Raw genomic sequence first — 1,153,433 nt, forward strand, 5'->3', positions numbered from 1 at the left:
GTGATACCCACCATTTTTACACCTCCACTCACACTTCATCTGCAGTCATTGCAAGGTGAGGCAAGTGTTAGTCGTGTTCCCGGAGACCCAGGACACACTGGGCATTTATCCTAATGAGAAGCAATTAAAGAATTACTCCTTATGGTGTATTTCCTTGCTCAAAGAAGAAGGGTTTTAGGCTTTGGTAAAGAAGACAAAATATTTATCTCTTTTTTTATCTCTTGTCTTATATTAAAAATGATCTATGGGTTTAGTCCATAATTAACTTTACTTTATTTAAGTCTTTTGGTTTTTAATAGCTTTGAGAATTTACAAAAAGTGTTATAAAAATAACTACAATGTATAACTCCAGAATCTTATAAATCCATTGCCATATGTTGATGTGGCAAAGTATATTATATTGACAAACATATACCTGCACATGCATATACACACTCACACACATTTACACTTGCTTGCTCACAATTTACACACAGAATGAGGAAACTTAAAGATTTGTTATTTTTTGAAGTAGAGCAGTAAGCCTCATTTGGGTTTCAGAATTGGTAAATATTAATTTATTAACATATCCATTTATTCTGGTTTTGATGAGTAGAATTAGAGTCAGATATGCTTTGGTCTTAATGTGTTAGGAAGAAACTACCTAAGCCTTTGAACCATTCAAAAATAGAATGGACTGCTTTGTGGTATAAGTGAGCCCTCTCTCACAGAAAGGATCCTACAGAGGCTTAGCTGGCTTTAGGAAGGAGCAGCTGTCTCAGAATTTTCTTCCATCCAACGTAGTGCTAAAACCTAATGTTGCAGGCGCTTTGAGAAGGTGAGCTTCACCAGAACCCTCACTTTCAAGTGGGTCTGGGAGGGAGGTAAACCTCCCTTTATCTCAGTTTCTTTCAATTCCTTTTTGGATCTAGCCAGTTATACATCCAACTAGTTCTAATTGTTATACTTATCACTTTCTTTCCTGAAACCAATGACCTATTAATTTGATAGAATGTACATGATATGACATCAAATGCCTTTTTTGTTACATGGATTAAAGATATTTTTCTGACCTTCATAAAGAAAGCTTCTCATTAGTAAATTAGCTACTCTTAGATTTCCATTCTTTGAGTTGAAATTCATAGAATATATTTTTTCTCAATTTTTCAACTGATATCTATTTATCATGAGACTGGGCCTGACAATGGGGTCAACACAATAGAAGTGGTCCTATTCCTGATGGAACTGGAGCATACAGGTGAGAGGAAAGCTCTGAGACCATGAATCAAAGAGTTACTCCCTTATAGTTACAATAAGAGCCACGGAGGAGAAGTGCAGAAGACAATGAAATCTGATAGAGTGGGCGCCTAACAGAGGGCTCAGGGAGAGCTTTTGGAGGAGATGCCACCTGAGGTGAGGCTGAAGCTAAATAGACGTTAACTAGGTGGAGTGGTGGGAGAGGAGGGTGTTAAACAGCAGAGATGGCAAGGAGCACATTTTTTTGAAAATTGCAGTATTTCTCCCTGTGGATTTCCTATGAATATTAGCCTGAATTCCTGAGGCCTCAAACGCCCTTGAATTCTATTTCACAACTATTTGCCTTAAGGCTCTAAGAAATTGCCCTTTTGCTACCTGTTTGTACTTTACGGAACATAATCCAGGGCAAGCCTGAGTGCTCCGGATGTTGTAGTCAAACATAGGACACTTCTTCCCTCTTCAGCCTGAAACACCTGCTGGAAAAAATCCATATGTGCAGCATATGTTCAATATGTCCTGAAAAGGGCACATGCCACTCTATAAACGACATCTGACATGCATCATGCTCCAATAAATTTCATTTTTGAACAAGGTCACAAAACAGTAATTTTGACTTTACTCACAGTATAATTTTGCTCTTAAAGAGAAACCCAATGTATAAGAAGTTGTGCATCCCCCTAATTTTAGAACTGTTTTGCTTTCAAATGTGTCTTGGTACCAAGCTTTCTATGTGTGTTCTGAAACTTTAGAAAGAACAGTTTTTGAAAATCACACTGGTAGTTGGGAAACTGGAAAGTGGAAACAGCATACAGCCCTGACAACTGAATTTGCTGCATCTCATGAAGGAGATGATATTACTTAGCCTCCATTTATTGAACATTTATTATGGGCCCAGCACAGTCACAGGAAGTTTTTATGCAATTTTTTATTTAATTCTCTCAAATTATCTATGAGCTAAGTACTACTAATCACCTCTTTTTTTTTTCTTCTGATGAGGGAATAGGCTTAGAAGAGTTAAATAAATTGACCAAGACCACACAGCTCATAAATGCAGAGACTGGGACTTGACTCCACTATTGTATTGTTACCATAGGTAATTAACTAGTTACTTTTTAAAAATATGTTATTTATTTATTTTTAGAGACAGGGGAAGGGAAGGAGAAAGAGAGGGAGAGAAACATTATTTGTGGTTGCCTCTTGCATGCCCCCTACTGGGGACCTGGCTTGCAACCCAGGCATGTGCCCTACCTGGGAATCAAACTAGCAATCCTTTGGTTCGCAGGCTGGCACTCCATCCACTGAGCCACACCAGCCAGGGCTAGTTAACTAGTATTAATAAGAAAGAGAGCAAAGGATAGTGGAGCATGAGCCTGTTTGCTTCGCCAGGAAGCTATAACTTCACAGCCCAGGGGATCATAGCATTGCTCTGCTAAGGGGATTAACACTCTTTCCCTTCCCCCTCAGGTATCAGATGTGTGTGTGGGTTTGGGGTGGAGGAGTGGGGGGTGGCAAGCAGATGCACAGTAGAAGTCAAAATAGTACAAGAGGAGGTGCTTTACCATAGAGTCCTATCAGTCTAGCCTTGGGAATGATGGACTGGCTAGGGGGTGGACCCATCAGAAATCAACAAGAGCTTGGAAAGTTGATTGGTTATTTTGAAAAAGCTCCTGCTTGAAACCCAGGGGAAACAAAGAACTCTCTCTGTCTCTAACTCTTTTTTTTGATATATTTATTGATTATGCTATTACAGTTGTCCCATTTCCGCCCCTTCACACAACTCCATCCTGCCCACCCCCTCCCTCCCACATTCCCCCCCTATAGTTCATGTCCATGGGTCATACTTATAAGTTCTTTGGCTTCTACATTTCCTACACTATTCTTACCCTCCCCCTGTCTATTTTCCACCCATATCATTTTCCATAGCATATAATTTATGCTATTTGTTCTCTGTACCTTTCCCCCCTCTCTTCCCCTCCCAATCCCCTATTGGTAACCCTCCATGTGATCTCCATTTCTGTGGTTCTGTTTCTGTTCTAGTTGTTTGCTTAGTTTTCTTTTGTTTTTGTTTTAGGTGTGGTTGTTAATAACTGTGAGTTTGCTGTCATTTTTACTGTTCATATTTTTTATCTTCTTTTTCTTAGATAAGTCCCTTTAACATTTCATATAATCATGGCTTGGTGATGATGAACTCCTTGAACTTGACCTTATCTGAGAAGCGCACTATCTGTCCTTCCATTCTAAATGATAGCTTTGCTGGATACAGTAATCTTGGATGTAGGTCCTTGCCTTTCATGACCTGAAATACTTCTTTCCAGCCCCTTCTTGCCTGCAAGGTCTCTTTTGAGAAATCAGCTGAGTCTTATGGGAACTCCTTTGTAGGTAACTGTCTCCTTTTCTCTTGCTGCTTCTAAGATTCTCTCCTTCTCTTTAATCTTGGGTAATGTAATGATGATGTGCCTTGGTGTGTTCCTCCTTGGGTCCAGCTTCTTTGGGACTCTCTCAGCTTCCTGGACTTCCTGGAAGTCTATTTCCTTTGCCAGATGAGGGAAGTTCTCCTTCATTATTTGTTCAAATAAGTTTTCAACTTTTTGCTCTTCCTCTTCTTCTGGTACCCCTATAATTCAGATGTTGGAACATTTAAAGATGTCCTGGAGGTTCCTAAGCCTCTCCTCATTTTTCTGAATTCTTGTTTCTTTATTCTTTTCTGGTTGAATGTTTCTTTCTTCCTTCTGGTCCACACCATTGATTTGAGTCCCAGTTTCCTTCGCATCACTATTGGTTCCTTGTACATTTTCCTTTGTTTCTCTTGGCATAGCCTTCAATTTTTTATCTAGTTTTCAAACAAATTCAACCAATTCTGTGAGCGTCTTAATAACCAGTGTTTTGAACTATGCATCCGATAGGTTGGCTATCTCTTCCTTGCTTAGTTGTATTTTTTCTGGAGCTTTGAAGTGTTCTGTCATTTGGACCATTTTTTTTTTTTTTTGTCTTGGTGCATCTGTTACTTAAAGGGGCGGAGCCTTAGGTGTTCCCAGGGGGCGGGGTAACGCTGGTCGCAGTGCTGTGATGCTGTAAATGGGGGAGGGGCTGAGAGGAAGCAATGGCGCCCGCTCCACTCTCCGCCGGACCTCGTCACCCCCTCTGCTACCCACAATCAAATTGGGCCCCTCTGGTGCTGGCTCCTGAGTGGGTGGGCTTGTGCACACTCTAGGCCCCTGTGGGTCTCTCCAACGACCTCTCCTGTGAGGCTGGGAGTCTCTCCTGCTGTTGCCTCAACCCCCACGGGTGCTTTCAATCAGAGGTTTGAGGCTTTATTTCCCCGCGCTGGAGCCCTGGGTTGCTTAGTCTGCTTAGCTCCCTGCCGTTCGTCCCGGTTTATCTGTCCCTGAGTGTGGGGCTGCGGGGTGCTACCTGCTGCTCTGCCTGCCCCTTTCTCCGCCACTCTGAGTCCGGCCCTCTCGGTTTATCTGTGCGCAAATGTGGGGCTGCAGTGTCTGCTAGTGGTCAGACACCCTACCCGGTTCGTCCCACACTCTGCCAGTCTTGGTCCTGCCACGGCCACGCGAGTCCTCTCCGCCCTGGCTTCCTGTCTCCACCCCTCCTACCTGTCTGGATGAATGTTTATTTTTTATTCACTTGGTGTCGGACTTCCTTGCTGTTCGATTTTCTGTCAGTTCTGGTTGTGCGAGGAGGCGCAGTGTATCTACCTATGCCGCCATCTTGGTTCTCCCTGTCTCTTACTCTTGATCCACACTTGCCCCATGCACTTGTGTGTCCTCTCTCCATAGCCATGTGGCCCTAGCAGCCACGTGGCCAATTGCTGTGCAGACTCCACATGCAAGCTCTAAGTGGGAGCCCGAATATCTCAGCACAGCAATGGATTGCAGCTGGAACACAAGCTAAACTAGTCAAATGCTAGACTGGACCAAGCTTTAATATGGCATGGGATAGGTGGATATTGACTTTATTTCTGGCCCTGATTTTCTATGGCAGAACAGAGAACAGACATTGGAGGGGCATCCTTGTGATTTTGCTTCCTGAATAAATCTTACCACCAGATTTCATTCTCTATTATGGGTCCCTGAAAATGTGACATGTCAAGAACCCCACTTCCACCAGCAACATTGTGACCACAAAGCCAAAGCACAACTCTTTATTACAGTTGCTCCATGTCTTGGAAACTGCATGGCAGAAACTTTGGGTATCAGATCTCTAGACAGATTCAACATCAGTAGTAATTGTACTTATGGTTCCAGACCTTAACAACTAATGCAAAGGTAGCATCCTCTCAATTTCACTCAGAATTTTCCTCTAACAAACAGAGGTTTAAAGACCCTTTGAACAAATGGGTGAGTTCAAGTTTACTACTGGTAGATCTGGTGGGGAAACTGGGATTTGTAAAGCATAGTCTTTAGTCATCTTGCAGAGGTGATAATATATGCCATAAATTACTCTCCCTATGGCAGGTATGATGAGTACTGCATGGGTGGCTGGGGAATAAGTGCTTTTATTAATAAACTTCTTCAGGTTTGCGTAACAATTATCACTATTCCTGTGTGGCTTCAGCTCTTCAACCTGAATATAATTTCCTATGTTTATCTCTTTAAAAACTTCCTCGTATCCCTGGCTCTAGAAAAAAGGTCTTAAACATTCATACATACAATGGACTATTATTTAGCCATTGAAAAGGAAGAGGGAGATGTGCACTGACATGGAAATTGTCCACAATGTACACAATTTTAGCTGAATAAAATCAAATAGCAGGGAAATATGTATATTATTATACATATTTTGGCTGCAAGTGGCAGACAGCCACAGGGAATAGCTTCAGTGAAAAATAAAACTTGCTATGGGCGTAGCACAGTCATCTGCACTAGAAAGAGTCTGGAATAGCTCAGAGAATTGAAGACAGTGCTGCACAAAGCCGCTTTGGGGATGACAGGAACATTAGGGTTCTCAGCAATGGAATCAGGGACCTGAATTTTCTCAGGGCCAAGATTCTCTTCTTCTTACCTCTGCTTTTCAGTGTTTGCAGCTTTTCCATGAGAGTAGAGCCATGGTGGCCACCAACTCTATTATTATATTCTTAGAACTCCTGGATTGGAGAAGAACAGAGTTCCAGTTGAAAAATTCCAGGAAAGGATTCTGATTGGCTTGGCTGTGGTCCATCACTGTGGCCAAAGACAGAAGGTGAGGTGACAGCTTCTGAAGCCAGAGGGAAATGTCTAAAACTGGAAGGAGAAGGTGAGGTTTACTGGAAGACAACCACCATAACCGGTCCCTATTTTTGTTAAAATATACATTCAAAATATCCAAGAGATTATACACACCAGGCTGTTGAAAGCGGTTGGTTTTCTCTGAGGGTAGATTTTCACTATTTTTGTGGAATGTTTGAATTTTATTTTAAAAAGCACTTCTCTTATTTCTATATGCTAAGGAATTTTTAAAGATTTTTAAATTAAAAGGTTAAGTAAAAAAGATCCTAAACTGATGTGGACAGTGGCCTGCAGTGTCCTTGGGGTTATGGCTGAGACGAGACAAATTCACATGGACTACTGACTCCTGTGGAGGAAACGGGATGGCACAGCCACTCTCTCAAGGGGAGAGCACCTCGGAGCACCTTGGCCACTGCCTCAAGAGGAGAGTGCCCTGACCCTTGCCTTGACGGACTTTTATTGCTTTTCTGGGCACATTACATTGAGGATGGTCCTGATTTACTGAGCACAAGTTTGCTTTAGGTGGTTACCTTTTACAGAAAACAAAGGAGAGGATATTTCTAATTACATCAGAAAGGAAGGATATTTGCAAATGTAAAGGGAAAAGTGGTTGAATTGGTTACACTCATCCTTGGAAGGTTTAGCATAGATTTTAGGAAGTTACTTTAAAGATATACAGTAAACTTTTGCTGCCTCAATTCAGGGTGAGGGAGTTTTAGCAAAAAGAAAGTCTCAAAGTGGCCTAGGTACAATGCAGGCCTGATTACCTGTGGGAGAACCTATCTGTGGGTGTGGGTCCTGTGTGCCGGACCTTGCTTTCCACTGGCCTTTCCCAGTGGGAGTGTTACAGAGCAAGGCCAGGGGGGTGGTTCACGATAAATTATTACAGAAAGGATTCCCCCTTTCTGTCTCTGGAGGTTCCTTCCCCCACGCCCACCTGCTAGGTTCGAAATGCCCGCTGCCAGAGGAAAGACGTCTCTCAATGCCAGAGACTGGTGAAAAGGAAAGGAATTGTTTATTTAAAAGTTACACAGACTTAGAGTAATGGCTTAATGTCTTCAATAAGATACTAAAGTCCTCTAGAATAGCCACAGATGCACAGTCCTTCCCTCTCCCTGTGCCCAGTCCGGGGTACCGTGTCTCAGGAAAGGAAGTAGAAGTCCGTGATTCAGGCTCCCGGCACCATCAGCTATGTGGCTGCCGCAATCTCCAGGTAATCCAAAGCCATGTGGCACCTTCTCATGGCCCACCAGCAAGAGTCCTTTCTCCCCTTTTCTTCCTGGCAAAATCTCTCCTGCTGCCTAAGCCGCGTGGCAAAAAGAAGCACTCCAAAACCTCCTGGTCCTCTTCCTTTCCCTTCAGAACTGCATGGTCCTCTCTTTACTTCACCAAAGCTGCCTGATCCTGGCCCTCTTCCTTTCCCCTCAGAACCTCGTGGTACTCTCCTCTTTTACTTCAGAACCACATGGACCTCTATCTATCTACTTGCTCTTTTACTTCAGAACCACATGGACCTCTATCTATCTACTTGCTTCAGAACCTCATGCATGGTTCTCCCTATTTACTTCAGAGCCGCATGGTCTACTCCTTTCTCACCCAAAACCTTGTGGTCCTCCTCCTTCTATGGCTGCCGTGCCTAGGTTTAAATCCCAGCACCCATCTTCCTTTGCAGCCCCATTTCCGACTCCTCCTACAGTCAGCTACACCTGCCAGCATCCCCGTATTCTTCCAGCTTTACTGGGCTGCCATAGTAAGTCTGGGCAGGTGTGGCCCCATGGCGTGGAGCCAATCATCTCCACGCTCTCATGCAGGCCCTGTAACCAGGGGGAGTTGCTTCCCAGTCCCACCTTGGGTGGAATTCACCCCCATCTCCCTGGCTCAAAGCAGGGCCACAGCTATTTAACATATCTATGAAACCAGTTAAAGGTTATAGATATGTTAAATGACCGTGCCAGCGGTTAGCTGCAAAGCTCCTGCTACCCAAAACAGCTCTGAATGGCCCTGTTCCATGTGTCCCATCCCCCCTGGCTCAGGCTTGTGGGGGTGAGGACATCCTACATACATTTTTCTAATATTTCCTGGACACCCCAAGCTCTGAACCCCATTACAAATCCCTTCCTGGGGCCCTCCTCTTGGCTGCACCCTGCTTCAGGAGCTGGGCCCACGCCACACAGAACAGTTTCCTATACTAAACCTGTAAGCTCTTTGTTCAGTTGATAATGTATCTCATTAACCAAACTCAGGAGCAATCATTCTAAAGCTGTTGACAATTTGGTACATATATTATTTTATCATTTAAAGTGACTTGTTTTTTTTATTCTCTTCCAAGCAAATTAATTTGTTTTAATTTAATTGTAGTTAAGGTTGTGGTTTGGGGAAAAAAACTGTTTCTCAGACCCAACCCAAGGGTATTTCAAGAAATGGATGAATCCCAAAACACCAATTCAAAAGAACTTATGCACCCCTGTGTTCATAGCAGTGTTATTTACAATAGCCAAGAGCTGAAAACGGCCTAAGTGCCCATCAGTAAATGAGTGGATCAAAAAACTGCGGCACACTTACACAATGGAATACTATGAAGCAGAAAGAAAGAAGGAGCTCCTACCTCTTGTGACAGCATAGATGGCAATGGAGAATATTATGCTAAGTGAAATAAGCCAGTCAGTGAAAGACAAGTACCACATGGTCTCACTTATAAGAGGAATCTAATGAACAAAGTAAACTAATGAGCAAAATAGAACCAGAGACATGGAAACATGGAATAGACTGACAGCAGCCAGAGGCGAGGTGGGAGGTGGATAATGATGGAAAGAAGGGGAAGGGACTAGTTAAGGAACATGTATGAATGACCCATGGACATGGACAACGGTGTGGGGATTGACTGTGGGAGTGGGGGGTGGGCTGGGTGGAGGAGGGCAAAGGGGGGAAATTGGGGCAACTGTAATAGAATAATAATAAAAAAATGATAAATACCATTGGTTAACACGCATATGTGGAATCTAATAAAACAAACAAACAAATGAACCCCAAAACAAACCAAAAAACTGAGCTCATGGATTTACAGAAGAGATTGATAGTTGCCTGAGGGAAGTGAGGGTGGGCAAAATGGGTAAAGGGTATCAAAAGGTACAAATTTCCAGTTATATAATTAGTAAGTTGTGGGGATGTAATATACAGTGTGGTGAATATAGTTAATAATACTGTATTACATAGTTGAAAGTAGCTAGAAGACTGGAACTTGAAAGTTCTCACCACCAAAAAAAAATTTTTTGTAACTATGGATGGTGATGGGTATTAACTGGACCTATTGTAGTCTTCATTTTGTATCTATACAAATAAATATCAAACCATTACATTGTATACCTGAAACATATAATGTTATATCAATTATACTTCAATAAATTAATTTTTTAAAAAGAAAAAAATGGATGAATTTTTGGCAATATAAGTTATGAATCTTTGTACTGTCTCTAAGAATTGCTTGATGGTGGAAACTTCAGTAATCTCAGCCACTTTTGTAGGTGGTAGGATGCATACCTAAGTATGGAAGGAAAGCCAGTGCCTTCTCCTGCTTTCAAATGCTCTATTCTACCTTTATCTAGCATTGGCCTTGTCCCAAGGCAGGATGATTAATGGGCCTATCATTTATATCATTCCAGTACAACTGCAGATTCCATTCTTCAAATTATATTAATGATTCTCCTACTATTAAAAAATAGCTCATATTTATGGAGTACCCAAAGACTATTCAGACATTTATCTCAGTGATTTTTCAAATATGTAGGCTAAAACTAGTATTTTGTGGGCCTTGGGTCCTTGACTAAGTTGGGTAAACAAGTCCATTTTGGCCCCAGGAAACATTTCTGGGTGGCTTGTTACCCTTTCTCTCACAACAGTAAGGGCACCCACCCACCCTAAGGGCAGGTGTTTCTCTCCTGCCCAGAGAGACTTCAGGCTGTAAAGATAATGGATGAATGCAGGCTTTCTCAGCAGCTTCCAGCACAACATCAGGAAGTTGGCAGTAAGCAGTCCCTAGTATAAGAAATTCTTGTTTGGAACCTCAGGGTGTAGAGATCCTACCGAAGCTCCAGCTCTTTTTCAATTTATTTTCTTTTTTCCTCAGATGTTCTCATAAAGCTTTATTTATAAAAACAAGCAGCCAGCCTCTGGGCTGTGGTATACAGATTTGTTTTTCAAAAATATTATATTAAGATATGACTTACCTTGATTTCTGATATTTTGGTTCCTCCTCACATTTTGCACCCAAGGCTAGTGTCTTACCTGCTTCACCCTTGTCCTGGCCACTTAGCAAATTTTCATTAGATTCATTTAAACTTTCTGAAAATGTTACATGTAAATGTTACTCTTTTTCCTAACCTGACCAGCATTTTGGGCTCAGAAGCCACCATTCCTTGAACGATCTAAGGACTTTACCTGCATTGTTTTATTTTATCCTTATCATAGCCACATTAAGAAGAAACTGTGAACTCCTCTTATTTTCCAGATAAGGAAACTGAAGACACACAACTATTAAGTGTCAAACTTTTGCTACCAGAGAAAAATTGAAAAAGGTTGTTTTTTCTGTCTTAACAATATTTCAAACATCTTTCATGTTTCAACACACTCTTTCCAATTTTATTTTTCTCTCATCTAATGAATCACTTAAAAGTTTTACCAGGTCCTTCAGCATTTGCATGGATGGAAATGCAGATGGATTCAAGGTAATAACTCTTCATAGGTTTCCAGAATAGCTATAGAGAGTTAAGCTAACTCTCTATAATGCCTTTAGCTTTTTAGAAGGAAAACATGGTGGTATTCAAATGCAACTGCTTTAGTAGCAAAAAGCACAAGTCTAAAGGAGCCAGAGTCTGGGTGAGGCCAAAAGAATATATGAGCCAGCAGAATTCTGAAGGTTTTAAAACCTGCATCTGTAGTTCTTCCTCTCCGTGAGGCCCTCCAAGGGGCCTTTTCCGCTTTGAACTTGTTCTTAAAAAGTGGGCATGGTAAAAATTTCCTTTAATTTTACAGCTTTTAGGATAATTAAAAATGTGCTAATGACCTACCTTTAAAAAGTGAAGCCAGGGAACTGAAAGGAAGAGGAGGCCTTAGGGATGGGCAGTAGCTCGTGGAAAATACCACACAGACACAGCCCAGACTGAGGGCTCAACACAGCCATCTGCCACATATTTCCGGGAGCAGAGTAAGGAATCCCTAATGACTGCAACAATATCTGCTTATGAAGCTTTCCCCCCAGGATTTTTTTTTCCTTTGGGGAATCTGGTCACTGGGCCAGATTCTGCCATTGGACTCTAGTGGATTGGAGGGAAGGGCTTTGTCTCAGCATAAGGAAGTTGGCTTTCCAATTCAGGGAATACTTAGGGCTCTGAGCAAGAGACAGTTGCTCAAGCTACCCAAGGCAGAAAAATGAAGGGTATGTTTGTTATCTTTTGGAAGGGCATAGGGCCCTCTCATGGAACCCAAGGACGGCAAGAGTGACCAGCCTTCATAAGTGGTCAGAATCATAGATATGGAAAGTTATTAAAAACAAAGGAACTGAAGAAATTGATGTAATTTTAGGTTATATGAACATTTAATCAACAGTTTTGCAAGCCCTGACTTACATGCCTTGAGAGTACAGATTTACAGAAAACTGTAAGTATTTAATTGTAAATATCTGCAAGACATAATATTAAGGTTTTTCATATTTACAAACATTTCCTTCCATTTGAAAACAATTGTAGGTTGAATTTTCTTCTCTCCTCACAATAATTTTTGTGTATGCTTAATGATTATGGGCAAATCATAGCCAAGGGTAAGTAAAATGAATTATTTAATTTAAAAGGGAATGTTACAAAAACTTTCAAAAATTTTTACAGAAAAAAGATATATATATTTTGATGATGCTGAATGTTGACATGCTTACTATGATGCTTAGGGCTGCAAAGGTCTTAAAACATTCCTGGCAAAGAGGATTGCTCAGGTTGGCTTCCTAAGGATTAGGCAGTGGTGGTGGTGCTAGTGGGTCAGTTATTTGGGCCTTTTTTATCTTTTATGGTAGCTCAATGATGTTTCTCTTCAACTAAAATCTACGCTATTAAGAGACATGTACAAATGACTTTATGCCTAAGAAGAACAGATCATTGTTTTTTAGGGATTTTTTCCCTTCATGTAACTATACTCTTCCCATGGCTAATGACTGTTCTAGGTTACTCAGCCATGACCATGGCTCTAATTACCAAATGTGATGACTCCCATACACTGTCTTTATCATGTATCTCTCATCTGAACTCAAAGAAGGTGATATTGACAATGTCACCTTCTGGATGAGGTCCCTGGTACCTCAAACGTAGAATGACCAAACTGAACCCATAAGTTGTTCATAACTTTTCCATAAACCTGGATCTTCCCCGGCCCCCTTTATTTCCAGTATTAGCAAATGGCACATTATCCATTTAGTTTCCCAAATTAGACACTGGGGAGCATTCTTGGCTTCTCCCTCTTGTCCCACATCCAGTTGCTCACCAAGTCCAGTTAATTTTGCCTTGTTGATTTTGGGGCCAGACCACCTAGTGTTGGGGGAAGTAGTTGAGAGGACAATGACTGCCAGTTACCCAGGAGCTAGACCTGGGTAGTTGGGGGCTCCTCACTTCCTTCTTTGTCCTTGGAATGTATGTTCTACCCAAGGACATAGCCTTGGGAGAATCAGGCCTCTATGTAAACTTTTTAGATTCTGGTGGGCTGGTGTAGATAGTAAACAGAGTGTTTGTGAGAGTACTTCAGAAAATGTAAGTGCAGCACATAGGAGGTATTCAATAAACACTGGTCATATTTCAAAACATATGGGAGTTTAGGACTTCTCAAAGGACCCTTGACAAGGCTTTTTAAATATATAATATGCCCTTTCAGCCGAGGTTGTTAAGGATGTACATGGGAAACTAAACACAACAGTGTAGCTTGGTTCTGCCCAGGAGCATCCAGGACAAATGGAGTGAGTGCCAATGTCTTGGTGACTAAAAGAGGAGGGTTAGGGCAAAGACAGCTCTGGGACCATGAATCTGTGAAAAACCTTCAATACCAGAAATGTAAAAGGGAGGCTTAAGGAACAGGGCATATGGGCTAGAACAGGAAGGCATCCTCCTCTTTCAGCATCCACTTCCTTCATTTAATATTTGAACTCCTATCAGGGAAGGGGAGTCATCCCTAGTCACTGTGCTGATTCCATACCTCTGCTCACTCAGTCATCCCATGGCCAAATTTGCTTCATTTGTCTAATTTTCCCATCAGGAGATATTCCTACCTGGTTACTGAAATTGCTGGAAGTAGACTTATTAGGAATGGAAGGAAATTACTGCTCTAATCCTGCAAATGGACTCTCAGTGAGAGACCAAATCTGGAGACACCTATGACATTTTGAGTTCCTGGCTCATATAAAATGGTAGCAGCTGGGGCTCCAGACTTGTTGGGTGGAAGGTTTTTCCAATGAAAAACTTGTCCAGCTCATCCTGCACCTCACCTTGAGATACGCATGTGTATGTGTGAATGAACTCAGACACCATCTTTCTACGTGAAATGGGAGGACACGCAGGCATTGCAAGGCACAGAGGAGGCACTTGATGAATGACAACGATGATGATGATTTTTTTTCTTGCTCCCTTCCTTCATCTTCCATTCTCTCCGTTCCTTGGGGGAACAAGAAAGTAAAAATCTTATGAAATCCCTTCACCCTCCTAATGTCAAGGTGCCAGGGTATGGAAACTTCAACCCCAACTCTATAGCTTAAATTGAAAGATAGTTGCATCCCCTCCACCGATTGCCATTCCTGCCCATCACCGAAGCCACCTGACTAGTCCAGGAGTGCGCGGCAGTTTTTGGAGTGGGGTGCCCGGGGAAGGGGCCTCAGGGACAGAAGACGGGGACCAGGTGCTTCGAGACGGTGGCCTCCGGGGGGAAGGTGCTTCGAAGCCCCCCACCGGCCGCACCACCCGAGGGCCGGGCACTCTCTGCTGCCCCCGGCGGAGGCGTCTGCCTCCCGGCCCGACCCCCCCACCCCAGCGGCTGCTCGGGAATGCTGGGAATGTGAGTCAGGGCCGAAGCGGGCGAGCGGGTGGTGAGGCTGGGCTGGGGGCCCGGCTGGGAGCTGCTCTGGCGGCGCCTCGCGAGCGCGCGTCTCGGGACTGCGGCGGGCGCCGCCCCCTCGGCCGTCAGCCCCGCCCGGCCCGCGCGGGGGGCCCGGCTCCCGGAGCAGCGCCCTCCCCGCTTCCCTCCCTCGCTCCCAGCCCGGCTCCTCCTCCTCCCGCTCTCGCTCGCTCGCGCTCGGGCGCCGGCTCCGGCTCCTCCCGGCCGCCGGGGCCGAGGCGACGTGAGGTTGTAAAAATCCATGTGGGACGGCCCCGGGGCGAGCATCCGAAAGGTGAGACGTCGGCGCCGGGGCTGGGGCCGCTGGGCGCCGGGCTCCCTCCCGGAGCCAGTGCCCCGGCGTCTCTCGTGCCGGCTGCCCCTCACTCGTAGGGAGCTGCAATGCGTTATCCGGGGGAGCCGAGGGGTGAACCCTCCGCCTCCACCGGGGCTTTCTGGGGGCGCGGGGGAAGGATGGGGCGGCCTAAAGGCGGATTTGCCTTAATGTAGAACCCCGGGGATTGGAACAAGTGCACCGCTTCCTCCGGCGCGCGGGCGCCGTTCGCTCGTCCCGCTGCCCGGGCCACCTCCCGCAGTCCCTCTCCTGCAGCCACCCTCACTGCCATCGCCTTTTTCCTCTCCAGCTCCCCCTCTTTCGCCTGGCTTTCCCCCTCTCGCTTCGAGGGGTGGGGTGTCCGCGGGGACAAGGGTCTCGGGAAACCTCGAGCAGGACAAAGTGGAGAAAGGTGGAGCCCCAGCTCAGGGGGGTGGGGTCCCAGGCTGCCTCGAGGGACTCTGAGGGGAGCGTGTTAAAAAAAAAATCCCTGTCAGGGAAAATAAAGCTGTATTAATTGGGGGAGGATAAGGGTGGTGGTGTAGGAAAAACGAATACGGTGTGAAATTAAACTGAACGACATTCCTACCCTTCCCCTCACCATCCCCGAGTTATACAAGAAAAGGGGTACTGAGAGGGTTGTGCCTATTTTTCTTTTTTTAAATTACTGTCCAAGCCTTTGAAAGATCATTTTAGGACAGTGAAGATTAAGAGAGGTGCGGGATAATGTAACAGCGCTCGTAAACTCTCTGATCGGCCCTGCCTTATTTGTTTTGTACTTGAGGGTCTCTGTTCTCCTTGCCAGAGAGGGAGGGTCCGCTCTGTACGAGCGGATCGATTTTAGGTAGCTACCTGCCTTTGCTAGATGAAAGGCAATTTACTCCCGGAGCAGTGAATTGTCAGTTCCCTGTGTGATTGACAGCCACATCTGCCACTTATGTGGGCAGAAGAGGGACCGGTGGAACCCCAAGAGCCAATCAATGCTCGGGAGAGGAGGGCAGCTCCCACTTGTCATGGTTAGTTTCCTGGTTGGCTTTTTAAAATCAGTGGTTTTACTTAACCATCGGTTTCCACCAGGTATGAGGCTCCAGCTGTGAGAGGCAGACAAGCGGGAAGAAAACTCTCCCAAAATGCACGTAGAAGCAAGTATGTTTGACTTGTGTTTGCCTCTTCCACCACCCTTTATTAGTTATAGTAGTTGGGGATGCTCAGGTCATTGATTTAAAAATGAAATGGATCTGTGTAAAGAATGAAATAGTGGGGAGAGAGGGTGTTGGGGGTTAGAATCATCCACCTATCTCTCTAGAATTGCGGGTTCCGTTATAAGAGACACCGTTTACTGTTGAGCTCTCTGGAAAAGGGTGTGGCACTCTGTCTCCTATGGTTACTCTTGTCCTTGTAAAGTCACATTGTTTCTCAGTATACAGTATTTGGCTCTTAGCTCTGTTGGATGAATTTATAAGATATTTTTGAAGCAGAGAGGCACGATTTTTTAGGATTACCACAAATAGAAGGGATTCTTTTAGTTTTTGACAGTGAAACTCAACTTCTGAAAGTGAGGCTGCCTTCTTCACCTCTAGTTTGGATATCAGTGTGGAGGTGGCAGTGGGGTCAAATCAGATCCTCTCTGGAGGGTAGAAGAGTTGCCTTTGAGGTGAGTTTGCTTCTAAGGTGAGCCATCTTGTGGGTCTGCTTCTGTGCTTTAATAAAAGCCTTTCACAGTTTGGAGGGATGGTATGTGGATAGTGCTAGAAACATGGCTTTCGCCAGAAGGACTTTCATGGGTGGATGGTCTGTGGGCGGAAGGACCAGATCCTTCTCAATTTTCTACTAGTGAAAAGCTTATTTTTCAACCTCCTTCTTCCTGAATTCAGTAGAAAAATTACTGGTTGATCCAGGATGCTGTCACCTCATAGAAGCTGTACCTGGATGTGAATACAAAACTGTGCATTCAGCGTTTCATGAACAGATTGTGAGCCAGAGTACACTGATTAGGACAGTCTTCATGTACAAGGCAGGTTTGTCAAGGTGGTATTATTACTATCACTATTATCAGTATTATTGTTACTGCATGTGCTAGCATTTTGCTGAGTGCTTTACATGCATTATCTTCTTAAAATTTGGCAGAGCCCCTATGAGGTAGGTACTATTATTATGCCCAAATTACAGATAGAAAAAACTAACAGAATTAAGTATCTTGCTACACAGCTTAGTGTGAGAGTGAGAACTTCAATGCAGGTTTCTCTGACCCAGAACCTATAATTTTGGCCATGGTCTCAAATTCAAATTTCAGTTTTGTTGTCTGCATGTGTCCAGTCTGAGGTGTGGCCTCTCCCAGCGTACATAAGACCTATTCTGTTTAGAATCCGTTGCGATGTTGGTGGTCTTTGTACTGTTCTGTTTGCCTTGCCACTTTGAAGGCTGTCGTTTCCACTAGTAGGCAAATTTGGTAACTTTGTGACTTCTATATTTCTAGTAGGTCAGCTTTGGCCCAGTGGAAATATGGCTCCCAAATTCATGATGAAGACTTACGAGAAGGTTGGATAAAACAAAATCCACACTCTTCCATTTTGCTTGATACTCAGATTTCCAATTGGAGTTTTTAATTGGTCTTGGTCGAATACATGCTTTTAACATCATTCAACTGGCTCTCTCTCCCTCCCTCTCTCTCTTTTCTTTTGCTAAGGGATTGGAATTTGATTTTCTTTCACTTACAAAAAACTTTTTAATTAGTGATTAAATATAACCATATTTAAAATGATTCAATTACAATACTATGACCAAGTTGTTTTATTACATTGGAAAAGTGATAATACTTAAGCCTTCTCTGTGTCTTCCTACTGATGAAATTCAGTGGTTATGGTTTGTTAAAACAGGAATCCTGAAAAATGTGTTTAGATGAACGATGTTGGAGTCCACAAATTCACCTCAACAGATAGTCTTTGATTTTGATGAGGATGACTTTGTACAATGTACATTTTGTTGTAGTTGTTTTACTAGGGCATACTTTTACCCTTTCATTAGCTAAGAAGTTAACACTTTGGCTGTCATAGGAAAGACCTGCTTTCCAGCCAACAGTTTAGTTTCAGCAATGTTTATATTATTTCTTGATACTTTATTTGATTTTTCTTAGTTTTGAGAGCTAGTAGAACAAATAGAAAGCAAAAAAGCACTGATATTAATAACAATGTTGGTTTCATAAATTTAAAACAGTTGATCCAAAGATAGAAATAATTGGGTATACCAAAGGCAGAGGTTCTTTAGCCTGTTCTTTTTCATGTGAAGAAAAAGAACAAAATGAGTATGTAAGAAGTGCTAAAATATATCAAATAGTAAAGGATATATTAGTCAACTTTTGGGGAATAATAAAACTCTCAGACTTACAGCAACAGGTAATGAGTATTGTCATACTCATGAGTGTTTAGGTTGAATGTGGTTTGGCTGATTGAGGCTGGACTCTGGGGTGGCTCTGCTGTAGACTGCAGGCTGGGTTTGGGTTGCTCCACGTGTGTTGTGGGGCCCAGGCTCAAGGGATAGCAGCTACTTGGGGCATGCTCTTCTCACGGCACATCACTGGATTCAAGAGCCAAGCCAAACTGCACAAATGTTATTTTCGCTAACAACTTTTTGGACTTAGCAGGTCACATGGGGAAGCCCATCATTCATGGGTAAAAGTAGACTCTGCCCATAGTATGGAAGGAATATTTGATGAACTATAATGTGGACTCCCACACTGTGCAAAAAGTAGGGTGTTATTAGAGAATTTTATATTTTTTTCTTCTCATTCTTGGGGAATGCAGTCTTTGTCCCCTCACTCCCAACCCTAGCTTTATACATATGAACCTAGTGTATAACTTTTGCATTTCAGGAATATACCATGTTTGATTCTGGAGGGCTGACTTTAAAAGCAGGTATAAGTATTTATATGAATTACTTAAATTACCAAGGTACTATTTATTAGAACCTACTGTATTTCAAGGGACTATGCTCAATGGGGTGATGAACATGGTTTTTATCTGATGTGGGTCCTGCTACCATAGGATCTCTTATGAGAAGTAGGTGTCAGGGAAGACTTCTCGGATGAAATGACATTTTCCTGGTGCTTGAAGCAGGGGTGGTGTTGTTGATGCAGATGGAACAGTGGATATAATAGACATGTAAGATAGGTGAATAATAACAACAACAATAATTATAATAATAGCAGTAATGATAGTTTAATTTTTATTGAACAGTTAACTATGTGTGAGGTTACTGTGCTTAACACTTTATATAAAATATCTAATTTAATATTGGGGTAGACATTGCTGGTTGACTACTCAACATTTATTCTGTCCTTTCTAACTAAAAGAACCCCAGTTTTGTTTAAGATGGGAATATGTCCATCTCACTTTTCTAGACTCCCTTATAGCCTAGAGTGGCCATAAGGCTCAGGTCCTGCAGTAATGTGAGTAGACATTGTTGAATGAGGGTTTCCGGAAAGCTTAGTAAGGAGGACACACTTGGCTGGTATACCCTCACAGCTTTTGGTCCCTTTCTGTTTCTTTCTGCTGGGAACATAGGTACAATGCCTGGAGGGGCATGTATTAAACATGGGAAAGCTGGACTCAAAGGATCTTGGTCTTGATTACATTGTTGAGCCATAGTACCACCCTACACTGCCTTCCCCTACACCAAGGATGTCAAACTCATTTTCACTGGGGGCCGCATCAGCCTCGAAGTTGCCTTCAAAGGGCTGAATATAATTTTAGTAGGACAGTATAAATGTGACTACTCCTTAACTAGGGGCAAGGAGCTTCGTGCTGCCGCCAGGTGGAAACAAGGTGGAGGGCTGGATTCAGCCGGCGAGCCTTGTGCTTGCCACTTATGCCCTATACCTATTGTATAAACCGGATGAATTCCTTACTTGTAAGCTAACAGTACAAGGAAACTTGTACTATTTGTTATTTGTAGTCAAACATAATTCTCAAGAGCCTCTCAAAGTAGATGTCCTCATACCTGTTTTACTGGTGAGACATCAAAACTCACATTAAGGAATTTTCACAAGATCTAGGATTCATTGCTATGTCATTTTGATGTTCAGGCCCATCACCCCGCCTTTGGCTGGGTAGGATAAGTACCACAGTGGAGATGTTGGAAAAGTAGGCTGGGGTAAGACTGAGGAGACAATTGGATTCCAAGTTGAAAAGTCTGACTTTTATTTCATGGGCTAGCAAGTATAAGATGATTTGAAAATGACTGAGACTGGAGGTTGGGAGACCATTGAGGCTTCTGTATGTGACACCCAGTGTTTTAGTGTGAATGAAGGTGGAGGAAACACTGGGTACAAAGGAGAGCTGGGGACATAAGAAAATGGAATTGGGTGAACACAAGTCATAGTTAGCTGTTAACCTGTAATCTGAGAACAAAATGATAGTCTTCTGAAGGTTAGTATTAACTTCTACTAATGGCTTCATGTTTGCTGGGAAGCAGGGGATGAGTAATGTAGAGAATTGCTAATGCGATGTGAATCATTATTTAGGGTAGTAGGGTAGGGACTTCTATTTATTGACCATACCATTTATTGAACCCTTGATGAACCCCTATGACATGATTTTGGTCTAGGTCTGGCTCCATTGTGCCAGTTCAAGGTAGCTGAGACGAAGGGTAAGGCCAGAGGGTGGTGCAGCGGTACAACAAATTCTGCGAGTGGACTTATTTCTACATCTGCTAAACATACTGGAGCTTTTTGGGGGGTGAGGTGGGGTCACTCTAACTTCCTGGGTTTCCCTTTTCTTCTCCTCTCTCTACTTTTTTAATCTGTAAAATAAAGGGATTGGCTTACATTAGTGGTTTTCAAATGTTTATCAGCTGTGGAAACTTTTTGAATTTTCTAAATGAAAGCTTATCGGGGCCCTCAGTATATTTATAGAGAAAGGCAGAGTTGCTCTGGAAATTCAGGTCCAGGGTTATGTTGTCTGAGGTGTGTTTATGTTGAGGCTACTGCTCTAAAATGACTGGACATGCCCTCCCAGGTCCAGAATTATGTGAACCTTAGAGCTGATGTTTTATTTGAGCATCATACAGCTTGTTGTGTCTTAGTATCAACTGTGGTAGAGATTGTTAGTGTTCCCCATAGCCACTCTTCCTCTCTTTCCAGTGACTTGTGTCCTTTGTTAGCTAAAACACAATTTTCAGAGTGAGACCATCCAGTGCTCTCTTCACTGTCGTGATGATCACAGAAGCACCTGATAAAAACGGAGCCTCCCTCTGCCTGGGCCCCTGAGTCATTAAATGAGCAAAGCTTTCAATCAACTGGTATTGGGCATATAATGTGACCGAGAAATAAACTTTTGCTGTTTTAAGCCATTGAAATTTTATGATTGTTTATGCAGCATATTTTTTAGCTTATCCTTACTGATAGATCATCTTTTAGCATATCTGCTAAATTGTATTTAACTTACTTTTTAATCTTCGGGATCAACCTGAAGCCAAGCCAACTTGTTCTTTGTGCTTAGGAAAGAAGTAGGCAGGCATCTGTGATAGCTGTCCATGCAGGTCTTCGTACTGGTAGAATCTGTGAATTGGAATACTTATGCTCGATAGTATTTGTTTTTATATTTAAAAAGTTTGAAGATATATTGTGTAGTGCATTTTGTCTTAAAAAAAAAGTCTTTAATGCCCTGTTGCCTTTTTATCTCCCATCCAAGTACTAACCAGGTTCAACCCTGCTTAGCTTCTGAGATCAGATGAGATCAGGTGCGTTCAGGGTGGTATGACCATAGATTCCTTTTTAGGTAATAGAACCTAGATGGCTTGGGGAAGAATAATGATCATCAGTCACCATAATAATGGCTACTATTGATCGAATACTTATTTATTGATTTGTGAAATATTTATTGAGCACCGACCATGTGATAGGCACTGGGGAAATAGAAGTGAATTATAGATAGTTCCTCACTTGTAGCTTACACTCTAGTTTGCAGTCATGAATAGGTTTGCTCTGTATTCTATGAAGGACACCATTTATTGGGCATTTACTATGTGGTATGTGCTTTATGCCCCTTATTTCATGCTGTCTATAAAGGTAGATGTATCATCCACATTTTATAGGTGAGGAAACTAAAGCTCAAAAAATTTGATAAACTCTATGAAGGCAAGAGCTTTTGCCTTTTGCTGAATCCCCAGTGTCTAGAAGAGTGTTTGACACATAATAGATGCTCAATAAATGTGTGTTGAATGAATGAAGAATGTGCTCAAAGTTCATGACATGGCAGAGCTATAATTTGAGTCCTGCTAAAATTTCTCTGGATGTAGTAGGAGCAGTGTGTGGACCTATGAATACAACAGAAGCAACAACTGAGCCCTGCCAGTGTCAATGACAAAGCCACCAAGAAGAGACAGGCTGTCTCTCCTTCACAACTGGGGCCTAGTCCTCTGTGATGTACTAGCCCAGGCCATGACCTTACTCACTTGCTGATATAATTGGTCACCCCTCTCTTGGGCCAGTTTAACTTCTGCCCTAGCTGATTTCCTTAGCACTTGGGTGGTCCTGTTTTCCAGGGATATACCTCAAGTTCTGCTTTTAACCTTCTGGGCATTCCTTCTCCACTGGCATCTTCCAGATTTTTTGCTTTGAAGTTCCAGGAAATCTCTAGTTGCTGGCATGCAGTGGCACTTAACAAAATTAAAAAGAAAAAAAGAAAAAGAGAGAAGGAAACAAATAAATAAAGGCAGCCAGCACTTTCAGGAAGGAACTAAGTGACTACATTTTTCCTGAAAGTCAAAAGTGAGATTGCTGCTCCAGCAGGTGAGGAGTATGGGCTGGGTCAGGAGGTATCTCTGCGGCATACCTGTAGGCGGAAGGTCAGTGGCAGTGTTCACAGATGCCTTATACCAGAAACTTTGCTTTGTCCTGGTTTGCTCTTCAGATTTTATATTTTGCTCACTTAATTCTCTTGTATGTGTGTGTGGTGGCGGGGTTGGGGAGGGAGGGTGTCTGGTAGTGTTTGTTCTTTTTTTTCTGCCTTACAGCTTTCCACCCCTAAAGTTAGTTGTCATTCTGTGATTTCAGGGTATGAATGAATTGCAGGGAGCAAAGTACATTCCCCGTAAGTGTATTAAAAGCAAACTATTAATTCAAGGCAACTTCCTAGTGACTTAGAAGACAGAACTTGAATGGGAATTGAGTAATGTGACTGTGTTTAGGAACACTCTCAGATCCTTATGCATACCGTGAGAGACTTTCCACTAGAACAGCATAGCTAATTATAGCAAGAAAAGGCAGGGATTTATATAAGAAATTGAACTTACTTGTGCACTGTAATTACTTGTTCTTAGGTAGTAGATTTCCCTAAAACAAGGTGGATATGTTTAGGGTGGGAAGTTTGTCCTCTGTGGGCCCAAGGTGACTGAAGGTGGGTTTGGGTCTGGGAGCTGCTCTGGGGGTGGAGACCTCTGCTCTGAAGGTAGAAGTTTGAGTGGTTTTGCAAGATGTGAAGTTGGGCTGGTACTATGATCCTTGTTATTTTCTCGGTGATACAATGTGGCTTTCTGGTGCTTCATTTAAGACCGATTAGCCATACTGCCTTTCTGCTGGCCAGCTCCAAGCTAATGTCATCCCCTGGAGGAGCAAGACTGTGGTTCAAACGGCAGGATCCTAGTGGAGCAGTGTTGCTGACTCTTTTTACATTGGGCTCCCAAGAGAGGGCTTTGGATGTGTTTTTTTTCCTTCTGGTAAAATTTCCTCCAACCTCTTCTTTGTTTCCCATTTTGGCCCATTAACCATCTTATTCCTGAAATGTCTCCATCGGGAGAGAAGTGGGAGGTAGCGTAGTGAATGGGATGATAGCTTGGCATTCTTAGGCGCTCGTTGAAAATAGGTCCTGTATGATGCTGGGTGGATACAAAGGCAACTGAGTTTCAGTGACTGTGGTTCATCAGGCTTGTGAACATGGAGCAGTTAGCCAGGATACAGAAGGGAAATTTCCTTTTTTGTTAAGTCTGAGAAAGTACTGTTTTCTCCTACACAGGCTTCAAATACATTGACAGGGGCTGCCTTGGATATAAAGATGTGAGCACTGACCTATGAGACAAGAGACCTAAATTCCATTTCTGGCTTTGCTACAAACTTTATCCTTATTTGAAGGACCTTTGTTTCTTGATATGTTTCAAAATCATCTGGCCCTTTTCCAGATATAAAATGCCTTTTTTTACAACAGTTTTTTTTTTTTTTTTCATGCAAAGGACTTACTGTGTCATTTTATTAGTTGTTTTATCCTGGAAAACAAGAATGGCTGGTGTGCTTTCATGATAGATTTTATTGCAAAGAGTTAAACCATTATATAATATATTTACCATATGTATGTGTGCTTGCTTTATGCCATCCCTCTGCTGGGCATAGGGAATACAACCATAAACAGAGCAGGCGATTCTGGGAGATTTGGGAATTGTAGCCAGCCAAACCAGAAGTCTACTGTAATGGGAGCTCTTATGGGGGAGCACCCAGGCTGTCATAGAGGACTTAGGAGATTAATGGATGAAGGATGAAAAAAGGCTTCTAGCAGAAGGTAACACTGAATATGAGGTGGAACACTAAGTGGAGTTAGTTGGGGTAAACTTGATTTTGATGGTACAAATAACAAAAGGAAGGGTCCTGGTTCAAAGGCGAGCAAGAGAATTGGAGATTCAGGGTTGGGGATGGGAAAGAAGACCTGTGGAGCTGGAGATTCATTTAGTTGGGGTGGGGGATGGTGAGAGAGGCCAGAGAGTGACAGGCATGAAGACCTTGTGATCCATTAAGGAGATGAGGTACAAGCTCAACCATCAAGGGGTTTCAATACGGGACTGACACAACCAGAGATGCTGAATTCTCTTTATTCTCCTTCCATTCCTCTTTCATGGCAGTAACTACCTGCGTTTGGTGTTTATAGGACCATGGGGGTTGAAATTGGGGTGAGGGAGTAGCAGGATGGCCGAGAAAACAATAGAAAGATTATGAATATGGCTTGGGAATCCTAGTTGTGCCCTTTCTGATTTCATTGATTAAACATAATTTATTCAGCCTTAATAAATTTAAAAGACCATTTTCCAGGTGAAGGTGCTCCTGATAAAAGATCTGGAGTGGGACTCCACACTGCCTATTGGTTTTGAGAATGTCTGAATGTCATCTGGGGCCAGGTTCTTTTCAGTGAGTTTTGAGCAGAACACAGCACAAAAAGTGTGGTTCTTGTTTAAAAAGTTTTGTAAATGATTGCAATTAATGGATGTAATTAAACTGACTGTTAGGCTAATAGAATTGGAAATACTTAGAGTAATTCATAGTGTATATAGCTTCTCAAAGTGGTGTAAGTTCATGAATGGAAATGGTTTAATTATTCCCTGAAATGTGCAAGATTGGGAGTTATGTGCTGGAACTATATTACATGCCCCATGCATACTAGCTGCCTCTGACTTGACTTTTTTTGTATGACTTACCCCACATTTTGGACATTAATTGGTACACTGCCTCTCATATATTAATCTTGACTTCTGTGCTTTAGCTTATGAATCAACATTTTGAAATACTGTATTATGGCTTTACCTGTTAACAAGTAGTATTATTTCTTTTTTAAAAATATATTTATTATATTTATTATGGTACAGAGAATAAGTAGCATAGATGATAGGTGGAAAATAGACAGGGGGAGGATAAAAATAGTGTAGGAAATGTAGAAGCCAAAGAACTTATAAGTATGACCCACGGACATGAACTATAGGGGGGGAATGTGGGAGGGAGAGGGTGAGCAGGATGAAGTAGTATTATTTCATTAACATCACCATATTTGGATGGAGAACCAAGATGGAGGCGTAGGTAGACACACTGCGCCTCCTCGCACAACCAGAACTGACAGAAAATCAAACGACCAGGAAGTCCGACACCAAGTAGATAAAAAAGAAACATTTATCCAGACCGGTAGGAGGGGCAGAGACGGGCACTGGGGCTGAGAGGACCCGCGTTGCCGTGATGGGACCCGGACCGAGACTGGCGGAGTGTGGGACGATCGGGGCAGGCAGTCTGACCACAAGCAGACCCTGAGGCCCCACATTCACGCACAGATAAACCGGGAGGAATGGCGGGGGAGCGAAGCAGACTGAGCAACCCAGGGCTCCAGCTCGGGGAAATAAAGCCTCAAACCTCTGATTGAAAGCGCCCGTGGGGGTTGGGGCAGCAGCAGGAGAGACTCCCAGCCTCACGGGAGAGGTCCTTGGAGAGACCCACAGGGGCCTAGAGCGGGCACAAGCCCACCCACTTGGGAGCCAGCACCAGAGAGGCCCAATTTGATTGTGGGTAGCGGAGGGGGTGACGAGGTCTGGTGGAGAGTGGAGCGGGCGCCATTGCTCCCTCTCAGCCCCTCCCCCACATACAGCATCACAGCACAGCCACCAGCATTACCCCGCCCCCGGGGAATACCTAAGGCTCCGCCCCTTTAAGTAACAGACTCGCCAAGACAAAAAAAAAAGGCCCAAATGACAGAACACTTCAAAGCTCCAGAAAAAATACAACTAAGCAAGGAAGAGATAGCCAACCTATCGGATGCACAGTTCAAAACACTGGTTATTAAGATGCTCACAGAATTGGTTGAATTTGTTTGAAAACTAGATGAAAAAATGAAGGCTATGCTAAGAGAAACAAAGGAAAATGTACAGGGAACCAACAGTGATGGGAAGGAAACTGGGACTCATATCAATGGTGTGGATCAGAAGGAAGAAAGAAACATCCAACTAGAAAAGAATGAAGAAACAAGAATTCAAAAAAATGAGGAGAAGCCTAGGAACCTCCAGGACATCTTTAAATGTTCCCACATCTGAATTATAGGGGTACCAGAAGAAGAGGAAGAGCAAAAAGTTGAAAACTTATTTGAACAAATAATGAAGGAGAACTTCCCTCATCTGGCAAAGGAAATAGACTTCCAGGAAATCCAGGAAGCTCAGAGAGTCCCAAAGAAGCTGGACCCAAGGAGGAACACACCAAGGCACATCATCATTACATTACCCAAGATTAAAGAGAAGGAGAGAATCTTAGAAGCAGCAAGAGAAGAGGAGATAGTTACCTACAAAGCACTTCCCATAAGACTGTCAGCTGATTGCTCCAAAGAGACCTTACAGGCAAGAAGGGGCTGGCAGGAAGTATTCCAAGTCATGAAAGGCAAGGACCTATATCCAAGATTACTGTATCCAGCAAAGCTATCATTTAGAATGGAAGGACAGATAGTGCGCTTCTCAGATAAGGTCAAGTTCAAGGAGTTCATCATCACCAAGCCATGATTATATGAACTGTTAAAGGGACTTATCTAAGAAAAAGAAGATAAAAAATATGAACAGTAAAAAGGACGGCAAACTCACAGTTATTAACAACCACACCTAAAACAAAAACAAAAGCAAACTAAGCAAACAACTAGAACAGGAACAGAACCACAGAAATGGAGATCACATGGAGGGTTATCAATAGGGGATTGGGAGGGGGAGAGAGGGGGGAAAGGTACAGAGAATAAATAGCATAAATGATAGGTGGAAAATAGACAGGGGGAGGGTAAGAATAGTGTAGGAAATGTAGAAGCCAAAGAACTTATAAGTATGACCCATGGACATGAACTATAGGGGGGGGGGAATGTTGGAGGGGGGGGTGGGCAGGATGGAGTGGAGTGAAGGGGGGAAATGGGACAACTGTAATAGCATAATCAATAAATATATTAAAAAAAACAAAAAAATCACCATATTTGTATATCAGAGTTTGTGCAGTCATCTGAATATTTCTTGAATCTTGTGATGATTTTATAAAAAGCAAGCAGAAAATGGAAGAATGCAGGCAGTGATATTGGGAGAAGCATGAGCCTCATCAATGTGATGTAACTGAGGCAAAGATGGAAACCATTGGGCATGCCCAGTGTGCAGGGTGTTTACCCTCAGTCAGATGCTTTGGACTCAAGTTGGCCAACCGTATGTAGTTGTGAGGGATAAGAACAAAGTTAAAGGCTAAGGATGTATGAAGTTGGGTAAAACCTTTGGGAATTATGATAAAGGGAAAAATTTAGGATTTTGTCATTCGTCTTTGCAACAGAGCTTTCCTTTTTAACATGTAGTCCAGTGAACTTTTGTTTGTTTAATTTTTTTAAAGAACACATCTTTAGAAAGGTCTTTTCTATAAAAGTATGGAATAGAAATTGGATTTCTCATCAGTCTTAGTTAGGAGAGGCCACCAAAGTCAGTAACCTATTCCTTTGGTTTGCTATTGGAAGAGGTGATTATTGTGTTAAAATTCTCCGTGTATTTTGGCAAACAAGTAAAGAAAAACCAAAGCAAACAAAATGATCCATCACAAAGGATACACCTGAATGGATTTTTATGATTCCATGGTTTCATTTGGTGCACTGTGGAACAGGAAAAGACTTAATGCATCTTAGTTTTCATCATAAGCCTTAGTGATGCTGAGATGGTGCATTCAGACCCAAAGAGAAAGAAGGATAAGAATTAAGGTTTGTGTACAGTTAACCCCACAGCCCTCTAATTCCCCAGGTCAGGAGGCTATGGTGGTGATCGGTCTGCCCTGGACGATCTAGTTGATATATGGGGGCTTATCTAACATCCTTTGTGGGCTCAGCTCACTTTTAAGGAAAGGATTGATTGAGTTGGATGCAAAATTCCAGTTCTTTTTGATGTTCCTTGTGGTTAAATGGTGAATGTGAAATCAGAGGAGATGTTAATCAGATAGAAGACTGTAAAAGATAGCTCTTGAATTTCATATCTCTTTCCAAAACTGAGAGACATGGTTCAGCTTCTATCAAAAAAGCAGGTAACTATTGGACCAGAAGTTCCAGAAACTCACATTTAGTGCCTACTTTGTGTCAGGCATTGTGCTAAGAACATCAAGAATTATCTCATTTAATCTTAACAATAACTCCAGGCATGATTCAGGTATTATTTCTCACGATGAGGAAATTAACATTTAGAGAAGTTAAGAAACTTGCCTATGTGTCTTACTTTAGCTTCCCCTGGAAGCAGACCCCCAGACAAGTATTTTAGTGCAAGTAATTACGTGGGACATACAGGGAATACCAGTAGGTGAACAAGGAATATGACACAGAGAGGAGGATGCAGCCAGTAGATGGGACATTACTCAGTTAGTTACTGCAGTCGAGACTAGAGTTTAATCTCGCAAGGATACTCTGGAGATAGTGGAAAATACCTGTTTTAGGATGTTCTCACATGAAGGATGAGGAAACAGCTCCTGTGAGTTTTTTTCTTTTATTTTTTAGAATTTATTTTTATTATGTTTATTTTTTATCATGATAAAATACACATAATATAACATTGACCAGTTTAACTGTTTTAAGTGTACAGTTCTGTGGTATTAAGTCCATTCGCAATGCTGTGCAACCATTACCACTATTCATGTCCAGAATTTTTCATCACCCAAAACTGAAACTCTACCTATTAAACAATGGCCCACCCCAATTCCTCCTGCCCCCAGTCCTTGGCAACCACTATTTTACTTTCCGTCTTAATGAATTTTCTATTCTAGGTACCTCACATAAGTAGATTCATGCAGTATCTGCCCTTTTATGTCTGGCTTAATTCACTTAGCACAGTATTTTCAAGGTTCATGCATGATGTAAGCATGAATTAGGATTTCATTTCTTTTTAAGAATGAATAATATTCTGTTGTATTTATGTGCCATGTTTTGTTTATCCAATGGTAAACAAAACATGGTATATAAATGTGACAATATTAAACATGTTGCAATTAATCTGTTTGGTTAAACATGTTACTACATCTGTTTGGATATGGCATGTAACTTCAGCTTATGTTGCATTTGACAAAACAAGTCACATTTTGTTTATCTCTCGATGGACATTTAGTTTGTTTCTACCTTTTGACTGTTGTGAACAATGCTTCTATGAACATTGCTGTGTAAATATCTCTGTGAGTTGTTTTTGTGGGTTGTTAATTCCCTGGCACTTCCACCTTGCCTCCTGCAAGTGCAGAGTAGTTTTCCAAGGTACAAAGTAAGTCCTCAGCAGAGAAGCTGATATTGGCAGTGCAGAATCCTTTGGGGAACTCTAAAATGTTCAAGTCAGAGCAGGACACTTCACAGCATCTGCTCACAAGGTCCTTACCCAAATAAGTGAGAAACTGGTATTTGAATCTTGGACTCTTGACTCAAAGTCCATGGTTTTAACAGATCCACACTGAACTGCTGTTAATTGCAAGTGTAATAGTAGTGAGATACAAACATGAATGAGACATGGTTATTGCCTTTACAGACCTACCAGGGTTGGATCATCTGTTTTGCAGAAAGCTCAAGGGAAGGCACTGGCATCACTTGGTGCAATATAGAACTCATGGGGTCATTATAAGGTGGAATCACAAGTGTATGGGCCCCCTTTTCTCTCAACATCCTGTGGTGAGGCAGGCTTGGGCCAAGCACACCTGGACTCTTCGTGTGGCTGTGCTCCAGGAGGTCCTCACTGTGCTGATCATTGGAGTCACGAGTTCCAGCCCACACCCATTGTTGCACAACTATCTTAGCAGGGTTAATCCTCCTTGGAGCCTTTCTGATGATGAGGCTCAAAGCCTTATTGTCTAAGCATCAGGAATAGCTATTTGTTAGGAAAGAAATCAGGGCCCAGGAATGATAAAGAAAAGGTACATTTGGAGGCAGTTAACAGTTGGTTATGTGTGTCTGTGTCTGAAAAGATATCATTTATAAGTGATTTGCATTTATCAAGAGGCCTAACATGGGATATTTTGTGTCCAAAAGGATGACATTACCTAGATTGCTATTGTGGCAAAACAGGAAAGGAATGAGATAAATCAGTGAGAAAATGCTGCCCTACCTATATTTTTACCTAAATATTTAATATTTTGTTTTAGTTCTGCATCTTTGCAAGCTGGGTGTATTAGTTAGATACTGCTAGGTTATGCTGAGAGAAGCTCCAGTCTCAGTGGCTTCCTGTCTCATGAGTTATGTATGGTTCTGCTCTACTTTGTCTTTACTCTGGGACTCAGGCTGGGGAAGTAGTTCCTTTCTTGGATGGGCTTTTCTCATCGTAGAGAAGGAAAAAAGCAATGGTTTACTCATAAGATGGCTGTTACTGCCCCTGTTTGGGTATGGCATGTCACTTCAGCTTATGTTGCATTTCACAAAACAAGTCACATGGCCCAGCCGGATATCAGTGGGTCAGGCAGGATTCTCCTCCTATGGGAGCGAGACTGTAGGGCAGGAGCCAAGTGGAGAGGACAGTGAATATTTTGAACAAATGATGCAATTTATTGCACTGGCTAAAATTTTACTCTCATGGGCAAGTTGCTTAGCAAAGTTTTTAAACCAGCTAAACTTTTTAGATTCATTGCAACATGTTTAATACTGTTTTCCCTCTTTTGCTCATAAGGAAGAAACATTGTACTTAAGGGCCTGTGTGTCTTCCTGGGATCCATGTAAAATCAACCACATAGCTAGTATTATTTTTTAAATAATTCAATCAATTATACTGCCTTTCAAGAATGGATCATTGAAATTGAAGGGAATGTTAGGGCTCAGAATTGAATGGCTTTCAGAGTCATGTGAAATTAGTAGAGAACAAAGAGCTAATTATTAACAACTGGATGAACATGCCTTAAGAAAACAACACAGGTGTTTGTAGTTAATATTGATGATGATGAGGGTTGTTGTACTGAGTATTACTAAGCCTCAGGCTGTGATAACAATGAAGCTCTCTCTGACTTACTCCTGACTCATCTTATTTTTGTGCAGTATCTGCTGTTACTCCTGAGGCCATTGTTACTTACTGAGGTACTAATACTTAGAAGGCTTGGAGAGGTTTGTTAACTTTCTCAAGGTTAAATAGTAAGTAAATGAGAGATTTAGGACTAAAACCCAGTGTATGTTTAATCACTTAATCAAGGTTTCTCAAAATTGGATGAGATCCCTTTTAAAGAAAATAATTTCTCATAGAACCCCAGGGTTGACTGAAATTAATGTTATTGTGATTATACTTTTAATTATATAAACATAAAGCTGGTGAAGTTTCTCTTTTTAGCTCCTACACCTTTATAAATCCTAACTCAATTTGGAAATTAAGTACACTTAATATTACTAATTCAAATTAACAACACTAATTTAGCCACATTAACTAAATTGCTGCCTGTAACTGGAATACCATGCTGACTATTCTGGGCGGGTTCTTTGGCAGTCAACTGGTCTACCCTGCTGTGTGCTGGGTGATGATTCAATTTTTCCATCATATTCATGATATTCAGCTTCTGTGAAACTTTTATTAATGCTGAGGAACTTAATATTCTTATTTTTCAACTGGTGAGAACACATCATTTAGATTCCCAAGTTCATCTTTTTTTCCTTTCTCATTGACCCGTGGTGATTCTTTAGGGTATGGTTTATTGCTCAAACTCTATGAGAATGGCTGCTGTGATAATCAAGAATATCCTTACAGCCCTGCCTGGGTGACTCAGTTGGTTGGATCATCGTCCCATACACCAAAAGGCTGGAGGTTGGGTCCCCCATGGGGATGAGTGCAGGATGCAACCAATCAATGTTTTTCTCTTATATCAATGTTTTTCTTTCTCTCTCCTTCCTCTCTCTAAAATCAATGAGCATATCCTCAGGTGAGGATCAAAAAAAAAAAGAAAGAATATCCTTGCATTATTTGTTTTTAGATTATTGAAATAAAAACAACCTTAAGTTCTTATGATGTCGGTAAATTCTTTAATACACACGACTATGGATCTGCCCTGTCTTCTTCAGTTCTCACTCACATTAACAACTGGGTTTTCTCTCTCTAGTACTCCTCTTTCTTTCATAGGGCCCTATACTCCCAGAGAGACTCTCATCTATTTCTAGTGTTCACATACCTGGCAGCCTTCATAGTAACTAGAGTTGCTCATGGAAACCTGAACAAGAGGGCTGTGGCTCCCTTTTGAAATGGAGAGATTTGGGTCTCTGGAAGGTCAGAAGCCATGTCACTGATTTATTCTCTAGAAGTATTTGTTGAATAGATTTGAATCATGTACCACAATTTCTCTTCTAATATATTTTTGTCTTAGATAAGCTTACCCCTATCTGTACACTGACTAAAAGATTTAACTCAGTTACTTGATGACTTAATGCAGTTATTGACTCTCACTCACTGTAATTTCAGTTTTTAGAGGGTTTCTGAGTCCTATTCGGCACCCTGAACTTGGCCCTTGCTAAAGTCTCATGTGATTCCTCCATAGTGATCAGTTATTTTTAAGATACCCCAGTGTGAGGATATAACATTTATTCTTTATCTTCTTTCCAGAATACATAGATAAATGCTTGTCTCTAAAATTTGCACATTTAAACCATTTCCCATTCCTTGCTATTGATTGTGGCCTTTTTCCTTTTGGAATAGCATATAATCCTTGCTAAAATTCTTCCTTGTCCATCTGATTATGCACATATTCTTTTCTAGTAAAAGGCTATTTAGACGTAATCCTTACATGTTGATTTTAAATGTAGAAAAATTTTGTGTAATTGCATTTTTAAGGCTAAGAGGTTGTTATTCTCCTACCTTTCTATCATTTTCTCTGAAACATCTGTTAGTTGACAGATTGAGAATATTTTAGTGTAAGACCCAGTAATTTCTGAAATTTTTTTGTAAATATATTATAATTAAAGTTTTGCCAGCTGACATTTTACATTTGCAGATTAAAGGAAATGTACAGGTATTTTGAAAATGAATCTAAAAACCTTATTTATTTATTCAGTATAACTCACTTAATTTGTTATATTTATGAAACTAGGGGACAGTGAGTAATATTGTTATAGTAGCATTTTATATTAATCATAATTTTGTATAATTTGATTTAGCATCTCCAATTATGTTTTGTTTTTACTATTTATTGTTTGGGGTTTTGCTATATGTATTTTTAACTTGTATTATCTGTGTACTAGGTAGTAGTCTGTTCCTTTAACACACATTTTTAGGTGTTTTAGGATTTAAATTTTATCCTGTATAATACATTGTTAGAGTTTGAAATTAAAACAATGGAAGTAGGAAATGGAAAGTGCAGTTAACCAGTCCTTGGGCATACAGAGTCCTTACCTTGTAGCATGGAATGTAGTCAGCCTCTTCACTCAAGCTCCTTACTATAAAACATAGCCAAGGCAGCTGGACATGTAATCATTGTAAATCTGCACATGGAAAACAGTGATTATAAGACGGTTTGGAGGCACTGAAGGAGAGAGTAGTACTGTGTGGGTGAATGTGTCTGAGTTGCAGACAACTTCTTGGAGAATGATGTGAAAGCATTTTTTAAAATCTCTGCTATGTCAAGCTGGACTCCTCCCCTACCTCCTGATTTATATCATTGTGACATTTAAAGAAGAAATGGCTTATTATTGAGACTTTCAATATCGATAGATGCGTAATATTGTAACCCACAGATGATGAGAAAAATGTCCATTTTTCTTTCCAGTTTTAAAAAATAGTTGATGTCTTGAGCGCTTTTGAATAGTAGGCTGAGTTTGACTACTATTGGTGAGTTGGTGAGCTTAGAGAATTCTGAGACAGTTTTGAGGTTTGAAACAACTGTGCTCTGTTCTAGCAGTGTTGGGATTACCAGAGTTAGCTTTGGTTGGACATTAGCTGTATGCTGGGCTTTGTGCTAATTACTTTTCTTCTATCATTTTATATAATCTTTCAGAAATCACTGTGAAAAGTATTGTTATTATCCCCATTTCATAGATGAGAAAAGTGAGGATGGGTGAAATGAAGTAATTTGCTCAAGGCTATGTGTCAAGAAATTAGAGTATGACTCCAGCCAGATGTGATTTTGAGGTCCCCTCTTTCCTTTTATAAAACTACTATGTCTCACCTCTCTGGCTACAATTACAAAATGGTTGCATTACTGCCATGTAAGTGATTTCAATGATATGATGAAAGCGTCATAATATTAAATACGTTTTTTCCAGTATTCAGGAACTCCTGTGTACCTCCTGTGTACCCTTAGATCTGGGCAGGAAGAATCCTGCCCAGGACCTCAGACTTGTGAGAGCTGAGTCTAGAGGGCCTCCTTTGATTGCATGGAGCCAAATGGAGGCGCCCATCTGGAACCTGTGCCTGGAACCAGGGCCCTCTCAGGGTACCCACAGGCCTGGGACCTCCCTGCCAAAATGACCATGAGTTGTCTTCCAGGGCCTGCTTGGGTTTCTTTACCAGGTCTGTTCTCCTGAGGACAAACCATGGTACCAGTGTGTACATCTTTAATCTTCAAATTGCTGAAGGGTACCTATTTGTGAAAGTATAGACAAGATGCCAACAAACGACTGTGGGCTGAATCCAGCTAATGCCTATTTTTTTAAATAAAGTTTTATTGTAACACAGTCACACTCATTTGGTTACAAATTGTGGCTGCTTTTGTGTTGAAATGGCAGTTGCATCATTGTGACAGAGAATGCATAGCCCATGAAGCCTAAAATATTTACTATCTGGCCTTTTATAGAAGAAGTTTGCTGGCCCCTGGAATAAATGGAGCTACTTAGTGTGCAGGTTGCAGAGTCCACCTGTTGAGCCAGGGGTGGGGAGAGAGGGTTGTTGGCTGGGACAGGCCTGCCTCTTGCTACCGTATTTTGGCCAGATCTCTGAAGAGTCCAAGAATTCTGAGTTCAAAATTCAAACCTCAACATCCACATCTTTATATTTTTCAAGGTAGAAGGATAGAATGTATTTTATTTACCAGTTTGTTGGCTTGATTTATAACTTTAATAATGTATATACATATGGTATTGGGGTCTCCATTTGTATACTTGCCTGGGTCCCACGAATGTTAGAATGAATGTTAAACCCTGGGGTGCAGTGTAGGAGTTAAAGTAGGCAGGAAGGGAGACTCCAACAAATAATTACACAAATTAATATATAATTATGAGGTGTGAAGGGCTTTTTGGGTCATATATTGATTCAGAAGCCTTGCTTCCAGTTTCATTTGTCCAAATTAAACCAAAAATGCTGAAGCCTGCCTTTCTTCATAGCTGGAAGTCCAGGTCTTTTCACTAGGGCTTCCTCCCACCTCTCTCTACCTCTCCCTGTCTCCTCCCTTGACTGTCTTCCCTGAGATTACACTGCTCTTAAGTTAGGGGGATACAAGAGATGAGTTCAGTCCAACCAGTCTGCCGCGTGATTGCATCTTTCTGCCACAAGGTGTCATTGTTGAGGCCGGTCTTCCTCAGGCTGAAAGGTGCAGGTGCCCTTCGTAGTCACCACTGTATGGTTCTGTAAGGGAAGGCCAACCCAGTCTCAGTGGCCAGGCTCAACCACAGGTGTGCCATGTGTGGAGTAGCAGGTACCATCAGTGCCCCATTCACATCTCTATATCGGAACATGAGGACTTTCTCTTGGCCTCCATGCAGCACAGGCTGGGGGTGCCAGGGCAGCAACCCCCTGCCAGTGATGAATGGAGGTGTAACTGTGAGGCAGGCTTTACACTATCTCCCAGAGCTCCTTCTGCAGGATTGAGCCAAATTGCACACAGCAGAAACCTTCTTAAAATACACCCTACATAGACTTCCTTTACTTCCTGGTCTTGGTGCCAAATTCTCCCCTTTTTCCTTGGGATTATCTTTTAAATGAACCACCTGCACCCAGGTCCTTATCTCAGCAACTGCTTGTGGGGTACCCTACCAGGACACATGGACCTCCCTATGAGTTACAGTCTTGTGCACAATATTGTGCCCCATTGCACAGGTTCCACACAGCATGGTTGGTGGTGGTGGTGGTGGGGCTCCAGCCACTTCCTGCCTTGCCCACATGCTTTGTGCTTACAAGCTTCTCCATGGTTACTGGGTCACTTGTATCGAGTCCCAATCACTGACCTGACTTCCTCTTATTTTGAAGTAATTACTTTATTTCTGGGAACTTTAGTCTTATTAGCAACCATGTTGATCTCCTCCCATAGAACTTTCTAAATCCTGACCGTCATGACTGGGGCATCAGTGACTTCCCTTCCCGAAGGCTCTAGAGGCTCTAGGCTCTAGGTCCTTTGTGCGTATCAGTTCCTCTCCTTCATGGTTTCCCATTTTGCAAACCAAGGATCTGAGGAGGGGCATCTTTGATTGGTTATAGTAGATTTTCTTACACCTTCATCAGAGGACCCAGGCTACCTAATCACTGCTACATTGCCTAAATAAGAGAGCCACTCAGGAGACCCTTGGAGGGCAGATACACTCAGATTCTCTTATTAAAAAAATACCATGTCATTCATGTTATGAAATCAGGCATTATGCTTTGAAAGAACATAGCTGAGAGAGCTGACCTGGGATGGGAGAGACCTTGTAATGTAGAGGGTATATTGTTGGATGCTGTGATCTAAATGATGACTAGGAATCAGCCCTGCAAAGACAAAAGCATGTGTGAAGGCTCTGAGACAGGAAGTGACTGGATGCGTTTGAGCATCAGAAAGAAGACCTGGGCAGAGTTAGTGAAGGAAAGAGTGGCAAGAGAGGAGACTGGAACTATTGGCCAGATCGTGTGGGGCCTATGGCCCTGGAAAGGATTTTGGTCTTTCTTCAAAGAGCACTGATAAGTATTGAATGGTTTTAAATGGGTAAGGGGAGGTATTTTGTGGTCAAGATTGTTACCTTGAAGTAGTTTAGCTGATGTGTGAGGAATGGTGTGGGGGAGGATTAGAAAAGAGGAGATGCTTTAGGAGGGTTTGGGATAGTTTAAGGATGTCACGTTGGTGCAATCAGGTGGCCATAGTAGAAGCAGAAACAAGGGAACAGGTTGAGGGAGATTTGGAGGTAGAATTGGTAGGATTTGGTAATGAACTTGAAGTGGGTGGTGAGGAAAATGAATTCTTATTTAAGGTCTTTAGTATGGGTAGAAGTAGTAAACGCCAAAATTTAAACACCTACCGGGCAAGCATGAAAAAAGTGAATGGACTGAATGCAAGGTAACAGGAGAGGAGGGGACTGTGGCACATTGGGGGGCGCATTCTCTCTCTTGAAGGGGCAGATGCTGATTGGCTCTCAGCAGGCCATACATCGTCAGATTTTCAGGTTTTTCAGGAGAAGCCAGATTGGAATTTTAATGTGAAATGTCTGCATCTTTCTATGTTGGCAACTGGATCAAAATTCTAAAGAACACTGGGCTAGCCATACATAGCACATCTGCTGGCAGCATCTGGCTTCTGGTCAGTCTTTCTTGCTTGAGATCTGTTCAAAATCATGTCTTCCTCTAGCAAGGTTTTAGAATTAATTATGGTCTTTGACACAAAATTTTAAAAAAGTTAGGGAGACCAATAAGGAAAAAAAAATGACAAAAAAAGAGGATATTTTAAGTTGGGCTAAATCTTGGGAGATACTGATGATCTCAGCTCATATGGCCTGTCAGCAGGGCTCAGGTGATAGGCTGAGGCTGAGATATGTGGGAATAAACTTAACCTAATTTAGAACAGATAGCAGGAAATGCTTTTGTCTTAAAATAGAGCATTCCAGACCATGCTAGTCTGAGATGCTTGAGGTAACAGGAATCAAGGCTCTCTCCACATTTTTTCCCCCTGAGCTTACAGTTCAAGTGTCCTTAAACCTTTTAAGAGAGTAGATGAGTGTATATTTTATTTATGAATCCATATTCAATTAGAGAAAGTATTCTTATAGGTTCATAAAACCATCTTTGATTTTATTTTGCATTTGACCCTCAAATGGAACTTATTCTTGGACTTCTAATTTTATTCATGAGGTACTTTTAAAGTGAAAGGTGTTATGCAATTAATTTCTTTGGTGTCATACTCAGCAACACATTTCTGTTTCTGTGCACAACGTGGTCTAATTAGTAATTTGTCCTTCTTAGGATTTTACATCACAAATATATAAGAAAACAGGTGTTCTTGAGAGTTTATAAGAAACCCCAATGGTTGAGCTTATCTTGGCTTCATAATAATATTTAAAACAATAAGATCTTAACTTCTACCTTATTTCCTATAGTGCATTTACAGGTGTGTGAAAAAGCTCAGAAAATGTTTTCTTGAAGTAGTAATGGGAAATAGAAGACATTATTGTATTATTGATTGCTGAATAAAGTTACCTTTTTGCTTTTTCTCAGGGATTCATTTTACAGAACTAAAAAAATATTAGAATAGACGAGAATTAGGAGACGCTAACCAAAAAAAAGCCTGAGTGTCAAAACAAGTATCTAAAATATATCAGGCGACTAAACTCAGCTGGGGCAGGGAGGTGGGCACTGTGCGTGGCTCAGAACAAGTAGGACTCAGGAGATTTAGGACAGGACAGCCATGGGGACTCGCCTTTGGCTTACCTTGTCAACTGGCCTTTACCTCATCTGTGAAATCAACATCACTCTATGTGCTTTAAGGGTAAAATTTAAGATATATAATGTGTTTAAAGGGTAAAAATAAAAAAACCCAGTAGACCATCTCTGCTCTTAGTAAATTTGGTAGAAGAGAATACTTTTAATAAAGTGTTGGGCCTAGATTGCTAATTATAATTTACTGATAAGAAGAAGATATATAGTGGGAAAGAAATTGTTGCTATCATTTAATGTTCTCTTAGGTTCTTATTTGATAAGATACATTCTGTGGAATTATACCTAACACCTCTTGTCTGGTTGGAGTGAGCAACAGAACCTGTTTCCTCATTTCTTAGACACACACACACCGATGACTGACCTGTGTTCTTTTTGACATTCTGGCTTCTTTATGGAGAGTTTAAAAAATAAATACAGAATTGCGTGTATTTTTTGTTTTGAGTCCCTCATAGAGGTACCTACTTCTCTCTTAGAGCTCAATTCTGATTCTTTTGGGTCAATTTTATGTCTCTGCCCTTAAAGCAGTGGCTAGTTCCTGCAACCACTTTTCCCTCTGTCCCTGTTAGATCTAAGATTAAGAAAATTCTGAGAATCTCTATTCTCATGGGTACACTTTCCATAGACAGAAGCTGTATCTGTCTCAATTACTGTTTTATCTCTAGCATTCAACACTGGGAATTAGGCTGATACTTAAAAAATTTTTTTTATTAAATAAATTAGTCTGAATGTCTAGTGAAATGTTTTCAGGTATTCTGAAGGGAAAAGCATTCTTTTGTGAAATAAATTTAGAAAAACCTACATTGTATACTCAATTTTGGAATAGTTGTTATACACATTAGTGTCTTAAAGTCTCTGAGACATCTTGGAATAAAATCAAAACCCTGTTAGCCTCATTTATCTGAACATTGTCCAAACTATCGGGGAAGCACTGGCCTAAAGCAGAGCTGGTGTAGTACAGGATTGGTATTACTTGTTAATATGTATTTACTGAATGTGCAGAGCTGTGATCCTGAGTTGGGTAATTCAGGGATTTTTAGTAGCTTCAAAAGAAGACGTTGGCTTCCAGGATATGTTGAGAGCAAAGAGTAAAGTCAGTGGAGGAAAAATAGCCAATGGTAGGGGTGTGAGTGTAAATTATTTCAACATTTCTGGAGGGAATTTTGATAGTGGGAATCAAGAATCTTTAAGTTTCCTTGTTGTAATTTTACTTCTAGAGCTTTATCTTGGTGAAGTAATAAGAGATGTATACAGAGTTTTATAAATCAGAATATTAAGTGTGATATTTCCATTAAAAATAAACTAAGTGTCCCATAGGTGATTGGTCAGTAAATAATTAGAAAACCATTCAATGAAACATTAAGTGACTATTTCAGGTTTTTTTTTGCTGTGTAACAGCAACAACCAAAAAATCCCTAACTCAGGAGACTTTAAACAGTAATTTACTATTTCCCATCACTGTGGGTTGATTAGGCAGTCCTCCTGTCACACAGAGTTGGCAGTCACTCGGGCAGCTGGTTTTACAGGGCAGTGAGGCTGAGCTGGAAGCTGCTAGTTGGCTTGTCTCAACAGTCTGTGTCTTGGTCCTTGCTGTTAACTGGGATACTTTGGTTCTCCTTCTCATGATCTCTTGTTCTTTGTGGCATCTCACCTTCTAGAACCTTTCTGTGTGGCTTCTCTTTCCAGTAGAATAGCTTGGGCCTTACATCTCTGTGTTTTAAGAGAACAAAAGCAGAAGCTGAAGCCTGGAGTTGGAACATTGTCACTTTTGCAGCATCTTTCAGTCAAAGCAGTCACAACCTCTGCCCTGGTTCAAGTAGAGGTAAATAGAATCCATTTCTTGATGGAAGGAGAGACAAAATGTGTACAGGAAGGGAAAGAATTTTGATGTCCATCTTTGGAGACTCATGATGGCCATTAAAATCATGTTATATATAACTATTCTATGACATTAATGTTAAGTAGAAAAGGGAGATGATGTTAAGAATGAAACCATTGAGAAAAAAGGAGAGTAAATGACATATAGAATGTAATACTAATATAACATAGTTTAAATGTATATGTGTAAATACATTTATATACATCTCTGCACATTATGCACACATACACACACACTTAGAAGGAACTTGAAGCCACAACATCAACTTGTTCACAGGGGTTATGAGTGACAAGATTGAGAGTGTTTTAATTTTCTTCTATATACATATCTGTATTTAAATTTTTTTTAGCCCTGGCTGGTGTGGCTCAGTTGGTTGGATGTTGTCCCATAAACTGAAAGGTCACTGTTTGATTCCTGGTCAGGGCACATGCCAGTTGTGGGTTCAGTTTCCTGTCAGGTGCGTGCAAGAGGCAACTGATCAATGTTTTTCTTTCACATTGATGTTGCTCTCCCTTTCTGCCTCCCTTCGCCTCTTTCTAAAACAAACAAACACTTTTCTCTTAAAACATTTTTCCTGCAATCATCTCTTAGTTGTTTTAACAATTAAAAATTAAAAAACTGATCTTTTTTTTAGGCCAATTAAAAAATGTTGACAAATTTCAAAGATTAGAAGATATGTGTTCTATAATCCCAATGCTATAAAATCAAAACTACGAAGTTTTAGTTAAAAACTTTTATTGAACTTGACATTTAAATATATCCTTCTGAATAATTCCTGGGATGTAAAAAAAAATTCAAAAGAAAGGTAGTTATTTACAAATGACAAGAGTTCTTTACATATAGTCCTGTAATATGCAGTCAATGTGTATAATGTTACACGTATTAATCAGATGACATGATTGAAGATAAATGAACATTTAATGCAAAAAAGCCCAATAACTAAGCACGAAGGAAGTACAAATTATTGTCAAGGATAACGTGATACAACTGGAGGCATTTTAAAAAAATTTAAGGAAAGGTTCACAAAGCAATACCAGTAAGACTGAGCAACCTAGATGGAACGAACTGTCTCTGAAGAAATGTTTTTGTGACCTTTGACACAAATTGGTAGCAAACCTGAATAGATTGGTAAACAAAGTAAAAAATGAAAAGATAATCAACAACTAAGCCTGTTCAGTTTATGGGTGTGTCCTACCAAACATTTTAGGCATAGAGAAGTCTCATCATATGTCCAGTGGTTCAGAACATATGAAACACTGAAAGCTTCTTAATCCATAAACCTGATGCTAAACATGGAAAAGGAGAACCCGAGGAAATCATGGGCCGTTGTCAACATGTATTGTTCTTTAAATAAACATTTTTACAAACAAGCTAATATATCTATGCATATCATATGTTACAAATGGGTTGTATGTATGTGTATTTCCAAAAGGAGCAAATCACGTTTTGTTTGTTGGTTGTTGCAATTCTCCAAAGCCTTGGCTAGCTGTGCTTCCAATTTCCTCTGTCTTCTTAGATAGGAAGACAACTTTATAAGTGGTGGCCCAGTTGGACCTACATGCATTCCTAGATTCTAAGCATAAGACAGATTCATTTGACTGTTTGAATTATAGAAGAAAAAAAAGAAATTATTTTCTTACATTCATAGTGATAAAAACCTACATTAAGAAAAAAGGAAAGATCTAAAATAATCTAACTTTACATCTCAAGGAACCAGGAAAAGAAGAACGAGCTAAGCCCAAAGTTAGTAGAAGAAAGAAAATAACAAAGTTTGGAGTAGAAAGAAATGAAACAGAGAGTAAAAAGACAATAGAAAAGAGATATACATATGTATGTGTGTATATATATATATACATTTTATATATATATAAAATAAATAAAAAATAAATAAAATTTTATATATATAAAATAAATAAAAAATATTTATTTTATTTATAAATAAAATAAATATATATATATACATTATATATATATAAATATATATATATATAAAATGAAAACCACTTGGACTCCTACCACTGGTAACGTTTTGATGTGTGTTGTTTCTGCCAGTCTTCTGCCAGTTAGCGTGTACGTGTCTTACAAGAAGAGTACGAGTAAGTCACAACGGTTTGTAGTCTGCTCTCTGCCCGCCCCCACGACTGGTATGTCGTGAGCATCTTGTCATCTCATTAAATATTCATGTAGTGCTCACGTTATTTCACTCTTTCTCATCATTTATGTAAACTGAATTCTGATTGTTAGAACTATTGATTTACCTTTTTTAATAAAACAGGTTATTCATGCAAACTAGGTACAAAATGATGTTTGTGTATTTATTAAATAAAACAGAATTAAGCTCTTAGCAATATAAACATTTGAAACTAAGTTCCTTACTTAGAGACAGATATATAATTCTTTGTAGGGACTTTTTAGGGAAAGGAGAAGCCTTTATGGGAAATATTTCTTCATACTCTATGTGAGGACTTTTTAGAGTAAAAGTGACAAATACCCCAACAAGAATTGAATGTAGCAAAAGAGGAAATTTATGGGTGAAGATATCATTTATCTGTTGCCCTAGTAATGTTTCAAAATAGCCAACCACAAAATATCAGTGACGTATTGGGAAATATGTATTTATTAGTCCATGAGTATACGGAGTTCAGTGGCTCTCAGCTGGACTTGATCATGCATCTGTGGTCAGCTGTTGGTTGGCCAGGCACCTCTGCTGGTCTTAGTGGGCTTGCTCAAATGTCTTGGGGTTGGCTATTGGCTAGGACACCCTGACTCTGTTTTATATTCTTATTTCCCAGCAGGCTAGACTGGGCATGATCTAATTCCTGTGGAAGAAAAAATTGAGCAACAAAGTAAATACACTCCCTGTACAGTGTGGCTAAGTTGTTTGGAGCATCATTCAGGGGAGTCCAAACTTTTGGCATCTCTGTGCCACACTGGAAGAAGCAGAGTTGTCTTGGGCTACATATTAAATACAATGTGACACATAATAACAAAAAAATCTCATAAAATTTTAAGTAAATTTATGATTTTGTGTTGAGTGCATTCACAGCCATCCTGGGCTGCATGTGGCCCATGGGCCGCAGGTTGGACACTCCTGCTTGAAAAGGTTGTGGGTTCGATTCCTGGTCAGGGCACACACCTACTTTGTGGGTTTGATCCCCAGTCTCTCGTGTGCAACCCCTGGTCTGGGCACCAATTGATGCTTCTCTCTCTCATTGATGTTACTCTCTCTCCCTTCCTCTCTCTAAAAGTAATGAAAAAATGTCTTCAGGCAAGTATAAAAAAAAGTAAATACTCAAGTGCTATTTCAGACCTCCAATTGCTTCACATTTGTTTTATTCTTATTGGCCAAAGAGAATCATGTGACAGAACCTAGGGTCAGATTGTGAGGGCACTAACAAGGAGGCAGATATAGGAAGAGGTAAAGAATTAGGGCCATTAATGCAGTCAGTCTACCTGGCATATATAACTAAAATGGCCTAGGGATAGATGTAGCTTCAGTGGCTGCTGGATCCAAGGTATCAAGTGATGTCACCTGGCTTGATTTCACACTATTAAAAGTTTGACTCTTGATTCTTTTGCATTAGCTTCACTCTCAGGGAAGCCCTTTTTACAGGGTAGTACTCAGAACCTCCATTTCTTTTTTAATTATATTTTATTGATTATGGTCTACAGCCATACTACCCTGAATACACCCGATCTAATCTGATTATGCTATTACAGTTGTCCCAAATTTCCCCCCTGTGCCCCCTTCTACCCAGCATCACCAAGTCCCTCAGGCAATACCCACACCAGTGTTCATGTCCACAGGTCATGTGTAGGTTCTTTGGCTACTCTATTTCTATACTGTACTTTACATCCCCATGGCTATTCTGTAACTTCCTATTAGCACTTCTTAATCCTCTCACCTCTTCACCCATTTCCCTAATTCACCCCTGTCCCATCTGGCAACCATCAAAATGCTCTCTGTATCCATGATTCTGTCTCTGCTTTTCTTGTTTTCTTAGTTTGTTTTTTGTATCCAATTGTTGATAGATGCAATTGTTGATAGATGTATTTATTGCCATTTTATTGTTCATAGTTTTGATCTACTTTTTCTTAAATAAGTCCCTTTAACATTTCAATAATAATGGTTTGTTATTGAGGATCTCCTTTATGTTTTTCTGGTCTGGGAACTCTTTGTCTGCCCTTTGATTCTAAATGATAGCTTTGCTGAGTAGAGCAATCTTGGCTATAGGTCCCCCTGTTTTTCATGACTTTTAATATTTCTTGCCAACCCCATCTTTTGAGAAATCAGTTGACAGTCTTATGGGAACTCCCCTGTAGGTAGCTAACTGCTTTTTTTTCTTGCTGCTTTTAAGATTATGTCTTTATCTTTAACCTTTGCTGTTTTAATTATGATATGTCTTGGACTGGGCCTTTTTGCATCCATTTTGTTCAGAACTCTCTGTGCTTCCTGGACTTGCATGACTGTTTTCTTCACCAAATTAGGGAAGTTTTCTTTTATTATTTTTTCAAATAGATTTCCAATTTCTTCTATCTCTTCTTCTGGTACCCCAGTGATGCAAATGTTGGAATACTTGAAGTTGTCCCAGAGGCTGCTTACACTATCCTCATTTTTTGGGATTCTTTTTTTCCCCCTTATTCTGATTGGTTGTTTTTTGCCTCCTTATGTTCCAAATCATTGATTTGATTCTCGGCTTCATTCTCTCTACTCTTGTTTCTCTGTAAATTGTTCTTTATTTCAATTAGTGTATCCTTCATTTCTGACTGGATCATTTTTATGCTGCTGAGGTCCTCACTATAAGTTCCTGGAGCATCCTTATAACTAGTGTTTTGAATTCTGCATTTGATAGGTTGCTTATCTCCATTTCATTTAACTCTTTTTTCTGGAGTTTTGATTTGTTCTTTTATTTGGGACATATTTCTTTGTCTCCTCATTTTGGCAGCTTTCCTCTGTTTTTTTTCTATGTATTAGGTAGAGCTGCTTTGACTCCATGCCTTGGTAGTGTGGCCTAATGTAGTAGGTGTGCTGTAGGTCCAGTGGCACAGCCTTCCCTATCATTCAAGCTGGGTATTTGAGATATGCCCTTTGTGTGGGCTGAGTACACCCTCCTCTTATAGTTGAGCATTGGTTGCTGTTGGCAAGTCAGTGGGAGGGATTTACCCAGGCCAGTGAGCTGCAAGGATTGGCTGTGACCACTTATCTCCAACCTCTACCCTTTGTGGAGGACCAGCTGTGCAGGGGCAGGGTGGTGGTACTCCAGTATGGTCCGTAGCTGTCCACTGAGTGCATGGGCTTTGTGGTTTCCTGGGTGGTGCAGACCTCCACCTGTGTTTTTCCCAGTGCCACCCTCCTTGAGCCATAAAGCAATCTGAGATGGCTGCTACTTGTGCTGGGCTTGGAGATTCCCAGATGAAGCCAAGCTGTGAATTTTGGCTGGCTGTTGCTAGTGCCCAGCCTGGGGCCCACTGAGGCCAGTTGTTGCTTGTTTGATAGGATTTAGGAGGTTGTGAAGCATGAGCCAAGATGAGCCATTCATATGGAAAAGCAGTTTGGATGGGCCCCTAAGTTGCATGGGGAGGAGTAAACTCAGTTTGGCCCTGTCCAGCATCTGTGCTCTTACTGTCTTAAAATGAAAAAAGAGTACACCAGGCACAACATAATAAGAAAAGCATGAGGCCATGATGTACCCCAAGGAGGCCATTTGGATACTAGCATTAATGGGATAAGCCCTGCTACATAAAATTTGTCCCAATATACAGGAGCTTCTACTATTTTCTCTAGGAGTTATGGGAACAGGGACTCTAACATGGTGCACTGTTCTCCTGTCCCATTTCTGTATAGGTATGGAGTGGTTAATATGAATGTTTAGGTCAGGAAAAAAAAGGAAGTCCCAGTATGCCAGCCTGAAAGATAAAAGTGAAAGAGGAAAGAGACAGGACTGTCATCTTTTCTGATGGTAGCATTTCAGACCTGGTTATGTGCAGGGAGGCTCATTGGTTGAGCTATCTCTTTTTCTTTTAGCTCCAAGATGGCCAGTAGTTTCTACCACATGTGTCAGTGTTCATTGATTGATGGTAAACCATCTAGAGTGCTATGTTGAGAAGAGTTCTGAACCTAGTGGAATAAAAGACTGTGATGGATTCGAGATGTCTTAGAGGGTACAGGAGTGGGAGGTAAGAATATGATAGACTATTATTTGACATCTTAGGAAGAAACAGCTCCTCATAGTCACTGTCAAACTACTTGTGTGTATGTGAAGGGGGTCATTCCCCCAGGTAGAGTATTTTATAACTAAGGTCTCTGTGATGGGGAATCCTATGGTCAGTTTTCTGGAGGTCCCAACTGTAACTTAACATAACCCCAAAATGCAGAGGTTTGTCTTCCTAAGGAAAAAGGAGTGTCTTTTTGTTCTGAGAAAATCTGACCTTGCTTGAGAGCTGGGTGGGGTAATTTACAAAATCTTTAGATGTAGTAAATAAAGTTTTTGGGTCACCTTTCTTTTTAAATGAACATGAGTATATCTATCTATCAATCATTTTTTATTATCACTATTGATCTATATTTATCAACATATATTTAAAAACATAATGAAGTTACAGTTAGAGTTCTAAAGAAGTTTGTGTTTGATTATTCTTTTTCTCATTTTTCAGATCTCTCTGATTGGAGTCATTTTCTGGTACAGACTATGAGTAAAATGCAGTGAAAATTCTGGCCAACAGTGGAAATATTGGCTTAATCCTCAGCTTACTATAGCATTCCTTCTCCTCAGTATCACCTTATAATAGAAGAAAAATGTATGGAAGTACAAGAACAATCACCAATCTGGAAGGGAGCCCTTCCAGATCTCCTCGTTTGCCAAGGTCTCCTCGTTTGGGCCACCGAAGAACAAGTAGTGGGGGAGGTGGAGGAACAGGCAAGACTCTGTCCATGGAGAACATCCAGTCCCTTAATGCAGCCTATGCTACGTCTGGACCCATGTATCTGAGTGATCATGAGGGGGTGGCTTCGACAACTTACCCAAAGGGCACCATGACTCTGGGAAGGGCCACAAATAGAGCTGTGTATGGAGGTCGTGTCACAGCCATGGGGAGTAGTCCCAATATTGCTTCTGCTGGGCTTTCCCACACAGATGTTCTTTCATACACAGATCAACATGGTGGCCTGACCAGCTCATCCCATCATCACCACCACCAGGTCCCCTCTATGTTGAGGCAGGTAAGGGATAGCACAATGTTAGACCTTCAAGCCCAGCTCAAGGAACTTCAGAGAGAGAATGATCTCCTTCGGAAAGAGCTAGACATCAAGGACAGCAAATTGGGATCTTCCATGAACAGTATCAAGACCTTCTGGAGTCCTGAGCTCAAGAAGGAGAGAGTCTTGAGGAAGGAAGAAGCAGCCCGTATGTCTGTTCTCAAGGAGCAGATGAGGGTTTCCCATGAAGAAAATCAGGTAGGTATGACGCATCTCCTTGTTTTTCAACCTTGGCTTCTCATTGAGTAGTTGATGCTTTGCAAATGTTACCAAAACCTGTGCAGAAGAAAGTTTGGAATCATCAAACTAGGTCTGACTTAGTATGTGTTTCACTTGGAGACTGCAAGAGGTCATAGGAAATATGAGATTACAGCTTGTGATCTCCTTGTTTTCCAATGACCTTTTCACATTGTTGCAGAAGAGGGAGGATCACTTCTCACTGCCTAACTTTTACACTTGGTTAATTTTATTTTCTTTTTCAGCAGTCACAATAGCAACTCAGAGGTACTTCCCATTGAATAGAAGAGTAGAATGTTAATTTTTGCAAAAGTAGACATTTTAACAGCAGCATTTAGAGGGTCACATTTGAGTGGTGGATTGATTTTTTTTTTTTTAATTTTAGTTCCAGCAGATTATTTCTTTTTAGAATGAATGGAGTTTATTTTCTAAGTAGCGAACTAAACAATATTAAGTGCTGTTGGGTAGATTGAGCTTGATATTGTGTTAGAGAAACACAGTATATTTCTGCCTCATCCTTTCAATATAAGTACATACTATGTTCATGACAGCTTCTTACTTTTCTTTGATCCACCTTCCAAGTCATAGCAAGATTAGTTTTCCCAGAGTCTACCTGTCGTTATGCCATTTCCCTGCTTTTTAAAGCTCTCAGTGATTACTCATTGCCTCCAGAATGAAGTCTGCCTCTTTGGCTCAGACTTCTACTGGAAAGCCTGAATCAGCCTTTCCAGTATTATCTTGTACCTCCTCCCTCACATCGCCTATGCTACCAGAACCACCATGTGGTAATTCCTGCAAGTACTCAAGGGTTCCCACCTCCATACCTTTGCTGTTTCCATTATCTTCTGCTGGAGGACTTCACAGTGCCTCCTCTCTTTGCTTCTTCCCTTTCAGTCCCAGCCAATCTTGATGTTCACATCCTAACTGTTCTGTGAGGCTCATGTATATGATGCTATTTTCAAAAGGGCTTTGGAATGTGCCTAGGTTTAAATTCCAGCTTCAGCTCTTACTGGTAGTGAGATACCAGTAAGAACTAAGAGATGGGGAATAGAAGGTTAGTGGGTGCTATGCCATTTGGCTAAAAAAATTCTCAGATACCATTTAACTTTATGTAGAAATTTGAGATAATTTAAACTTGGCTATACACAAGTGATTCTCCAATAATTGATCTTTATGTTGGCCTAATGAAGTGACCCTCCTCCCTGTTACCCTGGCTACCATCACTTTGGAGTCCAAGCACTCATAGAAGCATTTCTGATTTTTTATGAGAACTTGCTGTTTGTTTTCCTTTTAAGTGGAAAGTAATCACCTTATCCCTTTGATCATCTGACAGAGCCTATGCTGGTTTTCAGATGTGAAAATGTGGTTTTTAGTTGGTACAGAAAGCCTTGTCTTTTACTCCTAAATCAAATTAATGCTCTTAATTATTATTTCTGGGTTTTTTTCCTGACTTTGCTGGTTCACGAAATCCTGTGAACCTGTTACATCTATGTGCGTTTCCCCAGTTCTGTACTACTTTTCTTCCTTTGTTAGTTGTTCTGGGAAATGGTTAAAGCAGTTTAGGAACGATGCAAGTAGTGACAAAGTTGAAAGCCATTCTCTAAACTGACAGTTCTAAAATTATTTTTATCTTATGCTTTGATCATTAAATGCTTTTGAGTATATATTTCCCACTTATATATGTATAATTATTTGTAAATTACAGGATGTGTGACTATCGTTATATTATTCACAAAAATTTAGATATGGGAGAGACAAAATACAATAAATAGTATACTGAAGTAAATTTTATTTATTTATTTATTTATTTATTTATTTATTTATATTTTATTTTTAGAGAGAGGGAAAGGGAAGGAGAAAGAGAAGGAGAAGGAGAGAAACATCAGTGTGTGGTTACCTCTCATGCATTCTCTACTGCGGACCTGGCCTGCAACCCAGGCCTGTGCCCTGATTAGGAATCGAACCAATGACCCTTTGGTTCGCAGGCCCAGTGCTCAATTCACTGAACCACATCAGCCATAGAAAATTTTAATGATACACAAAACCATTTGGCTCCTATTAAAAACATTTAAACCCCCTTGTTTATTTCATGAGGGTTAGTTCAGTTTAAACTAGGTAATGTCCACAGTTCTACTTAACTGTCCCATGTTGCCTTAAGCTGGAAGCAAGTGAATAGTGAGGTGTTCCCATTACCACTTCCTTGTTCTGGAACCTATTATGACCCTAGGCTACCTTGGGTACTGTGGGTGACATATGACTGTGTAACATAAGAGCCAGGGGATAGCCCTAGTATTTATATATTAAATATAAGTAAAATGTAATTATTTTCTTTTTTAGGTTAAAAATATAAAAGGAGGAAGAAGCATGAAGAGTTTGAAATATCAATTTACTTGCAATGTGAGGTAGTATTACAAAGTAAAGAATAGTAAGACTGACAAAAACCAAGTTATTAAAAAAATTGAAATGCCCCTCCTTCCCCCTTTGGAAGTATGTCAGGATCCTTTTTAGGGGTATATGAGTACCTATTGGTCAAGATAGGGTAGATCCTGATGCAGTAATCAATAAATCTCAAATCTCAGTGGCTTAAGACATCAGAAATTTATTTTGTATTCACCTGAAGTGTGAAGCAGGTCAAGTGACTCTCCAGGGTAGTTCTCCTCCAGGCAGTGATGCAGGATCCAGGCTTTCTGCATCTTGGCACATGGCCAAGGAGAGCAAGAGTACTTAGAGGTGGCTCATTGTCTCCTCAGTTCCTTGGACTTGAAGTGACGCAGTTGCAAGGGGCTGAGAGGTATAGTCCTCTCCTCTTTCCAAGAAGGAGAGTAGAGTTAGATACAAGGGAAAACTAGAAATTTCTACCACTGGTGTTTTTGTGTTTGTCAAAAAGTGGAGCTAGATGAAATAAAATTTGGGCAACACTGCAGACTTCTGCTGTTGCTGCTGTTTCTATTATTATGCTGCTGCTACAAGCAGACATCTGTTGGGAGCATTATGTGTTAGGCATTGTGCTTGGACCTTTATTTACATTAGGTGCTAGACTTTGTCTCAGTTTACAGATGAAAAATAAGTGTAGAGAGAATAAGCAGCTTGCCCAAGTTCATATGGCTGGTAATTGACAGAGTCAGAATTTCAAGCTTTGGTCTATTTTGTGCCAGTGTCTAAATGTTAACTTTATGTTCACTACCTTCTTATAGAATCACTGAGCTGTGAATAGAATCTTACTATAATGGGAAGATCATACTTCATATATGTTAGATGTAAAAAATGACTATAGATGATTCCTGACTTATGATGGTTCAACTTGTTTTTGACTGTATGATGTTGCAAAAGAGGTATGCATTCAGTACAAGCTGTACTTGGAATTTTGATCTCTTCTCGGGCTAGCACTATGCGGTATTATACTCTGTCGTGATTCTGGGCAATGACAGCGAGACATAGTTCCCAGTCAGCCATGTGATCATATCCAATAGTCTACAGTGTGTTCATTGTGTTAGATGATTTTGCTGAACTATAGGATAATGTAAGTGTTCTGAGCACATTTGAAGTAGACGGGACTAAGTTATGATGTTTGGTAGGTTAGGTGTATTAAGTGCATTTTCAGCTTATGATATTTTCAAGTTATGACGGGTTTATTGGGATGTAACCCCATTGTAATTTGAGAAGCATCTGCAGTTTTGATAGAATCATTAAGAATGTAATTTAGTGTACTTAGTACTTTTATTCTTAATTAGGAATTTATTTATTTTTCCTAGAAATGTTTTTTGTGCTCTTTAGGGTTTCTACCATTTATCATAACTTACTATAATTTCCTTTCAGAGAAAAAATCATGGAAACTTTTTCTATGTGGAAGAAAAGACTGTAAAAGAGACAGGGGACACTCGATTATGGTTTCTTATCCATAACAAGCAGAGAGTGCATTTATAAATGTAGTTCTATCAGAGGGTATTTGGATAATTAGAATTTCACTAACCTAAACTCAAATAATCTAAGACAATTTGAATTGTACCCTGTGAATAGAAATGGAGGCATGTCCATTAAAGAGTAAAGGTGAGAAAGGTAGAGTGCTCATGTTTATGATATTTATGGCTGTGAATTTAATGCTCGTCAGCATAGACTTTTTACCCTTATGTTCAGTGTGTAGAGGGCTCCAGTCATCAGTGCTTTTGCAGTAGATTTTGAAGTCCTACTGGTTCTGTCCGAGGGGGCTGAATCTAACCCCAGATCTAAGGGAGGATGTTGAATACCCTGTGTGTTACAAGATGTACAGGACTGTTTGGAACCTTGGAGCCAGTGAGTAGGTAGCTGTGACCAAATTTCTTCTGTGCAAAGGGGTAATACTCAGGTTCCTGGATGGACATTATACCCCAGGTCACCACCCCCACCCCCAGGCTGTCTCCAAACTTCTCAGCCATACAGGTATGCATGAATAGAAATACATTTGTGACTGCTAGTAGTTACAGTACTGACATTTGGAATCACTGACTTACTTAACTGGAACGCATAGATGCAGAGTTATCTTTATGCTATCACTTGTGTCTTTTGCTTCATAAAGTACTTTCTTGAATGGAATGAGAGTGGGGTGGCCTATTATGGCTAATTCTTTGGAATGGCATGAACACATAGTCCATTTTCTCAATGTCCCACTGGTGGGTTGATTTGGGGAGTGGTGAGGAGAAAAGATTTAGAATAGATGTTTGGCTGCCACTTGAGCCAGCCCTTTTATTATTTTAGTAGCCTGTGTGGGGTTGGGGTGGATGTTGGCTGTGGGAGAATGCAACTACATGGATGTAAAGTGATCCAATTTTTTCTAAAATATTATATGGTTGTTTTTTTCTTGACAGCTCCTTCTATTTACCTGTGTGATAGAGATCAGAGAGAGAAAACATGATAGAAAATACAGAAAGTTCATAAAGACTTATATCTTACAGCTTGGTGCATATAAATTATTGACTTTTCATATTCCTGGATATTTTGTGCAATTATTCTTTGTATTTTTAATGGATTATTTTTCAAAATTACGTATAATAAAACAATTTTTAAACATTTTCCTAAGTTGTGCACGGCTAGCCTAGGATCTGTGTGAATATAAATAGCATCACACACTGGGAGGTTGTACCAGATTTAATATTTACCCATCTTGTGTGTGCAGAAGTGGGACAAGGTCATTGGGAAATGTAACCTAAGAAGTGTAAGTAAACCTGGCTGTGGAATGCTACAGCTTTTAAGCCATGGTTATGTGATAATTTCTATTTCTGGCTTAACACAATAGGAAATAATCTACTCTAAATCAATATTAATATGGGTTTTTGACGAGATTTTGAGCTAGTTGCAATATATGATTTGATTCTCATTTTGAGTCTATAACTTCAAAAGGTCAAGATAGATTACATTTCTGTATTTCCTTTATTATTATTTTCTCTTATTTTTATAACTAGGTTATTTCAATAGGGGTCATTCAACTCTGTTGTAAAATACTAATTTCATCGTGAATGTCCAGATATGAAGAGCTGTACCAATTGGAAGTGGGTGATAGAATCAATTCTTTTTTTTTTTTTTTTTTTGAGAATGTGGTGAGGCAGTTTTATTGTGAAGGGCCTGCTGACAGTTAAATGCAGCTGCAAATCACCTTGAGAATATTTGTGGAATCAATGGCTCAGCCCTGGAGTGTCAGGTTCCCTCAGGTTTGTAGGTAGGACTTAAATATATTCATTGCTTAAGTAGACCTGTCTTATATCTGTGCATTCTTCCAGGCTCCATTCCTTCTACTACTCTGTCTGAGATCCATGGGTTCCTTAAAGCCAGTATTTCCAAAGTGTCGAACAAAATCCCACAAACACATTTAAAGCCTCTGTTTGGATCGTATCGACTGACATTCTATTGTGTAAAGCATGTTCTGTGGTGAAAGCCTAAGTCACTTAGGTCAGGGAAATCTACTCTCTGCCAAAGCAGAGAGGGAGTGAAATGAATTTTTATTTGCCAGATATTTGATTTTATGTATATATGTCAAGTATCTGGCAAATAAAACCTAAGTGGAAGTCCGGGAGATTCTGGGAAAGCTTTTGTTTTCCTATTAAAAGGAATGAATGTCATCAGCAATGGTTCTTGAGTGCGGATGTGATGCCTAGAGCTGTGTCATCCATATAGTAACCATGGGAGAGAGACCGAGACAAGCACAGATACATACACCCAGCCATCTCGGAGCAAGTGCATCAGCAGCAGTGGTGGCCTGCCTCCAGACTTCTAGTAACGTGAGGAAATAAACCCCTAGTTGTTTAAGTCACTGTTGAGTCTTCTATTACTTGCAGCTCAATACCTTCTTAACTGATAAAACATAGAAAATCATTAATAATTACCAGTCATGATAACCATAAAAATAGGTACATTTCAGGAGGATAAATGAGATCTCAAAGGACTTTATACATTAGAAGGAAGAAATCTACTTACTAATTGTATTGGGCAATACTCCAAAGTAGTGACACAGATGCTTCTCCAAGCCTGAATAAGCAACAGAGGGAAATTTATTAGTTCCTGTAATGAAATTGCTGGAAGGCTGAGGTGTGGTGCTTAGGGTCGACTGGACCCAGGGCCTCCAGCTGAAGTAAGACTATGTCTCTACCCATTGCTTCATCTCTGGTTCTTGATAGGTTGCCTCTATGTGTAAGCCTCATTTTCTCCTTCAGGTGGTGGACTGTGTTGGCTGCCAGTACAACTGAAGGGTTAAGAGATCACTATGTCTTCACTTCCCACTTGAAAAATTTCTGAAAGGATTTGGTCCTGCCTTAGTTATATCCTGCCTCCAGACTTGGGGAGCAGGGGTGGGAACAAGTATGTGAAAAGGGGTTACTGTGAGTGGTGACCCTGTTGGAACAGTAGGCATTGGGAGAGGATCAGTTTTCAAAGTTTCTGAAACGAAGGGTGAAGGGATGCTTTAGGATAAAAATAGATGTCCACTGCACTGACTTAAGCTGTTCAGGTCACTCTCTTTCTCCCAATGATTTAAGGGCTTATAAGTAAAATCAAGAGACTCAAGAAATTAAGAAGTCAATCATATGTTATATCTGTGCATATGTTTTTAAATTTTAACTCTGATTTGAAATGTGTGTGTCTGTGTGTATTTTCCTCAATGTTACGTAGGCATGTGGATTTAGAACTGGATGATATGAACTAGTTTAGTACCATAACATGACTTGGAATGCTGAATCTTAGAAGGACCAAAGAAAAAGCGTCCATCTTCCTCATCTTGAAATAGTCTTCCTCAGCTTTTCAGAGAACTGTAGCTTTTGTTTGCCTTTCCAGAAAGTGGAAAAACTTTGGTCCAGACTTAGGCAATGATCTACTTAGACTGAAACCACAATTTTAATGCCTTTCATGGGTAGGTAAAAACTTCCTTTGGTTCTGAAGATAGATGAGATGGCACTGAGCCAACAGTTGAGTTCTTTGTTTGCCAGAATGTAGAAGAATGATATGAAGTGAACTATACATCTTTGTCACAGATGTCAGCTGGTTTTTGCTTCAGTAATCTCTTGCAGTCAGCCCTAGGATCAGCCATATGCATTGTATTAGTAGCCTTACAGATTTTTATTCCCAGGTTTTCTTATGAAAGACTTGGCTAATAAAAGGAAAATAAACATTCTTGTACATTGGACCTTGGGAGAGCTAAATGATTTCCATGTTCCATTTGCTCTCTGGATCACTTTATTTTGGCTATGAGATAGCAACAGCTCACAACCAAAGAAAACATTTTGGAATATTTCAATGAGATTTTAGTTTCACATGTGCCAAAGACACTTACTGAAACCAAGCGTTGGGAGGGGAAGGCAGAGGGAGTGGTCACCCCAAAACATTCACTGCCTGATACAATTCTCTCCCTATGGACAACATCCTCAGAGGATTTTAAGAAGCGAGTCTATGCTGACAGGAGAAAAAGTAACAGTGATTTTATCAGCCAAAGCAGATGGGGTGGGTTCTGAACTTGGCCTCTTCTGGCCAGAGTGCAATTTCAATTTCTATAATTAGATGCAGGTGGAGCTCTTGTGTTTTTGTTTTGGAGTCCACTGACATCTGTGTGCAAATTCCGACCATCCCAGTTGGCATTTGGACTCAATAAGTGGTTTGGCTTTGCAAGAACATAGAAAATTGTAAATCTACTTCACACACACACATAAAGCTGCTCTAAAGGTCAGGTTCTGAAAGCTGTGAAAAGAATTTTGAAAAGTTTGGGAAGTAGGTTTTAGGCAGAACGTGGGCATGCAGCAAAGAGCTTGGGCAGCCTGACAAACAGAATTCTGTCACGTGCCTTTTTTTTTTTCTCTCTGAGAAGCCAACATTTAATTGTGTCTTGGAAGTGATATGCAGGCATTTTGTTTTTTAGTAAGAACATTTTGGAGAGAAGAAGTAAAAACTGAGGCACCTACTTCATGTCTTATAAATCCATGGCGATGCTTGTACTGTCTGGTTTGGTGATATATGTATTGATCAAGTTAACTTAGTGGTTTTCAACTGTGACAGTTCTGCCTCCCAAGAAACATTTGGCAATGTCTGGAGACATTTTTGGTGGTTGAAACTGGGTGGGATATGCTACTGGTGGGTAGAAGCCAGGGATGCTGTTAAACATCTTACAGTGAATAGGACAGCCCTCCACATTATCTGGTCAAAAATGTCAATAGGTACAAGACTGAGAAATTTTGAGTTAATTGGATGATTATTGTATCTTTGTTTTTCTTGATAATGTGCTTGCACTCAATTACTTCACTTTGTAAAGTGATGATCAAAATGTATATATGGGGGTTTGGAGGCCTGGGATTTTGAAAGATGGGAGAGAGATTAGATGACTGGGTGAAAAAGATGAAGAAATTAAGAAGTACAAATTGGCAGTTACAGAATAGTCACAGGAATATAAAGTATGGCATAGGAAATATGGCAAATAATATTGTAAAAACTATGTGTGGTCAAATGGGTACTAGATTTATCAGGGTGATCACTTAGTATGTTATACAATGTCCAATCACTCATATACCTGAAACTAATATAATATTGGATGTCACCTATAATTGAAAAATAAAACATTATTTAAAAATGTACATATTTATGTAAAAACAATGACATAAAAGATAAAACCTGATTCATCATTTTGAGGGAAGGAATTAATTGTGAATATCTTCTTTAAAAAAAAAATCTTGACCTGGACTATTAAGCATGAATCTTCAGATACCTTGAATTCTTTTAGATGTAGACATTTGGTAAATAGAGATCAATCTTATAAGGAATTGACAGCCCCTTTAAGGAAATGAAACCTGTTTTTAAAAGTATCATTTCTTTATGCTATCACATACTTTTTATGATGGTTTTTTTTTTTGTCTATGTCTGACATTGATCTTGAAAGGAAGGGAGAATAAGAATTTTGTTTTATTTTTTTATTTATTGAGGTGACATTGGTTAATGCAATATGTAGGTTTCAGGTACACAATTCTGTAACACATCATCTGTATATTGGATTGTGTGTTTGCCACCTCCAGTCAAGTCTCCTTCTGTCACCGTTTATCCTCCCTTTACTCTCTTCTACCTTCTCCCATCCCTCTTTCCTTTTGGTAATCACCATACTGTTGTTGTCTGTATCTTTGAGGATTTTTTTCTAATTGAACAGAATAAGCATTTTTGAGCTCCATCTATGTGCCAGGAATTTGCTAGTTGCTTTTGTGTGTGAGAGCTCAACAGCTTTGAAAACCATGTGGCATCCCCATTTATAGATGAGAAGGCACAGAGAGATTAATTAGGTGGCCTGCCTGAGGTCTTACCATTAGGTATAGTTGGGATTTGAATCTCAGGTACGCTTAGCCCCAAAACTGTGTTCTTTTTACTGCCTTGAAGGAGAATACAACAGATTTGCTTGAAAACTAGAGAATTTGGTGCTGAAATGGAAGGCCTAACATAGGGTGGAAGTAGCAGTGCTTCCTGACAGTATCTTCGGGATGTTGTTGAAGAGGCATAGAGAAAGGATGGAAAGCAAGAATGAGGAAGGGAGCACGTTATTGGGAGCAACAGAGGAGAGAGGGAAAGCAGGAAGGAGCAAATGCATTCTTGTCAAGTAAATGAGCAGAGGAGAATGAGAAAGGAACACTCCTATTTTCGAAACCCATCCTGAAGGGCAGGAGGAAGCAACTTCATGACCAGTTGGAAAATTAAAACCATTGCAGAGAAATGAGAGAGATTTTCTCTCAGGATGTTTCATTAAAGGTCCAGCAGATACTTTCAGGTAGTCTTGACTGACAAACTCACTGGATCCGCAGAGCAGAACTTCAGGAATGAGGAAGCTCTTTACTATGGATTGTTGAGCTCTATTGAGGATGGTCTTATTAATTCAGTTAGAGTTCTTTCTGATCTTGCCTCTGTTTACTTGAGGGTACATAAAGAGCCTCCTGGCCTAGCAGTTTCTCACCTCTCAGCTTCCTTTTTAGATAGTTTTTGACCTCCCTCTATGGTCCTACCTATTTAGAATTTGTCTTTTGCATTGTTTCAAATTTTGTGTCTGAAAGTCAGCACTTCCCTGCTTGGGTACCAATATTTCTAATTACTTTTTCTCCCTGCAACTTTCCTATGAAACCTCTTTGTCCTTTTTGAGAATCCAACTCATTTATTTACTAACTCATTCCATCACTTCTTGTTTAAGAGGGAATATAATTGCAAGTAGCAAATACCCATTCAAGCATATTGAAGGAAAAAAGGGGATTTACTGGGAACATAGAAGAGTTCCTCCCAGACCCTAAGGGTAGGTAGGCAGCCAGGTGTTTTGGGGGCTGGAATCAAAATTTTTGGAAAATAAATGGTAATAATGACAACGTCAGTCTCTCACTTTCTGTCTTCTTCTTGAAAGGTTTTTATATGCGGCTTGTGAAAAAGTGGCCACTCAAGGAAAGCATGTATGTCTTGTCTATTCAAATGCTCATTGGAGTCTGCTTAGAGTTGTTCTCTTTCAGTTTCAAATTAAGAAAACCAAGAATCTGATAATCTGATTGGCCAGCTTGAATCCAGAGTCTATTCTAGGTCCAGTTAGCTGTGACCAAGGGTGTGGTGAGATCTATGCCCTCGCACCCCAGCAGAGCTGTGGAAAGGAACTCTGAAAAAGAGGCATGATGGATAGATTCTAGCCATAGACTTTGTGGGAAAAGTGGGTTGGAAGAAAGGACAGGCATTTCTAGGAAGTATGTTTGCGTAACACATAATTGGGAGATTGTCCTATTTCAGTTATTAGGAAGACCAAGATCAATTGAACAAAGTAACCTACTCTCACCTGTCTATGCCTAGCTATTTCAACAGCAACTTCAGCAGCCTTCTGGAATTTCTTGATCTTCACACCCAACTTGTCAATCCCTATCCTTGACTGTGCCCACTGGACACATTCCAGAAGTACTATTGACTGACACCAGGATCAATTCATGCTATTTTATCTTAGTGGACCCACCCACATGATTCCTTTATATAATGTCTAAGAAATTCTCCACTTTTTGTAAATTCTATTAGACTTGGGTTTCCAAGTGGATGATATTATGGTGCTAGTTATGATCTGCAACTTTTAGAAATAGGTATATTTCTGAAATATTCATATAAAATATATAAAAGTTCCCAAGGAATATTGAAACCAGTAGAAATATCTAAATATATGAGGTGGAAAGTTAAACGATGCAAATAATGACCAAATTAAAAAATTTCTCATATTTAGAAATGTAACAAATAAATAAAATTTGCCTTACCAAATTAAAAAAAAAAAAGCCCTCTGTCTGTGGTTTTTAGCCTTGGGGAATCATATGTTCTTTGAGAAGCCAATGAAAGCTTTGTAATTTTCCCTAGAAAATGTGCATAACCTGAATTGTTACTTCACTTCCTTACCCTTACTCTGAACCCCAAGGGCATCTAAGAATATTTAGGTAAAACCTCTGTCTAGATATTGTCATTTAACATTAATATTGCATGTTTATTAGGAATACGTAGTTCCCGGTACTTAATGAAATGAATGAGCTTTTGGTAATATGAGACATATCTTCAGCTCACTACTGTTCAATTTGTGCTGAGAAGTAGGGGACATGTGCCAGGACTCTGGGGATGGTTAAAAGGTGTGTTTATTAGTAGGGTAGAAAGTTGTGGATGGATTATATCACATTCATTGAATGTATTTAGGTAGAATATACTAGAGGTGGTAGGTTCTAGTCCTTCCTCCAGAATAAGTTACCTTAAAAGAGTTTGCATAGTGTTGGGTATCACAGTAAAGTGCTTCTTTAAATATTTTCATTTATTAAGGACTTCTAGTTCATTATGTTGGTCTTGGGGTCTTAAACTCCTAGTTCACCTTGGGTAATTCTATTTTATTTCTTTGTAATTGCAAATAAAAGCTAACACTTGAAATTAAATTATGCTGTAGGCATTTGTGATAGAGCAAGGAATAAAAGATTTTGGGGAGTTAGTAAGTAAGGGTTAATTGGGTACCTACTATGTTCTCATTTATATGCTAAGGCTGAAGAAGACTCTAAATAAGTATAAAGCACACTTTTTGTCCCTTTAATGTCTAGTGAAAATCATTAGAGACCCATTTCTTTTTTCTATGTAGAACGTGAATGAGGGATCACAGCAGTGATACACATAGTTTTTGATGGACAGTTGACTCTGCCTTGGAATTTTATGTGAGCATGAAGTTTGAGCTTGCCAAATTTACTTACTTTCCTGAGAATAGCCCTTAATGTGAGCTTTCTCTTTTGTAGAAGCCTAGCCAGAGTCCGGGAGAGTGGATACAACGTCCTCCTAATCCCTGCCAGAGTATGGCTTCTGGAAGGAATTGGGGAAGGTCTAGGTTCCTGCCTTTCTCAGGCAAGTGTGTCAGACTGTGAATTACTTTCCCATTTAGCACACCCACGTCTCTATAGTATGTTCCCTTGATAAGGATGAAAATGATTGGTATAGCTGATAAAGAACTTCCTACATGTACCCTAAATGAAATAATGATCTTTTAAATACTGTGATGAAGGACTTGCATATGATATCTATTGAATCCACACAATGACACTGTGAAGTAAATACTGCTACTAATATCCCCATTTTATTTGTGAGCAAGGCAAGGCTAGAGGGGAAATCACTTGTCCAAAGTTCCAGTTAGCAAGTGGCAGAGCTGGGATTGAGTCCAGGCAGACTAACTCCAAGGCTGGTCTTCAAAGTCAGGGTTGACTGTATTATGGAGTGGCCCTGTGTAAGCCAATTTAGCTGAGGTTTTCCTAGTGATAGCCAAATGCATCTTGACTGATTAGTAGTCACAGCTCTCTGTTTAGAAGCTCTGTGGTTACAAATATACGTAGGTCCTAGCTCTTGCCATGAGAATCTATTTTAGCAGGGAAAATGCTACACTCATAAAAATACATAGAAAAACAACCCATAAAAATGGGGAAGAAAGTTGTACTCAAAATTAAATATACAATTCAAATGCTTTAGGAGCCCAGAGAAGGATGAGATAAGGGAAGACTTCACATAGGAAGGGTAATATTGGGTACAGTTTCTGAGGATGGACTAGTATTCAAAAATATGGAAGGTGGGAGCAGGAGTGGTTGGAGGGGAGTCCAGGTTCTCAATAGAGAGAATGACCAAGAGAAAACAGATGATTGGAGACTTATTTCATAAAGCATTGGGATGAAGGAAGGGCAAAATTAATGGTCCAAATACTGTACTTATGTTTAAAGAGGAGAAGGAGAAATTGGCCTATGAAGGTCATTATTTTCCCAGAACCAAGAGAAGCAACACTACAAGATATCACCTTACATCTCTCAGAATGGCTATTATCAAAAAGACAAAAGATAAGTGTTGATGAGGATGTAGAGAAAAGGGAAACCTAGTACACTATTGGTGGGAAGGTAAATCGGTGCTGTGCAGTTACTGTGGAAAATAGTATGGAGTTTCCTCAAAAAATTAAAAATAGAACTACCATATGATCCAACAATTCCAGTTCTGGGTATTTATTTAACGAAAATGAAAACACTAATTCAAAGAGATGTGCACCCCTATGTTCATTGCAGCATTATTTACAATAGCCAAGATATGATAGCAACCTAAGAGATGATTGGATAAAGAAGATGTGGCATATGTACACACACACATACACACACACAATGGAATATTACTGAGTCATAAAAAGAATGAAATCTTGCCATTTGCAACAACATGGATGGACCTAGAGGGTATTGTGCTAAGTGAAATAAGACAGAGATAGATAAATACCATATGATTTTACTTATGTGTGAAAACTAAAAAACCAAACCAAACCAAACACTCATAGATACAGTAAACAAACTGGTGGTTGCAAGAGGGAAGTAGGGGTGGGGAGGTGGATGAAATAAGTAAAGAGGATAAAGAGATGCAAACTTGCAGGTATAAAATAAATCATGGGATATAATGTACAGCATAGGGAATATAGTCAATAATATTTTAATAATTTTGTATGATGACAGATGGTAACTATACTTACAGTGGTGATCATTTTGTAATGTCTACGAATATTAAATCACTATGAAAGTAACAGGATATTATATGCCAATTACACTTCAATAAAAAAGGAGAAGTTAGGTGGCTTCTGGCCAAGATGGAGGCGTAGGTAGACACACTGTACCTCCTGGAACAACCAAAAGAAGGACAACAACAATTTAAAAACAAAAAACAATCAGAACTGATAGAAAACCAAACTGTATGGAAGTCTGACAACCAAGGAGATAAAGAAGAAACATTCATCCAGACCAGTAGGAGGGGCACAGCTGGGGTGGAGAGGATTGCGGCAAGGCAGCAGCTGGCGGACCCAGCGAGGTGGCAAATTGTGGAACAGGGCAGGCCAGGCTGCAGACCCTGTGGCCCCATATTCACACATAGATAAACCGGGAGGAACTGTGGGGGACTGAAGCAGACTGCAACCCAGGGCTCCAGCGTGGGGAAATAAAGCCTCAAACGTCTGATTGAAAACACTCATGGGGGTTGAGGTGGCAGCAGGAGAAACTCCCACAGGAGAGTTTCGTTGGAGAGTCCCACAGGGGCCTAGAGCATGCACAAGCCCACCCACTAGGGAATCAGCACCAGAGGGGCCCAGTTTGATTGTGTGTAGCAGAGGGAGTGACTGAAATCTGGCAGAGAGTGGAGAGGGCTCCATTGCTCCCTCTCAGCCCCTCCCCCACATATAGCATCACAGCACAGCGACCAGCGTTACCCCACCCTGGTGAAAACCTAAGGCTCCGCCCCTTTAAGTAACAGACTCGCCAAGACAAAAAAAAAAAATGGCCCAAATGAAAGAAAAAATCAAAACTCCAGAAATAATTCAACTAAGCCATGAAGAGATAGCCAACCTATCAGATGCACAGTTCAAAACACTGGTAATCAGGAAGTTCACAGAATTGGTTGAATTTGGTTGCAAATTAGATGAAAAAATGAAGGCTATGCTAGAGAAACAAAGGAAAATGTACAGGGAACCAATAGTGATGGGAAGGAAACTGGGACTCAAATCAATGGTGTGGACCAGAAGGAAGCAAGAAACATCCAACCAGAAAAGAATGAAGAAACAAGAATTCAGAAAAATGAGGAGAGGCTTAGGAACCTCCAGGACATCTTGAAACATTCCAACATCCGAATTATAGGGGTGCCAGAAGGAGAAGAGGAAGAACAAAAAATTGAAAACTTATTTGAACAAATAATCAAGGAGAACTTCCCCAGTCTGGCAAAGGAAATAGACTTCCAGGAAGTCCAGGAAGCTGAGAGAGTCCCAAAGAAGCTGGACCCAAGGAGGAACACACCAAGGCACATCATCATTACATTACCCAAGATGAAACAGAAGGAGAAAATATTAGAAGCAGCAAGAGAAAAGGACACAGTTACCTACAAAGGAGTTGCCATAAGACTGTCAGCTGATTTCTCAAAAGAGACCTTGCAGGCAAGAAGGGGCTGGCAAGAAGTATTCCAAGTCATGAAAGGCAAGGGCCTACATCCAAGATTACTGTATCCAGCAAAGCTATCATTTAGAATGGAAGGGCAGATAAAGTGCTTCTCACATAAGGTCAAGTTCAAGGAGTTTATCGTCACCAAGCCTTTATTATATGAAATGTTAAAGGGACTTATCTAAGAAAAAGAAGATAAAAAATATGAACAGTAAAAATGACAGCAAACTCACAGTTATTAACAACCACACCTAAAACAAAAACAAAATCAAACTAAGCAAACAACTAGAACAAGAACAAAACCACAGAAATGAAGATCATGTGGAGGGTTGTCAGCAGGGGAGTGGGAGGGGGAGAGAGGGGGGAAAGGTACATAGAATAAGTAGCATAAATGGTAGGTAGAAAATAAACAGGGGGAGGGTAAGAATAGTATAGGAAATGTAGAAGCTAAAGAACTTATAATTATGACCCATGGACATGAACTATAGGGGGGGAATGTGGGAGGGAGGGTGTGTGCAGGATGGAGTGGAGTAAAGGGGGGAAATGGGACAACTGTAATAGAATAATCAATAAATATATTTAAAAAGAAGTTAGTATAGTGCTTAATTTATATGGAGGTGCATGTTGGGATAAACTATACTTTGCTTTGATTTTTCTTGTGTTACTACCATTGTGAACTCCTCTGGGACTGTCATGTTAGCAGCAGAAGGATGAGTTTAAAAGCTCCTTTGTCATTATGTTGACGGTCAAAAGGAAAAGGTTATTGATAACCCAACAGAAACTCTTGTTCTGTTGAGTTGAGAACAGTCTAGTTTGTTTCCCTTGGCTTGATTCTTTGATGTGCCTTTTTTATTATTTGTGTGTGTGTGTATGTGTGTGTGTGTGTATGTGTGTGTGTGTGTGTGTGAGAGAGAGAGAGAGAGAGAGAGAGAGAGAGAGAGAGAGAGAGAGAGAGAGAGAGAATGTCATCTCCAAACTGTCATCTTAAGATACACTATATTTTTGTCATATGCCAAGGAGACGCCGTATCACAATCTTGGGAAAAGTTTTTCCTTATTATCCTGTTGTTTTTCTCTTCTTTACAGAGCCAGTAGAATTATAATATCTTGCATAGGAAACCAAATTTAGATGAGCTTCTTAGGGATGGCTAGGAGAGTTTCTGGATCAAGGTATGGATCCCCATAGCTGAATCAAAGGCAGTTCATGTTGAATTGCAGATGGCTGCTCTGAGAACTCTGGGCCATAGGCAGACCTTTCACATGCTAAAAAAAAAAAAAAAATGGGAAGACTCCCGTTACATTTTCTGGTAGTCTGCATTAAAATATTTTCTGTGGCACAAGGGAGAAACTGTAAATTTTTGTGTCACTATAGGGAGAAAAAGAGAAAAGATGATGAGGTGACTTTACAGTAAACATTATTGTCTGAACCTTCAGGAGAGACAAACTCTCCAGTTGCCCAAAGTAGCTCTTATGGTTTCCAGGTATAGATTGACTGATCCAACTAGCTAGAACCCTGAGAACTCAGAGGAAGTGATTGATTAATTGATTTGTGTAAACTTTGGCCTATTTTGCTCATCTCTGACTACTGAATTCATCTTCTGCATCATTTCTGTCCAGCTGAAACTCTTATAATGACTCTTCAGTAGTTTAATACCAAAAGAATGGTCTCCCACATCAAGTTCTCTAACTCAAACCTCTCCATCGGCCTTTAGATGGATCTTCCACTTTCCACTGGAGACATTGCCGGTGCTCCTCAAGGGGTTCAAACAAGACAATGACTGAATGGCTAAATGGAGTAATTCGACGAATATTGAACTTCTGTGTGCTGAGCTAGGTGCTGAGGGTATAGTAGTAGGAAAAAATTTCTGCTTGTGTGGAACTTCCATTTTAGTGCAGAAAACAAAAGGAGTCAAAGGATTTGGCTTGAGCCACTGAGGAAGACTCAGGAAGGGTGGATATCAGGAGTTTGATTCTTTGATCATGTTTTCTTGCAAAGTCTCACTGATCCTGGTGGTGATGCAAAGTACGGATGTGGGTTTGGTGGGACTGGCTTTCTCATGACCTCTGCCAGACCTCTTTATAGAGTGGTAAGAGTGGATATTAGGCTGCAGTGCATTGGAAGTAGTAATGTTGATATTTATACTCTTTCCTGCAAGGTGCTTAGCTGGGAAGAGTGGTGACTGGAGGAGATGCAAAGTTTGGGGAATCTACCTCCACCAATGTATAACATACTCAACCACATTTTTAACTGATAAGGAATGGTATGGCACAGAGAGGGGCTATTGGTGGAACAAACTCAATCAGGAAGGAGAAAATAAGGTCAGCCTTGCAGATGGGGTGAGGTTTTTCTTCCTCAAACCAGGGAGGAGGTGGTCAGAAAAGGTCCAGATAAAGAGACCTTACTAGCTGTGGAGTTAAAAAGTAACTTTTAACCTAGGGAGACTGTTAGGTTTAACAAAAAGGGAAAGCACTAGGCTAGGAATTTAGGCTTCACTTTGATGCCAAACAGAGTGATTTTGGCCAAATTACCTCTTTTCCTTGGATCTGAGTTTTCCCTGATGTGTCACTATACTAAATACAGATGTCCCAAAAGCTTATGTTAGCTGAACCATGCCACAACTCTAAGTTACTCAAAACTTTTTCAGGGGAATTAAGAGTGCCTTGATAGCAAAAAATGTCAGTGCTGTTATATGATTCGTGAGTGTGATTTGATGGGGGCCGGGGGCTGGGGTGGGGCGGGCGTGGTTGCAGCAGGCAAAGATTGACATGTTGGCAGTCCAGTTTGATGTGGTGTTTGGTTCTATTCAGGTGCTGCAGATGGGTTGATTAGTTTGCTGTGGGATGATATGTAAACCCATTATTCTGTTTGGTGGAGACAGGAACTACTGGCATATCCCAGGAGAAATTTTACTAGTAAAGGCTAATTTTAATTTTGCTGTTGCTGGCATTTCTCAGCTGTACTAATTACCATCCTGATAGAAATACTGCAGAAATATGCCCCACGTTTTCAAGAGTGCAGGGGGGGAAAGACGTTATTAAATAATCCAGGAATGGGTTTTATCTGTGGATTACAAAGCTGCAGTGCTTCCTTAGTCATGACTTTGTGGAAGATGTTCTGGCTTCAGTAGGATGTCTGTGTTTGTCTTACTTTTAGTTTTCAGACTATGAAATCTATTCCCTAATCATTGTCAATTGCAAACAAAATTATTTTGGGAAGGAAGATGGTGGATTGAATGTTGTATCTCAGTTTTTTAAAGATAATTGGTAAATTTGGGAGTTATGTTTTGCTTCTCCCTAAGTTCCTTAATATCTGGCTGTCCATCCATCCATCTACCCACTTATTAAAACAATGTCCCTGAACAGAGCAGTTGTTTAGTAAATAGCTGTCGAATGAAATGCACAGGCATGTATAAAGCCACGGCCCCTTGGGCTTCATGAAGCCAGGAGGCCTAGATCTAATTCTCACTCTGACACAAGTTGGCTGTGTGCCAGCATGGAAAATTTGAGAGACATCATGTAAAAACCTGATTTCTGAATCTTTTTAAACACCAGGCAGATCTGGTAGGACCTGAACCAAGTGAGATGGAGGTAAGCAGCTGTTGCTTGCCTTAGGTGGGACATTGTTTCTCTGGGTTGCTCTGGTTCACTCTTCGGTTGACAGATGTTCATTCTCAGTCTGAAGGTAAAACAAAGATGAACAATGTCAAATTCCAGATGTTAGAAAAAATATCAGCATCTTTTGGCTCAAAGTCTTGGGTGAGAATCCTGACTCTACCTGTGGGAGGAGAGGGTTGTGGTATCATCTTAATCATTCTCTTGGCTTCCAGGAATTTATGAGGCACTCAACACAGGAATGGAAATGGGAAAGGAACCTCCTTTTGGATATTGGAGAAAGAGAAATAGGTAAGGTGTATCAGGCATTGATTAATTCTTGAAAGTCAAAAACAATTGACATAATTATGGGTGATGGTGAAAGTATGGTGCCTGGCCTGGAGTAAAAGGAATCAGGTTTCACAAATGAATGGAACAAGAGGGAGGAGAGAACTAAAAATTCACTTTAGATTAGGGTGTCCAGCCTCTTATGCTAAAAAGGCAGATGCTGAGGTGCTTTTAGGAAATTTGCTTTGAAGGAGAACAGATCCCTTGATTTTTCTGATGACTTGGATTTCTACAGCTGCTCATAGTTCTTGAACTTCCTGGAGAAAGTTCTGGCAAACAGAGAAATCTGTTTGTGATGAAATCAGCATCCCAGACCCACATTCTCTAAGGATACTATTGATTTCAATAGTATTTAGCTTATTCCAGAAGCTGCCTTGGGCTTTATATTGGGAGAGATATGACAAGGGGTGTGGTGTGTATGCATCTGTGGGTGTGTGTAGATCCAGTGCAATAATTAGAGCAGTATAACCATTGCAACAGATTGATGGTTCTTTGGTTTAGGGAGAAATGGCTTTAATTTCCTCAAGTGTTTCAATTTCTTGGTATTCAAGTCTGCATTATCATTCAGATGACTAATAGGAAGTTCAATACATTGGAGGACACTTTATAATGAACTTTATTCTTTGAGATAACATAGCTTATTGTATACATTTACCATCAGAAAATAGTATGAATTTATTTGGAATTTCGGTGGGGATTTGGTGTTTGAATGCTGCTGTTCTTTCTGCCTCTCTCTAGGGTCTGACCAAGTCCAGTAGTCCAAAGGGAAATAGAGTATGGGTTTATTAATCCCTGAGGATGAGCTCAGTGTCCTCTCATGCAGGGATTTTTGATTAGGGAGAGAACTTGCTATTCCTGCCCCACCAGATGTTAAAATGGCCATGGGAAATCAGGGTTAGCAAGAGGAGGCTCTGGTGTTCTTACCATATGGCTACCCAGAGTAAAAGGGTAAGGAGGGTGGGCAGGTCCCTGTCTTGTTAAGACACAAGAAGCCCTGTCTGCCTTACTGGTCCCCAGGACTGGAAAGCTTGGAAGATGGCAGAGCTGCTCTAGAAAGCAGTGTTTCCAAAAATGGTCATCATAGGAGACCAAGAAAAAGATGAGAGGCTTAGGGCCAGCCTGCCCTATTGGGGCTGCACAGGTGGGAGAGAGGAAGTGGGGCATTGTGAATGGCCATGCCCACCAGCATGACACCTTCCAGTCAATGTTCTGGTCACTGGCCAATCATACGAGGCCCTCCTTTTTTGGGGCAAGGCCATTAAAGACTGTCAGAGAGGTGCAAATCTAGGGTCATTGACATTACATCTTGATATCCAACCTCCTCATAAGAAATTGGGGAATATTTGTCACAAATTTTCACATAAAGAAAATGCTGCTAATGTGTCTATCAGTTTTTTCCCCCTAGGCACTGTGATATTCCTGATTTTTTAATTAACCCTCTATCGAAAACCAAATAGATGTTGGAATAAAATAATAGTAAAGCTAATATTTATTGAGAGGTTATATACCAGGCTTATATATTGCTTCATTTATTCCTCAAAATAATGCTGTAGGTAGGTATCATTTCTGTTCCCCCATTTTACAGATGAGAAAATGGAGGTACACAGGTTGCACATGGTAGAATCAGGACACTGACCTTGGTGGTCAGGTTCTAAAGTGCATGTATGATTCTGTTTCCCAAAGAGGTAGGTAGGAGATACTCAACAGGGGGCTAGCCTAGGACTGGGGGAACAGCATGTAGCCTAGAGTCCATCTTGGTTCTGCTACAAACCTGTTGTGCGATCTACAACACATTGATGAATTCATTACTCTGAGGCTTAGTTTCCTGATCTGTAAAATGAGGATGTGATTTCTGTTCAAGGTTTTTGGGCCCACTGTGTGACTCACTGTATTTGCTGCTTGGAGCTGCCATCATATGTAACACTAACTTGGTGGGTTAAAACAACAGAAATTTGTTCTCTCACAGTTGTGGAAGCCAGACATCTGAAATCAAGGTGTCTGCAGGGTTGGTTCCTTCTGGAGGCTCTGAGGGAGAATGCATTCCATGCCTTTCTCCTGGCTTCTGGTGCCTGGCTGCCAGCAACCCTTGGCATTGCTTGGCTTATAGGTGCCTTAGTCCAGTTTCTGCCTCTGCCTTCACACTTTCTCCTTCGTGAGCCTCTGTGTCTCAAATCTCCCTCTGCCTTTCTCTTATGCAGACACTTGTCATCTATCTGTATTTAGAGCTGGAAAGACTTTTTTCAAGTAAGGTCAAATTTATAGGTTCAGGGAATTAGGATTTAGGTGTATCTTTTGTGAGGGCACTATTCAACCCACTACACTCACCCCCTCCAGCTTTTTTTAATGCTGCAATATGACAATGACCACCGATACTGGAAAAGAAAGGACTCAAGCTAGGTAGTGCCTCCTGGAAAGTCCGGCATAATGGGTAAGAACATACAATCTGGAGCCAGGGCCCTGGTTTAAAGTATTGGTTCTGCTACTATCAGCCCTGTGACCATGAAAAAGTTGCTGAATGCCTCTGGCCTCAGTTTTCTACTCTGTAAAATGGAGTTGATAATAATAACATTACAGATGACTAAATGAATGACTGGAAAGTGCTTAGAACAATGTTGTATTACTGTTATCCACTATTATTGTTGTTGCTGTTGTTACTTCACTCAGAAGTTAAGTTCATGCATATGATTTTGATAGAGAAATGTACTTCACGAAGAATGAATTTAAATATGGCAAGAAACAGCCCACAAATATGCTATTTCCTGCTATATTTTAAATTGGGGTGTCCAAATGTGTATGAGATGTTAGGATTATACTTTGAAGCATGCTGAAACAATTTTTGGCTTAATTTTTTAGAAATCAAATAAGCTGAAAACAGAGCGATGCTGTGTTCCTGTTGGAAGAGGCAGGCAAGCAGATGGAAGGTGGCTGAAGGAGCATTTTGATATGCTCATGAAGGAGGTGTTAATATTTCAACATCTTTCTCATTATTTACAGATAATTTCCATGAGAGATTTTTAGAGATGCTCAGTTTTCCCTTTCAAATAACCAGCTCTTAGTTTCATTGATCTTTTCTATTGTTTTTCTCTTTTCTAACTCATTTATTTTTGCTCTGATCTTTATTATTTCCTTTCTTCCTTTTTTAAAATTCTTGTTCAAGTACAGTTGTCTCCATATTTTCTTTCTTTTATTTACTTTGGGTTTTGTTCATTCCTTTTTTTCTAGTTCCTTTAGATGTAAGTCACAGGTGGCAAACCCAAGGCTCACGGGCCAAATCCGGCCCTCCACCTTGTTTTATCCTGCCTGGCACCTTGTTTCTACCTGGTGGCAGCACCAAGCTCTCGCTTAACTGTTAAGCAGTAGTTACATTTATACAGTCCTTAAATTACACTCTGCCCTTTGAAGGCAACCGCAAGACTGATGTAGCCCCCAGTAAAAATGAGTTTGACACCCCTGGTGTAAATTATTCAATAGATTATTTAGGAGTTTTCTTGCTTCTTGAGGTAGGACTGTATAGTTACAAATTTTACTCTTAAAACTACTTTTACTGTATCTCATAATTTTTGTGAGAATGTGTTTTTATTTTCATTAGTGTTAAGGTAGAGTTTTATTTCCTTTTACATTTTCTCCTTGATCAATTGATTGTTTTAGAAACATGTCATCTAATCTTCATGTATTTGTGCTTTTTTGCAGTTGTTCTTTTCCTGTAGTTGATTTCTAGTTTATGATATTGTGGACAGAAAATATGCTTGATATGACTTCAATGTTCTTGATTTATTGAAGATTGTTTTGTGGCCTAGTATGTGATCTATCCTGGAAAATGTTCCATATGTAGTTGAGAAAAATGTGTAATCTATAGTTTTTGGATGAAATGTTCTTTTTTTATTTTTATTTTTTTATATATTTATTGATTATGCTATTACAGTTGTCCCATTTCCCCCCCTTCACTCCACTCCATCCTGTCCACCCCCTCCCTCCCACATTCCCCCCCTATAGTTCATGTCCGTGGGTCATACTTATAAGTTCTTTGGCTTCTACATTTCCTACACTATTCTTACCTTCCCCATGTCCATTTTCCACCTATCATCTATGCTACTTATTCTCTGTACCTTTTCCCCCTCTCTCCCCTTCCCACTCCCCTATTGATAATCCTCCATGTGATCTCCATTTCTGTGGTTCTGTTCCTGTTCTAGTTGTTTGCTTAGTTTGTTTTTGTTTTTGTTTTAGGTATGGTTGTTAATAACTGTGAGTTTGCTGTCATTTTTACTGTTCATATTTTTTATCTTCTTTTTCTTAGATAAACCCCTTTAACATTTCATATAATAAGGGCTTGGTGATGATGAACTCCTTTAACTTGACCTTATGTGAGAAGCGCACTATCTGCCCTTCCATTCTAAATGATAGCTTTGCTGGATACAGTAATCTTGGATGTAGGCCCTTGCCTTTCATGACTTGGAATACTTCTTTCCAGCCCCTTCTTGTCTGTAAGGTCTCTTTGGAGAAATCAGCTGACAGTCTTATGGGAACTCCTTTGTAGGTAACTGTGTCCTTTTCTCTTGCTGCTTCTAATATTTTCTCCTTCTGTTTCATCTTGGGTAATGTAATCATGATATGCCTTGGTGTGTTCCTCCTTGGGTCCAGTTTCTTTGGGACTCTCTGAGTTTCCTGGACTTCCTGGAAGTCTATTTCCTTTGCGAGATTAGGGAAGTTCTCCTTCATTATTTGTTCAAATAAGTTTTCAATTTTTTGTTCTTCCTCTTCTCCTTCTGGCACCCCTATAATTCGGATGTTGGAACGTTTCAAGATGTCCTGGAGGTTCCTAAGCCTCTCCTCATTTTTCTGAATTTTTGTTGCTTTTTTCTTTTCTGGTTGGATGTTTCTTTCTTCCTTCGGGTCCACACCGTTGATTTGAGTTCCAGTTTCTTTCCCATCACTATTGGTTCCCTGTACATTTTCCTTTGTTTCTCTTAGTGTAGCCTTCATTTTTTCATCTAATTTGCAACCAAATTCAACCAATTCTGTGAGCTTCCTAATTACCAGTGTTTTGAACTGTGCATCTGATAGGTTGGCTATCTGTTCATGCTGCTTAGTTGAATTATTTCTGGAGCTTTGAACTGTTCTTTCCTTTGGGTCTCTCTCTTTTTTTTTTGTCTCGGCACGCCTGGATGAAATGTTCTTAAGTCAATGTTATTAAGTTAAACTTCTCTAATGTGGCACTTAAGGCCATTATTTCCTTATTAATTTTCTGTCTGAATGATCTGTCCATTGAGGTAAATGGGGTATTAAAGTCCACAACTATTATAGTATTACTATTATTTTTTGCCTTTATGTCCATTTATATTTGCTTGATATAATTGGGTGCTCTTATGTTGGGTGCATAGTTATTTACAGTTATTTTATTCTCTTAAACTGACCCCTTTGAAATTATATAATGTCCTTCTTTGTCTCTTTTTATGTTCTTTGTTTTAAAGTCTCTTTGTGTGATAGGAGTTTTGCTATGCCAGCTTTCTTATTGTTTCTTCTTGCAGGGAATATCTTTTCTTATCTTTTCACTTTTAGTGTGTGTGTGTCTTTAGATCTAAAGTGAGTCTCTTGTAAGCCAAATATAGATGGGTCATGTTTTTTTTTTTTTTAAATTCATTCTGCCACTCTATGCCTTTTGATTGGACCATTTACATTTGAAATTTTTGATAGGTATGTGCTTATTACCATTTCGTTAATTGTTTTTTGGTTGTTGCTGTTCTCCATTCCTCACTTTTTCTTGATCTCTTTTCTTTAGATCTGTTGGTTCTCATTAGTGTTTTGAGTAAATTACTTCCTTTTCATTTTTTGTGTATTTTCATATTTTTTGGTTTAAAGTTACCATGATATTCATATATCTCTAGTTCTATTTACAGTAGTCTTTTTTACGCTGATAGGCATTTAAGTTCAATTGCATTCTAAAAGCACTACATTTTATTTCCCCATCCACTCTTTTGTGTTTTATGTCATATTTCATATCTTTTGGTTTTGTGTATCACCTGATTATTTATTGTAGTTATGGTTAATTTTGCTACTATTGTCTTTTAACCTTCATATTAGCTTTATTTTATTTTTTTAATCCTCACCAAAGGATATATTTATTGATTTAGAGAGAGAAAGTACAGAGAGGGAGGGAGGGCAGGAGGGAGAGAGATCCATTGATCCATTGCCTCCTGTGTTTGCCCTGACCAGGGACTGAACCTGCAACCTAGGTATGTACACTGACCGGGAAGTGAAACTGCAACATTTCGGTGTACAGGACTGTGTTCCAACCAACTGAGCTACCTGGTGAGGGCCATTTTAGCTTTTTAAGTGGTTGATTAACTGTGAATATTGTATGTTTGCCTTTACCAATAAGATTATGTTTGTTTCCTGCATTTTCTTATTTCTGATTATGGCTTTTTTCCTGCATAAAGAAGACTCCTTAATATTTCTTGTAAGGCTGATTTAGTGTTTGTGAATACCTTTAGTTTTTGCTTGTCTGGGGAACTCTTCAATTCTGAATGATAACCTTGTTAGAGATAGTATTTTAGTTTGTAGATTCCTTTCTTTCAGCACTTTATATTTCCTGCCATTCCCTTGTAGCTTGTAAAGTTGGTTGTAAGAAATCAGCTGAAAGACTGGGGTTTCCCTTATATGTGCCTTGTTGTTTCATTCTTGATGCCATAAGGCTGTCTCTGTATCCTTAAGTTTTGCCATTTTAAGTACAATATATCTCGGTGGGAGTCATTTTGGGTGCATCTTGTTTGGGACTCTCTGTGTTTCCTGGATGTGTTTGTCTGTTTCCTGCCCAAGGTTAGGAAAGTTTTCAGCCATTATTTCAAAACATATCATTTCTGCTCCCTTCTCTCTTCTTTTAAAATTTTTATAATGTGAATGTTTGAGCAGTTGATGTTATCCCTGAGATGTCATACTTTCCACATCTTTTACAATTCTTTTTTTGTTTTGCTGTTATAATTGGGTGAGTTCCATTATTCTGTGTTCCAGGTTGCTAATCCATTCTTCTGTATTAACTAATCTGATATTGATTCCTTCTCATATATTCTTCATTTCAGTTATTGTATTCTTCATCTTTGATTGGTTCTTTATTACATTTTCTATCTCTTGAAGTGCTCTCTGAGTTCCTGTATTCTACTCTCAAGTTTGTTGAGTATTCTTATGATTCATTCTTTGAATTCTTTGTCAGGCAAATTACCTGTTTCATTAGGATTTTCCTCATGAATTTTTGTTTGTTCTTCGTTGGGACATATTCTTCTGTCTCCCCAGTTTTTTGACTTTCTGTCTTTGTTCCCATGAGTTGGATGGACTAGCTAACTCCCTTAGTCTTAAAAAAGTGGTCTCTGTGTAGACTGTGGGTTGAACAGTTTTGGTAGCCTGGTTTTAATTGGGGTGGGTGCGTGTTGTACCTAGTGTGTTGCTTGGGTTGAAGGAGTGGGTTCCAAGTGAGGCGTTATGGGGTATGCATGCTTCCTTGCCTTTCTAAATCCAGGCGGGACTACATGGTGTAGACAAGGCTGCTTGGTGTGCTCTTGGCATGCTTTGTTGCTTTAACTGTCTGTTGTCAGTGAAGGTTCTGGGCAGGGCCACTTTGCCTGTGTGCTTGCATCTCAGCGCCCTATGCACTCTACTCCCTCTCTCTGTGGGACAGTTCTGCTTGTGTGTATGGTTGCACTTTACTTGTTCTGCACCCTCTCTTGGCACTACAGCTCCTCACTCACTCAGTTGAGCTCTAATCACTCAGTAGTGTAGTGCTATGTGTGTACCTTGTTGCTTTAATTGTCTGCCATGAAAGCAGAGTCTTGGTGGGGCTGCTATATGGGTCTGCATCTTAACATTCTACTAACTTTGCCCTTTCTCCAGGCGGAGCAGTCTTGTGGGCATGCACAGCAACACTTTGCTGGTTCTGCACCCTCTCCTGATGGGGAAGTACTGTGTATACACAGCAGCACTTGATTCATTCCACATGGGTAGACTTCTGTGTGGGAACCATGGCACTTTGCTAGCTCCACTTTCTCTCCAGGAGGGGCAGCCCCATGTGAGCACACAGTAACACTCTACTATTCCCACACTTGCTCTGCACAGAGTAGCCCTGCAAATGGGTACCATAGCATTTTGCTAGCTCCATACTCTCTCTAGGTGGGGAAGCCCCACATGTGCAGGCAGCTCAGGGGGTTCTGGTAGCAGCAGTATGCCATACCCACTGGGTTATTCTCTGGGTGGAGGGACCCCTTGTATGCTTGCTATAGAGATATTCTGTTTCTGTTGGATCTAGCTCCAGGAGGGGTGGCTGGGGACACACTATAGTACCCTGCAGATTGGCCAGAGAACTTGGATGGAGTTCCCACCTGCTATCACATGCAGGGGAAATATAAACAGTGGCACTCACCAGTTCCTCTGATTCTGGGTTGTTCCTTCAGCTTCTGGAGAGCTCTTGTGGTTCTCCAACTTTCTTTATGTAGTCTCTCTCTCTTGCTTGTTGTGCAGAAGCTATTTAATTGGCTTATAATTTTCTCTCAGAAGGAATTTTCTAAATATAGATATACATTAGATGTATTCTTGGGAGGGGGCGAGCTCAGCATCTACCTACTCCACAATCTTGGACCTCCCCCCAGAACTGGGATTTTAAAAAGCTCCTCATATGACTCTAATTTGCAGCCAAGGAGGGAACTTCATCTGTTAGAAATGCTGACTCTTTTTTTTTTGTTTTATTTATTGATTTTAGAGAGAGAGAGGAAGGTGGAGGGAAGATAGAGGGATGTAGGGAGAGAGAGGGAGAGACAGAGAAACACTGATTTCTTTTTCCATTTATGCATTCATTTGTTGATTCCTATATGTGCCCTGACTGGGGATTGAACCCACAACCTTGTATAGGGACATTGCTCTAACCAACTGATCTACCAGCCATAGCAGAAATACCAACCCTTATACCCCCACATAGATCCAGTGAATCAGAACCTGCACTCTAACAAGATCCCTAGGTGATGAGTGTACACAGTGAAGTATGAGAAGCTCTGGTTTGTGCATTGGTTCGCCTAACGTTGGTCAAAAGAATAGATTTCTGTGTCCTGGAAATTTGATTCCGAAGGTCCAGCATGGGGCCCACAAATCACCATTCTTAAGAAATACCCTATGTAGTTCTGAAGCAGTTGATCTGGGACCAAGTTTAAGAACACATTGTCAACAATGCCTGCATGGAATGTGAAGAGGACATGGACTTGGACTTGGACAGAAAATGATTTTGGCCTGGTGAAGTCTAGGGCCTCCCTTGAGAATCCATCTGAAGAATTCTAATACTTTTTGATTCGTCTAAGTTTTAACTAAAACTTGGGAAAAAGGCAGTGTTCACACTAGGAATACTAATAGTCTATTAACTTTTAGGGTTGGTGAATGGTTGGGGTAGCAAGATTTGTGGTCTGTGTTCCTCTGGATTAGTTTTTATTGGCCTCTGAGACCAATTGTCTTATGTGGCTCAGAATAATAAAAAGACACTTATCCTGTCTGTCTTCATTTTCCAGATGGCCTTCATGAAAATTTTCAAGCAAAAATCACATTTATTCAGTGCAAGAACCCACTGGGAAAATGATACAGACTTGGAAGAAGCCAAATTCTCATTGACTTTTCACTTAGTGTTTTTCTGGATTCTTGTCTCTCTGGTTTTTGAAAAACTTTGTTTACTTTTTTCTTTGCATGACTCCTTTGAATCTCTGTGACTTCAATTTAACTTAATTGTCCCCTTGGTCTGTGTAACTAACAAAACTAAGCAGTGATTTGATAATGACTTTTTTGAAAAAACTATACTCTTTAAAAATGCATTTAATGTGGATTTAGTTTGATTTTTCTCCTCCCCTTTTCCTATAAGCACAATAATATTGTTCTACTTAGGGGAAATTTTGGATATGTCTCATGTGCGTCATACTCTCCTAGGCACTGTGGGGTGAACGAGATTAGCTACAGAATTTTTGGGGCTCAGTGCAAAATGAAAATGCAGGGCCCTTGTTCAGAAATTACTGAGGACAGACATTAAGCCAAGCATGGGGCCCTTCTTAGCCTGGAGCTCTATGAAGCCTCACAGGTCACAACCACGAAGGCAGCCTGGATGTGAGATACTGGGATGCCCAGCAAGGAGTCACATTTTTATGGAGAGGGTGAAAGCAACTCTCTGGGACCTTTTTTGCATCTCCCTGGGTCAGTATACTCTCTCTTCTCTGGTCTGACTCCTCACATCATTGGGAGAGGAGATAGGGTGTTCAGAAGCCCACATTCTTTTGGTGAGATGTACCCAGCTACCCACATATAATGAGCAAAGCCACATACTGCTTTTGGAGGTTTAAATGGGTACATATTTCCTGGGATGAAATTGGTAATGTGTTTCAACACTTAAAAATATTCATTCCTCTGACCCAGTAATTCCTTTCTTAGGAATTATATGTACACAAAATAAAAAGATACTCATCATAGTTATTCTAAGTATTGACAAGACATGGAAACTAACCTAAATATCCAATAATGGAAGATATTCATATTACCACACAATGAAATGCCATCCAGACCCTTAAAAAAAGAATATTTAATGACAGGGGAATTACTAAATCCTATGCTATGAATTATAAATAAACAATCATTGATATTTTACTTCAGTTAACCTTGGTAATAGACAGACTTAGATATTATGTGCATATAAATTGCTCAGGGCCACTGCCCCAGTCTGGGTGCATCTGTTTCTTTCTCATCGTTATCAACTGTGTGCACCCCCTCATGTTGTGACCTTTTCTGCCTAGTTTCCCATTATGCATCCTTTACTTTGGCAAAAGTAGAATCATTTGTATTTGCATCTCCCTTACTCTGCACCTTTGTTTGGTCAGCCAGGACTAGTTTCCAAATATTTTCTACACCCACAATTTGAAATCCTATTTATCTTTCAAACCAGTGTAACTGCTATTCCCTCTGAGTTTTTTTTTATTTCTAAAGAACTCCATCTTCTGATTTTTTTATAGCTCATTTATTATATTACTTATATAGTGTGCTCTGTATATTGCTTTCTATCTTAATTATTTGTGTGCAAGTCTTCTTTCCCCCCACCCCCCCCACCCCCCACACTGGATTAATAAGCCCATCAAGGAGGAGATCTTATCTTGCAGATCTTTGAATCACCCAATTTGCCTCTCTTGTAGGAGTTATTCAATACATATTTTCCTAGTGCATATGTTCAATTAATATGCATAATAAAAGCAACATAAAAAGGGAATTTCTTGGGATGAGACAGAAAAGATAAAGCAAATTAAGAAAAGGATAATCAGGACTATAAAATTTTTAAGTATAACTAGAATTTAAGATTTAGAATTAATTTCATGGAAGAAAGACATAATTTTAAGTGATTTACAAAATAAGAGGTCATGTCACAGGTGCTGTAATATACCTAATATTTTTTGTTGCTGGGTACATGATTTATTCCTTTATGTGAAATATATTTATAAAAATAAGGAGAACATTATAAGATTTTAAGACATGCAGTCATTAGAAAATGTAATGAGTTATTTTTTCCAAAGCTGTTTTGTTTTTCTTTTTTTCATTTTTAATATATTTTATTGATTATGCTATCACAGTTGTCCCATTTTTTTCTCCCCTTCATTCCCCCTCAACCCTCCATCCCCCTCCCACCAGCATTCCCTGCCCTTAGTCCATGTTCATACGTTGTGCATATACATTCTTTGGCTTCTCCATTTCCCATACTATTCTTAACCTCCCTCTGTCTATTTTGTACCTACCATTTAGGCTTCTTATTCCCTGTACCTTGCCTCCCCCCTGCCCCCCACCCCACTAATAACCCTCCATGTGATCTCCATTTCTGTGGAGATTGATTCTGTTCCTGTTCATATAAATAACAGATAATTATTTTTATAAGTATGTCCCAAATATTATATGTGACATGCTTATAATAAAAAATTATTTGTTTACTTGAAGTGCAAATGTTATTGTATATCCTGTATTTTATCTGGAACCCTATTCTGCTGGGCTGTGAGCTAGTTTTGTAATGTTTGGTAAGTTACTTCAATTTACCTCTTTAGGTGGCAGTCCTTACCTATAAAATGAGGGAATTGGAACAGGATCTCTAAACCCTCTCATATTCCTTGTATAATAATTTGTCCAAAAATGCTTTCATATAAGCGTACAAATACTGATATGTAAGAATTTATTTATTTATTTATTTAACTTGAAAAAGATTGGAAGAAACCTGTGGTAGAGATGGTATTATTTCTAACACTTTCTTCTCATGTACGATAATAAAAAATTCTTAATTTATGGTGGCCCATAGCTGCCTGGAGTAAAGACTACATTTCCCAACCTTCCTCATAACGAAGGATGACCATGTCATTAATTTTTTAAAAAAATTTTTATTGTTATTCAATTACAGTTGTATGCCTTTTCTCCCCATCCCTCCACCCCACCCCAGCTGAACCCACCTCCCTCCCCCACCTCCACCCTTCCCCTTGGTTTTGTCCATGTGTCCTTTATAGTAGTTCCTGTAATCCCCTCTTCCCACTGTCCCCGCCCCCCCCTCGGCTATTGTTAGATTGTTCTTAACTTCAATGTCTCTGGTTATATTTTGTTTCTTTTTTTCTTCTATTGATTATGTTCCAGTTAAAGGTGAGATCATATGGTATTTGTCCCTCACCGCCTGGCTTATTTCACTTAGCATAATGCTCTCCAGTTTCATCCATGCTGTTGCAAAAGGTATAAGCTCCTTCTTTCTCTCTGCTGCGTAGAATTCCATTGTGTAAATATACCATAGTTTTTGGATCCACTCATTTGCTGATGGGCACTTAGATTGCTTCCAGTACTTGGCTATTGTAAATTGTGCTGCTATGAACATTGGGGTGCACAGGTTCTTTTGGATTGGTGTTTCAGGGCTCTTAGGGTATAATCCCAGCAGTGGAATTGCTGGGTCAGAGGGCAGTTCCATTTTTAGTTTTCTGAGGAAATTCCATATTGTTTTCCACAGTGGCCTCACCAGTCTACATTCCCACCAACAGTGCACGAGGGTTCCCTTTTCTCCGCATGCTCTCCAACATTTGTTTGTGGATTTGTTTATGTTGGCCACTCTTACTGGTGTGAGATGGTACCTCATTGTGGTTTTGATTTGCATCTCTCTGATGGCTAGTGATGCTGAGCATCTTTTCGTATGTCTCTGGGCCCTCTGTATGTCTTCCTTGGAGAAGTGTCTGTTCAAGTCCTTTGCCCATTTTTTAATTGGGTTGTTTGTCTTCCTGGAGTGGAGTCGTGTGAGTTCTTTACATATTTTGGAGATCAGACCCTTGTCTGAGGTATCATTGGCAAATATGTTTTCCCATACTGTTCGTTCTCTTTGTATTTTAAAGCTGTTTTCTTTAGCCATGCAGAAGCTTTTTATGTTGATGAGGTCCCATTTGTTTATTCTTTCCTTTAAGTCCCTTGCTTTAGGGGATGTGTCTGTGAGGATGTTGCGTGGAATATCTGAGATTTTCCTGCCAATGTTTTCCTCAAGGACTTTTATGGTGTTACAGCTTATATTTAAGTCTTTTATCCATCTTGAGTTTATTTTTGTGTATGGCATAAGTTGGTGATCGAGTTTCATTTTTTTGCACGTAGCTGTCCAGATCTCCCAACACCATCTGTTGAAGAGGCTGTTTTTGCTCCATTTTATGCTCCTGCCTCCTTTGTCAAATATTAATTGATCGTATAGACTTGAGTTTATTTCTGGGCTTTCTATTCTGTTCCATTGGTCTATGTGCCTGTTTTTATGCCAGTACCAGGCTGTTGTGATTACAGTGGCCTTGTAATACAGTTTGATATCAGGCATTGTGATCCCTCCTGCTTTGTTCTTCTTTCTCAAAATTGCTGCAGCTATTCGGGGTCATTTATGGTTCCATATGAATTTCTGAAATGTTTGTTCTATATCTGTGAAATATGTCATGGGTACTCTAATAAGGATTGCATTGAATCTATAAATTGCTTTGGGTAGTATGGCCATTTTGATGATGTTAATTCTTCCAATCCATGAACATGGTACATGCTTCCATTTGTTTGTATCTTCCTTAATTTCTTTCTTCAGTGTTGTGTAGTTTTCTGAGTACAGGTCTTTTACCTCCTTGGTTAGGTTTATTCCTAGGTACTTTATTTTTCTTGTTGCTATATCGAATGGGATTTTTTTCCTGATTTCTGTTTCTGCAGTTTCGTTGCTGGTGTACAGGAATGCCTTTGATTTCTGGGTATTGACTCTGTATCCAGCTGTTTTGCCAAATTCATTTATTAGGTCGAGTAGTTTTTTGGTGGAGTCTATAGGGTTTTCCATGTACACTATCATGTCGTCTGCAAACAGTGACGGTTTCATTTCCTCCTTTCCAATTTGGATGCCTTTTATTGCTTTTTCTTGTCTGATTGCTGTGGCTAGGACTTCCAATACTATGTTGAATAGGAGTAGTGAGAGAGGGCATCCTTGTCTTGTTCCTGATCTTAGTGGGAAAGCTCTAAGTTTTTGTCCATTGAGTGTGATGTTGGCTGTAGGTCTCTCATATATGGCCTTTATTATGTTGAGGACTGTTCCCTTTATTCCCACTTTGCTGAGTGTTTTTATCAGAAATGGGTGCTGTATCTTATCGAACGCTTTTTCCGCATCTATTGATACGATCATGTGATTTTTGTCTTTGCTGTTGTTGATGTGATGTATTATGTTTATTGATTTGCGAATATTGTACCATCCTTGCATCCCTGGGATGAATCCCACTTGGTCATGGTGGATGATCTTTTTAATGTATTGCTGGATGCGGTTTGCTAATATTTTGTTGAGAATTTTAGTGTCTATGTTCATCAGCGATATTGGCCTGAAGTTTTCTTTCTTCGTTGTGTCTTTATCTGGTTTTCGGATTAGGATGATGTTGGCTTCATAAAAAGAGTTTGGGAGTCTTCCATCAGTTTGGACTTTTTCGAATAGTCTGTGAAGGATCGGGGTTAGCCCTTCTAAATGCTTTGTAGAAATCTCCTGTGAAACCATCTGGTCCAGGGCTTTTGTGTGATGGGAGTTTTTTGATGACTGCTTCAATTTCCTTTGCTGATATTGGTCTGTTCAGGTTTTCTGCTTCTTCTTCATTCAGTTTTGGAAGATTATATTTTTCTAGAAATGTGTCCATTTCATCTAGGTTTTCAAATTTCTTAGCATACAGTTCTTCATAGTAATTTCTTACAATCCTTTGTATTTCTGTGGTATCAGTTGTAATCTCTCCTCTTTCATTTCTAATTCTGTTTATTTGGATCCTCTTTTCTTCTTGATGAGCCTACTTAAAGGCTTGTCAATTTTGTTTATCTTTTCGAAGAACCAGCTCCTGGATTCATTGATCCTTACAATTGTGCTTTTAGTCTCTATGGCATTTAGTTCTGCTCTGATCTGGGTTATTTCCTTCCTTCTGCTTGCTCTGGGCTGTCTTTGTTGTTGTTCCTCCAGTTCTTGTAGGCATAGGGTTAGGTTGTTGGTTTGAACTGTTTCTAACTTCTTTAGGTAGGCCTGTATTGCTATGAACTTCCCTCTCAGGACTGCCTTTGCTGTGTCCCATAGGTTTTGGGTTGTTGTGAGTTCGTTTTCATTTGTTTCCAGGAAGTTTTTGATTTCTTCCCTAATCTCGTTATTGACCCATTCATTGTTTACTAGCATGCTATTCAGTCTCCATGATTTTGAATGTTTCGGGTTTTTTCCCTTCGGGTTGGTTTCTAGTTTCAGACCCTTGTGGTCAGAGAAAATGCTTGATATGATTTCAATTTTCTTGAATTTGTTGAGGCTTGCTTTGTGTCCTATCATGTGGTCTATCTTTGAAAAAGTTCCATGGACACTTGAAAAGAATGTGTATTTTGCTTCTTTGGGATGAAAAGCTCTGTATATATCAGTTAAGTCCATTTCCTCTAGGGTATTGTTAAGTGACACAATATCTTTGTTGATATTTTGTTTGGAAGACCTGTCCATTTTTGATAGTGGGGTGTTAAAGTCCCCTACTATAATTGTGTTGCTGTCAATATCTTTCTTGAAATCCTCCAAGATTTTCTTTATGTATTTGGGTGCTCCTATGTTGGGTGCATATATATTTACAATGTTTATGTCTTCTTGATGGATTCTTCCTTTGAGTATTATGAAGTGACCTTCTGGGTCTCTCTTTATGGCCCTTGTTTGGAAGTCTATTTTGTCTGATATGAGTATTGCTACCCCTGCTTTTTTTTCCTGTCCGTTTGCTTGGAAAATTTGTTTCCAGCCCTTCACTTTCAGTCTGTGTAAGTCTTTTGTCCTGAGATGGGTCTCTTGTAGGCAGCATATGTGTGGGTCATGTTTTCTTATCCATTCAGCTATTCTATGTCTTTTGAGTGGAGCATTTAATCCATTTACGTTTAAGGTTATTATCGATAGGTAGTTATTCATTGCCATTATTTCCTACCTGTGTTCCTCTGTCTTTCTCTTTTCCTTCCTTTCCTTAAAGCAGTCCCTTTAGCATCTCTTGCAGAGCTGGTTTGGTGGAGCTGTATTCTTTTAGACTTCTTTTGTCTGGGAAACTCTTTATTTGGTCTTCTATCTTGATTGAGAGCCTTGCTGGGTAAAGTAGTCTTGGTTGCAGGCCTCTGGTTCTCATTACTTGGAATATTTTTTGCCATTCTTTTCTGGCTTGGAGCGTTTCCATTGAGAAGTCAGTTGCTAACCTTATTGGGGCTCCCTTGTATGTTATTTCCTTTTTCTCCCTTGCTGCCTTTAAGATCCTCTCTTTGTCTTGGAAATTTGCCATTTTAATTATGATGTGTCTTGCAGTGGGTCTCTTTGGGTTCCTCTTGCTTGGGACTCTCTGTGATTCCTGGATTTGGGTGACTTTTTCTCTCCTCAGATTAGGGAAATTTTCCATCCTTACTTTTTCAAACAGGTTTTCTATCCCTTGCTCTTCTTCTTCTCCTTCTGGTATTCCTATTATACGGATATTGTTACGTTTCATGTTGTCCTGCATTTCCCTTATTGCCTCTTCATTCTTTCTGAGCCTCTTTTGCTTTTCTTGCTCTTTCTGGGTGTTTTTTTCTACTTTGTCCTCCAGCTCGCTGATCCGATCCTCTGCTTCATCAAGTCTGCTTTTGATTCCTTCTACTGTGTTCTTCAATTCAGAAATTGTATTCTTCATTTCCTCTTGGCTCTTGTCAAACAGGTTTTCTATCCCTTGCTCTTCTTCTTCTCCTTCTGGTATTCCTATTATACGGATATTGTTACGTTTCATGTTGTCCTGCACTTCCCTTATTGCCTCTTCATTCTTTCTGAGCCTGTTTTCCTTTTCTTGCTCTTTCTGGGTGTTTTTTTCTACTTTGTCCTCCAGCTCGCTGATCCGATCCTCTGCTTCATCAAGTCTGCTTTTGATTCCTTCTACTGTGTTCTTCAATTCAGAAATGGTATTCTTCATTTCCTCTTGGCCCTTGTTGATAGTTTCTATTTCCTTTTTCATGTTGATATAGTTTGCAGTGAGTTCATTGTAGTTTCCCTGTAGTTTCTGGTAGTTCTCTTTGAGCTCAGAGAGCTCAGTGAGCTTCCTGATGACCATTGCTTTGAACTCAGTATCTGATAGTTGACTTGCCTCTTTTTTGGTTAGCATTCTTTCTGAGACTTCCTCCTTTCCTTTCATTTGGGAATTGTTTCTTTGTCTTCCCATTGTTTGTGAGACTCTTCTTGTTAGCCTCTGCTTCTTAAATTGATCTATTCTGACTCCCTGGGTTTATGGTATGAACTTCTATGGTAGAATGCCAATGGGATTCAGTGGTGCTGTCTCCTTAATCTCCTGTGCTCACTGGTCTTGAGCTGATGTTTATGGGTGTAACACAGTCTTACTCTGGTCTTTTCAGCACTCCAGGTTTTCTTGTCTTATCTGTGGGAAAAAGAGGAATGGGGGCAAAAAAAAAAAAAAAGAATGGAAGGAGGGAAAAAGGGAATAGAAAAGGAAAGGAAGGAAGGGAGTAGGAATAAAGAAAGATCGGAGGCAAGATAAGAAGGAATTTTGTAACAAAAATTAAAACAACAGAATAAATAAAAGAAGGCAGGAAGAAGGAATAAAAAAGGTAAAGGATGGAAGGAAGAAGGAATAAAAAAAGAAAGAAGGACAGAAAGGAAGAAGGAATTCAGGGGGAAAGAAGGAAAGAAAAAAGAAAAAAAAAGAAAAAAAGAAAGAAAAAAAGAAAAAAGAAAAAAAAAGGTCTTCTGTTGGCTTTAAACTGGTCAGGTTAGTTCTGCTGGTAGTCCTGTCTGTGGAACGGGAGGGGGTGGTTGGAAGGATTGGTTTCACTTTTCTCCCTTCCTGAGCCACACTCTTCGCTGTTGTTCAGCCTTCAGTCTAGTTCCTCCGGTTCCTTCTGCTCCCCACTAGGCCTTTAGTTCACCAGCTGTGCTGTCCTTGATTTGCACCAATTAGGGGCAACTCACATTCCACCTTCTTGCTCTTTGCTTAGATGCTAGGGGCTCTGGGTGCTGCTTTAGGGTAGTTCAGCCCCCTACTGGGTCTAGTCTTTCTGGGGAATGCAGTCTCTCCTAGCCCTGCAGCTCCCCTCTGCTGGGCGTTCTGCCTTCCTCCTAGAGAGCCAGTAGGCCCTGCAGAGTTCTGTGTGCAGGGGCTACGTAGTTTTTTAGAACCAGTGCTTTTGGCTGTGGTCGCCTGCAGGCAGCCAGGCCGTTTATTGGGTTGTGTGGCCGATCTCCGCTGCTTTGGACTTGGGTTGGTTGCTGATCCCCTGCTTTGGGTCTGTGCGCGGGGGCAGCCAGCCACTGATCTGGTTGCGCGCTCACCCAGGAGCTTTTTGTCTGTGCTCCCAGGTAGCCAGGCGCTTATCAGGGCACCCACCCACCCGGGGTTTCAGGTGTGGGCCCCAGGCCACTGACTGGGGTACGCACCCACTGGGGCACTTTGGGTCTGGCGCCCAGGCAGCTGGGCCACTTATCAGGGCTTGCGCTCACCCGGGGTTGCAGGTGTGGGCCCCTAGACGCCCGCCAGCTGGGCTTCAGGTGAGCACTGGGGCTGCTTTTCTGCGCTCACAGTCCAGGGGCTGAGGGGGGAGGGGCGCCAGAGGCCGCTGCTGCTGTGGAGAGGTCTCTAACTAGCTACTACGTGCCTCTATTTTCTTTTCCTTTTTCAGAAATTCTTCCTATTCAAGCCCCCCTGGTCCAAACAAGCACCTGGCTGCTCACACAGCCCAGCCTGGCTCTCTCCCAAGAATCCTGCAGCAGACCCTGTGCCTGGGTAGGGGCTTCAGTCGCCCTCCTCCCTGTGCGGGTCCCGGGGATCTTATTGTCCTTAAACACTCTTCTTACCGTCTGATCTTTCAATGTCCTCTATCTTTGGTCTCCAGTCTTCATATATGCTGGAATACTGTTGGATGTTTGCTCTGCTCCTCAGATCAGCTAGGTATTTCACTGGCGTTGAGGGGAGGTGGACTCCGCTCCCACCTATCTCACCGCCATCTTCCGCAATCACCATGTCATTAATTTTTAAGGGTAGGTAGCATGCACAGCTTCTGGGAAGTACATTTAAAGGGAGGAGCATGCCTTTCTCCCTTTTTCTCCCTCTTTGTTGGCTGGAATATGGACAGTGTAGCCAGGGTGGGAGCAGCCATCTTGGACCATGAAGAGAACTTGGAATGAGGATGTGCCTGGTAGAATAATAAGAGGTTAGAGACATGGGCTTCTGATATTTAAAGGTACCAGAGCAGCCCTGTTCTAACTATTTACTTCCACACTTTTTGTATTAAAGAAAGATAATTTTATGTTGTTTAAGACACTGTTATCTGTGTATAGCTAGACCTTATTCTAAATAATACACAAACTAAATATGTCAGGGAGAGACTGGCTAAACTGGTTACGGGAGAGCCATAAAATACACTTTTGGGAAGCATTTAAGGGAAGCACAAGACAAATAAGGTATTATTAACTAGGTCTATATGTATCAATTTGAAACATTTGCATAACTGTATGAGTGAAAAAAGCAAGCAACAGAGCAGAGCTTATGTTACCACTTGGGTAAAAGAGAGGGGCTATAGGAATACATGTATAGTCGTACACGTGGACCATTTCTGAAAGAACAGACAAGACACTGGTGACAGTCATTGCCAGGCACTGGGAAACTGAGAATCCAGACTGGGAGGAAGACATTTTTATGTTTTTGTCCTGTTTGAATTTTGAAACCAAAACCATTGAAAAAACTTAAAAAATAAATACTCTTTTTGAAAAGTTCTGACATGCTGCTGAAGCTCTCCAGAACACTGTGTACAAGCATTGTTCTTTGTAGTATGGATGACCTAGAGATAAGCTGAATTGAGTCCTTTGTCTTCTAGGAGCTTATGCTCCAACAAGAGCCTAAAGAATTGATTGATCTCCATTCAGTAGTTTGAGGTAGAAAGTGGTTAAGTTTGAAAGCAGAGAAAGGAAGAAAGGAAGGACTGTGGGAGATAAGAAAAGCAGAGGGGACTGACTTTTCACAGTGGTAGGTGGAAAGTTGCTACAGTCCCTAGTGTTGGAGACAATTGTGATTGCTGCCTCCTTCAGTGTTGCTGCCCCTCCCACCCCATTCTCCATTGTGCCAAACAAAGGCAGGGAAAATTTAAAAAATCTTTCCTTTTTTTTTTTTTGCTTGCAAAAGCAATGCAATTCAAACTTGAATTATAACAAATTCAAACTTGGAAGAAATATTTAACATAAAAATGGAAATTCCATCACTGTAAGACAGCAATTTTCAACATTTTTCATCCCATGGCACACATAAACTAATTGCTAAAATTCTGCAGCACACCAAAAAACTATTCATTTATTGATCTGACAAAAAATAGGTGTAATTTTGATTTGATTCACACCAGATAGCTATTGTTGTGTTGGCTGTAGTCATTTTTTTAAATTTGATAATCTAAGGAAAAAGAGGTCAGTACCCCTGACTGAATAGTCAGATACTGCATGTTTTAAAAATTCTTTCAAGGAATGCAGACTGGTGTAGCCACTGTTGAAAGTAGTATGGAGATACCTCAAAAAATTAAAAATGGATCTGCCTTTTGACCCAATGATTCTGGGAATATATCTGAAGGAACCCAAAACACTAATTTGAAAGAACATAAGCACCCCTATGTTCATTGCAGCATTATTTACAATCACCAAGATATGGAAGCAGCCTAAGTGTCCATCAATAGATGAGTGGATAAAACAACCATGGGACATTTACACAATTGAATTCTACTTGGCCATAAAAAAGAAGAAAATTTTACTGTTTGCAACAGTATGGGTGGACCTGGAGAACATTATGCTAAGTGAAATAAGCCGGTCAAAGAACGACAAATACCATATGATTTCATTCATATGCGGAATCTAATGAATAAACTGGACTAACAAGGAATACAGAGACAGACTCATCGATGGAGAACAGATGACAGCTAGTGGTGGGTGGGGGAGGTTAAGGTGTGGAGGGATTGAACAAAAAAGAAAATGGACTCATGGACATGGATAACAGGGTATTGATGGCCAGGGGGAGAAGAGTATTAGGGGGCTAAATGGTAATGGAAAAAATATAATAAAGATCAAGTACTGGAAGCAACCTAAGTGCCCATCAGCAAATGAGTGGATCCAAAAACTATGGTATATTTACACAATGGAATTCTACGCAGCAGAGAGAAAGAAGGAGCTTATACCCTTTGCAACAGCATGGATGGAGCTGAATAGCATTATGCTAAGTGAAATAAGCCAGGCGGTGAGGGACAAATACCATATGATCTCACCTTTAACTGGAACATAATCAATAGAAGAAAAAAGCAAACAAAATATAACCAGAGACACTGAAGTTAAGAACAATCTAACAATGGTCAGGGGGGAGTGAGGAGGGGACAGTGAGGAGAGGGGATTCCAGGAACTACTATAAAGGACATGTGGACAAAATCAAGGGGGAGGGTGGAGGTGGGGGAGGGAGGTGGGTTCAGCTGGGGTGGGGTGGAGGGATGGGGAGGAAAGGCATACAACTGTAATTGAATAACAATAAAAATTAAAAAAAATTATATATTAAAAAAATAAGAATAAAAATTCTTGTGCTCTGGTTCAAAATTGCTGCTCAAGATAACTACCATTAAATACAGAGTATATTCCTTCATATTTGTCCTACACATACATTAACGTTATAAGTGCATATTATATCCTAACTTGCTTTTTTTGTTTAACATTACATCTTGGACACCTTTCCCCGTGAATATATGTCAAGCCACTTCAGTTTTTAAAACAACTGTCAAATATTCCATTGAGTGGACAGACTATATCTGGTTTGTTTTTAGTTTTTCAGTATTAGAAACAATTGCCCAACACAGCAAGTGTTTCTGAAGAATGAACTACTAGGAGAAACTAGTTAGGTAAAATAATATAAATATGTAAAATTTTAATAGCAATTGCCAAGTTGCCCTTCAAATGCTTGTGCAAATTTCTACTCCCACCAACAGTGAGTATGAACCCCTTTTTAATGATATATTTTTTAATCCTGATCATATCAGTATTATATGCAAAAATATGAAAAATTTTAATTTGCATTTAAAAAATTCTGTGCAAGCATCTTAGTTTTTCACCCATTTGGAATTTTTCTTTGATGAGCTGTTCATTCATGTGAAAGGAGAGATCTCAACCCACTGGTAAAAAGTACTCCTTCCCAAACATCTCATTCAAAATACATCAGTTTCTATTTGGATAATTATTAACCCACAAAAAGGTAATTTCCCTTTTTACAATTTCCCTTTTCCCTCCAATTTCCCTTTTAACAATTGAAAACCAAATCCAGAGACAATTTAAAGAACTTAAATTTTGAAATAAAGTACTTTAAGACCTCAGTAGTTTGGTTTTTGTAGCTTACAGGCTGAAAATTTTAAATAACAACTTTAATAAGATATAATTCACATGCTGTACATTTCACGCATTTAAAGTGTGCAATTCCCTATTTTTGGTATATTCAGAGAGTTGAGCAACCATCACCACCGTCAGTTCTAGAACATTTTATTACCTGAAAAAGAAACTCCAGTTGATGGCTCACTGAACTTTGTACTGTGATGCTTTTGCAATCTTCACAGAGGTTTATGGTGGCATAGCTGATGGTTTGCTGAGCCTGGCTTTCAGTCAACTAGCCCATGTTTGATTTGGGAACATAATTAAAGGAGAAAGGTTTTTTGGTCAGAGCACTTTATAGTTCAGTTCAATTCATTCATTCATTTGTTTCATAAGTATATTAAGATCCCACTATGTGCCAGAAACTGTCTTAACTATTAGGGATATAGGAGTGAAAAAGAGACTTAATCCTTGGTTTCAAGAGCCAATAGTCAAGTGTGATATATCCTAAATAGGCATTTATACAAACAATGAATTGTGTTAAGTGTCGTGAAAAGAGCGTGTAACTGGGGGCCATTACTAAAGTTTTACATGTGTAGAGCACAGAAAATGTTTCCTTGATGGATTGCTATTTTAGCTATAATATATAGGATGACTAGGGAAGGGTAGAAGCACAGAACATTCAGGCAAAGGGCATAGCAGGTGTGAAGAAAACCTTGCAGGTGTAAGTGGCAAATGGGAGCAATTGAAAGAGAATTGTGGACAAGAAAGAGCTAAAGGGAGAGGAGTTTCAGGGAGATTATGGAAGTGGGTGGGGGTTGCTGTGTCAGGTAGGACTTCCTAGGCTGTTGCAACTTTGGGCTTTGCTTGTCACAACAAGTGGCCAATGAGGAGAATGGAGAAGGTGGTTAGAAATATCTCAGGTTTTCACTGAGATCCTTTGGTCATAACCACCATCATCGTTACTGGAAGCCATTTCCTATTGCACCTCATATAAAAGTTCTTTATCCAAGTGACAATTTAAGATAAATATTCAAGGTTTTTTTTCCCCTTTACCCTGATAGAAAGCTAGTTAAGCTTCCTTTTTCTGATGGTTTGTCCTGAAAGAGGACTTTATGCTATGGTCAAAGAAGGGTGGCAGACAGAAGTTAATGAGTGCCTGTACCTTTGGGCAAAATGCATCTCAGTAAGGGAATTGGTGTGAATCCTTTTCATTTCCCTAGAGAAGCAAGAAATTTTGAGTCACTGTGCACATGCTCACTACTTGCTTTTCAAATTGTCCTATTATAAGTCCCACGAAGAGAAATAGAGGGTACTTTTGTTGGTAGCAAATATCATGATGAAATAATCATTTCATGAAGTTAACTTGGTTTAGGATGGAGAGCCAAAGATGTGAGATATTTCCACAGCTAAGGTCCAAAAACATTCTAAAGGAAATAAAACTGTTGTGGTGGCATTAAGTGTTGTATAGCGATATGTGTGTGTGTATGTGGGTGTACATATACACACACATATACATATACACACATATATATACATATGTGCATATGTACATATACATATATACACACACACATACTTTTGCTTGGATAAACCCACTGGCATCTTGATAATTTTGATATCTGAAACATTTAAAAAAAATTTCAAAAAGTAATTTGTCTCTTTGAAGTGCCTCTTTACCTTTATTAGCAGAGGATAACATCTTTGCTATTATTTTCACTGCAGGATTCTAGTAGGTTTACTTGAATACATTGCATAGCATGTCATCTGCTATAGCACGATTTGTATGCAGTAGGCACTTAGTAAGTATTTGATTTGACTTAAAATTGAGTAGTATCCATGCAATGGAAAAATTAATCTTTCATCGGATAATGATTTGGGATATTATGATGCCCAGGGGACAGACCAGGTTATTTTTAATATTTTTCCTCAAGCCCATAGGCCTATTTTAATTTGGCAAATAAAAAAAGTATCTGATGGTAGACACATTTTTCTCCTCCCTGGAGAGAAGTTCTACACAATCTCATAAGTAATCCGTTTCTGTACATGGTTACCTTATTAGTACACTCTCCCTTATATGAAATCTTAATATCTACCTCTATAATCAAAACTCATTTTCTTTCCTCCCTTTCTAAGTGATAACAGAGAATATAGGGTTGTCACTCAGCTATCATAATTTACCTACTTACGTGAGTTGATAATACTCACCTTATACAGTAGACACGGCAATGTATTTAGAATTGATGTTGCAGTGTTCTCCCTGTTCTCCACTTCCCATTTCTTTACTCTTTCTCTTTCTCAGTCTCCTGATTCCTAAAATGGGAATGGTGGTAATACTGCTAGTTGATAGGAGGGTCTTCTCTTGGTCAGTGATTGATAAACTCTAAAGTTCTAGACAGGAGCTAATCATTGACATTATTTTGTTCTTATCCCCTCACTGTGAGGGTGGGGGGTGTGGTCAATGATGCACATTGAAAACTGTGACCAGGAGGCTTAGGTGGAGTGACACTGTGGCCTCAATCCAGAGGACAGCAAGGAATTTAGCCTCCTGCTTTTTATGGCGATCCTTTGATGGAGAAAAATTTGCAATGCTGGTATTTGGGAACCCAAATTAGCTTTTAGTTTTGGAACATCTCCTATGTATAAAATTGAAAGGTGTTCAGGTATGTTGTGGTCTGAATGCTTCCCTTAGGTTCTCATTTTAACCCCTCACCATCCTTTGAGATGAGTGCAAGTGCCATTATCCCCATTTAACTAATGATGAAAGGAAAGCTCAAGGGTCAGTCTGACATAGTATGAATCACATGTAGAAACTGAAGCACATGCTCTAAATTCAGTGATTTTCTTTCACTGCACTTTGTTCACAGGTCTATTAGTCTGTCAGAGTCCAACCGTAAGTGAGTGGTCTCCTCTAACAGGGAAGGGGTCCTTATGAGCAGTGCTTCCCATTAGTCCTGTATATAAGCAGTTAATTACATCCAGTTGTAGAAATCAATGATCAATGATGAGACTCCCATTAAACCTAGGTTTGGCTTTAGAATCCTTCTAAATCCAATGCACCAGGCAACCAGTCACTACCATTTGCTGTCCTGTGTTGCTTTTCACTGTTGATGTAGTTTATAACATTCTCATTACTTAATCCCTTAGGTATGGGTAGGGGGAAGGGGAAATGACCTGGAGTTAGTTTAGTTTGAAAAGCAAGCTATGAGAAGAAAGTCATGAAATTCTATTTTGCTGTAGGAATAAGAACATTATAGAAACCTAGTGTTGAGTTGGTTATAATTATTTTTCCTGAAAATCAGTGGGAGGATTCCCAAGAAGTTGAGTGATAGATCTTTAGTGAAGGGTAAAATACACTTGATGGAAAAGTTGATGGAAATGCTAATTAGCAAATTGTTATTAATCAGGGTGTTTTATCCGGTTGAGAGAAGTTTTGATAAAAGGATTATTTTTTCATTGTAAGAATACTTCATTCCGTTTCTGGTTTCAATATGGGCATTTATTTTCTTGACTGTCACTGCTTTAGAATGGAAAAAGGAATTATTAACTGAGATGATTTTTCATTGTTAAAATTTCAGCCCTATTTTAGGCTCTCTTTCAGAGTCAGCTGTAGATTTAACCACTAAAATTTAGCAACATTTGTGAAGTTGGAACTTTAGATCTGTTGTTAACTTCCTGTTCTCTGCCTCTGTGTCGATGGGTCCAGGCCTCTTAGATCAAGACATGACAGATTTATGCAGGTTTCTTGAATGCTCTGAATGACATCTATGGGTTCTCAGCTTGGACTTCCTGATTTCTGGGATTTCCTTCCAAGCAGCAGAGTCAAATGGTAGATGGAATGAAATAATGGGACAAGTCAATGACATGATTTGTTACCTCTGCTGACTCTAGCTCAAGTCAGCTGGAGAAGCAACAGGCTAGCTTCCTTGTGAGCACAGGCTACACTTAATGTTTGGTCTCCTTTCTGGAACATTGTTCTTTCTGGGCACAGCCCTTGAGGTGGCACTAACAAGACCACATGTGGACCTCACCTGCCATTGTAGGTGGGATGTTTTCACTTCATGTGGAGGTGGCTTTTCTTATTCTTATGCCATTGTCATGAACTGAGGTAACCCTGTCAGGGCAATTGAATATGATAGAGGTAACTCTGGAGATCATGAGCACTGATCAGTCAACTTCCTTCTACGTATCTTACCCTTGTGGTTAAAAGAATACAGCTCATTCCACGGTGAGACCTGCTTTTTCTCTGCATTTTGCTATCTTTTTCCATGAAGTATGACTGTCACCTCAAGGTCTGGTGACTGGCAGCGTTTCTCCTGCATTTATTCACTGAACACCTTGATGTATTTTCCTCCTCACATGTAATAGTTTTTCCCTGTGATTAATATTTTCCACCTAACAGCTATTACTTAACTGGCTTATATTTTTTGCTTTTCTCATTTATTTGAGTATGGTCAGGCTAGAAAGTGGGCTATTACTTGTTCATCCTTACAAAAACACTGTAATATGTGCACTATAATTTTTGTACTCTGTCTTCTAATACTATGAGTATTCTACTGCCTCATGATTTTCATAAATTTCTCTTTTTCTTTCAACTTTGAAAATGTAATTAGTGATAATTTTAAAGGTTGGCATGTTTTTTAATTCAGTTTCTAATTTTGGGGGGGTGCCACCTATAAGCTAGGTATTGGGTGAGGTGCTATTAGGATTCAAAAATGAATGAATGGACAGCGCAGCTGAGATATGTACACCATGTCATACAAAGTGGAAAATGATACAGACCAAAAGTACAGTGAACATGTAGAAAAAGGAAAGGAATCGTGGAAGGCCTTCTGGAGGAGGCACATTAGAAATAGACATGGGAAGGCTAGATGTTAAGCTCCATGAGGATAGGGTTTGTGGATTCTCTCAGATACCATTGTATGCTCAAGGCTAAGCATAGTCCTTAGCCCACAGTATGTGCACTATAAGTATTTATTATGAAAATGATTAGTTGGGATTTATATATGTAAATATGACATTGGAAAAGTCTAAAGGAAAGGAATGATTACACAGAGGAATAGAATGGAAGATGAAAACAGGAATCATCTGTGAGAATCATATCTGTCTATAAATGTGTAAAAAGATTTTCATCTTTTAATTCCAGCTTTTCCTACACACCAAGTTATTCTAGTCACAGGCAGAGAGGCTTTCTTGAAAATGAGAGCTAGAAATAGGAATGTGGGACTTGCTTTGTCCCCTTATCCAATCATGCCTCTTTAGCATTGATGGCTGGGTCATACACTTCTTGTGAGGACAGTTTTGGAAAAGAAAGAGGTGATAGAAGGGTAATAATATTCTTCTTTGAAATGGAATTTGATTAGCCTCTCCTCTGTTCAGGCAGTGAAAAGAGCCCAACTAGAGATGTTAAAATATCCCCTTGTCATTCTTGAAGGCTTGGACAAGTTAGCAGAGGCAATGGTGTTGTCATGGTAAAAGAATATTATCCCATTATCCCACACCTTCCTGACCTAACCCCAGGTGTCACAGACAAAAAATGGCAGACTCTGAATAGTCAAATAAACAAGGGAGGAACAGCAGGAAGATAATCTTTAGTATGGTCCATTGCTCATTTCACTGTGTTCATTTTAGAAGGTTTTAAAAATCACTTTGTATTGAGCAGGTTAAAGTGAAACCAAGAACACCCATGGTGTGATTAGAATTCTTGAGGCTTAGGCAAAATTCAATGAAGGTCAAACTGTTGAGTTTCATAACAGATTTTGTATGTATGTTTTGGACTCTATAGTAATAATAAGTTATTAAATACTTTCATAGTAATTGTAAAGGATTTCAATTCATCACATTTTTGTATTTTCAAAGTTGGTTTGCCATTTCTTAACGTCTGTATTCTATTTATAATTTAGCTAAAATTAGAACATATTTTAATTTAATTTAATTTAATTTAATTTTTAAATTTTTATTCAGTTACAGTTGTCTGCATTTTCTCCCCATCCCTCCACCCCACCCCAGCCAGTCCTACCTCCCTCCCCCCCCACCTCTACCCTCCCCCTTGATTTTGTCCTTGTGTCCTTTATAGTAGCTGCTATAGACCCCTCTCCCCACTATCCCCTCCCCACTCCCCTCTGGCTATTGTTACATTGTTCTTAATTTCAATGTCTCTGGTTATATTTTGTTTGCTTTTTTCTTTTGTTGATTAGATAAGTATTAAATTCTTGTATATTAGTGACATTCCTATAGAAGCTATTTCGTTATAATACATTTTTGGTATATTTTTTAAAAAGATTTTATTTATTTTTAGAGAGAGAGGAAGGGAGGGAGAAAGAGAGGGACAGAAACATGGGTGTGAGATAGGAACATTAACTGGTTGCCTCTCACACATGCCCTGATGGGGGACCGAACCTGCAACTCAGGCTTTGTGGGATGATGCTCAACCCACTGAGCCACACAAGTCACAGCACATTTTTGGCATCTTTTTAATAGTGTATATTTGTACATTTTAACATGCCCCAATTCTGGTTGTCTGTAGTTCAAGCCTTATCTTCTTGGCTTGGCTCTAAGTCCCAAATGGGGTAAGTTCCAGACAGATCCATTGTTTGATCCAGTTCTAGCCCTTGATGTGAGTAGCACAATGGCTGGCCCATCATAGTTCTTCAAATATCATGGGATTAAATTAAAGCAAATTGTGTCATTGCCTTTGTTGTTGTGACATTTATTTATAAATCAAGGTAGGTTAATTGTGGTAGATACTATTTCTACCCAACAACTGTTACTCACTTTCTGTCTTGATAACAGAAACTGATTTCATTTGAATCAGCTATATATTCAGGCCCAGAAGGAGAATGATGATTGATATAAACTGATCAAGATAATTCTGTTTCCTTTGATAGATTCTTAATTTCCAAGCAATTCTTGTATTAGGGATGATCATCTGTCATGTAACCCCGAGACTAGTAAGACATAAGAGGAAAGGTCTGGAGGTAGGGTAGGCTTCTGGAAAAGCTGATGCCTCTCCCTTTCCCCCTTCCTTTTGCTTTGAACATGGACATGATGCCTAGACCAAAGTGGCCATTTTGTTAATGGCGATACAAGTGTGAAGGATGAAGAAAATGGAAAGAATCTGGGTCTTGGATGGCATCATTAATTAAGTGGCACAACCGATGCCAGCAACCATCTAACTCCAGCCTTCTTATTTTGTGAAGAAAAGAAAGACCTGTTGGATTTGACTACCACTTTGGATTTCTGTTGCTACTGAACCGAAGTGGAAATGGTACAGTGAGGGGAGAATGTTTATAGCAGATCATCTCCTAGTCTAAGGGTTCTCTATGACAGGAGAACACTTGAAAACCAGTGGAATCCCTCCCACAGGTGGTTTTAGGCAACTCCTTGCTATCAAAAAAAATAATAATAAAAGGCTTTAGGCTCTGTCGTAACCACCTTTATACAAGTATTTTATGTTATGTGTGTTGGATGTAAGTGCTTGTGTTGTACCTATTATTTTACCTGGCCACAGTCTTAATTTACATACAGTGTTATATTTGGTGTTTGCTTTATAATTAGCATTATATTGTATGCATGCCTGCACATTTCTATGTGGCCTAGCAATTCATCTTTAATAGCAGTAGCTGTCTCCCAATGACAGTGGGTGTCCTGTTCACTGGCAGAGACAATTATTAATGCTGTGGGGGTGGGGGAGGGAGGTGGGTTCAGCCGGGGTGGGGGGAGGGAAGGGGAGAAAAGGCATACAACTGTAATTGAATAACAATAAAAAATAAATTAAAAAAAAAATCTCACAAGACACCAAAAAAAAAAAAAAGAAAAAGAAAAAGAAAACCAGTAGAGGTAGGGGTCTGAACCAAGAGGTCCCAAACCCTGCTTATCAGAACCACCTTGGGGAAATTTAAAAAATTACAAAAAACAAATAACAAGTTCCACTGTAAAGATTCTGATTTAGACTACCTAGGGTGGATCCTGTATTTTTAAAAGCTCTCCAGAGGTTTGGAGAATTTCCTGGGTTGGAAAGCTCTGGGGATAATTCTGTGATCCAGTTCTTTTTATCAAAATAAACTAAGTGAAAAGTGTAATCAGAGCTGATCTGTGTAAGCATTGTATCAGGAACAAGAGTCATGATATATATGATGTCTGAGGTGTTTCTCTCTGACTCAATTGTTATCATAAATATTTAATTTCATCTAGAATATTCTGATGTTACTGAGTTTGAGTCTCTCTTGATTTTCTACTTTTAATTACTCCCCTCCTAAGTGATAGGGGCTTCAAGGTATAGATATAAGCCTTTGTTTAAGTGTTTTTCTAATCATTTCCACAGGATCTCTAATTTTTATGGAGCTTTATTCACTCTTGAGAGGTAGTTTTGAGTCTGTTTATTCATAATAAAAAACCCTTTCCATTTTCTCTTTGCTTGTCTGAAATTGAGACAACTTTGAGGCCATGTATCTATCATTAGATTGATAGTTCATGAGAGTTTCCCTTTGGTAAAGATCTGAATTTATAGTGGATGCCCCAGGAAGTTGGTTTTCTCATATTCTATCTAATCTACAGCTCAGGGAAGTTGCTGCAAATAAAGTTCTTATTTCTTTTAGAGTGGTCTCATTAATGGTAGGCAGTTCACCAGCCTTGGCATCTTTAGAGAATTCTCTTAAAGGGATCCAACTGAATGTAATAGGCATAGCTGAAGAAAACAAACCATTTAAAAAGAATATGTATATGTATGGATTTTCCTAAGAGCCAAAGCTTTTAAAAAAATAGAATTGGATTCCTCTGAAAGTAGTGAGTTTCCCATCAGTGGAGGAGGTATTCAAACATAGTTGAAATAACCATGGGGATATTTGTACATAGAGATTTCAATATTGCAGAAATTATTGCACATGTGACTAGTAAAGTCTTTATAAAGTATGCATTATGTTGATTTTTTTACCCACTGGTTGTAATTTAGATGCATGTGATGGTTGGGGAAATTATTCTTCACTAATGCTGGGTGGACCCTAAGTCTGTTGTATTGAATAGAAGGACTTTGGCTGTGTTTTGCAGTCACAGATAACTATATATAGCTGATAAGGACCTTAGATATTCTAGCTAGATGACCTCGAGTCTCAACTTGTGTGCTAACTCTGTCTATTAGGGAGTGTCTAGACTTCTTTGTTAAGAAGGACATTGATAACATAACTGACCTATGGGAAAGAGTGCTGTGGTTGGTTAGTGATGTCTGTTCTGGGCATGGGTTGGGGCATTGTGGCATGTGTGATACATATCTGTGATCCCTACTGGTAGAATCTGTTTTTACATTTTTGAGAATTGAAGTTGGAGAGGCCAGGAGAAACAAAGGAGAGCTCCGAAATAAACCCTCACATATACGGTCAAATAATTTTCTGCAAGGGTACTAGGACCATTAATGGGGGAAAGGGCAGTCTTCACAACCAACAGTGCTGGGAAAACTGAACATCTATATGCAAAAGAATGAAATTGGACCCTTATATTAAACCATATAAAAAGTTAACACAAAATGGATCAATGACATAAGAGCTAAAGCTATAAAACACTTAAAACATAGGAGAAAATCTTGATTAGATTGTATTTGGCAATAGTTTCTTGGATAGGACACTAAAAGCATAGGCAAGAAAACAAAAAATTGATAAATTGAACTACATCAAAGTTAAAAACTTCTGTGCATCAAAGGACACTATCAAATGAGTGAAAAGGCAAACATGGAAGGGGAGAAAATAATTGCAAGTCTTAGAAAATAGAATGGTGATTGTCAGAGGCTGGAGGGATGGAGTGATAGGGAATTATCCTTTAATGGGCATGGGATTTCAGTTTGGGAAGCTGAAAAAAGTTCTGGAGATGGATGGTGGTTATAGTTGCACAATAATGGGAATGTATTTAACACCATTAAACTGTGCACTTAAAATGGTGAATTTTATATATGTTTTATCACAATAAAAACAAAAAACAAACAAGGGACATGGCAGAGTTGAATTAACTCTCTAGTCCTTAGAAGTGATTTGGTGCTTTTCTTGCTGTCACACTTCCATTCACTCAGCATACTTCGTTGGGTATCCCTATGTGCCAGGCACTGTCCTAGATGTTGGGAATATAAAATGAACAAAAACAGAACTCCTGCCTTCTTGGAGCTTACATTGGAGCATTTAGAGAGTAAACAACAACAACCAAGTAGAATATATCTGATGTGAGGGGGAGATTAGTGGCATGAGAAGAATAAAACAGAATTGGAGTGAAAGATGCCAGATTATGAAGGGCTTTGTTGTCCATATTAGGGACCTGAGTTTTGCTCTATGTGAAATTCAACTGGAGGTTTTGTTTTTTTTCCAAATAGAAGAGTGTTGGGATATTTTAACAGAATTCCTCTGGTTTTTGTATTGAGAACAAACCATAGGAGGGCAGTGGTAGAAACAGCAAGACTGGAGGCAAGTGCCTTAGTTGGGATAAGAGAGATTGGTAATTTAGACCCTGGTGGTAGCAGTGATGTGGTGAGAAGTGGTGAGAATCTGGATGTACTTAATTTTTAAACTGAGTGGATTTACAAGTTTAGGTTGGATGTGGGATGGGAGAGAAAAAGAACTGGGAATGACTCTAAGGTTTGGGGCCTGGGCAATTGTTAGGATGGAGTTGCAATTTACTGAGAGGAATGTTTAAGGGGAGCAGGTGTGGAAGGTAAAATCAAGGATTTGGTTTTGGCCATCTGAAGCTTGGGATATTGATTAGATATCCAAGTGGACATGGTTATGGAGTTGACTCTGCAAGTTTGGAATTCAGGGGATAGACATGCAGACTAAAGATATAAATTTGGGACTGATCAGCAAAAGGCTGGAACAGATCACCAAGAGGGTGAATATAATGTTAAGTATATATAGTATACCTAGAGAAGAGAGAATGGCGAAGGACTGAGTCCTGGGATATTCTAACATTAAGAGGTAAAGTAGATGAGGTGGCATGGTGCAAGAGAGTGTGGTATCCTTTAAATCAAGTGAAAAAAAATATCCACAGGCAGGGCATGTTCAGTTGTTGCATGTGCTTTAGATAGATCAGGTGCTGTGAGGACTGAAAATTGTCCATTGGACTATGAATGTCACTGGTGACTTCAGTATGGCTAAGAACTCCTTTGGGGAAATGGTGGCTTGGGGGAAAACTTGATTCTAATTGGACCTCATAGACTAGACAATGTTTCCATGAAGTTTTGCTGAAAAGGAGTGAAATGAGACAGAAGGTGGAAGAAGAAGTAGGGGTCAAGAGAGGCTGTTTATGAGAATGAGAGGCCTGAGATTCTATTTGCTGATGATATGGTGTTGTACAGGGGGTGCTGCTGGAGTAGTGTTTCTGAGTGAGAGAGAGGGGATGGGATCTGGTACACAAGAGGAGGGACTGCTATTGGTAAACAAGTGGACAGGGCATCTGGTGTTATAGGAGAGATGATAAAGTATCTGTGCATAGATGCAAGCCCATAGGTTTTTGAGGTGGCAGTAGGTGAAGGAAGTTCTCTCTGCAACTTCCATTTTCTGGGTGAAATAGGTAGGAAGATCATCACCTGCAAGTGTGGATGCCCAAAAGAGTTGCTAGAACTTGGAAGAAGGAGAAGGTATGAAGTATTTGCTACACAGGGTGGAAAGGTGAATGCATTAAGTCAGGATGGAGTTATTGCCCTGAAAGACTTTGAGGGTGTGGGTATTCTTTGCTCTTGAGGACCCTGGATTCCAGACTTCCCAGTGCAGGAATTTTGAGAGTTTGAGAAAGGAGATGTATTTAGATGTATTCAGATGTATATATAACTGTGGGGAGATTAGTCTTAACACAAACCATCAGAAATATCACTTTTGCAGTTATTTTCATTTGTTTCCTTCTTTCCCTTTCTTTTATTTTTTTTCCCTTTTCATTTGTTTCTCTCCCCTCCCCTCCTCTTCCCTCCCTTTCTCTCCCATTTCCTCTTCTTCTGTCCCCTGCCCAGCTTGGCCCTTCTGAACACTAAGAAGAATCTGCTATTGAATCTATTTTCTGCAGTTGATCAACACATTTAAAAAATTAGTGTGAATACAGATGGTCTTTCCTTCATTGGGATGGATTAAAAGCATTAAACAAATCATATAATTTTTAAAAAGATATTGACAATGAGATGGTTAGAAGAAATTCCTATCCTTTTCCTTTAAAAAAAAAAATCCCCATGAGCAATGCTGGAATAATGACTTGTTTTATGTGTGAGTCATGGACTTTTCCTTGGCATAGTCAAATCAAATAATGTAAAACTTTCAATGCTTGAAATGTGCTTCCTTATTAATCAATTGTGCTAAGCTTTTCTGACTTCCTGTCTTTTTAGCCTTGGGGAATGATGGTTAAGGAACAGAAGTAAATTGACACACATGGAAGTGTTTTTCTTCTGCTGTTTTCCCAGTTTTTAGGTGGTTTCAGAGGGATTGTAGGTGTAAATTGGCCTAGTTTGATAGTCAATTATCATTATAAGATAATACTGAATTGTTTAACAGGCAGATTATAAGTAATTTTCACATACTAAAATAGAACAAAATAATTAGCTTCTGTTTCCCACGTGTTTAATTTTTCAAGAACAAATTTACAACTTGTAGCAATTGAAACTTTAGCTTCATTTGTGAAGTTTACATTTTTAGTCACATCTCACTTTGTGTCAAAGGTAATAGGCTGATGGATTAATTTCCTTATAAAAACATATTTGTGGCTTTTAATTGCAGTCCGTTAGACATTTGTACTAAGAACACTCTCTCTATAAGAATGTATTCAGGTTTTACACATTTGTTCATTCATACTATGCTGAAAGGTGATTAACCATGAAAACATGGGGACAAATAGAGCTAAAAGAGCAGAAGACTAAAGGGTAAGCTAAAGCTGGTTTTGGTAAGAGGAGAACTTCTCATCAATGAGCTCTGCAACTGATGTTTTGTTTCTATTTCTCCCTGGGATCAGAAGAGGTGGGGGAAAGTATGCGAATCTGTGCATGAATCCGAGACAGGAGGGAAACTCGTATTGAGCAGAAGAAAAAATATGCTTTAGAATCAGACAAACTTGGATTCCAGTCCTAGCTCTTTCATTTATTAGTGGTGGGACCTCAGGTCAGCTGCCCAAGAAGACCCTCAGTTTTCTCATCTGTAAAGTCAGTGTGATAATGTTTCTTCCGTGTAGGGCTGCTGTGAAGAATACACAAGATAATGTATGTGAAGCACTTAGTACAGGGGTTCTAAGTTAGTGAAAATTTTGCCTCCTAGGGGGTCATATGGCAATGTCTAAAGACACTTTTGATTGACACACCTGGTAGGGGTGGAGGGCTGTTACTGTCACCTAGTGGGTAGAGGCCAGGGATGGTGCTAAATGTCCTATGACACACAGGACAACCCCCACCACTGTTATTTGGCTCCAACTGTCAGTAGTACTGGGGTTGAGAAACCCTGACTTAAGCTCAATGCCTGGCCCAGAGCAAAGGCTCCAAAAATGTTAGTTCTTATCAGCATCATTGTCATCATCAACAATTGTTAACACAAAAATGTTCAATTGGTTTTGTACAATGTTCAATTCTTTTTCCCCTTGAGCATGTTTCTTGCTCTCTTCCCTCCCTTACCTTGTAGGTGAATTTATCTTTCTACCACAAGCCTAGATTTCTGTCCCAGCCTTTTCAAATACTTTCCTGAGTCTTTTCTGATATCACTCATATCACATCACATCAGACACCCACACAGACTAAGATTTCTTAGCCATTTATCTCCTGTTGTTACTTTCCACCTCATTGTAGCGTAACTGCAGTGGGTAAGAAAGAGTGTTTGTTTTAGAACCAGACTGCTTGGGTTGAAATTCAAGCACCACAACCTGCTAGAAGTATGCATTACTGAGATTAATTAATCCTGTGTGTCAGTCTTCTCATCTGTAAAATGGGGTTATGTTGTATCTTCTCATAAGGTTGTGAGCACTACTAGAAATGAGCTATTGAAAGCCCTTGATTCAATGCCAGCAGACAGAAGGTGCTGTGTATATATTATTTCATGAGTTAACAGACACTTCACCAGGTTATTTTGCTTTTTCATCTTTATGTGGTTGGGCTTTAGTTTCAAGTCTTAGAAGATGAGCTATCTTGATAAGTGATAAAGAGCACAAAAAGGTCTCTCCTGAGTAATCAGGCAGGTGCACTAATCCTGCCCATCTCCCATACAACGCAGTAGTTAGGAGCCACAAGTGGCTATTGAGTATTTGGAATGTGGGCTGTCCGAGTTGAGATGGCAATTTTTAATATTTATTACATGTTGAAATGATCTAATTTTTTGTAAATGATCTTACTTTTTTGTCCTGGGGTCTGGCACAAAAAACACCCTTTTTTAAATTACAAAGTCATAAGCATGTAATTCTGTAACATAACAATATCACACTCAAGCACACCATATGACATTTTAGGTGAAATGTTCAAATTAAAACCATAAATTACTACACCCATATCATTACCCTACCAACCACACTGAAGCAGGTGTTACTTCTGCTGGACCCTATATAATGGATTAAATGAAATGTATTATTGAAATTAATTTTGCCTGTTTGTTTTTATATTTTTAAAATGTAGCTCCTAGAAAATATAGAATTGCATATATAGCATCCTGGCTGGTGTATCTCAGTGGATTGAGTGTGGATCTGCGAATCGAAGGGTCTCCAGTTTGATTCCTGGTCTAGGGCACATGCCTGGGTTGCGAGTTGGGTTCCCAGTAGGTGGCGTGAGAGGCAATGATACATTGATGTTTTTCTCCCTCTCTTTCTCCTTCCCCTCCCCTTTCTCTAAACATAACTAACTAACTAACTAACTAAATCTTTAAAAAATTGTATATATAGCTTGCATCATATTTCCAATGGGCTGTGTGGGGCTTACCTAAGTGGCAAGGCTTCTTAGATAGAGGTGTCTTGCCAGAATCATAGTGCCCTGTGTCAGTGGAGGTGTCCCATCACTGTTGCTGGCACACTGCAAGTATAGTCGTGACTAGGCAGGCATGGCAGCCTGTCTCTGAGCCCAGTTCATCTGGCTTACTTGTGAAGTTCTAAACTGGGGACATGTAGATGATTCTGAGCTCTTTGAAACTCAGAATTATGTGGAAGAAATGCTTTCTATCTGTATAAATCTAGAGTGCATCTGGAGAATAGGTTCAGGTGTCTGCCTTTGTTTCCAAAGCAGAAGGTATTGAGCCTTTGGGAGAGTTGCTGTTCTCTGCTACTTTTGTGATCTAGTCCACTGATTCATGACAAAAATGTATTTACACACACACATACAAAATTTCTTTCCATTTAATTGACTGCCTTTGTGGGTAATCTTATTTTGTAGGTTGGATGCACCAATGCATTTAAAAAAATATATTTTACTAATTATGCTATTACAGTTGTCCCATTTTCCCCCTTCACTCCCCTCTGCCCTGCACACCCCCTCCCACCTGCATTCCCCCCCTTTAGTTCATGTCCATGGGTCGTACATATAAGTTCTTGATTTCTACATTTCCTGTACTATGCTTACCCTCCCCCTGTCTATTTTCTATCTACCATTTAAACCACTTATTCTCTGTACCTCTTCCCCCTTTCTCCTCCTCCCACTCCCTTGTTGATAACCCTCCATGTGATCTCCATTTCTGTGGTTCTGTTCTTGTTCTAGTTGTTTGCTTAGTTTGCTTTTGTTTTACGTGTGGTTGTTAATAACTGAGTTTGCTGTCATTTTACTGTTCATATTTTTTATCTTCTTTTTCTTAGATAAATCCCTTTAATATTTCATATAATAAGAACTGGGTGATAATGAACTCCGTTAACGTGACCTTATCTGGGAAGCACTTTATCTGCCCTTCCATTCTAAGTGAAAGCTTTGCTGGATAGAGTAATTTTGGATGTAGGCCCTTGCCTTTCATGACTTGGAATACTTCTTTCCAGTCCCTTCTTGCCTGCCTGTAAGGTCTCTTTGGAGAAATCAGCTGACAGTCTTATGGGCACTCCTTTGTAGGTAACTCTTTCCTTTTCTCTTGCTGCTTCTAAGATTCTCTCCTTATTTTTAATCTTGGGTAATGTAATTATGATGTGCCTTGGTGTGTTCCTCCTTGGGTCCTGCTTCTTTGGACTCTCTGAGCTTCCTGGATTTCCTGAAAGTCTATTTTCTTTGCCAGATTGGTGAAGCTTTCCTTCATTATTTGTTCAAATAACTTACCAATTTTTTGTTCTTCCTCTTCTCCTTCTGGCACCCCTGTAATTCGGATGTTGGAACGTTTCAAGATGTCCTGGAGGTTCCTAAGCCTCTCCTCATTTTTTAAAATTCTTGTTTCTTCATTCTTTTTTTGGGTGGATGTTTCTTTATTCCTTCTGGTCCACACCGTTGATTTGAGTTCCAGTTTCCTTCCCATCACTATTGGCTCCCTGTACATTTTCCTTTATTTCACTTAGCATAGCCCTAATTTTTTCATCTAATTTGTGACCAAAGTCAACCAATTCTGTGAGCTTCCTGATAACCAGTGTTTTGAACTGTGCATCTGATAGGTTGGCCATCTCTTAGTTGTATTTTTTCTGGAGCTTTGATCTGTTCTTTCATTTGGGCCATTTTTTTTTTTTTTTTTGTCTTGGCATGCCTGTTATGTAAAGCCTTAGGTGTTCACCAGGGCGGGGTAACTCATGACGCTGCATTGCAATTCTGTATGTGGGGAAGGGGCCCAAGGGGGGACAGTGGCACTTGCTCTGCTCTCTGGGGGATTTCAGTCACTTTTCCTGCTACCCACAATCAAATTGGGCCCTTCTGGTGCTGATTCTCAGTGTGTGGGTTTGTGTACATTCTAGGACCCTATGGGTCTCTCCAACAAACTCTCCTGTGAGGCTGGGAGTTTCTCCCACTGCTACCTTAACCCCCACAGGTGTTTTCAATCAGTGGTTTGAGGCTTTATTTCCCCACACTGGAGCCCAGACTGGGTTACGAGGTCTGTAGCTGAGTCCATCAGCTGCTGCCTTGTCAGTCAGCTGCAGCCTTGCCTGCTCTGCCCCACAATCCGCGGCCTTGCTGGGTCCACCAGCCACTGTCATGCCCACCCTGGTCCTCCAGCCACCGCCTTGCTGAGAGTCCTCTCTGCCCGGCTGCCTGTCTCCACCACTCCTACTGGTCTGGATGAATGTGTCTTCTTTAACTCCTTGGTTGTCGGATTTCCATACAGTTTGATTTTCTGTCAGTTCTGGTTGTTTTTGTTTTTAAATTGTTGTTGTCCTTCTTTTGGTTGTGGGAGGAGGCACAGTGTGTCTACCTATACCTCCATCTTGGCTGCTAGTCCTCCAATGCATTTTTAAAGACAGGTTGGAGTAAGGTATTGCACAATCCAAATATTCTCATGTGGTTATTTTTAATACAATATGTTCTGCCATTTGATATCTTTTTGGGGGCCTAAGGTGTGAAGTGGTTCATTCTATTTAAAGATGAAAGCCAGTTGTAGCTGTTTGCATAATATTGTTCTGCAGGTGTTGATCTCTTAATTTATATTTGAAAGTTTCCACATGGCATTTGAGAATTCAGCTGTCAGGTTAAGAATTGACAAGTGAGATAATCTTATTATAAATAAGTCTTTGAATTTAGAAAGTGGTGGCAGCAATCTCAGGATCATAAAATTGTAAAAATAATCTGAATGGGCCCAAAAAATCTGTCTTATGGTGTTTCTCTGCATTAAAGACATTCTGGAAAATACAGACAAATTTATCAAATAAAAAAGGATTATACTCTTCCATTTAGTGGTCATCATTATTTATGTTTTGATGCATTGCTTTCTACTCTTTTTCTATGCATTTCTTGTCACAGAATTGGGATTGTGTTTTGCTCATTTGGCATATATTGAATTCTTACTCTGTGTCAAGCACTGTACTAGACACTGAGGATACAGTGATGACGGAGATTGACATTGCCTACCACTCTAATGGGAGAAACTAGACAGTAAACAGTTCATTGGCAGTTCAGCATCTTAAGGGATTTGATGGGGAAAACCAGAGTGCTGCGGAGCACTAAAGAACACTTATGTACCTTGAACAAGTAAACTTATGGGAAGCCAGTTGATCTACTGCCTCCTGTTTATTGTGACCTCTTCATTTACTGCACTTTTCTGCCATTCTGGTTCTACTAGAATCCCCCTGCTCTGCCCCACTCTTACACCCAGCCCGTGGAAGAAGATGGACTTTCTTGTTTCACATCATTTCTTTTCTGGGAGCCAGTGATATTCCTATTGAATAGTTGGAACCAGCTCAGCCTCACTCATTGGGAGGGATGGTTTCCACTTGTAATATCAATGTTACAATATTTGAGGTTCTGGATTTTGGCACTGAATATCCTTAGAATCTGTTTCTTTTGTGGTAAATAAGAGAAGTTTGGAAAAAAAAAAACTTAGGTGGGTATTTTCTGAGTGTATTGGTTTGTTATCTGTATTAGTTTATCTATTGCTACATAACAAATTTTCCCCAAACTTAGTGGCTTTAAAGAATGATATTTATTTTCTCATAGTTTCTGTGGGTCAGGAATCTGGGAGGAGCTTAGCTGATTCCTCTGGCTCAGGGTCTCCAACAAGTTGTAATCAATGTAGTTGTGCTAGGTGGGGCTGCAATGTCATCTGAAGGCTTGAGTGAGGGAGGATTTGTTTCTAAGCTCATTCATGAGGTTGTTGGCAGGACTCAGTTCCTTGCAGGCCTGGGATTGAAGGCCTCAGTTCCTCATGGGCTATTGTTGGAAGCTGTCTTCAATTCTGTGCCAATTGGGCTCCTTCATAGGGCAGTTTACACATAGCAGCTGGCTTCCCTCAGAGTAAATGTGTAAGGGAGACCAAAAAAGAGAGAGGATGCAAACGGGCAGCAGTAACTGTTTTTAATAACCTAATTTCAGAAGTGACATCCCTTCCCTTTTGCTATATTTTATTTATTTATTTATTAATTTTTTTATTGTTGTTCAAGTACAGTTTTCTGCCTTGCTATATTTTATTTAATAGAAGCAAGTTGCTAGGTCCAGCCCACACTCATGGGGTGGGGGAGGGGATTACACAAAGGTATGCATATCAGGAGGTGTGGATCATTGGGAACCATTTTAAAGGCTGCCTATCACAGCTTCCTTAATGGTTCTCTTTCAGCTGGTATTCCCATAGGATTCAGGATTATCTCATTGTATTGGGTTGGCCAAAAAGTCTTTATAGTTTTTTTTTCTGTAGAATAAAAGACACATGGTTTTCATTTTCACCAATAACTTTATTGACTTGGGTATTTTGAGAATGTCAGCTATGTCCTGTGCTGTATAATGTTGATTGTTCTCAATTAAAGTCTTGATGTCATCACTATCAACTTCAACTAGTCTACCCGACCGTAGAACACCACCCAGTGAGAAATCTCCAGCACAAACCTTCTCAAGCCACTTTTGACATATTCGACCAGTCACAGCACCTTTTCCATTCACTGCACAAATCTTTTTTGTGTGTGTTTCAGTTGTGTTTTTGCCTTTCTTGAAATAAAAAAGCATAATATGCTGGAAATGTCACTTATTATCTTCCATCTTCAATATTAGAATGGCTACACAAAAATTCACAATTTTGGAAAGTGTTTTAAATGCATTCTGATATGATAGCTGTCACAGTACAGTCTAACAAAATTGTTTTGAATGAAGTTAAGGAAAACTAAGCACTACTAGAGTCATTATGGAACAAATAAAAAACAAACGGACCTTTCTGGCCAACCCAATAAAGACAATAAAGGTCTTTCTGGACCTTTATTGTCATTTGTGGATTGCCTGACTACAAAAGCCTCTAAATCCAATGAGGACAGGGGCCATGTCTGTCTTGTCCACAGCTGTGTCCCCAAAGTTAGATCTGTGTTATAAAATGATGTTCAGTACATATTTGTTGCCAAGTTCTTCCTCTTGCTGGGTCTCCTGGACCCACCCTGTTTGCCTAACCAAGGATCCTTGACTTTGGACCTAACTCTTGCCTCTTCCCACCCTGCTGTTAGACCCCATGTTTTGGGAATCCTTTTGGCACCAGAGCTCACTTCCCCTTTCCTGCATTCTCTCTTTTCCAACCCTCTCCCACACCTAGCTCTGCTTCCAGGGTCCTGGCCTCCTCTTTCACAGAAGAATGTTTGGAGTTTCTTTCCCAGATGGAAAGATTTTGGTGAGAGATTTTGGTTATGGGCAGATATGACCTGGTAACCTTGGGAGCTTCCTCGGTCCTCTCTCCTGATGCAAGTACCAAGGAAGAATATACAGGGATGGCTGGTTTTATCCAACCCAGAAAAGGTAAAATATGAAGGTTACCTCCTTGGGAAGTGAATAAATGCTCAAGTAGATTTTGGGAGGCTCCAGTTTTTCACACTCAGTGGTAAATATTGTTATATTGAAACTGACAGAGTTCAGCATTGAATAGAGGAGATAAGCAAGACTAGTAATTTTCAAAAGAAATATAGAAATAGGAACTTCTCTTATTGTGTTAGTAGCTGTGTCCTTTGCTTTGTTGATGTCTTCTGATTGTTATTCTTCATATGAAGTTTCCCAGTTGACTATAACTTTTCTCTTCTGCTTCCTGCCCCACAGAAGCCCTTTTTAGAAGGCATATAATGCTGGGGTACTAATAACAGGGACTGCTTAGCTCTACCACTTACCAGTTTCATGACTTAATCTCTCTCTTAGTTTCCTCTTCTGTACAATGGAGATATTGATGGAACTGACTATTAAGGTCAAGGAGAGGAATAAATGAAATGATATACCCAAAGCACTTCACACATGGCCTGGCATACAGTAAGCACTTAACAAGTATTAGCTCTATTTATTGCATGAAAACAAATACTGGATGACTTCTCTCCAAGGAGGTGGGAATGCAAAGTGTGAACTTGACTGAGGATGCGCTTATTAAAAGAACAAACTGGGCAACTCTGCTTTAGACCAGGGGTCATCAGCAAATTGGAAGCTGGGGGTGACATCAGCTCCACCTCCTACTTTTGTATAAACCATGAGCAAGAATGCATTTTCATTTTTAAATGGTTGAAAATAATCCAAAGAATAAAATTTCAGAGCACACAAAAAACGTTCATGTTCATAAACTTTATAAATAAAAAATAAAATTTAAAAATACAAAATTATTTATTTATGAATAAAGTTTATACAATAACTACACTTATTCATTTAAGCATTGTCTCTGGCTGCTTTCGTGTTACAATGGTCATTGTGACAGAGACCATCTGGTCAGCAAAGACTAAAATACATACTATCTAGCCCTTTAAAGAAGTTTGCCAACCCTTGCTTTAGACCAACAATTTTCAGCTGGTGTGCCCCAAGAATTTTAAAAACATGCAATACCTGACTATGTAGTCAGGGGCATTGACCTCTTTTCTCTTAGATTGTCAAATAAAAACATGAAAACTGCCAACATAACAATAGTGGTCTGGTGTGAGTACCGCAGAATTTTAGCATTTAGTTTATGTGTGCTGTGAGATGAAAAGGTTGGAAGTTGCTGTTTAGACCAATATGCGGCTGTCTATTTCCAGCATGAAGTCGGGAGGGGGGGAGATGGTGAGATGGGGAAGGCGAACAGCTCTGCAGCTAATCCCCTGTTGACCCTTCAGTGTGCTTTCATGATATGGCAATGCTCCAGATTATTTATATCCTATATTCAAATTTAGGAAGTAACACATCCTGAGGTTGAATAGACTAAATGACTTTCAAATTCCCTTCTCTTTTTTAGTTTATAGTAATTGATTCTGTATAAAAATAGCAAGTTACTGAATTTACTTTTTTTGAAATAACAAAAATATTAGTATGAAATATAGATCAGCTTCCATGTAATTTTATGGATCATTATGATTAAAATATATTAAATTTCCATTAACATTTGACTTAAAATGCTAATGAGACACTGGCCCGATGCACAAAATAGACTGTTACGATACATGCAATCACTTCAGTGGTTGTCATCTTACATAATTTAGAAGACAATTGCTGACACAAAGTCAATTTTAAAACCACAGTAAAATGAAACACTAAAAGGAATTTATATTCCATATTTGTCAAAAGTGCTATACAAGCATCTAATTAGAATTGTCATAAATATTAATAGCTGACTTGACATAAATTAGAATTTAATTTCCAGTTGCTGAGTAATGAGGATTTTTTTCTCCCATGTATACATTTGTTTTTCTTCATACTAAGCTGTCATGCCTGAGTTGCTAATGTGTGGTCAGTTAAATATGGGAAATATATAGGTCTGTAATTCAAGGTTAATAGCTCATGGTATGAAGTCAAATGGATTAATTATAGTTGGGTTCTAGCTCCTGTTCTGCTATGTGACCTTGCTCCAATTCTCTTAGCTTAAGAATCCTTATCTGTATAATGGGTATATTAAAAGAACCTTTATCACCAAGCTGTTGTGAGGGTTACATGAGAAAAAAACATGTGAAGTATTTGGTGATAGTGCCTAGAATATAGTGAAAGCTTATTGAGTGTTAGATATATTGTTATGATATAAGTAGCCTTAGCAATATTATTTAATGTTGATAATGTTAATCAATATAATTTAGATGTCCTGCCAGTAGTGGGAATGTGAGAACATTATCGGCCCCACCAGTTTGGAGCCATGCTGCAGCTTCTGGCTTTTGCAGTTCTCAGAATTTGAAAGCATGGAACACCTTCTAGCCACAGAACTCTTCACCTCATTTCCTTGGGGGTTACTCTCTTACCCATCAAAAGCATTGTATTCATGTCCTTCTCATTTTGGATATCTTGCCAAAGCCCATTTGGCCCATACAAATTCTTCCCTTGGCAAAGGCTGGCACACAGTGTGAGAAATCCAAGAGTCAGATGGCATGGAAACTCCTTAGTGGCTTTCCAATTTTCTCCACCTATAGCATGTACAGAAAATGGTAATACTTCCATGCCAACCTGGAGTGAGCAGATGAAGTTGCCCATGGCTGGAGATGCCTTGCTTGAGTGGTGGTATAGGAACCAATGACTTCTCAGCACACCTGTAACCATTTTTGGTTGTGCCATGGCATATGCTTAAAAAGTGCCATCCCTGCCCTGACTGGTATGGCTCAGTTGGTTGGGCATTGTCCCACAAAGCTAAAGTTTGCTGATTCAGTTCCTGGTCAGGGCACATGCCTGGGGTGTGGGTTTGGTCCCTAGTTGGGGTGCATACAAGAGGCAACCAATTAATACTTCTCTCTTACAGTGATGTTTCTCTCCCTCTCTTTATCCTTCCCCCATCTAAAAATAAATAAATAAAATCTTTTTAAAAATGATTTTTTTATTCTATTACAGTTGTCCCAATTTCCCCCCCTTTGCTCTACTATCTCTGAGTAGAGTCTGGGTGTAGTGGTAGAATGTCAGGCTGTCCAAGGAAGCCACATTTGCCTACCTGGGAAGGTCATATTTGTAGGTGGTAGCAATTGCACTTGAGCATTTGGAGAGTAGGGTGGAGGTGAGAAAGTGCTCCTTAATTGAAGAGTAACCCTCTGTATATGCCTGCTGGGATTTCTAGTGTCTTGCACATGGCCCTGTTATTTGTGTGTGTGTGTAGTTATATGTAGTGTGGGAATAAATGAAGATCATCCAAATGAGACCAAACTGATGCTATTTATCCAGAGCTTGCTATGTATCACAAAGAAAGCAGCTACCATCACTTGCCTTTGACAGACTCTTAGAGGTAGTTGGTAGAGTGGGAAAGCTTTACAGTGAAAAAGGGGAACCTCCAGTTATATGTGATTTGATTGGGGGGATGTTAACTACAAGCAAGGCAGGTTAACTAGAAGCAAGGCATCATTTATGTGATTTATTTTGGGAAGAATATTTGGCTTTCTCTGGTTATTTGCCCTTGAGTTAGAAGCAGGGACAAAAAAATTGGGAAGCTTGCATCATTGACCAAATCTTGACAGTTGCAGGCTGGTTGCAACGGAGTTTTTGGGTCAGAGTTCTTTTGGCCATGTCGGTTTGCATATTCAGTCTTGTAGTCCTCTCTTTTCATTGTTTTGCTTGTGAGTGGCTGACCAATGCCGGAAAGGTTAGAGATTCAGACCTTCACCTGCCAGAGATTATCTAGTTGTCTCCACAGTCAAGTGTGTTACAAGATCTATTTTTAAAAAGAATTTTATTGTGTTTTTTCCGTCACCATTTAGCCTCCTTATCCCCCACTACAGTTCTGTGTTCACCGCACTGTTGTCCATGTCCATGAATCCTTTTACCTTTTTGCTCAATCCCCCCACCCCCTAACTTCCTCCCTGCCTTAGCTGTCATCCTGCTCGCTATCTTCTTGACTTTTTTTTTTAAATCAGGGCAGTCATTTGGTCACTATGACAAAAGTGAGAACAATAATAGTCTTTAGAAGTTGTTTCAGAAGCAGGAACACCAATCATTCAACCCAGGCCAAAAGAACAATTCTGTAGGCCATGAGGGTTAACTGTAGAAAGCCAAATAACTTTTTAAAATGTTATTAATTCCAATCTGAGGATATATTTATTTGAAGAGAGAGAGAGGGGGTGGGGGAGAGGGAGATATTGGTTGTCTTTCATATATGCCTCTACTGGGGATCAAATCTGCAACCTAGGTATGTGCCCTAACCGGGAGTTGAAGCCGCAAATTTTTGGTGTACAGGACAAACCCACCAAACCGACTTCCAACCAACTGAGAAACCCAGCCAGGACAATAACTGTTTCTTTAAGGCAATGTTTAGCCTATTCTACCTTTCCTGTTCCATTGATACAAGCACGGCAAGCAGTATTAGCAATGGCACAGACACCACCATGAGTAGCCAACCAGAAGTCTAGAGCAACACACTGGTGCATCACTGCTTCTGCTGATGAGTTGAGACTGGTCTGTATTCATCCAGGGCAGAAGTGGTATTTTTAACAACTTTTGCCAGAGTTAGTCATTACTTTCTTACAGATGTTTCTCTTTGTAAGATTGGGAACATTGCTCTGATTGTTTACATCAACAGTAAGTCAGTCATTTCCTCAGGTAGAGTGCCTGGATAATCAAGGGCGGCTTCATTTTGGAGCTCATGTCCAGCCTTGGTGATTTATAGATTTAAGAGTGTCTGTGCATGGGCAGGTCTTAGAATATTATTCCTGATATGCATGAAATATTAGTCCGAGGCAAACAGAATCAGGCATTTTGGCCACAAAATGAGTAATATCCAGGATGTGCTGATGGAGATACAGGACAAAAGTAGTTATTGATAATAGGAGATCAGAACCAAAGTATTAAATTAGCTGGTTACATATTTGAATTTCTAGGAGTTTCCTTCAGGTGGCAAATATTTTGATCATTACTTTAGGAAATTTGTTGAATTCAAGTGTGAAATTGCATAGGATGTAAACCACAGGTTATAGTAATTAATTTGGTTTTTCTGGAAGAGAAGGTCACTAGCAAAGGCACACATTGATTTGTTTTAAGTTATTTGGCCACATAGATGTAAGTGGAAATGTCATTGACTGTAATTCTCTACCGTCTCATTTGATGAGACCTGACCTGGGGAACTATATCACGGGTATCTGGTGACGGGTGGGATATCCAGCAATCAGTAAGATTAAGGTAGTGGGTACTGTTTGGGATAATCTGAGAATGATTATTTTCTGACCTAACAATTATAAGAGAAAAGAAAAAAGGGCTATTATGGATGGATAACAATCAGAGGTCTATAAAAATGAAAAGAATGATTCTAGGAGGCAGATGATAAAACAGGAATTAGATAGGAGTGTTGGTCCAATGCCTTGAGTGGAAACTGTCCTTTATCTGAGTTCGACTTGCTCCAAAGGACTTGGGTCAGCTGTCCACTTCTGAAAATTGACTACTCCTAGAGGGTCTCTGTGAATCCTCAGTTTGAGGTCCCCATATGGTAATAGCCTTCCAGTTCTAGTGGAATTCTGTTTCTCTAATTGTGAAACATGAACCCAGGGAGTGACTCCTTGGAGTTTCACCACTGTCTTTGTTTTAAGAGTACCTGATAATGTCTTTTACAACAGGGTTCAAGGGCAGGTTTTCTCTGATGTTTCTTACAACTGACAAATATTCTGAAGGTCATGAAGAAGCTGTTTAGGAAGATGTAGGAAGGGGGCCTTAACTTGTTGGTGATAGGGCTGGGTGTAGTACAGTGAGTCTTTTGCAACATTATGCCATGTCTGTGTGCAGCAGGACAGGATCCAGTATTTGAAGTGAAATCCCAAACCATATGGGCCTTTCAGTTACTCCTTCATAGGAGAATAACTAATGTGTCTCCAAGTGAGTGGACCACATGGTCATAAAGGCTAGTAGTGGGAGTACTTCTGGCCAAGATTAAAGAGCTCCTGTTAGATCTGTACTTTATTTAACTCCTGAATGTGGTTGAAAGTTATTTTTCAGCTTAACCTGAAAATCTTTTATAGTTTCACCATTTGTCAGCATGATTGAATTATAGTTCAGTCTATTTTTATTGGTCCAGGGTTTAAATTCTGTAGTTGCCTGAATATCAGTCTCATGGCATTCAGGATGGATCTTTAGACACAGCTGGCATCTTAGGGTCCTAAGAGTGTCATTGGAAAAAGGTAGGGGGCCTGGATAAAGAGTAGAGGACTTGACAAAGGTGCCAATGGAGAGAGAACAGAAGGATAAGGGGAATACAGGGAGGCAATAGGAGGATAAAGAGGGGAGAGGATTTATTAGGGAAATGAGTCTCATTTGTTGTTGCTTAAGATTGTTAAATTGTTTATTACCTTTGGTTAAAGAATGTCTTAGTGAAACAACTTTTGAACCAGAATTTTGTTTGGAAATTCTTCACCTGAAAGTGCTGCCCATTGAGTTGGAGAAGTCTCCAAGCCCTCCTTTTTCCTGCTACAACATCTTATTTGTCAAACAATTTTAAGTCAAACTATCTCTAGAGGAATGTAACCTTGGTGGAATTAGCTGAGATAGGTGCAAGAATTAGGGTTGTAATGAGAGTACAACTGCAGGCATTTTTCCTGGAGGAGGAGAGGAACTAGACTTAGATGACCCCATGAGACCTGGTGGATGATGAAAGTGATGCTTGTGCCTGGACCCACAACCTGACAGTTGGCTGCTTTCAAACACAGATCTGACAATCTGTGCTCTCCAGAGAGAATGCTCTGTCTGTATTAAAATCAGATTCTCAGGACAAAAAAGCAGAGATGGAAGGAGAACCTTATCCAGTTTTATTGGTAACCCACAGAAAATCTTGTCCAAATGGACACTGGTTCAGTGAGAACCACAAAATCACTGATATATGCGACTAGCTCAAAAAACAGGCTTATAGGGCCTATTGCCTATGTTCTACCCTGTGATTCTTTTTAGATAGCACAACACAAAATAGAAAGAGAAAAGAGAACAAAAAGGGATTAAAAGGATTGTCCTGATTCCTTCAAACAAATGGGAACCCACAGCAAAACGTGGGTACTGCCAAACGGAGAATAAACAGCCAAGGAACTCAGTGCAGAGAGCGGTGTTCAGACCCAGTGCTGACACAGACTTGACAAGCTGTGAGCAGCAAGGCACAAGGGCCTCCTTGGGCACCACACCTTGGGGGTCAGCAAACATTTTCTGCAAAGGGTCACATGATAAATATTTTAGGCTTCGCAGGCCAGACAGTCTTTGTTGCAACTGCTTGAGAGCAGACGTAGATACTATATAAATGTATAGGAGTGGCTGTGTTTCAATAAAACTCTATTTGTGAACACTGGAAATTTAATTTTACATAATATTCATGTAATGAAATGTCATTCTTCTGATCTTTTTCAAGCATTTAAAAATGTAAAAACTAGGGAGGTGGGTTTAGCTGTGGTGGGGGAGGGGGGGTAAGTGCAGACAACTGTAATTGAGCAACAATAAAATAAATTAAAAAAAAGAAAAACGTAAAAACTATGCTTAGGTTGGGGCCATACACAAATGTATGGTGGATTAGATTTGTTTGGCCCTTGGGCCATAGTTTGCCAATCCCTGCTCTAGGAGGGGATAGATAACATATACTCTTATGAGTGTAAGGGAGCAATAGCAGCAATAAAAATAGTAGCAGCTGAGAGTTGACTAAACCTTAGATCAAAGTACTGGATGTCAGACATGGTTCTAAGTATTTCATGTAAATTATCTCATTTATTGTCTTGATAACATTATGAAGTAGGTGCCATTATTATTCCCATTGCTCAGATGAAGAAGCAGGCTCTAAGAGGGGCTCTGTGAGTGCATTTCTTTTTGATCATCTTCTTCCTTTAAAACCAGTCAAATATTTGGAAGACCAGCTTCACATTGAAGCTGTTAATGTTGAAGTGTTTATTATTGATGCAGTGAAAACAAAAATGGTCTACTGCAACCTTGATCAGACCCAGAGGAAAGTAGCTGTCAGTCACAGCACACAGCGGACATCTGGAAAACAGCGATGGCAACAACTACATGACATGCTTAATGCCTAGAAACAAAACTTGAACAAAGTGAAAAACAGCCTTTTGCGTCTTTCTGGTACCTGAGTTTTTATGCTATAAATTCTTTTTCTTTGGGGGAAAATTATCTAAACAATAGGAAAACATTATAAGCTGAAAAAAATTGTGTCCTGGTTGATTTTTATGCATATGGTTCCTGGGCCTCATTTTGAGAAGCATTGGATTAAAAGTTGGAAGACTAAATTATATAGTTTTGCCTAACTTGATTTTTAAAATTGCATTGATACATAAAATGCTCTTACTTAAAGTGAAGCAAAAGTCACTTTGTAGTTGCACTTTTATCTTAACACAAAGAAAATTGACACCCCAGGACTTATTTTGATGGGAAGAAAACACATGATGCTGTGTCACATCCTGAAGACTTCTGCCTCTCACTGTATAAATTCTCTTTTTCCTTAATTCAGTCGTGTACACCTTGCTTGTACCAAATTGGGTCTCCAGTTACTTTGGATAAGAAGCTTGCTATACATTTTCCTCCTGTGTCTCATGGTGTTTGAAGTCAGAGGCAGCAATCATGAGTACTTGATCAATTGATTTGAAAACAGGGGCTTAAATTCTAGGGTTGAAATATTGTATGTTTATTTTTTATGCTGTGGATGGATTCTTCAAATTGAAATTCAGCAAATCTATTTTTGTTTTTAAATTATGGCCATTTTTATTCATCAGGAGTTTATTCCTAAGGTTTGATTACATATTTAATCTTTCTTATTATAGTCTTTTATATTCTGCTCTATTGTTAGTCTATTCTTGAATGTCTCGCCGTCCACAGATTCAATTCTTTATTTGCCTCTGTATCATAAAAGTATTATGAAGATTGACTACTGTTTGTTTCTGCATGTGACTGTCTTAAAAGGTAATTGTAACCATCTTATTTACCTCTCTCAAAAGAGGCCAGGCTATGTGGAGACAAAATCCTTTATTAGGTCTGACAATTGTTGGCCATATTTTCAAGACATCTAGAAATCCCAAAAATCTCAAGAAAGGCTATGCTGTGAGTAAGGAGGAACTTCCTCCCAGCTGTTGGACAGGGCTTCCAGAGCAAGGTCCCTCTATTCCAATGGGACTAGCATTCTCATGGCATGAGGATGGCATCTGTCAGGAAGAGCCTACTCTCCCCCCTTACAGAGGTAAATAGCTAAATGTCCCTTTTGAATGGACTCATATAGTTGTTCCTGCATTTTCATAGGGAAAAAAATAATCTGAGGCACACCAGAGATGCTCACAAAACAGGAACAGGCTCTGAGAGTGGAACTGAAAGATATCATCCATCCATCACCAGAACCAGGGTGTGGCTGGTTTATCTCTTTAAGTCCCCAAGAGGGGTTTGAGCCCAGTGGAGGGAGAGGGGCTTCTTCTTGAAGAAAAGCAGCATCTTGGGATGAAAGGTGTGAGAAGCCCTGGTTTCTCTCCTTTCCTTCTCTTTTACTCTCTCTCCTTCTCTCCCATCTCAATGTGCTATATGAGGCTGGAATATCTTTCTTATTTTGGTCTCATTTTCCTCATTTATAAGCAGCAAGTTGGACAAGATAGTCTCCGAGGGACTTGGCATCTCTAACACTTAAAATTCTTCCTTGATTTCTGGCAGCTTGGTCTATGGATCTTTCTTCCTGTTTGGTCAACCATTGTCTTTCCTTCCATTTGGCAAGACATATGGTGTTTATAGTCTTTATCTTGTCTTATTGGGAACTCTCCTTGAATCCTCCAGACAGAGGATTGGCTGGGCTTTAAAGTTCTGTCTGCATCAATAGAAATATATCACCCTCCTTTCTGTGGAAGTGATGTGTGTAATTGAAACAGCTTTTTGGGGAGAACTTTAATTCCTGAGTATGAGTCATGAGTTGCAGCCAGTATCATGGGGGTAGTATCCAGGATGTCATTTCAGGTCTTAGTGTTTCCTGGGTTGTACCCTGTATCCATGTGCCTGTATACATGATTTTCTCATAGGGGAATATACAGAAAACTGACCCTGTGCGTGTGACCCCAGTCCTTATGGCAATATATACCATTTCTAGTACTTGGGTCGGTTAAGCTCCGCTCCGATGTTGCTGGTTCACTTCTCGATGTCCTTGTGAGCATGTCATGGTCCAGTGGTCTCATCTCCAAACCAAACCTACTATGTTTGTTTTCAATTTTTAATAATTTGGTTGCTTTTAATTTCTTATTCCTCTCAGTTAAGAATTTTTTAAAATAGAATATTGAATCCTACCTTTTACATTTTGAGTTCTTTTGGAAATCTTGTGCTAATATCCATCACTTGTCATTTTTGAAATGTTCCTTATTTCTTACTGGGCCAAATCAAATATGCTATTGGCTGGTTCTGTTTTCAATTATGTGTCTTAAATATCAAGTATCCAATACTCCCCTTATTTCTCATATGCACTGCTTTTGCCTGGTTGGGCCTCCTTTGAGAAGGTATCATCTTTTCTTCCATGTGTTTAAAGTCAGTCTTTGATATTCATGCCTCCCAGGACATCTCTACTCCATGAATTTGCCTTCATTTCATTCCATTGTCCTTCTTTGTCCTCTCTTCTTTGTCCTGGTGCAACAGCTGCTTTGATGGTCTTTTTCTGCCTGCAATTTGTCAACAGAATCCATTCCACACTCTATAGCCTGTCTGACAAGACTTTTCACTGTCAGCCTCCACTCTTCAGTCTATTTCCATTTGCTCAGCTGAATACCTCCCATTATACTACCTTCAACATGCCAGGATCTTTTCCTATCTCTGTGTTTCTGTTTGCATGATTATCCCAGACCTGCATGTCTGTTTCCCTTTTCTGGCTGGCAACCTCTTATTCATCCTCTAATACCGAACTCTTACATTGCCACTTCACTGTGAATTAAGTTTCTTTTTTCTTGTAGCTCCCATAGCACATTGTTTTCAGCCCTGATAGGCATGTATTTTACATTGTACCATCATTATTTGTTTCTGTCTTTCCGTCCCATTAAACTATATGTTTCTTGACGGCAAGAGCCAACCTAAGTTTCTTTATACAGGACCCCTCCCTGTCACAGTTTTGGAGAAGTGTCAGTAGCTATTGGGAAGAGTTTTTGTTACCAGAGAGGCTAAGGTTCCATGCTGCACTACTTACTAGCTGTGTGACCTTGAGCAAGTCACTTCATCTGTAAAAGCCTTGATTTCCTGATCTATGAAATGTGCATAAAAATATATATAGTAGACCCTTGAACAGCATGGTTTTGAACTGTGCAGGTCCACTTACACATGGATATTTTAAAAAAATACGCGGTTAGCCCCCCATATCCCTTAGTGTCCCATGAGTGGATTTGACCAACCACAGATTGAAAATGGTATTTTTCTTTGATTTTTTTTTTATCATTGTTCAAGTACAGTTGTCTTCAGTTCTCCCATTCCCCCACTGCTCTCCCCTGGCCCACCGACCCCCATCTCCCACCCTCAATCCTACCCCCCCTTTTGGCTTTATCCATGTATCCTTTACACATGTTCCTTGATGACCATTCCCTTCTTCCCCTGTTATCCCCCTCCAGTTACTGTCAGTTTGTTCTTTATTTCAATGTCTCTGATTCTATTTTGCTTGCTTGTTTGTTTTGTTGAATAGGTTCCACTTATAGGTGAGATCATGTGGTATTTATCTTTCACCAACTGGCTTATTTCACTTAGCATAATAGTCTCCAGTTCCATTCATGCTGTTGCAAAGGGTAGGAATTCTTTCTTTCTTTCTGCTGTGTAGTATTCCATTGTGTAAATGTACCATAGTTTTTTGGTCCACTCATTTACTGATGGGTGCTTAGGTTGCTTCCAGCACTTGGCTATTATAAATAATGCTGCTATTAACACTGGGGTGCATAAGTTCTTTTGAACTGGTGTTTGAGGATTCTTAGGGTATAATCCCAGCAGTGGAATTGCTGGGTCAAAAGGCAGTACCATTAAAAATGGTATTTTTGATGCGTGGTTGGGAATTCATGATATGGTGAGCTGACTGTATGCATTCTTCTATGCCATTTTATATAAGGAATTTGAGCATCCATAGATTTTGGTGTCTGCAGGGGTTCCTTAAGTCAGTAATCCTAGGATACCCAGGGATGTCTGTAGTTAAGATTTTGTGCAGTCAAAAGTTATACATGGATTTTTGACCACACAGGTGGTCAGTGCCCCAACTCCCACATTGTTCAGGGACACCTGTACTTTGCATGTTAGTGATAAGGATTAGAGACAACAGCACAGCAGTTCATAGAGTGTCTGTGCAAGGCAGTGCACAGTGCTTATTGTGTGAAAGATCAGATGGTGCCTTGATTTCTTTCTCTGATATTCTTATTCTCCTAGGTCTTTCTTTCCTATTTTAATTTTGTTCCTGATCTCATTTCTGAGTTGTATATTCTTGGCATGGGTAAGCAAGTTCATTTGTGGGAGGGTGACAAGAAGTAGAGAAAGGAGAAAGAAAAAAGGAAATTGAGAAACTGTCTTCATTTGGATAGCGATGATCCAATTTTAACTCAACACTTGTTCTGTGATAGACTCCCCAGTCTGGTTAGATACACGAGCATGATGATAATTGGTGGAGTTTTTAGCAAACATGCCAGAATTTGCACATAGACACATCTTTGCAAACATGTTGAAATCAATTTCTTGTCAAGGTGTTACCTTAGATCATCCACCGCTTCCAGTGATTTTATTACTCAGCATTCTTTTTCAGGTCTTCTTTCAGAATTGCATTTTCTTTAGAGTTTCCTCAATGATATTAATGAACCAACATTTATAAAACACTGATCATCATAATCTGCAGGTATTGAATCGAGGAGTTAGGCAGCATACCAATTGCTTTACATTTAATATGGATTTATACATATTTAATATGCATTTACATGGATTTTCTCATTTCACCATTGTAACAGGCTCACAGGGTAGGCTCTGTCATTCCATATTACAGATGAGGATAACAAGTCTCAGAAAGACTAAGGATTTGCCTTAGTTACTAAGTGTCAGAGTTGAGATGAGAACCAAGGAGCCTGGCCTAAGCCGCCAGCCTGATTGGTGTCTACTACGTATTTCTGGATGTAGTTGCCTTTTGTAAACCAAGCTATGTTTGGCTATGTTATTAGGTGATAGTTGTATTATGCTACCTGCACTGAGTGTGTAAGTTAGATCAAAATATGCTTTTACTCTACTAAGTAGTTTTTGCACTTTACTGTGGACCTCAAAAAAATGTAGGAAGACCACCACTTTAGATAATTCCAATTTAAATGTATCACAGTGCCTCTTTTACTTATGGAAGTTTAAAATTATGCGTATGGAAAATAAAACAACAGATACTCTGGCAGTTATTCTATTTCATGTGGTTTAAAAATAAAATCTTCATCTAAAAGGAAAAAGCAGAGGGTGGGACTAGTATTTGGGCCAGTCACTTTAGGAATATTATTTCGCTTAATGAAGAGCCTGTGCCATAGTGATTTTTCTTCTTGTGCTCTGGATGAGGAACCTGAGGATTAGTGAGGTTCAAGGTCACTCTGATAGTAAACCAGTTTTCTGGATCTAAAATTCACGTTTGCTCTATCAGATGGCATATCAGCTCATGAGGAGAACAAGGATTTGTTACTTTGAAATCAGGACCCGTTTTCCCATTTTCTCTGCTCAGCCACCATAGGGCTTGTCTTTAATCTATTATTTGCAGAATTAGGGCAGAAGACGTCTTATAGAGGAGGAAGTGTTATATGACAACCTAGTTTATACTGGCAGGTGAGTGCCTCTGAGTGGCATCAGGCACACCTGGCGTGGGGACTGTAAGGGGCTCTGGGAAATGATTTCCTTGGTGCTCGTAATAGTTACTTATAATTTACAAAGTTACATAACAGGACATGATGTATTTGATTCCTTAGATCTTTCATTCTACTAAATGTAATGGCTCATTAACATTTAACAATGGAATGTGAAATCAGGCTTTCTGAAATGACCCTTGATCTTTAGTTAGCTGAAATGTTTTCTGCCCGGTTAAAGTGGTGAGAGGCGGCGTGAGGCCAGAGACTTCAGTGGCGCTGGAAATTTCTCCAGTGGACACAGGGGTAACAGAGCAGCTAAGAGACCAGGACTCCGTACTGGGTGCTCACACTGAAGAGGTGTCAGTTCCAGCCTCAGTCGGCCTGGTCATGTACTGGCTGTGGAGATGGGAAATGCAGCTCTGGAGTCAGGCTGCCTGGGTTGAAATTCCAGCACACACCTAACCAGTGAGTTAACCTTGTGAAGTTCCTTTACAAAGCACATCTGCTTAAATGGGAATAGTAGTGACCTCTGTCTTGGTGGAGAGTGGTTATGAGGTCGGTGGGAAACACTGATAGAGTTTGGCTGCAACAAGCCTTCAGTAGAGGTTAAGTGGGTAAGTTTAGAGCTGTGCTCACTGGGGTAGGGGAGCTTGACAAAGGGTTTGTAGCCCATTGACTTGATTTATTTATTTATACTTTTTTATTGAGTTTATTGGGGTGACATGGGTTAACCAAACCAGACAGGTTTCAAGTGTACAACTCAACAAAATACCATCTGCATGCTGCAACACATACCCATCGCTCACAGTAAAGTCTCTTTCTGTCCCCATTTATCCCCCCTTTGCCCTCTTCCACCTCCTTCCACCTTTCTTTCCCTCTGGCCATCACCACACTGTTATTCTTGTCTGTGTTCTATATATAGGTCTTTTTCAATTTCTTTTATCTAGTCCCTCAACACCCCTTCCCTCTGACAGCTGTCAGTCTGTTCCATGTATCCATGACTCTGTTTCTATTTTGTTAAATTATTTTGTTCATTAAATTACACACATAAATGAGATCATATGTACTTGTCTTTCTCTGACTGACTTATTTCAGTTAGCATAATATTGTCTAAGTCCATCCATTCTGTTGCAAAAGGTAAAATTTCATTCTTTTTTATGGCCGAGTAATATTCCAGCGTGTAAATGTACCACAGCTCTTATATCCACTCATCTACTGATGGGCACTTGAGCTGTTTCCACATCTTGGCTATTGTAAATAATGCTGCTATGAAGATAGGGGTGCTTCTGTTCTTTCAAATTAGTGTTTTAGGTTCCTTTGGATATATTCCCAGAAATGCAATCACTGGTTCAAAAGGCAGTTAATTTTTAATTTTTTGAGGAAACACCACACTGTTTTCCACAGTGGCTGCACCAGTCTGCGTTCCCACCAACAGTGCATGAGGGCTCCCTCTCTTCATACCCTCATCAACACTTGCTGTTTGTTGATTCATCCCTGATGAACATAGGTGCTAAAATCTTCAAGAAAATAGTAGCAAACCAGATTCAGCAATACATTAAAGAGATGATACACCATTATGAAGTTGGATTTATTCTGGGGATGCAAGGTTGGTACAGTATTTGCAAATCAATAAATGAGATACATCACATAAACAAAATGAAGGATACAAAACACATGATCATATCAATAGATGCAGAAAAAGCATTGATAAAAACCAGTACCCATGTATGGTGAAAGCTCTCATCAAAGTGGTAATAGAGGGATAATACCTCAATATAAAAAGGCCATGTATGACAAATCCATAGCCAACATCATACTCAATGGGCAAAAAATGAAAGCATTTCCCCTAAGAATTGGAACAAGACAGGGCTGTCTTCTTTCACCACTTTTATTTAACAATATTATAATTTGAAATAAGGGGAAGTTTCTGCCTAAAATATCTGGGTAACAAATGTAAGGGGAAAGAAAAAGAATATGACATCAAAAATAGCTATTTAAATATTTGTCATTACAACTACTACATAGGTTCAGAACTGAAAATAACACAAGAACAATTCTGTTCACAGTGCTATTATCACCAAGGTCTTTGGAAATAATGGCAAGTTTCTGCCTGAAAGCCCATCTCCTCTCAGACTCCCAAAGAAAAATCACCCTGTCACCCACTACCAGGTCAGTTCAAGGTGGCTCCAGGAACCTCTTTTCCCACCCAAAAGTATCATAAACGTAGGTGGCATAGCTGGTCTCAGGTTGCTCTCTAGCTCCAGGCATCTTTTGGAGTCTGTGCCCCCAGGCCTCCACTCACAGGACTGCACTGGTCACCCTTGGCAGGCCTACTGGTGACTGTGGCCCCGCCCCCGAGGGGAAAAAACCAACTGACTTTGCTTCCCAGCTCACTCCATTTAAAAGTCCCCTCCCAGAATCCCATGTGCCCTGAAAGCCAGTGGGAGTGTCCCCTTTACAAACAATGCAGGCCAGTATTGACTGTGTTTGCCTTTGCCCTTCTTCTGGCCACTGTGCTTAGCAAGTGGACAAAGTCTCCAGTCGCTCCTGCTCTGTACAAGCTTCCTTCTTTGGTGGCCCCTCCCTTCACAGGGAGGGCAAGTCGCTTCTGACTTTCAATTTCATCCTGGGGTTTTCTCCCTGCCCCCTGCCTTCTCTTGGCGATTTGCAATGACCCCTATGTTATAAGCAGAAAGTACTAAATATAGTTAATCTGAGATGCTATCCTTACAGGTATATTCTATAAAGAAATCTGCCTCAGCTAGATGGAATAAATCACACAACTGTTTTCCTTTCAATACTCAAGGTGGTTTTCTCCACCTGGTTTCATGTATGAGTGTTTGGCCAGCTGTGTTACATGATCCAGAGGTGTGAGGAATACCTGGTTTATCAACAGGAGCTACTTAAAGAAAAACCTAATTAAGGGAAGCTGGTCACACAAATATCTAGCAGTTCAACTGTGATTTAATTCCCTTTTGGGAACTTCTTCAAGACCCTGGAGCATCCTGCTGTGAGCTTTTCCTAAATCCCTGTCTTTTAAGCAGATATTCTGGCACATCAGCCAGTGATCTCTTCTGGACTCCTGTTCCTGCCTGTCCACATGAGCTCTTTGCAGACCACAACTTTTCCTGCTGCAGCTGCTGCTTCTGAATTTTTAACCAGCTTTGGGGGGTCTTTTTCTCCTGGCACTGCTGGGACTGCTGGAGGGACTCTTGTCCAGGCTCTCTGTTCTGAGGCAGCACAGCTGAGAAGCATGACTCTCTGCTGCTACCTCCAAGGCCTGGGCCTTCCTTTTCAGCTCCTTTTCTTCTCTCTCCCCCAGCATGCTCATGGCTGGCTCGTTCAGTTGCCTCTCCAGTAATGCTTTTTCCTGGAGGTACCAGGCCTGGGCCTTTGCAGCAGTCTCAGCTTGGGCTTTCTTTAGCTCCTCCTGTATTGTCTGCAGCCTTCTCCCTTCCCAGTGAAACATTCCTCACTGCCTCCTGCTTCTGCTGGAAATTGGAGACCAGTTTTTCTTTCTCCAAGAGCTGTGTTGTTTGAAGCTCTGAATTTTGTTTTGCATATTTTGAGGCTGATTCATGTCCATTGGTAACATCTCACCACTTTCTTGGGCATATTTGTCCCACTGATTTTTGATTTCCCTTCGATACTTCTTAGCATCGTTGGTCAAGTTTGCTATCGTGACTTTAGGGTTAGCCTGGAACAATAACTTTTCATTGAGCAGCAGGCCAGCTTTCTCCATTACCCCTTCTTGTTGGATTTGAGTTTCTCTTATTTGGTGGTCCAGTTTCATCACTTCCATTGCCTTTTTTATAAGGTTCATCACTGCTGTTGTTGGCTTTTCTTGCTTTAAAGCAGGATTTATTAAAGGAAAATGTGATATAGGGGGACTACTAGAGTCCTCCCTTTTGGGAAGTGTTCTTGGTTCCTGGGGTCTGAGCCTAGCACTAGTGTCCATCGTCCAGAAGCCTTGTGGGTCCCAGCTCACCTGGACACAGGCTGAGTCAGATTTGAGTGCCATGATGTTCTGGTCGTTGCTTCGGCCATGAGTGGCACTGAGGTTCTGGTTGGCACTGCAGACCTCAAAGGCAACATGTTCCTGCAGGTGGGTGTTTCAGTCCTCATTGGCGCTGTGGTCCCTGGGTTGGAGGCTCCAGATGTGAGGGCAACATGTGCCTGGGGATGGGAGCTCCAGACCTCAGCGGCACTGTGGCTCCAGTGGTGGGCGTTCCAGGCCTCAGATGCTCCCAGTGGTGGGATCTATGGACTGCAGCAGCACCATGGTTGCTGTGGTGGGCACTCCAGATCTCTGGTACTATGGTCCCGGTGATGGGTACTATGGTACCTGATTTTTGCCAGTCTCAGGTGGACACCCGTGCCAGCTCAGCACAGGAAGATGCTCCTGAATCCCTTCACTCTTTTCTCTCCAACAGCTCACACAACTCTCCTCTCTTTCCTTCTCACTCTTCCCTCTTCAACAGCTCAGAATGTGGAATATTGGCATCTCTCTAGTCAAGTGTCCATGGTAACTGGGTGAAGGGGCAGAGCCAGTGAGCTCATAAGAGGGGCTTTGACCCCAGTGTGTTAGGAACATTTTTTGTTAAACAAAAAAAATCTGAAGTTCCTATGTTGGGCTTAGCCCAGTCACCCATTGACCACATGTACAACAGCCCTCAGCCTCCCTGGGTCTGGTGGAGAGGACACATTTATTTCTAGGGTTAATACACCTTAAGATCCACTGACGGACACCTTGCCACACTTGCCCAAATATTCTGACCATGCTCCTGCCTCCCACATGGTTGTGCTGTCCTGGCACTCACAGCACTGGCCAGAGGCGGGTTAAGGCCTAGCGCAGTCCCTTTTTGGACCCTTGTCTTGGTTTCATTGCTCAGTTGTTGCATACGTGCCACTTGTCAGCTCTGCCTCCCTTTTCCACAGGTTCATAAACTCGGTGTCCGTTCTGTCATCATCCATCTAGTTTGGCATGGCTGCTCATTGCACTTGCGAATTTGTGGGTCTGGCTTGGCGAAGTATTTTATTTCTTATTTTCCATAATGCTGATTATTTTTTTTCATGGCTTTTGTGAAAGACAACCATTGTCTTCATTTCTCCTGCATGTTCCTGCAGCTTACAGAGAAGTTACCCAGGGCCCTGTGTGCCAGGGTCAGGATGGGTACAGACCAGCCCTTCGCCTTTGCCTTCCTGCCACCTTGCCACACTCTGAGGGTCCCATGACCTGGCTCCTGGCTCCAGTGCAGGATCTGTAACTCTTCTCTGGGCTCTGGACTAGGCCCTGCCCCACTGAAGAGCCCTGTCCCAATCTGCCATCTTGTCTGTGTCACCACCACAAAAATAATTTTTAAGAAATAATTTAGAAGTGTAGTTCCCCATGTACAATTTAGTTAGTAGCCACTGACAAAATAATTCATTTACATATTTCATTCTCAAACTGTGCCATCCATATTCCTGTAAACATCTTAGCTGAACAAATCTTTATTACAAGATTCAAGAATCTGCAGGCAACCTAGGTATTTGCCCTAACCGAGATTCATCCAGTAACCTTTCAGCTATGGGATGATGCTCCAACCAACCAAACCACAGTGGGCAGGACTAAGATGATATTTTTATAAAATTCATGTGGAGTCCTTTGGGTTCAGGTAGGATAACCTAGTTTTGTGGCATCTGAGGTACATAGTGGCACAAGGAAAAATAATCAAGAAAACTTGATTTCCCAGCTAGACCCAGCTATACCCAGCCCCACATCTAAACTGGGGTATAAAACTTGGACAAGATTATTACCTTCTGTGAGTGTAACACTGAAATGGAAATACTAATATCTGTTCTCTGTAACTTACCATTCTTTCACCACTCTCATTCAACATAATACTGGAAGTACTAACCATAGCAATTAGACAAAAAGAAATAAAAGGCATCCAAATTGGAAAGGAGGAAGTAAAACTGTCATTATTTGCAGATAACGTGATAGTGTATACAGAAAACCCTAAAGACTTCATCAAAAAACTACTAGAACTGATAAATGAATTCGGTCAAGTAGCAGGATATAAAATTAATATTCAGAAATTGGTGGCATTTTTATATACCAGTAATGACCTTTCAGAAAGAGAAATTAAGAAAACAATCCAATGAGTGCCAGGCAAGATGGAGGCGTAGGTAGAAACCCTTTGCTTCCTCATACAACCAAAAGGAGGATAACAACCAATCTAAAATCAAAAAACAATCAGAAGTACCAGAAAATCAAAATGCATGGAACTCCGACAACCAAGAAATTAAAGAAAAAGCCAACCAGAACAACCAGACCAGTGTGCTGAGAAAAAGAAATATGGCCCAAATGAAAGAACAGAGCAAAACTTCAGAAAGAGAGCTAAGTGATGAGGAAATAGCCAACCTATCTGATGGGGAATTTAAAGACCTGGTATTCAAAATGCTCACAAAACTGATTGAGGTTGGTCAAAAAATGAAAAAACAAATGAAAGATACCTAAAATGAAATAAAGCAAAATTTTCAGAGAACCAACAGTGACAGAAAGGAACCCAGGACTCAAAGCAATGATTTGGAGCGAAATGGAAAAATAAATATCCAACCAGAACAGAATGAAGAAACAAGAATTCAAAAAAGTGAAGAGAGACTAATGAACCTCTGGGACAGCCTGAAACATTCCAATATCTGAATTATGGGGGTGCCAGATGAAGAAGAACAACAGCAAGAAATTGAAAACTTATTTGAACAAATAATGAAAGAAAACTTCCCCAATCTGGCGAAGGAAATAGACTTCCAGAAGTCCAGGAAGCCCAGGGAGTCCCAAAGAAGTTGGACCCAAAGGGAAACACACCAAGGCACATTATCATTAAGTTACCCAAGTTTAAAGATAAAGAGAGAATCCTAAAAGCAGCAAGAGAAAAGGAGACAGTTACCTACAAAGGAGTTCTCATTAGACTATCAGCTGATTGCTCAAGAGAAACCTTTCATTCAAGAAGGGGCTGGAAAGAAGTATTTGAAGTCATGAAAGGCAAGGACCTACATCCAAGATTAATCTATCCAGCAAAGCTTTCATTTAAAACGGAAGGGTAGATAAAGTGCTTCCCAGCTAAGGTCAAGTTAAAAGAGTTCATCATCACCAAACCATTATTATATGAAATGTTAAAGGGATTTATCTAAGAAAAAGAAGATAAAAAATATGAACAATAAATGACAACAAAGTCACAACTCTCAAGAAATGAGCCTAAAAGAAAAGAAAAACAATGAAAACAAAAACTAAGCAAACAAGTAGAACAGGAACAGAATCAGAGAAATGGACATCACATGGAGGGATTTCAGTGGAGAGGGGGAAGGGAGGAATAGTGGGGAAAAGGTTCAGGGAAGAAGAAGCATAATTAGGCATAAAATAGATGGGGAGAGATAAAAAATGGTATAGGAAGCAGAGAACTCAAAGAACTTGTATGTATAACCCATGGACATGAACTAAGGGAGGGAATGCTGGAGGGTTGGGGAGGCAGGGTGGAGGGGGGATAAAGGGGAAAAACTGGGAAAACTGTAATAGCATAATCAATAAAAAATACTTAAAAAAAGCAAGACAATCCCATTTACTGTTGCAACCAAAACAAATAAAGTACCTATCAATAAATTTAACCAAGGAGGTAAAAGACATATACTCAGAAAATTATGGGATGCTAAAGAAAGAAATTGAGGAAGATACAAATAAGTGGAAGCATATACAATATTCATGGGTAGGAAAATTAACATTATTAAAATGTCCATACTATCCAAAGCAATCTAGAGTCAACACAATTCCTATTAAAGTACCAACAACATATCTCATGAATGTAAGACAAATATTCCAAAAATTTATAAGGAACCACAAAAGACCCCAAATAACCTCAGTGATATTGAGGAAGAAGAACAAAATTGGAAGTATCACGCTACCTGATATCAAACTATATTACAAGTCCATAGTAATCAAAGCAGCATTGTACTGGCATAAGAACAGGCATTCAGATCAATGGAACAGAATTAGCCCAGAAATAAACCCACACCTTTGTGGTCAACTAATATTTGACAAGGAGGCAAGAACATATGATGGAGTAAAGACAGTCTCTTAAATGGTGTTGGGAAAATTGGGCAGATATGTGCAAAAAGAGAGAAAGAAAGAAAGAAACTAGACCACCAACTTAGACCATACACAAGAATAAACTCAAAATGGATTACAGACTTAAATGTAAGTCACAAAACCATAAAATCATAGAAGAAAACATAGGCAGTAAAATCTCAGACAGTTTTTGTAGCAATATTTTAGCTGCTATATCTCCTAGGTCAAAGGAAACAAAGGAAAAAAATCAACAAATGGGAGCACATTAGACTAAAAAGATTTTGCACAGCAAAAGAAATCATCAACAAAATGAAAAGGCAACCCACTGAATGGGAGAACATATTCGCCAATGATACATCTGATAAGGGGTTAATATCCAAAATATATAAAGAACTTGTATAAGTGAACACCAAGAAAACAATCAATCAATTAAAAAATGCGCAGAGGATCTGAATAGACACTTTTCCAAAGAAGACATAGAGATAGCAAGTATACATATGAAAAAATGCTCAATGTTACTAATCATCAAAGAGATGTAAATTAAAACCACAATAAGATATCACCTCACACCTGTCAGAATGGTTATCACCCATTAACTTTACTTAGGAGAGTATTTCATACAGGCCCATGGGCCACTTGTTTTCATACCACTGGTGAGCTAAGAATGTTTTCTTCATTTTTACATTTTTAAATGTGGCTGCTTTCACATTACATTTGAAGACAGAGTTGAGAAGTTGCAAGAGAGAATATGTGGCCTACAGAGCCTGAACTATTTACTATTTAGCCATTTACAGAAAAGTTTGCTGAGCCCTGATTTAGTGTCCAAGACAGACATGGGCTTGAGTTCCAGTTCCACTGTTTATTTACTATCTGTGTGATCTGGGGTAAATTACTTTTCTTCTCTTAGGCTCAGTTTTCTCATCGGTAAACTGAGGGTAATGATATATGCCTGGCCAAGGAAAATTAACTTAGGTCAGTTGTATGAAGATTTGGGAATGGTGTGTGGAACATCGTGAGAGCTCAACAAACAACCGCCCTGATGCCTGGTGTTCAGAGAATAAAGTGAAACCATGTTGGCTGGAGTTGGTCAGGGCTGGCTTCTTAGAGGAGGTAAAGCTTGATTTAGGCCACTGAGTTGTGGAGAATGTGTAGATCTGGTAAAGCAGACACCAGGAAAGGAAGGGGAAAGTCAGAATAAAGACCCTACATATGAGTAAATGCTTAACCAAGGTAGGTGGAATGAATAAAGAGAGGGCTAGTAGCCAAAGGCTCATTCTACCCACATGAGCTCACTGACCCTGCAGAACCAGGCTAATGCTCAGATGAGCTTTACCACCAGGCCACTTTATCCTAGGCCCTGGTACATACCTGAGTTGTTTCCTGATGCTGTTGAGCATGTGCTCAGGGAGCTCAGAGAAAATGTCCAAATAAGCCTGGGAAGGTTGTATTTGAGGAGTTAGATCAGTTGTTTCAAAGAAAAACCTCCGGAGAGTTCCAAATGTAACTCTTAGTGATTTGGGGGGTCCCCACTGCTTTGAATCTCTCATACTCCCATTAAAAATAATCTGTGACTGATTGTACGAAGCCGCCAGCCGTGGTCTTTAACAACCCGCATGGATTTGATTCTTTGAGAGGTTGGAAACAGCAGGAGCTACTGACCTTGGTTTTCTAGCCCTGCTGACTGTGCTGGGTAGCAAGGCTGTGTGAGTCACTGGACTTCAGTACACAGCCTTACTAATTGCACGTAATCAAGATGCTCCTGAACTTCAAAAACTGCATGGTCCTGTCCAGTCAGATTCATTAGCTCTCCTTGGAAAGTACAGTGCTGGAGCAGACAGAATGATTCTGGAGCCTTCTTAGCAGTGTGTGTGTGGTCCCAAAGATTTTAGGTTATTTTAGGATTCAGTGGACTTGTTTTTTGTTTATCTGAGAGGGAATGAGGAACTAGCCTGTAACCTGAGATGGAGTCAGAGAGGCATGGCAATCCACTACAGACATTTCCCTGCTTGGTAGAAAATTTGTTGGGATAGTCATTTGGTTCATTGTCTGGCATAAGGTTTAAATTTCTTTATGTTGAAAATGGAATAATAGCTCCTTTTTCTTCCTAAAATTATAAGGTATACTTGCCTTAATATATACACAATTGGCAAACAAAAGATGGGGCTGTTTTATCATTCAGCAAATACATCTGACATGCTTTAAAACAATGTTCTCTTTTTTTCTCTCATAATGATTTGTGATAAAAAAAAAGGATAATTTTTGGAACTTAGTGTATTTGCATGTCCTTGGCTTTTTTTAGGGCTGAGTGGTTGCATAAGGAAATAAACATCTTCCAGTCCTTAGCATTGGATAATGCTTCTGGGTCTCTCTGTTTGTCTCCATCTTGCATATTATTTCATTTATCTAGTTTTCTAAACCAAGGATTTGATTTGCTAATTCAACTATACAGGTGTCAGGGGCTGCTTAGGGTAGAGGTGTATTAATTCCAGAAGTAAATTAACCTTCAGTAAACCCAAAGTAGAAGCTCTTAATTTGGAGGGAACATGTTAATCATTGAAAAAATAACTCATGTAAAAATAAAGCCTACTGTATTTTTGAAATAAGTTTCAATTCAGAAGTATCTCTTGGACACTCACCATGTTTGGAACTTAGAAGAAAGGTGGGGTGATGAAGAACTCAAGAAGTCCCTGCTCTGATGGCATATTGGTTTATCTTGGAGAATTAGGACAAATATGTATAAAACAATTAGAACATTTTGTATTGATATACAGTTGCGTTTCTCAAGATTGACACTATTGACACTTTGGGCAGGATAATTCCTTGTTGTTGGGGCTGCCTTGTTGTAAGAGGTTTAGCCACATCCCCAGCCTTTACCTATTTGATGCCAGTAGCGACCCCTCCCTAGTCATGACCATCAGAAATGTCTCCAGACATTGCCAAATGCCCTGGATGGCAAAATCACCCCTGGATGAGAACCTACCAAAAGAACAGGACAGGGGCACCTGGTGCCCAGCTGAGGAGCCATGTGAGGAGGGCTCTGAGGCTCTGCCAATGGTTGCCAATCCTCACTGTTTGTGGAGAGAATAGTGTTCACACATATGTATGTACTGTGTTTTGCAAATATTTGTAGATTCTGTTGTAGGAGAAAATCTACAAATGTATATAAAACTGTAACTGAACTCAAAGTAACTTTTGGCAATGTTTACATTTTCTCATTTAGAAGATCCTAGAAATGCAATTGATGATGTTTAAGTGACTGAACTGGTTTTGAGTGTGGGCTCTGGAGTCAGATCGCCCAGTACCTGCCACTTAGTTAACTATTTGACTTTGGCAAGTATTAGCCTCTCCATGTCTCAATTTTTCCATCTGTAAAATAGGAACGATATTTGCACTTAACTTGGTGACACTGTAAGGATTAAAGGAGACATTACATATAAGATTTCCAGTATAGTGAGTGAAATACAGTAAGCACTTAATAAATGGTATTATTATTTTTGGGGAGTTATGTAGTTTTTGATCCTCAAATTCTAGAAACTCTTAGTTTAGATTTTAAGTGCTATGAGACCAGAATGGTGGAGGAGGAAGGGAATAGGATTGCTTCCTTGGGAAGTTTTCATGATAGAGATTGAATTAAGAGAGATGGATAGGTTGTGGGTCTATATTTGCATGCCACTTGGTGTCTAGTTGCTTAGGCCATGGGGCCACAGGAGGTAAGAAAGTGGGCTCAAGGGTTTTCAACTGTTGGAGACCAAATGAAAATGAGTGTGGTGGGTAGACTCTCAGGTGGCCCCCCAAATTCCCACTTCTTGGATTCATACCTTCATGTGATCCTCTGCCCTTGAATGAGGTGGGGGGTGGGAATCTGTGACTTGCTTATAACCAAGAGTACAGCAAAGTTGATGGTGTGTATGCAGTTAAGTGTACATGATTATGTTACACAAAATCGTAATGACTGTGTTGCATAAAGATGCTCATTCTTGCTAGCTTTAAAAAGAGCACTGCAATTTCATCAGTTACCTATGGAAAGGGCTATATGGCAAGGAGCCTAGGGTGGACTCCAATCAACAGCCAGTAAGAAACTGATGCCCTCAATCTGGCAGTCTGCAGCTAACTGAATGCTGCCAGTAGTCACATGAGCAAAGAAACAGAAGTGGAGTCTTCCCCAGCTGAGCTTCAGATGAGAACCCAGCCCTGGCTGACCTATTGATCACAGCCTCACAGAAGGACCAGCTTGGTCATAGTACAGTGAGGTCGATATAGAGACACATGACTAGGGCCTCTCATGAGGCAAAACACTTCAAAGTCAACAAGTCCAAGTATGAACTTGCTATTAATACTTTCCCTGAATCTTATCCTGTGTCCCTTTCTTTGGGAATATTTCCAGTATCCCCGCCCCACCACACAAAATTTGAGGCCATCACTGACTCCTTTTTTTCTCTCTTCATAATCTCTATCCATATTCATCCCAAATTCCCATTGACTTTTTTATTCTCCCACCCTTACCTTAGCTTAGGTTTCAATGGTTCTAGCCTGAACAATTACAGTAGTCTCTTGACTTACCACCTTCTTGCCTCCAGTCTAAACTTCTTTGTAGCCACATTGTCTCCTGATTTTTATTTTTTAATGCCAACCTAGACACATAATACCCCTAAAAATGAAACACTGAATGGCTTTTCATTCCATTCAGGATAAAATATAAAATTCTTGATATAGAATTCTTATCAGAGACAATTCTTATCTCTGATAACCTCGCAAACCTTCCTTCCATTTCTTTCCTTGGTTGACATTCACTTCAAGACTCACATATCACTTCTGAGAAGACTTCTCAACCTCTCCTCCCTCAGACTGAGCTCCTAGAGTCCATGGACCGTTCCGCATTATGGGTAGTATTAATTAACATTACTTGCCTGAAATTTTCTAGCAGATTGTGAGCTTCTTAAGTGTAGGGACTATGTTCCCCCTAAGTATCTCCAGCTTCTGTCAGTGAGGCAGGCTCATAGTAGGGGCTTGGTAAATGTTTGTTGCATGCATACATGGATGCATGCACACACGCATGCATATGTGAATGAATGAATGAATAAATGCATGTGCTGGAGTTACATCTGTGCACTTGTTCTCAGGCACTTTGCCATGTCCTTTGAAAACCTCACAAAAATAGTTCTGCTTTTCTGGGTGTGAACCTCCTTCCTCTTCACATCTGTCACTTCACGTGTTATTCTGCAGAATTTGGAAGAGAACACATAATGAGCTACCTAGTTTTCTCTCTCCCTCAGTCTCTCTCTTTTTTTTTTTCTTTTTCTTTATTTCAGATGATGATGCCCTGCATCATTACCATGGTAAACTTTTCAAGGGTATGGGCTATAAATGAAATTTGGTTACAAAGAGAGCTGTTTGCCGACATTATTGCAAGTTATCTCACATATCAAACAAAAAGGAATAGTACAAGGTTTCTTATTTTATATCCCCTAGTAGTTCTACTTTATTTTCCTTCCCAGTATTCTGTCAGTTGTTTGGTAAGGGCAGACATTTGGCCTGTTAAAATAACCCCTTGTTTTATCTTTTACCAGGAAAGTTTATTTATTTCCTGTTTTAGAATTAATGCTTTAAAGAATTGTTAAGTGCGGATACCAATATCTACATTATAGGATTGCCCTATGGAGAGAATCATGCACGCTTTCATTAGAGAGAGAGAGCACAGACCATGTACCAGATGCTGTGCAAAGAGAGACGTGGTCCCCGCCCTCATGGAGCTGCCCTGATGCAGAGTTCAAAGAGCCAGGGGCATGGTGGTACTTTGCATCCTTTGATAGTATCATGTTTTTTTTTTTTCTTCCTTTGCTTCTTCCACTTCCCCAGAGGGCAGGCTTTGGAACTAGGCAGATCTGAAATTCAATTCTGGCTATGCCCTTTTTTAGCCAGGTGACCTTGGGCTTGAACTCTTTGAGTCTTGATAGCTGCATTGGCAAAATGGGCATAATACCCACTTTACAGGGTTGCTGAGAGTGTTGAATAAGAGAAATCAGGTGAAGCACTTGGCACTGAGACTGCATGCCTAAGTTCACTATAAACATCAGATGCTACTTTAACAGCTGTGATAATCATGATGTTTTTGCCCCTTTGGGCTATTCAAATTCTTCCTTTCCTGTTGAGCCTGTTTCTGTCCTACCCTCTTTTACTTGGCTCCAATCTTTTCCCACCTTTCACCAAGTAGCACTGTCTCTTTAAGACCCACTTTGAGCAATGGGCTTATACATTCCTCCTCATTTCTTTAGTGTACCTTCTCTTCAACATTTGCTGTCTCCACCATGTGCTCTGGCATTTCACAACATATAGTATGTCCCTTCTTTTTCAAGTGTCTTTGATTTGTCTCCAGACTGAAACTTCCTGAGTCTGATCTGTCAACTTTGAAATCAAAAGTACAAGTCAAAGGACTGAAGATACAATAGGTGTCCGAAGAGTCCTTAGGGCATGGCCTTTGAGCCATCTGTATGAACTCTGCAGAGGCATTTTATGGCTCCTTTCTGGCTCTTGGAAAGTAAGGTTGTGGGTTTTAGGCAGGCTAGTCCTTATTGTACTTGACAATAAGGATTTGACAATAAGCATTTGTGGAGGTGAAGCAAAACAAGTTGGTTGTGGGAAATTGTAATTTTTTCCTTCTGTAGTTATAACACATGGGGACATCTTAGAATAGGGAATAAGAAATTAACCCTTTCTTTTCCATACCTATCCCCGACTCTAGCATTACTGACATTCCTTTGTCCCTCAGCTGGTGGATTTCATGATGTTCTGTGCTATGAGACATTCTACGCAGTGGGCATCATATTGCTGTGGAGTTTGCTCTGAGGCTGATAAAGTGTGTCTGGGAAATGTAGCTTAGCTTTGAAAAAGGCATGATTGTTTAGTTCTCATCTGGTAATTATAGAGCTAGTGTGTGTCTTTCTCTTACAGACTGGGTAATTGCACATAGGGGGTTTGAGAGGTAAGTGGGTGTGTGCCCTTATATGTACCCAAATGGCCTACTTATTCATTTGATGCCTTCTCCGTTTTGGAGCCTTAGGTGTCGGTGAGATGAGCAGAGGGTAATTTACCACTGGATCGAACCCTAATTTCATTGTCACCATTTTGGCATGTATATAGCAGGCCTAGTCTATTTGTGTCATTTAAAACTCTAGAACAAACTGTTCTTTAAATATTACTTGAAAAATAATGCAGTACTACCACCTTCTTCTAAAATAAACTTTAAAAGCTTTGTTTTAGAGAGTTATTTTCTTCTGCTAATATTTTTAAAGTTGAATTCCAGATTTTCTAAAGGTTTAAATCAAGTAGTATCTTTTGTAACTCAACTCTTTCTTGCTTTCTTTCATTTTGGTGGTTCTTGGAAAAGTGGCAGGGAAAAGCATCCTGCTTTTGGTTTGTTATTATAGTTCAGAGCCCTAGAGGCAACTATTGAAAAATAAATAAATTTAATCATCAAATCTTTGTCAAGAAGATGGAATATATTGAATAGATTTAGGGCTAATATGGGGCAGTAGTAGGTCATATTGGTAGGATTGGGCAAGTTTCATTTAACCTGCACAGAATATTAAAAAAAATTGAGCCAATGTTTAAAAACATGGAGATTTCACATGAAAATTTATATTTTTTGGCCTCCTTTGAAAAACTGAAAACTCTGACATCTAGACAGGGCACACACTTTGCAATCCTCACAACTCCCCACTTCTCTCTGAGACTGAGTGTAGTTGTAACACCACACTCACTTTGAGTCTGATAATATTGCAGTCCCAGAGTTCTTATGCCTGACAAGTTTCCTGCCTTCCTATTTCAGTCTGGGGAGGGCATTTCAGTTTGTGTCCTGGACTCTAGACTTGGCTCTGCCACCCTCTGAAGCTCCTCCTTTCTGACCCTTGAGATTTTGTGATGGAGAATTAGGAGAAAAGGAGTTGGGGAGGAAGACAAAAGAGATGAGAGCAGAAGCAAAGGGTAGAAGGGATTTCAGGGGAAGAGACTCTTGAAGACTCAGGCATGGGAGCAGCTGGAGTATTTGAGAGCAGCAGATGGATTTTAAATCAAGTACAGAAATGTGTGTCTACTTCATAGTGCAAAAGAAACACAAATAAGGGTTTGAGTTATTTCAAAATTGCTGGACTGTGTTTGTATCAGTCTGGGTTGAGTCAGGAGACAGAAGCTGTACCAATTATTTTAACAGAGAGAATTTAATATTAAAAATTTTCAACTGACATTGAAGAACTGAAAAGGCAATAAAAAAACACTTAACATCATGAAAGTAACAACTACAGGAGGCATTTCCACTTCTACTATTGGGATTATTAAAATTTAGAAGCTTGGAAGTGGGGCCCTGTAGGGTTGAACTCACTTTTCCAAGATGATGGTTGGTGCTGACCCTTCTGAGCTCAGCCCAGAATTCTGAGAGGTGGTACTGTAACAGGGTGCAGCCAAGAGGGGGCCCCAAATAGGGATTTGTAATGTGGCCCAGAACTCAAGGTGTCCAGGAAATATTAGAAAAAAATATAGAATGTCCTCACCCCCACAAGCCTGAGCTAGGGCCATTCAGAGCTATTTTGTATAGCAACAGCTATGCAGCTAACCTTTGGCACGGTCATTTAACATATCTATAACCTTTAACTGGTTTCACAGATATGTTAAATAGCTGTGGCCTTGCTTTGAACCAGGGAGGTGAGAGTGACTTCCACCCAAGATGTAACTGGGAAGCAACTCCCCCTGGTTACAGTGCCTGCATGAGAGCTTGGAGAAGATTGGCTCCATGCCATGGGGCCACACCTGCCCAGGGTTACTATGGCAGCCCAGTAAAGCTGGAAGAATATGGGAATGCTGGCAGGTGTAACCGATTGTAGGAGGAGTTGGAAACGGGGCTGCAGAGGAAGACTGGCGCTGGGATTTAAACCCAGGCATGGCGGCCATACCCAAGAGAGGACCACATGGCTTTGGCAGAGAAGGGGGAGAGGACCACGTGGCTTTGGCAGAGTGGGGACCCCGTGGTGGCGACACAGCTGATGGTGCCGGGAGCCTGAATCACAGACTTCTACTTCTTTTCCTGAGATATGGTACCCTGGACTGAGCAGAGGGAGAAGGAAGGACTGTATGCGTCTGTGGGTATTCTAAAGGACTTCAGTATTTTAATGAAGACATTAAGTCATTACTCTAAGTCTGTATAACTTTTAAATAAATAATTCCTTTCACCAGTCTCTGGCATTGAGAGATGTCTTTCCTCTGGTGGCGGGCAAGGTGAACCTAGTAGGTGGGGGGGACTCCCAGAGAGAAAGGGGAGTCCTTTCCGTAATAGTATATTGTTCATCCCCACCCCGGCCTGTTCTGTAACAGTACGACCTGGTTGGTGTCCTGATTAGTTTTGGAGTCTCTGAGCTCAGGTGAGAGAAAGAAGGCTGGGACCTAGACCTAAGGAGGAGACAGGCTGGGACTGTGGTCTCTGAGGGGGCATATGAAGTGGGCTGCAGAAAGACTAAATTGAATTCAGCAGCTGTCACAGGACAGAAATGTTGATACCTGGGAGAAGCATGGCTAGGCCATGCCTACAGGGGCAGGAAACCAATAGGAAGGAATTACCTCCTTCTTGTGATTTCCAGGTTTCCATCTTGTACAACACTAGTTTCCATGATGAGCTCTTTATAATACACCCCAAAGTTACTGTATTGTTGTTAATTGCTTTTGCTTTTTAGTGAAGAGGTTGACAAACTGTAACCCATGTGCCAGATATGGTTGGTTGTCTGTTTATATAAATTAAATTTTATTGTAATGTAGCCATGCCCATTTGTTTACCAGAAGATATTTGCATACTCCTATAATGCAAATTTCAGTTTTTCTTCCATTCTGATTTTTTTATCTTTATTGTATTTTTTACATTACCATTTAGTCCCCTTGTATCCCCCTTCCTGAGCAATCACTGTACTATTGTCCATGTCCATGAGTCCTTTTTCCTCAATCCCACCCACTAACCTCTGCTCCTCACTAGAGGATTATGACACATACCATATTTTTTCAGACTATAAGACGCAATTTTACTCCCCAAATTCGGGAGGAAAATGGGGATGCATTTTATAGTCCGAATGTAGCTTACCTGGCTCACTGGGGGGTGGGGGTGGGCAGCAGTGGAGCAGGGTCACAGGAGGCAGGTCCAGGGCGCCACTGCAGGAAGCCGGCGGTGGCAGGAGTGTGGCGATGCTGTGATCCCTGGGCTGGGAGAAGGGGGTATCCCAGTGGTGGAAAGCAAGGGAGGCAGGAGTGGAGTCCCCGCTACGGCATGCATGCTATAGTACTAGGCAGGAGGGTACAGGCGGTGCAGGCACATTGGGAGAAGAAAGCCTGTGGCGCCTGTATGTGCCTCCATCATATGACAGGTGTGTCCCCCATTAACATTAATATAGGCAAATTCCACTGTAGGGTCACCTGTCAATGTGGCCCTGCAGCTGTTGCAAAACTACAACTCCCATCATGCTTGGAGAGGTTGGGATGATGGGAGCTGTGATTTGGTAACAGCTGCAGAGCCACACAGGTTGTGCAAAACTGCTGTCCCCATACAAGAGTGTTGCACAACCTGTGGCCCTCCAGCAGCAGATCTCCCCATAACAGTATGTCATTCACTGATGTTCTTAGCTACAGTGCCCCCATAACTATGAAGGACACAGGGCTGATAGTTCTGTCATTACTGTATTTTGTTGTAGAAAGATACGATAGTGTACCATAGTCTCCTGCTGAATCTACCGTAATTGTGGAAAGATGCCAAAGCAGAAAAGGATTTCTGCTTTAAAGGATGTTATTAAATATTTTACCACATTTTTTGCTGTAAATTTTTTTCCCTATTTTCCTCCTCTAAAACCTAGGTGTGTCTTATGGTCTGGTGTGTCTTATAGTAAATATACAGTGTATTTAGAAAAGTAACTCTCACAATATAAAAACCAAACGTAGGACAGATCTTTATTTGAAAAAAAATAAAGACATAGTTCAAATGTAAGTGAGTACCACTAAAATTTACCTTGACTTTCTGAGAGAATGGGGTAATATGGGAAGTTTTTTTGACTTGCTGGTAAAATCAAAATAATGCCATCTTTTTTGAACAGATAATAGCTGTTTGAACAGAATCTGTCCAAGTAGGACATTCCACTAGAGCAGTGATTTTTAACTGGTGTGCTGCAAGAATTTTTAAAATATGCAATACCTGACTATTTAGTCAGTGGCACTGACCTCTTTTCCCTTAGATTGTCAAATAAAAAATGACAACAGCCAACATAAGAGCCATCTGGTGTGAATGAATCAAAATTGTACCTATTTTTTGTGTCAGTTTGGCCAAAATTATATATTTTTTGTGTGCCACAGAATTTTAGTAATTAGTTTATGTGTGCCATGAGATGAAACAGTTTGAAAATCTCTGCACAAGGGGCATCTGAGGTGGAGCAGAGAGAATGCTGAGTTTGAAGTCAGACTCCTAGAGGCCTGGTCCCCCCACCTCCACGCTGCCTGTGTCTGTGGACAATTAGTTAACCTCTGAGATGCATTTTCACACAGATGCACTGAGCACTAGAGTTTTCACATTTAACCCTGAAGCTCCTCAGTCTCTATCTTCCACCCTGACACCTTTTCTGAGCTCTAGCCTGCACATAAGATGGGCTTCTACACGGTGTGCTTTGGTTGTTTGAGGGAACTTCAGCTCTCACATGACTTGGATGGATATTACTGCAGACCACTGATAACTGGTTCTCCTCTACCTCTGGGATGTTTCTGGGTTACTTCTAAGAGGATTGCAACTTTCCTGTCCCCTTGAAGTAAGACACTGTCATATGTCTATTTCTGACCAATAGATTGTGAGCAGAAGTAATGTGTGTCTCTTCTGGGCTAAGCATTTAGTGATCAGGGTGTGAATCTTTAGCACACCTTTCTCTTGCTTTCGCATTCAGCAGTATTCCAGATGATAGGCCCTCCATCAATCTGGGCACCAGAGGGAAGCCTGCTGAAGTCCAATACACATGTAGCATGAGTGAAAAATTAATCTTAGTTGTTTACATCACTGAGATTTGGGGATGGTTTGTTAATCATAGTTTATCCTAATCTAGCCTGACCAATACACTATCCAACTAGAACTTCTTATCTTCCTCTCCATGTCTGCAACCCCTTTATTCCTTAGGTTGTAAGATGGTACAACTACATATTTTACTTGCCAGAAACCAGGGAATTATCTGTTTCTTCTATATCATCTCTTGCTGTCAGTATCCAGTCAATTATCAGATCACTTAGCTTCAATTTTTTTAATACCACTTGTATTATACATCTCTTTTGATTTCCACTACTATTATCTTATTTCAGGGTGTATGTAATCTCTCAGCTGGACAATTATTTTCTAACAACTCACTCTTTTTTAAATTATATTTTATTGATTATGCTATTACAGTGGCCCCAATTTTTCCCCCTGTGCTCACCTCTACCCAGCAATCCACTCCCTCAGGCAATGCCCACACCATTGTTCATGTCCATTGGTCACTCATATCAGTTCCTTGGCTGCTCCATTTCCTATAGTGTACTTTACGTCCAGATTGCTATTCTGTAACTACCAATTTGTAGTTCTTAATCCCCTCACCTCTTCTCCCATTCTCCTATCCCCCCTCCCATCTGGCAACCATCAAAACACTCTCCATATCCATGATTCTGTCTTTGTTCTTGTTTGTTTAGTTTGTATTTTTTTAGATTCAATTGTTGATAGATCTATATTTTTGCCATTTTGTTGTTAATAGTTTTCATTTTCTTTTTCTTAAATAAGTCCCTTTAACATTTCACATAATAATTTGGTGATGATGAACTCCTTTAGTTTTTTTCTTGTATGGGAAGCTCTTTATCTGCCCTTCCATTATAAATGATAGCTTTTCTGGGGAGAGCAGTCTTGGTTGTAGGGCCCTGCTTTTCATGACTTTGAATATTTTTTGCTAGTCCCTTCTAGCCTGCAAAGTTTCTTTTGAGAAGTCAGCTGACAGCCTCATGGGAACTTTGTAATTAATTATCTGCTTTTCTCTTGTTGCTTTTAAGATTCTCTCTTTATCTTTAACTTTTGGTATTTTAATTATGATGAGGCTTGGAGTGGGCCTCTTTGCAACCATCTTGTTTGGGAATCTCTGTGCTTCCTGGACTTGCACCTCTATTTCCTTCACCAAATTAAGGAAGTTTTCTTCCATTATTTTTTCAAACAGATTTCCAATTTCTTGCTCTTTCTCTTCTCCTTCTGGCACCACTATGATGTGAATGTTGGAATGCTTGACATTGTCCCAGAGACTGCTTACACTCTCTTCTTTTTTGGGGATTCTTTTTCCTCTTGTTCTGATTGGTTGTTTTTTGCTTTTATGTTCCAAATCATTGATTTGATTCTCAGCTTCATCCACTCTACTGTTATTTCCTTGTAAACTGTTCTTTATTTCAATTAGTATATCCTGTGTTTCTGACTGACTGGATATTTTTTTCTTTTCTTTTTTTTATTGTTGTTCAAGTACAACTATCTCCATTGCCGCCCTCCCCCCAGCCATCCCTACCTCCCACCCTCGATCCTGTCCCCATTTGGCTTTGTCCATATGTCCTTTATACATGTTCCTTTATAACCCTGTTGAGGTCCTCACTAAATTCCTTGAGCATTCTTATAACCACTCTTTTGAACTCTGCATCTGATAGATTGCTTATCTCTATTTTGTTTAGTTCTTTCTCTGGAGTTTTGATCTGTTCTTTCCTTTTGGCCATGTTTCTTTGTCTCCTCATTTTGGCAGCCTTCCTGGGTTTGTTTCTATGTATGAGTTAGAGCTGCTTTGACTCTGTGTCTTTGTAACATGGCCTAATGTATTGGGTGTACTTCAGGGTCCACTGGCACAGCCTTCCCTATCACCCAGGCTGGGTACTCGAGGTGTGCCCTTTGTGTGGGCTGAGTATATCCACCTCTTGTAGTTGAGCCTTGATTTCTGTTGGCAGGTCAATGGGAGGGATTTAGCTTGGCCCATGAGCTGCAAGGACTGCTGTGACACTGACCACCAACCTTCACCCTCAATGGAGGATCAGCTGTGCAGGTGCAGGGTGGGGGTCATTTGATGTGGTCTGTAGCTGTCCACTGGGTGCAAAGGCTCTGGGGTTTCCTGGGTGGTACAGGCCAAGTTCAACCCCCACCTGTGTTTTGCCTGGGGCCACCCTGTATGAGTTACAAAGCAATCTGAGATGGCTGCTACTTATGTTGGGCTTGGAGATTCCCAGGTGAAACCAAGCTATGAACCTAGGCTGGCTGCTGCTAGAGCTGGGCCTAGGGACACTTAGCAAGGGATACAGGGGCTGGGACTTCATTGAGGCCAGCTTTTGCTTCTTTGAGAGAATTTAGGAAGTTGTAAAATATGAGCCAAGACCAGCCATTTGTATGAAAAATCCACTGTTGTTAACAGCTTGGCTGGGCCTGTAAATTGGGTGGGGTGTAGTCTCTGGGAATCAACAAGATGGGGCAAACAGTGTTAGCCAGGTTGATGGAGTCTCAGATATGGCACTCACCTGCTAGCTCTGTGGCTGTGTCAGGGGAGGGTTCAGAAAAGGAACAATGGCTTCTGCCTGCCTTTCTGTCTGGAAGAAAGCTGTCTCCCAGCTCTTGCTTTGGTGCCAGACATTTCAGTTTCTCCCCATGTGCCACTGGTGCCTTTCAAGCTGTACCCCAGTGCTGGAGCTCAGAGGGAGTGAGCCAGTAAGTGCATGTGTGGGTTCTTTAAGAAAAACTGTTGGGGACTCCAGAATTTTCTTCCACTGACTCAACCCCTGCTGGGTTTTGCAGCCAGAAGTTATGGGGATTTATCTTCCTAGCACTGGAACCCTGGGCTAAGGGGCCTGTTTGGGGGCTGGGAACCCTTGCTTCAGAGACATGTCTCTCAAATTTTTATCTACTACATGTGTGTGTGGGACCAGCCCATTATGCACCTCAGCTTTTCTGACCCTCTTATCAGTCTGATGTGGTGGTTTCTTTAATTCTGTAGTTGTCAGACTTCCCTTCAACTCTTATTTCTGATGGTTCTGAGTGATGGTTGTTCTTAGTTTAGTTGTAATTTTGATGTGGTTGTGCAAGGAGGTGAGCTGTGTTTACCTGACAGGAATTCCAGCATAACTACTCACTCATTTATAATTTTATCCCAGTCTACCCCATTTCCTATAGGAAGTCTGAATTGGATAATGTCCCTTAACTTCTCATAAATCTTCATGAGTTTCATGCTGTCCCTGAGAGAAAGTCCAACTCCTCAGCATTGTGGGCCAGCCTCCCTGTGATCTGCTGAGTCTCCCAGTACACTGTCTGTGTGTGCTGTCCCTGGTGAACTACCTTTTGTGTCCTCTGTCTACAAGGACCTTCCTTTCTGTCTGCCTGTCAATCTCTCTATGTTTTCAAGTTTTAGTTCAAGAGTTACCTCCTCTATGAAGCCCTTTCTGAATTTCCCAAGTGTACTTTTTGAGTGTTCCCTTTGTTCTTTGTACTTCATTACATATATTAACATATTAAATATAATTGCTTGTAAGCCTGGTTCTCTTACTGGATTGTCATCTTGATGGCAGGTTCTGGATTTTGTTTCCCCTTTGGCCTGAGTAATTAGTAAAGTATATAGCACTTAGGTAATTATAATTGTGAATGAGTGATTTACTATTACTTTTAAGTAAGAATAAATGTTTAAAAATAAAGATATGACAAAAACAATTTTAAGTTCAATAACAAAAATTACTAAAGACTATAGTTGTTATTGTTTTTGAGAGGAAGTTAGCATGTATTTTAAGAATCAAGAGACCTTAAATATTTCAAAAAAGGTTTAGGTGACTAAAATAATCTCAATCAATGTCAATGAAAAGTTGTTATTTTTATTGTCATGGTCTTATAAAAGGATGAGTGATATTATTTTAATAATCACATCAAACTGACAAGCATCAGTTTTTAAAATGTTCTAGTTATTTCAATTACAGTTGTCTGGAAATTAAAAAATAAATAAATAAAATGTTCTAGTTAGCAAGTAGAAATTTAGAAAAGACCAACACAGCCATAGAAACCACACTTTAGTCTCTAAAATGTTAGCGAATTCAGAAAGGGCAGCTTTTTAAATATACACAGTATATTTAAATCATTTTCACTCAAAGTGCTACACTGAATTGTGTTCCACAGAGATTTTTAGTAAATTGAAAAACCAAGACAAAATGGTCAAAATATATCAAAAGCCTCAAAAATATTCATATTACATAACCCAGTGATTCCTCCTCTGGGATGATGTTCCTCTGGGTGGTTGTGGCCTCCCTGTATGGGGTGAGGGGTGGGTGGGTCTCCAAATAATAAAGGGAATGAGACTTTGCAAGTTGTGTGAAGTCACTTTCTTTTTCCCCTTGGCCTGGCAGAGGCAACAGGCAGGGTGGGAAGGGTTTTCCCAGAGGCCACTCAGGGCCTCAGACACCTAATAAATCCTCTGCTCCATGATATATCCTTCCAGATTACAGGCCTGTGTTTGCTCAGATATCTCATAATATTCCCAAGTTGGGGCCTGCCTGTGGGAAGCAGCCTAACTAAGACAGTGGAAGTGTTGGTACTGCTCTGAAGCTCTTTGTATCCCTCTTAAACGTATGCTCACTGTAGAACCTTCTAGCTGAGCCTTGCTGGAAGTTTCTGGACAATTTTCTTACTATTATCATTGCTCTTTTTCACTTCCCATCCCTGTCTTCCTTTTTGTATAAATGTCACCTTGCTTTGAACGAGGCAACCCTATCTCACCTCTTCAGCTCTCCAATGCCATTTTCTCTTTTAGCATATGAGAACAAATGGTTTTTCCCTCCATAAACCAACAAATGAAAAATGTTTCTATTTTTCTGCCTTAGGTGAACCATAGGACTTGTAAGTTGCTTTGATAGACTGTACTTTTTTATGGGCGATGTTTAGCTGACTGCTTCCTCTTCCAACGAGACTGTATACTTCATGAGGGTTGGGCTGTGCCTTGCTTTTTATAGTGTTGTGTCTCTAGGGCCTGGCGTAAGTTAGATGTTCAATAAAAGTTATTGAATAAATGATTGAACAGAACACATTAGAGGCAAATCTGTGTTCAAAGTTCATTGTTTTTGGAGAATGTAAACTGGATCCTTGTAATATGACTTGGTGCTGTAAGTAGCCTTGATGAGAAGGAACATGCACACTGGGTACTGGTACCTAGTTTTTCCTTGACACATCCCATAACAATTTCATCAACAGATCTAACAGAGCCCGGTTGTACATCTCTCTACTTTTTGTGAACAGGCACTGGGCTTAGAACTGGGAATTTATGGACTTACCATTAAATTACCTAACAGGTAAGGAGAAGATAAAGTGTAATGACCTTTGCAACATAGTAGGCCCTCAGTTATTGTTGAATGAATGACCCATCGTCACCAGGCCATGATGGAATCAACTGATGTGCCACTAGTGAAAATGTTCCAAATCTGATATCTTTTTTAAAAAAAATAATTTTATTGGGTAACATTGGCCAATAGCATTATATAAGTTCCAGGTATATAACTTTATAGTACAACATCTGTATACTCCACTGAGTGCTCTCCACCCAAAGTCTGGTCTCCTTCAGTTCATATTTTTTGACCACCTCTACCCTCTTCATCTTCCCCTCACCCTCCTTCCCCTCTGGTAACCATCATCCTGCTGTATCTATGAGTTTGTTTGTTGCTTTTTGTTTTATTTTTGCTTGGAGTTAATGGTGTGGTGTGACAGGGTGGCTTGATAATAGGAAAAAAAAACTACCGAAGGAATAACTTAAATCCATTTTCATAGTAAATGCATTGTATATTGGTGTCAGGGTTCACCTTTTATTAAAGGATGGTATTTTCCCTTGTTACTTCTTGAGATTTTGGTGTGGAGGGGTGGGGGTGGGGAGTGCAGTGGGGAGCGGCTCCTGGCTCTCCATTCTGAACAATGGTGCAGGCCTTTATTGGAGGCAGATTTGAGGGTGCTTGGTCACAGTAATTGTGAGCTTTGTGCTCAGTAGACCATAAGAAGGCATGGTGCTGTCAGGCTCCCTCGGTGTGCTCATGGGGAGGGAAGAGTACAAGAGAAGAAGTGGGAGGAGGGAAAGGAGGATGAGGAGGGAAGCGAAGGGCTCTTATCTGGGCAGTGGAGCCCTGACTGTGCTCCAGGACTCAAGTGGTCAGCTTAGCCTAGGTCAGCAATTTTCAACCTCTGTCATCTGATGGCATACACAAACTAATCGCTAAAATTCTGTGGCATACCCCCAAAAAATATTTTGCCTATTTGACAAAAAACAGGTATAATTTTGATTCATTCACACCAGACAACTATTGTTGTGTTAACTGTTCTCATTTTTTATGACAATGTAAGGGAAAGGAGATTAGTATCCCTGACTAAATAATTAGGTAGTGCATGTTTTAAAAATTCTTGGAGCACGCCAGTAGAAAATCTCTGACCTAAGTTATTAGACATTCTGAGACACTGTGGGTCTTTCTTAAATTTGTTTTTGTTTTTGTTTTTTTTCACTTCTTCTTTTTGCCACTTTATCCAGGAAATATCATTGATAAAATTATATTTATTTTATAAATGTAAAGTATATTTTGTCTTACGTGATATTTGAAATATCCCCCTGCCTGTCTCTGCCTGTTTATTCTGATAAGCCCTAGTAACACAGGCATGGCTGGGTTAGGAGACGGGGATGATGCAGCGTGTTCTCTGGGGGAGAAAGAATGTTAAATTTCAACAGATAAGTTATTGAAATAAGTAATCCTTTCTTCGTTGTCATTGAATTCTTCAGTTTGGCATTATACTGTGGCTTTTGAGTGCAAACAACAGAATTTGCAAAGCTAATGAGGACGAGACTTTGTGAAGGAAGGAAATTTATGATTAAAAAACCCCAATTTTACAAAGGAACAATAATTTAATTTAGACAACTCTGTCTTGTGGCCTAATGTTTGCTGTTTATTTAGTCAGTGAACATTTCTTGTGTACTTCCTGGAAACCAGACACTTTTGCTCTTCTATGAGCTTAACGTCTTTTGTGGGGGGGGGGAGGAAGTCAAGATTTCTAAAAATTAAAATTTTATAAGTTAACAATTATTTATCAAATGCTTAGTATGTTTCAGGCATTGGGAACACAATGATTCATGGAATTTACAGTCTAGTGGGGCAAAGTTGACCGTGGAGCTTCTAAGTAACAGTCTGGTGCGTGTGCGTATATGTGTGTGTGAGAGAAAAAGAGAGATAACTCGGAGCGCTGCACAAAGGAGCTGCTCAAGGAAAATCAGAATGTGCCTGGTGGAGGGAGAAAAAAAATGTGGTACCAAGAGGAGAAAGCTTGGTATGGCCTGGCAAGGGCTCAGCTGTGGTCAAGTTCAACAGGAAGGGGTATGGTCACCCTGAGGCTTGATTGGGGGCAGAGTGAAGATCAGGCAAATACAGGCTGGTGGTCTTGAACTTCATCAGAGTAAACACCTCCTTGCTTAGAGGATTTATTTTTCCTTGGTGAGCTAAAAGAGAATCCTCATGAGAGATCATTTCCTCATCGCACAGATGAATATTTCTCAGATTCTTAATGACTCCTCTCTATTCTACTGTATTCCATTATGAATTCCCTTTTATCCCTCTTTCTTTAATTAAGGATTGTTCTAATAAAAGTGGGGTCTAGAACCCAAGGATGAGTCATTGCTCCCTTGTTGGCACTACCTGGCACATACATCGCAGGCACGGTGTGTGGGCTGTCCACCCCCACCAGGGTGTAAGGCTCTGACAGCAGGGACCAGGCTGCTCCATAATGGTGCTCGACGCAGCCTGGTGGTGAATATGTGTTGAATGCTACCGAAGGGCACACTCATGGATTTGTGATGGGTCCATTGGAAATTTGAACTTATGAAATACATTTTTTAATGGAAAGTGACACAGGCCTAGCATAGTAGCTGGCATGTGGAAATGTCTACTGCAGTTATTTTCAGCCAGTGTGCTGCAAGAATTTTTAAAACATGCAGAACCTGACTATTTAGTCAGGGGCACTGACCTCTTTTCCTTTAGATTGTCAAATAAAAAATGACAACAGCCAACACAATGATAGATGTTTGATGTAAATGAATCAAAATTATACCTATTTTTTTGCCAGATCAGCAAAAACTATTTTTTGGTGTGCTGTAGAATTTTAGTAATTAGTTTGTGTGTGCCATGAAATAAAAAAGGTTGAAACTCCCTGGTATAGTGAATGGTAGTTTCCTACCTATTTTAATCTAAAGCTGCTTCATTTTATTATGGATTTATTATGGATTCCAACATTGAAACTCCATACCATTCTTCTGTTAAAGCCTAATACTTCTTACATTGCTTAGTGAATTAAGAGAAGTTATACATGCTTTTGTGATTACAGTATTTTATTATATGAATTCATTCTCAATTCTGTGATGTCAATAAGTAGTATTGTTGGTTTAAAAATCAGGGTAAGAAAGAGCTTCTGCAGCATTTTTTAAATGGTCTGGGACATTTGAGCCAAAGTGTCTGCCAGGTTGCCCCGAACTTAGACTGCTTGGAAGGGAGTTGCGCTTTGAGAAGCTGGAGTTCTGTATTCCTCATGTGGAGGGAGGGGCTGGGTGGCAGGGTCAGTATGGCCAGTTTGCAGCATGCAGAGAGACAAGTGAGCAGGTGCCAAGAGCATTGGTAATGCAACCACATCCTTGCTTCGCTTTGCCTCTGTACTTGTCCAGCCAGCCTGTGGGAGTGCCTGCCCTGCTGGGCGGCCTGGGCTACAGGAAGTATCTTTACAAGCCTCCCAGAATGTCTCGTCCTTGAGATGAGAAACCACATGAATATTGTCTAGGGTTGTGTGATGCCTTGCTTAGGAAACAGAAATAAGTGAACAGGAAGTTTACCTCACATTTTCAGGAATCAAATATATAGAAGCCAAGGGGTTACAGTTGAGGGTGTTTCCTTAGTGGAGCAGTGATATGGAGGCTGAACAAATGACTCAGGATTGCTAATGGGAGGAGGGAAGCTTCTCAGGCATGCCCAGTGGGATGCTTGCTGATAGGTAGCTTGTTAGTCTCAGAATGGGATTCATCTACCTTGTGCTTTTCTTTTAGCTTTTTAGTTAATGACATAAGCTTTTTAACTTTTTAGCTCATGACACAAGCCTTTCACAGATGTTCACTCTTATCTGTGGTAGGTGTCACAAATGGGAACAAATAAATTTTTCTGCCTAGCAGATAGCTCTCTCTTCTCATGCTAACAGGAAGCTGTGCCCTTTGAGAATAATAATCTATTGCTCTGCACAACCTTTGCTTTTTCAAAATGGCAGGCTTAGCTCCCAGGGGCTCGGACCAGCACACTGTTTTTAATTGGCAGAAATGTCCCCTAACCCAACAGTGTTGTATTGTGTCTGTTTCCAGAATGACTTTCATTATTGGTTCCCAGAGCTCTATGCCAGCCTAGCCTAGTTCACCTTAGAACAGCCTTTGTGAGGTGGAAGAGGATGGAGGGCGGTAGGAAGGAGAAGGTCTCCAATAATAGATCTCACACTTTTAAAATAACCATGACCTGTTACATTAAGTATTAATTGCAGGTCTGTTTCAACTTTTAAATAACATTCAGTTCTTTAAAGATTTACATGGGCTCATCTAAGCTCAATCAAATCAAATTTAAAACAAAGAAAAAATGATCAACTTCTGGGTATGATTCAGTGTCTTAAATTAGTTTCAGGATTCTTTCCCCCCAAGAAATGGGACATTTATTTTTAGGACTTTTATACTTTCTTTCTTTCTTTCTTTTTGTTGAAAACTTTCTACAGAAGTAGAACAGTTCTATCTTGAGAGGAAGTATGTCTACTTTAAAAGTTTGCTTGTAGGCATAAATAGGTTTTAACTTTTGTATCATATAGGGAGAAGGGGAAGCTAATATCTATAAAGTTGGCTATAAAGGAAGCTGTCTGTTGAGTATTCGGAACCACTGCTTTAGGATTAAAAAAAAATTCCCTTGGTTATCTTCTGGGCATGAGTTTGGTGCCACCTTGTGGGCAATTGTTAGACTATTATGCATGCTAATAAGAGAAAACTTGCCCCAAGACAATTAATGCTCAAAAAATATGCTCTGTAAATTAGTTAGATTAAAGAAACCCCAATGACTCTTCCACTAGGTTTGTGTAGCCTATCTTAGAGGCACTACTACTACCTAATTTCAGGAACTATTTAAACCTTCCTAAGGGATTTTGATACCCTGCTGAGGTACCAGTGCTTTATTACCTGTGGAAAACCTTTTCTGGGTATCTGTGTTCTTTCATTAAGCTTTGCGTTTTCAACATATTTTAGTGTGTTTTTCTTTCTTTCGTTTTGAGCTAAACATTAGGTATCTGTCGATATATATCTTCTTAGTGGTAGTATTTAATGTTGTCCTTATTAGAGAGAAAATTGCGAAGTCAAAACAGATTACCCCAAGTTATGAGAAATCCTTGTTAATTTATTTTAAATAAAATTTAGATATTTACCAAGTGTTAGGATTAATAAGGGAATGCATTGTGTGATCCGTAATGCTATTTTACATCAGGATACTACTTTTATGAAAGTCCTTCAGCAGATTCAACGATACTGGCTATGTGATTTTTCGACCCACTTTATCATGGCTACAACAGCCCTCTGAGGATTGTGGAACTGGTATGATTAATCCTCATTTTGCCCAGAGAGAAGATAGTGCCCAAGACATGAGTGGCTTGCTCTAGCTCACAAGGCCTGGTAATGGTAGGGAAGGGTTAGAACCCAGATCTCCGGACAGCTGGTCTGCTGCCCTTGTCATTAGCTCTCCCTATTGTTTACATTGTAAAGGGTGCCAACTTCAAGAAATAAACTTGTAGGCTAATGCAAGTTTTTGAGATTTAGGCTGTTGGAATTCAAAGGAGAGAGAAGGAGAGAGAGAGAGAGAGAGAGAGAGAGGGAGAGAGAGAGAGACAGACAGACAGACAGAGACAGAGAGAAGGAGACTTTCTTCTGTTAGACAATGGCCTTAGGAAACAGCTCCTTAATCTTTCTAAAAGGTAAATTCTAATTTTCCCTCCTGTTTCCCCCCTGATGAAAGCTTTTCAAAGGCAGCTCCCTTTTCCTACACGACAAAGTCCAGACTCTGTTAATTGGTGCTCAGCTCCTTTAGGACCCGCCTTCCTGGCCTCTGCTGCTATCCACACCTCACTGCAGCAAGGCCAATGTGCTCTTAGGGCCCTACAAAGTCCCTTCCTTATTCCCCACCTTTGTTCTGTAGCCCCCACCCCATACATTGCCTGGAACACCCTTTTTCTTCACTTTTTCCTGATGAATCCAAAGTATTCTATAGGGCTCAGTTCAAGGTTACTCTTTTTAAAATCTTTCCCTGGCCGTTTCCTCTTCTCTAGTCTGGTTAAGATGTCTCACCTCTGTATACTGTCAATGTGCTTCTTGACTCTCTGTTGATATGTCTGTGTTATTCTTGAGAGGAAGATCTGCACATTATTTACCTCTCTGTCATTAGAATTGAGCACAAAATCTGATCCATATTGTCTCACTATAGATGGAAAGGACAGAATTGAAGTTAGGTCGCAGAAGTCAGTGTATCAGTGGTAGGACTGGACACAGGGTTTCCAGACCTGCTCCCTGTCTCGGCCGGCCTCTGTTCCTCTTGGTGTGAGGCACCATTCTCAGCCCCTTGCCTTATCTCTTTGCAACTTTCAGTCCTCTTTCCCTCTTTTGTCCACTTTGCTTTGTCCACTTGTAGATGTGACTTAAACTACATGGCTGGGGAAAATGGCCTCCAGGAGCTCCAGATGAATTCCTGCAGCTTGGCAGCCTCAGGGAGAAAGGGCTTCTCTCGTATTATCCCTACATGGATTTTAGGGAAGGAGGTTGGCCCTGTTTGGGTCATATGCCCATCCTCAGAACAATCAGTGTGGCCTGGCATTTTGTATATGTTGAATGAATAGTCACGTGGCATTTCCCCTTGTGTGCTTTATTTCTTGCTGGTGCCAATTATAAGCCTCTTCATTTTCATGTCTTAGAAGTGACACAATCCAAGACAAAGGCTGACCCTGGGAGTATCCCTTGAGGCTGGGATAGAAAGGTTGGACAGTTCTATCAAAAATCATAGGTGGTGGGTCTGTCTCCTCAACTCTCCTGCATCTTTCCTGCCTGTCAGCCCCCTTAGGATTTTAGCTCTAGCAGACAGGGGGTTCAGAAAGGCAGAGCTAGCTGCATAGACCACATTCCCCAAGCCTTTGACACTCCTGAAAGGAGGCACAGACTAGGTGAAACAGGTAGAGTGACTAGTTTTTCAACTATTTTGGATTATTGCATACATGCAGGAAGTGTGCAAAACCTAAGTGTACAGCTTAATGAATCTATGTAACACACATGTGACCATCATCCAGGCCAAGAAACAGGAGCCCAGATGCCCCGGTGTTCTCCATCCCAGTCACAACCCTGCTCTTCCCCCCAAAGCAAATCATTACCCTGAGTTCATGGTAATCTCTCTCTTTTCTTTCTTCTTTTACCACCTAAGTATGCATCCTTAAACACTAGAGTTAATTTGCCTGTTTTTTGAACTTTATGCACATTGAATCATCTAGTATATTTTTGTGTGTCTGGTTCCTTTCATTCACCTTTGGGTTTGAGAGTCATCCCTTTTGTTGAGTGTAACCATGATTTCTTCATTTTTGGCACCATATGTTATTCTATTACATAAATATAATTTCATCATTTCATCATTAATTTTTCCATTCTACTGTTGATGGACATTTGGGTTGTTTCCAGCTTTGGCTATCATGAGCGATACTCCTGTGACTTTTCTTATTCTCATCTCTCAGTGCACATGGGATGCACTTCAGTTGGGTGTACACTTAAGAGTGGAAGTTCTGGGGCACGGGGTAGGCATATATTCACTATAGTCAGTATGCCAATGTTCCAAACAGGTGACCAGCTTACCATCAGTGTTTTCTTTCTCTACCTCTTCTAATCTCCAATTTTGGTGGCATTACAGGAATGAAAGATGGATGATAATCACAACTGGCACTCATTAATTGCTTATTCTGTGTAAGAATCTGTGCAAAGTATATCAAGTCATGCTCACAACAGCCTGTGGAGACAGGTTAGATTGCTTTCCCCTTTTTGCAGATGAGGACCTTGAAGATTAGAGAGAGGCTAATAACTTACATAGGGTCACATAACCTATATGTGCTACAGCCAGGACCTAAACCTGGGTCTGAGCTCCTTGATTCCAAAAACCTGAGCTTTTTCCTCAATGCTGAAAGGCTGGGGTTTACCTAGTAGCCAGAATGTGGGAACTGTGGTTTGGCAGAGCGCACACGTGCCTTCCTGCCTACAGATGTGGGTCAAGCCTGTTGGCAGCCATTCACTTAAAGAAAGATTCTGTTCTGCAGAAGGAAGAAAAATCACGGTAGAAAATGGGTTATCTGGGAGCTTGAAGCAGTTAAGTCTCCTTTGGTTTATGCACCATGAAGGCCAGGCTTAGCTGGTCCTGGTGTTGAGACTTTACCTGAAGTGTTCATCCATTCAAGTTTGTTTGTTTGTTTCGAAGTGTCAGAAGACAATGCCTTGACTATATCTTCCATGCCCCTACTAAAATTTTGAGGTTGTAGAATATCCTTCTGTTTCACTAATAGGAATCTGAGTTATAAATGATCAATGGGTCAGTATTTGGCTTTTGTATTTAAGTTTTTTTTTTTATTAGTGATAAAATTGAAATCTTAAACATATAGAGTAATGATGTTAGATAAACATTTTCCATGGCCTCTGCACTATTTACATTGACCTTTTTCTCCTTTTCAGTCACATACCACAGAAGCTTTCTTGCTGGCTAGCTGGTACGTCTACATTTATTACCACACCCGCATCAGTTGTTCTTCTGATAGCCAATGGAATCTTTTAAAAAGACCTAGTCCGCTTGTATGTCTTCTCACCAAGGCCCTCTACGGTTTGGTCCCAACTGCTCTTCCCCAGCCTCATGCTACTCTTGGCCTTATCTCTGTGTTCCAGCTGCAATATTCAATAAACACTTTGCCACATACCAGGCACTCTTTTAATTATCACACTGTATACAAAGTATTTTTCCTATTTTAAGTGAGAAGCACAGAGAGGTTAACTAACTTGCTCAGGGTCACACAGCTAGTAAATATCAGGCAGAGCTGGGATTCAAACCCAGCTTCACTGGCTCCAGAGTCCATGTTTACCCCCCACTGCACTGTGCTGTCTCTCCTCAGGGATTTTGCATGTGGTGTTCCTTCTGTCTGAGATGTACTTCTCTCACATTTTCTCATCCAGTTAGCATTTCTTCCCCCCTCAGAACCAGAGTCAGTGTACTTGCTTGAACTGCTTACTTATGTCACCCTTTTAAAAAAAAAAATTACTTTCAGACTGTTTTGCATTCCCTAGTAGACTGTGAGCTGTAGGAGGGCTGAGGCCTGCCCACCATGTTCATTCCCAGGTCTTCCATGCTTGGCACACAGCTGCATACTTCATGTGTTGGTTCATTCGGTGAGCGAATGAATGGAAGCATAGCTCACAGTGGAGTACAGAGACAGTTTGTTTTTCTGTCCCCAGATACAGCTTTCAAGTAAGCCCTAACTTAAATGAACTCAGCTTCTAATTGTTGTTTAAATGGCTTTTTTGGTCAGGTGCCCTATTGATCTGGATTTTTAATATGTATTTTTAGTTCTCAATCTGCTTTCTGTCAGACACTGCCTTCTAATTTACAAAACTCCATTAGCTTAAGGTGTCCTGCCCATGGTATTGCATTTCATTTTATGGTTTATGGGTCATTAATAATGCTTAGGCAAAATGTTTCAATCTATATACAGTGCATGCTGGAGTGGCTGCCTATCAGAATATTCCTCCACTTAAAAAAATTACAGCTTTCTCAGTTGATTCAAAACAATACTTCTAGTCATATATCTATGAAAATCATGACCTCTTTTAGGTAAAATTATGGAAAATTGCATCTGACATCTGTGTGTTCCATATTGGCCCTTTATGTGCTAACTTGAGAGAAAGTGGAACCCTGAGGTGAAATGACCTTGGAGTTGGTTCTTTAATTGTGAGCATGTTAAATAGTCTTCTTACATTAATTAATTGAATAGAGAATCTATCATCCTTTAAGAAATCACATTTTAACCTATTGTACTAGTATAAATACTGCCGTTTAATAAATACATAGATTTTGGTATTTCAATCCTATAAACTTTGTCTCATTTTCAAGTTTTTATGAGAGATCTTTCCTTGGTCACCTTTGTCATCGGTATCAATCAGCTTTGCAACTTTTCAAATGCTATTGGCTATTCTAATAAACAAGTTTATCATGCAGTCTTCCCCTAGACTCTCAGAATTAAAGAATTTTTATATTATATTTCTTAAGGATTCTAATTTAATGCCACATGTTTATAGTTATTCGAGACTTGAAGAAGTCAGGATAGTTTTATTTACAAATAGAGACACCCAAACCAAATCAGCCTAAGATAAATGGGAATTTATTGTCTCACCATAGCTGGGAAGAACAGAATGGAAACTAAATGGCAGGAATGGGGTCATCAGGGCTGAAACTTGGGTCTCAAGGCTTCCAGAACTGTCTCTCTGCCTTCATTGGTCTGTGCTCCTCTTGGCCTGTGGCATCATTCTCCAGCCTTTGCTTCTTCTCTCTTCATTCATACTTGCCTTCCCTCTGCCTAGTTGGTTCCATTTATCATCCTACAGAAGTGGCTTCCTCCATGTGTCTGGAGAAGATGGTCCCCAGATGCTCTATGCACCTTCTCACACCTGGCTTCTGTGGTGCAGTGGAAGGAAGTACATCTCTTTCCCAATATCCCTGAATTGATTCTTAGGGAAGGACTTTGACCCTTCTCAGCCCCTATTCCCTCTCCCTGAATAGTCCTTCTGTCTAGTCAGGGGGGCCGTGAATGACCAACAGTCCCGGCTGAGCTATGAGCAGCAAACTTGAGTTAACCAAAGTGAAGGGGGACTGTTGCTAGAAGAAGGGAAACAAATACCCTTGAGGGAATAATGAAACCATGGCTTCCATACTCCACTGGATGGTTGCTCTTGAAATTAAATAAACAAGTACTGAGTGATTCCTATGTCAGGCACTATGCTACACCCTAGGGATTCAAAGACAATAAGATTAAAAAGTAAGTTAAATGGGCATAAATTACAGCGGGAGGGAATGGGTTAAATGTAAAGAAGCCTCATGAAAGTTCCTAGAGTTATATTTTGGAATGTGTTTTATATTTAGACTTTCCTGTTTTGTTGTGTTTTAATGAATTATCACTTCCCTGGGATGATTTGAATATTATAGATATTGCAAATAAACTTCCTAAAAGGTGAATACAGATTTTAAAATTCATTCATTGAAAAATTCCCTTTCTTCTTCTGATGAAAAAATACATGTTCATTTGGAAGAGCTAAAATATAAAGAAGAAAACAAAAATAATTCTAATAGCCAGAGATAGCATCTTGTTTAGCATTTTGGAGAATGTATTTATAGTCTTTATATGTGTATATGTAAAGGTAAAATAATTGATCTAATAATTATATTTAGACAAATTGGCTTAATACTGTTCTCACAGTTTTGAATCTGGCTTTTTTATTTAGTATCTTATCATGAGCATTTTTCCTTGAAAAGAAATGTATGTTAGGAATAGGATTTTTGTTATTGTGTCCTTCATAGTTGACCATTCCTCCGGCATTAAAGTTGTCTGCTAAACTTTGTTAACATGGGAAATGCAAAGAATGTATAGGCACCCAAATCCTTGTTACCTTTCAAATGATTTCCTTGGGTTCTACTCCTAGGAGATCAAAGGGAAGACACACATTTAAGTCTCTGGATCCAGATGGCTGCTCTGAACTTTGAGAAGTTATTTCAGTTTACATTCTTACCATCAATGAAGGAGAGCATAACGCTTTAATGAACCGTCTCTGACATTAGCTCATGTGTCCAGTTAACTGATTTTTTCTTATCTGTGAGGGGCTAGTATGTGTGAAGCAAGTGTGACCATGTGTTGGATTCTGGAAAAGGATCTTGGAGCATGAGCTAAAAATTTTTACCTTTCAGTGAGAAATAAACACATGACTTCCTCCAAAGGCTTCATTTCTTGGTTCAAAAATGCCACATTTGTACTATTAAGGCCAAGTAAATGGAAAATGCAGTGTCCATATTGTTTTTTTTTTTTTTTTTGTATTTTATTTTCATTTCATTTCCTCATTTTCTTTTTTCTTTTCTTTTCTTTCTACTTTTTCTTCTTCCCCTCCTCCCCCCACCTCCCCCCCTCCTCCCCCTCCTCCTCCTCCTCCTCCTCCTCCTCCCTCTTCTTCTTCTTCTTCTTCTTCTTTTCTCTCTCTCTCTCTCTCTCTCTCTCTCTCATTCTCTCATTCTTTCTCCCTCAATAATAAAAGAGGCTCTCTAATTATCCTCTTGGTTATGATTCTTGGGAATGCAATTATAGTATCAAAGTGTGTCTTAGTTTAGGCTGTTATAACAGACAACAATAGATTAGGTATTTATTTATAAAAAATAGACATTTATTTCTCACAGTTATGGAGGCTGTAAGTCCAGAATCTGGGTGTCAGCATAGTCAAATTCTAGTGACAGCTGTCTTCCAGGTGGCAGATGGCCATTTTTCTATTGTAGCTTCAATGGCAGAGAGAGAGCAAGAGAACTCTCTGGGGTCTCTTTTTATCAGGGTACTAATCCCATTAATGACTGGCCCACACTCACAGCCTAATCAGCTCCCAAAGGCCCTACCTCCTCTTTCTTGCCTGTCCCACAGGTTGGCATAAAGTGACAAAATATACATGACAATATACTTGGAAGACTAGAAAGGATTATATTTAGCACCTAATCAAAATTTGTCTAAAGTTGTTTCTAACTAATCCTATGATTAGGTTTCAGTCTGTTAGTGAGCCTGTGCCCCTGGGCTGTGGCCTTCACTAGTGCTTCTCAGTTTTATTTTGTCTTTCCTGTTTAGGTGAGATAGGAAGGCTGGAGTTGGGCATTTCCCTTTCCTCAGTCAGGTTCTGTGAAAATGGCTTCATTTGAGGGCAGACCTATTAAGAACAGAGTACTCTGGAGCTATTTCAGAATGACTACTTTCCCCAGCCCTCTGAGGGAAGAACCAAGGTATTTTCCCCCATCTTCACCGTAAGAACCTGGTAGGGTACTGGAGGTAAAATTTCTGAAAGTCTTGGGTCTTGCCAAGACTTGGTTCCCCTGTTTTTTTTTTTATAATATTGTTTCTTTAAAATTAAGAAATAAAATAACATATTTTTCTTGCTCTATTCCAATCTGCTTATAGATTGGACATAGGAAGAGGGTTAGCAACCACTTAAGGAATTTATTTAGAATAATGATAATAGCTGGCAGCAAAAGTATAGCTGTTTAGTGGTTATAACCAGATGCATCTAACACATGTGTGTGTGGTTTGAAAGAAAAGGGGAGTAGATGAAAAGAATAAGCCACTTGACTTTGGTTCCTTTAGAGGAAACCAGGTAGTAAAATGGATGATATATTACAAAATAAAAAATTGTGAATTGTGTCCACAGAATATGGTGAATCTTCAAAATCTACCAAAAGCTAGAAAGCCATAGAAGTAATTGGCTTACTCGAAATACCAGATAGTTATTTAAGCAGCCATTGCCTTCGAAGGCCCTTTGAACTGTTTTTAACAAGTGCCACTGTGCTGAATGATTTCAATTGTTGGACATTTTATATAACTGGATGTTTTTCTGATTTATGTTTTAAATGAAGTTAGGTTAAAGAATGAAAGAAAATTTAAGAAATTCTTACTTTCCCCTCAGAACAGAATTTATATTTTAGTTTGTTTATAACAAAATCTTTTAAATATCAGAAGTCTACTTTTCATGTAATTTGCAAAAATATTTTACTTTTAATTATTTTCAGGATCCACAAGTGTCCTTTTATTGAAAAATAAAAGAGGGCGACCACAGAAGTGTGAGGCACAGTGGGAAGAAATAGGGACATATCTAAGCTTCTGTGTCCATGGACTTGTCCATTGCTCTGCTCTTCTACCATTTTTGCTTGAATTGTTTTTAGGATAGGACTGCATCCTTCAAGAAGGTAGGTCTCAAGTGAAGATGCCCCTGTACTTTTCCAAACAACAAAGCTAGATGTCTTCCTCTCTCTTCTCACAAAGTCTGCTTGTTCTTTTCCAAATTCAGTGTCATGTGGTGATGAAGAGTTTGGTTTCTGAGATTAGATCAAAGTCAGCTTCTGAGATCAGATCAAAGTTACTGGGTTCCCAGCCAGGTAGGTTGTGAAAGAAGGAAGCATTCAGCTGAGCCTGGAAGCATTAGTAGGGCCTTCAAGGATTAATCAAATTCCGTCTTTTCCTTGGAGCTCTTCCTGGTCACATTTATTCTTTTACACTCCTAATTTATTAGTAGATTACTATAGCACTTTGTTCTGCCTCAAATATCACATGTGCAAATGCCTATTTATCTTATAAGTATGCAGGTTTGTCTCTCTCCTACTGAGTTACAAACACCTTGAAGAGGAAGACTAGAACTTACTGGTCTTTTAATGGTCATAGCTTCCTGCATAACCCTGTTGAAACTGATTTTCAGTTAGTTTCTTAACTAAACCACATTTTGCTTTGAGGAGGGTAGATCCTACAAAGGAATTCTCCTTACTCATGCTTGGCTCATTTGGGTCTGAGGTTCCTCTTTGCCTTACTATAACCCAGTTATTATATGCAGACTGGAAGGTTGAATTAGTGTCCTCTGGTTAGGGTTTCTGTGATTCTCTTGAAGGAATCTGGTAGGAGGTAAGTGTTGCATGGATGACAATATGAATGGATGCTTGTAGTGGTGATATGGAAATATAGGTTCATTATCTTTCAATGGTCTCCTAAGGGGTCCACTGAAAGATAATGGGGGATATTTTAACTGGGACCAAGTTGAAACTGTTCAGAAGGTAGACTTAGACAGCAGCACCCACTTTGTATGCTCCTATGCCTGCCTCCTACACATCATGGAACATCTCTGAGAAAGAATTTGATCTCTTAACATAAATAGAATTTAGACATGTGTAGCCCAAGTTTTATGGAACAAAGATCTCAAGGGAACGCCAGATTGCAGGGACAGAGGGGACAGGACCCTTGAGAAAAGAAATTATTGTGAGTGAGGAGAGTTCACAGAGAACAAAGGAGTAGAAGACTGGTTGAGCAGGTGCCTAACCATGGCCTCAAGAAGCCTCTAGCCTGCTGCTTCCTGAGAATGAGAGGGCTGTGGTATAAAGAAAGAGGAATGAGTCACTAGGGGCCTATCACCTCTGCTGATAGAAACTCCTTTGGAACCTCTTGGTCTTGTGGGGCCACAGAGTTCTCCTTCCAGCCAGAAAGGGCTAAAAGCAGTAGGAGTTGGGGAACTTGAGAAGGTCACAGTGGTAGAGAGAAAAATCTGAAACGTGGAACTAACCCCTCTCTCACTCCTGCATGTCCAGGATTAGTATTTAATTCAAGGTAGTTCTGGAGAACAGTTCCAGAGAAGGTCTTACTGGACAAGAATGCCCTTCTTGTCCTATACTTTGTTTTAGTGTGACCAGTGTATTGCAATGTGGTTGATTGGGTGGGCTGACACTGTTAGCTACCTCAAGAAGAAAAAAAGGCAGGTGTTCACTGGAACTGAAACTGAAGCACTAATGGGATCTAAGTCTGGGGGTCTCTTGGGCATTTCTATGGCTTTTCTTCTTTATTCTCCCCTCTTTACCTCTGCCTTCTATAGCCTTCTCTATGTCCATTTTGCTTCCTTAGAATTAGGGCTTACCTGGGGCTTTGGTTCATCAAGGCCCCATATCTTCCTGAGGAATTTGTTGTAACTCTACCTTCTCTGTTGACTGGCTCATGCTCTCAGTTTCCAATTCTAATTTTTCTCAGAGAGACATCTGATGGCCCAGTCAGGCTACGCACGAGAGGCAAATTCCTTGTTCCATTTAGCTACTGGAATGGGGAGAGCCAGGAACAGGAACATGTGACATGCAGCTTGGCTGTGGATGGAAGAATTGCATGGAATAGGCCATTACCAGAGCAACTCATGATGGGCATCTCTAGTTAATAACCAGTCATTTATTTATTCCATTTCCTACCTGGCAGCATAGCATTGGGGTGGAGCTTGGGTTTCAGAGTCAGACTCAAATCTTGGCTGTGATCTTGAGTAAGTGACTTTCTCTCTCTGAATCTTGCTTTCCTCAACTGTAAAAAGGGGATGTTAATCGTATTTACTTCATAAAGTTGTTTCAAAGAAGATGTGAAAAAATGCATGTATAGAAGGTAGCAGAGACTCAGTGCAGAGTAAGCACTTTAAATGTTAGTTATTTTTATATACAGTCTGTAAGTCAGTAAGATAAAGATAGCACCTGTCTTAGAGCTTGTAGCCTAAGAAGGAAATAATGTTTATGAGCCATTCACTTAGTGTACTAGTGTTAATACATTCACAGTGTATATCTTAATAGTTAGTAAAGTAACTCACTGAGCAAATATTTATTGTCCATCTACTAGATGTGTGGCACTGTTGTCAGTACTGAGTGTAGAGTTTTAAGCAAATAGTTAAGTCTCTACCCTCATGGAGCTCACATTATAATTAGAAGGTAGACACACACTATAGAGAGATAGATAGATAGATAGATAGATAGAGAAGTAGAGAGGGAGCGTGAGGGAGAGGGAGAGAGAGAGAGAGAGAGGGAGAGTGTCTGGTGATGCTGTGTCCAATGAGGAAAAATAAAGTCGGGTAGGGGACTAGAGAATGCCAGGGTATATGTAGGGGGCCTAATTTACAGAAGTAGACCAGGATGCCCTCCCTGAGGAACTGACATTTGAGCAGAGAACTAAAATAAATAGCATCTGGTGGAAGAGCATTTTGGGTAGAGGGAAGAGCAAAGGCAACAGCCCTGAGTCAGACATGTGCTTGGTATGCTCAAGAGGCAACAAGGAGGCTGGGTCATTGGAGCTACAGTGAGTGAAAGTGAGAAGAGTGGGAAATGAAGTCTTGGAGAAAGCCAGGGGCTGGGGGTGATTTTAATTTTTAACTTTCCTACAGGTTCAGTTACATCTTGTGTCTGGGGCTTATCTCAGCTTTTCAGATTGGCATGAACTCCTAGCTTGTCAGTTTCCTCTGTGATTAAGGCAGCAGACAGGTGCCCATTTTAAAGCAGATGGACTTTGTGAGATGCACGAAGGCTTGTTACAGTGTTAAACTATTTTTGGACTATTGGTTCTTGAGATCACTTAGTATTTTGCCCCACCAGAATAGAGTGAGTCATGGTGCGGGGTCCTGATAAATTTAAAGCAAGCTCCCTTTGTCATCATTGTCATAGAGCTGCTTCCTTAGTCATCATTTAATCCTGTCACTGTGTTCTGACCTCTTTCTCCAGGATTGAAATAGCCCAGCATGCTGTACCCAGTGTGGTTATTGTTTGGGGATAAGAACTCTGCTGAGTGTCTCACCACCACAAGTAAGAGGTGAACTGCTTAGTTGTACCCCACATTGACTGATGCTGTGGGTAGGAGGCCCACCCACTGACTTAGGTGCCAGGGTAGGGCTATCCTCAATGTGCCATGAAAACAAGAGGAAAAGTAGGTATTTTTATGGGTAGAATCTTGGGAGTGCTTCACAGTGGACGTGACATTTGAGCTCTGCTATTTCACGGTTCTTTGATTCAAAACATGTGTTTCCATAATGGTTTTAACTTCCTACAAGTGAAGGAGGCTGTGACTCTTGCTGCAGTGGGGCTTGCTGCCCTTAGGTATTGGTTCATGCTGTTGGGTAGCAGAGATGGGCTATTTACTGGACATTTATGGCTCATTTTTTTGTATATACAACATTGCTTTAGACATCTTGTGTATCACTTCTCTGTTTCAGCATAATAAATCATCCCAAAACTTGGAGACTTAAAACAACTCTTACGTTGGTTCATAGCTCTGCGGGTTATTAGTTTTGCCTAGGCTTGGCTGGGTGGTTTGTTGCTGATCTCTTCAAGGGTCAGTCATCCATCAGGCTGCAGTCATCTGGTGAATTGATAGACTCTGGTTTAAGATGGCCTGTCACATATCTGGTGGTTGCTGTTGGCTTTTGGTTGGGTCTCTCTTCTCAGGTCTCTTATCCTCAAATAGGGTAGTCTGAGATTTTTCACATCAAGAGAGTAAAATGTGATCTCCAAGTATGATTTCCTCTGTCCTTTTGTGATTCTTTCTCTGATCACAGTTTCTTCATACACATGTGATCATTAATAGCTCAAGGGGGACCCTGTGCAGCTCTGTGCTCTGTGAACTCAAGTAGACTTGAAATTTCCAGATTTCTCTCAAGTCAGAGAGGCCACAGGTCTTGGCCTGGCATTTTCCTTGTGGTGCTATAGCCCAGACACTGTCTCCACGTAGTAGGCTGGGCCAGTGGTAGTGCTCACCTCCTTTTATTCCCATCTCTCAAGGAAACAATGGATTCGTGAAACCATTGTTTCATATATGTCGTCTGGTTTTTGATTTGTTTCAGGCAAGAAGTTTATTCCATCTCTGTAATCTAACTTGGATGGAGGAAGAAGTCTCAAGAAAGTAAAAGTGGAAGTTGCAAGGTTTTTGAGGCTTTAGCTTGGAACTCCCAGACATCACCTCTCTTTGAACTTTATTAGTTAAAACAAAACCAAGGCCAGCCCATACCTGAAGGGTGGAGAAGTAGACTGCGTGATGGGAGGAGTCATAAAGCTGTATTGCAAAGACACATGAGGATGAAGATGGGAGAAATAATTGAAGCTCTATTTGCAAACACTACCCCACTTTGGGTGGGCAGGTAGGGTTAATTATAAGATGATAGCTATCATTTGCTAGGCTACTGCTATGAATCAGGCTCTGTATGAAGCACTTTATACACAGCTCATTTAATCCTAATAACATTGTGAAGGGTTGTGAAATTTGTGTAGTATTGTTCATATGTAGAATAAGTATAACACTGTAAACCCCACGAAGGTCATAGTCAAAAATATTACAACATAGCTTGAGTGTATCCAAGAGATACAGTCATTAATTGCGAAAAAAATTAAAAACACCAAAAATTTGCATTTATTATATTTATATAATAAAATACTTAATTTTTAAATTTGGTTTCAGTTACAATCTATAAATTATTCAACAAAAATATAAAAACATAAAGAATAAAAATTTTTCTTTTCAAATAATGGAAACATTGACATTGCTAAAAATACAACTAAAATGTCTTTAACATTAATTAATCAGAATCTTCAGTAGTTGGCTTTGCAAAACATTTGTGATGGTCATCACAAACAATACTGCTGTGCTCAAGGCATAAATACTTTTCACAGCACTTGTGGTATCTCTCAGATACAATTTACTATCCAATGAATGTCACACACCCTTACGAAACATTTATTATAACCAAACTGAGGGCTTAAACATGGCTTAACATTAGTTGTGTACAAACGCATAGCTAGTCATGACCTTGAACCTATGCACCCAATATATGTAACAATATTTAAAAAAAGAGTTTATTTGTATCTCTCAGATCAGCCTTGACCTCCGCAGGGTAAAGCTCATTTTCAAGATGAGGAAACTGCCATTCCTCAAGGGTTAAATGATTTGCCTGAAGTTATGCCTGGTATTGTGTGATTCCATGCCTGCGCTCTGAATCCCTCCATATACTTAAACTTTCCAAAGTGTTTGGTGTAGTTCTTACAAACAGATATAGCAGCGTTAAAAATAATGCAAACAGATGAATTTTGTCCTTTTAGTTTGTAAGTTTATTCCATTTATATTTATTATAATTACTGATGTGGTTGGATTTATTTCTAGCTTTATTTTGTGCTTCCAATTTACTCTGCCTTTTATAGGTTTGTTTCCTCTTTGTCTTTTCTTTATTCTCCTTTCTTACAGATTTGAAAGTTATGATTCTACTCTTATTCATTTAACTATTGCCCTTAAATTTTACCTTATAATTTTCAAATGTACACCTTTCTCAAGTTTGCTGAGGCTATTTGGGGTCATTTTGGTTCCATATAAATTTTTGAAATATTTGTTCTAAATCTGTGAAATATGTCATTGGTATATTAATAGGGATTGCGTCAAATCCGTAGATTGCTTTGGGTAGTATGGACATTTTAATGATGTTAATTATTCCAATCCATGAACATGGTATATGCATCCATTTATTTTTATCTTCCTTAATTTCTTTCTTTAGTGTTCTATAGTTTTCTGAGTATAGGTGTCTTGCCTCCTTGGTTATGTTTACTCCTAGGTACTTTATTTTTCTTGTTGCTACAGTAAATGGGATTTTTTTCCTAGTTTCTGTTTCTGATATTTCATTGTTGGTGACAAAAAAATGCCTTCGATTTACACAATGGAATGCTACACAGCAGAAAGAAAGAAGAAATTCCTACCTTTCATGACAGCATGGATGGAACTGGAGAGTATTATGCTAAGTGAAATAAGCCAGGCAGCAAAAAACAAGTACCATATAATCTCATCTATAAGAGGAACCCAATGAACAAAACAAGCAAATGAGCAAAATAGAACAAGAGGCATGGAAACAAGGAACAGACTGACAGTGACCAGAGGGGAGGGAGGAGGGGAAAAAGGGGAAAAAGAAGGGTCTAGTCAAGGAATGTGTATGAATGACCCATGGACATGGACAACAGGGTGGGGACTGACTGTGGGAGTGGGGTGTGGGCAGGGCAGGGGAGAGCAATGGGGAGTAATTGTGACAATTATAATAGAACAACAATAAAAAAAAAAGAGGGACTTCCGGGCAAAATGGAGGCATAGGTCGACATACTGTACCTCCTCCCACAACCAAAACAAGGACAACAACAAATTTAAAAACAAAAAACAACCAGAACTGACAGAAAATCGAATTGTGTGGAAGTCCGACAACGAAGGAGTTAAAGAAGAAACATTCATCCAGACCGGTAGGAGGGGTGGAGATGGGCAGCCAGGTGGAGAGGACTTGTGGCAAGGTGGCGGCTGGAGGACTGGGCAGTCCCACATTCCCGTGCAGATAAACTGGGAGGAACATCTAGGGAGCAAGACAGACTGCACAACCCAGGGTTTCACTGTGGGGAAATAAAGCCTAAAAGCCTCTGACTGAAAACACCTGTGGGGGTTGAGGTGTCAGTGGCTCCCAGCCTCATAGGAGAGTTCATTGGAGAGACCCACAGGGTCCTAGAATGTACACAAACCCATCCACCAAGGAATAGGCACCAGAAGGGCCCAATTTGATTGTAGGTAGCTGAGGAAGTGACTGAAAACTGGCGGAGAGCAGAGCAAGCAGCACTGTTCCCTCTCGGACCCCTCCCCCACATACTGTGTCACAACGCAGCTATATGGGTTGTCTGGCTGTGGTGAATACCCAAGGCTCTGCCCCTTACTACATAATGGGCACACCCAAACAAACAAAAAAATGGCCCAAATGAAAGAACAGTTCAAAGCTCCAGAAAAAAGACAACCAAGCAACAAAGAGATAGCCAACCTATCAGATGCACAGTTCAAAACACTGGTTACCAGGATGCTCCAGGAAGTCATTGGGTACTTCAACAGCATAAAAAAGACTGAGGCAGCAATGAAGGTTGCATTATGTGAAATAAAGAAAATTCTACAGGGAACCAACAGTGATGGGAAGGAAACCAGGACTCAAATCAATGGTTTGGAGCATAAGGAAGAAAGAAACATTCAACCAGAACAGAACAAAGGAGCAAGAATTCAAAAAAATGAGGAGAGGCTTTGGAACCTCCAGGACATCTTTGAATGTTCCAATATCCGAATCATAGGGGTGCCAGAAGAAGAAGAGGAAGAGCAACAAATTGAAAACTTATTTGAAAACATAATAAAGGAGAACTTCTCTAATCTGGCAAAGAAAATAGACTTTCAGGAAATCCAGGAAGCTCAGAGAGTCCCAAAGAAGCTGGACCCAAGGAGGAACACACCAAGGCACATCATAATTCCATTACCCAAGATTAAAGAGAAGGAGAGAATCTTAGAAGCAGCAAGAGAAAAGGAGTCAGTTACTTACACAGGAGTTCCCCTAAGACTGTCAGCTGATTTCTCAAAAGAAAGCTTACAGGCAAGAAGGGCCTGGAAAGAAATATTCCAAGTCATGAAAGGCAAGGACTGACATCTGAGATTGCTCTGTCCAGCAAAGCTATCATTTAGAATGGAAGGGCAGACAAAGTACTTCTCAGATAAGGTCAAGTTAAAGGAGTTCATCATCACCAAGCCCTTATTATATGAAATGTTAAAGGGACTTATCTAAGAAAAAGAAGATCAAAAATATGAACACTAAAATGACACCAAACTCACAGCTGTTAACAACCAAACCTAAAAAAAACCAAAAACAAACTAAGCAAACAACTAGAACAGGAACAGAATCACAGAAATGGAGATCACATGGAAGGTTATCAGCAGGGGAGTGTGAGAGGGAGAGAGGGGGAAAAGGTACAGAAAATAAGTGGTATAAATGGTAGGTAGAAAATAGACAGGGGGAGGGTAAGAATAGTATAGGAAATGTAGGAATCAAAGAACTTATATGTATGACCCATGGACATGGACTAAAGTGGGGGAATGCAGGTGGGAGGGGGTGTGCGGGGTGGAGGGGAGTGAAGGGGGGAAAATGGGACAACTGTTATAGCATAATCAATACAATATATTAAAAAAAAAAGAAAAAAATTGTTAACATGTACACTAGAATTAAAGTCTAAAGTTAACTTACTTATATATTTTTTTCTCAGAAAAAATCCATGAAGAATTTGGAACATTTTAACACCAACTACTTGCCTCCTGTTTTTCATGTTTTTTTTTTTTTACGCCCCCCTGTGAATATGGTGGTATTGTGCTTTCTTATATTCTTTGCAACTGTGCATGACCATGCGACTTGCTTTGCCAGTGATGTATGAGAAACAGAAAGCTTGAAGAGCCAGTGTGTAGTTCACCACGTGACCTGTAGTGCTTGCTGAAGAAGTTTTTGAGACAAGGTCCTTGAGCAGCTAGAAAGTCTCCCAGCTGACCCTTGAAGGTTATTTAGCATGTGTGAGAAATAAACATTTATTGTGTTAAGCCATAAAGATTTTGGGAGTGTTACCATAGCATTCCTGATGGATTAACTTCTGATTCCTACCCTTTCCACAATTATTTATGATCATTATTGTTTTATGCTCATATGAATTCCTCCTTCTAGATTTTTCTTGAAGTACATATTCTGGAAGTTCCTTAATGTCAGTGGTGTGGTGGTAAATGTTTATCAGCTGGTTTCCTGAGGGCAAAAACCCCTGATTTTTTGTGCTTGCTCCTTTCCATGATATAAATACTCCCACAGTGGCTGAATTCATGTTATTAACATGTTATCAACTGACTCTCAAAATTCCTTAAAATTTGACTCTTATCAGTCACTATTATTTCAGGTGGATTATGTTAGTGGTAAACTCTGTTTTTATCTGAAGACATCTTTATTTCATCCTCATTGCTGAATGGCAGATGAACTGGGAATAAAATTCTGAGGCTGAGAGTTATTTTCTCAACTTCATCTAGCACTTTTCAAACTGTTGCTCCCTTGAGAAGTCTATGGTCATCTTACATTCTTCTTTGGTGGTTAATCTGTTCCTTCTCTCTGGTCGCTCCTAAAACCTTTTCTTAGTGTTTAGCATTCTGTAGTTCTACTTTGCTATCCTTGAGTATGCATTTGATTTTACTTACCCTGATTGGAAACATTTTACTCCCCTCAATCTTTAATGAGTATTAGAATTTTTTTAATTCATTGTCTCTTAGAATATTGTTTGATCTCAGGGATTCTGTATGGTGTAGGCTGAGAGACTATTCCTCCAGAACATTTTCATGTTGTTTTGCCTGGTATCACCTTGGGATCATTTTTATATTTAATTTTATTCCCTGTTTGGGTTTCCCCAACCTATAGGCACTGTAAAATGAACCCCAAGTTTATGTGAAGGTAGACCCTTGGAGAAACTAGTTTTATCTTGCCCTGAGCTCAGAGTTCAGGCTATCATCTTTGTATCCTGGTGCTCACCATTTCACTGATCCAGTTTTATGGAGCGGCCTCAGCTCCAATTTGCCCACAGCCTTTTCTCCTGTCCCCCTGTCCCTGCTGTACTCCTTGACAGCCAGGCCCTCAGCTCCTCTCTCCAATCTGACTTTTACTTTTTCTCTTTGCTTTTGGCCCCTGAGAACCTCTTTTACTATCTTGCATGCTCATGATACAAAGTGATATTTTTGTATTTTCTCTGGATTTTGCCTTAGCATAGTTCTTAGCACACTGAGTAAATGCTTGGTAAATGTGTATTGGGTAAATGTTGCCTGGGAGTGGTTGTGGCAGAAATGAAGGACGTAACTCTGTAACTCTCTGAGTGGACTCAAATGAAGGAAGAATTCTTTGTAGCATAATCATTGCTAGATAGGAGGCTTGATGGGAGATTTTGTCATATCATTAAAAAGAAAAGCTCTTAACGTGTCTCCCACACTGGATTTTAGTTACTCCTATAATAATGGAGTTTTCTTTGTCCCTTTAAAAGGTAATTTCAAAGCTTATTTAAAGAATTAAGTGTGGGGTCTTTTTGCAGACACTGTAAACTGTAAACTCATTCTGTTTTTATCCACCTTACAAAATCATAAAACCTACAATTCTTTCTACTCTTATATCCCTTTGAATTTTTAAATTAAAGAAATGAAACCTTCAGAGATACAGCCGAAAATTAATTTGCAAGTCCTTGTCTACACTGGTTTTATAAACTCCTAGTCCACAGTCAAGAGCACAAAAGACGATGAGACGGATAATCATGCATTTTAAGTAGTGTACAGATGAATGGAATCAAGAGGGTCATTTGCCTCCCTATAACTTGCTGAGGGCTCTGGTATGTTGAAATTTATGTAACCTAGGGCTAATGGTTCCTCTTATTAAGAAAAATGGCAGTAGAACCTCAAGATAGTGAGGCATTACATTAGGGCTTGCTTCAATTTAAATTCTTCCTCCATTCAATAATGCCTTTGTTCCAGGCACCAGCAGTGTCTGCACTGCTAGCGACTTTCTTTATATCCCTGCTGGCCTTGATAGGTTAGCTCTGTTCCAGACTCAAAGTTGAAAGCCATTTTTCCTCCTTTCCCGATTTTAAAAGTCTCAAATGAATTATAAAACAAAATGAATATCCAGGGATGAGAAAAGCACTTTGCAAGCCCTTGTTTAAAAATACTTATTACTGTCTTTTTGGAGAAAATTCTACTCTCTTTCACTGGCTTAAGATTTGAAAAAGAATCTTAAAGCATATGAAATGTATGTTTATGCTTATGAATGCATACATGGGTTTCTGAGTCTTTGCTAAGGAAAACTTTTGCTATTAATAATAGACACAAAATTATCCAGATAAAATAAAAATAACCTCAACTTGATATTATTTGAGATTGGTATTGAGGGATCTTATTTTTCAGTGATATAACACATTCTCATATTCTTTCAGTGATATTTTCTGTGAAAGAGCCATTCCTCCCCCCATGCCAGCTTTGGCTTACCCAACAATAGCATGGATATTCTGTGACTTATCATTATCTTTTTCAGGTTCCTATGTGGCATCTTCATTCTTAATATTTATCCCACTTTTCTTGGGGGTGGGTGATTCCTTTAAATGCATTTCAAAGTCTTTAGGCTCTCAGGTGGAAAAATGCTAAATCTTTCAAAATTCCCCAAAGGTGTTCTTCAAGAAATCATTTCTGAGAAGAGATATTTCATGCTGGTTGGAATTAGGCATCTGCTCCAGCTCCTGAAGTCTTGCAGCCGCTGGCATGTGGACTGTGGTTACAGCAGCTGCACCATCGGTGGTACTTGGTGGAAGGGGTGCATCTGGGCCCAAGATGTTTGACTCCAGTGTGGAAACTCGGCTCGTGGCAGCTGTCGCACGTGCCCTGACCCTCACTGTGTAGTAACGGGATCCTCTCGCAGTCCTGTGACCAAGTGAGACTGGTGCATGGGCTGGAAAGGCGCAATCAGTGCCCTGCGAGTGTGGTGCCTGGGCTTTATCACTACCATGTGCCCTCCCTGCTGTGATTCCAGGTGAGAAGGGGTCCCTTCTTTGGGCCTCAGTTTATCCCCCTATAAAAAGCAAAGGTGTTTGTCCTTCTGATCCCTGTCTTCACTAATGTTCAGCCATTTTGTTGTTAAATATTTACTGTCTTTAAAATGTATATACCAGTTTGTAGCAAAACCCAGGGCTATTCTTTCTGAGTATTTTCTTTGATATTGAAAGGTTAGCATCTGAAGTGGCCAAGCCAAAAAGTTCTTCTGGGTTAAAGGTTTTTTTGTATATGACACAGCCAAACTTAATTTTACATCCCCTCCCACTCTACTTTCATTTTTTTCCATTGCATTTTGGGAAGGTTTGTATATTAAAAACAGCAGGTTTTAAAAATGATAGGTTCCTGTGGGCTAGAGTGGTGCTTGCTTAGTACCTGATGTCTGTTATCTGTTTAACCTTGATACAGTTTTGTGAGATGTTTGGATTACTAGCAGCTTTAAAAAGAGCTAGAAACTGAGATCTAGAGACTAGAAATACCTGCTGGTGTCACAGAGCCCACCCAAGCCTGTGGGACCCTGCAGCTACTGAGTGATCAGGTGAGTCACAAGTTAGTGAGGCAAGTTAGTGAGTCACTGACAAGTTAGTGAGTCACCAACTTGGAGCTTGACCCTAGGCTGTCTGGTATTAAAGACAGGGTTCTAATCGGAGGCATTATTCTCAATCAGATCTGTAGGACTCTCACTGTCAAATTAATTATTCCTTTATTTCTTCCTGGAAGTCTTTAAGTTTCCCAAGTTCTCTTAACTAATCATGTCTGTGGCTGGATGTTAGATCCTTGAACTGGCCTGGTTATGTCTCTACCATCAAGATCACCTGAGTCCAGTGTATATTGCCCTTTAGGAATTCCTTGCCCTGAGTATACATAACCATAGCACTATTTATTATATTATTCATGTTTTGATTTAAAATATCTTTAATTATAACAGCAATTGTAGTAGATTCTTCTTGGGGTCTCTGCACACCTTTAAATAAATCTCCTTCCCCTTGTAGTAGCTCCAGATGGGTAGGTCAGTAGACACCTGGCTCATGCTAGGACAATTCCATCTTCTGTCCTGGGTATTTTCAATTGCAGCAAGGAGTCATTGAAACCAATGCCGTGATTCCTGCCGTGTTCAGCTTCCTTCTTTTTCTGGCTTTTGTTTTCACAGTTGTTGCTTTGATTCAGGGAGGTGCTCTGATATTTTTCGTACATTGCCTTCTTTGGCCTAAGCTAGGTCAAGTTGGTTTTTATTGTTTGCACCTCAAAGAATCTTAGCTAACCTAGCAGTGACAAGTATATGGCAGGTGACTCAGTCCATTTTGGCTGCTATAACAAAAATATCATCACCTAGGTGGCTTATAAACAACATTTATTTCTCACAGTTCAGGAGTCTGGGAAGTTCAGAATCAAGGGAGGTCCTGGCAGATTCTGTGTCGAATGAAGGCCTATTTCCTAATTAAGGGGTTTTCTCACTATATCTCACATGGTGGAAGGGGTGGGAGAGCTCTCTGGGGCCTCTTATATAAGGGCACCAATTCCTTTCATGGGGTCTCCACTCACATGATCTAATCACCCATAAAAGGCCCAACCTCAAAATATCATCACATTGGGGATTAGGTTTCAACATATGAATTTTGGGGGGACATAAATATTCAGTTGATAGAAGTAGGCATTCAAAAATTATTCTTGGAAAAATATTTGATGAATGAAAGTGGGAAAAGGAAAGCAAGGCATCCATAATGCTCCTACCTCTCATCATTTTTTAATAGATTTATTGAGATATAACTCATGTACCATAAAATTCACCTTAAACAGTGCAATTCAGCAATTTTTAGTATATTCAGAGTTGTAGAGCCATCATCAGTATATAACTTTAAAAGATTTTTATTACCTCTACCTCCAAGCCCCATACACCCTTTAACAGTCATTTCCCATCCCCTACTCCCCCAGCAATTACCATTTCAGTGTAGCTTTCTAATTTATTTGTATTATTTTCGTATGGTATGTTGGCCATGTTTTTGTTTGTGGGGTATGGTATATTCATTAGTCATTAGTTTCTCTCTGTCTCTGTCTCTCTCTCCATGTATATATAGAGAGATACTATATTGTATAGTCATATATATATGACTAAGCATTTGGTTGATACACATAGGTATCCATTCTTCACAGCAGAAAAGGAAACAATGGTATAGGCCTTTGATTCTAGTTTATTAATAAAAAGAAAACAGAGAGTTTGAGTGATAAGGCTACTTATTCACATTTTCCCTACACATTATTCAAATTATGATTTGTAAAAACAGTTTCATCTCAGTCTGTCTTCATGGTTTTCTCAGTCACTTAAAATTTCATTGGGCATAAACATGCTTACAGAAATAGTGCTTAAAAGTAGAAATGAATATAACAGTTGACTCTAAAGCCTGGTACTGACACTTCAGACGACTTTTTAAAGATTCCCTCAGAGTGTCTTCTTTTTTTTATTACTGATGTTGAGAGATAGAGATTGAGATAGATAGATAGATAGATAGATAGATAGAAACATTGATGTGAGGAAGAAACATCAATCAGTTACCTTCTGAATGCATCCTGACTAAGGTTTGAACCCACCATCTATGTAAATGCCCTGACTGGGAATAGAACTCACAGCCTTTTGGTGCATAGGATGATGTTCCAACTAACTGAGCCACCTGGCCAGGACTAGGTTTTCTGCCCATTTTTTTCAATTTGATTTTTTTTGATGTGGAGTTTTATGAGTTCTTTATATATTTTGTATGTTAACTCCTTATCAGATATATCATTTATGAATATTTTCTCCCATTTTGTAGGTTGCTTTTTGTTTTGTTGATAGTTTTCTTTACTGTATGAGAACATTTTTGTTGATGGAGTCCTGTTTGTTTATTTTTACTTTTGTTGCCTTTGCCTGAGGAGACATACCCAATAAAATATTTGGATATGTTTTGTCTTCGACAAGAGTTTACTCTTTATGTTTCTTCTAGGAGTTCTATGGTTTCAGGTCTTACACTTAAGTCTTTAATCCATTTTGAGTTTATTTCTGTGTATGCTGTAAGAAAGTGGCTTACTTTTTTTTTTTTTTTTGCTTGTATCTGTCCAGCTTTTTCCAATACTATTTATTGAAGAGACTATCTTTTCCCCATTGTATATTCTATCTTTATTTGTTGTAGATTAATTGACCATATAATTTTAGGTTTATTTCTGGGGTCTCTATTCTGTTCCATTGATTTATGGGTCTTTTTGTATGTCAATACCATGCTGTTTTGATTTCTATAGCTTTGTAGTATAAATTGAAATAAGGGAGTATGATACCTCCAAATTTGTTCTTTTTTTCTCAGATTCCTTTGGTGATTCAGATGGTTCCATATAAATTTTAGGATTTTTTGTTTTAGCTCTGTGAAAAATTTCATTGGTATTTTTATGGGGATTGCATCAAACCTGTAGTGAAACTTTTCTTGAAGTCTGGAGAAGTGCTTCTCAAACCTTGTGTGCCTACACTTTACCTGGTGGTCTCATTAAAATGTAGGTCTGAGGTGGGACCATAGATTCCACCTTTTTATAAGGTCATAGGTGATATTGTTGCTGCTGGTCCAGTGACCATACTCTGAGTATAATGGAGGTCAGTTATTCCCTCTTCCCAGGGGAGGAGTGACTCAAGAAGCCGAGAGAAGCAGGAGACTACTTAGGGGAAAACTCTCCTTATGAAAACTTTGAATGGCAAGGAGTAGAGCTTGGCTAAGGTATCCATGTAGCTCAGAGCAAGGAAAAATTAGTAGTTCAATGCCTGCCACCTGCCTATTTGAAGCAATACTAGTTTAGGTGAAACCTCTTACCCATCTTGAAAATACTTATATTATTAGCAATTTTATTAAATGAACATGTTGGAGAGGGAAGACGAAGTGACAGGGAAGGAAACTGCAGTAAAGATTTTAAAACATCATTTAAAGATTTGCTAAGCAATTCAAATAAAGGTACTATTTTCTAACAACTGCTTGTGACTATTAATAATGGGAAAGTTCCAATTCTAACCATAACTTCTATGATTACATGTTTCGGGTTGCTTCTCTGAACACATTTAAAAATATCAATACTTCTAAAAAATTTTTAACCTATACCAGGTTGAGTGGTGTCCACAGCAGGGGATGCCACTGTCCTTTAGTTGTTTACTTATTACTGACTACTAGTAGGGAAAGAACCCTGGCCTTCAAAACAGAAATGTTTGATATTCTCACGAGCTCCTTGTAGTGTTATTTATGTACTAGCTAATGGGAAATCAATTTTATCCATATTTGAGTTGGTTTTAAAACAGTTTCCTATTTTCCCCTATTTAAAAAATGCTAAATGCTTAGCATTTAGTTCCCCACCCTTTCATTTATTTGATGATCAAAACATTTGTTTTCCATGCTCAAACGGGAGAGAAATTTTAACTTCAGGCCTCTAGCTACCACCTCTGTCTCAACAGTGGTAATAATGCTGGATGTTTATCTAGCACTCAACATGTGCCAGGCCCTGTGTTTTGTGCTTTGTGGGAACTTGTTCACTTGCTTGATGAACAACTCATGTGGTCTTTGTGTGAACCCTGGAAATTAGTGATGATTATTATTGCCTGTTTATGGGTGAATAATATGACTCTCGGAGTACTTGGGTAATTTGTCCAAGGTGACATAGACTATCATAGGTAGATGTACAATTCAAAGCCCAGCTCTTCATCACTATTCTTGGAATCCCAGAGAAGTTTAATGATTTTGCTCAGATCACATAATTGGTGAGTAGCAAAGTAGGAATTAGAACTTGAGTCCTTAACTCTCAGCTCAGGGCAATATTCTGACACTGTGCCACCTTACAGTATTGGTCTGTAATGAAAACCAGAGCCTCTTGTTTTGAAAGCAGCTGCCAAGAGGGCTTTCCCATGTATACTGTTCTTAGTGTTATGAATCTTGGCAAAATGTCACATGTTATCAACCAAAATGGGTTCTGCAGTTACTGCTGACAGCATGTCTGTGTGAGGAACCCAGAGTCCTTGTAGTTTGGTGCTTTTAAAAATCACCTAGTGTCCTTATTCTATGCTAAAGGAGAATGCCTAGTACCATATGTCTAAATATTAATATTCTTATACCTTTCTCAGCAGAGCAACTCTTCCACAGCACACGGGGGCCACATGTTTTCAGCCGACGTCTGCTGTTTGTCTTTTCACACACATGAAGGTTTGGAGCCATGAGGAGTTTGTACATCCTGCACACAGGATTATGGAAGAAGGGATCAGAGAACCTGCGCTTAAAATTTGATTAGAGACAAACTGGAAAATGATAAATAGGAAAATAAAGTCACAGAAGAAGTAGAGCAGGCCAAGTTGTCTGCAGAGAGATTCTGTTTTCTTTGAAAGAGTTATATTAAGCCCTTGCTTGAGAAGGCGTATGGATTTATTAAAAAAAAGTTCAAGACTTTGGGTATAAGCCAATTCATATTTTTATATAGCTCAGAGATGGTTTTCATAGCAATGAAACCCTAAACTACTTTATAGTACAAAGCTTTATCATTTTTTTGTTTTTTACCCATAGTGTGGAAAAGAGCTTAAGGTCATGGATTTTTTTCAAATCTGCCAGGAATTCATATTTTCCATGTTTGGGGATAAGACACAGTAGATTCTAAACATCTGGCTAGTCCCTATTTGAATAATTGTGTGTTCCATGTGTGTGTGTGTGTATACATGCATGCACACATGATCATATTTTCATTCTATTTGCCTTTTCGGGTTTTAGACATCCTGAAGTCTGGATTAGATTCTGACTCTAGTAGCAATTGGAAGTCACTCTCCTAAAGTATATTTTCCCTCATTTTTCGTATAAACTCAAGTGTGACTTAATTTCTTATATTTTCATTGTTCTCCTTTTTTCAAGATTATTGACTATGAGAACTTTTAAGAGTTGTACAAAATGAAGTTCTTAGAATTGGCTGGAGGAAACCTCAATTTTAGACACTGGGCTGTATCAGCTAATAATATGATTACAGTCAGATCCCGTAAGCCAGCCAATTTACCCTCTTGTGAAGTGGACACAGTGCTGGCGGCTTTGGAGAAGTATTGTCAGAAGGGTGAGCAGGTGGACGTGAGGCATTTTGAGTTTTGCGGGAGAGAACAGGGTAGAATAATCAGAGGTCAAGGACACTCTCCCTCTCCCCATTTTCTCACTTCCAACCTAACTATAGCAAAGCAAAGAGGAATGGAAACACATTTTCCCTCATATTGTTCCCCTGGGCCAACTCTGGAGAGACAGTTTTTCATTTGGTCTTTTCATCTTTCTGTCCATATTTTACTCATTATTTATTGAATACCTATTATGTGCTAGATTTGGAGGTATAGTCCAGTTTTGGCCCTGAACCTGCCCTTGAGAAGCTTGCTTTCTCTCTCTCTCTTGGAGATTACTTTTGCTTTTGTAAGTACAACAATGCTTTGAAAGATATATTTGCTCTTATCTAGCTGTTGTGTACTGGGAAAATGTAGCCTGCCATTAACACCAGAAAGACAAGTCGTTAGGACCTCCTTTACTGCCTGGGACTTAGAACCCATTGGACAGACTAGTCTTTTCAGCTCCCATGTTGTTTACCTGTGTTTCAAGGACAGACCAAGGGCTCTAAACTTTTTCCCTTCTGTGGACTGGAGATTGCACTAGTCTCTACTTTCCAGGGCAGAGTTCAAAGTATGAGATTCAATGTGGGGGGCCAAAGATGAAAAGGAACTGGGTTAAAGGCTAGGTATCATGACAAATGTGATGCATTCTATTTGTACTCCTAGCTGAGTGACTGGAAAGACTGGCTTGGATGCCGTTGTCACACCTGCTTTGCTTCCCCCCGTGGTGTCCTCAGTGGCAGGCTCTGCAGAAAGGAGTTTGCTTCCTGAGCTTTGATTCTTTGAGATCATTGGGAGAAGGATCCCAGAATCAGGGTAGAGAGTTAAAAGCTTTCTGAATTCTCATTCAGCCACAGACTCACTTTTGTACTTGAAGAGGATTAGCTGTTTTGCCACCCCTTTTACCTGTGCCACAAACGCTAACTTGTCAGCAGTTTGACTGGGACCCAGGTACAGGTTGGATCATGTGGCGATGTCCTATCCTGATGTAGGTGGACATCGGAAGGGCTTTTTTCTCCAGTTGTGTGGTGGAATGGAAGCCACAGAAGTAGTGGTTGAGGCTTCAGTTGAGACCATGGTGACAACTGGGAGATTCCAAAGAGAAAGACCTTGAATACAGCCTTGCAGGTTGCTGGTTATTAGGTTGGTACCTGATGTAGCTACCAAGCTGAAATGAATGCTGTTGGTTATTGATCCAGTGGGGTTTGGGTGGCTGCCTTAGAAGAAATGTGCTTTTATAGTTGAGAAGGGGGAAGTGATTCAGTCTGAAGGAATTGGATAATCTAGGAAGGGGGGAATTGAAAACTGGGCATGGTTTTTCTTACTTTTTGACCCCTAGAGGAGGTACTTTGGCTTAGCTAAAGATTGTACTTGTACTGTATACTGTTCTTTTAGAGGTAGTTTTTATAGAGCTTGTCTTCTCATAGCTAATTCTAATTAGCTACCAGTCTAATTCCAAGGAGTTAGAAAGGAAGTATCAATGACTGTCCGTGTGTGTCCCATGCTGTTTAACTATTGGGTAGGACCCAGTTGTGTAAATGAAATGATTTAGATCAGGGGTGTCAAAGTCATTTTCACCAGGGGTCACATCAGCCTCGTAGTTGCCTTCAAAGGGCTATATGTAATTTCAACTCCTTAACAGTTTAGGAGTAGTTACATTTATACAGTCCTAAAATTATTTTGGCCCTTTGAAGGCAACCATGAGGCTGATGTGGCCCCTGGTGAAAATGACTTTGACACCCCTGATTTATATTATCACTCATTCTGCCTCTGACACAACCACCATTTCATAAGTTGTTAAAGTGGAGAGCCACTCCCTTTTTGTCTCCCCTTAGGGTTATCGGAATACAGGCCAGAATGGAGTCCAGGACCTCAGGCTTTGGCAGTGTTTGTGTGCTCTTGGGGCTGACATTTGAATTATGTGATCTGGTTTTCTGATTTGTAAAATAGGTCAACATGTAAATCTTTAAGGTCTTTTTGAGTTCTAAGGGTTCTTATTCCATGTCCTCAGCATATCAGGTGGATTTTGTTTTTTCGAATGTGGGTTTTGTTGCTGTTGCCACAGCAGCATATTCTGTCCTATCCTGACTGATACAGGGTGGGGCAAAAGTGGGTTTATGGTTGTTTGTATAAAAAATAATACAATAATTAATAAATAATAGTGTAAGAACACTCTGTTTTGCACACTCACATCTGTAAACCTACTTTTGCCCCACCCTGTGTAAGTGATTACTCTATACTTGACACTTCTTAGAACTTTATATGTATCAATTCACTTAATTCTGACAACTCTGTGTGATAGAATTATTACTCTCCTCCTTTCATAAATAAGGAAACTGAGACACAGAGAGAATATTCTTTTCAGTTGATTATTTATAAAAAGTGCTGTTTTTATATTTTTCTTTATTGATTTTAGAAAGAGGAAGAGAGAGAGAGAGAGAGAGAGAAGGATTTGTTGTTTCACTTATTTATGCATTCATTGGTTGACTCTTGTATGTACCCTGACCTGAGATTGAACCTGCAATCTTGGCATATCAGGATGATACTCTAACCAAGTGAGTTACCTGGTCAGGGCCTGTCTTTATATATATACATACATATATATATATATATATATACACACACACATGTGTGTGTGTATGTGTGTATATATATTTAAAGATTTTGTTTATTTATTTTTAAAGAGAGGAGAAGGAAGGGAGAAAGAAAGGGAGACAAACATCAATGTGTGGTTGCCTCTCACACGCCCCCTACAGGGGACATGGCCCACAACCCAGGCATGTGCTTTGACCAGGAATTGAACCAGCAACCCTTTGGTTCACAGGCCAGCACTCAATTCACTGAGCCACACCAGCCAGGGCCTGTTTTTATATTTTAAATTTGAAATTATTGGTGTTGAATATCTAAGTAGAGATGGCTATCTGATAAATGAATTTTGAAACTTGACTGAATTAAATCTATTAAAAGTAGAACATTGAGGGAAGAGACAGAGGGAGGGAAGGAAGGAAGGAAGGAGAGAGATTGCTTCAAATTTCCTCCCCATCCCCTAGTATAGGATGAGGAAAGGTGGTCAAGAAAAGATTCTATAAGGTACAGGCATTTTACTCAAGAATCCCTTTTTAGGGATAAGAAGATTCCTGCTTAATTTTAAATATCTAAAAAGAATATTAAAACTTGAATGACATAATGGATTTGAGAAATTTTTGAACCCAATTTTAGGTTGATTAGCAGAATGTGTTTGGTTATTCTGAAGTCATTTAGTGACTAATAAAGTGGCTACTTGGAAAAGTGTTTAACCTGGAAACATCCCATGAATGAGGAATTGCCTGGTTAGGATGGCTAATTTTTAATTTTGACAATTGCTGTAATTGTCATAATTGCCTGCCTGTCTGTTCTCACCACTCCTGCACCCCTCCTCCTCATTCTTTTTTTTCAGCCATCCAGAAGTGTTTGTGTCAGTTCAGAAGCTAGTTGGTATAGAGTGGTTTCAGCAGGGGTGTTGGGGGCAGACTGCCTAGATGAACACCTGGTTATGCCACTTACCTGGCTGGGTGACCTGAGGCAAGTTTCTTTACCATTTTGCATTTCCATTTGCTCATCCATTAAATGCAGACCATAACAGTGGCTACCTCACAGAGTGGTTCTGAGGATTGAAAGAGCTTAGAACTATGTGTACCATGTGGTAAGCACTGTCCAGATTTTTGCTATAACTGTTCCTTAATGGGTCTGGTCTGTCCTTGCCTCTGGGCTTTTATTTATTTATACATTTTTTACTTTATTTATTAATTGCATTTTTTCCATTGCAATTTAGTCCATTTATAGCCCCCTTCCCCCAGCAATCATCATACTGTTGTCCACGTTCATGAGTCCTTTTTCCTTTTTGCTCAGTCCCTCCACTCCCTATGTTCCACAACCCCCAACTTGTCATCCTGCTATCTAAGAATCTGTCCATTTTCCTTGTTCATTCAGTTTGTTCATTATATTCCATGTATGAGTGAAGTCACATGGTATTTGTTTTTCTCTGACTGGCTTATTTCACTTAGCATAATGTTCCCCAGGTCCACCTATATTGTCACAAAGGGTAAAATTTTCTTCTTTTTTATGGGTGAGTAGTATACCACTGTGTAAATGTCCCATATTTGTTTTATCCACTCATCTATTGATGGACACTTCCATATCTTGGCAATTGTGAATGATGCTGCAATGAATGTAGGGGTGCTTATGTTCTTTTGAATTAGTGTTTGGGGTTCCTTTGTATATATTCTCAGAAGTGAGATAGCTGGGTCCAAAGGCAGATCCATTTTTAGTTTTTTGAGGTATCTCCATACTGCTTTCCACAGTGGCTGCACCAATATGCATTCCCACCAATAGTGCCTTTCTCCACATTCTCACAAGCACTTGTTGTTTGCTGATTTATTGATGATAGCCATTCTGACAGGTCTGAGGTGATATCTAATGGTGGTTTTAATTTGCATTTCTCTGATGAAGAACTTATAACACTCAACACCAAAAGAACAAACAACCCCATTAAAAATGGGCAAAAGACCTGAATATACGCTTCTCCAAAGATGGCCAATAGACATATGTAAAGATGCTCAATGCTTCTGGGCTTTTGTACTTCCTGTTCTCTTTCCCTTGTTCTTCATGGGGCTGATTCTCATTTGCTCTTCAAGAAGCAGCTCAGTGGTTTCTCTTGGTTTGGGGTGGTTTCCCACATGTCTGTAGCCTGGGTTACATACTCCCTGTATTTCCTCCACCTAGGTATGACTTCTGTCATAACTCTCATAACATAATATTTCTACTATCAGTTTACTTGTCCACATGGACTATGAGCATGGGCCATTTTTTTCCTTTGTTTTCTTTTCTTAATGTTTCATGAATATGAGGGAGATGCTGGGTAAATGTATATTGAATTGATAAATAGATCAATTTTTTCTCCCTCCCTTCCTTTCTTCCTCTCTCCTTCTTATTCTTAATTTCTATTTTCCTTCCTTCTTTTCTCCCTTCCCTTCTACCAAACTTCCTCCCTCCCCCCCCCTCCTTTGCATTTAAGCCTAGCTCTTGATGCATTATCTTAGTTATTCCTCACAGGAAGCCTATGAGGTAGGTGTTACAATAATTCCCATTTTTGGGTATGGAAACAAAGGACCAGGACAATAGGCAACTTGCCCATCCAAAGGGGCAGCCCCTTTATAGAGTTGTCTTCATATTGCTGTTTCTGCTGAAAGAATTTTGGCATTTTGTCTTTGGAATTCCCTTCTGGTCAACCTATGAATCACTTAAGAAAACCAATCTTATTTTTGCTCCCTTTCAGAAAAGATGATTTCTAGTCTGATCATCCTGATTCATCATATGTGAAATCCAAATAAAATTAGATCACATTAGAAATCCAAGCCACTTTCAAAGGGCAAAGATTTGTCATCTTAAAGATATTTAAATGATTTGAAGATGCACTCTCCATTCCCAAAGCTTTGCAGTGGCCAGATTGCTGGGTTGGAGGCTGTTGATACTCCTGTGGATTTTGTTTAGATGTGGTTTAGGGATGAGTAGCTGGTGGAGGAATGTCATATTACTTTATAGCCCCATTTCTTGTTCTTCATGACAGTTTTATTGAGATATAATTTATGCACCATATAGTTCAGCCATCTAACATGTAAATTTTAGTGGTTTTTAGGATATTCAAAAAGTTGTTCAACCAACACCACTATCTAATTCCAGAACATTTTCATCACCCCAAGAAGAAACTCTGTCCCTTTTAATAATTACCCTTCATTCCCCTCGTTTCAACTCCCTTGGTAATCATTTATTTACTTTCTGTCTATGGGTTTGCTAATTCTGGACATTTCGTATTGATGGAATCACGTAATGCGGTCTTTTGTGACTGGTTTCTTTCATATGGCATAATGTTTCAGGGTTCAGCAGTGTTGCAGTGTGTATCAGTATTTTATTGCTTTGTATCTTTAAATAATATTCCTTTGTATGGATATTCCACATTTTTTTTACTCATTCATCAGTTGATTGAGATATAGGTCATTTCTAATTTTGGGCTACTATGAATAATGCTACTGTTAATATTTGTGTATGAATCAACTGACGAATGGATAAATACAATGTGATATGTCCCTGTAATAGATAATATTCATCTATAAAATAAATGAAACACTGATACATGCTACAACATGGATGAAAACTTGCTAACTGAAAGAAACCACTTATTGCATAATTCCTTTGGTATTAAAAGTCCAGAATAGGCAAATACATAGCAACAGAAAGTAAATTGTGATTGTCAGGGCCTGGGGGTATGGAGGGGGATGGAGAGTGACTGATAAAGTATATAGGGTTTCTTTTTTGGATGATGAAAATGTTTCAAAATTTATTCTGTTGATGGTTGTACAAGTTTGTGAATATACTACAATACTACTGAATTTTATACTTCACAAGGGTGCCTTATATTTAAAAAAAATAATTCATAATGACCACCATTAAATACATACCAGTTGCTTACTGCAAGTCAGTCCCTTGTGAGGCACTGTGGCACATGGATGAGAAACAGAGTACTTACTTCCTGTGCTCTAGCGTTTCAGTGGAAACGTACAGATGGATATCCATAAAGGGTTTTATCAAGGTGATGCATCACTCAGTGCTAGTGTCTGGGTATAGAGCACACTCAGAAAGTCTTAACACCTCTGGACATTAGCCATAGGACCTCCGAAAGATTTAAAAATGTGGACTGGTCCAGTATTTATGTAACTTACACATGATATTCATCCCTTATAATACGGTGAGTTCTCTGTGGCCAGGAGCTATGCCTAATGTTCATCTTGATTCTCTTGCGTAGCGTTGTGTCTGGTTCCCCCACAGGCCAGGAGTATGTGTTTGGTGAGTGGAAGTGTTGGGTGTTTTTGAAGCTTCCTGGTTTGCTTCTAGGACAAAAATGCCTTCAGGCCTGTGACTGCTTGTTCTGAGCAGCCTGTGGGAAACTTGTTGCTGAATTCACCAACTGTTCATGCAAGTTTCTTTTCTCATAACTGGTAACTATTTTGTTCCTCTGGTGCATTAACTGTGATTTTGGTTAAAATGGTGACCTAAAATGTGTGGTTTGCAGGTGCTTCTGGAGTGTTGTGCTTTTCTCCCTGGTGACGCACCCAGGACTCACTGTGTCAGGGAGATTTAGGAGAACAAAAGGTGGAATAAACCTCACTTTTAAAAAAATATCATGTTTATCAAGCATCAATACTATAATTTATGTGTAGCTTATGGGTCTTTGCTATAATAAGAAATTGTTTTTCTTTTTTTTTTTTCTCTGTGAAGGTACTTTATGTTGATTAAGTTCTTTCTGTTAAATATCCTTTGCTTGCACTGGACTTTTCTTTGTGTTGATTTTTTGCTTCATTTTTTTTTTTCATTTCCCATGCTGTTCAGTTACTGGATGCCAGAAGAACCAAGGTTTGTCCACTCTTTGCAGCTCATTTGTTCTGCTCTGCACAGCCTCCTCTCGTGTGTTTCAGTGTCTGTCTCTGTCTGCATTTGTCCCCTTCTGCTTGCAGATGCAGTAATCCTGATTACCAAACCTGGCACAGCTTTATTTGTAAAAATAAAGTCCTTGTTTGTGTCTACTTGTAGTGGATGCTATTATTTTCACTTATAAATGGACATACATTTATCATGGAAAATAATGGATAGTAGAATAAAGAACACTTAGGAAACAAGGAATACTGAGTCTGGAGCATTGTGGGCATAAAGAAGGTGTGTTTGTGAAAGCTTCCCTCTAACTCTTCCCACTTTCTATATTCAAACTGTAGATACATAATTTTCCTTGTGACTGACACTAATATACTGTTTCTGTGTTTGTGTACATTTCTTTTCTCCTAAGACATTCAGAAAGCATCATTGAATTAATATCCCCCTCTCCATGTGCCGTCCCATGCTTCTGAAGTCACCCTGGAGGACTTCACAGCTGGCCCTCTGGACCTCATGATTAACATTCCATCTTCATAGTGTGGTACCAGCAAATAGCTCTTGGCATTTCCATTGACTTTTCCTTTCTTTCTCTTCCCCTGCTCCATCTTTCTTATCACAGCACCTGCAATTGACAATCCAGGCCCTTCAGGATGAGCTGAGAACCCAGAGAGACCTCAACCACCTCCTGCAGCAAGAGAGTGGCAACCGAGGAGCCGAGCACTTTACCATTGAGCTGACTGAGGAGAACTTCCGGCGCCTGCAAGCTGAGCATGACAGACAGGCTAAGGAGCTGTTCCTATTGAGGAAAACCTTGGAGGAAATGGAGCTGAGAATCGAAACACAGAAACAGACCCTCAATGCCCGAGATGAGTCAATTAAAAAGCTTCTTGAGATGTTACAAAGTAAAGGCTTGCCGTCCAAAAGTCTTGAGGATGACAATGAACGGACGCGGCGGGTGGCAGAGGCTGAGTCTCAAGTTAGCCACTTGGAGGTGATTTTAGACCAGAAAGAGAAGGAAAACATACATCTTAGAGAGGTAAGAGCATTCATTTTATTGCCCCAACGTCATATTTTACAAGTTACAATATGTTATCAAGCTATTTTCACAGGTTAGAAAACATCCACACCTTAAAATTTCCTTTGTCACCTGTTTTATAACCTCCTGTCTGCTTATCACCTTTAAACTGGAATTTTGCATTAGTTTATTTCCTCTGCTCACCACACATATGTTCCATTACTATTCAGCATGTATTCAGGATCCAAGCGTGTGTAGCACATGTCAGCAGTAGGGTGGTTTACAGCTGCTTTCCCACCGATGATCATTGTTTCAGGGCATTTTTAAGTATAGTGGTGTTTAAGTTTTAGATGTTTATCAAATATCATTTCTCTAAAGGAGAAAAAAGAATAGGTGATTAGCAACACAATAAACCTAAGTATTTTTGTAGCTGAATTGGGGCAGAATTTGCAGAAAGTAAAGTGTATGGATATTTCTGGAAACTATGGTAAAAAGTGCAGACCGATTTTGAGTGTTTAGATTTGAGATACCCTTTGTTTGCATTTACATTCATCTAGGACAGAGTGTTCCAGGTTTTCTATGTGTTTTGCACTTAGTGGATTAAATCATTCAAAGTTTTCAGAGGCAGCCTCTCTGGCCTGCCACCACCATTTTATGCTGGGATGCTCATGTATCTGAGGGCATGCAGTTTGACAGAGCTGGATAAAAGGTGGGTGCCAGCCAACGTTTGAAATTTTTACAGCAGTTCTTTGCCACTATGGTGGATCTCAAAAGTACCATGTAAGCCTTGGGAGACACAGATCTCACAGAAAATAGTAAGCAATAAAATGGCATTAAGTATATTTTAAAAATATGTTACAGAAATAAATAAAAATTCTAAAAGATATTTGCTTCCAGACCAAGCTAGATTTCCTGGCATTACATACCTGCTCAGATGAACAGGCCTTCTTATGAGTCACTTGTGTTATTCAGAAACATGCCTTCCATGGTGGGACTTACCAATATGAATGTTCCTAGGGGGTTTATCTGATGTAGATTGTATTTGCTTAGAACATTTGAACAGAATTTTGTGTTTTTGGATGTGGTGTCCTCTGTGCTCATTCTCCTCCCCCCCCCCCCCCCGCCCCCCAGGAGACCTTAGCAATATGCTTGGGAAACCACATGGCTTAGTTCATATTAAGATGCTTAAAGAAGTGTTATGTTGGGCCTGGTCTTCCTATTTATATTCCAAGGGGGCTTTTATTATGGCAGACTTGTAAGATAGCCACAACGATCCCTACCTCTTGTAATTCATGCCCTTGTGTAATCCCTCCCCTTGAGTATAAGTTGAACCTAGTGACTTGCTTCTAAACAACAGAATATGGTAAAGGTAATGGGATGCTGGTGACACTTCCATGATTAGGTTACACAAGACTGTTATTTCCCTCTTGTTAGCAGCCTCGATTGCTTTCTCAACTTGCATGGTTTTTTGAAACAAGTTGCTATGTGGGAGAAGCCCATAGGGTAAGGAACTGAGGGCAGACTCCAGCCAATACTAATGAAGAATTGAGACCCTCACTCATACAGCTGTAAAGAACTGAAAACTGCCAACAACCACTTAGTGAGCTTGGAAGTGGCTCCTTCCCCAGCTGAGCCTTCCAATGAGATGACAGGCTGACACCTTGATTGTGGGCTGACATCTGCTTTGTGAGACTGGAATCAGAGTATTCAGCTAAGCTGTGCCAGGATTCCAGACCCACAGAAACTGAGATAATAAATGTGATAATAAGATGCTGAATTTTGGGCTAATTTGTTACAAAGCAATAGATAGCTGATACAATTGATCAGAAAGTAATCTCTTCCTGCCTTACTCCATAGACTTTACATTTATTTTACAGAAGAGAAGCAATAGTTCCTGGCATGGCATCACTTGCATGTAGAGTTATTGTGGATTTTGAAATTTTGGTTGTATCTCAAAATTCTGGTTGGTAGATTGCTGTACTTGAAAGAAGCTGATGCTTTGCTTTGGGGTCATGTTGCATGTAAAGTAGAGCGGTGGTGCTGAAGAAACCTCCATCTATGGCATTGACCTTTACTTTATGTTGGAATCTTGTGGTCAGGGTAGAGTCACTTTTATTCTGTTATTAGATTTTGCTCATTGGTCACACTTAATAAGGTGGTGCCTTGATTCTGTTGTGTGGATGCCTTCAATGAAATGAATCTAAATGCAATTTAATTGGTGTTTCATGAGATTAGTTGGTCGGTCCTCACAACAATCTGGAATGGATATAGATCATGTTTAGAGCCTTAAACATCAGTCCAAGAGTCCACAGAGACGGGTACAGAAAATGCAGCCCAATATATCCAACTACTTTCCTTCATGATTAGGCTAGTCAGGGGATAGCCCTTATCTTGGCTCATCATGAAGGGAGAATATGGAAAAAGTTTCTATATGTAAAAATCTTAGTTTAAAGTTGAACTGAAGAAACAAGACTTGGAGGCCTGAAAGGACCCTTCCAAAGAAATTTTGAGAGCCATTTGTTATATTTTCAGGAATTTTGTGAGCCTGCTTTTAAACCATTGGTAGCTTGAAATTGGTCATAGTGGGAGTATTTACACCATGGCGGTCAGTAAAATGCTGTTCATAGGGCCTACCCACACTCCCCTGAAAGCCCATTTACCAACACACCTCTAAATAAATGCCATGAAATGTTTACATGCAATACAGAAAGAAAAGGCAAGTTAAATAATGTAAGAATTAACCACATCATTCATCAAAAGTTTTCATAACAGCATCTGGATTGGTTCTTATGTGTCAGGTACTATAAAGAATGCTTTATGTGATTCATAGTTAATTCTCACGACCACCTCATTTATTCATTCACCCATCCATCCTTTGAATGAATTTACTTATTGTGGATTGGTTTTAGGATAGAGTAATGATAACTGACTGATAAAGTTCTACTTCATGGTGCTTGTATCTATTGGGATGAACTAGAACACAAGTGTCTATTTAATAACCAGAGAAGAATCATGGAGAAAAGAAAAGGATGAAGAACAAGTGACTTGGATGAGTCACTTTATATTTGATGGTTAGGGAAGGCCTCTTGGAGGAGGTGACATTGTGAACAGAGATCTGAGTGACGAAAAGGAGCCAGCCATGTAAGGCTCTCAGAAGACTGTTGCAGTCATATGGAAAGACCCATGCCTAAGAAGTAGGTGTTATTATTTTGCCCACTTTACCTGGGGAAACTGAGGGCCAAGTGACTTGCCCAGTGTCCCGCAGCTAACAAGTGGTGATGCTGGTATTTGAATCAAGCTGACTTCAGAATCTCAGCTGTTGGACCATTTCATTATATCCCTTTTTTGAAAGAATCTTTCTCAAAGTGTGCTCAGCTGAACAGCCAGTTTTTGGGATGTTGATATGTGTTAAGGGAGAAAAAGGGCCTCAGAGGCAAATAAACTCAGGGAAATGCTGGATTCCACAGAGTTCACTGCAAATGTGCATCAGTCATTTCCAAGAAGCGGTGTAGGGAAGGCAGAGCTTCTCACAGTTATTTGACTTGCTTTTCTCCTGTTGCACTGGTGTTCTTTGTAAAACACCTTGGAAAAATGCTATTCTAGAAAATAAATTTGTGCTTTTATTTTGTGACCTGAAAAATATGTAATAATATACAGATACTTGTTTCCCGTGGTCAAATAACTGAGTAATATTCTTCATTAGTTATTTTTGGAGGCAAAGTTTTTTGTAAACTGTTTTCATATTCTCTACTGAGTTTTAGAATGTTCTTTTGTCAGGGTATTTTTTATTTAGTGGAAAAAATGTGACTGACTGCTTTTGGTATTAGACCAGTAAGAATAACTCAACTTGACCAAAGAAGTTGCCTGACTTCAGTTTATTTAAATTAATCTAAAACAGGATTTAAAATATATTTGAAATTTGAAGTTCAGTGTGTTCCTGATTTCTTTTTCTTTTTGCACAGTTCAACCCTGTTGGCGTTAGATGGCATAATGCTGGGGAATGGAGAGCCAGTGGTTTTATGATTCATTCTTAGGCAAAGGTGTTGGACCTCATGTAAACCCCATTTCCTGCAATACTGGCCTTGTTTAGCCTATTGTTTTGGGAGATTCTGAGTTGGCAGGAGTTGTACATTGGAGGGTCAGTTTGCTTCAGTGCCTTGTGTTTTGGTGGTCTGGAAAAGGCTGAGGGTGAAACCACTCCTGTGCCTGGCAGGAAACAACAGAAAGATTATGATCTCAACTTATTTGGAGGACCAAAACGATTGCTCAAGAACTAAAACTGATGTGCTAAAATGAGCTGAAGTGTTGGCTGAAATGCAGCATTACTCACTAGTGTTTTCTGGTGCTTTTGGATACAGGTTGATTTGATATGACATTGTTTGATGTAGTAATAGTTTACCTTGTTCTCTAGCTTTTTCTGCAAAGAACATATTGTTCCATGTAAAGGTTTTAATAATCAACTACCCAAAATACTACTGATCTTATTAAAGAAAAAGTGGGTTTATATACCAGGATCCTCCTATATTCACTCTCCTTAGTATATTCTTGGCTGGTCCTCAGAGCAGTCAGCAGTCTTTGGACTGTAAGGTGTTTGGAAGGAAGGGATCTAAATTCTGCTGCCATGCCTGTTGATCTCCTATGCTAATCCCTTGAGCAGCTCGCCTTTCTTTGGTAACAGGGTGGAGGAGCACTCAAGTCATCAGTGGCCACAACTGCTATTAACCCAGCACAAGTATAACCCCCAGGAGGCTGGGCCTGGGCTTCCCTCCATGCTTTGTGTGTGGGGGCAGGGGTGAGAGGGAGAAGCAGCAAGGAGGAGGGCAAGGCAATGCAAATTCTTTATCTCCTACTTTATTTTTCTAGATTGTCCCCAGGCCAATGGGAGATTCACCAGGAAAGTGTGTGACCTAGAAGTTCGTGAGCTCATAAACCTTTTATGGATGGCTTAAACTTCCCCCCAGTATAGTCTTTGCCCAAACTTTTAAAATTCACTCTAGTCTTCCCTCTCTAACACCATATGGCTTCTTTCTCTTTAATACACACTTGTCTCCAATTTTGCAGGATGAGCCATGGTTTTGCTGATGCAGGCTTTTCTAATTCTGAGTCCACAGATTCAATACATTCTACTTCTACCAACAAAGCATATCACAGAAAACATTCCCAAACACAAGTGATCACATAAACATAACATCTTATGTACTTTATTTTCCAAGAGTTGTTTCCTATAAATGTATTATAGAACCTAACAATTTCTCCCTATTTTAATCAAGTATGTTTCTTACCTGATCAGTACATTCCATCAATATTCCCAGACCTCAAATATTGCCTGCAGGTGCTCAATAAATATTTGAAAGAATGAAAAATAGTTAAAAAATACCTTGAGTGTTGCTCTGTGGTTTATTTTGCCAGTATTGGAAAAGTTTATGCCCTGGCTAGTGTGACTCAGTTGGTTGGAACATTGTCCTGTAACCGGAAGGTTGTAGGTTCAATCCCTGGTCGGGTGTGTATGGGAGGCAACCAATGGATGTTTCTCTTTCTCTCTCTCTCCCCCTTCCTCTCTCTCTAAAAGCAATGAAAAAACATCCTCTGGTAAGGATAAAAAAAGAAAGAAAAATTTACAGTGATTATGCAAGTGCCATATTCTTTTATGTTTTCTCTATCATTGCTCCGTGTTTGGAGTGGAGCAGTCACTTCGAGGGTAACCTTAATTGGAAATTTTCTTTCATTGTTTTTAAAGTATGTTGGACATCATTGGACATGTGTTGAACATCCATGTGCAGGATGCTGTGGGAGCACCCTTGGCAAGTTTATGGTCTTGTTTAGGGATTCAGGTGGGCATTAAGAGAATCAGCTCACACTTAGCAAGGCTTATTCTGTGCCAGGTTATTGTAATATTGCTGTCATCATCCTCATATACAGATATGGAAACTGAAGAACAAAGAGGTAAGTTATTGTTCCCAGTCACACACAGCAAATGCTGGAATCAACATCAGGACCTGGGAAGTCTGTCTCCAGAGAGTACACTTGATATTACTGCACACTACTGCCTCTTGGGTGGTACACCAAGAAGATCTCAAATAGCACTTAAATTCTATGCAGCTTAGAATAGGAGAGCTGATGACAGAGCTGGTCTTCAGAGGCAGGAAGAATTTCAACACACATGGGTGGTGGAGAAGTGTGATTGGAAAAGCAATGGTTGGAGCCAAGTCTTGGGTTGGGGGCTGTGGTTGGTTTGGGGCACAGTGAGTTTGGAGCAGCTGAAACTCTGCCTGTCAGGAGGAGCAGGAGATAAAGGTGAGCAGGTGGTTTGAGATCAGGTCATTGACGGCTCTGACCATGGGACAAAGGAGATTGGCCTTTATTAGTTAGGCTCTGTGCAGCCTGGGCAGCAATTTTCCCTGGAGAATGGCATTATCAGAAAAGATTGTTAGTGTGAATTGATAGTGGATTTTCTAGGAAGGGACCGAACACATGGAGGTAAGTTACAAGGATACTGTGGTTGTTTAGTTGACCAAGAGTCTAAATCTGGTTGATGGTTCAGGACCTGCGTGCTGGGAGCTATAAGGAGCAGATAATCATCGTGAGCCTGGACGGGGACTGATAGCAGGACAGTGTGCAGGTGGGTCATCTGCAGGAGGTGCTGGGATTGAGGAAAGTCTTCGAATGTGTTGTGTTTGATGAAAATATTGGTGGAGCTGTCCAACCAGGATGAGACTATGGCTGAGGAAATGATTATGAAGTTCCAGCCAAGTGCATAAGGCATTTCTGACTACTGATTACTTGTTTATTATTATTTACACACACACACACACACACACACACTGATAATTTGTGATCACCAAGCCCACATTTGTGTGATTCTTCTATAGTCTTTCTTGTCAATTATTCCTACTGTTATTTAGTAGGAGACCCAAGGAACTGCATACTTCTCCTTCATGCCTCTTTTTGAGTAAGCATTTAATTTTGAATATGATATGTCTTTTAAGACTACATAGAATTTTCATTAACTAATACAAACTTGATACAGATTCCCTTTGTTCTTACTGTTTTTCATTTCCTCCAAACCCTCTGTATAGGATGGATGCAGTGAAGCATTTTAACAGAAAAGTGCTCTCTCTGGCTCCTGATTAGCCACACATCCAAAGGCAGGATTTCATAACCTTTACTCTAACATTTCTGGTAATATAAGAAATGTATTCATTTTTGTTTAACATCATTTGCCTATCTTTAAAATTTAATACATTCTTTAAAGTTTCAACACTCTATGCTAATTTGAAACGGTTCAGGTTTTACCCCTTATTGGTTTTAATAAGTGTAATTGTTGGCTTTTAAAAGTAACAGAGGCTGGTGGAGCCCCAGGGAGCCATTTCAGACACAAGGTATTTTGGCACCTGCTGAGAAAAAGAAAGTGGCAGGGGAGGGTGGGGTGGGAAGAATGGTGGGAGGTTATGCTGGGGAAGACTCTGATTACTGTCCTCACCGCCCTGTCCTGCTGCTCTGCCTTGGGTGTGACTTCACTTTGAAAAATGTTATTTTGTTAGCTGACCTAATTTATTATCATCGTCATTTGGTAAAACAGTGCACCACAGAGGAAACCTCCAGAGTGAGAAAGTCCTGCAAGCGCCAGTACTGTAGCTGCTTCACTGTGTTTCACAAGCTGCAGCAACGGGAAGTGGAGATGGGCTCAGTTATACCAAGATCCTGGTGTTTTGGGTGGTAACATTAATTAATGGAGGAAGCTTTGTGTTTTATGGAACACATTCCATTTTAATGATTTCCTCTGATGCTGCCCATAACCCTGTGAGGGAAATTAAGCAGAGATGACATGTAACATTTATTGGGTACTGAGAATATCATTGCTAATTATTTTCCTGGGAGTGCCATTTAATCCTTCCAACAATTCTCTGTGGTGGGAGGTGGTTTCCTGCCTTTCAGATGAGGAGGCTGAGGTCCAGAAGGTTGATGTGTCTGATCCAGGTTCTCAGAATAAGTAGTCATGGATTTGCGGTTCAAATTTGGGTCCGCTGGTTCCAGGCATCTGTTCCTAATCACTTCTTTTTCTCCTTCTTTTTCTTTTCTTTTCCTTTCTTTTCTTTCTTCCTTTTTCTCTCTTTTTTTTTTTTTTTAGCAAGTAACAGATTTAATATATACATATGTATGGGAACCTCACATACATGAGAAAGTCAGAGACTCTACATGGAGGAGGGGTTCAGAGATAGAAAGGGAACATGGGTATATATAGGGTGAAGAAAGGGCCTTGGGGGCTTCAGTGGGTCATTGCTGAATGACAAGAGCAGATCTTTAATAAATAGAAGCTTCCCCTGCTCCACTGGTAGGTCAAAAAGAGATAGCTGATAATCTCCCATTATGGATGGGAAGGGACTCTAATTCAAGTTCTGCCGTGTAGTCATGGGATTTCTCTTGAGCCTAAAGCTAAAATTGCCTTTAGCTCAAAAGAATATGCAGATACTTGATATGGAGTCGACCAGAGACCAGAATTATGGTCTTCTGACTTCTTCTCAGGGATATTTTTTCTGGAAGTGCCAAAAAGAAAAAAATACAAAAAGCTTTGCTTTTTTCTTCTTGCCACATCTCATCAGGGGCTGTAAATTTGTGAGCTCATGCATGCTGAAAAGAGCGAACAGTGCCACGTAGAAGGCAACATCTCGGCTCCCTCTCCCCAGTCCAGTTGTGCCTGGTGAAAATAAAAGTACTTACTGAAAATGCACGTAACAGTACCGCACATTCGGCCCTCCACAAATTCCTAGGGAATAAATGAATCTTTGTGAGCAGAGAATAAGGAAAAAATGAGTGGTGCTTAAAGTTCTACCTTCCCCATTTCATCTGCTCAAAGTTAGCCTTCTTTTTCATGTTTTAAACTTTATCATTGCCTTATTGCCTAAAGAAATGCTTTGCTTCCTCAAACTAAGTTTACTTTTCATTTAGTTTTTATTCAGTATTTTTGGTTTCTTTCTATGTCAGTTGTGAGACATTAAAATTGTATTTAAAACCTCCTGACAGGTGCCCCATTTTATTATTTTTCCAATTGCTAAAATTCAGTAAAGCAAAATCTGTTTTTCCACCCACTGTGGCTTGGATGTGAAAGGTGGCTTTATTTATGTTTTCAGTTGGGGATATAGGTTCAAGGGCATCCTAAATGTTCCGGGTGGTGTTGAATAGGGCAGTATGAATGGCTTCTGGGTCATTCCTAGGAGAGGCCTACGGCTACAGCAGTTGGATATAAAGTTGTTGGGTATAAATCTTCCTTACTAAAGGAAAATAAAATTATATTACATAAGTAGTGCATGGAAAAAGTAAAAAAAAGAAAGATGAGTGAGACTTTAGAGTAAAAATGATAAAGACTTCCTATTTATTTAGATCAAGAGTTGGCAAAATGATAACCTGTGGGCCAAATGTGTCCAACTGTCTGCTTTTTTTTTTCCCCTTTTTTAATGGCCTGGGTTTTAAATGGTTACATTTGAAGTGGTTATGTAAGAACTGATATAATATCCTCTATTTTGCCTTGTGACACTCAAAGCCTAGAACATTTACTTCCTTGGCCCTTTAAGAAAAAGAGTGGCGACTCCTGATTTAGATGATATGTAAGTGGTTTTTGAATCAAGATATTTGGTTAAAAGCCTATGTGTAATTAGTTACATTTAGAGTATCAAATTTTACTACTTTTATGTATAGCTTTTGAGGGTTTTTAAATATAAATGAAGAGGCAATATTTTTTATGTCATTTCTACCCATTTTTATTTTACAATATTAAACCTGTGATTTTAATATCCAGAGTCACAGCACATTGAGTATTGCCAGTTTACCACAAAAGTCTGCAGCTATTTCAGGAGTGTGGAAAGCAGTGTGGAGATACCTCAAAAAATTAAAAATGGATCTGCCTTTTGACTCAATGATCCTGCTTCTGGTAATATATCCAAAGGAACCCAAAACACTAATTTGAAAAAACGTAAGCACCCCTATGTTCACTGCAGTGTTATTTACAATCACTAAGATATGGAAGCAGCCCAAGTGTCCATCAATACATGAGTGGATAAAAACAACTATGGGATGTTTACCCAGTGGAATAGTACTCGGCTGTAAAAAAAAGAAAATTTTACCCTTTGTGACAGCATGGATGGACCTGGGGAAAATTATGCTAAGTGAAATAAGTGAATTTGTCAGAGTAAGACAAACACCATATGATTTCACTCATATGTGGAATCTAATGAACAAACTGAACTAACAAGGAAAACAGACAGACTCATACATGGAGAGCAGGAAGACAGGAAGTGTAGGGGGAGATGAGGGGGTGGAGGGATTGAGCAAAAAGGGATAAAGCACTCATGGACGTGGACAATAGTGTGGTAATTGTGGGGGATAGGGAGGTATAAAGAAACTGAATGATAAAGGAAAAATACCATAGAAATAAGAAATATTCCAAATTAATAATAAAAATAGGAATATGCAAAACAAACCTATATGAATTAAAGAGGGGACTATCTGTGAAGTATTCACTAACCTACAATGTGCCAGAGAAATGGAGATTGCCAAAAAACTCCAAAAGATTTAGGAATCCCTGACAATTAAAAAAAAGCTTCCAACTTCCCCAACTTCTTTTCTTTTTCTTAAATGCCACGTTCGTACTTTTTAGGCCTGCACAATTAGTGTTTTAAAAATTTGTGGCTGCTTTGAAGGAAATGGTCTGAAAAAAATCGTCTATGTACCGAATACACAAGTCATGTAACAACATATTTACAAACTGTACTTGCTGGTGTGCCATAGAATTGCTAGGCTGTCCTATGGAAAGTGTTCTTAATCAGGAGAAGCCAGGGCGTGATCACTGAGAAAGTGCTCTCACCACCCTCTGTCTCTCCTTCAGCCTCCAAAGTGGTCAGATCTCTTTTGGTGCATGAAGGCTGGGTTGCCAGCCATTTGTGCACTTTTAGTGTTGGGAGAAGAACCTGCCCATTATTGGGATTTTGCTTCCTTGCTGTACCCCAGAGTTCCTCAATCTTAGCACTTGACATTTGGGTCAGGATAATTCTTTGTTGCGGGAGCTGCCCTGTGCCTTGTAGGATGTTGAGCAGCATCCCAGCCCTCTACCCACTAGAAGCAAGTGGCGCCTTTTTCCTTCTCCCACTAGTGACAACCAAAATGTCTCTAGACATTGCATGATATCCTCTATGGGACAAAATTGCCCCGGTTGTGAGCTGCTGGTGTAGAGTGATTGAGACACATCCTTCTTGTGGCTGTGGCAAATGGAGTGATTCCCAGCCCCACCTTCTTGAAACTGTTTTACTGAGGAAGGGCAGCCCAGATCATGATACTCCTTGACCCAAAGACAGACTGCAGGGATTGAACTAGGAAACAGATGTGCTGAGGAGCAGTGTGGGTTTGAGCCTGAAAAGGAAACAGAAGTGGGGTGTGTGTGTGCATGTACATGAGAGAGAGGGAGAGAGAAAGAGGGGGCAGGATTGAGAGAGAAGCTGCCTTCAACTACCTTACTCCTTCCCTCTCAGAAAATGTGGGGCTGGGAATGAGAAAAGCCCTGGAAAAGAAATCTAAGGGAGGGGCTAAGGAGTAGGGATTTGATCAGAGGTGCCACTTGGGAAAGTTGAGATTTTGTGAAAATAAAGATTTGATTCTCAGGAGTATTTATGGAGATAATAATTCGGATCCAAGAAGACACATAAACTTCACTTTTTGATTATCTGACTCTCACTATTAATTGGCAGTTTTATTTTACGATAAAGGTTGTCGTCCCTGCTTTCCCTAAATAGCCTTTGTGTCTCCTTTTCTGTTTTTTAAATAAACATTTCTCTACATGACTTGCTCCACTATGCCCCACCCCCTAGCACCACCAAACTTTAGAATAATTTTGGAGTGTGGTGGTTTTATCATGTGGAAATGTAGTACAGATGTTCAGAATTACCTTTTCTTTCTCCCCTTTAAAACATCATGACCACACATGCTTTGCTCTAAGTACCATTAAATATTTTTATTATTACTCTTAAAAAAATCTTGCCTCAGGCAGAGTCCCACTAAATCTCAAGTAAAGGCAAATATTTGTGTGTATAAATAGCAGCGAGTATTTATGCATATCACTCTAAAAAAATCTCACATTTGGCTTTTTACGCAATTGAAACCTTTATTTTTTGACCTGCTTAACCAGGTCCTCTAGTTTTACCGTCTTTTCTTGACTCTCAAACTTTAACTTCAGACTATAGGATTTTGTGCACGAGTTTTTCTCTTTAACCTGCATATAGCTTTCAACTCATCCTGATCACCTAATGTAATTTGATGGGAGGATTTGAACTGCCACCATGAATTAGTGCATGTTTTTAAAAGTTATTAATGGAGGAAAGTTCTCTTCTCTCAGAGAATCCACAGGCGGGTGGCAGAGTTTCTGTGTTCTTCACATGCCACACCCTGAGGCCAGGGGTCCTGTGCCCAGGAAATGCTTTATCAGCACTCAACATACCCCCACTCAGAAACCTATTCATGGAGATTAGCTGCTGCTCTAGTCTTAGTTTCTTTTGGGTTTATTAGTGCCGCTTGAAAAAAATATTTCTTGGCCAGAATCAAACATGTTTTTCTAAATAGTTGCTAAAAAAATACCTCTTTCAATTTAATTACTTGATCCTGGAAGCAAGAACTCCCTTGCCGCCTATGTGCACATTTTAGTGTGCTGGAAATAATCCTGGTTTAGACACGATCTTCTTTAAAGCATTGCATTTTCCATCTCCGTCTAGATAGTGCATTGCAAGGTGCTTTTCTTTTAAAGGGCAGAGGAGATCTTTGTTATTCTGGCAGAGTTCATATAGGAAGGATGAGGCAAAACCCGACTGCACCTTAGACAGTAGAAATAACACTTAGTGTAGATGTTCTTCTGTACCTTTATGATACCCAACAGTGTTCCTGCCACAGGTCTCTCTGTTCTACTACTTTTATGACCCATGTCAGCATTTAGACAATTTTAAGGACTCAGGCTTTAGTTGCTTTAAAAGACAGAATAGAATGCTGTGCAATGACTGGATCTTTGCCAGTTACACGCTGGAAACTTGCTATAACTTAAAAACCTGCCAGGTGCTAACATCAGTGGGTATCTTAAGATGCCTCTACAGCAACTGTTACAGGTACAGAGATCTCAGGAATTTAGCGGCGACTTGAGGATGCTCATGCTGCATGGAGACTTCTGACACGTGATGGCACAGGATTCTCCAGAGGGTGTGAAATCTTTCTGAAGAACTCATTATCTTTTCCCCCTTTTCTAGTCTGAGGTTATCTTTTCATGCTGTCTTTTTGCTTTGTTGCTTTACAGACATAAATGTGCTACTTCTTGCATAAAGGACTCAAGGAGAATTGTCCAAAATGACCACATTTCCTGAAATCACAGCAGCCTCCCAAGAAATCTGTGTGGCAAGGTCTGTCTGAGGGTTATCACACAGAGAAAGCTTCATGGAGTCTCATCTTGGGAGGTCCTGGCAGGTTGCTGTTTTGAGCATAAATCTGGTGGGGGCACAGAGCTGAGTGCTGCACTCAGATGCTCCTAAGAGCAACTGTGTGAGGTGTAGGTGCTGACATTGTCCCCTTACTTAATCAGAGCAGCTAAGTAATTTGCCTAAGACCACAAAGCGGACTTGACCTCAGAACTGAGAGTCATTGTATCATCTACTGTTTTGTAGAAAGTCAAAATAACTTCTAGCCATTTCCCCCCACCCATTTCCTCTCCTCTCTGATTTGTTTTCTTTGAATCTTTTCTGTTCTATTTAGGTTTCTCATCTGGTTTATATTATGGCTTCATTTAAAATCTTATTCTTTCTTCTAATATGTTGATTCTTTTTTCTTTTATTTTGAACCTCAATCACTTTCTTTCTCTGGTGTTTTCATCTGCATTGTTTAATGGGTTTGTCTTTGTTGTTATATTCCAAACAGCATTTCTGAGGTTTTGCAAGAGACCTAAAGATGTTAGTGAAATTTATAGGAGATTTCTTGCCTAATATAATTTTAGTCAGCAGTTTTCTTTGCTTCCTACAAAACCTTTTCATTCACCTGCATGAGTTGATACTCTAGTCTAGTCTCATATGAAATGGCCTCTGCAGAGCACTTTGCACAGGTCTTGGCTCAACAAATGTCACTTATGTTTCTTTGAAGAAAGGTGAGGAAGGGGTAAACAATAGTTGCCTTCACCTCAGTTGGTCTCCTTGTAAAGCAAGTCCATGTTTCCTTTACGAATCATAGATTTCTCTCTATAGAATCAAACCTGGTCTGGTGCCATATTACAGGTCAGTTGTTGGGACACAGGTGTTTGTACTGAGTTATGCAAACTCAAGAGTGACCTTCTCTCCATTATCCTAGTTTCACTCTAATTTCTTCAGAATGTTCTGAAGTGGATTAATCCCCCCTTGTTACAGATGGAGAAATGGGTCACGTGGAAGTAGATCGCCCTGCCCAAAGCCTTACAGGGGTACACAACAAGGGTGGCCTCAGGGCCTGTATTCTGAGCCATGAGGCTGCATTGCCTCCTTTGTGTGTGGGAGAGCTGGGGATGGGATCTAGAGGACCAGCAGTTGGGGTCATGAGGGCTTATCAGGGGCAGTTACAGCCTAGACTTTCTGCACGACCGGTTCCCATGCTGGTCTCCTTAATTCTGTGCCCATCAAATTGGAGCTAGTTTTGAAGCCTAGGAGACCTGTCATGAGGCAGAATTGAGGTAATAACTGACTGGGAAAGGAATAGAAGATGATGCCTTGAAATAGGAACCACGGTGTATGGCAGCTAAGAATGTAAAGGATGAGGAGGATGGAGATACCAGAAAGAAGCTGGAGTTGGCAGCATGGGTGATAGGGTTGTTGATAACACCTGTGATGGTTACGAGGACGGCAGGGTTTGGGGAGGGGGAGATGAGCTTAACATTTGAAAATACAGGTTTGCATTTCAGGGCAGAAAAGTGGGCTAGAGTTCATTAAGTTTTATACACAGTATGACTGCTATATATATAGTTTTCCCACTAAATGCCAGATTTAGTGAAAATGTAAAAAAAAAAAAAAAAAGAAAAGTGGGCTAGAGATGTAGATTTGGGAACTGCTTGTAAGAGGTAGGGTTCAGAGCTTCCCAAAGGGAGGAGGGCCCAAAGATAGAGCTGGGGAATATCTGTGTTTAGCATAAAGAAGGAGGAAGAGAAGTAGTGAAAAAAACTGAGAAGGAAATGTAAAGAGAGGAGGGAGACCCCAGAAAGCTGAGTGTTCAAGGGCCAGAGAGTCCATTCATTCACTCACCCAGTCATTTTATGGAGAGCCTTCAACTCTAAACTATGTTTTCAGGGGGACACCGAGACGACAAGAGACCTTGTCCTGGGGGTTATGTGAAGGTGGGACCTCTGGGCTAGGTCCCCACAGATGAGGAGAAGTCCATTGATAAATAAGGTCGGAAAGACAGAAGGACGTGTATAAAACCCTGGGGGTCAGACACATACGATGTTTTTTCTTAGACTCTCCCAAAAGCTATCTAATTTTAACCAAACCTAAACTTACTGCCCAAACTGGGTTCAAATGTAGTCTTCCTAAAGCACATGCTATAATCAAACAATATGATATTGGAAGTTTCTCTTAATGCTGTAATGCATGGTTACTTCAGTGAAAAACACTATAATTGCACTAGTTCTTTTTGGGACTATGAACACTAAAGACTCAGATGAATGACTGGTTTCTTTACTGCGTTTCAGGAACTGAGTGGATCTGGGTGCAAATCACTGCAGTATCCCAGCATGATGTTGATGGCGGGTCGCAAGAGCTAATGCTGAATGATAAAAGACGGCTTTGTGTGATCCTTGTCAACGGGGTGAATGTTTGGGCTGCAAGGACAGGAAATTATAAAATTTGCATCTAAAAATAATCTTATCCTTTGCTTTTTCACTCGTGACCTCCAGTGTGAAGATAACAAAGACCTCATGGAAACTTGGGCAGTTTGTGAAACCCTTCTGTGTAATCAGCCAATTTGACTTTCTTCAGTATAATGGCAGGATATTTGTGAGGAAATTAAACTGTATCATACTCTAGCCATTGGTGGTGTGGCATCAAATTTTCCATTGGTCTTTTAGGAGAATAGAGCTACCTTTGACCCTAGTACAAGTTTGTAAAATTACAGCAGCTTTGGAAGAAGTTTAAATGGACTTGGAACCTGCAAAGCAGGGTTTCTTAACTGCATCATTGTTGACATTCTGGTCTAGATAATTCTTTGTTCAGAGTGGGCTCCTACCCTGTGAGTTGTAGGATGTTTAGCAACATCACTGACCTTCACCTACAACATCCACTAGCATCACCACCAGTAGCTGTGCCAATTAGAAATGCCTCCAGACATTGCAAGATGTCCCTGTGGGGCAGGGTGTGGGAAACTGTCCCTATTTGAGAACCAGTGGCCACAAGCCTTCCTACTCAAAGTGTGGTCCAACAAACAGCAGGTCATCTGTATTTCCCAGGAACTCATTAGATATGTAGCATCGCAGGCTTTGTCCCTAGCCTCTGGAATGAGAATCTGCCCTGTTACAAGATCTGTGGGAAACCTGTAAGCACATGAAGGTTTGAAAAGTACTAAGCTCTGCCCAGGGCACTGTGGTGTAGCAGAAGGGCACGAGCTTCGGAGCCAAACATGGCTTAACTAAGAGCTGTGTGACCTCAGCAAGGTGTTCGACCTCTCTGAGACTCAGCTTCTTCCTCTGTAAAATGGGACTAAGAAAACATTTTGTGTTGTGAGAGTAAAAAGGGTGAAATCCAGCTGAATCAGCAAAAAGGACACCTGGCCCTTATTAGAATCTCAAATGGGCTGGTTTGCTTTCCTCTCTTTAGAAAACTGTTTTACTTGGCCCCGCTGCACTCACAGTTACTTGCAGTGATGATATAAGACGTGGAGGAAAAACAATGTGTCTGAATCAGTGCTCCACAAGTACAGAGGGCCATAAAAAATCTGCTTGTTTACGAATTTTTATTTTTGAATTATCTGCTTTCTTTGAGCTGTGGCTCTTGTGGTCTGGCCTTTCCAATGCTTGGGAAGCTGGGATCCCGTTTCTGGAAAACCCATTATCCTGGTCCTTGTGAACTCTTAATGGTCTCATTTAGAAGCCAGATTCCAAAGGTGGGAAAGGTGAAATTGATGGCAGCTAAATGTAAAACTATTTAAGGAAAAAGTTCACACTGGCAAACTTTATTCCTGTCCTATACCAAGTGAATTTTGAGATGGGTCAATTATTTTTATGACTATTAGTTGAATTTTTAGTTATGCAAAATAAGGATAAATATCCCTGCCTTGGAATAAACTGTCCCAGGATTCCAAAATTTCCCCCTTTTCTCTTTCTCCTACTATGATATTGCCTTCACATAAAAGCCTGTATTTTTAAATTTCTCATCCAGACATATCAAGAATAGCTGTTCTCATGCTTTTGGCCAGGAATGTTCTTGCATAATTCATTTCAAAATAATGTATAAAATAGGTACTCACATACATGTAATCATACACTCACAAAGCAATGTGTGAATCTGACTTGTGACGACAATTTTTAGGCAAATCACAAGTAGTTTATCTGAAGGGTTGTGATGCTCTAAAGATGAAGGACATTGTCCAGGGTCAATGTCCAATTGTGTAGATTGGGTACACAATTGTGCACACCTCTGGGGGTACCAGGTGTATTGTGGACATCATAGATTTGCATAAATATTATGACAGCTTGTCAGAAGGTGGCAACACAGTGCTTGCCCTAATGAAATCACTATATAGCAACAGTGTTCTGGCAGATGGAGGTAAAGTGTGCTGAGGAAGGGGCTTCCTTTTCTAATTTGCACAAGGACACCATGTGGACCGGTTGTAGGCCCGCCATCTTTCCCTTCTTTGGGAGCTTCTCCTCTGGTATGCAAAACCATACAAATCATTATTCCTGAAGTCAGAATGTGCCCAGGAGCCTTAGAAAGGTACAATTTGTTTAATTTCCACATTTGATGAATATGAAAAAAATCCTCCACTAAAGTGGTGCCCTCAAATATTACTTTCATCTTTAAAACTATTGCTAGTGCTTGTGTGTATGTTGCCATCTCTCCCAAGTGAAGCAGAAATACTTTAAGAAGTATTGTAGAAGAGGTTTACCATCATGAAGTCCAGCAAACAGTAGTTAGGATATACCAAAGAATCTCATTGTATAGGTTGGGTGATGATCAGCTGCCGTGAAGGATGGTCATTGTGCTGAGAGATGGGGACAATACCCATTTCCTACATGAGACTGCATCTCGTGTACATTCTTTTTCAGTACTTTGCTTCTTGGATTGGAGAGCTATTCACATAACTTAGCATTGGTCACGTGAACACATGACTTGGTCATATGTCATACCTTGGGTTGCCACATGTCACGCATGTTCTTGTAGATATTTGACTTTATCTCCATTTCTTTCTAGAGATAGTCTGCAGTTTTACCTGGAATTGCATCTGAACAGTTACGGAGGAGAGGAAAACGTCTGTTTCTACTCAGCCTACCTAGATGCAGCAGTGTTGGTGATGCAGATAACAGATGCTCTTCTAGATGGGCAGAGCAGGAAAGAGAATGCAGTTACTGACAGGGAGCCAGACAGGGAACTCGACTTTATTTTTCAGATGGTAAAATTTTGTGTTTCTTGGGTTTGGATGTGTCCAAAATGGTCATCTTGACTGGTTTGCAAAGAAGACTCTCCCCTAGATTTTTTTTGTGGTGATGTCATTTTTGTGGCTGTTAGTGCTAGGGTTCTCAACTGTAAACACAAGTTATGGGATGTAGGGGAAACAATTTGTTTTTAATAGCGGTCACAAAATTCACAAATAATGTGTTAAAACTGAATTATATATGATTATAATAAAATGATGGTAGAAATAATAGGTGCAAGATTAGATAGATTATATAATAGAAGGTTTACTTTGGGCCCATGATCTCACTTAATTCTTGCGTAATTTCTGGAGAAAGTTTCTCTTGTTACCTTTATGTCATAGATGTAGAAACTGAGGCTTAGAGAGGAGAACTTTATACTGTTGGGAAGTGGAGGAAATGGGATTTGAACCCAAGTCTGGCTAACATATTTCCACTCACAGTTATGTTTCCATAAACTAAAGAGATGAGGGGTTGTACGTAACCACATCTCTGGGCACTGTCCACAGGGATGTGTGAATGTCATTGTTCTGTCTAGGATGACCAACTGCCCCAGTCATGGTGGTCAGGGAGTCCTAGGACACAGGACTTTTGGTTTAAAAATTGGAGAAGTGCTGGGCAAATGAGGAGGAGTTGGTCACCCCACTGCTGCATGCTGTGGTGGGGACAAGGTAAGGAAGGACAAGGTGGGAACACTGATTGCTTTGTCCTCCTTGCTATTGTTGCTGTATTATGGACAGTTTGGATGAATTTGTGGTTTTTCCACTAAACCTTTTCAGGATATAAAGAAAGTACAGGGCAGGTCTTTTGTGCAGCTCATCAGGCAGGATCCTGGTCTCTCTAGAAGCAGGTGAAGAAGTTATAAATGAATGCATAAAGAGCCTGCCATGGCAGTGGGAACACACTTGGCCACTATGGTTGCATTTCAGCCAGATGTCTCAGTTCTGATTTTCTCTCAGTAGATGGAGTTCAGTAATTTGGTGCTGGTGGGAGAGGGGGATGGGGGTTCTTACCCTCACATGACCCCACCCTGAATGTGAACTGTGTTTTCCTTTCTTACAATAGTTTAGAAACTAGAATTTAATATTTAACAACCATCCATATTATTGTACTTGAGAAAATAGCATAAATATTCTCATTTTAAAATGGAAATTTGCTACTTGGAAGCGACTACTCCTTCGAGGAAATTCTTTAGGTTTGATTATCTCATGTTGGAAGGTCTGCCTATGGGCCTGCCAGTTGTACATGCAGAAGTTTATTTGATTACTTTTTTGTAAAAATGAGAATGATTTATCTTAAATTTTTTTTAGGGGCTCTAGTGTACTCATTGGAAACTTAGATTTAAAAAAAAAATAAATCATTTGCCTATCTGGTCATACGTTTTTTGTTTTTGTTTTTTGTTTTTCTTGGTCTATTTTTGCCTTCTCAAACTGTTTGGGTGTGGAGAGGAGATATCTGTGCCTCTTCAGGACATCTGCTGTTTGTTGTTATAGCTGTCTGTGGAATGCTGTCCTTGGAACAGCTTCCAATGCGGAGTGTCCGTAGTTAGTGCTTCATCAACTGATGGTGTGGGAGAAAAGAACTTTCCTTCTAAGACAACTCCCCTAGTGACCGGAGCCTTGCTCTTTACATGTCAACACTTTCAAAAATGATTAACCACTTAGAGGAAAATCTTTATAAATTACAGCTTTTTGAATACTTCCTGGCTTTCTTACACAGATTGTGTCCTCAGCAGATTGGAATCATTTCTTCATAGCTCAGGTTCAAGAATAGAAGTGTCATTATTCTTTCCAGTGAAGGGGTTGGGTGCATTTTCGTGGTCTTGGGAAAACAAGGTTAGTTGCCTGTCTCCTAAGTGGGTTCAGATTATCTCCTTTAATGTCTACCTTTGGGTTTTTGTTTTTGGGGGTTTTTTTGGTTTGTCCTACGATGCTAGAGATCACCTCTCACTGTTGATGATATTGGTGTCTCTAGTACTTTTTTCACATTTCAGCATTTTACTGCTAATTTCTACAGACTGGGAATCAGATTGCCAAAATTGTTAGAATTGTGTAAAGTAATTAGGGTCTGAGCAGATTCATCTATGAGTAAATTGAATGTATCTTTGTGTAGAACTTGATCATCAAAGGTAGGACTCCTAGATAAAGGTAGTGTGTTCAGATACCTCCTTTGGGTTGTGACACTGGTGAAATATAGCTTGTGAAAAATTTGAGATCAGTACCAGGAAGGATCTCAGGCTTCAGAATGTTCAGCTGTCTTCACTTCCTTTTAGTCAAAATGTTGATGGGAACTCTGTTCTTTTCAGATACCCTTTCTAATATCTGAACATGTAACAGGATTTTATTCAAGCTGTTTGGTTCTTGTGCATTTATAATGTTAGCCAAAGTACTAGTATTTATGGCATTTCTTCTTTTTCCCCCTAATGATGGATTCTAGAATTTAAAACAACCTTTTATTATTTAGCTTCCTGTTATGTCTTAAACCTCAAGCAAGTCAGACGTGACTAGAAAATAGGAATGACATCACATTAAGTAACCAAATTTGGAGAAGCCACAAAGCAGGTTAAATTAGACCTTGAAAGTAAAGTTTACCAAACTGCCAGCCTGTCTGCTTTGGTCTTTCAATGTTTGATTGAAATTTAAAAATAATTAGATTTCTTTTTGATTAAGTGGGAAAGTCAACTCATTTATACTAGTTAGGATTAATATAATAAAACCAATTAAAGGTTTGTGCATTACAATGCACAAAAATATTATTGTGCACTAATTATTCTGTAGAATAATTATTATAATTCTGCAGAATATTAATATTAATTAACAACATTAATTATTAATATTATAGATCATATAATAATAGATTACCAACATACATTTATTAATATATCATATATTGATATACTTAATATATTAATTATATTAAAATATATATTATTCTGTATAGTATTCTGGACTACTGAAAATTTCTCAAACTTTTACTTTCTATGTTTGTGTAGGGAGCTAGAACAAATATTTATATTAGAAATCTCTTATTTTGCATTTGTGAGTCAGTCCAAATCTGACTGAATAGACTAAAAATAAAAATCACTTTGAACTTGTTACTATCTTGAAAATTATGTAACCTGAGAATGAAAGACTCCTTATGTCCTTTCGGCCTCTTCTGCCTACAAGGACATAAAATGAATGGAAAAAAGCCAGTATCATTGTATTTCTCTTGTTGTTACTGTGCATCTTCCTGCTCTGAAAATGCCTTCTCTGGTCAGTCTTCATGTGAGTAGTAGAGGATAGTTCTTTTTAGGGGAATTAGCTTGTGGCTATGAGACAGCTAAGGTTATAACTTTTGTAGCACAAATGCAAGACCAAAGAAGAGACAATCTTTGGAATGTTACTTTGTTACAGGTAATTAGGCCATATTCCTATGAAGCAGGTGTTCCTTAAGTGAGGGCATTGGGATCAAATTGAGAACAAAATTGAGGACCAAAATTTGTATAAATAATCAGAGTAAAGTTAGGAAGTTTAGATTGGATGTTCATCTTGCAAATGAAATTAAATATGAAATACATTTTTAAATCTTACGTTTAACAAAATGTAGGCGAGAAGTATACCTATGTGCTAATTTTTAAAAAGAATAAGTAATGAAACTCCAATATCAATTTTATTTGGGCAGAATGTTTCTAATAAAATTGACAGCTAGCATGGCATTCAATGTTTGACCTTTGCACTACCATTTTTTAAAAAGTGTCATTTTGCCAAAAATACGCTGGAGAGCTTCTTCAGTTTTCCCAGCAGCTTCTTTAATCTGTTGCTATTCAGGAATTTTCTTTTGAAGTTCCTGTCCTGCATCACCCTTGTTACTCATCCCAGCTCAGCAGTCACTTGATGGCTCTGAGGTTCTCTGAGATTCAATGGTTCCTCCCAACTCACCGTCACTCAGTGAAAAAGGTGTGCCAGCCACGGTGCTGGGATGACGTGGTCTTGCCCTTCAAGTCATACAACCAGAGGTAGGAGGAAGAGACACTTGAAGAGTAGTGCTGTCAAACAAAGTCTGTGAAAGGTGCCAAGAATGAACGATTTCTATTAAGTGTGGGGGAAGCCCTTAAGTGTAGGAAGTAGCATTTGAAAGGGGACAGATTTCAAGAAGTCTGTATCAACCACTCACCAGGCACTGTAGATAAAGCTTTTCATAAGACAGGGCCAGTCCTTATGGGAAACAACAGATTGTATATAGTTAAATCATTTTAATTATTAAATATGCCTGGGGGTGTTTAATAGAGTTACTTACTTTAATCATAGCGGGCAAAGGCGGCTTCCTGGCTCAGTGGTATATAAATTGAGACTTGAAGGATCAAAGAAACACAAGGAGAGGGCTGGGAAAGGGAGAGTGGGGACACAGTAGAGGCAAAGGGAGTAGAGAGCTGGGTCCATGGTGAGAAGCAACGAAAGTCTACAGCTGTGCTCTCCAATATGGTAGCCATAGTTATATGTGATTTTGAGAACTTAAATGTGGCTGGTGCAAAGAAGGGACTGAGTTAATAAGTTACACCTGGCTGGTGATGAACATACCGGACAGCACAGGACTAGTATACTTAGAGTGGACAAAAAAGAGAGGGGTTTTCATGAGGCTGAGGAGGAGCATTGGAGAGATATTTTATGAGATATGGTAGACCCCGGTGAGCAGTCCAGACTTTATTCTAGAGCTTTGGGAAGCCACTTAAGGGTTTCATGAAAGAGTGGTATGTACTCAAAATGGCATTCTGTGGTTGGCCTGGGAACAGGATTCTATTGCTGAAATTGAGCAAGAACAGTATGAAATAAATATGTCCCTAAGGAACATTGATCTGGAGTGGGGTGTGGGATGGACTGGACAGGGATGGCCGAAGGTGACCTGATCAGAGCAGGGAGAGGAAGAACATGTGGTTAATAATGCAGGCTTTGTAGTCTGATGGCCAGAGCCAAATTCTGGGTCTGCCATTTTTGGTTTGCCTGGAGGGAGGATCCTTCAACTGTGTGGGCAGTGCCTGGGCCCAGACAGAGCTGGTCTGGCTCACACAGCTACAGGGCGATGACAGAGGGCTGCTTGAGGTTGCAGCCAAGCCTCTGGGAGCCACTGTATGTTGTCATTCTGCGGGTGGGGCATGGGGGTGATGTTCTCCTGTTTTTGTTTCACTTGGTGCAGAAGTTAAGGGCCCTTGGTGACATCTCATTCAATCTTCTTTTACCTTATTTGGTAAGCTTTTCACAGAACTTTTATGGAAAATCTGTTATTCTCATCTGCTTCCCATAAGAAAATGTTTGGCAGTGGCAGAGAGTCCCAGGACTTATGGGAGAGGAGTGATTTCCTGAGGGTCCCCCACAACATTCTCATAGAGCTCATTTTCCCCAGTTGCAGACCAAACAGACGGAACAAATTTGCTTTCTCTCTGGAGAAGACTGAGCGGTATGGCTAGGAAGGGGAAGTGAGAATTGGAGCAGAGCAGTATATGTGGAAGTTAAGACTCTGGTTGCAAGAAAGCCCAGCTAGCACAATTAGAAAAGGAGTCTTTACTGAGAGGGTAGCTTGTGGAATCCAATTGCTGGATGCTGCTGGTCTTAGAACCCCATGGCTGCCAGAATGTTCCAGTTCCTCTGAGCACAGGCTTACCTGTGGGGCATCTTGGTTCATGTGGTAAAATTAGCCAACCCAAAGCTCTTGAATTTACCTGTGATAGATCCATCTGGAACCTGGGAGAGGACCTTGCTTGGGACAGTTTTTAGCCTTGCTCCAGCCAGGCCTGGCTTGTTGGGAATTACCACGTGGAACAAATATAGCTTCTGGGCCCCCTGGTTCATGATTCTGTAGGGCTGTTGTTAGAATGGTGTTTCATATCATATATCATATATCAGTCATAAATGCATAATGTTAATATGTAAATAGAATATAACATACTGAGCAATCTCTAGGATATTATATAGAAGATTACTGTAAAACCCAAGTTTCCCCCTGTACCTGTTGCATCCCCAGTAACTCTGACATAATGCTTATTACCATGAACCTCTTTTGACTCTGACCTGTGTTTCATAGTATCAGCTATTTACACATGAGAGAAGAAGGGCAAAACCTAATTTTGTGTGATACTTATGAAATACAGTTTTTTAGGAGTGGGACCAATCTGTAGAATTGCAGTAAACATCCATCTTCCAAGAATTAAAATTCACTGTGTGTGAAAGATTACACTTGACATAATCATAATTTATAGAGTAAAATATAGTTTTAAAGTCCTAATCAGCCACCTGGTGAATGAATGAGATGCAATTTCCATGTTTTAATGATATTAGTAAAGATTGTGGGTAAAATAAAAATAAATCAAAGTTAGGATGTACAAAGTAGAGTTTCTGGTGCTTTCTGTGATATTCTGCTTCTCCGTCTCGAGTGTGATGCGAACCAAGAGACAATAAAAAGGTATGTCACCAGTTAATTCAGGGTTAGCAAACTATAGCCCCTGGATTAAATTGAGCTGGTCACTTGTTTCATTACATAAAGTTTTATTGGAAGACTGGCACAAGCATTCGTTTACGTATTGTCTCTGGCTGCTTTCATGTTACAATGGCAGAGTTGAGTAGTGCCAGCAGAGACCACATGGCCTGCAAAGCTGAAAATGCATATCATCTGGCTCTTGACAGAACACATTTGCCAACCCCTAGTTCAGATCCTTTGAGGCAGCACTGAGGGATCCTAAGAGCCCTGGGAGGCCGGCTATGGGGTGAGAGCTAGAAGTCAAGTGGAGGCATCTGAGCCCCGGTCCTGTTTCATCCAGAGCAGTTAGGCTGCCCTGTTTGCTTTGTTAGGCTCCTGTATATGACTTGAGAAGAAGAAAGAAAGATTGTGCTATTTGAAAAGTACTGTTAAAGCTACCGATCTGAAAATACAGGGAGGCATTCAGAACAGAGAGGGTCTCTCTGAGAATGTCTAATTACACATCTTCTTTGTGAGCTGAAGTGGTTGTTACCTTGACACGATGTCTCCAGCTTAAAAAAAAAGTCCTAGATGGGAATTTGAAAACTGAGATGGACCTCTGTAATTACTGACTTGCTGGAAATTGTTTTTAGGTCTCTGGCAGCCCATTTTCTTTTTTTGTGGGCAAAGATGCTAAATTTCTTTCCATGGTGTCATCAGATTTAAAAAGGAAGATATGACTAGAGTTGTTGAAGGGGTGAAGTTTAGATATACAAGGTAATGGCTAAAAAGTAAAATATGCCATGTTTTGGTTTTAATTCTTAAAATGTCAACACATTAATTTGGCCTTGAACTTGATGCCATGGAAAACAGCCCCTTACCTAATTGTTTGAAGTGTTTTGACTTTTGTAACAAGTGCAAATGTAAATGTGAGTTGTAAGAGTAACTTGGGGTGGGAAATAGAACCTTAGGATTGGGAGGGTAAGGATGAGGCTGTTTGATTTACTTTAGGTTAAGTCGCCTGAACTGCAGGTGGTTGTCAGGCTTGCCACACTTGATGAAGACTTTAAAACATGATGCATTAAGGTATATCATATGTCAAAAGAATTGCAAGATTTTGCTAATTTTTGTGACCAGAAACTTGGGGCCCATATTTGCAAATGACTTTTCAGGATCAGGGAGGATGGAATTCATTACTGGAACAAGCTCAATTTATACACACGAATGCAGTGACCAGAAGATCATGTGGACGGGAACACCTAGAAGGGGTGGAAGTGGGTAGCACTTGCTTCATTCTAGAGGTTTTACATATATTATCTCATTTAATCCTCATAGTGTCCCTCTAAGATGGATACTTATTATCCCTGTTATGCAGATATGGAAACTAGTTAATGAAGCACTTCAAAAGCTTATAGCCATTAAGTATTTAAGCATATTGGCCCAGTGTTTTCAAAGGGGATGTGGTTGGAGTTGGAAAGCCAGTGGGTGCCTGGGAAGAGACTCTCTGCACCCTGCCACATTTCATGAGAGGATAGAGAGAATTAGATATGGTCTTCTCAGATCCAGAAATCTCCCAAGATAATTCTGGAGGAATCTGGAGCAGTGGGACAACTGAGCTTGCTTCCCAGAGCAGCCCAGGGAGACTAGATGATGCGCACTCAGCTGGCCTCTTGAGTGAAGGGATGGTGGCTGAGGACAGCCATGTGGACTGAAGACCCAGTGTGGCATGGGAAGAGCAGCCGAGAAGCCTGGAGTCCTCAAGAGAGGCTATGGCAGATGCCGAGAGGGTTGGTAGACTGGGGAGGCCTGGGTGGGCAGCAGAAGGACTCAGTGGACCTCACTGGAGTCCATCAGTAGTTGGTGACAGAAATCCAGGTGGCACCAAGTACTCTGACACTACCTATGGATAGCAAGTGTGCCCCGGAGGCTGCTTTCCCAGTGTCAGGAAGTCAGAGGTAGATGAGAAGACAGGGAAAGAAAAGAGTCTTAGGAGACTAATGTTTAACTAGTGGTGACTGAGTTACTTCTAACTGCCAAGGTTAAGTCACTTGTACTTTAATCTCCACTAATGGTTGGAATTAAGAATTTGTAGGGTACACTGATATTCTGTTATAGAGATGGAACATTATATATTTGTACATCAAATATAAGGTTATATTTTTCACATTCTCTGTTAATAATTGCCTTGATAACTTTTAACCAGAATCAGCTAAATTAATTGTGCTTCTAATATTTTTCATATTGGTTACTAGGGTATACTTTTTGAATATTTAACAGGAGTTGGAAACCATGTTTATCCTGTATATTATCTCACTTAATTTGAGCAGTAGGTATAACTAAATATTTTCTTAGGCACCATTATTATTCCATACTTCATAGTTGAAGAAACTAAAGTTCAGAGAAATTACTTACTTGGCCGGGGTCACAAAACTGGTAAATGAGTGAGGCTGGAGTTAATTGATTTAACATCCAGTTTGGATTCCAAGTGCCCGGCATGGCACCCATACATAGTAGGAGCACAGTAAATACTTGAACGAATGACGGCTCGATTGTGTGGCAGTGCGAGCTGACCACTTGGTATGTTGGGAACCCTATTCTGAGCAAGGTGGGGAAAGAAAAATAAATCAGAGCTGAGGCTCCTCTCAGTGAATTAGTTACCCCTGATGTGCTCTGCATTCTAACTCAGAGCTAAGCCTTTGGAAATATTTGTAGATCCTGTCAGAAAATACTCAGAAAACAGAAGAGTTTTAGAAGTAAAAAAAAATGTTGTATGGTTTAGGGACTCCTGAGGAAAGTTAACTATTGGGCTAAGTATAGTGGGGGTTGGGGGGACCTGGGAGGGACCAAGAAAGTATTTCAAATCAGTTCATGCCTCTTAGAGCCACTTCACAACATCCCATGCCGCTGCTGAAATCCACGAGCAGAACATGCACATAGCCTTCCAGGGTAGATCTAAAGAACTCAAAGCCAGCTCTCTGGTACAAAGCAGTGCCAGTTTCAAACTTGGACGCCAGCCGTCCCCTAACCTATCCTGCCTAACTGACGGTACTTTGTCTGGTTTCCACTTTGTACTTGGATCTCTGCTAATCTGATTAAGGCACCAATCCTATATGTAGGCGTTACATCTCTTGTTAACACTTTGAGGTTTGGGGGTCCTACTTAAGAGATTTCTTTTTCACCTATTAGAAGCACAAGTTCTTTTGAAAACTTATGGTCTTAGAGTTTTGGGAATTTTTAGAATTTGCATCTCACACAGGGGAGGTGGTTCTTTACAGTAAAGTCTGAATATGTGTGCAAACACCTGAGCACTTCCAGGGCCTTTCAGTGGCGGTGCCTGTTTGACCTGGACTGCACTGGGAGAGAGAGGTCTGCACACCTGCAGTTCTCTCTCAAGCCTCTCTTCTATCACTGAGGGATAAGAAATCTTAAACATGGTATCAATTGGGACAACCATAATAGGAAAAAAGCTAGGCACTCTGAATGGGTCTTAACCTTGGGTTTTCTGATACTACTTCTGGAATCTATCCTTCGGAGATAAGTCTTACTGCAGAAAAAATTCTGTGCCAGATATTGAGAACAGTTTTCCTTCTTTTTAAATAAGCAAAAAGTCAAGTTTTTTCTTAATAAGGGAAAACTCTTTTAAATAAGATAAGTCTTAAACATTTCTAAATATGAAACTAGCACTGACAGAATATAACCATCAAAACAATTTAAAAGTAATAAGGCACTTTATTACTTGCATTTATTCTCTGACCTTTATTGAAGTTGTTATTACCTCAATTTTCAGTCTTTAGAGAAGGGAGTGGACTGTGGAGCCAGCTCAGAAGGTATAGCAATGATGAACACTGAATCAGGAGTCAGGAGAGTCGGTTATGGCCAGGATGTCCCTGAAGGTGTAGAGCCTGGGGCCACTTAGCCAACACCACCTGACCAGAGTTCTCTGAAAGGAGCTGTGTGTCCGGTGCTTCGTAGGTTCGTTGGGATGCCCATAAATACAGAAAAATGAAATATATTTTAATTTTTAGAATAATATGTAGCAATAGCTTTGGGAACTGTTTTTGTACAATAATTCCATTGTTATTATACTATGTAATATTTTTCTGGTATTAGGGTAGGTAGGCGAGGTATCTAAGACCTGCCTTCCTTAAAGCCTATTATTTTAGTTTATTCTTTGATTTTTGACTTGCGTAATCGCTAAGTATTGTGGTTGTCCTTCAGGCTTAACACTCAAATGGAATGTGTATGGGAGGCATCAGAAATAACTTTCCAACAGTTAAATTGTTTTTCTGCAAAAATATAACTTTAAAATTAACAAAATTTATAGGGGTGAACTGCTACCCACATTGATATGTAACAAGAAGATGAATTTATAGCCAGATTAAAAAAATTAATAACTGTCACAACTTGAAAGAGGGATATTATTTTTAGTTTTCATTGTTTCATTTATTATTTCAATGTTTAATTGAAGTGCAATAGGATGTTACAATATAATTTTAATGCTAGAGAAGAGAGACAAAGGAAGTGTCCTGTGGTGGGCCTCCCTCAGGTCACCTCCACTCACCCCGCAGGTTACAAAGCTACACCAGCAGGCAGTGGGGCTTGACAGGCAGTGCTGGGAACCAGGACAAATTACTTATATTGCCGGAGACCTCCTGGATACATTTGGAGGCAGCAGTTGGATTAGATGAGCATCTCCTAAACATTGTTCTGAGAAACCCCCATGCTCTGTGAGGAGCTGAGAGGTATCCACAAGTAAAGAGTTGCCCTGATCAAATGCACATGAGAAATGGCGCACCCCGCTTTGGAGATTCCCAAAGTGCGTGAGCATATTCTAAGCTGCGAGATATTCCGCAGTGAAGATGTATTTTCCACAGTGTTTCAGCCAGCATGTCTTAAATGTATTTGATGACAGAATCCTGTTAGCAAGGAATGTATTTTGGGCAACACTGAACAACGTTTTTTCCAAACTCCAAGATTCTGGCGTTTTTTAAACATACCTTCCGAATGTTGCTTAGCAACATTACAGCCACTTGATTTTCCCACTAGATGGCACCCTTGAATGAGATTTACTTTTTATTTTTGATTGGCTTCTCTTCGGACATTTTTGGACATTGCTTTTTCCCACGCACTGGGAAAGAGCAGATCAGTTACTAAACTGATGTGAAGGCCATTCTGTTAACATCTTACAAGCCATTTAAAAATAAAACAGTTGTATCAATGATAGGGATAAATATCAGCCACGGTTGAAAAAGTATATTATTTTTTCTCACAATAGCTATTTAAAAAAACCACTGTGTGAACAATGCCAGTATATCTTATTTTTTAATGTTTTACATGAGACTAGCCAGACAAAATTTAATTACACATTTGGGTTGTTCTCTGATCAACTTGAAACATTGAACTGTGACACTTTGAGAGAATGTGGTGGTACCCGGGAAATTTCATTAGTTCCTATGAGGGTCAGCAGTGTCTTAGCTCTCACATGTGTATAATTTTGTTAGGGATCACTGCAATATTATTATGTTTAGGTGGCGTGCACCTTCAGAAGGTCTCACTTCCCAGCAGGCTGTGTAAAGTGGTCTCTTAATGTTTCCTTCATGTTCTAGTAAATTTTTGATTGGTTCTTTATTAAAAATAATTTGCTATTACACATTAAGATGTTCCTGTTCTGTGGGTTAGTCAGTTAGTCTGTCCTTCACTGGGGCTCACTGTTGTAAGCTTAAGCACTTTAGCATCCCCTCACCTCCTGCCTGGAGTTCATGGAATTTCACACGTTGGTTTAAGTGTGCCCAGGAGTTTTGGGGAAAAAAGGCAACTTTACTTAGGAATAGTCATACTTCGAGTTTATTCAACTGAAGGATGTTTACCTATTAGAAATGTGTGCCTTTTTAATGATGGAAAGGGAGCTTTTAAAAATATAATGAGGAGGCTTCCTGAACAGCTTCCTGAATTACCTGAAATGTGTGTGTGCGTTCACACGGTGGGTGGGGGCTCGGGTGAGAAGCCAAACTCTGTGACGGGAGGCTCATCTTGGTCGTTCAATGCTGTCTTCTGAAGGTAAATTCTTTGTAAGTCCTCTTAATCTCATTCCAGTAAAAGATCCTTTATGAACCTCAAATAGCACCCCACGGACATTAACATTCTCGTTCTTTCTAAAGATAGAGTGTCCGCGTTGTGATTTTCTCAGCATGACGGTCAGACCTGCCCTTGTCTCTTGCTTGGATTGTGGTGCTCGTGTGTTTGCTTTTTCTCCCACAGTGCTCAGCACTACACGGGCCCTTGTTTTTAGTTCATCTTGGAGCCTTAGACTTCTAGCATGGTAGAGTGTGAAGCAATGTGTCTTAGAATATCTGTTTAAGAAATTTGATGCAGACTTTGTGAGTGTGGTTTATAATGGAAATATCAGATAAAACAGATAGTGATAATCATAGTTTATATGTATCGAGCACTTATTGTTCCAGGCACTGTGCCAAAGCATTTCACATGTATTAGCTCATTTAATCTTCACAGCAACCTATTGGGGATAGATGCTATTTCTTTCTTTTTAATTTTTTTCCCAAACTGTAAGCAAGAATTTATTTAGAAAATCACAGAGGTAGATGAATGAACAAGTTACAGAGGTGAAAGAAGGGCCCTTGGAGCTTAGGAGAAAGAAAGAAAGGTGAAGACAAAGAGCCTAGGGGGAGAAGAGGGCCTGGGGAAGGCGGAAGTCATGGGTGTGCTCCCGAGAGGGAGAGCCTGAGTGCAAGGGATGCTATTAATATGGCATTTTCAGATGAACAAACTGCGTGTTAGAAGGATTAAGGTTAAGTAATGTCACCTAGAGGCCCAGCGCAGACTGTCGATCCGGTCTGTCATGACTTATGTTCTACCACCACATGAATGATTTGAAATATTCCATCCTAAATGTTTTGTGGAACATGCTTATGAATCTTTGTTAGGTTGAGTCAGGCTAGGCCAGGAGGCCACAAGGTAGCAAGAAATCTCCTGATAAAGAGAACTCAACTGCCAATTTTGCTCTAGCTCTAGACACCGAGATTTCTTGGCCTGATGGTTTCATATTCAAATATGTTTGGCCGTATTTCTCAACACACTGAGTTACTATACTTCGCATTAACAGTGCTTGGCTTTGTCTTTTATGCAGAAAGCCCCTCCAGGCCTCTGTAATGTGCTAAAAAAGATCTTGTCTAAAACTCATGAAAATAAATAACATAAAACTGTTCTGAATAAATTTGAGTTAAGTGAAAGGAACCCTTTTCTGTGTATGCATATTGCATACACACAGTTGTGTGCGCCCGTGAACACATGTTCTGTCATGGGGCCTAAGACCAATATCCTCCATAGTGAAGGACGTTTCAGAATTTCCATTATAAATCATTTTAGGGGTTCATAACTAATACTGTAAAAAATTCAGCTCCGCCTGGAATTTACTTTATTGTGTTTGCAGGATTAATTATTGCAGGGAAGCAGGTAGATGGAAACATACTTTTGCCTTAGCAGTTGGGGCTGCTGCAAACATTTGTGTAATTGTTGAAAAGGGTAGGATGGCTCTTGGAATAGTCCAGGGACCTCAAAGATTCAAGTGGCAAAGAATAACATGTCAGTTGGGTTTTGGATGCCTGATTGGCAAGTGCAGCTTGTTTTTTAAGTTGCATGTTAATTATAAACAGAAAGTCCACACAACATATCACTGAATTTTGTGACCTCCCCAACACTTTAAAAAAAATAATTGGTAGGAGTGAAAAATTATTGGACAGAGGCGCATAGGTTTATTTTTACCATCAAGACCGAGACTCAACTCAAAAGTCACCTCTTCTGGAAAGTCTGTAGTATTTACTAAAATATACTGAGCACTTTTAGTCAGTATGCTAAGCTTTACATGAGTTTTCTCATTTACTCAACTGAAGATCTTCATTTTACAGATGAAGAAGCCAAAGATTAGAGAGAAGTAATCTGCTTAAGGTTTCAGAGTAGGAGCTGGTAGGAGAGTTGATCGACTCTGGGGTTCAAGAGCCTATAGTCTGCAGTGGGGTGTGCTCAATGGTTCCTGATACCCAGTTTGCACTGACATTCCTTTAATCCAGTTGTCCTCAGCCCTGGGGCTCATTAGAGCAATCCAGAGAATTTCAAAGTGCAGACAGCAAGTCCCACCACAGGTAATTAAATCAGATCACTGGAAATGAGGCCCAGGTTATTCTGCTACGCAGAGAGAGCTGGCCCCTCTCCCTGCCCTACTTTATTTCTGATCAGCTTTAATAGTTGTGAGGTCAATTATTTCTCAAGCAAAAGTTTAATTAATTGATAACCCACTCATTAAAATTTGTATCAGTTTGTATGGGCTGGGGGAAAGTTTGTCTTTGCAAATGATTTGCTAAGCAAATTATAGATTACACTGGAGCATGAGGGAAATGTTTGTCTTATTAAAGAGCACAAATAGCTTTCAACAGTAACAGAAAATTGTATTCATTACAAACAAATTGACAGGTGAACTTCAGGTCATTTTGATATCCATTACATAAACTTGTTAAGTACTGTTAATCCACAACATTTTATTTACCACTCGATTACTTGCTTTTAAAAATTGTGTCTAAAAAAATCTTCTATAATTCTAAGTTTTGATGCAATCAAGGTGGGTTTTTCTTACCTTTAGTTGAAGTTATTGCTGTGTGACATGCTTTCCAAATCGTTTCATTTCTGGGAGCTTTGGCCTCACCAATGAAATTTCAAATTTCTTACAAGCAAGGATCTCATCTCTTACTGTTAAAAGTATTCACGTCTATTTTGGGGGCTCTGTGCCTTGCTGGTGCTGCTAAACATTATACAATGTACAGGACAGCCCCTACAACAAATAATTATTTGGTCTCTACTGTCAATGTGTCAAGGTTGAGAAGCCCTACTTTAGAGCCTAATAAGCACATGCCAAGTGAAGATAAATCAGCCAAGAAAATCTTTTTGTTTATTTTGTTAAATATTTAAATTATGTTTAAATATTAAATTACTCTAGTATATTATGGGAAGGCAAGACATGAGGATAAGTATTTCACCTGGGGGATAGATTTACTGTGATGACTAGGGAAGAAATATCACTTAGGAAAGGCAAAAGAAGCTTGCTTTTAGGAAACAGGCCCCCCTAGGACCTAAGAGTTGGTAGAACATGCTTGAGAAAGTCTTGGGGCTGCTAGTGTTTGGGGATTAAATTGCTGAAAGGCATGTTCTTCCTGACACTTCGTAAGCTAGCTTATAAAGAAACATTTAAGGAGTGGAGGAACTTTTGTTCCTTCTTAAGTAAAATTAAAGGTGTGTGTTCATTAACACACACAAATGCAGGTCTGGGAAACTGTATAGAGTATTAGTTAGGGTCATTTGGGAATAACCTCTAAATGACAGCTAGCAGTACATTGGCTGTTATGCGAATGTACACTGGGTGCCTTCTGTATTGCTTGAAGTGATAGAGTTCAAGCATTTGAGAATCAGCAGTGGTACTTTTCATAGTTAGTTGAAATCACATTTTGCTTTGTACTTTGCTATGAAAACAATTGATTTTGAAGACTAGTGTTAGAATCATCTTCAGTGCTCTAAAATATGAGCAAAACTTAAAATATATTAAATATACACACATTTAATTTATCATATAGATATTTTTAAAAATTACCGTATGCCTCACCCACAAAGGGCTCTCCTTAGACCAGAGTGGTGACAATATGAAATCAACTTTAGAGGCCATTTTTTGTCTTTACAGAGTATTTCTCTTGCTCCCAGATGTATTGCCAGGCACAGCACAGGTAAGGTACACTTGATGATTGTGTGTTAATATCTTCCCTTGTTGAGCATGCACAGACATACACATATTTGTGCCTTTATTCCTCCCTCACCCAGAAAGGTTTCCTTCTTCCCTTTTAAAATCCACTCCAAATTCATCTTCTCTTTTAAAATCCACCCCAAAACCTCCTTCATAAGATCTTCATTTTTTCCTTCTTCAACCCCCAGTCCTCTCAAAATGAATCCCCTCCTCTTCAGGAGCACAAAGGCCTGCATTTTTCTTTAGTTTGCCTTTTGTTAGAGCTGGTCAAAATACCCTTGTCTCTGTATTGTATACAGCTCACGGAACCAGGACTGTACATCCTTCCATCTGCCCCAGGGCCTTTGCACAGAGCAAATACCTAAAAGTCCTGATTGAATAACTTGGTGAATCTTCCCCTTGTCATCAACTTGAGGTCTGCTTACTATCAGGCTATTTACTATGTATTTACTTTGAAGTGAGTCTAAGGAGATTAAAGTCTAAGTGGGCTGGCCCTGTGAGGATGGGGGCTGTGTCAAATTCTATTTGGTAGCTCCTTACCTAGAGTATCACAAAGAGCATGCCTAACTGGGAAATGATTGATGCCTTGAATTACTATGAGGTGGCTAATGCTTCTTTGTTATGTAGTTTGTTGTGTGAAAGGCAATCGAAGGTCCTCAAGCATCTATTCAATGAGTGATGTAAAAAAAATGTCTGAACATATGAATTCAATATTGAATTCAGCATTTAACTCGTTAAAATCTATTTATTTTTTAAAAGCATCTGTTCAATGAACTTAATCAGAAAGATAGATGAAGTTAGTCTTTTTTTCTGTAAAGCATCTATTTAATGAATTTAATCAGGAAGATAGATGGAGTTAATCTCTGCATTAGTCCTGCAGCTTGTGTGGGACTGATTTATATACTAAATCTTAAAGGAAAGGTAAAATGGAGTGCAAAGTGATCCTTCTAGAAATGGAAATTAGCTTGAATAAAGATAAATGTGAAAAGGTATGTGTGTCAGAGACCTTTCAGCTTGACTTAGAAGTGTGGTGTTCTTAGATTACTAAAATCTACCACTAGGCATTCATTATCTGCTTTTAACTTGGTGTCAGATACTGTTGGGAGAGTAAGACCAGTTTATAATGTGGCATCTGCTGTTTAGGGCCTCATGTTCTAGTGTATGGCTTGGCCAACTTTTTCTTAAAGAGCCAGATAATTAATATTGGGTTGGCCAAAAAGTTCGTTAAGTTTTTTCTGCATGATGGGTCTAGTAGTGCTTAGTTGTCTTTAACTTCTTTGGAAACAGTTTTGTTAGATTCTATTGGGACAGCTTCATACCAGTGTGCACTTAAAAAAAAAAAAACGTATCAACATTGGTGAATTTTTGTGCAGCCATTTTAATGTTGAAGATAAAAGAAAATAAGCAACATTTTCAGTATATTATGCTTTATTATTTCAAGAGAGGTAAAAACACAGCTGAAATGCAAAAAAAAAAAGATTTGTGGAGTATATGGAAAAGGTGCTGTGACTGATTGAATGTGTCAAAAGTGGTTTGCGAAGTTTCTTGGCACTATTGACATTTTGGCCAAATCATTCTTTGCTGTGGGGCTGTCTTAGGCATTGGAAGATGTTTAGCAGCACCCCTGGTGTCTTCCCACTAGAAGGCAATAGCAGGAGATAGCCGATGTATTCAAAATATCCAAATCAATAAAGTTATTGGTGAAAATGAAAAATGTATCTTTTATTTTATGAAAAAAACTAAATGGAATATTTCACCAGCCCAGTAATATTTTAAGCTTTTGGGCCATTTTGTCTCTGCAATTACTCAGTTCAGCCATTGTAGCATAATAGAGGCAGCCATAGACAATGTATAAAGCATGACTCTGTTCAAATAAAACTTTATTTACAAAACTGGCAGCTGGGTTTAGGGCGTGTCATAGTTTATTGACCCCCTTCACTAGACTGGGGTGAGTGTGTGGATATGTATACAAAATTAGTGTTGGAGTGTGTGCCTTTCACTGCAACACTGCAGAAACTCCAATGTGGGAGAGAAAGCTGGGCCAGAGTGTGAGGGAGAGGCTGTTTGTCTTTGTGACCACTTGTATAGAAATTTTATTCACTCCACATTTTTTTTTCATTTATGTTACAAGTATTTGCTAGGTGGTCATCATACACAAAATGTTCATTCTAGTTTTTTCAAGCATCGTCATTTCATAGTTTAATAATGTACTTTAACATTTTACCACTTCTGAAATTGGGATACATCTCACACTTGATGGTGTTATTATTATAAGATTTTTCTTCCTCTTCGGATATAAATTAAGAAGTGCCTTACCATCAATGGTGGCTTAGATTCTCAAGAAATATGGTAGATGTTTTAGTACTACCTTACATGTATTCTAGAACGGGGTCGTTTACTTCAGATATTTTAGTTTTACGTTTACATTTACTCGGCAACTTGCTGCACAGAAAGATTCTGAGAACATTTTAAACAGAGATTCAAATGCTTTTTTAAAAACAACTAATACCTTAACTCCTGAGAGAGATTGGTTACTTTACATGTCTCAGTTAATGTTCTGTTAAATAAAGTTCTCACGTCAAGCACATTTTCTGTGCTCTTTGATGCTTTTGGCTTGTTTCACAGATGTCTTCATAATGGTAAATTATGGACAGAAATTTCTGAAATACCATTTTGTGGCCAGTGAGGAACCTGGTCATAGCCCTCTGTGTCTATTACCTATAACTTTCCCTTTGTTAGAACACAGAATTTGAGAACAGGTGTTGGAATATGTGTGTTTTCCCCCAATTTATCTCATTTTAATTTCATTGCTCTCAGATTTTCTAAAACTATGAAGTTCTTTATGCAGGACTGGCCTAATTAGGAGAGCTTGGGAATGTTTGTAAAAGGTTTAATGTTCCCCTCTTTCCTGTCTATATAAATCAATTAAAATGGATTATGAAGAAACTCACACTTAAATTGTGTATAACTCCAGATTTCGTTGCTATTGTGCTTGTTTTCTACATTCAAGGAGGAGGTTCTACGTAACTGCATTTATGATTTACAGTAGCCAGAGATACATTTCAGCCAGTTCCATGATACATGGGAATACGACATAATATAGAAACATTATTTATGCTTCTGATCAGAGGGCGAAAGCTCTTTTTTATACTGTGCATATGGTTTAAGCACTGTAAATAGCAAACACATCTGTCTTTGTAATTAGTATAAGGATCAGAAAAATGAAAATTCAGATCAGTATTTCACAACTGGTATCTCTAGATATTTTTAAGTTAGTGCTTCTCAGTAATAATGGTAAATACTCCTCAGTGTTTGTAGTTTGGGCTCCTTTTGGTATGGCTTTTGTTTATTTGTTCTCTTTAAAGTTATTTGAAGGCTGAGTCTTGAAATAATCTCTCCATGGTTGTTTTTTCCTCGTGTATTTTAGAAAAGGTCTTCAGTGCAAGTAGGTGGTTAAATATTAATTGCCAATTGATCATTAGAGAGTGATAGACTGTGATTCTTATACCACATGGAGAATTTTACAGTGTGGTATTTGTGGTATTTTGTGTGGGTGTATCCCTAAGCATTTTAAACCATAGTTTTACTTAATGACATTCTTTTTATAGGGTATGCAACCTGAGAGGTAGGAAAGGGCAAGCCAGAAACTGCAATTCATTCAAAGATTTCTTCTTGGAATAACTCTGGAAAAATAAATTTTATTTTATTTTATTTTCTGACATCTTGAATTGTAATTTTTACTTTGCTTTACCTTAAGGTACTTAAGGGAAAAGTATAATGACATTTTAGAGCAGGTCCTCTTATTTTTAGACAAGGAACCAGAAACAGGATGCTCTAACACTTTTGGGGCCAGCACAAGTGCTAATGGAGACCCACAGACCAAATTCTAAATGTGCTAAAGGTCTGTCAAATCAGGCTATGCCTGCCTTCTGTCCTGGGGCTGCAGCCCAGTGTCTGGAGGTTGCAGGAGTCTCAGTCTCATCAGGGCCAGCCCTGTGGCCTGTGAGCCTGCTTGGCAGCATGGTTCTGCTGGAGCAGGGCATGGTGGGAGCTGGCCCAGGCCCCAGACCCCTGAACCCCCAGCCAAAAATAGGGATGACCTACCCAGCTCCCCAGGGAGGTGGGTTGGGCAGGTTCTCCACCTCTAGGCCATACTTGTCTGACTCAGGCCTTCCAGAGGGTTCTAAGTGCCTCTCAGACCACATCCTCTGAACAGGGGTGGGGAGGTAGCAGAGTTATCTGGGTAATTTGGGACAGGTAGACACCATTTTTGTCCTTGCTAAGGGGAGACTGTGGTTCATCTTCTCAAGAGCTCTCAGCTCAGCATCCTATGCTTTGGCAGCCAAGTTCAGCTAATGAGTCCCTCCCAATTGGCTCAGGATGTTACCAAAGAAAAAATCACATTTTTGAGGTTTGTCAAGTGTGGGGCCTTTCATAGTTTATGGCCCAGGACAAGGGCCCCTCTGGTCTCGGTCTAAGAGAGGTCGAGGGACTTCGACATCACACAACTAAGTAGTAGTACAGGCATGACGATATCTTCAGAAACTACAAATTCGTTCCATCTACATTATAACTTACAAAATTCTCACTTCTGATAAAATGCAAAAAGAGAAAGGAAATGAAAAGGCAGAACTTATTTACATAAGGTGTTATTCACATTATCATTATCCCATCTTAAGTTTTCTTTCTCTGCTGGGTAAGGAACCCTTAAAACTCGAATGTATGTCGTGACTTTGAAAGAAAGTAAAGCTATCAAAACACTCTCCTGTGAGAAATTTTCCATTTCTTAGAGAATTCAGGTGTGTGAATCACTTCCTTCTGTCCTGTCATAGAAAAAAAGAAAGCAATGTGACTTTATAGTTCAGCTGAGGAGGCCGGGCTGGCATTTTCCGGGGAAGATTGCTTATCATGGAGCAAAGGTATATTCTTAAATGGATTTCTGCACAGGCCTTGTGGGAACAGTTTGCAGATGTGGACAGCATTCCCAGGGAAAGATTTTTACAGTGACTGACATCCCCAAAACCTTCACAGAAAAAGGAAAATGTGTCCTTTCTTAATTTCACTATGCTTTTTTCCTGATCAAAAGGACGATTTATCTGTGGTGGCACCTGAAAAATAAATTTTTTAACAAGGTTGCTTCACAGTAAAGATGAAAGTACAAGCGAGTAGTAGACAGGCCAACTGGAAGGGCTTGAGTGGGGGATTTTGTATTCCTTCTTGCAATAAACACATGTGGAGTCCAGGAAGGGTGATGCCGTCATCTGGTGGCGTGATGAAGATCCCCACTGACTCTGGCAAAGGATCCCGTTATGAAGTATAGCATGTAGCATTAAGTACAGGCAGGAATTTTGTGGGTTTGGGAGTCTGTTGATGGGACTAAAATCTTAAATCTTGTTGGTCTCAAGGATCTGTGAGAGGAAACTGGGCAGAAGGGCTTAGGTTGGGAAGTAACAAGTTGGGTTTGTTTTTTTCCCAAAACACTGCCCCTGGATTTCCTTCAGAGCTCAGTGGAAGAACTGTGTGAGGGATGCTTCCCCTCCCTGTAGGCTGCACATGTAGACTCACCTTGATGGTTTTTTACCAATATGTGTGTTAGTTGGTCATTTAACACCTGTAACATGTCTACCTTTGCACTGATTGTAGGAATTATGCATGTTTACATGTCTTGCTTTACTCTTGGGCTGTGAGCTTTTTAGGGCAGTACTTAGTCATGTGTTTTTCTATTTCCAATAGAACTAATGATGTTTCAGAAATAGTTCTAATTTAGTTGCATGGAATTAGTTGTCATTTAGTTGCATGGACCAAAAGAGCAAGGTGTCCTCAGTGGAAAGATCAGAACTGCTTCCATATTTTTACTACTGAGGGTCCAAAAAAAGTATCAAATAATAAATAGGCCCCAGCACTTGAGAAACTGTTAGTGAAAACTTGGCTTTCAGCATCATGGGGTCTGAAACAACTCCTAAAGCACATCACTTTCCAGAAGAGGCAAGCTGTGAAAAAAATTGAGAATGCCTTCTTCCAGAGAAGTCACTGTCCTTTAGAAAGGAAAACTATTACAGTGGAATTCACTCAAGAAGAGCATTTGCTGTTTCCTGGGAAACGGTCTGCTCAGCAGATGGTCCTCACATTTCAGGCATTGATAGTCTCAGGATTGGAAACTATCATCCTGAATTGGAGAGGAAGAAAAGTTGATTTTCTGGGTATGTGCCCCTCAAATGGAGATGGTTTTTCAAGTTTCAAAAATATTAGCAGTGTTATCTGAAGATCTGAATTTATATGTAGCCCTCTACTGCTTGGATATATGTTAAACAAGGATGTTTTTTCATAAGAAGATGTGAAGTGAGCTAAGATAAGCAGGAAAGATTTCTATAAGCATAGATTCCCTCTTTGTATTTCCTTATACATTGTTTACTCTTTCTAGATCACTTTTCCTCCAGCTACCTTCAACCAATCAACATTGGCATGTCTTTGAGATCCCAGGTGCCTGGTCACTTCCTCCAGGGAGCCTTCCTTGGATTTCCAGATCCAATTTGGTTCTTCTCCTTAAACAATTTCATATCATCCTATAGCAGGGCTTGCAAATTAGTATACCTGTAGGAGACAAGTGTGTGGTGTAAAGAATGAAATGGATTGTTGATAGCAAAACCTTCTGTATTGATTGTAGTGTTCTATATCTGCCTGGTCCATTGTGGTAGCTACTGAACATTTAATGTGGCTAGTGCAACTAAGGACCTGAATGCTTAACTAATTAAAACTCAAAGTTAAACAGTCACACGTGGCTAGTGGCTACTATATTCGATATAGCAGCATAAATGTGATGACAAAGGGTTGAACTGTGGCTCACCATCAGGGATACAGAGAGGAGCTGAGGACTGTAGAATCAGAAACCATGTGCTCTATCAAAGGGACAGCTGTTACTCAGTTCTAGTCATTGTTTAAAAAAGAGTAGCAGAAATTCCTTATTTTATTGTGAATTTTTTAATTTAAAAAATCCATAACTATTTAAAACTCTTGGCCAGATTTTACCCATGTGCAGCCATTTTGTGACTTCTACTATGACTTATCATGGCAAATATCACTATTATAATTGTCGGTATAATTATTTGTTTAATTTTGTCTCCCCTATGGAATGTAAGCTCTGTATGGACAGAGGACATACCTTTTTTGTTTACTATTACAATTCAATACTCAGCTCGGTGTTGAGCAGGTATTCAGTGATATTTATTGAATGACTATTGGATGCATAAGGTAAAAATAAATTAAAAGAGGGAGAAGAAAAGTCAAACCTAAGAGATAAGAGACAGAAACTGGGTCCTTGGATGAAACCCAACCTGCTTTTCTGCGTGGGCAAGCAGATGCCTGGAAGGGACAAACCCTCTGGATTGGACTCGGTTGCATGGTGATGGGTTTAGGGAAAGATACCAGATTTTAGAAGAATGAAAAATAGTATGTGGCCTTGAGTACACCCAGTTCCCTGAGAAGGGAAAGAGGTGACATAGACCAAAGGATAATGGGCAAGGGAGGCTCTTTGTGAAAGCACTTATTCCACTGTGAACCCTAAAGGAAACAGGAAGAATGAATTGTTTCAAGACTGTAAGGAAAAATGCTGTCACTGCTACTGCTGCCACTTGTCATGGTGTCTGTATCCCAACTGAACCCAGTCTGTTAAAATACCCCAAACCATTGGAATTTCCTAGAAATTCCAGGGCTCATGGTCCAAAAATTGTTAAGAACTGTGGGTCAAAACTTTTAACATTAGTAATAGTCTACCTCATGGAATTGCATTTTGCAGGTGTTGGTATAAAACATGAATTTTAGTAGAATTAAATTCTTTGCTTTCCAAATATCCAGTTGAGCTTACTAAAAAAAAAAAAGCTCACTCATAGGAAAAGGTATTCTCTTCAGTGATATATGCCATTTTGCTACATTCCACATTGGCTATTAAGGCAGTTGCTTTGAATTGAGCAAATCATCTGATATGTTTGCTACATGAGAAATTGTTCCAAGAAAAGAGTGAACTGCATTTATTTTCATGCTGCTATTCTTTGCCTTGTCTAAAATGAGTTTTTAGTGATTCTATAAGATACAGAACCATAATATATTCTTTTTAAAAAGATTTTATTTATTTTTAGAGAGAGGGGAAGGGCGAGAGAAAAGGAGAGAAACATCAATCTGTAGTTGCCTCTCACACATCCCCCACTGGGGACCTGGCCGGCAACCCAGGCATGTGCCCTGACTGGGAATTGAACCTGCAACCCTTTGGTTCACAGGCTGGTGCTCAATCCATTGAGCCACACCAGCCAGGGCACCATAATATATTCTCATTCCTGTTATTGCTGTTATTGCATTCATGTAAAGGGAGAAGTGCATCAAAATAAATTTTAGGCAGAATAATGCTCCTCCTCCCAAGGAGCTGGATATCCTAATCCCTGAAACCTCTGGTTATGTTAAATCACATGGCAAAAGATCTTGCAGATGTGACTAAATTAAGGACATTGAGATGGGGTGATTATCCAGAATTATCTGAATGAGTCCAATGCAATCACGATGAACCTTGTAAGTGAAAAAGGGAGGCAAGAGAGTCCGAGTCAGAGCAGATGTGATGATGAAAGAATGCACCAGAGTGATGCAATTGCTGGCTTTGAAGATGGAATGTTCCCACAAGCCAAGGAACTCAGGCAGCCTGTAGAAGCTAGAAAAAGTAAAGGAAGGGATTCTTAGAGCCTTCAGATCATGGTCCTGCTGACACCTTGGTTATAATCTGAGAGATTCATTTGGGACTTTTTGCCTCTAGCCGTATGACATAGAAAATTTGTGTTATTTTAAGGTATTACGTTTGTGGTCATTTGTAACAGCAGCAATGGGAAATTACTACACCGATGAATAAATGAAGTCTTTTTATAAATGGTGACTTTATTTTTTACACCAAAAATTGTAACATGTGATCTAAGTGAACTAACTTACTTAGTAATATTAATTGAGCTCCTACTATGTGGAGGACACTGTTCTAGACACTGAGGATTCTATGGTGAATAAACCTGTCCTCAGAGAGCTGTGTTCCATGGACACAGACATTAAACAACTAGGCACACAAGCATTTAGTCACACATGTGTTGTTATAAGTAGAAGTGCATATGCAAAGTCTGAAGAGGTTCTCTAGGAGGGCTTTCCTGAGGAAGTGATTTTTGAGAATTAGCAGGAAAGGGAGATGATGGAGAAGAGCATTCCTGGTAGCATGAACAGCATGTGTGAGGGCCCAGGGAAGAAATCTCTATTGTTCTTGAGGAACTGAAGAATCTGATATGGGTAGGAAGAAAAGTACAAGAATGAGCCTAGTAGGGCAGGCCTTTGGGGCCAACACAGTGGAAACCATGGAACGGTTTTAAACTGGGAAGGAATCAGGGGCTGTAGTAATAATTTCCTTATTATGTGGCGGAATGATTGAGGTGAGACAAGAATAAATGAGAAGAGTGACTATACATCATTCATACTGGGGCATTTCTGAGAATGAAAGAGGGTGCTGTTAATACTCACTGGGACAACACTAACGGGGACTGTCCCAAGCAAACTGGACAGTAGGAGTTTTCTGTAATCCTAAACTGAGCAAGCATAAATAGTAGTGGCCTGGGCCATGTGATGACCATGAAGATGGCCCTTTCAGAACTTCATAAGAGTACACTGTTTAATAAAATCTGCAGCTAAATAATTTCAAACAGATCAGTTGTACACTGGCTTCTGCAGAAAGGCTTGTCTACCACACCTGTCTCCTTCCACAGAATTCATGGGTCTTACCTCTGAAGACATGTCATGTACAAACAGGTTTCAGAAGTGGCAACAAAGGTACATCTCATGGAACTCAACACCCTGGTTTGTCTGGGTTTGAGCTGTGGTTTCTCCAGCCTCGGCTAAAGCTTTCATTGCTGGTTTTTAGAAGTGATTTCCAATAGAGGGCACTGTATTAGAATCCCTTGTAGGGCAGCTTGTAGGGGTACTGCCTAGTGCATAATTACAGGGAAAGTGTGAGGATATGTTCAAACACGTGATCTCTATAACTTCTTTTTCTACCATTTTGTGTGGACCTTAAAGTTTTTGTACTTGGCATCTGGTATAGCTATTACTATATTTATGCCTACATTCCGCATTCTCACAGGGGTACTCTTGTTCCTTTGCAGAGTACACCTTTATTCACTGACTTCCTGTTAAATGTGATACAAGGCCAAACTCTGATGGGCTGTCTTTGGGGGTCTCACATGATTCCATTTTCCACTTTTGTCACATTGTACAGCCTTCCCCCAATATGCCCTGGACTGTTTCTGCTTTTAGAACTTGGTGTTTGCTGTGCACCCACCTGGGATGCCCTTCCATTTCTACAAGGTATAATGGGTGGTTTCCTCTGTGTTCAGTGTATTTGTTTTACTGTTAGGCCACTCCTCAGCTCACGCCGTGGGCGTCCTTGAGTCAGAGGATGAGGGGCAGAGTACACTTCATTCCAAGAGCCTTGCCCAGGGTGTGCTTTAATAAATATTTACTTCATTGGAGTAGGAATGCAAATCTTGTTGCATAGGTGGCATAATTCTGAATTTTTATTTGCATTTTATAATGTAGAGCAATTTTAACTGAATTTTCCTCATTTTTCAGTTGTGGTATAGTTTTTAAAAGAAGTACTAAGACATTTATTTTTCAATTCTCCCCCAGATTTTGGCTAAGCTGTCTTGCTTTTTCTTAATTACTTAGGTTTTGCTGTGTAGTCAATTTCTAGTATATTTCACATGGCCTTTGGTTATGTCAAAATTTGACAATGTTGCTATGAAGTAATTATTGAATTTATTTTTGAGTGTCTTTACTTCATATCCTCTGGGCTTCTCATAAGCTTTCCTTTTAGGGAAGGCTTTCAAAAGTGTGTGGTTTGGTGTCCACGAATTCCTGGAAGTTCTGCATGGCTGGAAAATGATTCATACAGTAACTATCTAGGGCTGGATTTGCAAATCAAATGGTAAAATCTTGCCGGCATCGTTGTCCATCAATCATTACCCTGCTGGAAGTAAATAGAAGAGATTAGTGTCCACCCAAATCTCAGCTATGGCTCTGACATACTGGGCATTTTTTAGAGCAGTGGTTATCAAAGTGTGGTGGTTGGATAAGCAGCATCAGCATCACTTAAGAACTTGTTCAAAATCCAAAATTTCAAGGCCCATCCCAGAATTACTACGTTAGAAACTCTGAGGTTGGGCCCAGCAATTAACATTTCAACACGTCCTCCAGGTGATTCTGTTTCACACTAACGCTGCATAAGCACTGCTTTGGAAGACGGGGGAGAAATCTACTTAAAATTGCCCTGCCTCCAGCACATACGTAAGATCTGGGATAGATCTTGGTTTTTTCTTTAGCTTCTTCCCTGAGCTGGCTTTAAGAAGGTCATCATCTTGGGATTTTGTTAATTTATTTGTTTTGAATATGAAAATTGCAAACCTCAATGCTACATTTGAAAGAAAGATTTTATTCTTTATTAGTAAGGCTGCTGGTAGAGGTACAGGCATTTGAAGAAATTGTTATAAATGGTTGCTTGTGAAATTAATTAGTTCTCTCACACCTCCATCCCTAATTGAAAGAGGTTTGCTTATAGGAAGATTCATTTTTGTTCTGTTTTGGACAACATTGCAGCAAAATTGCAACTGGTCAGAAATTTTGGGCATGACACTGTGTTTGGGCTTTCAGTGCATTCAAAGAAGAACCTTGTTGTGCTGAGAAGCAAGCAGAGGCTCAGGGAGGGAAGTGGCTTATTCATGGTCCTGTAGTAATAAGTGGCTGAGCTGGGGCACACCCACACCCCCTTCCAAAGTCTCTGCTCTTAACCACCACTGCATGCCGTCTCGACAGTGTCCATGGGCCATGAGGCAGCACTAAGTGGTTGTTGCTCTCTGGGCCTCTCTGCAGTCAGAGGACTCATGCTGTCAAAGCCCTTAAAGTTGTACCTCCTTTTCCTCTCCGAAGTATAAACTTCCAGTCCAAGAAAAGAATGCCTTCCAGAAAATCCTTTGAAAAGCCACTAAAGATAGCAAAGGGAGCTGGAGATATTATTTATGGTTCTCAGACTTTGGAGTAAAAAAAACCAACCAAGATACAGTAAAATAGTAAGTGTATGTATATTTATTTATATGTATACCACCAAACCTTCGAAGATTGCTATAGGGTTGCCAGCTTTTAATTTTTCCAAATTAGGAAATTGAGAGAAAAAACACAGCTATCATCAACTCCCTTCATCATTTTCAATCTCAGACTTTTTCTCTTCTCAACACTCAGACTCTGGGTGATCTCATCCATTTTATGGCCTCAGATACCATCTGTTTATTGATGATTCTTAAATTTATATCTTTGGCCTAAACCTCACCTTTCAATTTTTAGAATCATCTGTTCAATCGCTATTCCACCTCTCTGCTTGTATGTCTAATAGACATTGCAAATGCAATGAATCCAATCTAGATTCTTAATTCCCCCCATTCCCATAGTCTTTTTTCAGTGTTTCCCATCTGATGCTCAGGACAAAAATCTTACCATTATCTTTTGGCCTCTCACAGCTCACATCCAATCCATGAGCAAATCTTGCTGGTTCTATTATCTACCTGGAATTCAACCCCTTCTTACAACCTCAGCTGCCACTATCCTAGTCTAAGCAACCATGATCATCTCTCACCTGAATCATTTAATAAGCTCCTGATTGCTCGCCATGCTTCTTGCTTCCTACGGCCTGTTTCCAGAATGATTCTTTTAAAAGTTGAGGCCATGTCTCTCCTCTGCTCAAAATTCTCCCATGGCTCCCATCTCTTTTGGAATAAAAGCCAGAGTCCTTCACCAGTAATAAATCATGTGGATATCATCACCTGATAGAATGTGATGACAAGGGTACTTCACCTCTGTGGTATTCTTCCCCAAACCCATAACCCTAGGCTAAACATGAGGAAAACATCAGAGAACCCATCTATAAAACACCTGGTCAGTACTCTTTAAAACTTCAAGGGCATGACAAGAAAGGAGGGACTGAGAAACTGTCACAGAATGGAAGAGTCTAAGAAGTGATGTCTTAGCGCATCTGGTATCCTGGAACTGGAAATGGCAGTGGGAAGACTGGTGAAATTTGAATACAGTCTGGCGTTTAATTAATGCTATTGCACTGATGCTATTTTCTCAGTTTTGACAAGTGCACCGCAGTTGTGTAAGATGTTTAACAACTGGGGAAACTGGCAGAGATATCCACTCCCTGAGCTAGCTTTGTAACTATTCAACAAATCTGAAATTATTCAAAACATAGAATTTTATCTTTAAAAAAAAGCCAAAGTTTTTACAGTGGCTTCCCAGGTGCTCCATGATCTGGTTCTGGTACATGCTCTAACCTTATCTACTATAATTCACTTGCTTCGGCCACAGTAAACTGTTTTTTGGATATGCCGAGTGTGTATTTATTTCCGGGCCTTTGTACCTGCTGTGTCTTATGCATGGAGTGCTTTCCTTAGTGCATGGCTAGCTCCTTTACCTCCTTCAGATTATTTGCTCCAATGCTGCTGTGTGGGAGAGGGCTTCCTTAATCCTTTCCCTTTCCCTCTGGTACTTTATCCTGCTTATTGGGTTTTTTGTAGATGTATGTGTGTTTGTTCATTGTCTTTCTTCCTCCACTGGAATGTAAGCTCCATGAAGCAGGAAAATGTTTTATTTACTCCATATCCACAGAATTATGCTGAGAGTAATGTACATTTGCTGAATGAATGAATTTCATAAAAATGTAGAGTGAACGTCTAATCTCAGAAGGAGCAATAGTCCCTTAAATAGAATTGGTTTAGCTTTATGAAAAATTAATAAACTTGAACATTTTGCTGTGGACTCAGTGAAAACTTGATGGTGGATTGACATTGGTCTACGAATAGATTTTAGAGCCATTGGGCTAGGCCATTCTTTCTTCAAAGGAAAGTGGTATTTTAGTTATTTTATACTCATGCAATCCAATATAGTAGCCATTAGCTACATGTGGCTATTTATATTTAAATGAACTAAAGTAAAATAAAAAAAATAGTTCTTCCATTGGACTGGCCATATTTCTTGTGCCTAATAACCACATGTGCCTGGTAACCACCATATAGAACATTCCATTATCACAAAATGTATTGGCAGCATAGGTTTATATGACAAGTCTTTGTTTCAATGCCTTCAGATAATAAAAATCAAATGACAAGAGCAGCAACTATAATTTATTGGCATTTACTATGTGGCAGGCACTGTGCTGTCCACTTCGTAAGTGTTCTCTCAATGGTCAGGTCCCTGAGAGAAGTACCATTTTTATTTTTTAGATGTGGGAATTAAAGGTCAAGGAGAGTAAGTTTCCCAAGTCCACACAGCTGGTAAGCAAGGTTTCAAACTCAAGATCGCTGCCAATGTGAGGCCTGTAAACATTGAATTTCGGAGAAGTGACGTTCATAATCATGAGGGGTTGCTCCATTTTGGAGTGTCTTTGGATAACCATCTCTCATTGTCAGGCAGCAGCGTTGTCAAGATATGTTTGTTTCTTTCCCTTCTTTCTAGTTTCATCAACAAACTTCAGCTTTACTCTGCAGGGTAAATTTTATCCCTAAATGCTTCCTCACCATTCTACTTTTGCAAGTATCTGTCCACATGCTTTCAAGTTCCCCAGTGTAGATGTTGGTTGCAGCCACCACGCCTTGTGATGTGTGATAAAAATAGCACAGTCACAGCATGGCCTGACCTCTTCACTTTCAGTTTCCTGTTTGGGTTGCTGATTGAGCCTGTTATCTCTGCTTGGGCCCCTTTGGGTATGTGGCTGTTGCACAAAGGTGAAGTCACAAACATCGAGACAGCCCGTAATTGCCCGTGGCTCTTCTGGAATGGAGATCACTGGAGCATGGGAGGATGTTTTCTGAAAAATTTGAAAGGAAGGAAATTCTAGATTGTTGGGAGAAAGCCCTCTAAGAGACACCCTGTTTGGTTTGGGAGACTATCCAAAAACTGGTCTTTTAAATTTCATGTATCGAGGTCAGAAAAGATTTTTGTTTCTTATTTTGCATTGTTTTGCTTCACAATTAAGAGATATGTCTAGATCTTATATGTTATAAAGAAATTTTTTGCTAATGTAAATTGTGTAATGTTTATTTTGTGTGGCCAAAGGGTATTTTTAGAGGCAACTGAAGAGATGATTTCTTTAGAATGATTTTCTTTTCTTGTTTAAACAGTCTATGAGGGAAATCAGTAACTAGCCCATGTGTCTGTTACTAAAGTCACTGTTGATAATTTGAATAATATTACTCTTGAAGAGAACAGCTAATGGTAATGATCGACTGCTAAAATTCAACCTGTAAAGCTGGACCTGTTTCGCTGTGGCTCAAAAAAGAGAGAGAAATATGTTTAGTGCAGATAAATGTGTCATAATTGTAACCCCTGCATAATCAACCACTTTAATTTATAATGCATTGACATGGACTATAATGCATGGACTCTGGTGAAGTTCTGAGTGAAATGTTAAGTACAAGGCAGCCAGTCAGAGATGCTGTATCAAGTGCGCAGTTGGTTGAGGGAACACTACAAAGCTGGTGCTTTTTGGGCTAGGTCTCAGGCAATGGAAGACGTGAATTTATGGGAGTGCGCATACGGGTAAAGGGCTCGGGAAGTCTGTTGTGTATTGAAGAAAGAATGCTCAGTTCAATGATTGAAGTGTGAGGGGCACATCTTGAAAGTCAGGGCAGGAAAAGTATTGAACACTGAGTGATATAATTTTTTCTTAATACAGAGTCACTCAAAGTATTGGAGCACCATGCTTTAGACAGCTTAATTTGAATTCAGAATAGAAGCTGAGATATGTATATATATTATGATGCTTCAAGTCATGAGCCCTAGAATCAGACTGTCCTGGTTTGAATTCCAAGTAACTTAAATATGCTTAAGCCTCAGTTTCTACATCTATAAAATGGGAGTAATAACAGGTCCACCTCCTAGGGTTGTTGTGAGGATTAAGAGAAGATAAACAAAGCACATATCACCATGCTTTTCCCTTAGCATCTGACACATGTTGTTATCTTAATTTTATTATTATCACTTGACTGAAATAAAAAATATTGCAATAATCTATGTGAGAAGTAGTATATGTCCTGGAGATTCTGGGGTAAGCGGCCAAGAACATTTGAATGCCAATGGTATTATTTTAATTTTATGACACAATCTTTTGTTTGCCTTTTCCCCCTACTTTATGATAAAAGGTTTAAAAAACACAAATATTAATTGTATTTAGTTTTATAAAGAAGATAATATTCTCTGACATACATAATATGAAATAAATAATTTATAAAGTGGGAATAGGCAGAAAATACCTCAACATAATAAATGGATTTTTTAAATCAGAAATGGATGCTGTATTGTGTCAAATTCTTTTTTTGCATTTATTGATATCATCATATTATTTTTATCCTTCATTTTGTTTGTGGTGTATGATGTTAATTGATTTGTGGGTATTGAATCAATCTTGCATTCCAGGAGTAAATCCTACTTGATCATAGTGTATGATCTTTTTGAAGTATTACTGAATTGGGTTTGCTAATATTTTGTTGAGATTTTTTGCATCTATTGGCCTATAATTTTCTTTTTTTGTAATGTTGTCTGGTTTTGAAATCAGGGTAATGCTGCCTTGTAAAATGAGCTTGGAAGTATTTCCCGCTCTTGAATGTTTTGTACTATTTTGAGAAGGATAGGTGTTAATTCTTCTTTGAATGTTTGGTAAAATTCACCAGTGAAGATATTTGGTTCAGGACTTTTTATTTTTTTTTTTGTCCAGGAGTATTTTTTTTTTTCGGTCTTGGAAGATTATATGTTTCTAGGTATTTATCCATTTCTTACAGATTGTCCAATTTGTTGACATATAATTCTTTGTATATTTGTGATGTCACTTGTCACTTCTCTCTCATTTCTGATTTTATTTATTTGGGTCTTCTGTTTTTTTCTTGATGAGTCTGTTTAAAGGTTTATCAATATTGTTTATCTTTCCAAAGAATCAGCTCTTGCTTTCATGGTCTGTGTATTCTTGCATTAAACTCTATTTTGTTTATTTCTGCTCTGATCTTTTTTATTTCCTTCCTTCTTCTCACTTTCACTTTGTTTGTTGTTCTTTTTCTAGATCCTTTAGGTGTTGCAAATGTTGGTGTGTTTGTTGTTGTCCCAGAGGTCAGGCAGGGATTTTTCTTTGTCTTCTTTATTGCTGTATCTACACTAAACATAAACAGTGCTAAATATATTTTAAATAAATATATTATATATTGGTAAATATTATAACAAAATACATGCAGTGTTAAAAATTGCATTCTCTAAAATCATGTGTTAAAACTATTGGGGCTTTGGTGAACATAGGAATGATAGAGACCATTCAATACTTATTTATATTGAATTAAAGGTCAATTAAAGGTCATATTTGTAACTAAAAACACCCAATCAGAACATCAAGAAGAAAAAATAATTAGAAAAATGAGGATAGTGTAAGGACCCTTTGGGACAACTTCCAGCGTACCAACATTCAAATCATGGGGATGCCAGAAGGAGAAGGGAGAGCAAGAAATTGAAAATGTAGTTGAAAAAGTATTACAGAAAACTTTGCTAACTTGTGAAGGAAATAGACATATAAGTCCAAGAAGCACAGAGAATCCCAAACAAAATGAACTCAAAAAGGCCCACACCAAGACACATCATAATTGAAAAGGCAAAGATTAAAGCAAAGAGAGAATCTTAAAAGCAGCGAGAGAAAAATAGTCAGTTGGCTACAAGGGAGCTCTTTAGAAACTTTGTACACCAGAAGAAATTGGCACAAAATATTCATAGTGATGAAAGGCAAGGACCTACAACCAAAACTACTCTACCCAGAAAGGCTATCATTTAAAATCGGAGAGATAAAGAGCTTCCCATACAAGAAAAAGCTAAAGGAGTTTATCACCACCAAATCAGTATTATAAGAAATGTTAAAGGGACTTCTTTAAGAAGAAGAAGAAGATAAAAAATATGAACAATAAAATGACAATAATGTTCTCCAGTTCCATCCATGCTGTTGCAAAGGGTATAAGCTACTTCTTTCTCTCTGCTGCTTTCAATTCCGTTGTGTAAATGTACCATAGTTTTTTAATCCACTCATTTGCTGATGGGCACTTAGGTTCATTCCAGTACTTGGATATTGTAAATTGTGCTGCTATGAACACTGGGGTGCATAGGTAACTGGAACATAATCAACAGAAGAAAAAAGCAAACAAAATATAACCAGAGACATTGAAGTTAAGAACAATATAACAATAGCCAGGGGGGAGTGGGGAGGGGACAGTGAGGAAAGGGGATTACAGGAACTACTATAAAGGACACATGAACAAAATCAAGGGGGAGTGTGGAGGTGGGGGAGGGAGGTGGGTTTGGCTGGGGTGGGGTGGAGGGATAGGGAGAAAAGGCATAAAACTGTAATTGAATAACAATAAAAATTTTAAATAATGACAATAAATACATACCTATCAGTAACCTAAAAAATAAAATAAACAAACAGAACAGAAACAGAATTGTAGATACAGAGAACGTTTTGATGGTGCCAAATGGGAGTGGGGTTGGGGGAATGTGCTAAAAGGTGAAGGGATTAAGAAGTACAAATTGGTTGTTACATAAAAGTCATCAGGATGTAAAGTACAGCATAGGGAATAGAGTAGCCAAAGAATATATATGCCTGGCCCATGGATATGGACAATGGTGTGGGAGTTGCCTGAGGGAGTAGGAGGGTCTGGGTGAGGGGGAAAGGGAGAAAACTGGGACAACTGTAATAGCATAAACAATAAAATATATTAATAATTAAAATAAAAAGAAAGTAAAGAAGCTAAAACAATAAGTGATATCATGTCTCCCCAAGGAAAACATAGACAGCTTAAGCAGGCATCTAATCTATCTGGAGGCTATTTCAGGGATATGATTTTTTGTTGTTTAGGTTTTTTTTACACTTTTATTAGTATATAGTGTACCAATTGGTAAGGTGTACATGTCTTAAATATATAATTTGATTATTTTTTTAAATGTTTTTACCCTTTATATATAAACCCAAAGGAATTTAAAGCAGGGGGGATATCAAAAAGACATATATGTTTGTAGCATTATTCATAATAGGCAAAAGGTGGAAACAATTGATGAAAATGTGCACCAACAGATAAATGGATAGACAAATGTGGTGTATACATTTAATGGAATATTATTTAGCCTTGAAAGTAAGTAAGATATGATACAACCTACTACATCCATGGACCTTGAAGACATTATGCTAAATAAAATAAGCCAACCATGAAAGGACAAATACCATATGATTGTGTTTATATGAGGTACCTAGAGTAGTCCAATTCACACCAACAGAGGAAGGGCAGCAGCCGTGGGCTAGGGTTGTGGGAGTATGGGTATGTTTAGTGAGCATGAGATTTCAATTTGGGGGAAACGTTTTCTGAAGATAGATAATGGTGATGGTTATACAACATTATGAATGTACTTGATGCCATTGAACCATACACTTACAATGGTAAGATGGTAAATTTTATGTTACGTGTATTTTTCCATAAGTAAAAAATATAAAGAAAAAGGAAGAATTGTTTACATTCATATAATCACCACTCAGATCAAGATGTAGGGCATTTCTTTTCCCCAGCAAACCCCTCATGCCCCTTCTTACTAGTTCTGTCTTCTTGAAGTGATCATGATTCTGCCAGTTTTTGAAGTTCATATAAATGGGCTTATCTTATATTTACTCTTGTGTTTGGCTTCCTTTATCATCATCATGTATATGAAGTTCTTCCATGCTGCTATCCATAATAGAAGTTATGTTCTATTTCTGTGTAATATTACATTGTATGAACATACTTGTTTATTCTGTCTGCTGTTCATGACATAGGTTGTTTTTAGCTTCTGTCCACTATAAGTAAATCTGCTCTGTGAACATTCTTATGTATATCTTTGCTCATTTTACTTGATTGGAATTCTAGAGGCACAAGGTAGTTTAGTAGATATTGCCAAGTGGTTTTCCAAAGTAGTTGTACTGGTTTACACTCACACTAAAATGGTGTGAGTGTTCCAACTGAGCTACCTCATCATCAACTCTTGGTGTTGCCAGGGTCTCAGGAGATAGTAAGAAAGCATAAAAAAGAGTAGGATAGAAAGGCTAGTTTTAGGGTGCTGAAGCACTACAGATGGAAATAGAGCTGAGTGGGGCTTTTTAAGGAGGGCATGGGAAGAAGTGCAACTTGCTACAACCTGTGAACCAGCTAAGGCTAGCATGTGACCCTGGGGAGGGAGGCCAGATGCAGGTTTTTCAAAAATTGAAAAAAAAAAAAGGCTGAAAAGGCTTCCATCAAGCTGAGAGCTATTTTCTTTCTTTTCTATTGGAGGCTGTAAATCTGTTGCTGTATTTTTACTTCCCATTACCTCAGAAAAATTGTTTATGTGTCAATACAACTTCCACATTATACTGAATTTATTCACCTATTCACCAATATTATGATGACTGATTTGGAATCTAAGCAAGGTAAGTTGTGAAATGACCAGAGTGGGCTATTGATGAAGTAGTGGGATCCATGGGCCGTAGATGAGAAGGAGGTGAAGGTAGTTGAGCAACGAAGATAGAGTGTGGAGGGGGAGGTTAAAGGCCAGGATGTCAGCATAAAGATTTTAAACAGGAGTTAGTTTTTAAAATAAAAGATTTTAAACAGGAGCTGTTGACAAGGTCTTGAGAGTAATCGTGGGCATATTGCAACAGAGCAAACAAAGTGATTATTGTAGTTAAGAAGGTCAAAACAAGAGGCCAGGGAATCTGTATGAGTCCTCCACAAGAAGGTAGAGGTTACCAATAAGGATGTTAGCAGTTGGGATGTATAAGAGAGCCTGTGAGCCTAGGACTTCTTGATGGGACCCTGGTGTGTGCTCTTCCTCCCTGACCCCAGGATGGGAGAGTAGCCTGGTGTGGGACCCTTTTCGTTCCTGTAGTGCCTCAGGGTATCTCCTCATCTCTGTCAACTTTCACCTTTTCACACCTCTTTCCCATTTGTTTAAAAATAACCCCTTTGCATGTACTTTAAATTTTATACAACTACAAAATGTTAGCAAATATTTTGAACTTCTTTTATGTTCTAAGTATAGTGCTAGGTGCTGCAGAGATGATGGCAAACAAAACACAATTCCTGACCCACCGAGTCTGCAGAGGATTAACTAAAAAAATAAAATAAAACAACAACAACAAAAAATCCCAGACAAACAGAAAATGGAAATGGTCTTCTTGCACTTGGGCTAGAAGTATTTTCTCTCATTTACCATATGAAACTTAATTGCTTATAGAAGCAATCAGTACAGGTAATGAAATATTTTGTAGGTAGATCATTTGTTTCTTGGAGCAAATTACAAATAATATCTCTTGATGAAGTTCCCAGGCCCTTTCACTGCTAACTATTAATATAGCTGAAATATGATATTTTTCATTGAAAAATGGTAAAAGCATCTCAGTTGTGATAGTCGTTCAATAAACAGAAAGATGGTACAATTGCATGAGGCACAGTCCTCATTTTTCATAGATGGTGATGCTTGGGGGTGCAGATTGCCAGGGGTGAGGTTCTGGCCAGAGCCCTGTGAGTTGAGTGTGAGTAGCTGACTGCCTGGCTATTGACGGGCTGGAAGCATCAATAGGACGACATCCCATTTTCCTTAGGAACATAGAGCTTCATTCGCCTTGGTATTAGGGTCAGTGCTGTCCATCCGGTGACCACCAGGAACACGCTTGTTGTATATGTTGCATTTATTACTTGTTGCAATGAGAACACACAATGTGGAGAAACTTGAGGTGTCTCAGTAAGAGGCTGTTAGAAAAAAAACCTATTATAGGATTTGGGCTTGGGTTGGCTGATTCAGGGAGGAGAGTTTTGCTCTAGACTAGATGCTGTGAGAAAGTGATTGCAGTTCTATGATTGAATAGCTCAAAAATCTTATCTGTCTAGGGAGGGGAGACTAGTGAAGATAAAATCATCACTGGTAAATAAGCAGCAAATTAAGACTTATTTGAGTCAAGAAAAGGGGTTGTTTGGTATGTAGTTGATGACACAGTGACTTTATTATTGTCTGTGTTTAGATGAGATTTTGATGTGTTTGTGTCTCACTTTATCAAGGTCTCAGAGTAACCTTGTCTGAATTTGGTATTCTGTGAATCCATGAATGTCCAACAGATTAACGTGGTCTGGTTGTGAGTGCCAGGCCAGCTTCTGGGTGTCAGAAAATACTGCTTTGTTTTTTTTTTCATAATTAGTATGCTGACAGTTTCAGCTTCCTCTTGTAGCAGTTAACAAATGGGAGAAAAGAGGAGGCATGAAGAAAGAGGGGACTGAATCTTAAGAGAGAAATTTTTTACAGAGAGAGATTTACTAAAGAACCCAGGTGGAAGGTAGAAGGCTGAAGGGAGGTGGGGAGCCTGTGCAAGACTTTGGCGTCCATGAGGAAGGGGTTGCCTGAGGGGGAGTAACAGGAGGGGACCGACAGAGGAAACAAAAGGAGGGGGAGCAGATCCTTTCCCACCAAAGACCAAGCCTGATGTGATGATAGGAAATACACGCTGAGTGAAAGAGTTAATTCTTTGGGCTGCCTGCCGGCCATTGCATTAGTGGCCGTGTAAAGCCCTCAGCATGTGCCTGGCTCCTAGTGGGTGCACAGAGTCTGTCTTACTTTTATTCAGGTCTCTGGGTCTCCCACGGGGTAGAAGAGAAAGATGTGTGAGGGTGTTCTACATTGTTTGCATGTAGAATACATGTATGTTTGTGAAAGGGGCTTGCAACCCTGGGTATACATGTACATAAAAACCTGTGTGTGGTTGTGTCTATGTATGTGTTTTGAGAGAGCCTGGACCAACCTGGCCCAGTCTTTACATGGTGTCTCAGTCTAGCAACCACAACAATAATTTCAAAGTAGCTCAAAGGTCTGTATTAAAGTTCTCAAATACCATGAAGAAGGATAAATAGACCATGGCAATACTTTTTTATAATAATAAACAAGTTCACTCCTCACTGGCTTTGTGTTTTCCTTCCCTGCCATTCCTATTTCACTACCGTGGAAAACCTCTTGCCCCCACCGAAGCCAAACCTCTAAGAATTTCTGATACATTTTATCTTTCTTGTTTCCTTTTTATTCTGGATTTGGACATTTGGTGCTTTTTTTTTCTTTTTGGTCATAAATAGTGCTGCCTTAGACATCCTTTCACATAAATACTAAAGTCCTCGTGTAAATAAATACATTGGGTGAATTCCAAGCACTGGAATTGGTGGGCCAGTCAAGTAACATTTTGCCACATGACTTTATAAATGATTGTGCTGTTTAGACACTCATTGATAACATTTGAGAGAAATTGTTTTTCTACACTCTGACCAGCCTTGGCTAAACCTGAGTATAAGCTTATTTGCAACTCTCTGTGTGTATGTGTGTGTACATATACATATATATACACACATATGTATAATTATAGTTATATATAATGTGCTATGCCCTTAATATATATGTTAACATATATTACTTAATAAATCTAATAGACATAGTGAACATATAAAAAATTTAAATCTATGTATCACTTTCTGTTCTTTATATTCTAAGTGGGTATAGATATCTCTTTACATATTATTGATGTAAAGTTATCTAAGAATATAACAGAAAGATATGGGTAAAATAACATGTATCTTTGGCAGTTTTTAACCATCAGAGATGATGTATTGTAGAATATTTTAAAAAATGTATTTGGTAAAAATGTATTTTAAAAACTGCAAATACATTTTAACTAGAAATGGTCACTTGAGGAGTAATGGCCTTTGGTAAAATGTCCACCCACTGGTTGACCACCAGGACTGGATTAATTACTGTGGAGAGATGCCAAAGAGAGCTTCAGTAGCTAAGGTGTAGGTGCCAAGGAGCAGTGAATTGAAAAAAGGGAAGAGTTACATAAATTTCAGGGCTGAAGTGTCAGCAGAAATAGTGTAGTTATCCTGCCAGGTCAACTATTGGTTGTCATTTTTCAGCTACTTTTCTTCAGTAACCCTTGAGTTTATTGCCCCTTTATTAATTTGTCTTCTCTCTATTTGACATACATGGTTGCCATTTCCTAGCATATGTTGCCTTCAATTTGTGTGCCATCTTGTTTTTTCCTGCTGAGAGACATAGTTCAGTTGGTGTTGTGTGAAATGGGGCCAGTGGTTAACAGGGGTCCCACCACAGTGCTGACAAGGCTTGCCTTCCCAGCAAAGGAGTCTCCTCAAATGGGATTGTTTATATTGACGTGCTGGGATGCTCTATTTCTGGTGTCCAACATGTTCATTTTAGGCCCACAGATTCCTTTTAAAAATATGGAGAGGTGAGGGCAGTCCAAATTCCACAGAGCCCCATTTGTTAACAGACATGGATGGTTGCCTGGTGTTTGGGAGGGAGCTGGTTAAATTCCACTTTCTAGCTTAGTCTGTGGTGGTGCAGTGTGTGTTTTCATTCCTGGCATGGCAAAAGGCGCCCAGTTGGGAGATAGTTGCTCACTGGGAAGATATGAGGGAGAAGAAAAGTATGCTGGTCTTAATCAGAAGCCAACTTGTTCTGGGAAGTGGTTGGGCCCAAGACAGAGGAAAGGTTTGGGCACTGCATGAAGCTTGGTCAGGCTTGAATGAGTCTGTATGTAGGTTTTTTATTTTATTTGTTTCCCATTTGACATGTCATGATCATGGGGCTTTTGTATGGTTATTTGAACCATAGAAATAATGTGACTGTGATGTATTTTGCATCTAGCTATAGCAGCTCTTCATTCACTCATTTCTTCATTCATTCATCCATTCATCTATTTAACATTTGTTGAATCTTCATTATGGGTGAAGTGCAGAGAATTAATTATTGAAGAAGATCAGCATGGTGCCTGTTCTCCGGCCTTTCACTCTAGGGAAGCCAAAAAGTAGATATGTAGTTAAAAGTGTTGTGGTGGCTCAGAAAGGGGAGGAAAAGAGCATATGGGGAGTGTTATGAAAAAGAACCTAATGGCCCTGGCTGGTGTAGCTCAGTGGATTGAGCGCAGGCCTGCGAATCAAAGGGTCGCTGGTTCGATTCCCAGTCAGGGCACATGCCTGGGTTGTGGGCCAGGTCCCCAGTTGGGGGCATGTGAAGGGCAATCACACATTGATGTTTCTCTCCTGCTCTTCCTCCTTCCCTTCCCCTCTCTCTAAAATAAATAAATAAAATCTTTAAAAAAAAGAAAAGAAAAAGCACCTAATGTTATTTTAAACAGACAAGGCTTTCCCAAGCTCAGTTGCAGCTGAGAACTGAGGGAGGAACTGCAATTGGCTCATGGGTGGCAGAGGGATCAGGTCATGCTGCTGGTGGTGGTATACTCATGGCCATGGTGTTCCATGCAGAGTGGCATTGTCTGCAAAAAGTCAGGGGAAGAGAGCGAAAAAAGTGGTATGGCTGGTGCTAAGATAACTCAGGTCCCAGGGTTCAAACTATACATTATGGACATTTCTCACAATTATGAAAACAGAAGATATAATCTATGACTGTTACATGCTATGCCCTTTCAATAAACCAGGATAGCTTTTGTATTATCTGCCATTCTCAGCATAGAGGATTTTTACTCAGCACCCTCAATATCTTTTTGGCATCCCATGAGAGGTTGTTGATAACATTGTCTTTGATTACTAAAAACATTTTACTATGCTCTTGACAGTAAATGATGGCAAAATGGCATCTCTTCTTGCACCAATGAGTGAATTATCTAAGCTTCCTCCACACTTCATCATAACTTTTTGTGTCCTCAGTTTTATTTTTTCATCAGAAGATGACAGAGGTTCTCATTGTATTGTTGAACAGATTGTTTTAGGAGTTTTGAAATGCTCCTTAAATTCTGTGCAAAAATGGGAGGATATTTCCACGAAGGTAGGTGGCATGCCTTGGAATTGAGTGTGGCTTTGGGCCAGACTTTACCTGTATGGCCCTTGGTTTTCTCTTCTGTAGGAGGTTGCAAAGCAGCTGAGCAGGACTCCATGTGAAGCACTTTTCTCCTGAGCATGCTGCACAGTAGGTCCTCAATAAACAAGTCATCGTCATTTTTTTGATGAGCTGATAACTTTTTTGTAGTGTTCTGAAATGACATCCCTTCACTTCTGTAACCAAAGCCAGCAGAATAGCAGTGTTTAAATTCACTTTCCAGTTTTGCAGAAGTGGGTGGCTTCTGTGACACATACTTGCTAATGATTAGTCAGAACCCAATGTTAGTCTGACAAAAATTGGAGAAAAAAAGAGGATCTCAGTGACAGCTGCCAAATCATCAAAATAAATTATGTAATTTGAAGTTCCTTTCTTCATGGTGTGTCTCTAACAGATATTTATTTATGTGTATGACTTCCAACAGATTGCTTCGTCTCACATAGTATTAGAGTATTACATATACTTAATTGAGAAATATATATAGATATATTAAGAGGGTATACTCAATTATTTTTATTGATAAGAGTCCTTATAAAAAATGTTTAGAGCACATTGTTACAGACATTCATCTTTTATTTTTCTCACTCTTAGCCTGGTGACATCCTTTCTAAAATAAGTGGATGGAATTCTTTACCTTAGGAGTCTTGGTGGGAAGCAGAACTTGTTTCCCTTAAAGGAATGGAAAATATCAGATTCTTAACTTTACTTTCTAAGTTCCCATGAAACCATCCCTCCAGCAAGTGGCCTTGACTTGGCCAATCAGATGCATTAGTTCTGGAATTTGAGTGGAAGCTGGTGATGTGTCACTAGCCACATTCTGTGGCAGTGGTGAAGTGGGAAGCCTCAGGCTGTAGGGGCAGTTGCAGTGGCAGTGTGCAGCGGTCATTGTGCAGTGGTGGTGGCTGGGGCAGCTATGCCAGATGCAGTGCTGATGCTTTGGGTTGTGATCCGAGCTGTGATGCCTCTCAGCCTGATTTTCCATTCCTCCCAGTGATCTGACCCCTCAGTCAGCCAATTTCTGGCTTGCAACCCAAACCTCAGTTACCTACATTGTAATCAGTGTTTCCAAAACTATTTGTCCATGTAACCTGCTTTTCATGTCACATTGCATGGAATTATTATGTTGAAAAACATGTTGGGAAACACAGAATGGAATGATATAGCAAAACCTGGGGAGAGTGCCAAGTTATGGAAATGACCATGACTAGTGTCCCTGTGTGTGTCTGCAGCTAGTCTTATCTGCAGAAAGTTTCATAATCCCATTTAAAGTATTGCAGGAGGTAAATAAGTAAGCAATGATTAGTACCTGCAGACTGAGGCCAGGCTCAGTTTTGTTCTTTGTGCCACCTAGAGGAGCCTGCTTTTATCTGTTATAAACAATCATAATAGACAACCAATTTTTTATGCTCAGCATATGTCATGCACTTTCGTTTAAATCCTCATAATAGCTATATGTGGGCAATATTATCCTTGTTTTTCAATTTCCAAAATGGAGGCAGAAAATGATTTTTAAAAATGCCCAAGATTACTAGCAGTAAAGCTATGATTTGAACCTGGTGTCCACACTCTTTGACCACTAAGCTATTTAAGTGTCTCAAATCGGGGACTACAAATCTTACCTCCCTGATTTCAAGGTATCATGGTCTTTCTGGCTGGTTCTCTGAGCCCAACGCTGTTTCTTTGCTGCTGTGTGCTGAACTTGAGCTTTCTTGCCTAAAGTCACTTCTGTAAAGAGACAGGTTCTGACATTTCATGTTCACAGAACCCTATTTTTCTACCAGAGCATTCTCCATGGTTTGGGAACCTCAGGATCCATGTCTTCTTTGTTCACCACTGTATACCTTGCTTCCACACAGTATACCTTGCCTCTGCGCAGTGCCTAGCCCATAGACATTCCCCAAGTATCAGTTAATAAATAAATGGGTCCATCACATACTAGAGTGTTTTAGGCCAGTGTTTCTGAACCTTTTTAAAATCATTGCCCCAGCCAAGAAGAAAAACTTTAGTTCTCCATGGGAGAAATTAATTAATAGGCAATAAGATTTTATAGGGGGTAGGGTTGGGCTTTGAAGGACCACCAACCATTGAAGTATCTAAGGTTTTCTTGTTACATCAGAACTATTTTTCCACCTTGGTGATGCTATTGTCCCTGTTGAGAATGCATGGGTTAAGCTTTTGGTTTTTAGTTTCAGCTTCTGTAAAATGGAGCTGGGAATGTCTAATTTGTAGGATTGCGGTGAGATTAGAGCATCAGTATGTAAAGTTCTCGTATTGTATTGTAGATGCTCAAATATGGGTACAAGGTGTCCTCTATTAAATGGTAATTGAATATCAAGGATGACTTCAGTTGGCCAAATAATTTCCATGTTGATGTTACAGTTTTTATAACTGTAGGCAGATCTGAAAGATGAGATATAAACAAAATACCATTTACAGAAAAGACACAGAGGTTTATCCAAGATTTCTTTATTAATGGAGATCTCTTGCCTTGACAGTTTACTTAGCTTAATTCAATTTTGAGTCTTCAGTTGTGGAATTTCCTAAGGAATTTCTGATAGTGTAACTTAAGCTCAAAGTAAAGGCCCACACCCAGTGTGGGTACATTATTCATTTTAGATCATAAAACGTAATGTTTAGTACGAAGCACACCTACATAGATTCCCTCAAGAATGTGCAGTTAGGCAGTAATTACACTGTGTAAGAAGAGTGTAGCCTTATTATATTCATACATGCATTCTCTGGGCTTAAAAACAGGTTTTGAGTCATAAATATTAAAATGTGCCATTTTTGGCATGTTTTTTTTCTTTTCAATTAGATGGGCTCAACAAATTATTTTTCCCATGGATAATAACTTTTAATTGAAGGAAACACCACAAATGCACATCTCCGTGGCAACTGACTAGAATACCTTGCCAAGTTCTCCTCTTAGGTCTGATTTATCAGCCTCCAGGTAATTCAGTATTGCACAGAAGAAAACTATTGTCAGTTAATTAGGAGAAAGAAACAAGATCAGGATCTTTACTTGCAATATAATTTACCTCAGTATATATTTACGTATGTCCCACTGATAATACTGGGAAAATGTCTGTTGATTGTAAAAGTACCCTTTAAGTTGGTGCTTGGGATTTATTTGTGTTTAAAGTATTTTTTAAAAATGCTATAGTATGTTGTCAAGAGTGAAGAAAGGGAAATACACTCCCTCTCAACTCAGTGCTGCTCTGTCTGAACAGACGTAGTTCATTACGTTATGGAAATGTCAATTTTCATGGTCAGCTTGCTTGGGAATTCTCTGAAGCCTGGAAGTGGTGGTTGCGTATAGGTTAAAAATCAGGACAATACATGGGATTATTGACACCATTCAGTTACAGTGAAAGTCAGCAGCCAAAGTGGGCTTGGGTCCCCATGTAAACCCCCATTTTGTCTCTACCCATGAGAGGATTTTGGGGCTACCTGCACTAGGCAAGACCCAATGGTCTTCCTTCTGAGTCCTTTGAAAGTTTATTTGTTTACCTTTTTAACAAATATTTACTGAGGTCTGGTTATGTGCTGCACACTGTACTAAGAACTGGAAATAGCACAGTGAATAGGCAGAAGTGTTGTACGCCTTCATGGAATTTACTGTCTAAAAGGCACCTCAAAGGACATTTCCAGAATGAGGAGTGAAACCAAGGAGAAGTGTACTGTATGTTAGGAGATCACAATGTAGTCTAAGAGGTTAAGCAAGGTATCTTGGAGACTTAGATGGAGACCAGAAACAGGCTAGGCAGGGAGACGTGTATAGGAGGGATGCAGAGCAGGGGTGAAGACTTGAGACAGGGAGGAGTATGATAATGTTCTCGGAGCTGAACTCAGTTGAATTTTGAAGCTAGTGAGAGAGGGAGGTGAGTGGTGTGAAAGGAGGCTGGGCAGAGAGACTGAAGGCCTCAAATGCTACTTTAAGCTGCTTGAATTTGACCCACTGGGCAGTGGGGAGCCTTTGAAGGATTTAAGCGGAGCAAAGGAGTGATCAAATTTGATCCAATGGCTGCTCTATGGAAACTGGATGGAGGGTTAGAGTGGACTCTGAGCTCCGCTCCATCACCATGCACCCATTTTCTGGGCTCAAGTTCCTAAGGGGACTGTGGCTGTGGCCACCCTACAATTTTCTAGCCTGTATATTGCTTCCCCTGGCAACTTCAGTCTTGCAGAGGGGCCCCACTGTTTTGTTCAATGACTAAGTATTTTATCTAATGAATGTGCCCCTTAACTGTAGAGCCGCCCCTCACTCCATACCACTAGGTACGCTTTACTTTCTTATACCTTATACTTTAGTTCACGCTGGAGAGCTTAGAATCTACTACCATTTGCTATTTCTAATGAGATGCTGAGGTGTGCTTTGTTACTGAGTCAACTAAAAAGTTATCAGCTCCTGGACACAGACTAGGGACAAGAAAGATTTTAAATATGAGGAACAGCACAAATACCCCCTTCCTCAGGTGTTGGTTACTCTTTCTTGTTAGCTGCTCTGAGCATTTATAACATCTTAGCATGATTTGTTGTTATATCTGCAAAATGATAAAATATAGTAGAACGTGCTAAAAAACTATAATTTAAGACAAGTATAGGCAAAACAAGGAGGCATTTTGAATTCCTGATCTGCTGACTGGAAAAAAAAAACTTGCTAGAGTTAATTTTGTTTGAATCGTGAACAAAAATCTTATTTTAAAATATTTGTTCAGAATCTCTCAATGATTCTTGGAATTGCCATCTTTTCATCAAAAAGAATGAACTTAGTATTTCTGGCAACAATTAATGATCCATTTGTGGAATTCCCTCTGACATCTTTATGAGTTGATAGAATGAATCATGGAAATTCTACCCTGCTCGAAGTGATGTCCCAGAAGAGATTGATTGGAAAATCTGCTTGAAGATGCGTCAGTTTATTCCCACATTGTCTGGATCTGATAAACCCTTATGCATTTGGGGGATGAAATTACCACAGTTGACTTTGCTGTGTTGCCAGCTAGTTTGCATGATTGCAAAACGGAAGCGTCTTACACTTAGTAAAAATGCCATCTATGAAGCTGTAAAATACAATTACATGTGCAAGCCCTTTACTTCATCTCTATGTAATCTGGCGGAGGCTCACAGTGGTTGAGGAGCTGAGTTTTCTAGAAACTCCAAGCACGAATGTCCAGCCACCCTGTTTTTTCCTTCCCTTAAAACAAATGCTTATTGTGCCAGTGCCTCTTTGAGGTCCTGAAGCCATCATGGTGCGGACAAGACAGACATGTCCCTAATCTCATAGCGCCGAGGTTGTGATGTATGCTTTTGTTTGCTGTTTACAAAGTAACTGAACCCCATAAAAACAATTTTTAAAAGCTTTTTTTTTCTTTGATAAAACTTGCATTCTCCCAACCCTATGTTCAAATTTCTAAGAGTAAGTAAAAAGTAGTTGTGATCTTTAAGATCCTTTTAAGCCTATGAGATGGAATGTTCTATTGCCATTATATATAGTATTTTTGCAGAAGAGGTAATGGGAGATACCTCAGGACATAATGCTAAATGAAAAAGAGAGCATATAATATTAGTAGTTGATCCAGTTTTATTTTCTAACTATAGAAACATAAGCAGATTTGTAAATAGTTTGAAAACATAAATAAACATACATAAGAGGCTGGGTGGAAGTGCAAGAAACTGTCAAAGGGTGGGCAGAGACAGTGATTTCTAAACTCTGTATTTTTTCTATTTTCAAAAATAACAAGTATTGATTTTGTAATCAAGGAAAATACTGTTAAAAATAATCCCTAATGTTGAGTCCTCGTGAAATAGACATTATTGTCATAAGATGCCTGCACCCAAACATCTTGAGGGTTTTTTTGGAACTAGGAGAGCAGCACCTGATGATAATTCTATCTGCTATTTCTCATCTTCTAAATACTTTACTTCCCTCCTTGAAGCTGCCCCTCATTTTGCTTATCTCCATCCGGTTTTTCTGATTATTTAATTGAATTATTACTGGTATATGGGTGAAATTATTATATATAAATTCTAGGCTGACCTATCTAGCTTTGTTGTATCTAGTTGCATCCCAGCCTAGGCGAACACTTAGAGATGTTAAAAGTGGTGAAATTAATTGAAGATATGTATGATATGAAAATCTACTTGGGGTGTCTTTGGGGGTATAGAATACTACTCATGAATGGGAGAGTTAGGACTGCTGGAGGATTCAGGTATACCGTAACTCAGGAAAAGTTGGGACCTCAAGAGGAGTTCTGAATCTGGTGTGTTTGTTGGTGTGTGCACATGTACATGTGTTTTTGTGCTACTAGGTCTGCATATATGTGTATATATATGTGGGGTATATATACCCCAGCATGGGGTAACAGTAGGTTTACAGTTGTGAGTATGCCTCTTGTATTATTCTTAATTAATGTATTATCTTCCGTACGAACAACTGTAAACCTACTTTTGCCCCACCCTCTAAGTCTACAAGTATTTTTTTGTACTCAGCAAGTCATATATGTGTATATATATACTGTGTATATATATATATATGTGTGTGTGTGTGTGTGTGTGTATGCTGTACTTTTTTTCAAATGAATGTGGATGCTGTTATAATGGGTATGAAGTTAATTCATTCATTAGCATCATCACTGGTGCATCCCAAAATACAGTTACTATCCTAAGGTTCTTCACAACAATGCTAATGATAATAACACATCTAATATTTCTTGGGTGTTTAGTTTGTATCAGATTCTATGCTAAACTCTTCATTATATGTTAGCTTATGAAATGTTATTTTGCCTTTAGAAAGGTCTCTTCATCCTTGGAAAATTGGGAACTTCTGGTTGAGGACATCTGGTGTAAATTCTAAGAACCAAAAGCTTTGGAGACAGTGTAGTGTCATGGTTAAAAACCTGAATTCTGGTGTCAGAGAGACTTGGGTTACAATCCTAATCTCCCTTTTCTGGCTGTGTGACTTTGAGAAAGTTATTTAGTATTCTTTGACCCCGTTCCCCATTTGTAAAACAGAAATTGTTGTTACAAGATTAAATAATACAGGCAAAATCCTTTACAGTGCCTGACAACTAGAGAGAACTCAACAATAATACCTATTCCAGAATGAGCTTATAGTCACAGGTTAAACTCAAAGAACAGTGCTGAGTGGCAGATGATATAAGAAACTCCATATGTGATTTTTGTAGAGTTGAGTCTAATGGCCAGCAAAAAGGAGATAAAATTTGTCTAAGATTTAAAAACTTTCAGCCTTTTCAAGATAAAATATGACAAGAGCAGTGATAAAATTTAAAAGATCAGCTAATTAGACAAAGACCTCGTTGTACCACCATCTATATTACCAGCTGTAAATTCTCCATACCCAGTGCTCTCCCTTGGGAAACAAGTGGATTTGTTTTCTTTCTTTTTAAAAAAGATTTATTTATTTATTTATTTTTAGAAAGAGGGAAAGGAAAGAGAAAGAGAAGGAAAGAAACATCAATGTGTGGTTGCCTCTCACACAACCCCTACTAGGGACCTGGCGCACAACCCAGGCATGAGCCCTGACTGGGAATGGAACTGGTGAGCCTTTGGTCCATGGGCCCACACTCAATCCACCAAGCTATACCAGCCAGGGCGGATTTGTTTTCTTACATGTGTGTTCTGCTGTCTTAATCTTGTTCCTGGGATCTGATGCATCTGGCCTTGTGACCTGATGGTAATTTTGGTTGTCATGCCCACTGCTGGTAAGGCTGTTGTTCTTTTAATGCCTTTGAATGATCTGTCTGATCCACAGCACTTGAATATCAAGAATCAACATTATAAGAGATAATGGGCCTTGATGATGTGGTTTGTTAGGTGGTTAGCTGAGTTTCGAAGGGTCTTGCTACTAGATAACGGTTTGGACAGACATTAATCAGATGCTGGAGTAATGGGGATCCTGCTCAGAGTACAGTGTACTCTTGTGACTCAAATTATAAAAAGATGCTCCCTTTTTCTAAGACAGCACCCTGGACCTGGGGACAACAGTGTGGAGATGGGCTTAATGAGGAAAATTTCTGTAGCACTCTTAAGTATTGTCACACACAGTGATGGAACCTGGACTCCTGCTTGTTCTAACCAAATATTCAGTTGTCTGTGGCCTGAAAAACAAAATCTGAGGGCAGATGAAACCTTGTTACCATATTTCCTGCCAATTTCTTTGACAAAGGAGATGTTGATGCATGGGTGGCAGATACTAAGGATTAGATCTGGGTGTTTGTTTGTTTTGTTCAAAGAAATGGGGATTCTACATGGGACAAGCAGTTATGTTAAGAAAAAGCAGAGCTTTATGGAGTGGTAAGAGTTTATTTGAAAATAGTTTGAGGAAACAGAATTCAAAGACAACCTGGATCCAACTTTGTGGCTTCATAATGAGACACACACACACACCATTCTAAAAAAAAAAAAACCTTTCATGCTGAGTATAAGTGACTCTGTTGGGGGCCATGTTATGTCTTTATTGATGTAACAGGAAGATTTTTCAATGCTTTCTAAATATGCATCTAATTAAATGTATATGTCTCATTAAAAACTTCAGGGGAACTAATTTCAAATATTTGTCTGTGGAATCAAAAACCGAAAACTTAAATAGAGTTAGCAGGGCAAAAGTAAAATAAAAAAATGCATCCAGTCCACAAATATGTTTTGAATGCCTCCTCTATGCCAGGCCCATGTCAAGAGATGGGGTGCACTTACCCTGGTGTGAGCGAGCAAAGCACTGTGCTCTTAGAGTGCAGACCTTGGAGCACTCTGACTAGCACGCTCGAGGTTGCATGGTGTTTCCCCAAGGCAACAGGTAATATCTCCCATCAAGCCATTTACACAAGACTGTTCTTTGGGTTATAGTCTATGAGCTTATGATGAGATGGCTTAACTTAGCATTTACCAAGCTCATGGTAAATAAGTCTTCCTGTTCCCAAGGTTTCAGTTTGTTCTTTGTGTCTTGTGGTTTTAATATACATCTTATTGGGAGAATAGCCAGGAAGTAATTGGGATGTTCAAGGAATACTCAAACCCTGATCTCTCGTAAGCACAATATAGATAGGGGAATGTGCCTTTTCATTAAATCTGGAGCATTTGCAGTTGATACTTTATTAAGTCTTTAAAAAAAGACTTGATGCAGATTTTAAAGAAAATACTATAAAATTATATACAATTAGACAGTATGCCATAGCTTAATAATTGGATTTTTCTCAAGTAAGAAATAATTCTCTCTTTTGTCCTTATTAAGATGGGTAGGACTTAACTGAACTCCTTTTAAGCCAGAAGTCAAGACTTACAAAAGTGACTAGAAAAATCTGGCTTCCTCCAGCCTCCAGAAATAGCTCTTAGAGTTACTTTAAGGTCAGGGGCTGTCAGGCTTCTGTCCTCTCAGGTACTTAATTATAGTTTAATCAAGTCAAGATAGAGATGCTGGATGATCCCCTTCTTGATGGACTCTGATAAGCTGGTAATGGGCAGAAATGTTTTTCCTAAAAGGTTTAGGTTTCAGCTGCACAAAGAAACTTCTGCACTGTTTTTCAGGAAATACGAGCCCAGGTGCAATGCCAATTTGTCTTTTGCCCAGGAGCTGTCTTAGCTTAAAGGCCCAAGATTCCTGGACCTAAGACATATGTGATTTCAGTGTCAGTGGTTGCGGAATGTAATTTATTTTTCTAAAGCAACTAATAGCACAGGCTTGATTGTCTCTTAAGAGCTTGAGTTTGGAGACTCCCAGAAGTCTGGATAATGGTGGTCAAATGTCCTTTGCTCTGTATCACAGTGTAATTTCATACAAGTTCCTCGGACATGTCAGGAGGCTTTATTCGGACACAGAATCATAATTAGATTTTGTAATTTTAATTTACCTTTACCTCTATTTATAAGGGTATTTAGTGTGTTTTGGATGATTATGAGAAACCAATTTTCATCCTCAATATGAGTCATTTTTATGCTCCTAAAATGCGCTGCAATTCACGGATAGGGTAACTTGAGGCTTTCAAAATACAAATGGGGTTTGCACTTGAGGACATCCTTCATTCCAAGTGGTTATTAGGAGAAGTGACTACAGACTGTGGATATTTCCAGCAGGCTAAAGCTCTCTGCTCCACTCTGATGGCCTGTGGTGCTCCTTCTAATGGGGGAATACAAAGCCAGCCAAACCAAAGGTCTGATGGCTGTTTTGATCCAGGCATTGGTAGAATGTTTTTGCAACTTGACTCTGAGTTAATGGCAACATTTGTTTCTCGTGTAGCCAAACATGTTAATAAAGCATCCTTTCCAAAAGCAGTCCAGACAACAGGCTTCCAGAAGGAAGGAGGAATTATGTAGAAACATATTAAGACATATCTTAGACCTAGTGTTCTAAAGAAGGAATTGTTCCATGAGAACTAATATATTGTGAATAGAACATATTCTTAAACTTCGTTTCTGATAGCAAAATGTATGTACTTTGGTCGAATATTGTTTTAGTGGTTTTTAAAAGAGGTCACTTAGCAATCTGGGTTTCTAATGAGGGCGTAGCCTGTTGTACCCCCGGAGCACATGGCTTTGATCAGTCCTCCCCTGGTGGCTGGGTTTACATGTGTAGACAGAGGGTGATGGAGTGTTGGGAATGGATACTTTGCTAGGCTTGTGTTTTAATGAGATGCTTAGAATTGCTTCAAGGTTGTTTATTTGTTTTGTTTTTTTTAACTAACTTTACTCCTAGTTCCTTAGAAAGGAAAAGAAAGTTTTGGGGAAAAGGCTTGAGCCATGCTGATTTCTCATACTCCTGGAATACAGGTTTGGTTTACAATTTTCTTAAGAAGAACAACTGACCTAAATTGATTCCATCTCATGTTTTGTAAGTAAAAAAAGAAAAATGAATACAAGCATTTTCATTTAGATCAAATAATAAATAAAGATAAGCTTCCAAACAATAAACTTCCATGCGAGAAGCCTGTGCATGGCAGAAAAGGGATACCAGTGTGGTAATTCTGTTTGCTTGGTATGCAGGAGGTAGTGGGCTGAAAATAATTCTCGAGGGATCCAGCAGAGACTTCATAAGGAGAATTGAACTGAGTGCAGGGAGATGGTAGTGAAGGTGGGACGAGGCAAGAAGGGAAAACTAGACACAAGGACTGAGGAGAGGTTAGGTGAGGAGGAATGGGGCAGCAAGATGAGGGACAGATGCTCTGACAAGCTTAGTGTCCTGTCTGAGGGTTGCTGAACGGAGTGAGGTAACATGAGTGATATACTTTGCACAGTGCCTGGTATACATAAGTGCCAGTATTTAAGGTACCAAAAATACCCTTAAAAATAAAAGCTGCTTCCTTACAGTGGTGCGCTGGTAGATGTTTGACAAGTGCTTCTTAAAAAGGGGGGGAAACACCTGATTTGTAGCTTCTGAAGATTTCTGTGGTGTAATTACTCCTACGGTGGTTCATTTCAAGCTACCAATATGATATCTTTCAACTGTGTTTGGAAGAAATGAGCAATAGATTCTCCCAAACTGGTACAAGCTAGTTGCAGCACACCACTGACTGCTTCCCTCTTGTAATGCGTGGGGTCTTTGCAACAATCCTTCCGTGATATCTGTGGGTTATTCTGCTTGCATCACCCTGGCCAAAGCAACAGCAAGTTAACTTAGTTACTAAGCACAAATGGTGTTAATGTGAGGTATATTATTGGAAATAATTGCTAGGCTCTGGGACATGAATTTTGCTTGGGCAAATTTCTAGACTCAGATCTTTGGACAGGAGCCACTTGGAGTTACAGACATGGGGGCAGGAACTTTTTGAGTTGTGTGTGAGGGTGGCCCTGGTGGGAGGAACTGACTAATGTGAATTACTTGTTTGAGCTGGGAGGAAAGATATTTTTGTTAGCAAAATTATACTAAGTACATTTGAGGTTTTTTTCCCCTTTGATGAGGGTTTGAGTGGACAAAAATGTGTGGGCAAAAAGTTAACAGTCCAGGGTTCTGTGTGATGGAGGATAGCAGAAAACCAGGACAGAGCAGTCTCTAAGCCTGCTTTTGGTGGGAGTCTTGTAGGTGAAGAGTGGTGATGATGAGGAAACCCCCTGTTTATAGCTGCTCACCTCAAGTGCTGGCCTTGGTGCTGAGTAATGTACATACATTATATTCTTCATCCCTGGCGACAACCTTGAGAGATAGGTACTCAAATCTACTGAGTTGCTCAGACTGGGAACTTAGGAATCATCCTGAATCATTCCTCTCACCCACTACATCCTATTTATAACCAAATCCTGATGATTATACCTCCCATTATATTGCAAAGCCATTTGACTCCTCTCCATGTCCCTGGTTAGTCCTCTGGTCTAGCCCCCCCATCATTGTTGGCTTCTTACCTGGTGGCCCTGAGTCCACAGTCCTCCTTCATTCATTCTCTACATGACAGCCAGAGTGATGCCGTTATGTTATTCTCCTGCTTAAAACACCATCAATGACTCTCATGTTTAGAGTGAAATACAGACTCGTTCCCATGATCTAACTAACTCTTACATACCATCCCACCTTGCTTTCTAAGCTCCAAAACACTGATTTGTCAGTTTTCCAAACATCCAACATCTTTCCTTCACTTTTGTTTAAAATCCAGTTTCCTCTGTTTTCCTTCCCCATTGGATTCTTTCTCTTCCTTGAGGTCTCCATTTAAATGGCACTTATTAAGAGAAAGCTTCTCTGATATTAGAATCTAAGTTGGTCCTTTCCCTTCCCTGATATTCTCTGATTCAGCACCCCATTTCCTCCATAGGAGTCTCTATTTCATTTTTTTTAATTTGCTTCCTTATTTCTGGTTGCTTTGCCGATAGATCATGGGTGGGTACTATGTCTGTCTTGTTCACCATGGATGGTCCCTTCAGTCTTTGGCACCGTGCCTGTCATGTTGCATGAATAAAGAAACTGAGTCATCGTCCAAAGTCACTTGGGTTTTATGGTATTGCCTCTTCTGTCTGGTGAGCATGCAAGCTCATTCCTATTCCCTTTCCCCACATTCTGTTGTACAGTGGGCTGGGGGCACTGGGGTAGAGGTTGGCCTTTGGTGTCTCTAGACTCTAGATCCAGTCCCAGGGTGACTCCCTGATTTTAACTGTCATTCATTTGCTGATAATTTCCAAGTCTGGGTCTCCGCAGCACGCTCACCTCACCCCTACTCCACATTCCAGTGCCAACTGGGCCTCAACCATAACTTGTACAAAATTAAATTCATCAAATTCCCTGTTTCCCTTTCTGTGCTTCTTATCCCCACAAACAGCATTTTCATCTTGTTTGTTATTCAAGTCAGAAACCCATGCTTCCTCCTTGGGAGGGGGCGGTTCTTGTTTCCAGGTCAGTCACCAAAACCTATGAGTTTGAACCTTTGTGTACCCTCTGACTCAGGGCTCTTCTTTCTCTACCTACCGTGTCTGCCTTAGCTCAGGCTACTGCAGCAACCTCCTCTTTGGTCTCTGGGCTTCAGGTCAAGTCAGCTCCAGTGTATCCCAAGGTATCCCTCCGGAATGTACATCTGATCACATCATATCCTTCTTGAATCCTTATGTAGCCTCCCCATGACTATTGAGAGGGAGTTCAAATCCCTTAGCCCATTAAGGATACCAGGAAGTACATTGTACGAACTTATGAACCAGTTGTGAGGAATTGTAAGCCAAGATACGAAGAGCAAGACCTGGTGCATTGCTTGTGTACTCAATGTTAAATCGGTACCTGTGCTTCCTCTGAGCTCTGTGCTTGTGGTGGTGCATCCAGAGAGGGCAAATCTCCCTGTTTCTTGTCGTGTTTCCTGCCATGTTTCCTTCTTCTTTATGTCTTTGGTCTTTTTTTAGTAGTCATTTTTTATTTTTATGCACACACTTGCGTGTTTATTTCTGTCAGTTTCTACAATGTATGATTGTAATTAGGTATGTGTCCCAAAGGCTCGAGGGATTGACCAGTTTCTAGATGCATGTTTCCGACTCCTAATACTTGAAGTCAGAGCCCAAGCATGTTTTCACTGTAGTCTTGTGAATCCAAATACCAAGAATTTTCTGAAAATTTTGAAAGTATCTAGTTTGTTCTTTTGCTCACTGTTGCTGTCACCAACATTGTCAATAACAGCAGCTAACACTGCTGAGCAAATCTGAATCGCAAAGTATTAGTGGATTGTGAAAAATCAGCTAACTGGGTCATGACCAACATGTTTTAAATGAAAAAGATTAGAATATAGTGGAGTAAAATAGAAATACCAGAGTTTCTTATGTTTATTTAGTAAGTAGAGAAATTGATTTCTGTTACATCCATGTTTTATAGACTGCTGTTGCTACTGGTACCCCATTCCCCTGGTCTTCATGGGCACACAGCTGGATTGCACTTTCCAGATGCCCTTGCATATTTGCCCATATGACTAAGTTCTGGCCAATGGAACATGAGCAAAACTGAATATTCTACTTCCAGGCATGACCTCTATAAACCTTGCCTGACCTTGTCAGTTAAGGTGTTTGCTGTAGTTGGAGGTCTATTCTAAGGTACATTTCAGAAAATGTCAGTTGGAAAGTTTAGAGGCTTTTGTGTTTAATTCTCATGCCTTGTGAAACAAGTACTATTACCATTCCCATTTTATAGATACTGAAACTGAGACACAGAGAGGTTAAGTTCCTTGCTTAAGGTCACAGAGCTAGAAATTAGTGGAGCCAGAATCCGATTGCAGGATGTTGGTCTGTGGACCTCAGGCTTTCCCTGCTGACATTTCACTACCTCTCATGACGGTGCCTGTCACAGGCATAGGTGGGGCCAACACCAAGAGCTTTCCCCACACCTGAGGTGGGTAGAGCTCAGTTTTCAGTTACTTTAAAAAAAATTGTTTTATATTTTGTTTGCTTTTTTCTTCTGTTGATTATGTTCCAGTTAAAGGTGAGATCATATAGTATTTGTCCCTCACCATCATTGAAGTTAAGAACAATCTAACAATAACCAGGGGGGAGTGGGGAGAGGACAGTGAGGAGAGGGGATTACAGGAACTACTATAAAGGACACATGGACAAAATCAAGGGGGCGGGTGGAGTGGGGGAGGGAGGTGGGTTCGACTGTGGTGGAGTGGAGGGATGGGGAGAAAAGGCATACAACTGTAATTGAATAACAATAAAAATTAAAAAAATAAATAAATAAAAAGGGGAAAAATTGTTTTGAATCAGTTTTTGTAACCATGGTCTCTACCAACACTGTGAAAATACTGTTTGAAACACAGTTCTGAAGTCTTCCAAGTGTCATGTTGGGGATTAGCAGTGTTATTCCCAGGGATTCTGAAGTGTCTGGCTGCCAAAAATCCCTTCCCCTGTTCTGGAAAGGACAAAGGAGGGTATAGTCCCATTTATAGGGGAGTTAGGGTAATTTCTGACAGATGGCTCATCATTTACTATCTTGAATAAACTTTTATCTGTGGCTCAGCAGCTAGGCCTTGTCAAGCCAAAGATGATGAAAGTGTTTATGAGGAATGGACTTGCCAGTTCAATTATTATTTCAAGGGAATGGCCAACAGGAAAATTATACCATTATAGTTTTTAGAATCTAAACTCCAATCGTGTCTTTCTCCAAGCCTGATTGTTTTTACGGCACTTTATTCAATTTCTCTTATATCTTCTCAATAACTCATCTCAACAAGTTTTGGTCTTTGGTATGTTTAGAGAAAAAGAAAGAAAGAAAGACAGACAGGCAAAGAGTCATCAGTTCTGTTACTCAGCAGTGGGTTTAGAGGGGAACTTCCTGACTACGGATGTTGTTGTTTGGACTCCATTGAGGATGACCTGTATTTTTAATATACTTAAAATTAGCCATTTCTGGTACTTTTCCTTTCAAGATCACAAAAGAAATGGTGGGTCTTGCCTCGTAAATTTTCTCCAGATCTCTGTGGAGGGAGTGGGGACGGCTTTCTTATGTAACGAGATCATGGCATGTAACTTCCCTTGTGTGGCCCAAGTAATGAGCCATCCTGTCTCGCAGACCCACCCCCACCTTCTGCCCCCTCCCACCCAGGTCACCATTTTCCTAGTGCAGTGGCTTGCCAAAGAGGACAGGACAAGTGGCCCTCTGCAGGCATAGTTGATAGCAGTGTGGATTGTCTATGGAGGATTTAGAAACAATAAGCTGAATAAAAATCGGTGTGCTTTTATTCATAATGCTCTTGTGTTTCTAAACAATACCAGTGATAAATTCTCCTCCCCATGGGAGGGACCACTCTTACTGCTCTCCCTGCTGATCAAGTTCATATATGGACCAGGTTGTTGTGGCATAATTTCATGTTAAATGCATACAGCAGACTTCCCCACAACGTATATAGTAAGCAATATTGTCCTATATTAATTAAAGAGAACACACACATACTCACATATATCCCCACCCCACACATGTACACATGTGCACACATTCATGGAGGAGAGACCTAGAAAGCATGTTTGTGCCAGACTGTTGATAGCAGTTATCTCTGATAGAGGGGATAACAGGTAAATTTCACTTTTTTCTAAGCACTATTTGAAAAAAAGGAAAGGAAAAAACCATTTTCAGTTGTGGCTCCTATGATCAGCATTTTAAAAAAGTGTATGTCCCCTCCACCCAAAGCTACTTATAAACTATTGTCTCTGTAGCCACACCTTGTAGTGGGGCATGTGGACACCCACGTCAGGGGTCAGCAAGACCTGCCTCCTTTGCTTCAAGCTGGCTGCTTCATGTGTGCTCCTTAATCTCCAGATTTACATTTTAAAATGGGAATGATGGTTGTCTTGTGAGGGTAAGAAATACAACTTAGTAATGTCTTTCAGCAGCTGGCATGGGGCCTGACCTAGCATAGGGGTTCAATAAATAGCAGCTATTGTTATTTTTCTGGACATGTCAGTGTGGCCTGGTCATCCTTCAAGTGGTCCCTCTCCTCCCCATGCTCATGGCCTCCCTTCTCTGCAGGCCCCCATTGCCTCCTGATGCTCCACCTTCCCTGAACTCCCTAGTCTCCAGGATGCTGCCTGATGCATCTTCACTGAGCATAGTTCTGCTTTGTGGTTCCCGAAGCTCATAAACTAAGCTCAAGAGACTCGATCTAGCATTTAAAGCTTGTGAGAATTACCACCCTTTACCTCCACTGCACCCCAGTGCACCTCTGTGCCAGGGTAAATCTAATTACTTGTTAATTGTGCTGATCTGAAGAAATGGATCAGATGACCTTGCATCCCCTGGGGCTTTTGTCAAGGTCAGGTAAAGTACTGTCTATGAAAGTGCTATAAACTGTAAAGTGCAGTCCACACCTGTGTTGCTATTAGTAGTGCTGTGTATTCATTTCCTAGGACTGTTGTCACAGACTTGGGGGCTTAAAACAACAGAAATGTATTCTATCACTCTTCTGGAGGTCAGAAGTCTGAAATAAAGGTATCAGCAGGACCATACTCCCTCCGGAGGCCTTAGGGGACAATTTATTCTTTGCTTCTTTCAGCTTCTGGTGGCTCTAGGCATTGCTTGGCTATGGCGGCACTCCCTCCAGTCTCTGCCAGTACCTCCGCATCACCTGCTCTGTGTGTCTGGGTCTTCCCCCTTCTGTCTGTCTCAAATCTCCTGTCTTTCTTTTATAAGAACACTTGACATTGGATTTAGGGTCCAGTTGAATAATCCAGGATGATGTCATCTCAAGATCCTTAATTTAATTACATCTCCAAGGACCCCTTTTCCACATAAGATAACATTTGCAGCTTCCAGGGAGACAAAATTTTTTTTGGGGGGGGATGAGTACCATTTAACCTACTATATGCTATATTTGTTGAAATTTATTCTTTTATTCTTCAAACAAATCTTTTTTTGAGTTCCTACTATTTGTTGGGTACTTGCTAGGCACTAGAATGACCAAGACAGCAATGACCATGATAGATACTTCACTTGCTTTAGGGACCTCCTGCGTCTTGTAGACACTAGGCAATGGATAATTTGACCAGAACTAATGGCTACCTTGTTGGGTGATCTCAAGCTAATTAAACTCTCTGAGTCTCAGTTTATTGTTTTACATAATGGGCATAAAGATCATAGCTTTGTCTATTTCACAAGAAAATTATGAAGATTGAATAAGACCATAGGTGTGGAATTGCTCTTGACCCAGCTATTTTATTACCATTTCACCTAACCATTTCACCATTGGGCCTTAGTCCCCACATCTGCAAAATGAGGATAATCCTAGGACCACAGGAAGTTGTGAATGAAGGTTGTGTGGGAGATTTCATGAGAAGGACCTAAAATGGCTCAGGAATAGAGAAGGCACTTAGCAATAGATGTTGGGTGGTCTCAGTTCAGCTGTGTGCTGGGTGGGCTGGATAGCAACCCAGAACTGTCCTGACTTCAGATTCCATTACTCTTGCTCCTAGACTGGGACCTGGGGCTTAGGTTCCTTTCCTAATGACAAGTGGAGATAAGGTTCGTGCTTGCCTCCCAAGTTTGGGATGAGGATTAGATAAGATATTTCATGTCAAGTACTTAGCACAACATTTAGGACATGGCAAGACTTCGATGAATGGCCAATGTGTTATTATTAAATCCTATGTAATGAAAAAGCAGACCAAATGGAGGAGAATTAGATGGAGCAGATTCTGAGTCAAGGAGAGAACTGTCCAACTATCAGAGCTGCTTCGTGGAGGTGTGACCCTCCAGGTCTGAATTGTTCAAGCTTCAGCTCGGTGACCCACATCAGGGATATGAAAGAATTTCTGCTGTGAGTGAGCTGCTGCACTAGCTAGTCCCTATGGTGCTTTACACTTCTGTGTACCCTCACTTTTCACACTCTAAGGTTTTACTGTAGATGGTAAAAGAAAGACCTTTTTCTGTAAAAATGTCACCACCACGACCACAGCGTATTTATTCCCTCATGGTCTAAAGTGTGGCATGTCTTTAGCCAGGGAAGTTGTCTGTGTAGGAGCCACCCTCTGCTCCTGTGCTGTACAGCCATCTGGGCCGTGGGGGTGTGCAGGGAACACGCTGCTGATTCATATGCCACCCCCTGCTGGCATCTCTCAAATGGGCCCTGTGGCTGGAGCTGCGAAGCTGCCAGGCCCTTTCTTTCCCACACCTTCTCCAAGGCTTTGAGAGAGAAAGGGTCATGGGGCAAAGTGTGTAAAGATCCAGGAACATAGAATGATGGTTGGGTGGCCCCTGAGGGCACTGGACAGAATACCAATAACTTTCTTGAATATTGAATTCAATTATTTAGAATCTGTAACTAGACTATAATCCTCAGAAAGATGGTTCTCAAATGGTGTTCTGAGGACCCTGGAATTCCCAGGAGGTACCTCTGGGGTCTCTGCAGTGGACTGAGTGGTTGGTCTCCAGGTCTCTCCTCCCTCTTCACCCCTTTAATTTTAGCCTATCCACTTTTTTCCACTTCTTTGTTCCATTTACCTGGACTACTCTCCCCATAGGTGTCTGGATGGCCACTTCCTGCTCATTACTCAGGGCTTGGCTGAATGTCATACTGTCTGGGAGGCCTTCTAGATTAAAGTTGAGAGGTTAAGTGACCTGAGTCAGAGAGAGACAAATACTGTATGATTTCACTTTTATGTGGAATCTAAAAAAAAAACCCGAATGAACAAATAAAACAGAAACTGCAACAGACTCACAGATACAGAGAACAAACTGATGGTTACCAGAAGGGGGAGAATAGGAGGATGGTAAAAATTTCCTCTCTATCTGAAGGGGAATAAGAGGTACAAACCTCTAGTTAAAAAAATGAGTTATAGGAATATAATGTACAGCATAGGAAAAATAGTCAATACTTTTATAATAACTTTGTATGGTGACAGATGGTTACTAGACTTATTGTGGTGACCCCATTTTAAGGAATATAAATGTCAAATCACTGTGTTTTACATCTGAAACTCATATAATATTGTATGTCAAATATACTTTAATAAAAAATAAAGTTAAAGGGGATGATAACAGGAAAAGCAAAGTACCTTAATCGATACTATAGTTCAGAAGCAGAAACTCAGAAACTTGACCACATGTTCAGCAGGCTGACTTTATCCCTCCCCTATTATTTTCATCTCAGTATTCAGCACCCATTTGTTGCTATTGTTTGCACAGCATTTATCATCTGTATACATTTGTGATTTTTCCTTTCCTTCTTTATGTATTTCTGATGCTTGTCCTGCCAGACAGCCTTGTGATGGCAAGATCTGTCTCTCTTATATCCTCCCTGTCTAAAGGATCTATCACTCTGTTGGAAACAGTAGATGTTCAGGTAATTTTACCAAGTGTATATGTGTGTGTTTGTGTGTGTGTGTTTATGGTGTAGAATTTTATTTGGGAACAAAACAAACTTATACTGTAAAATAAAAGTCTTAAAGCCACTTATGTAGAATAAGAGAAATGCAGTCCAACACTACCCACTCCATGACTGTTCAGACCAAACCTGGAGTTCTGTGTACAACCTCTGAATCATGAGCTCTAGCCGATGCTAATTTTGACTGGCTCAGACCCCTTGGTTCCCATTACTGGGCTGGTGAGCCCATCTTCCAGTGGCTGTGGGTGCTGTTGCCAATGACTCATACCTGTGATGTTTACTGGAGGTGTGCCTCTGGGTAGCTGGAGTTGTCAAACTTCCTCCTGCCCAGAAGTGCCAAGGCCATCCCCACTCGACGAATGACTAGAGCAGGGGTATAGAAGTCTGGCTCCCTTGACTCAAGAGGGACAGATTCTGAAGCACAGTTTACTTCTTAGAGTTCCCTGCAGGCTCAGGCTCAGGCTGTTTTCTATATAACAACATTCTTGCTTAACTTCTCTGCATAAAAGTCCCATTCTCATGATCTGCTTCTCAGGAATCTGACCTGAGACATGGAAGTGGAGTGAAATAAGGGACCTGGATACTGCTGAGAGTACCTGGCACCACGCCAACAGTGGCCACAATAGTAAGAAAGATTTTGGACCAGGAAGTTGTCATCGTAGGACAGGAACCCTTCTTTGCTTTTTTGCTCTTAAGTGAGTAGAACAAAGACCAGTCTATAGTAGCTTCAGGAGCACGTATTTCACTTCACTGTAGAAAGAACTGTCTAATAGTGTAGTCCAAAGGTTAGTGAAAGATTAACCAACTTGTAAAAGGTTTCTGTTACTGCCATAACAAATTATCACACACTTAGCAGCTTAGAACAACACAGATTTATTAGCTCATAGGTTGGAAGTCCTGGTATAACATGACTAATTGCATCCTTTGCTTTGAGTCGAATGAGGCCAAAATCAAGGTGTTGTTAGAGCTGTGTTCCTCTCTAGAGATTCTTGACATCAGTCTACTTTCAGGCGTATTTAGGTTGTTGGCTGAATCTAGTTCCTTGTATTTGTAGGACTGAGATCCCCATTACTAATGGCCTCCTCTGGTCCCTGCACATGACTTCTACTTCTTGGAACCAACAATGGCACATGAAATCCTTCTCATGCTTAGGATCTCTCTGACTTCCCCATCTGCTGCATCTCTCTTCTGCCTCCAGTCAGAGAAAGTTCTGAGCCTTTAAGGAGTTCATGTGATTAGATTGGGCCCACTCAGGTTATCCAGGATCATCTTCCTATCTTAGCATCTATAATATTAATTACATCAGCAAAGTCTATTTTGCCATATAATGTAACATATTCACAGGTTTTGGAAATAGGAGTAGACACCTTTTTTAGAAGGTGCTGTTTTGCTGACCACAGTTCACCCAGTGAGGTCCCCAAAGATGCACATCACTCCCCAATAAAAATACATTCGCCTCATCCCAAGGCCTCCAAAGGCCTTATTATAGCATCAACCCAAAGCCCCAAATATCATCAGTTCAAAGTCCAAACATCTAAATTATCTAACTTGTGTATTGGTGAAGCTCTGGGTATAATCTACGAAGTACAATTCCTGGGGTGCAATTCCTCTTTATCAGTGGGCCTGTGAAACTGAAGAAACAAGTTATTCCCTCCCAATGAACAGTGATCATATAGGTATACATTGCTATAGACATTCCAGTTCAAATGGGGGAGAAAGGGGAGATTTGGAGTCATAAGTCCAATGTAGATTTGAAATCCAGCTGGGCAAACTCTATTAGTTTTCAAGGCCTGGGAATAATCCTCTGTGGTTCTTGGTTTCACTAAAACCCTATAGCACCTGATCTTCTCAGGAACTCTCTCATCCAAGTACTAACTAGGCCCAAGCTTGCTTAGCTTCCAAGAACAAAGGAGATCAATGGCATAGGATGAGGTAAATGACCAGGATGTTGCTGAGAGCACCCAACACTGTGCCATACAAGACATAGTAGATAGAATAATGACTCTTCAGTAAGAAAGTACTTCTAAGCAGGAAGCTTAGATTAATGGGAGAAATGGATCCTTTTTGTTCTTTATGTTCTCAAATGAGTAGAACAAAGGCCAGTATATATAAGGTTCAAGGAGTAGTACCCATATTTTGGCTTAGGAACAGAAGAGTCTAACAGAGAAGCCCAAAGATGGTCAAAGATTAACCAGCCACAGGCTTCTTCCATGAAGGTTTCCATAGCTCTCCTTTCCTCATTGAGCCTGGATGCTCGCCTCTCATTCTCTCCAATAACATGCAATTCAGAACTGGTAGGTTCCTATCACGGACCTGAGAAAGAAACCAGATGTCAGATTTAGTCACCTGTTAAAACCCTAAATATTTGCAAAGTATGAAGAGACCATAAACACATAAACTAAGTGTTGTGTTAGTACTTACGGGTCACGCTCTTCAGTATTACTGGCTCTGTGATCTTGGGCATGTTACTTAACTCTCTGAGTCTGAATGTCTGCAGCTTTCCCATGGGGATGGTAACTCCTATCTAAAGGGATTCTATGCAGATCCAGTCAGGCTGGACAGGAAGCCCAGTGCATGGCATATGGTAAGCATTCTGTCAGTGGCAGATAATGTTCTTATTGTGGTTTTGTATTCCAGTTAGGTACTCCCACTCCGCTGGACAATTAAGTTTCCTGAGACCTGGCATGGTGTTTCATTTATTTTTGTTATCTCTGTATTGCCTAGCATGTATTAGGTGCTCAATAAATATTGAATTAAATAACTAAACTTCATTGTTTCTCCTAGGACATTGCTAATACCACTGGCTAAATATTTGGAAGCTTGCATCTCATTGTATTAATTTCTGTGGTTCCCAGGCTTGTAGTATCTGAAGGACCAATATAAATCTTTCAAACAATTTTTACTACAGATTTAGCAACAGGAGTAAGTCGTACATTAAAACAAACAAAGTGGAAATGTATGTGTGCAGAGATTCAGTTGTTACGTTCTTAGGTTCCCCAATGTCTTTTTTTGTATGTGTGAAGATTAAAAAAATAGTTTAACAGTAAGGTTATATCATATTTATATATGATATTTCCTTACTTAAGTATTTCCATGGAAACTGCTTTCTCTTTCTAGAATCTGAAGACTTCTGTGTAAGACCAAGATTTTTATGAGGACCTACATGGCCTTGTACAATCTGTCGCCTCTCCACCTCTTACCCTTTGGGCCTCACATCCCAGCACTCTCGTTATCACTCCAACAACACTGAGCAACTTGCTGCCCCCACCCCAAGTCCTCTAGGCATTCTCTGAGTCCCACAGAGAATGCCTGCACTAGAATGCAGGTGTCATGAAGGCAGGGGTTCTGTGTATTTTATCGGGCACATCGTAGGCCTTCAGTAAGTATTTCTTGAGTTGAATTATTCAGTCACACCCAGTGTCAATGTCTTAATGGTTGTCAGTATCAGACCACAGAACGAGTGGCCAGGAAAGCCATTTTGCCAGGTCACATTCTCTAATATACTTTCAGGAACACTAATAACCATTCAGGAGCAACAACAGTAATAAGGATAAGTTTCAATTATTGAGAGTGTACTACATGCCAGCCCAGGCAGGGACTTTACATACTTATCTCTTCAATTTCACTATCCTGAGGATCATTGAAAATTCAGGAACTTGCCCAAGGTCACACACACAGGAGGTGGAGAGGACAGGATCTGTTTAATTGTAGAGGATGAATTTTAGGACTCTGTGAGCTTTACTTTCCAAACAGGGAAGTTTCATTTTTAACTTTTGTTATTAATTTGTTTTATTATGTGTGGGCAAAGAATGTGGCCTTTTATCACATCTGCCATTTGGAATCCATTTGAGGTTTTTCTTGGTGGTCTGGTATGTGATCAATCTGTTTAAATATTCCATGGAGTCTTGACGTGGGTGTCTATAGGATCCACAGTTCAGTGTGATTGTCTATTAGTTCAGCCTTACTAATTATATCATTTAACTCTTTCAGTTATTATGTTTAATGCTTTATCTGTCAAAGAGTGAGAAGGGTATTAATATTTGAAAGAAATTGTTTTATTCTCTATTTTTGTGTGCTTAACCATGTTTGTCATTTAAGGTTTAATACCTAACATGGATATCAGCATCAGACAACAGTTATAAGTTTCTTTAAATTTTCGAGTACCCAAGAAAGAATGAGAAATGGAAGACTGAATCAAAGAAGTAGGAGGTGGCTATAATGAAATAAGCCAATAGAGATGTTAGTGTCCACTTCAAATGCCAAATCGAAGCTAACTGGCGAAAATAGGCAGTGTAGCATGGTTGTTAGAAGCAGAGACCTTAGAACCAAACTGCTTGGGGTAAATCCCAGTAGTGTAATTCAGTAGACGGGGCAAGTTACTAACTTCTCTATGCTTCTGTTTCTTTGAGTGAAAAATGGTGATGATAATAATACATGAAGGTTAATGTAAGGATTAAACAATTTAATATTTATAAAGTTCTTAGAAGAGTGCTTAGTACAATGTAGCAATGTATGAGTAACTATTGGCTATTATCATCCCTCATATCAGACTCCTTTTGGTCAAAAGGTATAGAACTTCCAGGCCTATAAGTACAATGTCATTTGTACTGTGTCATTAGTCAATTCCATTTATTGAGCACTTACTGTAGACAGATATTACATTGGTTACTGCAAATACAGTGGACATACAGAGTCCTTGTGCTCACGAAGTTTATCACTCAATAGTAAACATGGACGTGAATCCATTAATTTTATAAATTATTGTGAAATTACAGTAATATCCCATGATACAAAGGAGAGTACACAATGCTATGAGAATGTACATGAGGATGTGGCATGTAGGTTAGTCCAGAATGTCAGCTAATAACCTTTCTATAACATATTTGTAACCTATTGCATTATAACCAGTGACCACAAATACTTAGTGGCTTAAAACAACTAATACTTATTATCTCATAGATTCTGTGGACAAGGAAAGACTGAGCCACTTATCTGATGGTTCTGGCCCAGAATCCCTCATGAGACTGCAGTCAAGCTGCAGGGCAGGGCTGCAGGCATCTGAGCCTTGATTGGATCTGGAAGACCCACCTCCCTGACTATTCATTCACATAGCTGTTGGCAGGAGGCCTCAATTTTATGCCATTGGGCCTCTTTGTAGGGCAGCTTGAGTATCTTCATGACGTGGCAGCTGGCTTTCCCCAGAGCAAGTAATCCAAGACCGATCAAAAAGTAAGCCAATATGGCTTTTATGACCAAGCCTCAGAAGTAACACATGTCACTTCAACCATATTCTATTTATTAGAAGTAAGTTACTATGTCCGGGCCACAGTTAAGGAGATATTTAGGTTTCACTTTATAGAGTTAAAGAATTTGTGGGAATATGTCAAACTACCATATGAGGAACTGGTATTTTTTTCTGAGATGACTAGGATGAATATTGAAGATATTCTAGACTAGGGGTTGACAGCTTTTTCTGTAAAAGGCCGTATGCAAGGCCACAGGGTTTCTGTCACAATATTTCAACTCTGCCATTGTAGCATGAAAACAACCATAGACAATGTGTAATGGGTAAGCAGTATTTCAGTAAAACTTTATTTACCACATCAGATGCTAGGCTAGATCTGGCCTAAGATCTAGTTTCCTGACCTTTGTAGACAAAAGAGAGTAAAAGGGTAGAGGATTATTCCCAATATAAGAAACAGAATGTTGTAGAAAGATTAGAATTCTTGTGAATTTAAGAATGTAAAGATACCTGAAACAGAGGGTTTCTTTTCCATGTCTAGGAGGTTTGTTGTAACATGGTTTGTAATGGAAAAAAGAGTAGGAAACACTTATTTACACAGATAAATTCTAAATACATAAATATTGTTGAGGTAAAAATTGAAATGCAAAAGCTTTGTGCAATATGGACAGCATTTATGTAAATTAAAAGTGATGCACTCTGTTGTTAGATATGTACGATTTATGAGGATGTACATCTATAAAAAGAGCACAAAAACATGCATGAGGAAGACGGACACTGACTTTAAGATGACGGTTTCTCTTTAAAAGAATGGCAGTGAAGAAAGTTGTGGGACTTTGGCACTTTCTATTATGTTTATGGTTTTTAAAAAATTTAAATTGTGGTAAGATATAACATAAAATTTACCATCTTAACCATTTTTAAGTGTGCACTTCAATAATGTTAAGTATATTCACATTGTTGTGTAACTAATCTCTAGAACCTTTTCGTCTTGTGAAAGTGAAACTGTGTCCACTAAGCAACTCCCCATTTCCCCCTAACCCTCAGGCCCTGACAATGACCATTCTTCTTTTTGTTTCTGTGAGTTTGACTACTCAATATTCCTCACATAACACTGCACACTATCTGTGTTTTTGTGACTGCTTTATTTCACTAATCATAATGCCCTTGAGGTGCACTCATATTGTAGCAGGTGTTCAAATTTCCTTCCTTTTTAAGGCTGAGTAATATTTTATTGTACTTATGTACCACATTTTGTTTATCCATCCATTTGTTGGTGGACTCTTCAGGTGCTTCCATCTTTTGCTAATGTGATAATGGTGTGAACATGGGTCTACAAATTTTAAAGAGTTTTGATAAAAGAAATGATCAGTTGAATCTGTGGAGATATAGTAGCCTGAGGTTCCTCTCTCCTTCAATTCTCCCATAACACATTTCAGCCAAACTTTCATTTCTACTAGCTACTAAAATTGCTGTAGTCAAGGTTACGAATGAGGTTACTAATGACCTGCATGTTGCTAAGTCCTGTGGTCAATGCTTTGGCCTCATCCTATTAACCTCTCAGCAGTAATTGATTAGATGGTCATTTGTGCTTCCTGGGCTCATTATCCTCACTTAATTTCCAGGATGCCACACTCCTGGTTCTTCTCCTACCTCACTGGCTATTCTTCTTCAGTCTTCTTTGCTGTTTTCCCCTCCCTTCTCCTACCCCTAGTGTTGGATTGCCCCTGGGTTTAGTTCTCTGATTTCTCCTTATGCTCAGTCCCTAGTTAATCATATCTAGACTCTCTGTTTTAAGTGCTATCTATTCCCCAATCTCAATTTTGTAATTGTAGCTCTTTTCCCCTCAAATTGAGACCCATCTATGTGACCTCCTACTCAGCATCTCCACTAGGATGTTTAATGGCACCACAAACTTAACACATGCAAACCCAAATGCTTGGTTTTCATCTCTCTCACTTTCCCTCCCCAGTCTTTTCTGTCTTTGTATTTCACCTCTGTTCTTCCTTTTGTCTGGACTAGAAGTCTTGAAGCCTTGAAGCCTGGAAGTCTTTACTTTTCTCTTTCTCTGGTCTGCAGGCAACCTGTCAGGAAGTCAAGTCAGCCTCACTTTCAACACATAAACAAACTTAACTCCTCATTGCCTCCACTGTTACCCTGGTCTGAAGTTCTGGACCAGGATCATGCCTTCTGGACCAGGTTCTGGATCATGCCTTCCTGGGGTTATTCCAACTGCTTCTTCCTAGTCCCTGTGGTTCTGCTCTTAAGACCTCCTCCACTTATCATGCCCAACCCCAATCCAAAACCACACTGCAGTCCACCAGCTGGGATAATCATTTAAGAAAGTATATCATCAGACTTATGGCCAAGATGGAGGCATAGGTAGATACCTTTTGCTTCCTCACACAACCAAAAGAAGGACAATGACAAATTTAAAAACAAAAAACAACCAGAAGTGCCAGAAAATCATACTGTATGGAAGTCCAACAACCAAGGAATTAAAGAAGAAACATTCATTCAGACCGGCAGGAGGGGCGGAGACGGGCAATCGGGGTGCAGAGAATACATGGTAAGGTGGTGGACTGGGCAGGCCAGGTGGTGTCTGGGGGACCTGGTGGTTCCACATTTGTGTATGGTTAAGCCAGGAGAAACAACTGGGAATGAGACAGACTGCACAACCCAGGGTTTTGGTGTGGGAAACTAAACCCTCAAAATGTCTGGCTGCAAAAACCTGTGGGGGTTGTGATAGCAGGTTCTCCCAGCCTTACAGGAGAGTTTGTTCATAGACCCACAGGATCCTAGAATGTACACAAGCCCACCCACCTGGGAATCAGGACCTGAAAGGCCCACTTTGCTTGTGGGTAGGGGAGGAAGGGATTGAAAGTGGAGCGAGAGCAGAGCAAGTGGTATTGTTCCCTCTTGGACCCCTCCCCCACATACAGCGCCACAACACAGTGAAGTTGGTTGCCCCGCCCTGGTGAATATCTAAAGCTCCACCCCTTACAATATAACAGGTGCACTAAGACAAAGAAATATGGCCCAAATGAAACAACAGATCCAAACTCCAGAAAAAGAACTAAGCAATGAGGATATAGCCAACCTATCAGATGCAGAGTTCAAAACACTGGTAATTAAGATGCTCACAGAAATGATTGAGTACAGATTCAAAGTAGAGGAAGAAGTGAAGGCTATGCAAAGTGAAATAAAGAAAAACATACAGGGAACCAACAGTGAAGGAGAGGAAACTGGGACCCAAATGAATGATTTGGAACAGAAGGAAGAAATAAACATTCAATTGGAATAGAATGAAGACACAAGAATTAAAAAAAAAATGAGGAGAGACTTAGGAGCCTCTGGGACAACTTTAAATGCTCCAAAATCTGAATCATAGGGGTGTCAAAAGGAGAAGAGGAAGGGCAAGAAATCGAAAACTTATTTGAAAAAATAATGAAGGAAAAATTCCCCAATCTGGCAAAGGAAATAGATTTCCAGGAAGTTCAGGAAGTTTAGAGAGAAATTGGATGCAAGGAAGAACACACCCAGACACATCATAATTAAATTACCCAAGATTAAAGATAAGGAGAGAATCTTAAAAGCAGCAAGAAAAAAGGAAACGGTTACCTACAAAGGAGTTCCCATAAGATTATCAGCTGATTTGTCAAAAGAAACCTTTTGAGAAAGTGTCTAGAAGGGCCTAGAAAGAAGTATTTGAAGTTATGAAAGTCAAGGACTTACATCCAAGATTACTCGATGCAGCAAAGCTATTATTTAGAATGGAAGGGCAGATAAAGTGCTTCACAGATAAGGTCAAGTTAAAGGAGTTCATCATCACCAAGTCCTTATTATATGAAATGTTAAAGGGAATATCTAAGAAAAAGAAGATCAAAACTATGAATAGTAAAATGACAACAAACTCACAACTATGAACAACTGAACCTAAAAAACAAAAACAAACTAAGCAAACAACTAGAACAGAATCACAGAAATGAAGATCACATGGAGGGTTATCTGCAGGAGGGGGTGGGAGAAGAATGGGGGAAAAGGTACAGGGAATAAGAAGCATAAATGGTAGGCACAAAACATATGGGAAGAAGTTAAGATGGTATAGAAAATGTAGAAGCCAAAGAACTTATATGTAGGACCCATGGACACGAACTAAGGGTGGGGAGATGCTGGTGGGAGGGTGTAGGGTGCAGCAGGATAAAGGGGAGGAAAAAAGTGGGACAACTGTAATAGCATAATCAATAAAATATCCACACACACACAAAAGTGTATCATATCGTGGTTTGTTTTTGCCCAGAATGTTCCAGTGGCTTTCTATATTTCTCAGGGTAAAACCAGTGTTGTTACAATGGACTCCAAGTGTAGGGCCTCTCCTCCCATTATTCTTTACCCCTGCAGTTTTCTGATCTACTCCTTTCCCATCCCTTATGCAGCTCTAGCCAGGTACTTAAGCATTTGCTATTCCCTCTGCCTGGAATATCTGCACAACTGTTCCCTTCATTTCCTTTAGCTCTTTGTTCATATGTCACCTTTCAAGGAATCTTTCCCTGATCACCCTACTTGAAAATTGCAATTTATCCCTACCCTTAACATGTCCTGTTTCACCTTCCTGACTCACTTTCCTTTATAGCACTATGACAAACTGGTTTGGTCTCCTTTTTAAAATTATTGTGAGTTTCTCCCATTGGAATTTGAAATAAAAACCCATGAGGGCTGTTTGGTTCATGGCTGTATTTCCTGTTCCCCCTTGCATCATGAATTTGCCATATCTTAAAACTGATGTGAGTTAATGTTTGAGATTATAGTATTATTGTCTTGTTGGTCTCTCCAGTTGGTTTTGTTCCTTAACAGTGGCAATTTTAAAAATATGGCTTCAGATATTTGGTACCCTTCCCTGGAATCTGAGCAGGCTTATAACTACTGTAACCAACAGAACATTGCAAAAGTGATGCTATGGGACTTCTGAGGTGAGTTAATAAGAGTTTATGTAGTCTCTGGTTTATTTGCTGAAACACTTTCTTCTGGAGTCTGTACACCTACATGTAAGAGGTTGAATTGCTCCAAGGCTGCCATGTCGTGAGAAAGCCCAAGCCACAGAGAGAGCCATATATAGATGCTCAGGGTGATGATTTCTGCTACTCCCAGCCTTCAAGTCATTTTTCATCCAAGGCACTAGACAAATGAGTGAAGAAGCCATTTTGGAAGTGGATCTGCCAGAACCAGCTATTCCAGTTTCCTGACATCATGCTATAGAGACAAACCATTACTACTCTGTGAGTGTGTTAGGACGCTGGCTTCCAAGATGAGCCTGGCAGTGGGTAGTTGTGAGTATGCAAAATACAGTGTCCATAAGTCTACATGCTCATTAACTGCCAAGAAGTATCATCCCAGTGAACCACTTGAGATTTCATGCTGAAAATTCTGGGTTCTTGGTATATTTCCATGTTGATCACCTGGAGAAGCTGGAGGTTTTATATCAGTTAAAGCCAACCTAGTCATGAAATTATAGGAAAATATTTAAACTAGGGATCAGTGTTATAGTGAGATACTAAATTTTGTGATGTTGCTCATTTTCTTCTTTTATTTTTACTCTGCTTTAAAAACTGAGAATGGGTATGACTAAAAATACCAGCCAGAGATCAGCATTTCGGAGTCAGCTGCCTATTAAAAACCTGGATGTTCTCAGAGCTGGAAGGGCCATTAGAAGCCCACTTATAAAACTCCGTATTCTGCAGATCAGAGAGTGGTGGTATGCGTGCCCAAGATCTCAGTCTGGAACCGCAGACCCTGATTCCCAACTCTGTGTAATGTTCTTCCCTCTCAATAGGTGGTTTTCAGCCTGTTGTCTGGTTCAAAGACAAACTTCTTGCATGCTGGCCCAGGCCCTGTGAATCAGTCAACATGGTGTGCACCATTCTGTTTGTGTGTGCTTTTTGCCCATTACTGGAGAGAATCCACATGTTCCATCTGATTCTTACAGAGACCGGTGACCCAGAAAACCATAGGTACCACTGCTCTTGATGATTCAACATTTTCCTAAGGGGGCTAAATGGCAATGGGAAAAAAGTACAATAAAAAATAAAAAAAAATAACTACCAGAGTAAATTAAATCTTATATATTCCTCATACCAACACCAGATCCCTTGGCAAAATTCTTAAAAAAAAAGATTTTATTTATTTATTTTTAGAGAGAGGGGAAGGGAAAGAGACAGGGACAGAAACATCAATGTGTGGTTGCCTCTCGAATGCCCCCCCACTGGGGACCTGGCCCACAGCCCAGGCATGTGCCCTGACTGGGAATTGAACCAGCAACCATTTGGTTCCTAGGCCCATGCTCCATCCACTGTGCCACACCAACAAGGGCTGGCAAAATTCTTTAGTTGTTTAAGATCAGTGCATTGTGGGTGCATCTTTCAGATGGTTAGGGATAGTTGGAGCACCAAGTATCTTAGTGTCTCTTTAGAAAAATTTGGCCAGTTCTCACATATTAAAATCAATTTGTGATTCAAAAGCAACACACAATTGAGAGCTAATTAGGCATTACTTCTCTGTATTTGTTGCAATAGTTAAGGCAGAGAGAGCTACGGTCTCTACAGATAAATCCTGTAAACACAGACTAACAATAGAAGTTCATTTTTCATGTATACCACCTCCCAATATGGGTGCTCAGCAGACTTTTCAGATGGCATTTTGGGAACCTAGGCTCCTTTATCTTGGGGTTCTGCCAACGTTTTGGGTCTTGAAGTCCTTTACTTCTCGCCAGCAGGCAGGGAAATGGGCGAGGGAAGACAAGCTAGAAGGTTTTTATGGAAGTTTTGTTTCTCATTTCTACCCACATTCCAGTGGCCAGATAAGTCACATGGCCCATCTCCACACAAGGGTGGTAGTGATGAGGCTTCCTAACAACCACTCTACACCAGAAATTTTCAACTGGTGTGCCACAGCAGGCACACTGGTGTGCCGCAAGAATTTTTAAAACAGGAAATACCCTACTATTTATTTAGTTAGGGGCACTGACTTCTTTGATTGTCAAATAAAAAAACGACAACAGCCGACACAACAATAGCCATCTGGTGTGAATTAATCAAAATTATACCTATTTTTGGCAAATCAATCAAAATATATTTTTTGCTGTGCCATGGAATTTTAGTAATGAGTTTATGTGTCCCATGAGATGAAAAAAGGTTGAAAATTGCTGCTCTGTACTAATGAAGAGAAGCATGAACCTTCATTGGACAACTGATCCCCTGTGCTACAGTCAGAGTGAGCATTTTAAGGTTTCTAAGTCAAAGAGATGGATTACATGTCTGAGGTGGGACTTTCAGACCGTCCATGAAATCTGAATGTGGATTACAATCTTCATGTACCTGACATCTTAGGAATTAAGGTGATCCTCAGAAACAGTGAAGTCAGGATTGATTGAAAAATAGTGTACTTAAGAAAGGAAAATTATAATTCATGAGTAATTAGAGATACTATTAATAGTTTATTTTTTATGGAGTGACACAGAGGGAAAGGACATAATGTGGATTTTGAGCTGGTTTATATTATAGTAGAACTTGTACAATTATAGAAAAGAGAACTCTGTTTCCATTTTTTGCAAAACTATTGCTACAAGTTTAGCTTTGTTAGTGCATATTTTCCCTTAATGCTTTTGTGCTTGGCAGAAGTGTTAGCGGAATATGCCTTTACCCGATGGTTTTTATTTGTGTTGTGTTGCTTTGTTGCTTCTTGGTTTTTAAATTTGTTTTATGCGAGCTTAATCTCTCTCCTCAAACTACCTTATGATTTTTATTTTGAAATTGGGATTGGCTATGGTATGAAATTATCATGAATTTCACTCTGGTCTTTTTCATTGAGATGCTTTTAATGCCACATTGTATCATAACTGGTGACCTGTGAAATATATTTTTCTACCACTTACTGTGGAACAATTCTGACAGGTGACTTACTTTCTGTTTTCTCATCTATAAGATTTTATTGGTCGAGTGATCTCCAGCTCTCTTGGATTTAATGTTTAGGGTTAAGTCACTTTCTGTGGAAATTTGAAGTACTATGAGATTCACCTGGTGGGGTGCTGGAACTGGATTATAGTAACCCATGATGGCTGAAGAGTGGAAACTTGTTTTAACAACCTATGTTCCAAATTAAATATCCAAACTCGTGATTAAAGTACTTGTATTAATTTCCTAATTTTTATGTTTTACTATTATCTGTGCTCTTGAGGTTATTATATCTGTTGTGTCCATATAATGGGAATGCCATACAGTGGGGTGTTATTGCGCCTCTATTCCCAGCTCTGCATTCAGTGACACCACTCAGGTAGCTTGAAGTTGGCCATGGCGGGTGCTATTTGTTATATATTTACCAGCAGCCCGTGGGACACACACACAGATCATATTCCACACGGCGTGTTGAAGCCTGAAGGAGACAGATAGCGCCAGGAACATTGTAGATGCACAAAAGAGGACAGTGGCTTTTAAGTTCATTCCTTCAGAAAATCTGTCATTACCATGGAGCCTCAAAATGACCATTGTTGCCAGATCATTGCTTTCCAGAGACTCCAAAAGGTCATGGAATCTCTTTCTGTTTCTCTAGTCATACAGCAGATTCCAAAATACTCGACTCCATCCCTTTCGGGGATATGTTGGAGGAAAAAAATGTCCCCACTGATGTGAGACGATTTTGAATAATTAAGAAGCACAAATTCTATTCTAATCCTTCTTAAATTGGAGGTTGAGAAAGAGCTTTGCACGAGTTTGCTAGTTTGTACTAGTGATGACTTTGAGAAGAAAATATGCTCCTCCTAGTGCCCCCCACGTCGACACTATGTCAGAGCTGTAATGGCGATTCTGCTGTCCTGGTCCCTGGGCACAGACACGGTCGTCCATGGCCAGGTCTTCTTAGGCACTGGCAAGTAAGAACAGTGTAATAGGATCTGGGTGAAATGTCTGTTTTCTTATCCTGGAAGGACTATATTTTATTCTGGGATTCTGTTCCTCTGACAACTTTTATGTTGATATATTCTCATTTTAAAAAAGTTATTGTTGTTCAGTTACAGTTGTCTTGCCTTTTTCCTCCTTGATCTCTCCTACCACACCCTCCCTGACTCCCACAGTCAAACCCCCACATTATCAGTGCCCATGAGTCCTCTATTTGTGTTCCTTTGCTTGCTCTTTCCCCTTCTTTCCCCTGTTATCCTCCTCCCACCTCCCCTCTGGTCACTGTCAGTTTGTTCTTTATCTCCAAGTCTCTGGTTCTATTTTGCTCATTTATTTGTTTTGTTGATTAGGTTCCCTTACAAGTGAGATTATATGGTATTTGTCTTTCATCACCTGGCTTATTTCACTTAGTTCTATCCATAGTGTTGTGAAGGGTTGCAGTTCTTTCTTTCTGCTGCGTACTATTCCATTGTGGAAATGTACCACAGTTTTTTGATCCACTCATTTACTGATGGGCACTTAGGCTGTTTCCAGCACTTAGCTATTGTAAATAACGCTGCTATGAACATTGAGGTGCATAGGTTCTTCTGAATTGGTGATTCAGGATTTTTAGGGTATAATCTCAGCAGTGGGATTGCTGGATCAAAAGGCAGTTCCATCTTTAATTTTCTGAGGAAATTCCATACTGTTTTCCATAGTGGTTGCACCAGTCTGCAATCCCACCAACAGTTCAGTAGGGTTCCCTTTTCCCCACAACCTCCCCAGCACTCGTTGTTTGTTGATTTAGTAATGATGACTATTCTGACTGGTGTGAAGTGGTATCTCATTGTGGTTTTAATTTGCATCTCTCTGATGGCTAGTGATATTGAGCATTTTTTCATGTGTCTATGGGCCCTCTGCATGTCCTCCTTGGAGAAACATTTAAAAAAATGTTTGGGGCCTGCCATGGCCCAAGTGGCCTAGTGGATTGAGTGCCAGCCTGCAAACCAAAAGATCACTGATTTGATTCCTGATCAGGGTACATGCCTGGGTTGAGGGCCAGGTCCCCAGTTGGGGGTGTGTGAAAGTCAGTTGATCAATGTTTCTCTCCATTTCTTTCTCCCTCCCTTCCTTTCTCTTTAAAAAAAAATAAATAAAATCATAAAAAAATGTTTGTGGTCCCATGGAATGTAAATGCCTAAAACTACTGTACTTTGATTTTAAATGATTTTTCTGGAAGCAAATAAGTCTAATGGAAATACTCCGTACGTGACTTCAATTCACATAATTCTCAATGGAATTACTCTATAGGTAACTTCTATCAGCAGCATGGACATGTTTGGCAGTTTTGTTTTCTCCTGTTATTGTCAGTTTTATAAAACTGTTGATAATTAATATTCAGAAAATTAATCATGAACTGAAAAAAGCATCATTTATCTCATCTCTTCTGCTAAGACAACCTTTTAAAGTTTTAATAGAACTGTTCTTTTGAGAAGAGGCATGCAAAAAGTGAGCCTTCAAGCTTAAAAATTGCAATTACATTGTTTGCTTTTTACCTAAAGAAATATTCATCATATTCCAGAAGTTCTGAAGTCTACAGCTGGCTTTAACCATTTTTCTCTCCCCTCTAACACTGTTGATATTAATGCCAGTTTTAATTTCTTGGCACGAACATATCACACACACATGCGATTTTGAACGAGGACTGAAACTGTAAATTAGGAAGCAAGAGATTCACAGGGTTTCATCAGATCAGTTCACTCCAAAAAGGGACACAGTTGTACTGAAAAGGTTTTAAATTGCTCATTTCAAACTTACCTCAGTAGCAAAATGCCATGCGTGCAACAGATTTGTAACCACATTAGTCATTTTCTTTCCTCCGTTTTCTCGCTGTGTTTGTATTGGGAGCGCAGAGCGATGTAATTTAGTAAATTATGATTTGATGGCTGGGCAACAGCCTCAGTGTTGAACAGTATTTGGACTATAATTACTTGCTGGCTTTGTCACAGTTGACATTAATTATTGATGGAAGTTTCAGAAATAGCGCATGTGCCAGGAGCTTTGCACCGGAACTCAGGCTCCAGGCAGGAGGGATGCTAAAGAGGGTGGGGGAAGAGGTACCTGTGGCTTGTTTATGTCTGTGCACAGCAAACCTGTATCTGGTGGGCTGTGTGGTACCTGTATAAAGGTCATGGTGTAACGGGAGGATGAACCGTCAGGCTTATTTCTATCGTGTTCCTCCCCAGGAACTGCACCGAAGAAGCCAACTTCAGCCGGAGCCAGCCAAGACGAAGGCTCTCCAGACTGTCATTGAAATGAAGGTAGGAGCTGTTCACATTTGTCAAAAACAGCTGTGCCTCTGGAGTTTGTTTAAACTTGATGGTGCCTAACATAAAACATGTGAATTGAACGTTGTATTTTTTCTCTAGGCACCCTGGTGCGTGCTTTTTTTCCTGAATCTTTTTGCCTTCCTGGGGACATTTAATTTCTTGGCCCTTTAATTAGGATTCTTTTTCTGAGCAAAAGAATAAAGGGCTCAAGTATCCCTTGGCTGAAAGGAGCTGGGTTCTTTTCCAGAGTATGGCCAATGCTTTCAAGCTTAAAGGAGGTTTTGTGTGTGCTTTAAAAGTACATTTCTAAACCTGGAAATATTCTTTTTTTTCTCCCACTCACATTACAATGAGAAAACACCTTGAGAAACTAAGATTTGGCAAAGGGAAGGGGTTTTATATCCAATGGAGTCATTAAATAACAAATGGTGCTATTAGCAAAATTTACTTATCAATGAATAATACTTTCTCGTGACTCCAGTATTTTCTCCTAACCAAGCCTAGAAGTAATAATATTTTTTAATTTAGAAGTAATATTTTTTAAAATACTCTCCAGGTATTCCTTTAGCTGTGGAAGCATTAGAGATATGCTATTTTAAAAAATCAAAGATCCGCCTGGATGGATTTAGGGCATTTAAAGAATAATGAAGTACATGATGAGGGCCAAGTCATGATACATGATAAAGAAACAGATCTAAATGAAACCCAATTGCTCTGTCAGTACCTGGAAATTTGAAGTCTTTTTTACTTACAGTTTTTGCTAGAAGGAAGCAAATAGTATTTATCTTAAGAATAAATAGTCCTTGATTTAAATTGCTACATAAGGAAAAATAATTCATAACAACAATGTTTGCAATTTAGTAATTTCACACTGGAGGTGAACACTGGTCACCATCAGCCTGCAAGATAGCTATGAAGCTTGCTGATGAGGTAATGATTTTCCTGTCTTTCTTGTAGCACATGATTTTGAATTGTCTACCAAAAAATTCCCATGTCCTGGGGAAAAAGAAATTAATATGAACTATTGAGTTCTTGGCATGTACAGTTCTGACTTAGGATTTTTTTTTTTCTGATCAATGACAGTGTCTTCATCCAAGTTAATTTTTATGGAAATAATGTAGAACATTTGCTTGCAAAAGTATATGATTCCCAAAGGTTACATGAGTCAAGCACCCATAATGTATTTGCAGCAAATTGGTTTGAAATATATTATCTAAGGGACCACCTGCCAGTAAGATTAAAAAATAATTGCTGATTTTGGCTCATCAATTCCTTTTGAATTTATGTATTTTTAACTTATTTTGAAAAGATACTTATTCCACATTTGAGGGGGAATGGCTTGTAATTGAGATTTCATCCTCACTTCACATTCATTAGAACCAAATTTGAGACTTTTTTAAGGCTTTTTTTTTAAAGGTGGAAAAAGAAAAGGAAAGGAAAGAAAAAGACAAAAAATTTTATTTTAATGATTTTATTTATTTATTTTTTTGCAAAGAGCCAGTCAGTCCCCTCTCTACCCAACTCCACACCTACATCAGCACAATTAGTAATGGATAAGAAGATGCATGTAAAATCTATTTTCAAATTATTATGTTTTTTTCTTTAAAAAAGAATGCCTTCTAGAAATCTTTGGGAAACCAGGAATGACATCTCTCCCAGTGCTTTGGGCATTTTCCTAGTAAAGGTCACTATAAAAAATCTGTTTGATTCTAGCTTACTGTTTTTAGTATCATATGTTTTGTTAGAAAACAAAACAAAAAAAATAAAAGCACTCGTTTATGCTATCTCCAGGGGAAGGCATAAAAACACGATTTTTAGGGCAAATTTATGCCGATATATTATTAGTAAGTTGAGTCACTAGTTTTTCTCTAATGACACCAACACTGCTGATTTGTGAACATATATTTAGGACAAATGATGATCAATATATTTGTCAGGGTTTTTCTGTTGTCTTTTGGATGCCTGCTCATTTACAAAGCACTGCCTTCTGTTTTGTCAGTGGAGAAGTCTGGGTCCCAATGGCATCTGTACTCAACATGCATAAATTGAGTTATGGAGGCAGCTGGTAGAGGGTCATTTCCTCAGCCACGAGTGTGTGGCTTGTGATAGAGGCTGTGATCTCTTCTGATTTTGTATATTGCATCCCTTTAAAATTGGAGAGCACATTGTAAACCAGTATTTTACAAGCCTTAGGGTTGACTACCAAATAGAACTGACCCTTAATCCTGGTGGGTGGAATTTGAGACACTGTTTTGTTTTAACTTAAACACCTTTGGGTAAACGTTAATGTTGTATATAGCACATTGGAAAAGTCTGAAGTCAAAGGGAGCTTTTCTAGAGTAAATTGGATATGTAGTTTCAGGGACATGACAGAATTAAGAGCTGAGAAGTTACCCCTACTTATCCCTTGGTTCTTAGTGAATCTGACTCCTTGTTTTCTTCACACATACCCTTTGCATCAAGTCAAGAAAAGTATTTATTGTGAAAATCTGTGAAATCTTGCCCAAACCCAAGCACTTTAGAACCACGATCTCATACTTCAAGTGACTCTCTACATATCCCTCAGGACTTTTGGAGTTGTGAAGATACCTCTTTGTGGGGCAAGCCTTGGGGAGGATGATTTACTCACATCACGATGGAGGACCATTTTCTGGCGGCCATCACATTTGTTGCTGGCCAGTTGAGCCAGGGGAGCTAAAGTCACCTGTATGAAAATGAAGGGAAGCAAAGTGAATTAAAGTTATTTGTGATTTATCTTATTGCAGGAAGCTCCAAATTTTAATTTTGATCCTGATTTGGTCTGGCAGGTATGTTCCAGGTTTGCACTATTAGAACACTGTGTGTTTCTCAGAAAAGTTAGTTTTCTTGTGGATGTTGCAGTGTTCCTCCTTTTCTTGCTTTTGTGTTTAAAAATTCTCTAAGCTCCTCTTTCTACTCTTATGGAGAACTGTCAATAAAAATGGCAGTTTGAAGGCTTTTAACCCCCCTTTTTTTTCTTTCTTTAATGTTAAGTCCATTAAAAGAATGTGTTTTTAACCTACTTGTACTATAAATTTGACATGGCATAAACATGATGTCCAAAAGTTGCACTTTCTTGGGTTCATTCATAAAGCTGTATCCAGGGGTTTTTTTGTTTTGTTTTTTTGTTTTGTTTTGTTCAGGACAACGTATTATAGTAATGACAGTACTTGTCAGATAATCTCAATTTTTTTCTTTGTTAGTTGGAACTTCTAAATGAATCAAAATATAATTCAAAATGGCTTGAGCCAACAGGAAATTTATTGGATCATATAAATGGAAAAATATCCCAGGAGTATTGCTTCGAGCATAGCTTGATCCAGGGGTTCACAAGATATTCACAGATCCCATTTACTCTCATTCCACCATGTGTTTTGGCTTCCTTTATGTGAGCTCCATTTTCAGACCACCTCTTTCTGCCTGTCTGAACAAGATGGCTGCAGCAGCTCCAACAACTACAGAAGAAAGGAACAGGAAGAAAGTTGCGTTTTAAAAAAATGCAAAACAACCAACCTTAATAATGATTACTGAGATAGGGCACAAAACCTCATTCAAACTTAACAGCTCTGGCTGAAAAGAAAATGCACAAAGTTCCCTAGTTCTCATTTGCTTATAAATTAAATGGCACTCATTCATCAAGAAAAGCAAGCTTTATGCTCGCACTAAACTCAGCAGAATTTATCAAATGGGACATATAAGTGATGTCAGGGTTTTAGTAAAAGTTGCAGAAAATATACTTGATCTGGTGAAAGTGGATTAAGAAGCTAGGGGCATAATGTCACCATGTGATGGTATCTCTGTGGCAACTGAAGTGAGGTTGTGAGTGTTTAGCTTTCTAGTCACATGACCAGCCAGGACATGTGTGTCATGTGTGGTTCTTCTAGAGTAACATTGTCCCCACCAGGCTTTGTTATGGGAACTACATTGTAAGTAATTCAAGATTAAACTTGACTAAATAGCCTACCTGTAGTTGTGCTGTTGATGAAAAAAAAAATGTAACTTTGCATTCAGGTGCTAAACTGTAGTGATGAGGTTGATTTTTGTTAATAAAACTAAAAACAAAGCCTTGTCTTTGAGCTCAGGAAGATGACTACTCTTCTTCTCCATGCAGTTGAGCTGACTGGCAGTTGGGTTAAGTTTCCCTTAAAAGATACCTTGTTGTTTGGTCAGATTCAACCATTTCAGTTCTACCAAGCATAGAAGGAATGTGCTGGAACATGGTGAAGGCAGGAGCTACTTGCCAACCCAAGGTCACACAAGCTAATGAGAGATTTTGATTCCCAACCTAGGCCATTGAATGCATACCAATTTCCATTGTGAACTTAATTCAAGTCCTAGGATCTAATCAGTAAAATGATGTAATACCTGAAATGTTTTTCTGGCTGTAGGTTTATTTCATCTATCTTTTGAACTGTTACTTCCTAGAGTCTAAACACTAAACTCTATTTAGAATTATTTCTTCTCCCAGAATGATGTGTTCCTATAAAATTTGTGTCAAGCCTAGTTTTTCTAGTCAAGCCATTTTGATGGATTTTAGGACTTAAAAAGATGCCTGGGCTCCTTTTGTGGCAATTAAAAAAAATAACAGCAATAAGGACAATGATACCACCTGTACCACCAGTGACAACCCAGAGCTCAAACACTCCTAACCACACATGGGTAGCCAGGCGAAGGGAACCTGGCATATAAAAACTTGTGAATAGGCATAATTAGCCCTGTTTTACAGATGAGAAAGCCATGGTTCTGAGAGGATAAGCAACTTGCCCAGGGTTCTATAGCTAGTCAGTTGGCAGTTAACATTTGAACATAGGTTTCTCCTCCAAAGCTCTTACACCTCTAGTCCTCCAGTCTGCTTTTACTGAAGATAGCTCATACATTCAACTGTTTCTTCTTTGAACACTTCTTTGGAAATGATGCATTGAGGTTTGCATCATAGAACAGGTTGAGGCAGCTAATGAAAACTGGAAAGGTCTATTTGGTATTTTGATTATATCAAGGCCTGGTGTTGTATTTTGTGCTATAAAGCAAGACTCGCCCTTTCTACATGTATGTGTTATCAGCTTTCACAATTGGTTCCAATTATGTACCCTACAGCCAACATATGCCCTGTTTTTCCCCCTGAGTTTTAAGTCTTGCTCTGAAGTCTTTATAACAGTGTGGAACATAAGTCATTCAAATTTGGAAAGCCCCGTGTTTTTGATGTGCACTATCCATTTACAATACCAAAAATTGTCCTTTAGCTTATTTTTTTTCCTGAGAAATTTCTTCATCTTCTCATTTTTCAACTTAGAAAAAAAAAACTTTGTCCAATTTAACTATTTTTTTAAATAAGGAGGGAAATGTGGGTTTTAAGTTATAGCCAGAAAAAGCAAAATGTCAAGTTAAATGTTAGCTCTGGATGATATATAGTTGTCATTTGGAAGCAGAGAAGATTAAAAAAAAATGAGACTTCTTTTCTTCTTTGCCCAAACTCTTATGATGTGTTTGATTTTAAATGAGTTACTAGCTGATGATTTCTGCAATAAACAGGTTCAATTTGTGTGAATTTAACTCCTGAAGTTGAGTCACAAACACCAGTGTTTATCATGCATCTATTTTGTACACAGCACTGTGGAGGGCCTTTCAGAAAAATTGAGTGCTCAGTCTTTAAGATACTGATGGAAGAGGTACATAAACCAGGGTCTAAATAGTGACCTAAAAAATGGCAAAATGGCCTGCAGGGGCTCAGAGTATACCAAATGAGAGAGGGGTGGAGGATGCTTCTTGGAGGAGGCAGCACCTGAGGAGGGCCTTGATCCAAAAATATTGGCATGATCTTGATAAAAGGGAGAAGGACGGTTTATTAACAGTGAGAACGATAGGGGCAAAGCCAACGCGGATGGAAAGTATGAGGTGTGTCTGGGGAAGAGCAAGTCATTCAGTTTGGTTGAGAGGAGACTAGATTTTAAAAGCAATGGAAGATCAAATTAAACTGTAAGAAAGTGAGAGAAAAGAAATAAAGCCATCCAATCATCTGTTGATGGGTACTTAGGATGCTCCCATATCTTGACTACTGTAATGAACATAGGGATATGTAATTGTTTTTGAATTACTGTGTTGAATTTCTTTGGATAAATACTCAGAAGTGGGACTGCTGGGTTAAAAGGTAGTTCTATTTTTAATTTTGTAAGGAAGCTCCATGCTGTTTTCCATAGTGGCTGCACCAATTTACAATCCCACCAACAATGCAGGGGGTTGCCCTTTTCTCCACATCTTCACCAGCACTTGTTTGCTGATTTATTGATGGTAGCATTCAGGTGTGAGGTGATATGTCATTGTGGTTTTAATTTGCATCTCTCTGATGATTACTGATGTTAAGCATCTTTTCATATGTCTGCTGGCTTTCTGTATGTCCTTCTTGGAGAAATGCCTATTTTGGTCCTCTGCCCATCTTTTAATTGGATTGTTTGTTTATTTGTTTATTTTGGTGTTAAGTTATATCACTTCTTTATAAGTTTTGGATATTAACCCCTATCAGATATATCATTGGCAAATATCTTCTTCCATGCAGTAGGTTGTCTTTCATTTTGTTGATGTGGTACATATATATTATGCAATATTACTTGGCTGTAAGAAGAATGAAATTTTACCATTTGCAACAACGTGGATGGACCAAGTGAAATAAGTCAGATAGAGAAAGAGAAATACCGTAAGCTTTCACTTATTTGTGGAACCTAAAGAACAAAATAAATAAACAAACAACAGAAACATACTCATAGATACAGAAAACCAAGTGAGGGCTGCCAGATGGGAGGGGACTTGGGGCCTGAGTGAAAAAGGCGAAGGAATTAAGAAGGACAAACTAGCAGTTACATGAGATGTAAAGTACATGGAAAAGAGTCATGGGATGTAAAGCACAGCACAGGGAATGTAGTCAACAATATTGTAATCATGTATGGTGCCAGGTGGGGATTAGATTTATCAGGGCAAGTACTTTGTGAATTGTATAGATGTCCAACCACTATGCTGTACACCTGAAGCTATTATAAAATAATATTGAATGTCAACTGTAATTGAAATATTCTAAACAAGAAATAAAGATAAATGTTGAAATTAATGAAATACAAATCAGACATATACTAGAGGAGAATACCTAAGCCAGGGGTGTCAAACTCATTTTCCCTGGGGGCCACCTCAGCCCCGTGGTTGCTTTCAAAGAGCCGAATGTAATTTTAGGGCTGTATAAACGTAACTACTTCGTAACAGTTAACTGAGAGCTCAGTGCTGCCTTGGGGTAGAAACAAGGTGTCGGGCCAGATTCGGCCTGTGGGTCTTGTGTTTGCCACCTGTGACCTAAACCAAATGCTGCTGCTTTTTTTTTTTAAAGACACATTTATTCAGCATCATGATTATACTACATAAATGCTGCTTCTTTTAAGAGATTAACAAAAATGCAAATCCTGGTTAGAATAAAAGAAAATAGCACAATTAACTATTATCAGGATTGAAAGAGGGCCTTTGCTATGAATCTTATTGACATTAAAAATATGAGAGGATTTTATTAACAGTGTTATGATAATAAAATTGAAATTTTAGTACATTCTTTTAAAAATACAAGTTGTCAAAACCACATGTGAAGAAATAAAATATCTGAGTTGCATATATTTAAAAAAATGACTCTAGCCCTGGCTGGTGTGGCTCAGTGGATTGACTGCCAGCCTGAGAACCAAAAGGTCATCAGTTTGATTCCCAGTCAGGGCACATACCTCGGTTGCAGAATAGGTCCCCTTGCATGCTTGGCGGCATGTAAGAGGCAACGGGTCAATGTATCTCTCACACATCAATGTTTCTCTACCTCTCTTTCTTCCTCTTTTTCCTCTCTCTCTAAAAAAATAAATAAAATCTAAAAATATTTTTAAAAATGACTCTAGAATTTAAAATCTCACCACCACTACTAACAACGCCTCCTGATAATTCAAAAAGCAAACCAAACAAAATAACTGCAGGCTCAGATGGCATCTTCAGTGGATTTTTCTAAACATGTGAAGAAAAAAATTATATCAATCATACAGAAACTATTTTAGAGAATAAAAAAGGGGAACACTTCCCATCTTATTTTTGAGGCCAATATGACCTTGATATTAATACCCAGCAAAGCCATTACAAGAAAGGAGGTTTACAAGCAACCCCTTTCAAACCTGATGTAAAATACCCTGGTGAACTGAATCCAGTGACAATTAAATCACAGGACTTAATTGTGCTTATTCCAGGAATGCAAGGGCTTACTTTTAAATATCAATAAATGTTATTTACCAAATATCAAATGTCATTTAATGGGATAAAGCAGTAAAATTAATATAATTTCAGTAAATGCAGAAAAAGCATCTGATAAGTACAACATCCATTTATGATTCCCCACAAAATAAAAATAATGCTTTCAGCAACTCAGATTAGGAGAGGATTTTCTTAATCTAATAAGAGGTAGCCACAACAAAGCTACACGAAACATTATTTTTGGTTATATGAAAGCTTTCCCTATGGAACAAGGAAGAAGACAAGAATGCCTATTACTGTTACTTGTGTTCAAGAATGTTTTGGGCATCCAAAGTATAGGAATTAGAAAGGAAGAAGTAAAACCACTTTTATTCACAGGCACCATAATTTGTATGTAAGGAGTCTCAATCCATGTAGAAACTATTAGAGTAATAAATGAACTTAGCCAGATAGGTTGTCAGTATTTTATTATTTATTTATTTTTTAAAAAGGAGTGTATTCATTTTTTTAAAAAAGATTTTGTTTATTTTTAGACAGAGGGGAAGAGAGGGTGAGAAACATCAATGTGTGGTTACCTCTCACACACCCCGTACTGGGGACCTGGCCAGCAACCCAGGCATGTGATCTGACTGGGAATTGAACTGGTGACCCATTAGTTCTCAGGCTGGCACTCAATCCACTGAGCCACACCAGCCAGGGCAGTTGTCAATATTTTAAAATGAATCATATTTCTACATTCCAATAACAATTACAAAATGAAATTTAGAAAACGGTATTGTTACCACCAGAGACATTGAGGGGGGGAACTGTCTAGCAGTGGCCGGGGGGAGTGAGGTGGGGACAGTGGGAAGAGGGGATTGCAGGAACTATTATAAAGGACACATGGACAAAATCGGGGGGGATGGTGGGGGTGGGGGAGGGAGGTGGTTTCAGCCGGGGTGGGGGGAGGGAAGGGGAGAAAAGGCATACAACTGTAATTGAATAACAATAAAAAATAAATTAAAAAAAAAAGAAAACGGTATTGTTTACAATGGTATTGAAAAAACCAAAAATGTCTAGGACCAAATCTAACAATGGTTGTACAAGATATAATTTAAAAAGAAGATACAAACTGTAATTATATACAGACTAACCAAAATCTTGAAACAAATGAAATAGCTATTAACAGTAGAGTGGATAAATAGTGGAGATTTATACCATGAAATGCTATACGGCAATGCGAAGGACCAAACTATTGCTTCATGTAATAACATAATTGAATACCCCCAAAATAGTGATGAAAGAAATCACACAAGAAAACACACAATATGATTCTGTTCATATGTGTTTCAAACACAGGCAAAAGTAACCAGTGGTGTTAGATGTCTGGATAGTGGTTAATCTGGAGAAGGAAAAAGGTATGGAGGTTGAGAGAAGGCATGAAGGAAACTTCTGGAGTACATGTAATATTTTTCAAAGATTTTATTTATTTCTTTTTAGAGAGAGGGGAACGGAGGGCAAGAAGGAGAGAAACATCAATGTGTGGTTACTTCTCAAGTGCCCCCTAATGGGGACCTGGCCTACAACCTAAGCATGTGCTTGACTGGGGATTGAACCAGCGACCCTTTGGTTCACAGGCTGGCACTCAATCCACTCAGCCACACCAGCCAGGGCATAATATTCTATTTCATGATCTGACTTGCATGTGTCCAGGTATAGTCACTGTGTCGTAATTCATCATGCTGAAAATCTATGATTTGGCTATCTTCTTATATATAATATACTTTAACAATTCACTGAAAAATAAAGGAAGAACAACTCAACAATGAAGAGATAAATAATGCTATTAAAAATTGGGCAACGGATTTGAATAGACATGTCCCATAGAAAACATACATATTGTTCTGACCAGTGTGGCTTAGTTGCATCAGCTTGTAAACCAAAAGATCACTGGTTTGGTTCCCAGTCAGAGCACATGCTTGGGTTGCAGGTTTAGTCCCGGTCAGGTGTGTGTGAGATGCAACTGATCAATGTTTCTCTCTCATATTGATGTTTCTCTCCCTCTCTCTAAAATCAGTAAGTAATAAAAACTAAAAAAAAAGAAAATGTACAAATGGTCAATAAGGATAGGAAAATATGTCCAAAATGATTTGTTGTTGGGGAAATGCAAATCAAAACCACAGTTAGATATACTTTATCCACCACCAGGATGGCTAAAATAAAAAGGACAACAAATATTGGGGAAGATGTAGAAAAACCTCATATATTGATGGTAGGAATGTAAAATGGTTTAGTCCATTTTAGAAAAGTATTTGGCTGTTCCTCAAAATGTTAAACATAGTGTTACCTTGGAAAGGTTCTTCTCATGGGTATACACCTTAATTGAAAATATACATTCATATAAAAAACAGTACACAAATGCTCACATCATCATTTTTTTCATTTTTTAAAAATATATTTTATTGATTGTGCTATTACAATTATCCCATTCCCCCTCCTTTATTTCCCTCCACCCTGTACACCCCCTCCCACTAGCATTCTCCCCCCTTTATTTCATGCCCATGGGTTGTACATATAAGTTCTTTGGCTTCTACATTTCTTATACTATTCTTAACCTCCCCCTGTATGTTTTGTGCCTACCATTTATGCTTCTTATTCCCTGTACCTTTTCCCCAATTCTCCCCCCTCCCCTTTCCCACTGATAACCCTCCATGTGATCTCTGTTTCTGTGATTCTGTTCCTGTTCTCGTTGCTTGCTTAGTCCATTTTTGTTTCTGTTTTTTATGTTCAGTTATTGATAGTTGTGAGTTTATTGTCATTTTACTGTTCATAGTTTTGATCTTCTTTTCTTTGATAAGTCCCTTTAATATTTCATATAATAAGGGCTTGGTGATGATGAAGTCCTTTAACTTGGCCTTATCTGGGAAGCACTTTATCTGCCCTCCCGTTCTAAATGAGAGCTTTGCTGGATAGACTAATCTTGGATGTAGGTCCTTGCCTTTCAAGACTTGGAATGCTTCTTTCCAGCTCCTTCTTGCATGAAAGTTTTCTTTTGAGAAATCAGCTGATAGTTTTATAGAAACTCCTTTGTAGGTAACTGTCTCCTTTTCTTTTCCTGCTTTTAAGATTCTCTCCTTATCTTTAATCCTGGGTAATGTAATTATGATGTACCTTGGTGTGTGCTTCCTTGAGTCCAACTTCTTTGGGACTCATTGAGCTTCCTGGACTTCCTGGAAGTTTATTTCCTTTGCCAGATTGGGAAAGTTCTCCATTTTTTTTTTCAAGTAAGGTTTCAATTTCTTGCCCTTCTTCTTCTCCTTCTGGTACCATTATGATTCAGATGTTGGAGCATTTAAAATTGTCCAAGTGGTTCCTAAGTCCTCATTTTTTTGAATTCTTGTTTCTTCATTCTGTTCTGGTTGAATGTTTCTTTCTTCCTTCCAAACCATTGATTTGAGTCCCAGTTTCCCTCCCTTCACTGTTGATTCCCTGTATATTTTCATTTATTTCACTTTTCATAGCCTTTACTTTTTCCTCTATTTTGCGAGCATACTCAGCCAATTCTGTGAGCATCCTGATTATAGTGTTTTGAACTGTGTATCAGATAGGTTGGCTATCTCTTCGTCACTTAGTTGTATTTTTTCTGGAGCTTTGATCTGTTCTTTCATTTGTGCCTTTTTTTTTTTTTTTGGTCTCTGTGTGCCTGTGAGGCAGTAAGGGGGCGGATCCTGAGGTATTCATCAGGGTGGGGCAACCCACCTGGCTGTGTTGTGGTGCTACATGTTGGGGAGGGGTCTGAGAGGGAATAATGCTGCTCGTTCAGCTCTCTGTCAGCTGTCGGTCACTTTCCCCACTACCCACAATCAAATCAGGCCCTTCTGGTGTTGATTCCCAGGTGGGTGTGTTTGTGTACATTCTAAGACCCTGTGGGTCACTCCAGCAAACTCTCCTATGAGGCTGGGAGTGTCTCCTACCACCTCAACCCTCACAGGTTTTTTCAGTCAGAGGTTTTGAAGCTTTATTTTCCCACACTGGAACCCTGGGTTGCACAGTCTGTGTCACTCCCCAGTTGTTCCTCCCAGTTTATCTGCACACAAACATGGGACCACCCGCTCTGCTAGCTACTGCCTCATCTGGCCCACTGGCTGCTGCCTTGCCTGCCCTGGTCCTCTAGCTGCCACCTTGCCCGTGAGTCCTCTTTGCTCAGCCACCTGTCTCTGCCCCTCCTACCGGTCTCGATGAATGTTTCTTCTTTAATTCCTTGGTTGTTGGACTTCCATATAGTTCAATTTTCTGTCAGTTTGGTTGTTTTTTGTTTTTAAATTTGTTGTTGTCCTTCTTTTGGTTGTGTGAGGAGGCACAGTCATATCACCATTATTAATAAGAGCCAAAAACCTAAAACAATGCAAATGTCCATTATCTTGTATGAATAAGCAAATGTGGTATATCCAAACAATGGAATATTACTCACCAATAACAAGAAATGAAGAACCTATACATGTACAACATGGAAGGACCTTGAAAGCATTATGCTAAGTGATACAAACCAGTTGCAGTAGTTCACGTATTATATAATTCCATTTATGTGAAATGTCCAAAATAAGCATATCCATGGAGACAGAAAATAGACTAGTGGCTGCTAGGAACTAGGGTAGAGGAGAAAAAGTAGTGACTGCTAATGGGTATGGCAGTTTGGGTGGTGAAAATATTCTGGAATTAGTGGTGGCGACTGCACAAACCACACTTTAAAGGGTGAATTTTCTGGTATGTGCAGTACATATCAATAAAACTGTTATTAAAAAATAAAGATATTACAGAGAAAGGGATGAATAACTTTGATTATTTAAAAGTTAAAAATAAAAATAAGACTATAAAATAAACAACTAAGAGATGTATATAGTCTAAGGTTTATAGTAGTTAGAGATTTAATATTCTTAATATGTAAAGAAGATATATTTATCAATGTGGAATAAAAGCTTAGGAGGAAAATGTACCAAAATGTTGACACTAATTCTGGTTGGAGAGATTATAAAGGATTTTTTTCTCTTTTTTTTCCTTCTAAATTTTTATGTTATCAATAATGTACATTCATTGTATAGGAATGGTTAGGAATTATTATTTAGGAAAAACAACAATAAATTGTTTAGAAGAAAAATCATTTTTCAAAAAGCTTGAAAATGCATAATTTCTTTTATTCTTGTTTTCTTTTGCTAAGCTGAACTGTGGAGGCTCCAAGAGGGAGAAGGTTAGGTTATTTATGACAATTGAGAATTGGCTCTGCTTCTTCCTGCTTCTCTGAGCCCCAGCTTTCCCACCTGTGCAATGGGACCATGATGCTAGTGTGCATAGGATGCAGGGGGATTAAAATAGAGTTAGGCATGGGAAAATCCCAGCACATAATAGATGCTCAAGGAATCCTTTTCTTCTTCATCCCTTCCTTTTCAGCCTGGAAATGAGTTTTACCTATAAAAAAAGTGGTGGTACATTTGAGCAAGAACCATCAGAGAGAAAGGATTTAACAAACTTAATTTAGGCAAGTCTTAGCTCTGAATACACATACACAGTTTGCTTATGGAAAGATTTCAAAAACATCTTTGAAAGGAGGAATGAGTCGAAAAAATAGCAACTCCCATTGGGCTTGTGGCATAATAAATGACCTAGGGACTAAGCTTTTTTGCTGTTGGGCCTTTGGCAAGTCACTTGTCCTTCTGGCTCTCATTATTCTCATGGCATATGAAGGGATTGGATTTAGTGTCCTGCTTTCACAATTCTTCCAAGCCTGGAGGCTTGGTGGCGAGCTATTTGGACTCTCAAAGGACCTGCCTGGGGTGTCTGACTTGACATGACATTCTTACAAAGTTTAAATCTTTGCTGTGTTTGCTCCATCTTGGCCAGCCCTGCTCAGGCCAGCAGCCCCTGCCCTCCCCCTTGCTGGTGCTCAGGTTCCTAGCCTATTGTTTATGTAGGGATTGCAATTTCCTTATTGGCGTGCACCCCCGCCAGCAGGGTTTAGAAGTCAACCACAGGCCTCATGTGAACTTCCCCTTTCAAGTTTCAGTAATGACAGTGTGCTGGCCGTCACATGTCTCATCCCCAAGGCATGGTCCAGTTTCCACATCCATCAGGCCACACTGGTGACTTGGGGTGGCCTGAATTCCTCTGCCGCCTGTTGCTTTTTCCATGAGACAAACTGGTTGAACATAGAAGGATTTGCGGTATGTTTTAGAAATCCTAAGAATGAGGCCCCAAACCAGGGCTGCTGCAGACTTGGGGGTGGTGGGTTCAAAGGAATGGGAAGAGAAAGTTCAGGTTGCTAGAAGGCCAGGAAGGAGAACTTCTTCACTAGTCTTTTCCTAAAGAGCATTGGAAGAGAATAGAGTGATCGTATTACCAGGTTCTTATGACTCCTGAAATTGCAAAGTAGAGTTTCACTGAACCTCTAGGAGTTCGAAACCTCTTTGCTTTCAAATGTATGTGAACGTAGATGTTTATCCCACCTTTGTGGCCAGGCCACAAACCCTGAAGACTGCTCTCTCATCTGGAAGCAGTTTCTGAAATTTCTTACCCTTTCCTCTTACCCCAACCTCTTCACTACTTTCTTTCCCCCTCGCTTTGTGATTTTTAAAGGTGAAAATCTTTATGGAAAAAAGACCAAAACAGCCCAGTTTCTAGGTGCACACATTCTCTGAAGCCAGTTTCTCCTGAGGTTGGCCTGGGGACAGACAGCCAGGTCCCAGTATATGGCTTCCTTTCCTACTCAGGGGAAGCCTTTGTGGAAGGAACCACTCCAGATTATTAAAGGTGTTAAAAATGATTAAAGAAGACAATTGAAGTGATACAAGCAAATTTAATTTAACACTTCATGAAGCAGGCAGTCTCCATTTGGAGAACTGAAATATGGGGCCAAAGGAAGAGAAAAATAGAAAATAACTTAATAGCCGGGGCTACATAGTTCACCGTGTTTGGGGTGAGAAGGAACAAGGAAATAAGTATAGAGTCCAGAGCAGGCTTGGCACTTGGGGATTGGCTGACTGGATATACCCTTACCCTACATTTCTGGTCAAGTGTAACACTTACAGGGGCTTGAAAGTTATCTAAGTTTTGGTTTGCTGATGTGGTACACTGGGCAGAAGCAGCTCCACTGTGGGCCCAGAAAGTTACTTCAACAAAGGGAAAACCTTAGGCAAAATATTTGCCTTCTGTAGATTTCCTGACCTTAAAATGCATAAAATAAGTACTTAATTCATAGGGCTAGGGGAAGAGTAATGACATTTTTCTAGAATAGTGCTTGCATGAGTAATCAATAGGTATTAGCTGTTGTTTTAATTGAATTTTTAATACTGGAATGGAGAAATGGTGTTTGCTTCTGTCCCACACCATTCATTTTTGCATGTAATGCAGATGTATTTATATTTTAACATAAACAGGGAAGAAAACATGTATAAAAATAAATCTTTTGATGTTTCCAAACTAAGGAACCTACCAATAAATACAGACTTTTGTGGCACCCTCCCTCCTGAAATGAAAAATCTGAGGGTGGGGCCAAGTCACAATAGTTTTCACTCGCTCCCTAGAGGATTCTGATACACCTAGTCCACAGACTGGCACTGGAAAGCCTCCGCATTAGTGCGTCATGGGACGTGGAAATGGAAGTGACTTTGGATTAGTGAGTGCTCCCTTCCTTGCACTGGGGATGTATGAATTTTGCAGTATTCACTGAAGCAGCTTTATTCATGGGGCTGATATACAGTGAGAGGCACAGGTACAGCTACAATGGTTGTTATGATATTGAGGTATGTCCACGGTCATCCCAGAGCACCTCCTCACTGGAGTCATTACCCTGGGACCCCCCAATTCAGCAACTAAAGAGTTAAACCCTAGCCCTACAGGGACTTTCAAAACCTGATTCCAGGACTCCAGGTGGTGTCTGTTCTGGTTGGTTCTTGCCATGTGCTGTACTGATTGTTCAAAGACTCAACAGTCACCCCCTACTCTATGGTATTTGCAATGCTGGGTTTCAGTTTCCATTCATGGTGCCGCAACTCCGCTGAAACCACCCTCATGTCACCAATGATATCCTAATATTGTTTTCTTAGTCTTCAGTCTCTCCAAACATTTCTTTGACTTGTCTTCCTTCTTGAAACTTCACTCTCTTATTTTCTGTGACAGTTTCATAATTTCCATGAATTTTTACCCCTTTTATGTTCTGTTGATTCCTGTTCCATTTTCCCTATCCTTGATACTCACCCATGTCTGAGAATTCTTTCACCTCTAGGCTGGTGATCCATCATCTCTATTGTCTCAACTTCCATTTTGGCTTCTGTTTTGATTATTAACTTTCCACAGGTCATCTTACTGCCTTTTTTTTTAACAGTTATGATTCCCAGTCAGATTCAAATATAGACTTTAGCTTGATTCTGAAGACCAGTTATCGTTTGGTCTCACCTTCCTTTCATTTCCAGCTCCTCTGCAACTAAAAGTGGTTTATCCTTGGTAATAATTATGTCTTCTTACTCCTCCTTGATACATACTCTATAGTCGTTCCCTTATTTTTTAAGTTTATATTATTAAATATTATGTGTTGGACACCATGCTAAATACTCTTAAATTTGTGTGTATTATTACTTCTAGCTGGAAAGAATTCCATCTTCTCTATTATAAACTTATTCTTATCCATCTCCAAACCCCATAATAGGCTTCTGTGCTTTCTCTAGATTTCTTGACTCTGCTATGATGGTCTTATCCATTTTTGATATCTCTATCTATAGACTTATAGAATATTTTATGTAATTATATTTTGGTGTTATCTTTTACACTATCACTTCTGTGTCATATTCTTCTGGTTACAAATGACTGAAACCCTGCTACTGTAATCTGGTGTTCGGGGAAGTGGATGATTCAGACATAGCTGTATCTGACTATTCAAATGATGTTATAGGGTCCAGTAATTCAGGCAGACAATTCATGGAATCAAAGAAGGTCACAACCCACCACAGCTATGTATTTTTTTTATTGTTGGTAATCTCAGAAAACGAGAAACATAAACTCAATAAAGGAGAGGCCCCTGTCTGTATGTCAGTCCCTTGAAAGGACTCTTACTCACCTGATGGCATCATGAGCTCATTCCTGGATCAATCATTGTGTCCAGAGGATCCATGGGACTTGCCACAGGGCAGAGTCACATGTCAAAACCCCATTAAAACCACAGGGAATTGGGAAAAATGGAGTTCACAAGGAAAAGAAGCTGAGCAGACTGACAAAGATATAACAGATATATGTTACCACAGGGACAGGAAGGAAGGTGATCTTTACAGAGCACCTACTGTGTGTTCACTATGATTCTGGAAGGTTTACTTGTCACTCATTTAATTCACATAACAACCTTAGGTTATAGGAATAGCAAGGTTAGGAACATGCTCACAGGTTAAACAGGGTGGACTAAAACTAGTAGCTATTGTCTTCTACATGTGTACCTCACAGAACTGGCAAATGGGCTTATGATAATAATGGCAAACCTTTACTCTCGGGGCGAGGTTCCATAATAGGTACCTTTCATGAATTATATTTTACTTGTAACTTTATTAACGTGCTCTTGGGCATGGTCCTATTTCAAATATGTAAAAGCCTGAACCAGGATTTGCATCCAGTTTTGTAACTCTCTAAGGGTCAGCTGCATTGTCTTATCTCTAGGTGTTTTTGTTTGACTTGAGTCCATTAACAACCAGAAGAAATTTATACCTGGAGACCAAAACCTCAAGGCCACGCATTATCTAGCAAGAACTGCTAGAGATGCATCTCTGCCATGGGTCATTAGTAACATGCACAGAGACAGCATGCACGAGAGGAAGGACCCTTCCAGGGTACGGGCTTTGTGAAGAACAAGTCAGAAGTAGGAAAATGAGGCCAAGAAACATCAAGGCACCCTAATTGCTTTTAATTTGAACTAGTCCAACCTGATCCTGTGCTTGTGTATTTTGTTATACAGAACTAGATACCTCCTGAGCAAACAGACAAACACGAAAGCACCACCACCAGAAAAGAGCATGTGCCCTGTCGTCTTCTGATTTAGGTCAAATCTTTATAGTTTGATAAGGCCCAAGAAGAAAGTTTTAGATTTTTTTTTTTTGGTTTGGTTTTCCTCCTAACATGGCTTAGGCCCAAGCTGACTTTTTTTTTCTGGAGTGCTCAGCTTGGACTCATATAACCATGGTTAATCCCACACAGTAAATACTTCCAAAGGCAGGGCATTACTCAGCCTAAGACCAAAGGCTGTTCAGTTATGTTTGCAACTACAACTAGATGATTTTTAAAACTTAAGCCTTCAAGAGCCTCTGTGGTATCCAGTAATAATAGTCTAGAATTTTATTCTAAATAAAGTGTAATATAATTATGTAGGGACGTTTCCTGAACATTAGATCACGTCTTCTTCTTCAAACCAAATTGGCCCTGACTTTGTTGATCAACGTCCGTAGACCGATAAGTGATCACAGTGAGCTCCATGCTTTGTAAAAACTGCTTCTGTTTTCTTTCTTGGCCTGATATTAAAATAAAACCAGTAATTCTTCCTGTATTTGAAAGGAAAGCACATTGTGACACTCAGCAATAACATAATTGTTACTTTTTGTGACTGAATGATGTTGCTTTTCTGATGTTCCACCCACTCACCATTTCAGTGTTCACAGTTCCTAGACAGGAATTGAAATCTGTTTCTTGTTTTAAAGGGGAATGTAATATTTGACAAACATAAAAAAAAGAGTAAAAAAGACTGGCAAAAATGCTCCAGGAAGTTTAATCCTAGGGTTTCTTTACACTTATGTCAAGTTGGGTAGCTCTTGAGAGTAGGTTCATATTTTTCTAAATATACTTGGGCAGTAAAGTTCTCCTGGTCTCTTCAGCTTTGGTCAGTCTTGTCCCTTGTATATGCTGGACACCTGCCATCATTTAAAACACCTTGTTCACCCGAGGACCTTGTGAAAATGCAGATTTATATTCTGTAGTTGTTTTTTGAGGCCTGATATTCTGCATTTCTAAAAATCTCTCAGGCGGTGTCAATGAGTAACAAGGATCTAGCATGCACTCCATTATAGGGAAGAGAAGGATGGCCATGAATCTTGTTGAGATCTACCTGGTAACTCACATACCTGGCAAAGTGACTGGCACCCAACAGATTGTCAATATATGTCTGTTGAATGAAAGAGCTCCCTGTGTCTAAGTTTACTATCAACTATAGCAGACATGTCCTAGAAAAATCCAGAAATTATTTTTCTGTAAAAGATAAAGCAGAGAGACACTTATTTCAGTCTTCCCACCTGACTTTCTGCCTTCTTGCTGTAGTTCCTGCAGTCATGCGCTAGAGCTAATATTCATGGCTGGTTTAAGAATCAGTAGGGTGGGAGCATTGGGTAGTTAGTTCCCTACTAGGGGCTCAGTTCCAGTAGTTTACTTATTAGCTTCCCATCAAATACCTATTTTTTATCTTTTGAATGACAGATGTAAAATAGTCTTGGGTATGAATCTTTAAGGAGTTGTGATCTGCAGTTTATGTCTCAAATTTTTACAAGTATTATTTTATGAATATGTGAGAGGAAATTATTTAAAAGAGACATTCAATTCAGATATTTTTTCTAACTAATGGGGAATGAAGCAAACACCTTTCAGTTTTTTTTCTCCCTAAAGTTTTTCCCTCACATTCTTACAGTTTTATACTATTTTATAGTATTTTATAAAATACTATAAAATAGCATAATACTATGTTTACTATAAAATAGTATAACACTTATAAAATAGTATAAAATACTATTTTAAATACTATAAATAATACTATTTTAAATACTATAAAATAGTATAATACTATTTTAAAGTTTTATAATATTTTATGATTAATATAATTTTATGATATTGATAAATATCATGATTTAATATCATAAAATAGTATAAAGGAAAAACAGTTTCGTGGTTGTTGTATCTCAAGACTATTTGAAAAATGCAACCTGAAACAGGAAGTGGTGAGTTCCAGGAGCATGGGAGTCTCAGTGTTCTTCCACCGCTCTGGGCGCAGAGCAGAGCAGAGCACACCACTTTCGAGTGACAGAAGCTGACAAGGTGATTTGGATATTTAAATTCCCAATTATTTAAAATTGGCTGTAGTCACGGCAAGTTTTCCCTTGAAGAATCCAAATTATTGTTTTGACTCTTCACTTTTACATATTATTGTGAGCTTAATGTGATCATTAAAGTCCTAATTTATTTTTCCTAAGAATTGATTACTATAGGAATAATAGTGGGAAAATAAAATGAAATAAAATACTTTGCTGCAGGACTTCCCAGAGCTGTGAATGCTAATGTGCACTGGGAATCCCCAGTGGGTATTTCTCAGACTCATTTGACCCTGGAACTCCCTTTCCACAGAGCGTTTGGATTCTGTGGACATAAAAGCTGTTCTGTGTTGTGTTTCACTTTCCCCATGTCTGAGGAAGGCCTACAATTCTCTGCTTTGAGAGCTTGCTTATTTGTGAAACATTATCAAGGTGAGTATTTGAAAATCACTACATATATTATTTAAAAATATCAGTTGTAAATAATAGTTAAAGATGTTCAGATGAAGAAATCTCTGATAATTGGGAGCAAAATGTCGCTCTACCTTCTAAAACGTTCCTTTTCGGGATGTTAGTGTGTGTCTATATTTCATTTTTTCCTCTCTATTCCAGATCAGTGCTTAGAGTCAGCAAGCTTGTGCATTTAGTGTCTTTCCTGAAAGGCAGAATCCATCCAAAGACCGCGTTAGACATGAGGACTTTTGGAGTAGTTTCCTTCAATGGTTTTACTTAACTATAAATAAGTTTTTAGGCATTTGTCTAGTTTCAGAGATTTTTTTAAAAGGAAAAACCCTCTTCTTCCCGAACTGCTCAAAGTGAGTCACTGGGGAAGCTGTGCCCATGGCAGCCATGTTGTTCAGTTGTATTTTTCATGCTTGCATCTCCTCACGTCTTTCTCTGGTTCAGCATTTTGAGTATCTTTTTGGCCACAATAAATACACCATCTAACATGTTTATGTATTTAGTATCTGTTCTCCTCTCTAGATTTTAATGATATTCTCCTGTCTCCTTTTCTGTATGCTCATAATTTCAGGTATAAGTTCTGCTGCCCTTGATATTGACTCCCAAAGTAAGAAAAGAAGTATTAATCAGAACAGAAAACAATTAACCCTTGTTAAAGTGACTTCCACAGTACCCACTTCTCTCTTTTCTTTTGTTTTCCTCCCTCCCCCTCCTCCCATCCCCTTCTCCTCCTCCTCCTCCTTCTGTTTTGGGACACCTATGGTTAAAGGAAGATAGGAGTTTGTGAGGAAAAGGAAAGTTGGTTAATTTCAGAAAATTAATAAAAGTTAAAGATATTATTTTCAAAATGTGTTTCACCATTTAATGAAATTTTAACTCAGATGTTGCTAGGTCAAGGGGGTTTTCTCTGTTAAGATATTTTCTAGCTTAACTCAGTTCTGATCTTTCTTTAGCAGTTGTGATTTTTTAAAGTTCGGCGAAAAGCTCCTTCTAACCCATTTAGAAATTGGCAGTTATGGTCATTGCTAACTAACTAAAGCATCCAGAGTTGACTTAGAGGAAAGCTGAGGGGTTCTTCTTCTTTTGCCTATGTGATTGAGACCTGAAATTCAACCATATGCTATAAAAAATGTGAGGTATGAGATATGAGGACTACAAAGGGTATTGCAGTATGCACGGGCACACACGTATATATGTACATGTGTACACATGTACATATAAATATGGTCACTTCAGACTTGGGTGTGAACTTCTAGGAGATTTGTATAGGAAAAGCAGAGACACTGGCCCCTCCTTCCACACTTAACTTACAGTAAACTCATAAATATTCTACTTAGATATTTGTAAATCTCATCAGTAGTCAACTTAGAGCTCAATAAAGGGAAGATAGTTATATCATATTGATATTTTCTATGTTGCAAAGTAAAAAAGAATCTTAAGGCTTTTATGGGTATTAACTAAAAGGTATATCTGGGTGGTGGGATATTAGACAATCATAATTATCCACAGTATTTCAAGTTTTCTATAATGAACATGTCTCAATTTTGTAGTCAGAAAAGACATTGATTTAAAAGACCCTTGTTTATCTAAGAAACCTCTTATGAACTTTTGGAAGTTCTTTTTTATAGCCTTTTTATTATTGCTGGTCTTTTTATATACAGAGTTCTCATAGCTCAGAACTCAAATGAGTCACTAAGGATGACTCCCTAACAAAATTACCACAGACTGGGTGGCTTAAAAAACTAAAAATTTTAAAAATATAATTTTGATTTTTCAATTACAATTGCTGTACAATATTATGTTACATTCAGGTGTGCAACCCAGTGATTAGACATTTATAATGTGATCACCCTGATGCTTACAAAGTGATCACCCTGATAAATCTAGTTTTTATTTGACACCATGGATACTTACTACAATACTATTGACTATATTCCCCATGCTGTACTTTATATCTTCATGGAGTATTCCGTAACTTCCAATTTGTACTTCTTTGTCCCTTCACCTTTTCGGCCCACCCCCCTGACCACCCTTATATCTGACAACCTTCCAAATGTTCTCTGTAAGTATGAGTCTGTTTCTTTTCTGCTTGTTGGTTTATTTTGTTTTTAGATTCCCCATATAAGTGAAATCATATGGCATTTGTCTTTCTCTTTCTGACTCATTTCAGTCAGCACAATACCCTATTGGTCTATCCATGTTGTTGTAGATGGCAAGATGTCATTCTTTTTTATGGCTGAAACATACTTCATTGTATATATGCACCACCTGTTCTTTATCCTTTCATCTATTGATGGACACTTAGGTTGCTTCCATATCTTGGCTATTGTAAATAATGCTGCAGTGAACATATGGATGCATATGCCTTTTTGAGTTAGTGTTTTGGGTTTCTTCAGATAAATACACAGAAGTGGAATTGCTGGGTCCTTCTTTATCTCTTCTTATAGCCTTTGTTTCAAGTCTATTTTGTCTGGTACAAGTATTGCTAGCCTAGCTTTTTTTTAAATTTTTATTTTCATGAATTATCTTTTTCTATCCCTTTGATTTCAGTCTGTGTCTGTCTTTTGATCTGAAGTAGGTCTTAAAAAAACAAAAATGTAGATAGCATGTATAAGGGTCTTGCTTTCTTATCCATTCAGCCAGCATATGTCTTTTGATTGGAGTATTTAATCTTACTTGCATTTAAAGTAATTGTTGATAGATATGTATTTATTGATATTTTATGATCCATATTGTAAATCATTTTTTCTTACACTTGTTAAAGAAGATTGTTTAACATTTCTTGTACTACTGCTTTGGTGGTGATGAACTCCTTTAGCTTTTTCTTATCTGGGAAGCTCTTTGTCTATCCTTTGATTCTAACTGATTGCTTTGCTGGATGGAGTAATCTTGGTTGCATGTCTTTGCTTTTCATCTCTAAATATTTTGTGACAATCCTTTCTGGCCTACGAAGTTTCTGTTGAGAAATTAGCTGAAAGTCTTATTGGAGATCCTTGTAGGTAATTAACTTCTCTTCCTCTGCTGCTTTTAAGATTCTCTCTTTGTTTTTAACCTTTGCCATTTCAATTATGATGTCTCTTAGTGTGGTCCTCTTTGGGTTCATCTTCTTTGGGATTCTTTGTGGATCCTGGATTTTTGCGTCTTTTTCCTTCATCGAGTTAGGGGAATTTTCAGTCATTATTTCTTCAAATAGGTTCTCAACTCCTTGCTCTCTCACTTTTCCTTCTGGTACCCCTATGAAACAGACATTGTTACACTTGATGTTGTCCCAGAGGTCCTTTATATTATCCTTACTTATTTTTTTTTCTTTCTGCTGCTCTGAGTGTTTTATACTATCTTGTCTTCCAATTGCTGATTCAATCTTCTGCTTCATCTAATCTACTATTGATTTTCTTTAATTAGTCTTCATTTCAGTTATTATAGTCTTCATTTCTGATTATTATTTGTGTGTGTGAGTGTGTGTGTGGTTTCTATGTCCTTTTTAATGCTATTGAAGTTCTCACTAAGTTACTCTAGCATCTTTATAACCATTGCTTTGAATTCTGTATCTGGTAGTTTGTTTGCATCCATTTTATTTAGTTCTTTTTCTGAAGTTCTGTTCTGTTCTTTCATTTGGGACATGTTTCTTTGTCTCATCATTTTGGCTGCCTCCCTGTGTTTGTTTATTATGTTAGGTAGATCTGCTATGTTGCCTAGTCTTGGGAGAGTGGTCTTATATAGTAGGTGTCCTGTAGGACCCAGTGGCACAGCCTCCCGTGTCACCCAAGCCAGGTGCTCTAGGTGCACCCCCTGCATGGGCTGTGTGCACCCTTCTGTTGAGCCTTGAATGCTGTTGGTGTATCACTGGGAGGGATTCATCCCCAGGCCTATTGGCTATGAGGATGGTCATGACTACAGCAGAGTTGCTGCTGTGCAGGAGCCAACCCCAAGGTACAAAACTTGCTTCAGTGAGGCTCTGATGCCTGCTGAATTCACTCCTTGAGTGTGTCACTTGTTGAGGTGGTTGGGTGGCACTGTGTGGTCTGAGGCTGGGCACTGGGTTCACTGGGTCTGGGGCCTTCCAGGAGGTGCAGGCTAAGGTCAGTGGCCACCTGTGCCTTCCCAGGGTCATGTGTCATGAGCTGTAAAGCTATCTGCAGATGACTGCTATTTGTGCTGCATTTGGAGGTGCCCAGGAAAGGCAAAGGTCTGTACCAAGTCTAGCTGCCACTAGTGCTAGGCCTGGGGCCACTGAGCAAGAGGTAGGGAGCACGCTGCAGTCAGATGCTGCTTGTTTAGAGTTTTGTGAATTCTTGAGATATTTAGGAAAGAATGAAGCCTGAGCCAAGACAGGCCATTTGTATGGAAAAGCCACTGGAAGTGGCTTAGGTGCTCCTGCAAGTGGGTGGGTGGGGTCTCAGGGAATCACCAGGGCAGGGAGATAGTGTGGGCCAGGTTGATGGAGACTCAGGTAAGGTTCCCACCTGCATCTGAAGCAGTAGGGCTCAGCAAAGGAACAATGTCTGGGGGAAAGGTGCCCCTCCAGCCCCTGCCTTACAGCAAGACAATTCATTTCCACCCCTTATGGCCCTGGCACCCTTCCAGCTGCTGCTCAGTGCTGGAGCTCACAGTGAGTGAATCTATCAGCAAGTAAGTCAGTGAGCAGGCCCTTTAAGAGGAATGCTTGGGACTCCAGAAGCCCTTTGTCTCACTCAGCCACAATCTCTGCTGGTTTTCACAACTAGAAGTTATGAGGACTTCTTTTTCCAGCACTGGTGGTCTGGGCTGGTGAGACTGGTGTAGGGCCCAGACCTCTCATTTCTCAGTGGGGAACCTCAGTGGGGAGATATCCCTTCTGACTATTAACTGCCATATGTGGGTGTGGGATCAAAGTGTTCCATGCTTCTGCCCTTCCTACCAGTTCAGCGTGGCTTCTTTTCTACAGCCTTTGTTATAGTACTTCTGTCAGCTAGATGTTAGGTAGTTCTCAATGATGGTTGTTCTGTTGTTTAGTTGTAATTTTGATATGGTCATAGGAGGATGCCAGTAATGCATTTTCCTACTCTACCATCTTGATCAGAAGCTCCAGAAATTTTCAGAGTTCTGGAGGCTGAAAGTCTAAGATCAGGGTGGCAGCATGGTAGGATTCTGTAGAGAGCTATCTTCCTGGTTGGCAGATGGCCTCTTTCTTGCTGTGTTCTCATGTGGTGGGGTTGGGGGATAGGGGGAGAGAGAGAAAGAGAGAGATATCAAGCTTTCTAGTTTGTCTTCTTCTGAGGGCATCAAACCCATCATAAGGGCCCCATTTTAATGACCCATCTAACCTTGGCTACCCTCCCAAGGCCTCATTTCTAAATATCATCCTGTTACGGCATAGGGTTTCAAAATATTAAATTTAGATGCATACACACATTCAGTCCATAACATTCCCCTCACTCAACCTGGAAGTATATAAAACTTCAGAAATTGCATCTAAAATACAAAAAGACTGGCAGGCTATACATAAAAGCATTAATGATGGTTATCTCTGGATGGTGGGATTAGAAGGGATTTTATCCATTTTCAATGAGTTTAAAGTGTATTACTTTTATAACTGGAAAAAAATGCAGTAAATGCTGTTTTTAAAGGAAAATGGAATACTACAGAATGTAATAGCCCATACTCTTACAAATTTTAGCATCTCTTTATTTCATCTTCTTGGGTTTTATCTTAAGAATTAATAAAATTTCTCCAGCATTGTGAGCACTTGTATCTTGGCACATAGATAGTGGAGCCCAATAAGTAAGCTGTTGCTGTTCCTTGTTTTCCTTTTAACTATGATGACAGTGTTAATGATAATAATGATTATATAATGCAGGAAAATAAAATAGAAAATAGCCACAAAGCCAGGACAGACTCATTTGTTTATAAGTTATTTTAATTAATTAGTCATGAATTGAATAGCTTATTCATTGTCTTTACTTTTGGAACTCATAGTGTTTTAGATCCTAAAAAATTAATTGTTAAAAATTGAGTTGGTGTTTTGTTTTTAATTATTATTCAGTTATAACTGTGTATAAGCTCTTGTAATCATACGATTAGGTGGCAGGTGGATGGTGATGGTGGGATAACTTAAAGAAAGTGAAACTTTCCACATGTTTCATTCACAAAATTGATTTGAGTCTAATAATCGTTTGGGGATTTTTTTTCCCCTTATAAGAGCTATCTCTTCTCTCCTTCCTAATGCATCATTTCTTATTATGCTCTATCTTGTGTGTAGAATCAGTCATTTCCTTTTAAAAAATTTGCATATGGTTGATTTTTCTCAATGAATCCCACATTCTATTTTTTTGACTCTGTAAATGAATAGTTTAGAGATGCCCTTTAAGGCTGTAATGTTTTCTTGTCACACAGGAAGCTGACTGCTTGCCAAATAAATCATACCATTGTGATATTATTTCCAGTTGCTATACATTTTTAATATTTAATGTATCAGTGATACTAAGTCAAGATTCTGTTATTTAATTTTACTTATGTATTTTAGATGAGAATCCTTTTTCCCATTAGTAGATTTTAATTTCCTTTCCTCTCACAGTCAAATTCCAAGCATGCCTTATAAAACCAGCCACAGAATATACACATGAACAAACCGTTTTTGTGTTTACAAGTAGACTCAAGAATACAGAGTGGTAAACTGTATCTTAAGTTACCAATTTGGTCACTTAAATGGTGTTTTATTTTTCAACACTTTAGATCACTTTTATCACTTGTTTTGGTAATTTGATTCCCAGATATTAGACAAACACATCTAGGTAACTCTCTGTATTATATTGAGATATGATTGTTATTGGGAGCTTAAAAAACAATCTCATAAAGATTTTCAAAAGAGAAAAAATATGTTCTGAATTCAAGGCTATGTCTACATCATAGTTTATGTATTACTACCAAAATTTCTATATGAAATTCTGTTTTGATGATGCTGAAAAATAATTTTCTTTCTTTCTTTTTCTTTCCTTTTTTTAAACAACAGGACACAAAAATTGCTTCATTGGAGCGAAACATAAGGGATCTTGAGGATGAGATCCAGATGTTAAAAGCTAATGGTGTGCTGAACACTGAGGACCGTGAAGAAGAGATCAAACAAATAGAAGTTTACAAAAGTCACTCCAAGTTCATGAAAACCAAGGTATGGTCCAGAGTTATAAACTTTTATACTCCTAGTGTAACTGGAAAGTTATGGTTTACATACATATTTTTTCCAAATACCCGTGTAATCTCCTTTATATGATATCGTGAAATATACAGACAATAAAGAGGAATGCAAAGATTTTAGTTCAGATGCACAGATTCTGAAAAGAAATCAGGGAGAACCTGTGGTAGAATTTCTTTTTAAAAAGGGATTCAGGATTATCTAATGAGTTGCTTTGGTGTTGCAGTGTCTTAGGAATTAACATTTACTTTAAATAGTCCCCTCAGTTCCAAATTTTTGGAGTTTTCATAAGTTTTCTATTTTTTTGAAGTTTCTGTTATCACCACATTTTTGGTGCATCCCTAGAAGGAATTGTTTCAGAGGCTGTTGATCTGAGAGGCCAACTTAACTGATTTCAGTGGTATTTTGATGACATTTGGGTTTTAGCATGGTGTTTAAGACATAAGTGATTTTGAGTCCCATTGCTGCTATTTGTGCAAAGTATTTAACTTCTCTAAGCCTCAGTTTCCTCATCCATGAAATAGGGATAAGAAAAAGAAAAGTACCTGTGTCACTGGATTCTTTGATTATTCCAGGACATTATGCATTGAATGTGCTGAGTCTGCTGCCTGCTCCCTACAGAGCATTCAATAAATGTCAGGCATTGTTGTTGACAGTGATCATTAACATTATTGTCATCTGTTGCTGTGGAATATTTAGAAGATATTATAGTAATGTGTTCCATGAAATTATTTTTCATTGCCAGTTTTGAAGAATCTGTCTTGTATTTTTCAAAACTGAACTGGGCTACACATGGATCATGCACCTGAATATATTATCATTTTTCCATATACATAATCACTAAATCGATGAATAGCCCAAATAGGTCTTATGAGATTTTGAGGTGCTTTTATCTATTCCTGTCTTTTAATCAGTTTTCTTCTGAAAATAATAACCATACTAATTAAAAAAATAATTTTCTACTACTTGTTCTTAAATACTCCTGTTTCTTGTTCTAGGTTTTACTCTTGTTTATTGCCTTATGAAATTCAGCAGATTTAAGGGTAATGCAGCTTTTGATGAGAAAGTAATGGGAGTAGGGAGGAAAATATTTAAATGATGGTTATGATTTTTATAAGTTGTGAAATAAAGGCATACTCATTGCAGAAAATTTGCACATTATAGAGAGGAAATAGTATCTAGCATCTACTTCACCCCATATTTATATGTGTGTGCATATGTGTATTTCTCTAGGGCAAAAAACAAAAACTGTACTTTTGCCAACTTTCCATCTGTAAGCTGACATTGAGATTATGAATAAAAATTTGCATCAAGGAGTGGAGGTATGAGAAAGAGAATGCCTAGTGGATTTGAATCTAACCCCTTCCTTTTAGGGACAGCCTCAAAATGTAGAATGGGTTTTCCTGCTCAGCCCTGCTTTCTGGTTTTCTTTTGGCAGTCCTTCCCTCTTAGAGCATTGAGCAAGCATATAGGAAGGTGGCCTGCAGATGATGACTGAATACCTCTGGGAATGAAGACCTGAGGCACAGATATTAGTGAACTCATGATGTTTGGGGGAAATTATTGTTTCAGCTTAAACTTTTCCTCCCTACCCTATCATTGAATGGTGGGAGGTAGTGCAAGCCTCTTCTAAAACTGAGACTCCCATGCAATTTGTAAACTTCATCCCTCACCATGGACACTGTCCAGGTAAATAAAACATTTATATGGTCTTCAGCAAGTAAGTCATGACCTTTATTGGCCCACAGTTGTCGGAGAGATTTACTTTGAAGGGTTCCAAAAGTGGTCAGGTCAGAAGAATGTTTGAGGAGAGTATTAGAGTCTGGTGGAAAGAGTGCAGGCTGAGGACAAAGGCAAACTCTGGCAAGTCTCTAGCCTGCCCTTGCTAGCTGCATGCCCTTGGGGAGTGACTTCAGTCACTCTACCATGTTTTCCTCTTCCATAAAATGGGGCAGCACCACCAACTGTAGAGGTATTCTCAAAGGATTAAATGAAGTAATGTAGTTTAAGTGCCTGGCTCAAAAAAAATAGCTGTTGATTTTTAACAGACAGCCAAATATTTCTTCAGCAAAATAGTTTATTTGGGAACAGCAAAGAGTTGTAATTTGGGACATGCAGTCCAATGGTAAGCCACGCACAAGTAGAGAGAAACAAAAGAGAGGAATTTTATGGACTTGGAATGGGCTTTTGTAAATAAATAGTCCACTGGAGGAAACTGAAAGTTCAAAGTATAGTGACTTTTCATTGCTGAGCTATGGCAGTCTCCCATTGGCTGAGCCACTATTGAGTAAGGAGGGATCTTCCTCCTGCGGCAGTAGTAATGTAGTATTACTTCTGTCTGGAGATGCAAGGTACGTCTCTTCCTGTGGGGGTCAGCTGGTCTACATGTGCATGAGAGTTTTCTCTTCTAGCCTCTTGCTTCCATATTAAATCAGGTTTTTGATTATTCACTTTCACATAGTTAATAATTATATCCATTATTATTGAAATCTAACCAAAGGTGATGATGATGATGATAATAATAGTAATGATGATGATGATGATGTTCTGTTTAATTTGACTAATGGGGAAAATGGATTTCTAAGAAACAAAATAAAAATGAGTTCTTATAATATCTTATTTCTTACAGACTGATAAAAATTAGCTAAAAAGTACTAGCAAGAATTAGCTTTTCATATTTTCTAAATTGAAAGAATGTTTTTATTGGATTGAACCATAACATTTATTGCTCATACTTCATACCATTACTTCAATTACTTATTTTTCTTATTTCTACTTTGACAAGGAAGTTTGATTCTTTATTTAAACCCAGGAATGGTCATGCAGGTCTATTAAGACATAGCTATTGCTAAGTATTTAGTCTTGAGTGTTTGTGTTTTGTGTTTTGTGGGATCCCTTATGCTCTGTGAACTGGTTCCAGTAGGTAAATTATTTATCATAGAACTTGTTAAACTGTAGAGGCATGGATTGATAGTTTCTAAAATTGGATCATTGGCATATTTCATGGTTCATTGTCACCTACTTGAATACTTTTTAAATGAAGTTTACATGACTATATTGCTTGTCAAAATTATCAGAGATATGTGAGGAGTTAATTTTTGCAATAGTTGGTCACACATTGACAAAAAATTAAGTGTCAACATTGGGGTCTCTTGAGCATCAATGTGTGGTTGCCTCTCATGTGCCCCCTACTGGGTGCCTGACCCACAACCCAGGCATGTGCCTTGACTGGGAATCAAACTGATGACCCTTTGGTCCTTAGGCCAGTACTGAATCCACTGAGCCACACCACCTAGGGCTCTCTTGAACTCTTTAATGTTGCAGAGTTGTATGGATGAATAAAGCTGTAATTGGTGGAATTTGAGTATTGCAGTCCCCTTAGATGTACTGAACATTTTTTCTAGCACATGGCACTGAGGGACACTAAAAATAGTGCATATTCAAAGTATCTTCCATTCCCGCATACTGACCAGTTAGTTGATAATGTGAGAAATATACTAAAAAATTACCCTGAAGATTTGATGGGAGGAGAGTTTACTTCTGGCTGGAGGAATGCAGGCTGTTTAGTTGTAGAGGTAGTATTTTTTTTTTTTTTGGTCTAAATATTCAGATTGGCAAAATGGCAATGACAGGTCTGGTGAAGAATGAGTATTCAGACTGGTGCCAGAGCAAACCTAGAAGGGTAAGTAAAAATACCATTCCACCCCCAGTTTCACACAGATAAGGAAGTAGGAAGAACTCAAGTCTATGTCAAATGACAGATTTTCCAAAAAAGAAAAGAAATATGATATTTAAATTGCAAAAACCTAGAGGCTCTGAAACTTACTTGGGAAATGGAAAAGTAATTGTTAGTCATTGGGTTTAATGAGGCAGTGATAGAAATAGAAATCATAAAATGACTTTGGATCCCAACTAACAGAAAATGCAAGATCTGAGGCTGGGAGAGCTGACTTTATAAACTTTTGTTTTAATGGTTTATAAAGACTCAAAGAATCATAGCAGAACATTTCAGAAGTTTTTATGAAATGCTACATAAGGAAGGAAGTCTAACTCTGGAAACCAAGCTTAAAATTGCTGCTAAATATTGTTACCTCTTATTGCTATTTGTAATGAAGGTGTAGAAAACTTTTAAAAGTGTCCCAGAGAGCTTGTCTTTTACCAGGGGCTTTTGGAGAGGCATCTTCCGAATGACCACTGTCTACAAAGATTAGTTTGGAGGTGCTGATTGATTTGAGTATTTCTTTAATAGAGGTCAAAGCTTGTTTTATTGTGATTGCTTGAAGTGTACTAATTTTTAAATACAAATGATAAGATGAAAAATTCAACCTAACATGAAAAATAGCTCCTGAAATTATTTACATATCAATGTTCTTGTTTGCTTATATTTTTGAAATGTTATTTAGCTGAAAATTATTTTTATGACCCATTGGTGATAAAAATTGACTCAGCATTTGATTTTTCTTCATTAACAGGATGTGATCTCAAATCAGTCTTCATCTTAATCTGCAGTGCTTTGCTCTAAATAAACAATAAAAGCAACTAATAATTGTATACAAATTCATTTTTTAGATATAGAACTGTCTTGAAATAGATAATTAAAAAATTGACAGAAACAATGGAACAATGTGGTGGTATGAAAAAGAATTGCTGCTTGCATTAACTATTGAGATGAATAAAGCAATGTAGGTTGGAGAGAAAGGAAGTATTTTTAATAGTCACATGAAAGGGTGTGCAACTCTGTCCTAATACTAAGCAAATGGCTGGGACTCTTCAAAGTGCCATGATTATATTAATTAGCAGTGAAGACCTAAATTACTTTAAAAATATGACGTCATAGAAAAACTATGATCAACATTTTCCGTAAGATGGAAGGTGAATTGTAAAAGTGTAAAAGCAGAGCACAAAATATCAACCTGTGCAAATGTTGAGGGATACTAGACATAGTCAGCCTGGGTGGAAATCCTGGCATCTTGCAAGCTCTTTGGCATGTGTACAGTCTCCCTGAGTACTGAGACACTGGGAGAACTCCTGACCTGGGCAGCTCTCACCTGTTTGAAACTTCAATTTCTACCCTAACTCAGAAGGCTGACAAGGGCCCTGACCAATGTAGCTCAGTTGGTTGGGCATTGTCCCACAAAGTGAACGGTTGCTGGTTCAATTCCTACTCAGGGCACTTGCCTGGGTTGCGGGTTTGGTCCCTGCTCAGGACAAATACAAGAGGAAACAAATTGATGTTTCTCACATTGATGTTTCTCACATTGATGTTTCTCTCTCTTACACCCTCCCTTCTTGTCTCTTTCTAAAAATAAATAAATAAACAAAATCTTAAAAAAAAAGAAGGCTGATAAGGATCAGACTTTGAGAGCAGAAAGAGGCCATGAAAAGCATAAAGTTCCTTTAGGAGCACTATTGAGCCTTTAAGAAGGAAATGTAGGACTTCTGATCAAGACGGCGACGTCGACAGACATGGCTCCCCACATCACACAATCACATCAAAATTACAACTAAAATATAGAACAACCATAATATAGAACAACCATCACTCAGAACCATTGGAAATCAAATTAAATGGAAATCTGACAACTACAGAATTAAAGAAACTACATCCATCTAGACTGGTAGGAGGGGAGCAGACATGGAACAGGCTGGTTCCTCACCCATGTGTGGTGGATAAAAATTTGGGAGGGATATCTTGGGAGTGAGGATTCCCAATTGCACATCAGGACTCCCAGCCTAGGGTTCCACTGCCATGAAGATAAGTCTTCACAATTTCTGGCTACAAAAGCCAGTGGGATTTGAGTCAGTGGAAGAAACTGCTGAAGCCCCAAGCAGTTCCTCTTAAAGAAACATAGAAAACCCTATAGGCTCTATGAAAAAGCTACTCAACCTAATAAGTAAATTTGGCAAAACAGTGGGATAAAAAGTCAATATTCAGAAATTGAAGGCATTTTTGTACACCAAAATGAAATATCAGAAATAGAAACTAGGGGAAAAAATCCCATTTACTATAGCACCAAGAAAAATACAGTACCTAGGAATAAACTTAACAAAGGGGGTAAAAGACCTATACTCAGAAAACTATAGAACACTGAAGAAAGAAATTAAGGAAGACACAAATAAATGGAAGCATATACTGTGTTCATGGATTGGAAGAATTAACTTTATTAAAATGTCCATACTACTCAAAGCAATCTATAGATTCAATGCAATCCCTATTAAAATATCAATGACATATTTCACAGGTACAGAACAAATATTTCAAAAGTTTATATGGAACCATAAATGACCCTGCATAGCCTCAATGGTATGGAGAAAGAAGAACAAAGTAGGAGGGATTATAATACATGACATCAAATTATATTACAAGACAACTGTAATCAAAACAGTCTGGTACTGGCATAAGAACAGATACATAGATCAATGGAACAAAGCATAGAGCCCAGAAATAAACGCATATTTCTATGGTCAATTAATATTTGCCAAAGGGGGCAGGAGCATAAAATGGAGTAAAAATAATCTCTTCAAAAAATGGCGTTGGGAGATCTGGACAAGTACATGCAAAAAAATGGAACTAGACCGATGACTTACACCATAAACCAAAATAACCTCAAGAAGGATAAAAAACTTAAATATAAGTTGTGACAACATAAAAGTCCTAGAGGAAAACATAAGTAGAAAAATTTCAGATATCCTACACAGTAATATTTTCACTGATGTATCTGCTACAGCAAGGGAGATAAAAGAAAAAATGAACAAATGGGACTAGGTCAAATTAAAAAGCTTCTGCATAGCTAAAGAAAACATCAGCAAAATGAAAAGGGAACCAATCATATGGGAAAACATATTTGCTAATGATACCTTGGACATGGGTTTGATCTCCAAATATATAAAGAACTCCTATGACTCCACACCAGAAAAACAAACAATCCAATTAAAAAATGGGCAAAGGACCTGAATAGACACTTCTCCAAGGAGGACATACAGAGGGCCCTAGACACATGAAAAATTGCTCAACATCACTAGTTGTCAGAGAGATGCAAATTAAAACCACAGTGAGATACAACTTCACACCAGTCAGAATGGCCATCATTAACCAATCAACAAACAACAAGTGCTGATGAGGATGTGGAGAAAAGGGAACCCTAGTGCACTGTTAATGAGAATACAGACTGGTGCAGCCACTGTGGAAAACAGTATGGAATTTCCTCAGAAAACTAAAGATGGAACTGCCTTTTGATCCAGCAATGTCACTTCTGTGATCCTAAGAATCCTGAAACAACAATTCAAAAGAACCTATGCACCCCAATGTTCATAGCAGCATTATTTATAATAGCCAAGTGCTGGAAATAGCCTGAGTGCCTATCAGTAAATGAATGGATCAAAAAACTGTGGTACATTTACACAATGGAATACTATGCAGCAGAACAAAGGAAGGAACTCTAACACTCCACAACAGCATGGGTGGAACTGGAGAGCATTATGCCAAGTGAAATAAGCCAGGCCATGAAAGACAAATACCATATGAGCTCACTTATAAGTGGAACCTAATGAGCAAAACAAACCAATAAGCATAATAGAATGGAAATACGGAACAAACTGACAGTGACCAGAGGGGAGGGGGGAGGGGGTTAGCAGTGGAAAGGAGGGGAAGGGCCTAGTCAAAGCACATGTATAAAGGACCCATGGACATGGACAACAGGGTGGGGGGTGACTGTGGGAGCAGGTGTCGGGGGGGTGGGGCATGGGAGAGCAATGGAGGGAAAATTGGGATAAAAAAAAAAATCTCACACACAGACTCACTTACTCACACTGACTCCCTCTGGGCTCCAGCACCAAGGTAGCAGCTTGAAAGGCACCAGTTGTATACAGGGAGAAACTGAAGTGTCTGGCATGAAGGTGAACAGAGACCATTGTCCCTTTTCTAAGCATTCCCCTGGCTGAGCAGGCAGGCTGGTGCCCTATCTGAGATTCCATCAACCTGGCTAACACTGTTTGACTCTCCTTGGAGATCCTAGAGACTCTCCCCACTGTAGTTACTGGCCCAGCAAGCTGCTTTTCCATATGAATGGCTGGTCTTGGCTCATGCTTCACAACTTCCTAAATCCTATCAAAGAAGCAATAGCTAGCCTCAGTGAGCATCAGGCCTGGCACTAGCAACAGGTAGCCTAGATTCACAGCTTGGCTTCACCTGTGAATCTCCAAGCCCAGCACAAGTAGCAGCCAACTCAGATTGCTTTATAGCTCATGTAGGGTGGCCCCTGGCAAAACACAGGTGGGGGCTGACCTTGGCCTGTACCACCTGGGAAATCCCAGGGCCAGCGTACCCAGTAGGCAGCTACAGACCACGTTGGAGCACCTCCACCCTCCCCTGGCACAACTGATTCTCCACAGAGAGTGGATGTAGGTGCTAAGTGGTCACAGGTAATCCTGGCAGCTCACTGGCCTAGGTAAATCCCTACTCTGAGTCTGCCAACAGCAACCAAGGCTCAACTACAGGAGGAGGGTGTACTCAGCCCACAATAAGGGTGCACCTAGAGTACCCAGCTTAGGTGATACAGGAGGCTGTGACACTGGACCCTACAAGACAGCTACTACATTAGGCCACACTACCAAGGAATGGAGTTAAAGTAGCTCTACTTAATACATAGAAACAAATACAGGAAGGCTGCCCAAATGAGGATACAAAGAAACATGTCCCAAATGAGAGAACAGATTAAAACTCCAAAAGAAGAGCTAAGTGAAACATAGATAATCAATCTGTCAGATGCAGAGTTCAAAACACTGGTTATAACGATGCTCAAGGAACTCAGTGATGACCTCAAAAGCACAAAAAGATCCAGTCAGGGCACATGGACAAAACTAAGGGGGAGGATGGAAGCAAGAGAAGGAGGTGGGTTTGGCTGGGGTGGAGGAGACTAGTGGGAGGAAAATGCAGACAACTGTAATTGAACAACAATAAAGTAATTTTTAAAAAATCCACTCAGAAATGAACGATACACTAATTGAAATCAAGAACAACATGCAGGGAACCAATAGTAGAGTGCATGAAGCTGAGAATCAAATCAATGATATGGAACATAAAGAAGCACAAAAAACCCCCCAAAAAACAAAAAACAACCAATCAGAACAACAAGAGGTAAATAGAATCCAGAACAATGAGGATAGTATAAGCAGCCTTTGGGACAACTTCAAGTGGTCCAACATTCACATCATAGGGGTGCCAGAAGGAGAAGAGGAGCAAGAAATTGGAAATCTATTTGAAAAAAATAATGAGAGAAAACTTTCCTAATTTGTTGAAGGAAATAGACATGCAAGTCCAGGAAGCACAGAGTCCCAAACTAGATGGATGCAAAGAGGCCCACTCCAAGACACATCATAACTAAAATGCCAAAGGTTAAAGATAAAGAGCATATCTTAAAATCAGCAAGAGAAAATAAGTTCATTACCTACAGGGGAGTTCCCATAAGGCTGTCAGCTGATTTCTCAAAAGGAACTTTGCAAGCTAGAAGGGATTGGCAAGAAATATTCAAAGTCATGAAAAGCAGGCACCTACAGCCAAGATTGTTCTACCTAGCAAAGATGTCAAAGGGCAGATAAAGAGCTTCCCAGACAAGAAAAAACTAAAGAAGTCCATCATCACCAAACCATTATTACATGAAACGTTAAAGGGACTTATTTTTTAAGAAAAAGAAGATCAAAATTGTGAAAAATAAAATGGCAAAAAAACCCCCAAATCTATCAACAATTGCATCTAAAAAACAAACTAAGCAAACAAGAAGAACAGAGACAAAACCATGGATCCAGAGAGTGTTTTGGTGGTTACCAGATGAGAGGGGGTGTGGGAGAATGAGGGAAGAGGTAAGGGGATTAAGAAGTACAAATTGGTAGCTACAGAATAGCCATGGGGATGTAAAGTACAGTATAGGAAATGGACTAGCCAAAGAACTTTATGCATGGCCCATGGATATGAACAATGGTGGTGGGATTGCCTGAGGGGGTGGGGGTAGCTGAGTGGAGAGGGACAGAGTGGGAAAATCAGGACAACTGTAATAGCATAGTCAATAAAATATAATTAAAAAAAGAATGGAATGTAACATACAAGTAATTGTTTTTATGGCAGGGAAAGAATGATGGCATCCCCTATTCTATATGAGACTTTGTACTTTGTGTAAGACATTTTTCATCTGCCAATCCCAGTTCTTCTATATTAGCCACTCCCTCTGTTTTCAGAGTTCACCAAAGATGCCATTCCGCTGTGTTAGATGTATCCCTTTATTCTGAATTTGTAACACATTTTCTTATTAATCTCTGATGGATTACAATCCTCATAACCCAAACTGCATGATAAAAAGAGTATCATGTGCTACACATGAGGGCCGTATCTGCAGTGAAAAAGAAGCTGTTTTCCTTGGCAGGATGGTTTTCTCAGGGTGTTGGTTGTGTCACAGACATAAGTGGTGGAAGAACTTTCAGACGAGATGAAGTGTTCCTGATGTCCACATGGACTTCACATAAAGTATGTGATGTAATTCCGATTGGCTTTTCTTCTTGCCATCACAGAGACAGACCTTCCTCCAGCCTCAGCTCTCATGTATGTTTGATTGCATCACTTTCCATTTTTATTGAGTTTATAGCTATAAAAGAAGCCAAAGGCATATTTTTATGGAAGAAAATGATTTTTTTTACCCAGTAACTATATTCCCCTTAGAAAAGCCTTTTTTTCTGTTATTGTCTGCATAAAATATTTATTGAAAATTTATCTCATGGCAGTAATAGTCTGAAATATATTTAAAGCAACTGCCTATTTAATATTTATAGATTGAAGTAGTTTTAGCATTATCAATGTATTTTTATTGAATAAACTAGGTATATGTAGAACTTGCCATCTTCTTCCTATTAAATACCATTTTGTTGGTCAAGCTAATTTCATTCAAATTTCTCTCTCAATACCCTACTCTTACAGTAGATTTCTGGTCTGGCATTTGTAGAAGTTAGCACAAATCAGTTTTTTCACTATAAACGTCATCTTTGCTTACAGTTGAAAGGTTTTTTTAGCATTATTTTCAGATGAATCAGTTTCATATGTGGAATCAACTGTATACTGTGCTGTCAGGTACAACTGCATAAGACTTGGAGCCATACCCCTGAGAAGAGTGCTGATCGCAACAGACTTAAATTCTTTTATAACTTTAGGTAATCCTAATCCTGATTTCCCTTTTGTTTATACTGTTTTGTTATTGTTGTTGTGTGAGTGTTAAAGAGAGAGAGAGATTCTTTTATTTTTTTTCCAGATTAAAATGCTCATAGACTCACAGATGATTAAATTATAACAATAATACTATATCATGGACTACATATTATGACTACATATACATATGTATATCATGGACTACACATACCTGAGCATGCTTACATATACTAGAGCATGTTGATGGTCCATCATGATTCTCTCCCAGTGAACTTTTCAGCACACTCCGAATCATTCTCAAGACTACCTTTTGACCAGCCACTACCAAACCTTTAGATATGGCCAGAATGATGACCTATTTGTACCCTGATCAGTCTGACTTCTCTCTGCAAATGGGATTTCCTTCCATATAAGCATTCCTATGGAACCCTAACACTTCTGAAGATGGGGGTCTTACTTCTTCTTAGGCATCTCATTCTGTTCATGCTCAGCAGTTATTGTCAGTAGCTCCATTCTCGTTTATGCCGGTTTTAGTTGCTGAAAACAACAACAAAAAATACTGGATGAAATATATTTTAGAAACATATGTTTTAAAATGTATTTGTGAACTGTCAAGTTAGAAAAAATTTCAAGGGCCAAAACTAAGCCAAAGCAGGGAGCTAGAGTGATAAGTAGAGCACTGACTATATCTTCTTGCTAGCATTTGCTAGGCAGATGAACTTGAGCTTTCACTTTCACAGTCACAAGGACAGTTAAGAAAAAAGACCAAAGCCTGGACCTGCTCAAGATGGGGAGTCAAATAGGAATCCCATTACCAGTACCACATAAAGCTGGGATCCTAGACAGCTTAACTTTTTAGTGTGAGGGTAAACTAAAAATAACCTCCCCACTCTACCCTCTTCCCAGACTAGGGACTCCAGGGAAAATTATATATTTTAAAACTTTGAGCCAAGTGGAAGATGAAAAAATTGGCTTTGAGAATCTATAACCACAGCTGGCTCTTGCATAGTTGTGCAGTGTGAGGTGATCCAAAACTCTTCAAGTAGAGAATATAGTTTAAACTGGAATGCTTGGTTGGTAGTGCCCCAGGTATTGGCAGAGGCGAATGCTCTGGAAGGCCACATGTTAACTTAGTCTCAAAGTATTTATGTAGATAAAGTTACAAAAAACATGAACACACAATATATATTTTTAAAATTACAAAAACAATAAACATTTAAAAAAATTACAAAACCTGCAAGAAAACAAGTCACCCTAAGTGATAGCCAGTAGAAAGAACAAACAGCAGAACCAGATGGCAAGAACTTCAGAAGTTGGACTTTTAAGACAAACACTGTGATATAAGTATGTTTATTATGTTTAACTGAATGAAAGAAGGGATTGGAGTACAAATAAAATGCAAGAAACTATAAAAATATCATAAAATACCAATCAAATTTAAATAGCACCAAATAAAACTTCTAGAAATGGGAAAATAAAAGGGCAAATTTCAAAGCTCAATGAATAAATACAGAGAGGTCACAGAGGAGAGTCACAGAAGAAGAGAGACTTAATAAACTAGAAAACAGAGCAGAAGAAATTAAATAAAAAGGTACAATACATGAAAGGTAAGATACATAGAAGATAGAATAAGGAGGTCATGCAAAAGTATACAGTTCCAGAGGGAAAGATAGAGTATGGACAGAATCATTACTCAGAAGCAATATTTGAAGAAATAAAAACAGAAATTTTCAAAACTGATGACAAGTACCAACCTACAGATTCAGCAGATCTAAAGAATCCCAAATAGGATAAATAAAAAGAAACCTATCTATTTGTATCAAGGAAAGCCATAAAATCTCAGAGGCAAAGAAAAAGTTTACAAAAGCAGGCAGAATATCTGTCTAGAAGAAATATATAAATGGCTAATAAGTATGTGAAAATATGCTGAATGTCATTAGTTGTTAGAGAAATGCAAGTCAAAACTACAAATCAGATACCACCTTATATCCACTGAAGTGGATATAGTTAAAAAGACAGATAATAACATGTTCTGGTAAGAGTATGAAGAAATTGGAATCCTTATATAGTTGCCGGTGGGAATTTAAAATGGTACAGTCACTTTGGCAAAAGTTCTTCAAAATGCTAATCATATAATTCCTTATGGTCTAGCAATTGTACATCTATGTATATACCCCAAAGAAAGAAAATATATGTCCCCAGAGACTTGTACATGAATATTCTTAGTAGCATTATTCATAATAGCCAAAGTATGGAATAATGTAAGGGCCCATAAACTGGTGAATTGATAGACAAAATATGGTATGTTCACACAGTGGAATATTATTCAGCAATAAAAAGGAATGAAGTACTGATGTATGTTACAACATGGATGAACCTTGAACATTGCACTGTATGAAAGAAACCAGTCACAGAGTACATATATTATACGATTCCATTTACATGAAATGACCAGAACAGGCCTACCTAGAGAGACAGAAAATAGATCATTGTTTGCCTACAGCTGCTGGTAGAAATTGGGGAATGGAAAGTGACTTCTAATGGTTACAAGAGATGTAATGAAATGATGAGATAATGAAAATGTTCTAAAATTTTATTTTGATGCTGGTCGTACACTGTGGATACACTAAAAACCCCCAACTGTGCACTTCAGTTAGGTGAATTTTATGTCATGTGAATTATATTTCAATAAATCTGTTAAAAATGCAGCTAATGAAAACATTTCATGACCTTTAAAGGAATGAATTTGTTGTGGACTTTAAGACAAAGAAACAATTTTTAGGGCTAAGAAATTTGCAGAACTATAAGGAAGAATGTATTATTTCACCATTAAGTGGGTGTTTTTAACCTACTCATAAGTAATTAACAGATGAAGCAGATTAAAAGATCAAAATATGAAATACTGAAACTACCTAATTAAAAGTGTTATCAAATGCCACACATATATATAGAATATTGCAATCAACAATTGTTGGATACATATTCTGTTTAAGTACACAGTATACAAAGTACATCTTTGATGACTGACAATGTACTATGTTAATAAGTAATAGAGACCAAATTTTAAATGATTAATATCAAATATACCATGTTCTCTAGTCACAAAAAAGTAAAATAAAAAGCACAAAGATAAATAGGAAACAAGCAGGTATTTGGAGATTAAGAAAACATACTTCTAAATAATAATTGATGTCCTGACAGGGTTTGCTCAGTGGGTTTGGGCATCATTCTACAAACTGGAGGGTCACCAGTTCGATTCCTAGTCAGGGCACATGCCTGAGTTGTAGGTTCTGTCCTGGCTCAGGTATGAACAAGAGGCAGCTAATTGATGTTTCTCTCTCACATTGATGTTTCTCTCCCTCTCTTTCTTTCTTTCTTCCTTTCCCTCTCTCTAAAAATAAATAAGTAGGATCTTTAAAAAATAAATAATAATGGAGATTAGAAAATATTGAGAACTGAACAATTATGTCAATGCTGCATATCAAATCAGTGGAGTGTGCTACTGACAAGGAAATTTATAGTCTTCAGGCTTATTATACATGGGAAGAAAAAAGACTGAAAATTAGTGAGATAGACATCCAACTTTAAAAGTTAGAAAAAGTGGAATAAATCCCCCCCAAATAGTAGGAAGTAAATAATTAAAAAATAAGAGCAGAAATTAATGCACTAGAAAATAAAATGTTGGATGATCAAGATAGCCACAACTGGAGTATTTAACATGACATCCTATGCTAAGATTCATCAAGGAAAAGAATAAAAGTGAAGAACATTGGGAATGAAAAAGAAGACATAATCATAATTGCTGTAGGTATCAAAGATAAGTGGGTTTTATGAAAACTTCTTGAGAATAAAGGTAAAAATTTAGATGAAATGAATAGGTCTTGGGCAGGAAACTTTTCAAAATTGACTCAAATAATTACAAACATAAATATTCCTATAAGCAACAGAGATGGATGAAGTAAGTAATGGTTTTTGGAAAGAAAATACCATCTCTAGATGGTTTTGCTTGTGATTTGTAGTAAACATTAAAGGGAAGAATTTTCAATTTTATAAAAATCATTTCAGAACACATTGAAAGAAGGAACACTTTCTATTTTACTTGGAACACTAAATTGATACTAAAACCTGACAAAGACAGCATAAGATAGGAAAATTACAAGCCAATCTCACCCATAGATAGAAGTTCCTGACAAAATATTAGCAATATGAATCCAGTGAAATATAAGAAATATAACACATCATATTGAGTAGAGTTTTTCATTGTAAGACAAGGAGAGATTAATATTTTAAAATTCCACTAATGTAATTCATTACAATAATATATTAAAGGCAAAAAATGTGATGAATCATGAGGTGCAGACAAATGTTTGATAATATTAAACATTCCTCAATGACTTAAAAAAAAAAACTCTTGCCAAAGTTGTAATAAAAGGGAACTTTCTGAAACCTAAGATTGCCTATAAAAAACTACAACAAATGTGAACGTTAATGATGAAACATTGAAATTCTTCCCTTTAACACCAGAAACAATACAAAGAGTCATCATTTCCACCAGGCCTCTCTTGTCTTTCCTGGCCTGCTGTGTGGCTGGGGTGGGCTTCCTTAGAGCACAGTAGTCGGAGGATAATTGGACTGCTAACAGGTGGCTGGATGCCAGCAGGAGGAAGCTGAAGCTGCCGTTCTTTTACAGGCTAGGGTCGGAACATACTGACACTTTCGCTGCATTCAGCTGGTAGAAACAAGTGACAGTCCAGCCAGGTTCAAGAGGAGGGTAAAATGACTCCACCCCTATTTGGGAGGAGCAGCATGCATAAACAGATAGGAAGAAATGGGTGACAGTTATCTCTGGAGATCATCTATCACTGCTCCAATCAGACTGGCCAAAATGTAAAATGCTGGTGACATAAGATACTGGCAAAGAAGTGGAGTGGTTAGCACACTTACACCGTGTGACTGTGAAAATTAATATAACTGCTTTGGAAGACATTTTGGTTATTTACTGAAGTCGAAGACGTACATAACATGTGGCCCACCAATTTAACTCTTAGATTATTTTTGCTCTGTGTACCAGGTGATATGTAGAAGAATGTTTGGAATAGCATTTTTTGTGATAACAAAAAAACCTGGAAATGACCCTAAATGTCTATCAGCAGCAGAATGAACAAATAAATTGTGGTTAAGTCTTATAATGGAAAACTGTTCTTCAATGAAAATGAACAAACTGCATATACAATAACACAATATAATCTCTAGGACATAAGATTGAGTAGAAAAAAGCATAATATTGATATACTAATATAATTGAAATACACAGTGCAAACAAAGTTAAAAACCTAAATAATTTGCAAAACTAAATAATGTATCATTTACAGATGCAAAAAGTACACAGTAAACCTAAAAGACAAGCAAGAAAGTGACAGGCACAAAATTTAGAGTGGTGATTGTTTCTGAAGGGGTAAAGAAAGACATAGAGGTGGGATGGAACACAGATCATTCTAATAATCATTTTTTGGTGAATTGAATGATGGATATTTTTTGTATTATTTTCCCTTATACTTTATTTTATGTTCTCCCTTATACATATTTTATGTTCTTTTGTGTTTTCTCACTATTTGATATAAGCCCCCCAAAACCAATACTTATCTTGAGGGGAGAGTGAGGATTCTCTTTTGTCAAAGAATGCCCTTGAATGATCATTTTCACTGTGGAGTAGTAGAGAAGGTCCAGGTTCTGTGTTGGATTAAGTGCCTTTATTAGCTCCATGAGGATCTTGGTGAATGACTTTGTGGTTTCATGGATGAATAGTAGGTTTGGCCAGGAAGCCTTCATTCCTCTGTGAACCTTGGTTCTCAGTGGGGTGGAAGGTGGAAGGCAGTTTGCTGACCTTACCTACTCTACTCTTACCCACATTACAGAGAATCTCCAGACCCCAAAGACGGTGCGGCTCCCAGGGCCATCTTTTTAAGCAAACTTATAGCCTGCCTTGTGGAAATACTGATCAATGGCTATTGAAAATAAAAATAAAAACGAAATAATAAGTCATTTAAAGAATACATACACAAAAGAAAAAAATGAGATAAATGAGTAATTCCCAAATATAGAGTAATATAGAGCAGTAGCTGTGGCTTCTAATGTCTTGCAATTTTGTTGTTTTACAGATTGATCAGCTGAAGCAGGAACTTTCAAAGAAGGAGTCAGAACTTCTTGCCTTACAAACAAAGCTTGAAACCCTTAGCAATCAAAACTCAGATTGCAAGCAACACATTGAAGTGCTTAAAGAGTCGCTTACTGCCAAAGAACAGAGGGCTGCCATTCTTCAAACTGAGGTAAGGTGCTGTCTCAGGATTCCAGAGAGCAGACATTGAGTTGATAGAAAGTGTCTTACCTGAGCAATTTTCTTTAGAAGATTCCTTAGCCAAACCCTTGGAGCCAGAGGTATTTTGTACATCAGATATTTGGGGGATTTTGGAAAGGTAAGACCCATTGCAGACATCATAGACTACATAACACTCCCAGCGGGGGTGCTGGAAGTGCTCTACAAACACGTGCATATTTATGTAGAAAAAAGTTTCTCACTCCGATATAGGATAAATAAAAGCTACATAGATAGCCTCTCAGTTAGTGTCAGATTGTGCCACTAAAGGAGTTTGCTTCATGCTTGGAAATTTTTTTTTTCATTTTTCAGAACTTTTTGGATTTGGGAACCATGTATAAATGATTGAATCTGGAATGGTTTTATTTTATCAAAAATCATTGTAAAAAGTCAGAATGTCATTTACCTTCCTTTGTCATGTATCTATATCGGTCCCCTTCCTGGCATCTCTGGTTCCAAAGGTTTCTTACTTCCTAAGGAGTATACTCAATTTTCAATATTCACTTACTCATTGAAGAAAGTTGGTGTTGTGTGAGTTTCATAAAGGACATATTGGTTTGTTATTCCTTATTCACAGTTGGTGAAAAAGTAAATACATGTTCCTATCCTATTTTCTTGCTCTCTCCAATGGATTATATCTTTGGGGCTGCTGAGGAATGCAAAACACAAGCAAATTGTTGTATAAATAAAGCAGTGACAGACAATAAATCGTTATGTGTGGGCAGTAACGAAGACTAGTGTGCACGTCCCTGATTTTTGCACAGAGGCCGTGCATTGTGTGGATCACTTTAGGAGAAGGTGATCTAATTAAAATGCAGGTTCCTTCTTGTGTGCTTTGAGCTGTGTCTTTCAATACATACATTTTTGGGTCTGTGGGAAGATTTGGATTTTCCTTAGGAGTTAATGGGGCCATTCAGCAGGTCTGTGCCCTCAGTGGAGGTGCAGGACAGTGTTCCCAGGGGACAGGAAATAGGTTCCAGATTGGATAAGTCTTGGCATACACCTGACTTAGCCCCTATGCACTTGACATTGGGTAATAGTTATTTGATGGATTCAAACCAGAACGATCATTTTAGCTTCAATGATGTATATACTCCACATTTAAGAAATATAAGTTTCAGTTGTATGTATGTGGAAGCATGGATATTTTCTTTTTTAAGGCAAAAACTTAAACTATGCCATAAATTGGAAGGTGGTTTGTATCTCCTTTGAAGAGGAGCAGTGAATAGTATCTACAACTATGCTGTCTAATACGGTAGCCACTAGCCACATGTTTACTCAAATTTAAATTACTAAACTTTGGTAAAATTTAAAATGTAGTTCCTGGTAAAGGGGGTCAAATCTATGCTGACAGAAGATCATTTGGTTGGGGGGCACACGATGCAGTATACAAATCATGTATTGTAGAAATGTATACTTGAAACCTATAGGATCTCATTAATCGATACCACCACAGTAAACTTAACTAAAGAAGAAGAAATAATAAAAGTCAGTAAAATTTCAAATGTAGTTCCTTAGTCACACTAGCCACATTTCAAGTATTTAATGGTGAAATGTGGCTAATGACCGCTGTATTGGATAGCACAGCTCTAGAACATTTCACCCTCTAGCACTTGTCTGGAATAGGGTTTGAAAACTACAGCTTGTTGGACAAATCCTGCCATCTGTGTGGTTTTGTAAGTAAAGGTTTTTTTTTTTTTTCTTTCCTTACCCGGGGACATTTTTTCATTGCTTTTCAAGGGCGAGGAAAGGAGAAACAGAAACATTGATGTGAGAGAGAAGCATCGATTGGTTGCCTCCAGCACATGCCTGGGCTGGGGATCATATGCACCTGGACCAGGGATTGAACCCCCAATGTAGGTATGTGCCCTGACAGGGAAGTGAAACTGTAACCTTTGGGTTACGGGATGGTGCTCTAACCATTTGAGCCGCACTGGCCAGGGCTGTAAGTAAAGTTTTATTAGAACGCAGCCACACTCCTTCATCTATGTGTTGTCTTTAGCTATAACCACAGATTTTAGTAGCAATAGAGATTATATGGCCCACAAGATAAAAATATTTACTCTTTGGCCCTTTCCAGAAAAAGTTTGCAAACTCACAGCATTGTGATTTTGTGGGAAGAAGGCTGAGTAGCAATTGGAATACCTGGCCTGACTTCTCTCCAGCAGCCTTACTCTGAACTGGGACAGATGGCTTGCTGATCCTCATTCCAGAGCACAAGTTTTTCTTCACACTGGATTATACACAAAGCAACTGATTGTGCTACAGTTGTCTTAAATTGGCAATAATACCAGCAATACTAATCAATTTAGTGCAATCATGTTTTTGTGTGTCGGGTAGGAGGAAGTTTGGGAAGTAAGGCAGTCTGTTGAGGTATTGCTCCAATAGGCAATCAGGCTCCTTGGTAGGAAGGAATGAGAAAAGTCAGCACAGAAAGGCTTACTTTCTTTCTCTTACTACCTTGTACTGATGAGTGCTGTGTTCCCAGACTATTTTCCCTTTCTTATTCTCTCCTCTGTGTTTTACCTCTCTTGAATTAATGTAGTCAAAATTAGACCTATGGATATTTCATGAAAAAGACAGTGGTGACATTATGTGGATAGCTTCCCTCCCACATTCAATAATCAAAATGACCCAGTAAAAAGATGGTGCTTTGACATAGAAAAAAAATTATTCTCCATGTGCAGAGAGAGTGAGATGATTTTCTAGTCTTCTGCTTTGAAGTTGGGAGTATGTGATTAATGATTTTATCAGCTGGAAACATCTGAGGAATTTTCTTTTGCCTTTTTTCTTCTTTTAAGATCTATGTAAGTGAAAATGGAGACAGTTACCCAGTGATGTCCATCTCTGTTAAAAGTTTATCTAATTGTTGGATCATAGGCAAAGGATTTTTGGCAACAGGGTAAAATGTATTAATGTGATTTTCCCACTTCTAAAGAATCTCCCTACCTTATTGGGCAAGTATTCAGTAAATGAGATGTGTTCTGTACTGTTTTGCCATACAACAAAAGACCTGAGTTTAAGTTCATGTGAAAGATACAGCACTCATCCTTGGAGGAGGTTGCATGTAATAGCTTCTTCCAATTTTATTCCTGAGCCATTCCTTAAAAGCTTTTGCCAAAACAGAAGAGGGCTCTCTCTAGAATTAGAAGAAATTTTCTGGTTTCTTTGGAAAATCTGTGCTATCAACTGGTTTTAGCTATTCTTTTAGAAAACGGTATAAATGACAGATGTCACTGGCATTAAAGTTCACCTCTGCAAGGAAGACTCTTGCTACCAGAGAGTTTGTGTTTGGGGGGTAGCAGGATTAATAGAGGGGCAAGCGGTGGGGGCAAGTTGTCTGGGTTTGCAGCTATGTGGCTTGGCCCTTGGGTTGGTTTGTTTTAACTTGAATAAATGCCCAGACGCTCTTTGACATGTGTGCAATAAATCAATGGAATAATAGTTACACACACAGAGGGAATACACCACATAGCTCCTAACATAACATTTTACTTTTTAAAATAGCTTCAAAGGGCCCCAAAGCCAAGTTTCTTATTTTGCTACCTCCCTTGATGTTTTTATATAACAACTTACTCCCATCCACCAACACATTAATTACATGGCAGTATAGATAATAAATTAGCTTTCTCTAGGACTTTGATTTTTCTGGATTTCAACAAATAATTACCAACATATCCAGAAATTAAGAAGAGAAGCCTAGATATTATTCTATGGTCTGAAGTAAAATGTTGTATGAAGAACACACCACTGAAAAGTGAGAGGTGTGTGTTGCCCTGGCTGGTGTGGGTTAGTGGATTGAGTGCCGTTCTATAAACCAAAAGGTCGCTGGTTCAATTCCTAGTCAGGGCAAATGCCTGGGTTGCAGGCCAGGTCCCAGGTTGGGGATGTGCAAAAAGCAACTGAATAAATAAATAAATAAATAAAATCTTTTTTTAAAAAGTGAGAGAGGTGTGTGGACATACTTCAGCCTGCCCACTGAATAACTGTGACATGAGAAAGCCTTGAACTTCTCTGAGCCTCCAAGTCTTACCTATAAAACGGCAGTCTTTGTGCCAGCCTGGCACATCTGTGTAAGAAGTGCTTTAACTCTAATAAAGCGTTTCAGCTATAAATGGTGTTGATTATCATCTTGCTGTTATTATTATTTTTATTGTATATCAGGGCTGTTGTTTGGGGAATACTCCACCTCATTTCTCCTCTTATCTCCACTCTGTGTGTTCTACCTTTGTGGGTCTCTGAATTTTTGTGTCTGCATTTACCAAACTCAGGCTTTTATATTTCAATAGAGTCACTGGTTTTTATGAAGTTACTATAAAAGTGCCATCTCTTTTGTTCTATCCAAAGTTAAGAGATTCCTTTTTGTTTTCTGGCAAGTACACGTTGCCCCAGCCCAGCATGATTTTTAAATGGCCAGATGTGGCAACTCTTTTGCATGGTTTCTGGAAGTGTTATATGACAGCTCTTATACTCATTGCTGTTCCAAAAAGGTCAGGGGAGAATTCTACTTGTCTAAGGGTAAACACTTGAGAACCTGTTAATTAAGACAGAATGCAGGGGTTTTGTACTTATGAAGGCAAGGGGCAATGCATGCAGATTAGGTTAGGGCAGCTCCATAGCCAGGGTCCCTAACATTTTTGGTCTTGTTTTTTAAATGAAATCCATAGGAAAGAGAATATCATGTAATTTATAGGCTTACTCCCTTGAAGAATTCACCTCAGCACATACGCACTCATGTTCACATGCAATAATGTGTACAATTTCAGGCACTTTATAGATGCCCCAAAGCATTTCCAAGAATGTCCCATTCAAGATTCCTGCCCCATAGATTTCATACATTTTTTCATTCAACACACAGTTTGTGAATGACTGCTGTGTGCCAGATATGGTTCTTGCCCTCATCCAGACAGTTTTCTATTGGGTATATGGGTAAATGATACAGAACTGATTTATAGTGCCATCAATGCTCAGCAATTTCTGGTCATTAATAATGTCACACAGAATCTTAATTACATGCCATCTTCCTTCTGTTGTTTAAAAGTGGGTAAGTCAAAGCTGGAGAGAAAATAAAAAGAAATAAATGTTTAGCTCCTTTGAAAACTGAAGTATGCAAGCTACATGAAATATCCATTTATATCTGTCTCTTTTAATGGAAGGCTAATATTGCTAAGGTGATTACTCTGACACTGTTTTTATGTTTTGATTAAAGCTGATCGTTTTTGAGTCCACATTCAAGCAACCTGAGTCTCTTTGAAAAAGGGAATGGTATTTATGGGGTTATAGATGCTCTGCTGGTTTGATTATTTCAGGAGTTACCTCACTTGCTTAGAAATACTTCAGTAGACTGTACTTCAGAAAGACCTTCCCTTGTCTTGTTGAAACGAGTGAGGTATCATTTGATAATATTTTATTGATCATGGTGATGGATAAGGTGGGACCCATAGTCTCAGGAGCTACTTGTCTTAGACTTTTTAATTTAACTGTATCGCACAAATGTCTACAAAGTGTCTTGTGGCTGCCATACTGAATTCCAGGAACTGTGGCTAAGTGTTTGACATGCAATACTTTATTTTAAATCTGATTTACAACTTGTGAAGTTGGCATTGTTGACCCATTTTTTAAGATGAGAAAATAGAGATTCAAAGAGGATGGGTAACTTGCTCAAGGTCACACAATGATGAGTGACAGGACCTGGGTTCCCAAATCCTGAACTCTTAACCCTAAATCTAGGGCCTTCCATGAGTCCAAGAGAATTGAGGGCCTCCTTTGTGTCAAGGAACTGACATACATTATCACATTTAATCTTCATGGCAAAATTTGTTGTAAGGTTTATAATTATGTCTAAATAGGTGAGTCCTTTGGGATTGCAAGAAGGCTTAATAGGCGCAGTCCTGTACTGGCTATGAAGAGGGGTAAGAATGAATAACTCTGGGACTTAAATCCTCATGGTAACATATGGCTATAATAACATTAACACAGTGGCCATAATATTGAAGGATAGTGCCCAAACTCTAGAGAGGGTGACATTTTTCATGAAGTCTAGAATTCTAGTGTATTAAGAATTCATTATATAATATTTAGTTTTTATTTCTTTAAAGATGTTTTATATTATGCGTATACACATATATTCACACATGCATACTTTGTGAAAAAATAAGTAAAGGAATGGAAAATAGTATCTTACTATGTTTTCTCTTTGTGTTGAAGAGTCAGGTGATCCTTAAGTCATCTCTGATTCACATATTATACATTTGTAATGTACAGAATTAAGTGCATTTTCAACAGAAGTGGTGATGATCATTTCTTCAGGGAGATTGTGCAAGGTGCTGGCAGCGGAGGAAGTATTATCTGAGCTCGTGGCAGCAATTTTTGGTATCTGATAAGACAACCAGAAAGCAGTCTTGTGCTGTCGGTTTTCAAGCCATGTCATAAAAACCAATCTTTGACAATGGAATGTTGTTGTTACATGGAGAAAATAAATTTTATGAGCCCTTGTTTCCTGGTTATTCATATTGAGAAGAACCCTCCACCTCACTTTATGGTGAGGGTAGACTCTTGGGTATAAAGGTCACCATGACAAGAAGCCTGAATGCTTTGCGTCCTCTTGGGACTATGGTACTAGACGCATTCATACAGGGCTTTGCGAACTATTCCAGACACTTAAGGAACGTCTCTTTCTTATGAACTCACGTGTTATCAGCAAAAGAGGTTTTTTAATGGATGGAAATAATATTTGCTACAATATGTAATGTGGGATTTATATGGAGTGCTCCCTTACTTTTAATCAGTAATTTCAGTTTTCCTTTTTACCTCCTGCCTTGGTTGACCAGCAAACAGTAAAGTCCTTTGTAATCACTTCAGTTCAGCCTTCAAAGAATATTATGTTAAATGTCCTTTCTGAGACAGACTTTTGTTTAATGCTTTTCATAATCACTGCATTTAAAAGTGAGGTGCTTTTAAAAAAAAAGTTAGTAACATACGACAAAACCAATTTTTAAGATTGTCAAGTTACCCCAGTGCTTTCAAGACTTGCAAGGAATGTCGTTAAAATTAATAAATTAAGGGACTTGGTGAAAAAATACACAAAACAACATCATAGTGTCACTTGTATTTTTTTTTCATTCTAATCCCATCGTTGGCTTCACATTTTAAAATGTTTTTATTTGACTGGGAAAGGCATCATTTGAAATTTTTATTGATAACACTCTTAACTGCAAGAAAAAGACATAAACCTGCAAGTTGTAACTATCATGGTGGCCACATTTGGGAGGTCTGCAAAATGGTTTATTACCAGTAGAAAAGAAATGTTGGGAACCACAGTCGTTACAGGGGTCACCAGCTCTGCTTACGTACATTCTATTTCTTCCCTTTTCATTACGAGGGTATGTGTGATGGCAGTACCAAACTACATGCTAACCCACCCCCTGATGTCTGTGGGCTCTGTTTTGATTTTCTCTTTATTAATGATGTGAAAACTTTGGGGTCACATAAAAATGAGCCAGGGTCAGGTGTTGTGGGCCCCAGAATACTGAAAGTGTCCTTGTATCTAGCTAGTGAAGACATTGTTTAAAGGGACCACATTTTACTTCCTGAAATTTTTAGCTGTTTTGCAGATTTTAGGTATCTGGGTAAACTTTGCAAGGCAGCCTCATAGACTTACTTTCTTAAGTAAAACATGAAAGACTTCTGGTGTAGGAATTGAAATGTGTTACGCTTGTTGGCTGCAGTTCCAAGGCAATTTCTTGTCTATTAAAGGATGATGCAGGTAGCTACAGACATTATTTTCCATAGGCCAAGAGTCTAGTACTTTAGTTGTTGTTATTGTTGTTCAGGCTTCCAGAGAATGCCCTATTTAACACCTTGTTAGTATAAAATTGCTTTTGACTTCACAAACACAGGTGTTCAGTTTGAATGTTAATGAAGTGTGAAATAGGTAGATGTCTAAAAGGAAATTCTATAAATTGTGAACCTGGCTCTGTCAGCACACTAAATGGATTAGGAAAATTCATTGTCTGCCCTGTAACTGAACGCCAGTGCGATGCATGGACAAGAATTAGTCCTGAAAAGCCAATAAAATGGAGGGAAAAGTTGAGCCTAGGAGATGATGATTGTGTGGGTGCCCTGCCTCCTTCCCCCACCACAAATGAATGCTGGTACAGAAGGACTGGGGAATCAGAATGGCTATTCAGAAGACAGCCAAGAAGGAATACATATGAGCAGACAACACAGAATTTATAGAGTAAAACCACAAACACCTTATTTTCCATTGTACTAAAATAATGATGTTTTACAGTACTCATTTTGTATGTAATTCTGCTTTCAATTTTATATTGTTACTATAGCTCAAATCTCATTATAAGTGTTCCAACAAAAATCCCTTTTTAATCAAAAACTTTCCAATGCTTAGCCTATTGTCAACTTATTTTGAGCAACTTATTTTTCTAGCGAAACAAAAGAACTTGGTCCTTCTTTTTGTATTCCTTGGGATGTCATTTGACCTGGGTGGCTCAACATGTAATTAAGATAGCTGAATCATTTTCATTTCTACACTAAATCCCATCATGACCTGCACCCGCTGTTTTGGCATGTGGAGATGGATTCAGAGCCCTTTATCTTCTTTGATGGAAAATAAATACATCATTAGTATTTTTATTTGTTTTTACTTCCATTTGAAAAAGTCATTGTCTATAATATATTAAGCTGCAACTGGAAGTGACAGTGTCCAATTAGCAAATCATCCATGAGAAAGTACATGTCCACTGGTTCGTGTTACTTACTGGTGAATGGTTTGCAGGGAAAAAAAAGAACATATTTCTGACATATCTGTGGGAAACTGAATTTCCACTTTAAAAAGGAGATGACAGAATTTAGAAGGAGGAAAATCCAACAAAACTCTCGCTGACCTCTGAGCTGACATTCCTTCTTTTTTTTGGAGTATGAATTATATGGAAAACAGAATTTATTAAGTACTTCCATTCATTTTGTTTCCTTCTGGGGGGCACCATTTGGAAATAACCAGTTTACATTGTGATTATGTCCTCCTGACACGGGACCCACATTTGTAATACTTGCCTCCATTCCTCTGGAAAAAGGCTAACATTTGCTGTGGTTGGGTTTCTTTATGTGTATATTTACATACCAAACCCAAATCTACAGAGTGAAGTTAAATTGTAGGGCTTCTGTAAGAATCTTTTATTCATTTCCATTGAAATTGATTCTTTTTAAAATTAAATACAGATATCTATTCCATACAGACATATATTTCCCCCTCTTGTTTTATTAAAAAAAAAAGACAGAATATAACTTGAGGTAGTAAGTTGTGTAGATGAAGATATTTTTAACCTTACAGGTTTGTTTTTATTGCAAGTATTTCTATCTTGAATAAATTGTGTGAAATTTATTTTCTTGCATTATTTATTTTTTTATTTTATTATTTTTGTCGAATGTAGGTGATTTCTTAAATCTTTATAATAGAATGTCGTTTGGCCTCTGAAATACTATCAGTTGTTAATTTGAAACTGGACAGATTGTTAAGTTGTGTTGTTAAGATCTGGCCAAATCTGAAGGAAAAGAGAAAGTCCAACTCCTCATTTACGGAGTGTGACACCTTAGCCCAGTGCCGGCAAAGCCAGTGTCAGAGGGGCCGGCACTCGCCCTGGTGCGCCACCTGTGGCTGCCCTTCTGGGAGCAGTACAGGAAGGGGGAAATGCTCGACTAGGGCAACTGTTTGGGGCTGCCAGCGATCTAGATGTCAGATTTGTCAACTCTTCAACCTCAGTCTCACCCAAAGTCAAAAAGTACATTTGCAGAAAGATGTACATGACTTTTAAAGATTTAATTTGGAAAAGTGTAATCATATTTGCACTTTTCCGTGTGTGTAGGTGTATGTAAGACAGAAAGAGAGCACTAAGATATGGAAATTAGGTACATAGCATAATTTTGGTAACATTTGTTGGATCTCCAGTAGGTTATTTACAAAATATATACTGTTTGTTAGGCATGGTTCTAGGTGGCAGGAATATAGAAGTAAACAAGAAATAAATGTTGCCAACATTATCATCCATGATTTTATTGAAAAAAAGTTTAAGAATTGTTTGTAGCTTTTTTTGTCTCTGAGTATGCACTAGGATTGATTCATGAAAGATTCAGTATAGTGGCCTGTTGGTTGCTTGACAGAGCAGCCCCATAAAGACCTTGCATATAGAACAGACTGAGTAAGCTTATGAAAGTACCCAATCAAAAGAACAGTTTATTTTAATGCTTACAGCTTTTTTCATGTACAAATCCTTAAATTTTCAAGGGTAAGTTTCTTGGATAAAGTCTCTGATATTGTGGGACACAAAAATATAATCTCATTTCTCAGGGACATTGTGGCCTCACTGGGGTTTTCATTACTGTGCTGCACTTAAGTATTTTAACCCTTTACGAACCTAATATTTATACAGAAGGAAAACTTTATCACAATATAAGCTTCTTAAAGAAAATGGATTTTTCACTGGGTTATGGGACCTCTGAGAGCAGTGCCTAGCACAATATAGGAACTCCAAAAGTATTTATTAGATCAGTTGTTGCTCTCCTGTATCATTGGGGGTGTAGTGAGAGAATTAGATGAGATATTGCATCATGGTAGCAATGGAAATATCCACTCTTAGGTGATGCTTTAATACTAGTATTAGGAGAAAACATGGAGTAAGTCCCTTATAACTTAGGCATAGGGAAAACTTTCTAACTATGAATCAACATCTGGTAGCAATATGTATAAGATTGATAAATTTGATGCCATAAAATAAAGAATTTTTGCATGGTGAAAGTTATAGGCAGAGTAAAAGACAAGTAACTTGGGTCATATACTTGCAAGATATATTGTAATTAAAGAGTTCTTATCCCCAATATATAGTTTTTAACCAAAGAACCAACAACCCTATAGAAGAATGGGCCTGATATACAGATAGTATACAGAAAAATACATGTAAAGGTGCTTAATTTATGATGCTCAACCTAACGTATGATAAGAGAAATGCATATTAAAACTACACTGAAAAACAATTTTCACTTATTAGACTGGCAAAAATCCAAAAATTTGAAACGTACTCTATTGGTAAGACAGTAGGGAAAACTAGCTGTCTAGTAACATTGCTGGTAGGAATGAAAATGGTATGGCCCCTTTCAGAGGGGAATTAGGCAACATTTAGCAGGTTACATATCTTTACCTTTGACTCAGCAACCCCAATTTAGAAATAGATCCCAAAGATACACTGGCAAAAATACAGAATATTCAAGACTGTTTATTGCAACACTATCTGTAACACTACAAGACTGGAAACAACCAAGGTGTTTACCAGGAGGGAATTATTTGAATAAATTACTGTGGTCCAAAAAATGGATTAATATGTAGCTATGTGAAAGATGAAGAAGCTCTCTATATACTGATATGGAGTGACTTCTAGGATATATTGTTAAGTGAAAAAAGAAGAGAAGGTGGTGAAAGTGTATAGGGTATGCTACCTAAAAGATTTGCATCTGTCTCTCTCTGTGCATATATGTGTGTGCGTGAATATATATCTCTGTTTATATATTTTAAAAATTGGTGGATAAACTATAATATTAAAATAATGTTATTTGTTTTGCAATAGAGTGAGTCAACAGGGAGAGAACCTAGACTTCTTTGAATATTTTGTTTTGCAGATTTGACTTTGGAACCAATTAAATAGTTTACATAATTATAAAGTAAAATTAAACCCAAAAAGGCAATCCCTAAAAAGTTAAAAGGAAAATTAACCTACCTGTGTATCTGAGTGGTGGTTTATGCACCCAGGGAGCTTCTGTTCCAAGTGGCCTTGAACCACAGTACGCTGAGTGTACATTTCTAGTGGGATATAGTCGAGGACAAAAAAAACCTACAAAGAATCTTATTTTTTTCAGTATCTGTATTATTGGTTATAGTGTGAGTAATGTTATTCTAAGATATAATAGAAGAGTGTGTGTGAAGAGTGGGGTAAAACAAATGAGTGTTTCTGTTGGTATCAGTAAGAGCTGGGATTTTAAGAGCTTCGGAGAAAGGAAATACAGATGCAAGATTGAAATTAAGAAACATTACTGTAGCCCTAGATGTCTTTCATATTTAAGAACAGGTATATGTAAGTAGGCTAGAGCGGCTTGTCGTGCCGGACCGCAGGGAAGCTGAAGACTGGTAACACTTGTCAAGAGGACTCAGGAGCAAATAAAAAATGTGCCCACTGGACAAAGAATTTGAGTATCAGTGACACATAAAATATGCTTAAGTCCAAGAATTCAGAGTTATAACTAAAATAACCCTAAAACCTCTTTTGTAGATTCTAGAGAATCAATGCATTATTTCTGAAACTGGTAAATAAGGGAAAGAAATGAATAGTCATTGTAACACTTTTATATAAATTGTATCTCAGGATAGTCAAAGAGTTGACAAAGAGAAGATTCTCTTTATAGATTTATTTCAGCTAACAAATGAAGAAAGAATACTAGACTCTCACCATTTTGTAACTTCTAATGATTTAGTAGATCTGGGGAATTGAGCTCTAGTAGCTGTCACATCAAATATTACGTGCCTCCTGATGGAAGTACGCTCCTTTGTCAATGAAGCAGTCTCGCCAGAAATTCAAACCAGAATCTTACTGGAAATATAGAAGACAGAGAAAATTGGCCAACAACTCCAATGATGCAGTGAGCAAGCTCCCCATTATGGGAAACTCTAAAGTACAGATGACTCTGTGTTTTGTTTTTTTTTTTTTCTTTTTGTACAACAACAAAAGTCTTCAAGGAAAAAGAGAGACAGAGGTAGAGGGGGAAACTGAAGATTAAAAAGCTTAAGAGACGTATTAACCAATCATAATGTATGAACCTTATTTGCATCCTGATTCAAATAAGCAAGACAGTAAAATTGTGAGGCAGCTGGGGAAATCTGAAGGTTGAACTGATGATAGTGAGAAATCATTGGTAAATTTCTCTAAGGTGTGATGATGGGTTTTTTCCCTTTAATATAGAGTCCTTATCTTTTAAAGATACATACTAAAATACGGATGAAATGATATGGTATCTGGGATTTGATTTAAAATAACTAGGGGGCTAGAGAAGGGGAGTGATTGGGGTCATAGAGAGACAAGAGTATCCATGAGTGGGTACTTGTTGAAGAAGGGGAATGGGTACATAGAGACTTATTATATTATTTTCTGTACTTTTACATGTGTTTGACATTTACACAAGAAAATGTTAAGAACAAAGTAAAAATAAATGACTCAGTGGCTTGCATGGGCTCTTGGAATTTCTTCACCAGTGACACCGATACGCCACAAGATCTCTCCCACCTACCATTGGAATTCACATCCTCATTTTTACAGATGCTGTTGCTGCTCCATTATTCTAATTTTGATGGTGACACTGAAGATTAATTTCAGACCTTTTATTGAATCAGCTGAAGTACACTTTTCAGAAAAAAAGTGCTGTTTTAACTTTTTGTAGTTTTTCGAAGTCGTTGTTTTTATGAGGGAATTATTTGGATATAACCGAGAAGAAAGCATTGGGAAATCTGATAGGGAAATCTGATAGGGAAGCTGAATCTTATGTTGGAGCTTTTGGAAATCTTTTTTCAATCTAGCCAGTCACTGTAAGACTTTGCAGCTGGCTGATGTCAGGGACCTGCTGGTGATTCACTCCATTTAGGCCGGGTCAATCCTCGATAACTTCCCTGGAAACGCCGCGGGCTGCCAGGCAGACACTGGCCACATGATTTTTGCTTGACATCATTCTTTACCCACAGTGGTTGGTATCAGTCATCAGAGTATCTGATTTCTATTTTACTCTCAGTCTAGAAGTTTAGAAAACTTTATTTTGCCTGCTTGGATTCTTCTATTAATCTTGCAATCTGGATGTTTTCTGATTACTAAAACATAAGTTTGACTCAAGGAATTCTAAATATTTATCTTACATATTTCAGAAAAAGAAAGTATCTAAAAGATGAAATACAGGTAGTAAAATTTTAGTCTTCCTCCATGCTGATTTTTTGAAGCCTCTTAAATACTATAAAAGGTGAAGCATATTCAGTATGGACTTGTTAGAATGTGTCAGTGTGTGTTTTGTAAATTAAGTTTTTTTAAATTCCAGTCTAGAAGATGTAAGCCAGTTTTCTCTAGTCTTTCTCTAGAAAGTGAATTCCAAAGTAATACCACATGTTGTATGACATATAATAGAACTAAGATCATTATCAAGGTATCTTAATGTACTGTAGAGTGTATCTGCAAACATAAAAAAGAAAGGGGTGCTCATTAATGTGTGTGAGATTTGAGAGAGGATTAAGTCATGGGTGACTTGAAAATACTTTTGTTCAGTTGTGGAACTTGTACAGGTAAGTTTTTGGCAGCTTATTTCCAATTCTTTCTTTCCTTTGCATCTATATTTTGTTCAGTTGTCCACAGTGTTTAGTCCTGGTAGACATCTATGTGTGCCCATGATTCCTGGATGACGTGGCCTCTCTCTCTCAGCACAGTTCTTAACATTGAGTTTTCAGAAGTAAACCCTCTCTAACGTGACTGTAAATTTCTTGAGGATTGAGCCATCTTATCTTATGTTTTTACCTAGTTCTGCGATGTCTAGTCTTGGTCAACTTACTCTCTTTAGCTATTGTAGGTGTGGGTTTATATCAAAGAATCTTTACAACTTTTCGGAATGTTTCAGAACCTAGGAAGATGTCACACTGACTACTATGGGAAAGTGAATACATTGGATTGGCCAAAGAGTTCGTTTAGTTTTTCCATAAAATAAAAGACACACTTTTCATTTTCACCAATAACTTTATTGATTTGGATATTTTGAGTATGTCAGCTATCTTCCGCTATTGCCTTCTAGTGGGTAGAGACCAGGGGTACTTCTAAACATCCTCCAATGCATAAGACAGCCCCGCTGCAAAGAATTATTTGGCCAAGATGTCAAAAGTATCAAGAAATTTCACAAACCTTTTGATACATTTGATCAGTCACAGTACCTTCTCCATACACTGCACAAATCTTTTTTTTTTTTTGCATTTCAGTTGCATTTTACCTTTCTTGAAATAATAAAGCATAATGCACTGAAAATGTTGAATATCTTCTACCCTCTTCAATATTAAAATGGCTGCACAAAAATTCACCAATTTTGATAAGTTTTTTAAAAATGCTTGCTGACATGACAGCTGTCACAATACAATCTAACAGAAGTGTTTCAAATGAAGTTAAAAACAACTCAGGGCTGCTAGAGCCATTCTATGGGGAAAATGTTTTTGGTTAACCCAATGGTTTTGTACTTATTTTCAAGTTTATAATACTTTGCTATAATGCCAGTCTTTTAAAGATAAATTATTACACAAAACCACATCTGGGCATTGCATTATCTACAGGCTGAGTACTTTCTTTCTTTCTTTTTTTTTTAATCAACATTTTACCATACTTTATTGTTTTCTCTACCCTAAGGGTTTTCTTTTTTTTCAAAATTAAATTTTTGTACTTAATTTTTAAATATATTTTATTGATTATGCTATTACAATTGTCCCATTCCCCCCCTTCACTCCACTCCATCCTGCACACCCCCTCCCTCCCACATTCCCCCCCTATAGTTCATGTCCATGGGTCATACATATAAGTTCTTTGGCTTCTACATTTCCTATACTATTCTTACCCTCCTCCTGTCTACTTTCTACCTACCATTTATGCTACTTATTCTCTGTACCTTTCTTCCCTCTCTCCCCCTCCCACTCCCATGTTGATAACCCTCCATGTGATCTCCATTTCTGTGGTTCTGTTCCTGTTCTAGTTGTTTGCTTAGTTCATTTTTGTTTTTGTTTTAGGTGTGGTTGTTAATAACTGTGAGTTTGTTGTCATTTTTACTGTTCCTATTTTTTATCTTCTTTTTCTTAGATCAATCCCTTTAACATTTCATATAATAAGGGCTTGGTGATGATGAACTCCTTGAACTTGACCTTATCTGAGAAGCACTTTATCTGCCTTTCCATTCTAAATGAAAGTTTTGTTGCATAGAGCCATCTTGGATGTAGGTCCTTGCCTTTCATAACTTGGAATGCTTCTTTCCAGCCCCTTCTTGCCTGTAAGGTCTCTTTTGAGAAATCAGCTGACAGTCTTATGGGAAGTCCTTTGTAGGTAACTGTGTCCTTTTCTCTTGCTGCTTCTAAGATTCTCTCCTTCTGTGTAATCTGGGGTAATGTAATGATGATGTGCCTTGGTGTGTTCCTCCTTGGGTCCAGCTTCTTTGGGACTCTCTGAGCTTCCTGGACTTCCTGGAAGTCTATTTCCTTTGTCAGATTAGGCAAGTTCTCCTTCATTATTTGTTCAAATAAGTTTTCAATTTTTTTGCTCTTCCTCTTCTTCTGGTACCCCTATAATTCGGATGTTGGAATATTTAAAGATGTCCTGGAGGTTTCTAAGCCTCTCCTCACTTTTTAGAATTCTTGTTTCTTCATTCTTTTCTGGCTGGATGTTTCTTTCTTCCTTCTGGTCCACACCGTTGATTTGAGTTCCAGTTTCCTTCCCATCACTGTTGGTTCCTGTACATTTTCCTTTGTTTCTCTTAGCATAACCTTCATTTTTTCATCTAATTTGTGACCAAATTCAACAAATTCTGTGAGCTTCCTGATTACCAGTGTTTTGAACTGTGTATCTGATAGGTTGGCTATGTCTTCATTGCTTAGTTGTATTTTTTTCTGGAGCTTTGATCTGTTCTTTCATTTAGGCCCCCCTCCTTTTTTTTTTTTCCCCATCTTGGCATGCCTATTACGTAAAGGGGTGGAGCCTTCAGTTTTCACCAGGGCGGGGTAATGCTCTTCACTGCCTTGTGATGCTGTATGTGGGGGAGGGGTCAGATAGGGAGCAATGGTGCTTGCTCCACTCTCTGTCAGTTTTCAGTCACTCCCTCCACTGCCCACAATCAAATTAGGCCCTTCTGGAGCTGATTCCTGATTGGGTGGGTGTGTGTACGTTCTAGGACCCTGTGGTGCTCTTCAATGAACTCCTCTGTGAAGCTGGGACTTTCTCCCACTGCTGCCTTAACCCTCACAGACGTTTTCAGTCAGTGGTTTGAGGCTTTATTCCCCCAAACTGGAGCCCTGGATTGTGGGGTCTGTCACTGGGTTCATCAGCTGCTGCCTTGCTGGCCAGTTGCAGCTTTGCCCACCCTGCTCCACAGTCTGCCACCTTGCTGGGTCCGCCAGCCGCTGCTTTGCCTCAGGTCCTTTTAGCCGGGCTGCTGGTCTCCGCTCCTCCTACTGGTCTGGATGAGTGTTTCTTCTTTAACTCCTTGGTTGTCGGACTTCCATACAGTTCGATTTTCTGTTAGGTCTGGTTGTTTTTTTGTTTTTAAATTGTTGTTGTCCTTCTTTTGGTTGTGTGAGGGGGCACAGTGTGTCTACCTATGCCTCCATCTTGGCCGGAAGTCAGTACTTTCTTTTTATTTATTTACTTATTTATTTATTGGCAAACTAATACTTTATTACTGATGGTTAACATAAACAAAGTGGGATTTTCCCCCCTTAGGTACTTGCAATTGAAAAATCAGTAGAACGAAATTACTAATATCATTAATGCAACTTGACACATTTTGCCAGCAGGAGGTCTCATATATCATTAACTGACACAGTAGTGGCATATTGTGTTTATTAAACATACCTAGTGCCCATTTGTGATGTCAAATAAGCCTCATATCAATCCTATGAGGTTGGTACTACATAATTCTGATGGACATTTTTATTGTGCAAAACTTTTATATGTTCTAAGTGGCATAGTTAAAATAGCTTTCTATTTATTTTTTTAAATTTTAAAGTAATGCAAGAATGCATTTGTACCGTCAGTTTTAAAAAATCTTACAATAAAAAATTTAAAATGTAGAACCAATTCCTCTTTTATCTCTCTGAACATACTGAAGTTCTTTCTCTCCCCAGGGGTAAGCACCCTGACCATTTGGGGGTGTATCCTTTCATATAATGCTCTGTGTGGTTGCATACTTATCAAATATATACACATATTATTGTGGGGATTTTCCAAACATAAATGAAATCATACTGGGGATGAACAACAGTCATTTCCTTTTTTTCACTTACTGTTTCTTGGAGATCTTTCCATGTCAGTACACACAGACCTACCTGCCTTACTGTCAACAACTGCCCATTACTCCATTCACCATGCCTTAGTCAGTCATTCTCTCACGGATGAACAGTTAGGTTGTTTCCAATGTCTCTATTACAGACTTGTTTTAAGAGCTGGGCTGTGTTACTGTGTGACCTTTCATCTATTTGGGCAAAACCAATGTAGTCTTGGTGAAGTCCTTTGTCATTTGCTGGCTGTGTGGTGTATGTCAGACCTGGGGTTGGGCTGAGTGAGTTGGTGGAGTGTGTATGGATCATGGGCCAGGCACATATGGCAGTAATTTTCCTCGTTTTTGTTGCTGCAGGGAGGAATGAGCACTTCTGGGCAGGGTAAGCATCAAATGGTGCAGTCTCCTCTAGAAAAACTTGAAGTAAACTACCCTGTTTATATTAACACCTAGTAAAAGAAAATATTAACTTTCCTAAAATAATCTTCTAAAGAGACAGCTTTAATGAGAATTTCTGAGTTAAATTTAAGAGTTTTAATTAAACATGCAAAGGATAAACAGTATCTTCAAAGTTCAGCCTTAAGAAGTAATAACTATTTCTTGAGAAGGAAAAGTATTTAAATGCACTGAATGCCTGGATGTTTGCGCTTTGAATGTTGGAGCATTTGTGTTTTTGAAAATAGATAGAAAAACCTGAAGTAACTTAAGTCATAAAGGCACCCTAGATTTGTATGTTTTCTGTAGATAGGTTCATGGCAGGCGTGGGTATTTTCGAAGTAATACAGCTTTGTTTTCGAGAAAGCATTGTACTTGCGGAAAATCAGTGAGTGTTCTGATTGTTCTTATAACTATATATTTTGTTAATACTCTCAAAAGTAAAGACAATAAGACAATGTAAATGTTTAAACTTTTTGTTTCAGGGAGATGGGAGGGCTGGGAGAGGAACTTGTGTGGTACACACTTTATAAACTTTGTTTTAATAAATTGTGATTAGCAATCCTACAAAATAGATGGTGCTAACCTATTTTACAGGTAAGGAAACTGAGTTCTAGAGAAGTGAAGTAAATATCCAAAAGACATCAATCGCTAAAATGTGGGAGGGCTGGATTTCAATCTCAGACTGGCGTGTCTTCATTGCCCTTTCAACTGTGTGATTCTGGGATTGTTTTTTTGTTGTTGTTTGTTTGTTTGTTTGTTTTGTTTTCCTTTTTGAATTCATCAGTACGTTTACTACCAAGAACTGAAACAACCTTCATTCCTTTTGGTAGATAAAGTATCATGATTAATATTATTAAATTTACTGGCCAACTGTGACTCTAAAATAAACCTTAGGATTCTGAAGGTTAATTCCTGAGGTTATCAGAGGTCTGGGCAAGCAAAATCATGGACTTCTGCCTGAGCAGCCCCTGCTGACCCCTGCTCTTAAAAACAGCTTCCCGAAGTGGAGGGTTTGGATGAAATAGATGCTGAGATTTCTGCATGTGGATAACTGTCCTCAGGTGTACAGAACCCCTTGCCGCAGATGATACTAAATCAGGTCATTCTAACAGGAACCACTGTGGATGTTCCCTCCCACTGTCACAGGCTCCAGGAACTGCTCATTTCCTCTTCCCACCTGGTTCTTTATTTATACAGTCACAAAATTATGGCCAAGGTGAAAACTTTTCACCTGCTTAGTATTTCTACTTTGGCTTCTAATTTCAACACTACAATTTATCTCCGTTCTTCCTCTCTTCCTCCGTCTTTCTCTTTCTCTATCCATTCCTTCTTTTGATATCCTTTCCAAAGGAAATGAAACAATCACTTTCTTCTGTCTTTCTACTCAGCTTGCAGCCCACTTCCTCTAAATTGCCTCTACCGGACCTCCCTATAACCCAGGAGTTCCCATATCAATGTGACAAGGTCCAGGCAGGTTTCTTAACTCAGAGAAGCTGACTGAGTGGAGACTGTTGTAATTGGAGAGCAGACACTCAATCTCAGGCTGATTCTTTCCCTCAGGAACTAGGGTGCCATTGTTGCCAGATCTGAGTTTTAGTGAATCAGGAAATCTAGACTTTTGGGGGAAAATCCCTATTTTTTAATGCTAACAACTAATTAAACATTATTTTGTAATAGTGTACAGCCAAATAAAAGACATCCAAAAGACATCTGTTAGATATCACTTGGAATCTCTTCGTAAACCAGAGAAAAATATTGAGATTTCTCATTTTGAAGGTAATTGCTCACTTCCCTCCAATTTTTTTTACCTTTTTGCTAAAGCAGTCTTTTCTTTGATACTTTTATTTCCCAAAGATATTATACCTAGATTTTGGGGAGGCAGGTGGGTATTCTGCTTAAGATCAAGGCTTGAGAGTATCAGCCAAATCTGCGATGAATTATAGCTCTATCACATAATAATTTTGTTTCCTTGGATGTGTCATTGCAGCTCTCTGAATCACCTGTAAAAGGTGACTACTAATGATCTGTCTTAAGTGGTTTATGGCACAAGAAATATTTAATGAGTACCAACTACATACCAGGCACTGGGCTAGGTATTGGGGGTGCCACAGTTAATAAAACCAGACATAGCTCTGGCATTTCTGGAGTTCACTGTCCAGTGGAAGAGAAAGATATTAATCAAAAATCTCAGTAACATAATTAAGATGAGAAAAGGAGGTTAACTGATCTGCCCACGCTAAAGGCGGCTCTAGTCTGCGCTTCCTGAAGGAAGAAATACTTGATGTGAGATCTGAAAGAGGAGTTGGCGTAAACCCAGTGAGAAAAAGATGGAATAGCATTTCTGGTCAAAGGTCTAGGCAATGAAATCACACTGATAGTATTCAACCTCATTAAATCATGATCTCAATCTAGGTCAATTTTACATGGTTCAATTTTGATGAATATTTTCATCGAGAAACTTGAAAGTGCTATTGTTGCTCTGCAGCTCTCTAACAGGATTCCTTTGTCAAGTGTAGCAATAATTACATCAGATAGTACGGTCTAGGACCTAGACTCCAGGTTATGCTGTGGTAACAACCTCAAAATTCATGGTTTAAAGTATTGGTCTACCATCTGGGACCCACAGGCAAGATCCCACTGCTGCCTGCTTTTGTAAATAAAGTTTTATTGGAACACAGGTATGCCCATTCATTTATATTGTCTATGATTTCTTTCCTACTACAATGGCCGAGTTGATTACTTGTGAAAGAGACTACACAGCCCACAAAGCCAAAACTATTTACTGTTGGACTCTTTACTAAAAATTTTGCCAATCCCTACTTAATAGTAATTGGTAGGAGCCTCTACAAAGAAAAACTGGAAATTATATTACCTGTGTGAGGGGCCGTATAAAAGAACAACTTAGTGTGTGGAAAAAACCTAGATTGCTACCTGGCACGTAATATGCTGCTGCTGCTATTTATTACTATTCCTGATATTATCTTCTTTCTTTTTGTTTTCTTCTTAGAAACTCCTGTTCTAATTGCTCAGCCTTATATGTATTATATCAATAGTATTACTAGCACTGCTAACAATAATACTTCACATTAATTGCTCACCAGTGTTGTTTTAGACATTATGCTGGGAGCTTAGAAGAGTCTTCTGAGGTAGAGGTATCCCTACTTTATAAGACTCTGCTCATATTAGTAACAAACACTACCATTCCATTCTCTGAACATTTACTCTGTGCCTGAGCATGGTGCTCACGTAAGTAATAGGTCCCTATAAAGCTATCTTTGACATGGGAGAGCTGAGATTCTAACTGCAGCCGGTCTAACACCAAAGCCCTTGAACATACTCTCCATCACTGTGCCATGCCATGTCCCGTGGGTAATTAGGGTATAGTGGTTAAAGGGACTATGGTCAGGCTAGCTCATTTCTTTTTCCTGGTACAGCATCTCTGTTGAATTTTTTTCTGCTCAGAGTAGTCATGACTTTCCCATCCCACTGTCTAAAATCTGCTCACCTCTAAACCCCTGTATCTTAGAGAAGCCGGTTCTCATTGCCATAGTGATCTCCTCCTGTCATTTGGACTGCTCATTGGATGCTGAAATGACAATACAGTGTGGACTAAGAGGATCCCCTTGCCTAGAGCAGGCACTCATTTAGAGTGGTTTTTCCTGTGTATTTGGTGAGCTGCAACTCTGATTTCTTCCTTCTTCCTTTTGAATATATTACTAAGCACTTTATATGAGGCAGGCCTTATGCCACATACATCATGCCATTTTCAGAGCACCCCTTTTAAGGGATTCTCTTATTATCCTGATTTATAGATGCAGAAACTGAGGCTGGCCAAGGTCACTGGTCTGGGAAGGGCAAAGTGGGTGTGGAGTGCAGGAGTGTTCGCCGGGGCTGAGCTCTTTACCCTTTCACCTTGTGGTTGTTGAGGACTTCCACTAAGGACAAAGTTGTCCATTTGGCCAATTGTCTTTGTCTTGGCAGCTGCGCATATGGAATAAAGACCAAATGGTTCCATTCTAAGGATCATATCAAATTGACATCATATCACATTGACATGGAGAATCCAGGTGATGGCACATTACCAAATAAGTGACAAAGCACAGTGGGTGTGCTTAAATTTTCAATTTAAATTTTCAAACATAACCAGAATTATTAATTCAGTTTAACAGACATTAAGCACCCATTATCCACTGTGAGTGAGCACTGAGCTGAGCGTGGCAAGGGCAAATGCCTGAGGCAGTCTTACTCTCCAAGGCAATATATTGCCCAGGAAAAGGCAACATACCCTATTAAGAGCACAGGCTTTGTGTCTGAGGGACCCAGGTTCTAATCCAGGCTTTATCACTAGGCTAATGCTATGATCTTTGGCAATCTGCCCTACTTTTCATAACCTTAGTTTTCTCAACTGTACAACAGGGATAATAGGAATACCTGCCTCAAACATTAGCATGAGCATTCAGTGACAGGAACAGGTAAAACATTTAGCACAGTGCCCATAGATGTTATCTATAGTAGAGATAAACACAGCCCCAGAGAAGGACCAAACAAGGAAATATGAAAGAGGTATCAGGAGGGGAAGAATCGGTTTCTTCAGGTTTGGGGGTGGGGGGTATGTGGGAATGCTTCATAATGGAGGCAAACTGGAAACTGAAGGATAATGGAATCCTGATGGGCAAAAATGGGCAGGAGAAGACACGGCACTTCGGGCTGAGGGAACAGTTTGAACAAAGATATAGAGACAAGACAGGAAAAGGTATATTCAGGGAACTCTTCAAGGTGTTGGGTAGCTAGAAAGGGGAGGGCAAGTGGAATGGTGTGGAGAGTGTGACTTTCTGAATGTTGAATAAAGTATTTCTGGAATTTGTGACTGTGAGAACATGGTGGAGTCCCAGTGAATGTGCAACCGCTCCTTCTGCGGATGCCTGCCGTTCCTGGAGGCTGCAGTGATCCCTCCTCCTGCAGGAAGGTATAAGGGCTTGATATACTGCTTTCAATGCCTTTGCTCCACATTACTGGCAGGCCAAGTTTGTTCCTCCCAGGTTCAATACCAGAGTTACATCTGCCCTTACAACGTGCGCTTCCATGGCAGAAAACATGCCCCTGATCTTTGTTCCTGAAGCCAGGTTCCTGGAACATACTTTCTAGGTCAAGGTAAAACAGAGTGAAGCATGGCTTTCTTAATGTTTTAAAATGTAGATTTTTTTTTTCAGGTCTGGTGAGGTCAACAGGTCAGGAGAAGACTACCGTGGAAAAGATAGTTTGTTATTCATAGTTCCCAAGGAGGGGACATGCCATGCCACGGTGGGGGAGGGGGACACATGGGGTAGGACCAGAGTGGGTCAAGAGGCAGAGGGAGTGGGGGGGGCATGGGAAAGAGGCTTTTCTGTGGTTTCCACAGGAAGGAACAGATGAGGCTGGTTAAGCAGGTTTAGGATTAGCTTGTTTGAATAATGTCGCTGGGTCTGGGGGCAGAGGTGTTGTCCCCGGTTGTCTGGTACCTCGCCATGGGGGGCGTCTAGGGCAGGGGAGTAGTGGGGCTCTGGTTTGGGTGGTTTGCATATGAAAAGCACACTTGAAGGTGAGTCCTTTACTATCTCTAGGTGTTGGCTACCGCTGAGAGGGGCAGTCTCTCCAGGGTCAGCAAGACCACACCTGACAAACATTTATAATACAGAAAATAAAAAGACATGATTAATATATTCACATCCTTGATAATGTAAGAAAATTGTGTCTTCAGGAGTTTAAGGAAACTCTGATATTCCTAAAGAATACACACACACACACACACACACTCACTGCAAAGCGTGTGTTCAGGTGCTGCGTCACAGGTGGCTGCTACAGGAGGGCATCTTCTCACCTGCATGTTCAACACCAGGCAGGAGGCTTCTTTATGGTGAGAGGGAACTGATGCTCAAACCCCATAAAAACACTCAATTCATCTTTCCAACGCTATTTACATGTCTGATTTCGTAGAAGATTTTCAGAGTAATTTTTTCAACTTCATTGCTTTGTTTACTATTGGCCTTTTAAGAAATGCACCCCTTCTTTCTATATGCAAGAAATTAAGAAAGAAAACTTGTGTTTACACAAGGCTCTGGTATAGTAGCAGATGTCTCCTGGGAACTAGAGCTTGTTTGCTGAGCCCTGTTGAGTAGCTTAAGTCTCAAAATGGATATTAACATCTCCATCTATAAGAGGGAGAAATACATAGTTAGAGTTGCTTGTCCAGGGTTTTATACCAGGAGAGGCGAACGAAGCTATTACTGATTTTTCATAGTGTCTCTTAATAACCACTTCCCTCTGAAACCAAATGGCTTTGTTCTATTTTTCTTGCCTAGGTAGCTGATATCTCTGTGATGGGTTTTTATAAGATACTTCTCAGGTTTAATTTTTAGGTCATGTTTGCAGGCATCTTAGGATTTTGCAGTCAAGTGGAATGGGGTGTTGACCTACTAGTGGAAATGGTAAATTTAGACCCTCTGCTCCCTTCCCATCCCCAAATATTAAATGTGTATTATTTTCATCATGGTAAAGTACAGTGCTTTGTAACCATCCCTACTGGTTTTCCCATAATGTATGGAGTTAGGTAAATGCATGAACTCTGTTTTCCAGTTTATCCCAGAACTTACATATTTTAAATTATGATTTTAGAACTTCAGGATCATCTTTTAATAATGACAACCAGCCAGAACTAAATTGTTTAACATGATACTCCCCTTAGAGATTGAAGAGAAATTGATAGCTCCCTGACAGCAATTTTGTACCATTCGTAAGTATGTGTGTGTGTGATTCTCTCACTCTAGGCTTATTGCTCTCTAATATGCTATTGCCCAGGATTACTTAATTAAACATGACTTAGAAGTTTGCCTTACTTTTAAACTAGTGACAGAAATTGCCTAACATGATTTCTTGGCTATACGCTGCTTTTGGAATGTCAAGAAAGCAGAGTCAAGAAAATACATTTACTCTGTTAAATCTTTATTTATTTTCTAAGGAGTGAGAGAGCATTTTTATCCAAGTGATGAGAACCTCCTGGAATTGATTGACTTAAATTAGCTTGATTGCTTTTTATCAATCGCAGCTGCGCTGTTTAGCATAAAAATGCAAAACATCTAAAAAGCATTTGCCTTGCAGCATACTAGAAAGATGTTTTTAGTTAGTTTTAAGATGTTTCAAATTTTTATTCTGCACAGATTCTCTGAGAATGTATCCAGAACATATCTAGTTACAGAGAATTAGTACAGATATTGTAAACTTTGAGAAAATGAATTAAAGAAAATATGCTGTTTTATGAATTACATATTTAGAATTTGGGCTTTTTAGCTTTTAAATGTCTCTCGTTAAGTTAAACAGTTCAGCAATATTTGTTGCAGTGGCCTAGCCAAGCAAACCGCTGCTAAACATTAAAAAACAGTCGTTGGAACGTTTCACATCATAATGAGCCATTTGGCCTTCTTGTGGAGCCGTGACAGGGTTCAGTGGGAACTGGCTGTTGTAAAGTTAGGTGAAATTGGCTGGGTCCTGAAAGCCTATGAATGAATTTCAGACCATCATCTTCATTTTCTCCCTGGCGTGGACAGTTTAATAACGATGAGTATGGCTGACCGACCAAACGTGTTCTCGTGCGGGTGCTCCAAAAGGCACTCTGGCTCTCTTTCCGAACCAGCTGCTGTTTTTCTGATTTCCCCTTATTTGGCAGATTTTCCCTTTGGTTCTTCGGACATCATTAACACCAAAATCAGAAGGCACATCCTAGGAGTTGATCAGAGAGAGGGGGAGGGAGAGAAAAAGAGAGTAAGCGGGTTGTTCGTCTTATTGTTTTTGTCAAAACCACCTTCTGGTCTCGGTCGATGAGAAAGTGAAACTTCAGCAGTCACCGGAACAGAAGTGCAGGACTCCAGTCCACGGAACAAAACCTCATGGGCGCCACAGGGACGCGTCCCTTCCGCATGAGCTCTGAGTTGCAATTCACACCTAAAAAACAAACTTTCTCTTTAAACATGTTTTTCAAATGGACTACCAACATTCTTTGTGGGACATTTTGAAGTCGTGTGTGTGAGACTGGCACATGCCTACCTTTACTCCATCGACTTTCGTCCTCCTTTAAAGGGTGTGAAGGATTATGCTCCTAAGTCTGTAACGAGGATGTAAAGCCCCTTGTCCGCAACTGGAGAGTGAATTGGAGTCCTTGAGTCATTGTCAGGCTGTGGGCTCCCCCCCACCTCTGTGAAAGCATCTGGTGGGGCGGGATCAGTTCAATAATCAAAAGAGACAGGGTATTCCACATGAACAGGTGGGACCCTAATAATAGCAGATGTGTGTTCTGGACTCTAGAGGTGACCTTGGCAGATATGAGATTACCCAGTTCAAAGGCTTTTCCATAGCTTTTCATTCTGGATAAGTCTCTAATTATCCACTTAGATTTGTAGAATCGAATAAGCCTGCATTTGATGTGTCCCCTCATTCTAAATGCTAACCTGTTTCAGTGCTGCCTCCAGGCCACTTTTCAAAAATCCTCATTCCTCCCAATTTTAATGTATTAATAATGTGCTCTAATGATATTATGAATGTTTAAGTCAATCACAATTTTAACCTTGTGACAGAATTTTAAAAATTGTTTCCATATTCCCTTCTCATCTTTGTTATGCTGTGTTCACATTATTTTTGACAGTTACTTTTATAATTCTGTTGCTACAATTTAGGGTTTTGGGATTTTTAACTTAACATATTGTCATTACAAGTTTGCTCATATGATTATAAGTCTCCTGATTTTTATTCTTAATCACACTGGGTGGTGTGATCTCCCTAGCCATTTTCCTACTTTTGGTCGTTGGAGTTGTTCCTGCAAATTTTCACTGATGTAGACAAATTTCAGTGTGAGTGTGTTTGAATGTTTGGATTGCTGGATCAAAAAATATAACCTTACATCTAAATTGCTTTTTTAAACGTACTCATGTACAAAATATAATGCCTCAGCAAAAGACTGATACCAACTTCCCCGCAATCTTGCTAGCACTGGGTCTTTTAATGTTAAAATGTTTAGCATAACATTATTATGCTTTGATACTACTTAAATTATTTTACAGGATTAAATATATTTTCATGCTGTGTTTACTGTGTGTATTTTCTCCATGATATACTTACATGGTGGATTCTTAGTATAATTGTACATTAGATATATTAAGTCTTTGTCTTAGTCGATGCATATATTTACCCCATTTTATTATTTGCCTTTTGAATTTTGGTTTTGTAGGGTTCATATTAAGTTTTTGGCTATACATGTAGTTAAATCTGTTAAGCATTTCTGTCTCACTTTTTTGGTTCTTCCAAAGATTAGAGAAGTACTCTGTTCTGATTTCAGCTTGTTGTCCTATACCTTGATATTTGGCCAGTTTTAAATACAGAGTGGGGCAAAAGTAGATTTACAGCTGTTCATATGGAAAATAATACAATAATTAATAAATCATACTACAAGAATAAACTGTGTTTCACACACTCACAACTGTAAATCTACTTTTGTCCCATCCTGTATGTTTGTTTATAGTTTGTTCTTTTTGAAAACATGGCACATGTACAAGTTCAAAATAATTTAAACATTGAAGTTGAACTGTCCCACGTGGGTCCATAGTTATGTGCCTTCATGTTTTTCAGTGAGCAATATGTCTAAGGACTCATTCCACCCAAAAGACAAAGCTGACCTATGCCTTCACTACTGCATTGTACTTTATTAGTTTCAGGGAGTATAATTTATGTGGCCAGTTAGACTTTATTTGAAAATCCTTGCTCTTTAACATCTATCCAGAGTCTATTTTAGCATATGTTGCAAAATATAAATCTAAGTTAAATCTTTCCATTTGACTGATTTATCCTAATGCAATTTATTTAATTTCTTTTCTTCCTTGTTTTTGATTCAATCTTCAGGTATTTCCTATAAATAATTGGCGCTACTTTCGGGCTCGTTCCTCTGCCAGTCAGAACAATAAAATATTGGTGCTGTGTCTTGCGTCAGCACTCCCTGCTCTGTGTTCTAGAGAGGCAGGTAGATTGCTCTCCTCAATCCAACTTTTCTTTTTCCAGAATTATGTTTGATATGCTTATTTGATTTTTTCCCAGTTTATTTCCAGAACCACTTTTCTTTTTCTTTATTTCTGAAAATAATTATCCATGGGTACACTTGATCTGCAAATTAACTTGGGGAGAATTGATTAATTTAAAATAAATAAATAAATAATGTATTTTGTTAGAATTTTCTTGACTTTCAGTATTTTTTATGACCCTTAAGTTTATTCCTATGTGACTTATCTTTTGTGATGTTCTTATAAAGTATATATTTATATAAAGTGTATATATATGTGTCTGTATATACATATTTTTGTGTTTGCTTACTCTTTAATTGTAAGAATTATCAAACATTATTGGTCATTTAAATTTTCATATTATAATGTTAAGGCAAATAATGTTTTTATCCCTTTGTCACTTTTTATTCCTTGGAAAACTTTTTTATGAATTCTTATGTAGTAGTCAAACTTCAAAACAATACCAAATCATTTTTGTTTCGATTTTGTGTAAGAATGTCCAAACAGTTTCTCCGGTACTGGCACTATGGTTCTTTGCTATGGAGACACATTTCAAATGTTGAGAGAGCTTCAATTTCCCTTTAAAAAAGGTTATTGGAATGAAAGTTGCATTTTATTGAATAATGTTTAAATATAAATTAAAGTGCTCATTGCTTTTCCTAGTTTGTTTTTTGTTATGGTGTTCCCATTAACAAGGTTCTTTTGCTGAAGGACCCTGGTAAAAGCCTATTTGCTGTAGTGTCATTTTTAAAGTATTTTAAATTTCATATTCTAGTTTTATTTAGGACTTTTGTATTTATACTACTAAGAAAAATATTACACACACAGCTAGATTGGTTTTAAGATCAGAATCACATTTCTTGGTAGTATAAATTAATATTTTCCCCCCTATGTTTTTGAGTAGTTTATTTAATATGGAAATTATTTGTGCCTTGAAAGTTTGACAAAATTCACTAGTTGCCATTTTAGAAGGAATAATTTTCTGTCAATTTAGGTTTTCTTCCTTTTGGGTGGGATCATATTTTAAGTTTCTTCCTAATTTGTTAGAATAAGAATTTTTGACAGTTACTTTTTTAGTAAGTAATTCTCCTCAGTAAATTATATTTTACTTAGGTAAAGATTTTTGTAGAGTTAAAAAATCAGAAAGGTGGCTTTGGTGATGGGAGTAATTTCCCAGTACTTCAGCTCTGTGTCTGCCTGCGTATTTTTAGGGTGAAAGCAGAATATCAGAGGTAGAGGGGATCATTGAGATCCCCTCAATTTTTAGGCGTGGAAAGTGAAACACAGATGGGTTATGTGGCTTGACCAGAACAAATCAGTATGTGTACATCCTGAGAAAACTGGGACTGGGACCCAAAGCCTTTTAATCATTTTTTAGGCTTTTTTTTTCTATTGTACCCAGTTGTCCCTTGTGAACTGAGGGGGTACAGACTTGGATATAAGGTCTACCACGATGTAGAGAAAGTGAACATGGAATCACATGTTGACCTTGAGCACTTAACCTAGGAGTCAGAGATTATTGTATTAAATTTGAGGATTTAAGGTTCATTTTAAAGAAAGGTTGAAAAGTATAATAGACTTTGGTTTAATGGTTACATTAAGTAACTGCAACCCATTTTGAATTAGTTTAAGCAAAAGATGGCACTTAGTGATTTGTACAGTTGAGGATTTCAAGATTGTTTTGACTTCAGGCATAGCTGAATCCAGGACTCAAATATTATTGTTGCACTTCTTTTAGTTTTCTCTTCAACTTCCTGGCCTTTTTTCTTTTTTTGGACTATGTTCTGTAAGAAGCTGTGGCCATCAGCAGACCCAGAATCACATTCTTCCATCTTTGCAACCTTAACAGAATAAAATAGGTTTCCCTGTTAGGTGTGTTGGATGGCTCTAAAAAGACTGTAATTGGCTGGGTTTAATCACCTGATCATTTCTCAGCCAATCACTGCATTGACTGGATCACAGTCAGTGAAATACCTTCAGCCAACAATTAGAAAGTAATCTTTTCTCACAGTGTCTCTTAAAGAGTATTACACACTCTCCAGTTTATGAACAATAGCAACATTTCTCCCATTTTGAAAGAATTTCCATGTCTACTGTTACTTTCTGAGTTCAGTGGCTTTTCTCTTTTCTCTCTTTGTCCTTTCAGCAATTAAAAAAAACCAAAAAAACATTGACCCAATCTCTGGGGCTGTTTTTATGTTTCCTTCATTTGCATTTCCCCTGGAGTGCAGGAGGGCCCAGAGACAGTCCAGACTAAAAGGTTGCTCTCTCTTCAATGCTGGGACACTGGGCACATTTATATTTTGTCTATGCAAAACAATAATTTTGGTCCCATAGTCATGGTTGTAGACCTCCATAAAAGAGAGATCTAATAATATATAATTGAATTATTCTGGTTACAGATGAACACCTCTCTTTTCTTTTCGGGGGCCAGTGTAATTATTCTGTGCATCTGGAGGTGTTGCCAGGCTGTGCTTGGCTGTGTTCATTGTGGTTCCTCTCTAGGGAACTTTCATTTCAAGAGCAGGCCCTTCACAAGGTTCCCACTCTCTCCTACTGCAAAAGGGATCCTACTTTCTTAAGAAACTAAATGCCCATAGAGATTATAGTAAAATTAATATACAGTTTGGAGCTGCATAAAGGAATTTTGAAAAATTCTCTTAGTGGACTGAAATCATGCCTTATAAGTTTCTTTATCAGAATCACCCAGTTCTGAATTGTATATTCTTCCTACAATCACCTGCCAGCTTTGGGTCATTTCCCCATTTCTCTTGGACTTTGAGATTGTATTTTAAGGACAAGAATTGCCTGTGTCTGACTGACTTGCACAGTCAGGCAGTCATGTTAAAATGCCTGCTTAGCTTAGGTCTCTGCTGCTTGTTTGCTAGTACCTCTCTCAACCGGCCTGTCAGTGCATCATCCTCTTGGCTCTTCCTGGGCTTGGTCCACTGCTCCTCATCATCACTAAGGATTGCAGACACTCTCATCTCTTGTCTGGATTGTTGCAATTGCTTCTTCACTAGTTTCCCTGCCTCTCCCAGTGCCTCCATACTGACCCTGTTAACATGTAAGTCCAGTCCTCTCTCTCTTCCACTCTAAACACACCAGGGGCTCTTCATTTCACCCAAAGTCCTCACAGTGACATTGAGTCTGATAGGATCTCTTTTCACCCCTACCCTCACCCCATTACTTCATGACTTTGCCTTCTAACCCTTTTCCCCTTGGCTCACTCCACTCTAATATGCCAGGTGTGTTCCCACCCTTGGTTTTTTGTAAGAGTTCCGTATACCGGGACCACTTCCCTCTGGCTTGCTACATTGCTAACTCTTCACCTCCTTCACCTTCTCAGTGAGACCTGAGGTCTTTCTCCTCTTCCCTCCTTCTATTAGACAGAAAGCTATTTTATTCACTGATTTCCCTAATGTATAGAGAACAGTAGAACAAGTAGAACACCCTATGAATATTTTTACATAAACAAATGAAGTTCTGAGGTGATGTTTTAAGAAATGGTGCATCTGGTACTTTAGCTTTAGTTCAAAATCCCAGATAGATCCTAAAGTATAATTTAAAAAAAATCTAGGATCTCAAGTAATGCAGTCCTGTCACATTCAAATACACATAGCCCAATAACTAAAGTAATTAAAAGTAGTTCCAGTCTGTTGAACTCCCCAAAAAACCACCAGCTAAATTTATCACAACTTGTTCTAGTGAGGGAGCACACTATTTTGACAAAACCTTTATAGTTTCTCAGAGGGGAAAATTAGAAGTGGAGTATTTATAGGGCTTTGAGGTTTGGGTTTGAGGGGTTTAAGATAGGCCTTTCAGACAGAACTAGCTAGAGGTGGCAAAAGCTTGTGATATAATAAGTTAGGCTTGGTGGGCACAACAAGTAAGGCTCTTGCAGAGTCACGATAGATAACTGTGGTTGGTAAGTGAATGGTTTGACCAGATGAATAGGTTATTGTCACCAATAAAACAATCAATGAGTATTTTCTGAAGCTAATAGTAAATTTATTTATTGGTTCACAGCCTTGTGATTTCTGGGCAAAGATTTCCTGGAACAAAGTACTGAGGTGTTGACATGAGTAGGTCAGCAGTCATATTGAAGTCATAGTAACAAAGATAATCTCCATTCTCAATTCTTTACATGTGACTCATCAAAGGAGATCCAGTTCATTCATTCATCTGTTTGTTTAGTCATTAATTTGTTTATTGGAAAAAATGCTTACTGGTTTCCTACAGTGAGTCTATACCAGAAGAACCTCGTGCAGAAGAGGTTCCTATCAACCATTCCTTACTTTTAGCTTGGGTTCCTTCTTTAACACTCAGTTACTCTGTATCTTCTCCCCTCTTTGAAATCCCTTCAGGCTCCTTTTGATGCCAAGGTCCGGTAGCTTTTTGGAATCTCTACCCCTCTCCTCTGCTCTCCTGCCCCCTTTAAAAAATAAATAGACTTTTATTATTTTTTAGCTTAGAGTTTCTAAACCTTGGAGCTATTGACATTTTGGGCTGAATAATCTTTATTGGATTGGGGGGTTCTCTGGATTCTGTGTACTTCCCTGGATCCGAGTCTACCTCAGTCGGAGCCCCTTCTGCCCCAGTTGTGATGATCAAAAATGTTTCCAGACATTGCCAAAATCCCCCCTGGGTAGCAAGATTGCCCTGGCTGAGAGCCACTAGTTTAGTCTATTGCTTGGTTTTGTACAACAAAGGGGAACCTGAGAGCTGACCCAGCAAGTGAGCAATCCTCTCTCTCTGAAAGAGGAGGGAAGGGTGGGTCTGTGGGTGCAGTAACAGTTTTGGCCTCAGTGCATCCTTGCTGAGCGCTCCTTCTCAAGGACGTATTTGATCATGTCACTTCCCATTGCCATCAGGATAAAACCCAGAATTCACAACAGAACTCCAGTCATCTTTCTCATATCTGCACTGCCCCCAACCCAACCCAGTCAATTAAACTCTCCAGGTGCATCAAAGTCTTTGTAGGTTTCCTGCAGAGAGGTCTTTTCTGTCTCAAATTTTTCTCTTTCACTGACCTCTATTTCTTCAGTTTAAGTTTTGATATCTCCTCCTTCTGGCAGTTCTCCTTAACTCATTTTAAACTGATTAGGTGCTCCCACAGCACTTTCTATTTTCCCTATTGTAACAGGTAGTCAGGCTTTATTAGAGTTGCTTGTTTAATTGCTCCTCTTTCTTGCTAGGTTATCAGCCCAGTGAAAAAGACAGGACTATCTCCTTCACCATTATTTTCTTAGAACTCTGCATAGAGCCTGGAGCTTGACCAACACCCGCCCCACCCCCACCCCATGCAAAAGGTATAAAATAAAATGTTGAAAATATTGTTAACATATCAATTTGGTGAATAATGCATATGTTTTTTTGACAACTTTTCAAAGTCCTCCCCCCACCACCTACCCCTTCTGAAATACCAACTACTTATTAGTACAGATAGGTTCATTGGAAGGAATTCAACTTAACAGTTCCCCCTCAACCCTTTAATTTTAGAATATTAAAGTGTCAATAAAAAGGACACAGAATTGCATATTTCTTGTCTTATTATATATTCAAAGTAAATCTTTTCCTAGGAAAACATAAAGCTGTTAAGAAGCTGTCTCTGCTGTTCTTTTAAATGAAATGATCTTCACTTATTTCTCATTTTTTAACTGTCTTCTTTAGGAGAAGTTTTATAAGCTGGAAAACCACAAGGTACCAATCCACAGACTTAGTTTTCTGTTCTTACCCAGTTTTTTGTTTGGGTCTTATTTTTTTCTTAAATAAAAAAAAATTGCTGGAAATAAAAAGATCATACCATGTCACATAATTGTTAAAAAAGATTTATTTATTTTTAGAAAGAGGGGAAGGGAAGGAGAAAGAAAGGGAGAGAAACATCAGTGTGTGGTTGCCTCAACCCAGGCATGTGTCCTCACCAGGAATTGAACCAGCAATCCCTCGGTTTGCAGTCCTGTGAGCAATCCACTGAGCCACACCAGCCAGCACAATAGTGTAGGTTTCTTGTTTCTTCTGAGTAAGGTGAGGCTCTGTAGCACTGCTGTGGTTTCCTCTGGCAACCATGGGTGGGGGTGGCAGGGGCTGCCTGCTGCCTGGGGTGACACTTGCGGCTGCCAGGTGGCCCCATCCCCACCCAGCCACAGTTACCCTGTATTGCCACTGGCCTGACCTCCTTGGTGCTCATGACTCCTGTGTTTCCTCTGCTTTGTACGTGAAGTTAAGGGAGGGAAAGGTTAGCCAGTGAACATTTGAATAAAATATGAGCGTAAGAACATCCAGGTGACAGGGATCTGGTAACAAGGTAGCAATTGCTATTGAAAGGTCCCTGTTTTACTGTATTTAAAATTTAATTCTGAAAGCAAGTGTAATCCAAGTCCATTGTTATGCTCCCAACACCAACGCAGGTTGCAATAGGATGAGGGGGAGCAGGGGGAACAGGCACTGTAGTCTCCCTTCCTCAGATCAGCTGGACCAAGCCTATGCTTTCAATTCTCTCCTCAGAGGCTCGGCACTACCCAGTTTCCTGTTGCTAGGTGGAGGATTTCCAACCCAGTAAATTTTCTTTAATGAATGGCTTTCTCCCTTACATTATTGGGACACTAGCACTGTAATGGCTTCTCTGGGCCCTGATTTGGGAGGCATGAAGCTGAGTTGTTGGATCTCCTTTGTCTGTTACTTACGTCCTTCAGGTCCCCTAGTGTCCAGGCTATTCTGAAAGGCAGATGAGGCTCAGTTCTGACTGTTAGTGGATGTGGGGTCATAGGCTAAGTTCTTCATTTTCCTGATGTTCACTTTCATCCTCTGAAAACAGAAGGAAATATTCTCTCTACCTCGTCATTACATCCTTAGGCTAGCATGTAATGCTTAAGGCATTCACTAAATAGCAGTTGGTTTTGTTATTATTAATTACAGTGTTGATGGTGGGGGAAGGTAGTAAAGGGCAAAGGAGGCCAATTATATGGTGACAGAAGATGATTTGACTTTGGGTGGTGGGCACACAGTGCAGTATACAGATGACATATCATAGAAATGTGCATCTGAAATTATATAACCGTATCAGCCAATGTCACCCCAATCAATTTAATAAAAAATTAATTACAATGTTGTTTTTAAAGAGTGATGAGTATGAAGCCCCTCAAAAACTTACAGGAATAGTGAAGGCATGTATATGAATAATGTGAACTCTTTGAGGGAAAACAGTCCCTCTTTTTAAAAATGTAATATTACTGTTATTGTCTGCCCTGTAAGTGCTCTTGCCTTCACTGGTGTCGGCAACTCAGTGGTGTCTGTCACCCGAAGGTGTGAAAAGGGTGGTGGAGGTGCAGTCTAGAGGCCCACATGCCCACAGCTCAAAGAGTCCATGTCCTGCCCACTCATCTTCAATCATGTCAGAGTGTGACTGCTTTTCAGAGCAGGTCTTCCTATCCGATGAAATGTGTCTTTACCTTCACTATCTTTACAGAGATTAGAAACAGCGGAATTTCATTCCTCCTCGCCTGACTAACTTTGCATTTAGAATAACTTTGCGTTTAGGATGGTACCAAGAAGAGAAAAACAGAGGAAGAATGTTTCTTTTCTCTTTAATTTGACTTACCCCCAAATTTCTATGTTGATGACAATTGTCAGAGGTAAGGGAATGAGTTTTTAGGTTCCTTTCCTTGAATTCCATCTTTCTTATAATTTTTATAGCATGAGTAGTCATGAAATAGCCAAAAGCTTGTTTTGTATAGCTTTTACTGTACTGTGGTACAATCATAAATATATTGTAACTTAAAGCAACTAGTGATGAAGTAGAAGGGAATGTCATAGAAGTATACTGGAGCCCTGATCTTCTGAGGGACGATATTTAATTAAATGCTTTTTTTTTTCTGGCAAGTTCATGGGATTTCTTTAGTGTGGTGAAATTTGGCATTTGAAAAAGGTAATTTTTTTTTAGGTATTTTGTCCCTTTGCATAAACTAGTGATTTTCAACAGGTGTGCTGCAAAAATTTTTACAACATGCAATATCTGACTCTTTAGTCAGGGGCACTGACTTCTTTTCCCTTAGATTGTCAAATTAAAAAAACAACAACAGCCAACACAACAATGGCCATCTGGTGTGAATATTTTCTTGTCAGATCAGCAAAAAACATTTTTTGGTGTGCTGCAGAACTTTAGTAATTAGTTTATATGTGCCATAAGATGAAAAATGTTGAAAATCACTGGTATAAACAATACTTAGAATTATTAGTAATCAAAATGAAACATCTCCTTCCCTTTTTTGGGTATGTCCAATTTGTCACATGTGGAATTAAGTCATACTACATAGTGTGTGGCCACTTCCCCCTTCTCTCTCCTCTCTGCCTCCTCCACCACAACTCCCTACTGACCTAGGGGACAGTCAAATGGAAAACCAGACTAGGATAGACTAGGAAATGGGATCAGTAGACATCATTGAATGAGCATGTGTACTACGTGGCCATCACATTAAAAATGACTGAGTAAAGCAATGAATCTGCATCAGATTTTGTGTTAAGCTTGAACATTTCTCTGCAGAAATTATTTAGATGATTCAGAAGCCCACAGCTATGGGCAACCAGTGATTGACAGCTTCATCAGGACAATATGCCTGCTCATGCATCACGTCTTGTGCAGTTTTTTGTGAAACATCAAATCACCCAGGTGACTCAGCCCCACTACAGCCCAGATTTGGAGCCCTGTGACTTCTGTTTTGTCTCCAAAACTAAAATCACCTTTGAAAGGTGAGTGATTTCAGACCATGATGAGATCCAGGAAAATACAACAGGGCAGCTAGCTAATGGTGATTGAGAGAACTATGGGAGGTCCCGAGGTGCCTCCTTTGAAGGGGACTGAGGCGTCATTGTCCTGTGTACAATGTTTCTTGTATCATGTGTCTTCTTCAATAAATGTCTCTATTTTTCATATGATGTGGCTGGATACCTTCTGGACAAACCTCATATATAATCACTGGTTCCCCTCTGCCTCAGACCAGCTTTTCTTCAAAGGAAGCTATCAGAATTTCTGGAGTAGTTTTTTTTCCCCCCAGAAAACGGTCTGGTTTTTCGTTTGACTGTCCCCTAGGTCAGTAGGGAGTTGTGGTGGAGGAGGCAGAGAAGAGATGGGGGAGAAGGAAAGGAGAGTAAGTCTGGACAATGAAGTAAAGGGTACAGCAGGGCAGTTGGAAAAGAGGGAAGAGTGTGGCATTGGCAGCTTCACACACTTTCCTTAGTTCAGAGACAGGCTCTTAAAGTTCTTACTAACTTTTTGTAGAGAAGAGAATTTATCTGTGTCCTCCTAGAAACTCCTAATTTCCAATTAAGAGATTCATTCATTCAGCTTAATTTTAGAGCCAGAATTTTCTAACTGTGCATGCAAACAAATTAATTTAGGTGTCAAAAGATCTCCATTTGGGTCATTTAATTTAACATCACTTCTCATTAAATCTTCCCATTTCCGTAAGTACTTGAAAGTAAAGTCTTCCTATTAATTGTATGTCTTCAGGAATATTAATGGTGACTGGGGTCTGGGAGTTTTCAGCCTTGGAGGCACAATTTCCCATGTTAGTTTTAGTTTTAGTTTGAGATCTGTAGAGTCTGAACAAATTTCTAGGGATATTGTGTGGGAGGTTGAAGTGTGCTGCTTATGAGTTGAGCTCCAAGGGGCTGTCACCTCCTGAGTCATCTCAACAGTCCTACATGTCTTAGTCTCTCTCTTAGGTTGTCCAGTACAACTGTGAGAACTCAGAGTATTAGGTATCCAGCCTTTATATGCCTCTCCCCAGACAAGTCAATTATTTAATTACAGTTGTGTTGGAATTTCAAACGGGGCTCCTATTTGTCTTGAGGGTTACCCTCTGATACCTCCACACAGATTCTTAGCCACATAAGAATACCCAAAATTTGAGCTGGAGAGAGTAAATGCCACTTATCTTTGGAGCTGAACAAGTTCAGGCTCTTATTCATCCAGCAAAAGGTTTTGTTCAGATTCTCAGTAAACAATTCCAATTGAAAAGCCCAAATTAAAAGCCAACCACCTATTTTTTTCTTTTTCTGTCCTGAGTTATTGCAACTCTTATTCTTAGCCTGGGTTATCTCAACCCTTAACCTTTAGTTTCACCTTAAGGATTTTTTTTTTAAACAGTTTAAATGAAGTCAGGGCCTCTTACCTTAAAATGAGGAGGTCCAGAATTCCAAGACTCACTAAACCAAGTTCACTCATGCAAAATGAGGAGCCATTTGGGGCACAATAGGCACCTTTTGGTACCTAGGTCTGGGTCTGGGTCTGCAAGGAGGTCCTGGGTGGGCTTCTTTGGAATCCTGCTTCACTATGCCAAGTAAGTGTCAAAGTAAGAAACATCCAAACCTGTAAGAATTTTTATGAGTATATTTGAACGAAACTGGTGACAATTGCCAGGAAGCAAAATCTCAAAGGATTGGGAAAACGCTCTAGAGAATGGCAGTTTTACACCTTATTTTATGCATTACAATCAAAGGAGGAGGCATAAGGAGGGTGACATGAAATTCAATGGTGGTCGATTAGGGAAGCAGGAGAAAGCAGAGTGGGGAAATCTCTCAGATTGGATAAAAAAGTAAAATGAAGAGACAAATACTTCTTTTACATTGGTGGGTATACCATAGTTAACAAAGAACATTTACAGGACACAGATATAGTATGCAGGAGAACAAGATAATAATGACTGATTGGTGGGAGGTGGGGGTGCCTTGTGCTCTAGTGAGAGATTGTGCCCTGAAGGGTCTGGAAAAAGGGGATTACTCTGACATTCCAAAGGTTTGTTATCTTGCAAAAAGACAATAGGCAGCCTCAGTTAAGGTAAAGATTGACCTCTGTGAAGGAAGATACTGCCCTAGGACATGACTGTCATCCCAGACTGGCTTTTAGTTAGGAAACTTTAATTTCAGACTGTCCTATGTAGTTCCTTTAGGTGTCTGAGTGGTTTTTATTATTATTATTATTATTATTTTATTGTCGTTCAAGTACAGTTCTCTGCATTTATTTCCCACTGCTCCCCACCATCCCAGCCATCCCCACCTCCCTCCCCTGATTGGGTGTCTGAGTTCGTAAGGCCACTATTCAGGCCTCCCTTGAGCTCATCAGGTTTAGTATGTGGCCCTTTTTTCCTTCACAATTCTATCTTTTTAAAAAATATATATTTATTGATTATGCTATTACAGTTGTCCCATTTCCCCCCCCTCACTCCACTCCAACCTGCCCACCCCCTCCCTCCCACATTCCCCCCCTATACTTCATGTCCATGGGTCATACTTACAAGTTCTTTGGCTTCTACATTTCCTACACTATTCTTACCCTCCCCCTGTCTATTTTCTACCTATCATTTATGTTACTTATTCTCTGTACCTTTCCCCCCATCTCCCCCTCCCACTCCCCTGTTGATAACCCTCCATGTGATCTCCATTTCTGTGGTTCTGTTCTTGTTCTAGTTGTTTGCTTAGTTTGCTTTTGTTTTACGTGTGGTTGTTAATAACTGTGAGTTTGCTGTCATTCTTACTGTTCATATTTTTTATCTTCTTTTTCTTAGATAAATCCCTTCAACATTTCATATAATAAGGGCTTGGTGATGATGAACTCCTTTAACTTGACCTTATCTGAGAAGTACTTTATCTTCCCTTCCATTCTAAATGATAGCTTTGCTGGATACAGTAATCTTGGATATAGGCCCTTGCCTTTCATGACTTGGAATACTTCTTTCTAGCCCCTTCTTGCCTGTAAGGTCTCTTTTGAGAAATCAGCTGACAGTCTTATGGGAACTCCTTTGTAGGTAACTGTGTCCTTTTCTCTTACTGCTTCTAAGATTCTCTCCTTCTGTTTCATCTGGGGTGATGTAATGATGATGTGCCTTGGTGTGTTCCTCCTTGGGTCCAGCTTCTTTGGGACTCTCTGAGCTTCCTGGACTTCCTGGAAGTCTATTTCCTTTGCCAGATTAGGGAAGTTCTCCTTCATTATTTGTTCAAATAAGTTTTCATTGTTTGTTCTTCCTCTTCTCCTTCTGGCACCCCTATAATTCGGATGTTGGAACGTTTCAAGATGTCCTGGAGGTTCCTAAGCCTCTCCTCATTTTTCTGAATTCTTGTTTCTTCATTCCTTTCTGGTTGGATGTTTCTTTTTTCCTTCTGGTTCACACAGTTGATTTGAGTCCCAGTTTCCTTCGCCTCACTATTGGTTCCCTGTACATTTTCCTTTGTCTCTCTTAGCATAGCCATCATTTTTTCATCTAGTTTTCGACCAAATTCAACCAATTCTGTGAGCGTCTTAATAACCAGTGTTTTGAACTGTACATTCGATAGGTTGGCTATCTCTTCCTCACTTAGTTGTATTTTTTCCGGAGCTTTGAAGTGTTCTGTCATTTGGGCCATTTTTTTTTGTCTGTCTTGGTGCGTCTGTTACTTTAAGGGGTAGAGCCTTCGGTGTTCACCAGGGTGGGGTAACGCTGGTTGCTGCGCTGTGAAGCTGTATGTGGGGGAGGGGCTGAGAGGGAGCATTGGCGCCTGCTCTGCTCTCCACCGGATTGCAGTCACTCCCTCCGCTACCCACAATCAAATTGGGCCCCTCTGGTGCTGGTTCCCGAGTGGGTGGGCTTGTGCATGCCCTAGGCCCCTGTGAGTCTCTCCAACAACCTCTCCTGCGAGGCTGGGAGTCTCTCCTGCTGTCGCCCCAACCCCCGCGGGTGTTTTCAATCAGAGGTCTGCGGCTTTATTTCCCTGCGCTGGAGCCCTGGGTTACTCGGTCTGCTTTGCTCCCCGCAGTTCGTCCTGGTTTATCTGTGCGTGAATGTGGGGCCGTGGGGTGCTACCCACCGCTCTGCCTGCCCCGTTCTCTGCCACTCTGAGTCCGGCCGTCTTGTTTTATCTGTGTGCGAATGTGGGGCCGCAGGGTCTGCTAGTGGTCAGACTGCCTGCCTCCACACTCTTCCAGTCTTGGTCCTGCCACGGCAACACAAGTCCTCTCCTCCCTGGCTGCCCGTCTCCGCCCCTCCTACTGGTCTGGATGAATGTTTATTTTCTATCTCCATGGTGTCAGACTTCCTGGCCGATTTTCTGTGAGTTCTGGTTGTGCGAGGAGGCGCAGTGTGTCTACCTACGCCACCATCTTGGTTCTCTCACAATTCTATCTTCTAAATGTTATGTCTTTAGGGCCTACCACTGTGCCATGTACTTAAGTGCTTATTGGTGCTTGCTCGATGGGCCAGAGGGCATTTGTTCAGGCTCATGTTTTCTGATAAAAGTGTTGGGTTTTGGATAGGAAAAGGGAAAAATGCTCAGACTATGAGTTTAACTATAATACACATTAAAGTCTACTGAATATAGAAAGTAATATTAAACTTACATTTGAAAAAGAACCTTGTTCTCATGTAGCATTTGACTGCAGTATGTTTCCTAGGACATTAATGCATAAAAAGGAGCACATGGCAGTTAAATAAACTTGGGAAATACTGATTAACCAAAGTTAAAGTGAACTTCTCAGAGTCTGCTTTATTACCCAAATTTATTTTATGGTTGCATGTTCCCCCTACCCCACTCCATCTTTTTTTCCCCCCAAATATACATGTAGAACTGGTATTCTCTGGAAATACTTTTGGGAATGCCAGGATTACGCATAACAAAGAGTATTGGGAGGAAGGAAACTTCCTGCCAATGTCCTTAGCAAGGTGGAATGACAAGATCCAGCACTAGGAACAGAAAAGCTGTATTTACATTGGGAGACAGTTTAGAACTTTGACTTCACTGTGACAGAGGTAGGAAAAAAACCCTTCACGTATCTTTTACATCATTAAAAAAGGCATTTGCTACAGATTCTCTGTTTTTCCCACAGGAAAAAATGCCAAGCTTATTAACATGGTGTACATACTTTTTAGGATGTGGTGTCTCACTTTCTTCGGTGACTTCCTCTGTGTCTGTTCGCCCACCCCAGGGATACCTTGTGGCATCCTGTGTACCCCCCTCCTATTGTGAACTTATTCTCCCAGACTGAGGTCAGATGTTACATTCTCTGAAGACACTTAAGCACTTGCTTGGGAGTGTTCTGCACTTCTGTCTCATAGTTTTCGGTTGACATGACACTCTCTGTAGAACATGAATCTCTGGAGAGTAGACATGGTATTTAATTTATCTTTGGATTCCCCTAAAAATAACCAACATCATTTTGGGTGGTGAGTAAATGAATGAAAGAAGACACTGTATTAGTTTTCTAGGGATGCCATAATAATTTACCACAAACTTGCTGGCTTAAAAAAAAAAAGCAAAACAAAATACTTTGTTGTCTGACAGTTCTGGGAGACAGTTATCCAAAATCAAGGTGTTGGTATTGCTGCACTCCCTCCAGAGTCTTTAGGGGAGAATTCTTTCTTGTCTCTTCCAGTTTCTTGTGGCTCCAGGTGTTCCTTCAGTTGAGCTGGATAACTCCAATCTCTGCCTGTATCTTCAGATGCCTTTCTCCTCTTCTGTCTGTGTGTCTGATCAGCATGTCTCTTATGAGGACCTTTATTGTAGATTTAGGGCCCATCGAGGTAATCCAGGATGATCTCACCACAAGATCCTTAATTACATCTGGAAAGACCCCTTTTTCCAAATAAGGTTATGCTCACAGGTTCTGGAACAGGAACATGTTTTGGAAGTAACCATTCAACTCACTTTAGATGCTAAGTAGGTTTTTCAAGAGGAGAGGATGCTTAAGACAAGCCTAAAGGAGCCAGCTATGCGTGTAAGGGTGAAGATTCAGGGTTGAGTGTTCTAATACAGAGAACCCATATAGGCATACCAGTGCTCTCGAGCTTGCCTGGCAGGCATCACTTCTTCCCATCTTCTCATCAAGCCTGGATGTGGGATCAGCATTCCTAACGCCAGGCTCTATGAAGCTACCTCCAGTTGACTGGAGTGTGCATGTGAAGCAACAGCCACCATTCCTCAGAGCAGATTTTCTGAGAGAGATAAATAGAGAGTCTCATTAGAACAGTTCCATAAAAGGCCAGAGAATTCAAGCTTAATGGAAATGAGACACAAATATATATATATTTGTCTAGCAAAACATGTAGTCCTCTTAGGGAATGCTTTCCTCTAGGGTGGAGGTGTTTGTGCATGTGTCTTGCCCTCTGTACTTCCTTGCAGGATCCAAAGTGCCCGGTGAAAAGAAACTCAGGAGGGAAGAAATGCCTTCCTCTGAGCTCCACTTGGGAATCTACAGAAGAAATTGGGACAACTCTGGTTAATACAACAGCTTTTAGAAGATTCAAGTTCTGCTTTCTATGTGGATGTAAAGGAGTCTGGCAATGTTTGTCCTGCCAACATCCTTACTCATCTTGTCCTTTGTGTAAACTGGCTTGTATGTGAAATGCAGGAGAGTGGCATACTCGTAAGAGACCCCAGTAGAGCTTGCATGGTGCGTTTGGTTTCTTCATCACTAGAAAGCTGTAGTCTCTAGACAGATTTTCCCCCTCTGGCTCAGACTGTACTTCCTGTTTGATTACTTCTCTCATTTCTGGGTATTTCTTGTGTTTCAGCTAGATAGGATGCTGTCAGCACATTTCCCCGTCTCTGTAAAATTGGTCATTGTAAAAGATGGAGCTATGCTTTTTTAGTTATTTTCTAAGACACTCAATTGCAAGGCTAAATGCAATGCAACTGCTCTCTGTCTCCCCTTGGGTTGTACTGAAAATGCTTACTGTTTAAGTGGGTAAATGCCTAGTGACCAGGTTTGCTTATAGGATATTAGCCTGTTCAGAAACAGTCTCTTACTTTGTGGGTGGTTTGATGGGTTCCAGTGTTGCAGAATATGAACTAACAAAATGGAATCATAAAATTGCAGAATGTCAGAGTTGGAACTGCACCAGTGAATTCAACCTCCTCGTTTTACAGATTTGAAAATGGTGGGAATTCCCAATCACCAATTGCTACTCTATGAGTGGCTTACTTGTGATTTCTCTCATAAAATTGTAGGACTCTAAACAGAGAAACCAGTGCTGTAAGAATAATACAATAGAATGTTGTTGACTCATTGCTCACACAATAAATTGATTTACTTACAAAACATACAGTAAATTTGCAAGATGAGATAGATTTTCCATACCAAAATGTTCTACGCCACAATAGTTCTGTGATCACAGTAAATATTTTCAGGAGCAATGATGATGAATCAGAAAGGGAAGGGTGTTAGGTGTTTCTTTCTTTCTTTTTTCTTTGTTTGAAGGAAAAAAAAAAGGACCAAAGAATGTATGTAGCATGATGAACTTTGAAAATTTCATAGCAGTTCTTGCTTCTATCTTAATTTGCTTTCACTCCTGGAGCTCAGTTTATTTCCAGCTCCGTGTTTGTTCCTTAGTAACAAAATGCTTCCAGTTTGGAATAGTCTGTAACAAGTCCCAACAGAGACACAGTTGCTTGCTTTGGCCAAGGTGAATTTGCACAGGTTTGGTGTTGCCACCCATTTCAGAATCATTTATGCTGTTTCTGAAAGTCAGTGATGTGAAGATTCAACTTGGCTTAAAAATAAGCCCTGACTGGTGTGGCTCAATGGGCTGGGAGTTGTTCTGCAAAAGGAAAGGTTGCTTGTTCGATTCCCAGTCGGAGCAGATGCCTAGTTTGCGGGCCAGGTCCCCAGCTGGGGCATGTGCAAGAGGCAACCGAGGAATGCTTCTCTTGCACATCGATGTCTCTCTCCCTCTCTTTCTCCCTCCCTTCCCCTTTCTCTAAAAGATAAACAAAAAAAAAAATTTAAAAATAAAAGTGTGTTTCTAAATTCTATACAAACCCTAGTGGGGTGTGTTAAAATGGGACTTCAGTAGTTAACCCTCCTTTCTTTCGCTATTTGTGTATGCAAAAGATGTTTCTGAATATCTTAGGGTAGGAGGAGCGTTTTCATTATTTTTAAAAGCAAACCTGTAAAAACCATTTCGGTAGTAAATATTTGGCTGAAGTTGAAACATCATAGTGTAAGAATGTATAGAGGGAATAGTGAATACCTGAAGGCAGAATTTTGCAGGATTTTCTTGTTGATGGCATTTTATTCAGGGAATTTTAGGTGTGGATGGAGAATAGAGCTAATATTTGTGTCATATATTACAGATGATTAACTCCATGCGGGACACCAATCCTCTGTGGAGTTGAAAATTTGCATATAAATTTTTTCTCCCCCAAAGGGTAATTATTAATAGCCTACTGTTAACCAGAGAAGCCTTACTAATAACAACCAGTCAATTAACACATATTTTGTTTGTTAATGTGTTATATACTATATTAGTACAATAAAGTAAGCTAGAGAAAAGAAAATATTAAGAGAACTATAAGGAAAAGGAAATAGATTTATAGTATTTATTGAAAAAAACTGCATGTAAGGGGACTCACACTGTTAAAATCTGTGTTGTTCTAGGGTCAACTGTATTATAATAATATATGGGAGCAAACAATATATAATTTAATTGTGTATTTTATATGTCATTTACATATGTTATATATATAAATATAAACTTATATATCATATAATTTAATATGTAATTCTACATCATATAAAATTTAATATTTAATACATAATCATAACATACATGCATGTATATCTATTATATATCTCTATCTATCTATCTATCTATCTATCTATCTATCTATCTATCTATTTATCTATAATTCACAGTTCTACCATGACAGCCTGGAGACTCCTTGGAGACTTAATGTTTTCACCTGTAAATTGTACCTACCAATATACTAATGTGTCAGAAAGGGTAAAATACCCATGTTGTTTCATACAACATTCCTCTTCATATCTGTGGTTGCCATTCATGCTGCTGAATATTTCCAGCTCTTCTCCTTCTGAGCTTGATATTCAGATCAAGCTCTTTGGGGTTTGACAGACATATGCTCAAGTCTAGGCTTTGCCGTCTATAAGCTGTGTAGCTCTGGGCCTTGTGGAATGGAAAGCAGTAACTTGCTCAAGTGCTGATGGGCCACACGAAACTGCTCCACAGCTGTTGGCTTATGTTACTACCATTGCTGTCAGTGTGTTGAGCTTTGCATGGTAGTTGCTCAAATATGAATATATAGTATTCTAATGACTAAATTTACTTATCATATGTGGATGATGGAATATATAATGTATCATGATAATCATAAATTATACCACTAATCACTATTAAATAGCAGTCACTGTTTATTGATGTTTTCCTACTTTATTTCTTAGTGCATTTCCATAAAGCACCTTGAGAGTCTTGATTCAATTAATCCTTGTGGTTTTGGTACTATTATTATCTTCTTTATTGAGGGGGACCTAAAGTTTTGAGAGATTATATCTTTCATTAAATCATGCTCAGTAAATGATGGATAGTTAAGATTTGAACTTGAGGCATATAACTCAAGAGTCCCTACTTGTAGCTATTATTCTTTCCTACCTTCCAACAGTGTATGAAATATACTAGATAAAAATTCATAGCAGCTATAATATGTACCACAATAAATAATTCTTTCAGGACAGATTGTGTCCTCTATCTGCAGCATTTCTGCCCTTAGGAGGGGTTAACTGGAAATGCAGGTAATCAATTCATTTTCTGGGAGCTGTGAGTGTGACTGGATTTATTTTACTCTGACCTCCCCATAGAAGTTGGTGCTATGCCTTAGTTAGCTTACAAGTGGAATTGACTAGTGTGTCAATTTACTTCTTGTTTTTATCACTTATCAACTGAGCAGGTAGTAGGCATTTAATAAACTCCTATTTATTTGTCTATTTGTTTTTTCAGACATACTCAATGCACACACAGGCAAATATATTATTTTCTTATTCCCAAATAGAAACATATTTACATACTGGAACATATGTTGCATTTTACTTCTGGCTCTTGCAAAAATTTTCTGTAATTTGCCTTTGTCTTTTTTCATGAAGATATTTTAATTTATATTTATTTAATTTTTTGAAAAAATCCTCATCCAAGGACATGGTTACTGATTTTAGAGAGGGGGAAGGGAAGGAGAGAGAGGGAGAGAAACACTGATGAGTTGCCTCTCACATGAGCCCCAATTGGCAACTGAACCCACAACCCAGGCATGTGCCCTCACTGGGAATTGAACCAGCAATCTTTTGGTTTACAGGACAATGCTCCAATCAACTGAGCTGCACCAGCCAGAGCTTAATTTATATTTATGTAATCTTATTTGTCTATCTTTTCTTGTATGGTGTTCAAGCCTTTTCTCTTGGTTAGGAAGGACTTATATATTTCAAAAATAGAAAGAAGGACTCCATATTTTCTTTTACATTTTTTATGGTTTAAGTTTTTTACATCTAACTATTTATTGGGAATTTATTTTTGTCATAAGGAATTAGGTAAGATTTTGCCTTTATTATTTTTCTAAATGAGTAGTCAGTTTTCAGCCTTTATTAATTGAGTAATCCATATTTTCTCTACTGAATTTAAATGCCACTATTATCATATACTACATTTCCATAAGTATGTGAATCTTTTGTGGACTTTCTCTGTTTTTTTTTTTTCTTCCTGCATCAATACCAAGTTGTTTTAATTATCAAAGCTTTAAAATATATTTTAGTATCTGGATCACTTACCTCCTGACTTCATGAAAGTTTGGGGTAGGTGGTAACCTTAGAGGTCATTGAGCAAAATTTTGTTGGTGTATAGAGGAGATAGCTGAGTTCCTAAGAAACACGTGACTTCCCTGAAGGTCTCAACCCCAGGTGCCCGTAGAGCCACAAGTGAACCTGGGATGTAGGCTGGTAGTGTGGATCTTCAACCAAGGGATGGGGCTTTAACAAAACCTACCACATTAGCCCTGTAAGCCTTCAGAGCTTTAAAGTTTTTAAACATACCTGCCCCACCATTGACCCTGAGAATTACATAAGCCACTCAGGCACATCACTTAACACATTGTTAGCCACAGAGGACAGCTTCAATGTATTCAGTTGACTCTGAGCCAAGGTCTTCTGAATCTAATCTAGTGGTGTGTCCACATTGAACCATACTCAAACATTTCATACCTGTGCTACGCCTTAAACATTTGATGACTAAAAGATACTTGAGAACAATCTTTCCTAACAAACTCTGAAGGATATTATTATGTGTTCTTAGAAAAATATATGGGATCTGTGGTTAAATAGATGTGGGAAAAGGTGAGTTAAATCAAGTTAAGTAAGATTTTTGCTTTAGTATGCTAATGTCTGCCATAAATCAAGACAGCAAACTGCATTTCCCAAGTCTTGATCATGGAACATACCTTCACTCCCCCATTTAATTTTCCCACAACACTCAGCAAGATTTCAAAGAACCAATGCTGTTTATTTTAGGGCAGTATGTCTCACACTTGGGAAGAAATTCCTTTTAGGAGAAAAAAGATAAAAAGAACATTGTAGACACCCAGTATTGCTTTATGTAATAATTGTTACATGTATTACTTAATCAGATACAAACATAAGACTAGGCATGCTTATAGCTCTTGCAGAACTATGAAACCAAGTAAAAAATTACACACTAAATGAAAATGTAATGTCAAAGCCTATAAAATTTAAATTAATGATATTAACTTTATGTGGAACAGTTCTGTTTGCTGGACATAGATTTATACCTCACATGACTAGGGTGCCAACTCCTATGCCCAGATGCTAGTTGAGGAGGTCTGCAGAGTGCCGTGCTGTGTGATGACCTAGTTTCCTCACTGATGGCGGTTCCCAGATGCTGTCGAAACCTGTGTTTGCGTGGTCGCAATGATATTCCATGGCCAATATTTGGAGGGAATATATCAGAGAAATAAGAAGTCCTTTTGTGCTTTCTCCATTTACCCCAAAGGAATCCTAAGTGCAAACACAAAGGCAGATATTGAAATCTCTTAACAATATTTGGTTATAGGGAATTATTTATACCACACAGAATAAGTTCATTTAATTTTGAGGTCATCGTCAAAAAGAAAAGATAACATAAAACAATTCTTGTAGCAAACTCATGGATCTTTGAACACTGGTCCCCATCCTGAGGGAGAATGGGCCCTGATTTGAGAGACATGACTTTAAAATACAGGTTTAATACTCACTTAAATAAAATGACTACAGTTCCTAACTTGTTAGTCATTTGCACATATGTCAAGCATACCAGGATGGAGGCTAGTTATTTGGATTTGTTGAAAAGCACTGACCTTGAGATCACAAAATTATTACTTAATCTTGGTACTAAATTATCAGTGATTTAAGATTTTTGGCCTTCAGTGGTAGTTTAGAAAGTTCATGGAATATCTAAGCAGGACCAATATTTAAAATTTTATGTTAAAGTGAGTTTTCATGTTTAAATTTAATGTACTTACTTGAAGGGAAAGTGCAATATGAATGATACATGGTGTTTTCTTAAACTTGTTTTTTAATAATAATAAATGTCTTGGAGATGGTCTTTTCAAATGTTAGGAGGTACTAAGATTGATAGCTTTGCAAATTGGTTTTAAGTATTTTGAATTTATAACTATCATCATGTTGCAAAATAACATTGACTTTGGAATGGCTTACTTCCTTTTATAGTAATTCAAAAATATTATGACAGCTACAGTTTTATAGTAAGCATAAAAAGTAGTGAGGTAAGTTCAATGAGGTAAGGTTAGTGTTGGAAGTTTTATTAACAAAAACTTTAAGTATTAACACATGAGTTACAATTCCCATGTGTTTTCAGAAATTTGCTGGAACTGAACTGAACATTAAATTTTGAACTTTGGACTAGTCACTTAAAACCACCTAATTTTAGTGTAAGAAGTAGCCAAAAACTTAAGTATGAAAACAGGCTTTATATAGTTGGCTGGATTATTAACCCACATATGATATGAATTCCTCCATGTGGGTGATACAAAGCACTCTTAACCCAGCATTGTTTTCCTCAAGTAGGTGGCATTTGGGACATGGGTATAATTTTTTGACAGGTAGGTAAGACAATGAATCTTTACAACCTGAAAATCTCAACTGTGTCATTAACAAGCTGGTGATTGTAATTTAACTTTTATAAGCACATCATGTGGCTATACAATACTAAATAGCCCTGAATTTTATTTTTAAATTAAAATTGTATAAGAGGACAGATTTATAATTTAACGGAAAGATGTATTATAAATTATGAAGCACTCTATAACACAGCCATTATTGTTTTTCTTTGTGCTATCTAAATGTTATATTTCAAAAATATGATTTAGGTCTTTCCCCTGGTGAAATGTATGAGCTTCTGGTTGCAGGTGAAAGCCAGCCCCTGGAGTGGGGTCCTAGAGCCCTTTTGTTCCCAGTGGGTGTCACTCTCCTGGCGGGAGGGTCCCCTGGAGGGCAAACATAGCGCTGACATTAACTAGCCGCCTTGAGAGCTTGAGGGAAGTGATTAAAGTGACCAACCCTCCTGTTTCTCAAGACTGTGAAGGGGAGAGACCTTATAACTAAAGACTGAAAATTAGGGACCCTTTTAGGAAGGGGATTTCTCTTGGTATTCAACTATAGTAGATTTCCTCTGCTTACATGTTTTTGTTAACTTGACCTCAGATAGCTGCATCTATGTGGGAATCAATCTGTAAATGTGGAGATGTCCTAATTTGTCTGCTGGAGGAATGAACATTGATGTAATTACAGGACTGCTCAATCACATATAGGTTAGACTCCAGTCCTGGTTCTCTCGTCTCAGAAGATTCCAAGTCATGTAGCTGTTTACACTGTGGATGTTTCCTAGCATCTCAAACTATACATACCTAATACTGAACTCTTGATTTCCTACCATCAAGTCTGATTCCCCCTAGTCTTTCCCAGCACAGGCAATAATTCCACTATCTATGGAGTTGCTCCAGCCAGTAACCCAGGAGTTATCTTTGGTTCTTTCCTTCCTTTTATCCCTGTACACACAAACTCTCAGTCCACCTGCCTCCTGATTATACCTCAAGATGTGTCTCAGACATAGCCATGTTCTCCCTCTCTACCACCTGTATCTTAGTTGTGGCAGCCACTGCCTCTTCTCTTGTTGGCTGTAGTAGCTAGCTACCTGTCCCGGCCTTCATTCTTGCTCCCTAGTGTCTGTTCATAGAACAGCATCAGATTCTCTGGTCCTTGGCCAATAAGACTTGGACCTTAGTATTTCCTTGCTTCCTGGTTCAGTGAGATATTCTGTACTTATTTCTATGTTGCTTGCCACACACCTAAAATTTGGGTGTTTCAGGTGGGTGCTCATTGCTACTAGTCAGCTTTTTTCTAAATGTTTATAATAGGTAAAGCTAGAGAATAATTTTTCAAAAGAGAAAATACATCATGTGTTCATACTTATTAGTTTTACAAGGCTTCTTTTAAGATCCAAGTTTATTAAAATCCAAAATTATATTAAATTCAGTGGAGCAGGTAAAAAGCACAACTTATTTAAAGATCCATAAAGACATTTAGTGTTCCAAGATTGCACAATAAAGAGTAGGCATCAGTTAAATAAACCATTTTGGCTCCGACTGGTGTGGCTCAGTTAATTGGGTGTCATCCCTCAGAGTGAAAGTTTGTTGGTTCAATTCAGGGCACATGCCTGGATTGCAGGTTCAGTCCCCAGTTGGGGCAGGCAACTGATTGATATTGTTCTTCCTCTCTTTCCCCCTCCCTTCCCCTCTCTCTAAAAATAGTAGTAATAGACCCTTTTGTTGAATACCAAAGTCTTGGTGCACATTTGATAATAGTTGATAGATATTCACTAAATTGTGAATTTTATTATTTTGTATGCACACAAACACACATATACATATTTTCACGAATAAGCACAGATATCTGCAAATTAGCCTTTTGCCAGTCCTGTTTTTTACAAGGATTTTACATCAGTTCTTAGACTTTATATTTGTATGACTTCCCTCTTATCCTAAAAATCTTGCTTACTACTGATATTGACATACTAATAATATGCTATGCCCCAGCCCCAACTTCACCAGTGTATGGTTCGATAAGTCAGAGACCTGGCAATCCTGTTTAAAGGCTGTATCTCTAACCCAGAATGATGCCTGGTACAAAACTGATCATATATTTGATGAATGAATAAGTAAATAATTCTAGTTCCTGGAGCTAAGAGTACCTTCAGAGAAAAGAAATCTTAAATCAAAATAGCTGCAAATGTCAAAGAATAAAAGGACATAGCCCAAGGCTGGGATAAGAGATGTACACACCCTCATCTGTATAGCAGTTTTGATGGTCCAACTACTGAAGGACATTTTTTTTTTCTGAAAGGCAGCTTTTGCTATAATTAGAGATTATTGTGAAAGAACTTTTAAAAAGCCATAATTACTCTGAACTCTTCTTTCCAACAAGACTCCAGAAAGATCGTGCATGCTCACAAAATCACTAAGCCAATTAGGTCACTGACACACTTATGTGGTTTTCTTTGGTTCTCTGGTGGTTAGAGGAGGGAAGGCTATAAGACTCCTGCCCCATGGCCTGGCCTCCAGGTGTTGCATCACAGGTGTTCGGCTGTGCTCCTTGAAGTTCTAGCTCTCTGTCCTTTTGAGACCACAAAGGGTTCACATTAGTACAGTGTGGTGATATTTCCTGAGGCAGGGCTCTGACAACCGTGTTTGCTGTTGGGCCAGAATCCTCCCTAAAGCATCTATATATACAGGGAGATCAAATCTAAGGATTGAAACTTTTGGGCTTACTAGGCACAGACGGGCCCTCACTGTCCAATATGGTAGCCATGAGCCGCTATGGCTAGTCCTAATTGAGATATGCTGAAAATGTAAGATAAATGCTGGATTTTGAAGACAATACAAAATAAAATGTCATTATTTTTTCATATTTATTACATCTTACATAATAACATTTGGATATCGTAGTTTAAATTAAATATATCATTAAAATTCTACCTTTTAAAACTTTTTAACATGGCTATAGAAAATTTGAAATGACAGATGCAGCTTGCATCATATTTCTGTGGGACCCACTCACTGTCTTAAATCTTGTTCCTGGAGGAGCGGGAGTGCCTGTGCAACATTTCTAGGCAACCCTCACACCTCAAACACCACTCACTCCACCAAGGAAAAAATCACTCTTCACATCAGTTACATTAATTGACCAAATTTCAGGTGTTCATCAATATAAAGAATACCGAGCCACTTTTGGTAGCTGACTCTGGCATGTCAGCTTTTAATTAAAGTCTTTCACAGGCTAATTAACTAACCTGGAGGATTTATTCTCTGCTGAGAAATACACCCACCTACCCACCCACTCAGACACCCCTCCACAGACACACAGATCATGCAGAATATGTTGAAATAATTTAAAGTAAGTGACAGACAATATAACACCCGGGTACATATGAGAGCACAAAACCTTATTTGCTGGTTCTTCACTTTCCTCAGGGCTGTTGATTAGCAACCTTTATTGCGTACCTACAGTATATAAATCACTGGCTTAGAAGCTGTGGAAAGCAGAATAATAAAATATAATAACAATAGCAAAAATTTATTGAGTGTTTCTGGGTGCCAGGCCCTGTGCTAAGTGCATTGCAGGTTATTCAATTTAATCCCCAAAATAACTTGATGAAGGAGGTACTGTTATTATCCTCATTTTGCTTATATCACCTTAGTTTTGTTCCCAACATTTGGAAGGCCTGTGGGCAAGTCCTGGGCCATTGCCATAAGTTACTTGAACAATATATTTGTAATGCAGAGACTTTTGCAAAACAGAGTTGTCCACTTGAGCCACTTATCTGTGCAAACTGGAGTTTAAGCCACTCAGTTTAAGGGGACTCTTCTTGACTCTCTTTCTCTCTTCCCCAAGGTCTTGATCTTTAACCTATTAGTACATTCCCCAGGGTTCTGCTAGCTCCTCCTTTTAGCTATGCCCTTGGCTCTCTATCATTTCCCCTCTCTTTGCATTTGGGGTGAAAAGATAGGGGAAGGTAGATTTAAGATCCTACACAAAGAAGGGGTAGAGGAAGATACAATGGCCCCATTTCTTTTAGGTTTATGGTAATCTTAAAGACAAACAAATCTTTTCAGTTATAAGAAGCTCATGTCTTAGCTAAAACAGGGGAAATTATTGTAGTAACTTCTGAGTACTTTAATACATTATACTGTAAGTCCAACCCATGTGGGGGTTGCGGACTGGTGAGCAGGAGGTGGGGGATGTTCCCCCTTCTTGCGGTCTCTTGAGGATCCAGATTTAGGGAGGTTCTGCCATCCTGTAGGTTCGCCATCCTCAAAATGTAGCTTCCAAGATCTCTGAAGAAGGGGAAGTGTTGGGGAGGGGCATGGACAGGAAGTGATATATGTCACGTCTGTTTATGTTTTATGAATAAAACAGATGGCCCCATCTTCCTGCAAGGGAGAGCTTCCCTGTATTCAGGGAAGAAAGGGAAATTGGATGTGAGTGAGAAGTAGTGGTTACTACCACAGCAAGTTTTAGATTTTAGGTTATTTTTAGTGCTTGTGTCTTTGGAGGCTGTATATATTATACATACTTCCAACTTTAAAACTATCTCCCCATTTGAATGATTGCAAGTTGAATCAAATTCAAATATATCCTTAACCCAAGTCTACTATTAGGAAAAACAAACAAATAAAACTTTGAATGTGAAATAAAACTGTATTGGGAGCTTTTGTGAGTGTTCCAGTTTCATTTTCTTTTAAAGTTGTCCTTTGTGATACTATGTTTATTCAATTCCTGAAGTGTTGTCAAGTAAGTAGTATTTAATCTGTGAAAAATTTCAAGTGGCTCCTTTTTCTCTCTCAAGTGTTTCTTTTTCCCTCAAGTGTTGCTGTAGTCATTTTAACAGTGAAATGAACCGTTTGACTTAAAAAAAATTATTTATGGCACATCAAGTAGCACTTAGTGTTTTGTCACAACATTGAGACCGTTTCTGAAGGCCCATGTAAAATACGGCAGAAAGGTCAGGAGGCTTATGTATAGAACTTCTACAAACATACCTCAGCATTGGAGCTGGTTATAATTCCTGGGTGCTGACATGAAGATTAATAATGTTTAACTCTGATTTTGGCAATTTTTTGCCCATTCCGTTGCCATGGTCCTTTTCTTTCAAGTTATTACCTGGAACTGAAGTGATAACAAATGTTTCGTGTTTTATACTGCCAGATAAAAGGTTAAATTTTCATATGTTATATGGTCTTAAACACACACACACACACACAGAAATACATACATAACTGGATCAGAAGGAAATGAGTAACTCTCCTAAAATGAAAAGATTGTCCTAGTTGTAACGTTAGGTGGCTAGTTCCCATGCAGTTGAGTCATAAGTAAAAATTGGAAACTCAACCTATGGGTCTTTATGTACTGACTATATCATATAGTTCTAATTTTCTTTTGTTTTTCTGGGAAATGGTGGTGCTTTTTGTTTTGCCAAGTTTTATTATTGAGTCAACTGCCAAAGTTTGAGAGCGTCAAGGGCCCTTAAAATTATTTGGTGTTGAGTGAAGAGACAAAGAAAAGTATTTCATATTCTCAAACATTTTAACTTTTATGTCTCTACCTGATGTTAGAATATAACCTAAACTTCAAGGCTTTTCTTTTTTTAACTGATGTGCACTGTCGATTGAGGTCCAAATATTAGTGAGGGGAACTTTAATTCTACTCACTGATACCCAGGTTGAGACTACATTTTCTAATTTTTAATAGACTATCTTCTTTCTTGCCTGATCTTCCCTGTATTTAAACTTCTGTGCATCAGAAGGCCTGTGTGCCTGCTTGTGGTTTTGCACCATCTGGAAGTTAAAATTTTACTTTAGAAATGATGTCATACTTGCTTACTATGAACTGGGCTAATGTTGGTTGAGAATTGGATGCAGTTCAGGTCAAAGTTAAAAAAAAAATAGTCCCTTAAGCTTTGTTTCTTGATTATAGGAGACTGTGCAAAGCTGTAAAGATAGAGTGAAGGTGATAGAAGGGTATGATTCAAATTCCTTTGAAGCTAAGTAAAAGCTTTTGGGCGCATGGAAAATAAACTCCTGAGCAGACGACCTCAGCTGGCACAGAATCCCTCCTGCCATGTAGAGGTTTGGTGTTAGGAGTAATGTGTTGATCACAGCCATCCTTGCTCTCTGTTTTATGCCTGGAGAAATATTCTTACAGCCAGGTTTGCATTGCATTGCTCCAGGCTTGGAAAGATGCAGCCGGGTACTGATAGATCATGCACGGTAAGAAGGCGCAGCAAATGTTAAGTGTATTATTCATCAAAACAGAGTCTTTTTTCTAAATTCTCTTCAGCACCACTCACTATCTCCCATATTGTAATTTATTTTTATCAGAGTTTTGGATATTGGCTATTTAGTCCAGAAGGACACCATCCATCTTTGATAGCTAGGATGGGAGGCTAATGGGACCACAGTTTCTTCTCAGATTCACACTGAGTCCTGGTCAGGTTGTAACCCCTTATAACCACCCTGTAATCTGGAGTGCTCAGCCTGTCCTGCCAGTTTACAAGGAGCCCACAAATGCCATTCTTTATGTATAAACTAAAAATACATAGATTTTTTTTACTAGATATGATGAAAATCCCAAGACAAGTATTGCTGTTATTTGCAGATTGGAAGGTGAAGATAATTTTAAACAAAGGCCACTTGAGAATCTTCATGTTTATACTTTAGTGCAACTGGAATAAATTTTCATTTAGGACAGTGAAGATCCCCAGAACAGGAGCATCTCCTTTACCTTCCCAGTTCCTAGATCTCTATGGTCATTACATGAGAAGAGGCACAGGCATCAGATGTTGGGAGAATCTGCTGTTCTCACCCTCTGCAGTCACAGAATGTCCATCCTCTCCCATAATGCATTTAGGGTCAATCTGCTAACTGGGCTTCAAGCACTTGTTGTCTGTCACCCTGTCCTTCGCTGGTAACTCCCAGCTTCAGCCTACTCTCAGGGACAGACACTGGGAAAACTCTACTCACCCGCCTCTTTGTCACCTTTGACCTTTAGAAACACAACTTTGATACCTCTCTCTTGGAAAGGGGTAAGAAAAGGAGATGCTACCCCAGTAACTGTTTCATCTCTAATTTCACCATCTTTGCATGGTGTATTCTACCTAAGACTGATTCCTGTCTTTAAAAATCATAAAATGTGCCTTGGCCAGTGTGGCTCAGTTTGTTGAGCATTGTCCACAAACCAAAAGGTTGCCGGTTTGATTCCCGGTCAGGGCACATGCCTGGGTTGCTGGTTTGGTCCCCAGTTGGGTTGCCTAAGAAAGGTAGCAGTCAATCGATGTTTCTCTTCCTCTCTTTCTTCCTCCCTTCCCCTCCTTCTAAAAATTAAATAATAAATAAATAAATACCTTTAAAATCTTAAAATGTCAGGCACTCTGTTTCAGCTTCTTTGTTTAATGAAGGAAGAAACTACTGCTGAAAGGCTGGGTGGGGAAAGTGGGTTGTTTAGTCCTGATCCTCAGAGCTAGATAGAAGCTGAATCCAGCCTAAAACCCAGTGTTCTCTTCTCATTGTTCCAAGTTAAACCTTTTAACTCTGTGTCCTCACAGTATTTATATATCTATTGATTGTGGTTTCTGATGGCATTCCTGAATCCTGTTTTTTAAACTTCTGCCTATTTTCCCCCTTTTCATCCAAATTTTACTTGCTCTTAGTATAATGAGCAAAATTTGCTATCAGATGCGGCTGTCAACTATTTATCCCTATGCCATTTCTTTTTCCCCAAGACAAATGGTTTTAACTCTTTTTGCCTGGCTATTTTGATCTGTCTAAATAACATGCTGGTATCATTACTTCCTGACTGTTGATAAAGCTACTGTTCATCAGATTCCTGGTACAGAGTGGGAGAATTAAAGTCTTCTATCACCCCAACACCCCACATCACCCATGAAATTTTTTGTGGTCTTCAGAAAAAAATAAAGCTTATGTTTCCTCATTTATTACTGACATATGAAAAGCAGGAATTGTAATAATCTAATTTTTGAGGTAAGGTAGAAATAGGCATTTTTTTGGTATGCTTTGTCTTTTTTTTTTCTTTATTATTTGGAAAGTAGTCTTTCATAGAACTGGGGAATGGGTGTCATTTCCACATTTTTTTTTTATAGCAGCATTTACTTCCTTTCGGCAACATGTATTTTTCTAATGTAGGAATGTTTCGCTACATGTCAACCTGGTTCTTCCAGTTGTCCGCGGCATGGCCCATTGTGTTCTCCATGTTCCTGGAGTGTGCGGCAGAGCGGGCAGCGCCATGCCCTCCCTGGGCACGCAAAGATACGGAGGATTAGCGTGCTTTCTTTCCCACCTTATGGTTTCATGACGTGGAGATACACTGCTATTTCATAATGTCTGATTTCATAAATAACTTATATTTAAAAATGTATCACTGACCAGATACACACACAACAGGACTTTAAAGTAGATACAGGCTGTTAAAAGGCACGGCGATGAGAGCCCATGAGCAGTGGCGTGGTGGTGTGGGACTCAGAAGGCTCGCTGCTGTCCGCCCCCCCCCCCCCAGGGCTTGATGGGTGGTCACTGATGACCTCTGTACCTTCTTTCTTCTTCCCGATTTCAGGTAGATGCACTGAGATTACGACTGGAAGAGAAAGAATCTTTTCTCAATAAAAAAACAAAACAGCTACAGGACCTCACAGAAGAGAAGGGGACACTGGCCGGGGAGATTCGTGACATGAAGGATATGTTAGAAGTGAAGGAAAGAAAAATCAATGTTCTTCAGAAAAAGGTGAGTAGCTGGCAGAAACCCTTTAGGTTGGGAATTGGTATCATTGACACTTTGTCACTTGAGACATTTTTGAGCATGTTGAAAGGAAGATATTATGCTTAAAGAATTTTAGGTTTAAGAAATATAAACTTTTAACTCACTGGTATTGAACTTGCTTGTGGTTACATCATGTCATTTTTAGCATGGCCTGTTGAATTTTCTATTTGATTACTTGAAAACTAAATAGGATGATATTTTTCATTTGAGAGCTTAAGCATAGAGATAATTGTACAAATTTAGATGTAAGTGTAATGTGGGGGCTGGCTGCCACGGATGAGAATAAGTCTACCAAGACATGATCTGCTTGGGGAGGAAAGGTGGCCTATCTCTCAAAGGAGAAACACCAAGGGCCTTTTCCTCAATGGGCTTTTATTGGGTTCAATTTGCACAGGAATACAGGTAAAGCTCATCAATCTTTGACAGGCAGTAAGGATCAAACAATAGATAACTTACAAAGAATTACGAGGGCTTGTTCTGAGTCAGGGTCAGTTAGCTAACAGGCTTGTCCCCTAAACTTTGGGAAACAAACTCATTTCATGCTTGGACCCTTATCATAAAACTGAGGGCATTCTTAGCAAAGCAGGTTTCACAGGGTTTTATGTATTCTTTCTTAGACCTGATTGCCCCAGGGAATCTGCCCTTTCCTGCACAGGGCTGCACCACCCTCTGTCATTGTTTCAGGCTCAAGTCTAGCAGGGGAAGTCAGGCAGCCAAGAGATTATGAATGGGGACTCAGGCTAGGTCAAAGCCGAGGGGTGAGGGTCCATCACCCCCTTTTTCTATAGCCCCCCCAAGTCCTTCCCTGAGGGCCTATTTGTGACTGTACCAGTTTTAGGTTGTTGCTCCCTTGAGGAATCTTACCAGGCTAACCAGGCATGCACTGGAGGCCAAGCAGGGTGAAGTAAAGTGGGCAGAGGTGGCGCCCCTGCCAGGGAGATAAGCTTTGTCTCCTTAGTGGCTTATGGTCCCAAGGTCTCTCACTCAGCCTTAGCCATGGGGGTTTACAGCTTCTGAAACCTGGCAGGGCGGTTCCCAACAGTCTAAAACAATAAGCCCAAAAAGTTAATCTTTCCTTTTTTCTTATGGTGAGGAGAATAAAGTATTTTGTGGATCTTAAAGATACTTTAGATGCATTTTGTATTTACAGATAACCGTAATAGATCTTATCCTGTCAAACCCTTACAGATTTTAGAAGGGTAATGTTCACATCTGTTACTTAATTGGGGTCAGTGGAGAATGTATAGTTATCTCTGACTACAGTGACCTAACACAGAAGACGTTTGACTAGTTAGGGCCCTGCTTTCCTTCCTTCTTTCAGCAGTTTTTTTTCTCCATTGTAGAAAAAAATGTGACAGCAGCCTGGCTTTCTTTTGGAGAATTCCCATTTGCTACTGTATACAGTTTTGGTGGGACTGTAGGGTCCCCCACCTTTGCATAGGAAAAGGTTAGGCTGGAAGAGAAACCAACACCTTCCTTTTTAAGAAAATATATTGTGAAGCATAGAGTTCTCAGATTCATAGGCAGCCAGCATGGAAACTGGACGGGAACCAGTGGTGGCAGCAGGAGCTGGCTGGCAAGGACACTGCCACGGGCAGGCACATTGCTGGTGATATGTGCTGCAGCTGCAAATGGAATCTAACTGGACTCTTCTTTTGGTGTCATTTGCCACCATCATCTGTCGCCTTGTTTATATCAACAGCATCCTAACTGTTTTTTCTGCTTCTACCCGTACCTTTCCTACAGCCTATTCCTAGACAGAAGCTAGAGCAATCCTTTTAACATAAAACCAAGCTAATCAAAACCCTCCAGTCACGACCAGCTACAAAATTTTTTGGGCCCAGTGCAAAATCAAAATGTGGGGCCACGTTTTTCAAACTTTATTGTGAATTTCAGGATGGGGTAATAGCAGAGCATTAAACCAAGCATGGGACCCTTCTGAATAGGGGCCCTGTGCAGCCACACAAGCTGCACGCCCATGACGCTGTCTCCATTCCCAGTGGCTTCCATCTCCACTCTCAGGATACTGGTGATCAGATGGATCATATTCTTAATTCAGTTCTGGCAAGATCTTTACAGACAAGGCCCTGGTCGTTGGATCCCCCTTTGAAGTTCCAGATAATTGATATACATAACTAGAAGAGAGCTGGGAAGAGTTGACCGAGGACCCTTGGATCAAAGGGTCTGTATAGGGCAGGTGGGACTAACAGAGAACCAGTTAAGTGGAAGTTCTTAGAATATGTATGGAGGATTGCAAAGAAGTCTTTTCATTTAAATACCAAGCAGAGAATGATGACAAAAACTGACATTTTCTGAACATACCAGTATTGAGCACTGTATTCTGGATACTCCGCTATGCTCATCAGAGGCACAGATGTAAGACATTGTCCAGTCCTCAAGCAGCTGGCAATCTGGTTGAGGAGATAGACATGCATAACCCAAAATATGTATTTGGTGGAAAGCAATGTGGCATATAACCAGAAGCAAACAGCCTGATGAATGCAAACAGCAGAAGCTAATTTACTTTCTCTTGATGATAAACTTGTGAGGCAGGTACAATTATTAACCCCAAGAAACTGAGGCTTATGGTAGGCCTGCCCAAGGCTGTACAATCTAGATGAAAGGTTTTTTTTTTTTTTTTAATTGTCTTTGGGAAGATGGAATAAAATGGTTATGGCAGATTAAGAGAATAAGCCTCATTTCCTTTGGAACTCTAGTTTTATGGTGATGACCCTACGTGTGGGAGTGAATCAAGGAAGAACATCACAGTTGTTTGTTTTGCCAGGTGGTGAGACTAAACACTCTCATTCTTGAGAAATAAGTGGTAAAAATAATCTCAGTAAAGATTTTGGGAAGGCACTTCCCATGCCTAAGTGACAAATGACCACTTTTGCTAATGTGCATATTTTGTAAAATTTTACACCTTTCTCCACAGACAGACCCAAAGGTTTGGGGGCCAGTTTGAAAGTCCTAGAACAAAGGCAGTATTACATCATGGTTCCTCAGGGCACCACAGTCACAGTTCCACTTATTTAAACCGTGTATGTAATGAGTTTGGAATATTTCATGTATATTTGGAGAGGTTGTTCCACTTTGAATTTTTTTCACTGAATGTTTACCAATACATTTGGGGAGGCACTGGCAACATAGCGAAGGGGTGGGGTTCTATTATAACTGTAATCAAAGAGAAACAATCCCTAAAGTGATGCACAGAGTTCAGTAACCAACTGAAAGTGTAGAAATGATACAGAAGCTAATACACCGATGAAGCATTGTCTTTGGGAATGAATACTCCTTAAAGTATTGACTAAATTCAGCATAATTGGCTGTTTTAGGGCAGACCTCGATTGGAACAGCATAAGCTTTGGTTTAGAGTGGGCTGATGTGGAAGAATAATAAACTCATGTCGATGTCAGAAGTAGAATATTACTTAATATTTCTTTCTCATAGACTCTTTGGCAACTGGCACTGTGTTTTGATGCCAGTAGAACTGGGTATGCTTCTTTCATAGCCATGTTTAACCTGGCAAGGCTAGACTTGCACCTTGTATCTGCCAGCTTTGCCTTCAGAGCCCTGAGTCTCAGAAGTCTTGTGTCTTCCAAAGCCACACAGACAGGTCGCATGTTTGGGCAGCAGGCACAGGCCTGATTCTCTAACCATTTTGCTACTTGAAGAAGGAAGTAAAGTTGAATAAATGGAGAACTCCTCCTCCCACATGGCAGAATATCTCTGATTAAGCTTTTGTAGGAAAACAGAAGTCATCAAGAATGGATTTTTGGTCCTACCACCATATTTTTGACTCTACTCCATAATTCAAGATATGGAATTCTTTTATTAGGGGACAAAAATGTGCACGGGTGAAAATCATTTAGTGGAATATCCCCTTGTGGCTGCGATACTGAAGTTAGAGGAGCAGCACAGCTTTCCTGCTGCAGGCATAGCATTCTGCTCTGATACCTGAATTCAAACTGCAGTTGATGAAGTGCTACCTGACTATTGAGTCATTTTTGTAGGAAATGTCATAAAATCTTGACGACATTGTACATTTGGAAAGTGTATAATGCCCAGGGCTTTAGGACATGGTTGTATTATTTGAACCAGATAAAATTCTGTTACACAGCCCATAGATTCCTGCAGCATGAACTTACTACCCAAGATATTTTTTTAAAAAGCCATTAAACTGGACAAAAATTTGATATCCATTTTCATTCTAAGTTGCGGTTCCACAAGCACTGTGAATTTATAGAGCAGAGGCACTTTATTTATAAGGGGTAGAAAAACAGATGGTGATTTCTCTGGAAGCCAAATCCACTACTCTCTCCTGGGTTTCATGGATTGCCCTGAGGGTTGCCAAGGGCAGGGAGAGGTGAGTGGAGGTGGCTCTTGGCAATTGATGCTATGGACCTGCCCACATCCTTATTCTACTGATTTGGAAGGGTGGTGGTGAGAATTCTGAATGACTATATGTTCAGAGGTAAGGATACTACAGGAGTAAGGCTATTAGCCTACTGGGATTCTTCATGAAATTGATAAAAAAAAAGTAATATCTGAGAAGATGACTACAGAACATAGAGATTTCCACATTGGTGTAAAATTGATGTAAGATATGGAGGACTTTTTGATTCAATCAATTTCTTTCTTGGTGTTTAAACATCCAGTTGAACTTTTGTATTTATTATTGGCAAACCTCCTAATTTTTTGAACATGTGCAAAGTCATATTCAATTTGCATTTACTGAGTGTTTCCTATGTGTCAGTCAGTCACTTCTCCGAATCCTGGAGGTTCAAAGAGAAGTAAGACATTGTCCAGTCCTCAAGCAGCTGGCAATCTGGTTGGGGAGATAGACATGCATAACCCAAAATATATATTTGGTGGAAAGCAATGTGGCATATAACCAGAAGCAAACAGCCTGATGAATGCAAACAGCAGAAGCTAATTCTAGCTACTTTAAGCAAAAGGGAATTTATTGCAAGAATATCCAGAGCCTCAGTGTCTGGCTGGTAGAACCAGATTTGGGAAACGATCAAGAACCAGGACAGCTCTAGGAGACCAAGGAAAGGCAGGCAGTGCCACGATCTTATAACCACTGTGTGGTCAGAGATCTTCTTTGCTGATGGCTGCCCTCTTACGCTCATCTCTCTGCCCTTACATCATGCTGTCGGTCAACATTCAAAGTCCTGAGGCAAGTATCTCTCCTGGCAGGATCTAAACAGTCCCTTTCTATAAGGAATCTCAGAAATGCAGTTCTAAGCTTTCCACATGGACTTTCCACTCAGTTAGTTCTGTGTCACTTACTCAGGGAAGTCTTTGCTGATACTGCAGTCTGAGACAGGTCTTACACTCTTTGAGAACCACTTCCTGGCCCAGTTTGAAATGATGTGGCCCTTTAGCGAATGTTGGCTTCCCTCCCAGGAATAAGTTCCTTGAGTGTCCCAACTGTGATCATCAAGATACCTCCAGTTCCTCGCAAAATTCTTGGCAGGTGATGGTCCTTAATCAATATGCTTTGGGTGAATAAATTATATTAGCAAATTCTGAATGAGAACTTGGGAGAAGGGAAATCACTTTGAGATCCACTCTTGGCCCAAGAATATTGTTGGCTATGACAAGACTCATTTGCCCCAGTGAAATGTCAAATCCACTCATTCCCAGGACAGTATGTTCTGTGTAGGCTACAGGAGGGAGCCATCCAATGAATAATAAAACTTGGGTGAGGAAATGACTGTTGATCTACCCACATGTAATACGTCCAGCTTCTGTTCCATTACACTAGGAAGGTAAAAAGGGATGAATCTCTGAGTAAGGGCACTTGGCCATTCTTCCTTAATTTTCCTTTTTAATAAAAAGGTATCATTTATCAAGAATACTGTCTTGTTCTGTAAAGAGGATGCTTCCTCCTCCATTTCTCACTTCTAAGAGTGATACAATGATATTGCTGATTATTCATGGTCATTTCCAATTGTGAACATGCAAATGATAATTTTTATAGCCAAAGGATTATCTACTATTGATCGAGCCCTTACTATAAACCAGACACTGTGTTAAGGGCTTTGCATCTTGACATTACATGTCTTTAGAACAAACCTAATGACTGGTAGGTACTGTCATAATTCTAATTTTAAAATTGGAGGCTGTACTGATAGTTGTGAGTTTGTTATTTTACTGTTCATATTTTTGATTATCTTTTTCTTAGATAAGTCCCTTTAACATTTCATATAATAAGGGCTCAGTGATAATGAACTCCTTTAACTTTATCTTATCTGGGAAGCACTTTATCTGCCCTTTCATTCTAAATGATAGCTTTCTGGATAGAGTAATCTTGGATGTAGGTCCTTACCTTTCATGACTTTGAATGCTTCTTTCCAGCCCCTTCTTGCCTGCAAGGTTTCTTTTGAGAAATCAGCTGATAGTCTTATGAGAACTCCTTTGTAGGGAGGATGGGGGAAAAGGTACAGGGAATAAGAAGCATAAATGGTAGGTACAAAATAGACAACAGGAGGTTAATAATAGTATAGGAAATAGAGAAGCCAAAGAACTTATATATTAAGACCCATGGACATAAACTAAGGTGGGGGGGATGCTGGTGGGAGGGGGGCATGCAGGGAAGAGGGCAATAAAGGAGAGAAAAAATGGGACAACTATAATAGTGTAATCAATAAAATATATTTAAAAAATTGGAGGCTGCGATTTAGAGTGTAACTTGCCCCGAGTCACAGGACAGGGATGACCGTGGATGGAGTTCTTAATCACCACCTATTCTGGTCTTTTTCTACTTTATAATCCTGCCTCCCTCAAGAGACAAGTGGGATCATTAACTTTTAGGGATTAACTAAGTTGTAGTTTGAGCAACATACCTGAGGCTGGTCTAAAGGCTGCTTATTTTTAATACCAAACAAGCAGAGATTCCTTTACTAAATAATGAGCCCCCCCCAAAAAAATAGAAGAGCAATATAATTAGTAAAATACAATGTTGGGTCTGAATACATAAAATATAAAGCCATATTTAGGAAAAATAAAGATCATGGTGACCTTTAGTTTCTGTTTATTTTTCCCCACAACATTCTAAGCCATTTGAGTGTTTCGCTGCCTCATTTTCAAAGGATTACACCATTTTTGCTGTCATAGTTGTTTCAGTTTGTTTTGATTGTTGGCTTAAAGGATTGAAGCCTCAAAAGATGATTTGAAAAAGCTAAGTAGCTTTCCTGGACTATTCACAGATGAACTCACGATTTGGGAGACTCCTTACCTCATCTGGGAAGCTGCTCCACTTTGCAGGGGGCTGGTGGCCTGATGTCTGACCTTGGTGTAGACGAGCTCCCACTGCCTCTGAAGGCAGGAACTGGGATGGCATCTCAGGATTGAGCACAACCAAGGTGGCCATGCCTCTAAGGCAGTGGTTCTCAACCAGGGACCCTTTACAACCCACCACCTCTTCTCCATGAATATTTGACAATGTCTGGAGATAGTCTGAATTTTCACAGCTGAGGAATTGCTATAAGCATCCAGTGGGTAGATCCCAGGGGTGCTGCTATACATCCTACGATGTACCAAAGAGGCACCTTTGCCCCCTGCCCCCCACCCCTGCCAAGCAAGTAATTATCCAGACCAAACCCTTGTCTATCCTGTTATGTATGGACTGCCCTACTTATCTTGGCTTTTACAGCTCCCTACCTTTAGATAGTATTTCTTAAAATAATTTCTTAAAATAATTTTATACTCTGGATATTGTCTCAGCTGATATGATTAACATTTTTAGCTACACTTTTTCTCTGGCATAATTATAGGTAGTTTACAGAGGTAAACATCTCATGTATGTGTATGTGTGTATGAGTGTTTATAATGTTTGAACTATTACTTTCTATTTTATATTTTTCACTTATAATAATATATACTTATTCCATGTGTCCTTTACAGTAGCTCCTGTAAACCCCTCTCCCCACTGTCCCCTCCCCACTCCCCTCTGACTATTGTTAGATTGTTCTTAACTACAATGTCTCTTGTTATATTATGTTTGCTTTTTTCTTTTGTTGATTATGTTCCGGTTAAAGGTGAGATCATATGGTATTTGTCCCTCACCGCCTGGCTTATTTCACTTAGCATTATGCTCTCCAGGGGGGAGGGGGGAGGCGGGGGAGGGAGGTGGGTTTGGCTGGGGTGGGGTGGAGGGATGGGGAGAAAATGCAGACAACTGTAATTGAATAACAATATAAATTAAAAAAAACATTAAAATATTATAAAATAACCTAATCATTACATAATAAGCACCATTTACATCAGGCTTGACATTTTCCTAATCAACAAAAAAAAAAAAAAGAAAGAAAGAAAAGGGTGGGCTTCATTCCAAGTGGACAATCAGGCCCCTTCTGGAGATGCTGATGGGGACCCTGGTGTCCAGTGGAGTGAGGATTTCTCGCTCACTAGGGTGAGAGGTAGGAAGCCTGTTACTTGCCAAGACCTCTGTGCCCACTCCTGGGCAGATCACCTAACGTCTCCGTATCTTGATTTTCTTATATACAAAAAGCACTGAAAATACCGACCTATGTAAACATAGTTGTGAAAATAAAATGAATTAACAGATACAAAAAAATAATATATACTTATTAAGAGTATATATATAGCACACTTGAACTATTCAAATTATTACAATTATTAACACTGATATGACCACACTAATGATATCAAGTGGGTATGACTGGATGGGTTGCTGGTCAGCTATAGTATAGGGAACATATAAATAAAGCATCTGACTTAAAACAGAGATGGGTCACACAGCTGACATCACCCAGTTTGAAATTTCTTTGGCTAAATGCCAGCATTCTAGTCACTTGGAAAAGTGATTTTTAAAACTAATTTTTTCCTGAACCCCCCCACAAGGTAGTTTATTTTAGCAGCCTCTTGGGCTGAAAATCAGATTCCTATATTCACATTAAATATATAATTTTATATACTTTATCTAGTCACTTGGGATATGGTAACATTTTATATTCAGTTTGGACTGAATGTAGATTTAACCAATGTGTTGCTTAAATATTTGTAACTAAAAAAGTATTGTCTAGATTAGTGTTTGTAATTTTCCTCTTTTTTATTTTAAATATTGCTGTTTTAGGATTCTTAGGGTATAATCCCAGCAGTGGAATTGCCAGGTCAAAAGACAGTTCCACTTTTAGTTTTCTGAGGAAATTCCATACTATTTTCCACAGTGACTGCACCAGTCTGCATTCCCACCAGTGGTGCACTAGGATTCCCTTTTCTCCACAACCTTGCCAGCACTTGTTGTTTGTTGATTTGTTTATGTTGGCCACTCTGACTGGTGTGAAGTGGTATCTCATTGTGGTTTTAATTTGCATCTCTCTGATGGGTAGTGATGCTGAGCATCCTTTCATATATCTTTGGGCCCTCTGTATGTCCTTCTTGGAGAAGTGTCTGTTGAGGTCCTTTGACCATTTTTTAATTGGACTGTTTGCCTTCCTGGTGTGGAGTTGTGTGAGTTCTTTATATATTTTGCAGATCAAACTTTTTCCTGAGGTATCATTGGCAAATATATTTTCCCATAAGGTTGGTTCCCTTTTCATTTTACTGATGTTTTCTTTAGCTATGCAGAAGCTTTATAATTTGATGTAGTCCCATTTGTTTATTCTTTCCTTTATATCCCTTTCTCTAGGGGACATATTGGTAAAAATGTTGCTGCATGGAATATCTGAAATATTCCTCCCTATGTTCTCCTCTAGGATTTTTATGGTGTCATGACATATATTTAAGTCTTTTATCCATCTTGTGTTTATTTTTGTGTATGGTGTAAGTTGGTGGTCTTTTTTTTTTTTTTGCACGTAGCTGTCCAGATCGCCCAAAACCATTTGTGGAAGAGGCTAATTTTACTCCACTCCGTATCTTTTGAATATTGCTTCTTCAGTCTAGAAAAATATAAGAAAAAGCTAGCTTACTATCTCATTTAATAAATTCTCTGTATGTATTCTAGGTAGCAGTACGTCACCAGTCTAAGCAGATGGGTCTTTGCTCTGTCATCATTTAATGCACTCTGTCTTTTTAAAAAATTATTTTAATATATTTTATTGATCATGCTGTTACAGTTGTCCCATTTGCCCCCCTTTATTCCCTTCCACCCTACATACCCCCTCCTCCCTGCATTCCCACCCTTTAGTTCATATCCATGGGTCGTAAATATAGATTCTTTGGCTTCTACATTTCCTATACTATTCTTAAATTCCCCTTGTCTATTTTCTACCTACAATTTATGCTTATTCTCTGTACCTTTTCCGCCTGTCTCCCCCTCCAACTCCCCCACTGATAACCCTCCACGTCATCTCCATTTCTGTGATTCTGTTCTTTTTCTAGTTGTTTGTTTCGTTTTTGTTTTAGGTTCAGTTGTTGATAGTTGTGAATTTGTTGTCATTTTAGTGTTTGTAGTTTTGATCTTTTTCTTAGATAAGTCCCTTTAACATTCCATATAATAAGGGCTTGGTGATGAACTCCTTTAACTTGACCTTATCTGGGAAGCACTTTGTCTGCCCTTCCATTCTAAAGATAGCTTGGCTGGATAGAGTAATCTTGGATGTGGTTCCTTCCCTTTCATGACTTTGAATACTTCCTTCCAGCCCCTTCTTGCCTGCAAGGTTTCTTTTGAAAAATCATCTGATAGTCTTATGGGAAGTCCTTTGTAAGTAACTGTCTCCTTTTCTCTCTGTTTTTAAGATTCTCTCCTTCTCTTTAATCTTGGCTAATGTAATTATGATGTACCTTGGTGTGTGCTTCCTTGGGTCCAACTTCTTTGGGACTTTTCTGAGCTTCCTGGACTTCCTGAAAGTCTATTTCCTTTTCCAGACTGGAGAAGTTCTCCTTCGTTATTTGTTCAAATAAGTTTTCCATTTCTTGCTCTTCCTCTTTTCCTTCTGGCACCCCTATAATTTGGATGTTGGAACATTGAAAGATGTCCTGTAGGTTCCTAAGCCTGTCCTCATTTTTTTGAATTCTTGTTTCTTCATTCTATTCTGGGTGAATGTTTCTTTCTTCCTTCTTGTCCACACCATTGATTTGAGTCCAGTTTCCTTCCCATCATTGTTGGTTCCCTCTATATTTTCCTTTATTTCACTTTTCATAGCCTTCATTTTTTTTCCTCTAATTTGCTACCATACTCAACCAATTCTGTGAGCATCCTGGTTACCAGTGTTTTGAACTCAGCATCTGATAGGTTGATTATCTTTTCATCGCTTAGTTGTATTTTTTTCTGGAGCTTTGATCTGTTCTTTCATTTGGGCCTTTTTTTTTTTCTTGGTCCACCTGTTACGTAGTAAGTGGCGGCGCCTTAGGTTTTCACCAGGGCAGGGCAACCCATGTTGCTGTATTGTGATGCTGTATGTAGGGGAGGGGTTCAAGAGAGAACAGTGCTACTTGCTCTGCTCTCTGCCAGTTTTCAGTCACTTCTCCCACTATCCTCAATCAAATCGGGCCCTTCTGGTGCTGATTCCCATGTGGGTGGGTTTGTGTACATTCTAGGACCCTGTGGTTTTCTCTAATGAACTCCCCTGTAAGGCTGGGAGTTTCTCCTGCTGCCGCCTCAACCCCCACAGGTGTTTTCAGTCAGAGGCTTTGAGGCTTTATTTCCCTGTACTGGAACCCTGGGTTGTGTGGTCTGTCTTGTTCCCTAGTTGTTCCTCCCCATTTATTTGCACATGAATGTGGTACTCCCCAGTCTGCAAGCTGCCACCTTTCTAGGAGTCTTCTCTACACCGCTGCCCATTTCTGCTCCTCCTACAGGTCTGGATGAATGTTTCTTCTTTAATTCCTTGATTGTCAGATTTCCATACAGTTTGATTTTCTGTCAGTTGTGGTTGTTTTTGTTTTTAAATTTGTCATTGTCCTTCTTTTAGTTGTGTGAAGAGGCATAGTGTGTCTACCTACGCCTCCATCTTGATCGGAAGTCTGCGTTCTGTCTTTGTTGTGACATGAAGCTGATGCCTAGGGTTCTAGTGCTAGTTAAATTCCATAGGACAAATAATCAACAAGCCTGGAATAATCATGCTTGTTAGTGATAGCCTAGGGGAAAAACAGCTTGGTGATTTACTAGTTGATCATATTGGTCAGAAGTCCGTTTTGCCCCAGTGAAGTGATGTTTTGGAGGTCACTTTGTGTCTCTTGAGTAGAGGTTGTGGCTTCCTTGGTAAACTTAAGCTTCTTTGTGCAGCAGTGAATTCACTGTCCTCCTTCGTGTATATCACTTTTCTTCTAAGGTATTTGAAATTGCCTTTCTTTTAGAGATGACATAGATGAAATGAAATTTTGTTATCCAAAGAATGAAAGCTAAAACATTTACCTTCTAATAGAACAACTAAAGAGACCTAGGGAAGCCTATTCATTTAGCATCTACAGGCACTGTCCTCAATTAGCTGCATCTTTCATCCCCTTGACTCTATTGAATACAACCCAATATTGTTTGATTTTAAAAGACATGTTAAAATGGGTATTATGATGAAGCATGGACAATCCTGAAGACAGAATGATATGAGAATATACCTTGGAAGACACTTGATGGGCCCTCTTAGTCCAACCTTTTAATTTTTCCACTCAGGACACAGAAGTCCTGAGAGATGAAATGACTTGTTTAGAGTCACTGGGCTAATTAGTGACAGAAACTGGGCTCTGATTATACTTTTCCTTTTTCTTCTCTCCATGACCATATGACATCTGAGCCATTGAGCACTACTGCCCTATTCTGGTCAGCATGTCTTACTTCCTCCCTTCGTCCCATCCAGTCATCCAATAATATATAGTAAACATCTATAATGATCTGGGATACATAGGCTATTGAAGAGGGTACAGTTGCTGTGCTCTGGGAGCTCATACTCACAGGGAAAGATCACTAAACAGGCAACTAGAGGACAGAGTGTGATTTGTGCTATGCCAACCAGGTACATGGTACACATAGGAGGGACAGCTCACCTATTATGGAGAGTCAGATGGTCAAGGAAGACTTCTGGAAAAGTTGATGACTATACAAAGATCTTAAGAACAGCATTTTTGAAGGATTGGCTAGAAGGCAGCACAGTACATTTGGTGGAATTAGAAGTAATTTCAAATAGATGGACCTACTCCCCTGCCTCATTTAGGAAATAAACTTCATAGAAGTTTTTATATTCTTTATGTCTTCTAGCAATCAAATATGTTTTATAATTAAGGTTTGAGAGTCACTTTGACTTCCGTATTATAAATATTCTCTTTTAGTCCGTTGTGTCTTGCAAGTGGCGATAGTGATTATCTTTGTTATTTCAGAATGCGGTTCAGGGCTGTATCATTCTGAGAACTGATTCTCATTCAGTGACAGAGCTGATTCTGAGCCAGGGGAGGCACATTCTCTTTTAAATAAATATTTGCTTCTAGGTTAAGACCTTAGATTCTGTACTCAATTCAGCATGATAGATGTTTTAAAAATGTTGTTTATAATTACCTACAATCCCTTAAAGACTTAAAATACACATGGCCAGACTGTCCTGACTATGGCTGCTACCCGAATGGGCACATGCATCTTGACACACCTGTCCATCTCAGCTGCCAGCAGCTGTTTTGTGATGTGGGATTAGAGGTGTTTGAGCCTTTACATATTTCAGTTCAGTCTGGAGATGATTCCATTTTGCTTCCCACGTACTCCCCAGGCTATTTGATTTAAATCAAACTTATTTATGTGAGAAGGAAATTTCCTGCCTTTTTAAACTTATATTGTGTTTGGCAATGGATTCTACTTTTCTGTGAAGAGTTTACACATATCTATATTAACATTTATCATGTTATATTGTACAGAGAGATCCATAATTCAAAACTTTAATAATATATATCTAAGCTTTCCATAAAAATAAATGTAAATTAGGGGTAATGTGTTATTGGGGTGTATAACCCAGTTATTGCTGCTAAGGATCACCTTCAAACTGTTCTGGTAGTGCAATCTCATTGCCATTTTCCCCTTTCAAACTTATCTGATTATAACACTCCCTTTGCAAAGTAAAAGGTGTAATTGGTTTAACAGACTATTTTCATAGACGTCAAACTCTAAATTAATGGCACAGAGTACACGATGCCTTCATCAGAGCATTTTATCACACTTACCTCCTTTTTAGTTTGCCTATGGAGAGCCAGTAAAAACACCAATGTGTAATCAGTCCTTGGATAATATAATTATAGTTTGTAAAAGTAATTAACAATTCCAACAAAAATGCTATGGTAGGTCATATTCTAAGATGGCCCACAAGATTTCCCACCTTCGTGGTACACATTCCCTGAATAATGCCCAGGACAGTGACTGTGATGTACTTTACACCCATGGTTAAATTAAGTTCTACGGCACAGTTGACTTTAAGGAAGGGAGACCATCTCTCCCTTTCACGTGATTCTTTCTTATGACCTAATCACATGATCCTTTTAAATCTAGATCCTAAGGTCAAAAATAGGAAAGGCAGAGATAGAAATATGAGGGGGATTTGCTGCCTGAGAAATTCTCTATTGTTGACTTGCCACGTGGAGAGGACCACACGGCAAGGAGTTGGGGCAGCCTTGAGGGCTGAAAGTGATTCCCAGTGATAGCCAGCAAGGGGAGCAAGGGCCTCAGTTCTAAGACAACAAGAAGCTGAATTTTGCCAATAACAGGAATAAGCTTAGAAACAGACATTTCTTTAGAGCCTCCAGACAAATTCTCATTCTAGCTGACACTGATTTCATCCTTGCGATACTCTGCCATACTGCGCTGGACTTCTGACCTACAAAACTGAAAACTGATAGATGGATGTTGTTTTAAGCCACTAAATTATTGATGGTATTTTGTTACACAGCAAGAGAAAACTTATACAAGTGAAATATTAAAACTGTTCAGTAGTAACAAACTTTTCACAGAAATCCAGAGGCAAGTAAGTAGTGGTTGAGTTCACTGGATACTGAGGAATGTTGGCTCACTAAAGTGGTATCACTGTAACTGTAACAAAAGCAGTTTCCAATACCTTTGTCTGCTTAGCTTAGAAACCATGGGTGTTTTGATGAATTTTTATAATTTTAGGGGGATTGCATTATTTCAAAAAGTAGACATAAGATTGAGCCTTTATTATACTTTTCAGATTCTACTATTTCAGGTTGCATAACTAAGAATTATTAAAACATGATGTTATGTGCTTGTGTCTGCTTCCCCTTAAGTCCTGAGCTCAGCAAGGGAAATGACTGTATCTTACTCATCTTTTTATCCATAGTACCAAGGACTGTGCTTGGTACCTTGTAGGTGCTTAATAAGTCTACCTGGAAAACTGAGGTTGACATGAGTGAATAAACAAATCTGTCTAAAGTTCTGGTGAGATTCAGGATAAGTAAACAAATAGGAATGGCTGTGTTCCAATAAAACTTTATTTACAAAAGGCAGTTGTGCAGATTTGGCCCATGGTCTTTAGCTTGCTGAGCTCTTGTGTAGATCACAGTTATTGTTGCCTAGAGGCAATTGTAACATACAACAACCTCCATAGAAAGTTTGAGATTTTTTTGAATATACTCCAAATATTTGATAGAGCTGGAAAAGGTGTACTTCTTTGGGGGGCTATATTTACTATTTACCTCAGATCCTGGTGTAATGGAAAGTTAAGTCATATTCTCCATGGGTTATATCTCCAAGTTTCTGATGCATTCTGTAGCTTTCTTGAGAATAAAGTCTGAATGAATCAAAGCCAAGCAAACAGAATAGGCTCCAATGAATAGCACCTATTGACTTAGGGTGGAGATATTACTTTTTTTAGTATTGAAATATGGAGTTAAACTTTAGGTCAGATATGATACTTTGACTTATAAAACTGTATGAAGAGTAGCATACATATCCCCAGGGTCTGTCCAAATTATGAATGTTTGTGTGCTTGAACAGCTAGAGGCACAGATGAGGGTGCCAGGTGGGAAGGTAGGAATTGATGCAAGGATCCTTTGCTGCCATTCCAGATCAACAACACTTCATTAGTCCTTGTAGGGGAGCATTCTTTAAAAGAGGTTGATGGGAGGTACACAATGTGAGGTAGCTGGGTAGAAGACAAATGGGAGCTGTCAATGAAAGCTGCTTTGTTTACCAATGCTTCGTCAAGGAATTCATCTTAAGAAACAAAGTTGTAGGCATAGAATCAGTCACAACCTTGTTCGTAGCATGGTTCTTTAACTTTTATCTGATCAGTGAAAATACTATAAAGTAGAGGAGTGACTAAATAAGTGATAGTATGTCCCTCCATGGAAATTCAGCCAATGGAATTTATGTTATAGAGGGATGTTTAATGACAGAAAGATATTCACATTATTTCATTAATGGAAATAAACTCTTTATAATATGTATGTATAGGAAATGGTTAGAGGATTCATTTTCTCACACTGTCGCTGCCATAGTCTGACCCTATTTTTGTTACGAAGGTGTATGTAAACACACATATAAATGCCTATATGTATGTTTCAGTTTAATTAGTTTTTAAGAGCAGGAACTATGACAGGCCTGGCTTTGACTGTCAAATCATGGGCTTTTACCCTAAGGCAAGTTGCTTACATTTTCTTTGCTTCATTTTCTCTATCTTTGGAATGAGGATAAGCTCACATCTCACTTTCAGTCTCAATTCTTCTTAACATAGTAGGCATTCAGGAGGCATTTGTTGAAAGAACAAAGTGCCCATCAGTGTTAGTCCATAACAAATTATATTAAAATTAGTTTTTATGTGCTAGACCCGGTGACTCAATGAACTTGGAAAGAAAATGAAATTACTTTATAAAGATGATTTTAAATTGATGTTTAAATTTATATACAGTAAAATGCAATTTTTGTGTTGTATAGTTTGTGGGTTTTGACAAAAGCATACACTTGTGTAACTACCTCCACAATCATGATACAGCACAGTTCTAGCATCCTCATGCTGCCTTCCATGTAGTCAGTCCCTTGCCCAAGCCCCCAGTCCTGGCAACTACCTATTTGTTCCCATCCCTATAGTTTTGCCTTTTCCAGAATGTCATAGAAATGGATTATACATTATATAGTCTTTTTGTCTGGCTTCTTTCTCCAAGCATAATGCATTTGAAATTCATCCATGCTACAGCCTTTATCAGTAGTTCATTCTAAAGATAATAGTTTTAAAGATAACTCCTATTATATGAAATGTTCCATATCATAACCACACAGTTCTTTTATCTTCTGAAGTTGTTCTGAAGTCAGAGTTGTTACAGTGTGGGATGTTAATGCTGAAGGAGACTTGAGAACCAGCTTCATTTAACTCTGCCTGTTGAGAAAGTGGGGGGTTCTGAGAGCCAGAGATGAAATGCATTACCCAGGTGAGAGCACAATCCACAGCCTTGATGCTACACTCACAAAGTTATATTGGAAATCAGGGAGGGTAAACTATTCTGGAGGTGGACTAGTGGGAAAGTCCCTGAAGGGCAGGGAGAAAGGTGGTCTGTGAGTTGAAACGATGACATTAAATTATTTTTAGAAAGACAACAAACCAATACTTTCTGTATTTAGAGTAAGTAGAAAAGACCTTCTATCATTATTATTATTATTATTTTGCAACAGGGGTGAGTTTGCATAAACCCATTTTCATTTCTGAGCATTCATAGTAAGCACTAGTTTGGAGAGTGGCCAGCAGGTATCATAGATGTTGCTTTTGGCCCTGGAGCAGATATATAGTGACTGGCTAAGCATTTTAACATGTAAGGTTGTCCGCTGTGCACCATGTTCCCCACAGAAAAGCTCACACCAGATTCTGAAGCACACAGGGGTATTTAGTTTTGTACTGAAGCCTGAATTAGAAAGTGTCCTTTTATTGTTTATTATTTATCCCGTTTATCTTTTATTTCTAAAGGCATACTACTATTTTATTTTAAATAGTTTATAATTCATTAAATGTTAGCTATGGAGGATCCAAGATGGCAGAGGAATAAGTGGAAGCTACACTAACCTCCTCCCAGGACCAATCTGGAATTACAACTAAATTGTAGAGAAATCATCCAGAATAAGCAACTGAGCAGTAGCTGGAGAGAAGCCTTATAACCACAGACAGACAGAAGAAAATACTTCATCACAACAAGACATGTAGGGAGTGTGGAGGAGGTGCAAGAGGGCTGCCTGGGTTCCCACAGGTAGCAGCTGAAGTGCTAGAGGGATGTTTCAGCAGCCAGGGGATTTGCCCTAAGAAGTATGAGGTCTAAACTCCAAGTTGAGCTCCCCAGCCTACAGGGTCAGAGCCAGAAAGCAATCCAGATAATATCCAGCTATGAAAAGCAACAGGGGTTCTGTCTGCCAGGGAGAGGTGGCTGGAGATGCAGAGAGCCTCTTATAGGGCTAACACACAAACATTTGTTTGCAGCCACTTACCATGGGTGCCGGCAAAGGGAGGGCAGTGTGGACTAGAGGAGCTTGAAGAGAGTTTTGGGTTGGTGGCTCTGGGGAGAGAACTGAAGGAACTGCCACGAGGATCCCTGTGCTGAGTCATTTCCTATACTGCAGGAGCCATCTTTCTCAGGTACAGCACTCCTCTCTAAATGGCATCAGCCTGATAGGAAGCAATAGCCCTGCCCACAGGAATTACTCTGCCCTACCCTGTGGTGCTTAAGCCAGGCTGCAGATTAGAGCTTGATTATATCAACAAACAGATCAGTTTAACAGTGATTAGTTTAACAGCTAAGGCAGAAAATACAAAGGGGCCAAAATGGGGAGACAAAGAAACTGATGCCAAATGAAAGATTAAGTGAATTCTCCAGAAGAACTACATGAAATGGAGGCAAGCAATTTATCAGATAGAGACTTTAGAGTACTGATTATAAGGGTGTTCAAAAGCATGAGAAAAGACAGAGAAACCATAAAAAAGGACCAGTCAGAAATAAAAAATGCAATATCTGAAATAAGTAATACACTGGAAAGAATAAACAGTAGGTTAGATGAAGCAGAGGATCAAATCAGAGTTTGGAAGACAAGGTAGAAAAAAACACCCCGGCAGAGCAGCAAAAGGAAAAGAGAATTTTAAAAAAATGAGGAGAAACATTTTGAACAACATGAAGCATAACAACATCTGCATCATGGGAATATCAGATGGCGAAGAGAGCAATCAAGGGATTGAGAACCTATTTGAAGAAATAAGGACTGAAAATTTCCCTAATCTTACGAAGGAAAAAGGCGTACAAGTCCAGGAAGTTCAGAGAGTCCCAAACTAATTGGACCCAAAGAGGCCTACACCAAGACATATCATAATTTAGGATTCTCAAGGAGAGAATCCTAAAAGCCATAAGAGAAAAGCAGGTAGTTACCTACAAGGGAGCACCAATTAGACTGTCATCTGATTACTCAACAGAAACATTTCAGGCCAGAAGGGAGTGGTGTGAAATATTCAAGGTGATGAAAAGCAAAGACCTACAACCAAGGCCACTTTACCCAGCAAAGGCTATCATTTAAAATTGAAGGAGAAATAAGGAGCTTCCCAGATAAGAAAAAGCTAAAGGTTTTTGTCAACACCACACCAGTACTGCAACAAATGTTAAAGGACTTGCTTTAAAAAGAAAAGAAGAAAATTAGAAAGAAAAATTAAAAAAAAAACAACAGAAGAAAACAGTTTAACAATAAAATGGCACTACACACATATCTATAATAACCTTAAATCTAAATGCTTAAATGCTCCTACTAAAAGACAGAAGGTAGCTAAATGGATAAGAAAACAAGCTGCCTCTAAGAGACACATCTCAGATCGAAAGATACACACAGACTAAAAGTAAAAAGATAGAAAAATATATTTCATGCAAATGGAAAGGGAAAAAAAGCTGGAGCAGCAGTACTTATATAAAAAATAAAAGACTTTAAAACCAAGACGATAGTAAGAGACAAAGAAAGACAATACATAATGGTAAAGGGAACAATCCAACAAGAGGATGTAACCCTAGTAAACATTTACACACTCAACGTAGGAGCACCTAAATATGTAAAGCAAATCTTGATGGACAAAAAGTGAGAGACTGACAGAAACACTGTCATACTTGGGGATTTTAACAGCCCATTGACTTCAATGGATAGATTTACAGACAGCAAATCAACAAGGAGACAGCAGACTTAAACAACACACTAGATCAAATGGATTTAATTGGTATCTTCAGAGCATTTCATCCCCAAACAGCAGAATATACATACTTATCAAGTGCACATGGAATATTTTCTAGGATAGACCATATGTTAGGAAGTCAAACAAGTCTTAGTATATTTAAGAAGATTGCAATCATATCAAGCATCTTCTCTGACCACAATACTATGAAACTAGAAATCAATCACAAAAGAATACTGAAAACATGCAAACATATGGAAGCTAAATAACATGTATTAAACAATGAATGGGTTAATAATGAGATCAAGGAAGAAATCAAAAGATACCTTGAAACCAATGAAAATGAGGGCACAATAATCCAAAATCTGTGGGACACTGGGAGAGCAATCCTAACAGGGAAATTCATAGTACTAGAGGCCTATATCAAAAACAAGAAAAAAGCTCAAATAAATGATCTAACTTAACACTTAAAGGAACTTGAGAAAGAATGATGGACAAACCCTAAAGTGAGTAGAAGAAAGGAAATGATAAAGATTAGAATAGAAATAGATGAAATAGAATAAAAAAAAAGAAATGATACAAAAGATCAATAAATCCAAGAGCTACTTCTTTGAAAAGATAAACAAAATTGACAAACCTTTAACCAGACTCATCAAGAAAAAAGAGAAAGGACCCAAATAAATAAAATCAGAAATGAAAAAGAAATAACAACTGACACCAAAGAAATACAAAGGATTATAAGAAAATATTAGGAACAACTATATGACAACAAACTGGACAATCTAGACAAAATGGATAAATTCCTAGAAAGATAGTCTTCCAAAAATAAATCAGAAGGAATCAAAGAATCTGAATAGACAGATTACACTTAGTTAAACTGAAACAGTAATCAAAAAACTCTAAACAAACAAAAGCCCTGGACCAGATGGCTTCATAGATGAATTTTACCCAACATTCTGAGAAGAATTAACACCTCTTCTTCTCCAACTATTTCACAAAATTCAAGAGAAAGGAAGGCTCCCAAACTTATTTTATGACGCTAGCATTATCCTAAATCAAAAACCAGATAAATACACTACAAAGAAAGAAAATTATAGTCCAATATCCCTGATGAACATAGATGCTGAAATCCTTAACAAAATATTAGTGATCTGAATACAGTAATGTATCACAAAGATCATACACCTTGATCAAGTGAGATTTGTGCCAGGAATGCAAGGTTGGTACAGCATTTGCAAATCAATAAATGTGATTCACCACATGAACAAAATAAAGGATAAAAATCACATGATCATATGAATAGATGCAGAAGAAACTTTTTGATATAATCCAGCACCCACTTATGATCAAAACTCTCAGCAAAGTGGGAAGAGCAGGAAAACACCTAAACATAACAAAGTCCATATATGACAAACCCACTGCCAGCATCATGCCAAATGGGCAAAAACTACAAAGGTCCCCTTAAGATTGGGAACAAGACAGGGATGCTTGCTTTTACCTCTGTTATTCAACATAGTACTGGAAGTCCTAGCCACAGCAATCAGACAAAAAGAAGAAATAAAAGGCATCCAAATTGGAGAGGAAGAGGTAAAACTGTCATTATTTGCAGATGACATGATAGTGTACATAGGCTGAGTTCAGCAAGGTAGCAGGAGAGAAAATTAATATCCAGAATCAGTTGCATTTTTATATGCCAATAATGAACTAACAGAAAGGGAAATTCAGAAAACAGTCCCATTCATAAATGCTTCCAAAAGAATAAAATACCTAGGAATAAACCTAACTAAGGATGTAAAAGACCTGTGCAGAGTAAATTATAAGACACTGAAGAAAGAAATTGAAGAAGATACAAATAAGTGGAAGCACGTACTGTGTTCGTGGAAAGGAAGAATTAACATCATGAAAATGTCCATACTACCCAAAGAAATCAATAGCTTCAATGCAATTCCTGTCAAGATTCCAATGATGTATTTCACAGAACTATAACAAATATTTCAAAAATTTATATAGAAACACAAAAGGCTCTACATGCAATAGAGATCCTGAGAAAGAAGAACAAAGTTGGAGGAATCATGCTACCTAATGTCAAAGTATAGTTTATGGCCATACCATCCCGAACACACCCAACCTCATCTAATAGCAAACTATATTACAAGGCCATAGTAATCAAAACAGCCTGGCACTGGAATAAAAGCAGACATAGACCAATGGAACAGAATAGAGAGCCCCCAAATAAACCCACACCTTTATAGTCAATTAATATTTGGCACAGGAAGCAAGCACATACAGTGGGATACAGATAGTTTATTCAATAAAGGTCTTGAGAAAATTGAACAGAATGTGTAGAAAAATGAAACTAGACCACCTTTTTACACCGCACACAAGAATAAATTCAAACTGGATCAAAGACCAAAATGTTAGATCTGAAAACATAAAAATCATAGAAGAAAACATAGGCAGCCAAATGTTGGACATTGCCTGTAGAAATTTTTTTATCAGATATATCTCCCCAGGCAAGGGAAACAAAAGAAAAAATAAATAAATGGGACTACATTAAACTAAATTTTTTTTGTGCAGCAAAAGAAATCATAAACAAAATAAAAAGACAATGCACAGAATGGAAAACATATTCACTGATACCTCTGACAAGGGTTTAATATCCAAAATTTATAAAGTATTCACAAAACTCAACACCAAAAAAACAAACAACCCAATTAAAAAATGTGCAAGGGACCTGAATAGACATATCTCCAAAGAGGACATACAGATGGCCAATAGGCATATGAAAAGATGCTCCAAGTCACTGATCATCAGAGAGATGCAAATTAAAACCACACTGAGATACCATCTCACACCAGTCAGAATGGCTATTATCAATATATCAACAAACAAGTGCTACAAGAATGTGGAGAAAGGGGAACCCATATTGGTGCAGCTACTGTGGAAGCAGTATATAGATACCTTAAAAAATTAAAAATAGATCTGCCTTTTGATTCAGAAATCCCACTTCTGGGAATATATCTGAAGGAATCCAAAACACTAATTTGAAAAAACATAAGCATCCCTATGTTCATTGCAGCATTATTTATAGTCACCAAGATATGGAAGCAGCCCAAGTGTCCATCAATAGATGAGTGGATAAAACAACTATGGGACATTTACACAATAGAATTCTGCTTGGCCATAAAAAAGAAGAAAGTTGTACTCTTTGCAACAGGATGGATGGACTTGGAGAACATTATGCCAAGTGAAATAAGCCAGTCAGAGAAAGACAAATACCATATGATTTCACTCATATGTGGAATCTAATGAACAAACTGAACTAACAAGCAAAACAGAGACAGACTCATAGATGGAGAGCAGAAGACAGGGGGAGGTTAGGGGATGGAAGAATCGAGCAAGAAGGAAAAAGGACTCATGGACATTGACAACATTGTGGTGATTGCTGGGGGTATGGGGGTATAAGGGGACTAAATGGTAATGGAAAAAATACAATAAAAACTGAATAAAAAACAGTTTACATGTGAGTACCATTTTTTTTTTAAAAAAAGAAGTAAAATAGCTTTTATGTTCTTATGTTCTTAAAAATCAAATTAGGTTTTTAAAAATGGAGTCTTTTATATGGGAATATTCATTTTTATTACATAATGCAATGAACAAAATACATATTTAACTTTAAGGATAGTTCAGACTTATGGTCTAATATGAAAAAAAACCCTCCTATAAGTAACACGAGACATTAATTCACTAATTTAAGTTGGTCACAGTAATGCACATTTATAACCATGTGCTGATCTGCTCATCTTCCTCTGCCTTATTTTGAACTTCCCTTTTAAAATATTTTTATATCAGTTGACTGAATGTCTTAGATACAGACCTATTTAAGCATCCAAGGTAATTTCTATGTTTGCTCAGTTTACAAGAACTTTAACTTAAATCTGTGATAAACATGGCAATTTTCATAAGGAAATATATGCTACTTGTCATGTTCAATTTTAAACTCTCACGAAGAGTTCTTATGGGACTCTTGAGGAACTCTAATTGTGTGTTTGGTTTGATATTTTATTTAAACATTTGTTGTACATTTCTGTGTGGTTTATATATTTTTTCACATCAGTGCTACATGGCCTTTACTTAAAATTTTAAACTAAATGTTTTTTTCTTTGACTAATTTATTCCTTAAAGTCCCTTTCCTGTTTTTGTAGGGTCTCTATGATCAAGGATATGGGAACTAAGCAGAGGTTGTGCTAAGTGTTATGGTAGTTGACAAACTATTTTGGTTAGATAAGTCTCCAATTGGAGTGTCAGTGTGGATTAGTCTAGCCTGTGGAGAGAAGAAGAAGCTAGAAAATAATGTCCAAAATGCTTCCAAAAGCAATGAGCTATGACAAAGGAAAGGGCCTGAGACACTGGCCCTGTGTTGAATGGAAGGAAAAATCAAGAATGTCAATTTTAGCTATTGAAATTGCTGTACAGTTCGTGGGAGGCGCTAATTTGCTCAGACATCTTTTGGCAAACTTGCATGTAAATCTGCTCACTCCTGTTGTTATTTATGTGCAGTAATGCCTGTAGCCAGAGAGCTATCTTTCTGGACTTGCCTCTTTTTAACTGAGAATAAAGGCTTGAGGAATATAGGAGATGTCAGTAGCAACAAGCAACTTGAATTCCTCAAGATAAAGACTATGGCTGGGAAGAATTGAGCAGGCAAGTGGAGGTTACTGACTCCACATTAATAATAAATTTACGAGAGTACGGAACAAATCATGCCAGACCATCTTTATTGTTTTCTAGGTGGACGTGCAAGATTAAAGAAAGGAATTCAATTGCTGTAATATCTGGAATTGAGTAAATCATCTAATTCAGTGTCTACACAAATCTTTGGGGGCAGTTGAGGTGGGACGGGGGATGGGGAGAGCCTCAATGAAAATTGGCTCTGAGCACTGTCATGTGGATTCAATTTGGCCCTTGTGATAAATTACAATGGAACAAGGTCCATTGGGACGATGCAGGGATCAATAGAAGGTCAGGCTGTAACATCACCAGCAGTGGTCTGGAAGAATGGATAACACACTTTATTAAGCTTGGCAGGCCAGGAGGTTTTGGTTGTTGTGGTCACCACCACTGTCATTAGCCTTTATGAAGCACCTGTTGGGTATGGGACACTCTGGGAGGTACTTAAATAAAGATAGAATGTGTACAATTGTCCAAATGGCCAATTTGTATGAAAATGATAATAGATACCGTTTATTGAATTCTTATAAGGCTGCCATGCATAGTGCTAAGCCTTTTTCATGGATTATTTCTTTTAATCCTATTGACCACACCTGAGGGAGGTAGGTTTCTCTCCATTTTTCAGATGAGAAAAGTTAAGTATAGGGAATTACTGTACATAATGTAGCTGGTAAGTAGCTGCAGTGGGTTTCAACTGAGGTAGTCTTAATTTTTTAGTTTTAACAACTATGCATAGAGTATCCCTATGTGTTCATCGTGGAGAAAGAGTTGGTTCATTTGTTAGCTCATTCATTCAGCAAACATCCTAACTGTACAAATATCCTAAAATATTCCTGGAATAGCAGAGGAAACAGAAGCTATTATAGGTACTTTTCACAAAATGGTAAAATTATGACTCTGATACACATATAAAATGAATATGTGTTAAAGATTTTAGTTAACTCATTAATTTGTGAAGAAACCAGGCAGGTAGAACTGGACAGGAAACCCATAGAACAGAAATGTTTATACGTAGAAATACTGAAGTGTATGTGCAAATGGAAGCAAAACTGGTTTTTCCCCAAGAGTGGAGGGGAGTCAGTATAACTGCTATTGGGCAGGTCAGAATTTGTGTGTTTGTAGACAAGAATTATTTTCATTGCTATGAGTTATGAAATAGCTCAAAGACAGTAAAGGACCAGACTGAGATAACCTAAACATTTTGATCTGAACAATAGTTTCCTATTGGAGCACAGTCTTTTTTTCCTTATAAGACTAAAGAGGGAGAATTATGATGTAACACAATAGGGTATGATTTGTGATAAGAGAATTAAATACAGAGAAAAAGTCCAGTACTCCTAAACTGTTCAGAGAGGACTTCTAGGCCAAGATGGGAGGCTGAAGACATCTCATTTTTCCAATATGGAATCTGAGGCCTTTGGAGCTGAAGGAAGTAGCCAGAAGTCACTTACCTCTTTAGCCAAAGAAGCCTTATAATTTCTGCCTTTCCATAGGTATATGATGTACAGGATGTGTGTGTGTGTGTGTGTGTGTGTGTGTGTGAGATTTATTGTAAGCAGTCCAAACTCTGATGGAGGAGGCAGAAGGATGGGGATTCAGTAAAGAGATGTTTTCTTCCAGAGCTTTGTCAGACCTTCTGAGAGCAAGATCAACAGGGTATTTATGATTGCTATCATCATTATAATTATTATTTTATTTTATAATAGCAACTAGTATTTACGAAGCAGTTCCTGTGGGCCAGGTGGCACGTTAGGTACTTTCCATGTTGTTAGGATGAGTTCCTCACTAGCTCCAGGTCTTTCCTCTACTGTCACCTTCTCCATGAAGCTCTCCTTGATCACTGATTATTTTGCAATAGTGCAGCCTGCTTGCCTCTATCCCAGCAGTCTTTGTCTTTCTTACCTTGCTATACTTGTTTGTTTTTTCCCTTAATATTTTACCTTTAACATACTCTATCATTTACTTATTAATTGCGTTTATTGTCTTTCATCTGCCTCCCTTTGCAGGAATCTGTTTCACAACGGCAGGGGTGGCTGTCTGTTTTGGGTACTGACGCAGCCTAAGGGCACAGATCTACCTCTGCTATGTAATGGGAGCCGAATACATATTTTTGAATATTGAATGAGTATCTCTTTTGATCCTCATGACACCCTTATGACAGTTAGGTATGTCCTGTATTTATCCTAGCTGGACAGAATAAAACAAGTTTCTTGGAAGTCACTTTGGTGCTGCATTTTAGGTAAATCTTAGGCTGAAGAATCATATAGCTAAGTCAGAACCTTACCCAATCAGCTGGGGTCTTGCCACAGGCTTTGCAGTGAGAAGAATCCAGCAGTTCTGAAGATTCACTGGTGAAAAATAAAGCCAAGAAGCTCTTAAGCATTGTGGGGCACAGTGCTGACAAATTAAAAGTGCCGAGATGGGGGATTATTGTTTAATAGGTACGGAATCTAGTTTTGCAAGATGAAAAGAGTACTAGGGATGGATAGTGGTGATGATCACACAACAATGTGAATGTCCAAAATCTCATTGAGCTGTTCACTTAAAAATGGTTAAGGTGGTAAACTTTATGTTACGTACCTTTTCTCACAGTTAAAATGAAAATAAAGTCTATAAAATAAAAAAGAGTTAACATAAAGCCATTGCTTATAATGTATGTGTATATGTGGAGGAAGAAGGAGGGAACAATGAAAAATAAAAATGTTTTTATTGGGGCAATGGGAGGCAAAAAACATCTTGAGTTAAAATTTGGCTTCTTGCTTTTCTGATTCTGTGGCTTAGATCAGTTCTTAGCCTCAGTTTCCCCAATCTCTGCAATAAATATTGTTATAGTACCTACCTCATAGAGATGTTGTGACAATTCATGAAAGAATGAGTGAAAAGGGCCCAGCACTGTGCCTGACTCCTAATGAATCTCTCTTTTAGGAGAATTCCTAATCAAATGACCAAGGTAGACACTTTTATTCTTACCAAATTCTTGCTATATTTATTGATTCTTTTTGTAAATTTTTGAGTACAGAATTGGGAGCTCTAAAAGACCAATGCCAGAGAGTGCTCTCCATGTGGTCCTTTGACATTCTACTTAGATGATATTAAATAATGACCAGGTATTAACACTGATTTTTCAAGTGATTTTTCTTGAGGGTTGATACCTTCTTGTGTGAGTTTTTCCTATGTCTGGGCAATGCTTGCAGACCCTAACTCCCTTATGAGTCCTAGCCTAGATACACATTTATTCCAGATTGGTTTCAAGGACATGACTGGCCAGTGTTGTTGATTTGCATCTTTCTTTTCTATATGAGTGGTTGACAGAGTGGCCATGGAGTCGTAACTCTTCCTTTCTTATTTGGAGCTTTGAGAGGTGGGTTTCTCCTGTTTCCCAAAAGAAACATCACAAAGTCATAGCAAACGTGTGAACATCTTCTGACATAGAGAAAGCTATAAAGACCCAATGGCATTTCACATCTTCCTTCCCTTCCATTTTGGGTAATGATGTAAATTATCTCTGAGGAATGGAAAAGATTAAACCTTGTGTCCTCTAAGGACAGGTTTTCAAAAGCATTTGTCTCCAGGTGAAGGAAGGGTTGTCAAATGGCAAGTGTGTAAGGTCTTGGCTTGTTAAGGCAGGATGATCTGAGGGTTTTCTGAACATTGCTTAATAAGCATTCATTATGACTTATCAAATATGAATTTACTGGGAAGCTAATCATGCTCAAGTTTATGCCCCCTCCCTTGTGCAGGTCTCTTGCAAAGCCCTGGCAGTGGTTCTTTTGTTTATATGTTTCTGTAAATTTTGCAAAATTAAGATATTTCTGTATCTTTTAAAGAACCACTCCCATTCCATCTGTCCCCACTCCCAATTCAGATTCCACAACATCTGGATCCCCCACTATTATTATTGTTGTTGAAATGTGGTCACACAGTACCAATCACAACATGGCAACTCGACACAGCAGGTAGAAGAGGAGAGACTCAGAGGGTCAAGAGGTGGAGATGGAGTGAATTTGCTGGAAACAAGAAGAGTCTCTGCAGCTGAGCTGGGCTAATGATGGGGCTGGTGGGTCTCCAGAGAGTGGCAGGTTTGGAAGGCAGCCTCCGTTATCCCTGGAGTCTATTTGTCTTGCCTCTTATACATTCTAGTAGAAAAAGTACTGCTTGAACTCTTTGGGGCAGACTTGATGACTAATGTCTTTTAAGTCAAGTTTCCTCTCAACAATGGATGTTAAGGTTGTATATCAGAACCAGACATAAATATATTTGGCCACGGATTACAATAAAATTTACTGGTGCTAAAGATAATCAAACCATTTCACTTTCCATGAATTTTATTATCTGAAAAAAGTGATATCATCCCTTGGACTGGAGGAAAATGACTTGCTTCATTTGCTATTCTGCTGGGAGAGAAAATCTCTGAAACTTGAAGGCAACTGATGCCTGTCTTTTCTCCCCCAGCCTGCCTTATCCATCAGGGAGCTCTGCCATCCCATCTAGAATGCACCAGCTCAGGCTATTCTCTAGGCCTACCCAGGCTTTATAGCAGGAAGTCTGTATCACATTCCCTTTTTTGGCTGGTGGAAAGAGGCAAACTGTTGAGCAGATGTTGATTGAAGGGGTTCAGGTCACAGTGTTTCAGTTTAAGTTTAGTGGGGCTTTGATAACTTGTGCCCAGAGGGCCTGTGTCTCGCCTGAGGTAACTGGTGCTGCGGCCCAACACTAGCATTGTCTTTTGGAGGCCCTGAGCTGGATTACTACACCACAGCATACTGCCATGAAGGCTGTGACCCTCTGAAGACCCCCATTTGGCCTAGGTTGGGCCTTAATTGCTCTTTGATATAAAGTACATACACTGAGTGTGAGGGCAATTTTGAATGGCTTAATAAAAATTGAAGCATTTTGAAAACAAGTTTTTGATTATGTGACCGCACCAGTTTTCCAGCTTGGCTTGAGTGCTGGCAAAACTGGTTGATTTTGTTCCAAAAGAGGTGACCCATGTTTTTATCGAAAGACGGTATTTTGAGTGACCTACTGACTTGTGTGGACTTAAGTTATTTTACCCTTTTAACCTTCAGTTTCCTCATCAATAAAATAAGAACACAGAATGTCTTTTCCATAGGATTCTTACGAGAGTGAAGTGGGATGATGGATGTTCAAAGTACCCAGCAGAGCACATGGGCCATAATAAACATTTAACACATAATAGCTGATCATGTTTACATATACTATCATTTATACAAAACAGCATTTACTCAGTTATCTATTCGGTGATCTTGCACGCGCATCATGTTGCATGCTTAGACTTCACTCATATGTTACCTCACAATACAATGGGCTGTCTCCAGAATTTTCATTTTGAAACCTTTGGACTTGCTTTCCTCTGTTCATTGATGTTTGCTTTTCCTTATTCCAGTTCAAAGCAGATTCATTAGTTGAGGCACAGTCCTGCTATTTCTCTTTAAGCACTACCTGACATCCCCTAACGAAACAGCCCTGTATATAGCCCTCAGTCAGAATGCGGGTATTGTACACAATTTTATTAAAAGGATGCTTTATATTATTCTCATCTGTTTTCCTAGGAGTATGGCCTTAATCCTAAAAACCAAATGGATATAATGATTGCCATCCAATTGATAGCTGTTAGCAAAGTTTAACTTAGTAGGAACTTGAAGGATGGGTTCCACAGATGGTTCAAAGGTGTGCTTGGAATATGTGGTCTCAGTCTATCAGAGAGGGGACCAGGAGCTGCAACTAGCCTGTCTGCCTCTTCTTTATCTCCTAGTGCAACTTTGAGGAGGTTACCAGTTTTATTGCCTGGAATTAAGAGGGGAAAAAATGTAAACTGCTTTATGATCTTTGAAGTGTTGGTTTTAAAGGGTTAGACTAGTAAATGTTTTACCAAAAAGGTCAATTACTTAATGATGCCACATTACATTGGGATGGGGCATCACCATTTTCATAGGGCCCAGACTGTCCTATTTGATGCTTTCCATTATCCATTGAGGTCATCAGAGCAGCTGTTGTGATTCCCATTTTTATAGATGAGGAAGCTGAGGTCCAGAGGTGGTCTAATGGTTTTATTGAGATCCTGAGGTAGAAAGCAATGGGAATCAAGTTTTCTGACTGCCAGCAAGTAATGACAGCAATAATTATAATGGCAAGTACATATGAAAGATCAGGGAAGTGTTTTATGTGTCAGGCAAGATGACTGACACATAAAGACTTAGGAACTTAGCTCCTAAGTGAGTTCCTGGTGTGTGTCACTAAGGTGCCAGCTGAGGTCACCTTGTCCTTTGAGATGAGTAAATACAGCTTGCTTGTTCTATTTCACATCCAGTAAGAAGCCCACTGCTCCCCAGCAGTCCTCACCACCCCTCAGAGCCTATTCCCAGGATGCCCTTCTGTTGTGAATTTCCACCTCTGTTGCCTTGTGGAGCTTTTCTGCACCTCCTTGCCCTGTGGTTCTGGTTGCTGTACTCACCGACTTGTAAACTCAGCCTTGTTCCTTTCATTTCCAATCTCACCAATCACACAAGACCTGTGGTGGTGAGGAGCCTTTCCTAAAACATTGAGGCAGGAAAGCAGGTCATAATAGGGCAGACCTGGGAACATGAAGCCTCAGGATACCTGATTCTTCACAAGGCTTGTGCTGCCTCATGCGGAGTTTCTCATGGGCTACCTTTGTCTCCTAATTTCAGCAGCTTGCCAAGTTGCTTGGCCCTGTCTCTTGCCCACTTCTGTCCCTAGTCCACCTGTTTATCTTCTTTCGTACCGTAGCCCTACCCCATATAGTGGACTTTATGGTCTCTGTATGCTCCCCTGCCTCCCTACAGACCACATCTCCAGTCCTTTATCCTTCCCACATGAAGAGGACTATGTAATATTTCATATTTCCCTAAGCAAGGGTAATTTTATCCCCAAATGAAATTCAGGTGCCATCTTTTAAAATCCCATCCCCCCTCAGTTTTCTACAGATGCATTAACTCCTGTAGTCATCATAATTACCCTATGGGATATGTATTATTATATTTAGATCCCATCTTACAGTGGATGAACCCGAGGCTCAAAGAGATTAGCTATCCCCTCTAAGGTCACACAGAGATCTAATCTCTTCATATCCACTGCACCAGAGATCATCAAACATCTTCTTAAAGGGCCATATGGTCTCTATTGCAGTACTTAATTCTGCCATTTGCAGCACTAAATCAGGTGTAGACATTATGTACACCAAATGGGCATGGCTAGGTTTCAGTACATTCTATTTACAAACACAGGTGGTGGGCTAGAAACTGGACTGTGGGCCAGAGTTTGCTGACCTTGCACTTCACTGTGCTGCCTTTTCCCATAATACTGGCTCCCTATTTAATGTCTCTAATTTAAAGCCTAAAGTGGATTCATAACAGAGCCCAGAAGAGAATCCATATGGCCACATAATTTCAAGCTCCTTTTCTTTCTTTCTTTCTTTCTTTCTTTCTTTCTTTCTTTCTTTCTTTCTTTCTTTCTTTCTTTCTTTCTTTCTTTCTTTCTTTCTTTCTTTCTCTCTCTCTCTCTCTCTCTCTCTCTCTCTCTCTCTCTCTCTCTTCTTTCTTTCTTTTTCTTCTTCTTCTTTTTTTTTGCTGAAGGCAATATGTAGCTTTGCATAGAGCAAACAAGTGTGTAATGATTGTTAAACTATCCATAGGGCATGCATGATGGTATTGCCTCTGAACTTGGCTGAAGACATGCTGGGATTTTACAGTCAGGGCCAAGGGCATATTGCTAGAATTGTGTGACTGTTATTTATACTTTCTGTTAAGCAAAATGGACAGTGCACACAGTGCCTACATTTCTCAGCCTGGTTTTCTCTCTGAGACTGTGGGGGACCTAAGAGAGCATAGTTTATGCTCAATTTATTGCATCTACAGAACAGCAGGAGTTGCTGTTTCTTATATCTTGGGACTAATTCTGACAAATAAATGTGACCGGTTAAATTTGTGGGGTTTTTAGTGGCTACCCAGTGTGCTATGTTGAAGGAAGTTATCCAATTTTGCCTGAGTCAGCTTTCCCATGAAAACATTTCTCATGTTCACGCAATGGTCTCATCCTGATCACTGCTTATTAAGATTGATGTTGAAAACAAAGATACTTTGCCTCTGCAGGGATGATTTAAAGAAACACTGAAAACTGCTTTTCAGTTTCTCTTGTTTGGCAACTCAGTAACTTATACAAACAGCCAAAGGTTGGCTCTCTATCTTTCTCTGGCTCTCTCTTTCTCTCTCTCTTTAAAAAAAAAAACAAACCAGTCTGTGAAGACAGTCCATCATTAGTTGGCAAGTTTCGGTTTAGAATTAAGTTTTACAGCTGGCTTATCATGTAAGTCTCTGGAAATAGGGGTTTACAATGAAAATGTTGGAACCACCTTAATCTGTTGGTAAATATTTTCATTCTAGCACTTATCTGAGTTCCAAGAATCCTTGGAAAATTATTCCTAGGTCTCTTATTGAATCTATGAATCACAAATTGCATTCATTCTAGAACAAGGAGAGCAAAGTTCTCATTAAGCCTATAGCTGAGAGAAGCATCTCATTCTGAACTCTAAATAGGTCCTGGATGCATGTGTATTATCTTTAGTACTTCAGCAGCATGCATCAGGGAAATGCATGGGCAGGGGGTTTCTTCTCTCTGCAAAAGCCTTGTAAGACTTTTTTTCAATTGTTTTCCCCCAAAACATGTATAAAGGACACATGGACAAAGCCAAAGAGGGTAGGTTCAAGGGTGGCAGGTAGGGAGGGGGGGTGGGGAGGACGTGGTGGGGTGAAAATGGAGGCAACTGTACTTGAACAGTAAAAAATAAATACATTTTAAAAAAACACTTGGTAGTAAGAAAAAAAAAGATTTTCCAGAGCATCTTCTACAGACCTGACATTTTTAATGAATGATTTGTTGGAATTCATTTAACACATATGTATTTTGAGGACCTACTATGTGCTGGGAAAACAGCAGGGGGTGAGAGAGGAGGAGTCCCTGTCCATTGGAGCCTCAGTGGAAAATGACAGTCAAAACAAAAGTCAAGCTGCAGTTGTGATTATGAAGTCAATGATCTGACCAGCTGCAGGGAGTGTCATGAGAAAGTGTAGCTGCTGAGAGCATAGAGGGTGGAAGTGGTGGGGGGGTGGACAGGAAGATCAGGGAGAGACCTGTGGCATTTCAGGGAAAGGAGGAAAGACAAGCTGTGTGCCAAGCCAGAGAATGTGGAGTTGGGGGAGATTAGCATTTCAAGGACTTCACTGTGACTGGAGCAAAGGGGCAGAGTGAGAGGAAGCTGGGGACTTAAGCAGAGACAGTTTGGTGGGGAGTCCTGTAAGCCTGCAGGGATTTCACACTTGACTGGAGTACTTTCCCACCTCTTTTTGCATATGAAGCTGAGACAGTCCACCAACAATCCACTCAAGTTCCCTGATGATCCCAAACCCAACTGTTGAGTGTTCCAGACTGAGGGAGGGGTATAGGAACAACTCCTGCAGCCCATAGGCTATCTCTCCCTTGAGTCTCAGTGGTACCACCCTTAGACTGATATACACTTTTACCAGTCCAGTCACTTTAGAAATATGAGATATGGTTTATATACAGTAAAATCCACTCTCCTGGGTACACAACTAAGCATTTTTTAAAATGCATGTAGTTGAAAATATGGAGACAGTAAAAATATCGAGGTTGCCCAGGGCTGGGTGTGGGAAGAAGGATGACTATGCAGATCACAGAGGATGCGCAGGGCAGGGAAATACTTTGATACTGTACGGGTAGGTGTTACACATTGGTGCAAACCATAGAATGTCCAACACCAAGACTGAGCTGTAATGTACAGTACGAAGTTTGGGTGATTATGATGATTGATGTAGGTTCAGTTGTAACAAATGTACCACTCTTGTGAGTGGTGTTGATAATGGGGCAGGCTGTGTGGGGGCAGATGGTATGTGGGAAATCTCTGTACCAACTCTGTTTTGCTGTGAACCTAAAATTTTTCTAAAAAAATCTTAAAAATTTAAAAAATATCTGTAAAAATTGCATACACTCATGTGACCACCACAGTAATGTAGATATACTAGTTTCATTATCCTGCAAAATTCCCTTGGGCACCTTTGCAGTGAGCCTTACCTCTGGCAACCACTGATCTTTTGTTTTGTCCCATCTTTGCCCTTTGCAGAATATTATGTAAATGGACTCACACATATGTAGACTTTGGGTCTGGCTTCTGTCACGTGACATAATGCAGTTGAGATTTATTCACACAGCTGTGGGTATCAGTAGCCTTTTCCTTTTTATTGCCGAGTACGATTCCATTGCCTGCTTGAACTGCGGTTGTTTGTCCATTCATCTGCTGAAGTTGTCCAGTCGCTGTCTTCTGCACCCCTTTACTGTAATCCTACCTGCATGGCTGTGGGGCTGCCTGCCCTTTCTTCTGTCACTCTGCCCCTCCCATATATTCACCCACAGCCTCCAGAACAATCATACACAAGTCCAGTCATGCCACCCCCATGCTCCGAACTTTAAAGGTTCCAGTTGTCCTGAGGATAATGGTCCTTAGCATTCTCACAACACCCTTTATAATCTGGGTCTCATCTGTACCACTGCACCCTCTCACTCTCTCCTCCAGCCATTTGGAACTATTTCCAGACTCCAGAACACATCATTGCTCTTTTTTGCCTCTGACTCTGCACTAATTCCTCCCTCAGACTTGAACATTCTCCTCTCCTGCCGCCTCACTTCCCACCTGCTAATTCCTATTTGTCCCTTGGCTCTCAGTTTAGTGGTCACTTTTTATAGTATATCTTCCTTGACCCTACAGAATGAGGTAGATACTTTTCCTAGGTGCCACAATAGCTCTGTGCTTACTCAGAATGTCACACTGTATTGTAATTTCCTGTTTATTTCTGGGTCTTCTCCCCTTAGACATGAATGAAGGTCCTTGAAGATGGGAGCTGGGATGTTTGCTGCTATGTCTGAGTACCTATTGGGTGTCCAGTGTTCAGCTAGTATCTGCTTAATAAATGAATGTGACTAGGGAAATATTATTATCATTTCAACTACAGAGATTAGAGCCCAGGACCATCAAAAGAGTTGCTTTATGTTGCTCAGAAAATTGGGAGAAATCCTGCTTTTCTCAGGCCTGCATGTGCTCTTATTCATGATATGACTCCAGAATGTAGGGGGCTTCACCATTTTTCTGCACTACAAAATATCTTGGTGCTGTAGGTTCTTTCTTCCCTCTGACACCCTTGCCTGAGACCTTGTAGAGACCCCAGAACCTTAGAAGCTAGAAATAGAATCCTAGTTTCTCTGAGGTTCAAGAATGTATTCCTGCCTCCCACCCAGGTTTGAGACTAGGTACCACCTGATCAGCTCAACCTCGGAGGGTTGCCCTGTCTAATTCCTAGTTCATTTCGTCTCTCTGGATTTCTGGGGGAGGTTCTGGTTGGGTCTCCAGGCATCAGATGTTGCTCCTCTTCTGTCTCTGTGGTGTCTGTTTGATAAACTGTTGTTGAATGGACCCTTAGGTTAGGAGTCCCATGGTAGAAAACATATTTCTGTAAATCATCTAACTAGACAGCCACTCCACAATTTTCTGTAAAGTAATGTGTGAATAAATACATAACAAAAGAAAGGGTGACTGCCTCTGCTTTTGTAGAACTATCAAATCACATTTCTTTGGAGATTAAAAGTCTTGTACCAGGCAATATGATGCTGTGTGTTGGCTTGTGTTTGGGAAGCCTTCTTGCTCTTCTGAACTTCCCCATCTTCTTTTTACCTCAGGGCCTTTGCATCTCAGTGCTCCCCAGTTTTTCTTCGCAGCACCCATGTCTCTGCGTAGATGTCACCTCCTCCACAAAGTCTTCTTGAGCACTCATCTGACATAACTCTGTTCCAACTGCATCATTCTCTGTTCCCCAATTTGATTTGTTTTCTTAATAGACCTTGTACTTATTGCTGAAGTTACTATATTTTGTGAACATTTGTTGACTTGTTTATTAACTTTTTCCTCTAATATACATAAGCTCCACGGGGGCAGGGAGCTTGTCTGGCTTCTTCTCCGGGTCTGCAAAGATACCTGATATTCAAATATTAGCCCAATACTGAATAAATGAATAATTGCTGTGCACTGTCTTGTAACAGTTTGATCTTTCCTGAGACTATACCTGTAGGAAGGGAGGGACAACGGGACATGCTAATAATATGTAGCATTTACTCAGACCAGTCTAGAGTAAATGCTTATAGAAGAGCTGTTATTGGTCATTCTGTGTTCAGTCCGTATTAAATATTAAAAAATAAATACTAAAGTAGCAGCTAGCTGAATTTAAAAAATAGAAAAGAAAGCATGATGTTTAGAATCTGGGTTCAGGTCCTACTTTTTCATCAAGTTAGGTATTAGAGGACCAGAGTTCACTAACGAAGGACCAAAGTTGGTGGCTATCTTGAAACATCGACCCATAAGATTCAGAAATTACATGTGGGAGACCTGCCTTGGACTATAAAAGAACAAAACGCATTCTAGATCTTAATAGGAAACAAAAGTGCATAAACAAAAGCAGACTGCCTCTTTAAGTCTCCGATTTCCTAGCCTCCCAGGAAAGCTTAAGGAATTTAATTGGGGGAAAAAAGCGGGTTTTCGTTTTCTTTAGTGTCAAGCTAGCTGATGAGATTGAATTTTTGACACTTTGCAGAAGACAGACTACTTTCCATTAGCCAGATGAACCTGGAGCCTGTGTCATTATTTTATTGTGTAAATTCTGCAAGTGCTGGAATCAGACCTCTCAAATGCAGATGGTTTCTGCTGGGAGGAATGGGCGATGTTCAACTTTGAAAGGAAGAAAAGGAAAGTCTTGTTTAGCCATTTCAGCTGTCTGTCCAGCCCCTGGGTTTAGATCATAGGCCTGCAGGCTGCTGTTCACAATCTTTTTGTGCTTCTTTTCTTCCAATACAATATGATTCCTTGAAGTTCTTCGACCAGGAACTTGAGAGGCAGAGAATATGCAGAACCTGTGTCCTTTGTGTTGAAGCTCTATCCACTGGAATTTGTCAGGTCCTGTTCTTTTTACGTGTGTTTGTTATATCTTCAGCCTCTTTGTTAAATCTTAGACTTCCAATGGTTTGGGCTGTGAATTTAGAATTCGTTACAAGTGACTGGTGACTTCCCGCTTACAGAACTGTTCAGGGAGATTGGATCTTCTCCGTCAGGCCCTTGCTTTCTCAGAGAAGATGCTCCTACCAAATGCAAACGCGGCTGATGTGTGTTCTGTCTGTGAGAAGGAAGGTGCCAGGGAAAAGGAACCACCTTCCCAGCCTCCGTCTAGATCCGTGTTCTGGGGATGCTTTCTGAATTCTCAGACCTTTGAAAAATAACTTTAGTTATGAGAGAATAATGAAGCTATTGCTGATTTTTCTTGAAGAAAATGAATACTGAGGGAAAAATGGGTAGTCACTGTTATTTTCTAGGCTGAGGTTGATGTAAAAATATTTCAGTTCCAGTGCGGGTTTTTTTTTTTTTAATTTTTTAGTGATTCATGGATTGTTATATCAAAATCACCTGAAGCACTTGTTAAGTATGCACATTACCAAACCTCCCCCTGTACCCAATGAGCTGGCACCTCCGGTCCTGGGGCCCAGGAACCTGCATTATTAGGTACCCAGATGATTCTTAAATGTGGTCAAGTTGGAAACCACACTATTTTGGATAATTTTTATATTTTAGTAATTGAGTATATTACAGATGTGCGATTCATCACAACACAATGAGAGACAGGAATAGATGGTGTCTTTGGATGCTGGTGTCTCTCAGAGGTGACGAACTACATTTGTGTGGGCCTTTTGTCTGCCCACCCTTGGTTCCAATGAAGAACATAACTCATTGTGAAATGTAAAAACCCTTGAGAAGGGATTTGGCCCTAGCCTCACAAAAATTTCATGTCCAGAGATCCTTTCAAGCTTAGTTCCCAAAATATTTGAGAGAAATGTTAAATATGCTCAGAATTACGTATAACATTTGTGAAGCTCAGACACAACACCATGGTTTTAGTTAGAATGATGCTTATGATTAGATGTCCCTGAAGAAACCCATCTGAAGTGAATAGGAGTTGGATCTGTCTTTGAGGTCCTGTCAGAGCCGTTCCTGACTGGGTTCCGGAAGGGTAAGGCCAAGGCAACTCTTGCTAAGTATATATAAATCACATTGTTTAAAGAATTAAATGTAAAAATCAAAGGAAAAAAATATTAATTTATGGAATAATCCAACAAGTGTTGCTCATGTACCTAAATGAAGAAATGTTACTCTTTATACTTCTTGTAGTTTCTAAGATGAAAATAAAAAGTGAATTTGCAAATATTGCCTTTAATACTAGCATGTAACAGAAACTTCTTTTAGATATAGCCTGATGGTGGTTAAAAAAAATACTTTAATCTGCATTTCACAGAGGTTTTATTCCAACTGAAAAAGAATTCTGATGTACAGAATTTAATTTTTACTGTTATTTACAAATTATATTGACAGTGAAATTCATACTTACTGAGCTTCAGTAATAATGTGCATTTTATTTTTCTCATCTACCACAAACACATTCTATAGCCACCAGAACTATTGCTTTGGCAGTTTCTGTTTCCAGCACATGTTACTGTGTTTCTGAAATGGAACATTTGCTTTAGGGGACAGAACATTTAGCATGAAGGATACTAACCAATAACAAAATAAATTGTCTGCAAATAATGATGTAGGGTGCTTTGACATAATGTTTCTATTTTTCAGCCTAGTAGTACATCTCCCTACCCTTCCTCTGGGTTTGTATTTGATTTGGGGAGAAAGAGCCAGGATTTGTTTATTTAGGAAGTAGATGCAAGACTCTAAAAATGAACCACGTCCTAATCCTCCCCCCAGAGGCTCTTGTAACAACATGGTGGGGGACCTTTTGAAATGCTATCTCTTCTTAGGGGAAAATTTTCTGCAATGTGAGTATTTTATCCTATTATTTCTTAAATTAAATTAAAGAGCATAGTAGAATACTTTAAGTTGGAAAATAGTTTCTCAAATACTAGTTAGAGTGCTGTCATTTTTTACCCAAATGCATACATACTTTAATCTCAAATTCAATTTCTTTTATTATTTCACTTTTGAACTCAAGATAAATAAATCTTTTATTTTTATTCCCTTCACGGGTTTTAAATGTTTAGTTCATAAAATTATATAATTTCTTAGAAAAGCAAAGGAGCATAAGCCAAATTTATAATTCAAAGCAAGGATGATAATTTTTTTTAAAAGTCTCTTAAAAACTCAAGAAGACAGTCAAAATTGTGAAAAGACATCCACTTGAAATAATTTAAATGACACAGTTTTATGGCTGTCTTAGAATGACCTTGAGAAAATATTTCCCCAAAACAAATTCTATCTTAAATAATTCTTTTAGACAGGATCCTGAAGAACAAACTCTCTTGAAGTGAATTGTTTTCTTTGATGCTGCTATTTTCCTGCAAATTCCAAAGGACAGAATCTTTGGTTTTAACTTAGGATAATGAAAGTAATTTTCCTTTGAGAACTAGGTTTTTGGCGGAATTGTAAAGCCTGTCTGCAGGTGAGATTTAATTTAATCCTTTGAGTACTTAAGAAGCATTCCTGAGGCAGTGGCCAAAAAAGTGACAAGATTAGAGCTTTGTTTATTGACAGTGTGTGGACAAAAAAAAAAAAAAGAAAAGTCTTTTATCCTAAAGAGTTTAATGATTTTTTTAGTCGTGATGACAATTTTTAATTACTAAAATATACATTATTGAAATAGTCAAAGATTAGCTGATATACTTACAATTTAAAATTATTTGCAATTGAATTGCAGCCTAGGAATTAAGTAAAAACAAAGCAAGCATGAAAGGCAGGTAGTATCTTGCTTACTAAATTTCAAGTTTAGAATAAAGTTAGGGAGTGGAAAATAAATGTGCAAATATTAAAAGAAAATACATAAAAATCTGCAGAAGATCAGTTGTATCTGACATTCAGAATCATCTATATATGATTTTCATGAGCTTTTAAAGATGTTATAAAATTTTTCTGTTTGTCTTATTTTTTAATTCCCCTTTTCTGTAGTGTTTTGAACCAATTTTTCTGATGTCAGCTACTATTTGAATAAGTAAAGAAGTCTATAAAACTGAAAGGTGTATGCATGGTTGAAATTTTTTATTGAATTTATTGGGGTGATATTGGTTAATAAAATTATATAGGTTTCAGGTGTACAATTCTATGATACATCATCTATATATTGTATGGTGTGTTTCACCACCCCCAAGTCCAGTCTCCTTCCATCACCATTTATCACCCCCTTTACCCTCTTTTACCTCCCCCTACCTCCCTTTCCCTCTGGTAATCACCATACTATCTATTGTCTGTATCTGAGTTTCTTCTTTTCTCTTCTTTTTTCTTTTCTTTTCTTTTCTTTTCTTTTCTTTTCTTTTCTTTTCTTTTCTTTTCTTTTCTTTTCTTTTCTTCTTTTCTTTCTCCTCCCTCCCTCCCTCCTTCCCTCCCTCCCTCCCTCCCTTCCTTCCTTCCTTCCTCCCTTCGTATTGTTTATTCTATTACAGTTGTCCCAATTTCGCCCTCCTCCACCCAGCCTGCACACCCCCCACAGCCAATGCCCACACCTTTCTTTCTTTTTTGCTTAATCCCTTTCATCCAGCCCCCAACCCCTGCATGCAAAACATGATACAAAAAATCTATGTAATGTACTTGAAATCTGAAAGCTATGACTTTCAGATAAAATTAGTGTCATAAAAAATTCTTAATTATTTCCTGTTCAGTGTGTGCACAAATGTACATTTGTTGCATATAGTGATTCCTTTGTGTACACCTTGCCTTTTGTCGTAGTTGTTATTTGGGGGAGTTCAAAGCAGCAAAAAAAATTGGAATGTTTTGCATGCTGTTTTTGATGGGTTTTCAGTTTCTGATGTGGAAACTGAAAGTAAAATCATTTTTCTGTCTATCATGACAGCAGAAATGTGTTTGTACAGTGTTAGGATTTCTTCCTATTCAGGAGGTTCCAAACCTCTGAACCACCCTGCATGTTGTCTATATGTTTACCCATGGCTAGCAAACCATGAAGATCTTGTCCATAGCAATCACTTAGGGATATTTGTACATCATGAGAATTCTAGAAGCTCCCTTGGACTTTGCGTCTCATTTTATCATTGGACATTTTCAGGATGTTTCATGTTATAACAATTTGGGGATGTTTTAAATTTGCTGCCTATTCATTTTATGTCTAAAAGAAAAAGTACACAAAATTCCATACTATTTGGGAACATGCTGTCTTGGTTATAGCTTGGATCACATTTTAAAATTAGTTCTAAAAAAAAGGAAATCATATAAATGTTCTGGAAGTCAGATAAGCACTGAGCTTGGGAAGCTGGCACTTCTATTTGAGAGTGCTTATCCATGGTCAGACTGCCAATGATAAAAGAGCATTCTAGACTTTAAATATTAATTATGCACTTTGGGGAGCTGTTTTCTTTCCTGCTTCCCCCCTGTCCACTTGAATTGGGCTTCGGTAGAAGTTGAAGAGTGCAGTATCTCAAATATTCCACAGGGTGTCATGATGTGGTTGGTTGTTCTCTGGAAGGCTGGTGGAATGTAATTTGAGCTGAGTCTCCTGTAGTATTTCACAGGATTATTTCATTTTGGTTACACTCAAGGAACGTTTAGTGAAAGCCTACTATGTGCCAGCCTCATGATAGGAAATGTAGATCTTAGTGGTATCATGCAAATCCTGTGTTTGACATTTTGGTGTTGAAAATATTTAGCAACACAGAGTTTACTTGAGTTTGTTTGAACTTGTTTGCCATGTAGCTTCACACCACTTGGGAGTGAAGCATTCAACTGCCCAGCTAGACTCTGGTTCTCTTCCCTCCCTCGTCTGGTGGGAAATGAGCCCTCGGAGTACCGGTAAGTACTCGGAGTAGCAGGAAAGGGGCCGAGAATTCCTGCTCTGAAGGCTCCCGGGCAGGTGAGGGGAGGCTCAAGTGCAGGGCTTGGGTTTCTGCAGTCAGATAGTCTGTCTGAATCTTCCCATCACTACTAGTTTTTCTGGGTTACTTTTTTAAAAAGTTACTTTGCTTCTTTTTATTTCAAATCAGGATGGGATTTTGAAGACAAATTAAGCAATCCATTTCTAAAAAGCATTTCTTGGCTTCCAGTTATAGGAGAAGATGAAATCCTAAAAATATTTCAAGTATAACCCTCAGGAATATAAGAGAAATGGAGGAATGAACAACAGAGGAAATGAACAGAAAAGAAAATAGCTGACTTAATCCCTGACACATCAGTGGTCAAAATATACCAATTAAAATGCATGCATTGTCAGAGTGGAGTTTTTAAAAACTCGTGACATGACTATGTGAGATTTATAAGAAATTCATTTCAAACACAATGACATAGGTTGAAAGTAAAAGAATAAAAAGATACATCATGTTTACATTAATATTAAAAAGGAATAATGTCTATATTAATATCCGATGATAGACTTCAGAGCAGAGACAATGGATGACATAATTATATAATAAAAGAAGCCATCCACCAGGAAGACATAGCAATCCTAATGTGTACGCAACAAAGAAAAGAGCTTCAAAAGTTATGAAATGAAAATTGATGGAACTAAAAGGAAAAATAGACAAATACAATTGTACTTAGGGACTTCACCACCTTACAATTAGCAACTAATAGAACTAATTACAGGATATTAGCAAAGATATAGAAAAACTGACCTCTTATCAAGAGCTAATTGGCATTTAGAACACTCGACCCAAGAACTGCAGACTGTACATTCTTTTCAAGTACACATGTAACATTTACCAAGGTAGATCATATTCTGGGATGTAAAACTAACCTCAACATATTTAAAAGAATTGAATTCATAGAGTGTGTTTTCTCTGACCATAATGGAATCAAACTAGAAATGGATAGTAGAAAGACAAATCTATTAATAATCCATGATTCAAAGAAGCTAAATAAATAATCCATGTTTTGAATATGAAGTCTCAAAGGAAAAATGTACATGTAAATGAATGAAAATGAAAGTACAATGTATCAAAATTTGTGGGGTGCGGCTATAGCAGTGCTGATGGGAAACTTTGCAGCATTAAATGATTACTTAGAAAAGAAAGAATATCACAAATAATAAAGTTCTTATGGCAATAAACCAAAAAAAAAGAACATAAATGTAAAGCAAGTATGAGGAAAGAAATGATAAAAGTATCAGAAATCAGTAACATGGAAAACAGAAACAAGAGAGAAACTCAATAAAGTTAAAAGCTGCATTTTAGAAAAAAATTCAGTAAAATTGATAAAACTCCAGCAACACTGCAAAGATGAAAGAAGAGACAAATCACTAATATCGGAAATTAAATAAGAGATATTTTGATTCTGTAGTCACTAAAGAGTTTGTAGGAGAATATCATAGACAACTTTATACTCATAAATTTGACAGCTTAGTAGAAATGGACTAATTTCTCAGGAAACACAGTATCAAAACTTGGCCAATATGAAATAAATAATATGAATAGTTTCATACCCATTAAATAAATTGAATTTGTAATTTAGAAGTAGTTGAAAAAGAAATACCCAGGCCCAGATAGCTTCACTGGAGAATATTACCAAAAAGAATTAACACTAATTTTATTCAATCTTATACTGAAAAGGAAAGAGGGAATATTTTCCCATTTATGAGGCCAGGATTACCTCAATACTAAAACAGAAAAAGACAATTCAAAAAATAAATAAACAAAAAAGAACAACCCCACAAACCCCCACAAACTCCCCAAATCTAAAATTATTAATTATTGATCACTATCTCTTATGAACTGAGCTGCAGAAATCCTCAGTGAAATATTAGAAAATCAGGCAAATGTTCATGAAAAGAATAATATATACTATGATTAAGTGTGATTTATCCCAGGTGTGTGCAAGGTTGGTTCAGTATTCAAAAATTAATCATTGAACAGGCTGAAGAAAAAATATGTGATCATGTTAATTAACATAGAAAAAGCATTTTACAAAATTTGACACCCAGTCACAATAAAAACTCTTAGCAAGTTAGGAATAGAGGGAAACCACATTGACTTGATAAAGAATATCTGCAAATAAAAACATAAACATATAGCTAATATCTGTGTTTCATCATTAAGACTAAATATGTTTTCCCTAAATTCAGGAAAAAGGCAAGGATATCTGCTTTCATCACTTGTATGGAAGGTAGTACTCCAAAGTCTTCTTCTTTTTTGCAGATGACATGATTGTCTACACAGAAAATCGAAATCCTAAGGTATTATCAAAAAGAAAAATAAAATCTCCTACAACTAATTAGTTCAATAAAATCTCAGGATAGAAGATCAACCCATAAAAATTAATTGTATTTCTATATACTAACAATGAATGTGTAGAAACTAAAATTAAAAATATAATATCATTTATAATAACACCAAAGAAAGTGAAATACTTAGAAATGAACTTACCAATACATGTACAGGATCTTTATTCTGAGATTTACTAAATGTTAATGAAAGAAATCAGAAAAGACTTAAACAAATACACACACACACACACACACACATTGTATTCATGGTTTGGAAGACTCATCATAGTAAAGGTGTCAATTCTCCAAAAATTGACTAGGTTTAATGAAATTCCTATAAAAATTTCACCAAGGGTTTTTATTGACATATACAATCTTATTATAATTTTTTTTGTGAAAAGCAAAAGCCCCAGATTAACTAAAACAATCTTGAAAGAAAAAGGATAATAACGTGGGAAGTATCACTCCACTCATATTAACCTTTACTATACATCTATCATAAGCAAGACAGTGTGGTATTATTGGAGAGACAGAAACATAGATCCATAGAACAAAATAGGGAATCCAGGAACACCCCTGTGTAAATATGCCTCACTGATTATTTTACAAAGTTGCAGAAACATTTCAATGGAGGAAGATAGCCTTTTTAATAAATGAATGGTACTGAACCATCTGGATATTCATAGGCAAGAAAAATGAATATTGGCCAAACCTCACACCTTAGGTAAATTAAATCAAAGTAAGTATGGACTTAAATGTAAAACAGAAAACTATAAATTTATTAGAAAAACTATAGGATAAAATCTCCAGAATCTAGGGCTTGAGAATGATTTCATAGAATTGATATCAAAAGCATGACCCATAAAGGGAAAAAGGGTGGTAAACTGGACTGGCTGTGCTGTGAAAGATCCTGTGAAAAGGATGAAAAGACAGACAAGCTGCAGACTGGAAGGAAATACAGAAATTAATTGTAAGTTATATATCTGACAAAGAATGAGTATCTGGAGTATATAAAGAACTGTCAAAAGTCAGCAGTAAAAAGTATCCAGTTAGAAATGGGCAAAAAAGCAAGAACAGACATTTACTGAAGAGGATTTACAGATGGCAATTAAGCATATGAAAAGATGCTCAAAATGATTAGTCAAGAGAAATGCAAATGAAACTGCAATGACATATCACTACATACCTATCAGAATTACTGAAATAGAAAGTAGTGACAACACCAGATGTTGGTGAGAATGGAGGGAGACCAGAGCATTCATACATTACGGGCAGAATGTAAATGGTGCATCTACTCTGGAAAAGTTTGGCAGTTTCTTATGCAACTAAAATTGCTCAAATCCTACATGACCTGACAATAGCACTCCAGCAGCATTTACCTCAGAGAAGTGAAGGCTTAAGTTCATAGAAAAAACTTGTGTATGAATGTTCATACTACTCTATTTGTAAGCCTAGTTTCTGCAGTTTTAGCAGTGCTTATACAAGGTCATACTGGTCTATTTGTAATAGCCCCAAGCTGGAAACAACCCAATATCCTTTAATAGGTGAATCATTCAACAATCTGGTATATCCGTGTCATGGAATACGGCCTTGCAATTAAAAGGAAGAGATTATTGGTAAAGATAACAACTTGGATGGATCTCCAGAAAATTATGCTAAGTGGGAAAAAAAGCCAGTCCTAAAGGTTATATACTGTTTGACTATACTTATGTAATGTTTTTGGGATAACAACATTATGGAAATGGAGAACAGATTCATGGTCGCCTGAGATAAGTAGGGGCAGCTGTGAAAGAACAACACAAGAGATCCCCATAGTGACGGAATTGTTCTGTATCTTGACTTTGGTGGTGGCCACTTGAATCTATGTGTGGTACAGTTGTGTAGAATTAAGTGCAGACACCTGGGGATGGATGGTGGCCCTGGGTGCACAACATGAAGTTATTTAATATTGCTGAACTACATTTAAAATGGTAAATTTTATGTGTATTTTACAATAAAACAGGAAAAGAAAGGTATTCTGAAGCATCGAGAGATTATCAGGTCTATAAATTTGTGCTTACTAAGCAACCTGTTTCTTTATAAAATTTCCAATCTGTCATGTAACAATATGTGGTCCTACTGTGTATGATCACTGTGCGGTTCTGATCACAAATGACACATGAGTTCAAAAACATCTCACCTTGTCTATATACTGCTCAAGGTGAGAAGTCTATCAGTCGTGTTCTTGAATATTGGAGTGATACACGGACACTCTCAATGTCTCTAGTTTTCTTATCACAGACTGGTAACAAAGAGATGCATGAACTACATTTAGCCAAGTGTCTGAATCAAAGCTTAGAGTTATAACCTTGTAAGAATTTCCTAGAGAGATAGTTAGAATAATTGTTCCAGGACAGTGTAATTTGCTGGTTTTAGGTCTTTCCCTTGGTGTTGTAGACATGAGTCCTTTTTTGGCTGCCCATACTCTGATTTTCTTCTGAGCTTATGAAGGTCCTCTCGTGCCTGAAGGTGGAATTGTCAACACTTGGTTTCTCAGATTCCTTTGCAGGTGGGCTGTGTGCTTGACCTTTATTCGGCTCCTTAGGTGTATCTGCCCCAGAGTTGTTGGGATGTTGGGAATATGAGGAACTCTCTCTGCTGCAGTGACTGCAAGGCCAAGGCCATGGCGCTGCATGGCTACAGGGCTAGTGGTGGTGTTCCGCTGGCTTTGTGCTCAGTTTCTGGAATTCCGCAGCTGGGGCAACAGCATCTGCAGTAGTAGCATCTGCATCAAAACTTGGAGCATTTTTCTGGGCTACTTTTCCTCATTCTGGTTCCCTGGTCTTCTGTTTATCATGTTCAAGGAGAACAAGTCAGCAGACTTAGGAAAGTATAAAGAAGAAAAGTAAAATCATTAGTCATACCATTGACAAAAGAACATTTTAAGTGAGTTTCTTTTATATATATTTTGTTTTATGTAAGAACTTTTTAAAACAAAATTATATTTTTTTCACATTCTGCTTTACCCCCTTTGCATTCTACTAATTCCATTTAGTGACAATTGTATGCAAACATGCTTTTAAATATTTTGCATAATGAGCCCTGGCTGGTGTGGCTCAGTGGATTGAGTGTCAGCCTGTGAACCAAAAGGTTGCTGGTTTGATTCCTCGTCAGGGCACATGCCTGGGTTGAGGCCAGTTCCCCAGTGGGGGACACGTGAGAGGCAACCACACATTGTTGTTTCTCTTCCTTCTTTCTCCCTTACTTCCCCTCTGTCTAAAAATAAATAAATAAAAATCTTTTTAAAAATTAAAAAGAATCAATCCTCTCAGTTGCTGGTTTCTACTATAGAACAACCATCATCCTGACATGTAAATGTCCCTATTCTTGCTCATTCATGTGTTTGCTTATGGTGTTGTATGGCTCTGTGAACACCTGTCGGGAATGGAGGAAGCCTTTGTTTTGACTGCAGATGATTATGCCTTTCGAATTCCTGTTTTCTATAGAGGAACAGTGAATTCTCACAATGGCGTCTAGATAGGAACACACTGCATTTTGATGAAGGAGAAAGTTAATTATTTGATATATAACCTGAGTTTCCAGGGTATGTGTCTCAAAGAAGAAAACATGTCTTATTAAAAAGATACATGGGCAAAAAAAAAAAAAAGGAAGGAAAGAAAGAAGGGAGAAGGGAAGGTAGGAAGGAGGGAAGGAAGAAGGGAAGGAGGAAAAATTCATCTCTGTTCTCCCACCACCATTGTAACCATTGGAAAAATTCGCCAGGTTGCATCCAGTAGATCAGGGGTGTCATTTTCACCAGGGGCCACATCAGCCTCGGGGTTGCCTTCAAAAGGCCAAGTGTAATTTAAGGACTGTATAAATGTAACTACTCCTTAACAGTTAAGCGAGAGCTTGGTGCTGCAACCAGGTAGAAACAAGGTGCCGGGCCAGATAAAGGAAGGTGGAGGGCTGGGTTTGGCCCGTGGGCCCCATGTTTGCCACCTGTGCTATAGGTTGAGGGTCAGCAGCGGCACTGCCTTTGTGTTCACAACCATTTTGGTGCTGCTACTGCTGCCACCTCTGCTGTCACTTTCTCCTTCTCATTATTGCTGCTACCACTGGCCATTCCAGATTCATGCTAAATGAATCAAGTAATCTGAAAATTTGTTTGACTCACACATTGTGAAACATGCATTTGGAATGATTTCCTGAGAAAGCCTGGGTGCAGAATACAAATATTTTGAATGGACTTATCTTGGAGTTGTACTACTATTTTTCCTTGTCATTTTAAAACCCTTAATATGAATAAATTGTTTGTACAGTGGAGCTTTTTAAAAAATCCTTAGATAAGAAATACGTGGTTTGAAAGCAGAGAATAAAAACATGAATGATAATGTACGCAATGCCCACTAGAAGGCCCTGGCTGCTGCTCCCGGGCAGGCGTTATAATCGCCTGTTTGGCGTGTTTATTTCAGACTGCAGATAGTGGATGAAAGTGCCTGGTAGGTTGCCAGCACATGACTTAGTTGCCAAATGGAGTGTTTAGTACTTGTTACATTTGATTTATATCACAAGTTCTTCCCATTAACAGTCTCCTGGTGATAACCTACTTGGCTTTTCATGTGGCTACTTTGAAACAGCCACTTGACAACGTTTGGCATATCACAAAGTTTAATGCTGAATAAAGGAGTGAGTGAATGACTACATAGGTTCTGCTCTATACTGATACGGTGCTTGGTGCAGACTGAGTAAATAAATCCTGTTCTGTTCACTGAGTGAATAAATCCTGTATGTGTGTTTCTCTGATTCACTGTACCATGGTAAGGTCTATGGATTTGAGACTTAAAGAGCTGGTGAAAGGGATAGAAATAGATAGAAATAATAGTGCTTACATGCCTAATGGGGTTACATTTATATGGAAGGAGATATTCTGCTCATCTGTCAAAAATGCACGTTTGAATTATATGGAAGACGGAAGGCCTCATCAAAACAGCATTGATTCTAAGCCAAGTGTAACCTCGTAATGCTGACAATTTCCATAATCTCAAGTCTATTTTTTTTTTAAGTTCACTTCTGGAATCTTGGCCCCAGATATATAATCAAATGCACAATAAATATGGTCATCTTTATTTTCAGATTGAAAATTTGCAAGAACAACTTAGGGATAAAGACAAGCAGCTGACCAATCTGAAAGACAGAGTGAAGTCCCTGCAGACAGATTCCAGTAATACAGACACTGCCCTGGCAACACTGGAGGAGGCTCTGTCAGAGAAGGTGAGTTTGGACTACAAAGCGGGGTATCAAGATGTAGCAAAACATGGTTGGGAGGAGATCTGCCAGATGCATTGAAATGTGCCCGCTTTTTCCCGTGCACACTACCCACAACCCCAGCTGGGCCACCAACTCCCATGCTAGCCCTCTTCAGTAGACTTGGCATACTGAAGCCAGGGTATCTTCTAGAAATGCAACCAGATCACCTCACCCCTGGCCCTGCTTTAAAACCTTTACTAGCTTGTCATTGTTCTTAAGATGATAAAAAGTGAAATCTTTAACCTGGCCCATAGAGTCCATCCCTTCATCTGATCTGGCTCTTATCTGACCAACCACCCCTCTGCCTGTCTTACTCCTCTTTCCCTGCCACACTGCCTCCTTTTCCCTTTCTCCTTTTTATTCTCCCCCACCCCCTTTCTTTGTTTTTTTCTTTCTTCCTTCTTTCCTCCCTTTCAAGCCTCATCCCACATCTCTCTTCCCTTGTTCTCTATGTTGTAACTATATTGGCCTTCTAGATTTTCAGCTGTACCATTCTCCATCCTGCCCCAGACCCTTTGCACATGCTATTACTGCTCCTAGAATGTTCTCTGCTCTCTGTAGACTTAATTCTTCTTCTGAGAGCTCAGTTTCCTGAGAAATTATTTTGCACAATAGTTAAGAATGTGGGCATTGCAGTCAGACTACGTGGCTTCAAATCCTAGGTCTGTCATTTACTACATTGGACGAACTACTTAATCTTTCACTTCCTCAGTTTATTCCTCAGTTCTGATTTAGAACAATAGGTATAATACATTATAGCTATGGTTATTATTATTTTATGAGTCATTTTCTCAGGGCACCCTGGTAGGTAAAATCCTTCATGATGTTCTCATGAATACTATGAACTTCCCAGAGCTCATGTTACAATCTTAATTGTACTTTTGTCTGTTTTTATGTGATGAATTGGTCTCCTCTGCGAGACTGGAAGCCCAAGAAGCGTACCCATATTTGTGTGCCATTTATGTGTGTTAGCTCGCCTTTACCGAGTGCCGAGTATAATAATACCTGCCAGGGGAGTGCTCAGCAAACAGTGGCTGAGTGAGCGGGCACTGGAGATGCAGCAGAGAAAAAAATGAGTCAAAATCTTGGGTCTCTTGGGGTTTAGATTTTAATGGGTGTGAAGGAGAAACAGACAATAAATAAATAAGTAAAATACATAGGATTTCAGAAGTTAAGTAACTCTCTCTCCCAGGGCCTCAAATTTCCCATTTGTGGAATGGGGACATTGGAGTAAATGGTCCCACAGGTTTTGTAAACCTGTGTATCTTAAGGAGGCCTTATTTGACTTTTTCAGAATTACCAGGATGTGCTTGTTGAAAATCTAAATTATTAGGCCCCATGTATGCCTACTGAATCAGAACCTTGTGTTGGGCCTGGGAACCTGCATTTAGCCACCTCCCAGGGTCATTTTGATGTACACTGCAGCCTGAGAACCACTAACCTATGTGAAAAATATAGGAGAGAAAAAAGAGTCATATTCTATGGCTGGATGGTCTTCATGTTCCTATTAAAAGTTATAAGATTATAAATTGAGGATTATATTGTGAGATTTTAGATTTTACTTGAAGACTTGTAAGAAGTGTAAATATAGTGATTTTTCAGGGAAAGATACTCTTCTATTTTTAGTTTTCAAGATTGTATTTCCAAAAAATATATATATTTCCAAAGCTCTCTGTAATAATTTCCTTTGTAAAATTTGAATGAGGGAATGTTAGTTCAAACTATTAATGATTATGTAACCCCTTTGCAGCTTTCCAGTGGTAGGATGTCAGTCTATTTGTACGTCTTCATTTCTTTCTCCAAATGTAAAGAAGTAAACATATACTGTATAATTTTCCATGCTGTGAATTCTTGGCAGAACTTTATCATTTTTTCCCCTTGGCTCTATTAAGATTTGATTTATTCTAGTTTAAATCCCAAAGAATTCCCAAATCTAAAACTACTCCCTTCCTTAAGCACTTCCTCTGCAGCCAAGGGGATGGCTGGGAAGGACAGCTGGGGTCTGTGGGAGTCTGGCCCCTCATCCTGCCTCCACTGCTTGATAACTGCATCAAGTGGGGCAAGCCTCTTCTGCTGCAAGTGTATCTTAGCACCTTCTTTTCAAAATGCATGTTTAAATTGTCTGATCTCTAAGTTCCATTCTCAATTTTGGAACTACCATGAGCATAATTGTTCAATTTGCTGAGCCTCAGTCTCAGGCACATGAAATCTGAATTGTACCATAGATGGGGAGTTGAGAACCTAGATGCCTCCTCAAAGGGCTGGCAGGGAACAAAAATGAGAGAAGTGGGTTTGCTGTGATGGAGTAGGGAGTATTGGCAACTGTGATGAGCTGGGTAGTCCTTGACCTGTCTCAGAACATCCCGGTTCAGATTTTTAACAAAAAGAATGCCCAGGCCAAAGAAAATAGGTATGTGGGCTAGCTTTGACCCGTGAACTGTTAGTATGCAAATGCTATTTGCATCTGATTTTTGTTTTTGTTTTTTTGCCTTTCCCAGTAATGAAGGATAAAAGCAAGCAGAGAAATTTATTGAGAGGGAATTTTCTAAAGGTGCCACAACTACAATGCTAATGTATTTGAAAAACAGATGAAATCATTGGATAGGAAATGGCAAGGCCTGCTATCATAGGACAAAGACTAGTGGATTTTAATATTTATTCCAGTATTTATGGGTATCAAACTTCTGTGTGCATCCTAATACCTTACTTTATCCAGCAAAGCTATCATTTAGAATAAAGGGAAGATAAAAGTACTTCCCAGATAAGGTCAAGTTAAAGGAGTTCATCATCACCAAGCCCTTATTATATGAAATGATAAAGGGACTTATCTAAGAACAAGAAGATCAAAACTATGAACAGTAAAATGACAACAAATTCACAACTATCAACAACTGAACCTAAAAACAAAAACAAAAATAAAAACAAACTAAGCAAACAACTAGAACAGTAAGAGAATCAAAGAAATAGAGATCACAGGGAGGGTTGTCAGTAGGGAGGGGGAGAAGGGAGAATGGGGGAAAAGGTACAGGGAATAAGAAGCCTAAATGGTAGGTACAAAATAGACAGGGGGAGGTTAAGAGTAGTATAAGAAAAGGAGAAGCCAAAGAACTTATATGTACGACCCATGGACATGAACTAAGGGTGGGGGGAGTGTGGGTGGGAGTGGGGTTACAAGGTGGAGGAGAATAAAGGGGAGAAAAAAATGAGACAACTCTAATAGCATCATGCCCAGTGATTCTGATGCACGTGGTTAGAAGACCATACTTTGATAAACACTAATCTATGCTCTATCATTTTAAAGATGGGAAAAGGGCTTAGTGAGGTAAAATGACTTGCCCAGAAATAAAATTTAGGAAATGTGCTGCATCACTTGCCACGTCTGAGCCCTGTGCAGACATCATTAATCAACCTTGGCACAGCTAATTTCTAACCCAGCACTCCAGGAAGTCACTTATGCTCTAAGGTGGCCCTTGGTTGGGACTTTGTTGCCTACCCTGTATTATCCCAAGGTCACTCAGCTCACGGGTGATGGAGTAGGACTAAATCTCAAACCTTCTTGTCTTTGTGCGTTTGACATCATCATCTTCTTAATGGCATTTCCCTCACAAGTTCTTAATTTTATCCACATATAATTGAATAGATCTTCTGGAACAAGGCATGGTGCAAAAAATAAAATGATTGATTAACAATTACAGATTCATAAGAACATTGAATTATTTGCTGTCTTTTGGCCAATGAATAGAACCCATTAGGCATTATTCACCATTCCACTTGGGTTATTACATCCCAGGGAGTGTGTTACTTCTTTTAATTTCCAGGAACTTATTCACACATTCAGAATTTGCAAAAAATAACGCCACTTAGCAAGTTAAGATTGAGTATGACCTCGTTCTAGGATTGACACACAGAAGCTCAAGAGACTGAACGCATGGTGTTTATAAAGCTGGTCTCCCAAGCCTTGCTGTAGCCACATACTAGATAAGCAGTTGAGAAAGCCAGATAGCGGTGCTGGAGGCCACTGCAATTCAATTCCCACCCTGCGATAAAGCACAAAGAGATTAGACCCGTGCAGGGCCAGATGAGTGCGCAGGGAGCACTTGCCAATGCAAATAAGACTAAAACAAGAACACATTGTTGGAATTTCTACAAGTTAGCTGTTAATCAAGTAGATCATGGCATATTAAGGCTTTTTAACACATGTTTTTGACATCTGGCCCTGTGCGGCTGACAGTTAAATTAGTTTTGTGATTGGCGGAGAAATATTTTGGAGTATTGAATCATCAATAATACTTAAAAACATTATACTGCTTGCTGATGTTTTTTGTCATCAATGCCCAGTCAATAGTATAAGTGCTTAGGGCAAATCAACCTTGTTTCCAAATGACTCTGACACCTTCTGGATGTTAAAACATATACTTAATTTCATTTCCCTTCCTTTGAAGACAATATGATCCCTAAGTTGAGTTCTTATTTCTTCCATCAGCCTTTTTAATTGCCGGTTGTATGCCAGACAGTTTGCCCAGTCTTTTGCACTAGAGTGCTGCCCTTGGAGAGGCTGGCCTGGGAGGTTGGGCATGCAGTAAACCGTGGGCATGGTGCTGAGTGGGAATAAATGCCACAGGATTGGGCCAAAGTGATTCTTGGGAAGGATGTCAAATAGTGAGGTGACACGGTCAGTTTGGGGCTTTAAAAATGTCACTCCAACAGCCATGTGGTAGAAGTGATGAGATTGAGAGGGCCTGGTGGCCAGGCGACTAGTCGTGAGGCTTTTGTAATAAGTGTAGGCAAAAGGCAGGGAGGGCTTATTTGCTGAAATCATGGAAAGCCCTTGAGAGACTTACCATACACTGAGGCCATTCCCTTCTTCTGTAGATCACGTAGTCACCCACTCTCCAATGTCACAAAGTCAAATAGGATTATTGCTGGAATCAAGAAGAAACAAATATAGACAATTAATATACTCATGTATTCTATTTTCACTCCTGCTGTCATAATATGCTTCAAAATACTTGGCGCAAGTATTTTGAAACAATTGCAAAAACAATAATGCTACTCTCCCTGCCCACCCCCCGCCCCCTGAAAACATTAGTTACATAAATTATTGTCATTGAGGTAGAACAGTTGCTTCCCTGGGAGTTCTTAAATCACTGACTGCGTTTTCAAACTAACTTTCCTCTGCTTTAAACACTGTTCTATACTTGTCTTATGTATCAGGAATTGTCTTTTACTATATATTTATAAAAATAGAGAAGATAGAGCACCAAGATGGCGGCGTAGGTAGACACACTGCGCCTCCTCGCACAAGCAGAACTCACAGAAAATCGAACGGCAAGGAAGTCCGACACCAAGGAAATAAAAAATAAACATTCATCCAGACTGGTAGGAGGGGCAGAGATGGGCAGCCAGGGCAGAGAGGACTTGTGTTGCGTGGGGGGACCGAGACTGGCGGAGTGTGGGACTAACAGGGCAGGCAGTCTGACCACTAGCAGACCCTGCGGCCCCACATTCGCACACAGATAAACCAAGACGGCTGGACTCAGAGTGGCGTCCGGGCAGGCAGAGCGGCGGGTAGCACCCCGTGGCCCCACTTTCTCACACAGATAAACCTGGACTAACGGCGGGCAGCGAAGCAGACCGCGCAACCCAGGGCTCCAGCTCCGGGAAATAAAGCCTCAAACCTCTGATTGAAAGCGCCCATGGGGGTTGGGGCGGCAGCAGGAGAGACTCTCAGCCTCACAGGAGAGGTTGTTGGAGAGACCCACAGGGGCCTAGAGTGTGCACAGGCCCACTTACTCTGGAGCCAGCACCAGAGTGGCCCAGTTTGATTGTGGGTATCGGAGTGAAGGATTGAAATCCCGAGGAGAGTGAGGCGGGCGCCATTGCTCCCACTCGGCCCCTCCCCCACGTACAGCGTCACAGCACAGCAACCAGCATTACCCCGCCCCCGGGGAACACCGAAGGCTCCGCCCCTTAAAGTAACAGATGCGCCAAGACAAAAAACAAAACAAAACAAAAAGGCCCAAATGACAGAACACTTCAAAGCTCCAGAAAAAATACACCTAAACGAGGAAGAGATAGCCAATCTATCGGATGCACAGTTCAAAACACTGGTTATCAAGATGCTCACAGAATTGGTTGAATCTGTTCGAAAACCAGATGAAAAAATGAAGCCTATGCTAAGAGAAACAAAGGAAAATATACAGGGAACCAATAGTGATGGGAAGGAAACTGGGACTCAAATCAATGGTGTGGACAAAAAGGAAGAAAGAAACATCCAACCAGAAAAGAATGAAGAAACAAGAACTCGGAAAAATGAGGAGGGGCTTAGGAACCTCCGGGACATCTTGAAATGTTCCAACATCCGAATTATAAGGGTGCCAGAAGGAGAAGAGGAAGAACAAAAAAGTTGAAAATTTATTTGAACAAATAATGAAGGAGAACTCCCCTCATCTGGCAAAGGAAATAGACTTCCAGGAAGTCCAGGAAGCTCAGAGAGTCCCAAAGAAGCTGGACCCAAGGAGGAACACACCAAGGCACATCATAATTACATTACCTAAGATTAAACAGGAGAGAATCTTAGAAGCAGCAAGAGAAAAGGAGACAGTTACCTACAAAGGAATTCCCAGAAGACTGTCAGCTGATTGCTCCAAAGCGACCTTACAGGCAAGAAGAGGCTGGAAAGAAGTATTCCAAGTCATGAAAGGCAAGGACCTACATCCAAGATTACTGTATCCAGCAAAGCTATCATTTAGAATGGAAGGGCAGATAAAGTGCTTCTCAGATAAGGTCAAGTTAAAGAAGTTCATCATCACCAAGCCCTTATTATATGAAATGTTAAAGGGAGTTACCTAAGAAAAAGAAGATCAAAAATAGGAACAGTAAAAATGACAGCAAACTCACAGTTATTAACGACCATACCTAAAACAAAAACAAGAGCAAACTAGGCAAACAACTAGAACAGGAACAGAAGCATAGAGCTGGAGATCACATGGAGGGTTGTCCATAGGAGAGTGGGAGGGGGAGAGGGGGGAAAGGTACAGAGTATAAGTAGCATAGATGATAGGTGGAAAATAGACAGGGGGAGGGTAAGAATAGTGTAGGAAATGTAGAAGCCAAAGAACTTATATGTATGACCCATGGACATGAACTATAGGGGAAGAATGTGGGAGGGAGGGGGTGGGCAGAATGGAGTGGAGTGAGGGGGGGGAAATGGGACAACTGTAATAGCATAATCAATAAATATATTTTTAAAAATGTAGAAGATAGTGTCAGAATATTCAAGCATCATTGTTGCAACAATATTTTTTAATGATAACATCCATAAGAAAATTCAGATATGTGTTGGGTAATTTGAAACCAACTTCAGAAGTCTAACTCAAACTTTTCCCAAGTGGAATTTTCTTTTAAAAAGAAGGTTCTTATTTTGATATCAGCAGGGTTGCACAGTTTAGGAAACATGTCTACCAGAGTAATATTTTTATTTCACTATGAAAGTCAAGGGCAGGCAGGTCTTTAGGTCTCCTTGAATGTCTCCAGGCATTTGTTTGTGTCAGTGTGGTCTCATGGGTTTGGCTAAGACTAAGAGAGCTCTAGATGTCAGGGTGGGCCTTCTGTTTATGAGCTGGGTAACCTTTGATGATGAGTGAGCCAGTCTTTTCTGTGCCTGGGTTTCCTCACCTCTACACTGTTCCCAGTAGCAGTGCTTCAGACCTCAGAGTTGTGATGAACACTAGGCAAGTGGGCACATTACCGTGCCTAATGTGTGGTAAGCTCTCAATATAGGAACGCTGCCATATGAACTTTGCTCAAAGTTAAGCAATGTTTTGGAGTCTTTACTCATTGCCAATAAACCACTGGAAAAATCTGGAAGTAAATAAACATCTTCTGACATACTGGGAAACCACTCATACAATGAGCTTATTTTTATTTTGTTTCAAGTTTTCACTGTGAATCAGTCGTAAGTCCTGAAGGGTAGAGGTTCTTCCCCACTCCAATCCCCTTTCCAGTCAGAGAAGAGTCTTCGGAAACCAAGGAAAGTCTTTTTGCATCAGGTGGGAAAGCCAAGCAGGGCGGGTACAGCCAGGAGTTTGCTTCTGCTTCTCCCTTGCCCAGACAAGGCTTTGGCAGGTCCAGGGTTTTGGTGACTGAACCTTCCTTTTCTGGAATTGGTCTTGAAATTTTCTAAGTACCATGAACCAAAATAGCCTCAGAGCTTGAATATTAATGTCCCTTGCAACTGCGATGCTTTTATGAACAAATCAAAAGCTGTGTTCTCTGTTATGCCTCTCTTCATAAACCAAGTTTTTAATAATATCTATGTATGTTGATTCTTGTAGGGAATTTCTTACATGTATTGCCTCATTTTGTAACATGTCTTGGCACATGACAAGGTGAGAGATGGGTTCTCACCTCTTCTTTTTTTGACAATTGCCTCACAGGAAAGAATAATTGAACGTTTGAAAGAACAGCGAGAGAGAGATGATCGGGAAAGACTAGAAGAGATAGAATCTTTCCGAAAAGAGAACAAAGACCTAAAAGAGAAGGTCAATGCTTTACAAGCTGAATTGACTGAAAAAGAGGTGAGTTTGGAAAAACAAATGAACTTGAACCATTTTGAGGGTCCTCATAAAACCATATTTACAGTAGCCTTGAGAGACCAGAGACTTAGTTTGAGGAACTGTGTGAAGATTTGGGGAACATAGTTACCCCGCTTTTATAAAGCTGTCTGAATTCAAAGGAAAATGTTTACTGTAACTCTTCATCAGTGATGCTCAATACACATCTTCTCTACTAACTGCATAGGATGGAGCTTAAAATTCTTCTCGATGTCTTATCGCATTTGTGTGGCTTAGAGGATTCTATATTTTTTCAGTGTCCATTGACTTTTTGTTTAGATAACAACAAGAGCATTAATAATAATAGTAATAGCAGCTCCACTTTTTTGAAGGCCTTTTACATCCTAATTCTTAGGTTGGGTGATTTACATTCATCTGTGCTTCTGGGGATCACTCAGTACCCCCAGCTTAAGAGATTTGGTACCAGGGTGGACACAAAAGGTATAGGGTAAATGTGGCTGTTCTTCTGGGACATCATTTTCATGTTATGGTAAAAATTTAAAACAGTATTTTCGCATTAGAGCAAATGTGGGAACCGAAACAGATCTCACCAGCATTTTTACAGTAAAGGAATATACTTTAAGGAAACTTCTTATTGGGGGTCATGGAGAGAATGCTTTGGGTTATAGCCCCCTCCCTACTCTGAGGTACACCTGTAACCCCTTAGTGTACTTAGGGCTACTTCACTGAAGAGGTTTGAGAAGAAGCAATGCACATTATTTTATTTGATTGCCAAAACTCTGACATATGTACCATTGTCCACATTGGTCCCTTCACCCTTATCCTCCCCCACCCCACCCCCGGCAGGAAATGTCCATCTCTTTTAGGGCTGGTACAGATCCTTTCACTCTGCTGAGTTTTGATAATTCTCTATAAATTAGGAATCCAAGAGATAATTCTCTGCATTAGGAATCTAAGAAGGGAAGAATTGATGAGTAATAGGAGTTTTGAGGAAACTCAGAAGCAAAATTTATACTCCCTAAAATTTAAACTTAAAATTTAAGTTTTTAGACAGGAGATTATTGTTTTGATATGAATATAAAGAATAAAAATCTTCTTCCCACTGTTTCCCTGCTAAATGTTACTTGGTGGAACCTATCATTACTACAGTTGATATGTGACAGAAGGCTTTGACTCATTTGCAGCCACTGACTGCAAGTGCTGTTCATGGGCTTGCTCCTTAAAAACTACACACACACATCTTATTGAAAAAAGATCTTGATGACATGATGGAGCATAAATTTTAAGTGAAAATAATTTTGTAAACAATGCCTACAGTGTATGAATTTCAGACAGGCATTTTAGCAAACATTTATTGTTCCTGTATAATGTGCCTGCCAGTGGGCTGGGTGTGTCAGTCAAGCTTCCACTAGAAAAACAGAACCGTATTAAGAAATTTAAGCATATTAAGAAATTTATTGCAAGGAATTGGCTTACATAGTTATGGGGTCTGGCAAGGCAAGTCCACAATTCATAAGGCAGGACGTCAGGAAGGGCAGGCTAGAAACTCACAGATGGTAGCTGACCTGCTGTCCACAGGTGGAATTTCTTCCTTCTCAGAGAAACCTCAGTTCTGCTCTTAAGACCTTTCAACTGATAGGATCAGGCCCACCCACATTATGGAGAATCATACGTATCCTTTACTTAAAGTTGACTGATTGTAGATGTTAGTCACAACTACAACACAACTTCACAGCAACACCCAGATCAGTGTTTGACTGACTACCTGGGGAAGACAGCCTGGCCGTGTTGACACCTGAAGCTATAACACCCAGCAACTTAAAAGCTGTCAAAAAAACAACATATAATTGTTGTCAGCAGGGAGCTTATAATTTAGATGGGGTGATGATAATCTTCATCATGACAAAAACGCCTGGATTATAAGATCCTTTATTATTTCTGGGGGAGTAATGTGGTAAAAAGTATTGATATTTGAGTTGGAGACCTGGGTTTGAGATCTGTATCTCCCTTTAACAGCTTGGTAACAATGGAGAAGATACGCAGCTCATGGGAGCTTCAGTTTCCTGACCTCAAAAATAAGAATGGCTAACCTGTCCCTCAGAGGGTTACTAGCTGGGCTGTTTGCTGGGTGATGGTGGTAGTATCTTCGTCAACCAGGTTATCCAGATGTGAAGTATTAGGCAACATCATCTACAGAGAGCGCATTGTGTGCTTAGTGTCTTCCTGTGTGCTGAAAATGGTATAAAGGAAATGCACAACATCTGCTTTTAGGTGAAACCTGAACATTTTAGTCACACAGTTAGATGTTGCTAATGATTTCATAGTTAGTGATCTACCTTTCCCTCTTAGCTAGCAAAATTATACTCTGTGACATATGCAAGTATTTATTTTTTTTAGTTTTAAAAATTCAGACTATACAGGGGAGCCTTTGGTTTCGGGGTGGGAATGATGAATGGAAGAATTTAGGAACTCAATGTCTAAATTGGAGAGGCTCATTATATCTGCTGAATCTGGATTTACAAAGGATTGGAACATAAAGTCTACTCTAAATTTTAAAATAATTTTATCTTTTATTATACAAAAGATGTTTGAAAAACCATTGGCCAGTTGTCTGTTAAAGAAAGGGAATTTTATCAAAACTTAATAGGGTGTTTTATACTTGATTTTCCCTAAGAGGGAGGGTAGAAAGCGTTAAAGTCAGTATTTTCTTTCATATTTGTCTTACAGTCTGCATGACCTGACAGCAATAAATGTAAATGGAAGGTTCAGGGTGTCTGTTTTACCAGGACATGTAAAGACCACCTTGGGACTTACATCATTAGCATGACTTTGAGACGTGAAACATGCACTTACTGACCGCACCATTTGGTCACATTTGATTGTGTTGCAATTAGATCCTGCTCAGTTCTGTAAGCTGGCCAACTTTAATTTCCGGGCCGGAGCAGACTATTGTTACCCTAGTAAGACTATATTTACTCATTCTGTCTAATGCACACTTTATTGCTATATATAGAATCAATGTATTCAAATAGAAGACATTGCTAGTAGAAATTGCAGTGTTTTACTTACTAGTGTTCTCTTCCTTTCAGTCTAGTTTAATTGACCTCAAGGAACATGCATCTTCGTTAGCCTCAGCAGGGCTGAAAAGAGACTCTAAATTAAAATCTCTAGAAATAGCCATCGAACAAAAGAAAGAAGAATGTAGCAAACTGGAGGCACAGTTAAAAAAGGTAAGTGAAGCCTAAGGGGAAAAAAAACCATGCTTATTTTATAATGAATTACAAAATGGGAAAGGAAAAGAAAAAAAACCCTTATCTTTTGCTGTCTGCTGATAAAAGAATTAAACACTCTTTAGTCCTAAGAAGTCTGCATCAAATCTGTCTGTGAACCAGGAAAATTATCTTAGGTTTCCTGTCTGAAAAAAAAAAACCCTTGAAAAATACATGAAAATAGTAGTGGAAGTAACAAATATAAAAGCCAGCCATCACTCTCTGGGCAAATCTCAACTATCAAAAGAGATAAATGGAAATTTGCAACAAACCAAAGAATCAAACCAGGGGCTAGATTATGCATTGATAAACTTTTTCTTCCTTTAGAAATAGGTCAACTATTCTATTGGAGCTTTGCAAAGTTTGTCTGATGACATTATATTTCTAGTAGTTCACCAAAATAGTCAAATCCCTAGAATACCTGTGGGATGACTATTTATAAATAGTATACTTGACCTGAAATGGCCCTAATTTCTAAGAAAGCTTGTTTTATGTAGAAGACTTTGGAAAAGAATGCAGGATATTCATGCTGCAGCATTGACATGTTTTCTCTGAACTGGACGTTTTTGTGGAGCACATTTCCAGTCACGCGTTGTTCCTTTGACTTTGCCCTGTGTTGTTTGGTATGTCTGCATTCATTGTTTACATAAAACTCATAACATTATGAGTTTAAGCATTTTGTTTCCCTTTGACAACTTATAAATTTATTCAGAGGAGGTAAGAATCTAAAAAATGAAATAAAGCATATAATAAAATTTGACTATGTGTATTTCACAGCACATTGGAATGGGGATTTATTAACTAAAATTATGAAAATATATGATATGGATGATAGGGATGTGAAAGCATTTATACCTTTGGAGAAATTACTCTGGATATCTTAAAATTTAATATACTATTTTGTATGACGCAATATATAAGTTAAATGTGAATATACTGTGTTCACTTTACCACGGAATTTTAGGAAATTGTCTTGAAATATTTCACACTAATAAAGTCTCATTACAAATATAAAAAGATATATATATATCAAATATATATATATACAGATCAAATTCCTTTGCAACAGAACATCAAGAAAATCTCTGTATTGCAGAATCTATTTCCCAATCTACTCAACAACTCATTTTTTTCAAGAAATATCTAGTTAAGCAGAAATCTTGAACAATGAATAGAAGGATTTCAATTGCCCATTTGAAGGTGTTTAAATGGAGATTGACTTGGCTATTTATGCACTGGGTGTATGATACACATTCTTGACACATATATAAATATATCCTGCAATGTTATACATGCACATGCATATCAAGAAATGTACTTTTTCTTTACCCAACAGTTTTGTGATCATAATGCAGGTTCTATGAAGATCATAAAGATAACTCTGTGAAGAGGGAACTTAATTTGCTTCCTTTGGTGGTCCTTTGTACTGTCTTACCTCAGTTGTATTCTGCTGAGTCCTAAAGAAGGAGGACCTCAGATAGACCTGGGCATGATAGATTCCCTTCATCAACTCCGAAGAGCCGTTATGCAGATGAGGGCACTCCATATATTATTTTTCTAGACACCCTCCCCTTTAGTGTAAGTCATTTATGGAGTTTGAAATGCTATCGTAATTGAAAGGAAAAGGTTCACATAGTGATGCTTATGGTTTCCATGTATATGACTTGACTAGTTTAATAAATCAACATCTATGCAATTCAGTTAGTTTCTTTCAACATACCTACGGTTTGCCCAAGAAATCATTTTGATCATGTGGTTTCCTTTAACTCACAGGTAGACACCATATACTGGGCTTCACAAATCAAATTCTGTAAACATCTTAGCATTATTCCTGAGAATATTTTAATAGTCTGCCATATCACTAGAATTAAAGTAACCAATATGGTTATCTTACTGTAAAGGACCTACTTAATTTATGAAAAGATAACTTCTTTTTAAGTATATAAATAATCTTTGCTTATACTATCTCCTAAGTGCATAGTACAGTGAGATTAAATAAGGTAATTATAATTTAAATATTTTTATACCTAACCTGCAGATGCTATTTTGTTATTTTTGGCTCTCTAGCATCAACTCAATTCAAAAGTTTAAAATACTTTTTCTAGTAGTCTTTAATTTCTGCTAATAAATAGTTCCATAAAAACCTCAAGTACCCATCACCTTAAAAAGAATTGAGATCTACATGAAATATTTGAAAATATAAGCCAACAGTATGTGAATATACATATAAACACATCATTTACTCATGGAAAAATAAGCAGCTATAAAAGCTTAAGGAGTGTCTGGGCCTCCCTTTAAATAAAAGGGTATGTGACTTGTGAATAAAATATAAAGGGTTACTAAATGAAAGCTGAAAACATAATAGTTTTATTATGTCATAAATAAACCATGAATTCCCAGTGGAATTTTGCTCAAGATTTGTGAGCGTCCAGGTATTTTTGCCGTAAAATCCACACAATGTAGATGTGTTTAGCTGAACAGAAACCTTGTCTGCCAGTGACAATGGAATCCAAATGGAGATTTAAATTTGTTTTTTGTCTTATAAACAATTCTTGAAATTGGTGAAGTGAGTCATTTTTTAAAATTTTTTGGGAAACATTCACATACATAATTGTTTTTAACCCTTTACTATACTGTGTTAATATAAGACGTTTCCAAATATCAATACTTTGTGATGGAAAATGCTTACAGGCAGAAAAGGAACTATTTCTTACACATTCTGTCTGATATCTTAAAAACAGTGGAATGAAATGTTCACATGTGAGGAAATCTTTACTGATAGGTTGATAAAACAGTACTAACCAAATAATGCATAGCTACTAGTTCTGAGTGTGCTTTATAAGTTAGTGCATTCATTCATCTGAAATAGACACCTCGGGGTTGAGAAGACCCAATTAGTGATAATATAGATCAATTTGTCCTTCAAGAGTATTTGGCGTTCAATATGTGGATATAAATTTACCTTACATGACTAGAAATCAATTGAGAAGCAACAGCAATTTGAAATGTTGTGATTTATGCTCTCTTTAAAAAAAGCGTTACTTTCCAATTAATAGTATCTTTGAGGAAGTTATTTTTTTTACCATGGCAAAATGATTATTTATTTTATTAAAGTTGAACAAAGAAAAAAAATTCAGGCTCTTCAAAGGCACATGTCTTCGAGTAAGGCAAAGTAAACATTTTCTGTAATATTTTGCCTTGTATACCTTGATGTTGATCCCCGAATTAATAATGCAGTTATTTAATAAATATAACTTGACAGTGCTATTTAAAATAATATTTAGTATAGTTAAATCCACAAATATTTAACTCTTCTACACAAAATAGACAGGAGAGCATTTCAGATTTTTAAGCACTTAGAACATAATAGATAGTAAAAATTATATTTTTTACTGATTATGAGCTAACTAACGGTAGGAACTGGTAATGAGCAATGGATAATACTGTATTTTGGTTCCCTTTGTTTTTCCTATTCACTTAAATTTTTACTTCCCCCATTCACTGTTAATCCTGTAATATCTTGCTTATGGGTATTTTGCTATTGCTAATCTGCTGTTTGCTGATCTATGTTTTTCTAAAGTTAGACTGAACAGAAAATTCAGGCTTGTGTTAATATAAAAGAAGAGCTATAAATTCAATGATAAGATTTAATTAATCTTTTATTATTACCATCTTTGAAGTTTAGGTAATAAATTGCAAACTTGGCCAAAAGTACTTCTTCTGATTCATTGCTAGAGGCCAGCACTTCATGTATCATCAAAAGTGGACAGCTTTCTTTATTTCATGGGTTATTTAACTTGAGAAAGGGAAAGTAACACAAACCTTAAATTTCTTATTCCAGCTATTCTTTTCTAGGAGCCAAAGTCAACATTTCTATTTCCCTAGAGCCTCTCACTTTCACTGTGGAATGTTTAGAAACTGAAATTTCTTCTTTTTTAATGACCAGTCGTCTGTGCAAATGCACTGGATTTGTTGAGCTAATGCTGTTTTTCTGGATCTTTCCTTCTTTCCCTGTCTGTGCTTCAATGCTTCCCCAACTTTGCCATGTAGCAAGCTGAACAGTTGTTCAATCAGATGTACAACCCAGTAAGTCATCCCTAAACGTTGCCGCTGTAACATATCAAAGCATGAGGATCTATTGATCACATGTCATAGTGTGCTATACTGGGGAGCTTTTGAAAATATTTATGAGTCTCTTCCCATTTCCATTTCGTCAGAAGAAATGGCCTGTGCATAGTCCACTGCCATTTCTTTTGAATGTGAAATTTAAAAACTAGTAAGTCAGGGAAATATTGCCATTTTGGATATTACCTCCATCTTAACTTCAAGTCTAAGGCTATAGAAAAGCAGAGGTCAGCAGCAGATCTAGGCTCATGGAATTCTTTTTTAGATCCTTAAATGTGTACTTAGCTAGCAAACAACTCAATGTATGTTACATTCAAATGATGGAAGTTAAGGTAGGTTTAGATTTAAAAACAGGGCATTGCTCTTTGAGATTGGTAAATGCCTAACATTATTATGGGTTTTATAAGAGTTAAAAGCATATCATTTGGCTGAGGACAAGCTAAAATATAGCCTCTTAATAACAGATAGTAACAATTCTGATTATAGCTTAATAGTACAAAAACAGGTAACTACTAAAAATATGTGTAAAATGGTCAAGATGCCATCACTGATTTTTTTTTTTATCCTAATGACAGGTATGCATTAACATGAAGAAGTTTATTCGTTTCTTTAACATATTAAAGGAGGGCTTTTTTGTTTTATTTTGCCAACACAAGAGCCTTAATGGGAGAAATATTACATAAGGGTGGCCAGAATTTGTTATTTGGCAGATGTGACCTGAGCCATCATGCATCCTAATTACCTCCTGTTTATAAATTCCCATCATAGGGAACAGGAATAGCGTGGATGAAGGAAACAGTTCAGCCAACAACTTTTTGTTAAGCCACTGCTCCAGAATACATACCACATGATAACATGAGATGCTTGGGTGTATTTAATTAGATTCAGGCTCCACACTCCAGTCTTCAAAACAAATTTTAATTTTGCGAACTGTTGGAGCATCTTTATTAACTTCTTTACCTAAATATGATTTTTAGCAGAGCAGCAAAAATAATCCATGTTTCCTTTCTCTTAACATTTGCATGGCAGTATTAATAAGCAGGCTCAAGACAGTCGAGTAATGGGGTGGAAATGGGGACAACTGTAATTAAACAACAATAAAAAAAAGAAAAAGAAAAAGACAGTGGGGAGGTGAAGAAAGACAATTAAGAATCGGGTACCTTCAACTTGAAAATTGACCATGGGGAAAAAACGAGTGTTTTCTTTAGATCATTTAAAAAAGATATAAAGTAAGCCCACTGAAATTGTGTCATGCTTGCTAGTTAAGGACAGTAAGAAAACTTAAGTATGTCACATTTTGGGGGTGACACGTGGGGAGGACTTTGTATCTGCAGCAGCTCAGATTTACCAGGCCCATGATAGGAGTTCACCATCCCTGTTGACTCCTTTTGGGTACAAAAAAATGGCTCTGTTAACTTTTAGGCCATTTCCAGAAATATTTATGACATGGCTCTTACTGGACTTTGCCTTATTTACCCCAGTGTTGGGTCTCCAGGATGTAAAAGCGAACTTTTCAGTTTTGTAGGTGAGTAATTCAAAGGTCATTGACTGAGTTTTCTCCCTGAGTTAATTAAGCTAACCCACTGTTTTGGCATCCTGGGAATGTAGCCAAACTCTCATTATGTTAACTCTCTGTCTGCAGATATTGTCGGGGCCCCATTCTTTTTTTGGACTGATAGGGATGCAACATGATGGATTTTCTATCCTTAATAGTCTTTTTAAAAATGACTCTGTTTTTCTGGTTATAAAAATAATATATGGCCACAGTAGAAGGACATAGGAGAAAAATAAAAACAGGACATCCCACTTCACAGAAATAATGACTAGGGACATCCAATTTGTTCCTGACCCAGACATCTTTTTGTTGTTATTGTTCTCTCCTCTTTCCCAATCTCCCTTTTCTTTTTTTCTTCCCTTGCTCTTCCTTCCCTCCTTTTCTAAAGTGTTTATTGAGTTATTGCTATTTTTAATAACATATCAGAATTTTCTTATATAATGAAGTGTTCTTCCACAGCACTATTTTAATGGTTATTCCACTCTCTATTCTCATTTTCCAAATGTGGGTCATTGCTTTCCTCTTTCGTGTGTGTGTTTGCCAATGTAAACAATGTTCTGAAGAACATCTTTCCATATTAATTTTTCCATTTTTCTATTTTTTTTATAGAATAAGTTTCTGACCAGTGATTAAAAAAAAAACTCCCAATAGTTCTTGCTATTTGCATTTTAGTGAAGTTCTACCATTTCTTCCAGCACTGAATAAAGGCAGCATTTTCTGACTTGGGGTGGTGAACACACAATACAGTGTACAGATGACGTGTTATGGAATTATGTACCTGAAACCTGTATAATTTTGTTAACCAGCGTCACCCCAATAAATTCAATAAAAAGGAAAAAATAAAGGCAGCTTTTCTGCCACACCCCAACCAACACCAAGAACCATCATTTTATATAACTTTGACAGATGCATATATGGATTTTTTTTCATTTTTCCTTTCCTTTCTTTAATTACTAGTGTGGTTGAGGTTTTAAACACATTAATTAGCTATTTGTATTTTTTTTTTTTTGGTAAAATGTTCATTTAAATCATTTAAGCACTTATTTTTGAGTTTACTGTTTTGTTCATTGGTTTCTATGAGTTCTATGCTTCGGATAGAACCTTTGTCAAATTTGCAGCAAAGTTATGTTTAACTTAAATTTTTTTACATAGAGAACTATTTTTAGGTTCCTGTGTTTCCCTTTTAGATTTCCTCATTGCCTTTATACTTAGAAGTCACTTCTGATTTCAAGAATAGATGCTCAGTTATATTTTAAAAAATTTTAATGTTAGTTTTTACATCAATTTTACTGCTTTGCCTAACTTTATTTTATTTTTATGGTATGTTGAGTGATGAGGTTTCAACTTTACATTTTTCTCAGGGCAGCAACTAATTATCCCAATGCTCTTTAACAAAAACTTTTTTATCTATTGATCCTGACACTATTTTATTTTATAGTAAGTTTTCCTATAGGCAAATATCTTGGTTTCTGAGCTCCTGTTCATTTTTATCAATGTCAGTTGCTTGTTGGGTCAGAATTTTAATTATTGTGTCTTTATAATATTTTTAAACATCTAATGAAACAAATTCCACCCCAATTCTTTCTGCTTTTCATGTTGTCTTATTTTAATTCTTTTAAATTTTTTATTGTTCTGAGTAAACTTCAGGATTGCCTTGTCAATTAAAAAGCCCAAGTGTTGGTGATTTTAATTTGAATACTATTCAACCTATAAAATAATTTTAGAATGTTTGACATCTTTTTAATATTATTTCTCACCATTCATGAACTTGATAAAACTTTTATTTATTTAGTGATCTTTTACAGTAAATTTTTGACATTTTTCTATTATAGGCCTATTGTATATATTTTTTTAGGCATAGTCCTAAGGATTTCTATATGTATAATTTTTAGGTTATTATTGTGAATGCTGTATTTCTCCTTTTATTTCCTAACCAGTTATAGGTACATTATAAAATTTATTTTATTCTTATATGTTTATTTTGAATATGACCACTACATAACTTGGTGAATTATAACTTAGTTGTTTTTGTTAAATAAGACAATTTTATAGTCCGTTCATCAATCTAAATTAAATCAGTGTAAATAAGCTTTGAAGTCCTCCTGAGAGTAATGTTTTGTTAGAGTAGCAATAAACCTACTTTTAAAAACATTTTTATTAAGTGATGCTCTACTGCCATTTCTTAGGAGTCTAAAATTTTGCCTCTCTATCCTTATTACTCCTTATAATAATAACCTTTCTGCAGCTTAATTACTTGTCTTTCTTCCTGGAGGGATTTTGTCTTGTCATTATAAGCACTGTGCCAGTTATCTTCAGTTGAGTTATTTTCTTCCCTTAGTTCTTAATTCTAGACAAATAATATGGTTTTTTTTTTCATCATTCTCAAATATCTTCTTTGCTATGGTCCTAGTGCCCAGAGATGGTATCTAGAATTCTCTTATACATTTAAAATAAATCTTTAGACCTCTGAGTCCTCAGTTTAGTGCTCTCTATAACATCATTGGTAGAAGGCAAGTGTCTGATCTGGAGGCACTGGGGGAACCCTGCTGCAGACCAGGGCACACTCTGGTGTTCCCACACACACATGTGCTCCTCCGCCTGGCCCCCTCCCCCACCCAGTCACTATCCATTGAAATCCTATCTCTTCTGCAAATGCTTCTTTTGCAGGGCTCACATTTTATATAAGTGTTTACAAGAAAAAGATCAAGCATTTTTCCAGTCCAGTGGGGGAAAAAAAAATCTTGTTAATGATCAGTGAGGTCTTTCTGATTTACATCACATAGGACTGTGTAATCCCAGGAACATGATGGTCTGAATTATATGTTCTTCCACAGTCTTTGTCTGGGTACAGTGGTTTCTCTTTATGATTTTTAGCCTATTTTTGAAATTTAGTTGATTCACTCTTAGACTAGAAAACTACAACTATTTAAGAGATAATCCAGGACATAGAGCATGTACAAATACGCACATGTGCACACACACTTTACACTTGATCTGGGCTTTCGACATCTAAAAACTTCAAGTGATACTTCAAATGACACTAAGATTTGAAGTTACATGTTTTGTTTCAGAACATCCAGGTAATTACCTCAGTTCTCTACATTGCTAATTTTAAGAGGTTCCATAGTTCAAAGGTATTACCTTAACAATTACTTTTATTTGTTTGTTTGGAGGGTCTTAAAAAGTGTTAAGTATACCAGTTGATTCTTTTTCATTTTGTATATGTGACATTAGAAAAATTATTCTGATCATTTGTTTATGTTTATTTATAAATATCCTGTTTGTTCCATCTATAACAAGAAATTTCTTTTAGGAATAGTTATAAAATGCAAATTGTAATCATTCTGGATGTACATAGCTAGATCAGTGAAAGAATAATTTTCTATAGAACTAGATAGTGTAATATCCAAAGACTCATTCTCATTAGTTCACACATGTATTATTTAGTCTCAGCTATTATATTTGGTATTAATTAATTGGGTTTAAAATAAAATTAAAAAATTTATATGTTAGAGTTGTATAATTACCCTTAAAACTATATTTTAAAAAGTAATATTTTGTTCATAACTCAGAATTATGTGAAAATTATAATTTCTTTTGGAATGTTAAAATCAAATATGTTTAAAGTAGTTTATAGAGCCTGCTCTGCTGTTAAGATATTAAAGGGGTGTTAAAGTGCAGTTAACAGACACTAAACCCCTATAGGTGTTGCAATCGAGAATCATATTTTTACAGGGCATGTATTTAGCAAATTATTGCTAAAACCCACAAACCACATGGAACACAGTCATCAGATTCACTAATTAGTATCCTGCTTTCACTTTATGGTCATGACTAATTTGTTTGAGAGACATGATTTCTTATTAAAATCACTAGGGACCATTTCAAAGAGAGAATGTTATGCAATATTATAATTGAATATTCCCGCCTAGTTTTGCAGCAGGTTTCTGGACCAATGTTAATGCTTTCCTTCCCAGGCACTTGGAATGAAGAACTGCCATTTTATTGAAAGTAATCAATGACCAACTTTCCAATGAAGAGTGTAAATAAATTTGTAATTTGTTGTACTGATATTATCAATATCTGGCTTTAGCCACTTTTTGTTGTTAACTTTGATTTAGGTGTAGTATTTATCTGAAATTTCACCTTATTCCTGAAGTAATTCTACATTCTTTCATTAAAATAACCACTAGGTATTGTTATGTACTACTTGTCCCAAGTCATGACCAGATTTTTCCTTTGGGCTTGATTCAAGCTCAGAATCAGTTCACATCCAAATACCAAGGCCTACCCGTATTAGAGAGACTCCAAACTTTATTTTGATTATTCACATTTGTGGGGATATTTCCTTGCATGTGAAAATTCAAGAGACATAATTAGGGGACTCTCAAAACTTTTTGATCTAGTATGTTATATAGACATGTCTGAAGTGTTCTTTTCCCAATATTCTGTGTTTCTTACAGAAACACATCTTATAGATGCTTGAGAGTTGCTCTAGAAGTTACCAGGAATACTTTGAGGCAGAGCCAGATACCTGGATTTTCTCTTACACTGAGCTGTATCATCAGCAAAATTGAATCTCCACAGTTAGAAAAGGGTGCTCATTGATACTCCTTTGGTTTTAATGACTGGTGGATATCTGAAAGTGACAGTGTGCTTGGCTGTATTTATGGTAAATAAATTCTGAAATCATTAAAGGAAAATCCACACCAACCTGCATTTCCAAGAGCTAAATTCCTAACAAATGGGCAAAGTTGATATGTCCTATGAAAATGGAATGCGCAATAGTTTCCTGACCTTTTAGGGGAGCTAATTTTAAACCAACAGGTTCATAGGGGAAATAATTACTGTGCATTTTCAGTCTAAACCTTGAATGGGTCAGAATGCCTTGGCAGGAATTTGTTCAGGTAATGCTTTATTCAATATATCTACTATTTTTTTCTGCAGTGTCTAAAGTACATTAGGCCCAAATCTGTTACTTCCTTTTGGTCCCCACTGGGAGCTACCTGTCCAGATCAAACAACCCGTGGTATAACTTGAAAATGCAAGAGTATTATCTAAATGTAAATAAACTACTTTGTTTACTCCATTTTTAGATGAGAGCTCTGGCCTTATAACTTTAAAGGAAGAATTGGCTTTGTAAGCTCAATTTCCTCCTCTGTTTCTTAGTATAGTATCACCCCCAAGTCTGTAGATCACAGTGTAACACACTCATGTCACACTGGTTAACAGGTTCAGCCCACCCTCTGAAAAATAGTGATTCAGGCTGAATAGAGATGATTAACTGCACTATCTTTTATAAATTTCGTGAAGACTTTTGGCTCCAATACTCAGGCTGGATCAGGGACTCATCAGCGTTCAGTCACGTGAAACTCTCTCTTCCCTGGGTCTTTGCCTGGACCCTGGTGCTGACCCAGAAGCAGCCGTTACTCTCCCATCTTTCTGTGATACTTCCTTACAGCTTTTTAGTAACTTAAAGAATTTTAAGTGCTATCTATTTACACCTTTATTTAATATCCTCTTCAAAAATTCTGGTACCAGTATTGAAGGTGGTTTGATAGAAATTATTTTGCCCAGAAATCAGTAGATACTGATGTAGAGATGGATAGATATACTTAACTCAAAGATATTTTTGAGGTTATCTATTCCTTTAAAAAGGAGAATCATTAGCACCAGTGTATATTATCTGACAGACACCTGGCCAGCTATGAACTTGGCTATGGTCTTTATTTTAATAACATGGTCAACCTTAGCACCACATGAGGCCAACAGTGGTCTAGATTTAGGCATATTTTTTCCTCAGCTTTCTGTACCTCAAACATCCCATGAGTCCTTTAACCACACCTACTTTTTGGGTTGAAAAGACTACCAGCCTATCTAATTTCACCCCCAAGTTGAAGGCTAGCCTTGGATTATTTTCTTCTCTTTAATAAGAAGCTAAAATAAGGAATGTGCCCATAAATGTGTAACTAGCAGCTTTCTCTGTAAACCTAGCAGAGGGGCTTCTCTAGGGTGTATGTAATATCTTATCAGTGAAAATTAAATAAACCTATTTACTTAGCTGTATAACAAGCCCCATTGATGGAATACATCTCATAAAATAATAACCATAATAAAAACACAAATGTATAATACCTTCCATATATTTGTCATTTTGTAGTTTTCACTATCCTGAGAGAGGCTAATTGATTTGCCTACAGTCATAAGATACGGGGCCAGATTTAGAATCTAGGTCTTGCAACTAGTAATCCTGTACCCACTTACTAAAAATTGTGATAATAATCATCCAAAGAATAAAAATAACCAAAATAAACCAAGTCGCTGGCTTCTAGCTCCTTGTGAATTTTTAAATCTGAGTGAAGAAAGGCATTTTAACTTGTCAGAAGAAACCGATCAAAAATATTTATTCATTTATTTGAGTGTTTCCAGTGGCACTTTACTCAGTTTATTACTTATTTTTTAAAGCTCTTAATGTTATTGTTTGGATAGTTTTTTAGCCTCTGTAAAATAATGGTAAGATAGTATACAAGTGGAAGAGAATTAACATGAGAATTTTTGTTTTCTTTTTTTCCAGCAGTTTAAAAACTGTACTTTTAATGCTTTTGTTGTTATAAGAGTAATGAATTCTTATTATCACAAATAGAATTAGTTACATAGAATATTTTCTTTTAAAATAGAATATTTGCTCTACATTTTAAAAAGGAGATTAACAAATGAAAATATTCTTACTACAATTAAAATTATTAGATGAATAAATTCTTAAAGACAGCTTAGTATTTTTTCAGATTATTTTAATTATATTGAAACTGTTTACTATCTATTATAATGAAAACCAGTGTATATACTAAATAAATTGAAAACTAACTGTTCTCTGAGAAGTGTTGGTAAAAGGGGGTAAACCAGTATCTGATAGTATATTGAAAATATTGTTATATTTTCTCAAGATCTTTTGCATAGTTGAATTTTTTTCTTGAATAAGGAAATCTTAAAAAGAGTGAAAACAAATTATTCCCCTTCTATCCTCATGCTTAAATAATATGTTACACGCAAAATACTATCCTAAAAATGATTATTTTGTCATAAATTTATTTTTATTTATACTAATTTTTGATTTTTTTATACTAAATAATTGCAAAGACTGTCAACCTTTTAACAATAGTATTTTCTAACCATGCATGATTCATTTGGCCCCACAGTAGCTGTAGCTTGCTTGCCTTGTTTTTTCCCTGAACTTAAAAAAAAAAAAAAGGTATATAAAAACACAGTGAGCATTTGCTCTCCATAGCAAGACAGCAGAACAACTTTAGTCCTAGTAAACTGTTAACATTTTATTATTTCACACATGGATGTTGGATATACATACGTAGATGACTTCTCTGAACTTTCTGTGTTGAATGTGCACTGTTGTTAAACTACTTGTTTTCTCCCTGCCTGCTCTTTGAAGAAGTCAATTAGGAATAATGGGAAACAAGGGGTAGGCAAAACATTGCAGTGCAGTGTTATTTCCATCTGTCTGGGAATATTTCAGCCAAAAGTTTATTTTGGGAAAAAAAGAACAACATAACATAGTCTTACACACACAAAACCACAAATACTTTGGCTGCAAATGATTCTGCAGTGTTGTTTCTGTGTTGTTGCTGTGTCTGTTCTTGTGTGTAACGCTGCCACCCCCCCATGCATGTGTTTGCAGATTCTCGTCTGTGTGCTTGTTCGTGAACTAGCTCATCCTCCTCCTGGTTCAGGTTAAATTTAATCAATAGCACAAGAATTTATGGGTATGACTGTTAGCTGGAAAGCCCTTACTCACTTCCAAGTCTTCCTTTCAAGCAACATCTTCTGCTGAAATTTCTCAGTGGGATGAAATGTGCCATGATCAGTCAACAAGTCTCTTAAATGTTACCTGGTTTTACATAGACCCTTGATGGTTCTTGGAAAAATAGTTTAATACTGTTTTATCTCGGTTTCTCCCGTAATGGAAAAGGAAGCTGTTGGTATGAATCATCTTCCTAACTGTGAGATGACTTGTCTTAGTTCTGCTTGACAAATGACCAGGGAGACTTCACAGTCTCTGCCTTCATCATCCCTGAGTTTTTGGCAAGAAAAAAAGCAAAAAATAGAAACATTTAATGGAACAACAAAATATCAACAGTAGCAGAAACTCTCTGGTGAAATTATAATATAATTTAAAATCAACATTTTTGTATGGTAGCTGAAATGTGCAGTTTTTCTATCTTGCCTTTTAACTGACAGTATACCCATAATTCTTGGTGATTATTATTTTTTTTCCTCCAAAGTTAATTTCTGGGCCATTGGTTACTGCACTATCTTTTATTCTAAATTGTTGTCTTAACTACATTCTTTAAAAATATAATGTTGAAGGCTCATAATATTGAAGATGACTCCAGGATGAACCCCGAGTTTGCAGACCGAATAAAGCAGCTTGATAAAGAGGCATCTTATTACCGTGATGAGTGTGGCAAGGCCCAAGCAGAAGTTGACCGGTTGCTGGAGATCCTCAAGGAGGTGGAGAATGAAAAGAATGACAAAGACAAGAAGATTGCAGAACTTGAGAGGTAAATTTTGCAGTCATTTTGTGGACTGTCCACAGCGAGTAAACATTGATAGCTTCATTGCCCATTTCGGGTCACAGTGGATTCAGAGGGCATGTTCATATTTCAAATTGGAAACCAGTTGTGTATGAAGAATACGGCCTATTAGGGATGATATTGTGTTTCTGTGGGATATTCAGATGGCAATTGGCTTATCTTTTGATGGCTTATGTACTTAAGTGTTTAAGAAAATAATAGTCTAGCATTGGTGCCAGCAATATGTGTGAGAAATTAAGGCTTTGACTACCTGAAATCTCAGGGTTTTTTCTCCTATCAAAGATAAACATTTGTAGTTAAGGTTTTTCTCAAGCAAAGAATGTAGAGAATTATATAGTAGTTGGGAATTTGTTCTAGATAGGGGAAAGGATAAGGAGTTCATGTCCTTCCAATGTTCTATGGCACACAACAGATCCATCTTGGGATTTATTTTTTAAGAGGACCTTGTGACATTTGATAGATAAATATGTTTGAAAAGGGTCTAAGCCAGGCCTACCTGACAGCAAATTCTGCCTAAAAACAAAGAGGGTTATATTGGGGTTCCAGAGTATTTAGATTTTTAGATAAATCATATCCATATTGTATTTATGTATAGTATGTATGCTAAAAATAAGCTTTCTATCAGTGTTTTTTCCTATATTTCATATAAGGAAGAATTTCTGAATAATTTTACATAACTCTATAACCTTTCAAGATTCCTTATTGGTTCAGTAACAAGGAAGAATTTGTCTTTCCTAGATTCAGTACATATGGTAGAGATCAGCCCAGTTTTGAATAAATCAATGAATGCTTTCCAGCTCTGATCAAGACACTTGTGAGGGCCTAAAGGACTTGAAGATATATGCAGAATAGCTCTCTATAGTTTTGTGGAAAGATCACAGACTTTAGCAACAGAAAGACCTGGGTTCAGGTTTTGCCTCTGCTTCATGCCAGCTCTGTGACTTTGAATCTTGTTAGAAGTGAATCTCTGCCAACCTGTTAAAATGTATCATACTTTGCAGGTACCAATTCCCAGTGTAAGGTGGGACAGTTATATATCATTATGAAAAGCTGAATGCTGAAACAAATAAATTCTCAATATTAAGTAGCTCTGTATTAATTGGATAGATTAGTTCTCAATAAAATTTTGACATTTTAAGAAAGATTTTATTTATTTATTTTTAGAAAGAGGGGAAGGAAGGGAGAAAGAAAGGGAGAGAAACATGTGTGAGAGAAACATCTATCTGTTGTCTCTCCCAGGCCCCCAACTGGCAACCTGCCTGAAACCCAGTCATGTGCCCTGACCAGGAATCAAACACGCGACCTTTTGGTTCACAGGCTGGTGCTCAATCCACTGAGCCACACCAGTCAGGGCCCAACATTTTTAAATATAATAGTTAATATATTCAAACCCCAAATCAATTTATAACCATTTACAAATCTTAGCATTAATTGGATAATCTGATTTTTATTGCATGTGATCAGTTTTAGCAATTAAACCAATATTTTTTCCTGAGTTAAGTATACAAATTAAAATATTTTGAGAGCTTCATTTTAACTTTTAAAATGTGGGAATGTTCTGCCAGCCTACCAGTTCTTAAAAACACTGTTAATTTTAGATATATCCGCATGGTTATATTAGAACTATATTTTAGGATCAAAAATTTCTTAAAAAGCTGTTATGAGATTACAGGGAAGTTATGATCATGTCTCTTTTATTGGTGAAAAAACCGAGATTCTGAAAGATCAAATAATCCTCTGGGTTGGTCTTGTGGTCAGAAAGAGACAGAACTGTAACATAGTCCACTGCTGTGAGAAAGTGAGCCACTAAGGTGCCTTAGATAGCAATACTGATGATACTAATAATGGCCATTAGAATCGTAGTAATAGGTTATGTATAGTTTATGCTGACAGTGTATCAGTTACTATATATTATTTAATTTTGCCCATAACACATCCCCATGTTATAGATGAGAAAACGATGACTTTATACAAATTAGGTAACTTCCTCAAGGTTGTAGAATTTACAAGAATCAAGTCTGGCTTTAACCCAAGTCTGACAGATGAGCAACTGTGTGTAGCACCAGATAGTCACTCAGCCAGCAGAGAGCCACTGTAGCTGCGACCCAGGAGATCTGCCTCATCTTTATTAGCTTTCATGAGAGAAAGTGATGTGCCCCACATCGAGAAAGCATTTTTCTGCACTAAACCAGCTCTCCAGAACTGTAATTGAAAATTAGGATCAGCTACTATAAATATTTGCATAAAATAACATAACTGTGTAGTTGGACAAACAGGTCTTAGCTGGATGCTGTTGCCGTTAAATCAAGAATCTTCACATTTTTATTTCCTCAGTATGGAGTGCATTAAAACAACAGTGATTTTACAAGCATTATCTTTATGTACTTTCTGTACATTTTCTTTATCTCTGCCTTTGCCTCTCCTTAAAGCTGATGCCTCCCAGGCACTGTAATTCATAAAGTGTGTGGTGGGACTTGACTCTGTCCCAGTTCTCTGCCTGCCTGTGTCTTGGGTCCAGCAGCAGAACAACAGTCTGGGAAATGTCTGAGCCTCAGCCCAGGCCCCTAAAGAGCTGGGGCTAGAGATCAAGAGGGGAAATTTCTTGGGAAAAGGAGAGGTCAGCCTTGGCCTGCCTTTCTGAAGCCTTATCTGCTGGACTTCATGGATATTTTGACCAAAATGTCTTCCTCGGCTTGTCAGGCAGCCCTTTTCAAATTGGGTGGTATCTCCATTTGCTGGCTGAAACTACCAAATTAATACCTCATAATGTTGGGAAGTAAAGATTTCTTAGCAATGTGACATATATCTCCATTTTAGAGTCATGGAGGAGTGTTTGCAATTAAGTTTGTGATTTTGAAAACCAAAAATTGAACTTGAAATAAATTTGTGGTCTCTGGTCTGTAACGTGACCTACCAGAGTAGAAAGAGTTCTTTTTAGAAGCAACTAGTCCTCTAAAATATTCCAGAACTTCAGTCATGGGCAACAAGAGGTATAGCATTCAGAATAACTCAAACGACGCTGACCCTGGCATACTTCTCTCTAAGAGGGCAATTCATGTTTGCTTTCTATTCTGTTAATCTTCCCATTTTTAAATTTTCTCCATAACGTACATATTGCAAATAGCACATGCCTGGCACTTACATGGATGCATTTACCTCTCAGATTTCATGTGAATGGTGTTTTTCATCAGCCATTAAAGAGTTTGCTTTTCAAAGTGCATATTGCTCCAGTGTGGTCCCCATGTGCATCTGTCTGTAAACCCTTGCACTTGATCCTGATGGTTCAGCAGAGAGCTTCTGCCTTGGAATGCAGGGTTCTCTGGGGAAGTTTGATAAATGGTGGGGGTGGGGCCTTGAGCAAGCCCCAGAGAACTGGTCCAAATCAAGCTGAAGTCCTTCATTCGATCACCAGTGCTAGATATCACCTAGACTGCACAATCGAATGGCAAATTAAACATTAGAGGCAGTGAAATATGTGGTCTTTCTGTATCGTTGCCCATAGAAATCTCTGAGTTTCATTTAAGAGTTTCAGAATTAATCCTTTGGTGCCTTTGGGGAAAGAGAGAGGTTAACAGAGTCTGTCAAACAAGGTCTGCTGCCAGTTGATTTCTGGCCTCGGACTCATGGAGAGGAATCACTCAGGTGACCTTTCATGTAATTATCTTAAATATGTTAGGGGGGTTGTCAGAGTTTGTCTCAGGGACAGGGAATGCCCAAATCAAGCCCTCAATCACGTCCGTCTCTACTGTGGAGAGGAGGGCGGCTCCCTCAGGTTCGACTTCTAAGGCATAACATCAGAATAGAAAATGAGGTAGCACTTCATTAACTGGATCAGCACTAATGCCACCCACCAGACATTTGGACCCTGAGAAATCATTTTAGATGCCTCAAAGTGCACACTGTTATTTTTTCTTCTAGATTTTAAAATAATGCACTGACATGATTTCATTCATGCCTTTCGGAACTCTTTTCACAAAATGTACACTTAAGCTTCATTAAAAAAAATTGTGATAGTATGTTCTAGAAGGCTCATGGTATGTGGAAGAAACTTGATACCACTTCTATTTGTTTTGATATAAACTCATCTTGCTAAGTAATTTTCATTTATGTTTATTAATATATTTGAAGGAATTTCTTTAAAATAAGTGGATAATGGCTTTATACCATCCCTAGACACCTTTTGGGGGAAAGTCATGGATACCATGGATCCTTTGAGAATTTGATGAAAATTAGGAACCCTTGAAAAAAGGCAACTAAATCGTAAATGTTTGCTTGCTATTTCAGTTCAGGATTCTCTAAAGCTTGGCTATGAATCTCAGCTTGATCCAGAAGGATTTGAAACAGCGGCTGGGGCCAGAGTCCCCACAATGACCGTGGCCTGACCCAAGTCTTAGTTTTGATCAGTTGTGCATTCATAATTACAAAACACTCTGGAGGGGGATTTCAGTTACAAGGAAAATTCTTTCACCATGTGTTTAATCTTGAATTTTCTCTTTGATTTTTATCACTATACTAAATGCTGTTTTCATTTGAAATGTTCATATTTAAGCTCTCTCCTGAGGGTTTGTTTTGTTTTCCCTTCCCATGTGAAAAGCTTAAAGCTACTCCTGAATAGTATAGATTAGTGGAGTCCCACTGAGTAGATGGCTGGTAAAGTATTTGTTTACCCACTTTGTTTGTTGCAAATGGTTTTTTTATAGGTTAACCAAATGAGTGTCCACTGTGTGCTCCTGAGGTAGCCTGAAGAGAATCGTGATTTTTTTTCTTCTAGTTTTTGCTTGGCATTAGAGACTTTATTGCTTTGACTGATTAGAAGGGCATGTTAAATATTTTTACACAAATAAGTTATCAAGCATCTGGATATTTTCAGTGATGACGTACGAGTCTCATTTTCACAACTGAAAAAAATTACTTTCAGCTTTGGGAGTTACTCTGTCCTTTTTCGGGAGGCTGCTGGGCAGAGGGCCCCTCCCCGGAAGCCCTCCGCATGGTGCCTTTGATCCTGGCTAGGTGCAGTGCTCTGTGAGCATCTAAAATGGAAATCTTTGAACAGAAAGCCAAATTGCTCAGCTCCTTTTGGTTTCAGGGATGAAGGAAAAATATCTCACGGGATATAACCATCCAACTTACTGGTTCAAATAAAATCTGACATCAGTGCTTACTGCCAGCTCTAATACCTCAGTAATTTCCATTTCATTTTATTAAATAATAAAGTTTTATATGAGCACAGATAGGAACTTTACAAATATTCCTCCAGGAAAGGGCAAATTCTGCCATTGTGTTGCCAGAGCACCCTCCGGTTCACATCAGTGCTCATTGTGATTATGCGCATGAGAGCAGGTACCGGCGTCTAATGTATCCCATTCAACGTAACAGCTTGCGGTGTGTGCTGGGGCTTTGTGGGGTAATGTCAGATCAAAGTCCTTCATTTGGTTATAAAACCTGCTAATATTACATCTGTTGGCTGTACGTTTAAAACTAATGCATTTCCTTCCTTTTATTCTCTTTTGCTATTCCTTTTTCTTTCTGCTTATCCTCCAAATTGCTGCTTTCACCCTCGCTCCACTCAGCTTGACTTTCAGGTTAGTATTTTCAGTTTTTCTTCTAACCGCCTTTCCCTCCTAAGCTCAAATTATTGCTTGCACTTGTTCAGCAAACACATTTCTGAAATGGTTTTCCTCTGGCCACCGCTTTTTTTTTTTTTCAATTTCATCCCATGCCTAGAGAAGGTTTATTTTATGAGAAGGCAATATAAGTGGGAAAAGGCAAAAAGGAGATGGAAATAAATCACTGTTGGATTATTTGATACATTCTACTCCTGGATTATAAAAATCAATAAGAGAAATCATCAAGGAAACTTCCTAGTGCAAAATTGACCACATGATGATAAAATATAGAGCAGTGGAAAAAACAAAATGCAGGATGCTAAATTTAATAATCTAGGAGAACAAAAGATTTACTTGGGACACAGCAACTTAAAAGCTAAATTTAATAGTGCAAACCATTCAGACTCTTCGCTTAATAAATCACTGTTGTTTGAAAAATTTATAATACTTTTTTTAAGTCACTTTTGAAAATTATCAGTGTGTTAGTAACATATTGTACACACATGTTATTTCCTGTCATTGTTTTGGTTTTTAACTTTTTAACTTTATTTTTATTAGCCATAAGATATACTTTAATTACCTAGGGCATAGCATATGGACCCAAATGTAAAACTAGATTCATTGTGGACTGTGTGCACCCCAATGTTAAGAAGAAAATAGACATTTTGTTTGGAAATGCATCCCAAGATTGATTCATCTAAGATGAGGACTCAACTCAATAACTAGTTTTCTTTTAAGTGAAACAAGTCTCTTTTCCACAAGAAATAGGAATATCTAGTGATTTCTTTATCATTAAATCAATGAGTTTACTAAAAGATGCTCATTGTATGATTTGGGCTGCCTAGACTTAAAAAAAAGAGAGAGACTCATTAAATTGGCAGTAAATGTAGTTGTTCTTTTGAGAGGCATGCTATCTTCCTTTCTCTTCGTTACTCAGGTCTGCACCTCTCTGTCCTGTCCACTGCTCAGCACTTAAGCCACCAGACCGGTGCATTATACCAGCAGAAAATAATTTCAAAATGTTGTCTCCTGCCCACACATCAATATGTCCCACTGCCCACTCCCAGCCCCTGTGGTTCATAGTCCTGGAAAATGAAACCCCTTTTCTGCTCTTCCCACCTACCACACTGAGTGTGCCATACAAACTGCCTTGAACTTCATCACACTGAAGGAAGCTGGTTCTCCATAGTCCCCCAAACAAACTTCTAAACAGAGACAAAAAACACAGTCCTGGAGAACTGCTCTCGCCAAAAACCTAATGACTGTGAAATCACTTTCTGGTTCCTCTGTGTGCAGAAACAGTAGATTACCATGTGGGTGGGGGCGGAGGGGCTTGGCCACATGGCATCCAAACCTTTGCTTTAGGTTTTGGATCTGCTCATTTAATGAAGCTTTAAGTTTTTCTCCTTGCCTGTCTTTTTCGTTTTCTTACTCCTTTGCCTTCCCTTTGCTACCCATAGTCTGCACCTGCTGATATTGCAGTCTTTGAGACTAGGGGCCCCTTTCCCTCTAACATGTCAGGCTCCCTGCCTAGGCATTCAGATGTTGTCCACAGGCCTTTTACTGTATCTGTGGCTGTGTGTGTGTATGTGTTTCTCCAGGAACTGTCTTGTGGAGTATTTAGCTTTTTCCTGTTTCAAAGTAAATTGACATGAACTCAGACTCTCAGAAGACAGGATGCCAGGGTAGGGCTGGGAGAAGCTGTAGGTTAGAGGGGATTCTTTGGACAAGGAGCCAGGTATGCTGATTTGGTTTAGTAAAATGTTCAGGCCAAGCCTCATTGGGTGACTGTATGTAGTGGTCAAATCAAGATCCAGATAACCGTAATATCATTTAACTTCCTGCCCCCAGTGACCATGATAGAGAGAATGTACAATCCTTGTAAACAGTCTCTAGTTATATTTTTAGTGTAGAAGAAATTGGGCAGCCCTGCCCTCCTGGAAATAAACAGGTCTGTAGAGTCCTGGAAGCTTTCTTGCTTTGACAAGTTTCCAGAGCTAACTATGCTTTTTTTTCCCAACCACTTCCAGGTTTACCAGTTAAAATGAAATAAAAAGCAACAATTGGCCGAATACAGAATCTATAGCCCAAGTACTTTCTCTGTATGGCCCACAACTGAGATACAGTTGTGTGTCAGTACATGCAGATATATGTCTGTGTATACATATGTATAATGTATATATATTTATCATGTATTTTAAAAAATGATGTCTGATGTTTCTTACTGTAGAAGTTTGTAGTCTGCCTGGTGCCTCCCTATCACCTAATCTGAACTTCGAAAACTTCGCTAGCTCTTAGGTCTGTTCTATGTGCAGTGGACTCCATGGGAAATTCTCTCCTCTTAACTACTTTTTAAAAATGGCCTCATTTCCTTTTCAAATTCTATGTAGACTCTCTAGCTTAAATTTTGGTGGGCAGATATGAAGAATTGGGTTTGGTAAAATGCAAATGTCATAATCTAAACCTGTTTAGGTTCTCTCTGTAGAAAACTCCACTTCTGTCAAGAATCTCTTTACACACAAACCAGTGGGAAAGCGGAGAAGCTGAACAGGATCCTGCATTGTACTCAGGGGGAAGGTTTAGGTGAAATGTGCTTGTTTCTAGGAACTATTTGCAAGTGTGTGACTTATGACAAATGAAGTTATCTAGATAAATGCATGCAGCACTTGACAAAAAAAGAAAGAAAGAAAGAAAGAAAGATCCTGTGAGAATCAGTTTAAAATCCTGTCAGAGAATCAACCAAGTAAAACCAGAAGGCTCAGGCCTCTTCAAGGCTCTCTCATCTTTCAGTTTGCTTTGGATCCTGGGTCAGCTGCTTCTTTGTGCCTCAGTGTCCCCTCTTGGAGAGGAAGGAGCTGTTGTTGGAGCAGATTTCCTGGTATCCTTGCTGCATGTATCCAAAGGAAGGGATTTGGTGACAGGCCTGGTGCATCTCCCCAGCAAGCGGGCTGGCACCTGGCAGCAGGCATGAGGTCATTGTTGCAGAGTCACTTCAAACACTTCTACCAAAATAAACTCTTTGTGATGTTTCCCCAAAGCTGAGCACTGTGCTCTCAATCCCTCCTTCTAGCAAAAGATGACGTCACTCCTCCTGGAACTCAGAGGTCTGTTGCCCAAAGAAGTAATGAAAACCATCTTGCCCAGAACATCCCCTGCTGTCCTGCAGTTTGCTCTTTGTAGGGTCTGTTCTTGGCTCCATTTCCTCCAAATACATAGTGAGTACCTACTGTGTGCTAGGCTAAGCATATAGCTGGCCGGACATTTTCAAAACTAGCTGATGAAAAACTGGTGAAACTGTTTAACAAATGCTGCATATTACATTCTTTTTTTTATATTCATGATGCACACTTATGCTACCACCAGTAGAAACAGCAGAAATAGCAGCAGCAGTAATTACAATGCGGATTAAGTGTCAGCACTTAATCACTTTTTGTGGCACTTACTTCGCATAACCATTGTATGACATTGCAATGTCATCTCTTCCATATTAGAGGAGAGGAAACTGGAGTTCATAGAAAATAAATATTTTGCTCAAGTTAATACAGCATGTAACTGAAGGATTTGATGATTTCCCCTCCAAAGCCAGTCCTTTCTGATGTACAGAGCGAATCTGTTGCCTCTTTGGCTCCAGGTGCATAGTAAAAACTCTGGGAAAGCCTGCAGTCGGGAAACCTGTGCCCTTGTGTTCAGTCGTCTGTTTCCCAGATATGGTGTTCACAGAATATATTCCATGAGGCACTTTGAGGAGATACCATGAGATTCATGCCTGTCTCCCACCCCACCTCCCAGCCTGAGCTGGTGTCTTGTACACAGATGCTGCCCCTCCAGGGTGAGCCTGGGTGGAAGATCCAACACCGAGCCTTCTCTGAAACCCCACGCAGAAGCAATTTCTCCCCTGCTTGACATCCTCAGTGCTCTATCTGATCCCCTTTTTTTTTTCTGTGTCATACCATACCTCAAATTAAGGTAGTTAATTAGTGTACCATGTCTTCTAGTAGAAAGTAGCCTCCTTGGGTTTGGATGGGCCTCTAGCTTGATACAGAGACCTCACATTGGAGGTGGCAGTCATACCTCTGAATGTTGTTGAGTAAGTGACTATTGGAGACAGGTACTTCCATTAGTTCATCTCACCCTTTACTGCCACCCTTTACTCGATCACCTGCAAGAAAAATAAAAACACAAATAAAGGAAAGGAGAAAAGATCTCCTTCTGAAGTTTCTTTCTTTTTTCCCCTCTCTCTTTCCTCCCTCCTTCCTTCCTTTCTCCCTTCCTGCTTCCCTTCTTACTTTTCTCTCTCCCTCCTGTGCCCCCTCCTTCCTTCCTTTCCTTTCTCTCTCCCTTCCACCCTTTTCTCTCTTTTCTTGACTATGCATTGAAATTCTTCTCCATTCAAGGTTCAGTGTGGGGTGTTGGGAATATAGCAGTAAAAAAGACATGACCCCTCCCCTCACTGAATTCAAAGACTAACACTTCCTATAAGGAAGGATTTGGCCACTAAGAAAATAGTTTTTCCCATTCATACTAATAACTGGAAAAACTGGGTTTCAGGTGTTTTTTAAAACTCCTTTTCCTGTTGGTGTTGAGGGGGTTATCCATAGGTCAGACAATCATTTCCCTCTTTAAAGCTGTCTTATACTAATGCTGACATTTCTGGTGAAGTGTCAGAAAATTTTATGCCCAAGCAGAACTGGTAGAAAGCCAGAAATCAGTTGATTTTGCTTTGGGTGCAAATATTTTATTGGGAATGGAAAAATGTTGTTTTCCCTGATTTACAGCTCCTGCAAACATAAAGTATATTCTATATTTAGAAATGGTTTTTTAACTTTGAGGGGTAGCCAGGGGTTGGTTCTTGCACCTTTCCGACCTGGCCTTGGTGGGACTTGCCACGGCTAATGTTTTGCTGAGGTAAATCCAATTTGTGGACTGGGGCTTTATGCTCTGTATTATTTTTACTTTTTAGTGTTGCTCTGGCACTCTATCTGTACCCTTTAGGACGGCGAGCAGGATGGAAGGAACACACTTTGTATTGTAGCTGCAAAGCTTTGTGGTGCATTATGTTTCGGAGGTGCCTTAGAGATGAGTAGAACCAAGCTCCAAGTGCAAATCTGATAAAACATGATAACAGTGAGAACAACAACAGCACAATCAAGAGATAGTTAGAGGTTGGCCTAATAAGGCTTGGCTCCAGAACAAAAGACACCAAGTTGGTAGAATTAACCATTCATCTGTAGTTTCTCAAAACCATTTTCTCCCTATTCCTCCGCTACCCCTGGCTTTTGGTTGATACTACCATATGGACGAATATCAGCAAATAGTAAATCTCTCAAGATATGTTAGCCTTTTCTGTAAATGTTGAGAAGGGGAAGGAATTTGAAAAAATAGTTTCTCAGTATTATTATAAATCACTTTCTAGAAAAATAATATCTTATTTCCTTTATATGACTTTTCTTATGAAATGTGAATTCTATCACCTCATTATCCACAATACCAAATCAAGTTGTAGGGAAACTTATCCAACTAGTGACTGGGGCTTTCCTCCATGTTGGGTAAAGGTGGGTGGAGTTTTCACACTGCATAATGTAGCATTTTTGTGAAGCCTAGATTTTGGGGACCAATTTAAAAATGAGTGGGTACTGTGTGTATCTCTAAAGAAAATACTGTGCTGTTGGTATATCTAGCAAAGGCTTTGGATATTTTCTTTGTAAAAAGTTCTGATGATTTTAATTTACTGTAAATTCAATGAATACTATATAGGTGAAAATAGAATAGAATTGGAAAGGAGAACATGACTGATTTTGCTTTGGGTGCAACTATTTTATTGGGGATACAAAATGTTGTTTTTTCTAAGTGACATCTGCAAAAATAAAGGTGGGTTGCATAGAATTATTTTTGTAGAAAAACTTTAATTCTAGAACTGTAAAGTAGGATGGGGAATGAAAACAAATTTGCTGTTGAAGAACCTCTTGTTGCTCCTTTTCTGAGTCCAAGAGCAGTGAGACTAATGTTTTCACTCAGCTTGCCCACTGACCTTCTCTTTCAGTTTGTTTTCCAACTGGTGACATTGCTAATACAAGTGTTATTCTTATTGATACATACAGAACTGTGTGCACAATAACTTAGGCTTTACCATAATTTTTTCAATGAAAATTGAAAAGTATGTGATTCTCAGTGTGTTGAATAAATGTACTATTTCTTGTGAGACCCCACAAGACGTAACAGTGAACATAAGCAACTCTTAAGATATTTTAATGCAGGCAAGGGCAGAACTTCATATAGGGAATTGCTTTGCAAAATTTTTCTTTATTTCCTGGAAAAATATCTTTAGAAAGTTTTGAGAATGTAACCATCACCTTTCTCAGATGGGAATGTGAAGTAACGGAATAGTGTCTCACTGGCCTTTGGTGTTGACCAACTGGAATATTCCCATGGCTGGACAGATCTTGATGTGATGTGTGAGCTGAAGTGTAAGAGAGTGGTTTTAAATTTAACTTCAGAGCCCTCTGTTATTTAATCATATGTCAGTTTGATGGTTCCAAGGACAGTATGATATGTTGCTCACAGATAATTACCGTGGAGAGAATGAGTTGGTTATAATAATGAATAGCCAGGAATCTTCTGATAACCTGCGATGAGTGGGCCTTGGTGAGAAACACTCACTGGACAATTGGCACCTAGGTGTCCTATCACTTAGGAGAGTGTGGGTGCTCTTTGCCACCTAACATGCAAAGCAGGGGCTTTTTAAGTATTCCTGAGCAGATAAAGAAGCACTGCTCTTGGATTTTGCATGTGTCATCTGTCCTAGACCTGTTATTACTTTACATTAGTATGTTCCTTGTAATTCAGGTTATGCAAACAGCTATCTATTGTCAGAACATTACATATAGAACATTAAATAAATCAACTCCATCCCAAGAAACAGTATCATCATAGCTGCAGCTTGTTGGACACATGCCCACGTGTCTTTAAGCCTGTCCCTGGGTTTGTAAAATGGAGACAACTGTGTTATAGCTCCTTCCTCATGAGCTTGTGACCAGGATGCACTTTCAGTATGGAGCATAGTGTGGCACACAGTAGATGTTCATTAAGTGGTGAGAGTGGTGGTTGACAGGTTATGGCTGTGATGATGGTTTTCATGCCAAGAATAACAGGTGAGCCTAGGGAGTTCATGCGAAAGAGATGTAAGAGATGATCCTCTCAAGGCAGCCTCCTTGGCCTTCCTAGTTGTAGAAAACTCAAGTGCTAGAATAAAGTTGACTTTAGACTTCTTCCCCCTTAAACCATGGAGAGATTTTGAGGGTAAGATTGAAAACAACATTTTACTTCTGAATGCTTTTTTTCTGAGGAATATTAATAAGTGAACCTAGAAAATTCATTGTATACATATTGAAAAGTAGTCTTCATATATATGCATTTCAATAATATGCATTTAATATATGGTTGCCTTATATAAAGATGTATTTTAGATTTTTTTGGAACTAAACAGCCAGGATTCAGCCACAGCCCTTTTGTATCTATGTATAAAGGACATGAAATTGAGTTTAGAGGATAGACCAAGTACCCAAGTGTGTTCCTTCATCCATTTATTTCCTTTATTCATTAAGTAGACATACAAGTGGTAATTGTATGTCTGCTCTGTAGCAAGCACTGTGATTCCAGAGTTACAGCTTCCAGTGTGATTGAAGTAAAACAATAGGCTTCATAGTGTGATGTTTATGTAAGTGTATAGTGTAATACACACTGTTCTGAACCTTGATATTATTTTTAAATAAAATATCTTTGAGATCTTGCCATATCCATACATAAAAACTTTCCATTCCTTTTTACTTCTGTGTACTGTTCCATTTTATAAGTATTCCCCTGAAGGACTTTTAGTTTGCTTCAAGTCTTTTCCTCTCATACGCACTTCTATATTTAAAAACTTTGAATATGCATATGATTGCATCTGTAGGATAGACAATATATTTCTAGTTTTACTAGATTTTGCTAGTTACCTTCCACAGAGACTAAACCATTTACCATTCATTTGTTAGTCTTAACATTTATTAGTCTAATCAGCAGTATGTAAAAGTCTTTTTTCTTATTAACTCTGTCAGTTCAGTATGGTTTTCAAGCTTTTGGATCTTTTTCAATATGAAAGATGTGCAATGGAATTTAAGTGTAGTTTTCCCTTGCTTTTATCTTATTACAAGTATAGATGAACATCTTTAAATATGTGTATAATTTATTGTATTTTTGTTGGTATTTTTCTGATTTATTTGTAGAGGTTCTCTCTATATATTAGGAAAATTATGTATTAGTCTTTGATTTTAATTTGAAATATTCCCCCTGCCAGTTTGTATTTTTTAAAAATTTTGCTAAGATGGGTTTTGTTACACAGAAATTTTTAAGCATTATTTTCATGTTGTCAATATTCAGTCTTTTATGTCTTCTCAATTTTGTGTCATAGTTAGAAACCTCTTTTACACTACAAGAGTGTACGAACAATTGTCCTGGGAATTTTTTTTTTTGTTTTAGTATTTTTATGGTTTTATTTTCTGCATTTAGTCTTTGAACCATCTGGAACTTATCTGTAAGGTATGAAGTATGGATATAACTTTATTTTTTTCTAGGTCAAGTGAAGTTTAAATGTCACTTCCTTCATTTGCCTTTCACTGGAGCTAGCCCAGCCCAGATTAGGTTTGTCTGTTGCAAATTCATGTAATTTCCCACTAGAACATGAAGCACCATCTTAATTCTTGCTCAACATCTGTCTTTCAGTCTAGAGTGGGACTTCCATCTGGAAAAGACTTGTCCTATCTACCCAGTGCTTGTAAAATAGTAGACACTTAATATTTGTATAATGAATCAATGATGTGAGTTCTAAAGAACTGAAGTTATGAGGCAGTAGAAATTATGAGTAACTTGAAGGTATGGAAGAAGGATACAGAGTGGAGTGTAGCCACTGAGGCTTACATAGAGGGGAACCAAGTCAACAGGGTGGATGTGGTGGAAGATTAGCTAGCTCTTGCTAGATAGGATGATGGAACAGCCCTGCGTGTAGAGTCACCTTGTTTCCCTGGATAGCTTTCCCATCCTGAGACCCAGCAGGAATATCATTTTTGTTGGGTTCAGTAAGACCTACCCACACAATTGAGATTCCTGTCTAACTATTACTGAATGGAGGAAGAGGTGTAAAAAATGTGGTGGGAGTTAAGAACAGAGAGGTTTTGTACAGGCTGTGTTTTAGATGTTTTGGGATAGCTAGGTGTGCCTGTCTAATAGGCAGGTTGGAATGAAAACCTGGAACTGGACAGAAATGCATTACCCATGGCATAGTGTGACAAACTGTATATGAATGTCAGGGGCATTCAGAAGAGGGAGGGGTCAGGGAAGTTGCTATGAATGTAATGGTATTTCCATTGAACCAGAAAAGTGGAAAAGATTTTTATCAGGTGTAGAACTAGGTGGGGAGCATGAGCAAAGGCAACAGAAGTGGGAAGTACAAGGCATGCTCAGAAGAGAGTGTGGGGTTCTGTAGCTTAAGCTCTGGATTTGGGGGAAGAGTGAGAAATAGGGGTTGGCCAGGACAGGGAAGCTCTTGAGTAATTAGCTAAAGATTTGGAACTTTTTGAGCCTGGGAAGAGCACAGTCAGGAGTATCCTCTAGAAGGATTAACTAGGTAGCATTACTGTGCTGGAGGAGTTGGCCGTAGCACAAGCTGGAAGGAACAATGGTGCTGAGATAAGGTGGTGGCATTAGAAGAGAAGGGGAGGGAACAGTGTTAAGAGACCCAAGGATAATTAACAAGCACATAGACAAAACAAAAATCAGCAGCCTGTATAGTTTCCAGGAGAAACTAATGGACCATGTTTTATCAAGAGCCAGCAAGATAAAAAGAAAATAACACGCAAACCAAACCTAGCTATTATTACAATAGCAGGAACAAATACAGGTGTGGTGGCAGATATTTTGCTCAGCTCTATAGCTGTTACTATTGCTGTTATAGCAGCAGAAATAAGACAAGACTTAGTTGAGTACTGATTTGGTACTAGGCATGGTATTATACATTCTTCAAGGTTTGTTTCAGATTTCCTTTAGAGTAACTCCAAGTAGTTTCTATGATTACTCCCATTTGTGAGAGAGGACAGCAAGGCTCAGAGAAGTTAACTAACTTGCTCACTGTCACACAGCTATTTATTAATGGAGCCAGGATTCAAACTGAGCTGTTCGGACTCAAGAACCTAGAATCAACCACTGCATCCTATTCCACAGTGAGAAATTTTGTGCTAGGATAAATTGATTTGGCCCAAGAACTCTTGGTACTATAGAGACCACTCTTTAATATGCTTTATTTGGGGTGGGAAGCTACAATATTTCTATAACACAAAGGATTCCAAGTGTTGATGAAAACCTCTTATAATGGAAGTTGAGAAGCTGTTTGTGTTGGCAGTTTCAGCATCCTCTTTTGAGTTGCTGGTCTGAGTCTTTGCCCTCTCTTGAATAGGAATGTGGAATTTCTCTTTTCGAAGAGAGTTTGAGTGGCCTGTGAGTGGGCCTCTGTGGAGGCTGCAGCAGCTTTGTAGGCTGGAGACAGTCATCAGCTCTGGACGGGCTTCAAGAAACATCGACAGCAGGGATGGGGGAAGACCTCAAGCCATCCATCCTCCTGCCTGCCTGACACAGTTCCCAATGGGGAATTCTGGGGAAGTAGCCAAGAGCAAAGATGTATTTCCAGGAGGGTTTTCTGCTTCTTCCAGGAATCATTCTTGGGATCGCTCTTCATGGCCCCACACAGTGTGATCAGAGAATTCCAGCAGCATAAGATTTGAAAAGAAAGAAGGTCTTTGTTGTGATATATGATGATTTTTCTTCTGAAAAAAGAATCATCCCAAAATGAAACAACCCTCTGACAGAGAGATGGTCCCTTCTGCAGCATAATATCTGCATCTGCCTTGATCTTGTCTGAGGCAAATGGGAGGACTGGCAGCACAGAACAAAGGTGGAGAATTGAAATCTGTGTGTTTGTGCCCTGTCCAGGCAGTAATCATTCCACGGAATCATTTCTTTCTCATCATTGTGTGAAGTCACAGGGCAGGTATCATGCCACCAAAATGCAGGGTCTTCCTCCCACAGAGCTTAAAAAAACCACCTTTGAATTCTAAACTTTTAAGCTTTAATGAGTTCATCTGTGTTCCTGATAGGAGGGATCTTTGTTGTCTTCTCAGTTCTCAACAGATGCTGTGCAGAATGGGACTTCTTTGCTATTTGTTGTTTGTCAGTTTGTTTGGTTTACCTTTTCATCTCCCATAGATATTTTACTTTGGTCTGCTAAAATTAAGATGTTTTGGATAGGATGAGTAACATAGCTTTCTTCAATTTTTCTACATTTTACATGTTATTTGTAATTTTTAAAAATCATACCATCAACTACGACTCGTAAAACTTAAACGCACACAAGACCTGTCAAAAGATGCTATATTTTTAACATAATTTGGGGGAAAAGTAATTGTAAGTGCCTTTTTTTGGAAGACTTTGCTGCTTATTGATTAAGCACTTTCCATGGGTCAGGTTCTGTGCAAAACATTGATGTACAATGTTTTTTTCTAACCCTCACAACAAACCCGGATGGAGAATAGTGTTAATTTGCACTGTGCAGATGAGTAAACTGTGGCTTAGTGAAGTTATTAGTAACCTTCTCAAGGACACTGTGGATTTGAACCCAGGTTAACTCAAGAGCAAGGGACATGTGGATACAAGCACATGTGGATGTTTTCTTGCATGCCGCAATAAAAACAATTAAATTCGTTTTTATTCTGAGGGCAAGGGGGGACAGGACTGTGTTTTAGAAAGATGTCTACGTCGTATTTCCAATACAATGGAAATTGGACTCATACCTTTTCCTTTATCTATCTTCCCACTACTCCATATACTTGGCATTTAGTCTAGGAACTGGTACACATCCACCTGGGGTTCTAAGATAGAAATCTCCAAGCGGCCCTTGGCTCATCCTTCATTGTGTCTAATCCACCATATTTTATTTTTATTATTCCCTTTCCCCCATTCTAACTGTTGTCCCCATTGGTCATTTGGTCTATTGCAGTAGCCTCCAGAGAGTCACAGTCTGCCTCATCCTCTACTCCAGATAAAAACAGTGAGGCAATACCCTGTGCCTAAAAGCTCTTGTTGCCTCCTCCTCATACATTGGGCTACATAGCAAACTCTGTGCCTGGCTTATGAAGTTCTTCACATTCCGGCCCCAGGTGGCTTTCAAGTCTTATCTTAAAGCTCAACATAGACATAAAGCTCCTACACCTCCTCATTTTTCACCCATGTTTGCATTACTGATTTTTTTCTCATTCCCTGCCCTTGCTAGACATTTCCATCTTCTGTCTTTGAACAAACTCTTCCCATTGATCAAATGCCCCTTTCCTCCTCTTTTTGTGCAAAACTCCTACTCATCCTTGAAGTTTCAATTCACATGTCACTCTGTAATTCCTCTCAAAGGAACGTAGTTCGAACTTCTGTTCTGACAGTACTTGTTAATATTGTTGTAACAAACATTTTGTGACATTCAGGCTACTTGTTTCTCTCTTCCACTAAACTTTGAACTACCTAGTGATAAAGATACTTTCCTCTTTATCTTTGTGTCTTCAGTTCCTGGCACATGATTAATGCTTCATACATATTTGTCAGGTGAATAGATGGATGAAGGGATGGAAGGACAGATAGGTTGGCAGCAGAGAAAGCAGATAGATGCTATTTCAGTGTCAAAGAAAACAGAGGCCTGAATCAAGATGGCAGCAGTAAAAATAGAAAAGAGGTAACTGTATTGGTAGATATTATAAATTAAAGTGGAAGATCATGGTGATCCATTGCATGTGCAGAAGTGTTAGGGACTTTTGGCTAAGAAGGAAGTATAGGTTGATACCCTTTGTTTCCTCCCACAATCAAAAGAAGGACAACAACAAATTTAAAAACAAATAATAACCGGAACTGCCAGAGAATCAAACTGGATGTAAGTCAGACAATCAAAGAGTTAAAGAAGAAAGATTCATCCAGACTTGTAGGAAAGGCAGAGACAGTCAACTGGGGAGGAGAGGCCATGCATCAAGGGGGCAACTGGTGGACTGGGCGGTCCCACATTTGCATGTGGATAAACTGCGAGGAACAACTGGGGAGTGAGACAGACTGCACAACCCAGGGTTCCAGCACAGGGAAAAAAAGCCTCGAAATCTCTGGCTATAAAATCCTGGGCGGGGGGGTTAGCAGGAGAAACTGTCAGCCTCACAGAAGAGTTTGTTGGAGAGACCCACAGGGTCCTAAAACATACAGAAACCCACCCACCTGGGAATTAGCAACTGAAAGGCCCAATTTGCTGTTGGGTAGTGGAGGAAGTGACTGAAAGCCAGCCAAGAGCCAACAAAGCAACATTGTTCCTTCTCTGACTGCTCCCTGACATACAGTACCACATCACAGCAGTGTGGGTTGCTCCACCCACATTGAATATCTGGTGAATACCTAAGGGTCCACCCCTTACAATCTAACAGGTGCACTGAGACAAAGTAATATGGCCCACGTAAAAGGACAGATCAAAACTCCAAAAATAGAACTAAGTGATGGAGAGATAGCCAACCTATCAGATGCAAAGTTCAAAACACTGTAATCAGGATACTCACAGAATTGGTTGAGTTTGGTCACAAAATAGAGTAAAAAGTGAAGGCTATGCAAAGTGAAATAAAGAAAAATATAGAGGGAACCAACAGTGAAGGGAAGGGAGCCAGGACTCAAACCAACAGTTTGGAGCAGAAGGAAGAAATAAACATTCGACCATAACAGTATGAAGAAACAAGAATTCAAAAAAATGAGGAGAAGCTTAACAACCTCCAGGACAACTTTAAATGCTCAAACATCGAATCATAAGGGTGCCAGAGGAGAAGAGGAAGAGCAAGAAATTGAAAACTTAATTTGAAAAAATAATGAAGGAGAACTTTCCCCAATCTGGCAAAGGAAATAGACTTCCAGGAATCCAGGAAGCCCAGAGAGTCCCAAAGAAATTGGACCCAAGGAGGAACACACCAAGACACATCATAGTTACATATCCTAAGATTAAAAAAAAAGAGAGAATCTTAAAAGTAATAAGAGAAAAGGAGAGAGTTACCTACAAAGGAGTTCCCATAAGACTGTCAGCTGATTTTTCCAAAGAAACCTTGTGGGCAAGAAGGGGCTGGAAAGAAGTATTCAAAATCATGAAAGGCAAGCAGCTACATCCAAGATTACTCTATCCAGCAAAGCTATCATTTAGAATGAAAGGGCAGAAAAAGTGCTTCCCAGATAAGGTCAAGTTAAAGGAGTTCATCATCACCAAGCCCTTATTATATGAAATATTAAAGAGACTTATCTAAGTAAAAGAAGATGATCCAAACTATGAACAGTAAAATGACAACAAAATCACAACTATCAACAACTGAACCTAAAAAAAAATAAAAACAAACTAAGCAAACAAGTTGAACAGGAATGGACTCAGAGAAAGGTTACATGGGGAGTTATCATCAGGGAGGGGGAGGAGGAAAATGTACAGGGAATAAGAAGCATAAATGGTAGGTACAAAATAGACAAGGGGAGGTTAAGAGTAGTATAGGAAATGGAGAAGCCAAAGAACTTATCTGTATGACCCATGGATATGATCTAACAGGGGGGAGGGGTGTTGCAGGGTAGGGGGAGTAATGGGGAAAGAAAAATGGGACAACTGTAATAGCATCATCAATAAAATATACTTTAAGAAAAGAAGTGTTAGGAAGAAGGAAGACTTACTCCATCACTCTCAATCTTAGATGAGTTTGTTAGAGAAGAAACTCCAATGAAGTAGGGTGATCTTTGGCTCTGGAGAGGGGGCAGTTGAGAATTTAGTTTTGAACATACTGAGTTATGTGTGGAATATTCAGGCAGAGTTGTTAAATAGGCATTCAAAGATGTAGGAATTTACAGTGCCTTGCTCCTCCAGAGAGTGGGATTTCAGGTTGCTGCCTGGCATTCCCTCTTTAAACTTCACATCTCTTGCCAGCCCCTTTATCCACACCCAGTCTATATGTTCCTGAAGTGGAAAGATGTCCAAGACATATTATAAAGTGCATAGCATTTTCCATTGTTTTTTAATTTGACTTTTATTGTATTTTTTCAATGCCATTTAGTCCCCTTTTACCCCTGTGCCCCCAGTATTCACCACCCTTTTTCCTTTTTGCTCCATGAGTCCTTTTTCCTTTTTGCTCAATCCCTCTACCCCCAGCCTCCCCCCAACTAGCTATCATTTGTTCTCCATCTATGAGTCTGTCCCCATTTTCCTTGTTAGTTCAGTTTGTTCATTAGATTCCACATATGAGTGAAGTCATATGGTATTTGTTTATCTCTGACTTGCTTATTTCACTTAGCATAATGTTCTCCAGGTTCATCCATACTATTACAAAGGGTAAAATTTTTTTCTTTTTTATGGCCAAGTAGTATTCCATTGTGTAAATGTCCCATAGTTGTTTTATCCACTCATCTACTGATGGGCACTTGGGCGGCTTCCATATCTTGGTGATTGTAAGTAATGCTGCAGTGAACATAGGAGTGCTTATGTTCTTTTGAATTAGTGTTTTGGGTTTCTTCAGATATATTCCCAGAAGTGGGATTACTGGTGATACTATGTTTAACTTCTTGAGGAATTGTCAAACTTACTTACACTGTGAGTGTGCTATTTTAAATTCCTACTAGCACAATATAATTGTTCCAACTACTTTATAGTGTCACCAACATTTGTCATTGTTTTCTCTTTTGATCATAGTCATGCTAGTAGTAAGAAGTGTGTCTCCTTCGGGTTTTGATTTGCATTTCCTTGATGGCTAGTGATGTTGAACATCTTTTCATGTGATTTTTGGCTATCTATATATTTCTTTAGAGGAATTTCTGTTTAGATCCTTTGCCACTTTTTATTATTATTTTTTAATAGTTGAATTGTAAGAGTTATATTTATATATTTTGGATAGTAGACATGTTAGATATATGATTTCTTATATCCTCTTTTGTATTAGTAATTTGCCACTTGTATTTGCTGTGTTCTGTTTAAAAAATTCTGTCCAATACATAATAGTTAACACTTTTTAAATATGTTGAAAGGGTGATAGCTTTAAGAAATTATGCTCTCAGGGAGAGTAAGTGCATTTGTACTATTATATTTATAATTAAATATGTTGCTTACAAATAAATGATCAGTTAACAGTTTTACACTGGCGCTGCTTTTTAGAGGGTGCTGTGAAGTAGGATTAGGAACAGCTTATCAAATATTAAGAAGTTTTACAAAATGTTCCCTTGACATACTCCTACAAACACATATGTGGTCACTTGTATTAAACAGTTGTTTACCTTTTTTTCATGATGCCTTAGCTACCTTTGAAATGGACTTTACCTTTAATATTCACTTAGCTCCTGTCTATTGATATGACTGAGCTTCCAAATTTGAGCCACTTCCAACCAAATAATTTGCCCATTTAAATTCAGGGTATGGCCTCATTTTATAGTATCATAAAATGAAATTTAAAAAGCCTCTCCAGGGAGCTGTGATGACCATTTTTTTTCTTTAGTTTTTAGCCAAACTAATAAATATTGTTAGCAGTTCTGTCATCATATGTCATATAAAACTAGATCTAATGATCAAATCTAAGAGGGGATCCCAGCACCACAACCTTCTGTACAGCCTGAGAGGAAGACGTGATACACCTGACCATCATACCCTTGGGTTTTCAGAAGCAAGATTTAACACACACCCACAGGACGGGTCGATGAAGGGGCCACTGAAGAGGTTTGGCTTGCTGAGGAGAGGCTGGCTGGTGCTCAGGGAAGTGCAGCTATAACTGCCCTGTGGTGCCGTTGTTCCCACTTCTCATGAGGAGACACTTGACTGTGATTGGAGATAGTCACATGGACCTCTCCCACCAGATATCTATTTCTAATTCCTGACCAGTGGCTTTCCAATCTTCTAGCTTTCCTGGCTCCCCAGCACACCTCCTCGGGTTCTTCAGCATATGGTCTCTCTTTCCAAAGGTCTCCATTAAAGCCTGGGTCCTTCTCAAATTCTTGACAGCCAGTAATTCATAAAGGAAAAATGAATTAACTCCATTTTAGTATAGCTGTAGGGCAAGAGAGTTGTTTGGAAGTGATTGCTGCAGGCTGTTAAGACAGCTACTTAGCTTTCAGGGCTGGCAGGGGAAGGATGAAAAGTAATGAGTTAACCTGCTAAGAATTTGGCCATTTTAATCATTTGAGTCTGGGTATACTTTGTCTCCATTTATACTGAGTGGGGAAACAGCTATCTTGATAAGCAGGGATTTATCTCACCCCACCTCTCAGTGGCTGCCTGGATTCAGAGTAGAATAGACTCCTTTATGTAGCAAGGGGAATGGGCATGCTTTGTATGAGTAAGAAAAAGAAAAAAGCCATTGGTATTTTTTTTTCAAAGTCTTATCAGCAAAGAGCATTACCGAGAAATCCAATAGGGTAGTGATGACATTCAATTTTATTTGTACCAGGAATGCACAGATGGCTGGAGTTAGCAGCTATTCATTTTTAGCACATATCTCTCATTAATGTTAGTGGGAATTACACAGACCTATCAAAGGGGAAAATAGAGGAGAGTCTGTAGTATCAAATAAACGTGCATCATTTTTGTGCAAAGGTCACATACTTTGAATAATTTCTTTCTGTAATTGTAACTTCCCGTAGTTAGTTTATTCTTCTTGCTGAATTTGTATGTTGTCATGGTATTTTTAATGGCCTGAAGAAAAGCATTTCAGCAAACGGCCCTGGTCTGAGACTTATAATTAGTCATTGCAGCTTGTGGGATCGTTTGTGAATAGCTCAATCGAGATGTGTTTTTACATAAAAGTTCCCCTTGATTAATTGCCCAGGAAATGTTTCCAGTTCATAGAAATTTGTAAATCTGTATCATAAAATATTCCATTCCCAACAAGTCAGTCAGTGAGAAATTTCTGATTTTTTTTAACCATCATGTGTTCACTTGTTACCAGGACTTTTCCTGTAATCAATTTTCACCAAACAACAATATAGAAGGTAAATGCCAACAGCTCGGGAAGTGACAGTTCCTCATTATTTCACATCTACGTTTACGATGTAAACAAATAGCTTAGTTTACTAGAAGAGGCAAATTAAATGTGTTTTTTTTTAAAGGAAAAGATCAAATGGAAAGAAAATCAATTAATTAAAAATACAAGCAACATAGGACTTGAATTCACTGTGGAACAAAAATTGTGTTAATTTAACAGATTATTTTTTAATAGAATGTTGCTTTATTTTTTCATGGGCTGGGCTTGGATGTGTTAAATTTATAGGGGTTTCAAGTTTCTTTAGTTGGGAAAGGGGAAAATCTTTCTTGCTTCTGATCTCTTCTTTGGATGAGGAACTCTGATTTTACAAGGTATAACAGGAAGGAATTTGGGATTTATACCAGCAAATGGGTTTAATAAGAAGAAGAATTATGGAATAGGGTGAAAAATATGAGGTTGAGACACTCTTAGCAGAGCAGAAAACCTAGTTTTTTGCAAATGAATACATTTTTTGCTGCTTTATATTTAAATATTAAATGTTTTCCATATTCATCTAATTAATATTGGTGGTGTTTTTCTTGTAGAAGTAAAACATTAGCATGACTTATTACCTACAGGTATAGAAAAGTCAGTCCATACAATGTGACTTTAAGTTATTTCTCATTTCTAAATTACACCAGAGCTGCATTTAATAGAGTCATTTATCATTATTTTGTAGGAATTTTGTAAGACTTCAGTTATTCTCCAAACATCAGCTATTCACTGGGTAAATGGTTTCCTTGGATGCTGTATGAAGAATGTTAGAGCAGGCTTCCTCTTGTCTGTCCATCTGTCTTCACAGTGTCTCACACGCTTTTTAGTCTCCTGTGGTGTCTGTTTTATACAATGGATAAAGCATTTGCCTAAAGGAGAAGATGCCCTCACAGGCACTGCACAGGTATATCTTTGTGCAGGAGAAGAAGGGAAGGAAGGTAGGAGGGAAGGAGAGAGGGGAAGAGAGAGACATGTTAATATATATGAAGTCTGTCCATAAGGTATCCAGCCATGTAATATGAAAATTAGAGACATTTATTGAAGAAGATACAAGATTCAAGAAACATTGTACACAGGACAATGACACCTCAGTCCCCTTCAAAGTAGGCCCCTTGGGACCTCACACAGTTCTCCCAAATCACCATCAGATGCCTTGTCATATTTTCCTGAATCTCATTGGCCGTCTGAAATCTCTCCCCTTTCAAAGGTGATTTTAGTTTTGGAAAAAGTCATAAGTCACATGGCACCAAATCTGGGCTGTAGGGGGCTGAATCACCTGGATGATTTGATGTTTCACCACAAAACTCTGCACAAGACATGAAGCATGAGTGGGCGTGTTGTTGTAATGAAGCTGCCAATTGCCATTTGCCCATAGCTGTGGCCTTCTGAATCATCCAAATAGTTTCCATGGAGGAATGTTGAAGCTTAACACAATTTGATGCAGATTTGTTGCTCTACTTGCTCAGTCATTTTGAATGCGACAGCTACACAGTACACATGCTCACTCAGTGGTATCTACTGCCCCCACTGACGAGTACAGTGAAGTTGTCATTGTTCACACATGTACATTCCAGTCCGCTTTCCTTGGCTTCCAGGTGTTACATCGATGTCACACAATCCATTCTCGTGATATTAACAATGGCTGGACTTCTCCCAGGCAGACCTCGTATGTATCTTTTTCCATTTGTGTGTATGTTTGTGTGAAATAAACATAAGTAGTATGGGTGTGTGAATTAAATATGTGTGTGTGCATGCATATCTCTTGATGTATGAATGTTTTGCTGAGTCTTTTTTCTGTGATGAGAGTAAGAGAAGATGCTTGGAACTGCTGATGGGGAGCAGGGGTGATACAGCCTTGGAAAAACAATCTCAGCCAGGCAACAATCTCAGCCAGGCAACGATCAATGTTTTACAGCAAGGATTATTCTGGTTAGCCCTGATAGGAAAGTAGCAAGTGAGATATTTAAATATAAGAATAGCAAAGAGAGATTAGGTACATGACATGAGTTTGGAGTCTAACAATTGGGATGGAATCCAGCTCTTCTTTCTCCCAACTGGAAAAGCCCTCTAAACAAGTTGCTTACCTGCTCATCCTCATTTTTCTGGTGTGTAATGGGGAATAATATCTACATCATAAAGTGGTCCCAAGGATTTAACTTGTACATTGCCTAGCTCAGAGATTCTTCAGTGATGAAATAGTGAGCTGAGATTTGAACCCATGCAATCAGGCTCCAAGACACAGCTCTTAATCTCACTGTGTCCCACTGTCATTTAGACCTGCCTGTAGTCTAAAGTTACTAGAGCTGATCCAGCCCCGCCCCCAACCCCTTTCAGCCTGGTTGGCCCACTGGTGGTGTTTATGAAAAGCAAAGAAAAGGCATTGTTCTGCTTCTAAGCAGAATCCCCAGGTTGGTCAAGCCTAGAATTTCTTAAGGGGAGAGTGAAGGTCAATAGTCTCCACCTGTTTGTGAATAATGAAGAAGCTGAGAGAGTGACTTACTCTAGTACCAAATGAAAGGGATTAAACGACTGAATTGGTGAGACTCAGGAACCAGCTCGGTGGCAAGCAGGGATAATTGCTTGTACTTTATAACTCACCTGGCAATTTCCAGCAACACTGAGGGTCGTAGACTACCAACCAAGTGAGTGTGTGCAATCAGTGACCTGCTTTGAACAGTAATCTCTTCAGCCATACACAGAAGGTGGGAACTCAGCTCTTGTTCCTTCCTGTTCTTAAATGGCGTCTCTCACTTCTAGCCCAGCTTTAGTTTTACCAGGGATTCTTTGTTATTATTAGTGACAAGTACTTAAAAATTAGGATGCCTTTAGATGGTACAGATGAACAATTTATGTATTTTATTAGCTGTGTCTTTTTGTATTAGAACATCTCTAATTTGCAGAGCAAACATGATTTTACTAATTCTTGCTGAGATAGAATCTAAGACTAAAAGGTATGTGAGGTAAAAATATTTAAAGAAATATATTAAGTAGCACAGGTAGTTACGGTATAGCAAAAATCACTGAGATGATACGTATTGACTAAAGTTTGAGAAAACTTGATTAACACTACTATTCCTCAGACTTTTTTATCTCAGAGCAATAATTCAGTAGGATGATCGTGGACAGGAAATGGGGTGCAAAAGGCTTTGAGTAAAATAAATCCAATGAACACATTCTACCATGTCCTTTTTTGGAGATTCACAGTGCGCTTTACAATAGCAAAGGCTCTGAAAACTCCTGCAGTGTAAGAAACCTGTTCACATTTCCCCGCGTTCTCTCAACTTATTTCAGCCTAACCTTTCTTTTTGTTTTTGTTTTGGTAGCAGTTATTAACATCCCTGCGAGCTAGTGCTGTCGGAACACTGTTTGTAAACCATTGAGTTAAGAAAAACTTATCCAGTGAAACTGAAACAGGTGGTGTTCCAGTGAGGGGTTTGGGAAGTGGTTTGCTGTGCTGAAGCAATCATGTGGGGAAGTGGTTTGTTCTGTCTTCTCATATAATTGGGGGAAGTGGTTTACATACTTTTTGCTGATAATTCTGCAATTTTGTTTTCCTTCATTGATTTTCATTTTATCCACCACCCACCACTGATTCTGTTTTACTCATTGACATTAGACCAAGAGTTAGAAGAGGTTTGAGTTATGAGAAGAAGAGTGGAAAGAACAGGCATTTATTTTTGCAATGTGTTGTCATTGGGATAAATACTTGGGGAAGTATAAGGATGCATAAATTTTTATAAGCCCTCATTGGCCATAAGTTAGGCCTTCCAGATTCCTTAGGTTGCACTAGTGAAAATGGTTTGAAAGAAGTTTGGAAAATCAAAACATGAAGTTTGTTTGGTAGATAGTGAGGTAGATAGTTCCCATGAAATGTTTGAAATTGACAATGAAATGATTGTGAAATATTTGGAAAGATTAACTCAGACAAAACAAAAGTTTTAAAAATTTCTTAAAATAATTAACATATAGTTTGGATATTTATTAAAGTCCATATCTATGCCATTTGGTATGGTAGCCCTTGCCACATAACACTATTTAAAGTTAAAATAGATAAGATTAAATAGTGTTGAAAAATATACTCCACAGTTGCACTAGCTACACATCAAATGCCCATAGCCACATGCAAGTGGCCACTGTAGTGGACAGCAGAGAATTGGAACATGTCTTTAATTGCAGAAATTCCTATTGGATAGCACATGTGATAGAATTCTAACATGGCCCCTGGTTTTCACACCCTTGTATAATCCCCTCCACTTGATGTGGGGAAGACCTGTATCTAGCTAATAGAATATGGCAAAGATGATGGGATGCCACTCCCATGATGCCTTTGCATCATTCAAGACCTGGTCTTAGCATACTGCAGAGAGAGATTCTCCTGCTGGCCTTGGAGAATCAAACATCCATGTTGTGAACTGCCCATGGAGGACCACAGAGCAAGGAGCTATGAACAGCCTCCTAAGGGGTCTGTGGGCAGCCCCCAGCTTCAGCTAAGAGCCAGTGAATAGCTGGGAACTCATTCATACAGCTACAAGAAAAGGAATTGTTCTAGCAACCCGAATGAGCCTGGAAGTACATTCTTCCCTGGTTAGGCCTGCAGATGACAAATGCAGTCCACAGACAGCTTGATTTCAGCCTGGTAAGACTGGGAGCAGAAGGACCAGCCAAACTGTGCCTGGACTTCTGACTCACAGAAGGCATGAGGAAATAAATCAGTGTTGTGTTAGGCAGCAATGGAAAACTAATTCCTTGTTGGCATATCTTTGGGATGGTCTGATAAGCCATATCTCAAATGGACCAGATCCTAAATAAGTATAACTAGCTTACTGAGGCTAGTGCTTTGCCTTGCTTTTAGAGAGGGAATATCATACATCTCAAAAAGCAATGTCCAGGCCTGGCTAGAATGTTCCATTCATTTTTGTGGCAAAGATCTCATAATAATGTATAATAATTTAATATTTTCTATAGCATGATAGATAACACCATAAGCTTTGGCATCATAGAAATGATGGTTCAAATTCTGGATCCACTGCTTACTAACTCTATGATGTTGGGCAAATTACTTAACCTCTCTCAGCCTCAGTTTCTTTATCTGTAAAATGAGGCTAAAAATACTCTTCATGTAAGGATGTTGTTTTGTTTAACTGATACTACATTTTTATAGGCTTAGTACAGCACCTTACACATAAATAGAGGGTATTTTTATTATTTAGCAATATTTCAACATTGATTTCTTGTAGGAAATACTATAAACTCTGATACATTTTCCTGCACTCTAATTTGGAAAGTCAGCATAGAAGATTTTTATCTTCCTATGCCCCCACTTTATTTTATGTCTGGGCTGCTGCAGCCTAATTCCAGATTGGATGCAATAAAAATAGGTCTTGCATATATGGAGTGCCCCTGTGCTCTAAGGTTGCTTTGCTGTATATTGTCTGGGCAAATTGCCCCCAACCTCTGGCCAGACTGTGGAATGTTGGTTTCCTCCAACAGGAGCCCCCCAGGGGTCAATTTTCACAGTTTCCATATGTTTTTATATTACCCCAAATTGTAAATACAACTGACACCCTACCAAATTGGCCCTAATGTGCCTGTGTCTAACAGTGGAGTCATAGGCTTTTAGAATAATACAATGCTCCATGGAATTGTGGCAGTTATACAAATGTTTTTAAAGTGTTCAGATTCCTTTTGTTTTTTTAATCTGAAAAGAAGTAAGTGATGTGCAAGGAGAAGACATGAGGTGGGAACAGGGCAGGAGTTTGAGTCTTATGTCTTGGTTCTACCTTGGGTTTGTCCCCATGGTCCCAGGAGTTCTGTCCTGAGTTTTGTTACCTGCTGCCTGTTATTGTCCTTGCCTCTTTGTTTACCTCTTACTTTCCCTTATTTGTTGTGCTTCTACTTTTATCTGCACTTATTGTATCATCAAACTCTCCATATCTGGTTAAACCTGTTTGTATGGGAAGAAGAACCAAATTTGTTATGATGTATTAAAGTGTCAGGATTTGTAAAACACTAAACCTGTCGACTTGTGGTGGTAGATTCACCCATGAAACCTAATAATTTGTTCAAAAAGTGGTCACATTCCTGTTTTCTGCCTACTATCTGGGTCTTCATTTTAGGAAGTGTCGCTGCTGCCATGAAGTTTGAAGCTGTTAAGCTACCGCCTTCCATTCCAAAGATCTCCTGGTGGAAAGTTCATGTTCTCAGACAATTAGCTCACTAGTATCTAATTCACTACTAGTTAGGACACCCTGAGAAGTTCAGAGTGTTGCGTCCTAAAGTGGCTGGGCTACTGAACAGAGATTGTATCCTGGGAATTAGTTTCTATGCTAGAACTTCTGGGCTGCTTGGAAGAAGAGAATGTGGGACAGGGGTGTGAAGGATGTCTGCAACCTTCTCCACAGCTGGTTGTCACAGCACAGAGGTCAAGGGACAGGGGTGGCCTCTGCAGCCAGACCAACTGAGAAGCCTGCCTCTGCCGCTCACTTGCTCTGTGAGTTTGGGCACTTCTCTCATCTGTGAGAGGAATAATCAAAAGACCCACCTAATAGGGTTGTTGTGAGGATTAAATGAGCTAATGAATTATTAGCTCTAATATATTAAGTATATCATGTGACCTGAACATTTCCTGCTGTGATTATCATTAGTGCATGGCAGTGTTGCAACAAGTGTAGACCCAGGTTCTGACACTAACGCTCGTCTGGTGGTGGAAAGGTCAACAATCAATTAAAATACGAATAAATGTACAATTACAAATTATGGTGTGTGCAATGAAATAGGTGCACAGAGTGCAGTCAAAGAAATTTTTGGTGAGGGGAAGGGGGCATTCTTACATTTGGTGCCCAGAAAAGGCCCCTTTGACGAGGTGCTATTTAAGCAGAGACCTGAAGGATGAAAGTCAGCCATGGAGGGGTGGTGGCTAGGGAGAGGGAAAGGGAGGTCACAGCCAGGGAGAACATCATGGAGCTGGTATGTAGTAGGAGCTGAAAACAGAAGACTGGATTCTGGAGTCTGGGGTGGAGGTGAAAATGGTGTGGCATGAGATTCATAGGGGTGTGATTTTATTCTTTGGGAAATGGCAAACCATTGGAGGGTCATATGACAACAAATGTGTGATCTGACTTGTTTTGAAACACTCAGTCTTGCTGCTGGCTGGATGATGAATTAAAGGGAGACTAAGAGTGGAAGGAGGGAGACCAGGGAGAAGAGAAGAGCATTGTGGTCCAGGCAGGAAATAATGCTGAGTTGAGCTATTGTGGCAGCAGAGGTGATGGAGAGAAAGGGTCCGCCCAGCCTCTGTTTCCCTCAATAGGGCATTGAGGCACCATTGGATGTGTGCGGTCATGATGTAATGATGTAGAGGATGCTGCGCTGGGCAGGTGAAGATGATGAGGGAACTCTGCTCTGAGATTTTCTGGTGGGGAGCCAACTGTGACCATATGGACTGAGAAGCCTGAACATGTAGTTAAGTTTTTAGTCTAGTGAGAGGGATATAGAACAGGACAACACATCTGTTGTTCGTCAGGGAGAAAAATAATCATTCTAGGGTTACCATTCTCAAATCGATATGACTATCCTGTGCTATCTGGGTCATCACACCTACTTGGGAGGCCAATCAATGAGAAATTTATTTGTCAAATAGTAAGTAAATCAGGGCCATGCTTGTTAGTAATGGTCTGCTTGCCAGGACGAAGACCTTATTATTAAATGCCTGTGAATTGACCACTGAGTCCTGAGGAGGGTGCAGAACAGGCCTTGCCTTTTCCCTTTGTGTTTCCTGTGGGTGCATGCCAATCCTACCAAGTGCATCTGGAGGAGGGTCAGGCAATGGCAGAAAGGGCCTGGCTCTCTCTGCTCTCTAACCCTGCGATCTTCCTTAATAGGCTCCCAGCATTTACCCTCATTAGCTTAGGCTTTCCTTCATTGGGTTCTATTCATATTTGGGATGCCACTGCATTGATATTTGCGGGGAGGAGGTTCTTCAGGGCCAGAATGAGGGAGGGCATTTGAAGGGAGTCAGCCATTCAGAACCTTCCCCAGAGTGAAATATCTACAAGGAAAACAAACCCCCCGTCTTGTTAGTTATGAAGACCTTCTGCCGTGTAACCTCCTCCCTAGGGTTTCCTACCTTGGGTGGAGAGGTTGATGGTGGGGGAAGGGAGACTAGATATGCACTCTAGAGGAGTGTTTGGGGCAGTAGGATCAGGCTGACATGTATAAAGCACTCATTGTGTGCCAGTAATGGTTTTAAGAGCCTTAGGTTTATTAAATTATTTAAATCCATCCCCAACATCCAGTGAAACAACTTGGGCAGTGTTGCACACTTTGCAAGGGATTCTTCGTGATGAGAATGGAGCCAATCTAGCAACAAAGGCCCTCCTTGGTCTCAAATGATTTAGCCATTTTATCAGGCTGAATGGGGACAGCCTGATAGAATCATCTCCTCCAAGGAGACTTTTGTCCGTGGAACCTGAGATGACAAAGTGATAGGCTGAGTCTCTCTTTGCTTCTGGGAAGCTCCATTTCTCAAGTTTTCACATCTGAATACTCCTTCCCCTTAACCTTCTTTCTTTAGCTATGTTATCAGCTTTAGCTATGTTATCAGTGGGATGTCCTACTGGCCCAATAAATGATAAATGATGACTTTTAAAGGTGTGCTGTAATTATGTGCTTTAACTGTTCCTGTCTCTGGGTTCTTCTACAGCCCCAAACACCATAGAGGAGGTAGGAATAGAAGAGACAGGTGATGGGAGGGTATCACTTCAGGGAGTGAAAGGAACAAGGACCATAAGTACAAAGTAGAGGAGGAACCCGCCAAGGAGGAAAGCTACAGTGGGAAACTTGGGGAAATAAATGGACACCTGCTCAAGGGTTTTGGCAAGGACTTAGGTGGTCATCAAAGCTAGTAGCCAAATAGGCAGGCTGCTCTGGAGAGGCTGCTGCAAAATGTGAAGTCCAAGAGACTGGGTTCATTCTGGAGCTAAGTCCCAAGACCTTGGCCCTACATGTTACTCTTCGTGGGGAGGAGGGCTGGATTCAAGTAGCCATAGCTGGCCAGGCACCTTCTCTTCCAGGAAGGAATATCATGCTCGTGACATTTAGCACAATTGTATGTGTTGTAAATATATCTTTAGAATATTTTTGATAGCTTTCTAAATTTATAGCTATGCTGAAGTACTGAATGGTATTTACAAGCTTTAAAAAATGGGATCATCTCAGTGGTTAAAAGTAAAAGCTTTTATTATTGGAAATTCTGCATGCAATTCTCATTGTCAGCTTCCACTGTGTGTGTGTGGCCCATCTGCTTGTGCAGTCGCCCCACGATCCCAGCTCACTTACCCATGCTTGTCGTGACCTTCCGGCAATGCTTCCATTAGGAAAACCTTCCAGGAATGTAACTCATCTGATTATTAAGGGAAGTGCAAGTGGAAGTGAAATGTATGTCAAGAAGGGTTTAATAATGCATTCCTAAGTTCATTGTTTGAGGTACTTTAAATACCTGCTGTTCCTGTGTGGGAAGCAAGACACTAAATGTGCATCCACAGTGTTGCACAGCATATGATTGCACTCTTTGTAAGCCAAATGAAACAGAGAAGGAAAGTGCTGGAGTGTGTTCTAAGCATTTTACCTGTATTCACTCACCAGCTCTTCATAAGAACCCTATGAGGTTATTATTTACATATTTTTATGTGAAGAAGCTGAGGTACACAGAGGCTAAGAAACCTGCCTGTGGTCATACAGCTAGAAAGTGGTGGTTTCTGATGAGAGTTGGGCAGCTTGGCTCCAGAGTTTAAACTGCCAGGTCCTGCATTGCAGCTGCTCTTGGAAGAGTCGTGCAACCCAGAAACCATCTTCCATGGGGTTGTACCATTTGCACCACCAGTTAAACCTACATCTAGTTATGTATCCAAGAGAAAAGAAAATATATGTCCACACACACACACACACAAACTGCTACAGGAATGTTCATTCTTATAAGAATAAGAATCTTATTCTTAAAAGTAAAAAATTTGAAACAGCCCAATATCCATTTTAAAAGGGAATAGCAAATCAAAATGTAGTATATTCATATAGTATAATGGAATGCTACTCAGCAATAAGATGGAATCTATACACAACTCTTTAAATGAATCTCAAAAACTTTATGCTGAGTCAGAGAAGTCAGACCGAAAAGAACATGTGCCATATGATTCCATGTAATAAAATTCAAGAACAGTCAAAAAGAATTCATGTAAATAAAAGTTAGGCCTTGCTGGTGTGACTCCATTGATTGGAGCATCGTCCCATCCACCAAGGGTTGCAGGTTCGATCCCCTGTCAGGGAACCTATGAGAGGCAACCAATCAATATTTCTCTGTTACATAAATGTTTCTCTCTCTCTCTCTTTTCCCCTTCCTCTCTCTAAAAGCAATAAAAATATGTCCTCAGGTGTGGATTAAAAATAAAGTTAGAATAGTGATAACTTCTGGGCTGGGGGATGGGACGCAACTTCGGTGATGGTGATGCTTTATGTTTTGATTGGTCAAAAATTATTGACTTGTATGCTTAATAGCTGTGCATTTTCTTATATGTATTTATACCTCACTTACACACACACAAATGCATACAGAAACATGTGAACATTTCCCCTTTTTCCTCAAAGGTAACCATAGTTTACAGACTTGAGTGGGGTTTCTAGGAGTTTCAAATTCCATGCATGCTTGTATATATCCATCCAAACAGGCCTTTATATTTTAAGATAAACAAAATCAGACTGCATGTATCATTCTGCTACCTGCTTTCTTTTTTAGTTAACAATATGTTTTGAAGGTTTTTCCATCTCCATACTTCAGTTTTGCCTTCACCATCTTTTTTTTTTTTTTTTTTTAAGATTTTCATTTATTTACTTTTAGACAGAGGGGAAGGGAGGGAGAAAGAGAGGAAGAGAAACATTACAGTGTGGTTGCCTCTTATGCGCCCCCTACTGGGGGGGGACCTGGCCTGCAGCTCAGGCATGTGACCTGACTGGGAATCAAACCAGCAATCCTTTGGTTCACAGGCCTGTGCTCAATCCACTGAGCCACACCATCCAGGGCAGTTTTCCCTTCATGTTCTTAGCTAGCTTCGGGTTCCATAGCGTTCATGCACTTGATTTTTCAGCCCGTTTCCTTCTGGTGGATGATGAGACAGTTTTCAAATTTTCACTTTTGCAGCACTGTAATGAAAGTTTCTGTACATATGTATTTGTGTGAGCATTTTTGTAGGCTCCTTTCCTAGAAGTGGGTTTACTTGGGCAAAGTGTACATACATTTTGGTGGATGCTGCCAAATTGGTTTCCAAAAATGCCTTTTCAATTATACTCCTCCTGACCACATATGAAAGAACTGGATTCCTCATCCTCTCTTACAATGGATATTATCCATCTTTTAAAGTTTTTGAGAGGAGATGGGTGAAAATGGCATCTTGTTTCTGCTGAGATTTAAAAGGAAGAGAAATGGTTTTCTCTTTTATATACAAATATACATAAGCCCTTGGAGAAACATGCAGCTCCTGGCTCTGTGTTTCTAGAGGCCTCCAAGCCTGATGATCTCTCACCAGCCACTTAGAGAACACATTCTAATTTTACTTTGGTGCACTATTCAGGTGAAAATAGCTGGAGTCTGTCCTCTCTGACATTCATTCTTAATATAGTAGCCATTGTTGATCTAGATACTTGCTGGAATTACTTAGTTAATCCAAATTCCTTAATGATGGCTGAATTTGAAAAGTGACATGACTCACTTAACGAGACTAGTCAATTGAAGTCGCCCATTAAAAGCTGACCACTGTACTCTCAAATTACACTCCCATGATTGCTTTTTTAAAAACATTGCATCATGGGTCTTTGCTGAGGGTCACATTGAGCAGCTTCAGGGCCGTCTTTAGGAGTCAGAAACATGGCAGAAGACATCAAGACCAAAATCAAAAACTACCAGGCCCAGACTGCCCCTTCTGCCAGCTGCTTCCCCGACCAGAACCAGACCAGGAACTGTTGGCCGAACTACCTGGATGTCCCCCGCTGTGAGAAGGCGATGACTGCTAAAGGGGTGATGTCTCTGAGGAAGAGTGGAACGGGCATGTGTACAAGTCCCTCTGCCCCATCTCTCGGGTGTCAGCTTGGGGTAACTGCTGGGCAGAAGTCATGCTCCCTGGGAAACCTGACCTGGCTGCAGCCCTCTTCCCAGTCCTCTGTCTTCCATCCTTCTCCTGGGGAGGTGAAGAGGGACCTGAGTACATCCTACCCTAGGACTCTGAATCATGGCTTAACTAATAATAAATACTTGCTGGAAAAGTGAGATTAAAAACAAAATTACATCTTAGATATATTTTTAATGGTGTTTTCCTGGAGATAAAAATCCCTCCAAAATAACTTTTTGTTCCCCCAAACATGAAGCAGGTCAGTCTCTGGTGGAATCTTAGAACCTAACCTGCTTGGTAGGTGGGAGTTTGGGAAGCTGGTAGCAGACACACTTTCTTCTCAGGCAAGACTGTCAGAGGGCTTTGTAGTCTGCACACCTAGGGGCTCCACCTCTCTGAGTCTAGAGAAAATTGAAAGCTGTGCTAACTTTAGCATGATTTGTGCAGAATGGGTTTATTTCTGTAGATGGGAAAGATGTGGAGATTGATAGGTCACTAACAGGTTTTATTCTTGGAAATGGTGAAGTTACTACTAGCAAAAATTACTGTGGTCAATCCCGCAACAAGTGCCGGGTGAGCTTGTGTAGAGCTGTTTTCTTGTTTCCAAGAGATCTGACATTTTTAAATGTCATGACTTTTCTATCTGCCTCCCACTCTCTCTTCCTACCCCAGTGATTGCCACAGGGATTCCCCGAAGGGCCCCGAGAGGGGAATTGTATGGTGGGTGGGGTGCTCACCTGTTTCCAGCCCACTTCCTCCTTACCTCTTTCCTGCCTCTGGCAGAGCATTCTTTCCTTTTTTGGAATATAAGTAAACTTTTATTAAAAGAAAGGGTTCTACTACTAGAAATATATTTGAAAACCATAGCAATCCTACAAAGAAATATGTACACTTTATATTTCTTAATATACACATATACAAAGACAAGATGGTCATTTCATCACCTTGCTTTGTGTGGATCTTATTGGCCCAAGTCCTAAGCTGTGCCATTCAAAACCCTAGTTTTTGCATTGCTGGTGTCCGGTATTGGAAGGAATGGTTGCTTGGAGAACACTGAAGATATGCCTCCATCTCAGTGTCTGGACTTAAGTTTCTCATTTTTCTTAGGTACTCATTCTTTTTAAAAATGTTCATAGCAGTTTTACTTTAATAGCTAGAAACCTGGCAAAACCCACAAATATTGATCAACACATGAATGGACAAACAAACTTTGGAATAACCATATGGAATAAGTACTGATACTGACAACTGTATTGTTAATCAATAATAATCAAAACATTATCGTGAGTGAAAGGAGGCAGAAACAAAATAGTACATACTGTGCGGTTCCATTAATCTGTAGTAACAGAGAGCAGATCAGTGGTTGCCAAGCCTGGAGGTGGTGGCAGGAGACTGATTGTAAAAGGGCACCGGAGAACTCCTGGGGTGGAGCACATGTTGCATATCTTGATTGTGGTGGGAATTACATGGGTGTAATACATCTGTCAAAACTCATTAAACTGTACATCTAAAATTGTATATTTTTCTTGAATTAAATTATATATCACGAGTTGATTGCCGCTCATTCTTAATTCAGGAAAGTTTTAAAAGATGCATGGATTTGGAGTTTGTTTTTTCTTTTCAGATTGAAAAAACACTGCTGTGTTCCAGAAAGCAAGGTCTGCTCCAGGAACTTTGTGGGAGTTCTTTAACCGTGCAAATGATGTTTGCAATTACAATCTGTTTTATTTATCATTGATACTTGGGAAACATTTAGCAGTTAGTTCTATTTAAGGGTATGCTTCAAAGTCATAAAAAGTATTTCTTTATAAAAAATGTCCTATAGTTAAACAATCTCACTGTAATACTGACCTCTTCATCACATCCTAATAGGATGTGCGCTGTGCACTGACCTGTCTGCCAAGAAATCGAGAGTGTGCTTGCCCTGAGTTTGTATGAGCTTTGGAACTACTAAAGCTTTGTTTAGTTCAAAGGCAAGAGGTCATTCTTAACATCTTTCTAGTAACCAAAAGATACTTTCCTAAGAGTAGATTAGCATGTAGACTTTGCTGGTAGTTTCATATGCGTACATTACTGTATCTGATAAAAAGGAAATATAAGACAGAAATAATCCAATCCAAAGAATGACTAAGGGGATGGTTTTTCTCTCTTACCTCTTGTCCTCTTAGTGTCGCCAGGAATATTTAAATCACTGTGTCAGTTGGTTCTATAAATATTTATAGGGCCAAAGTGTTCAAAGTATTTTTATTAGCAGGGTCCCTAATAGAAGATTTTTCAGCTCAATGAACAGTTCTCTTGAAATTCCTTTTCTCAGAATGTGGGAGGGAGTAGAGATGTACATAGTTTAATAAGCACTAGAAGTAAGAGTTTCTTGTTGAGAATGGCTTCCATTTGGTTATTGGTTGTTGTATTTTGGCGTGTTTTCTGTGTATCATCTAGTTCTCATCTCATTCATCCTTCCAGAAGAGCAGTGCTTCTCAAAATGCCTGTTTTGGGACTCAGGGTTTGGTACAGTGGCTGATAGCAATGTTGAGGAGAGTGGCTGAAAGGATTAGCAAGGACCCCAAATGATTCTGCTCCACAGCCCTCTGCTTTTGGAATCACGGCTCCTGAACTCTCTGTACTGCCTTTCTGCCTCTTCACATGTTGGATTAGATTTATAACAGCTGCTGTGGACATGGTTGCCTAAATCTGTGGAATGTTTTGCTAAACGTTGCTGGTGAAATAGTCCGCATAAAGCACGTAACTCCCCCCACTCCCTGCTTTTGTAAAACTGGTCCTTTATCCTTAGTCTTATTCACTTGATCACTTTATGATTTTGCACTTTGACATTGTATAGATTCATTAAGAACTTTTAGTCCAGCACTGGGGCTTTATTTAACATGATGATTTAGCCAAAGTATTATTCTGTTTGAGCTAAGTGATGACAGTGTATTTGATTAGAGCCTTGTAATTGCTATTTTAAAACCAAAGTAATGGATTATGATCTCAGAATAGAACATGATCCAAAAGAATAATAATAATTAGGACAGCAAGCACTTAGAAGAAAGTAAATGTCCTATCACAGATTATAGGGCCCTGTGTACCCCGAGTCCTGCCTACTTTTGAAGTTCCATCTCCTACCCCACCCCTCACTTTGGGGTAGCCCCACTGCAACCTTCCAGTTGCTAGAAGTAGCCAGGTTCCTTCCTGCCTTGGGAATTATACTTGTCCTACCTGAGGGCTCCTTCACTGTTGTTTCGTTGGCTGCTTCCTCTGAGTCTCACTCACAGTCTTATTTCCTTAGTGGGGTTCCTTGGACATGGTGACTGAAGTCATCCACTCCTCCCCACCGCCTGTCCACACATGCAGCTCACATCATCACCATCTCTCACAACATGCTATTTATCTCCTTTAATGTTAGGAAACCTAAGTTGTGTCTCCTTGGTACTTGTCTGTCTCCCCTACTGGACTCAGAGCTCCATGAGGAGGGTGAAGACTGTACCTATGTTATTCACCACTGCAACCCCAGGGCCATCCCAGCACCTGGCGTTAAGAGGTGCTCATTGTGTATTTGTGGTTGAATGACTAGAGTATTCTGAAGTTGTCACTTTTCCTGAAGCCATATCATATATTCTATACTTAGTGCTTCTCTTGTGATAACATATGATCCTCCTTGGTTGGATTTAACCAAGCTATGCTTACTTGTCTCAGGCATATGAAGGATCAGAATAAGAAGGTGGCCAACCTGAAGCACAATCAACAATTGGAAAAAAAGAAGAATGCCCAGTTATTGGAAGAAGTCCGCAGGCGAGAAGATAGCATGGCTGACAACACACAGCACTTGCAGGTGAGCCCTGGCTTCTCCTGTTAACCCCCAGATAATCAGAGATTGACTCTCTCTAAAATGTGCTCCTGTGGGAAAATGTGCACAGAAATGGAGGACTTGCCCTTGCTCTGAATCCAGTACTAACAATGTACTCCCAGGGAACCCAATCAGTCTTTTGTAGTATGGAGGGTCATTTTCAAAATGGTATCCATGGAAAGCTGATTGTGGTGGAGCCCCCTAATACTTCACATAGTCTCATGGTTCCCATACCTTACATTAAGAGCTGTGTTTGTATAGTTGGCAAGAAACTTAAGACATAAATGTCTTCCTTTTAGAATTATATTGAAGTTGCTTTGGTTTTAGGAGAAGGAAAACGTGTGCATATTACCACAGAAGCTATTTGAGAAAGGATGCATTAAGTTGATCTCAGTTTACAAAACTGGTTTTGTTTTGCTTAAAACTCTGAGACTCTGAGACAGATCATTATTCTGTCTTCTCTGTGGAATATAGTTATCTTTGAATGGATGGCTGTCAGAAACCAATGGACCAACTGAAAACACCAATTTTTCTCATTAACCCTTCCTATTTTAGGCAAAGGAACTCTCTCCATTGCTCAATAAAACATTCGAGCTAAAGCAGGGCATTTGCTTTGAAGTTTCTTTACTTACTCCTGTGTGCCTTTAAACACGGCAGTTCAAGTTCAAGTTGGCTGGAGTTCCTTTTAAATTTTGCCTATTAATTAGTGTCTTTCCCCAGTTATACTCATATATTAGGTTTCCTCCTTAGAGATAGAAGAAGTTAGATAATTTCAATATGTACTCATAGTTCATCTTTTTAATGGAACAAAATAGAAACAAATTATTCCAGAGTAGACAGTGTAAGGAAATGTCTTGCACAGAGCATGGCACGTTAGTATTAGTTTCTTTCTTCTGTGTGTCCTGGAGCTGCCCTAGTGTTGTCAGTCAAGCCTCTTTGCACTGATGCCTGTTTTGGATAGCACAACGTTAGGATCAGCTCTTTTGTTCAGTCCTGGGACCACCTTAGTTAGCATGGACTGGTAGCTTATTTAAATCCACAGCTTCTTCAGTGTTCTTGGCAAATTACATCCCAGGGTTTTGGATCTTAGTTTCCCCATCAGTCACATGAGATGTTAGATTGGAGCCTATAGTTTGAGATAACAGTTAACTTAAATTTGTAGAACATTTTCTTGCTTTACCAGCCATATATTCTTATTTATTCCTCACATAAATATTGGTGATTTTATGTATGGTAAAAGTAATCTAAAAAAAGTAATGAAATGACATCTGGGGTGGAGATAGACCTGATTCCAGGTCTTCTGCCTTTAAGAAACCCATGTAGAGAAATAGTAACAGTAGTATGTACCTTTTATTAAACTTTTTAATATGCCAAGTACTGTAGTCTTTATAGCAACTATTTAATTCTTATGTTGACTGGACTCATAGCTGCAAGCTACACGAACACAACTCAGTCTGAACTGAGCAAAAAAGGGAACCGGTTGGTTCAATTAACTAAAAAGGCTAGAGGTAGACTTTCAACATGAGTACCTTTAGATATTCAAAGTATGGCATCAGGAATCTGTCTTTATCCTACTCACAGTTGTGCTTTGCTTTTTGTTGCCTTGATTCTCAGGAAGGCTGTGCACAGTGATGCCAACAATAGCCACCAGCAGCCAGCTTAGATTCTGTAAGTGCAGTCACCCCAGAGGAAAGAGAACAGTTATTTCTTAGTAGTTCTAGGAAAAGTTCAGAGGCTAGTAAAATTCATGAATTGGCCAGGCTAGGATCAGGTCATGTGATCACCTAGAACCTAGAGGACAGGTGTTAGCCTTACCTGAAGCACATGGGCTAAGAGTGGGGACAGGTGACTTCCCACAAGAAAGAGAGTTCTGTTGCCAGACAGGGTGCTGGGTAGGTAAAACCACCTCTGATTTTTTTCACACCAGTGTCATGCAGGGTAGATTATGGATATGGTAAGGATTCTGGAGAATTAAGAGAGGAAGGCAAGAAAACTTTGGAGTGTCAGAAAGTCTTCATTGGACAGGTGGGATTGGGGCTGAATGAGTTTGACATGGGAGGGACATAGCAGTAGGGAAGGCCCTTCAAGCAGGAGAACTGTTAGCGAAGGTGCAGAGGTTACACAGAGCAAGATACAGTCGGCACAAAACACAGCAGACCAGGTGGTCATTGGGACAGTGAGGTAAGTGTTGTTATTCTGTTTTGTTAACTGACTGTGGGGCTAGAATGCCTAGGATTCAATCCAGGCTTCAGAATTTACTAGCTGAATGTGTTTGGGCAGGTTACTTAACTCCCCTAGGACTAGTTTCCTCCTCTGTAAAATGGGAATAATAATTACATCTACTCCAGAGTTGTGAGGATTAAAGTGTCAGTGCATATAGAAAATTTAGGATTGTACTTGGCACAAGCTAGGTTCAAAATAAGTATTAATGATTAATTGTTATTATAAGAACAAGGAAAGGTAAAAAAATGTAAATATTGTCTGTGATACCCATGGGTATTTATATAGTTCTACTCTGATATACATGAAGCATCAAACTTTTTGTATTTTCTATATATAGTAATTTTTTTTCTTTTCTAAGGACACATCCAGTTGTGGAAATTAAAGTTTCATTTTGACCCATGAACTTTTGTATAGCAATATTTTCATAAGGGGCCTTGGTAACTACCTCATAGACCTATTCATAAAAGATAGCATGGTCTGGAATTGTTTAGTTGCATTCCTGACCACCCCAAATAAAGGATAGCATTTGAAATGCAATAAAAAGCAATCACAATTAATTTTGATGAAAATGTCTCTGGTTAAGGTTAATAGAGAGTGATTTTGAAACTCCCACTTTCCTGGATTGTTGAGCAGATGTGCTCATATGCAGCAACTACTGCCTTCTGAAGGCAGAACACCCCTTTCTGGGGGCAGTTGATTTTTTAATACTGCTGTTGTTTTAAGTGCTTCTTGTTTATAAGTTAGCCTGTTAAGCCCTTTAAGTTTCAGGCACCTGGGAGCTGGTTTGTCAATTGGTTGGTTGGTTGGTTGATTAGTTGGTGGTTATGCTATTGGCACCTACAAATTTGCTTTTTTCTCTGCTAGCATTTTGTAATGGCTGGACACCCTGACTTCATGATTCCAAACAACCAAATAGATATTACATCCAGAAAATTTTCGGGTAGAGTACTGCCTGCAACGATAATGGCTTTTGGATCATGTTCCAAAGAGAGATTGAAGAGATTCAACCAGTTGGTTTGAAAGTTGGAGGCCAAAGATTGGGGAAGTGCACTTACCCATAAAGAGAACATTGTGAAGGGGTAGTGCAATCTTCCAGTCTGTGAAAAGAGACAAGGTTTGTTGAAATGGGTTTTTTATAAGAAAAACAATAACATAAATGTAATGAAAAATTACAGCCGCAGTATCCTGAGTGTATGGATGTAGTAGAGAGTAGTGGGAACTCTGGGAACTTGAGTGCATGCCTCATGGAAAGGACTAGGGACCACTAAGTTTTGGCTGAGTGAGGCCATAAAGGTGGGCCTAGGGTGAAGGGTCCTCTGATTGCCATAAAATATAAATCTTTATGCGAAAGCTATAGATTTTAAAGAATAGTGCGATGTTTTAACCACTCTGTGGATCTGATTAAGCACACGTGCAAGTGAATTGACCACTGGCTTGTAGCCTCTGTTGTACAACTTGACTTTCTGTTCCTACTGGGTTCACATACTGTTAGTAAACAGACTAGAAATGCACCCTCGCTAGCTCAACTTGACCCACTGAAGACGGATGGCAGTGTAGTTCTTTTCTTTTTTATTTTTTTGTCTGAAATACCTTGAGTACCTTCAATTATTGTTTCTTGGAGGAAATAGCCACAATCTATAGGAATAGAGAGTGTTCTTGGTTTAACTTCTTGAATCAGTTTTTTGGAGCATGGCAAGGAGAACAAGAAGGGAAAGATAAAGAATGATGGAGTTGAACTCTCCAGTGTTCAAATACTGGCCCTTATTATTGTTGGCTCAGGACTAATTATATCCCTGAGTGAGACAGGGACCCTTTCTCACTGTCTCCATTTTTATCTGTAAGTGAGGATTACAATTTGTACCTCCTTGTGTGGGTCAAATAAGGTGAAGTTTATGAAAGGACCTCGCCCAGTAACTGACCTACATGGGATGCAGTTACTAGAGTTTTCTCCCAGAGAGACTGCTAATGAGCTTCTATTCATAGAAGACAGTGCCCATTGGAAGTATTGCCCAACAAACCCTTTGTAACTCTTCTATACTGATGAGTAATACAGACCTAGAGCACACATCAGTAAATGAAAGTTTCTAATAAAGCATTAAAAACATTTTGGGCAATAAGGAAGAAAAATTAAAACATTTTTCAAATTTATGTTGAATTATGTGTGAAAAGTAGATGTGAAAGATCGTGATTTTCTTGTGTAATTTTGTAGAACTTTTCCCCAGGACACAGATTATGGAGCATGATATTTATGTCATGATATTTATGTCTATTCTTAGGGTTTTGGGCTTCTGTGTGTCCCCTTAGAGGCCACATGGAGATTTTTCAACAAGGTGTTTTTACGAAGATTCACACTAAGTCGTCATTACCAGAATGGGATGCATTTTTTTCCTCTAACCTCTAGCTGTTTCTTGCTGAGTAAATATGCCAATTTGAAATCCCAGTGGACATCTTTGTAGATTTTGGCTGCATTTTTCCCTGTGCAGCTTATCAAGTTAATGAACTAACATTCTAAGAAGTGCACAAGCCAATATTTTATGCTCCTTTTCTGTTATATGTCTGCAGAATTCTCTTCAATTTATTGCCTGAAAATGAAAGTCTGTTCTTTTGTGCTTCCGTTTCCAAATTATAGGTTCCCAGGGAACTGTAAAGTTTCTTTTCTGCTAGTGGTTAAACCCAAGTGTGATCAGTTTAAAAAGCAAGTGAATGTTCCCATTTATTCTTGTCATTTTAGTAGAGTTCTTAAAAATAAAAAAAAGCTAAAAAGACAATTTTATTTTTCAAACTGTGCAACTCTGGACATCCATATCTTTTTTCCAAGCGTACCTCTTTTACTTTGCTCCTCCAATTAGACTTGGAATCAGCTAACGGAGGAAGTGTAACAAGCAACATAAACCTTACAAATGCCTAGCTTTCAGCAAAACATTATGAAATTCCCAAGCTTTGCTAAGTTGTTTTTTTGCAGAGGGACACTGATGTTTTAAGAAGCAATTTTTAAGCCTTAATATCTATATGTTCATTTTTCCAAGTCACTGAGTTAATTTCTCTTTCATTTCCCTAAGCTCAAAATTGTTACTCTAACGTTGATCTATGTTCCTATGTTATGGTACAGTTCTGAGAGCTGCCATTAGAAGAAACCTGACCAGCAGAGCTAAGAGATTTGTCATTGTCTAAACATGTTTATTTAGTTCCTAGTTCTTCATGGCTTTTCGGTAGGCATGGTGTGGAGTGATTTAGGGAAGTCCATTTCAGCCATCTTGTTCAACATATGGGAAGATGAGAAAAGTCATTTTAATGTCAGTTTAAAGGGAAAATCCACATTTGTTTAAATTTTCATTAGAATTTAGTATGAACTTTTTAACACAGTGGGGTGTTTTGTTTGTCTTGTGATTTTCTACCTGGATGGGTAGAGACTGGTATGTTCCATTAAGCTGTGGACAAATTCCAGAGGTATCCAACATTTCCAGACTCTGTTCATAGTCTTAGATGACAAAAAATACTCAAGTACTTGTAGGTCTGAAGAGGATGCAAAACATTGGTGAGTAGGACTGAGGGTTAATACAGAAGTGCTTTCAATCCTTGGGGATTTATTTTAACATTTGTTTGGTTTTCACACTATAATCCCCCATGAGTCAAAAATGACTTTTGCTGTAGCAGGTCTCCATAAGCAATCTCAGGAAATCCTATTTGACAATCACTTTCTAGTAGCCTTAGGTTGAAGTTGTTACTCTCTGTAGTAACTCACAGACTGTCAGGGGTGACAAGGCCACCTGTGCAATGTATTTGGGAACTAACCATTTCTTAGAAATGTTCCAAGAGGCCAAGTAAAATCGGGTAGGTAACACAGTTGTATATGTAGTTTTTCTTCTTTCTTCCCAATAAAGCATTACTTGTTTTTTCCAACTGTATAGTAATTTGCATATTTCTTCTGAGAACCATCTTCTGCTTTTTCCTTAGGATTTGTGACCTAATCTTCCACTTCATACAAACTGAATGTACAGCCCCTCTGTACAAACACAATATATTTGTATGGAAAAGGGTGGTTTACCCTAATCAAGTGTTGCCCAATCTACCTACTAAGTTGCCCCTGGAGACAGAGTGGAGGCCATTATTCTTTTCTGAAGGGTTTTCAGGTTTCACTCCATTAGTGGCTCCTCAGCAAAGTGAATGTTTGTTTGTCAAAGGCTGAAGATCCTGCACGAATGAAATGCAACATATTTATCAAATGAAATCACTGTTATTAAGGGAGGAGAGTTGTCAATGCTCTGAACGACAACGCTTGAGGGGATGGGGGCTGAAAAAGAAGTCTTGGTAGAATGATGTGTTGATCTCTTATTCATTTTGAGAGAGATCACTAAGGAGATCAGACTATTTTTTAAATGTCATCCCGTTTTGTGCCCTCTGGCCCCTGAAATGTAAATAGATGAGGGAAAGGCCGTATGTATCTTACTGTGATATCCAGTGAGAATTGGAAACAGACATAGATGTGCTATAGAAAAGGGTGTGCTTCAGCTCCGGGGAGAGAGGAGGGAGGGCTTGCTTCACAGAGTCCGCTTTTTCTCTGTTTACCTTTAACTCTGACCTCTGGGCTTATTTTGAGGAAGGTTTGGTCTATAAGCTGGAGACATCCTCATTACATATTTATTAAAATCACTGCTGATAATCAGTTTAGTCAACAGTAACAATAGTAATACATCTCAGCCAGAGCCCTGTGTGCTTCACCAAGTGCTTTCAGGGGCCCATCTTCACATGGCATCCTCCTATTGACCTTGAGGATTGGGTGGGTTAAGTTCGTGCACCTTCATTTTATAGATGAGAAAACTGAGCCTCAGACAGTTGTTTAGTGACTCATCAGCAGTCGTGGGTCTCATTAAAGGCAAAGCTTTGAGGAGGCACCAAGTCCTAAGAGTTTTTCTTATGAAGGTCAGACTAAAGCTCAGTCAGCTTTTGGACTCTGAAGAAAATGCTTTCTCAGGCAAAAGGTTCTGAATCAGAAGTTATGCTTTAAAAGCCACTAAGAAATAAGATCTTAGTGGTGTGTGCTTGGAAGCATCCATATGTTCTTTTTTAAAAAAAGTTTTGATTGATTCCCTGGCTGGTGTGGCTCAGTGGATTGAGTGCCAGCCTGTGAACCAAAGGCTCACTGGTTCGAGTCCCAGTCAGGGCACATGTGTGGGTTGCAGGCCAGGTCCCCAGTAGGGGGCATGGGAGAGGCAGTCACACATTGATGTTTCTCTTCTTCTCTTTCTCCCTCCCTTCCCCTCTCTCTAGAAATAAATAAATAAAATCTTTTAAAAATATTTAAAAAATTATTGATTGATATTTTGGAGAGAGAGATTTGTTGTTCCACTTATTATGCAGAACTTACAAAACCAACCCCCCCAATTAACCAATTAAAAATGGGCAGAGGATCTGAAGAGACATTTCTCCAAAGAGGACATACAGATGGCCCATAGACATATGAAAAGGTACTCGATGTCTCTAATCATCAAAGAAATACAAATTAAAATCACAAAGAGATATAACCTACACCAATCAGAATGACTATATCATTAAATGAACAAAGAACAAGTGCTAGGGAGGATGTGAAAAAAGGGAACCCTCGTGCCCTGTTGGTGGCAATGCAGACTGGTGTAGCCATTGTGGAAAACAGTGTGGAGTTACCTCAAAAAATTAAAAATAGAACTGCCCATCACCCAGTGATCCACTTCTAGAAATATGTCCAAAGAAAGCCAAAATACTAATTTGAAAGAATATATGCCTATGTTCATTGGTTGATTCTTGTACATGCCCTGACTGGGTATGAAACCCACAACCTTGGCGTATCAGGATGATGCTCTAATCACTTGAGCTACCTGGCCAGGGCCACATCTATATGTTCTGGTATTCTGCTTGAATCCATAGCACATGCAGTATAATCTTCAAGTAGATATGATGAAGGCATTACTGAACAACCTTGCCTTATTGGAGGCAAGGGCACTGAAAGAAGAAAAAAATTCTGACAGCACACCTTATAATTTTTTCAAAGGTAGAATTTACATAATAACTCACACACATGAGACTCAGTAATCCCTAGGGGGCAATTGTGTTCAACATGCATCAAAAGAGCCAGTCCACTGAAACCAGCTCTTCCTGGCCAGGGTAATTATGGCACGTTTACTTTGCGATATGGCTACTAGAGGTTAGTCTGGGGCCACATGCAAATCACAGTGCATGTCACTTTGACATCAATAATTTCTTTCTAATAGATGCTGGTATTTCAGCACACTGCTGCCCAAGGCGGAGACCTGGGCATGGTTAATTTTCAAAAATGTTAACTTTGACTTAAGGCATTGCTAAGCTGTATATTCAGACACTCCAGATTAAGGAAATGACCATCAATGACATGGGCAATAATTTATATAAAAATCTTGTGAAAGGAAAATGCAACTATAAAGTCTGTTTCTATTCATGCGAGTTTCTATTCTATTAATGGTCTCTTCTGTAATGCATACTTGGGAAGTTGGTAATTTGAATTTATGATACTTTTAATTTCTTCTCTGCTATTACACTTTCCCTCTGCATTTTATTTATTTATGTTGCCTGGAAAATCTCTGCAAGGTTAAGCAATCGTAAGTTTTTCTTACTAGAAAAAACCTTAGACTTTATTTAATACAACCCACCTTGTTTTGCTGATGAGGATAGTAGGGCCCAGCAAAGGCAAATAACCTGCCCAAGTTCCCAGAGGGAGTTAATGGCTGGGGGAGACCATACCCTGGGCCTTTTGCATCCTTGTCCAGTGTTGTGTGTGCAGCCCACTGGTTCCTTAAGATATGTCTGCCTTCAGTAGGATTTTAACCTTTAACCTGTGAGCCCAAAGGTTGAGCCTGTGCTCCTCAGTGCTGGATATTAGTTTGATCCTCTAAGATGACATAAAATTATGTCTTAACAATAAGCTACGCTTTATGCATATTTTATAAACATGATATTCTATTATTTCCTATGTTTCTTTTATGTCTTTAAAATTAGATTAACTAAAGAAGGGGCAAATCAGTGGTTGAGAAAATTGCTGTGAGAACAGACTATGGAATTTAGGATTCTTTAGATGATGAATAAAAATTGGTTTAAGTTATTTATATCTTTCCCACTTTTCCTCATCCATGAAGGGATGTCACCCATAAAGAGACTCAGGAAGTCTCTTGTCATGGATCACTTAGGCAATTCAACAGTAAGAATAATAGCTGCTACTTTTTATTGGGCAATGAACAAGGCCAAGGGCAGTGTCTTTGGTTGTGTTCCCTGGGAAATTGAGAGTCTGAGGTTAACATGCAGGAGATTATTGGGATTGCTCTCAGGAAGGGAGAGATGCAGGACTGGTCATAGGAGAAGCTGAACTGTAATGTTCCAGCAAAGGCCTCAACAGTTCCCATCAGTTGCTCTGGAGTTGGGGTGGTTCTTTGGAAAGAGTTGACCCCAAATGAAATGAGATGGGTGGGCCTCTGTAAACCCCCATCAACAAATCACTGTAACCTTGGGCAGGACAGCTCTCCAGGAAGGCTCATCCCTGGCATCTAGGAAAGAGTGTCTCAGTCCTGAAGAGGGGTCTGGGCAAGTGCAGTACTGCATCTACAGCAGGTACCTAATGTGTTACGCTTCCCCTTGACACCCACGGCAGACATGCACAGCTAGTCTCAGGACCCTTGCCACCCACCTTCATATTTCTTTTCAATACAAGCTGCTATTAAGAAGCCAACCCTAGTTGGCCACGTTGTTCTGTACACACATTGACTTGTTTAATCTCCCCAACTAATGAGGTTGCTACTCTCTATGAAACCCTTTTATAAGTGGGAAGATTGAGGCATGGTGATGTTAAATAAGAAAAGGAGCTGGCATTCTTTTCAGGCCTCAGTCATGAGTGAGGCACTCCTCTGTCTCCTGTGCAGAACCGTTTCTTTATGTTTTAGATTGTCGACAACTACTATAGCAGCAGTGAAAATAATGGTCAAGCTACTTCAAAAACAGATAGAAAAATCAAGTGGCATAAACTTGGGTAAGGAGACTTTGCATGGGTTTTATGGAGCAGTAGATGAGCTTCTTTTAACTAATGGGATAGAATGAAATGCTTCTTTAAGTCTTGTGAGGTTCTGACTTCAGCTCAGCAAATGGTCTTGCTGATATTTTTTGAGGATTCTTGTGTGCCAGACATTGTGCTATCTGCTGGGACTTAACAATCAATAAGACAAGATTCTTTACCCTCAAATGCCTCAAGATCTTTTCTTCTGACAAAGGTGCCCTTTCCAGGCATCTGATCTGCAGCAGCTTCTGTAAGTAAACCAGAATGTGCATTCTTTGGCTGCTGCTAGCTCTGGGATGGAAGACCTTTTAGAGGAGATGTGTCTGCAGCCAGAGCCTTGGCAGAAGCTTCCAAAAAGACTTCTGAACCACAGCTCTGCAGTAGAGCTACAAGTGTCTAAGTGGGTGATGAGTGAGGCTACCAAGGCAGTTGGGGATTTGGGTTCCATTCTAAACCCAGTCACTAATTAGCTGTGTGACTTTGAGTGATTTTTTTTCTCGTCGAGCCTGTTTTCTTGCCTATAAAATGGCAGGGTTGTATTGGGGTGAGGCCCCTTTCAACTCTTAGTTCCTGGGGTCCTGGAACTAACTGAAGGATGCACATATGCAATGGGTTAAGAAAAGCACCATGAGCTGAGGGGGCGGCTTATGGGCCAGTGGGGGGATGTGGCCACCTATATAGAGTGTTCATGTTAGTGGCAGGGCAAGTCCTCCAGCTGGGAATCCAGGAAAATGGGGGAAACCAGTCTCCTTAAGGACTAGGCCTGTAATATATTACCTAGCTTTAAGTGTAATATATTCTAGGAACTCATTCTGTGCTCTGTTTAAGGTGCAAAGTCTACCACTTTAGAAGACTTTTGTACTGTGCACTAAAACATTGCATTTTCTTTCTTAGAATAGTAGGTTTTATTAATACATTCACTTATTATTATTATTATTATTAATTATTATTATTATTATTTTGCTATAAGGTAAAGATGAGAACTGGGGCAGTCTTGGACATGAGATACATCATGCAGGGACTCCTCAGAGTCAAACCACTTGGGTCACAGATTTATTTCTCAAGGGCAGGAGCTATGTGGCATTTAAATGTAATTGTTTGTCAAAAAAAATGGCCCAAATGACAGAACACTTCAAAGCTCCAGAAAAAATACAACTAAGCGACGAAGAGATAGCCAACCTATCGGATGCACAGTTCAAAGCACTGGTTATCAATATGCTCACAGACTTGGTTGAATCTGTTCGAAAAACAGATGAAAAAATGAAGCCTATGCTAAGAGAAACAAAGGAAAATGTACAGGGAACCAATAGTGATGAGAAGGAAACTGGGACTCAAATCAATGGTATGGACCAGAAGGAAGAAATAAACATCCAACCAGAAAAGAATGAAGAAACAAGAACTTGGAAAAATGAGGAGAGGCTTAGGAACCTCCAGGACACCTTGAAACATTCCAACATCCAAATTATACGGGTGCCAGAAGGAGAAGAGAAAGAACAAAAAATTGAAAACTTATTTGAACAAATAATGGAGAACTTCCCCGATCTGGCAAAGGAAATAGACTTCCAGGAAGTCCAGGAAGCTCAGAGAGTCCCAAAGAAGCTGGACCCAAGCAGGAACACACCAAGGCACATCATAATTACATTACCCAAGATTAAACGCAAGGACCTACATCCAAGATTACTGTATCCAGCAAAGCTATCATTTAGAATGGAAGGGAAGATAAAGTGCTTCTCAGATAAGGTCAAGTTAAAGAAGCTCATCATCACCAAGCCCTTATTATATGAAATGTTGAAGGGATTTATCTAAGAAAAAGAAGATCAAAAATAGGAACAGTAAAAATGACAGCAAACTCACAGTTATTAACGGCCACACCTAAAACAAAAACGAGAGCAAACTAGGCAAACAACTAGAACATGAGGGTGGTCAATAAGGGAGTGGGAGGGGGAGAGGGGGGTAAAGGTACAGAGAATAAGTAGCATAGATGATAGGTGGAAAATAGACAGGGGGAGGGTAAAAATAGTGTAGGAAATGTAGAAGCCAAAGAACTTATAAGTATGACCCATGGACATGAACTATGGGGGGGGGGGGAATGTGGGAGGGAGGGGGGTGGGCAGGATGGAGTGGAGTGGGGGGGGAAATGGGACAACTGTAATAGCATAATCAATAAATATATTTTAAAAAAAATAAATGTAATTGTTTGTGATGTAGACTATTGTTTTAATAAGCTACTACGTCAACTGAGGCTATTTTTTCCCCTCCTGGATTCTGTGGGTCATAGTGAGCTGTGGGAAAATAGAAAAGAGATTAATTTGACAAAAAACGGTTGATATTATCTAGATTCACATTTCCCAAACATGTTTATCAAAGTGAAGTTCTGCAAAATACTATTAGGAAGACGGATTCCATTTGTCAAATGCCTTTGAAAAACAATACATACTCTGCCCCCCTCTTCCAGAACCACCACGCATATTTGCATATTAAAGACTCTGAGAAGTCCTGCATGGAAGAGAGCTGTTTAATGTCTTTTCTCCAAAATTTCTTCAAATCATTTAACAAAAGAAGTCTTTTTTTTTTCCCTGGAACATCTATTCACATTGTAAAGAATTAGTGTTTTATGGAACTTGGGTAAATGCTGATCTGAGCAAGTCACAGTGTTGATAACTGAGATATGCAATCAGCTCTTTGATTACAGTTTGAGATCGAGCAAACTCTGCAGTGTTACTTTTTATTAAATGTAATATTTTTGCTGAATCAGAATTCACCTGGGCATCTTGCAACAGCTTTGCGCCTGCCGCTTGATTAAAACACAGTTTTGTCAGAATGAAGGTCAAGAAAATTCTACCTCTGACACGCTCTTTAAAAACTGCACCTTATTAAAAAAGTTAATGTGAAACAAACTTGAAAAATGTTTATGACAGGCATAGTAGTCTTTCCATCGATCACTCTTGATGCTGGGATCTGCACTGACTTCTTATTATAAGCTCACATTATGCTGTGCCCCAAATCCAAACTGGATGATGAACATTTGGGAGGAAGATGGGGTAATTATTCCAGGCTTAAAATATAAAATTGAAAAATTTAAGGTATCCATTGTTCATTCTCACTTGGGTGCAGTTTTGACCTCTTCCTGCTGAAGCAGTTCATTGTCAGTGTGGAATATAGTGCTTTTGGTGCCTGTTTTGCTGTCAAAATCAATTATGTGGGTTGAAAATGAAGCACAGAGCGTCCCTGTGTCATTACTAGCAGGTTTGTTTTTATTTGGGTTGTACTTTTTTGGCTGTGAAAGGATCTTTATGAGAAATTAGAAAACCGCAAATTTGAAAATGTTAACATTTAAACAATAAAACCTTGAATGTATGTCTCCTGGATGTTGAATCCGATCATAAAATGGTCTATAATTTCTGAATGAACTGCACCTCTCTTAACCTTGCTTAATGATGGCTTTACCCTTTTACTCATCTTACAAGGTTGTTTTCCACCTTACTCTAAATGTTAAGGCCATACGAGGCTGTGGCTTGGTTCTTCTGGATAAAGTTTCACTTCACATGTACAGTAGAGTCCAACGCTTGAGACCGGGGTAGTAGTAGAATTGTATCTAGAGACCACGCTTGAGACCAGGCTATGAAATCTGGGAGATAAGTCACAGATGGGGGGAGAACCCTGTTTTCAGTTATAACAGATTCTGCAATGTTTTCAATGCTTTACATTTGTTTCCCCTCTTATAAACATAAGTCACACCTTTATATTTTAACTGCTTATGAACAGTTTTATTCATATATTCATTCATTCCACAGCCATTTGTGTCAGGCTGTATAGTGACCTTTTGGGTTTCTGAGACTAGATTTTTGCTTCTCCTTCACCCTAATGGACAGACAAAACCGCAAAGACATAATTACAATGTAAGTCATATAGGAGGTGGGGGTAGAGCCCAAAGAAAAAACTTTTTTTCATAGGTTGGACAGGCAGCAGTACAAGTTCAGAAGATGAGCATTCTAAGCAAAGGCAACCTGAGTTTTTCCACCCAATGCAGCCCCTGCAGCTTTGTTGGGGTTTCTTGTAAATGTTTCCAGACTGAGGGCTGGGCTCCTTCTCTGGTTGCAATGAGCACTTTCTTCCATCAGTTACGAGCCAGGAAATCCCATTGTATATGCCCCAATATAAGCTACCCTGATTATAAAGCCACCTACTATTTCTCAAAGAGAAATTTCAAATTTTTCTTCAAGTTTCAGTTTATAAATTTTCTAGGGTATAGATAAAATAGTCAAGATGTCTTCTTTATGATGTTTATTTTGTCCATTTAGTTACATCTAAAATCACATTACTTTTTTGCCACTCTTGTATTTGATGGTACAATCTCACTCAAACTCTCTGCTACCTGGTAGTGACCCCCGTCCCGACCCCAGAGGGGCTTTTCCATCATCTGGCACAGTCTTCCCAGTCTAGCTGTCTTCACTTCTGAGTGGTTTGACCCCGGTATTTTGGAAATCCATGTGTGAGCTACTTGCTGGAGTCTTACACGAAGCCACCGACATCCATTCACACAGTATTAAAAGGGCTGGCTTTAGAATTTTTTCATAGGTGTAAATAATTTTTATCTCATTACCGTGCATAGTTGTATCTTCTTTCTGTAAGGTGTATTTTTACTACTCTGGTTAAGATCACGAGATCCCACATTGACCCCCGATGTTAGCATTTCCCAGCTGAGTGTTGTGCAACAGGTTAAGTTTCTGGATCTCAGGTGGTTATAGTACCCACCTCCTAGTGCTGTGTCATTCAGAAAATGACATCCAGCACAGAGTAAGTAATGTCTGGTGCTTTGATGATGCTGATGAGGGTGCTGATGATGTCATGTTGTTGTTCAACATTTGTACTTGGGAGGGCTCCTCAGAGACCTTATTATAGCCTGCGCCCTGTGTGACTGGCCCTGGTTTTCTTTGAGACCCGCCTCCCCTCCTCCCACTGTCCCCATCACTGACTGCTGCAGCACACCAGCCTGCAAGCCTGTCCTGCCCTTGGATCCTGCAACTCAGATATGAGTGTAACTTACTCCTTCACTTTGTGCAGATCTCTGCTCAAATGTTATCTCCCCAGAGTAGCTGCCTCTGAGTGCTCTAATTAACTATGCTTGTTATTATTCACATCCCCACCTTACTTTATCTTTCTTTATCATGTGTATCCAGCCTACAAATAATAATTATGGTTATCCACATACTTGTTTCTCACTGTCGTTTCCATGGGCACATGGGACTTTGTCCATCTCCCTCACTGTAATGGAGGACTCTTTTTTGTATCCAGAATGGGGTTGGCCTATGGTAGGCATTTAATAAATATCTTTGACTAACTGAATAAGTGAGTTATTATAAGTAAACAGAATGGGAAATAAGCTCTCATAGCGTTTCTTGCCAGTTGGTAGCCCCAGCCTGGCACAGAGGGCAGGCGGCCTGGGGAGCTGTGTCCTGGGAAGAGAGAAGGGTGCTCACCTGGACGGCTATGTGGGTTGGGGCCATGGAGAGAGCAGGGAGCTGTGTGTTCTGACTGACACTATGGTGCCCTCCTTGGAGTGAGGATCTGTGTCATTTCACTGCCACTAGGTAATAAGATAATAATAATTTATTAATTATTAACAAATTTGGGGATAAGTGAATGGCTAAGTAATCTGATAGACTAACCATAAACAGAGGAAGCAACATCTAGATTTGTATAGATGAGGTTTGTTTGAACAGGTCTTTCCTGCAAGAGACATTCTCGTTACACTTGAAAATATCCAGCACTAGGGTCTGCCCTGGTTGTCCTCGTTCCTTTCTCATTTAAGCTGCAGGGGTTACTGTCCTCATTGGAAGCTGCTTGGAGTGGCTGTCAGGACAGCAGGGAGGGGCAGGATAATGAGGGGCCAAAGGAAACTTAACCTCCCAACCCCCACCCCCAGCCTCAGAGGGACTGCCTTGTGTGGCAGGCACCCTGTGTGCACACATTCAGGAAACACGGTCTGCAGGCGGGAATCATCTGGAGACAGGTGGCAAAACGAGCAGCAGACCCTTAGAGCAGGTTTTTCTTTGTATCAGTCCTCCAACAAAGCCATACTTTTGTGAGTGTTTAGGTCTTTGACCTGATAACTATTGTGTGAGCAAAGAATTTTCTCATTAGCCAAGAGTTTGTTTAATTGGCAGATGGGTAGAGTCATTGAGTAGTTCACAACTGTGTGGTAGGCGCCTGCTGGGTGCTGGCCAGCGTGCAGGGAGCACCAAGCCCGTGTGGGCATGGTGACTACATCACTGCCAACATCTTAGGCAGCCTGGTTTTTAACACTCATGTTTCCAAATGAATGTTTTCCGTCTTACCCATCACCCAGTGGAATGTGTGCTCATTTTCCAGCATGGCGGCTGTTACTCAAAAGCTTTCTGGCACTCCTCTGGCCCCAAAACAGCCACACAAAAGACCTTACTCTTTTTAAATCATAGCACATTCTTTCCTAAAACCAGAGTTTTCTATTTTGATCAGCAGCCTTCTTCCCCAGACTTGGTTCTAGAATACATGTGGCTATAAAGTTACGCTGCTGGCATGATATTTTGTCACAAACATGTGCCAGACTCTGGAGATGGATGCAAAGGCAGGCTTCCCAAGATGCCCTGGAGAAAAGGCTGCCTCATTGGAATAAATTAACAGCCTCCGTGGTGACCATTTAGAATAGGGATGATGTGCATGGCGATGGGAATGTTATGGCGTATTTTGTAAATTTACCTCTTTTCTTTCAGACCACACTATTTTATTTTGAAAAGAAGCAAGCCAATTTTTAGGCATCATATAAATAACACACTGATTGCATTTCCAACTTTTCAAATGACTGCTTTTATACCCTGAAAGTCTCAGAGTCATTTATAACCACACAAAGTCTTTATGTTGCCAAAATTATGTTGACATTGTGGATGACATTGCCTACTTGGATGCCTAAATTATCCAGAAAACTCACTAAGTTTTTCATAATTTTCTTCCTTTTTCTAGATTAGGGTTTCTTTCTTTTCCATTTCATAGGGGAGGCTGCACATCAAAGGCTGTCACTTCTAATACTCTTGTCTAGAGTTACATAGGCCTGGAATCCATCACCTCTTCTTCCCGTTTATAGCTCAGTGATGTTGAGATTTCTTAATCATGCTGTGCCTCAGGTTTCTCTTTTTAAAAATGGGGATAAGAAGACTACCTACCTCATAGGCCTGTATGAATCAATGACATCTCGATGTAAAGTTATTACCACAGTGCTTTGCGCATGAGGTGTGCTCAGGATGTGACAGACACAATTACTTTGCCATCACCACCGATACTGCTGTAGTTAGCATTGCCTGAATAATCAGTCATTTTCTGACATGATTGTTGAGGCCATTGTCAATTTTAGAGTTTCTCTCAATTCTAGGTTAAACTTTCAATTTGGGGGGATTATACTATTTTAACAATTTGCATACTTGTTCTGGTACTTGAACACTGATTGGGAGAAAAATCTAAGATTTATGTCTTCCCATACTTTTTCTTAGTATCATAAATTTTTAAGACTTTTCTTAATGTTTGGCAGCAAGCCATGCTCTCATTGTTTGAGCATACATGCACATATGGTATTTATACATGTATATACTCATATATATACACATATGTATAGCCATTCCCAAATTGTTTTATTTTCTTCCCTTGAAACATCATAGCTTCCTTAATTCTGCTTGCTGGAATTAGATGACTATATTTTCTATCTCTACATTAAACACCCAAAGAATTTGACGTGTAGGCACCAAAGTGGTAGCCTTTAAAAAGCCACTGACTTTACACAGACAGATGCTTAACACAGAAAGGCCTTTCTTTTTTGTGCTCGTGTGGTGTCTGGCTTCACCTGGTCTGGCAAAGTGAAGTATGAGTAGGTTGAGCTAAATATCTTCCTGCATGCCCATGTGCAGGAGGTGGGCTGGGGATTCCCATAAATTGAGGGGCTGGACACCGTCTCCAGGCTTGAGGCCACAGGGGCAAGGAGACGGCAAGGTGGAGGAAATGGCAAGGTTCTTGTGGCCAAGTGGCTTGCCTACAGTTGGTTTGGGCCACAGAACACCTTCTGAAAGGTTACTTGGTTAATTTGATTGATGCTATGGGGCATGTGAGGGAGGTAGGGCCCCAGAAAAGGATTCATAATCCTCTGCATATAAAGGCTGCAGAAGCAGCCACAAAACCAAGCTAAACATAAACACAATAGAATGTGTCTATTATTATTTCTTCTAATATCTGAAGGATTTTGTTTGCCATCTATATTGTTGCTGAAAGTTTGCAATTAAAACTTGATCTAATGAAACCCATGCATAGCCATTTTGCTGAGGAACTAGGATTCTTTTCCTTGGCTTTATCTTTGCACAGAGAGCAGGTTTTCTCCCTTCCTAGAAGATTTCCTTCCTGAAAGTTTGGTGGTTCTGATTGGGCACCATTATTTTCTTTATTCTTAGTAGTAATGAACAAGAATATTTTTGCTGGCTAAGCCCATGTATTAAATGCTTACTTTTTCATGGTTCTTTGTCAAAAGGTATGTGTATCTCAAGATAGATTACCTCATTCCAGCCAGTTATTTATTGAGAAGAACTCCAGAGTGGCCCAGTCATCATGAGGATCTGGTACTTGTAGAAGATTTTACCACAGTTGTACACAGGAAATGAGGAACTAGACAGTTGTTTTTCTGAGTGCTGGAAGTGTTGGGAATATATTTTAATGGGTACCAGAATGAGGAAGGAAGAAGTCTAACTGTAACATGAGGAATGTGTGACATTGAAGCTCAGACCTGATGGAGGAGTGGGAACCAGTCACATGGAGTTGGAGGAAGAGCATTGCAGGGGGAGAGAAGAGAGTGTGCGAAGATCCAGAGGTGAGAATAGGATTGACTTGTCCGAGGAATAACCATATATAAAATGTAGAATTATTAAGAAAGTAATAACTATATCTTATTGTTATAAAGATTAAATTTGATAAAGTCTATTAAATACTTAGTTGCTGGCACAAGGTAACAATACATATCATAATATCACTATTGCTTTCATCTGTTTTAAAGTTCTTCTCTGAACACAGTAATTCTTAAAAGTACTTTAACAGACATAAAAGGAAAGGGGTATTATATTTTTAGTGATTCCTCAGGGCTTTACCCTCATGGTTGTCTATCATCCAGAGTTTTCTTGGGTCTAGCTTTCCTTACCGGTACTCTCTGTCTTCAAACAGATCTGCTTTGATTCATGAATGGAGACAAGCAAATGGAAGTTGGGTATGAAATATTTATCGCAGTGATGAGAACTTGAAGAACATGCGAAGAGACTTGTATGTGTCTCTATTTACAGAAATCTCATTGACTCTTATTTCCTTAAATTGTAGAGTCAAAGAGGATGAGACCTTTAAAAAAACAAAAACTTTTGTTGTTAAGTACAATACAAATACAGAAAACAGCTAAAACACATATACTATTAATTATTTATAACATATTTGAATCTATCACTCATGAAAGGACCTAGAACATTCTAGTTACCCCAGAAGCCCTCCATGAAAGAGATCTTGCTCAAACTAACTCATAGCCTCCCCCCAAAATATCTGCTTACTTGACTTCTGTGGTAATCCCTGTCATACATTTCCTTTGTTGTTTTTCTTACCCAATTGTGTGTACCTACAAATTATATATTAGCTTTGTCTACTTTTTTTTTTCTGATTATTTGAAAGCAAGCTTAAAAACTTTCACATTGGAGAAACTGGAAAGAAAAAAAAAAGCCATGTAGGGAAGACCAAAAGTCAACAGAAGAAAAATATGCAAAACTTGAACTCAACTTGGGTTACTGGTGAGAGGTAGATTCAAGAAGAAATTGAGGAGGAAGGGGAGAGGCCTGGATGGGGCGTGGCTGGCTCAGGGTTCCTTGCCAAGAGAGTCCCTTCTGCAATATGAGGCAGTCCTGCCTTGGAGATGCAGGGACTGTGCACGGCAGTTTTAGAGTGAGTTTGTTTACACTAGTCTGGAATTCCTTCTTTGAAGAAGCCACAACCATTTCCCCAGGGCCCAAGGCTCAGGGGAGGGAGATCAGCAATCAGTGGATAGAAATACAGTCTTCCCTCAGCGTGTAATATTCTGGGGAATGGGTTCCAGGGCCCCTGGGGATACCAAATTCAAGGATGCTCATGTCCCTTATATAAATGGCGTACTATCTGCATGTAACCTACACACATCCTCTTGTGTGTTTTAAATTATCTCTAGATTACTTATAATACCCAATACAAAGTAAATGCTGTATAAATAGTTGTTATACTATATTGTTTATATAGTATAACATGTTTATATAGTGCATGTGAGCAAAATGTAACATTTTTTCTTTTTGAATATTTTGATGCATGGTTTGTTGAATCTGCTGATGCAAATCCCACAGATATGGAGGGCCAACTGTGATGAAAGAAAGTTAGGAGTGGGAACTTCCCTTTGCTGGTTGAGGAAGAGGGACCCTGGGCAAGGAGATGGGGAGGAAACCAGAGGTTTGGGTTTTTTTAAAAAAGATTGTATGTATTTATTTTTAGAGAGAGGGGAAGGGAGGGAGAAAAAGAGGGAGAGGAACATGAATGTGTGAGAGAAACATTGATGGGTTGCCTCTTGCACACGCCCCAACCGGGGACCAGGCCTGCAACCCAGGCATGTGCCCTGACTGGAAATCCAACAGTTAACCTTTTGCTTTGTGGGACAACGCTCACTGACTGAGCCACCTGTGGTGCAGGAAACCAGAGGCTGGCTCTCCACAGTGAACAGTCCCTGGGATGTGAAACTCCCTGGGGTGGGTCATTCCCTGCGGTCTTTAAGCAGAGAAAGAAATTGGGTGGGAGAAGGCTTAGTTCTAATAAATTACTTAAACATTGTGCTTATGTTTTTAACTTCCCTATTATGTGCCATTTAAAAAAGCCATGCTCATTCTCTTAATAGTTACTAACATAAAACTGGAGACAAATTTAAATGGATTGTTTGTTTCCTTTTAGAAGAACCAGGAAGCTCTGGAGGACAATTTAGGAATATGGCCCTTCAGGGCCTGATGGGAGAGAAACAGTAACTGGGAAAGCTTCTGATGAGGCAAGTCCCCTAAAGGTCTGACAGCAAAGGCAGGAGGGACAGGGATCCAACTTGGAACTGAGTTGTCCTCCTTCCCGGGGGGTGTATTGGGAGAGCTAGATTTCAATTCTGGCATTGGTAGTAACATAAAAGGTTTTTATACACCCGAAACCAGTATGTTGCATGTCAATTATACCTAAACTTAAACATACTAAAAAAGAGGATTGGGAACTTCCTGGAAGATGTCTGTTACTTGAAAATAGTTACTGAGCTTCTGTTGAGTGCCAAGCCCTGCGCTAAGCATTGGGTATACAGAAATCAACAAGATTATAAGACTCCCATCCTCACAGAGCTGCCTTCCAGGCATGAGGACCAGGACCGACATTAAACAGGAAATTAATGACAAGCTTGTCCAGCACTATGGAGGAGAAGAGCATGGGAGGACTCAACACAGCCACCTAGCTGGAGGGTCTGCCTCGAAAGGTGCACAGTTAGATCTTGTCTCAACTACTGTCAGTGGAACACAGGTATGTTTCACAGTGTAAAACTGGAAGATCAGGAGTCTGTTTGTAAGAATAATTTATTTTAATCCTTCATAAACTACATGAGATCCTTGCGTGTCCTTCAGTTTGTAGGGTGTTTTCTCTCCTAGTTTTTGTAGAATGTTTCATTAGGTCAGGAGTTGGAATGTAGAAGCCAGAATCCTGGTTCTTGGTCTGAATCTAGACACAACTTCGTGGACCTTGAATGACCCTCACAGAACAGATTTTGTTCAATCCCTGAAATTGCATTGCTCATTTTCATTGTCCCCTACCTCACGAGGCCTTTTTGCATTTACTTACATAAGACTCGTGGTGCTCCAAGTGTCTGACAATTCCATGTCATTTTTTAATAATAATTTGACATCTGTTTAATGATGTATACACTATTTAAGACAACTTGAAAATATTTTAAAAGTTATAGGAATAACAATAATTTATAAATCTGAACAGTAAGTGTATGCCCACCCAATCAAATCTTTTTTATGGGTAATTTGAAATATACAAGTATACTTACTGAAATTTCTTCTGTTGTTTAAAAACATTCTAATGAAATACTACAGGACAGAAAGTGTTCATCTGAGCTACAGGGGTCATTGTAAAATACCCAGACATACATGTTATATACATTTTATATCGTTGTGTATTTTGGAGGCAAGACATTGAAACGTTGTAGAAATACTACCTTGTAGAGTGAACCTTGATTTAACAGCAGCATCGTATAGCTGTTCCTCTCTGCTGGCCTTTTATTTATACATATGTAATTATGATTTTCAGTACTTGTTACCAGGATATTTCCAAACTTGGTTTTGTCTTACCATCTTTCCATCTTTTTCCAGGTTGCCTGTTTGCTGGGAGACTCTCTCTGTAGTTGGAAAGATTATATTGGGGTAGAGGGTGGTCTGGCTTCACAGGGACACAGCCTGGCCATTTGCCCAGCTGTCCAGGCCAGAAATCAGAGTCACCCTTAGTTCTTTCCTCTCCCTTGCATCCCCTTACCCTCGCATCTAATTGCTCATCAGATCCTGCTGACTTTAGCCTGTAAATATTTGTTGAATCCACACCCGTCCTGTCATCCCTTCTGTCATCTGCCTTTGGTCTGACTTTTCTTGCTTGGATTATACATTGTCTTCTTGACCTGTCCCTCTGTTTCCAGCCTGATTCTGTTCTGATTAACTCTATATTTCCTCATCATTGCCCTACCTAATACCTTCAACATCTCTGCCATCACACAGGATAAACTCTGTGGTCTTTCTTGGGATATTTAAGCTCTTCCATCATCTTGCCTTGGCCTAACCCTCAGCCTCATTTTGCACCAGAACCTGCCTCCAGCTTCAGAGTCTGGTAACACTGGGCAGAACCACTTCTTATACACAATGTCTCTCCCCTGGGCCTTGGTCCCTGTGATTCTTCTTGTTTAGAATGCCCCCACTCCCACTTACGTTCCCCAGCTAACTCCTGCTTATTCTCACATCCCTCAGTATATGTGTTAACTTTTCCAAGAAGCTATGTGTTGTTCCTGCAGACTGTCTTAGGTGTTGATTTCTCAAGTCGCAATTTTTCTCCCTATCTCTTCTCTACATTCCTGTTTCTCCCTACCAAGTACCTTTATCTCTTTCAGCCCTATGTTGCATTGAAGGCAGACCTTCAAACACTTGTTGGAATGAGGGATTTTCTTCCTTTTACTAGCTGTTATCATTCAGCCTGAAGGCAGATCACATGGAATGTATATCCATGTTTATCCTTATACAGAACCAGCATTTGGATTCCCACTGTAAATATAAGAAACAGTCAGTGACTGGCTTGCCCAGAGTCAGTGAGTTATAGCAGCCTGCCCAGGACTGAGGTATGCTGACTATGATTTCCTCCATACTTATCTTAGTATGTATCTAATTGTTGTTGAGCAGAATTTGTTGGAAGTGGCAGTGGATGAAGTCACCTTAGCTTTGAATTTGCTTTGTACCAGTTTATAGAATGCTCTAAGGATATCACTTTCTGTACTACTCTGATCAAAATAGTACAGCCCCAAACCAGTCTCACTCCTAGTAGCATCACACTCACACACAGAATCCAAGAACACATCCATCCAGATCGGCTTCACTTTGGACAGATTTTAATACCACATTCCAATGTGTCCAGCTTTTGTGCATGGGTGGACATTCGGGAGTGGCTCCTTTATTCCACTAATCTAACTCTCAGCTTTAGTCCTCAAGTCTACACGTACCACCCCTGCCCCAAGATATCGACCCTTTTGGATCCTCTCTCCTTGCCCTTTTCCACCTCCTGCCTGGTACTCTGTCTGCCTTGCCAGTTGCCCTTCTGTCAGCTATATCGGGGAGTGGGGGGAAAGGAGATAGTGCTCGAGGGGGGTAGAAATGTCTTTAAATTCCAAAGGTAGATTAAAGGAGAGGGGAAAGAGGCCTTCAAAGACATCTAGACTAGAGATTGAATATCTAGAACATTGGTCAGCAAACTATGGCCACAGGACAAGTCCCACCTGACATCTGTGTTTGCAAGTATTTACTGGAATGCAACCATGGCTGTTCATTTGGGTGTTGTGTATAGTTGCTTTCACAGAGCAGAGTCAAGTGCAACGGAGCCTCACTGCACGGCCAACAAAGTCTAAAATATTTACTTTCTAGGCCTTTACAGAAAAAGTTTGTCACCCCCTGCACTAGAAGACACTGAGGACTTTTACAACAAGAGGTTTCACTATACTGGCAATCTCCTTTTTATTATTATGCTACAGGAATCTCTGTCTCTCTGCTCATTGGAGCTGTATTACTCAAGGCGCTTTTCTTGTAGCCTGCCCCCGTATGTGTCAGAATCCAAGACAGGGAAAAGCCTTGGGCAGAGATTGGCAGAACACACCTGTCCCCTGATATCTATCATCTAGTGTCTTCTGCTTAATTATAATTGGTTTATAATGTGTAAGTTTTGAGTTTGCATAAAAATAACTAGGTTGCCACCTAGACTACTGTGGCAAATAGATTTCATTTTGACAGACAGCTCTGATTAATTGATGGCTGCCTGCACCCTGTGTTGGGAAGGGTTATGGAGTCCCAGGATGTAGCACAAAGCAGAGCTGTGAATGGCTCTCGATGTCCATCAGTACCTGTGCATGAGAGAAAGGTGATCGATTTGTCTTCAGCTCGTGCCTTCTTCCTAAAGCAGTAGAAAGTTTAAAGGCATGCACAACTGTTTGGTCTACCACCGAGTGGCGCCTGTCTGATGGTCACCGAGAGGAGAGCTTCTGTAACCCTGAGCCATCATGCTTTACACTAGTGTGGAGCTACAGAATGACAGGTTATTGATTTATAAAAGTAATAGTTGACTGAAAACCATCCTCTCCTTTGACTCAACTTTTTTATTGTGCTGAAATACACATAACATAAAGTTCGTTATTTTAACCATTTGTAAGTGTATAGTTCTGTGGCATTAGGTACATTCACATGGATGTGCTACCTTCACCCCCATTCACATCCAGAACTTTTTCATCTCCCAAACTGAAACTCTGTACCTATTAAACAATGACTCCTCATTTTCCCTCCTCCTGCCACCCTTGGCAACTGCCATTCCATTTTTTGTCTCTATGATTTTAACTCCTCTCAGTATCACATATGAGGGGAATCATACAATATTTGCCTTTTTGTGTCTGACTTATTTCACTTAGCACAATGTCTTCAGTGTTCATCCACATTGTAATAGGTGTCAGAATTCCTTCCCTTTTTAAGGACAAATAATGTTCATTACATGTCTATATCACATTTTCTTTGTCCATTTAGTGGTTGATGGACAGTTGAACTGTTTCTACCTTTTGGCTATTGTGAATAATACTGTTATGTACACTCTTTGAGTCTGCTTTCAATTCTTTTGAGTGAATTATTTCTGGATCGTATGGTAATTCTATGATTTTTTAAAAAGAAATGGACACACTTTTCCACAGTGACTCACCACTTACATTCCCACCAGCAAGGTATAAAGGGCTCCAAATTGCCACATTCTTATAAACACTTTGAAAACAGCTGCCCCAGTCAATCTGTGGGAAGTGGCATCTCATTGTAGTTTTCGTTTGCATTTTCCTAATGACCAGCGTAGTTGAGCATCTTTCCATGTGCCTATTGTGTGTCTTCTTTGGAGAAATGTCTATTCAAATTGAATCAACTTTTATGGTTACCTCACACTGCTGGTTTCTTTAAAGAGAATAAAACAGAGTCACTTTCAGTCAGGAATTTCCCTGTGTGAGGCCTGAAAGTTCTTGAAGACAGTCCTGTAGAAGCTCCCTGTGATTATAATTACAAGCTAGGGAAATCTGATGGGAAGGAGATTCTGTGTAAAGTGGGGCTGTTTGGAAGCCCCAATAGAAGTGAAGACGGAGAAAGAATGGGGGTGGGGGGAGAAGTGTTGCTTGATTTCTCAACTTGTATGTTCTTCCCAAGAGTGAGAGAAAGGGGAGGAGAGAGAGAGATCCACAGTATGTTGCTTCCTCTTGACTTCTGTTTAAAATAGGACCCTTTCAAGACTCCAAACCCTCAAAACCCACAAGTGACATTTTTAGGACTTTTTTTTTCTGAGTGTAGAAGCCTTTGATTACCTCACCATAATTACTATGTTTATGGTGTTTTCCCCTCTGTTGGCTATATTTTAGTGAAGCAAAGTTTGAGTTGGTTTTGTTAGAAACATCACTCAGGGAGCTTTGAATTTATTTTGACTCCAGTAATAGAAATAATTTAAATTAAGCTTTAATCTACTTAAAGTCACTCATTTAAACTATATGGATCAGAAACATTCTTGGACAGTTGACAGAAGATTCTAGTCCACTTATTTTAAAGAATAAGTGACTGCAGGAGGTATGTTTGGGTAGGCTTCTGTTTAAATGTACTTTGTACAAGCTACTTTGTGTAATGAAGCAGTATCTCTGGATTGATACTATGCGATTGTTAGAATTTATCAGGGAGACAGACATAGATGTATGTCTGATCTTATTTAACAAACCTTTGCTTAAATGAGGGAACATATTAAGTATATTAGCAATAGAGGTTATCTGAAAGTGATTAGCAGTGAATTTGTTTTTTATATGTCCCACAACAGACTTATTGATGTTACCTATATTGCACCTAATTCCTAGCAAACATGATTTTTCAGTTATAAGGATTAGTTTTCTCATTATATGGATTGCATACATGTTTAATCTCCTATTATTAAACAAAAGCTAGTAGAAAAGTGATAATGTTAGTTCTTTTACATTTTTGTGGCTAAAATAAGATAACTTACATATTTTAGCTTTGGTTTTGGTGATCTTAGGTGTCTTTATATTGCATTCATTTGGTCTTAAGAGCTCTCTTTGTTTAAAACAACAACCACCATATTTAGTTTTGACCATTTTGTGTGTGATGGCAGTGAATTTTGGCCTGCCATGTTAAGAAGAATTCCTAGGTGAGAAGCAGTCCCCAAACTTTGCTTTGTATGACTCAGAAGGACTGATACATGTGGAAATACAGCCTTTAGGGAAATGGATATGGTTTTCAGTGAGATTCAGGAGGCATTTTTCAGAACTAAATTGGACCTTACCCCTTTTCTTTAAATACGAATACCATTGTAAGGACGAGAGTGTTTATAAGAGTTGACTTGGGGTGGTGAACACACAATACAATATACTGATAATGTATTATAGAATTATATCCTTGAAACCTATATAATTTTATTAACCAGTGCTACTCAATAAATTCAATACAAATTAAAAAAATAAGAATAAAATAAAATAATAAGATGTGCAAAACATAAAAAAAGAGCTTAAAGAGTCTTAACTATTTTAGATGCAATTTTATTTATATATTTTTTAAGAGTCAGCAAAATTTCAAATTCATGTTGGTGGGCAATGAAGGTTCACATTGACTTAGCTGAAGCCTGTAATCCCATGAGTTGAAGCAAATATAAACCATATAGTTAATTATTTATTGCCCAGTAACACAAACATATTGACAGTTGGTTTTAACTTCAGTATACAAGTGGTGAATTGTGGGAGCAGTTTAGGGTGTACTCAGAGGTTTCTGCATTCCCAGCAGAACTTAGTGGTTAAAGTTCAGCCTCTGCCATCAGACACACTGCTGGGTTTGAAGCCTGACTTAATCACTTCCCAGCTGTGTGAACTTGGTCAAGTCACTCACCTCTCTGAACCTCTGTGCTTCATTGGTTCAATGTGGGTAATGACAACACCTACCTCACAGAACTGTTGGGAAGATTAAATGACCTAACATACAAAATTGGAACTTGGAAAAGGGACTAGTGAATACTGAGAACTCAAAAGTTGTCAGTGCTATCACTGTTGTTATCATTATTATTATTAACTTCTTTTCCTGTCCAGTTTTATAGAAACATGTGCTCTTTTATTTTGAATGTAATTTTACATATAAATATTGCTTTGAAATTATATTAGAAGCAGATAGAAAGGCACTAAAGTGTTAAAGTAGAACCAACGTTGGTGTCTGCCTCCATCAAAATAGAATTATGCTAACTATACATGGATTAAACCCTGCATGATATTAGGTGTGAAATGTGATGGCTGCTACCTCTAGGAAGAGATGGTGTCATTTTTAGGGTGGCCCAATTTAGGTGCCTATTGAGGGTTTTGTTTTGTTTTTGTTTTGTTTTTAAGATTTTATCTATTTTTAGAGAGAGGGGAAAGGAGGGAGAAAGAGAAGGAGGAAAACATCAATGTATGATTGCCTCTCACGTGCCCTCAACTGGGGGCCTGACCCACAACCCAGGCATGTGCCCTGCCTGGAAATCCAACCGGCAACCCTTTGGTTTGCTAGCCCATGCTCAATCCACTGAGCCGCACCAGCTAGAGCCCTGTTGAGTTTTTGGACAGTCAGTAAACATCCTTCTCACTGTGTGTGTGTGGTCCAACTATGTCTCCCCATTTAAACAACTGCTGATTATTGATTAAAAATTTATTACTATATTTCCTTTTAAAACCAGTTATGAAATAGTTCAAACATATTAGAAAATACAGAGAATATTGTAATTAAAACCCATTCAGCCAACACCCACACTAAGTAAATTTTGCTTAAATAAGTCAATAAATAAATACAATTCATCATATCTGCTTGACATTTTCTAAAAGAGATAAACTGTTACACTCTACCTCAATCCCATTTACCTCCATTTTCCTAAAGGGAATCCTATTCTGAAGTTAATGTATATCATTTCATATTTATCTCTACACTTATTTGACATGGTTTGTGCATTCTTAACCAATATGAACTTAAAAAAATAATTTTACTAGATATTTATAAATTCATAAATAACATATGTGATTAGTTTGTGCATTCTTAAAAGCACAATTCATGTTTTCATATTTTTCTCTTTACTTATTAGGCCAATTGCCCATTGGCCTCCTCTCTGATCCTTGAAAACACCAGCAGTTCTTCTGCTTGAGGGCACTTTGCATGTGCAGTTCCCTTTGCCTAGAACGCTCATCTGCTGGTATCCACACGGCTAGTTTCCTACTTCCCTCAAGTCTTAATTTAAAAGGCTCTGCCTAGGACCTTCCTGGGATACCCCATCTAAAATTGCAAATTCCTCCAATCCTTTTTTCCTTTTCGTTCTTCTTTATTGACCTTAGTACTTTTCGCCACCTAGATGAATAAACATTTGACTTATTTTCTTTCTCCCTACACTACAATGCCAAGTTCACTGGGGACAGGGTTTTTTGTTTGTTTTTCTTTCTGTGGTCTGTTTTTATAAGTGCTTTATCCCAGACACCGACTAGTGTTCAAGAAATATTTGATGACTGAATGTGCATCACGGGGAAATTCACTTTCTTAATAGTATGTTTTTGAAGTTTAAAGTTGAAACCTGTAGCTTTGTTTTATTTTCATTGCTGTGTAATGTTCCATTGGCTACCTAAATCATATATTAAATATCCATTTTTATTGTAATGGTTGACATATGAGGGTTTTTCCATGTTTTCCCTTTTACAAATAGTGCTGTGGTGGATGTTTTTGAGAAATTCTCTTTGGGCTAAAGTCTGAGTTTATCTGTAGTATATACTTTCAGGTCAAATTCCTGTTTGTATCAGACATCTATTGCTGTATCACACAACACCCCAAACTTTCTGGCTTAAAATAACGATTCACACAGTTCTGTGGGTAGGCAGTGTGCTTCTGCTAGTTTTCCTCACCTGGGTGCAATCAGATAATGGCTAGAATGGCTGAATGGTCCAGTGTGGCCTCACTTAAATGTCTGACCATTGGGTCTGTCTGTAGTCCAGGTTACTTCAGATCTTTCCCGCATGACTTCTCATCCCCCTGTAGAGTAGACCAGCTTCCTCACAGCATGACAGTCTTGAGACGTTACTTCAAGCAAAAGCTGCAAGGCCTTTTAAGGCCTAGGCTCTGGAATGCACATGGCATCACGTCCACCGTAGTCTGTTGGTCAAAGCAAATCACAAGGCCAGCCCAGATTTCAGGGATAAGAGAAGTTGCAAAGTATTGTGGCCAGGCTTTCTAATCTAGTATATCTTCAACTTCATTAGACGTTGCCAAATTTCTTTCTAAAAAGTAGTTTTACTAATGTATTTTCCATTTGGTGCCAACTACTTGTTAAGAGGGAATATCTTTGGATCAACAGTGTGTTTGACAAAACAGATGCTCATGGGTCCCTCCTAAATCTGCCTTTTCTTTAGGTAGTAAACCCTGCTAAGTGCTATACATTTTACAAAACCTGATTCCTCGTCCTCCTTCTTCACATCAGTAGCTTACAATTCCATATTTTGTTGTAATTAGGCTTGGCGAAATTACTGAGTTTTGGTCAATGGAAGTGATTTTTGCCATTTTTAGATGGAAACTCATTTTTAGAAGGAAACTCTGGCCCATTAAGCAGTTGCTCCCTATTTCTGCCCCCGTCCTGCCGCCTCAATCTCCAGCCCTTGGTAACCACTAATCTGCTTTCTATCTGTGTAGATTTGCCTATTTTATACATTTAATAGAAATGGAATGCTATAATAATGTGGCCTTTTGTGTCTGATTTCTTTTATTTAGGATACTACTTTCAAGGCTCCCTCAAGTTTTAGCTTGTCTCAGCACTTTACTCATTTTTACGAATGAATACTATTCTATTGTGTGGATATTTGGATATGCCACATTTCACTCATCCATTTATTAGTTGAAGACATGTGGGTTGTTTCTACTTGTTAGCTATCATGAGTAGAATTGCTATGAACATTCACTGTATATTTTTCCACATGCAATTTTTATCTTTCAAATATCCTGATAGAAAGTGCATAATGGTATACTACCAATTTAATAGAAGAAAGTTTATTTGAAAAGCAAACTTTTAAACCATTGGCATCATAGAAGAAAAAATATGACAGGGTATCTTCATGATGAAACTTTGGGAACTAGTAAACTAATATAATCCCCTTCATTCTGTAGATCATGAACCTGATCTTAATATATCTCATTTGGAATACAGTATATCTTGTTTTTATAATTATGGAGTAATTAGAATACAATACAAGTCATACCTTATAGCTTTGCACTATAGTTTAATGCAGAATCCCAGTACTTTGGATTAATTAAATTTTTTACTAATTTATTTAGCATGGATTATTATGTTCCTACTCTGTCCTATATATTGTTCAAGCTATGTGACTATAAACAAGGAAGACAAGACTCAGCCCTCAGTAACAAGAAATACATTTTTAAAAATGAGCAAGATAATTGGAGATTGTAATATGTGCTACGAAGGAAATCACCAGGCCATATTAAATATACAGTGTGTCTTGGAGAGGCAGGAGGGCTACAAGTGGGATGATGAGCAGGAGCCAACTTTGTAAAGCGCTAGGATGAATGGACTCCAGGTGTCAGGAACAACAAGTACAAGGTCGCTGAGGTAGGAACAAGCTCAGTGTGTCTGAGGAACAGAGCAAATGTCAGTAGGCATGGACCTTATAGAGTGAGGGCGAATGGGAGGTATAATTGGTATAACTTTTGATGATGCTATACTATCTCACATACCATTAATGTAAGAATTATTTTTACTTCTTTGCTTGCATAGAGTCTAGAATATGTGTGCTTTGATGTCAACTGGAGTCCTAGAGACAATTTTTGCTTACTGTTCTAGAATCACATTCTGGATTCCTAGTGGTGTGAAAAATCACCTATTACAAGTATCATTTTGAAAAATATGTCTGTGAGGAAATAAACATTTGGAAACCCTAGAGTAAATCTTTCTAAAAACCTGGATTTTTGTGTAAAGTGAGCCCAAAGTCAACTGGCATGCCAAGCATTTTATGGGAATAAATTGGGTGCTTTGTGAAGTATACTCATTCTTCCAGACCTCTGAGGTGAATACTTACCGCATGTTGCCACAGTTAGTTGGATGGGTTGGCAGTAGTTGGAGGACTTAACAGTCCTTTCAGAATCACCTGGTTTGACCTCAAGGTAAAGTTGATGCTCTGGGTCAGCAGAGGCTATATGTGGGTTGGGTTGTTCTTAAACAAATACTATGAATATGTATAGTCTATTTAGAAGACAAAAAACTGCTAGGAAGAATTTTAGTAATATTTTATTTTTTGTCTTACAACCTAAAAATGTCATGATTTTTTAAATAGTGATATAATTTTTGAGGTAATCTGTAACTCCTAACTTTTTAGGAACTTACTTATCTAGCATTTTCACTATATGAAATAGAGCAGTGAATAAAGAAGTAAATCCCAAGCCTCTGGACAGGCCCAATAAATAAAACAATCAGTTTGCCCCTTAACTTCATTAGAGCCTATTGTCTTTCTATATACACATATTTCCAATGAGAGTGGTTACCTTGCTTCCAATCCCTCAGCCAATCAGGAGACAGAAAAGACATTACTTGTAAGTAGGTGTATAGACATCAATAAGAATAATGGGATCTTACTGCACATTCCTTTTAACTCAAATAGTATGGGTCTCTTATGAATACAAACCGATTCAACTTTTCTCACAATCAAAATTACCATTGTCAAGTGGCAGAATTTTATCAAAAGACCTAAAATGTTAAAAACACAGCAATTTATTTCCTGAAACGAAGGCATGTTATAAATTAATATATGTGTTTTTGGTTTTTTTGTGTTTGATTTTATATCCTACATACCTCTGCAATAGCCTTTTCTGTACTGCATTCAGACTTTTTCTTTTTTTTTTTTTTCAGACTTTTTCTTTAAATCGGGTAAAAAGATCCTTTCCGTCTATTCAATGAGAATGCCTTTTGCAAGCCAACAACAGCATCAGCCTTAGCTGATAGACAGATGATTGTGTAATTACATGAACTTCTTAATCTCATTTTATTTTTATTTTAAAAGCTGCTAAAAGTAATGATAAAGAGTACAGGGATTTTATACTCAATATAGTTTAAGACAAATATGGAAATTACTAATGTCCTGACAAACACCCATCCTGACACTTTATCAGGGATGTTTGGATGTGAGCTTTTCAACTATGGGCTTAATTAAATAAAGAGCATGTACAAAATATGGGACAATTGTTTATGTTTCATAAAAGACTGCATCTGAAAGGCTAGGCATAGTTAGACATTTTAACAATACTTAGTTCTCTCTGAATTGTTTGATTTTTGTGTGCCGTTCCAAAAGTGAACCACGTGCACAAACAGGAGACTGCAGTTGCAGTTAGCACATAGAAGGAAGCACGTCCGGGAGGGGAGCATGTGTTTGGCTCCTTTTCTTTCACCTTCCAATGATGGGTGTCTAGTTTCGTGGGATAAGCTTCAAAAGTGCTTCAGAATCAACGTAAAAAGCAGCTCCTTCCTTTGTGAGTCTAGATTTGCCTGTTTGTACATCTGGTGTTGGCAAATACTAACATATATGGACAAATCATTTCTCTTGGACTGGAGTAATGCTTAGCCAAAAAGTCACTTGCATCAAGGGAATTCAAAAGCTTATCAGACCTTTGTCTAGGAAGAAGAGCTATAGGGTGATGGCTTTCTAGAAATGGTTAAGAAATTTTTGTATGTATCAGCAGAAAGAGGATTTTGGTAAAGATGGGTTCCATTCTAAAGAGAAAAACTGGCAGTATTCTCAAAGGTTAAAGGTGACCTCTGATGCAAACAGATTCATGTCTTCTAAGTTCTCTGATTTTTTCTTGCATTCTTAGCCAATAAACAGTGTTAAGAATAGTTTACTATTTAAAGAAAACAGGACCCAGTTCTGGCCTCCCTTACGACAGTAGAGGGAGTGAGATTTAGAGAACAGAGGGTATTTGGAAACCCCAAGGTCCTGTGTGGTAGAAAGCTAGTTCTTAAAAAGGGCCCTCAATTGTTGATTAATTTCTGCATGTGTCTCAAGATTTTTTCTTTAATGTTTCATATAATAAGGGCTGTTGATGATGAACTCCCTTAATTTTACCTTACCTGGTCATCATCAAGCCCTTATTATATGAAATGTTAAAGGGACTTATCTAAGAAAAAGAAGATCAAAAATATGAACAGTAAAATGGCAACAAATTCACAACTATCAACAACTGAACCTAAAAACAAAAACAAAAACAAAACTAAGCAAACAACTAGACCAGGAACAGAATCATAGAAATGGAGATCACATGGAGGGTTATCAGTGTGGGGCGGGGGGAAGGTACAGGGAATAATAAGCCTAAATGGTAGGAACAAAATAGATAGGGGGAGGTTAAGAACAGTATAGGAAATAGAGAAGCCAAAGAACTATATGTATGACCCATGGACATGAATTAAGGGAGGGGATGCTGGTAGAAAGGGGAGTGCAGGGCAGAGGGGAATACAGGGGAGAAAAAATTGGACCACTGTAATAGCATAATCAATAAAATATACTTTAAATATTTTTTCTCATGCTACATCTTCTATGATACAGTTAATAAACTTCATGACAAAATATTAACTGAATATATATTTATTTTTTAAATATATTTTATTGATTATGCTATTACAGTTGTCCCATTCCCGCCCCTTCACTCCACTCCATCCTGCACACCCCTTCCCTCCCACATTCCCCCCCATAGTTCATGTCCATGGGTCATACTTATAAGTTCTTTGGCTTCTACTTTTCCTATACTATTCTTACCCTCCCCTGTCTATTTTCTACTACCATTTATGCTACTTATTCTCTGTACCTTTCCCCCCTCTCTCCCTCTCCCACTCCCCTGTTGACAACCCTCCATGTGATCTCCATTTCTGTGGTTCTGTTCCTGTTCTAGTTGTTTGCTTAGTTTGCTTTTGTTTTTGTTTTAGGTGTGGTTGTTAATAACTGTGAGTTTGCTGTCATTTTTACTGTTCATATTTTTTATCTTCTTTTTCTTAGATCAATCCCTTTAACATTTCATATAATAAGGGCTTGGTGATGATGAACTCCTTGAACTTGACCTCATCTGGGAAGCACTTTATCTGCCCTTTATTCTAAATGATAGCTTTGCTGGATAGAGCAATCTTGGATGTAGGTCCTTGCCTTTCATGACTTGGAATACTTCTTTCCAGCCTCTTCTTGCCTGTAAGGTCTCTTTTGAGAAGTCAGCTGACAGTCTTATGGCAACCCCTTTGTAGGTAACTGTGTCCTTTTCCCTTGTTGCTTCTAAGATTCTCTCCTGTTTAATCTTGGTTAATGTAATTATGATGTGCCTTGGTGTGTCCCTCCTTGGGTCCAGCTTCTTTGGGACTCTCTGAGCTTCCTGGACTTCCTGGAAGTCTATTTCCTTTGCCAGGCTGGGGAAGTTCTCCTTCATTATTTGTTCAAATAAGTTTTCATTGTTTGTTCTTCCTCTTCTCCTTCTGGCACCCCTATAATTCAGATGTTGGAACGTTTCAAGATGTCCTGGAGGTTCCTAAGCCTCTCCTCATTTTTTTGAATTCTTGTTCCTTCGTTCTTTTCTGGTTGGATGTTTCTTTCTTTCTTCGGGTCCACACCATTGATTTGAGTTCCAGTTTCCTTCCCATCACTGTTGGTTCCCTCTATATTTTTCTTTATTTCACTTTGCAGAGCCTTCACTTTTTACTCTATTTTGTGACCACACTCAGCCAATTCTGTGAGCATCCTAATTACCAGTGTTTTGAACTGTGCATCTGATAGGTTGGCTATCTCTTCATTGCTTAGTTGTATTATTTCTGGAGCTTTGATCTGTTCTTTCATTTGGGCCTTTTTTTTTTTTTTTTTTTTTTTGTCTTGGCTTACCTGATATGTAAAGGGGCTGAGCCTTAGGTATTCACCAGGGCAGGGTAGTGCTTGTTGCTGCACTGTGATGCTGTGTGTGGAGGATGGGTCAGATAGGGAGCAATGGCACTTGCCCCACTCTCTGCCGGTTTTCAGTCACTCCCTCCACCACCCACAATCAAACTGGGCCCTTCTGGTTCTGCTTCCTGAGTGGGTAGGTTTGTGTATGTTCTAGGCCCCTGTGGGTCTCTCCAATGACCTCTCCTGTGAGGCTGGGAGTTTCTCCTGCTGCTGCCTCAACCCCCACAGATGTTTTCAATCAGTGATTTGAGGCTTTATTTTCCCGAGCTGGCACCCTGGTTTGGACAGTCTGTCACCCTGTCCATCTGCTGCTGCCTTGCTTGCCAGCTGCAGCTTTGCCCACCCTGCTCCACAATCTGCCACCTTGCTGGGTCCGCCAGCCTCTGCCTTGCTACCAGTCTTCTCCACCCGGCTGCCTGTCTCCGCCCCATCCTACTGGTCTGGATGAATGTTCTTTATCTCCTTGGTTGTCACACTTCCATACGGTTCGATTTTTCCTCCGTTCTGGTTGTTTTTTGTTTTTAAATTGTTATTGTCCTTCTTTTGGTTGTGTGAGTTTGCACAGTGTGTCTACCTATGCCTCCATCTTGGCTGGAAGTCTAACTGAATATATTTTTAAAATATCTCACTTTTCGAGACTTTGCTCAAGATGAATGTCCAATTTCATTGCTTCTCTCCCCCAAGACTCAATGGCCTGTATCTTCCTTAAAATCAAACAAACAGAAAGCTAATCAAACAAAAACAACTCTGTGGTAACAGGAAAAAGCAAGAGTCTTTGATTGGTTTCAGGATGAGGGAAGGGAATTGGGAAGTCCTGACTCAACCTAATGAGGATACTTTGGAATCTCTGCCTTGGAAGAGCTATTCCTAGGGGGGAAAAGGGATCCATTATTTTGTTTTTGAAAACCCATGGCCTCTTATTAATAGAGTGAAGACTATGACCTTGGAAAGGCCTGGGTACTCAAGCTTGCCGATCACTGCATTCTGCACCAGTAGATGGCCATGTGTGGGAAGGAAGCATGGTGGGCATGAGCATGGGCAGTGAGTAGGTGAGGTTAATGCACAGTAGCATCCAGCTGGAGAGTCATGTTTCCCCATCTTCTTTCTAGGCAGGACCTGTCCCATAGGTTAGATTTCTGTGTTGGAGAAAGTTACCTTCCAATTGTCCCTTTCCTTTATTTTTCCATAAACTACCTATAATTTTTCATTTATGTAAGAAGTTTATAAGCAAAATATAAGTTAGAGAAAATATCTCCAGAATATACAGAGAAACAACAAGAAGAAAGTAAGATTTGCCCCTTATTCTGGATTTGTATAATTTTCCAGGAGGCCTGTTTGTTAGTGTGTATTCTGTACCTTAAAGATACGGATGCCCTTTGACCTAGCAGCTGCCTTTCCAGGATCTTCCCTTAAGTAATAACTGGATCATGAGAGGAGAAAATGCTCAGAGATCATTTTTGTATAGTTATTTATAAAATTGGAAACTTGGAAATAACCTCAAGGACTACTGGGAGAGGATTATCATAGATTATACTATGGCCATTAAAGAATAAATTAGATCGATATTTATTGACTGGGAAAACATGAATGGTGTTTTGTGAAAATAAAAGGGAGGCCACAAAGCAGTATGTGCAGCATAACTGAAGGCCATATCTGCAAGGCCATAATAATGGCATCAGTGGTTCTCTGGGCCCTGGAGTTGTGTTTTTGTTTTTCTTCTGTTCTTCTTTCTCTCTCATATACTTTCCCATATTTTAAGAATTAAAAATACATATAAGCATGTATTATTTTTACAATTGAGATCAAGGTATCAATAAAGTATTTGGAGTTTGAATGAAGAGAAATAGAAAAAAGTCCATGATTCACAACTAAGAAAAACCATGTTTAATTCCCTGATGTTTTTCTTCCTAAACTTCTCTGCTGTGTGTATGAACATATATCTCTGTTAATATCATTTTGTCTTAGAAAATGAGAATGTCTCTTTATTAATTTAGAATGGCTCTTTATTAATTTGGAATGATATATATGACCATCAAGAGTATTGGGTTCTCCTATAAAAATAATATACACTTGGCAAATGACAAGATTTCATTCTTTTTTATGGCTGAGTAATCTCCCATTGTACATATGTGCTGTATCTTCTTTACCCATTCAAAAGACACTTGGGTTTCTTCCATCTCTTGACTATTGTAAATCGTGCTGCAGTGAACATAGGTGTGCATATATCTTCTCAAATTAGGATTTTGGATTTCTTCGGACAAATACCCAGAACTGGAATTGCTGGATTATATCGTATATGGTAGTTCTATTTTTGATTTTTTGAGGAACCTCAATATTGTGTTTCATAGTGGCTGCACCAATTTACAATCCCACCAACAGTACACGAGGTTTCCCTTTTCTCCACATTCTTGCCAAAAGTTGTGTGTTGATTTATTGATGATAGCCATCCTGACAGGTGTGAAGTGATATCACACTTTGCTTTTTATTTGCATTACCCTGGTGATTAGTGATTTTGAACATCTTTTCATATGTCTGTGGGCCATCTGTATGTCCTCTCTGGAGAAATGTCTATTCAGGCCCTCTGCTCATTTTTTAATCAGATTGTTTGTGTGTATGTGTTCAATTGTTTGAGTTCCTTATGTATTTTGGATATTAACTCTTTATCAGATGTATCCATGGCAAATATATTCTTTCATCCAATAGATTATCTTTTCATTTTATTGATTGTTTCCTTCACTGTGCAGAAGCTTTTTAGTTTGATGTTTTCCCATTTGTTTATTTTTTCTTTTGATTCTCTTGCCCAAGCTTGAATATTCAAGAAAAATATTGCTAAGAGTGATGTCACAGAGTTTACTGTATATGTTTTCTTCTAGGAATGTTGTAGTTTTGGATGTTACATTTAATTCTTTAATGTATTTGGTGTTTATTTTTGCTTATGGTATAAGAAATTGGTTTAGTTTTTTTAAATATCTGTTTAGTTTTCCCAGTACAATTTATTGAAGAGACTGTCTTATGCCATTGTATATTCTTGTCTTCTTTGTGATAGATCAATTGGCTATATAAGCATGGGTTTATTTGGGGGTTCTCTATTGTGTTTCATTGATCAATATATCTGTTTTTATGCCAGTACCATGCTGTTTTGATTACTATAATCTTGTAATATAGTTTGATACCAGGTAGCATGTGTCTCCAACTTTGTTTTTCTTTCTCAAGGTTGCTTTGGCTATTCAGGGTCTTTTGTAGTTCCCTATACATTTTAGGATTACTTGTTCTAGTTCTGTGAAAAATGCCATTGGTATTTTGAGTAGTATGGACATTTTAATGATATTAATTCTTCCTTTGTATGAGCACGGTATAATTTGTATCTTCTTCAATTTCTTCTTTCAATGTCACTTCTGACAACACAGTTGGACCCCAGAGGATATTATGGGAAGTGAAATTTCAGAGAAAGACAAATACCCTTTTATTTTACTTATTTGTAGACTCTAAACAACAAAATAAATGAGCAAATAAGACAGAAACTAATTTATAGGTACAGAAAACGTGTCTCTACATGATGGTTGCCAGTTGGGAGGGGGTTTAGAGGGATGATGATAAAGGTGAATGTATTAAGTATAAATTAATGATTATAATTATAGTCATGTGGATATAAAGTATAGCATAGGGAATACAGTCAATAATATTTTAATAACTATGTATGGTGTCAGATAGGTACTACATTTATTGGGGTGATCACTTCAAAAGTTGTATAAATGTGTAATCACCATGTTGTATACTGAAACTAATATATCAACTGTTGAGAAATTTTACAAAAAATAATTTAAAAAATATAAAAGTAGAAAACAATAAATAAATACATACTCACACAAGCATACATACTAATCTTTTCATTAGCATAGTATTAAAATTATATTAATTATTAATAAAAGGTAATTATTAATGCCATTAGTAGATAATATAAAGATAAGGCATTTGATCATTCTTTAGCATAAATGATTTTTCATTTTTTCTTGCTTAATTCCTAAGTTATTTTTAGTTGTCATATGACTAAAGTTATTTAATGTTATTGAGTGACTGATACTATGTTTTCTGTAAAGATACATTGATTTTCTTATCTGTGGTGGACCTCAGGGTCATCACTATCTTTTTTACTAGCATGGGCAGTTACCAAATAACTGCAGGACTGGAATGTCGGGCTGAGGGTTACCTCCTTTGAGATTGCTTGTCTCTTTGCTCCTCAGTGGGTGCTATCACTTTTCACTGCACACCACATGCTATGCCAACCCTGGTCTAGTTTAAGCCACTTTAAGCCATTTCTTCAGAAAGGACATCTGATCAGTCCCTCACAACACTAATGAAGGAACTTATAGTCTTCCAGATTAACTGGTTTCCTCCAGTATGTCACCCCAATATATGGGGGTCTATGTGGACTCTGTTGCTTTCTTGGAATATCAGTGTGTCTCTTTAAATCCTGTGTCCTTGCTGCTAGAAGGGCCATTCTTTCTCCTGTCTGTGGCCTATATAGAGCACCCCAATCAAATTGCTCCTTGGACCTTTCAAGTTTGAGGGGAACAAGGGAGCGCATTCAGCTAGAATTACATGAAAATCTGGTCATATCTACATGAATGTGGCATTATGATTTATGGTATTTTCTACTTTCAGTCCCTAGTGGTGATTTTATTTTGTGGTGGTGTTAGCAAAGAAATTCACCTTATTGAAGAAAAGGAATTTTAGTGTCTTAAATTTTTCCCTTCACATATGGGAACCTGAAATCTCATTCATGCTCTGTGAAATTGAAGAAATTGGATATTTGGGAATGAAATTGGTGGTCCTCCAAGCAATATGGGATCTAAAAGTGTTAAATCCTTTCATAAATAAACCTTGATTCAAGCTGGAATGTCTTGGCTTGATCTTAAAGGTGATATTATAGGAGACATATAGCCGTTGACTGGCCTTAAAGATAATTATCTGCACATTCCAGTCTTAGTCTGCCATCAGCAGGGCCTGCCTTGTGATGAAGTCAATGCTTTTTTCCTTACAAGAATATTACATTTAAATGGGCCTCCAACCCCAGGATGTTTATGAACCACATTCAACTTGTGAACTATAAACATAAAAGAAATCTCTTAATGGTGGCAAATATAATTTTTCCAGCCTTCTAGATTTCCATGCTTATGTGTCTTGGAAATTTGGGGTTATTTCTAACTGGACCATGTCCTGCTATATTTGGGTTGTGAGATCAATATTTTTGATTTGCATTTTTTAATTTTTTAATTTTAGTATTTTCATGCCCATTAAGTTGTGAATTAGACTTACCTTTATCACCAAGGTATGTGCCTGTCAGATTTGGATGAAGTCGTGAAATGAATTCTGTTCACATGGATAATTTCCTTGGGACAGAGAGAGTAAGAGAAGGAGGGAGGGAGGGAATTAAAAGCAAGTTCCTTGCTAGACTGTAAGTATCAGGAATCAGGGACTGACTGAATCCTGCATACTGGCATAGTGCCACAATGTGTAAATTTCGTTGGGTTAGTGAATAAATTGATAGAGAGCTTTGAAACATGCTAAAAGTCCCACCTTCAATCCTTACAACAGATGCTAGGAAGTAAAGTGTGCTAGTGGTCATCAAAGACTGGAACCTCACCGCCTGAGTTCAGTAGCTGTGTGACTGTGGGCAAATTAGCTAACCTCTCTGTTCCTCAATTTCCTCATCTATAAAATGGGAATGATAACTCAAGAGCATCGTACGAAATAAATGGCATTGTAAATAATTATTCACACTCAGGTCAATGTCTGACACAGAGTAGATGCTGTATAATTGTTAATTAGTATTAAAACTTAGTTAATTAGTGTGTATTCGTATTAGTGCTTAGGAAAACCCTTAGAATATTTGCCTTGTTTTTCATTTCAAGTGGGGATAGAAACAAATATTTCATGTGTCTGCATAGAGACATATACATTAATGTTTTTTTAAATAGAGTTTTATATTTAACTTGTACACCAGCCATTGATTCAACATAAAAACAGAGAATTTAAAGAAACCACATAGTGCATATGAACATAACAGAGAGATTTTTCATAATTAAATGGACAAAATTCCTCAAACATCAGCAGCCTTCTCAATATAAATATTTTTCCATGAAAATAATTATAATTGACTGCATTAACTCCATAATATTTGGGTACAAAACTAGAATATTTTATTTTTTCTAAGTCAAATTAAGTGTTAGATCACACCCTCTCTCCACGTCAGCCATGTGTGGCAGAAAAACAAATCTCAGACACTATGGGGGCCCTTCTTTCTCCCTCAGGGTTCTTATAAGATCCCCTGGGCTTGTTCAGCCTGGTGCTTGAGGCTATACCCTCTGGTCTTTGGTCCAGGTAGCTACCTTTGGGATGCTTGGAATCCAAGGAAAACCAGTTGCTAAAGTATTTCTTTTCATGGCCATCCGAACCCTTGCCCTTAGTGCTGGCTCCCTGGTTCCTTATCTCTTTACTCCCTGGGGAGCTGCTTGGAGTGGGATGCAGTCCCCTGACATCTGTGAAATCCACCATCCTTCAGCCACCAGGTAGAATCCATCTCTTAAGTCCAGCCATTCCTTACTCATCCAAACTCATTCTGACAACTTGACTCCTCAGACCAAAAGACCAGATTTTGGAAACAGGCCTTTTACCACTCCTCTATGTCAAGAGAAGTACAAAATTCCCTGCGACTCAAATCCTGTGCCCCACTGGAGCATGAGAGGGAACCCTAGTCCTTAGACTTTCTCACATCCATGGCCAAGGAATGTTCCCAGTCGGGTTAGCCTGCCACTTCATTTTGGCACCATTGTGAAAGGAACACAGAACCCAAACACACATGTGAAAGACAGCAGACGGGAAAGAGTTTGATGGAGTGGCTGGGATTGAGGGGACTGGACCAGATGATTACCTGGCCTGACTGTGGTCCTGCAGTTTGTAGCTATTGGACTTTGGTTCTATTTAACTGTTGGTGCCTGGTCCTGAATGGTAGAACCTGCCTCATTCAGTGAAATGATTCTGTCAGTAAACAGACCAGTCTGACCCAAAGCAGATGTTTAGCAGAGGTGATTGTGTTATTATTTGAGCTATTCCTTCATCCAAGGATCTAGATCAAGACCTCTGTTTCCCTCTACCTTACTCAGGTCAGCTTGTCCTCTGTGACTAGGAAAGGTTGTCCTGGGGACAGACTTTGGCTCCTTCTCTCCTGATGGTGAGCTAGAGTCACATCCCCCACAGACTAGAGCACAGGCGCTACGTTTGGTGTTCCTAGGCGAGGTTACTGTGGCACCCCGGAATGGTGCAGAAAGGGCTAGAGGGCAGCTTAGAGCTCATTTAATTCAGGAGGTTGCTTTACTAACAGAACAACTGAGGTCCAAGGAGCGGGGAGAGTGACCTGGCAGGCTTGTTGTTCTTCAGGCATTTCCAAGTCCTTCTTCCTTCTCCACGTCAGCATTCCTAGCCCTTCCTGTAACCCAGCCTAAGCCTCTCCCTGAGAACCTTTCCAGCAGCCCACTGTTTCCTGGCCCTCTGTTCCTCATTCTCTCCCTTCAGTACCTGGAGCAAAATTCTCCTTTCTGAACCTTTCCTGCCCCACTGCCTTAGTCCACACAGTTTCTTTGCTAGAATGTTCTCCCCACCATCCCTGCCTGAGAGAATTCTAGCTGTCCTTTAAAATGGAAGGTCAAAACTGGTACCCAGTGATTCAACTGTGGTCCACAAATGTATTTCGTGAATTCAGGTAGGTTTTTTAAAATTAATCAAGGCATCATTTTTTAAAAATGAGATTTCATAATAAAGTTCAGATTGTTTTTCTTTGTTTGATAAGAGGATCTGGCCACGTGGAACCTGCATTTTGGCCTGGTAGGCATTAGTGGAAGGTAAGGAGCATTTTCCCTGCCTGGCCGACCTCAATCCCTGATGATAAGTGCTTCATCCTACCAGTGTTTGGGGTTATGATCCCTATTTTAAGATACTGTTTAAATGCTGTCACTTTTGAGAAGCTTTCCCTCCCCTTGTCTTGCTTTCTGAATGTATCATCTCCTTCTTGTTTATGTCCCTAACACTCGGCTTGTGCCTCTTCTGAAGCAGAGATGGAATTTTGTCCTGCTTGTTGTAGGTTTTAGTGAATAATATTCATTATCTATCAAGTGTTTACTAAGGGCAGGCCACAGGGCTGAGTGTCTCACAGACACTTTAATCTCCAGGCCTCACTACGACCCCGTGTGCAGTGTATTGTTATCTCCACTCTGCAAGTGCAGAAGCCCAGAGAGTGTAAGTGACTTCCTCAAGGTCACACAGCTGGTAACGGCAGAGAAGGAATTCAAGCCATCACCCCCGATCCTCAGTGCCTGTGTTTCCTCCTGCTTTATACTTTCCCATCATTTTGAAGGCTATGGGATGGACAGAGTCTCTAACTTACTTACATGTAAGGCTTCCAGAATATGCACTACATGAGAGGCACAGAACTCCGATCCATTTTCCCCAGTTGAACAATTAACCCTTCATTACAATAGAGTCATGACAGTATCTTGAGCAGTCATTACATTCCTGACCTGTGCTGGACATTTACCTTCAAGTTGCCCTGGAGCTCCATGTCATGCCCATGACTGCCCTATGTGGCAGGCCATGTAACCCCCATGTCCAGTGGAGGAATCAGAGGCTCAGTGAGGTTGGGTACCTTGGCCAAAGACATACAGCAGCAAGCAGTCAGGATTTAACCTGGATCTTTCTTGATTCTGCATCCTACCCACTACCAGTTCTTCCATGTTTTGAACCACCATTCTCATATTAAAGCCCATTTATAAACCCAGCAAGCAAAGCCCCCTTATTTGTTTCTCCCCAGCTGTACAGGCAACATGATGGCTATTTCAGCAGTGGTTCTTCTGCAGACACATTCTGAGTGACCACTTTGTGCTAGGCATTGGTCAAGGCCAGAGTGCAAAGATAGTACGGCAAGGTCTGTATCCTCAAAAACCTTACCATAAGGGTAGGGATGGGGAGGCACGGGTCCCTATCAAATCCAGGGTCCTTTCTAGGTGATCCCTGTGGGTAGGGCAGGAGTCTCACATCAAAGGTCTGGCTGCAGCATGTTCAGACTCAGCCTGATCACTCTGCCTACATGATACATGCATTGGTTTCCTTTCCCCAAACACAAAAGTATTTGTGAATTTAGGGTCTTTTCTGGGCTGAATGGTCACAGTTCCTTTGCTTGCAAAGATAAATCCCATATAAGAAAGTAGACTCTTTCTTTCCCTAATAGAACTGGGTCAATGACACCTGTGCTTGAATGCTCTTTGGAAAGTGGGCAATACTGTGTGAACCGGTTGTTCTCAAACTTGAACTTGCATTAGAGTCAAGGTGAAGGGTTGTTAAAATAGAGATTGCTGGGCTGGAGCCCCCTGAGTTTCCAATTCAATAGGTGGAGTCACGAGGGCAGGAGAAAGGACACCCAGAACGTGCCTTCCAGCAAATTTCTAGGTGAAGCTGCTGCTTCTGGTTAGGGGACCCACTTTGAGAACCATTGGTGTGAACATCAGGTGTTATTGCTTTGACTGATTCTACTTATGACTTAGGTGAGTATATACTAAGCCATGTGCCCTGCCCCAGATGGGAATTACAGATAACTGGGTGGGTAAGTTAGACATGGAGCAAAGAGCCCAGTGAGGGAAAAGAGAAGGCAATACAAGGAAATTAAGTAATTTAAAATTGTGATACACATGTTATGAAGGAAACACACTTGGAGCTTGAGATGAGGAATACCAGGGCCAGGTGGGAGGCAGGCAGCTACCTTTAGGGGTTTCAGAAGGGACTTTTGGAGGTGTTGGCATTTATGCTGAGGCCTGACAGGTGAGAAGATGCTTGTTGCTTACAGAGTTTGGAAGTGTGGCCAAAAAAACAAGGCAAGGTAAAGGAGAAAGAACAGGTTCTGTGAGGCCCGGAATGGAAAGGCATGTAGCTGGGAAGGCAGGCAGGGGGTTGATAATATGGGGCTCATGATGACCATGGAAAGGAGTTGGGGATTTATTTGCAAGGCAATAGGAACAATATGCCTCTTTTAAAACTATGTTTTGATTTTGGAAGTCAGTGCTTACAGGTGTGAAAATTCCTTAGTCTGCTCAATTGTGGGATTTTGACTTCTTCTACCCATACTACAAAAGAAGGGAAACACTAATTTACCCTCAGTTATCACTGAAGTGGGAGCATGTTCTGGGGGCCCTGGGAGGAGGGGCAGAAGGGGTGTTGTGTGTCCACCCCCCCCCCGCCCCCAATACACACACAACACATGCAACTTCAAACTCTGAGTAACAAGATTGGTAACTTGTCTCCTTATTTTCACATTTGGTAACTGGAGCTGCTTTTGTTAGAGAGGGGTTTTACCTGGGTAGAAAATGCTCTTTACACCTTTACCTCTGCCTTTGAAGAGGTCAACACGTTGCCAAACGTTGACAGTTAAATCTTAGCAGGAATGACTGTAAACCGACATAGAGTCACAAATTGAACAGAAACTTGTATTATTAGCTGCCATGATTTTCTTTCTCTCTGAATCAAAACAGAAGAGGCTACTAAAGCACCTGTCTCTGTCCACACCTCAGTGGTCACGAGTGTCAAGGAGTTCAAATGGCCATCTCTCAGAGCTGTGTTCCCCCTGATGTCCTCTTTCTTCAGTGTAGGGTGGGTTGAGTTACACTTTTTAGAATCATTCAGATGAGAATATGTTCGTGATGGCTTCTACAGCATTGGGAATTTCTGCTTTGTTGTTGTTGTTGTTGGGTGTGCTAGAGTCGTAAAAGAAAGCTTTCTGGACATTAACTCTAGCAAAAAGGGGTAGAATGTGGTTGACAAAGGAAGAAACAATTTTGATGTAATAAAAATGGGATTGTTCAGAGCTGAGAGCTTTCTTACTGTTTGGTATTCAGATGAAATTTAGTTTGGAAGTCACATCAGCGAATATTATATTTCTTTAGAACTGTGGCTGTGTTTTCGATCAGGGGGCATCGTTGTTTCTCTTAGCTTTTGCCACAAGCAGAAAAATTGTAGATGGTTTCAGCTTTGGGTTTTTTTTTTAACCTGTAGGTATTCCAGCCATTAAAATATGGTTTTAGTATCAATTTTGGAACCTTAAAGAAATGATTTTGGACAAGGGCAAACATTTCGTGCCACTTCCTCCACACAGTTCCTTTCTTTGCAGTGCTTACTCGCGTTGGCACTTAATTTGTTACCGCATGCATATTAGACCATTTCCCTGTCGCCTCTGAAACTGTCTCAAAGGCAAGGCTTTTAGAACCTGAATTTTTTAAACACAAAACAGGATTATGAATTAATCGCAGGCAAGGAAGTCCCTGGGGGCAATGTAACCTGACAAGTAAGACTCTGCTCTTGGCAAGCCCCTTTCAGGGTTGCCCTCTGTTCCTGCCGTTGACCTAGTGGATGGAAGAGTGGATGTGTGTGTGAGTCTAGGCATGACTTCTCCAAAGATCAACATTTGTACACACTGGAGTCACCTTTTATACATAGTGCTACTGACATTAACCAGAGAAGTGGGCCTGACAGCCCCGGCCTTCAAGCCAGTACGAGAGTGGCCCGGCTGTGTGCGCACGGTTTATCTGAAGGGATTCAGCACATTACACGGCCTAATTGTTTTTTGTCCAAAAGGAACTATTGCCCAGATAGAGGCGCCTCTAAGGTTACTGAATGTGACCCATCAAAATGGGGTATTCATTTCCATATATGTGTAGTTGTTAGTTATTTTAAATATCAAGGCTGTTTCTCCTGTTCAACTTTGGGCATCATGATTTCCTTATAGCTAGTTATAACAGTATTGATTTTTGAAGAAAAGAGGAGAAATAATGAGAGGTATTTTTAAACAAAGTCATTTAAATATTTGAGAAGTCGTAAAAGAGAGAAAAGATCCCAACTGAAGAAATCAGATCTTTAAGTGAATATTTGGTGTTAAAGCAAGGAATCCAGTGTTTTCACTTGTGTTTGTCTCGAGACTATTTTAATATGAGGGTTATGTTTGATTCAGAGTTATGTTTAATCACTTTATTTGGGACTAGACTATAACCTCATATTGGTAATGAAAATAGAATATATGCATATATATGCACATATATATATATCTGAAGAGAGCTACTAGGGGAAAAAAATCACTTACTTTCAAAAGGGTTCAAAGACATAAATGATAGAAAATGTCCTTTGGGGAAAACAGACATCTTCCAAATCATGATACAAGTATTTGGTGAAGCCTGGCATTTAATATGTGAGTGTACATTATACCATCTGACAGAGCACTTTTCATCACAGTTGTGGAGTTTTGAAGAACGAAGTGTCACACATTAAGATTTGAGTAGTTTTTGCCTCGGCTCAGATTAACAGTGAATGCTCCCATGCGTCAGGGTAATTGGGGAAAAACAAAAGTTGCTGCTTTTTAAGCATGAAAATTATGCTTGGCAGGTTGTGTACTTTGGTTGTTTTTACAGGAGTTGGCTGGATTTGACCCTTGCCATCCACCCACTCCCCTCCAGGCTCCTTTATGGACCAATACACAGTTCCCAGCAGGGGTCGGGGGACAATCTCAGGGCAGGTGAGAGGCAGAGTCACTGGTCCTGGGGGCCCAGTGTCATAACCCCATTCTCATTAGTTCAGCTGGCCAGCCAGAAAGTAAAGCCTTGTTTCCTATGGTACAAGAAGGATGCTGAGCGGCACACTGATAACTCAAGATTGGAAGAGAGGCAGAACTGAGCAGATCTGCTGTTGTGACTGAGCGATATTAATCCATTTGGGGATGGGAGGAGAGCAGAGTGGCCCTCCCTTCAGCTGGAAAGGGCATCTAGGTTTGGCCTGTCAGCCTTGCTCCTGAGGCATCTCATACTCATCTCCAGTGGCTTTGTGCTTGGGGAGAACTGACTGGGTGGGCATCTTTGTTCTCAGTCTTCTCTTTATGAAGCTATTTTCCCAAAGTTAACCAATTAAGAATTGTTTTTTTTCCACGTAGCAGTAATTTCTCTGAGAGGAAGGAGCCAAGTCACTGTGGGGGATGCTGTGCCCTGGGGATGCGTTTTGGAGGATTTCCTTCTCCTGAAGCCGCAGGGTCAACATAAAGCCCCTATAAAATGTTTTAAATAGAGGAGAAATTGAAGAAGAAGATTTTTCATTCTGACACTTCATGTCTGGCTTCCGCTTTTCTTCCAGTGAGGAACCAACCAAGGCAGCGTTCTGAAGGATGTGTTTAGTTTGAGGATAATGAAGCTTCACTCTGATTTTTTTTTTTTACTCACCTGGATTATAATGATAAGAAAACCAGTACCTGCTAGTGGTTACCTTTATGGGTTAGCTTATGATGCACTAGTATCTGTTGTTGAACATGGCACTTAAGAATATTCTATTATTTGTGTGTGCAATTGTTGGTTTTATAAAAGAGGACCAGAATTATGACATGTTTATCATGCTACTATTTTATCACCAATTTGGATACTACATCCTGATTTAATAGTCATTGATTTGAATGTTGAAGATACCATGTGGGTATGTAGTTGTCCTTGGCAATGGGAGGCATTTGCAATGTGAAATTCTTTCCTGAGATCCTCCTTAGCTATGACATTTGGGGAGGATTCTTCCTCAAGAGGATGGGAATGACCTCATTGACAGGATATGAGCATCTGCCTCCCTCTCCCCCTGCACTTGACCTGGCTATTCTTTTCCCTGCAGAAGTGAATGCCTAACATATGTGTGTGTACTTTTTTTAAATTAAAACTTTTATTTTTAGATAATTGTAGCTCTATGTGCAGTTTTAAGAAATAATAGTGAGAGATCTTATGTGTCCTTTACCCAGTTTCCCTCTATGGTAACATCCTGAGGAACCATAGCACAGTATCACAGCCAGGATATTGACATGGATATAGTCAAGATACAGAACAGTCCCATCACCACAGGGATCCCCCATGGTGCCCTTTTTTAACTGCACCCAACCCCACCACCATGCTCACCCTTTGCCCATGGCGGCCACTTATCTGTTCTTCATTTCTACAATATTTTCATTTCAAGAACATTATATAAATGGAATCATATAGGATGTGACCTTGATGGATTTGCTTTTTTCTATTAGCATAATTCACTGATGATTCCTCCAAGTTGTTGTGTGTATTAGTACTTCCTTCCTTTTTATTGCTGAGTAGTGCCCCTAGGTATGAGTGTATCACAGTTTAACTATTCGCCAGTTAAAGGACATCTAGGTTGTTTCCATTATTATTAATAAAGCTGTTATGGACATTTGTGTACAGGTTTTTGTGTGAGCATGAGTTTTTATTTCTCTGAGATAAATGATAAAAGGTGTGCAATTACTGTGTTATATGTTAGTTCCATTGTATTTTTTAAAGAATTTATTTATTTTCAGAGATGGGGGAAGGAAGAAGAAAGAGAGGAAGAGAAACATCCATGTGAGACAGAAGTATCAATTGGTTACCTCATGTACGCACCCCTGACTGGGGACCAAGCCTTTTGCAACACAGACACTTGCCCTGACTGGAATCGAACCAGTGACCTTTCAGTTTGTGGGATGATGTTCAACTAACTGAGCCACACTGTGCATGCTAAATTTTACAAGAAACTCCCAAACTGTTTTCCAGGATGGTTGCATCATTTTATAGCACCACCAGCAATATATGAGGGATCCAGTTTTTCTCCATCTTTACCAGCATTTGGTATTGTCACTACTTTTTATTTTAGCCACTCAGAGAGTTATGATTTTAATTTTTGTTTTCATATGTTATTAACATATAGAAATGCAATTGATTTTTGTATGTTGATCTTGTATCTTGCAACCTTGCTGAACAAATTTATTAGTTTGGGGATTTTTTTTTTTTTGATTCCTTAAGACTCTCTACATAGACAATTATATCATCTGCAAATAGGAGCAGTTTTATTACTTCTTTTCCAATTTTTAGGCCTTTTATTTGTTTTTCTTGCCTTAGTTTAGTGGCTAGAACTCCAAGCATTATGCTGAATGAAAGGCATGAGAGCAGATATTCTTTCCTTGCTCCCGATCTTAGAGGAAAAGCATTCAGTCTTTCACCATTGGGGTCTGCAGATTTTTTTTTTTTTTTTTGTAAATGCTCTCTATCAAGTTCAGGAAGTTCCCCTATATTTGGTATATACATTTTGGAATGCGACTTTATATCGGAAGGAAATGAGAACTAAACAGTGGAGAATATTTTATCATGTCCATTTTGTTTTATATGATCAATAATGTAAAGAAAGCTGTGGTTGGCAGAATTATAAGATGATCCTCAAGATTCCCTCTCAGTGGAGTAATCCCTGGTATAATCCCTGGATCTGAAGGGATATCACTAACGTGATTATGAGCGGGGTCTCCAGCTCCCCAGCACTGTGGACATGATAGCATTATGCATACTACCCAGGCCTGTGGACATGATGGGATAGCACACACATGATTAGGTTGTTATATGGCACAGTTGACTTTAAGAAAGGTAGATTATCTTTGGTGGGACTGATCCAATCAGGGAGCCATTAAAAGGGACTGGGCTATTCCTGAAGAAAGAGAGTAAAATCATGGGGAAAATATGATGCATGGGATATTTTTTTTTTATCGCTGGCTTCTTTAGATTTGAGGGAACCATGTAACAAGGAAAGCATATGGTCTCTAGGAACCAGAAGTGGCAAGGGAACAGGGACTTCAGACCTACATCTGCAAGGAACTGAATTCAACTCCAACCACATAAGCTTAGAAGAGGACCCTGAGCTCCAGGGGAAAATGTAGTCTGCCAATATCTTGATTTCACCTTTGTGAGGACCTAGTTATATTGTGCTTACTGCCTAGTCTTTTGACCTGCAGACTGTGAGTTGCCAAGTTTGTGGTAATTTGTTACAGGGTGATAGAATATAATATAAAAGTCAGCTAAGATTGTTAGGCACATTGGTGGAATCAAAGTGCATAGTGGATATTCTACTCCAGTGACTCAAATGGGACCCAAGGTCCATTCACTAAATTATGTTCATCCATGCATTTGTGGGTGCTGGTTGTATGTTAGATGTTGTGTCCAGAACTGGGGACAGTAGGAGAATAAGCCGAAGTCTTTCCTTGCTGTTGAGGGAATTGCTCCAGTTTCCTCCCAGATTCTGTCAGTATAGTCCCCTCTAACAATTGTTTCATTATATTTGTACTCAACAATCAAGACTCACATCCTTGTAAAGAGTAAGCCATCTGCAGTTCTTGGGTAAAATACCTTACCCTTTCTGAGCTTGAGTTATCCATCAATTAAATACCCTGTTTCTTTGGGAATATGTGGGGATCAAATGGGATATAGAAAACTACATTATTTAAATCAGAGGCAATGATTACCTTTCTAGGGTATAGCTTCGTCTTTTCTTTTCTCCCTCTTGGCACCCCTCCCACTATTGTCTATTGACCATCTACTGTGTTTTTGAGATGCTGGGCCCAGAGGGAAAATACAAAGATGCATTAGACTTCATATTTTCAAGGACTAAGATGAGATCAGAGAGGCCACTACCTACTGTTTAAGGTAGAGAGAACCGTGATGCAAGGATCCAGAGGGGATCAGGAAAGGGCTCAGAGTCAGACTTGAGATGGGCTGTCTGAAATTTGTCATCATCAACAGGTTATCTCCTGCAGAGTGAAGCCAGCAGGAAAATTCAGAGTAAAAGAGGCCTCCCCTATCATTTCTCTTTGGAATGGCCTCAGAATTGATCTTTGCATCGCAAACGTTAGGTCTGTTTGACAACACTGCCCTTATTTGTTGAATGGAAATGAATACACCTTAATAATAGAAGTGACCAAGTGGAACAGACACATGGTTTTGATTTTCTAGGACATGACAACTTATTTTGCATGCTGCAGAAACAAAATGGTAACAACAACAAAATCGGAAAATACTGAACAAGCACAAAACAAATTAAACAAGCAAACTACCATACTGGACTTTCAAAACTGTAGGAACTTTAGTAAGGAACAGGTGAAAGGAGCAATGTTCAAGCGCATTGTGGGGCAGGGTGGAGGTGGCAGGAATGACTGTTGACAGCTCTGGAGTCACTAACACTCAGGCACTCCCTAGTGAACCCAGATTATAATCAGCATAAATCTAAGTGACTGTCAGGGCCAAAGCAGCCATGCCTGGAAGTGTAGTCTGTCTTAAGGTCATTGTGGCTTAGGGGAGCTGCCACCATTACCACCACCAGAGGGCCCGCCCTGCTCTGCAGTCCTGCTTTATTCTTCTCCTGTGGGAGCTATGGTCTGCCAGCAACTAATTGTTTCACAGAAGTACCTTCTATGCAAACCTACCTTGGTTGCAATTTTTTTAATTACTGTTTTTACATTGATAATTCATATTTGCAGCAGTAAGTACCAAGAAGAATATAATAGATTACCTGAAATCTCTAAGTGTAGCAATAAACGCACCATGAATATTATGGTACATTTCTCTCTAGTCTTTTTTTCTGTGACTTTACATTGAAAAACTCACATATAGTTGGGATTGTATTGTATATACTAATTACTTACCTGCTTTTCTCACTTAGGATTTCATGAGCATCTTTCCTTTACATTAAATCTTTCTACTTAGTGTTTAATGTCTGACCAACATGTCAACAATTGGATGCCTATGATGCTATTACCCAATTTCTTTGCAACACATATAAACACACATGTGTACATACATACCCAATTCTTATTCTGATTTTTATAAGTAATAAATATAACCTGTAATGAAGATGTTTATTATACCCTTAGAATAAATTCCTTTGGGCACATCACTAATTATGTTCATAGATTTAAATCCTAAAGTGGAATCACGTGATCAAATTGTAATTCATGAGTTACACTGAATTTAAAAGTTTATTTCATATGTTCAAGAAAGGTGAACTCTCCAGAGATTGAAATAATTTCTAAACATCACCATTGGACAATAAAGTTGTAAAACTTAGATGTTCTGGCTTTTCCTAATCCAGTAGCCACGAGATATATGGATATTTACATTTTAATTTTAGTTCATTAAAATTAAATTAAACATTCACTTCCTTGGTTGCATCAGTCACATTTCTACTGCTTTACAGCAACATGCAGCTCAGATTGGGAGCTTGCCGTCCCTGTAAGAAGTTCTTTTGGACAGTACAGCTCTAATATCTTTGTGAGTTCCTACATGATTGTGTTTGGAATTTAGCTAAGTAAGACTAAAATATGAACATGTATTTTGCATGTGATTAATTTGGTTTGTCATAAACAGATATCATAGTAAAAAAAATTCTCCATTCTAATGAAGATTAAAAATATTGTATCATTCTGAGAATGGAAGAAAATGGAAATTCAGTGCTTTTTCCTGCTTGCTCACTCTCTAACAGGCTGAAAACTAAATGCCAGTGTTTAAACTAACATCACTGTTGATAATAATTTCAGGTTACTGTGTACTTGCTATGTGCCAAGCACATAACTATTGTAACTTTTGTAATGTCACAAGGATGTTAGAAGGTACAGTTATTTTCCCAGGGTTACACAGCCAGCGTGTGCTGATTCCTGATTGGGACCTACACCCTCTGGCTTCAGAGTCCACACTCTTAGCCACTTTCTATATTGCTTTTCAGGAATGTTTGAGACTCTGCTAGGGAAAGGATCAGCTCTTTGCCATGTTGCAGAACTATGCACAGATAAATAAAGAATACCTTCCAGTTGCTCAGGAAGTACTGACCTCAAGCATACACTGAAGCACATCCTACACAGCCTTGTTCTCAGAGAGGTTCCACAGAGTCCAGTATGATCTGGAGTGAACAGTGCTCAAGGACAGTCTGGAGACAGTTACTCACTGGTACTCCAACACCGTTGGATTTAACCAAATCTGTTAAGTCAGATGTATATATTTTATACATTTCTTCTCTACTCGTCTTTTATTATAGTGTGAAGTTTTGTTAATGAGTCTGGGAAGAGAAGAGGGGAATGGTTGATTTTAAAATGTCAAAATCTAAGAGCTTGGCCTCAGATACTCGATGTGGGTATTTGTTGCAGCTGAAGGATCAGAGGTGACACCTTTAAGCAAAACTCCCAGATGCTTAATGAGGAGAAAACAAATCCCAAACACAATCTTGAGGGTGGTGGTCAGATCCTGGCAAAAGCAGTCTGGGGATTTTCAGTTTCTGCCTTTTCCAAAAGGTGTCACTCTAAGGCAGCAGTGGGGAGGTGGGAAGGAGGTAGAGATGGAAAAGACAGATAAGAGTAATTGGAAAAATAAGATTAGTAGTCCTTGTTTTAACAGGTTCTTCAGCCCTCAGCAGCATGGTCTGCGAAGTTCTTGCTGTTGAGGAGGGAGGTTTTCAGCCTTTACCTCCACCTTCCGATCTCAGGGTGACCTTCTCTGAGCCCAGAGCAGAGCTGGGCCCAATCCCAGCTATCCCCACAGGACCAACCAAATTCTGGTTTTGCTGTAACCTGGGATACGGGGATTTCACTGGCTTTGTGTTCTGGTGCAAAGTGACTACCATCCTCTTGCACTCAGGATGGAGTGAAGATAGAACACCAGGATGAATGGTGAAGGCTGAGGCAGAAGAGCCCATAGAGTTTTAAAAGCTGTTTTAGAATTCCAAATTATTAACACAAAATAGATGCTGACTCAATAGTGGGATATAACTTAAGAAAAATAAGTTTGTTTTATCAAAATATTTGAAGATCCCCTCTTGCCAAGCAAACCTCTTGAAAAGCACTGGACGTTGCCACGTGTCAGGAAGACACACAGAACCCGGAGCGTGGCTCTTGGCAGATAACTGAGAGAGAAGCTGGTCTTCAAATATTTAGTTAAACAACACAAATGTATGTGTAAGTTTAAGTCGACACATGTTAATGATTTAAGGTCTTAAACAGGTTTTTTATTTTATTGTTTTAAGCTTCACCATTCACTTTAAAAGTTCTGACAGTTTCTCCAGAGCTGGGTGTAAGCGCTAGACTCTTTAGAAATTCATTTGATGACTTTATTATTCTTAAAGTGTACAGTTATGCATTATGCAAATACAATTGAATAGTCTTGGTAACTTAAACATTTTATAAAAGATTTTTTAATGATCTGCCACATAGGATGACTAATAAAATCAGAAATGACTCATGGTTATTTAAAGGTTTGCTTTTTTAAACACTGGTGAGACTAACTAGACATGTAGCTTAAAGAAACCTTTAGATATTGTGTTCTAAATATGTAATACTAAGCCAATATGTTTTAAAATGTAATCTTAGCTTTGTAGATACAGGATTAGAATACCAGTCTTGCCATAGCTAAGATGGAGGCATAGGTAGTTATACTTTGCCTCCTTGTACAACCAAAACAAGGACAACAACAAATTATAAACAAAAAAATAACCAAAACTGCCAGAAAATCAAACTGTATGGAAGTTCAACAACCAAGGAGTTAGAGAAAAAACATTCATCCAGACCGATAGGAGGGGCAGAGATGGGCAGCCAGGGTGGAGAGGACTCCAGGCAAGGCGGCTACTGGAGGACCGGGGAGGGCAAGGTGATGGCTGGCGGAGCGGCTGGTCCCACATTTGTGTGTGATAATTGGGGAGGAACAGCTGGGGAGTGAGACAGACCAAGCAACACAGGATTCTAGTGTGGGAAAATAAAGCCTCAAAACCTCTGATTGAAAAATGTTGTAGGGGTTGCGGCAGTGAGAGAAAATCCCAGCCTCACAGGAGAGTTCGTTAGACCCACAGGGTCCTAGAAAATACACAAATCCACCTACCTGGGAATCAACACCAGAAGGGCCCAATTTGCTTTTGGGTAGTGGGGGAAGTGACTGAAATCTGGCTGAGAGCTGAGCAAGTGGCATTGTTCCCTCTCAGACCCTTCCCCCATGTACAGCACCACAACGCAGCCAAGTGGGTGGCTTGGCCCTGGCGAATACCTAAGGCTCTTCCCCTTACTACATAACAAATGTGCCAAGACAAAGAAATACGGCCCAAATGAAAGAAAAGATCAAAGCTCCAGAAAAAAAAATACAACTAAGCTATGAAGAGATAGCCAACCTATCAGATGCTAAGTTCAAAATACTGGTAATCAGGATGCTCACAAAAATGGTTGTGTATGGTCACAAAATGGAGGAAAAAGTGAAGGCTATGAAAAGTGAAATAAAGGAAAAAATGTACAGGGAACCAACAGTGAAGGGGAGGAAACCGGGACTCAAATCAATGGTTTGGAGCAGAAGGAAGAAATAAACATTCATCCAGAACAGAATGAAGGCACAAGAATTCAAAAAAATGAGGACAGGCTAGGAACCTCTGGGGCAACTTTAAACGTTCCAACATCCAAATCATAGAGGTGCCAGAAGGAGAAGAGGAAGAGCAAGAAGTTGAAAACTTATTTGAAAAAATAATGAAGGATAACTTCTCTAATCTGGCAAAGGAAATAGACTTCCAGAAAGTCCAGGAAGCTCTGAGAATCCCAAAGAAGTTCGATGCAAGGAGGAATACATCAAGGTACTTCATAATTGCATTAGCCAAGATTAAAGATAAGGGGAGAATCTTAAAAGCAGCAAGAGAAAAGGAAGCAGTTACCTACAAAGGAGTTACCATAAGATTGTCAGCTGATTTCTGAAAAGAGACCTTACAGGCAAGAAGGGGCTGGAAGGAAGTATTCGAAGTCATGAAAGGGAAGGACCTACATCCAAGATTACTGTATCCAGCAAGGCTATCATTTAGAATGGAAGGGCAGATAAAGTGCTTCCCAGATGAGGTCAAGTTAAAGGAGTTCATCATCACCAAGCCCTTATTATATAAGATGTTAAAGGGACTTATTTAAGAAAAAGAAGAAGATCAAAACTATGAATAGTAAAATGACAACAAACTCACAACTATCAACAACTGAACCTAAAAAAATGAAAACAAAAACAAAAATGAACTAAACAAACAACTAGAACAGGAACAGAACCACAGAAATGGAGATCACATGGAGGGTTATCGGCAGGAGGTGGTGGGGGGAAAATGGAGGAAAGGTACAGGGAATAAGTAATATAAATGGTAAGTACAAAATAGGCAGGGGGAGAGTAAGAATAGTATGGTAAATGTAGAAGCCAAAGAACTTATATGTATGACCCATGAACCTGAGCTAAGGTGGGGGAGTGCTTGTGGAAGGGTGTGTGAGGGCTGAGGGGAAGCAAAGGTTGTATCAAATTGCCACAAAAGGGTTGCTTTCCTGCTGGACTTCTCTAAAGATTTTATTGGCTCATGATCATTGTGATTCTCCAAGCCGTAGTTCTCTAGTGAACAGGACCACACCCCTCCAACCCTTCCCTTGAAGCCTTGGGTCACTAGCACCTGTTTCTTACCCTCTCAGCAGGCTTCTCCCACTGCCTGCTTTAGGGAGGCTGGCCAGGAGGCCTAGGGCAGGATTGGCTCATGTTTTACTCTTGCTAATCACTCAGTACTTTAATAATTTTTTAAATCACAGTTGTGATTAAATAGTTTTTGATTTCAGCTTGTTTGGCAAACCAGAGAGTTTCTGAGGACAGGCCTGTCACTAGTGTCTGGAAGAGTGCCTGGCACATAGGAAACACCCACTGAGGTGGTAGAGTGAAGGCAGGAAGGAGCATACATCTCCCAAGTAGGGGAGATGGTGTGGAAAGCATAGCAAAACTGAAAGCTGCTTATTTCTACTCCAGCTCAAGGCCTGGAACATTTTTATTTTGCCAACTTGAAACTTGCAGGTTCCTGGGTCCTCTTGGCTGTTGCTGGGGTGGTAGTGGACATTGGTCCTCCATCCATTCAGGAGCTGAGTAACTGAGCCCTCTTGTCTCCATAGAAAAGAGTAGGTAATTGAGGCAAAGAGAGAACAAGAATTTGAAGGATGTTTGGTGAGAATGGCAAGCACACCACTGAATTATAGGGTAGGGAAGCATCAAGTCCGGGCTTACACTTCATTCATCATTTTACTAAGTGGGTCAAAGGAGGGTTTTTGCATTCCCCTTACTGCCATCCCACAGGTATTTACTGAGTGTGGACACTGCTGTTGTGTCAGGTGCTGATGAGGTTTCCAAGGAGGACAGAAACATGGCCCTTGCCTGCCTAGGGATTACAATCCAGTTGTTGCAATTTAGCCCACACATGAAATAGTTGTACAGAAATGGCAAGAAGTTCATAGGTGGTGGAAATTCAGGTGCAGACAGTAGGAACTGAAGGCACTTGGGTTGCGTGAAGGTAGCCTGGCTAGAAGCCCATACGAAGGACAATGGTAGCTGTCATGTGCTGGACACTTCCAGGAGGTCCAGCAGAGAGGGATGGAGGCTTTATGTAAATTATCTCCATTTATGGTTTTGCCGGTCCTGTGCTATAGCCTATATTTCCTCCCTAGTCTTTAGAGGGGAGAACCTGCAGGCTTTGAGAGAAGTCACCAACATTCAGGGTTCCCAGACTTGGCTGCGTTTTGTAATCACATGTTACCACATTTGAAATCATCTGTTATCTTTAATAAAATAGTGATGCCTAACTCCCACTATCAAGCATTTCGATTTAATTGGTAGGGCTGTGACCACACCATCAGGATTTTAAAAAGCTTTTTGATAGATTGATTGTAACATGCAACAAAGTTTAGGAAGTGCTGGGTTAAGATTGGCTTCAGGTCACAGAGATTCTCTTGGTGGAGCCAGAGCTTGACCTAGGTCTGCCCACTCTCAGACCTTGAACTTTTAATTACTGCAGCCTGCAAAGAGGCCCGGACTCTGTGACACAGCCTTGACAGATGGGTGATTTCAGTAACTGGAGGGGTCAGTGTAGGGCAGTCCAGGGGTGTGTCTGCATGTGTTTGTGGCTGGTTTAGGGTAGATGACAGCAAGCACGAAATCTTGAGTTCAGTAATAAGCAAACATAAAATGGGTTGAACACTTATCAGGCACTGTATTAACAAGAGCTGACACCCGGTGCTAGGCACCAAGTACTAGACATTGTTCTCAGGGGATCACACATGTTAACCCATTGAATCTTCACAAAACCCCTTAGAACTAAGTTCTTTTTTTTACCTCCACTTCACAAGTGAGTTGGTGGAGGCTCAGAAAGCTTTTATAACTCAGAGTGACCCAGCTACTGAGTAGTGGAAGAGCTCCTGAATTTGTTCCTAACTGCTATGCTGTGCTGCCTATTCTGTTAAAAAGGCATTAAGTGTTTTAATATTTGCCAGTCCTTGCACTGAGAGATTAACATTCACTGCATCTGCTTTATTTAATACTGGTATTTAATAGTACTTCACATGAGAAGTACTATTTTTATAGATGAGGAAACTGAGACATTTTCCCAAGGTTCTGTACAGTTAATAAACATTAAAGCAGCATCTTTATCTGATTTCGGTATCAGGGTAATGTTGGCTTTGTAGATTGAGTTTGTAAGTTTTCCCTCCTCTTCAATTTTTTGGAATAGTTTCAGAATAATAGGTATCAATTCTTCATGAATGTTTGGTAGAATTCACCTATGAAGTTGTCTGGCCCTGGATTTTTGTATTTTGGGAGTGTTTTGATTATCCATTCGGTTTGGTTATTAATAATTGGTTTGTTCAGATTTTCAGTTTCTTCCTAATTAAATCTTAGAGGATTATATTTTTATAGAAATCTATCTATTTCTTCTAGGTTTTCCAGTTTGTTGGTGTATAATTTTTCATAGTATTCTCTTATAATTCTTTGCATTTCTGTGGTATCAGTTGTCATCTTTTCTTTTCATTTTTGATTTGATTTACTTGGACGCTCTATTTCCTTGATGAGTCTGGGTAAAGTTTTATCAATTTTATTTATTTTATGAAGAACCAGCTTTTAGTTTCATTGATATTTTATACATTTTTTAGTCTCTGTTTCATTTATTTCTGCTGTAATCTTTATCGTTTATTTTCTTTCACTCATGTTGGGCTTTATTTGTTTTTCCTTTTCTTATTCCTTTAGGTGTAAAGTTAGACTGTTTATTTGAGATTTTTGTGTGTTTGTTTCTTGAGATAGGCCTGTATTGCTATGAATTAGAACTGCTTTTGCTGTATCCTATAGATTTCATATCATTACATTTTCATTTGTCTCAAGAAATTTTTTTTCTTTCCTGCTCGATTTCTTTAACCATTGGTTGTTTGGTAGCATGTTTAGCCTCCCCATGTTTGTGATTTTTACAGTTTTTTCCCTTGTAACTGCTTTCTAGTTTCATACCATAGTAATTGGTTTAGTTTGTGTCCTGTTGTGGTCTGTCCTGAAGAATGTGCATTTGAAAGAGAAATGCCTATTCTGCTGTTTGGGGTGGAATGTTCTATAAATATCTATTAAGGCCTTTTGATCGAATGTGTCATTCATTTAAGAACACTGTTTTCTTGTTGAATTTTGTCTGGAAGATCTATCCATTGATGTAAGCACAGTGTTGAAGTCACTTACTATTATTGTAATGCTTCGATCTTTCCCTCATGTCTGTTAATATTTCTTTTTTTATATTTAGGTACTCATACATTCTGTGCATAGATGTTGACAAGTATTATATCTTCTTTTTGGATTGATCCCTTTTTTATTATGTAATACCCATGTTTGTCTCTGTCTGTTGTTCCAGTCTTTGTTTTAATGTCTGTTTAGTCTGATATATTTTATAGGTACCCCAGATTTCTTTTCATTTCAATCGTATGAAATATCTTTTTCAAATTTTTACTTTCAGTCTCTGTGTGTCTTTCAATCTGAAGTGAGTCTCTTGTATGCAGCACATGCATGGGGCTTGTTTTTTGGTTTTAAATCTGTTCAGCCCCTGTATGTCTATTGATTAGAGCATTTGGTCTATTTATATTTCAAGTGTTCGTTGATAGGTAAGTAGTTATTGCAATTTTACTAATTGTTTTGTGGTTTTTTTCTGTTCCTTTCTTTTTCTCTTGCTCTCTTCTTTTGTACATTGATGACTTTCTTTAATAATTTGCGTTCCTTTCCTTTTTTTGGTATATCTATTATAGGTTTTTGGTTTGTGGTTACCATGAGATTCATATATAACAAGCTATGTTTATGGCAGTCTATTTTAAGTTGATGGTTACTTAAGATCAAATGCACTCTAAAAGTACTACGTATTTTACTCACCCCCTGCCACGTTTACTTTTTTTTGAATTATATTTTACACTGTGTGCTTGCATGTGTATCCTTTAATTTATTATTGTAGTTACATATAATCTTACTACTTTTGTCTTTTAACACTAATAGTAGCTTTATAATTGGTCCTTCTACTGCTTTTACTAAATGTTTGCCTTTATCAGTGAGATTTTTAAAATTTTCTTATTTTTAGTTTTAGCCTTTTCTTTTCCACTTAAAGAAGTCCCTTTAACATTTCTCATAGTGCAGGTTTAGTGGTGAACCCCTTTAGCTTTTGCTTGTCTGGGAAACTATTTTTGTCTTCAATTCTGAAAGGCAGACTTTCTGGGAAGAATATTCTTGGTTTTAGTTTTTTTTCCTTTCATTTATATCTGGATATATTGTGCCATCCCTTTAGTTCTGAAAAGTTTCTGCTGAAAAATTAGCTGATGGTCTTATGGGTTTTCCTTTGCTCCTTTTAAACTTATATCTTTATCTTTAACTTTTGGTATTTTCATTATGATGTGTCTTGGTGTGGGACTCTTTGGGTTCATCATATATGGGACTCTTTGTGCTTCCTGGACTTGGATGTTCATTTTCTTTCATCAGGTTAGGAAAGTTTTCAAACACTATTTCTTCAAATAAGTTCTCTGTTCTTTTCTCTCTTCTCCAGCTGGGACCACTATTATGCAAATGTGGGTGTGCTTGATGTTGTCTCAGAGTTTCCTTAAAGTAACCTCATTTCTTTTTCTTTTTGTTTCTTTTTGTTATTCCCATTATATGGTTTTCACTGTCTTTCAGGTTGTTGATTCGGTCTTCTTGTATCATATAATCTTCTGTTGACTCCCTGTAATATATTTTTCGTTTTAGTTGTTGTATTCTCCAGCTCTGATGGGTTATTTTTTATGTTTTCTGTCTCTTTTTTTATATTCGCACTATGTTCATCTATTCTTTTGAGTTTGTTGAGCATCTTTCTAACAGTGTTTTCATTATCTGGTAGATTGTCTCTGTTTAGTTCTTTTTCTGCGATTTTTGTACTGCTCTGTCATTATCAACATATTCCTATATCTCCTCATTTTGGTTTTTTCTCTGTGTTTTTATCTACCTTTCTTGGTCTTGAAGGAGTGGACTTGTGTAGGAGCTTTCCCTTTGTAGAGTGAGTGTGCCAGTTTTCTTTGGCAGGCTGGTTGGATCTGTAGCTGGTGTGGACATGGGGCATGTGAAGTCCCAGGGAAAGCTTCACCAGGTCCTGAAACTGTAGCTGTAACAGCTATGAGCCACAAGGTATCCCAGGGGTAAGCCTCACCAGAAGCTACTTTGGCAGGTGAGGTGAAAGGTGTAGGTGAAGCAGGCCATGGATAGTCCTGAGGGTAAGTGGCATGGGCCAGGAGCTATAGCTGAAGCTGGCATGTGCTGCAGGTGGGGCCAGGAGCTATGGCTGGAGCAGGTGTAAGCCACATGGGGTCCCAGGGTAAGTGATGGAGCTAGTGTGGGCCTGAGACCTGGGGCCTAGAGCCTGGGATGCTCTAGGATGGCCTTGGCCAGCTGGCTAGAGCTCCTTGATTGACCTCCTGCCTGTGCCCTCAGGATGGTGGGGAACACAGCAAATGCTGCTCTCTGGAGCCTCCAACCCCAGAGAGACCTCCTCCTCATCCAAACTGGCAGATGCTCTAGTGTTAGACAATTGACTTTCTTCCCATTTAGACCAGGTACCCTTTAAGTGACTGCTTTTGTGTTGTACCCCAGGGCTGGTGTGTCTGCACAGTGTTCCTAAGTGTTCCACCCCAATGCAAATTAATTTGTTGGGCATGGGATTCCCATAATACCATGTCTCTCTCTTTCCTACCAGTTTCTATGTGGTTTCTCTGTCAGTTCTTGTGCAGAAGCTGTTCAGTTAGCCTTCAGTTCTTCTTCAGGTGGAATTTCTCTGTTTGTAGGTGCAGATTCAATGTATTTGCAGGAGCAGGTGAGTTTAGTTTCTCCCTATGCCACTATTTGGAACCCCCCGATCTCTTTTTACACTGCTATTTGAATGAATCAAAAACAGGAAAAAGGGAAGAAACATAAGGCTTCTAGTCATATTCATGATGTTCATGATATTCTATGAATTTATATGAGAAACTAACAAGTTTGTGATTGTATCTTACATTCTGTATATTTTTAAAGTTAAAGAACAATGCTATTTGTTTTCCAATTAAACAGGTGTGGTTCTGTGACTTTAATAGATTAGCTTTTACATTCCTTGCTTTTTAAACTCTTTTTGGTTTTGGCTTGGAGTTATACTACATGGGTCATCAGGTTTCCTTTTTTTATCAGGGCAAAAGGGAAGGTTTTATGAATCTTAAAAGCCTGTAATTTACCTTGGATGTGAACTATGAGGCTTATCCTGAATAAATCCCGTGAAAAGCTACAGAAATCGTGTAGAGAGTCTTTATGAATTGGAACTTAACATGTCACTGACACATTCTGAAGCGTGTTCCTTTGCCTTTAGTGATGGATGATCCCATTCTGCCAAGTTTAGCTGAAAAGGGTAGCTTAGAAACCCAAACATCAACTCTGGAATCTAGAAACTTCCTGGAACTTCCCTAGTTTTAAATCAGCAGGGTGGATGCAGCTGCATCTGTGCGGGGGGTGGTATGCCACCAGCTTGCTCCACAGAAGTCTCTGGAACAGAGCTGTAAACACCAGCCCTCTTTGTTGCGCATTGGTTTTTAAAAGCCCCTGGTGGTTTGGGGAGGATAAGGCCTTGCCTTGGGGCTTCTTGGTCCAATTTTTGGGGACCTGGCTGAAAACTCTGGATATTTGATAGTCTGGCTTATTTCTATGGTGTATTAGCACCCTATAAAAGTTACATGTCATTTATTTCAAGTTTAGAACCCTCTCAAACTTCAGGGGCAAACCAAACTTGAACCTTTTGTGGCTGGAATTTTGTTTACCTTTGGCCAAATCTTGCTTCCGGACTGTGAGGCTGGGAGGTGAAGTGAATGGGGGCTCCTGAGGCCCCTTGGACATCAAATCACTTTTGCCAAACAAGGCTTTGATAGGTTAAAACATGAATAAATCTGAAACACGTAGATTAACTTCCTGTCAGTATACTCTGGGGCCTACACACAAATGAACATTGTCCCAGGCAAAGTACATTTTGAATCTTGCCTTCCACCAACTGTGAGGCAATGTCTTAGGTTTTTGCCACAGTTAAAATTGGGTCAAGTCACTCACCCTCCACTTCTAATAAATATATCAAATAGTTTCTCTGAAGGTTATTTGACAATCCAATGGAATAAGGATCTTAGAGAAATTTGGGCATTTCTTCTGTTTGAGACATTTATTTTTTAACCAGGGACAAAGAAAAAAGTGGACTTCACAATACCCAGTTCAAGGATGGCTCTGATTCCTTTGTATTTCAGAACACAGGCTAGCAAGCAACGCCTTGCACTTGAACAAAGGAGAAATAACACAGCACGTTCCATGTGCCTTTCAGATAGAGGAACTGATGAATGCATTGGAGAAGACCAGGCAGGAACTGGATGCCACCAAGGCACGTCTCGCCTCCACGCAGCAATCCCTGGCTGAAAAGGAAGCTCATTTGGCCAACCTCCGAATAGAAAGGAGAAAACAGCTAGAGGAGATCCTGGAGATGAAGTGAGTACCCATTTTTGTTTCTGAGTTTCTCTTTTCTAATCTCTTTTGGGGGGAAGGAAAGGCTAGAGAAGGTGAAGAAAGAGCTTAGAGGAAGAATAATTTAGCTAACACTTGACTAGTCATTTCTGGGACTCCCCATGTTACCATTTTTAAATTATAGCTTCCATGTTCCAACTTGCACATTTTTTACATCTGTTATTAAAAAAAAGTCCAATTAGATTTTGTATGTCTGTGTTTTGTGGATGGTGCTGGCATTCTGAGATCTGTCACAAAGATCTAAACTGGGCAGGAGAAAGGGGCCTCAGTAAGCACAGTGGTAATTTGAGCACTGTTCACAGTTGAGTGGCAACTTTTCCAAGGAGGTCTTTCCCAATTGTGACTGTACCTTTGCTAATTATATTCTTTTCACTTGTGTACAATGCCTGGCTTGTGTTGGCTTTCATGGAGTCTCAAGGTTGGTACCTCTGTTTAGAAAGCAAGACTCTGACTCGCTGAGCATCATGGTAAAAACAGGCTTAGAAATCCTGTATACCCCACCCTTTCCTGGGGAAAGTTCGGTAGTAGGAGAGACTAGAACCAATCACTTTTCTTTGATTTAATCAATAAAGTATGGCAACATGCTGGGTAGTGGTCATTCTTATGGGCCTATGACACAACCATCTCCATGTAGGTCTTATTTTGCTCTCACAATGAAATAATATCATTATTGAAGAACATAGCAAAGAAAATTACTCAAAGATTTTAGAAATAATCAATTGCTGTGGATCTGTTCCTGAAGAAGTAGATAAGAAGCAATATCTCTCTACATAAGATTTAAAATGAAATAATCATTAAGGTACAATTTAAATCCAACTCCCTTCCAAAATAAGGGGAAATATACATAATTATGGCATGTTAAGCCTGTAACATAGACTCTGAAATTGGTGGCTAGGTATGGAAGAATGACCTTGTCTTGACCCTACACGTCTTACACATGGTTAACATTAAACCCAGAGAGCTTAGATCATAGAAAATATGGAAGGAAATGTTTTGAAAGATTTAATAATAAGAACAAAATTTTTACTCCTTGTCAACTACCTCAGTTTCTCTAAGACTAAAGAATAAGTATTTTTCACATATAAATTCAAATTAATTTTTTCCTAATAAAAGATGATATAATAAAAACAGATATTTTTATCCTCCGTTTAGAGGTCAGGGAACTGAGACTCAGGAAGATTTCAATTAATTTGCTTAGGGCCACCTGGCCAGGATTAAAACTAAAATCTTCTGTCTTAAGCTCCCTTTCTACTACCTCATTTTCTCAAGAAGCTCATGTGAATGCCACCAAGTCTGTAACTTTTGTTGTTTGACTCAGTGTGGCAATCATACTGCCTAGAACACTGCCTGACATATGGTAGGTGCTCAGTAATTTTGTTGAATAAGTGAGTACATTGAATGTGCAGGCTGGATTTTATGTAAATAAAAAGCAAAGTATTTCAAGCATGTTTGACATTATCACCTTGATTAATAATCTATTTACAATAGCAGCACATTGAACTCCTCAGCCTTTATTCTTTCCCACTCACCTATTCCACGCCTGCCTCTCTGTCTGTTGTTACATGCCATGTTCAGTGTAGTCTCTCTCATTGTTCTCCAGTTGTTTTCAACTAAGCTTTTTACTTCCTGGAGTGATTTATTATGCCATTTAAAGGAAATTTTCATTTCTTCCTTTTTATAAAGAGAGCATATTCTTTCCATGTTATGAGAGAACAAGTAATGGTAAAGCATGCTGGTTTGGGAGTCATCAGACCTGGGTTGAAATCCTGCTGCTTCCACTTGGGAACTGGCTGCCTTGAGGGAAATGCTCTTACCACTGCTGACCCTCCCGTTACCTTCTGTAGTGGCTTTGCTGGGGTGGTTCTGAGGAGAGGTGCTCAGAGGAGAGCTGGGCATGTGCAAAATAAAGTATGTGTGTGAATGGTGCTATCAGCCAATGAAAATATGTCATTTGTTTAGTATACTTTGTGAAGAGTAGCATTTATAAAAAATTTGAATTTATTTTTCTAAAACATATAAACCTTTTCTGAGTGTATGTTGTCCCACTTAATTTCATGATTTTAGATACCATCTAAGATTTCTTTTGATAAATTGCCACATGATTATTGAAGTGCTTAATCTGCTACCAGTACAAATTAAATACAAAATTCCTGTTAATTCCTTTGGTAATAATAACAAAGCCCCACTTCATTAAGCCCAATTTGGACCCCATTCAATGTTTAGCCCAGAAGCTCCACTTATGGGCTCCTTCCTTGGACTATGGGGACAGAGGTATAGGGCAATTATATTGACTGAGAACCCTAAACAGGTTCATCAACCTCTTGGACTGTTCAAATTATACAACTGGTTTGATTGATGTTGATTTTTAGATTGACATATTGGTTACTTGACATTAACCCAGTCCACATGAGTATGTGGGAACAAGCAGATGGGTACATCAGTGTCCGCACTTACTATCACTCTGTGCCAAGCACTGTTGATTTTCTTTCCTCTGGCAGGCAACATGCAAGCAACTTGCAGCCAAGTCTACCCAGTCTCCAATCCCTGGTGGGAAGGGAGAGCTGTGTGGTGTTAGAGGGAAGAGGGTGGGCCATAACACAAGAGTTCGGAGATGTGACCTCCTCATTCGCCCATGAAAGGAAATCACTGTCTGGTTGCCTCTGTTTTCTCTTCAGTAATATGGAGGTGATAATACTTGACCTGCCCACTGTGTAGAATTGTCATAGGGGATTTTTTTTAAAAAGTAATAAACTGAAATTAATATAAGCCAGCATATGTGAAAGTGCTTTGAAATGTGAAAGGGGCTGTTGAAATGAAAGGTGGTGTCTGTTAAATTCATTACAAAATCAAATGGCCCAGAGTTTTAGAACTGGAAAGCAGCTGGGTCCAACATCCCAATCTGCATCAGCAGACTCCCATCCACATCATCACTAACAAGGAATTCACCAGGTTCTGGTGGACACCATTCACATTGGGAGTCCTGGGTTCATAAAGGTGATGGCTCATGTTCCATGACTCTTGCAGGTAGCTCATTCATCCCTGTATGGAACTAAAATGGCTTTCCATGTAATCTTCCCACTTTTCTTGGTTTTTGTTCCAAAGCTACAAAGAATTTACCTGAACCCCATCCAGAGGACAGAAAGCCTTTTAGATGTTTGAGTAATAGTGTTTATCTTAGGGGGAAAAAAAGGATCATGAAAAAGCAAAATTAAGATAGTCACTGATGGCATTTTGGTGTATACCTTTACAACTGCTCTTTACTTTTTAAACAAAATCAAGTTGCTTTTATATTTTGTAAATCCTGTTTCTTCTGTTTACTGAAGGGGGAATACTGTCCATGTCCCAAACATAGAATTGTATTATTTGTAATTACTCAATATATTGTCATGTAGGTTCACTCTGTTACTGGACATTTATCTTTGTGCCAATGTTTTGCTAATATAAAGAATGTTTTGATAAGCATCCTGCTATCTACTTTGTTAACTATTTTTAAATAATTATAGATTGATATGGAGTTACAAGAAACAGTGCAGAGAGGTCTCTTGTATGTTTCACTCATTTCTGTCAATGGTAACCTTTTGCATAGTTATAGCACAGTATCATACCAGGAAATTGATATTGGTACAGTTCATCAATTTAATTCATATTTATCCAGTTTCACACACGCTCATTTATGTGCAAGTGGGTGTGTGTACTTAGCAATATCGATTTCAACACATGTATAGATTTGTGTAACCACCATCACAGTCAACATACAACATTGTTCCATCATTACAAAGACCCCTCATGCTACCTTTCGATAGCTAAACCCTCAACCAGCTGTTTCATTTTTAACCAGAGTTTTGTTTTGTGTTAAGTCACTTGGGGACATGTGCCGTAATAGTGTGTGCACATTTTTCCTTGCCATTCTTCTTTGAAAGGGGAGGCTACTGTCCTTCTAGTTTAAAACTTAGACTGAATTTAAAGTGAGAAAATATTACTTCATTCCTCTAATTTAATGATTTCTTACCCTGACCAGTGTGGCTCTGTTGTTTGGACATCATCCTGCAATGAGAAATGTTACCAGTTTGGTTCCTGGTCAGGGTGTGTACAAGAGGCAACCAATTGATGTTTCTCTCCCTCTCTTTCTTCCTCCCTACCTCTCTGTCTAAAAAAATTTTTTTTTAATATACAAAAAAGATTTCTTATGAGTTAGTTTTATTTACAGTGGAATTTATTTTTAATATTGGATATCTAGAACTTGTACGGTAGATATTGAATAAGTGTTTGAGGAATAAAAGGACAAATTAAGTTCAAAAATTCATAAATATTCATTGAGCTCCTACCATGTTGCAGGTACTGCTCTAGGTGAACAAACAGAAAAATCCCTGACCTTATCCAGTTTGCATTTTAGTAAAATGAGAGAAGGAAATGAATGGACTAGTAAATAAGAAAAGAAATTAGTAGATAGATGAATAAAGTAGCTTGTTGTGTAACCAGAGAACTTTGGAATCCTACTTAGAAAGCTATTTCCAAAGGTAAGGATTTGGAGTAAAGTGAGTCTTAGAAAATTCAGTGTACCCTCCTATGGTCTAAGAACCCTGCTAGGAACTGAAGACAGGATTACAGCCTTGACTGTGTTTCATGTAGGGTTCTTCCCCTAACACCTCTTTTTCAGTTTGATCCTCATTGGTTAGTATTCTAACTGCCAGTCACTATTCCCACTGGAAGGAACTAACATTTCCCAACCATAGGTTTTCATAGAAGAACATTATATTTGTTTTCCCTTGTGTTTAAGATTATTCTTCTTAAAATATCTAAAAATATCTAAAACCTCATGTAAAAACATTTCATAGCGGTTCGTCTTTGTTACATTTGCTCCTATTTAAAAGAGATTTTATTAAAATAATATTAAAAACATCATTCTTTATGTTTGTTTTTATTAATGCTGGTTACCAAGCTTACATTCCAGTAACCAATGCTCAATTATTTAATTTCTGGCAGGTGAATTTGATATCTGTGGCTAAAAGGAACTGAAGGACATGAGACACAGCACTTAAAATCTGTGTGCATTTGCTCAGACAGTTTGAACTTACATAGAAATTTAATAGGCAGACCGGCAGGCTAGCTGATATGTTCCACTTAGCATTAAATACTGAATGAATAAGGGTTTTTAGAGATGGTTAATAGTTACATAATTCAAAGTGTATATTTTAGATTTTTTTTGGTGGTTTCTTGTGTTTATGTTATGTAAAGATTTTAAGGGGATCTCTACATTTTTAATTCATCTGGTGATGTTGTAAGATTCATCTTAATTTACTGGGTATTGTTGCATTCTGGGCATCTTCTCCAGATAGCCTCAGAAGCCTTTGTATACACTGAGCTATTTTAAGAAGTTTATAGTGAGGTAAGACAGCAGCTTATTCCAAAGCATTATCCTGTTAGTCTCTTTGATCTAGGATCCTTTTTGAGAGACCCACTCATTAGGTAAGTGCCCTTCAAAGGAGAGGCAGGGTGCAGAAAAATGATATAATCAATTTATTCTTTACTTCATGCCAACATGAGAGAAGACAAATCACATTTCTTCAGGGAGGAATTCTAAGTGCCTGGCAATTTAGACAGAATAAATGGAGCCTGGGAGAGGAATTTTGAAGGCAACCATTACTTAAAATTGATACACTCAGTTGCTAAAGGGATACACTAACTTACAGAGATGTTATGGGGACTGAATGAACTTATACATTTATGATAAAGTTAGTTTTAAGTAGTAAAACTATATATATGTGTGTGTGTTACATGTTAATATATGTTAGGTATACCCAGTACAGTTAGTATGCACTGATTCTGTCTTAAATTCCAATTGGCCTATGCTTTCAACAATTTTTTTTTAGCTATGATGCAGTTTTTTCTCTAACCAATGGTTTTTTATGAAAACTTCAACATGCCCAATTAAAAAAATATTAAATGTTGTGGCAATGTATCCTAGAATGTTCCATTCTGTCTGTCTATTACTATGTACCACCTGCTCAGTTCCAAAAATAAACTGAGTCAGCCAGAACCCTGATGAAGCTGGCTGCAGCTTTCTGAGTTACCTAGAGTGATTGAGGACAGGTGGCAGAGAGAGAGTACATGTCATGAAGAACTGCTCCTTCAGCATCAGTTTGTGGTTTGAGCTGCAGTCAGTCACATGAATACAGTTGCTACCACTCATGATTTTTGTTTCTTTCTGGTAACCCTGAAGCTGGCAGCTTAGAGCTTTTAGTGGGAGAGAAAAGAATTACAGTACACAAAGCTTATAGTGGGTAAGTAAAACTTTACTACAAAAAACCCCCCAACTTTAGAGTAGTGGAATAGTCTGACTAGCTTCAAATGCAAAGAACAGAAAAACCTACATTCCAGAAGCTTATACAAGTTGCTGTTTAGTCATCATGAGCCCGCACTCCTCTCTTGAGGCTTTGCTTTGGCTTCAGCCATCCCATCCACATTCCAGCCCGCAGAAAGGAGAAAGGAACCTTTCTGTCTTTTAAGCTGCATGTACCATCCATTGACAACTGAGTCATTTAACAGATCATTTATTAATAGTTGCTGAGCATCACTATATGCAAGGACTGTTCTATGCCTTTAGGCACTGCTCTGAGCGCTAAGTGAACAGAAAGGACAGAATCTCTTTATTCCTGTAGCTTACATTCTAAGTAGGTGCAAAATCAGGGCAGGGGAAGGGACTCACTGGCCACCATTTAAGTCACAAAGTTACACTTATGTACAATTCAAGCAGAGAGATGCAGCATTTAGCTGGGTGGCTCTATGTCCAGGTGACATTCAGGGTACCCAGTACCAAGGAAGAGAAGGAGAGAATGGGTATTGGAGAAATTAGCAGTCTTTGCTGAAATAAAGTATGAAAAAATCATCTCACTGAACTTTCAAAAGCAACTTTGCTGGAAACAGCCTAAGTGCCCATCAGTAAATGGGTGAATCAAAAACCTATGATATGTTTACATGATGGAATACTATGCAGCAGAAAGAAAGAAGGAGCTCCTATCCTTCACAGCAGCATGGATGGAACTGGAAAGTATTATGCTAAGAGAAATAAGCCAGGCAATGAAAGACAAATACCATATGATCTCACCTATAATTGGAACCTAATCAACAACAACAAAAAATGAGCATAAAGAACCAGAGACATGAAAATAAAGAACAAACAGACAGTGACCAGAGGGGATGGGGGAAGGAGATAACAGGGGAAAGAAGGGGAACATGTACAAAGGATCCATGGAGAAGGACGATGGGGTGGGGATTGTCTTTTGGAGAAGGGGTTGGGTGGGGCAGGGGAGAGCAGTGAGGAGGGAGGATGGGGACAACTGTAACTGAATAACAATAAAAAATATTTTAAAAATTCCAAAATCAACACTTCAAAATTTAAAAAAAAAGCAACTCTGCAAAGTACACCTTTAGAGACAGCCATTCGAACAGACATTTACTCATGTGCATGTATGTTCAGTAGATTGAGTTCATTTCTAGGTACCACAGTTGGTAAACTATGGACAAGTCATGTGGTGAGTGAACAGGTTGAGGAATAACTGAAAATCTCACCATGCTTGGGATAGCTGATGGGTGGTGGGCATTTGCTTTAGAGAGGGCAAAGAGGCAGATGCTTCCATCAACTATTAGAAAGCTGACATGTAAGAAAACAAGTGGATTGATTTATGCTGCCTCAGAAGATTGTGCTAAAGCTGGGGTCTAGAATTTAAGAGGGGAAGACCTTTCTTCAAAGCTCTGTGGAACTTTGTAATAGTAGGAGCTCTGTAGCCTTTTGAGGTAGCTCTTGAAGTTTGTCAGCAAGTCCTGTGGAGGAGAAAAATTACTTGTTCTGGGTGCTATAGCAGGAATTCCCATGTCCAGGGAGGAGGCAGCAGGGTGATATTCACAATTACTTCCCATGTGGACTTCTGTTCATAATTCCATTAAATAAATGGACTGAAACATGGATAACATTTAGCTGATATTGGAATCTTTCTCTTTTTTTTTTTCCCATTGAGGAATGCTATTAGAAATTAGAAAGTTTTTCCAAAAACAAAAATGACCTCATGGTTTAGTACACTGCCCTCTCTAATAGGACCACAATAAAATTTCTCTGTATTTTTGTATAATGCATTTGTTTTTAATAAAACTTTTTAGATGTAAAGGCTTTGTATGTGCCAAGCAGAGATGTGTTTCACAAATCATGATAGGGAATCAGTGGTTAAATTTCATGTTGGGTAGAATCAAGGGCCCTTCACTGTCCCTGCCTTAAGGAATGTACTATACCTCTGATAAAAATGATTTTGGAAAATTAAGCTAGCCCAGGCACATATACTATTCAGTGCATGGAGACTTTGGGTGATGGGATTAATATTACCAGTGAACATTTACTAAATGCTTATTACATGTCACGCAGAGGCTAAGTACTTCACCTGCATATGGCTGCCACCTCCTGGGAGACAGAGAGTATTTTTACCCCCACTATGTAGATGCAGAAACTGAGGCACAGGCACCTGGGACTCAAATACAAGTCTGTTTGACATGATAGTCTGTGATCTTCGACACAGAGCACACAGTCTTGGAGTGAAGAACTTGGGATGCCATTGTATGAATTTCAAGTTTGCAAATGGCAGAACCAGTATTGATTAAATAATTGAAGGCAGTGGGACAATAGGTGGTTTTTCCAACTTGCCTGGGGGTGGGGGAATCAGGACAACAGGCTGAGGTGATGGTAGGAGGGAGGGGGCAGGAAGAAAGTTAGCTGGAAAAGACCTTTGAAGTCAGCTTCCTTATCTTAAAACAAAATAGGGGACACACTGTCTTCTGTCCAAAAACATGCACTGTATAGTTTTAATAGTGAAAAATGTCAGTCAAAAGGGCCCTCAGCCTGGTGGTTTTTAATGGAAATACAAACATTTTCTGAGCTAGCGCAGTGTAATCTTTCAGCTTAAATAATCATAATCAGTAGTTAAATAATCTAAGTGCCTGTGAATCATTAAGCTTAAATAATTCCAAGCACTATACTTCATGTTATCTCCGTCCTGGCAGCAGCTCCATGGGGGTAAGGAAGGTCAACCTTTTAAAAAGAAAGAGAAATGTATGGCCTTCCAACCTCCCATCACAGAGCAAGGCAAAGGGGACAGTTGTGGTCCTTTCTTCCCATCCAAAAGCAACATCCTCTTGAGGAATTTTGAAAAGTACTTACTCTAACGCTGTGGGGGTGCTGTCAGGTTTAGCCCCAGGAGGCAAGGAACAGGGCAGCTACATCACACAGAGAAACCAAAGAGCAAACAGTATAGCCAGGGTCATACATCAAGTCCTGAAACAAGAATTCTGTGGTGCAGTGAGTCGGGCTCTCAGAACCTGAGTTCACAGCCCGAATCTGGCTGTTACAGCTGTGTGAGCCAAGGCCAGCCTGACTTGGCATTTCTAATTGTGAACAGGGCTCTGGAATCAGAAGACACGTTAACAGTCTCTGATCCTCTAACCCCAGAGTGGTGGAGGGATTTTGCCCCCTAGAGACAGTTGGCGAAGTCTGGGGACATTTTTAGTTGTCACACTAGAGGGGAGGTGCCACTGGCCTCTAGGGATAGAGGCCAGGGATGCTGGTGAACATCCCACAATGCACAGCACAGCTCTCCCCCCTACCCCCTGAATATCAACAAAGAATTATCCAGCCACAAATGCCAATAGTTCCAAGGTTGAAAAACCCATCACTAGCCTCCCTTTTTTAAGACTTGTGTTTATTTAACTAGGGAAGAAAGAAAAGCTTTGTTGTAGCTCCTCACCAATATAATTTGACTTATTTTCTGAGAGAAATCACACAGGATGTGTCTTGCACATTGAGAATCATGATCCTATAGGGCATGATGACCTGGGGACATCCAATTTGTATAGATGATTTTGACCTCTTGACTCAGGTTTGCTTTCTTGGGACTACAGACCAGCTCACCATGTATCTCCCTGGTGGAACTGGCACAGGTCTCAGATCTAAATACCCAGAAGACTGTACTCCCTATAAGGTATCAATCCTGGCTAAGATTCAAAGGCCTGATCTATCAATACCTACTGCTTAGCAGACCATGCCATCCTCTCCAGTTCCAGCGTTCCATCATTCATTGACCTGTGGCTCTCTCTGGTCCTGATTTTGACCAACTATCAATTAAGGGGATGAAACTGGGATAGTCCTCCACTGGCCAGTCCTCTAGCCAGCCTTATAAATTTTACTCTCTCTTCACATTTGTCCCTACCTTTCCTTTGTTCCTTCCTACACCACATTCATCTGGGGAGCTCAGTCTTTACTTAGGGAACCACTTCTTGCAATGGTCAGTAGAGCAGAAATGGTAGAAGAAAAACGAAGACATTGCAAAGGTGGGAGAATATAGGGCAGAGCAGGGGCATGAATAGGAAACAGACTGTTGCCAAAGTCTTTTGTTTTCCAGCCATGGAATTTGGGAACCTGTGAAGGGCAGGACTTGGAGCAAATCCCTACTTGGCAGGATGGGGGATCTTGGTCTTCCTGTAGTATCTTTGCTTAGGTAAAATATAGTCCAGATGTAATCAAGGGATACCTCAACCCTGAGAATGGAGAGGGTAAACATTAAGATTTGCATCCTCATTGGAAGAGGACATCGCAAAAGGCACCAAGTCAGTTAGACCTAAAGGGTATAAGGTTCTGGGATTATAGGGTGAGACATAGCATAGAAGTGAGGAAGGCTCTGAATGTTCTTGGTCCCTGGGAAGAATTTAATAAAAGTTTGTGGAAGGAGTGAATGAATGATGATGCAAATTATATTTTGTCTCTTATTAGCTGTTTCTTCCTTCTTCCTCCTACCTTATTCACTCCCATCTTGTCTTCTCTCCAGTCTCCTCTTTCTTCTTCTCTTCCTCCTGTCCTTTACTTTGCTGCACCTTCCACCTTACTCTTCCTTTTCTCCACCTTACTTGTGCTTAGTCTGGTGGGGTGCAAAATATTTTCTGCATTTTCTCAACAAAAATGGTTGTTTTGCTAGATTCTAATTTTGAGTATTGTGTAGGAGGCAGACCAAGCGCCTGGAAGGAGTGTGTGTGCATGTGTGTGCGTGCTCATGTGTTTGGAGGCAGAGAAGGGGCTGGCTCTGGCAATGTTGCCTGGAGAATGAGGTGTTGAAGGGGAGACCACTGAGTTCCCCAGGAGCAAAGCAATTGAGAACTATAATCTGAAGCCAAGCCGCCAGTCAAATGCAGCCAAAGTCTTTTGTTTTCCAGTCACGGAATTTGGGAACCAACAGATTGTGAAAATTGAAATGCAGTGTTTGACTTGATCTTTGGGTTAAGCCAATATCCCTGGGATCTTAATTTGAACCTGCAGGAGGCTGTGGCCAACTTTGAGAATCTGTTATTCTTCCTACCTGATGCTTCACTTACTTGAAGAGATTTGCAGAGTGCACTGAGGCTAGTGCCAGCGCACAGTTAGGATAAAAGTGAAATTGCTGTCTCTCTGTTCGGTTTTGAAATTGGTGTTTGTGTGTTCGCTTTCATGAGCCACGAGCTTGGAACTTCTTTCTCTTCCTGGCTCTATCTCTAGAAGTTTTCTTGGAAAACTTTTCCTTTAATGCATTTTTAAGACTCCTGTCAGCTAAGGCTTTACTCTAAGGCAGGGTGGGATTGGGTAGGTGCAGTGGTTATTCTCTGCTCCCTCCTCCCCCCTGCCATTCTTTGGGAGGGGAGACTGTGTCCTGGAAGCTGCCCTCCCTGCACTGCATTCCTGGGGTTCCCTTCCTGGCTGACTCCTGGTTGGGTCCAAGGCCAAACAGAGGCCCTGTAGAAAGTAGGAGGCTGGGAGGAAAAAAACATTAGAGAATTTCCTCCCCATTCCCTTCTTGCTTTGGGGCAGTAGGGACTTCTCTCTGTGACCATAGCTCCTTCTCAGCAGTGCTCCACCATGGCTCCCGCTGGCACTGAGACTCAGTCATGTTTCCTTCTGCAAATGCCCACTGTTGCTACTTTCTAGATGCCTCAACATGTCTTATTTGTTTCATTAACTCTGCCCACATCTCCTCTGTAGTCCCTTCATTGAAGTCTCCTCCTTGAACCCTCTGTGCTGGAGTCTGTTTCCTGCCAGACCCAGACCACAACAGTGGGGGAGGCCATGTACCATGGATACATGTGTGATATTTAATAAGATTATTTGAGAAAGTGTTATTAGAAAGTGTTTACATTTCCCACATTAAGTAATTTTGGAAAAATAAGCAGATTGTTTGATGCTAGAATCAAAACACTAAAACAAAACTGCCATTCTGTGGTTTTCTAAAAACAGTTGGCTTCCAAATGACCCTACAACATGAGTGACTGCTGCAGTCCTGATCCCAGAAAGTCATGCGGCTGATGTTCCTAGAGTCAGCCTCAGCCTTAGGATTAAGATTAGTGAAGACAGCCCCCTGCTCCCATCACATATGAGGAAAAAAATCCCTCCCTATCTTCAGGCTTGGGGAGGTAGGTTTGACTGAGCAAGGAAGAAGTTCCTGAGATGGCAGGAAAGAGCATTTTCAGGGGCTCTGAGAAGAGTACAAACCAGCTGCCTCCAGGCTGTGCAGCAGCCTTTCAGCTAAGCTCAGAGCATCTGGGGTTTTCATTTAAAGCTAAAGGCATGGCACCTCTGAGCAGCAGCTTCTCTAATGCAGCACTCTAGACTGAAGTAGGAGCTAAGCCCTCCTTCGTGTTGATTCAATCACATGTTCAGTCACTGACTCATTCACTCATAAAACAAATCACTCTGGGCAGTTATAGCCATTTATTGAGAGAATGAGTGGACAATCTGATGTCTAATCAAAGGATTAGAAATCTGAATGCAGAATTATGGCTGGGATAAACATGCACAAAGGGAAAGGCTTGAGGAGCAATGGCAACATCCTGAAGGGAGTAGAAGGGCTGCCTGGGGACATGGCTATGACCCATGTTGTATTGGGTGAGTGAAAGTTCATTTGGTGAAGAGGTGGGGCTGGCGAGTGGGGTCAGGTGGCGGACTGTATTTCAAGAGGAGAGGACTGCCTGTACAAAGGCCCCATGGCAAAAGGAGTAATGCCTTCCATTAGCTCACAGGAGGCCTGTGTAGCTGGAGTACAGAGACCAAAGGGATTTCTTGAGGTTGGAGGGATGGCCAGACCACCCAGGATATAGGGGGTCACGGTCAAATTGTTGATATTTATTCTAAGAAGAACAGGAACCCACTAAAAGGGGGGTATGATGGGATTATGATTTAAAAATAATAAAAAGCTATTGCAGTGTACACATCATGTGTGAGAAACTTTTACAGTGCTTTGTAAACATTGACCTACCGGATTTTTCACAATCCTCTAAATATTATCATTCTCCCCATTTTACATTTGGGAAAACAGAGGTACGAAGAGGTTAGAAAAGGTGATACTCAAACCTCTCTGGATCGTCATGTATTCTGCCACATGCTTGACTACTGCACCATACTGCCTCAGACTTCCCTGCCAGAGAGGACAGATTTGGACCTGAGCATACTAGTTTGAAAGCTGTTGCAGTCTCCCAGGTAGAGCTTGTCTTGGGGTTTTTGCAGTGGAGATGGAAAGAAGTAGAAGATTTCAAGAGATGTGTAGGGAGCTGGATTTATAGGGCTGGGGTGGAGATGGATGACCCCCTCTTTCCCTCCTTCCTGCCAGCTCCGCGTTTTGCTCTCCTGAGCGCTTTCATTCCTCCAAGCGCGGGGCAATGAGGAAATTGTTGTGGCAATATTGCTCTAGTCTGGGGATTCTCAGCAACTCTACTAACACTGGGATGGGTAATACTTTGTTGGGGGACTTTCCTGTGTTTAGTAGCACCCCTGGCCTTTACCTACTAGATGCCAGTAGTAATCCCCTCCTCCAGTTGTAAACATCAAAAATGTCTCCAGGTATTGCCAGAAGTCCCCTGAAAGGAGAGCACCCCTGGTTGTAAAGGTCTGGTCTAGACCTAGCCTGTGTAAGTTTATAATTTCTCACCTTGAACCTGCAGCCCATCTCCTTCCTGGAATGCTGTGGGTCTTGAGCTGGTTCATCGTGGCACTAGAAGGGTTTTAACACTGGCTCACACCTAGCACGTAGACCTTCTCCTGCCTGGAGGCAGGTGGCCCCAGACCAGGTTGATTCAGAAAGCTTAGAAAGAAGCCTCTTCCGCATTCAACAATGTCATCCATGAAACAGTCTTTATTGGGGTGGCATAGATACTTGGCCATCACTTAGACCCATTTTCTTTTCCTTGTAGATATGGACATTTAAGTTCTATGCAACTGATTTCAACATGAACTTTCTTGAATCTACTCTCTTGTTTGAGCTTTTGCTGCATCTCATGTTTCTGGAGCAACCATTTCCTAAACAGCTTCAATGTTTTTCTGGGCAGACTTCATTTGTTTAGAAGGCCTTTCAATGAAGAATATATTAAAGTTAGATAAGCTTCACATTTCTAAAGGTTAATTTATTAAATACCTATATTAAGAGGAGAAGAGAATTTTTTAAAATTTTTTTATTGTTATTCAATTACAGTTGTGTGCCTTTTCTCTCCATCCCTCCACTCCACCCCAGCCAAACCCCCCTCCCTCCCCCACCTCCACCCTCCCCCTTGATTTTGTCCATGTGTCCTTTATAGTAGTCCCTGTAATCCCCTCTCAAGAGGAGAAGAGAATTTTAAAGAATTTTGGTCAACTGAAAATTCCCTACTAAGTCATATCTTTTATAAAGTACCTTGAGAGGCCTGCCCTTTAATGTGGGATCCATGCAGATACCTTGGGGGAAACCCACAAGCACCCAAATGAGGTGTGGATGTAAGTCTGGTATTGAAGAGTGGTGCTTTCTCTTCCTTCAGAAACATGGGGGGCCTCCATGAAACGGAAAGGAGTGCTCCTATGGGAATCATCTCTTTCCTAATTGGTGCCCCAGTGGGCTTGGATATGTTAAATCTTTTTTAAAATGTCGGTCATATACAAAGTAAAATGAACCTCCACGTACCTCCCACCTGACTTCAGTAATTATTCAACTCACTGCCAATCTTGTTTTTTTTTTCTATCCCACACTTTCCTACTCCTGTCCCTGGGTTATTTTGAAGGAAATCCCAGATATTCTATCATTTCACCCATAAATATTCAATATAGAGTTTTTTTTCAGATAAACATTTTGACACCAAATTACAAACACTTTAAGGTGCAGGAGAATTCTAATGAAGGCTTTTGCCCATAAAGTTGAAACTCCCTGGGAGAGGCTTATATTTCAATTTTTAAAAAATCTTGTTAGAAAACAACAAAATGGAGCATCTAGTGGTATTATACAAGGAAATCAGAAGGATTAACACTACTAGACACATTCCTTAATTGATTTTCATCCCTCTTCTCCTTTGCTTACACTTAAATCTCAGTGTTCTCAGACTGACATAATTACATCTTTGGTAGAGTTTTCATTATCTCTTAGTGATCATTGATATTTCTACTCATAACTGAAAGGGAAGGACTTTTCTTGATGAGTCTCCTTTCTACTTTTTGACTGAAGGGTAACTGTTCAAGATTTTGAAGAAATAAACAACTTTCAAAGTATGAACATGAACTGGTGATCCAGTCACATCTTCTGCACATAAGGGGTTTGGAGATTGAGTAATGATAGCTTTCCTGCATAGAATGAAACTGAGGTTAAGCTCTTTCTGTACTAAGATTAGACTCCTGAATCTGTGAAGCACAGACATATCCACTCAGCTTCTTTTATTGGTTTGGTTAGTGATCACATCTGCTGTTGCCAGAAAATTAAGTGTCATCATGGTAAATTAGTTTTTCATACCATCTAGCCTGTCCTCTCATTGGTGCTCCCTAACTCCTTGACAGCATCTCTGACAAGGAGGCCTTTGGCATCTGCCTGGCACTAAGGGGATGAGAAATGCATTAGCACAAGGGTCAAGCACCTCGGCTGTGAGGGGTCAGATGACTTGGGTTTGAATCTCTGCCCTGTCACTTACTCTACTTGCACTATGACCTTGGCCAAGTGTGTAAGTGATATTATCTTGTGTGGAGACCCTCTGAGGATTACCTTAGTTAACACATATGAAACACTTAGCCCAGTTCTGCAACTTGGTAAGCCTTAATAAATCTATTCATCAGCATTCTGGGGGGACTTAACTCTCTTTTCTGAGAACACTCTCTTAAAATGTTTGCCTTTTGTTATGCTATAATACCTTTCTTCTTTTACATTTTGCTTTTTGAGGCTCCTTAAGCATTTAGTCCTTCTTTATAACAAGTGAGTATTGAAGATTGTTCTCCAGCCCTGTTTTCTCGTCAGTACTCTCCATATTGCAAAACCTTCTCATCTTAATTTGCAAGTACCCACTTTTTTCTTCTTCTTGTGACAGGTTTAGAGGACTCTCACTATTCTAACCCATCTTCTTTGGATATTCTGTACATTCTTTTTCTGTATAAATAGCCCCTGGGAATTTGTATGGGCAGGGCACTGAGTTTGACCCTGGGACACAATTCCTGCCTGGTGAGGCTCAGGCACTAACTAGGAGGATGTGGTAAGAGCTCTTACAGGGGAGGTCCTAGGGACATTAGGACATCTGATCCAGAATGGAAGGAAGCTGGGGTTGAGGGAAGCTTCCCAGAAGTACAGACAGCTCATGGGAGATCTAAGGGGTGAGAAAAGTAGGGCAGGTACAGAAGGGAGAAAGGAGGACTGTTTCATATGGGACACACAATCAAATACAATATTCAAATGGCCAATAAAAAAATTCAGTGATTGAACAAATTAGGTCCTGCTAAAAGGCAAAAACAGCTCTGGAAGATTCTGCTAAAAGTGGCCATTTATTTGGAGGAGGGGTTCAAAAATGCCCTGCCCCCCATATTTATGCAATAATAGCTAATCTTTTACCACAAATCCTTGGCTCCTAAACTTATCTTTGCCTGAAAATGAATAATTTTCCTCCAAGCAGGGATAGAACCTCCTTTTCACTCCATTCTCACATTCTTCTTGACATGTGGCTGTTGAAGGTTGGCTACTCACACAAGTCATTTTTTTCCAAGCTGTCATTAGAGATGCTATCTCGACAATGTCTAGTAACCCTGTTTACCTTCATATTGGTCAACTGTAATTGGATATGAAAATTTCAGCATTACCTTTCCTCCATGATGGTATTAGAAATAATTTATATGTTTATAATAAGAACGGCTTGTAAAAAATAAGATGCACAATGAAAGAGGTTCTCAGAACTCGTCTGGAATTATTCAGGGAGATATTGAGATTTGAAAATATTTAAAACTCAGGCTTGGAGTTCAGCTTTTTAATGCAACTATAAGTGCATACATGAGAATCTGTGGCAGCAAACTTGAACCACTTTCCATTGCATAACCTAATGTTTTATTATTTTATTTTTTGAAATAATACAATAATTTAACCAAAAGAATATAAAAAGTTAGGGGAAAAAAGTGTTGACTCCTGCCAAGGCTGACCTCAGCCAAAATTGGCCTCTACCCCTCAGCATCTCTGAAAACCTGCTTTCTTTAGGTTTTATTAACTGAGGAAACAATAATGATGAAAATAATGGAATAGGATAGTGTTTTTATTGAGCAGCAGCCAGTGGAGGAGCAGGAGAGCTTTGGCCTCTGATGTTGAAGTCCACAGAACAAGGGTTCTCCAAAATCAGTGGGGAGAGAAAAAGAGCTGACTTTCCTTGCCAGGGATTGCTCCCCACCCCTTTTTATAAGATGACTAAATTATGCCTTTGTCTCCTGAAACTCTCTTAGCTTCATTCTCTTGGGCTGCAGTGGCACCCAGAGCAGAAATGATCAACTACAGGGTCCAACATTCTTAAATCCAGCAAATATTCCTGCATCTTAGGCACAAGTTACACTCTGACCAGGTTGCCTATCTGCAGGAACACAGCCAGCCTGTTGGATACGTGGGACTGAACTGTGCACTGTGCTTGTGCAGGACTCACCCCACTCACATGCATCCTGATGAGCCCAGAGGGATAGATGTTACTTCACTTATTGATTAAGGAACCAGTAAATTCACCTCTAATATATAGAAATGTGTCATTAATATGTACTGGCACATGGTCAGTAAGGAGGAGAGAATAGGAAGAGGTATGTTATCATCAATGACATGGCCACATGAATATAGAAAATCATCTGCATTAGGTGACCAGAATTCCTCAGTTTTAATGGTATAATGGACTGGGTGATATTGATTCATTGTGTTATTGTTTTTAAGATAAGAGTAGTAAGTCATTACTGTGCAGGAAAGAAAAAAACATTTAGCCAAGAAAATGACTTAACTTTTTGAATTCTTTTCTTCCCAGTCTCTTTTCCCATACATAGTTCATTTTGCATAGTAATGATTGCACTGTTACTATTTTTTCTCTTGATTTTTCATTTACATGGAACAATGGTTCTTGTTCCTCAGTTACTATAATAATTTTAAAGTTGAATACTGATAGAATAGTGTATGCACAGTCACTGTGGGAGAAAGGAATCTTTATAGTTTAGGTTTGGAACGCATGGACAAAGTTTGACTATTCACATTAAACTGCAAAACTCTTATGGAGTACCTACCATGTGCCAGACCCCATTCTAGTTACTGTGTGTGGGCAGTGGGGTGGTGGTAGCTGCCAAGATGGCCAAGACCTGTAGAGGATGCTTTCAGTGAGCTTACACTTTACTTAGGAGGAGAATTAAGAAAAGAAATTAAGAAGTAAATAAGAAAGAAAGGAAGGAAGGAAGGAAAGCAGGAAAGAAGGAAGAGAAGAAAGAAGAGACTGAGGGAGGGATGGAGAGAGAGAAGGAAGAAGAAAAACCAATAAACCATAACATCTATTGAATTTTAATATTTAGAATGTGGAAATCATTTAAGATGGTGAAAGATATAATAGGACAATATAAAGTCAAATTTTGAGGAATTTTACCAACATTAACAATGTCTTGATGATGGGCAGTCTTTTCAGCTTTCCTAGATTCTCCCTGTGTAAAATTATCAGGACATGAGTGCCTGGTCTCTCTCTAAAGTTCTCATGAGGTAGCATACTTGAGTATCGTTACCATTGAAGAAGAAGCTACTGGTGATGTGTATATGAGTCATACAAAAAATGTGGATAATTTATTCCTGAAAACTCTAAATTATGTAAAGGGCTCTCTCACACTGTATACGAAAATTGAATCAAAATGAATCACAGACCTAAATATAAGAGTTAAAACTATGACACACCAGCAATGATAAATAGGTATAAATCTTTGTGACCTTGGGTTGGACAAAGCCTTTTTAGATATGAAACCAAAAACACAAGCTACTAAAGAAAAAAAGTTGGACTTCATCAAAATGAAGAACTTTTTGCCTCAGGGGACACCTTCAAGAGTAAACAATCCACAAAACAATAGAAAATATTTGCAATCATATTTGATAAGGGACTTGTATCCAGAATATATAAAGAAATCTTATAACTCAATAATAAACATTCAAAAACCCAATTATAAAGTGGCAAACAATTTGAGTAGACATTTCTCCAAAGAAGATATATAAATGGCCAATAAGTGCAGGAAAAGATGTTTAATACTGGTAACCTTTAGGGAAATATAAATCAAAACCACAATGAGATACCACTTCAAACCCACTGGGATGGCTACAATGCAAAAGACAGACACAAACAAGATGAGGATGTGGAGAAACTGGAGCCTTTGTACATTGCTGATGGGAATATAATGTGGTGCAGCCACTGTTTTGTGTGGCAAACAGTTTGGTAGTTCCTTAAAATGTAAAACACAGAGTTCCCATATGATATAGCAAATTCTACTCCTAGGTACCTACCAAAAGAAATGAAAACATATATCCACCTAAACATTTATACATGAATGTTCACAGATATATTGTGAATAATAGTCAAAGTGGGAACAACTCAAATGGATGAATTGATGATGAATAGATACATAAAAGGAGATCTATTCACACATGGAATGTTATTTCACATTAAAAAGAAATGAAGTACTGACAGATGGTATAACATGGAAAACCTTGAAAACATCATGCTAAGTAAAAGAAGCCAATCATAAAAGACCATATACTGTAGGGTCCAATTTATATGCAAATAGGCAAATTACAGTGACAGAAAATAGATTAGTGGTTGTCTAAGGCTATGGGGATAGAGTAAGGGGAGTGGCTAGTAATAGTACATGGATTTGTTGGGGGTAATGAAAATTTTCTAAAATTCAGTTGTGATGGTTTTAGGACTGAACATAAAAAAATCCCCATTTAAATGTATGCTTTAAATAGGTGAATTATACGATATGTGAATTATATCTCTATAAAGCTATTGAAAGGGGAGTGTTCTATACAGTGCCATGTAATCTACAAAGATATAAAGTTATGATCTGTGTTCATACTTATTTATAATCTGTCTGAAGACAGAATATATAAAACTGATTAGAATATTAGATAGCCTGAAAATCATTTTTTTGCACAGCATCCAAGGCATGCACTACCCAGTGAATACATTTGAAATGATACCTATTCATTTGAATTCAACTGACTGATATTTATTTTGAATTCTACTGCAGGTGCCTGACCCAGTGCTAGGAGCTGAAAGTAGGAGAGAAGATTGAATAACTGGGTCATTATTTATAACCTAGATGTGTACAAAGGACTTTTATGTTGGTTCCACAGAAGTGAGATATCCATTCATTTGGTCTGTGAGGTGGGGAGAACTTTGAGGGGTGATGTTTAAACTAAGTCTTAAAGACTGAATAAGTTCAATGGATGAAGGAGTGAAAATGTCTTAGGGAAGTGATTAAAAGGAACTAAGTGAGAACTTATTAAATAGGAAGTATGGTGATGATGGTGATAATGGTGTTTGCAGTGATGATGAGTGATGATGATAGTGGTGATGATGATGACAACAGTGATGAGGATAAAGGTGGTGGTGATGACCCAATGATGAGGATCATGGTAAAGATAATGATGGCATTGATGGTGGTGATAATAATGATGGTGATGTTGGTAATGGCAGTTTTGGAGGTGGTGGTTTTGGAAAGACCAAGTCTGAGGATCTCCAAAGGCTTCTAAATGATGTGCTTCCAGGCATCTGCAGATGTAGGACTAGAGCTGAATGCACATGGTGGCCTGGAGCACCTGTTATTGGCCAGCGCCTTGCTTTTTGATCAAACACTTCAGCCAGGCTTGTAGAAGTTGTGTACTAGCCTATAAAAGAGAAGCCAAACACTTTAGCAGTTAATGAATTGCTACACTTGGTTCTGAAATAAAGTGCCCCATACCCTTGCCATTGGTAACCACTCATGTTGGTGACTTTTTTGGAGGCCTGCCATGGGCCTAAGTCCTGGGTCTCATTATGACCCCTCTCCTAAAAACTTTAGGTTAAAGTAGTAGGTTGAACCACATGAAATTACCATTTTTCTAGGTCAAAAATAGTCGACTATCAACAAATTTATCTAGATTAAGCTATAAAATACGTGGTGCTGATTTATAACCCCACCCCTTCACTAAGTGTGTGGGATGGGTAAAATAAGGTAAAAAAAAATACATGCCTTTCTGCTATTGAAAGCCTTTGTGCCATTGACTGTGTGTATGTGTGTACAGGATAGGTACTGTAGACCAGTGCTGTCCAGTACAGCCACCATGGACCTTCTGTGGCTGTGCAGCATTTGAAATGGGGCTAGTCCAAACTGAGGTGAGCTGTCAGTATAAGATGCACGCCTGACTTCAAAAACTTAGTATGAAAAAAAGAATGCAAATTATCTTAGCATGAAAATATATATATATAAAAGAGCATAAAGATAACTTTTACATTAATTACATGTTACAATAATACTTTGGAATATTGGGTTAAATAAAAATATTAATTTTGCTTGTTTCTTATTTCCTTTTTCAATGTGAGAATTTAGAAAATTTAGCTTGTATTATATTTCTACTTGACAGTGTTGCTACAGACAGAGTTTTATAGAACTTTTCAGTGTACTTTTTGGCAGATTCAGAAGGAAGACAATTCGAAGTGGCTTTTAGAAATTGCCCTTGAACTTGAATACTCTGAACCCAAATCCACTTCAGTTTCCTCGAAAAAGGAAGGAAAAGCAATCTGGCTTCTAAAATCTATATTTTAAAAATTGCATTACGGACATACATTTGCTCTCTAATATACAAAATAAATTCTAGCAGCTCATAGTTTTTCCACGTACTTATAGTATTTTCTTTGCTTTTACTTTTTGTTCTCTGTGTTCTTCTTGTCATCACTTTATCAAGATATTGAGGCCCTGGCATCAAGCAAGTAGAGATACTCAAGATACATAAATGCCTCACTTATTCAGTACTGAGTTTATCTGAATCACTTGGGGATTGGCTAAGCATTTGGATTTCTTCGAAATTGAGACCATGCCATGCAGTGCGGAATTAGTGGGGAGGAAAGTGTGTCAGTCTCCTGGAGCTGACAATTTCAACTGTCAGGGTCAGGGCCCTGTGGTCTCCTTTTGCTCCCCTAATCCCAAGTAAGAAGGTAATTTAAGTAGAATCCTGGGGTGCTAAATTAAGGAGGCTCTAATGGGAAAATGGGAAGTGGAGGGTTTAAAGGACACCCATTAATGTGCTCACTTCAAGATGTACTCTTGTCAGTGCTTCTTAGGAAGGCACATGCTCGCCAGTAATGTCTTTTCTTTTTGGAACACAACCAAGGGCAAGTATGGAGATTTTTAAACATAATATTTTGGAACCCAAGGGAAGCCAAAATATCACAGACAGTGATAAAACCACGATTTAGTAATTGTGTTGTGTGATCCTGCAGCATGTGGTGGGGCTGCTTGAAGGGGAAGTGTGATGGGTTTGGGCAGCAGACATTCTGCATCTCAAGTTGCCATCTAATCCTTCCTTAAATACGCCCAGGCAAACCTTCAGGGTATCCAGAAATTTTCTTTTCCCTATAGCCATATTTTCTAGGAGAAAGAGAAATCAGGGTAAACGAGTATATCAGCTAGGAATGTAGTTGCCTGCCCCAACAAAAACCCCTAAATTGAATAATATGTTTTCTCACATAACAATGGGTCTGGACATAGACAGTCCAGGCTGTGTAGGGTATTTTACTATTGTCATCCTATTTTATCCTTCGTCATGGCCAGCTTTTGTCCATATTTTGCAAAATGGCTGCTGTAGTTTTCAGCCATCACATCTGTGTTCTAGCAGAAGGAAGGGTAGGCTCCAAAGAACCTTACTTGAGGAAGGGACACCCTTTTTCATTTGGGAAGGGCAGCTTCTTCCAAGAAGTTTTGCCTATGTCATTTGCCTGATGTGGGTCACATGACTTCTCCCACCAGCATGCCAGGGACTCTTGAGTAGGTGAAGAAGCAACTAGAATGTGGATCCACAGAGCTTGCCACTCTAACAAAGAAAATAATAGTCTCTGTAAATAGCTCCTAGTTCAGTTCTTGGCACACAGTTTATCATAAAAACATGGATCTTAAAAGAATTTTTCCTTTGTAGTTAAAAGACCAGCCCAGGCAACACTACAACTATGTCCTCTAGAAGTGGTGGTGGGTCCTTTGATGAGATAGTGTCTAACACTTCCTGAGAAAGTCCTTCAGGCATGTTCAGCCTAGAGAACACAGGCACAAGGCTTAGTGCTTTACATCTTACTCCTGATGAAGGAAATGTTCTTCCCAGGTTTCAGAGATCGAAACTGAGGCTGAGAAAGCTAAGTAAACTTGCCTAAGGTACACAGCTAATGTGAAGGAGGGCTGGGATGCTAACCCTTGCTTTCTGCCTGTGCATCATAACCTCTAAGCCCTCCTATAAATAGAAGGCTCTTGATGGATAGTTGAGTTGCCTAGTAATCTGTTAACCCAGTTTAAAACCTAGAACCAAAGCCCTTAGAGTGAATTTAAAAAGGTCAAAAAAGTTAGGATAACTGGAGTAGTTGATGTAGGTCTTCATATCATATAGACTGTTAAAGGCCTAAATGATGCTAAGTTCTGGAATCTCTCAGTCTTTGATATACAGATAGGGCAAAAGTGGGTTTACGGTTATGAGTACACAAAACACAGAGTTTATTCTTTTTTATTATTTATTAATTATAGTATTAGTTTCCATATGAACAACCATAAATGTCCTTTTGCTCCACCCTGTGTTTTATGGGGGGCTTGGGGGACTTGGGGAGTCCCCTGCTTTGGGGGATTTGCCATGATTCTGCATGGTAATGGTCTGTGTGGGGTTGTCTAAGGGCATTCTCAGGAACAGTCAGGCCCTTGGTGCTGTTCAGGAGGAGTGAGAAGGAGCTATGTGCATGTCTTGGAGTGTAACCAGCCCCTGCCAGAGTGGCCTCTGGCTGCCATGAGGTCCGGTAGCGTGGAAGGAGAGGAAGATGGGAATTGCCTCCAAGGAATGGAGGTTCCCCAAGAATGATGGATCTGCCTTTGATGTCTAGCAGCTTCCAAATAGCACAGAAATGATACAGATACATGCCAAAAGGGGGAAAAACAACTTTTGATCTAGTTAGAACTAATTAAATTTTCAATGTGCATGAAAGAAACTTGAGTACTGGCCAGTTGTTTGCTATGGATGGATTTTGTCAAAGAGCATAGTTGAAAATTATGTAACTAAAGCATACCTCTGCCTGGCTTTCTACTTGGGGGGAATTAATTTTTTGATTTTTGCTTCTAAAATGTTAGGGATTTCCCCTTTCGTAGGCTGAAATTACCTGGAGTTTCTTTTTTTCCTTTATACAGTGATATTAACAGTGATGTTTTTCTTTAAAGTTTTCTCAGAAGGCTCTCTCTTCAACCCTTCCTTGTTGTCATATCTTGTTTAGTCTAATGTATGTTTTTTGTTAGTGTGTGGACTAAAAAAGGTAATCTAATTAACAGTAGAAGGTAGGAAGCCCTGCAGGATTTTGGCAAAAGAGGAAAATCATCGTGGGCTCTGGTATTTGATCAACAGCTCCTACTTACGGCTCACCACTCTTACCTCGTTAGCAGGGGAGTTTTTTGCTCTTTATAAGCAGGCTTCAGCAGAATAGAAAGTGTGTATTTGACAGGACAACAGTCAGGTCTAAGAGGGCCTTTCGGAAATTTCAGCTGCCTTTATTCAGAGCGACTGGCTTCATAAATGTTTGGAGGGCTCTAATTATGCTTTGGGGTGATTAAAACATTGTGGATTTATGCTATTTCACTGAGGAGAACAGCCTACTCCACATACCAAGAAAGAGAAAAAAAATGAAAAGGGAGGAAAGAAAAGAAAAAGGGGAGGCGGGCTGCAGTGGGGGAGGGAGAGAGCACACCACCCCAGTTTGGAGAGAGGCAGCCTCTTGGTGGAGCATATGAATCCACTTACATGTAAATTGCTTGTCGCTATGAATTAAGGGAAGGCTATGAAAGAACTGCTTTGCCGTGTTTACTATAGGATTTTTGACAGACTCTTTCCTCTTTCAAGTAAATTTGGCTTAAGTCCATAGTCAGTCCAGTTTTAAGTAAACTCCTCTTTTGTTACATTAACAAGGTTATAACATCACTGGGGCAGGTTTCCAGCTGCAGGAACCGAGGCCTAAGTATGGGGCTGAGGGTATAATTAAAACCTTCGGGTGGGAGAATTAAATTCTCAAGTAAAATTGGATAAAAGGCTAATTGTCCATAGCAACATAATACATGCTTTAAATATCTGTGAAATGAAGATGAATAGTAGGAGGCTTGGAAAAAAAACAAAAAAACAAAAACCTTTTCTACTCCCTGAATCAAGATCTAATTTTTTAGTTCTATGATAAAGGGAACTTTCCACCCCCCACCCTTCCCTTCCCTAAATCAATGTTGAAAGCACAGTGCCTTCCCCTGTTGCCCCCGTGACTTGTCTTCTCTCTGTTCTAGACATGTAGCATCTTTTGCAGAACTTCACTTCCAAAACAGGGAGCATTTATAGCTGCTAAGCAGGAGTGGAGTCCTAGATTTTCTGATTCCCTAGGTCCAAATAAAGGTGTTGAGTATGCTTTAAAGGAGAGGTGGTGATGGTGGTGTGGGTGGGTGGGAGGGGAGCCTAGGAAAAGGGTGCACATACCTTTGGTGACCTTCTCAAAGATGACATCCAGCTAAGCAAGATGATACATTACCACAACACTAAAAAAACAAAAGGGCTTGTAATAGCAGCTTGTCTTGAGCAAATGCATTGGGAAGGCCCATTTGTTATTCATTAGGAGCAGCCTGGCTGGGCTGGCGTGGTAGGGAGCCTGGAGACTTAAGGTCATTCTACACCCCTGCCCCAGTGACAGGGACAGCAGTGAAGACAGCTTTAGTAGCCCCTGCACATCCAGGCATTGGCGCACTGCACTGCTGTTTGAACAAAGGTGTTCTCAAAAAGTTTAGAGTTACACTAAGGGTGGGAGAAGGGTGGGGTGGAAAGGAAGACCCAAAAGAGAAAAAACAATGAAAAGAAACAATTTCATGGGTAAGTGATTCCAAGGAGCTTAGCACAGTGAGCCCACAGCTGAGAAGTCCTGCAAACTCCCTCCAGCATCCCAGGAAGTATACCCCACAAAGAGATAGGGACAGTCAGAAAAGAGGGGTATGAGGAGCCCAAGAGAGTGGTCAGTGTTTGGGGGCTTGCTGAGACAAGTGCATGACCATGTCCAACTGATAGAGTTACAGGGTGCAACATGGTAAGGCACTGAGAGTACATGGAGCTGCAAGAGGAGAGGCCAGTTCTTGGATAACAGAGATGCGGTGCTGAGGCCTGGAAGCAAGCTGAGCTGGGGAGCAGGAATCAAGGCTGGTGGAGGCTGGCTGGTTCAGACCTCAGCAAGTATGTACATTGAGAATGTTGGTCCTGCATGTCAGGGAAACAGTATCCGGCTGCCAGGCTCTGAAGTATAGAGCGGTGGCCTAAATTCTACCTACCCTGTCAGCTATACGACATTATTGGTTTAAAGGAGAACACACAGGAATTGCATTTTGGTATTTTCAGCCTAATTGTATTGCAGAGGATTCTTGTCATGATGCATAACATGGAGACTTGTGTTTTGATTCAAAAAGGCCCTTCTCACTTTGGAATCAGAATACTTTAAGGTGGACACACCTACTGCGGAGCTGGGATGCTTTCCAGCAGGGCCATGACACCTATCTCCAGTTTCACTGTGAGCACCAGTGTGCTTTTACAACATGCATCAGAACCTGCTTTCGCTATTTTTCCTCAAGGAGTTGTTTAGATCGCACGTACCTCATGGCAGCTCACCATCAGCAGTGTTTTAAGTATGTTTAAGTATGTTGAATAAAGGCTTATATTTTAGAGTGTATAAATCTATTTCTGTTGCCAGCATTGTAGATTTAAAGTCCTTCTTACTAGTACCAAAGACATGTGATATATAAACCAGGTTATGGACAGAATGAGAATGACATTATGAGGAAGTAAAGCTGAGAATGCTGTGTTTAATAGGAATCAACTCATTATTTCAAGCCAGTAAAATTTTAGCCATCTTTACATCTATTTGTCCTTAAGTAGTATATGTTTCCTTTTCAAAGTAGAGGTTTAGTTATCGTGTGTGTGTGTACATACATATATTATAAATAAAGTGAAAAAAGCACTGTTCTTTCTGTGAATTATTAAGATTTGATGCCAAGATATGGAAAATACTTATATGTTTTCAAGTTTTGTACTATTCAGGGAGCAGAAGTTAGGATTTTTAGACCTGAGTTTGGTTGGATAGCTGTTCACTCTGTAGAGTACATGAATGTGAGGCGGTGCCTAGTCATTTCACACTCTCCCCATGAATCAAAAAATATTTGAAAAGCAAATGTTTCATGATGAGGGAAGGGCTTTTCTCACTGAAAGGCCAATCTTGCCAGACACCTCTTTCTCCCTACCTCCCCCAACTCTACCATCCCTCAACACAGAGACTGAGTGGACGGTGTGACACAGTCATTGCTATTGTCATCATCAACCTTTTACCGAACAGGAGAGAACAAAACAGTGATATAAGCACACTCCCATTTACCTTTTTTCTTATAAATTTTCATTGTTCCTTTTTTTTCTGTATTAATGACCAAATTATAGGATTAAAAGAGGGATAGAAGTTTTCTGGTAAAGGCAGTGGAAAAGTTTGGGAATTGATGTTGATATTTATACATTATTGTAACTAAAAATGGTTCAAATGACAAATTTTGTGTTATACAGAACCTGCCATAAAAGATGATGATATTGTGGGGGAGAGAAGCAGAGGGAGAGGTATTGAGATAGGAATAGTAGGGAACAAAGCCCCAGGTACCTGTCTGGCTGTAACAGCATTGCATTCAGACTTCTCCTTCAGCGTTGCCCTATGGGAGACAGCTTTCTGACCACATTAGGTAAAATATGCGTAGAACAGCCCTTGCTGCTCTTTGTCCCCATACCCTGATTTATAATTTTTTAAAAACAGAATTTTAAAACTTAAAATTAACACAAAATATTTAAAATTTTAAATAAAATTCACAAATGCAAAGCTCATCATTTTAACCAATAAAAAAGTGCAATTCAGAGATTTTTAGTATATTCACAGTGTTGTACAAACATCACCACTATCTAATTTCAGAACATTATTACCACCCCCCAAATTGCCATGCTTATTAATTAGTCATCCTCTATTACGCCTTTCCCTAGCTCCAGGTAACCACTAATGTACTTTCTGTCTCTGTGGATTTGCTGATTTGGGGCATCTCATAAATGAAATTGGTATGTGGACTTTTGTGTTTGCCTTCTTTCATGCAGCATAGTGTTTTTAAGGTACATGTATTTTATAACATATATACATACTTGTATTGCAAAATAATAAGATACTGAGTAGATATACCACATTTTATTTATCCATTCATTAGTTGAAGGACATTTGGGTTGTTTCCATTTTTTGTGCTGTAGTGAATAATGCTGCTGTGAATATTTGTGTACAAGTTTTTATGTGGATATAGATTTACATTTCTGTAGGATATAGATATTTTCTTGTAACACTCACCACCACTATATGTGTGTATATATGTATGTCTGTGTGTGTGTATATATATATATATATAGTCTGTCCAGAAAAAGTGCAGCCATTGTTAATATAACAAGAATGGTTTGTGCAACATCGATGTAACCTGTCAGCCAAGAAGAGTGAAATGGAATGCACACGTGTGAACAATGACAACTTCACTGTACTAGTTGATGTGGGGGTGGGGGCTGGTAGGCACCATTGAGTGAGCATGTGTACTGTATGGCCATTGCATTCAAAATGATTGAGAGAGTACAGCAATGAAATCTGCATGAAATTTTGGGTTAAGCGTGAACATTCCTCCACAATAACTATTTGGATGATTGAGAAGGCCACAGCGATGGGCAGCTGGTGATTGGCAGCTTCATCACAACAATACATCTGCTCGTGCATGATGTCTTGTGCAGAGTTTTTTTCCAAAACATCAAAACACCCAGGTGACTCAGCCCCACTTGAGCCCAAATTTGGTGCCCTGAATCTTCTGGCTTTTTCCAAAACTAAAATCACCTTTGAAAGGGGACAGATTTCAGACCATCAATGAGATTCAGGAAAATATGATGGGGCAGCTGATGGTGATTTGAAGACTGTGTGAGGTCCCAAGGTGACTACTTTGAAGGGGACTGAGGCATCATTGTCCCATGTACAATGTTTGTTATGTCTACTTTTCATATTACGTGGCTGGATACCTTCTGGACAGACCTTGTATAAGTATTTAGTTGTGTTGTTCATTGTCTGTAGTCCCCACTTTAAATTGTAATCTCTGGGAAAGTGTAGACTATCTTATTTTTTGCTGTCTCTCCAATGCTGAGAAGAGTGCCAGTTGTATAAGTATTTAGTTGTGTTGTTCATTGTCCATAGTCCCCATTTTAAATTGTAATCTCTGGGAAAGTGTAGACTATCTTATTTTTTGCTGTCTCTCCAATGCTGAGAAGAGTGCCAGTGGAATGAATTAGCTGATGAAAAATGGTGTTCTGAATCAGATGAGCAATGAAATCTTTCCCAAGCCCCAGAGCATGCCCTTTGGTCTTTCTTTCTTTTAAGCCATCCTTTGGGTGGAATATGGCAGAGTGGATCACTCAAAAAAGAGCCCTGACACGCACTGTCACAGGAGCGTTGGTAGACCCAACCAAGCCTGCTGCATGCCAGGCTGATGTCTGAAGACACAGAACTGGGATGTCTTAACCAGCCACAGGCCCAAGTTTAATTTGATGCCAATAACTGATAGCAGGAGAATCAGTTCTGCTTGTGACAGACATCCTCTTGGATTTGTAATAAAAGCAAAGATAAAGTTCCTTTTTAGTAGTGCCAAGAAGAGCATGATCTTCATCTCTGAGAAGAGAGATGTTCATCTCTTTTTTGACAGACATGCCAGAGAGGAAAGAACAGGATGTTGCAGTCTGGGGGGTAATGACCAAGTGCTTTATTATTAACTAGTTGTGCTTAAGGGGACAGAGATATTTTTTTACACAATGCCAAAGTAAAATTTAAATTACTGCAGAACTTTTGGTTACTTTAACAACAAAAGCACCCTTCCCAGGAGAAGGGAAGTAAGGTGTTCTGTCACTTGCCTTTACATCCCCAACGAATCCTGGTAGGTATTTTGGCTTTTAGGAATTCTGTTGGCTGACTCCATTTCTGTTGTAATTAACTATATGGTTCTTTTTAACATATTTTTAGGGATTCTACTGGATTTTGATACTGTTTGATTCAGATTTTCTTTATAGTTAATCTGCCTTTAGCTTTTGGAGAAAATAGTTCCATTTTAAAAAAACTTGCACAGGATGTGATATGTACAGTTTAAATGATAAATCTTCCCCCTCCCCCTAAAGAAATGTCACAGCACGAAAGCAGACATAGTTATCACACTGTTTATTATTTGGCTTGGCCAACAGCCTAGATTTGGGTTCTAGTTTTAATATTAGAATGTACTTTTCTTGAAGGTCTGCATATAAATACTATCTGTTTGCTGAGTAAGTGAGCAGCAGAGTAATTGAAATTACACTTAACTGAATTATTTTCTTCATGTTTAGTAGTTATTATTTTCATCAGCTAATGACTTTCTCAGCTTATGTGTTATAGGTGAGTGCATTTCCATCCAAGATGGTCTTGTGATAAGGTGGCTCAGGACAATAGATTCTGGTTTTATAGGGGGTTATTTATGCCTCCAAGATGCCTTTCAGTCATGGCAGACAGATCATCTGCTGTTGCAATCTAGGTGGAAATGGGGCAGTCATCTTCCTCTGGGGTATTTCCTTGGCTGAATTCTTACTCTTTTTTTTTTAATGGAAATAAAAATTATTAAGAGAGAATCTTTAAGGAATTCAAGGTTCTGGGCTTTCTTGGATAATGTGCCTCCTGCTTTGGGCACTTGAAGAAAACCGTAAAGACCCACATCAAACACTGAAGAGAAGGCCCCATTTTCAGCTGAGCTTTGGAAAGGGGCCCTCTGTTAAAACAAGGGTGGATGAGCCAGCCCACCACCGCACCAGCCTCCCCCGGCAGTTTACAGTACGCCAGCCCATAGGAATGTGAATCCCACTTCGGAGCCCATTGTGAATGTGTTTCTGAGTTGTTTAACGTGTTTCTCACAAACAGGACATGACATGTATGGTTTAAATGAAAATAATGGCCTTGCCGCTCAGTGCCAGACCGTCTTTTGTCAAGAGCATCCTGGCAATTGGAAGGGCTTTGGGCTGACATGGCCCACAGGCCGGGTCCCCAGGGGATCTGGACTTGCTATGTTTCACACAGAGAAGACTCTTAAATCAGGGGGCCTCCCTGCGGGCCTGCACCCTGGTATGTGCATGTGTGCTCTGCGGCAGGCAGTGGAGCCCTGCTTGCTGCTGCTGCTTCTGGCCATGAAAGTCTGTCCAGGAATTAAGAGGGAGATTTTTGTAGTCTTTGGATTCCTTAGCTATGGAGTTTATTTTCAAAACAAAGCCAACAAAAAAATAAATAAATAAAACAGCAACAAAATCCCAGATTCTTTGTAAGGAAGTTTTAAAGCATATGTAGGTACTTTTAGTTTGTGGAATAGGCCTTGCTTGTAATGACAAAAAAAAGTAAACATTTAAAAAATTGTAGTAAGATATATACGTAATGTAAAATTTATCATTTTAAGCATTTTAAGTGTACAGCCTGTCATATTAAATACATTCACAGCATTGTATACCCATCACCACTATCCATCTGCAGAAATATTTTATCTTCCCAAGTTGAAACTCTATAATCATTAAACAACATTCCCCACTTTCCTCTTCCCCCAGCCCCTGGAAAACACCATTCTGGTTTCTGTCTCTGTGAATTTGAATACTCGAGGTTCCTCATGTAAGTGGAACCATGAAGTATTTATCCTTTTGTGATGGGCTGGTATCTTCAAGGGTGATGAAGTTTGATGTAACAGATTAAAGTATATCAAACCAGTTTATATTGCCTGAGTACTTTCTATGCATGTCTTTTAATGTGCAGTTGGTTGATTTATGAATGGCATGGGGATGTGCTGTCTCCATAGATCAGTTGTCCTCAACCAAGGGCTACTGGGTACTCCAGGGAACATTTGACAAAAACTGGAGACATTATTTTTGATTCTCAAGACTAAGTCAGGTTGGGGAGGATGGTGTGGTACTGGCATCCGTGATGCACAGGCCAGGCATGCTTCTAAATACCCTACAATGTCCAGGGCAGCCCCATAACAAAGAATTATCTGGCCCAAATGCCAAAAGTGCCAAGCTTGAGGCACTTGTCAAGGGTTAATAAATTTGCCAGTCACTTCTGGGAAAAAAATCTGGAGAAAAATACAGGACATATTTTATTGAGTAGTTTTGAAATAAATTTTTACACTGTCATCAATTTATTACTAATCTAGTGAAACATTAAATATTAGGGGTTCGAGACAAACAAATGCAGACTGAGTTTTTGTCTTCATGGAGCAACTTCAGTCATGAAAGAGGGAAGATTTAAAAGCATACATATCATTTCTCTTCATTAATTCTGCTAGAGGTTCTTTTAGAACTTTTTGCATTTCTCTGCAGATCATCTGATAATGGCATCGGCGGGCTGCACAGAGGTTGTGAGGTATGGAGCCAGAGCTAGGAGACCTTGTTCTCATGCCTGCTCTGCTACTTAGTAGTTGTGTAATACTTAACAATTCTGATTCTCTCCCTGAGCCATATTTTCCCCATCTGTAAAATGAAGGAATTGAATTACCATTAAAAGTCTATGTCTTTGGCACAAGTAAAATAGAAAATTCCAGCAAGTGGCTTTTTCTTATGTTGTAATTGTTTTAAAGCACATCCTATTCCATCACTGATTTTTTAAATAAAAACCAAACCTTGCTTTTGTAATAAATGAGTAGGCTAAACCTGAGGCTGATTGTCCCGGAAGGCACTATGTTCTTTGCAAAAGGCCAGAGACACTGGACTCTTTTTGCTGCTATGCCCTCTCTGTAACAGGACAGACCCCAACACCAACAGTTGTGCATTCATTTTTTAAAATGCAGTTTTGTTGTGGATCATTTCAATGAGAAAAGATGGTTTACCTGGAATTTTAAAAAGTTAGGTGGGAAAAAAAAAGCAAAAATTAATACCATAAAAGCTATTTTAAACCTCTAGGCAAGAGAGATAAGGAAGAAGTATCTAAAACCAAAGCTCTGGAGTCCAATTATTAACATATCTCACATAATGACAGCGTGAAGCAAAACAAATAGAACTCTGGTGATCCTTAAGTTTGTGGGTTGTGCACAAAACCCAGAAAAATTGTTATTTCCTTGGAATGTGTTGTGTGTCTTCTTACAGTGTACTTCCTCTCATTGTGTGTTTGCCACTTAAATATTCATGTTTTCCCATTTGCCAGTCGTTCCTTCATGGTCTTTGGTTTTAGCTCATGCCTAAAAGGAGCTTCTGTTATCTCCATGGAGAGCAGATAAATGTCTGAATGAGTGGTTCTGGCACTTGCTTAGAGGCTGTGCCATTTACCCCACAGTCTGCACAAACTTTCTGCTGGGTTCCTAGTGGCAGGGTGGGTGAAGGTGTCATCATGAACTCTGACTGCCTTGGAAATGGAAGCCTGCCATATCTCTGAGATCTCTTCTCCTAACAAAATACATCATAAAAACATAACCCAAAATCAAAATCAGTACACTGTTGGTGGGAATTCAGACTGGTGAGGCCACTGTGGAAAACAGTATGGAATTTCCTCAGAAAACTAAAAATGGAACTGCCCTTTGACCCAGCAATTCCGCTGCTGGGATTATACCCTAAGAACCCTGAAACACCAATCCCAAAGAACCTGTGCACCCCAAAGTTCATAGCAGCACAATTTACAATAGCCAAGTACTGGAAGCAACCTAAGTGCCCATCAGCAAACGAGTGGATCCAAAAACTATGGTATATTTACACAATGGAATTCTATGCAGCAGAGAGAAAGAAGGAGCTTATACCCTTTGCAACAGCATGGATGGAACTGGAGAGCATTATGTTAAGTGAAATAAGCCAGATGGTGAGGGACAAATACCATATGATCTCACCTTTAACTGGAACATAATAAATAGAAAAAAAAAAGGAAACAAAATATAACCAGAGACATTGAAGTTAAGAACAATCTAACAATGGACGGGGGGAGTGGGGAGGGGACAGTGAGGAGAGGGGATTACAGGAACTACTATAAAGGACACATGGACAAAATTATGGGGAAGGGACAGGGGTTTGGCTGGGGTGGGGTGGAGGGATGGGGAGAAAAGCCACACAACTGTAATTGAATAACAATAAAAAATTAAAATTAAAAAAATCAATGCTGAGATAGGTAGATAGACAGATAGAATTTAAATCTGTACAAAAATCATTTCAAATTCAGAAGCTGCCCTTCTCCCTGAGACATTCCCTCAGTCCTTTCTGTCCACAGTGGTGGTTGGTGTTAGCTGACATTTCTGTGCCAAATATATTTGTGTTTGATACCAAAGAAGCAACCTGAACTTCACCAGCTGCTTGCTCTATTTGCACAACTTTTAGTTTGGGTGGCTGCTGTATTAAAACATTAAGTTAGGCTCCTGGAAACTGAGATGCCTTCACTCCTTTACACACAACAAACTTCTTGAGTTCAATGTTCTGGCATTATAAGCCCAAGGGACTCTGGGTTTCTGTGGATAATCTAGATTTTAAAAATTATGATGTGATCTTTTTTTGATCTCCATTGCAAAAGATAGATTTTAAGTAATTCAAATGGTGAGGTGTAAGAGTGAAAATTGATACTGTTACAGAACAGACGGGGGTGCTGCTGAATGATATGAGACTCCCCTTTTTTCTTTGGGGGTTTCTCCCCCGTCCTAGGTTCATTTTGCCCGCTGCCAGAAGAAAGCCGTCTCTCAATGCAAGAGGTTGATAAAAAGGAAAGGTTTATTTAAAAGTTATACAGACTTAGAGTAATGACTTAATGTCTTCATTAAAATACTAAAGTCCTTTAGAATACCCAGAAATGCACAGTCCTTCCTTCTCCCTCTGCCCAGTCCGGGGTACCTCATCTCAGGAAAAGAAGTAGAAGTCTGTGGTTAGGGCAGCCCCTCAGTTCCGGCACCATCCACTGTGTCGCCACAGCGATCTCCAGTTAATCCAGAACCATGTGGCACCTTCTCATGGCCCACCAGCAACAGTCCTATCACCCCTTTTCTTCCAGGCAAAGTCTCTCCTGCTTCCTAAGCCATGTGGCAAAAGGGAGCACCCCAAAGCTGCGTGGTCCTGACTCTCATCAAAGCCATGGGGTCCCCACTCTGCCAAAGCCGCATAGTTCTTCCAACAAGATGCCCAAGGCCCGTGGTCCCCAAAGAGATGCCCAATGCCACATAGTCCCTGAAAAGATGCCCAATGGCATGTGGTCCCCAAAAGGACATGCAGTCCCAAAAAGAGATGCCAAATGGCTGCAGCGCCTGGGTTTAAATCCCAGTGCCAATCTTCCTCTGTAGCTCCACTTCCGGCTCCACCCACAATTGTCCACAGCTGCCAGCATTCCGGGACATTATCTCCAAGCTCTTCTGGACCCCATTACAAATCCCTATTTGGGGTCCCCCTCTTGGCTGCACCCTGTTACCATACTAGTAAGTAAAACAATTGGTATTGAAGTTATATACTGTTAGCATTAAAACCAAACATTATTAGTAGATTTCCTAAAAGGCAGTCCTTTCTGCCTTTCCATTTTTGTATATTCTCTATAGTGTTTCTTGTTTTCGTTTTTTTTTTTTTTTGTCCTTTGAGATAACATCCATTTTTATTGATTAGTTCATGGTAGTTTTTAGTGTCACTGTTTCAGATGGACAGTAGCAACAGTCTTTTTACTTTTCTTTGCTTTTGGTATTATCACAAGTCTGATGTTTGGCGGTCATGCATTTCTTGAAAAATCTTTTAAAAATTGATATATATCATGCATGCATGGAAGTGCACAAATTGTCTGATTTCATTGTGGTAAATTTTCACAAAGTGAACACACGCATGTAACCTGCACCTAGTTGAAAAAGAACCAGAACATCAGTTCACTGTAGAAGTCCTCCATACCCCTTCCCAGTCATTATTTCTCCCAAGAATAACTATTCTGATTTGTAACACTGTAGATTAATTTTGCTTGGTTATGAAATGTATATTATTGGAATCATAAAGTATGCTTTCTTTTCTTCCTGGATTCTTTTGTATAAGATTTTATTTGTGAGATTGTCAATTCATTCTCCTTCCAATTGAGTATGCCCTTTGCTTGAATATACCATGTTTTTTTTTTTTAATACATCCTATTTTTCATGGGTGTTTGGATTGTTTCCATTTGGGGACTATCATGAATAGTACTGCTATGACATTCTACTAGCTTTGTTTTAGTTAGCATTTGCACACTTTTCTGTTGCTTAAATACTCAGGAGTAGAAATTCTGAAAGGAGGCATATACAAAAAGTATATGTTCAGCTTTTCCAAAGTGATGATAGAGAGTGGGTACTGCATTTTGCATGTAAGTGGACTGTGCTGCTATGTATTGATATATTTCTGGGGACATATATCAGTATTTACTATTTGAAAGGAATTGAAAAATGTTCATTTTCTTTGGAGTGGTTTCCATTATTTGCTTTTATCTGAGAACTCACAAGTTATTCTATAGGTCATATGGTCTGAAGTAAATTGGGTGTAAATGCACAATCCTGCCCCATTCCAAATTACCAAGTGCAGAGGAAAACATTTGTTACCCTATATTTTTATAATGCTTTGTTGCAACATGAGGAGGCTCCAAGTTTTAAGAAAAGGAAATTGGGAGGAGAGATCTAATATGATCCAGTGTGATTTTTAAGGTAACAACTAGAGTCTTTGCAAGGAAGGAGCCAACAGGTCTGACATAAAGCATCAGGGCCACCCATTTTTTGCAGTGGGATTAAGGGAATGGAAGAATTGTGCTTTTCAGCATCACAGAATCCTCCTCCCAAAAAGTCCATACTTAAAGTGCAATATTGCAAATCTTCAGAAAGAAGCTGCAAGGGAAAATTGAGCTGGTTTTACAACTTGACTATACATTCTAGATTTGAAGTCTATGGCCATGAATCACACTTTAGATCTCTTCTTGAACTTATACCACCTGGTAGTTGGAGGATCTGGGCCCAGAAGGGTTTGTTGCAATGAAATCAAGTCCTCCTTTTAATCAAAATAATTTGATATCATTATCCTAATTATCAGTCTTGTGTGATCTGATGTATTAATTAGGAATCAGATTAGGCTGCAGTAACAAAGGGATCCCCAAATCCAGTGACTTATAAGAGATAGAAATTTATTTCTCCCTGACATCAATCTGTGTAGGTAACCTAGGATTATCCTGGTGGATTGTCAATGAAAGGGACTCAGGCCCATTTGATTGCATTGCTCTTCCACCTTCAACACGTGACAGTTTCCATCTCATGGTTCAGGATGGCTGCTCTAGCCCTCTCCATCCAGTCTGTGCTCTAACCATCAGAAGAGGAGTAAGTGGCGGAGGGACAACATATTCCTTTCTTTAGGGGCACAGTCTGGATACCATTTACATCTCTACCACACTCATTCTTTGGACAAAACTTAGTCCCATGGCCACATCTAGTGGTAGGGAGGCTGGAAAATGTAGTCCTTAGCTGAGGGCTACTGGTCAGCTAAAATTTCATAACTATGAAGGGGTAATGGATAGTGGAAAGCAACTAATAGTCCTGTGTGGATTTAGGGCCTTTATTACTATGTCATATATTTTTATTCATGGACTCTGATATCTTAATCTCTCTCACTCCTGTCTTTCTTATTTGTTTTTCTTTTTGCATAGAATTCATCCATTAAAGCTCCACAACTCACTTCTGATCTGTGGAAGTTGTTCTGTTTAACCAGGAAAAAGGACAGCAAACCCTGTGATCCTACATGTCGTTTTCCAGATCTTAAGTTGAGAAAACAGAAATTTTCCTTTGTATTACTAAATTCACATGTTAATTTCTCAGAGCTAATTTGGATAGTTCTGGAATCTTAAGTCTGAATGCCCTTGGCAAAGTCAAGCTAAAAAAAGAAAGAAAAAAGTTGATCCCAATACCTAGCAATCTATATTTAACCAGTGCACTTGTAAGTATGTGTTAGGGAAATAATAGTTATCAGTCTCCAGTGAATTATAAAGGAAAATAATTAGCTAACCTTGAGATAACAGGGGTGGTGGGCAGCTGAATAGTAGAGCGCCTCCACTTTTTAAGGGGAATGGGAGCTTGGAATGCATTGTCTTCTGAGACAGGAGAGGTGAGCCTTCATTGTGTGTCCCAGGAACAGTGCAGCCACATTCCTTTGTAAGCTTGTCTCAGCTCATCTGCAGCCTTCAACACCTCTGAGTCACTTGTGGTTGTCTTGGAGGGTGTAATTTTCTGGCAGGCACATTTTCAGCATCACTCTCAGAGTCAGATGCTGTCTAGCTCTGCAGTTCGCTAACCCCAGTTTGACTTCCTGTTCTACCCCTATGTTTTTGTCATGTGGCTTTTGGTGAGTTTCTTTACCTTCTTCTGACCTTCTTTCTTCTGTTGATAACATGAGAAAATTTTGCTTGTAACCTTCCATTCATGTAAGAATTGTTGGTTATGTGAACACTGAAGAGGATGAGTGTGTGGGACCCATCATGCTGATGATGGAGGCCAGAAAGCACACATTTAATTAGCACAGGTTAGGTCAGCCTATGGGGTGACTGTTGTCTCTGTGAGGACATTTCTAGCAAGGGATGTAATGCAATGAAGCAATGAATAGCTTGGGCTCTGAAGTCAGACAGATCTAGACTGGATCCCCAGCTCTGTATGGCCTTCTCTGGGTCTCCGTTTCCTTATAGTATTGTCACTAAGACTATTGACTCTGGAACAAATCCCAGCTATACTCCTTTCTAATTATGTGACCTTAGGCAAATATATTCTCTCTGTATCTCAGAGCCCCTTTCATAGCAGGTACCTTAGGTTTTCCAAAAAATTAGGTGATATAATCTATAGATAGTATTTAGTGTAGTACCTGGCACGTAGTAAGTGCTCAGTAAAATATAGCTACTGTATTGTTTTGGTTGCTGTCAGATTTTTTTTTAATTTAAGAATTTATTTTTTGTCCTGGCTGGTGTAGCTCAGTGGATTGAGCACAGGCTGTGAACCAAAGGGTCGCCAGTTCGATTCCTAGCCAGAGCACATGCCTGGGTTGTGGGCCAGGTACCCAGTAGGGGGCGTGTGAGAGGCAACCACACATTGATGTTTCTCTTCCTCTCTTTCTCCCACCCTTCCTCTCTCTTTAAAAATAAATAGATAAAATCTTTTAAAAAAGAATTTATTTGTAGAATTTTTAACAGCTTTATTTAGGTATTATGACTTACATTAAACTGCATGTATTCAGTGTGTAAAACTTGATTGATTTTGACATATGGATACACATGTAAACAGTGAAGATAATGGACCTATTACTTCCCACAATTTCTTCATGCTTCTTTGTAATCTATCCCTCCTTCCTCTCCACAATCTCTTCCACCCCACTCCCCTGATGATCTGTTTTATGTTGCTGTAGAGTAGTTTGTAATTTCTAGCATTTTATATAAATAGAATTATGTGGTACATATGTATTCTTTCTTGACTTACTTATTTTGACTTGTTCATGTTACATGAATCAACAGGTCATGCCTTCTTATTGCTGACTAGTATGCCAGTAACATTGGCATATTATTCATTCATTCATGTATTGTTGGACATTTGGGTTGTTTCAGTTTGGGGCTATTACAAATAAAGTTGCTATGTTCATTCCTGTACATGTCTTTGCAGGGAGAAATATTTCCTTTTCTCCTGATTAAGTACCTAAGAGTGAAACAACTGGGTCTTATGATAGAATATTTTTGACTTTTTAAGAAATTGCTGACTATTTTCAAAAATGGTTATACCATTTTACTTTCCAAGTATCAGTATATAAGAATTCCAGTTCCTTCAAATCCTCACTGACACTTGGTATGGTCAGTCATTTTAATTTAGCCATTTTAATTGGTATATAGTAGTATCTAATTATGATTTTAATTTTCTTTCCCTAATGACTAATGAAGTTGAGTGTTTTTCTATGTGCTTATTTGCCACCTGTGTAGATTCTTTGGTGAAGTGTTTTTTCAGATATTTTGCCTGTTTTGTATTGGGTCATTTGTTTCCTTATTTTTGAGTTTTGAGAGTTCTTTATATATTCTATATTTGACTGCTTTACTACACGTGTGATTTACAAATACTTTTTCTAGTGTGGGTATTATCTTTTGAAGACAATAGTCTTCATTTTTAGTCTTAATTTTTAAGAAGTCTAATTATCAGTTGTTTTTCTTTTATTAATTGCAGTATGGCTAAGAAATTGTTGCCTAATTTAAGAACACAGAGATTTCTCTCCTAGACATTTTATAGTTTTAGGTTCCACAGTTGGGTCTAATATCTATTTTAGGCTAATTTTGTAAGTGGAGTGAGGTGTGGATCAGAGGTAGTTTTGTTTTTGCATATATATGCCACATTGTTCCAGGACTATTAGTTGAAAACATTATCCTTTCTCTACTGAATTGTCTTTGTACTTGTTGAATATCAATTGGCCATAAATGTGTAGAACTGTTTTGGGACTCCATATTCTATTCCGTTATATTGGTCTGACTTTCTATGTTGATGCCAGTACCACACCGTCTCAATTACTTTTTATTAGGTGTTGAAATCAGGTAATGTACATCCTCCATCTTTTATCTTCTTTTTCCAAGTTATTTGGCTGTTTTCAGTCTTTTGCATTACCATGTGAACTATTGAACCAATTAATTTCTACAAATGTGTCTGTTAGAATTTTGATTGGAATTGGGTTTGACCCTATAGATCAATTTGGGGAAAATTGACATCATAATAGTGAGCCTTTTAATCCTTAAACACAGTCTACTTGTCAATCTGTTTAGATTGTTAATTTATTTTAGCAACATTTTATAATTTTTAGTGTAAGCTCTTATGCATTTCTTTGTTAGATTCATCCCTATTCATCTTCGCTATTTTATTGTAAATATTTTTACAAAAATTTAATTTATGACTGTACATTGTACATAAAAATGCACTTTATTTTTGTATGTTTTATATTTTGATCTTGTCTCTGTATACATACTAAACTCACTTGAATTCTAGTAGCTTTTTTTACATTCTCTAGGATTTTTTTATGGAAATGATTGTACTGTCTATGAAAATGAGAATTTCATATCTTCCTTTAAATTTAGGTATTTTAAAGTTTTTTCTTTTTTTTTTTTCTTATTGAACTGACTAAAACCTACAGTACAATGTTACAGGGTAAATGCAGACATCCTCGTCTTGTTCCTGATTTGGACACCTCCTGTTTCTGCTGAAGTGATCATGCTATTTTTCTGTCAGGACTTCAAAGAACTTGTTCTACTGTCTTTCAGTCTCCATGATTTCTGAGGAGAGACGCACAATCATTCCATTCATTGTTCTTCTCTTTGCAGCATGTCATTTTTCTCTAGTTCTTTAAAATATTTTTTTTAAATTGGGTTTGAGTGGTTTGGTTTCGATTTAGCTATTTGTGGTTTTTCTTTGAGTTAATCCTATATGAAGTTTGCTGCACTTCTTGAAATTATAAATTTATATCTTTTACCAAATTCCAGAAGTTTCTGCCATATAAAAATTGTTTTTCAACATGAGACTCTCTTCTCCTTCTAGGACTGCAATGGCATACATTTAAGATATATTGATATTGTTTCACAGGTCTGAGGCTCAGTTTATGTTTTGTTAAAGTTTTTCCTTCCTTTTCTTTGGATTGAATGATTTCTATTGATTTATCTTCAAGTTTCCTGATTCTTTCCTTGGTTACATTTATTCTGCCATTAAAACGTTCAATGCTTTTTAATTTAGATATTTTATTTTTATAGTTTCTATAGCTACTAAAAACTTCGATTTTTCTACTCATTTTAAGTAATTTAACCTTTATCTTATGGAGCATAGTTATAATAGTTGCTTTAATGTTTTTTGTCTCATAATTTTAATCATGTTGGTGTTGACATCTATCGATTATCTTTTTCTTTCCAAATTGGTCACTTTTTCCTATTTTTTTGTATGTCAAGTATCCTGAACAATCTAAATTTTATAGAGTTCAGACTTTGCATCCTGCTAAAATCCTCCAGAGAATATTGAATTTTATTTTATTTTATTTTATTTATTAGTTTTAGTTTTTGTTTAGCTGGGAGTCCACCTAGTTAGGTTCACAGTGTTTCATCTTCTGTGAGTGGTGGTTCCTCGGCTAGTTCCATTCTCAAAGCTTTTCGATCTATGCCACACTTGCATAGTTTAGAGATGTGCTGGGTAGTGTTTCTGATTCATTCACAGAATTACAAAATTTTCATCTTCAGCTCTTTCCTCTTCAGGATTTGCTCCACATTCCGCAGTTTACAGAGCCCTCTTGCTCAGAGGGTTATGAAGATGGTTAGGAAGATGGCATTTCTCATGGTGGTCTAACTGCCCACTGTAGGCTATTACAGCAGAGTGCTACAGTTAGGATCCACCTTGGAGCAAAACTGGAAGAGAGAAAAAGGGAGGATATGGGGATTTCCCTTACAATCCTTTGATCTCAGAGGCCTCTCTCCCCAGTTCTACAGAGAAAAGCATGAGATTTCTCTGAGAGCTATAGGTGTATAAGCTGCTGCTGGTACTCCACTTTCAGGGCTTTCAGAGAGTTGCTTTTATGTTTTGTCCAGATTGTTTAGTTGAAATCAGTGAGAGGAATAGGCTGGAGTGGGCTACTCCATCCTGGACTGCAATAGAAGTTTCAGGGCATTATTTAAAGGGTTAAATGTTTTCTCCCATGTTCTTTAAAAGTTCAGTTCAGAATTTATTCTTTCATGCCTCTTAGTGTTTAAATGATTTTTCTGAATAGTCACAGTTGGTAGCACAACTGTAATCCAAGCTGAGTGTTTAAAATGGCTGACAGCATTCCAGCTGGTTTCGATCGGGTTGGCCACAGTGATGGATGCATGGAACACAGGCCACGTTGTGTGGCTTTCACCAGTGCTTCTGAGTGCAACAGGTTTGTATACGTCACAGATGACAATTTCTGATGAGGGACCCTGCAGTTATCATAGATCTTGGAACTTTCTGCTGTGTGAGAATTTTTGTTTTTGCTCTATGAGTCATATAGCTCCCAATGATTCCTGACATTTCTCACACAGTCTTAAGACCAGGTTTTGTCACAATGGGGAATGAAGAAATATAGAATTTATAGGGACCCATGGACAATGGGAAGGGTAGGATTGTATTTTCAAAGAGGGTTTCTGCTCATTTTATGGAAATGGACATAATAAAAGAACAACTTGATTTATATTATGCCCAAGATTTTTTTCCATGGTGTATTGACTGATTAAATTTGTGTATAGTGATTATTCAGTTACTGTCTTTACCCACACATCCATTGATAATATTGAATAAATATCTATGAATAATTAGAGCATTATTAGAAGCAACATAGGGGTTAATTGTGACCATGTGACTTTATCATTTCTTTCTTTCTTTAACACATGGAGGGAATAAATAAGTATATTGGAATAGGGCCAGGAATGCTCCTTACCCAAGAGGGAATTGTTGCAGAGGAATCCAGAACAATTAGACCGTGTTACCTCCTTTTGTTAAGGCAGTCATCTGGGGTCATAGCTAATGTAAAGGAGGGCATTGTCAGCAACAAGTAAAGTGAGGCTGTTGTTAAAATGAAACAGGCTGTGCTTTTCTCTGTGACCTCTCACTACAACCAGGTCTCCCATGATAGCCATTGGCACCAAGGAAAATCAGGCAGAAGAGTTGGAACCCTTCCCAGTCCAGAATATGCCTTCCCAGCCCTTCTACTTGAGGGCTATTTTAAATCTTTTTGAAACTATCTAAGTAGAGATAAAGTGGGAAACTATACATTGCTAATAGATAGATAAGTTTAATAAAAAGTTTTCTATAGAATGAATATAGGGGAGAGAAAAGCAAAATGGAAATCAGGAATCTTGGACTTATTAACTTGACACAGTTGAAGATACTCTGTGGGCCTAAGTTTCAGCCTTTTGTATAATGGGAGGTATTTATTAATAGTGCAAAGAAAAATGAAAATTATTAAATGATGGTAGTTGTCAGGTTTTGTGTTGTGTGTATTATGGGGATTAGCTCACTTAATCTCATAGCAACTGTAATATACAAACTATTAATATTTTCTTTTTCCAGGTGAGAGAACTAAGGCTTACAGAAGTTTTATTTGACTTGCCAAAGTCAAATAGTTAGTCTTCTAATTAATGCTTCCTGACTCTAGACTCTGGTAGACTCTTGAATATTGTAACTACTCAGTAGTAGAGGCCAATTGGAGTCATGTTCTGATTGTTCAGTAGTGGCTTTTGGAGCACTGTGTTCATAGTCATTTTAAGGCCTATCCTGGCTAAATGAACTAGAATAGTTCCTGATTGATTATTGATCCCTGCAATGGCACAGGAGGGCAAAATGAAGGCACATATGCCCAGTGTTTGCCATCCACACCAGGTGGTTACCGAGGGCCCTTTCAACAAAAACACTGAGCTCAAGAGTTAATGATGCTACCGCTAGCAAATATAGCAGTTTTTCAGTTTATATCATTTCCCATTAACTTTAGGGCTTTGTGATATCATCACAGAGTATTAGTTTTCCAGAGGAGAGTCCTTCTCTTTAAAATAGATTTTGAGAGATGGCCTAAATTATCACAGGACTGAAAGAACCATTATATATACATATGGTCCTAATATTAAAAATCTTAGAAGTAACTGTGATGGTAAAAAGAATCAGCATGATATGACATCAAATAATAATTATTGTGGATTTTTGAGATGGATGTTTGTGTTCTGAGGAAAAGGGATATTATAAATTTTTACACAGATACACAAACACTTGGTGGCAAATTAAGTCTGGGAAAATTTATAGAGTATATCCTACTCTTGGATGTTTAAAGATTCAAAATGTAATCATTAAATAAGAGAAATTGGTAGATTTTTATGTTCTGTTTCCCAATAACTTTGACCATGGAACAATTTTGCTTGTTAACAACTATTAAAATCCTAAAGCACTATTGTCACACTTTTGGAAATGCCAGCCCAAGACTCACATGTATCAAATGAAATAGGAATATATTTCAGGGTGACTTGCTTCCCTTAATCAGCATGAAATTGATATTGAGAGCTAAGCAACCCTGATCACAGCTTGAAATGAGGACATAAGGAAGAACTCTTTGGGTGAAGTTTATTGCCAACTGAAATGAATTTTAGTTGAAAGTTACTAAGATAAGTCATAATAATAAACAAATGGTAGTTTCAGCAGCAGCCTCAGTCCTGGGGTAAATCATCATAAAATAGTGTTGATTTAAGGGAAGAAAAAATCATTTGTTTTGCCTAGAACAGAGAAGAAATAGAAATGAACATGTTCAATAATTCCACAGAGAAAATCTAAAACCTTATCTCAGTATCTAATCACATTTAGGCAAAAACACCTTTGCTATACCCATTCAATGTTCATTTAAAGTTAGAAAGAGGCGCACTGGGTAAGGCAATGCTTCCTAAATTTTAGTGTTTATCTGAGTGATATATAGGCTTATTAAAAGTGCAGGACTCCCAAATGCACTGAGATTTTGATTAGCAAGTGTGGGTTGAGGCCCAGGATACTATATTCTTTTACAACAAGTGGAGAAACAATGATGTAAACCATATGATAATTCTAGAAATGATAAAGTACTGTGAGAGCCCTCAGAACCCTCAACATAAATAATCATTCCACCCTGGCTGATTTTTGGCAACATATCAAAAAATGCATTGCCCTTTATATTAGTTGGAGCCAACTAATACTTTAATACATAGATCGAAAATGTAAATCCTCAAACACATAGGAGTTAGTTTCTTGCTTGTACAGAAGTTTTTTTTTTTTTACTCATGTAAATAGTCCAAGTAGGGTCCATGTTAACAGTCTTGCTCCCACATAATCATTATGGGAAGCAGGAAGATGGAGTCTTGGCCATCTTCAACTTATGGTGTCTAACATCACTTGGGTGTTGACAGCCAGCTGGTGGAAGGTGAGAAAGCCTGGAGAATCACGAATAGTGTTATGGGCTGAATTGTGTGCCACCCTCCCCCCATTCATGGTACTGGCTCTAACCACTAGTACCTCAGAATATGGTCCTGTTTTTAGAGACAGGGCCTTTAAAGAGGTTATCAAGATAAAATGAGGCCCTTAGTGTGGACCCTAATCCAATATACTGGTACTGGTGTCTGTATAAGAAGAAGAAATTTGGATGCACAGAGAAACATTAAGGATGTGTGTGCACAGAGAAAAGACCAGGTAAAGACACGGCAAGAAGATGCCAAGGCGAGAGGTCTTTGGGACAAACCAAACCTACCAACCTCTTGATCTTGGATTTCTAGCCTCCAGAACTGTAAGCAAATAAATTTCTGTTGTTTAAGCCACTCAGTCTGTGGTATTTTGTTATGGTAGCCCTAGCGAACTAATATTTTGACATGATTTTCACTCATACTCCATTAACTAGAAGTTAGTCACATGGCTTCCTAAGTGCAGTGGGGTCTGGAAAGTGTAACCTGGCTACATGCCAGGGAGAAGATAAAATGAGATTAGTAACTTGTATCTGCCATACCTTTTGTCTCATCTTTTATATTTGTACTGTGCATCTATGGGTATCATCAGCTTATTAATTCTAGCAGACCATATCATCAGCTCTCTTCTCTAGCTCTTACAAAGTTCTCCTTTGGTGGGAGGTAAATGGACAATGGGAAGAATTACTTGAAGATTCTGGCTCATCTGCCCTCAAGCTATCATACCTGGAGTATTCATTACATGGTTGTTGGAAGTGAGGAAAAGCAAAAAAAAAAAAAGAACAGGACACATGAAACTGAGGCCAAGAGTGGTAATCATTTACATTGTCCAAAACCCAAAAGGGAAGGCTTGTTTTAATAGCAAGTCCATCAGCTGCAACATTGTGAAATAGAGGAGTGTTTTCCAATTTTTAATTTAAGGCAAACATACATACAAAATGAACACAAATCCTAAGTGTGCAGCCTGAGAAATTTTTCACAAATTCAACTTACTCATGAGGTCAGCATCCAGATCATGAAATACAAGATTATCACTGCAGCAGCCTCTTACACTCTTTGGTCACTACACTCCAAGGGCAACCCCTATCCGGACTTTTAACCCCACAGTTTAGTTTCACCCATTGAACTTTACATTTGGGATCATACACTATGTACCGCTTTGTATCTATTTCTTTGACTCAACATTATGTTTATGAGATCCACTCGTGCTGTGTGTATCCAGTTTTATAGTTTACTTTCTCTTGTTGTACAGGACTTCACAGCGTGACTATATTTTAATTCATTTGTTTATTCTTTTCTTGATGGGCATTTAGGCTATCTCCAGTTTGAGGCAATAACAAATAGTGCTGCTATTTGTAATAGTTCCTTTGTGAGAATATATGTACATTTCTCTTGGGAGTAAGATTGCTTCATCACAGGTATGTTCATTTTCAGCTTTAGCAGGTATTATGAAACAATTTTTCAAAGTGGTTGTACCAGAAGAGTTTATTTGTTATTCCATGTCCTATTCTTCCCTTTCTGTCCTACTCTAAAAATATCCTTCCTGCTGCATCCCTATGGCCCTATTACTGATCCTCGAGGCCTGAATCTGTCAGACCAGCCAAGAAGAGGCCTCACATAGGCCTGCCTTGTGCCTCCCTTGTCAACATTTGCCTTTTTGTTGCACTCACTTCGGTCCATCTTAACTTTAAATAAAATCAATTCCAAAGTAGTTATGAAGCATTCTACTAGTTAGTGGACTGTAGTTGACAAACTCAATGCAAAGGCCAGAAATCATATTAGTTTAGTTGGTCCTCATAACTGAGAAAAGCTAGAGAGATGCAGTTCCCAAAGCATCATCAGGGCCCTGTCCCTCCTGATGGACCTCAGCCGTCTTCCCTCTGTAGGGGGTGGGTTTTCTCCATGTAGTGGATAACAGCAGTCTCCAGTTCCCTTCTTCTCTTATTGGGCCCCACTGGGATTCAGGCAACCTCTGAACCAGTCATTTGCTGTGGGGGGTGAGGAGGAGAAGGGGTGTGTACTATGGGCTTGAACTGGGTAAAATGCCCACCCTGCGGTAAGAAGGAGTAGGATCCATGCTTGAGGTATTCACCAGGACAACAGGGCATAATAAGAAGGCCATTTGCCAGAGCATGAAGGGCACTGGGCCAACAAAGACAAGAGCTATCTACTCTGAAGTCAGTCTGTGCTTCCTCTGGGAGGATATTGACATTTCAAAGAGCATCACATGTGGTCCAGCTTGAATGATGGGAATTTAAGGCTCTGGGGCAGGTGAACTCTCTGGGGCCACTTCAAATCACTCAGATGGGTGACTGCCCATGACCAGCTTTCTTATAAGGCCAGCTCTGTTACAATGGGCATAAAATATCTCATTATAGTGGACCCAGTTTTGGTCTGCTAACTCAGCACAAAGAGGCCAAGTGAGTCCTTCACATCTTTTAAAATGGAAATGAAAGGATCTATACAGTACCTGACATCATCAGTTTAGCCAAGATGATACTGGCAAAGCCATGTCTGATTGGTGAATGAAGAGAAGTGTTAGCCATGATGATTCTGGGCAGCATGATGACTATTAACAATCCCTGCAAGTGAAGAAGAGTCTTGCTGGTGATAGAGTCAGTGATGAGGGTGAGAAAAACAATCAGACAAGCTCACTGAGAGTCTCTCGGCCCCTACTTTCATTGCCATGCAATTCACAGTAAAACAGAATAACAAAAGTGATATAATAGGTCTTGGCCTTAATGGAGTGACTTGAAGACTATGTTGTAACAGCATGGACTTTAGAAACAGGCCCCACATGTTAGTTGTTTTTAAATTCTTTGTGGAGTAAATGAGGATCGTAAAGGAAATCATTTTGTATGACTATCACCATGCCAAGTTCAAAATCTCCTGAGTGACTGTGCTATACCAGGTTCAAATCTCAGGGCATTTGAGAAAGGACAGCTGAAATGTACTCTTGCATGGCTCTGTAGTGAGTGAACCAGTGTAGTAAATGTCCACCTATTTAATGAAAATAGTAAAGCAATGTGGAATTTTTCAGTGGAAATGTCCTTAATGCCCTCTCAGAAAAAGAAAATATGTTTGAAGTTTTAAGTTAGATCCTAAAAACATCAAAGAAAGATCATTTTTAAGCCACCATGTACGCTGGCAGCAAAGTGAATGCATCCGAATTGCAAGTATTCTCTCCGCCCTGCCCCTGCCAGCTGTGTGATCTTGGGCTAAGTACTATCTGTGTTTAAGCCCCAGATGATGGTATTAACTTCAAAGGATTAGTGTGAAATATTCTCCATCATCAGATAGTCTCCTTAAAGAGCTTTGCACAGTGTAGGGCACAAGGAAGTTCTCAATACGTATTAGCTCTTAGGAGGTTTGTAAATTCATAACTGTTCATAGTTTTCTTGTGAGGATTGAATGATGGTCCCAGGGGGAAACTTTAGCATGGACATGGGGTCATGTAATGACCATCTCTCTCTGTAATGACCATCAGCCTCATCAAGAGCAGTGGTTAGGATTCTTTTCTGTCAAGTCTTGCTCATCCTTTAGGAAACACTGCTGGTGATCTTCTGTTTCAATCTGAGACACTGATCCTAACAATAGGCTAATCTGTAATTATGCTGTTCAAATGTGCTTCAGTAAAGATGACAGAATACAGTTGGCCGATCAGTAAGGGAATGGGTCAGTGGAATTTGGCTCAGCAGCACTTGGCCCCATCGCATCTAGAGATTCTTCAAGCTTGTTGCCATGTGTTGGATTGACTGCCCAGAACTCAAACACTCAGAATTAGCCCCTTCTGCAGCCACACAGGCCAGGGAGCCTGGGTCCATTTTGGTGCTCAGATTTCAATGTGGGGAATGATTTTTGGCAGTCCCATAGAACACCTGCTCTTGCAGTTAAACAAGAAATAAGCATTGGGGGGTATGACAGGGTTTCTCTTTAGCATTCCTCAGTACAATCCCACTGGCTGGTTAGTGAGACTTCTCTCCCTCCCTCATGAAGGAATTTGTTTTCAGAAGACAAATTAATTCATAAGGATTTCTTTTCCCCCCTTTCCTTAATTTTCTGTAGTTCTTGCCCTCCTTCTCTTTCTCACTTCCTTCCTACCTCCCTCCTTTGCTCATTCTATTTCCTTCCTTCTTTCTTCTTCTCTCCCAGTTTTTTACCCACATTAAACAAGTAGCCAGGGAAACTTCTAGTTATGAGACATTTACCTGACATTTGTGCCAACAAGGCTGTCTCCCTCTCTCTTTTGTTGGTGCCTTGCAGAGCGGCTGGACCACAGCACTCACTAAATGTTCCTTAAATTGTTAAATGGATGAGTAAATGAATGAATGATCTCATGTCCTGCAGAGCAAATCCTTAACTACCTGATTTGGTCTTCTCATTTGAAAGTTTCTCATTTTAATGGCAAGTTAGCTAGTGTTCCAGAGCTAGTCTGCTTTGCTTTGAGATCTGGTTCTGGTCCTCATTAGTCTTGTGACCTTGGGCCTATTACTTCTTCTCCCAGTGCCTCAGTTTATCTTCTTTAAAATGGGTATAATTATTTAAAGTGGTCTGTGAAGATCATTACTTGAATACATAAACACATATAACCAAACACACTCTTAAAATAACATCTCACACAGTAAGTACTAAGTGTAGTTATTTAAAAATTTTGAATATTGTAGCTTTAAGTATATGAGCTCATATGAGATGATTTATGTGAAAATGCTTTAAGTATTAAGTTTATTGCAAAATTAGTAGAGACTTGTTTTTGTCACTGAGTTACTTTTCTTGTTCTACAAAAGGTTAATTCTGTAGTTATATTACACTCTTCTCTTGGAGCTAGTTTTTAAAAAATTACAGAAGGTCATCAGCCCAGAGCTTTTACTTCCTTGTGGCTCAGAGAACCTACTTGTGGTCCTTGTTTCTTGACTCTCTTCTATAACCCCATGCGCTCTACCTCTAAACCCCACATGCACACCTAGTACTTATTCTTTAATGTCCAGTATTCATGGAGCAAGGTACTCACACAGCAATCAGCAGTGGAACATTCTGCCCAACCTGATCAGGAACCATTACTACCTCATGGGCACAATTATCCACTTGCCCCCTCAAAGTGAGGGGGAAATTGCTAATTACACCTGCAAGAGCCTAATTGGGAACTCAGTCCAATGCATGGAGCAGAAATGCACCTGCAAATAATTAACTGCAGACGCCCAAATTGTGCCCACAAGAAAGGAAATGAAGCCTAAGCTGAGACTCCAGCCCCTCTGAAAAAGCTCATGTTTCCCAGGTTTGCAGTTGGACCTTTTCAACATCCAAAGGGGCAGAGAAGGAGCTTTCTGTGTGAGTCACAGGGTCTGGTGCAGCATTTCAGAGTGACACGTGTCTTTGCAGTCCTAATATCATCATTATCCAATAGCTGCTATCCCACAAGTAGAAAAACAAAAATGGGCTCCAGAGCCTTGCCTTTCTCTTCTCTCCATGTGTGGTAGAGAATTTCCACTCACCACATGTGCCTTTATTATATCTATATGGTATCTGCCAAAACAAATATTGTAGTCCCTTTATTTTTAGTTGGTATTGCACAGGTCCTTGTCAGATTAAACAGTCAGAGGTCAGGAAAGTTGAGATGAACCATAGTTTTAAATCTATTGTACTGTGTGGAGTTATTTACATAGAGGTTTTTCATATATAGACTTGATTAAAAGCCAAGGATATTTGCTCAGCAGAGAGGGGAAAAACCATCATTATCTGATTTTACATGGAATTCAGTGGCTGCATCAAACCCCGGCTCACATCTGGTTAAGACATACTTGGCACTGGCTTGTCACAGTAGAGGTTTTGACATGTCAAGGGGATCTTTCACTCAAAGCAGTGACCCATATTGGGCTGAAAAAACACATGAGTTTTTAATCGAGAACAATAGTTTAACAAACCACTTCCCGGGACTATCGAAGGAAAAGTATGTGCCCACGGCAGTTCTGGCACCAAAAGATGTTTATTTGAATGCACTTACTTCAAACCAAAGCCCCAAATGCCCAGCAGAAGAGGACCATTAAAAGCTAATGCAGAAAACTGAATTTCCATAGGGTGGCCCACATTAGCTGGCACCAATACCAGCCTTGAAGTATACTCTAGTGTCTGCAAAAACGGATCCCTTCCCAAGTGCCCGAGTGGACGCAGGCACACTTAAAGATTTGCAGAGACAAGTTATGTGCATTAATTTTGAAATGCTTCACATTAGAAAATATAAACCTATTATTCCATTTCTAAATCCATTAGCAGTTTCTCTGCTGAATTTTTGCCAGTGAATTTGTCTAATGACTTTTAAGGCACTTTAATAACTGAAGAGTTTCTAATATCTTTTGAATACCAGATGACCAGATGCTGTGCTAACTATTGTAACTACCTTCTAATACTTAACATTCATAGCAACCCTCTGAGGTTGGTGGTCTTGATGTTTCCATCTTGCAGAGGAGAAGAGTGAGGCCTAGATGATTAAGTTACCTGCTACCAAGTTCAGTAGCCAGGCAGGGTATTTTTTAAATTATATTTTATTGATTATGTTATCACAGCTGTCCTGATTTTCCCCCCTTTGCTCTCTCTCCACCCAGCAGCCCCCACTGCCTCAGGCAATCCCCCTACCATTGTTCATATCTATGGGTCATATAAATAACTTCTTTGGCTACTCCATTTCCCATACTGTACTTTACATCCCCAGCCCCATCCTGTAACTAACCAATTTGTACTTTTTAATCTTCTCAGCTCTTCACCCATTTCCCAACAACCCCTCCCATCTGGCAACCATCAAAACGCTCTCTGTGTCCATGATTCTGTCTCTGTTCATCTTGTTTGCTTAATTTGTTTTTTAGAGTCAATTGTTGATAGATTTGTATTTTTTGCCATTTTATTCATAGTTTTGATCTTCTATTTCTTAAATAAGTCCCTTTAACGTTTCATATAATAATGATTTAGTGATGATGAACTCCTTTACCTTTTTCTTATCTGGGAAGCTCTTTATCTGCCCCTTGATTTTAAATGCTATCTTTGCTGGGTATGGCAGTCTTGACTGTAGGTCCCTGTTTTTTATGACTGAGAATTTCTTGCCAATCCCTTGTAGCCTGCAAAGTTTCTTTTGAGAAATCACCTGACAGTCTTATGGGAACCCCTCTATAGGCAACTAACTTCTTTTCTCTTGCTGCTTTTAAGATCTCCTCTTTATCTTTAACCTTAGGAATTTTAACCTTAGGCATTATGATGTGTCTTGGAGTGGGCCTTTTTGCATCCATCATAATTGGGGCTCTATGTGTTTCCTGGATTTGCATGTCTATTTCCTTCACCAAATTAGGGGAGTTTTCTTTCATTATTGTTTCAAATAGATTTCCAATTTTTTGATCTTTTTCTTCTCCCTCTGGAACCTCTGTGATGCGAGTATTGGACCTCTTTAAGTCTCAGAGGCTGATTATACTATCCTCATTTTTTTTGGGGGGGGGCTTCTTTTTACTTCTTGTTATTCTGATTGGTTGGTTTTTTCTTCCTTATGTTCCAAATCATGGATTTGATTCTCAGCTTCCTCCACTTTACTATTGTTTCCCTATAAATTGTTCTTTATTTGAATTAGTGTATCCTTTGTTTCTGACTGGATTTTTTTTTTTTTTGCTGCTGAGTTCCTCACTAAGTTCCTTGAGCATCCTTATAATCAGTGTTTTGAATTCTGCATCTGATAGATTGCTTATCTCCATTTCGTTTAGCTCTTTCTCTAGAGTTTTGATCTGTTCTTTCATTTGGGCCATGTTTCTTTGTCTCCTCATTTTGGCAGCTTCCCTGTGTTTGTTTCTATATATTAGGTATAGCTGCTTTAACTCCATGTCTTGGTAGTATGGCCTAATATAGTAGGTGGCCTGTAGGGTCCAGTAGCACAGCTTCCCTTATCACCCAAGCTGGGTACTCGAGGTGTACTCTCCATGTGAGATGAATACACCCTCCTCATGTAGTTGGTGGATCAATGGGAGGGATTAACCCAGGCCAGTGAGCTGTAAAGACTGGCTGTGACCACTTTTCACCAACCTCTGCTCTCCGTGGAGGTTCAGCTGTGCTGGGGCCAGGTGGTGGTGCTGCATCATGGTCTGTAGCTATCCACTGGGTGTGCTGGCCCTGGGGTTTCCTGGGTAGTGCAGACCAAGGTCAGTCCCCACCTGTGTTTTGCCCAGGGCCACCCAGCCTCAGCCATAAACCAATCTGATATGGCTGCTGCTTGTGCTAGGCTTGGAGATTCCCAGGCGAAGCCAAACTGTGAATCTACACTGGCTGCTGCGCCTGAGGCTCACTGAGGCCAGCTGTTGCTTGTTTGATAGGATTTAGGAAGTTGTGAAGCATCAGCCAAGACCAGCCATTCATATGGAAAAGCACCTCAGGTGGGTCCATGAGTTGGGTGGGGTGGAGTCTCTGGGGATCTCCAAGGTGGGTCAAACAATGTTCGCCAGGTCGTTGGAGTCTCGGATATGACACTAGCTTGCCGGCTCTGTGGGGGAAGGGTTTAGAATGACAATCGCCTCTGCTTGCCTTGATGCCATATACTTCACTTCCTTCCTGTATGTCACTGGTACCTTTCAAGCTGGTACCCAGGTGCTGGAGCTCAGAGGGTGTGAGTCTGAGTAGGTGAGTCCAAGCGTGGTTCTTTACGAGGAACTGCTTGGGGCTCCAGAAGTTTCTTCTACCAACTCAATCCCTGCTGGTTTTTGCAGCCAGAATTTGTGGAGACTTATCTTCCTGGCAATGCAACCCTGGGCTGGGGGGCCTGGTATGGGGCTGGGGCTCCTTGATCCCAAGATATCCCTCCTGAGTTTTTATCTACCACATGTGGGTGAGGGACAAGCCCATTCCATGTCTGCACCCCTCTTACCAGTCTGGATGGATGTTGTTCCTTTAACTCCGTAGTTGTCAGACTTCCATACTTCTTGATTTCTGATGGTTCTGACTGATGGTTGTTCTATATTTTAGTTGTAATTTTGATGTGGTTGTGCAAAGAGGTGAGCCATGTCTGCCTATGCCTCCATCTTGACCAGCAGTCCCCAGGCAAAATTTAAACCTGGATCTATCTAAGCCAAAGATCAGCTTCTGTGTTCCTTTTTCTTTGAAAGAAGAAAGATTATTGTACTGTTATATCGCATGTTTTATAGAAATCTTCTCAGTGTAATAACACTTGACAATTGGTCAATATTTAATCCAGAAAGAGACTTATGTGGACAGCATTCGTCTAAGCTGAAAAATTGATACCACTGTTTTTTAATTCTGGTTTCTAAGGTTTATTTGTTCTTTTGAGGTCTTGCTCTATGCTTTTAAGATGAAAGGCACTTTACCAAGCTTTCCTTGCCCTTACCAGGGCAAGGACCAGGTAGATTCATCTGGGAGGCCCCAGCTATGAGTGTGGAGCTTGGCACACTGACTGTGTATTTCGTGAATGTCACTGTAATGAATTGAAACATTCAGGATATGGTCTCCATCCAGAGCAGCTCTGGAGGGCCTTGGCAGTTTTGCCAAAAGAAAAAAAGAATTCCACTCAACAGTCTCATCCTGCAGATTTTAAATCTTACTTATGATCCCCCAGAAGTATGATGCCCCATGAAAGAGGTGGTGACAAGCCATCAGATGGCTGAGTCAAAAGTTCAACAGGGAAAGACTAAGTGTGGGGCCTTATCCAGTTAGAAAACTAGAGGGCAGTTTCTTGTAACTTCGCTGGAGCTCTATGTCCTCATCATCTGGAGGCTTCCTGCTAACAACAAGGAACTGGAAAATAATAAGAGGATAATGATGATGGTGAGACTAACATTTATTGAAGACTTGTTGTATTTCAGACAGAGTGCAAAGCTTTTTATGGGCATGATTTCATTTGACCCTCACATCAACTCCATGAGCAGATACTATACATTGGTCCACTTCACAATCAGGGAAACTGAGACTCATAACTTAATTGCTTTGCTCCACAAGTTGCTAGTAATTGTTGAAATTGAGCAGGTAAACTCAAAAGGGCTTCCTAGCCCAGGGACTTAACCTCTATGCAATAAGTGCCCCAACCAAGGTTTGGGGATAGTTGACTTCTCTGTACTTGAGTTTGGATTCAAGGTTATTCTTATAACACCATAAGTCATTTGACAACTGAAGTGCTTTCTTGAATGAAAGGTGTGAAGTTAGATTTGAGAAGCTGAGGAATGCCCATTCCTTGGATGAGCTCTGGAAGTGTCCAGTAGTGAGTGCTGTGGCATAGTCAGGGCTGGCCTGACGCAGAGGACTGCTCACCCCAGTGCTAGAAGGGCTGAATCGTTTGCTACCTGCAACTGTGCCAGTCCAAGTGTGGAACACCAAAAGCTGGAAAATGTTGGAAGCAAGCATCAGACCCAGGTTCAAATCTTAGCTCTTTGTGACTTTAGTTAGATAAGTAACCTAATCTCTCGGAGCCTTACTTTCCTCATCTGTAAAATGGGCTTATTAATAACAGCAGAAGATGGTTATAAGTATTACCTACTGAAGGATGCCTACCTCAGGGTCTAGAAAATAGAAAACAACATTCATGTGTTGGGCATGGATGGAAGCTAGGTGGAAGCCCTTTGTGTCCTATAAACCTTATCTTTGAGAAGTAGCACTTGAAGCTTCTGGTGCTAAATGGCATACAAGATTTTAGCCCCAGTATAAATATTCTGAGGAATCCTGCTATATCTAAGAAGCAGTGTCTCATCCAGAACTTTCTCTGCACTGCCACACACATGAGACACAGAAAAGGTTTTCAGGTCCCTTTCACAGTTTGCATAAGGAATTGTCACCTGGCCAGCTTTGCTTGTGCATGGCAACTTAATGGGCATCTCCCCTAGGCCTCTTCAGCTTGCTTAGGCATACTGTTTTCAGGTACAATATGTTCTGTAGACCAATTCAGTTCATTCTTGCTATAAAAGGCTCTTTGTTTTGCAATCTCAGCCTTGTCTGAGGAAAGGTGAGATTTGAATTGTCTTATAACAATGGAATTGTGTGGGAAGTGAGATTGTAGCTACTAAGACGCCAGTTCCTCCATGGGTCTGGTACATCATTGGAATATACCCAAGCACTAGCTTTCACTCCTGTTCTTTGATTTATTATCATCATTACTGGTGAACAAAAATATGCTTTTTATTTATAAGGTGGCTTTCATTTGAAAAGCTCCAAGTGGCTAAAGATGTGCACAGTGGTATAGAGAGAGGCCACACCAAGCACAGTCTTGATAGGGCTCACGTGTGTACACACAAACCTGTGTCACTGGTAAAGGCTCATTTGCAGAAGGGCTCAGGTCAGACAAGTCTTGTCAGCAGATGTAGTAGACAGTAGGGATGGAGATGAGGTAGAAGGGAGATTGAATAGAAAGACTGGGGAGACCTCTCCCATCAGTACAATTCTAAATTCCTTTATTTGAGGTTTACTATTGAGAAGGTTAAACATTTCCCATTCTTTGTAAATCATGTTTTAAGTGCATAGCTAACCCAAGGAGAAGTATTTTAGTCTCTAATGCTTTTGAAGGAATGAATTTATCAGATTGCTTTTCTTTCCTAGAGGAAAGATGGCAAGGGAAAAGGAAATATAGAGAGGGCTAGAGAGTGAATGCCCTTGGGAGCAGGCCCCACCAATGCTGGGTGAGAGCAGATGGCTTCCTGCCCTCAGAGAGGATAATGGAGACAAGTCCTATAGATTTCATAGGTTTCCCATAGGTCCACAGTGGGATTGAGGCTCCATTCCCCACAGTGGTAGCCTGCTCAGGTAATGCATTTTGTATTAACTTTCTTTTCTTATTGGCTCACTTCCTCATTCTCTTACCACTTTTTGGTGATCACCTCCCCAGTTAAAGTCTTTGAGTCAATCTCTGTCACAGAGTCAGCTGCTTCTGGAGAAAGTCCCTGTATTAGATTTCTATGGTTACCATAACAAATTTCCCAAATATAGCAGCTTAAAACATCACATTTTTATTACCTGGATTTCGAAGATTAGAATCCTGGCATGGCATAGCTGGATTCTCTGCTCAGGGTCTCACCAGGCTAAAATCAAGGTGTCAAATGGGGTTGCAGGTCTTATCTAGGGCTCAGGTCCCTTTTCCCAGCTCATTGGGTTTTAGAAAAATTAACATTTTCACATGACCCCTTCAGCTTCAAGCCAGCAATGGCAGGCTGAGTCCTTAGGTTTTGAATCTCTCTGACTTCCTTTCCTTCTTTTAAGGACCCACATGGTTACGTTGGTCCCACCACAATATCTAGGATACTCTATTTTGTGGTCAGCTCATCAGTGACCTTAATTATGTCTGCAAAGTCATGATTTGTATAAATATAAATAAATATCAATGTCAATATAAATGTAACTATAAATATAAGTATAAATATAAATATACATGGTGTGACACCAGGGAACAAAGGGGATGGGAGTCTGAGTTCTGCTTACCACACCTTACTAAGAGAACAGGTATCTAAATAAATATCCAAATGAACATCTCTATCATATTTTAGCCCCTGTTTGGAGCTCTGACCACTTGTTAGATTAGTTGTTCATGTCACAGGTACATGAACAAACAAACATTATTTCAACAAGTAGTTGTTCAACAAACATCACTGGTGACTGCTCTATGTTAGACTTAGGTCTGGAGATTGAAGAATCTGCCTGCCAGGAGCTCATAGTCTGGTGGCAAATACAGACTAAACAGGGCGTTAGAACAGAGTGGGCCTTCCCAATGAGATGGAATGGGCAGCACCTATGGAAAGGGTCAGGAGTGCTAAGGAGTTAAGGAGGGCTTGTGGATGGGACCTCAAAAACTTAGACCTACAAATGAAGATTTAATCAGACACAGAGGCAAAGAGCAGAGCAGCCTCTTGGCAAACACCTTGCCTATTTTAGATGACTTGCTGATGTGACGTGGGGTCCACTGAGTTCCAGCATGACTGTATATTTGTGAGTTCAATGGGAAGGAGAGAGTCAGGAAAAACGGGCTCATGTGGGACACGGAGAAAGATAAGCAGAGCTCAATATTCATCCAGCTTTCATGTAGACTTGTACATAAGGAGCCCACATTTACCAGCCTACATATATCTTACAGCTTGCCATCTGCTATGTAACTACTTTGGTAGAATGATAGAATGATAGAATGACCACATTAGCCAGTTTTTCTATTTTCTTAATTATTTCATGCCCAAGCTATGGGTTTTAAAGACTTTCTTTGCATAAGCCTGGCCTCTGTGTAAGTTGAATGGGAAGAGTAGAGAATCTGATTCATGCTTCAAAATGCAAAAATAAAGTAAAGTGCAGCATGTTATAGAAAAACTCTCCATAATTGGTGGCAGGAAATCTTTGTTTGATAATATATCTCTGGTGATTTGCAAGCTTGAATTGTCTTGGTTTCCTTGCTTGTAAGATGAGCATACTATTACTACTTTTGTGTAGCAGGGTTGTCAAGAGCATCAGAAGGAGAAAATGAACATGAAGTGATCTTGAGGATTTGATTATGCATGTCTAACAATCAACGAGCATTTTTCTAACTTACATCTTCCTGAATTTTAGAACACTTGAATAATCAGGTCCCTGGAAAAGGCATCTGATGGGGATGCCAGAGATTCAATTTTAGTGTTGTTTTTTGTTCTGTTGCATCTACAATTTGCTCATGCTCATGCATTTGCAAAGATGTCCTAAGTAAGCTTTCATCTTCCTTTCCAAAATTCATCTTACCCCATCCCTGGAATCTTTTCTTCTTGGCCTTGTAGATCCTGTTCCCGCCTCTTACATGCTTTGAAGTGGGTTTTGTAGCATTCACAGTAGCCAAGAGGGTTACATGAGAAGAAGTGGAAAAGCATGTGCTGCTCAAGGCTAGGAGAGCGGTTGTCTAAATGAGCAAATGTGGCTTTGATGGAGGGACTTGCATTTAATAGGGGAAATAATTTTGAAAGAATGATAAAAATTTGGCATTTACAATAAGACCAGTTCTTTGAAGGTGTTGTAACAAGTTTTTATTTTCTCTTATGTAACTATTTACACATGGTGAATATTTTTGTGTCGCATAAGTTTTAGTTTTTCATTTGTTAAGAAAAATAGTGCAGAGAAAAAGCTAGCATCAAAAGCTGGCCAGCTAGACTGACAGCCCCAGGTCCCTCGGTGCCCTTTCAGCCCAGTGCACGGCAGTATCAAAGAACCTTCCTGAGTTACTGAGATTCTGTAAGGGGCTTCAAAACCAGGGCCATGTGTTTGGGAAGCAGTATAGAGCAGTGGAACGGAAGTGGGGGAATGAGTCAACCTGGTCCTGCAGCCATCTAAGCCAGACTGTCCAACAGAACATTCGGTGATAATGAGTTCTCCCCATGTAGTCTCTAAAATGGTAGCCACTACTCTGTGTGACTCCTGAGCACTTGAAATGTGGCTAGTGTAACTGCGAAACTGAATTTCAAATTTTATTTAATTTTGATTTAAATAGCCGCATGTGGCTAGTAGAAACCATATTGGGCCACGCGGATAACCAGTATAGCTTAAGAAGATGTGCCATAGTAATTTAGAAGATTGTGGCTCTGGAGTCAAACTGCTTTGGTGCAAATCCTGACACTCGCTTGCCAGAAGGCCTTGGCAAGGTACTTGTTTTGTCTATGCCTTAGTTTCTTAATCTGTTAAATGGGGATAAAGAAAATACTTATGTCATTGGACTTTTGTGAGAATTTAATGAAAATTTGTAAGGCGCTTAACATAGTGCCTGGCCATCATTTGGTTTTTAAATGGACTTCAGATTGTAGAATTTGTTTAACATGATATTTGGTTCATGACACACTGTTATCATTGGTCCATGCAGCATGCAAGACACACATAAAAACACACATATACCAAAACACACATACACCTATCACTTACACCAGAAATTAGGTCAATAATTATAACTTACGTCCTTCTTAACCTGTGGCCTTGCCCTAATATATACCCATAACCCTGGATTTTGTGTCTACTATTACCATCCTTTTTATAAAAATAAATCTCATATATGTGAATGCTTAAACTGTGTGTAATTTGGATTTATTTAATAGTACGAAAAGGATAGCATACTATGTTCAGTCTTCTGGAACCTGATTTTTCCCACCCCATAGGTTATTACCCAAAGCCATTTATTTTGTTACATATAGCTTTAGTTTATTAATTCTGCTGCTATATAACATTTTATGTGTGAGCTGAATACAATTTTTCCCTTTATCCCGTAATAGCCTTTGGGGCTATTTCTAGTTGTTTTTTTCTCTTAAAAGAATTCTCATATTAGTCTCTTCACATATACAAAGTCTGTCCAGAAGGTATCCAGTCATGTAATATGAAAAATAGAGACATTTATTGAAGAAGATACAAGATACAAGAAGTATTGCACACAGGACAATGACACCTCAGTCCCATTCAAAGTAGGCACCTTGGGACCTCACACAGTTCTCCCAATCACCGTCAGTTGCCTGGTAATATTTTCCTGAATCTCATCAATGGTTGGAAATTTCTTCCCTTTCAAAGGTGATTTTAGTTTTGGGAAAAGCCAGGATTTGCAGGGCACCAAATCTGAGCCGTAGGGGGGCTGAGTCACTGGGTGATTTGATGTTTTGCCAAAAAGCTCTGCATAAGACGTGATGCATGGGTGGGGGTGTTGTTACAATGAAGCTGCCAGTCACCAGCTGGCCACAGCTGCAGCCTCCCGAATCATCTGAACAGTTTCCACAGAGGAATGTTCAAGCTTCATGCAAAACTTGATGCAGATTCTTTGTTCTACTTGCTCATTTTGAATGTGACAGCCACACAGTACACACGCTTACTCGATATCACCTACTGCTACCACTGACTAGTACAGTGAAGTCATCATTGTTCACACATGCACATTCCAATCTACTCTCCTTGGCTGACAGGTTACATTGATGTCACACAAACCATTCTCCTTATATTAACAATGGCTGGATTTTTCTGGACAGACCTCATCATATGTGCAAGAGTTTCTCTTGGTTATGTGCTTTGTGTGGTCCCTGAATCACAGGGCATATGACAGATTCTCAGTTGTTTTAGAAGTCATTGCAACAGTATGCTCCCTCTAAGCCATGTGTGAGATCCTATGGAGGCTCACATATTTACCAACATTGATGTGGTACAACTTGTTAATTTTGCCAGTGAGAATAATGTGACATGGTGTTTTATTTTCTTGATTTGAGATTGAACATCTCTTCATCTGTTTATTGGCCATGAACATTTCCATTTCTATGAATACCTGTTCATACCTTGTGTTGCAGGATCTTACAATTTAGAAAGGTATTTGCTGGCAATACATAGTTGGGAAGGTGAGGCCTAAAGCCAAAAAAGACTGAAGAAGTAGCCTGTGATGATAAAGACATATTTTTGTACTTATAATAAAGTGTATGGCTTTCATTTTTTAAAAATGTGCCTTATTAATTGCTGTGCCCTTTGGTCTGAAGACTAAGTGGTAAAGAGCCTCTTTCTATCCCTATAGTTGAAGTGGCCTGTGGGAACAAAGGGCTAATATTGTTCAGGGGGAGTTAATCAGGAGAAAGGCAGGATTTTGGCCACTAGGGAAACCTATGTGAAGATGCAGATAAAGCAGATATTGAAATACATAGCCTACTGGTGGGGAATGGGAGCAGGGATGCAGAGAGGATGAATGGAGGAGATACTCTTTACTAAGTCATTAGGCCTGGACATCCTGAATCAAACTGACAACACTCATGGGGGACTGTGAGGGCCAAGGGAAATGGATGAAGAGAAGAGAATAAAGGAGGAATGCTGAGAGAGAAAGGAGGTGAGCCATGAGATGAGAGAAGAAGAAGTGATGCTAGATATGATAAGAAGTGAGCCTGGGTTCCCTTTCTTGGTCTCACCCAGTGGCCCACATTGCCCCCTCTGAGAACCCCAGCCTCATGAGTTTGTCTCCTGGAGTCTGTCTTCACATAGACAGCACAGCATGCCATCCCACCCTTGTCCTGGCTTTCTATGTTGATTTCATTAGGCTAACTGAAAGGCAAGGATGCCCACCAGATCTGGACCTCATGTTTGACAAGTGCTGCATTCTCTTTAATCTTCACTACAATCCCAGGAGGTACCAATTTTATCTTCACTTCCATTTTATGTGTGAAGAATTCAGAAAGTTTAATGAACTCATAGGTATTTGGGAACTTGATATTTGATGAAGGTGGCACCACAAAGTGGTGGAGAGAAGGCAGCCAGCCATTTTGTAATAGTTGGGAAAATAGGATCACTATATGGATAAACAGAATTGGCCCCATATTCAAAAATGCATCTCACATGGATTAAAATCCCAAAAGAGAAAGACAAATTACTAAAGCTAATGGAAGATTAGTTATAACAATTCTTGAGACCTAAAAATAGGGTAAGTCTTCCTAATCAAAATCCAAAAGAAATAAGCCATGTCATTAAAAAAATAATTTCATCACAATCAAGGAATTTTATCCAAGGATGGACACATGGGCAGAGTTTACAAATAGATGATGGATTGAAAGAAGATATTCACCATGTCAAAACTGACAAGGAACTAATATCTAGAATATATAGGGAACATCTGCAGATCACCAAACAATAGACATATAACTCAATAGAAAAAAGAGGAAGGTTATGAACAGGCAATTCTCAGAAGAAATAAAAAATGACCAAGTCTATTTAGAGGGGCTCAGACTTGCAAGCATTAATATTTTGAGAAAAACAAATTAAAACAGCAATTAGATATCACTTCATAGTTATTAGATTAGCCCAAATTGGAAAGGTGAGAGTTAGCAGAGATGTATGAAGTCTCCTGCATTACAGGTGGGAACTTAAATGGGTGCAGCCTTTTAGAGAACAATTCATGGCAGCACTGAATCAAATTACCTGCATACTACCTATTTCAGTGGTTCTCAACTGGGAACTATTTTGCCCAACAGAGGCCATTTGGTTATGTTTGGAGATATATTCGATTGTCACATCTGAGGGCAGGAGTGATGCTACTCACATCTAGCAGCTAGAGAAGTGCTACTAAACATCCTGCAATGTACAAGGACAACACCCTGCAGCAAAGAGTTATCTGCCTTTTCCCCTGTGATACGGCAATATCACCTGGGTACAGACTCAGGAAGAATCCTCACACAGAACCACCAAAGGCCTGAGTGAGGATGCTTAGTGCAGTATTATTGGTGTAATGGACAATTAGAGGTGGCATAAGCTTCTAGCACTTTGATGGACACATAGGATGGAATACATATAGTAGACTACTGGGATGAGAAGCCACAGATTAGGCACATTATATAGCAGTGTGGATAGACTTTAACTCCACTGAGTGAAAAAAAATATAAGATCCATATTGAGATCTATTGAATAATTCCATGTTTAAATTAATCAATACATACCCATGTAATGACATGACTCATAGGAACTTGTATAAGAAAACAGTATGGTTCAAATGTATTAGAGTGGGTTGTCTATGGAGTAGAGTTGGGGGTCCTCTGAGACAAGGTTAGGCAGTGTGAAATGGGTTATTGGTGTTTCTAAACACCTCTGGGGACGGAAGAAACAGAATGAAGTCTCAAGGTTTCATCTTCTGCCAAGTGTCTGGGTTTTTGAAGATAGGACCCTATGTAAATGGCCCGGTGATTGAAATTTTGCATGTGATAGGAAATCTTCAAAGTGGCCAGTCTTTGCTCTGGCCATCAGGAATGGAAGGGTCTGTTCTGAGGACATAGTCAGAAATTACAGGGGTACATATGCAGGCTGATAAAATGAGGGAGAGCTGGGTGGATTAGATTTGAGGGCAAAGGAACCAAAAACATCTTAGTGTGGTCCTCAAGGCCCTGTGTGTTCTACCCCAACCTATCTCTGCATACTTGCCTCCACTCACTGCCTTTGCTGCTCACTAGGCTGCATCCACACTGGCCCCATTTCAGTTCCTTGACTGTTCCTCACTCTTACCTAGGGTTTGTATACATTGTTCCCTATGCAGAGAATCCTCCCTTTACCCTTTTCAAGTAGGTATTCCCTACAGTTCTTTCTGACTGCCCTGTTGATGTCCTTTATCACAGTTCACTCCACTTATACTAGGGTGCCTTGCTGGTTATCTGTTTCATCAGATATTATCAGTGATTGTGTCTCATTTATTCCTTATGAGACCATCAGGATTTGGAATCCACAGTGCCTGGTACATCATAGACACTTAATAAATATTTGTTTAATGGCTTTGTTTATGTTAGTTATTGATTATTAAATCTTTTGAGTGGATTACTTGAGGTTATTTTTCAATCTCAGAATATTCTCTCCTAGCAAACCTGCTTTGGGGATTCCTTTTTCTGTTATGCTTTTACTCATTGATCTAGCAAATGTTTATCGAAGCATACTACGTGAGAAGGAGCACTTAGCTGGTTGCTGAAGGTCTTGAGGTGAACAACAGTGGCATGACCCCTGACTTTTCAGGACAGGTGATTATGATGCCTGGGATGAGGGAAGAATGCTGTAGGAGCTGATGAATGGGGCACATAGCCCAGGCCTTGGGGGTGTACACAGGGAAGGGAACACACTTGAGGAAGTGTGGTGATATCTATGCTGATTTCTGGAAGATGAAGCCTAGGTAGGTAGACCAAGAGGAAGGAACTAGACCAGTGTCCCTGGCAATCTAAACAGCTCAAGCAAAGGCTGGGAGGCAAGAAATTGAGCTTGTGGTTTGGGTGGAACTCAATGTGTGAGAGGTTCAGGTAATATTGTACAAGCCAATTCCAAAAGCAAACAATAATGGAAAAAGAGCAGAAAACATGGATTCTGGCCCTGGTTTTTTTCTCTTAACTTACAGTGGGTGATTCATATCACCTCCCTCAACTCCAGTTTGTATCATGTATGAAATGGGAAAAAAATAACACCTGCCTTTTTTTTCTTTTGAAGATATTGTGAAGATTACTTGAGGGCTTGAACATAAAAGCTCTATGAAAGGAAAGATAGTGTTTAACATCAAGATTGTGTATGGAATTCCTTAAGAAAAGGAATGATTGATTGATATGGCAAATTTCCTCTGAAAAGTTCAAATAGTATTAAGTTGATCTAATATCTGTGATGTCAATATGGTAGCCACTAGCTACATATGGTTGTTTAAATTAAAGTTAAAGAACATTAAAAATCAGTTCTTCAGTTGCCCTTGTCACATTTCAAATGCTCAGTAGCCACGTGTGGTTAGTGGCTACTGTATGGATAGTACAGATATAGAACAAGATTTCTATCTCACAGAGTTCTGTTGAAGAGTTGTAGACAATATTCATTCTAATGTGGGTATTGTAGGCTTCTGAAGTCTTAAAATATTTACATTATTTAATGTGACCATTCTTTTAGGGATTTATAGCCTATGGAAACAAATGGGCAAATATGTAGGTATCTGTGTTCATATATGCCCATATCTATTAAAGAACCATGGAAGGAAAGAAGACATCCAATTGTCCAGTAGTAGGGGTTGATTAAATAAATAATGGTGTGTTGTACACATACATGTGTTTACAACTACATATATTTACACATGCTCATAATGGAATACCAGATATCCATTGAAAGGGATAATACAGATAGGCATTTATTTTCATTAAAAGACATTCTACACATATCGCTGAGTGAAAAAAAGTCAAGTTAATATGTAGAGTGTACATCACTTTAGGATGTCTGTATGTCGTATTTGTGGAGGAGGTGGGAGGAGAAAAAGGGTGTATGAGAGAAATAGAAATATTTGAAAGGATTTTTACAAAGGTCTGAAAATTGTTTACTTTTAGTTGATGAGATCATAGTTTGTTGTTTTTCTTTTTTCTTTAGAGTTTTTTTAAGGATATGAATTTTGTGTATGTAATCAAACAAGAAAGAAAAAGGAGTGGAAATGTTTGCACATGTGAGAATATGAAAATGCCTGCATGAGCAGACTATTAAGACAGATTTTCAAAATGTTCAGTGGTTGCCTGATGATTTGCAGACACGCAAGTGAGTTACACATATTTTGTGAGGAGATGGATTCGTGTCTTTAAAATCTTGTCATCATGGATTATTCAGTGTAAAAAACATCTTTGCTCTAGAAACCTTCCCAGTCCCTTTGGCACTAGGCTTGAAAAATTGGAGAAGTGTTCTCTACCTGAGATGCCCTCACTAGTAACATATTTGGTGTATCTGAAATTGTGTTGAAAAGGTTTGTAGGCATATTTCCCCTGCAGTTTTGGGGATCAAAAATTTGGCCAGCTAATATCTTACCACAAAACCCCTGTGATTTGAGGCATGGATGCCAACCAACTTGTAGGATAGCTAAGTGGGGACTTTCATACTTTGGTTGTGTCAAGAGACAAATGGTCCTGGTGTGAGCTCCCAGGTATTGAATTGCAACCCCAGGACTTCACAGCCAACCATAGCTTTTTGAATACCAGGCTACCTAATTTAATGTTTATACATATTCGCACTAAGTACTATAAAATACATGGCTTAAATGAAAATCTACAGCATGGCACTCATGTTCTAAACATTTTCATGTCATAGTTCTGTCTTATGAAAGACATGATGGCTTATTGAATTTAGGAGCCAGAGTCTTCTTGACTTCTTGAGTGTCCGTGCCACTCTGAGGGAGACAAGGAATAACTGCTCCCAAGATTTACATGATGGGTGGCAACTTCGTCCAGGGAGGGGCCCTGCCATGCTGAGGGTGCTGGAATGTTTATCTTTCTAAATTTAGGCTTTGGAATGTGATGCTTTGGAAAACAGAGAAGAACCCATGCAAAAATACAGGGAAATTGATAACAGAAAAGTGAATTTTGCTCAGGACACCCCTTTCATATCTCAGTTCAGTCATAATTAGCAGTCCCCTTTCCCCCATTTCCAAAAGCTACAAAATTCAGTAGGAAAAAAGGCTGTACTGAGAGACACAGCTGCCATTATTTGATAGGAACATGTGCAAATATCTTACTCATACCATGTTTTCTCTAGAAATTTAAGAAATCAGTCAAATTTCTGAAAATTATATTAACTCCAAGTTTCACAGGAGTTTGTGATTTGATTATAAAAATTGATTTAAAAGTTTAAGTTCACATTTACCTCTGGATCTTTTCAATAGAGAAAACAAAGGGAAAATGGACAATAGAGTTGTGTTTTTCTCCTCAATTTAAATAAACAAATTTTTGAGCCCTGGCCAAGTACTCAGTTGGTTAGAGCATTTTCCCAATACGCCAAGGTTGCGGGTTTGATCTCCCGTCAGGGAGCATGTAACAATCAACCAATGAATGCATAGGTAAGTGGAACAAGAAAGCAATGTCTCTCTCTCCCTCTCTCTCTCTCTCTCTCAAATCAATAAATAAAAATTTAAACAAATTTCAAAATCCATTGTTTTTCCACTCCAAACCACGCAAGTACGTTATTTCTTAGTTTTGTGACCTTTCAAGATTAATCTCTCTTGGCCTCAGTTTTCTCACCAGTGGAAAGGGAAAATCAGACAAAACAGGATACTTTTTATTTTATTTTGTGTTTTTGTTTTTTAAATATTCTGTATTTAATTTATTTATTTTTGTCTTTTTATTTTTTGTATTTGATCTCCTCTTTATTGTATTTTTTCCATTACCATTCCATCTCCTTACACACCCCTCCTCCAGCAATCCCCACACTGTTGTCCATGTCCATGAGTCCTTTTTCCTTTTTGCTCAATCTCTCTACCCCCCTCACCTCCCCACTAGCTATCATCCAGCTCTCCATCTACAAGTGTGTCCTCATTTTCCTTGTTAGTTTACTTTATTCATTAGATTCCACACATGAGTGAAATCATATAGTATTTGTCTTTCTCTGACTGACTTATTTTACTTAGCATATTGTTTTCCAGGTCCATCCATACTTTTTTTTATAGCCGAGTAGTATTCCATTGTATAAATGTCCCATAGTTGTTTTATCCACTCATTACTTCCAGCTCAGACATCTCATCAGTGCTGCCCTGCTCGGCCTCCCCCATGTCTCAAGCTGGTTTAACTCCATTTCATCACGACCTAGGGATTATTCAGAATTGGCAATGGTTAATTTCTGATGAAGGTCAGGTTGCATAAAATCTGGTTAGATGTAAATGGATTATGAATATAAAAAATTGTGATAATTTTATTTACATCTCTTTTGGAAAGAGGTCTTCCTAGGACACTTTTACCTTCCCATGTCTCCAGGAAAAACAGTTGCTGAGTGATCCAGAAATAATGCTTACCACCAATGAATTAGGTTTGGAGGCTGGCAAGAAATTCAGCCTTACACTTGTATAAAGTTTCTGGGCATCTTCCAGCCAGTGTCGCCAGCAGCTGCAAGCACCCAGAGCTTGTTTGCTGTTTGCTGTTCCATTGTGTCTTCCATGCTCTCTCTGCCATGATTGAAGACCCCAGTCATTTACTTAGATGGGGGCTTCCAGGAGGACAGCAGGTGCTCAGCAGCCTGAATAGGATAATTTGTTAGGTTTTTAGTAAACCTTAGATTTTTAAATGATGGTGATGTCTCAGGTTTGCTTCTGTTAGCTGGATGGGCAGGGAGTGCTGAGAGTTCAGTTCCGGATCCCTTGGTGCTGATACCTAAGTTCCCTCCAGCCTGAAGGCAACCTTGCTTCTGACAGCCTGGTGTTCAGAGGTCATTTCACCGCAAGATGCTGTTATTTGTATATAGGTACTGGGTTCCTGGGGCAGTCTAAATAAAGCTGAAGAATCCTGAGAAACCCATGTGTTAGTTAGGGTAAGGCTATGCTGTTGGGCTTCAGGAATATATGTTTATTTCTCTTTCTCATAACATTTTCAAGGTGAGGAAGAGTCCAGATTGATAGGGAAGTTTGGTTCCCTGCCAAACTTCTTTCATGAATCCGATTTCCTTCCATCTCACTGCCCCTTCATCCCCTAGCACAGGGGTCAGTGAACTGTGGCCTGGAGGCCAAATTAGGCCTTCTGATTGTTTTTATAAATAAAGTTTTATTGGAACACAGCCATGCCCACTTATCACATATTGTGGGTATTTATGTGCTACAACAGAAGAGTAATTGTGGCAGGGACCATATGACCCACAAAGCTGAGCATGGTTATTAACCCTTTACAGAAACATTTTGCCTACCCAGCCCTGGTGTGGCTGCAGTTTGGTCTGGGCCAAATCCCTCTTCTCTAGGGTAGATGTTCCTTCTTGGAGCTCCTTTAGCCCCAATACATCTCTCCAGTAGCATCTCCACATCTTTATTATTATTGTTCACTTATATGCCTGTTTTCCATGCTTAACTCCATGAAGATGGGGATTGAATTAATCTTACCTATTGCACTGTCTGGGGACCTAGCATAGTACCTGGCACTTAGGAGCCCCTTTAGACCTATCTTCTGAATGAAGGAGTGAGGTAAGTACTACCAGCATTTCTCATTGAACAGGTGAGCACAGTGAAGCTCAGTGAGGATAAGTCATTTACCTCTTGGCTACTAAATATCCATTTGTCGTTTGGCTACTTGGGGCACAATCCAGGTCTGTTTGCCTTCAAAGCTCACACCCTTTACTTTAAGCCAAGTTTTCTCAAGCTTGTCACTGGTGGCATTTTGGACTGGATAATTCTTTGTCGGAGGTGTGGACGAGGGCTGTCCTGTGCATTGCAGGATGTTTAGTAGCCTCCCGGGCTTCTACCCACTAGATGTCAGCAGCATCCCCCTAGTTGTAACAAAAGTCTGCAGACATCATCAAATGTCCCCTGTGGGGCAAGCATACCCCTTATTTAAGCAGATGAAGAGCACTGGGCTGAGTTCTACTGCCTCTCAGTTTTGATTTAGTGGTCCAGGAATCCATAAATCCCCTGCCTCATCTTGGTGGTGACTGGGATTCTTCTCTCCTTGGGGTAGTGACCCCCCTCTTGGTCCAGGTCACATGCCACTACTCCCTGAATTCTTCCTTGATGCAGCCTTTAGGTAGCCAGCCTTTCTTTCTGTATATACTCCTACTCTATGCTGGGGTTTTTTTATCACTTTCATGATGCTTCATATTAAACCTAGGTGTTTCACTGCCTTTCTCCTCATAGTAGACTGTGAGTTACTTTGGCAGAGGGATGCATCTTCCCCAGTTACCACCTATTGATGATACAGAGCAGCCCTCAGTCAGTATTTGTTGAGTTGAATTTCAGCCATCTGAACCAGACAGGGGCTGAAGACTAGCAGGGAAGTAGCAAGGAGGAACTGTGGATAGAGTCACCTGCTGGTGTAATCCCATCAGACCATTTATTTAAGGTTTGCTAAATCTGAAGATAAAGCTGCTATCTCTGGACTAAGTTTATTTATTTATTTATTTATTTATTTATTTATTGATCTACTTATCTATTTATGTATTTTCTCTCTCTCTCTCTCTGTTTCTTTCTTTTTTGTTGTGAGAAAGCAATACTTTCAGGACACTGCTGGTCAAAGGGTGCCATTATTCCCTGTGAAATGCACTAAGTGATATTCTTACTGCACAACCCCCAGCCCTCCGCCTGCTGGTGGGATTCTTCAGTCATTCTAATAGCCCTGAGCCAAGAACTGGGGTGTTGATGTGGTAATTGGGTACAGATGACAGGGGGCTCAGCTCTGAGCTGTGTGGCCTCAGGCAAGTTATTGAATCTTTCTAAGCCTCCATTCAGTTACTCAACCAATATTCATTGCACATCTACTATCTGCCATGCACAATTGTGGATATAGCAGTAAAGGAAATTTAAGGCATTCTAAAATCTGAATCTGTCATGGAATGGAGAATGTAATGGACAAAGGTAATAGACAAATTAAATACATTAAGCATATATTAGATGACATGGTAATAAAAATTACCACAAAGAATTAAAATATACATCCTTGGTATCTGTTGTGAAGATTAAATGAGCTTATGTATGTCACCTGTATAGAATAGCATTATGTAGGTGCATAATAGAATTATGTAGGTGCATAATTAAGGTTTGTAGGGTCCTTCTCTTCTTTCCTGAATTGTTTCACCTGTAAGGTGATAAAAATATTGCTCCTATGTGCATGGGTTGGAGGGAGGCACTAAATGTAAGTAACCCTGATACTAAGTGACCTTGTGTGGTACTGTGGCTTTTAACATCTATAAAGCTCTATCATTCACTGAATTTCCAACAAGTTATCATACTACATGTGGAAGACCTTCTGAAGGAAACAGAAGGAACCAATACCTTCAGATACCAGGTCCAAGTGGAAAGTGGATGCCTGCCCTCAACAAAACAGACTCTAACTGAAGCCTGTTTTTAGAATGATGGTGACTATTGCATTTTGCCAGTTTTTGCTGTTGACTTTTAAGATCCACTCCTGCTATAGAAGGTGACTGGATTCTGTTAGCCACCAGACAGCAAGATGGCAGAGAAGCTAAGCCCTGGCTTTGAAGTCAGCCATGTCTCCTGGTTGGAACTCTGTCTCTGTCACATCTTCACTGTGGGTTGTTGGGCAAGGAGCTAATCTCACTGAACCTCAGTTTTCACATGGGATACTGAGAGGATTGATTGAAAGAGGTAAGATAAATAAACCAAGTAAACTAATTGTGTTCACCTGGCAAATCCGATAGACTCCTAATCATTTTCTCTGCCTCTTTGGATTGGTTGAACACTCATTGGGCCAAAGTGTTCTTTTAAAAAGCTAATTGACAGCATCATATCCCCTTGTCTTGATAAGAGTTTGTTCTCCTAAGCAGCATACCAGGAGGACCTAAAGGACATGGCACATTTAATGGATGCACAGAGATTTTCTCTAGGAGTAGAACCAAAGCTGAAAACAGTTACCCACAAAGGGTAATCTAGATACAGAGAGATAAACTGGTTAATTGTGGCTGCTTTCCTAGATGCCATGAGGCAGTGACAGATTAGACTATTGTTGTTGAAATTTATTTATTCATAATTATTTCAATCTTTTAATCTCTTTGAGCATGCTGACTTTCTAATATTTGAAAATAAACTACTTACAAAAACATCTGAGAACCATTGCAGAGTATAAAGATTATACACAGAGAGAAAAGTTTGATCTTGTATTACTTACAATCAACTGGCAGCGATTACCAGAGGGATGTGACAAGGACAGTAGCAAGGCTAATCAGAGCACTAAAGAGTTCTAGGAGCGTTAGTAATGTCTGTCACTGTGCTGGAAATAAAAAGTAGGACTCAAATCCAAGTTTTGCTTTCCCTATATTTCCTTGTGTATTTTAGAATTGCTAGAAAGAAAGAGACTAAATCATTACTGTGTTTCCTGCAATCAACCCCATCGTGGTGATGGCCCAACATCTGTTCTCAAAATGAACCAATATTCCATGACTATGTTTACAGTCTGACACACCACTACAGTTCACAGTTGTTAACTATATAGATAAATATTTATAAATTGAGCTCTGTGCAATTTCATTGTGAATTAAAAAGTATTGGCAGTTAAACTGATATAAATCAAGAGAGGACCAGATACAAAATATTCTTTGATCTGTGCTTCAAAAAACAAAAAATGATGCCCTTGCAAAAACATTACCATTTTTCTCATAGTAAATATTCATCTGTTGCATATACTTTTGATTTGAAGAAAACAGGTGTTTCCCTTATTTATTATTATGTTTTGGAAGTCTAGCATAAAGTTTTCTTAGCATTCTTTATTGACGTTCTTCTCAGTAAACTCTTATAAAGTGCTACATATACCTTAATCTTGATGTTTCAGTGGGCGATTAGAAGATTGTGGGGGAAAATCACTTACTTTATTTTCTCAATGTCATAAAATATGTCATTAGAAAATTTTACAAAAACAATTATTTCATTTTACTAAAATTACAACAGAAAGGCTTAGAATTGTAGTCAGTTAATTATCAACACGAGGCCTAGAGAGAAGAATATAGTGGAAATTTTGACTATTGTACAGTCGTTGCTGATCTTTCTTTGATGCCAGACATGACCTTATCAGATTTGTTTAGTATCACCAGAGTTCTCATATTTTTCCCTTGCTTCAGAACAATGGAGTTCAGAGGTCAAGAATACCTACATTCCACAAGAGCAAACTTTTCATCCTTTGAAATCATAATGATGAATAGTCAACAGCCAGCCACACTGTATATCCAGGAGGAGAAACCAGAACCCTGAAACTGGTATGGGCTCTTACAGGCTGTGATGCAGGGAATGTTTATGAAAATAAATTGTCTGTGGCTTTGTGAGATTTTTGTGACAATGGTGAGGTTAATCTTCTTTGTAGAAGGTGTCCAACTTTTTGTTATTTTATCAGAAAAAATTCACTCTAGGCTCACTGATTTTCTCAGCTAATAACTTGATTTTTCCAAGAGGGGTATTTAAAGCTTTCTAAAAGTTTTGCTTATACACTGAGTATTTCAGCATAGGATAGAAGTATATAATGCTTAATAAAATTTTACAGGTCACCATGAAAACCTAGTATCTCATTTTTTTTTTGAAATGAGGCATTTTCTACTTTTTAAAAAAATATCATTCAGCTATGATGCTCTTTGTATATCATGTATTAATTGCATCAAAACCAAGGTGATTTTGATAAGCTATATTTTCTCAGTGATACTGGTTTCCCACATTGTGATTTCCGGACCTGGGGGATCTCATTCATCCCAACTCTGATATCCCTCCTCCCACCCTTGAGTTCACTATTCTAAATAATATCCTCAATTATTTATAGATAATGCACAAGCAAGCCTCGTATCTTGGCACATAGTTGAAACTTTTGCATTTATTAAGAATTTGTTGAGGAAAAGTATTTAATTTAGTAGGCAGTTAATGTTATTTGTGATATTAAATTTGTACCTATAAATTTATAAGGGAGTAAATTTACCTTTTTATACATTATAGATATATACTGTGATATCCAATACAAAATTCATTTAGACTCTATTTTGGCTCTAACTATATTGACTATGTGTTCATTTCATCCTGAGACTTTTTTCCCTTTTATATTCTGTAGGGTAGTGATTCTCAGAGTAAGGTCCCTGGACCAGCAGGATCAGAATTATCCAGAAACCTGTTAGAGATACAAATTCTTGGGCCTTACCCCAGTCCTACTGAATGAGAAGCCCTGGAAGCAGGGCACAGCCATCTGTGTTGTAGCAAGCTTTCCACAGGACCCTGCATTTAGAAGAGCCTTGTGCTTGGTTTAACGGTTCTGCTGTCACTCTCTTGGAACTCTAATAATTCTTTGGCAACAGACCCACATTTTCATTTTGCCCTGAACTCTCCCTGATTATGTCCAGGCCCAACCCCAAGTGATGCCCATGCACACACAGACTTTGAGACCACTGTCTTTGAGAAATATTCAGTTATCTGGTATCTGGTAGTTAATCACATGATTATAAATAAAAGCCTATTAAAATTGCACTAAGAAAATTGGTCTTGAGAGAAGTTAGTCATTATTTTTCTTAAATTAGTAACATGGGTTTTAGACAAACTGTTTTGCTCTTTCCTGACTGTCTGTGGCAGGTGCTCAATAGTTACAGCCAGAAATAGAGTGCTCCGAATTTTTATGTTCATCCTGGATCGACTTCTTCCTGGTTATCCTGAGCCTGTGAGGTGCTGCCAAACAGTTTACCAGTTTTGTTAACACAGTGAATTACCACATTTATCTTATAAAGGGATTAATCCCAAAGGTGTGGATCTAATGTGGAGAAACTATACAGGAAGCCAGGGTTGCAGTAGCTAAGATGTCACCACTTCTAGGCCAAAATGGACAAGGGAAGGGAGGTTCTCAGAATCTGGAAGAAGAGAGCATCAGATAAAGCTGCTTTGAGAGGGATAATAGCCTTCTGTCAAGGGACACAGTCAATGTGAAATGAACTCACAGAGTGGGAACCAAAGGGATAAATGCACTTCTCACATCCATGTCTTGCAATTATTTTGATTCTGCTGGAAACCTGAGGACATTGATATAATCTGTATGCATCAGCCTGTGAGGAAGAAAGCAAGAGAAGAAGCATGGAGATGGATCTAGAGGGACAAATGGACAAAATCTAGCATGGTTCACTCCACTTGCCTCATAGCATCTACTCTCATCCTTTCGTCCTGTGTAGAGTTCATGTCCCCCAAATGGGAGAGATGTGCAGTCACCACATCTCCTGTGTTATTGCGAGGCAATGTCAGTTTTTTCCTATTCCTATCTAAAACTTGAGCTATCACCAGTCTTGTAAGGTAGCAGAGGGTAAAAATTTAAAAAGAAATTACGTAGTAAAACACAACATAGCTGCTGTAGCCCCATCTCTATAGCTGGCTGTAGTTTCCTTCCTTGGTAATCATGGTTTCCTTCTTCCACTGCCTCTTCCGTGATCCTCTTACCTCTTCTGATACTTCAGCTGGATAGGGTTCTACACTCAATAGAGTGATCCACACCCTCTAGGAACTTCGTTCTTACAAGATCTAAGTCCTTTATGATCATGACTTTATTGGGCTGTCACAGTTTTACACTTTTTTTGAAGGCTACCCCAGTGAATGCTTCAGTTCTACATATCTCCTTTCTATACCCTTTGCATTGCAGTAATGGTGACCACCTCCCCTAACTGTTGTGTCAATGGAATGAGGAGCCCAAAATAGCCAAGTGACGATTTCAGCTTCTAATTCATCACTCCATAATAATGATCTTTGGTGGAAGCAAAATGTTCTTCTAGTGAGTTATTAGGTGTTTTACTGAGAAGCATCACTCCCACTTTCTCCTCTCAGATTCTTGATCTATGTATCCTTCCTATGGCAGAGATGGCATTAATATATTGGCCTGTGATTTAAGACATGTACTGCATTTTTATAGGGTAGTATCCCAACCCCTTTGGGTGTTGTCTTCCAGCTGGTACTAGACCATTATTTCTAGGTTTGGGGCCTATTGATATACTTTCTTAGCTATAAAATGTGTCCCAAGATTAGAGATGATGTTGTGTAGAATATCATGTGGTGGATAAGGCATTTTGTATGTCCAAGAATTGTGATCCTGGCAGAAGTACAAAAGAAGAAAAGGAAAATCTATAAATATAAATGTCCTATATTTTAAATCAATACACTGACCTCTTCAAAGTCAGAGAAGTTCAATGTCATCTGTCTCTCCCTAGGTAGTAAATACCAGGTCCTAGAACTAGCCTTTGCCATGGGTAGGTTTGGTACTCAGCTGTGGTAGTGGTTGGTTGAACCTTGGTGAGAAGAAGACTGTATAATTGAGCTGTATGTGGCCCCTATCCTTGCCAGTGTGGTCAGTGAATTCCCTCTTCTAGACAACATAAAGATGATGAAACATGTTAAATCCATCCATCACCCTCCTATAGACATCACCCGCCTAAGTTCTCATCCAGTACTTTAACAATTCTTTTTAATCAACAAATTATACATTATTTTAGGCAATTCTAAGCAACCCTGTATATAAAACTATTTAAGAAAATAATGTCCTTTGTTTATCATTTCTGCTTACAGCTCAAACTTTCCTTCTCAGCTTATAATTCTTAATGCTTTTACAAGTTCTTTTAGTGTCAGTATATTGATGATAAAGTTGTTCAAATTTTGTGTCTCTGAAAATGTATTTATTTTTCCTCCACTTTTGAATCATCCAATTTCAGGTCGATAGTTATTTTCTCTCAGCAACATATTATTCCACTAACTTCTGGTTTTCATGGTTTCTATGTAAAAGTCTGCTGTCTGGCTAGTTGTAAGTGACTAACTTTCCTCTGTGATTATTCTAAAGACTTTTTGCCTTAATCTGTGAACTTACTACAGTGGATAGGTGTGAATTTTATTTTATTTATTCTACTTTCTATATGTATGAATTTATTTCTTTCACCACTTCTGTATAATTCTCAGCCATTATCTCTTCAAATATTACCATCCCCCCATGTGTCTAGTTTCTCTTTATAGGACTCCAATTACATGTGAGTTAGACTTTCCCTTTCTGCCCTCCATGTTGCTTAACATCTCATTCTTATTTTTTCTCTTACTATCTTTAAGCTGCATTCTGGGTAATTTCTCTATATATTTCAGTTAACTCATTCTCTCTCCAATTCCCTCTAATCTGTAGCTAAACCCATTCACTGAGTTTTTTTTAAATTTAACAATCATGTTTTTTTAATCCCCCAAAGTTTAATTTGGATTTTTCAAATCTTTCTAGTCATCTTTGATAGCCTCTCATTGCATGCTCATTTTTATTTAATTACTTAATTTGTCTCTTTAAGCATATCTTTAATAGTTATTTTATATTTTGGAATTAATAATTCTAATATCTGAACACATTGGGGATGTATATATAAACGTGCACTTATTCTTATTTATTCTATCTTTTTTCCATCATTGGTGAGTTGTTTCCTGAAATGCTTGGTAATGTTCAGGGATTTATATTTGACATGTCTTGGTAGAAACCTTGAGTGACTAAAGTAGAGAAGCTTTTCTCCGGACAAGATTTATTTTTGCTCCTTCTGGTAGCAAGGGGCTACTACCAACGAAGGACCACTTCTTTTTCTCAAGAATCCTGCTTTAATCAGGGCATGCACATTTCGTGCTTCCAACTCACCACTGATTTAATCTCTCAATTGTACATAATCAATCAATAAATATATCAAAAAAAAGAGAGAATTGTACAAATTACCTTGGTATTTGCTCTTAGAGCAACCTCTTCTATTTATGTGGGCTTCCAGCACACTATTCTAGTTTCAGCTCGGTTCTAGAGTTTTGTTCATTTATTCTAGTCCTTTATAGGTTTATCATAGTTCTCATGAGCCCAACAATGCAATAAAAATTATTCTGTGAAAGAGCCCTTTATGTTAGCCATGATGCAGGGAGCAGAAGTGTTTTTATTTCCTGTTCTCAATGTATTAATATAAATAATTTCTGAAAAATCTTTAAGTATTTTGTTTGTAAGTTTTGTTTTTACCATATTTCTGCATTCTAAATTATCCAAGATTTTCAATTTAATTCATCTTGCAAAGATTTTTATGTTAAATTCCATCCCTTACTAATTCCCATGGATATAGAAGATGGTTTACCTTTTTTTTTTAACTTAAAAATTACATTTATTCCAATTTTGTTGAGAACCTAGGTATCTTGAAATTCAGGGGAGATTTCAGTTTGAGTTACTGTATTTTATGTGGAATCTAGAAAAAAAGCAATTTCTCTTTTATTGATACAGAGAAATTTACCTCAATTCCCCACCCCTTCCCCCAAGCTGCAATTAAGCACTGCTGCTGAAGATTGTATTATTTTTTTTAAGAGAATAGGTTTTATTTTCTAGAGTAGTTTTAGGTTCACAGAAAAGCTGAGTAAATGGTACAGAGAATTCCCATATACCCTCTGCCTTCCCCTACTATCAGAGTGGTGAAGTTGTAACAATTGATGAATCCACATTGACACATTATTATCACCCAGAGTCCATAGTTTAATTTAAGATTCATTTTTAGAGTTGAACACACTTTGGATTGAAGTAGATCTTTAATTACATGTATCTACCATTGTAGTATCATACAGAATAGTTCACTGACTTAAAAATTCTCTGCAATTAGCTTATTTACTCTTATTTTCCCCACCCCATGACAACCACTGATATTTTTATTGTCTCCATAGTTTTCTCTTTTCCAGAATATTGTATGGTAGGAATGATAAAGTATTAGCTTACCTTTTATGTTGTTGTTTTATTAAACATTTATGCAGGGCTGCTGTATTTGAGTTGTCAGACTCTTTCTTAAAGGACCAGATAGTAAATGTTTTAGACTTTCAGATCTGTTGAAGCTACTCAGCTCTGCTCTTGTAGTGTGAAAGTAGCCATAGACAGCACACAGATGAATATGGCTTCATTTCAATAAAACTTATACTACAGAAATAGGCAGTGAGCTGTAGTTTTCTGATACCTAATCTATCCTAAACTCTGGATCTCTTTTTACTTTTTACATATTGGATCTCCATTGATATTCACTAACCTCTTTTTGGACATTATCCCTACCCACACAGTCCACTGAAGACACTGGTCCACGTTTTTTTGTTTTTCTTTTTTTTAAAGCCAGGCTTTGCGTTCTCAGGGCCTTTGTACATTCTGTTCCTCTTCCTGGAATGTTCTTCCATATGTCTTGTATCTGATTCTCTCACTATAGCCTTCAAGATCATAATCCAAGTGCTTCCCACTTCAGAGGACTTCCTTGATTTCCTTCTATAAGTCCATTTCCCCTCACTTCTCATTTTTATTTGCCAGAGAGTGCTGTTGTTTCATTTTGAGCACTTATCAAAATCTAAAACTATTTCTCATTTTTTATTTAGTGTCTAACCTCTCAATTAGACTGAAAGTTCTACGAGGGCAGGATCCATGTGTATTCTGACTGTGTACCTAGTACCTAACACAGTTCCTGAAAACAGTAGCTACACTGAATAATTGACTTAACGAGAGAAGCAACCCTATGAGGCAGGTGCTATTACTAGTATCCACCTTTTACAGATGAGGAGTCTTCGATTCCACAGAATTAAGTAACTTACCCAAAGTTTTATAGCTAGAAAGTACCAGACCCCAGATTGAATCTGAGGTGGGTCTGTTTGCTTCCAGGCCCTGTGCTGATATCCAGCCCTGCTGTGGCCTCTTGGTTTCTTGGTTATGTGCATAGTTGAAGAACAAAGCCACCCAGCTATTCTTGGAGACCTGTCAAGGGAGTAAGAGATGGGGGGTGGAGAGGTGAGGTTACAGAAGCATGGTGTTAGTATCAAATGAACTGACTCAAGTTAAATAGGAAAAGGATCAGTTACTTAATTGCAAACAATCCCACTGTTAAGGTATAGCTTTATGATTCAGAGGTCAAAACAGTTTTTTGCCAGTGGGATTCCAGTGTTCTTATGGTGGTGAAGGGAAAGTAAGTAGGAAGGCTCCATTCTCAGTGGAGATCCGGGGCAAAGCAGAGTGCCCCAGCTTATCCAGGAGGTCTGGCAACCATTAAAGAGAAATGACTTCTTAAATTCTAACTGACAGGAGGACTGAATGCGCTGCACCATCCAGGAGGCAGAGCCCCCTGCTCAGGGAAATGAATATGGTTTAAAAACTCATGGGATCTTTCCGGTTTGTCCCAAGCTTGGGAATTCAATGTGGAAAATTTTTTAAACAACAATTCAAAAGAAAGTTAATGTACATTTCTTAGGATTTTGGAAAGCAGTGTTTGCTTATTATTGGAAAAATCTATATGACTAAAATATGTTTAAATGTAAGCTGGATAATAGAACAGGCTCAGGGCAGAAAAATAGACCATTTGAAGCAAATCAACCATTAATTTTATATGTATTCCTTAAGAAAAAAGAAAACACTGAAGCAAAGGGAAAATGACATGATGGTCCATTTCAAACATTTGTAAACGTAACATAAATGAATTCTCTGCCGTGATTTGTAAGTTCAGCCAAACTATCAGAGCCAACTTTAAGGGCTTCATGAAAACTGTGAGCATAACAAAGTTTTGCTGAATTATGGTGTTAATTTTCTGAAAGGCATCAACTATAAATAAATATATATTATTTTGTCAAAGAAATAATCCATAAACAGAATAAAAACTGTCTGGGTATAATAACATTGACTCACACTTAACTTGTATAAAAGTTATTCCCAGAGAGAAAGACAAGATATGTATGCTCACACACGTGTATGAAAACTATTTATACCAAGAAAATGCTTAATTTGATCTTTCTGGATCTTTACTTTTACGCGGTACACATAATCCATCATTTTCCAAAAAGGAATTGAAGTACAATAAAGGCCATGTCTTCAAATCTACACACACACACACATACACCATGATTAATAAAAATAAAGATTGAAAATAAAACTTTGAAAACCTTAAGGAAGTAACTCTACTAACCACAAAGTCCATTTTAATTACTATGATTGATCATCAAGTTTGGCCCCCGAACTCCCTGGCAGCCAGGGCAAAAAGGGAAACAGGATAAATTGTACCATTTTTGTTATTAGAAAGGAGGAAACAGACCAGTTCCTGGAGATAGAGATTTTCCTGGCACCAGATATTAAAGGGAGTTTCTTGTGTGTGATTTTCTATAGGAATATTGAACCACATAATGGATAATGCCCTCAACAACCCTTTCCAGCAAATGCAGATGTGGTTTTCCTTTAGCCGTCTCCTGTAACAACCCCCAATAAAAGCTGGTGCCATAACACTGAGTGCAGCTTACAGAAGGCACATTTTTGTGAGAGTACTGGATCCCTCCTCCTCCATGTGGTGAAAGGTGCATGGTTTTGCTTTCAATACATATTATAAAGGTCTAAAGAAAAATTCTAATTTGTATGGCTGTGTTGTAGAGTTCTGGCACTATTTCTATAGCTAGGCATTTCCCTGGGGATTTTTACTTGTATGTGTCACACATTTAAAAAGTTCCACTCACCATCATCTTCTAAATGTTTTGAAGTTCTGAGCTAGCACTCAAGTTTTTCTATTGGTCTACCTCTCTCTTTGTTCGTTAATGATGTAGTAAGGCTTTCAATAATTTGGTTAAGTGTAGACAGATGTGCTAAATTACATACTTATTCTTAGGAGGGATAATGGTATCCCTTTAAACAGATTCAGTGTAAATTACTTCTTCATCTAGGTTTTCCTACTTGTTTTAAATATTAATTTCTATTTTATTTTGTTATTGTACTTATAGAGTGACTGTATCAAACTAACATGACTTGTGTAATAATCAAATACATTTTTTTAGATCTTCTACCACCCCTTTAAACATTTAAACTGTGGAGGAAAGCTTCCCATGGCACTAAATAAACACTTAGGCCCCCTGTCTTTTCTGCTCTGTGGATGCCTACTGTGAACTGAGCACAGAGAAGGGTGATGGAGTGTGGGCCTAATCATCCCTCTTAAATAAAAACAGTCCTGCAGACACTGTCTGTCACAGACATTCTGTAATTGGAATGTTCACCTGGATTTTTTTTATCAGCAAACAACCACCACATACTCAAAAGAAGGTGTTAACAATTGGTTGAATCCATTAGCTTAGAAAGGCTAAACAAGTACTTCTCACCTTTTTGTGTTCTTGACATTCCTTTAAATGCCATTATTTAAAATATTTGCAGAGTTCCTTGAAGGAATTACATTGCACCCACAGTTAGCTCAGCACTAATACTGCTCTTTGGAAAGATCTGTTACTGCCCAAGGCTCAGGCTAGTAGTCCCACCAGGCATGCTTCTGCCATGTATCAGTGAGCACAAGAACATTTTGCTAGTGATGACTTGACATTTGTCTTCCCTCTCTTATTTCTTAGTTGCCAAAAATGACACTGCACTCTACACTGTATCTCACAACCCATTCAGCTTTCTAGTCTCTGGGAGATATGGTACTTATTAGTGGTACAGAGCCTCATTTGCGGCCATTGGAGAGCTGCCAAGGACTTGGTTTTGTCTTGTCAGCTTTGGGAAAGTCATGTACATTCATGTTAGCTCATCCTACAGTTTGGAAAGTGAGAAACATAAGATATTACCTCAGATTCTAATTTGCATGGAGATGTTGAGTTTTATTCAGTTTTCATTACTGTTGTTATTGGGCATTGTATATTCACGTGTGCACTCCAGTGCTGCATCAAGAAGACAACAAATGGAAAGCAAAAGGAACTTTCCTTAAGGAATGTTTATTGGATGCCTACTGTGCACAGAGCCCAGGCTGGGCAGTGTAGTGTGGGGAAGGAGGTTGGTCAGCTGTCTTCATTTTAGTAATACAATAGCCTGAAGAAGATACAGACATTTGTCAACAATAAAATTATCTATTAATAAGATACTGGGTAGCCTGGTCCATGGCACCTTTTTGAACGTCTGGCTTCAAGAGCTGAATAACACCCTGTCCACCTTCTGCTTTCTTTCATACTCCCCATATTGGAATAGATGGGGGTTTCTTTTTTGATTGTTTAGAGTTTTGCTGAGTTAGCAAAGGCAGTGCAATTTACCCAGTCTTAACCTCAAAGGCTGCAAGGGGAGGCGGTGAAATATTGCACAAGCCCAGCCTTGAGTTAGCCATGAATTATGCATTGTGTATTTAGACTATTCTGCTGCTATAGTCTGTTTATCTGTTGACTTCCACTAAGATTTAGGGTTTCGTTGGACTTAATAACTTGCTTTATTTTGTTTGACATGTATTTTATGTCCTCCATGTGCACGGTTACATAAGATACACAGTCGTGGGTGAGGGTCTGGAGAGAAAGCCCAGCCCTGGAAGCGCTAACTTTGAGAACTTTGGGGTAAAATTTTTCACATCTATGTCACTCTTATAGAGTGCTAATCAATATGATGACAAATCAGAGTTTTCTGTTTTCCTCCTGCCCCCCAAACATAGTTATTAAACAAGGGGAAGGAAATGAATTTATGTTTCCCTCACTTCTAAATTTTGGTTCTTTTAAAAAAGTTGGTCCTCAGATTAAAAGGATGTCAAAGGATGTTGAATTAATTTTATACTGATGTTCAGTACTGGCCAAAACTAAGAATTTCACTGTTTTAAACCATATTCTATTTTTCATTCTTATTCTTTTATTTAGTCTTATGTATGGCATGGTGGGTTTTGGCAAGTCTCTAAAAATAAAACCAGTAGAATGAATATATTCGTTTTTATGAAGATGACATTTAATTTTAGCTTGATCTGAGAAATTCTCAGCATGTGTGTGTTTATATTTTGGAATTTTGAAGCTGTTACAGGAAAACAATGAAGTAAAGAGGGGGGAAGGGATTAAGATGTACAAATCTCCCATTATAAAAACTGTCATGGGGACATAAAATAGAGCATAGAGAATAGAGTCAATAATGGGGTAATAAGTATGTGTGGTATCAGATGGGTGCCAGAGTTATCAGGATGATCAGTTCTTAAGTTATATAAATGTCTAGTCACTACACTGTACACCTGAAACTAAAATAATATTGTATGTCAACTGTAACTTAAGAAAACATACTGAGATTGTTCATGTTTAATATGGTTCATTACAAATCTGCTGTCATATACGTGAAAGAGATAGATGCAAATATATCTTTTATGCCTGTTTATATTTAGCAACTATTTCTAGGCTCTTTAAAGCCTATTTTAATCTCTTATTTTAGTCCTTTTTTAAAATTTAAATGATCTTTATCAAAAAAGATGTCAGCCTCTAAAAACTCTCCATAAACTTAGGGGTAATTAGCTGTTTACCATATCCCTATTTTCATCAACCTTTTCTCCCCCACACAAGTTTATGGTATCGAGGATATTTCTTTCTCCTTATTCAGCCACAAAGAATTAGATGAACACCTAGAATAAGGACTGTTTATACTTGTGTAACTCCCACACTTTTACACATCTCTCCTTGAGTTTTATAAACACTCCTACTTGGATAGAAGAAGGAGAGGATGCTAAGGCTCCAGAGTCTTAACCCCCATCACCACCCTGCCCAAGGTCACACCCACCAGAAATGGAGGATTCCAGTTTTTTTTTTTAATTGAACTACATCTTTTGACTCCAGAGCTGGTATTTTTTGCTAGTCTCCATGTTGCCTTTAAATAGAAAACCAGCAATGAAATAACTGTTTCTTGAGTGTCATTTCCCTTTTATTTAATAAACATTTATTTACTATGTGCCAGGCATGTGGTAGGCACTAGGGATGCCCACTGATAAATGAGAGGCTCCAGTCCTCAGTTGTACTGAGCTCTCAGTCTGGCTGGGCGATGGGCCAGTTGGATTTCCCCAGATTCAGGCTTTCGAACAGGATTTGAGTACAAGCAGCTTATCTGGAGGGGGAGAAATCAGGAGCACTCACCTTCCACCTTCATTACACTATTAGCTGTGGGATGCGCCCAGAAGCATTAACTCCTGGTGCTCCCGGCCTGTGTGTGCAGGGAGGCCAAGAAGAAGCCCACAGGTGGAGTTGCAGGAGACCACAGTGGGACTCTATTGGCAAATTCTTCAAGGGCTGAGGGGGTGAGGGTGAGGCACTGGCCATGACTGCTTCAGCAGAGAACCAGGCAGCAATCTGATTAGTGTGTTGTGGGAGGCCACAGGAGCATTGAGGGGCCATCAGGGAAGCCTTTTACAAGAAACTGATAGTTCCCTGAGACTGGTGAGGCAAGCAGAATTAGCCTGGTGAAGGCTAGAGGAAAGAGTTCTAGCAGAGGAACTAGAAGAAGTTCTTGTGGTTGGAGTGTGATGAGAGATGAGCAAGGTAAAGTGGGCAGAGGTGAAATCCCAAGAGCACTGAAAGCCACAATGGAGAATTTGGACTTTATCCTGTGGTCAGTAGAGAACCGTGAAAGGATTTTAAATGGAGGCATATCATGATTAGGTTTGTGCTTGGGGACAGTCCTTCAGGCTTCAGTTCAGAGAGTGTAGGGAAGGAGTTACAGTTGGAGACTGGGAGCCCAGTTAAGATTATGTTGCAATAATCCAGGCTTGTGAGGTTAAGTCAGTGCCTTAAACCTGGCCAATAGAACAGCCTCTCTTCAGGCTGACACATCCCAACAGTGTCAGTGTTGGCTGCCAAATCAAATCATATTGATGCCAAGGTTTCCTGGCCTTGTCAGGGGATGTGGATGATGGTTCTGGAACTTCTCTTGCCTTTCAGCATCACCAGTAGGATCATTACCCTTTATGTTTGATCATTCACTTAAATGGGAAGGTTTTTATTTCCTTTTTTAAAAATGTGGCTATTTTTTTAACTCTGTCCAGTTTATTATCCTCAGATTACAACAACCCTGTGACTGTTTCTTCCAGCACTCCTTGTGAATTTTTCTCAGACCAATTGTTTGGAAAAATGGTAGCAATTTCACCTGATATAACCCCACAAAATGCCTTTATCCTTCTTCTTGCACATAAATGATTTTCTTTCATTTATACTTAATGTGTTTTCTCTAAACTAGATTGTGTATTGAGTTTTTTGCCTGTGTCTATAATCTCTCCATGAATCAGTGTTCTCTTTTTTATCTTGGAGACTCCTAAGGGGTTTGAGGTTTCAACTGTATAAGTCTCATGGAATATTAGGAAGTACAAAAAAGGTGTTGCTTAAGTAAATCTGGTGCTGTAGACACTTTGATTTCAGCTTCTCACAGCATTCATGGTCCCAAGACAAACTGCCCAGCTGCAGAACTGATATGGCACCCAAAGGGACCCTCTCCTAGGCCATTGTTCCTATGTCCACATCATCCCAATGACATCAAAGACTCAGTATATCCAGGTGGGAATTGAATTCTTAAGGAAAGTGACTTCTAAACAAAAACCCACAGGGCAAGAGGATCAAGATACTTCTATGTTGCTTTTGTTTTTGTTTTGAATGTCCTCCTGTCCTGATATTATAGCTAATGATCCTGCAGGGGGAAAGCAGAAATTTCATGGCCCTTACCCAGCCCATGGCCAGGACTCAAGATACTCTCTGAGGTGTGTCTTCTCTTGCCTTAAGGAACTCTGAGACCATTAGGGGAGATTCTGGACCATATTTTAAGGGAGACACATGGTTCTTTATCCCTAGAACTGGCCCAACCCCTGCCACATTCCCTTGGCTTTCAGATGAGAGAAAGCAGGTGGCAAGACTTGGCCTAAACAATATTTGAGGTAAATGGGTTTCCTTGGGTTATGAAGGATCTGTTAGGATGCCTCTCCTCCCTTTTCTTCTAGTAAGCCTAATGTAGAAGGTTCTACAACACTAGGTTATTTTATGTGGTTCACACAATGAAAGGATAACAAGAATGGATGTGCTCTTGCCTCTTAGTCAATAATACTCAAGGCTGAGCCTGGGTGCACATCAAAACTCTCTCAAGATTGGAGAGATGTGTTCCAGACATGGATTTATTTTCATAGGTACTAGAATGTCCAAGAATTAGGAAGCTTCTATGTTTCAGAAACTACCATGAGACATCTTTGGGCTTGAGTTGTAGTCTCTTGAATATTTGACCTCGAGACACTTTTGAGCCTGCAGGGGTAGTATTATCAGATGGAGTGGTAAATTTTCTCCAGTGAATTCTTATGATTAATGGAGATCTGTTTTGAGTCTTTGTAGATTTACTGGAGAGATTAATGCTCTTTATTCCCCTTGTTCCTATTTTCCATTTAAAATAAAATGAAATATTAGTAAGGAAAAGATCTTGTAAGAGGTAAAATGCCTTAAAAGTTTATAGTGAAATATTCTGCCACATAAAAATAATTAAGATGCCAAATCAAGCTCTATATCTGATGACTGAGTATGGCTAACAACAATAAAAATGGAAGTTATTTTTTAGCATTCAGGCACTAGGTTTTATTAACATATTTCTCATAACAACTACTAGGTATTAATAGATACATGCTATTCATATCCCCATTTTACAGATGAGGAAACTGCTGCTGAAGGACACTGAGTACCTTGTATCTGTAAGGTTATACAGATAGTAATTAGGGGAGCTGATATTAAAACCAGGTTCTATCTAACCTCGCAGTTCACATTGCATCCATATGTATTTCTGCACAGGGACTCAAAGCATTATATATTTCACCCTATACGTGGTACTTCCAAGGACTGGGGCATTAGCTGAGTAGACATTTCCTTTTGGCTATGGGCCAGAGGCACTCTGCATTATTCACAGTCTGGAAGGAGAGGCTACCTTTGGCCTTGGGTACAGCTCATTCAACTTGCCCTCCACTCCAGCCACAGCCAAAACCTGGTGTCAACATTCCCTAGGACTCTGAGTTAGCTACTTACATTCAGGTATTGGTCAAGGACCCAAACTTTGGAGTAGACAGAATTTAGTTCATGGGATGTTTACTTTTCCTAGTCTCAGCTTATTCATCTGTATACTGGAGATAATAATAGTACTCATCCAATATAATTGACTTTTTGGGTAAGCTAAATGAGAAGTTTGCACAAAATACTTGACACAGTGCCTGGCTCATACTAAGCATAACAAAAGTATGGATATGGTTATATATAATCAGCAATGGCAACAGGAGAGTCTCGTGAACACACCCACATTCACAGTCGCATACATGGAATTAATTGTGAGGCCTGATTCCAGCATGGAAAGCCAGAGACTAGAGACTCCTGTCCCTCTGGAATGAATTTAATGGCCATGGACATTAGCACCCAGAGGGCATTTGAATAATTACCATGGCATTAGATTCAGTGTGTAGAGGGCTCTGTAATCCCTTCCAAAATATATGGTAAGCCAGACTCTGGCTTTCTCTAAGGAATCCCCTGCCCCTCCACCCTCCTGCTATTTATACACTTTCCATAGAAGGACAGGACTTGGCTCATTTTTGATCAGATTTGCAATAGAAAAGATAATTGTTCCACTGTATGTTGGCATATTGCAAGTTGTGTGTGACATACGATGGAGTGTTTAACTCAAATGATGAAGGAATTAAAAAAAATCCCACATTTAAAACAGATGTACAGGCAGGTTCCATAAGTGGTAGTCAGTTCATGAATTAAGAAAATAAGTGAAAGGATAAATGCACATTTTAAGATCTAAGTCTTTGTTCAATATTTTAAACACATGGCTGATTTCAAAGTCCCGGTAACCACTGAGTTGGAACATAACCCACTCAGAAGTAGCTGGCACCTTGAAGGAAAGGATTAGAATTCCTTGTGTCCTTGATACATTAAAGAAGTGATCAGGAACAATCAGACTGAACTCAATAGGTTAGGAGGAAAACAAGCTGTGAGCAGAAGGTGGTGCAGAACTGGCTTTGTGTAGACCCCGCCAAGGGAACCCACCCCAGTAGAGGCATTGCTGAAAGTCAGGAGCATTTCTTTTTTAAAAAAATATATATATATTTTATTGATTATGCTATTACAGTTGTCCCATTTCCCCCCTCCTTCACTCCACTCCATCCTGAACACACCCTCCCTCCCACATTCCCTCCCTATAGTTCATGTCCATGGGTCAAACATATAAGTTCTTTGGCTTCTACATTTCCTACACTATTCTTACCCTCCCCCTGTCTATTTTCTACCTACCATTTATGCTACTTATTTTCTGTACCTTCCCCTGTCTCTCCCCCTCCCACTCCCCTGTTGATAACCCTCCATGTGATCTCCATTTCTGTGGTTCTGTACCTGTTCTAGTTGTTTGTTTAGTTCATTTTTACTTGTATTTTAGGTGTGGTTGTTAATAACTGTGAGTTTGCTGTCATTTTTACTGTTCATATGTTTTATCTTTTTCTTAGATCATCCCCTTTAACATTTCACATAATAAGGGCTTGGTGATGATGAACTCCTTGAACTTGACCTTATCTGAGAAGCACTTTCTCTGCCCTTCCATTCTAAATGAAAGCTTTGCTGGATAGAGCAATCTTGGATGTAGGTCCTTGCCTTTCATGACTTGGAATACTTCTTTCTAGCCCCTTCTTGCCTGTAAGGTCTCTTTGGAGAAATCATCTGACAGTCTTATGGGAATTCCTTTGTAGGTAACTGTCTCCTTTTCTCTTGCTGCTTCTAAGATTCTCTCCCTCTGTTTCATCTTGGTTAATGTAATTATGATGTGCCTTGGTGTGTGCTTCCTTGGGTCCAACTTCTTTGGGACACTCTGAGCTTCCTGGACTTCCTGGAAGTCTATTTCCTTTGCCAGATTAGGGAAGTTCTCCTTCATTATTTGTTCAAATAAGTTTTCAATTTTTTGTTCTTCCTCTTCTCCTTTTGGCACCCCTATAATTCAGATGTTGGAACCTTTCAAGATGTCCTGGAGGTTCCTAAGCCTCTCCTCATTTTTTTGAATTCTTGTTTCTTCATTCTTTTCTGGTTGGATGTTTTCTTTCTTCCTTCTGGTCCACACCATTGATTTGAGTCCCAGTTTCCTTCCCATCACTATTGATTCCCTGTACATTTTCCTTTGTTTCTCTTAGCATAGCCTTCATTTTTTCATCTAATTTGTGACCATATTCAACCAATTCTGTGAGCTTCCTGATTACCAGTATTTTGAACTGTGCATCTGATAGGCTGGCTATCTCTTTGTTGCTTACTTGTATTTTTTCTGGAGCTTTGATCTGTTCTTTCATTTGGGCCTTTATTTATTTATTTTTGTCTTGGTGGGCCTGTTACGTAAAGGGGTGGAGCCTTAGGTATTCACCAGGGCACCAGGGCAGGGTAATGCTAGTGGCTGCACTGTGACACTGTACATGGGGGAGGGGTCCGAGAGGGAACAATGGCGCTTGCTCCACTCTCTGCCGGTTTTCAGTCACTCCCTCCACTACCCACAATCAAATTGGGCCCTTCTGGTTCTGCCCCCTGAGTGAGTGGGTTTGTGTACATTCTAGGCCCCTGTGGGTCTCTCCAATGACCTCTCCTGTGAGGCTGGGAATTTCTCCTGCTGCTGCCTCAACCTCCACAGGTGTTTTTAATCAGTGGTTTGAGGCTTTATTTCCCCATGCTAGAACTCTGGGTTGTGAGGTCTGTCATGCTGTCCACCAACTGCTGCCTTGATGGCCAGCTGCAGCTTTGCCCACCCCACTCCACAATCCACCATCTTGCTGGGTCCGCCAGCCACTGCCTTGCCATGAGTCCTCTCCACCTGGCTGCCAGTCTCCGCCCCTCCTACCAGTCTGGATGAATGTCTCTTCTTTATCACCTTGGTTGTCGGACTTCCATACAGTTCGATTTTCTGTCAGTTCTGGTTGTTTTTTGTTTTTAAATTGTTGTCCTTCTTTTGGCTGTGCGAGGAGGCACAGTGTGTCTACCTACACCTCCATCTTGGCTGGAAGTCCATTTCTAAGCAGCATTAATAAGAAGATAAGGACTGCACATGTCTCATGAGGCATCTCTCACTACTTTATACTGGCACAAGGCAGAGCGACCTTCAATGTCATATGAGGTCCACAGTATAGGAGACAACTGAGGTTGAGCAATGCAGGGCATTAGGGAGTTGGGAAGGGAAGAAAGACCACAGAAAGCTGCTATTGCCCATGGAGACAGGAAGAAGACATAGGCTCAAAATTACAGGAAGGGACAGAAATTAGCTAAAAGAATAAACTGAGAAAAATGGTACCTGAAACCTTAAAACTTTACAACTTTAATAGAATTTTTTTAAAACAATAACATGAAGTGAGATTTGGTGGGAAGGCAAGGGATTTTGGTAGTTAATTTATGAAGGAAATCTGAATTCCAAACACTCAAACAGTAAGCAGAAATATTTAAAAAGTCTTGTGATTAGGACTTATTTTAAGGTTTTCTAGGGGTACCCCAAATGATCCCGCCTCCAGGTAGTTCTTTCAGTTATTCTGTTTAGGTCAAATACTCATTTTTCTATTCCTGGGTAACAATCCCGTGATCCCTTCAAGGCCCAGCTCAAATGACACATTTTCCAAGAAGTCTTCCCTGAAGCTGGAAGTATCCTTTACCCTTTCTGAACCCCTCCTGGTATTGTACTCTGATTCCTTCCCTTGTGATGCTTTCTGTCATAGAACTTTTATCTTATCCAGAATGCCCTTCTAATCCAGAATTATCCACATGTATTAAATGCTAAGTAGTATATAATGAAAGCCTATGGAAGCAACTCTTTCCTTTGTTGGCCCTTGTGTAAACTCGAGCTTGCGGCAGCAACTCCCCCAATCACATGCAAAGAACTAATTCCTGATGAATGCCAAGAGACAAAGGGATGTTTTCCAGTTGGCTTCATGTGGGTGATGAGTGAAGTGCAATTTCAAAATCAAAGAAGATTTCACCAACGTTATTGTGATTTATGTAGACTTTGAGTAGAATCCACAAAACCTATGAAAAATGTGGGAGGAAAAGGGAATGGTAGGATGGTGAAGTGTGAAAAGGGTACAGAAATCTCTCCAAATCATCCACCCATGTTAGGAGAGGGACTTGAAACAATGAACAGACTGTGGGAAGCTTTTTACCTACAGACATAATTTATGAGTTCCTATGAAGTATTTCAAAGTCTCACAGAGTCCTGTTGTTGATATGACTGGTTTGGGCCCTATGACCTCACCAGACACCCCTTTTTACACAGTTACATAAATCGCTAACTGAAATGAAAAATCTTGACAAGTTCTATAGAAACTCTCTTGAAACTCTTTGTTTTTCAGCAATGATGAAAATGATGAACTTTTGTGACATATGTATAAATTTTAAATCCCCTGTGAAACGAATTACAGTTTCCTCTCAACCTTCATTCCATTCCTCTGTGAAGATAAAGGGCACATCACAAAGACAAAAGAGACAAATCAGAGTTCTCTAAAACAGAAAATACATAGGAGTCCAGAAGACAAGGAGTTTGCCTCTTTTACATAATCTATGACAAATTACTCCTCAAGGCCGTGCTCCATTTTTCTCTGTTCAAAATGAATTTTATCTACTATAACCAGTACTTTTCTGCTTTAGAACAAAAACATCCTAATTACATGAAATTAATTTTTTAAATCTTTGTATTTAAGGATATGAAATGTGGTAACTATAGTGGTCAGGGGTGAAATGTATAGAGAGGTCAAGAAAGTCAAACCATTTGATTATTTGACAGCTAACCCTGGTTTCCTAGTTATTAGCCTATGCTTTAATGTCTGCTGTGGCTTTTATTTTTGGGACCCTGCTCCGGGACTGTGTGTTTGGTGATCTTCATGTTGTCACCTGTCGGGGCCAACTCTGATACTTTGTCACCTAGGGCAGATGACTGTTTCTCCTATGTATTCAAGAATGGGCATTCTCCCACCTTGATAACCCTAAGCGATAGGCACATTGATGGCATGCCATCAATCTTCTTCTGAATTTAGCTTGCAGACAAAATAATGTTTTTAAGTGGAGTCAGCAGAAATACTTTTCTTTAGGGCTGACATTCTAGGGGAAAGAGCAAAATATTTCTAAAAGTAAAACTTAACATTTCTCATTACTTGATATCGAATCATTTCAGCACTAGTAAATGTAGCAGTGATAAGTGGACTGTCGGATTAAGAAAAATGACATTTGTTTATAAAATATCTTTAAAATAACAATTCTAGTACCACGCTAAGGTACTAGAAATATTTATTCCTTTTTTATCCATGGGGAAACTGAGGCCCAGGCTGGTTACCCAACCAGGGAGTGGCCCAGCTGGCATTTGAACTCATTCAGAGTATGTATTCCTTGCTATTGGGCACATGTGTTTCTCTGTGTGAGGTGCAGATATTTGTAAAAACCATAAATCCTCCATTTCAAGGTTTGGTGAGTATTCTCTGTACCCCTTTAGGTGCTACTGGGTTGGAATTAGTAGGTGATGTAAATGAAAACTGGTCCCAGTGAGGGACACTGCAGGAAAGTGGCCGTTTCATGGCCTCTGCTGTGGCAGCCACAGTAGCTGTTTCTGGCTTTGGAGTCTGAGGTGTAAATTCTGGTTCTGCCATTTACTATCTGTTGCACCTAACTGTACTCTTTGGTAAACTGGTAACAAAACAGCCCCTCCCTCTAGGGGTGGAGTGCGGATTAAGTGAGAAAACATGAAGAAAGAAGTTACCTTGTGCCCAATGGTAGTACTGAATGGTAGTATTAAGTTGGCCTAAAAGTACATTTCATTTTTGCATAAAGTAAAAGAGACATTTTTTATTTTCCCCAATAACTTTATTGATTCGGATATTTTGAATATATTGGCTATCTCCTGTGTGGTAGAACATCGATTATTCTCAATTAATGTCTTGATTTGATGCCTATCAACTTCAACTGGTCTACCAGACTGACCATGGAGCATCATCCAGCAAGAAGTCTCCAGCATGGAACTCTTGACACATTTGATCAGCCACAGCACCTTTTCCATAGACTGTACAAATCTTTTTTTACGTTTCAGTTGCATTTTTACCTTTCTTGACATAATAAAGCATGATGTGCTGAAAATGTATATTTTTTCATATTCTATATTTAAGTGGCTACACAAAAATTAACCAATTTTGACAATTAAAAAAATGTACACTGATATGACAGCTGTCACAATACATTCTAATAAATTGTTCCTAATAAAAAAGACAACTCAGCACTACTAGAGCTATCTTATGGAGCAAAACCAAAAGAACTTTTTGATCAACCCAATATTTGTTGTTGTCATAATGATAGAAATACGTGATATTTTACCCGTCTTGGCAACAAACATCCTGTCAAGCTAACATATACAACGTTAGCATGTTCATTAGGTTTACTGAGTACCCACTGTATATAAAACAACACAAGAATAGCTGTGGAAAGATTAGAAGCCTAAAAGAGAGCTTGTGGACTAGTCGAGAAGACAGAATTCAAGAGCAGAATGGAGCCTTGTTTATATTTTGCCATCAAACTCCCCGAACACAGTAAGTTTTTAAGAAATTGCTGCTTCAGTAACTGTAATCCCCGGAGGCAGGACGTTTGTCTTACAGATTCCTCCAGTATTTTCCAATCGAAATAGTGGATAGAGTCCCAGTAGGCACAGAGTAAATATTCAGCATGATGGTAAAACTATTTGTCAAATACTTATTTGAAATGATGGGGGGTGATGACATTATTTTAAATGTCAGTGCATGTTTCCAAGTAGAAGGGCTACTTAATATGATCTGCATTTGAAAAGTTGGTCTTGGCTGTGGTGTGAAGGTGGAGTGGGGGCGGGGAAGGTGTAGTAGAGAGTGGCTGCAGGAGAGTCACTGTGAAATCCTACCAGGAGATGCACCCTATTCATAACAGTAATGCAGTACTCCTCACTCCCCATTTTATGTTTTTTGTTTGCTGGGTTTGTTTTTGTGTTTCTACTGCTGTGTTTCCTGTACCTTGAATAAGTCCTGGAACATAGTAGGGACTTGGTATTTGTTGAATAAATGGATAAAAGTGGAACAGTCAGTAAGATTATTGGAATCGTGACATGTGACACAATAACGATCTTCTCTATGGAAATGGAGAGAAAAGTACTGATTCAGGATGAGTAAATGGAGTGAACCTGGTAGGTAAGAGAGAGAGAAGGCAAGTATATTTGGTCTGGTTAAATAGCCAGATGATGTTGCCTTTTGCTAAAATGCAATGGAAGGGGTAAGGATGAAGGAGTTGGGGATAAGCAGGAAAATCAATGGGACTGAGCAACCCCAGTCACCAGCAAAATGCTGGCATTACCCCTTAGGTAAGATTCCTGTGGTCTTTGATAGCAGCAGGAATATCTGCCTGACACAGCAGACTTTTCTCAGCAGGCTATCCCTCCTGGAGAGGTGGGCAGAAAAGGACTTTTAGCTGAGGTGTGAAAGAGCTTTAGAATTATAAAAGAATGTTTCAGATACACAGTGGGGACAAATATGGAATGCCCCTGCCTGATAGTCCAGAGATATCTGTATGGGAGCCCCAGCGGAGAAGGGCAGTGAGATGTTTCCTACAGTCTCTTCTCCTTACCTTACAACTCAATTATTCCCATTTTACAGGGAAGTAAATGGAATGAAAGAAGGTCCCTGCAGGCTGCATTACCAATACGGTCTTCTACCATTTATATGCCTCTTCCTTTTTTTTTTTTTAATATATAAGGGCTATTTCTCTCCTCAGACTTTTTGAGAGAAAAATAAGGGAGCCAGGAACTGAGGCATGACTAAAGGTTTTTAAAAATTTCAATTAATATATTATATAAACTTGAAAATTTACAGACAACAAACAGTTCTCTTAGGCCTTCATTATGATCATGTGAAGAAGTCTGGGAATGTTCTCTAACTATCTGCCCTGGAGAGCAGGGCTGGCAGTGAGGGCCTGCAGTTTTAGGGACAGAGGTCTTACTCCCTTCCCAGTACTTCTGCTGCCAACAGTTCAAGTGTTGCTTTCAGTCTCATATGAAGAACACTGGAAGAGGTCCCAAGGGCAGGTCTGAGCTTGAAACGCAGTGATGACTATGGGATGTCCTCCACAAACTGTCATGGCTTTGGACATCCCTTCCTAGGCTGTGCTGAGGCTGCCTCAGTGTTGTTTTGAATGTTGACAAAGAGTACTCAGCTTAGCAAAGGCAAACTTCCTTGTCTAAGGTCTTATACAAAACGTTGGGCAAGAGCCCAAAACAACAGCCACGACAGGCTGTCCAAATGTATTTGGTTGACATACCACAAGCCAAGGCCCTGTACTTCACCAGTGGTTTCCTTCAAAGCCCTTTGTTGCTATTCCCCACATAGGAAGTTTTATTAAATAGTGATGTGGACGATCTTTATTCTTATGAGCTCTTCTTGGCATATCATTTACTAACACACAACCCAGGACCGCTGAACAAGATGCTTCCATCCCTTGGTGGGAGATACTTGCCACAGAGCTTATGGTCAGGAGCATGATAGATCTGGCTGTCTCTGCCGCCTACTTGCTTTATGACCTTGGGCAAAGGGTGCAACTGTAGAATTAGTATAGTGTTGGCATGTCCCAACTGGGGGTAAATTGTGAGTAGGAACTGAAATAACACATGTAAAACAATCACTTCCATGCAATTACTAGTACATATTACACATTCAATAAATAGTAATTTGAGATTTTAAAAAATGTTTTGTGATGTTATTTGTATTTACTTAATGTATGGGCTTAATTCTAAGATGCATATTTTTCAATTTTAGTATTTTTCAAAGTGGAGCTCATAATTGATTTTGTTTATTGGTGTTTTATATCCTTTTGGCTATAATGAATGGAAACTATTCAACTGGCATTTTAAGTTATAGGAGAGCTTAGCAAAATTTCTTAGCCTGTTGCCTTTCTGAGTTATTTAATTAGTTCAGGTAGTTTTTTAGTTGACTTTGGTACTTTTAGAGTAGATAATCATATGAACTGTAAATAATCACAGTTGGGATCCTCTTTTATAATACCTGTGTTTTAATATCAGTTTCTTATTGTTTAGTGAGAATATCTGGAACAATCCATACTGAGTACTAGTGACTATACTGGTTACCCTTGTCTTGTACCTGGTACTCAAGGGACTAGTAGCCAGTAGTTCACCATTATCATGTTTACTATTCAGATGAGATCATTCTTATTAAGAGATATACTGATATTAGTTTCTTATGGAGTTTTTCATTAGGGATCCATTTTTATCACATGTCTCCTAAGCATTTTTCCAAATCAGTTGTTCTCAAAAGATATGTAAGAGTTTCCAAAGAGCACTTTAAAGAAATAAAAAGATAAGGACTTGTTCCAAATATACTGCAGGATAACGTGCCATGGTAGATATCAAACCCATGATTTTGAGGTATACTACTGATTAAGAAAAATTGATTCAGGTGATTACATATATATTTGTGTCTCTTGACTTACTAATGCAGTGAGTTATGTTATAGAATTTTTAAGATTAGACCATCTTTGCTTTCCTTGAATTTACTTCACTTGGCCATGTTCATATTATTCTTTTAATATGCTGCTGCGTTTTCTTTGCAAGTATTATGACTTACAGTTTTTACATCACAGTCAAAAATGGAATTCACCTCTGGTTTCTTCTTTTATGTGTCCAAGCTATGGCAGCTTTGAAAATTAAATTGTGAAGTAATCTGTATTTCCAGAAATCCTTAAGCAGTGAAAAAATTGGTTTGTTCTTGAAAGTATAAAAATGGTCTCCTGTTAAGTGACCCAAACCCAGGGCCATTATTGGAGGTAATTATTTGACAACATTTTCCATTTATTTTGTGATTTTTTAGGGTGTTAATCCATTTAGATTATCTTCCTTTTCTCCAATGAATTTAATTATTTTTATTTTCCCAGAGTATTATCAATTTTATTCACATGTATCTATTATCCTTATTCCTATCTCTTCTTTATCTGTTATATTCTCTTATGTTTTGGTCATTCTATAATTTATTTGAATTCTCCCCCATGTTTTTCATTAGATTTCCCAAGCAAAAGGTCTTCTGCTGTTTTTATTTTTTGTTTTACTAATTACTGCTATGTGTGAATATCCTTTCATCAATTAGTCTTTTGCTTGTCACCTGTCAGTGATTTGTCTATTCATATCCTTTGCCCATATTTCTTCCTGGGCTTTTTTAGACCTTTTGTTTAGTCATAAGATGAGTACAGATTCTTTATCTGAAATGTGCTTGTCTAATAATTGTCATTTATCTTACACCTTTGCTTATGTGAGGTCTTTTGCTGCTATTTGTTTTGCATTGTTGTTGTGGTTGTTCATTTTTTGCTCCACAGAACTTTTTTCTACCATGTCTTCCAAATCACTGATTTGATCCTCTGCTTCATCTAACCTATTGTTTATCCCTTCCAGTGTATTATTTATTTCAGATATTGCATTCTTCATTCCTGGCTGGTCATTTTTTATGGTTTTTATGTCTTTTCTCATGCTGTTGGGTATCCTTGTAATCACTACTCTCAACTCTCTATCTGATAAATTGCTTGCCTGCATTTCATCTAGCTCTTCTTCTGGAGAGTTCTCTCATTCTCTCATTTGAGGACTTTTGTAATTATATGGATTCAGCCTTTTCTTTATATTGTCTGGATTTCATGTCTTTTCAAAAGTGCTTCTAATGCCAAGATTTCAAAAATAAAATTGGGAAATAAAATAGCTGGACATTATGTCTAGCTAGAAACATGAAACACAGTAGACACTCAATAAATGTCCCTCCTTACCCTTCTCTTCCTCCTGCTCTTTCCTCCTCCCACTCATCACAGCACTCTGAGTGGAGAAAAAGTGCCAAAAGTGGAGTTTTAGGAACAGTCAGACTCACTGAACAATATTTGCAGAGGACCTGATTTTCTCCACAATTATCAGTAGCGTCAGGACTGAAGGATCATCTGCACTCATCTAGTCCCATGTGCGCGGACATATATACATGCCTTCACATGCTCATTTCATGCTGCATCAGCACACACATGTGCATGGACATATATACATGCCTTCACGTGCTCATTTCATGCTGCATCAGCACACACGTGCATGAACATATATACATGCCTTCACATGCTCATTTCATGCTGCATCAGCACATGCATGTGTGCCAGTGTAACAAAGTCCCTTTGTAAAATTATATATTTGTCTCCATGGGTATTTGGGTTCATTCCATTGAAAAAGGTCACGTTGACCATCAGTGAGCATTAATAATCTTACCTAATTGGATGTAAAACATTGTCAGGGAAATTTCCTATCTCCTGAAAGTTTTGTTTCTTTTAAAAAATATAAATAAACCCCACAAAGCTGATTTTTCAAAAATAGCCTCAAATAGGAAATAGATGATAAACTATGCACTAAATGGGCACAGTATTCTGAAATTCATGTGTGGAAGAGAACAACCACACAAGTATAAAAAGTATAATTTATATACAAGATTAAGGGTAAAAGTGTATGTTGCAGCTTGTTTGCCTGATAATGTATAATTGCTGAGCATTATTTGTCGGTTAGGGGGATCAGCTAAAGCCTGGTGTATAAAAATTCATGCCAATAGGAAATTTACTATAAATCAACATCTGGATTACTCCATAACATTACATCTTTGAGTTGTAAATTAACTTGCACAAATTTGGCTTTCTGGGTAATGAGCAACATTTCCAGGGGGGCTGGAGGCCTATCATAAATAAATTCAGATTAGACACCAAGACTTACTTCCTCTTCCTTCTGCTATTCTGAGAGGGAATCTGCACATTGGATTCTGTTGCAGGACTTCCATGCAGAGACAGTCTGGAGGGTGTGTCTCAGGTGTAGCTTAAGGACTCCCATGTTTTGCCCCATCAGTACCACTTCACAGGAAATTCCATTCTCACTGTAACACAGCTACAGCTGTTTCCTGTCCTTCCACATGGTGTTGCCCCAGAACCTGGTGATATATTGGCTTCAGGTGCCACCCCAAAGTCCCATGCTCCTGGCACTGGAACATGCATACCAGATATGAACTATAGGCTGCCAGGTGCTCCTGCCTGGCAAGACCATTTACTTTGGGAGAGAAATCATGTCTTTTGGAGTGAGAGGGGAGAAGAGACAAGGAATACACTTAGGTCTGTAAACAAGAGGTAAATATTTGCAAGAGATTCCAGAAAAGATGTGGCTGATGAGTTATAGATGTCTACAGTGTTTCTTAAGACCCAGCAGCCAAAAGGAATCAAGTTAATCAGAAAAGCTACTATTAATGCTAATACTAAAGTGAATACCGATGGTATTCTAACCATAGTGCTAATGCTTAATATTTGTGTTTATTTTCCCTGTGTCAGGTACTGTGTGTTATTACTCACTGTGTGCTTTCTCACATTCTTCTACCATCTACAGTGAGGAACCCAAGCATTAGAGAGGTCTGGTTGGCATGTCTGAGGTCACTGGCTCCAGCTCATTTTTCCTAGAAAGCTCTGGAGCCAGTATTCCACTTAGGTCTGGCTGGCTCACAGCTTGCCCCTTAATTGGCCCCTTCTGTCCCTCCAGGGCCTATACCAGGGATTCATGTCATTTCTCTGGGTGTAGGACTTTTCCCTCTGCTGCTAGGTTCCTCAGGTTTCAAGAATCTCAAGCTGATATTCCTAGTGAATTCCTGAGACATATCCTCCTGGGTCCTGTTCTAGCCACCTAGCCGCTTTCCTGCTCCACCCCCGAGAAGAGGGCTGCCTTCTCTCCTGCCCTAGACATCTTCCCTCTCAGTCACAGTTTGTGCCTGAGGAATTAAATCATCGGTATGTTCTTATTCCTTAGTCCTCTTCATGACAACCTTTCCTTCAATTTCCACCCTATTCTCTCTCCGTGGGGCATAGACAGGCCTGTTTCTTACATTTCCAGGAGGACAAATAGAGACCCAGTTTGGCTCATGTGTCCTTCTTTGTAATTTCAGTTTACTTGGTCAGCTACTCAACTTTCAACAACAACAAAAAACTTCCGTAAGAGCAAGAAAAGAAAAAAAAAAGGAAGGAGGGATGTTGATGTTATAATGTATGCAGGTCCTCTGAGTAGGAGCCTAAGCCCAGGGGGCCCTCTTGTCCAGTCTCAGGGTGGAACAAACCTTAGTCCCAGGTCAGTGAGACTGGGTTGCAGGGGGACCATCACCAAGCTGCCTTCTTAGTCCTTTTCCCCTCTGTGCACAAGCTCACATGCCCTTCTTTCCTTTAAGACTGAAAGGCAGAGGGATTATCTGAATCACACTGACACACAGACTTCCCCTGGGGGAGCCATTTAGGGCTGCCCTACCTCACACAGAACAAAGCAAATTATTTGGAAACTGGCAGAGATTGGCAGAAAAGAGTTGGTTTGGGCTTATAAATAATTGTTGGCCGCTATGACTATCAAAAGGTCAAGAAGGGAAAGTATTTTTCTGATCAGACATTTCTAGTCAAGCTTGGGGAAGGCATTCTCATTATATTTTCTCTCTGTCTCATCCTCTCTCACTCATTTGTATTCTCTCTCTCTCTCTCTCTCTCTCTCTCTCTCTCTCTCTCTCTCTCTCTCACTCTCAGCTTTATCATCAATGGGAGGAAAGAGGGAGGGAGGGAGGAATTGAGGGAAGGAATAGTAAATTAGAAACAGAGAAGATCTGTCCCCTGAAGTTCAGTAGATTGAAAGCTGTGTAATGAGATTAAAGACAGGACACATGTGGGGACTTTTGAGACAAGATGGATTCCTGCCTGAGCTGTATAAAGGGTGGAAACTTTCCTAAAATATCCACTGAATTAATATATCTTCTCTAGTTAGAACAGGGGGTTAGAATTAGTGTTGGTATTAAGCAGTGACTTCTAACAATTTAAAATTTAATGAGACAAGAACCAAACTGGGCTTGTGTTTTATGTCTCTAAAACTTATAAAACATGCCATTCTCTTAACCACATTAAAATAAATATTAGTAATTAGTTAACATTAATGGCTTGATATTTTGATAAAGGCCCTTTTGAAATGGAGAATAAAGTAAATTGACTGGAAAAACATATTATGTTCCCCTTGTCTGAGCCAGACCATGCTATTTACCTGGTAGCATGCTATTCACCTGGTAACAGCTACCCAGACAGAAGGTGGAGGGTCTGGGGCAGATGAATGCCTCCAAAGGCTTGGCCTTGCAAAGCTGAGTCTGCAGAATGAGGACCAATGTCATCATCTGTGAACCACATCTGTGAGAAACCCCTGAGGCACCCAAGGAGCAGGACTGGGAGAAGCAAACCCAGGAAAGGAGAGCTGAGGACAGGAGCTACCACAGCATCATCAAATTGACAAAAGACCATGGAGTCCAGGAGTGCCTGAGCGCTTTGTTGTCCTGCTTGAGCCCACAGCTCCGGGAATTTCACTTCCCTGATGTCTGAAAGGCACACTTAGCCCTGAGCTGGGGGTTGTGGAATTCATATTAACTTGCTAGAAGAACCAATGTTGACACAGGCCTCGCTGAACGAGCTTTCTTCTCAACCCATCTAGGTGTCTCTTGGATTACTAGGAACTTTGTGGTTATGTCCCTTTGTCTCTTCTTTCCCTAAAGTAACAGCCATGTTTCACCCAGACTGGTTTGAGACTTCATGTATCATATGAAAACTGTTAAAAGAGGGTGCTCCATGTCTCAAAATGCTGTGGGGTTAATTACTGCCTTGAACTTAAGCAGGGCAGCCAGAAGGATGTTTTTTTAAAAAGAGATTATGATTATGGGGATTCTGGTTAGAGTCCTTTGGGCATCAGGCAGGGGTAGCAGCCCAAATTTAGGGAAGAAGAGAATGAAATGACAAGAATCTCAAATTGGATAAGTATATATACAAAGGCTGCCTTCTTTCCCTCTGTAATCTCTGTTCCTTGCAGTATACCCTGAATGTTTAGTGAACCAAAAAACACCCTTAGAGCTTTTCCCAGTGCACTTTCAAGAAACACAGGATACTTTTAACCAAAATTGCCTTTCCCAAGAGCACCTGTCAGCAGTTTGATTGTCTTTTCATTTTCTTACTGAAACTAAAGCATCAAGCCATACTGTTTATAATTGACTGGGGGTCAACTTTGTGCCAAGCGTTCTTCTCAGGTTCTGGGAATATGGTGAGCAAAAGCCAACATCCCTGCCCTCATGGAGCTGATGTTCTTAGAGGGGAGGAAAAGCAATCAACATATAAGTAAGATAAACATTACGTTTTTAATACATATCTGGGGAAAACAACATTCCAAGCAGAATGAACAGTATATGCAAAGGCCCTGAGTGGGACCCTCAAGGAGGCCTGAGTTGTGGCAGTAGAGTAAGTGGGTATAGAATGAGTAGGAATAATGTTAGGTAAGTAAGGGCCAGGTCCCATAGGGTTGGTGCTACCGGGATGCCTTTGGATTGACTCTGTGTAAAAGGGGGAGCCCTTTGTGAAAACTTTGAGTGGAGGAATGACTTGCTCCAATGTAATATTTCAATAAGATCCCTGGCTAGTAGTTGAATAAAGGCTGCAGGAGCAAGGGCATAATTAGGGGCCCCAGTTAGGAGGCCATCACAATAATCCAGGCAAGAGATAATAGTGATCCAGACCAGGTGATGGCAGTGGGATGGGGTGTGGTAGTCCACTTCTAGATTTATTTAGAAGGTATGGCCAATGTAAGTGCTGAAGGATCAGAAGTTGGGCATGAGGGGGGTGTTAAAGTAGACACTAGGTTTTGATTCTGAGAAGTGGTTGCTCTGAACAAAAATGAAGGTGATTGTAGCAGGAGCTGGTTCAGGCCAAGGGACTTTCCATCTTGTCAGATTTTACAATTCCAGTATGCTGGACTCAGTTCTGATGAGTGAAAATTCATAGGTGAGGGAAAGGAAGGGAAATAGCCTTAACTAGCCTTTTTAATAATAATAATAATAATAATAATAATAATAATAATAATAATAAATTACTACTATTATTCTAAGAATAGGTATTGACCCCTTACAGTATACCTGGAGTGCCTGCCATGCTATCCTTTTAGCATGGATTTTCTTATTTAATAAGCACCATGACTTCTCTGATGGGAGGAGAAACCCCCAGGCATGAAGCCTTGCAATCCAAAGCCTTTCTGGGTTGCTCCTGATTTGTTTATGGCTTATTTCACCTATCAAAGTGAATGGCTGTTTGTGAGGCTCACCACTAGGTAAAAGCAGAAGACTAGGTATGATTGGGACTTCTGAGAAAACCAGTAACCACAGTCATGCTAGGTACTCTGCTCAAGGTGAATTCCCACAGCAGGTGGAGATCCTGCCTCATCACGCAAGTGGTGGAGCTGGGTGGGAATTGCAGAAGACACAGTCTCATCAAATGTGCAGGGTTAATAATCTCATCTCAGCCCCATGTCAATGAGAAACATTGCTGCTTCCACAGGGTCTCAGGAGAGAAGAACAGTAGTTAACTGGAAGCCCAGTTTGATTAAGTTACTCATGCTCTGTACCTACTCAAACAGCCAGCCTAGGAGGGTCTGTGCCTCAGCATCTCGGTGGAAGTGAAGATGGAAGTCTGGTGTTCAGAAACACCAGCTGGCTAGGTTCCAGCGGCAGGAGCTGGTGATTAGATCATCTCAGTTAATTGATTGCTTTTCTTAGAATTTGCCCGTAATCAGTCTTGAGGGAAGTCATTCCTTCAGCTGTCCCCATGTAATGGAAAAGCTCAGGATAAGGATGTTGAAAGGAAAATTATTGAGAACACAGAGGTACATCTAAATTTTATGAAAGGTTATTAAGTGAACTCTAGAAATAACCATATCATAAATTTCTGGTTTGTTGTGAATGTTTTTTCTGTCATTCTTTTCACTTATTTTCATCCCTTAATTTTTCTACCATCAATAAGTAATAAAGAAAGTTATAAGCACGAGATGTGGAGACAGACAGAGCTGGGTTCAAGTCTTGGTTCACTTTCTACTAATTGTCTAGGTCTAAGCAGCTGTTAGTCTTTTCAAGCCTCAGTTTCCTTATCTGTAGAATAGTAGCAGGGTTGATATGAAGACTCTGTAAGATAATTCTTGGGAAGTACCTAGCAGGATGGGTGGTGCCAATGTCATTCTTCATTTCATCTTTAAGAAAAATGATCAAGATAATTTGTAATCTGAGTATTCCATATTGGGCTGAGTATAAGAAAAACCCACTTTAACAGTTGTGATAAATGGCAACCAACTTGGACCCTGGCCAAGTAGCTCAGTTGCTTAGAGTGTTCGCAATACACCAAGGTTGCTGTTTCAATCCCTGGTCAGGCCACTTACAAGAATCAACCAATGAATCCATGAATAAGTGGAACAACAAATTGATGTTTTTCTCTCTCTCTCCCTTCCTTTCTCCCTCTGTAAAATCAATTTAAAAAATGGCAACAACTCTGTGATTCGGAATTAGACAGATACTGGGGGATAGTGAGGATGAGCGCATCTGCCCCATTGAAGGGGACAGTCACTACTCAGTTCTGGGTGATTTGTGTCATGCAGGAACACAGCCTTAGTATTACTAATTTTTTCAATTGTTAAAGAAAGCCCCACATTGGGATTTTCATAGAACTAATTAAAAAAAAACTTTTAAAATGTCATGCAAATCAAACAAAATGTTCTGTGGGTCAGATATGGCCTGAAGGCTGTCAGTTTATAAACTATATTAGTCAGCTTTGCTGTATAAAAAATGACCTCCACAGTTCAGTGGTTATATGTCAGTCATGGGTCATCAGGGACTGTGCTCTATGTCACCTTCACTTGAGGATCTGGGATGAAACAGCTACCTCTGTTTGAGACATATCATTCTCATGGCAGACAGATGAGAGTTGGAGGAAGCACACAGTGACCTTAGAGAATCTGCTTGGAACTGGCATGCATCACTTCCTCTTGTGTCTTATTGGCCAAATGGATCACATGGCCAAGCCTGACTCTGAGGACAGGGGAATGTACTCTTCCTATAGGAAGGAAGACCCTACAAATCACCTGCCAATGGGAAGGCGTGTTGTCTACTCTTGTTGGGAGGTACAGAGCAAATAATTTGAAACAGTAAAATAATCTACAAGAAAATTCTGCCTGATTTTCCTCCTTCCATTCACTTGCTTTTCCAGAGTTTTGTTCAGCTGTTGCCATGTGTCATCTAAAATCCAGATCAGAGCATATATAGATTTCCTTAGAACCAAGTATATTCTTTGTGGCTTTTGGGATGAATGCCCAATTTTTCAACATGGCACTCAGGCCATCTACGCTCGTATAACTTGGGCCTATATTGCTGGTAGTCATCTATGTTTAATCTGAAATATGATTATTTCACCTCATTTAAGCAAACATATTTGGAACTTTTTACCCTCTGCAAGCTGAAAGCTGGATGCTCCAACATTGTCTAACAATATCCTGTTGCTTCCAGCTGCATTCCATTGTTCTTGCTCCTTGCTTGTATGTACCTTCTCCACTTCTGCCCACCTGAGGCAGAGACTCTCTGGTGTTGCCTCTAAAATGTGCTCAGGAATAGGATCATCAGGGAGTGAAAGGAGGTCATCCCTAAGGATATAAAATACTAGCAGGGACCCTCATGTGCCACAGAGCTCCTGGAACATGAGGGTCCTGAGCTCCTAACTCAGGTTGGGCTGACTCAGATCCCAACTCACCCCAAATAAATATTGAATGACTTGACCTGTCAGCAGTGGTGATGACCTCCTTAAATGGCAATAATAGGACAGGTCTTATGTATGTAGGACATAGATGTTCATTCAGCATATATTTACTGACCACCTCTGTGTGCCTGGCCCTAGGCAAGGCTCCAAGGAGTTTACAGTGAACAAGGCAGACAGGCTCCCTGAGGCCCTAGAGCTCAGCCCAGCACATCACACAAATTAGAGTTTCAGAGCTAAAGGGACCTTGGAGTCCCTGTAGCCCAGCACCCCCATTTTACAGGTAAGGAAAATGTGGTCCTGGTTCTATCCAGCCCTGCAATCCATCTACACATCAGCCACAGGGATGGTTTTCAGGTACAAGTTCGAGCATGTCTGTTTCCTGCATTGCATCTTCAGATGCATATCACTGTATTACATACTTAAATAACACTAAAACAAAAGAGTAAAATTCAATCCCCATACTAGGACATGCACCCTGCCTTTGCCTACTGCCTACTTCCCTAAGCCCATCAGATATCCACCTCCGTCTCACTTCTAGGCTCCAGCCCCATTGGCTTACCTTTTCTAAGGTCATCTTGCCTCACAGCTTTTACACTTCTTATAGCCCCTGATGGGTATGATCTCCCCTCTGATTTGCTCATGGATGACACCATTTCCTCCATCCTTCAGGGCTCTTTGTAATTGTCTCCCTCACAAAGGAGAGCCTGGCTAAAGTCTCCTTTCTCCCCTGTAACTCATCACTTTATTCTTTCATGTTGTCTTTATCTGAAATTACACTTATTTGTTTATGTGTTCATTGTTCTTCTGTCCTATGGACTTTCAATTTCAGGAAAGAAGGACCTAGTCCTTTCTATTCACCACTGTGTCCTCAGTACTGTGCATGGTGCCTATTATAGAAATGATGATAATTTGCTAGTTGTTGAATGAATGAATTAATGAATAGTGTGAAGAGGCTGGCTTATGCATACACAGATGGTGCTTCTTTCTAGGAGTGGTGTTCTGACTTGTAAATCAGCCTTTTTGCCATCCTTCTATATTTGGTACATAGTAGGCACTCAAATATTTGTTGAATGAATGTTCATTTCATTTCCATGTCTATGGCAGACATCACTACCTGCTCAAAGCAATCATTTTTTGCTCAGCCTTAAAATCCCCTTTGACCTAGTATTCCTGGTGGGTATCACTGATAAATTAGAGCAGGACTATTTGCCATCCCTGGTTTAAGCTGAGTCTTCATGCGCCTGGACATATCTTATCAGGTAGGTTCCTTAGAGGTCTAACACATGAAGGACTACCTTGGGAGTATAAAGCATCATAAGGAATACTGGACTGAAAGGGGAGGTGACTTTGAGTGGAGCTGGGCACCTGTCACACAAGGAGTTTTCTGTTTTACTTTCCTCGCACTTATGCCTGAAGTCAAGGACAGCCAGCAAAAATTGAATAGACTGCCTTGCTGAAGCCTCTGGAGCCTTTGACAGCCCCTGGAACCAGCCACGTTGGAGCTGGCAGATATGTTAGCAATGCAAGAAAGTGCTAGTGAATTGGAAGCTAGCACTCCTGGCAAGAAACCAAAGCCCTCTGAGCAATTTACATTTTAGAAATACTTCTTGTTAATTGATTATGCTGCTGGAGCTCCAAAGTTTACATTTTATTTATATGACTATTTAATTAGTACTTGTTATTACCCCCACACCATTAAGTCATAACTCCATGAATGCAGCAGGACCCTTTATCCCTGATGCCCAGCACAGATCCTGGCACTCAGCAGGTACTCAGTGAGTATTTGCTGCCTGAATGAATGAGGGGATATGTAAAGCCTTTCTGAACCCCGAGCTGATATCACCTGTGGACCATAAGTGACAGGAAGAACATCATAAGGGGAGGAGGTAAACTGGGTTATGATGTGGGGGATCAGGCAGGTGACCCACAATCAGGCCTCCCGTTCTAGGAAGTGGAGGTGGGAAGGCAAAGAAGAAAGATAGTGTGCTTTTTTGGCAACCCTTTCTCCCCATATGTTGGCCTTTTAGAGAAGGTGAGTTCTGGCTTATGTTCCAAGTTCTGCACATAACCAAATCCCAAGTGTGCCTGGGGTCTCCAAGAGGATCCTCAACCCTTCCCAGCCTGGGCCAGACAAAAGAGGTAGGGCCAGAGAGTGAGCACTGCCCTCTAAGATACGGTACCGTCCTTTAAGAGTTCTTAGCCTTTGTACCAAGCTCTGCACATCCCCCTTTCCCCCTCATTGTTCCTGGGGTAAGCTTCAGTCTGCTTCCCTCCACATCCACTTGAAATGCCAACCCTGACTGGCCATGTTGGGTTGTTTCCAAGGTGAAACAAGGAAAGCTCTCATAATGTTGTTGATTCAACAAAATCATCCACCCAAATACTACATCCATTCCTCTTGTATTTTGTTTGGGTCTTTGTTCCCTTTCCTTGTGGAGTGAGCCAGAAGGCATATTCTAATCTTTAAGTGGAGCAGATGCCCCTTCTCCAGCCCTCTGCAACAGCAGTGATCTTGGTGCCTGGGTGGGGTTCAGTGCTGCTTTGAATGGGCTGGACTTTGAAATCAGCCCCTCCTCCCAATAGGCTTTGGTAGTAGATTCCCACAGTTCCACTAGTGCTCTGGGATATGGAACCTGAGCACAGCCTGTGTGGGGTCCAAGCCCCTTAGCAGATTCCTCCCCGAGTTTGGAGTCTAGTCTGGAGCCAGCTCATTCAAAGGCTGCATCCAACTCTATTGCCCTCAGACACTCATTCTATGAAAACTTTTTTTTTCTCAGATTAATAAAAAACAAAATAGAGACAGTGGGGTCACTAAATTATTTTATGTAGCAAAGTATACTAAAACCAATCTCACCTGAGCAGGCAAGATTTCCTCGGGCTTTTGGTCTAGACTGCTGCCCCCTCTTTAAAGCAACTTTGGCAGCATTCTTGCACTGTCGGTATAATAGCCCCAGTGGAAGCTACTCCCCAAACCTCAGGGGAAAACCTCAAGTAACAATCCACTCACTGATGCTTGTTCCCTCTGTTGAAGATGCCTCTGCCAGTTTAGATTGTCTAAATATGTTCATTTTGAGTCATTAGGGCAGAAAGCCATAACAATAGCTGCACATGCTACGTCATCGGGTAGAATACAATAGCTCTCTTAGATCCTGGGAAAGATTGATTACTGCATTTATCTCTAGATTAAATATGAATCTGGGGACCTTTTAGGATCAGTCTTTGCAGAACCATTACACCAGTTGGAACAAGTACCGATGGCTGGAGATGGATGGGCAACTTAATCTGCCAAGAAAAGTAAAAGTTCAGATCGCTCTTGTGTCTTGGGAGAAAAAAATGTATTTTTTTATTCAAGCAGGTAATGTGGGTAATTGCATGCATTTTGCATAATTTGATTTATGAGGATACTAGACTCACATATGTGCCCTGGTCCGAATTCTCTATACTAGGAATTTCAGCTTCATTCAGTCAATAAGAAGAAGAAAAAGAAGAAAGAAATAGATATGTCAATTTGTAGGGAGACTTGATTATGACTTACTTTTATGACCATTGGAAGAACCAGTAGTGTGTTGGCATCTTCTAAGAAGCTATCTTGAGTTGGATTAAAACCCATCTCTTAGAAATTGTCCTAATAGGTAATTCTTGAAATTGACAGTTTGGCACAGAGTTGAAGGGCTCTAGAATTTGGCAGCTGTATTCTAACCCTACATGTTGCCAAAAAGAAGAAAAGCCCCACCAAAAATGAGCCTGGCTGGTTTGTGTTCCGTTGTTCATAGTCACATTCAGCTACACACAGTGGAGAGAAGTACCACCCTCATTTAAGAGACAGGGAGAAGGAGGGCTCTAGACCTTATTTGGTGTTAGCTGGTCTGCAGATGAATCCTCTGGAGCTATGTGAATAAGTACAAGTGGAGATACACTCAATGATTGCCCAAATGTCTTAAGGGTGCCAAAAACACTATCAGAAAACCTTACTATTTTAGAAACCATCGGTTCAGACTTTTGGATCATGTGACATAAGCAGCACTTTGCTTTTGCTCTGTCTAGGAAAATTTGACAAGCAAAATAAGAGCATGACTAGAGCTGTAAGTCGTCTTATTCATTCATGTAGCCATTCAGCCAACACATATTGTGGGTTTATCTGCCAAGCTCTGGGCTAGGTATTAGAGACTGTGAACACAGGCCCTGTGTGCACAGTCCAGGGGAGAAGAATACACTAACAAGTAAACACAGTGCAAGTGCACAGAAGATGTGGCCCAGGTCAGTTCTCTCACAAGGAGCAGTGGAGACAAAAAGGAAGGAGCTCTGTGCTCACCTGGAAGTGAAAACTCCCTAAGAAGGAAAAGAAATTGCTTATAAATTGGGCCAGTAATCACACCTGTGCTTCACAATCTGTTATGAGACTGTTGCAGAAACATAGTTTTAGTTAAAACTGTCTGGCCCTGGCTGGGTAGCCAAACTGGTTAGAGCATTGCCCCAAGATATAAAGGTTATGGGTTCGATCTCTGGTCAAGGCACATACAAGAAACAACCAATGAATGCATAAATAGTTGGAACAACAAATTGATGTCTTTTTCTTTCTCTCTCCCCCTTCTTTCTCTCTCTAAAATCAATGAATTTTTTAAAAAACTGTCTGCTTTCAGAGAGGTAAAACCTTTATTTTTTTAATTTAGAGAACATTGCAGGGCTCAAAAGTAAGACTTGCAAAGCCTTATTCTGAACTAAATAGGATAACTGAGTCAGGAAAGTATCACTGAGAATGTTAATATTTAGAACTTGTTTTAGTGATTCTAAAGGATTAAAAAGGGTAGGTCTACATGTGTAAGTCAGTGAATTCACTAAAATAATTTTCATAAAGTTGTATCATGAGAAATCCAGCATTTTAAAAAGAGAGAGGTTTATAATAGCTATAATATCATTTATTTTATTACATGCTCTTATATAGGAAAAAGTTATTATTTTTTAGAAACACATACTGACATTTAGGGACAAAATGCCTTGTTGTCTATCTAACTTTAAAATATTTCAGAAATAAATATGAGAAAACATGGCATATCTGTTAAGTCTTGGTGATGGGTTTGTGTTTATTATACTTTTCTCCTCTCTTTTTCTGTGTGTTTGAAAATGTCCATAATTTACAGTCAGAAAATCTATATTATTTACTGAATACCTTTTATGTGCAGACAGTTATGCTCAGATACTTAGATATCCATCATTTCTAAATTTCACAACAACCCTGCAAGGACAATAAAACCATCCTCCTTTAAACATGGCAGAACTGAAGCCCATGTCACCCAGTTGGTAGGAGGCAGAGTCGAACTCTGAATCTGGGTGTGTTTAATGCCAGGCACACCCAGGAGATCTTCCTCATGAGTGCAGTCTCCTGCCCAGAGCAGGAATTCTCTCCTCGGTCTCTGTCAAGATGTCCGTTCTCTTCTTTCTTGGAGAATTCGATGGGTGGGTAGCATTCCATCAATGGTAGATACCTCTTTCCTAAGTTGAGCTACATTCCACCTCTGTAAAATTAATACCTACCTGCTAATTACTTTAAACCCTTTAATGTCTCACCCACATCCCTGGGAGACAGTTAATTCTTTCACTGATCCCCCCACCCCTACTCCCTAGACACATTGAACTTTTTGTTGCTTCTACATGTCCGGTTGTTTCTATGCTTTTAGCATCTGTCAGTACTTTCCCATCTGCCTGCAGACTGCCTCTCACTCCTAGTCAAATGCTGGTCATTCCTGAAATCCCTGACATTGCCGTTTTCTCAGCAATCCCTTCCATGATGCCCTGTTTAATTATGAATTTACCTCTATCTTCCCAGCTAGACTAATGTACATGTGGCCAGGTTTCAGCTGGCTGACTTAGTATGTGTTTGGTAGAGAATTACTATGTTGAACTGAACTGGCCTCTGGTTCTGCCATCTCAAGCTATATTAAATAGTTCAGATACCTTGGAACCTATATGGAATAAACTGAGTCTCTCCCCCACACAATAGCCCATTCAGCCACCCTTCCCTCCTTCTCTTCATTGTAGCATTTTCTTCTTTGACTAAACATCCTAGTTTGATTATATTTTTCTGCTACATTTAGGTGAACAACCTAAGTGCATATCATTTGTCACCAATACAAAGCCACATTACCTTCTCAAGTTTGAGCCAGATGAGGTCCCTTCATCAGTTTCTTCCTTAGCCAAGGATTTCTTGACCCAACTAGCTTGCAATATTGATTACCTATTAAACTATTTATGAAAGTGGATTCTGATGATCTGGGTGGGAGATCCTTAAAGTCAGTGTCAAGGTCTCATTCATTTGTGTATCTGGTATAGTTGATAGAATGTTGAAACATGTATGAGTGCCAAACATTATGTTCTCAGGTGCATTGCAATGTTAGAAACATTTTCCTGGGCATAGTGGCAGGTGGAAAGCCCTGGGAATTGTATCCAGTGTTGAAGGCTTATGCTGTTTATACAAATGAAAAAGAAAAGTTCGATTTGCCATGTTTAGAATTGTTCCTCCTTTTATTAAATCTGATTATTTCACTCAGTGTAGGCTAAATTTTGAGCTGTGGTGTGGGTTGACAAACCATTTCCCATGGGCCAAGTCCTACTATCATCCCATCTGCATTTGTAAATAAAGTTTAATTAGAACACAGCCACACCCATTTGTATATGTACTGTCATAAACACCATAATAGCAGAATTAAGAAGCTGCAACAGAGAACTCATGGCCTGTAAATAAGTTTGCCAGATAAAATAAGAACTCTAAGTTACATTTAAAAATCATATAAACAATGAACACATTTTTAATATAAGGTGTCTCAAATATCACATGGGACACACTCGTTCCTAAAAATAGTATTTACTGTTTATCTGAAATGAAAATTTAACTAAACTCTTCTATTTTTATTTGCCAAATCTAACAATCTTACTTGTTAAGCCTAAAATATTTACTAGACTTCATAGAAAAAGTTTGCTGACCTCAGCTATAACAATACTGATAACAAAGGAACAGCAGGAATAAAAACAATGATAATAATAGCAGCAACAACCTCTTTTATTTGCATTATCAGTGTCAGCACACTATCTGTGTAATCCTCGCAGCACCTATCTTAGTGTTGGCAGAGTCTCTGGATCACACAATGAGCGCGTGGTGATGCTTAAGACTGCATCACCTGTCTCCTCGGTTGGCACGTCCCAGTCCACCCTGGGCCTAACTATTCTTTTTTGAGGGCAGGTTTGTGGCTTATCATTGGTCTTTTCCCACAGAATTCACATCACTTTTTAGTCTCTGCTATTCCAGAAACAAGGCACCCCTGAACCACTATTATTTGCTGCATTTCATTCCTTGGTTAACTGATGCAATTTGCTTATTATATGTGTCAAATAACTATAGCATTATTTCTTGATTATTTTATCTGAGAGTTGTTTTTACGTGGCACCTTCTCATGTACTGAACAACCTCCATGCAGGCCAGCAGAGACACTCTGCATGAGGCTGGATTTGATATGAAAAAGCATTTAATAGAGATATTCTCAAGGCAGTCTTCCCAAACTTATCTCCTATTGTGATCCAGTCCTCAAATTGTGAAGCAGTGTATTGGTTGTACACCACAGTTCACTCATTTTTCTTCCCAGCATATTGTATTATGTGGAAATATGTTAATAATGTATTCAATAGCAATCAAGTGTTGCTGCTCAGTCTACATCAAGTGTGTCTGAGCTAAGTAAAAAAGTTTTTTTTAAAAAGTAAAGAAAGTATGTCTGTATCTATAAGCAGAATTATCAAAAAGCTGACCCAGGTACCTATTACTAAAAACACTGTGTTGGGGTCTCCAAAGTGCCCCCAATCAATTTTTTACAGCCTGAGATACTTGCTTACATTGCAGACAGTAGACTATTACCTTTAAGGGAGAAGGTGATTGGAAGATAAAATGGCTTCAGAATGTGTTTCTGAAGAATCCAGTCTGCCCCTTGACTTTGGGCAGTGGGAGGCACATTAATTTACCTATGATATCACAGGCTCTCTGATGTCCATGTGTTTCTCTACTGGTGCTGTGAATTTGCCTTTATCAGCTATTAGAGAAGGATGAGACTGAAACCATGGTCTGTTTTCATGTGATAACCTTGACACTAGACTACTGTTTGGTAGGGCCTATGTCAGGGAAGGGTGCCGACACTGTCAGTAAAGAAGCTAAGCCCAATAACGAGGTTTGTATTGGGAAAAGTCACAGTGTTGGAATTTGCAAACTTTTAAAGAACCTTCAACTGAAATGCTAAAACTTCAAAGATGAACTAATTAAAGCAAAGCACAATTTCCTTACTCTTTGTGTGTGTAAAAATATTCTTTATGTACGTTTAAGTGCACTGCTCTTCAAAATCAACTATAAAACTTGAAAGTGTCAGTCATTCAGCTAATTGGAAACATATAAATTTCAGGAATGTGGCCTGTAAAGTTAACTATTGGATTCATTTAAAAGACTAGATTTACTAAAGGTAAAGTCTGCTGTTTTCCAAAACCTTTTTTCCTTCATAATTATGTTGCAAGGGAAGAAAAAACAATCTTCACCATACGTTTAGTGAATTTTAATGATACAATTTTTTTGTTGTTTAGTCTTTCATACTTGAGTATTGAGAATAGAAGCTAGCATGTTTACCATACTTATTTTGACCTTTACCTTCTTTTTTTAATGAAGGAGACTTAAAATGTCCCAGCTGGTCTGGCTCCCAGTGAGGGGAGGAGACTACGACCTTTTCTCCTGTGCAAGTGTCCAGAAGCCGGAGGAGGACCTAAGCGATCTAAGTAAACTGTGGAATCAGTTATCTTCTTGTAGTCATGAAAAATTTCAGAAAGCTGTTTCTTAAAGTTCTAATATGATTGTAAGTTTCAAAATGAGAAGGAAAAATGACACAACAGTGTACTGTTTCTTTTAGAATACTGTTCATAATTTGCTTTAATTTATTTATGCTTTGTTGGATTGGTATAAAAGGAGGAATTCCACAGATAGGTAAACTAGGGGAGCCTGAAATGTCGTAAAATAGAGTTGCTTTTGTGGTTTGGCTTAATTGTTAGGGAGTAAAATCTTATTCTAAATTGAAATTCCACTGCAAAGAACTAAAAATATCAAGAATTAGTCAGAGTCTATAATCTAAAAAGAAAAATATAAAACCACCTTATCTGGTGGAATTTGGTGGTTAGCCCTCACCTTGGCAAGCCAAGTGTTTTGAATTTCCAAAATGGACCCTCTTTTAATATACATAAACCTTATTTGTTGGTAGAGACCTTACTGAAGAATATATTTGATCTATTCACCTTCATTGACATAAACCCACTGTAACCTTCTTTGCAAATGTTACATAGTTTGAGCTTTTTGCAAGGGAGTTGGTTTGCTTTTTAATGTATAAGAAGAGTGGAAAGATCCAATATCCACAATTTCTTAGATTAAATGGCTGGATTTCTTTTGGCAAAAGGCATGACCCACCTTGTCTGAATGCCAGCCCACAGTGTGCAGGCTAGCAATGTCCTAGGAGACAAGAAACTCTAACTCAGAAAGTTGTAAAATGGGGGCAGGGACCTTAAAAGTCCAGGGATTCCTAAAGGTCGTATTGCCCCTGAAGTGTTCTGAAGGACAGCAGGGAGCCCTCCTCATTAGTTGGCCCTCGCCTGTCACATTACCAGTCAAAGGAGAAGTGGTTTCGAGAATGATGGGTTTCTAGGAAAAGCATGAAATGAGAAGAGACAGAGGTCTCTGTGGTTGTCCTGGGTGTGAGTAGTGTGGCTGTGGTGTATGCAGCTTGGAATTGGGGGGGCCAATTCACATGATTTGGCTCAACCCATTTCAGAGTCCTAGACTATCTCAGCCATAGAGTCCAATCGCTTACTCTTTCAGAAGTGCCTTACTTAGTATGATACAGTTTTTTGCACAGCAGGTTTTAAGATGCAACTTAACATATGGAGCTCTGTCTCTTCTTCATGCATTTAGAGCAATCCATGGTAGTCTGGGGGAGAGCAGCAGATTGCTAGAGTCCCCTGGCACAGCTCAGGGGCTTGCTGGGAAATGCTGGGCCACCAAGAAATTGGAAAAGAGTTAATATTTTAGCCACACTAATAGTCATCAAATGTAATTCTCTCCAGATGAAAAAAAAATGGTCTCTATTTTAGTTTGAATACAGAAAATAAAAAATTGATTTAATAGGATTGTCTTTTATAAAAGAGGAATATTACCTGAACTTAAAATAAAATGGACCTTTAAAGATATTACACTGACTAAAAACACTTAGTTAATATTAACTAAGAATAGTGGTTACATTTCTTAAATTGTAAACAATTGATAAGAAGCTTTTGCTCACATAAGTGGCAATAGGCTAAAACTGTTGGAATGTTCAAATGAACAATATTTGCAGATTCACAATTCCTCCTCCTACTGTTACTTTCATTTGCCAAATGTGTACCATGTGCAGGCAATGAGTTAAGTCCTTTATTTACAGTATTCATTGACTTTCCACATCAATCCTGTGAGATAATTATTAGACTCATTTCATACAAAAAGTAATACACTTTATTATTAGGTTGAAGTGATATTGTCATTTTGGGGGGTGAACATACCCGGACACTAGAAGTTTTATTTCGATCCATCTAATATAATTTTATTATATTGATCTTATATTCATAATTGTAATTAGCACATAAACTTGGACTTAACACTGCTCAGATCATACTCCTGGTACTAACTGCCTCGCTCCAAAGCCTGGGAGAGAGAGACCAGTCTGGAAGGCAGATCCTCGTCTACCTCTGGGATTTCTTTAAAACCCCAAATTTGTACAGTACTCTTTTGTAGAAGATAAGTTTTCTAGAGCAACTGCATATCCTAGAATTGCTAATTAAAGCTGGGGGAAGTGCCACAAAATAAAGAGAAGCCCTGTTCTGCTGGAAATGGCGATAATTCAGCATGCTATGCACTAATATCATTTGGTGGTGCTTCCTGATTGCCAAGATTCACTTCTACTTCAGAGTGGAGCACTTCGCCCGAGCAGCATTACATTTGGTATGCTCACATAAACAAAGTGGGTTTCAAGCTAAAATTTGAAAAGGTAGAAGCATATTTTAACATGGATTTCGGTATGCAGTTTTTTGTTTCTTCTTTTTATCTCATGATTTTGTTTTTAGAAAAAAATCATAGCTAAAAGTGGATACACTTGCTTTGAGGGAGGTTCAGGACCTAGGGAGGAGGAGGGTGCAGTGTGGTGCTAGGTGAGAGAGACTCAAAGAGGCAAGGCGGACTGGATCCTTTCCAAAATGAATGATCGCCCTGGCGTTTTAACGGCTTGGAAACAAACAGTTGCTGGTGCCACATTGTTTTCAAGCTGATCTGATTTTTCGTGGCTTGGGCCAGTGTTTGGAAATAATTCATCAGAAGGAGATGTCAGGATGAACAACAGACACATTAGAGTCAAACAGCCTTTGACATGTCATACCTCTGGTGCTTTGAGACTTTTAATTTTGAAATTTTAGAAAGATAAGCTAACCGGAAAAACAGTGATCCACAGCCTCAAAAATCCTTACTGTCAAGTCCAATTTCCCATTCTTGTGTCCCACTGGGCACGTAGGGGAAGCTCCATTGTACCTTTTAAAGCGAGACTAGCCTTGAATATTTTGATGTCAAATGACATAAACTAAATTCACCAATATTACAGTCACCTAAGATTATGTTAGCATCGTAAAGCCTCCTGGTGCTCCAGTTTTAATAATTATCAGTGCCTACAATTATGTAGCTGCAAAAACACTTGAAGATGATGCTAAAGGTATGTTGAAAAGTCTGAGGATAATGAAATTACATCAAGGTGACTTTTTAGCTTAGTGATTGTGTTTCAATTTGTAAATGTTATAACTGTTTTCTAAAAAAATTTTTTTCTGTAGCAAGCTGCAAACTTTTAAAGACATTAAGCCTGCCAAATTATAGCCACTTATTTCTGCCTGACGTATTTTTCAGCTTAGAACCACAGAGGGACTGCCAAGCCTGTTCCTTTTCATTACCTGTTCTGTGTCTGGCCCAGAGTTTAGATTTTCGAAAATGGAAAAAAGCTGTTTGCAAAATCACAAGGCTCTTGAGCTCTTAGTTTCTTCTTAGTATCAACGTTTATTTATTTAGGTTTGGGCTGGGTTTCAAAAGATTGAAATTGGAAACAGAGAAGGTGACTCTGAACACCATTTATCTGTATATAAGCGAACGTTCGATGTACGTTTAATTTAAAAAATTGCTGTTTCCTACAAGAGGGAGCTATTTTTCACATTGTTACAACATTTTTAGAGGTCACTAGGTGGTCATGTCACCAGCAGGGAGTTTTTGTTTGGCAGGCGGCATTGGCAGTTAGTTACAAATGCCTCCCGTGATTCAGTGTTCAAAGGGGGCCGCTTTGCAAGTAACAAATACTTACAACCTGAGAACTGAAGTATAAAAAGTAGTGACAGGGGAAAATGTTTGGAAATGTAAAACAGCATCTTTAGTGGCCAAATTGGGGTGTTTGGGGAGTTGAAGATTACATGTCTACTTTATACTTGAGTTTAGCGTTTACAGAAGCAATAATATCTTAACTACCGCAGTTGGCCGTCACCTTGCTTCTAGTTAGCAAGTGCTCTTAATTTGTGACTTGCTGGTTACCGTGATTTGGAATAATGTTCAGGTTCCTGACAATAATCTTTATTAACCTCATCCCCTGCATTTTCCATCCTGGTGGTTACTCAACCTGTGCCTCTCGGTCATTCCTCATTGTGAATGCTGGTAATTTAAGCAAGATTAAGTGGGCGGCTAAAAGCACCAATTACCGGGGCTTCTTCTAGGCGCTTCCATATTTGCAGACAAACCAGTATTTCAAATTTGGGTTAAGTGAATTATAAGCTGTCTTTATGTGGAAATAAATAAATGAAGTGTAGATTGATCTTTGAGGAAATAGTTCAGTTGAAAAAATAGATTAATAGCCAATTATTAGCTGAGCATTTCATTCATAATTATGTTTTTTAAGTATTAAAGTGGAGATAGATTTTTGTCTTCATACCAGGAAAATTGCTGTATCTCCTTCACCCTCTCTTTTTTTAAACTAAGGAATGACTTAAAGAATACAGCTAGCACTTAAGAATACAACACTGTTATTTTGCTATATTATTATAATTGGTGGGTTATAGATACTTTACTTATTTTTTAAGCTAGAAGCTAACTTAATTCGATTTGAGCAAAAATTTGTCATGGCTCATGTTGAGTTGTTTAGGGTAGAAAAGCCTAAGAATTTCAGACTTCTTTAATAGGACAAAGAAAGACATTTAGCACCTGGGTCTCTTTGAAGTTCAAAGAGAAACTACAAATAAATTGATGGGACTTTTGTTTATTTGACCATAACATTTTGTTAATATTTTTACTGGTATAATATTTTTGGGGTTTGTTTAATTCTTTATATCAAAACGGGGAACTGTTGTAGCCACAACTTTTATTTTTCTTTGAAGGGAATTAAATTCATGTTCTTAATGACACTTTGCTACTTCTTTTATCCTTTGCAGAGAACTTTTTGGCTCTGAAGATCCATTGAAATATTGAATTTGGATATTCAAAAGAGTCTTGTTGCTTGATTATAAAAAGGAAGTCAGTCTATAGTGGAAATGTCTGGAATACACTGTCAATTTTATGATAGTTGTTCTTCTTGCACTTAGAAAAATTCATTTCCACTCTCCAATTTACATTTGTGTAAGTGTGTGGAAGTGGAATTGTGATACCATGGTAAACACTAGGAACATATTGAACCTGTAGATACAAATATAGGAGACACTGACACTATCGTTACTCAACATTCTTTTTTGTTAAAAAAAATATAAAAGGTGATAGCTTTCTCCTCTTGTCTTGAGGAGCTGGGAATACTCATATTACTCTCTTGGCAATTGATGATTTGAGCATATTTATCTTGTAGCTGATGATAATTGTAAGTTAATGGACTACACAAGTAAATAATAATAATTAATTAAACTATAGCTTACATTTGTAATAATAACTGCTCTGCCCAACTAAATGTGTTAAATGATTTACATATTTTACCTCATATAATTCCCCATGAGAGTGAGGATTACTGCTATCATTTTATGGATGAAGAAACTGAGATTCACAGAGTTAATGGACTTCTCAAAATCACACATATAATAGTGCTACAGAACTAGGATTTGAATCCAGGCCTGTGGAATTGCATTCATTCATTCAACAAATATTCACTGAATCCTCAGTGGATTTTAGAAATTAATAATTTTTAAAGTCTGTTGAGAAACAAGCATTGTCTTGCCTGCCAATGGGTTATGGTCACTTCTCTCAAGGAATCATTGGAAAAGGAAAGCTGCCTTGTGTTTCCTTCCGATAGTCATTTTCCCTCCGTGAACTTAGGTTTGTTCCAGCTGAAACTCCCACCAGCCGTTTGGACTGATGATTTGACACTTCGACAAGTTTGGCTTACTTGATAGAAGCAGTGCCTTGCTCATAGTAGGTTCACATCAGATACCATTTGAGATGAGTCAAACTGCATTGTCACAGTTTGGGCTTTAGGGGCCACTGCCATGTGAGAAGGGATTCTGCTGACAGTAATGCTCACCATTTTGGGGAGATTGTGCAGTTTACCAGGTGCCTTCCCGTGGGCCATCTTATTTGAACCTCTCAGTGACCTTAGGAGTAGGTAACATAATTTTCATTTTATAGGTCCCACAGCTGAGATGCATAAAGTCAAGTGACTTGTCCAAGGCCCACATCTAAAATCAGGTGATGCTCTTTCTATTAGCCCCCTGCTTGCTGTTATCCATGCCTACCTCCCAGTAGGAACAGTGGGAGACAGAAGTTGAAAGTTCAGACTTTTCTGCCCTTTCTCATTGGGGTTGCGACATCATGGCCATTTCAGGAACATGGATGGGATAAGCACTCCCCACGGAGTCCTAAAATGCTGCCCTCAGTTACGTGGGAAATCTGACACTATCCACTGTGAATCACTCTCTTCCCTGTGGATTTGGATACAGTCTACCATCAACCCTGGTAATGAAAGGAGTGAACACCCAAGCACTAATTTTAGAGCTATCCTGGGCTACTCTCACTGACATCAGCATTGTCACTGAGGGGTGAGCCTCTTATTGGAATCCAGATATGTCCCCACTGGGTTCAGAGTGGTTGAGTTGTTTGTTTTTTACTGTGGCACAGGTAACACCACTCAGGACAATAGCTACACATTGTCTATTTTATTTTGAGGACTATCTGGGCTCCAACCTTTTAGAGGCTATCTGGGTTCCAACTTTTCTGCCTCTATTTCCTTACCTGTCAAGTGGGGAAATAAGAACACCTACCTCATTAGATTGTTGTACAGGCTGAATGAGTTAATACATATAAAGGAGTTAGGACAGTACAGTGTATAGTATTGTGCTGTAGTACTGTGGTGCTGTAGAATAGCCAGTGTTCGACATAGAAAAAGTGCTGGCGAGTGTTACCTATACATTCCCTGTTGTGGGATCTATGGCATGTCTTCTGGGATGTATAACAGTCTTGACAAGACTGCCCAATCTTGAAATAGGCCAATGGTGTGCTGATAAAGCAGGTCAATGAAAAAAAAAAGCTCTGATTAGTAATGTTTGCCAATTTCTATGGTATAAATACTCCTACCATGGCCAAGGTACAGACTGCTCTGGAGTTGGAAAGAGATGCATGTAATTGACTTTCACTAGCCAGTAAAATCCAGTTACAGCACACCACTGAAACAGACTCATCAGGCTATAAGATCATTAGAGTAATTGCCAGTTAGGATGGCCCTTAAATCATAACTATCCCCTTTTCTTAAAATGTGAGCTCATTATTTTGGGTGGGTTCCCAGTGACAGGGACCCCAGGCTATAGCTGAATGACCTGGATTGGGCCAATCTGTTTCTTTCTAGGAAGGTCAACCATCATTCTTTTTCCACTAAGTCCAAAGGTTGAAGCAGAGTTATTATATAAATGGTAGGTCTTCCCATGAAAGATTTGGGATTTCCTGCTATGAGGGTCCTGGAGCAACTTTCTTATTGACCTTTCTAAAGTTCACTTGTTAGCTCTTTTTTTCCTTTGAGCCATCCAAGTATCCTCTCTTTGCTAAGTTAGCCAGAATCAGTTTCTGTTGCTTGTGATTCAAAGAAATGTAAACAAAACATGTGTTTAGTCACACCACTTATTGTTTGTTAGAATTCTTTCTCTGGGAATTGCTCAACATGGTCCTCTGTGGTCCACACCAGTGCCTTCAGAGATGGGAATGAGGCAGCCCATTCTGTTGTTTGACAGCTGTGACTTAGCTAGAGTTTTTCCTGTTGCTGAATTGGCATTAGCCTTACACCTACCTGTGACTTCCATCCTTAGGTCTTAGTTCAAATATTAGGCTCCCCTTGGAGTGAATCTCATCTGTACTCACTCTAGCAGATAGTTAAAGGAATAACTACCATGTTCCCAAATCTTCCCAAACACTGATTATTCCTACATTCATAGGTTCTATCTACATAAATATTGCATTAAAAATCCAGCAAAATGGACAATGGAAAGAGAGGCAGAGTATGTCATATTTCACATTGGACCCCCTGGTTACCTTTACATGTGATTTTCCTAAGGATTCATATTGACCAACTCAGATTTTCTTTTCCTTCTTTGGTCACTGAGGGCCCCAGGAAAGACCTATACCTCATGCTGACAGGGCCCATTTGTGAAATTAAAGATTACACTCCTCCTATATCCTAAGGATATATGATATCTCATACAGATGTCAAAAGAATGGTCACTAAGTAAGAAAAATTGGGGTTCAACATGACATTTATAAGGCAGCCTGCTTGGAAGCCTCAACAATATTTAGGGAATTCTCTAGCACTTTTCAAAAGTAAAAACAAGTCCCCATGTATGCAGATTAAAGAGGGGCCAGAGGGGATGCCCCAGATGTTCCTCAAATACACCTTAATTATAATAATATTTGGCAATTAAATGAGTGCTTTCCAGACTTTGGATGCAATGAACCAATAATAGAAAAAATATTTTTGAAAACAACACAAAGCTTGATAACCTACTTAAGCTATTAAATTAAATAAGGCAATTCAATTGCTGTTACCTAGAAAGGTGTTGGCAATCTCATTCCTGCAATATTTGTCTATGTCCTCATGCATGTGCATGCATGTGTGGATGAGTATGTATGTGTGTGAGTACATCATTGCATGTACGAGGACTTTAGCACAAGCTAGTACCAGTCTTTGGGTTGGCACCTAGGAATTACTTAATTTGGCCACAATTTTTCCTTGGTGGCACTCTTAACTAATCCATGGAAGTTATATAGCTGGAAATAGGGACATAAATAAGGAAGAGAGAAATAATTTAAATAATTTAAATAATTTGAATCTTCTTAGATTTTCCTTACACACTTATCCCCATCTGGGAGTCCCTCTTTTCCTAGAACCATACCAGTCTGGCCCTCCTTCACATCCAGCCATCACTTCCATCCTCTGCGAAGCTTTCCCCTGTCATCCCAGACCAAACTGATTGTCTCTTCCTTCCTACAATCAAGCATTTTAGTAAAATGATGAATTCACACAGACTTGGATTCAAATTCCAGTTTCAACATTTAAAAGCAATGTGACTTTGATCACTCTGCTTAAATCTCACAGCTTTAGTTTACACAACCTCACAATAGGAATAATAATAACTTTCTCCTTGGAGAATAATTTGAGAGGAGTAAATTAAACAATGTGCTTCACTTATGCCTCATATATGCATATAACAAACAAACTGATAACTATTAATAATTGTTTATCCTAACAATGGAGTCATTAATCAATAATTATTCATCTTTTGTTTTGTGATTAAAGTTTTCATATGCATTTGTTTTCTTTAACAGAAGAGTTTGTAATCTTTCTTAGCATCTAGCACAGTAAATTCCCATAGTAAATTCCCTTCAGATGTGGGTGGATATTAACACACTGGTTGACATTAGACTGCTCTCTTAGATTGCCACCATGAGTATGTCACTGTCCTCAAGGACACTTTTATATTGGGCCGATCATCAATGGGACTTCAGAAAAAACCCTGTAAGAGTTCTGCAGCCCCATTCTTCTTTGACTTCTGCCTTATATCCTGTGACTAGAAGTTCAAATCTAAAGGAAGGTGCTCTATTGCTGCTCAGGGAGCTGGGCAGCCTCAAGGCTGTCCTGGGAGATAAATGATGTGATCTCAAAACAATCAGTCAACAGGTCAGTATCTTAGGGAGTGATAATCAGTGTCAGGTTGGGGTCTGGTCACCGGGAAGTTTCTCACTAAGTGGTTTTCCAGGTCTGGGGGCCCCTGAGAAGGGACTGAGCTGTGTTACGTCTCTGGGCTTCTAGTACCCCTCCTTCCTCTTTGATTGGTGTAGCAGGCTCTCTCCTACAGATTGGCCTAATTGCTTCTGGTGATTAGTCTTGGATGCATGGAGGCTAATATTGCATATTATGCAGAGAAAGTTACCTCAACCTTTTAAATCTTTGTGGGTAGAAGTGATAAATAATTAAAAATTATCTATGAATATATATTATAAACAAGCAAAGAAACCAATAAAGCTGCCATTATTAGGGAAGGCTGAACTATATGAAATCACTGATATTCAACTCTCTGTTCCGCAAAAAAGTGCACTCATTACTCAGCCAAATAGCCATTGAGTTTGAGGTTTCAGGTTTCTGTTTATTTGTTGGTTTTTTAGCTTCTGGACTGCAGCTGGATTGCACTGGATGTTAAGAAGGAAGAGGATGGGATGAGAGGGAGCTTGCAAATCAGTTATCTCAGTATATGGCAAATGTCAATGGAAATGCCATGTGGGTTCTTATGCCAAACCTTTGGATTGAAAAACAGGATTCATGGATATCTTCTTTACATGGTATTACTGATGGTCTGCTATTTGTTCCTGATGGAAATAGAAGTTTACTTCTTTCTTTCTTTTTTTGTATGGCGTCATCACAGGGTCAACCCAACTCATGACTGTGGAGACTCAGCTGTGTTATAAGTCCCCAGAAGCAGGAGTTGTATTTGTCTGGTTTATCTTTTTGTCCCTAGTACCTGATACACAGTGAGCACTTAGTAAATGCGTGTTGGAGGAATTGAAGATCTGGGCTCTGATCATCTGGGCACTTTGCTTGTATGGCCAGTAAACAAAGGAACAGCCACCCAAACAGCCACCCAAAGGAACGCATTCAATTCAGTTGGTTTGGGTTGGACTTCATAATTTTACATCAGAAGTGTTCTAGTGATTGCTTCTCCTGGAGTGGAAATTTCACTTCCATGAGCCACAAGGCCACCCATACTGTAAACCTGAGACTGCTTTCTATACCATTGTGTCCTGGGCTGGTTCCCCCACGATTCTTTCCAGATGTGGAGTGCTTTCAGGTAGTTTACCAGACTCATTCTGCATCTGCTGTCTGTTTTCACATTCCCTGACCCTCTGAGAAGGAACATGTTGGTAGTGTCCCATATACTATATTTGTAAATCCAGAAATTTCAGGTAACTGACAGATATAACTTGTTATTTGTGGATTCACTGGCTGATTTTTCAGCTATATGTCATTTGAATCAGTTGCAGTGAGATATTTTAAGAGTATGTATGTATGTATGTGCATAATTCTATACTTCTATAACTTGGGATCTGAAATAAATTTATGGTCATTAAATCTGCTCTTGCACCTCCTTTTAGTTTAGGGCTTATGGTACATTTGTGAAAACTCGCTGAGAAAATGGTCATGTGCCGTTGACATTCAACAACTGGTTGCTAAGTGTGCATTAGAGAGGCTCAGTGTGTTTGCATGGTGGCATTTTAGCAATTTCTTTCTAATATAGCTCTGTGACAAATTTGATCTTACTTCTTTTCCTCACAATATAAAGTATGTATTTCTAACCTCTGTCATCAGGACTTTAAGTAGAAAACATATCTTCTTATTTTTCAGGTAGTAAGCCTGTTTGGATTTACAATCTATTTTATTCTGCTTATTCTCTTAGCTTATTCTCTTAGCAAGTCTGTGGCAAGTTCAGAAATGCAGAGACTTTCATTCATTTGGAAACAGCAATGTGTCAATTAAGTTACCTCTTAAAAAATAAGCACCTAAAACATACCTATTACCTCTTAACCGATTTCTTAGGAGGCCTGACCCTGTACTAAATGATTATGTGGAAATTTGATAAATTATAATTTGAATGAAGACTTTCATTGAGGAATGAAAAATGTGAGCAGAAAGGGGATTAGAATGTGAAATGCCCTAGCTCCCTCTGCATTGTAGACCTCTCCTGTGGCTAAAGTTCTTTTTTTTTTTAAAGTAAGCACCTTTTGTGGTCCATTTTTAGAATATAGATTATAGAGGTGTAATCATTTGGAAAAAAATAGAAAAGGGCAGTATTTATTGCAATGGCCACGAGATGGCAGACCTCAAATCCAGCCTTCTCAAAGCAGCTAAATATTGATATGAGGAATTGCGTGGCTGAGGATGCTTTAAAAGCCATCAGCTTCCTAGAGGAAGACTCCTATAAGTTACCTTGAATTGTTTAGCTCTGTGGCAGGCACAGCAAGGAAGAGCTGCTTCAAGTTGATTCGAATCTGTTTAGTGGTATCATGCCTTCCTGCCCTTCCTAGAAACCTACATTTTCCCTGGCCACTACTGTCCCCACAGAACACACAGACACAATACTCTGTTTCCTTCCCCAAGGGCGGAAGCGTAGCCACCTTTACATTTCTCCTGAGTAGGAACTTTCTAAGAGGAGCCCCAAAACTCATTTTTTGTATTTCTCTCTATAAAGATCTGTTTCACAGAACTCTAATTTGATTTTCTTCAAATGTTGCATTAGCAAAATTCTGGAATGTGTGCCCTTCTGCTTGTATCCCTCTTACAGCAATGACATAACCATCTGTTTTGTTTTTCATTATAATTTAACCTATGGCAATATTCTATTTCAAGTAAACATAAACAAAGGGAAGTTTGATTTAAGACAAAAATTTCAAATTAAGAAGGGGAATGTTTAGTTCAAGATACAGGAGGGCAATTTGCTGTTCTGTGCAAAGACTTACTAACAAATCTTAGTAGCTTTAATATAGAGTAAAATATTAAAATTAATATTAAAATATACTATCTTTTAGAAATTTACATATACACACATGCATACATATACATATATCTCACAATAATAATAAGAAAAAAAATTGATCAGATGCCCTTGGGGCTAAACTTTGAAGTCATTGACCTATTTTCTGACAGTTGTTCATTTCCCATGAAAAACTTAATGTGATGAGGCAAGCTTCATGATAGTAACTGATCACCCATGGACAGTAGGTTTGGTTTGGGGAATGCTGCACAAAGCTCAGGCTCACAGTGAATCCACCTGTATTTGGTTTCTTACTCGCAATCATTAATAACCCTTCCAGGCAGACTCGCTGGGTGTATTTTATATAGACAGCTATCTTGGCAGAGTACTTTCTAAATTCAATTTTATTATTATTATTTATTTATTATTTTTCTCTTTCAGTTGTCCCAATTTAACCCCCTTGTTTCCCCCTGCCCCACCCATCCCCCACTCCCACAGTCAATCCCCACCCTGTTGTTCATGGGTCATTTATTCCTGTTCCTTGACTAGATCCTTCCCCATCTTTCCCCCCTTATCCTGCTCCCCCAATCCCCTCTGGCTGCTGTGAGTCTGTTCCTTCCTTCCATGCCTCTGGTTCTATTTTGCTCATTTGTTTGTTTTGTTGATTACGTTGCACTTATAGGTGAGATCTTACATGGCACCTGGCTTATTTCACTTAACATAATTCTCTCCACATCCATCTATGCTGTCGTGAAGGGTAGGAATTCCTTCTTTATTTCTTCTGCTTAGTGTTCCATTGTGTAAATGTACCACAGTTTTTGAATCCTCTCACTTACTGATGGGCACTTAGGTTGTTTCCAGCACTAGGCTATTATAAACATTGCTGCCATCAACATAGGAGTGCATCGGTTTTTTGGATTGATGTTTTAGGATTCTTAGGGTATAATCCAAGCAGTGGAATTGCTGGGTCAAACGGCAATTCCATTTTTAGTTTTTTGAGGAAATTTCATACTGTTTTCCACAGTGGCTGCACCAGTCTGCATTCCCACCAGCAGTGTACCAGGGTTCCGTTTTCTCCACATCCTTGCCAGCACTTGTTTTTTGTTGATTTGTTAATGATGACCATTCTGACCTGTGTGAGGTGGTATCTCATTGTGATTTTAATTTGCATCTCCTTGATGGCTATTGATGTTGAGCATCCTTTCATATAACTATGGGCCCTCTGTATGTCCTCCTTGGAGAAGTATCTGTTCAGGTTCTTTGCCAATTTTATAAGTTGGATTATTTGTCTTACTGGTGTTGAGTCATATGAGGTCTTTATATATTTTGGAGATCAAACCCTTGTCTGAGGTATCATTGGCAAACATGTTTTCCCATACAGTTGGCTCCCTTTTTATTTTGATGTTTTCTTTAGCTGTGCGGAAGATTTTTCATTGGATGTAGTGCCATTTGTTTATACTTTCCTTTATGTCCCTTGCTTTAGGGGACGTATCATTGAAGATATTGCCATGTGGAATGTCTGAGATTTTCCTGCCAATGTTTTCCTCTAGGACTTTTATGGTGTCACGACTTATATTTAAGTCTTTTACAGACCTTGAATTTATTTTTGTGTATGGTGTAAGTTGGTGACTGAGTTTCATTTCTTTTGCATGTAGCTGTCCAGATCTCCCAGCATCATTTGTGGAAGAGGCTATTTTTGCTCCATTTTATACTTCTTCCCCCTTTTTCAAATATTAATTGACCATGGAGACTTGGGTTTATATCTGGGCTCTCTTGGTCTATGTGTCTGTTCTTATGCCAGTACCAGGCTGTTTTCATTACTGTGGCCTTGTAATACAATTCAATACCAGGTATCGTGATCCCTCCTACTTTGTTCTTCTTTCTCAAAATTGCTGCAGCTATTCAGGATCATTTACAGTTCCATATAAATTTCTGAAATGTTTGTTCTACATCTGTGAAATATATCATTGGTACTCTAATAGGGAATGTGTTGAATGTATAAATTGCTTTGGGTAGTATGGACATTTTGATGATGTTAATTCTTCCAATCCATGAACATGGTACATGCTTCCATTTGTTTGTGTCTTCCTTAATTTCTTTATTCAGTATTGTATAGTTTTCTGAGTACAGGTCTTTTACCTCTTTGGTTAGGTTTATTCCTAGGTACTTTATTTTTCTTGTTGCTGTATCAAAAGGGATTTTTTTCCTGATTTCCGTTTCTGATATTTCATTGTTGGTGTACAAAAATGCCTTCAATTTCTGAATATTGACTTTGTATCCCACTATTTTGCCAAACTCATTTATTAGGTTGAGTAGTTTTTTGGTGGAGTCTATGGGATTTTCTATGTGCACTATCATGTCATCTGCAAACAATGACAGTTTTACTTCCTCCTTTTGCAATTTGCATGCCTTTTATTTCTTTTTCTTGTCTGATTGCTCTGGCTAGGACTTCCAGTAGTAATTTGAATAGGAGTGGGGAAAGCCAGCATCATGGTCTTGTTCTTTTTTTTTTTTTTAATATGACCCATGGACATGAACTATAGGGGGGGAATGTGGGAGGGAGGGAGTGGGCAGGATGGAGTGGAGTGAGGGGGGCGGGAGATGGGACAACTGTAATAGCATAATCAATAAATATATTTAAAAAGAGAAAAAAAGAAAAAAAAGAAATGTCCAGAAGAGGCAAATTCATAAAATCAGAAAGCAAATTAGTGGTTGTCAGGGACTGGAGGTGAGTGGGGAGTGACTGCTGATGGGCACAGGCTTTCAAATTGAGGTGAAAAAAGTGTTCTGGAATTAGGTAGTTGTGATGGATTCACAATTCTTTGAATATACCCCAAACCACTGAATTTTATACTTTAAAAGACTGAACTTTGCAGTAAATGAATATATCTCAATAAAATTTTTATTTAAAAATAAAAAAATATATTTATTGATTGTGCTATTACAGTTGTCCCATTTCTCCCCCTTCACTCCACTCCATCTTGCCCACCCCCTCCCTCCCACATCCCCCACTATAGTTCATGTCCATGGGTCATACTTATAAGTTATCTGGCTTCTACATTTCCTATACTATTCTTACCCTCCCCCTGTCTATTTTCTACCTACCATTTATGCTACTTATTCTCTGTACATTCCCCCCTCTCTCCCCCTCCCAATCCCCTATTGATAACCCTCCATGAGATCTCCAATTCTGTGGTTCTGTTTCTGTTGTAGTTGTTTGCTTAGTTCGCTTTTATTTTTGTTTTAGGTGTGGTTGTTAATAATTGTGAGTTTGCTATCATTTTTACTGTTCCTATTTTTTTATCTTGTTTTTCTTAGATCAATCCCTTTAACATTTCATATAATAAGGGCTTGGTGATGATGAACTCCTTGAACTTGACCTTATCTGAGAAGTACTTTCTCTGCCCTTTCATTCTAAATGAAAGCTTTGCTGGATAGAGCAATCTTGGATGTAGGTCCTTGCCTTTCATGACTTCAAATACTTCTTTCCAGCCCCTTCATGTCTGTAAGGTCTCTTTTGAGAAGTCCACTGACAGTCTAATGGGGATTCCTTTGTAGGTAACTGTCTCCTTTTCTCTTGCTGCTTCTAAAATTCTCTCCTTCTGTTCAATCTTGGGTAATGTAATTATGATGTGCCTTTGTGTGTGCTTCCTTGGATCCAATGTCTTTGGGACTCTCTCAGCTTCCTGGACTTCCTGAAAGTCTATTTCCTTTGCCAGATTGTGGACGTTCTCCTTCATTATTTGTTCAAATAAGTTTTCAATGTTTTGTTCTTCCTCTTCTCCTTCTGGCACCCCAATGATTCAGATGTTGGAACATTTAAGGTTGTCCTGGAGGTTCCTAGCCTATTCTCATTTTTTTGAATTCTTGTTTCTTCATTCTGTTCTGGTTGGATGTTTCTTTCTTCCTTCTGGTCCAAACAATTGATTTGAGTCCTAGTTACTTTCCTGTCACTTTTGGTTCCCTGTACATTTTCGTTTATTTCACTTTTCATAGCCTTTACTTTTTCCTGTATTTTGTGACCATACTCAACAAATTCTGTGAGCATCCTGATTACCATTGTTCTGAACTGTGCTTCAGATAGGTTGGCTATCTCTTCATTGCTTATATTTTTCTGGAGCTTTGATTTTTCTGGAGCTTTGATTTGTTCTTTCATTTGGGCCTTTTTTTTTTTTTTTTTTTGTTCTTAGCACACCTGTTACACAGTAAGTGGCAGAGCCTTAGATATTTGCCAGGGCGTGGCAACCCATGTTGCTGCATTATGGCACTGTATGTGGGGGAGGGGCCTGAGAGGGAACAGTGCTACCTATTCAGCTCTCTACCAGTTTTCAGTCACTTCTTCTGCTACCACAAGCAAATTAGGCTCTTCTGGTGCTGATTCCTGGGTAGGTGATTTTTTTACATTGTAGGACCCTTTGGGTCTCTCCAATGAACTATCCTGTGAGGTGGAGACTTTCCCCTGCCACCTGAACCCCTGCAGGTTTTTTCAGTCAGAAGTTTTAAGACTTTATTTCCCTGCACTGGAACTCTGGGTTGCATGGTCTGTCTCATTCTCCAGTTCTTCCTTCCAGTTTATCAGCACGCAAATGTGGAATCACATGCTCTGCCAGCTGCTGCCTAGTTCAGTCTGCCAGCCACCACCATAGCCACCATGGTTCTCCAGCCACCACCTTCCTGTGATTCCTCTCCGCCCGGCTGCCCATCTCCACCCCTCCTACTAGTCTGGATGAATGTTTCTCCTTAAACTCCTTGGTTGTCAGACTTCCATACAGTTTGATTTTCTCTCAGGTCTGGTTGTTTTTTGTTTTTAAATTTGTTGCTGTCCTTCTTTTGCTTGTGCGAAGAGGCACAGTGTATCTACCTACACCCCCATATTGGCCAGAAGTAATTTTCTTGGTTTTGGAGTTAGGGTAATGCTGACCTCATAAAACGTTTTTGGAATTCTTCCCTCTTATTGAATTTTTGGGAATAGTTTGAGAAGGATAAGAGTTTGCTCCTCCCTAAATGTTTGGCAAAATTCACCTGTGAAGCCATACAATCCAGGGCTTTTGTGTACTGGTAGTTTTTAAATTACTGCTTCATTTTCACTTGTTGTTATTGGTCTATTCAGGCTTCCTACTTCTTCGTGATTCAGGTTTGGAAGATTATATGGTTTCAGAAATTTGTCCATTTAGCCCAAGTTGTCAAATTTCTTGGCATATAGTTGTTTGTAGTAATTTCTTACAATCCTTTGTATTCCTGTTTTATTGGTTGTGATTTCTCCTCTTTCATTTCTGATTTCATTTATTTGGGTCCTCTTTCTTTTTTTTCTTGATGGGTCTCACTAAAGGCTTGCCAATTTTGTTTTTCTTTTCAAAGAACCAGCTCCTGGATTTATTGATCCTTTGAATTTTTATTTTCGTCTCTCTGTCATTTAATTCTGCTCTGATCTTGATTATTTCCTTCCTTCTACTCATTCTGGGCTTTGCTTGTTGTTGTTCCTCTAGTTCTTTTAGATGTGGGGTTAGGTTGTTTATTTGAGATTTTTCTGTCTTTTTTAGGTAGGCCTGTATTGCTATGAACTTCTTGCTCAGGACTGCCTTTGCTGTGTCCCATAAGTTTTGGGCTGTTGTGAGTTCATTTTCATTTGTTTCCATATAATTTTTAATTTTTCCCTTGATCTCATTGTTAAACCATTCATTATTTAATAGCATGTTATTCAGTCTCCATGAATTTGAATGTTTTTCAGTTTTTTTCCCTTGAGATTTATTTCTAGTTTCAAGTCATTGTGATCCTAGAAGATGTGTGATATGATTTCAATTTTCTTGAATTTGTTGAGTCTTGTTTTGTGTCCTACCATATGGTCTATCTTTGAAAATGTTCCATGTGCATTTGAAAATAATGTATATTTTGTTTCTTTGGGACAAATTGTTCTGTGTATATCAATTAAATCTATTTCATCTGGAGTGTCATTCAGTGCCACAGTATCCTTGTTGTTTCTTTGTTTGGAAGATCTGTCCATTGTTGACAATGGGATGTTAAAATCTCCTACTTTGAGTGTGTTGCTGTCTATTATCTTTCTTGAAGTCTTCCAAGATTTTCCTTATATATTTGGGTGCTCCTATGTTGGGTGCATATATGTTTATAAGGGTTATGTGTCCTTGATGGATTATTCCCTTAAGTATTATAAAATGTCCTTCTTTGTCTATTTTTATGGCCTTATTGTGAAATCTGTTTTGTTTGATGAAATTATTGCTACCTCAGATTTTTTTTTTTCATGTCCATTTGCTTGGAATAGTTTTTTTCAACCCTTCACTTTCAGTCTGTGTAGATATTTTGTTCTGAGGTTGTTCTCTTGTAGACAGCATATATGTAGGTTATATTTTCTTATCCATTCAGCTGCCCTATATCTTTTGATTGGAGCATTTAATCCATTTACATTTAAGGTTATTTTTGATAGATACCTTTTCATTGCCATTTTCCCCCTTCATACCTGTGTTCCTCTCTCTCCCTCTCTCTCTCTCTCTGTCTCTCTCTGTCTCTTTCACTCTGTCTTCTTCATCTTCTTAAAGCAGTCCCTTTAGTATCCCTTGTAATGCTGGTTTGGTGGAGATGTATTCTTTTAGCCTTGTTTTGCCTGGGGAGCTCCTTATTTCACCTTTTAATTTAAATGACAGGCTTGCTAGGTAAAGTAGTCTTGGTTCCAGGACTTTCATTTTCATTACTTGGAATATTTCTTGCCATCCCTGTTGGCTTGTAGTGTTTCTGTGAAGAAATTAGCTGATAGCCTTATCAGGGTTCCCTTGTATATTACTAGCTGTTTCTCCCTTGCTGCCTTTAAGATTCCCTTTTTGTCTTTGGATTTTGCCATTTTAATTATGATGTGTCTTGGAGTGGGCCTCTTTGGATTCATCTTGTTTGGGACCTTCTGTGCTTCCTGGATTTGTGTGACTTTTTCTCTCATCAAGTTAGGGGAGTTTTCCCTACTTTTTCAAACAGATTTTCTATCCCTTGCTCCTCTCTTTCTCCTTCTGGTATCCCTATGATATGGATATTATTATGTTTTGTGTTGTCTTGCAGCTCCCTGAAACCCTCTTCTTTCTTTTTGAGGCTTTTTTTTTTCATTTTGTTGCTCTGTCTGGGAATTTTTTTCTACCTTGTGCCCCAGCTCACTGATTTGATCCTCTGTTTCATCTAGCCTGCTTTTAATTCCTTCTGCTATGTTCCTCAGTTCAGAAATTGTATTCTTCATTTCCTCCTGGATCTTATTGATAGTTCCTGTGTCCTTATTCATGCTGGGGTAGTTCGCAGTAAGTTCCTTGTCACTTCTCTGGAGTTCTTTGTAGTTCTCAGTGAGCTCATTGAGCATCCTTATAATCTTTATTTTGAACTCAATGTCTGATAGTTTGCTTGCCTCTGTTTCATTTAGCATGCTTTTTGAGGATTCCTTCTTTCTTTTCAATTGGGGGTTGTTTCTTTATCTCCCCATTTTAGATTACTCTTCTTGTTTGTTTCTGCTTCTTAGTTGATCTAATTTGACTCCCTCTCTTCATGGTGCAAAATTCTGTGGTGGGAGACCTGTGGGATTCAGTGTTGCAAACTCCTTGCTCTCTTAAACTTGATGCTCTTGGGGTGCCATTTATGTGCTTTCTCTGGTTGAGATTGAGTTTTGGTTGTTGTTGAGTCATTCTTTGGTGAGATCTTCCCTCCAGCTGGCTGATTGAGAGTCACTCTGCCCACTATGTCTTGTATGCTGTTGTACAGGTATTTCCAGAAGAAAACCAAGCAGCCCAGGAAACAAATCCACACCTGCAAAGTAACCCCCATCCACAATCACACTATCAAGAGCAAATGAGCCAGTATTAATAAAGGTGTAAAAAGATTAAGATTATTATAAGAAAGGCAAAATGAATATGAGATGACTAACTGAAAGAAAAATGATTTTGAGAGGGTAGCAAAAGGAGCCATAATAAGGGTAGGGAGTAGAGAAAAGGCGGTGAGAGGAAAAAGTAAAATTTACAATGTAAATAAAAAAGGGAGGGAAGAAGGCTCAATAGAGTAAGAGAGGGAAGAATATAGTATTAGGTTTAAAGAGAAATATAAAAAAATATATATACAGTGAGAGAGAGAAAAAAAATAGGAACTAAATTGGAGAAGAAGATCCATCATAGCACTATCAACAACCAATAAGCAAAGATTAATATAGGTGGGATGGGAATAAGAGGGGGAAAAGAAAGAAAGAACAAAAAGTTTAAGAGATGTCTAGAGGAAAGGGAAGTGATTTTGAGATGATAGAGGGAGAAGGAATACCAAGAGAAAGGAATGAAAACCAGGCTAAGACAGGGAAAAATTAAAATTTAAAATGAATAAAAGGGCAAGAGGAAGGTAAAATGGAGTAGGAGAGGGAATGGTAAAATTTGAGATTTGAAATACAAAAATAGTGAAGATCTAGGATTAAATTGAAGACATGCAACAACAACCACCCTATCAAGAACCAACAAGCAAAGATTGATAAAGGTGGAAAGAGAGAACAAGGGTATTTTAAGAACAGGAAAAATAATATGAGATGAATAATGACAAGAAAAATGGTTTTGATTGTCTGGAAAGGGGAGAAATAAATGGAAACAAATAGCAAGAGAGAAAATAAAATTTAAAATGAAAATAAGAATAGGACATATGAAGGTAAACGGAGTAAGAGAACAGAGGAGCAAAATTTGAGATTTGAAATAAACTGTAATATAAAAACTAGTGATTTAATATGCATAAATTTAAAGGACAAGAAATGAGTATTAAAAAGCTATGTAGGAATGAAAATAATGCAAATCATGAAGAAGACTGTGGTGGAATTCCTCTTAGTAGTATCTGGTGTTTAGCACTGTTTTCTCTTACTGGATCTGCCCTTGGTGATGTCAGATGGTATCCCAGTCTGGCCCTAGGCAGCCTGTTGGAGGCTACCAGCAATCCACAGCCTGTGGCTCTCTCCTTCAGTTTTTAATCTAGTAACTCTGTAATCAGCTGTCAGGCTTAAGTCCCACAGGGTGGGGCAGAGTAACACTTGAGGGCGGGGCTATTGCTTCCCCTCAGGCTGATGCCACTTGGAGGGGAATGCTTTACCTGAGCAAGATGGCTCCTGCAGTATGGGGGATGACTCAATACCTGGATCCTTGTGGCTGCTACTCCAGTTGTCTCCCCAAAGCCACTGTCCCCAAACTCTTCTCAAGCTTCTGTGGTCCACTCTGCCCATCCTTTGCTGGAGCCCAGAGTAAGTGGCTACAAATGAAATTTTATGTGTTGGTTCTTTAAAAGGCTCTCTGTGACTCCAGCCATCTCTCCCTAGCAGGCAGGAACCCTGCCATTTTTCACAGTTGGATGTTACCTGGGCTCCTTTACTGGCTCTGGTGCTGTACGCTGGGGAGCCCAGCTTGGGGTTTAGACCCCACACTTCTCAGGGGGAAGCCCCTGGCCACTGAAATTCCCCTCCCTCACTTCAGCTGCCACCTGTGGGAGCCCAGCCTGCCCTCTTGTGCCTCCTCTGCATTCCATACAAATCGCATTGTGATGAAGTGGTTTCTTCTGTCTGTCTGTGGTTATAAGGCTTCTCTGAAGCTATTGTTCAGTTCATCATTCTGGATGATTTCTCCAGAATTTAATTGTAATTCCAGATTGGTCCTGGGAGGAGGTTAGTGTGGCTTCCACCTACTGCTCCACCATCTTTTAACTCTGTCAAAGTAACAGAGATCAAAGATGGTATACACAAAATACACAAAAGGTATTGCAGAGATTCAAATTCAAGTATATTCAACTCCAAAGCTGAAACACTAAACCAGGACCTTTTTCTCTGAAGGACTTGAGTGATATTTTATTGGTGTAGATAAGTTTAACAATAATTGTAATAGGCTAAGGTATCTTTCTCTATTTTTTAAATTAATTTTTTGATGGATATGGCACACTGTTAAAGTTCTACCTCACACATGTCCTCTGCCAGGACCCGGACAGTGGTCCCCTTAATCCCTCATTGCCTTTTGATCAATTTTCCAAGGGGATGGGACTGGAGAAAGCAATTTAGGATGGTGCAAGAGCTCTTCCTGGCACTCATGATCCTCTGGCCCTGGATCTTTTCCATATGGTCCCCACACTCACCAATACTCCTTTATAGCAGAATGCCAAGTGGTGCCAGCATATGCATGTTAGTGCCTTGAAGTATGCTGGCCTTTTTGAGCTTCCTGGTCCAGTTGCACTTAGAGGATCCCAAGGATGGGCCAGTTGCATCCCTGAGCAATGCCCTGGGTGAGTAGTGGAGTAGAAGCTTGTGCATGGACCTAAGACTTTCCACAACACTTTGTGGCTCCCATGTTAAGAAATTCCTGTCATGTCCTATTAGATTTCAAAGACAAAATTCTGCAGAATTGGAGTAAACTATTTCCTGAGGTCAGTTTTAGGTGGGCAACAGAGAACAAACCGCATTAAGCAGTCTGGGCTGCCAAAGCCTCATCTTTACAGATCTGGTCTGTTCTTTGTCCTTGCTTAAACTCATAACTGTTCAAATATATCTCACCCTGTGTGCCTCACCTCAGGCGAGCTACTTCATTCGCTGCGTGGGCTGCTCTGCATACACAATACATCATTCTACTGATGGGTAGTGTTGGTGTTAATTGATATCAAAAGCCTTTTCATTCTCAAGATGCAATTTGAAAATACAGCTTTGGAAATTTAGGCAAATGAGCATCTTTCTCCAGGGTTGATCCCAGCAAACCTTCACCTACCCTCACCCCAGGGGTGAGACAGAGGCTGTTTTGAACAGGATCTTTCGTCACCGTCTGTCTTAAGTCACCTCCTACTGAACTTATGGTTGAAGATTCAGGGTCATGAGGGAAAGAAAACAGTAATTAACTGGCAAAGTTGATTGAACGGAATTTTTTTTTCCCTACAGTATGATTAGAACATGACTGTGGGCTGAGCACCATACATAATGTAGGTTCTCTCTTATATGTCATTATCCAAACATTTCTTAATGGAATGCCTTTTTTAAGCATCTGCTTTTGTAATTGAATGTGTTCCTAAAGATGGGTCAGCTAACGAAAACAAAATCCCACAAGAAAAAACTGTGTTAGTCGTTCTTCCTCCAACCAATTTATAACAGTTTCTAATTGGCCTGCCTCATTTACAACTCTGAAAATTAATTTTAGACACCTCCCTCAGAGCTCAAGTCATCATTAATGAAAGACAGCAACAGGGAGTGAAACAGAAATGTTTATAAAGCTCCCTTTTAAATTGACTGTGATAAGTGAAGTAGAGATGTATTATACCATCAGACGATTCTGGAGTTCTCTTTGTGAAGGTCACAGGCAAAACTCAGAAGAAGGCATTTATCTTGGTGGGAGACGCCCTTCAGTCCTCTTTTGTTTTATTCCATGGAGGATTTTTTTCAGTGTGGCTAAAACCATTTTTTTTGTGTTTTATTAGCTGTATCTTGACTACCTCCTACAAACTGAATGACAGTTTAGGGTTATTAAATGTGTTCTTGCACATATTTTTACCCATTGTTAACACTGACTAAATGCATACAAGGGCACAGAATTACCCCCTGCTTTACTCCATTGTTGCCCATATTTGTTAAAGAAATTATTCCCTTTGGCATTTGTTTAGGCTGCACTTTGATAAAATGCTGTCTATGGTCCACTTTCTTACTTTGGCATTCAGCAGGCTGTTACACATTTATTTCTCTTTGCATTATCTTGTCGTCCTTTCTAGAATATTTGTGCCTCCTTTTTATATTTTAAGTTATATTTTGGGCATAGACAGATCACCTTAGTAATTGTACACTGAAGCATTGCAATTTCTAAAGATAATTTTGCAAGCCTTTGGCATATACTTAACCCCACTAACTATCTAAAGATGAGTACGTACATTCTTTTTGCATTGTCTCTGAATAAACAAAGAGCAGATTAAGTGCTGAAAGTGATTTCATGCCTATGGAAACTTTCTTCAGGTTGATGGGACAGTAGCAATTTCTGAAGAAATGCAAATCTGGCCTTGAATCTAGAAGGTGATTCACTTGATTGGGAAAATAATGAGGATTTTTCTTGGTGTTTCCAATTTATATACAAGTGTCTCGCCACTATTCACTCTTTGCACTGTGCCTTTTAAAAAAGATGTAGATATAAAGGAAGCATCAGAACTGTAAATATTTTAGTTTTCTCAGTATTTGAAGAGCTGAATCAAAATTCCCTGTTGGAAAAATAAAAAATAAGAACGTTCAATTTAAGTTTCTTAATTTATTACAATGTTTGCCATTTTCTCAAAATAGACCTCTGTGTATTTTCAGTAAAGTATTCAACATTAGGTGCTTTAAGTAAGTAGCTGTGTTAGCAAACTGGCTTCTGGGAATTGTGAAGGTGTAGAATCTGATGCAGGGTTAGCAGATGAAGTTAATCTTTTGTAAAAATTTAAGTTCAGAAATCTTCACCCTCAAAAAACCTTGACTTTTAAAGCAGAGATAATGAAAGCCTATAACTGCAGAATTAGCTCACAGTGACTAAAACTATTAGTTAAAATGTATCAGCTTTAAAAAAGTTATTTAAAATTCATATTATAAAGCTTATTGCTTTTAAAAATTAATGTTATGACTCTGTCATCCTAGAACTAAGTTTGCTTTCCCTGGCATTCCTATACAAATAGGTAGTGACCACATATAGGACATCTTTGTAAGGATCCTAAAGTGTGAAATGTTCATTTTTTTCTAGTTTTATATACTTTTATTATCTTCTGCCAATTACTCTTTGATTTAAATAGACTGGAGTTATGGAATGTATATTTCTATCATGGTATTTTAGGAGACATTATCATTAATTGTGGTCACTATTAAGTGTGGTCACTATGTTTCAAAATATATATAACCCTCCTTATACTAATTTTATTCAGAGTTTTATCATTATATAATGCCAGTACTTATAAAATAGATTTATAAGCCAAAAACAAACAAAAAAATGCAATGAGGAAACAATTATGAAAAACAAAATTAATTATATTTTGTATGTATATTAATATTAATGAGTGTTTTAAATGTACTTTTATAAAAACAATTTAAATGTAATTAGATTTGGGGCTGTATTTAGTGATAACATCTGTAAAGATTTAGGAATGATATATGTTATTATCTGACAGAAAAATGATAGAAATTAATTTATTGAGAAATACATGTTAAATTCTGGAAAGACTAAATTATAGAATTACAGGAGAAAAGGGAGTTTCCAAGGGTCACTTTTGAGATTGATGATGACTTTTAAGTGTTATTAAAGTTTTATAATTCTGAATTTTGACTTGAAAGAGGAAAATGTGTTAAAAAGGACCATAGGACGTAGAGATATAAAGGTGGGCATAGGTAGCCTAGCTAGAAGATGCTTGCAGCTGCCCTAGTGGCAGAAGATGTAGCTGTACCAGACATCTATATGTGACACTGTGTGGACACTTACTGTGTATATGGAGTGAGAGAGGCAGGGAAACCATAAATAGCTTGATGAGAAAATTAGCAAATTTCACATGTGCTGAGTATTTGACGCATGTTCTTGTAGTTTATTTGGTGACTGAAAAGCTTCATTTACAATTTTTTCATGTTTATTCTTATGATACTTTGTTCAAGGAAAGAATAACACAGAAAATTATATACAGAAAATAAATAAAAACTAGCCTATCCATTCTACCAACCATGAGATAACGACTGTTAACATTTTGATGTATTTCCTTCCTGTTTTTGTTTTTTCTAGGAATATAATTTTAAGTTTGGGGATCTTACTGTATATACATTTGCATGTCAAGAACTGTGACGGGTCTGAGACTTCCCCTGTGGCACACTAACAGGTTAGCCTGCTTCAGTTTCGTGGATGCAGGCAGCAGACCAGGGATTTCTAGGTCAGAGACAAAGGACTTTATTGCTCAAGGTGCAGACAGCAGCATCAGCATATTCATGTCAATTCTTCATTCCCCAAGTTCCATAAAGGCTAGGCAGATGGGCCTGGTAAATCACTATACTTTCAGTGTGTTGCACTAAAGGAGAGCAACCCTGAGCTTAGGAAGCCCAAATATTTTATAATGGACAGGAACATGCCTGCCCTCTGGAAGGAGGCAAAGTTATACAGGACAGTAAGGAGGTAATGTTATACAGGATAGTAAGCGTGACTATTCCTAATCCTATAGGAGACGCTGCCTTTGTCTTCCAAGGCTATTTATGATACAAGCAACCTTGAAAAATTGTGAGAAAAAAAAAGTAGTGCCTATGCTCATAAGAAGTGTACAAAATATAAGACTCATGGAGAATTGTCTTTTGATAAACATAACTGTTTTCACATGTTATTAAGCCATTTTGCATCAGTGTTTCACATGGCTGCATGTAGCCATAAAGAGTGAATCATAGGGATGTAGCATAATTTACTATCAACTCCCAACTTTCCTCATGATGATTTTTTAGGTTGTTTCCATTGAAAATTTTCATCTGCACATTTTAATTTGGGACAGAGTGGGGTAAAATATTGTAATCAGTGTGTTCTCTCTGATTTGAAGTCCATGCAGCCTCTTCAGCTTGGCCTTATGCATAAGTATGCATTGGCTATAAACAACAAGTATGTCAATTGTCTCAAGATGTTATCCAGAAAGAGAGAGGCTCTGTGAGACTGGATATTAATGCTGCCTTGGTAGTCCAGGCTGCATTGGTTTTCCTCTGGAAAGTGGAGATATTTCCTGACATTTCTGCTGCTCACATGTCTGAGCCCCAGTCGGAAGCTTCTACTACCTGGCATTAGCAGGGCCTAGAAAAGTCCATATAAATTCCAACAGTTAAAAGGGGAAATACATGAGATCCAAATAATGACCAAAATGTCCAAACATCTGGAGAGGGTCTGGTCTGGTCTGGTGGTAGGGATTAAAGGAAGGCAAAACAGGATCACGACCAGGTTTTAGTCCTGGGACTTGTGTGCAAAAAAAGTCCAATATTGAGGCTTTCCTGGGAGTGTAGGGTCTTCTCAGTGATTTAGAGTATTGCTGAGGTGAAACAAATAGCTGGGATATGACTTCCCTCAGTAGAAAGAGCCAAATGAAACACACCAGGAGAACCATTTCCTAGTTCATAATGGCCCCAGAAAATTCCAGATTAAAATTTGCAACAGATGTTGCCAGAAGATTGGACTATAAAATGGGAGGAGACAATTTTAACACTTTACTGAGTAAGCAGTGATCACAGAGTAATCAGGAATCAAAGCATTGTAAGTATTTTTTTAAATGAGAGGAAGAATTGTATATTGGTTTCTTCAAAGCTTTTGAAAAGTATAAAGTGAACTTCTGTATTCCTTGGACAAACACTTTTGATACCTTCTCTGTACTCAGTGCTCTTCTACAAGCTGGAAAGTTAGTGGTACACACAAAAAAATGAGTAAAATTATAAATCTCTAAGGTCCTTTCAAATAGTGAAGAGTCCTATGGGAAAAGAAAACAATGTAATGTGACAGGCCAGCAGCTTGGGTTCAAGGGGAATGATGGCGAGGCTGCCAGGGAGAGCAGCTGGAGATGACTTTTCTGAGGAGGCTACTTTGATCTGAGACCTGAAGGATAAGGAGCTGCATGAGGTGAAGCCATTTTAGTCAGAGGGAATGACAGAGACAAAGCTTATGAGATGAGAACAAGTGTAACATTTTCAAGGACTAGAAATGAGTTCAAGAACAGAATGTGCTGGAGCCTAATGATTGAAGAGGGAGAAATGGAAAAAAGATGACCTCACAGAGGTGGTTAGGGCCAGTTTGTATAACGAGTTGCAGGCATCAGTAAAGGGTCTGGATTTGAAGTCTAATGAGTGATGCAATGGATTTTTCATGCAACAGGATGGTGGAATCTGGACTTACAATGTTTTTATGGATGACTTTGGCCTCTATACCAGGGAGACCAGTGGGTGAGCTATGTGAGTAGATGCTGGTGGTTGGGAAGCATTTCCTAGACAGTAGATAAGTTTAGATAAGAGATGTATTTTGGAGTAAAACCTACTGATGTTGTTGATTGTCTCTGGGTGAAGGAAAAAAAGGAATCAAGGAAGACTTTCAGTTTGGGGCTTGGGCTACTTGGTAGGTAGTGCTCTAATTACTGAGAGGAGGAATACTGAAAAAGGAATGGTTTTTTGGGGGAAATGACAAGAATCACTAATTGCATTGAAAACAAAAAGGGAACCCTAGTAAGTATCTCTTCCTGCCTTCCAAAGGAAATCTTGCAGGAAAAAAAAAAAAAACTTGACATTGAAGTGGCTGCCCAAGTTTTCTGGGTTGTCTTGGAGAATATAGAACTTGACCTGACAAATGGATGGATGGATGGATGGATGGATGGATGGATGGATGGATGGAAAGATTAGTGAATGGACTGATGAATGAATGGAAGAAAGGATGGACGGGCATATGGATGAATGACTGGATGGACAGATGGGTAGATGGATGAAAGTGTTAGAAGTGAATATTCAGAATGAGTCCCTCCATTTCTCATACACAGATATATCTGTGAAGCCACTGAAAGATGCATCGTTTAGAGGGCACAGTGTATGGGGTCTCAGAGATTCTGACTCATACAACTTTGTCCATTCTGAGAGTCAAGGAGGTAGTTTGTCTTAAACATTATCCATAACTCCTTCCCATTAAGAGAATACTTCATTGCTCATTTCAATTATAAATGATGATTTTTTTCACTTTAAAATAATTATCACAATAATCTTTATTTTACCAGACAGGAAGCACTGCTTGCGGCAATCAGTGAAAAAGATGCAAACATTGCCTTGCTGGAATTGTCTGCCACCAAAAAGAAAAAGACGCAGGAAGAAGTCATGGCCCTGAAACGGGAGAAAGACCGACTGGTGCATCAGTTAAAGCAGCAGGTGGGGCCTCCTGCATGGAAGGTGTGTTTTGCTGGGTTCGGTCCTTGGGTGCTTTCTCTGGGTTTAGTTAGCTACTCTTCATTTTCCCATGTCCATCCTGCAGGCTCAAACAGCTAAAAACAGGTAGGCGTGAAGTTGCCCGAGTTGCCACTGGAACACCATTTACTGCTTTTCTGTGTGAATGTGCATGTGCTTGGGCTTGTGTGGTTTGCAACCAGTGCTGTTTTCCTTTCTTTCGTATTAGCATCATTTCTGCAGAAATAGCTGTCAGCTCTCTTCCTTCCCGTGGACTTTGTATGACTTCTGACTAAATCCTAGAAACTACTAATTAAATTCTGGGCACATCCTCTCTCCATTGTCTTCTGTCTTGCTCACTCTTTGGGCCCTATAAAAAACTCCCCTCAACCTCAGCCAGTTCTTTATATTTCTTTCTTACATACTTCCAACTTTGGTACGTCAACTATTTCCTCCTGGACCTTTTGGCCGAGGAACACCTCTCAGCCCTGGCACTGCCAGACTATGTTTGGAGACCTCCCTGGCCATTATTCAGTTGACTATTCTTTTTATCACCTCTTTACCCCATTATCCTGTTTTTTTTTTTTCCTTCTCATTAGGCCGCAGTATTTCTTCTGAGGGAAAAGGAAGGAGGGACAAATTCCTAATTTGTGCAGAAAGTTCTTTACTTTCTCTAGGGTTTTCTGGAAGTGGCTTAAATATAAATAATTGTACCTAAAGCATGTTATAAAATCAACGCTAAAATCTTCAGACATTATTTTTGCTCTTTATACAACATGGGGGCTTTGGGAAGCAATGGTTAAAGATATTCACTCAGATTCTAGCTTCTTATGAAAGCCAGCAAATATTATGGCTCAATGGTCTGTGGTCTCACAAGGTGGCTGCCATATCTTAGCTCGGGCCACATGTGGCTCTGAAACTCTCCAAATGCCACATGGTACCATGTGGAGTGTGTCCACATTGATTTCACCCCCTGGCCTGGATTGCTGCCTGCTAGGCTGATCTGGGCTAAGCACCAAGTGCAAGGTGAGTGGAAGGGAAGCCCAGCCAACCCTCCCTCCTCAGGAAGGAAAAGGCAGCCTTTGGCCTTGAACCAGAGTCCATTTCTCATGGGGCTGCCTTGCTGAAAGAGAGAGACCACCACCATGCCTGGGCTCCTTCTACTGCAGAGGAAGGGTCCCAGTCACTGCCAGACATTGGGGTCATTCCACAGAGCAGCATGCCTTGCTAGTGCTGGCCCCGGAGGGTGGGAGCCACTTCCATCCGACCTCTTTGTTTGGGGCTGTGCATCTTCTACACTGGGTTTTTCACCCACTTGGCCACAGAAAGTCAAGATGAGCATACTTCTTTAATTTCTCCTAATTCCTTTGCTGTGCGCCCTGCGCCCTCCCCTCCTACACCTAACCATTGTAGCTTTTTCCCACAGGTTTATAGACCTAGGAAACAGGCCCTGAGCTCGAATATACCATGCACTTGTGATGCTTGCTACAGCCCAGATATTACGGCCAAGTACCACGGGTCCAGCTACGATGCATACATGATCCAAAGGTCTCAGGTCAGTCAGCTGCTAAGGAAACACTTGCCCCTGCCATGGGGGTGGGGGTGAATAAGAGCTACATCCTATCTTGACCTTCACCTCTTATGATGATTTCCAGTACTTGGTAGGCATAAAGTCTGGGAACATTAATGATAGCATTATATTTTGATTTGTGGTATACTTTCATTTATTATATATTTGCCAAGGGTTCCAGACTTGGTGGCCACCCTACAGGGCCAGCTCTTCTGAAATGGTGTGGCATTGCTGCAGAGCCAAGGCTGCTGGAGGCCTTACTATCAGGCAAACAGATTATATTTTTCTTTCTGTCTCTTAGATACTTTACTCCTCATATATCCCTGTACTTTTCCCAATAAGGAATTTTTTTAAAGCTGCTTTTTTCTTTCTCAGTGTCATGAAAATGCACTCCTGGATTCCAGGAAGGATTGAGTGTAGCCCTTCAGTTGACTCCTGGGGAACTGCACAAAGCCTTCATCATTCATGACAGGCTTGGGTTTGGGTATCATGGGGGCACCTTTGGGAAACCCCAGCCATGCAGAAGTAGGCTCATGCCTGGGCTAAGGCAGGATCCGGAGGACTATTGTGGAAAAAGAGGCAGCAAAGGAGGAGGATGGGCTCCTTGGTGATTTAGGTTTGAAAATCTTTCCCATACCCTATCCACCACAGAGCAAGAAAAGGCACATCAATTTATTTATTCTTCTTGTAAATGATAATGATTCTAAGAATAATGTTTAATTTGCTTATAGAAGCACCCTCTTTTATTAAGTGTTTGCTCTGTGCCAGGATGTGTATCCAGTGTCCGGAGGATTTGGTCCTGCCATCCTCACAGTAGCCCTGGGGTATGGGTACCAGGATTACCTTTCTTTTCCAGGGGTATAACTGAGACTCAGCATGTGGAATAACCAGCCCAAGACACAAAGCTCGTAAGCAATAAAGCTTGGGTTTTGGGTGGCCCATCTGAGTCCACACACGCCCCACCAAGTTCAGGAAGGAATTCAGAGTGACAAGCAGAAGGGTATTCCAGAAAGTGTGAGGTTCCCAAAGTTTAGGTGCCCAAAGCCTCATTTAAGAATGTTCTCTAACCATTCACAAAGAGTGGGTTCTACCTAGAGCTTTTATACTTAGGCTATTTATTCACATCCATAATTACTACTGCTTTTGGCTCTCACCATGTGCCAATGACAGGTATAAGTATGAGGGCTTTACATACATAAACTAATGAACTCCAGCACAACTGAAGGACTGATGTTCCTATAGAGAAGGACATGGTGCCTTATGCTTGGACATGGACATGGCACCATGTCCAGAGAGGTCAGGTGCCTTGTTCCAGCTTCACAGCTGGATGCACCATGAAGCAGGAAGAGACTCTTTGCCATACAACCAGAAATAGATTTTGTAGATTCCATCTGGATTTGGACTGCTTAGGGTGAATCTTGCTTCTAGCACTTGTTAGCTGAGCAATCGTGGTAAGAAACTAAACCTCCCTGAACCTCAGTTTTCTCATTTGTAAATTGAGTTAATAGCCTATGTAATTAAATGGGCTGTTGTAAGATGTAATGTGTATAGAAGTACTTTGTATATGGCTAACACATGATAGGTGCTGAATATATGTGAGGTGCTATTGCTACTATGATTAATAATCATTGATTTTATCACTACCAACCCTCAGAGACAATTTGGTTTCATCATTGCTGCTTTTCACATGCCTGGGAGTCACAACTCACTGAACACATTTCAGAGAATGTGCTATTGAACTGTGGGAGACAGAGCAGACAGATGTCCTCCCTATGCTCAAATCCAAGCACTTGGGGAACAGTGAGCAGACATGCCAGGAATTCTAGACCTCAGCTCTCAGCCTGTACTGAACAGGCTTATTATTGAATTTGCTTGGTTTCTGCATCCAGCCCACGTAGACATCAGTAACAGAGAATATCTCTGGGAAAGCAAGTCTCAGACCTCAATTACTACCTGTGTGACTGACTTAGGGCTGTTTTAGACACCCAGGACAGTGGGAGCGGAAGGCTATGGGTCTGGGTATTCACCTGTCTGATGTTCTCCAAGGATGCTGAGGCAGACAGGGTCATGAGAGATGCCACCCTCTTCAGACTGCCTTTTGAGCTTGTTTCATCTCATGCAGAAGGTCTCTCCATTGCCAATGACATTCCCAGTGACTGGACATGAGTAGCTCATATAACAATCCCCATGGTTATTGTACTTTGCCAAGTGTATGGTAGGCACTCAATCAATATTTTTTGTGTGAATGAATGCATGATTCCCACATGCCAGGCTCTATGCCAGGTGCTTTATATATACATAAGTTTACAAACATTATCTCACATTTTCCTCATAATCAACCAACCAATATATTGCATACCTATATGTGGTAGGTCCTCTGCCAGGTTCTAGGGGTTCACCACCACAGATATTTTACCCGCCTCAATGAGAAAAGCATCACCCTCATTTTTCAGTTGATCAAACCAAGGCTCAGAAAGAACAGATGACTCAATTGCCATCATACTACTCATACCTGGCAGAGCAGAGCTGTACCCTACTTCTGTCAGAGTGCTGACACTTTCCTCTTTGCTGGGCTGAACACTACTCCCCAATGCAATGCTGTGAGCCATGGATTAGCCCCCTCATGGATGTCGTCAGAGGACCCCGGTTCCAATGCATCAGCCTGTGGCTCCCAAGATGCTCAGGGGCATGAGAATGAGAAGACGGGGTAGCCTAGTGAGACCAAGTGCCATGTTGGATTTCAATTCCACAGCTATTCATTGAGTGCCTTCACTGTGTTAGAATGCTAGGTATTTTTGGAATATATCAGTGACAAAATAGATGAAGTCTTATTCCTCATGGAGTTTATAATTAGGGGAAAGAAAAGTAACAAATCATGAACATAATTAATGAATAAATCATATGATAGAAAAATAAAAGTATAGACTAGTATAAAGGAGAACGGGGTACCAGGATATGACCGATGTGCTGATGACACTGTAAAATAGGGTAGACAGGATGGGCCTCATTGGGAAGGAGACATTTGAGTAAATATTTGAAGGGGGTGAGGGAGTGAGCCTTGTGGATATCTAGAGGAAGAGTGTTCTGGCAGAGGGAATAGCTAGTGCAAAATGTTCTAAGACTGGTATATTTTAGAGCAGAAATTTTCTGCAGTTAGGAAGCAGAATACACCAGCCATGCAGCTTTAGAACAGGCAGGCCTCCCTCAGGGACCACTCCAAGCTCCCTGTTTAAACCTGCCTAACTGAGCCTGTTCTCCAAATCCCCTGGCTCCAGCCTCTAAGAAATCCCAGTTAGCTTGCATTAAAAAAGCATTGCCACTTTTATTGTAACCACAAATAATGAATGCCAGAATTTGCTTGTCAAGGCTGATGAGATTTTCAAGTAGAGGAGGAGCAGGGCCCTAAGACAAAATACCCTCCCTGACTTTCTGGCAGTTGCAACAACATACCATTGGAGTCTAAACTCCTGCACTCTGCTTGCTGTAAGGAGGCTGGCAGGTGGACAGTAGTGGCCACCACCATGCTCAGGGTGATGGCCATGCCTTGGGGAAATGCAACCAGCTGCCAGGATTGGCCAGAGGTTCTCAAACCTCAGTGGGCAGAAGCATGATCTTTTTTTAAAGATAAATCTTAGGATACTCGTTACTCTCTAGTCCTCACTTTTGAAAAACCTTCCCTGGCTTTCCTCACTGTTGGGACAGAGATAAATTCAGAACAATGTGCTCTCTGCTTTGTAGATGTTATTCCCACTGCCTAGAACACATTTCCTTCTTTTCCTCACCTACTTAATACCCACTCGTCCTTTCCATCTCAGGTCCACATCACTTTTTCAGGGAAGCCTTCTGGGACTTTCTCAGTTGGCTCAAACCCCCAATTTGGCACTCCTATAGCATGTGTACATCACTTAATTACACTGTAATGGATACCGTTTTGCATTTGTTTCTGTGATTATTTAAATAGTAACTATCTGCTCTGCTAGTTTATGAGCTTCGTGAGGACTGAGAATGTGGTCTCATGACTTTTTCTACTGATTATTTATCTGCAGGCCTAGCACATAGTAGGCATTCAGCAATTATTTGTTCAATGTATAATGAATGAATAAATGAATTTTCAGGGCAGCTTATTTTTTAAAAAAAGACACACATCTTTGATCAATTATGACTTTAAAACAACAGTCAACCTCATAATTCTTCTTACCCCAATATTCTAAGCAAACAACCACCAACTTATAGGAGTTCATAGGAGAGATGAGACCTTTTTGCCAAATGATGACCATAGAATGGTACATATCCTTTTTTGCCATGTCGCAAGACATCTTACAGAAATGCCTTTTCTATACTTGAATTATTTGCATTCATGACCATTTTGAGCCTTTTCTTTGAATTTCTTCATATTCTGGTTCAAATCCTCTTCAATTTGGGGGATTCTTTCTAATTAAAATGCCACTGGGTTTCTGGATGTGACAGAGATTACTTTTTAGGAAGGGAGCCCTTCCATTTTATCCCTGACTGATGTCTCATAAATCAATTTGCATAGAAATACCTAAACTCCTGTTAAACATCTGTCAGGAGAGCCAGGGAAGATGACATGAAATGAGTTCAGAAATTCCAACTATGCTTAACAACAAAAGAATCTTTACGATACTCTTCAGGTGTTGATGCAAACACTGGTTGTTGGCATTGTTGGCTCAGTATGGTGTAAAGGTAAGACAGCAACACTAATTAACTTTCTGTTATATGTTGTTTAAAAAAGGATAAAGGATTAATTATAGTTTGGTGGTAGATAATTGTATTCTTCCCAATTCCATCTCTTCACAAGCATATACTCCTGATACTTTTAGTCTACCTTTTTCTTAAAAAAATCTGGCTTCCAGATTTTTTTGCTGTTTTGGGAGAGGGTCTCAATTGGGAATGAATTAACTTTTTGTTTGTTTTTGTTCTTTCTCTAGGGAGAGTGGTTCTAAATATATTATCAAAAATTACCATCTTTCCTTCTTTTGTGTCTTGGATCCAATTCCTCCAACTCTTCTTCCACCCTTGAAGAAAGGATTGACATCAAAATAATTAATTCTGAAATCATTGAATTTTCCTGCTGCTAAAGGATTTTTGAAGAAAGCTTAAAACTAAATCTTACTCCTTAAGCCTTATTCCCAAATGGTCCCCTGTGTGCTGAAGTAGTGATATGCACAACCTAGATGAAAATGCCTTTTTTATGGGGGCCAGACACTATTGTTTAGTTAAAATTAGAACCATCTTATTTCTCAGAACTGGTTAGAATACTTTTGTGATCAGAGATAAATTGTACTTGGTTTTCTTTTCCCTTTCCTGCCAGTAATGGGCATTGCTTTTGCTACCAGAAAACACCCTGGCCAGTTGGTAACAGGAAAGTGTTAAGGCCAGAAGATGAGTCCAGTGGTTCTCTGTGTTTTCTCCCAGAGTTTGTAGAGAAGAAAAATCCTACATCCAGGTCAATATTGTAGAGGTTACGCCAGGTCCATGTAGTCTAATCTACTATGTTAGAGTGTCCTTTTCCCCTACATCATCCAGAAGGTCATAGCACTGTCTTTAAGAATTATCCAGACAGGTGTGGCCAAGAATGGGCTAAGGTAGAGCCGAACCTGAAAGTGTTCAGGAAAGCTGATTGTTAAGGATGAGATCCTAGTCAAACTTGGATTTTGGCAGAGGTAGAACCATCCTGTCAGGGGAACCAGGAAGTTCCTGAGTAGGATGGTTGGTCAGGCAGTTCTTTCCCCTCTACTGGAGGCCACACTAGGTTGTGCTTCCTACTTAGAGGTCTGTTGCATTGTATGTAAATGACTTTGAATTACATTTTGTGGTTCAGGAGGTGAGCACAATTAAACAGCAGTGGAGGAACTCCATGCAGTAGGGTTCCCATAGCCTCATGTTGTGGTTGGATGAGCTCCAGAAAAGCTTGATCCGATCCCAGCATTGTAATGCATCACAGACTTGCCCCGGATCAAATTGCTGAAATGCAAATGAATTGGTTTTCACTGCAGGCTCACTTTGGGTTAAGCTTTTCATGTCCCACTAGTAGAATCTGGCCACATCTCTATTTATCATTGACTTCAATGCAAAGTATACTTACAGTATGTTGTAGAGAACACCTTTGAAAAAGAAATACTCTGATCTCTCCTCAGCAGGCCAAGAGCAGGACATTCTCATGGAGGTAAAACTGCTCAGTGCTACTGGAAGCAGTTTTCTTTTATTGTCCAGGTAATCGGTCAGGACACTTGTCTGCTCTCTGAGCCTGGAGACATTCCTTACTCTAGGCTGCTTGGCCTCCACCCCTGTACTCAGGGAATCCATTCAGTTTGCCAGCTACTACACAAAACAATACTCAAAGATTTGCTAAGGCAACGTATTTTCTCTGAGATTCTGTCTTTCTGAAATCTCTTTAGAAGTTTATCAAGCTGACTCTAATGGACTACTTTCTGAGTCTTTTATTTGAACAAAGCCATGTTTTAAAAACTACTTTTGTTCTCTTTCCTAAATGTTGACGGGGAGCCTTTAGTGGGACTGTGTTGGGCTGTGGAAGGAGGTATGGACTTTGTTTCTGAGCCTAGGGTTTTATCATTTCTACCACCAGTAGAAGCCAGCTCATGAAACAGGTAACAGGGCAAATTACTGTTTGGGGATGCAGCAGCGTTACCAAAATTCAAAATCTTTGTGTTCTGCGGAGGTCAGAGAATGCTTCCTAGAAAAGCAGGTATTCTTATGAATTTTATGATTGGCAATCCATAGACTGTCTTTTGTGACAAATGCCTATTGAACCATGATACTTTCTCTTAAGTTTTCAAACACGCTAGTTTAAATAGTTCCAGTTTTAGAAGAACTTATTCTTTGCTTTTCAAATATACCTTTTTAAATGAAAAATGTGAAAAGGCCAACTGTAAAGTTTTGTTTCCCACTTTTAGAAATACAAAAAAGGAGAGATGGGTCTGACTTTTAAGTTATAGAGTGATTTGCCAACTTTGCTTCAGTAATTTGAAGCACCCCCATAGCATCTAGCAGTTGGCAGAGCACATCAGAATAGCAGGCTTAGCTGAAGGTGACCAAAACAGAGACTAGTGTACAAGTGCCAAGAAGATCTCTCATGCGCTGTCTCCCTCTTTTTTTTTATTCAAATTTCACATCTGTGCTCTATTTTTAAACATTTATTCTTTAAGTGATAACGTATGTTTTACCAAGCCTCTTATTGGATTAGACATGTTTGAAATCCCCTCAACTTTAACCTGTTCGTGACTGCCTCCAAAAACATTTGGGTCCACCACCGAAGCAGAGAGTGTGGCATGGGGGAAGGTTCCCAAGACTTCTGCCACAAGAGCTGTCCTAATGTGGGAAGAGAGGGACCCTGCTGTTGCATGGGGTAGATTTGAGGGATCTTAGATTCACATGGCTTCATGAGAACAAGTATGGGTGTAATGTGTCCAGTGTTCTTGCTCTTCATAACAATTTTGATATTCACATTTTAGAGTTGGAGGAACTAAAATATTTGAATTATTTGAACCGTGTACCTAACCACTGGTAGGGATTTTAAATATATTATCTCAATCCTTACCACTCTGAAAGCTAGGTGTTATTCATTCCATTTTAGAGATGAGGAAACTGAGGTCCAGGAACTGGTTCAAGATGCTTCAGCCTATGTGGGGTCTCACTCCAAACAAATGCAGGCTCTTCCCAACAGATGACCCCAAGTTGGCGCAATACCTTGTTTGGGTCAGAGCCCCATGCAATGAATGGGGCTAAAAAGTAGCATAAAAAGAAGGCTTTATTCTGTGACCCTGAGCAGCACTCCCAGCCCCTCTCCAGGGCCCCTGCTGGCCCCTACCATGACCTGTGGTCACATGTGCAGGCTGGGGAGAGGGACTTATCTCACTCACTCTGCATCACAGGGCATCACCCATCACTGCTGCTGGGGATGGGAGGTGGGGTGGGGGAGGAGGCTGTGGGCTTGATCAAGTGGCTGCAGCTTTGGTCTCCAGCATGAAATGTCCACATTCACCTCTTGTAGACTTTGTATTTCATTCTCAAGTTATCTGCTTGAAAGCCATTTTTCCCTTCAGTTTTCCATTTTCTTCTTCATCATTTAACATATAAAAACAGGTTCTTCCTGGTCCCTTTCTCTCTCTCCCTCCTTTCCTTCCTCTCATCATATAATTAAAAGTCCTTTCAGGCTGTCTTCACCTTATCATTTCAAATGAATTGAAAAAAGATCCGACTTCCTGCCCTTGTGTCTTCCTGATGCTGAATTTCAAAAATGAAAGGAAAGTCCTTTTCCCCCTCCCTTTTCACTTCATACTGCCTCCTGAATAACTTTTTAAATCATACTGATTCTGTTATTGATCAGCATTGTTGCAAAACAGCTTCACAATTTTCTCTTTTTGCTTTTTTAAGTAATAATTTAAGAGGAAAATGATTTTTCACCCTCCTTTCTCGTGACTACAGAAAGAAACTTATCAAACACAAAATTTAGCATTTCTAGTAGTTTATCTGTACTATATTCTCAGCTCCATATTCTTTTGGAGAAGATGCTACTTTCTTTTTTCATTCTTTACAACATACTAGCAGCAGAGTTAAAAGTCCCAGAATTTCTCATGTTTACTGTTTTATTTTTTTAATTTAACCCATAATAATGAACTATATTAAAAAGTAACAAGGACTTAATTTTAACCATCCTTATTATATAAATGATTTTTTTCATAGTTGGAAGTATATACATAAATGCTTTATCATAAAAATAACATGTTCAGTAAAGAAACTTAGAAAAATATAAATAAAAAACTAAAAACACCCACATTCCTGCCACTCAGAAATAACTGTCATTAAGATTTATAGTTTCCTACATTCCATTGTCTATATAGATATTTGAAGAGAGACATGACATACTACATAATAAAGTTTTTATTAGCCTTATAAACGTTTAAAGTTGTATGCATTTTCCCATGTCCTTAAAAATCTTCAAAAATATATGTCTTGGTTGTATGATTTCTATCATTGCCATAATTAATTTTATCACTCTTCTATTGTGATTTCAATTTGTTTCTAGTTTTTTACTTTTTTAATCACACAGGATGAACATCTTAGTACATAAATATTATTTTTTTCTATTATTTTCCCCATTATTTTTCTTAGGGTTAATGCCCCCAAATTGACATATTGGAATGACAGTCATTTTAAGTATTTTAGGGAACTAAGAAACACTCTGTCCTGTAAAGTACTTGATGTTTATAAGTTTTTACATAAATACCATCTGTTTGTGTTAAGTTTGTCAAAGCCATAGTCTGATAACATGCCACAGATTTGGGGTAGAATCTTACTATACGCAATGCAAATGATCAGTATACTGAGAAAGCAAGAGGCTGAGGGAGTTTTTTAAAACTTCTTAGAAGAGTGAATAGGCATGGGAACAAATGGGCAGTCCATTCAGAAAATCTTTTTTTTTTTTTTTAATTTTCATTGTTATTCAATTACAGTTGTATGCCTTTTCTCCCCATCCCTCCACCCCACCCCAGGTGAACCCACCTCTCTCCCCCACCTCCACCCTCCCCCTTGGTTTTGTCCATGTGTCCTTTATAGTAGTTCCTGTAATCCCCTCTTCCCACTGTCCCTGCCCCCACCCCACCCCCCCGCCCTGGCTATTGTTAGATTGTTCTTAACTTCAATGTCTCTGGTTATATTTTGTTTGCTTTTTTCTTCTATTGATTATGGACCATATGATCTCACCTTTAACTGGAACATAATCAATAGAAAATCTTTATTGAGCATATACTATGTGCCACATACTGTCTGGACAGTGGAGACACTGCAGTGAACAAAACACAAAAATCCCTGCCCCAAGGGAGGTTGTGTTCTATGAGGGACAAATAGAAACAAAGGCATCAAATGTGTGACATGACAGATGGCAATGAACTGTATGGGGAAAAATAAAGATGCTGTACTGTGAAGTGTGTGGGAGGTGATTCTGAGTAGGGTGTTCCTGGGACAACTCCCTGTGAAAGCAACACATGAGCAAAGATTTGCAGGCAGGTGGAGGGTGAGCCTTGTGGAGCACTATGCAGAGAGGGAGTCCCTGGTGGGGACAAACTTTAACCAAGAGAGTTGGAATGTGTTCTTTTCAGATCCCAGACCCAAGTGCAGTTGCTGAGTTGACAAGGTGGGGGAGCCAGAACCCCACAACACCAGTGTTTAGATGAGATTATTTTTTTTTAAATGTACACACAAGGACCAAAACCCCACATTCTTATCTCTGCCCTGATAGGCCATTGGGAAATGCCTGCTGGACACAGCCAGCAAATCTATATTCACATGATCTTTGACACAGTCTGGGAACAGAATTGTGCAAAGAGGTTACAAGTTCAGATTGGACAGACAGACTGTCATTTCTGAAAACAATGAAAATCGACTGAACAAGAATGGCAACTCAGAAGGTTTCAATCCAGAGTGGTTCTTATGCCCAGAAACCTCCATTTAACTGATCATCTCAGGGCTGGTTTATTTCCTCTCTCCCATGGTCCAGCACTCAAACATAGCTCATAAGCCAACCAGAAACCCTACTTCTTTGGACTATATCGGGTGTACCAAAGCTCCTTTGGGTACTAGAATAGGAAGCAGCTGCGTGGGTCACAAGGCCAGGCAGAGTTTCTGCTGTCGATCTTCTTGGGTTTGAGAGCTCAATGCTCTCAGAGATGTCTGATACAAGCAGCCATCTAGAAAGTATGATGTTAAATGTTTAAAAAAAAAATAAGGCAGCCCACCTCACCACGGAAGCCCTGGCAGGTGTGAGAAGGTACAGAGTCTGAGAATGGATCTGAGGATCAGAGTTCCAGCTCAGCTCTGACCTCAGCACACTGTCACAGGCTCAATTTCCCCATTTGTAAAGTGAAGGAAGTGAGTTAAGAGACCTCTGAGCTCCTTGTAGTTTTCACAGTCACAGACTACTCCAGTGCATTCACATGTAGTATGTTGAGCACCTGACCAAAAACAAGGACTTGAAGGATGCAGAAGCAAATGGCAGTATTTGCTTTCATGGAGCCTGCGGTGGAGTAGGGGGATGCATTATTCAATAGGACATTAACACTGCTATCATTTCTGGAAGAAATGATATTCTAGGCACAGTTTTGTAATTTTATTGTTTTATTACAATCCTCACAAAAAGTTGAAGACCTAGTACCATTATTAGGTACTTTGCAGACAGAAAAACCAAGTCACAGAGCTGGTGAGTGGTAAGAAAGATACTCAGTGAATCTGCCTGTGGTGGTCACACTCTTAGCCCCTTTGTTTTCCCATTGCAGTGAAGTTGCCATCTTCCCCCTCAGGGAATATTTGAGAACTCCAGGTGAAACGGAAGGAGGAAGGTGACTTCAAAGGTGACAGGGAAGGAGGAAGGCTCTGAAGTTTGCTCATATCATTTAAGTAATTAATCCTGACTAAACTCCATTTATTAGTATATGATGGTGAGCAGGTCAGCTTACCTTCCTGTAAAGTGGGTATGTTGTTTCCTACCTAACTCACAGAGAATCATTATCATGAAGCATCTACCCTGTGGCCTACACAAATACACAGGATGTTGATCTCAGTTCTGAGGTACAAAGATGGGGCTATCTCATTCTTCCCCACAGGGTAGCACTGTGCTTTGAGGAACGATGGTCCCAAACTGTCTCTGGTGACACTCCATTGACACAAACCTGCTCCACATGACTTGTTCCCCTGACCAAAGAAGAAAGAACTTGAGTGGCAATGTTCATAAACAGGCCTCCCTCTTCTGCTTCTCTGGGAGCCAGACCCTGATTTATCCTGGGAGAAAAATAAATAGTGAAGAAGGTACAAACAGTGCCTTGAAAGAACCCAGTTCAGCATGGGCTCAGAAATCTTCCTTCCAGGGAAGGAGTGTCCAGACCTCCCAGCCCCAGTCTTGCTTGTGCAGGCTCCTGGGGGGTCTGCTGGGGCCAGGGTCTTCTGAGGCTTCCCAGATGAGGTCGGGCTTCCAGGGAGTGCCTCTGTGTTCCTGGGCCTTCTAGTGATGCAATCCTTGGTGAGGCAGGGAAATGAAAAGCTGATATTTTGGACGGGGAAGAGCTATCTCCAGGGGACTATTTTTTATGAACCAAAGACACTTAAGTGTTGCTGATTTATCTTAATAGTAGATTCTATGAGCAAAAGTCCCAGTTGTCTCTTTGCGCTTTTGGCAAGTATGGATAAGAAATGGAGTGGAGGAGACCCAATCAGAGCTGGCTAGCCCAAAGTTCAGGAGTCTTAATCTTCCTCACTCCAAATATGTAACTTAGTATTGTTTCCAAAGGTTTTCAAGTTGCAGGTGGACACCCAGCTTTGGCAAGAAGCGGAGTGGCTTCCATCACCACGTTTTCTGCTTCTAGAACAATTATCTCGTGGGCTCGAGGGGAGAAAGGCCAGCATCTCCCTTGGGTAGTGAGTTCTTCAAGCTCAGTCACCACATTCTGGTTGTGGGGATACTGTTTCTGTATAAAGAAACCTTCTGTAATGTTAAGAGCCCTCCTGCTTGTCCTACACATGAACGGGACTCGGAGAGGGCACCGCAGGGCTGCTTCTGCTCTACATCTTCTCCCATGTCAGGACTGGAATGAGACCATGCTGAACCCAGCACCTTAGAAGGTGGAATATAAATTATGTCAAGACCATGTTCAGTGTTGTAACATTTACTAATCCCTATTAGATATGGATAAATTCTCATGGCTTAATTTGGCATGTTGAGTCAGTTCTTCAGATTGTCTTTGGGGACTAGAAAGGAAATGCACAACTTTACTATAATTTTTCTTTTATTTCTTGAGAATGAGACATAATTTTTTACTGTTAGCTGGTGGAAACTTTGGTGAATCATGGCCAACTGTGGCTCACCCCCACAGGAAGAAAGCATCAGAATTTAGCTGAGAACATATTCTTTGAAACAAACCAGAATATTTGATTTTTGAAATATCTTCCCACTTAAAAAAACAGGCTGTCCAACAAATATTAATGTTCTGAACAAGACCAAGAGAATTGAGGAAGTCGAAAGCTAGAATTTCTCTCTGAGGAAAATTTTAGAGTGATGTGTGATGCCTTAGGTTAATAATAACTCCACTGAGCATGAAAGAGTCTGTGAGGATGCAGATACAGCCACTAGAATTCACAGAGCATCCTTCTCAATCTCAGTCCTCCTTCCTCCAAGCGGAAGGAGCTAGATGTTGGCTAAAAGTCAGGCATTCCTCATTCCTTTACCAGGTCACCCACATATACATGACCTTGGGCACATCCTGTCATTTTACTTCCATTCCTGGAATTTGGTCCAAAAATATATTTGACAATAGGTTCTCCCTTTTTTCTGCCAAACAGTTTTATGTTGGAAACCATTGTCAAGTACTTTAAATTGCTTGGGTTAAAAGCTGTTGTCCAATTCTTTTTTCTTTTTTCAGCTTCTCACATAGTTTGGTCGTCAGTCATTCATGCTCAATAATCACCTTTAGGGGACTCAAATCTTGTCAAGTTTGACAAGGCTGATCAGGTTAGGGGGTTATTAATCTGTTGGCATTGTAGCTGCAAAATTATTTAAATGAGATTCTTGTTCTGTTCATAATTGCAGATTTGCTTTAACAGATCTGTTTTGCAGATTTTATGAGCAGAAATCCTCTTGGGCAAATCCACCATTACTTCTCAGTGAGGTTCAGGTGGCAATTTTTCATCTCTGGGGTAGTTTTTCAGAGGAGTGGTCACATGAAAAAGCCCAATTCTCTCCTCTTTGCCACACCCAATTTTCATCTTCTGCTGACAGCAAGACCCAAAATTATCCTCATATCTCCTTATGAAATTCTGTTGAAAAACGTTAGTCCCTGTGCACTGTGCACAAAAACCAAATTACTTTTGGAATGTTTCATGAACTCTGGGAATCCAGATACAGATCAAGGAAATAGCACAGTATCTCCCCCTTCTGCTCAATCTGTTGATTGATTTGTAGATTATTCTCCTTACCTTGAACCATCTGAGTAGTCTTTGGTGTGACTCCTAATGTTTGTTGATTCATTTATTTGTTTGTATTTTTTAAGTATTATATATAGTTCTCAATCTCAGAGAATGCAAAGGAAAGTTCTGGGGAAGCGAAGACCTCCTTCTCCAGTTAAAGCAATATTCTCCTGATGATTTGCTAGGATGTTAGGATGTTTCTCAGATCTTACAGTGAGGAAATCTCAACCAAAGAAAGAGCTTCTGGACCAAGCCAGACAAAAACCAGTTATTCAGGGACAGAGTTAGTATATGCTCAGGCTGGTTTTCATTCCCCAAAATACCAAGATCTTTATGGGCACGAAAGGTTCCCAGTGGTAAGGAAGGTGTGAGAAAACTTCAAAAAGAGGAAGAGCCACTGCTCTTTCCTGATTGGCCTTCAGCAGTGGTACACTGATGAGCGAGGGTGAGAAACACTGGACCTTTTCTAAGCTTGATTCTCATCTTGGAACTCCAAAAGTCTTAAAGCTATGCCCCACAAATTCATAGATAAAGAAGGAAGGTCACAAATTAGAGGGGAAAATGAAAGGAAAGAATTATAAAAGTGTTAGAGATTATTATTTTAACTTCCAGTTCTCTGTAATGTTTCTGTCTATCTCAAGGCAAACACAATTTACAGGTGTTTTTATTTTTAAAATTGTTATATTAACTGTAGTTAAACCCAGCTCTGTTTTGACATGGCCTGGTGAGCTTCTTCCCACCTTCATTAAATATCAAGTCCAAGGCCATCCTTTCCACCTACATAGTCAGAATCCCAGGGGAGAGACACCAGAAAGCTGATGGATCTGATTGACAGACCAGAATTTTGAAGGCGTTGACTACAGAAGGAGGCGAGCAACCCTCAAAGGTAGAGATCCTTGTGTCACAAAGTGCCTGCTTCTCTGTATAGATAGCTTGCAAATGCAGGAACTGTAAACTTAATATAAATAGCAAGATTTGAGATGGCTTTGGGCTGCAATTGTGATCAGAAAAGGTGTAACTGAGGGCTGGTGCAGGGCCATGTAACAGGAGCAAGGGTGGATTTAGAGATAAGCCTGTCAGCACCGAGCATACCATGATATCAGGTAAGAGAGACAGTTGGTCAACAGAATCTATTGAGCTTACAATGAGGATTCAGGCCTTGGACCAGACCTTTCAGGGCTATAAAAAGGACAAGAAGCCACAGACTGTACTCAGGTACCTAGAGTACCTCCCTTGATATCCACCAGCCTGCTGATGCCCTTTGCACAGAACCAGAGTGGCTGAATAACTTTGTGCTGGTAGTTGAACAGCTATTAAGTGACCTGACTTTGACCATTTGACCCAGGCCCTCTGATCCCACTTCTAGTTTTCTTCACTCTCCATGACACTTTCAGTTATGGAAATTATCTTAACGGGGCACATTCTGACCCCAGCTGTGATGGAGTCTATAGGACCTGGTTTTGTAGGGAGGGATCATTTTCAGCTAGGATAGAGATGAATCCTAGTGTACATGGGATTACATACAGACCACATTTGGGGAGAGTTTTTATGGAAGAAGCTGGAGGAGGTAGGTTGTTCAAAAGGAAAGGGAGAGGTTGTCCTTGCTTGGTGACTGAACTGTTCCTCTCTAATGCATGACAATAGGAAGCCACTGTGTATTATGGAAGAGTATGATACGAACACTGTCACATGAAGCAGGTTAGAACCAGCATTTTTTATTAATGATAAAATGGCTTCTGAGATTAGATTGCTAGGTCATTTCTGCCCATGACAGCTTGCCTTGGGTTGGATGAATCATGGGCACCTCCAAGAGTAGTTTATTACTGACCAAGAGTAGTTGGTCAATAATAATTTGGGCCTTTCATTAATGCCACCCTTGCCCCTGCCATACCAAGGATAAAACACAAGGATAAAGCTTCTTTCAATTATACAGTACATGGGGCATGAAAATTTGAAGTCTTCCTCAGTAGCCCAAATTTGAAAGAGTGTTGTATAAAGCTTCAAGGCCTGAGAAGTCCTTGCACCATCAATGTTACAATTCTAGAACTAAAGGCCTCATTTTATTACCAGTTTCCAACTTATGTCTATTCCAAATAATCATTATGGTGCATTATTCCTTTAATGGGTTATTTCTCAGAGAGAATGAGAGAGAGAGAGAGGCTACCATTTGATTTGGGGTGCTATTTTCTTATTTTGTAGAGTAGGCCTGAAATGTCCCCAAGGCACATGCAGTTTCTGAGCCGTAATTATGCTTTTTAACCCACTCCTTTATGTCTGGGTCCTTAATGTCCAAACTCCTATATAATTACCACGTTCACTGTATGGGAATGAGACAAATATTTTTTGCATGACTTTAGCCTATACATTGCCACAAATGCTGTATTATTACAAGACATTCCCTGAACTTGAAGCTGTACTATTAACTCTCTCAACTTGAAAAGACCCAGCAAAGAGATACTCCCAATCTTTGGCCCATGATGCAAAACTCAGATGGACAGTGACTTGATCCAGCTGAGGGCCTGGGACTCCTGGGGGAGGACTTGAACTTGGCACTAGTATTGGTTCATAGCCTGACAGGGAGTTGGGAAACTTTCCTTTTCCATCCAGCTGTAGTGCACAGCCACAGCCATGGCTCTCATTGCAGTTGTGAAGTATTGTTGCATTCTTCAGCATTTGAAAGGGGCCAGGTTTGTTAACTGCCTCTCCTGGAGGAAGAAGTTTCTGTGTTCCCTTGCTGGACTAAAGGGAGATTGTTGATGCTGATTGTTCAGAGTAATCAGAATTTTAAAGGATTAAGCTGAAAGGAGGAGTGCTGTGGCCAGTAAAGCAGGGCTTCATTTAATCCAGGGTTGCTGAAATTCAAAATAAAAGACAGCAGGAGTCTATCTACCCCAACGTCAGTCTCAGGAGTCTCTTCCCTGGACTAAAATGATTTCAACACCATTTCCTTCTAATTTGAAAAATAATCTATATCTCAGCATTTTTTGTATATGGAGCCAAGAACATTTTTATTCTTTCATTATTATTATTTTTTTATTGACTACCCCAGAAATATGGAAAGGAATAAAGGAGAACATAAACTCCATGAAATCCAAGCACCCAGCAAGAACCATCAATATTTTCTGTTCATCTTTTTGGACCTTTCTCATATATTCATGGATGCATTTACATATGTACATGTATATCCACACATATTCATATATGTTTATATGTAGATATTTATATATTATTTTCTATGAACATGGTTTACTACCATGGTTTACTACATGGTTTGCTACTTCTAAGAATTCAACTACATGTGTGATACTTTTTCCTTCTAATAAATATAAATATCCATTGCTCTTGAATGGCTTCTAAGGATTCTATTATATGGATAGTGGATATTCAATAATTTGTTAACCAAAGTCCAGATATATGGGCACTTTATTTACTTCTCATTAATTGCTACTGTGATGGACATCCCAGTGAACATCCCTTTATATTTTTCATCCTGCATACCTGTCCTCCAGCTTTCTTTTCAGGAGGAGATTGTTGGACCCCAGGGCATGCATAGTTCGAATTTTCATAAATGTGCCAAATTGCCCTTGAGAAAATTTATTCCAATTTACAATCCTGCCAACAGGATGGAAGTGCCTAAAGAACAGGGAAATGAACTTTCCATTTTCTAAGCTTTTCTGAATTTTACCTGCCTCTGGAACTTTGCCTCTAAATGTCTAAAAGACAAAGGCATTTATGAAGTTGCAGTAAAATCAGCAATTAGCAAGATTCTTTATTTGTTCACTAAAATTAACTAATGCTAAACACACTTTGTTTTTTGCTAAGGTTAATGTAAGGCAGCTCAAGGGAATGGCATGGACACAGGGTACTGAGATTTCAGCTAAGCATTTGATACAACAAACTCACATACATATATTTTTATTCATTCATTTATTTATTTTATGAGATAGAGAAATAAGGACTGAATGGTGGTTCAGCTAGATGGATTTATAGTTGATTCAACAGCTCCATCCTAGGCAGGTTGATTAGGGGATCCTGTCACCTCTACAGGCAGGCTGCCAGGCTGTGCTCTGTCCTTCCAAACTGTAAACAGACTTAGTTACAATGGGCCTTTGAAAAATGCAGAGGTTAGGGGTTCTGACCCCAGGACAGTCAAAAGTTTGTGTATAACTTTTGGCTCCCCAAATACTTAGTTACAGGTGTCCCTCAGTTTGCACAGGGAATTGGTTCCAGGAACCCCCACAAATGCCAAGACCTGATGCTGAAGTCCCTTGTATAAAATGGTATAAAGCAATGCATATAGTCAATCCTCAGCATCCTGGGATTCCCAGCTGTGAATGGAAAATACTGTTTTCTGTTCTCAGTTGGTTGAATCCATGCATACAAAACCGGGGGATACAGAGGAATGCCTCTATAGTTATTGAAAAAAATCAGCATGTAAATGAACCCATGCAGTTCAAACCATGTTGTTCAAAGGTCAACTGTATATACAGCCTTTGAAAGCACACTTTTTGAAAATGTGATTCTTCTTAGCTGAGAAGGCTATCTAATACAATGAAAGACATAATTAGAATTGAGAAATATCTCAGCAAGATGGAAATGTAGACCCAAATTTAGATAGGATAAATCTAAAGCAAATATTCAGTAAGGAAAAGAATGAAGCTCATACTTAAAATTAAAACCCTGGTGTGTGTGTGTGTGTGTGTGTGTGTGTGTGTGAGTGTGTGTGTGAGAGAGAGAGAGAGAGAGGGAGAGAGAGAGAGAGAGAGAGAGAATGGCAGAGAAACTGCCCACCAGGATATGCATTTAATTAATTGAAAATCTAAACATCAGTCATCATGACACAGCAGATGTTAAGAAATCAATGCAATGTAAGAGTATGTTAATTATTTTAAAATAGTGTTTAGTGCAGGTAAAGAATTGCATTCAGACCCTGTGCAGGGAATTCACTAAGAGAATCCCTGACACATTATATGATGGGAGTACAGAGAAGGGACTGACTAGTCAAGAGGACATACAATACTTAGGCTAGATAAACTAGAGGCAATGGGCATAACTGCATTTAAATGTCTAAAACCTTAGCATAATGCTCTCCAGTTCCATCCATGCTGTTGCAAAGGGTATAAGCTCCTTCTTTCTCTCTGCTGCATAGAATTCCATTGTGTAAATATACCATAGTTTTTTGATCCACCCATTTGCTGATGGGCACTTAGGTTGCTTCCAGTACTTGGCTATTATAAATTGTGCTGCTATGAACATTGGGCTGCATAGGTTCTTTTGGAGGAGAGGGGATTACAGGAACTACTACAAAGGACACATGGACAAAATCAAGGGGGAGGGTGGAAGTGGGGGAGGGAGGTGGGTTCAGCTGGGGTGGGTTGGAGGGATGGGGAGAAAAGGCACACAACTGTAATTGAATAACAATAAAATTTTTTTTAAACGTCTAAAACCCTCAGCACCCTCCAAAGAGGCAGAAATAGGTCAAGAAGACTGAAACTGCAGCCAAAGGCTCAAAGTATGTCAGGCAGGGAGGACACCCCAGTTAAGCCATTTAATACATTGTCTCATAAGCAAATGAGTTTCCCATCCCTATTGATAGATAATGCATCCTCCAGGGCAGCTGTATGGGAATTCCTGCTTGGGTAAGAAGCTTGTACTAGATTCTTTCTACCAACACATGCATGATGAGTGTTATTTATATGTCCAGTATTCTTCTATGGAGGGCCCAGACTTTGAAATAAAATGAAAATATTTTGCAGAGAAGTAAAACCTCATTTTAACTGCTAACACTAGGAGTACTGTTAATGGTTCACCTATAACCACCACCTGCTAGGGCTGCTGCACAAAAGGAAGGGGCTGCCTCTGTCTCCCAGCACCAACTAGCTCAGGTTTCCCCCTTTCTCTTCCCTGCTCAGGTGAACATTTCAGATGTTAATGTGTTCCTTTGATGGTGGCATCCTCAAATCTTTCCTGTCTGTGCACATTTCCCTTTCCCACTTAGCCTGCTTTTACTTGCTTTCTGTCCACTTTTACTTAGGTTCTTCTCCTCCTGAAAGTAGCTACCACTAACTTTCTTCATATATACAATTACTCTCATAAGCAGTAGAAAAAAGTCCCCTAAACCTTCCCCCTCCCAGAGTAGACAAAAGGACATAAAGAGAGGATCATAGATAGTGAAATAGAAATGACCAATAAATGAATGAAAAGATGCTCAGGCTCATTTATAATTGGGGAAATGTGAATGGGATACAATTTTCCATGTACCAGATTTTTAAATTTTTTTATGTTGTTGTTCAAGTACAGTTGTCTTTATTTTGCCCCCACAACTCCCCCCACCCCAGCCATTCCAACCTCCCACCCTTGATCCTACCCCCCCTTGGTTTTGTCCATGTGTCCTTTATAGATGTTCTTGAAAACCTTTTCCCCCTTTTCCCCCTGTTATCCCTTCCCACCTTCCCTCTGATTACTGTCAATTTGTTCTTAATTTCAATGTCTCTGGTTATACTGCTTGCTCATTTGTTTTGTTGCTTAGGTTCCACTTATTGGTGAGATTATATGGTATTTGTCTTTTACCACCTGGCTTATTTCACTTAGCATAATGCTCTCCAGTTCCATCCATGCTGTCACAAAGGATAGGAGCTCCTTTCTTCCTGCTGCATACTATTCCATCATGTAAATGTACTATAGATTTTTGATCCATTCATTCACTGATGGGCACTTAGGTTGCTTCCAGCATTTGACTATTGTAAATTGTGCTGCCATGAACATTGGGGTGCATAGGTTCTTTTGGATTGGTGTTTCAGGATTCTTAGTATATAATCCCAGCAGTGGAACTGGTGGGTCAAAAGGCAGTTCCATTTTTAGTTTTCTGAGGAAATTCCATACTATTTTCCACAGTGGCTGTACCAGTCTGCATTCCCACCAATAGTGCACTAGGGTTCCCTTTTCTCCATGTCCTCACCTACACTTGTTTTTTGTTGATTTGTTTTTGATGGCCATTCTGACCTGTATGAACTGGTATCTCCTTGTGGTTTTAATTTTTTTTGATATATTTATTGATTATGCTATTACAGTTGTCCCATTTCCTCCCCTTCACTCAACTCCATCCTGCCCACCCCCTCCCTCCCACATTCCCCCCCTATAGTTCATGTCCATGGGTCATACTTATAAGTCTTTGGCTTCTACATTTCCTACACTATTCTTACCCTCCCCCTGTCTATTTTCCACCTATCATTTATGCTATTTATTCTCTGTACCATTCCCCCCTCTCTCCCCCTCCCAATCCCCTATTGATAACCCTCCATGTGATCTCCATTCCTGTGGTTCTGTTTCTGTTCTAGTTGTTTGCTTAGTTTTCTTTTGTTTTGGTTTTAGGTGTGTTTGTTAATAACTGTGAGGTTGCTGTCATTTTTACTGTTCATATTTTTTATCTTCTTTTTCTTAGATAAGTCCCTTTAATATTTCATATAATAATAGCTTGGTGATGATGAACTCCTTGAACTTGACCTTATCTGAGAAGCACTTTATCTTCCCTTCCATTCTAAATGATAGCTTTGCTGGATAGAGTAATCTTGGATGTAGACCCTTGCCTTTCATGACTTGGAATACTTCTTGCCAGTCCCTTCTTGCCTGTATGGTCTCTTTTGAGAAATCAGCTGACAGTCTTATGGGAACCCCTTTGTAGGTAACTGTGTCCTTTTCTCTTGCTGCTTCTAAGATTCTCTCCTTATCTTTAAGCTTGGTGAATGTAATTATGATGTGCCTTGGTGTGTTCCTCCTTGGGTCCAGCTTCTTTGGGACTCTCTGAGCTTCCTGGATGCTGAGTATCTTTTCATATGTCTCTGGGGCCCCTGTATGTCCTCCTTGGAAAAGTGTCTGTTCAAGTCCTTTGCCCATTTTTTAATTGGGTTGTTTGTCTTCTTGGAGTGACGTCATGTAAGTTCTTTATATATTTTGGAGAAAAAACCCTTGTCCAAGGTATCATTGGCAAGCATGTTTTCCCATACTGTTGGTTTTCTTTTCATTTTAAGCCTGTTTTCTTTAGCCTTGCAGAAGCTTTTTATTTTGATGAGGTCCCATTTGTTTATTCTTTCCTTTATGTCCCTTGCTCTAGGGTATGTATTGGTGAAAATATTGCTGAGTGGAATATCTGAGATTTTCCTCCCTATGTTCTCCTCTAGGGCTTTTATGGTGTCACTACTTATATTTAAGTGTTTTATCCACCTTGAATTTATTTTTGTATATGGTGTAAGTTGGTGATTGAGTTTCATTTTTTTGCATGTATCTGTCCAGATCTCCCAACACCATTTGTTGAAGAGGCTATTTTTACTCCATTTTATGCTTCTGCCTCCTTTGTCGAATATTAATTGACCATGGAGACTTGGGTTTATTTCTGGGCTCTCTGTTCTGTTCCATTGGTCTATGTATCTGTTCTTATGCCACTACCAGGCTGTTTTGATTACCATGGCTTTGTAATACACTTCGATATCAGGTATTGTGATCCCTCCTGCTTTGTTCTTCTTTCTCAAAATTGCTGCAGCTATTCGGGGTCATTTATGGTTCCATATAAATTTTTGAAATGTTTGTTCTATATCTGTGAAATATGTCATTGGTACTTTAATATGGATTGCATTGAATGTATAAATTGCTTTGGGTAGTATGGACATTTTGATGATGTTAATTCTTCCAATCCATAAATACCCATGTACCGGATTTTTGAAGCTTGAAAAATTTGAATAGACTCCATGTTGGTACAGTTTAAGCAAAGAGGTGCCAACTGGAAGTTGGCCAATATTTTTGAAAAGAAATTTGATGATATTTCAAAGTTTAATATATATATATATGTATATATATATATATATATATACATATATACACACACACACACACACACACACACTCTATTCCAGGAATCTTTCTCAAATTTCTTTATTTTGCACATTATAGAACCAGCTATTATATGTTTAAGTATCCATCCTTGTTGCAAACATGTACATGAGGACAGACAAAGCTATTCCTTTGGGAAAGTATTCTTTGAAGCATTATTGGAATAATGAATAACTGGACATGACCTAAATGGCCATCATTCATTCACTCATTCAACAGACATTTATTCAACAGACATTTACTATGTGCCAGACAATGTTTTAGGTGCTTGGAATACATCTTGGAACAAAATATACGAAGATTTCTGCCTACTATCTTAGTACGTCAATAGAAGATTGATAAATAAAGAGAATATATACATAGAATGGAATAATATTTATCCATTAAAAATGAGGTAGCTGAACATGATCTTGACATGGAAGGATGGCCAAGACATATTAGATATTTTATTTTTAAAGGGTATGTGCATGTATCTGTGCTTGCATTATGCACAAAGATTTTCTGGAAAGACTGGAAAAAACCCTTAACAGTAGGAGTGGATATTGGGGAAGGGAGAAAGAGAATATTACTTTTTTTTTTATAAAGTCTTTTGTACTATTTAATTTCTCATAGCTAGTATATATGCTTTATATAATGAAAAGCTTATAGATATTATAAAAAGAAAGAAATCATAAAGCTAAATCAGTAGTTCTGCTAGAGAACTAAGGCTTATATCTCAAAGAAAATGGAAAATTCCATAACATATCTGTAGGCATTGAGACCAAAATGATTAGGTGTTTGATGCTGTTCAGACTGCAAGAATGGAAATTAATACCATAGTACTTTGGAATGTAAAACTAAAGACATGAAGTGGGCCTGTGGCATTACTAGTCATGGGCCTGGTAGACTTGTCTGCATATACAAATCAAATAGGAAGACAGCCAGGGGCAGGGGATGGGCCTGGACTGACCAGCAGTCAAGTCTTCTGGGGCTTCCTCTTGAGTTTGTGACTAACCTTGTGGCCTAGAACTAACATTGCATGAAACCGGATTGTTCTGACAAATCCTTATTTGTAGGAGATAGCTTATTTATTTGAGATAGCTCCTGAAATTCTCTGAAGTCTTTGAGAAAATCACTTCAACATCTCCTAGTGCTATGAAGAAACCTTAATTATATACTTTTTTTTTATCTGTTCCTGAGTAGATTCAAGTTTAAATACATTTGGATATTTTATACTTAATACTATTTCAACTTCAGGGTCATAGAAAATGAGGCTTTTTGGATTCCACCTTAAACAAGTGATTAAGAGAAATTGATTTGAAATATGTGTCCATTGATAAATTTAATCTGATGTATTGGGTGGGGGGGGGGGCAGTGTAATTCAACACACTGGGCATTTCCAGAGGAAATTAGAATACAATTTCATCCTTTTTGAAAACTGGATTTCTGTCAGATCCCCAAACCCAGAAGTTCTACTTTGCCTTGTCTTTGGGCGTAAGTCGTTCCAGGAGAAGGGGTGGTGGTTATAAACGAGTTTCATTTTTGGGTGCTGGGAGGGAATCAGCTTAGAGGGGTGAGTGAGGGGATCTGTGAATGAATGATACATCTGTCTTGTTTGTGTGTCTCTGGGAGTGTCCATGGAGACCTTCTATCCAGAGTGGACTATGTGACTCAGACTCTCCTTCCATGTAGAACTAAATTGGTCCTAGGTGGGTAAGTCCAGATTATCCCACATAAAGCTAGTGAGAGCACCGGAATCCAAACAGAGTGAGGATGTCACAGCAAGCAACCCAAAGAGAAGATAATAGTAGGAGGGAATGTTTCATAGATTTGGTATTTGGGACACTCCATTGCCATTTCTCCCTTTCCATTTGTTTTTCAACTGATTGGAAAACTGCTAATGAGTGTGTTTACATTTTCTCCAGTTGTTTCACCCAAGTGTGAAAGCAGCTGGGAGAGGGGTTTGTTCTCTGTCCAAGGCCCCTAGCTGTCTCTCCTCCTGTCTGCCTCTCACTCCCCCAGCTTCCAGGCCCCTTCCACCCTGCCAAACCTCTCCTCACTGTCTCACCACCCCACTCCCTAGGGTTCTTGCTGGGAGCGCTGCTGCTCTTTCAGCAGGGCCAGCAGCCCCACCACATGTTTTGTGTTGCTCACATCCTCCTTTCTCTCTCCCTTTTGTTGTCATTTGTTTGGTTTGGTTTTGAAAGAGGTGAGGTGCAGAGGAGGATTTGGGTTTATGCCCTTCCACTCAGCTTCAGAACTGTGAGCAGGACCAGATTTCATTGCTCCATTTCTATGCTGAGGTCAAAGCCCCTGAGGGAGAACATCCATCTCTACTCTGACAATTCTTGGGTACTCATTCTCTCCTGGCTGCTCTGAATTTCTAGTCTCTCCTGTTTGCTATGCAGTCCACTCTCAGTTGCTTAGTTCTTTCCTTCTGATTAGGGTGTCTCAAGCTTCAGTCATTTTGAGAACGACCTTCACAATGTCTCCCATGCCTTATTACTTAATTTCTATGAGTTCTCTGATGTGCTCGTTCTAATTTATTCAAATACATTTCAAAGTCAACCCATAACTATTAAAAGGCTGTTTACTCCCATGAATCACTTTGTGTGTCTCCAGGTACGTGGACACTGCTTTTCCTAGCCCTTACTGTGTAAGACTTTCTCTGCTCCTTCTTGAGGCACCACTGGGTTTTCTCCTTAGACTAGTCACTGTGCTGTCAGCTTCCAGTAAATTGGCCAATTTTGTTAGGCCATGTTCTGAGGTGTTTTGTTTTAAATTCCTTAGTTGAGGAGATGATTTGGTGATGCCATTTCTGCTTAGGCCAATGATAATAAATATGTGTTGAATGTATGAATTGAATGAATGAAGTACTTTACCTCCCTTGTGAGCATAGTTTTAGAGTCTGAATTCCAATGCCTGCACATAGCTGTCTCTTTTTCCTTCTTACCTCCTCTCTTTTCCTTTTTTCTTCTTTTCCTCCCTCTCTTCCTTCCTTCCGTTCTTCCTGGCCTCCCCTTTTTCCTTTCTTTTCATTTTTTCCTTTTAGTTAAAAAATTGGGATTTGATTTTGAAGCTCACTTTCTGAAGAAACCCATAATAAACTATGCACAGAATGCATCCTTAGTTATTAGGAGAGTCTGGGATTTTTTTGGAGACTCTCTATTGACTCTCTGAGTTGAAACAGTTTAGATTCCACATAAAATATGTGTTGTTTACCCAGGCTCTTCATGCTCTGCATACTGTTATAGTCCTTGAAGAGCTTGTCAGTGACAAGTAAGATAAATGAATGAAGAGGGCTTTACAAGTGTTTAAAAGCTAAGTATAGCATGTGCTGCCCACTACTTAATTAAACAGACCTGTGCTTAACTAAGTAACTTTGTGGTGGAAATTTCTAGAGCCTTCTCCTTCCCCCCACCCCCACATCTCCAGAGGAGGGGCTCAGGATGTTAGAGAGTCCTTGGTTGTCTGCAGTTGCTCATGTGTGAGCCTAGGTTCAAAAAGATTTTGCTGGTTGGAGCACTAAAAATTAGTGTAGATGGTGGATAATGACTTTTGAGTTTATATGAGGATAGGTCACCAACCTAGATTCCCTTCAGGCTTGACCAAGATTTTATAATGTGTCTGAGTTCCCTCCTTTTCACTTAGAACTTTAAAATCAAAGTGAGTTGCTTCTCTTCTCAGCTCTGATTGGAGTCAATGTCCAGAGAGTCAGGGCCCATTTCCAGATCAAGTTTAATTGCTTTTTTTTGTTTTTTTTCTTAATGAAGGGTCAGTTTTTGTGGATCTGAGCAGTAAGGTACAGTGGTTATGTAGAAAGCTTTGAAATGATAGTCCCAAATCTACTAGTCATGTGATCTCCGGTATGCTTGTTTGTCTTTCTAAGCTTTGGTTTCTTCATCACTAAAGTGAGGATAATAACAGCCTCTGCCAGGGCTGATATTCAGGTCATATATATTTGAGTCACTCTTAGTTCTCAGGAGTTTCTGGCCCTTCCTAGCAGCTATTAAAGATTCTGAATACAGCCTCCTGCAACCTGCATCATAGGGTCAGTGTGACTGTCCCAATGAGATGACAGGATAAAGTGCTGTGCTTGGCAGCAGCAAGGGCTAGGTGAGCATTGGGTATTATCGATGATGTCTGCAGCTGGCGCCCTCTCACAGGGCCAGTAGTCTTTCTGCCACGATTAGGGATCCTATTCTCCACCTTATCAGCAGAGTACCCAGAACTCTCTCTACAAATAATCCTTCCTCCATGGTTTGCATTGGCAGGTAGCATAACAGAAGTGGTGATGCTCCTGGACAGTCATTGTCCTTAACCCTTTGTGTAATTCCTTGGGTTCCTAAAGTGGCAGCAGAAAGTTGTTTACCAGAATAGACTCCTTCCCATGATTTTATGAGGAAAAAAAAGCTGCACAACATGTAAATTAAGAAATAAGAACAGTACACCAGCATCTATCCATGTAGAATGTGGTTCATGCTAAAGACACTTTACCATACCTCTCTCATTTACCTCTGTTCCAGGAGCAGAGGCTCGTGGAACAGTGATTCATTCTGAGTCTCAAAGTGAATATTTGGTAGAAAAAAAGAATTAGTGCCAGGACTGTGTTACTTCCCTGCAGAAGGTGAAAGATCTATCTCCCTAGGTGATGAGAAATCTCAAGAGCAGAGCATGGGAAGGCTTGGTACCACAGGAATGTGTCCTCTGCAACAGTTAGGCACAGGCTTGTTCATCATTCAACAAGGGTTTGAGCTGGGATTCCCACAAAACAGACTCAGATACAACAATTTTGAGCAGGTGGTTTATTTGGGAGGTGATCCCAAGAAGCATGGTGAAAAAAATAAAGTAAGACAACGAAGGCAAAAAGTGACTAAAGGTGCATTATGGGAAATGTTCTGTTATAGTCAACAAAGCTTGTACCCTGGTGAGGACCTATTGAGACATTCTGGAACATGCCATAGTGTTGTCCCACTAAGGTGTGAGGGTACTGGTTATTTATTAATTGCCTCCCTCCCTCATAGATTGAGAGTTGTTTGGAGAGCCTGAGCTCCCCATCATTTCTGGTCTGCCTTGTTCCCTGGCTGAACCTGTTTCTGTGGCTAGAGGAAGACCTCAGGCAGAGAGATATGTAGGGGCATGAGGTGGGAAGACAATAGCACATCTAATATTCTCCATTCAAGCTGCAGGTGACCTCCAGGGTAGAACAAGAGGATGTGGAGAGGCACAAACATTCTCTATAACAATTAAAATAAAATAAGGGTACTTAAAAAGTAGGTACAAAAACAGCAGCCATACCCTCTATGGTGACCTACTAATTTTCTGTCTATAAATAAGGACTGAGAGAGGAGTCTTCCCCAAAGTTGGGAGGGAGAGTTTCATCAATGTTGTTTAGCTGGAGGACTGATCAGCTGAATGAGGAGAGATCAGATGAATTTTTGAGGCAGGACTGATGTAATAGAAGTGGATTATGTAGTATTTGTAAAAACATAAATGTCAAGAGATTGGCACATTTTTCCCAGAAATGTCATAGTATAGCAAGTGTGAGCATATATGTAAATGGTTATGGCTGTCTTAAATTCCTTCCCAAATGACCCAAGTTGATAAGTTCTGTTGAGAAATAAGAAAGTGAATTATCTCAAATATGTTTTCTGCTCTTTCCACGTCCAGTGAAGGAATGAAAAAAGCAGCATGTATGCACACATATACCTCTCATGTCTTGAGTTTCAATTCCCCATGTTGACCTATGTTTCCTCTCAAGGTGATTAGAGGGTGAGTTTACCATGGAATCTCCCCAGCGCACTTTTCCTTATACCTGTATCCATGCCAACTTTTCAAATCTTTGCTCAAGGGGCACCTGACCCAAGGAGCTAGAGGAGATTTCTCCTGCCTCTGGACATTCATGTGATCCAATCCCTTGATTCTTGTTTTCCTTCCCATATTGTGTTATCATCAGTCCTCTAATTATTCATGTCTTATTCATCTTCACTTTGTCACTATAGTAGGGCTGTGGAGTCAGAAACCTAGGTGAAGTCCTGTTCTTTAACTCACTAGCTAAGCAATCATGGGCTTACTTCCTCATGAAAATGGCTAAGACAAAAGCAGGGACTTAGTGAAAGCATACTGGTCAAGCACTTATCCTGACACAAGTGGTACTTGTCTTTGTGGTTGCAGAAGTTTAGTGTGTGTTGAATGAGTTTCTGTGCAGTATCCACAGTAAAAGCCTTTCCATCATTGATTCTCACTTATTCCCATAAAGTTCCCCAATGCTGCTAATATGCAGCATATTCTCCTAATATGGAGCGAAGTTCTAATATGCTGCTTCTTTATCATTCTGCTTCACTTTTGTCCTCCAAGAGTGACCCAAGCATTGGAACCCAGACCCACATGAATGTCCATTGTGATCCATTGCCAGGTGGGCCTGGTGAATGAATGTTCAGGAAATCCTTTCCTTCCTCACTGTCCACTCGTTACCTGGTTTCTCCATCTTTTACACACAAACAAGAACTGTTGACCTTGCTCTGACTTAGCAAAAATAAGATTGGTAGAATAGTACTGGACTATTTTGGATTTTTCTGGAAAGAAATAGGGAGAAAAGAAAACCTGATAGGATAAAGTGTAATTGCTATTGTATGGTATTATCTCCATATCCCATAGCAACAAATCTTATGATATTTTTTCTTATTTAAACCATATTCATGAAGAGTTTATTGTTAACTTGATCCAGATGACTGATCAAAGCATAGTTTGTTATTGCCACCTTGCTAAAATATTTTAAAGGCAGTTTTGATATTACACTTTATAGCTACATATTGCCATTAAGCTATTGAGTCTATTACTAGTCAATCAAGGATTTTCATTTTGTTTCAAGACCTCCTTGGATAAACTTTTCAGAGATGTCAAGAGAGATGGACTAAATGGCACCTTTTCACAGATGGTGTTCATCAGGGATTTTAGTTAATGGAGCAAGTTTCAGTTTTCTATGGTTGGTTTTTGGTGCTAACAAAAGTATTCCAAGGCCCCTGCTCTTCCAAAGGCTAGGGGATAGTAAGGAAATGAACCCCATAGTAACCCAATACCCCTTATCATTAATGAAACAAGTAACCAGGGACATGATAGAGTATATTACTGCATCCATTTTACTAAAGAGTGGAATATTTCTTGAAGAAGAACAATTTTACTTTTCCAACAGCCCAAAGCTGTACATTTATCTTGCTCTCTCCACTTCCAAGAACAACAGTAATCACAAACAAATATATAACAGGAACAGTTAAACCATCATATGGAGAGTTACACACTCAACTGGCCCATCCTAGATGCTGATTGTGTTTTTTTCCTTTCCTTTGTTTCAGTAGCCTATACCCTTTCCATTCATTCCTTCATACATACATATACATATTTGACAGACATTAATTACTACTTACACACCAGACTCTGTGCTAGGTGGTGGGTATAAGGGTGATTAAGACATAGCATTTCCCTCAAGATATTTTCAGCCTAGTGGTGGAGAAAGCCAAGAAAGCATATAGTTATTTAGCATTCACTGAGGGAAGAGATGTGATGGGATAGGGGTTGAAGGAGGGTTCCAGATTCCGGGGAAGGCAGTGGAAGAGAACTTACTCTTTTCTGAGGTGGGCTTAGGGAAGGCATTTCTGGAAGTAACAGCGTTGAAGCTAAGACCATAAGAACTAATGGATATAACTCAGGTAAAGAGAGGATAAAGGCATGACAGGAACAGAGGCAGCATATCCAGGGCAAAAGAGAGGGGGGAGTAGCGGTGAGGCTGGAAAGTGAAGAGCAGTGACCTCCCTAGAGCCTTGTAAACTGCAGAGGAAATGGGGCTGTTTTCCTGAGGGCAGTGGGGAGCCTCTGAGGAACTTGAAGCCAGGGAGTAACTGCCTTCAAGTTGCTCACTTCGGGGACTGTCATTCTGGCTACAGGTTGTGTTCAATGGAAGGCAAGAGTACAACAGGAGAACTATTAGGGTCCAATTGCCCTGGAGAAATAAGGTGGTGCCTGGAAGGAAAAGGAAGTAGAAAATGAAATCTGATTAGATTTGTCTCAGAAGTCATGACATAATATCGTAAAACTAATATAACACAGCCAAAAGTGAAAGTGTCAGGTCAGCCATTTGGTAGACACTGAAAAAGAAATAAAAATGGGCTTCAGTGAATTGCGAAATGAATCTGAATTTCCAAGTGCAGTGCATTGGAAAGCTATCCCTCTCCAACCCTATATTTTTTCCTGGGAATTCAGCTATGACTGCCCAAAAGATCTGCTGTTTAAATCTTTGTGGTAGGCACCTCGTGTTGTCTGATGGCTATAGGGATATCAACCAGTTTGCATGGAATCACCCAGTAAATGTATCTGAAGTGATTTGAACAAACGGTATTTTTGTTCCAAAGCTTGTTAAAATTTTCTGCAGACTTTTTTTCCCCATCAACCTTTAGGGAGTCTTATTCATGGCTTCCTATCCTTCCAGACCAGTCTTGGTGTGTTAGGAAACCAATACAATTGGGTAGTGATGAGGATATGTGGTGTAGATAAAAAAAAAAATTAAAGGAGATTTATTTTCAATCTGAGAATTAGCAAGCAGGATTGTTCAAACTTTTTTGTAGGAGGAAAAACTAGCAACCAGTCTGTAAGAAATCGGTCACAGTTTAGGGGATATGTTACAAGCAAGATAAATAAAAGTAGTCTAGAGTATCAGGCCAAACTCTCATTTTTCATCTCCGTTTCACGCTCTTCTCTTCCAGCCCAGACTAATCAAAAGAAGCCTCTTCCGCTCACAATTGCTCTGTGTACATTTCCCCCAGATCTGGTATTCACATGAACAACGTGGTTTATTTATATTTCAGCACCAAATTGGAAAGATGACATCATTCATTTACAGTCTTTATCCCATGACATGCCTACTCTCCAACACCTCATTTCAGCAGACACATTTAGGACTGCATATAGCATCTTGTTTAGCTTGTACATTCTTTTATGGGATACAGTTCAAAGGTAGGGAACTTTAGGCCTGTCGCCGGTAAGAAAATAATCTCATAAAATCACAGGAGCTTCCCCAAAGGATAAGGACATTATGATATTTACAATAGCAGTTATTTTTTGTTCATTTAGGCTCTATCGTTCATTCTTAGGCAAGTCCCTTCCTTATTGACCATAGCAGATCTTTTAACTCCCTTTAGGCCCTTGGAATTCTATTAGAAGACACAATTCCGGATTTATTAGTTCACAAGTTCAAAAGTACAGGCTGCTAATAGTACTGGAATTTTATGTGTGAATGCTGAATTTCAGAATCTCCTATACACGGGTAGACTGTATAAGGGAAATCTCAGTACTTGGTCAGCAACAGCCCCACTGACCTGTTTCTCACAAGACATAACTTGTCCATTGGGTCTTTCGATACTTTAAGTGGCCAAGTGAAGGAGAAATGCTATCAGCTGCAAAAGGTTGCCTGGGATTTTTAATTTGTTATTTCACCCCAATTTTATTGATTTCATCCATATAATGCTTTTTTTTTTTTTACATCTGCTCTGGGACTGTTCAAATATTGCACACATTTCAAAAAAATGAAATGAGTAAGTCATGAGACATCCTTTGGCAGGTAGAATTGGGATGTGAGGTGTTTTTAAAACTTAACAAAATCAAAGCATATATGAGAAAGCTATTTCTACCTGTTCAGCTGTTTGCCATTTTTGTTAGCAGCATGGCAAAGAGAAAAGTCTAGTGATTAAGAAGTGGAAGACCCAGAAAACCTCCATGTTCTATGTCAAGAAAGAGGCTCTAGGGGCTGAAATCTATGCCTTGATTGCAAATGGAGATAGTAATAATTCCTCCCAGGAAAGTTTTGAGGATAAATTAGACTGTACATGAAAAAAACTATAAAAATACACTATGTGAGGTCCAGAATTATTATCAGTGTATTATTTATATCACATAATAAAATTCCAACTGGTTTGGAGGTTTGCTAGCCTCTGACTTCCAACACTCTTAAAGTGCTGATGGCTCATTGTCATTTCCAGCTACCAGTGAGCTTCTGATGCCGATTCATGAGATATCTTCAACTCTCAGTAACCTTCTCTGGCTGGAAATAAATCACACCTTGCCCCTAGAAGGGCAGCACCCCTCGAAAATCATGGCCCCTTCTTCCCTTCTCTCACTGCAGCAACACGCATGTGCATCTACATTTGCTAGACCCTGTGCTAGATTCTGGGGTGAGGCAGATGGAAGAAAGATGGACAGATAAATCCATGGTTACAGAATGGTAGTAAGCCAGAGGTGCACATCACCTAACCTCAAGGGTGCAGTCAGGAAAAGGCTGTCAGTTGGCCAGACCCAGAAGTTAGAAGTGAGGCAAGGTGGCTGGGAGAAGTGTCTCAGGCAAAGAAAATGTGTATCAAGAAGGAGAAGTGCCTTAAAGTAAACAACAGCAATAATAGTAATAATAGCATTTGACTTTTATTGCGAGCCACTGTGTGCCAGGTTCTGAACTGACACTTGAAGTTCATCATTGGGAGGGTGGCACTATTACTCCCATTTTAGAGTTGAGGAAATTGAGGCATAGAAATAGTTAACCAAAGAACTTATGTGCATGTCCCATGGACATGAACAATGGAGGGGGGATTTCCAGGGAGGTCCTGGGTGGGGGAAGGCAAAGGGGGAAAAATCGGGACAACTGTAATAGCATAATCAGTAAAACTGAATCCAGGCAGTCATCTCTAAACCCACATTTGTAGGCTTTCTAGGCTGGATATTTTTATTTTCCTCTTTCCATGGTCTTTAGGTATTTTTCTAAATTCTGTGACCCTGTTAAGTCAATTCATTGCTTTTATATTATTTCCCTGCATAGCAAAACAATACAATAAAAACAATTCTGTGGCCCAAGGGTTTTTACTATGACACCTAGTTGCCTCCTGTGACAAACATAGTGGAAAGTAAATTAGAGTGGTCAGCTCTTCACCCTTGACTTTGCTCCTTTTGCTCAGTTTTCTGCCAAAACTTTATCAGTTAAAATGTCCATAGCATGCCATTTGCCAGAAGTCATCATAGCAGCAAACCATTTCCATTAACATTTTTGCATTTGGCAGCTTTCAAGTGGATTTCTCTGCTTTGTCTTGCAAAACCATCGTTTGTCTGTGGCCCTGTGTCTCCATCCAGTCCTTTCCCATTTTTTCATTTAAGGCTTCCTTCTCTTGCTTGCTCTAGAGTGTAGGAAGTGATTGTTGGCAGTTTGTGATCCTAAGCTTCCTCTGGATCTCTGTGATTGTTTGATATGCACCTTATGAATTGTCCTTTCTTTTCCCCTTTTAAATCATGTGGGAGAAGTACATTTACATCTGCAAATGTAGGTCCAAGAACATAGTAGCTTCACAGAAGTGACAAAGCCTCTTTCACCAAAGCATGGTGCATTCTTCACAAAGTGTCAGTTTGACTAAATATAAAAACCTCTGGATTAGGTACAAAGGGAGCCCTCTAGGTGCTATAATAATGCCCCAAGTCTCTTTGGCTGGTCTTCTAGCTCCTGATGAAATCTCCCCTGATTTTTGTGTGCACAGACCCAGAACAGAATGAAGCTGATGGCGGACAACTACGACGAGGACCACCACCATTACCACCACCACCACCATCACCACCACCACCGATCTCCTGGGAGGTCACAACATTCCAATCACAGGCCCTCTCCCGACCAGGTCAGTTTCATTGCCGCTTACCTCCAGGACCCCTTTTACCCTTTGGATATTTTAAGATAAAATAAATAATCCTCAAGAAATAATAAACAGCATAAAGTGATACGTTCTTTGAACTGAAACTAATAGCTTTGGTATTTATTTCCATCACTCAAGGAATCTAAATGTTTTCCTTTCTCCTTCCTCTTTAAGGTTTTGTCTGTTCTTGTGTATGTTATGCATTTTCTTTCCTCCCCTCCTTTCTTCTTTCATAGATATGTCATCTATTGCTGGCTCAGTATCTATTGGTGGGTTACTTTGGAATGCCTTTTTCAGAGTTTTAAGAGAAAGCACTTTGTCTCCATGAGCTTGGCAACCAGAGAAGTTTTGAGTTTGCTGAGCACTTTTCTAGAAAATTCCTTAGTGATGCAAATTAACAGCGGGGTAAAACAATATGAAAAGAAATCAGTTTTGCTTGCATTTTAGCCAGTGAAGTCAAGGGGTCTGGTTTATTTGATTTGGACCCTATCTTCTCCTTTGACTAAGTAAAGCAAGTGAAAAGATGGATTGACAAAAACAATAATTTCCTGTGATTTTTAACTATTTTGTATTCACCCACCAAATACAAAAACTACTTATAGCACTTGGTATTAAAACTCTGGAAGGTGAGTTTCATGGAAACTATTAAATTAAATGCAAACTAGCACGATGATATAATCAATATTAGCAGTATTTCCATCTTGATCATACTATTATTACCTTTTCTTTGTGATCCTAGTGTAACTTAGGCAGAAAATTTCAAGAGGGGTGGAGTATAGGTAATGGAATACAATCATCTGGATAAGTGTGAATGCCTTTGTTATATATTTCTGAATATGTGAGTGGAGGCCTTATTGGAATTACCTGTGTGAAGAGGGTTTAAATTGCTTTTTGGAGGAACAGGTGCTTAATATGCTTCAGATGGCTTGGCTTCAATTTTCACTTCATATTACTAACATCCCAAAGGAGGTTAAGATTCTAGGTGTCCAAGATGGTTTACCAGGAGTACAACTCCAGGGGGAGCCATTTGTATAGTATACGACTTAAAAAGGCTCCCTGGAGTGTGCAGTGAGGTCACTCCAACCAGGAAGCCCCATACCCTCACTCCCGGCTTGGCCCTACCCTTGTACTGGGAAGCGCTTGTCTTCAGAGACCTCAAAGCTGAAGAAGGTGTTCACACACAGGACACCTCAGTATCTGAGGCCAAGTACAGAAAGGCACCAGTTTATATTATTAGCTAAAAATTGGTTTCAATGTGGAGATCAGCAAAGTGGAAAGAAATGTTATTTTTATGTCATTATCTTATATGACTGTGGTTTTAGTTTGAGTTGGTTTTATTTCTTCAATTCTCATTCCTCACAACCAATACCCTCCCCCTCAACATGTCCCAGTATGACTGGCATCCTGCTAACCCAATCTCTTCATTCTCATTCTTAGTCCGTACCCTTTGTTCCTTAACCTTCTCCCATCAGGGGTGAGTGTGAGGTTTTATTTGAGCTCCTGGAAGGCTTCCCCCCAGAGAAACAGAAACTGGGCAAGCTGAAAGAAGGATTTGGAGCCCCATTGGGGGAGTGGATCACATAAGGATGTGTTGAGACTACAGACAGGCTTGTTTTATCACAGATACACATATGCTAATGTGTCCTCCTACCAACAGAGCAGCAGATCAAATTTATCTGCCTTGTGAATGATATTTCTTACAAAAGCTTATCTCTTGCTACTTTCCCAGAGGTCTTTAATCATAAACTAGAATGCTTGCCTGCTCGATTGACCCTCTTATGCTTGTCCACTGATGTGAGAGGTTGTCACAGGGCAGAAATCATGGCTCAGGGGTGGTGCCCTTTCCAGAACAGTTAGCATTCCTTGAGGAGTGTCTGGCTAAGATATGTCATCAGGACCTCTGACACACCTTTCTCAATGCTACTGTTAGGAAGATGGTGATGCCCTTTCACTTTCACATCCTTCATTTCAGTGCCCACTCTAAGCAACCCATGGACATAGAGGCAGATAGTTCCATCCTCTACAGATGAGAAATCCTGGCCCTGAGAGGATGGGGGTGAACTTGACCAGAGTCCTGCTGCTGGTTATTTGCTCATTCAACTAATACTTGGAGCATATATTCTATGCCAGTCACTATGCCTTCAAGGAGTTTGCTGTCTAGTCCTGGGACAAAAATTCAGATCATCTGATGTCTCATTTAATTTTTGTCTGGATCATGTCAATCAGAACATGACAGATAAAAGGTAGTCATAATTTAATTAGGGGCCCATGACTTAGGAAGTTACGCTGAAGTGGGTGCATCAGGAAGTGACTTACTATTGGCCAGGAGGATAAGTTTTAGTTTTAAATTGGAATCAGCAAACCTATAAGACTCCTTTGCTGTACTCTTTCAGTTAGAGAAAGAGAGTTAAACAAGGAGCCCTGGTATGAGTATGCTGGCACTAGTGATAGTAAGGCCTTTTTGGACTAGCTGTCCTAGGTCTGGGGAAAGGATGATCCCCCCTATACTGGAGACTTGAGATTCATAATCATCAACAACTCCTATTAATAGGAGTATTGTTCTAAATCCAAGTCCCAGAGTGTAACAGGCTTAAAAGGCCGGGAAGTCTTTCCTAATTGATTAAAAACTCTGCACATAATTAATTGTATAAGCCTATATACTAATATGTATGGAGTGGGTTACTTCTCAGGAGAAAGTGACAGCCTTATGTCAGTATGTGACAACATTGGAGTCTAAATAACAGATGATTTGAATACAATTTGAACTAAATGTCCATAATGTACCCATGTTAACTGAGCTGATTTAAAGGGGAGACATCTCCTCCAAGATTCCCAATCCCCTTCCCATCAATCTTCCAGCCCCGACTTTCCTGTGGCCCTGAGGGTTGATGACAATGTGTTCTGGAAGAGGGCCTACCTCTTCCAATGTCTTGTTGACATTGTCTTCTGTGATTTAATTAGAGATCAGAACATGAAAATGAAGAAATATAAAAATCCATCCCATTGCTACTTTCCCAGAGAAACTCATTTTTCCTTAGGAAATTCAATTTAAGTATTGCCAGGCTTGCAGAATTCGATTCTTTTTCCATTGTTTCCCTGTCCCTCTCCCCTTCACTATGATTTTTCTTTCTCCTCAGGAGAAACTGAATCCAAGGGTTATAAGTCTAGACTAACATTTCCCAAAGTAACTTTTGGAACATTAGTCCCATGAGGATAGTCTCGAAACAAAGATTCAGTGGGCAAAGAATTTTGGGAAAGTGCTGCATATTATAATTCAATCTTGGAGAGTCTTGGTGCAATTAGCAGATCAAAGGATTGAAAAAGTCATATAAGAAAGAAAGCTCTCCAATTTTATTTAATCCAGCATTTCCCAGATTTATTTGATCATAGAATCTTTTTTTCTTTTCTTTTCTAGTAACATCTGTGCTGTGAGAAATACTGTTCTCAGAGTATCAGGTGAAGAAAGAGACTACCCAGTTTAAAACATGGCTGATCTAGTTTCCAGCAGTGTTTTTCATCTTAAGGTGGAGTTTTGAAGTAATTTTCCTTATGCTTTGCATAGCAGAAAATGAGAGTTCCCCTTTCATTTATTCCTTGGGATACCTTTATAAAGAATATAACATCTGAGAATGTGTTATGCCACCCAAAACCCAAAAGATCTGAACTGAAGGAGCCATTAAAAGGATGAGGACCCAGAAAAGCCAGGATAATCATAAATTCTAAGTCTCTCAGGGATTGAAAGTGAGTGTGATGAGGGCAAAGGAGAATTTGGGGAACATGTCAGAGAAATCAGGGGATATGGCAATCCAACAGCCAAAAAGGAGCAGTTAATAGTTGGTGCCCTATGACCCCCAGGGTGGCCACAGTCATTGACTATGTCCAAGTAGAACATTCAGACAAATCCCAGTAACACCTTTAGGAAATCCTTTAAACCAAGAAGCGGGCACAAGGGCAGACAACAAATATTTCCCATGATACAAGCTACTGGTGAGCTTTGAGAAGCACCGAGACCAAAGAACAGATGGAACATGCTGGAAACACATCAGTGATTTTATTTTTTGTGAAGTCATCAAGACTTATTTTAGGAAAACTAAGTTGAAGCTCAGCTTCTCCTAAATGCCCTCTGTACTTGTCGTCATCAGTATCATCTATTATTTTCTTTAAATAGGATCTGTCCTTGACTTATCTATGATGTCAAGCCTTTTTACTTTACTTTTTCCAGGCATCATATGATTTTTATTGTTCCTGAAAAAAGTACTATTTTATTAATCTCCTTCCAGTGCTCCCAGGTGTGAACTAACCCCGTGGGTAAGAAAAGCACACCATCAGAGTGAGCACCACACTCCAGCCAACTCAAAATGCCAGGTCTTGGTTAAGCTGCCCTTTGGCGTTCAGGATTCCCATTTCCATACCTGGGTTTTGGGTTGAATGTTTGGGCCCCTTAGACCCTGGACCTCACTGTTTTGTTTTGTTTTGGTTTGGTTTGGTTTGGTTTGTGTGTGTGTGTGTGTTTGTGTGTATGTGTGAAAAATTAACTTCCATTTGTTCAAGCATCTGCCACTCTGACTCTAATGTGCGGGGGCCTAAATGGCAGAGAACCTAAACGTGGTTTGGCTGGAAACCCTGGAATATTTGGCCACTTTCCAAGCCCAGAGTTCTCCTCTCCTCTTTCTCCTTCCTTTGGATGGAAATGCTCCCTCACAGGAGTTTGGAAGCTCAAGAAATGTTCACTGCCTTGAAGACTTTTGGGTTCTACTTAAGTTAAATTCCACATTTCACTTATAAAAATTCCACTTCTAAAGAAGAGCCACTGAGTCCAGGAGCATGGAGGCAGCATATTTACTAAATTGATAATGGAAAGATTTGGTCGAATTTTAGATGTTATCCATATTCTTTGTTTCATATTGCAAAGCACATTTACACCAGTCGGACCTATAATAGGCACTCTGTAAACGTCTGAGTGAGTTGTTCCCACAGCACCTCTGGGAACTAGAAGGAGCAGATAGAAGTATCTCTGTGGTAAAGAAAAAGATCTCCAGATAAAGAGTGAGCTCAGAAAGGTTGTTAGTTATCCAGAGTCATACCTCTGGAAGTCAACAGGCCCAAGATGAAAACCTGAGTCTCTGAGCACTGTCCATTGGCGGCAAACCTCTTTGGATATTAGTATGGATGTACAAGGAGGGACCCCCCAAAACTGGAATTATCTCCTAGAGGGCAGGCCCCTTGTAGTACAGGCTTCCTCGGCCAGGTGAGTGTTCTAGAAATCCACCTGTATCAGTGTACCAGCTGGTCGTGTTGTGAGAGGCTGTGTTTGGCTTCAGTGAATTTATTTTGAAGATTCTTTTGATGTGTTTGCCCATTTCACGATGGGTGATTTATGAGCACACCTGCCCACACCATGCTGCATGTTCAGCAGTTTCTGACCTAAAATGAGATGACCCCTGTACCCCACCTTCCCTATTCACCTGATCTTGTCCCACGTGTTTTGCTGATATGGAAGAAATGAAACAAAAATGTCAGAATCACTAAAAGGCTTCAAAATTGACGAGTTCAAAAACTGTTCTGAGCACTGGAAAAAAAGTCTTGTTAAGTGTATTGCATCACATGGAGACTACTTTGGAGGTGACTGAAGTTTAAACATGTAAAACTAAATACACAATTTTTTATAAATAAATTATGGTTTTTATGGATCCCCCATCATATTTGTGCAACCAAATGTTTTGAATATGGTTGCATGGCTATAATGTTAAGTTTTCCTCTAATGCAAATATGCTTTCTTTTCCCCATTAAATTGTAGGAAATTTTATCCTATTTTTTATTTTGATCAATGTTGAATTAAAATGTTATCTCCTTAGTTCTCTTTCCACTTGCCTCAGCTTTCATTTTCTTTATTTCCTTTTTTCTGTTTTGTACTTTATTCCTTTCATTTCTCACCCCCCCCCATTTCACCTATTCCCCTTTATTCTTCTCTATCCCCGTTGTCCTTGTGCCAAACAAAATATGGCTTCTTCCAACTCCCCCACCACCATGTAATTGCCAGAGTGAGATTCTCAAGGAGTGGAAAGCATGGCACAGAGAGGGCAGGGGGAGTCACTCTAGGTTATAAGAGGACCTTGGCAGTGGCTTGCCAGAATGCACATTCCTTTGTTCACTCACCCTTGAGCTACTGCACACAGAAGGGTCTGGTACAAGCCAGTCCCCCTGGCTTCAAAGTTAAGGATGCTTTAATCGGTCAAAGGCTGCCATTAGATCAGCTAGGGCCTTAGGAGTACTTGCAGATAACGGCAGACACTGGGTTTTCCATTTGCATCTTTAACTTTAGGACAACTACTCTGCTATTTTATTCCTAGAAAATTGATTACCCTAGTACTATATATTACCCAGTCCACTTGGCAATTTCTGAAACCCAGCTGTAGATGTGAGTGACCTTTAGTCCTTTTCTCTGCAGCTCCTGGTTACTCTGTGGTCCTGGCGCATGTTGGCTTTCAGCTGAGATGTGAGTCTGTAGTGCTGGACATCTTTCAGAGTACTGAATGTCCACTTCCATTTCCTGTTGAAAATCCTTATAGAATTCTGTTTGGGATACATGTCATTCTGCCATAAGCCATCAGATAACTTGCTCAGACCTAGACTTGGCCCTCTTTCAAGAGAGGAACATGAGGCAAATATAGACTGTATTTTAAGGTACAACAACACAATCCCAATGACCCCACTCACGCTGATTGTACCTGGGCTCTGCCCCATAAAGGCTTGGCTTGTCCCTTTTTCCTCTCTCCCCTCCTCTTACAGGCAAAAGAGTCATAAGGTAGAGTTAGCTCAGAAAATAAACATAGGGTTCTTACCCTCTCACCTTCCCACCTTTTTCCACATTGCACACACTTGAGCCTTGGCTACCTGCTCACAGGTAGAATGAGTTAGTATCCTGCAGAGCATTCCCATACAAGGGAGATTTCCAGCCATCCCTACCATCAGGTCCTCTTTGAGATGGTAGCTGGAGGCAGGTGACAATATTTGCAAGCTGCATGTGCTTTTTGGCCTCAGATCTGTGTAGTAAACCGCCTCCCTGCTTCTATCCTTCTTGTCTCAGGGGCCTGCATTAAATGTTTGGTCAACAAGGAGTTGGTGGAGTCTCACCATCCACCAGGAAAACAAAGGGGTCACATCAGACCCCTCAGGGCCCTGTTACTCCTCAGTAAGCCTCCTCACGGCCCACAGATTCTACACGTACCCTCAGCCCCCGTGTGAAATGCGGGGCAGGGCTTTGTGATTGATGCCCTGCTTTCTGTGCACTTTCACCAACAGATTAGCAAAAGTGCAGCCCTTTGAATTCTCACAAACAGATGAGGGGTTTAACTTGCTCCATTGCCCCCAGAAGATGGATTCTGTATATAAAGTTGTTATTTCTAGCTTTTGCTTAGGAAGGAAAAAAAAAGAATTTATTTTATGTTTTGAGGTTAAATGAATGTGGGATAAATGTATACATAGTGTCCTGAGTGTATATATGTATGTATCGCTATATGTCAGATGAACTGAGGACTTTTCCACATATGGAAGAATTTCTCAAGATCATGTTTAACTAGAAATTTCTCTCCCTAACTTCCCCTGAGTGCATGTTTGAATATACATTATATATACATATATATGTTCATGTGTGTGTAAATACATTTCCATGTTTCCTATATAAAAGAAAACTTACTACATAACAGAGCTTACTAAAGTATTCTTACAGAACAAGTAAAAAAACAGAAAAATTTAGCTCCCATAAGTTAACCTAATAAGAAAAATTACATGTGTTAGGCTTTTAATACCGGTTTCCCATCCAAGCTAGTTTGTCTGAAGCTTGCCAGTTAAGAAGCAACAGAAACAACAAAGTTGTTTGCATTGCAAATCTCACTTCCTGGCCTACTTCTTGGAAGAATCCTTGGGTTTTGGCTTCATATGGGGATGAAGCCTTCAAATTCAAAAGCCCATGAAGAAACCTCTGGTTGGGCTGAAGTTTACTGGATGGGAGAACCGTCCCGAGATGTTAAGTGTTCCCACTCATGGGTCAGTCCTGTCAGAATCAGAGCCAAAGGTATCCCAGGGTGTCTTTTGGTACCTTTTGGAACAAATCTTGTGAGCCTCTTGCCTGTGTTCTTTCCTTTTTAAAAAGTCAATTGATTAATTTTTAAAAATTGAGATATGATTGTATTTGGTCGTGGTCATACAACATAATGATTTGATAGCTGTATATTGTGAAATGATCACCAGAATAAGTTTAGTTAACATCCATTACCACCCATTGTTACAAGTTGGTTTTTTTCTTGTGATTACTTGTCTCTTTTCTGAGACATCCTTTATCATAGACTAGATTGGAAGATGCTGTGTTTAAAACACAACAGATTAATTTTGTAAGTACTTGAAATAGAAACATAACTCAGATGTTACTTCTTTCTTTATCCCTTAAAGACTACTAAACATCCCCAAAGCTACTAAAACATGAGCCAGAAGGTATATACGTTTTCTCACCATTAGGAAATAAAGGTGCCAGTTACTGTTTGCTTGTGTTTAAGAGCAGGAACTCCGGAATGACCCAGTCCTGGCTCTCTGTGAGGCCACAGGTGAAGAAGGAAATGAGGGCACATGTCTGAACTGTTGTTGAGGGAGGTATTTAACTACTCCTGCCTCTGTAGCAGTTACTTGCTCACCCAACCATTACAAGGCACAGAAGAGGACAGGAGGTGGCACGTGACACACAGCCTTTGGGAAGCTGGCTTTGCAGATGAGTAGGTTACTGCCAAAACTCTGTAATCTGGGTATGATTTGATAAACACTGCCAGGTAGGGTCCTCATGGATGGGAAGAGGCAGAGCTGCTTAATGCATTAGGATCTTCCTGTTCAAAAAAAAAAGATTTCTCCTTAAAGGAGATTTGAATCTATTGAGAATTCCAGTCTTACTCTATTTCGGTAAAATCCACCCCCACCACGACCTTTTAGTGATTCCTCTTAGTTTTAAACCTTGTTTGTAGTATTAGGGTTTCATTAAGAGATTTGTTGCAGTATCCTTTGAGTCAGCAGGGTTTTTCAGACACAGCCTGCACTCCCGGCTTGTAGGTATAATTCATCTTGGCAACATCAGAGGCTTGATGAGGCTTGATTCCTTTTCAACTCGCTGCTTTAATCCAGTCACATTTGTCTACAAGGCAGCACTGTAGCTCCCCCATTGAAAGGAGGTGGCCAACCCTCAAACATCTCAAAGCAGGGAAATCCATTTTCTGTTGTTAAACACCATTGCTTCTCCTTTTTTCTGGAACTGATGTAATAAGGATCATGTTTGACTTGCATACTCCAGGAGCTTGCCACACTCTGAAGGTAACGGAACAGCAGCGGAAAGAGAATCAGAAACATCCTTTAAACATACACCGCACACACACAGATTTGGAAAACTGCCTTACCTGCAGAAAATAGAATTCTAAAAATCGCTTCACCTTCTAAATATTAATGATCTGAATAAAGTCTAACTTTGAACAGTCCAGATATGCCAAAACATCTAAGAATGGTTTTATACAGTATCAGATTCTTTTCACACACATGCCTTGTCTTTGGCCTTAGCTCAAAATCACATAATTTGTTGTAATAGTAACAAACTATCAAATGCTACCAACAAGGGTGGTGTGTCCAGTTCTATTTGCATATGCTTTTAATGTCTACAGTGTGGCTTAATTGACATTCTCCAACTTAATGCACATGGCATCCTTGTGAAGTGCCAGGGTCAGGATATGATCCCATATTCTTTTTGATGCAACTGAAGGAATAAAGAGTCAAGGGGCCAGCAGATATGGTTGCCCACTAGCCAGGAAATGGCAGAACCAGATTCATGTTAAAAACACAATTTTCACTGTTTAACAAAGCCAAGCCTTAATGACTGATGGATGAGGAAGTGAAAATAAAGCCTGTCTCCACCGCTACCCCCTTTTTATGGTTATCTGGCAATGGCTCAGCTTTTAGCAGATGTTGACTTTGGGCTCTGATACAATGTTGTTGGCCAACGCAGAGCCTTCCAGCATTTCTATCTTCAGTTGGGTATCTTATATCTTTCAGCTGAGAGAGCTGGAGCCATGTACCAAATACCAAACACTGGTTTGTCAGAATTATTTTGCTTGATGGAAATAGAAAGCTCATTTCTATGTCACCCCAAAATGATGGTCCAAAAATTTTAGAAGTAAAGGAGAAAGCCCCCCAAGCCTCTCTAATGTTCTCAGTGGCTTGGCAAAAAGGACTCAGATGGCTGCCCTTCCTCAGGGTGTCCTTGTGAGGTGAACTTGCTGAGAAGAACCAACCTAGTTTGTCTTATAAAGCATGGGTGTCTCCCATCATGTTTCCCTCCACCAGTGACTTCAGCTTTCACCACCTGGGGTTAGAAGAATAAACCAGGGATGTAGCTGGGGCAGTGACAAAGGGGAAGGAGCCATGCTGTGGAGAAACAAAGATACACCATCAGGCTGACCCTCAGGAACTCTGAAATCCAGGCCATTCCCTCTCAGAGGAGTCAAGTCAGGCAGAAAGCTAGAATTGAGCCTTATATCCTTCCTCCTTTGGAAATATTTGTTAAGTTCCCAGATCTAAGACATTGCGTGGCAGTGTGAAGGGACTGAAAATGCTACCTTTTTCCTCGGGGACCTTGGAATTTGGTTGGGCGCTGTTGACATTCCTGTTTAAGGGACCCATGCTCTTCCATGGGAGCTTCTCTGTCTTCCAAGAGCCAGAGGGACCCAACTAAGTTGTATCATCCAACACCAAGATCTTCAACAGCTTGGGAAGAGGCATGCAAGATCCAAAGTACTCAAAGCTGAGCTCAGCAGAACCAGCAAATGCCTTCTGTGGTCAAAATGAGCTCTTCTTTCTGCAGCTTCAGAGCATCCATATCAGAAAGGGCGCACCTTTGTGGCCAGATAGACTGAAATTTGACCCTGCTCCATAGGTTCTGGCCAGGTGTCCTTTGGCAAGCTTCCTGAACTTTCTCCCTGAGCCTTCCTTTCCACATCTGCACAAAAACCTGCCAACATCTGTGTCACAGGGCTATGGCGAGACTCAGTAAAGAAGCACAGAAACTGTCATACTGTCTCTAACCTGGAGCAGGGGCTGATACCTGTTGGCTTGTGTCTAGCCCAGGTCAGAAATAAGCCAACATAAATATTTAAACAGAGCACCAACCGGGTGTTTGAAGCCAGATAGAACTTCCCTATTATTTGGGGGAACTTTTTTTGCAAATGGGCCCCACAGGCTATACTAAATACAAATCCAGTAAGAGTTCATGGCCATCTCTGACCTCATCACCTGAACAAAGACATCCATCCAAGGCTAAGCATTCCAGGAGGCAGGAGAGGTGAAAGACATGAATGGGAGGTCTTGACCCTGAGAGAAAACTTACTAGTGCCCTGAAGAGGCCCAGGGCCCTTGTCCTCCAGGCTCCCACCCATTGTTTCCTTTTACACGTGTATCTGTCTGTCCCAGCTCTGGCCAAGCCTTCAGTGGGATATTCCGAGAAGGGTTGCTTTCATGCAACCCAGGTATAGGGCACATCATAAATCCCACACTATGGTCCTGCTTTCATTCAGAATTTGTGCAGCCAAAATTTGCAGAGTCCTGGGGCTTGAAGTTTTCCAAAAGTGTCAGAGGAGCCCTGAACTGAAGTAGGGGCAGGGGCGGGTCTGGTGACTGTCTCTGTTATGACCAGGACAGCCTCCTTTTGCATCTCTTCCCATGTCTTCCTGACAGAGATGGCAGCTGAGTTCTCACAGGCAGTGGGCTGATTTGAAAGTTACACTTCCATAATTTTACTCTCATTTCCAGGTAGGACAGGTGTGACAGCAAGGTCCCCATTAGGAACCTCATCCTCTGATTTCAAGAAGAAAAGCTGCATAGCAAATCAAAGAGAACTGCCAGTTTTTTGGGGGGGTCTGTTTGTTTGTTTGTTTTAATATCCAGTGATGGGCTGGGGCTTGCCTGCTCTTTTACTGAATACTTCAGAATAAAGACCAATTAGAGGTTTACTCTGGGCTATTCATCACATCAGATCATAGCGTTCCTTCCCAGAGCTGCTTCGCTGGAGCCAATAAATGCCCCCACAACAGTGAGTCTCCTGTCTTGTCAGCAATGACTCTGTCCTTTGCCTTTAGATCTTGTCATCAGCATGGCCCCGTGAGTGGCCCATCTGGTGAGGAATTTTGTTTTATCTCAGTATTTAGAGAATCCCATTAGGGCCCAGCATCTGGGTTTGCAGATTTACCATCAAGGCCTCGTGTTGTCTCTGGAGCCATAGATACATACTGTGGCTATTTGGTAGTTAAGCCTCAAAATTTGCTGTGTGTTGTGGTCACTGAGCTCTGGGCTTCAGCCCACCTTGAATGTTCCCATCCCCAGATGCTGTGGACAAAAGCACTTGGATGACTGAAGGACTAGAGGCTTTCTTTCCATCCAGATATTTTGGCAACTCCTGGCACAGCCATCACTCACAAAGGACCCCCGAGGGAAGAATCAACAGGCAGCATCCAGGAGAGCCAGTGCAGAGTTGATTTGGAAACAGAAGAACAAGGAGAGGAAATAGACTCTCCCAGGATAATCTATTGTAAAACTCAAGTATTTCTGAATAACTTGGCATAAAGTTAATGACCAAGTGATATCTATCTGTTTCTTATTTTTGGTCCCCAAATTTACATTTCTATATGGTAAGATTGCTGAATAAATCAGTATTTGCATCCAGAGATGCAGTCAGGAGTCAAACAGCTGTGAACGTTTGGCAATACTTGGAGCTCCCTCTCTGATTAGCTCCTGCATTTTTGTTTTTTATTCCCTAAGCAGACACTCACTCTGACCCAGATCACTTGGTGATTAGGGTCAATTCATGTTTAAGCTTTGAAGATTAGAGAGAACAGAAATGGCCACTACTTCCCTTTCTATTTTCTTTTAAAAACTTTAAACTTTAGAAACTAAAAACTTGAAAAATATGCATAATATTACAAGTTCATTCAAGGAACTTATCCACATTTCTACCATGTTAAATGTTAGCAAAGTTTATATTGGACTGTCATATTTCTTTACTTTATTCACCAGCTTACAAGATGTCGATCTCAACATCTGGTTTTTAATAACCCTCGACATCTGGGAGCTCCCTTTTATTCCTATGGTGGACGAGGCACAGTAGTGATATTGGCAGTGTATATTTTCAAGTTACAACTCCTGTCTCATTCAATCATAATTAATTACCACTTTTTAATGTATTTAATTTGCTAAAAGTGATTTGCATTAGACCACATTTCCCTGTTAAGAAAATAGTGGTAGATTTTGGTGGCAGTAGCTTTCTTAATTTCTTTCTTTCTTCTTTTTTGAAGTTTAAAGCCCAGTATGAATGGATTTGAAACAAACTGAATGTATACATGCTATTGGGTTTTAAATGCAAAATGAAGAAAACTGCTCTGCAAGGAAAGTGATTTTATAGTCTTTTAGAGGCAGTCAGGAGAGGCTGTAGGCTGTATGGCGGCTGAAGTGTGTTGTTCTGTTTTGTGACTTTGGCAAATCATAGCAACTCTCTGTGCCTGGGGTTTTCCTATAGCAGTAACTCCGGGGGTCAAGAACCTTATGATGGAGTTTCTATCCAGAGAAATGTACTTTCACACCCCTACCCCCCGACAATGTTCTGCATTGAGTTTCAAGGGACTGCTAGAGCCCTTGAAACCCATTTGCAGATGCTGTAGACTTTTCCTTCTTTACTAGCATAAAAAGGGACATGAACTTCGCTTTTCTCCAAGAACTGAAAGGAAGTTTAGTGAACGTAAAAATACATATTTCTCAAGTGATATAGGGAAAAGATAAGGTTTTGTTTTGTTTTGTGTTTTTTTTTTTTCTTTTTTTCGGTCAGGAACAATTACTAAACACAGGTAAATTTTACGTGAGAAGACCCAGCCAAAAATATCTGTTGTACCTTATTTTTGCCAGAATATTTCTATCTAAACTTTCCAATGCAAACTGATACCAAGTTGTCCAATTCTGACTGTGTGTAAATCCCCTGATTGACTCCTGTCGGTCAGGGGCTTGTTAACACTCTGTGATCCATGCACTCTTTTGGCAGCCTGATGAACTCTCTGAACCTCTTCTCAAAATGATACTTTTAAAGGCAGAAAATAAAATACAACTAAATAGAAAGGAAACAAATTACGTGAAAATTCATTTCAAGACCACAGGTATAAATCTTTGAGTAGATGAAAATTACCTTTGCCTATTGGTAAGATTAGATTGAACTGTATGAAACTGCTGTTTTTCTAGATCAAAAATGGCCAAATATTGGCATTTTCATATGATTCAACCTAATAGTGGCAACAAGGTAAGCAATAAAGATCCAGTAGTAAGAAAATGTTCCAAGTTAGGTTTTTTTCTAGTCCTAGTCTTTAAAACAAAGAAGCATGTCATGGCAAACCCTGGTTTCATCAGGGATTTATTAAGACACCACTCCCAAATCTGTGTGAGACCAGGACATGGACCACTCAGTCTTCAACATTTTGTCTGTCCTTGCAGTAAACAGTGAGCATCCCTGTTCAAAATGGAACCTTGTGGCGATGGTGGTCCTATTTTGAATGCACTTCTCTCTTCAAAGTTTGAATTTCCCTGCCTATCTGCCACTTCGCTAAGTGAGGAAAGTCGCCAGAGCCATTCTGGAAATGTTTTCAACAACAAGAATTCAAACCAAATAATTTTCACAGTTGAATACAATTTTAAGTTAAACAAAATTTCCTTTCTATAAGCATTCTACTGAATGGAAAGTGTACTCTCTTTTCTTTGAAACTTATTTGATTGCAAATGTATAATCATCCCATGGCACACACATCCTCCTTTATGCTGAGAGCAAAATAGAACCTGACAAATCGAGAAGATCACAGCATGTTTGAGCCTTTGTGAAATAACCAGTGTGAATTATCACATGCTACAAAAGTAGATCTTTTTTCAAATTCTTCTTCAGCCTTTATTGATACTTTAAGCTTAAGAGAAATTAAGGGTGTTTGATTACTATAATTACTTCTCTGCTTACTTAAAAGGTTTAATCTACTCCTTAGGCATATGCAATTCTGATTGCATGCTTTCCAAAATCATCTGCTAATGTAGACTAATTTTAATCTTCTAATCCAATCTTGACACAGAGTCAGAGCTGGGTGGGTGGAATGTTTTTGTGTGGGGGTTGCCATAGATACAAAACTCAGTTATGTATTTGACAAGTCAGTGATGTGGAACTTAAGTTACTATGGATTTTTTTTTCTCGTGCTTTAAGATTAAAAAACAAAGTGAAGATCAGTGTGCCTTTGCAGTGCATCCCGGTGTAACTAACCTTCTCTTCTTTCATTCCGGTGCTCCCTCCTCTCCGCACACCTCCCTCCCGGGGCCGGCCACAGGATGACGAGGAGGGCATATGGGCATAGCCGGGCCTGTAAACCAAAGTTCCAGTGTTGTTTTGAGGGGTGAGAAACCAACTTTTATATCATTTTTCTTTAAAAGATTGCATTCTGGTGTTATATTGTGTGTGTGATCAATAATGTTCACTGATGTTTGTGACTGTGCCCTGTGTTTGCTCCTGTGTTCTGTGACCATCCTCAAGAGCCCTCTCCTTCCTACCTACAACCCCTTCCCAGCCACCCTGAGACCTCACTATCCCACTGCCGTGTTGGGGATGGGTTGAGCACAATTCTAATGCTTCTGTGTTATTTAAGATGTAAACTACGCCCTGGCTGGGATTTATGCACATTTTTAAAGGCATGATTGCGGACCCAGAAATTGTCACAATTCTCCAGTTGTGGTTTTCAGCTCACTGTTTGCTTTTGCCAGACATGCCAGTGTGGTGTGATTCTCACATCTTTCTGGTTGTTCAAATGTTTGGCAAGGAATAAGGAAAATGAAATGATATATTTGTATGGAGCTGAAACTGTCATCTCTAAAAAGCCTGTTTAATGGACTGTACTCTCTCTTCTACGGCAGTTCTGAAGAAAACACAAGGATCAAGGCATAGTAATGGTGAATGGGCAACTGTACCTCTGAATAAATTAGAATGGAAATATTAATATTGGCAGGTCTCATTAGTGGCATTTTATCTGTTGCTTTTTTACAATTGTGCTTCTACGGAGCTTTGCATTATAAATTTCACACATGGAGTTTTTCTGAATGTTTTGCTGTTTTAAAGGTGGGTTTTTAGCTACTAACAACCCACCCTTTATTTCTGTCCTATCTGCATTATAATGGAACAGTGGTGCATGTAATTGCCACAGTTATAAACCGAACACTAAACTCTAGTGACTTTTGCTGCTAGGACTCACGTCTCTCCAATATATTACAGGCTGTTTACCACCAAGTCACAACTCCCTGGAGTTGAATATACCTATGGTTACATGAAATATGGTAGGAATGTGGTAGATTGTGTGCCACGTGATTTTTTTATGGTCAAAAAGTACTGCGTATGCAGTTCTTTTTCTAGGACAAACTTGAACCATTACAGTGCTGGAGAATCGCTAAGTCTGTGATAAGAGAGGCAGTTATCTGAGATAACAACAGGTGTACCCCTCCTCAAGTCTTGCCCTCTTATTTAATGGCACTGGTGCTTCAGGTGTATTTTAAAACAATAACTGGTATGTTTTGCCCATGGGTTACAGTTTCAATGGTGTATTCAATTGCTTGGTTTGAACCTGTTGTAGTCCCTGCCAATAAGTCAGATTGCTTTCTCTGGTCCTGTAGGAAATACATGGCTGGGGGGGGGGGGGGGCAGGGGTGGTAGGAGGGGTTGATTTTTAGATACAATATCTTTCTCTATAGTAAAGATGTAACACCTACTGGGTCCATTCGCTGCCAGTAGAACCTTCTTGCTGATCACATCAGAGTATTTCCTTTCTTCACTCTTTTCTGGGTAAAGTGAAGAATGGCACTGGAATTGTATCTTTCAGATGCAAAGTGGCTCCAAAGAAAAGCTTGTTAGTATGAGGAGGCAGGGAAGCTAGAGAAATTCTTAAGATCCTGTCTGAATGAGTCTCCCTGTGTCTTGAAAAGCTAATAAAAGAATAATTTGACCTAAAACAATATTAAATGAGAAGAAAAGGTTTTATAATGCTAAAAAAACAAGCATGTCAAATCTGCCCACGCTTGTATAGAATAGGTAGGCAGAGGAAGCTTCTAAGAGTTTGGGGGTTGTCACAAAGAGTGTAGGTCCTATTTGGGGCTCTTCTATGAAGCTGCTTCTTCTGTACCATAAATGTTAGGGTGCTGGGCTACATTTGGGTCTCCTCCTGGATCATAAAGATCTTTATTGCTCTTTCATAAGACTACTGACATCCACCCTGCCATTTCCTGAGACAGGAACCTTGTTGTCATCCTCAGGGTAGAATCCGTGCCAAAGCTCATGGAAAACCTTGCCGTGCTCATGAATTTCCCCAAACACCATGTGCCCCAGAAAACAAATGCCTTCTGATAATTAGTCAATATGTAATCTTACTTTAATATGTTGTAATAAATTTTATAGGCTTTTGAGGAAAACTACTTATCTTTCTTTATGACTCCTTTAAACAAGTTTACTCAGTTATCTTCAGGCTTTTAAAACGGTATCTTAGAGACTTAAATAATGAGATACTGGGGAACCGTCTATTTTTGAACAGCCGTTGCATGTTTTGAGTCACATTAGAATCTGTGGGGCCTAAGGAGACATTAAATTTATAACTAAGGATGGATAATAATGGCACATTAAAAATTAACTATTTTGAATATTTTGATTTATGGCCCTTATAAAAGAAACATTACAAGAAATTATTTTACTAAGCATCAGTAATACTTACAATACTATTAAAAGGCCCTGGCTGGAATCTGGTGTTTTGGTGCTAAAATGAATCATAATTTAGGAAAAGTCGTTCCAAAAATGACAACAAAGTGGAATTAGTGTAACAACCCCGACAGCTCCTCCCTTTTTTGCCACTTCTAGGTATGAGCCTAGGCACAATTTATTTCCCTTGCTATGATCATTCAAGGGTGGTGTTTACTGTGAGCAAAGTGGACTGAGGAAACTGCTTTTTGAAAGAGTTTTGACGGCCCTAGAGCCAGCCTTTATTCCTCCACCACAAACCTCACACCCAGCCCGACATTATCAGCATGTGACCTATGTAGTCCACAGAACCCCAAGCTTACAAAGGCTCCACTCTTGGTTTAATAATGCTCTGCTGCCACTGGAGAAGGGGGCCCATCATTTCATTTTGCACTGGGCACTGCAAATTACATAGTCAGTGCTTCTTTGGTCCACTGTATACTCTATTGCCCCCAAATTCTCTTCCTACCTCTCTCTATTGGCTCATCCCTTGTTTCCTCGACGCTAGAATTTATCTTTGCTTTGTATTATTGTCCTGATTTTCTTGATCTCATGGCAAAGAGTCCATGGGATCACATTTCCAGCATGTTGTTGCCCTCATGGGCATCCCTCAAATGCATGTTCTAACACTGTCTGTCCTCTTGCCCCCAACTTTTGATTGTGAAAATGTGCTCCTGGAGCCCTTACTGCATTTTCTATCTTGTTTTGCAAAATGCAGGAAAACAGCTACTTAATTCTCCATTATTTTATTTTGGGAAAATCCACTTAATGTGGCAATCATTTGTGTCAGCAAATAACTCTTCATTTCCATTGAATGGAGGTGCTTCCCTTGAACCCCCAAGAGGCTCTTTGATTTGTGAACATTTAATGAGATGGGGCAGTGAGGGACCAAATCAAGTCACCTTGTGAGATCTGATGCCACGTCGGCCTTGACATTTGAATGTTCCAGCTTTTATTGTGAACTCTGGTAATTGAGCATACATAGAGCACAAGATCATTTTTATTTCTTAAGCCACTAGAAAAGGATACATCTTTTAGATTGAAAACACATGCAAATTTTTCAGACCTGATTCATAAAAATACAGATGTGGGCATTAACAATTTTTGGCATGGGGCTGTGATGCCAGCAGATACATCCTGTTCAAAATGAAAAATTGGAGCCCTATGCCACTAGCACATGGGCCATGTTACAGACTGCAAGTATGAGTCACAGAGCACTTAGCCCCGGCAAGGGTTTTTTACACATGGAAGCAGAGCTTGAAGGCTGGTGGAACTCCCTGGATGCCTCCCCTCAGGAAGAATGAGGAAGGAGGTGTGTTTTACTGTGGCTTGAAAGTGTATGATTTCCTTACATTCCCTGAATATACAGGGTCTAGACACTAGGCCTGCACTTGTCCTGGGGCAAGAGGAATCCAGGGGCTGGGAAAGAAATCGTGGAAGGAACCCTGCGCTCTTAGATTCTCAACCAAAGCCCTACTTTCTCTGCAAAGTGGAGGTTTTCTTTTGTGCCTCCTGTATAGAGTAACAAGTAGGGTTTTTAATTCAATCTATGTCTCCTATGACTGAGGATCTGATGCATCTCCTCCTTGTGCCATTGGCTACAAAGGCTTTTCTTTCATGTATTTATCCATTGATTTTATCATTTTACCTACTCATCTAACCTTTCGTCAAATGGTTAAATTCTTGGTTAGATGCTGAGAAAACAATGATGAGTAAGATAGACATGATTGCTACTCTGTGAATGTTGCAATCTAGTTAATGAAAACAAATCACAGAATTAAAAGTATGAATGAAAACCTTACATATTTTGATCATTGCTTTGTTGGAAAACAGAAAGATATGGAGATTAACAGAAGGAACCTACTTCTAAAAGGATGTTCAGTGAGCATCTTTCCAAAGAAATGAGTTTCATGCCGCGCCTTAAAATGGGGAGAATCAGGAGGTATCTATGCCTGCGAGGTGGTCCCAGGTATCTGTGCATAAGGCTGCAGGTGGGAAAGAGCTTTATAGGCTGGAGGAGCTTGAAGATCACAATTCTTGGTGAAGAATAAGATGGTAGGTGAAATTGAAGGAGTGGGAAGAAGCCAGATCATGTAAGCTAAAGTAGAGAGTTTGGGTCTTAGCCTAAGAAAAATTAAAAAATTAAAAGAACAATCATTGGCTTTTAAGCAGGGACATGACATGATTTGATTTATGTTGTAGAACAGCCCTGGCTACTTTGTAGGAGATGAATTGTCATGGCAGGAAAAGCAGAAGTAGGGGCAGTTCCATCAATTGTGAGAGAATTGATGGTGCTGACCCAGGGAATCAGTGAGGCAGATGCAGGCAAATGGTAAGTTGGAGATGAGAGTAGGAAGTGGAGCCAGTAAGATTTGGATGGGGAGGTAAGAGAAAGGACTAAATCAAGAATGCTCCCAGATTTCTACCATGGGTGTTGAAGCTGGGGCAAGCCATTTTTGAATGGTATGGGGCTGGATAGGAATCCAGAGTTTTGTTTTCCCTGGGCATCCATTTGGACAGGCCAATTGAGAGGCAGCCTTTTGACTTGTCCTCTTTTCCATTTGTCTGTATACAAACAGGGGGAACCTCTTGCCTTTCACTGTAGTGACCTGTAGGAGGTCAGGTTTACAGCATAATAAAGTCTAACTTCAAGAATGTCCAGCTCCTCTGATTTTCAAAGACAAGAAGAGAACTTGAATAGCAAAGATTACAAAGAAAAATTAGCAGTCATAGAGTATGGAGATATGTGGGGCAGAGTGTGGTCTGTGGAAAAGTCACATTCCTGAAGTTGTAGAAGGTTGGAAAGGACCCAGAGAAAGAAGGCAGGGGCCATTGGCTCTACACCCTCTGAACTCCCCAGGAATCAAGAATTCTGTCAGTTAAGGGGCAGCCTCATAAGATTTGGCTGCTTTTAATTAATGATTGCCCCTCTTGAAATCCTGAATATACAGTGGACCCTTGAGCAATGCAGGGATTAGGGCAGCTGACCCCACATACAGTAAAAAATCTGCATACAACTTTTGACCCTCCAAAACTTTACAGTTGTTCCTTGGTATTTGTGGATATTGGCTCCAGGACCCCCTGCAGACACCCAGATCAGAGAACACTGAGGTCCCCTATGTAAAACGGCATAGAACAATGCATATAGTCAGCCCTCTGCATCCACACATTCCCAGCTGTGGCTCATATAAATGGACCTGTGTATTAAAACCTGTGTTGTTCAGGAGCCAACTGTTATTTTTTTCAAAAGAGCCTTCCAATTATCTGTTTTAAGGAGTTAAGATGAGAAGTCACTAGAAGTAGCCATGAGATGTTTCAGAACCACCAATTGCAAAATTAATTGCTAGGCAAAGTGAGATGTTTGTGCTCTATTATCTTCCTCCATTGCCACCTTTTTTTTTTTTTTTGACACCTCTGCTCCTCTGGAAGATGTTTATATATTTATATCTTCCAGTCAGGCTTGTGAGCTATTGTTCAGAGCTACAGCTTGAATGAACTACCCAACATGCTTCCAATCAATAATTCATTCAGAAATAGTTCATCATCTTAGTACTGGAGTTGAGGCACAATTTCACCCTAGAGGAACTTAGACTAGTACAAAAATTCATCGTACACAGATTCTTAAGCTGGTGTTCATGTACCCCAAGGGTCTACAATTCCCTTGCCATAGTTAACAGACTTTATCGTGGGTATGTACGCATCCCCCAAGGAGAGAGAGTACCTCAGATCCTCAACAGAGACTTACAGGAGTCCAGTGACTCAGAAAGGTGAAGAACTGACCACTCATCCATTAGAGACTAGGTGACACTGTGTAGAGTGGCTCACAGTGTTGTCTCTGGATTCAGATGGGCCTGGATTTGGATGGCCCCGGGTAACTGTCCTTCCCAATCTACTGCTCCATTTTTTCAGTGGTAGAAGGTTTTGTACACTGTGTGTCACTAAGTGATGTCAGGACACCTCCCAGAGACATGGTGAGGATTAGATGAGATGAGCTGAGTAGGATGCCTAACCATGCCTGTGCAATGGTGAGGGGCTCAATAGAACATCACTAATATTGCTACTGTTGGGCTTGGGATAGCAGACAGTTTATGGCAGCTGGAGAAAGTAGTTGATAACTCTGGGATGGGTAAATTTGGGGGCTGGAGAGTGTAAAAGAAAGACAGAAGGAAGAAAAATAAAAAAGAGAAGTTTATTCCTGTGACCATAGCTACATAAGCCAGCTACACAATTTCCAGCAGGTCTTAAAGCATGTTTACCCTAAAAACACACCCTCTTCAGTTACCTTTGATTTTAATGACACCTGGGAATAGCAAAGAAAGGTTTGATTGCTGGAGACTATGGATTAGTCTGTGTTTCAAGCAGAGGGTTTCTTTTGGCTGAAAGAAAAATCCAGTGACTAATGTGAAAGCCAACGAATATTTAATGAACAACTGTGAGCTAATGAATTGGAAGAGAGAGAAGAGTAATATTAAAAATGTCTCAGTCCACCTCTTTCTGCTCTCAACTCTGATGGCCTCGGGTGCTTGGGTAGGAGCTTTTAAGCTGAGTAAAGAGAGTAAATAAGTTCTTGTGGATTCTTTCTGAGGCTTGTAAGAGTTACCTGGCCAAGCAATGCATGTTAGCTTGGATATGACCATACTCTCAGGACCTGAAATCTGGCTGAGAACTCATAAACAAACAGCGGTGATAAATGAATGTGGACCAGAGGCAGGAGGAGTCTAGTGGAGTGTTGTTGCATTGCATTACATCCTCCCCGTGCCAGGGCTGGCACTCAGGGAGCAGTCCAGCCCCTCCCACCCCTTTGTCATTTGCTCTACAGTGTTGTGATGGTCTGGTCCTGTTTAACCTCTTTACTAATGATCTGTAAAGGGGAGCAAAGAACATGTGAAGGAAAGTCACAGATGACACTAATTTGGGAGGTGTTGGAAACACTAGAGAGGTCACAGAAATCGCACAAATGGCCTAAAGAAGGTTAGGAACATGGCAGGGAAAATAACAAATCTTGGAGAAGGCCAGACACTCACATCTGGTGAGAATTAATCAGATATCAATGGGTGGGAGGAGTATGGAAAACTGAATGCTAGAAGAAAAATAATAAGCTGTGTGGGCTTGGGGAAATCCAGCCGTGAGTGAGTGCAGGGAGAAGCAAGCACCAATAGCAGTGAGCACTGTCTGGAGGTTAGCAGGTGCCAGTGAGACAGGCATCACCCTTTGTGACAATACCCATAAACTATGTCTTACACTTGGGACAACATGATGTTATGTTGATGTTATGAATGCTTTTTTTCCAGAGGATCACCCAGATTACCAGGAAGATGGAAGGGTTTTTAAAGAACACAACCACTAAGTGATGTCAGAACACCATTCAATGTCAGATGTTGATTCTCAATTGCTAATAAGTCATCATTCAAACATATGGCCAGAATGGCATTTTCAGGGAGAGCATAACAGATTCCTGTTAAGATGTGTAAGTGTGGATTTGAGAAGGTTCCTAACTAGACCAGTAGACCAAGAATAGACACTTCTCAGAAGCCTGATTTAGGAAGCCATCCAATTGACAAGCGATGTTAACAAGCTGAGCCAGAACTTTGTTGGTGTTTCAGAGAGAGGAACTCCAATTCTACCTCTTTCCAACCAGCTCCATAGTCCCAACAAAATGGAAAAAACAGACAACAACATCCAAAATAAGAGTGCATGTTTATGGTCACCACCAACTAGAATGGCTATATTCCTTGCTGCCATTGAGGTATCAATTGGCTGGAGGCCCTTGGTCATGGCCCAGATGTATCTAAACCGTATCCTCAGGCATTTCCCATATGTGCCTTCCCCAGAGTAACATGATCTCTGCAGGAAGACTACTGGCCCTCTTGGCTACCAGATGATCCCATGAAATAGGTTCTACAATATCCATTTTTCCTTGGTGGCCACAAGGCACCTTTCCCAGGAACGTGCCTATTGGAGACTTTGGGATAAAGGTGTACATTCCCTCTAGCTATGTTTTCCAGGAAATGTAATGCAAATGCTAGGGGTTACAGCATAAAACAACTGAGAACTTCCGTCCTGCTGGGTGCTGTTCTGAGCTGCCCCCTTCTCTCCCATGCAGATTCTGCAGTGGGTAACACTTGCCTTCCAGCACACAGGGCTATTCCCAAAGAGAAAGAATTTCTGGGATGCTTATATGCATATGAGGAGCCCTGCCTGTTGTTTCTTTTAACCTTCAGGAGCTTCCCACAGCATGAGGTTCAATTCAGCCTGGCTCCTTTGTGACCCCACTGTGTGTCCTAGTAAGCTGGCTCCTCCTGTAATGTCTGCCTCTGGGTCTCAGGGCTTGGGCAACTGAGAACTCCATCCATCCCAAGTATTTCCTTAGTGCCTCAATCACTGTGCACATACAGGGTGGTGGAAATAGAACTTACAGAAGGATATAGGAGAAAAGTTGTTATAAAATCTTTGAGAAAAGATCATTTTTCAGTGAACTCTGTTAGACCCAGAATGAAAAGGCAACTACCCATAAGTGGTTAAAGACCTTCTATATACATTGCACCTTTATCCTTCAGAAGAAAACATAGGATGAAACTCTGACATAAAAATCACAAAGGTCACTTTCACTAGAACACCCGAGTTTTACAGCCACTGCTTCGTTTTCCCCATTTATTACTTTCATGTTCACTGTAGAAAACTTAGAAAGTTAATGAGGAATCAGGAAGAAAACACTTCTTGTAATCCTCATTCAGAGAAAGTGCCATTCTAAAGCACATTGTCCCATGCAGACATGGTCATGCAAATACATGCCCAGTGGGGACAGAATCCGACTTTGCCTAGTCTTTGGTGCTATGTGGTTGGTAAGCACTGAGATCTGGAGTCACACTGACCCAGTTCAGATTCTGGTTCTACCACTCTTATGTGCTGGCTAAGCCTTTGAAGACTGTTACTGTTGTTATTTACTCAATGTCACATGACTGTCTTTCTGTGTCAACATGCCTGTGTGTAATTTTGATTTCTGCTCTACATCGAGCAGTCCGAGAGCCTCATCACGTTGGGGTGGGCACACAGCAACCATCTGGGGACAGTGGGAGTAACGAGCATTGCTGCAGTTTGATTATTCTTGGCAGCAATATGAGACTGCTTTGTTCCATGCTCAGGTATCAGCAAGGAAGCCCAGATGCCTGTGGCTGCCCTGAGTCAACTGTGGTAGAATTAGCAGCCCTGCTGTTCCCCAGCATCATTCTTCTTTCAGTGCACCTTGATCTCTGATATAACTGCATTATTTCAGATAAGTTTCTATACAAATCCCTGTACAAAAACAAAACACCCTCAATGATTAAAAGGGGGTGTCCCGTTGCCCATGGTGTTGAATTCTGACGAGGGTCTGCAGGTAGGGCTATGGGCTGCTGTTGTTGGTTGCTATTATACTTTATTGATTTGTTTTCGCACCTGTATCCATCTACTGGTGCCAGGGTACTAGCTTGGGAATATAGTGAAATCACATTAGAGGCATCCTTTGTGTTCCTCTTTGTCTGGAGGCGGTGACACAATGGGAAATGGAAACACTTCTGCTTTCTTCTGGGAGAGAAATGACTCACCCAGCTGACAGCATCACTACCTGCAGATTTGAAACACAGTTCAGCCTCCCAGGTCATCAATACCATCAGTGGCAGAAAGGACTTGTCCTTCCTTCTCATGGAATGTGGAAACCAAAGAGGGGGAATGAGGAAGTGTTCAGAGCCACAGAGCACTCCTGTCCTTCCTTACACAACAGGCTTGGGACTCAGAGAAATCCGATATGTCAGATAAGGTGGTGACTGTGGGTGAGGGTGCAAGCTGAGACGCGCTGGAGGAATTTTCTCCATGTTATTATTTTTTAAATTACGAATGTACTTGGTGTGTTTCAGAGGCCAGACGGCTGAGCCATTTCCATACTTCATAAGTGAGTGTGAGCACCTGGTTTGAGGCCCAGGACTCCCACCCTTGGAGGCCTTCAGGGAGTTTTATGTACTTGGGGGATCTCTCCTCGGTGTGCCTCTCACCTTGGGCAGGGAGGGACTGGACACAGAAGGATGGGCTCTTCCCACAACCCCTCAGGTGGCCTCTGCTTTCCAACAAACACAGAGGGCAGGGACAGCTGGGGGGAAGCCTTCCACCTGGCAGCTCTGTGCCCAGTCCACTCATCATCAGAAACATCCTCAAAGTGCCAAGGGCTGACATTGCCACTTCTCCTAGTTCTGTCTCACTCACATCTGAGCCCCCATCAGCTCCAGGGGGGTGACAGGCAGGTAGCATCATGCCTGTTTTACAAAGTAAAAAAGTGAAGTTCCAACAGTTGAGATTTTTTCAGGGATGTAGAGATAGGACGTGGGAGGTAGAACATGAACTTCAAACATCTAATTCTTGGTCAACTGCTCCTCCCCCCTGTAGTAGTAATTTGTTAAAGTTGTTCCTCAGAAAACTGATGATATTGAATATTAAGACACTTAAAAAAATTATAATAAAAACATTCTGTGTTCAAATAAGTTTGAGCGAAATGCATTAAACAGAATGAAATAGGTTTCTTCATTGTGGGCCTTCTCAGAACCTTTGATAGGTCAGAATCCTTAGGCTAGTCATCACACTCCAAGAGAAAGAGAGAGTTGGCTGGGGTGGCTGTGCATGTTGTTCATGGGCCCTTTTCTTCCCAGACACTCATATAGAATTAGCACCCACAGAATATCTGTGGGGAGAGCCTTGCTGCATCTGTCTTCTCTTTGGTCTTCAGGATGAGCTCTTTGCCCTAGCAGGTGGAGCTGCCACCATTGTGTGGGGGCAGCTAACTGGGAGCCCACAGGACCCTGTGCCAAAAAAAAAAGGATGAATGGTCCTGAAAAGGAGAAGGCATGTAGCCCAGCACCAGCATTAAGCTTTTGTTTCCCTTCCTATGTTGTGCAGCCATGTATGCCCAGTATTTACCTGGAACTTGATGGTCATATACATGCAGTATCTAATAAGACATACAAAGAGGAACTGGCGCCTTTAGCCGAGTGCCTTCACAAGGGGAATGGTGTCAGGGCTGTGAGGGCAGCAAGGTGAGAGCCAGCACTTCCTTTCCTGTGCCAGCCACTGTCCTCAGTCAAGGCTGAGCACATTTTTTCTGTAATGGCTAGAGAGTAAATATTTTAGGTTGTGTGGACCAAAAGGAAAAATGAAGAGTATTATATAAGTATTCCTATAACAAGGAAGAAAGCACATTTTCACAACTTCTTTTGTTGATGAAATTAAAAATATAATGAGTTCATTTTTTTGTAATACATGTCTACTAATGTGAAGAATAGGATTCTTTTGGAGGGAAATAACATTCTATTTAATTGGAATTCAAAGTTATTATTCTCTGTCATCAAAATCTATGCAAATGTTCATCTGTTAGTATTGATCCAGAGTGGTATTTTATGTATTTCATGTTTGAAAATGTCTATCCCCACTGAGAGGTGATACATGGGCCACTCGGCCTGCTGTCGAGGTCTGACTCCCACCATCTGCAGTGTGCTGAGCTCGGTGCAGCCATGAGCGTGCCCCATGCTGCCCTGGGGCACAGCTACCCTGTGCCCCTGCAACTCAGAAGTTGCAAAAGGAACATGTGGTCCTGGCCATGTTCCAATATGAATTGTATTGATGGACAAAGAAATTTGAATTTCATATAATATTCATGTGTCACAAAATATTCTTCTTTTGATTTTTTCCAACTCTTTAAAAAGCTAAAAACTAATTGTAGCTTGCAGGTTGTACAAAAGCCAGTGGCCACTGCATGTGACCTAGTGGTTTATCATTTGCCACCATCATCCTAAGTGCTTTCATATTGATCGTCCTGTTCAACCTTCGTAACTACCTCTGTGGTAGGTACTACTACTGTCCTGTTTTCAAGATGAGGAAACTTAGGCACAGAGAGGGGATGTGATTCTCTTGTCTAAAATCACACAGCTGAGGAATGTTGGAGCTGGGATTTGAACCCAGGTGTATATAACTCCAAAGCCTCTCTCTAGGACTCTTAATTGTCTGAGAGTCCTACTGCAGAGTACTGAGTCATACTGCATTCTCCAAAGTGACCCTTTCAGATCTCTGCTTCAGTCTTCAAGCTCCCCACTCAGTCCTCTCTCATGGGAAGGGAAGGTGGGCCTGTTTTCCAAGAATCATGAAGACAGTGAATAGGACTGCATCATTTTCCTCCTCTCCATCTCAGGATTTTGCTCCATGGACTGTCTCCCCTTCCTTCTCCTCATACCTTCTTTTGCCTCCTCCTCCTCCTCTTGTCCCCCTCTTTTCTTCATGAGTAAAATGTCCATCTTCCATGTGGAAGTTCATGGAATGAGGGTGGGAGCTCTATCTCCCAGACCTGTCCCTCAGTATCTGTGGGACTTTGGGCATTTAGTCTCTCTGAACCTCAGTGTATTATCTGCAAAGTGGCGGGGAGGGATGTGAAACCCAAAGAAGACAATGATTTAAAGTGCTAGTCCAGTGCTAGTACATAGTAAGTACTTTGTCTTATTTTCTTCCCACTATCACCTCCTTTGATACCTTCTTCACTGATCACCCCTTGCAGCACCAGTATTTCTGTAATGATTTGTCAAGCATCTACTGTGCATTATAAGAACTCTGTTTATTCAGTGTCTATCTCCTGAATCGGGTTGGGTACTGAGCACCAGTCTGACCACTGAAACTGCTTTACATGGACTCACGTCCTCAAGAAACAAGTGGAATCAGTCCCTGTGGGTATCTGCATGCTTGCCACCAAAAGCTTCCTCCCTGGAATGGGTTGCTCATAACTTTCCTAGGATCAAGTACACGGTCTAGGCAACAAAAAATATATGCACACAAATTCAAAAGCCCTCAATACACACTCCCAGTAAACTAGTATAATTAGTAGCCAACTGGAATTAGGTACTTGAAGAAGCTTAAAACTTTTCAGCCATCATCAGAAATATCACCATGATGTGAAGTCAGGAGAAACTCCAACAGAAGCCATAAAGCAAGTAAAATTACAAAGAAAATGCTAATGTTGCCCTTTTCTTAGATGTTTGTACACTCTTATCTTGTCTGATCCGGAATAAGTAAATGAAATGTTAGAAACAGCTTGGTGAGAAAGGAAATATTGCATCTTTCCCCCTGCAGAACAGCATGTGCATGCTTGCAGGCTCTGGCGTATTCTTAGAGAGGCTTGCAGGGGATTGTGCAAGCAGGGTTGTTCCAGGCGATTATGAGTCCTTTGTGTTTCAGGTTTCATGGTTGCCAGCAGCTGGCATCCTTCAGAAATCCCATGAAAAGTGGGCAGATCTCCTTGTGCAACTTCTGAGTAGAGGGTTAAGGAAACTTTGTGTGTGACTCTTAATCTTGTTGGGAAATTTTAGGGTGAAAAATGTAATTACATCTGAAATGCCAACAACCAAGGCCAAAGGAATGTCTCCTCTTTGGAAGGTTCTTTGTTGATGAGATTAAAAGCTAAGCTCTTGTGCTTCTGCCTACAAATTATTCAGATTATTTGAAAAGAAATGAAAGGAGACACTGAGAGGGAAAAACACCACATACCTTTTATGTAGCAGTTAACTAATGCTCACCTGTTTGGTAATTAGTTCAACAAATATTTATCTAGTACCTACTATGTTTAGTTCAACAGAAATTAGACAGAAATGGTCTCTGCTCTTCTTGCGTTACTTTATTCAAGTAAGGTATATTAATTACCTGTCCATAAGGTTATACGAAGAATTCAAGGACTCTGCACTTTAGCACAGGACAACTTTACATTGCATGTTCTATATTGCCACTGACTCTGCATAGCAATAGATTAGTATGAACAATTCAGACCAGGGTCAGAACAAAGAGGGGTAACATCAGAGGGACTAAAAGAAGATAGAACAATGACACAACGACATTTAAGTGTGGGGTTGTGGTCAGTTAACAGACCGCAGTGGAGTCTCATAAGCCTGGTCACCATGGAATCCAAGTTATAACAAGGAGCAAAATTTATTCAGCGGTGGAAGGCAGCCATTATCGAATGTCTCCTTCTTCATGTAACTCTGGTTAGTCTTATTCTGCTCCCACATGTGGGTCTCAGGTGTCTCATTCTACAGAGAAGAGGCAACGTCATGCCTCTGAGGTCACACAGCTAGAGGTGGAGAGCCCAGGCTGGAACCCAGTTCTGTCATCTCCACCATGTCCCATGCTCTCTTTTCAATATTGTGTGGCCACCATCAGCCACTACAGAGCAAGGGGTTCTTCAAATGCAGCTCCTTAAACCACATACTGAAGTCTCTCCCCAAGTGGGTTAAGTTCCAAGAACTCATAAGTCAGCTGGTTGGGGGAGGGAAATCAAAGAGTGATTATATACAATTGATTATGTATTGTACATATTAAATAATACGTATTGCATATGTTAAGCAGTGTGTTAGGTGCCCAGACTAACCCATAGAACCTGTCATGTTGCTAAATTTCTTATGCTTGTAGAGAGGGTTGGAGAAGCTATTAGAAGATAATAGTTGTAAGGTAATAGGAAAAATAGTAATATTGAATGAAAACTTAATAAGGCATTGATTGACCTTGGGTCCTGATGCTTCAGGAGAAGTGATTTTGTTGAAAAGGAAGAAGAGAAGGCAGTGGTTGTCTCACAAGGTTGTTTTGAGGATTAATTCCATTAAACCATGTAGTGTCTGGCATGCTGTAAAAGCTATGTAAATGCTAGTGGCAGAGATAAAAGGAGACCTTTGAAACATTCTCAAAGGAATTTCTGAATACTTTTTAAAAGATTGTAGAGAGGGATGACCTGCACGCTTTTACTTTGAAACAAAAGAGTTGCCTTGTACATTGCACTTTGCCTTTTGTGCGAAGAGTAAGTGCCTAAGTCAGCCATTCATGAATTCAAGAATGCCCACCACAGGTCAAATTGCAGAATAGTACAACTGAACAGCAGCCACTGAAGCCCCATGGTCAGGTGCCTAACTTCCAGCTTTGGAAATAATAAGGGTGACTATCCTGAGTGCTTACACTGTGCTAGGCACAGTGTGGGGACTATTATTATTTTTAATTTTGAAGATTAGAACACTGTACCCTGCAGAGTCTAAGAAAATTACCCCAGGTTGTGGTACTAGTGAGCCATGAGCTGGAATTTGTACACGGGGAGTTGGCCTCTGTGGGACACACTCTGTGAGGATTTCTCAACCTCAACATTACTGACATCTGGGGCTGGATACATCCGTGCTGTGCAAACATGCATTGCAGGATATTTAGCAGCATCCCTGGCCTCGGTTGTATGTCCCTGCACCCCAGTTGTGACAACCAAAAATGACTCCAGAGATTGTGAATGTCCCCTGGAGGACAAAATTGCCCCCAGTTGAGCACCTGTGTTCTACACCCAGATGTGCTGTAAATGTGTGGCCCAGGAGAATTCCTGGAATTGACTTAGAACATTATCAGAGTTTGACCCACAGACCGAAGCAATTTCACAGACTTTATAGTTATGAATCCACCTTCTGCACTACTTGGAGGAAGCAGAGCTTTCTTGTAGAGGCAAGGAAGAAATGAACTTCCTGAAAATGTTCGTGTGTGCATTTGGGTATGGAAAGAGGGACATGTGTGGTGTGTGGAGAAACAGAAAGATGGTGCCTGCATGGTAACACAGAGAGGGACTCTGATCTGGAAAGGGACATACATCTACCTCTGAAAACCCAGAAAAATCAAGCTGTCTGGGCTCCTGCTAGAGTTTACAGACCTGGTTCAAGCCTCAGTTCCACCTCTGACAGGCTGTGGGACCTCGGGCCAGTCATTTAACCTCATTGCCTCTGCTTCCTCCCCTACAAAATCTATACCATGTTTGTTTCTACCTCATGGTTGTGTTATGGGTTCCTACAAGTGCCCACATACTTATAGAAAGGGCCCAGTGGATGCTAGGCAGTTGTCCTGGCCACTCCACCCGAGGCTGTGGTGTTTCATGGAGAAGAAAACAGGATCTAGACTCAGACTGCCCAAGTGTCAGTCCAGCTTGGCCACCTGCTAACTGTGTCATCTTGACTGAGTAGCTCAGTCTCTGTGAGCCTCCACTTCCTCATTTCTAGTGCCTACCTCAGAGACTCAATGTGATGGGACTATGAGAAGAGGCATACAACGTACCTGACGTCCGCATTAGTGAGTGACATGGTGGCACTTCCCACCTTAAGGTTTGTATTAGTTTGTAAGTCCTGCCAAAGCAAAGTACCACCGACTGCATGGCTTCAACAAAGAAATTGATTGTCCCACAGCTCTGGAGGCTAGAAGTCAAGGGGTCAGCAAGGTTGGTCCCCTGTGAGGGCTGTGACAGAGAACCTGTTCCCCGCCTTTCCCCAGTTTCCATTGGTTTGCTGGAAATCGTGTCATCACTTGGCTCATGGATGCAGGACCCCAGTCTCTGCCTCTGCCTCTGCCTTCAGATGACATTCTTTCTGGGTGGCTGTGTCCGTGTCCCGATTTATCCTTTTTATAAGGATGTCATTCACATTGGGTCAGGGCTCCAGAATGACCTAATCCTAACTAGTTACATCTGAAAGACCCTGTTTTCAGATAAGGTCCCATTCTAAGGTCCTGGGGGTGGGGACTTCAACATGAAATTTGAGGAGATACAATTGAATTTAGGATTCTGTGAGTCTCTTTAAGGTTTCTTCCAGCTCTGAAGTCCCATGAGAGATTACTGAGGTCTGAGTAGTTTGGGGTGACCAAATAAATGAACCCTTATAAGCAAGGGAAAGAATACTGTTTTAGGAGGCAGGCAATATGCCACTCTAGGGAAGTGTCTTGATTTTTTTTTTAACTTTTAAAATTTGTCTACTTGGTTAGAGCTTCTTTGTTATGTAGGGCTAATAATGACCACTTCCTACACCTTCACCCTCATCTAAAATAATTGTTCTGTGGATTGCAGAAGAGTGTGGTTGTAGAGACAACTTGAAACTCTCCAGGTTCTGTCTAGGTGCATTATTATTATCCTTCTTATTTATAAGGAATAAAGGGAAATACTGATTCTTATGTGGGGATTTGGGCTGTTAGCAGGGCCTTGCTTCTCCATCCCTGCTTGCCTCTCCTCATCAAACTGAGACATGCTGTTTTATTTTCAAAAGCTCCCTGTGTTGCAGGATCTTAGCAAACTTGATCTTCCAGGTTTAACTTAAATATTGTTTCCATTTTGAAGCCTGTCATGTGGGTGTACCACAAAGAGCGTTTGGTTCTCCCCCCAAGCCCTGGGTTGCAGTATGTAGTCCGTAACAGAATACTAGGAAGAAAGAGAGAGCCTGAAATGGATCCCGGGGCTCTGGGCCTGAGTGGAGACCAAGCAGGATGTAAGTAAAACCATTACTTCTCCCTTCTGATCAAAGGCAAGATGGTAACCCCGCCCCTCCTCCCCACCACCCAGCAAGCAATTAACACAGCCTGGCGTCTCCTCCCCCCAGTGACAGGGATTCAGCTCACAGGACCAGCTCTGGCTGATGAGTGGTTGAAAGTGGGAGGCCATGCGCCCAGGTTGAATCACACACCCACTTGCAAATAGAATACATTATGAAAATCTTTGATGGGGAGACATACAAACCAATGTTGTTGTTGATGGATTACTCTTTTCATCTTCATTTGGTGGAGATGTGAGATCAGAATTTGCCAGCAGGACCTCCAGGTAAAAGGTTAAAATCACAGGAGTCAAGGAGACTAGCACCTCTTGGGTTTTACAACCATGCAGAATCTTATTAAATGCAGATTTTGAGTCCTCAGGTCTGGGTGGAGCATGAGATTTTGCATTTCTGACACACTCCCAGGTAGGGTTGCCAGATTTAGAGAAAGAAGAAAAAATAAGCTGGATGCCTAGTAAAATTTAAATTTCCTATATTTTATCTGGCAACCTTACTCCCAGGCAATGTTAATGCTGCTGGTGTGTGGACCACACTTTGAGTGGCAAGAGTGTACATCATCAAAACATAAAAATTGGATGAAAACATCAGGCTGAGTTAGTGGATGCACATCTGGTACAATTTAAAAACAAGCTCATGGTTCACAGGGTAGTCACACTACGGAGTTTCTCAGTTATTGGCAGAAACAAACCAATAGCAGCAAAGACTGTACATACAGCTCTGCAAAGTGGGGTTACCTGCATTCCCAGACCTAGAATCCTCCAGTTTGCTTTATATATTTATTGCCTTAGTCACTTAGTTAATATTGATAACTCCAAAGTGAAGTTACAGCTTTCACAGTAAAAAGGGGCCAGAAGAGCTAAAAACAATGCAAAATTTTATGCTGAAGGCTTTGGGATGGCATTTTGCCACGTTCTGCCTCCCTTCCCAACCCGTACTTGGAAATGGAGGAGCCACCATGACTGACTGCCCTTGCAGCTCAACCCCTGACAGGTGATCTACAGAGGAGGTGGGGTCCTGGGCTTAGGTTTACTCTGACATTTGACATGCAAACCCAAGGCTCTCTGTTCCTTTGAAGCTGAGAGAACTGATTCCAGCTCCTTTGAGGCCACTGAGCCACCTGAGCAGCCACTTATTGCCAGGAGGTTGGTGCTTGAAGGCAGTTTAGCAATCATTTATTCCAGTCCCTGAATCCCACAGAAGGAGGGGCAGAGCTATGGAGAACTTCCTCTTCCTGGAGCCCCTTGCTCTCTTGCTGGCTACTCTGATGTGCACTTTATAAGATCTTTATCCCAGGGGGGATGCATAGGGTTAGAATCAGGTTTCTAGGATCTGGTTTTTCAGGGGTTTCTTTTTGTTGTTGTTGTTGTTCTATTTTAAAGTATAGCAGGATTGCCTATATTCTAAACCTTCCTCATCTGTATTCTCTAGTGGAAACCGTTTGCCTTCTGTCCATCCATTCTTGAGACTAGGTGCATCTTGTGTATATGTCTACCATGATTTCACTATACTTGATTTAATTAATCAAAGGCAGACACCATACTTTCCCAAATTAAACAGTGCCAGTAGTTTTATTCTACGAGTATTTATTGAGTGCCTACTATGTGCTAGATCTATGGAAAGCCACAGTCATTCAGAAACTAGAGGACAAACAGCCCTCTCTTGTCTAGACTGTTTTGTGCTTAGTCCTACAATGGCAATGAGTAGGCATGGGTTTTTCAGCTGAAATGTTCACGGGTTATTTACTAGTGGCAGGCTTTAATTTCTGAAAGTCCCATTATTTAGAAGTACTATGCTCCCTATCCCCTCAGTGGTATGTAAAACCTGGCATATTTTACCAATGTTTTTGAAAAGTCTACAGTTAATTCATGATTCAATTCTCATTGTGAAGGATTTAAGCTTTACTGAACTAAACAACTTAAAACCCAAATGTGCCTTTTCCTCTCTGCTCCCCAGCTCCATGCTTCTCCCCAGAAGTAGTAAACATCAATTAATTGGTAGATGTGCTATTCATGTGCATTTACACATATATGTACATTTACAGGCTTCATTTGTAACACAAATTGGATCTTATTATACAGATGGTTCTGAACTTTGCATTTTTCACTTTATAGTAAGTATATCTTAGTAAACCTTCCATTTTGGTATATATGACTCTACCTAATTTTTTTCTCTAAAGGAGTATTCTGTGGAGTTCCTCTGCCAAGTTTTATTTAACTACGCACAGTTGGTCGATATTTAGATTATTTGCCTTTTTTTTTCCCCCTGACGAATAAGTCTGCAGTAACAATTTTGTGTATATGTCTTTGGGCCCACGTGCCAGTTTTTCTGAATGGGTTTGATAAACTAATGAGAACATAATTTGTTGCCAATTGGCAAATGCACTCTAACCTGCATCTTGAGTTTCTCAGCCCACGCTGTCATGTTAGAATAATTCAGGATTGCCTGAGAGCCTTCCATGTTTGGACACTGCTGGCTGACATTTTGAAAGCTGGAGTTGAGCCTTATAGATAAAAACCTTAGAGTTACAATATTTAATGCCTTAAAATGGTATGGACTTCACTGAACAGAAAGTGGAAAAGAGAAGAATAAGGGGAGTTTCCCTGATAAATGGATTAACACCTCCATATTGAACAGAACATTAGTCTGTCAGGAAAGAAGATAGGCCATTGTTTTTGAAAGTAACTTTTCCATGTTTTTCTTCCCAGCTAAGCCAACTCCACAAAACAGTCAAAACTAAAAACCTAATGAGTGTGCTCTGCTGACAGGAATATTGTTGGAGATTTTAAAGTATCACTAACAGGGTGTGGTGGGCAGAGTTTCAAAGATGTCTCCCCAAGACTCTCATTCCTGGTTAGTCAAACACTAATCCAGGCATGGGGTGAAGGCACTCTGCAGATGGAGTTAAAGTTACTAACCAGCTGATCTTGAAATAGTCCTGGATGATGCAGGTAGACCCAATGTAATGAAATGGGTCCCTAATAGTAGACGAGGAAAGCAGAAGAGTCAGAGGCATGTGGAGGAAAAGGAAAGAAGGATGAGAGATGATGCAGAAGGGGAGGTCAGAGGGATGCTAAGTGTAAGGAGAGGCTCTTAAACATGGAGGGAGGGTCCATGAGCCAGATAATGCAAGAGAGCTGTAGAAGCTGAGAATGACTCCTAAGCACCAGTCAACCAGGAAAGTTCTACAGCTATATGGAACTGAATATTGCCAATGAGCTTAATGAGCTTTGAAGTAGATTCATCCCTAGAGGTCCAGAAAGGACTACCACCCTGCCAATATATTGATTTTGGTCTTGGAAGACCCAGAGCAGAGAGATCATAAATGGATTTTCATAAGTTGCTAAATATGTGACAACAAAAGAAAACTAATCAGAGGTTGATCCAACATCTATGTGTTGAACAGCAGAAATGTATCCATAGGGCAGGCTGGTCCATTTCTTACTTCCTAGCATCTGAAGTAGGATAGGGACCAATATTATAATGTGGAAAAGAGCTCACATTTTCTAAATGCTACCATGTGCTGTGCTAGCTGCTTTATGTGCTTTCCCTACCTCATTTTTCACAATAGCCCCACCTTCCTGTCCATAAGGATTTGTGCTTTTATGATAATAAACATTTTATAGATGAGAGACTAAGCCTCGGAGAGGTTAGGTCCATGGGCAGGGGTCACAGGGCTTATAAATGGCAGGCTGGGACTCAAATCTGCATCTGTGGCACATCACACCCAAGTCTATACATGTCAACACTGTTTCACAGTGCACAACTGTGACTATCTCTCCAATAAAATATAAAGCTAAATCACTGATATTTAAACTCCTGCTAAACATTCACATCCAAGAATGCCTTTTGCCACATAAAGCCCCTTGACCTTGTTTCAGTGCCCTTGGAATCCTATACCAGCAGATACTGAGCAAGGAGGGGAAAAAAAAGTCAAAGTTGGATGGTCAAGGAAACAAGACACTCCTCTCCCCCGCCCCCAGGCTCTTCAAGCCAAAGCACAGCACACACTCTTATATTTCTCTTCGAATCCTTGGAGGTTCCACTTGCTCTAGATTGTCTCAAAGATTGAACTCTCTTCTCTGCACCAGGCACTCAATTCCAGAGGTGTAAGTTGTGATGGAGACATTTTTATACCTTGAACATACACAGAAGGAGTATCAAGTGGAACGAGTGTGGTGCATTACTGACAATTTATCTGGGAAGAGCAATGTGCTAATTTGATCTCAGTTGTCTGTACAGAAAGTGTGAGTTCAAACTCAACCAGTGGAAAGTCTGAGCATGCAACAAATTCCTTCTTGTATTTATTCATTCACATATTCAAACATTAAACAAATATGAACTGAGCTTCTCATGGACCAGAGTTTGCGCTGGAAGCCGAGGATACAGTGATGACTAAGATGAGTTCCATGTTCATGAATCTTCCAGGCTAGAGAAAGAAGAATGGATCAGCAGGCAATTGCAGGCTAAATGCTGAGATGAAGAAGGTACTGGATGTCATGAAAACATGTGGGAGAAATGCCAAACCCAGATTCAGAAACCAGAGATAGAGGCCCTCAACTTGGCCTAAAGGAAAAGTAGGGGTTAGCCAGATAAATACAAGTAGAGGAGACTGACCCAGTTGGAGGGAATGTCATAATATAGGTGTGATCTGGAAACATACAATTGTCCATAAATTTATCTGGAGTATAGAAGGCAAAGTGACAGAATGACAAAGGATTAGGCTGAAGATATCAGTAGAAACAGGTCAGAAAGGATTTCTACTATCTTAAGGAGATTGAACTTTATTTTAAGGGAACTTGGAAAGCAATGAAAAAAAGTGAGCAGGAATATGACCAGATGTGAGTACTGTGGAAAGATCTCTCTGGTGGAAGAGTAAAAAATGGATGAAGGGAGACCACTGGGAGGCTACAGAATGTGGTGTATACACAGGAAGGGTGGCATTAGGGGTGGAGAAAGGCAGCTGGATTCCATGGATATCTGGGAAAGAGAGTCAAAGGGATTCAGTGGTGTGATGCAGGGCAAAAAGGGAGTCTAGGATGACAGCCAGGCCTGCCTTGGCTAAATCATCATCCAAATATCATTCTGGCTGACAGTCCCAAGCTGTGGTCTGCAGAGGTGAGATGGGATTAAAATGTGTAATTTGTGGAAGGCCTGAGAAGTAAGGGATCAGCCAGGAAGCACATCTTCCTCCTGCTGCATGGGGCAGCCAAGAGAGCCTTTGTAGATTGGTGTCTTGGGGCTTTCAGAGCAGATGACTCCGCTGGATTGTTTGGAATATGCTGACAGAAGAATAAAAGCTTTCAAGAAAACAAAGTCCCAGCCCCTTAACAAAACAGGAAATGATACAGTTTCAAATGTTCTCTTTCTTTCCTGTGCCCTTGTTTTCTGCAGAGAAGAATGCCTTTCCTGTTAAAGGTGGTGAGTGCAGGTTGTTCTGTAGGCCTGGGGAAGGGTCAGTGCAGCTATATTCTGCACACCTCATGTACCCTAAGGCTCTGTGGTGTCTTAAAATGTGTCTTGACTCTTGGCCTTGACATATCATGTCAGCTGCCAGTGAGCTGGGACTGGGTTCTGGGAAGAGCAGGCAAGCCTGGGGCTTAGTAGCATTCAGTTGGTTAAACACCTGCAACTGCTATGACCCCATGGCTAAGCTGTGACATAGACTGACAGGTCAGGATGACTCAGATCCACTTACACAGTGATGGTTCTTCAGTCTTCTTCTTATTACTATAGCGTTGCAACAAGTCAGGGAGATTTTTCGTGAGCGAGTGAGTATGTGAAATGCATTCAATGCCTGGCATTATGTGCTTTGTTCTGCACTTAATCTCTTTCCCTGTCTTCTGACGTCAACAGACAAATTTTCTTTGGTGAATTCCTTTTAGTTTTTGCAGTTTTGGGTCAGTTTACCTGTTTGCCCAGCGCTGTGTCAGATATGGGTACATGACTCAAGCCAGCCAATCACAATTCCCTACCCCACCTTTAGCCTTGATCACTCAGATGGAGTTATCCCTTGGGCCAGAGTGATTGACTCAAGAATGGACACATGACTCCACCAGACCAATGAGTCTCAGTTTTGAGAATGGGTGAGGACAATTTGGAAAAAGAAATGCTTATTCTGTGGAATTGGAGTCTGGTGTAGTGATGTTTTAGGTGCTGTGAGCCACAGCATGAGGAAAGACTTGCCTGAGAAGGAAGTAAAAAAGAAGAGGAAAGCAGACTTGCATGAGAAGAGAGAGAGGCAGGCAGAGACAGATCCCTGGGATCATTGTTTGATCCCCTAAATCCATCTGTGCCTAAAGCCAGTTCTGAATAATTTAGTTAGAAGAACTAATAAATGTCTTTCTCAGTAAGTCAGTTTGCGTCCTGATGAACAGAAATTGTGTCCATTATTGAGTCCTGGTTCAAGTCAATTTAGCAATTATTTGAGGTCTATGGTGGGAGCTATACCTCAGAGAGCTACAGTAAATGAACAAGGCATGATATAGTCACAGCCATAATTGTTATAATTATTGTTCCATTTGTTGGACATTCCCATTATTACACATTCCTCAGCACTTTACATGCTATTTATTTGAAATTATGAGCAGACATTTGAATTTCTTGCATTTTACAGAGGAGGAAATCTATGCCCAGAAAGGTTAAGAAATATATCCAATATAATCATAAGAATAAAAAAATAGCTAGTCACTGAAGAGGTAAGTTATGAGTTGGGTCTACTATGGCTCCAAAGCCTGTGTTCTTACTACCCTACTTTCTTAACTTCTTCCAACTTGGTGCTCATACTCCAGTCACAGAGACACAAAGGAACCACAGTGGGTACTGCAGAGCAGTTAAGGTTATTCCCTTCCATCCTCAAAGACTTGGAAATAAGAGATATAGATTGCACATTCATGAAAGCAACATGGAGTAGATCAGAGCAGACTTTATCAAGTTTCTCTAAAGATGCAGAATGACTCCCAGCCAACCAATCTAGATATAGCTGCCTGAATGTATGGGCAGCTGAGAAGTAATGGGTGTGTCAGAAGAGATATCAGCCAACCATGGAAGCCCAGAATAAGGGGGTTGGAGAGGAGGTCCTTGGGGATGCCTGTCCTAGCGTTATCAACATGGGAGTCATGTCCATAGGGCTTTCTGGTGGTCAGACTGTCCCTAAGGAAAGATGAGAGAAGAGCAGGTGGCCATGGAACCTAATAGTCCCTCTTCCCATGAAAGCCTCCATCTCCACTGAGGATCAGCACACTGGACCTCTTAGCCTGATGCCCTTAAATGCACACTTAAGTCAACACCTTCAGTTCTCTGGACTCCATGCTCCTCTTTGCCATGACCCTTACCATTCTCTCTTTAACCTCTTTTTTAAACCACTGCTTCTCTGTAGGGAGAAGACTGTTTGCCACACATAGACATTTGGCAGTGATGGCGTAATGTCATTGTAAATGAGCAAACTGGCATTCAGAGCCTAATTTGGCTTCCCTTGTAAGTGTGTCTATGAGAGACTGGGTTGGTCAAAAGATAGCAAGCCTTTGGGCCCATACATCTATTAGAGTTGTCCATGTAAAATAATCACAAAGTGCCTTGGGCTGGCAACTTTGGAAGCTTCTATTTTGGAGATTGATTTCCACTATCCATGACAAGGTGGGTTTCAGAACTTCCCAGACTGGAAGCCGGGTCTGGACGATGACAATGGCCATTTAAAGCACATTCTCCCATGCATATACCTATGCCCTTGCAAAGAGGGGCTGAACAGACAGAAAGAAGAGCATGTACTTTGGAATTAAATTAACTTGAACTTGAGTCCCAACTTCACCATTACTGAACTGTGTAGACAAGTTTTTCAACTCTCTAAGTCCCCTCATGTAAAACATGAGGATGATAACAGGATCTACCACAGAGTGGCTATGAGGACAAAAATGGAAGGAAAAATGACTGGAAAGGGTTTAGCTGCACCCTTGACATAGTTGCACTCATTAGTGGTTAGTGGCTTTCTCATCACTGATGTCATTGCATCCTCTGGCAGACTACACACCTCTGTTCATACACTTTTCTATATGCAATCCAGGCCTGTGTGTCCAGAACAGTGATGCAGGCCCTCAGGAAAGCAGGGAGACTTGGAGAAAGAGAGTACCTGGCCTAATAGATAGGCTGGCCACCCGGCTGTCCACAGGGTCCAGACTGAAATTGTCAATAAGGGAAATGGGCCCAATGGGACCAATTGGACTGGAGAGTCAGCCTGGCTAAAGAGACATCACAAGTAAGCTCCAGATTTGTGTGTCATAGGGAATGCAGGCCCAGTCTGGCCATATCTGTGTATTTTTTTAATAAAAAACCAAGAATCTAGATTTCTTCATGAAATATCTCATTTTTACATTTGGACAACTAGTTTGAATTAAAGATTCTGCGGGTCATCCAGCCCGTGTAACAGAAACCCTTGGGGCTTTAACTTACCATCTCTACCTTAAAGACTGGACAGAATTTGGGGGAATAGGGAGTTTAAGTTTGGGTTTCCCTAGGAGCAGGTTCCACAACAAAGATGCAGTACAAGCAGTGAATTTGGGATGGGATCCCAGGAGACATAATAGGGCAGTGGGGAGTGGGGCAGGGATGGGAAGGCAGCCAATAGAGGGTGTTTTCAAGTCATCATTGTGGGTGATTGGTGACTGGATCTTACTACTGCAGGGACCCACTAGTTTAGACACATGCCTCAGAGTCACCTGCTTGAGGGTGAGGGACTGGGGTATGTATAAATCCCCTCATCAGTCATCAGCTGAGGGCACCTCTAGGAGCATCAGTACCTTGACACTCCTTACCTGCCACAAGCCTGAGCAGGGTGGGCTGTGGGGCCAGAGCAGCCCTTGGGAAAAGGCAGGCTAGCATCAGCCCTTGGATGTAGGTGGGACTTGGAGAGTGCCAGTGTGAGAGGGGCAGAAGGAAGCAGTCAGCACCAGCCACTGCACTAGCAAGTGTTCAAGAAACCCTTCAAAATGCCCCATCTACTCCAGTGATTGGGGGTGGATGGCGAAGGCCTTCCCATTGGCTTCATTTGTCCCATCAGGTGAGGCTTCCAATATATGGCTCTGGTCTCTTGCTTATGCCAAAGCAGGAGTTGAGGCTGGAAAGAGATGTGAGCTCCTGACAGGAATGCCTGCTCACCACGCTTGCCTCTTGAGGATCTGCCTGTCAATTACAGAAAGATCTACGAGATTCCATTCTCCTCCATTATCTTCCACAGGGGTCTCCAGTGGCAACTCTGCAACCGTTTTCTGCAGAGTGGTTCAAATTGTTTTATATCTCCTTAGCTGCCAAGTACAATGTCATAAGCAATAAATAAATAAATTGTTGGCCTATATGGAAAGCATATTTTGTCCAGATGCGTCCTTGAAACTTCAGCCCTGAAACATGAAAGTCAGATTGAAAACCACATTCTCAAAGCTCAGGGTGGGGTGGAGGGAAGGCTCACACAGAGAAGCTGTTTGATTGGCAGGTGCTGCCACCCAGCACCTAATGTGTGTCCTGCAGCTAGGCCAGGCAGTGTGCCTTCTGGGAAGCCAGGAGTGTGAATTTTCATACCAATGTGGCTGGCTCAGCCAGGCAGGCCGGAGGCAAAGGCAGAATTGAGCTTGGAGTGTTGCTCAGCCGAGGAGCTGAGACCTGTGTGTTCCTCTTGGTATCCTCTTGACCAGCTGGGTTGTTGCAACCCTCCTCATCCAGAAGACTAAGTCCAGCACCACTGTCTGGGCCACATAGTTCCCAGCTACTTGGTCCTTGCTTCAGGCAGAGGGTGAGGCCATGGGGACATGTAACCAAGATGAGAAGGGAGACCTGGATGACTGAAAATGACACAGAATGATGCTCCATGTGTTTCAGCTGGTTGAGCCAGCCCTAGGACCCTGAAACAGAGTCAGCATTCCAAGACAGAGCTGGAGCAAGGGGGCAGGTGATCCAGGAAAGCAGCTGTGGCCTCAATGGCAGGAATCGCCACAAAGAGCTCACCAATGGCAATGGGCTGCCAATGTCAGCTGGCTGGGAGTGCTTTTAAATGTCATCTGTATCACTTTTTAAAGTAAAAATACATGCTCATAAAAAGACAGACTAGAGATACATGAGGTGAAAAATGAAAGTTCCCTCTTCAACGCCCACAAGTCCCACCCCTCATTGTCCTTCCATAGATTCTTCTAGACATAGGCACTCACCCACTAACACAAACATATTTTACAAGAAATGAGCTTATACACAATAAATTATCCCCTTCACACTTCTGCACTTTGGACATCTTTCCACATCAGTATAATCTTTGTCATTGCTTTGTGGTGCTCTTTTGATAGATTACAATCATGTGTTACAATTTTCAAGGTGACTTAGAGTGCTTCCCAAATTGCCAGTTCATGGTAAGTGAACAAAAATGTTACTGGCTGATTGCTGTTATCATTTCTGGTAGGAGTAATCTTTTATTATCTTATCTCTCTAATTCAGTAGAATTAAAGAGAAGAATGGAGGAAGTCATAAAAAATGGTTATAGAAACAGTGATTTTGGATATATGTATATATATGAAACATGTTTGTGTGAGTGTGTAAAGTGTAATAAAATTCAAGAGAGATAATTAGCTGTCTAAGTAAATCCAGATGTCACTTCTATACCTGTATTAACTTTTCTTAAATGAATTACTTCACCCATTGGCCAGGATTTAATTTTAGGCTAGTGTGCATTTCTTGACTGGCATTGATGCTCAGTAGCTAAGTGTAAGGCTCCCGCAAGACACTATAGATGATTAAGAATATAGGCTGTGGGCTCAGATACCAACTTTGATGTTTACAATCTTAGTCTGTGTGCTTAACTCTCACTGTGGCTTGGTTTCCTTATTTCTCGCAGCAAATGATGACATGTACTTCCTAGTGTCACTGAAAGGACTAAAGAAGAGAAGACCTAAGCTTGGCACTTGACCAGCAAACAGGGGTTGTTAGTAGTAGGAACAGGAGTGTGATCACCAGCAGACAGCTGACATCTGTCAGGTGTGTGTGCCTTATGAGATACATGAGATACACACACTATAAATATCACCCTTTACACGTGCTCATTGTCTTCCCAGCCAGGTAGTTGAAAAAGAATCATGGAAAATAAAATGAATGTAAAATTATTTTGAAAGTCAATAGTCAACTAAAAGTGTTCCAAAATGCCTCAGATGTTGTCGCAAACCATCATCTATTCTAGACCAGAAACAGAACCCGATTTCCAGTTGTAGATGATAAATAAACAGAGTATACTGCCCTTTACAACGAGTGGCTATTTTTTTAACCCATGCAGATGTGTCCTATTTACATTGAAGCTGTCATACAAATTAGCAAAGGCCCACAGAATCTGAAAGAAGGCAGACTTCAAGCCCTGAAATGTTCACAGGAATGGAAAATGGCTTATCCCACTACTCATAGCTGTGGCATTGCAGTCCTGGTAGGTATTGATTGGGAAAAACTGAAGAGCTTTTCCAGGCCAGCAGAAATGTTTGCCAACCAAGCAGGCTTTGAAGCTAATCTGCAAGGCTGACTAAAATGAAATGCAATAGGGTTGGGAGCTGCTGTAATTTTGACTTTTTTGCAATCTGTGAAAAGTCTTAAATGTTTAACAGATATGAAAATCACTTCACTTGGTACATGACAGATTGAGTCTGAATTAAAACACCAATTACAGTGCAAAGGATGATCTCCTATTTCTCTTAGGATAAAATTTCCCTTGCCAAATACTTGTTGGGCTACACTTATCAGACGTACCCCTTCTCAAACCTTAGGTATGTGTTGGCTTTCAGAGGGAGAATATGGAGGATGGAGCCACAAAGTCAAAACAAGTAAGAGCTATGAGGATATTCAGATTCCATGCTTTTAGACCCACTCCAGATGCTGAAGAGATAAGGAAGGTTCAGGGAGGTGAAAGGACCAGCTCAAGATCCCTCTGTAAGGCCCAGGACTAGACCCCAGGGTTCAAGGCTTCCGCTAAATGCTGCTTTCAGATGATCTTTTTTGTGGGGGGGCACACATAGACACAAAGCCATAGACAGTTTAAATGTAACTTAAAAAAAAACCCTCTCATGGCTGTTCTTTTTTGGAGAGGCAGCAAATCCCTGATCGTGTGACTACAGAGTCACTTTGGTTCTAGAAGAACAATTCATTAACTCTCTAAGCACTGGACTTGCAGAGAGCCAGCCTCCAGGAAGACCTAGGACTTAGATATGGTACACACTGGCCCCTGTTCTCAAAGCACTGAGGGGTAGAGCCATACTTGATATCCCCTAAGAGGCACAGACAAAGCCTTTGGCAATGTAATGAGGGGGCTTTTCAGTTCTGCCTAGATAATTCAAAGAGCTTTATTTGACCTGGGTCTTGAAGGGGTAAGCAGGCTTTTTCTTGGCAAAGCAGTCCATCATTCGTTCATCCATCCATTCATTTAATTGAAATTTACTTTTTGCCTGTCTTTGTGACAAGTAAACGAGCAGTAAAAACAGAGTAGTAAATATACTCTGCCCTCAGGAATTTTACCGCCTCTTAGGAGGGATAAGAAATTAAACAGGTAAATAAATGAATAAATAAGATGATTTTAGAAGCAAATGTGGTGATGTGATGGGAAAGCCTAAGGGCGAGGATGCCGCCTCAGATGAAATGTTCTGAAAGGCTGATGTGACCCCTGGCCTGAGAAGGAGTCAGCACAAAGAAGACCTCAGGTGGTGGAGGAAGGTGTTGGGAGGAGTTGGAGAGGTGGACATAAGTCTGTTTACGCAGGGCTGGTGAATGTCCTTGCAGGAGACCGAGGGTGCCTTGGGAGGGTGTGGAGCAGGAGCACGCTGTGCTGTTTGAGTTGCGAGGCAGAGAAGCATGAAAACTACCACGGTAGGCATTGCAGTGGTGGACTGACTACCAGAACGCCAGGCAGTCAGCCTGAATTCCACCAGGCCTTTCGTTAGGAACATAAGTAGGTGGATCTAAAAGAAAACACAACACTTTTGTTTCACAATGAGGATACTGAGGCTTGAAAAGTCAACACATGCGGCCAGCTTGAGCAGTGGGAGGGCTGGGCCTGGACGCAGGACCTGGGATGCCCGACGCAGGACCTGGGATTCCCAATCCAGTGCTTTTCCCATGCCTGTATATTCTGCCTCCTTACCCACAAGCATATCTTCCAAAGACTTGGATTTAAAATCTGTTCCCCATCAGACCTTTCAGAGAGGGCTTTTGTGATTTGTTTTTAGTAGTGTGTTAAAAGGCAGTCACCTTGAGTGACTTCTGCTTGACAGAAGTGTCAGTATTGTCACCACCTACTCCAAGGAGCAGCAGCACATGCCAGCAGTGCCCTGGCTCCAGGAGGAAATAAGGACGAAGGCAGAGAGCTGTTCGCCAGAGCTAGAATTCAGGCTCTGGGGCGTGTAGATGGACTGTTTGACCTTGAGAAAGTTCCTTCTTCCCTCTGGACCTGCACTCTTTTAGGTATGACATGAGAGGATTGGGACATAGGCCTTATTAAGTTACTTTAAATAATTTTGAAACAAACTAAGGTGAATAGACTGTTTGTTGCAGGACTTCTCAGAGCCTTTACTGTGCTAACAAGCACTACCAAGAGAGATACACGGTTTGACACACGCCACAGGTGTATTTATGTGCATGGCCTTGGAATGCTTCTGAGGAAGGACACTTCATAGAACTTGTGCTCCTCAGGACACTTGTCTTGCAGATAAGCCTGAGGTTCTGAGACATTGACATCAAAGAGAGCCTCCATTCATGACTTTGCTCCTCTTTATTCATCAAGGGCACAGAGTGACATTGTTCAGTGTTTCTGTAATGTGTGTCCCCTCCCCTGCCTCACCTTCATCCCCTCTCTGTTGTCCCATTCAGTGACCCACAAAGGAGCATGAGGACGGAAACAGCTTCTTTCCCTCTGGGAATCCTCTGTGTACTCCAGCCTCTTCCCTGTGCCCAGACCATAGCAGCCTCATTCTCCCTAGGAACGTTCCCTAGAGACTTTTTTAAGGTGACTTAGTAGGCAAGAGCCAGTGTGATGCATCTCTAATGCCTTCCATGGGACTGTCTTCATCATTCTAATATCTGCTATTTGTTGAGCACTTACTATGAGCCAGGCAATATATGAAGAAATTTGCCTACACTAACTCACAGTACTCTCAGCAGCCCTGTGAGGTGTGGACCCCATATTATTCCTACTATACAGGTGGGGACACTGAAGCTTGGTCGGACTTAGTAACTTCCCAAAAGTCTCACAGTCGGCTTGTGAGAAGCTGGAAGTCCCACTCAAGTCCATCCCCCAAGTCTGTGCATTTGATCATTGTACTGCATTGCTCTATTGGGGTTTGAATGAATGGAAGGTGAGTGAACAAATGAATGAGTGAATTAATGAACAAATGAACATGTGAGGGAAGGGTAGCCCCCACCTCACTCCCAGCTTCTAGAAGCTTGTCTGTCCTTGGGAAAAAGCAGCCATCCCCATTTCGAGCCACCACCTTCTTAGGGTCTTGTTCTCTCTCTCTGTCCCACCCCCGGGCAGCAGAGTACAAGGGGATATTATGTAATTGTGGGGCAAGGCAGCTACCTGCCAGCAGGAGCCCACATCCACTCCCCGAAAGCTGCAGGGGGAGGCAGTCTAGGCTAGATCAGTCAGCTGGGCTTTCAGCCTGTTGAGTTTTATGCTGCCACTGCTGAGTCTCTCACCAAGCAGAGGGCAGCTGTTCTGGGATTGAAACATGAAGAAAGATGGGCTGAGATCAGATAAGCATCCCTTCCCAAGCAGACGTACCTCCCAATTTGCAGGCCTTTGTTATATTACTAGCAGTAAAGGAATGTTGAAATGGAGCTCTAGCCTTGATCTGAATTATAATCTCTGAAGCTATATTTAAGTCTACCTAAAGATATTTCAATTTGCTATCTTTCATTTTTTTTCCCCTCTCCTTGGCTCAGAGCACACTTGTATCCCTGCAGAACACACAAAGCCAGGACGTATTTCTTAATGTTTTACATTACAGTTGTAAGTCCTTCTTATCCTTTGATAATCATATTTTAACTTTTAGTCAATGTACTTGTGGGTGTGCCTGTGTCTGTGTTGTATGTAAGGTCACATTTATACGAACAGCATTACCTCCTTTTATCTTTTTTTTCCTCCCAAAGCCATACTTGTAAGACTACATTCAGCAGCGGATTAATCCCCAAATAACTTAGTTCAGCTTTCGCAGCTGCTGCCAAACAGCCTCTCTCCCAGGCGGGTGTAGACTGTGTGGTGCTTTTAATTAACAAGCCTTTGGGGGCAGGGGCTGTAGCATGGGTGATCAGAACTGGGCAGGGAGGTCACCAGATGCTGGTGAGAACTGCCAACAGAAGAACCCATGGGGGACTTTTGTTGGAGGAGGACAAGTTGGGGCAGTGGAGGGGCTTCCTTCAGCAATTGACCAGTGCTGAGCTGAGGAAGCAGATGAGCTTGGGTGGCCTCTGTGTGTGTCCATGTGCGTTTGGGTGGGTGTCTGCGTGTGTTGGTGTGTGTGAACCTGTGGGTATATGAGTATACCTTGGATGGGTGGGAACCTATCTTTCAAGACTACAAGTTTTAATGTTAGGTTTTGTTTGAACTGTCATTTGTCCTTTATTACCTCTATGACCTTAGGCAAATTGCTTATAATTGGCCTTGCAGTGCTTCAGTTTCCCTTTCTGAAAACAGGGATTCATTCATTGTTCAACCAATATTGGTTGGTGCCTATGCTCTTCCAGGCACTGTTGTAGGCACCTGGGGTGCAGCAATAATCAAAAAGACAAAAATACCTGCCTTATGAAACTTCCATTCTACTGGGGGAAACAAAATGTACAGGGAGGGTTGTTATAAAAATTAAAATAGATTGTGCAAATAAAATGCTTGGCACATTGCCTGGCACATTGATTTTGGTCAAAAAGAGCAAATATTAATATTATTATTCTTTAGGTTATATTTACAAAATAACACTCCCCCTTAGGGAAAAAAAAACAAGTCATGAGTCTAAATTCCACTGTTTCATTTTAAAAACTGATTTTCTTTGGGAAGTAACACAAGAGTGCTTTGGGAATAGATGTCTGTGTATGTTTTGCTAGATCAGTCAAAACAGTCCATCTTTGCAGCAGACATCTTGAAGGATAAAGATGCTTCTTGAATGGACTTTAGCAAAGGAAGATCAGCTCTCAGGTGACAGCTCAGACATGACAAACTGGAATAATGCAGAAAGGAATGCGCGAAGGGACTGGATTAAGAATCACAGGGCAATTACTTTCTGCAAACTGATATGCAAGAAAGAGACAGAGGCACACCTTGTTATCCAGAAACACAATAAGCAAAAATTCACTGTTACAGAATTGCAGAATAGCCCATCCTGTATGTGAAACAAGCTGTTATTAAAATTAAGGAAGAGGGTTTTGTGAAATTGGCTTGGAATGCAGGCCTCATTTTTCACTACACTAGAGTTCATGCACTGATCCTCAAGTGCACTTAACATACACTGGACTGAAATGAATTCTTTCCCCTCACCAGCCGCTGCATGTAACTATGGGAGAAGGCATGGAGGCAGCCAGCTTGTCCTGTACTGACCCCGTATCGGTCTGTACTAATTTTATAGCAGTTCCCCTTATCTGGAAATTCACTATCAAAGGCTAGTTGTTCAGCGATTGCAAGAAAGCCAGAGTTGTCATAACATTAAAACATTCATAAATTAATTGAGCACCTATCAAATTAGTCTCACTTAAACATCCTCCCCATTTAATGCTGGGCTGCCCTCTATGTTGAGAGTCGACTCTTTGGGAATCTGTCTTTCCTGAATTACCCAATATCCAGAAATACAGTGGAAATATATTATACATTAGTTATAAAATGAGGTAGCAAATTATTTAAAAGATATAATTTTTTATCAAGTTGATACTGGAAATGAAGTTTGTGTCACAGCAAATTCACTAACTAATGAAGATAATTTGTTATCCCTTAAAAAAAGATGGGACTTCAAAGTGAATGATTGGATGTTAGAGGCTTTTGACAGATTCTAGGGAAAATGGGACAAGGCTCCAATATTTTTATAAATATCAAGCTCTTAATGTCTGTGCTGATGAAAGTGAAGGATGTCATATCATATACTCCTACAACCTAGTTAAGAAAAAAAGATGGACCAAATAAATAAATAGCTATTTTATAAAAACTAGTAAGCTGTTGAAATTGTAACATACATTTGATTAAAAATAAGATATATATATATATATATATATATGCATTTATAAAAATTTTAGTCTCATTTTAAAACATAAAGTCCCATATCTCTCCCTATTATTTACCATGATGTTTTTGGTCCTGGTAAAGAAGTACACTTTCCAGGTTCCAGTTTTCCTCCAATAAAGAGAAACTGGTGTATTGGCACTGGGAATAGCCTTGCTCTAGATGACCATGCACTCTGGATTAGGAGAAGAGGGCAACATTGGAACAAAGTATCCATCAGTCTACCTCCCTCCCTGTCTGCACTGTTGACGTGTAATCTTTTCCAGGTCATGGTCCCTTTGGATGGTGAACATGATAACTGGAGAGTCTTTCTCTCTAGAAAACGCACATGCACAAAATAAATTTCAAGGAATTCATCTACTCTCTTGATGTCTATCCACAGACCATAGATACCAGATCATAGATATAAATAACCCCTGACTCCCAAACATATTGTATTTATTTAAAACACACACATACACACACACACACCCCTACTAAGTGCCACAGCATTTTATATCTTGTTTTCTTCTTTTGTTGCTGATAGTGATCCTATGAGGTATGTGATATTCTCCTAAGTTTAACATATGGAAAAACTGAGCACTGAGAAAAGTTAAGAAGCTCACTCAAGTTAGAGTAAGTGCCTACTCTTGCATTTCAAACACAGGGGTTTTCCAAGGCCTAACCCCTCACTTTTTCTGTAACATTAGGTCAACTCTGTATGTTCACATAGTGTACACTAACTTTTTTTCTTAATTAGTAACTTTTACAAAGTCTCCCCTTATTACACAAGAACTGTATGTTTGTTGTAAGATAATTATACACTTTAACTCCTAAATTTTGAAATGCTCCCCATTCTTTTTTTTAATTTTAGATTAAAGAAAGAGGAGGTATTATTCTTTGCATTTTATAGATAGTAAAACGGAGGTACAGGGATTTAAGTGACTTGCCAAGATCAGCCAACCTGCTGGCAGCTCACTGATGCTGTAACTCAGGTTGCCTGGCCTGGGCCTTGAGCCTATGTGTGGGGCCATGCTGCCCTCTCACACCCCACCCTACTTTTGGCATCTCTTGAACCCCTTCAACCTGTCCACAAAGGCCCCTTTATCATTATATGTCCACAGTCACTTTTTAGCTTACCTTAGCATCCCAGAGTCTGGAGGACATTAGTGAGTTTGGCTCTCATTATTATTTCCACATATCTTGAAACTCAGAGATGTAATACTTGTAGTGAAAACTGCTTTGTATTAATAATTCAGAGTCCAATTTTATTTAAAATTTAACACTCATTTTTCTCTAAGTATTTTACTTTCAGTATTAGATGCTGACTAAAATCTGATTTCACTACAAAAGGGAGCCACAAATTTCCATAAAGATATGCCTATCCAGTAACATGTTGATAACTAATGAGAAAATAATCATAGCAATAAAGTGGACCCTTGACCAAATACCCTATTAAGCATCTTATGTGTATTAACTTGCATAATCTTTGCAACAACCATAAGAGGTAGGAATTATTTTTATCCTCATTTTACAGAGGAAGATACTGAAGCACAGAGAGGTCGAGTCACTTGCCCAAGATTGTAGTACTAATAAGAAATATGTGTGCAGGTTCCTCCAAGGTTAGTAAAATTCAGTGTCATGATACAGTTGCAAGTATCTTGAAAACAGACCCACACCCCAGAGGAGGCTCTAGAGACCCTCCTTTATCTAACATTGTATTTACCAGAATGTTGTGTCTATATGATGATTGATGCTCATAATAGTTACCTCAAGGCAGAATATGATTTTGAAAAATCAGCTGGATCATCAAGGAAATATCAATATCAAAGAAGTATTCAAAGATGTGTTAGCCCAGCTTTCTATTAAATGTATTTTAAAAGTTGCATTCTAAGTCTGATTGCTAATTCCATTGTTTACCTTGATAAAAATCTGATAATACTCCTGTAAGTAAAACACCTGGATCCTATTGAAAAATAGCTTATTGTATATATACAGTTTATATATATATAAACTATATATTTATATATATTATATATGGTATTATATATAATATATATTATGTATACATAGTATATATTATATATTTATATATAATACATTATATATAGTTTTTATATATTTACATATAAATATATATAGAGAGAGAGAGAGAGAGAATTTTTATCTATGTATTGACCTCAAAAATCTAGGGAGAAATTGAAAATTTAACTTTACAAGAAGATAATTCTTTTAAAAAATGTTGACATAGGGAAAAAAATAAAAGGCTTCAAGGCTTAATCTATAACTAAAAGGCACCCATAGATGAGAGGGAAAGACAAAAATATTTATCAGTCACACCTGCCTGTCCCCGTGACAGAAACAACCTCTTTCTTGTGCACTTGCTGACCGACTGTAACAGTGTCAGCAGGATGTATGTACAGAACCCACCCATGAGCACAAGTGGACCAGCACTGCAGAAAAATTTCTCTAAAACCTTCAAGAGTAAATTTCTATGCCATATTTTATCATGAAAATATAAACCCAGGAAAATCAAGTGGTAATAAGATTTCATAGTTATTTCCTCTTTAAGCAAATAGAGGCATACATATACTTGTGTATATGTGACTTCCTGTGTAACAGTATCTTTATTTTCCAGTCATGGAAAATATTTACCCTCATCTACTTCTGAACTGCTGGGTCTGAGAGTAAAACACCTCTACATTCATACACAATTTGAACATAAGCAAACTCCCCTCTCCTTTCTTCACCCCACCTGACCAGATATCTGATGTACTTTGGGATGCTGTAGTGATGGTACAATATAATTATGTAGAGAGCACATATCAGAGTAGAAAGCAAAATCAATTAAGCTTTTGTTCTGCAGAAGGGATGAGATACAGATATAGAATTTAACAGGGTCCTCTCGGGAGAGAGAAGATGCTCACCCACAGAAAATAATGGAATATGGCTTTTCGGACTCCATGTGTTTTCCTCTTTTCCTGAACTATAAGAAGGAGTTTCTAATCATCCACAAACCCCAGTTCTACCTATTCCTCATCATTTATTCATTCAACAGAGACTGAGTGCCTACTGTGGGTCAGTAGGGCGTCAGTGCAGCAGGAACTGCCCACTCACCGGTGCTGCTTCTCCTTCCTGCAGACAGGGGAAGACTGCATTTCTCCAATGTGCAACTCAGTTCCAGCCAATGGAATATGAGTGGAAGTGATGGGCAACACTTCTATTCTTCCCATAAAATAGCCCTTATAATCCTTTTATGCTCTCAGAAGACATATGAGACTACTTTACTCAAAGTGAGAAATTTAATGACATAACAAGATGGGTGGAGAAGATGGCTAGAAAGGGAGTATGGTGCTTACAAGGGTACCAAGGTAGTTGAAGGTAGAAATGTCAGCTCTTCTTTTAATACCTTTTTCCTGACGTGGTAAGTAGTATAAGGGAAATGGGGACAGGATTGAGAGGTCAGGTTTCTGTGCTGCCAAGAACAGTAATCTAACAATGCTATCTGAATCCACAAGGAATATGCAATAGTCAGGACTCTTGCATCAATCCAAACTAGTTTTTAAAGGGAAGAAGACTATATTGACTGTTATATCTAAATAGTCAAGGTGTAATGGCATCAGGTATGGCTGGATCCAAGGGAGTAAAAAAATATATATCATTAAAACCTTGTCTCTCACCATCTCAGCTTTGCCTTACCCTAAATATATTTATTCTTTAGCAGAATTCTACCAAAAGCTTCACCAGAAGATAGAAAAACAGCCACTGACATCCACAGATATTTATATAATAATATAGATACCCCAGAAGCATGGAAGCCTGCTCCCTAGTAGTTCCAGCAAGTGTCCTGCAGTGATACTCATTACACCAACTTTTGCCACATTCCCACCCATGAACCAAACATTGTATATCTAAGAAGTAGGATATTTTGATAACTAAACCTGGGTCATGTCCTCCAGGGTCTGACAATGGGCAAAGTATGATTCTCTGAAGGAAAAAAAGTCACGACACTGCTACAAGAATAAACTGTACTGAAGGATGAGCAAAGGAAAAAGAGCATCTCCTGCCTGGAATTTGTTAAAATTCTTCATGAAGTTGAAGGCTGGATGTGTAGCTGAGCTGCTCAAGACTGGACCTGAAGAGTAGAAAATCAGGGTGTTTGTCTTCATTTTTTTGTTTGTTTTTTAAATATTTTATTTATTTATTTTTTTAGAGAGAGGAGGAGGACGGAGAGAAAAAGAAAGGGAGAGAAACATTGATGTGCAAGAGAAACATCAATTGACTGGGGACCTGGCTCACTACCCAGTCATGTGCCCTGACCAGAATTGAACTGGAGACCTTTCAGTTTGCAGGCCACGGCTCAATCCACTGAGCCATACCAGCCAGAGCAGGATGTTTGTCTTCTATTTCTCATGTATTCTTCTCTCCCCTCTCATCTAATTTCCTCTACCTTCATTGTACTCTTGCCATGGCCTGCATGTCCCCCCCACCTTTTTATGAACTGACTCAGTCTGTTGGAATCCCTCTTTCTCAATCGCTGGAGGAGCAAGCTGTTGGTCAATCTCAGAACTAGGCCACAAGCTATAGGTCACTGGCCAGACTTAAATATCTATTTGCCTAAAGTAGAAGACCTCACTTGGTAGAGTCGACTCTGGCAAGTTGGGGCAGATCAAGCTCCCTGATCATGAATCCAATGAACAATTCACTGGGCTTCAAAGGCCTTTCTTCAGGCCTGGAGTACTGTCAAGGGAGATATAATAGGTAAGTTTTTTTTTACCAGGGACCATTCATCATATTGTCATCATATGCTTCCCTGTCTCCAGCAAGACTAGAGGTGGGTCATTTTGTGAAGGCTGCAGCTGCACTGCTAATAGTACTCTAATGTTTGGTGAGTAAAAATGAAAAATAAAATTAAAGTTTTCTTGATTTCCTTTTAGTTTTCAAAACAAAGTGGTAGTGATCAACCAGCCCTATCCACCTTTAAGGAAGTCAATTTAAAACCTGGTAATCAGCCAAAATCATAAAATATATGAATGCTGAATGTTTATTAATTAATATATTTACTGGGGTGGATGGGCAAGGATTCTGTTCTTATGGTGCCCTTTGGGAGAAAGACAGCAAGCTCTAATGTAATTCTTTGGGGAATCTCTCTGAAGTAGTAAGTCATTCATGGCTAACCTTTTAATTGAAGGTAATAATAATTCCAATAATGTTACAAAAAACTACCATTAGCCCAGGAAGGACTGAATTCCCTGACATCATGTCAAAGCTATGCCCAGTGATGACTGCCCTGCTGGGCCCCTGGGGGAATAACTTGCATAATCCATTGAAAAGTTATGAGCTCCTTGTATTTGCACCAAGAAAGAAATCGGCAATAACCATTTAGGAAGCCATGTAAAAATGGAGAAAAAGCTACCTGTACTTTTAACAACTTAATTAATAGCTGCAAATGGAGTTAATTCTTACAAAAATCCCATGGAGGAGATTGTGATATGTGTTGACAATGGAAAATTATCCTGACTTTATAGGTGAGGGTAATTTGCAGACTAGAAACAAACATGGTCAGGGAAAAAAGGGGAAAGGCGACTTTTTGTTGTGGAAGGAACAGAGCCCTGGGCCAATGGACTCACTGTCTGGGTTGGGACAAGGGCAATTATTGTATTGGATGGAACTGAATAGAGTAAGAAGGATCTGGGTTAAGAGCCTCACTGAACTGGGTTCGATTATTGCTTCTGCCATTTGTTAGCTTTCTGACCTTGACCCGGAAGGCTTTACCTTTCAGAACCTTAGTTTTATCATCAATAAAATGGGGAAAATAACTTGTGGAGTTGGAGGGGTTGTTGAGATTAATGTATATAAAATTCTTAGCCCTGTGCCTGGCCCTGAGATCCCTCCTGTGAAATTCTAATAGAAAGTAACTATTAGATAGTTACTGCTACCTAATATTCTCATAATTATTCTGTCTTAACTAATACTACAAATATATAATCAACAAGGTGCCAGGGACTACATTGGGTACACAGATCAGTTTTGGGTTTTTTTGAATTTATAGTGGGAGAAACGGCAAAAAAAATAACCCATATGTGAACACATCAGTAAGTAAAATGCTTGCCAACTGTACTAACTTTGAAAGCCTGGCTCCAGTGAGTACTCAGTGGATTCGAGCTGGCAGGGTACCCATGAGCAGAGAGTGGCTTTTCATAACTTGGGCTTTTGAGTCAGTCAGTTCTCAGAGCAGCTTGGGCACTAGTCCCTGCTCCTAGCCTGTGTCTCTGGACAATTCTTCCATGCTTTCTGAGCTCCCCTCTCTCTCTGTACCCAGGGGTCAGTGGGTGGGTGGTGGGGGACTCTCAGCAGTGACTGGAACACAGTAAATGCTCAGCACATAGAAATTTTACCTTGGTAAGGCTCCAGCCCATCCTTTTAGCATCTAGTATCTATGGCTCATCCTTTCCCTTTCTTTGCCTGGGTGTGGACAAGAAAGTTCCCATCTCTAGCTCTGAAGATTTTAGACAAAAGAGCGTCATCATTAGTTTAAGTAGGAAAAGAAGGGATATACTGATAGTCCAGGAGGGCCTTTGACATGCAAGGGTCTCATCACAGGCCTGGTCCCAAGGAGGAACTGGGTGAAACAGGTTGGTTTACAGGGTGGTGAGTCCCCAGATGGCTGGAAGGACACCAGCATACCTGCGGGACCATGAGGGGTTCTGACCATGGTGGAGGAAAGTGTGACAGGACATAGCAAATGGGAAGGACTGACTTCTTATTGCCTCCTAGTTTCCCTGTATGTCATGACCAAGCCCTTATTTTGAGAATTAGTCTGGTCTAGGGCTTTAGAACATGGGTCTGCAAACTATGGCACGCAGACCAAATCTGGTCCCCTGCCTGCCTTGGCAAATCACATTTCTTTGGCACACAGTCACACCCATTTGTTTATTTTCTGTGGCTGGTTTCATGCTACATCCCAGACTTGGGTAATTGTGATGGAGAACATATGGCTCACAGAGCCTAAAATATTTATTCTCTGACCCTTTGCAGGAAAAGTTTGCTAACCCCTCATCTAGAACATTCTAGTTTTGGTAGGAATAGATTCATTCATTGATGTATTCATTGAACAAATAATTATCATATAAAGAGCCCTATACATTGTGCTACCCACAAAGTGTCCCCGGTGCTGTGCCCAAACCTTGTAATAGCTGTGAGTCCATGATGGTATCATCCCATTTTGCATATAGTGAAATTGAGGCTGGGGAAGGCTGAGTGACTTTCCCAAGGCCATTCAGCCAGCAAGTGGCAGAACCAGGACTAGAATCACATTTGTTCTTATCCTCCCCTGTAAGCATGGATTACTATGAGAGGGGAGGAAATATAAACATGTTGAAAACAATTTATTTTAAAAAACCACTGATGGAAACGCTTGCTATTTAATGTGATGGGTGAATGGAGTTGCAACTTACTTGGCAAAGCCTCTGTTGAGATGGTTCTTCATTGTACATTGTCCTGAACTTATACACTAATTACTTTAGATGATATCAAAAAATCATCTGAAAATGTTTTCCCTTGTAATGATGTGATTTCACCACTAATGTTGATAAACATTAAAATGACATAAAGCATTTCTTGTTCCAACCTGAGAGCGATCTTGGAGGCTTTGTCTAAATATTAGCGTACCTTTAAAATAATCTTTAGTTGATTATCTGGACAAGAGGTAAAAAAAAAAAGGATGTATTAAAAAAAAAGAAATAATAAAGAGAGGCAACTTGCCCTTTTCAGAACACTCTTAACTGCTGGGGGAGAGAGAAGAGCACGCATCCTGTCAGTTAGTAATGAACCATTGCTAGTGAGCAAAAGTGCGATTTCATTTTTGATGCTCATTCTAGACATGGCTTTTGCCAGCATCCCCATCTGAGAAATGCGAACCAGAGTTTCTAAATGGAGATAAGAGAAGAGCATCTTAGCTGAATGGACCACACTTCTTGCTAATGACAATTTATGAAGATGGTTTAATCTTACAGTCCAAGTAGAGGTTCTACTGACAAGTTCTCTTGTGAACTGATTGGGCTTCCCCTGTAGACATTTTTATCAGGCTGATTCATTCCTCTGAAAGAATGCTGGCTTTTACATTTTTTTAAGAAGAGATTCCAAATGGCTTGTCAAGATTACATCTTGCATGTGAATCTCAGCCAGGGTTATGTTACAGCTGGGACTGACAATATTTAATAGGTAAAATTCAGACAGGATTGTAGAAATGGAGCAAGCTGGTCCCAATAAATAGTAGGGACATGGATGTATGGTGTGCATACATCCCAAGTAGCTTCAAGGCAGTCTGTGGATTGAATATCCTGGGAGAATGCACGGATACATAAATGTAATATTTAAAGAAAATAAATTACCTCAAGTCTTGCCTGTTACTTATGGCATGAGCAGATTCTTATAAACCGTCTTCATGTCTGGAGTATTCCACAACCTGAATTCCTAACCACCCATTCAAATCCCCTGTAAAAACTATGTACCTGGGAAGAGAAGGGAACAGGCCCTTTTGTGCTAAGCTGGCTTAATGCAGAGATTTCAGTTGCATTTGATAAGTGATGACAAACTCACCACAGCTGAAGGGGCTCCTTTGGAGGGGCAGGTCCCTGGTCTTGAAACACAAATGGAGCCCCTAATAGGCCATGTGGGAGGAGGGCAGAGCACTTGGACTTTCCCATTTGAGACCCTTGACTGCCGGCCTGGTGCATTTCATGTTGAAGCCTGGAGCCAGAAAAGAAAGGGGAATATATATATATATATCTGAAGCATCTTTATTTTAATTAAAAAGAATTAAGGACAAAGTCATATAAGGTTTAGCTTTGCTTTTGCATGAAGGGTCAAAGAAGAAATATATTCATTCTTCCTGGACTCATTAGAATATAAGCTCCGAAATGGCAGATACTTCACCCATTTTTTTCACTGCTGTAGTGCCAGGTTCTAAGCCAGTGCTTGGCACACAATAGGCATTCAGTGAGTACTTGTTGAGTGAATGAAAGGCCACTGAGTGTCTCTCTGTGTATCTGTTCCATTAACACATGTTCAATTAAACAACTGTTATATGCCAGGCACTAAAGTGAGGACCAGCTCCTACAGAGCTCCCAGCCCAGCAAAGGGAGACACATAAGCCAGCCAACAGTTTCTACATTTTTCAGAACATGTGGGCAAGGGACATGGAGTTATTTTATAAAATCCCCAAATGTGCCCATCTGTCCACTGGATTGATAAGTAACTAATATAGTATAGTTGGCTATTTTTCAAATATATGTAGATTTGGTATGGCTGATAAAATATAAAATAATTTTAAAAGGTTAATGTGTTAATGATTGTGTATTGTCATTGTGTGATTTCTAAAAATATTGTCATGAGAGGGCCATGGGGTTGTGTGCTATACAAAGGGCAGAAAGAATTGTGTAGTGGAAGGAGCAACCTGGCAGCATGCTACACTCCCAGCAGGACGAGCTGGTCAGCCATGGGCAAGGCAGGGAAGGGCCCCATGCTTGAAGGCCTCATGATGCTTTGTTCCATCAAGCCTGTGTGCATGCTCTTTCGTTGCCTAGATCACTCCACGCAATGCCACCTGCACCCTGTCCCCTTAGCCCAGTTCATTCCAACCCATGCCCCCCTCTGCTTCCCCAGGGAAATTTTCCCTGAACCCTGCCTGGGCTGGTTCCCTTACACTATCCTCCCATAGTCTGAGACTCTCCTTCCTACTCCTCACATCCTTTGTCATGTTATCACTAGTTGTAGAATTTAGTTGATCAACCACCATGAAGCAGGAGGTTGGTTTTACTTGTCTTCAGAGGCCCAGTATCTGGCACAGTCCCAGCATATCATTGTGCTGGGCAGGTGGATAGATAGAAAAATAAAGGAAACTCTTATTTTAAAATGTGGACAGCAACACCTAACTCATTAGGGTTGTTACAAGGTTAAGTGAGATAATATGAAATATCTGGCTTACCATGCTAAAAATTAAAGACTTTTTTATTATTATTATTATAAATATGATTATAATGATGAAGAATTAAGGGTATATAGGAAAGAATTCAGAAGATGACACAAGGCAGTGACTGAGTCTTCCAAGGTAAGAAATGCCACTACAGTTATCTGAACATCTTGTGCTCTCCTCAGCATCAAATCAAGGTTCCATTCCAACCCAGCTGTACTGTGTCTGGGAAACCACATTGCCACAACCTGATGGCCCTGCCAGACTGAGGTGATGCATGCCAGTGTCCTGGTGCTTTTGAACCTGTCACTCCTCTGCCTTACCAGTCTGCCATGACCATTTTGTCACACTTTTTAAAAGGTATATGGTACTAATCTCTTGAAACTTACTGCCCCTGAGTTTTGAATCATTCAGGAAGAGTGGTGAAAAGACCGTTCATGTTTTCAGGGGACAGGAAGTGAGCCTCTTTCCACTGTTGGCAAGCAACGTATCATAGTGGCCAAGTGCATGGACTCCGGGGCCAAGCTGCATGCTCCCCTGGGAATCCCAACTCAGCCACTTTCTATCTGTGACTTTGCCAAGACATTTATCCCCTTTGCTCTCTGTTTTTCTTGTCTGTAAAATGAGAGATAATAGTACCTGACTCATAGGGTTGTTATGATGATTGAGTGTGTTTATATTTCTAGAGTGTTAAGATAATGCCTGGTAAATAGGAAGTGCTGATAGATAAATGAGTGGATGAATGGATGGATAAAATAGAGAAGCATTTAGTTAAGACTGATAGGAACTCCTGGTAGGAATTGCTTGTATTTCTTGAGCATTTTACTTTATTGAGTTCTAATCTTCCCAACACCCTGACAAGGGAGATTCTGTCCATTTGCCCTCTTACAAAACAAGAGTCAGAGAAGACAAAGTACTGATTTGTCCAAGGAAATATGATGTGTAAGTGGCAAATAAATTCTAATGTAAGTCTTTCTGATTTCAGAGCCCTGATATCTTTGCTCCTGAACTAACAGAAGACCCTCTTAGGAAAGGTCATGTGAGGGAGTAATTCCTCTACAGACCCTGTTGAGTGCTGTTCTTAAAGCCCAGCAGTGCAGATTATGCTGGACTCACTTCTGTTGGTTCATTCACTTATTGAATGATTGATTGAATCATTCATTCATTCATTTAACAAATATTAGAGATTACCTTCTCTGCAGCCAAAATTTACTGAGGGCTTCTATAGGCCAGGCACAGTATGAGAATCGGTTGCTTTTCTTAGAGCCCAAAAAGAGGTGAGTTAGTTATTTTTGCACTTTCTAGTGCCTAGCAGATATTAGGCAATAAGGATTCTCTCATTGGATGGATAGGTGGACATATGGGCAACTTGTAGACTTTCAGGATGATATAATGGGAAGACCACATACTAGGAATTTGGATATTTATGTTCTTGTCCTGGTTTTGCTGCCAATCTGGTGACCCTTAATAAGTCATTTAACCTCTTACAACTAAACAAATTTCTTCTATTCCTTTCTTTCTTCCACAGGTTGGTATTGAAGATCTTGCTGTAGGTTGGTGGTAATTAGGAGGAAGAAGGTATTGGTCTAATTTGTCCCCAAGAGTCCTACCAACTCTAAATATTATGATGTAATGAAAATTTTATATGAGTTACATCTTCTGAGTAGTCTTAAAGTTCTAGGTTGACTGCAGTCACCTCAGCCTACTAAAGGTTCTATTATAGGATAGGGTGAAAGTAGGATATAATTAACACATGGCCAAACCAGATGTCTTTGGATTACCTCTTGGGCTTCCCCTGAAACCCATCTTAACAGAAAGGAAAGATGGGAATTTGGGACAATAATCCTTGCTGCCTTGCCTCCATCTCACCCTGTCTCCCAGAATTGGCCGACAGCTTTCCAGCAGTGGATTAAGAGTGAACAGGACCAGATTCCAGGAAAAAAAATGACTTGAACCTCACATGCTTTTCTTCCCCAACCACTTAATTTTTCTGGTCCAACATGATCAACATGGGAAGCCATTGTTCTGTGGATCCATTGGTAGATCTCACCACTTGCCAGCTCTGCAAGCTGGTATCTAAATGGGCACACAGCCCATGTTTGCTCTCTGGCTTAAATGTTGAGACTTCTGCTGGTGTGCATAGAGAGAGCCAGCTGTTTGGCAATCCCTCTAGCTCCTCCACCCACTGGGAGTTCACTTAGCGAGTAACTTTGCACAGTATCAGACTTAAGCAAGTTAGTGCAGCCTCCAGGGTCAAGCATCCTTGGTTGCAATCCCAGTTCGTCCATTTACTAACTATTAGACCTTGGGCAAAGGACTTAGTATCTCAATGCTTCAGCTTCCACATGTGTTCTGTAGGGGATGGTAAGAGCTCTGTTCAACATTGTTGTGAATGTTAAATGAGATCATCTACAATGAATACCACACACACAGGGTTGGCACACAGCAGATACACAGTCAACAAAAGCACTTTATAGTGTAGTTATTACTTTTCTTTGTGGAACTATCTCAGGATCCAATAGTGTGGATTCAATAGTGATAAAAGTCCCCTCATGGTTGTCCAGCGGCAACCATGTTAGGTGATGGTTGGTGGCCAGCCCAAAGCAGCCCATTTGGTCACAGTATCCTGGAAGAAGCATTCCAACCACTCTTCTTACCACCTACATTTTCTCAAACTTTATTTTCACTTACAAGAGCTCCTGACTTGAAAATGGGAAGAAACCGAGAGTTTAGTTGAGCATGTTCTGTAAAGATGGTCCGTTTAGTTGGCAGAGCTAGAGTTTTGGAGAGGGTGTTTGAAAGACTAGATTGTAAATTTTGGTGCCAACCTAGGGGCGTGAGGCAGTATTTTGCCTTTTCTCCTGGAAGGTCCACAGCCTCTTTCTAGAGCAATCTCTTGGGTTTCATTGAATTGGCTGTTGCGTTTGGAAACCAACTTGTGCATCTGAGCATTTGGGGAAAAGCTGTTGACAACCCTTGCTCTCTTTCAGCCTGCCTCCCTTTTTCCAATATGTAGGAGCCTTGATCACAACAAAGAACCCATTGTGTCCCTGGTACAAGCACCAGAACTAAATTAAACATTCATTGAGTCTTAATTAATTGTATTAAGGTTGGGCAATTCCCATTGCTTGGGGAAAAAAACCCCAAATACTTAATTTACTCGCAATGTGGTGTGTGTCCCCTAGTATTGAACTAAACCACCACGAGACAATCACTCACTTAACAGAAACTGGGGCCTCGGCCCAGGAACTAATTAGCCCCTCTTTCTCTATATATAGCTATCTTCACCACCAGGACCATCTGGAAGTTGTTACCTTCCAAATTCTTTCCATCTCTCTCTCTCTCTTTTTTTTTTTTCCAAACTGATCATTACTGCCATGATTCTTTCTTTCTTTCTTCCTTTCTTTCTTTCTTTCTTTCTTTCTTTCTTTCTTTCTTCCTTCCTTCCTTCCTTCCTTCCTTCCTTCCTTTCTTTCTTTCTTTCTTTCTTTCTTTCTTTCTTTCTTTCTTTCTTTCTTTCTTTCTTTCTTTCCTCTTTCTTTCTTTCTTCTTCTTTCTTTCTTGTTTTTATGTTACGTGACTTCCCACTCTTAGATTCTCCAGTGTTATCTAGATCACAACCCAGCTGCCCTGTGTATTTACTCTTTGTTTAATTTTCAAGCGGCACACCTATTTTTATGTACTTTTCCCAGTGGCAGAGGAAAAAACCTTTGTGTAAAACCCAGAGGCGGAAGGAGGGATGATTGCCAATGGGCTTGCGCCTCCATGAGTTGACCGTGTGCCCATGAGGGAGGGCCCTCAGCTCTGTGAAACCCTAATAGTAGTATGTTTGATGGTCAGAGACACATGGGAGTTCTTGGAAGAACTTGGTTTTTTGCCCAACTAATTGAGTGAAAACCACCAATGTGATCTGCCCTTTCTTTGAGGAGAACTTGCTCAGATCAAGGTCTATTGTGTTTTCAGAGTCACTAAGGAAGTATAAAAACTGTCTTAGCTGACAATATCCTACAGGAGAATGGCCCTAAATATTTCATGAACCCATAATTAATCCATAGCCTTTACACTGACTCTTGAGAGCCCCTTTGATCTGGCCCCTGTACCCTTTTCCTTCTTCCTTTCATATCACATTGCCCTGGGTCACTGAATTCCTGGAACCCTGGCTCCTTTTCAGTCCCCCAGCATCCCAACTTTATCTCCACCCTAGGATCTCTGAGCCTTCTGCCTCCTGTGCCTAAAACCCATTCCCCTCTATCACTGTAGAACTAACTCTTTCTCATCATATAGGTCTCAGCTTAGCTGTTACTATTAAAGTGTCCCTATCTGACCACACCATCTGAGGTTCCTCCCTTACCCTCCCGGCCTTCCCTGTCACATTCCTCTCTTTTGTACTCTTGATAGCACTTGTCACCATGTGAATTATGTTATTTGTTTGTGAACAGGTTGGCCTGTCTTCAGCAGAATATCCATTCATGAGAAGTACCTTTATCTATATGGTTTACCATTGTGAGCCCAGTTCGGCATAATGCCTGGAACTGTAATTGGTTGTTTAATGAGATAAATTATCATGGAACAGGTAATACCTGAGTCTGTAGCTTTCTGGGTATAATTATATAATGTAAGTTTTTAGGATTCTTTGGCCATTTAGAGTATAATCCAAAAGTAGCAAGAGGCAAGAAATAGTCTCAGAAGACTTGAATTATTGGAGTAGAATCACCAGGAAAACTCAATTGTAAGCTAACTTTACTTGAAGTACTCTCCAAGTTATCATAAGTTTCAGGGTGTTTCAGGTTCATTCCCTTTATCTCTGCCATTTTAGAGTCCCTTTGGAGTGAGCCTCTCTCCTTCCTCCTAACCCCAGGCATCAAAGCAGAAACAGCCTGGGCCTTCCAGAGTTCAGCACTCAGTGGCTTCTGATCATCTCTGGGGGCTGTGGCCTCCCTGTCACCCCACTGTCCTGGCATCCCTTCTGATGCTGAGCTTCACAATATATATTGCATATTGGCTCAAGCTATAGTAAGGCCCGGGGGACTGAAAGTGTAATGAATTCTTGCTTTATGGAGGGTGGTTCTCATCTTCAAGCCTGGAGACTGACTCCCTCCAGGCAGAAGGAGATTTCTTTTTGTTCCTTTACAGTAGTTCATCTGCTTCTTTTTCCTGTTGCTTCCATCCCCAGTCTTCATCCCAAGTGGCAGAAATCCCCGGATAGCTAAGTTCCTGGTTCTCAACCCCATTTATATTAAAAATTCCCCATATAAAAAAGGCCCATGGTATCCAGATTTCAGCAGGGCTGGCAGGACCCTCTCTATAAAGTATCATGTGTCAGAGCCTTAAGTCCCAAGGAGGAATCCAGTTACATGGGAGTTCAAGTCCACAACCTGCTCTTCAGGCATTTTGATTTTCCTTTCAGTGTCACATTGGATTCAACTAATTCATTTTTCGGAGGAGAGAAAATATTCTTAACAGCTAGGTTTCTGGCTTGGCTTTCATCTGGGAGGCCTCTAGCTTTTCATCTTCTTTCTTCAATCACCTTTCCACGGGCCTTTCCTACTAAGCCTTTGGGACTTGAATCCAAGGAAAAAGGAATTCAGGCCTTGAAAGAACTCTGCACAAGTCTGTTTCTTGACTAGTGACTGGTCTTCATAAAAACAGCAAAAGCAAAGTAAAAAGAAAAAAGTTCATTGTAAAAGTCAAAGGCATACATAAATAAAATTAAAAACAACAATAATAACAAGAAATAATCCTGAGGGGGGTAAAAGCTGAAAAGGAAGTTGAATCTTTAAAAAGATCCAATATGGTAACCACGTATTACTATTTACATTTAAATTAATTAAATTTCAATGTCTGTTGAGTTCCTCGGTCACATTAGTCATATTTGAAGGGTTCAATAGCACACTGAGCTGGTAGCTAGTGGACTGTGCCGATCCATCCATATTGTACAAAGCAGATAAGGGAAGATTCCCACTGTGGCAAAAAGTTCTGCTGCACATCTCTTCTACAGTCTAAACTTCATCTAGGTTAAATAAAACAGACAGTAGAGACAGTACAAAATGCTTTATTAGAACAAAAACTAGGAACATAATGACAGATACAATATAGACTTTTATTGTAAAAGGTATTCTGAATAACTCTGTGCCAATACATTTAAAAACCAGATATAATGAGCAATTTTCTGAAAAGATAAATATTTCCAATATTGACTCAAAACAAAATAGAAAGCTAGCTTGAATATCTTAGTAACCATTGAAAGAACCAGAGAGTAACTAAAATATGACCATACCACCTTCCTCCCCACCAAAATATAGCACCAAGTCAAGATGATTTTACAGTCAATTTCTACTAAATCTTCAAGGAACAGCAGTGGCCAGAAAGTCCTGGATTGAGGATTTTAGTCCTTCATCTCTCCCTTTCATGGCTTGTGTCCCAAGACACCTTCCCTCTTGGTGTCTGTACTCTGAAGCAGTTAAACCGAAAGGTTTTCAATGGCCTGGGTGGCTCCTTGGCCCCAGTTTCCAAGACTTTAAGTGGGCTGTCTTCCTGCTATCCTTGCTTGCACATTTATCATTCCCAGGTGTTGAAGTGACGGTACCAGACCGTCCATATGGCCAATCTGACTTGCAGTGCTGAAGGTGACTGTTAAATAGACCCAGAGAAAAGAGAAATTTCTAGAGAAACAGTTGACCCAATTTTATTATGGAGCTGAAGCCAAAGTTTGACTTGTTCTTGTCTCATTCATGGAGAATTTCTCCACCAAAAAGAATTTACTGCTAGACCTGAATGACAACACTGCCAGTGGATAGGGATTGTGCTTTTCTGGATTTCACATTAATAGCAATAGCTAATATTCTAGAATGATTCTCATACATCAGGCATAATCTAAATGCACCATGGACATTAGTCCACTTGACCTGTATGGTATCCTGTGAGATAGGTAGATATTGGCTCCATTTTGAAGGCTAGGAACTGAAAGTCAGAGATGTGGTTACTTGACCAATGGCATGTGTGTTAAACAGAACCTCAGGTCCAAAGAGACCCTGCAATCTGTGCTCTTACTCACAGATAACATGTTATGAGTATTTGTGAGACTTCTGTGGCAGCTAAAGGTATTTTTCTTTGGGCTTTATGTCTTTGATGAGCAATAGCAATTCTTTTGTTCCATGCTTCTGAGAGGTTACTTTTCCAATGCCACCATATCCAAAGTACATTGAGAAGCCATTTATTTCCTTCTGTAATCAAAGTAGTCACTGGCTTGGGTTATAGTCATTAAGGAAGCAGGGCTGCCTTGTAAAAGCTCATTTATGTCATAATATTAGTCAGTTGCATACATAAAGGATGGAAAAAGTAATTGGTCTGGCATGCCATAGTTTAGGAGAGTCTGAGGACTGGAGGGGCTATTCCTCACTAAATATGCTTAAGCAGATGTAGGGATGTTACTCCATCATTTCTCTCCCACTGCTTCCTTGAAGGGTCAAAAGTCCTTACCTTGGTGACCACCAGGGCTGATTATCAGCACTAATCAGCAGCAGGTCATTCTGCCTGTTCTTCTTTGATTCTGTGGCTTTTCTCAAAACCTTGTTTTCAAATGCCTCACAGCTTAAGAGGGAAGTGAAGCCTGGGACACTCAGGGCCATCAAGGACACTTCTGTGGGGGTCAAAAGGGTGTGCTGATGAAGAATTTCCCTGTGTTACTCACTTCCTTAGCTTTTCATTCCAGGCTTATTAAGTCAAACAACCCATCTCTACAATTTGCATTATGCAAGATGGACTTTGGGAAACTTAGGTAGATGAGAAACATTTTTTCAGGAACTAAAACAAACGATCCTTCAGTTTAGATTCTTCAGAACACACCTACCTGAGATAATAGGGCATTTCTTTAAATGTTTTCTGAACCCACCACAAACCTCCTGTAGAAATGCAGACATGCCTTTCAGTCCCCTTGAGTTAACACAGGGGCTTAAAGGGATAATGTGCCCTGGATTTAGTTTTGGTTTAAGTCTTTGTGTTGCTGACACGGCTTAAAATGGGCAGGTAATCACTGGTACAATGTGTCATCTTTTTTCCTCCTCTTCTTATGAAATGAAGTGTGAAGTACTTACCTTTTTTTAAATCTTAAGCAATTTATTTAATTTTTAATTTTTTTATTATTGTTCAATTACAGTTGTCCCTTAAGCTATTTCTTTTAAATGAAGCAAAGTTATCACCATGTTCCTCTGGTCTGATGTTTTTGGAAAGACTTGGTTTCCATGTTGAGGTGGCTGTAAGTATGAGTTTGGTACCTTGTAAAAAGAATACAGTCAGCAAGTCTCTCTTCATACTGACACCTCTGTTGGTCTATGAGGCATTAAATGGCTGATACTGTAGTTACTGGGGTCTCCAAGAAGATGCTAGGTCGGGTTTCAGTCAGTGGCTTAGGGACCAGGTATAGAGAACATCCGTTTTCTTGCTTTTTGTTTTTTCTTTCTTCTTCCTTATGCCAACACCAGAGAAATGCTTACCATTTTTTGACAACTTTGGGATGAGCCAGGAGTCATTCATGTGAAGTAAGCACTCACTTCCATTCTGCAAAGGAGGAAGCCAAACTTACACTGAGTCGGTACCCTGAGCTCAGGGCTTCTAAGTGACTGTGCTGGGGCCTTAGACGGGTTCTCTTGAAGCCCAGATCCTGTGCATTTACACCTCATGGATAGATGTCTAATCACTGACCAAGGCCAGCCAGTTCTTCTCCCATCTTCCACTTTGTGTCTGTCCTCTCAGCACTGGCCTGCTGTGGGCCACATTGTCTCACCCTTCCACTGGCCTCTTGGTGGCTTCCCTAACTCAGAACTTGCCCAGCTCATCTAAGTTTCATGCCTCAGCCAGGTTTACCACTTTCTCTGGGTCCCTCCCCCAATACCCAATTGCCAGTTCCTCCTATTTTCAACCACATTAGGTTTAACTACCACTACTCTGTCCTCTTGTACCTCCCAAATAGGATCCCTGGGCAGTTTTTATGAATTTTCCACCCTTTCAAGATAATGAGATATTTTTTCCTCTTCTAAAAATATATAGTGTTTATTCTTCTTTCCATGTCTATGTGACTATTGTTTGCCATTATCTGAAATGCCCTATTTTCTGCCTAATCCTGCCTATTGGATCCAGCCTCTTCTGAAATTTTGAGTTTTGAAAATGTTATTATCTCCCTCTCTCCTGAGGCTCTTAAGAGTCCTCATTTAACTTACCCCAAATTTCCTTTTCTTGATCACAATGGTTTCCTCTATGACAATGTTGGTTCCAGCTAGACTGTAAGCTCTGTATGACAAAGAAATAATAATGATAATTATTATATAATGAAAATAATGAAAATAATAATGATAGCTAACATCTATTGAGCACTTAATATGCACCGAGCACTGTTTACATGTATAACTCTTGTAGTCTTCACAATAATCCTCTACTGTGAAGACTGCTATTAGTTACATGTTCAAGTGCAGAAACTGAGGAACTGAATTACTAGGTAACTTTCCCAGATGCTGAAATGGGAATGCCAACCAGACAGTACAGTCAGTGGCTATACACTGCACTGTTGCTTGATACTGGCCTATAGGTAACATACATGTGAACACACATCTGGGCGTAGAGAACAAATGAGCAAGTGTGAATTCTTTATCTGAGATTTTTATGCAACTGATGAAGCTCATGGTTCCCAGACTTCCTCTAGAAATGGGTCCTCAGCTCCTTCTCTGTAACCCAGCAGCTGAAGAGTTATGTTTTAAATCAGAATATTCTATTTTTGAATAGCTTTATTAAGTTTCATCAGCACTAGCTGAGTCCTACTTGGAACCAACTTGACCTTTGCTTGGTGGGTGTGACTCAGCCCCCACTCCTCCCTTCTCCGGTATTAAAAGCCTCTTCTATTTCGTATTAGGCACTTTAATCCTTTTTGGAACAAGGTAGAATGCAGAAGCAAGCAAAGTCAAGTGTTTTAATTTTTTAACAGCAGCAAAAACTTCTACTCATGAAAATGAACTACAATTTGGTCATTTTGAGAAACTTGTGACTGCCTGAGTCAACACTGTCACTTTCTGACCCTGCATCTCTCTAGTACATTTAAGCAGCCAATTTCAGTAAGTTGCTGGTAGCTTGCATTTTCCCCTACTGCAGACTTTCACGTGCTATTGCAGGAGTGTATCTTCACACTGTATCCTCCTTGTGCCTAGCAGATGTTGTGCTTTGGCGATGTTTTTCAGCCAAATACAACAAAATCATCACCATCAGAAATGCAAGAAAAAATCAAATTGATAAAAGACCTTTAAATTTTAAGACCCAGGGTATGTCATTCTGTACCTCAAAATCATACTGCATAGCCCTAACTGGTATGGCTCGGTTGGTTGGGCATTGTCCTGAAAAGCAAAAGGTCGCCAGTTGGATTCCTGGTCAGGACACATGCCTGAACTGTGGGTTCTGTATGTGGTCAGGGCACATATAAGAAGCAACCAGTCGATGTTTCTCTTTTACATCTATATTTATCTCCCTCTCTTTCTCCCTCCCTTCCCTTTCTCTTCAAAATAAATAAATAAGATCTTTTTAAAAACACACTGCATGCTGAGGTCATACCTCCTCTACCACATTTCTGACTCATCCCAGGACAGTGCCTTGTATGGAATCAGCACATAATATATTTTTCCTAGGTAGAATTTTGGTCACTTTACCTGGCCTCTGGAAATAGTGATGGACTGGTAATCAAAAACAGTGTTCTCTCTAAATGGAGGTGTGACTGGAGTCTCAAGGAGTTATGTTTGTCAAGTCAGATTGGAGGATTTTACAATACTAACTGTTCATGGAGACAATGGAGCAAATAGATTTGGGTGAGAACAAAAAAATTTCCTGCTCAACTATATCCAGTTGTTTTTGTGAAAAGTATTATATGAGGTCTTCTTTGAACAAGAAAGGTAATAGATTATGTAACACAAATACAAAGCCCTCCCAGATCTCATCCTGGCTTTCCTTTCCAGCTTCAACTTTCACCACAGCCCATCAGGAATGTGATGCTCCAAACACTGGCCTTCTTGGCATCCTCACATGTTCTGCGCCCTCCTCAACTCCATGTCTTTGCTCCTGCTCTCCTAGCTGATGATGCTCTTCTCCCTGCTTGACCTAGCTGTCTTGTGCATTTTCTAAGCCTCAGACTAGGCATTCTTTTTTTTCAAGGAACCTTTCCTTACTACTTCCCTCCTACTCAAAGGCAGAAATGCTACTCTTCTCAGTGCTTTCAGAATTTACTGCTCATGACTCTCTTGTTACCTATTAACACTTTGTATCATAATTATTGATGTGTCTCTGTCTATAGCCAGCCTGGGAATTCCTTGATCTCTATTTCCCAACATAGCACAGTGCCTGGAATACAGAGTGTGTCCAGGGGCATTGCTGAAAGAATACACAGCTTGAAGAAGACAGTGGTAAATAAGAGATATTACTCAAAGGAAAAGAAGCTACAACTTGTCTATTTGAAATCACCAAATATATTCTATTCTTTTGTTGCTGTTGTCACCCTATTTTGCCTTTTTGAGGGAGCAGTTTGCTCCATGTGAAAAGTAAAACCGACCTGTGTTTAGGGGCATATTATGCATGCGGACAGTCTAGCATTTCCTAGCTGGGTGTTTGGCCAGCCCACCAGTTGGGAATTTTATCAGAGTGTCTCAGGAGGTGTTATCTCCTCTCTCAGGTCTTTGGAGGAGAAAAGATAACCAAAGAAACCCAACTCTAAGGGAAATTTTAGAATCAGGTGGTGTTTTTTTATGGATAGGGAAGGGGTCTGAGCTTCCAGGGTTAGATAGACTGGAAATAGGCATAGTTGATCATAATATGGACAAAATGCTTTGAGAGTCTCATGACCATTTTTGCGCACAGCCATCTTTCATATCCCTGTAAGATAAAATCACCCTAAGGGTCATAAACCACTGTCAGAGTATTGGACAAGGCCCATAGGTAGTTGTTCTGAGCCAGTAAAAGCATCTTAATTGACCTAAATGACAACAGTTATGTTATAAATATCTAAAATTTATGACCTGAGAAGGCATAATCACATCTTCCATCAGTTAAGTTTGCACAGGAGAAGCTTGGGGATTTAAGATAGGGCTGCAAGTTGGGAGAAATCTGATTAGCCTTCACTTTACGACAAACCCAGAGCTAAGTGAATCAGAGTGCTTTCAAGTTCCTGATCCCTGGGAGTTAAAGGCAGTGGTGTTTCAGAGTTGGTAAAAGCCACCCCATCCCCTCTGTGCAGCTGTCATTTTATTGGTCTTGTAAAGTTTCGTATTCACCGTGACAAATCCAAGACCATATACCTGTGAAGAGGAGATGTTTTAGATTACAGGGTGCTCAGGAAGCAGACGTGGGGTTAGAGGGTGAAAGCTGAAGGCTGGTGTATGTGTTTATGCGGAGCCCTCTTAGGAATGTGCAGAGTCATTGTGAAAAGCCAGTGAATGCTGTTCCACAGATGAGAAGCCTCAGCCTCTATGGCCTTTTTCAGTAGAGAGTTTATGTATCTAATAATTCCACCTATCTTTCAAGTTAGTTGAAAATTAAACAGGTTTTTATAACATGATTTCCTGATGTTTTTTTACTGAGGGAGGGCATTAATAGCAAGCAGTACTCCTACATCTAAAGCAAAAATTATAACGAAGCCTCCCTATGAAAGGATGAGTATTTCTAAAGAGACACATTATAGTGATAAATCTGATATCACTGATCAAGCAGATGATTGCCCTGGGACTCAGTGATCAATGCAGTGGAGTCATCTTTGGGGTAAAAGGCAAACAGCCAACTTAATCCCAATTTGCAGAGCTTCAAAGGTGAACAGTCATTTTGCAGGGCAACAAAGAGTTCAGGTTATCTATTTAATGCCAAAGTCTGTGAAGTCAGTGAAATTTCTTTAATGAATTTGAGAACAATCCTTCAAAGAAACCTCCAATTGAAACCCATAGAGAAACCAGTTGTCTTTGAACTCGAGAGATGAATTTATCCTGGGTGAATGTGATCTTTCAGTTTAGTCTGTTTATCAGGGACAGAGGTCTGAATTTTGGGAGTAGTATTATTGTGCTTGGGCAGATGTACCTATCATTGATGTATTATGGCATGTAGGAATGCTTTTAGCTTCCCATAGCTCCATTGGTAAGGAGTCTTAATTAAAGGGTATGCCTTACACATGAAGTTCATGCACATGTGTCCCTGTTCTAACATGTGTCTCTGTTTTGACAATTTCTAGTGGGTCCTGTGGTGTGCATTCAATTTGTTAGTTCTCAGTGGGTATAAAACAAAGCTTCAATTTTGGTTTTATTTTTTATCATATTTTCCATTGTACTACCATACTTTTAAACCTTGCATCCCTCAAATCCAGAATTCCGTGCCTTACAATTTGAGAGAAATAGAAAGTCTGGAACTGATTATGAAATTATGCAGCAAGGAGATGCAGAAATACATGGGGATAAGTGTACAAATGCATAAGCCCCAATACATGTTAAGCCTGGTGCGAAGGACACATTGTGCCTTTTCAGGTCATTTTTGGTTTGAACCCCTGCTTTTACATTTCAGTATAATGCAATCTAACATTTGTTTTGTGTAGTGCTTAGGGAGCTTTTGGTGTTAACAGAATTCTTTTCTAAAGAAATTCCTTTGGATTCCTTCAGAATTTGTCCAGTTTCCAGGTTCCAATAGAAAAAACATGGGCAAGATTTTAATAGAAAAAAATAGTGCTTCAGATTTTTTATTTGGCAAGCACCCTACTCTAGGGCTACTCTTGTTTTATTAAGTGGAACAGGTTGGCTTAATAGAGGAGTTCTCAGCATTTGTACCCTGATTTCAGGGAAGAGAGAATGGTGGGCCACCTGGGAAATACACCCTCTGGGATTTTTTAGTCCACTTACAGTTTTAGCATTTATTCTCATTTCATTTGACAGTATACTTGAATAACAATTAGATGTGCTGATAAGTCAAGACTAAATCCTTTAATGTTCTTTGCTCATGTCTCCTTGAGAAAGGAAAGCTGGATATTTCTTTCTGTAAGTTATTTCAGATGTGATTCTCTTTCTGTTGGTCATGAAAGTGGCAGTGGCAGTGGTAGTGGTGATGGTCATGGTGATGGTGGTGATTATGGTGGTGCTAGTGATGATGGTGGTGATGCTGGTGGTGGTGGAGGCAGCGGTGGCGGTAGTGGTGGTGGGATGTTTTATTTTTTAGCTTCAGTGTTTTCATTGCTTTTAAAGGCAATACATTTTCATTACTAAAATTTTCAAACAACTCAAAAGTCTTTGCAGGAGAATCCTACCATCCAGAAATATTGACATTTTAATGAGCTTATGTGTCTTCCTAGTCTTTTACCTATATGTAGCCTCTTTAAAAAAGTTAAACCATATAATAAATGTTTTTTAACTTGCTTTTTGAACTTAATATTGTATGTTGGACCCCTTTACACACTAATTGATATATGCCTACAGTATCATTTTTATAAGTGCAGAAGCATAACAGTTTTGCATTACTTAGCCAGTTCTTAATGATGAGCATTAAGTTCTTTTTAACTGTTTCCTGTTAGAATGCTACAGGTTTTTGGGCTTCACCTTCAAGCACTTGTCCAATAATTTCTGCAGAATAAATCCCTACAAGGGAAGTTTCACATTTACCTTGATAAATGTCGTGAAGTGGCCTCCCATGGGCAAGAGGTTATGCCCATTCGCCCTTTGTTTTATGTCTTGGATGACACAACCTTGCTGTACTACCCCCAAGTCTTTTGGTTTTGTTTTACTTTGCTTTTCCAGTTTAACTCCAATTGGTACAGAGTTCTCAGAATTTTTCTTCTGGGTGGTAGTGTGTAAACCAACAAAAACCACTAAAATTCTAAACTTGAAAGTCAGTTCAGGGAGGGAAAGATGAAAAATGTCCTTTGAAAGTGATGATGCTTGTCACCATCAATGATTGCATTCCATTCCTCTGCCACGGGGACCTGTATGGTTTCTCTCTGGTCAGTACAGTACCCTGACTTGAATTTTAGAGGTTTCTGGACGACTTGCCTTTCCCAGTTTCCTTGTGAGAACAGTTTTCTTTATTGTAGGTAAAGATTTGTAGTCCGTCGTCAATAAACAGGAAATGGCGGGTGCCAGAAACGGGCAAGTGGCCCCACTCTCCTCCCTCCAGACCTCACAAACACGTGAAACAAAATTTGGTTATTGGGTTGATTTTTGCTGGGCATACGCTTTGAATCTGGGGCTTTTTGGCCATTGAGGGGTTTGAGGTTCGGGGCCCTTTTATCCTTTTATTGGTGAATTCACTGAAGTGTAGGCAGACAGAAAATGTTCAAGTGGCAGGCAGATAAACTTGTTAAATCCCTGGGAGTCTTTCCTTCCTTGCTCTGGGAGTTTATCATCTTGGTGGAGTTAAAAGGCAATTAGGCCTGCAGGTCTTTGCCTGCTTGTTTATTGGCGTTTTACACATGGGTGTTGAAGACACAGGGCTGTATTAAACATTCCAATCCTGCTGGCTGGAGTGGAGTGAGACCTCAGCCCAACTCTAAGTCTCCTTGAGAGGGGACTTGCCAAAAACCTGGAGGAAAATTCTTTAAATATAGTACCTGTGCCCCACGATGCTCATTGTTGGTGGAAAATTGCAGTCGGCTAGCTCCATGCTGTGTTACATTTCCTGGGAAATGGTTTTATGGAAGGGCTTTTGATGAAAAAGTTCATTCCTTTTGTAATTGTTAGCTGCCCCCACAGTGTTAGTTAAGGTAGAGGCATACTGGAAATGTTTCTTGCCTCAAATCTCTAGGGCAATTCCATTCACAAGACGGGAAGGGTATCAGTTTGAAATTGGATGAGGGACAGATTTCCACAAAGTCCTCTGGCCCTTCTGGTTCCCTGAGGGTCTCCAGGCAGGCTAGTCCTGGGCAAAATCATAAAGGAGTTGGTTCTTGAGTTTCTGCAACAATTTCTCCCTTTTCTCACCCTCTCCCAAAGCCTTGAAGGCAGAGCTCTCACACTCGTGGGTCAGTGAAGTAATAGAGCCCCTCATCCCCACCCCCAGGAAATTTGTATTTTTTTCAGAGACACCTCGGGCACTCATGTCAATGGAACTGATGAGAATGTCCAGGACATTCTCACCGGCTGGGGAGTCAGGCACCACCTGGGTTTGACTTACGGCTCTATTGCTAACTGTGGCTAGTTGAAGGGTTTTTTTCTTTGGTAAAATAGGACCAACAATAGTCCTAGTCATGCTAGTTTGCTAGTTTGTTGAGAGCATAAATGAAATAATGCATGGAGAGTGCTTAGCATAGTATTTGTCACATAAGAACACAATAAATTGTAACTGTTATTATTGTTATTAAAATATGCTTCACTTATCTAACACATGTATTGCAATATATATAGATTTGTGTATACACACACACACACTTAGTTGACAATTATATTTTTATTTCACCCATCTAGGATGCTACAGAAATATAAAAATCTATCCAGATAAAATGAGAAAATTCTTGCTCACGTCCAGAAAACCTGGAATGTGAAGTCTTTCAGTTTCCACAACTGATTCTTGTGCTCAGCTGTCAATAGAACTCCTTGCTAAGTGGCTACTACTTATCCAAATCTTTGTTTCTTAAGAGTTAGACACCCTGCCTTAATTGTCTGAACTAAAGAAAACACAATAGATAACTGCAGCTTTTATTCTCAATGTGACCTTCCGTGTTCTGAAACTAATTTGCCATAGTGCCTTGCCAGGGTCTGTGCAAGGACTTCCTCTAGCCCAGTAATGTGGTTCTGATTAAGGACATCCTATAAGACCCAGGAGGATTGCCTGGGAAGGAAACTGGGCCAAGCCACGAGTGAATTTCCATTCTCCAGTCAGATATATGATATTGAAGACCAGAAGGTATAGGGGGTTTATCATTAGGGAGACTTGGAAAGAGAATTAAAGCAAATGGCTGACAAATTGGCTGTCTTTTATGCAAAGCTGACAAGCAAGTGGGGCTGCTGCCCGAAAGAGGATATGCAGAGCCCTCAGGCCAAATGGCTGGGCAGTCAGCAGGCTTTTTGAAGTCTCTGCTTGCATGCCGCCACTTTTAACAAGGCCTCTGCTGACCTGTCTCCTCCCGAAGATGTGAAAACTTAATTTTTACCTAAAATATCTTCATTTCAGCAACTATGACAATTTATTTCCTTTCCATAGGGCATGCAATGTTAGGATCAAATGCTTGTGTTGTGGACAAACAGGGTGTGTTTTTTTTCTTCCTGCACTCTTAGGAATTGGGTCATATATGCTAAACCTTGACTTATTCCATGGATGCTAGATCTTTCCCTGGAACCTATCAGGCCCTGACTCATCAGTGAGATAGCCAGGAGGTGACCGAGGAACACACTGGAGGATCCCATTTGCTCCCTGGATTCATGGAAGCTCTGCATCTGGGGGAGGAAAAGTGATCGTGGTGTGCAGTGGACAGTGGAGTTTGGAGAGCTTGGAGTTTCTTTACCAAGTATCTAAGAATCTACTAATAGTTACAACTCTTATGATTTTCTTGTTAATCTCTATCAAAGCATGTAATCTGATATGTTAGCCGTGACTAAGCCGTGAAATTTGTCAACTTTCTTTGTGATTCACACAGGCTCTATTTGAAAAAGAAAAGTCTTAACACAGTGTGGGACATTACTTCCCAGCATGCTTTTCCCAGCATGCCACTAGTATCTTGTGACAACAAATAAGAACAGAGTGTATGCATTTCTTGTGCTGTTTCAAGGACCAAGAATGGATAAGATAAAACTCTAAAACTAAATAATATATTTTCCTTTGAGGTGATAAATATGCACATGGTAGATCTGCTTAAAGTGGTAGATTATTTGTTTTTGAGAGACAATAAATAAGTAACACTTGACTTTTTTTAAAAGTCGTAGTGTTATAGTTAACATAGTAGAGTAACTGTGAGTGTAGACATTAGGACTTGAAAATCCCTTTTTGCCATTGTCTGGCTGGGTGAATGCTATAAGTCATTTAACCTTTTTCTCTCATTTTTCTCTTCTGAAAAATGGGGATGACACTACCAGGATCTACTTCGTAGGTGCTATAAGATACAAAAAAAAAGAGATACTATTTCTAAAATGCAGAGCTAAGCACCCACGTTCTTTGTCCATTTGGAGTACTATTATAGTTGCTATGTTATCATATAGTGATATAATAGATCATTCTGTTCCCTTATTACCCAATGGAAATTGATTAAATTAAGTTCATGGAACTGGTAAAACTATTTTTACTTTACCAAAGGAAAACTGGGCAGTTTTGAGTTTTTCATATGAAGACAGGGACAGCAGCACAAAGGAGGAAAGACACTTTGCGGAGATGAAGAGCAGTAAGGACTAGGACATCGTTCTGTCTGTGCCTGCCAAATGCCTTTTTCCCTTGGACTCCAAGAATAGGAATTCCCAGATCTTCCCCAACTGTTTCCTGACCCCTGTTCTGTAGAATGTTCATCAGATAATTAGATGGCTTTGGTGACTATACAGTCCAGTGGTTTAGAAACGTATTTTAATACAAAAATCTTGTGTAGTGCTCTAGGATCTAAAAGGGCCCTTCTCAGATACCTGTCAGCTAGATCCATGGGACATAACCTGTGAGAACAGAGTTGGGCAGATCTGTTCATTTTATAGACAATGAACCTTGAGCCCATGGAGTGCAGTGAGTTGCTATAGTTCTCACGACTGTTGTCTCAGAGTGGCTTTGCTTTATACAGTTCCTTTGTCTTCACCCTGACTTCTTCCCTTCCCACAGAATCTTCAACCCCTCCCCCAACTAAAAAAAAGGTCTATGCAAAATGTGGTGAATCTGTATACACGAATTTTTTTATGGAGAAAGTCCTTAACTTTTATTCTATTTTCTTAAAGAGATTTGTGATCCTTCAAAGGGTTAATAATGATTTCCTGACAATTTGAGCCCCTAAAGTCACATTTCTAGTTCTGACTGTGAGCTGCAAGGTTAACAATTACATCCACTTTCTTAACCTTTCAAGGCAAATGTAGCACGTAAACTTATGAGTGCCTGAGGTCCCAGGCTTGCTTGTAAAAGAACAATTGGGTCCTGAATTCTTCAGGTTGTTTCTGCAGCTTTAGTTCTCAACCTGAATTCTAAAGGGAGCTAGGTTCTAAATAGCTTTGAACCTAGAAGACTTAAAGTTGGTAAAATAATGCGTGTTTATTTATACTTCTCCAAAAAAGTATGTATTTACTTGCTTAATTTTGCTTTGGCTTTGGATTAGGGTTGCCAGATTTCACAAATAAAAAAATACAGCATACCTAGTTATACTTGAATTTCAGATAAACAACAAGTAATTTTTTAGTAGAGCTCTTGAGAAGGGGAAAATCTATCACCCCTGTAGACATTTAAAAAGCCTTCTTCCTACCCTGGAACTTCTGTTGTGAAAATGAAGGGAAATTTACAATAAACAAGCACAGGATCTTATGGAGGTAATAGAAATGTTCTAAAACTGGTTTGTGGTGATGGTTGTTGCACAATTCTATAAACTTACTCAAATTCATTGACCTTTACCCTGAAAATGGATGGACTTGATGGTATGTAAATTATAGCTCAGAAAATTGCTTTTAAAAATTAAGGGAGAACTTTATAACGATTGCTTTTTTTTTTTTTTTTACTACTAAAGCGAGGCCTGATTTATTTATTTATTTGTTGTATTATAATTGCCAGTTTATTTGCTCATCTTCCTTGAAACTAACTCTTTTGGGAGGGGGGTTCATACATTACTTTATTGTTGCTCAATTACAGTTGTCTGCATTTTCTCCCCACCACTCCCCCACGCCCCGCCGCCGCAACCCCATCTAAACCCACCTCCCTCCCTTGCTTCTGCCCTCCCCCTTGGTTTTGTCTATGTGTCCTTTATGGTAGTTCCTGAATACCCTTCTCCCCACAATCCCCTCCCCTCTTCCCTCTGGCTATTGTTAGATTGTTCTTAATTTCAATGGTCTGGTTATATTTTGATTGTTTTTTTCTCTTGTTGATTATGTTCCAGTTGAAGGTGAGATCATATGGTATTTGTCCCTTACCGCCTGGCTTATTTAGCTTAGCACCATGCTCTCCAATTCCATCAATGCTATCTCAAAGGGTGTAAAGATGGCTTATATTTTTAATCTTGGTTTCAGACTAATTTGAGAATGTGATAAAAAAAACATAAATCCACTCCTCAGAATAAAGCATGAAAGTGTCTCCACCAAATGATGTATAAAATTTCTAGATCTACTGAAGCTCATCTCTAGGTACCACCTCCTACCTTAACCAGATTCCACACACTGTTAAAATCCTTTTCTGTACCTTTGGGAGTAAGGCCTACTGCCATCTAAAGCAAAGAGTTGCTGCTCTTGGAAGTCTTGTCCAGTCATGATGAAGGTGACCTAAGGTGACACCTGCCACCCCAGTGAGACTCCTCTTCCACACTTCATGCTGAGAAGGACATGAAGAGGGCAGTATTTGTCTTAAGGTATATGGAGAGCCTTGGTTTATTTATTTATTTATTTATTATTATATTTTTTATTTTTAAGAACCAGTGGCACATGTCTGCTCAAGCAGATCCATGTTCCCATCTTGTCTAGTGTCTTTGGTACAAACAAAATGCTCACGTGCTAGCTAGCGGGTAGACTTAGGAGGCACATCCATCAAAACCCACACAACTCATCCTGTGGTTTTAGTGCCTGCTGGAATTGGGAAGTAGAGTACTCTTCTCTTTTATCTCAGGATGAATAACCAGTAGAATGGGTTGGGCTGGGGGTGCTTATCCATAGGAAGATGCCCTGAGAAACTTATTTTTTATATATCAAGAGTTGAGGACTAGCTCCTCCAGATTTAATTACTAAATTCTACAAAGGACAGCTCTTTATACAGTTTACAGGAGTCCCTATTGACCTCTACAGAGCCTCCAGATGAATACATCCATGAGGTCTGTCCAGCAGGTATCCAGGTATCTAATATGAAAAATAGAAAATAGAATAAATAGAAAATTTATTAAAGAAGATACAAGAAATATTGTACATAGGACAGCGCACTTCAATCCCCTTCAAAGTAGGCAACTTGGGACCTCACATAGTTCTCCCAATCGCCATCAGCTGCCCCATTGTGTTTTCCTCAGTTACATCATGGTCTGAAATCTCTTCCCCTTCAGAGGTGATTTTAGTTTTGGAAAAAGTCAGAAGTTGCAGGGAGCCAAATCTGGGCTGTAGGGGGGCTGAGTCACCTGGGTGATTTGAGGTTTCACCAAAAACCTCTACATGAGACATGATGCATGAGCAGGCACATTGTTGTGATGAAGCTGCCAGTCACCAGTTGCCCATAGTGGCAGCCTTCTGAATCATCCACACAGTTCCTTTGGAGGAATGTTAAAGCTTACTGCAAAATTCAATGCAGATTCATTGCTCTATTCATGCAGTCATTTTGAATGCAAGGGCCATGCAGTACAAATGCTCACTTAACGGCGCCTACCACCCCCACTGACTAGTACAGAGTAGTTGTCATTGTTCACCTATGCGTGTTCCAGTTCACTCTCCTTGGCTGCCATGTTACAGCAATGTTGTGCAAACCATTTTTGTTGTATTAACAATGGCTGGACTATTTCTGGACAGACCTCGAATTTTTCTAGTATTGTTTGTTTTAAACATTACCTCTTCACCAAAACAAAAAACAAGCTTGAAATAATGATAGGGGGTGGGCCAAAGTCTCTTCAGAGACTCTCTTATTCTTGCTGTTTCTCCATTTGAGATATGGTCACGCCCTAGCAGCCAGATCTCACTGGTGTGGCAGGGAAATGAGGCAGGTGGAGAATGAGGGCCAGATGGTGGGACAGCTGAAACAAGGGTGCTGGCTGGAGGGGGAGCTGCCTGGCACCTGCAGGAATAGTGGTAGCCCAGCTCTGATAACCTGAATTCCCCCATACATGCCTCCAATGTCCAAGGAACTGGAACTTCTACTGAGGAAAATCGCTAGAATACAAACATTTTCCAATGAAGCCTGAGCAAAGACCAGTCTTCACACAGAAACCAATCTGATTCTTTTGAGGGACTTGATCAGAAATCAGTGCTTTGAGGTGTGTAGAAGTCTATGCCTTGAAGCAAAGCCTCACCAGAAATCCCACTACTGTGGAATTCCTGTGCTGGCCTCAGCTATCTACCTGGGTGAAGATGTCACTGATTAACTCCTTTGAGAGGACCAACCAATTCAAAGGCCTTCTTGAAGGCTTAACAATGCATAGGCTAGTTAAATGAATACTATCTTAACTTCTTATTCTTGGAAAGGAAGGAGCTCTGCCAGCCTGCTCTTAGTTACTCCTGGCATTTGAAAGAAAGTAAATGCCTTCCCTTTAAAAAAAAAAGAGTCTCCCAGAAGGAGTTTATACCCTTTGCAACAGCATGGATGGAACTGGAGAGCATTATGCTAAGTGAAATAAGCCAGACGGCGAGGGACAAATACCATATGATCTCACCTTTAACTGGAACATAATCAACAGAAGAAAAAAGGAAACAAAATATAACCAGAGACACCGAAGTTAAGATCAATCTAACAATGGTCAGGGGGGAGGGGGGAGGGGACAGTGGGGAGAGGGGATTACAGGAACTCCTATAAAGGACACATGGACAAAATCAAGGGGGAGGGTGGAGGTGGGGGAGGGAGGGGGGTTTGGCTGGGGTGGGGTGGAGGGATGGGGAGAAAAGGCATACAACTGTAATTGAATAACAATAGAAATTTTAAAAAAGAGTCTATGAATCCTTCAATTTTGCTTATTTTAAATGCCTTTGCCCACATTTGTCCAAATAAGTGAGGCTTTACCATTTTTGGCTTTTTCTCTGCAGTGAGAGTTTTAGGTCTTTGTTGGAGGGATCATTCCTGTTTGTTTGACTCCAGCCTTTTCCACCTTTTTAGCTGAACCTGAGTGCAGGAAACCAAGAAATACTCTTAAGGTTTCATCATCTTTCCTGTGGAATTGAGAAATCAAATACCCACTTTGGAACTCTCCCTATAAATGCCTGTCCTTCATTTCTACTTTCCTCCTCCACATCCTTTTCCTCTTTCTGGTCTTTAGGTAAAACTATTTATATTTGATAAACGTTTTCCCCACCCTGGTCCTTAACAGGTCATTTTGTCTTATGTGGCTTCAAGGATGCAATAGAAGGCAGTACCACTACATTGGGTGCTCTGGTTTCATCAGTTCTCCTCCATGAACAGCTTATGTGGCTCTTGTAAAGTTCTAGTGAATGTGTGGTTCCCTCGCTCCTCACACTTCAGGTAGAAGACACCACAATACTACACAAACTTGTATTTTCAAAGATCCTGTAAGGCAAATCCAATAAATACCACACATGTTCTATTAAAGAAGTGGGCCTTAACCAGAGGTGATCTGGACCCAACACCTACACCTTTGCCAATGTTGAGAGACATTTCTGGTTGTGCCAACTTGGGGAGAAGGTGCTACTGGCATCTGGTGTGTAGAGGTGAGACAACTCTACTATACATCCTATAATGCATAAGGCAGCCCCAATGACAAACTTTAAATAGTGCCAATGTTGGAAATCCTGCGTTAGAGGAATCTTGCTCTTTTATCTTTTTCCTCAAGGGTTGGGGAAAAAGAAAAAAGCAAGAAATGCTCAATTTTGATGAGTACATGTGTCTTTGTGTCTAACATCCCATATGGATCCAGAAATTGGAGAGCACAAGAGTGCCACGGAGCAGGGCAAAGTGCAAGGTCAAGGCAGGCCTTCTCAGCACCGACAGCTGTCTCAGCTCCAAGGAGAGACAACTTTGACCGAAGCAGAGGACCAAAAAGTTACAAGGATGTTTAGTTTGTGATAAAAATCATTTTGCAGATTAAAGGGCTTCCTCCTGCCCATAAAATGGTATGTTCTTTAAATAACTCAAAAATTGGAGGCATTTAACTGTGTTGCAAACAGAAGGCAGGACTACTGCCCAGAGCCATGGTCAGTTATGTGCACCCTTGTAAGCAAGCCGGGTAGCTGTAATCACGCTATATAGGTGGTGCTGCTCTTCATAATTTTTGTGTGTGTGTGCTATTCAACTGCCCCATGTTCTAAATGCCGAGCTGTCAACACAAAGGGATTCAGGGAGTTTCCTGGAACCAGTCTCTCTCTACATCTCTTGGCTCCATTCTCCTTCACTCTTTCTGTGGTAGCAAGATGGATTCTCAACCAGCAGATCTTCCCTCTTTTCACATGCAAGCCCCCTTAGGATGTGTGAGACTCTTTCCCAAGATTCTCGGCAAAGTCACAGTGCCTCTCATTGGTGTTGATTGGCTCAGGTGCTCATCCCCGAACCAATGCTGTGGCCAGGGGAATGCTAGGAGCTGATTGGCAGAGGCCTAGGTGACAGCACACCCCTAAGCCCCTTGTGACCCGTGTGTGCTGAAAGTGGGCAGAGGTGTTGCCTTAAAGGAAAATTGGGGTAAGGTTATCAAAATAGGAGGAATGGATGTCCAGGAGAATAAACACACACCCACACTCCTTGCTATTAAGATGCTTTGGAGTCTGCAGTTGAAGACCCAGTTCCTTGCCCGCACTTTACTGTTAACTAATTGCATAATTTGAGATAACTCCACACTCTCTCCCTGCCTCCTTTTTATAATTTGAATCATGGAAGTAGTAATACCATTTGGGTGGTTATGAAAACCAAGCAGGTATCTTGGGATGCTGGAAGCATTGTGCACACAAGTAGTTGTTTAGATGCCAATGAATTCAGTTCAGCTTCTAGATTCTAGAAGAAGCTAGGCCAGCTACAACCCACCCAGCTAGTCCATGGCAGGTCACTTCGGAAGCCAGTGTCTAAATTTATCCCAATCGTCATTGTTGCAGGTCAGTGTGGGAAATCTTCTGAGGTCAATGATTGAGGTAATTGGCTTGCTGTGGATCTTGAAAATCTCTGTCTGTTAAATGACATAATTGGTTTTAATTATATAATTACGGCACTTAAAGTGTGGGGGTGAAAGGTTACTATTATATTTAGAAGTGAGATCTCCAATGAAGCCAGGGTGTTTAAGCCAGTCTTTCTTCGAGTTTCTCTTCTATTTTTTCAGAGGGAAGTCAGAGTAGGCTGGCCTTGGCCCTGGCCATTTTGGGATGATTACCCTGCATGAGGTGGTGCTGCAACTGCTCACAGCATCACAAGAACCTTTGTAAAGAGACGGGAAAGGGCTTCCGTAAAGACCTCACTGCGATCTGTAGTTAACAAGCAGTGGGAACTCAACTGTCAGCAATTGAATCTGATTGGGCAGGGTAATTATATGATTGCCTCTGGTGTTTGCACATGCACGGGGATATTTTTATTGGAAAAAACCTAATTGCTTACTTTCTTAGTAGAGGGAAAAGCTAAACAAATTTGTGTTGTCATAGGTTAAAAAGACATCCTTTCTTTGTCTCTAAAATAGCTGCCTGCCCTGCTTTTTATAAGTGGGGGTTTTCTTCTCCCTGTGTTCAATCAGGGATGTTACTTGCAGACTTGAATTATATGATAATATGAAAATGTAAAGGCAAGCTACTTTGGAGTGTGCGTTTTGGTAAAATGACCACGTGCCTATTGCCATATCTTAAACCATCCCCTTCAAGTGGCCTCTTTTGTAATGCAAGGGTAGCTGGAACCCTGGGCAACACTCAAGCTACTGGGGCTTTCACAGGTATTTTGTTTATTTTGTTTTGTCTTCTTGTATGGAGGCCCCTGGCAAGATTGGCTTCATAAGCTATCTAGTTTCCCTTCATTGCATCAGGCAAACAGGAGATACTGTGTGTGTGTGGTAGCCTTTTAGACATCAAAAACACCAAGGGGAAGAGCAGCAAAGCACTCCCTCTGCTATTTCCCAAGGACTTGGAGAAAAGGGAAGGGTGAACTGAGAGTCAAAGTGAAGAAGCCCAATTACAGTCCAGGGTCTTTTTCCAACTGCCCTGATTAAGCATGGCATGTCACTCACCTGTGATGCTGGTATGCAGAAAACAGATGCTGCAGTTTGGTCCACTGTATAGCATTCAACTCCGCATTATTGCTCATTTTTCTATTTTTTTTATAGAACAAACTATTTTCTAAGTTCTTTCCTTTCCTGGGATTCCACCATAAGAGATTGAAATGCAATTGGATTGTGGGAACTGGAGAAGCACCTTGTGATGACAGCTGCACACTCCAAATGTGGTGCTCTGGTTAGGTGAAGGTTTTGGGGTTGGAGAATTGCTGAGAACAAAGGGCTTTTAGCCATTCAACCAGCTGTGCTTTCTCATCTCAGAATCTTGCACCATCTCAGACTTGTAAACACCCCAGTCTTGGCTAGCTGACTCAATGGGTCCCCTGGGTTCAGTGTTAAATGTCACTTCTTCCAGGAAGCCTTCCCTGACCACCTACCACCAGTATGGTTTGGCTGCCCTTGTTTTGTGCTCCATGGCATCCTCTAAGTTCCTGTACCTGTTGTCTTTAATTGCTTGTCTCATTGTTCAAAATAGCCTGTAAATTTTATGAGGGCCCAGCTTGTGTTTATATTTGTCACTACTATATCCGCAGAGGCTGGCACAGTGCTTGATGAGTGTTTGGAATGACTGAATTAGGAACGGAATGGTTGCTGGGTATTTTAGGAAATCATGGTGTGTGCTGCATGGGCTTCCCACCCTTGCTGTTAATACTGCTTTCTTGTTGCTTATAATTTTCATTGCCCCAGATGATCCAGCTCTGTTGGAGGCACGGAGGCACAGTCAAATCTCATGCTGTACATTGATCACCTGTCCAACCTTTGCCTAGAGTGGGAGCCCCCAGTTCCTTCAAGATATCCAACTTTACCTGTCTGTAAAGAAGAAGAGGAGGAGGGAGACAGCGGGAGGATCCGGTGGCAGTGTAACACCAGAGCAGGTCCAATGTTTACTTTTACCCTTTTGGAGGTGGGTAACTGCAAATGCCATGGGGAGTGGGCTTTCGGAGTCTGCCTATGACCTTGGATTTGGGGGCTCACATACACTTTATTATTTTGCTAGAGTGTAGGGATTGCTACTTTTGTATTTAATTCATAGTCAGACTGTTCCATGATTCCCATCAGCATAGAACAAAAATCCAGGTTTGTTATCCACATGAGGTAAATTGTCACATTGGCTGTGTATTGTTTGTGTCTTACCTTGTGGACAGAGAGTATGGTTCATTCACTGGCTCCTGTTTCATGACTTATATTTGTTATTTTCTTTTTAAGATCTATGATTTTCAATGGCCTTTCTTGTTTTGATTCTCTGGCTTTTGATGTTTTGAATCCCCTCCTCCAGGGTCAACCTCTAAGACCATGAGATCCTGAATAACTATTGAATAAATGAGATTTCATTTAGGACTGTCCCTCAGTGTTTAATCATAGCCCTACACAATTCTGGGGTATGTCTAACGAGCTTTTTCCCTAAGCAGAATGTGAACCTATGACCGTGAGGCCTCAGGCAAGCGGGCTTCCTAATGAACCCCCAGGCCCCCAGCCATCCCTAAGTTTGGACTGCTCATTGTTGGTTGGGCTGCAATCACAGTTTCTGGGTAGATGGACATTTGCTTGTGGAAACCACAGCCTCACACGTGGCGGGGCACAGTGAACTCTCAGTGTCCTCGGGTGCTCTTGCATAGGGGTCTCTCCCAGGTCTGTCGCATACTCTTCCTCTGCTGGTTCTGAGCCTCTGTTTACTTTATATTCATCAGTTGCATTTCTGCTTTGGCATAATAAACACCTAAATTGGAAGTACATCTTTGGAGATTCCTTCAAGAAAGAGAGTCTGTACAACTGTCTTTTTGTATTTTTCTGTTATTTATTTATTTTTGTCAATTAAAGTTTTTGTCAGTATTAAAGTTTAATATTACTTCTCATTGGTTTCAGGTGTGCAGCATAGTGGTCAGACAATTGCATTCTTTACAGAGTGTTGCCCCTGATATTTCTAGCACCCACGTGGCACCATACATAGTTATCGCAACGTTATTGAACAACCTCTTCTTAAAGCAGGTGTGTTCATCAATGCTGTGTGCTGTGAACCAAACGGGATGGGCCATGGTGGGCTTTCCTCCTGAATTCCAAGGCAAAGTTAAGTTTAATTTTTAGTTTGTGACAGCTCCGGGGGATGCCTCTCCACCTCATATCCTTTCTGGGCCAAGGCAGGTAATTACTGCCTACACAAATCACATATTTTCCCAAAAGAAACAAACAAAAAAATCTCTGAATGACATTTGATTTATAATTAAACTTGGTGATGCAGTGTCTGAAGTGTCTCATCTTGTCTAATCATAATAATCTATTTCCTTTCAGGGTACTTCTGTATGCAGGGGTTAGTCCTCTTTGTTACATGGTAAAGGGAATAATTTAAGAAAAGAAAAAAAATTCAAATAAATGATTACTATCTTAGGTTAAACTCAAACCATTGATTGTTTCTTTTGTTTTGTTGGAGAAAACATTTTCATGTCCCTTCATTGACTGATTTATTCAGCAAACAGATTTAAACATTGGCTCTCTAAGTACCTGGCCGGACCAGCAACCTGCTTCTCAGCATCACCTGGCACCTAGTTAGAAATGCAGATACCCGGGCCACACCCAGACCTACTGAATAAGAAACTGCAGGTAGGGCCCAGAAAGCTGGGTTTAAATGAGCTTCCCACTGATTCTGCTGCACACAATAGTTTGAGAACTATTGGTTTAAAACTTATGCTAGTGCATGAGGTGAGGGCAGTAACAAGAGTGCACCTATAGCCCTATCATCCAGGAGCTTGTGTTCCAATCCTGGCCGTACAGCATAAATTCATCAGTTAGGCAGAGTGATCTTTATTAAATTTGAATTACTTCATACACTCACTTCCTAAGTCCCTCTGGGCAGTTCCCTTTGTAGTGGAATACATAGAAATGCTTGATTTAGGCTTACAAAGCCTGGCATGCTCCATCCCCTGCCTACCTGCCCAGCCTCACCTGGTACTATTCCCTCCCTCCCCTGGTGCTCTGCCACTCCACACTGGCCTTCTTTCTGATCTCCAAACACCCCCACTGTCTGTGGGGTTAGCAGGAATACATGTCAAGGAAGAGGAGGGAAGAGAGAGAATTACAAAGGTTGAATAATAGGCTTGGTCACTGAAGTATTTTTCCATACAGTACAATATTTCTCAACCAATGTCCCCATTAATATAATGTCCCCATCAATATTAATATATTGATACATATATATAGTGACCTTATTTAATGTAATAATATTAATGGCCTCTCTTATAATGTAGCCATCTGAAAGGACTTTTGCAATCATTAAGGAACTATTACATATAGTTCAGTCTAATGTTAGTGTCATGTAATTGTACTGATCTCTCTCTCTCTGAGAGTTGGTGGGGCAGACACAGTGCTCAGCAGCCACACACTGTAATCACTAAACACGGCTGGAGGCACCAGGTGCTGGGGGGACTCACCTGTGTAGGAGCACAAATGGAGCCGACACATGATTCTCGCTGTCTTCACCTACTTGAAGGAAAGATAAAAACCATATTCATCAGGTTGTAACTCTACAAAATCTTATCTATGAATGCTAAGTGTGATCTTTCGGATATTAAGTGTGCCATGTGATTTGGGAACAAAGCATCTGTTTAAGTTTTTATTAAAAGTAAAAAATGGTCCCTCAGGATTCTCTTTACAGTAAGAAAGGGAAACGCATATTTTAAATATGATTTGTTTAAAAAAAGAGGCAAAGGGGTTCTTAAAGATTTAGGACTATTAGAGCCAAGATTAGGGCAATGGTTCTGGTTTGGGCTTTTGTCTGGATTTTTGTTCTGACAGCTCTTTCACGGTAGTAAGCAATATTTTTTATGTGGCGCATATGCAGTTCAGGGTAGTATTTGCTGTGTAGGAGGCTTCTCATTTGAGATCTTCAGCAGAGAACGGAAAGGTCAGTGAAGAGAAGCCATCTTGGAGGGTAGGCAGAGGGGAAGTGCTGACTCCCAGTGACCTTTTGGCCTTTTGGCACCCCCAGCCTTGTCAAGTTCCTCCAGGAAACCAGGGAAATCTCCTCACCATGTGAGCTTCCTGACATGCCTGGAAGCTCTTCCTATTGGCAGGAGAAGCTTGTCTGCTTCAAGTGGCTATGAATAAGACAGGCGTGCCCTGTCCCTGCCCTCCAGCAGCCCACAGCCCAGAGGCCAGAAACTTCAGTAAATAATACAAAGTGTCACATTGAAGGATAAGAGAGCTGGGAGAGGAGAGAAGAGGGAAACAGGCTCTGGGGCTGGCAGGGAGGGCTTCTCTGTGGACTCAAGGTTGAGAACTGAAGGATGACCAGGTGTTCATTTGTGTCTTGGTTGGTGGAATGGTAGGGGGTAAGGGACAGTATGCCCAGGGACCTGGGACTACCTCTCTTACTAGCTGGGACTCTGCCCATAGCAGCTGCCACAACAGATAGACTGGAGTGAAAATACCCAAAGTCTCCCTGCAGAATAAACCCCAGGGGAAGGCCTCTTCCACACAGAGACATGATTTCCCCATGTTCACTAACAACAGACATATCATGCCCAAGTGTGACATCAGCACCTTGACGTGTATTTCTCTTCCTTTTGTTGGTTCCTCTCTGAGATCCTTCCTTTTAGGGGCAGCCTCTGCTGGTCTCCTTCTTAAGAGCCAGACTGCCTGTGGAGGACAATTATGATTCCCTGGAGGATTCTTACATGGCTTTTAGGGAGGCATTTGAGCATCTTCAGAGAATCTTTCTGGGTATGGCCAACAGCTCCTAGGAGGGAGGAACTGCCTCTACCCATTGCCTTCTTGACCCAGAGTCATCACTGCACATGTGCCATCCATCCTAGCCAGAACACAGTTTGAGGGCAGATTCTCTCTCTGTTAATCTGTGCCTGGCACACTGACTTCGCACAAATCTGGCACTCACAAATAGTTGACAAATGAAAGAAGAGATTCTGCAAATCCAAATGCCCTTGCAATACAGAGGCTTGATTTTAGGAATGTGAAATAAAACCAATGCCTGATTCATTTGTTTATTCATTCACCCACCCAAAGGCAGTTCTTGAGGACTTACTGTTTAACTGTGTAGCTGAAATGCCTGGCACATGGTAGTTCACAGTCGATTGAGGTTGTTATAGAGGAAGTGCAAAACTAGCTCTGGCTTTTTTTTTAAGTATATTTTATTGATTATGCTATTACAGTTTTCCCAATTTTTCCTCCTTTATCCCCCCTCTGCCCTGCACCCCTCAACTCTCCAGCATTCCCCCTCTTAGTTCATGTTTATGGGTTGTACATATAAGTTCTTTGACTTCCTTGTTTCCTATATCATCCTTAACCTCTCCCCATCTACTTTATGCCTACCAATTATGCTTCTTATTCCCTGTACCTTTCCCCCCCCCATTCTTCCCCTCCCCTTCCCCAATGAAAACCCTCCATGTGGTGTCCATTTCTCTGATTCTGTTCCTGTTCTAGTTGTTTGCTTAGTATTTGTTTTCTTTTCTTTTTATGTTCAGTTGTTCATAGTTGTGAGTTTGTTGTCATTTTACTGTTCATAGTTTTTGATCTTCTTCTATTTCTTAGATAAGTCCCTTTAACATTTCATAGAATAAGGGCTTGGTGATGATGAACTCCTTTAACTTGACCTTATCTGGGAAGCATTTCATCTGCCCATCCATTCTAAATGATAGCTTTGCTGGATAGAATAATCTTGGTTGTAGGCCTTGCCTTTCAGGACTTTGAATACTTCTTTCCAGCCCCTCCTTGCCTGCAACATTTCTATTGAGAAATCAGCTGATAGTCTTATGGGAACTCCTTTGTAAATAACTGTCTCCTTTTCTCTTGCTTAAGGAGATAAGATTCTCTCCTTATCTTTAATCTTGGATAACTTCATTATGATGTGCCTTGGTGTGTTCCTCCTCCGGTCCAGTTTCTTTGGGACTCTCTGGGCTTCCTGGACTTCCTGGAAGTCTATTTCCTTTGCCAGATTGGGGGAAGTTTTCCTTCATTATGTTTTTCAAATAAGTTTTCCATTTCTTGCTCTTGTTCTTTTCCTTCTGGCACCCCTATGATTCGGATGTTGGAATGTTTAAAATTATCCCAGAGGTTCCTCAGCCTCTCTTCATTTTTTTGAATTCTTGTTTCTTCATTCTGGTCCAGTTGGATGTTTATTTCTTCCTTTTGTTTCATATTGTTGATTTGAGTCATGGTTTCCTTCCTGTCACTGTTGGTTCCCTGAATATTTTGTTTTATTTCACTTTGGGTAGCCTTCATTTGTTCCTTCATTTTGCAACCAAACTCAATCAGTTCTGGGAGCATCTTGATTACCAGGGTTTTGTATTCTCCATCAAGATAGATTGGCTATCTCCTCGTTGCTTAGCCCTTTTACTGGAGTTTTGCTCTGTTCTTTCATTTGGGCCACATTTCTTTGTCTCAGCGCACTGGTCTGGTTGGTCTGGTTGACTGTTTCTTTAATTCCTTGGTTGTCAGAGTTCCAAGCAGTTTGATTTTCTGGCACTTCTGATTGTTTATTGTTTTTAGATTGGTTGTTGTCCTCCTTTTGGTTGTGTGAGTAAGCGAAGGGTTTCTACCTATGCCTCCATCTTGGCCAGAACTCTAGCTCTGGCTTCTGAATTACTTCAAGTTCTTGTCCCACTGAGCTTTGCAGAAGCCCCAGCTGGTCCCCCCTCTCCTGTCACTTAGAAGTGTGAGTCCAGAGTTCCAAGCTTGGAGTGTGTCTGCTTCTCTTCAGAGAGGCAGAACTCTCCCATAGAAGGGGACTTGTGGCATGAGCTCTGACATTTGAAGGTGCCGAAGGACAGCTTACTGGCTGTCTGCACAAAGCCAGGGTGAACATGAAGTGACAGGGAGTAGTTGAACTTCAGGGCATTCTGACTGGCTCTTTAAAATATTAACTAATGAAGATAGTCATTTGAAGCATCTATGTTTCTACTTGCTATTTCTAAGGCTGAGGATTTCTTTGATTAAAGTGAAGGGACCATTTCTACAGACCTGAAAATTTTGAGCCTGTGATACAAGTCAATTGTGCCCAAGTGCCAGTTTTTCTGGCCCACACAGGGTCCCTAAAACCTGCAAGTATCACATTAAACATATCTTTCTGTATTTGGGGAAGAAAGTAGGTGATCCAACTACGTAAGACCATATACCGAGATTCCAGCAGCCATCCCCTTTGTCCCAGCCTGCCCTCTCCAGTTTACTGGTCACTGTTGCCTGCTTTGCTACACCAGGCCTCATTCATGTTTCTCATTCATGTTACCTCCCTGGTCCCTGTCAGCACAGTGTGCAACCCTGATAGGGACCTGCAAAACAAGTCCTTGTGGTAGGCTTGCTGAGATCCATCCACAGCATGAATAGTATCCAGGTTTGCTTCTGCAGTCACCTGTCTAGATGCCACATATCAGGGCCTATAGGGTCAATGTCAACGGAACCCCACCCAGCCTGAGCTTCTCATAAGAACCAAGTAGGCGTTTACCCAGGTCCTACTTCAAGGATTCTGACTCAGTTGCTCTGGAAGGGTCCCATGCACTTTGGAAAGCCTTCAGTGTGGCTTGTGCCCAGCTCACCTGCTCTCATCATCATTTTTCTTGGCCCAGATCCTCTTCCTGAATGGGTCTTGATCATCACAAACTGCTGTCATGAAAATGGAATCAAAGAAAACACACATGTCAAAAGTGGCTCTTAAAAGAGATATAACACAAAATACAAAAATGTTTCAGTTTGAAACCCCAACTATAACAACAAAAATGGGACTTGGGTGGGGAAGAAGGTAGATATAAATGCTTATCTTGTCTTATGCATAATAATGGGAGGCACTTCTATGTCTGCAAGTTCCTGAGACAGTGTAGATTTGTGCTAATTGCAGGCAGCCTGATAATTTCTTATTAGATGATTGTGAATTTTTTTCTTTGTGTAAACAAGTCACTACTTTTGCCAGAGTATATCTAGTATTTGACTCCTTTAAATTCTCCTGGTGATCACTAAGCCATTTTAACCTGCTACATATGTTTTCCATCTATATAAATTTATTGCTTCTTTTCATAGTTTTAGCCTTATCTTTTGGTGCATCTGTTATCCTCAGGTTCCTCACTATCTAATGTCCATATCCATCATCTTGACCCTCATACATTGCATCTCTATATTCTGGGATAACCTCCACAAGTGTATGCTTTATTTCACAGATGCTATTTTTTATAATGGTGACTGAGGTTTTAGCTGCTTCTGATGCCAATTGTGAGTCCATTATTGCATTTTTGGTGGGTGGTGGATGGTAAAAGGCCCTTCCTATTTTCCATCCTCTGCCTCAGTGCCCTATATGGGCTTTTAGACTGATAGGGAATCTGAAGCCCAGAGGAGGATGTGATTTGTCAAAGGTCACATAGTTGGCTCCTGGTAGAGATGAGAATAAAACTCTGTTTCCTACCAGTCCAAGGCTCTTGGTATCCACAAAACTCTACCTGCAAGGTCAACTCTTAGTGGAGGTACAAAATAACTAATTAGATTGATAAAATCATTATTATCATCAATCTAATTAAAATCTCACACCTATCAAGTGTGAATATTCCAACTGAGCATTGCTTGCCCCATATTCACCTCTCTTCTTCTACAGCATAGCTTGCTTCAATAACAGCTATCTGTAGAGCAAGCTTGAATGTGGAGAAAGGTTAAAGCAGTGATTTTCAGTTGGGGGCAATTTTGCTCACCCCTTCCAGAGACATTTGTTAATGTCCAGAGATAGTTTTGGTTTCACCACCAGATTGTATGTGAGGAGGGTGCTACTGGTATCTAATGGGTAGAGGTCAGGGACCATGCTAAACATCTCACAATGCACAGGACAGCCCCTCACAACAAGCTCTGTCCAGCCCACAATATCAATAGTGCTGATGTTTGAAAAGTCTGGTTTAGAGGGAACAAATTATACATTTTAAATCAGTGAACTACATTCTACCTGTGGACTAAAGCCCCTTGGGAATCTGCCCCCTTCTGCCCCAGACACACACACAATCCTTCATAAATATATGTGTGATGATTTCTGATACGTATATAGATAGTATCACGACTTCTAAAATATTAATTAATTTTAAAAGATTACTGAATTCCTAGTAGCTTTTCATCATCAGGTGTTTTTCTGAATCAAATGATAGGAAAAATAATATTACTCTGGTGGAGGGGCATGCAAAATTGTTTGATCTTTTAAAGGAGTCCCCATCAAAACTGTGCTGCTTATGTCTTTCATGACAAATCTGAAGTTTGGTTGTGCCTTGTAAAGTAGCTCCCAATCCAAAGGAAAATCTTTAGTGCCTGATGGTTCTCACCAGTGGCTACAGTGTTGGGGCAGATCTGGCAAGCAGATGTTTCTGGTGGAAACTTTACATTCTAGAATAGTTTCTTCTGAGGCAGGAGGAGGGTTAGGTCAGAGAAGAATGTGCCAGACAGTATGCCCCGTTTGTTAATCAATGCTGTCATCTTGGCTGCCCCTCTAGCAGCCTCATCTTCCTGAAATCTTCAGTAAAAAGGCCATTCAACAAGTATATCTGGCACTTGCCAGAATTTTTCTAGCTCAGCTATAACAACAAGGAATGGATTTAATCAGATTCAGAAGAATTTTAAGACTCATTCTATAACAGTGTTATATCTCCAGAAGGCCTCTGGAAGGCAGATTATCCAAAACCAGTTTTTTGAGCTAAACTTGCAAACAACTCATGCAAAGTAATCAAGCTGGCTATGCATAAGTCTGAAATCTTAGAGACATTTGTCAAGCTCATTGAGACACATACTATATTCAGTGCTTTGTTGGATTAATCTAATTAGTCTTCATAGCAGCTTATGAAGTAAGTACTAATCTTATGATCACTTCATAGATACAGAAACTGAGTCTTAGGCTCACTAGGCAACTTGTCCAAAGTCACACAGTGATTCTTCTTTCTTTAACCACTAGGCTGATAATATAGCCACACTGCTGATTTTGAGTCAACAAGCTGTTATTTTAAGCTGTATCCCTTATGTCTTTAATTGGAAATTGAATTTCTTATAGACACACAATCATCATAAGAAACACTGAGTTTGATGAGAAAAGTATTTCCAAGTAGTTTTCTCTCCTTACTTGCAGCCTCCATGCATGATGGGATATGATACTCACTTGGAGGGGGTCCAAGTGATATTCCAGTCAAGAATCAGGTACTTCCATTAATAATAGAAGGGCTTTAAGCTGATCACATGTCTTCTCAAGGTTTCAGACTTCTTCTGGCACATGGGATGTCATAGTTCATTTAACAACCATTTCTGTGGTATCTATGAAGTTATCACATGAATAATCCTAAAGTAATGTGATCTGTTCTAGAAGAATAATCTGTACCTCTATGAATACCTCTGAACACTGCAGGCTGCCACATCAGGCTGCCATCAGCAAATATTTATTGAGTGCATACTATGTGTGATGTTCCATTCTAGGAGTGAGAGATTGCAGATGAATTTCATTTGGCAAGGGGATAATAAACCAATAAACAAACAAATAAGGTGATTTCAGAGGCCTGTTAATTGCATGAAAAAAATACATTAGAGTGATATGATAATGAATGGAAATAGAAGGTGTTTCTCCCTAAGGTGATGAGAGAAGTCTTCTCTGAGGAGATGACACCAAAAAAAAAAAAAAAAAAAAAAAAAAAAAAGCCTGGGAAATGAGGACAACTTTCTAGGCAAGGAACTAGTAGAATACGTTTAATGTGTAATGTTCTAAAATTCATTATTCTTTCAACAGAGAAGCTCAGATGTCAAGTGTGTGATATTACTTTTTCAGATTTGTTGAGATTTTATAATGACCAGGCGTATGTTTAATTTTTGTAAACCTTCTATGTGTACTTGAAGAGAATGTGTATTCTATAGTTGAATGCATAGTCTTTGTATGTTTTTTAGATGAAGCTTATGAATTATATAACTTAAATCTCCTATATCTCTATTAATGTCTTAGCTGTTTAACTGCTCAGTTTTTGAGAGGTAATCATTCAAATACTCATGATTATATATTTGGGCATTTCTTTTAGTAATTCTACCAATTTTTTGTCTCATCTATTTCTAGGCTATAATCTACTAGTTTTCTTTATCTACTGTTATAGCTTCTTGGGGTTCTTGTTATTAATTATTACCTCCCTTTATCCCTATTAATGTTTTTACCTATAATTTTTATTTTTTCTGATAATATTGCTATAGCAACATCCTTTTGGTTAATGTGTATTAGTATGCTTCTTCATCCTTTTATTTTTCAGTGTTTGTATGTCACTGGTTCATTTTATAAATGACAAAGTTTTCACTTTTTGAAAATCTTGTGTCTCTGTCTTTTGAAGAATTAATTTAAGCTGTTTGCATTTATTGTAATTAATCTATCTGGACTTAACTTTGTTTTCTTATTTTATATGTTCTATTATCACGGGTGTTTTTTCACCTTCCTTTTCTCTCCTTTACTACCCTGTTTCAATCAACTGTGCTTTCTTTATTTCTTTGTATTTTTCCTTCTACTGATTAGGAAGTTACCTACTCCATTTTTCTTCTCTTCATGGTTAGGATAGGATCTAAAGCAGATTTTGGGAAACACGCAGAGGCTCTTAATGCATCAACTTTAGTTGGCTTAATGGCTTTCTCTAGTGTGCCGACTCCCCACTGGTTGGGTCTTTAATGGGCAAGGGTGTAGATGAAAATGCAGAACATGGTCACTGTGATGATTATATCTTGGAGTATGGATTTTCAATTTGCCTTTGCCAGGACCTGTGCCCTGATGACTGAAGGTTTTGGTAATTGACAAATAGTAAAACCCTCATGGATTATGGCTTCTAAGCAAGGAGTCACTTGGTTTTCTCTGTTGCCCTTTGTCTCGTCTGCATTTCAGCTCTTGTAAGCGATGATACACATTAAATAGCTCCTGTAAAACTGTTGAATTGTCAGCTTTTAAACTGCATAAAACACTGACATTTTCATTAGATCCTGGCCCTGAGGAGCGTCCAGCTTTCATCATAATGGATTTGTTTACTTCTGCAGAGACTCTTAATGTGCTGCCTCTGAGGGAGATCTTACTGTCACCTGCACTTAAATGGGAAAGTCTTTGTTCAGCCAAAGATTTTTGGAAAAGGATTTGAAGAGGTTTCTTTCACTGCCTCCTCCCCCTGCCCCTGCCATGTTCTAAAAATGTAAGGGATGAAAATAGGGTCTTTGAAGAACTTTGGTATTGGACGGACAAAATTTCAATGTAAAATATCCTGCAGAATCCATTAGGAGACAAAATGTTGGAAAGATGCTATTAAACCACTACTTAATTTCAACAAGATATCCTGCTAAAGATAAGCAAGTTATATCTATGTCTTTGTGACTTCAATCCTTTGGTCTACATTTAAACAGATATCTTGATTTTGGATTAATAAACTCTCTTGTGTATATTGGTACAGAAAACATTTTAAACTGTGGGTCCTTCTAAGCAAATAAGAAAACAGAGGATTTTTATCTTCTGATCATTGCACTATATCTTCAACATTTGTTCAGAAGATGCCAACCTATTCATGAACAAATGTAAAGTCATCTCAATTTAACAAGCTGGAAAATGTGTGTGCTGAAAGACAGACTTTTATTCATACAAGAGGGCTAGAAATGTTAACTTTCCTGGAATCAACCAGTTTGCAATTTATGGCTAGATTTTTCTTATTTTTAAAAGGAACTTCCTCTTCTGTATTAGCTTGTTGAATATGTCATTGGAAGGTTTGTCTACTTTTTTCATTTCAAGAGAAGGAGCCTAGCATGAGGAGTCAAATTCTATGAATCAGGCAAATTGACAGATGAATTCTGCTTTCAGGACATACTAACTGTGCAATGAGGGATGTGTTAATGAACTTTTCTGAGCTGTTTTTCTCATACTTAAAATTAAAATAATAAATTTTATTATTTAAAATTTATTTTAAAACTTTCAGAGTTGATATGAACATTAAGTAACAATGTAGACTGCTCACTCAGCACAAAACCTGGTACATAGTAGGGGGCCATTCAATGACATTTGATGGTGAAGAAGATGATGAAGGTGATCATGATGATCAGGACAGAAGTGGTAGTGGTAGAGACGATGGTAATAAATATGGTGATTGTGGTGGTAGTGGTGATGAGGATGTTGATGGTAGTGATAATGGTGAGGAAGATGATGGTAGTGGTAGTATGGATAAATGGATGTTAGGAGTCCTTTGAAAAAGGCTGAGAGAGGTTATTAAATAAGTTGAGAAAAGGCAGAATTATCTATTATTACCTGACCTACAGTTCCCTAGTTTCTACTTGGGCATATTTAGGCATTAGGAGGTCCTTTCTTAATAAAATTCTATTACAGAACAAAAAAACCCCCACAAAGCCCACAAAAGCCTAGTTCACTCATACAATTGTGTTTTCAGGCCTGGACTTGTCTTTGAAAAAGCTAAGAAGTGTTACTTTGAGTCATTTGATCCTGTTCACATCCTCCTTTCTAAATCTTGCTCACTGCTTGGCATCTATGACATGGGATGTCTTAGAGTTCTCCTGTCTCTTTGAACATTTCTCTGTCATCTCTTTGCCAACTTCTCTTTCTTTAATCATTTAGATACAGGAGTGTGGAACTCAGGGAAAGTAGTATAGGAAAAAAAGAGGGCCAATGGGGAGGTTGGGACTGAATCTAAGTGTAGTGTCACTGAAGCAAAGGAGGGTGACAGTTTCAGGTACAGGAAGAAGGTCAGTATTTTTGAATATAAGACAAATGGTGAGCATGAGGAAGGTTGGGCAAGACCATTACTTTTGGCAATGAAAATTCAGTTTTAGCATCTGACACAAAAGTCACTGGGATGGTTAAAGAAGAAGAGTGGGGAGTACCTGGGAGATGAGGCAGCGGAGGCCACAGACATTGAAGAGAGACAGGAGGTTGCACGGTGGAAAGACTTTTTTAGAAAGGAGAGAATAAGGCCTATTTATAGACCAAGAGGAAGGAGCCAGGGGAAGCTGAGTATGAAGGTATAAAAGCAAGCAGATATTTAGTCCTGAAAGAAACAGGAGAAGGAGGAGAAGTTCTTTGGCCCATAAAACTACCTGCCTGGTCCCTAGTGAACAAACAGGTGAGGAAAAGTGTAATCTGTGAGGCTTATTTTGAATGACCTTGACCTTCTGTTAAAAGAAGGTGAAATCTCTGATGAGAGTGAAAGAGATGTCTGGAGTCATATGGACTTTGGGAGAGAGTCTAACAAGAACCACTATCTGAAATGGGAGAGGAAATCAATCAGCTGATCAGAATGCTTGCCAAGGACTCCTGTGAAGGAGAGATGGTGTGTGTTTCTGGATCTTCCCATTTTCTCTTGCCCAGGTTTTAATCTTTAGGATCTTCAGTGCACCATAAGCACCCTGTAATCCCACAGATGGCCTTTTATTGCTCCTGCTTCACTCATGGGCCCCTCCCTTTCCTTCTCCCCTACTCAGAACCCAGGTCAGATTTCAGATGGTCATTACATAAAAATGAACCAATAGACTAATTTGCACCAAGGTGAGGATGATTGCATAGGTGTAATGTCTCATCACACCCAGGCATTAGTGTGACCAGTAGTTGAGTGGAAGGAGCACAGAATTAGGAGTCAAGGACATGGAGTAGTCCCCCAGGTCAGGTATTGTGCCCTTTTATAGCACAGGGTGTCATGTCTTTCTTGCTTGCCTGTTATCACTACACAATATCAAATAGGTGCTCATAGAATTTATTTGAATGGATTAATGAACTGAGATGATTAAAGATCTTCAAACATTCCAGTGTTCTATGCAAATGTGAGGGACTCTTATTCTGAAGTGCATTTTAGCAGGTCAATATCATTCCAAGGAATGACTCTCTAATAGCAGCATGTCAGCTACCACTGGTGGGCAGGTGAAAGGAGATACTTTTAGCAGAGCTGCATGAGGGCTTTCCAGGATTGCTTAGATTTAACCACCTAGATGTCTACATCTATTGGTTTGGCTTACAAATAAATCAGCTCCTATTTCTTCAGTAATCTGATCCAAGGTGTTTTAGTCATTTCTTATTCTTGATGTTAAACAATATATAGTAATTTGTCATTGTAGACTAGAAGGTATGGTCCAGGCAAGGCAAAGAGAGATGAAAATAGATTCTAAATAAAGAAATAGAGCTTCCTTCTCATCTATATTTTCTATACTCTCTGCCCCTCCCTCCTAAATAAGATCTTTCTCTACTTTTCCCCATGACTCCACCAGCAGGGAGAAATCTATTGTCAGCCAAATCCCAACAGAATAAAAGAAAAATATGTTTTCAGAAGGAGAGGGCAGAGGGGAGAGATGGAAGCATCAATAAAGGCTAAAGGGATTGGCCTAGAGTGTGTGGAATCCTAGAGGGTGTTTATTTTCAAAACAAAAGCTTACAGATCAGGTACTTTTCAACAGATGAGAGAAATGGAATGAGCAAAGCTTGTGCCTGGGCTTGGGGACATGCCCACAGTGGCCCAAGCTACTGAGTCAGCAAGAGTGTCTTTTGTTCTTGCTCTGGCGGCACCTTCTGAGTAAGCAGGACTCACCAGTTAGCCAGGTATAAGCTCCAGGAAGGTTGTGTCTGGCCTGGCTGCCCTTCCAATTTTGCTGGGTCACTTAGAATCCCAACTTCCTGCCCTGCCCACATATTAGAGCAGCCCAAAGAAGCCTCACCAGGCATTCCTTGGCAGTCAGCCTGGCATGACTGAAGAGACATCCCTCACAAAGCCCACTTTTTAGCTGGCATGTTTTTGGGTACTGCTCTTTTCCACAAATATTTCTTATAAAAAGGCCTTTGAGACAGGCAAGTCATTTTTTTCCTTTAGAACCCATGTGTCAGAGCATTAGACAAGACATAACTAGATTTAAAATCCTCCTTGGCCACTTATATGCTATGTGATCTTAAGCAACTTGGTTACCTTTTCTGAGCCTCAGTTTCCTCGTTGGTAAAATGGAATAAATTGAACCTGTGCCATTGGGTGTGGTAAGGATAAGGATGATGAAGATGAGGTGTGTTTGACAAATGGTTTGGCAAAGAGAAGATCACTGTTGACAGTGAACCTGCTTGGAGAGACCCAGGACCCAGTCAAGATGTGTGCTCATTTACCCTTGTTGTGGATGTTTGGTTGGGGCCTTAGCTGCTTCTTTGATCAGAACCACACCCATGCTTATGTTTCAAGTGATCCTTCTCTCTGTGAGTAGCTCCTAGCCTGCATGAGTGACAACATCCTCCCAGCCCTGCCTGTGCCCTGGGTCTCAGTGTCTGCATCTGGAAACAAAGGGTATGAACTCAATTTTGATTCATTTAATCCACCTTTGGGGTTTCATTCCAGCCCTGATGCCTGAGGACTCCCCACCAGACTTTCTACGTTTGAGACCTCCTCTCCCAATCTCAGTGCTGGGTCCCACAAAGGTGGGAACGAGAGGTCGTGTGTGGTATAATGCAATTCTAAGTAACAAAAGAGACAAAACACAAACATGAAATGAAAATACTGCTCTGTGAAGAGCATGTGCTTTCAAAAATATGTTTAAAAATACTAGAAACACAAGTGAAAATCAACCACAGTTCTACCCCTTAAAGTTATGCAGTGGTATAAAGTAGGAAGCCAGTTTTCTGCACCCCCCAGCTTTTGGCAGTTTGGTCACACCAACAGTTTGGTATATGTCCTTCCCACTTTCCCCCATAAGTTTAAAACACATATTCCTATTTAAATGGGTACATACATATGTATGTGATTTTTAGAGGATGGTGGACTGCATCTTGCATTTTTGGGTTGTTGCAGTTCACTTGATACTATATCAAGTTCATCCTTTCAGGTCAGTGTATAAAGATCTCCCTCCTATGTCTAATGCAGCATACTGCTTCATATTATGGGAAAGCCATGTTTATTCAGTCACATACTTTTGATGGGCAATAGGTTGTTTCCAGTCTTTCTGTTGGTACCAAGGAGGCTGCAGCAAACAATGTTTATGTTTTGCTACATATTATGGTGATTTTACTTCTGTGGAATCAACTCCTAAAGGTATGACTTCTGAGTCAAAGGGTATACTCTCTTTAAATTTTAATGGAGACCTCCAAATTGGTTTCTACAATGTTTGAAAGCACCTTATATAACTAGCAATGCAATAAGATGGAAGACCACCCATTACCCCATAACATTACCAGCTTTGGATATAATCACTCTTAATTTTTTCCCAATTTGGTGAGTGGAAAATTGTCTCACTCTGTGTTCATTTTATTTCTCTTACTTAGGTTTAACTTATTTTCCTTTGTTCATTGGTGATTTTTGTCCTAAAAATTGCCCATTTGTACCCTTTTGAGTGAAATTGTCTTTTAAAAAATATATTGTCTTGTTCTACAATTAGCAAAAAAATGAATAAAGTGATTTTTTAATAGGTGCTTTGAGAATGCAAGACCTCCCAAGGCTGTTGGGAAGACAAGGGTTTGGGAGCGTGCAGTTGGGGAAATGAAAGTTAGTAATAACTCCTTCAGTGTGCCGTGCAGTTCACGGGCATTTTCTTCCACATGTATTATTGCCCCCATATGCTCCTCAGTGCAGTCCTGGGAGGTAGGCTGAGCTCCGGATGACCTCCTAGCTGTCAGACCTTCAACTTGCCCCTGACTGATGAGGCTTGCCTCTTGGGCTTGACCTGAGAATTCTGAATCCTCTGCTTGCCTGTCTCCTGCTGGGACTGTTGCCTGACAACCTTTCATTTCCTTCCCCACACCACCCCTCCCAAATCCCACATGAACCCTGCACACTTCTTAGAGTCTGGGAGTCCTTTACAACCTCCTTCAGGAATTCAGTGCCATCTGAAATACTCCTCATGAAGCCCTTGGGTGATGGTAGTTTTTATTCTTACAAATAAAAATTAGCTATTCTTTATTGAGCACTTACCATGTGTAAAGTCAATGCTTATGACTGTGTAAGTTGTCCATTGCACAACTGCAGGGAACACCATTCACTTCTTAGTCATTGTAGATTTGCAGAATTATTTCTGCCAGATGGCAGTCAAGTGTCTTGAAGGATGGGCTTTTTAGAAAAAATGTATACAGAATCACCAGAATAGTGGGCAGCAGGGTTAATGATATATGTAGAGCTATGTGCTCTAAATACAATAGTTTTTAATTCATTCCAATACCCTGCTGAGGTTGGTGATATTACTTCCCTCTCTGAAGCTGAGGAAACAGCCCTCAGAGAGTTTAAGTTACTTGCCCAAGGTATACAGCTAATTAGTGAGTTCTGACTCATGTCCATCTGACCCCAAAGTCTGTGCTCAACTCTAGGCCTGCCCTTTCTCTGCATTGGGATCCTGTTACCCCCAAATAGTCCTCTGCAATACCTCAAGCCATGGTTATGATACAAGCACTGGGTTCAGGCCACCACTGTCTTCCTACAACACTCTAGAAGGGCGGTGTGGTCAGTGAGCAGTACTGCCAAAGCCAGGGTGAACTTGAAACTATCCAAGGGACCCTCATGAGCCAACAGTGCCTTTTTGTGACTAACACTGAAGCATTAGAGCCCAGCTCCTGCCCTACAGCAATGTCATCAGGAGGTCAGCACCTCTGGATCTTACATAGGAAGGAGGAGCCCCACTTTTCTGATGCACACTCTTTCTGAGTCAGGGTTTCCTGGTCTCCATCCCAGGACCCATTTTCTCTGACCACACTCAGAGTGTGGGTAACTGTCACTCAGAGATGCTAAGAATGAGAGCCAACATTTCCCATCTTCTGATGATGGTGCTAATGGATGGAGACCGGACCTGGTGAAAAGGTTTTTCTGGAATTGATTCATCAGGCCAAGGGGGATTTCCCTCTTGCTCTCTGCTTTCACTTCTGAAGTTCATGTGTCTTTTTAACATACCATTGGCTTAGTGGGGCCTAAGTTGAAAGTCATCTTTAGGATCCATTTGTTCTACTCAATTGCCAAGGCTTTATAATGTTGTTCCCTCTCTTGGAAAAATGCTCCAAATGGTTTGCGTGACTGATGTGCTATACAGCACCCTGATTGATGGTGGGGAGGCCCTGGCTGGAGGTCTGTCCTGGAAGGAGGGGCTGGGGCTTGGAAACAACATTGCAGCTGGGCTCTGGATGTAAGGGATGTCTACCCTTTATGCCATTCAGCTTGGAGCTTTCTGTTGGCTCTTTGGGGAAAACCATCGAGGAGACAACCCTGAGGTCTGCACCAGCCTCCAGTTGGGAGGAAGGAGTTAGGATCTCCGGGTTCAGCCTAGGAACTCATACTGCTTTTGTAGTCACTTTGGTAATTTTATTATCTATGTGGCTTTGAATCATGAGCCTGGTCAATGAAAAAGGATGTTTTTTTGCAGTTTTGAAGGCAATATTATTTACTTTTTAAGAGCTCTGAAGCCAGACACAGCTGGTTGCTATTACCAGCTATCACTCTATGTCATGTTGACCCTATGTAAGTGGCCTCCCTGCTCCAATTCCTGTCTGTGAAATGGGATTGATAAGACCTATTTTATAAGGTCATTGCTAGATTGCATGGGATAGTTAACAGGATAACATGGGTGAAGAGCTTAGCCCATGGCCTGACACATAGAACCACTAACAGTATTATCACCAGTTCAGCGGACAAGGTACTGTACACCACCCACCGAGGAAGTGCACAGTCCTGACTCTGCTTCTGTGCTCTTTCCTGACACTGGAGTATAACTAGGCAAATTCTACTCAAGTTGAACTTGGACATTCACTGTGACAGCAATTCTACTCTTAGGCAGATATGCTGGGGAATTGCTTGAATCTGTGTACAAGAGAACATGTGCAATTAGTGTCACTGAAGCTTTGGCAAACATGTGGATACAATCCAAATATTCATCAATAGAAGTTCTGTGTGTCTGTGAAGTAGGACACACCACAGCGTTAACATGCACTGGAACCGACTGCATTAACATGGGTAAATTGCAAAAACATAATGTTGAATGAATGAGGCAAGTTTAATAGTGATAAACAGAGTATGATAACATTTATTTAAAATTTCAAAATTTGTAGATTTATACTACATTTATTAATGAATGAATACATAGAGAACAACAGTATTAAATGTATAACAAGCATGCATAGAAATAATACTCTCAACTTTAGTGTTTACTTTGGGATTAGGGGAGTAAGGAGAAGGAAAACAAAGGATGTGGGGGGCTTAAATTATATTTGTATTTTTTGTCCCTAGAAAAAAGATTTAAAGGGAATATGGGAAAATGTTAAGATTTATTTATTCCACTGGATGGTGGGGATATAAGTGTTTTAAATACTATTTTCAATTCTGTTTTTCATGTTTAAAATATTCCACATTAAAAATTATAATAAAATTAAGTTGTCTGATGGAAAAGAAGAAATGATAAAGGGGTAAAAATACTTCTTTCAAGGAGTCTGGCTCTCTTTTTCCTACAGTGAAAGGAGGGGTTGAGGAAGGAACTTCATTTTGTACCACAAACGTTTGAAGCATTAGGAGATTTAAAAAATAGTTTAACAACCATGACTGTGTTTCTATGTTTCTGCAGGCGGAATGGGGAATATATTGGTAAGTTGCTTGTAGTAACAGTTGCATGTCAAATGCAGTAATATCAAGTTACACTTTAATCATGAAATCTTTTCCCAGAGTAACATGGGATCTGTGAAGAGCATTTCTCTGAGCATCATGGTTGGAATCCTCCTTGGTGCTGGCCTGGGGTGGTTTGGAATTAACAGTGAGAATGCAGGGAAAGATGCACAGTCCAGGAGCCACTCCACATGTCTTCCCAGGACTTCTCTGGGGCATTTACATGTCAGAGTCCTCCACTTGCAACTAAAGAGAGCTGGTGGGCATCTGCATTCCCCTCCTACAATCATATTAGTCTCCCCTTTGGGACTATGACCCCATCCAGCCAATCTTCTCCCTTTTGGGAAATATCAACCCTGCACTTGGTTTCCTCTTGGTTTTTCCTCTGCCCTCCATAATCACTGTTCCCTTTCCAGCTCAGGATCACCTCAGGTGCACCGTGCCCTGGATGTCAGGCCAGCAGTGGAGGGTCTCTGTGTGACCCAGGATACAGCCAGGGGGGCTCCCTGATTCCCCTCTAGGAGGCCTTGCTCTCAAACACTGCTCTTTCCAAAGCTTCCTCGAGCCTTCCCTCCCATAAATAGAGGCTGAGGGGAGAGGATTTTCTTGTCTTGTTTTCAGTCTGGTTTTTGATTTTTGTTCTGCGGTTCTGCTCTGCTTTGCTTTGTTTATCAGCATCAAAGCTGAAACCAGCTGTGTTTATTTGTGGATCTTTCATTTCCATGAAACCTGGGGATTTTTCTAGGTCACTCTGTGTTCTTAATAATCAAGAAGGTAGTTCACATGGCCACAAAGGAAAGACTGGGGTCAGAAAAACCCAAACCCACAGAGGCCCCTCAGTAGCCCTGCCTTTGGCTTGGATGACTGGGGAAAACAATTAAGCATACCAATACAGCTTGGGGTTTTGTTATCTTCCAGGGTGAAGCTTCCCCCAAAAGCTCTTTAAAAAGGGAATCTGGGGTAGAAATCTTGCTTATTATTTTTCAGCAATACCCTATGACAAAGATCTCATGAAAGTCTACAACCCCAGCAGCTGCAGAGAGGGAAGGAGGCTATGTTAGGAATTCTCTTCATATTTTAATAACTGGACTCTTAGTTGGATTATTAAAGGCCTGGCAGCCACCTGAGGTCACAATCGTTGAGTCGCTTGTTGGAGGGGCACTTGGCTGAATGGAGCCCCAGGAGCCTAGCCATTGAATGAGCCACCTGATGCTCTAGGACAGTTCCTGGTGCAAAATCCCTGAGCTCTGACACAGGAGAAATGGGAAACTGGATGGAGGCTCCTTTTAGAAAATTAGTCCTAAGGCTGTTACCCCATCCTGCTAAGTGCTGCCCAGCACAAACAGCTCTGGAGACCATGCTGGGTTCCATTTATCTTAAAATTAGCCACAGAATCTGGACTGAATAGAGGGCACCAGTTGAGTTTTACGGTTAACAGGGGAACTCAAATAACCAAATCTCACACACCACAGCAGCAACAGCCTGCTCAAAAGAGCCCAGTTTCTGCCTATGCTCCTCCCCACCAAATGGACTGACATATATCAGGCTCCAGAAACAGCAAAGAAGACCGTATTTGGATTTGTAACTCCCCGGGCGTTTGCAGGCAAGTCTGGTTCTCACAGTCCATTGTCTTGGTGATAAAATCAGAGGTCTGCTCAGCTTGAAACAAGCCATTTGTTTGGACACCTCCCTCTTCGGATGTGAATGCTGAGTGCTACGTGGGTGATTCCAGTTTGCTGGTGGAGTTGCCCTATCAATCTTCCCAGTTCAGTGAGGAATCGCTGCTCTCTGTCTTATGTTGTCCTTCCTGAACACATCCTTGTAACCTCACCCCACTTTGGAGGGCTCTTGAAAAAGGCAGCCATAGCCAGCCATGAGATGTGGGCTAGGGCTGCCTCTAGGCAGTCAAGAACAAGGTTGTAAATAGCCCATTTAAGTGACCTGCAGGTGAGAGAGTGGAGAGTCTCTGGCCTCTACAAAATCTGCTCTGTGCCTTAGGGTCTTTGCATTAAGTGAAGTGGGTTGGAAGGTAGGAGAGGTATGCTTTTAAAACCTCCTCTAAATGAGGGAAATTGCCTTTCCTCTGAGTCTCAGCAAGATGGGTAGAACACCTGGCACAAATAGCTAATAGTAATAGCAGCTGTTTTTAGTGCACATTGACATAAAGCAGGCATGCCTCTGAGGGCTTCATGCCTATTAACTCACTGAGTTCTCATCAAAGCCCCAGGAAGTGGGTGCTGTTATTGATCCCATTTTGCAGATAGCAAAGCTGAGTCTGCATGAGGTTAAACACCTTGCCCCAGCACTCAACTAGGAAGCTGCAGGCCCAGGCTTCAAACCCAGGTCATCTGGCTCCAGCATGAGCTCTTAACGAGAAGGCTATGCTGTGGGGACTCTCAGGCTACCATTATTGCCAATAATAATAATAATGATTGTCTACTGAGGGCTTCCCCTGGCCAGGCACTATTAAAGAAACACTTTCTCTGCATTAACTCCTTTAATCCTTGCAGTCACTCACCGAGGTGGATAGAGTGCTTATTACTCTTTTACACACAAAAAAACGAAGGCTTGGAGAAGCCAAGTGACTTACTCAGAACTGTTTAACTAATATGTGGAAGAGCCAAGATTCTAGCCCAGGGAGTCTTGGGAGCTTGGGCTCGTAATCTCTGTGCCTATGTTGGGATAGGAGGCTAGGGAGTATGGCTAGAGTGGACTTGCTGATGAGGACTCCTACTAGGCCCTCTGCTGCCTTTTGAGGGCCAAAGGGGAGAAGCAGCTCAACAAGTCATCGCATATGTAGAAGAGCCGGGGCTTTCCCATTATACACCTGGATGGTTCTGTCACCTAGTGCTGAGCAGGTTCCCCAGCTTCCACCAGCCCGTGTTGTCTGATACCAGTCTAGCACTGAGCGTAGTAGCTGACACAACTGCACTCACTAAATTGTTAGGGAGCTGATATCACCCAGTGCATCCTTGCTTTCTTTCAAGAATGAATGAATGAATGCATGAACACATGCTTCTGCATTGGAAACTAGCCAATAGCTAACAGATACTTAATTTCACATATGATTTCTCTAGATTCATATTCACTAATACAAAGAAACTAAAGGTCAGCTTTTTGTGGGTAAAAATATTTTGCTTTGACTCTAAAGACTCTGGGTAATTCTGAGTAAAGGAATATCTGTCTTACTATGTTCTGGTCTGTATAGCATAACAACAATCATGAGGACAATACAATAACTAGTTAGTACTTACTATGTTCTGTCTCTGGGCTAAGCAGTTAATAGTTTTGCAATAGCCTTTATTAGTCCTATTTGTCAGAGGAGAAAACTGAAGCCCACAAAGATTAAAGCACCTGTGAATGTCCTCTCTTCTGACAAGTGTTAGTCATCATTCAAACTCAGCTTTGCCTCTGAAGCCTCGTACTCTTAACCACCCTGCAGTACACTGAGTTGATCAAGTGCAGAAAAACTGAGTCTCAGAGATGCTAGATGGCTTTCCAAGAGCCCTCAGCTGATTTGTAATAAAGTCTACATTTGAACTCAGGCTACCTGTGTTATCCTGTCTGTCTTAGCAAACACTCTCAAGGTCAGGCTCAGCTTGGAGCCCTGCAGAAAAAGGACTGTCACATGTAGCTGTGAAGACTGATATGGTACAAAGACAGCCAGTAGTGTGGGTTTGCTCAAGAACTCACTTGAAATGGGAATCAATCAACTGACCAACATTCGGTCATTGAGGTACATCAATAACTTTTTTTTAAGGAACATTCCACCTCAAAAGATTGGTAGCCAACTTCTGGATGTAATGGCCCAGGTCCATGGGAAGAGGCAGTTACAGGTTATAGTAAACCACTTCCTGGACCTGGCCACTGGTTGGGGAGGAGAGCAGGTTGGTGTCCAGAAGAACTTGCCTGTCTGAGAAGATTAATTGATCAGCACACACATCCACCCATCCATCTAGAAGTATCTATTGGCTACCTACTAGGTCTCGGATGCTGGCCAAGGAAGAGAACCCCACTTCCTGCCCTCACAGAGCTTACTTTATAGCAGGGAAAGCTATGAAACCAGGCACACAATAAATTGTGATGAGTTATCAAACAGGACATGTGGGATGCTGCAGGGGTTCATAATCTGCTCTTGCCACCAGGAATTGCCTCCTACAGGAGATGTCATTGTAACTGAGACCTGAATGATGTGAAAAGCAGGGAAGAGTGTTCCAAACAGATGGAATAGCATGGGTAGAAGCCAGGAGGTGAATGAGAGCCTGTGTACAATTGGAGGACTGGCCAATGCTCAGGACAGTTGGATTTTGGAGTGGGGAGGGGACAGTATACATGTGTTTTTCAACGTTCTTGTGTATTGGGTTAAAAATTATCCATTTCATGACTCTGAATGAAGACTCCTATAATACGAGGATATTGGTTACACTCTCCCTGATCACTGAGTTCTCCAGGGGTCATCTGCTGCCCCACCATCCTGGAAGAGAAGTGAGAGCCCAGGTTGCTCTATGCTAAGTCAATGGTTCTTCATTTTGGGGGAGGTCATAAAAATTTCTGAGACACTCTGGATTCTTTTCCCAGGAAAAAGCACTCAGCACATATGAGATGTTGCATATCATTTTAGGAGGTTCACAGGCACCTTCTGAAACCCTTCCATGAGGTGAGGATGCAAGGACCACTGGTCAGGAACCCTGTTGTTTTCACTCTCACGTTGATGCCCACTGGGAAACAGTGCTGGCCACAAGCATCCCATTCCCTCTGTGCAAACCCCACCACTCTTCCCTGCACACACAGGCCTCTCCTTACACATCAAGTCTCCACCTCTGGCTCACTTCCCTATGTTAATCAGCTACCAGTGTAATTACTGTCTTAAAGAAGTTACAGTCTATAAACTCACCTTGATGGGTGACCCCCCAGACATCTCCTCTTCCCTCCCTGTGGCAGGACTAAATGATATTATTGCATGTCTATTTATACATTTATGCCACTTTTCCCATTTACTTTTCTCTTCATAGGAAGTGGCAGTGGGAAAACCATTGCTTAAGTATTTAAAAAGGGAAAGAGTGACAGTATCTCTGTTTCCCCTCTAACTTGCTCATCCTAAAGGTGATTCCTTCAAGGGTCGATGGGAATCACCAGCATGACCTCCTATTAAAGAAACACATCCTTAAAATTGGTGTCAGATAGGTCCCCTTGCCCCCACTCCTATCAGTCTCCTCCACCACTGGCCTTACAGAGGTTTCACAAACAAGCCGGGCACCCACTGCCAAGGGGCCTTTGCACTGCCTGTTCTCTCTGCCTATAATTCTCTTCCCCCAGATCACCACTCACCTCTTTCAAGCCCTTGCTCAAATGTCACAGATGCAGTGAGACCTCATCCAACTATCCTATTTAAAAAGAAATACCACCCCCTTCCCCAGTTTATGACACTTATCATCTAACATACTATTGTATGTCACTATTGATTATATTTAGAAGTCCCAGGCAGGCTAGCCTATAACAATGCATGGCTCATATCAGGGGTATTTCATCTATATTTAATGAATTAATAGACCAATAATGTTCGTGGGTGGGTATGTGGAAGACAAGTGTCGCAGGGACAGAATATGTAAGTAGTCAACCTGGAGGCTTGCCTTCCAAAACTCAAGCATGGCTCAGGCTCAGAGAAACAAGAACATCACATTTGCCATGTCCTTGGGTTCCATTCCAGCCAGTACCCTTAGAAAAGTGATTAGCACCTTCAGTTTGGAAAGTGAGGCCAATGCTCCCATGGGAGTAGGTAACAACTTGAGGACCTCTTGATCCAAGCAGTGATTTCCAAAGGAAATAAATTTGGCTTCTTTTGTTCTCCTTCCTCTGTCTTTTCTTCTAGATTTCCATGACACTGAAAAGCCATTGCTACTTTCTGGGCCTGAACTAGGTTTCTTGCCCTTGGGTTTTCAGCTCAGTGATGCCTTCATTCTTTAGCCTGTAGCAGCACTGGACTCTCAAAAGTAGAACCCCCTGTATAATTCAAGCATCCCCTAAAGAAAAGATGCTCCTGGGGTTGCTATGAAGTGCCATTTATAATCACTTTTGCCTCATCTCATGTATAATCCTCTCAAACTATTATATCACCTTTTGAATTCTCTTCCTGTGTCCTGGAGGCTATGGGCTCAATCGTTCAAAGACCTTAGCAATGCTGTGGAGATATTAAATTAAGCATTGCAGCTTAGTGTGGAATGTGTAGATACTTGAAGTAGGATTTAAAAGACATTCTGATTTCCTAGAAATGTAACAGTATACTGCCTTGGAAAAAAGCAATTCAGGAAGGAGCCTCCTTTTCTAGCACAAGCATGCTGAGTCTGCTGCTCTTCAACGCAAAGGAGGTTAAATCATAAGCTGAATGCAGCGCATGTGAAAGGCTGAGGATGTGTTCTGTTTGGGAGACCCTGTAAACGGACTTGTTTTGCTGGGTGAAGGAATGAATCATCTCAGCCGTACACACCAGCTGCAGCTTGTGGAAGTAAACCGAGGGCTTTCCCACAGCATGCGCTGTATATTTCATTGTTAGAGCTTTGCGTTTTGACAGGTAGTTCTTATCCTTCTGGAAAGAGGTCTGAAGCCAGCAGCTGTACAGAGACCTGGCAGAGCTTGCTGTCTAAATTGAGAGCAAGCATGTGCAGCAAAACCTCATTATAACGTGACCTGTTATTACGTGGATTTTGATATCCCATGGGGCAAATACGTCTCCCAGCAAAGAACAACTCCACACAAAGCAGATGCCTGTTGTAACTTGTCTAACCCGGAACACAACTTTGTCCCTGAATCCAGTGTTGTAAAGGGGTTTGTACCATTTTTAAAAAAATGGACAAACACACCAAACGCAGACCATGAATTATGTGTACTATGTAAGCGAATGGTTAAAGCTGTGTATGGTGCATGGCAAGTGCTCATTGAGGTCTTTCCTCTTGTGGAACTTATACTGTAGAAGGAGAATGTGGTAGATGAACTGTAAAAATGTCCCAAATTCTTCAGGATCCATATATCTACACCCTCTGCAATGTGGTTTTGCAACTTCTCCTATAAGGAGGTGGAATTCTGTTTCACCTGCTCTTGATCTGGGCTAGTCTTGAGAGTTCCTTTGGCCATCAAAATGCAGTAGTAATGACAGTATGCCAGTTCTGAGCCTTGTGAACTCCTGTGCATCCTCTCTCTCTCCCTCCTAGCCACATAAAAACAAGTCTGCAGTAGCCTGCTGGTAGATAAGAGGCCCTGTACATGTGCAGCAGAGCTGAGCTGTCCCAGCCAAGACATCCTAGACCAGGTCACAGCCAGCCAACCCCCAACCATGTGAGAGTGCCCAGCCAAGATGATCAGAGCCACCGACTAGCTCTTATAGATACTTGAGACACTCAAGACCAGATGAATCATCCCGTTGACCTGCAGACTTATGAAAAATAGTAAGTCTTTGCTATTTTAAGCCACTGACTTTTGGAGTAGTTTGTTACTCAGCAATAGCTAACTAATACAGGGAGACTGGCAATATGTCAGCAAACAAATACTTCAAGGAGAGTAAGTAGTTCCAATAGGAACAACTGCCTTGAGGGAAATAAAACAAAATAGAGAGGGGCTTGCACAGGCTACTGCATATAAGATTAGTGAAGGCTTTTCTGAGGAGGAGACAGGTAAGCCAAGATCTGAGTAGTTAGAGGATGCTGACTGTGGGAGCAGTTGAAGCAAGGGTTTTCCTGGAGCAGAGAAAAGCATGTGTGAAGGTCCCGGGACAGTGTTTCTGGACTAATGGACTAGGAAGGGAATGGTAGGAGAAAAGATCTGGGAGAGGGGCAGGGGCAGACCTGCAGAGTCTTTAGTCTCCAGTGAGGAGTTCAGATTTTAGTACAAATGCTGGGAGAAGCCTTGGAGGACTTTGATACAGGGGAGTGACATTGTTTTGCTTTGTTTTTTATCTTTTTCTTTTTGTTTTTTAACTCTCTGTTGTGTGGTGTCAAAAGAGGCCGCAGAAACCAGTTGGTAACCACTGCAGAAGTCAGATGAGAGAGGCTGGTGACTCAGATGAGGATGGCCCTAAGTGGGCAGACCCCCTGCAGACCTGCTACTTCCTTGCTTAAAATCTTCTGTTTACCCAACTGTGCTCCCACAGATGCTGGGGAGCTACTTCGTCTCCCCATCTCCCTTGACTCACACACAGCAAAGCCTTAGTAAATGACTGCCATTCTGTTATGTCCTATCCAATCTCTCCCCTTTGCTTTCACCTCAGTGGCTTAAGAAGGAGTGCTCTTCCTCTTTCCTAAGACTGTGGAGGCCCCATGAAGCCCCAGATCATGGCCTTTGTTATTACAAAACATCTCTTAATGGCCTGTGGCCACTGCCCAGTGGGTTCCTCTCCAAGGCCTGGAATGCAGAGCGTGCCTGGGCTCTGTCTGAGGTCCAGCCTGACTCATCAGGTGATGGTGAGGAAGTCTTTAGGGTTTTGGCGCCTCTTTCTTCTGCTATAAAATTCCTCTAGTTCACGCTTCCCACTAGCCCACCTCAAAGGCCCTAGACTGTGGCAATTCAGTGTTTATGGAGCACCCCGAGTGATGGAGGCAGCCACTGGAAGCAGATGCTATAGTTGGGACCTTCCCCTGATGAGCTAACATTCCCCGATGTGTTGGGAATCACAAATAAAAGATCTTTATGACAATATAACCTTATTATTTTTACCCTGTGTCTCACTGCCCTTTTATTAGTAAAATTATTTGGGGCAGGCTTTCTCCTTTCAACTGGCGTAAATTTTCTTTGACCCAGCTTGACTTTTTTTTTCTTCTTTTCCTAGGGAGGGTGGGTGGAATTTAGAATTAAAAAGTAGCAATGCAGTGGGAATGCAGACTTGTCTTAAATTTCACAGCAGTTCATGAACTTCAGGAAATCTGAACACACAGCATGCAATTAAGAGCAGGAGGGGATTTTTTTAAATCATTTGTGAAAGAGAATGTGGCGGGGTACAGAGGGGCTGCACAGGCCTCTGAGGCCTGGAAGGCAGCTCTGGGGAGCAGGCAGACAATAGCCTATTGGCCAGCCAGGAGCCTCAGCTTGCCTTTTGATCTTTTATCACCGAGCTGTCTAGGACCAAGTGTGGCAAATCCCTCCTCTGGAGAGAGACCAGAGCCATGGTCCTAGGACTCTGAACAGGGTTCAGGAAAGGCCAGGGGGTCCTGAGGATGTGACACCCCCCCTCCCCACCCATTCCCACCAGGAAATTCTCCCCTGAGCCTCTCACGATGCTGTGTTACTACCATTTATTGCCACTTCAGAGCTGCAGTTTTCTAACATGGTTCTGTGGGACAGGGACTGAGGGCTAGGAACCAGGAAGAGGCCAGCAGCCAAGGCTCTGAGGAGATGGACAGGGCTCTCAGCCAGTGGGAAGACCCACAAGGTGATCAGCTTTTTTCGCAGCTGTTTCTCTACCTCCCCTCTTGGCTCAGAGTTCAAAGGCAGCCCAGCTCCTGCTTCTGCCTGGACATTGGAAGAAGCCCCAGAGCGTCGATACCCGGGTAGCTAAGGGCAAGTGCTTGGATCCCAGCACACCAGGGGTCAGGGGTCAGGTTAGATCATTGCCCTTGGGCATGTCCCTTTATGTCCCTGAGCTTCAGTTTCCTCATCTGTAAAATTATATATCTCTTCTTCAAAGGGTTTTAAGTACACTAATTTTTGAGGGATAAATAATTATATTCCCTCAACTTTAAAATGCGCCTTCTATTTATTGCCCGCTCTTTGGTGATGAGGAAAAATGATACATCAAGGTCACTCATTTGGGGCATTAAATATGTTAATATGTATAAATAGCCAGTAGTTCCTGGTGCATGGCAGGGACTCCATAAAATGTCTTTATTTTGGAGTAGGACTCTGTAGAGGTGAAGGATATGAGCCTTTAGATTCCCACAGACCAGGCTTTGAATTCCACCTGTTGATTAAACTAGCCATGTGGCCTTAAGCAGACCACTCATCAGCCTTTCTGAGTCTCAGCTGGCTCCTCTGTCAAATGGGCATAGTATAAGTACCTATGTGAGTGGTTACAGTAAGGGTTAAATGCAAACAGGTATGACTAATGCACAGCCCAGGGCTGAGCACAATTCCAGCACAGCTTGGTTGCTCTTGCTGTTCTGATTTTTCTCTAAAGCTATGCTGTTTCAATCAGAGGGACTTGGGAGGGTGGAACTTAGTCTGGTAATGTTCTGATGGAACCCATGCTCCTTGCCTCGAACGGGGCCCCTAGTAGAGCTGGAGGAGCTCTCGAGCCCCAGCATGGTGGGGGAGGCCTCTGGGGCCAGGAATCAGGTGTGGTTCTTGGTTAGTGAGCACCAGAATAACATTAATTGACATCCATGTGCTACTTAGTTTATGTACATCCTCTCCAAAGAATTCTTGTAACAGCTCCTCTGGGTGGATTTATTTCCATCATCCCCTTTTTGCAGATGTGATAACTGAGAGGTTACATGATTACAAGAGGTCACATAGGCTAGTCAGAGTGAGGCAGTGGGGATCTGGACCTGTCACAGGATCCCAATTAGTCCACTGTATTTCGTTGGCCAGGAGAACCTTCGGTTGCCCAGACCAAGAAAGGGACAGGGAAATAGACTCCCAGTGAGCCGGTAGTTCACAAGAGGGACCCAAAGTTGCTACTCCTTTCATGTATGGTCTCACTATGATGGACAAGTGGGTACTTGTGTGGCAATGGAGACCAGCTAGAATCTTAAAACTGGCCCCAGGGAAACAGAGGTCCATTGTGACCTGTGTCTGGTGGGTACTGGTGATTGTTAATCTGGGCTCTGGCTCTCTGTGGAGAAGTTATGAAACTTTGGAGCTTGAAGGGACAGCCTTGGTTATCAACTCAAGTCTTCATAGTCATGGAAACAGAGCCACCACCATTTGGGCTCTCCTATGAGGATTGCCCTGAAAACATTCTGAATCCCTAAACGGTTCTATGAGACTCTTGTTCTCATTGCACACTTGCAGAATATAGAGCCAGTGGTGGCTCACTGAGCCACAGTGATTCCCCCCAGGTCACACAACTGGTGAGTGGCCCAAGGCCCCAGGAACCTTAGTCAGCACCCCATCATGGAGCATCTTTCTCCTCTCAGACATTATCTAGCAGCAGAGGGCTCATCACTCATGGAATGATCTATTCTCTGCATCCTTTTATTTAGGTTCATGTATTGGCCAGATTACTTGGGAGATAAATGTTTGTTTTATTGCAGTGTTCCCTAAAGGGACTTTGGCAAAGGAAGATCCTATCAAAGATTTCATGAAGGATTTGAGAGACGAACAGTAACTACCAAATGGTGTAGATGAAGCAGGAGGCATTTGGGAACCAAGTGGGCCTAAATTCAAATCCAGGCCCTTTGGCCATAGATTTATAAAGACTGGGATAAGCCACTTCACCTCTATGAACAACGGTTTCCTCATTGGTCAAATGGGAATAACAGAACCTATTACTTAGGGATTAAAAATAGCACATACAAAGTTCTGGGCCTTTGTAAGAACCTAACACTAAGTAGCTGCTAGGAATAGTAATAGTAATTAATATTACTAATACCACCCCTTGCAGGACAGTATTATCTTTGCACAGAATGCAATGATAAACAAATATATTCCCTCAATTCTAAAGTGCCCTTCCCATTTATTAACAGATGTTTGATAATAAGGAGAAACCCTACATCAAGAGAACTCATCAAAGGTAAACTATATTCTCATTTTAGAAAAGTTTAAAGATAGGAAAATAGTACATTTTAGGACTATGGAAATTTCTGGCTCCTCACTCCAAAAGAGTTCAGAAACAGAGTCAATTTTATTTAGGATGATGGCCTATAGCAGGCTTCATCAGTGCCTGAAGGGTGTGCCTGCAGGGTGAAGATGAGGCAGGGACATGTGGGCTCAGGAAGGGCCAGGTAGCTGACTCTGGCAAGCGGAGGACCAAGGGACAGGGACAGACCTTGGCTGAGCAAATGGAGGAGGAAGTAAGAACAATTGTGAGGGACTGCATGGTGGGGGTGTCCCAATGGGTCATCCAGCCACCAGTCTTCCCTTTTACAGCATACCTGTCTACTAGCCATGACATGGGCTCTTGGCGCTGCCTTCCAGCTCACTTCCAGGTGACTGCTGTGGACCTCACCATGCTGACTGACATCACATCATCATTTTCAATATAGGAAGCATGCAGAGAACAGAGTAATCACAAAGTCCAATCATAAAGATCATGTTAATAGCTAACATTTATTAAGTGCTACTATTGCCCAGCTCCATGCAAAATGCATCATTTCAGGCAGTTCTCAGATACCTCCATGGAACAATGAGTATTGTCAGTGCCCATTTTACAAATAAGAGAATTGAGGTACAGAGAAAGCTCAATCTTTCCTAGTAAGTACTAGATGTAACATTCAGTCTGTCTAACATCAAAGTCCACATCTTACCCACCTCTATGTGCCATGTCCTGCAATTCTATAACATTCCAGAAATATTTTGAGACAGGGATATTGGTAAGGAAGGAGGTAAAGTACACTTGGAAAAAAATTAGGGCTTGGGGGGGGTTCACATTTTCTTGAGGACTATTTTATTCCTTTTTACATATTTCAGAGAAACTAAGCAACTCGCTCAAGATCACATAGACTGTAAATGGGGCTTTAAACACCTTGCCGTTTCCTCAGATAGGAATATCTGCAGTGCATGGACCTATCACTTGTTGAGTCAAAATAATAGGTCATAAAAAGTCCCTTAGTGGGAGCAAGTTGGGCAACTGCTTAACAGTAGAGAGAGGGAAATCGAGGCCCTGAGAGGTCACCCACCTCAGGCTTTTGAACACTAAACAGAATCTGGCTGTTTGAAGGTGGTCTTATGTGGCAGTGGAAAGACTTTAAAGATAAATAGCTCTAGTTTAAACCTGGCCACCTCACTGTGTAACTTTGGGCAAGTGCCTTCACCCCAGTTAAACTCCATGTTCCCATATGAAAATGGGGATAGTGATATCCCTTTGCAGGGCAATTGAGAGGTTTGGTTAGCACACATGCCAAGTGCTCAGAATGGTGCCTGGCATGTACTAACTGCTGTATAAATATTACCTGTTATTTTGTAGAAGATTCCCAATATCCCGCAGGGGTCAAAAATGGTCACTGGTGTTATTTAAGCATGGAATTGCTTCAGTCTCTTTTTTCTGATGCCACACAGTTGTTTATGGGAGGTGATTGGGGATAAGCGTAAGGAAAGCTAATTGCCAGGCATTGTGTCCCCTCAACAATCACATTCTCACTTTCCAATCCCCATGCTTCTTGCTATGATGAGTGTTTTTCTAGCTGGAAGACTGGTGGCCAAGATGCACATAAGTGGGTGACATAGCCTGCCTGGCACCCAGTCTACGTTCTGGGTTGCTCCTGAAGTGCTGCCAGGATGGGACCATAAAAGGCAAGGCTCCCAGACTGTTGTCTTTGTTCTCCTTGCTGGCTGGAATGTCTCATAATGACAGGCAGCCAGAAAAAGCCCCTTCAATGTCCTAACAGCATCTCCCTTCAGCAACTCCATCAGGCTTGCCTTCTTGGGCCATACAGACCCTGCAGATGGTGGGAAAAACACCACTCCCTGGGTTGGGAGGGACTGCTTGAGTTTTGGTTAAGGTCAGTGGCCTAGTGTTGACTTTATCTTGTGAGGATACCATAGACAAGAATTTTTGTGGACTTTAAAGTTTAGAGAAAGGACTGGAAGAGTCATCTACTTCTTCATTTAGTCAGTCCCCTACAAGTATTAATTGAGCACCTACTATTTGTCAGACACTGTGCTAGTGTTTTAAAATGCAAGTTTTATTATTATTAAGGTCTGGTGAGGCCAACAGGTCAGGAGACAACTGTCATAAAACAAAACAAAACACACACACAAAAAAAATTGGCAACTCACAGTTTCTGAGAAGAGGAGGCATGCCATGTCATGCCAGACCTCTCAGGGAAGCCCCAGGGTCAGTGAGGAGTCAGGGGTGAACAAGAGTTTTTATTGTAGTTTCTACAGGAAAGTAAAGAAAAGGCAGGGTAAACAGGCTTAGGAGTGGCTAGTTTGAATAATTTTGGCAGGCTCTTGAGGATAGAAGCTGTCCAGAGTTGTCTGGTATCTGGCCCTGGAGTGATTAGGCTTGGAGTGTAAGAGCCCTGTGAATGCCCCATAAAAGAGGTAGCTGGGGAGTATGGGCTTTGGTTGGTTGGTTGGTTTGCATATGAAAGGTACACAAGTCATTTACTATCTCTACAAATTGGCTACCTCTGGAATGAATGGTCTTCCTAGGGTCATAAGGCCCCAGTGACAAAACATCAGAATAAAAGGACATGGTTAACACAGCTCAGCTCTGGGGGGTACATGGTGCACAAAACAGATCTGATTCCTTTCCTTCTGGAGTTTTCCATCCAACAAGGAAGAAGACATCAGATTACTGATCATTATAAAATGCACTGATCAATGAAATAGGGAAAGAACAGCTTTCTGTGGGATTTTTCATAAGTAATTATCATTAATGGCTTAAAAGAGCCCCCTGCATAGACAATGGGTATGGAAACAGGAGCATTACTTCTCTTCAGCAATGTTGGTCAAAATTGACGAAACTGATTAAGAATGGGAATGTGTCAGAAGTGAGAAGGAAAGGAATGACTTGTGCAAGGAGAAAGGCTGGGAGTGAAGAGAGGGCAGAGAAGAAAAGGGGAACTCCAAGGTTTCAGAGTTTTCCTTGAACTTCCTTATCATATCTCAGCTTTGATGGTTTATCTGACCATAGACCATCTGTTCTTCTCTGAGTTTGTCAGCGGTGAGTTAGAGAATATCGTCAGAACGCTTTGAACTCCTGGGAGAGATGTCCTGCAGAATTAGCCACCTCTTCCAATTCATGCGTCATCTGGCTGCTGCAACTCCACCTGGCCCTCCATCCACCCTCACCTTCCAATTCCAGACCATTTGGAACCAGCCTGGAAATCATTATCTTGTCAAGTTACATTGTCACATCAGCAACTGGGAAACTATAACCCTAGAGATAAGACCTGGAATTTGCTTTTCCTCTGGCTGAGGTTCACATTCTGACCACGCTGTTATTGTGCTCCTTTCCAATGTCCAGCACAGCAGTCCCCTTCTGCCTGGGGTGGACTTGGGACCTAAAGCACCAGGATAGGAAACATTTTGGAGCATAAAATTGAAAGGGGGTTGATTCAAGGCTACATTAATCTTTAGGAGGAAAGGAGAGTCAATGAATGCAAGAAATGAAGCCATCTCGGGAAGCATCAAGGAGAAATGTATTGGCTGTGTTATTTTCCTACCTGGAAACTTCGGGCACCACATAATGATAATCAAGCCTAATAAACTGCTGTGTCATTTTTAAAATAAGATGAATAGTGAAATGTTTTTAAAAATTTTTTACTTAATTGAAATCAGTGTTTATACAACTTGCCAAAGTTTTAAAATGTGTGTGACAGGCTGAAAATGTTAGCATTAAGAAGAATTTCAGGCACATCAGATGCAAAAACATTGAAAACCATTCGTCTAATTTAATTGTCAAGTTGTGCCAAAAACGCTAACGTGATATCTTTGAAGAGTAATTGGTACAAAGAATATCCTCAAAGAGAAATATTTCCACACGTCTGGCTCTTATCTTGCCCTCGTTAAAATATTTTTCCTCCCCATTGGCAAAGTGAAGCTTGCTCCTTCCCTGCCCCTTCCACACCGGGACCCAACTTGTTCCGCAGATTTTTCAGCCACTGAACTGTACCATGTTATCGGAATGAGTGCAGATTCCTTCTTCAGATTTGGCCCAACAATCACAGGGGGATGTTTAATCCTTTGTTGCGGCCAAATGTGGTCTTCTTGTGTGTTTGTTTAATCAGATAGGTTGGAAAGTTGCTACCTGCTCACTGAAGTGAGATGAATTCTGGGGTTTCAGTGGCATTTCCTTGAAGCGGGTCCAGAGGCAACTTTTAGCCCCTCTCCCTCAATCACATTACCCAGAAGTTCCTGGAATGGTCCCAATGAGAGATGAATGAAAGGTGAGGAAAATGGAGAACCCATTCCATTTTTCATCACTCTGAAAAGAAGGGGATAAAAAGCAGAAGTGGTCCCTGGGCGAGGGGGTGATAAGAGCCACCCACAGCGTCCCTGGGACACTAGCTTTCCGTTCTGCTTCCCTGGGCCACAGGTGACCTGACAGCCGTAATCTTCCCGTGTCACCTTCCCACACACACACTGTATGTGACAGGACCTAGAACAACAGATCCGCCTCTCGTACATTCCAGACCCTCTTCCTCCTCCTCATCTCTACTTTCACCATATCTCTTAACCCTTCCCACACCATCACAACTACTCACTTACCTTGTTCACTGGCTATCACCTCTGATAGAATTTAATCTCCTTGAAGGCAAGGATCCTTGTCCTGTTCACTATGTCCCTAATACATAGTTGATACTCAGTAGCAATTTGTTGAAATGGTGAATGGAGATGTAAGTATTCACAAAGTTATTGACATAGTAACATCTCTATCAAAAGGAATAGTAGGGGAAATGGGTGTTCTGCTGGCCAAATAGTCTGATTAGTCATCATAAGTACCATCTATTTAAAAAATTAATCACAATAGATTTTTTTTAAGTCATAGAATGCCAAGAGGCTGGACCTTCCTCTGATCATTTTAAGGTCTCCGTGTCAGCCATGTGGAGATCAGCCAGCATCATGCTCTGGCTGGTGGGCAGCATGCCATGTGCCTGTGCTACTGGACAGAGCTTAGTTACTTGTGAGCTTCCCCAGGCATGCCCTTCAGCCAGCCTCCTGAAAAGGCCTGGCTTTGTCAGCTGAGTTACCCCTGCCAGCCTCTACTTCTGTTGGGGCCAGCCCTGCTGAACCCAGCTCTTGGTTTCTGTGATGCAAAATCTGGGAATTGATATGTGTGTGTGTCCAGGGGAAGAGTTAGGTCTAGAGAGGTATTTTCCCTGGTGAAAAAAGGAGAGTCGTGTTAGAGGGACTTTGGGGGACGAGGTGGCCGGAACTGAGAAGGCTGCAGGGAATGGGGTAAGTACATGCAGATGAAGTGGATTCTACTGTGCTCTGCTGAACTGGGATGGGCATTTGGGCCCTTCCCCAGTCTCACTCTGGTCCCAAGGCAATATTCCACCTGAAGTCAGACTGGAGCTTATATCTTGTTCTGACTAATGAAATAGGAACAGAAGTAATGTGTGTCATGTCTGGGCAGAAGCTTTTAGAGTCTCATGTAATTCATTTTGCTTTTTTCCTCTCTGCCTTTCTGAGTGTGGAAACATGTGCCAAAATGGAGCCCAAGTAACCACCCTAAGCAGGGCCACATTGTGGCCCACAGCAGACACCTAACATGGACAGAGAATAAACTTTGCTGTGTAAAGCCACTGAGATTTCAGTTTGTTTGCTGCTACAGCACAGCTTGGTATGTCCTGACTGATATGTGACCAATACCCTTCCTGGGGTAAAAACAATCCAATTAAAAAAAAAAAACTTGAATTTTTTAAAGAAAGTCAATTAATTCATTTATTCAACAAATGTTTTCTGAGCACCTGCTGTATGCCAGGCACTGGAGGTACAGCGATGAACAAAACAAAAATCCCTGTGCTCAGTGAGCTTACAAGTATATCCCAGTGTGGGGTGCCAGACCATTTGAAAAAAATAACTGTTTGAAATATTTGTTGATGATAAGTGCTTCTGCTTCATATTGCTAAGAAGAAGAACAGAGCCACAGAAGGAGAAGCTATGAAAAATGCAGGATAGTTGCAATTTTAGATAGGGATTTGTAGGAAGGCCTCGGTGAGAAAGTCATGTTTGAGTGAAGATATGAAGGAGGTGAGGGGGTGACCCTTGCTTACATCCAGGAAAAGATCATCCCTGGCGGGAACAGTACATGCCACGGCCCTGAGGTGGGGATGTGTCTGACATGTGCTCATGACACTCTGTGTGAGCATGGTGAGCATGGGAGAGCCGCAGGCACAGAGTCAGAGGGGGAAGAGGCCAGACCAGTAAGGCCTCAGAGGCCACAATAAGGACTCTTGGTTTTGCCGTGAGTTAGAAGGCAAGTCATTGGAAGGTTTGGGGCAAATATTTGTCATGATCTGACTTCATTTTGATGGACATTTCTGGCTGACTTGAGAAGAGACAGGATGGGGGCAGGGGCAGGAAGGCTATTTTAAAAATCCAGAAAAGAAATGTTGAGCATTTGGACCAAGATGGTGACAGCAGAGGTAAAAGGAAGTGGCTGGATTTTTGATGTTTTGAAGCGAGAAATGACAGTATTTGCTGAAAGATTTGCTATAGAGTGTGGAAGTCAGAAGACAATGATGGATCCAAAGTTTGGGTCTGGGCCTCTAGTAAAGTGGAGCTGCTGCACGTAGAACACGGACGATTACAGGTGGGGATGTACTGATGATCGTCGGGAGCTAGGTGTGGGAAATGTTCACTTTGAGATGCCTACTAACCACTGACTGCTGGGTGATTCTTCTCTCAGCTTCCTGACACTCTGAGCTCAGACTATGTGGGTTCCAGCTTTATAAGTTTTCCAGATTGAACCAGGACAATAGCTTACCTAGAACTGACCCAAACTGCGGGCCTCTTGTGCCCACATGCGATTCATCACAATTTAGGGGCAGCCTTCTGGGAGATACCAAGAGAACATGAGATTTCTGTCTCAATAAGAGCTCACCGTTATGAAATGTACTTGGCTGGTGGGGCCCGTAGACTTGTAATGAGCTGAATATAGATTCGACTGAGCTATAAAATAAAATAATAACTATTTTAATATACAGCATCTCCCTGCCAAGGCAGCTGAAGAGAAGGCTATGAGCAATAAAATTAGTCCAGAGAAAGAAATGAAAAACCACTGAAAACAGCCACCTTCTAAAAGGAAACAGATTAGAAGGGCCCAAAGAGGGAAGCCATCACCAGGAGTGGAACTCACCAGATAGTGATAAAACAGTTGTGAGGGAAAAGGCCGGAAAGGAATTTTCCAGGCTGCTGTCTGTGATCCCCTAATCACAGCAGTGACCTCACCATTCCCCTGGCTTCATCTTCCATCCTTGGGTGATGACTGAGAGCCCAAAGCAGGCCTCCAGACCCCTGTTCCTATCCACACTGGGAAATCTGTGTCTTCCCACCCTTGTTCCAAATCTAGTCCTCCCAGAAATCCTGGGAGTCATTACTGTCTCTTCCTTTTCTTTCACCTCCTGCACCCAGTACACCGGCCTTACCACTGTCCATTTCTTACCATCTCACCATTTACCCCCAGTCCATCATCTCCCCACTGGACTGCAGCAGCCTCCCCCCTGGTCATCATAAAGACTGGGTTTTATTAACTAAAATCAGATTAAAATCCTTCAAGGGAATCTTGTTTCAGTTGGTTAAAATCCAGAACACTTATCAGGGCTTCCCAGTCCCATAATGGGTTACTTCTAACCTTTTCAACTGTACTTATAACAACTTTTTCCTTTGTTTAATTAGTCTTTTGTCTGTTCCTCTCACACCTGCAGCCCTTTCTGGCCCCAGGGCCTTGGCACAGGCCCATCTCACTGCTTGCAGTGCTCTCTCCCAGATCTGTACCTGATGATTTAAGCAGTCTTCCCCTGACCCCCCTGCCCACACCATTATTGCTTATTCTCCATCATATAACCACAGCTAGTTGTCTCCATGGCAGTTGTAACCATAGGAAAGGGTCTTGTTAATGTGCTTCTATGTTGCCTGCCTTCTCCACTCATATGCAAGTACTTTGAGAAGAAGGATTTCTCTCATTTCCCTCTGGATTTCTAGCACCTACAATGGAGACTAATTATACATACATATACATTTTTATATAAATGAAAGACCAGCATAATAATAGCATGCATTAATTGAATAATTACTATTTTGCATAATACATGCATGGCATTTATCTAATGCTTTTTTTCCCTGTACATCTAACAGTAACTGATGCATAATAGATGCTCAAAAATTTTTTTCTTTCCCTTTATCCCCCTCCTCCCTGCACCCCACTACCCTCCAGCATTCCCCCCCCCACCTTGGTTCATGTCCATGGGTTGTATATATAAGTTCTTGGGCTTCTCCATTTCCTCTACTATTTTTAACCTCCTCCTGTCTATTTTGTGCCAACCTATTATGCTTCTTCTTCCCTATACCTTTCCCCCTCATTCTCCCCTTTCCCTTCCCCACTGAAAACCCTTCATGTGATCTCCATTTCTGTGATTCTGCTTCTATTCTAGTTGTTGGCTTAGTTTTTCAGGCTCAGTTGTTGATAGTTGTGTGTTTGTTGTTATTTTACTATTCATATTTTTGATCATCTTCTATTTCTTAGATAAGTCCCTTTAATATTTCATAGAATAAGGGCTTGGTGATGATGAACTCCTTTAACTTGACCTTATCTGGGAAGCATTTCATCTGTCCCTCCATTCTAAATGATAGCTTTGCTGGATAGAATAATCTTGGTTGTAGGCCCTTGCCTTTGAAGACTTTGAATACTTCTTTCCAGGCCCTCCTTGCCTGCAAGGTCTCTTTTGAGAAATCAGATGATAGTCTTATGGGAACTCCTTTGTAAATAACTGTCTCCTTTCTCTTGCTTTTAAGATTCTCTCCTTATTTTTAATCTTGGATAACTTAATTATGATGTGCGTTGGTGTGTTCCTCCTCAGGTCCAGTTTCTTTGGGACTCTCTGGGTGTTCTGGACTTCCTGGAAGTCTATTTCCTTTGCCAGATTGGGGGAAGTTTTCCTTCATTATTTTTTTCAAATAAGTTTTCCATTTCTTGCCCTTGTTCTTTTCCTTCTGGCACCCCTATGATTCGGATGTTGGAATGTTTAAAATTATCCCAGAGGTTCCTCAGCCTCTCTTCATTTTTTTTGAATTCTTGTTTCTTCATTCTGTTCCAGTTGGATGTTTATTTCTTCCTTTTGGTTCAGATCTTTGGTTTGAGTCCCGCTTTCCTTCCCTTCACTTTTGGTTCCCTGTATATTTTGCTTTATTTCACTTTGGGTAGCCTTCATTTGTTCCTTCATTTTGCGACCAAACTCAATCATTTCTGTGAGCATCCTGATTATCAGTGTATTGAACTCTGCATCAGATAGGTTCACTATCACCTCGTCGCTTAGTTCTTTTTCTGGAGTTTTGATCTGTCCTTTCATTTGGGCCATATTCCTTTGTCTCGGTGTGCTTATTACATTGTAAGGGGCAGAGCCTTAGGTATTCACCAGGATGGGCAACCCTCTTTGCTGTGTTTTGGCAGCTGTAGGTGGGGGAGGAGTCAGAGAGAGAACACTGCCACTTGCTGGCTCTGCTCTAGCCCCACTTTCTGTCACTTCCTTCAGTTTCCACAAGTGGATTGTGCCCTTTCAGATGCTGATTCGCAAGTGGGTGGATTTGTGTACATTCTAGGATCCTGTGGGGCTCTCCCACAGACTCTCCTGTGATCCTGAGAGTTTCTCCCATTGCCGCAACTTCCACAGATTTTTACATCCAGAGGTTTTAAGTCTAGTTTGCCATGCTGAAACCCTGGGTTCTGACATCTGTCTCGCTTCCCAATGGTTCTTCTCAGCTTATCAGCATCTGAAAGGGTACAATCAGCTTCTCAGTTTATCAGCTTACCAACTGGTCCACCAGCCATCTCCTTGTCTGGGCATCCTCTCTGCCTCAGCTGCCCATCTCTGCCCCTCCTACCAGTGTGGATGAATGTTTCTTTAACTCCTAGGTTGTCGGATTTGCATGAAGTTTGAATATCTGGCAGTTCTGGTTGTTTTTTGTTTTTAAATTTACTGTTGTCCCTCTTTTGGTTGTGCAAGGAAGTAAAATGTTTCTACCTATGTTTCCATCATGGCTGGAACTCCTGGGCTGCTTTCTCCAAATCCTTGGTGTATCAGTACATGAGCAGATCCTCAAACATTTTTCACAGTGAGTGAATGAATGAATTTAATTCATGTACCCATTTTACAGATGTGAAATTACATTTGTCCAAAGCCTCACAGTGGTAAGCAGTGAAGCCAGGATTTGAACTCACAGGGCCAGAATAGAGCAGAAGTTCTTGACACACAGTAGGAAGTTCTTTTCATAGAACAAAATTCAAGCATACTTAAATACAGAGTCAGAAAACTCAGCAGCTAGGATATTTTCCCCCAAGCTTAGAGTACTGTGCCTCCCCACTGGATGTAATAATTTAATTTGAGGCATAAAGAAGAAGAAATTTGGAATTTGAAAGGGTATTTTGGGATTTGAAACTTGACAGCAAAAGTCTCTTGACTGGCCCTCATTTCAGTTGCTATTGAATGTGCCTGTGAAGACAGGGTATTTACATCCCGCTCAGTGCAGCCCGCGGTTCAGAGTCTGAAATCAAATGATTATTTCTGAAAGTATTTTATTTTAAAAGGCTTTGAGTGACAAATGATTTAGCAAGTTTTCAACACTGTGCTTCATGTGGTTTCAGCTGCCAGAGGGTGACTTACGGCCAAGCTTGGGCGCTCTAACCCAGTGAGCTTACACGGGCCTAAGCAGTCACATCTTTTTTATTATGTTTAATCAAGTTTAGCACTTTTTCTTGTCTGAGTGGTTTATTGTTGTTCCAGTGGCAGCATCTCAGCAGGCTGGGGAAGAATACCAGCCAGAGAGAACAGAGGAGAGTGCATTCCCTGACCCTGAGCAGAGCAGGGGTGCACAGCCAGGGCAGAAAGGGTTAATCCACACACAATGCCTGTGGCCGCACTCTGTCCTTCTCTTCCCACAAAGCTTTTTTGGAATACAGCTGTCTGGTTATTATTATGAAATACCCATTTTATTTAATATCCACTTGTCTTTTAACATTTATTCTGGATATTTTACATGCACCATTTATTCATTCCTTAAACAAGTATTTTAGTTAGAATTAGTTTTGGCTTAGAATGACAGAAATTCTAAAACAATCATGAAATTTATTTTTTTCTCATATAAAGTAAGTCTGGTAAGAGGCAGTCCATGTCCAGGTAAGGGGTGTCATGATGTCATCAGGGACCCTGGTTTCTTTAACTTGCTGCTCTTTCATCCTAACAAACTGGCCTGCAGCCCACCGCCTGTTTTTGTAAATAAAGTGTTATTGGAACACCGCCATGCTCATTTATTTACGTATTGTCTATCCTGCATTCTCACAACAGAGTTGAGTAGCTGCCACAGAGAACATATGGCCCACAAAGCCAAAAATTCTTACTATCTGACCCTGAAAGGAAAACGTTTGCTGAACCCTGTCCCAGGACATGGTTTTTGCCTTCAGATTCAAAATGGCCACACAAGCCCAGCCATCACAGCTGTACTTTGGGCAACTGGAATGAAGAAAAGTTAAAGAAGGACCCTCCTTCTCTCTCTATGGACACATCCTAGGCATTGCATATAAATAACCCTTCTGCTTGTATTCCATCAATCAGAATTTAGACAAATGGGTAGGATATACACAGCAGGAAGAGAGGCTGGGAAATACAGCCATGTGTCTAAGAGTCAGAGATCCTATGACTCAGAAGAATGTCAAACAAAAAGTGGGGTGGACAGCTAGCAGTGTTTGTGTCACAAGAATCCTGCAGCATGGATAATATTATTCCCACATTTCAGTTGGGAAAGCTGAAACTCAGGCACTGAAGCAATTTGTAAGACACATCCCAGTTTCACAAATGGTTAAAATGTGGGGTGGAGGGCAGGAAATATGCCACTTATAATTGGGGGATTAGAAGCTATGAAGGAAGCATCTTCTTTTAATATTTTTCCACTGTACTAAAATACTCTACCTGGACTTCCAAGTCCCTATTCCCCAAGCTTTCCTTCTTCCCCCCGACTTCACTCACCTTTAAGAGCAGAATGTTGCCTCCCTGGTTCCAAATAGCCACAGGTCCTTCCATCTTAAAACACCAGGAAGAAAGCCACTTCTGAGCTCAATAGGGAGCTCCTTTAGGATGAGGCCTGTGTCATACCCATCTTAGGATCACCCGGCACCTCACACAGGCCTTGGAACAGAAGAGATGCTTAGCAAACCATTACCAAAGTCAGCACAATTAGATTGTGAGCTCCTTTGAAGTAAGAACCGTGTCATCCTTCTCCTGTATCCAACTTTTTTATGGTCTTGATCATGCTGCAAATATTGTGGGTAACCGTATCAGTCAAAATTAGTTCAGTTCCAAGTGGCAGAAGCCCAGCTCAAACTGGCTGAAGCTGAAAAGAATATTTATTGGCTAATGTTACCGAGAAGTCCGAGCACGGGTGATTCTGTGTGCTGGCACAGCTGGGTCTCAAATCCTCTCTCTTACTCTCTCTCTCTGTTCACTTAGATATATATCCCACCTCTGTTGCATTTGTCTCTCTTCTTTGTTTCTCTCAGCATGTTGGCCTCATTCCCTTCTACAGAAGGCTGGGGGAAAGGTAGCAACTTCTTTATATCTCATGGTCCTCTGGAACCTGGAGAAAAAGGGACTCTCTCTCTCTCCCTTGTTCACTTAACCAGATCTTATGGAACACTCAGCTGGGGTACTTACTACCCTTAAACCAATCATCATGACCAGGGGTTGAATGATCTGATTGGCCAGGGTCCAGTGAGGAGTCCATCCTGGGGCTGGCAAGGAGTGGGTCAGCCCCTTCAGGTACATGATGAGGCAGAGAACGTCTGGATGCCAGATATGCAAGAGCAATCAATTGTACTCTTCTTACAGACATGGTCCTTGAAGTAAAAAACATAAAGACCCTAAGGGTGCCACTCATCAGTCCATTAGCAAAATTGTCTCTGAAGAGCAGACTTCAGATGGCCATTTAGGGGGAAGCAGTCCCGCCTACTTATTGCTAGAAGTCGTTACTATTTCTTTTTAAACGTTGACGAAGGTTTTAGAAGCACAGCCTTCCAAACAAACCTCACCACCATCTTCTTCACATGTGTGCATTCTCTCCAGTATCCGGGACTGATATTCAGGCCTTTTCCTTGTACATCAGTTACTGTTTATTTGGGATTCATATGTTTCTTTGACCTTCCGTGCAAGGTTGATGGATGGGTTTTTAAGCATCTTTAAATGAATTACAATATATGCCAAACTTATATTTTTGTAATATTTCTGCCAAACTGGACTACAGTAGATGGCTTATTTCCACATTCCTTTGGAATGTGCATGTTCATAAAATTTTACGCCTGTCAGTTGGTAATTTGCCAACATTCATTTGCTATCACATCATGATCATTTTTTTAAACACAACAAAAAATTTAAATTCAGGTATTAGCATGGACAGAAATGCCTTTCAATAGCATGTCATTTTGGATGTCTCGGCTGGAGAAAGATGAACTCCACAAACGAAGGTGCAGCTGGAATGAAATGGGGAAAAAACTGTTGCGAGCTCAGCCAGGCTGGGTGAGCTTAGTGTTTGTCGGTATTGCATAAACTCTCAATACCAATCTAGCAGGTTGCTTTCTCTGCAGGCAGGGTATGCAAAGCACTTGGGCTTTTCTCATATGACATCCACAGACTCAATTAAGCTGTATGTACTTACTCTGTTAGTTGAAATTCTTGGTTTCCAGAAACAAATACCCAATTCAAATTGGCTTAATTTAAAAAGAAAGGAGAGATGGGGGATTTTCTAGCTTAAATAACCATAAGGTCCAGGGACCTTTGGACTTCAGGTATAGCTCGATCCAGAAGCATGTGTGATGTCATCAAGATACTGTTTCTCCCCATCCCTTGGCTCTGCTCTGCTCTCCTCTGGGTTGGATGCATTCTTAGTCTGGCTTTCCCATCGAGGTGGCCAGATGGCTGCTGTCAGCTCCAGGCTGGCATCCTACAACCCCATTAAGAGATGGCAACTTTTCTAACAGTGCCTGTGAAAATCCAGGGCAAACGCTGGGATGCCACTGGGATGGTTGAGGACCGGTGCCACCTGTTGCTGAAAAATATGCCAAGAAGATGCTGCCCTTTGATCACATCTGGTCACACACTCCCTCCTTAGATGGGGCATAGGCTGAGAATACAGGATGGATGGTACCCCCCCCAATTTGGGGTGTTATTATTAGAAGAAGGTGGTGGATACCATGCAGGAAAAAAGAAGAGTGGCCCACTATGCCTACCATTGTGAAAGGTGCAGTGGGGGAAATACATTAGATACATACACTGCTACACCCACACCCCCTCCAAATCAGGAGCCAAGAATTTCAAGATGAAAATTTTAGAAGGACCTTCACAAATCATGAATACTGGTGATATTCAGGAATGCTTTCAGCTTTTATTTTCAAATTAAATATTCTGCCAAATGCCAGTAAATTCCTTTGGTTGAAGTGAAGCTGAAGGGCCCAAATCCAATTTGCTAAATCCTTCTTCTTACTTCTCTCTACCACATGAACACAACCAATCTCCAAGGATCTCCTGTGAATTTCCAAGAACTATATATGATTATCTTAGAACTTATACAAAATCGTCATGGACACATGGAAAAATGAAAAGTGAGGAATGTAAAGGAATTTTCCTAAGAACAAAAGCTTGTCATCTTCCAAGGTGACAGAGCTGGTCCTAAATTGCAGGATGTCTGATTTCTAACCCAAAGATCTTCTCCTCTCTCTTTTTCTCTCTAAGAAAGGAAGTAATAGTTGGGTGTACTTTCTACTGGGAATATGTTTACCCCACCTGATCCATCTGCCTGAACTGATGAAGCCGTGTTTATGTTGATGATCCAATCTTTCAAGTTTGCATCCTAAGCTATAGGGAAGAGGTCTAGAGCACCGTCTATCCCTTGGTTCCCAGTGTCTTACTGGGAGAAAAGTTTCAGCATATTCAGAAAGGGGATGTTAGGGGCTTAAAGGGTCAACAGCCTGCCAAGACAGTGACCTAAGTACTCTGCTGCAGCAGTGGGTTTCTATCATATTCCCTGTTGATCATATTTCTAATCTATGTTGGTAAGCCTTGATCATAAGATAGGTTTTCCCCATTCTTCTTTGAAATTATTTCAGTTATCTCTTCTTTCATAACAAACTACCCCAATACTCAGTGACTTAAATAAGCATTTTCTTATATCTCACAATTTTGTGGGTCAGAAATTCCATCAGGGCTTAGCTAGGCAGTTCAGCTCCATGTGGTATAGACTGAGATCACACTGAATGCTATTCGGCTGGTGGCTAGGCTGGAGAGTCCAAGAAAGCTTCAGTCTCATTCTTGGTGCTTTGTTGGGGACAGCTGGAGGCTGGCCTCAGTTGAGCCCCTCTTCTCCATGTGCTTGCAGAGCCTTCCCTGGGGCCCTTCCCTCCCTGTGGGTAGTCTGGTTCCTTGCATGGTGGTTTAGGGCACTAGGAAACCAAGGCAGGAGCTGCTCATCCTTGTGGAGGCTGGGCCATAGCATCACTTTCACCACATGCAGCTTGTCAAAGCAGTCACATGCCAGAGCAGATTCAAGGGGGTAAAGTGATCTCACTCCTCAGGGTCACCTTTAATCTAAATAGTACCTTACTATAAACCCCGCCCTCCTGTTGCAGTCAGAAATCTGTGCGTTTTCAAAGGATTTCTTAGCTGCAGCTTTGGGTTGACTTAGTCAAAGAAGTGTCCCTTGTCCAGTAAAGGAGCTCCCAAGGGTGAACAATAATGTAAATATCTTCATCAGAGGGCCCTGGAGCAGAGCTGCTTCTCTGGGGCATCTTGTGAAAATGCAGATTCTGAGACAGCAAGTCTGGAGCAAGGCCTGACATTCTGCACATCTGATGATCTCCCTGGTGAGCCTTGACAACATGTTCTGCTTCAAGGCTCACACTTAGAGAACAAGGCCCTAGAACAATGGTTTTTAGCTCTGTTTCACAGCTGAGCCCATTTTACAAAAGGCATCACAAGTTGAGGCTCCGTATGTGCAGAAGATAGAAGGAGAAGTGCTCTGGTTGAAGGGGCCAGCACACGGGGACCTCGGAGCTGGTCAGTTGCCTCCATCCAAAGGGTACCAAGAGAACCTCAGAGAAGGGCTCAGAGATCTGTGAACCCAAAATGAACAATACAAACTTAGAAGGAAGCTAGAGAGGGAGTCATCCAAAAGTAGCAGCTGCCCTACAGAAAGAGACCATCAGCCCAGTGACATTAAAGGCACTGATGTTTCTGTAGCCATCTCTTTGGTCTTCCAGCAGCCTTTCAAGGGCAGTACTATTATCATTCCCACTTCACTACCTAGGAGCCTGAGGCTGCAGAAAGGTGGTGCCCTGGCTCAGAGTCAGTGTGGACTCTGGAGGAGTGTAGCTTGGTGCACTTGGCTTTGCTCTAATCTGGGGAGAAGCAGTGCCCACTGCATGGGGTGGTTGTGATGGTGCGTGCAAAGCATGCAGCACAGAGCGCGGCTCAGAGGCTGTGCTCAGTAAGTAGGAGATATAGACCCCTTCAGGTATTCTGATTTTAGGTGGAGTGGTTGTTCCCAGTAAGAGTGTCAAGTATCAAGTATCTCTCTGCCTCCAGGTATGCAAAACTGGGCAGGGACAACAGTTGAAAGGACTCAAATGTCAGGATCTCTTTAAGTTCCCTCCAATCCGGTGGTTCTCAACTTCTGAGGGATTTTGCTCCCCAGGGGATATTTAGCAGTGTCTGGAGACAGTTTTGATTGTCATGACTTAGAAGGGAGGAGCTATTGGCAGCTAATGGCTGGAGGCCAGAGAGTTGCTTTAAAAAAAAGTGCACAGGCCAGCCCCTCAGAGCAATTATGGGGCCCCAAATGTTAATTGTGCAGAGTTTGAGATCCAGTCTGACATTCTAAAATAACTTCTTGAGCGGCAACTCTGTTTCCATCACACCTTATAATAAGATAGAAGTTGGCAACCTGTTCTGTGAGGCAAATGCAGTTTGTTTTTGTAAATAAAGTTTTATCGGAACACAGCCATGCCCTTCATTTACATATAGCTGCTTTTGAGGTACAATGACTTTGTCACCACCATACTAACCTCCTGCCCAAGAAGAGCTGGGCTGCTGAGGGTTTGCCTGGAGCTGAGGGGGGTGGTGTGGGCACCGCTCCTGGTACTTCATGACTCAAGGGGGTGCCTCACCTCTGGACTAACGTTTCTTCAGCAGCCCAGCTGAGATAACGCTCCTTGCCCCCACCTTGCTCCAGAGGGTGGGGATGGGTGAGATCATGTCTGAGCAGCCCCTGTGGGCTCCTGCCAGATAGGATGGCCATCTATAGCCCATGGGGTAAGTACCTCATTCCCCTAGAAACTGATGATTCAGCATGAAATATGGTCTTGCCTGGGACAGCACTAAAACAGACTGAAGCCTGGGGTCAGGCCCTTGCTGGAAGGGAAGGATTAAAAGTAAATTAATCTCTCTTGTTCTCTCTTTGTTCACCATCTCCAGTGGAGAGAGGCCAAAGGCAAGGAGGACGTTGATGGATAGACTGAGGGTGTTGTCCTCTGAGGCCTCTCTGGGTGGAGTTTTGAAGGAATCTGGGTTGCACCCTGCAAACCTAGCCCACCACAGTGCTCAGGCCCCATCCATCAGGGGCTTCCATCCGGCCTCATTTCACCAACCAGGACTCTTGGGGACACACGTGTTTTCTGACATGGCTAATTTAAATTTCTAGCATTGATTTCCAGTAAGTTAGTTGCTAAACAGGTAGATATTGAGACCTAAAATGAGCTACTGAAGTAGGTAGGACTCCTAAGAGGTGGGAGTTTAGGTTGGTAAGATAAGAGGGCGCTGGATCTTACAGGAGCCTGGAGCTGTGGCTTCAGTCTCAGGGTTGGGGGGGCATAGGGTGTGTTCATGCATTTCACCTTGTTCCCCAAGTAAGAAGCCATTGTGAGGGGAGATTGTGGGTCAGAACTGTACTGCATGGATGCTGCCTTAAATCAGAACCTCAGAGTTGGAGACACATTTGTTTCAGGAAAGGAAGAAAGATGTAGAAAAACTTGTAGAAGGCTGAACAGTCGGTGAAGGAAAATATTTCTGTGGTTGAGACCCACAGAGAGATGCGTGAAGTGAGCACAGCTGGGCTGGCTCAGGCACTCAGGCAGAGGGGAAGGCGGGCCCAGGATCCCTGCTGCAGGGTGCAGTCGAGCCTTCTGCCTTGGGCAACTCAAAGGTGAAGCTCCAGCCGCTGCCTCTCTTGCCTCCCTTTGTGTCAGTGCTCACTTGGCCTCTGCCTCTCCAGACATGGCTCCAGGACTAATGGGAGGAGTTTTGCAGGGGGATGTACTCATGTACCCCCTGCAAGCCATGCCCACTTCTGGTCGTTCAGATCTGAGCGGCCCTTTTGGAGGACCACAGAACAGGGATGGATCAAAAGTTTGGCATGCAAACCACTGTTTACCCCTCCATCTATAACACATTCCACACTTCAGAGATTCAGTGTGGGTCTCAGAGGAGACTTTGGCCCATTCTATGGTATGAGACACATATTAAAAACATACCCCAAACATGTAAACTCTCAGACAATAGCACTGCAGAGCAAAACATAATATTATTTAAAATCTGGGCCAAAGGTCACAAACACAGAGACTTCTCTGAAACTGTTAGGGATGCTAGCAGAGGAATTGTAGTTGTTTGACGCACATCAGACTGACTTCTGCTAACTGAGTGTTGCATCTCTTTAGCTGGCCGGGTTTACTCCAAGACTTGTATCCATTTTTTAGGAGGAAATGAATTGCTAAAGGGGAATTCCGTGGCTGGAGTATCTTCTGGAACCTTTTTTCTTCATCCTTTGTAACCACATGTTTTCAACTTTAAGATATCATCCCTGAGTTACTTGGAGGGACCTCTTGAGATCAGAGTTCCTATAAATGATAAGGATGTTTGGGATCTCACTTTTTTTCTGGTTGGATTCTTTCACTCACACCTGCATTCCTGAAATATTTATTAAGCACCTACTATGTGCCAGGCCGTGTACTAAGTGTTAGATGTAGAAGAGTGGGCCAAACCAGGCATTACCTCTGCCTCATGGAGCTTCAGTCACTTGGTAAAGAGAGATGTCAATCAAATGATTATATGAATACATTAAATTTTTTCTGGGAAGAGGCAGAGAGGCCAAAGGATGTGGTTCTCTGAAGTTATATGATGATGGTTCATGTTTATTTAGTGTTTTTATGTGCTAACACTATTGCTATTATTGAGCCTCTCCATTATTATGTTGATATTACAGATGTGAAAACAGATGCACAGAAAGGTCACAAGCATAGTAAGCACTGGAGCTGGAATTCACTGGATCCAGGATTCAAATCAGGGCATTTTGACTCTGAAGTCACACCCTAGGAGGAATTGAGCTCTGGAGGTCCAGGGGAGGCTTTCATGAAGAAGTAGCAATTCAGTCATGATCTGAAGGATAAGTTGGAGTTAATTAGGTAAAGAAATGATGTTCCAGGCAGAGAGAACAGCTTGTGCAAAGGCCCTGTGGCCAGAGGCATAAGGAATGCAGAAAGCAAAGGGGACGGTGGAGTGAGAAGCAGTTGTCAGTGGACAGACCATGCAGAGCGTTGACTGGCATGCTCCTTCCAGGCTTCTTGCAAATGGATTTCCTGCCCACAGTGCATGGCTTTATGCTGGAAGCAGCTTTTGGGGCATGCCAAGTGAGCTGTTTAACTTTCAGAGATAACAGAACTCAAATGGCAACTACCAGTGCTTGAAGTATTCCCTCCAGAGGTAACCAGAATAAGTGAAAGCTAGATTCCTTTACAGTCCGTGATCGTCGTAGAAAGCTTTTCCCTCAGCAGCCAAGATGGCAGAACTTCAGCCAGAATGGCTGCTGCAGGTTGGAGGCAAGACATTAGAGGTGCACTGAGAGGGAGAAGAGCCTTCGCTGTGCCCCACAGATTTTCCGTTGTTCACCCCCTGTGTTCCCTGCTACTAGTCAGTGTAGACATCTGCCATTCTAGAACATCTTTCTCACCTTTGCCCACACTATCCCTCCCACCAGGGATGCAATGTGTCACTTCCCGCCCCAAATTCTGCATGTAAAATTCCAGCTTTCTTTACAGTGGTGCTACAATGCCACCTCCATACAGCCATCTTCAGGCCCTTAGCCAGAAGCAAGTTCTCACTCCTCGGGTGTGAACAGAACTTTTTATCCCCCTCTTGCAGCCTTTGTCACATTTTGTCATGTATTTCTGTCACTCAAGCTAATGTCAAGCTCATGTTTATAGTCCTGAAAGACTATAAACTCTACGTCTGTGTGTGTGTTCATACCCTGGAACCACGTGGTGTACTGAGCACAGTGCCAGGCACACAGTAGGCTTTCAGTAAATAATTGCTGGATGTTGCTGATAGGCTTTGTTCTTCTCGATCACATAGTTACCTCTTCTCTTTTCAACTCTCTCAGTGCTGAGTGAAATAAGCAGCTCAAAAGTCACATAAGCAAACAAGAGAATGTATTTGCTTGCTTGTGGAATTGGAAGATCAAGAGTACACCTTCAGGCATGGTGGGATCCAGGGGCTCAAATGATGTAGTTAGAACCTGAATACTCTCCACCCTGTGCCTTAATTCCTGTGTGTTGGTTACCTTCCCAGGCTCCACCTGGCAGCAAGAGGACTACCAGGCATCATCCTTTCAGGTTCAGGTCCATTGGCAAAGAGAAGGTGTCTGTCTTCCAATAGTCCAGCAAAACTCTCAACTCACCTCATTGGATCTGAATGAGTCAGATACACTGTGGGCCAGGGTGTATGATATGGTGATTGGTCAAGCTGAGTCACATACTCTGTGGCTGGTGCTGGGGATAGAGCATGTGGACAGAAGCAAGGAGGTCTACCCTCTTGGGGACAAGGTCACTGGATGCTATGGAGCAAAAACCCATGTCTCTTTATCTGCCTTGAGGACAGTAATGTGACCCCATTTTGGACTCCCTACTTTTGAAAGGCCAATGCTGACATTGTTAGAGTGGGGCTATCCAGAGAGTGAGAGAAAGGATGACTCAGCTCTAGATTTTTGGTCCTACCCTTCTTCTCTAAGACTTGCAAAGCAAACCCCATGATTTTTAAGACCGGATGAAGAGTTAGGAAATGCTAACTCCTTAGGACTTCTTCCTTGCTCTTTCTCTGCCAAAATGAAATGTTTGTCTGCAAGGGAGGACTCCCATCCTCTGATTAAAAAGGCAGAGATTCTTTTTGTCCCGGGAATTTCCACAGCTCCTGGTGGGTATCTGTGTGATGGTTCAGGTGCTGTGGCCTCCCGAGTAGGATTGGGGTGAGAGGCTTTCCAGGTTCTACGGTTTCTTGGACACAGTCTTGTTGGAATTATCAAAAGGCTCCTCTCTCCTGCTGAAACCTTTCTTCTCTGAACCACTTTCTCCATGAATGCAAAACAATTTCAGCAACTCTAAGGGTGTTTACTGCAACGGTCCAGGACTGCCAGGAGACACCCCAGAGGTGGGCGTGAGTACCCATTAATGCAGCTTCTCTGCCTGGCCATCAACTTCCTGAGAGTAGGGAGCATGCTCAGTTTACTCGCTGCTGTGCTAAGGGCTTACTCTCAATTATTACCATGATCCTTAAGGAACCTAAGACTCGAAAAGTTGAATGACTTTGCACAGGGTCACCAGGTGCTACAAAGTTGACTCGGGTTGAATGATTCTGGAACTTCCACTCATGACCATTTTGCTGGGCAACCTACTCCATTTCTGAGGTACCTGTGATGCCCACCTCAAAATGTTAGCACCTCTAGTACCCATTTCTCTCTTTGGGAGATGCTCTGGCTTTTGCCTGAGACACATCTGAGGGTCTGGCAGTGGCGAAGAGACGCGGCTTCCTCACACAGGTTTTGCCCATGACTTAGTTCTGCTCTCAGGCATGTTGCCTTTCTTAATTTAAAGCTCAGATGTGCTCAAGCTGGAGCTGATAGGATTTCTCCCAGTCCGGACAATGAAAACGCATTTCTGGCATGTTTTGAATTAAAGGAGAATTTCCCGTTTTTCATAAACATTTACAGTAGTTGTGGATGCAGAGTTGAAAGGTTTAGGGTTTTGGTGTTTAATTAGAAACAAATGCCCTTTATGGTCCTGTTAGCAAGGGCAGCAGGTCTCAGATTATTAGGATTATTTCTATTATTTGTGCCTGCATTTTGATTTTTTTTTTCCACGCGCCTGGTACTGACTTCCCCAAGGTAGGGAATGGCATCCCCAGAATCCCTGGTACAGTTTCTGTCTGGGAGCCAGGGCTGTGGTTCAGCTTTGAGCCCCACCTTTCAGGAAGCCCAAGGCTCCCTTCCTTCCTTTCCAGGGGCAGGTGTGAGCTAAAGGTTCAGTGGGCAGAGCAGCTGAAGCCTCCCTTGGGGCTTTGGCAGATATGTTTGCCAGTTTTGAGATCCCAGACTGGCCATGCCCCTTGGCTTAGCCCTAAGTCTTGGTTTAAAACAAGGGCAGCCTGCAGCATGGAGCACATGTGTGGAAACCCAGCTCCCTGGGAAACTGCACAGAAAAATCACAACCATGCAGTTTGCAAGTGACTTTATTTAGCATTGATGGAGATTCCAAGGCTGTCCTGGCAGGAGCGGCAGAAGAAAGAGCCGATTACAGTAGCCTCACACACTTCCTACCCCAGGAGAGGGTGTCATCTATTTGGTGGCTCCTGAAAGCAAGCCTCTGTCTCCTCCCACAGTCCCTAACAGGCCCACTGTAATCCCATCCGGCCCTTTTTGAACCTGTCTTAAAAACCATAATAAAAGGATGGAAAATGCCTGAAAGTTCTTTCTACTTGTTAAGAATATCATGAGCTCCCATAAAGCAGTGTTTTTGAATATTTGGTGATAAAGAGGCCATGAAGTTATTTCATAAGCAATTAAAGAGGTCAAAGAAGTTCACAGACAGATGGTCCTTAGAAGCACTTCAATATATCCCTCCCATTTCACAGATGAGCTATAACTGAGGAGGAAAAGAGAGAAGCTCACCCACATGGTCACGGATGAGGAGCTGGGCGGCTGGCACAGCCCAGGTTCTGGGTACCCTGGAACACTGCCTTCTGTCTCAACATGCAGAAAATCAGGCATATTTTGTGTTATTCCCTCTCAGATGGATTTGAGACACTTTTTAGAAGACATTCAGTCTTCTCTGTAAAAGCCTAGGCTGGATTACATTATTTCCCCCACAAAACAGCCATAAAAACACTATTCCATGATTTGCCATAGACAATCTGAAAATTTTAATAACTTGAAGGAAGAAACTAAAAGCCACCCATATTCCTACCTCCTAAAAGACCATTCCATGATTATTAGTATGTCTTGGTCTCCTCTTCTCTTTTTGTAACTTAGAAAATTAGACTTTAAATGATGCAGACATTTGGCTGTGAGGTTTGAGTCTCAGTGCCACCACTTTCTAGCTGTGACCTGCAGCTGGTTACTTAAGCCTGCAAAGCCCTCGTGTCCTCATCAAGTTCTCATGAGGATTCAGCAAAATTATTCATGTAGGGCCTTCAGCACAGCGCTTGGGGCATTCTGTGTTATCATCACAAGAAAAACAGAAAACTCTGAAAGCCCCACTGTCATAACACCACCAAATTATTCCATTACAAAAGCCAAACAAAATGACACTGAAGTAGAAGAATGATTGCAAATTATTCAACCTCTCAATACAAGAATTCATTCAGCTGGTTGGTTTTTAACCTTAGTTCCTAAACCCATTTGAAGAATTGAAAAATAATTTTAAGGAAGAGATTATTAGAAAGCCACAAAAAATAAGTACCCCTATCTCCTGCCTAGAGGAAACTCCACTCAAGTGTTTCTACACCAAAAAAACATACAAATGTTTATATGCAATTATAGAATGTATATGCCATCGAGGCATGGTCAGAGGTCCCTTTCTCTCTCTCTCTCTTTCTCTCTCTCTCTCTCTCTCTTTCTCTCTCCAAATTCATGGGGTGGGGTTAGTTACACCAGGCAATTTTAATAGAACAAAGTCATATAATGAACTTTTTCACATAAAATGCATTTTTCCATGATTCACTCACTGTACCTTGTTTACAAAGCTTGTAAATATGGTAGATTAAATGGGTCCCTTTCTCTAGTGTGCTCAAGTCCAGACTCGTTGAAGCCAGAAAAGGAGAATGAGGGGGAGGAAGAGGGAGGAGAAAGCAATAAACAGACCAGGAGCATGGCGGCACAACAAGAAAATGAAAACAATTAGAGCTGTGGAAAATTGGAGGATGATTTTCCAGAGTTTAAGGGGCAAGCCTTGCCATCTGCTCCATCCACCCCATTCCTGGCCAAGTCAACTTATGTGCTGACTTGCTAAGACCATGGAAATTGTGCTACAAGTCAGATCTCTGATTTCAGGAAGTAGAGATTGGACCCGAGCACCACAATTCCTCCTCTCGGCATTTTGAGAGGTCAGGTTCTTCTGAGACATGAGCCTGCTCTTTGAGGTGCAGGGAAATGGGGGTGTGCATTAAAGCTGGGTAGGCTTGAGTTCAACAGTAGATAGGACAAGGGGTACGTTTCAAAACACTTCGCCAACAGGAATAAAGAAGAAGGAGGAGGAAGAAGAGGAGGAGGAAAAGGAGGTAGAGAAGGAGAAGAAGGAGAAGGCTACCTGAAGCAAATGTAGCAACTTCTTGATAACGATGGGATCTCAGTGATGGGCATATAGAGGTTGTGTTGCTTCATTTTATATGTCAACTTGTATGGGCCATGATGCCCAAGTATGTTCAAACATTATTCTGGATGTTTCTGTGAAGGTGGTGTTTTTTGTTGTTGCTATTTTGTTTGTTTGTTTTTTGGGTGAGATTAACATTTAAATCAGTGAACTCTGAATAAAGCAGATTGCCCTCCATAATATGGTGAGCCTCGTCCAATCAGTTGAAGGTCTTAATAGAACAAAGACTAACCTCCACTGAGCAAGAAGGAATTCTGGAGCAGGCTGCCTTTGGACCTAAACTGCAACTCTTCCCTGAGTTTTCAGCCTACTGGCCTCTACCATCAAATTTTAAACTCTCCAAGCCTCCAAAATCATGTGAGAAAATTCCTTAAAATACATCTGTCTATTCATCTATCTACCTATCTATATATTTACACACACATACACATTGTTGGTTCTGAACCTGTGGAGAACCCTGACTATATGAAGTTTCACTGTATTATTTTCTGAAGTAGTATATGTTTGAAAGTTTGTAAGTCAGGCAGACCTGTGGCCAAATCCTGGCCTAATCTCACTAGATGTGTTACTTTGGGTGAGTGACTGACCTTTCTCATACTCTCAGGCTGCCCACCTGCAACAAGGGGCAATTCATTGTATCTACTTCATGGAATTTGGAGAGAATTACTTAAGACAGTGGGTATAACCTAATTTACATATTTATGCAAGGATTCAACAAATATTTACTGTACACAATCCCTAGTATTGGTATTGTGACATTAAATACAGAAAGATGAGACTTCTGCCCTCAAACAGCTTAGATTTTAGTGTAGCTAAATGAGATCATCACACCCTCACACATAGGATCACAAACTAGAAAGAGGATTTTAAAGTAAAGACCATGAGTCTGCGTGAGTTCAGAGCAAAGAAATATGACCACAAACAGGTTCTTCAGGGAGGTCACCCAGTGATGCTTGAGCTGAGGGGGGACCAGGTGATGCAAAGGCCCTGAAGAGAGAGGGAAGGAGGTCAATGTTACTGTGAGAAGGCCTGGGGAGAGGGAGGGGGCACAGGGCCTGTGAGATCGCAGAGGCCAGAGGTTCTCAGGAGCTAGGCTTAAGTCAGGCTGGGCCAGTCTGGAAGTTGTGCTGAAAAGTATGAGACAAGTGTGGTCCAGACCATAATGGGCGGTAAAAAGCCATGGAAAGTTTTTTCTACTAACATTGTATGTGTGTGTGTTGGGGGGGGGAGGGAGAGAGAGAGGAGGAGGGAGAGAGAGAGGGGGAGGGAGAGAGAGAGGGAGAGGGAGAGAGAGAGGGAGAGGGAGAGAGAGAGAGAGACTAATTTGCCTTTAGGAAAGATGACCCTGGACTTGAAGACTTGCTGGGTTGGTAAAACTGCAGAGGGAGCCCAGGGGGCGGCTACAGCAATTCGCTAGGCAAGAATGACAGCTGCTGCTTTTCCCATTGTTCTTACTGCCACCAAAAATAATATTTACCAAGATTCTTCAACTGTCCTAACGCTTGCTGAGGGCAGGGCCCTGCACATTAAGCCTGTATTTAGAAAGGTGTGTGATTTATAAGCAGCTGGCCACCCAGAAAGGATTGTCAGCAGGAAGCAGCCCACAGGACCGCCATCTCATACCACTTACTTCCTCTGGGACCTTGGCCCAATCATTCTTATCTCAGAGCCTCAGTTTCCCCATCTGGAATGTAATAGTACCTGACCTAACAGCCTTGCAGGGCAGCTGTGAGTGTAGTGATATCAGTGCTCATGCATGTGGAATGACTTTGAAAAGTTACAAAAGTACTGCAAAAAAAAAAAAAAAAAAGGTAAGGCGGTGTTTGCTGCGCATCTGGTTTCCATATTGTCTCAGGCATTCTGCTTTGGGAGAGCAGCCTCTGAGACGACTGCTGAGTTCCAGGTTTAGGCCTCAGGGTCCCAGTGGTAAGGAGAAGAATTTTTAGATAATGAGGATAACCAGGGCATGACACTCTACCCTTCGTCAAGTCCTTTTGCAAAAGGGAACCCATTTAATTGTCCCGTGGAACAGTAGGCCAGGCATCGCATTCCCATTTCGTGGACAAAGAGATCCAACCCCAGAGCAATAGGTTCTCTGAATCCCGGACTCCAGCTCCTGTCTTGTGCAGCCAAATTTAGATCTCTATTATATACACACTCTGCTTTTCTGCAGCAAGTAAGTATGGATCACAGAGTTTTAAACCTGGCTTACTTTAGAGATCAACAAATGGATTTTTTTTTTTTTTTTGGCCTGCATGCACTATGACTTAAACACGTGATCTTGTTGTTAAGATGTAAGAATTTGGTGGTTCATATAAAAATCTAAGTTTTTAGTTTCTCTTGAAATGGACAGTCAGGCCACTGAGGATCTCCATTTCTGAGAAGCAGCATTGGCTGGAACAGAGAGGCAGCTGCCCATTAGGAGGCGCAGGAACTCTCCCAGTTTACCAGTGTTCTTTCCACTCCCACCATGGGACTGTCACTTGCCTGGTGCCCAAGTAAACACTGTACATTTGTGACCCCTAATCTAAATCAATTCCATCATTTAGAAATGGGGACACTGATTCCGGGAAGGCCAAGTTACCTATCAAAGATCACACAGCTTTGGATGTGAGAATGGGAACTGAGCAGAATTTGGGTGCCTTCACCCCCAACTCAGCCCATATCACCTCCTTGCTGTCACGAGTCCCTTGGGTCAAAAAAAAAGGCTCCTGCGTGGCTATTTCCTTTCTGCTTTTGGTTTTCCCACCCAGAAGAGGAAGGCTCAAATGGGAGCAAGTATGGCAGATGGAGTGATGGGCAAATTAGGAATCAGTGTGTAGACACAGTTAGGGGAGAAAAGTCCATGTCACTTTTGCAAAAAAGAAAGCCCAATCAATGATATTGAATACTTTTATCTCCTGCAACAATTGAGAAAGCAATCAATTGGAAGAGTAGTTCCAAAATGATTTATCACCACAAAGGTAATCGGAAAAAAGGAAAAGCTATATCTCTAGGAGAGCCTCAGTGTGCTGTGTAAGACCTTCCTTGTGCGGCACATTTGGAGAGGACCAGATCTGTGCCATGGGTGTTCACATCAGCTCCTAAACATGGAGTGCCTGGGCAGTCAAGCACATTCATCTATTGTAAAGTCCTAGGTTTTGTATGCAGAAGAGGCCTCCTGCTATCTGTGAAATTGGCCACGAGCTGCTTCCCTGACACCTAATGCAGACCCGTCAGATCCTCATCTGGTACCCCCAACCCCAGCCAAAGCCTGATACCCTGAAAGAGGCCCCTTGGCCTTGTCTCACAGAGTCCTCCAGAACAGAAAGCTCTAGATGGGGACCCAGGAGAACTGGCTTCTCTTTTCAGCTCTGCTTCAACTAACCCAACTCTGTTGGGTGACCTTAAGTCTTTGACATGTTTAGTCCTCAAAAGTGTTTGTTGAGGAGGTTATAGAAGACCACCTTCCATAGCAGAAATTCTTTTGTTGTCAACTCCTTTTGGTTTAACAAGGACCCAAGCTCCATGCCCATCATCTGCAGCATTCTGGCCTCCCGGCCTCCTCCTTGGTAGAAGTGGCACTGGCTGTCTTTTCTCTTTCGGTCTTAGGAACTTCCTGGGGACGGAGCAAGTCTCTCCTGCCTATGAGAGGTTTGTGTGCTACCCCACGGAGGGAACATTCATCTTCATTATTTCCAAAGAGGAGCTGCCAGGGCAACAATGAGACATTTTATGAGAAAGAAGACCTTAAACTGGTTTTCATTAAATGTGGCTTGGTGGAGGCGAACCGGAAACATCCATTGGAGCAATGGCAGCCTTTCAAAGCCCCCCTGCAGAAACGATAAGCTATAAAAACAAATGGCCCGGCAACAGAACAAAAAACAAGGCTCCAGGAACATTTACCGAGTTGCAAACAGGCCTCTGGGCCCTACCCCACCTCTCAGAGGCTGAACCATCCAGACCTGGCAGGTCTAGAGTATGCTAAGCTGGGGTGCCCTGCCCCACCCCAGGAGAGTCAGTGGTGGTGGGTCTGGACAGAAGCAGGGCTTCTGGGGAAGGGATCGTGGGTAGCAGCAGAATGACCGTTCACTTGGTGCCGGGCACTGAGAGAGCCTTTATATGCATCCTGAACATCTCGCTGACTCTCCGATAGACATGCACTGTTATCATTCCTATTTTGCAGTAGAAGGAACAGAGGCTCAGAGATATTGAGAAGCATCCCAAGATCCCATGGCTGAATGGAACAAATAGGACCCAAACTCTCATTCCAAAGAGAGTGCCCCAAACTACCTGTGAGTCCACCTCCTATGAGAAAATGATTATGGACTTAAACTGGCTTTTAGACCTCAGGAGAGAGAGGTTCAAAAGCCATGGAGCCTAAACTTCTCATTCTCCATGTAAGTTGCAAGTGGCAGAGCTGGGGTGGGGAGGAATCTGCGGTCAGGCATCAGAGACACCATGGCACACACACATTTTGCTCTCTCACCACTTACTGGCTGGCTGTGCTTAGCTGGTTCCTCACCCTCACTAAGCCTCAGCTTCCTCATCTAGGAAATGGGAAGAGCCACAACACCTGGTCTTGATTAGTGTCAACAAATGTTTCTTGAGAAACTTCTATGTGCCAGATGTAGTAGTGAGCAGCATAGACTAAAATCCCTGTCCTCGTGGGGCCTGGATTCTGGCAGAGGAGATTGACAATAAATATGATAAATTAGGATATTATATCATGTGTCAGAAGATGATGTAAGTAACTTGGAGAAAAATGCAGTCCAGAAGAAAGGGTGGGGGTGGGAGTGAGGAACAGGGTTAATGGGGCAATCAGGAGGGTCTCATTGAAAAAAGACTTGACAGAGGAGAGAAAGTGCTTCTGGCAGAGGGCACAGGGAGGACAAAGGCCCTGTCAGGGAGCCAGCCTGGTCTGAGGAGGAGCAGCCCTGAGGCCAGGGTGTCTGGAATGGAGACCACCAGAAAGTGCCCAGCACAGCACCTGGCCTCTGGGTAGCTATTACTTTCGATATTCTTATTTTCATTACATTAATTAACAATGGAGCCAGTTGTCTGGACACCCCACACCCATCTGAAGCTTTACCTAGTCTACCTTCCCAACATAGGTAGTGGTACTACTTGGTTCCAGCCCACTGGGTCTTCCCTTCCTGCCCTACCTTCCTCCTACTATTCCCTTCTCAAACATTTACTGAGGGCTGCTGTGTGTGCTACAAGCCAGTGAATGCTCAGAGACCCTAAGGAAGACACTGAAAATGGGGCTAAGGGACTCATGGCCCCCTAAATGGGGTTCTCTAACTCCCCCAACCCATGGATTCCTCCAGGAACAGTGGGAGCTCCCAGCTGCCCAGCCAGGCTCTGAACCATGTCCCAGAACTCTGGGCTATGCTTCTTACAAGAATGGCAGGAGGGCGCTGGCCCAGTGGGTCATACCTTAGCACAGCAGGAATGAGCGCAGTGTGCCATCCTATCTTCTTCCTATGAGTCCTTCCTCTTCATCCCATTCTTTGTACTGTTTCTGCTCCATATGACACACCCAAAAACTCTTTCCTGGAGAGCAGACATTTGCTGATACTGAGAGTTCCTTGTGAAAGAAAGCTGCCGATGGGGAAGATTGTCCTTGGCAGTCCCACTGATAGGACAACCTGTTCCTCAGATGCTCAGGCCTGAGGCACTCAGTGGCCCATCCACCTGATCCCAAGCACAGCAGCCCAGAGCCGTCACAGCTTTGCAGAAATTCAGTAGGATATCAGTGTCCAACGCATGTCCTCTGGGCTTCCTGCTTCTTACCACTCCATCCTTCTAGTCATTCTCAGCAGTCACAGAATCGGATCTGGAGTTTGGTATGTGTATGGGGAGGGTACCGAGACTGGAGGGCAGGCATCCCTGTGGAGACACCATGCGGGAGTCTAGGGGAGACATGTGGCAGCTGTGCCAGTGCGGATGAGAAGTAGGCACCACTTCCCAGAGACATTCCAAAGATGAAAGCAGCAGGACCTGGTGACGGGTTAGGTGGGAGAGGGGAAGTCCTTTGGAGAAAGCACTCTTATAGCCATAAAAGTGATAACCAACAATACAACTGACTAGCTATTCCATAAACAGGATCTCCTCTGTACTATATGGCACTAATATAACAATGACAACCACAAAAGTATATACCTGTAACAAAGACTAACATAAAATCTCATGTCTGGAACTAATCACAGACCTTGGGCAAGGTAGTTACACTTTCTGAGATGTATTTCTTCATTTGCTTATTGGAGATAACACTGAGTTCTATCTCCTAGGGTTGTCTGAGGGTCCAAGGCAGGGATCACCATAGCACAACGTCTGTCTGGCACATTATGATGTTTTGTACTTTGTTGTGTTGAATGAAAGTCATTATTGTATTGTCCCCCCTACCTCTCTGCCCTGGAAAAGGTCTCAGAAGTGGACCTGGACTTCAAAATGACTTCTTTAACAAATTCAAAGAATATCAAGCAAGGAGCCAGCATTTGGCAAACATTTTTGGAATCCAGATTTATCCTAAATGACATCGATGTGGAAGGAAAACAAATAACCCTCTAGGGAACAATTCATAGAAGGATTGATATGGGGGTTGGGAGGAGGAGGACATCAGAGGTGGGGAAGGATTGGCCTCCTCACAGCCAGAAGCAAAGGGTGGATGTGATAGAATTGGACAGGGGGAGGGGAACAAATGGCACATCTGTCACTGATAAAAGGCTGTTGCTGAGGTCCAATAAACCCAGTAGCTAGTCACCAGACCAGATGTGTGAGTGGGAAGGTTACCTTTTTTCCATCTGCTGAGCACTCGCCCAGCCAAGCCAGAAAGCCTTGGAGCTCCAGAGGGGGTCTAGATCTAATAGGGAGGCAGAAACATGGGGCTTGGAGGATTGAAAGTCCCAGATGGGTCTGGTGGTATCCAAGGGCCCACATCACTTGCTAAAGAAACCTCCTCACTGTCTGTAGTTCCTGCTGTATAGACAGCCATATGTAGATCCCACTGCCCAGCCATCACTGTCTGGATGAGAGCTGGGTGTCTGACCTGTGAACTGGCCTTCCAGGAACTGATGAAATGGGCCAGTCAGGTTCTTGTCCTCAGGGAATATGAATTGAGGAGAGAGAGAGTTAATTAGGTGAAAGAAGTAAGGCCACGGGCAGGAAAGGCAAGAGAGGCCAGGGCAACCTTGACCTGAAAGCTGAAGTTATAAGGATACAGAATATGGGAGGGACCAAAAGAGGGTGAGCAGAGAGACTCAGATGGTACACAGAGAAACACAGCAGTAGAGAAGAGTTTCATGTTCCCCCAGTTCCTGACACTTCTCCCGACCCTCTGAACCAGCAGCATCCTTCCCCAAACTGCTCACTTCCTAACACTTCTGCTGACTCTCTGGACCAGCAGCATCCTTCCCCAAACTCCTGTTTTTCTTGATTTAGCTGTGACCTGCCTCCTTGAGTCCTCCAACCAAAACTGGCCTCAAGCTGCATCATCATCTACATGCCCCACCTTCATGGTCTTCTTCAAGGGAAGGAAAGCTGGAGGGAGGCCAGCCTCCAACCCACAAGGCAGGGAGGCCCTGTTTATAACTGCACTGGAGCTGAGTTGTGGGAGCGCAGCAGTGACCTGGCCACTCACTCATCTTTATGAGAACATCCCCCACATGGGAGCCTTCCTTTTTCATCAGGATGTTTTTCTTGATGTCCAGCCGAAGCATTTCCATTTTTTATTTCTTCCTATTAGTCTAAGCTCTGGCTCTCGATGTTACTGGCTGATATAAACCCTGTCTCCCTGCAGCTCTCCCTTGGATTTCAGATATTTGACTGCTTACACGTGGACAGCCCTTTGCTGTTTCTCTCCCTCCAAACAACTCCTCAACAGCCCCTGTTGTTTTCTCAGCCTTGCTCCCCCATTCCTCCCAGAGATGGAGGTCTGATGGAGTTCAGGGACAGATGGAAGGACAGATTAAACACAGCAGGCACAGGAAGTCAGGAAGGCAGACCATGAGAAGGGAACCTCTTGGGCTTGCAAAGTAATACTGGGGATATAGAAGCTTTGGACATATACAGGACCAGGAGGGACCCCTATAGAAGCTTTCCTCCCCTAAGTGGCAGAAGCCAAGAATGACTATATATGATTGCATAGGAAGACCAGATGCCTTTCTGAATAGAAACAGGATACAAAAGGAAGATAAGTACTGGCCAGAGTGGAATCCATTAGAAGACTTGAAGAAGCCTTTGGACATTCCTCTTTGGGTCAAGAAAGAGACATTTGGTCTGCTGTTAGGCAAGGTGTAGGTCACCTTGAAGTTGACAAAATCTGGATAAAAAAAGATGGCTCACAGCTGCTATCGTTAGGAAGGGGCAAAAGAGGAAATGATTTGGAAGACACTCAGGGCTCTTCACTTTTCCATTAAAACAGATCACTTTCTTCTTCTTCCTTCCTCCTCCTCCTCTCCTTCTCCTTCTCCTTCTCCTTCTCCTTCTCCTTCTCCTTCTCCTTCTCCTTCTCCTTCTCCTTCTCCTTCTCCTTCTCCTTCTCCTTCTCCTTCTCCTTCTTCTTCTTCTTCTTCTTCTTCTTCTTCTTCTTCTTCTTCTTCTTCTTCTTCTTCTTCTTCTTTTATTCTTATTCTCCTTCCTCTTCCTCTTCCTCCTCCTCCTCCTCCTTCTGCTCCTTCTCCTTCTTTTTCTATTCTTGGCTATGTCACTGGTAGAATAAGTCCCTGGGGAAGTGGGGGAGTAAAGTTTGGTGGCATGTCATGAATTCACTGAGTGTTGCTTTTTCAAGGGGGGTAGGGGAGAGGTAAATTTTGGTACTGATAGTATCCGATAGTATCCTATAGTTAAGAGTCAGAAACTACATGATACAGGTGCTGTTACTCTGCTCTCCCATGGCTGGTATCAGCTGTACATCCCAGCTGTCTTTCCACTGAGTCACGATGACTAGAATGCCCCAGGCAGCCAGGGAAACTTGTCTCAATTAGCACTGTAGATGAGACATGTTTGCCATCTTGGGCAATGTCCTTTTTTGGATACAATCTTCCATAGCCTTAGATTTTAGGAATAAATGGGCAAAGAGTGGTGACTCCTGTTTAGCTGTACTGAAAAGAACCTAGACTGGTGTTCTCCTCAGGCCACAGAGTAGGGAACTCAGCTTTGCACACTTGAATTCAGATCCTCGCTTCATCATATACAAGCCCTATGATCTTGGATAAATTAGGTTTTCAACTCTCAATTTCCCTAACTATAAAATAGGCCTTAAAATATTGACTTATGCAAGAGTTGCTGTGAGGATTAAAGATGGCATTTGTCATTGCTCTTCACAGTGACTGGAAAATGGTAGGACATTTGAGGAAACCCTTAAAACTCTTTCAAGTCTACCCACTCAACTTAGTGTGTTTTGGAGTGAGTCGATTCCAACAGCGTTGACGCAGCACATCAGCACATTGACTTGTCTATGTTCAGTGTTTTTGAAGCTAACAGGGCAAAAGCATTCCTGCTGGGATTACTATCTGGAATCTAATGACAGTCCTTGTTTGGCTTTTGAGACAAGCCGTTTTGTGTAGACACTTATCTACACAGTTCTTGCATTCTGCCTATGGTATGTGCTGAGAAATGGCCAATTTTTATTTTGGAGAAGGCAACATAAAGATGTGAAATCTCCTCTTGATGAGCCATTAAACTGTCCTGTGAATGTTTCTTACTGGAGATAATCAGATGCACAAGCCAGATAAGAGCCAAGAATGGGAATGACCATTCCTACCTTTTATTTACAATGCAGAGTCATAACTTATTCTTTAGAATCCCCACCACCTCTTGTCAGCTGGGCTGCAGGGCCCAAACCCCAGCAAGCACCTGGTGCGACTTGCCAATCTGACCTCTTGTCAAAGCTGTGGTTTTGCTGAGACCTAAGGGGGAGCTGGACTATTTTTGGCTGGTTTATGGTTTGTAAAAGTAAGTTGTTTGTCATCTTAATTTTTTAAAAGCATGGAATTTGAAGTTCTGGCCAAAAAAAATTAGCAACCTTATGCGTCGCATGTAGCTTGCATAACAGATGGTGGTCTGGGAGGTTGGCGGTTTTCAAAAGTTGATGACTTCAGGGCTTGATGTCCTAAATGAAGTTGTTTTCTCAGATAGCATTTCAGGAATGGGGACTTTTGATCAGGAGGAAGACCTGAGCTGAAATGCAAACTTGGGACCTAACTTATCTTAGTTTCTGAAATTCCCTTCCAAAGAAAACTTTATATATATATATCATTATATATATGTATATATTTGTTGGCTTCTGCATATCTGCACCTCTTGCTTTCTTCATAGGAAATGGGAGCCAGACTATAACTAGAGAAGCTGTTATCTGAGGGACTCACAGTCCCTGGGGAGTAAGGAACAGCCAGCCCCTTACTGGAGGGCCCTAGCTGCCTCCCAGAAACAGCATAAGCTTTGCATAAGTATTTGGGCTGTGGGGTGCTGGTCTGAACTGACCTTACTCTTTAAAGGAACAAAGAGGATTCTTTAACAGAGAAGAGGATTTTAACTTTAAAAGAAGCTATTCATGGTACAGCCTTTGTGTGAATATGGCTTTGAGTGTCACTCCCAGGAGAGTAGGATAAAGAATGTTAAAGCTGGGAGGCACCTTCAAGAATCTGGGGTTCACCTCCCCTGTTTTACAGATGGGAAATCTAAGACCTCAGATAAGAAAGTATGTCTTGAGCTCAAAAAGCAAATCTGTGGCCAAGCTTTCATTAACTCTCATTTTTCTCCCAAGAGGCTACCTCTTGCCCCAACCCCCCAGTCACCTCAGTGTCCATATTGTGTAGCAAGGATCAGCCTTAGGTAGCAGCAGCCTAGTCCCCTAGCTCTCTGTCTGCAACATTCTTACCACACTAAGCTATCATCAGCCAGAGCAGAAGAGAAAAATGTGAAGTGATTCACATGAATGCTCAGTGGGCACCTCCTCTGATGAATGGCACCCCAGTCTGCCAAGTGCACATCATTCCAATTCCCCAAGTGCATTCTGCTTTCTCACTTAAAAAGTGCAATCCTTTAATGATGCTGGAGAAAGGCACATTGACTTATCCTGATTATGGGCTTGAAGACCATCCAGCCTATGTCTCAAAGCTGTTTTCTCACCCCTCAGGTAGTGAACTCTAATTCACAGGTCCTGGCCTGGGGAGGCAGTGATCCACCATCCCCTTACTCCAAGACCCCCTAAGATGCCCTTGGGACTTGAGCTAGTCCTTTCTTCTTTCTGGGACTCAGTTATCTTCATTTATAAGGTATGGGATTCCTTCTGCATTTCTGAAAGTGTATTCTAAGAAAAACAGGTCCCACAGAAACATAAAAAGTTTACATTAAAAAATCCCACAAAAAAAAATTCCCCATGGATGTATCAAATCAGTATTACTTATTCAAAATAAGTATTTTTAAGTATCTTTAACTTATCTCAATAAACATTACTCAAATCAGTATTCTTTTTAGAAAAATCACATAAATGTGGGCAGTCCTGAACTAAACAAAATATGTTATTTCATTGCAGGACTTAGCAGAGCGTTAAATATGGAAATGTGTCTTGGAACATCTCCAAGCACAAATGAAATACACACTATTTGTCAAATGTAGGTGGCCACAACGGCCTAGTTAAATTAAGTGCCCTGCCTAAACTTGACAAGCATGAGATGGCTGGTCTCTCCAGCCCTGTGGAGTTCTAGCAACGCGCTTCTTTTATTCAGTCTTTTTTGATATGTCTAGTAGCTCTATTTTCTAAAATAATAGATGGACCCATTTCCAGGCTTTTCTCTCTCATTGTCAGTGTGATTCTGTTTGCGTTTTCTCAGCTTATGTTTTTTCAGATGCAGAAAATTATGTAATTAGCTGTGAGGTTTCAGGCCATAATTTGGGAAACATTTCCCACTTAAATTAAAGGCTTTGCACGCCCACCCAATCCGTAATTGTGTGGATCTTTCAAAACTCTCCGTTGGCTTCATTTAATTGTTAAACATTAATTTAGTGGGGGAAATCTTCAAAGAAGGGGTAGAGGGATAGAGGAAGCGTGGCTGGTAGGACAAAATATTAATAGGTGGTTAAAAGCAAAACAGTAATTCTTCCCGTCTAAGCTTGCAGCCTTTGGTCGGGTGGAAAAGAAACGATCAGTTATTCCGGGATTATATAGGTTTCATTGACTTAAAATGACCTAAAAGCAGCCAAAGGGGGATTTACTTTGTTGTTATTTTTTGCTTGAGGAGACAGGACAGAAAACAGGATTTTGTTTTTTAAATCTAAAAATGCCCTTTTCTGTGAAGGTTTCCAAAAGTGTTCCTTAATTCAATGCTGTTTGACAAAGACCAAAAATTAAAACAGAAAGATCCCATTTTGCCAGCAGAGTTGTTAATATCACCATTTAGCTCAGCAAACTGCAGCCCAGTCCCCAGTGCAAGGCAGGACTGCCCACTTTCTTGGGCATCTGAGTTGAGGCTGGAGATGTGTGGAGTTGCCATGGTGATTGCCGTCAACAAAGGTTACCCCTGGTGGAACCTCTTTGGCCCCATGACCCACACACAGAGGTGGAATAATAGACTGTGTAAGTGGCTTCTGCTCTGCAAATAGAGACAGGGCTGGAAATCAATTATTAATGAGCTGGGTGACATTGACATTCATCCAGATTTAATAAGCACAGCCCAGCAACCAGAGGAGAGCTGGGTTTTGCCCAGCAAAGTCTCACGGGTTGGTAGGGAATTCAGGAAAAAAGACAAAGCTAGGGATGAAACCCAAAGAGAAAGAGATGATGGTCTGCCTATAGTCACTAAACAAATTTTAATTAGTACTTAGATTTCTCTACTTAACATTCCTTTTGACACCAGTTTTTATCCTGAATGAGCTGAGAGGATATGACAGGTTGGTCTTACATAGCATCTCCTCCTTACTACTACCCACTATGCACCTACCAGAGAGACAAATATGAGGGGTTGGAGCTCATCCACAATTTAAGGAGGGGTGCAGTGTTCTGATAGACTAGTAGACACAGCCTTCACTTGTGGTTCAAAAGCCCATTGGTTTATTTTTGGACTGCTTCTCAGAAAATTAAAATGCTAATGAAACAAAACAACAACAAAAAAGGATGGTGAAATGTGTGTCCCCATTGCCTGTGTTCTCCATTCAGGATAAGCCGGACTCTTATTTCTAAGGCTTTCTGTGGGAATTACTCGGGTTTGTCTAATTCCCTTCCAATGCAGCCTGCACTTCCTTTATATATGAAATAGCGCAAAGTTTCATTCATACTGAACTAGAGGCTTACCCAAACTACACATGCAGCCTCTGTGAGAAGCAAGTTCCTCCTTTTATTTAAAAATATGCCTCTGCTCTAAAATGGGTGTGGGAGGGCAGAGACACTGATAGTTTTCTAGAAACTCTTCACAGATTGGTAAACCAGGGCCCAAAGGAATGAGCTGAGTAGGAAATTTGCTCAACTCACCTTTGAGTGAAAAACGCCAGCCCACCGGCCTCCCTTTGGTCCAGACTTTGTCAAGTCTCAGGACTGGCATTTCACCCTTTGATATCCTAGAGGCTTTCCTGGAGCCTGTCACTTCTGAGGGGGAACCATGCTCCACCTCTATGCTCTAACCCGTCCCAGCTTCTAAGACTGTTCTTTCAGCAGACTTGCCATTGATTGCCTGTGGTACCAGCATGGCAGTGAGGGAGATTTCTCTGGGATATGTGGCTGCTGGACGCACTGTTCTGCCGCACATTGCCTGTGTCCACGGAGAGTGGTCCACCTCCCAGCATGCTGGCAAAGGAGGCCAAGGTGCTCAGCAGAGACTGGAGTCAATTAAAGGCTATGCCTTGGAAAAGCCCTCCTAGCATCTCCCTTTTTAATCTGGACCTTTTACCTTTTGATATTCTAGACGCTTTTCTTTTGCCCTCTGTCAGTGCAAAATTTTTGAAGGTGACTGATGTCTCAAGTCAATAATTACATGTGGCAAAAGTTCTTAAGCTACAGGTTTAGATGCCTCTAATTTCAAGGCAAAAGCTTGAGGTTTCACAGTCCCTTCCGGGAGGGCTGAGGCACTGGGCAGAGGGGGCGGTGTGGGGGTTGGGGGACAGCCATCAGCTTGTTACCAGAATAATCTAGGGCCTGCTGCCACTGTCAGCAGGGTCTCTTGACAACTCAGTTGGAGAGTAGGGGGACTCCCCTGCTCCAGCCATTGCCCACACCCCTGTGTTTAGTGCAGCTCCTCCATAGGGGGCACGAGGTTCAGATTCATTACTACAAAATTCTGTAGGTTTCAGTTTTTATATTTCACCATATGTCAGTTTATAACTTCAACTCCTTAGACAAAGACTGATAAATTTGGATTTTCTAAGACCTTATGCCAGATCCTACATCAAGCCAGCTTAGTGAATCACCAAATATTTACTGGGCACTGTGCTAGGGCACAGTGGTGGATGGTGTACACAGGGTACCTGTCCCCATGGAGCTCTCATTGGAGCTGGGAAGACCAGGCAGATACATGTGGGAAGTGCCAGGAAGGGCTGGGTGGGGATGGGGTCCTTGGGAGTAGGGGTGAGGGCCATCTGACACAGACCAGTGACTCAGGGAAGACTACCTGAGGGTGGGGGAGCTATTATCTAACCTGAGATCTGAAGGCTGAGTTTTAGTTTGTCAGGTAGTAAGGAAAGGAGAGAGCTAGATCAGCGTGGAAGCAGCTGGGATACAAAAGAAGTGGGAGAACTGGCCTTATGCCTTTCTCCTGAGGACAAGGGGGAACCACTGCAGGGTCTTACACAAGAAAGGAGCTTGATGGCTTTTGTGCTTTAGTAAGTTCATTCTGACCACACTGGGGACAATGGATTGGAATTTGGGGCTTTAAGCTATTGTTTTGTTTTGATAACAAGGGATGAAAGAGGATGTGCAGTAGGAGAAATGGTCCCATCCCTGTTCCTAGGTCATGGGTCCTAGAGAGTGTATAGACAGCCTCATTCACATGCTGACATCACATATGATGAACTACTACATTCTGTATGCACTGGGGTGAGTTACAGCCACATGTCTGCCAGGCTGTTTCAGAAGCTGGATGCTAGTCACTGGATTCCTTGGGGACATGCACCTTTCCACCCTATGTCTTCCACTGATCATGATGCTTAACTGTTTTTTTCTCCAAAGCCCTGGGGGCCAGCACACTCTTCTGTTTGGGTCCTGGTTCTGAAAGGACTAGCAATCTCATATCATTGCTTGGTGCTAACTTCAGTTTATAGAATGACTCTAAGAATATGAATGAAAATTTGAATGAGACAAAATAATGCTTGCTACTATTTATTGAGCTATTACTTCATGCCTGGCTCTGTGAAAGTTCTTTAGTTCAGGTTATTAGCAAGTCCTTCCATCCATCCAGTGAGGAGTTCCTCTCCTTTTTCAGAGGAAGAAACTGAGCTTTGAGAGATAGTGTCCTTGTCTAACACACCTGGGAAGCAGCAGAGCTGGGGTTCAAACCCAATGCCTCTGACTATAGAGGCCACATTCGTAACCAGCTCATTGCACCATCAACTCACCCACCCCTCTGAGAGTTTTACTTTCTCTACATCATCAAGATGGTATGGAACTGTTAGTTCATAGGAAATTGTATAAGGCACCTCAAAACATGGAAGAGAGGAAAGGTGGAGCTGACCTGGAGGAAGTGTGGGTACATAGCAGTAAGCTGGAAGAGGCTCTGAGCCACACCTGCCCCCAGGAGGGTTGCACAGGTTGCCATTTTGTTAGCTGTTAACCTGACCTCCACATACCAGCCCAAAGGGTACAACTGCCTCTGGGTCTCCCCAACTTCTTGTCTTACCACTTCTCATTTTCTCTTCCCTTCTTTGCAATCTTCTACTCTTTGGTTTCTTTGCCTTCTCTTGATAACAGACATACCAAGAACGGGGAGAAAACTGTGATGGGAATATGGTCATCCACTATATAGGGTGGTGTGAGGCTTAAATTCCCAAATATGCAGCACATGCTCAGCCTGATGTCTCACACAGGGCACTGGACTATTGGTGGTTCCTAACATGATTCACATGAATATTGCCAGTATCGTTAAGGACCCAGAGGGGAGGTGGAGATGAGGGAACGTTGGAAAAGTCCCGAGCCTTAGTTAGCATCTCCTGTCACATGCTTCTCTCTCTGCCCGCCTCTCACCCCACATTCAGAGATGCTGGAGGGCAAGGCTTAGACTCAGCCTCCATGCCAAGGAGGTCTCTGTCTCAGTCTGGCCACTCCTGTCTATGACTCCCTGCCAGACTTCACTGTGTCCCCTGATGGACACATCTTTCGCTGGCCAAGAAAACTCCTATTAGGTGAGAAATGTACTTTGGGAAAACAAGGCCTTACCCTGAGTTCCTCCCAGCATTGACCAGGTTAGCCCATCCTATCAGCTGGGGAGACATTTTCCAACTCATGCCTCAGGTCTACGGACAAAGTGTCTTTACCAGTGGAGAAAAGTTTTAGGTGGTGGTGAGGAGGTGGGTTATGTTCTTTCCTGCTCCACTGTGACACCCCTGAGAGGAAGAGCCCTTGTCTTTCTCAGCTGCTTCCATAATCTCAGCAGCTAGCACATGTGAGAGGTTTCTTAAAATGTTTTGGAATGAATGAAAAGGTGACCTGATTAACTGAGAGCACAGCCCAAGTGAGGAAGGTACCCCACACCACCTCTGTGCCTTTAAGGTAGGAGTGCAGCTTGAGAGGGACCTACAATCAGGATGAATTTGATCCTGGTTCCATCACTCAGTACCTGGGTGACCCAGTGGCTTGACCTGTGAGGTCCTTGGTATAATGTCTCCAGGTAGGATGAGAAGAGTATGTACTTAAAAGGAGCTTGGGGAGAATTGATGAGTTAATATATAGAAACTACACTTGGCTTCTGGCTTATACTCAGTAAGTACTGTCATCAGTATCATACACTTAAGATATTAGACAGAGAGGTTTGTTTGCTTGTTTGTTTGAGGGCAAGGATGGGTCTTACTGAGCTGTATACCCTGTATTAGCTCATGTCTACAACATAATAGGACCTCAATTGCTCATGATGTTTGTAATGATAAAGGGAAAGTAATCCTATTGTGTTGGTCCTTGTCAGAGGGAGAGACCTGTACATCTAGTGGGGCCCTGATCAAAGCATTAAAAAGTTGAGCCATGGGAGAACCAAGATGGCGGCGTAGGTAGACACACTGCGCCTCCTCGCACAACCAGAACTGACAGAGAATCGGACAGCAAGGGGGACCAACACCAAGGAAACAGAAAATAATCATTCATCCAGACTGGTAGGAGGGGCGGAGACGGCACTGGGGTGGAGAGGACTCGCGTGGCTGTGGCAGGACTGAGACTGGCGGAGTGTGGGACAAATGGCGCAGGCAGTCTGAGCACTAGCAGACCCTGCGGCCCCACATTTGCACAGATAAACCCAGAGGGCCGGACTCAGAGTGGTGGAGAGTGGGGCAGGCAGAGTGGCGGGTAGCACCTTGCGGCACCACATTCGCCCACAGATAAACCGGACGAACGGCGGGCAGAGAAGCAGACCGCTGCGCAACCCAGGGCTCCAGCTCGGGGAAATAAAGCCTCAAACCTCTGATTAAAAGTGCCCCTGGGGGTTGGGGCGGCAGGAGAGACTCCCAGCCTCACAGGAGAGGTTGTTGGAGAGACCCACAGGGGCCTAGAGTGTGCACAGGCCCACTTACTCGGGAACCAGCAACAGAGGGGCCCAGTTTGATTGTGGGTAGCGGAGTGAAAGACTGAAATCCGGAGGAGAGTGAAGCGGGCGCCATTGCTCCCTCTCGGCCCCGCCCCCACATACAGCATCACAGCGCAGCCACCAGCATTACCCCGCCCAGGTGAACACCTAAGGCTCCGCCCCTTAAAGTAACAGACGTGCCAAGACAAAAAAAAAAAAAAAAAAAAAAGGCCCAAATGACAGAACACTTCAAAGCTCCAGAAAAAATACAACTAAGCGATGAAGAGATAGCCAACCTATCGGATGCACAGTTCAAAGCACTGGTTATAAATATGCTCACAGACTTGGTTGAATCTATTCGAAAAACAGATGAAAAAATGAAGCCTATGCTAAGAGAAACAAAGGAAAATGTACAGGGAACCAATAGTGATGAGAAGGAAACTGGGACTCAAATCAATGGTATGGACCAGAAGGAAGAAACAAACATCCAACCAGAAAAGAATGAAGAAACAAGAACTTGGAAAAATGAGGAGAGGCTTGGGAACCTCCAGGACACCTTGAAACGTTCCAACATCCGAATTATAGGGGTGCCAGAAGGAGAAGAGGAAGAACAAAAAATTGAAAACTTATTTGAACAAATAATGGAGAACTTCCCCGATCTGGCAAAGGAAATAGACTTCCAGGAAGTCCAGGAAGCTCAGAGAGTCCCAAAGAAGCTGGACCCGAGGAGGAACACACCAAGGCACATCATAGTTACATTACCCAAGATTAAACGCAAGGACCTACATCCAAGATTACTGTATCCAGCAAAGCTATTATTTAGAATGGAAGGGAAGATAAAGTGCTTCTCAGATAAGGTCAAGTTAAAGAAGTTCATCATCACCAAGCCCTTATTATATGAAATGTTAAAGGGAGTTACCTAAGAAAAAGAAGATCAAAAATAGGAACAGTAAAAATGACAGCAAACTCACAGTTATTAACGGCCACACATAAAACAAAAACGAGAGCAAACTAGGCAAACAACTAGAACATGAGGGTTGTCAATAAGGGAGTGGGAGGGGGAGAGGGGGGTAAAGGTACAGAGAATAAGTAGCATAGATGATAGGTGGAAAATAGACAGGGGGAGGGTAAAAATAGTGTAGGAAATGTAGAAGCCAAAGAACTTATAAGTATGACCCATGGACATGAACTATGGGGGGGGAATGTGGGAGGGAGGGGGGTGGGCAGGATGGAGTGGAGTGGGGGGGGAATGGGACAACTGTAATAGCATAATCAATAAATATATAAAAAAAAAAAAAAGTTGAGCCATTTCACCCAGGTCACTTTGTGTGTTCATGTTGAAGCTGGGACAGGGACGCAGGTCCAGGAAGGGCTAGATATTAGCCGTGTGGTCCTTCCATTCACATGGCAGCTTCCCCAAGTCACAGTTACTTTGAAATGGCCCTCACTGTCTTTAAACCACAAAAGAGATCAGGACCTCCTATGGAGGGATGATGTGGCTTAGGCAATGGTCTGGCCTGGCCCAGCAGTCTTGGTATGAAGCATCCTTGGCTATGGAATATCAGCATGCAAAGGCTGAAGCCCAGGGGATGGTTCCCTGGGTTTTATTTGGCAATCTTTTTACAAGCATGTTTAATGACTGTGAAATTTCCGAGCCTCTCATTCAAACATATGAGAGGAGCCCCTTGGGTTTGCTTTGTGCCTTAAAACTCTTCAAATATGTTGAAGCTGGAAAAAGAGAGAAGAGGGGGATGTGTCTTATCATTGCTGATGGTGGCTCAGGGAAAGCCCAGCTTTCTAAGAAAGGCAGCCAGGCAGGGGAAGTGGTTTCTGCCACTGAGCTGGACGTCTGGGCTGGTCTGAGAGTTCCCGTCAGCAGGTTGAAATCAGGGGGAGAATTACCTCCTTTCCTGACTAGCTCATGAGTATCGGTGATTTGTGCATGTTGTTATAAGCCAAGCCACCCTTTATCATCTTTGTAAAGGGAACCGAGAATCTTAGGGGACCTCTCCATGCTCTGACAATCTGCTAGCAGGAAGTTGAGAGCCATTATTATGAAAAATGGCAGCAGGGACACAAATGTACATCAGGGGCAGACAGTGGGCTGAGCAAACACATTCATGTTCACAGGGCAAGGGAGGGGTGGCTTGTCATGTGGAGGGATCGACTTCCTTTTTCTAGAAGCTACTCCCAATGACTACTTTACAAGGTGGGAAACATCCAGCTTGCTTTGGCAGGAGCTCCTGCTTGCAACTCAAGGGTTGCATGTATTCATTCCAAATTGTGTTGGTAAGTGATAGGAGTTGTACCTTCTAGAGAATTAGTGCTCCTTAAAGACATCCTTGCCAGTAAGTCCAGCCCAAGGAGTAGCAGGCCAACACCCCCAGGGTGGATTATTCACTTATAATCAGGTCTTTCAACTGTGGCTCCCTTCCACTCGCCTGTGCCTGTCTGTTGAGGCAAAAATCTAGTCAAAGGAATGCAGGGGCAAAGAGACTTGGGGAAAAAACCAGAGAAAGGATCAACTCAGAAATGCAACATAATGAGGTTCCCTGAGCAGACTTCAAAGGGTCAGTTCAGCTCTGGAGCCCCGTATGATGACCTTATAATCAAACTATTTCTTCATAGTCCCACTAGAATTCAAACTGTGCCCATGTGTGAGCCAGAAAGGTGTTCTGGAGGGAGCAGATCCCACCTCCACCTGTAACTGCTGCCTGTAATAATCAGACATTGTAATTCTTTTAACACTTGGATGTGATTTTTTAGGGAAGGTAAGCCAAGTTCCCGTGCATGGGTGCTCCATTTCCATCCATCCTCAATCTCATTTCCCGGCCCTTGAGGCCCCAGCTTAATGCAGGGAGATAGTGTGGCTTTTGATGCCAATAATCATGGGCTCTTGTAGAGAGATTTTTGTAGGCTCTGAATACAGGAAGGTAAGCAGACAGAGAGATGGGGCTATTACTATTGCAGATAATTCAGGAAGTGGTTGTGCCGCTCTCCACTCCCAGAGCACCCGGAGCTGATCAAGGTGGAGAGGACACATGTCAGATGCTTTGACCACACACAGGGGCCAGCCGACTATAGCCCATGACCAAATCCAGCCTGCTACCTATTTTTGTTTTATTGGATTACAGCCACACCCATTCATTTACTTACTGTCTCTGGCTGCCTTCATGCCATAATTGCAGAATTGAGTAGTCGTGACAGAGACCATAGGACCCACAACGCCTAAAGTACATAGTCTCTGACCCTTTACTAACTTGCCAACCCTTGGTCCACATGATGGTTTTCATAAACCTGTAAATCCCTACATCCCAGAGTAAGTTATCCTTGGTTTGGGATCAAATAAGATGGCAGAGGCAGCTCAGTTCTTAAATTGCAGGAAAATCACTCCCACACTCATTCATTGAGTCATTCATTCAGGGTATGCTTGCCATGAGGTATCATTATCAATGTCATCATCTCCATAGTCCTTCGCCTGAGGAACTCCCAGGCTGCAGGCCACGACTACTATGCAGAAGAGGACACTTCTGGAAAATCATTGACTGTTAAAGCAAGACAAATCTTTTGTTCTCATCTAGTCCAATAACCTCATTTTACAGATGAGGAAACTGAGGCTTGGTGAAAGGAAAAGTGTTGCTTCAGATCACATGGTGAGTTAATGGCAAAGTTGGAACTAGAATTTTAGTTTCCCAGTCCACGGAACTTAGATCTCAAGAGATGTCTGTATTACTTTTGTCATGTCCTGTAAGTTGGGTCTGTAGTAACTAGTGGCCTGGGAAGCGTTTTGGAGAGCAATAGTTGACTGTGGGCCTCAGCAGTTTGTCTCTCTGAAGATAAGTCCCTGGCTGCTTCTTAAGTGAGGCTGATTGCAGTTATTATTCACATAAATTGCACCTGTCACTCCTCTGCACAATGCCAGACCAGGGGTAATGTGAGCTCCTTGTAAAAGGAACCCATTTTTTCCAGAGTGATTATAAATTAGATATGAATGTAGGCGTAGGATCCTGGCAGACATTCTCCCAGGGAATTCTTAACTTGCATATATTTGCAGAGTAACCTTTACAAAGGTTAGGCTACTCTTGGAACTGAAACACAACTTTGAAGTCTAACAATTCTCTAAGACTTTCTGTACATCCGCACTGAGTTACTGTTTAAGGAATCAAAACTTGAACTGTGTTCCAAAGGGCCATCCAGGGCCTCCTTGGAGAACTGATCTATGTCTGTAGCAATGCTCAAGGATGTCTTGGTTCAGAATGTGGGTTACCTAGACGTTTCTCCAACTTTGAAGAATTAAATGTTTGTGACTGATGTAATTTGGCAGATAGGGTAAGAAAAAGCCAACGAATGCAAAGGTAGAGATGAAGGGTGGTCATGCATTGATAGTAAACAAGAAAAGATCACAGTGGCTCTAGTCTGGATACTCCCACCTCCAAATCTCAACATACAGAAGCAAAGTCACATCAGGGCCAAAAATCACCTCCGATTCTGCCTTTACTATGGTGCTCTTACTAGCTGTGCAGCCTTGGACTTTGCCTCTCTGAGATTCACTTTCCTCATCTTTTTACTTCAGGGACTGGTTCTCAATTAAGAGCAACTCCCACCCTACCCCCAGGACATTTGGCCAGGTCTGGGGGCATTTTTGGTTGTCAAACTAGGGTGCTACTGGCATCTATGTGGATAGAGGCGAGGGATGCTGCTAAACCTCCTGCAATTCACAGTATACTCCCCCATGACAAAGAATTATCAAATAGAGAAGTATTGGCCCTGAAAGTCAGAAGTGCTGACATTGAGAAATCTTTTTTTAAAAGATTTTATTTATTTATTTTTAGAGAGCGGGGAAGGGAGGGAGAAAGTGAGGGAGAGAAACATCAATGTGTGGTTGCCTCTCTCGTGCCCCTTACTCAGGACCTGGCCCGCAACCCAGGCATGTGCCCTGACTGGGAATTGAACAGACAATCCTTTGGTTCATAGGCCAGTGTGTAGTCCACTGAGCCACACCAGCCAGAGCCAAGAAATCTTGATTTACAGAAAAGGACTAGACCTTGTACATCATCATATATATACCACACAGTACCATATCCAGCACATGATGAACATGCAAGAGATAGCTGTTCAACAAATAAACTTATGAAAATATCTAAATATGTATGGTTGACTATTTTGCCTGCCTTGTAAGAGTGCTATTTTTTTAACCAAATTTAGTATCTATGTACAGTTCCTGGCACAGTGTCTAGCGCATAGTAGGTATTCAGTAAATGGTAGCTTACAATGATGCAATAACATTTATCTGAGTTTGCTTCACACTTGTTTTAAATAAGAATTCAACTTGTTTTCATCCTTTGCCAAGATAATAGGCAGTCTGTGCAGGCACAAAGCCCAGTGGGGCTTTTACAAATATTGGTTTACAAAGAATCTTTTTTATCTTGTGTCTTCCAGATAGGTAAGCCAAGGGCCACTTGGTTGTGCCTTCATTTCCGCTCCCTCTGGCAGACTTTCCCTAGGCTGACTTTTGTTTCTTCAAAATTATTGTTTCATTCTTCGCTGTTCTGAAGAAACCTGTTGGTTAATATTAATGCATTTTTATCTTGGGGCATTTCCTTCCGATTCTCTTTTCCATTCTGCCATCATATTTTGCTTCATCCTTTTTAATATCAGTGCTACTGGCAGAACAGAGGCCTTTCATGTGCATATCACCTCTGAGCCTCAGAGAAAGCTTGTGGGCTCATCCACGGACAGATGGGGAAAGTGAGGCTTAGGAAATTAAATGACTGCTAGTCAGTAACTTCAGATTTCTCTTTATTACCCCCTCCTAGGGTTTGAGAACTACAAGAGATTTAGGGGCAGAGGTCAGAGAAGGGGTTCTGACTTGCTCAAACCCACACAGGAAGTGGTGCCCAGGCAGGTCGCCAGATGCTTCCATCTTAACTTTTTCAGCCCTTATTTCCCTGCCTACTTCTGAAGAGCATTTTGAAATTGGGTCATATTCATTTTTTCAGGAAAGAGTCATTGAGTGCCTCTGTGCTCTGTCTGTCATTTTTATGATAGGAAAACTTCTGCATTTGGGTCTCGTTCTGCCACTTATCACTAGGTTGAATTTTCCTGAGTTTCCTAACTTCTGTGAACCTCAAATTTTCTTATAGGAAGTGGAAATGACAGCCTTGACCTGTGTCATAGAGTCATCATGACAGCCAATAGTGATCAAGGCAATAAGAGTTTGCAAACTGAATTCTTAGGAGGATTTATCCACCCTCTCTTCTCTTCCCAAGCCCCTCCCTCAGAGTGTACAACTGGCAAATATTAGCACTTCTGTTACATGATTTCATGAAGAAAAATAATGATACTTGTGATGGCTTATATCTGTTGGGAGAGGCCATGTCAGGCTACCAAGCACTGGTTGCTCACCCAGGTTACAGGAAGCCAGGGTCAAGGGGAGATACTCCTTGGGTCTCAGATGTCCCTATCTGCAGTGGACCCCAGCAGTCTCAGTAAACAGGCAGCTTGGTTGGTGTTTGGCATCATTGGGAGCAGTGTTGGAAGTGTTAATTTCTATCAGGCACTCCACTAAGCACATGTATGTATGATCTTGTTTAATCCTCTCATCACCTCTATGTTTTTAGTATCTCCATCTCACAGGTAAGGTAGTTGAAGCCCAGGAAAGTACAATTTCTTGTTTAGGGTTACACAGCTACCCATGAACCAGGCCAGGACTGAACTCAAATTCAGGTGGAATAAAAACCCCATGGTCTTCATTCATTTACTTATCCATTCATTGAGCACTTCCTAGTGCCAGACACTCTGCTAGGCTCTGAGTGGTCCTGTAGGTGCTTCCTCAACCCCCCCTCAGGCAGAACCAGGGTGGCAGGGCAGCTCCTGTCCTTCTGCCCACCCTGAACCCATCAGCTGTGTCAGCTTGTGTCCCTGGGAAGCAGATGGCATTAGCACTTCCAGCTGGGAGCTCAGCTGAGTTGCATGAGGAAGTCCAGCCCACTGACAGTACAAGCATAGAGATGTGTGCAGAGTCCCCTCACTCCAAACCCCCTGGCCCTGGGACCGGTGCTGTCACGCTTCCTGAGCCACTGCCTGCCAGAGCCTGCTTACTTACTGTTTGGGACTTTTTTCCCTCCTGGCTCATCTTCAGGGGTTTCCTCAGGACAGGGTCACTCCATGGATTAAAGACCACAGGGGTTGAAATCTCTCAGAAAGGAAAAAAAAAAACAAAACAAAAAACCTGTTGGGGCTTCCATTGTGCAAACACCACTGTTGCATGTGGACAAATATTGACTTTTGGTGTTAACTCTCTCATGGATGGCCAACCTTGGGAGAGGCCATGTCAGGCTACCAAGCACTGGTTGCTCACCCAGGTTACAGGAAGCCAGGGTCAAGGGGAGATGCTCCTTGGGTCTCAGATGTCCCTATCTGCAGTGGATCCCAGCAGTCTCAGTAAATAGGCAGCCTGGTGTTCGGCATCCTTGGGAGCAGTGTCGGAAGTGTTAATACAGTGGTCCACTGTCACTCCTGTGTTAGTTTGCTTTGGGCTGCTGTGACCAAGTGCCACAGACTGGGTGGCTTAAAACAACAGAAAGGTATTCTCTCACAGCTCTGGAGTTCTGAAGTCCAAAATCAAGGCATCAGCAGGGCCACACTCTCTCTGAAGTCTCTAGGGGAGGATCCTCCCTTGCCTCTTTCTAGTGTCTAGTGCTTGTTGGTAATCCCTGGTGTTCCTCGACTAGTAGATGTATCACTCCACTCTCTGCCTCTGCTGTCCCATGGCATTCATCTGTGTCCAAATTTCCCTATTTTTACATGGACACTTGTCATTAGATTAAGGCCCACACTAATTCAGTAGGACCTCATCTTAATTTAATTATATCTACAAAGACCCTATTTCCAATTAAGGTCACATTCACAGGTACTAGGTTAGGACTTGAACATTTCAACCTACACCCCACGCATGGGGTTGTTTGTCCCTTAAGTGAAGGTTATGTACCTCCCCACAGCCTCATCAGCTGCCCCTATCCAGCCTCCATGTTGCCTGAAAGGGACCCTCCCAAATCACACACATGGCCCCATCACTCCCCTTCAGAGGTATCCTGCTGCCCTCAGGGAAGCGTCCTCCTGTAGCCACAAAGTCCTGTGTGGCTCGGCCTTGTTTCCTGGTCGCCCTGTGACTACTATTTCCCCTTTCACATTCCACATTCAGCTGTCCTTTGTGCTTGAGGCTCTCTGAGTGGGCCTTGCTCTGGTTCTGAATTTCAGGCCTCTCTGTACACTGCTCCTCCAGCCAGAAAACGCCTTTCTTCCATCTTCCTCTGGCTAACTCCTCCTTCTTATTCCTCACTTCTCAACCTGGAAGGTACCTCCCATGAGAAGTCTTTGCTGACTCTCCCTGACACTGTATCAGGTGCCTCCCAGGCCCCCTGTCCTGCCCCACTAGCTCCACGTCACACTGTGTTGCCGTTGTTTCTTGACTTGTCTATGGCCTAACTTGGCCGTAAGGCTTTAATATCAGGGTCTATATCTTACTCCCCTTACAGTCCTAGCTCTAGGGCTGGCAAAAATAAATGCCTCTTGAATTGAATTAGTTGACTAAAAGAAAACACAGAAAGCAAAAAGAATAACAGGAGCTCAGCTGCCTTCCTAATTTTGTGAAAATTAAAGACTTTTCTGTCTTTCTGCCAATGACTACCTGCCACCAAATTCATTCAGGCTCCAACACTCAGAGGAAGTGCGTTTCAGAGAGATTGTTGTCATGCCAGGGCTTGATCAGGGCTGAGGACAAACCAGGAGGGCAGTTCGGAGGCAGGCATGGTTTGTTGAGGAGAATGTCCAGCCTTGGGCCACGCTGAAGGTGATGGAGTACCTGGGGCTTCCTTTTGAGTTTTCAGCCCCAGTTCCCTTCTCAATAAAGCCATCCACTGGCAGTGGGAAAAGTGGGTAAACTGAGCTAATTTCTTTTGCTTTGGCACATGTGTGGTGTAGCTCTTTTGTATGATTGAACATTTTGGCCCACTGAAGAATAAAAACGGTAATCCCCACCCCCCCATTTCATTGTGTTTTGCCAAAACAAGCTGTGAAAGAATGTAAAATATATCATTTTGTTGGCACTGTTCACAAGTGAGTCAGTGAGCTTGCTCACATTTACAACTAAAATTGGATTCTAACCTCCCAAAAATTTATGACAACTGCTCCTTCTTGTGGCTTAAATGTTGACATATAATTAATTTAGGATTTCTTCCTGAGGCTTCCTGTCCAGGTTTGTACCTGCCATAGAAATATCCTTGAAAGTTTATCTAACAGCTGTAGCTGTGAAAAACCCCTACTGAAGCTTTGTAAAGCGGGTGGGCTGTGCCAACAGGAAGGGCCCAAAGAGAAAGGGAGAGGCTGCCACTGTGGCTGGCTGCTGGAGTTGCTGCAGGTCGAACACATGGCATTTGCAGTTTGGGGGAAGGTGTGTGTTCCTTCTGCCTCTCTTCCTTCTGGGTCTCTGTGATGTGCTCCCTGTAGAACCTAGGTTGGTGCTTTGTGTGTCTGGATCAAGCTGGGCCTGATGCCTGGCTCTGCTCTGTCTGTGCTAGTATAGAGAAGGAAGTAGTAAGAACTACTGGTAATTGAATGCCTATTACATGTCACTATGATTGTGCTGCCCTACTTTATAGGAAGAATTCATATTATTTTATCTTCTCAAGCATCTGGAGAGGTTAGAATTATTATCTTCACTTTGTAGGTTAAAAGAACTGAGGCTCAGAGAGGCTAAATGATTTACCTGAGGTCACTTAAACTAGACAGGAGAGAAGTGATGGGTGGTTCACATGTGCAGAGCTCCTGTTAGGCCCTGTCTCAAGGTAACCCTTTCAGATGGGCCATGTCATCCCTCTCACCCATCTTTGTGAGACAAACTGAGCATCCACTAATGGAGGTAATTGAATGGGTGCAGAAAGTTAGACTGCCACCCAGCTTGGCTCAGCTGCAGGCTAGAGCCTGCTCCCCACCATGGAGAGAGATGTAGGGAGATCTGAGTCTGAATCCCAGCTTCCCTAGAACATTCCAGCCATACTTCCCTTTGCCTAGGAGAGAGGTGGCCTTGACTTCACCTTGCTGGTTCCTGAGAGCCTTGCTCCCAGAGGGGCTGGGCAGTGCTGACCACTGACCCAGAGAAAGAGAAGCAGTCAGTGAAAAGAAGATACGCTGCTACTTCTAATCTATGAGGAGTTCTTCCAGAAACCCAGCCGAACCCCAGTGAAGGGACTTAGTTTGAGATAGTCTGGAAATGCAGCCCAGGGCCATGGCCAAGAAACTGACTGGGTGAAGGTGAGGAAGGCAAGGCCCCAGTCCCACACTGGTCACCTCTTATATACATGAACTCGAGCCATTCCTTTCTCATTCCAACACCTCTTTAAAGGGAGAAACTGAACTGCCTCTGACCTGGTTCAGCTTCTGCTAACACATATGTGTCTTCAGGCAGGTTACTTAACTACTCTGGGCCTCAATGTTCTTTACATTAACAGGAGGAAAATAACCGTGCCCAGTTCATGGGGTGATTGCGGAGATTGAATGTGCTAATATATGCATATCAGTGGTCTTCAACAGGGAGTGTGGAATGGGGTGGCCCTCCCAGGAGGCATTTGGCAATGTCTGGAGACATTTTTGATTGTCATGACTTGGGAGGGGCTGGGAGGTGCTACTGGCATCTGGTGAGTAGGGGCCCAGGTTGCTGCTCAGCCTCCTTCAAAAGACAGGACAGCTCCACAACAAAGAATTATACAGTCCAATCTGTCAATAGTGCCGAAGCGGAACATCACTGCTGTAAACATTCAGGACTATTCCTGGCATGTGATAATACATGATAAACATTTGTTATAATCCATACATTCACCTCTCCCCTTAATCCACTATTTATTTGGCACCCACTATGTGGCAGACATATAAAGAATACTGCAAGACATGTATAGCCTGTCCCCGTGAAGGCAGCGGAGGCTGAAATCAGACATTAACCAAATACTAACTAACACAAATGCATGATGCCAACTTGTTCGAAAACAAGAACATGTGGGGGCAAAGTGGGAGAGAGTGCTAAAGGAGTGTTTGGCAAGGGGATTTGATTTGGAACAAAGTCAAAGGAAGCCCCTTTGAAGAAGTGGCCCATAAGCTGACATCCAAGGACAAGCAGAAGGCAACCAGGTAAAGGGTGATGGGGAAGGTGTTCCAGACAGAGGGAACTGCATGTTTCAGAAATCCAGAAGGAGGACCCAGTTATGTGCCTCCTCCTGCAGGAGGAATCTGCATTCACAGGTTGGAGGCACTGCCAATCAGGAATTTCATGTGCTTTTGCAGGGGGTCGCAATATCAAATGGGGCTGGATCATAAGGAAGTCCTCTGCAGCAAAGCTGAGACAATTGGTATACCCTGCCTGGGTCACATGTGGACTGCTAGAGAAACACGGAGTACTGCCGAACTGGGCTTTGGAAGTGGCTCCAAGGGCACCTTCAGACCTACTGATGTTATGCATTAGGGGTCTACTTTGTCATGTCCTGGCTCCTTGAACTCTGGCCCAGTTTTTCACCAAGGCATTTCCTATCCTCAATCCTGGATGCCAGGCCTGTCTTAGAAGAGTTAAACTAGCCTCCACCTGCCAGGACCTTGGGATTTAACAGGGAAACTTCCAGTTAGTTCATGTATTCTGAAAATGTGTTTTTCCCCTCTTTAATGTTCAAAGTGACTAGTGGCAAAAGAAATGCAGGAATTCCCTCTCAGAGTGCCTCCACACCTAAGCTGGAAGCATTTGTGAGAGCCACAAGCCTCCTAACAGCTGGGAGAATGAGTCCACCTGAGCGACCCAGTGTTACTCTCAGTTATACGTGGAGCCCATCAGTCCCAGTGAAGATTATTGAATTCACTTATATTCCTAAGCAGGAGCAAGAGAGGGCAGATGGAGGGTCATGTGCTTCATGCAGAACTACAGGTACAGACTTCAGCATGGAATTACATGCAAACTCAAACCAGAGAGCATGTCTGCTTTTTAGCACTGTGCAAATGTTCCTGACCTTAGATTCCCTCAGAAATAACCTCTGCTTTTCTCAAACTCCTCATTTTTTGAGGTGACATCATTGTATCCCTTTAAGGTGGTCCATTGGTTGAGGGACTTCCTGAGAAAACTGTATGCATACTTACAGATTGATTGTGATTTTGGAGGCATAGTGTTCTATGTGTGTTTCTTAAAACCTAACCATGTAAAACACAGACTAGGTACTTAATTGGGATCTACCCTTATGAAACACATACTTGAACTGGAGGACCATGTTTTTGTTGCCTACCCCCACATCTATCACAGGATCGGTAGATCCATAGGCACTCCAATAATCTTGTTTTGTTGCACTCTGGCAATTTTGCTGCTGACCAAGCAACCCTACCCAACAAGAAGAGATTATAATGATGTGCTATATAGAAACCAAAATGGCAGTTGATATGCCAATGGCCTGGCTGAGATATTCCAGGAAGGTGCCATTTTCTTTATAGTGCAGTGAAAATTCCTTTTTGACAAAATAGCTTTAGGTTAACTAGAAATCTCCTAGATGAGAAGCCAAGTAGCTTTCATGTCAAGGTTTTCTCCAGGCCTTTCCAGTTACCTATGAAAAGATAAGGGCAGGAAAACAAGATTCCATGTGCAGGGATGGAGGAGTAGGGGTAACTCAGCAGCAGACATTCTGGTCAACACTGGGGGAGGCTCTGATTTTGAGCAAGTCAAGCCTTGGACTTATACTTTGCTGGTAAAAGCAGGCCCTCCCTCAATAATCTTTTTAGCATCCCACTCCTTCAAAGGCAACTTGGACCCCAAAGCCCTCATGTAGCCAGAAGACATGTGAATATCCCATCAGTTGGATAGAAGCAATAGATTGGAATCCTCCAGATAGTTCACTCAATCTCAGAATGATAAATGATCAATCACTGCATTCCTCCTAAATGAAATTAAGATGTTAAGATATATTGCTCGGGGCTTCTGGATGGGATTTCTGCAGTTGAATTTTCAACAAAAAATGTATTGCTTTGGAATCACTGGGAAAAGGAGACATTCTGGATCTATGTTAAAATGAAACATTTGACAGTGGAGAAGAATGCTTCAGACATGTTAATTTTTTTCATATTTAAAAGTGATTAATCATCCAAAATACCATGAACCTGGAAGTCTACGATGCAAACTCTTTGAGGGGAAGGAGGATGCATGTGTCTTGATACTCTGAAGTGCAGGTTTTTGAAGGAGGCTGTAGGTGAGCTCATGATGAAAGACAAAAAGCACAGACTAAAAATCTATTTGAAAGGAGAGAGTCTGAACAAAACTAAGAATGCATAGAAATCCACAGACTTACTTCTTCAATTAGCCCTGTGCAAAACAGGAGGAGGGCGGGGCGGGGGAGAAGGAGGAGGAGAGATTCTCTTTCAGTAGGCATATGCACACCATTGGGGATGTTACTTCCTTGGAAATCTTTCCCAACCCTCCTGTCAGACTAGGTCAGGGCTCTAACGTGTTCCTGTAAGCTGGAGATTTGATATCTCAGTGTGGGAGAATCACAACACGGCCCCACCACATACTAGCTGTGAGACTTTGAGTAACTTTACTTCTCTGTTCCTATTTCTGGAACAGTGTAATGCATTAGTTACAGCGACCTCTTCAGTGGATGCCATAAAACAAGAGTCTGTGCTCAGTGAATGTTGGCGGGTCACTCTTCTTGGTACTTGCCATTATTTTAATTAAGGAATCACATGTGCAGTTTAATTATTCATTGAATACAATGTCCTACAAGTCACTAGATGTGTATTCCATGAAGTCAGAGCTAGCATCTCTCTCATTCAACTACATTTCCCCAGGACTTAGCATGGCTCCTGGCTGATGCTTTAAAAATTGTGGGAGAGAGAGAGGGAGGGAGGGAGGGAGGAAAGAAGGATTGATTCTTGTACTTTTCAAAAACATGGCTTGAAGACTATATAAAACCCAAACTGAATTCGCCTTTGTGTCCATTTAAGAACTCATTTCATGTCCAACTCTACAGACTAAAATAAGATAGCTTTTTCCATATTCCTTTCTTTGCAGGTAAGTGTGGATTAGGGCTCCTAGGGCTCAGAGACCCTGAATATCTCTCAAAAACCTGACTTCACTCAGCTGTTTGACAGCTTGTGTTTATATATTTTTCTTTTCCCTTTCCACCTACCAAAGGAATCTCCTCCCCCAAGAGGGCTAGTTTCTTTTGTTGCAGGATACTCTGATTTGGTGGTTACTTAGAAAACACAAAAAAGTTTGGGTGGCAAACATACAATACAATACACAGATGATGCATTATAGAATTGTACACCTGAAACCTATATAGTTTTATTAACCAATGTCACCCCAGTAAATTCACTTAAAAAAAAAGAATTGAATGATGAGGTACAAACACGTAGAAAAAAATTCTCTGGACCTGGAAGAAAAAGATGAATAAGAAATTATTCTCTCCGCTATCAACAGTCTCTCAATGGGGAAGAGTTGAAGATGAATATGTGAACGCACTGTGTATGTAGCCTTTGTGCATCACTGTACATAGGTAGATATAGAAATGGCTTATATTTCTTCTTGTGGAAGACGAGTGTAGTCAGTTTCAATAAATTCTTGCATTGTGTTAAGACAGGAAAAAAAGAAAACACAAAAAAGTTTGAAGCATGTTGAAATTAAAGTACAGTTAATCAAATGCAAAATTCCATTCAGCCCCTATCTGCCAAAAATAAATAGTTTAAGAAATGATTTTCAGATTGCTGACAATGATGACTGTGTTTATGGCAGTGAGGTTGCCTGCCTCCCACTGCCATCATTGCCGGCATGCACCCAGCATTTAGAAATTAAACAAAAACACATTGAACTTGCTGCATTAGCTGTTGCCACATTGGAACGCTAATGGGTTTAGTGACCACAACCGACCCAGGCCAGAGTGTGTCAACAGCCAAAGGACCAACCTCGATGGCTGCTTGTACTTTGCCCAAGTTGTTACAACTTTAATTCTTTGCAGCTTACTTTTCCTCTGTTTTGGCCTCTCCCCCACCATGTCTTAAAGAGCATAGAAGCCAGTCCAGCCTCCTACAGCAAGGCCGTGGGGTCCCTGATGAGATGTCCACAGAGGCCTCTGGGTCTAATGACAGGTAGATAAGGGCTCCAGAAGGTGCACTTGACTGTCCTCCTTCTCTGCCTCCAGCCTTCTTTAGTTAGTCACTTTTAAAATTAGTTCTGGAAATGGCCCAAGGTGAAGCAAATGCAAAGAGCCCCTTGACTCACCACTCATCTGGAAAAGTGGAGTCTTCCTGCCTCTCTTCTGACACAAGAAAATAGCTGCATATCATTTGCACCTTGAGGGTGATTTCTTCTCATTACATCCAGGCCTTCAGTCCTGCCTGAGAAACAGGTCACTATCTCCATTTCAAGGCAGCCCAGTCAAGCACTGGGTTGCAGGACCTTGGCGGTGAAGAGGTTAAATTGCTCGCCTGCCTGGATGTGTGCTTTCCTGCCCACACTTGTTCCTGGCCTAAGGCAGTGCCTGTTGTTTGGGGTGGGGGAAAGGGAGGTCTCGCCTGGACCCAGGTGGCCAACAGGCAAACCATGTTATTAAGAAGCAGGGATTGCAAAACCTTGATCTTCAAAAGAGACCCCTAATTAGTCCCTGGCCCAAGAGTAAATGGCATTCCATCTCAACAAGGCGGGAAGGGCGCCTTCGAATCCTGGGGACTAATTGCCATTATTGGCTCTATGAAGATTCTGTTGTAAACACTTGTCATCTGAGTCACTTCTGGTCGGCAAACTTGAGATATCAAATTGTTCCTTAGTGTTTCAGATTCTCCAGAGTGCCTTGCTGACTCTTTCCTGGGAGGGGAGTCTCAGCTTTCTTAGCACCCGGGCTGCAGAGACATCTCTGTTTCTCTGGCAAACTCATCCTCACATTGAATTCTTTTCAGTAAGGGAATTAAAAATGTTTTACTTTATTCTCATTTAAATTTGAAAATGCTATCTCAAAAATCAACTTTAAGTTCAGGCAGACAGGATTTGTCAAGGAGTTAATGGGGCTTAAACTTGAAGCCCCTCAAGTACACAGACCTTTCCAAGACCCTGGAGGGGCCCCCATTGATGTGTTCACATGGCCGTATACTTGGAACAGTCAGCTATCTGTGTATTCCTTTTCTAAAAGAGGGCCCGCCAAATAATATAAAACCAAGATGTGCTCTTTAACACTCAGGTGTGTCTCTTACCTTTTGTATCATGTTGCTTCTACGGATAAGTATTTTCTCCCTTTGATGTTCTTTGACTTCTTGCTTTCTAGTTCTGTTTGGCATTTGTGAGGGGAAGGGCGAAGTTCTCCAGGACATGTGCAGGATCCTAGGTTTTGTCTAAGTCTGACTAGAGAATGTTTCTACCCTTGAACTAGAGAATGTTTCAAGAGCTTGGGTCTTAGAGATCTTGGATCCATCCCCTTCAAGGGCAGCCTGGGTAATACCTACCTCAGATGGCAGAAGAGGCCAACATAAAGAGAGGTTCAGGGGCCATTGGGATTCTATTATTTGGACATCTTCAGGGCAATAAGTACGTCTGAACGGGGCAGGAGGGGTAGGAAGAAAGCTGTGAATAATTTCTGAATATTCTTGTGAAGTCTGCATTTTCTATTCACCTTAGGATCAGCTCTTAGCAAGCATTTAGGGACCCTGAAATGACACAGTCCATGCTAAATTAAACATCCATAGGAAACTATGATGCAGGGCCAAATGTCATAGAATGTCAAATAGCCTTTTTCTAGAAGATGAGCTTCAGAACCATTTGGTCGGGAAACTAAGGAGTTACCATTACTCAGCAATAATTCCTTTATGTGAACAGTTGAGGGTGGGCCAGGAAGGTGGAAGTTCTGTACACCAGGTTAGAGTATGTGCTCATAGGATCCTAATGTCTCGGTGATGAAAGTGGATGGTTTTTCCTCTGAAGGTAATCTACCAACCTGATACCCCAGATGAGGGCATGGAGGTACGGGGCCCTCCCTGAGTGGGATTCTCCAGGGGGTTTGCCTGGATTTCTGGAGCGCGGGTGTTCCGCTTGTTGAATCAACCCTGTCTCCGATGTCATTCATTCGCAGCACCCCCAAAGATTCCCAAAGCATTGGTTTAACCTATACGTTTCACGGATTTGAGATGTTAGAAATTGTATGCCAAACTTTTGGTTATTTTAACTAGTTCAGAAAAGAAAGACTAACATCGGTTTTGACAACAAACAAAACCAGTTTTTGTTCTATCAGTTATGTTTAAAAGATTCCAATTTCAAACTAAACACAATGTGTGGTTATTCTGTCAGCGATTTATACAGCCACTAGGGCGCCACAGTTACACACTGCATACATCATTGTATTTTTAAAATGTACTTAATGAACATTTTTTTTCTTTTCTAGTAACTACTTCATTGCCTTAAATGAGTGCATTCCAATAGAATTTGTAACAAATGACCACTTTGTGTTTGCATTAATGCCAAACACATTTAACAAATTTTTAACAAGGAACCCTGGCAAAATGCCAAACTCCTGGAGGGACACTGAAGGAATGCTATAAATTTAAACTAGATTTTACCTTTTCACTTAGCTCAGCAAGTGTCTTAGGTGTCTTGCCATCTCAGGATTGTGGCATTTCTATTTTATGTCAGATAAGCTGTACATTTTTATTATTTTTATTACTTAGGTTGTACCTATGATCATGGGACATTTAAATCTCTGCAGCTGTGTCAGAAATAATATGATAGCAGCTTAGAAATTAATTTTTAATTTTCCACAAATTATTTACATCTTATATAGGTTGGTAGATACATGTATGCAAGTACATCTTCTAAAAATATAATTGTATTTAAAACAGCACAGTCAACCAATTAAATTTAAAAAATAGATTAGACCAATGAATCTCATCTGGGTGTGATATTTTCCCTTGGGGAACATTTGGCAATATTGGGATACACTTTTTATTGTCATGATTGGGTGAGGGGGTGACGCTACTGGCAGCTAGTGGGTAGAGGCCAGGGATGCTGCTAAACGTCATATGATGCACAGAACAGACCTCACAACAGAGAATTGTCCAACCCCAAATGTCCGCAAGACTAAGACCAAGAAATCCAGAAGTAGAGTGACAAAACTCTTGGCTTATGGGAAGTCTCTTACACTAATGAAGATATTATTTTAAGAAAAAAAATTACAACTAAAAGTACATTTCATCTCAACAAATATTTTAAAAGTTGCATAGAGTACCTAACACTGATGTTGAGTGGCAGACTTTTGATTTTCACTTTTGCTGCCAGCTGTTTGCCCTTGAGAAGACAGAAGCCGGGCCCATAGCCACTGAGCTTAAAATGTCTCCTGAGGTGGCATTTGGGGTGGCTGGTGGACCCAGTATGGGTCATGTGCAAGCCCAGCTGACACATGCCAGGTGCTGCCCACTGGAGAAGGTCACCACTGGGCAAAGAAGATGGTCTCCGAGGCAAGGCCAGGGCAGGCGGGGCGTTGTACTTCCACGGGGGATAGTTTTGGTGTTAGGTGGATGGGCACTTTCATTTCAATAGCTATACAGATATTGGAATGTGTATTGGACAAATACTGGCACCATTATGGTATTAAGAAAATTCCTCTTAAAAAGGAAATTTCAGTTTTTAGAAAAGATTTTTTATTTTAATTTTTAAAAATTTTTATTGTTATTCAATTACAGTTGTATGCCTTTTCTCCCCATCCCTCCACCCCACCCCAGCTGAACCCACCTCCCTCCCCCACCTCCACCCTCCCCCTTGGTTTTGTCCATGTGTCCTTTATAGTAGTTCCTGTAATCCCCTCTTCCCACTGTCCCTGCCCCCCCCTGCTATTGTTAGATTGTTCTTAACTTCAATGTCAGAAAAGATTTTTTAAAGAAAAAAATGTGGCAGGTGTAATGGAGAGATTATAGAATTGGGATGATAGAACATAAAAGACCAAAGCTCAAAGAATCCTGGACTCACGGTAAAGAGAATGGGCTCCGGAGTGGAGAAGGTATGTGTTCAAGCCAGACCCCAGGATGGTGGGGATTTGACCCAAAGCATTCAGTTCCCATAAGCTTCAGTTTCCTTAGCCGCCCAGGACTAGCAACCAGGGCAGTGTCGTGGCGTTGTCCAGCTTGTTTGAGGTAATTCATGCAAAAGCACAGGATGTTGTAGTTGTGACAGAATGCACCAAACATTAGCTATGAATAATTCTGATCCCAATAATAATGGCAAAAATAAATTCTAAGGACACATAGCAGTGTAGTAGTGTGTTGTCATTTTCATGTATGCATCTGAATCAGTCTGATTTCCTTCATTTAAAATACTGTGGGGGCCCTGGCCGGGCAGCTCAGTTGGTTAGAGCTGCTGGTTCAATCTCTGGTCAGGGTACATACTCTCGGGAATCAACCAATGAATACATAAATAAGTAGAACAACAGATCCATGTTTATCTCTCTCAAATCAATAAATAAAATTTAAAAAAATAAATAAAATATTGAATGGTTGCACTACCAGACAGAAAACAAAGATGAAATCTGGAGTCTCTGACTTGCCCAGCCGCACGCTCTCATCCTGAACAGCAGTTTGCAATTCCAAGCCAGGGCTTACTGGGCTGCCCCAGCCCACCCTGCCCCCAAACCTCTGGGCTCTGAAGTGTTACATTTTATTGCCCCGTGGAGCTATAGGAGGCCACTTGCAAGGTAAAATGCTGCTCTCCACTCATATTTTTGAATTATGGCTTCAAGGTGGTTGCTCCTATCAAGAAAATTAAATGATTTAACATAATTTGTTGCCACTTTGATCACAACAATAATAAATAAATCTTCATGAGGAAAATGGGAAACCCATTCCGGCCCATTTTAAAAGATGTTAAGTAATAACACAGATGTAGTTATAGATTTTTTTTTTTGTAGCAGAAACGACTCTATTGGGTTTTTCTGTGAGCAGTCACTGAGTGGAATTGCTCTGCACAATGCCCGCTGCCCCCCCAAAAGGAGCTCATCTCTTCAAACCCTTGTTAATTAGCCTATCAGGGGCATTCTTTTATGTGGGCACCCTGTGCAATGTTGGGGCATCCAAATCCATGGTGAATGGGTGTCTGTTTTTGTACCTGGGGGCACACGGCTCACATTTGGAAAGCACATGGAGCGTAATGGACATTAACCCAGATGTCAAAAATAGCCTGCGTTTTACTACTGTTATTAAACAGTTTCCCCTTTAACCCTTCCGTGTTTACCAAAGACCCCTTTCTCCCAGCCTGTTTCTGCAAATCACTACTGAAAGGCCAGGAAAAGAAAGCCATAATCGGGCAGGTGTCTTTATTCCAAAGAAAAACAGTCTGAAGGCATATTTGTGAGATGCCACACATTTATAGCCTGCTCTCCTGGGGGCGCTGGTCCTGGGGTGGAATCGCTCTGTTGTGCTTGGCTTACCCCCCAACTCCCCTGCCCCACCCCCAAATGCACCCCCATCCCTTCACACCCACTGCTGGGTTCCCTTTGGAAGAACAACTCAAGATTTTTAACAATGGAAATAGCTTTCTATTTTACTATGACACCAGTTACACATTCTTTGATTTAAAATATCCAAAGAGTACAACAAAATTCTAAAGAAGAAAATGTAAAACCACCATCCAGAATTAATTAATGATATTCTAGTATATACATGTGCAATGCTTATGTTTATGTGTGTGTTGAGGCAAAAATGAAATTGAATTACACACATAGAATTGTAATCTGCTCTTTTCACTGAAAAAATTGTGAATATCTTTCCATATAATAAAATAGATAACCTACCTCATAATTTGCACATGGCTATTGAATAAATCTTAAGCATCCCCAATCACAACTCTGTATTCATTTCCTTCGAATCACAAATTTTTAAAATCCTCATTCTTTTATTTATTTGTAAGTCTATTTGTTGTCTGCCTTTCTCCCAAAAATACTCCATGAGGACATGGATTTGGTCTGTTGTTATTGTGTTTTTTTTACCATTATATCCTTGGCACCAAGCACATTGCCCAACACAGAGAAGAGCTATATTAGGTTTTGACTGCTGCATAACAAATCACAAACTTAGTGGCTTAAAACCACATCCATTGATTATCTCACAGTTTTCTAGGTCAGAAGACCACTCAGGCTCCAATGGGTTGTCTCTGTAGTCTCAAAAGGCAAAAGTAAGTTATTAGCCAGGCTGGACTTTAATCTGGAGGCTCTGGGGAAGCACCTACCTGCAAGCTCATTCAGGTTGTTAGCAGAATTCAGTTCCTTGTGAACTGAAGGTGGTAGGACTGAGGTCCTGTTTCCTTGCTGGCTGTCAGTTGGGGACCCTCGGATCCAGCAGTGCACTCTCAGGTCCCTGCCCCATGGCTCCCTCCATCTCAGCACAGCATATCCTTCTAGTGTGTCAAATTCTCCCACTTTCCCTTCTGCTAGCAGAAGGAGGAAAGTCTCTGCTGTTGAAAGGCTCCTGTGATTAAATTAGGTCCACTCATCTCTCTTTTGTTAACTTGGAGTCAAGGGATTAGTGACCTTAATTACATTCATAAGGTGACATGATCAAGGGACAGATGTTCACAGTCCAGATGCCAAGGATAAGAGCAGGAAGTCTTTGGGGAGGAGGAGGGGAGGGAGTGTGACTTTAGGACCCTGCCTACTCGAGGAGTTCTCTCATACCTGGGGAATGAATGAGGGAATCAACAGGTTCTGTTCCATGAACTGTGCTAGACACAGGGAGGCTAACTGAGCAGGACCGGCTTGCCCCACTGTCCTAGAGCTCAGACCAGTGTTGTTCAATAGAAATATAATGCAAGCTATGTCTATAATTTGGAGCCACGAAACCATAGCCGTATTAAAAATAGTAATAAGGAAGAGGTGAGCCCTGGCTGTTGTAGCCCAGTCTGTGGACCAAAAGGTTGTCTGTGGACCAAAAGGTTGTTGATTCAATTCCCAGTCAGAGCATATACCTGGATTTTTGACCAGGTTACCCGGTGGTAGCATGCAAGAGGAAACAGGTTGATGTATCTCTCACACATCATGTTTCCCTCCTTCTATTTCTCTCCCCTCTATAAATAAATAAATATATTTTTAAAAGAGGTGAAATTAATTACCAGAATGTATTTAATTTGATCCAGTACATCCAAAATGTCATCTTAACATGAAATTGATATGGAAAAATATACTAAATCTAAAATTTAACATATTGATTTACACTGACTCAACTTTAGTATTTTAAAAAACTAATTTCATACTACATCTTCAAAATCCAATGTGTATTTTACACTTACAGCCCACCTCAATTTGGAATAGCCACATCTCAAGTGCTGAGTAGCTATATGTGGCCAGTAGCTCTCATATTGGACCATAAAAGTCTAGACAAATCGCCAGAAGGGGACAGTGAAATATGTGAGAGACATCCTGTGCTACTTCCTCCACTCGGGGGTCAGGAAAGGCTTCTAGAGAAGACGTGACATCTAAACTGAGACTGACAAGTAAGTAGGAGTTGATCAGATCAAGGGTTGGGGTAATGCACGTCAGACAGAGAGAAAAGATTGTGAGGTGGGGAGGGAAAAAAGCATTAGGACAGCAGAAGCAGGTTCAGCAGAGGCGAAGCATGGAGCACATTGCTGGAAAGAGAGGGGACAGATGGGCCTGGCCTGGGCTCCCAGGAGACTATCCTCCATCAGAGGGCAGGGGGATTGTACGTGAGGGCTGTAAACGTGGAATGCAAGATGAGGTTGCTGTCGTCATTGAAGTAGCACTGTTGTCTGCACCAGATGAGAATACAGAGTCCAGTGCTGTAAGATAGGATGGTTGGGCCAGCTGCGACCATCCAGGTGAGGGAGGACTGGCCAGAGATTCTCTCACAGTGGGTAGCTCTTTGCTGAAAACCAGGATTCCTTTTTTAATTTTTTTAAAGCATGTGCATATTTGCCCCTCAACAAGGGATCATCTGTGTTTCCAAGAGCTGGCCGTGTCCCCTGGAGCTTTTTTCTCTTGAATCCATTTAGTGCTTCTGGCGAATGGATTGTCTGATTGAAGGAAACTCTTTGAGACTTCTTTTTGCCACCGCATAAACCTTACCCCCAAACAGTGCACTGCCTTGTGACCTGTTGCCTAGCTGCAAATCTTTCTCTCAACTGAATAAATGATTGTTCTTTGCTACTTTATCTTGGAAAAACATCAAGGCCATCAGACATTCACTGTAATTATTTTTCACTCATTTCTCCATCAGTAAAACACAACCGGTACATTTTAGTACTACTTTGGGTTTCTCTTTACCTTTTAATCAGGTGCCTCTTTAATATATTGGTCAGCCTTTTACAAGGATGATTAAGAAATGCTTAATGCACAAAAGAATTAGAGCTATGCACAGCTCACGAAGCAGAAAGCGTGCTCTGACTTACAATTTTCATACGAAGTTTGCAGAGATTTTATGTGCCAGAATGAGTAATATGATCTGGTCTAGGAACTCCCTAGCTTTCTGGCTCTGCAAAAGTCATTTTTTTGCCCCGATTCAAGTTTCTTAACCAGAAGAGTTACACCAAACTCCTCAGAGTATGAATTAGCAGAGTTCATCCAAGCCACATATTGCATTAACACTGTTTAATGATGGCTTGAAATAACGGCCTACCTGAGCAGACACTGGGATCTTTGGCACACTCATTAGTCAGTGTGACTTGAGAAGTGCTGTGTATCAACCACCAAATCAGACAGCTCAGGCTGTATATAAAAAATGGCTCACACGTGTGTGAGTGTGTGCGTGTGTTTGATCTTTCCCCTCCCTGCCATATTCCCCAGATAGCTGCACTATTGCCATATGCCCGGAAACTCCCAAAGTATTCAAAGGCCATATGTGAATGATAATGATGCAGGCGCACAAAGCTGAGCATCAGCAGGAAAGAGAGTCATCATTTGAAAGGTCAGTGTGGGATGGTGCTCTCTTCTTACCCACTGTACTCTTTCTTCCCAGGCTGCAGTTGTATTCCACACTCAGGGACTCTCACCAGGGCAGTGAGAAAACCCGAGGTGCTCTGGACACCTGTTCCCCAGGGCATGAAACATGCAAGTGCGTGACTGCTGCATTTAGGGTTGAGTTTAAGCTTACACACAGGCCTTTGGATGTGGAGATGAAAGCCAATTTTGTTTCATTTTGCTCTATTTAAAGAGATGCCAATATTCTTTTTTAAAATGTATTTTTATTGTGGTAAAATATACATAAAATTTACCATTTTAGCCAGCTTAAAGTATACAGTTTAGTAGCATGAAGCACATATGCAGAATTGTACAACCAGTGCTACTATCCATTTCCAGAACTTTTTTATAACCGCACACAGAAAATCTGTACCCATTCAGCAATACCTCCTCATTCTCCCTCCCCTGGAGCCCCTGGTATCCTCTAATCTATTTTCTGCATCTATGACTTTGTCTATTCCAGATATTTCATGTAAGTGTAATCATACAGTATTTGTCCTTTGGTGTCCAGTTTATTTCACTTACCATGTCATCAAGGTTCATGCATGTTGTAGCATGTTTCAGAAATTCATTTCTTCCTAGGGCTGAATAACATTCCATGGTGTGTATATATGGCTTTTTGTGTCTTCACACATGTGTTGATGGACACTCAGACGTTGTTTCTGGCTTTTGGTTACTCTGAATAATGCTGCTACGAACACTGGTATATCTCTTAGTGTCCCTGTTTTCCGTTCTTCTGGGTACATACCTAGATGTGAAATCGCTGGGTCCAGTATTCTTCAAACTGTTGCACATGGTTTGTAAGTGAATGTTAAGTGTTCTCACCAGAAAACTTAAAGTCTTGACTATCTTTAACTCTCTAATTTCTGTAAAGTCAAGTTAAAAAATAATTTAAAAACCATACTCATTGTAAAAGTGTGGAGAGAAAAAAAGTGACATGCAATTTGATCACATAGGAATAATCACTGGAACATTTTGGCATATTTCCTTTCAATTTCTTTTTGCATATCAGGAAACAGCTGAAACCTATATTTGACATCTTTTGAGAAAGACTCCTTTTCAAATGTGTTTGCAGGACACCATTTAATTTTCTGTTCACTTTATCCTTCTTATGTGCTTTCTCTTCATTGCTACCCCCTCCCCTCGCCAATCCCAACCAACCCCAACCAAGAGAGTGGTGGAGGGTCGGTACAGGGGACAGAGGTGAGGAGCCTCTGCGAGGATTATCTCCAATATCACTGCCAGTTACTGGGATGCTAAATGATGTGCTTTCTTGTTGCAGCTATCAGAAGGGCTGACTAAAGGGAAAACGCAGCTCTGCAGCAATATTCTGATAATCTATTGCAGCGTGGCTCACATCATCGTCCATCACCACCTGGAATGCTCATCAGGACTGAAGAGGAATCTCACTTCCATTACTGAGCACAGTTCTGTTCTACCTGATATTTCCTACATCATCTCATGTTGTTCCATTGGTTGGAAAGGAAGACTGTGGCAGAGGAGAAAAGTGTTAGATCCTCCATTTTTTTTTTTTTTTTGGTCAGAATTTGGGCATTTCAAATTGGATCATCTCTTCTGAATGTCATTATTTGATAACATTTTATTTATGTTACTTCAACATCATTGACTAAATTTTGAATTCCATGGGATTTTAACTGTGAATTCAGCTTCTGTTGGACAACTAGCTTCATCTCCAGTTTTTCTGCTGGTTCAGTCTAAGTGGTCATTCCTAATGCATTAGATTATCAAAAGGTATGAATTCTGTGAGTGAGTGGTGTTGGCAGTGTTTGTATATCAAGATGCATGGAGTGTTTGACAAAGAAACCAAAAATGGCGAGCCTTTACCCTCCTCTATTTCTTTAATCCGCTGTTCAAAGAAACCACATTTTGATGGTGTAACCAGTAGTTACCTCTGGGCCAGGTTGGAAATGAAATCAATTTTTTAAACCACTAATACTTGCCAAGAAATCGCCTTATGAGAACGTGGTGTGTGTCTCTGACAATGTGTGACACATCTAAATTGATCATTCATAATTTTATTGACCCTGTTTCTGTACTGGAGAGTGGCAAAAGCCTGAGGCACCTGCATATTTCTGTTCCATGTGCCCCGTGAACCCCCACGGCTGGGGTATGGCCAAGCCTCAGACTCTTACTATTCCCGTACGTTCAGGTCTCCATGAAGAAGCTGGGACTCATTCACATTTCCAGATCCAACTGCTGTGCAAACAGTGTGAGCTTAGATCTTCTGTAAATGAAAAGTCATTTCTCAATTTTTAAAAAATGTCTCCAACATGGATTCCAAAGCATTTTCAGCATCAAACATGAAAACATTGATGAATGAGAAATAATCACAAAAGCTGTGTATCTGTATATAGCTCCACACAACATGTTTGTGGGCACAGAGTCATTATTTAAAGCACATGCCAGGAAAAGAGACCAAATTTTGAGGTCTTTTACATACAGTGACATGGTACTAAGGAGAATTAAACTCCTACTGCTTCCTCTGAAGATTAAAAAGAAATTAAAGTGTTATAACTTCATAAAACTCATGACCAAGTCTGGCAAACATGTGCAACTCTTGTATTGATCCATTTTTTTTTTTGTCAGTGGAAGAAAGCCTTCCACGTGTATGCAAGTGGGAGATGAAAATCTGCATTTTTAAAGGACAAACAGTGAATTTAAGCATGAGTGGCCTTAATAAATATAGTTGTCTTTCTTTGCTGCTGTGGAAAGGATTCTAAACAGATGTTTCTGAAGTCTTGCATTGAATTTAGTTGTTACTACAAATTACTTTGTTGGTGCAACAAATGTTGGTGCAATTAACTGGACCTCTCCCGTGAGCCATAGAGATATTTAAAGACACCTTATTTGTCGGGAAAGACGAAACTGTGTCTGAGTTGCACTGTTCATCCTTGGTGCATTAGGAGTGATCTATTCAAACAGGTTTCTTGCTTCTGGCTTTGTTCTTGTCCAAGTATAGCGAGCTCTGTAAAGCTTATGTGTTGCATAAACCATCCAAATACATTCATGTTTTAAAAGTTTGTCCTTTAACTATCAACGGGATATAGGTCTTGATTGGAAAAACAAGCAGAACTCTTTGCACATGTATTTAGCACATTTTGACACAATGTTGCACTGAAAACCCAGGTCACAAATGTGGCCCTATGAACAGTTTGGAAGTCCTCACATAGGAGGTCCTCACTGCCTCTTACAGCCAAGTCCTGACCTGAACTCTGCAACTGAAGACTTGAAGTAGGAAGTGGGAAATCCACTAGGGAAAATAGGGTCCTTGAAACAGACAAAAGCATACAGTTAGCTACTTCTAAGTATGTGCCAATTTCATCACAGCTATTGTTTGGGGAATCATTTTTGCCCCACTTTTGTTTATTAAAACATATTATTGATTTTACCTTTATGGGGGCATATCACTTAGTCCCTGAAAAATTAAATTTTGTCTAACATAGCATCTCTTCCCATTTCATGTAATATTCCTGATATTTGGAGGTTACAAAAATTCTCGTTTAATATCTTAAAAACAGTCTCTGGGTTTACGACAAACACTGTGATGTTGGGAAGATATTTCCTTTGTGCAAACTTTAGTAGGTCACCCTCTAATCATAATGAAGTTGGAAATAAAAGAAGTCGAGGCAAACATTTGGGAGAAGGTGGTCTTCTTGCCTTGTGCAAAAGCAGGCTTATCCTTTATACCCGATTTGATTTCCATGTACAGTCTCGATTTTGTACTTAATGATTTTTGTGTATCCAGTGTGCACGTTAACAACGTGTCAACTTTCATTTGAAAGTGGGTTTCAATTTACTTTTTAAACAGTGTTTATGACAAGACCTCAGATGTGTTGACATAAGTTCTATCTGAGATGTTTTTGTGTCGAGTGGCGTTTGAATGCTGCCAGGGGTCAGTGTATCTAATTCCCAGAGACCCTAGTTTGATAGTGCTTCTTGTAATATTTCTTCAAGTGAGTGGCATGTGGGTTGTGATATTGACTATGTGATTATGGACTTCGATAGGAAATAAATAAATAAATAAAACTAAGGAACCCTCAGAAACCACCAGTGGGCATGTACTAGCCAGTCATTGTAACCTCGTGTCTAGTAGAAGTACAATGTGCAAGATATGTACAGTTCATAAATTTGTTATCATGTGTATGAGAAGTACTTTGTGCTGACCGCCTTATTTATATTCATCAAATAAACTTCTTTTCTTTCTGAAGTGAGTTCATTCCATCTCTAATAAATGTTCCAGTTGTGGTGGTTTCTAATTTTTTTTGGGGGGGTTGTGGGTCCCCATTTGAAGAACTTATGGACTTGAAGAAAACAAAAGGAAAAGGAAAGTTAGGGAGTAACTTTAACAGAACAGCCAAAGCATAAATTTCTCTGTATGCATTGCTGGATCTAGAGGTTAGTATTAAAAAATTGAGTCATTGGTGGTATCTCCCTTCTTCCTTCTCTCCCTCATTATTTTTCCTTTTTGCCTTTCTCTTGCAGTGCATCACTCTTTATCTTTCTCCTTCCCTCCCTCTCTTTCTCCATTTCTCCTTCTCTCCTTGTTTCCTCTGCACTTTCCATGGGATTGATAACAGCCTCTGCAAGCTTCTCTTCACTTGGTGGCAAAGTTGACTCCCAATGGCTTTGAGGATTCATGAATTTTAGAGGAGAGCCCTTCCCTCTCCAACATTCATGTCAGCCCCTTAAAGGGACTTTCATTGGTTCATTTTGGATCATGCATCCAATTACGATATTCAAGGGAGTTGGGAGGGTGAGACCTAGTGATTGATAGGCATAGTGGATGTGGGGCAGTTTCCAAAGGGAAAAAGATGGGCTTTCATCTAGAAGAGGAGGACAAGAATGCTGGCAGGTGGAAATAATGGCTAGCCCTGCCATGACTTGGATACACACACAAAATCACCCAGAAAAATATAGAAAATTGTCCACAAAAGGGCTTGCGAGCCTTCACAGCCCACCTGTGTGGATCACAGTGGGGGCCCAGCTGCTGGTTTCTTTAGAGGTTTGAATTATATTGCAGGAAATGAGTTACTAATTCTTACCTTCACTGAAATCAAAGGGTAATGGATTATCACAACTAGAACATATGTTAGATGTCATTGTCCTCATAGCTTCTGAAACAGGACTATGTGTCCCTGAGGACTCTGTGGAGAGGATGGGACAAAACCTCCCCCCATTTGGCCCTTGACAACACAGAGGAAATATCATTTGGTTTCTGTGCTTTATGGATTCAAAGCCACCAAGTATGAAATTCTCTCAGTCAGGCACATTTTAGGGTGACCTGCAAAGCCATTTGCCCATTTCATTATGTTGCCTTTTTTGTAGAAAAAGAACTTTTGTTGGGCAAGAATTTCTTACCTCATAGAACTTCCTGAAGCAGCCGGCTTGCATTCAGGCCTGGTTATATAAACTCAGCTGGCCAGATGGATTCTCTGCTGCCTAATCCACAAACCAGTCCTTTTGGTGAGAAAGGCATCAGCCTACACACTGCTGGATTCTACCACAAGTCAACCTTTAGTGCCATGTAGACCCATAGACTTAAATTTCAGTACACTCGAGGTTTTGACCTTGCAAATCTACCTTGACTGAAAAAAGATCAGAGAGACATTCTAATTCTTGGAATTGCTGATCCATAATAATCATCATACTAATGATAAGTAAACATGGATAAAAATAATTGAATATTGAGCATTTGCTGGGAGCTAGGCCACAGGACTAAAGACTAACATGCATCGACTTATTTATTCCTGACAACAGTCCTATGAGGTGGGTACTGTCATGACCCACATTTGACAGTGAGGGAACTGGGGCCCACAGAGATGACAGTAACAGTGCGTATTTATAGAGCACTTATTTGGTACCAGCATTGTGCTAAGCATTGTGCTTACATGAACTCATTTACCCTCCCAGTAATCCCATGAGACAGATACTATTATTATTCTCACTTTAGAGACAAGGAAGAGGGCATCCAGGGAGCTTACATATCTCACTCAAGGTCCCCTACATGGTCCGTTCCATGGTGGAGTCAAGCTTTGAACCTAGTGCTCAGCAAGCTCCTAGTGCTTCTTATATGCATCAGGCCCCAGGTCAGATGGGAAGGGACATATGGGGCTGGGATTCAGATCCTACTGGTGCCTACCCAGCAGTGCTTCCCTGTTGTAGGTTTGGCCTCTAACACACCCATAGAGCTCACAGGGGCTAAAAGGAATCTGTTGCTTCATCAATGCTACAGTTGACCCATATCATGAGAGAATAGCCATGGATCCCAATGGAAATCAAGTCACATGTTAAAAGAGAATCTAGACAAAGCTTAGTATATTGGATTTAAACTTGCTATCCATGGGTCTCTCTAATTTCTTCTGATCCCTGGACATCAGTGTCTCTGTCCTCCTAGGCATCCTTGGGATTGCAGGGTAGATTATCTGGGACAAGAGACTGGACAGGTGTCCCCAGGTAGGAGAGGGCTTGAGTGCCATATGGAGTGGTGCAGACATAATAATGCTGTTGGCTACTGGTTTTCAACTTCAGGCATTTGAATACCACTTTCCTAGTTTTTGATATGTCTGAATACAATGTGTCATTGTAGTTAATTAATTAAAAAAATTAAATGGTCTCACATTTTATTTAAATAAATTTACTTTAGGAAAAGAAATCCCTCTATCATAAATGAGAAAATAGGATCATTTTCAGTGCACATACATCACCTGTATGTAAGAACAATACAGAAAATGTAAGAACAATAAAAATAATGGAAACAAAGTTCTGAGCCTCTTTTTTTGTTGTTGTTAAAAGTGGGGGCTGGCAAAAGTTAGTGAAGTACTTCCAGAGCTAAACTGGAAGTTTCTCTTTGTTACTGAATCAGGACTGAGAAATGATCAATGAAGGAATTTTTAACCATGTGGTTTAGGGTTACTTCAGACTTTGTCTATGAACCACCTAAAATCATTTCAAGGACCCAGTTTGGTCTCTGAATTTTAGGAAAGCCTCCTGCAGCAAAAGAAATCCAGTGATGAATTTTTAAATAAACTGTTTTTAATAGACTTTAATTTTTAGAATAGCCTTAGATTTTCAAAAAAATTTAGCAGGTAGTGTAGAAAGCTCCCATATAAGTTCCCTTTAACCCACATGTACTGTTTCCTGTATTATTAAGATGTTTCATTAGTAAAGTACATTTGTCACCAATTAAACCACCATTGATACATTGTTATTAACTAAAGTCTTCACTTCATTCAGATTTCCTTAGTTTTACCTAATGTCCTTTTTCTGTTCCAGGATCTCATCCAGGTACCAAATTACATTTAGCTGTCATGTGTCCTTACGCTCCCCTTGGCTGTGAGTTTCTCACACCATCCTTGTTTTGAAGATCTTGAGGGTTTTGAGGAGCATATCATAGGTTACCCATCTTCTGGGATTTGTCTGGTCTTTTTCTCATGATTAGACTGGGAGTTTGGTTTATGGGAGGAAGACCACAGAGATAAAGCTCTACTCTCATTACATCATACCAAGCATACATACTCTCAACATGACTCTGGCCTTGATCACCTGGCTGAGGTAGTGTTTGTCAGGTTTCTCCACTGTAGTTACTTCTTTCCCTCTTTGTGGTGGGTTTTTAAAGTGCAGAAATGAATGAATAAACCTCTGTCTTGGAAGGAATGTTCTACTAGCAGTGTAGATGATACACTGGCTAGAAACAAAAAATTCCAAAAGTCTTTGGACAAAAATTATTTGAATCAACAGCTGTGTTGATTCAAATAATCAACAGTTTTCCCTACTATTTGAAAATATCTTTGCCTGCCTTAGCCTTGCCTTCCCCTGTTGGATTATGTGAGCATCTATGACAGGAATGATCGATGTGGGTGGTATAGACCCTTTCCCAAATGCAGGGCAAAGCCAGCATTTTTATGATTTAAAAACAGATGTTGTCTGTGTCAACACAGTGACTTCACTCAAGAAAGAAACTTTGCATAAATTCAAGACAAAACCTTCATGTCTACATAACTGCCACTCACTGGATAAGGACGTTAAGGCTCTTAGAGTTTGAGAGGAGAAATATGAGGATTTATTTGAATAAGTGCATCTTTTAGGATTTTTCTTTTGTAAGTACCCCCTCCAAAGAAGAAAAAGTAAAAAAATTAACCCAAGACACTTTAAGCAAATATAACACAAACACACACACACACACACACACATTGCTTCATGCAATAAATAGTTTAGAGGTAGTAAGTTTCAGGTGTGGCTTGTCCAAGAAGCTGAAGTGACTTCTTACTCTTCATTTCTTGGTTCTGTGTCTTTCATGTTAATGCATTACCAAGCCTTCTCAGGGTTGAATGTGAGTCCCCAGAACCTACATTTCTCTCCCTAGGGGAAGACTCATGCGTTTTCCCTGCTAGGAATGGATCCTGCTTCAATCTTGTGATCAAGAAGATGCATAGTTCAGGTGGTTAGAGCATTGTCCCAATAGGCTAAGGCTGTGGATTCTGTCCCTGGTCAGGGCACATATGAGAACCAACCAATGAATGTATAAATAAATAAGTGGAACAACAAATTAATGTCTCTCTCTTTCTAAAAAAACAATCAATAGACAATTTTTTAAATGAAGAAAGGGGAAAGGTGGATGCCCTAATAAGAAAGGAAAACTAATTCTGAGGAGGCAAACATCAAATGCATACAGCAGTGTGACATGGTCACAGAAAAACAACCATGGGGACTGACTCATTTTTCCTTTGAATGGGCTTTTGACCCAGAGAGGAGCAACGGGATGTGTGTGTTCAGCATCAGAATGGCAATCAAGACACCTCAACTGAAACCTCAGTTGTATAATTATTTGCTTCACTTGCTCTTTGTGTAGGTAGCATGCGGTCATATTACTGCACGCACCCTCTGTGAATGTAACCAAAGGGAAGTATATGTCTCCTAACTATCTGACATGGGCTATGAAAGGATAAAATGAGAACATGTTTAGAAAAAAATATTTTAACAACAAAAATCTCTCCATAACTCTAACAAGTCCTAGAGTGACTTGTTTCAATTTTTAGAACCTGTATTCAGAGAAGGAACTCTTCCTCCTTAGCTTCTCAGGTATAAAGTATTGAGGTGAGTATATCAAACAATAGATTGGAGAATATAAGCCACTGAGAAGGAAGTGTTGCCACATGCCACAACATGGATGAATCTCTCATGATATTAGGTGAAAGCAGGTGGGCAAAAGAGAACAAACCACGCAATTCTGTCATACAAAGCTCAGCAACAGACAAAATTCATCTATGAGGTTAAAAGTCAAGACAGTAACTAACCTTTAAGGTGTAAATAACTGATAAAGGCAAAAAAGAGTTTCTTGGATTCTGATAATATTGTAATTCTTGATCTGGGATGTTGGTTAATATGGTTATGTTCAGTTTTGCAAATTTCCTCAAATGATATTCTTAAGATTTATTTACTTTCTTTTCTGCATGTTATATCTCATTTTAAAAGGTTATCCTAAAAATGTTTAATGTTGTTAAACATTAATCAATTTTCAAATTACAGAGGCTAGAAAACAAGGGCTTGCAAGATAAATTTATACTTCAAATATTTCTGGCCAGCACTATGTCTTAGAATTTTTTGGCAGGGCAGTAGTGGTAAGTTTGGAGTCTGAGAGCTTGGGGAAGTATTAGATATACTTGCCATTTCTCCATTTTCCTCATTATTCTCTAAAAGGCCATACATACCAACTTCATCTAATGTGTTATCTGCCTGACCCCTGAACATACCTGAACTCAAAGCCTCAGCAATTGTTAAAATCCTGACTCCATCACATCCCAAACAAAAGACCCTGGGCTGGTTACTTAGCCTCTCTGTGTTTGTTTCCTTACTCTAAAATTATAATACATTCCCAGGAGTTTTTTTTTTTAATCAATAAGATCAAATGGGCACTTAATGTAATGCCAGCCACTTAATATATTCTAAACAAATGGAAATGATAACTATTAGTAGTAGTAATATTATCATAAACAGTAAAAATGTTTAATGAAATAAAACTGACAGTCACTTGCTGACTCCCAGTCACTCTCACAAGTCTGCCGCCGAGCTGTGCTTGTTCAGATGCCATTTGCCACGTCAGGGTTTTCCTTGACCACTTTTAATAACGAGTTTCCAGATCTGGATATTGGGGGCTGTAAATTTCCCTGGTGACTGTTGCCAATGACAGGGAAGGAAAGACTTCTGTAATTACCACTTGTACTTCCACAAAACACATGCACTCAGTCAAGAGCAAGGGTTTTGGACAATAAAGCACTGGATTTTTAAAATGCAGACAAGACCTGCTCAACTTGTATGATACAAAATGTATGCCTGGTGAGAAAAACAGAAAAAGGACTAATATCGATGTTGCAAAGCAACCTCAGAAGACTTTGCATTGGACGGGACCATTTCCCCTCTCCCTCCCAAATGCTGCAGACATCTGGAAGAAGAATTAAGGGTTTAGAATTATCCAGGGATTGGTTGGGGACCAGTGTATTTGCCTGTGGCCAGAATCCATGACCTTGGTTTTAATGTTCTTTTGGTAAGGCAAGTAGCCTTTCTTAGTTTATTTTACAGCATGGTCGTTTGCAAATGATGCCATGCCATTTAACATCCTTCAAACAGGGCAGCTTAATGGGCTCCATGGAAATATCCCAAGACAACAACAAGCTAGGACTTTTGGAAATATTAAGACACCATAACTTCATTTGGAAATGCTCAATATAGTCCTTTGCAGGTTGTAGGATAAGGCCCTACACTCTGGTTGAAGATGTGTTGGTTTCTGAGCATCATGTTTTTAGTTTCTGAGAAAGGAAATGGAAATGGGTTACAGAGAAGGAAGTGTCTTGCCTTTGGATTCCCCCAAGTGTTTGATTTTGGGGAAGAAAATGCCTGTGTATTAGCAAGATAATATTCCTGCAGTAAGCTTGACTTGACTTTGTCTCTGGAAGGAGCTGTCCATATTAGCACAGAACCAAAGCAGGTGACAAAAGGTAGAGCAGGCTAACCAGTGTTAGGGGACTGAATTGGAATTTCTTAAAATGACCAGTCCCAAATCTCCTGGACTTGCAGAAATTAAGAAGTCACGGAGAAGAATTTCTGCAAGAGTCTGATTTGACTGGTCAAAGAAACCCAAATCCAAGAAATCCAAAAGTGACCACTGTGAATTCTTAAAGAACAAGCTCGGAGCACAGCACATGGTATTTCTGAAAGTGTCGATGCCCTCCTACCAAGTGCAGGGAATGGGGCCTTATTTTCCTTCCAACATTTACATCTCATGTTGTCCCAGACCAGTCAAAATTGATAACGAAGTAGTTGACTTTAAACTACCAAAGACTCAAGTGGGCAGAAAGATATAAACATTTCCTCCAGGTGTGTGGAGGGGCAGTCCCTTTTTCAAAGTTGAAGAGGAACCATTAGTAACATTTCGCCCAGTGCATATGCCCTTGGAATCTTTAGCTCAAAGCATGGATTCCTGCTGGCTCACCAGGAAGTCTTCTTTTCCCCCCATATTTGGCTCATACAATTTATTTGGTGTCAAAAAGTATACAACTGAGGCTCTGGCCAGGTAGCTCATTTGGTTAGAGCATCATCCCAATATGCCAAGGTTGTGGGTTTGATCCCTGGTCAGGGCATATACAAGAATCAATCAATAAATGCATAAATGAGTGGACACAACAAATCAATGTTTCTCTCTCTTTCTCTCAAATCAATAAATTTTAAAAAATTAAATATACAGCTGAAAATAGTAAAGGGTATTTGACTAAGAGTGATGGTAAGCTCAAAGGTGAATAGTTGGATTCCAGATTGTGTACATTTCAGAGATAGTTTATGGTCATCTTTCCTTAGTCTTAATATCAGAGTAACTGACAAGATCCCCCTAAACCTTTTTATGTGTCACAGATTATCTCTGAAGAAAAGAAAGCAGAAGCAGCTCTTTTTAGAACAATTCTCCCTTTCTCCTCCCAAACTGTGCTTGTAGGTATGATTAAATATAACAGAGCTAGGTAAAATGGATACCACATTTGCAGCAAGGAGCTGTATTTTCTTTCAGCCAATGTTTTGGAATAATCTGATGTCAGTTTGGGCACTGGTATTAAAACACTCCATTTAACTTCAGTCAAATGCAGCTGCAGAAATCTCATTTAAAAGACAGTCATTTTGCACTAAGAGCACCTGACTGGATAGTAGCACATGGTGGTAACTAGCCAATCAGTTCATGTATTTGATTCAAATTTCACAAGATAATTGTTTCATTTCCAGGTCTGTCTCTAGCTCACCATTTGACCTTGGACTAATTGCTTAATCTCTCTTGGCTTCAGGTTTGCTATCTGGAAACTGGCAATAATAATAACTTCCAACTACATATCTCATCCGGGTATTGAGTGGCTTAATGGGGTCATGTTTGTAAGGTCCTAGAAAATTCCCAAGAGGAAAAGTTCTACCAAGTTTGCAATTCTGGCTGGTGATGTTTTAGAACTGTAGGAAAAAAGGGCTGTATTTAATGGGATCATTATTACATATGGGTGTTCTTTGCTCCCATATCACTAAGGAATGGATACCTATTGAAAGCAGACCTTTCCATGACTATGAAATCTCCAATTCTCTTTTGTTGGTGCAATAATCTGGAACTCCTGAGGTAAACCAATCTTTCTCCTCTAAACAGTCCATGGAGCTCTGAGGAAGGTACCATGACTTCATGGCCACAGGGAATGAAATAACACCTGCAATTTTCTGCTTCAGTAATATATTGATTGATTTTTGGGGTCCAACAAGCTTGGGTTGAGTTCTGTCCTTGCCAGTCCCTGGCTGAGTGACACTGAGGTAATCTCTCAAACCTCTTGTGCTTCAGGGCCATTGGGAGCACAACCTTCAGGTAAAATGCTTAGCACAATATCCGGCACATGGTCGGCTCTCAGGAAATATTACCTATAGTAATAGTATATGTAACAATAACTGCAGAGCTGGGGACAACTAGTCCCCCATTAACCAAAACCTAACTCATCAGATCGTATGCTTTCCCAGAACCTGGCAAACTGCAGCCATCTACTAACAAGACTCTCGTTTTGTGAGCACTTTAGATTTAGGAAAACAGCAAGTCAAAGGGAAAGAACTCAGTGTCAGAGATTTGTGCAAATTCTCATGGTATATTTTTCAGTTCTCTCTGATCTGGCCCAGCCTTCTGAATTTCCAGGTGCAGGCCTGCAGAGTGGCTCTGAATAGCTGACATTAACTCAGAAGGAACTACATACCAAGCAAGCATTGTGCTGAACATCGCAAATCTGTTTTTTCATTTAGTAGTCACAACAACCCAGGGAGGTAGGTACTGTCAGGAGCCCCTTTTACAGGGAGGTCTGGGCACCAGGGTTTGGTGAAGTTAAGTTATCCAGTGCCATGTAGTTATTAGACAGAGAAGTCAGAGTCCTCTCTCTAAATCAGCGTCCCGTTCTAACTCAGTGCTGTCCAACAGAAAATAATGTGAGCCATGCACACAATTTTACACTTGCTAGTTGCCACATTTTTTAAAAAGTAAAAAGAGGCAGGAGAAAATAATTTCAATAGTATATATTTTAATCAAATATGTCTGAAATATTAGCATTTCAACATAATCAATATACAAATTATTAATGAGATATTTCAGAAAATTTTTTTCATCCTAAGGCTTTGAAATTCAGCTTATATTTTGCACTTCTGGCCCATCTTAATTTAGGCCAGCCACATTTCAAGTGCTCAAGAGCAACACATGGCTCATGACCATGGTACTGGGCAGTGTAGCTCTAACCACTGCCCCATTTCACCCGAGTCTTTGAAGATTGTATCAACCAGGTTTACCACTCTATTTACTGAAGAAGAAACCAATAGATTTTCCATTCTTAACAAAGGTAATAAAAGGGGAGTTTTAAAAGTGTAGCAGGGGTTTTGCATGTTAATTTTTACATTCTAAATTTACCAAAAAAAAAATTTACCCTCAAAGGATAGCTTTTTCTTGGAACATTCAGCTACCTGAGTCTTTACTTTGTTATACATAATACGTATATTTACACAAGTTGACGCAAATAAATAACCATGGAATGAATGACTGAGGATATAAATGAATGAGCATATTCCCTACCATGGAAGAGGAAGATCTCTTAGGCAGGAAGATGTTTTAGCATCATCAGGGCAAGAACTTTGTCTAAGCTCTGCCCACCTCTGTAGCCCTTCCTGTAGCACACTGCCAGGCACAGAGGCTTTCAAGAAGTATTTTTTTGTGGAATAAACTGATGAATCCACATGTAAAACCTAGTTATTTAAAATTACTTTCCTAATGAGCACAGTGAATGTAAGGTCCTTTTTTCCTCCTCCTCAATATTAGGATTTTAAGATCCAAAGTCAACCCCTAATCGATTAATTTAAATGACTTAATTGTGTTTCCAAATGAAAGAGTATCAGAGAGACCACAGCAATCCAGAGCTTACTTTTAAAAGGTAGTTGCTGACTTTCCCACTGGTAGCCTCAAATATGTTGAAGCCAGATGTCCTGTACATGTAGGTATAGGTCATAGGCTGCATCGTCCATCACCCAGCCACAGAGTGTTTTGTCTCTAAGAGAAACCCTTCATGTACTCTGTTCCTGGCTTGGACCTCAGCAGCTTATCCTCAAAATGCTCCCCAAATCCCTGCTTAACTCACATACGGGTTCTGTTCCCACTCTAGAGCACTCGTACATTAGTATATTAGTGTTCACTCCCCATGATTTCTTCCTGGCCTGACAAGATGTCCTGTCTCAAGGGAGCTGAGGATGGTCTGAGATCAAATCTCCTTTAGTCTCTGGGGGCTGGTCCAACCTCAGCAGAGAACAGGTTATCTGCCATTTACCTGACTTTGCCTCTTTTACTTAAATATTAATTTTCCTAAAACAACCAAATTGTATATTGTCAAAATTTTTTGAATTGAATGCTATAAAACCCAAAGCAAATTGATTTCATTAAAGACAGATGAGGAAGGTTAATATGGGCCTCACCCCAGGGATCCAAAAGGTCAGAAGACCAAGGCCTCATTTTTTTTCTTCATTTCTGGGCTCTGCTTACTTTTATGTTGCCTTCATTTTTAACACTGCTTAAGTCATGTGGTCCTTTCCAACCCCTCACCCTGAAACTCCACACTTACAGCCAACCAGGTTAGTACCCTCAAAGGAAACTTTATTCCCTTATCTCACTTTTGCCAAAACAGAATTCTGAGATCATCACTCATTGGTCTAATCTGTGTCACATGACTCATCTTGGATTGTCCAGGCCTGAGTTACATAGTCATAGCTTGAATCAGGGGGCAAAGGCAGCCTTGCCAAAACTCCTGGCCAGGAAGAAGAGCATAGGTGAATCCTCAAAGGACAATCAGGTTCTCCTACCAGAGGAAGGGGGAAACAATGCTGGGCAGGCAACAACTCTAAGCATCTAGATGAAGTGTCTTGTCTCCAGAGTTGACATAGTCCTTTATCTTCTTCCTTTAATAACAGGTCTGCTTTTCCTCTATTGCTGTGACTTTTGCATACCTCACTGGGTAGCATTAATAAGCATTGCCTTGCTTATTATTATTGTGCGTGCCTTAATATCATGCTTTATTGTGAGCTCTTGAGAGCAGGAGCCATTGCATATTCATTCTGCATGTCCAATGCTTAGCATAATTCCTGGTACATAGTAGGATATCAAGGGAAGTTTAACAAAAAAAACAAAGGAAGAAACAGATGTACTACCCAGGAATCAAACTCCTGGATTGTGAGACATCATTCAAAAATATGTTCATCATTTTATGGCCCAAGTGAAAACTCTCCACCACAAACAGTGATGCTTGGAAGCAAATGAAAGAATATACTATTATGAGACCACACAGCTGGGTTCAAAACTAACTAACTAACTAAATAAATAAATAAATAAATAAATAAAAAGAAGCAATTGAATTGTGGCCATGTGACCACCTCATCAAGTATATACAAATGATTCTTCTGATGGTGACCCACTGGATGTGAGTAGCCCTTCTATCTTGCTGACCCGCCTTGGGGCTTCTATGGTGGCTTGCCAACACAGGGAGACATCCCTAATGTTGAACTTGGTTCTTAAGCCCTTTAAGCCCTATTCTAAACCCACTGAGCAAAGAGGCCACAGGCTCAGTGACCTCGCCCAAGCAGCAGTAACATCCAGGATATGTTCACAAACACATTTTGGTCTTGCATCTCATGCACACATTTGGGACTTTCTTATGGATACTGTTCATATCTAGCACCTAGTGAGTGCTCAATAATTATCTGTTGACCAAAATGGACAAGCCAACATGATTTGGCATATACATACTAATTTAATGAATGAATGAATTAGTGAACCATAAATGCTTGTTAAATGAGTAGCTGACGTTCTACAGTAGATGTGTCCATGGATATTTGTTGAATGAGAAAACAATACAATGAATAAAGCCTCGGTTAGGCTTTATCTTCAAATAAATGAATGAATGAATGAGTGAATGAGTAGCCTATCAGTCCAGGTTACAGCTATTACTTTCCATGTGGGTTAAATTGTTTTTATTTCTTTTAGCTATAATTCAGTTCCAACAAACAGACTCTTGAAATTTATGATTTGTTTCTATTCTCTGTTGTTGAATTTTGAAATAGATGCTGTTATCATATTTCAATGGGATTGAATCCCATTTTAAATAGCAAAGAGATATATTCAAACATCCTTGAATGGAGCATGCAGAACAAGGAAGGGATGGCGCTCATGCACCGACTAATCTCTGTTATGACATATCTGCATGACTGAGAGGATCATGCTCCTGGGTTGAGAAGAAGAGGGTTGTCCACAAATGACATGTGAGTGGAGCCATCACGTTCCTGTATATATTCAGTAGATATATGTACCGGCTGGAATAGGTAAATTTAATCCTTTGCCATCATTCATTTCACTTTCTTGAATTCTGTGGTATTTCTAAGGAGTGACTGCTTTTCTTCTGGGTTAAGTAGAAATCTTTGCTTAAGTCAAAACCACTTATTTTAAATACATTCAGTGACATCGGGATCTTTTGCCCTGGGAGTGTTTCTCATGTTTTTCAAAGTCAATGAATTGTCACTTGACCTTAATGGACTCTTATAGAACACTGAATCAAGGATTAAACTGAGTGGAGGAAAAAAAGCCTTTATCCAAAATTCATTGATTTATTGAGACAGATTTGGGAAATTATAACAGTGTCACTTTACTGAGCATTGATGATTATAGTGGCAAAGCATACAAAATTAAAAAGACTTGGGATTTAATTCTGCTATTTAGAATTATTTGTGGTTTCTTTTAAGTAGGTTGATATTTTAGAAGTAAAATATCATATTAGAGTCACTGCAGTTAAAATTCAGTAAGATGTGAAATTGTTATGATGTCAGAACATTCTTGAAAAGTTAAAAAATGCCATCAGCTTCTTAGATGTATTGTGCACAGTCTGGTGTCAGGAAGACCATGTAATCAACTAGATAGGTAAACTCTCAACTTTTGATTTGGATATTTGGCTATTGTGCATCTCTTAAAATTTTTCTCATGCATTGGTTTGATAGTAAAAAGTCTGTGTCATATAGCTGAAATTGACAGGAAGAGATGTTCACTTTCTTAATCAGTCCTGAGATGCCAGGAGCACATTCTTGCTTAGGGCAAAGTCCATTTTAGCACTCACTCAAATGTGTCCTCCAGGTTGGCTTTCCAGCTCATTAAAGATGGACTGTTCATTGCTTCTTCTCTGGAAGGAATAGATTTGATCTGTATTAAATCTTGCTTGAACTGAATCTGAGCAGTATCCAGCTGCTTTCTAATGAGATCTATTCTCCTGCCAGCCAGTTTCACAATGTATTTAAGTCCAAAATTTTGGGAAAATATTACAGTTTTCTGGATCCTCCTTCCAGGAAAAAAAAGGAACTTAACTAGAGAGTTAAAAACAACCTGCTATTACATACCCAAAGGAGTATGGCTGTGTAATAGGTTGTTTGCTAACAAAAGTAATTATTGAGAATACCTAATGTAGATTTCTAAATCCTAATACACAAATTTAGGCACACAATATTGAATTTGTAAATAATAAATAAGACAAAATAAAAATTCCAGCTTTTTCTTCTCTCTCTCAGATAAGAAAGCTTCTTTCATGTTAGTAAAGAGACTTGTGTTCTCCAGAAATGGTAAATCTGTGTTCTAAATCCAGCATCTAGATGCCCAGTGGCCCGTATAAAATATAGGATAGACAAAACTAACTGTTTTATCAAAAGAAAAAAAAAGACCAGTGAAAACAACTTTTCAAAAAAAACAATGTGAGCAGAGGGGAGAGTAATCAAATACTGTCTTTCTTCAGAGGAAAACTATTTCTCTTACCAGACTCTATCCACTTAAGGTAAGCCTTGTGTGGGAGAGGCCAGGGGAAAAGTGTGGACACACATCAGGAGCCAGGGAAATAAATGCCTTTAAAAAAAGTTTTGTCTTTATATATAGGTAAATTAAGTATGGTGGTTAAGCCTCTGTTATTTAGTGTCAAGTTACCAAAGTTCAAACACTTGCTTAGGCATTATCTGGCTATGGGCATGATCATTCATTCATTCATTCATTCATTCATTTTATTCTGAGCTCTTTCTCTGTGCCAGTCACTGGAGGTTATAGCTTTGAACAAGAAAGCTAAACCCCCTGCCCTTGGAGCTTACGCTCTGGTGAGGGGAAGCAGGAAACAAACAAATAAATACACATGCCTATAAATGAAATAAGATAATTTTAGACCAGGATGAAAGAAGAGGATCATACAGAGAACCATTGTCAGGGTGAGCCAGGCTGCATTAAGTTAATATGTGCATTGAGGTGCTGACCTGAAAGGAGTGAGGGTGACCAGCTCAGAGGAACAGCTCTTCAGACAGAGGGAACAGCGAAGGCAAAGGAGGCATTCTGATGAGATGTGCAAGCAGGGTGACTCGGTTAGGCTTTATCTGGCAAACTAGGGAGTCCTTGAAGGATATTAAACAGGGGAATGATGTGGTGAGCTATACTGGGGATAGGGAATATTGTCCTCACCAGGGATAACACAGGAGGAGCGCCAAGACCAAGCCCTTTTCAGAGAGCAGGGAATTCAAAAGACACTGCCCATACAAGGCCAGAATTCAAGGTGGATGGTTCAGTATGGGTGATGTGATTCCTGATGGTGGTGGTGGAATGAGGGCAAGGAAGTCATGGATTCATAATAAGTCAATTAATGAAATACAGCCAAATCTCAATTTGAGAGCTCCACTGAATTGGGCTTGAATCAGGCTTTTCTGGTGTGGCTGATTCGGGTGGTATTCATGTTTGGTGTTCAGTGGAGTGAACTGGAAGCTTTCAATACTCTTTCCACTTAAGGTAAGTCTTGTGCAGGAGAGGCTAAGGGGAAAAGTGTGGCACATTTGGGGAACCAGGGAAACACCTTTAAAAATAGTTTTGTCTTTATTTATAGGTAGGTAAATTATTGTGGTTAAGCCTGTGTTATTTAGAGTCAGAGTACCAGTGTTCCAACTCTTAGGTTTGAATATTACAATACCTTGGGTTTATAGAAATTGCGATCTCTTTGAAACTTTCCTTTTCTCCACATTGTGTGGATAATAATAGGATTTACTTTGTGAAGTAGTAAAGATGAAACAAAGCAATAATAGGAGAGTTCACACAGTGGATGGTGTCTGGCACATAGTAAGAGCTCAATAAATATTACCAGCACTTATTATTATGTAATATTCATTATTATCTCAGTGCTTATTGGCCTCATCCTTATTGAATTCTGTCCTGCTGACATGGCAGATAGTCTTATAATAGCCCCCCACATTTCTGTCCATTTTCTGGGACACGTGATTCCTCCTACCTCAAGCAACTTGTTTGTCTCAGGATTTTACCCAGGACCCAGGGGCAGATATTCCTAGTGTTGAAATAATCACAGCAGCTACTGCCATAGGCAGAGGCTGGATGGAGGCCTTCTGTACATCACCTCTGTAATTGTTAAAGCATCCCTAATATATTCTACTTCACAGGTGAGGAAATCAAGGCTCAGAAGGGGAAGTGACCCCTGTAGGGTCACCAGTGATAGAGGCTGAGATAGGATGCAGACTCAGGTCTGTGTGACCCTGATATCACTTAAAACTCAAAACATCGAAGCATCCACTCAGCACCCCTCCTTGCCCCTACCCCCCTCCCACGTGTGTGCGCACGCACACACACACACACACACACAAGCACTGGACTATAAAAATAAAGAGGGCTCTAAGTTAGGAGGCCATTTTGATAAGTTAGGAGGCCCCGTTGGAGGAGAGCTTGAGATTTTCAAGCAGCCTCCTTGAGTCAGTTCAGTGTCCAAATATATCCTCTAACCCCAAGGGAGCCTCTGTACCCCCCAGGCCAGTGGCTGGTAGAAATACAATATGACAATATTACTTTGACTGTGGCCATGTGGTGGTGAGGAAGGTCCTGACCCCCTTCCGGCCTCTTTGTCTCCTTTAGTGCTCCATCTGGGGACCCCTCACAGGCAGCCCTGCTGGTCTTGACTCTGAGGTGAAGGAGTAAACATTTTGGGACTCTTTATTAGTTCATTTCAGAAGATGGAGCCTGTTTGTCCCTGGGGCCCATCCCTCTTTTATGGCCTCCAGCCCTTCTTGACAAATTCTAGTGACTGGAGAGAAAACCGCTTTCTGCAGAGGATCATTAAAACACCACCATAAACCCAGGGCCATAAAATATTATTTGCCTGGTATAAAAGGGGGGTAGATTTTCCCAGAATGTCAACCCAGGCCCTACTTTCTCCCACAGACAACGGTGGCACAGGGATGAGATCGTTCATAAATTCCTTATCTTGCACTCTGTTTTGTGAAATAACCCTGTTGGGAGAGCAGCCAAAAATACTGATTTATTTGTTCCACAGATTCAAATGCATTTTTAATGAGTGGAGCATGGTGATGCCTTGCCAGTATGTCTGCAGATGACTCAATCTGAGTACATATACCCAAATGCACACACGGTTTGTATGGGGGGAAGGGGGGATCCCCAAACCTGGAGGTCTGTGGGACAGGGCCTTTGAAGATAGAAATAGAGAGGTATATGTATTTCCCTCCTTTGCACTGTTCATTGCCCAGCCAAACCAACAAATACCCATAGTGGGAATGGCTCTTGCAACTGAGTTTGGCTTTCCAGAGCAGCAACCCCTGTCTGAAGTCTCAAAGTGGGTTTCCGGTTTGTTCTCCTTGGTATTTTTCCTCTGGAAATAATCCTTTCATACATGCATGGATTCATTTGGTCATTCAACAAATATTATTGAGCTCCTACTAAGTGCCGGGCCCTGTTATAGCCATGGAAACACTGTCACAGAGCTTATTGCATCCTCACGGGGCAGGATCTCAGCAAACCCATTATTCCTGTCATTGGACAAAATTCACAGTCCTTCATCTGAAGAACTTGGGGTCAGATAGGTTTGTTGAAAATTTTGGAATTTTTATGAAAGATAAAATAGGGCATATGATTATTTAGTTTGCAAAGAGCCCCCATGAGGTCTGGGGAAGTACCCAGTAATCCAACACTGTTCATATTTCTTCTGTGAACAGTATGAACATTCACTCTAACTGGGATAAATTAAATGGCCTTGTCACGTGAGGTTTAGTTTTGCCATGAAAGGAGTTTTAAAATCTCTGTTTTCAGAGCTGCTTTTTGTAGAACAGGTATCCAGTGCCCAGTGAGTGCCTGACCCACCCTAAGTGCTCCATGAGCATTTCTGTTCATTCTCCCCACTTCCCTGATTTTCAAGGTCATCCTGGACATTTTCACTGCATCCCTGCCTGGTAGGTCATTACATTTCTGTTTTTCTTTGTTGTGTGATAGGTCATCATATTTCTGTTTTTGTTTGTTTGTTGTTTTACTGTTGTTGTTGTATGCATATTTAAGACGATTCTGTAGCACTTAGAGGCTAAATTATTTGTCCAAGATTTCACAGCAAGGAAGTGGCAGAGGGGGGATTGGAAGTCCATACTTTCATACTTTCATACATAGTTCATACTTTCACACACTACCTAACACCACCTTCCACTAGAAGAAAGACAGCAAAGCAGGAAATGAAACTGTTGGGGGCTGTGTCAACACAAACAAGCAAAGACAATTGGAAAGAAAATCATCCAGGTAATTCAGAATATAACAATTAAAATAAAAGATTTGTGTTTAGGTAGCCAGTGTTTCTGGACTGGCTAGTACGAATGGATCAAGTTCGTAAATTAATGGCCCTGTCCCTCTTAGGAATTGGATCATCTAGGTGCACTGCCTCCAAGCACTCAGGTGCCCAGTGACTTCAGCACCGTCTAGGACTGGGGTGTCAAACTCATTTCAACTGGGGACACATCAGCCATGCTGTTGCCTTCAAAGGGCCAAATGTAATTTTAGGACTGTATAAATGCAGCTACTCCTTAACTAAGGGCAAGGAGCTTTACATTCGGTCCTTTGAAGGCAACCATGAGGCTGATGTGGCCCCTGGTGAAAATGAGCTTAACGTACCTGCTCTAGGAGCTACATTCTTAGCCTACTCATTTCCTGTCACTTTTCAGTGCCTCTGCCCTCCCTGGAATTGGTTCTGAGGAATGGATGCCCAAAGGGCCTGTGTGCTTCCCCAGCCAGGAGAATCCCAGACAGCATTGGCTGAGCAAAACAGAGTAGGGAGAGGAACTGGAGGAGGATGGGTCTGCCAGGCAGAGACTCCTCTTGTTTAGACCCTCGTCTCCAAAGGGCAGATTTCAGGCTATACTGGAAAACTGGGGAACAACGCTCACAGTGGTCATTAAGTGGTGAAGGCCTAGAGAGGGTGAAGGGAAAGTGGAATCAGGAGATGGAGGGATGTCCCAAGGGGATCTTTGATAACACTGGGCTCCCCCTCCTGAAGGCTGTGTGTGCCTTTGGAGAAATAAAGCGAGCCCCACAAGAGCAAAGGCATCTCTTGCAGTTTGTGCAAAGCCCACTCTTGACACTTTTGTGTGCCTGGTAAAGGACGTCAGGGCTGGGAAGGGATCCAGTCAGCTGAGACAAGTAAGGACTAGGAAGGGACTGTGAAGGGTGTGACAGCGACACCAGAACCTCTCCCTGCACACGACGGGATAGTCACCCAGGGATGGGAATGGGGTAAGAAAGTAGAAAAACAAAACAGCCACTACCCTGAAGTACCCAGGATATGGATTTTTCCCCTAAGGTGAAGTACATGCCACATGGATGGCAGAAATTGAAGTGTGTGTGTGTCTGTCTTCCACCTGGAATATCTGGGGAATAGGGAGGATTGAGAACAAGAATTGCGCTCCAGTGTGAGGCATTATTTGGGGGCCTGAAGGTGGAGACACACATCCACCAACCGTAACCAGACTGGGTTCCAACAATCACAGGTGACTGGACGTGTCTAGAAGTTCCAGTGCCCGGAACGCGGTTTTGGTGAAGTTCGCAGGCTTCTTTCTCACCTGAGGGCACTCACCAAGATCCGTCCGGCAAGACCACGCTTCCCATCGGGATGCGCTGGGGTCCCATTCAGTTCAATTGTGCACCCAAGTACCCAAATCTACCACACTGGGGGCTTTGCAGAATGTGTGCGACTACCTTATTCTCCAGCCCCGGCGCTTAGGGACCTTCCCCCAAGTAGTAAGAATGCAGAGGAGGTCCTCTAAGAGGTTCCCTGCCAGGGCAGGAGACCCCGTGCAGCACCAGTGGAAGCGGCCCGGGACAGGCAAGCCAAAGAGTCCAGCCTTGGAAGTTGGGGTTCGGCCTCCCGCGAGTCGGTGGCTTCGGAAGAAGAGCAGAAAGTCGGGTGACGGGCAGGCAGCGGCCGCGGAGTGGATCTCTTTCTTTCAGCAGATGCCTGGGGGATGGGGAGTCGAGAGAAGGGGGCTCTTGCAGGGAGTGTATCCCGCCCCCCTGCACCCCAGCCCGTGGTACGACTTTAAAATCCTGCGGAGTTTGTCATAGGCCGGCCTCACCACGCATGCGCATAGGCAAAGTAGAGTTTTTTTTTTTTCTTTCTTTTTCCCCCCCTTCCCTCTCTCTTTTCAGCAGCCCTTGGTTCTGCAACTTAAAATATATATATATATATATATATACACGTACATATATATTTTTTTTCTTCTCTGAGAACACCAAGGGAAAGAGGAGTCCGGAGAGAGGGAGGGAGTGCGGCCGTTGGCCAGAAGGGCCGGGGGTGGGTAGGGGGAGGACGCGGTCGCTGCGGTCGGTCAGTCCGTCTGCGGGTCACAGGATCGCGTGGAAGTCTGCTGCAAACTGCACGACGCCGCCCCGGCTGTCCGGAGTCCGGTTCTGCGCGGACGCTGCCGGCGAGCTCCTCCCGCCGCCGCCGCCGCCGTGCCCTCGACTGCGCGCCGCCCGACTGCTCGCTCTCCCGCCCCTCCGGCCCCGGCGCCAAACGCGGAGGTGGGCAGCAGCGCCGGCCATGGACCTCCTGAGCTGAGCAGCCGCCGCGGAGCCCCTCACCCCTCCCCAGCCCCACGCCCTCCGTGCCTTCGCTTCGCGTCGCTCCTCGCCCTGGAAAGGCGGGGAAAGGAGAGGGATTAACCCGAAAAGAGAAAGAAGGGGGTGGGGAGGGGGGAGCCCGTGTCTCCCCTGGGGCAGTCGCCCTCCGAAACCACCGCGAGGTAGAACATCCGTGGACGGCTACCCATTTTGCGCCCCCTTTTTGCCAAACCCTAAAATGAAAGGACAAAAGTTGGTTCTGACTTTTACAGCTCGGATGGCGACTTGTGCGTTTTCAGCGGCATCTCCCGGAGAAAAAGCCATGCGCGCCTGATTGTTCAGTGGCCCCAAAGCTGCAGTGTGTGTGCGTGTGTGTTTGAGTGTGTGTGTACACAGACGTCCACACACTCGCGGCCGCAAGATCAGCGCCTGGAAGCAGACGTTTCGGCCACAGACTTGGAGAGGAGGAGCTGGAGATCAAGAGGGCGTGAGCCGCCAGGAGTTTGCAGAATCCTTGGTGTGAATGAACTGGGGGGGCACCTGGGCGCAAGGATCGCCCCCCTCCCGCCCCAGGCCAGAGTTAAGTAGTGGGGCATTTTTTTCACCCTCTTCTGAAGAATTTTTTTTTATTATTTGTTGTAAAGTCTTTTGCACAATCACGCCCACATTTGGGGTTGGAAAGCCCTAATTACCGCCGTCGCTGATGGACGTTGGAGAGGGAGCGCCTCGCCGCGGAACAGTCGCCTGCGCGCCCTCATCGGACCCGCGACTCAATTGTTGCGCGTCGAGCCGGCCCAGTCTCTGCTGCGATCCGGCGGGCTTCCGCGCACCCTCGGTTCCTGGGCGCATCCCAGCGCTGCTCCGGCTCGGGCCCTCAGACTCCGGCTCCAAAGACCTCTTCGGCTCCGATTCCCTGCGCCCTCCCGACGTGCCCCGGAGGAACCAGCATCTCTGTGCAGGACTGTCCCCCCAGGTTTAACCCAGCCGCTCCGCTTGGATTCCTCCGCTGCCCTTCCTCTGGTGGTGACTTCCTCTCCGGACCCCCTCCCCCTCACCATGAAGGTAGGTGTTCAGTGCGCCGCCGACGCTCGCCACTTTTTTTTCCCTTGACTTTTTTTTTCTTATGGAAGTTAACTGAAATCCTCCACCACTCCCCACCTCTTCCTATCCTTCCATTTCTTCTACCGCCTGGAGAGGCTGAAACTCCCGCGGGGATGGTAGGGACCTCTACTCCTTCGTCCCGCCACCCCCTGCGCACTGCCTCTGGTTCCAGTAGATCTCGTTTTGCCCTACTAAATGTTCTGCACACCTTTTCGACTTTGGAGAAGACGTGGGGAAGAGCCAAGGCAGAAAAACAGTGCGATTCACGGATGACTTCCCTTTGGCCCTGAGAAACTCGAGTGTACTTACTATGTATATTTCAGAACAGGATAATGATTCAATTCAACAAATATTTACCGAATGCTCACTGAGCAAGTGTGTGCCAGGTTGGGAGACTGGGCAGCTGGACGAGAGGCCGACTGCCGCAGCAGAGAAGCGCGCAACTCGCCCTCTGCAACTCGCTCTAGCCGGAAACCCTAGTGCTGCGGGCCCTGTACCTTTAAGAGTGCCTGGCGGGGGGCCAGCGCGCACCCCTGCTCGGGGAGCAGGGTCGCGTTATTAGCATTATTAGCCGCCACTGGGTGAGCTCTGCCACTTAGCAGCGGTGATGGGGGCGGGGAATGCTGGCGGTGGTGGCTCTAATCCTGTCCGCTGGGAAATCGCGCCCTGGCCCCCTGCGCGGAATCTGCCTTGTCCTTTGGAAACATTTGGGCCTCTGAGTTGGGAGAGCGGGCGGGGGGCAGTTTGTGAACTCTTGTTTGTTTTAATTGTCAGTTGTATGTTAAAGCCGACTCACACACTCTGAGGGTCACTGAGAGTTCACTTTTACGAACAGTTAACATTTCTTCCTGCAATATAACTTGCTATTTTCCAAACACCTTTTCCTCTGTCCTCCTCAAAGCTTCAATCCTATTTTTGTTGGTATCTCCAATTTTAAGTTTTCTAGAAAATAAGGTTGAAATTAGAATTAGGAAGTTTCTTAAAAGCAAACAAATACTCCTTTCCCTCAAAAGCGGGTTTTAAAAACCCGAAAACTTGAAGACCCTGCGGCCTTGCTTTACTTTCTAAAACTAGTCTAGCGTCGAGGCCCCTTCTCTTCTCTTTCTTCACATGGACAACTGGTTTGGAAGTCGTTCGTAGCCAGCGGTGGGATCGCACATCCTCAGCCCCTGCCCTACTGCCAACATTCACTGCAGCTCCAGCCAGATTTAGTTTCTAGACAGCCTCTGCCAAGGGAGTTCCGAGAGGGTACTGCTGAGAGAGCGCACGCGATGGAGAGGCAGTGGAAATTGTTTGTCCGAGTGTGTGCATCTGTGCCCAGCGTGTGTGGGGGAGAAAAAAAAGGTCAGTTTTTCTTGGGTCTTGGGTATCCTAGCCTCAATCCCGCACGGCCCCACAAAGGAGAACCCCACCTCCGGAAGCCCGACCCGAAAGTCTCTTTTAGCGTTTCCCTCCCCTCGTAGGAGCGCTTTGGGGCACAAGGGGTTAGCAGAGTGCGCGCAGAGCTCAGCTTTTCCCCGCAGCCTTTTCTTCCCCGCCGTGCGGTGCCGGCTGCCCCCTATTGGCTGCCTTGAGGTAGGACGCCTCGGAATCAGTTCCTTGGGGCGAGTAGGTAGCTGTTCGCTTCTAGTTCCCACCTCTCGCTTCGCTCCTTCCTCCTGACCACCATTTCCCACTCTTTCCGGAGGGCCGCTTGGAGGCCCCCAAAGGACCAGTTGCACTGTGCCGCCACTGCAATACGGAAAGAGGCCAAGGGTCTGACCCAGCAAATTAGCCTTGGGCAAGTGGAGGAAGAGTTTGTACCTCTTCTCCAAAATGTAAGAACCAGAGCGTCGCCCTATAGGAGGTCTCGGGTCTGGTCTTGGCGCCCTCACCACTTTTCTCTGTCATCAGGACAAGTGTTGCTTTCTCTCGCTCAGATTCTTCGTCTATAAAAACATTGAAACTGCCTCTGAGGGGGGGGGGGGTGCGTGGAACTGATGTTTAATTTTCTTTATCATTCAACCAGACACTGCTCTTCCTCGGGACAAAATTGAGAGCCTGTGCTGAGAGACAGACATTCGTGTGAGAAGGTAGAAGTGGTGTGTGTGAGAGAGAGAAAGGAGGCGCGGGGTGGGAGGGAGAATCATGTGGTGTGGAGAGCCTTGTCCCGGGGATGGACGAGGGAAGGCAGGGAACAGAACTAGAGGACTAGATTTGGCTACTGTTCCTTCCTTGGAGACTCCCGGTTACCGAACCTGCTGTTGGTTCTGAGTCAGGGCAGTCAGAGGCTGCTCATGGTCCTCGCACTGATTTGAGCTACGGGAGCTTCCTCCACCTTCTCTCCCCAACTCCACCCCACCCCACCACAGCGCTGTGGATACACCTCGGCCGCGGCCCCCCCCGTACACCCAGGCTTGGGGGAGCGCTGTTTCCTTGTCTGCTTCCCCAAAGCGGACCTCCTATCAGCCTTGGCCGCCTCATCCTCATCATCCCCTCCTACTTCTCTTGGCGTTCCAGAGGCAGGACGGCCCAACCGAATTTTTCTCCCGCAATTTTCTCCATCTCTCTCCTTGCTTTGGGGAGAGATCACAGTGGGGAAAACAAAGTTTATTTGCCACCAAGAGCTGCAACTCGCGGAGTCTCCTACCCCTTTCGATACCGCGAGTCCAAGTCAAACTCACTTCCTCCAAGTCGGTCTCCCTAAACATTTCCACTCCCAGAGAGTTGGAGAGACCTGGCCGAAAAGAGCCTGATGCCCAGACCAAGAGAGTGACAGTGACCGAGGGTGGAAGATCTTCTCTTTTTCTTTGTGGGATTTCTTTTGAAGGGCGGCGGGTTTACACGTACGTTCTGGTGCTTCGCGTAGCGCGTGAACGTCTGCGAACTTCTAGCCAGCATGACCGTTTTCTCTCTCTCACCGCTTATCATTCCCCGCCCGCACCCCAGCTGATTTTTTAAAAGGGTTAGGAACACCTTTAACCCAATGCGAAACCTGTGGAGGACAGAATAAGCAGCCACTACAATGAGCTGCTCCAGGTTGGAAACGAGGACGAGCGGCACGAGGACGTTCTACCCCCTCCCCACCTCTCCCCTGCGCTTGAACCTCTCAAACGCACCCTCCTTCTCAACCCACACAAGGAACAGGTTCCGAGGATCCTTACAAAGTTGAGTTTCCCGGGCCCTCTAAACGTTCGAAAACATTTAGTCCCTTCTTTGGTAAACTCAGCTTTTGACTACAAACTCTTTTGACTACTACAGACTCCGGAGAGGTCCCATTTCTTACTGTCTTTTCGGATCAGATCTCTTGGTAAACAAGGCAAGGATGTTTACCCAACAGAGTCCGTGTATTTATTAGTGAGTTCGCTGTGGGTTCCTTCAATGTTTCAAACTTGTGGGGCCTTTGCTGGATTGCGCGGGGTTTCAAGCGGGAAGAGGGCCAAGGTGTTTCCGGGCAAGCGCGCGGGGTTAAGTGGAGACGCGACTCGCCCGACTCTCCTGCGGAACCCCTTGGGGACACCTTTGGCTAACCCCCAGCCTGGAGCTGAGGAGACCCGAGTCGCAGACACCCTGTGGCCCACACCCAGTTGGCCCCAGCTCTGGGAAGGGGTGGACTTCCCTTGGGGTCGTTGGCGGAGAGAGGGTTCGGTTTGTGTGGCTTCGCCTCTAACAAAGAGATCCGCTGTAATCCGCCGAATCTGTTATCAATTTCTCCGCTGCCCCAGCCTCGCCCCGCCCCGCGCGCCCCGCCCGTCGGAAGGCTCGGAAAGTGCGCGCGGCCAGCAGCAATCCGCGCAGCCGTCTCGGAAGCTCGTCGGAGCGTGTGTATCTGTGCACGCGTGTGAGTGTATGAAAGTGCATGAGTGTACGCGCGCGCGGCTTCGGCCTATGGGGACAGTCAACTTTGCAGCTGGGGCCGCGAGCGAAGGCAGACCTTGCAGCCCACCCCCTCCCCCGGAGGAAACTTGACACTTTGGGCGGGGGTGGGGAGACTTAGACTTCTCTCTCCACTGTTGGGGAAACCCCAGGTTTCTATTCTCCGGGATGCGTCCACAGTTTAGCGGCATTTTGAGGACGAGTGGGCCATGGGCGCGGAGCCCTAGTTAGCGGGCACGGGGGACCACATAAGCATTTCCTCTAAGAGAAGCCCCGAGGTGTCCGGGCCAACGAGGCTGCTGGCCGGGAAAAGCCGTGGCAAGCTCCTCAGTCCCTTCGTGTTCCCAAGGCTGCCTACATCCCCTCAGTCCCCTTTACGGCGCAGGTTCCAGGCCAGGCCCTTCCGCCGCCTGGAGGAGGCTCACCTATCCTTTCCCGAGAAAGGGGTCCCTTGGGAGCTGCGGGAAGTACAGCGCTGCCCCGTTACACTTATCAGAGATGTAAAAGGGGAGTTTGGAAACCCGCTCCTCCCACCCCCAGCCGCCACTGCCTTGCTCCGCCGCCGCCTACAGGTGGAGAAGTCACCAGTGGGGAGAAAAGGCAGCGGAAGCTCCCCAGGCGGCCTCTGCCCCGAAATTCTTGAAGACTGGAATCTTTGCCGCCGGTCCCTCTGCGCCCTGGAATCCAGGGGCTTAGCCGCGGCGCGGGATCCCGCGCATCTCTGGCCCAGTCGGTCGGAGGCTCACTTGAACCAGCTCGGGCTTCACCCTGCTGCACCCTCACCGTTCGGGACAGAGCGAACCGAATCTTAATTGGGCTGGAGGGTGGCATGGGGGTGTTCCAGTGCCAGGCTCACAGTGCCGTGATGGTGAAGCGGCCGACAGCTCCAGACCAGGACCAAAGGAAACTGGAGTCCCCCTTGGCTTCCTTTCCATTTTCTCCTTGGCAGCCGCCAGGAGTGGGGACGGGAGGGGCGGAAGGGGGAGTGAAAAAGAATTTGGAGGAGGATTGTGGGGAGAGCAGCAGGAACCAGATTCGATCCCCTCCTTTCCTCTGGGATGCCATCCTTTCTCTGGAATACGCTAAGTCCCAGGGAGCTCCCTGCTTTCTGGATTCCTTGGTTGGGAGAGCAGCGCTCTCTCCCCTTTGACTAATGTGCCCCCCGTCTCCTTCTTCCCGCTCCAATCTGGCAGAAGAGCCTGCTAAGGAAACCCAGGCTGCCCTTCCCCCTCTGGAAGTGGCTTCGCCCAAAGCGGCCCGTAAACTGATTATGAAACATACGATGTTAATTCAGAGCTGCATTTCCCAGCTGGGCACTTTCTCGCGCGCTGCTCCCCCGGGCCTCGCCCCCCACCCCCTGCCCTTCCCTCCCGCGTCCTGCCCCCACCCCCACCCCCACGCCGGCCACCCCGCCTCCTTCGCAGCCGCCGCCGGCGCGCTCCACTCTCCTTCGCGCTCCTCTTGCCCTTGGAATTAATTCAGGCTCCACTTGTTGCTCGGCCCAGGTCGGGGAGAGGACGAGGGTGGCGGCGGGTTCCCAAGTGAATTCCCTGAAGGGACTGAGCACAGCGCGAACTAGAAGGGAGCGAGGGGGTGCGGGACTCGAGCGAGCAGGAAGGAGGCAGCGCCTGGCACCGGGGCTTTGACTCAACAGCATTGAGACATGTTTGTAATCGCTGGCGTGCCCCGCGCGCAGGATCCCAGCGAAATCAGATTTCCTGGTGAGGTTGCGTGGGTGGATTAATTTGGAAAAAGAAACTGCCTATATCTTCTCATCAAAAAGTCGCGGAGGAGAAGCGCAGTCCATCAACAGTAAACTTAAGAGACCCGGATGCTTCCGTTGTTTAAACTTGTATGCTTGAAAATTATCTGAGAGGCAATAAACATCTGCTCCTTTCTTCCCTCTCCAGAAGTCGATTGGAATATTAAGCCCAGGAGTTGCTTTGGGGACGGCTGGAAGTGCAATGTCTTCCAAGTTCTTCCTAATGGCTCTGGCCATATTTTTCTCCTTCGCCCAGGTTGTAATAGAAGCCAATTCTTGGTGGTAAGTTCATTATATGTGCATTTTTTTATTTAAAAAAATACTCATTTGTACGATACTGTAATATTTAAGCTGAATCGTGACTTTTGGCACATATAATACATTTTATTTACATGTATTTCTAAATAAGAATCTTCTTTTAATTTGCTAATATTGTAAATATTCAGCTCCATAGGGAATCAGAACCTATAAATTTAGATCTTTTTCTATGAGGCCCTTGTTCAGGTGTATACTGTAGCACATCGTATAATAAAACGGAACCAAAATTCAATTATCTAATATTTGGAAGCTTATCTATTAAATTTACTTTTTTCCGCCCCTAGGTAGTAAAAGTGAGTTCCACCTTTTATTTTTCTGTCACTTGACGTTATTAACCTTCAAGTGACAGAAAATGGGTCTACTGTAGGGAGAGTTTTAGGAAGACAGCTAAACTCCAAGTTGAAAAGTATTTAGGCTCAGAATTCAATCAGAAAAGGTGAAATTGAAGTGGTCAAATGTCCCTGAATGAGGGTTTCTTTCTGGTAGGGCCCTTGCAGAGAGGCTGCAGTACATCCAGAGAATTATTTTTGACGGCGTTCTGGATATTTTTCCCTGTAAATGAACAGTGTTTTTCTGACTGTCAAACATGACTTCTGTTCACTGGATACCCTGTCTTGGGTCCTTCACAATCATAAATAAGGAGCCCTTTTAAAATGTCCAGAGCATGGTGAATATTCTTCAGTTTATATACTTGTCCCAGTATTCTTCCATCAGTCAAAAGGAACTATCTCCCACCCATGTCTAATTGTGCCTACTTTCGGCATTCATATGTTTTCAAGGCAGATCGGTCCAGTTTGTGGAGCAAAGTGAGTCAATTTCTTTCAGGTCAGAGGCTTGTCCCGAAACCGATGTTTGTCTCTTTTCTGAGTGGATTTTGGAAATATTGGTTCAGGTATATGGCGAGGGGCGGGGGGAGGTGGGCAAGAAAGGGAGTAAAAACTAACTGAGGAGCCAGATGGTGGGATGGGGACTACACAATACCTCCGTTTTCTGAGTGGAGCTGAAACAGAGGAGTTTTATGAAGCCCTTCTCATACTTTGTCATGAGGACAAGCAGGAGAGAAAAGCATCTGTGTGCTTAGAACTATGTCTTGCTGACATGCTTTCTGGAGGCCCACCTCAAGAGGTCACGTAAATCTTGAATGCACATCTCCCCCCCACCCCTTCGCAGGTCCCTAGGTATGAATAACCCTGTTCAGATGTCAGAAGTATATATCATAGGAGCGCAGCCTCTCTGCAGCCAACTGGCAGGACTTTCTCAAGGACAGAAGAAACTATGCCACTTGTACCAGGACCACATGCAGTACATCGGAGAAGGCGCGAAGACAGGCATCAAAGAATGCCAATATCAATTCCGACATCGGCGATGGAACTGCAGCACCGTGGATAACACCTCCGTGTTTGGCAGGGTTATGCAGATAGGTAGGAGACCATTTAACGTATTTTTAAATATATGTAAACTTTTCTTCTAGAAAAGTCATTAGGGTTTACTGATCAGCTTGATCAGCAGGGAATCTTCCAGCAGAGCAGTGGCTCTGGGGATTAGTGTCATTGTTGCCACCTGTGTTAATTCCTGTTCTTACACTCAGTTTACCTTTTGGACTTCTTTGACCCAATCAGGAAAGAACATCTAAGACACCTTCGTTTTATTCTGAACACTTAATTTTTCTAAGAAACATGTTGGTTACAATAGAAGCAGCATACTTATTTTGGCTTCTCAAAAGTAGATGAGGAGTAGATAAAAGTCGAGTCATTTATATCCTTTTAAGCTTCAAAACTCTTTTAACTGTAAGCAGTTTCCTAACTTAAGCCGCAGTTCAAATGGCCCAAACTAAAAATCGTCATCTTTCAGAATGCTGGGCATGTTGGAGGTGAATCAGGGTCTAATTTCCCTAATATTGATAGTCCCTGAGGCTAGAGAGATATATATGTTAAAAGCTTTATTTTTAGTTTCAGAAAGAATTTTAATTAGAAGTAGTCCAATTTACATTTGTGATTTTGGCAATTGATGTGATGTAAAAAAAAAGCACATACTTCAGACCTCAACCTTAAAAATAAAACGCTTTAAATGTATCACAGTCCGATTATTTTAAGTGTGTTGCTAAACTTGTTATTCCATTCAGGGAGGAGATGACATTAAAACTAGACTAAAGGCAAAGAATTTGAAAAATCAGTTTGTCTCTGGTTTGGTTTCATAGCATAAAATACTATTTGACAGATGAGGTCCTGTGTATGTTTTCTAGTGTGAATACTTTAGGTCTCTTTACTTTTATGCAAACAAGCCCTTATAATTAATATGACTGCAGTGACTCCTAAAATAAAAAGTAATTTATCAAAGCAATTAACTGTTTATACTGACTGAAGGTGAAAAGTGGCTTAATATCCATCACAGATGGATAAAATGATTTTTTAAAAAGCCCTGAAAAGTGCATTCATTGAGAACAAAAAAGAGTCGTCAGTGGATGTTTGAGCCAAGCGGCTTCATAAACTAAAATAATACAGGACTGGAAGCCAGTTCTCTAATTGAATGGGAAAATGGTCTGAAGCCCTAGCCTGCACAGTTTCATAGGGCTTTGTCCTTCCTGTTAATGATTAAAATGTGCTAATGTATATACTGGGATCAGAATCTAGTTTAGCTTCAGGAACACAGGAGTTTTCCCCGAATATAGGCTGCCTTACGGAGTTAACTGGGGGTGTGGTGGAGTTTTAATTCCCCTGTGTTTTAATACTATAAGTAAACAAAACACTTTTTAAAAAAGGTTATATCAGAATAGTAAGTTGTCAGCTTCCCCCCCTAACATTTACTTATATGTTCCCTCTGAACTGCCTGCCTCTCAAAGTATGGGACCACTTTTTCACAAGTATACGAGTTAGCAAAAATCATACACCTCTGATGGTAACCAGAAAGGAAAAGAGCAATGGAATTATTTTCCTTTCTAAATAGTCGCTGGAACACAGCTTTGATTTAAGATCCTCTTCTCTTCTTTATATGTATCCTGTTTTGGGCCAAAATGTTCAGAATAAGCTATCATTTGCTAAGTGGATTTGAGTTCTGCTGGAGATTTATTTAAAATGTGGTCCAAGATTCAAAGAGCCTGCTTCCTCAGGGAACAAGCAGAACCCTTGGTACAAAGGCCTATGTTTAATTGTCCCTTGCAAGTATACTCTCTGGTCCTCAGCTGTGTGGTACTACCATCTGGATTGAAGGGAAGTGGGTGGGACAGCCTCTGAGGGAGCCCTGCTAGATATGATCACCAAGTCAGCTGCTGTCCTGGGAAGATGCAGCATCTCCCTTGCCAAAAGTTCCCCAGGTGCTTGGGGCCTCAGGACAGAAAGTTGCCGCTTGGGGGCTTGTGTTAGAACACCCACAGGACCTTCTCTATTTATTTAAAATAGAGTTGGAGAGAAGAAAAAACAGAATAGCTTTTGGTGGAAAAGTAATATGGACCCAATCCCAACAGTGGGAGAATTACTTAGCTTTCACTTTTCTATTTAAGGGTACACTGAAGAAAACAAGCTAAGCGAAAGTTCAGAATACCTTTAAGGCTGAAAGGTGTGTGTGTGTGTGCCTACTCCAAAGCACTTAGTATAACAGGGACATGGCCAGCAATTCTGTCCGTGAGAATCTGACCCTGTGATCAGGCCAGTGTCTGAGAAACTCAGGGCTGACACTTCCAACCCCTCCTCAACTCATTTTTCTAGGGTGCCAGTTGCCTTGAAGGCACTGTACACAATCGCCTTGTGAAGTGCTCACTCTTCATTTTGGAAACTTCCTCATTTTTCATCATGCTACCCTTTCTTCCAGCTTTTGTCTCTGCCTCTTCTTTGTTTCCATGCTGTGAAAAGATATGTCAGAGAGGCGCCATTTTTAAGGAGAGTGAGGATGGGAGAGGATGTAGATTCACAGGGAGGGAAACCTAACTGAAGCAGCAGTATTCCAGCCAGGATGACTGTATCCACAGGCTATTAGCCAAAGAGCACTTTTTAAACAGATATTTTCCCTGTAGTGACCAGTTAGCTTAGAGACTTCTACCAGGTTTGCATTTTGGGTCAAAAAAAGGAAATGCTCAAGATAGACTTCTGAAACAAACAGCATTATTGTGTTTTGTATAAAAGACCTTTTATGCTTTGTATACTCACAAGACAGTGTCTTATTTTCCTGTTTCTCTGAAGGATTGTTTATCTACTCTTCCTCTATCTACCTCTTTATTCTATTAGCCTCCAATCCAGGGCCACAGCATTTTCTGTATTATGTGGTAATCCTTAAATAACTCCCTAGAATCTGTCTACCCTCCTCATTTCTCTCCACTCCCTCCCGTGTTCTCTGCCTCACTAATTCCAGCGAGATAGATAGATGTCACACCCCACAGGAACTTTCCAGATCCTCCTGCCAGCCACCAGCACATGTCTCAAGTCACTCATTTTTTTAAAACGTGGGAGGGAAGGTCTGTGGGGAATGGGAACCGTTGCCATTCCTGGAAGGGGGATCACAAATAGCCGTGGACTGAGGTTGGAGAAGAAGTCCAAGGACAGGATGGACCCTGGAATTGACACAGCTACCCCCCTGCAGAGTGGCCCTGCTGGTTGGGGCTGAGTTCTGTCGTCAGCTGTTTTGTGTCACTCTCCCCACCCCTGCTACCCCAGCCCTGCTTCTGGAAAAGATTGTTAGCAAACTCTGTAAGTGCAGGAGAAACTGATTCTGGTACAGGGATTTTAATGCCAGAAGGGCCCATTTTTTTCCTAGGCATGTAGTTCAATACCCTGATTTTATAGTTGAGGAAAGTAAGGCCCCCTCATCTTACCCCCCAGGCCCAGCTTCAGCTCTCTCATAGTACATTGTTATTAAGTGGCTTCTGTTACGCTAGAAATGTCTTCATGTACAGGTGGAGATTAACGTGATCTATGATGACCTCCATTTTCCTCCTTGCAAATAGGGCTCCTATATAACTGTTTTACAGGGAGATAGTCTTTGAAAGTTTTAGGAAAGGGGAAACCGATTTTCCCCCTAGGTTTGTATATTCTTTACAAGTCTGGTGAAGGAAGCAGCTTTCCCCCGCCTCTTTCCTTTAGATTGTGCTTGTTGTCTTCTTGCTATCACACTAACACTTTGAGGCACAGGCTGTCAGGGAGTCACAGAAGAGGCATTGAAGACCAGCAGGCTGTTTCATGAGTAGACACTCATCTAGAAGGAGAGGTATCAGTCCAATCAGCTTGGGATTCAAGAAGAGGCGGTTCATGTGTAACTTTCTAGGGATGGGTTTAGAAAGTGTCCACTGGGAAAGTCTAGAACCTTGTCCTGAGACCCACTCATGCTGCAGAAGCAGGTCGGGGAAGTGAGCTAGAACTAGTGTGGCTGCTCCAATGTCTGGGTGGCCTTGGAACCTCAAATTTTGGGGGGCTCTAAGCCTGGCAAATTCTAAGCTCCTGCCCCCCATAACTCAAAATGAAAATAATACAATCATTAAAATACATGTAAGGAAGTCTACCCACATTCTGAGTTTTCCCTCAATGACTTCTTTCATGTGCATTTTTGGAAATAAGAAATTTCCAGTATTTTCGAAAGGGTTGTAGAGAAAATCAGCCTGGCATTGCCTAGGATCCTCCTGTCTTTGGCTCTAAAATGCCAGAGCAAAATATCAGGCGTGTGCCACTTCTTTGTTTTTTTGTTGCTGCTTTGTGTTTGGGGCTGGGGTGGGGGGATCCTGTTAGCTTTTCCCCAGCAGAAGGGCTCAGTGCCTGGGTGCATGTTAGGGATGGAGCCCTCCGTGGTCCCTACAGGGGCAGCACGTGTTCACGTGTTCTCGCAGGCTCTCCTCTGCCCCCTCCCGCCATCTCCACCACACCATTCACGCGGCCAGGGGCTGTTGTGTGGCGGGGCTCCTCCTCCGCAGCGGCCCTGGTGACCCACGTCCTCGCCCGCAGGCAGCCGAGAGACGGCCTTCACGTACGCGGTGAGCGCCGCGGGGGTGGTCAACGCCATGAGCCGTGCATGCCGGGAGGGCGAGCTGTCCACCTGTGGCTGCAGCCGCGCTGCGCGTCCCAAGGACCTGCCGAGGGACTGGCTGTGGGGCGGCTGCGGGGACAACATCGAATATGGATATCGCTTCGCCAAGGAGTTCGTAGACGCGCGCGAACGGGAACGCATCCACGCCAAGGGGTCCTACGAGAGCGCGCGCATCCTCATGAACCTGCACAACAACGAGGCCGGCCGCAGGGTGAGTGCCCCCGGTCGAGTCGCAGGCTCCAGTCCCTCAGTCTTTGTTCCCCCTACCCACCCACCAAGCCTGGCCTCTTCCGGTCTTTACCCCTCCCGCTGCCACTCTCAGTAGGTTCCTGCCTCTTTGTCTCTGTCTCCAACCCCCTTTCTATCTTTCCTGGTTTCTTTCTCTCTCCCTGTTTGTGTTTCTCTCTCCCTCTCATTGCCTTCCTTCTCCCTCCTACCCCTGACGTCCCCAAAGCACACACACAGGCCACAGGCCTCTCTGGAGAGGGGCTCACACCCCAGAAAGGCATCCAGGGGTGAATTATTCCTGCCTTGGCCCCCTCTGGTCAAGGAGCTCCTGCAGTTGTCTGACAAAGATCTTTCTCTGCCTTTTAAATTAATTCCCAGTGCATTTGGCCATCCTATCTCAGAAGTAAAAATGTTACCGTTTGCCCTCCTCCTTGGAACAAGTCTGTGGTTGGAATTAAATTTGGGAGAAGGAGTTCTTTTTCCTAAGTGCCCAGATGAGAAACCCTCACCCCAGCTTTCAGGGCTTACCTTTCTTTCTCTTCCCTGTGTCATTAGATAGCAGGCTTGATGGACTGAGGGCTTCTAAAAAAAAGCTTTTCTAGGAAAGCGTCAGCATTTTTGGTACTCTGACCATCAGGGCAATTGTGGGTGGCTCTGAAGAGACGAGGGAGCCACTTAGCAGTGCCCAGAGAGGATGGCCTCTGCAGGCACTCCTAAGGGTCCCCGTTCTGCTCTTTCCCTTCCCTGGTGGGGACATGAAATATTTCTCCACAATAGTTAAAAAGACCCTCCTCCCTTTTTTTCCCCTGTGGTTAAGCACATGGCACTTTATGGCTGCTTTAAAATGAAGGGGTGAAAACTTTTCTTAACTTTGGCAGCATTGAAAACCAGGGCCATTATTTTTTCACAGAACCCAAGGTAGGTGCCAGGAACTTTCTGGTTAGAGATTTTACCCTTCTGCATTTTGGGGTGAGGAAAAGGAAAGATAATCACAAAGTAAAATATCAGGACTGGAAGGAGCCTTAGAATCCTCTGGCTGCACACCCTCATTTTAAAGATTGGGAAACTGAGGCCTTGAGAACCACTTCATTTGAGAACCACTTCATGGCCACGGAAGAAAATAGAGTAAGATACAAGCCCGGTGCTTTTTTTTTTTTTAACTGAAATTCATGCATCGCAATTTAGGGGTGAAGGGCTGTAGGTTTTGGAATTAGAGAGATCTAGATTAAAATCCAGTTCCGTCTGTTCCTGAGCCTCAGTTCCCACATTTCCACATCCGTTAAGTGGCCATGCCATTAACTATCTTTAGAAATTGTCTTGAGGACTAACTGGGATGATATAGTAGGTTGAACCGTATGAAATACCAATATGTGACTATTTCTGACCTACAAAATAACAATTTCCTATGGTTCAATTGAGGGTCTTAGTTTATTGCCAGCTGGTAGTAAAGTACTTGTTAAATGATAATTCCTAAACGTTATGAAGTAAAAGACATAGAGAAGTCAAAGATTATCTAGACATTTCCAGCTAACTTATCTTCTCAAATTTGCTGCTAAACATTTGGTAGTGTCAGGGAAGGACTGAACTCTGCAGATTTTTGCCTGTGCTGCCCAGAGAGATCAGATAATTGCTCCAGAGGGAGTGTGGCCTCTCCTTTCTCAGGTCACCCGCTCCTGTGGTGTGTGCAGTGTGGGTGGACTCCCTCTCCCCACTGTGGCTGCCCAAGGCTGTGCAATGCACGTATCAGACCTGCCCTGTCTGGGAGCCCAGAAAACCTTGCTTCTGTCCTCATTGGAGACACATACCTTTACTCTCTGCATACAGTGTGCCCGGCACCAGAGACCAGATATGCCTCCAGGACAGAGATCTGGCAACAGTCTGGGCCCGTTCTGCCCATATTTAGTGTTTCATCCATCTTTGGAGATTTCTTACATTTCTCTCACGTAGAGAAATCTTCAGGGGCTTAGCAACCAAGGAAAACGGGTCAAGGGATTTCCAGGTGGAGAGAGGGAATTTTGCATGGTTGGAAAAGCAACTTTAATATTATAATTTCATTTAATATCTGCATATTTTAATAGTGAGGGTTTTTTTACCTTCTATAAGTGTTATAATTTGAGCAGTGAGAGGAGCTTGTATCCTGGTGGATGACGTTACATAGTTTTTCTCTAGGATAGTGGGGGTGGGGCAGGGAAGTTAGACACTGTGCATATAAATCATATTAACATCTCCTCGGGACATAGCTTTTCATTTTCCTCAAAGGGGAGTGAAGCTTAAATATGTTTGCAAAACCCTTCCTCAGATTAACTGAGTGCCTGAAACTCTTTATGCCAAGGGACTACACTTGGCCCCCTTTTAAAGAAAGCCCCTTGTGAATCCCTGAGGAAGAACATGGCTGTTCCGGGTGGAAGCAGCCTTCTAATTCACTCCAGCCTCCGGGTTTCTGCCAATAGCACTCGGACTCTGGAGGGTAACTGGTACAGGAATTGGGCTGTCAGGACTATAAATAGGCAGCCACCACCTCCCAGACTGCTGGGCACAGTGCTGTGGGGTCAGACCTGAGGTCAAGGTGACTGGGAAGGACCCGGACAACATGCCCTTGTCACCCTGGAGAAAGACCAGATTTGTTGATTACATCTTGCATGTCAAGTATGTTCCAAGCATCCTCTAATTTTATCCTTACAACAGTGCTGTGAGGCTGGTGCCATCACGGTCCCCTCCCTACACAGACAGAAATGGAGGCTCTGAGAGGGGAAGCCAGTTACCTGAGTTCAGGGACAGAGTCAGAACAGAATCTGTGTCTGCCTGGGTCCAGGATGGGTGGTCTCAGCCTAGGCAGTGAAGGGAGGGGTTAACGGGATTGCTCGGGAAGCAGGAGGGAGAAGACCTGAGATCCAGGCCCAGTTCTCCCACATTCTAGCTGTGTGACCTGTGCAGGCCATTTACCTTCGTCACTGTGTCACCATCTAATCCAGCCCATGTTATAACATTGTTGAGAGGATGAAATGAGATAAAGAGTACAAAGATTCAATATAGTGCCTGATACACAGCAGTAATAGTAATAGTGAGTAAAGATCTGAACCCTGATCTTACCTGGGCTGGACTCCTCATCCCTACCACTTATCAGCTGGGTACCCATGGGCAAGTCACTGAGCATGAGCTTTGAGTCCAACTGCCTGGGTTCAAATCTGAGTACCTGGGTAAGTAACTCACCTCTCTGGGCCTCATTTTCCTGCTCTGTGAAATGGGGATGGTAATAGCACTTTCCTCATAGGCTGTGGGGATCAGCCCAGGTGGTGTGGGTAAGGAATTGTGCACAGTCTCTGGAGTGAGTCTTCAGGTTGTAATAGTTGCTACTAATGTTATTCTTCTGTAAAACAGAAGCGACTGGAACAATTTTTTCTTGTTCCTATTAAAAAACTGTGGCTGTTTATTATGATGATATATAATAATGAGGGGCTAAAACATACTTATTTTGTAGACTTTTTAAAGCAAGGAACACAGACTTCTGGTAGTGGAGAATGAGGAGGAAATAGCTCAGACCCTAGTTCCACTGGTGAATGTGGCTCCGCCTAGAAGGTGGAGAGGAGCTTTGTTAACAGAGCCCTGCTTGCATCTGGGCTCCGCTGTGGGTTTGTAAACTGACTGTCCCATCTCCCCACAGACGGTGTACAACCTGGCAGATGTGGCCTGCAAGTGCCACGGGGTGTCCGGCTCCTGTAGCCTCAAGACGTGCTGGTTGCAGCTGGCTGACTTCCGCAAGGTGGGCGACGCTCTGAAGGAGAAGTATGACAGTGCCGCAGCCATGCGGCTCAACGGCAGGGGCAAGCTGGTGCAGGTCAACAGCCGCTTCAACTCTCCCACCACACAGGACCTGGTTTACATCGACCCCAGCCCCGACTACTGCGTGCGCAATGAGAGCACGGGCTCTCTGGGTACACAGGGCCGCCTGTGCAACAAGACATCTGAGGGCATGGACGGCTGTGAGCTCATGTGCTGCGGCCGTGGCTACGACCAATTCAAGACCGTGCAGACGGAGCGCTGCCACTGCAAGTTTCACTGGTGCTGCTACGTCAAGTGCAAGAAGTGCACGGAGATTGTGGACCAGTTCGTGTGCAAATAGTGGGTGCCCCGCTGCCCGCCTGTCACCCAGCCCCGTCCCCAGGACCCACTTATTTATAGAAAGTACAGTGATTCTGTTTTTTTTTTTTAATATTGTTTTATTTTCCCCCCAAGAACTGCAACCAGAACCGTTTTCTTTCTGTTCCCATCAAGAACTCTGTGGTTTATTATTAATATTATAAGTATTATTTGGCAATAGTGGGGGGTGGGAACCAAGAAAAATATTTATTTTGTGGATCTTTGAAAAGGTAAGGCAAGACTTCTTTTGATGGTATAGGATGAGGGGCAAATAACACATACCCTGAGTTAGTTGTGTGCACATCCAGAAGGTAAAGGAAATATGTTTTCTTTTTCTCAACTGTGGGGTCATATGGGACAAGTAGCATCCAGTTGGAAGGGGGTGGTCCAAATCTATGCCTCTGTGACCAAAATGAATTGTAAATGCTCTGGTGAAAGGTCTTGAGAAACAAACAAAAAAGTGAGAACCCACCCCTTCCCCAGGGGCTATTAGCCTGAAACATTTTCAAAATGGTAATATAAAAATGTAAGAGTGAGAACCTTATGTCCCTCAAAGAAAAGAAGTGTATCATATGTCTCATGCTTCTCAAGCATTCCATGTGCAGATGGGCCTATTCTAACAGCTACTGAAACTTGGGGAGCAGGGAGGAAAGCCTCAGAAATTTAAAAAACTGAAAACATTAAGACAATGATTTGAAGCTGTTACGGGAATTCAGTTAGCAGATTGGGAAAGCATCCCCAAATGACTCTGGGTTGTAGACATTTTGTTTGGAGAGGGGCGGGGGAGGGTGGCTTGACTATAAAGGAAAATATACTGTAATTTTCTTAGGGATACTTGGTTAATAAATGATAATAATCAAAATAATAAACGGATTCCATCCACAGACCCTCTGCCCAGACAACAAAGTAATTGCATGCAGTTCAGCGCTGCATCAGAGCAGGAAACCTATTTGAGGGAAAAGGTGAAACCTGCCCTCCCTCTTGACCCCAAACCCTGTCCGATTCCTCCTAGCTGCTGAGGGGGTGAGGCTGGCCACATTTCCCAAGTGCAGCTCCACTGGGTCCCCTTTGATTGCAGGACAGGAAATGGACCATTGGGAGCTCCACTTGGAAAATAGTTCACTACTTAGGGATTTTTTTTCCTAAAACTTTTATTTTGAGAAGCTGTAGTTTTATATATTTTAATGACATTACTTGGCTAATGGGGTTCACAGAGGTGTTGCAGCATTTCACTGTTATGATCCTGTGTTTAGACTCTCCACTCAAGCTTTTCCTCTTATACTGCAGGTGAACCCTGAAACTGTTCCTAGTGTACTTGAACAGTTGCATTTATAAGGGGTGGGGGTGGGAATGTGGTTTAATGGTACCTGATATCTCAAAAGTCTTTTGTACATAACATATATATACATATATATAAATATAAATGTTATTATATCTCAGTGCAGCCAGTGACTTAGAATTACTCTTCACTCTGGGGTTATTTCTTGGTTGAGAGCATTGTTGCCCTTCCTTGCAGTGCATTGGGATTTTTCCAAAAGGTTTTTGAGTTGAGCTTGGGCTATGGCCCTGATGTGATGCTACCTTTAGCATCATAAAACAGCCTCATTTCTGAGGAATCTGGAAGGTCTTCCTCCCTGATATGCCTGTTGATTTGAAGATTAATTTTATCTTCCCCTCCCCACCCCCTTTTCTCCAGCCTCCATTTCTGTACATTTTCCTGAGAGGGCATTACCTGATCATCATAGACTTGGAAATGAAGAGAGAGTCAAAACTTGGAAGCATGGTCCACCTTTCTCTTTCCTTAGCTCATTTTGCAGAGTGCAAACCGGTGCCTAGCAGACCTAGTAGTACCTATTTGAGTCCCTAAGGAAAATCTAGTTCATGACATATATAGCTAGTCTTTACATTTTTAAAAACAGGATACCTCTTTCCAAAAAGTGCCATCAGACGTGTTTTTATATCCAACTTACATGATTTTAAGAGTTTGGAAAGATACACATCTGCAACCTTCATAGGCTTGGTGCTTAGTAGCCTTCACATCACCTCAGCCACTGCTGGCTCTTAATTTATTGCACAAGGATGTTCACTTCCCCTCAGTTGCAGTGAATTGCAAGCAAAAAAAAAAAAAAAAAAGCACTAATTAGTTTAAAATGTCACTTTTTTGGTTTTTATTATACAAAAACCATGAAGTTTTATATTTGCTAAACCAGATTTTGTTCCTTTTTAGTGATTCATGTTTATGAAGAGAGTTGAGTTTAACAATCCTAGTTTTTAAAAGAAACTATTTAATGTAAAATACTCTACTTGTCACTCAGATATGATGTATATCTTCTATGGCCTTTATTCTGTACTTTTAATGTACATATTTCTGTCTTGCGTGACTTGTATATTTCACTAGTTAAAAAAAACAAACATCAAAAGGCTTATGCCAAATGGAAGATAGAATATAAAATAAAACGTTACTTGTATATTGGTAAGTGGTTTCAATTGTCATTCACATGATTCATGTGGAGATTTTTTGAGAAGCTATGAGGGAGAGTTTAGGGTGACTACATGTCAGAATAACAGAAGAGCAGAGAATTTTTACCAAAAAGCAAACTATTTGGAGGCTTCAAAAGATTTCTATATGTAACGGAACAAAAGGGGAATTCTCTTTTCCTATATATGTTCTTCAAAAAAAGAAATCAAGCAGATGGCTCAAAGCTGGTTATAGGATTGCTCACATTCTTTCAGCATTATGCATGTGACTTAATTGTTTTAGAGCGCGTTGCTGTTGTGACATCTCAGAGAAGAACTGAAAAGGCACATGCCTTTGTCCATGACCAGAGCTTTAGTCCAAAAAAATGTATTTGTGTTTACCACTGCAACCATTGCACCTCTCTATTTGAAGTTACTGTGGACTGAGTGTCTCTGTACCCCTTTGAAAGGTATTTGATGAAAAGCAAGCCTCAATCTGCAGAGAATGAAAACTCATTGGAAACTGAAGGCTCGTTGTGTTAAATGCAATTAATATGGGTTCTCGTGCTTTCTGAAAGTGTACACTGAAATCTGGCCGGCGTTGCCCAGATTGATAGGTTGGCCCTTTGCTTTTTTTCTTTTCGGATAACCTTGTAACATATTGAAACCTTTTAAGGATGCCAAGAATGCATTATTCCACAAAAAAAAAAAACAAAAAAAAACAGTAGACCAACATATAGAGTGTTTAAAATAGCATTTCTGGGCAAATTCAAACACTTGTGGTTCTAGGACTCACATCTGTTTCAGTTTTTCCTCAGTTGTATATTGACCAGTGTTCTTTATTGCAAAAACATATACTTGATTTAGGAGTGTCAGCATATTTTTTTCTTTGTATTGTGTAATGCATTCAAGATCTTCCCAATATAGGAAAATTAACAAAAAATTTATATGTTAGGCAGCAGCAAGCAGAGGCCTGTTCAAAATAGTCATTATGGGCTTAAGTAAAAGGAAGACTGTTTTGAGTTTCAGTCCAGTTTATCTGTTCAGCTGCTGACCTCCCGACTGTATATGTTTTAGTAGCCTACCCAAACCCCTTGCTCAGACGATTTTGCCAATGCTAAGTTTCAGTTTGTTTTTGCAAAACATTATGCAAGTCACTGGGATTATCAAATATGACACTCTAGCAGGCTAAGTCCTCCAAATAAGAGACCGGTATTGGCTGACTCCAAGAGATCATTAGCAAAAACAGTCTGTAAAGACTGACTGGTCCATAATGTAAGTGAGGAGAGATAGATAAATAAGGTAGTTATAACTTGAAGCATGTATGTAATGCAAATATGCACCAAGGCATAGGTCTAAAATACTGCATTATCACTGTAAAGGGTACTTTTAAAATATTTATTTTTTTTAGAAAGTATTTTTTAGTCTCCCCTCTCTATGAAATGGTGAAAAACAGATGCCAGGTTTTGAAAGTAAAATGATGAAATTAGTTTTTAAAACAGGAAACATTCATCAATATAGGAATTAAAACTTAGTAAAATAATCTTCTATTTACCTGTTTATACAAACTTTACACTTAAATCTGATGATTGGATGATACTTTATTTTAGTGAAACATCATCTTGTTAGCCAACTTTTAAAAAATGGATGTAGAATAATTAAAGCTTGGTATAATTTTTTAAAACAAATGTATCAATTTGAATTTAGAAGATTTAATTAAAATGTTGTCTCAGTATTTCAAAAGCAAAAAAAGAATGAGGAAAATTGCATCTTAGACTGGTTTTCTATGCAGTGTACAATTTGCTGGGCTAGAAATGAGATAAAGATTATTTATTTTTGTTCATACCTTGTACTTTTCTATTAAAATCATTTTATGAAATCGGTGCAGTCACGTGTGTGTTTAGCAGAGACGGTGTTCATGGCAATCGGAGTTCGATGCATGTGGGCACGGAGCACAATTATGGTTTAGGGCGTCTAGAAGAGAACATTCACATTTCAGGCATGTAGTTGATAATTATGGTCAAATCCCAAGGATTTATTTTGTATTTTAATGCTCATTTTCCTTTTGGCTATTGCTAGTCTTTCCATTTCTCGTTTGTTCTGCTGTTGCTAACGTGTACGAGTTGTATGAAGAAATTACTATTCAGTGCAGGCATTTAGCACAATGACGTGGGATTATGATGAAATTCCAGGGCAAGAGAAGAAAGAGTGAAGAGAGAAATAAAGTAATGTTCTAGATAAACAGACAGAATCACCTGGAATATTCTGCTGCTTTTTTTACATGTGGCAACGGTTGGCAGCCAGGTGTTTAGATGAGTTTCTCAGCTTCAGCACCATTAGCATTTCAGGCTAGATAATTCTTTGTTGTGGGGGTTTGTCCTGTGTGATTTTTAGCAGCATCTCTAGTCTCTACCCACTAGATGCCAGTAGTACCCCCGATTTGTGACAACCAAAAATGTCTCCACACATTATAGAATGTGACCCAGGGAGCAGAATCACCCCTGGTTGAGAACCACAGCTTTAGATGGAGGGACTGAAGTCTGAACACTTGGAGAATACAGGCTAACCACAGTGGTGGATAGGTAATCCACCTTGCCTGTTCCTTGCCTAGGATGGGTAATAAGCCAGGGAAGTCCCTTGCAAGTTTCCCCGTATAGGATATAGGGATGCAGCATCTTCTACAGGGCAGGCTGGCTTGGCAATTAATAACATAGGCTCTGGAGACAGACTGCCTATGTTCAAGTCCTGGTACTGCCATTTGCTGTGTCACCTTAGGGAAGTTGTGTAGCCTCTCTGAGAATTTGTCTTTAAAATGGGAGAGAATATTACATGTATCTCCTAGGTTGTTGTGAAGATAAGATGAGTTAGCTTGTTTTGAACGCTTACAGGGTGTTCTGATCCATAGTAAGAGCTCACTAAATGTTAGCTAGGAAGGACAGATCAGGAAGTGTGGGCCAGCGGTGTTTAACGTACCCAACAGTAGCTAAGCCCCATGCTAGGAAGGCCCCTTGAGTGTTCAGGGAGGTGGCGAACTTTTGGCCTGTCTACATCATGTTTCCAGATGTATTTTGTTTGACTGGCAAAACATTAAAAACACTCAAATTAGTTGCCAGCATTTAAAAGATCAGTAATTTTACTTTCAAATTTGGATTTCTGGGTTGAAAACTGGGAAGTGCTGGCCACCTGGATTTAGGGCACCATTGGTCCCCTGTAGCTACAATCAGCTAGGTTGCAGCAGCCTTAACCCTTTGAAACTTGTCCAATTAGTGAGCTACTTATGTCACCTAACTAATCCCTGCAGGCTCATGCACTTGTGATGGTTTTTAAGTGTTTTTTCTCTAAGTCAGAGTTTTTCAGCCTCACCATTGTTGACATTTCAGGCTAGATAATTCACTGTTGTGAGGGGCTGTCATGTGCACTATAGAATGTTCAGCAATATCCCAGGCTTCTAGCCACTAGATGCCAATAGCACCCTCCCAGTTGTGACAACAAAATAGGCCTCCAGACATTGCTGAATGTCCCCTGGGGGACAGAATCAACATAGTTCAAAATCATTGGTCTAAATGAAATGATCTCTATTCATAAGCTAGCCAATTAGGTTAAAACAAAGAAAACAAACAAAAAGATTAGTCTCTCGGTGTAAAGAAATGTCGGACATATCACGGGAACTTGATAAATATTTAATAAGTGAATGAAAAACATCCATTTCCATCAGCCCCACCAACATTCTTAAACCTCTCTGATATAACCTGAAAAGCCACCTCCAAAGCCTAACAACAGGAGTGAGTTAAGAGGGGGCATTAGTATTAAAAACAAAGATAATAAATTCTTGGCTAAATTTTCCTAGTTAGCCTGTTTCCACATAGCTAAATGAATGTGTACTCTATTCTTTGATTTTTTGTTATTGAGCTGAAATTTGTAAAGAGCATCCCATCACTCAGAGACCCAGGAGATGCTCAGCAGAGTTTCACTGCCAAACAAGTTTGGGAAATGATGAAGGATGGATCATTGCCCTGCTGAGAGATGTATGCTGTTCATTAGCATATTGGCAGTGCTAAAATCAAAGAGTGGCAGGAAAGAAGGCTGATCCTTAACTCCGAGTTTGTCAGGAATGTTTTGATTCCTGTTCATTTAACACCTGTTACTATCCTATGGGCACGTTGGAGAACCTTGGCATGTAGCTCCCCCCTCTCTGGCAGGTTTTGTGGGGATGTGTTCTAGAGGATTGAGGTCAAGAGCTGTCTGCCTTGCCTTTTGTGGAGTGCTCCTTGGTGACTTGTCCTGTTCAGAGGGCTGGCATTGCTCTTCTCACTAATGAGGGGCTGGCCCTGAGTGGCAGTTAATCTACTTTAGAGCCTGATGATTGGGATGGGAAAGGAGGTGAACACAGAGTCAACCAGGGGAGTCCGGAGATATAAAGATACTGCAAAGGTGGGGAAAAGGGAGGGACAAACAACAGAAGAGGGTAGAAAGAGGGAGCGAGGAAGGTGTATGAAGCAAAGATGAACGAAGGCAGATCTAGATGTCCCCCAAGCAACACCTTCAAACAAATCTTATTCCTACTACTTAAAAAAAGTGGGGTAGGAAGGTAACATATGACAAGCATTTATTCTGTGTCTGGCATTTGCTGGGGATTTTAGCTTTCACTCATTTAAGTAAGCTTTCCAAGAATCTTCTGAGGTAATAGCATTATCTTCATATTATAGATGAAGAAATGGAAGTTTGGAGAGCAAAAGCCTGGCCCAAGAGACCCTTTGTCCACCAAAATTCCAGGATCTGCCTTTATAAATGTGGAGTTGATACTAGAAGATGGCTGCCTCACCAAAGGCTCCGTTTCCCAGGCTCCCTTGCAAGTATGGCCCCGAGACTGGTTTCTATCAATGGAAGGGGAAAAGAAGTTACATGTGTCAGTTTGGGAGCTCAGGTTTCTGAGAAGCTGGTGTGATTTCTCCCTCCCACAAGTTGGGAGCAGAGAACTCTGCCATGTTAGGGGTTGATGAAGCCACCATGTGGAGGAAACTTAAGTCCGTGACCCACCACTTAGAAGAAAGCCATGACTGACCTGAAACTCCCTCTTCTGACTGTTGCATGATTAACTTATAAACTTCTATTGTGTTAAGCCGCTGACATTTTGGAGTTTGACATAGCACTTAGCTATTCTGCCCAACACACTGCCCTCTCCTGCCACTTCCGTCCACTTGCCATGCTCCCACAGTCACCGAGTTTCCAGAAGATGAACAGATTGGAAGGTCCCTTGTAAGTCTCTTCCTTCTTTGAGCCTCTGATTTTCTTTTTGTTGTTGCTTTTACTCTAAGGACCCATCCAACTCATTTACTGAATTATCATTTATATAGTAGGAAGGGTATGTAATGAACAACTACTATGTCCTGGGCACTGATTTAGGTGTTGGGATTACAAAGGTGAGCAAAGCAAACTGGGTCGCTGTCCTTCTGAACTAACCAGCAGTCACAATGGCAGAGCTTTGGGGTAGGATGGGGTGCCATGGGGGCCCTGGAGAAGAGAACCAAACACACATGTGGGGGCTCAAAGATGTTACCCAGAAAAAGTGATGAACTTTTAAAAACAAGTAGAGGTTATTCAGGTTAAATGGGGGAGGGGTGGGTAATAGCCTTTAAGAAAGGGGAGACAGCTTGTGCAAAAGCCCAGAGGTAGGAGAAGATGTGGTTTATCCTCAGGAACCATGAGTTTATAGAGTCCTGCTGGAATGTGAAGGTGAAGGGGGATAATGGGAGATGAAGTGGGGTGCATTGCAGCCCAGGTTGCAGTCAAGAAGGGCCTAGTCATCCCCTGAGGGGAAGGGGATCCTTAGGAAGGTGTTCAGCCGGGGTGGGACATGTTCAATACTGACCTTTAATGGTCTTGTAGAAGGACTTGCCTCCTCAATTCCTTAGTTTCTAAACCTTGAAGGCCTCCATAATTATGGGGGCATTTTGGTGTGGCTTCGTCTCAGCTCAAGCTCCTGCAATCCTGGGCTTCCCATCTAACTCAGGACAGTTTAAGGTCTCTATAACTGAGACAGTTCTAGCCCGATGCCCACTTCTGCTCTACCAGTGTGACTTGCTTTAAATCCTACCTCATACTGTTGTCCCAGAGCTTCCCTTTCTATACATGTTGCCCCCACTGACTGAAGGGCTTACCTCCTGTCACTTGCTTCAGAGGCCCCAACCAGAGCTGCCAACAGTGAACCCTGGTGCCAGACCCACTGCTCCATGACTCACAGACTTCATCTCATTCACTCTTCATAACAAACTTATCAAACAAGAATGTGAGCATTATTCCCATTTTACAAATGAGGAAACTGGTCACTTACTTTATTGGTTGTCTATTGCTGAATAACATACCATACTCCTACAAAAACTAAGTGGCTTAACACAATACAGTTTGTAATTGCTTATGATCCTAATTTAGCTGGGGGTTCTCTGTCAGATAGGCTAGGGAACAGGTGGCAAATACAAGGCCTTCGGGCCGAATCCGGCCCTCCACCTTGTTTCTACCCAGCAGCAGCACCAAGCTCCTTGCCCCTAGTTAAGGAATAATTACACTTATACAGTCCTAAAATTACATTCAGCCCTTTGCAGGCAACCACAAGGCTGATGTGGCCCCCAGTAAAAATGAGTTTAACACCCCTGGTGTAGGGGCTGCATAATTCTACATGGCCTCACTCAGAAGTCCACAGTTGATGCTGGCTATTGGCTGGGCTTTTCGCTTGATGAGGTCTCTTATCTTTCAGGACACCACAGTCCATGAGGGTGAGACTGGAAGCTTCAAGGCCTTTTGAGGCCTGAAGTCAGAACTTTCACTATATCACTTACACTGCATTCTATTGGTCAAAGCAAGCCCAAGGACAGCCAAGATTCAAAGAGGTGGAAGGATAGACTCCACCTCTCAATGACAGGAATGGCAATCACATTACAAGGGGATCTGTACAGGATGGGAGAATTTGCTGAAGCTCTTTCCAAACAGCCTCCCTGGCTGGGTCAGGATTCCCAAGGTCTGAGTGTCACTCTACTGCTCCTCTCTCCTGTGACAGCACCTGCAGGAGGCAACACTTCTCCTACTCCCAAAACTGACCATCAGCATGGTTCAGAGGGTAGGACAAAGAACTTGGAGTCAAGAAAACCTGGCTCCAAGCTTTGCTCTTATTAGCTGTATGTCTTTGGACCAGTTATTTACCTTGACACACTTCATTCAGTATTCTCCTGTGTATCATGAGGGTCTGCTAATGTTTTAGGGTGATTACTGAGTTAGTGAGTACTGCTAACCATGCAAGTCAAGGGCCTGGCACAGAGCAGGCACTCAAGCAGCAGTACAAATGATGATGGTGGTGGTGGTGATCGCTGGCCTGGGAAGAAACCAGCCACATTTCCATCACCGGCTTTCAATGACTCATGAGCTTTCCTGTTCAGCAAATTGCAGGGCGCTCCCTTGGAGGCACTGGGAAGGGGCTCCTGAAGGTTCTTGATCAGGTTCAGGCTAAGGAAGCAGAGGGTGGGGAGTCAAAGGATGGGGTTAGTCTCAGCTCAGACTTGCCAAATCCTCCCCCATCCCTGGGAAACTCTACGCAGTGCTTTCCCATGTCTTAGGAGAGACTTATGACACCAGCAGGGTGGGGACTCATCTCCTCTTTTCAGAGTAAGTTTCTTAGGCTGAGAAGAGCAGCCCTGGGCTTCTGAATTCTAGGCATACACCTCACCTCACTTCCTGTGTGTAGCAAGCTGTGCCTTTTGGGCAAGCTACGAAGCTTCCTTTGGGACTCAGTTTCCACGTCTATAAAGTGGAAATAATAAGACCTGTGTAACTCACAACACAGATTTATTAGCAATTGCTTCCATTTACCCAGCACTTACAAGTATTGAGGTTTTTATTTCTTAGGTATTTTTAATTTCATTATTTTGTTTGATCTCATGGCATCCAACACAAAGAAAGGTTACTCTTTCCATTTTACAGTGCAAAGAGATAACCCAGGAGATCAAGTATCTTTCCCCAAAGTATCTTTCCCCAAAGAGCTGGTAAGAAGCAAAGCCAGGTGTCTGATTATAGAGCCCTGTTTTTGGCCTCTAGGTGATAGTGCCCCAGGGCTGCTGGGAAGAGAAAAGTGGGAGGCTAGAAATGGTAGAAATCTAACCTTCCATTTCTGACCAAGGGTCACTTGTCCTAGTTTTCAAGTTGAGGTCACTCAGAGGCCCTCCTCTAAGTTCTCAAACTTGTGCCATCAGAGAGCCCCAGTGTGAGTCAGGCAAGGCTTGCCTCTGCACATGAACCAGGGTTGGGAGAATCCTAGACCTGGATATTTGACCAGCTCAATGGCACTTTCTCTGTCTGGATTCTGGCCTTGCTTTGGCCACCATTTTGCTGTCTGACTTCGGGAAAATCCCCTCCCTTCTCTGATCCTCATTCCTAGACATGTGCACAATGCTGTGTACGGGGTCACATGAATGAGCTTGCTTCGCTGTCCAGCAATGTGGTGTCCCAAGAAATTGATGTTACATTGAGGTAGAGAATAGGACCCCAAGCTCTGATATTTGGGGATAAAAGGAATGCAAATAAACTATGGTGTTTTGCTGCTTTGGGCCAGCAACATGGTGATGTAGGGAGATCTTCTCTCTGCTGTGTCCTGTACACACCCACACACCCACCACTTCTGTCCAGGTCCCCCATCCAGCATGGAGGGTTGGGGAACAAAAAACATATGCACTTTGGGATCAGAAACACCTGCACAATCTTGGGCAAGTTTCTTGGCCCTTCTGAGTTTCCATCTCTTCATCTGTAAAAGGTCCAGACCCTATTCACTGTGCAGGGGTTTTGTGAGGATGATACAAGAAAGTGTACGGTGTAAGGAACATGGCAACCACTCAATAAATGGGAGCTATTTTATTATTATCCTAATCCACAAGTCTTCATGTCTGCCAAGGTCCCTTCTGATAAATTATTTAAGGACAGATAATTCATTAGTTAATCCACTATGCTGTTCAGCACATTGCCTCACACATGTTTTCTGGAGGAACAAACTGAAAGGGGGCAAATCTTATTGCCTCTCCCTGCCCCCAACAATCTTTACAGAGGGATTTCTGGCATGATGGAGGTGGATTTCCTTTCCTAGTGCCCCTCCGACTCTCATGATTCAGGCTGTGCGTGGGGGCTGCCTGCTTTAATTCTTTCCTCCCACATTTCCCAAATGCGTCTGAGTGCCAGGCCTTTTGCGAGGTGTGGTAATAAGTAAGATCCTCTCCTGCCTTGAGGAGCTCCACTGAGGTCTGCTACGTGGTGCAGTCAAGGGCAAACCCGGGAAGAAGACAACCATGAATTCCCAGGGAGCCTCTGTACGTTGGCAGAAAAACCACATTTCAAGCACGTTTCCAATGAGCATTTGAAACCGCTTGAATTCGGGTCTCAAAAACCAAGAAACCAGTTCTAAGTGTTTTCACCTCTCCCACTGCTTCCTCCTAAATTTCATTAGGGCTGACAATTTGTATATCCACTTACAGTGTAATGTGATTTAAATGGCTGACCGTAACTGCTGGAAATGGAGTTTTCCCAGGGCGCAGCGGGCAGAGGAGGCAGCTGGGGACGCTTCCCAGGGCCGAGTGGGACCCACATTGGTGCAGTATTTGAAAGGCCTGGATGTGGCTTGTCAGACGTGGTGTCCACCCCAGGAGACGGGAAGAACAGCCTCTTGGCCCCCTTCCTTCTTCACCCCGCAATCACTTTTGTTCTTGGAGGCTGAGATATCTGCAGTTTTAGGCCCTGCCATAAAACACACTCAACCACAGGCCCATAATGAGCCAGGACGGCTGGAGGAGAAAGCCAAGCCCGTTGGCTGGACATCTACGTACATGGTTAGGCAGAATGGATAGTGTGTGTCCTGCTTTGTGGCTTTCCTTTTTGTTTTGGCTTTGTAACTAAAACAGAGCCGATGTCTCAAAGATGGGATGTTCAGTTTTCTTTCATCTCCTATCACTGTTTTATACACACTGTGTGTGCATGTGTGTGGGGGTGGGTGTGTGCGGCAAGCAGTTAGATCATGAATTGAATACGGGTTTGAGTCCCAGCCCTGTCTCATTCAGTGACTTCAGGCATGTCATTTTTCCCATCTGTAAAACTGAGCTGGTCTTTCTTGTCTTGCATAATGAATTATGTGAAGTATCTAGAAGGGCACTGTCTAATACAGGAGCCATTAGCCACATATGATTATTGAAATTTGAGTTAATTAAGATAAAATAAACTACTCTGTTCCTCAGTTGTGCACATCTGAAGTGACAGCGAAACTATAGGACTTTCCATCATTGAGGGAGGTTCTCCTGGAGGCTCTGGCCTAGTACCTCACCTGTACCCATTGGATGCTCAGTGTGAGTTGTGGCCTCCGTGACCTTTAATGAGCACAGCAACTGTGGTCAATATGAGTTGAATTAAGTCAGTTGAATTAAGTCGAATTAGTTAAAGGCCTCCATGAATTTTAACTAGCCCAGCACCTGTGGTCAACAAGAGCACTTTCCCCAGAATTTACCATTTGAAACTCATGGATTAGCTGTCTTTTTCTGAGGACTCCTTTTCTTGCATGTATAATGTTCAAACATGGGAAAATATTCCACAGAGGCAGGTACCACACAAAAACAGCAAAGATTGCAAAATGCAAATGGACAGCTGTAATGTGGCAGGCACTCCATGTACCAACGGTCTGGACCATATTAGTTCAGGTTCTTTTTAACTGCAGTCACAGAATCTAACTCCAGCTGGAGTAAACAAGAGGCAAACTTGCTGGAAGACGTTGCGTTGTTCCTTGGAATCCAAGGGCGACTCAAGCCATCACGATGGCTCACGTGATCTCAGGTCAGAAATTCATGAATTTGCCTTCTGATGTGCTTTCCAAATTTGACAGGGCTGTAGAATCAACTAGGATACTCATAAAGTACAGATTCTAAGGCCCTCCCTTGGATTTTCAGGTTCATTATGCTTGGAGTGAGTCTTGGGACTCTGTTTTCTTATGCTTCTCAGGTGAGACTGAAGCTGCCACCTGGAAATCTGTGTTCCGGACCTGTGCTCTCAGCTCTCCTGATCTGTTTTCCTAGTAATCTTGCTGTCAGGGTGAATGCTATGATCCAGAGGGAGAGGATCTGATTAACCCACCTACCTGTCCACTGTACCCAGCACAACTGGGAGTCTGGGAAGAATTGGAGAGGAGTTTCTTGGCTCAAGCCTGACTCCTTGGATCTGAATTCCTAGAATTACCATCCTATCCAGGAGTGTCACTTGTGGGTATATATAGCCAAAAGAATTGAAATCAGGATCAGAAAGAGATCTCTGTTTTCCTGTGTTCATTGCTGCATTGTTTACAAGAGTCAGGATGTGCGAAAGACCTAGAATGTTCATCACCAGATGAAGGAATAAAGTAGATGTGGTGTACACATATAAGGAAATATTCAGTCTTAAAAGGAAGATCCTGCCATATGTGACAACATGGATGACACCGGAGGGTGTTAGGCTAAGTGAAATAAGCCACGAGGAATCCATAATGGTCAGACGCATAGGAAAAAAGAGCAGAATGATGGTTGCCAGGGGACTGGAGGGAGGGGGAGCAGGGAGTTGCTGTTCAATGGGCATAAAGTTTCAGTCATGCGAGACTAAGGAATTCTGGAGATCTGCTGCCCAACACTGTGCCTATAGGTAACAATATGCTGGATTGTACACCTAAAATTTGTTAAGAGGGTCGATTTCATGTTAAATGTTCTTACCACAGTTAAAAAAAAGATGAGAGAATTTTGATGAGGTTTTCAGAGAGTCCAGACACATCTCCTGTGGAGGGACAATGCCATTTTCATTGCTTTCTTTGGGGACATCTAGGGGGTGGTGAGGCCATTTGTCATGCAGGAATAGATAACTGATACAAAGAGCTGTATTTTCTGTTGGGGGGAACCATCTAAAAGTATTTCTCTATTTAGTGTCCTGTAGATTTTGCAACATTTCAGTGAAAAACTGATTATCTTGGGAACATGTGATTTTTAAGGGGGGCTTGGTGATATCCAAGGGCCTTGATCTCCCTGTTGCCCTCAGACTTCATGTTCTATTTCATAATGGAAATGAGTGGGTGAAAGTATTCCTGTGTGTGTGTGTGTGTGTGTGTATGGAAAAAAAGTCTGAGCAGCAGTACCCCCCAGTGTTCACAGTAGTTCTCTCTGTCAATTTTCAATTTTATTAATCTTTATCTTCTAATTTTTCTCTGATGTAATTCTATGATGAACATGAATTCTTTGCAATAATTAAAGGTCACTCTTAAATATAAAAATGGATACAAAAAGTAATGGTTGATGTGTGTAATTACCTCTTTTGAAAACTGGGAAAGGATCTCTGAGTGAGGTACCTTCACTCTCTAAGCTGGGAGATGTTTTGGATTCCAAGGGTGCAGGATTGTCCAGCAGTTTGGCAACTGGTATCAAACTCATCCCTCCCCAGGAGGTGATAGAAGCAGGATGGTCTAGGCTGGCTCCTGAGGATCATACGGGGGGCCTCTCAGAAGTTTTTCCTGTGTATCTGGGACAGTGTTCAGCACCTAGTCAGTATGCAAAACTGTTGAATGAATAAAAGGAGAAATGTTGTAACACAGGCTCACTTGGCAAAGCTTGGGGACCCCTTTGCATATGCTCTTATTTGACCAGTATATGAGTTATTTAAAACCCTAAACTAGACTTTGTAATTAATTTATATAGTCAATGTTAGTTTAGATTTTCTAACATATTTGCCAGCATCTTGTCTCTTAGACCTTCCTTGATTTCAATTAATTTTCCCCAGGGCCTGGAAGTGTAACCTTTAGAAGTTCCTTTTGTGAGTTGGTAGGAATTGTCTCCATTTTTATTTTATTGAAAATGTTCTTATTTGATCATCAATCTTGAATGGAAGTTTTCCTGGACACAAAAATGGACAATTATTCATCCATTCCTTTAAGACTTTGCAAATTGTGTAGAAGATTTTGGGCTTTATACCAAAATAATATATTTCTATTTGTAATTCATAGGAGAAAAGTTGAAGAAGGAGAAAAGGAAGGAGGAAAGGCAGACAGACAGACAGGCTTGATTGCCAAAGGGAAAGTCCTGCTATCACTAGCCAGGAATATAACTAAGTTCCCTGCCTGAGGCATTCACTTTATGAAAAAAGGAGAGAATGGATAATCAACTTTTTTCTTGACCAATTTTTCAAAATAGTTGGTAAAAGTATTATAGTTGGTGTCAGTGATCTCCGGTTCCATTCATCACTCAGGTTCCTCTCACTCCTGTCCTAAACAACTACCAACTCTAGAATCAGTGTTTTCCATCTTCTGAATGCAACTTCAAATTACACAATGGAACTCAAGTTTGTGGTACCAAATTATTTCAGAGAAATTGATTTTTATTTTCTACAAGTGAGAATCTTACATAGTTCGGTATATTGTAAATAAGCTTGCCCATGTCATATAGGAACCAGAGGTTTCATAAACCAATTATAACTCTAAAATATGGATTTTTTGTTTGTTTTTAGTTCTCTTTGAATGGAATTCCTCATTTACACATATTCATCCTTGTTGGACTTTCTTTTTTCATTTAACTTTTGTATACATATTGAGGGATACAATACATGCAAATGTCTTAGGTTATTTATGAATCATTTCTGTTTTCAGTAGAAGATAATTTAGCTGACTGCTAAATGAGGTGTTTTTCCCTCCTATGGGAAAAAAAATTTCTGAAGAATCTACTAAAATAAACAGATTGTGTGGGGCTGTTAAAGCTGAACTTCAGACCTATAGAGCTGAACTTCAGACTAAGCCATCTTTATCTTCACCATTATTTTTTCTTTTTTATTTCGTGCTGCAGCCTGGGGGAGCTGAAAGAGTGGACTCTCAAACAAACAGACTGGGTTTGAATCCTGGCTGCACCGCTACTGCTTGAGTGATCTGGGTCACTTACAAACCCTCTCAGAGTTTCAGCCTCCCCATCTATACTACTAAGGAGAACAATACTTTGTGGGATTTAAGATTGAATATGGTATTGCATGTTAAGAACAAGTTACTTGGAAGTACTTGAATACTGATAATTGCCTTTTCTTTTGCTTACCTGTCCCATAAAGCTGGGCTGTTCAAGCCTCTGCATTATTTATTTTGCTAGCCACAAGTTAGAGTCACAAGCTGCAGGTTAAATATGATCACACTGCATTTCTTGAAAACAAATATCTAATTCCAGTTGGTGTCAAATTCAGTAGCACATTTCTCCTACTAGTTTTTTCTAGAGCCAGATTATCTAAACCTGCTCTGATTATTTCTCAATAGTATTTAAAGTAGTGTACAAAGAAGTATCATAATACACTATCAAATGATTTAAAGATAATACTCAGTGCTGGTGAGTTTGTGGTAAGACAGATATCCTCATATACATGCCAGTCAGTGCAGATCATGAGTCATAAAAGGGCTCATGTAGTCAATCTCAGTAATCCTGCCTCTAGGAATCCATCATAAGGAAATAATTAGGGCCAGGTAGATGAATAAAAACGTATGTAGCAGCCTGTCTGTCACAGCATTATTTATGGTGGTGTGCTATTAGAAATTACCTGAATTTCTACAATAGGGGAATTATTAAGTATATTATGATATAACCAGAAGATGAAATATTATTCTACCCTTAAAATGTGGCTTACACAATAATTTCAATGACAAGGGAAAATAATTCTGACGGAATATTGAAATGGGAAGGCAGACCATGGAAGAGTATCTGTAGTCTGAACTCAGCTATGGAAAAAACCTAAAGAAGGGCTCTCTCTTCATATACTCCTTAAAAAGATGCAAATAATAGGGGCTTCCTTCTGCACCACTGGTAAGTGCCTTTGGAGTTCCTAAGAGCAGAAGTGTGGACTCCTTGAGCTGATGGAAGGTAAGCCTGGGTGGTGGGAGAGGGCTTCCCTAGGAGGTAGAGCTTGAAGTCTTAGAGGAAGAGCAGCAGGGAGATCATTGCTAGAGAAGGAACTCCTGGGGAGAAGTCTTGGGAACAGGGAGCATCCAGTTCCTATCATTTTGGCTCTGTCCAAGTGCCAGTACCTGACAGTGAAGCAGCTCAGGGTAAGTGCCTGGGCTCAGTGGGCCCCTACCTGTTGGGCATGAACACAGGTGAGGTGGGTGTGGCCAGGCAGCAGCCAGCTCCAGTGGAAGGGCAAGTCTGGGCCCATGTTCCCTGCACCCTGGGAGCCAGGAGCTCATTAAAGAGGAGGGGAAGGAGCAATTATGTGCAGACTTCTGAAGGTAATAACCATGAGGAGGAGTGGAGGCAGGAGGGAGGGTGTTCTCTACCTGGGGCTCCATGGCTGTGCCAGGAAGGCAGGAAGGATGAAAGGAGACTGAAAGTGGCCTCTAGGGTCACTAGCTAAGGTTAGGATAGTGCCAGTGAATCAGCAAGGACAGCAGCCCCAAAGAACGGCTTAGGGTTGTTAATGGGGAGCTCTGGAGAGCGCTGGAACAAGGAAGGGGCAGGCTTCAAAGGGGAGGATGGTGTGGCTGGTGACTGAGCCAATGGGCCTTAGGGGAAGGAATAAGCACTAGGGGTGGCTGTGTCCAGGCCTGAACTCTGGGGGTGACTGTGCCTTCTATCCAGGACCAAGCTGTCAAACAGAAACATGATGCTAACCACCTGTATAATTTAAAATTGTCTAATAGTCCATTAAAAACAATAAAAAGAAAGGGGTGAAATTAATTCTGATATCGTATTTAACCTGCTATATTGAAAACATTTATCATTGTAACATGACATCAATATGAACATTATTATTGAGATAATTTATATTTTTCTTCCATTACATCTTTGAGATCCAGAGTGTATTTCACACAGGATTCTCGTTTTGGACGAGTCACATTCTAGCAGTCACAGTTGACTTGTGGCTGCTGCATGGAACAGCAGAGGTCCGGACATAGAAAAAGTGCATTGGAAATTGGTAGTGGCTGTGTCCTTTCCTCAGGTTTCCATTTCCCGCCCTGTTTGACTGTCCCTGGAGGACTAGCCTGTGGTGCGTCCCCTGGCCTAGAGCCCTGAGCAGGGAAGCAACCTTGGCTGGCCTCCCTTCTCTCTGCTCTGCTGAGCCTATGGGCTGGGCTGCTCTCTGCTGAGCACCCAGAATTAAACATTAACCCTGGATTTCTCAGGGATAGTCCAAGTGAAAGAACTTGTTTTCAGAAAATTAACTTTTCTCTATTCTGAAGTACTCCTGTCTTCTGGGGAGTTGGGTAGGTGGAAGAAGTGGTTTCCTGTGTCCACTGTAGCTGCTCATGTGATGGAAACTCATGGGGATAATGTTGGAAATTTAATTTGAAAACTAGACTTGATTTGGGAGCTACAGCAAAGGGTAGAGGAGGCTGACTTTAAACCAGAAGCTGATGAGCACATGTAAGCAGGTTCCTCATACAGGAATTTCCGTCTGCTCTCAAGCTCTTTCTCTTAGCTATTCTGCAGCAGCTTGATGCAGAAGAGAGGAATGAGCTACCAGACTGATTCTTTTATGTTCCTGGGATATCGGTATGCTGTGCAGGTTATGAAACAGATTTTGGTCCTGGATAATTCTGGGTTTGAGTTTCAGCTTTATGACCGTGGTAGAATAGGCTGCCTTTCTGTACCTCAGTTTCCTTATCTGTGAAGTGGAACAGGAATACATATGATTTGAGGGCTTATTCAAAGGATAAATAGGGTGAATGTGAAATTATTTACCTGGGACAGGAGGGCTCAATAAATGGGCAATAATTTATGGGTTATGTTTACTATCATTACCGCTATTCATGGAGCAGGGCTGGGGTTGAATTTGTGGTCTGGGTCAAGAGAGGCAATGGGAAGACAATGGGGGGAGGTCTGTCTCCTTACAAAGCCAGTCTGAAAGGGGTTTTTGAGGGTTGAAGGTAGATCCCGAGGCCTCCAGATGGACAGGGCAAGAGTGGGAGAGGTCCAGGAGGAGGAGTAGGGAGCTGTCTTGGGCTGGCAGTCAGCAGTAATCTGGTCTTAACCATGAACTCTGTCGGGGAGTTATGCTCTTCCCCACAGGTTTCCAGTTCCACCTCCTATGTCCAGTGTTACCCAAGTATTTCCAAACCAGTCTGACCCCTTTGTAATGTGTTCCAGATGCATTTGCAAGAAACTGGAAAAATGCAGAGCCAAATGAGAAGTTGCACATTTATAGTACCATGTTGGGCCTGAAGGTTTTGCCAATGGATACCATGTTCCAGGGAAGGGTTTAACTTTACTCCTTCCCCTCCCCTGCTTTCTTCAAGGAGGAGCCTGCTACAGCCCCTGCCCATGTGTGGCATTTAGAAGGTGGGGTTTGATAAGGTGAGGTTTCTCCTGGGCACACACAAAGACCCTAAGACCTATCAGTAAGACTTTGGTTCACTCATTTTCTGAATATTTATTGAACACCTTATGATTTGTGTTCCTTTAATTTAGATATAATTGACATACAACCATACAACATTATTTTAGTTTCAGACATACTATTTTCTCAATGATTAGAGATTTTGTAAAGCTAATTTTTATCTTATGGACTCCCTGAAAGGGTCTTGAGGACCTCCTAGGGGTCCAGGGATCATACTTTGGGAACTACTACTTTAAAGAAAAGGTACACGGGGCAATAAGAGCTTAAAACAAGGCAACTCGGCTCAGTCTTGGGGACAGGAGATTAGATAAAAAAGAACATTAGAGAGTGTTTAAGACATGGGCAAAGCATGTCTGAAGGCCCAGTGATGAGAGAGCACATGATACCCTAGGGGAGCTGAAAGAAGACCTCATGTGTCTTCTACCTGAGGTGCTCTGGAGCAGCTACAAGCTGCACAAGCCCCTTAAATTCTTGTCCCTAAAAGCTTATTGAGATTCTGTTGCATGGCAAGTAAAGATAGCAGCTATTTTCTCTTGGAGTTGACAGTCGGCAAGGGGGACAGTTCATGCCACCCCATCCAGCATTACTGTGATATGTGTAGAAATGGGTGATTTAGGTTTGATATTTGTTCATATGAGGGGCTCACAAGTCAGATTTGGAAAGGGAGGTTTAAGTTCAGTATTGAATGACGAGTAGGGGTGATCTGAGTACAGGGGAAGGAGTGTGTATCAGGCTGAAGGCCAGAAGGCTCAAAGGTCTGGAAGCAAGAGGCCACATGGCTTTGGAGGAATGAGAAGAGTACACTTGGACAGGTGGGAGGCTAGGAAGTACATTGGCCACACAGCACAGTGTGTCGACCACACCAGTTGACTCTGAGCTCTAACCCATTGTGGTTTGCTGTTACGATCACAGGTCAGATTCTAAGCCATGACTCTGTCTTGTGGGCAGGTCACTTCATCTTTCTGAACCACTTTAGAAAGGCTGTACTGCTTAGAGTTTAAAAAACATGGATTCTGGAGCCTGTCTGCTTGGGCTCAGATCTCAGCTCTGCTATGAACTACCTGAGTGACCTTGGATCAGTTATTTAACCTCTCTGTGACTTAGTTCCCTCATCCCTATAGTATGGATAATCCTTGGGCCTACCACATAAGACTGCTGTAGGAATTCAATAAGTTGTATGTACAGTTATAGGGCTTGACTATTAATGCTGGCACGTGGCTCACTCACAGAGGGTTGCTGATCCCATCCGATGTACTTCAGATGGTGCTGTGGGAAGCATAGCATCTTAGCATTAGCAGTGGACTTAGGGGTTTGTCTGGCTTAAAGTCCCATATCATTCAGGCGATGTCTGCTGTACCTGTCTACCTGTACATCCTGGATGTGGGGCTATTTGGGCTGTGCTCATCCATGCTCTGTGATGATGAAACTGGAGCTGAGAGAACAGTTACCCACATGGATTATCCTTCACTCTTGGAAAGAAAACCAGAAGGAAAAAATAAAGTAAAAAAAGGACAAATCTAATGTCTGTACCCCTTTCTTCTACTTTAGGAAAATGTGATGTACCTGTGTTTCTACAAAAAAAGAGAAGATCCTCCTACCAGTCTCTACTTTGTCAGTTCTCTAAAGCACTCAGATGGGCACAGTGGAATGAACTGGAAGAACTGCCATAACTTAGCCCAGCTCGGGAGAAGGGAAAAGTCACTAGAAAAAAGACAAATAACACAAGATGTGGTAGGAAGCTCAGTTGCTGTAAATGATGCTGGTCCTGTAGCTTCAGAGCACACAGTGGTCACTTATTGTGAAGAGGACAGACCCCTCTCCCTGCCTACTGCTGGGCTGAGGCAGGCTGGGCTGGGCACAGCTGTTCCAGTCTAGTAAAACTCACTTCCACAGAACCTGCAAAGGCAGGGCTCTACCTAAACACTGGTTACACCACAAAGCCCATCCAACTTGTGTTTTCCCCAATGTGTTCACCTGAAGATGGATGGTGAGACTGGGGACCCAGGCCTTTTCTCACTGGCCTTCTGGGCTGCTGAGTGAAACCTTGCCTGGGCAGGGAGGCATTCACTACTCTGTAAGCACTGGGAATGACTGCTTCCCACCTCCCTGCACAAATCAACTCACCTACCCATGACATTTTCCTCGCTCATCACACAGCTTTGTTTTCAAGGACAACCTTGCTATGTGGTGAAGGAATGCCAGGTGTGCCCTCAGCACTACTCCAGCAATGAAGTAGTAGAGATGTACAGTAGGAGAGCACTGTTCTACTCCAGCACTGAAACCAGATGCAGGCAGGGGCAGGGCTTGGCAAGGAAGAGTTCAGGCACCTGGACTGCACAGGTTGGAATCCTGGCTCCACCATTTAACAGCTGAGCAGTTGGAGTGAGTGAGTTTCTACAATTTGCTTGTCTGAAAATTGGGATAATAGCACCTACTCAATATGTTGTTAAGAAGGCTCAAAGCACTTGGAATTATACCTGGCACAGAGTAGGTGCTCAGTAAATACTGTTGAGAGATGCTGTTCGCCAGGCAGTGTGCTCAACCTTTCACGTATGTGGTCTCACTTCACTTATCCTCACAACAACCCTTGAAATTATTCCCATCAGCAGGTGTCAGGAAACTGTCTCAGGTCACATAGCTAGAAAGGTCCAAACCCAACTCCGACTGATTCCAAAGCCCACACTCTCAACTGGTCTCCATGTTGCCTCCAGCGATAAATGGTTTCCAGTTCGCACACTGCTATTTTCTGGCTGGGGGACCTTTTGTAAGCCAGTTCCTTCATCTGAGTCCCAGTTTTCTCCTCTGTTAAAAGATGACACAATGCCTGAAAGGTATACTGGAGAAGAGTGACCATGAGGTTGGACTTCCACTGAGGCCATGACATGGCTCATTTTCATTCCACTGCTCCCTGCCTCAGTTTCCCCCAGCTGTTAGGTTGAAAGGATTTCCCTTGAATGCTTCTGAGGCTCCTCCCACATTGGTCATTCTGAGCTGCTTTGGGGGGAGCTGAGGTCCAGAGACGCTGAGAAAGTGGCAGAGCATTTAGCTATCAGACCTTACAAAGCAGCTGGGGGCTTCAGTCACAGACTGGCTGAAATTTGCACCAGACTTGCAAGATGTACCCTCTCTGGGAAGCCAGACCTGACTGAGAGTCCCTTTGAATTTTGAAGAATGAGGGCACTGGAAATCAGCCTGCCTGGGATTGAGTCCTGGCTTTGCCTTTTCCTTGCTTTGTATGTGACCTTGTTGGACAAGTCACTTACTCTCTAGAAACCTGTTTCCCCATATGTTAAAGTTGGGTAGTAAAATGCCTCCTTCATAGGACTGCAGACTGAAATAAGGTCATTCATGTAGTGTGCTTAGCACTGAGCTTACCTGGTGTGGCGTATCGATTGCTGACTGTGGCTACAGTCTTTTTGCCCATGCCATTTTGGGCAGGGATGCAGCTTAGACTCTAGTCTCCTTGAGGGCAGGTATCTGTCTGCCAATTTCTGTATCCCAAGAGCCTGAGGGCTGGCCTGGCACAGCACCTGTGCATGCTCATCAAATGCCTCTGAAATGGAGAATAAAGCTCCTTCCTGTTACAAATGAGGAGCCTGAGACCCAAAGAGGGGACACTCTGTGCCCGAACAGCCTCCTGCTGGGAGAAGCAGTACAGAACACCAGCTTCTAAATTTGATCCTCTGGTACTCCCATGGCAGTGGGTGAAACCTTAAATTTTTGTCAAGACAGTCACTTGAAGGTTTTACTTGTATTTGAAATGTCTTTACTGAGGTCATGGAGTAGGGGGTGGAGAGTGAATGGCTGGGATCTACACTGTACCTGTACCACTGGGAGCTGGTAAATGCCTCTGTCAAACTGGTTTTGGGGGGTCCTCATAGCCTGGAAAAATGCAAAGGCTATCTCTAGGGTACAAATTGAGCAATTTTATGCTTGCCTACTTACAAGATGGGGCTTGCGAGGGAGATGGGAGCTGCTGCCAGTGTTGCCTGAGAGGTGACCTTGCTAATGGTTTTTCAGTGACCCAAATAAGTCAAAATGCTCTCACAAAAGTCCATAAAGCCCTCTTGTCTACCTAACTAACCACCCTGGCATTTCGAAGCTGAGCTCTCCCCACTGAAAGCAGAAGGTAGTTTTCATAGGCTCAGTTTTACTTCAAGTCAAGCAGGCAGCATTTTTCATGAGCCCTGTATAATGAGGTGTGGTGACCTCTTGTAATGAAAACTCATCCTCCCTCCAGGAAACCACTCCATGCCTAGGGATGGTAGGCAGTGACTGACATGTGTGACTTGAGGAGATAAAGAGACTAAAAAGATGCTCACAATGTTTGTCAGATGGCCAAATGGCTATGCTCAGAGCATTCCTCTGGTTGGGAGGGGTGGAGCATATTTGGAGCATCTGGTTGCCTGTGACTATTGAAGCCCCATGGCCTGCAGGCAGGGAAGTGGCCAATCCATGAATAGCATCTTCTGGATGGCTTTCTTTAAATATACACCCTCATAGGGTGGGCTTGTCAGATTTTCTATCTCTATCCTCATTCCCCCTGAATTGCAGATCCTTAGATCCAACCCCTATATGACATCTTTCCTTGGGTGTCTTATAGACGAGGTCTCTATTTCTACCCCTCCTCATGCAAACTGTAACTCCCCAGTCCTTAGCAATGGAGTCATCAAACACCAAGTATAAGCTGGACATCCAGCCCCTACAAGCAACTCTTCCCTTTCGCCACGTCCAATCCACCACTAAATTTTGTGGACTTTACATCCAAAATACAGGAGTGCTCAAAAGTAGGTTAATAATAATAATATAAATAACACAATAATTACTCAATAAATAATAATACAAAAATAAATTGTGTTTTATGCACTCACAATGGGAAACCTACTTTGGCCACCCAGTATATCTTAACTCTATCCAGTATCTGCTTTTCCATGCCACTGCTCTGGTCTGAGCTGCTTTCATTTCTCTTCAGAGCCACTGGAGTAGTCAGCTCCCCTCTGCTTCTAGTCCTTCTGTGATCGGAGTGGTCAGGTCCTCCCTGACTCTCATCTCATTACATCTCCTGAGCTTCCCTGCCTCCCATTCCCCCTCGCCCCAGCACATGCTCGTTTTGGCCCTTTCTGCCTTACAGTCTTTTTACTTACTACTTCTACTGCCTGGAATTTTTCCCCATGGTCCTTCACAAGCTAAATTTTTGTCCTCCTTGGGTCTCAGTTCCCATCCTCTCCTCAGTGTTGCCTCTGCTGATGCCCTAGTGTCAGTGTCCCCTGCTTCTCACCCCAATGACGTCCTCTAGAGTGTCTCCCTCAGCCTGTCATTATCTGATTTTCCTGTTTAGTCTGCCTTCTAAACAGTAAACATTTTCAGTAAAGGGCCTGATAGAAAATATTTTAAGCTATGTAGCCATTCATCTCTGTTATAGTGATTCAACTCTGTTGTTCAAGTGTGAAAGAGCTCAGTTAGACAATATATAAATGAATGGATGTGGTTGTGTCCCAGTACTTTATTTGTAGACACTGAAATTTGAAATCCATATAAGTTTTTTGTGTAACCAAATATTCTCCTTTTGATTTAAAAATAGTTAAAATGTAAAAACCATTTTTAGCTCTTGGACCTTATGGAAATATGTAGAGGGGTAGATTTGGCCTGCAGGCTGTAGATTGCCAACCTCTATCCTACAATGTAAGCCCCATGAGGCCAGGGTTCTGTCTGTCTCATCTATCACAGTATCTCAACTGTATAACACTTTGTGTTATATAGAAAATACTTAGAAAACATTTGAGGAATAAAAGAAGGGAAACTATATCTGTAGCAAATTGGACATATCTCAAATATGGACTTTCATGTTTCTGAAAACAAAGAATAAACAAATGAAGGAAGGACAGTCTTAGAGATGGGCATCTGAAGACCTGTCAATAGTCCATCCCCATCGCTTCTCAGCCTTTAGGCTAAGATCAAGTGTAGTATCTGTTCTTATCAGTTTAATAGTCCATCCTTATTCCTCTATCCTTCCTTATGCCATCCATCCTTATGCCTCTAGCTAGGACAACAATTGGTCACCTGTGATCTGTATTTTCTAGGCCAGGGATGCTTGAAGTCAAGGAAGAAGCCACAGCTCCCTGTGCATAATCCCCCAAGCTGGCAATGTGGCTGTCCAGGCTGTCAGAACTCTAACACATGGGAAGGTCATGGACATTTTGTCCTGGCACAGAGAGTTACCATCAGAATAAATTAAAATTTTTGTCTTTTTATGAGAAAAGTTATTCTTGATCTTTAAAAACAAGGATCAACTGTTCACTTCTACCTAGCATTTGTCTCATTTATATCCTTTTTTAGTTTTCACTTTTCTTAACCACTGTCTCAGAATAAATCTTTCTCTGATTTTTTTCTAATAGCATTCTCCAACCGCCCCCCCACTATAGCTTTGAGACAAAATACATTTTTTAAAAAGTAATACTCTCAGAGGGAAAATATTTGGCTCTCTCCTTGATAATTTCTGATGGAACCTGTTTATTGCCTTGTGGTCATTCCATTGGCGGTCATTTGATGCTTTAGACTGCTGAATGAGGCCCCATTTGGGCTGAGTCTCCGGACACCAGTAGAAACATTTGGCAAGTTTGGAGAAAACTCAGGCAACCGGTTGAATTTGGAGAAAAAATATAACTAGATTCTATCTCATATCAAAATCTTGGATGAGTTAAAGATTTAAACAAGGAGAGAAGATGGACAAACATTTAAAACACGTACTTTGGAGGATGTGAATATCTCTACACATGTTACTGAAGACAGAAACAAATATAAAGACAATTATTTAAGAGTTAAAAAATCATCAGTGCAGCCAAGATCTCTTAAAGGAAATCATGAAAAATACAACCTTATATGACTTCTTGGTAACAAAGGGTTAATTTATTTTTAAAAAATTATCTTTTTGTGTGTGTGGGAATATTTAAATTCTATTCTCTTGTTATATTTCAATTATATAATACAGTGTTATCTACTATAGTGACTACGTTATACGTTAGATCCTCAGACATTATTTATCTTATAACTAAAAGTTTGTGTCCTTTACTAATCTCCTTTTATTTTCCCACACCCCAGCCCCTTGCAACCACATTTCTACTCTCTGTTTTTATGAGTTTGACTTTTTAAAAAAAGATTCCATGTATAAATGATACCATGCAGTATTTGTCTTTGTTTAACTTATTTCACTTAGCATAATGCCCTCCAGGTTAATGCATGCCATTGCAAATTACAGGATTTTCTTCTTTTTTTTTTAAAGGCTGAATAATATCTATATTTACTATCTACATCTACACACACATACACACATGCTATATTTTATTCATTCATTCATTCATTCATTCATTGATGAACATTTAAGTGTTCCCAAACTTTATCTATAGTGAATAAGGTTTCAATGAACGTTGGAGTACAGGTATCACTTCAAGATAATGGCTTTATTTCCTTTGGATGTATACCCAGAAGAGGCACTGCAGGATCATATGGTAGTTCTCTTTTAATTCCTAGATCTATTTTAATTCCTCTATGCTGTTTTCACAGTGACCATACCAGTTTCCATTCAATGTACCAGTTTACATCACAACGATACACATATACAGGGTTCCCTTTTCTCCACATCCTAGCCAGTGTTTTTGTCTCTTATCTTTTGATAATTGTCATTCTAAAGGGTGTGAAGTGATATCTCATTGTGGCTCTGATCTGTATTTTCCTGATGATTAGTGACATCAAGCAGAGTTAATTTTTTAATATGTAAAATTATCTAATCATGGAGGGAAAAACCCAACTGAAAAATGTATAGAGAATATGTACAGTTGTATATATAAGGAGGTTAATAGAGAAACAAGTAAAGGATATAGTAGATAACACTCAAAATAAGTTCAACTAGCCAACAAATATTTGACAAAATGGTCAATCTAATTAGTGATAAAAAATATATAAAATAATCCTGAGATACTGTGTTCTGTCTGTCAAATAGGCAAAAATACAAATGATGATGGTGAGTGTGTGGTTGATATTGGTGAGGCAACCTGGACATGTGCATCCAAAACACCAAACTAAATAGTAGTGCTTCTAGAAATTGAGATTAACACGGTATTTGGAGAATTTCCTTGAGTTTTATCACTATAAGGTTGGGAACTTTCTCTGGCTTAGTCACATTTTGTGCATTCTAATAGGTGCTTGATAAGAACTGGTGGAATGAATGGATGCATGAATGAATACAAAGAAATATGTATCAAGGGGATGTTAGAGTGTGTTGAGCGGCAAAATATTGGAGATATTCTCTATGTTCATCAGTGGTAAGTTGCTTAAATATATCAATAGTCAAGGTTGCCAAATGACCAGTAGTTTCACAAATTACCTACCAACTGTTTGATTAAGTTGATATTAATTCAGTCAGAATGATGCCTTGAGGGCATGACATATGCACTGTTTCTATTGCATCAGATATTCATGCTAAGTACACTATTGTAGATTCTATATTGAATTGGAGCCTAAGCATATGAAACACTTTCTGTGTTAAAGGGTTAAATATATTTATGGTCACAATTTTTCAGGGCCTAAGTGTGAATGTGCCTTTTTTCTAGCCTCCTCTGGTGTCAGGATTTTATAAGAAATCTTGTCTTCTACTTTAGCAGGCACCATATACACATGTAAGTGGGACTTCAGTCCTGGATTTAATGCCAATATCAAAAACCTTGGAGAATAACATTCCTGCTTGATGCAACCTAATTAAACTTCTCCTGTCAACTTGAAGTGGCCCCCAATGGACAGATCAAACCTATTTTTAGGTTGCAAGTGTTATAATAAGAAATATTTAATTAGAATGGGGGATGTTTAAAATAGCTTTCTCTCTTAATATCGGTGCCTGCTGGCTTGCTTTCCCTGATGTCATTAATCACCAGTGAACAGACGTCAGAATTCACAGTCAGCTATAGCTCCTATTGAAATCTGCCTTCTGCAGGCAGTTTGTCCTATAACTCAAAATGCCAAATGTCCCCAGGTTTTGGCACTTTCCTGCAAGCACATGACACAGAGAGCTTTAGACGATTGAATTTAGAGCATTTTTTTTTTCAAAATAAGAGCCCCACGCAGGGTATTTCTCTTCCAGGGCTCTGTGATTCTTGGTGACAGTGAAAGGGTGGTTAGGTTCAGACTGAGGGGATAGAGAATGTTCTCTGGTCCCGGGACCAACAAGAGCTTGATGCCTGCCTCAGGACCTACATGAATAATGGGGGAGGGAGATACAAATTCAAGCTCCATTACAGTCCAAATCTAATTTTTGATATTCCTTCTTAATTTTTCTATCAACAAGTTAAAATCTTTGGAAACTAGAAAATGAGATTTACTTTGTTTTGCCTAATAGTTGTGCTCTAGAAGGTTGTATAGATTAGACTTAAGAATATCATGTAGTTAGTATTTAGTACATGTCAGGCACTGTTCAAGTGCTGTGGGTATATTTTTTATTCATCTAATTACCACAACAGCCCTTTGAGGTAGGTATTATTATTCTTCTCACTTTGTAGACAAGAAAACTGAGGCACTCCCTAGAGTTTGTGAAACACAGTCGTTGTAGCTCTGAAGATGTGCTTAGCCACATCTCTCATTTTATTACTTTATGATTAAGTAGAAGTTTTTTTTAATTCATTCTTGGCATACTTCAAGTAGTGCATGCATAATAGAATTTTAGGCTTCCTATCAATTATTGCCTTTCTCCCAAACTCAAAACCTTTTTAGAAAGTCATTGTTTGTGAAAGAAAAGGTACTTTCATTCTATACTTGTGAGAGAATAACTTAAATCTGTATGACACATCCATCCAATGTTTCTACTTCTAGAAATATATTCTAAGGAAATAATCTAAGATGCATGTAGAGAAATCTGTTTCAAGTGAACGGAGACCTTTGTCTACCTTTTTTCTCCTGTCATCAGAACCTATAATAGTTTCTGGCACATAGGGGACATTCGGACAAGAGTTATGAAATGAACTGACGCAAATTACCACAAAAAAACAAAGATAATACACAAAACTTCAATCTTCATCCAGAGGATGAATTATTTTTATGTCCATTAATGGTATGCTAGACAGACATTACAAGTCATGTTTGTAGAAGAAATTTCATTACTAGTAGCTTTTAAAATAATTTATTAATAAATCAGCCACCAAATGATTAAGGATATTTTTTTTCTTGGTTCTTATGCTACAATACCACCCACATCAGCAACATAATGTATTCATAGTTTTAAACAGTCATTTAAAAACTTCACTAGTATTTATATGTGGGTGGCAAGTTGTGATTTTTTTTCTAGCCTTTGAATTTGGAATGTTTCTCACCTTTTCTATAATACATATATGTAGTTTTGTATTCAGAAGTAATAAATATTTGAAATTGTATTTCCTGTAGGTCACAAGTACAAAATGAAGGAGTAAAGATAACTAAAGGCATAAATAATCTTGATAGAAAAAACACCAAAAAGTTAATAGTGCTTGTGTTTACCTGGCTGGATTAAGATTAGCATTTTGCTTCTTTTAGTTTATGTATGTTTCCCAATTTTTAAATAATGAAAATATATTATTTAAAAAGTAGAGTCTGAGTGGGGAAGTTTTAAAACTGGCTGCAGCCATCTGTCACTGGTCAGGGAGTTTTATTTTTGTCCCTACATGTTCCACTTGCTTCCATCCCACTTGTCCTTAATGATTTCAGCCCTTTGCTGACCAATTGGAGACCACCATGTCCTGGTGCCTGGCACATAGTAGGTTTTCATGTTTGTTTAATGACTGAACTAAATGGCTATGGAGTAAATTGTTAATTTAACATTTTAAAATGTGTTAGGTTTGCTTTGTAAGGCTTGGTCTTTTTATACCATCACTCACCCCTAACCACCCCTGTCTCCAGGGTCCGACATGTAACTCCTGGTGGATTTCAGGTTGTCGTGCATTATGTCCTCTTGATGCCCTGAGGGTGTCTGGAGCACCAGCAATTCCTGTTCAAAGAGAAGCTTTTGAGCCACTTGGATGGAAAAGTACTTGCCTAGTAGACACCAACTGTTTAGGCCGAGAGCCCTACCTTCTGATGGTGGCCAATCATCTGTGTTGGAGTTTTTGTGGTGGGGTCAGGGGTGACAGTTAAGGCTTGAGGACAGTCACAAAGCTCAAAATGGCCACTGGGGGTCAGTCTTATGCATAGGAGGTGCGATGGCCCAGCATCCCTTCTCCCCCAGTATCTTCCCAGCAAACAGACTGGTAGCTGAGATTCTACCACAAGAGACCTGTCTTTTCAGATTAAGATTGCTGGTGGGCTAATACTAAAATATTATTAAACATTTACAATTCAATGTGACTGAAAGTTCTGAAAGCACATTGGGTTGGAATGGCCTGTTGCCTATTTTTGTTGGGTTGTGTATTAGGAACTTGGCCTGTAAGGTGACCACAGAATTTATCCTCCAAACGAGGATGCTTTTGAGAGTGAAAGGAGGTGCCAGTTGGATGGGATACCAGGGCAACTGGCAGAAACTGTGAGTGGACTACATCAACAGGGTTTCATGTCTCCCGATGTATGGTTATATCTTGTTTAGGTTTGTAGCAACTATAAGCTAAGTCTCCTCTTTATTTGATTGCTGAAGACACTTAGACTCAAAGAAGAAACATTCCCACAGTCCCTGGTTTTGAAGTCTGATGTCCATTCAAGGTATACAGTCAATCAACAGGAAAGGAATGTTACTGAGGGGAGAGTGAGAGAAGCCTCGAATGGAGGTAGAACAAGGAACAACCCGATGGTACTTTGTTAACATAATGATTTTGCCAGGAACAACTCTGGCTGCAGCCTGGAAGGTGTTTGGGGTGGGGCTCATGGCTGAAAAAGTCCACTGACCCATTGCCGATTTTCTTCAAATGTGCCTCTTCACCAAGTATCAGGTCACATCTTCGGGTACAACATGTCCCACCCTTGAGTGGTGTGTGGCCTGCCAGGAGGCCAGAGCTCTGGCTTGGTATGCATTATTTTACATCCATGAAGTTACTTTCTGGGTCACAGGTCAAGAGATGAATGGGGGAGTCTCTCACACAGTTCACATGGTACCATAGTGTTTCTGTCATGTTGTCAGGTTTTGAAAATTTCCCTGAACTTTGCTTCGGAAACAAAGGAAAGAGAGGGACTTGCTTCATGTCCTAGAAGGGCTTTTGTTGCAGACAGCCAAGGAGGGTCGGAGGCAGCATTATTCATTTAAGGGCATGGGACCAGAGGAAGAACAATGGTCCTCAGTGCACATATAAATTAGGATAGGCATTTCCCTGAAGGGAACACACTTTCTCCCATGAGTGGTAGGTAGTCACCTCACTACATTCTCACACTAAGACTCCATCCCAAGTCAGCCCTACCATCATAGCCATTTTCATTGTGTGGAATTCATGTCCATGTAGAAAGGCCAGTCCTCTCAACTCCCATTTTTCCATGAATGTTCACATGCATTGCCCTCCTCCCTATGAAGTGGTAATTACAGCTGAATCCAAACTCTTACCAAGAGATTTGGGACATCCTAAAAAGACATTATCAACCCTGCCACTCATCACCAAGGGTGATAACTCAAGAGCTCCTAAATGGGCTAGGCCAGATGACAGCTCCCAGTGCACCTTTGGAGAAAGTCGAAAGCCCTCACAGACACCTGTGTTCTTTCTCTGGGCTACCCTTCTCATGGTTACCTCTAGGCCTGAACTAGTTGTTCTGAGTTTATTTTTTAAATTGTATTATCTTACTATCCTGTATTTTCTTATTACTCCATTCTGTTCTAGGTCAAACTAGCTGTAGAGTTCACCTATGTCTTTGATTTCCACCAAAAGGCAAAACAAAATCCAATTATAGATTATGGAAAAATGATAGTGGATGCATCTTTTTAAAATCTCTCCAAATTCCTACCAAAGGACTACATACAAAAACCTGGGCAAAAAGCTATAAGCAAATGGTCAACATATAATAAACAAACAAAAAATTTAACCCCCTTCCATGAGGGAGGTATTCTGACAAACTCCAAAATAGAAGGAGTAAGGCTAATCCATGGTATCAGCAGCCATATAGCAGAGAGGAGAGGGTAGCAACAGGACATTTGATGGACTTGAGAACAGAAGAGCCCGAAAACATCCAACAGGTGTTTACTGGGCAACATGCTTGGCCAGCTCAGATGCAGTATTTGAAACTGAGGGTAGAACTTTCTCTCAGTCATTGCAGGTGATTGTGAGGGCCCTCAGTAAGGTTAGAAGGGGCAGGAGCAGGCTGGCCCCTACGAACTCTAAAAACTGATCGGCTGAAAAACTTCAATGGCCCCCTGTTTTTCAGAGTGTTAATTCTAGCCTCTCTTATTTTTTTAGCTTGACATTCAAACCTTTTATAGTTTCACCCTAACATACCTTTCCAGTATAATTTCCAACCACATCTTTCAATTTGCCCCATGTGCTAACTACACTGTTCTCAATTGTTCCATTTGCATTCCCCAACTTTTTGTTTCTCGTATTTCATCCAGCCATCATGACATGGTTTGGGTCCAATCTGGACAATACCACCGAAACATACAGGCTCAAGACACCATTGATGGCTCTCAGGTAACTTTTGGCACAGATTTTTATAAATATGAATTCCTTTTGGAAGAGAATACTATGTCTGCCAGCTGGAGGTCACTTCATTCCACAAAGAACAGCAGGACTCCTACCACTGTAGTTCTTGCTTCAACACAGGGGTCTCCCTTGACTTTCTACAAACTGAAAATAATTAATAAATTTCTATTTTAAAAATCCATCCTCTGTTTGAAAAAAGGCTGAAGGGCATTTGATTGATTTTTTTGTTTAAGATTTTATTTATTTATTTATTTATAGAGAAGAAGGGAGGGAGAAAGAGATGGGACAGAAACATCCATGTGCAAGAGACACATAGATAAGTTGTGCCTTGCATGCCCCCAACCAGGGACTTTGGATGCAACCCAGACACATGTCCTGATTGGGAATGGAACTGGATCCTTCGGTTCACAGGCCAGCACTCAATCCTATGAGCCGCACCAGCCTCGGCTGTTTGACTTTTTAAAAATCATCACCCAATGATATGTTTACTGATTCCAGAGAGAGGAAGAGAGAGTGAGAGAGAAACACCAATGTGGGAGAGAAACATACATCAGCTGCCTCCCACACACACCGACAGGGGTCACATCCACAACCCGCGTGTGTGCCCTGACCGTGAATTGAACCCTCAGCCTTTAGGTGAAATAGACCACACTCCACCCAAGTTACCTGGCCATGGCTTGCTTGATTTTTGAAATGATAGAACATTTTCTTTTGCCCAGATACTTCCAGCTAAGTTCAAGCTCCACACAAGGTACTATGGAGACATCTGCGGTAATGCTAAGGCTCAGGTGCTCACCAGCATTGAAGATTATTCATGGGAATGAATGCCTGATACAGGGAGTTCTAGACAGTAAATATAATGTCAAGGGTCTTCCTGGTGACTCTGGCTATGCTCTGTCCTATGCCCCCTTGGAATGTGAACAAGACTTCTCTTTTTCAGAGAGAGCATGGATACCACATTTTCTTTTCCTTCCACTGATTGTGAGTGTGTTGATTTTGGGGTAGGAGGAAGATTTTGATATGCAGAATCTCACCATGTTCTCAGAGAAACAGATGTACCATATGATTTTGAGTGTGGCACCCAGGATTTGGGTCTAGTTCAAGCACACAGCTCATAAAAGCTCCGACAATAAAAAGTGAAGATGTAAAAGATAAAAGGGTTGCTTTCACATGCCATAAAATATTGTTTAAAATTATTCTTAACCATAGTGTTCTAACCTTTACATTTCCCTTTTTATGCATGGAGAAAAGGACTGCTCGGTATTCTAACCAAGCCTCAGGAAATGAACATCTTCTAGTCATTAAAAGCAGATTCTTCTTGTTTAGTAACAATAGCTGAATCACACTGTGCTATACTGGGCTTGCCATCATACGTTGCAATGTATTCATTTCCTTGTGCTCAGGAACCCTGCTAATGCTTTAATTTCTGTACGTAAATCCTGTGGCAAAAAGTAGTACTTCATCTGAAATTTCTGGCAAAAAGATATTCAAGATTTTTATAACTTCAGAGAGGTTTGCTGTCACCGATTTAAGATAGCAACAATTGTGGAAACCATTTGAATATAACTATAGTTAGCCTTGAACCTCTGACCATTTAGCTAATGTTGTTTGCTAGGTATCACTTAAACTAGTAGCAAAATAATAATGATAAAAACAATAGCTTATGTGTATTACACATTTTCTAAAAAGTAAGCTCCATATTTTTTAAGTTTTCCCAACACATGTGGGGAAGGTACCCATGGGCAGCTCCATTTTATAAGTAAGTCTTAGAGGTGAAAATAACTTGTCCAAGGTTAAGCAGTGCCTAAATTTTATTCCAGCTATGTCTGCCTCAAAAGCCCAATTTCTAATCACTTTTGATGTACTGTGTTTTGCGCATTAAAAATTTTTATAAAATGCAAAATAAAGTTTTCTAAAGCTAGAAATTTTATTTAAAATGTAAAACAGTCCCCCTTTTGATCCTGAAGTTGGGGGACCATACTGCTCCCTCTTTAAGCCAATATATTCACAGTAAATAGTTTAGTCTGCCCGGGTTTTAGTATTCTTATTTTCAAAATGGAAGAATGGAGGCAAACACTTTCCAAGAGCACCTTTTTCTTCTGACATTCATTCATTTGTCTATTCAACAAATGTTTATTTGAATATCCACTAGAAGGAAGGTACTGAGTGATCTAATCATAATGATGGGATAATGACCTGTGATCCCTGAGCATAAAGGGCTCACAGGCTTATGGAAGAGAAAAACTCAGCAACAAATCATTAGAGTCCAATGCAGTCTGTGCTGTAAAAAGTGTGTGTGTGTCCTTGCATGTGTGTGTGTACATACACCCACACACATGTACACAATTATATATACACATACCTACACACATGTGGCTGTGGGGACAGAACAGGGGCAGGGACTTAGCAGTTGGGTGGTTTCACACAGGAGTGACAGTAGGAGTGACAGTAAGCTGCATGAGAAGGGGTTGAGACCATTCTCCCTCCCCATGTATACTGGGCCTGGAGGCTAGTACATGTTTGTCAAATGGTTGCATGCATGAAAATGAGATGGAATCTGGATTGTAAGGGATCAATGGGGGTTCACCAAGTGAAAAAAGAGGGGCTAGGACAATTATTCCGGCAGCAGGAATAGCATTTACAAAAGGAAGGAGAACATACATGTGCATGTAGGGCTGAGGGAGACATTGGAAGCTTGGGCCCAACAGGAGGGTACATGTGGACTAGTAGCCAGGGACAAAGTTACAAAAGGTAGATTTTGGCCAGGTTCTTGGTGGGTCCCAAGCCAGGGCACTGAGTAATGTGTGACTCTGCAGAGTTTTTCCCAGGACTTTGACATGGAGAGAACCTGTGTACTACTTATTTAGCAGAGCCTTACTTATTCAAGCTATTAGACCAAAACTCATTAATATTACTACTTAACAACTAAAAGGGTAGCAGTGAAACCACTAGGAAAAGATATTGCAGGTGGGCCTCCATTTTAGGAAAAAATACTAAATTAGAGAAGAGTTAATGCAAACACCAATACCAATTTCTGCATATGAAAAAGAGTTCAATAATACCTATACCTCGGCCATAAAAAAGAAGGAAATCTTGCCATGTGCGACAATATGGATGGTCCTTGAAGGCATTATGCTAAGTAAAGAAGACAGAGAAAGGCACATACTGTATGATTTCACTTATATGTGGAATAAAAAAAAAAAAACTACCCCAAACCCCTAAAACCCAAACTCATAGCAAAAGAGATCAGCTTTGTGGTTGCCAGAGGTGGGGTCAAAAGTGGGGGAACCAGATGAAAGTGGTCAAATGGTATGAACTTCCATTTATGACTGGAATGTGTACACCTGGAGATGTAATGCGCACTGTGCTGGCTATCGTTAACACTGCTGTGTAGTATGCTTATTGTAAAAGATGCTAAGAGAGTAGATCCTAAAAGTTCCCATCACAAGGAAAAAAGAGTTTTTGTATCTTTGTGAGATGATGGATGGTAACAAAACTATCGTGGTAATAATTTACAATACATGTAAATCAAGTCATTATAATGTATACCTTGCATTTGTACGATATTGTATATCAATTACATCACAACAAAACTGAAAGTAAAACATTAATGCTTCACCTCTTATTGTCAAGAGGATTAAATGAGCTAACTTGATTCACGTGCCTGTTCCAGCCCCTGCACCTCCCCATCCCAGTGCACATCAGCCAACAGCTGCTGCTCTCATTGCCACCTCTGAATTTAAACAGGTATAAATAAGGGGAAAGAATTTTTAGCAGAAGTGTTCAACCCATTTCTAGTTTTCACCCTTATGACCTGGTGCATGGTACATCCACTCCATGGGCAATCCCAGGCTCATGTTTAATTTCTTGTACTTTATTTTGTCTGTGAAGGAACATATCAGAGAGTGAAAGTGACATTACAGGTCCAACCTTCAAACCACTCTCAACTATAAATAAAGACTAAATGATATCAAATTTGAATAATTATTACCTAGAAATTACTGACAGCAGGCTGATATGTGTATGGACCTAGCGGGATGTTGTATGTCATGCCTCTGTATGTTTAAAAAGGGAGCTGCAAGAACTACCTCTCTCTCTGTCATTCTCTCTCTCTCTCTCTTTCTCTCTTCCCACCCCCTCTGTTTTCTGTACTGCAAGCTTCCCTTGGGCAAAGTCTAACCCAGATTCTTCTGTTCTTGGCATGTAGTTCATTGTCTGGTGCATAAATAGTAATTGATAAATATTTGCTGAATGAACAACTGTATTCCCCCACCCTGAGGGAGTGATGGAATGAAGAGTTTCTCCTCCCAGTAAATCAGGGAGCCCTCTGGAATTGGAAGGGAGGAATTGGAGAGAATGTCATGGTTTGAAGGGTAAACATCAGCTTCCTGTCAGCAGTTTGATTGTCCTTCTGGCTTTATCAGCCCAAAAAGAATGAAAGAAAGAGGCTTTGTTACTCAAGCAGACCCTTCTCAATGGATCAGTTCCTGCTCTAAAGCGTGTCTAAACTATCTCTTGAATTTCATTCCCCAGAGTCTGATTTCCTTATTGCAAAGTCTCCTGGAGTAAAGAATCGGAACAACAAGCTCTAAATAAGGTAGGTAGTTAGATACATTGAATGTTAGATGGTGATAGATATGAGGCAAAAAATAAAGCAGGGACCAGAGGTTAGCAGTACTGAGGGGGAGTGCAATTTTGCATAAGGAAGTCATAGAAAGATTCATTAATAAGGTGAACTTTGAGTAAAGATCTGAAGTGGGTGAGGGAATGAGCCAGGGGTTATTTAATATTGTCCCAGGCAGAGGGATCAGCAAGTGCCACGGCTCTGAGGCGGGAGCAGTTTAGCATGGCTGAAGCTCATCAGTGAGATCCCTGTGAGCTGGGCAAGAGCAATAGGAGGTGACTTGAGGGGGGTGGTGGGTTGTCAGGTCATGGAGGGCCTGGTGGCACATTGCAAGGATATGGGCTTTTGCTCTGAATGACATGGGAGGGTTTTGAGCAGAGGCGTGGTAAGATCTGACAGAGATTGAAGGAGGACAAAGGTAAGAATGGAGAGACAGGAGGCCACCAGGAGGGTTGATGCTGACTTGGAGGATGGTGAGAAGCAGTTGGATTCCAGATATACTTTGAAAGTAGAGCCGACAGCTTTGCTGAGATAGCTCAGATATGGGGCAGGAGAGGCAACCCCTTAGAATGGATCTCCCTCCTTTCAGGGTTCAACCTGTTATATATGGAGGGGTGGTCATGATATCATAGTGAGTATTGATAGATGCACACCAATTTTAATAAATCCTGTAACCAATGAACTTGATTCAATTTTTCCTTTGAAACCATTTTTTAAGCTTAGTACTATTTGTAGCTTTCATTGAATTTGTGGACTTCTATCAGCAAATCACAGATGGTCAGCTGGAAAGGAGCTTTAACATCAAATAAGCCAGTGTGTCCTACTGTGTGAGGGAGGTCCCTGGTACTTAGCTAAGAGATTTCAGAATGATACGTAATAATGGATGTTATCACATTTTGAGAAAGCAATTTTATTTTTCAATCCCATTTTCATTATATCCTAAGAAGCAATCTCAGCTTGGTGGTAAATGTTATGTGCTTCTTGAACACTTCCTTATTTATTCTTTTAATGAAAAGAGATCAGGCCTCAGGGTCAGAGATGTGGCAGCAGCAAGATTTCACTAGAATTTAATAACATGGTTTTGAATTTACTAAGAATATATAGTATTTCTAAAAGAATATTTATTTGTGGACTCATTTATTTGTTTTTTTTATTTATATTAGTGTAGTATAACAAATGCCTCTAACATTTGATTCAAATAATTCCTGAAAATGTTAAGATGATTGTAGATATTCTCTTGTGTGTTTGACCTAAAAAACATATTTACTGATGTACACATTCATACAGAAAAACACACGTAAGTATACAGCTTGATGATTTTCATGAAGTGAACATACCTACATAACCTGCTCAGATTAAGACATAGAGTATTAGGAGTATCTCAGAAGTCCCCTTCTCTGTAACTGTCTCTTCCATGACCTTCAACAGGAGACTACTATTACTTATAATTTTTAATAAATTATTTTATTTAATTTATTTATGTTTAGAGAGAGGGGAAGGGAGGGAGAGAGGGAGAGAAACATCGGTTGGTTGCCTTTTGCACGCCCTCAACTGGGGACCTGGCCCAACTGGGAATCAAACTGGAGAACTTCCCAGTTTGTGGGACAACTCCTAACCCATGGAGCCACACCAGCCAGGGTGAGTCTACTATCTTGACTTCTAATGCCTTAGATAAGCTTTTCCAGATTTGAAATTTATGAACTGCAATGATTCCATATAAATTATTTTGTGTTTTGGGCCTGTTCAATTTCAGTTTCATTGGTGTTGTTTATGTAGCAGTAATTTTTCTTCTTCATTGCTGTGTATTATTCCAAGTTATTCCATAACATTGCATTGTTCTAATAATACGTCCCAATTTTTTCCCATATTATAGTGAATAGACTATTTTCAGTTTTTGGCTGGTAGCTATAGCTGGCTATAAACCTTCTTTGGCATATCTCCACGTTTCTGTTAGGTACACAGTTGCCAGTCATTTTTGTTGGTATTTGGTTATATTGCATTGCAGTTTGGATTTACACTTCTCTGGTGATTAATGGAATGGAGTATCCCTTTTTCTGTTTATTAGTTATTTGGATATTCTCCTGTTGAAGTGCTAGGTCAAGGTTTTTCCCATTTTTCTATTGGGGTGACCATCTTTTCCCCCCCTTAATTTTGGGCTTTTCAATTGGTCCCATTGGTCTATCTAACCTTGAGCCAATACTGCATTATCTTAATGAACAGAAATGTTGAACATCTTTTCACGTGCATTATTGGCTATCTGTATATCTTTGAAGAAATGTCTATTCAAATCCTTTGCCCATTTTTAAATTAGGTTATTTTTCCTTTTTACTGTTTAGTTGTTAGAGTCCTTTATATATTCTGGACACTAGAGTCTTTTTTTAAAATATATTTTTTGATTATGCTATTACAGTTGTCCCATTTCCCCCCCTTCACTCCACTCCATCCTGCCCACCCCCTCCCTCCCACATTTCCAACCTATAGTTCATGTCCATGGGTCATACTTATAAGTTCTTTGGCTTCTACATTTCCTACACTATTCTTACCCTCCCCCTGTCTATTTCTACCTACCATTTATGCTACTTATTCTCTGTACCTTTCCCCCCTCTCTCCCCCTCCTACTCCCCTGTTGAAAACCCTCCATGTGATCTCCATTTCTGTGGTTCTGTTCTTGTTCTAGTTGTTTGCTTAGTTTGCTTTTGTTTTGGTTTTAGGTGTGGTCGTTAATTGTGAGTTTGCTGTCATTTTTACTGTTCCTATTTTTTATCTTCTTTTTCTTAGGTAAATCCCTTTAACATTTCCTATAATAAGGGCTGGGTGATGATGAACTCCTTGAACTTGACCTTATCTGAGAAGCACTTTATCTGCCCTTCCATTCTAAATGATAGCTTTGCTGGATAGAGTAATCTTAGATGTAGGTCCTTGCCTTTCATGAGTTGGAATACTTCTTTCCAGCCCCTTCTTGCTTGTAAGGTCTCTTTGGAGAAATCATCTGACAGTCTTATGGGAACTCCTTTGTAGGCAACTGTGTCCTTTTCTCTTGCTGCTTCTGAGATTCTCTCCTTCTGCTTAATCTTGGGTAATGTAATGATGATGTGCCTTGGTGTATTCCTCCTTGAGTCCAGCTTCTTTGGGACTCTCTGAGCTTCCTGGCCTTCCTGGAAGTCTATTTCCTTTGCCAGATTAGGGAAGTTCTCCTTCATTATTCGTTCAAATAAGTTTTCCATTTTTTGTTCTTCCTCTTCTCTTTCTGGTACCCCTATAATTCGGATGTTGGAACATTTAAAGATGTCCTGGAGGTTCCTATGCCTCTCCTCAATTTTTTGAATTCTTGTTTCTTCATTCTTTTCTGGTTGGATGTTTCTTTCTTCCTTCTGGTCCATACCGTTGATTTGAGTCCCAGTTTCCTTCCCATCATTATTGGTTCTCTGTACATTTTCCTTTGTTTCTCTTAGATAGCCTTCATTTTTTCATCTAATTTGCGACCAAATTCAACCAATTCTGTGAACATCCTGGTAACCAGTGTTTTGAACTTTGCATTTGATAGGTTGGCTATCTGTTTGTTGCTTAGTTGTATTTTTTCTGGAGCTTTCATTTGTTCTTTCATTTGGGCCATTTTTTTTTGTCTTGGCATGCCTGTTACATAAAGGGGTGGAGCCTTAGGAGTTCACCAGGGCAGGGTAACTCTGGTGGCTGTGCTGTGACACTGTGTGGGGGAGGGGCCAAGAGGGAGCAATGGCGCTTGCTCCACTCTCTGCCAGATTTCAGTCACTCCCTGGGCTACCCACAATCAAGCTAGGCCCCTCTGGTGCTGGTTCCCGAGTGGGTCGGCTTGTGCTTGCTCTAGGCCCCCGTGGGTCTCTCCAATGAACTCTCCTGTGAGGCTGGGAGTTTCTCCTGCTGCTGCCTCAACCCCCACAGGTGTTTTCAATCAGAGGTTTGAGTCTTTATTTCCCCACGCTGGAGCCCACGGTTGCATGGTCTGCTTCGCTCCCCCGCCATTCCTCCCAGTTTATCTATGAGCGAATGTGGGGCCGCAGGGTCTGCCAGCCACCACCTTGTGGGGTCTGCTAGCTGCAGCCTGGCCTGCCCCATTCCACAATCCGCCACCTCACTGGGTCCGCCAGCCGCCACCTTGCCGAGTCCTCTCCACCCCGGCTGCCCGTCTCTGCCCCTCCTACCGGTCTGGATGAATGTTTCTTTATCTCATTGGTTGTCAGACTTCCATACAGTTTGATTTTCCGTCAGTTCTGGTTGTTTTTTGTTTTTAAATTGTTGTTGTCCTTCTTTTGGTTGTGCAAAGAGGCACAGTGTGTCTACGTACATCTCCATCTTGGCCAGAAGCTGGACACTAGAGTCTTATTAAATATATGATTTAGAATATCTTCTTCCATTTTGTAGTTTGTCATTTCTTTTTCTTGATAATATCCTTTGGTTGCACAATTTTTTAATATTTGATCAAGTACAACGTATCTATTTTTTCTTTTGTTGGTCATTCTTTTGGTGTCATAGTTAAGAAATTTGACTAATCCATGGTCATTGAGATTTATAACCTTGTTTCCTTCCAATAGATTTATAGTTTTAGCTCTTACATTTAGATCTTTGACCCATTTTGAGTTAATTTTTGTATATTGTGTGAGGTATGAGTCTATCATTTTTTTGCATTTGGACATTTGGTTGTTCCAACCTGATTAGTTGAAAGACTGTCTTTTCCTCCACTGAATTTGCTTGACACTCTTGTTGAAAATTAATAGATCATAAATGTATGGGTTTATTTCTGGACTTGCAGTTCCATTTCATTGGCCCATATATCTGTCTTTATGATAGTACTACATCATTTTAATTGGTGTACTCTTGTAAGTTTTGAAATTGGGAAGTGCGAGTTCCCTAAATTTTTTCTTCTTTTTCAATATTATTCTGGCTATTTGGTGTCCCTTGCATTTTCATATGAATTTTAGGATCAGCTTGTCCATTTCTGCAAAAGAGGCAGTTGGAATTTTGATAAGGCTTGCATTGAATCTATAAATCAATTTGCAGAGCATTGCCACCTTAACAATCTTGTAATTCATGAATAATGTCTTTCCACTTATTTAGATCTTTAATTTCTTTCAAAAATGTTATATAGGGTTCAGTGTACAATTTTTCTATTCCTTGGTTAATTTTTTCCTAATTCTTCAATTCTTTTTGAAGTTATTGTAAATGGAATTGTTTTCTTTATTTTTCCTATTTCACACTTCAAACCTACCGAACTGTAAGATTATACCTTTGTGTTGTTAGAGCCACCAAGTTTATGGCAATTTGTTTCAACAGTAGGAGAAAACTAATACTGTTTGCATGATTTCAGTTCCTCAATACTTGTTCATATATGCTTTATGGTTCAACAAAGGAACAAATTTAGTAAATGTTGCATGTATAGTTGAAAAAATATGTATTCTATAGTTGTTGGGGCAAGTGCAAAGGCACATACACATGTGTATGAACATTTGTTAATTAACGTTGTGTATATCTTCTATATCCTTACTGAGTTTTTGTCTGCATCTTATATCAGTTATTAAGGGAGTATGTGAAAGTGATTGAACATTTGACTCCTATAACTTTTATTTCTGTCAATGTTTGCTTGATATTTTTGAGGTTTTGTTATTAGGTGTATGCATTTAAAATTGTTGCATCTTCCTGAATAATTAACCCTTTCATTGTTGGTAAATATTCCTCACTAGTTCTAGTAACACTCCCTGCCCTAAAGTCTGCTTGGTGTGTTACATGTTTAGCTATATGTGCTTTCTTTTGGTCAGTGTTTGCATGGTATATATTTTTTCATCTTTTCATTTTAAACTTTTCTGTACCCTGTGTTTAAGTGTCTGTTGTAAGCTGCAGATAGTTTCTAAAAATATAGCTGGACATTTTGCCTTTACAGTGTTGAGAAATTACATCTACTCTCTTACAATTTTATTCTATTTTCACATTTTCTATTTCTGTTTTCCTCTTTTTTGTGTCTTCTTTTGAATTCATGAATGTATTTTCTTTTTCCACTCTTATTAGCTTGTCACATAACATTCTTTTTTGTTCTTCCTTTAGTGGTTATGTTAGAGATTATAACATATCCTAAATTTATTATGACATCACATTACTCGGTCCTCTTCTTACTCCCTGGACAACATAAGGCTCTCAGAATACTTTAACTCCATTTAACCTCCTCCACATTCCTTTTTTTTTTTTAAAGAATTAATTGCATTTGTTATTTTAAAAGGGTGTTGGAACAAACAAGAGTGTTAAGAGTTTATCATTAGCAAGGGCTTGTTATATAAAATGTTAAAGAGACTTGTCTAAGAAAAAGAAGAAGATCAAAAATATGAACAGTACAGTAACAACAAACTCACAACTATCAATAACTGAACCTAAAACGAAAGCAAACTAAGCAAACAACTAGAACAGGAAGAGAATCACAGAAATGGAGATCACATGGAAGGGTTATCAGTGGGGAGGGGGCAGGGAGAGAATGGGGGAAAATGTACAGGGAATAAGAAGCATAATATGTAGGCACAAAATAGACAAGGGGATGTTAAGAACAATATGGAATGGAGAAACCAAAGAACTTATATGTACAACACATTCTCGTTTTAAATTGAGGTATAACTAACATATAACATTATATTAGTTTCAAATTTACAACCCAATGATTTGATATTTGTGTATATTGTGAAATGATTACCACAATAAATATAGTTAACAACCATCATTATAATAGTTACAAATTATTATTATTTTTTGTGATGAGAAGTTTTAAGATCAACTCTCTTAGCAACTTGGCAAATGTGCAGTAGTTTAATTATAGTCACCATGTTATAATTATATCTCCATGACTTATCTATTTTGTAACTGGAAGTTTGTACCTTTGAACCCCTTCACCAATTTGCCCACCCTGACCCAGCCTTTGGCAAAGCACTAATCTGTTCTCTTTATCTATGAGCTTAGTTTTTTTAAAATTTAAGATTCCACATATAAGTGAGATCACTTGGTATGTGATCTGATTTCTCTTAGCATAATATTCCCTCAACATCTTTCAATGTTGTTGCAAATAGCAAGATTTCTTTCATTTTTATAGTGTGTATATATATGTATATATACACATACACATATATATGCACATTTTCTTTATCCATTCACCTACAAATGGACATTTAGGATGTTTTCATATGTTGGCTATTCCCTAATACATTCTGTGTAATCATGACACCTATTTTAGTTCTACATGTACTTTAAATGGCACAAGAAATCATTATTATTACACTGTGGAGTCCATATTTATTTGGCTTTACATATATATTTGTATCTACCATTGTCTTCTTTCTTTTCTGAATTTCTGTGCTTCAATTTAACCTCATTTTCTTCTTCTCTGAAGATTTCTCTTTAGTATTTTAGTGCATTTCTCTTGAATATGAATTCTTTCAGATTTTGTTTGTTTGGAAACATTTTAATTCCACATATACTTTAAAGACTGTTTTCACTGAGCATAGAGTTCCAAGTTGACAATTATTTGTTTTCAGCACATTGAAAATGTCATTTTATTGTTCCTTGGCTTCCATCATTTTTGTTTAAAAATCAGCTTTCATAATCACTATTGCTATTTTAAAAGTAACGTTTCTTTTCTTTGGCTGATTTCAAGATTTTTTTGTTTTTGTGCTTAAGTTGTTCTTACAATGATATTCTTGGTTGTGGTTTTCTTTATTCTGTTTGGAATTGCAAGGATTATAAAATCTTTAACTTGATGTCTTTGGTAAGTTTGGGAAAATATTTAGCTAATATCTTTTCAAGTATCACATCTGCTTAATTCTCTCATTGCTCCTCAGGATCTCCAAATACATACTTGTTATAACTTTCCACCAAGTCCCACATCTCTCTTATGCTCTTTTGTGCAATAACTATACATTTTTTCTTTTTTTGATTTTCATGCTCAGTCTGGATATTTTCTGCCAAACTAGTTCATTTTATAGATCTTCTTTTCTGCATTGTCTATTCTTCCATAAACCCCATCAATTGCATTCTTATTTTTGGTTATATACTTCAATTCTAGAAGTGCATTTTTTATTTTTTAAAGATTATAGTTCTTGTGAAATTCTCCATCTTGTCATCTACTTTCATGAACTTATTAATCATGGATATTTTGAAGTCTGTATCTGATAACTCTAATAATACTGACTCACATATGGGTCTGGTTTTTTTCTTGGTTTTTGGTTATTTGGTTACATTTCCTGGCATGCCTTGTAGTTTTTAGCAAATGCTGGAAATAATGTAAGACAAATTGTAGAGCCAGTTGGAAGCTCTGTATTATGTTATCTCCTTCTACAGAAAATTACTTTCTTGTGTGTGTGTGCTTCTGTCAGGTGTTTCAAGTATTGGTAGGTCCTCTAGTTTCCTCTGGGTTTGCGCTGGCTTGAAATTAGCTGTTAGTTTGTGTGAGGATTTAGGTTTTCTGCTTCACTCTTACATTTAATGTGTAGTCATTTATTGGTCCTAAGGGGAAATTAGAAGTGTTTGTCAGGGTTCCTGTCTTGGGTGGACCCCAACTTCAATTTCTGTTATCATGAGATTGATTGTTGACTTTTGAGCCTCTGGGTCCTAGGAAGTTTTATAAATCAGCAAGTGTATTCAGGAAAACAGTGCTTTAAATACTAAACTTATTTTAAGTGTTAGCAAGGTTGTGGAGAAAAGGGAACCCTAGTACACTGTTGGTGGGAATGCAGAGTGGTGCAGCCACTGTGGAAAACAGTACAGAATTTCCTTAAAAAACTAGAAATGGAACTAACTGCCTTTTGACCCAGCAATTCCACTGCTGGGATTATACCCTATTGCTTTCACACTATTGTAAAGTTGAAAAATCATAAGTCAAAACATTGTTAAGGTGGGAACTGTCTGTACTATGAGAAATTTAGAAAGTGTGGCAAAATCCAACAAATACTATAATAAATACTTGGTTTCCTCTCCAGTATGTAATCATATTCAAATAAAAAAGGGTTGACTTCAATGAAAGTAAATAAATAGTATCTATGGTGCTTAGAGATGGTAAAAATAGTGGTGATGAGGTTCAAATAACCTGTTTTATATAGACAGAAGTAGAAACCCATAAGAGTCAGTGTCTTGCCTAAAATTATGCAGAATGTGCTGATACCATGGTACAGCTGATGACATGATTCAGGTCTCTCGGTTCCCAATCTGATCCCTTTTCTGCTTTAACACAGATCTCTGTTTCTAGAAGTTCTTCCCTGACTGTCTCCCAGATAGATTTTATTTCTGTAGTTTTTTTCTCATTTTGTTCTAGATTCTTCCATGTGTGTTCTATTTTTATAGTTGTTTTTGGGTTATTAGAGTGTAAAAAAAAGAGAAGTTTGTCTAGGCCTAACCAATGAGTGTGTTTCTGTGGTATATGTGTGTGCGTGTATGCTTCAAATCCCCATCATTTTTTACTAGTAGTTTATATATAATGTTTGAGCCCATGAGATTCAGGGAGATTGATCCTTTTAAATGCTCAGCTCCTTTCAAAACTGCATGCAAAAGAATGACCAGTTTTGTGTAATTTATTGTTACTAAATCTCCTCTCCATTTGCTTAACTGTATTATTTGCCTGGGGGATGCTGTTTAAATGTGAAGCCAAGCCAGCTAAATGAAACATCCTGGTTCAGGAAAATAATGATGTGTCTCTTTTGCTAAATAACAGCACATCCCTCCCAGATGCTTGAAATCACACTCTCATTTTCTGGAGGCAAGTGAGGGTGATGCCTGGCTTGGTCTTGTCTGTCAAGGGCATGGGTCAGGGTGTAGGCTGACCAGTGCTACAGGAACTGGAGCTTGGATTTGGGGAGGAAGAAGACACCGAGGTTATATGAGTGACTGGAGAGGCAGAGTCACTTGCCTTCCTTCTGCTCTTGGATTTAGGCAACATATTGTCCCCAGCCCAATCAAGCGGCTGAAACCAAAGCCACAGGTTAGTCATCTAGTTTTGAAAATTGTCAAGGTTGGAGAGACATTTGAGGGGATCATTTGCTTCCTTCTTATCTTAAAAGATCACTGGGACTAAGTACTTAAAGTTTCTAGACTAGTGTTCTTTCAACCATGTTATTATGCAGCCCTCCACTAACTACCTCTTGTGCCTTTGACCTCCCCTTTGGGGCCTTCTGAGGTCAAATGAGAGCATGGGATGCAGCAAAAACCACTTTTCTAGTATTTACTGAGTGCCCACTGTGTGCCAGGCATTGGTCGAGGCTCTGGTTTGTAGCAGTGAACAAAACAATGGGGCCCGCCCTTGTGGTGTTGGCATTCAGGATGGGGTGGGGTAAGACAAGACAAATAAGTAAAATATGTGAATGGCATAATAAACAGAAAGTTTTATGGACAAAAATAAAATGAGGGAGGGAGGGAGGCAGGGAAGGCTGGGTGGACGGAGCACTGCTGTGTTAAATAGGGTATTCAAGGAAGGCCTCTGAGGTGGTGAAAGGGATGAAACTTGTGGTTCAGGGTGTATGGAGAGGTAAGACATGCCTGCTAAGCTGGTGATCTTGAACGCTAGTGGATGTCAGAACTGTGGTAACATAATCTTCCAGGCTTCTCCCCAGAGATGCTGATTCATTAGCTCTGAGGCAGGGCCTCACAGTCTGCTTTCCTAGAAAGCTGCATCCTTATGCAATTCTGACATGAGTGTCCGAAACAACTTAAAATAGAATATTACCTTGCATATCTTGTACTTTGAAAGCCTAGAAGAGAATTATTCCAAGGACAAGTACTTTTCACATTCCAGAAAGAAAAGGTTTTCGTATGGATGGTTATCTTGTTGGCAAATGTAGGCCAAGTGCCTGATGGAGGAAAAAGGGCAACTATTGAGTGCCTGCTGTATGCTGGGTATATTCCCCATTCACTGTCTTATTTATTCTCTTGACACTCTCTGGGGCTAAGTGTCTAATAGGCACAGTGAGGCCCAGAGAGGCCAGGTCACTCACTGCTGTGAAGGAGATGCCACGTTCAGTGCTCACTGCTTCACTGGGAGCTTTGACAGGGAGATGCCGGCCTGCAGGTCTGCTTAGTTTCCCCTGAGTTAATGCCCAGGCTTTCATCTGTCCAGCCCCAGTTTTTGCTGAGGAGAGCTGGACTCTTGGTTACAATTTTCTAAATAAAACTAGAACAACTCCTGGGTGTCAGGCACTTTGTAAAACTGCTGACTTTCTGAATGACAAGGGACCTCAGAGGTCACGTACCTGTCCAGGAGCAGGAAAAACATGCATTTCTGCCACCATCTTGTCCTCTGCCCTGTCTATGGGAAACATCAGCAACTGGTGGTGACATCCTTTCTCCAGGAACCCAGATACAACCTCAGAACCCTCTTCAACTCAATGAACTAGTTAATAGATATTGATTCACTGAATGTGGCTCTCAAAGAAGAAACCTGTTTGCTATCCATTATCTGGACAATTCCTTCTTTAACATCAGAAAACCGGGGCTCAACGGGGTCACAGGTTATCAAAGATACAGTTAGTTAGTTGCAGAGTTGGATCCCATATCACATATCAAACCATTGTCTTTTTCTTTTTTTCTTTCTTTCTTTCTTTCCTTTTTTTTTTTTTTTTTTTTAAATTTAGCTACTTAGTGGTTAGGAATCTCACTCCTCAAACCCTCAAACTCAGGTATGTAAGATGTTAAGCTGTAAACAATCATTGACCACACTCACTTTCCGTATCAAGCCATTTGTGATAGCAACAAAGCATCAACTTCTTTGTTTGGAGCTGTGCCAAATTCTGGGGGACAGCAGAAGGCCAAGGCATGGGTAGTCCTATATGGTTCCTTTTTGGTTACATCTCTCTGTGCTGTACCCATCCTCAGGTCTTCCATCATCACCCTTCTGCTGGTGCTCAAGGCCATGCCCTCATCTCATCTGATTGTTGGTCTGGGTCCTAAGAGCTTACTGCTAAATTATTCCATACCACCTTTTGAAAGGTCCCTTCACATCCAACTGTCTCTCCTTCAGCCACTGACCCTGTGGCCTTGCCAGTCTCCAAAGAGGTGGGATCTTTCTGCTGTTTTTGTGTCCTGGGACAGAAAGTATTCAGTGAAGTTTTCTTGGGCTTGATTTGACCAACCCACCAAGAATCACCTTTTCCCTAGGGTCCTATTATTTTTCTGGGCCTCCGTCAGCATGGCACAGGATCTTTCTATTCTCAGATCCCATACATCAGCCAGGAGATCTGAGGTTATCTTCTCCCTCACTGGCATTCGGTCTGGGATGGGGTAGGAGATCTGGTGCTGGGTCCCCTTTCTGATACTGTGCCTATATCCACATGTCTGTGATCCAGGTTCAGGCTTGCCCTGCCCCCAGCATCCACCTCATGAGGTCTTTCCTTGGGTGTCAGGAGGGAAACTTTGACATCACCTCTTCTCTCACATCTGTTGTCAGCAGGAATCCATTCCTCTCCATCTTCCCATACTGCGGATAACTAAAGGTTTTCAGAAGTCAAAAGCTAGGAAGAGATTCTTGTTTCTTTCTCTGTTGACTTGTCTTGTCTTGAGGCACTTCAGGGAGGCCTTACTTGAAGAGGCCAAGAGACCAGTGGAAGAAGAAAGAAAAGAACAAGGCACTATTTCAAAACATTATTCCCTCAAGTCAAATTGCCTCAAAAGTCTAGATTTCAAAACTTACCTAATGACTTTCATTTTGAGGTTGCCGACTATGGCATGTAGGCCAAATCTGTCCTGCTGTCTGTTTCTGTATGGCCTGCAAACTAAGAATGGCTTTTACATTTAAAATGGTTACATTTAAAAGCATTCTGGGGTAACTATGCAATATCTTCTATTTGCTTCTTGGTCCATAAATTCTAAAATCCTCATTACTTAACCTTCAAAGAAAAAGCTTGCTGACCCTGATGTAGAATACTGGGTAGAAGTGGGGACATTATCTCTCAGCTCTCTAAAGCTATTGAAGGAATGAACTACCGGTTTATCTTTGCTTAGCCATATGTCAGCTCCTTAGAAAAATATACCATGGGTCTCAGTTCCAGGTCTGTTCGAAAGAATAAAACTTTAGAATTGTTGGTGAGGAAGAATCTTCCTAATAAAATCGCCATCAGCATTACTGTTGTCCTTAGTGATCCTGGGAACAGGCATTCCCTCTTTGGGGAGCTGCTTTCCACCAGCAGGGACAAGTGAAAAATCTACTATGGATGTGAAGTTTCCTGCCATTAAGCTTGCATGCTGGCACTGTCCCATGGAATACATTGGGAAACAAATGTAATTCTCCCAATTTGGTTCACCCGACAGGAAGATATGTTGCTTGAGTCAATGAATACTATAGGTTGCTTAACATTTTAAATAAAATGAACAAATTGTTTCTGAGTGTTTGGAAGACTTAATTCTTCATTTGCTAGTTCATTTTGAAACCATTACAGGTCTGTGTATTGCTCCATATACAAAGACATGAAATTAACCATCATAATTTGTTCTGCGGTCTAAAAGTTGAACAAGTTAATGTTTCACCCAAATTAGCTTCTTTCCCTCTACATTTGCTCTATCATTAACCTTTCCTATTTGAGCCTGTTGTAAAAATTACATCATAATCAAATTCAAGGAAAGGTTTTGGGTAAGCCATGCATAACACAGATATTTATTACTGAGTTTGAGGAGGAGTCAGATTTATTTGGATAATTTGTTCACAATTTATGCTGCAACTATTTTGGACTCTTGAACATTCAAGTGTGTGCTCTCATGTCAACCCATTGCCATAGTGATGGGCATATCAACTACACCCGTGGAGTTGGGGTTTGCTGACATTTGTAAATGGAGATGTTTGAGCAAATCTTTTTGGCATGGCCAATCTTTGCTATGAACTAAGAACATTCATCTTTTTAGTTTTGGTTAGGCCACTGGCTATGCTAATTTGAATATTTCTACTTTTCTTTGTAGCATCAGTAGCAATGATAGTAATAGAGATTAAATTTTATAGTACATATAATATATGTAAAGGTCAAGCCTCTCTTCCTCTCTTGATTCTTGGATACCCTATGGACTAAGAGCACAACTAAGAACTTAAACAGAATTTCTATTTTAAAGAAGGAAATGCCAAGGCCCAGACAGGGAAAGTGGATCATTGGAGGCCACACAGCTGCTGGGTTGCCAGTTCCTCTGTCTTCTGGCTTTAATCCCCTCTTTTTAGATGATTCTAATTCTTCTGTTTTATGGTCAACATTTCAGGAGCCCAGATGACCCCCCCCTGTGGTTAGACAGCCTGAGTCTGTTTAAGGTACATGAGAGAAGAGTGTTTATGGAGTTTAGAATTAGCTTAAGCATCTTTGGCTCTGAATTTAGAAGCAAATTTACTTTCTTTCTTTCTTTCTTTTTTTTGTTAAGGTTTGCGTCAAATTACTGGAGGCAAATAGAACTTCTTTGTTTGAAGGAAATAGATGTTTTTAAAGTCCTATAAAAGAGACCCAAAATGCTTTTTGAGACTCAAATAACTCTGTCCTAAAATATTTTAATAGATTAAATGTAAGTGGATTAGAAACAGATTGTCTTTCCATGAAATGCACCCAGGCCAGACTAAGAAGGACACACACTCAGACAAACATGTTTAGGGTTTCTGTGGACTCTGGTACTCATACATCTTGGTCTCACTTCTCTTTCTGATAATAGAAGGAAGGTGAAATCTCCTCTTACTCCTGAGACTCTTCCTTTGTGCCTTTCCAGTATGCTTCTTGCAATTTGACTGTGTTTAATGAGGTACAAAGGAGCAACAGTGTTTGACTTGACCATGCCCATTGTCTTTGACATTCAAACCTAAAGGATGTACATGTAACATCAGTAACAGGGCAATGATGGGAAGTTTGGGTGGGTTTGTAAGTGCAGTGGCTAAGAATGTGGGATTTACAGTCAGATGGATGGGGGTTAATCCCAACCCTCCCACTCACCTGTTACACAAGTGAGCATGTCATCTTTTGAAAGCTGTTTCCTCAGCTGTAAAATGAGAATAAGGTAGACTCATGGAGTCTACCTATTATTATTAAATGGGACAATCTATGTCAAGTGTGTATTTAGCTGTGTGTATGACACTTAGTAGGCAGCTGATTGCTGTTCAGTGTCTTAATTGTGGTGGATGTTGGTGGCTTTCCTTCCTTGTCTTCCTGGCATTTTCCTTTACTGATAGCACCTGGGTTTCCTTTGAGGAGCTCCTTCTCTCCTGTCACCTGTAGTCATGCCCATGTCAGTTAAGGTGAACTTTCCACAACAGACAAGGAAGTGGGCATATGCCCTAAGATAGACCAATAAATTATCTCTTCTGGGATTTGATACTGGAGCCTTGATACTCAAAGACTGAAAGTGGCTGAAGTCTTAAGTGGTTTCTGCTGCCTGGATCCCTATCAGGTCCCAATCCCAGGCCTCTGTAAGGCCTTGTTTGGTGGCTTTTCCTTAGATCCTATGAACGGAGCTCAAGGTCTAATTAATTGTATTGCTGTATTTTTCCTAACTGATAAATTAAATTTTATCCTCATTGTTATTAGTATATGCCTTAAGTAAAGAACTTATTTATAAATTACACATGTGATGCATAGTCCAAGGAAAAAACAATGAAAAGCACCATTAATAAAAGAAAAATTATCAGGTTATAATTTTAACCTGAATTATCTCCTCTTAATATTTTTATAAATGTGCTTGTCTTCTCTACATGTGTGAGGTTTGTGTGTTTTTGTATATTTCTGTGAAATGATATTTATAAATACCCATACATATTTGAAGTTGATGTCAGAGAGAACAATGTGGGGGTATGTACCTAGGGCCACTGTAGAAATTTATTTGTGGAAATTTTGGGTGACCCAGTGACAGAATTCTTATATTAGACATTTATGTAGAAACTGAATCTTAGATTCTTGAGTATGGCTCTGATGGTTACCTGTCCTATCTGCCCAAGAATTCCACTCCTTTTTCAATCCATGGGCCACGTGGTAATCTGGTGGCCCTCTCCAGTTCTGGGGAACTCAAGATAACCTATTCCATTGTTTGAAGATCTCTTCCCACTAGATGGATAACCTGATGGCATAGGGGGTCAATGGTCAAGGGGCAAGGTGCTGGACACACTGAGAGCCAGAATTTAGTGAGCTACCACTGGAGCCACCTCCTCTTTTCTGAACACTGGACATGTTTTCTATACAACCAGGTCATATCTGACACAGGAGTTAGGTCCTAAAGGAAGCACCTAAGGCAAAAATCAAAAAATGGTCATCATTACCTTCAATGTTAGACAGATGACTATTTCTTTTTTTTTTAATTAATTAATTTATGTTTATTCAATTACAACTGTCTGCATTTTCTCCCCATCCCTCCACCCCACCCCAGCCAGTCCCACCTCCCTCCCCCAACACTACCCTCCACCTTGATTTTGTCCTCCACAGTAGCTCCTACAGACCCCTCTCCCCACAATCCCCTCCCCACTCCCTTGTGGCTATTGTTACAATGTTCTTAATTTCAATGTCTCTGGTTATATTTTGTTTGCTTTTTTCTTTTATGATTATGTTCCAGTTAAAGGTGAGATCATATGGTATTTATCCCTCACTGCCTGGCTTATTTCACTTAACATAATGCTCTCCAGTTCCATCCATGCCATTGCAAAGGGTAGGAGCTCCTTCTTTCTCTCTGCTGCATAGAATTCCATTGTGTAAATGTACCATAATTTTTTGATCCACTCATTTGCTGATGGGCACTTAGGTTGCTTCCAGTACTTGGCTATTGTAAATTGTGCTGTTATGAACATTGGGGTGCATAAGTTCTTTTGGATGGGTGTTTCAGGGTTCTTAGGGTATAATCCCAGTAGTGGAATTGCTGGGTCAAAGGGCAGTTCCATTTTAGTTTTCTGAGGAAATTCCATACTGTTTTCCACAGTGGCCTCACCAGTCTGCCTTCCCACCAACAGTGCACTAGGGTTCCCTTTTCTCCGCATCCTCTCCAATATTTGTTTGTGGATTTGTTTATGTTGGCCACTCTTACTGGTGTGAGGTGGTACCTCATTGTGGTTTTAATTTGCATCTCTCTGATGGCTAGTGATGCTGAGCATCTTTTCATATGTCTCTGGGCCCTCTGTATGTCTTCCTTGGAGAAGTGTCTGTTCAAGTCCTTTGCCCATTTTTTAATTGGGTTGTTTGTCTTCCTGGAGTGGAGTCGAGTGAGTTCTTTATATATTTTGGAGATCAGGCCCTTGTCTGAGGTATCGTTGGCAAATATGTTTTCCCATACTGTTGGTACTCTTTGTAATTTGGTGCTGTTTTCTTTAGCCATGCAGAAGCTTTTTATTTTGATGAGGTCCCATTTGTTTATTCTTTCCTTTATGTCCCTTGCTTTAGGGGATGTGTCTGTGAGGATGTTGCTGTGTGGAATGTCTGAGATTTTCCTGCCAATGTTTTCCTCAAGGACTTTTATGGTGTTACGGCTTATATTTAAGTCTTTTATCCATCTTGAGTTTATTTTCGTGTATGGCGTAAGTTGGTGATCGAGTTTCATTTTTTTGCATGTAGCTGTCCAGATCTCCCAACACCATCTGTTGAAGAGGCTGTTTTTACTCCATTTTATGCTTCTGCCTCCTTTGTCGAATATTAATTGACCGTATAGACTTGAGTTTATTTCTGGGCTCTCTGTTCTGCTCCATTGGTCTATGTGTCTGTTTTTATGCCAGTACCAGGCTGTTTTGATTACAGTGGCCTTGTAATACAGTTTGATATCAGGTATTGTGATCCCTCCTGCCTTGTTTTTCTTTCTCAGAATTGCTGCAGCTATTCGGGGTCATTTATGGTTCCATATAAATTCCTGAAATGTTTGTTCTATATCTGTGAAATATGTCATGGGTACTCTAATAGGGATTGCATTGAACCTATAAATTGCTTTGGGTAGTATGGCCATTTTGATGAAGTTAATTCTTCCAATCCATGAGCATGGTACATGCTTCCATTTGTTTGTGTCTTCCTTAATTTCTTTCTTCAATGTTGTGTAGTTTTTTGAGTACAGGTCTTTTACCTCCTTGGTTAGGTTTATTCCTAGGTACTTAATTTTCTTGTTACTATATCAAATGGGATTTTATTTTCCTGATTTCTGTGTCTGCAGTTTCGTTGTTGGTATACAGGAATGCCTTTGATTTCTGAGTATTGACTTTGTATCCAGCTGTGTTGCCAAATTCATTTATTAGGTTGAGTAGTTTTTTGGTGGAGTCTATACGATTTTCCATGTATACTCTCATGTCATCTGCAAACAGTGACAGTTTCATTTCCTCCTTTCCCATTTGGATGCCTTTTATTTCTTTCTCTTGTCTGATTGCTGTGGCTAGGACTTCCAGTACTATGTTGAATAGGAGTGGTGAGAGAGGGCATCCTTGTCTTGTTCCTGATCTTAGTGGGAAAGCTCTAAGTTTTTGTCCATTGAGTATGATGTTGGCTGTAGGTGTCTCATATATGGCCTTTATTATGTTGAGAAATGCTTCCTCTATTCCCACTTTGTTGAGGGTTTTTATCAGAAATGGGTGCTGTATCTTATCAAATGCTTTTTCCGCATCTATTGATATGACTAAGTGGTTTTTGTCTTTGCTGTTGTTGATGTGGTGTATTATGTTTATTGATTTACGAATATTGTACCATCCTTGCATCTTTGGGATGAATCCCACTTGGTCATGGTGGATGATCTTTTTAATGTATTGCTGGATGCGGTTTGCCAATATTTTGTTGAGGATTTTAGCATCCATGTTCATCAGTGATTTTGGCCTGAAGTTTTCTTTCTTCGTTGTGTCTTTATCTGGTTTTGGGATTAGGATGATGTTGGTTTCGTAAAACGAGTTTGGGAGTCTTCCATATTCTTGAATTTTTAGAAATAAGCTGTGGGGGTTAGCTCTTCCTTAAATGCTCTGTAGAATTCTCCTGTGAAACTGTCTGGTCCAGGGCTTTTGTGTGTCGGAAGCTTTTTGATTACTGTTTCAATTTCATCAGGCATTACTGGTCTGTTCAGGTTTTGTGTTTCTTCCTTATTGAGTTTTGGAAGGTTATATTTTTCTAGAAATTTATCCATTTCATCTAGGTTTTCAAATTATCTGGCATACAGTTCTTTGTAGTAATTTCTTACAATCCTTTATATCTCGGTGGTATCATTTGTAGTCTCTCCTCTTTCATTTCTGATTGTGTTTATTTGGGTCCTCTCTCTTTTTTTCTTGATGAGCCTGCTTAAGGGCTTGTCAATTTTGTTTATCTTTTCAAAGAACCAGCTCCTGGATTCATTGATCCTTAGAATTGTGCTTTTAGTCTCTGTGTCATTTAATTCTGCTCTGATCTTGGTTATTTCCTTCCTTCTACTTGCTCTGGGTTTTCTTTGTTGTTGTTCCTCAAGTTCTTGTAGGTGTATGGTTAGGTTGTTTACTTGAGCTATTTCTATTCTTTTTAGGTAGGCCTGTATCGCTATAAACTTCCCTCTCAGAACTGCCTTCACTGTGTCACATAGGTTTTGGATTGTTGTGAGTTCGTTTTCGTTTGTTTCCAGAAACTTTTTGATTTCTTCTCTGATCTCATTTTTCACGCATTCATTGTTTAATAGCATGCTATTCAATCTCCATGTTTTTGAGTGTTTTGTGGTTTTTTTTCCTTGAGATTTGTTTCTAGTTTAAGTCCCTTATGGTCAGAGAAAATGCTTGATATGATTTCAATTTTCTTGAATTTGTTGAGGTTTGCTTTGTGTCCTATCATGTGGTCTATCTTTGAAAATGTTCCATGTGCACTTGAAAAGAATGTGTATTTTGCTTCTTTGGGATGAAAGGCTCTATGTATGTCAGTTAAGTCCATTTCATCCAAGGCCTTGTTCAATGCCACAATATCTGTGTTGATATTTTGTTTAGAAGGTCTGATCATCTTTGACAGTTGGGTATTAAAATCCCCTACTATAATTGTGTTGCTGTCAATATCTTTCTTGAAGTCTTCCAAGATTTTCTTTATGTATTTGGGTGCTCCTATGTTGGGTGCATATATATTTACAATGTTTTTGTCTTCTTGGTGGATTCTTCCTTTGAGTATTATGAAGTGACCACCTGGGTCTCTCTTTGTGGCCCTTTTTTGAAGTCTATTTTGTCTGATATGAGTATTCCTACCTCTGCTTTTTCTTCCTGTCCGTTTGCTTGGAAAATTTGTTTCCAGCCCTTCACATTCAGTCTGTGTAGGTCTTTTGTCCTGAGGCGGGTCTCTTGTAGGCAGCATATGTGTGGGTCATGTGTTCTTATCCATTCAGCTATTCTATGTCTTTTGATTGGAGCATTTAATCCATTTACATTTAAGGTTATTATTGATAGGTATTTATTCATTACTGATTCTTTGTACCTGTGTTCTTCCCTCTTTCTCTCTTTTCCTTCCTTTCCTTACAGCAGCCCCTTTAGCATCTCTTGCAGAGCTTGTTTGGTGGAGGTATATTCTTTTAGACTTCTTTTGTCAGGGCAACTCCTTATTTGGCTTTCTATCTTGATTGAGAGCCTTGTTGGGTAAAGTAGCCTTGGTTGCAGGCCTCTGGTTCTCATTACTTGGAATATTTTTTGCCATTCTCTTCTGGCTTGGAGCGTTTCCATTGAGAAGTCAGTTGCTAACCCTATTGGGGCTCCCTTGTATGTTACTTCCTTTTTTCTGTTGCTGCCTTTAAGATTCTCTCTTTGTCTTGGAATTTTGCCATTTTAATTATGATGTGTCTTGCAGTGGGCCTCTTTTGATTCCTCTTGTTTGGGACTCTCTGTGATTCCTGGATTTGTGTGACTTTTTCTCTCATTAAATTAGGGAAATTTTCCATCATTACTTTTTCAAACAGGTTTTCTATCCCTTGCTCTTCCTCTTCTCCTTCTGGTATCCTTATTATACGGATATTATTGCGTTTCATGTTGTCCTGCATTTCCCTTAACCCCTCTTCATTCTTTCTGAGCCTCTTTTCCTTTTTCTTGCTCATTCTGGGTGTTTTTTTCTACCTTGTCCTCCAGTTCGCTGATCTGGACCTCTGCTTCATCAAGCCTGCTTTTGATTCCTTTTACTGTGTTCTTCAGTTCAGAAATTGTATTCTTCATTTCCTCTTGGCCTTTGTTGATAGTTTCTATTTCCTTTTTCATGTTGATATAGTTTGCAGTGAGTTCATTGTAGTTTCCCTGTAGTTTTTGGTAATTCTGTGTGAGCTCATTAAGCTTCCTCCATAACCAGTTCCTTGAACTCAGAATCTGATAGTTGACTTGCCTCTTTTTTCATTTAGCATTCTTTCTGAGACTTCCCCCTTTCCTTTCATTTGGGGATTGTTTCTTTGTCTTCCCATTGTTTGTGAGATTCTTCCTGTTAGCCTTTGCTTCTTAAGTTGCTCTGTTCTGACCCCCTGAGTTTTTGGTGTAAACTTCTGTGGTAGAATACCTGTGAGATTTTGTGTACAGTCTCCTTGATCTCCTGATCTTACTGATCTTGGGCCGTGGTTTCTGTTGGCTCTGTGTATGTGTTTGGTTTTTGATTCTTGTTGGGTCTTTCTTTGGTGGATCTTTCCCACCAGCTGGTTATTTGAGGGTCAGTCTGTTCCCCACCTTTTGTCTTCTGTTGTGCAGGTGTGGGCAGGTTGTGTTGGAGCTGGTTCTTCCATGTTTACAAGGTTTTGTGGCTTTTCTCTTGCTCTTGTTCAGTTGTTTGTTCTCACTATTTAGTTGTATATCCAGATAGGTCCTGGGTTGAGTTAGTGTGTCTTCCACTCCCTCCTTCACCTTCTTCTGTTGTTATCTGTTGGTGATTCCTTTGTTGGTGGGTTTCCTTTTCCAGGAGGAATCCTGGTGTTCCCAGCTTCTACCCACTCTTTTTTCATGGTAGGCCTTCTCCGGGCTATGGGTGTGTGTGCAGAGCCTTCCTTGATTTGCACTGTCTCTGGTTCCTGTGGTCTCAGTTACCTCCGAGATGAGGTGCAGACACTCCCATTTTCTGGGCACCCTGCCCCAGGTGGTGCCTGTAGACTCAGCTCCCTCTGAAATGAGGTGCGCACACTCCCCAGTGGATGGGCACCCTCTCCCGGGTGATGCCTGTAGTCTCAGCTCCCTCCGAGATGAGGTGCACACAGTCCCCCAATGGGTGGTGAGGTAGAGAGGAGACTGGAGCTGTTGCTGCAGGGGAATTCCCCAAAGTGCCCCAGAGGGTCTTTTTCTTTTTGGGAAAAATCCTCCTGCTTGATCCTGTGGCTCCCTCCGTACAAGGAAGGGCCTGACCTCTCCAGCTCGGCTGGGGGCTGTCTGGGTCAGGATCGCATCAGCTCTCCTCAGCCAGCGCCTGTGGTCTCCCTGGGTTTTCCACTTTGTCCTTATTCCCCTCCCTGCGACTTTAGGCAACCAGGTCTCTCACAGTGTTGCTCAGGCCTTGTTTGGCAGCAGAGGGGGCCGTTAACCCAGCTCTCTCCCAGGAGTCCTGCGGCAGGCCCCGCATGGGCAGGTCTGGGGCTGCAGCTGCCCTGGTCCCTGAGTTAGTCCCAGGGACCTTTTTGTCTTGAAGCAATAACCTTACCTTCTGTTTTCTCAGTGCCCTCTGTACTTTTTGGTCTCCTATCTTTATAAACGCTGGTCTGCTTTTGGCTGTTTGCTTTGTTTCTCAGTAGAGTGTGTAGGTCTTTCACACAGGTGCAGGGGGAAGTTAACTCTGCTCCCACCTAACTCGCTGCCATCTTCTCTCCCAGCAGATGACTGTTTCTTTGAAGAACCCTGAATGAACCCTATTTGGCTTGCCTTTAGAGACCAGTCTTTATAAAATGTACATCCAAATGTTAGAATTATTCTCACTTTGATGATTCCCTCCCTTTCTACTTCCTCAACTTTCCTTTATACCCTCTCAGGTGTAAGGTGAGACCAGATATTCATAGAGAAACATACACCTTTCATCTTGCACTCACTCCAGGGGACTGGAATGCCAGTGGAAACCATCAAGTAGACTTTTTGGGGGGTGTATTTTTTTAAAATATATTTTAAATACTTTATTTATTATTGGATAGAGAGGAAGGGAGGGAGAAAGAGAAGGTGAAAAACATGGATATATGAGAGAAACAACAGTCTGTTGCCTCCCACACACCACCAACCAGGACCTGGTCTGCAACCCAGGCATGTGCCCTGACTGGGAACCGAACCAGTGACCTTTTGGTTTGCAGGAAAATTCCCAACCCACCTAGCAACACTGGTTATGGGGAGAGGAGGGGGGTGGTTAAAAGAAATGTTGAAAACAAAACAGAGCATGTTCTTCTGGGCAATCATAGTTGGAGTCTCTGAAGGCAAGTGTTTATGTGTGCAACTCCCCTGGGCTCAGCTTGGACATGTGGAATTCTAAATCTAAACCACAGACTCAGAGCCATTGGCTGAGGGCAGTAACCATGATGAGGCAAGTGTGCTGAGTGGTCTGCGCCAGTAGGGATGTATCAGCTTGCAGAACTGGCCTCAGTGATCACTGTCACTCAACTAGTTCAGATTCCATCCCATTAGTCTGTTAAGGGTGTTCTTCAGTTCCTGTGCACAATCTTCGGAATCATCTTTACAGAGACCATTAAACTTAGTTTTATCAGATATTTATTTGGTTGTATTAAAAAGACAATTATGTCATAAAGGAGACTTCTCATTTTCATATTTTGGACCATGGATTTAATATGCTTCCTGTGCAGGGCTTGTAAAATTGATGGATATGACATTAGTATAGTGGCCATTTACATTAGAGTCATCATTGCACTTATTAAAGCAACCCTTTAATAGAGATTGGTTTAAAATTAGGCTAAATCTCTATAATTTTGAAATATTTGAAAAGATAATTTTATCTAATTGATAAAAATTATTATGGTATCATTCCTAGCAATTATAAACCACTTACATAAAACATTTAGTGAGATACACTGACCATGAATTCTCAGGATGCAATTACAGCACACATTAGTGGAGAGGCTGTGATTTTTGCTAGCAAGTGCAGCACAGTGACTGCAAGTGCCTTGGAGTCAGACTGCCAGGGTGTAGACCCTGGCTCTGCTGCCTGTTCACCTTGTGACCTCACACAAGTGACTTCATGTCTCCGAGTCTCAGTCTTCTCATTTATAAAGTGGGATTAATAATGGGGAAGGTTTAAAATGCTTCTGTACAACTAAAGAAACCATCATCAAAATGAAAAGGGAACCTACTATGTGGTAGAACATATTTGCCAATAATACATCAGACAAGAGTTTAACCTCCAAATTATATAAATATTTATATGATTCAAAACCAGGAAGACAAATAATCCAATTAAGAAATGGGCAAAGGACCCAAGTAGGCCCTTCTCCAAGGAGGACATACAAATGACCCATAGACATATTAAAAAAATGCTCAGCATCACTAGCCATCAGAGAGATGCAGATTAAAACCACAATGAGATACCACCTCACACCTGCCAAAATGGCTATCATTAATAAATCAATAAACAACAAGTGCTGGTGAGAATGTGGAGAAAAGGGAACCCTAATGCATTGTTGGTGGGAATGCAGACTGGTGTAGCCACTGTGGAAAACAGTATGGAATTTCCTCAAAAAAATTAAAAAATGGAACTGCCTTTTGACCCAGTGATTCCACTTCTGAGAGTATATCCTAAGAATTCCAAAACACCAATTCAAAGAATGTATGCACCCCTATGTTCATAGCAATTCTATTTACAATAACCAAGATTTGGAAACAGCCTAACTGCCCATGAGTAGATGAGTGGATAGAAAAGCTGTTGTACATTTTCACAATGGAACACTATGCATCAGAAAGAAAGAAGGAATTCTTACCTTTTTTGACAGCATGGATGGAACTGGAGACTATTATGCTAAGTGAAATAAGCCAGTCAGTGAAAGACAAATATCATATGATCTCACTTATAAGTGGAATCTAATGAACAAAATAAACTAATGAGAAAAATACAATCAAAAGCATAGAAACATGGAACAGACTGACAACTGTAAGAGGAGAGGAGGGAGGTGAGGACTGGTTGGAAGAAGGTGTTTAGTTGAAGAACATATATGCATGGCCCAAGGATACAGGCAAGGTGTGGGGATTGAATGTGGGAATGGGGGGCAGGTTGGGTGGAGGGGAGCAAAGGGGAAAAAATTGGGACAACTGTAATAGCATTAACTAATAATAAAACTGTAATAGCATAAAACATAAAATATTTTTTAAAAGAATGGGGTATACTAATGAGTTTGTGGTGAAGATGAAATAAAATATTCTTCAAAGGCCTTTCATTCCATACTCATCCCAAAATATTACCTATTTATAACAGTCGGCATTGCTATGGTGGTGGTTCTAGTTACAAACAATGAAGGATGTGGACTCTACAGTAGAAGCTGATTGCTCTGATCTTTTCAGTTTGTGTAATAAAAAAAAATATTTCTTTTACTAAGTATCATTCTCCAGGTTCCAGGAACTAATTTTTACCAGCTTTATCAGTTAGCTAAATACTTTCTGAGACCATCTCTATGTAATGAACTGAGCTAGGCTCTGGGAGAGCTTTGTGGGTCTTTGACATGCTTCCAGCATCATTGGGGATAAAGGGTCAGTATACTGCCTGTCCTCTGCTGCATCATGTTGTAGGCCAATGAGTCCAATAGCCAACAGTTGGCAGTCCAGAGGAGGGAGCATTGGCCAGGACTGGAGTGGTCAGAAGAGACTGCTGAAAGAGGAATCTGGGTCTTGAAGGATGTTTAGGTTTTAGACAGATGGGGAGAAATAATGAAGGTATTTCAGACAGGAAACTCTAGGTCCCAGTCAAGGTTTGGGTACAAGCAAGAAGCAAATTTAATGGCACATATAAGTGTGTTCCATGAGACTGTAAGCTGCAGGTATGGATGGATCTATATATTCTAAAATGCCACTAGGATCCAGTTTCCTTTTTTCAATCTGGCCCTTGTTCTCTGACTGAGGAGCATTCTCTGAAGGGATTACCTCTCTAATGGCAAAATAGCAGGAGAAACATTGTCTTCATCCTTTCTGGCTCCAGTGGAGTGGGGAAAAGTCTCTGATCTCTATCCCAGCAATGCTGACCAAAGTCTGGTTGCATCTCACTGACTTTGATTGGATCTTGTGCCCATCTCTGAGCCAATCACTCTGGCCAAGGGAATGAGATAAAATCGGCCTTGTCCCAGGTAGCTGTTGGTGGACAGAAGTAGGGGATGGGCAGAAATGCAAAATGGAAACCAGTGCCGACAGTAGCCAACTAGTGCAGGATTCATACGGAGGGCGATGTTCCTCACCAGCAGAGATGCGTCTATGTCCAGGTTTATTCTTTTGAATCTGATACCAGATTTACAACAATCTGAAAACCGAGAAATCTGTTACATACCTTAGAGATACTTAGTTTATTTCTCTGTACCCTTTTACATTAAAAAATGTGCAATTGTGAACAGTTGTCTTGGTCAAAATGAGTAATACTGGATATACTTCATGGCAAACCATAACCCCTTAGTCCCCTAAGAGTACTTTGCTTTTTATAATACAAGGGACAGGATATGACTGAACAGGCCACAATTGCTGCTTTAGAGTTTTTTTCAGGACTGCAGCTAACTTACTTTCTCCAATTCCCTTGGTTCTTTGAGTCATTTTAGAATTGGCTCTCTGTGATTTGGTGGCACTTGGTTTCCTCAAAGTTGAGGGAGTCAGGGTTTTCAGAAGGCAAGCACTAATGAAAAGAATTAGACTGTATTTTAAAACCAGTATTTTTATAGCAGTGAAAATTCTCCTGTTTCCTCCTCCTTGGAAGGCTTATCCAATTTCTATTGCATGGGAAGTTATGACAACAGCCCTATGTAAAATGGGTTGGGATTTCTCTTTCACTGTATCCATCCCTTTAACTGAAGATAACAATAAGGATGACAATGATGAATATGGCTAAAGAAAAGCCATCACCTATTAAGCACTTGATATGTTAAGAGTTTTACATTTATTATTTTATTTAGTCATCACAACAACTCTATTATGTTCAACCCATTATCTTAGTTTTAATGGTGAAACAATGAGTCTTGGAGAGGCTAGATAATTTTCCCAAGGTGACATAGTTATGAAGAGATGTAGCTAAGACAGAAAGGCTTACCTACCTGTCTCCCAAATATACCTATTAACCTGAGCCTGTGACTTTGCAGATTCTATAAAATGCTACTTGATGGTGACCCTTTTGATTAGCAGCAATTTCACTTGCCAAAGTCATATCACTATTCACCATATGATTTTGAGCTAAATATCTTGACACACAGTACCGTGCTGTTGGGAGCATCAAATGTTAACTGAGAGCCAGCCACTTTTCAAGTTTTCTATAAATGCTAGTTTCTGCCGGGCACTGCCTCGTCTGCAGTTACTTTTTCTACCACATGGTGCCACTTTTGGAGACGAATCCTGCATTGTCTGACTAAGATTCTCTTGTGGCTTGGCTTTTTGATGCTTTTGCTGATCTAAATCCTACTGCAGTAGTGTCCTTGGCAGATGTGGGCATCAATGACATGCTGAGCTAAACCAGCTGTCCTCCCAGGGGACCTTAGATAATAACCTAGTCCTAATTCCTAGTTCTTGGTGGGATAGTATGTTATCTTTCTGCTATCTGAAATGAATAGCTATAGCACAATTTTATAGTAGCTGGTGTACTAAGGTATAAAAAGGAGACACACAGGACCACTAAATGAATCAGTGAGTGGATAAATTATTTCTTACATGTAATAATCTCTTGGGGAGGCAGAAGACACAGTGGTGAAGAACTTGGGCAGTGCATTCCTGCCAATTGGGTTCAAATCTTGTCTTCACCACTTATAGCATGAATAATTTGGGGCAAACATTTTAATTTCTGAGACTCCAAATTCCTCATTTGTAAATACCAACCTTTGCATGAGTTGGCTGTGATGCTTGACTAAGAAAATTTGTATAAGTGCTCATAAAGTTCTCAGTAAATGATAACTCTTATTAATTAGTCTCTTTGTGCTCTGGGCTAGACTTTCATATAGTCAGTTCTGCTATGATGCTTGCTTTATAAATTTACAGTTTTCCCAATGAAATGGCTCTATTAGAAAACAATTGGAGTATCATACAAATTTTACATTTCAGTATGCTGAATTTTGTCAAGGACAAACACTTTGTGAACTCAGCTGAACAAAGACATTTAGGAATACACAAAATGCACACACTCTAAACATCCACCATCCACCTCGGGTGATCATGGATGTCATGAACCACACCATCCACGTGGTACTACATCTTTCTGTCCTATTTCAGATAACTTCCTTACACCACCACATAGAACAGATTACCAGCTGCAACCCTTTCCATGCCCACTTCTACAAGCAAATGCCAGGTCTTTTTCAAGGTAAATTGCCATATTTATTGTAGTACTCTATTCCTAAAATGTTTTACATGTGTAAAAATGTGTTACCATTTTTTATGAGGCTCCTATCTTTTTGAGAAATGTGTCACTGATGAAGATTTTGAGTGTTGTGCTCTAATACCTTTTCTTTCCCACGTGTCCTGTGGTTTTTGCTGTGTAAGTTTGCACAGTGCAGTGAGTTTTAGGAATGCATGTGCTGTGTTATAGCAGGGCTGACGGTACTGGCCATTCATCTGTGAAATGCTGCTCCTGTTCTCAAAGGAGGCTTGCAGTTATGTGGGCTGACTTGTACTAAGATTTGACTCAGATCACTGGTGCCCAATCCAAATGCTAATATAGTTTAACTGCAGAATGGGTGTGCTGTGCTGAGCATGTCCAGGGCTCTTGCCCATTGGCAACTTCTCAGAGAAGCTAAATGAAAGCCATGGTTGGCACAGCCTGATATGTAATGACTTTTTTTCAGATGAAATGGCTGTAAATAAAGCTTGCCAGCATTCATTTCTCTCTTCATCTTTTTTTCATCTCTTGTGTGCTTGAATCTCTGAAAATGGGAGTGTGATACCATCCTTCTGCTTGAATCGGCAGCTACTTCTGGTAGTAATGATGCCTCAAATTGGCATGGTGTTCTAAGATTTTTTTTCAATGTACTCTTACAATTAGTTAGTCTACTTTATAATTTTGAATATCTGGGAATGATGGTAAGATGTGTGGCAATAGCACATAAATATGTATGACCATTTTCCATTTCATGCCATAGCAGATCTTATTAGTCAATCCTAAATTTCTTTGCTTGCTGAGCTTGAATTCTTCTTGAGACAGTGCTCCACATACCCCCTGCCAAGGGGTGGCAATAGGAAATGACCTTTATTTGCCTTCTAAGACTTGTGAGGTCCTTAAGGCAGAATATATCTCTATTCTCTATCACAGTAGGCATGAACAAATATTAAATGACATGGACTGAATGAGGAAATGGTCAAGGCAGGTTATGTGATGTTCTGATGGTGGGGAAGTCTATATTTTGTGATGTGCATTAGGCACGTATATTTGGATATTTATTATGTCCATTTTCTGGCAGATATCAACATAGTGCTATGTTCTAAAAAGTAGTGATGATAACAACTTTTAGACAAGTGGAAATAGAGTCTTGAGGATAGGGTTTTCTTCTTTTTATTTATTTTTTATATGGAAAGCTATTTGTAATTTTTTTCCTTTTAAAATTTTTTTAAAAAATATATTTTTTGATTATGCTATTACAGTTGTCCCATTTCCCCCCCTTCACTCCACTCCATCATGCCCATCCCCTCCCTCCCACATTCCCACCCTATAGTTCATGTCCATGGGTCATACATATAAGTTCTTTGGCTTCTACATTTCCTACACTATTCTTACCCTCCCCCTGTCTATTTTCTACCTACCATTTATGCTACTTATTCTCTGTACCTTTCCCCCCTCTCTCCCCCTCCCACTCTCCTGTTGATAAACCTCCATGTGACCTCCATTTCTGTGGTTCTGTTCCTGTTCTAGTAGTTTGCTTAGTTTGCTTTTGTTTTAGGTGTGGTTGTTAATAACTGTGAGTTTGCTATCATTTTTACTGTTCCTATTTTTTATCTTCTTTTTCTTAGGTAAATCCCTTTAACATTTCATATAATAAGGGCTGGGTGATGATGAACTCCTTGAACTTGACTTATCTGAGAAGCACTTTATCTGCCCTTCCATTCTAAATGATAGCTTTGCTGGATAGAGTAATCTTGGATGTAGGCCCTTGCCTTTCATGACTTAGAATACTTCTTTCCAGCCCCTTCTTGCCTGTAAGGTCTCTTTGGAGAAATCAGCTGACAGTCTTATGGGAACTCCTTTGTAGGTAACTGTGTCCTTTTCTCTTGCTGCTTCTGAGATTCTCTCCTTCTGCTTAATCTTGGGTAATGTAATTATGATGTGTCTTGGTGTGTTCCTCCTTGGGTCCAGCTTCTTTGGGCCTCTCTGAGCTTCCTGGACTTCCTGGAAATCTATTTCCTTTGCCGGACTGGGGAAGTTCTCCTTCATTATTTGTTCAAATAAGTGTTCTATTTCTTGTTCTTCCTCTTCTCCTTCTGGCACCCTATAATTTGGTTGCTGGAACGTTTCAAGATGTCCTGGAGGTTCCTAAGTCTTTCCTCATTTTTTTGAATTCTTGTTCCTTCATTCTTTTCTGGTTGGATGTTTCTTTCTTCCTTCTGGTCCACACTGTTGATTTGAGTCCCAGTTTCCTTCCCATCATTATTGGTTCCGTGTACATTTTCCTTTGTTTCTCTTAGCATAGCCTTCATTTTGTCATCTAATTTGCGACCAAATCCAACCAATTCTGTGAGCATCCTGGTAACCAGTGTTTTGAACTATGCATCTGAGAGGTTGGCTATCTGTTTGTTGCTTAGTCGTATTTTTTCTGGAGCTTTGATTTGTTCTTTCATTTGGGTCTTTTTTTTTTTGTCTTGGCGAGCCTGTTATGTAAAGGGGCTGAGCCTTAGGAGTTCACCAGGGCAGGGTAACTCTGGTTGCTGTGCTGTGATGCTGTATGTGGGGGAGGGGCCGAGAGGGAGCCTTGGCACTTGCTCTACTCTCTGCCAGATTTCAGTCACTCCCTTCACTAACCACAATCAAATTGGGCCCCTTTGGTGCTGATTTCCAAGTGGGTGGGCTTGTGCACACTCTAGGCCCCTGTGGGTCTCTCCAATGACCTCTCATGGGAGGCTGAGAGTTTCTCCTGCTGCCGTCTCAACCCCCATGGGTGTTTTTAATCAGAGTTTTGAGGCTTTATTTCCCCGCGCTGGAGCCCTGGGTTGCGTGGTCTGCTTGGCTCCCCCACCATTCCTCCTGGTTTATCTATGTGTGAATGTGAGGCCACAGGGTCTGCCAGCCACCACCTTGTGGGGTCTGCTGGCTGCAGCCTGGCCTGCCCGATTTCACAATCCGACACCTCACGGGGTCCCCTAACCGCCGCCTTGCTGGGAGTCCACTCCACCCTGGCTGCCAGTATCCGCCCATCCTACTTATCTGGATGAATGTTTCTTCTTTATATCCTTGGTTGTCAGACTTCCATACAGTTCGATTTTCTGTCAGTTCTGGTTGTTTTTTGTTTTTAAATTGTTGTTGAACTTCTTTTGGTTGTGCAAGGAGACACAGTGTGTCTACCTATGCCTCCATCTTGGACGGAAACTCCTAAAATTTTTATTATTGTTCAATTACAGTTGTCTGCATTTTCTCCCCATCCCTCCACCCCACCCCAGCCAAACTCACCTCCCTCCCCCACCTCCACCCTCCCCCTTGATTTGTCCTTGTGTCCTTTATAGTAGCTCCTGTAAACCCCTCTCCCCACTGTCCCTTCCCCACTCCCTCTGGATATTGTTAGATCGTTCTTAACGTCAATGTCTCTGGTTATATTTTGTTTGCTTTGTTCTTCTGTTGATTATGTTCCAGTTAAAGGTGAGATCATATGGTATTTGTCCCTCACCACCTGGCTTATTTCACTTAACATAATGCTCTCCAGTTCCATCCATGCTGTTGCAAAGGGTATAAGCTCCTGCTTTCTCTCTGCTGCATAGAATTCCATTGTGTAAATGTAGCATAGATTTTGGATCCACTCATTTGCTGATAGTCACTTAGGTTGCTTCCAGTACTTGGCTATTGTAAATTGTGCTGCTATGAACATTGGGGTGCATAGGTTCTTTTGGATTGGTGTTTCAGGGCTCCTAGGGTATAATCTCAGCAGGGGAATTGATGGGTCGAAAGGCAGTTCCATTTTAGTTTTCTGAGGAAATTCCATACTGTTTTCCACAGTGGCTGTACCAGTCTGTATTCCCACCAACAGTGCACTATGGTTCCCTTTTCTCCACATTCCCTCCAACATTTGTTTGTGGATTTGTTTATGTTGGCCACTCTGACTGATGTGAGATGGTACCTCATTGTGGTTTTAATTTGCATCTCTCTGATGGCTAGTGATGCTGAGCATCTTTTCATATGTCTCTGGGCCCTCTGTATGTCTTCCTTGGAGAAGTGTCTGTTCAAGTCCTTTGCCCATTTTTTAATTGGGTTGTTTGTCTTCTTGGAGTGGAGTCATGTGAGTTCTTTATATATTTTGGAGATCAGGCCCTTGTCTGAGGTATCATTGGCAAATATGTTTTCCCATACTGTTGGTTCTCTTTGTAATTTGGTGCTGTTTTCTTTAGCCATGCAGAAGCTTTTTATTTTGGTGAGGTCCCATTTGTCCCTTGCTTTAGGGGACATGTCTGTGAGGATGTTGCTGCATGGAATGTCTGAGATTTTCCTGCCAATGTTTTCCTCAAGGACTTTTATGGTGTTACGACTTATATTTAAGTCTTTTATCCATCTTGAGTTTATTTTTGTGTATGGCATAAGTTGGTGATCAAGTTTCATTTTTTTGCATGTAGCTGTCCAGATCTCCCTACACCATTTGTTGAAGAGGCTATTTTTCTCTATTTTATGCTCCTGCCTCCTTTGTCACATATTAATTGACCATAAAGACTTGGGTTTATTTCTGGGCTCTCTGTTCTGTTCCATTGGTCTATGTGTCTGTTTTTATGCCAGTACCAGGCTGTTTTGATTACAGTGGCCTTGTAATACAGTTTGATATCAGGTATTGTGATCTCTCCTGCCTTGTTTTTCTTTCTCAAAATTGCTGCAGCTATTCGGGGTCATTTATGGTTCCATATAAATTTCTGAATTGTTTGTTCTATATCTGTGAAATATGTCATGGGTACTCTAATAGGGATTGCATTGAACCTATAAATTGCTTTGGGTAGTATGGCCATTTTGATGATGTTAATTCTTCCAATCCATGAGCATGGTACATGCTTCCATTTGTGTCTTCCTTAATTTCTTTCTTCAATGTTGTGTAGTTTTTTGAGTACAGGTCTTTTACCTCCTTGGTTAGGTTTATTCCTAGGTACTTTATTTTTCTTGTTGCTATATCAAATGGGATTTTTTTCCTGATTTCTGTTCCTGTTATTTCATTGTTGGTGTACAGGAATGCCTTTGATTTCTGAGTATTGACTTTGTATCCAGCTGTGTTGCCAAATTCATTTATTAGGTTGAGTAGTTTTTTGGTGGAGTCTATACGATTTTCCATGTACACTCTCATGTCATCTGCAAACAGTGACAGTTTCATTTCCTCCTTTCCCATTTGGATGCCTTTTATTTCTTTCTCTTGTCTGATTGCTGTGGCTAGGACTTCCAGTACTATGTTGAATAGGAGTGGTGAGAGAGGGCATCCTTGTCTTGTTCCTGATCTTAGTGGGAAAGCTCTAAGTTTTTGTCCATTGAGTATGATGTTGGCTGTAGGTGTCTCATATATGGCCTTTATTATGTTGAGAAATGCTCCCTCTATTCCCACTTTGTTGAGGGTTTTTATCAGAAATGAGTGCTGTATCTTATCAAATGCTTTTTCCACATCTATTGATATGATCATGTGGTTTTTGTCTTTGCTGTTGTTGATGTGATGTATTATGTTTATTGATTTGTGAATATTATATCATCCTTGCATCTTTGGGATGAATCCCACTTGGTCATGGTGGATGATCTTTTTAATGTATTGCTGGATGTGGTTTGCAATATTTTGTTGAGAATTTTAGCGTCTATGTTCATCAGCGATATTGGCCTGAAGTTTTCTTTCTTTGTTATGTCTTTATCTGGTTTTGGGATTAGGATGATGCTGGCTTCATAAAACGAGTTTGGGAGTCTTCCATCAGTTTGGATTTTTTCGAATAGCCTGTGAAGGATAGGGGTTAGCTCTTCCTTAAATGCTTTGTAGAATTCTCCTGTGAAACCATCTGGTCCAGGGCTTTTGTGTGTTGGGAATTTTTTGATGACTGCTTCAATTTTGTCTGCTGTTATTGGTCTGTTCAGGTTTTCTGCTTCTTCATTCAGTTTTGGAAGATTATATTTTTCTAGAAATGTGTCCATTTCACCTAGGTTTTCAAATTTCTTGGCATACAGTTCTTCGTAGTAATTTCTTACAATCCTTTGTATTTCTGTGGTATCAGTTGTAATCTCTCCTCTCTCATTTCTAATTGTGTTTATTTGGGTCCTCTCTCTTTTTTTCTTGATGAGCCTGCTTAAGGGCTTGTCAATTTTGTTTATCTTTTAAAGAACCAGTTCCTGGATTCATTGATCCTTAGAATTGTGTTTTTAGTCTCTATGTCATTTAACTCTGCTCTGATCTTGGTTATTTCCTTCCTTCTCCTTGCTCTGGGGTGTCTTTGTTGTTGTTCCTCGAGTTCTTGTAGGCGTAGGGTTAGGTTGTTTGTTTGAAATGTTTCTATCTTTTTAAGGTAGGCCTGTATTGCTATGAACTTCCCTCTCAGGACTGCCTTTGCTGTGTCCCATAGGTTTTGGGTTGTTGTGAGTTCATTTTCATTTGTTTCCAGAAAGTTTTTGATGTCTTGCCTAATCTCATTCTTGACCCATTCATTGTTCAATAGCATGCTATTCAATCTCCATGATTTTGAGTGTTTGGGTTTTTTCCTTTGGGGTTGGTTTCTAGTTTCAGTCCCTTGTGGTCAGAGAAAATGCTTGGTATGATTTCAATTTTCTTGAATTTGTTGAGGTTTGCTTTGTGTCCTATCATGTGGTCTATCTTTGAAAATGTTCCATGTGCACTTGAAAAGAATGTGTATTTTGTTTCTTTGGGATGAAAAGCTCTGTATATATCTGTGAAGTCCATTTCATCTAGGTATTGTCTAGTGACACGATATCCTTGTTGATATTTTGTTTGGAAGATCTGTCCATTTTTGACAGTGGGGTGTTAAAGTCCCCTACTATAATTGTGTTGCTGTCAATATCTTTCTTGAAGTCTTCCAAGATTTTCTTTATGTATTTGGGTGATCCTATGTTGGGTGCATATATATTTACAATGTTTATGTCTTCTTGGTGAATTCTTCCTTTGAGTAAGTATTATGAAGTGACCTTCTGGATCTCTTTTTATGGCCCTTCTTTTGAAGTCTATTTTGTCTGATATGAGTATTGCTACCCTGGCTTTTTTTTTCCTGTCCGTTTGCTTGGAAAATTTGTTTCCAGCCCTTCACTTTCAGTCTGTGTAAGTCTTTTGTCCTGAGGTGGGTCTCTTGTAGACAGCATATGTGTGGGTCATGTGTTCTTATCCATTCAGCTATTCTATGTCTTTTGATTGGAGTATTTAAACCAGTTACATTTAAGGTTATTATTGATAGGTACTTATTCATTGCCATTTTTTCATACCTGTGTTCCTTTCTCTTTCTCTTTTCCTTCCTTTATAGCAGTCCCTTTAGCATCTCTTGCGGAGCTGGTTTGGTGGAGGTGTATTCTTTTTGACTTCTTTTGTCTGGGAAACTCTTTATTTGGCCTTCTATCTTGACTGAGAGCCTTGCTGGGTAAAGTAGTCTTGGTTGCAGGCCTCTGGTTTTCATTACTTGGAATATTTTTTGCCATTCTCTTCTGGCTTGGAGCGTTTCCATTGAAAAGTCAGTTGCTAACCTTATTGGGGCTCCCTTGTACGTTACTTCCTGTTTCTCCCTTGCTGCCTTTAAGATCCTCTCTTTGTCTTGGAATTTTGACATTTTAATTATGATGTGTATTACAGTGGTCCTCTTTGTGTTCCTCTTGATTGGGACTCTCTGTGTTTCCTGGATTTGTGTGACTTTTTCTCTCATCAGATTAGGGTCGTTTTCCATTATTACTTTTTCAGAGATGTTTTCTATTCCTTGCTCTTCTTCTTCTCCTTCTGATATCCCTATTATACGGATATTATTGCATTTCATGTTGTCTTGCATTTCTCTTAATCCCTCTTCATTCTTTCTGAGCCTCTTTTCCTTTTCTTGGTGTTTTTGGGTGTTTTTCCTACTTTTTTCTCCAGCTTGTTGATCCAATCCTCTGCTTCATCAAGTCTGCTTTTGATTCCTTCTACTGTGTTCTTCAGTTCTGAAATTGTATTCTTCATTTCCTCTTGGCTCTTGTTGATAGTTTGTATTTCCTTTTTCATATTGATACAGTTTGCAGTGAGTTCATTTTAGTTTCCCTGAAGTTTCTGGTAATTCTCTGTGAGCTCAGTGAGCTTCCTGATAACCATTGCTTTGAACTCAGTATCTGATAGTTGACTTGCCTCTATTTCATTTAGCATTGTTTCTGAGGCTTCCTCCTTTCCTTTCATTTGGGAATTGTTTCTTTGTCTTCCCATTGTTTGTGTGACTCTTCTTGTTAGTCTCTGCTTCTTAAATTGATCTGTTCTGACTCCCTGGGTTTATGGTATGAACTTCTATGGTAGAATGCCAATGGGATTCAGTGGTGCTGTCTCCTTAATCTCTTGACCTCGCTGGTCTTGGGCTGTGGTTTCTGTTGGCTTTCTGTATGTCTTTGGTTTTTTATTGCTGTTGGGTCCTTCTTTGATGGGTCATTCCCTCGAGCTGGTTAATTGAGGGTCACTCCATCCACCACGTCTTGTATTCTGTTCTGCAGATGTGCAGTTTGTGTTGAAGCTGATTCTCCTGTGTTTACAAGGTTTTGAGGCTTCTCTCTCGCTCTTGTTCAGTTGTTTGTTCTGAGTAATTTCTCCACTATTTAGTTGTATTTCCAGATCAGTCCTGGATTGAGGTTAGTGTGTCTTCCATTCCCTTCTTTACCTTCTTCCTTTGTTATCTGTTTCTGTTTCCTTTGTTGGTGGGTTTCTTCTTCCAGGAGGTGTACTGGTGCTCCCGCTCCCACCTTGCAAGTTCTCTGGAGTAGCAAAGTGAAATTTGTCTCACTGTCTTGGTTATTAGGATCACCCCTGTTTGAGTGTAACTCTGGTCTTTTCAGAGGTCCAGATTTTATTGTCTCACCTTGGGAAAAGGAGAAAAAAAAAAGAAAAAGGGAAGGAAGGAAAAAGGAATAGAAAAGGAAAGGAAGGAAGAAGGAATAAAAAAGATCAGAGGAAAGAAAGAAAAGAAGAAGGAATTTTAACAAAAATTAAAATAAAAAAATAAATAAAAGAAGGCAGGAAGAAGGAATAAAAAAGTAAAGGAAGGAAGGAAGAAGCAATAAAAAAAAAGAAGGACAGAAAGGAAGAAGGAATTAAAGAAAAAAAAAGTCTTCTGCTGACTTTAAACTGGTCAGGTCAGTTCTGCTGCTCTTCCTGTATATGAAATGGGAGGGGGTAGGTGGAGGGATTGGTTTCACTTTTCTCCCTTCCTGAGCCACACTCTTTGCTGTTGTCCAGCCTCCAGTCCAGTTCCTCAGGGTCCTTCTGCTCCCCCCTATGCCTTTAGTCCACCAGTTGTGCTGTTCTTGATTTGCACCAATTAGGGGCAACTCACACTCCACCTTCTTGCTCTTTGCTGTCCTAGATGCTAGGGGCTCTCAGTGCTCCTTCAGGGTAATTCAGCCCCCTACTGAGTCAAGTGTTTCTGGGGACTGCCGTCTCCCCTAGCCCTGCAGCTCCCTTCTGCTGGGCGTTCTGCCTTCCTCCTAGAGAGCCAGTAGGCCCTGCAGGGCTCTGTGTTCAGGGGCTAGGTGGGAGGTGTTCAGTCCCTGGTGCTTCAGGTGTGGTTGCCCATGGGCAGCCAGGCTGTTGATCGGGGTGCACACCCACCTGGGGTTTCAGGTGTGTGCTGGGGCTGCTTCTCCAGTGTTCACAGTCCAGGGGCTGAGGGAGTGGGGGCTCAAGAGGTCATGGATGCTGCGGAGAATTCTCTAAATAGCCGCTGAGTGCCTCTATTTTCTCTTTTTCTTTGTGATAAATTTCTCCTATTCAAGCCCTCTGGTCCAAACAAGCACCTGGCCTCTCACACAGCCCAGCCTGGCTCTCTCCCAAGAATCCTGCAACAGACCCTGCGGCCAGGCTTGGGGCTTCATCCGCCCTGGTGCCTGTGCTGGTCCCAGGGACCTTATTGTCCTTAAGCACTCTTCTTACCATCTGATTTTTCAATGTCCTCTACAATTTTTGGTCTCCTATCTTCATATATGCTGGAATACCATTGGCTGTTCGCTCTGTTCTTCAGATCAGCTAGGCATTTCACTGGTGCCGAGGGGAAGTGGACTCCTCTCCCACCTATCTCACCACCATCTTATAGTATCATCGGTTTTCTTTTAATGTTCACTGATGGAATGCTAGTGGGTTGATTTCTTTTAGCACTTCTTTTCATCTTTTCCTCAGGTGAAGCAGCAGGAGGATTTATATTCCCCATACCTTGTCCCTAATGGGGGCACTATAATTTATTGAATAAATGAGCAATTAAAAGGGATAGAAGTTTATGTTCTTAAACATTGTTCTCTAAGCAAAGAACTAAACTACAGGAACATAAACCTCTTGAGAGCTGGAGTACTAGGCCATGAAGTTAGAAAAATAGGTGATAAAAGAGGAGGAGGAAGCATGAAGCACCTTAATATGCTTGAAGCAAGAGGATCTTCTGACCACCTCCTTGCCCTCAATTTTGCTAGCTAAGAGGTGGTCTGTCCTGCCAAGTCACACTGAATCGCTTCACCATGTTTCATCTCTGCATTTCTCACAGTCTGAAGCTGTTGTATTCATTTGTTCCTTCATTAGAATGTATACTCCATGAGAGTAGGGACTTTCCTTTAAAAAAAAATTATTGTTGTTCAATTACAGTTGTCCCCATTCCTCTCCCAGCCATTGCTCTCATGTGTTTAGTGTTGTATTCATGGCACCTAGAACAGTGTCTAGCCCTTAATAAATATTTGTGAAATAAGTGAATACAAGCTGAATATCAATCAAAAGTGTGCATTCAAAGGAGGTATAAGAGGAAACTTCACACGAGCCAAACCGTATGGTCTACAGTTTGTTAAGTACTTTCTGTTGATGCACTAAGTAGAGTTGCTTCTAGACTTTGACTTCTTTGAATGGAGCCTTTTTGTGAATCTGTGTACAAAACTTTTGTGGACATGTGTTCATTTCTCTCAGGCAACTCTCTAGCAGTGGAATTTCTCAGCCATATGATAAATGGAAGCCTATTTTTATAAGCAATTACCAAACTGTTTTTGCAAAGTTGTTTCATCATTTTTCATTGCCATCAGCAGTTCACTTTTTCCACCTTGCTGTCAAGAGTGGGTATTGTCAGTTTTTAAAATTTAGCCCTTCTGGAGTAGGCAGTGGTGTCTCATTATACTTTTAATTTGAATTTCTTTAATGACAAAAGATATTGATTTATGTTCTAATTGGCTATTTGTGAGTTAGTTATATGTTTGTTTTTTTCTCATTTTTTAAAATTGGATTGTTAATCTTATTGAATTTTATGTGTTCTCTGTATGTTTTTGATACAAATATGCTGATAGATATATTTGTTATGAATATTTTCTCTCAGTATGTAGTGTATCATTTACTTTTTTTACTGATAACTTTTGAACAGCAGATGTTTTTAATTTTTGTGATTTTCATTTTATCAGTTTTCCCATGATTCATACTTCTTTTATTCTCTTTACTTACCTCAAACTTGCAAAAATTGTTTCCTAACTTAAGTTTATAGTTTTAGCTCTTACATTTAAATCTGTGAGGCATTTTGAATTAATTTTTGTTGATGATATGATTGTAGGATAAGATGCCTGTTTTTTTAAACATGAACATGTCTAGTGATTTCAGCTTCATTTGTTGGAGAGATCTTTACTAACTCATTCACTTTCACTCCTTTGTTATAAGTCACTTGTCTCTATATACCTGTGTATATTTCTGTCCTATATCTATGTCCATACTTATGCTCTTATCATACTGTCTTGATAAGCTGAATTTACTACTAAGTCTTGAAATCAGGTAGTATAAGCTCTCCAACTTTATTCCTCTTTATCAAAGTAGTTTGGGCTAGTCTTTTAAGTTTTAGAATCAGCCTACCAATTTCTATGAAAAGCATGCTTGGATTAGATTAAGATTACCTTCAATCAATTAATCTATTTGGGGGAAAAATGATGTTAACAATATTAAGACTTGCAATTCTTTAAAATGGCATATCTCTCCATTTAATTAGGTGTTTTTTTAATTTTTGTGAGCTATATATTTTAGTTTTCAATATATTAGTTTTATTCATAAATGTTTTGCACTTTGTAAATGGGTGTTCTTTTTTGCTTTAAAAAATAACCTTCTATTTTAGAACAGTTTTAGACTTACAGAAACATTGGAAGAATAATAAAAAGAATTCCTGTACATTGCTCATCCAATTTTCCCATTGATTAACATTTTACATTATCATTTTACCTTTGTTACAACTAAGCAATCAACATTGGTACATTGCTTTTAACTAAATTCCAACTTCATTCAAATGTCACTGTTTTTCCAGTCGCACCCTTTTTCAGTTCCAGGATCCCATCCATGACACCACATTGCATTTAGTCATTGTGTCTCCTTAGTCTCCTCTGGTCTATGGCAGTTTCTCAGACTCTCCTTGTTGCTATGACTCTGACCATTTGAGGAGTACTGGTCAGGCATTTTGCATAGACTACCCCTTATTTGGGACTTGTTTGATGTAATTAGACAAAAAGTGTCAGTCTCATTATATCCACCACTACCTTTCTGCTTTTGTTAGTTTTTGAGCTAGAAGGGTGGGCCATAGTTTCAAATATTTTTGTTTTAGCTTTGGATTGAACTCCAGCAGGACCCTGAACCCCATTTTCTTGTCCCTCCTGTACTGATGCTTTCTTGGCAAATTTGAGGGAATGGAAGAGGGGTGTGAGACTTGTTGGGATGAGTCATTTGTTTTTGCATCTGAATTCAGTCCTGCAAGTCCATGCTTTTAATCTAAGGTCTGACTGGTTTCTTATCTGCACAAATTATCTCGGTTTATGGTTGAAGCCCACTCCCATCCATCTGTACCCAAACTGAAGCTGCGGCTCTTCTCACTTACAAAGGCCTCTTTTTTCTTTGTAATTCCATCATTCAAGACTTCTAACTTCTCTTTACCAGCTCTTTAGAATAGTATGATTTAAACATTTTTGTATGGTGTTTTCTTGTTTTTAACACGAGAGAACTGCTCATCCTATCTTTCCATACCCTAAACAGAGTAAAAGTTACATATGTTTGAGCATTTTCTTGACCTTGTTTATTCCTTTTTTCCCTCCTTTCTTTCCTTTGTTGAATTGTTTGATTTCTTTTCTAAAAAAAGATTTTATTTATTTTTAGACAGGGGAAGAGAGGGAGAGAGAGAAAGAGAAAGAGAAGGAGAAAGAGAAAGAAAGAGAAAGAGAAAGAGAAAAAGAGAAACATCAATAATTGGTTGTCTCTTGCCTGCCCTCAACCGAGGACCTGGCCTGCAACCCAGGCATACACCCTGATAGGGAATGGAACCAGTGACCTTTCAGTTAGCAGGGCAATGCCCAGCCCACTAAGCAATAGCAGTCAGGGCTTGATTTCTTTTCTTTATAATTTGTCGTTTTTTTTTTGTTAATCTCTTCACCTGTTTGCAAGTTATGTATTTCTCTTATATTTTTTAGAGTCAACAAAATATTTTAACATGGTTGCTTAACTTAAAAGTGAAGTATATGTCATGTTTAATGCTCCTTACCCCACCTTTAATTATATATTATTATAATCTTATGTTTTTGCCTCACCCTTTTTATCCTAAAAAATAGTAATTATTGTTTATACATCCAGTTCTTGACTTAGATATTCCCAATTTGCTCACCATTGTTTCTCTCATCCCACTCTCTCGTAGGAGGTTCAGATTGCTTCTCTCTGTGATTCACTCTTTGATAGTTCTTTCAGCAAGGGACTTTAAGTAATGAATTTTTGCATACTGTGTAAAACTATATTTATTTTATCCTTTGCTCTCACACTTGAATGGTAATTTAGCTGAGGGGAAAATTCTAGGCTTACTATTTATTTTCGTTCACTATTTTTGGTGTATTCTATTTTCTTCTAACCTATGCTGTTATTTTTGAGAAGTTTCTCACCAGTTAAAAATGCCATCTCTTGGTTCATAATATAGTTTTCTTCTTACCTGCTTTTAAGATGTTCTCATTCTCTTTGATGTCCTGTAAATTTAATGTGAAGCATCTAGATGTGGACTAACTTTAATTTACATTTTTAATGCTTGTATAATATTTCAGTGTAATACTGACACACAGTTTATTAAATGGACTCATGTCAATAGACATTTAGATTGTTCTTTTAATTAATTAATTAATTTATTGTTATACATGAACAGTTGTCTCCATTTTCCTGCCCCCACCCTCAATCCTACCCCCTTTGGCTTTGTCCATGGGTCCTTTATACATGCTCTTTAATGCCCCTTCCCCTTCTTTCCCCCATTATCCCCGTACCCCTACCCCTCTGTTTAGATTGCTCCTATTCTTTTATTATATGAAAAGTACTCTAGTGATCATCCTGGTAAAATATACTTGTACCTGATTAAATGTCACATTATTTTAGTTACCAGAACTTAATGATGTATTTTAATACTGAGGAGCTTGATAAATCTTACTTATTCTTTTTTTTTAATGTTTTTCTTGCAATTCTTACTGAGCACTTTTTATAATGATTTTTATAATTTTATAATGATTTTTCAAGGTCCAGAGTAATGAGATGGAATTTATTTTGTAGATTAGTTTTAGAAAACAATGATATAATATTATCTCTCTCTATCCAAGAGTTTTTATGGTTTATCTCTTAATTTATCTATCTTTATTTTGTATCCTGGTATAATTTATATATAAATTAAGGAGGTCCTATGTCTTGTTTTATTTATAGGTATCTTATGTGTTTTGTGATATTCTGGGGGGGGGTTAAAAACAGAATATTGCATTAAAATTTATTTATTCTTGTACATTTATTCAATTTTGGTTTTGACTCTATTAGGTTTTTTATTTAACTGATTCTCTTGGATTTTCCAGGTTTAAAATAACACATAACTTGGAAAAAAACCCCTATTCTATGCTATTTCTTTCTAATACCTTTACTTTTTACATAATGTAAGGATAGTGATATCACTACTATTATTTAACATTACAAAATAAGCTAATATCCTTGTCTTAACTTCATTGGGAATTAGAACAATTCTTCAAAAGATAAAGTACTACTAGTTGATAAAAGACATTTAAAACAAACATTAAAAAATATCCTTTTTAAAGAGTCTTTCTAAAGTGGAAAACAACTATAATTTTGTTAAATGCTCTTTTAATTATAAAATATATCATACATACAAAATTTTGTAAAGTATGTTAGCACAGCTCAAGGAATAACAACATGAACTTGGAGCCCCAAGTTACAACTGCCCACATTATACAGACTCATGTGCACACACACAATTTACACTACCTTCCAAGCTTTCTCTTAATACTTTCTCGAGGCCTCTCTTCCCTCACTTTACCTAGGGTAAGCAATACTCAAAATTTTGAATTTCTCATTTTCTTGCTTTTCTTTATAGTTGTCTCACTATTGACAAATCTGTAAACAATAAATTTTTTAATTTGCCTGAATTTAAGCTTGATGTAGGTTGCTTGCATTCTTTTGTAACTTGCTTTTTCACTTATTGTTCTTGAGATTCTCCTGTGTTAACACACCAGGCTCCAGTTTAGTCCTTGTAACTGTTGTTACATACTATCTATTGTAGAAACGTACCACAATGTCCCTGGCTGGTGTGGTTCAGTTGTTGGAGCGTTTCATGGACTGAAAGGTTGCAGGCTTAATTCTCCATCAGGGCATATGCTTGGGTCATGGGTTCAGTCCCCAACTGGGTGCATATGAGAGGCAACTGATCAATGTTTCTCACGTGAATGCTTCTCTCTTTCACCCTTTCTCTTTCTTTCTTTCTTTCCCTCTCCCTCTCCCTTCCCCTATCTCTAAAATCAATGAGCATGTCCTAGGGTGAGGATAAAGTGGAGATACCTCAAAAATTAAAAATGGAACTGCCTTTTCACCCAGCAATCCCATTTCTGGGAATATATTTGAAGAATTCTAATTCTAAGAAACATAACCACCCTTATGTTCATTGCAGCTTTATTAACAATCACCGAGATATGGAAGCAGCCCAAGTGTCCATCAATAGATGAGAGGATAAAACAACTATTGGACATTTACACACTGGAGTACTATTCAGCTGTAGAAAAAAAAAAAGAAAAGAAAAAAAAAGAAAAGAAAATTTTACCCTTTACAACACCATGGATGGACCTGGAGAACATTATGCTATGTGAAATGAGCCAGTCAGAGAAAGACAAATACCATATGATCTCACTCATATGTGAAATCTAATGAACAAACTGAACAAATAAGCAGAAAGAAACAGACTCACAGAGAGCAGGATGACATCTATGGGGGGTGAGGTGGAGGGATGGAGCAAAAAGGATAAAGGACTCAGGGACAAGGACTAAGGTGGGGTGATTGCTATGTAGAGAGGGGGGGCTTATAAGAGGGATAAATAGTAATGGAAAAAATACAGTAAAAAAAGGAAAAAAGAAAGAAATATACCACAATGTATCTCTCCATTCTGCTGTAGATGGACTTTGGGATTGTTTCCAGTTTTCACTTTTATGAACAATCTTGCCATATTGGTTTTGTATATGTTCCCTGGCACACATTTGTAGTCAAGGTTTGATTGGCCTAATAAAAAGACTTTCTGAGAAAGCATTTCTTGTGTTTTCCAACCAGTAATTAGAATTGATGGATCTTGGTGCCTGACCATGGCAACCTTTACTGAGTAATGCCAAAATATTTTTTAACGTTGCTATTCCAATCCATATTCCATTAACAATGTAGTAAGAATTTCCATAGTTCCTCATTCTTGCCTATATCTAGTACTGTTGGACTTTTTAATAATTTCCAGTCCAAAATTACATATCAATATGGTTTTAATTAACATTTATCTAATTACTAATTGAGGCTGATCAACTTTGAAGATGCATGTGGCCTATTTCCTCCCTATTAAATGCTTTTTTTATGATTTGTTTCTATTGAGTCATGACTTTTCATCACTGGTTTATAGAAATCCCTTATCTTTGATACTAATCCTGTTGGTTATGGGTTGCAAAATCTTCCCCCACTTTGTTGTTCTTCATGAAAAATTCCCAAATTGTTAAAATTTTCAGTCTTTTCTTATATGGTTTCTTGTATGGTGCTTATGTCTCATTTAAATACTGCTTTTCAAAGGGAACCCCAGTGCACTGTTGGTGGGAAGGCAGACTGGTGCAGCCACTGTGGAAAACAGTATGGAATTTCCTCAGAAAACTAAAAATGGAACTGCCCTTTGACCCAGCAATTCCGCTGCTGGGATTACACCCTAAGAGCCCTGAAACACCAATCCAAAAGAATTTATGCACCCCAATGTTCATAGCAGCACAATTTACAATAGCCAAGTACTGGAAGCAACCTAAGTGCCCATCAGCAAATGAATGGATCCAAAAACTATGGTACATTTACACAATGGAATTCTATGCAGCAGAGAGAAAGCAGGAGCTTATACCCTTTGCAACAGCATGGATGGAACTGGAGGGCATTATGTTAAGTGAAATAAGCCAGGTGGTGAGGGACAAATACCATGTGATTTCACCTTTAACTGGAACTTAACAGAAGAAAAAAGGAAACAAAATATAACCAGAGACATTGAAGTTAAGAACAATCTAACAATAGCCAGGGGGGAGTGGGGAGGGGACAGTGAGGAGAGGGGATTACAGGAACTCCTATAGAAGACATATGGACAAAATCAAGGGGGTGGGTGGAGGTGGGGGAGGGAGGTGGGTTTGGCTGGAGTAGGGTGGAGGGATGGGGAGAAAATGCATGCAACTGTAATTGAATAACAATAAAAATTTTAAAAAAAGATTTTACTAAGGCAAAAATACCCCCTGCTTTTCTTACTGAAGTAATGAAGTTATTTTCTTATATTGATTTCTAAAAATATTTATAGATGGAATACTTTCAACTTTTATCATTAAGGATCTTATTTGTGGTAGTTTTATTATGGGTTCACTTCATTTGGGATGAAATTTATGAAAAAAAACTTTTTGCATTACTTTTGGGGATTTTTTTCTAATTTGTTAATATGACAAATTGCATTAATCTATTTTCTGTATTAAATCAAGGTTACAATATTTGACCAAACCAGAATTGGTAATGGTGTTTTACTGTTTTTATGTATTCTTGAATTTGGTTTCCTAATATTTTATTTACATTTTTTTCATTTATGCTCATAAGTAAAATTGGCCTGTTACAGTATTCCTTTCTTGTTTGCAAAGTTAGATTGGCCTAATAAAAATTCTCTGGAACCATTTGTGTAAATTTGAAATTATCTGTTCTTAACTGTTTGGTAGAACATGCCTATAAAGTTATCTGGGTCCAGTGTTTTCTTTGTGTAATATTTTAAGCTTTTGGTATAATTTTAACAATGGTTACAGGATTATTACTATGTTCTTTGGTTTCCTAAGTCAATTTTGATAGTTTTTTTCTAGGAAATCATCCATTCTATCAAAATGTATAAGTTTATTGGTATACAGCTATCCATAATAACCTATTAACTATTGATCTCTGCAGCATCTGTAGTAATATTTTTCACTCCTAATATTATTTGCATATTGTTTTTATTAATATTGACAATAATTTTCTATTTATTAGTCTTTTTAAAGAACAACTCTTGAGCTTGTCGATCTTTACTCTTGTGTATTAATTTTCCATTTTATTAATTTTTGCTTTTCTTATTTTTGCCTTTTTCCCTATTTTCTAAGTTTTTTATCCTGATCTTTTCCTGCTTAAATATGTCTGTTGAGTGCTAGTTCATTAATTTGGAGACTTTCTTACTTTCTAATGGAGCATTAAAAATAAAATTCCCTGTAATACTATCTTGGATGCTTCCCACATATTAACATTTTTTGATTTTCATTATTTTTGACACATTAGTTGTTTGTTTTTTCTAATTTCCAAATATATACAGTTTTTAAAATTTATTCCACCCCCATACATTTTCTAATTTAAGTGAATGTTGGTCAGAGGATGGAACACAGATGACGTCAAGTTTCTGAACTTCCAGAGGCCAGCTTTGTGGGACAACATGTGGCCAGTGTCTATGCTTGAAAAGAGTGTGTATTCTTCAATTGCTGGGCTCAGTGTTCTATGTAACCGTTTAAATCAGGATTGTTAATTGTCCTTTTCAATTTTAATGATTTCTTGGTCTACTTAATCTGTCAATTATTGAGAGAGGTGTGTTAAAGACAATTTCTGTTATGTTGATGGATTTACCCAGTTCTTGCAGGTCTATTATTTTTTGTTTTTATACAGACTATGTAACTGAATTTTTTAATCCAGTTCTGCCTGGTAGTTTATCTTTTGTCTGTAGACATTCAACCATTTATATTGACTTATATGCATTTATTTTTCTATCTTGTTGTGTGCTTTTGGTTTATCTTACTTCTGATTCTTTCTTCTTTTTTGCCTCCTTTTGGATTTTGTTTTCTTATTCCATTTTTCTCTGTTATTTCTTTGGTGGATATATGTTCCATGGTTATTATTTTTGTAGTTACACTAGCAGTTTTAATAAACATATTTAGCTTAGCAAAGTCCAAATTTAATTAACATTTCCCATCTTTCTGAAAAATCCACAAAGTATAGGATAATTTCAATCTCAGATTACCCTCTTTTTGATTATTATTATCCATTGTTTTTGTTTCAGCTGGAGTTCTTTTACTATTATAGGCTGGTATTTTTGTTTCAGCTATTATTTTTGCTTTGCCCCATTCAATTTGGTATTTTTTATTATTTTATACAATCATTGGATTAGTTCACATATTTATTACTGCCTTTGTTTATCCTTTCTACTTATATCATATTTTCATATGGAATTATTTTTCTTTTATCTAACATATTTTTTAGAATTTAAAATTTAAGGACAATTTATAGGTTACTATTTTGTAGATACTCTGTTTATATTTGTCTTTATGTTACCATCATTATTAAAAGAGAGTTTCCCAGGGTATGGATCTCTAGGCTAATAGTACTTTTCTCAGCCCACTGCAGGTTTTCCACTTTTCTGGGCACTCTTGTGGATGAGAAGTCAGCAGTGATTCTAATGGCTGTTTCTCTGTATTCAATCTATGTTTAATCATTGCCTGCTTTTAATATTGTTTTATTTTCTTTGCTCTCTGTGGCAATTTCACTGTGATATGTCTATGGTAAATCCTAAGTCTGAAAATTGGTAACATCATCTCTCTGATAGTACTTCTCCCCTATTTTGTCTTTATCACCTTCCAGAACTTGAATTAGACTTGTGTTAAACCTTTTTCATCCCATCTTCTATGTCTCTTAATTCCATGTTATTATCATTCACCTTTTAATCTTTGGGCTACATTTGGAATATTTTCCTGTCTTCCATTTTATTAATTCCCTTTTTGGCTCCAACCTCTGGTTCAAATGCAGCCACATGCTGCCACCTTTAATTGTTGAGTAACGTGCCTCCATTGGTAGAAATCAGGTTTTACCATAAAAAGCAATGTCATTCTCTAGATGAAGATCAGGTCTGTCCAGTGTTAGATCTAGAGACAATAGGCTTACTAAGAGAAATACAGACTCTGCCTGGTAATACAATTAATTACACCTCGGTGGACCACATGCCACATCATTTCATGCTTATCCTACTTTCCCAATAGACACCCAAGTATTACTAGCCAACTCTTTGGTAGATAAGGCCAACAGCCCAACTGAGTTACTACGAATATGTGTATCTGTAATTGGCCACATCAGAGGATGAAATCAACAATTACAAGCTTCATGCTTGCAATAAAGAATATAATTTTATCATAATATTGATAACAGTTCTATACTCCACCCTATGACCACTAGAAAATTATTTTCCTCCCAGGGGAAAAGCCAAGCCTGTCTGGCCCAGTAGGCATGTTAGTCTCTCTCTGTCCATCTTTGTCCAGTGTTGGAGGACTTCTTTAGGCTGCTCTCCTTGGCACAGTACTTTTTTGGTGTTAAAGGGCACTAATCTGAAACTACTCAAATGAGTGGTTTCTGCTACCATGAAATTTGTAAACCGAGTAGATTATCCAAAGTGATTTGGTGGTTTGTTTTGTAACTTCCAGAAAGACATAAAACAGCAGTACAGTTCTGCTGACCCTTGTCCCATTTTTCTTCTTTTGCTGTGTTTCATGGAGCATTTGGTCCATAACTGAAAAACTGGCTTGGAGTAGATGCTTTGAAGCAATTGTTGAAGGCACCCATAAGGGGAAAACATTCTGAATTGCACAGAACTTTGGAGGTCTTTAGAGAGGACAGGTTCCTTGCTCAGGGTCACTCCACCAGTCAGGGCTAGGCTTATCTTATCACTCCCAGTGAGAACTGCTGTTATGTTTTTGATTCTTCAGGCTCAAGCCTTTGTTGAGTGAGCAACACTGATTTTGCTCTTAAGTGGTCATTGTGGTTTTGGTTGGCATAATCCACCTTCCTTTGCCCATCACTCCCTCCAACAGTAGTGATGCACCCCTTGCCAGTGTGTTTCCATACTCCTGTAGCCCAGTGATTAGAATGGCCTATGATTCAGTCAGGAATACACTGAGACTTCTGTTGGGAATGTCAGAAAAGAGGCACATCCTCCTTCCCATTGAGCTAGAACCTACTGTGATGTCAGCAGAAGCTGTAGCGGCCATCTTGCTGCCATGGGATAAAGTCTTTGTGACAGTGGAGCCCCACAGAGGGAGTAGGGCAGATAAATTGAGAAATAACAGGTCCTGGTGATACTTTCTGAGCATTTGGAACCAGCCATGACTGAAATCATCCTTCCTCTGGTCTTATCAATTTCATAACTCAGTCAGACCATGACTTAGAGTCCTGGTATGTTTTAAACAAGCCATCCTTAGGTTCTAACCAAGGGACCACATGACCCCAGTTATTAGGAATTCTGTCAAGATTAATTATTGTGATGGTATATTTTTATGTGTCAACCTGGATAGGCTAAGGGACACCCAGAGAGCTGGCAAAAAACTGTTTCCAGGGTGTCTGTGGGGGTGTTTCTGGAAGAGGTTAGCATTTGAATGGGTAAATTAAATAAAGGTCACTCCCACCAAGATACATGGGCATCAAGAAATTCCTCGGGGGCCTGAATAGAACAAAAAGGTAGAGAAAGGGTAAGTTTGCTTTTTTAATTTGAGCTGAAACACCCATTTTCTCCTGCCCTTGGAGATCTATGTTCCTCATTTTCTGGCCTTCAGACTCAGACTGGGACTTACAGCATCAGCCCCTGGATTCTCGGGCCTTTGGTTTTGTACCGAATTACACCCCTAGCTTTCCTCCGTCTCTGGCTGGCAGAAAGCAGAGGACTTCTCAGACTCCAGAATCACAGTTCCTATAATAAATCTCCTCACTTGGGAGGGTGCAGTCAGCACCTTAGCTTCTCAGTGGGAAGCCCTAAATAGCCACCTCTGGAAATAGCTCCTGCAGGTGGCCCCGCAGCTTTGGCAGGGATTTGGGCTCCAGCCTCAAGGTGCACCTTGAACCTGTGGCAGTTGTGCCTCTATTTCTGACTTTCCTCACAGTAACTAATGACTGGTCCCTCCCTTCCAAATCCTTGGAATCCTTGGATTTACTTTACTTTTCCTCAAAGGGTCTAGGGTAAATATGACACCAGCACATAAATCTCAAAGTCAAGAGGGCCAGTGGGCCGACAGATCAGGGAGGAGGAAGCCCAAATACACACAGGAAAAGCTTTCCATTCTCATCAGCCCTTCTCTGGTGCGGCCTGAGCCTACAAGGCTGCACCGCCCCTCCCCACAGTGGGACTGCCCCAGTCTGACAGAGGCATCTCCAACTGCTGTTGTTTTGTTTTTGTTTTTGTTTATTGTTTTTAAAGAAAATTCCTGTCAGGTGTTGCCGAGACTCCTCATTTGTCAGAGTCTTTTAGTACTGACTCAGTTTCCTAGACATTTTAGTTTGAGGTGGATGCGCATTTTCTCAGCAGGGCGGTGTGCAAGCAAACTGTGAGGTCACTACCTCTCTCGCCAACACTACTCCTCAACTTCCTGCTGCCAAAATCTGACAGCCCTCCACTCTTCACCACCCTAAACACTTTTAAAACAAACATAAAAATTAAAGAAATTTAGATGAAGTTGGTTTGTGTACAGATACAGCCCTGAAGTATCCACAAATACTGGAGGTTGGAAGCAGAGGAGGTAGTTCAGAAATTCAAGAACTTGGGAACTCATTTTAATTGAGTTCAATGTTCCATTGCCAGGTAGGCCCACCTTGACCACCCTGTGTATGATGGTAAAACTGAGCCCTTGATTGCCCTTAATCAGTTCTATTTTCTTTCCCATGGTACTTGTCACCTTCTAATGTTCCACATAATTTATTTTCATCAGGCTTATTTTTTATTGACTCTGTTCTTGTTTAGAATGTAAGCTATGAGTCAGGGGCTTTATCTGTTTTGTTCACACTGACACATGGAAACCACTGAAAAATATTTACTGACTGTACAAAGAAATAAATGGGCCAATGGTACTTGCTGAAGGGTGTGGGTCAGAATGTAAAGTTCAGGCTTATCTCTCTGCTCTCTCCCAAAGGGTTTAGTACTGAAGAATTTTGAATAATCAGAGGTAGCAGATTTGGAAATGATTTTTTTGGAAGGTGGTGAGCATTCGGGGATTGGAGACATTCACATGGCAAGGAGGATGAAGAGAAAGTCCAGGCCCCTCAAAGCTCAGGTGCTCTCTAGGTTCTTTAAGGCTCTACCTACCTCTATGGTGCCAAGACTTTTGTTTCATTAGCTGGTGCGTTTCCCAGTTCCAGAGGAAAAACAGCATCCCTCAACCAGGTCAAGGCAAGGTTGGCAAAGTGGTGGGTCTGAAGAGTCTCTTCCCAGGATCCATTGCATTCAAGAGGCGGAGGGATGCATCAGGATATCCATTGTTTAAGTCATATTCTCTGGTTGCTAGGAGCAGAATACCCAGCTCCAGTTTAAGCAAAAACAAAAAGGAATTTTTACTGATAACCACTAAATCAAGGAGTATCTTACTTCAAGTATGCTTGGACCTAGGACCTTAAATGCTATTCTTAGGAATTTTCTTCTTCCCATTTGTCTGCTCTGCCTATTGCAATACTGATTTTGTTCTCAGTATCCTCATTGCTTGCCTGGGTACTCTAAACTCCCATGATTACAAGTTGAGAATGAGAGTCAGCTTTCCTGCCAGCTCAACAATAATCCAGGAATGTTGGCCTGAGTGGTTTGACTTGTGCACCCCCTCAGTCAGTCTCTGTGGTCAGGGAAATGGAGGGACCCAACTAGTTGTGTGCTCTACTCTGGATCTAGGGTTTGAGTCTGTCCCTGGCTGCCAATAAATTAGGAGTAGAAGAGAAGTGGGTCCTCAAATGAAAGTTAGAATGTTGTAAGAAGGAAGAGTAGATGCTGGGGAGGAAAAAATAACAAATGACTATTACCGTGATAAAAAAGGAAATCCATGTAAAACAGAGAGACAGAATGGGTCTGCCCTGAAGGCCAACTCCAGTTGATTGTCAGTGGCTCTCCAGAATGTCATGTTGAGAAATAATCTGAGATAGCCATGGAGAAAATGCAGTTTGATTGATTAGAAATATCTGCTATGTGATCAGAAAATAGTTGGGTGTCAGATATTTGTTCTCCTTTATTTAGGCATTAGCCAGTGGAATGGTTGCAAGTGAAAACATGCAGGGAGTGACAATTATTCTAGGTCATGGTCAATTTTGAGGCTGATAGTGAGTTTATATATTAAAGTCCATGTTGCTTTATTATTCACATATCCAGTCAGTACAAAGAGTAAGACTCTACTTAACAAGGCCAACTCATTGCCATCAATGTTAACCTGTGATGCTCAAGCAAGGTGACATTTAACCTTGCCCTTTTCACTCATGGCATTGCCAAGTCTATCCATAATGTTTCCCTGACTGGACCTGCCAACTTTCATTCATTCAGTAACCACTTGTATGTTCTTGTCCCCTTTTGCTCAACAAATCTCAATGCAGCTTTATTTGTGATAGGCACACTTTTGTTTTTGTAAGAACTTTGGTAAATATAACCAGACCAACAAAGCTCATTTTGCCATTTTCTGTTCTTTGCTTGAAGAATTCTCTTTGTGTGTATGTGTGTAGTATATATATGCAAAAGTGTGTCACTATATTTGTGGGACACTTTTGGATTGAACTAGATTTTCATAGGTTTAGCAAACTACTGAAAAGTATTTTTTTCTAATTTCTTATGTAGGTGTCCTTCTGCCAAGTAGATTGTTGTGGGTCTATGAAATTAAGGTGTGGTTATTTCCTTATTGAGTTTTATAATCCTTTCCCAGAGGTTCCAGGTGCATCCAAGTACAACATCCATGGTTTTAATGGAGGCAGCAACTTTACCTGGAGTTGCCTAAACTCTTAAGGATGGGTCAGTGCTGCCCTTTAGGAATCAACCCAGTGAGTCTGCATTGCAGGCATTTAGGAATTTGGGGATGAAATTAAAATTTTGTAAGCATTACATTTCAGAACCGAAAGAATGTAAAAGCCCTGTAGGAAAGAAATTTGTAGGTTCCCTCCCTGACCAGGAATGTCTGGCAAAGTAGATGTGATTTTGAAAGGGCCGCCTGTAAATGCTTTTTCATAGCAGAGTTGAAGATCATTATCCTGATACATAGTCATGAGTTCTGATACAGGGTAACCTTTTTCATCAGGGTGAGTCCATATTTTTCATGGCTCTGAGGCCTTATTGTCATGAGATGAGAGATCATCTGATGGTGGAATTTCTTTGGAAGTAGGGCATCATGGGTCTAGATGCCAAGTGATCAATTTCCACCTGGCTTTGCAGGGAAGAAGAAACAATGGCTGGGGAGGTACCTAGGAAGGACCCTTGAGTAGGTTCCTGTTTCTGACATCCCCCCCCCCACACACAGACACTGCATATAATGGAATAAAGTGATGTAAGAGGAAATTCCAAGTGATAAAAATCCAAGTGTCACTGAGTTAAACAAAATGGGTTTTATAACCTAGAGTTACAAAAGTAACTGAAAAAATCAAGTTCGAGGACAATATTGCCTTAGATAAATCTGGAAGAACATGCTGAAACAGAGTCATTATTGATCTGTATCTCTCCACTGCTCGGCTCTGCCCTTCTTTATGTTGTCTTTATTCCCAAGTAGACTTTTCCCACATGGAAGCAAGGTGGATATCAACCTCGCTGGACCTCATTCTACCAACTCAGTAACCCCAATAGTCCCCCCCCCCAAATCTCAAGGCTCATTTTCTTTCACTTGACTTGGGTCTTCTTTTCTTTCTTTTTCTTTTTAAAAATATTTATTTAATTTTAGAGAGAAGGGAAGGGAGGGAGTAAGAGAGGGAGAGAAACACCAATGTGTGGTTGCCTCTCGTGTGGCCCCCACTGGGGACCTGGACCTTAATCCAGGCATGTGTCCTGACTGGGAATTGAACCGGCGACCCTTTGGTTCACAGCCTGTGCTCAACCCACTGAGCTACACCAGCCAGGGCTTGGGTCTTCTTTTCAGTCATGAAAGTGAGGGATAGAATTAGCCTTATTTAATCTACATGGCCTGAAAATATGAAAATAACATTTCATAAATGGAAATTTAGGGTACACTGTTGAGAAGAGGGAATGGGTAGATTACATGTAGTCAAATTATTGCCATCTTGGAAAAACAAGAAGCCTGAAGATCTTTCAGATTCCCTCTGTTGTTTTATTTATGTGCTTTCATGTATTGATTCATTCATAAACTTTATCAAATGCCCACCCTGTAGAAGTACTATGCTAAAAATCCAATGGTGAGCAAGCAAAACATGGTCTTTGTCTTCTTGGATGTCCTAACCTGGCAGGGAAGACTGGAATACCATCCACTATGATCAGTGTGTGAAGTGCTGATGTAGACAGTACATGATGCTAAGAAAGTGCATGGGAAAGGATTCATTTCCATTTTAGAGGGAGTGATAATTTATCTGAGGCCTAAAGGTTGAGCAGGAATTGCCAGACTTTATTGGGGCTGGGGTGTATATGGGTCAGGAGGGAGAAGAGTATTTCTAACAGAGGGAACAGAATGTGAAATGCCTGGAAGCTAGGGAATGAGGAATATTGTATGTCTGTGGAACTGAAAGACAAAGTATGTTCTGATACTGAACACGTTCTGTTTTTTCAGGTGAGCACTGGGTCAATGGTAGGTGAAAGAAGTAGGAAACAGGCTGAAGAAATTGGTTTAACTCCTTAATCCATTGGCCTATCTTGTTACATTGTGAACTGAGATCTCTCCTTGGTATTGCAGAAACAGATAGTGTAGTTGTGAACTCAAATTCAGCACCCTGTAACTAAATACATACAGATACACTATAGTATAGAGGAAAAATTTATTCTTATTATATTTTATTGTGTAAAAATATTCCTGATGAGAGAATTAAGGATATAAGATCTTACATGGAGTGTAATCACAACTATGTTAAAGTAAGACAATAAAAGCAGTTTATGCCTTGAAAAAAGACAGGAATGAAATACACTAATATGTTAATGTCAGTGGGTGATGGGATTCAGAGTTAATTTTTTCATTTCATTTGTATTTACTATCTATATTTTCCATGGGTAGACAGGTATCAAAGGGTGGAAAACCAAGATAAAAACTCTACCAGTTAATCACCAAATATTTGCATTCAGTCATGAGGGAAGAGCCTTAAAGAAGACAAGCACACAGCTCCTACTCCCAAGAACTTGTCATCTGGCCTCCCAAAGAGCACTTGTGATTTACAAATGCAACATGAGGAAGGAGTGCTTATGCACTGATAGGAAGCCAGGCCAGTGACTGTCTTTCGAGTCTGTTTTATCGGGGATAGGGCATCCCCTCTGAGACTGCAGGATGAAAGGAATAAGAAAGAGCATTCTCCAGAAGAAGACTTCTTGTTTTTATTCCCATGTATTTCTCCATGGGATTCTCTCTATTTCTCACCAGGCCAGACCTTGGCAGACATGATAAGCTTGGCGGTGATGGGACCAAAATGCTCATCTTTTGTCTGGGAGACTTGACATACTGTACCGAAAATGCACTGGGCAATGGACAAACACAAACTCAAAAATTAAAATGTAACACCTAAAACAGAGGGACACCACAGAGAACTATCTACACATGCTTAAGTTACTTTTATGCAATGAAAAAAAATGACCCTCTGATTTATATGTATAAAATCTGAATGCTTTAAAATGGGATATCATGGTGACAGTAGAATTTTAAGCAACCTCAAGATTTGAAGATTAAAACTGGTAAAATACTACATTTGGGGTAAATGTTTGCATCACAGAACAATAGAATTGCCTCTGACAGAACAGTAAGTTTTCTGCTTAAAAATCAATAAACTTCAAGGTTAGAGTTGATGAGGGTACAACAAGCAAAGCTAAAGCATTAAGAGAAATTTAAATAACTCAAGTGTGTGAGAATAAAAACTGTGCTTTAATAAACAGGTTAAATTTACATGCATTTTAAAAATTCCTCCCTTGAGACCTTAGCAATTTTATAATTATAGTACAAAAGCTAAATGTTTTAGTTGAGGGAAAAAATGAGTTGAGTTATCCAGCTGCATGTCTGCTCTACTAGTAAGGGACAGTAGGAGAGGAGCTGATAAAAGTACAAATCAGCAAAAGCGGTGTTAGCTTTCAGGCCTGGGAAGCTACTAATGTCTGGTTGGATGGTTACCTCTATGATGATCTATCTATAGTAGCAATAGAAAAGGGCAGATTGACAGTTTCCCTTCACCACTCCTGCCCTGGGAGAGTATCATGTGAAAGCAACACATCTCAAATCAGGACCTGAACAACACTTGGGGGATGAGATTGTTTCATTTCACTATCTTTGAAATTGTCACCAGAAATCCAAACATATGATATTGGAGGGTTTTTTTTAAGATGAAAGAATTGATTCCTGGATGTTGGCTAACTCTTCCTTCATGGGGCTTGAGGTCACTAGCCAATGCAATGTAAGAGTGTGATTGAAGGCAATGGTATCATATATTATAATAATAAAAGATGTTACTGATACCATAAGAGCTATTTTTATCTTGTTCTTCCCTTATTTTTCATCTGTATCAGTGTGGTTTATGTAAACCTGCCACATTTGTGTATGTGAAACAGATGCAGGGTAAAGCAGAGTTGTGTCTATTCGAACCATATTTTTTTAATCATAGACATGATTTATGAAAATGTTCTTTGCGTATGAGTTTTTTTCTCTCTCAAACAAAATATAGTAATGAGAAATCTAACATTCAATTTTTCTAGTACTTAGAGAGCTAGAAGAAGTAAAAAGAAAATTTTTAAGTTGCTCTACCAAATCTGTCTTCATTAGGTGTTGTAAGAAAAACAGTATGTAGCTTTTCTGCAGATGAAAATTAGGTTTTTAGAAAAGAACTTCCTACTCAAATGCATGATATGGAAATGGCACTTTCAACCACATACAGCCACATCCTCTGAAGCTCTCTCCTTCTGAGGTCCTGGCTGCTGCTTCTCTGCAGTCTCATTGTGAATGGTGCAAACAAATGTAGGGTCTTTATCAACATCCATCCCCCATGGAAAAACTATCAAAGTGAGTTTCTACCAGAGAGATTATTGAATCCAAGTGCTCTTACAACTGCAAATGGCCCATTATTCATCAGAGTTCTCAGACTGCCCCTAGGAGTCTTCTCCATCACCCTCAAGTCCACTCTATGACCATGTTTTGCATACAGATTTTCTCCTCAATATTTTCAAAATCTATCTACTTCTCTACACTGTACACCCTGGACCAAATCATCACCATCTCCCTCCTGGGCACAGAATATTCCTCACCTAATCTCCTGAAATCTACTCTTGCTCTCCTTAAGCCTTTTCTTCTGCAGCCAGTAGCATATGAAGGGGCAAGTAGAAGAAGCAATTGCCAGACCCTGGCAAGACCAGTGGTTGTAGGAAAGAGATACCTGCCAGGAATTGTGGCCTTCTGTAGAACAAATACATGAATAATGAGAGAATAACTCCATTTCTCTCTCTTCTGTTTCCATAACCTCCTGGTACTTCCCATTGACTGAAGCCAACTCAAATGTAGACAGCAAGAAGGCCCATGGGATGAACTGTGTGGAGCTCACTTCCTGGGGTGCAGAGCACAGTGGTGAAGGGCAGAGGCTGCACCTGGAGAAACACAGAGAATATCCCACACAGTTCCTCTGCTTATCACCCTTCTGGTGGCACCCCATTGTGCTTCGGCTTGATGCCTCCTACCCTGTCTCAAATAGTGAGAAGTCAAAGTGTTAGAATTAAAGAGAAAAGAACTGTAGTTTTCTTACTTTTCCTAGCTATAGTCAGAAGTTGATGCCAAGACCTACTTTTATGAGTTTTCTGTACCCAGCGCATTGTTCAAATGGATGCTGTTAAATTAATGTTAAAGAGCTTGCAGGTGGTCTTGGCAATCCTGTTTATGCAGATATGTTCGATTTTCCTACATCTTCTTCACTATGGCCTATGCAAAGTACAAATGTCACACGTATCCCATCTGAATGGTCCTGATTCTGAGTTCCTTTCCATCAACAGATTTGGCTTGTCACTGGATTTATGCAAAGGTGAATCAGTCTGTTCACCGAAACTTGGTTAATAGTTGATGTTTGCAATACTAGTTCTAAATTAATTTACCATGCAAAAGTGGACTCACTTTAAAATCACACCTTTAAAGAAACCAACAATCTCTGTTTCTGTTTTCTTTGTCCTTTGTCTCCTTATATTTTCCTTTCCAGCTCTCTCCTTGCTTTTCTCTTCCTTTCTTTTTTGTTTTTCATATTTTCTCCCTTTTTCTAGAGTTTTTCATCTTTTACTAAGAATAATATCATACATTCCTTTTTAAAAAGTACAGCAAAAGTTTAACATAGTTCTAGCCCTTGCAATGAACTACTATTAATACATAACATATCTGCTTCTAGTATTTTGCTACTGTCTAGTATTTTTCTACTGTCTACTTTTCTAGAAAGAATGTCTAGCTTATGAAGTAGTCTTGTAAGAGCTTTTCTGGCCAAACTGATGACAATTGCCAAAAAGCAAAATCTCAACAGATTGAGAAAATGCTCTGGAGAATGGCAGTTTTACAGCTTATTTTATACATCAGAATCAGAGGAGCCTTTAGGAGCGGTTACATAAAATTCATTGGTGATAGAGTAGGGAGGTGAGAGAAAGAAAAGTGGGGAAATTTCTGAGCTTGGATAAAAAGTAAAATGAAGAGATATATCCTTCCATGTTGGTGAGTACAGGATAGTTAACAATGAACATTCACAGCACATAGAGATGGCATTTGGGGACAGGTAACAGTGAGGGGTTCTGTGGTCTCATGCTGTGGTTGGAGGTTGTGCCCTGGAGGGTCTGGAAAAAAATTACTCTGATATTCCAAAGGTTTGTTATCTTAGATGCAAGAAAAGCAATAGATAGGCTCACTTAAGGTAAAGATTGGCCCTTGTCCAGGAAGCTACAAGCCTAGGATATGAGTACAGCCATGACTTGCTTTTAGTTAGGAGTTTTGTGTTCAGATGATTGCATGTGGTTACTTAGTGTCTGAGTTTGTAAAACTGTCATGCAGGCCTCCCCTGAGCTTGTCATGTTTGGTATGCAGCCCTTTTTCATCCATACTACCACAGGATATTATAAGAAAACCATTTTTGTCTGGTGTAGCAAAGACCCCGCTATTATTTAATGCCTGTTGTCTTGGGGCCAGTGCTTTTTTTACATCATATAACATTAAAAAAAAAACTTACTAGGTCATCTGTGTGGGACTAGGTTAGGGAGAATGGGTTTTTCAACCTTTGACCTCCTCATTGGAGGGTATGAAAAGGTTAGAATTGAAAAGCTGCATTGAAAAGCAGAGAGGTGGAAATAGGGAGGAAAGTCCTTTGGAGAGTTGTGAAGCAGACTGTGTTTGTCACCTTATCCTCAATTGCCATCCCATGTAGGTGGGTGGTACTTCTGCTTAACCCCATGGCACACAAGGGAATTTTCAAGCTCACCCCCACAAGGGTTTGCATAGATCACCTGGAGACTTTTGGGACATGGAGGCCTGGACAAAGCATGACTGTGGTAGACTCTTCTCTGAGCACAGCCTGAACTCCCAGAATTGGTTTCCTTTGGACCAGATGTAGGCCATAGAAAAAGAGCTCCAATCCAGCAGAGATGTTGGGGCTTCACCAAGGAAACGGAAAAGTGTGAAGGAGCCTTGGCCTTCATGAAAGAACTGGAGAGGAGAGATCTTCAGTGATGGAGGAAACGCTAAACAAACTCACCCTCCCACCATGAAAAGGCTGGCTTCATATATCTGCCATGGCCAGAGAAAACCAATGTCAGGTTAAACTTGGGCTGATCCAGAAGGACCTTTCCTGCCTTTTATCTCTTCTTACTGCCACCAAGGCCTGGAAGAGTCAAAAATTCAGTGACTGGGGGCAGGAATATATGAGCAAGATAGGAAATAAAGAAAGATCAGCATGTGCCTTCCCCTGTTAGTGGTTCCAGCCTGAGACAGCCTGAGCTGGGGGAGCTGAAGTTCTGACTTTAAGTGGAATTTTGACAATTATATGGAACTGTACATTACTCATCAAAATGATACAATTTTTGAAAGTGTAAGTGACAGAGAATATTTTGTGGTCTCAGGTAGAGATGGAACTATTTCTAGAATTTTTCCAAGAGATGGGAAAGAATTGGTCCCACAAAGTGGGTTTGAATTGGCAAATGGAGAAAAGAATATACTTGCATGTTGGCATCTAATTGAACTGCATCTCTTTATGAATATACTGATTTGTATATCCAAGGGGAGATATAACTTAGTATATATCTCTGAAAATGGAATTATCTTCTGGAGGGTGGGCCCCTTGTAGTACATACAGGCTTCCCCCACTAGGTGAGTGTTATAGGAACCCATCTGTATCAGTGTACCAGCTGGCATTGTGAGCGGCTTCATTCTGCTTCAGTGAATTTATTGGAAGATTCAGTGTATTTGCCCATTTCATGATGGGTGATTTATGAGTGCTCCTGCCCACAACATGCTGAGTGTTCAGCAGTTTTTGACCAAAAAAACTGGCATGACCCCCATGCCCTGCCCTCCCTGTTCACTTGATCTTGCCCCAAGCCACTTTCTTTTTGTTTCCCCATGTGAAAAAAGTCCTTAAAGGGAAATATTTTGCTGATGTGGAAGAGGAGAAACAAAAAAGTGTCAGAAGCACTAAAAGGCATCAAAATTGGTGAATTCAAACACAGTTTTGAGCAGTGGAAAAAAGTCTCGATAGGTGGATTGTATCAAATAGAGAGTACTTTGAAGATGACTGAAGTTTAAATGTGTAAGATAAATACACAATTTTTTATAAGTAAATTATGTTTCTTTTGGGTCTCCCCTATTATATGACATGTGTGTGTCTTTAAAAATACAGAAATTATAATTCACCACCCCTAAACAACATTAAAACATTGTACTTAAGCCAAAGCCCCCTTTAATTCCTGTCACTATCTTCAGTCCCACCTCCCACCACACACACACCTGTGTTGTGAAATTACATCTTAGATTCCTTTAGGGTATTTAACTACATGAAGGTTTTTGTTTTTGTTTTTGTTTGTTTGTTTGTTTTGCCTTTTCTCCTGTCTCTTGTCATTTCATCCTTATGGAAATTCCTGGTAGTTACTAGGAGCAAAGTGGAATGTGAACCTCATTTTACATAAGGGAAGGCTGAGGCTCATGGATATTATAGATGTGTACATGTGCTCACATCTGCTTAGTGTCATCAAGTGCTCTCGTCTTAGGCCACATTGCAATCTTGAGAATGGATTTTTTAAAGTGGCCCATCTACCAAGGACATCAAGGTTTGTCTTCTCCCCTTTCCTCCCCTCCTCCTTATAGTCATCTTCTAGAGAGGAATCTTTGTTTGTGCCTGGTATGCTGACCCTTTCTGCTACCCCCGCATGCCTTTCCTGTTAATGGAAGGGCTGGCATCCCTGCACCTTAGTCATGGCCAATTCATCTTAGTGGACCAGGTCAGCCAAGCCAACATTTACTCAGGCCCAAAGCCATTGGGCAGAGTCTTTTACAACATCAACAATAGCAGCCAATGAGGAAGCTTGTTTAGTTCAAGTTCATTGCCTTTTGGCATTGGTGCCCAAGGACTTTGGGATGGGTCCATGGCATTCCTTTTTAAGGTACAATGACCACCTCTTGGGCAGCTTGGGAGTCCTAGAATTCAAATGAGTCTACTTGGTGTCATTTCATTTGGCACTTAAGCCTGGAAGCCACCCCTGGGTTTCTCTCAGGATTTGGAATCTTCACTTTGTAGCTCAGAGTGGGAAATTCCTCATTAAACTGCCAACTCCACATGGCTCTTTAAAGGAGAGAGGCCATAAAATGCACACTGGGAGTATTCAGGGGAAATTTGTTTTACCTTCCTTCCTTGCCTTTTAAAATTCAACACAAAATTTTAACCAATTGAGGAAAAATAGAATCCATAGTTAGGGTCACCACAAAACATTTCATCTAAGCCAAATGTATAACCTGGGACTGTCTAGTGGGAAATCAGGACAGGGGTCACCCCTGCTCCAGTGTACCAACCAGGCCACCCTTTGGATTCATTTGCTTCTTCCATACACTCAATTTATTTTAAAATACCCAAAATGTGAATTTCCCCTTCACTGATAACCAAACTATTTAATTGATGGATTTGTGGTTGGGGTACCCTGGGAATGTCACAATGCTATTGTCTTTACCAGCAAAATTTTAGAGTCAGACCTGAGCTTGAATTCTGAATTTACCACATTCTACAAGTGAGACTTTGGCCGGATATTATTTTTTCAGGATAGGCAATTGAGAGTATGGTGAAGAGAAGGGACTTCAGAAACAGAACAGCTGGATTATAACCTCAGTTTCCCCACTTACTAAATGAATGATTTAGGCAAACTCCTTAAGTTCTCTGTGCTACAGTTTTCCTGTTTGTACAATGGGATAAAATAGCACTTAACTTCAGCAAAGTTTCAGTATACAAAAAATGACATCCAATAATCAGTTTCATTTTTATACATTAACAATAAACAATCTGAAAACTGAGAAAACAATCCATTTATAATATGCATAGAAATACTCAAGAATAAACTTAATCAAAGAAGCCAAAGACTTATATATTAAAAACTACAAAATGTTGCTGAAAGAAATTAAATGAAATGCAAATTACTAGAAAGACATACTCTGTCATGGATTAGAGAACTTAATATTTTTATATGTTAATTCTACCCAAAATGATCCAGAGATTCAATGCAATCCCTATCAAAACCCAATAGTAATTTTTTTGCAAAAAATAGAAAAATCCATCCTAAAATTTATATGGTATCTCAAGAAATCCCCAAATAGCCAAAACAGTCTTAAAGAACAAATTTGAAGTTCTCACACTTCCTGATTCCAAAAGTTATTACAAAGCTATAGTAATTAACACAGTGTGTTACTGGTTAAATACAGAAATAGAGAGCAATTTAATAATAGAATAGAGATCCCCAAAATAAATCCTTGCATATATGGTCAAGTGATTTTCAACAAAGTTCCCAAGATCATTCAATGGGGAAGGGACAGTTTTTTCAACAAAAAATGTTGTGAAAACTGGATACTTACATGCAAGAGTGTGTGGTTAGAACCTTACCTTACTCTATATACAAAAAATTATCAAAATGTATCAAAGACCTAAATGTGGAATCTAAAACTATAAAACTTTCAGAAGAAAACAGAAGAAACACTTCATGACATTGAATTTGACAATAATTTCTTGGATATGACACCAAAAACACAAGCAACAACCATAATAAAAATAGATAGCTAATTCACAATAGCTAAAGGTGAAAATAACCCAACTGTTCATCAACAGATGAATAGATAAATTAAATATGTACATACATATGATAAAATATTATTCATCCTTAAAAATGAATGAATTTATGACATATGCTACAAAATGAATTAACTCTGAAGACATTATACCAAGTAAGAAAAGCCAACACAAAAAGAAAGTGCTGTCTGGTTACAGTTATATGAAGTACCTAGAGTGCTCAGATTTACAGGGACAGAAAGCAGAACAACGATACGTGTACTGGGGTTGCGGGTCTATAGGGTGTTATTGTTTAACGAGTGCAGACTTTCAATTTGGGAAGATGGAAATAGTTCTGGAGATAGATGGTAGTGCTCTTTGCTCATCAATGTGAATGTACTTAATGACATTGAACTGTATACTTAAAAGGGTTAAAATGGTATATTTTATGTGTATTTTCTACAATAAAAGAAACAGCACTTACATGTAGTGTTATCATGAAGATTAAGTGAATAGATTCAAAGCAGGTCTAAAGCAAACTTTTTCTATAAAGAGCCAGACATAAAGTATTTCAGATTTTGTGGGATATATGGTCTCTGTTACAACTATTCAGTTCTACCATAAGCAGGAAAGCAGTCACAGACGATACTTAAAAAATGTGCACAGCTGTGTTCTAGTAAAGCTTTATTTATTAAAGCAGGTGATGGACTAGATTTGGTTCATGGGTAGTAGTTTTCTTACCCATGATTTAAAGGAATTAGAAGAGTTCCTGTCTGAGAATCAGTGCTACTTAAATATTACATATTACTACTACACAGTCTTCCTGTAATTAAATAAAATAATGCATAAAAGTGACTGGCATAGAGTCTGTGCTATTTAATTTATGGCTTTTAAATCAAGACATACTGGGGATATTTCATGCCAGGTTTAAAACCTAGATGCAAATTAACACCCAGATATGGTCTAACAAAAGTAATTAGGCAGGGCACAAGTGTCCTGAAAAAAGTGTGCACTTTCCTTAGATGAAGTAGACGCTCCACAGCTTTGATGGACTGGTTTTGAACCTGTGATGCTCTTTACATTGACTGCTGCTCCACCTCTTCTTTTTTTTTTTTTTTTAAAGTTTCTGTTTAATTCACATATAAAAATTTATTGGCTGTTTAAACAGCAATTGAATTTTTTTTTAATTTTTATTGTTATTCAATTACAGTTGTATGCCTTTTCTCCCCATCCCTCCACCCCATCCACCTATTCTATTAGTGATACATTGGACCCTTCACTGGCTGCTGATGCACCTCAATGTTTTACCTGTATAGTGGTTCTCATGTGATCCTTAGACCACCAGCTTCAATATCTCTGGGAAATTTGTTAGAAATGCATATTTTCAGCACCTCCACCCCATAGCTACAATGAATCAAGAACTCCAGGTGCAGGGCCAGCAAGTCAGAATATCCCTCCCACTCCCCAGGCAATCCTGATTCTGCAAAAGTTTAAGACCCATTGTTCTGGATAATAGAGTGATGGTCTCTCCTCCAGCTTTGATTGGGTTGATGTTTACAACTTGAAGGGACACAGCTTCTTATTACCACTCTGCCCTGGAACATCGCCCCCATCCTGCCCATCACAAGGCTCAATGCACAGGGCACGTTAGAAACCTGTCAAAGTGTGAATGCATCAAAGTAAAGTGTGCTTTATCCAAATCTTTAGTGTTGTTGCATCATTGACATCTGTATAAGTGACAGAAATAGTTTCTTTGGTCCCATTAGAGTTCTTATGGCAAAAGGCAGCCACTGAAAGGGTGCTCAGTGAACATGGAAAGGTGCTCAGTAAGGTGGAGTCTCTTGAAGGAGGGACACAAACAGGTACTGAAGCAAACCTTCAAGTTTGCACTCAAGTCCTAAAATAAACCTGGCCATGTTGTGAATGAGACTAAAGGCTTCAGGACCCTCACACACTGCTCATCTTGCCAGCATCTGGGGAGAACCTCTTGCTCTCTTTGTTCTCTTTCTCTCTGAGCTTGGTTTGGTGATGTGTTGGCAGGGTCTTCCCTTTAGGAGAATGTTAGTATGGAGAATTCTCCAGTTGGCCACAATTCTCGATGTGTGTCAAACACACCAAGAGACATTTCCCTTCTCTGCCATCTAGGACCACTCCGGGCCATACGCACATAGTTTCTGCATGACCACAACCCTCCCCAACAGCAGATGACACCCTCCAGTCGTCTGCAGCGCAGGCTTTTTGGATCCTATGCAGGGGCATGTCCCTGGGAGGGCAGAGGAGCCTGAAAACATCTGCTAAAATTAATGACACCCCATCTTGATGGGGCTGGAGTCGGGGCCCCCAGGCAGCCTCGGAGTCCACGGCCTCCCAGGTGAACTGTGAGAGCATGGAGGTATGAGCACGTCAGGCCATGCTGACAGGACAGAATGTCAGCCTGCCCGGGCATCTGCAACTCAACCCAGGCTTTGTGATTAGAGGCAGCTTCCTGGCCGGCCTGCAGTAAACATCAGATCTCCGCTCCACTCCAGGATCAAAAACAAGTCGTGAGGAGCAGTGCCTTTCCACTGGAGTCATCTTCTGCCTCGTCCAAAACACTTTGCATTTGGAAAAAGAAAACATACACTTCGAAGACCTTCCCCTGACCCCCATCAAGATCCAAAAAGCAGAGCGAGGAAAGAAAGGGGACTATTTGGACACTGACATTGGAATAGATTTCCCTTTAGGAGAGCTAAAATTTGCTGAGGGCGACAGCAGATACAAACACATTTACACACACGTTACACAGTGATAAAATCAGGGGACGTCACTTTTTTCTCCTCATGTTGTTTCTTAAATTTTGGGCTCACGTGGGTTTCTGACGACTCTTCCAGATATCTCTGTATTGGGATTCAGTTGTGAATTGATTTTGTTTTCATATATTATTATTGATAGTTTTTGTTTTTTCTCCATTATTATCAACATTTTGGAGGAATTAATAATGATGGTTCCCTCTAAAAGAAAATTCCCAAAGGAGGTATTGATTTTTTAGGACCCAGCTGATGCAATCTCCTTTTCACTTTGGAGAACCTGGTAGGCATCAGCAGGAGTTAGAGAGAGGTAGGTCAAGTTAAAAGAAAATTGGGTCCAAACAGAATGAGCCTCACATTTCTCACATATGGGCAAGAAGCGGGTGCTCACCACTCCATGCTGCTCAGTGTCAGCCTCTTGTTCACTGTGGCGAGCAACATGGGGGTGATGGCAGTGGCAGTGGGGAAGCAACGTGTCAGCTCAAAATGAAGTTCACTAATGGAGTTGGTACTAGTCTGAAAGGAATAAGGGGTCCTCTGTGCTTCATTCAAGGAACTCCCGATTGCCTAAATCTCCCTGTCTCTTGCTGGTTTGTGCTCCCAAGTGGGTAGCATGGTGTCTTTCATTTTTCTACTGGAAAGTAATAAATAGGACAAAGTTTAACTACAAATGGGACAACATGACCAAAAGCAATTAATGCATTTTTGACTAATGGAGTATCTTTCCCCCAGTGACTCTGACTAATGAAGAACAAACACAGACCTGAAGGCAAAAGGAAGGGCATTCAAGTGTTCAGGATTTTATCATCACATCTCAGACATTCCTGATTTATCACAATCTCTGATACTGGTATTAAACGCTCATCTCTGCGCTGAGTGTTCCGAGGAATTCAGACTCAAATACGTTGTCACTGTTCTCTCTTGGTCTTCTCGGAAAAAGACTTTCACAATTAGCTCATATAAAGTCTGAACTCTTGGGAGCATGGTGGGTGTGCACACAAAGCACAGGAGGATGTGTAGGACTTGGACCTCAGGATGGGAGGAAAAGGGCCTTCAGGAAGAGCGCCCAGCTCAAGCAAAGGTTTGGAGGTGGGAGAGGACAGGAGGTGCTTGGCAACGGGAGATGAGTCCAGTGTGGTTGGAGTGAAGGATATTAGGAAGCACACAGTGGGGCAAACATGACAAGTTGGGGAGGTGGGATTTTATAGCCTTTGAAATGGGGAGCCTTAGAAGGTTCCTGAGCATTAGAATGATAAGATCAGATCTGTGTTTGGGGAGAAAACCAGTGTAAAATGTGAAGGGTGAACCGAGAGAGGGAGGGGCTGGCAGTGGGCTGGCATTTGGAGTGCTTGGATTATTTTAATCAAAAATTTACAGACAGCATGGGAGGTAGTAGTGGGTTGCACAGCTGATATGGGGGTCATTGAGGGGCAGGAGTTTTGGGTGGTGGTGGGGGACCAGGGACTGAGGGCCTTGCCACAGCTGAGAGCCTCTCATTGTCCATATCAGCCTGTGACTGGGAGGAACAGCTCCTCAGGGCATCTGGAGCCCTACCAGGCTTTCCCCAATCCTCCCCCCGGAGGACGTGGGTGGCTGAGACATCTGAGGAATGAGGCAGGATTGCACAACTGGATTTTTCACTTGGTACCTTCTGTGGGAGGGTGGTGCTGAAAACTTCAGATGTCTAGCTTCTAACTCCATCAAGGAGGAGATTTCTGAGCTGTTCTGGTTCATCCTTGCAGTCCTGGCCCCTCCTCAAGGAGAACAGACAGCTTTGGGAGCTATGTTCAAACCAGGGGGTTTTGATAAGTAGTTGGTGAAGCTCCCCATTCATTGCATTACTGAACACTTCCTATATTTCATGCACCTTCATAAACATAATTACCTTTAATCTAAACACTTAACATTTTACGACAATTTATTGATGCTGAAACTGGGACTAGGAGAGTCTCTGAAGCTTCTTTTTCCTGATTTTACTTCCTAGTTTTACTTAAAAAATAAACCTATTAGTATTCTTTTTTAAAAATAAATTTATTGATTATGCTATTACAGTTCTCCCATTTCCCTCCCTTCACTCCACTCATCCTGCCACACCCTCCCTCCCACATTCCCCCCTCCCTATAGTTCATGTCCATGGGTCATACATATAAGTTCTTTGGTTTCTACATTTCCTATACTATTCTTACCCTTCCTCTGTCTATTTTCTACCTACCATTTATGCTACTTATTCTCTGTACCTTTCCCCGCTCTCTCCCCCTCCCAATCCCCTATTGATAACCCTCCATGTGATCTCCATTTCTGTGGTTCTGTTCCTGTTCTAGTTGTTTGCCTGGTTTGCTTTTGTTTTTGTTTTAGGTGTGGTTGTTAATAACTGTGAGTTTGCTGTCATTTTTACTGTTCATATTTTTTATCTTCTTTTTCTTAGGTAAATCCCTTTAACATTTCATATAAGGGCTTGGTGATGATGAACTCCTTGAACTTGACCTTATCTGGGAAGCACTTTATCTGCCCTTCCATTCTAAATGATAGCTTTGCTGGATAATCTTGGATGTAGGTCCTTGCCTTTCATGACTTGGAATACTTCTTTCTAGCCCCTTCTTGCCTGTAAAGTCTCTTTGGAGAAATCAGCTGACAGTCTTATAGGAACTCCTTTGTAGGTAACTGTGTCCTTTTCTCTTGCTGCTTGTAAGATTCTCTCCTCTTTAATCTTCGGTAATGTAATTATGGTGTGCCTTGGTGTGTTCCTCCTTGGGTCCAGCTTCTTTGGTACTCTCTGAGCTTCCTGGCCTTCCTGGAAGTCTATTTCCTTTGCCAGACTGGGGAAGTTCTCCTTCATTATTTGTTCAAATAAGTGTTCTATTTGTTGTTCTTCCTCTTCTCCTTCTGGCACCCTATAATTTGGTTGCTGGAACGTTTCAAGATGTCCTGGAGGTTCCTAAGCCTCTCCTCATTTTTCCAAATTCTTGTTTCTTCATTCTTTTCTGGTTGGATGTTTCTTTCTTCCTTCTGGTCCACACTGTTGATTTGAGTCCCAGTTTCCTTCGCCTCACTATTGGTTCCCTTTACATTTTCCTTTATTTCTCTTAGCATAGCCTTCATTTTTTTCATCAAATTTGCGACCAAATTCAACCAATTCTGTGAGTATCCTGGTTACCAGTATTTTGAACTGCATTTGATAGGTTGGCTATCTGTTTGTTGCTTAGTTGTATTTTTTCTGGAGCTTTGATCTGTTCTTTCATTTGGGCCATTTTTTTTTTTTTTTTTTGGTCTAGGCATGCCTGTTATGTAAAGGGGCAGAGCCTTAGGTGTAGGTGTAGGTGTAGGAGTAGGTGGACTCAACTATTTTCAGTATTTCATCAGGGCAGGGTAATGCTGGTGGCTGTGCTGTGACACTGTATGTGGGGGAGGGGCCGAGAGGGAGCCATGGCACTTGCTCCACTCTCTGCCAGATTTCAGTCACTCCCTCTGCTACCCACAATGAAACCGGGCCCCTCTCGTGCTGATTCCCAAGTGCATGGGCCTGTGCACACTCTAGGCCCCTGTGGGTCTCTCCAATGAACTCTCCTGTGAGTCTGGGAGTCTCTCCCGCTGCCGCCCCAACCCCTACGGGCATCCCCAACCAGAGGTCCAAGGCCTCATAGTCTGTTTCGCTTCTCTGCTGTTCCTCCCCATTTATCTATGTGCAAATGTGAGGCCACGGGGTCTGCTAGCTGTCGCACTGCCTGCTCCATTCGTTCCACAATCCGCCACCTCGCTGCCAAGTTATCTTGAGTCCTCTCCACCCCTGCTGCCAATCTCTTTCCCTCCTACAGGTCTGAATGAATGATTCTTCTTTATCTCCTTGGTTGTCGGACTTCCATGCAGTTCAATTTTCTGTCACTTCTGGTGTTTTTTTTTTGTTTTTAAATTGTTTTTATCCTTCTTTTGGTTGTGCGAGGAGGCGCAGTGTGTCCACCTACACCTCCATCTTGTCCAGAAGCCTAGTATTCTATTCTATTAATGTTTGCCATTCTGTTTGCCTCTCTTTGTAAATGAGCTATTTTCTTCTCTTGCTCTGACAGCTTTTAGGGCATTCTCTTTATCTTAGTGTGAACCTTTTTCTTCACTCATTGTTTGGGCATCTGCTGGACCCTTTCAGTCTGGAAACTCATGTCATTCAATTCCACTGATCTCTTGTTTGCCTTAGTCAGATACCTTTCTCATGGTCCCGCAGGTTTATGGCTCCTTCTAGCTTTGATTGCCATTATGGGAGGGTTTATTTGGGAGGGAGGATGTGGACATAAATGTATGTGTGCTCAGGCCCTCATGTTTAACAGGAATTCCTTTCAACTATTTTCAGTATTTCTGTCAAACTTCAGCAGAAACTGTTGGTTGTCTAAACTAATGTCAGATAGGATCATTAGAAAAATAGATTAATTAGAAAACATCATTCAGTGCCTAGAATAACACCTGGAAACTAGTAAGTGGTGAATTAACATTTGGGAATATATATTATACAAACTCGATGCTGCTGTTTCATTGCTCTAATGATTTCTCTTTCTGTGTGTGTGTGTGTGTGTGTGTGTGTGTGTGGTGAGAAGGCATGGACCTACAATACAAGAAGATCTGGGTTCCAATCTTGTCCCTACCATGAATGAAACAGGTCCTGTGACCTCCCTGAGGCTCAACATTCTCCTCTGAAAGTGAGAATAGTAATACCACCTGCACAATTCCTGTGAGGATTAGACCTGATAATAATGAGAATTTTTAATACTAATTAATACCTACTAGTCCTCCCATAGTGTCAAGTGCTTCACATGTATTTTGTTAATTATTTCATATAGCAGCCTTCTCACAGGTCAGGAGAAGAGGCTTAGTGATAGGAGGTTACTTGCCTGAAGTCACCCACAACAGAGGCAGGCAAGTTTCACATCCAACTCTACAGTATTTAGCATGGAGGTAAATGCCATGATTGTGTTCAACAAAATTGGACAATGATTCCCTTATTTATCAACAATATAGGGTTTTCTTTTTAGGTAGACATAACCTACAAGAACAAAGAACAAATAGAGAAGGGTTAATTTAAAAGATCCATTTTAAATGGTGGTAAAAAGTGACGTGGCCTCTTGAAGAGGTTATGCATACAATGTCTTCTAGCAAATAACATTTTGTGATTCAGAGATCCTTCCAGCCCCTAGAAGTTTCCAAACTGTGTAGAAACCCAACTCAAACTGGTTCAGGCCAAAAAGGAGAATTTATTGGCTCATGAAACTTAAAAGTACAGGAGTCCCTAACGTCAGAACTTCAGGCATAGCTGTATCCAGGTGCTCAAAAGTTGTCTTTAGGACTTGGACTTTCCCTCAGCTCCATTTTGTTTCATATTGATTTTATTCTCAGGCAAGAAGGGTGCCCACAGCTTTGGGCTTACATCACCTCTTCTTGCAACTCTCGTAGAAACAATGCCTCTTTTCAATAATTTTCACAAAATTTTGGAGTTGAACCTCTCATTGACTCTGATGATGTCTCACTCCTAGACCCCCCAGTTGGAAGTCTGTCCACATTAAACCCCATAAAATCGAAAGAGAAAGCAAGGTGTTTTCCCTGAAAACAGTGAAAGTGCTAAATTTAGCAGGTGGGAAAATGGATGCTAAACAGTCAAAAATGAAAGATGTTCCTACATACAGCTCTGGGGAATCCCTCAGAGGGCTCTGAGAGGTAGAGAGGGGGCTGGGGGGTGGATTGATGCAGGATGGATAGGATTCAGTGAGACCCAGGCCCCCTGGTTAAGAACAAATGGCTCACACAACTCCAGGAGGACACTATTCATTTTGTAGAGTGTGTGTGAATTTGTCCAAGCCCCATTTCAACTAAAGCAAGTCAGTCCTTACTAGTTTTATGTGGGCCACCATGGGAGGCTTTAGTTAAATAAAGGCTGTAAAACACTGTATTAACCTAAAGGGATTTAATAGTGGGGAGGCAGGAATCCTGGGAAGTTGGCAGTGTGAGATCTGTGAGTAATAGAAGGGAACATTCACTTTACATTCTAAGTAGCAGACAGAGGGCTTATAAAAGAAAAAATAGAGGAGCTGGGAGAGGACTGGTGGTGGAAACTGAGATAAGGTGGAGGGCTGGGTGTGGACTGTCCTGGGGTACTAATTCTGGGTGTCACCAGCTGGCTCAGCTGGGAGTCCCTGCCCAGGTGTGAACTTCCTGTATAACTATGCCAACAATCCAGGGTCAGCAATGTCAACATCAAACTAGGAGATCCCTGTTTGAGAACCATAGAGGAGTTATGGTCCCCTCATCATCCCAGGAAAAATAAAGATGAATAAAAGGATCTTGCAAGAGAAACATCAAATATGGTTTGAAGCCACCAGAAAGAATCAGCAATGTATTGTGTCCTGTCTTGCCTTTTTCCTGCCCCTTAGCTCTGGAGCAGCTGCTGTGTTCCTGGCTATGTGCTTGGCACTAACTAAAGGGGAAAATATGAAATCTACATGTATGTTTCAACAGCTGTGACAAAGGCATCCTCCCCAGAACTTGTTCTTGGTCCAATGGTGTGCCAGTAAATGTTTAACAACCAACTCTCTGGAGGGGTGTGGGTGTGGAGTTGGGGGAGAGTCCTGATTTGATTTCTGTAGTGTAAATACTCCCACCATGACTGGTTTTTCAGGCTACCAACATGAAGTCATTGAACACGGAGTTGGGAGAGATGCTCAGTAGCATATCATTAAATGTATTTTCATTGTACAGATTCTAATGGTGTAAATAACCTCAAGAGTATAGATAGCAGCAAGAGGTAATAATTAGGAAGGGATGGATCTTGAGTACATATTATCTTCGTTTTTAATGTAAGTTAACTATAAATGTATATAATTTAATTTTTATTAACAGCTGCATTTAACAATTGGTTCACAGGATTCCAGAAACATTAACATTTGGTTCTTGGCAAGTCATTTTGGCCCAGTTCTAGCACAAGCCTGATTTGTTCTATTCATTCTCATAGAGTCAGGCTATTTCTCTCTCATTTTTGAGAAGCTTCACTCCAGGGCAAATACATTGCCTGGACTTGTTATTGGTCAGTTTCTTGGACGTGTTTTCTGTAACTGAGGCAGGAGGCCTGGCTGCTCATCTGTATCTCCATAGGGTAGTCCAGGAAGGCAGAAGTAACATTTGATGAGTGAGTAAGTGTGTGTGTGAGTGAGTGAGTGAATATGAACTGGACAGAAGGTGGTTGTGGAGACTACAGAGATGAATCCTAGGTTCCCTGCTCCACATTTTTGTTGATTATGATGCCTCTTATTTCTGGCACCATCACACATGTGATCATCTGTTTAATGGCTGTTTGTATGGCTAGGCCATCCCTCCAGTAGGACAGGACTGCATCTGGCTTTTCAACATTGCAATCATAATACCTGGGACATAGTAAGTCTTCAATCATTACTTGCTGGTCTTGGCTGACTTTACAAGTTGATAATGTTTTATAAAGTTATACAAAAATACATAAATGCTTATCAGTAAGAAAAGTATTCTAACATTAAAGATAAGGCTAAATGCCGTATGACCAACACTTTATCCCAAATACTCCCCTTCTGGCAAAGTGGCCACATCAAACACTATGGTACATATCTTTTTAGCTTTTTTTTGTTTTCCTTTACTTAGAAATATGTCTATGCAAATATATGGTACTGTTTTGAGACTTGTAACCTTCACCTAGTTTCCTCCAGCAGTTACATCTTATATAACTCTACTATAATATCAGCTTCAGGAAATGACAGTAGTAGAAAGCAGGATTATAGCTCTATGCCACTTTGCCACCTGTAGGTTTGTACAACTACCATCGCAATCAAGATAGAAAATTATTCCATCTATAAATTAATTATTCTATCTCCTACCCCTTTGTTGTCACACCTCTGTCCCTCCACTGTTCCCTCACCCCTGGCAACCACTAGTCTTTTCTCTATCTTTATGATTCTGTCATTTGGGGAATGTTATATAAACAGAATCATATAATATTTAACTCTTTGAGACTATTTTTCACTCAGTATAGCGCCTTTGAAATTGAGGAAAATTCTTTAACATAAATGACATAGTGTTGCAACATGCTTCTTAACTGGGCTATGTGTCCTAGACCTTTCTTTTTCAAGATATTCAGGTGTATCTGATTCATTCTAACAGTCATATGATATTCCGTACAATAGTTTCATCATACTTTCGTAATTTCCCTATTGATTGTTGGCTGTGAGTTCCTTTCACTCCTCTCAGGAAGCCACAACCTTGAAAGCAGAAGGAATGATATTGGGGAGAGGGTGCCCTCCAAAGTTACTCCACAGGAGAGTCTCAAATCTTTAAGAAAGGACCATGAACAAGTTCTTATGGTTCTCAAATCTCTTTTGCTTAACTCCTTTGCTAGGAGGTAACTTGTCTTCCCACCACACAGAAACATGAATGACCAGAGGCTGGGGGAAGGGGGAAAAAAGTGAATGTCTTTCCAATTGTTCACTGTTAGTGGGTAAATCCCATGGTAGTGATTTCTACCCCCAGTGCTTCTAAAAGATCCCTAAACACATAAACATGTCAAGGGATATAGAAGCAGGTGACAGAATGTCATTCAGCCTTCTTTTCCCCTCTTTGTAGGGAATAAGCCCATCTCCTGTGCGATGATGAGTGGGAAGGCGCCCACAAGCACATAATGGGATGCTGACACTGAGGAGCACAGGGTTGGGGTGAGACTCAGAACCCTGCTACCAGCCGCATGGAGCCAACATGAGTTATGCTCTCAACTCTGTCCTGAGGGAACCCTATCATGGTTCCCAGGCCAGAAGGCTTTGGCAAGCCCCAAACCCAAACTCCAGTACCCAGGCAAGCCTGATCTGTGAACACTGCAGGCCTGGGCCTCCCACAAATTCCTTCTCTGCCTCCCCACCCTTCTCTTGCCACGCTTTGAGGCTTTTGCAAAAATTCTGGGCCTGTTACCCATGTCTGGGAGGCTCAGAACTTTATTTAGAGTTTTCTTATTCTTTGGGAGAATAAAACGGGACTCATTTTAATAGACTAAACCAGGAATCTAAACTGAAAGCAGAGGCCATGTAAACAAAACCCTTTTATGTGGTGCCTCCAAATGAGTTTACTTTTACAAAAACAGGACAAGTAAATAAGTGAGGTTTACAAATATAAACTGAAAAGTTGCTGAAGTGTGAGATAAATTGTCTAAGGACCTTCTGTTTAAATTCTATGGCCTGGCATTTCTCCTTTTGAGTTGCTATCAGAGGGAATCTGTGGAGGAGAGAATGTTCTGTGCAAGAGAAAAGAATGTCCCATAGTGGGGCCAACCAATGATCTGATTAGGGGACCTCCAGCAGAAGCCTGCCAGGTTTGGCCCTTCCTCCCTACCAGGTACAAGGAGATACCTGGAGGGTGACATCACCTGAATGTTCCCACCCCCTGGAAAGAGCCCTTAGAAATAGCCTGTTATGTCATCGTGATCCACGAGAACAATGCAGTGATGGAGGGGGTAGGAAGTGGTCCTTTATGGGGACTACGAGAAAAAAAATCCAGCACATGTCATCGTTACTTGAGGGCAAATCTCTCTCCTTTATCCACCCAGAAGCATGGGGTGTGCCCAGCAGGTGGAATTCATTATGAAGATGACCGTCCTTGCCAGCAGGATTGATGACCCGGCATTCAACCACTCTCCCTGGGGAAAAAAATCTGAACATGGCATGAGATTTCATCTGGGTGTTTCTGAGACAGACATTTGGATCTGGAAGTGGGGGTAGGGGTCAAACCAGTACAAGTACTGTGGGAAGAAGGTAAAGAACAGAGGAAGGGTGGTGAGAGGGGTTGTGTGCCATGGTGGGCTAGTAATGTATAACCACCAGCTCTTGGAGTTGGGGGAGAACCCTGATTTGTGGAGTTCCTGGATTCCCATGGTGTAAATACTACCACCAAGGGAAATTTCAAGTTATCAACTGGAAGTCACTGGGCTCACAAAACTCTTGAATATTTAACAATCGGCTCCTTCTGGCTGGTATGTGTTGGCTGTAGTGTGCCACTGTCTACGTAGTCCAGGAAGTGGGTCTTCAAAGATAGGGGCAAGAAGTGATGGGTGGAGAGTAATGTCTAAACCATTTTCCCAATGATTGAGAATGCCCTATGCTTATTCTTTTAAATAAATAATCCTTAGAATATTTGTTTGCTCTTCTAGACTTGATGGCAGGACTGTATCTCTCTGGATTACTGATATGTTCTAATAGTTAACACAGTGCCTAGCATATAAGAGGTGCTGAAAACATTTTTTGAATGGCCCTAAGATCTGTTGAATGCTATAACTAATAATAAGAGCCCTTACTATGTGCCAAGTACTAGACTAAGCCCTTGACAGGAAGTATCTACTTTTATCTTCATAGTAGGCTTATCGAAGTATAATGGGTACATCACATGGAGGGTTGATTACAAATAAGGTTATTTATCCTAGATCTTGCCCTAAATTTTCATTTAAACAAGCTTCCTGGATGGATTTCACACAGACTCAAATTTTAGAATGACTTCCTGATGGGGTAGATCTTATTATTCCTATTTTATAGGTGAGGAAACTGAGACTGATGAGTTTCAGTAACTTCCCCAAAGTTGAACATTAGGTAACTGGTGGGTTCAGGACACCAAGCTACGTCTGCCACATACCAAAACTCACCACAAGGCTAGAGGGGCTCCCATAGAACAAAACTGAATAACGGGAGGAAGGAAGGAAGGAAAGGAAGGACAGATCTCTCCATTGGGTGTTCACTGTGGGATTCAAGAGGTGAGAGTAGAGATGTGGAAGCCAACAGGAGTCAATTATACCAGTTTGGGATGAAGTATGAATCAGGCTTAGAGTATAGATAGTGGACACACAAAGTAAGAAAATGTGATAATGATTCAGTGTTTTGCTACATATTGTATGAATTTTGCTTCATAACCTCATTTAATATGCATAACAATTCAACAGGAGAAAAACTGTTAACCATGTTTTACATAGTTCAGAAAGAATAACTCATTGAGTTCACCATTGGGAAGCAGAACAGCTGAGGTTGTAACTCTAGTGTCTATGACTCTATGCTTCTTGGCCCCTGATAAATCAGGTTCCAAGGGGATGGTAAAAGCTACCCTGGGGGAGGGTGGAGGCCGGTAATGGACAGTGAACTTTCTGCTGGTCCCAGTGAGGAGAGCTTTGGCAATGGTTGGAAGAAACAAAGTGGAGGATAAACCGTTGCCACAACCACTGGAAAACACGAGTCTGTGTCTGTCTGGTTCCTGGAAAACGTCACTGTGGCTGGACATCCCCAGTACTTGTGTGGACACATGCTATCTGCTGGTGAAATGACTTTCTTATGGCTCTTTGGTAGCCTAGATCCTGCATTTTGTCTTATCTCATGACCATATGCAGGTCAGTTGAAGCTGGGAGCATCTCTTCTCAGAATTGAGGTAGTTTCCTTGGAGATAAAAGAAATCAGTGGTGATGAAAACTTCAGAATAAAAAGTAACTTTTGAAGAATGTTCTCTGCATCATCTTTTCCTCCCTCTTCTTCTTCATCTCCCCTACTCATAATTTTGCCTGGAGCTAATGACAAAGCTATGAAAATAAAAGTCTTGTTGGTCAGAAGAGGCACATTTTTGTGTGGTAGGGAGGATGGTGTTGGAGAGTCTGCATTCTTCCAGGAAGTCAGCCTCTTTGGAATCATCCTTCTTGAATCCAAGGGTTTGGAAAAAACATGACACAATATAATCAACAAGCAGATCCATGTCTGCACAGAGGCTTTCTATAAGGAATGTCTGGGATTCTTTGGATGGAAAAAAGATAGTACAAGCAGCTGAGGGTAAAGGACAAGGGCCATCACCCAAAGGACTTTGTCAAGGCCATACTTTTTATTGACCTGCTCCTGTGCCGTTCTTTCCTAAAGCATAGGGATGTGGGGGAATGGCCAGTTTTTCTATATTACATATTAGTATAAATTATAAATTAGTATAATCTCTCTGGAGAACAGGTTGGTCAATGTCCCAATCTTTGGTGGCTGTCTACTATTTACTATTATAAACCACTAGGGTTTTGGAGTTCATTGTTACTGCAACATAATTTAGCCCCATCCTGGCTGAAACAGTAGATAATGATTTTACATTTAGGCAAAATATATTTCCATCCTACAATAGAACCCTATGAAGCTTTAAAATAAGAAGATAGTTTCACATTTATTGATATGTAAGACTCTCCAAAATATATTTTCAAGTAGAAAAGGCATAACACCAAATAGCACACGTGGCATGACAGACTTTGGTAAAACTAGACATGTAAATTCTGGGTGGCCATCAGCGTCAAAACACTGGATAGGCATTGTCTCCATTTGTTCCCAGGTACCTGATTCTCAGGTGGACTGCTTCATGATTTCAGTTTCCCATCAGCTCTCATTTGTGCAACACCATACACACTCAGAAAGCCAAAGCCTGTAAAAGTCCAGTCTTTACCCTTGCTTATGTCATACATCATATGTGGAGCTCCCAGCCTCATAAGAATCTGACCACATGCTGAGAGGTATGGAAAGTGCTTTACATTGTTGATGCATTTGTGAAAACAACTCCCCTCAGCTCCCTGTGTGGCTTCTTTTTATTCTGCTATTCATCATTGAGTATGGTTACCCAGGATTTGTGAAAAGAAATATTCCATGTTTTAGCACTTCACACAATTTTCTCCATCTCACATAGTACCATTTGGATTATAAATTAGTATAATACCACTACTGCCAATTACAAAGTAGAAACTTAACTCAATCTTGGCACCCCGCTCATTCCTGATAATATTGTTTGCTGACGTGACTGGCATGTGGCTTTTCCAGCTCTTTTGGAATCATATAGACAGTGTGTGGTGGTTGACATCAGCATTAGCTTATGCAGTCAAGCATCTATTTATTACTAAACATGGGTCTTTCTAATCTTGGGAAGACTTGAATTAATACTAATTTAGTACTAAAACTGCTACTACTAAAATAGTAATCACTGTAGTTATTTATCATTTGTTGAGTGTCGACTCTACTGGGCCCCACACTAAGCTCTTCATGTGCATCATCAAATCCAACCCTCACTGTGTATATTTCTTTCAAGGAATATAATGATCATCTGCGTTTCACAGATGAGGATGCTGGCCATTAGAATATGTGCAGTAGATGAGCCAGAGTGACTTAGATAGGAAGGGGTAATGCTGAGATTGCAATCCAGATACCTTGAGCTCCAGATTTTGATCTAGAATTTCTCATTCTTGATCCATGCCTCATTAATGGTGAGGCACATGTTTGAGGCAGCCCTCATTCCCTACCATGATCTCTCGCTCAGTCAATAAGGCCTCAGTATGAATCCATAGAGAGAATGTGGAGGAGAGATGAAGAAATCTACCATCGAAGCATACACATATCTCAGCATTGCTCCCTCTTGGTACTTCACAAAGTGAGACTGAACAGAAGCTGTCCAACTGCTCATGAGCCACCAATCCAATCAATCAATCAATCAAACAAATATCTTCAGCCCATGCCTACCAGGTATTATACATTACTGTATAAGACAGCATTCAAATGGAATGCCCATTCTTCTCCTGCAGCATAAGTCCTTTTATTCTCTCACCTGCTATTGAAACTGAAATAGGGGAACTGTGCCAGTAACCTAATAGCCTTGCAGGTAGTTGATCTGTTTCTCTTTGGCCTAAAGCTTCTATCAAGAGCCAGTGTGGAAAGAGTAAAGGAGACCGTGATTTAGATAATTTCACCTTCCCCCTAGTTTTGCAACCTCCTCTACAAGGCAACTCATGCAGCCCAGTTGGAACACTCCCAGTCTCTATCCTACCAGTGCAGTTAGAAAAGTAGTTTCCTTCCCTTAGGACCAGGTCCAGACACCTTAGGATGGCTGTCAGCCCTTTGCCACCTGGCCCGTGTTCAGCTCTCACCATTGCCACCAACTCATAACTATTCTCTTCTCTGTTGAATGTCTTTCAATTCTGTTAACAAACCATATTCTTCCCAATCTCTGAGCCTTTGGCTGTATAATTTCCCCTCCACCTAGAACAGTTTCTTTGCATGGCAAAACTGTATCCCTCATCCCTTTACTAGGTAAAACACCCTCTCAAACACCCTTGCCTGGAACAAATGCACCTTGATCCCTCCCATCTTCCTGATTCCTCTACACTTTTTTACTAAAATTAAAGGACTTATCATACTTTTTGACTATTTGACTCTTTTTTGATGTTCTTTGGCCTTTTATTCTGACAAGTATATCTATATATACTTGTTTGTGGAAAAAGTCTCTACTGGAGAGGAATTCATTCCTATAACACCACTGACTAGTTGCTTAGCTGGACTTTCCTATAAGGTCCTTGGATTGAGGGTGAACTGGTGGATTCTATTGTAGGTGTGAACTCGTTGGAGAAATATTTTAAAATCAAGGTTTATTTGATGCAGATTGACAATGCTATGAAAGGCATAACTTGGAATCCAGGGCTGTAAATTCTTTTTGTGTGTGTGCCCTCTCCCAGAAAGAAAGAAAGAAAGAAAGAAAGAAAGAAAGAAAGAAAGAAAGAGAAGAAAGAGAAGAAAGAGAAGAAAGAGAAGAAAGAGAAGAAAGAGAAGAAAGGGAAGAAAGGGAAGAAAGGGAAGAAAGGGAAGAAAGGGAAGAAAGGGAAGAAAGGGAAGAAAGGAAGGAAGGAAGGAAGGAAGGAAGGAAGGAAGAAAGGAAGAAAGGAAGAAAGGAAGAAAGGAAGAAAGGAAGAAAGGAAGAAAGAAAGGAAGAAAGAAAGGAAGAAAGAAAGGAAGAAAGAAAGGAAGAAAGGAAGAAAGAAAGAAAGAAGGATAGTTACAGATTCCTAGTCTACCTTATTCACAGTGTATCCCAGCACCTTCAGTCACCAGTTGGTGATAGACAGTGTGTGCAGAAGGGATGAGTTAGCTGCACAGGTAACTCAGCCATCTTCAACATCATAGATAGGCATTTCAGTCTGTGGTCTTACTCTGACACTTCCCTCCTCTGCAGGGTATATTTCTGCCCCTACCAGCCATGGCAGAAACTCACAAGAGTATTATCACTAGGCTTGTATTTTTCAATGCTAGGTTTTGCTCCCCATTCCTGCTGATGGAAATTTTGCTTTTCTCCTGTCTCTCTACTCCTTCACCAACTCTGCCTAGCACATGCCCCCCCCCCACAGCCCCCCTCCTGGCTGCCTTTCCTGTTTTTATTTAAATGCATCACTTTTGGCAAAAGCAATGCTCCTTCTGGCCCTCCTCACATTTCCATCACTCTGAAGCTTGCCTTGCATATGTTACAGACACAGTGTCATCAAACACACCCTGTCCCTTGCCCCAATCTTTCATACACCCAGGCCACTGATGAACTGGTGGACCACCCCAGAACCCTGTTGGAAGGTCTTGCTGTCGCTGTTCCCTTGGGAAGGATGACACAAAGAAGGCATTATGCCAATCTTTGTCTCAGTAGGTCCCTCCCACCATATTGCTGCTGTTGCCATAAGGACCAACTAAGAAATGTTTATATTAATTCAAATACTCATTGGGGGTGGGGTGCAAAACCAAACAACACAGGCTGTGGAAAAGTTGCAGGTGTGCTGAAGAGGAGGATTAACTCTGCTGTGTACAGCCTTGTTTCCATGGCAACCACATGTGCTGCTCTCCTTGGAAACGCCTGGATTTGGTTTGATTTGCTGTGCTGGGTTTGTCAGAGTGTGGGCCACTTCTGGAAAAGGTCAGTGTGGTCAGTGACCATCCTCTTCTGTCTTTGGCCTCTGTTTCTCTTTCTCTTCTCTCTCCCTCTCACACACACACACAGATACTCACACACTGTTATTTTTAAGGACAGTTCCTGCCTCTTAGGGGAGACACACAGCACCCTGTACACTAAAGAGTCTGCATCTTAAAAGAGCCTCCTGGGCATTATGTGCTGCACCAGAGAATTAATTGAGTCCAAGTGGACAAATATTTGAGCTCAATTATGGGCTGAGGCATTTTGGCAGAGTACTTTGGAGAGCTCACAGGATTCTTCTCAGTTGGTGCCTGACAACTGGAGTGTGGTCATCCGGGAATGGGGGCCATCTCTGGGAAAATCTGCTCACTCCCAGGTTGTTCCACCAAGTGTCCACACTAAGGGTTTGTCCCTGCTGAGTGAACCTGCACTTACTTCACTGCCCACATCAGTATCAAGCTCATTTATGAAACCTTGTCTATCCTGTCTGTTTGCCTGGGGCAGATGTGGTCTGGGTCAGGCAGTCAGCCCCTTGCAAGCACAGCTTGGGAGTGTGTCTGCTGTGTGTACATCCATGTGTCAGTGTGTAACTGAAGTGCTCCGGCTCAAACAGCTCTGTGGTGTGGCAAGTTTTAATTGAGACAAGTGTGAACAATTATCCTGAGCCATGCCTGCAAAAAGTTTCTTCTTTAAACTGGGATGTCCCCTCCCAACCTGAAGGGAGTTGAAGAGTCCCAGTATTCTAAGAGCAGGGGTGAGGGTCTGCAGGTCCTGCTTCCTTCTTCTCCAGAAAGGGACCTTGCTCTGCCATCTTCAGCCCTTTACTTCTTGTTGAGGGGACTTCAAAGGGCTGCCACCTGGGGGGGCTCTTCATTGGTCCCGAAGTGTCCATGTGCTGGAGCCTAACAGTCTTGTCCTCTGGGGGCTGGGAGATGGTGGACGCTCCCCCACAATGGCCCACTATTCCACGGCAAGCCCCCAGAAAGGCAAGTGGGAGCAGAGCTCCGTAGGAAGATGAAAGCCCACTCCCTGTCACCCAGACCACAACTCCCGCCTTCCCACCACTGTCGCATGGTGGAGGCTCAGTTCTTTGATGAAGCCAGTGGCACAAAAGACATTGTACAGGGCTCACAGAAGCAGACTCAGGGCCAAGACCCCTCTAACATGAGAGCCTGGGAATAAGAAAGTACTGGAAACCAGGAAGGCCTTTTCAGTGGCTTGCCTTTCTAAGAATGCGTTCTGAGGACCACAGAAAACATTTGGGCCTCTCTTCCCAAGAAAGAAAGCTGTGTTATTTCATCCACACTATGATGGATTGAGCCCGCAGTGGTTGTAGGGGAATATAAGAGGAGCAGGGTTAACTTTCAGAATCACTCCGCTGGGTCCCTGGCCTGATCTCAATTTCTCTATCTCCTGCTCCCAGAAGCTAAACTCTGTTGAGTTTGAGATCTTAGTTCTGAGAAGTCTAAGTCTGCTGCCTTCATCTGCACACACCTCCTTTCTAAACTCCCTCCTGACTTCCACTGTGGAAGCCAGGTCTCTGTGGAGGCAGGAGGAGACAGCCTTTGTTTACCCTCATCACCTCCAGATGAACAGCCATGAGCATTGTTGTATAAACGGGGTCCTTTTAGCACTCTCCAAAGGCAGGGCTTCTCCCTCATTGCTTCTGGAAGGGCTGATTTTTTTTTAATTATCTTGCTGAACTCAATCTCCTGGATTTTTAGGAGCCACTCACCTCCCTCTGTTCCAGCCAACCCAATCTACTCACTGCTGATTCTTGGGCCAGAGTGTATTTAAAAAGCTTTTGAAATGCAGATCTTCAGGCTCCACACACAGATTTGGATTCCACATGTCTTGGGTGGCCTGCGAATATGCATTCTATTAGACCCTTTAGTGATTCCTGTGTCGATGGTCACCAAATCCCTCTGTGGGGGGCACTGTTCTGCTGTAACTCCGGAGCCAGGTGGTCAGGGTCTGGATACGTCTGTGCTGCTTAGTAGCTGTGTAATCTTGGGAATGTTAAAACTATCTGGAAGTCAGTTTCAGTTCCAGAAGACTCATGAAAATCATAATACCACTCTCTTTAATAACACGAGCATTAAATGATTTAATGTGTACCTAGCATCTCGTACCTAGTAAATGCTAAGCAAATGTTACAGGTTGCCATTATTAATATTACTACACCTATATTGATGAGTACATCCTCCGATTATGGCCTCCCAGCCCTAGATCACCCTCATTTGAAAACCCTCTCCTTTCTGTTTCTAGCATTGCTCATTTTTTCCCTTTTTTCTGTGACTATGAGGTTTTGTTTTTTGTTTTTGCTTAATCCCTTCACCTTTTTCACCCAGCCTCACAACCCCCTCCCCTTTGTCAGCTGTCAGTCTGTTCTTTCTATCTATGAGTCTGTTTCTATTTTGTTAGTTTATCAATGCCTGCCCCTTCCTAAAATAACCCACTACTTGTCATTTTCAGTAGGTTCCCTGTAAATCTTTCTGCTGAATGTCTAAAATGTTGATCACAGCTGTATCTTCATTTAGCCTTTTCTGAAATACAGGCTGCCTTTTGGGACAAAATTTTCACTAGGAGGAAAGATTCAAGTAATACACACAGAGGTATAAGTCTAACAACCTTTCAGCCTCCATCACCGGAGGCCAGACCAGTGTTCTTGACTCAAGCCAGAAATTCATTTTCACATTTCCCAGGCATCCCCTGCCATGTGTGACTATATCTTTAGTCACCTTAATTAAGATGCAAATTGGAATAGTTTAAGAAGCTATTGATAACAGCCCCAAATTCTAAAGCTTACCATATAACAGTACCCTCCTGCCAGGATCTGCTTATCTGTTGGCTTATAGGAGGAGCTACTGGTCTCTCCTTCTTAGCAAGGTACCAGGAAGCTGCTGTGGGTGGTCCAGACCTGCAGCTCCTTGGGAAGGGCACTATCTTCCCCTTCTGCAGCTTCCACGTGTGGGAGACCAGTTGATGCCCAGTTGATGCAGACATTTATACCTCAATTCACTTAGTTCCTCTCTCCTTTGTCACTGGCTGGCACTTAGGCTCTCTCTGTCCTCACACTGAAATGCCAACATCAATATCTGGGGTCAGTTTTCCCAGCAGAATGTCATTTGCCCATTCCAAGTGGCCCTGTTTAGGGAAAGTGGTTTTCCTCAGAGCTAAGACTTACTTTCCAGGAATCTGTACTGGGTTTGGAGACTAGAGATTCCAAAGAGTAGGGTTGATTGTCCTTGCTCTGCTCTCTGTGATTATAAGTGAACCTCATCTATTGATGGACACTTGGGCCACTTGCAGATCTTGGCTATTGTAAATAAAGCTGCAATGAACACAGGGGCACATATATTCTTTTGAATTAGTGTTTCATGTTTCTTCATATATATTCCCAGAAATGGAATTGCTAGGTCATTAGGCATTTCCATTTTTAATTTTTTAAGGAAATGCCATACTGTTTTCCACAGTGGCTGCCCCAATCTGCATTCCTACCAACAGTGCACAACCGTTCCCTTTTCTTCACATGCTTGCCACAGTGGAATACTACTCTGCCGTAAAAAGAAGGAAATCATACCCTTTGCAATAGAATGGATGGACCTGGAGAGCATTATGGTAAGTGAAATAAGACAATCCAAGAGAGAAACTTACCATATGATTTCACTCATGTGTGAAACCTAATGAACAAAATAAACAAACAAAATAGAAACAGACTTATAGATAGAGAATAGACTGACAACTGTCAGAAGGGAGAGGGTTTGCAGTGCTGGGTGAACAATGTGAAGGGATTAAGCAAAAACAACAACAACAACAACAAAAAACCCTCATAGACACAGACAATAGTATGTGGTTACCAAAAGGAAGGGGGGGTGAGGGGAGGCTGAAGGGGGTATGGGGGGATAAATAGTGATGAAAGGAGACAACTTGGGGTACTGAACAGACAATACAATGTACATATGATGTATTATAGAATTGTACACCTGAATCCCATATAATTTTATTAACCAATATCACTCCAATAAATTCAATAAAAAGAAAAAAAGTAAACCTCACCCACTTATCCTCTTTCTGCTTTTCACTCTTGATTCCACTATTGACTTCATAATCTTCTATCTTAATGATCATGTTAATTCATTTGTATATTTGTTTATTGTAGTTTATTTTTACTTTTCCCCTCACTATGCTGGGAACTCCATTAGAACTTCACCACATCTCTCTTTTTTTTTTTTTTTTGCTGCTATTTTATTATATAGAACTGGGCATGGCACACGGCAGTCATTCATTAATGTTGAATGAGTAAATGAATGAAACAAGAAAGCAAGCAGAATTAGAAATCTATGAATTCCTGGCCAAATGCCATGTATAATAGCTTCACTGATATCCATTTCCTACAGGGACTTTGTGCAAACAACATCCCAGAACACGCTGCACATATACCAGAGTCTTTTTCAGTAGACAAACCAACTTCATCCTAACATAAGAAAATATAGTGAGTTCAGGGACAGGACAGGTATGACTGAAATATATCTGACCCTCAGAAAAACTTCCCGAGCTTTCTGAGAAGGGGAAAACCTTTCAACTCAGAGTGAGAGAAAACCTAACCAGGAGGAAACATCAACTTAAAGTTCCATTGAGGGACAAGAAATGGAGAGGAGGGTCGAGAGTGGGATGTTTTGGAGAGCCAGATTTTCAGAGCTCCCAAAAGGAAGAAGAGAAGGCCGTGTTACAAGGCGGAAGCTGAAATGGTGCCTCCAGTGAGGATGTCTCCCAGCACTTGCTGTGCAGCCTATAGAATAGAAATGTTTCTTGCATTAGCTTGCTGACTGCAGTCTGAATTCACATTCCAGGTGAGCAAGAGGCCCAGAATCAGGTCGTGGCTTGGGTCCAGAAGCCAGTTGGGGCACAGATTCTGAGTATGGGAAATGGGGCAAAGCAGAATCTTGGCCACTGGGCTGGAGACACTGAGGGATGGTGCTGGGATAAATTCCAGGAATGGGTGAGGGCACAGGAACCACCTAGACACAGAAGGGTCAGCCGTGGAGTTGTGGGCTCTGTCTGTCAAGGGATAGGGATGCAGGGAGGGGGTGTTCCCTGGGGCCTTGGATGGAGGGGTCAGTTTATGGGGCGCCTGTGGCTTTGCCTGTGGGCAGAGAGGGAGCTGTTAAGGGCACTGGCCTGATTTAGACAAAGATTTCTTTCTGAGACTCCTTGTGTGTTCTTCGTCCCCAGCAAAACCACCTCCCTGGTGCACTCCTCCTCCCCCATGGTGACCAGGGCATAGTTCTGGATACACAAAGAACTTGGTGTAGAGGTGGATACTCCACAGACTGGGGTTCTTCCTAGATTTCTCTTCAGCCCCAGGGTCTACCCTGGGTCACTTTTCCAGGTGCAAGATAAGTCACCTGAAAGCATTTAGCTGAGCACAGTGGTTGTGAGGAACTCGGAGGCAGTTTGAGCATTCAGAGGGAGATAGGTTTGCCAGTGTGTGCAGCCCTGAGATCCATGTTTTACAAGATAGCTGGGTAGTGCTGAGAGGGGCCTCCGTGTTTTTCATATTTTGCCTCTCCCACACTCGCAGCCTGGTGGGCGGCTTTCACTTTAAAGTTAGAAAACATTCCAACCCTTGCCCATTAGTGTGACTCCTGATATGCCTCATAAACTATTCATAAAACAAAACAATTCCATCCCGAGCTGCTTGCCCGTCTTCCTCCTCCTCAAGGTTTATTTTCCCAAGCTGCTTCTGCCCCCTCCAACTTCCTGGTTAACCCTTAGGGCCTCATTTAACGAGGCAGCGTTGCAGCCTGGACATAGCTCTACACACCCTACTGTGAAACCCCAGGCCTTCTCTCCATCTCAGTACCCTCTTCCTGTGTGACCTTTGTCCTTCCATACAACCTCTAGCTTTCCCCTTCCCTTCTGTCCTTCAGCATTAATGGCATTCAAAGTGCTTTTCAGCCAGCTTGCTCCTCTGCTGTGTCCATTGTCCCAAATGTGTGGGGTCTGAGAAGACAGTTGACTATACTACCAAGGGGTGTCCCAAGTCCTTCCTTTGCCACAGACACAGGGTGTAACTTGTAGAGAAAGACCACTGGTGGTGACTCGTGGGACAAGAAATGAAGAATGAAGTTGGTGCATTCTTCCTTTACCCAACCATAATTCCTCTGAATGGGAGGTTTTGCTGCAGACCTTGGTTTCAAAGACTGGCTTGGCCGCTTTTTTGCTGGATGGGCTTCCTAAGCCTTCACTCTTCATCCATTCAGCCAGCCAATAATTAATGAGTAGCTACTACGTGCCAGGCCCTGTTTCAGGCACTAAGGACTTAGAGGTGATTAAGCTGATGAGTTTTTGTCCTCATGGAGCTGACATCCTAAATGAACTAGGAATAATAGGATAACCTATTTCACAAACAGTACGTTTAAAGTATCCCCTAGGTTGAGCCCTAAGAAACTGCCACTTTTGTTGATCAAAGCTGTTTGGGTAGCAATCATTTCATATGAATTGACCCAACCGTAAAGTGCCCAGTACACAGTGGGTCCTCAATGAAGACCCAGGAAATGAACATCTTACGCATTAAGGGTTTATGTACTCCTCAACAAGAAAGAAACTGTCTTCTAAATGTTTAGTTCCTTTAATGAAAACTGCAGTTGAAATCAGGTATTATTTGCAGCTCATGTTTTTTTATTAAGTGTTATAAGCCCATGAAGTCTTGAGAAGCAGCTGACAGGAAGTAGCTTGTTGAGTTTTACCCTGCGTTTCAATGCTCCCTTCTGCCAGACTGTATGACCAATATTTCAAAATATGCCGATCCTTTTCTTGACTAAATCAGCAGGACTTAAAACAGACTTTGCATTATTCAAAGCATCCGTAGGGGAAGGGTGGGTGAGGAGGAAGACTCTGTGTTAAACATTTACGTCTCACCGCTGAGTCACAAACGTAACCCATCTTTACTAAAACCTCTCCAAATGGTTGAAATAAATTTCATACAATGAGTCTATTTTCCCCCTCCAGAAAATATACAAAAGCAGGTGTCTAGACTTCCTGGTGTGTGAAAAGAAAGTGCAACTTGGTTTTTAGTGTTTACTTGTTTTCAGGTGCAGTTAGGGTTGTTAAGAAAACATTGACTCAGCTTCCCAGGGATTATCATTGCAGAGGTATTTGGCTTTCCAGGACTTGAAGGCACTCACCAACTGCTAACCTAGGACTTAGAGTTTGAGAGAATGGACCCTACAGCCAGAGGACGTGGCTTTGAATCTTAATCTCAACTCTCATATTTTCTAGGAGTGCTATGGTGGTCAAGTTCTTTTTATCTGAACCCCACTCTTTTCATTTGTAAATTGTACATAATGTGGGTGTCTACTCCTGGAGAAGATTTGAAGAACTAGAGGTAGAGAGGTTGAAAAGCACTTATTAAGTGTGGGCATACATTGATCAATCAATTATTGTTATTGTTAATAATAATAACATGATCAGTGATACCAACGTTATTATTCAGAGGACACTTTCAGCATCCATACTTGTCACCAAGACTCAAAAGTGGTGTGATTCCTTTGTGATGGTTATTTTTCTTCTGTTTTGCTAAGGTTCATTTTCTGCCCTTCTCTGTTCAGCTGAACCTCATCAGACTGCTTTACCCAAATTTCCTTCTGTGCTCCAATTAACTTAGGACAATAAGATACACCATGGAATGAAACGCAAGCCCACAGAACTGGACTTCTGTTACATGGCTAAAAAGACTTGATATAAGCATGGAAAGACTTTTTTGTAGTCTTTCCTTGTATATATACAAAAGACAAAATGAAGAACAATCACTTAATATAAAAAAGTTAAGTCTTCTTCTTGCCTTCTTGAGAGATGGACACTGCTTACTAAGGGGTCTTGCAAACAACAATAATTATTTTGAAAGCAATTATTTAAATATTTATTGGGCAACTATTTCATGTTAGCCATTTTTTTAAACAAACACTTTGGACTCTTATCTTAGGAACAACAGAAATGAAAAGGTTTTTCTAAAAAAACAGTAATATTTTTTTGTCAGGAAAAATGTGTTCTACATGTGTCAGAACACTTCAGAGTTTCCCTTTTCTGGTTGGCACAAACTAGGGGTTGGGTTGCTTATGTGGCCCTTCGGCCACCTGTGAAATTGAGAGATTCGTCCTAGAAATTTGACTCTCCTCTATACTTTCACTCTCCTCCACTACACCCTTGAACTTGATTACTGCTGTACTCCCCAGAGGCATGAGCTTTAGCATTCTCATCACTGAACAGGATCAGGCAGGTGCCTTTATGACAGTCTAAGTTTCTGCAGGTATCTGACTTGCACTTAAGAACTTACCATGCTGGTTCCCTGTCCTGCCTGGATCTCCAGAGTCCAACTAGCAGCAGCAGCAGGAAACATTTAGGGCCTGTTTGTCAGTGAAGAGAAACTCAATGTGGTGGAATTACTGGATTTCTGTGTCTGTCTAGGATGTTTTCACAAGGTCCTTTTTGCTCAATGGCCAGTAGAAGTAGTGACTCTTGGGGAGTTCAGGGTGTTGTGACCAGGAGAATTTTGTCCTCCAGACAGAATGCTTCTGGGTTATGGCTTATGGTGTTTGTGAAAATTGGTGATATCTGAGATCATTCAACCATTAGATCTAAAGGGTATGCTTATCAAGCAGTGAGAAATTCCTAAAGGAGTCAAAAGAATTTATTCCCCTGGGGTGGGGTGGAGGGATGGGGAGAAAAGGCACACAACTGTAATTGAATAACAATAAAAATTAAAATTTTAAAAAATTATTCCTTTATTATAAAAATGTATTAATCCCCTTCTCTTGCATCGACTTATATGATAATGAACAAAATGAACACAATTTTTACTTTTAAAGAATTTAGACATTAGAGCTATACTATCCAATATAGTAGCCACTAACCATAGGCAAACTATTTAAATTTAAACTAATACGAATTAAATAAAATTTAAAATTCTGTTTCTTAGTCACACTAGCCCCACTTCAAGTACTCAATAGCTACATATACTAGTGGCTACCACATGGACAATGCAGAGAGAGAACATTTTCATTGTTGTAAAAGTTCTGTTGGACAGTGCTTGTGTAGAGGAATATACAGCTCAGTAAAAACCAATTACTAAAAAAGTATGTTAAATGCTACAATGATAAAAGTTCGGGCAGCTGTGGGAACCCATGAGGGCACTATTATTTTTAGACTCCTTAGTTGTAAATGATTAAAACCAATGATCAGTTATTTATCGACACAATAATGTTGTGTAACAAACCACCCCAAAATTCAATGGATTAAAACAATAAGCATTTCTTTAGCTCACAAGTCTTATGAGTCAGAAATTTATCCGGGGCTTAACTGGGTGGTTCTTGTGGTCTTAGCTGACTCACTTGTATTGTGATCAGGTGGCTGTTGGTTAGGGCCCCTTTGATGACTGGGCCATGGGTATCTCACCCTGCAGCAGGCTAGCTCAGGGCTATTCTCATGGCAATAACGGAAGTGTAAGAGTGAGCAAGTTTCATCATGTGAGCACATTTTAAACCTCCATTTCTGCCTGCTAACATCCCAATGGCTAAGTCACGTCATAAGTTCTACCCAGATTCATGGGGTAGGAAAATGGGCCCTGCCCCTTTAGTTAGAGAAATTGCAGATTCACCCGGCAAAGTCATGCATATAGGAAGAATTAAATTAGAGGCAGTGATGGATTAATGTACTATGACACTTTAACCTGGATTAATTTTAGAAGGTCATTTATTGGTTTATAAAATTCAGATGACTAAGAGTAGACTAACTTCAGTCATGATTGGATGCAGGTGCTCAAAGTGGTTAATAATCTATCACAATGCTTCATCTCTGATTACCACTGTGTTGGTTTCTTTCTCGAGCAATCTGCCCCTAAGTGATAGCAAAGATGATCCCAAACAGGTCTAGACTTATCTGCCAGCTTTACAACCATCATAAAATATTATGGCATTGATTTCACTGGCTTGGCTTGGGTCATGTGCCCATCTATGAACCAATCACTGTACCCTGGGGAATTGAATGCTCTTACTGGCCAGATATGTGCAGATCCATGGAGACTGAGAAGGGAAGAGATAGATAAAGACCAGAGGAAAGAGGGTTTCCTCAAGCAGAACTGGCATGCTCTTCTCAGAGAGGGGATAATAAATGTCAGGAATGGAAGTAATGAATTTCTGCTACAGGCAGACTTTGGGAGGAAGTAATGTGTGTGTTCCATGCCAAGAAGCAAGTGAGGAAATGCAGAACTGAAAGCTAACACAGGACTCTGGAAGACATAAAAGAAGTTTCAGTGTACAGTATAGTCATTGATTCATGGCAAACTAGAGTGAAGAACTAGTAGAATGAAGGAAAAGGGAGAAAAAGACAAATAGCAAGTGAGATAAGAGAATGGGGGTGAAGAGAAAAATGATAAAGGGAGAAAACAAGGGAGAGAAAACAGAGACATGGAGAGAGAGACAGAGACAGAGAGACAGAGACAGAGACAGAGGACGGTAGGGAGAGGGGACAAGCTCTAAGTTGCTTGTAATGATATTTTGGTTCTGATCTTCTGGTTTCTGTAATTCAGGACTGTTCCTAGGCTTTCTGTCCCAAAAAGTTCCCAGAAGGTCTTTCTGTCAGTTTCCTCAACTCCAAAGTGAACACTAAAACACCTGTACAGGCTGTCACAAAGGGCTGTCATTTCAAATGATCTAAGAGATACAAATGTCCTGTAAAACATACAAGGGTGAGGTTCATGATTGTTAGTGAGAGAAAGAAGGCTTTCAAATAAGACCCCACAGACAACACTGTACCACCAACCCATGAAAGTTCATCCTTGCTTACAAAGAGGTTGACTCTTGGAAGACATTTAAAATAGGCTTTAAAATATCATTACTCCTAATTTTTCCCCAGTCATGGGGCTCCAGTCATGGACCTGGAGGATAGCTCCGTGAATCTTTACTTATGTGTACATATAAATTATTTACATCCATAGGTTACCATGCAGACCAAGAGAACATTTCCAGCACCCATTCCCTGTCAATACTCTTCCTAGTAACCAGTCTTCTAGCTTCTATTACCATTGATTAGCTTTGCTTGATCTTGAACTTCATACAGAGTCATACAGTATGTACTCTTTTGTGTCTGGTTTTTGCTTAACATAATGTGTTTGAGATTTACCCATGTTGTGTATATCAGCAATTAAAATTTTTAATTGTTGTGTAGTGCCCTATTGCATAAATATATGACAATTTATCAATCCTTTCCTGTTTATGGACATTTAAGCTGTTACCAGTTTGGGCAATTTTAAATAAAGCAGCTGTGAACATCTTGTACAGATCCTTTAATGGACATACATTTTTATTTCTCTGGATAAATACTAGGAGTGGAATTATTGAGTCCTAGCTTAGATTTTGATTTAGTAGGAATTACTAAATATTTTTTCATAGATAGTTGTATCATTTTACACTTTCATCAGCATTGTGTGCATTTTGTTTCATATCATCATTAACACTTAGTATTGTCAGGGTTTTATTTTTAGCCACTCTGGTAGACTTGTAACAATCTCACATGGGTTTTATTTTGCATTTTACTGAAGAGTAATGATGTTGAACTCCTTTTCATATGCTTATTGGCCATTTGAACATCCTTTCTTTTTGAAATTCCTGTTCAACTCTTGTCCATGTTTTTTATTTTTTTCTTTTTTGTATTGTGTTTTCTGACTTTTTTCTTATAGATTTGAAGGAGTTATTTGTATACTCTGGATATAAGTCCTTTGTTAGATTTCTACCTTTTTTACATATTTTTTCCATTTTCATCAACTTAATGGTGTTTTTGATGAATAAATGTTCTTAATTTCAATGAAATCCAGTTTATCAAAGTTTTTATTTTATGGCTAGTGCTTTTTGTGACTAGTTCAAGAAATCTTTGCTTATTCCAACAATTTAATTTTTCACAAGTTTCTGTCCTGCTGTCTTCCACTTTCATCACGACTAGATTAAAGGAAACTTTAAAAAACTCTCTGGATTCTAATATAGGCCCAGACATTTTGGAGGCCCCCATGACTAATGATAGGAAGAATTACATTGCAAGAAGTTGAGAGAGAGGCATGCCCACAGGCAGAGTGAAATGAAAGAATTAGCCCAGATTCTGTTAGTTGTATGTGCTGAGACACACATACAGCTTTTTAAACAAAAAGGGAATTGGCTCAGGTGACCATACTGTGCTAGGGGCAAGAGTGGAGTTCTTGGGCCTAACAGACTACTGAAGCCTAGGATTCAGATGACCTAAAACTGTGTAATCTTTTTTCTTCATTATGCATGTTGACCTCCTTCAGGCAATTTGTAAGAAGGAGGGATGGAAAGATATGGTGTTTATTTTCCTGTATTAACATGCTATGAGCTCTATAAACAGGGAGAAAGTCCTGGGTAATAACTGTAGCCTGGCTTGGGTAATATTGTCATTGAAAAGCAATCATTGTGGTTGGAGTGATGGTGAAATATGATTGGCTCATGACCTCACCTCTTTAGCCAAGGAACTAGATTTTGTTCCCAGAGGCACAGGCACTGGTCAGACTAAAGAAATAGCCATTGGTGGAGCTTCCAAGAAAGAGAAGCCTAGTTTAGCCACTGAAATGCTGAGCTATCCCACTTTTAATTGACCAATGACTTAGGATTCTGAGTACACTCTTAGATTTCACTTGGATGACTTAGTCCATCCCTCCATTTGTCCATCTACCCATTCAGTTATACCCTATTTGGTTCTTTGAATAATGTATGGCTTACAACATAAACATACACAGGGTAATAAAAAAAGGAAGCACTGTTGATGGGAATGCAGATTGGTGCAGCCACTATGGAAAGCACTATGGAGATAGCTAAAAAATTAAAAATGGAACTGCTTTATGACCCAGCAATTCTACTTCTGGGAATTTATCCAAAGAAACTCAAAACACTAATTACAAAGAACATAAGCACCCCTGTGTTGATTGCAGCATTATTTACAATGACCAAGATCTGGAAGCAGCCCAAGTGTCCACCAGTAGATGAGTGGATAAAACAACTTTGGGGCATTTACACAATATAATGCTACTCGGCCATAAAAAAGAAGAAACTTTGACCATTTTGACAGCATGGATGGACCTGGAGAACATTATGCTAAGTGAAATAAGCCAATCAGAGAAAGACAAATACCATATGATTCACTCATATGTGGAATCTAATGAACAAACTGAACTAACAAGCAAAGTAGAGACAGACTCATAGATAGAGAACAGGCTATTGTCCACTACTCATGGACAATAGTGTAGTTGTAGGGGCAGGGAGGGGTGTAAAAGAGATATATGGTAATGGAAAAAAATACAATATAAAACATAGAAGCAAAAATAGGGAATAGGACCGAAGAATAATGTGAGGAGACATATAATGGAGATGGTTAGTTGTATAGGACACTGTGAACTCCTCGAGGACAGGGAGATATCATTTATCTTAATTGCTAGGCAGAGCTTGGTGCTATGTGGGAATTGAGAATTTATTTCTAAATAAAAATTTTAAAATAACTACAATCTGTGAAATGATTCCTTTATCCTAGGCATTTTACAAATATTGTCTTTCTGAATATTGTTTCCAATAGTTTATTAAGGGAAATTTTCAAATGTGAAGGAATATTGAAAACATAATATAATTTTCATTATATACTCATGCCTAGGACAAATAATGGTGAGAGCAGCTATGTTTAACTTTATGTTATATATGTCAATTTAAATCATTACAGTAATTCCTCATGAAGTAGAAACTATTATTTCCATTTTACATATGGGGATATAGAAACTCAGCTAGAAATTCATGCTGCTGTAAACTGAATAAGGGAGAATCGAACCCAGGTTTCTTCAACGCCCAACCCGTGTATTCTCCATATGCAATATTTCCTCTCACTGAATGAGCAAACATGGATTCCACCACTGGTCAATGGTCCTTTTGCACATCTATCAGTCATCTGCTTTTAAGTCTGACTTCTTTTTTCCTCTCATACTCTTCTTCTCAGAAGAGAGATCTGGGTCCTGGAATGTTCTGGAATATGCAAAAGTCCACTGTGCCAACTGTTTATGAGCAGCATCATAATGCAGAAGGACCATAAGCTGGTTTGAACCTAAACACATTTTCTCTCTTTTCCCTAGTACCTATCACACAGCAGGTCCTCTTAAATGACTGTCTGGTAAAACAAACAAATCTGGCCAAAGACTGGATTGCTGGTGTATCTCTACTAAATGTCTGTTGATTTTCTATAGGGTCTCAGGCACCACAGTATGTTCCCTATCCCCTGAATCTTCATTCAGAACTTAGCTTAAATGTTACCTCCCTGAATAGCCCTCACTTCACCCTAATCACTCAGTTCTTTCACCTCCCCTTATTTTATGTCACAACTTGAAATATTATATATGTATATATATAGAATGATATATATATGTCTATATATATAATGATATATATAATGCTTGCTTGTCTTATGGTCCCCCCCCACACACACACACACCCTACAAAGTAATTACTAGGTCAGAAATTTCATCGGTCTATTCCAAATGCCTGGAACAGCATCCTAAATAATAGATGCTCGATATATATTTGTTGAATGATCAATTAGATTGTTTAGATGTTCTGTAAATCTGTACAATCTGGAACCCAGAGTCTTTTACTCGGCATTTATTATACACTAGGTACTATGCATTTGCTATATACCACATACTAAGCCGATTAAGATAAATTTGGTTATCTGACTTGTATCTCATAATAAGTGTATAAAAGTAAGAATTATCATTACTTACATTTTATAGTTTAGTAAAATGAGGCACAAGGAGAATAAGTAATGTGGTCAGAGTCACAAAGTTAGTAAGTAGCAGGGGTGGAGCTTAAAACTAGGCCTGTTCACTCCACATCCATGTGGACTTTGGTCTCTGTGCCCACAAGCTCTTGGCCTCTCCAGCCAAATATGGCCAGGTGGATACCAAGGGAGGTTCCTATTGCCTGGTTTGTGGACCTCTACCCATCCTGACATGCAGGGAGTATGGTGTTAAAGAGGGGTTTCCATTTGCAATCATTCTAAGATTTCCCTGTGAGAGGTCAAAACCACAGGAACAGAATGTGAAAAATCGCAAAGGCAAGGAAAGGACACTGAGTAAGCTGAAGGAAGGACTTGGGGGATCTTTCCAAGTAGTACTTAAAGAAAGAACGCTGGGAGGAGCAGAATAGCTTGGGCTGGACTTTGCCATTTCTTCCTGTGACCTTGGGCCAGATCCTCCACACATCTACACTTCACTTTGCTCATCTATCTAAAGTGGTGCAATAATCACTGGTACATAATAATCACTCTGTAGTGGTCCTTTTTTCAATGTTAATACCTTATTTTAGTTATTAGTACTACTAATATTATAGCTACCAATACTAATAAGGTGCATTGGATAAGAGACACATTTAAATTCTCATCTTGACTCTGGGAGTCTTTACCAAAGCTTAACTTCCCCAAGCCTTAGTGGCTTCATCTGAAATCTGGGTTAATTGGCACCTGCTGTGTGTGGCAACCTTAGCGGAATCAATGTTAGAAGGAGCTGAAGGTGTTTAGATGAGGGTGATACACATGGAAACGTTTGTCATTTTAATTATAGTTGATGTGTGAGGAGGGAGAAAGCAAGGGAAGGCAGGGCTTGGAAGCTCTTTGCCACGGCAGATATGCCCTGGCTGCTTTGAGACCTTGTGAGATCTGTTGTGACTGGAAGGGTGTGGGTAGTGGTTCTGTGTGTCAGGGAGCACCATGTGAGAGGAGTGGCTTTAACTGTGTGATACCAGTAGAACCAACTAGTTCTGCTGACCTTAGACTATTTTGTTCTGGCAGGCCCAGACTGGGTTGATAAGGCAATGGCAGACGTGCTTTTGGACAAATTCCGAAAGAGCTTCTTTTTGGGAAGATGCCTTGGAGAACAGCCGGCACCGGCAGTGCAGAATTTTTCTTTAATGTCCAGTGCACCTCATGTTCAAAATAATAATTGAAATGCATGCTGTTTATTACACTTGCATATGTTTGTAATCAAGGTACAACTCTAGCGGATGAGAAGCAAAAAGCTATAATTTGCTGCTCAGCATCATAGCTGTCGTACATTCATTTCAATAGCTTTATTTATCTTCTTCTTCATAAAGAACCATCCATATTGCAAATTTATTGAATGGTTAATGGCCTAAAAGTATGGGGTTCATTATAGAGCAATGTATTTATTGCAGTGTTGATTAAATAAAAGCATTGTAATCTTTCCAAATTGAACAATTATGTTCATTTAAAAATTTTAAACAGAAAAATCTTTTATACACTAATTGAGTTGCATAATGAAAAGCATGTGTAATGGAAATTTAAACAAAACAAATACTGAAATAATTTGAACAATTTTTTTTAACAATATAAAATGTCTACCTCGATCTTTATTAGAGATATTCTAACGGCCGGCATACTTTCAGAACCGGTGACCTGGGAGCAGAGTGTATGGTTGCAGAGCCCATTGGCCACCCTCACACACCATCTGGCCAACCCTTCAACATCAAAGTTCTGGTTGGCTACCAGCCGCAGCCCCTGACACTCTGGCCGTTAGCCTGGATCCTGACAGGCTGGCTGGAGGCCTGGAGGCCAAGCTGACAGCCTTTTCTGCAGAGTCTGATGAATGGTTTCTGGCACCAGGCGGCTGTGTTCTGACTGCCTGTGAGAGCCATACCCCATCTAGAACATGTACACTGTCTCTCCCAGCTTGCCTGGGGTCGGGCCTTTAGAAGTGCCTTCTGCTGCTGACTTTTTACACCCAACAGGGGTCTTTATTTGCTCTTGGAATTCCCATTCCCTCCCCATCTCTGTCAGGCCGTGAGGGGTTGGTGATAAAAATGGTGCCGTCATCAGCATTAAAGGGATCAGCTTTACTGGTGCACTCCAGTCAAGACTTTTCGCTGCCTGTATTTTGTGGCTCTATTCCATGCTTCAGTTATTTAGGGCTAAATCTAAATGTTACATTGAGATGGTAGGAAAGGGTGTGGAGAGAGAAAAACAGGCACATTTTTCAGCTAGATGCTCATTTCCTGGTTCCACAGAGGATTTATGTGGGATCCTTGGTTTGCCCATGTCTCATTCTCTCCAGTTTGAAATGGTCTTTAGATTTCAGCTGGACTCCATGAACACTATATCTTGGGCACACGGCAGAATGCAGGATGGTTGCCTTCCAGTTTCTGACACCTAGAGTTTGCTGGGATTATCAAGAGGCTGAAGGATAAGTCGCTGTACTAAAACCTTCAATTATTTAAAGGTAGCAACAGTAATTTGCTTTGGAAGCAAATTCCTCCTGGTCTTATCCTTAGGATGAAGTTTTAGAAACATGAATATCTAATCAAAATCCTCATACTGACTAAATAAATTAATAAAAAAGGCTTATGGCAGCATAAATGAAAAAATGTATACTCTGATTAGGCATGTGATTCAGGCACATTTTCCTCTGACCCATTCATGAAAACTTGCCCAAAGTGTCATTCTAGCTGAAGGGATTTAAGTGGATCCCCCAAAATGGAGAGAAATTCATAAGGTCAATTCACTATGCCCAAGGTTACAGTAGTAAGGTTGATTGAGGACAGGTGAATACTCAACATGGATTGTATATCTCTGGCTCAGTGAAAATGTGGATAAGAGAGTCTTAAGGCTGGACTCTGTTCCTTAAGAAGGTCTAGTCATTGGCTTTGACTTTATAGGTGAAAATACAGAGGCCATCAAAGAAGAGCTATATTAGCATTCTTTCTCATGTTCCCTTCCCAAGAAAGGCTCAGCCAGGTCCCAACTTCCAGTAAAACCTTAGGAGATGGAGTGGGGTCTGTGCCATTGATTGGTGAGGACATTGGCACTTTAATAAAAGGTGCTACCCCTTGTCTACTTTCTCAATGCCTTTCAAAGACAAATTGCTAAGGCTTTAAACTCATTTTACACTTAGCTTCTTTTCATATATTTTAGTCATAGTTCTAACAATTGTTGAAAAGTGCCATTTTGCAGAAAGTGATAGAGAACCTGCTCCAGGCTGGTATGGTTTAGAGAGAAGGTCCTGAGATACTGACTAGAGGTATGACCCATAGTTTATTCCCAATAGCATCCCCATTTCAGCTATGAGGTTATGCATAAAATTTGCAGAGGAAGTTCTCAGGGTCCTCAGAAATTTTGGAGGAGTAAAACTGTTAATGATAATAACAACTTACCTAAGATCAGATAGCTTGTAAATGGCAGTACTGGGGTTTACACTTTAGTTTAGCTCTAGAATTTACACTTGTCAATGTAAATTCTTCCAGTACAGAAGAATGTACACTCCTCTATACTAGTTCTATATCATACTGGTTATTTGAACCCTAACTCTGTTCTGAAGTTATTATTAATGCTAATGATGATGATGTGAATGGTGCCTTATGGACCTACACAGTGTATCATACTCTATCAATTCTGACACACATTATCTCAAAACAATTCAGGAAGGTTGATATTCATGTCACTATTTAATGAATGGACATACTGAGGCTTGGGGGAGTTACTGAATTTATTCCCAGGTCATATAACCAATAAATAGTAGATTCAAGCCTTGGCCTGAGAGTTATAATATTTGTAACTCTTTCCCCTACCATACCTACCTCCTCTTCTTGCCGTTAACAGGAGAAAATTGGTTTAGTAAAAATGAAATCCCCATTGGGAAAGTTCATTGGTCATAGCTACACAAGGGGAGGTCTTTTTTATTCAAGCAGGATGATTTTGTATTCACGATTTTCAGAGCCAGGGTACTCCTCTACTGACATAAATAACTGGAACATGACAATATAGTTTTGAGAAACATTACGTATGCTGGTTCCTTATGATTGTAGTCATGTTCAGTGTGCACTGTACTATTCATCCAGCTCTGAAGCAGAGTCAGAAACACCACCTTCTAAGGCTAACAATATCTATTTACTCATTTCCTCAGTCACTCAGCATGTTTACTGAGCACTTACTAAGTGCCAGGCTCTGTTCAAGGTGCTGCTGATACCATGGTGAACAAGACAAGGAAGGATGGCAGCTGGCCTCTTGGAGCTCACATTCCAGTTGGAGGGACAGATTCTAAACCAACCATCATAGATACGGGCCATAAAGAAAACTAAAGCAAGAGGAATAATAGCCCTACTCCAAAGTAGCCACTCCAACCTAAATACATTTCCTCTCATTCACACTCAACATTTCCATCTCGAAAACATGAACAGTAATTTCCCTGTTTAGTTTTAGCATTGTGTGCAGTTTTCATGTCAGGAAATGTGCTGGATATTGGGGATAAAATAGAAAGGATCCTGTGTACCTAGACATACTTCTTTGATTGGAAAGAATCATAAATGGGTAGAGAGAAAATTATAATAGAGTGTGTTTAATATATGGAATAGGGGTTAGTAAACTTTTTCTGTAATGGGCCAGGTAGTAAGTATTGTTGGCTTTGCAGGCCATATGGTATCTGTCACAATTACTCAGCTCTACTATTATAGCACAAAAGCAGCCACAGACAATGTGTAAATGAATGGGCATGGCTGTGTTCCAACAAAACCTTATTTACAAAAGCTGGTGGACTACCAGGTTTGACCTGTAGGCCATATTTTGATGACTCTGTTCCAGAACATAACAAGATGGAAACTACTCAAGAGTTTCCAGGAAAGTGTTCCTTTTGGGGGTTGACTTTTAAATGTAGAGCTAAGAATAGTTGGTTATGGGAGAGTGAATTCCAGACAGAGAAAAGCAAACACAAGACAAGGAGGGTAAAGAGAGTAAGGTCTAGGAAGTAGGTGAAGGCTAAGTGACAGGAACACCAAAGGTGTGAGAGGAGGATAGGTGTTAAGTAGGCTGAAAACACACTCAAGGACCCAAGCACAGGAAACCTTGCAGGTCCTCCATCAAAGACAGAGATCTCCCATCTGTCTATTTAGATAGGGAGATAAGATATGAGCCTCCCCTTTGTGAATACAGATCCAACTTGACCCAAAGAAGTCAATCTGTCTGCTGGCAGTTGGAGGGAACATTCTGTCTCTCTCTCTCTCTCTCTCTCTCTCTCAACAGTGATCGTGGGGGAGAATATGCCCAGGGTGAACTGCATAAAGCTGATTTCACCCATAAATCCTTGGAACAGGTTACTTTCAACAATGGTTGTTATTTAGAGTTGATAATTATGCACAGCTATTATTGCCCAGGGTGGGGAACCTCAGCAGTTCACAAGTAGCTCAGATAAGCAGTTTCATATTTGGTCACTTAACCTTCCTCATGAGCCAACATGATACTTTTACCTTCCCATCTTCCTTAGAGGCCAAGTCCCAAGCTGCAAATCCTTCAGCCTTTAGACCTTTGACCTTTCTGTGGCCATTTTAGTTCCACCACATAACCGCAGATGTTTTCCAATGCATTGCTTACCTTGAGTGTTTCTCTAAGACCCACATGGTTTGATCCTCCCCCTGCCACCTCCACACACCCCTCCCTCTGAGTTTACGCTTCTGCAGATTGCTTCCTACCATGGGGAATCATTTCTAATTGCTGGATGCCTGGGAGAGAAGTTGTCAGAGCAACCAAAAAGTTTCATAGCCTCTGAGAACTCTAGTTTCCCCTGGGTACCACCAAGATCTTGCTTTCCTGCCCTTACGGGGATTTCAGGGGATACTGAAGATGTACTCAGCAAACATTTGTCAACTTCACATGTCCCATGTTCATGACATCTGTCTTCTGTTGCCTGGGTATATTTTTTCTGGATTGGGTGAAATTTTGAATAAAGATTCCTGCTTTTATTTCTAGAAATTTTGTGTGTCATTGTAAGTCATATACAATTATGTATATAAGAACCAAAAAAAGGAATATTTGGGTTGGAATTTTGAAGCTTTGATTTAGCTACTTTAACCAGCTAGATCCAATTGAATGGAGTCATTTTTAATATTCCCTCAAAGGTAGTTAAGTCATTGTACTGAGGCTCTACCAAGGGCATTATGTGAGAAAGTTAGGTTCATTAAGGAAACAAACTGACTACCTTTAGTGAATAAATTGGTCCATGACAACATGGTACAAAAAAACTCATCTTTGATAAAACAGCAGAAATAGTTTCTGCTGTTGCTGGTGTGTGTATGTAGGATATTTTCATTTGAATCAGCTTTTAAACTGTTTGCAATACAGGCAGGTGACATTGAGGAACAGCTAAATTCAGGCTGGTAGGAGGAGATGTTTCCCCAGAAGGCACAACCTCTCACCTGCAAAAGTTGTTCTTTTACGACTGACAAATCTAGTTATCAGTTCAGTGTTCTTGCCTGTAATTGTTGCAACTATCTCAGTGCAGGTACAGTCAGAGCATGTAAAGAACATTGCTTTCTGAAGCACTTCTATGACAAAAGTATTTGGTTGCTGGTTACATGAACTGATTTTGGCTAATGAAATCCTTGCAGAATGTATTAGAAGCTATTAGGAAGCTCACAGAAAGGAAGGAGAAGGGGGAAATGTGGGCAGGTACTGTTGGGAAGGTTGGGAAGATGGGAGCAGGTAAGAAGCAAAGTTATAGGCAGGTCAGTCTGATCAAACAAGGTTGCTGCCCTGGGACCTGACCTCTTGCCATTGAGCTCTGGAATCAAGGTTCACAGTCTCAGATGAGAGCTTGGCCTGTCTATGCTGAATCTGGGAAAGGTGGGTCTGGCTCTGGCCCTTTGACTCCTATGGAGGAGGTACTGGAATTACACTCTCTCCAAGGACCACATTAGGGCCATGGGAAGAAGTTAATTCTGTTTAGAATATTAGGGCAATTAGGTAATTAAAAATCAGGGGAAGAAAAGAGATGGTGAACAAGCAGCAGGGGTGGAGGGAGACCTTTTGTATAGTCTTTTAAGAGAAAAACTCATAGGTAGATGCTGTCTCGACTCAACACCTCCCATCTTTACCAGGATAGATTCCAAATTCCACGTTTCATAATTCCTTTACTATTCAGTGTTTTTCTATCTTACTGTTCTTATAGTGCCAGTTGGGATTGGAAATTTGGAAGGAGAGATGGGGGGACACAGACAAGAATGATTTAGTCACACTGAACCTTCAGAAGGCAAAACATTTCATGCTATATAAGTAGTGTTTTCACACTTAATTCATTATTTTTTCTCATGGGTCTTTCTGTTCCACACACAAAAATGAAATTGCTTACAGATCCATCCACTTGCTATTTTATTTTCTATAAAAATTATTGAACATTGACTTTGAAAAAGGCAACCCTTCAGTATTCTTGATAAAGGGGTCACTAAGGATCCATGAGCTCACTTCCTTTGCAGGACATCAGATCTCCAATCACCTATGATAGAAGGCAGGGAGGAAAAGACAGAAAGGACAGAAGACAAGGGAGGAGAGATCATGCCCAGAGAAGAAAGGAAGGTTGTCCGAAGGTGGCAGCATTTGAGCCAGGCTATGAGGATAAAAAAATGCACCCTTAAAGACAGGGTGTCCCAGACATAATGCCTGTGTTGCAGTGTTGGAGATATATGTCTGTATGTGTGTGTGCAGGTCCCCGTGTACAGAATCACATGTACATTAGAAAGGGTGATTGTCAAAACTTTAAACTGGTACAGCAAGGCACTTTGACACTGACCAGTTAATTAGAACTGTCACTTGCCAGTCCAACACACCAATGTGTAATTAAGCACCAGCCTTGCCTACGAGGATATCAGTGGAGTCCCTCTTGTACATGCTTAACTCAGTCAAATGCAACTATGCCCACTCAATTTTGTGTATCAGTCCCTTCAGCTGGGTCATTCCCTGGGTGGGCATGAGTTCGGAGATAGGAATCTGATGTTTCCTTTTTCTATCTTGGTTCCTAGGGTACCTCATAGTGTAGGCATCTGCCTATGTTGAGGGCCATTACACTATTTAAAAACCTACACTGTTTGAACAATATGACCCTTCAAATCAAGCCAACTACATTCTGGGGTGAACCACTGAAGGAACGAAGTCTTTTTCCATACTGGTGGACAGATTGGCCTCATTGCCTCCACTGGCAGAGGTATGCCTGTGTATTCTACTTCACCCACAGCTCCAGGGAAGTACGGGGAAAGATTAACTCTTGTTAAGTCTTACCTTGCTGTCTTTAGAACCAAGCTCCCTATTGTAAGCTTTACTGTACACAGTCAGATACAGACATGCAGGTAGCATAACAATAGGTCATGAGATTGTATACAGCAACAGTCCCCAACTTAGGTCCCCTAGTGGACAATAGCCATTGGTTGTGAGCCATTCCAGACTTCTGGCTATATGTGACATTTTTGTTTTTGCTCCAAACTGCTTACCCTCTGGGACCATCTCTTCATCTCTACTCAGAACCTCCTCCTAAGAGCCTCCACAGTCCCTTGCTGTTGGTGGTGAACAAAGAGGAGAAGTTGACCTTCTGCAGCTTTCCTTCATGGTTAAGTTCACAGCAGCCTCTTGCTCTCCTCACCTCTACTTCTTACAGCTTTCTTTTCAAACTCTGTGCCCCATCAACTGAATGGGGTATTCCCAATCTTCTTGATTGCATATTCACATTAGTAAAAGAAATAAAAATGTTGGTCAAGTATGTCTGTTTATTCATAAGTGTGTGTATGTTCTTTTCTCGTTGCTAAGTGGAGTCAAGTGGTCAGATTTTGGACTCAGATCTGGGATTTGAGTCCTGGTCTACCCTTTACTGGCTGTGATCATGAGGAAAGAAAGAAAGAGAGAGAGAGAGAGAGAGAGAGAGAGAGAGAGAGAGAAAGACAAAGAAAGAAAAAAGGAAGGAAGGAAGAAAAGAAAGGAAGGAAGGAAGGAAGGAAGGAAAGAAAGATGGAAAGAAAGAGAGAGAGAGAGAGAGAGAAAGAAAAGAAAGAAAGAAAGAAAGAAAGAAAGAAAGAAAGAAAGAAAGAAAGAAAGAAAGAAAGAAAAGAAAGAAAAGAAAGAAAAGAAAGAAAGGGAAGAGAAGAGCCCTGTCTGGTTTGGCTCAGAGGATTGAGTGCCAACCTGCGAATCGAAAGGTCATTGGTTCAAATCCTGGTCAGGGCTCATGCCTGGGTTGTGGGCCAGGTCCCCAGATGGGGGAAGGCAAGAGGCAACTGATTGATATTTCTCTGACACATCGATGTTTCTCTCTCTCTCTTTCTTCCTCCCTTCCTTTCTCTTTAAAAATCAATTAAAAAAATAAAACCTTTAAAGAAAAAGAAAAGAAAAGAAAGAGAAAAAAACATGTCCCTGTTTCCCAGGTTCCTCAATAGTGGAAAGTATAAACTAATACTACCTATCTAGTAGAATTGTTGTGAGGATTAAATACATCAATGAGCATAAAGTGCCTGTTATAAAGCCAGTGCTAATCATTAGCTCTTGTTTTTATTAAGTCATGATGGGGTTCATTGCCAATGATAGGGAGAGGTTTGGGACAGCTTGTTTGTGGTATTACCATGGCAAGGAGATATTCACCCCCAAGAAGCCACAGTGAATTTTCTCATGGAGACCTTGTGATTGTGGAGGGAAGTGCTAGCACTATTTCCACCAGGCATTGTGGAAATATAGACTGGGAACCTAAGTAAATTTGGTCTTATCCTCCTGGAAAAACTTACATTATGTCACATTCTGAACATTCAGCCTACCAAGAAAGATGTAATGTAAACTTAAATACGATCCTACCTGGGAAGGTGATGCTAGGCTCCCAGAATCAGGCTGGTTGGAATAGAGAAATTAAGATCATCTGGATTAGCTGGCAGCTGTCATCTCTTTGTTCTCAGGCCCAGCCTGAGAGGTGAACATGGCCTTGACCTGAGGAAGAAGGTTCTCAGAGGACTGTTATTTGGATCCAGTCAGAAAGTGTAGATGAAAGTACAAAGTGCAGAGCTGGGGGTGGTGACCTGACTCTATAACCCTGCATGGTGTCTAGTAATGGGCATTACTATGGCCTGTGGATCCACTGTTGTGCAAGCAGTTATAAAGGGCAGAGCTGAGGATGGTATCCTGACTCCATAACCTTGTACATCACCTGGCAATGGGTGTTAGATGATCCGTGGATTCACTGACATTGTAAGCAGTTATTTGTATGTTTGGGTTGTGTATCTCAGAAATAATTAAGATCCACTGTTATAAAGAAGTATGCAAATTTAAGGAAGGGCTCTTTCAAAGCATGCTTTTTAAACCATGAAGAATAGATGTTTTGTCTATTTTTAAATTATAAAATAACCTTGGACAATTCTCATTAGTGTAATTTTAATTAAAACTTTAGCTAAAGAGTAATACAAGCAAACAATGTACACATTCCAGAAATTAAATAGACATCATCCCAGTGTTGTTTGTATGCCACTCTCCAATCTGGGGGTGAGATTGTGTGTTTTTCTGGTGTACAAAAAAATGTTGTGTCAGCTCCTGTGCTGCAATTCCTTCTGGAATTTATTTTAAGAGACAAGCATTTATCTTATTGAACTATTAACACCATTTATCTCCAATTTATAAAATGTCTTCCTTTATCTGCCACCCTTCAACAGCCATAGTTATCACTCCCACAAACACACACATGCTGCGAGCTGAGCTGTTAAATAAACTTGCACAAAAATGTCTAGGAGTTATAAGTTATCTTAAAGCTTCTCCCATTGCCTGTTGAGCAGTTCCTACTATCTGGTTATTATATTTAGTGGTCATTTTAAAAGATAGACAGATCACTAGAATTGTAGTAATTGCCTACACAAGGCACAAATCAGAAATCATTAGGAGGTTTCAAAATTCATTTGTATCCAGGTAACTGAGTGAAGTTATACGAAAGCAGGGACTAATGGTCTATCCTTGGCCTCTCAGTGTGAACATAGCTCTACTTTCCATATGGGAAATTCTTGCTTCAGAAATCAGTCAATGGTTTGATAAATATTTGGTTCAGAAGCTCAATTTTAACCTCAAGGGATCGAATGTACAGAATGATTTTGACTTATCCCATCTGCCTCCAGGTCATTCCAGGGACAAGCGGTGTGTCGCTCCCAGGGGAGGCTGACCACCAGCTTTTGCAAGTGCAACTCTCATTTCTCTTTGTGAAAAATCTGGCTTGACTGTGTTTTCCAAATAGTATTCCCTTTCTGAAATGCAAATTCACACTCTTATTTCAAATCCAGGTGAAGACTCAGCACATCAAATTGCTTGTTTCAAGACCAGGCATAGAGTAGCGGCCTATCAAGTGATGACATTTTTTAGATGTATTGGGTCCTGAAAAGGTGTTTGAAACAAGAATCAAATTAAAAAATGAGTGGTTACATATGTGTAACTGATTCTGTTGCAAGCCATTAAAATGGAATGTGTCGAGGCCGCCATTTGCTTCATTTCCAGAGACCCTTTCTCTGTGAGCTTGAATGGAGGCCGGGCCGTTTTCTTGGCTGTTTGGACATGGTACTGCCCGTTCCGTTTGAAATGGGGGCAGTACTTACCTTGGAATCCCTGTTCAGGGTTCCCATTTGTGAGAAACATGATCGCAGACCGTAATTGTTTGACAGCTGAAATATTGCTTTTCAAACATGAACTCTTCTCTCTCTCTCTCTCTCTCTCTCTCTCTCTTTTAAACAAGGTCTGTATCTATTTTATCTGAACCAGTAGTAGTCATAACAGCCATCTCTCTTCTGAGGGAAAAATGAGCTATCAGTTTTTCTCAGGCTTGAGCATTCTCCCACCTGTCCTCAATTTAATGCACAAATGAAAGCACATAAATCTTTGTGACATTTTGGCATAAAGCACCTACTTCAGATGACTCCTTTAGGAAACTCTGAACCCAGGTGTTTGGTTTTTGCATAAACTTTGCAAAATGAGAATTGTAACGCGACTGTGTGTACACACACATACATACACATGCACCTCCCCCCAAAGGTGGTTGCATATGAAATGTGGAGAGCTGAAGGGATGTGGGTGGGGGTAGGGGAATAACATATGTGCAAACTTAATATATCTTTTCCTCACCTGAAGTTGGACCCAGACAGTTAAATTATAATTACAGCCCCATCTGGAGGGGGAGAAAGTACAGTACTCCAGTGCTCTGAGCTTTCAGCATGGGTACTTTGTCAGGTAAAATAAACATATCCCATTTTCAGCCTGTGGTCAAACTCAACAAAAGCCATGAAAGATGGGACACTCATCAAGAACCAGATTGTGACATGGTGAGAATGACAGCAACAACAGGAAGAAAGAATGAAATGGTTAGTTACTTCTCTCAAGCCAGATGGTTCAGGAAGGCTGCTCAAGGCTCACCTCAAAGTGGCATAAATCCTTAGTGAAACTCATGGCTGATTGGTGCTGCTGCCAAGTTTGGTATGTGGAGTGGGAAGGAGTCCTTTCCTGGCCAGGGAAATTGGTCCTGAGAAGTACAGTGACCCAGGCTGGTCCATGGCCATCCTTGGAGTATTTTAATCAGATCATCTTCTCTGGTCACAAAACAGTGAGGCTGTAAAACTAGGAATGCTTGGTGACCATGTTCCCTGCCCTGTGAAAGAAGCCAGTCTTTCGCTCTAAGAGAATGAAGGTGATGCAGAGAGAAGCAGAGAGAAGAGAGGGCCGTGGGTGTACCTGAGAGGGTCCTGGAAGCGCTCTCAGGACCCTCTCACAGGGTCCTGTGTGTTCTCTCTCTCAGAGCCCAGGAAGTTCTCTCTTTTTGCTTAATCTAGCTTTAAGTTTCTGTCACTTGTTATCAACAGGGCTCAGCTTGATATATCAATCATAAAGTAAAATTTATGAAAAGATTACATTTGTTCGATCTAATAGTATCAATGCTAGTAATAATAATTGCTAAAGTTTATTGAGGACTATGTGCCAACTCCTCTCCTAAGAATGTTATATATTTATTTTCTTTCACTTAATCCACAACCCTGTAAGACAGGAGCAATTATTGTTCTTGTTTTACAGATAAGGAAATTGAGGCACACAAAGGTTAAGAGACTTGCTCAAGGTCTCCCTGCTTATCAGAGGAGGAGATAAACTTCAAACCCAGGCCTCAGAGCCCAGTCTTTTAACCATACCCTATTCACCTGTAGGCAAATCGAAATGGTGGATAGCACCATCACTCCCCCCAACATGCAATTCTAAGTGTTCTTGAGTAGGTAAAGAGTAGGATAAAGCCAATGTGTCCAGAGACTACACCCAAGTCTATAAACAATTTTATCTCTGCTACAGCCACAACGGAGTGACAAGTACTGATCTCCTATCAATAGTTAGAGAGACTTCAAATTATTGTAGCCTTTTATTTCCCCATCATTTTTCCCTTTTGTTTCCCCTGAGAACCGTGTCTTAGGGGAAGATGTATATGTGAGCATCAAACGGCATATGAGTTGCATGAAGAGAATAAATGAATTAATTTGATAAACCTTGGATACCCAGTGGTTCTCTCAGTGGTCCTCAGATTTGAAGGGGGGTCAGAAACACGTGAAGAGGCTTGCTGAAACCCAGGCTGCTATGTTTCTGATTTGGTTTCTGATGTAATGGCTCTGAGCTGAGTTAGAGAATTTGCATTTCTAACAAATTTCCTAGGCAATGCTCGAGTTGCTGTTTTGGGGACCACACTTTGAGAACCATTGCCCTATGGCAACTGCAGCTCACTGTTCCTAAACATATATGAAACATTAGGTCAATTGAGTAAAATAAGTCAGCCAGTTTGATTATTTAGGTGCATTGCTATTAGTTTAGCTTAGCTGGTCCCTCTTCTCAAATGGCCAAATCGAAGTGAGCATATTCGAGGGGTTCTGAGATTAATAAAATGGCACACAAAGATATTTGAACATTTTATAAGCAAGAAAATATTAAACTACTATCTTTTTATTACAGTAGTAATTACAGACTATTACTGTATTTTTCAGACTATAAGACTCACTTTTTTGTCCCCTAATTTGGGAGGAAAATGGGGGTGTGTCTTATGGTTCCAATGTTGGTTACCTGGCTCCCTGGGGGAGGGGGGCGGGCAGCAGTGGAGTGGGATTTTTTTTTCCCTATTTTCCTCCTCTAAAACCTAGGTGCATCTTATGGTCCAGTGCATCTTATAGTCCAAAAAATATGGTATATAAAAATAACTTGAGATAGTGTATTGCTATTTGTTGTTGAACAAAATCACATTTTTTAAAATCACTATGATTGGTGCCAAGTGGTTACTAGTCTTTTATAGTATTTGAGTATTTCCCAGTACAGTTGTGTGCCTGCTTTCACCTGCAACTCATCACAAGAATGCAGTGGAGAATGATCTCATTGTTACCATATTTTCTGTTAGCAGATATTTGTTATGCAAGTAAGTTTGGGTGAGCTGAGCTGATGTCATTTTATTCTCTTAATTTAAATTGTTTTCTGTAAATGGACCAAAAAATGAGTTTGATTCAAAGAGAGGAATGATTAATTTTGTCCTCAGGACACGATTATATTCTTTGGGGATATCGGGCAAACTGCAGAAAACTACTTCTTAATGCAAAATTCCAGTTAAAAATGTCCTCTTCTGAAATCTTTCTTTGATTCTCAAAGCTGTCTCAACTATACTTACAAGTTAGTGACACTGAACAAAATAGACATGATGCAAAGGAATATCTTTAGGAAAAAATTGTTTTCTCAAGAAATCCTTTTTTATTGCTTTTTTGTTTTATGAGAGAGACTGGCCTGTAGTTTTCTTTTCCTGTAATGGTTTTGTCATGTTTTAGTGTCAGGGTTATGCTGACCTCATAAAATGAGTTTTAAAATGTTCCCTTTTGTTAAACGCTGAAAGAGTTTATATAAAATTGCTATTAATTCTTCTTAAATGTTTGGAAAACTTTATCCATGAAACCATCTGAATCTGGAGTTTTCTTTGTGGGAAGGCTTTTAGTTAAAGATTCAATTTCTTTAACAGATTTCTTGTCTCTTTTTGTGTTAGTTTTAACAAGTTGTGTTTTACAAGAGATTTATCCATTTCATCAAAATTGTTTAATTTATTGGCATAAAGTTATTCAACATAACCCATTATGATCCTTGTAATGCCTATGATGTGGCCTTTTAAATTTTGATATTAGTAATTTGTGTTCTCTCTTTTTTCTAGATTAGTTTTGCTCTGGGTTTATTTATCAGTTTATTTACCTTTTCAAAGAATCAACTTTTGGCTTTGTTAGGTTTCCTCATTATACATTGGTTGTCTATTTCTTTGCTTTTTGTTCTAATATGTATAATTTTTTTTCACTTTTTTGAGTTTAATTTGCTGATATGTTTATTGGATGGTAGCTTATATAATTTGTTTTCACTCTTTCTTTTTCTAATATAAGTATTTTAAGCTAAAACATTGCCTCTAAGCACTCCTTGAGCTATATCCCACACATTTTGTTATATTATGTTTTATTATTGTTTAGTTCAAAATAATTTTAAATTTCTATTTTAAATAGTTTTCTTTTAATTTATAGATTATGTAGAGTGGGTTGCTTAATTTCCAAGCATTTGAAGCTTTTCTAGTTATCTTCCTGTTACTGATTTCTAGTTTAATTATACTGAATTGAAAAACATACTCCTTTGAAATTTGTTTAGAGTTGATTCTTGCTTCAGCATATGGTCTATTTTAGTAAAAGTTCCATATATACTTAAAAAAGAATTTATGTTCAGTAATTACAGGGTATAGAATTCTAGATAAATTCAATTAATCAAGTTGGTAAAAAGTTACTTCCTGACAGAAAAAGAAATGAAGTATTTTCCAAAGTTTAAGGGGTAAGAGCACACAGTGACTGAGTGCTTAGTCTCGGAACATTAAGGGCCCTTGTCTCACTTCAATCTGCCTGCTCAGCATCTCTCTCTGGGTGTGTAAGGAGCATTTCAAATTAATACTCCCCAAAGGCACTCCTGATTTCCCCTTTTCCTGTCTCCCATCTCCATTAATGCACCCAGTGCTCAGGCAGAGAACATTAGTTGTCCCCGATTTCTCCCTTTTCCTCACACCCACATCTTCATTGGCAAGTTCTGTTCCCTCTACTTTAAAATCGGATTGCTTCTCACTATGTGTCTGTTACTTCCCTGGTCAAAGTCCCTGCCAGTTCTTTCAAGGGTACTATTATAGTGACTTCCTAATGTGTCTCTCTGTTTTTTTAAAAAATTTTTCTCATCATCCTTCTCCATCTCTAGACCCTGCCACATCTTGCATCAGGGCATACAGATTTTTGTTTCTCTCATAACAATTAGTGTTATTTTTTTTAGGCTTAAACCAATTGATTTTTATTACTAGACTTATCATCTCATCCGAGTTATTTTTAAAAAGAAAATCAGATCAAATCACTTCCTCACTAAAAAACAAACAAATATAAAGAATGCCAAGGCTTTCCCTCACAATTAGAATAAATTATAAAATCCTCACTATGGCCTATGAGGCTCTCGCCAATCTGGCCCTAACTCCTTCTCCTTCTTGTCCACATCTCCAGCCACAATGGACCTCTGGCTGTGCTTAGAAAAAGCCCAGCTCATTTTCTCCTCAGAGACCTGGCACTTGCTCTTCCCACTGCCTGGATTGTTCGTCCCCAGCTCTTCACACACTCACTCTTCCTTTTCATCTGGATCTTGATTTTCCTGTCACAACCTTTTTAAAACCCCATCCTACCTCCACTGTGCTATCACTTAGTCTCTACTGATAAAATTTCTTCATACACCCTGTCTGGAGCAGCTCAGTTGGTTTGAGCATTGTCTTATAAACCAAAAGGTTGAGGGTTTGATTCCAAATCAGGACACATGCCTAGGTTTCAGGTTCAGTCCTGGATGGGGCACCTACGGGAGGCAACCCATTGACATTTCTCTCTCTCTCTCTCTCTCTCTCTCTCTATATATATATATATATATATATATCCCCCCTCTTTTCTCTTTGGAATAAAAAAAATTCTTACAGCACTTATCAATACCTTATATTTTTCACAAAGTCATTTTTAATAGCGTGTATCTGTCTTCTGCACTGGAAGATACATTCCATGAGATCAGTAACAAATTTGTCTGGTTTATCACTGAAACCTAACCCAGTCAACCAGTGCCTGGCACATAACGAAGAGTCAGTAGATATCTCTTGGTTGGATGAATGTATAGCTGGATGCCTGGAGGACGAATGTTTAACTGAAAAAATAATTGCTTTATATTCACTTATATGTAGCAATTAAGTTTATCCTCCTTTAGGTAGCACTGGCAGGTTGATTTACACACTATAAAAGGTTAAACTTCTTAAATAACCTGTGGCTTCTAATGTTACTGATTCAGGTTGGAGTTGACACCAATTAGTTTGAGTTGGTTTTCTTTGAGATTGAACAAACTCCACAGTTTCAAAAGATTGTGTATGCATTCTTTTCTGAAACAGAAGTATACTGTGTGTGTGCATGTGTGTGAGTGTATTTGTGTGTGTGTGCCTAAAGGCACCTATATCATATATACCTAATCCACGAGTAGACTGGACTGTGGGAATTGGTGCTGATGGATTAGAATTTAAAGATAGGGGGAGGGTGAAGGATATTTTTCCCTAGGTGATATTCTTGGCTTTTAGGGAAAGTACTTTTTCTTTCTGATTTTCTTTATAATGTGGTAAACATTGCTATCTGACCACCACCATCAGCAGGGTAGGCTAAGCCTTTATAAACATTATCATTAACAATTCTCACTACAACCCTATAAACCAGTCACAGCTATTTCCATTTCCAAATGTGGAAACTAACTCACAGAGACAACATATGTAAGATGACACGGCTAAAAAGTTACAGAACAAAGACTTCGCCTGTTCAACTCTCTGTCCCCAAAGTTGGTGCTCTTTCTGCTGAAATACATATTGCCTCTCTTTTTACATTGTGTATGGAAAATAATTTTAAAATAATACTTAAGGGTTAGGAGTAAAAACTTCTTGCAAATATATATGTACCTGGGTCTACTGTAGTGACTTATCCATAGCTTTTTATCATGAGTAGGCAGACATAGATATTTTAGCATATTCCTTACTTATATGTCCCTATGCCATCTCTTTTCTGTGTACCTCACCAAATTTCTGCCAGCCTAGTGGAAGAAACAAGATGTTTCCAATGATTTTCAGCATTTCTGCCATGAACTGTTCTCATCTGATTGTTTTTATGTCATTGTGTGGTGTTGCTTCAGACCAAAAAGCCCTTTGGGGTCTTGTCAGATGCCAGTGGCCTGTGTATTCATATAGTGTGTGCTTTTACCTAATTCAAGTACTTGTTCCCTCCCCAGAGAAGCCTTCCCAAATGCAATATCATCAGCACCTTTTCCTCCATTTACTTTTCTTCATAGCTCCCATCACTAACTGATCTTCAGGTTGCCATTAGTCAGTCAACCTGAGTATCAGGTCTCCTAGTCTGAGTTGATTTCAAACATAGGTTCTCAGCAATGCCAGGATAGGTTAGGCTATTGATTCTCAAACTTTGCTTCTACAATTATTAATGTCCAGTAGAGGTGGGCCTAAGAAATGCCAAAGAAGTTACCACCACTAAAATGTTATAATGGTAGTTTCCCAGTGCAGAAAATGAAACAATATTGATGAATAGACATTTTTTTCAACTGCTGAGCATTCTCCTCTTCAATAACTTCCTTTTTAAATCTATAGTGCTCTCTCTCTGGCCAGTGTAAGCTCAGTTAGTTGGAGCATTGTCCTGTGAACCAAAAGGCTGGGGGTTTGATTCCCAGTTAGGGCACATACCTAGGTTTTTGGTTCAATTCCCAGTAGGGGCACATATGGGAGGCAACCAACTGATTTTTCTCTCTCACAATGATGTTTCTCTCTCACTCTCTCCCTTTATCTCTCTAAAAAAATCAATAAATACCTATTTTTAAAAATTATTTCAAATCTATTGTGCTTCCTATCTCACTAATAGATTCAATAATAATAAATGAATTTTCTAGAAGAATTCTGGGACCAAGCACATACATTTTGACCACACATTGCTTCTGAGGATGTTTTTTCAGGCCCTGGGAAGGCAATAGTGGATGAAATTAATTCCCTGTCATCATAGAGATTGTTTCAATCCTGTTAGAGAAAAGATGATTAAATTAAAAGTACAACATTTAAGTCTGAATGTTAAATTGCATATCAATAACATAGCCATAGTTTTAGCTAGAAAAATTGTTCCTAGATCATGTACTGGAAAAATGGTATCAGTGTTTCCTGGGGTTCTCCAGAGAGAACATAACTTCCAGATGTTCTTTCCCTGAGTGTGTTAGGGAGTGCTCATGTTGGAAAAGGGGTCCCTCAGCCCTGGGCTCTGGGCTGAGCCTTGTGGTTGGGATCCATGATACTGAACCTGGGATGGGTATTTTACAAATTCCATCAACCCCCTGATGCTTATATTTGTTTACTTAGCTTATAATAAATAGCTTCAGATACAGTGATTCCATGTGAATACAAACAGTCCCAGCCTTTAGAAAACTCTCCAGCAAAGCTCTGGGAGTACATGTGTGTTTAGGGGTAGTCATCTCCAGGAAACACTGTCATCCTACAAATTGTCATTGCTGTCAGATATCTTCCTATGAAATTTCTCATCCTTTTGAATGCTTATAAATGGGCATTTTCATGCAGAATACATCATTTTTTATTGAATTTCAATAACTCCTGTGCTGGCCGCCCACCAGCCTGACAATGTTCGCCCTTATGAAACGAGCCTTGGTGAGTCTATTTAGAAGCATGCTGACTTTGGTTTTAGCAACAGACTAGGCTGAGTCCAGAAAATATTTTCTGATATTTATTTTCATAGCATGAATAAGCAAAAACAGTCAAGAAAGTGCTGATGGGTCTCTAATTCTCAAACTCCAGCTTCGAAAATAAAAATTCAGATTTTCTATTCCACCTCCCAGCCCCACCTCCTTCTCCCTCTTTTTCAATGGGGGCTAATATTGCCGGCTTTGGCATAAGCGGGGATGTGTTGAAATGCTGTAAATTACAGTTAATGTGATATGGTTCTGTTTATCTTAGTCCAATGCTGTTGAACCTACCAATTTTCCCCTTCTTGGCTTCCCACGAATTAAGGCAACCAGAGGATAGTCAGTTGGAAGCCTGGACCATTTTCTTTTTCAGTTAGAGTAAAAGACAGACTTAACTGATGAATGCTGGCCCTAAAGAAAAGGTTTTATACCTTGACAAGGCATTCAGAAAAAGCCCAAGACATAGCCCTATTTAATTCAGAAGAAAAAGGATTATGTTCAGAGATGTACAGAATTGAAAGGGTGATTCAATTTTCTAGGGGAGATTCACACTAATAAAGTTTAAGTGGAAAATGTTGATGACTTCATAACTATGAACTGAGTTCTAAGGAGACAGCTGCCATCTTTCAGTTTCTCATTCACAACTGAAAAGATCACCCCAAGCAGATGGTCGATGATAGGGTCTCATTGCTTCACACCTGACTCATTCAAGAGTGCTATACCTTCACGAGCAAGACTCTGAGATGCAAGCGACCAAGCACTCTGGCTGTCATTGTGCAAAATGACCACTGTGAATAAATTGTTCAACTGCCAATCACTGGGTTTATTGGGAAGATGTGGCACTCATCAGATTTTTATTAGAAGTCAGAGAAATGATAGAATTTTGTTTTTGTATAAATTGAGGTTTTGAGAAGGGGCTATATTAGGACCATTGGGTTCTTTTAGGGGGAAGTAAGAACAATTCACATATGTGGTCAAAACTAATAATCATAAATAATTGGGAAAAAACATCAAATTGAGCATTTACAGATTTGGTGTGCTTTGAATACTGTACAATCCAATTTGCATTTGCTTAAATAAACAAGGTTGAATAGCAATGACTTTAAAGAACAGTGGGGAGAAACCTAAGAACAAATTCATTCTATCCCACTGTTAATAATTGGCTTTAAAAATGTGTAAGGGGTGGTTAGAAAAATGTGTTGTAAGCTTTGGAGGTTGATGATGAGCACTTCAGAGTTTTCTTAAATAGAGGCAGATGATGTCTTGTGTGCATGAAGAGAGAAATGGGCCCTCCACAAACTCCTCTCTATCCTCCATACAACTTCTCTGTGATGGACATGTCAACTCAAATTCCTTACAGTGGTGTGTTGCATATTTATATATATTCATTTAACAAACAAAGAACTTATGATTTGCCAGATACTGTTTTAAGCATTTGCAAAAACATCTAAACCCTCATGACTGACTAGTCCATGAGTTAGGTGCTCATATTTTCCTCTTTTCACTTGGGAAAATAGAAGTATCAGGAGGTTAATCACTTCATTCATTGACTCACTAGGCACTTACAGAGCCCTTTCCAAGCACAGACACTGTATTAGGTCCTGGAGCTACAGCAGGACTCTAATTTGGTTTCCACCTTCCAGGTATTTTTGGAATGGTAGAGACATCGAAACGAGAACTCACAATAGGAAATGGCATATAGAGTGATAAAAAAAAAAAACAACTATGTATAAAAATCCCTCCCTTACACTTCAACACCTTAATGAACCACTAGCATCGAGTACTGTTTGCATGTGTCTTACTGTGCTTGGATATACCATGAGTTATCTCACTTCACTCTGACACCAACCCTGTGGCATAGTCATTCTTTGAACTAGTACCCACTAAGTGTCAGTCCCAGGAGAGGCACAGTGCCCACCATCATGAAATTAAAGTCTAGTCAGGGGGACTGACATTCATCAAAAATATCACAAAATATAAATGAGATAATACAACTATGGTATGTGCTACCAAAAAAAGTGACATAGAACTAAAGGAGTACACAGTGGGAGGATTTGAGCTCACTGGGGAAGTCTGAAGAGGCCTCTCTGAGGATATAATCATGTGAAGGATAAAGAGGAATTCAGCAGGTGAGATGGGAAAAGTATTCCAGCAAAAGGGAACAGGATCATGTATGGAGAACTGGATGAACTCCCTGAAAGCAAGTCAGGAGAACTCAGTGTGATATGAGCAAGGAGAGGTCAGACCCAGAAGGTCTTTGCAAACCATGCGGAAGGGAGGCTGTGCTCACCACAGCACTGGGAAGCCACCAGAATGTGTAGCACTTCGAAAATAACGATGCTGATCGGCATTTCTAAAGACAACTTTAGCTGTGTTGTAGAGAATGCATTAGACTGGGCCCAAAGCTAGAAGCTGAGAGGGTCAGTCTCCAGGAGAGAAATGCTAGAGTGGTGGCTGTGGAGATATACAGAAACACCAAAGTTTGAGAGATACTTTGGGAGTTAAACTGCATGTGGTGAATATGCAAATGGTTCAAGGGTGAACCATTTTACAGATGGGAAAACGATGGATGGACAGAGAAGTTGACTAACTGTCCTATGGGCACACAGCTAGGAAGAGATTCCATCTTCACTAGAGCTCTTTATCTGCTAAGTAAGCACTTTTACTCTCTGTTCTATGAGAACAAAGAAGAGGAAACCAGGAACCTTGGTTGAGGAGGCTGAACAAAATTCTAAGGAAAAAATATTTGACCTTAGTTTTGCAGAATGAGTAGGAGACAGGAAATAAGAGCATTCTGGACAGAGGGAATTGTATAAAAGCAAGTAAAATAAGGGAACTTTGAGGGGTGAAGGAAACTATGCCTTGATTATGGTGGCAATTGCAAGAGTCCATAGATTTGTCAAAACTCACCAAACTCACTTAAATGGTCCATTTTAATAAGCACATTTGGTGCCCAGGTCGTGGTCTCTAATACCTTTGTGTTCTAAAAGGAGCCAGTGGTTATCAAAGAAATGGTTGATTCTGGGGCTGGAGTAGGTTTTTACAAGATGAACCTAGAACATTTTGTTGTGCCAGAAAGTAAAGAAGTGACTTTTTAAAAAATAAAGTCATATCACAAGGAAATAATAACCAACTTGAAAGGGTTGCACTGGCAAAATCTGGGAAAATTTGGTCAACAAAATAATTATGAATAGTAATAAATTATAAAATATGAGAAAAACAGGAAATTGTGGGTTTGTACTAATAATAAATACATAAATGAATAGGAGAGGAGATATTATCTATGAATGACAGCTGAATGAGGACTGGTAAGTGTGGAGGGAGTGATGAAGTTGGGAAATCATCTTTTTGCATCCACCAAAATATAAGTTTTGTTCATGCAAGAATCATCGAAGAACACAAAATCCATGGGGATATTTTATTTAATTTTATTCATGTATTTATTTTAATTTTTAATTTTTTACTTTATTCTTATTGTTGACACTATTGCAGATGTGCCCCCTTTCCCCTGCCTTTGCCCCTTTCCACCTGCCCCTGCCCCCTTTCCTCTGGCTATTACCACACTGTTGTCTGTGTTTATGAGTTTTGCATATATGTTTTTTGGCTAATCCCTTCACTTTCTTTTATCATGGGGATATTTTAATGAGGAACAGGATATTTGAATATTGCAAAAAATCTTCCCATAAATTGCTTATTAGTTGCAAGGGACAAAGTAGTAACCACATAGTGGAGAAACCGGATAACACTTTGGGTGATTAACATCAGCATCACCACTGGACAGATAGCCACTGTGTGCCTCCAGATGCAATATTCATATCCATAGCTCCAGTTGTTAAATTGAAATAGGGTTAAAGCAAAGGATATCAAGAGGTAAGTCTCAGATGACAAAGAGGAAAATAATGGCCAATGGATTTTTTAAAAAAGATACTCACCCTGACTAGTAATCAGGAAAATGCAATCAAAGCAATCCAGTATTGATTTTCTCAGACTGATTCCTGGCAAGGGCACAAGGGAGATAGGAACGTTCATTTATTTGTAAAAGTGTAACTTGCTAATATTTTTAGAGGTTAATTTACTAGTATTTAACAATATTAAATATCCTTACCCTTAGACTGAGCATCTTAGGTCTAGGACTTGTTCCTAGAATCCACCACTAATTATATGCAGAAGAACATTTGGTCCAGGGCTGTTTGTGGTAGAAAGCAATTAGCAACTGTACCGTACCAGTTATCTATTGCTGAATATCAAATTACCGCAAATTTAGCAGCTTAAAACAGCACACATTTAGTGTCTCAGTTTCTGTGGATCTGGAATCCAGGCACAGTTCAGCTAGGCTCTCCGCTTTAGTCTCTTACAGGCTGCAATTAAGGTGTTGGCCAGAGCTGGAGACTCATCTGGGACTCCAATGGGAAAGGATCCGCTTCCAAACTGACATGGTTGTTGGCAGGATTCCGTTCCTGGTGGGCTGTTGGCCAGAGGCTGCCCTTGGTTCCCTGCTATGTGGGCTCTTCTATAAGCCAGAGAGAGAGTCTGCTAATAAGAGGCAAGTTACAATCTCTTGTCTCCTAATCACAGAAGAGTTGTCTCCTTCGCTTTATTCTGTTGATTCACTAGCCAGCACACACTTAAGGGGAGGCAGTTACACAGGGGCACAAATATCAAGAGGTAGGGATAATTGGGGACCATCTTAGACTCTACCCATCATGATGACCTGAATGACCATCAAGAACATCAAGGTTTAATAATGTATGGTAGCACCACACCTTGGGAAACATTTCAGTAGTTAATAAATGGTGATGTTAATATGTGTATGCACAGACATGGAGAGATTTCCTAAACCTACTGTTAAATGAATAAAGCAAACAAAGATATTTTGAAAATACGTGTGATACCATTTGTGTAGAAACAAAATACTTTCCCAAAATAAAACATGTTTATGTGCTCAAATATATGCATGCATGCATTTGAACACAAAGGAAGAAGCTTGGGAGGAGACACATTCATCCATTGGTGGTGGTTACCACATGCCCAAGAGATGTGGTTCAGGGTGTAGGGGGGAATAATGAGAAACTTTCTCATTTTATTCACCGTATTTATTGTTTGGATCTTTTCTTACAGTGGGAACATATTTGTGTATTATATATTTGTTTCAAAAAAATACTTGAACTGGGAAACTGGGGCTTATGTCCAAGAGTGTTAACTTTTGAAAACGTAGCATGCTATACATAAATGTGTCCCAACAGTGTCTTTCTTTTCATTGTGCACATTTTAAAGGTTTGCTTGGTTTTCCATTTTAGCTTTTTCTCAGATGTTTGTGACTATGCTTGGAACAAGGAGGCTAATAAGGGCTCTGTTGTCCCAGACTCAGGGGCTGCTTTGGAAATAACATGAGTAGGGCTGCATTGAGCTGGCAGCTGGATCCTATCGAACACTCTTCTTTCTCAGACACAAGGGAAGACCACAGTAGCCACCCAGAGCGGAGCCTGGTGCTGTGGGGCACTTCTGGGAGGCCACAGGAAGGGAAGTGAAACAAATAGCCCCTTTTGTGGTATGTCTTTTTGTCAGTTCCATGACCCACTTTATCATCAAAAGATGAGCCCAGGCTCCCATGGAGAAGATACAGTTCAAGAGCCACTGCTCACTGGTGACCTTGGGCCAGCTGCCTCCATCCCTCTGTACCCAGTGGCCTCATCTGTAAAATGGTGATGGCGATCCTATAGCTATTATAAGTTTGCTGTGGGGAGTAAATGAGCTGATACATCTGAGGCACTTGGCTTAGTGCCCAGGCATATTAGGCATTCCAGGAAAGCTAGCATCTGCGACTGTTGTTGATGTTATTTATTGTTATCAACAAAAGTTGGCACTTACTAAACCCTTTCCAGATTCCTGATCCCAAATCCATGATAAGGTTTCCACGTGTTATATATCTCATTAAACTTCCCAGCCTTCCAGAGTGGAAGCTACTCTGAGGCTCAGAGAGGGAAGTTGTCACATTTCATTTTAATGAGTAATGGATAGACCACCTTCATTTTACCTGTGAGCCACCAAATGAATGGGGAACAATCTAGCTGGGGAGCACCATTTACAAACCCTGGTGCAGAGGACGTGGCTACAATGGGCTTCCTTGTTCCCAGGCACAGCAGCTTCTGTCTCCCAATGAGCTTTGCCTGCTCAAGGGTCAGAGGGTTAATGTGAGCTTTATGGCAAAGCATTTCTTGAGTTGAGTTTTCTGGATACCCTTCTTTTTCTAAAACTTGTTTTCTGAACTAGAGCTTCAAACTAAAGCTGCAAGACTGACAATCAAACGACAGACAATGACAAGTGTTGGTGAGAATATGCAGAAATTGAGGCCCTTTTATATTGCTGGTGGGCATTTAAAATGGTTCAACTACTTAGAAAAACAGTTGGCAGTTCCTGAAAATGTTAAACATAAAGTTGAGAATATGACCTAGAAATTTCACTCCTTGGTATCTACCCAAGAAAAATGAAAACATATATTCACACAAAAACTCGTACACTGGTGTTCATAGCAGCGTTGTTCTTAATAGCCAAAAAGTGGAAACGACCCAGATGTTTGTCAACTGATAGATGGATAAACAAAAGGAGGTATATCCATGTGGTGGATAAAAAGGGATGCTACAAAATGGATGGACTTGAAAATATAATACTATGTAAAAGAAGCCAGTAATAAAAGGCCACCTATTGTACAATTATATTGATATGAAATGTCCAGAATAAGCAAATCCACAGAGATTGAAAGTAAATTTGTGGTTGTCTAGGGCCTGGGTATGGAAGAGATGGGCATGACTGCTTATGTGTACTGTGCATGGGGTTTCTTTGCAGGGGAATGGGAACCTTCTAAAATTAGATGATGATGAAGGTTAGAAAGCTGTGACTGCACTAAAAACTACTGAATTGTTCATTTTAAAAGAGCAGATTTTATGGTATGTGAATTACATCTCAATAAAACCATTAAAAAAAATCAACCTGACTTGCCAAGATTGCCAAGCTTTTGAAAACTGAATGAACCAACACCTGCAAGGTGCTGTTTCTTATCTGAAAATGTGCAGAACTGGGGAGATGGTTTCTAGTTGAGAGATCAGGATAAACTAGAAAGACATTTGAACCCAGAGAGAATGAAGTAGGTTTGGGCATATGTAGGGAGGATATTCTAGATGAAAGGGACAGTATGAGCCATGGTCCTTATGTGAAAAGGCAGGGATGAAAAAAACTGACCAACATTGTTGGAATTAAACACAGAAGACATACTGCATTTTAAACCATACTTACAAATACTCACATCTATGAACAGATTTTGGATAACTTTTGTATTGTAAGTCAAAGAGAAAAATATAAAAGACCTAACTGAAGTTCACCTTATAAGAAGTATCTGTAGGCAACCTTTATTCTTCCAAGCAAATACATAAATAATGGCTTCGTTGAGAAAGTAAATATTGATCTGAAGTTGCTAGGGACACTTTTTAAAACATTAACTGTGAAAAACAACTTAATCCTAGTATATCCACTTTCAATAATCATCTGGTCTCCCTCTGCGGTTGGATATCTGGTTTGGGGTGGTCGCATGCAAGCTGAACTCTTACTGATAAAGTGGCAGGTGCTGTTACTCACAGCAGATATTTGTTCCCTCAGAGAAGAACCTTCCCAGAGCAGACAATCAGGGTGATGACCATCTCAGAGCCTTCGGTGGGGCTGATTCATGACAAACCCAGGGCAGACCAGATGGTCTCTATTTATAGGAAGTGTATTAAACAGCTCTCTACATCCTCTCCCCTCCATAGACATGTCTCAGTAAGCTTATGATCCATTATGTTTTCTGCTTTTGGTTCTCTGCTCAAAAGTCCTATGATTCTCCACGTTCACCCACTACAGGCAGCAATGAGGAATGAAGTATCTCAAGTTCTCATTAAATTCCCATGTCCAGAGAGAACTGGAATAAAGCTTATCTAGAAGGACGAGTCCTGCTCTTTCAGAAACTGAATCCAGAGGGAGAACACAGATACAGCCCCCAGTTAAAAAGAAATCAGTAGGTGACTAAGAGATAATGGGTAATGATAAAGCTCTAACTTGCTCCAGGTGTGTAGGCAAAGGTTGGGGGAGGGTGGTGGGCTAAGGAGACTGAGGCTGAGAACAAAAAATACGGCCTCACAATGTCTTTGTGGGAGCTGAGTTGGGTTTCTCTTATCAGCAGAGAGATAAGTGATCTTTGCTGATCTGAAGGCGGCAGCAGGAAGGTGTTTCAGGAAGAGGGTCTGGTGGGGAATTTGAGAACAGGGAGTAAGATGTGATATCTAGTAGGACAAGATGACCCACCAGGAAGCTGAAGCTCTGCTTAGGGCACCAGCCAAGGAGGGACCAGCCCCCTGTTCTCCTTCTTCCAAAAGAGAGAAAGACAGACAGACAGAGATAAGGTCAGTTTTTATGTATTTATCCAGAATTTTGACATCAGAAAATGATGTTTACATTTTAGCATAACATAGATTTGGGGACGATAAATCCGTTGTGTGTGATGAACATATACGCACATGGGTATGTGGATGCCTGTGACCATGGGTGGGAGGACAGCGTGGGTGGGTTATGCATGTGGACTGTGTGTGGGGGGGCATGTGTGTGTGCACATGTGTGGGTGGATGGGTGTGGTTGCCCTGGTGTACGTGGGATTTCTGTGTAGTTAGTTGTATGTGTGGCTGCTATGCATACAATGATGGGCAAGAGTAGGTTTACAGTTGTGAGTACCTGAAACACAGTTTATTCTTATATTTTACTTATTGTAAACCCATTTTTGCCCTCCCCTGTAAGTGCATCTGTGTGTGTCTGTGTGTAGGAGAAAACAGAGCACCATAGACTTGTTATCGCCACGGTTTTGGAAGTCAGGATCTCGCCTGACATTCTGCCACTGATGCTGTATCTGCGACTCACATCACAACTGCCACCACCACTAACAGATAAATTCCACTATGGGGACCTACCTAAGCCAGATGCTTTCCACACAACAGGTGACATTTGCTGTAAAAATCCAATTCAAACCAAAGGAACATGAGAATCCACAGTCCCCCAAAGCCTTGGGCTGGGATTCACACCCAGTGTTTCCGGACATGAAGCCCTGCTCCAGCCAAGGCCCCAGAACACAATGACAAGTGGGTTTGCTGAGTTCTTTGATGGGGCAGAAGTGAAGAGGACCTTCAGCGGGGGAATGGTTGAAGGGGGAATACTGAATTGGGAGACTGGTGATAAAGCAATTTCATCTGATTAATTGGTGCTTGAGTTCCATAGTCAGGCCAGGCGGTTTGAGAGTTTCTTCCTCGACAGTAGCTGAACTGCCCGGAGTGCAGGGTAGGAAAAGTGGAAAGGGGGAGGCAAGCACTCTTCAACATCTCAAAAGAGAGAAATATGGTTTTCTGGACTCACACAGGCAGGTTCCTGGGGCTATCTAAGGATGGGGCCTCCAGGCAGGCTGACTTGAAATGCTTCCAAACGGATATCATGCTTCAAAGAGTCAGCCCCTGTGGGCCAGAGGCTGAACCTGAGTGTGAGAAGGGGACAAGAGAGCTGGAATTCAGGCTGCCTCCCCTCCCCCAGGCCCTGGAGGGTTTGTTTAACCCCTCAGGGGTGCTGTGTGCCTTCCTTGTCGAGGTGGTTTGTGGCTTAGTGAAGCAATATTTATAGAGTGCTCTGTGATTCTTGGGCGAACATTCGTTTTATAAATGAATGATCAAATTTATTAGCAATGAGTAACTAACCCGTCTACATTTATTGTGTTGATAATACAAATTTACAAGGTTTTAATTGCCAGTTTTAAAACCCCAAAAACCCACACATAAATACATGGGTAATAAAATATCTTCTCACTGTGCCCTTGACTTCTGTAGTTACATTAGGGCTTATGAGGAGGGTCTGAAGGAGGTTTCAGATGTAATCACAAAACTTGCCTAAAAGGATTAGGGCCAGAAACAGTCTAATTCAAACCTGGCTAATGGTAATTTCATGTGTTTCAATCAAAATGCTCCTACTGATAAGTATTAATAATTTTCTTTAAAATGCTTATTAATATTAATAATTAACTTTTATTTCTATTATTATCTCATATCATGCCTTATGACTTCGCTACCCTGTGTGTGGTCCCTGGACAGCAGCATTGATGTCACCTGGTAGCTTGTCAGAAATGCAGGATCTCAGGCCTCTTCCCAGACTTACTGAGTCCCTCAGCAATTTCTATGCACATCAACATTTGCAATCTGCTACATTCGGAGGTAGTTATAATCTCTCCTATTTCACAGTAAAAAACAAACAAAACAAAACAAAACCCCCCTGAGCTTTAAAGAAGTTTAATACACTGCCTACAGTCCCAAGGTCAAGCTAGATTTGAATCCAGTCGGTTATAGTCAAAGCTCTTAGCCACAAGGCAGATGCCGCAGGTGTGCAGAGTCCATAAGCATGGAGTTGCAAGGACAGTGATGACAGTCCTGGGCCCTCAAAGTAGTGACTTCACTGGGCTCTGGTCCATGGGTTGTATACTCAGCTGTTTGTACCTTCTTCCTTTAGACCTAATGTGGGGGAAGCTTGTGACGTCCAATCTCTGCACATGATCCATCTCAGAGAGAACAAGGGACGTCTTGAGATTATGACCAAGGATGGCCTCATGTAAAATTTCTTCAATGTTAGAAATGACAGTCAGTTAGCTTACTGCTTAAGAAAAAATAACCTATTTTAGAACAATGATATTAATCCCAGGAAGATAGAGAATGCCTGAGGCCCAAGTGAAGTGGTAAAATGATCATACTCATTAATAGCAATTTAAAAAATATTTAATGAACATTAACTATGTAAGGCAATATTCTGAATGTTGAGAATAGAGAGGGGGATATAAAACTAAGTCCCTGACCACGAAGAGGAAGGAAGTTTAACAAGTAAGATGATCAGAGTCATTCCTGTATCTCTTCACTAGACTCAAAAGGAAGTCAAATCATTTCTCTACCTTAAATATTGAATTGAATTGATTGATGCAAATGTCAAAACAAGATTCATGAAAATTACCCAAAGTACTTGAGCTCCTCATGTCCCTCTATTACGGTGGCCTTAACTTAATCTGCTCTCACCCTGAATGCATCTACTTTATCTATGACAAGAGATCCCTATTTGTTGCACTGAGCACTTTTGATGTCAGGGTCAGATTCTAATCACGAGGAGAAAGAAGAGATATTGGGAGTTACATGGAGCCTGCCATACTGGGCATCTCCTCTACAAGGTATTCTTTAGGATTATACTCAGCAAACCCCAGATTCAGTTTGCCTACTTGTCAAGTTGGTAAGTAAATATCCCCTTTATTGATGCAAAAAGAAAGATGTGTGACTTCAGTGACCAGAAAATATGCAGATGTTCTAAGAAGAATGTTGGCCTGTATTCCTGCACAGAACTCTCCTTTCTCAACCCTCTGGTAAAATGGTTTTAAAACAATGATCTCCTCTGCACTGTATTGAAATAATTCAGAGTGTCTCCTGAACAAGGACCTTCTAAATTTATGACCTGTCCTCTGGAACTCTTCCCTAAGGGCAAAGTTCCTCTGCAAGAAACACCTTCCACTGAGTGACACTTTCAAAGAATTCTTAGGGCTGGGGAAAGAAACTCACTCTTCCAACAGAACCACAAACAATGGGACCTACATGGGCCAAACCTCATCTAACCATCTGAAAACTATCCCAGAGGCTCTCTGAAGAGAGGGACAGACAAAGACCCTTCACAATTGCCCTTTGTTTCTAATTTTGTCATAAATTATTTTAAGATTATTGAATGAATAGGCATTTAGAGATCTAGTTTCATCTTTCTGGGTGTCCCCTTATTAGATTCCTGAAGGCTAAACAAAGCATAGTTCACTCAAAACTCAGATGCCTGGGTCACTAGAACAGTAAGTAAGAGAAGTGGCATAAAAACAAAACAAAACTATATATATCTATATATCTACTCTATATCTATATAGATATATAGAATATATATCTATATATCTACTCTATATCTATATAGATATATAGAATATATATCTATATATCTACTCTATATCTATATAGATATATAGAATATATATCTATATATATTCTAATATTCTAATATTTATTCTATATAGATATAGAATAGATATATAGATATGTTTTATATATATATAGGTATATATATAAAACATTGTGAAATGTAGTGATTTAGTGATTACTAGGAAATGACCACTGTACTGTTTTCAGAGGTTTCCTTTTTTTATTGAAAGTTGTAACTTCTATGTATGTTAAACTCCTAGTATGTCCAAGTCTTCAGAGAAAGTGTAAGGTCAGAGAAGAAGGGCATCTGTTTAACAGAGAAGGTGGTTGAGGAAGGCCTGTCTGAGCAGGTAGCATTTGGTTGTGACATGAAGAGTCAGATCTTAATCATGAGGATCATGGGCAGCAGATTTACAGGTAGACAACAAAGCATGTGTGGAGGCCTTAAGTGGGACCAAGAGCTGGCAGTTTTCTAAGAGCTGAAAGAAGGTCAATCAGGCTGCAATTGCATTGCAGTGATGGAGGGAAATGTGAGCTGAGCTGATGTTAGAAAGGATGGGAAGAGCCAGATCACACAGGTTTTGTGGTCCATCAGTGAGCCATTGACCTGATCTGTTTTTAGTATGAATAGCAGCCCTCTAGCAGCTGTTTGGGTAACAGAGCTTAGGTTGTTGGCATGGAAGTATGGGAGCACTTAAAAAACTGTTGAAATAGTTGAGACCAGAGATGATGAGGGTCCATTGTGATGGAGCTGAAGAGAAGCAGTTCAGAATTTATTTTGGGCATCAGAGCTCATAGGATTTGTTGAGGGATTAGATA

At 40.3% G+C, this 1,153,433-nt stretch overlaps 2 protein-coding genes, 1 non-coding gene and 1 pseudogene across 5 annotated transcripts; all 4 read left to right on the forward strand.

Annotated features, from left to right (window-relative positions):
• The first annotated feature begins 14,811 nt into the window (after positions 1 to 14,811).
• Positions 14,812 to 947,499, forward strand: ERC2 (ELKS/RAB6-interacting/CAST family member 2). Its single transcript, XM_053930289.1, has 19 exons — positions 14,812 to 14,862; positions 47,747 to 48,545; positions 190,962 to 191,378; positions 288,948 to 289,022; positions 316,827 to 316,982; positions 334,353 to 334,520; positions 393,686 to 393,853; positions 444,156 to 444,293; positions 452,768 to 452,908; positions 455,995 to 456,135; positions 460,225 to 460,260; positions 470,234 to 470,427; positions 510,019 to 510,154; positions 575,866 to 576,026; positions 721,744 to 721,891; positions 757,892 to 758,026; positions 773,461 to 773,526; positions 845,195 to 845,411; positions 944,554 to 947,499. The coding sequence occupies exons 2-17, from the start codon at positions 47,889 to 47,891 to the stop codon at positions 773,485 to 773,487; spliced, it is 2,898 nt and encodes a 965-aa protein (XP_053786264.1). The 5' UTR covers positions 14,812 to 14,862; positions 47,747 to 47,888; the 3' UTR covers positions 773,488 to 773,526; positions 845,195 to 845,411; positions 944,554 to 947,499.
• On the forward strand, positions 226,910 to 226,983 carry LOC112301352 (small nucleolar RNA SNORD72). The gene has a single exon (XR_002974488.1). It is a non-coding gene; the product is annotated as a small nucleolar RNA SNORD72 (small nucleolar RNA).
• Positions 947,500 to 967,468: 19,969 nt separating the features above from the next.
• WNT5A (Wnt family member 5A) lies at positions 967,469 to 989,485 on the forward strand. Of its 3 annotated transcripts, none has more exons than XM_024556740.3 (5): positions 967,469 to 968,826; positions 974,631 to 974,764; positions 975,971 to 976,221; positions 980,722 to 981,014; positions 984,693 to 989,485. In XM_024556740.3, the coding sequence occupies exons 1-5, from the start codon at positions 968,821 to 968,823 to the stop codon at positions 985,149 to 985,151; spliced, it is 1,143 nt and encodes a 380-aa protein (XP_024412508.1). In that variant the 5' UTR covers positions 967,469 to 968,820; the 3' UTR covers positions 985,152 to 989,485. The 3 variants fall into 3 exon arrangements, with proteins under 3 accessions (XP_024412508.1, XP_024412509.1, XP_045048314.1); XM_024556741.4 differs by lacking the exon at positions 967,469 to 968,826 and adding an exon at positions 974,149 to 974,225; XM_045192379.3 differs by lacking the exon at positions 967,469 to 968,826 and adding an exon at positions 974,235 to 974,441.
• A 21,450-nt stretch (positions 989,486 to 1,010,935) lies between these two features.
• LOC112301320 (U2 spliceosomal RNA) lies at positions 1,010,936 to 1,011,061 on the forward strand (annotated as a pseudogene).
• Positions 1,011,062 to 1,153,433: the final 142,372 nt, after the last annotated feature.

This window comes from Desmodus rotundus, chromosome 8 (assembly GCF_022682495.2).
Source record: "Desmodus rotundus isolate HL8 chromosome 8, HLdesRot8A.1, whole genome shotgun sequence".
NCBI lineage: Eukaryota > Metazoa > Chordata > Mammalia > Chiroptera > Phyllostomidae > Desmodus > Desmodus rotundus.

Excerpts from the sequence above, each read along its gene's own strand:
- ERC2 (XM_053930289.1), top strand. The coding sequence starts at position 47,889 with ATGTATGGAAGTACAAGAACAATCACCAATCTGGAAGGGAGCCCTTCC. Across the intron at positions 444,294-452,767 it reads AGGAGGCTCTGTCAGAGAAG|GAAAGAATAATTGAACGTTT; the intron begins GTGAGTTTGGAC and ends ATTGCCTCACAG. Across the intron at positions 456,136-460,224 it reads TGGAGGCACAGTTAAAAAAG|CAAGCTGAACAGTTGTTCAA; the intron begins GTAAGTGAAGCC and ends TTTGCCATGTAG.
- WNT5A (XM_024556740.3), top strand. Across the intron at positions 974,765-975,970 it reads ATAGAAGCCAATTCTTGGTG|GTCCCTAGGTATGAATAACC; the intron begins GTAAGTTCATTA and ends ACCCCTTCGCAG. Across the intron at positions 976,222-980,721 it reads TGGCAGGGTTATGCAGATAG|GCAGCCGAGAGACGGCCTTC; the intron begins GTAGGAGACCAT and ends CCTCGCCCGCAG.